Source organism: Peromyscus maniculatus, chromosome X, assembly GCF_049852395.1.
Source record: "Peromyscus maniculatus bairdii isolate BWxNUB_F1_BW_parent chromosome X, HU_Pman_BW_mat_3.1, whole genome shotgun sequence".
NCBI classification, from domain to species: domain Eukaryota; kingdom Metazoa; phylum Chordata; class Mammalia; order Rodentia; family Cricetidae; genus Peromyscus; species Peromyscus maniculatus.
This window is the reverse complement of record NC_134875.1, coordinates 119,276,048-120,429,480: the sequence shown is the minus strand read 5'-3', so window position 1 is coordinate 120,429,480 and position 1,153,433 is coordinate 119,276,048. Positions and strand designations below refer to the sequence as shown.

Genomic DNA, 1,153,433 nt, shown 5'->3' with positions numbered 1-1,153,433 from the left:
AAAATATACTATGGTACACTTTGGTAAAACACAACAAATTTCCCTCTTATAAATGAACAAATTTCTTTTGTGGCTTGAGCAATGAGTAGCTAAATGCTCTTAAATTTTGTACAGCCCTTGTCGAAAGTGAATTAGCATGAAAGAAGCCTGCCCTCATAATAAATGTTCTTTTCAACAAATGCATGTAGCCTCTGCCCTTTAGGTTGAGCCCAGAAGGACCGACCGAGGCAGGATGTCAGCATCACCCTTTGCTTTCAATTTGTAACCATATCTGAGAGCTGCCCTTGGCTTTTTCACTTATGTCAGCTTACATTACAGATCCGCTTAGTTCTCTCTCTCTCTCTCTCTCTCTCTCTCTCTCTCTCTCTCTCTCTCTCTCTCTCTCTCTCTCTCTCTCTCTCTCTCTTGGAGAGAGAGGGTTTCTCTGTGTAACAGCACTAGCTGTCCTGGAACTCACTTTGTAGACCAGGCTGGCCTCGAACTCATAGAATTCCACCTGCCTCGGCCTCCTGAGTGCTGGGATTAAAGGCGTGGGCCACCACCACCTGGCTAGTTTTAAATTCTGATAACTGTCTTTGCTGGTTTGCAGAATACTCCAGCCTATATTTTGTACAGAAAAGAGAGAGAAATTAAGCTATTGAAAAACTACACATTGTCCTTAAAACTCCCTAGCTAAACCTGAGACAAAAATCATAGTGAGCCTAAGAGCACAAACTGAACTCCATGGGGAAATAATTTCTTTTTTAAAAGAAGTAATCTCAAAGTTGGATAGGGAGAGATGGGAAGGTGGAGAGGGTGGTAAGAGAACGAGGTGGGGAGGGAAATTGAGTATCTTCACAAATTTGAAAAAGAAATATAATTGTTTAAAAACAAAACAAACAAACAAAAAAACCAAACAATGTCTGGCATGATGGGGTATACCTTTAATCCCAGCACTAGGGAGGCAGGGGCAAGTAGATAGGCCATCCTAGCCTACATAAGGAATTCCAGGCCAGAATGAGTTACATGGTAAGACCTTAGCTCAAAAAACCCTAGCAGCAACATCAACAAAATAAGAATAATAAAAAAATAAATAAAGTGGTATTAATAAAGCAGATCTTCTCTGCTTCCAGAAGTCACTTAGGAAGGAAAATCTAATGGTAATTTCTTAGCTCTTGATTTGGGGGAATCAAGGCTCTAAATCTTAAACAGATGATATATTTTGTGCACTTGAGTATTTTTTAATTAAAAAATGACCATTTATTTATTGTGTGTATGCACACACCACTGCAGGTGTGAGGAGGTCAAATGACAACTTCCGGCCTTGCTTCTCTCCTTTCCCTGGCTTGACAGAAGGTACCTTATTCCCGGAGGCAGAGCTATCTCACAGGCCCTCTTGAAGGGAATTTTATAGAGGTTTCAGGTGTTGCCATTCTTTCAGCGATGATCAAAGAGCTCACAATCTACAGCTTTCTGCAGTATTCCGGCTTTCTTGGGAACAGCACTCTTGTCTTTTTGGTTGTTAGCCTAGCCTTTAATGGCTGAGCCACCTCTCTAGCCCAGAACAGCTAGCTATCTTCAAAGTCCCTTTTCTCTTTGCGGATTGCCTGACTCTGCTTTCGGCTAAGGCCCGCCAGTAGATGGCGGTAAAGAGGGACAGGAGGCCGGGTCGCGTCCTGATTGGCTTGCTTTCCAGCTGGCGGTCTCTAGGTGTTGCAGATGACAACTTTGAACACTTTCGGAAGTGTCTCCTTAGAGCTTGGAGCTTGGGCACTAAACAGAAGCAACACCTAAGTGCTCTCCCTCAATGTGAGCCTTGGACTTGAGTCTCTCTCGCCTGCATGCTCTCTTCAACACGAAGACCAGTCTTTAAAGCCAAATTGCTTTCGGCACACGTTTTCATTCAGCCCTCCTTCATAAATTCAGGTTTATTAACTACCCATTGTCTTTACTGATTCTGACAGTTGACTCGGGAAACGCCTCTTCTTAAATACTAACTCCATACAGGTTGTGCCAGAATCATCAGGCAGACAGCACCTCTAGAAATTCTATTTCTGTTTAAGCTTTCTAAAATGAACTGCAAAAACTTTTCATGTTTTTATTTCCAAACTTCTGAACGGTTGGCATGGGATCATTTAGAACCTAAAAGTTTGAACCAGATCAATTTTGAAATCCAGACCCTCCGCCCTTTTTGAAGATTTATGATTTTTCCAGTTCCCTCAAAGATTATGGGATTTCTCAAATCCTTTACTTCCCAACTTCTGGGAGTACAGGTTTTGGGCATGTGCCATCACCCCCAGCCTCTTGTTATGTCTTTTTTTCCCCAAGAAGTTTATTCTTGGGTTTACAAATAATGCTACACTTTTCTGTTTTCTAACATTTATTTTTATGCTTTAATTATTCCCTTCATCCTACTGAGACTTAGACATTTTTCTAAAAATGCAAAGATAATTATTATACTTTTAGCAAACCATTCTCCCTTTCTTTTAAAATCATAGGCAACTAGCATTTCGATTCAAAAAAATAAAGACAAGTTAAAAGGCAGACATATTAAAACGCAAATGAAACAGTAAAGTCATGCATTATCTCGTGGCTATAGCTGGTCCCCACAATCTGGTACTTTTCCTTAGAGTTTCCTATTTAAAAAGCAATTTAAAATTATTTTTATCGGTTACTGTAAAAAATATGTTACATTCACCAGCTCAATTTTTTTCTGTTTTTTTTTAAATTTTTAGGTATATTTCTTTATTTTACTTTATGTGTACAAATGTTTTGCCTGCATGCTGGTTGGGTTCTCTGGAACTAGAATAAATGCATGTTGTAAGCTCCCATGCAGGTGCTGAGAATCAAACTCAGGTCCTCTGCAAGAACAATAAGTACTCTTAACTACTGAGACACCTCTCCACCCCCCTACCTCTTTGCTTGGTTTTATGAGATAGAGTCTCATGTATCCCACACTGACCTCGAACGCACTATATACTGGAAAATAATTTTGAACTTCTGATCACCTTGACTCTCCCTCCCAGGTGAATTATGGGCCTGTATCATCATGCCTGGCTTCACATTAAGTGTCTAATTAAAAAAATATTACTGTGTGTACGTGGGGACTGGGAGGGGTGCATACCATAACGCATGTCTGAAGATCAGAGATCAGACAACTTTGTGATGGCAGTGGATCTCTCTTTCCACCCTGTGTGAGTTCCAGGAATCAAATTGAGGTTGTCAGGCTGGCATCCCTGCAAGTGTCTTTACCTACTGAACCATGTAACTAGCCTCCCCACTTGGCATTTTTAAGTGTTTAGTTAAGTGTATACAGCAAATTGCTAGAACTTTTTCCTTTAGCACATCTGAAAGTTTGTTCACAGAAACAAAAACATTTCATTTTCTATTTTTTCCCAGCATTGGGCAACCACTATTGCCTTTTATCTTTATCAATCTGGCTATTCTATAGACCTTACATAAGTGGACTTATACAGTGTTTGTCTTTTTGTGTTTTGATTATTTTTCTTTGCACAATGTCCTTAAGAGTCGCATATGCTGTAGCATGTGTCAGAATTTCCTTCCTTTTTAAAGGTTGAATAATATTCTACGTGTGGCCATTTTGTTTTCCATTCACTTGCCAGTTGATATTTAGGTTGGTTTGCTTCTTGGTTATCATTATTATGAGGCACACTGCAATAAACATTTGTGTGCAAAAATCTTTTGAGATCCTTTTAGCTAGGTACTCAGTAGTAAGCCAGTCATTTTTGATTTCCACAGAGTCATTTCCTGGTTTGTTTGCTGTATAATAAGACAAATTGATTAGAGGGTGCTGTGGATATCACTCTATATAAATAAAACACTGATGGCCAGTGACCAGGCAGGAAGTATAGGCGGGACAAAGAGAGAGAAGAATTGGGGAAACAGGAAGAAGGAGGAGGGACACTGCAGCCACCGCCAGGACAAGCAACATGTAAAGACGCTGGTGAGCCACCAGCCATGTGGCAAGGTATAGATTTATAGAAATGGGTTAATTTAAGATATAAGAACAGTTAGCAAGAAGCCTGCCATAGCCATACAGTTTATAAGTAATATAAATGTCTGAGTGATTATTTTATACGTGGATTGTGGGACTTCGGGGCTTGGTGGAACCTGGAGAGAAGCTCTCCAGCAACAAGAGGGAAAATGCTTTCTTCAAAGAAGTAATGTTAAAACCCATGACCACTAAGACAGTGAATTAAAGAGACTTTCCCCCAACATTTAGTTTATATTGTGCATCTTATTGTTGTTGCCAATTGATTTGGCCCTTTCTGAGATGATTCTCCACAGTTTATATCTCGTTTAAGAGAGGCACCTTTCATCCAGTGGCTCACACTGCCATCCAAATATGGTGATGTTTCTTGCTTTTATGTTATAAAGATGATGGAGCTGTCTTGTCCTAGGACTACCTTTAAATAGCTTTTTTAAAGTTGAGCAATATTAAATGGGACATAAAAACCTTAAGGTGAGTTCCTTTATGGCTATGCAATAACAAACTTGGTGATTTAAGACAGCAGTGATTAATTCTCCTCACTCTGTCGGTTGCACAGGGAGTTCTACCACATATGGTGTTAGCTCTGGATGCTTCTGTGGCTGTATCCTAGCTGGGAGCTCATGTGGAGCTGTGACTTCCAAGATGACTTCATCAAAGACTGGCATCAGGCATGGACTGTCCAGGCCTGGTGAGGCTTCTCTCTAGCAGGAGGTAACAACCTTTCCACAGGATGATTTGAGGTTCCAAGAGAAGGAATAGAAGTTTCCAGGCCTCTTCTAGTACCGTCTCATGCCAAAGCAAGCTATAGGGCCACCCTAGATTAAGGGATGGTGAAGTAAATTGATAGTGATAGTGGATTTCTTGGAATCTACTCCCAAACGAATCTCGTTCACAGAAACAAAGCAACAGATACTGAAATTTTACACATGTCCATTGTGTGCCACAGTAGTGGGATAAATAATAAAATGTGGACTATATCAGCAATTGTCTCCTGTGAAGAGCTGGATAGTATTTTAGGCCCTGTGAGCCACACAGTCCCTGCTCCAACTAGCCAACCTCTGCCATAGTGTGAAAGCAGATGTAAACAGTAGGGAAGCAACTGGATACAATAATGAAGCTTCACTGGAGCTGGAGCTCAGGTGGCACAGTCCTTACACAGCATGCTCCAAGCTCTGGGTTCCAAACACCTGGGAAGTGGAGGCAGGAAAATCAAAAGTTCAAGACCATCTTCATATGCATATGCAAAGACATCCTGAGCTGTGTGAGATGTTGTCTCTAAATAAATAAATAAGTAGATAGATAAATAAATAAAGCTTTATTTGCAACAGCAGGTGTCAGGCAAGGTTTGTCCTGTGTGTTTTGCTGACATCTGGTCTAGAAAAATAGTGCTTTTGCTGCATTCTAAGTGGATTGAAAATTCATTATGTAGGATAGAGATTTCAGATTATAATAATTCTACCATAAGCTATGCAAAACCAAGGTTAAGATGATAATGAACATATAATGGGCTTGTGTTTGTTATTTTTTGTGTCATCACCATGCCATACTAACAGTGTGAGGCAGCCAGCATTCTATCTGCCTTTTTGTTTGTCTACCATTGCCATTTAGAGCTTGTGAAATCACTTAATGTCCTGGGAGAAAGGATAGTTAATAATGTGAAATCCTATTTGGGAAGCAAAGGCAGACAGTGGGATGGTTGCTATTTGCAAAATGCATTTACCAGCTTTATGTTCCCCTGACTCCAAATATTTGCTTTCTTGAGTTCTGAATAATGAATCAAAGGGAAAGACACAATTTCAAGCCCTTTCTTGACCACTTTTTGGTAGTTATTGATTTTTTTGACCTCTGTACTTTTTTGAACTCTTAATATCTCGTATTTCATCCCTGAAACCTTAGCAGTGTATGAGATCATTTTTCCCTTGCAAATGAGACACCAGAATAGAAATTCTCTTTCAACTTGCTGCTTCATTCTTCTTAGGTGTTAAATGACAGATACTCACAGTGTGTCAGAACTAATGTGAAAATTCTGCCTTTGGTAGTAATGTCTTTGTATTTTCAGCCTGCCCCCTGGGCCAGGCTATCACCTCCAGCCTACAGAGGGAGGGACTTCAGGTCTCTAGCCTCTGTCTCCTAGGAGCACAGTTTTACAAAGTGTTTGTTTCGTATGTGTGAAGGGATTCGGTTCCCTTCCCATGTGGATCCTGATCCACAAAGCTCATACTAGAATTAAGTAGCACTGGGCATTCATGGCCTCGAGCAAACAACTGTGAAGGGAAAATTTCTGCTTCATTCAATAGCAATGGTTGTCTAGGCTTCTCGTCCTGCTGCCTCACAAAGTTCTCTCAACTCCTGGGCCTGATGTGAAAGTCTCTCCAGGAGCTGGCTTGAAATGAAAAGAAAAAGAAATAGAATCTAATTCTAACAACTGTTGAAAGTAGGTTTTGCCCTCTCCTTAGATCCTTTGAAGTAGACAAATCTTCAGTATTTTCATTTTGTGAAAATGGAACATGCTCACTTGAAGGTTGGCTCCGCCTCTTCAACTGTCTGGGACCAGCCTTCCAGAGCCCATCACAGAGGTTGGTTGCCCAGAAGTCACCGTTTTCTTTTTTATTCTTCCTTGCAGAAACATTTCACAAGTACTTGCGGACTTTTTTGTTTCAACAAAAATTATATAGTATGAAGTTATCATGTGTTAGGCTATTCTAAACGTTTTTCTTCTTTTCATGTGTGTGTATACTATGTGTATATATGTATGTGTTAGCATGTATGTTGGCATACATGTGTGGGAGGGTGTTCATATATGTGTGTGGGAGTGAGTGTCCAGAATCTTCCTTGATCATTTGTCTGCCTTATTGTTTTGAGGCAGGGTTTCTTAAGCAAGCCCAGAGTCTGCCAATATTGCTACTCTTCTGTGGTAGTTTGAATAAGAATGACCCCCATAGGCTCATATATTTGAATGCCTGGACTCTAGTTGGTAGAACTTTTGGGAAAGGATTAGAACATATGGCCTTGTTGGAAGAGGTGTGTCACTGGGGATGGGCTTTGAGGTTTCAAGAACCCATGACTAGGCCTAGCCTCTCCCCACCCCTTCTGCCTCCAACTTATGGATCAGGATGTAAGTACTCATCTACTGCTCTAGTACCATGCCTGCCTGCCTGTTGCCATGCTACCTGTCATGATGGTCAAGGACTCATCCTCTGAAACTGTAAAAAAAAAATATCCAAATGAAATGCTTTCTTTTATAAGTTGCCTTGGTCGTGGTGTCTCTTCACAGCAATAGAAAAGTAACTAAGACATCTTCCTAAGCCACCTTGCTCTGGTTCTCTGCCTTTTCAGACAAGGAAATACCATAGCTATCCATCATTTACTGCCATTTACCTGAGTTCTGAAAAATCAAAGTGCAGTCATTTTGCTTGTACAGCCATTACTTCAATTGCTGAAACATCTCCCCAGGCCCTTGGTTTCATTTTTAAGCATCCTTCCAGAACTATCTCCTTGGATTCTCATCCTGGTCTAGTTTTCATCATCTCATTGTATTTTTTAAAAAGTTATTTTGGTTTTGGTTGTCCATCGAGACAGAGTCTCATGTATCCTAGGCTGGATCAAACTTTGCTATATAGCCAAAGATGGACTTTGGTTTCTGATCCTCCTGTCGCTACCTGTTGAGTGCTAGCATTACAGGTGGGCACTACCACATATGACTTGGGTTTTTGTTGGAGCCAAGTAGGTTTCCTAGTGGCTGTACCCAGCAGGACTGCATGAGAGGTTAGTTGGATCATGGGCCTGAGTACCAGGTGTTTGACTATAACTAGCAAGGGGGAGATCTTTTGCTCCACCCCTTGGCATTGTTATAAATAGACTTTTGGAATAAAGTTCTGGGCTAGTGGATAAGGATCCAGGCTCACTGGAGGCTATCCTGTGTTTCTCTCTGTTTCTTTCCCCTCTTTATTTCTAACTAGGTCTCTTATCCCTCATTCCTCAAGAGTCCCTGGGGTAAATAAATGTAGGTGGCTGGTCCACCACAGGTTTTTTCTTTCTCTTTCTTTTTTTGGGGGAGTGGGGACAGGATTTCTTGTAGTTCATGATAGAATTAAATTCACTGTGTAGTAGAGCATGACCTTGAACTTCAGATCCACATGCCTCCACTTCCTAATGCTGGGATTCCAGGCATGCACCACCAATCCCAGTTTATGTGGCACTGAAGACTGAACTGAAGGCTTTGTGTGTGTTAGGCAAGCACTCTACCAACTGAGTTACAGTTCTAGCCCCTCCACCATCTCTTAAAAGTTTGTGTTTTGCTGAAAGCTGAATCATGACATTAATTATGCTGGCTGATATTGGCAAGCCAAGCTAGAGAAGGCAGCCATGGATGAGCTGTGAGACTGAAAACCCCTTTTCCTATGATTTCTAAAGCACACAGAGTGATTTCAAAGTGCCAATAATGAGTTTGTTGAAGACTTAAAATGACAGTTATTTCATTTCGATTTGCTAGATTACTGTGTAAATTGCCTGCTCTGAAAGATCCAGGTCTTGGCAGTGAGAAAGTGAACAGCTTAAAACATGCCATTCACTTTTCAACCTACTTGCCTTCATCAAATCATGTATATCCTAACCTTGATCACTTCACAGTAAACATTTTTGAAAATGCATCCTTCTAGTAGACCTTCTAGATTGCTTTTTTATCATAAATATCTCATTGGAAATGATAGTCTTAAGAAGGACACTTTTTCCCCTGAGGATAGTTTTCTGTTTCTCAGGTTTTCTGTATTAGACAAAGGGCTAACTTTAACATCTTTCATGTGATGTACTGCAAAATTGACTTTGCTCACAGGCCATGCACCAAGAATGATGTATTCAAGCTGCATTTTCAGTTTTGAAGACTGTGTTGTGTATTTCACTTAGATTAATCAAAGGGCCTCTGAACATATATTTTTTTTGTCACCTTGGGCTATGACATGATTTAAGACAGTGGTTCACAGATGATTTGTAGTAATTAGTGGTATTTGCAATACTTTGCTGGGGGCTTGCTAGCATCATGGTTTGGCTCCCAGTCAACTTGGGGACATGCTTCCAAAGCCCTTTTGTTGCTCCTGATGGACTTTATGATGGCCAGGTTGACAAATAATCCATGCCAAGTCCCTGTGACTGCAGCACCATTTTTCATAGGTGCCTGCTCAGTAGTCAATTTGTCAAGATGTAGTCTGTTCCAAGTTGCATTATTAAGTGATTTAACTCCAGCAGTGTTATATGACTCTGTAATAAGCACAAGAGAACCCAGGCCCTCTGGGTAATCAGACTTTACACAAAGAGGTTTGCAAGTACAATAAGAACACACCTAGCTATGCTGCAGCCCAGGAGCGGAAGGCAACCTGACTGCTGTTCCATCTTTTTGTCACACAGTAACCAAGCCTCAATCCCCTACCCAGAGACAGGCTGACTTCTGTCACAATGTATAAGTTACTTATGTCCTGCTCTCCTACCTTTACCAGGTCCCATTAACTTGGCCACTTCCTCAAAAAGTCTTAAAAAGTACAACTCTGATGACTTTCCCCAGGAGAGCCTGAAACTTTACTTCTGCCACCCCAATCCCAGGGCTCCACCTCCAGGCTGTTTGTGTCCCTAACTTTTGCCTGGCAGACATATGTCTCAGTACCCCTTCCCCTCTCCACTTCTCTACCTTTCTCTCTTTTCATGAAACCTAATAACACATATTGAGGGGAAATGGTAATCCTCGCTAAATGGACTCTAGACCCACAATGTGAAACAACCAAAGAAGGATGTATTCAAATATCTCTGGAAGAAAGAAAGAAGAGAGAACACATCAACCCAATAAAAGGGATTTCATGTTTTGTAACAGAAAAAAATGGCATGATGATCTTTTTCCTCAAATGAAAAATAAAAAGATCAGTGGTTTTTCTCTTATAAAATTTGACTTAAATCTATACAAGTAATATAAAAGCATTTATTTTGAAACTTTTAAAGCTTTGGATATAGAAGCCCTGGGTTTTTTCCTTAGCACTTCATATGCTAGGTGTGGTGGCTCATGCTTATAAACCCAGGATGTGGGAGATAGAGCCAGGAACATCAGTGGTTCAAGGACATCCTTGCCTACATCTTGTGTTCAAGGTCAGCGATTGTGGGTTACATGAGACTCCGTCTAAAAATTAAAGAAATAAATATATAAATAAAAATTTAAAATGCAAAACTTTTTTCATGAGAAATGCTAAATGTATGTACAAGTTAGCCCAGTAGGATATTGAGAGCTTATATTTAATGATTAATTTGTGTTATTGACTCTCAGCCAATTTTATTTCATCTTTATCTATACTTTTATTCACTGCTCATCCCACTCACATTTTGAAGTAAATTCCAAATGGCATCTTATGTAAAACTCCCTTTATAAACAGAAGCCTTCTCAAAAACTTGGGCAAAAAAGATGCATAACTAAAGTATTAGGTAATGGTACCTATGATGTCAACCTGACATAAGCAAATGGCATGAGGTCAAATGGTGACCTTGTGGCATAAAGTTAAACATTGGCAAAATTAGAAATTAAATATAAATGAAGAGTTACTTAAAGCAAAATATTGTCAGTGGTTGGTAAATACAAAGTGTCTTGGTGCTACAATGGTTTAACTTTGGATTTTTGACTTCACCATGGTGCCAAAGTGATACCCATTCACTGGAAGCTTTCCTTAGGGTTTGAATTTGGATTTCTTCCTGGGTCTGTGTAACAAGAATTGCTACATGGTCTTATTAATAAGTAACCTGGAGCCAGATATTGGGGTGAAAGCCGAGAGATCAGAGGAATAGAACAAGCCAAGCCACAAGTTCTCACCACTAGGAAATCCTCAGCCCAAGCAAGAGCTACTTCCTGTATACCCACACCTATATACCTTTCTGTGCCCTGCCATCTTACTTACTTTCTCTACCCAGTCACATTACTTCCTCTTTCTGCCCAGCTCAATCACTTCCTGTCTGTCTGTATAGACTTCCAGACCTCTATGGTTAACTAGTGGTGGGATTAAAGGCATGTGCCACCATGCCTGGCTCTGTTCCTAGTATGGCCTTGAACTCACAGAGATCTGAATGAATCTCTGCCTCCCGAATGCAAGGTGTGTGCTACCAATGCCTGACCTCTATATGTAATATAGTGGCTGGCTTTTTCCTCTGATCCCCAGGCAAGCTTTATTCATTAGAGTACAAATAAAATATTACCACCGCCCTGTGCTATTCAGTTCTCCCTCATGATGCCAGACAACACAGTGCCCATTTAGACCACGTGACCCTGGGGCAAATTGCTGACTCTATGGTAGGTTGGGCTGCTAAACTTAAGATATGTACTAAAAGCATTTCTTTTTTCTTTTTTATAGTTTAATGTATTTTAATAGCAAATTACAGGAGCAGTACAGAAGACAGACAACATTGAAAACATGTACTTGCATATAAGACAACAGGAAAATTCAGTGGATGGATAGAATCCAGTATAGTATGGTAAATGCTACAAACATCATTCAGTTGTGGTCAATAAGAAATTTACTTATTTTTTTTAAAGTCCAAATGCTGGCATTGTCCAGAAAAATTTGACATGTTTATTTGCAATTGCAGTAAAATTGAACTTTTGAAACCTGTCTACTAAAAACATTTTGACTTACATTAACACTTTATATCCTGAATTTATATTAAAGTTTCATACAAAAGTGAAAAATGGAAGACCTATAGGGCAGTGGTTTTCAACCTGTGGGTCATGATTCACAGGGGTCACATAAGACCATCAGAAAACACAGATATTTACATTATGATTCCTAACACTAGTAAAATTATAGTTATGAAGTAGCAATGAAAATAATTTTTATGGTTGGTGGTCACCACAATATGAGGAACTATATTAAAGAGTTGCAGCTTTAGAAAGGTTGAGAACCACTGCTGTAGGGCATGATGACACATGCCTTTAAGCCAAGCCCTTGGGAGACAGAGGCAAGTGGATCTCTGTAAGTTTGAGAGCAGTCTGGTCTGCACAGCAAGTTCCAAGACAACTAGAGCTACATAATGAAACTCTGTCTCAAAAAAAAAAAAAAAAAGAAATAAAAAAAACCTGCCGATATATGGTTTCCGTCTCATTTTTTCCAATAGCAATCATATACTTATGTACCTTTTGACCCTGTGGGAGGGGAGGTCAAAACATTCAGAACTATTGATAACAGGAGAAAAAGGGGAACTTTTTGGAAAATGAAATGCTTCCCCTCATAGTGGATTCTTAAGCCTGTTTCTCTATGTAAGCAGCCCACTGGCTGGATATCATTGAGCATCATCATTACCCATTTGCCATGGACAAGATTGGTATCTTCAAATAGACCCATCTGATAGACCTCTCTTGCCTCCTGCAAAGCACCAGTAGTGGCACTCTGGAAACACAGATCTGTTTTGAAATCCTGAGCAATTTCTCGCACCAATCACCAGATGCTGGAAGGAGAGTTTGCTGATCAGAAGTTCAGCCAATTGTTTCCTGAGTGCTTTACCACCAGTAAATTTTCAGATAATCAGCTTTGCATAACCATGGTATAGACACCCTTTTTACTCTCTCCACCCACTTCTCTCTCTTGGTTAGAGAGAGAGGCAGCATTAGTATAAAAGAACAGATGGCTGTGAACACAATTCTTAAGTTCATTTTCTACTTACATTAACTCTTTCAGCACATAACCCTGCACTACGGAGGAACATCTGTATTCATTTTGTAAATAGATGAATGTAATGACCTAAGCATGGTTCTTGAAAACTTTCTGCCTAGAGTCATCATATAACAGAAATTTCGTTCCAGGATGGGTATATATCCAAGAGAGCTAAAAGCATATCCATCCCCAAATCTGTTCACAAGTGCATACAGAAACATTTGTGACAATGTCAAATAATGGAAACAATGTGAATGACTGTCACTCAAGCAATGTATTAACTAATGGTCTATCCGAGCAACAGGCTAGCATTTGGCCATAAAGGGGAACATTGATTCCATGTGTATACCCATCTGCTTAGTAACCCTTTTCACAACTGACTTTTGCAGGTTGGGATTGAGATAATATCAATTTGTCATTTAGTCTCTTTTGAATAATAGGTTTTACCCTCCTGTCTCTCTTTAAAATCCCCCTGCTGTGGAGTTCTTAAAGAAATTAAATCTTTCTCCTGTAAAATTGCTTGCCATCTTGATTAGCATTTATGTGGTATGATATTTGCACAATAATTGCATTTACATGAAATTGCATCTCATATTCCTTTGCCCTCTCTAATCCTTATACATTAAAATAGAAAGTGAGAGAGACTTAACCAGACTCAAGGCTTCCCCTTCCCCCAAGATTGTCTCATGGCTGTTATTACTATTTAGGACAGTGGCATTTCATACACAATTGTTTCTCTTGTGGTGTCAACAACTACTGATGATTATGGCACAAATGCATTCATTGACTGATGGATGAAAATTGGCATTTGTCTCTTGTATAATATTAGGGGAACCAGCCTCAATATTATATATCCCAGGGGCTCAGGAGAGAGAACTACTAACGGCGAGGACTATTTTCAGGAAATAGAATCTCAGCACATCAAATTCTATAGTCCACTTGCTTTAATTCCTCTGGCATAACATCATTTATACACAGCTTTAGTTCTGTTCTCATGTCTAGCTCCTTTCTTGCCTGATTTCTCTATATTTATCTACTGTCACCTCTAAGTTCTATCTTATTTCCTTCATCTAGTTCTGTCCCTTCTAGGTTCTCATCTATCTAGTTCTTTCCCCTATCAGCACCTCTCCCGTCTCCTTCTCACTCATCTGGTTCTTCCTCATCTTGTTCTTCCCCATCTGGCTCTTCCTCATCTTCCATCTCGTTCCTCTCTTTTAGCCCTTCAATCTAGTTCTTCCCCATCTCAGTTTGTTCCTCTCAAATTCTTATCCATCTAGTTCTTCCATTCTCTTTTCTCTTCTCTCCCTTGTGCCCTGGAAGTCCCGGTATATAAAAGGGAGGGTCCAAGCTAAATTGTGTAAAGCTATTACTTAACTCTCCTAGGCAGCGTCTCCTTGTGGAATTTATCGTAAGTCAGAAGATTTGCATGTGGACTGTTATCATTGTTAGTCCACCTGGGACTAATTCATATCATGAGGTGTATGTCAAGTTTTCATATGGCTGCAGCTCCAGCTGCTGTATTCAATGTGTTCCTAGAAAGATCTTGAGCTCAACCTCTGCTAAATTCCTTACTCACACAAACTGTGTCATTGGACCTTTCTGTGTTCTAGGGTGATTTATTACCTACTGAAGATACTGATCCACTATTATTCTAACGTGTGCCTCTGATCATCCTTTGTCTGGAATATCTCTATAAAGACAAATTTACATTTCCAAACTAGCCTCCAACTCACTATGCAGCAGAGGATGACTTTGAACTTCTGATCCTAAGGCCTCTGTCCCCCCAAGTATTGAGAGTATAGGGCTGGACCTCCAAGTTGGTTTAGTGGTGTTGACCAAACTTGAAGCTTTCTGCATGCTGAACACTAGTACTCTACCAACTAAGCCATGTCCCCAGTCCCAGCAACTATGTGATTATAATATAGTATATATGTATATTATCATCTACATACTAAATATATAACATACAACACAGAATCATTTCATATGAGAAATAGTACTTATTTTAGGTTGATTTATGTTCATACTGTGTACATGTTTTGTGTACATATAAACACACAATGAATATTCCTGGTTGTATAGTATACCACTAAGCCTAATAAGCCATTCTGCTTTGTTAGAAATTTGATGTGTTTTCAGTTTTACTGTTAACAGTCAATTAATTAAAAATATATTTAGCAAATTTTAATGTCTTAAAATTACAAATTATTTTTTTAAAGCAAATTCTTAGAAACATCTAAGTTCAAACCTTAAACCTCTGTAGGTCAGGCTGGCCTTGAATTTGTAGCAATCCTCTTGTCTCATCCTCTGGAAGGCTGAGATTACAAGCATGATTCACAATGTGCAGCAAGTTATGGGCTTTAATTTTTTTTGCACTTTAGTGTGTGTGTGTGTGTGTGTGTGTGTGTGTGTGTGTGTGTGTGTGTGTGCTTCAATGCCACTGAACATGTTTGGAAGTCAGAGGAAAACTTGCAGGAGTCAGTTCTCTCCTTCTACCATGTAGGTCCCTGGATCCAATTCAGATCCTCAAGCTTTGTGGCATGTGCCTTTACCCACTGAGCCACCTCACTGGCCCATTTTTAAGGCCTGAAACACTCCGCTAAATAGCATTATAAAAATGAATAATACTTTTCTGCTGCCACCAGTGATGTCTTTGTGGCCATTTGACATTACTCTCTGCCAGGACTCTGTGTTCTCGGTCCATTCAACAACTATTCAACAGACACTTGTAAGGTGCTAACTGTCCACCTGGTACTGTTTATAAAACAGACAAAACTCTACGGTCTTTGTCTGGTCTAATAAGAATTCACAGTCCTTTGACCATTTTTAAATATCTACTTAGGATGCTCTTAGGAATCCATTTTTTCCCCTCCCAGGCAGGCAAGCATTCATTTTTGTCCACTCACTGATACCAGCTTTGCAGTCTATTCTGAACCTTCTTTCCCCATCCCTCCCCAATTTCATGTCTTTTATTCCCCACAGATTGAGAAGCCAGATAACCATGCTTGTTAGGCACATGAATTAAATAACATGACTTTGATTCATCTACTGCTGCTATCCATTCTCGTAAATGGAAGTGTAAATCCCTTTTCAGGCCATATTTTATTTAACTTGATTTATCATTTCTCCCAGGAAGAGCTTTCCCTGGAAGTCCTGAAGGGAACGGAACATTGTAAGGATATAACAAGACAGTTTCTAAGAAATAATCTTTCGTATGGAGTCTGTTGTCTTCTAAATGGAGATGATAACAACTGTTAGGATGATAAATTGGTGCTAGAGATTAGATTTCTTTTAAAATCAGTGTCTCATAAATTCTATTGCTAAAGGAAACAGTGATTGATTCTGTCCCAAATTGGCAAGATGTATTTTTTTTTGAGGAGCTACAATTTGGGTAGTCTCAAGTTCATTTTACATAATACCTGTGATGGTTAATCTCAGTTGTCAACTTGATGAGCTCTAAAATCACCTAGGAGATGAGTCTCTGTGCATGTCTAGAGGGATTATCTTGGTTACATTAAATGATGTGTGAAGACCCCACTTAATTGTGGGCAGAGAATTTTGGACTGCAGACATGCTAGCCAAGCAGCAGCATGCATTCATGTCCATTTCCTAACTGTAGAAGAGACATGACCAGCTACTTCAAGCTCCTGCTGCCTTGACCTCTCCACCATGATGGACTGTGTGGTAGTTTGAATGAAAATGGCCCATGTACGATCATGTATTCAAATGGTTGATGTAGTAGAAAATACAGAAGAGCCATTGTACCCGGAATTTACTTCAGAGTGTTGATGACATAGCAGCACACAAGCAGACATGGTGCTGGAGAGATAACTGAGAGTTCTACATCTAGATCAGCAGGCAATGGGAAGACAGAGAGAGGCTGGGCCTGGATTGAGCATTTGAAACCCCAAAGCACATCACCAGTGACATACTTCCTCACCAAAGCCACAGCTATTCCAACAAGGCCACATCTCCTAATCCTTCTCAAGTTGTGCCACTCCTTATGGAGCAAACATTCAAATTTATGAGCCTATGGGGTCATTCTTATTCAAACTGCCACACATAGTTTGGAATTGGGTTGTGGATGTTTGCAGAGCTGCCCAGAAATGCAACTGTCTTAGATAGGATTTTATTGAAGTGAAGAGACACCACAATCATGGCAGCACTTATAAAGGAAAACATTTAATTGGGGCTGGCTTACAGTTCAGAGGTTTAGTCCATTATCATCATGACAAGAAGCATAGCAGAGTGTAGGCAGACATGCTGGAGAAGGAGCTAAGAGTTCTCTAGTCAGATTGGCAGGCAGCAGGAAATGAACTGGCTTGAGCTTCTGAGACCCACCTCCATTGACACACTTCCTCCAACAAAGCCCCACCTACTCCTACAAAGCCACATGTCCTAACAGCTCCACTCCCTGTGGATCAAATATCAAACATGAGTCTATGGGGGCCATTCCTATTCAAACCACAACAGCAACCAATCCAAGGATGTCAGACTCTACTCTGTCTCGGGAAAGGAGCCAATGTACCTATGGGCAGCTTCCGATAAGGCTCCCTGACTGAAAAGGAGAGAACCAACACCCACAAATTGTCCTCTGACCTCCACATACATGCTATGACACACACACACACACACACACACACACACACACACACACGCACGCACGCACGCGCGCGCACGCACACATGCGCACACACACACAATGTTAAAAACACACACATTTGTAGCTAGGGTTTTCCTGCTTTGCCCACAGTCAGGACAAATCTTTGTCTCCTGCCAGTCCCACAGCCGCTCAGACCCAACCAAGTAAACACAGAGACTTATATTGCTTACAAACTGTATGGCTGTGGCAGGCTTCTTGCTCACTGTTCTTATAGTTTAAATTAATCCATTTCCACAAATCAATACCCTGCCACGTGGCTCATGACTTACCAGCATCTTTTCATGCTGCTTGTCATAGCGGCTGGCAGTGACTCCTTCTGCCTTCCTGTTCTTTCTTTTCTACTCTCTGTTAGTCCCACCTATACTTCCTGCCTAGCCACGGGCCAATCAGTGTTTTATGTATTGACCAATCAGAGCAACTTGACATACAGACCATCCCCCAGCACAGCCAAGTGCAGACCATCTCAGACACCTGCACTCAGGCTTGTGGTCCTAATCATCCTCTATGGGGACCTGCTGGGTAAAGCCACGAGGAACCCAAGAACGGGCTCCCACAGGACATACAGAACATCCCACAGCACACATTCATCACTTTACATATTTACTTCTTCATGGAAGAAATTTAAAAATTTTAAAAATCTCTTTTTCCAAAGTTTTTTTTATATTTGTTTACTTATATCATGAAGATAATGGGGGTGTACGTCCGTGCCACTGCTCATGTGTAGAGGAGGTGGTTCTTTCCTTCTACCTTTATATAGGTTCTATGGATTAAGCTCAGGTTGTCAGGCTTGGGGGAATATGCCTTTATTCATTGAGCAATCTTGTCAATCCTAAAATCTCTTTTAGAAATTAAGAAGTGTTTATAATTCCGTTGGAACTTGAAAGCCATCCCAGCCATTGAAGCAGGTAGACTGATTACAGATGTGGACCTCTCCCTCTCCTCCTCTAAATCCAATGCCCTAGTCTCATCTCCAGCTGTGCAGCTTGCCAGCAAGCCGTGTGCTGTAGGCTACCCCACTCTCTGTGCCTATCGCTAGTGGATCACACAGATTTTTCCCTCCTAACTCCCCTACTCATTGCTTTATCCCAGGGTCCAACTCCAGCAGGCACTCCCTGGGAACACACAGGGCACTCTGGCCAGGCAGGCTAACTGCAGCTCTTCACCTCTCTCTCCACTCCTCCAAATTCAATCCCTCAGTATCATCCCCAGCTCTGTAGCAGACTACCTGCTGTGGCCTCCCCTTCTTTCCTGCCACCATCTCCAGTGAATCACACAGATTTTCACCTCCTAATTTCCCCTCCTCCCATTCATTGCTTTATCCCAGCCCCCAACTTCTGAAGGCTACTCCAGCCAGCAAAGCAGATAGGCTAACTGCAGATCTTCACCTCTGCCTCCATACATCCAAATGCAATCCCCTATTTCCATCCCCAGCTCTGTAGAAGAACACCTGCTGTGGCTCCTCCTCACTCTCAGCCCCCATTCCCAGGGGACTTAGCTGACTGATCCTGGTGAAACACCTTGCTTTCCTCTCTCCTGTGGACTCCCTCAGAGAAACCACTCCTAGCCTGTCTCCATTCATAAGTGTCAGCTCCCAATTCCCAGAAACACATTTTACCTGAAACCCACAGTGCCCACACCTATCAGGATCCTGTAAGAATTTTCTATCAGGCATCACAGCCACCACACTCTTCTAAGAATCAGAGGGGAAACAGAAATCAAAAAAGGGAACACAAACCAAACAGAGATACGACCAGATATCAGCACTTAGAATTACAATCTTCTCAAACCCAGATGTGTAGACACCAACAAAAAAGTGCAAACAAAACAGCCAGGACAATGTGTTTCCACTAGAGCCCCAGCAGCCCTACGACAGCAGGCCCTGCGTATACCAATATAGCTAAAGCACAAGAAAAAGACCTTAAAACAGCCTTTGTGGATGGACATGATATAGGTCCTTAAAGAGGAAACAAATAAGTCCCTTAAAGAAATCTGTGAACACAAACATACAGTTGAAACAAATGTAGAAAACAGCTTAAGACCTTAAAGTGGAAACAGAATCAATAAAGAAAACCCAAACTGAAGGAAATCTGGAAATGAAAAAATGTAGGAACTCGAACAGGAACCTCAGAGGCAAGTTTCACCAACAGAATATAAGAAATGGAAGAGAGAATCTCAGGTATTGAAGACAAGACAGAAGAAATGGGTACATCAGTCAAGGAAAACATTAAATCTAAAAGAAGGAAATAAATAAATAAATAAATAAATAAATAAATAAATAAATAAATAAATAAATAAATAAATCCTGGCACAAAACATCCAGGAAATCTGGGACACTATGAAAAGACCAAATATAAGAACAGTATGAATACAGGAAAGAGAAGAAACTCAGATCAAAGGCACAGAAAATATTTTCAACAAAATCATAGAAGAAATTTCCCTAACTTGAAGGCAATGTCTATTAAGGTACAAGAAGAATGCAGAACACCCCTTAGCACATAATGATAAAAACATTAAACATCTAAAACAAAGGAAAAATGTTAAAAGTACAAGGGGAAAAGATCAAGTAACATATAAAGGCAGGCCTATTAGGATAGCATCTGATGTCTCAATGGAGACTTTAAAAGCCAGAAGGGCATGGACTGATGTTCTACAGAATCCAGAAGTCCACAGATTCTATTTCCTTTGATGAGGAAACTCAAATGGCTGAGAAACATTTAAAGTATGTTCAGCATCCTTAGTAATCCAGTGAAATGCAAATCAAAACTACTTTTAAATTTCACCTTACTCCCCCCAAAATGGCTAAGTTCAAAAAGCAAATGACAGTTCATGCTGAGGAGTTCATGCAAGTGGAACAATGAAACATTCATCCATTACTGGTTGGAGTGCAAATTCGTACAGCCACCATGGAAATCAGTGTAGTGCTTCTTCTAGAAGATGATAATTGATCTGCCTCAAGATCCAGCTATACCCACCAGGCCGAGCTCCGGAAGTTCAATCAAAGAGAGAGAAGAGGGATTCTATGAGCAAGGGGCATCAAGACCATGATGGGGAAACAACCAAACTAAGCTAGTGGGAACTCATGAACTTTGGACTGACAGCTATGGAGCCTGCATGGGACTGGACTGGGTCCTCTTCATGGGCAAGACAGTTGTGTAGCTTGGTCTGTTTGAGGGGCCCCTGACAGTGGGAATAGGATCTATCCTTGGTGTATGAACTGGCTTTTTGGAGCCCATTACCTATGGTGGGACATCTTGCACAGCCTTGATGCAGGGGGAGGGGCTTGGATCTGCCTCCTCTGAATGTGCAGGGCTTTGCTGACTCCCCATGGCAGGCCATGCCTTTTTGGAGGAGGGGAAGGGGGGGTAGACTGGGAGGTGTAAGGCTGGGAGGTGAGTGTAAGGAAGGATGAGGGGAGGTATGTTGTTGGTATGTGGAATGAATAAAAAATCTCTAATAAAAAATAAAATATAAAAAAGTAAAAAAAAAAGATTCAGCTATACCTAAAGGATGCTTCATTCTTCCACAAAGACACTTGTACAACCATGTTCATTGCTGCTCTACTCATAATAGGGAGAAATTGGAAACAACTTGAATGTGTCTCAATAGAAGAATGGATAAAGAAAATGTGTCTATTTACACAATGGATTATTACTCAGCTGTTAAAAAGAAAATCATGAAATTCACAGATAAATGGATGGCACTAGAAAAAAAAATCATCCTGAGTGAGGTAACCCAGACTCAGAAGGACACATATGGCATGTTTTCACTTATATGTTAAGCCAATGATAACCAAGCTACAATCAATAGAACCACAGAGGTTAGGTACAGAGTAAGGGACTAGGAGGGACAGATAGATCTCCCTAGGAAAGGGGAAAAGAGTAAATAGTGATGGATGGATGGATGGATGGATGGATGGATGGATGGATGGATGGATGGAGGAATGGATGCGGCTGGTGAACCAGAGGAGAGAGAAAATACAGGGAGAGATAGCTAAAATTAAGGGCTATTTGAGGGGTATTATGGAAACCTAAAACAGTAGAAACTTCCTAAAATATACACATATGTGAAGGTGTTCTAAATTAGATTATCAAATAATGGAGGAGACAGAACCTCCACTCGCCATCTCTTGTCACCAATACCTGATTTGACCTACAGCTCACTCCATGAGATGGATCTCAACACTACTTGGGTGACCAAGAATCTGAGACTAGATATCCCATGGACATAGGGTAAAATCAAACACTACTGTTCTTTAAAAAAAGCAATAAAATGACTCCTAATGATATTCTGCTTTATTCATAGATCAGTGCCTTGTTCAACCATGGTCAGAGAAGCTTCCTCCTGCAGCAAATGGGAACAAATACAGAGACCAACAACCAGATATCAGGCAGAAAGACAGAGCTTGTAACACTCAGCCCTAAAAGAACTGTCTCCATCAAATATCTCCCCTCAGAGCTCAGGAAACCTGTTGAAGAGGAGGCAGAAAGAGTGTAAGAGCCAGAGGGGATGGAGGACACCAAGAAAACAAGACCCTGTAAATCAACATGAGCAAATTTTACATAAACTCAAAGAGACCGAGGCAGCACTCAAAGTGCCTGCAAGGGTCTGCACCAGGTCCTCTGCATATATATATATATATATATATATATATATATATATATATATATATATATGTCTTATAGTTTAGTGTTTTAATCAAAGCTCATATGAACTCACAGAGACTGAAGGATGCGAATGAGTGAGTCTGTTTCTTGTGCCTTCTCTTGGGCTCTTTTTTTGTTAGTTTGTTAGTTTTGTCCAATTCTGATGTGTTACTTTTTGTTTTATCTTATCTAATAACTATCTGTTAGAAGCCTGTTTGTTTTCTAATGAGAGACAGAAAGGGAGTGGATCCACATGGGAGAGGTGGGAGGAACTGGGAGCAGTAGAGGGAGGGAAGGAAAGCTGTAATGAGAATATAGAAGGTGAAAAAATTATTTTCAATAAAAATTGACACAAAATGTATCTACTTAGATAATGTTCACCAAACATGTTCATGTCTTCTCCATTATCAATCAAAAGATTTTCTATGTTGAGAAAAAGTTTAAAAAATAAAACAAAAGTTTATCAGTGCAAAACAACACAACAAAGAAGTATTAATACTAGTAGGGGCTGGGGAGTTGGCTCATTGGGAAAAGAGCTTGCTGTACAAGTTTAACAACCTGAGTCCAAATCCCCAGAAGCCACACAAAAGTCTGAAACAGTAGCACAAACATCTGTCTTCCCATGCTTCCCTACAGGGAAATGGGAAGCTGAGACAGGAGAATCTCCAGAAGCTAGAGGGCCAGCTTGCCTGGCACAAGCAGGAGCAAAGAGATCCTGTCTCATACCAGGTGAAATGGTAAGAACTGACCCAAATATTGTCCTCTGAACTCCAAATGTGCACACTGGCAAGCATGTGCTTGTACCCACAATTGAACAAGTGTATATACAAGCAAATACACACACAGAGGATGTAATAACCGGCTATGGTGGCACATACCTGTAATGCCAGCACTAGCTTTAACATGGAAAAAGCACATGGGCATATATGTGGGAGTATGGATGAATATATATATATATATATATATATATATATATATATATATATATATATATATATGTGTGTGTGTGTGTGTGTGTATGTGTGTGTGTGTATGTGTATGCAAGTTTATAATTTTTTTTAGCATTTATTCATTCATAAGAAGATAGCATCCTAAACAAGCTTGCTTCTTCCCCAGTTGATTCTGGGTAGAGTGAAATATTACACTTTTCTTATCATCCTTTAAGCAGATAATACATAATTTGACAAAGTAAGGGAGAATACTAATTCTCCATAAGAAATTTGAAAACTTCATATCATATACTAGGTGTTCAAGTACTGACTAGATACTGTCTCCCGTGATTTTTGTGTGCTCTGTGGCCTAGATTTTAATGTGTATCTTGTATTCTGTCACTTGTAATTTATATCCTTTTGGAAAGGTAGATCTTGGCTCTAAATATATTATTAGCATCACTTGAAAACATCTGTTTTGTAAACATCCCATCAATTTTGCTTCCAAGGTATGTTTATTGTCAAGTTGGAAGACAACAGAAGAAGCCAGGAAAGAGGGAATAAGGATGTTACAGCTTTCTAATACTCCGCCTGGTGTTAATTGAAAATGAAGGAACTATTATTTCCCTTGTCATTTTGATGTATCTCTGAATTTTTGTAAACGGATTTTCTTTTAAGCTTCAGAGACTACAAGCTGCACGCTATTCCACCTCAGCTGCAATAATTGATTAGCCACATTGTCCATTCGAACAGCTCAGGGATAGAGTGAAATATAATAGATTAGAGTTGCTGTCTTCTAAACTGAACTTTAGTCTGTTGAGTTTCAGTTTGGGACAAAAGAATTGAATGCCTCAGTTTCTCTTTGACACAGAATTTGCAAGTGTGATGCGTTCTGAGAGACAGACGGACAGATAGATATACAAAGAGAGAGAGGGAGGGAGGGAGGGAGGGAGGAGAGAGAGAGAGAGAGAGAGAGAGAGAGAGAGAGAGAGAGAGAGAGAGAGAGAGAGAGAGAGAGAGAGAGTTTCAGTTTACAAAAGCTGTGTTACTTGTGTTTGGCTACAAACTTAAATTGGTTCTTATGCAGAGGGTCTAGTCTGGTCCCATGCAGGTTCCACAGCTGTCAATCTACAGTTCTTAAGTTCCTTTGAGCTTGGTTCAGTTGTCTCTGTAGATTTCCCCATCATGATCTTGAACCCCCTTAGGTCTGTTTGAGGGGCCCCTGGCAGTGTGATCAGGATCTATCCCTGGTGCATGAGCAGGCTTTCTGGATAGCATTACCTATGGTCAGACAACTTGCTCACCTCTGATGAATTGGGAAAGAGTTTGGTCCTGCCACAACTTAATGTACAAGGCTTAGCTGTTCCCCCATGGGAGGACTTACCCTGTTGAAGAAGGAGATGAGGAGTAGGTCGGGGTGGGGGAAGGTGAGGGTGGAGGGAGTGGGAAGAGGAATGAGAGGGGGATCTGTGGTTAGTATGTAAAATGAATAAAAAGAAAAAGAAAAGAAAAAGAAAATAATGGTTCTTATACTCAGATAAGTAGGAGACTGGACTACGACCTCTTTATTTTATTTTATTTTATTTTATTTCCATTTTTGAAGCAGTGTGTCATGTAGTGAAAGCTGGCCTTGAATTTCCCACATAGATGAAGGTGACTTTGAACTCCTAATCTTCCTACCCCACTTCTGAGTTCTAAGATTACAGATGTGCACTGCTATAGCCAGATTTTATGCATTGCTGGGATGGAACCAAGCACTTCGTACATACTAGGCAAGAACTCTAAGCTACATTCCTAGCCCTCAAGGCTTCTTTATTTTTAGAAAATATGTTAGTTCAGAGTCAAAAAAATATATGTATCTGAAAGAAAACATTTTTCCTCAGGTAATTGAAAAGCTTGCCATTTTCCTGATTTATGCTTTCATTTACGAAAATCTGTTAGTATCCCATAAGTCTCAGCATGTATGTTTATGTGCAATTACAGCATTTCACGGAAATTTCCATTCATGCTTATACTTTAAAATACCAAGATGAACAAATACAATTTTAATGCATCAAAATTCCATTATGACCTGTCTGCCCAAAGTTGTAAGGTAATGTTAATAAAATCAAAAGAATCTCTTTATAAATTTGAGGTAATGTGGACATGTTAACCTCTTTCGTATCACTGTGGTACTACTGAGTATCATTTCTCAGTCTCTATGGGAAGCACTCATACCGTTCATCAGTGAATGGTGGTGTTAGAAGCCTAGGTCAGCGGGGATGTACTTCAGCGAAGGAATGCTTGCCTGGCACGTATGAGGCCCTGAATTTTATTCTCGGTACTACAGAGAGCATGAGAGTGAGAGGAGAAAGATGGGCTGGCCTTGTTGGGTGACAGCTCAGTAACCTGCACTGAGGCATGGAAGCAGTAATGCGGAAAGGGGATGCTGGGAATTGTGTGGTCCATTAATGTCCAAGCCAAAGCTGAGTTCAAACACTTAGGGCTTCTCTTTTAAAACAGCAGGCTCAACGTCTTAGAGGGAGGTAAGACAAGGTTCAAGAAAGTGTAAGACTGGAAATTTGAGACAAGGCAAACTGGAGGAACCATTTTAACAATGGCTTCTGGAAGCCGAATGTGGCGGCATACACCTGTAGGCTCAGCACTTGGGAGAGGCTGAGGCAGGCTGATGACTGTGAGTTTAAGGCCAGCTTGATCTATGAAGTGAGTTCTAGGCCACCCAAGGTGACATAGTGAGATCCTACCAAACAAACACTTTGAATGCTCTCCCATTGTCCTCCTTTTCCAGTTCATGATCTTATGCCCTCATTCTAGAGAAGGGACTGAAGATTTGAGACTCGAGAACCTCTGCATATCCCCCAGGAAGGCTTGTTAGGGTTGGCTGCAAAGGAGCCACAGAGCTAGCAATACTTTTAGAGGAGAACCATGTACAAAGTCCCATGGTAACCTACTGTAAGTAAGCCAGCTTTCAGGAAACAAAACAGGAGGAGAAGCCTGAAGTGTAGAGCCTGTGAAATTCCCATGAGTGTGAATTCCTGAAATACATAGGTGGACTGTCAAGGATGCTCTTTATTTCCCCCATGGCACTTTACCCCTGGGTATGCTCCATGCTATGACAGCCCACAACAACATAGTTTGAAATCTCAGTTTTCTATTGTTATATTTTACCTCTTCAGTAGAAAGTAAGTAGTCATAGTCATGGCTGTGGAAATAGCTCAGTTGTTAAGTTCTTGCCTTGCAGGAATGAAGGAATGAATTAGGTCTCCAGAGCCTGGTGCCGAGTGAAGGGTGGGAGAGTGGTATCCATTTGTCTGTCTGTGATGCCTGGCCTGGGAAGGCAGAGACAGGCAAATTCCTGGGGCTTGTCGACAGGCCAGCCTACTGTTCTGCAGTATTTCAGGCCACAGAGTGACCCTGTCTCAAAATCAAAAACAAAACAGAACAAAAAAAGGTGGACAGTGCCCGAGGAAGCATACTCAAAGTTGCCACTATTTTGTGGTCCATGTTGTTTGCTCCCTGTCTCTGCTTGCAGCAAGGTCAAGATACTGTTCTCTGATTTCCTCAGTGAATTTTACAGTTTTGGGCTTTGTAGTTAGGTCTATGAGCCTATGACAGAAGTTCTTCTTTGCTCGTTACATAAAAATTTGTCAAGGACAGGAAAACCAATTTGTAAAATACAACAGCTCTTTGTGAAAGCAATGGCATGCAAAACACATGTCCTAAAAATGAGTTATTCATAGTGGCCCATTAGATCGCAGCCATGTATTAGTCAGCCAGTGATTTAGAAAACGGGCTGCCTTTCATTCTGTTCGGAGAGCTCGCTGGTAAATGTACAACTCGCTTTTGTAATAATATGGCAAAGATTATCTGGCAGAATGCGGTTTTGCTAACAAAAGAATGTGCAGGTTTCCACATATATCTCTTTCTCCCAGATGCATCTCCTCATTTGAAATTATTTCTTGTCAATGGAGTATTGTCTCTAGAAATAGTTTCCAGTTTTGGAAATCTCTTTCCTCAGCTACTATGCAGAACAGCTAATCAATCCTTTTCTTTTCTGAGTGGCACATGGCAAACTCTGTAAGAGGTGCTGAGCAGGGGTCTTCAGTGGCAGCAAGGGCAGCTGTTACAGATCACCTCCCTCTTTAGGGCTAAGCAGGAGCTCTAGGCCAGCTGTTTGCTTATGGAAATGCCTGTCAGCATCAAAGGTTTATGAAGCACTTCTGATGTACCCAGGGTAGTACACATAGTGTACTATGGATACATCCTTTTTAACATTTTTATTGTTTATTGTTTCAGTCATAGTCTTGTTGACTGATGCATGAGTCAAGTGCTCAGCATAGATTAACACATAGCAAACCTGTATTTCTTTTTCCTTTTGTCCAGTCTTGAACTCAGTCTATGCCTGAAGATGATCTTGAACTTCTGTTCAGTCTGCCTCTACCTCCCAAGTGCTGGGGTTACAGGAATGCACTACCCATCTAATTTATGTGGTACTGGGGATCACACCTAGGTCTCCTTGCATGCTAAACAAACACCTAACCAACTAGCTATCTTGATCATTACATATAATTTTCATACAGACTTTTTAATCGATATTTAAATATATAAATGCCTGTCAGCTGGGATTCTCCCAGAGAAATTGAACAGATGAACTATCTCTGGGTATATTGGTGTGCAGGCAGATTGATTTCACAGATTTGGCTCACATGATTGTGGGGGTTAGGTTCCAGACCCTCTGGACTCCACTTCTCTCTCCTAAATGTGGCCAGGCTTCCCTGTGGCCTCTCTGCGGCCAGAGAGCTGATAAGCAGCACTTGCTGTGGTCCTGTGCTCAGGCTTCCTCTCTATGTGTTTGAAATGGATAGTATAGGCTGGCAAGCTGGAAGCTCAGGCAGGGGTTTTCTGTTGAAGACTTGAGGCAAAATTTGCTTATCAAGCCTGGCATGGTGCCTCGCATCTGTAATCCCAGTACTCAGGGAGCAGAAGCAGAAGGATCAGAAGTTCAAGGTCATCCCTAACTACATAAGGAGATGGAGACTAGTCTTTGCTACAGAAAACCTTCTTCTTCTTTTTAAAAAGACTTTATTTCTGGAAAACTTCACTTCTTGTTCTTATGATGGACCTCTTCAATTAAGGAAAGTCTTGTGGGTTTTTCTCATGTATTAATTGACTGTATTGAAATACAACTTACATAAACACACATATATTTCAAGGATTTATCAGTTTAGACAAATGCATACAGCAACTTAGTGCTACAATTGGACACAGAATGTTTCTTTTACCCTCACACTTTGCTCCTGCCTCTTTGGGAAAAAAAATCTGTCAGTTCCAGGAAAGCTAGGCCTGTTCAAAGGGCAGATGATAGTCACAGGTATAAAATACCAGTCCCTATATGGTTGTTGATCCATACTCTAGAAAAATTTCCACATGAATTTAACCTAGCATATAGGTTGTTTTACATTATTAGGTCATTTGGAGCCAGTATCTTTTATAATAAAGGTGAAGAGGGAAGGTCAGCTAGCTGCTCCTCAACCTCTCTGAGCTAGCACTGCCCTCTGATTCTGAGTCTTTATTGATAAACAGAACAATAGAGATTTACTTAAAAACTACATTTAGTGGCAGCAGCATTTACATTATTAGGTCATTTGGAGCCAGTATCTTTTATAATAAAGGACTCAGATCCTCATGTTAGCACAGAAAATATTTTACTAATTGAACTCTTAAAGTTCTGGTTTTTTCAAAGCAATCCAAATGCTTTGTATACTGCAGATGTTAGTGCTACTGGAAGGCAAACAATGTCTACCAAAGGCACAAAGTTGTTGATTTATTTCAGTAAACGTAACAATGAGGTAGTTGAGTACTTTTTCTTAGTCCCAACAAAAAAAGAATACTGTTGATATGAGAATATTGATAGTTTCGGGGTGTGACAGAGCCTTTCTTTGTGTGCTCAGCTTGGTGGTAGTGGTGGCATCATTTGTGGTCGTGGTTGTTTCAGGATATATGATCACACTGTGAACACTGAATTTGTGTTTTTGTTAATTAAATAAAATTAACCTTGGATCAGGAGGCACAGGTAGCAGCTAGTTGACAGAAAGTAATCATAGGAAGTCAGAGGGTATCCAGAAGGTGGATAGAGAGACGGACGCACAGGAAGTAGGAGGGAGGGACATTGACTGTGGAGGTCATTTTTGGTTTGGAGCAATGGGAGAGATGCTCTTTTTCTGAGACATAGGTGAAGAGGGAAGGTCAGCTAGTTGCTCTTCAACCTCTCTGAGCTAGCACCGCCCTCTGATTCTGAGTCTTTATTGATAAACAGAACAATAGAGATTTACTTAAAAACTACATTTAGCCACAGCAGCAGGAGGCAGATCTGCTTCCTGAGAAGCGGGGCAGTAATTGCAAAACTGCAGTTACTGGCTGAAACAGCAGTAGATTCAGGTGTATCAGTTGCTGGCAGAAAAACAGCTGCTGCTGCTGCTGCTGCTGCTGCTGCTGCTGCTGCTGCTGGTGGTGGTGGTGGTGTTGTTGTGTGTATGTGTGAATGTATGTGTTCATGTGTTTGTGTGTGTATACATGTGTGTAGCAGCCAAAGGTCAACCTTGAGTGCCTTCTTCCATCACTATCCACCTTATATGGGGGGATAGGGTCTCTCATTGAATATAGTATTCACTGATTCGCTGAACTCCAGCCCCAGGGATCCTCCTTTTTTTTTTTCTGCCTACCAGTTTGATTATAGGCACACACTTCAGTGGCTACTTTTTTAAAGTGGGGGTTGAGGATTAGAACTCAGATCCTCATGTTAGCACAGAAAATATTTTACTAATTGAACTCTTAAAGTTCTGTTTTTTTCAAAGCAATCCAAATGCTTTGTATACTGCAGATGTTAGTGCTACTGGAAGGCAAACAATGTCTACCAAAGGCACAAAGTTGTTGATTTATTTTAGTAAACGTAACAATGAGGTAGTTGAGTACTTTTTCTTAGTCCCGACAAAAAAAGAATACTGTTGATATGAGAATATTGATAGTTTTGGGGTGTGACAGAGCCTTTCTTTGTGTGCTCAGCTTTGTGGCTAGCATCCTAAAAGCTCAATGACTGCCAAAGCTGCCCCAAGTCACTGGCTTTCCGGTTCTTGTCTCTCAAATTTGAAGAATACAATTCACAGATCATAGAGAGTGAGTTTTAGAGAGAAGTCTACTATAGAGTCATAGGTAGGTGTTTAAGAGGGAGAGAGAGGGAGAGCCTGCAAACTCCTGTGTAGTAGGAGTCCCTGGAAATAGGGTACCATTAAGCTACTAGTCTACTGGGGTGAGCTATGAGGAGAGATATCAGCTAGTTTAGAAGGGATAACAAGGAAACAGGAACCAGAACTTTCTTCTGGCATTCCTGATTCAGCAAAGACATTCTTGGAACTGGTGCTTTGGAGTCCCTACTCTACTGGAGTCCCTCATCATTTTCTAGCCTTTGTTCCCATCACTGTCAACTTAAATGAGAAGGGCATTGTAATCTAAGATGTGTGAACTATGATAGAACATAGGCCTATCTTGGGAAGTTGAAGCAAGGAAAAACTTGGATTTGCTTAATTTGGACTTTAAAGACAGGATCACACTAATGGGAGTTAGGAACAAGGCAGCCCCCCCTTTTGTAGGTAGTTAGAGTTATAGGTCCAAAGAAAATGAAATGCCTAATGTCCTGGTGGAACTGATAAGCATCTCTGAGAACGAACATCACTGTGTCACAATAAATTCCATCTAATCAGTGGGCCAAAATCCAAAATGTCCTGACTTATCCAGATGTGGGCTAACCACCAGCCTTTGTTCTTCTTACTTCCTGGTTCTTCCTTTCACTTGGAACTTTTGGGTAGGCTTTTCTCCTACTAGAAAACTTCTTAGAACTTGCATTTTTGCCTCACCCATCAGCCAGTCAGAATTCCCCACATATGTTCAAATAAACCAAGCTGGTTCATCCCAAATAGATGTCTAATTGACATTTGGGCAGGATATAAAATAACTTCCAATCCATACTGTTACTTAGGAACTTATTTTCTTATTTCTTGAATTTTTATTGAATTTATGCATGTGTTTGTATGTATTTGTTGGCACACATGCATCATGGCAGTCAAAAGACAATTTGTGGGAATCAGTTCTTTGCTTCTATCTTGTGGATCCCAAGGACTGAACTCAGGTCATCAGGCTATCTCCTGAGCCATCTTAATGGCCCCATAGACAACTCATTTTCAAGACCACTATAGGGAGCTGTTTCTTTACTTCTCAATAAACCGTTTGCCCTTCCTGTTATATCAGCTTTCATCATTCTTTTCAATCATGAGACAAGCTCAGCTCTGACCCAGGAAACTGGTGTCAACATATGTAGCCTAGGTTAACTTTGAACTCTCGGTGATCTTCCCAAAGGAGAAGTCTTATTTAATTATTTTATTTTTGAGATTATAATTACAATATTTCTTCCTTCCCTTTCCTGCTTCCAAACCCTCCCATATATCCCTTCTTGTTTTCTTTCAAATTCATGTTCTCTTTTTTCACTAACTGTTGTTATATATACATATATATTCCTAAATACAACAGACTCAGTCTGTAAAATGCTACCTGTATGTGTGTGTTCTGGGATGATGATCTGGTATTGGATAACCAATTAATGTGCTCTTCCTTGGGGAAGACTATTTCTCCCCTTCTCAGCATTCCTTAGTTACCTATAGTTCTTTGTGTAAGGTTGAGGCTTCATGGTCTTTCCCTGGTCCATTTCTGTATATTTCTTTTTGTTGCCTTTGTCCAACTCATGTTTAGGCAGTGGTATTTTGTGAATGTAGCTTCTGCCATTACTAGAACATAATCTGAAAGCAAACTCCTTGATTCTTTGGCTCTTACAGTCTTTCTGCTCCCCTTTTCACAATGTTCCCTGACACTTAGATTCAAGAGTTGTTTTGGGTATGTATCCATTGGCATTGGCCTCCACAATTCTGCATTTTGATTGGCTATGGTTTTCTGTAGTGGTCTTGAAGGAGAAACTTTTAAAGGAAGTATTGAGAAGAGCATTCAGGTTGGTCTAAAACAGTAGTCTGTTGATTCTAGGTGCTTATTTCAGGCAGAGACTGTGGGGGCGGGTTGTTGCTAAGAAAGGGTCTTCATAGAATATATCCAAACTACAGGTTAGCAAGGCATCCTTAAAATTGATTCTTTAACAATTTCATACACTTATATTCTATACTTTGATCATAAATCTCCTTCCATTATCCTCTTATTCCTCTCTTGCTAAACCCCAAGTTCTTCCCCAAATCTTCCTCTTGCTTTCATGGTTTTGCTTTTGTGCCCCAATTGCATTTAGTTAGGATTACTTGCATGATTGTGAGTGGGAATTATTTACTTGAGCCTGGGCATCTTGTGAGTGGCTACACCATTGTGGTAAAGTATCCTTACTTGCCACATTGGGGTGTGGCAGAAACTCTTGTGATAATTTGTCTTATTAAGCAAATGTGAAGGAGGACCCTTCCAACAAGGATTCTCACCTCCATCTTATTAGCATTTAGCATATGTGAATCCATTTTCGGTGATCATTTTCACGGTACCTGGTGCTGGATAATTTCCAATACTTGTTTATTCTTCAGGAACTAGAATTGAAGATTGGACTGCTAACTGAATGAAAAGCCAGACTTTTGCATTCTGTCTCTGTTCAAGCTCCTTCTTCCCTTGGATTGTTCCCCCAGCCCCAGAGCTCCTCAAGCTTCTTTTCTTGTGAGACCACAAAATCATCCTTAAAAAAAAATAAATTTCTCTAACAATGACTACCACCCTGTGCGATGGCTAGAGACATGAGGGCTCTGTCCTGAATGCCTTTGTCTGCACTTACTCTCTAGGGACATTGCTCACACCCAAAGATTCATCTCCTGTCTATATGCTGATGACTTGCAAATTTATGATTCCCATACAGACTTTTCACCAGCCTGGCAGGCTCAAATTTGTAATATTATATTGCTATTTGAGTGTGTGAAGGGATTCTCAAGCTTAATATCCCTTAAAGAAAATGATCAGAATTTTGCTTGAAACTTTTACTGAAGTTTTCTTTAGTCGGGAAAACAGTATCGTCAGCCACCTGGTTGCTGAAGCAAATGTCCAGACATTATGGCTAATTACATTTCCTCCTTCTGTGATGTGGTTAATAATGATTGTCAACTTGACCGGATCTAGAATCACCTATGAGACAAACTTTGGGCATGCCTCTGAGTATGCTGGTTAGTTTTGTTGTTGTTGTTTTGGTTTTTCGAGACAGAGTTTCTCTGTGTAGCTTTGTGCCTTTCCTGGATCTCACTCTGTAGCCCAGGCTGGCCTTGAACTCACAAAGATCTGCCTACCTCTGCCTCCTGAGTGCTGGGATTAAAGGCATGCGCCATCACTGCCCGGCTGCTGGGTATAAAAGTCTTAATGAGTAACTATGTAAATCAAGTTGGCCTGTAGGCTTACCTTTGGGAGGTTGTTTTGACTGTTACCTGATGTAGGAAGACCCAGCACTTTGTGAGCAGTACCACTCCCTAGGCAGGGGTCCTGAACAGTATAGCTACATAAGAGCAAATAATCAAGGATCAATGCACTTATTCTTTTTCTGCTCTTGACTACAGATATGATGCTTTAAGTTTCTGCCTTGATTTCCTTACAATAATGGATTGTACTCTGGAATTGTGAGCTGAATTAACCCTAAGTTGTGTTTTGTCAGTATATTTTATCACAACAACAGAAATGAAATTAGAATAGCAGGGAAGCACCTACCTTGGGATAATTGAGGGAGGAAGATCCCCTTTGAGTGTGGGCAGCATCTCATGTCCTGATGTACTGGGCTGAATAAAAGGGAAAAAACAAACAGCACTAGCATTCATTTCATTCTGCTTCCTAAGTGCAGATGTAATGTGACCAGCTGCCCCAAGCTCCAGCCATGAGGAAATCTCTGCGATGATGGACTGTACCTTCACAATTTGGACCCAAATAGGCTTTCCATACTTAAGTTGCTTTTTATCAATTATTTAGTCACAGGAATGAGAAAAATAGCTAATATCCCTCCTCTGTTACTTTTCTGTTACTGTGATAAAACATCATGACCAAGGGAACTTATAAAAGGAAGGATGTATTTGGGCTTACAGTTCCAGAGGGATATGGGTCCATGAGGGCAGAGTGGAGAGATGGAGGCTGGATCAGAAAGCTAAGGGTTCCACATTTTCAAACTGTAAGCCCAGGTAGAGAAAGCAAATGAGAAAGTGAGTCCTTAAGCTCTCAAAGCCTGCCGCAGTGTTATACTCCCTTCAATGAAACCACACCCCTTAAGCCTTCCCAAATGGCACTACCAACTAGGGACCAACTATTCCAATGCCTGAGACTATGGGGGACATTTCATTTAAACTACTACACCTCCCAATATAGGCAATCTTTCATCAAGTCCCACCTGTATTTCTTTTGCAACATACCCTAATCTGTTCCTATTTCACTTCCAATTAACATTACTCTGGCCCTACCTACTAGCATGTGTCAGCTGGACTATTGAAATATGATGCTGGATTGTTTCCCTGCTTCTGTTTTTGCCTCCTTAGTCTCTTTTACATTGCTGTAACAGTGTGGTGGTTTGAATGAAAATGGCCCACATAGGCTCACAAGAAGTGCCATTATTTAAAAGGATTCTGATGAGTGGCATTGTTAGCTTGGTGTGGTTTTGTTGGAAGAGGTGTGTCATTGGGAGTAGGCTTTCAGGTGTCAAAACCGCCAGCCAGGCCCAGTGGCTCACTCTTCCTGCCGCTTGCAGATCTGGATATGGAACTCTCAGCTACCTCTCCAGCACTGTTTGCCTGTGTGCTGCCATGCTTCCCTCTATGATGATAATGGACTAAACCTCTGAACCTGTAAGTAACCCAAATTAAGTGTTTTCCATAAAGGAATTGCTGTGGTCATGTTATCTCTTCACAGCAATAGAAACCGTAACTAAGATAAGTAGGATGTCTGCATCCAGATTCCTCAGTTTTTGGATGGGGTTTCTGGCCCAACTATTAGGGTGTTTGGCCATCCCATCACCAGAGTAGGTCAGTCCTGGCTGTCTCTCGGCCACTGCCAGCAGTCTATTGTGGGGGTTATACAGGGACGCTTGGCTCAGTCTGGGGGGAGGGGACTGGACCTGCCTGGACTGAGTCTATCAGGTCGATCTCAGTCCTCAGGGGTGGCCTTGATCTGGAGGTGGTGGGAATGGGGGGTGGGCTGGGGGAAAGGGGAGTGGGGCAGGAAAGGGGAGAACAAGGGAATCTGTGGCTGTTATGTAGAACTGAATAGTATTGTAAAATAAAAGAAAAAAAAAAGAAAAAAATATATATGAGTTTCTTAGGGCTCCTATAACAAAAGTACCACAAATCAAGCAGCTTAAACAATAAAAAAGTTTTGTCTTGGAAAAAAAATCATAAGCAGGATGTCTAAAACAGAGTAATTTATAATCAATATAAAATAATCAGCTCATGGTTCTGGAAGCTAAGAAGTCCAAGATCAAGGAGCCAGCACCTGACAAGGGCCTTTCTTAATGCATTGACCTGTGATGGAATGGCAAAAAGAGAGTGAGAAAGACTGAACAACTGAAGTCTCAAGCTACTTTATGATTCATATTAGTGAATTCATGCAAGTGAAGCCCTCATGATCTAAAACACTGCATTAGACTCCACCAGATACTGTTTCCAACATAAGCTTATGGGGCACACTTTCAACCCATAAGACTTCCATAATCTATTTTCCAGTTGCTTGTTATTTTAATATGACAAGACACTTAATTTCCTAGTTAGTAAGGCTCTAAAAAAGACTACAGAGCCTACTTGAGTTTCTAGGATTAGAGCAGAAGGAGGTCATCCTTTTTACAGGACAAACAACTTAAAAAGTTTATCTTTGACATTTGGAGAAGGGTCCAGGCTTTCCCTTAGCAGACTCAAGAATTATATTTCATGGAGCTGAGGTGTGAGACTAGTATGTTCAGTAAGCATTAGTGTGTCAGCTAAAAAGATAGCTTATGTGTACCTTCAGGATTGTGTACACGAATCTTGTAGGGGCTAAAGGACCACATGTAAGAGAATTTGGCCCATTAAAATAACTGATTAGTTCAGAACGTGTGAGTGTGTGTGTATTTGAGACACAATCATGTAGCTTAGGCTGGCCTTGAACTTGCTGTGTAGATTAGGATGGCCTTGACCTAATAATCATGCCTTCTCCTCCCAAAGTGCTGAGATTACAAATGTGCACCCACTATGCTCAGTTTTCTGCAGTATTGGGAAATGAGAACTTGGGCCACATTGGGTAGATGCTACATTGTGAGAGCTCAAGCTGTATATTTGACTTGCTGATAAAAACCTTTCATTTTTACTTGAAGTGTTATGAACTCAATTAGCAATATAAGGAAATTTAGTGAATCTTAAATTTAACAACAATTTACTAATTCAATGCCTTAAATTTGTAAATACTACTTAAATACTTAAGGAAGATTTATTACATAATTGAAACCTATAAAAAAGAAATAGAATCTATTAAACTTTTAAATGATGTTTAGTATACCAGAGAGTCTAATCAACTACACTGGTGATGGGAACAAATATTAATTAAAGACCCCTCAAAAGTGATATAAAAATTTGGTGGAATTATAAATACAATATGATTAGTGATTTGAATTTAGAAGCTTCCAAGGAACTAATTTCAGGGTAATAACTTTTTATGAAATTTTTGCTTTTTAAATAGCAAAAGTAACCAGATTTTTTAAAGTGTAGAAACTGGTAACAAAAGAGACAGAAAGCACCCGGTGACATTTAATATCAAACCTTACTGTTTTGGAGCAATCAGGAACTGCTCCGATGATGATTAGGCTCTGCATACAACAGAGCTGATTGGCGGGACAATAACTATATCATTCAGGAAAGCCAATCTCTCAAGTTCACTTCCAATCAGCAAATATTCCAACTTCAGGGGCTGCATGCTCAAGTGTCCTATTACCCTCCCTGCCCTTCCTTAGCACCTCTTTCTCCCCTCTAGTGGTCTGCTTTCTAGCATCACAGTCTGTAGAGGGAATTAATGGGAGTGAGTGGAAGGGTACAAGGGGGTCAGGAAGATGAGGAAGAAGACTGGAGGAAGAGAATCAACAAAAACCAATTTTTATTTGAAAATGCCACAATTAAACCTAATATTGTATATGTTAATTTTCAAATATTAAAATTTAGAACAAAAAAATCACCAGAAGAAAACACACACACACACACACACACACACACACACACACACACACACACACACACAGTCACAAAATAAAACAACCAAGTAGCACCATACCCAGTTTTATACAGTAGCATAGGTGTCCTGCTATAGTACCAGGAAATATAGCCATGTTTGCTGTAATGATGTACACTTTTAATCCCAACACTTGAGAGGCAAGAGTATGCAGATCACTGTGAGTCCAAGGTCAGACTGGTCTACAAAGCAATTCCAGGCTAGCTAGGCCTACATAGTGAGACTCTTTTGCAAAGAATTAAAAAGAAATTTAAAAATAAGAACTACTATTTCCCCTCCAATCCTTGTACTCAGGAAGCAAAGCCGGGAGAATTGAAGATTCTATGTTAACATAGTTAACATAACATTGTGAGCATAAGACCAGCCAGGACTACATACCAAGATCATATTTCAAACAAACAAAAAAGGAAGGGAGACATTAAATTTTTGTGTGTTTGAGGGGGGCATTAAAACACTCAGTCCTAAATAGGAGGTCCCCATCAAATCTCACCCCTCGGAGACCAGGGAACCCTGTGGAAGAAGAGGTGGAAATAGTATAAGAGCTAGAGGAGATGAAGACTATTGGGAGACCAAGGCCCTCTAAACACAGCAGGACTGATACACACATGTACTCACAGAGACTGTGGCAACATGCACAGGGCCTTCACAGGGCTGGGCTAGATGGGAGTCCCAGCACTGAGAGGAGAAGTAGACACATTCTCCCATCCCTAACCCAGAAGAAGCTATCTCCAATTGACAACTGCTTGCAAAGAAAACTTAGCTTTTGTCAATAGAGTCTCATTGGAGAAACAAAACACAGTTAGGGGCAGGTCTCATGCCCAGCAGCAGATGGCCAACATAAAACAAACTCAATGCTTTTGGGGGAAGGTTTTTGTCTCATAATACTTTGTCTGGATATTTTTTTTAACCTAACAGGTCTTTTCTTTATGTATTTTGGTTTCTGAATTTGTGGTTTTATGGGATTTGTGTGCACAAAGGTGTTACTCTGCTTCTGTATGTGTTTCTTGTGCTTTTTTTTTTTTGCTGTTTTTTCCTATTTGTTAGTTTGTTTTGTCCTATTTTGGTTTTATGGTGTTTCTTTGTCTTTAAAAAAGAAGTAATTCTATAGTGGAGACCTGGTTATACATGCCTGTTTCTTATCTCTGATGAATGCCTTTCTCTTCACAACTCATTATTATTAGTGTGTGTGGGATGAGTGTGTAGGCCAAGTGTGGAGGTCAGAGAATGACTTTCAGGAAGTCCTTCTCCCTTTCCACCATTTCTTGGGTCCCATGGCTCAAACTCCTGTTGCCAGCCTTGTGCAAGCAAATGATGAGAAACAGGAGCTAGAAACTGCTCAGGTAGACTTGGGGTGGAGACCCAGAGAGTAGTAATTTTAGACATGGCCACAGTTTGGGGAGCCAGAAACACCAAAAGGGAGCTCTGCTTTCTTACCTCCTCTTAAATGAGTTGTGCTTTTGCCATTAGTGTTAAAATAATGACAGTCTTCAAGAAACAGACAGATAGGTGGGGACACATGTTCATAAACTCAATTTTTATTATTTGACTTTTTTTCTGAAACTATTGCAGCCAGCTCTAAAGGTATTAGATTCCCTGGCAGTTGTCAGATTTGGGGAGGTTTGCTACCAGTTTCTCTAAAGGGGCCTCTTCTCTGGCCTTACATGGTGGCTTAAAAATCTGTACACAAGTTCTGACACTGCTCAAAAAGCACCAGTCATGTTTCTCTCCTTGAGTGTAGGCAATACTGAATGTGGCAGTTTGAATGGAATTGGCCTTCATAAACTCACAGGGAATGGCACTATTTGGAGGTGGGGCTTTTTTTTTGAGTAGATATGACATTGTTGGAGGGAGATGGTCACTGTAGAGACAGGCTTTGAGGTCTCATATATGTGAAAGCCACACCCAGTATCTAAGACCACTTCCTGTTGCCTACATATCAAGATGTAAAACTCTCAGCTACTTCTCCAGCACCGTGTCTGCCTGCATGCTGCCAGTTTGCATGACAATGATAATGGACTAAACCTTTGAAACTGTAAGCCACCCCAATTAAATGTTTTTCTTTATAAGAGTTGTCATGGTCATGGTGTCTCTTCACAGCAATAGAAACCCTAACTGAATGACTTGCTTCCAATAAGTAAAGTATGTAGAGGTAGTGATACACTGCTTCTGAGACTATGTCACAAAGGGCTCTTGGCTGCCTCCTTGCTTACTCTCAGATGGCTCATTTGGAAGAAGGCAGCTGCCATATTTTATGAACACCCAGTGAAAAGGTCCATGCAGCAATAAATCCAAACCTGCTATCAATAGCCAACATTGTGTTGTCTGCCATAGGATCCTTCTTGGAAGGACATCTGGCCACAGTCAGGCAGTTAATGACTGTTGCCCAGAAAACTCTCCTGAGATCCTGGACTAGACTCACTCAGCCGAGAGAGAAGCTTCCAATTTCTGCCCACTAGACCTATAAAATAAAGTTTTCAGCTGCTAACTTTCAAAGATACTTGGGTTTTTGTTTGGTTTGTTTTTGACATAGGGTCTTTCTACACAGCCCTGGCTGTCCTGGAACTCACTACATAGACCAGGCCGGCTTCATTCTCAGAGATCTGATTGTCTCTGCCTCCCAAATGTTGGGATTAAAGGTATATACAACCATGCCTGGCCTTCAAGGATATTTGTATTAATAGGTAGGTCTTTCTTGGTTGAATCCCACTCTGTGTGTCTCCATATAACAACTAATGATAACATCCTAAGAATGTGTCTGGATTTTCTTATCACCTTTGTGTTTAAAAAAAAATTTCCAGGCCACCAGGACCTACAAAGATAGGGCTGCGAACCCTGTAGGGTGGAAAATGAGCCTAGCCCCTCTGCCAACAGGATGCAAGACACCTTGACTGAAGCCCCATTTGCCTATCCTTTGTCTCTGTGAGCCCATTCACCCAACCAATGTGTCTGTGAGCCCTAGCAGGTAATCTAAGTCACAAATTCTCCATTGTACAGGTCTCATATCAATTATCCTTATGAAGCAGAATTGGCTCCCTCCCTTCTTGAAGAAATAGTTAAGAGTAGATATCTTCCTTTGTCTGGCAGGATTTAAGCCACTGTCTTCAGATCTATCATGCTGGGCTGCCTGTCAGTGGGATTAACAGAGCACTTGCCTGAAGGACAATTTGACTCAGTACCTTTCCTTTGAACCTACCTCTTCCTCTCTTCCTCTCCAAATCTAACCCTTTGAACATTTCAAATTCTCTTATGTCTTAGATTATTTTCAGTACCAACCCTGTATTTTCTTTTGATATCAAAACTTCACAAAATGAAGCATATTGTTGAATGCATATTCTCACCCTCTAGAAAGGAATTTTTTTCCTTTTAGGGCTAGTTTTTTAAAATGATTTTATCATCATCATTATTATTATTTACATCCTGACAGCAGTTTCCCCTCTCTCCTCTCCTCCCAGTCTCCCCCACCTCCCCTTTGTCCAACCTCCATCCACCCTCCTTTTCTATTCAGTTATCAACCAAACATGGCATATCAAGTTGCAGTAAGAATAGGCACCTCCCCTCGTATTAATAATGGACAAGGAAACCCAATATGAGGAATAATGTACCAAAACCCAGCAAAAGAGTCAGAGATAGCGCCTGCTCCCACTGTTTGAAGTCCTACAAGAAGACCAAGCTACATAACTGTAACGTATATGCAGAGGGCATAGGTCAGTCCCATGCAGACTCCCTGGTTGGCTGTTTAGTCTCTGTGAGCCCCTATTAGTCTGGGTTACTTTATTCTGTGGGTTTTCTTGTGGTGTTCTTGATCCCTCTGGCTCCTACAATCCTTCCCCCCACTTCTTCCCTTATAGGGCTAGTTTTAACATACTACACCAGTTCTACATTGTACTTCTGAAAGTGCTTACAGACACGAATTCCTTCTGATAAATCCACTTGGGCATGAAGAGGACACACCATTCTACTCTGTGACATTTTAACAGCCTAGACAGAAAGTCAATCAAGAGAACTCTTAAAAATTGTGATAAGGATGCTAAAGTGTAGCTCTCCACAATTGATGGTTTCTGGTAGTAGTGCAGGTGGTGAAGGATTCAGTTTTCCTTAAGGAGCTGGCCACTGGGAGTTTGACCATGCTCCAGTGAGTATATGGCCAGCACAAATTGGACTTCTTCTTCTTCTTCTTCTTCTTCTTCTTCTTCTTCTTCTTCTTCTTCTTCTTCTTCTTCTTCTTCTTCTTCTTCTTCTTCTTCTTCTCTTTCTCCTCCTCCTCCTCCTCCTCCTTCTTGGGGGTCACAAGGGCTGGGGGTGGACCTGGGAGGACTAGGAAGTAAGGATGATTGGGGTGCATGATGTGAAATTTCCAAATAATCAATAAAACATTATGTTGGAAAAAAGAGAAATATGATCTGATACATTATATGCTAACTCTAAAATTTAAATCAGTAGGGAGCTAAAAGAATGATTCAGTGCTTAAAGCATTTGCCTCACAATATTGAGGACTGGAGTTTGGATCCCCAGCAACCCATGTAAATGATGGGTGGGTGTGGTGGCACACCTGTAATTCCAACCCCAGAAGGTAGAAATAGGGGTCCCCAAAGGAAGCTGGCTAGCAAGATTAGGCATATTTGCAAACTCTGCTTTCGATTGAGAAAATCCTCTCCAATGACTAAGTTACTCAATGAATAATCAAGGCTGATTCCCAACATCAACCCTAAACCTCACATGTGCATGCACATTGATGTACACACACAGACTCACACACATGCAAAAAATGTGCATACATACACATGCACACCATGTACAAACACACATACATGAAAATATAGAAAAAGGAAAAACTATAGTTATTTTTAGAATTTTATAAGTTTTTAAATAGTTCTTAAATGAATTAACTTTTATGTGTATGGAAATTTTTCCTGCAATATATATATATATATATATAGTAGGGTGTTGGATTGACTGAAATTGAAGTTACAAATGGTCATGAGTACTGGGAATTGAACTGAGATCCTCTAGAAGAACAGTCAGTGCTATTAAACCATTGGACTATCTCTCCTGCCTCACATCAATTGTCTGTAACCCTTGCTACTCTTTTAGAATTGCCTGGATAGCTTTACAAAACAAAACACAGAATAGAAGTCGGTTGTAGTGGAAGCAGGAATCTATACAGTTAAGAAGGTATGCATGTATCTGCACTTATCTCACTGTCTGGAAACAGGTTAAGGACCACTGCTTTGGATACCACCAATAAAGAAACCACTTCAGTATCTGCTACAAGAAAAGCATGGTGCTGGTAATTCTTCAGTTTAGCTCTGTCATATGTTATGGTCACTTCATCTTTCTGGACACATTTTCTAAACTACAGCAGTGATTTGACATCTTGGCTAAGGTACTAGGGAACCTGAAAAATCCTGGATCCTCCTTCTATCTCACCCCTGAGTCTAGTGAAATTGTCTTGGAGTGCTTTCAGGACATCAGAAAAGCACCCTCTTGCTGATTTTCAACATGCAGTCAAGATTGAACACTAGTAAACAGATCATTGCTAAGCTCTGTGCCAGCTCTGTTCTTGTTTTGAATACTTGTGATTTGAATTGACACAAACCATGCTATCAACACATTTTACAGTCACAGGGAGAAGTAATTCTTAAGCAGCACAATTGACACTTGACACACATGGATCGTTATTCTTGAGTTCTTTGAAGTCATTTACTGAAAGGAAGCATTGGAGTGGGAGGGTTAAAGTTGGAACATGTTACTTTTTCATAAAGTTAGGAGGTCAAGAAGGACAATAGAGCAATGAGAAGGGTAAGTCTTCTGACAGCTACTTTTATGGGTTGTACATGAATATAGACATTTCAGTACATTTTTCTGAAACTTGACATTGACCATGATTTTTTTCATAGCTGCCTTTCTAATGACCTTATTGTCTTGATACTGCACCATATAACATCATTTTAAAATTTTATTCCCTGAATGATATGATGGAGGAGTAACTAGCTGTGTAACTAGCCTTTCTAGAAGCAGTAATAAAATGATGCTGTGGTTTGGTTTCTTTCTTCACAAATACCTAGTTCAAGGTGCTTTGACATTACATTCCAACAAAAGGTGCTTGTGGTAAGGTGATCTTTTTTTCATTTTACCAGTAGAATGTCGCACAAGTGCTCACTAGGGTTAGATTATAAAAAAGTATTATTTGTGGGGCTGGAGAAGTAGCTCAGCTGTTAAGAACACTTGCTAATCTTGCAGATGACCTGACTTCTGTTCCTAGCATTTACATAGTAGTTCACAGCTCTCTATATCTCCAGATACAAAGTATCCAACACCCTCTTCTGACCTCCACAGCATCCATGTTGTGCACAGACATCCACACAGGCAAAATACCTATACACAGAAAATAAAAATAAATAATAAGTTTTAAAAAGTTATTATAAAGTATCTACTTTCTTTCTGAGTTATCTTACAGCTATCTCAGGGAAGCAAACTAGAGAAGCCAGAATAGCAAGGAATTGAGTATTGCCTGATGACAGCTGTGAGCCAGGACCTCAGTCACCCAAGCTTTGAAGAAGTAGATCTTGCTAATGATCACTGCCGGAACTTGGAAGTGGATCATTCCTCATAGGCCTCCAGATGACACTTACTTGATTTCAGTTTCATATGTAACTAATCCAAGCAGCAAGAGATAATGACTACAAAGGGCAGATTAAAAAAAAAAAAAAAAAAAACAAGGCTGGAGGAAGTGTTGGTGATGCTCCCTTTGAGACTCAGAGCTGAGGGTATCAGTTGATTTCCAGCATGGCTCGTCCACACAGAGATTTATTACACGCATCTTTGTGCTTTGATCTCCTATGGGATAGAGAAGACCCTAGGAGGGAATTCTAGTTGCCTAATGATTCTGGAGAAGTGATTTGTCTCCAACAATCTGGCTTTACTCCTCCGAGTGTGAATAAATTCACATTCAGATAAATCTATAACTTGTGAATGAATTTCTAAACTGTCTTATTAAATAAAAAAAACCCATCAAGCCAGATATAGGGGTTAAAGCCTGAGAGAGATCAGAGGAATAGGAATAGCCACTAGCCAACTTTACCTCATCAACTTGGCAACTTCCAAATGCAAGTTACTTCCTGTCTACCCATGCCTATATGCCTTGCTGTTCTGCCATCTGATTTGCTCTCTCTGTCCAGCTACATCACTTCCTATTCCTGCCCAGCTCTGTCACTTCCTGTCTGTTTGTACAGAACTCCAGACCTCCATGGTTAACTAGTGTTGGAATTTAAGGCGTGTGCCACCACACCTGGCTCTGTTCCCAGTGTGGCCTTGAACTCACATAGATCCAGACAGATCCCTGCCTCCCAAGGGATAGGATTAAAGGCCTCTGCTAACATTGCATGACTTCTTGGTTTACTTATAATGGCTGGCTTTTTCCTTTGATCTCCAGGCAAGCTTTGTTTATTAGAGCACAAATAAAATATCACCACAATAACTAGGGAAGTGAGACTTCTGGGAAAGCAAGACTGGACAGAAGGAAGACAATACAAGTTTGTTATGTGTTAATCTATGCTGAGCACTTGACTCATGCATCAGTCCTAAGTGGAAGACCAGCATAAATTTCCCATTTCATGAAGGAGGAAGCAGGCTCATTCAATGAAGTCACTTGTTGGTCTCCTAAGTTACATTTTCTGAGACACAATTCTTCTGCTCCATGATTCATCATTGTGCTATGTATGGGTTATTTATTCCCACTTACAACTGTTATTGCCAAGTATAAAAATTTATTCCCCAACACACACCAAGTTTGGCTAAATTATTTGTCATTGTCATAATCATGATTAGTATTTCCACAGAGAGACCAGTAAGTGATGCAGAATTTTTTTTTGGCTCCTATCTTGGTTGGAAATAGGTTTCATTTCTTTTGCCAATGGTAATTGATTGGTAGTGGTTTCTGGAACTGAATGTTAAGAAGGAGGATAAGGCCAAATCCAAGCTTAGTTTAAAAAAAAGATGTGATTAAAAAGAGCTTATTTTGGAATAGAGTACAGTTGTCTATAATCTCTGTTGTTTTCACTAATAAATGTTCATCCTGATAGAGCCAGGTACCTACATAGGACAATCAGCTCATTCTACTTTAATCTGGACCATTCTTAGAAAACTGACACATACCCCTCCAACTTCAGGCAAACTGGAAATGTTGGTTATTCTATATCAGGGCATCTGAGAGCAGGTAGACTAGAAATTGGGTATATATGATCATTTTGATACTCAGATGTCATCCATGAAGTAGCAGCAGCAGCAGCAGCACTGGAAGCCTCTTTGAAATGCAGAGTCCCTGGCCCTGCCTCTGATCTACTGAATTGAAAGTTTTCCTTTGTACAAGATCCCCAGGTGATTTGCCTATATCAAAGCCAGAGAGGCTGCTGGAGAACCAATTTGGACCAGTGGCTCCCAACTCCCATGATTGATTAACAATAGTGCACATGTGACGTGATCCCATGGATGCACCCCAAACTCTGCAGAAGTGTGTAGGTGAAGGTATGTCTTGCCTCACTTCCTTTCCTGCTGTAAAAGTCATATTAAGGGATAAGGGAGTTAGTTCAACATGTAAAGTGTGTGCCATAGAAACACGCAGACCTGAGTTCAATCCCTGGAATCCATCCATATAGAAAGCCAGGAGTGATAACATACACTTGTAATCCCAATGCTGATGTGACAGAGGAGGATTCCTGGGACCTGATGGCCAGCCATTCTAGGCAATTTGGTAAGCACCAGGCCGCCAAGCCAGTGACAGACTCTGTCTCATAAAACAAGGTGGCTGGCACCTGAGAAATGGCACCCAAGGCTCACCTCTGGCACACACGCACACACACACACACACACACACACACACACACACACAAGTCCACACTCCCACAGACATACACATAAGAATCTCATGAAAACTAGCAGAGGAAGAGTGAAGCTAATCAATAACCTTGAACCTGCTCTCATATTTGTCAACATGAAGCATCCTAAGCTTTGGCATCTTAATTGCTTTCATCAGAGCAGTGAAGAAGGACGCTATGGAAGAAAGCTTCTGGGGAAAAAAAACTGTAGCTCCAGCCATAGGCAGCTCTGAGGAAGAGAATGGAGGCTTGTGTGTCTTTCCTGTTCCATGTTTATACTCTGCTTATGGGCCCAGTGAGAGTCTATCGCAGGTTGGGGTTGCCTTAAGTCTAAGTTCTCCTTCTAAATACTGTGTAGGGGCTAGGTGGTGGGGAGTAGGGTCTATAGACAACCCTCAAAGACCTCTCCAGCTGCTCTGAAACTTTGAACAACCATCAGACTCACCCAGAGAGTTTGTAAGAAAGCAGATTGAAGATCCTGCTCACATGGTTCCCTATTCTGTAGGTGGGAGGTAGAACACAAATACAAGTTCTCGGTTGATCTGTGCTGCTCAGAGAATGGTGAACAACAGTCCAGCAACAGCAGCAGCAACCCCTGGGAGCTTCCTAAGGAACGTTGACTCTCAAAGACTTTCAGTGCTGTCACAGCCTGTGTTCAAACATGATGCTATGTAATAGGAAATGTATTGTGGATCTGTCGCCCAACATTATCCAGCTGCTCTGAAACTTTGAGCACCAAGAATAATGTTGAATCTTTATCCTCCTGCTCCTATTTCTTAAGTGCTGTGATTCCAAGTGATTGTGCCACCATGCCCAGTTTACAGAGTTCTGAATCCAGAGCTTGGTGCATGGTAGGCAAGCATTCTGTCAACTGAGTCAAAAACCCCAGCTCTGAGAAGTTTTTTCTAACTTGTTGGAATTGACGGCTGCTTTTAAAGCTAGCGTCTCTCCTTGGCCTTCCACTTTGTTCTGCATTGTGCCTGCCAGTCTCTAACCTTCTCTATGCTGTTCCAGCCTTGATATAACCCACTTGCTCTTGACCACACTTCTGTACACCCCAAAGGAAAATACTACTAAGCTGTACTTTCGAATATTGTTTTCTTTTGTGTGTGTGACAGGGCTTCTTGTAGATCCTGGCCCCTCTTTTAAGGTAAAGTCTTACTATGTAGCCTTCATTGGCCTGAAACTATGTAGACCAGGCTTGCCTCAAAACTCACAGAAATCCACCACCTTCTTCTCCTTCACTGGTGCTGGGATTAAGGTGTGTGCCACCACACCTGGCCCTGAACTTGGTTTTAAAGACTATTTATATATTTGTTTGTGTGTCTCTCTGTGTGTGTACATGCATATATGCATGCATGCGTGTGCTTGCACACACTGTCAGAGAACAACTTTGTGGCAATCTTCTTTTCTTCTACCATGTGCATTCTGGAGATCCAAATCAAGTTACCAGTCTTGGTGGTCAGTTCCTTCTTCCTGCTGCGCCATCCTGCTAGCCTGTTTCTGACCCTCTTATCTCTATTTTCCCAATGCTGCTATTACAGGCATGCACACCTACACCTGGCTTTGCATGGTCCTGAGGATCAACCCAGGACTTAGTGAATGCCTGGCAAGCACTCTATCATCTAAGCTACATTCCCAGAACCCAAAATAGTGTTTCCAAAAATGTAAAGACTATGAATGCCTTTGTGCCTTTTTAAACTCTCTCTCTCTCTCTCTCTCTCTCTCTCTCTCTCTCTCTCTCTCTCTCTCTCTCTCTCTCTCTCTGTGCCTTAGTGCCTGTGTGAGTGTGTGCAGAGGCCATAGGAGGAAATCTGGAGTACTCTATCATTTTCTACTTCATTTTTGAGACAGGATATCTCACTGAACCTTTAGTTCACCACTTTATGTGGGTGGGCTGGTCCCTGAGCATCTGGGATCTGCCCATCTCCACCCGCAACGCTGGGTGACAGGCACATTTTTGAAATGGATACTAGGAATTTGAACTTATATTGTCTTGATTTTTCAGCAAGTATTCTTACCCACTGAGCCATCCCCCAAGCCTATTTTTAAAATGTAGATGGGTCTGCTTACACAACACAGTGCATTCAGCCAGTTCCTCACTGTGTCATTTCTGACTCCTTGTTCTCAGTATCCTGTAGGACAATGCCCTTGCTTTTGCTCAGCACCATTGCAGGGAGGCTCCAGGTATGTATCTAAGTGGCCAGGACAAGGAGTGGTTGTGATGGCGCCTGTGCCAGATAGGGTTGAGGATTGCTTGACAATAACTGGGTCACTACCGCATCTAGGAGGTCTCAGGCTAAGGAGGATCTAAAAATGTTCAGGAAACAAACAAACAAGAATGCTAGAAAAGCAGTAGAACTTCACCTGCCAACCCAGCCCTGGGAGGCTGAAATTTAGAAATGCTTTCTCATGTTTGCCCATCTGCCACCAGTCTTTCATCTGCAAAAGATGATGAAAATAATATGGCATCATGAAAGAGTGGGAAAATAGAATACAATACTTGTTCACCAGTAGACTACCATATATATATATATATATATATATATATATATATATATATATATAAAACTGTTTTATTGTTTACTTTGCTGGTGTTGGTAGTGATGTGATCTGTGTGTATGTATAGCCATCCTGGCCTTGGACATGTGATTTTCCTGTCCTGTGTCCTGAGTACTGGAATTTCATGTATGTGCCTCTACATCTATATCTATGGTTTGGCTTTTTTCCCCCATCTGTGTCCCTCAAAGATGGTAATGGCCTAGGCCTTGAAAGCTGGGGAAGTTTCATGAAAATGTGAAAATTAAGGTTGTAGTTGGAACGAAACTTTCTTCCCCACTGGCCTCATCTGAAGGAGAGCATGCTTGATTATCAGGGTGTGTTAATGCTCTGACACAATACAAAGCAAAAGAAACTTAAGAGTTTGTTTTAAGTCACAATTTGAGGGTAAGCTCCATCATTGTTAGGGAAGGCATGTTAGCAGGAGATTGAGGTAGCAGGTCACATTGCATCCAGTCAGGAAGCAGAGAGAGAGATGAATGCCATTGCTCAGCTCACTTTCTTCTTTTTATTCAGTCTGTGACCCCAGCCCATGGGATGGTGACACCCATGATCATGGTATGTCTTTCCACCTCAATTAACCCAATTTAGAAAATCTCTCATAAACATGTCTACTTTGGTGATTCGGGATTCTGTCAAATTAGCCGTCACACTAGGTGAAGCCAATGTACCCAGAAAGGTCCTTAAAAGTGAAGTCGGGGCAGGGGAGAGACACAAAAGTAAAAGGTGACTATGGAGGGAGGTCCCTTTAGGAGTCACCAGAAGTTGCTGGAGGAAAGGGCCAATAACCAAGGAGTGTGGGCTCCCCCTAGAGGTTGAAAAGGGCAAGGAAACTCATTTTAGTGCCTCCAAACATGTGCCTTGATTTGAGCCCACTGAGACCTGTACTGAGCTTAAAACCTCCAGAATTATAAGATCATACTTTTATGTTATTTAAGAAGTTAATTTTGTGGCAATTGTTACATCAGTAATAGAAATAGAAAACTAACATATTATTTTTTCACAGTTATAGCATACCTTATACCATTTTTTTTTGTTCCTGTAGTTTTCATATTTGGCCACATAGAATCATATTAATCTATGGAGTTGAAGTGCTGGATTTGCCTTAATTACACCTTCTAAGTGTGTGAATATCTTCCGCCTTTTATTTTGATATAAATTTGATTGTTTCCAGAGACAAACTAACAGAAATAAAACTTAGGCTTTGAGTTTCTTCCATTTCTTTTTCTATATTCATCTGAAGGAAGAATGTCCAACCCTCCCACAATTTGACTTGATATATGACATAAGGTGGGAATGTCCTTTTCTTAAACCTACTTTGTTTCTCAACAACATATGTTAAATGACCTTTCCCCCTCTTTTCTATTTCTTTCCTTATTAAATATTCAGTTTTGTACAGAAACAAACTCATTTTCCCTGCTACCAGTTCTCTTCCATTAATTGATTTTTGTCTGTTCTTGAGCCAGTAAGTATTTTTGAATTTCTGCAACTGTATGTGTGTGTATATATATATATATATGTGTGTGTGTGTGTGTGTGTGTGTGTGTGTGATCTAGTCTTTAATTATATTTTTGATAAATTTTAATATTGATACTTCTCATCTGTATGTTAAAAATGCTCCTTCCAGCTCCCAGAAAAATTCCATTGAGAGTGTCCTGACAAATACTTGGAAAACCCTTAGCTTGGCACAGGAAAGCCCTCAATCATGTGATTCTATTTTTCCTACTCCTTTTTTTTTTTATAACCCTTACTATAGCTTTAGGGTACATTTTTGCTGCCTTCCTTATGAACTATATTCTGGGTTTTGTTTTTGTTTTTGTTTTGCTTTTTTGTTTTTTATTTTTTTTTCAAGACAGGGTTTCTCTGTGTAGTTTTGTACCTTTCCTGGAACTTACTTGGTAGCCCAGGCTGACCTTGAACTCACAGAGATCCGCCTGGCTCTGCCTCCTGAGTGCTGGGATTAAAGGTGTGTGCCACCACCGCCCGGCCTATATTTTGTTTCTTAATAAATATTTTTCTTAATTCTTTGATTCATAATTCTTAATTCATACAATATATTTTGATGTATTCATCCCCAACTCTTCCTTTTAACTCTGCCCAGAACCACCTCCACCTCCCTAGCCCCCAACTTTGTTGTAACTAGCAACTCTACTTTGGGTATGGGCAGCCACTGGTGAGTGGTCCACCTATCACTCACTGCCACTGTTTTATGAGTTTGCTCATTCTTTTCTCAGCCCAGACCACACCAGTACAATGATTTGTCTTTCAGGCTTTTTTGAATGAATTCCAGCTGTTTTTCTAGCCATGTGGCCTTGAATTCATCATTTCCCCTTCCTGAGGGCCACTTTCATCCTTAAGTTGAAGTCAGCTGTAACTCCCTTGCAGAGTTGTCATCTGGATGACAGTTAATTTAAAGGAAGAATCTAGCAAGATCACTTACACTTAGTAGAAAAAACAATGAATGGTGTTCATTACTGTGCTATCCTACCCCCATTAAGCCATAAACTCTTTAAAAGTAAGGACATGTTATTCTTAATATATGTCCTATTAAGCATAGGGCATAACAGTGCTTAAGGCTGGATGCAGTGACATTATACTCATTTTAATATGGTGTCTTTCATTTATTCTTTGAGAGTTTCATACATGTATATGATGTATTTTCACCATATTCAGTCCACACTCACCAACTCCAGCTTCTCCCCGGTTCTCCCCCAACACATCTCCCTGCTAACTTCATGTCTTCTTTTTCTTTTCCTTTTCTCTCTTTTTAAAAATAACCAACTGAGTCCAACTAGTACTGCCCACATGTGGTTGAGTGTAGGGCATCTACTGGAGCATGGTCAACCTATTAAGTGACTACATCCTTAGACAAAACTGACTCAAGCTCGAATCATCAGCACATATACTAAAAATTATAGTGATCCAGAGAAGATTAGCATAGCATGGACCCTGTGCAAGGATGACATGCAAATGTGTGGAACGTTCCATATTTATTTTAAAAAGAAAATTGACTCTCTCTTCCTTAGCAACCATCAACTGTGAACAGATCCTTAGCTTTTTTTGGGGGGGCGGGGTTCATATCATACTCATTTTTGAAGTAAAGAAATGAGGAAATAAAAACATCATATTTTCAAGCTGTAGAAACACAGAAATTAAATGGTGGAGCCAGGACTTTTATACCAATTTCTTTGCCTGCACCTTATAGCCCTGGAGAGAAATCTCCAATGCTTTATACACTGTCTCTGCTCTCATTTTCCTATTCATGCCTGGCCCCTCCTTCCATAAGAGCATACAGCCTCCTCCCAAGAACACCCTCACCTCTCTTTCAAACTGCAGATGATTATTTGACCCAAGTTTCAGACAGGCCAGAGAACCAGGAGTCAATATCCCTAGAAATACCCTTGACAATGATGGGTAAGTGTCAGTGACTAAGTGCCCTAGCCTTCTCACCTGGTAAGGGGAACCTAGAGCTTTGAACAGTGATGATGGATGAATGGGGTTAAGATCTCTATCCATCTGGAATGTGATAAGTGGAGAATTCCAGAGATGGTATTTAAAAACTTCTGACAATTGAATGGAATGATTTAGTGTCTTTTGATCTAATAATTTTAAGATTTCTATTTTATATGTCCTTTGGTCAACTGGCATATAAAATGTATACATTTATAGGGTACCAGGTAATGTGTTGATATACGCACTATGTAATGTTCATCTCACGGTAGGCATATCCACCTCTTAGAGCATCCATGCTTTCTTTATAATAAAAATACTCAAAATCTTTTCTTCTAGCTTTTTGAAGTATATAGCAAAAAATAAAAATAAAATACAAAAAGGGAAAAATCAAATCTTATCATTATACATTCATGTTGCTGTGGACTAGAATATACTATAATTGGGTTGGAAGCGTAGCTTTGCTCAACTATTTGCCTAGTATATATGAGGCCATGTACTTGTTTCCTAACACAGCAAACAAACCAATAATGGACAAACCGAAACACCAGAGTGTCTTTCTCCCAACTTAGTACCTATTAACCAACCACTCCCATCCATTCCTTCCTCATCCCAGCCTCTGGTAAGCACCACTCTACTCTCAATTTCTCTGAGATTTGAGATTGACTGTATTATATTCTCTATATGAGTGAGATCATGTAGCATTTATAGTTCTGTTATTTCCCTTAACGGAATGAGCTCCAGTTCCAGCCATGCTGTTGTAGATGGCTGCAATTTATCTTTCTTTCTTTTTTTCCCCTCGGTGGTTGAATGGTGTTCTCTTGATCCATTCATCAGTTGGTGGACACTTAGGTTGTTTCCACTTCTTGCCAAGTGAGAATAGTGCTGCAGTAAACATGGGGGTACAGATATGTCTTCCCCGTACAGATTTCATTTTATGTGGCTTCATGGCCAGTAATGGCTGTCTTACTTCCTCTTTCTCTCCCTTACCACCTCCCTCCTCTCTTGGGGCAGGATCTTAATTTGTAGCCCAGACTGGCCACCTGCAACTCATTATGTAGCCCATGCTGACCTCAACTTGGCAATGTTACTGCTTCAGCCTTTCAAGTGCTAAGAGTACATGTGTGAGCCTCCATATGGAGCTTGGTAGTTTCACTCTTAGGTTTTGTTTTGTTCTCAAAAAATTCCATACTGTTTTCCATAATGGCCATAGTTACATTGCCACTGCAGTGTGCAAATATTCCCTTCTTTCTACTTCTATGGGCATTTTAATTTATTTTATTTTATTGGTGTTTTGCCTGCTTGTATGCCTGTAGACCATGTGTGTGGCAGTTTCCATAGAGACCAAAATAGGGTATCAGTTGATCTTCCTTGGAATTGGAGTTAATGATGGTTGTGAGCAGCCATATGGATGCTGGGTATTGAATCTGGGTCCTCTGGAAGAGTAGCCAGTGTTCTTAAACCCCAACTTAACTCTCCAGCATGTATGATCACTTTTTAATCATCAATTTTCTTCTAGTTGACATTTTTATTGTATTGACAAAAGTCTTATTTTAATTGATTTGGATATGCTTTAAAGATTTATTGGTGCTTACTTATATGTGAGCGAATGCTACATGTATACAGGTGCCATTCCTTGTAGTTATAGGTTTTGGAGTTGGAGTTATAGGTGGTTGTGAGCTGCGTAAAGCAGGTGCTGGGGACTTCACTTGGGCCTACTTGGGCCCCCTGAAAGTTCAGCTAGTGCTCTTACACACTGAACAATCTCTCCAGCCCCAAGGACATTTTTTAAAACTTTTTTCAACTATTATTAAAATAATTCAAATACTTTTACAATGCCTTATTAGAGGTTAGCTCACAACTGAGCCATCGTTTCTGGTGAGGAAGGAACTATGGTTATAGGTACATAGCTTAAGTTTGGCCATATGCCACCATAAATGCTCCAATGTCTCCAGAGACCAACAGTTCATCATGGGGACTCCTGCCCAAAACTCCTTAGGAAATTGGGCACAAATGGCAGGCCCTTCTTAAAGAAAGAGCATTCCAGAGTTCAGTATTGCTGCCACTGGGGCACAGTAGTATCACCTCAAAGCTGCCCCTCCACAGCACCTGCACCCACAGCTCTGGGGCCTCCAGCTGAAGCACGTGGCCCAGGGCAGCATTACGGCATCCATAGATGTGTCAGGAGCTGAAGTACTAAGTACCGTGGTCATGACCTCTGATTCTTCCGGGTTCCACAGTTTCTTTCTCTTGTCCCTATCACAACTGGCCCAGCTTCAGCCCTCTAGTAGAAATTAGAAAATTGTGGGAGACAAAAGAACATTGTTATAAGAGGCAAGTGTGGGAAGGCCCAAAACAGCTTTATCACACAACTGCCAGGACAGGCTCAGAGGCCCAGACACAGCTTCTGTGACAGGCTTACTGGCAGGCAACACTCAGATCCAGAAGCCATGAGCTGACCTCACCCAGGGAGGGCCTGCATCTAAGGGGAAATACCTGACATTCCAAACATTCCCTATACCCCTAGACCAATGTCAGCCAACCAGGGTTCTGAAGCCTGGAAATCCCCTTACCCCAACCTCTGCTATGATAAAAAAAAAAAAAAAAAACAACCCACCCTGCCTGGGCTCTGGGTTCTCTGCTCTCACTGCTGCATCAAGTAGAGTCCAAGCTCTGTCCATGAAATAAAGGCTCTTTGCTTTTACATATGGCATTCGGTCTCTGTGATGGTCTTTTGAGGGTCCCTGTGATCTGGGTCTATCATTTAGGGGCTCGTCTAGGATACCCCAAGTCCAGCAGGACCACCATCTATAGAGCCTGAAGCTGGTCAGTACGTTTTCTCTGATGCTTTCTATGTTTACTTTCATTTGGATATCCTTTTGTAAATGGACTTTTGGGATATCCTTTTGGCCTGTTGGATATGCATTTGTAAGTGACCCCAAAATTTGTAAGTACCTGCAGAAATTCCTTGGGACAGGTTTGGATCCCTTTGGTTGATTTGTATTTGAATTTGATTTGTATAGATGATGCAGGTTGCTTCCATGGGATTGGCATAAGGCTGGCATCTTCCTTTTGATTTTGTCTCCAGGCAGCAGGAAAGCTGTATTGTTGTCTTATGTGTTCGAATTTTGTTCTTTTCCTGACTTACAAAAACTGTAGACTCTTATTTTGGATTTTTGAGTTGGTCAGCTGACACTGTTTCCCTGGGAAAATTGTTTGCCTTTCTGTTGGAATGTCCTGCCTTTATGAGTGTACGAATGTGTGAAAAATGTGGCCACAAGTATGGGTGTTTTATGCCTGAGCTTGTGTATGTGTTGTGACTCTTGATAGAAACTGTACATGGACAGCCTTTGGGCCAAATGGCCAGCAGAAGGAACAGAGGGTATCTTTGATTGAACTAGGACAGAGTAAGAGTACTCCTACCCCCCCATTGCTTCCTTGCTTTCTGACCCAGAGCACACACAGTGTGGTAGGTGGGGCTGCACACTGTTGTGGTGCTGCACATTAGGTCAGTGGTGGCAGGGGCAGGGACTCAGGTCACCACTGAGCAGCAGGGTGCTGGGGTGGGCTATGAGCACTTCCATGCTGCACACAACAGGTTCCAGTCCAGGCCCCTGCACAGGGAGCCAAGGGGTGGAAACTTTGCAGTGCAGAGCAAGCGGGAGCCGGTGGGGGCCTTGTGGAGCTCAGAGCATGCCTGACCCAGGCTCACAGTGGACTCTGGACTGCTGGAGTGGCCCGGCTGGGACATGGAGTCCCTTCTAGTCTGCTGCTCTCATGCGCTTGAGAATCTGGGCTTAACAATAATCTTTTCTCCCCATGCTGCAGGCGTCCTCCCCTCCCAAGCTGATGGGTAGGGCTCCCAAGATCTGCCCTGGGGGCTGCCTGCCAAACTTGACCAAGGTTTGGTTCCAAAGGCAGAATGGAGTATTACTGCCTATGGTGGCTAAGCTATGGCAGCTATGTTATAATGTTGTAGCTGGGGCTGCTTTGATCATTCAGATCCAAAAGAAATATAAGTATTTGTCATCGTTTAGAGGGACTGATTACAAATTATTATTAGTTAAAAAAAAGAAGAAGAAAAAACCTACTGCTAGTTTCAGATGCTTCATCTTGATCCAGTGTTGATGCAAAGTCAGAGTTATTCTTGTTGTGGTATATGTGTATTTCTGTTCATGTTTAAAATATTGTAGCCATAAAATATATTCTAGACTACTGAGGAGAACCATAAGAAAGGCTTTGGTATAAGTTTCTGTGTTTAAAAAATATTCTTATTTTTATATAAAGCAGGTGACTGGAATAATAAAGAAAAGGAAAGGGAAAGAGGAATTTGTCTGAAGTAAATGTCTGAGGAATCAAAGGAATGGACTGAAGGTACATAGAAGGTTGTAGAAGGCCAGAGGGGATGTGAACTGTGTTGTGGTTTCTCATACCTTCAAATACTGAATTTGAAATTTGACTATATTAGGTTAATTCTGGTTGGTTTTCATTTTAAAAATAGCTGATGATTCTTCACTGCAAAATGTTTATGTTAAAATGGAGGTATACACATGTGTATGTATATGGACACAAGTGACTTGGATTTAACTATATGTGTGAATATAGGCTAGCTTTAACTCTATTTATGTGTATATAACTTGGATTCAATTGTGTGTATGTGTGCATGTAATTATTATTTATAAAAACATGTTTTAAACAGCAACCACATGGCTTTTGGCAGCCATCTTTTACCAACGTTATAAAGATCTATTCAGATTAACAAAAGCTAACTTAGAGCTAAGTACTTATGTCTTTGCCAAGTGTTCAATTGCAAGCTTCTAGAGAATTTAAATATATGGCTACATGTATTTAATAAATAAGGCATTTGATAAATATTAAAGCTACACCTCAATACTTTTATACACAAGACTATACCTCCCTCTGGCAGCTACACTTTGTAATTTAGGAGTCACCCAGGTGATGATCACCAGAAGCACCAGCCACAATGAAATGGAGCAGGCTGAGAGATAGAAGGCAGGCTATGTATATGCTGCCAAGGGTAGAGTCCAAGAAATGATCCAAGCCTCGAAGAAAAAGAACCAAAAGGATTGTGAATGAATCCCAGATATTGAACTTTGAGATTGTTTGCACTCTGGAGCTTGGTTTTACTTTATACAGGTTGTGGTGATGCCATGTTTTCTCCCTCTTAAAGCAAAAGAGTACACTTTATTTTTGATATTGCAAGAAGACATTTAAGAGATCTTAACCTTTTTAAGAACAGTTTTTTAAAACATTCAAGTTTATAAGGCTATGAAACATTTATGTTTATAAAATATTCTATATATATTTGGAACTAAAATAAAAGGCTAAAAATTAGGGTAACAGCCATAAGCACCAAATACTAACCAGAAACTGAGATGTTTATTTCTTGTGATGCAGCAAGACAATGACCTAAGCATTCTGGGAAAGGGCTTGGAACAGCTTCTGCCTCCAAGAGACTTGACCCTTTGGGGGTTAAAAAAAACTTTTTACAGAGATAGCCTAGGAACATGTGCATGTCAAATGTTTGCATTGAGATTCATAACAAGGCAAAACTGCAGTTATGAAATAACAATTAAAAACATTTTGTAATGGGTGGGTACTACAACATGGGGAACTATATTGAAAGGTCAAAGCATTGGGAAAGTTGAGAACCAGTGACTTGAAGAATGTTTCTCCTTACTCAAGGTCTGTTCAGGTTTAAGAATGTATGTCTAGCCTCTTTGTCTTTGCTAAATATGTTAAGCTTAAGCTATTTGGATAAACTGAGTCATATAAATCTTTTATATTGATACTAAAAAGAACTTCAATTGAGAAATTGTATTTTTAAGGCTCATACTTAACAGAGATAAAACTTAAAAGGATAAGTCCTTTTCCTAAGGCTTCCATTCACTCAGGGGCTTGGAGAAAGTCCCTGCTTGCTAAAAATGGACTTACCCTCCTTATCTCTGGCAAAAGTAACTTACAGCCCTTCCATTAACATATGGCTATTTTGTTTTGGTTTCTTTACTGAACCCATATTTGATCTAGAAGAGCTTCAATTCAAAATCATTGTTTTTAAGGCTATTCATTGTAGATTGTTAGAGAACACAAGTAAATATTCATCTTATAAATGATCAAGCTCTTTAACTGCAGTCATGCTAAGTGCTGATGTAGTAACATAGATAAGCTTTACTTAGTCCCTTGTATATATTTTAGGGTTGAGCTTAAAAAAAGTAACTAGAAACAAAGTTTGTCTATTCAAATATACCTGGACAGCCCTCCTACTTCAGAGATCTGCAGAATATGGCATTTAAAATATTGATCTAAAAGCTGATTATATCAGACATTCTCCCAGATCCTAGCAGTGACCCAAGGTCACCAAAGAAGATTATGGGGCACCACAATGTCTTCAGTTGAATTAAGGCAATGCTGACCACAGGGTGAGATGCCCTGATGCAATACCTGCCACCAGGACCCAGCCGAGACTGTGGACAAGCAGCAGGACACTGGAGAATTGATTGCAACTCCTTTATCTAGACAAAGTAATATCAGTCTTCACCATGTTCCTCTTCCACAGGAAAAACACTCCTCTTATGATCTGGTGGCTGAAATTAATAGTGTTCTGATACTTCTGCCTCCAACACTATGGAGTCCTTCCTGTGTATGGGCTGGTCCCTATAGAATCAGAAGCTGCTTGATCTGCACTCAAATTTATCCTTCTTAGATCTCTGATAGTATTGACAGTTAGGCTAGCTATAGCTTTGTCAGCTTGGCAGTATCAGACAACCAGATCCTTCCACAAGGTTGTAGCCTGCTTGTTAGCTCATTTGTAAAAAAAAATGTTCTAAGATAGGAAAGTTTAAATAAGTCATAAAGGTTTAAATATGGGTCTAAAAAAAGGTCTGAGAATATAAAAGTCTATGCAAGTTTTAAGGCTCTAAGAATGTTTTAAGATATATAAAGTTTGAGGATATGAAAGCATATAAGCTTTGGGGATCTCAAAAAATGATTTAAGATATAAATGCAAGTTGTAAAGATATAAATAAATTGTTTAAATTATGAAAAATGTTTCAGACTGCTTTCCTCTTCTATGATATAAAAGTTCAGAGCTTAACATTTAATAGAGTTCTGATAAGCTGGTAGAGAAGTGACTATTTACTAATCAGTCACAAGTTCAACATTTTAGATTTAAGTTGTCATCTAAATATAAACTTAAAAGTACTTCTCATCAGGCCTAAGAAATCTCTGTCCAATCTATACTTGGTTCTCTGGACAGAAGAAAAACACACATACTTTTAACTCGAATTTGTAATTCTTGCTAGGACTCAACAATATGAGTCCATTTCTGCTGTTTTACAGATAACCATAACCTGCTTTTTTTATGATATGGATTTCAATACAGCTTGGTAACACTAATGTATTTAAAACTTTTATGTTATTTTGTAAGATAAAAATTTATATAGGTCTCAAAGGATTAAAAAAGCCATAAAACTTAGATATACTTCACAGAGGTCAAAAGGACTCCACATAAGTACAGTTTAAATTTTCCCCACTTGTCTATTCCTAAGGATAGTATTTTTCTCTCCCCTGGTCTTGGGCCTCTTACCCTTCCCAATTACTAAGACTATGGGCCTAAAAGTTCCAAATAAGTTCATAAACTTTAACTTCTGTTCCTAGTTTAAAATTGTCTCAACAGGTCTCCACTTGACTGACATATACCTTCAAGCTTCAGTTTCTGACTACAATGCTCCAGATGACTACAAGCTCTGGACTTGCTAAAAACTGATGTGGACCAGCCCAGCCAATGTGATCGTTCCCTGTCTTTACAGCCAGGTCAGATAACCACATGCTTCTGACAGATGCCCCATTGCCCAGCCTTTAACTAGGTTTTCAACCTTTGACTAGCCTTTCAGCCTTTTTGAGGGGGTCCTGACAACAATGCCCCAATGTCAGCTCAAAGCATTTCTAAAAAATACATCATCCCATGTCCCCTTTCCAAAATAGGTTGAAATGGTGGGTCAAACACACACACACACACACACACACACACACACACACACACACACACACACACACACACACACCACTACCAACAACAAAAAACAAAAAAACAAAAAACACAAACAAAAAAAACCTTCCTGGCATAGGGGACAAAATGGCTAACAAAATGCCCATTGACATACCAGGAAAGTAGTTTCAGAGTTGTCAGTTGATAAATTTATTAGCTAAAATGGTTCTGCAATAGTATAAGACACTTGACCTTCTTTGTGCAGAATCAAAGCAGTATTATATGGCCTTAAGAAATTATTATTTCTGTATAAAACATTCAAGATTATAATCTATTGTACTCAAACATAAGAACTACAGGGCCTTTGGAATGGCAATAGATACAGCTATTGTTGACCTAGAAAAATCTTTTAGCTAATGGTTCTTAGGTCCCAATACCCTGGGCAGATAGGACTCATGATTGAGTCCTGTCATTGGTACTTGTGAAGAGGGGAATGTGGGGGACCCAAAACAGCTTGACCACACAACTGCCATGACAGGCTTAATGGCCCAGACACAGCTTCTGTGACAGGCTTACTGGCAGGCAACATCCAGATCCAGGAGAAGCTATGACCCTACCCAGGAAGGGCCTATATATCCATGTGTATATGAATATCACTAATTGAACTAATAGGATTATTAATAACAGAAACAAAATAAAAATAAATAAAAAGAAGATACAGAGTTGGGAAGGAGTTTTCTTGGTGGAAGGTACTATGGGAAGTTGGTGGGAGGTAGTGGTGAATGGATATGATCAATATACTTTGTATAAATGGATGTAATTTTCAAATAATAGAAAAACACCATTTAAAAGAAAAGTCCACACTTCAGAGCCCATCATTAAGAAACTCTAGAAAATTAAAAGATACCAGTAGTGATGGCCAGTGAGTCTATGTTTTCCTGAAGCTGCAGAGCAGAGAGGATGAGAAGAAACTGGCAAGATGCATGCTATTATGGTCTAAAGGCCCCCCAGAGGGAACTATTACTATGTCTTACAGTCTCCCAGCAGGGAATTACTTTCCATAAGAACACACTGGCTCTGAAAGAGTCATCTTAAATACTCCTTGCTAAACAGCTGTGCAGGCTAGTTTTAGGTCAACTTGACACGAGCTAGGGTCATTTGGGAAGAGGGATTCTCAACTGAGAATGTGCCAATATATGATTTGTCTGTAGGAAACACTGTAACAAGATTGTAGCATATTTTCATAATGAGTGATTAATGTGATAGGGCCCATCCCACTGCAGAAGTTTCCACCACTGGGTGGTGGTTCTGGGTGCTATAAAAAGCAGTCTGAGCAGGCCAGGAAGGAGCAAGCCAGTAAGCAAAACTCCTCCATGTTCTCTGTTTCAGTTCCTGTCTCCAGGTTCCTACTCTGTATGAGTTCCTGCCCTGATTTACCTCAGCAATGTACTGTGCTATGGAGCTTTAGGCTGAAATATAACTTCCTCCCCAATTTGTGAATAGTCATGTTTTTTTTTTTTTTTATCATAGCAGTAGAAACCTTAACTAGGATAGAAATTGATACCAGGAGTTGGGTATTTCTTGACAGACCTCACCATATGCTTTTGGGGGGGGATTATTGAAGGACTTTGGAACTTTGGTCTAGAAAAGCCATTGAAGGTTTGGAGCTTCACGAGTTATTGGGAGAACTTATGAGATAATGCTTAGAGCATTGAAGACTGAAGATGCTGGAGGCCTGCCTGACTTTTGAAATTTCAGTGGGAAGTTTAGAGTCCCTCAAAGACTCTAGCAGGGCTGTTGAAATGATAGCTTCAATAAAGAATCTGTGTTCCTGGTCAGCTGGAGTTGAAGAATTGGCTGTGATTAACAAGAGACCTGAACCACTGGAGTGAAACTTTTGCTTTGCTGAGACAATTGATGCTAACTAGCTGGAGCTAAAAAGTTACCAATGATTAAAAAGCGACTAGCTGTAAGGCAAATTGCTAAACTGTCTTATTAATAAAAAAAAAAACAAACCGGAGCCAGATATTGGGGTGAAAGCTGAAAGATCAGAGGAATAGAATAAGCCACAGCCACAAGTTCTTACCCTAGGAAATCCTTAGCCCAAGACAGGTACTTCCTGTATACTCATGCCTACATTCTTTCTGTTCCTGCCGTCTTACTTCCTCTCCCCGTCCAGCTACATCACTTTCTTTTTCTGCCCAGCTCTATCACCTCCTATCTGTCTATACCAATCTCCAGACCTCTATGCTTAACAAGCACTGAGACTAAAGGCATGTGCTACTACACCTGGCTGTGTTCCTAGTGTGGCCTTTAACTCAAAGAGATCCAGATGAATCTCTACCTCCAAGAATGCTAGGATTAAGGGCATGTGCTACCGCTGTCTGACTTCTATGTTTAATATAGTGGCTGGTATTGGTGAAATTATTAAGGCCACTCCACGTAGTTAAAAGCAAGATTTATTTAGTGGGTAACTTATAAATGAAGGGATAAGTCGGTCACAGGGGTCTGGGGAAGGTGTATCACAGTCCAGCGGTGTTCTCTGGAGCTCTGTTCGGTCAACCTCCATCATCTAGGGTCCAGGAACAGAGAGAACACTGGCCCATCTCGATCTTGGGTCTCCAGGGTCCTCCCTTGGCCCGGCCTTGTAGGTGTGACAGTTGCCGAAGCCTTAATGGGGGTTGGAACTTCCAGATCAAAGCTGGAATGGCTACCCACTACTGGCTGGCTTTTTCCTGTGATCCTCAGATAAGCTTTACTAGGGTGCACAAATAAAATATCATCACAACTAGCCTCACTGTGGACCATAAATCTTGGAGTATTTGCTCAGGGTCAGTATATAGAAGTTGTAGTTCAGTGGGAGCTGAGGCTGCATCTCATGCTGCAGCTATACTTGGGAATGTAAGAATCACGCTAGTGGTACTGGTTTTGAAGGCACAAATGGGTCATGGAGAGCAGCTGAGGCTTGGCATTGTGTGGCAGGGCTGAAGTCCCTTGAAGAGAAGCCAGGAAAGGCTATTAAAGTGCAGACAAATTACAGCAGAAGACCCCAGCATTTGGAGATGCCAGTACTATCAGGTGGCCACCAAGGACAACAGTAGCTATGGAATGGGGTGACTCAGCCTTAGAGATAAGCTGTGTGTATTGCAGAGATCAGAGCTAGTAAAGTGGCCTAAGCCTTTGGATGAACTTGAAAGACTTCATTTCATTTGCTTGTGCCCTTATTATTTCCACACAGAATAAGAAAGTTGTTGGTTTTGTTGTTGTTGTTTTATAGGAGCCCACAGTTGAAAGACTTTAAATCTTTGAGAGACATTTTGGTATTTTGAGGAAACTTTGGACTTTAAAAGAGACTTTAGATATTTTAAAGGAATTGAACTTTTAAAGTATTGAAATTTGGAAGACTTTCAAACTTATAGAGCTATACTATATTTCATATTGTAATATTAATATTAGCATACCATCATGGGGAAAATGATAAAGGAAGGGTTGTAGATGAATAGTTTTGTGAGTGTGGATTTGGATTAACTTGACTAGAGGTCAATTGGGCTGGCCAGTTTATGTCAAGTTGATATAAGCTAGAGTCATTTGGGAAGAGGGATTTTTTTTAGGGTTTCAAAATTTATATTCCTTTTTGCTATTTTAAAAAATTTAAATTTAACTATGTTTTGAAAATGTTTTTCCCTTCCACAAAGTCCTTCCAGATGCCCTCCTCCCCCTCCCTACTCATCCAATTTTAGGTTATTCCTCAAAAAAAAAACAACAAAACAAAACAAAACCCCAATATGACATCATCCTCCAAAAACAAGAAAGCAAATACCCCTCCAAGAGATCCCATCAAACTATAACCAAATAAAAGCACACATGAAAAGACTGTGGAGTCCAGTTAGATCTTTTTCAACTACTCCTGAACATGAGGCCTGTCCTGGAGCAGTTGACATACGCAGTGTCACTCTGTTGGAGAAAAATGATTTTTGCATCTCCCAGCAGGTATAAGTGACAGTTCCATTGTTGAGTTTTACCCTAGTGGCATAATTTTCTTTCTTTTTCTTTCTTTCTTTCTTTCTTTCTTTCTTTCTTTCTTTCTTTCTTTCTTTCTTTCTTTCTTTCTTTCTTCTTTCTTTCTTTCTTTCTTTCTTTCTTTCTTTCTTTCTTTCTTTCTTTCTTTTTTCTTTCTTTCTTTCTTTCTTTCTTTCTTTCTTTCTCTTTCTTTTCTTTCTTTCTTTCTTTCTTTCTTTCTTTCTTTCTTTCTTTCTTTCTTTCTTTCCTTCATTCCTTCCTTCCTTCCTTCCTTCCTTCCTTCCTTCCTTCTTTCTTTCTTCTTTCTTTCTTTCTCTCCCTTCCTTCCTTCCTTTCTCTCTCTCTCTCTTTCATTTTAAAAAAATATATAACAAAATAAAACATAAAAACTACAGACAAGACAAATCAGCAGAAGGAAAAGAGCCCAAGGGAAGAGGGACCATCCATCCATTGAGAAAGCCCCTCATATGATTGATATGTAGGTGAGATTGTAGTATATTTTCTTAATTAGGGATTGGTATAGGAGGGCCCAGTCCATTGTAGGTATTGCCTTCCTCTGGGCTGGTGGTCTAGGGTGCTATAAGAAAGCAGACTGAGCAGGCAAGAGCAAGCCTGCCAGCAGCACTCCTCTATGGACTCTGCTGATGCTCCTGGCTCCAGGTTCCTGCCCTGTTTGAGTTCCTGCCTTGACTTTCCTGAGCAATGTACTATGCTGTGGAACTGTAAGCTGAAATAATCTCATTCCTCCCCAGGATGTTTATAGTCATAGTATTTTATTCCAGTAGTTATAACACACTGGATTTGTCTTCCACTGGTAACTCTATCCTTCCTTTCTCATTTCCTCTCCATCACTCCTCTTGTGTTTGTGTTTTGACATCACCAGGAATCCTAACAAGCAGCAAAGAGGCCCTTATCAGAGGACTTTTCATCTGTCTTTAGAGATAAGAAACATTGGTAAATATACAAAGTAAGGATATTTGGTAGGGCAGGTGTATAGCTTAAAACACCCTGTAGACAATGTCCCCAGCTTTATGACCTGTACTACAAGCAGACCATGCACACCAGACCTTGCACACTGCCCTGCCAACCACCAGATCTGATAATGATTAGGCTAATCAATGCTATACTTCTTACAGCTTGAAATCACCATTTTCCTCGGGTGTTACTGGTTTCTTTTAGTAAGCTGTTATTTTGGGCTCTTTTGAGGCATTTCACTAGACTATGTTACAAAGTGAAATGCAACAAACACTGGGAGGAGGTAGGGGGTCCACTATATTGTGCTGAGGCTGATACTGCTATCCACACACCTCACATCATGTAGTATCTCCTACCTGAACCCAGAAACCATTCCCCCAACCCCAGTCCCTGCCAAACACACATGGAAACATCAGCCCTTTCTGCTCCCACATCCTGCCCCATGAAATAAAGCATCAGGAGCATGTTCATCCCTGTGGGTGCCAACATTGCAGATCCTTCAGCATCAGCTTACAGGTAGACCTGTTGTAAGGCTCCCAGACCTGTAGAAACCAATGTCCCTCTCTTACCAGACCATCTCCCGACCCTTCTTCCCAAGAGCCCACCACAGACCACAGGGAAACTCATCTGCTGACTTCTGATTGCTTTTATTTTCAGTACCATAAGAGGGCTCTGTGGTAATGGTCAAGGTAACTGTCAATGTCCATGACTGGACATGACTCAGCACTAAGATCTCTTGACCATGCTGAGACCCTCAGCTGGTCTAGTCACTAGTGGAGACGCTAGTGCTTGGTGTGACCCCTTCTTGGTCGGGATCACTGGTAGACGGCTCCACGTTGAGCGGATGGCCGTCCTCAAGTGAGGGCTTTCTCCCATCTCTCGCAAAGGTTCTCAGAATCTTCCTGGAGGGTTTTCTCCTTCGCCTCCTAGGGCGCCGGCGGCGTCTGGTTCGCCGCAGAACAGTCTTTTGCACCTGCAAGGACGGCAGAGTGAGGAAACAGGGTCTTTGGTATGGGAGAGGATGGTAAGGTATTATGAGGCAAAGGTGTGGGTTGAGGAGGAAATGCGTGCCAGGCCAGGGAAAGACAAGATTCCCAGGGGAAGGGAAACTGATCAAGGAAGGAGAAAGGGTACTTAGCTCTGGTTCTCTCACCCTTGGAAATCTTCTTGGAACTGGCTGACCTGCAGCTTTGTCACCTGCAGGGAGACTGGCTTGGCAGGGAGTCGGGGCATTCGTTTGCTGGTTCTCTGAGGTTGAGGAGTTGAAATCTTTGTTAGGCTCCCCGGCGTCCTCACTCACCTCCATAATTGAGCCTTCCAGAGGTCTGACCCAGAACTCTCAGCACCCTACTGATCTAGCCCCCAGAACAATGCAGGGCCACACCCTTCAACCCTGATTGGTCAGCACAGCCTTGCCAGCTGTCTGACTTCATAAAGCACTGCCTCTGACCGCTCTGGACAGGGTTGAGGGGTGTCTTCTAGAGAAGGCAGGATGTACCTGAGAAACCAGAAAGTACCACCTTGATACCTCGGGGGAGGGGGACTATGGTGGTAAAGGAAAGAGAGTCTGTGAGGAGACAGGAGGCTCTTGGTGAGCTTCTCCAAGAGCTATTTCCCAAACCACCTTTCTTTCATGTAGTCAATCCTAATTACAGTGTAAAATGTGGCAGAAAGCCTCCTCCAAACTCGTCCCTATGTCACCCTTACTCGATGGTTCATTCTGTTTTGTCTTTCCTTTATCCCTTAACTAGTGTTTGGATGTTATTCCGAAAATATTTCCAAAAGTTATTTGACAGTATTTTAGACTCATTGGTAGGTGAATCACCTACAAAACACCAAAAAAAAAAAAAATTCCCATGAAAAACATCTCCCACAGTACAATCAGAAAGAAGTAAAAGAAGCTTTTTTTTTGGGGGGGGGGGTTGTTTGTCATTCTGCAACACAGAATCTGAAGAGACATTCTATTAAATGTAAGGAAGTTGAGAATTATGCTCACTACATGTTCAACTGTTTGGTGAGAAAGGAAAAGCAGCCAAAGTCTATGTTTGTAAGATTTTGTTTATTCAAGTTCTGTAGATTCCAGGAAGGAGAAGGCTTCAAATCAGATGATTGATCAGCCTACAGTTGAACATGCTAAATACTTTCCTATTCTTTAGTACCTAGCATTGGAAAATCATGTTGGAAGGAAAGCTTGGAAAATATAGGCCAGAGTCTCAACTCTAGCACTGCAACAGAACACCAACTGTAGCCTCCATTCCCCCATGCCTACATCTCCTATGGCTCCCACAGACGATGCCCTTCTAACATCCCTCCCCCAACTTTGTGCTTGTCCCAGATGCTACATCCAGAAGGCACCCCCTGCTAACCCAAAGACAGTTACTCCCAAGCCAACAAGTAGGCTGAAAACAGACTCACACCTCTACTCCTGCTCCTGAGATCTAAACTCTCCAGTCTCATCTCTAGCTCTGCTATGGTCTACCATTGCTCTCTGACCCCATCCCCAATGGATCACAAAGACCCCAGGTTGTGGAGTATTACTTTAACTAGGCAAAGATGTGTTACATTTGTTCATGTTGCAGAATATTACTTAAACTATGTAAAGTTATGTTACATTTGTTTATTATGTAAAACTGTATTGCTGTTTTACCTTACCTGCCTAAGTCACCTGATTGGTCTAATAAAAAGCTGAACAACCAATAGCTAGGCAGTAGAGAAATAGGTGGCACTGGGGGCAGAGAACAAGAATAAATAGGAGGCAGAATCTAGGCTTCAGAGAAAAGAGGAGAGAATGAGGAAGAAAGAAAGAGAGATGCCCATGACCAGAAAGACAGACATGGAGTAAGACATACAGAATGCAAGAAATATAAAAAGACCCATGGCAAAATGTATATGAAGAAGAACAGGTTAAATTAAGTTATAAGAGCTAGTGGGACAAGCATAAGATAAGGCTGAACATTCATAACTAACAATAAGTCTCCATGTCATGATTTGGGAGCTGGTTGGTGGCCCAAAAGAAAGCCTGCTATATTCTCCTCCAACCATCTTTCCCCCAGTGCATCCAACTTATGCCACCTCCAACACCAGCAGGGAACACACCAGCTGAGAAGGTCAGGAAAACAGGCAATATACAGAATCACTCTCTGAAAATCCAGAGAAGAGACAGAAACCAAGAAAAAAACCTACCCAATAAAGACAAGACCAGATACCAGCACCTAGAACTTCAATCTTCTCAAACCCAGATGCTGAGGCACCAGCATAAATACACAATCAATAATAGCCAAGGCAGTATGTCTCCACTAGAGCCCAGCTATCCTATCACTATAGGCCCTGAATATCCCAGCATAGGTGACACACAAGAAAAAGACTTGGGGGCTGGAGAGATGATTCAGCAGTTAAGAGCACTGGCTGCTCTTTCAGAGAATCAGGGTTCAGTTCCAGCACACACATGGCACCTCGAAACTGTCTGTAACTCCAGTTGCAGGGGATCTGACACCCTCACACAGATATACATGCAAGCAAAATACCAATGCACATAAAATAAAAATAAGTAAATTATTAAAAAAGAAAAGACTTTAAAACAGTCTTTATGAATATGATGGAGGTTCTTAAAGAGGAAATGAATTCCCTTAAGGAAATCCAGGAAAACACAAAAAGTGCAAAGAAATAAATAAACTGTTCAAAACCTGAAATTGGAAATAGAATCAATAAATGAAACCTTTGGGAATTTTGGAAATGAAAAGTTAGAATTAGGAATTAGAACAGAACTACAGACGCAAGCTTCACCAACACAATATAAGAAATGGAAGAGAGAATCTCAATCATTGAAGATACAATAGAAGAAATGGATACACCAGTCAAACAAAAAATGTTAAATCTAAAAAGTTCCTTACAAAAACTTCCAGGAAATCTGGGACACTATGAAAAGACCAAACCTAGTACTAATAGAAATAGAATAACAGGAGAAGAGTCCCAGTCAAAAACCCAGAAAGTCTATTTAACAAAATCATAGAAGAAAATTTTCCTAATCTAAAGGAGATGTCTATTAAAGCACAAGAAGCTTACAGAATACCAAATAGATTGGACCAGAAAAGAAAATCCCCTCACCACATAATAATCAAAACACTAAACATACAGAACAACAAAAGAATATTGAAAGCTGTAAGAGGAAAAGACCAAATAACATAGAAAGGGACACCTATTAGAATTATACCCTAATTCTCAATGGAGACTCTAAAAGCCAGAAGGGCTTGGACAGATGTGCTACAGACTCTAAGAGACCACAGATGCCAGCCCAGATTATTATACACAGTAAAGAAGATGTTGGAAATGATCTTTGGTAGGAAGCCATCATTCTCCTCAAGCCTGTAAGACAAAAATATTATAATAGTGTTGCCAGGGCCCAGATATGGGGCAGCCAGTAAATGGCTGAATCCATTTAAACTGTATAGAGAAAGGAGCATATCTGTGAAGGACATTGTTTTCTCCTGAAAGATTGTGCCCAGGAGGAGATCCAACCCTGTGGAAGCTTTTAGAAGATGATTTCTGGGAATTAGGATAATTCATAGCTTTGTATTTGCCAGCTCTCTTTAAAAAGAACATTATGGAGAAAATTGTGACAAAAAACTTTATCTCAAAAATAACGTGTTTTTGTATGATATCCCTAGTTCTTGAGAAACCATAGAGCTCAGCTGACTCTTTAATCTAGATGACATTTTTTTTTTTTGTTTTTTTTTTTTGTTTTTTTTCGAGACAGGGTTTCTCTGCGTAGCTTTGCGCCTTTCCTGGAGCTCACTTGGTAGTCCAGGCTGGCCTCGAACTCACAGAGATCCGCCTGCCTCTGCCTCCCAAGTGCTGGGATTAAAGGCATGCGCCACCACGCCCGGCTCTAGATGACATTTTTATGATAATTAAAACACCAACCAAAGGAGGGTCTTTTTGCTTCACTGTCATTTTATTAGGCTGGTATTCATTAACAAAGCAGAATGAAATTATACAACTCATATTATATTTAAAAGATTAATTTACATTTATGTCTTTGCTCAGAATATACATTGGGTTTTGTTGTCAATGAGACATAATTAATCATTCAGGTCTTTAATATCTGATTATCATTTTTCTCTCAGTGTTTCTTTCTTTAAACCACATTTAACAAGATTCATTTTCTTCAAGATAATGAGAGTTTTAATGGCAACTGAACTCATTTTATGTGCTTAGGTCTGACCCTTGTCATAGTTGTACACAAATAAACATAACTCCATCTAAAACAAACTTGCATGTATTTTGCATTAGGGCTCCAGCTTTTGTGTCTTTTATTCCTTAGGGAGCTTTGAGCTATGGACTTACATAGCCATGAGGCCAGTGACTATAACACTTATAACTGTATGACTTTAAACAAGTTGCCTAAAATTTAAATGCATCTATTTCCTCATTTTATAAAACCAAATAAACACACAAGTATCAAGGATTAATCTCACTAAAGCATGCAGTCCAGTAGCTGACCCCTAGTAAATACTAAAGAATCAGTAATGGAGGAGAATACCAAGTGGTAGATGCTGAAAGCATCACGGGATCAGTCATGCCGAAGCTTGACTTCTCTGCACATGACCTGTGAAGATGTCTGAATTTTCAACAAGCTGGGAGGAGTGTAGTCCAACACTGACCTGCCAAATAAGAATGTTTGCATCCAATATGGACACAGTGCTGATGCTGGCAATCTGAACAAAATCATAAAGGCCACTTTCTATCACTTCCCAAAGTAGCAAGTATCTGGGTACCTGGGCTTCCAGATTAGCTGAAGAAGGATAGTTATCTGTACCCCCATAGATCTTGAACATTGTCCTGCTCATCATGTTCAACCACAGAGTTCCAACAGAGATAGACCATCCCATGCCAGCACCCTCATAGCTTCCATGTAATAAAGCCAAGCTGCATTTGTTGCAAAAGCAATTTAAAAATAAAAAGAATAACTAGTTGTTTTATTTTCCCTGGAATTACTATTTTTTTTCTAAAATCTCCCTGCCCATTGATCTAATTTGTCTATCCACATTCATTATTTCTCAATATCAACCTTTCCATAGACATTCTTTCCTGATAAATGACATACTTAGGTGGTAATTTTTCAAGCAATTATTTTTCTTCCCACAAAGTTCTTTTCTACCTCGTAGGCACAATGTCAGGTTTTTTTTTTTTTTTTTGGTGTACTACCATGAGATCAGACATCTTCAGGTGGTTCACTAGCTCTGCTATTTAGCTTTGTTTATGAATACAACCCCCACCCCAAATTTCAAAATATAATCTCAAACCCATACCTAGTCCCATTGAGGTGTAATACTCAAGGTCAAAACCCTAGGACCTGTATTTTTCACAAATTCCCCTGGCAGTTATTATACACATGGCCCATGGTCATGAAGTTGACTCCAGTAGTAAGCAAGGTTTATAATCAGTGTGGCGATCTACTTCCCCATACGTAATCCAGAAATGTTTCTCACACTTCTCTAGTTCATCTCAACTTCACATTTTCAGAGGGAAATGTAAAATAAATATACAAAACCCAACAAAACACAAGAAAGACACTGTTCACATATTTTTAATGAGTACATTCAATTTTATTAATTTTCAGTCTAATATCCAGTTTTCTTGCCATTACAATTTTCAGGTGTAGGGTGGATTTAAAGTCAATATAAGCTAAAAGAAAATAGATCAAACAGCAGAGCCTCCTTAGATGTCACTGTCACTGAGATTGGAAGCCCCTGACGTGACAGGGTTTTCGCATGTGTATGTTGGGTGGCTATTCACATTCATTATTTCTCTTCAATACCAACCTTGCCATAGACATTCTTTGCAAATAAATGAAGTTCCTAGGTGGCAGTTTTCAAGCAATGTGACTTTTCATTTTTCTTCTTATAAAGTTCTTTTCTACCTAGAGGCACAGCAGCAATAGAAATTGTGCTCCAAAAAGTGATCGAACAAGGCGTATCACTAAACGCCTGTGTACACAGCCCAGAAGAAGACAAGCAGCCATGTGCGTGGGACCAGCTGGAACTCACAAAAAGCAGCCTGCATTCACTACAAAGGACTTGGCAGCTCTAATACCCCTTCTTGCTTAGCCATCTTGGTATTCCTAGGAGGTCAGACTTGACAAAATCAAGGCACACTCCTTTTACTTCTCTGACTCCCACATTTTTACTTTATTCTGTCCCTTCAATGTTGAAGGGAAAGGCTCAATCAGTTTTCCCAAGACAAGCAATAATAACACAACCATTCAGTGAGGATTTTCCACTTTCTCTGTGTTACATTTAACAGTGATCCTAAAATATAATATTACTGTTCCCCTTTAACCAATAAGAAAAATTGAAATTAGTAAAAGGCCCAGAACTACAGGTGGAGGGGCCTCCTACAGGATACAGGACTCTTAGCAGAGCCCATCTCCTACAGGACACAGGACTCTTAGCAGAGCCCATCTCCTACAGGACACAGGACTCTTAGCAGAGCCCATCTCCTACAGGATACAGGACTCTTAGCAGAGCCCATCTCCTACAGGGTACAGGACTCTTAGCAGAGCCCATCTAATACTACAGGGTATAGGACTCTTAGCAGAGCCCATCTCCTACAGGGCTGTTGTAAAACCAGGGAATTTGGAAACATTGACTTTGCCTGCCTTCTCGTTGCTCAGATTCAAGAGACAACCATTCTAAAATATTACTTAAAATTCTAAAAATTACTTACACTAATTTGTGGGGGAAGGACTCTTGGAATTTTTAAGGATACCAATTGAGTGTTTACAAAAAGAAGGGAAGAAAGAAAGAAGGACTAATAGAGGAGAGAATGAGAGAAAGACAAAACAAAGAATGAGGAAAAGAAGAAGGGATTGGGATAAAGGAAGAGAAGAGGTAAAGAAGGGTCAAAAAGAGAAAAGAAAAAAGAAAGAAGAAGAAAGGGGAAGAAAAATGGCAAGATGTTAGTTATGGGAACAGAGAAACCAGAAGGAACCTTGAACAGTAGAGCCATCCAAACATTCATCTCTGTGCTCCTTGCTTTAAAAGGCTGTCTTCTGTAAGAAAATATTTGATATGCTTTTTTGAACCATAGCCAAGTTTGTGATGCTGTTCTTCTCCTAAGGATGGAGCATGTTCCAATATATTCATGGTAAATTGAGAATCTTATCAGAAATGCATTGAATATTCCTAACCTGTCAAACATTCCAGATAATAATCTACACATTGAACAGTATGAGTTGTTTCCTCTTGATGACCATGGGGCTGATTGGAATCTGTGGTTTGTAGCCATTTCTCGGCATCACAAGATAGGAAGGATATATGATCCACACACCAGTAGGGTCCAATTTCAAAGTGCAAAGTGTAGTTTCTACTGAATATCAATCACTTTCAAATCATTATAAAGTCAAAAACACTGTAAATCAAACCATCCTCTGTTGGGGACCATGTGTATGGCTGTATATGTAGATTATAGAGATAGACAGGTAGATAGCTATGGATCATAAATACTTAGGTAATGTATAGATATCCTGAATACACATAAATAATTTGGAACCTGAAGCAAATAACATGTTCTTTGTGTTAATAAGAAACTGATACAGGGACTAAGGTGTGGCTCAGTGGTAGACTCTTGCCTGGCATGCATGGTGCCTTGATATTGATCCTCAGAACCATAAAACAAAAAAGAAAACAAATTCATGTAAATGATTCACACAACCATCTTTTTCCTTTTTTCAGATAACTAAGTACTTTTAAAAGCTTATTTATGGAGAATTTCAAACACGTATACAGTATATTGTGAGCATATCCATCAACCACTCCCCCTTCCAATTCTTCCTGGATATCCACCTCCTGTCCCCTTTCCAACTTCATTTAGTCATCACTTTTTAAAAAAAGAATGTATATGTATGGGTGTTTGCCAGCACATATGTCTGTGCACCATGTGCATGCCTGGTGCCTGTAGAAGCCAGAAGAGGTCATTAGATCCCTCAGAACTGGAGTTATGGATAATTGTGAACAGCTGGTAATCAAACCCAGTTCCTCTGGGAAAACTACCAGTATTCTTAACTTCCAAGCAATGTTTCCAGTCCCTGGTCATATGTTTTAATAATCTGCTGAAACTAACTTGTGATGCGTGTGTGTGTGTGTGTGTGTGTGTGTGTGTGTGTGTGTGTGAAGGCCATTCACTGGACCATGGGCAACCCTAAGAGGGACTACACCCTTGAAGAAAGCTGATTCTTTCTCCCCTAACAGCCATCAACTGCCAATAGATCTTCAATTAGGAGTAAGGCCCTGGAGTCCCTCTCCCATCCACACTAGAATGTTGACTGGCTTAATACTGTGCCCGTATAGTGCAGTCAATCCCAGGTCCTGAGTTCATGAACACAACGGCCCTGTCATGTCCAGAGACATTATTTCACAGACACCCTCCCCAATCTCTAACTCCTACAGTCTCTTTGCCCTCTCTTCTCCAATGTTCCCTGAGCTTTGTAGGGAGTGGGTGTGTATTAGTAGCTTTACTTTGGCTGTGATGAAAAAAGGAAATTACCAAAAGAAACAGAGTTTATTTGACTTCTGGTTCCAGATGTATGAAAATCTATCATGGTGTGGTGGAGGCATGTCAGCAAGAAGCAGGAACGGTGGCAAGATCAGTCATCTGAAAACCCACACTGATCACAGCAAACACCAAGCCAGGAGTGAGCTGAAAGTGAAAGGTACGTTAAATTCTCAATGCCCACACCTAGGGACGTACTCTCTCCAACAAGGCTCCACTTCATCATAACCTCTCCAGATAATGCCACCAACTGTGGACCAAGTCTTCAGAGGCCTACAAGGGACAGTTCTCATTCAAATAATCGCATTCCACTCCTGGGCCCATAGAATCTTAACCCCCCCCCCCCCCCGCCCCCGCCCTCCCGCCCTCCCCCCCCCCCGCCCCCCCCCCCGCCATAGTCTTTCACAGTCTAGACAGTTATTGAAAGTCTAAAATATGTTCTGAGATGGTTTTCTTTTTTCATCTATCTTTCTTTTTCTTTTGTTTTTCTTTTCTTTTCTTTTTTTTTGTCAACTTGACAAAATCTGAGAAGAGGAACCTCAATTGAGAAAATACCTCCAACAAAAATTACAGAAAGTCTACAATCACATGGAAACTGAATAATGCTCAACTGAATCACCACTGGGTCAAGGAAGAAATAAATAAATAAATTAAAGATTTCCTAGAATTAAATGAAAATGAATATACCACATACCCAAACTTATGGGACACTATGAAAGCAGTGTTAAGAGGGAAATTCATAGCACTAAATGCCCACATAAAGAAGTTGGAGAAATCTCACACTAGTGACTTAACAGCACACCTGAAAGCTCTAGAACAAAAAGAAGCAAAGTCACCCAGGAGGAATAGATGCCAGGAAATAATCAAATTGAGAACTAAAATCAATAAAATAGAAACAGAACAATACAAAGAATCAATGAAACAAAGAGTTGATTCTTTGAGAAAAGCAACAAGATAGACAAACTCTTATCCAAACTAACCAAAAGGCATAGAGAGCATATCCAAATTAACAAAATCAAAATTGAAAAGGGAGACATAACAACACATAATAAGGTAATCCAAAGAATCATCAGGTCATACTTTAAAAACCTGTACTCCACAAAATTGGAAAATCTAAAAGAAATGGACAATTTTCTGGATAGGTACCACATACCAAAGTTAAATCAAGACCAAATAAACTATTGAAATAGACCAATAACCCCCAGGGAAATAAAAACAGTCATTAAAAGTCTCCCAATGAAAAAAAAAGCCCAGGATCAGATGGCTTTAGCACAGAATTCTACCAGATTTTCAAAGAAGAGATAATACTAATACTCTTTAAATTGTTCCACCCAATAGAAACAGAAGGAATGTTACCATACTCCTTTTATGAGGCTAGAGTTACTCAGATACCCAAACCACACAAAGAGGCAACAAAGAAAGAGAATTACAGACCAATATCCCTCATGAACATTGATGCAAGAATACTCAATAAAATATTGACAAATAGAACACATAAAAAAATTATCCACCATGACCAAGTAGGCTTCATCACAGAGATTCAAGGATGGTTCAACATATGAAAATCTATGAATGTAATACACCATATAAACAAACTGAAAGAAAAAAAAAACATGATCATCTCACTAGATGCTTAAAATGCCTTTGACAAAATCCAACACCCCTTCATGATAAAGGTCTTGGAGAGATCAGGAATATAAGGAACTTACCTAAACCACCATAAAGGCAATTTACAGCAAGCTAACATCCAACATCAAATCAAATGGAAAGAAACTCAAAGCAATACCACTAAAAATCAGAAACAAGACAAGGCTTATCACTCTTCCCAAATTCATTCAATACAGTACTTGAAGTTCTAGCTAGAGCAATAAGACAACAAAAGGAGATCAAGGGGATACAAATTGGAAAGGAAGAAGTCAAACTTTCACTATTTGCAGATGTTATGATATTATACATTAGTGACCCCAAAAAATTATACCAGGGAACTCCTACAGCTGACCAACACCTTCAGTAATGTGACAGGATACAAGATTAACTAAAAAAATCAGTAGCCCTCCTTTATACAAATGATAAATGGGCTGAGAAAAAAATCAGAGAAACATCAGCCTTTACAATAGTCACAAATAATATAAAATACCTTGGGGTAATTCTAACTAAGCAACTGAAAGACCTGCATGACAAGAACTTCAAGTCTCTGAAAAATGACATTGAAGAAGATATCCAAAAATTGAAAGATCTCCCATGCTCATGAGTAGATAGGATTAACATAGTAAAAATGGCGGTCTTACCAAAAGCAATCTACAGATCCAATGCAATCCCTATCAAAATCCCAACATAATTCTTCACAGACCTGGAAAAAAAGACACTCAACTTCATATGAAAAAACAAAAAACCCAGGATAGCTAAAACAATCCTGTACAATAAAGCTACCTCTGGAGGCATCACCATCCCTTGACCTCAAGCTGTACTGTAGAGCTATAGTAATAAAAACAGTTTGGTATTGGCATAAAAAACAGACATGTGGACCAATGGAATGGAATTGAAGATCCTGACATTAACACACACACTTATGAACACCTGATTTTTAACAAAGAAGTCAAATATGTACAGTGGAAAAAAGAAAGTATCTTCAAGAAATGGTGCTGGCATAGCTGGATGTCAACATGTAGAATATTGCAAACAGATTCCTATCGATCACCATGCACAAAACTCAAGTCTGAGTAGATCAAAGACCTAAATATAAAACCAGTTACATTGAACCTGATAGAAGAGAAAGTAGGAAGTAGTCTTGATTGCAATGGCACAGGAGTCTACTTCCTAAATATAACATTAGTAGCACAGACACTGAGAACAACAATTAATAAATGGGACCTACTGAAACTGAGAAGCTTCTGTAAGGCAAAGGACACAGTAAATAAGACAAAACAATAGCCTACAGAACGGTAAAAGATCTTCATCAATCCCACATCTGACAGAAGACTGATCTTCAAAATAAAGAACTCAATGAACTAGACATCAAAATACCAAACAATCCAATTAAAAAATAGGCTACAGATCTAAACAGAGAATTCACAACAGAAGAATATCAAATGGCAGAGATACACTTAAAGAATTAATTGCTCAACATCCTTAGCCATCAGAGAAATGCAGTTCAAAACAACTCAGATACCATTGATGACAGCCTATCCTGGAGAGGAGGTGGAATAAGGGGAACACTCCTCCATTGCTGGTGGGAGTGCAAACTTGTATAGCTACTTTGGAAATCAGTACGGCGATTTCTCAAAAAACTGGGAATCAATATACCTCATGATCTAGTAATACCACTTTTGGGCATATACTCAAAGGATGCATATTCACACCACAAGGACATTTGCTCATTCATTACAGCAAGAACCTGGAAACAACCTAGATGCTCTTCAACAGAAGAATGGATAAAGAAAATGTGGTACATTTACACAATGGAGTATTACTCAGCTGTAGAAAACAATGGCATCATGAAATGTGCAGGGAGATGGATGGAACTAGAAACAACTATTATACTGAGTGAGGTAACCCAGACCCAGAAAGACAAACATGATATGTACTCACTCATAAATGGATATTAGACATAAAGCAAAGGATAATCAGACTACAATACACAACCCCAGAGAAGCTAGGTAATAAGGAGGATCCTAAGAGAGACATGCATGGATTCCTCTAGGAAGGGGAAATAGATAAGATCTCTTGAATAAATTGGGTGCATGACAGGGGTGAGGGGTAAGGGGAGATGGCAAAAGAACATGAGGGAACAGGATGGTTCAGGGGGAGGGACAGAGAGGGAGAACATGGAAAGAGATATCTTGATAGAGGGAACCATTATGGGGTTAGGGTGGAACCTCGTGCTAGGGAAATTCCATGGAATCCACAAGGATAACCCAGCTTAGACGACTAGCAATAGTGGAGAGGGTGCCTGAACTGGTCTTCTCCTGTAATCAGATTGGTGACTGCTTAATTGTCATTATAGAGCCTTCATCCAGTGACTGATGGAAGCAGATGCAGAGATCCACAGCTAAGTGCTGGGTGGAGCTCCTGGAGTCCAGTGGAAAAGAGAGAGGAGGGATTATATGAGCAAAGGGGGTCAAGATCATGATAGGGAAACCCACAGAGACAGCTGACCAGAGCTAATTGGAGCTCACTGAGTTTGGACTGACAGCTGAGGAACCTGTATGGGACCAAATTAGGCCTCTGAATGTGGGTGACAGTTATGTGGCTTGGGTAGTTTGTGGGGCCCCTGACCATGAGACCAGGATTTATCCCTGGTGTTTGAACTGGCTTTTTGGAGCCCATTCCCTATGGAGGGATACCTTGCTCAGCCTTGATACAGGGGGGAGGGGCTTGGTCCTCCTAAGCTTGGTATGCCAGACTTCGTTGATTCTCCATGGGAGGCTTTACCCTCTCTGAGGAGTGTATGGGGAAAGATGGGGGGGCAAGCGGCAGGAAGGGAAGGAGAGGGGAACTGCAGTTGGTATGTAAAATGAAAAAAAAAACCGTTTAAATATAAAAAAGGAATGCTTGTGTAGAATGCACAAAGCCCCGGGTTCCATCCCTTGCACCATGTAAGACCAAGTATAATGGTGCACTATGGTGGTATTTTATTTGTACTGAAATGTGATTTTAATTGTATATTAATAAATAAAGTTGCCGGGGGGTCAGAGCTATTAGAGCCATAGCAAGAGCGTGGAGGTGGTGGCACACGCCTTTAATCCCAGCACTTGGTAGAAGAGCTAGGTAGATCTCTGCATGTTCAGGGATACAGCCAGCATTCGAGACACACGTCTTTAAGACCAGGAGGGCTGTACATACAGGCAGTGATGAGGCAGTCATGTGTTTGGGTTTACAACCAATGAGAAGGCAGAACAGAAAGACTATGTAAAGACATACACACAGGAGTAGGTCTCTTTCAGAGAAGTAGGAGCACCGCAGGAGGAATGGTAAGGTTTTAGCTCTGAGCTCTGACCACTTGGCTTTCTCTTTTACATTGGTTCTGTGTTTCTTATTTAATAAGACAGTTGGTTACATCTACAGTGCACACCTTTAATTCCAACACTCATGAGGTAGAGACAGTGTGGTGGTTTGAATGAATGTGTCCCCATAAGCTGACACTTTGAACATTTGGCCTCTAGTTGGGGCAGGAAGATCAGAAGTTCAAGAATCTTCTCAGCTACATAGTAAGTTTGAGGCTGGCCTCAAGCGATAAATAAATAATAACTAACTAACTAACTAACTAACTAACTAACCAACTTACTAAAAATATAAATAAATAGGCTCTTCCTTACAGGCAATTGAAAAACTATTCTTTAGGAAAGGATTGACAACCCATGTACAAGCCTTGTACAGTATGCCTGGTTTTGTAAATGTTTGATTGGAGCACAGCTATGTTCATTCCTCTGTCACTACTGGCTGATCTTTATAGTGACAGAATGAGTTGGGTGACAGAGACTGGCTGGCCTACAAAGATGAAGGTATTTACAGAGCAGCTAACTGAGGACGAAGGTTGTCAAGAAATGGTCCACTCTCCCTCCCTAGGTCCCCAGCTGGATTAGGCTGCAATAACCATTAGTGTTAACTTGCTCTGGGACAAACCTTCCCCTTCCTTCTGTCCCTTCCCTCTCACTTTTTGTCAGTGTTCCCTGGGCTTTTCACAGATCAAAGATGTGCTCACATTCTTGACCCAAGATCAGCATCCACCTCCCGTCCTTGTCTGCCCCAGTCCTGGTCCTACCACTCACTACATGGGCTGGTATGTCAATTCTGCTCTCAGACCTGGCCCTTCCCTTTCTTCTAAGGCTCTGTGTGAAAATTCAACTTTATGAGTGTGAATTTTTCTGAGTCATTTCTTCTGTTACTAAACACCACCTCACACAAAAAACCCATCTTGCTCTACATTTGATGATTCAAAAAATAAATAAAAGCAAAACAAACAAACAAAACAAAACAATTAGCTTGTGGGTACCCCTATCCAACCCCAATGTATCTCAGCACCTGAGTCTCAGCCAGTTGGTTTTCACCTGCCTGTGGTCCTTTACAGTTTCATCTGCCATGGCGAGGCCACTGCCCATCTCAACCTTACTGCTGCTGCTTCCATTTCTTTCTGTCTATCCTTTCCTAATTACTTAGGTCACTTCAGACTTTAATTCTGTCTTCTAAAATGTAACACAGCAGTAATTAGGCCATATGTTAATTAGCAGAATGACGCCTTGTGCTTTGTCATTTGTGATTGATGTGGATCATCCCAGAAAGTGCCTCAGAAAGGGGAGTTCAGTGGGAAGAGGAAACCTGAAGTGGCTGGGAGTGACTCTTTGCACAGCACAAATTGCTTTAAAGATCAAGAGAAAATGGTTGTATGCAAGCGGAGGAAAGGGTGGGGTCATACCAAGAAAAAGAGCTAAAGTTGACCTCTTTTCCACTCCAGGAATGAGCTGTAAGTCAGAAAGCAAGCCCGAGTCTGAGGATCCACTAGGGATGGAAGAATCCCCTGAAAGATTGGAGTTGGTGGCCAGGGCTGAGGTCAAGGTCATGAAGAAGGGCACAGACAAGGTAAGTGTGAGGGCCCCTGTGCCCCTATTTCTTAACCTCAGAAATTTGGGAGAGGCCAATCAAACATCAAAAGATTGGTCTCTGCCTCTTTGAAGACTATGAGTACCCTCTAGGGACTCTGAAAGACAGGGGTCTGATAGCTTGGGCTGTCATTTTATGCCAATGTCATGTTCACTCTCCTCCCACTTCCTGTTAACAAAACTTATTTTCCGTCATTCTTGACATCGGGCAGTTGAGCAGAAGATCAGGTTGATCACGACTGTTTCCCACTTCAGATATTGTCACCTGTATCATGAAGGAGAGAGTATTGCAGGAAACTACTTACTAGGGGAATGTGACTAGGTGGGATGACATGTGAATTATAAAGATACTAACCTCTCTCCTATTTGCTATCAGCCCATAATGTGAGGGAAAAGTGTTCAATCATCATCAAACCAATGGCCAAAATGGACTAGACAGTCATTTTAAATTTGGAGTTATAGAAGGGGGCACAGCACACAGGCATTCTTAAAGCATACCTAAGTTTGCTCTAGTACTAGGTATTGTTGCACTATTGCTGCTAAGGTGTACTGAGTTTCTGCTATAGCACAGAACTTTATTGGCTTTCTTCTGGTCTGTCTAACAATCTTTCCAGGAAAATACCATCACTTTCATTTAACTAAAAGGTTACAGAAGTTGGATCACACTAAAAAACATACAGCTAATTGAAAAAACTCTTAAATCTGTCTTTATATATTCCTTTTCTTTTGATGAGACTGTTGATGATTTTGGTACTGGGGGTTGAATCTGGGTCCTTGCACATGATAAGTATGTTCTCTGCCTCTGAGACCTATCTTTCCTTTTTCTTTTACTTTTTCATTTCATTTCTTTCTAATTCAGGGTCTCATATATCCAAGACTATCTTTGACCTAACTATGTACTCAAGGCTGTCCTGAATCTTCCTCTCCTCCTGCCTCTGCAATTACAAGAGTGTGCTACCACACTTAGTTTATGTGAGAATAGGGACCGAACCTAGGGATTCCTGCATGCTAGGAAAGCATTCCACCGACTGAGCAACATCACTAGCCCATTTTACCTTTTTTTGAAGCAGGTTCTTATTATGTAGCCCTGGATGATCTGGAACTTAAAATCCTCCTGGCCCTGTCTTCCAAATGCTAAATTACAAACATATCACACTTATCCTGGGTCCTTTTCTTTCTTTTAATGTTTACTATTATTATTATGAGTGTTTTGTCTGCATGTATGTATGTGAATCTCATGCATGCTGGGTATCCTCAAAAGCCAAAAGAAGCATTGGATCCCCTGGAACTGGAGTTACAGACAATTGTGAGCTACCACATGGTTACTAGGAACAGGACCTGGATTCTCTGTAAGAGTGGCCAAGTTCTCTTAATCACTAAGCCATTTTTCCAGACTCTAGGTCCTTTTCTTTCTTTGTGTCTTGGTCAGCCTTATAGTGTATGTAACAACTACTAAAGGGAGCTGCTATAGTCTAGGACAGGTCACGAAAATACCTCAACAAATGAACGTGCCTTATGCTGATGAGACGTAATTTACAGACACTGAAGTCCAGATTGATTATAATTTCCATGCATCATGAATTATTTGATTCCTACCAATTATTTAGAAATTGTAAAATCATTCTGTTAATAGGGCATATAAAAACAAATGGCAGCTCATGTGTTTGACCCACAGGCTATAGTTTGCTCATTCTAGCACTACCCAAAACTGCCTTTCGAACAGCAACTTAGAAAAACAATAAGTTGAAGGTAATTGTGATATGGGTTTCACCTGAGCTGTGACATCTGTGGGAAAGTTGCTGTCTGGGAATCAGCATAAGTCCAGAATTCTCATACTGGGGCTACTATCACAGGTCACAGTAAATGGGTAGATTTAGTCTCATCCTAGGAACTTTTTGGTCTTGATGTTATCCTGGCTTCCCAGATGAAGTTGATAACAGTTCCACTATTGCTTAATTCTGATCATTACAATATTTGCATGATATAGCTTCCATAAACTTGAAATATGAATCTGAGATGCTCACTGGGAGCTAGGGAGATGGTTCTCTCTATGTGTGCTTGCCACAGAAGCATGAAAACCAGAGTTCTGATCCCCACCATCCTGAAATTCCAGTGCTGGGGAAGTGGAAACAGGTTGCCTTAGTTAGGGTTACTATTGCTGTGATGAAACACCATGACAAAAAGCATCTTAGGGAGGAAAAGGTTTATTTCACTTACAGTTCCTCCTAACAGTACATCATCAAAAGCAGTCAGGGCAGTAACTGAAGCAGGGCATTAACCTACAGGCAGGAGCTGACATAGAGGCTATGGAAGACTACTGCTTTACTGGCTTGCTCTTCATGTCTTGCTCATCCTGCTTTCTTATAGAACTGAAGACCACCAGCCCAGGGATGGCACCACAAAGGGCTTGGTCCTTCCCCATCAATCACTAATTGAGAAAATGTCTTATAGCTGAATCTTTTTTTTTTCAAGACATGGTTTCTCTGTGTAGTTTTGGTGCCTGTCCTGGATCTCGCTCTGTAGACTAGGCTGGCCTTGAACTCACAGAGATCCACCTGCCTCTGCCTCCCAAGTGCTGGGATTAAAGGCGTGTGCCACCACTGCCCAGCCTTACAGCTGAATCTTATAGAAGATTTTTTTCAATGGATAATGCTAGCGGTGTCAAGTTGGCATTAACTAGCCAGCACACAGGTAGATATTTGAGGCTCCATGAACAGCCAACCTAATCAAATAAGTGAGCTCCAGGTTCAGTGAGAGAACTTGTCTCAAAAAAAAAAAAGACAACAAGATGGAGAATGATTGAAGAAGACATCCAATATCAACATGCAGCTTCAAAATCCATGTGAAACCTGTGCACATGCACATGCACACATACACATGAACATGGACACAGAAAGAGAGAGAGAACTAATTGGATGGTATCATTAGCCATAGGATGGGGACAGATTTATAGCATTGGAAATTGGTTTATGGATAATGTGAAGAGTTGAATTGTGACAGGCAAAATTTGAAGCATCTAATAGAAATAAGTAGAGTGACATATGAAGTAGAGGAATGTGAAGTTTGGAGAGAAGACTAGACTACAGAAATCAATTTAGGAGTCATGAGAACATACTCCAAATCTTAGTATATCATGAGTTGAATAAAACGTTTCAGGTCAAGATTTACTAATTTTAGCACCATTGCCATTTGGAGAGGGATAATTCTTTATTGTGGGGACTGCAATCTAGGATATTTATCTCTACCCACTAAAAACCAGTAGTGTCTTCCTCTAACTGTAATGACCAAAAAGGTCTCCCAATATTGTCAGGTGTCCCCTGCAGTGAAATCACCCTTTGTTGAAAAATCACTGTTTTAGGGGAAAGACTGAGGTTAGTCATCAATGATTCCAACTCTGGAAGTCAGAAAAAGAAGAAAGTGGGGAGAGACTGGGGCCAAAGTAAAAGAATGCCTTATAGATAAATGCTGAATGTTTAGGCCAGACTTGGTTTGATATTTGCTAAAAGGTAAACAAGGAGACAAGACAAGAAGTAACACCTCAACATTCAGGGCTGTGCCCCCGCTGAGTGTTCCCATATTTCCTTTGTGGGGTCTCCAGTGGTGACCGAGGAGAGGGGCACATGAAGTGATGCTCAAATATCAAATCCTTTCAAACTACATGGGACCTGCAGGTGGTACAGTGGACAGAGTGTTTCCTAGTAGGGAGCGATGTTTAAAATAAAAAGGTTAAAAATACCATTTAGAAATCAAAGATAGAGACCTTGATGTCTTTCTGATTTTATTTTTAGAAATAATCCTCAGAGGATAAAACTGTTACAGTCTGGGTGTAGGAGGAAAAAAAAGAGAGAGAGAGAGAACGGAAATAGTGTGGCTGTTTTGAGGACCAGCAAACAGAACTGAGGCTTTGCATCAGACGCTGCAGCCTAGACCCTCACTGTTTTGTTGGTTGGGTTTTGTTAATCTTGTCATTCATTTTTGATTAAAAAAAACTGGCTTTACTTCATGATTACTTATACTTCAAAAACATAGTGAGGGGCTGGAGAGATGGTGGTGTAGTGGGTATGACCACTTGCTGATCTCAAGGAAAACCCAGGTTCAGTTCCCAGCATTCAGCTCATAACTGTCTGTAACTCCAGTACCCACCAGTACCCAGAGATCCAACACCCTCTTCTGGCCTCATTGGGCAGGGAAAAAAAACCTCATATACACAACATAAAAATAAGTAAAATTAAAAATAGATGTTGTGGATTATCTCTATAATACTTTCAAATTGAAGAGTTAACATTTGATAAAAAAAACCAACATAAAGATTTAAAAACATGTAATCCTTCATATTGAAATTACTATGACTAGACCAGAATACCACTTAGTCTCATGCATAGTAATAAATGACCAGACAAAGAGGAAGTGTGTGCTATGTCCTCTTTATTTAAGCCTTCTAGCCTCCAAGTGAAGATAATAAACTTACTTCAAGAGGTAATCAAATGGACATGCCTAGTTGTAGCAGTTACTTCTCTCATTGCTCTAGCTGGAACGTTTCTCTGGTCCTGCCAGGCCACCACAGTCCTGTGGCCTACTTATAAAATAATCACTCAGGAGCTCAGGCTTAGTATTGAGTAGCTCTTACACTTAAATTAACCCATAATTCTTATCTATGTTTAGCCACGTGGCTTGGTACCTTTTCTCAGTTCTGCCTTGACATCTTGCTTTCTCTATGTCTGGCTGGCGTCTTCCCAGAATTCTCTTCATCTGCTCATCCCACCTATACTTCCTGCCTGGCTACTGGCCAATCAGCATTTTATTTATCAACCAATCAGAGCAATACAGAATGACATCCCGTAGCACATTGCTGTAGCCAGTATCTGACAAAAGCAACTTAAAGAAGGAAGCATCTAATTTTGGCTTACAGTTTGAGAACATACAGTTCATCTTGGCATGGAAGGCATGACAACAACGGGAGCCTGAAGCAAATGATCACATTGCCTCTGCAGTGAGCTCAGCTGGATTTCTCTCTTCCTCTCTCTCCAATTTTTTTTTCCAATTTAGGACACTAGCTCATAGGATGGGGCAGTCTGTACTCAGAGTGGATCTTACCCTTCAGTTAATCCTCACTGGAATTGCCCTCACAGACACATCCAAAACTGTGGCTCATAAATACCATGGGGATTTGTGTGTGGTTGTGGTCTTTATATATGTACTTGTTGGCATGCCTATATATGTGGGTATATTGGCTAGAGTTTGATCAAGGCATTTTTTTTTAATCCAATCAAGTTGATAATTGAAATGAATATCATACTAGCAGTGTCTAATATATATCTGGAGTTCCATTAATTTTTAAACAGATTAATTTTTGCTTTTCTGTGGTGGTAATTACATAATTCTAAGCAAGTAGGAGAAATTTCACAGGACTATATCCTGTCATCGCGGGCCCCGCCCCCAAAGTATGTGGAAAAAGTGAAATCCAAGTCAGATTATTATTTGAGTTAGCATTACTATATCAGTACAGTAGTTACTATAAAAAATATGTTCTCATGGGGCAGCTGGGTAAGGGCTACACAAAACTGTTATTTTTCCAATTCTTCTGAGGAACTATTTTTGTTTTGTTTTAATGTAGGTTCTCATGTATCCTAGGCTTTCCTGGTACATACTAACTATGAAGCTGATGAACTTGAAGTTCTTATCCTCCTTTGTCCACCTCCTGAGTGCATGTGCTATCCTGCCAATGGGGATCAAACCCAGAACTCCCTTCATGCTTGGGCATACTCTACCAATCGAACTAGATCCCCAGCATTGTAAAGAATTATTTTAGATAAAATATATAATCATTATATTTGGTATTATGGTAAGCTTCTCCTTCATTTTTGTCTTAGTGGACAGTTGTATCATAAATAAACCACAATATCAGGTTTGATTTGTGTGTAACATAGAGTGTCTTATCCATTCATGTTTAAGCTGATGCAATACTTTATAATCCAAATAATGAACCAGAGTCACTCTTAATAAAAATATAGTCAAGACGGCCTTGAGAGATGGCTCAGTGGTTAAGAGTATTTGTTGGAATTCGGTTTCCAGGGATTAGTTTCCAGGAACCATATGCTGGTTCATAACCAATGGTTTATAATCATTTTTAACTCCAGTTCCAGGAGATATGGCACCTTCTTCTGACCTTTATGGGCATTATATATATATATATATATATATATATATATATATTCAGGTAAATACATAACAAAATTTAAAACTTGAAAAATATAATCATGAAGTCTAATGATAGTTGAAAGTCTGAAACTAAATAAGACTACCATTTACTCTTGGGCTTTAAAAAAATTGGGGTAGTCCAGAACTCAACTAAGTTTGCCAAAGATTGTGATTTTCACACAACACATCCTTAAATTCCTGGAGAAGTAGAAATCGGAAGTGGTTTGACTGTCTACGTTTTTAAGGTGAGAATTTCTACTTCAGCAGACTTTGGGTAGGGCAAGCTGCCTCAATCTTGCTGATATGCCTAAGATGTGGTCTATTTATATTACAAAACATATGCAGAGCCTGGCAAACCCCTCTGTGAATGAGCTCATCGGCTCTGCCCTAAAGTGGGAGGTTGGAGGGGGTGCGGAGACACTGGGGCCTTTCACAGCCATTATGCCTCTTGGTGCTGATTAAACAGGAAGGATAAACAAAAATCTATGGTTTCTGAGAGCAAGGATAAATAATGAATACCTGTCAAGGAGAACTCAATGTTCTCCTTCGTTTGCTTCACAGCTTGTCAAAGTCAAGTTCTTAAGGACTTGAGTACTTTTAATGGATTTTCCCCTTTTTGTGTACTGTGCAGTTTGTAAGTACAGGGTATTTCAGATATGTCTTGCTGATGAGTCTCCTTCAAAGTGTGATGAGCTTTATTCTAGAGCTTTATTCTCATCAACTAGTATTTGTAGTGTATTTATCCAGTGTTAAGTAATTAGATTTCTCTGTAAGGAAATAGAGAAGAGCAGTTGCTGACCTATGAAGCCTCCCAGACAAAGCAGAAAAGGACAGAAAATAGAATTGTACTACAAAATGCCAAGTGCATGGAGAGAGGCAAATGCACGGCTCAGAGAAATGTGTAAAGTTGGAGGAGGAGTGCCATTAACTATTTTGGGCAGTGTGGCTTTTGTAAAAGGATATATTCTTGGTAGGTATTGAACTTGTCACAAAAATTTTAAATTCATATGCTTTCCTTAGATGTGACAACTCACACTTGTCACCCCAACACTCTGGATGCTGAAGCACGAGTAGAGTCTTGCAAGTTTGAGGGACAGTTGGGCTACAAAGTGGATTTCAAGCCAGCCTGTCCTATACAAAACTTGCATTTTTATTTATATAGAAATTAGATGTACACATGTGTGCATGTGCGTGTGTGTGTATATGTGTGTATGTGTGTGTGTGTGTGTACATGGATACATATATCCTTCTCCTCAATCATCTGAAGGAACCTATATCTTGTTGCCACATGGTTTTAGTACATCTGTACCAAGTCCAATGAGTGTTTGACTTTAATCTTAAAAGATTATTACTATTATTATTATTATTACTGTTGTTCTTAGGCTCCGACATAGCCCAGATTAGCCTCTATCTTGCTCAGTAACTGAGGATGACCTTGGATTTTTCCTCCTGCCTTTCCCTCCCAAGTGCTAGAATTGCAGGCTTTCTCCACTGTTCCCACGTCATTTGGTGCTGGGTATTGAGCCCAAGGTTTTGTTCATGCTAGACAAACACTCACCTATTGAACTACATAGTACATCTTTAATGAAGAATCAATTTTAACTTCTGTTCACAACTGGGTGGGATAAACATCATGTTTTCTGTACCTTTTAGGGAACCAGAAACCTATGACTTGTGATGAATGCTTTCTTCTATTCAAGGCCATGAGTAATGCAGTAGCAAATTTTAAACTTTATTGAGTAGGCCAGAACAGCTACAGCTATATTGGCCTTCAATCAGTTAGAGCTTGTAGTCAACTGCAGGTAGTAAAAGCCCAGCATTGCAGTATAGCTTTCTTTAGTCCACAGTGGGGAGTTCAGAATTGTCAGTGTGGTTACATGAATGGGGACTTCTTTTGTTGTTGTTTTTTGAGACAGAGTTTCTCTGTGTAGTTTTGTGCCTTTCCTGGAACTTGCTTTGTAGACTAGGCTGGCCTCAAACTCACAGAGATCCATCTGCCTCTGCCTCCCGAGTGCTGGGATTAAAGGTGTGTGCCACCACCGCCCTGCTATGAATGGGGAATTCTGCTCTCTGGTTCTGTTCCTCTTTGTCACCATTGAGTATGACCTAATTTTGTCTGTTCTCAAGGTGCTGATTAGAGTACTGCACATCATATTTCTTCTTCTTCTACTTCTTCTTCTTTCCTCCCTCCCTCTCTCCCTCCCTCCTTCCCTCCCTCCCTCCCTCCCTCCCTCTCTCCCTCTCCCCCTTCCTTTTCCTGCCTTCCTTTCGTTTTGAGAGATGGTCTCATGTAGTCCAGCTTGTCTGTAAGTTACTATATAGATGGAGATTAGCTTGAACTTCTGATGCTCCTGACTCTACATCCTGAATTCTGGGATTACAGGGTCTCACCACTATGATGGTTGATATTGGCTATCAGTCTGACAGGATCTAGAGTCACCTAGAGACAAAAGTCTGGGCATGTCTGTAAAGGGATTTCTAGATTAGGTTAATTGAGTTGGGAAGACTCATCATAAATGTGGGTGGCTCCATCCCATGGGCAGGGGTCCTGTACTGAATAAAAAAAGAAAGTGATCCAAAGACTATCATTCATATCTCTCTGCTTCCTGACTGTGACCAGCTGCCTCAAGCTCCATCATGCCTCCCCCTCTGCCCACCATGATGAACTGTATCTTCAAACTGTGATCCAAACTAACTTCTTCTTTCCTTAAGCTGCTTTTTGTTGGGTATTTTGTCATAACAATGAAACAAGTAACTGATGGACCTGATTTATGTGATGCTGACAGTGGATCTCCAGGCTTCATACATGCTAGGCAAGCACTGATCCAACAGAACTTGATCTCCAGCCCTGAGTGTCATATTTTCATTCCAGATGTGAAGAAGGGGAAAACAAAAGGGAAAGAAGCATATATTCACTGTGTTACCTGCCCTCCAATTGCCTTCCTGAATATCCCCTTCTGTGGTGTGCACACTTGCGGTGTGTGTGTGTGTGTGTGTGTGATTTGAAATAGGGTCTTACTGGGTAGCCCTCCTGGCTGGCCTGAAACTTACTATGTAGACCAGGCTGGCCTCAAACATATTGTGATTCTCTTTCCCCTTTCTCTAATACCTAGATTACGTGTTTGCACCACCATTCCTGGCCTCTTTCTGAGACTTTGGCTAACATCTCAGTGGCCAGTAGTGTCTCAAGTACTCCCACTTGTAAGAGAGACATGGCATTTTATTTGGAACTTAGAATCTCATGTTTAAACTTCACATAAAAGAGAAGACAGTTATTTGATAGACACCTAGTAGCCTCTGAGACATTGGGATATCACTGAGCATTTGATGAAACTTTAACACCTGCCTACTTCCATATTTTTTATGTGTGAGAAAAAGGACCTTCTGTTTGTCAAAGATAATACTGAAGTCTTGACTATTTACTGTTAAACAGAATCCTGTATGAGACAAAGTAGAAGCACAATATGTTGGTGGATGTGAATTGATTCATTGACAAGGCACCAGAAATTCAAATATGTACAGAACTAGATAGGTCATATGAGGGGTGCTGGCTGGGGATGAGAGTGCCAGAACAATGACAAGTATGTGCCCTTTGAAAATGGACAGGTGGATGCTGGAAAGATGGCTCAGTGGTTAAGACACATATTGTTCTTCCAGAGGGCCCCAGTTTTGCTTCCAGCATCCACAGCAGGCATCTCAAGCTACAACTGTTTGTAATATCAGCTCCAGAGGGATCCAGTGTCTCTGTTCTTTATCCTTATAGGCAACTGCACTCATGTGCACATGCCCACATGAACACACACACATACACACAGACACAGACACACACACACACACACACACACACACACACACACACACACATGCATGCATGCACGCATGCAATTCAAAATAAGGAAAAAATGAACCTTTAAAAAGTGGGTTGGTGGGCTTTTTGCCCCATTTTTTAACTTTAAAGGAATGTGGAAAGCTAGCATCACAGTGCATATAAACGCTCAGCTACATTCCTTTTCATCTTAAGTTTCTCATAAAGTTCAAACAGTTTTGTAGTTGAAACAGTTTGTATGCAAAGCCTGCATCTAAATACTTGAGTTAATCAATCATTAACTGCTCAGTACCAGATGTGGCAAATCTCAAGTGATAGTGGACTCCTGGCTCATCAACTCATGCCCTCTTCCATACCGTCATGGCTTCACAGTCAAGGTCAGCAGGAAGCTCATTGGGCACCTTCATGGTGACCTCACCATTTTTCTGTCTCACTTGGAACCATTTTCAGTTTATTTACTATGCAATAGACAGTCCTTGTTTTGTACTCAGCTAGCTTTGGTTTAATGTACCACTGCTTTGTCTTTCTGTTATACACGTGGTGATTTTGATTTATTTACGATATATGCTGTGCCATTTTGATTTTTATTTTGTTTGGTTGGTTGAATAAATTTGCGACACTCAGAACACTTGAGGTGACAGTAAACAACAGTACCAGTATTTGATCCAGTCTCATCTCAGCTGTGTTATACCTGGACATTTTAGATGTTTATCAAAGGTCTTTTATGGGGAAGAAAGTAAATGTAAAACAATAGACGTGTGACGTTTATGAGGAATGCTGGCTCTGAACAGACTTTGAAAACTTAGTTGACAAGTGTTTTGAGTCAACTAAAAAAGCATGACTTTTGGAATCTCTGAATGCCTTGGTTCTCAGTATTATCACTCTATTGAATTTTTTTCTTATTAAAGTATGTAGTTTTTAAGACTTTTTTCCTGACAGCATTATGTAATTTTTTAGCGTGGGTAGATGGGAGTGTCGCTAGTATGTTACCATACAGCTGACATGTATTTTTTTGTCTATTCTTTATTATCTTAGTAGTTTCATGCTATGTATGTACCATAACCAACCTATTGCCTATGAGAAACATGTAAGATAATGTATTTACAGCCATTGTTACAAGTTTATAATGTATTTTTCTATCTTGTTTTATATGTATGTTATATAACATTCAAAAGAATTTTTTTCTTGATTGAGAAAAGGATACAAAATGCAAAATCCACAATTTTGATAACTGAAAATTGCCAATTGTTTTGCAGTACTTTATTATATTGGGTGTCTTGTCTTTCTTGGGCTTTTAGTTAGCTGATGAATGAAAACATTAGACACTTCTGGGTTTTAGTTGGGATTTTACATAGCTTGCATTTTAATTCTTTGGTTCTTTGCTGTTTCTATTAACCCATAGCATTATTTTAATAAATGTTATAATACCAACCTAAAAAAAAAAAAGTGGGTTGGTGGGTAGCTACTGAAAGGAGACAAGATTTTCCTGTGCAGTTACTAGCCCACTGTTACAAGCTACAAAAATTCCAGACAGTGGGGAGATTGGGAATTCATTGCATATTGAATAGTCACAACATTCTTATCACATCATAATGCAGATATAAAGAAAAAGCATTTCATTGTTTTTAAAAATCTAATTGATAACATGAATCACATAATATGTGACTATTTGTGTTTGCCTTATTTGATTTTCATTCAAGAACTGTTGGGGTGGATGTGATGATGGATACCCTTCAGATCAGCACTTGGAAGGGAAAAGTAGGATGATCGCTGTGAGTCTGAGGCCACCCTGATCTACATTGTGAGTTCTATGACAGCTAGGACTAGATAAAGAGAGCGTCTCTCAAAAGAGCAAATGACAACAAAAGAACTGTTGGGTTGGTGATGTAGCTTGCCTACTATGCTTGAAATTGCATCAGTGGCACATGGTGGCACATACATGCATACATACATACATACATACATACATACACATATGCATACATACATATATACACTTAACACTCAAGTGGTGGAGATAAGAAGATCGAAATTCAAGGTCATCCTGGGCTACAGGATGAACAACAACCTGGATTACTTGGGACCCTGTCTCAAAAAGAAAGAAATGTTTTAAGATTATGTAAAATATATCAGCATTTCATCCTTTTGGGGGCTGAATAATACTTATTTATGTGAATAGATCACATTTTGTTTATTCTCTCATCCTCTGAGGGACTTAGGTTGTTTTTGAGCTTTTGCCAGCAATACTGCTCACAAGGCTTTGTGTAAACATGTTCAGTTCCATGAAGCATATACCTAGGAGTAGAATTTCTGGATTCTATGAGAACTCTCTTTAGATTTCTGAGGAGCAGACACAATGTTTCCCCAAGTCAGCACACACACCACTTTCCATTTCTGCCAGCAGGGCCTGAAGGCTCCAACTCCTCCAGCACCTTACCAGTCTTGTTATTATAGATAGACTATTTGCAATGCTGGGAATCAGGCCTAGGTCTGTGCACATGCTAGGCTGGTATTCTACCACTGAGCTATGTCTCCAGCCCCTTTTTATCCTTTTGATTTTAGTTAGTCTAGTGGATGTAAAGTGACATCTCATTGGGGTTTGACTGTTTGTTGGCCATTTGCATATAAACTTTTCTTTGTTTTGTTTTTAGAGACAGGCTTTCTCCATGTGGTTTTGGTGCCTGTCCTGGATCTCGCTCTGTAGACCAGGCTGGCATCGAACTCACAGAGATCAGCCTGCCTCTGCCTCCCAAGTGCTGGGATTAAAGGTGTGTGCTACCACCACATGGTGCATATAAACTTTTGAGAGATTGAGATGCCTTTTTATTGTTGAGTTGTATGTGTGTTTAAAATTTTCTCTTATTATAGATTTACTTATTTGTTTATTTGTATGTGTGTGGGGTGCATGTTTAAAGATCAGAGGACGAATTTCAGTGGTCAGTTCTCTCCTTCCAACATGTAGTTCCTCAGCAATCAAACTCAGGTCCCTGGATATTGGGGATTTAGTGCATTGGTAGAGCACTCCCCAAAAAATGACAAAATTACAAACTCTGGTCATTAGGGTTAGCAACAATGCCGTTACCCACTGAGCCATCTCATCAGTCCAAGTTGTATGTTTAGTTTTTCTATGTAACTTGAAACATATGATTGCCATTTCTTCAGTTAACAAATATTTAAAATTGGCAAGGAATATTGTTCACACTAACATACAAACACCAAGTATCATTTTTTTCCTTAGGAGAGGACTGAGTTTGTAGCATGAGGTAGCTTCATCTTGGAGTCCCTTATCCTTGGTATTCTCTCTAATTTGTCCATCGTCCACTCTTTCATCAGACACAGACTGAAGAGGAAATGTGAAAACCCACATGGCCACCTTGTCTCTTGCTTTTTTCTCTCCTCTATAAACCCTTAGATCAAAAGTATAGGGTTGGTTTAGTGGTACAAACCTATAATCCCAGCACTCAGGAAGCAAAGGGAGGTGGATCTCTATGATTTTAAGGCCAACTTGGTCTAAAAAGTTAGTTCCAGGCTAACCAGAGCTACAAAGAAAGACTCGGCCTCAAAAACAAAACAACAACAACAAAGATCATAGGGAGGCTGGAGAGAGACTTAGTAGTTAAGAGCACTGGCTGCCCTCTATGTCCAATCTCCCAGTACCCACATAGTGGCTAACAACTGCCAGTAACTCAGGTTCCAGGGTGTCTTAGTGTTCTATTGATGGGAAGAGACACCATGACCATGGCAATTCTTATAAAGGAAAGTATTTAATTGGTGCTGGCTTACAGTTTCAGAGGTTTAGTCTGTTTTCATCATGGCAGGAAGCATGGAAGCACACAGGCAGACATGGTGCTAGAGAAGTACCTGAGAGTTCCACATCCAGATCCTCAGGCAGCAGGAAGAGAGAGCCACTGGGCCTGACTTGGGCTTGAAAACCTCAAAGCCCACCTTCACTGACATACTTCTTTCAACAAGTTCATACCTCCTAATCCTTTCAAATAGTGCCATTCCCTGATGACCAATCTATGAGCCTATGGGGGTCATTCTCATTTAAATCACAACCCAAAGGATCCAACATCCTCTTCTGACCTCCATAGATGGGTACTAGGCACACATGCAATGCACATACATGCATGCAGGAAAACCACTCATACACATAAAATTAAATTTAAAAAAAGAGAATATGGCAGATTTTGGAAATGTAGCTTAGTTGGTATAGTGCTACATAGTGTTCAGTGTCCAGGGTTTGATCCTCAGCAACACATAAACTGGGCATGGTCTTGGTGGTACATATATGTAATCTCAGAACTAAGGAAGTGGAGGCAGGAGGATCAGGAGTTCAAAATTCTCAAGTACATAGTGAGCTTGAGGCCAGCCTTAGATATGAGACAGTGGTGTCTATTAGTCATGATTCTCTAAAAAAAGAGAATCAAATAGATGAGTTGGTATGTAGACATTATAGAACATATAGACATCTATTACAAGGAATTGACTCAGACTATCATGCAGGTTAAACCTAAAAATCTATAGAGCTGTTGGCAAAGCAAGAGGCACAGAAAAGCTATGGCTATAGATCCTGCCTGAAAATCGGCAGGCCTAAGACCCAAGAAGGGTTCATTTTGCAGTTCAGCTCCAAAAGTGGGAATAAATAAATGCCTCATTTAAAGTCATTCACCCAAGAGAGGTAGTTCTCTTGTGTAGGTGTGAGTCAGCCTTTATGCTTTATTTAGGCCTACAACTGGTTGTATGAGGTTCCCTCACCTTGGAGGCTTATCAGATCCATAGACTTAAATGTTAGTTTCATCTGAAAATGCTCACAGAAACAGGCAAATGATCACATCACTTCTGAACAAACATTTAACCACATGGTAGCTTAGTCAACTTGTCACAAAATTGCTACTATAAGACTTTCTTTAGCTTTTCTTTTAACTATAAAAGTATATATCATTAAATATGGAACACATTTAATAGTGAAGGGAGACCCTGGATGGACCAGATATGTGGGGCACTTTAGAGATAATCTAATGCATAATCCTTAAAGGCCATAGTACCAAACTGGTAAAGGTGTACAATTTGACTGCCTGTTGCTTGGCAACAAATTCCTAAACCTTGGCTCCAGAGGAACATAGAAGTCATGTAGAGAACTTTTCTCATCAAAATAGCTAGTTTTTGACTGAAGAAAGGGTTCAGCAGTTAAGAGTACTATCTGTTCTTCCAGAGGGTTGGGGTTCAATTCCTAGAACCCACATCATGGCTCAAAATCATGTGTAACTCCAATTCCAGGGGATCTGATACCCTCTCTGGCCTCTACAAGAACCATGCATAAACATGGTATACAGACATACATGAAGATAACACATCTATACACAGAAAACTTTTAAAATATAGCTAGTTTTGAAATATTTGTGTCCTACTTTATCAGTCTATTAAAAAAAGCAACAAATATTACCCTGGATTTTTTATTTATTTTATTTTTTTACAAAGTCTCCCTATGTAGCCCTGGCTGGCATGGAACTCCTAGAGATCCCCCTGCCTCTGCCTCCTAAGTGCTGGGATTAAATGTGCACACCATCATGTCCTGATCTTATTTTATGTTTTCCCTGTAATGACTTCTAGTCTCTCCAGACAGCTGAGTGACTGAACATTCTGGGGCAAAGGTCAGATCATAGAGAAATCAAAGAGTAAAACACAAAATATGGAGAAAACAAAATCTTGGGGCTGGAGATCTGGCTCAGCAGTTAAGAGCATATTCCACTCTTGAAAAGGACCTGAGTTTTGTTCCTAGTACCCACATCAGACAGCCCACAACTGCTTACAACTCCAGCCTCAAAAGGATATGATGCCTCTGGCCTCCTGAGGCATCTATGCTCACATGTACTTGCCTACACACAGACACAGGTGCATACACATAATTAAAAATATGTCTTTAAAAACATAACAAACCTTATTGTAGGTGAAAATTATTAAACATAAAAAGAAACTAACTGAATTTATAAATTTGTGTTTAAATTGTACCAAACATGTTTGTCCTGTTTTATGACCCTTAGAGAACAAATCACAGGCAAATTTTATACTCCCTTCTGTTGCTGCGACAAAAAGCTGAGAGAAACCACTTGAAAAGGAGGAAGAATGAGTCAGGTGTGGTGGTTCGTGCCTATAATCCCAGTACTCAGCATAGAGCAGGAGGATAAAGGATGGTGGATCACAGTCTGACCTACATAGTGCATTTCAGGACTGTATTAGGTTTTCTTTGAGGCTACCAACCAGCTCCCAAATCATGACAAGGACACTTCTTATCAGTTATGAATTCTCTGCCTTATGCTTGTCCCACTAGCTCTTATAATTTATATTAACCTGTTTCTTTTTATCTATGTTTTGCCTCTGGGCTTTTTACTTTTCTTTCCTTCCATATATCTTTTTTTTTTCAAAGATTTATTTATTTATTATGTATACAGTGTTCTGTCTGCATGTATCCCTGCACGCCAGAAGAGAGCACCAGATCTCATTACAGATGGTTGTGAGCCACAATGTAGGTGCTGGGAATTGAACTCAGGACCTCTGGAAGAACAGCCAGTGCTCTTAACCTCTGAGCCATCTCTCCAGCCCCATATATCTTACTTTTACTGCTTCTGTATCTGTGTCTGGAGGCTGCTTGGCTTCTGGCCCTGGGATTGTCCCTCTCTTTCTCCCTTGTCCTTTTCTTTTTCTACTCCCTTCCTTTCCTCCCTCTCCCTCCCTCCCTCCCCCCCTCTCTCACTCACTAGATTTTTCCTCCTACTTATTCTTTCTGTCCTCAAGGCCTGCCTATCCCTCTCCTGCCTAGCTATTGGCCATTTTGCTTTTTATTAAACCAATCAGGTGCCTTAGACAGGCAAGGTGAAACAAATGCTACACATTAAACAAATACAGCCAAACAAATATAACACACTTTTATATCATTAACAAAGGCAGCATAAACAAATGTAACACACCTTCACATAGTTAAATTAAATATTCCACAGCATAAACAAACGTAACACGTCTTTAGCTAGTTAAAGTAATATTCTACATCACAGGACAGCCAGGGCTCCACAACAAGACCCTTTCTAAAGTACAAAAAAGGATGGTGATGGAGAGGTTGCTCATTGGTCAAGAGTGATTGCTATTCTATTGTGAAGACCAGAGGTCATGTCTCAATAGTTATGTTGGGTGATTAACACAAGCTTGTAACTTCAACTCCAAGGGATATAATATCCTCTTTTGGCCTCCAAGGGCACGCACATCTATGGATGTGTGTACATGTACGTGTGTGAGTGCACACACACAAATAAAAAATAAAATCTTTTTTTTATTAAAGAGGAAGGGTTTATTTTGTATCACAGTTTTAAAGGGTTCAGTCTGTTGTCAGTTTGTTCTATTTCTATGGGTCTGTAGTGAAGCAAAGCACCATGATGGAAACAGTGAGCGGCCAAGAAGCAGAAAAGCAAGACAGTGAAGAGCTGGGACAAAGTATCCTCCAAGGGCACATCCACATGACCTATGTTCTCCAACTGGACCCCATACCTTAAAGAATCTGCAGATACCCAAAATGGTACTACCAGCTGGCCAACAAGCCTTCCACTTATTAAAGCCTGTAGAAGACATTTCATACTGATATCATCAGTTATAGAATCAGGCTAATGGGGACTGGGACAGATGGGTGGAGAGAAAATAATTAATTACTCCTTCCCTTAAAAAATAGAGGGCAAGAAACATCATCTATACCATGCAAAACACAAAGTAGATCAGCAGAAATATCCTTAGAATGCTGAGGAATATCGTTAGAGGAAGGATAGATTGACTAAAATCTTGGTCTGGAGATATAAGTAGAATATACACCTGAGTATAAGTGGCCCTGGAATAAAAGTCAAATGATAATTTTGCTAAATTTGAAGGTTGAAATTATCTTTTCTTTTTTTCAATTTGAGATGATGCCATTTAGGACAAGAGTTGCAATGGCTAAATGTCTACCTATAATGTTTTAACTTAAACTTTAGTTAGAGCATGTGGTATGTAAACTGTACCATTACACAAATTGCTTGGTTTTGCTCTTATATTTCATGGTGCAACTTATTTCAAACGCCACATGTTGTGCCTCATCACAAGATCCCTGAACAAGACCACCACAAAGCTGATATCTGATGCAAAACACACAGGCGTTTATTGATAACAAGCAAGCCCTGGCTTGGTCCATGTCCAACACTGAACACAGTGGGTGGAGGAGGATGACCCTGAGTTCTCAGGGTGAGGGGTTTTTAAAGGGAAAAACTATAAGCAGGGTGGTACAAGTCTTTGCATCATATGATTGGGTGAAGGTGTGTAACCTTTGAATTTACTGGTGGGGGTTACAGTTATCATTTTTTGGGTAGACCTGGACAAGTCCTAATCTCTATCCTTCAACTGCCCTGGAGGCTGGCTGGCCTGACACGTTCACATTGACCCATGCATGTAGCTCTAAGTTGGTGAGTAAACAACTGGCTGAACCTTGAGCAGTCAGAGTACATGCAGAAAGGGAGCTACTGCAAGGACAATGTCTTTTCTTCACAGCCCTCCCTGAAAATGCTTGCTCAAGTCTCAGGAAACTGAAATTGAGGCCTGACCTCTGAGAGAAGACTGAGCAGCCTGTTACAGCATCTATTTGGTCCTTTCACCGCACATGAATTTTGTCACTCACTTCTCCTAGAGCTACTGTAAAACATGATGCCTTATTCCCTTCCTTGTTTGCAGTTCCCTTTGACTCTAAGTACAATGGCAACATTAAAAGTTGCATGCCAATTCTCATTCTCCTATTCCCAGTGAGGAGCACCACAATATAAGTGCCTATCCTCTTATTACACTTATTTGTGAGGTGTGTTGTGCTATGGTGTACATGTGGTGGTCAGGTAACAACTTATGGAGTTGGTTCTCTACTTCCATCATGCAGGTCCTCATGCTTAGAGGCAGGTGCCTTTCTTTACTCACTGAGTCCAGCTCAACATAAGTGTTTAATGCATGTTATTGAAGTTTTTTAAAGGCTTGCATTCAGCTGCAGCCAGAACTGCAGTTTGAAGTCATTTCTCCACAAATAATGACTTAATCTATGTTCAAGTTAATTTTTTTGTTTTACTTTCCTCCATCATGCCAAGTGACCTCTATAAGCATCCAAATCTAGCTTTGATTGAGGTCATCTCAGGTTAATGTGTCTTTTCCAAATAGTAATTTGTTGTTCAAAATTAAGTAATTGAGAAGCTGTCTTTAATATGGCAATCTTAATAAGGAATTTATTTTTGATGGGATAATTTTTTGGCAAAACTTTCTCTTATATTTGAGTACATGGAGGATTTTGGGAAAAGAAGTTATTAGAAATTTGGGAGTAAAGGAAGTGGGATAAATCTATATTAATAGTGACATAAAATTAAGAAAAACCATTTGATTTTGATAAACCAAGAAATCGTAGCATAATGCATACTGTGCAAAAATATTCAGGAAGCTACATACAGAGTTTGAGGGCAGCCTGGGCTACATGTGACCCTGTCTCTAAGATAAAGTTAATACCTAATATGAAAATCATCCAAATGAGAGGTGAAGAACCATTTCATGTGTAGTCAGTATGGAAGGAAGAAACAGATTTATAATTGTTTGGGGTTTGAGATAATAGAATTTCTTTTCTCAATTATGAGGATTCCAGGAAATGGACATATGCAGTATGCCTTCTGATTGCCTAGTTTTGGAGAGTGAGTAAATACAGTGCTGTATTTTGTATAATAAGTGACTGAACCACAGTGAAACCTATTGTGAGAACATATACTCTTGGTCTCTGTGGCCTGTTCAAGTAGGAAGAATCTGGAGTAGAAAGAGGCCCATGGAACACAGTTGGAATTCATAAACATCTCCCACTGCTAATGCTTACAGCTGTGGGAGTGAACAGATTTCAAAACAAAGCTGTTTCATGTAAGTTAACAAGGCTGGAATTGGGCTCTAAATATTTATTTATTTTATTTTTATGAGCATGTGTGTGTGTGCCAGCATGTACGTGCGTGCCAGCATGTACGTGCTTATGTGCCCAGTGCCAAGAGAGGTCAGAAGATGAAGTTACAGATGATTGTGAGCTACCATGGAGGTGCCGGGATTGAAGCTGGGTCTTCTGCAAGAGCAGTAAGTGCTCTTAATTAGTGAGCCATTGCTCTAGCCCTCAAAAGTGGTCTCCTCTTAAAAAATATTTTTTATTTTATGTGTGTAAGTGTTTTGCCTGCATATATACATGTGCAGCATAGAGGCCAGAAGAGGGTGGATGGTCTGGAACTGGAGTTAAAGGATAGTTGTATGCCTTCATGGGGGTGCTGGGAGTTGAACCCAGGTCCCTGCAAAAGTAGCAAATTCTCTTAAGTGTTGATTCATCTCTCTGCCTCTGGTTTTGGGCTTTTTTGTTAGAAGCAAGTCGAGAGAGAATCTATTGATGGAAACTGGATGAAGATAGAGGAGGCTAAGTTAAGAAATGAGTAAGTATCACAGCAAGGAAGTAGCCATGCTAACTAGTGAAGGTCTTCCAAGTGCCACAAGCTTCTTCTCAAGGTTCTGAACTCCCCAGAAGATAGGACATTTTGACATAGTCAACACCCGTGAACATGACGATGACTCTGATACAAACAAATGAATATGCTCTTTACCCATATTTGTCCATGGCCCTAGTGTACAGCCTTTAACTGAGGCCCTGCTTTCGTCCTCCCTCCAGGACTTCAAGGTCACTCCCATCACTTGCAGACTTCTTTGGATCTGTCAAGTTGTTACTAATACCTGCCTCATTTCTTCCAGTCTCCCCAACTCTAACTAGGCCTTCACATTTAATGGTGGGTTTCTCTGTTGAACAGATAACAGACTTACCTGAAGATCCTTTTGTCTTTCCGATTACTATGGATCTAGTCAAGGGAAGGAGCTATGGAGACACAGATAGTTCAATGAGGGTACACATTTCAGATAAGGTTATTTAAGCAGCTTTGAAATAGTTATTGACAGTGACTGGGTATCTTTTCTTTGAACTACACATAACCTTTCAATGGTTGTCCAGCAGAGAAAATAATCCATCCATTAGTTGACCCTTAAAATCCCTTCCTGCCCTAAGAGCCAGTGGTTTTTGGATACCCAATGGAGCATAGAAACCAGAAATATCAGGGTAATAAGGGACATGAAGAGATCATTTGCTTAGCTTCCTGCCAAAGAAATATGTCTTTTCTACTACTTTATTGAAAAGAAACATTTCAGGGCTGAAGAGATGGCTCAGTGGTTAAGAGCACTGGTCTGCTCTTCCAGAGGACCCGAGTTCAATTCCCAGCAACCACATGACAGCTCATGTTTGTAACTTCAGTTCCTGGGGATCTGACACCCCCACACAGACATACATGCAGGCAAAACACCAGTGCACATAACGTAAAAAATAAATCATTAAAAAAAAGAAAAGAAACGTTTCCGGATTCTTTTTATTATAACAAACAATAGTTGTTGTTAAGAAAGTTTACCTTTGGAGACATTTTAGGTTCCTAGCAACACTGAGTGGAAAGTGAAGAATTCCCATACACCCCTGACCCCTGTAAACAGGCACAGCTTCCTCCACAGTCAGCACTCCACACTTGAGAGGTCCATTCATCACAATAAGTGAACCTACTTTGACACATCATTATCACCCAGAGTCCATAATTTACAGTAGGATTTCACTCTTTCTGCTGTACACTCCATGGATTTTGACAAATGTATAATGGCATGTATCCACCATTGTAGAATAGTTTTGTTACAGAATAGTCTCAGCACCTTAAAAATCCTATGTGTTCTGCCTGTTCATCCCTTCTTCTCCATCATTGCCTAGCAACCACTAGTACTTTTATGGTCTCTATGTGTTTGCCAGTTTTCAGAATGTCTAATAGTCAGAATCATACAGTATGCAGCCTTTGCAAGTAGGCTTCTTTGATAGGATAACATTCATGTCAAGATAACACTTCTTTTCAGAGATAGATAATATTTCCTTGTCTGGATAAACCACAGTGTCTTTTCCCATTCACCTACTGAAGGATATATTGATTGATTCCAACTTTTGGCAACTATGAATAAAACATTCTATAAACATATGTGTGCAGGTTTCTTTGTGGACATAAGTTGTTTTGTTTTGGTTCTTTATTTTTATTTTTGTGATTGGATCTTGTGTGCTCCAGGCTGGCCCTGAACTCATTGTGTAGCTAAGGATGACTCTTGCCTCCACCCCCTTACCTCCTCCAGTGCTGGGATTATAAGAATGTACTATCACTCCTGCTGTGGTGGTTTGAATGAGAAATGGCCCCCAGGCTCCAGTTTTTAACACTTATTCCCCATTTGGTAGCACTGTTTCAGGAAGCAGTGCACCCCTGCTGGAGGAAGTCTCTTGAGAGCATATAGTCTGGCCCCACTTCCAATTTGCCCTTTCTGCTTTGTGCTTATGGTTGAGAATGGGAGCTCTCAGCCTCCTGCCCTAGCCATCACACTTTCCACGTGCTGCGCCTCCCCGCTATAATGGGCTCTTATCCTTCTGGAGCCATAAAAAATCTTCTGCCATAATTTGCTTTTGGTCATGGTGTTTTATTACAGCAATGGGAAAGTAATTTACTGCAGATACTGCAGATGCTCTTTAGGGGTGTGAACCCAGAACCGTGTGCATGTTAGGCAAGTGTTCTACCAACTGAGCTACATCCTCAGTCCAGGCAAAAGTTGTCAGTTCTTTTGAGTAAATGCCAAAGAGCATGATTGTTCAACCATATCATGGGAAGATGTCTAATTTTGTAAGAAGCTGCCAAACTGTCTTTCAAAATGGCTGTACCATCTTGCATCTCCTTCAGCAATGAATGAAAGTGTTTTGTGCTTTACAACTTTTTCATCACTTATTTTGTTTCCATTCCTTGGATATTGGCCATTCCTAGATTCTTTTTGAATGGTCAAACTATGATAATTCATTATGTCAGCAATTCAGTGCGTATTTAATGGCTAAGGAAAAGAGGACCTTGTAGGGAATAAAGCTGGGATAAGGAGTAATAAACGCTCTTCTACTTGGACACAGAGTTCTCTCTGGCTCTGGACAGCGCACTTTCCTGCCAGCACATGGAATTCTCATTTCTTCTAGTATAGTACCAGCCTCCCTTATAGGTAGGCTGGGGCTTGTTTTAACTGGAAATCAGGGTCACCTTTTCTGGATTCTTAGTCTTGGGGATAAAATTATTTAAAAATGGACTCAAAGGAACCTTGGAGATCATTTTACTAGATTTTGAAAGAAAAACAATAAGGCAGGCAAACTATCTATCTATCTATATCTATATCTATATCTATATCTATATCTATATCATCTATATCTATATCTATATATCTCTATCTCTATATCTATATCTATATCTGTAGCTGCTTGGAGGAGGGGGGCTAGAGAAGAGGAAGAAAGTTTTGTCTTTTGAGTTAGGATCCCAGAAAATAGGCAGGCTCGTTGATGAAGGTCTGTAAGTAGCTATATGGGGTTGGAGATTCTTCAGAGAGAGGAAGAATGCCCAGTGTGTTAGAGCAAGCAAGCTTAGGGTTTTGGCTAATATCTGAAACAAAGAAAGAGGAAAAAGGAAAGTTCCAGTTTTTGAGCTAGAACTCAGAAAAGAAGGCAAGGCTCAGTCGTAAAGATCTGAAAGCAGCTCAACCCACAGAGGGGCTTCTGGGGTCTACACATACCTCTCTCATTAAGGGGCAAGTTATCCCTCCTATCTCGTGTCTTCTGGCCTATCAGCTTTCCTGGGGGTTGGTCTCCTGGCTAGGTGCATTAGTCTGAATCACAGTCTGTGTTAGTTGGAATGGGGGTGGGGCTGCGGCACTAGAGCAGTGGTTCACAACACGCCTGTTGCACGCCTGTTGCTACCCCTTTGAGGGCAAACAGGCAAAGGGTAAATCTTCCTTTTTCCATGTCCTCTACTTTGGCAGCCAGCAGAAGATCTTTCTCTTCCTCAAAAGATCCAAATTAAAGGTAAAATTTCCTGAAGCTAGAGAGATGTCTCAGTGGCTAAGAGCACAGTCTTTTCTTCCAGAACAGCCAGGTTCAATTCCCAGCTCACAACTGTCTATAACTCCAGTTCCAGAGTACCCGACACCCTCATACAGATATACACACAGGCAAAACACCAATGCACACAAATAAACTAAAAAAAAAATTAAAAAGAGATTTTAAAAAAGTGAACCTTCCCACTTCAAATACTTTAATTAAGAAAAATCCCTCACAGGTGGACCCAGCTGCTTGATTTCTAGGTAATTCCATATGTAGTCAAGTCGACAACCAAGAATAATATAGTTCCAGTTGGATCAGCTCTTAAGAGAGCAAACAGTAGAGGGCTGGCGAGGTGGCTCAGCACTTAAAATCACTTGCTGCTCCTGTAGAGGAGTTGGGTTTGGTTCTCTACACGCACAGGGTGACTCATAATTGCCTGTAGCATCAGTACTAGGAGATCTGACACCCTTTTCTCACTTCTGTGGGTACTAGGCATGCTTGAGTCGAACATGCATATATAAAGGCAAAACACTCATACACATAAAATAAAATCAAACAAATCCTAAAAAACAATAAAAGTGGAGGAACACAAAATAATGTCTATAAAACTGTCCTTTGCTAAGAAGCAATGGTTTTTCCTTTGGGGCCTCAACAAAGCTCCCCTTTTATATCCCTTTACATTTTTTAAAAGTTATTTTGTATGGATGGATGTTTTGCCTCCATGTAGGTCTGTGTACCACACTCATGCCTGGTTCCTGAGGAGGACAGAAGAAAGTGGAGGAACCTCTGGAACTGAAGTAATAGATAGATGTAAACCAACAGGAGTGCTGGAAATTGAATCTGGGTCCTCTGGAAGAGCAGCTAGACCTTCATATGGTACTTAAGGTCTGAGGAGAGGCACTTGTGATATTTCTTTTTATTGAAATTGGTGTTACCACATGTGGTACTTTGAATGTAATTGGCCCCCATAAGCTCATAGGGAGTGGCACTATTAGGGGGTATGGCTCTGTTGGAGTGGGTATGGCCTGGCTGGAGGAAGTATGTCACTGTGGAGGTGGGCTTTCAAGTCTCATATATGTTCAAGACACACCCAGTATGTCAGACCACTTCCTGTTTGTTGCCTGTGGGTCAAGATGCAACACTTTCAGCCCCTTTTCCAGCACCAAGTCTGCCTGCACACCACCATGTCACACCATGATAATGGACCTAACCTCTGAAAATGTAAGTGAGCTACCACATTTAAATGTTTTTCTTTGTAAGAGTCTCCATGATCATGGTGTCTCTTCACAGCAATAGAAACTCTAAGACACATGGAAGCTCAAGGTAGAGTCTGAAGATGATCATGAAGGCAATGTTCTACCCTCAATGGCCTCCAAGCCCTATCTAGCTACTTAACCTTGTGACTGAATTCTGGCCAATAGAAGTACAAACAGGGAAAGTTCAGTGTAGGTCTGAGACACTCAAGGTTCTATGTGCTTTCCTTCCTTTTTCTGTTTCACTGGGAGCACCCTGTAGTCTAGATGAAGCCCTACAACCTCCACCTTCCTCTTTTTTAACATGCTTTTAAAATTTTTGTACTAATTTATATGTGTGGGTGTTAGAAAAAGGAGATGGGCAGGCTAACAAAATTGCCTTTTAGAAATGAACTTTATTAGGAGAGACAAACTTGTGAGCATAGGGGAGATGAATGGGTCTTAAGGAAGGAAAGCATTATGAAAGACAATAAATAATTTTAGTGGCAACATGACAGAGCCTTAGAAGAAAAGAGAGATGTTCCTTTAAAACACAGAGAGGAGCCTCATTAAGGGGGATAGCTTAAAATAAGAGTAAACCAGGGAACTGTCATGGATGATGCCATGACATGGAGAGGCCCAGACAGGAGAGTCTTCAGGGAAATCACTCCCAAAAGAAAATAATCTGACGTTTTTATTAAAATTATGTGACTAGTAGGAAATTTTGCACCACATGATTTAATTAAACACAGCATACATGACAGAGAGCCAGGTACTGACTAGGACTGTAAATTTAGTAGCTGTTTGGCCCCAGCACAGCATGGTTTCTTAACTCGCTGAGATAGATAGAGAGAGAGAGAGAGAGAGAGAGAGAGAGAGAGAGAGAGAGAGAGAGGGAGGGAGAAAGGGAGGGAGAGAGAGAGAGAGAACAAGTGCTTGAGCAAGGGGGAGTGATCTGATTTTGTCAGGCTGTGAGAAGATCTGGCCTCTTAAAGCTAGGAGCATCTTTTTTTGTTGTTTGTTTTTGTTTTTTGAGACAGGGTTTCTCTGTGTAGCTTTGCGCCTTTCCTGGATCTCGCTATGTAGACCAGGCTGGCCTCGAACTCACAAAGATCCACCTGTCTCTGTCTCCTGAGTGCTGGGATTAAAGGCATGCACCACCACCGCCTGGCAAGCTAGGAGCATCTTAAAGGGGCAGGCTCATGATCTAACAAGTTGAATTCTAGGGTGACAGCATGTAAAGGAAAGATGTCAGAGCAGGCAGGCAGTCAAGTAGTCCATGCCCACAGCAGGGTATTGAGATGAGCTTGAGTCAGTACCAGGGACAGTCAGATAGTCCTCTGCTTGTGGGTCCTTGATGCACATAACAGATAACAGATATGTTGGTGTGGGGCAATGAAATAACAGTGTTAAGTGTCACTTTTTCGTGTCTAGATGAGTCAAATTCTTACTTTGATATGGCATTTCCAATAAAGTCTTGAGCCTGATTTACCCTGATATGCTTTTAATATACCCATTGTACCCCCACAGTTTCAACTCACCCAAGTTGACATTTCCATAATAAATCATGTGTCAGTCTGTGCTGGATGGTGGTACTTGACAGATGGTATGGTTTGTGTGTCCATCCAGAGGCTGCAATCATCCTCCCTCAAAATGAAGTCAAAATCTGCTTGTAAAATGAAGTCTCCTAGGGCTATGCACAGCCTGAAAAACCACTGTTTTATACAATATGGGTTAATGTAGAGTAGGTAATAACCTCATCATAACGTTCATTCTCATTCTCATTATCATTATCATGTAGTTCAGGTTGGCCTGGAACTCCAAATATAGCTGAGGCTAGTCTTGAGCTCCTGATCTTCCTGACTCCACCTCAGAGTGTGTCAGGACTTCTGGTTTCTGTTTCATGGGTTCATATGTAATTGGCTTTAGTTCCTTATTTATGAACAGCCTAAAAAACACTGCTTTATATAATATGGGCTAACCTAGAATATGGCATAGTCTGATCTCAACAGTTGTAGTTGGCCTTTTCCCCCTGTGTATGATGTGATTATCCCATTGCTATCTTGGAGTAGAGGTTACCTTGGTCTCATAGCCAGGGTACTGAAATACACAAAATAAACATGGAGATAGCTGGGTCAATGACAATGCCAATGGAGCTATTAACTCTCTCCTGTAACACAAATCTTAAAAGGTCTTATTAAATAAAAAACCTGGAGCCAGAAATTAAGGTGAAAAGCTGAGAGAGCAGAAAGAAGCCAGCCACATTCTTACCTGCTTGGAGATCCTCTGCCAAAGAGACCTACTTCCTGTATACCCACACCTATATGCCTTTCTGTTCTGCCGTCTCATTTCCTCTATGCCCAGCAACATCACTTCCTTTTCCTGCCCAGCTCTGTCACTTCCTGTCTGTCTGTACAGACCTCCAGACCTTTATGGTTAACTAGAGTTGGAATTTAAGGTGTGTGCCACCATGCCTAGCTCTATTCTCAATGTGGCCTTGAACTCACAGAGATCCAGACAGATCTGTGCTTCCTGAGTGATAGAATTAAAGGCATGTGGTACCACTGCCTGACCTCTATGTTTACTATAGTGGCTGACTTTTTCCTCTGATCCTCAGATAAAATTTATTGGGGACACAGATAAAATATCACCGTATTTCCTGTTTTTTTGTCTAAATAAAAAAAGTTATAACTAATATAAGAAAAACTATATACAATAAGTACAATTACTATATACAATATATACAAACAATAAATACATCAACAATGTCTAGTCCATTTGCATTTGACAAATTCAGTGAAAATATTCCATTATCTATTCGATTTTGTTGAGTCCAAAATGTACCTAATTCACTTTCTATCCTCTCTTGTATCACCAACAGAAAACTATCTTTTGATGTCTTTCCAATTTATACATTTAACACCTCTTAGTGAGTTTCTTTTCTGAATTTCTTAACAAGGAAAACTGAAATTACAACTATCTAATCTTCAACTTCCTCAGAGCCCTGAGAAGGAAATAATATTACCTAGTAAAACAGGAAGTGCAAACAAGCAAATTCAAAAAAAATGTGACTTGACAGAAACAGCCAGCTGCCTCAAAGTCACCTGAGGATTCTCTCTAACATTGGGGCATCATCTTTGGCCTACAGGCTTAGCATATCTGACAGACTCATATGTGAAACAGAATTTTCTAAAGAGCCTTCCTATCTTTTCTTGGCAAGGATTGGCATTCTTTTGTTTTGTGTCCTGTTTGTCCATTTTGGACAGCATACTGTCAGCAGTCCATGCAAGGACACTTTCTTGCCCAGGGGCTTTTACCACAGTGAAAGTAAACTCCATGTGGAGTTTCTTCAATGCTCATCATCTTCTCTGAAGTAGATTGGTGTCGCCAGGAGCAGACATGTCTCATAGTCATAAAAAAGGGAAAAAAATCTATGTTATTAATACATCTTAAATACCATATTCTGCAGATCTCTGAAGGATTTGAAGATGACCTGTCTATCTATAATATATCTGCTTGATCTTGATAACATACCTAATATGACTACGAGTTCACTTGTAATGACTAACTACTAACTTTCATTTCTTTATATCCTAAATAGTTGGTAATAACAACTTTCATGGATTAGCAACTTGCTTTACATTGTTAAATGTACTGTATAGGTACAATATCTTGAACAAGTTTAGAAATATATATATATATATATATATACAATATATTCTAACAAAATCAATCTCAAATTGGTATCAATATACATAATTTGTGTGCAATATACAAAAATCCAGTCCAATGTAAAATATATAAAACTAGTAGTTGATTCTAAAGGTAGATTCAATAATCTACATTTTTATCTTATCATATCTATATCCTCTCCTTTTTCTTTCCAGAGTAGATTCAATAATCTACCCTTTATTCTATCATCTCTGTCTTTTTTGTCAGAGTAGATTCAATAATCTACCTCTTATCTAGATCCTCTTTTTTCTTTTCCTTTTTTTAAAAAAACAAGAACCTTAAATCTAATCTCCTTTGTTTAGCCTTTTTCCTGACCATTAACAATAACAACTTGTAACCAACCATCCTAAATGATGACAATTATCCTCAACCCATAAAAATACCAAAAACTACCCACCCCACCTCTTGGGAATGTGGGTATCATATTCTTAAAATTACTTTCTGCTGTTTGGGGGCAAAGGCATCTTTAGGGGATCCTGAAAAGAAAAATTTTAGTTAATTGTCAAGTCCTGGGAGAGGTAGCTGTATCACTTGTTGTCCATTCTCTGCATAATGTAAAAGTGCAGGGTTTATCTCAAGTCCTTGATTGAGTAGTCTGTGAGGCTGGGTCATCTCAGTTAGTCATCTTAAATTGTGCTGAGCAGTTTGTAGTCCAAAGCTGATCTTTGGATGATGTTTGTCAGCTTAGTGGTATTTTTATTGTCTACATGGGATCATCATTGTAGGGCCCCATCATCATTCTGGAGACTTCAAATCTGCTGTTAGCCCTGGTCATGATTCCCTGCAGAAAACAGATAGAGACTAAAACACAAAAACATGTACAGGCAGCTAAATGAAGCCTTTTTTATAGAATTAATTAGTATTCTATATGACAATTAATATCATAACAAAAGTTAAAATATATGTATATATAAAAAATCTTATAAATTTTGATATAAAATTCATATCTTAACAAAAGTTTTAAAGAATCAAAATAGAACCTAAGAATTATGAGATTAGGGGCAATGGAATAGTCCTTTAAGTTTAGTTTTCTTCTGTCCCATATAAGATGGCTCTTCGGACATGATACAGAAATTTTGCATTTTCCTTTAACAAGCATGCTTGGGTTTAGAGAAGGAATGAGCCATGCTCCAACTCCAAAGCCAACTTTAACTTTTTATTGAACCGGGACTATATAAGTACTATCACGTTAAGTGTCTGTAGAGAAGAGCAGAAACAAACATCTAGGAAGACTTAGGAAAATTTATATGGGATATACCTGTAGAACAATTTGATCTTTTTCTTGGAACATTTTTTTTGGAATGATTTGTCCTTTTTCTTCAGATGTCTCATTTGTCCAGTGTTCTTCAGATCCCTTAGCCTTCATTCTCCTGAAAGACAAAACAAAAATCCTTCCCCAAGCCTAACTTTGGGGAGGTGCCCTTTTGGCAAGTTATATCTGATTAAGTGAAAAGCATTTGTTAGTGGTATAAGTTAATTTAAATTAGATGGTTATGCTGGTTGATAAACTATCACCTCTTCTAATAAAGAGATTTCTCTTATTCCAATCAAACATTTATCAATTTTGATGGTATCCATAGCTTTTCTTCTGTAGAAACAAAAGCAAAACCTCATCCCCAATGTAATAAATATCCTGGTTTCAATTCTGAGGTCAGCACATCTTTAAAGTATATAGGCTTATTTAATTCTGTAGTTTTTTCTATTATCCAATGTCTCTCCACAGCTGTTGTTCCTCTCTCATTAGCATTGAGAAAATTCAAAATTAATAGAGCATTATGTAATCTATTTCTGGGGGTTTGTGTTATCCCTTTCCATTTATTTAGCATATACTTTAGAGTTCAACTCGATCTTTCTATGACTGCTTGGCCCGTAGGATTATGTGGAATACCTGTAATATGCTTCATACTGTAATAAGCAAAAAACTGTTTCATTTTACCAGAGACATGCTGGAGCATTGTCAGTTTTGATTTGGGCAGGTATACCCATGATGGCCATATCTTCTACCAAGTGCATGATTACCAAATCAGCTTTTTCAGAACTTAGAGCAATTTTCCTTTGAAATCCTGAATAAGTATCAATGGTATAGTGTACATATTTCAGATTTCCAAATTCTGCAAAGTGAAGCTTCCATCTGCCAGATTTTATTCCTCTAAGTACTCTTTGGGTTACATCCTGCTAGTAGTGGAATCTGATTGTGAAAAGAACAAGTAGGACATTTCCTTGGCTTGTTGCCAGGTTATGGAAAAATCCTTTTTTAAACCCTTACTACTGACATGATTTTTTTATGAAATTCTGAGGCCTCCAGATCAATAGTTTATTGATCTCATCATTACGTTGTGCTAGAGGGCCTGTCACACCCTTATGGGATCAGATGTGAGTTATGTATAAGGGATGATTCCTATTCCTGATTACATCTTATAACTGAATAAATAACAAAGTTAATTCTGACTCATCAGAGACAAATGCTGCAGTCTCAATATGTAAGACCACTCTTTCAGCATACAGAGACATTAACTATGTTGAGAGGTTCTGAAAAGTCCATTAATACCATCAGAATAGCATATGATTCCACTTTTTGAACAGAATTATAAGGACTTTGAACCACTTTACTTGAATTTTCTGATTTGTAACCTGCCTTGTTTATTTGCATCTGTATGAAATGTTCGGGTTCCAGATATTGGAGTTTCCTATACAATATGAGGCAGGATCCAATCAGCTCTCTTTGTAAGTTGAAGTCTATGGCTTTTAGGATGTTTGCTGTTAATATCTACCAAAAAATTACTGCAAGCTTTTTGCTAAGGTTCACTTTCTACCCATAATTTTTCAATTTCATCCTTAGTTGAAGGTACTACAATTTCTGCTGGGTCTATTGCTGCTAATTGATGGAGTTTCAGTTTTCCTTTTATAATCAACTCAGAGATCTCGTCTACATAAGTTTTTAATTTTTTACCCTGTTGATTTGGTAGAAATATCCATTCCAGTGTAATATCTTCCTTCTGCATTAAAATTCCTGTAGGAGAATGCTTAGTGGATAAAATAACTAAAATGCAATCAAGCTTTGGATCCAGATGATTTACATGTGCATCCTGTACTTTCTTTTCTACCAAGGCCAATTCTCTATCAGCTCCAGATGATTATTCTCTTGGACTATTTAAGTCCTTGTTACTGTCTAAGGTTTTGAACAAATTATTCAGTTCATCATTTTTTACCCAACAAGAGTTCATAGATGGGAAATGTCTCCAAATAATCATTGAAAGTCATTAAGAGTCCATAATCAATCTCTCCTAATTTGCACCTTTTTGGGTCTAATTTTTTGTAGACCTATTTTATATCCTAAATAATTAATAGAATCCCCTCTTTGTATCTTTTCAGGAGCAATTTGTAATCTGCAACAAGGCAAAATTTTCTTTACTTCTTCAAACATTCTTTCTAAAGTATCTGCATTTGAATCAGCTAGTAAAATATCATCCATGTAATGATCAATTATAGATTTAGGAAATTTTTTACATATTACTTCCAATGGCTGTCATACAAAATATTGGCACAGGGTTGGGCTATTTAACATTCGTATGGGAGAACCTTCTATTGATACTATAACAGGGTATCCTTTATATAGCAGAGTAGGCAAAGGAATTCCAGACTGTAGAGAGGTCATTTGCTGACTTACCTTGTTAATTGCTCTTAGGTTTGTTACCATTCCCTGTTTACCAGACTTCTTTGTAATGACAAATCCAGGAGAATTCCAAGGACTGGTTGATTCTTTAATATGCTGAGCATTTAACTGCTCTTATATCAGCTTTTCCAAGGCCTTCACTTTCTCTGTTTTTAAGGGCCATTGCTGAACCCATATAGGCTTGTCTGTTAACCATTTTAAAAGTAGAGCTGTTGGTGTCTTTGAAAGATCAGCAGCTGTTGTGCCCTGGATGAACGATTACTATTCTTTATAATACCTCCTAATATTTATCTAAGAAACATGTTAGTTTATGGTTTGTTTCTGAGGTTGGAGGAATGTTAATCTGGGTATTCCATTGTTGTAATAGGTCACAACCCCATAAATTCATAGCTATATTAGCCACATGTGGCTTTAATTTTCCTCTCTTTCCTTCTGTCCCTATACATTCAACCCATCTTGCTCTCTTTCACTTGAGATAATGTTCCAATCCCTAAAAGCTGAACATTTACCTCCCGAGTAGGCCAATTTGGATGCCAAGATTCTGTTGCAATTATTGTGACGTCCATACCTGTATCTACAAGACTCTCCAAGAGAAGGTTGCTTATTTGTATTTTTAATTTTGGTCTTTGTTCATTCATAGGAGTTTGCCAAAAAATTTGCTTTATGGTTTCTCCTGAAGTTCCTGTTCTCTCTGCTATAGCTGTTCTATCACCCTGAGCAGTATGGTTTATTACAATAGGCATTGATAATTTAATTGCTCTGAGAAGGGGTTTCTTCTATGATGGCAAGAAAAGACTGAACTGATTTGCTGTGGGGGCCTGCAAGAGGCTGCTCAGGGGGTTTCCTAATGCAAGGCAAAGGATTATCTTTTCTGTCCCTTGTTGATCTGCATTCATTAGTCTAATGTTTACCCTTATCAAACCTTCTGCATAATCCAGAAGGGAGGGGTGTTCTGTTGCCATTGTTCCTTGAAGAAACATTGTTTCTAGGAATGCCCTATTTACAGTCCCTTTTTAGGTGACCTTGTTTACTGCAATTAAAGCATCTGACATTATTATTTTTCTTCAAACCTCTTGAAATCACCTCTCCTATCCACCTATCATCATGGTCATGAGATTCAACATAATAATTGTGTTCCTGACCCAATCCTCCAAAGGTGCTGATGTCACCTTTAATGGCATGATTACCATTTTGCATGATGCATTATCATTCTCAAAAGCCAAATATTCTATTATCTGTCTAGCTTCTGAATTTGGTATCATTTTATTTACTGTTGAAGATAGCCTTTGTAAAAAACCCATGAAGGTTTTTTTGGGGCCCTGTATAACTTTCATAAATGATTCAGTTTTCTTCCCTGCTTCCTCAATTCTCTCCCATGCATTCATGGCTGCCATGTGGCATAGAATTAGGATTTGGTTATCATATAAACATTGTCTTTGTATATCAGCATAATTGCCTTCTCAAAGAAGTTGATCATAGGAAACTTCCACATCTCTAGCCCTACATCTTTGTTGTATAGGTTTAGCCTCCTCTTCCCACCAGATTCTCCACTGTAACTGTGGACTGACCTCTAGGACAGCTGCAACAAATTCTTTCCAGACCTGAGGGATAATTCGATCACAAATTGACCATGATTTTAACATCTTCATTACAAATAGGGAATGCACACTGTATGATACTATAGCTTCTTTACATCTCCTCAAATCTAACATTTCCACTGGAGTCTAGTTAGCTTGTCCACACTCTTGAGCATTTGGCCATTCCTGTAAGGTTACCAGGTAGATTAATGTTTACTGTCTGGTAACCTGAGGCTGTTTCTCCGTAAATAACTGTATGATTCAATGCTGAGAGAGAATCACCTTTAAATTCTTCTGTCTGGGTCTGAATTTCTCTATAATTCATTTTAACAGCTTTTTCTAAAGCTTTTATCTTGGCACTCAAATTGACCAACCTTTATAGTGCTAAAATAAAATGATGAAACAAATAATATTCATAATTGATGTAAATACCATCAGCATTAATTATCCCCTCATTTAATTGTTCCATTTTCAGACTGCCCAACATGTTATCAAACAGAGACCAAATTCCTTCTATTGTAAAAATGTTTCCTATTTTTTTTAATGTGGGAAAAATATTCTCTTTTAACTAATTTCTCCCTTTAAGATACCTTAATTGACTTATCAAGTCTGTTGACTGTGTAGAACAGTAGAATTCCAAGGGAATTTCAAAGCAGCTACCTAGTGTAATAGCAGTCCAAGATGGGAATCCAGAGAGAGCCTACCACCCACCAGGAGAAAAAAAGCCAAAGGGACTCTAGTGCACATGAGGTGGAAATGGAGCTAGAGTTTTCCTGCCTTGACCACAGTCAGGACAAATCTTTGTCACCCACAGTCCCATAGCCACTCAGACCCAACCAAGTAAACACAGAGACTTATATTGCTTACAAACTCTATGGCCATGGCAGGCTTCTTGCTAACTGTTCTTATAGCTTAAATTAATCCATTTCCATAAATAAATACCTTGCCATGTGGCTCATGGCTTACTGGCATCTTCACATGTGGCTTGTCATGGTGGCGGCTGGCAGTGTCTCTTTCTGCCTTCCTGTTCTTTCTTTTCTTCTCTCTGTTAGTCCCGCCTATACTTCCTGTCTAGCCACTGGCCAATCAATACTTTATTTATTGACCAATCAGAGCAACACATTTGCCATACAGACCATCCCACAGCAGTGGAGATCTGGCCATGTACAGCTTTGGCCTAAGCTGGGGACCTGCGAGGCCACAAGCAGCTTTTTAGTTCATTCTTGCCACAATCATTAGGTGACAAATGTAACACAAATCCTAAAAGGTCCTATTAAATAAAAAAATCTGGAGCCAGAAATTGGGGTGAAAAGCTTAGAGGTCAGAAAAGCAGAAAGAAGCCAGCTATGTTCTTACCTGCTTGGAAATCCTCTGCCAAAGAGACCTACTTCCTGTATACCCACACCTATATGCCTTTCTGTTCTGCCATCTCATTTCTGCTTTGCCAAGCTATGTCACTTCCTTTTCCTGTCTAGCTTTGTCACTTCTTGTCTGTCTGTACAGACCTCCATACCTTTATGGTTAACTAGTGTTGGAATTTAAGGTGTGTGCCACCATCCCTGGCTCTGTTCCCAGTGTGGCCTTGAACTCACAGAGATCCAGACAGATCTGTGCCTCCTGAGTGATAGAATTAAAGGCATGTGGTACCACTGCCTGACCTCTATGTTTACTATAGTGGCTGGCTTTTTCCTCTGATACTCAGATAAGCTTTGTTGGGGACACAGATAAAATATCACCACAGTCTCTGGTAGAAGGAAACAGGGATGGGTCATAGGACATGCCTCTGGGATTATAGCCACTATTCCCTCCAGTCTCCTTCCCTCATCAGTAAGTGATCTTGGAAAATGCTAGAGTATATAGGAATTGATAACGGAAAGTGGGACTCTATTGTGCAGCTTTCATGAGGATATCTTTCATGGCATGTGCCATGACACCCCATGACATGAAATGGCTTGGACCTTGTATTCACTCAGCTGTTGTAGGACCTCTCCCGTTCCTGTAAGTAAGCCCTCACTCAAACTTTTGTACGTAAACCCAGTCAACTTATTGGTTTGCCACACTGGACTTGATAGACTCTTTGCTTTGGTCTATGATCAGTGCCTATCTGTGATGAGGAGATGTTTGGTTTTCCTACTCAAGGAAAGTTAACACAACTTCATATAAGAAAGCCCATTTCTGTTTTAGAAGGGTCTGAGTAATAAATTTTTCTCTTAAGTGAACTTAATGAGCATAATTAAAATTATCTAATATTTATTTGGTCCATTTCTGTTTTCTAGAGTTGTGAAAATATATTTCCCTTCTTCTATGGGATAGAATTTCAGGCAATTTAAAATAGAAAACTGTCATTTTTTCCAAATTGCTTTGGACCTAGGCCATATATAGGTTGATGGTAAGAAAACAGAGTAATGAAAGGATGCAAATTTCATTATGCAATAATTATGGAAAATATTTTACATTTAACCTAAGAGGAATGAACTTATTCAGTAAACCACAAGCCATGCATAGGCTATATGATTAGATCTATAATCCATCTGCTTTTTATACAACTTCTAGTTTTCTTGGTATGATTTCACTTGGGGTTGAATCTTGGCAAAGCCCTAGTCTGACAGCAGTTTTTAAAATACAGAATGTGTGAAAAGGAGAAAAGGAGCTGCCGTGTTTCTCAACTACAAAAGAACAGGGCAAGGAAGAACTCCATTATCTTCCTTTTCTTTCCATGAGCCTGGGAAGTCAACAGGGGTGGGTTAGAAGAACACATACCTTTCAGTTAAAAAAGTAAACCTTGGTCTAGATAGCTAAATGAGAGAACTAATCAGTGACTTCCCAGAAGTCAAGGAGGCTGTTGTAGTTTAAAAATATGCCTAGAAGGGCTCCTTCTGCCATGTTATTCCCCCAGTGTCTGTTGTCTTCGAAAGCCAGAAGAACTATGTATTTCTTTGAAATTTCACAGGGGCTGTGTGAACTTGATGTGCCATCTGCTTTGGATACCACTTAATCTTTATCCCTATAGGATTTCCCTCCATCTTGTTTCACATTTTTATTTATCAAAGCAGCCAGACAGCACCAAGGCATCAGGGCCAAAGGGCCAACAGGGTGGGGAGAACAGATTTGAGAACTAGGAGGGAACCTAAGGACTAGGAAAAGAGACGTGTCCATGTAGAAGTAACAAATCAATCCTGGCATTCGTGGTTGTAGTGGTGGTGGTGTATGGGACTGGTGCAGAAATACAGTTTCTGAGAGCTTGAAAACGAATCATCCAGCAAAGCTGCATGTGGAGTGGAGGGTGAGGTGTCAGGGGACCTATTAGTTACTTTTATTATTACTGTACCAAAACACATGAGGAAAGCAACTTAAGGAAGGAAGGGCTTATTTCACCTTAACAGTTTGGGGATATACTCCATCATAACTGGTTCCATTGTATCTGCATTCAGAAAGCAGAGAGAGATGAAGCCTCTCTCTCTCAGTCCCTCTGTCTCTCAGTTTCTCTTCCTTCTTGTCTCCTCCCTCCCTTTCTTCCCCCCTCCTTATTCATTCATATGGTGACCCCATTCCATGGGATGCTGGCTCCCACATTCAGAGTGGTTTTCCCCTTCTCAGTTAAACTTCCCTGCATCTCCCAGCCCCATTGTGGCCTCTGCACATAGACACTCCCAGAGGCATGTCTCCTGGGTGTTTAAATACAGCCAAATTGTCCAAGATCATCACAGGGGAGTGGCATTAAAGGTGCTATAGGATCATGTGGCCTTGTGAGAAGCTGGGTTTGGTGGCTGGTTCAACCACGAAATTGCTTTTTCTTTTGTTTGTATACTTCACCTGTATAATTTTGGTTTTTGCTTCTCTTCTTTCCCCTCAGCCATTTTCCCCTACCCTGATTATTATTATTAATCCTTTTCTCTGTAACTTCTGCTGCCTTCCAATTGTTGGATTGGGGGAAAAATGTTACACAGAGTGGGTCTAATGCTGCTAGCTTTAAAAAGCCCTTTTTCTTTCTTTCTGCTTCTTTTTATAGATTTATTTATGTGTATAAGTTTGTTTTTTCTCATATTTTTATTCATTTATTTTTATTTATTTTATATACCAACCACAGTTTCCCCTCCCTCTCCTCCCATTCCCTCATCCTTCCTCCTTTCTATCCACCCCCTATCTACTCCTCAGAAACAAAAAGCCCATTATCAATTTCGGGATTTGCTGGTGTATGGGGCTGTTTTTGAAATAGCCTCTAAATGATAGGTAGTTTGTCTACCTGGGGCACTATACCTCTACTTCCTTGCATGAGTCAAAACTTGGTCACTGTGCCTGCTTGGCAAAAGCCCACAGAAGCTCTGGACTCTAAAACTCAAACAGGAGTCAGTGGAAGAAATACTCCACAGGCATAGCTGAAGAGGGAGGATGTAGGAAACTGAACATGACTCCCCTTGGTGTGTTTTCTTTACGTGATTTTTGTCATTAGCCATGACTCTGGGTACAATTGCTAGGCACTGAATGTGTGGGTGGTGCTAGACATGAGAGAAAATGATAAATGAAACATAGGGGTTATGCAACACAGATGTACAAGAAGGAAACAAACTAACCTAATTGCTACATGCTGAAGAAATTATATGACAAGTGTATGTCTTCAGAGCTGTGTGTTTGGGACTTTAAGCATTGTGCTGCAAAGTTTGGGCTTTTTCTTCTTAACACTCATTATTGCTGTACTTCCCTCTCAAAGGAATTACACATGAGAAAATCCAAAATTTCTATTTTTGTTCTCAAATCTTATTAGATTTTAAAATGTAAATGAAGTATATGTTCACAGTTAAAAAATACAAAGTTAAAAGTAAAAATCAACATGGCTTTTTTTTTCAACAATTTCCTCCATTCTGTTCTCCAGTGTGAATTGCTTGTCCATTTCTCTATTGTCTTCCTCACTCCCTAATACTAGGAATTAACCAATAAAAAGATATGAGCTCAACATTATCTAAAGTTAATCCTTAATCATTTTCCTTATGACCTTTCTATGCAGAGACTAAACTTATTAACTATAGTCATGGAGGATTCAATTTGCATTTCTAGCTATAATCTATACTTTAGTTTTCATTTAAACTTAAGAAGAGTTCTATTGTAGTATGTATCCTCTATTATTATTATTATCATTATTATTTGTGTGTGTGTGTGTGTGTGTGTGTGTGTGTGTGTGTGTGTGTGTGTGATATGTGTGACATGTAAGTAGGAGGTGCCTGTGTGCCAAAGGTTGTGCCTTTTAGGTAACAAAATGCTTTTGAGATTCATTCATGACATAATATGTATGTTCTGGTTTCATTTATCTGGCTTTGATAAGTATCCAAAAGAAAAGCAATTTAGGGAAGAAGAGGTTTGTTTGGCTTACACTTCAAGGGTACTGTGTATCATTGTGCAGAATTCAAGGCAGTCAAGAGCAGAAAGAAATGCATTCAGGTATGCTTACTATGTAACTCACATTCTCCCTTGTTATTTGATACAAGTCCCAAATCTGGGGAATGCTGCTGCCCACAGTGGGCTGGGTCTTCCCACATCAATAACTTATTAAGACAATTCTCCTAAGACATGCCCTCAGACCAACCCAATATAGACAATCCCTCATTGAGACTTTCTTACCAGATGATTCTAGGTTGTGTCAAGTTAGCAATGAAAAGTAATCATCAAACTCTACTAATAGATTGTTGCTTTTTAATTCTGTCCATTGGGTTTCGTTTGAAATACATTGAGCTTATTTTCATTTTCTGATTACTGATAATACCGCGGTGGATACTGACATTAAAGTAGGTGATGGAGGAGATGACTCAGAGGGTAAAATGCTTCCCATGCAACCCTGAGGACCTGAGTTCAGATTACCAGTACCCTCATAAAATGTCAGGTAGAGCTGTGTGTTTCTGTAGTCTTGGTACTGGGGAGGTGGAAATAGGCAGCTTGTTGGAGTTCACTGGCCAGCCAGCCCATCCAAATGTATGAGCTTCAGCTTCAGTGAGAGATCCTGCCTCAAAAACTAAGAAAGTGTGCTGGTTGGTGTTTTTGTCATCTTGATACAAGCTAATGTGTTCTAGGAACCATCTGATGGGCCTGTAGATAAGCCTTTGAGACATTTTCTTTTTTGTTGATTGTTGTGTGAGGGCTCAGCTCACTGTGGGTGGGGCCACTCATGGGTAGGTAGTCCTGGATTGTATAAAGATTCAAGCTGTGTGAGCCATGATAAGCAAGGCAGCAAGCAATATTCCTCCATGGTTCTGCTTCAGTTCCTGCCTTAAGTTCCTGCTTTGGCTTTCCTCAGTGACACCTTGTAAGCTATAAATCAATAAACCCTTTCTTCCCAAATTTACTTTGAAAAATTATTTTATATGTATCAGCGTTTTGCTTGCATATATTTATGTGTGTGTATATATATGCATATATATGCATATATATATATATATATATATATATATATATATATATATATCCATGCACCACTTTGCTTGCTTGGTGCCCCACAGATCCCCTGAAACTGGAGGTACATGTGGTTGTGAGCTCCTATGTGGATGCTGGGAATTGAACCTGTGTCCTCTGGAAAAGCAACCAATATTGTTAAACTTAACTGCTGAACCATATATCCAGCCCCCAAGAGGCCAGAAGAGGGTATTAGGTCCCCAGGAACTGAAGTTATAGACAATTGTGAGTTACCAGGTGAGTTCTAGGAATTGAAACCAGGTCCTCTGAAAGAATAGCCAGTGCTCCTAACAACTGAATCAACTCTCCAGCATCCCAAGTTGTTTTGGTCATGGTATTTATCAAAGTAATAGAAAGCAAACTAGGATAAATGGAAAGTGATTGAAGAAGATACTGGAAGTAGACCTCTGACCCCCCACACATATAGCTGTACTCTGCATACATATGTAGTCACACTCTGCACACACATAGACCCACCTACCCCACATACCAAAAGAAAAAGTTCATAGTGATACTAGGTGTCTTGTCAGTGTACTACTACTGTGAAGAAACACTGTGACCATGGCAACTCTTTTTTTTTTTGTTTTTGTTTTTGTTTTTTTGAGACAGGGTTTCTCTGTGTAGCTTTGTGCCTTTCCTGGAACTCACTTGGTAGCCCAGGCTGGCCTCGAACTCACAGAGATCCACCTGGCTCTGCCTCCCGAGTGCTGGGATTAAAGGCGTGCGCCACCACCGCCCGGCGACCATGGCAACTCTTATAAAGGAAAACATTTAATTAGGGTTTGCCTACAGTTTCAGAGGTTAAAGTATATAATGGTGGCTTGCTTACAGTTTCAGATGTTTACTGTTGAGAAGCATAGGGAGAAGCATGGTGGGATGCAGGAAGATATCATGGTGCTGGAGAAGTTGAGAGTTCTACATCCCCATCTGCAGGCAGTGGGAAGAGAGTGACACTGGGCTTGAACTGAGCATTTGAAAATCCAAAGCCTACCCACAGTGACACACTTCCTCCAGCAAAGCTATACCCACTCCAACAAAGCCACACCATCTAATGGTATGGCCTACAGGAGTCAAGTAGCACCTACCACTCTCTAATGACCAAGCACTCATATGAGCCTATGGGGGCCATTCCTATTCAAAACATCACATTACATTCCCTGACCCCCCATAGGCTTATATCCATATCATAAAGCAAAAATTCACTCAGTCCACACAGTCTATCGCAGTTTAAAAGTCCAAAGTTCAAAGTCTCTTCTGAGACTCATGGCAATTTCTTAACTGAAATTCCTTGTAAAATCAAAATAAAAAAGCAGATTACATACTTCCAACAAACAATGACACAGAATATACATTACTATTCCAAAAGGAAGGAAAAGGATCATAGTGAAAAAATACTGGTCCAAAACAAAACCCAAAACTAGTGGGGCCAACTCCAAACTCTGCATCTCCATGTCTAATGTCAAAGAACTCTTCAGATCTCCAATTCCTTTCAGCTTTGTTGAGTGCAACACACTTCTCTCTGGTAAGCTGCTTCCACATACTGTTAGCAGCTTTCCTTGACAGGTATACCACAGCTCTGGCATTTCCAACACATTGGGCTCTCCAAGGCAATCCAGGCTTCACCTTCCCAGCTTCACATAATGGCCTCTCTGAGCTTCCATACAGGGACACATCCCTGGTTTCAGTGGCTTTTCTTAGTCATGGAGGGAGATTTTACATCCCCTTTCTTGTATCCTTGAAGCTAAAGCCAAAATCACATGGCTGAAGCTGCCAAGTTCTGCTGCTTGTTGGGGGCTGGAACATGGCCGCCTCCTTCAATTATATCTGCATCAATTTTCTGTTTTAGATGATATCTCTCACTGCTTATGCTTTTCTTTAATTCCTTTTCACGAGTTGGAAGCTTAGCTGGGTAAGGTCTTTCCCTGAAGTTTCCACCCCTTTATTCCATTTAGCATCAGGCTTTTTTTCTTTATTTGTTTATTTCCTTGAGCACAAGACTTAGCTCCATTACACTTCCTGTTGCTCATTTTCTCCTTAAATTGTACATTTTATATTTTTCCTTGCCTAGCTTGCTCCTTTTATTATAGATTTACATAAGCACAGCCACTAATAAGCAAGCAATACAGCCAGCACTATGCTGTCTTGAAATCTTCTCTGTCAATGCTATTAAACCAATCCTCTTAAGTTTAGCCTCAGGCAGATTTTTTGGACAAGGGCTGCTGTGGGATAATGTTCTTGTACAGTGGTTTAATAAAATGCTGATTGGCCAGTAGCCAGGCAGGAAGTATAGGTGGGGCGAGGAAACTTGGAGAATTCTCGGAAGAGGAAGGGCACAGTCAAGAGTCTTCAAACAGACACAAAGGAAGCAAAATGACAAGGCAGAACTGAGAACAGGTACCAAGCTACATGGCTAAACATAGATAAGAATTATAGGTTAATTTAAGTGTAAGAGCTAGTCAGTAATAAGCCTGAGCTAATGGTCAAGCAGTTATAATTAATATAAGCTTCTGAGTGATTATTTTATAAGCAGCTGCGGACTGTGAAGCTGGTCAGGACTGGAGAAAACATGTGCTACAAAGGCAGAAAAGAGCCAAATTCTTCACCCAAATATAACAAGAATGGTCCCTAAGGCACTTACTAATATTCTTCTCCTCTGAAACCTCCTTATAAAGGAGAGTATTTAAGACGGACATCATGGTGCTGAAGAAGTTGAGAGTTCTACATCTGGATCAGTAGGCAGCAGGAAGAGAGTGACACTAGGCCTGGTTTGAGCATTTAAAACTCCAAAGCCCATCCCCAGTAACACATTTCCTTCAACAAGGCCTTACCCACTACAAAAAGGCCACACATCCTAATCCCTGTCAAGTAGCACCACTCCCTAATGACTAAACATTCAAATATATGATTCTGTGGGGGCCATTCCTTTTCAAACCACCACAGTATGTGTTCTGGATTAAAAAACAATGGCCCCCATAGGGAGTGGCACTGTTAGGAGGTGTGGCCTTGTTGTAGTAAGTGTGGACTTGTTAGAGGAAGTGTGTCACTGTGGGGTGGGCTTTGAGGTCTCTTATGCTGTAGCCATGCCCAGTGGCATGGTTGCTTCTGTTGCCTGTGGATCAAGATGTAGAACTCTCAGTTCCTTCTCCAGCACCCACTCTCATCAAGCTTTGCTATTGTTTCTTTCTCACTGTACACTGTCCTCAGTAGTGATAACTCATTGTGGTTTATTAGTAAGTCCTATAATACTTTCTTGTGGTGATATGCTTATTACATTTCTCACCCATTTGATTTAGTCAAGGTTCTCTTGAGTAACAGAAATTATAAAATGAATCTCTCCATATATGTATATACATATATATATACACATATATGTATACACACACACACACACACACACACACACACACATATATATATATATATATATATATATATATATATATATATATAGAGAGAGAGAGAGAGAGAGAGAGAGAGAGAGAAGGAATTTATTACAATGATTTACAGGCTGAGATCCAGACAGTCCAGCAATGGCTGGCTATGAACAGAAAGTCCAAGAATCCAGTAGTTGTTCAGTCCATAAGGCTGGATGTCTTAGCTTGTCTTCAGTGGACACTGGAATCCTGAAGAAGTAGGCTCTAACACCAGTGAAGGAATGGACTTGCTATTAAGGTGAGGGCAAGCAGGCAAAGAGGAAAGTCTTCTTTCCTCCATGTCCTTATATAGACTTTTAGCAGAAGGCATGGCTCAGATTAGAGGCATGTGTCTTCCTACCTCAACATCCAGATTAAAGGTGTATCTTCCTACTTCAAAGATCTGAATTAGAAGTGAATCTACCTACTTCAAATTAAGCAAAAATCCCTCACAGGTGTGCCCTCCATTTTTAGATTTTAGTTAATTCCAGATGTAGTAAAGTTGAGAACCAAGACTATTCATCACATCATTTAAAAAATTTAAAAGCCTTTTTCTTACTGAATTTTAACAGTTATTTCTATCTTCAAATATATGATTTGTAATATTTTATCCTAGTCTGTGGTTTATCTTTTAATTTTCTTAATCACTTCTGTTGAAGTAAAAATTAATTTTAATAAATTCTGATTTCTAAAACTGAGATCATTAAGATTTTTTCTCTATTTTGTTCTAGAAGTTGTATAGTTTTAACTCTTCCATTACAGCCTGGGATACATTATACATTAATTTTGTATGCAGCATGAAGTAAGCATTTAAATAGTTTAATTCCTTTGCAAATGAATTTCTAGTTATCCCAGAACCATGCAGTGAAAAGGCTGTTCATTTTCTCATTGAATCATCTTAGTACTTTTGTTGAAAGTAAATTGACCATAAATGAAAGGATTTATTCCTGGCCTCTCATTGATCTCACAGTGTCTAATTCCTGTGGCTTTACAGTAAATATTGTAAACCTTCCAGTATTTGCTGGAAAGTACTTTTAAAAAGCTTTTCCATGTCTTTTGAATTTCTGTACAAATTTTAAAATCAGTTTATCAATTTGTACAAAATATCCTGCTTGGATTTTTATAGAGGTTATACTAAATTACATAGATCAGTTTGGGAAAGAAATGCCATTTTCATAATACTGAGTCTTTTACAGTTTATGGTTATGGAATTTTCTTTACCTGGTATATTTCTGCCCCACTCCCCATTTTTCTCAGCAATATTTTACAGTTTTCAATATATAGCATATTGGACTTTTTTGTTAAATTTATTCCTGAACATTTTATTCTTTTATGTGATATAGGAGATATTTTTTAATTGTAATTTTCAATTTGTTTATTGTTGATAAACAATATATTGTTTATCAGTATATACAATGTATTATTTTTAATACATAGTAAAACTAGAGCATGCTGCCTGTCACTATGAACTCAATATGCAGGGGTGGGAATTGATTTTCAAATTTCAATTTATTCAGAGAGCCAGCAATCTCAGAAGATAACATCCTAATATTCTGTCTTACATCTCCTTTTCAGCCAACAGATAAAATAAGAATTGGAAAAAAAGACAGTCAGTTATTTCAAAGTTTAGCCTTACCTCTCTGGTTAGGTGGTCATTCTCTCACCATCTTACCATGTGTATGGGGCATGGGCACACATGCCAAGAATGCTGAGTTTCACATTTCTCCCAAATCACCATGTGGATTGTATCTAGGGTAAAGATGAACTCTGAACAAACAAACCATTAGCATTGTGTGTGTGTGCTGGGTTATTTACAACATGCATGCAGATTCATTTCAATAATAGGAGGGACAAATGTGTATCAGTTAACTTGTGTCCTTGTTGTGACAAAATATTTGACGAAATACACTTAAGGAGGGAAGGGTTGATTTTGGCTCACGGTTGGAACACGCAGTCTATCATGGAAGACAGGGCCTAAAGGTAGGAGCAGGAAGCAGCTGCTCATATTGCAGCCATAGTCAGGAAGCAGAGAGTAATGAATACTGCTACTCAGCTCCCTTTCTCCTTTTTATTCTCTCTCAGCCCATGGGATGGTGCTGCCCACATTCAGGGTGTATCTTCCCACCCCAATTAATCTAATCTAGAAATTCCCTTAAAGACATGCCCAGAGATTTGTTTCCATAGTTGATTCTAAATCCCATTAAGCTGACAATCAAGATCAACCCCCACAGGCCCCAAACTCATCTCTTTCATGGCACATCACTAGTGACGACAATGACACAGCATAGAAAGACAGGGATTCCAGCACAATTAACATTTGCTGTGAAGACTGAAGACATTGAATTAATAATGCTCCCTTCATTTGTACATATTTGATATTAAAATAGTAACAAGCAAGCCTTAAGGCCTGAATCCATATGGCTCATCTTCTCCAGGACATTCTCTAAGAGTTCCAATAAAGACTACTAAGTTTGTTACAGTTAAGATACCCTAGCTTCTTGCATCCTGGTGACCTTATGCTTACTGTATCAACTGTAACCCTGTCAGGAAGCCCACACCCATGTTCTCAGGTAGGTCTTATTTCCAGAGAGCCTCCCTCTCAAGTCTCAAAATCCACACTAAAACAGCTTTAAGAAACTGCAACGCTGCTTTGCTTGGCACTTTTTAGTCCTGAAGTTGTTGTTGTTTTTCCTGCTTTGAAGTCAAGGATCTAGTGTTACCTGTGTCCTGATTCCTAAAAGATTTAGGATGATAGGTGTGATAGCATACAGTTATGTCACCATCTTTGCCACTGACAGTACTACAGTTGGTTTTTCTAAATTGACCATGTGTTTCGAAAAATTGCTAAACTTATTTACTAGTTCTAACAGTTTGTGGTGTGTGTGTGTGTGTGTGTGTGTGTGTGTGTGTGTGTGTGTGTGTGTGTGTGTATTCCTGAATGTGCGCCCATCTGTGTGCATGCAGAGGGTAGAGGAATACTCAGATATCTTCCACTATTACTCCTCACCTTATTTTGTAAGACAGTCTCTTACTTAAATTAAAACTTGACATTTCAGCTAGGCTGGCTCACCAGTGAGCTACTGGAATCCACCTTTCTCCACCTCCCAATTCACAGTACCCAGATACATAGATGTGATTCATAAGACTTGAACTCAGATACTCATGCTTACACACAAAACAGTCATAGCCACTAAGCTGTTTCCACAGCCTCTCAGCTTTATTTATTTAAAGAAATTGTTACAGTCATTATGTTTATATGTTGTTACAGTCATTATGTTTATATGTGTATGTGAGAGAGAGAGAAAGAGAGAGGGGGAGAGAGAGAGAAATGGATAGGGAGAGATATCTTAGGTGTTCAGGGTGGCCTTGAAATTCAGTGTGTAGAAGATGACTTTGAATCCCTGGTTCTCTTGCCTCTACCTCTTGAGGGCTAGGATTACAAGTGTGTATTATATGCCTTGTTTATCTGATGCTGACCATTGAACTCAGGGCTTCCTGAATGGCAGGCAAACACTCTGAGCTATAGTCCCAGCCCCCATCTTTGTAGTTTTCAGTTTCAAATTGATCATTTTGGGATAGACAATTAAGATACAAGGAACATTTTCTAGGATAATTAAAAAATAAACATAAGAACTATGCTAGAGCTGTAGAATTTCTCCATTAGTACAAAAAATAAAGAAAGCCTTTTCCCCAAAATGTATTGGTCTTACCTTTCATGTTAGAAAGCAGATAATTATGATTGCTTTGTTTGGCATTTTTTTTGCTTTCCTATTTAAAAGAAAATTCTTTTTTTTTGGGGGGGGGAGTGGAGGCACGGCATGTGCCTCACAGCACAAATGAAGACAACTTCTGGGAGTTGGTTTTCATAGAGCTCAAATTCAAGTCATCAGGGTTAGTGGCAAGTGTCTTTACCCACTGAGACATCTATCTGGCCCAGCAATTACTACTGAGTTAAAAAAAAGAAATCAGGCCTGGAGAGATGGCTCAGCGGTTGAGAGCATTGGCTGCTCTTCCAGAGGTCCTGAGTTCAATTCCCAGCAACCACATGGTGGCTCACAACCATCTGTAATGAGATCTGGTGCCCTCTTCTGTCCTGCAGGGATTCGTGCAGGCAGAACACTGTATATATAATAAATAAAAGTCTTTAAAAAAAAAAAAAAGAAAGAAAGAAATCAGCCCCAGTGTGGTGGTGCATGACTTGAATCCCAGCACTCAAGAGTCAGAGGCAAGGGTATCTTTGTCAGTTCAAGACAAGCCTAGTCTACATAGTGAGTTCTAGGAGAGCCAGAGGTACATATAAAGACCCTATCTAAAAACAAAAACAAAAACAAGCAACAATGAAGTTCAAGGAAGTGTTTCCCCCACACACATTGTAGGCATTTGCTGTTTGGATTATCTGTACAATCTTGCTTCTGTTTCTCCAGTTACACAAACTGATTACACATAAGGTTGACCTGGAAGACCTCTCATAGCTCTCCCTTACTTGCCCTTTCCCCATATTGGCTGTTATTGCCACTTCACAGGCACTTTCTTTCTCTTCCCCACTTGGTCATTCTCTCTCTTTGAAGTTATCTTTGTACAAACTGATGATGTGACAGCTCCATGGTATGGTTAAGGGGAAGGTTTTTACTGTAGATGTGAGAGAGAGAACAACCCAGAGGCATCTGGAAGAGTTCAGAGCACAGAGAGAAAAAAGTAGACTGAACATGGTGAATAGACTAGACATGACCAGGGCTATCTCAAGGAGGGGAGAATAGCAGGTGATAGAGAATAGAAAAAAAAAAACATAGTGAGAGAAGCAGGAGCAGAGCTGGGCGGGGCGGGCATATAGAGAATGGCAGGGTTATAAGGAGAATCAGTAGATAGCAGCAGGGAAGGAAGCCTGTGAACTGGAAGGAGTTTAGGGTAGGGGAGGAGGTGAGAAGAATTCCAGTGCATGGATGGATTTTGAAATGTGTATCAGGCACTTATGATACTAAAGGAACCTGGTGCACAGGTAGCCATGTGTCCCTTCTTCCAGAGGCAAGAGAAATGACACCTTCTTGGTAGATGAGAACTGGCTTCACAAGTTTCTGAGGAATTCTGACTTTTATCAACTGCCAGAAATCCTCCTATAGTCCAAATCAAGCTCATTTCTAGATATTTGGACTGCCTTTTGGGGTTTGGGGAGTTGAAGTTTCCTTTGGACCTAACAATATTCCTATTACTTGATACACCTGTCTTGTGGTTTCAACTGTCACTTTTACTAACTTTACTTAACTTTTCTTGTGTGTTGCCAATTCTCAAGAATGGTTGTTGACACAAGTGAGTTGAAGTATTGTGCTAGTTGGTTTTGTTTTGATTGTTTATTTGTTGTCAACTTGATACAAGCTAGCATTGTTTGTGAAGAAGAACATCAAAACATGAAAATGCCTTCACCAGATTGCCTGTAAGTACGTCTGTAGGGAATATTATTAATTACTGATTGATGTGCGAGGCCCCAGACTACTGACAGTGCTGCCACCCCTGGTGAAGTGCAAAGCGGTAGTCAGCACCCCACCATGGCCTCTGTATCAACTTCTGCCTCCATGTTCCTGCCCTGTTTTAGTTCTTGCCCCAACTTCCTTCAGTGATGGACTACAATGCAGAAGTGTAAGCCGGATAAACCCTTTCCACCCCAAGTTGCTTTTGGTCATGGCATTTATCATAGCAATAAGACAAGTACCCATGAGGGTACTCTTTGGGACAGTATCCCCAGTTCATGATACATTTGCTAGAATGGTTGTACTAGATAATCTGAAGTGTAGAATAATTGTTTTCTTCAAATGGGTTATTGTGTTTCCTGGTTATCTTGGCCCAAACACATTAATTACATATAGTCACAATCCTTAGGAGGGAGTCATTACCTTTGTGAGTGATGCACAAGCTTAGTAGCAGTTTGCTTGAGGAATTTCTGGGAGATGCTGGCCTTAAGTTTAGCTGCTTCCAGGGCGCATCTGTGCTATGTGATGACTAAGGTGACATTTGCAGTCCTGATTTATCCCTTGCCAAGAAGAATGGTGCTGCTGAGAAATTTCTATTGGTTCTCATCAACATTCCCTTTGCCTAGATAGACTGTTTTTCAAGGCAATGGAGTTGCCAACTTAGAGCCAGTTGGCACCTGTTTCCCTATTAGTGTTGTGTGCTTCTCCCTCTGGGTGTCAGCTCCTCTGGCATAGGGCCCTGTGCCAATCACACTTTAATGATATTTGAAGAGAATGAATTGTCTTGAGGAAAAATGTTTCTGCCTTGGAAGCAATTTATGAAGTTCTTGAAACCTGATTATAAATGAACTCAGGAATGAGACAAAAGTTTTAGAAGCCACTTTGGATTTTTCTTACACAAAGGTAGGACTAGATGGTTGCTTCATTGCTGAAATTGATGTGACGTATGTTTTAAGGGTTTTCTGTAAGATCCAAATTCTGTCTTATGGTGGGATATAAGGCTTGCTTACTTTTCATTTACCACTGGCTGTTCTTTCATTGAAAAGTTGACGAGATTTTTCTGTTTACCTAAGAATGGAATTGATTTTGCAACTTGCTTTTTAGTGTAGCCTCTTAAATTCAGTTTGTGAAATTTGTTTGTGAAGTCTTTATGTAAATAAATGGACTTAGCTGGGCAGCAGTGGTACATGCCTTTAATCACAACACTTGAGAGGCAGAGGCTGCTGGATAGAGCCCAAACCATAAACAAACAAACAAACAAATGTGCTGGAGAGGTGGCTCAGTGGTTAAGAGCCACTTTGCCACTCAGTGGTTAAGAGTGCATGCACACTCTTGCAGGATCCAAGTTCAATTCCCAGCACTCATGTTAGGCACTTTACAACTGCCTGTAACTCCAGCTCCCCAATGCACAGAATATAAAAATAGATCCTAAATAAAAATACAAAGTTACTTTCTGTAATGGGACTCAAATAACTTTAAGGCGTTTTGTATGTGTCTTTCTTTATATCTAATACAGTGGTCAAGGGTGACCAGGAGTCAAATGCTCTCATAAGAAATTCCCTCTGAGATCTGACATAAGTGATATCTGAGAAAAAGCAAATAGAGAGCCAAAGAGTTATTATTAGGACTTAATGTTTAAATCCCTCTAAAAATAGTCATTTATTGGGTCAGTTTGCTGTGTCAGCTAATTATACTGTGTGACATTCTCTATGACTGCAGCAGTGGCCATGTCTCTTCCCTAGTCTATTTTTCTTTCTTTCTTTTTTTTTCTGGAATGTGAAGTTCTATACTACTTTGGATTTGATAGTTCTTGTTTATCTCATAAAAATCAGTATGAAGACAAAAATAAACAAATAAGAAGTAAGGTTTTACTTTTGGTTTCTAGTATATAGTGTGCTCCAGGCCTGGGTCTGGGTTTGTTATGGAGATAAACTTAAACTTGTTACTGTAATGGGGATCCCTTGATTCTCATATTCACACAGAGATCATTTCAGCAAGACACACTGACTCAAAAGAGCAGAAGTTATTAGAGTAAAGCAGAGTCTATACCTAGGACTGGAGAGATGGCTCAGTCATTAAGAGCACTTGCTACTCTTTCAGAAGATGTGGGTTTTGCTCCCAGCATCCACATGGCAGCTAACAACCATCTTTTAAATCCAGTTATAGGGGATCTGACACCTTCTTCTGGCTTCCTAGAGAGCTACATGCACATTGTACACATGCATATACACAGGCAAACACTAATATACGTAAACTTAATATATAAATCCTATCTGCATTTTAAGATTGAACTGACCTGCCAAGCCCACAATCACATTGTACTAATAACTCCGTCTTCACGAACCACCAATGGTACTTTAGCTCCAGAAATGCTCCAAATAGACTTTGTAGGGCAAACTGCAGCTGTCCCAGAGCACTCGCTGCTACCTTTTGGAGCCATTTTAGATCATGTTCCCATACCTCTAAACCTCAGGCATCCCTTAGCATAGTGGTGATGCCAAGGAGTAGTATTCCGGGAAACGAACTCTCCTACTGGTTTACCTTGATTCAAGAGCTTTTCAGTACATCCCTTAAACAGAGAGCTAAGATGCTGTCACCCAAAGTAAAGTGGGGCTTTCAACTCACTTAGCCTTGCCTACTCCATCCTTATTTCCTTTTTCACAGATAATTCTTTTTTTAAAAAAAATCCATATACATTTACTCTCATTATGACGTTTGTGTCTTAGTGGACCAGGACTCAGCAAGCAATTTTAATGAGTGTGTTTCTTCTTCTCATGGTGAGCAAATTTCTGACAAGCAGCACCTTAAGAGAGGAAGGCTAATGATGGCTCACAGTTTGAAGGCACAGTTGATTGTGGCAGCATGAGTCCTGGTTCCTGAGGCAGTTTAGGTAGAAGCCCTGCGGGTACCATATACCCAAGGAATCTGAGATGATTAGGTGGAAACTTCACCTCTCTCTCTCCCCGGACCCCACCCCTAAGAAAGCCCACCAAGAGTCAGCCACTCCCTGGGCTGCTCAAGACCATGCCTACAGGCTACTTAAGACCTGGCCACCATACCTGCCTTGTACTCTCCTGCTCTCTCCCCTGCCTTCCTGAGAGCCACCTAGGAGTTGTTTTGCTCTGCTCAGATTAAACCTGAATTTATCCATTCAGCTTGATTGCCTTATTACCTCAGTGGTGGCATTACCCACTACTGGGGGACTGAAACTTTTCAGTCACATTGCATTTGCTGTCTTGAAGCAGATTGAAATGAATGCGAGTGCTCAGCTTGCTTTCTCTTTTTAAAAATCCAGTCTAGGACTGCAGCCCATGGAATGGTATCACCTACATTTGGGGCAGATCTTGTACCCTATTTAACCCAGTCTAGAAACTCCCTCATAGACATGCCCAGGGGTTTGTCTCTTAGGGGACCCAAATTGGTAGTCATCACTAATTATTACAGATAGCAATTTGGCTGGAGGTACAGAGTAAGGAAATGCTGTGCAATTACCCTGGCTATCAAGGGTAACCAAATGCAAGGCCCTACATATAGGGTGGGGGCATGGGGCTATAGGAAAGCTAGACATATGGCTTTCCTTTGGATCACATGGATGCTGGAGAAGAGCTGCAGTGGTGAGCAGTACTGGTAGAGGTTTAGAGGGTCACAGCACTTCTTAGGCTACTCTGGGTGCTGGTTGTGGGTAGTGTAAGGCAGAGAAAACAAACAGATTCTATCTCAACATCTCAACAAGCTGAGACTGCTTATCTGAACAGTGAGCCACAACCTTTCCTCTGGATGAAGGTTGAGCACATTTAGAAGCTGGGAAACATACATAGTTAGCTACCAGAAAGTTACAATTATTTTTGTGATTAGACTGGAGCATGGCAAGTTGTTTTCAACACCAAGGCATATTGTTTCTGCAAGTGGAGCAGGTCAGTCTGGTTGAGGCTAAGCCATTCTTTATGGCTAAGGGCTATTGCCCTGTACAGCTTGACCCAGTTCCTCATGACCCAGGGCTATTACCCAACTGGAAGTCATTTAAGTTTTTGACTTATTACAAGAATCAATATGTTAAAGATATATAAGACTGCAGAAAACAGGTAATTTCAACACTAGTTAATTCAGAAGTTAACTTAAAATAATAATTTCTGCTTTTAGTTTAGTGCTTCTGATTTTGGAAGAACTGGTGTCTTAGTCAGTATTCTATTACTGTGAAGAGACACCAAGACCACAGCAACTCTTATAAAGGAAAAGATCTAATTGGGGATGGAAAGCATTTAATTGGGGCTTGCATACAGTTTCAGAGGTTTAGTCCCTTATTGTCATGGTGAGAAGCATGGTGGCATATAGGCAGACATGGTGCTGGAGAAGGAGCTGAGAGCTCTATGTCTTGACCCACAGGCAACAGAAAGAGACTGCCACACTAGGCCAAGCTTGAGCATATGTGATCTCAAAGCCCACCTGTACAGTGACACACTTCCTCCCACAAAGCCACACCTACTTCAACAAGGCTACATGTCCTAATATTTTCAAGAAAGGCCATTCCCTATGAGCTTATGGGGGTCATTTTCATTCAAACTGCCACAACTGTTGCCTCTTTTTTTCACATAGGGTCGTCTGTAGACTATGATGGCTTTCAGTTCTCTATGTAGCCAAGGATGATCTTGAAATTACGAGCCTCCTGATTCCATTACCTACATATTAGGATTACCCAGTTCATGTGGTACTGAGGACTCAAACCCCAGGCTTTGTAATTGCTAAATATGCACTCTACCAACCCAGCAGTGCATCCTTAGCCCACAACTGCTTAGATTAGAACTGTTAGCTTAGATTCTAGACGTCAGCTGAGAAAATCATTTCTAGCAGCACTCACGAGGTTAAGACAAGGGGATTGCTGTTGTGTTCAAGATCAACTTGGGCTACATACTAAGTACCAGGCCAGCCAGGAGTATGTATGTAAAAATAAATCCTGTCCAACACAAAAGCAGCAGCTTCCTTTTCTGAGTTTAGTTCTAATTCAATAGCATAATTTTCCCATTTCCACTTTCTATCTTTTCTTTGGATACCAATAAAAATCCTAAGCATAAGCATGTTTTCTCGACACTTAGCATTCTCATTTTTTTTTTCTGAAGGCCTCTCTACCCTTGCCAAACCTCTCCCACTCCCATCTTTCTTGTCTGTTCTGCTTCAAATATTTACACCAGTGGTTCTCAACCTAGGTGTTGAATAACCCTTTTACAGGGGTCACTTAAGATCATCAGAAAACTCAGATATTTACATTACAGTTCATAACAATAGCAAAATTACAGTTAGAAGGTAGCAATGAAAGAAAATAATTTTATGGTTGGGGGGTCACCACAACATGAGGAACTGTATTAAAGTGTCACAGCATTAGGAAGGTTGTGAACCACTGCTTTGCACCTTGCCCAGTGATGTTTTTTTTCCTAAGAGGATTCTTGTCTCCATTTTTATCCTATCTCAGTATTCTTTGACTGTATTTTATCAGGAATTATGGCAAGGACTTACAATTTAACTTACAATACTCTTTCTTTTTGTGTGAACTAATTATATAAGAACTCAACCTAATTTGTACGACAACTCTTGACAGCCAGCCCTGTCTTTGACTCAGTTCACTATGAATAAAGATGTTTGCTGAAACACATACCTTAATTAGCCTTTTGCTAAGCTTTTGTGGCTCCTGTTGAAGTTAATCAGCATATAGGACCTTGCAATTGGTTGCTTTGGATATCGAGGTAATGTCAAAGCCTTAAGCTATGACTTTGCTGCAGCTTTGAACAGGAGACAATAGGCTGCCAGGCAAAGGAAGATGAATTTCCATAAAGGCTGTAGTCTTGGCATATGACATACGTTGCATAGGTCTATGAAAACATCGTCTATGGAAATAGCTGCAAAAAAGAAAGATACTATTTGGAATGTTAGCAGAAGTGAAGAATTGAGATGCAAGCATACTTGAGCCTTGTTGTAGACAGAGGGCATGGACAACATTAAAGAAGTGTGGTTAGACATGTGGAAGGGCAAAGTCAGAAGACAGCAGAGGAGCACCAGAGCCCAGAAGAGAAAATCCAGAAAGAATGCAGTGAATGGAAGGGAAGGGGGAATTGTTTGCTCCCTCCTGAGAGACTGAGCACTTTGCAAATGAAAGGGTAGTCAGATCCCCACATGTGAAACTAGCCTGCCAGGTGCTATGCAAGTGTTTTAGAGAACTGACATTCTGCTTCTTCAGTATGACTTCCACTCAGCTGCTTTTCCACCAAGAACAAAGATGCGTTCCAAAATCGAAGTGTAATGGACACACTCCACTGACCTTTTAACTCTTCGATTTGTTGGCAATTCTTGAGTCTGATTATGGTAAAATGTGTTTTCCTCTGCAGCAAAAATAGGCTTTTCTCTAGTAAATGTAGAAAAGCCCATACAACTCTTCTTTGTCAAAAGCGAGTCATTATATAAATGGAGGCAGTAGACAGAGATATCAGAAGACCATCCATGTTATTCTTGTGGAATAAATCTTGCAGTTAGTAGATAAATGATAGTATTACTTCAAAATGTGTAACATTTTATTCAGAGATCATGAAAACTGAGTTTTATTTGTTTTATAGGCATATGGGAAAGAAATGAAGAGGAAAAAAAGCAATAATTTATTGACCTGGCTATAAGTTACAGAGTGAAATCAAGTTCAAAATTCAAAACCCTGACCTATTTCATCAGCGATTTTGGAAACACAGGCAAGTGCTTTTATTCATCCTGCGAGTTGACCTACTGACTAGGAAGCAGCCAATGGCCAAGGCAGCAATGCCACTTTGGCTTAGAAATTGATGGGAGCCGTCTCACAAACGTAAGTAAATTCACATTATTTTCTTATTCCCCAACACATGTGTGAACTGATATGTTAAAGTATAAGGGGCTGGATGTCTAGATAAGTTGGTAGTGCTTGCCTACTGTGCACAAAGCCCTGGGATTGTTTCCAGGCATTATACAAACCAGATGTGGTGGTGCATGCCTGTAATGGAGGTGGAGATGGGAGGATCAAAAGTTCATGGACATCCTCAGCTATATAATGAGTTTAAGGTCAAGCTGGGCTACCTGAAACCCTATCCCAAAAATTAAAGAGGGGCCATAGTTCAGTTACTGGTACCCACTTCTAGTTGTTCCCAGCCACCTGTAACCCCTGACCCTAGTGATCCGACTCATTCAACCTTCACAAGCATGTGCAGCACACACATACACATACACAACACACCCATACATAATTAAAAATAATAAAAATAAATCTTTTAAAAATATGTACTTATGTATTCATGTGTGTGTGCCTGAGTGTATGTATGTGGACCATTTCCATGCAGGAACCATCAAAGGTCAGAAGAAGGCATCAGATCCCATGGAACTGGAGTTACAGGCAGTGGGGAGTCATAAGATGGCTGCTAGGACCCCAACCTGGGTCTTCTGATAGAAAAGTAATTCCTCTTAACTGCTGAGCCAACTCTCTATCACATAAAAATTAATCTTTTTGAAAAAATAAGTAAAATGCCAAGATGTTGAGTTTTAAAGATTTATTTTTTAATTAACAGTTTATGAACTGAACACCATCATTCTGTAGAATAACCAGGAACTCTGTGAGCTGAGCAGAGTGTAGGTTTTGATGGCAGGAACGGCTGAGGGATGCAGAAACAAGAAGAACAACCACACTGGTTGCTTTGTTTCTGTTATATTATTTAAGGGCAGTTATAGAGAGACTGAAGGCAGAAAGAAAGGGAGGCGTGGTCTTGTCTTAGGTGGAACATGTTTGTTCACTATGAGGGGACATCGTTCTTACCCATGTGTGTGGATGGAAATAATGCCTACAGAAGAAGACAGGCTATGGCCTCTGATAGGGGCAGAAATGAGTCCACAAAGGAAGTTGGAAAGTATAGTCTTCCAGCAGGAACATTTATTCCTAACTCTGAGAGGTTGTAAAAAATGTAGTGCGGGGGGGTGGGGGGTGTTAGAGCTGTTTTCTGCTGAGTAAGGTCTTTGTCAGAGAGGCTAGTTCTGGGCCAGTTGAAGAGAGGTGGATACTCGTCATGTAGCAGGTGGAGAGTCATAACATGATTGGCTGTGATGGATCAAGCCATTCTGTGTTCCTGAAGAGATTTGGAAAGTAATTATTAGTGGGCTATAAGCGGAAGATTTGGTTACAGAGTAAAACAGTGATTTTCTGGGAATGTTGAGGACTAGGGAGGAAGAGAGACAGGAGAAATGGAGTGGGCCAGTGAGAGGAAGAGAGGATAGAGTTGATTCAGGGTGACAGTGACTAGTCCCATTACCAGAACTGTTGCACCAAAATGAGCAAGCAAAAGTAACAGGGTGCTACAGAGCATCAAAGGAAGGGAAGAGGAGAAAATAGGGGACTAATGTAAAGAATTGTATCTGGCCCAGGGTGAAGGGATGAAGGTCCCTTTTAGCCATTTTCTCCACTGCGTCTAAAGGCCTTTTTCTAATGTATGGGGAACAAATGGAGCTGTTGTGGGGCGAGAGCTACTGGGAGAGCTTGCATGGCACAATTTGTTTGGGTGTAGGGTGAAGTTCTGTAAGTAAAACATTTAAAACACAGAGTAAAAACCTAAGTATGAGGATAATAATTAGGAAAGAACGAACAAGGGGAAGAGGCAAAGTGGGAGGGAACCAGACGGCATTTTTTTGCTCAGTGTTTGTGCTTTTAGGTGCCATTTCAAACCCGCTAGGATTTGTTGGCATGGAAGCAGCATTGTTTGAGTAGGGTACAAGTACCATCCTTAGCAGCAGTCAGAACTAGTCCTTTTAAACTTTGGAGTACTGCAGTGGTCAAGGAGTTGAGCTGGTCCTGAAGGATGTTAGCCTGATGTGAGCTCATGAGACAGAGATGCTAACTGACCCAAAGGAAGTTTCAGTCCAGCTGTTTTAGTTCTGAGTCCCAAAAGAGTATCTAGAGTGGCAAGAATAGCGATGAGTTGGATGGCCCATGACCTACCCACTAGTCCTCTGAACTGCTTTTAGGGACTTTAGGCACCAGTCTTTAATGTAACGTCTTCATGGCTGACAAAAAGGCAACAAAGAGAGCAGCAAGTCGAGTGCCCAGAAAAGGTTCTAGCCAAGGCGCCATGACAAAACTTAACAGTTGGCAAAGATCCACAACATAAGTCAGGAGGTAATAATTACACCGTTGTGGGGAACATGAAGAGACAAAGTTCTATGAGGAAAACTTTTCCATCAAAAGTGACATCAGTCAATATAACATATGGTTAAATGTAATTGTAGAGCTGGCTGGAGCATGGACCAGAGCTCTAAAGAAGGATAAGGTAACTGTAATTAGCTGTTTGTTTACATCCTATTTTTCATAAGGAACAAGCAGCTAGAAGCTCTGTAAAAGAAGCCAGTCAGTTAAAGAAAATATTAAAGAATGAATCTGAACAGAAAGCATCTAAGTGATATTCCTTGCTTTCACATATGATGAACTTCATATATTTTAGTATATGTGCTGCCGAAGCAAGCACGAACTTCATATATTTGTTTCAAATACTAACAATGTCATCTGTTATTTAATGAACAAAAACAGAGTATCTCAAGTAAAACAAATTTTTCATTAGAAACAATTTGATAAGGTAAAATTTTAAAAATTGACATCTTACATGATCATTTCTAGTATTTGAAAACATGACAATACATATTGTTCTTTCTCTTTTTTTTTTTATTTTTTGAGACAGGGTTTCTCTGTGTAGCTTTGTGCCTTTCCTGGATCTCGTTCTGTAGACCAGGCTGGCCTCGAACTCACAAAGATCCGCCTGCCTCTGCCTCCCAAGTGCTGGGATTAAAGGCGTGCACCACCACTGCCCGGCTACATATTTTTCTTAACATCAAATTGTTATACCTACATTCCAAGAGATAATTTAATTCTAAGTTGTATTTCTGAAAAATAAATGATTATCAATTTACAATTAAAAAGAAATACATTCCCAGAGACATTGGCTCCTTTGCAAATGATTCATTTTACAAAGTTGACACTGAACAACCAGAAGATTTTTTTAATTAACCCTATTAACAGAAGCTTTTAAAAATCTCTACATTTGCATTCCATGCGCTCGACTAACAACTGAAGGATGAAAGCAGTCAGTCATGTCAAATCTGTAATTAAAAAAAAAACTTACATGAAACATAGACTAAATTGACAAAGAGAGCTAAAGCCAGCTCTTTACTCCTGCCAATGGACAAGTTTCTAGGTCACTATATACCAACAGCAATAATATCATTTTATTTTAAAATAGATTGGTTATTTAGAGGCATAATTTATAAAGTGGGATAACCAAATAAGTGAGTTTTAATGAATAATGGCTTTTGGATTTCCTTAGAAAACATCTACAAGCATCACTGTCAAAGCTTGTATACTCCTTGTAGGCTTCAAGGCGAGAGTGCAGGCATAGCCCTGGACCACTGTATCTGGGTAGAGACCAGATTATATTCTCAAAGCATCATACGTGAGCCTGGGTTGGAGGAAATACCCTTCATCTAAGTCACCTCCTCATGAAGAATCTAGGTCTTGGGGTATCACTTAATAGAATCATTTGTTAACTCTACAGATACAAAACCAACTGTCAAAGATACTGCTTGGATATTCTGAATAACTTTTCAAAGCTGTAAATTTGATGATAGAGTATCTAGCATCCTTCTTTGATGAGGGAACATGGGTAGTTAAGGTATACACCCTGAAATTAGCTTCTGCTAAGAGGAAGAACTGAATGTCAAGGTAAAGAGCATGACCAATTGAACTATTGTGCAGGCCCCATACCTGTTGGGTTGCAAGCTTATGTACAAGATTCTTCTGTTCCCAGTATCCTCATAAATCAGTTTGGAAGGCATTGACAGCAGAGTAATCGCTATTTGTCTCTCTGTTGTTTGAGACAAGTAGGATGTGGTTACAGACTCTAAGATCCTTCATTGGGAAAGAGAATCCATCTCCCTGTTATGTGAGACTTGAGGAGTGATTCATCTTTTCTGTAGGTAAGGAGTTTTTTTTTTCTTTTCTGGTTTGGCCTACATGGCTGGAGCTGGTCTGGCTAACACAGTCAGAGGCAGTAGCAGCAGACTTCTGGTTGGTCTTATTTCCCATGCATACTTATCCTGTAATGAGACTAACATGCAAGCAACTTACACTGGTGGGATGGTGCTCCACCCAGTGGAACTTGTGCTGCATCCAAGGGAGCCATTTGAGCCTGGGGGTTTCCTGTCATGCAAATGTATTGTAAATTTAACCTATTTACTCAAGCAATCTTTATATACCTGATTTTGAATATTATTTTACATTAAACAAACTCTTTTCTTTGGTTTTCTGAGATAGGGTTTCTCTGTATAACAGTCCTGGCTATCCTGGAAGTCGCTTTGTAGACCAGGCTGGTCTTGAACACACTGAGATCCACCTGCTTCTGCCTCCCAAGTATTAGGATTAAAGGCGTGCACCACCACTGCCCTGCACATTAAGCAAACTTTAAGTTTACTTTAAATTTGTTTAGACTTACTTGTTTCAGGCTTGACTTTGGCAACATTTACAGAATATTATATGATGGGAAATAAGAATTAGTATAATTAGCATGACTGACCATTAACTTGTATATCTTAATTATCTTGAACAGCTTACAATTAGTAAACAATTTTATGAGATTAAGATTTTATAATTTTATTCCTGTTAAGTATGGGCCTTAAAATTTATGATTCTTGAATTTAAAAATACTTCAGTATTAAACTTTAAACCATCAATATAGTCCACAGAGAGACTGTCCATTTTCAGTGTACCTTTACAAAATGCCACTTTTTATATGACTCAGTTTATCCAAATAGCTAAAGCTGAACAGATAGCAAAAATATCATAGAATTTTGTATGATACAGTTTTAAAACAAACCATCTTAGAAGCCTGGTCTTCACCTTAGTCTCAAAAAGTGAATACAATGAAAAGTAGAGGGATACTATGTGATCACCTTGACTAAGATCATAGTAAAGTCATGTGACATGCTTCCATCCTGATGAGGTCATGAGTCAAGATAGTGGCAAGCCACATGGTTGTTATTTACTCCAAGGTGTGCCTAGGTCATCAGCCAAAATGGTGGCAAACCACAAGTTACTCCAAGGTCAACCCATTAGGCATATACTCTTTTCCTAAACAAGAGTTGAATTCAAGTTACATACAAGCATGCAATAGCAAATTAAGATTACCTATGTATAGATTATTTTTAACTATCAACCCTTTCTGTTAGAAGTTTTAAGCTAACTTGTTACAGATTTTATACTTCTATTAAATCATACTCAATGAACTTATAAATTCTACAACACAGGAAGTTAACATTGGACAAAAGCTTTAAAGATAGTAAACAAAATCAAGAAAAAAAGGAGGTAGGATTTACAGAGTTAAACACCATGCTAGAAATAAGCTATATGGGAAATAGTTTAATTTTTAGTTGTTCTCAAGCTCAAAGTATCTTTTCCTGTTTTATTCGCCTTCTCACTATCACCAAGTCAGGTGGCCAGTCTGACCTAGGACATAGACTTAAGTGGAAACTTTTAAACAAAAATATTTGGGTCTGGAGCAGATGGGCCAAATTCTAACTCCAGAGCCAACCTTCATAGTAGAATAGAACAGCACGAAACAAGTTTTTCAATATGATCTGTACTCAAAAGACACTTGAATCTCTTTAAGATCTAGATGTCCATAACCAGTTTGCGTGTGTGTGCAGGTGGGAGCAGACCACCAGAAATGCTCTTACTATTTAGCTACAGAAGATACAAGCAGAATTTTTCAGGCCCAGGAGGCAAGAAGCACAGATAGGACAAAAGCACTATGTGAAAGAGTTCTATGTTATCTCAGGTAGGAACAGATACAAGTGTGGAGGCCCAGCAGAAACAGGCAGGGATTCTGTCTGGGGGTGTTTGCAGGCCAGAACCTTGAGAAAGATTGAAGTTAGCTGAGAGTTTTATGGGGAACGAGGCTTTGGACTATGTTTCTATTATGCCCAGATCACGAGGAACCCCAAAAGACCACCACGGAGACTGAATCCCACATGTAAAAGCAAAGAGCCTTTATTTTTAAGCTCCAGGGCTTGGTCTGTCTGTTCCATACAGCAGTGAGAGCAGAGATCCCTGAGCTCAGGTGCGATGGGTTTGTATCATAGCAGAGGTTGGGGTGAGGGGATTTCCAGGGTTCAGGACCCTGATTGGCTGATATCTGTCTAGAGGTATCTGTAAAATAAAAATAGGTGTGTGCTAGACTCAGAGACATCTGACCACCTTATCTAATGGTTGGAATGTTTGGGATGTTAGTTACTTCCCCATCCCTGGGTGGATCCCTGGGTGGTGTCAGCTTATGGCTTTTCTTGGATCTGGGTGTTGCCTGCCAGTAAGCCTGTCACAGAAGCTGTGTCTGAGCCCCTAAGCCTGTCATGGTGATTGTGTGGTCAAGCTTTTTGGGAGCACCTCCATATTTCCATTCTGTCTTAGGGAATTATTTAAATTAGTCTACATATTAAAAGGTCAAAAGTTCTGAATTTGGGCCAGCAGTAGCCATTTCAATTATGGAGATCCAGTGAATCGCAGACCTAAGATCACAGGGCAAGTAGAAGGTTCGCAGAGTTTTGGGCTATGGGCCGGTGGAGAACTCCAGGAATTCCTGGCCAATCTTAGCCAGTGGAAAGCTCTTGGAATCTTTGATGGAGAAAGTGTCTCAGAGAAATTGGAATGGATGAGGGACAAAGGCGAAAAACAGAGGTCAATATCCAGTTGCTTAGAGCATCCTCTTGAAATGACCATATGCACCCAGGAAGTGATGGGGGCACCCCCAACTGTTACAATTCCAGAGTTAAGCTATCACAGGGGCAGTGGAAGGTTCTCAGAGCCTTTGGTTGATCAAGTGGGTTTTGCAGCCAGTTGAAGGTCTCCAGTGCCTTTGACCAAGTGGGTCTTAAAGAAGAAAGTTCCAGCGAGCTCCCAGACCTAACTAGGGGGCCTCTCAGTTAGGTTCAGTGGATTGCCTTGTCCCTTTGTTTTACTGTATTGCATGTGTGTTCTGGTCAAATGCAGTGTGGCCTCCCACCTAAGTCAGACTGTTTCAGGAGGAGACAGTAAGGTAAGGGAGAAAGGGTAAAGACAGAGTCAAAACAAAAGGCTGCTTACAAAAATGGGTGGCCCTGCCAGGACCTCAGGTCTTAGAGTAAAGGCTTAGAGCTGCCTACTAGTGGTGGGTTCTAGATACCTTCCCATGTTTTGGCACTATTATGTTAGATTATTTAAAGCAGTTGTAAAGAGACAGAAGGCAGAAAGAGAGACTTGGTCTTGCCTTAGGTGGGAGCATGTCTATTCACTGTGAAGGGGCATCTTTCTCACCCGTGTGTGAGTATGGCCAAAATACCTACAGAATAAGATAGGCTATGGTACCTTACAGGGGTAGACATGACTTCTGTAGTCTTCAAGGGAAGCTGAGAAGTATAATCTTTCATCAGGAAACTATTAGTATCTTCTTGAGAAAAAAAATCTCAGATATTCTAGGCTGGCCTCAAACTTTCTATGTAGCTGAGGATGACTTTGGACTTATTCTTTTCAAAGATTAGTTAATTAGGTATTGAGACTGTAACTAAGGGGGTAGAGTGTTTGCCTAGCATGCAGAAAGCCCTGGTTCCATTCCTAACACTGCATAAAGTGTGGTGGTGCACGCCTGTTTTCTGATCACAATAGTAGTTAGTTTTTAAAAGTTAAAAAGCAATGCTAGAGGGGAAGCAGGGTATGATGATGTGAGCCTGTGACCCACCTAGGAGATGTAGGCAGGAGGATCAGGAGTTCAAAGTCATCCCCAGCTACATAGTTCAAGGCAAGCCTGGATACAGGAAAACCTATCTCAAAAAATTAAGTTATGTATTAATTGTGCGTGCTGGTATTGATAGGGACATAAGCGTTCCCTTTTGTTGGTTCTCAGCTTCATTAATAAAAGAATTTATAAGTGGACTTCAAAGGAATTCCTATAACAATTTTATTAGAGTTTGAAAGAAAATCAACAAAGAATGCAAGCTGTCAATCTCAGTAACTCAGAATAGGGAGATGGATCTTCCTTCTCCTTAGCATGTTTCAGGGTGAATCAGATTTCCTGGGGGTGCTGGGTGGGTAGGCAAAGTGGTTTACAGATCTAGCTGGATTAACTCAAAAGAAAAAGAAAAAGAAAAAGACAATGATATGCAATGTTTTGGGTAGTTTAGAATGTCAAGTCTCCACCTAAGGCTAGAAGTAGAGCCAGGATTCCATTCATTTTACCTGGAGAAAGTAGATTTGCCTTAATAGACTCTTAACAAAGTACCTCAATTTTTTCAGATGATGGTTTAAATTCTATGGCTGAACATAGCTGTTGTTTACCTTTCTAGTGTTACCAGTGAAATGTGAGGGGGGATGCAAAGCTTCAGTGACCTCTAAAGCTACAGTAATATTGGCTCCCATGCCACAGTCTGAGGACAACTTTCCCAAGTTGTTTTTTTTGCCTTCCACTTGATTGGGGGGGGGTCTCTCTTGTTCCTTCTACAGCTCAACATATTCCAGGTGTATAAACTGATGACATGAGCACTCCATGGTGTGGTTAAGGGGGAAGTTTTTCTTGTAGACATGAAAGAAAGAACTACTAGAGGCATCTGGAAGAGTCCAGAGCCAAGAGAGAAAGCAGTCGACTGAGCATGACTGGATCTAGCCTGGAGAGAAGCAGGAGGAGACTAAAGAGATAAAGAGAGGGACATAGAGAGAGGGAGCACAGAGGATAACAGAAGGAGGAGGAGGAAAAGAGAGGGAAAGGGAGAGAGAGAGATAAAAAGAGAGATAAAGAGGGAGAGAGAGAGAGAGAGAGAGAGAGAGAGAAGCACTGAAAATAGCAGTGAAAATGAGTAGCTGGGGTGTAGGGAAGCCTGTGAACTGGGGAAGTTTAGGGTAGAGGATGATGTAAGAAAAACTAGGATGCTAGCATGGATTTTGGAACATGTAACAGGTACTTGTGATACTGAGGGATGGAGACCAACATATGCTTTGTTATGCTAGTAGGCACAACAGATATCCATTTGTCCCCTCTGCTTTTTGGAATTTGGAAAAATGGAGGTTCCTTTGGACCTGACACTAGGCTAATGTTTATCCCAAAGAAGGGAGGAGAAAGACCATTGACCCAAATCATCATGGCCAAATTAAATAAAGCAAGCTTTTTTTTTTTTAAATTCACATACATGGGCTGCCTCCCCCTAAGGCAGAGTTCCAGAGATCAGCATTGGATGTAAGGAAGACAAGGCTTTTATAGCTCAGGGGCAGGGGTTTTCCAAATGGGGAATTTGGAGGACAAAATAGGTGGGGTTACAGAAGTAGAATATAAGCATAACTAGTTAGTCATAATGACCTCCTGAAACAAAGACACAGTTGCAAGGTAGGCATAACAAAGTAGTCATAATCATGAAATGGTTGTCAGTCATAGATAGTCATATAAACTTTTGGAACAAACGTAGGGTTTCAAGATGGTTATACACAACTTTTTGAAACAAAGACGTGACTGCCATTCGTGGAACAGGTAGTAAAGAACAATTTATGGTTAATGTTACAGGTGGGGTACATCCCAATCCTTGAGAAACAGGTTTAATCACAAACAAGAATGAGCCCCGTTTGTCTCTACTATGAGATGGCCCTTAAGCCTGAGGCTGAGGCAGGCTGGTTCTTCATTATCTCATCCACAAGCTTCTGGCTGGTCTTTCTATCTCTGCCTTCCATCTTACCATACAAGAACTAGGATTACAGATGTGATCCATCACATCTGGCTTTTTATGTGAGTTCCAGGGATTGAATTCAGATCATCAGGCTTGTATGGTAAGTACTTTTACCCATTGAGGCATTACCCTTTCACCCAACCTTGAACTTCCTCCTGCCTCCATCTCACAAGTACTGGAATTTCAGGTAAGTATCCCCACAACCTCTTTTCTGACTTTATTATAGAACCCAGGACTTCCTTCATGCCAAATAAGCACCAGCTGAACCACATCTCATCTCCAGCACAATCAGTTGTTTAAAAGCTAATTAACCTCTTGCTAGCATAATGTGGTTTGGCTATTTTCTTTCTCCTCACTTCTTGGAATGTCAGCTTTTCCCAGGTTTTAGCTTAGGGATGTAAAACTTTCCTGTCAGTGACTGCATTTGAAGTTGGTTTTTTGAGACCTCTTATGGCAGCTCAGTCCAAATCAATGGATTCCCATGTATTTTATTTAATAAACTTCAGGTGAGAAAACACTGAGAACAGTACATTTAAATGGTAGCATGAGGAACTAGGAGAAGATGCCCAAGTTCTTTATGTAGAGTTCTAGAAATTTACAACCTCTAGAGATCCAGGGTAGATGTTTTATGAGCAGTAGTAGTGACCTTTCAGATACTTGTTTACATACTAGCTCAGTAAGAAAAGAGGCATAGTGAGTTATGGGTATAGGCCAGCTGTCAAGTGTTTGCTGAGCATGCACAAAGCCCTGGCTTCTTCTATTGCTAGCTTTGTAAATAAACAAAGAAAGAAAACAACAACAGCAACAAAATGATACAAACAGGATGTCCTTGTTTACCTGCAATTATATGTCTTTATAAATTGTATGCTTCTATTACTTAGTTAATATATTACAAGATCTGATAAAAGGTTGCTTTTAGGGGGACAGGTTGGGAAAAAGGTTTGAAACAAGCCAATAAATTTCAAGCTTTGTAAAACTGTGTAAAGTGAAGAAATGAAATTACCTTATTTTTTTTAATATCACTAAGAAGTATTTTAGTGGTTTATTTCCATAGTCTTGATGTTTAGTTTTTAAAATATATTTCAAATTGTGGTGACTTCATACTACCATTAGCCAAGTTCTAAGGGAGAAATACATTTTTGTGGTTAAATTAGTGGTTGGCAGTAATGGATATTAAACCATTTTACCATCTTAATTTTTTTGTGTATGCGTCTGGTTTCTCCTTCATGTGTTTCCAACTGTAAACCACAGTGATCTTTTAGTGGATTATAGTATTAATAATTAATGTTTTAAAAATAAAGTGAAAGATCAAATGTTATAGTATATTCCTAGTGAGTATTGCTTGAAGAGCTCTTATTTCAGTTACAGGCCTTTATCTCAGTATATATTTACATATTTACATATTAAATTATATCATGAGATGTGAGGAACACTGGAAAGAGCTAGGTGTGATGGCACATACCTGTAAGGCTAACAAGCAGGAGACAGAGGCAAGAAGATCTTTGTAAATTTGAGGTCATCCTGGTCTACAAAGTGAGTTCCAGGCCAAGGTCCTGTCTCAAAATAAAAAATCACAATTACCACTACTACAAAATCCTTTTAAAATTGGAAAGTAGGTACTTTTTTTTTTATTGCCCTTTTCATCAGAACCTCTAGTTGTTGATGCTAGGAGGAGAAATGTGCTATTTTCTTTGTGCTTGGCATTGATTAGCATTACTTTCAGTCCTTGGTTTCTTTTTTCTTTCTTTCTTCTTTTTTTTGGGTTTTTCTAGACAGGGTTTCTCTGTGTAGCTTTGCACCTTTCCTGGATCTCTCTCTCTGTAGACCAGGCCAGCCTCGAATTCACAAAGATCCTCATGGCTCTGCCTCCTGAGTGCTGGGATTAAAGGCGTGCACCACCACAGCCCTGCGAGTCCTTGGTTTCTTTATACAGAGCTGCTGTGCATATATATGTGTGTGCACATGCTTACATGGTTTGTGTTATATGAAGGATGGAGACCAGAGGGGCCTATTACTTTCTTGTGTATCTTTTGGGGTATGCTTGACTTTACTGTGAGGTCTGGAGACCCCAACTCAGGTTGTCATGCTTTTACTGACTGAGCTCTCTCCACAGCCTTCACAGAGCTTTTTAAGCCATATGACTTTTGTATGGGGTTCACTTAATTACACCTAGAAAATGCAATCTGGAAACTCATTCACCGAGACACATACCTATGACAGAACGAAAATTTTATAATGCTTCCTCCTCATAGTTGCCATAACACATCTGTTCATGATCTTTAGATATCCTAACTAACAAAGCATTCAGTTGCACTCTTCCTATGACCTCACTATGAAAGCTGAATTTCGTTCTTTGTTTTCATCTTTCCTTTCAGTGGGTTATCTTGGGCAGGGTCTGTAGAATGTATCTCTTACTTTGAAGACACTCTACCCAACATAACCGTCCATGGCAGCTCCATTTGCCAACCTCTATTGCAAAAGGTCTGGCTTTCCTTCTTCCTTGTACCCATCTCCCTCTTCTGAGCTGTTGAGATTGGTAATTTTCTTGATTTGCTATTTTTCTCTCAATCTCTAATAACATTGTCCTGTAGAGTTAAGGCTATTATGAAACCAAAACAGGCACTGCATTGTTGTTAAGGAGCCACATTGTCGTACATTGTTATTAAGTCTCCATACCTTACAAGGATACATTTCTGTTTCTTAAGCCTAATGTGTCATGCAAACCTTCAACCTAAGCTGAACTTTCGACCTCTTGATATATGCCTACCCCTTTGCCTTCCTAAACTCCTGCACCTGTGATATATGATTGCCCTTTTGCCTTTCAAAAATGTGTCTTCCCAGATACCTTGATGAATGTCCTTCCACATGATGGATTCTTGCACTTATTTACTCCACAGGCAGCCTTGAGCCCTGAGTCCCCCACTCTTCTGTCCAGGTGCTTCTATTACACTTATCTGCCCACAGGCAGCCTTAAACCCTGAGTCTCTAGCTCTTCTGTCCAGGTGCTAACAGCCAATCATGACTTTCCCCCAAAACACACCCCCTTAGAGTCCTTCTCTGATTATGTTTTTCTATGGAATCCCTTCTGTCTGTCTACAGCTCCCAAATATTTACTCCAACACTCTCTTTGGTGTTTTTTGGTAAATAAATTGGGAAAAGATAAGAGGTTGTCCAAAGAGAGGTACTAATATGAATTGTCTTTCAGATGAGAGCTTTTACTAGGGGAATTCTTTTTCTGTGCACTTTCTTTTTTACATTTATTTAGTGTACATGCCTGTTTGTATGTGTTTATTCTCCTGGGAGTTGGTTCTCTCCTTCAACTATATTGGGTCTGGTGGTCAAACTCAAGTTTAATGACATGTGCCTTTACCCTCTGAACCATCTCACTGGATCTATCAGGGTTGCTATGAACGCTTCATACATAATGGTGGGGTTCTGAAACAATAGAGCTCAGTCCCCCCACCAGAAAAAACAATGTTCCTTCCCTCAAAGGGGAGTCTTGAGGAAAGGGGAGGTCTTATGATACTACGTTGCAGGTGTGTTTCATAAATCACTCCTACTACAGTTAGGTTGCCTCTGACTGTTGGGTGGCAGGGGAAACAGTGTGTCCCTTTGTGACTGCAGGGTCATAGCAGTCAGTTTCGTGCAGCAGGTTGGAGAATAGAAAGGCTGCATGGGATGTTGCCAGATCTGTAAGGCCAGTGGTTCTCAACCTTCCTATTGTTGCAATCCTTTAACACGGTCCCTCATGTTGTGGTCTGACCCCAACCATAAAATTACTTTGTTGCTACTTCTTAACTATAATTTTGCTACTGTTATGGCTCATAATATAAATATCTGTATTTTCCCATGGTCTTGGATGACCCTCGTGAAAGGGTCATTCGATCCCCAAAGGGTTGTGAAACCCACAGGTTGAGAATTGCTGAGAACTATGTTAAGTAGTCCATGTTGCCTGTGATGCAGGAAACACCATGAATTGAATGCTTAAGCTGTTTTGTATAGTGCCAGCAATCAGAGAAGAGAGTGGATTAGAGTCTAATGACCTGTCTATTATCTTCAGCCTACTGATATATGGGAAAGAGAAACAAAGGCAGTCAACCATTTGGAGTTTAGTCTCTCCTCTCTGGTCAGCTGGTCAGTCTTGACCAGAGATTTGTTGTGCTGGTGATTTTCTCCTTATCATTGACCCTCTCTCTGTATAGCAGGAGGAAGGTCCACTGAGGCCATCATTTGGATGACAGCTAGAGAGAAGCAGTGTATGTGGAGACTTCTTCCTACAGAATGAACGATGAGCAAATGTATTCTCATAATATACAATAGGCAATGCCCCTGTCAATAGTATCTGGGTTTGAGGTATGCTCGTATGTAGCTTAGGCTGACACTTGGGTTTGAGACATTCTCTTCTGTATCTCAGGTTGACCTCAAACTTTCTACGTAGCTGGCACAACCTTGAACTCTTTATTCTCCTGCTTCCCCGCTGCAAGTGCTGAGATTTGGGGCATTATGAGCCATTCCTAGCTTCCATTACGTTCTTTTGTTTATTTATCCTTTTCACTGAATTGATTGCCATTTATCCCCTTCACCACATATTCTAATCTTATCTTTTTTGAGACACAGTATCAATATGAGCACAGGCTGGCCTCAAATTTACAGACATCTGCCTGCCTTCGCCTCTTAATTAAAGGTGTGCACCATCACGACTGGCTTAATCTCCTTAAATCCTTTTTGATCCCCAACTTAGCTCCCTAGTTCTTGTGATTCTCAAAGAATAAATTCACAGGAAATACACAGAGCATGGTGAAGACAATAGAGGTTATTACAGAGAAAATTGAGATACCCTCAAGAGAAGAGAGTGAGAATGCCTAAAGGGGCCACTGGCAAGGAAAGCACTCATGGGATGAGAGTGGACAATGGCTACATAGACCATCGTGGCAGAAAACACTCTTAAGGAGTGACAGTGGATAAAGGGCAGAAAGACCATTGCGTCAACCCCAAGGTTTAAGTAGATTTTATATTTCTTTTTATGCGTTTCTAGGACAGAGAGCTTCCTCGGCAGTGTTTTCCATCCAGATTACTGAAGCTTTTTGGAACACACTCATGCTCATTTGTCTAAATATTATCTTTCCCAGCATAGCAGCAGGGCTGAATAGGTGAACTAGAGAATAAATAGCCCACAGAACCCAAGATGTTTCCTCTATGGCCCTTACAGGAAAAGTACCTTAGCCACAGTGCTAAGAGAAACTTACGCAAATTCTTTGGGCATTGATTTTACCATTAGTAAAATGAGTTAAATGGAGTTAATAGTACCTTAGATCCTCCACGGAGATCTCATTTGGACTCTCTAGAGCAGTGATTCTCAACCTGTTGGTTTTGACCCCTTTAGGGGGGGCACATATCAGATATTTACATTATGATTCATAACAGTAGCAAAATTACCATTATAAAGTAGCAATGAAAAGAATTTTATGGTTGGGGGTCACCATGTGAGGAACTGTATTAAAGGTCGTAGCATTAGGAAGGTTGAGAATCACTGCCCTAGAGTCTGAGACACTGTGTCTATAATCAAATTCAAGATGATACCAGCATAAGGTTATATTCACTTTTCAAAAAAATGATTTGGAGAAATTATGTTCTTATTAAATGGACCTAAAAATTTTACCACATAGATCTCAAAGTCACAAGGCATTCCAGATTGAGTATGTTTCTGTGGTTTAATATTTAAGCACTTGGAGTGATCAGCTTAGTATCTTCTGCCTGTGGTCCTCAGAGCCCTGGCTAGTTGTAAAGAAGCTAGCTCTGAGGACTCTAATAAATGACTTCTTTTACAACTTATAATGCTTTATGTGTGGGCAGGCATATTGAGCGAAAAGTAATGTTAATATGTCTTTAAAGTTCTAAATGAATTTTGTTGACTTACTGGGACAGATAAGAAAAATATTAGTTAATATCCAGAGAAAAATTAGCTTGTGGTAGAAAAATCTCTATTAAGTGACAATCAATGATACTGTGTTGATTGGTTTTCTTATTTTGATTTTCTGTTAGAAATGTTAATGTGAATAAAATCCTCACGATTAGATCTGCAAAAATTTTGTTCAGTTTATAAAATTTGTATTGGCTATTTTTTCTGTACTTGTCATTTTCTTCCATATTACTATTGACCGACCTTGTATCACAGGTCACAGATTATGATTATTCCCATTAAGTCATGTAGTCAAGGGTTGTTCAGGAACTGCATGTAAAGAAGTAAAATACATTAAAATTTTATGTGGGGTTAAAATACTAAGTTATAAGTCAGGTACCCTGTTGTCTTAGTTACTTTTCTATTGCTGTGGCAAAATACAATGACCAAGGCAACTCAAAAAAGAATGTATTTAATCGGGTTTATGGTTTCAGAGGGTTAGAGCCCGTGATGGTGGAACAAAGGCTTGGTGGCAGGAGGAGCTGAGAGCTTGAGTCTTGATCCATGGCGGGAGGGATGGGGGGAATGAGGCTGATGTTGTATTGTGACAAAATACCCTCTGCATGCTAGAGGCTGGATTTCTAGTACATGCACTGCTCTGACCATCTCTGATGCAACCAGGATCCTAGGTTTTCTGCCCACAGTCAAAGATGTCTTTGTGGATAAACTCAGTGCCAGTTTAACCCATTGCTAGTTCAATACCCCACTCACAATCAAACTCACAGGTACTTTCCCTTACATGTGAAATGGTAGAAAGATGGGCCTATGAAATGTGAACATTCTTTGCAAACCGTGTGTGTTCCAGTCAGGGTTCTTCAGAGAAATGGAATTCATAGAATGAAAATGTATCACAGAGGGAATTTACTAGAGTGACTTACGTGATTCTGGCTGTGGAGTCCAATGGTGACCATCTGAATCCTGGAGGGATTGTGAATATGGTAGCTGCTCAGTACACAAGGTTGGGTACCTCAACAGTCCCATTCTGGTGATGAAGGCCTGAGCATTCCTGGATAGCTCTAAGTCTTCAGTCCATATTGGAAGCCCAAAGAAGCTGGGTTCTATTGTTAGCAAAGGATGACAGCAGTACCAGCAATGAGGTAGATGTACTCACCAGCAGAGAGAGAAGGAAGGCAGGCAAAAAGCAACATCCTTTCCTTTGGACTTCCTTATATCTGGCCTACTGCCAGAAGGTGCCACCCACTCTTTACCCCTCAGTTAATTCTTCTAGGACATACTCCTATAGATCTGCCCAGTAGTTGATGCCATATTCAACCAAATTGTCAACTAATATTAACCATCACTGTTCCCTGGTGACCTGACAGTAGCAAAAATAGAATCTTAGATTTACAATGGGTGACTCTTTGTCTGGAGGAGAAACTTTCTTGACATGTAAGATAGGTTGGTCTGATATATGAAATAAGGGAACTGGATCACATTATCTTTGAAGTATTTTTTGTTTCTATTTATTTAATTTTATTATTATGTAGGTGTTTTGTCTGCATATATGTCTGTGCACCATTTGCCTGCCTGGTGCCTACGGAGCTTGAAGAAAGCATTGGATTCCCTGGACCTAGAGTTTCAGACAGTTTGTGAGCATGATGTTGGTGGGGGGCATCAAACCGGGGTCCTCAGGAAGAGAAGCCAGTGCTCTTAACTGCTGAGGCAACTCTTCAGCCCCATATCTTTGAAGTTTCATTCCGTTCTCACTTTCCATGGTTTTAGACTTCTATGTGACTGTCAGATGATAATCAACTTATGCAAGGCTCATGCTCTAGAGATTTCATGGTTGCAGATGCTGTCATGGCAGTGTCTACTTCTGTCCCCCTGGCACTCACCATCTCTTTTGGCTTCACTGCAAGCATGCATGACTGGGCCAGAGCCCTTCATCTGTTTCCAAGACATGCTTGGCTGGAAATGCAGGGGAGTCCAAATCCCTGAGTGCAACGTTTAAACAATACCACAACGTGAGTCGAAGAATGATACGCAGTATGCTGTCCTTTGGGAGACACTTCTCTAGCTGCTTCTCACCCACCCACAGCAATAACTTGTTTGTTTCTGCAGTCTGTTGGCTCCCTTTTCTTCCTCCCCTCATGTCAGCTTGTAAATCACCCATTTGTACTCACATCTCTATCTCAGGCTTATACCCACGAAGTGCAATTGAAGACCAGGCCCTAGCAAATTCTCTCCAGATTCATCTAGTAGGTTTTACATTAATTCCCAGGGGCCAGTTTCTAAGGAACATGTTTTATATGTCCTTAGGAGGGTTACCAGATTTAGCAATAACAATAAAGGACTCTAGCTAAGTCCTTCATTGTTTAGTGCATGTTCTGGAACTGGGATCTTGCTCTGGTTTCCCCTAAGTTTCTTTGCCAAGCACCCACAGCTGTGCTCTGTCTGTGTGATCTCAGGTGAGACACACAGGTACATAGGTGTAGTGTAGAGTTTATTCTAGAGCAAAGTGGGTAAGAGTGGACACTGGAACCACTGCAGAAGAAAACACTTTCATGGGGGCAAGAATGAAAAGTGACCAGAAAGACCACTGTATAGGGCACACTCTTGAGGCATGAGGGTGGGCAGTAGCCAAAGAGATTGTTGTGGAAAAAACATTCTCAAGGGGTGAGAAAGGACAATGTCCAAAAAGACCATTGTCCCAACCTACATTTTTAAATAGGCTTCATGTTTTTTCTTAAAATCTTTCAAAAAAATTGCTTTTCTGATGGTTGTTTTCTTCCTGTTTAGGTGACTGAAGGCCCATTTGGATTAACTTCTTTGTGTGTGTGTGTGTGTGTGTGTGTGTGTGTGTGTGTGTATTGTCTACATATCAGTCTGTGTACCATACGCATGCAACATTCATGAAGGCCAGAAGACAGCATCATATCCCTGAAACTGGAATTACAGACAGTTGTGAGGCACTAGGTTGGTACTGGGAATTAAATCCTGGTCCTCTGGAAGAACAATCACTGAGCCATCTCTTCAGACCCCATTTGGAATATCTCTTAAGGGAGGAGACAAAAGTCATATAATAGAATAAATGAAAAAAAAATGAATGGGCTCTGTCTCATGGCAACTGGGGCAGGGGAATAATACCTTCCTATGCCCCCCTCTGCCCATCAATGCTGGAGGCAGGTGAGAGAGATGGCCCTGTGTTCATAAGAGTGGGAGAGCCATTCCTGACCCCCACCAGCTGCAACACTCAGGAGAGCAGGCCCTGCACCTCTCCAGGGCAGCACAATAGAGCCAACACTATTAGTGCAGGTGTGGGTGAGCCAGCCAGAAATCATGAGCATGGGAGAGTTGTCCCCATTTCCCATCTGGCAGACCAACCCTACAACTGTCTAGGCCCAGACCCAGGGTTGTGACTTGGCCTGCCCCATCTATGATCTGCTGGACCATGTGAAGGGACCTGACCCACAGACCCAAAGCTGCAGGATCTCCACAACACAGGGCAGCAGTGGGATGTTCAGGAAGAGTCCTAGTGGGGACCCAGCATTGACAGTGTAGTGAAGACCAGAGACTCAGACCAGACTCTTTGCAATGAACACTTCCAAGTAGAGCTATATGGACAAAGGGGTATATGGTGTGACTTGTTGGGTCACAGTGCAGCTTCCATGACAAGATTTTTTTATTCTTTCCTTTTTTATTTTCTTCCTTTTTTGAGTTTTGTTTTATTGGGGAGGCTGCAGGGGCAGAGGGAGGGTGCAAAGAGTCGGGGAATGAATGTGATCAAGATACATGATGTGAAAAACACAGAGAATAATTTAAAAAATGAGAAAAAAGGAATTAATGGGCTAGAAAGGTGGCTCAGTTTGTAAAATGTTGTCTGTCCAAGAAGACCTCAGTTCAAATCCTTAGAACCCACATAGTATCCAGGGATGGGTTAAAAGGCTGGACAGATGGCTTAGTGGGTAAATCTCTTGCTGTGCAAGCATGAGGTTTGGAGTTCATCCTTCTTTTCTGTATCTCATGTAAAAGCTGAGGATCATAGCACATGATTGTAATTCATGCTTCCTACCATGAGGTTGGAAGCAGTGACAAGAAACTCCTTGGAAGTTTTGTAGGTCAGGTAGCCTGATTTAAGCAGCTGCAAAACAAGAGATTCTGTGTCAAACAAGGTGCCAGGTGAGGACCAACACCCGTGCTTGTTGTGGTGGTTTGAATGAGAGTGGCCCCACCATAGGCTCACATGTTTGAATACTTAGTCCCTTGTTAGTGGAACTGTTTGGGAAGGATTAGTAAGTGTGGCCTTGTTTGAGGAAGTATGTCACTGGATATGAGGCTTTACAAGACCAGGCCAGGTCCAGTCTCTCTGCCTGCTGTGTGTGGATCAGAATGTAAACCTCTTAGATACTGCTCCAGCAGCATATCTGTCTGCTTCTTGCCATGATAATCAAGTATTAACTCTATAAAACTGTAAGCAAGTCCCCGATTAAATGCTTTTTCTTATGAGAGTTACCTTTGTCGTGGTTTCTTTTCACAATAGAACAGTAACAGAGATAGTTGTCTTCTGACCTTTACATATATTCTATGGTACTCAGTTATCTGCACTCACACACAAGAACACATATATTTACACTTATACGCACATCGAATGCACACACAGACAAGATAAAAAGTAGAAAAATGAAAATAATTCTATAAAAATAACTATGTATTAGGAGGTGGAAATAGCCTTCCCTTAATAGGCCTCAACAAAGCCCTGATACATGCACCTTTCTTTGGTGAGATCTGTAGCTATCTTTTGCAGGTAGACACACACACATATCCACCCCACCCCACCCTAACTCACTGCAGCATAAATGTCATGTGTGCCAGGTTGACAAGGGGATTGCCAAAAATAACCATTAATTGCTGGTCTTCCAGCCTCTACCTCTCAAGTGCTAGGATAATAAGCATGCATAGATACACCTGGGGTAATTCCATGTTCCCAGGGTATCTTAGTTAGGGCTTGTATTGCTGTGAAGAGATACCATGACCACAGCAACACTTATAAAGGAAAACACTTAACTGAGGTGGCAGCTTACAGTTCAGAGGTTCAGTCCATTATCATCATAGCAGGAAGCATGGCAGCATGCAGGCATATGTGGTGCTGGAAGAATAGTTGAGAGTCCTACATCTTGCACTCAATAGGAAGTCGACTGAGACACTGAGCGGTATCCTGAGCATAAGAAACCTCCAAGCCTGACCCCACAGTGACACACTTCCTCTAACAAGGCCATGCCCACTCCAACAACACCACAGCTCCTAATAGTGCCAGTCCCTATGAGATTATGGGGGCCAATTACATCCAAACTACCACACAGGCTTCCATCATGCTAGGCAGGTACTCCACCAATTGAGCTATGTCCCCAGCCCTAGTGTTTTAAATTTTAAGGACAGGCAATTGTGATCTTTTTGGCCTTTTTCTTGGTGTTTTAAATTGTAAGCAGTGGTAGTTAGGACATTTCCTGCTTCCTTACTTCGTTACTAAGAGTGTGTGTGTTAACAGGGACACAGGAGGTGGAAGCTTGAAGCTAATTATGAAGGAGGTGTACATCAGTGATCCTCAAGCTACTAGTTTCTAAATAACTTCTCAACATGCCCTATCCCAATATTGTGTGAGGTATACTAAAAATTCATTACTTGAAGTTTAAAGTGTAATGGAGAGGACATGTAGGTACCCTCATGTTTTCCTAAGACTACAGAGGCTGAGGCAGGAGGATTGAGAGGTTGAGTCCAGCCTGGGCTGTATAGTGGATCCCTACTTCATGATAAAATAAGAAATATCAAAACAAAACCAAATATAATGAGATTCTGGCATTTCATTTCTTATTTTTTAATTCCAACTTCTTTTGAGAATAGTGGGCATTGCAGTGTGGCTGAATTCCACAGTGGGAGAAATGGAGGATGAGCTGGGATTGGCTTAGAAGGTGCAGTGGGCAAAGCAAATCATTTCTAAACAAGAGCCTCAAGAAGTAAACAGTATTTACTAGAGAAATGGCCCAGTGGTTAAGAGCCTCTTCCAGAGGACCAGGTTTCCAGAACCTACATGGTAGCTCACCACCAAGCTCCAGTCCCAGCAGATCCCACACACTCCTCTGACTTCTGACCAAGCATGCACATGGTGCACATACATACATGAAGGCAAAACATCCATAAACTTGAAACAAAGAAACCCCAAAGAAACAAATAGTAGAGGCAGCAATGTAGCTTAGTCCATAGAATGCTTACCTACTATGTGTAACACCCTACACTTCATATAACCAGGTACGGTAGTGAATACCTGGAATCACAATATTTGCAAGGAATAGAAGCAGTATTAGAAGAAGTTTGAGGTCCTAGTATGCTTCTTAGCAAGTTCAAGACATGCCTGGGCTACATGTAACCCTGTACAAAACCAAAAAAAGAATAAATGATAGATGGGTTGGAAGATAAGGAAGTGTCATATTGGGTTTCAGTGGGTACTCACTGATATTTCCAGGTTATTATATCTCTGAACAAGGTTTGGACAGAGGTATGTAAATAGTAAGAAGAGGAAATAGTTTATTAAGAGACAAAGGCATTTATGGGGTGAATGGGAGAGCTGGAGAAAGGCCAAAGACTCAATGGAGCCAGTGTCCAGTAGATTTGGAAATTTGTACAGTGGGTACTTCTGTTACATGTTCACTATGGTAGGTAAGAGTTTGTGTTCTGATTTCTTCTTTGTGTTCATTTTGACCTCACTGTTCAGCCACATCAGTTCCAAGAGATCAATCAGGGGGGCAAATGTCAGGTGTGCCCAAGCTATACAAAGCTCTAAGAAGCATGTGGGGAGGGAGATGCTGCAGTTATGAATTTTGAACAGTCATCATTCACTTCTCTAGCCTTACTGTCTAGTACTGTGCCTGATTTGTTTTTGGTTTCCAGTAAACATCAAGTGAACCACAGGAAGGGAAGAATGACGGAGACACAAAATTATGTCATGCAGGTTTTATGGAAAATGGTGTCCCCTGAAAACTCATAGGGCCTTTCTGAGCAACAACTTGCTTCTGATTACAGATGCATAGAAAGTATGACTTGGTATATGAATTTTAAACAATGAGTTTTCCTAATACTGTCTTCATTTTTCATTGCAGGTACAATAGAACTTAAATCTTTTTTAGCTAAATGGGCTTTTGAACGCCACTTGTATGTTCAAAGCTAATTTATTTAATAGCCAACTTATCTGAACCTTGAACAAAAAAAATTCTGAAGCATGTAGATAGAAAGTTTAGTCGAAAAATTTCCTGTTCAATTTCAGAAGACTGTAATCAATTTTATATTTTTAATGGCATGTCCTTTTCTCTCTCCCAGAAGCGGAAAGGGATAACATCTCATTCTATGTTCATTAATTCTAACTGTAACTTCAGAGTTGAAAAGATTGGTTTTATTCTCAGCATGTTAGGTGGTATTTTCCTTACTCTTTTAAAGTGAAAATAAAGGGACATTGAAAGCAAATGACCATATGTAGATACAACCACAGTGTTTACAATCCCAAACTTTTGCTAATGCCAGATTTTATTGTTAACAGAGAAAAATGTCTTTACAAAACTGCAGTAATACTGCTCCCTAAACTGGTAGTTTCAATTTAAGATTATTTATTGTACAGATGTCATTAAAGTCCACACATTTATTTAGGTTAATACCATCTGTTAACCATGTGAAAGGGTGACAATAGGTATCAGGGCAGGCTCTTATTATTCAGTCCAAATCTTATGATATATTACACAAATACATACATATTTCATTCAGTTCTTCAGTAAGTATATGATTGCAAAACTTAATAAAACACAAAAGTGCACAAAAAGTAAAACAATATGGCTTGGTGAAGCTATAGAGAAAATTTCAGCCACAATGGTGAACAGTTTGATGATTCCTCAAAATGCCAATCATTAAAATTCCTAGAAACAGTATTTCTGCATGTAGGTATATGCTTAAAAGCAGCCTCACTATTGCATGCTTTAAACCTTTTCCTTTAAATCAGTTTTCAATTCTTTGGATTATTTAAGAATGCTTCTCCCCTAATATGAGAGATTTAGGCTTTTGCCACTTGTATGCAGCCATGGTTGGAGGGTTCTTGATATGAGCAAATATTGGGGTTCAGTGGACACCCACCAAGATTTATAGGTTCTTGTGTTGCCAAACAAAGAATTGGACAGATATATGAATGGCAGCAGAAGCAGGGGCAACTTATTAGAAAAAACTACATTTCAAAAGGAGGAAGCCGATTGTTCAGAAGAAAAGCATTTTTGAATGTGGTCTCTCTATGTGTTACATGGAGAGGGCAGGACTTTCTTATTTTTCTCTTTGCCAGTGGTTTCTTTTTCATATGCTAATTTTGTAGCCTTTTTGTAAGGCTTCTGGCTCTCATTCTCCGCTCTCTTGCCTCAGTTCTAATCCTTGTGTCAAGGCAAGAAAGAAAATGGGCTGGAATAAGAAAAAGCAATGTAGATTTCATTTGGACTTGATTGGATGACTCGTGTCAAAGACAAGTGAGTTTCTCAAAAGTACAGACACGGGGTTACTATAGTGATGAACAGTCATAAATCAAATTAAAAGAATTACATCTGACAGTATCCTCATGAAATATGAAGTACTGCCAGTGGTGGTGGTGCACGTCTTTAATCACAGCACTTGGGAGGCAGAGGCAGGAGGATCTCTGTGAGTTCGAGGCCAGCCTGGTCTAAAGAGCAAATTCCAGGACAGTCAAGGCTACACAGAGAGACCCTGTCTTGAAGAACAAAACAAGACAAAAGAAATCTGAAATACTTAGGGATAAATTTAACAAATAATGTACCACATCTCTACTTTGAACCCTATGAAATATTATTGAGGGAAACTAAAGACCTGCACATGCAAACAGATATACTACACATACTCTACCCATGAATCAGAAGGTTCTCTATTGTTTAGATGTCAATTACTATTAACTGGTTACAGACTCAGCACAATCCCAGTTATTATCCATCAGGCTCTTTTACAGAAATAAATAAGCTAATTGTAAACTTCACAAGGAAATATAAAGCATGTGTAATAGTCAAAAACCAACTTTAAGAGAACAACTGATTTTTAGGATATAGTTACCAGGTATTTCATGACTCTGGCAGTCTCCATCTGGATGCTATTAAAGCCCATTAAGGGAAAGTTGTTGCTACCCACAGTATAAGAGCTCATCAGTTAGACCACTCACTCACCTGGCTGTATGACTGCTCCCCAGAAAAGCAAACTGACCTAATGCCATGCTGAAAAGATAGGAATAATATATCCTTAATGAAATAATGGACTTTTCCTTCCCAGCATTCCTGCTCTGTGTACAGTTGCCATGGAGCTACCATGAGGTGGCTCTGTTAGGTCAGCCTGGCCTTCTGAGTTTCAGAAAGGTATAACATTTTCATTTTCTCCTTTTCATTCTGTTTCTTTTGGTTGCTGGCAAGAGTCTAAGTATGCTTTCTCTGGAACTTTGGCACTTTTTACTCTTTCTCTGAAGCCACCCCTTTTTTGCTATGAGGCTGCTTTACACCCAACTTAAAAATGCCATGCTGGGCATGGTGGCACACACCTTTCATCCCAGCACTCAGGAGGCAGAGGCAGACAGATCTCCATGAGTTCAAGTCCAGCCTCGTCTATATAGTGAGTTCCAAGACAGCCAGCACTACGTTGAAAAGCCCTGTCTCAAAACAACAACAAAATAAAAACAAACAAAAAGCCCGACATCCCCCCATCCATCTCTTTCTTCCTCTTTTTCATTTCTCTCCTCCTGGCAGGTTGCCTGCCCAGTGTTTTAGTGTTTTTTTCTTTGAAATTTTAACAAAATGAGTCCAGTCTTAAATTATTTTATTAACAACATCAAGAACCCAAAGAAAAGACCCACGAGTCCCTGGTAACACTGCGGCTGGTGGCTAGGTAGGCATATTGGGTTAATAGAATAAAACAAAGTTCCAATATAAACATACATATACATGATTAATTAACTTTTGGACACAAAGATGGCCAGGGAAATTCAATATGGAAAGGACAATATCTTCAAAAATGAGACTGAACCAACTGAATAGCCATATTTAAGAAAATGGATCTCTATCAGTGCATGTACCAACCATGCACCAAATACAAATACAAAAAAAAGAAAACTTCAGAAAGAAACACAGGCTGACACATTGATCTTATAGCTACAAAATTTCCGAAAGAAAATGTAGAAGAGACTAGGTATAGTGACATATGCTTCTAAATCCAACACTAGGGAGGCAGAGGAAGATGACTGCAGGTTTGAGGACTGTTTGATCTATACAACAAATTCATGCCAGCTAGGTCTGCATAGGGAGTTCCTATGTATTTCTCTACCATCCCCACCCCCACACATCAAAAAGAAGAAGGAGGTGGGGAAGGAGGGGGAGGAGGAGAAGTAAGGAAAGAAGGAAACATAAGAGAAAATCTTGCAGGATTGGCTTTGGCAAGCTTTTTTTTTATTTCTTTTGCTATGAAATTATTTCTTTTGCTAAGAAATTATTGAAGAGGAAAACCAGGTAAAATCACATTTGATCAACATTTTCATAGTGGCGCTTCAAAAGATACTTGTGCAAATGAAAAGCAATTGGAAGGTAATATTTGCAAAACATGTACTCAACAAAAGAATTGTATCTTGATTATATAAAGGATTTTTATAATTCAGTTGACATGAGTACAACTCAATGAGAAAAAAAAAGATGCTTTGTGAAGGAAAATCTATTGAGAGCAAAAACACCCACGAAAAATAACAGAAGTAGTATGATAAACAGAGCAGAGCATTCAGGTGTGCTGGGGACAAGAACAAATTGCAAGGATGCTCCAAAACAGCACTTCTCAACCTGTGGGTTGCAACCCCTTTGGTAAACCTCTATCTCCAAAAATATTTACATTACAATTCATAACAGGAGCAAAATTACAGTTTTGAAGTAGCAATGAAATCTTTTTATGGTTGGGAGTCACCACAGCATGAGGAAGTGTATTAAAAGGTTACAGCATTGGGAAGGCTGAGAATCAGTGCTCCAAAGTCTGGTGTTTTTGAGTTAGACACTGCCTATAATAATGAGATTAAAACCCAAGTGGCACGGTATACTAACGTGTGGGACATAAGTCACCATAATTGGCCTTGGAGCTGGAGGTGGATGTTTTCCAGTTTTATGACCATTAGCCATATAACAGATGAGCCTGTAAACTATCACTCCTGTTTTAGCTCTGAAAATGCACTTTCATCGCTTTCTCTGTTAGGGAAGGGTAACAGTAATCTTTGGTGTGTGTGTGTGTGTGTGTGTGTGTGTTCAAGTTCAGGGACAAATCACCATCAGTGGGGCTGGGGATGCAGCTCAGTTAGTAGAGTCTGAAACCCTAGGTTAGGTTACTAGCATGGCATAAACCAGAAGTGCTGGATCTCCCCAGCACCAGGATTACAAGCTCGCCACTGCACCCAGCTTTTCTAAGGGTTCAAGGGCTCAAGCTCAGGTCTTCATGGACTGCGATCTCTCCCCTGCCTGATGTGATAGGTTTTGTTGTTTCTTTTCTTTTGTCTTTAAAGACTCTGTGCTCGAAGAAGAGAGAAAGCAATTTACTTATTTCTGGATTTCTTAATTGAAAGCTTGCTATGGGGAAGTCCAGTGTTCTGGGTTATAATCATGAACAAAGTAGGCAAAGTGGTACCCTACCTGGGCACATACCTCAAAGATTGTATATTCTACCATGGAAATAGTTGCATGTCCATGCTTATTGCTGCAATATTCACAATAACAACAAGGAGGGGGCTTGAGAGATGGCTCACTTGGTAAAATACTTGCCATGTAGGCATGAGGTTCTGAGTTTGGACCCCTAAAAGTGTGAAAAACACTGGATATGTTAGTACATGCCTATAATCCTAGCACTATGGAGGCAGATACAGGAGGATCCTGGAGATTTCTGGTCAGCCAGTCTAGGCAACTCAATGAGTCTCAGGTTCAGTGAGAGACCCTGTCTGAAAATATAAGGTGGAGAGTGGTCGGGAAAGACACCAAGATTGAACTCTAGTCTCCATGTGCACACACATGCATATACGAAATCACTCACACACACCCAAACTAAAAAATCAAATAACAACACCAAAAACTGTAAGAAAAATGAAAAATAGTAAGGAAATGCAACCAGCATTTGTAAATGCAATCATGAACAGATGACTGTATAAAGCAGTGGTTCTCAACTTTCCTAATGCTGAAACACTTTAATACAGTTCCTCATATTGTGATGACCTCCAACCATAAAATTATTTTCATTGCTACTTCATAACTGTAATTTTCTTGCTGTTATGAATCATAATGTTAATAGCTGTGTTTTCTGATTGTCTTAGGTGACCCCTCTGAAAGGGCCATTTGACCCCCAAAGGAGTCGTGACTCACAGGTTGAGAACCACTGGCATAAACAAATATGGTACAGATACCAGATTTCAGCAGCAAAGAAAAATGAAATTATATCATTTGCAGGACATACTTAGAAAGTGTTGTAGAAAGCAAAGTGACCCAGATGCAGAACAACAAAAATTGTTCATCCTCTCTCGTATGTGGATCTTCATTTTTAATGTTTATATGTATGTGTAAGTTGGTGGGAAGCTGGCAAGAGGCTGTGAAGGGAGAAGCAAAAGAACTTGGCAATAGGCTGTGAAGGGAGAAGCAAATGAACACATGGAAGTAGAAAGGAGGCGACCGGTGTACAAGGAGTCACAGGGTTGGGGGAGAAGAGACAGGAGAATCAACAAGGGTAACATTCTGAAAATTGCAGCAATGAAACCTAATACTTTGTATACTTATAAAGAAAACAACAATTCTTGCAGGATGTGGTAGCACATGGCTTTTATCCCAGTCCTCTGGAGGCAAAGGCAGGCACATTTCTGTGAGTTCGAGACCAGTGTGGACTACAAAGAGAGTTCCGGGACAGCCAGGGCTATTACACAGAGAAACCCTGTCTTGGAAAACAAGACAAAACACACACCAGAAAAACCATAAAAACAAAACACATACCAGAAAAAACATAAAAACAAAGAAACAAACAAACAAAAACTCAACAACCCGTCCCCTTCAAACAAACAAACCAAAAACAAACCCACACAAAACAAAATCCAACAACTAAAACTTGTTATTCTCATTGGGCTTGTCCTCTCTCGAAAATGGTGAATAGAGAGAACTGTGATGGGAGGCAGAGTGTGACGGTGGCTTTTACTGAGGTGGGAAGTCCCTCAGGGGCACTGAGAAAGGAGGATGTGTTCCTTTGGAGGAAGTGGAAGGCATCATAGGAAGTGGACTCTCAATCAAGCAGAAGGAAAAGGGCAGTCCAGGTGGGCGAGGGGATGAAAATCTACAAACATTGAGAGGTGGAAAGTCATGGCTGAGCTCCACGGTGGCCTCTGACGTGAGCAGAAGGCAGTGCTGACACAGCTGACCACCTGAGGAACTTGCCTTTAATTTGATCACCCCCATTCTTAAGAAAACTTTCACCCTGCCTTGGTTCTCCCTCAGGCATACCATTCTTTATAATGAGGTGCCAGCACTGTGCGTGTTCACTGAAATGTGCTTTTGCTTGTGACACCATCCACTTAATTTTCACAGTGTAGATAGACTGCTGATAGTGTATTTAATTGAAAAGATTTTTTTTCTCCCAAACCCTTTGTGCAGGAATCTAAGGTTCTCAAGGAAACATCCCAACTGGGGTTGGTTAAGGGTTACGTAACTAAGCAGAGGATTTCTTTCCTCATTATCTGTGCTGTCATTTGCTTTGCTGTCAAAGATCAGCTAGGAAGAGTTCCCTGGAACAAGCCAGCTTTGCAGTGAGATGACTGCCACCAGGTAAAATAATGACTAGAGAACTAAGGAGAAGTGAACACATTCCAGATCTGGTTTTCCACGCGATGATAGCAAGAGGTTTGGCAAATGTCATTGGAGAATGGAATTTTTTTTCCATCATGTTAAATGTGTCTCTATTTTGACAAGTCTAATTAGCCACCTGCACTTGGACAGATGAGTCGTGTGTTTCACCCCAAGCTTTGACTGCTTGCCTACCATCTGCCTTTGACGCAAACCTATCTCAGATATAAGGCTCTCACAGTGACATTCTTCTTCCTTGGAACAAACTGAACCAGAGAAAGCAGGCTGGGCAGTGGCTTCATTAGAAGTTGATACTTCTTCTCAGGGGCCGGGGGAGTGATTTGAAAATGCCTATATCATTTTTGGTGTCACAAGCAGGGAGATGCTATTGTCATGTATTGAAGAGTGGGCAGGGATACTGCTGAACAGGCACTGCATAGGACAGCCTCACCACCCCCACCGAGAGAGAGAGAGAGAGAGAGAGAGAGAGAGAGAGAGAGAGAGAGAGAGAGAGAGAGAGAGAGAGAGAGAGAGAGAGAGAGAGACCAGCCTACTCTGAATACTGCCAAGGGTAAGAGGAGAGGTCTGGGTTCAGATAAAAGGAACCATTGCCTATCACCCAACAGAGTATAACTGAAATGTTTCCTCTTGTGGGAAGCTGGTACTTTCTAAATACTTTGTGGATCAGCATTTTCCCATGGAATTAAAATTACTGAGTAGGGTCTAGCATTCAAATTGGCAGCTTTCAAATTGCTCCAAGGTAGATGTGTTAAATCTCAAATTTGGATGAAGCTCAAGAATGCCAGAGGAGATGTGCAGCATCACTTGGAAATCGAGGAAGGATGTGAGAAATGTGTGCAGGTGGCTTCATTCCATCTTGGAGTGCCAAATACCCCATAGTGAATTCTCCCATGGGAAAGAGCAAGTATTCATTTTCATCTGAGGCAAATGTTGAAATTGCAGATTGGCCTCTTCAGACCTCCAGAAGCTGCCATTTCACTCTGAGTGTTACATCACTTGGATTTCAACTGCACAAGGCTGTCCTGATACAGAGAGGTCAGTGGCAGAACAGCCATCAGAGAGCTCCCCTCTTGAGCTTGTCCATGCCAACCCTGATGGCTTCTTTCTGAAAGGAGTGGCCTCTGTATCTTTGATCACGATCAGAGGAAAAAAAAATCCTGTTAATAATTTACAAAAGGCAGAGCTGTTCCTCTTTTGTATCCTCACCCCTCCTAGAACATGTGATTGTTTATGCATATCTGGTTTCCAAGTAGCCAAGTGATGAAATATGATTGGCTAGCTAGTATTGATTGCCACCCCCCACCCCCCGATAGCAGTTGTTTCTTATGAGACTGTCATTCTTCTTATGAAACACTAAAGAAGAGGACTCTTTCTTTCCATCCTCAGGAAAGGTGGGCTCTTTTGGCTTTCTACTATGGAGGAGGACCTTGAAGGAGAAAATTGGTCGAACTTCTCCATTCCCTGGGGCTTCGGCCAGGCAGCAGAGGATAATGGAGAACATGGTTGCCGGTGAGTAATGGTCTTCAGGTGGGACTGTCTGGAGTCTATCTATGTTTTCTGAAATGTTTTTCAGTAGGATGAGTCTATATGAACAAGGATTGAAAGCCATGCCTCTAAATCATACGAGAATGATACCTTGAATAGAACGGGGCAGGGGTACTTCAGAGCTTGGCTCAGCTTGAGAAAAAATTGGAACTGTTAGCTAAAAATAGCAAGCAAAACAAAAACTCTTTTGACTGTTTTATTTCTTAAGAATAAATATCTGGAGGCACTTTTGGGAGAAGAGAAATTTAGCTGCTTGTTCTTATATATGGTATAATAATCAGCTATAATTCACAGTAAACTTTTGACAGCACTTTTTACTGGGGAAATTGGCTTGCTCTCTTTATTTTGCTTTAAAAAACGGTGTCTTCTCAAGGACAAATGTACCTGTCAGGATGAAAAGTTTTGACATTTGAACAAGCAGTAAGATGCTGGCTATGCGAACTGGTTTGTATTTAATTGCTTCTTTCTGTTTTGTGGGCTTGTTAAATAAGTTTTTCTCTTTTGAAAGAAAAAAATACACAGTTGTATAGAAAGTTCAGATGATTACTGAGCAGCTTCTGATTTTTATAAACATGCATTTTTTTCTTATAGTTGTCTAACTTTCAAGTGTAAGAGACTCATCAGTAATACATCCACTTGGGAATGCTGACTGGAAGGGTTCCAGTCACTCTGCTACTTAATGTTTTCTCATTAATCACTGGCACTGTATTGTAAGCCATTTATGAATTTGTTTAAATGAGATTCCTTCAGTGTGTTCTGTGACTATTGAGTGTTTAAACATTGTAATAAGAACATTATGTGCAGGTCCAAGTGTGCAGGGACGTCCCCAACCTAAGAAAAGCTCTCCAGGTTCATAAAAATCATTTCCCTTGACTTTTGATACTTGCAAGCTTGAGCCAAATGTCCTTCAGAGTTGCCATAATTTTCCACGACAAAAATTACATGGTGGCACTATTTGTTTAGAATCATTTTGAGATGGGAGGAAGTGAAACCTTTTTTTTTTTTTGCTATGCAGTTCAGTGTGTACAGAAAATTTAGAAACAGATGTTGTCTTTCTATGAGACTAAAATATGTGAATCTGACATTTTGGAACTTATTTGGGTAATCCCCCAAAACGACTGTTTTCCTGTGACATAATTTCATTGGCTAATTTTCCTTTCTAGTACCCTTTCTCTTCCTAATTTCACAGTTGAAGGGTGAAATAATTGGATATCTGGGCTATGGAAAGTGATCACTTAAAACACGGGAGCCCGGCACATATACTTCTTATCTTGCCCAGCCAAAAATATTCAAAAAAAATAGATTGAGCTCTAAGCTCACTGAAGCATAGTTTTAATAGGTTTGGAGAAAAGTAGGTAACAAAAGCCCTAAGAACTATTTGAAATCAAATGATGAAGGCCAAAGCACTGAATTCCATTGCAGCGCTTTGTGGGCCACCGTTTTAACTGCCTGTGTCTACTGAAATATCTTGTTTCATCATGTTTTACTAGAGCTCTATTTGTCTCTTAAGTCTGAGTCCTTCGTTATACCTGCATGTGTTTAATTGTCCGTAGTTATTAGATGATGTGGGCTAGTATATTATTTATTTTAATTTAATTTTTGTTATTGTTGTTTGATTGGTTGAGGGTTTTTTTGTTGTTGTTGTTTTTGACTTGGGGGAGGGTCTCATGTAGCCCAGGCTATCTTTGTACTTTATACTGTGGGGAAGGATGACCTTGATCAGCTGATCTTCCTAGCTTTATCTCTCGCATGCCAAGATTACAGGTATGCACCATAGTGCTTTGCTTTGTCTTTTACATGTAATATGCAACTCTATTGTTATGAAGCAGCATGGAAAGTTACTGGTAGCATAACTTCAGGTCAGGCTCCAGGGGAGGATGTTCTCAAGGATGCCAGCTTGCTCACTTGAGTCTCACTTGTGCTGATGGCTTCTTGAGAATAAGACCTGAAATCCTTAGCTGGTTTTCCTGTCAGGCAGTGTAGGGTTCCTAGACCAAATGTCCCAATGCTCCTCCATCCATGTGCCTCTTGGTTCATCTGAAGAAGTCACGCCAACACCCATGAGAGACAAGGCTTGCTTTCCTGAAACTTTGTACCTCCCCAGAATTAAAACATTTTGAGACTTAGTGGTGTTGGCATTGATTAAAGCAAGCAGCTAGTCACTTTGCCCAGTCAATCAGCTGCATGAAATGATTATGATCAAGGTTCCGGGTATCACCCTGACTTGGGTGTGTAACCTGCTGCCTTCCCATATTGGCTGTGTGACTTTGGGCAAGTGTGCCAGCATCATTAAATGTCAGGCTTGCCTTTGCACAGTGAGTTTGGAGGAATGAGTGACCTATAGGGACAGCTGCTGACACAATGCCTAGCTCACTCAATGTTGTGACTACTGACAGTGATTCTTGCTAATTCCAGTAAAAGCAAGAGTAGAGTATTTCATAAACAAGTTTGTCGACAGCCTTCAAGTTCATTCAATTGGTTCATATCAAATTTAGAGGTTATGTTGCTATAACCCTATTCTGATACGGTGGGTGATTCATTGAGAATGAGAGTGTAAGATGGAGTCGAACACTTCTGTGCTTTGTGGTTTCTTTGCTTTTTTTTTTAATGCAAATCTTACTGAAAGAATAATAAAAACTGAGCCCATTACTAGTGGATTTTGAAACAGAAGTAAGTGCCAGGATGCATACAGTGGTAGAATATCTGGCTAGCAGGTGCAAAGACCTAATTTCAATCCTCAGTACTGCCACCATGGATAAAAAATAAAAACGGAACAAGACAGAAGTAAAAATGGGATGAGTTTATTTCAGTTCAGTACATATTTAGTGAGACTCTAACACTGAACGAAAGTACTGGAGTACAAATGAAAAGACACAATACCACACCTACTAGAACAGCTAAAATAAAAATATAGGCACTGTCAAGTGCTTACAGGGATATAAAAAGATAAAAACTCTCATAGAGTGTCAGTATAATTTGCTGGCTAAATAGAAAAGCTACTTTTGAGGCTGTCTGGCAGTTTCTCATAATGTTAAACATATATTTTCTATAATATCCTAGTTGGGGTATGCTGCCTCACTCACACCTTTAATCCCTGCACCAGGGATACAGAATCTGGTGGATCTTTGTGAGGTCAGAGGCCCGCCTGGTATACATACTAAGTTCTAGGTTAGCCTGATTTGTACAGTTAAGTTCTAGATCAGCCAGGGCTACACAGTGAGGTGCTGTCTCAAAACCAAACCAAAACAAAACAAAACAAAAGAACAGACAAACAAAAACATCCACATGTTTTCACTCCTGGAAATCTACTGGAGTAAATATAAAACATAATAGTAGTTAATTTTCCCATTGCTGTGACAAAAATGCATGTCTAAGGCAAATTAAAGAAAGGAAGGTTCATTTCAGCTCACAGTCTCCATCCTGGTGGAGACGACATTGCAGGTGGAGCTCAAGGTGACTGCTCACATTGTTTCCACAGTCAGGAAGCACAGAGAGATGCATACTGGTACTCAGCTCCCCTCCCTTTTATTTGGTTCATAATCTCACCCCATGAAATAGTGCTACACAGTTAGGGTGAGTCTTCCTATCCCAGTGAATCCAATCTAGATAATTCCTCACAGACAAACCCAGACACTTGTCTCTTGGGTGATTCTAGAGCCTGTCAAGTTGACAATATTAACCACCACAAAACTCTGTCTAGAATGTTGTGGCAACTCTTACCAAAATTGACTTTATTTTTTTTTTCTGTTTTCTAAGACCTAAACTGTTTGGGAAAAGCTGGGTTAAATGAGTTCACTTAAGTACTTTCTTCATTCATTCATCAGTTTTTCATTTGAGAGGAGATGTACTACATGTTGTCTAGGGTACCAAAGAAAGACTTCATTGTGGAGGCAACACACAGCTTGAAAGATAAAGGATGAGGAGAAGGAGGAAGCTACAGTAAAGAAAGTTTCTCAAGTGGCTGGAGAAACGGCTCAGCTGTTAAGAGCACTTGCTGATCTTGTAGCAGAACCACGATTGCTTTCCAGCATCCACATGGTAGCTCACAACCATCTACAATTCTAGTTTCAGGGGATCTGATGCCCTCTTTTGGCATCCATGGGTAATAGGCATGCATGCCCATGGTATACATACATGCAAGCAAAACACTCATACACATAAAATAAAATAAATCTATTTTTAAAGCCCTATTTATTTATTTTTATTTTTATTAATTATTTTTTTTTTTGGTTTTTCGAGACAGAGTTTCTCTGTGTAGCTTTGCGCCTTTCCTGGAACTCGCTTTGGAGACCAGATATTTATTTTTATTTTTATGTGAATGAATGTTTGCCTTCATGTGTGTATGTGCATGAAGTACATGCAGTGGCCAGAAGAGGAGGGCATTGGAAACCCTGGAATTGGAGTTGTAGATAAGTGTGAGTCAGGATGAAGGTATTGGTAACAGATCTGTGTCCTTTTTTGAGACAGTTTATCACAATGTAGCTCTAGATGGCCTAGTATAAGCTATGTAGACCAGGCTGGCCTTGAATTCATAGGAACTCTCCTGCCTCTGCCTTCCAAGTGCTGGGATTAAAAGGTGCACTACTATGCCTAACAAACCGTAAGTGCTCTTAATTGCTGAGCCATTTCTTCAGCTTACCCCCAAATAAATACGTAAGTATGTAAATAAGTAAATCAATAAACCTTTAAGAAAGTCTTCTCCAGGGAACAGGGAACATATTTCAGTAACTTATCTCCTTAAAAAGGCAGAGAAAAATAAAAAGAGTGGTATACAAGTTGGAAACTCTAGATTATTCAAGATCACAGAAACTGGGAAGTGGAGGCAGGAGAATTAGGAATACAGTGCCAGCCTCAGCTATATAACAAATTTCAAGAGCAGTATGGGGTATGTTAGATCCTACCACAAAAAAGCAATAAAACAAAATCAAAATAACTAAAAGACATTCCAGTTAGATGGTCCAGTAGGTAAACATTTCAGTAGGAAGACATTTATACACTGGGACCTTAGTATAAGGCTTAGAGCTCACATAAAAGGCAGGGTAGGGTGTTGTGGCTCTATATATGTAATCACAGCAAAATGGAAACTGGAGGCAGGAGAATCTGCTGGAAGTTCATCCTCAGCACAGTGACACAAACCACAAGAGAGACCCTGTCTCTGAAACAAGGTGGATGGAGACAACTGACTCCTCAGAAGTTGTTCTTGGACCTCCACAGTTCACCATGGCAAGTACCTGTCTACTTCCTTTCCCCTCTGTCTCTGACTCTGTCTCAATTTCTTTCTCTGTCCTTTTCTCTCATACACTCTAAAAAAATTAATCTGAAAACAAACAAAAATAACCTACAAAAATAAATGTGGTATTGTGGACAGGTTTCCAGATGACAGTGACTTAGAAACATTTCATTGTGTAATAATAGATTCCAAGCAAATTGAGAGATGGGTAGAGATGAGGCACCCAGAGACAAGCCATTTGATCAAAGAGAGAGGATGTTGGAGGGAAGAGATAATGAGATGTGGTTTTATCTGATGCCTTAGTTATGGTTTCTATTGTTGAGAAGAGACACCATGACCAAAGCAACTCTTATGAAAGAAAACATTTAATTGGGTCTCACTTACAGTTTCAGAGGTTTAGTCCATTGTCATCATGGTGGGGAGCATGGCAGCATGCAGGCAGACATGGTGCTAGAGAAGTAGCTGAGAGTTCTACATCCAGTTCTCCAGGCAGCAGGAAAAGAGAGTGACACTGGGCCTGGCTTGGTCTTTTGACACCCTAACCCCAAGTGACACACCTTATCCAATAAGGCAACACCTCCTATTTATTCTGGAGCAATGCCACTCCTGATGGCTAAGCATTCAAATATATGAGCCCAAGTGGGGGCATCCTTATTCAAACCACCCCACCTGGCAAATGCTACAGAACTCTTTAGCAATTTGTGTGACATGAATGGAAGATCCTGCTTGTCTTTTTTCATTTTTCCATTATTTTTAATTGAAAAGATCACTATTCTCTTAACCTGGCAATCCAATAGAAAACAAAACAAAGATCCAGTGCCAACATTTTCAGGGATAAGTGAGAAATTTGGCTTGGGGAAATTTAGAGTGTAAATGACCTCTGAAACATCCATGTTAACAGCACCTGGTGGATGGCAGCTGTGAAGAGTGGCAGTCTATGCTGAAAATACAGATTAAGAGACTCTGGCTCAGGGATAGAAAACTATGCCTTAGAAGTTAGTTAACTAAGTTAATCTCTATCCCATCTCCAAAGAATGATTTGTCAACAGAGCTGGTCTTTCTGTGAGAAGAGATATGGATCAAGTCCACGGTATAACGTCAAGGGTGCTCATGTATCCACTTTTTTTTTTTTAAAAAAAAAATTTATTTGTTTATTTACTTGTGTATATATGTATGTGTGTATTTATGCATGCCTGCATGAGTTTATGTGCACCATGCATACAGATGCCATGGAGGCCAGAAGAGGGCCCTATATCCCCTGGAACTGGAGTTACAGGTGGTTGTGAGCTGATGATGCTGGTAACCAAACCCAGGTTCTCTTCAAGAATAGTAATCATTCTTAATCTTTGAGACATTTCTCCAGACCTTCCTCCTTAAAAAAAAAAATGACATCCTGGTAATTAGCATTTTAATTTTTTAAGAGACTGTCTCAAAATTAACAAATGTTTCTGACATGCAAACCATTTCCTAAGTTTTAGTACAAGTGGGAAATACATGGTAGACCTGGTCCCTATCTAAAAATCATTTACAGAATCTATAAGAAATTATCAATTCTGAATACTTCATGAATGCCCATGGTACTTGAGAATAACCAAAAGGAAACAATCAGAAAATCTAGGCTTTTTAGAAAATACCATCTTCCTGCATACATGCACAGGCAGTGTTCTAAAGCACTGGATAAGAACACTTTCCAAAGGAGCATGTCCTGAACCAGTTTGGGAAGATGTGAATCCACAACAACTTCCAATCACAAATGCCAAAGTCTTGAGTTTGACTTTGAACAATGTAGATGGATCTATGATGTTTTGAAGAGTTTTTTTCAATGAAAAAATTTTGAACAGCTATGTTGTTAGAGATATTATGACTTAGTAAGTATTATGTTATTAATTAAATTTGTTCTTTGACCAATTCATACAGGTATATAATGCATCCTAATTACTCTTATTCTCCCACTCTCTCTTATTTTCCTACCACACCTATCAATCTTCTCTTGTCCCTATAAACCCCTTTTCCACATTCATGTGCCTTTGTTCTATTTTACGACCTACTGAATTCAACCAGGGCCATTTGTGTGACCATGGGTTTGGAAGTATCCAATGGAGTCTGGTAAGCTCATCAGTGGATACACAACTGAAGGCAATGACTCTACCTTATCCTAGAAATCAACCAGTACCTAGTGGTTCAGCTACTCCTCTATCCATGAATGATGGTTATTAGGGTCAATTTTATGCATGCCCATTGCAGGTAACCCTAGCTTCTGTGAGTTCATAACTACAATGGCCTTGTGTTGTTAACTGTTTTTTATTATTTACAGTGGCTGCCCCTTAAGCAATGGCTGTTCTAATCAGAGATTGTAATTCTGCTGCTACCAGCTGTGGTTTGGCTTCAAGGGGTGCAGCCTGAAAGGATTCCTTCCGCCACCAACTCTTTCAAAGCTACTAAGGGAAACTTTATCTAGATCTCTATCTCTCTAAAGAACTCATGATTTAAAGATTGATGTGGAATTCTGCTTGCTCAGAGAGGCTGAATAGCAAGTAGCTAATATTCTCCTGTTGCTGGAATCTTCCAAAAAAAACCAGCATCCTTCTTTTAGTCCCCACTTAAAAAACCGTAGCTACATGTGGTTCCTCCTTAACACTTCCTGTCAGCTACTTGCTGACTTAGCCTCCTGTCTCAGCTTAATTTTATATAATCAAACACATCTTTGAATTGTTAACAAAAGCAGTAGGGAAAAATGCAACACATTTTAAAATAATATTCCACAACAGCCCTGTCATGACCAGAAGATAGCATTTTGTTCTGGCTCTCACATTCATTCCAATTCCCTCTTCTGTGAGGGGTAGAACATATATGTCTTGTTTAGGGATAAGCACTCAACCATCATTAAATAACTATTGTTGCCACCATTTTGAGGTAACCCAAAACACAAATCATTCAATTTCTTTTGGATTGGAAGTGTAGCTCACTTGCCTAGCAGGCTCAAGGCCCTGTGTTTAATCCTCAGCACTATGAGCAAGCAAGCTAGTAAATGAGCAAGCAAGCAAGCAAGCAAGCAAGCAAGCAAGCAAGCAAGCGAGGTCACCAAAATGGCCCACTGGGTAAAAGCACTTGTTTTGACAACTCAAGTTGTCAGGTTTACATTCAATTCATGTTAAAAATAAATAAAAAGCTAGCTGTAATGTTATTCCAGCATTCTATTTTCATTCTTGTGGTTTATTTGTTTGATAGGGTCTCACTATGTAGCCACAGCTGCCCTGGAACTTGGTATGTAGATCAGGTTGGCCTCAACATCACCTGCCTTTATTTCTGGAGTGCTGGGATTGAAAGCATATACTACCATGCTTGTATATTCATAACACTCTTACAGGGAGAGGGGAAACATATGTAGGAGGTTCACCTGGAAGTCATAGAGCCATATAGCCTGGAGTACATGGTTAGCAGAAACAATAAAAGAAACCCTACAAGAGAGCTGACTCCCAAAGGTTGACCTTTGGCTCCGCATAAGTGTACTCACACATACACAACATGTATCCACACACAATAAAAAATAAAAATACATTCCAATTCTTCTGATAATAAGAAATTTTAACTTTAGTGTGTTTTCTGCATCTTAAGGCCTCATATTCTCTGTAATGGAATTGGAACAAAGTGAGATTGAGAAGTGCTGGTACAGGGTAGGGTTGAGGAAACATCTGGTAGGCCAAGTACCCATGACAGGGAATAAAATGCTAACTTTTACCTTCCACTCATAAAGGATTGTTCTATGCCAAATAATTGTTTATTCTTTCCAATGCCATAGAGATCTCAAATTAATACTCTACACATCATGTTGATTAATTTCACCTTTAAAATGACCACGAATCTACTTGTTTATATTTAGTGAAGAATCACACTTATTATTTAAGTATTGAATGCTCAAAGCCTCAGATAGTATCAAAAGTACTGTGTATGTATTCACTTATATACCTGTTATATCTGAAGTTCCCAAAAGGAGGGAGAGAGGTAGGTGCAGCCATGATAAAGATTCTACAAGGCCATGTGACTGAACTTCAACATTATGAAGGGTTAGAATGTTGCAGACCAGAACCAAATTGTCTTATCTAATTTTATCCTCTTTGAAGTCATACACTGGCCATACCTGTGTCGGATCTAACATTTCGCTAACTATCAAAATCTTCTTAGTAGAAGATTTGGCCTTTTTAATACACCACTACCTTTCATCCACCCAAAAGCTAAGAGTGCCATCTAAAACCTATAGCAGAGCTGTCTCTGCTTTGGTGTGAATTAACTACCTGTGGCCCTCACCAATGTATTTGGCAAACACTTTAATTTATACCTTTCTTTGTTCTGTAACTAATCAAATCTCATGTAACTACTTCCATTATGGAGCACAGTATTTGGGGAAACCTGAATCTATAGGTTCTCAGCCAAGCTCACTCATATTTGGCTCCAGAATTAACTATTTCTTATTTTCTTTGAAGTAAGATCTGTATTTTTCATTGACAATGTGTGTGTTATAGTAAAGTTTTAAGTTATTCATTAGACACAGTTAGAGATTAATAGCATTAATCCCTTTTATGAGACAATGGAGGGTATAGCCATCTCTACTGTCATGAAGGCTTCTTCATTACACTCAGTTTCATTGGTTAGCATTCCACTAGTGTCTAGTGTGAAAGGGGAAAAGGAACTTTTGTGTCCTTATTCTCAGCTGCATACTGCATAGCGATTCTATTCTTCAGATACATCTCTATCAGTTCTTCACCAGAAAATATCCATTCATCAATATTCATATTATAAATTGTCTTTGAGTTGGTAGTTTTAAGAGATAGTTGAGATACTCTCTGAGGTTTCATTTTAATAGACATTAAAAGAACCTTTATTGCCTTTTATTGTAAAATTAATTCATACTTGTAAAAATTCAAAAACGTTGTAATGACTAAAGGAGAAAGTGAAATCTGCATAATTGAGAAGTTAAGTATAGAATAAGGATCAAGGGTGTCTTCCATATGGGTGGCTTGGCAGTGAGATACCAATTTCACATATTTGTGAGGCCCTTTTGACAAGGGACATAACTCAGAACTGCTAAGTAGCTGAAACTGGAAAGAGATCATGGATAAGGGAGTCTGAAAAGATACTTATACATGAATATTCTTAGCAGCATTATTCAAAGTAGCCAAAAGCTGAAAGTAATCCAAGTGTCCATCAACAGGTGGATGGGGAAGCATGATGAGTTATATACACACAATGGATCAATCTTGTGGGCATTATGCTAAGTGAAAGAAGCCAATCATAAGAAACCAACTGCTGTATGATTCTACTTACATGAGGTATTTAATGCAGTCAGTTTAAAAGAAACAGAAAGAATGGTGATTTCCAGGGACTGTGGGAGGGAAGGTGGAAATTACTAATTGTAATTTTCATTTCGATGGAACATTTCAGTTTTGTATGATGAAAATGTTATTGAGATCAGTTGCACAGCAATGTGAATAAACCTAACAGCACTGAACTTCTCACTAGAAAAATGGCTAAGACCTATTTAGTGTTAAGTTTTTTTTTTTTTAATTTTTGTTTGGTTGTTTTTTTTAACCCCAATATACTTTTAAAATATCTTCATTTTATCTGTGTGGTTTGCTTGCATGTATGTACGAATATGTACCGCATATATGCCTGGTGTCCTGGGAGGCCAGAAGGGGCCACCAGATCTCCTGGATCTAGAGTTACAGGCAATTGTGAGCTGATGCTGTATGGGTGTTGGGAACCTAACTCTGGCCCTCTGTAAGAACAGTAAGTTCTTTTAACCATTGAGCCTTATCTCCCACCTCTATCACAATATATATTCTAAATATTTTTTTAAAAAGCCATTGTATTAACATGCACTGCTTGTGCATAAAGATCAGAGTTGATGCTATTGTCATATTGTTTGCATTCTTTAAGGCAGGGAGCTCAATGGTAGATTGAAGAGATCTATCAATTCCTTGACACCTGTGGTGGTTTGAATAAGAACACTCCCCATAGGCTCATAAGTTTGAATACTTCATCATCAGGGAGCATCATTATTTGAGAGGATTAGGAGGTATAACCTTGGGGAGAATTATGTCACTGGGGTTGGGCTGTGAGGTTTCAAAAGCCCATTCCAAGCCCAGAATCTCTCTCTTTTCCCACTGCCCATGGATCCAGATGTAGAACTCTCAGCTCCTTCTCCAGTACCATGTCTGCCTGAATGCTACCATGCTCCTCTGCCATGATGATAATGGACTAAACCTCTGAAACTTCAAAGAAGCCCCAATTAAATGCTTTCCTTTATAAGAGCTGCCTTGGTCATGGTATCTCTTCACAGCAGTAAAACCCCAAATAAGACAAAACTCAATACAAATTCTTTTCAAAAAATTTCCCCTTTATTTTTTGTGGGTGTGGTTGTTCTGCCTGCATGTATTTCTGAGCACCATGTGTATGCCATGCCCATAGAGGCCAGAAGAGGGCATTAGAACCCTTGGGACTAGACTTACAGATGGTTATGAGCTGCCATGTGGATGCTGGTTATAAAACCCTGGATCCTCTGTAAGAGCAATGTTCTTAACCTCTGAGCCATCTTTCCATCCCCCTTAATACAAATTCTTATCTATTAAAGCATTTTTTTTCTTTTTCTGGAAGAAAGGGCTCATCACTTCAGTTTCTCAAAGAACCATGTGATCCCTCTTCCCTGACCCCATAAAAATAGGCTTAGAAGTGTTGCCTAATAGATTGCTTCTATTCAACAGACCATATTAAATTAACAGTGCATATAGACCTTATTAAATTAAATGCACATAAAAGCTATTATTTCCAGGGTTTGAGCTGAATGTATACCCAAATAAAGGAAAATCTTATTAAGGCTCATTAATGCTATCTATTATCCCATCTATATTTTCAGAAGCTGTTATTATTTCATAGGAAAATCCTTTCAAAAGCAAGACAGCTTTTGGAGATGCCAATGTTAGATTGTGCCTTAATTCTGTAGGGGCTGTGCAAACCCCAGAGTAATGCTATTTGTTAGTTTCTCAGCTTTCCCCACACAAACCAAAAAGCTGTACCAATGGTGATTGATACTTCAAACTCCACCTACCACTGCTACTCATCAGTTTTCTATGATATGAACTCAAGTTTTCAGAAGAATTTTCAGATAGTTGCCTCAGTCACTGTTCTATTTCTGTGAAGAGACACCATGACGATAGCAACTTTTATAAAAGAAAACATTTAATTTGGGGCTTTTTTGTGGTTTCAGAGGCTTAGTCCATTATAATCATGGCAGGGAGCATGACAGTAGGCATGACAGGCATGGTGCTGGAGAAGTAGTTGAGAACTACATCCTGATCCTCAGAGAGAGAGAGAGAGAGAGAGAGAGAGAGAGAGTGTCTGGGCCTGACATGGGCTTTTAAAACCTTAAAGCCAACCTCTAGTGATACACTTCCTCCAAAAAGATCACATCTACTCAAACAGCGCCACACCTACTAATCCTTCTAATCCTTTCAAATAGTGCCACTCCTTGGTGACTAAGTATTCAAATAGATGAGCCTTTGGGAGCTATTTTTATTCAAACTACACCATAGTAGTGATTGAGGAGGTTTCTGATGTTTTTTTTTTTGTTTGTTTGTTTTTTTTTTTTTTTTTTTTTTAAGATTTTATTTATTTATTATGTATACAGCATGTATGACAGCAGGCCAGAAGAGGGCACCAGATCTCATTACAGATGGTTGTGAGCCACCATGTGGTTGCTGGGAATTGAACTCAGGACCTCTGGAAGAGCAGTCAGTGCTCTTAACCTCTGAGCCATCTCTCCAGCCGGTTTCTGATGTTTTAATACATGTATTTTAGGGGCTGGAGAGATGGATCTGTGGTTAAGAGCATTTGCAATACTTGTAGAGTATTTACCACTCTTAAGGTGGTTGGAACCTGGGAGAATGGAAGCCCCAAAAGTGGTGGACTAAAGTCTCATTGCCAACTTTATTCAGAGCATGAGACAATTTATACCATGAGGATTAAGAAAAGTCATCTGAGTAAAGTTCTCATGACTTCAAACTGTGGCAAAAACATGTTTTTTCCATAGAGGCATATAAACAAATAACAATAGCCAGTTGTATTGAATAATCTAACATAACTCATTCCTATTCACTGCACCTGGGAGGGGCATATTCAAAGAACAATTCTGTGTTTTTGAGGAAACTAAGGTCACAAGACTCTTCTCTTGTTTTCTTAGAGTTTTCTCACAAGCACTCAGAATTCCTTTTGCATGCTCCATTCTTGGACTGGGTTCTGACAGTAGAAAACTAATATTTGATTCCCAGCAGCCATTTTTGCTTTCCTTACAACAGCCTGTAACTCCAATCACAAGGAATCTGATGTTCTCTTCTGGTCTTGGAGGGCACCTGCTCATATGTACACACACACACACACACACACACACACACACACACACACACACACACACACACACAATTGAGATCCATATAGACAGACCCTTTTCTCTTGTATCAAAGCCCAGACAAATGTGGTACTTTAGCTACGCAAACCTATATGTCAAGAAGTCTTTCCCCAGGCAATTTGATAACACCTTAAGTAACTCCTTTGTCAGTGACTGGGCTTTGTCCTGTCCTAGCCCATTCCCAACCGAAGAGTGGCATCTTGTGTTGGAGATAAGTGCTGATGGGACTGAACACAATCTTCCCACGGGACAGAAATTAATGGATTAGAAATTCTGTGTTTTTAATATATTTGCTGTGGAAGACCATCTTTTATGCCCACTTTGGAATTCAAAGCCCCAGTGCAAGAAATATACATACACATTCACATACACAAAAACTGTCTCCAGGTATCACAATTTTAAATGTAATTTAATGGCCTCAAACTCACTATGTAGCAATCTACAGATAACTTTGAACTTCTGGTCTTCTTGTCTTCACACTCCAGGTGCTGTGATTACAGTCATGGGCCACCATTCCTGGTTTAAGTGGTTTTTGGGATTGAACTCAGGGCTTCCTGTATGCTAGGCAAGCATTCTGCCAACTGAGCTATAACCTGCACTCCGATTTTTCATTTAGCTATATTTTATGCTATATCCTTTTTCCCCTTTATTGGGTTACTTAGCTTTTATCTTGTATTTACATCTTAGTACCAAACCTGCTTCCCAAGCGAGGACTTTATGTGAACTGTTACTTTTTCCTGGGATGTTCCCTCACTCTATCTGCTGCAATGTCTGTTTCTGGGAGGGACTTTTCTTGATCACATTTGCTAATACCTAGTGTATTTACTATCCTTTTGAGGCAGCTGTATCTCTCCAGCCTCCTAATCACCTTCAGACAGGAGTTCACTCCTGGAAGAAGTAAAGGCAAGGGTCCTTGGTAAATTATAAGATAATCATGTAACCAGAGCATAAAAAATAGTAATTACTAGATCAATAGCTTTCAAAATGAGTAGAATAAACTAAAAGAAAGGTCATACAAGAGTGAATACAATGTGTGACCACTCCCACAATGGAACAATCAAATCATGATCATGTTCCATGCTTGGCTGAGGTGGGTACACAGACTGTGTTTAGGCCCTTTTTTCCAAGTTTCTTGGAAATATGCCTCCATTTTTTCACATTCCCATTAGCCTTAAGTAAATGTTTATCAAATTGAACTGAATATTAAAGAGAATTTCTCAATAAAAATTTATACAGATGGAAAAGTCATCTCTCTAGCTGATAGATACATTTTTTTGAGACAGGGTTTCTCTGTGTATCCCTGACTGTCCTGGAACTCTCTCTGTAGACAAGGTTATCTTTGAACTCATAGAGACCCACTTTTCTCTGCTTTCTGAGTGCTGGGATTAAAGTGTGGGCCACCACCAGCCAATGATACATTTTTTTATTATTTATTTTATTTTATGGGTATGAGTGTTTTGACTACATATATTGTGTGTTTGTATACCACACAGGTTCAATGCCTGCAGAGGCTGAAAGAGGGAATTTGGGATCCTGGAACTGGAGTTACAGATGGTTTTGAGGTGCCATGTGAGTTCTGGGAATTATACAGGGACCTCTGGAAAAGGAGTTAGTGCTATTAACTGCTAAACAATCTTTCTGGCCCCCAGAGACACATTTCTTAATGAATCCTCTAAGTATTCTGGCTTTAATATTTTCTATTATATTTTATACTTTTTCTTAGCATGTGTGGTGGTTTGAATGAAAATGGTCCCATAGGCTCATAGGGAGTGATGCTGTTAGGAGTTGTGGCCTTGTTGGAGTATGTGTGGCCTTACTGGAGGAAATGTGTTGCTGAGGGTGGACTTTGAGGTCTCAGAAGCTCAACCCATGTTTAGTGGCTCACAGTCTCTCCCTGCTACATGTGGATACAGATGTAGGACTCTCAACTCTCCTCCAGCACCATGATTGCCTGCATGCCACCATAGTTCCATGATGATAATAGACTACACTAGAAATGATAAAATAAAAAGGTAGATTATTGAATCCACTTTAAACTAAAAAGAAACTATTAATCTCAAATATTTTACATTGGTATGGATTTCTGTATATTGATGCAAATTTAAGATTATTTTTGTATATCACACTGTATATATGTTTCTACTCTTGTTTAAAATATTGTACCTATGCAGTTAATTTAAAAATGTAAGGTAAAGTTCTAGTCCTTGAAAACTATTATTATAAACCATTTAGGATAATTAAGAAATGCAGGTTAGTAGTTAGTCATCTATAACAATCAAACTTATGTTAGGTATATTTTCAAGATCATACAGAGATGTATTTTAGATAGATGGTCTTCAATCACTTCAAAGACCTACAGAATATGGCATTTAAGATGTTTGATAACCTAAGGCTTTTCATGATAGTGAGGCATGTCTGCTCCTGGCAGCATCAATCTACTTCATAAAAGGATGATCAAGGAACCTTATATGGAGTTTGCTTTCACTGGGGGAAAAGCTAGCTATTTGAGCAAGAAATTGCCCTTGCCTTGACTGCTGACAGTATGCTATACAAACTAGACATGTGAGACACAAAAGAAAAAAACTGCTGAACTTTGCTAAAATAAGATGGGGTAGTCCTTCAAAATTCCTACTTTATAGAACAGTCTGCTAGATCTTCTTGGCCTACAGGCCAATGTTGGATGCCCCAACACTGCAGAGGAAACTTGGGTGACTATCCAGTCAGCCTGCTGTCTCTGTTATTTCTATAATTTTAGAAGTTGCTTGTTCTGCACTTCCTGTTTACTCATGTAATATTATATCCTTCTAGGGTCTTTGACGGAGTTGAAGATGAGATAGTTATTGTTATAGTTTCCCTTAGTTATGATAGAAGGTAAATTAGGTACAACACTTTGGATCACTAAGATAGGATAGATAATAGAGTGATTTCTCCAAATTTTCCAAATGCAAAGGGATATTATCAATGTAATTCTTACTTGATAACTTTTCTTATTGTATATAGTCTTACTATATTAAAGTTAAAAACCTTCCTTTTTGTTTAGACAAAAGGGGGAAATGTTATGGAATATTACTTTAACTATGTAAAGGTATGCTGCATTTGTTTATGTTTCACTTGTTTAAATAGGCAAAGATGTGTTACATTTGTTTATGCTGTGTTTGTTTACTTATGTAAAGATGTGTTGCTTTTTTACCTTGCCTGCCTAAGGCACCCATTTGTTCTAATAAAAAGCTGAACAGCCAATGGCTGGGCAGTAGAGGGATAAGCAGGGCTGTCAGGCAGAGATAATAAATAGGAGGAGGAGAGAATGAGAGGAGAGAGAATGAGGGAGAAAAACAGGGAGACACCTGGGGCTAGGCAGCCGGGCAGCCACCAGCCAGCCAGACACGGGGGAAGCAGTAGGACATACAGAATGAAAGAAAGGTAAAAGACCCTGAGGCAAAACATAGATGAAGAAAAACAGGTTAAAATGAATTATAAGAGCTAGTGGGACAAGCATAAGACAAGGCCGAGCATTGGTACTTAATAATAAGTCTACAGGTCATGATTTGGGAGCTGGTTTGTGCCCCAAAAGAAAGCCTGCTACACAAAACCTCTGAACTGTAAGCCACCACCTCAATTAAATGTTTTTCTTTGTAAGAGTTGCTGTGGTCATGGTGTCTCTTCACAACAGTAAAACCCTAACTCAGACAGCATGTATTATATAATAATGGGTTTCATTATGACATTTTCATACACTTATATACTTTGATCATATCCACTCCCCCATTATCCTATCCCCCACAACTATTATCTTTTATAAGTAGAATGTGCATACCAGCTATCAATTACAATGCTAAAAAGCTACCCCAAACACCATAACTTAAAGTGGTGATTTTTGACTTCTTAAAATTCTGTGAATTGGACCCAGGAGGATGATTCATCTACTCCAGGGGATCTTAGCTGAATTCTTGTGTATAGCAACATAAAGCTAGGTGGTACCTGGGTTGCAGTGTCTGAGATGGCTATGCTTACATGTCTGGCTCCTTAGCATCAGTGTCTGGCAGAGTTGTGGCCTGACTGAGTCAGGCTTTTTATTCCTTTAAGTAGGCTAGGATAGGTGAATCAAAAAAGGAAAAAAAATAAATAAAAGAAAGTGTCCAGGCTTCCTAAGTACAAGGCCTGGAAGCCATACAGCTGGATGTCTGCCACAGCTTCCTGATCCACACAAGCTCTAGGATAACTCAAATGGCTGTCCCTTCTCTGCTGGAGGAGCTACAGCTTCTCATTGCACAAGGACATTGGAGTGGAAGGATCGGCAGCCGTTTTCTCTGTCAGATAATCTATCACAACATGGTAGCATGAAGAGAATGTGAAATGATTTAGACAAATTGAAAAACTTGCTTCAGAGAAAGCACAAGCTTAGAGAAGTAAAATGGCTTGCTCAGTATTCCACAGCTAGTTTCCTAAACCACCCATCTACACAGTTCCCAGACCAGAGAGATCTGCACCACTGGGAACTCATTTATAAGAACCCCTGAATCAGAATCTGCCCTCCTCAACATCCCCAGGGACTCAGCATGCACATTAATGTGTCATGGAAACGCCTGCACTGTTTTTACTCCTGAAACAATAGGAGGAAACTTACTGCCAACCAAAGAAAATCATGCTGCAGTCAGAGACTTGAGTTAGCAAGTAAAAGGCCTTACTTTCCTTATTCTTTATTACATTTGAAAGCACTGTTTTAAATCTACAAATGCTATTGAATTTACTCTTCATAACAAGTGTGAAGAGTCGTGATAATAATTCTCTTTTCTTTTCTTTTTTCTTTCTTTATATATTTTTGTTCTTTGAGATAGGGTTTGATGTAGCCTAGGTCACCTGGTACTTGTTATATAGCCATGGATGACACTGATCTACTGATCCTCCTGCCTCCATCTCTCAAGTGCTGGGATTATAGGTGGGTACCACCATGCCCAGTGTATGCAGTGCTGGGGATCAAAACCAGAGCCTTTGCATACTGGGTAAGCACTCTCTAACAGAGCCACATCCTCTGCCTTTTGTCTCTTCTTTTATCCTTCCTTTTTTCTCTTTCCTTTTTTTTTGAGAGTAGGTGTCTCTCTCTCTCTCTCTCTCTCTCTCTCTCTCTCTCTCTCCTTAGTTTTTTGAGACAAGGTTCCTTTGTGTACCCTGGCTAGGCTGTCCTGAAAATCACTCTGTCAACCAGGCTGATTTTGAATTCACTGAGATCCACCTGCCTCAGCCTCCCCAGTGCTGGGTTTAAAGGCGTGGGCCACCACTGTCCAGCAGATAGTAGATCTCATAGTGCACATCAGATTTGTTGAGAACTCACTTGGTAGCCAAATCTGGCCTTGAATGTATGACCGTCTCCCTCCTACTTTGGCCTCATGCATGAGTCATCACGTTTTCCATTTTCCAAAATAGGAAATGGCTGCTCAGACACAGGTCAAATAACTTATCTGGGTTACCTACACTTGCATAGAAAGACTGCGGACCTCAGTCTCATAGTTACTATATGGTAGCCATTAGCAACTGCCACTGGTCAAAGAATCTAAATGCTTGGAGGAAGAGACTGTCAGTGGGAAGCTGTGGCATGTGGCTGCCTTGGTGAGCTGTCACTTCCCTCCTGAAGCCTCCCACTCCTAACTTGCCTGAAGTGAAGAGGTTGGCACGGGTGTGCGACAGATGGCACAACCCCACTCTGCCGTATGTGTGCTGCTCCCTGTTCCTGGGTGCACAGCTGCTTGACACAGGCTGTGCCAGTTGGGCAGCTGCCTCTTGGGGTGTCTCCAAAGGCCATTGCTCAGAGAATTCAGTCCAACATTTTCCCTGCTTCCCCTTTGACAAAAATCTTCCCTCTACTTCTCAGGTCTCCACCTGGGCTACAGAGGCCTGGTTGTGCTGTGACAGGGAGCCAATGCCAACCCCTGAACTGCTCATAACAGGTGCCATGTGCATACAGCTTATTGAAAAACGCAGGAGCCAAAGGAAGGAGCAGGGGAGGCTCCTCCCAGACCCCCTCTTTTGGGAGAGCTTAGCACCCACCAGGATTTCCTCCTGACAGCTGTGTGTGGGCTGGAAAGGCAATTTCCTCCTTGCTGTTTCCTGTCCAGGGATGACAGAGGAAGAAATGAGGAACAAGGACCAAGTATAAGGCAAGGACATTCCTCTTCCCAGACCCAGAAGCTGTAGAGAGGTGGGGAGGGGGGGCAGCAAGAAAGAATTCTTCTGCATCAGAAAGCAAGCAAGCAGTGTTTATGTTTGTTTTGGTCCAATCAGCATATTCAGCCAGCACAGTAGACATGAACAGTTGGCATCTTACACCGAGTGTGCGGTAATGCCAGCCCAGGTACTGCCGTTCCTCTCTCTGGATTAAAACTGTGGTTATCACTTTCTTTGGGTAAGTGACTTGAGCTTGCTAAGCTCTAGGGTTCTCATCTGGAAAATAGAAGCAATTTTATCTCCTTATAGGATTTCTGGGAGGAATAAATGGAATAATATATGTAAAGGGATTTCAGAACCCAATGCTGGCATTCAGTATATATTTGATCAATGTTAGTTACGGATGTTAGAGCTTTTGTGAAGGTAGGAACCTTGTCTTGTCCTCTCCAAAACTTAGTTCCTGGGACATAGTGGGACCCAATTATTTTGTGAATGAATAAATGAGTGAGGCTGTCAGTAAATGAGGTCTATACTGTGGTTTTTCTTGTGATTCCTCAGAGAATTGCTGGGTAGAGAGTTGAGCACTTAGGTAATTTGTACTAATGTGTAAGTTTAAGTAAAAAGTATGTATATAAGGGGGTTAGAAAGACTGGTCAAAGGGCTGGAGAGCTGGCCCAGCAGTTAGGAGTGCTTGCTGTTCTTATAGAGGACATGAGTTCCGTAGCCAGCACCCACACCAGGCAATTCCCAAGTGCCTGTAACTCCAGTTTCAGGGTCTCAGGTTTGCAGGCACTTACACACACTTGTACATATATACATATGCATGTGCATTCATGTAGGCACACAGATTAATAAAAACAAATCTTTGATAAAGAAAAAAGTTGAAATTTAGTCAGAGTTGCTTAGCTAGTGATAAATGATAAATCTTTTTTCCTCTACACCCTCCCTCTCCTTTTCTAGGTTCTTGCCTTTCTTTTCAAAATCCTGCTTTAAGTTTATCTAACTAGATCCTTTCCAGATTTAGAGTAAAGAGGAGGAATGTGGGTAGTTATATAAGGTCTTTTTGAAGTGAAATGGTACAGTCTTTTTCTTTGTAATTAAAAGATGTATTTATCTTATTTTATATTTATTCATGCTTTGCCTGCATGCTTGTTATAGACCACATGTATGTGTGGAACCCAAGGAGTTCAGAAGAAGGACTTGGATCCCACTGGACTTGTGGATGGTTGTCATGGGTGCTGGGAACTGAACTTCGGTCCTTTGCAAAAGCTACAATTACTCTTAACCTCTGAGCCATCTCTTTAGCCCCGGGTGCAGTCCTGCTCTAGAGTCTAGAGATGGTTTTTCATCAATGAAGTTTGTTGTGTTTTAAAAAAGGTGCGGCGGCAGCCTTGAGGGGTGGAGCCAAGGGGCCCCAAGACAGGCAAGGGCACCATGCAGAGAAGGCGAGCTGCCGCCAAGGGGGCACAGCAGAAAGTCACTCATAACCATGCAGACGGGGCACCCACATGGAAAGTTTTATTAAGGGGGAAAGAAGGGGGGAAGAAAGAGAAAACGGGCAAGGTCTGAGGAGAGGAGAAGAAAAGGAAAAAGAGAAATGGGAAGAAGAGGAAGGGAGGAGACGCGCACTACCTCATGGCAAGGGAGGAAGGAAGAGAGAGAGACAAGAGGAGGAGTTTTCTCTTAAAGATGAATTTACTAAGATGACGTTGTCAGGGCACTGGGTGGCCCAGGGATGAGTTTGAATGCTAACACAGTTACTGTTGTGTTCAAATTGAGCATTGGGGCGATCATACCACAGTCTTTCTTGGGTGAAGGGAGCAGTATTCCTTTTCAAATAAAAAAAATCTCAATTTTATCTATCTATTTATCTATCTATCTATCTGTCTATCTATCTATCTATCTATCTATCTATCTATCTATCTATCTATCTATCTATCTATCTATCTATCTATCTATCCATCCATCCATCTATTTAGGAGAAAAGGTCTCTCTTTGTAGTCATTGCTGTCCTGGAATTCAGTTTGTAGACCAGGCCGACCACAAACTCAGAGATCTTCCTGCCTCTGCCTCTCAAATGCTGGGATTAAAGGTTTGCACAACCACGAACGGAGAGAATAGTATTCTTGAGCAGTGTCTTATTCTCATCATCTTAGTTCATTCAAGGTCTTGAGGTATGACAGCCAAGGAAGTAGCCCCTTTGCTTTCACATATGGTAGAGGGAAGACCATGAACAGAAAGAAATAGGGATCGAACATAGAAGTCTAGTGAATGAAAGTGGAAGTATTTTCTCTTAATGACTGAGTTCTGCGATGGTGCCATGGGATTTTTCACAGTTGAAGAAAGCACAAAGAAACAAGGTACAGTGCCAATTGTTTACAATACCAGCACTTGGGAGGTAGGATTGAAGGCTGGTCTGAACCTGAGATACATGGGGATTTCTTCTTTTTACTTTAAGAGAGGAGAGGAGAGGAGAGGAGAGGAGAGGAGAGGAGAGGAGAGGAGAGGAGAGGAGAGGAGAGGAGAGGAGAGGAGAGGAGAGAGAGAGAGAGAGAGAGAGAGAGAGAGAGAGAGAGAGAGAGAGAGAGAGAGAGATTTTGATTTGATTTGTTATAGCTTCATTACCATTGCTGTAGGGCTGCATAGCACTATATTCTGTTGTTTCTCCTGGGTGTAGCTCATTGATAGATTACATAGCACATGCAGTGCCTGGGTGAGGCAAAATTGCCTCCACTTGAGAACCTCTGAAGTAAGCTTCCTGTTAACATAGGGCTGTTTTGCTGAGTTCTAGACAGAGAATTCATGCAGACTGTTAGAGGGGTGAATAGCAGAGGCAGTCTCTGTTCTGTAGAACAGGAACACATGGTTAATGGGCAGAAAGCCATGAAAGCAATAGGAGCTGCAGACTTGGCCCAGTGGTTAAAAGTACTGGATGCTCTTGCAGAGGACCTTGGTTTGATCCTTAGCACCAACAAGGTAGGGACCCTGTTCTGACCTCCTCAGGCACAAGGCATACATGTGGTTCACATACACACATCCAAAACACACATACACTTAAAAATTAAAATGGAAAGAAAGAAAATGAGAATAAGCATTGGGGTCATCCAAGTGTAACAAGCTTATTAAAATCAGCCAAAAGCTCTCTGCATTTTCTGCTGAAGGAGATGAAGCAGGGCTGCTATGCTGCTGACAAGAGCCTCACAGAGATGGGTAAGAAGCTTGATTTTGCAGTGCATGCATTCCCTTTACACTGTGTGAAGACCCAGGGAGTCCCCTGCCTTTTAAGTCTTCCATTAGCTGCCTACCCAGGGCCTATGTGCCTTGTTCTAGAAACCTGCCAACCGTGTAATAGGCAGAGCCCCACCTCACAGAAGTTGTTTTCTTCCAGCAGCTGGGGCAGTGTTTACACCTCTGACAGAGATATGTGAGCCTCCTAAAACTTTAAGAGGAGGCGTCCTTTTAGCAGTTGTTATTTTTTTTCTCTGAATCTTTTGTCCTACACTTTTAATCCCCCTTAATCAAGTTCCCCTTTTGGATTTTGATGAATACAGGAGGGCACAAGGATTCTTTTCTTTAAAAGGAACTACCCAATACCGATGCTATTGCAATGGGGCATCTCCATTTCAGGCTTCCAGCTATGAGTTCTGAATGATTTCCCCTGTGTAATTGCACAGACACCCTTAAGCTCTTCAGGCTGCTGTAGTTTCAGGAAATCCAATTAGCTTTCCTCAATCTGAGAGTCATAGTGAAGTGTTTTAAAGAAGGAAATTTAAACATGACCCCATTAGTTGCTTCCTCCTTGGGGTTCCTTGTCATTTTGCCTGTAGATCGAACTCCAGTATTTGCAAAGGTATCAAGCTTCCATGCTCTGAATGTTTGTGTCCCTCCAAAATTCAGATATTGAAAACCTATTCACCAATAGTATTAGAAGTTGAGGTTTGTGGAAGGTGATGAGATCATGATGTTGGATGCTTATACATGAGATTAGAGCCTTTAGATAAGGGATCTCAGAGACCTGCCTTGCTCTATCTATCTATCTATCTATCTATCTATCTATCTATCTATCTATCTATCTATCTATCTATCTATCTCTCTATCTCTCTATCTCTCTATCTCTCTATCTCTCTATCTCTCTATCTCTCTATCTCTCTATCTCTATCTATCTATCTATCTATCTATCTATCTATCTATCTATCTATCTATCTATCTATCTATCTGATGAGAACACAGCCCAATCCAAAAATTGCGATCCTCACCATTTTCTTAGAATTCCTAAGACTCCAAAACTGTGAAACATGAATTCCTGTTATTTATTGTTACAGAGTCCATGATCATCATGGTAGAGAACATGGCACCAAACAGGCAGTCATGGCACTAATGCAGTATGCTGAGAGCTTACATGTTGATTGATCTTCAAATAGGAGGCAGAAGGAGCTAAGTGGGAACAGTGTCAGATTTTGAAACCTCAAAGCTTTCCTCCAGTGACACACCTCCTCCAAAAAAACCACACTTCCTAGTCCTTCCCAAACAGTTCCACTGACTGGGAACCAAGTATTCAAATGAAGTATATGTGAGCCATTCTCATTGAAACAAGCATACCTGTTTTCCTGGAAAACCTAGATAATTACTGTTCAAGTTTTCTTCTTTGCAATTCTGGTCTGAAACATAGGTTAATGCCAAAAACATTATAGATGGAATGATTCTATTTATGTGAAAAATGTTTTGCTTCTCTCTCTCTCTCTCTCTCTCTCTCTCTCTCTCTCTCTCTCTCTCTCTGTGTGTGTGTGTGTGTGTGTGTGTGTGTGTGTGTGTGTATTCTAGAGTGCATGCTTGTGTTTGTTCATGTCTAGGTCAAGCTGAAGCATCAATCCTTAGGGGACATCCACCTTGTTTTCTGAGACAAAGTCTCTCACCTGGAGCTTACCAAGTAGGCTAGACTTGCTGACTAGCAAGCTCTGGCAATCTGCATGTCTCTGCTCCTATAGCACTAGGTTTAAAAAGATGTACAACATGCCTTTTTGTTGTTAGTTTGTTTTTTAATTCCAAGACAAGTATATTATATCCCCAGTCCTATTTTGTGAAAAGCTAAGATTGACCAGAACTAGGTTAACAGAGTCCGATCAGTGGTTGGTTTGTGTTGATTATGGAGTTATCTAAATTAATTAAGAGTGATAATGGTCCTTATTGATTAGAATCAATATGGGTATACTTACAAGTAAATGATGTGAGTTCTGTGACTCACTTCAAAGTTATATCCCAGGAGGGAAAATGAATGTAACTACACCTAAAACAAAACTGTGTATTAGTGATATTGAGTGTATTGGCTGGATATTGAGTGTGTGGCTTAAGCATACCATTCTCCACTTCTGCATATGCAAGAATACTTCTAGACCCAAACTGCAAGCAAATCAACTGGAGACAATGTTGACATTAATTTTTCTTGTAAAAGATTTAAGTGAGTGTCAGAGGAGATAGCGTGATCCAAGACTCTTTTGTTCATTAATATAATATAGATTATTTTTCACAATGGATATGCATCAAGGAATAAAAGTTCCAAACAGCCCTACAGTCATGATGAATGCATTGTAGAGTTAGAAGACAGATTGCCATAATGAGTAAATACAACACAATATTCAATAGAAATGCCAAGGAGGAGTAGAAGTAGCGGAGGTGAGACTTAGGGAGGCTTCTTGAGGCATTGAGGACTCCAGGTGGGTCTTTGTGATAATTACTACTGATTGCTAACTTAACAGGACCTGGAATCACATAGGAGGCATACCACTGGGAATGTCTTTGAGAGACTTTCTGTATTGTTTTAATTGAGGTGGAAAGTCTGAATGTGATCAGCATCATCTTGTCAGCTGGTGTGGTGGTTTGAATAGAAATGGCCCCCATAGTCTCATGTGTTTGAATGTCTGGATCATAGAGAGTGGCACTATTAGGAGGTGTGGCCTTATTGGAGTAGGTGTAGCCTTGTTGGAGGAAGTGTGTCACTGTGGAGGAGGGCTTTGAGGTCTCATATATGCTCAAGCCATGCCCAGTGAGAGAAACCACTTCCTGTTGCTTGAGCAAGATGTATAATTCTAAGCTACCTCTTCAGCACCATATCTACCTGCATGACGCCATGTTCCCCATCATGATGATAATGGACTGAACCTATGAACTATAAATGAGCTAACCCAGTTAAATGTTTTCTTTATAAGAGTTGCTGTGGTTATGGTGTCTCTTCACAGCAATAGAAACTCTAACAAAGATGTGTTCCCAGACTGAAAAAAAGTAGAAAGATTGCTGAGCACTGGCATTCATATGAGTGTGATTTCTCATTCCAGATACAATGTGACCAGCTGTTTTTCATGCTCTCAAGCAAAGTGACTAATGTGGTCTTCATGAAGGACCACACTAGTCCCTGTAGCAAACTGCGACTGAACATTTGTATTAGTCTTGTCTCAGTGACCACATACCTGGTAAAAAAGCAATTTAAGGTAGGAACTGTTCATTTTGGCATGCTATTCTAAGGACTGCAACCCGATGTGAGAGGAAAGATACATCGATCTTGTAAGGATAAGATGGCTGGTCACATTGTGTCTGCAGTTGAGTACTAGTGAGAGATGAATAATGGTGCTCAGCTCACTTTCTCCTTTTTATTCAGTCCAGGATCTCAGCTTATGGGGTGGTGCCACCCACATTCAGAGTGGGTCTTTCCTCTTCAGTTAAGCCTACCTGGAAATGCCTTCACAGACATGCTCAAAGATGTGTCTCCTACATGATTCCAAATCTTGCCAAGCTGACAGCATTTTAGCATTTTAGACACAGAATTGTTATCAGGAAGAAAGCTCCAAGCAGAAGCAGTCCAAAGTTCCAACCAAAGGGAAGTAGGTGTTGCTACCTTTGGGCCAGTACAGTATATATGGGCTATGAGAATTAGCAAAGACGTAGGATGCAGAGGGGTCTTGGTTATTGCATTGACCTTGGCTTTTGCATTGATCAGTGTGATGTAACCTTTCTATTGGCTTGAGAACAGACTCTAGAGGGTGCAGCTGGAGGGAAGGGGACCACGTGGGCTGGTTACTGTGCTCATTTCATTTGTCTCTTGTGTTTCCCTCTCATGTACTGCATATGCATTTCTCCATACCCTTGTAGTTAAGGATACCCTCCTCATTTCTAGCTCACCCCTCCACTCAAAACATCTTCACTTTGAAATACTGTTCAAAGCCCTGTCACCCATGTGGTAGTTTGAATAATAATTGTCCACATAGGCTCATATATTTGAATATTTGGTTCCTATTTGATATGCTGTTTTGAAAGGATTAGGAGGCATGGCCTTCTTGGAGGAGGTGTCACTGGGGGTGGGTTTTGAGGTTACAAAAGCCCACATCAGGTGCAATCTTGCTAGCTCTCTGCCTGAAATTTTGGATGAGATATGAACTCTCAGCTACTGCTCCAGTGCCATGCTTGCTTGCTTTCTGTCCTGTTCCCTGCCATGATGTTCATGGACTAACCTTCTGAAACTAAGCAAGCTGGTAAGCAGCAATCTTTATGGCCTCTGCATTAGCTCCTGCCTCCAGGCTCCTGCTTTGTTTGAGTTCCTGCCCTGACTTTCCTCAATGGACTGTAACTCAGGATATGTAAGCTAAATGAACTCTTTCCTCCTGATGTTGCTTTTGGTTATGGTGTTTCATTGCAGCAATAGTAACTCTAAATAGGACATCAGCAGCAGCAGCAACAACAACTGGGAGGAACCTTATGTCTTCTCCATTGATAATCCAACCTAGACTTTAAGAAATGGCAGGTAAGTAGGTGATAGATGTACTCAGTAGCTTTATTTATTTATTTGCTTGTTTGTTTATTGAGACAATGTCTCACTTTGTATTCCTGGCTGGCCTAGAATGCACTATGTGGAGCAGGCTGGCCTCTTACTTTTCCAGACCCCCACCTGCCTCTGCCTCCTGAGTGCTGCTGGAAGTAAAGGTGTGCATCACCATACCCACCATACCACCTTCATTTTATCATTTCAAATTGTGTCATTGTAAGTGTGTTTAATACATATATAAAGAATTAATGTGAGACCATGAGAAAATATGGAAGCTGTGGAGGTGGGGAGATGATTCTAACTATTTGGAAAGTGTAATTAGAAGATTTCTAGCAAATTGAAGGTAAGCTATGGAAGTGACAGAAAGTGAATGATGTCTCGAAGGCTTGGGGCCTTAGAAAATAGAAAGGTGGAGTTGCCTTTGATATGGGAAGACTGCTAAGGGTATCCAGGTGAGGATTTAAAGATGGGTTCATAAGCCCTCCTTTCTGCAGTGAATATACCATCAACTTCCTTAAAGCCAGGCATTATGTCTATACAATAGCTTTCTAAAAACCGTAAAATGGCTTTTCCATCAGATCAAATCTGAAAAGGTATTGAAGAAATATAGGAAGGTGGAACGGTAAATTTGCAGGTCATTTTGTGTGATGTTGGCAGGTAATGACAATATGCTCTCCATTTTTCTCTATGGTATCCTAATTTTTCATGCCTAAGATGCACCTGGATGATTGAGAATATGTTTGCTTCTTTTCCAGCCTTGGCTGGTGGCTGTAGCAAGGGAGACGTTGCAGAGTAATTTGTTATTACAGCATAAAATGGTGGGAGAGTTTATTGTAACCTAAAACCTTGCATCCATCCTAATCTAATTTTCTCTTGCCATGACTTGGGAGTGATGTTGACTTTCTTCATAGCTTACACTTTGCACCTCCAGCTTCGAATCTTATTTATTTGCTTTTGCAGTTCACTGTCATTTTGTTAGCTTTTCTTCTCATCTTCTCATGAGAGATAAGGGCTATGATTTATAATTTAAATGATAGATAATAGAGTATGATAGTGTTGTTGGCACCAAATTATCTAAGAATACTTTCATATTTATAAAAGTTATGAATAGAAGTACATGTTCAGTTACTTTGGTTATTAATCTGTAATAGTTTTTGTGATCATCTACTGGGTTATTTTGTGCCAGCAGCAGAGAGAACAATTCCAAGTGGGCCGTATTTCTCCTTTTTAATAATTTTATTATTCACTATCAGTATCCCATTATACTTTCTTCCAGTCATTTTCTGCTATTATCATGGCCCCACAGCAATACAAAAGTATTGGATATTAACAAATTATCCAAATGTGTGGTTTTTGAAAAGAAAAAAAAAAAACAACTATTAGTGATTCAGAGGTCCAGCCTTCTAAACAATTTTCTGTAGTTTCTTTTGTGTCTATCAGGAGGTGAGTTATTTGTTCCTCTTTTGTGTTTTCATACAATTATAAGTAATTCTATATGAAAGATATGATAATCTGACAGACATTAAGTTACAATTTTATTCAGTTTGGACTGGTGTAATAGAGATCATAGGCTGTGTGGTTTAAATGATATGTATTTCTCATATTTCTAGAGTCTTCATGTACATGGGTCAGTATTACAGCATATTTGATTCAGGGTGAGAACCGCTGTCCTGGATCTTAGACAACCATCTCCTCATTCCCAACCCCATCATAGGAACCCAGCCTCATGACTTATTAATAGTTTAACATATGAACTTGGTGGGGAGGCGTGTTATTCAGCCCTTAACAATTGCCTTTCAGTGATATTTGTTATGTAACTTTTATTTAAAAATTTCCTCTGTGGCTGTTGACATGAGAAATACAAGAAGCAGAAGTGAGGCCTGGAAGACTGGTATTGGGGGCTGGGACCTCCGAGCTGCCTGTGAGTTTGTAGGTTCTGGATCTGTTTTAAGTGGAGGCCTAATAAGATTTGTGGATTCTATGAGTTACCTTTCTTGTTTCTGCAACAAAATTCTTGACCCACCTCCAAAACAAAAACAAAAAACAAGACAAAAACCCACATACAAAAAAAAAACAACAAAAAACAATAACAATGAAACAAATCCTAAAGGTGGAAAGTTTGTCACTGCAGCCTGTCATGGAGGGGAAGGCATGAGTAGCTGGTCACACAGTATCTGCAATCAGGAAGCAGAGAGCTGACTGGAAGCGGGGTGGGGACAGTGTCCCCAAGTGACTCATTTCCTCCAGCAGATCTCATTGATTCCATAGACTTCTAAAATGCCACCATCAGTCCACTGTGGAGCAAGTGTTCAAACCCCAGATCCTATGGGGAGATTTTCCCATTCAAACCCCATCATTGCTAGATAACTATGGCATGGTAATCTTCACTGTCAACTTGGCTGGACTAGAAACCATGTAGGACACACACTTCTAGTTGTATTTTTCCAGAGAAATTCTATCCAGGAAGGAAGAACCACCCTGAACTTAGCCCCAGCACACTGACTGGATTCCAGAGTGAATAAGAGGAGGAAAAAACCAGGTGAGAATTCCTCTATGTTTACTAATAGTGTCACAATGTGATCTTCCACCTCATGCTCCTCCAGTCATGACTTCCTTACCATCAGGGTCTGTTTCCCTTCAAACCCTGAGCCAGAATAAACCCTTTCTTCCCCAAGTGGCTTTTGTCAGGTATGTTGTCATGTCAACCAGAAAGGTAGCTAGTTTAATAACTATAGATCACATGTAACTGAAAGGATTTTAGCCTGAAATACAGGAAAAATGCAGGGTGCCTTCAGAAGGCTGTAGTAGGGATCATAAGAAAGCAGGATTGAGCAGAATGAAATGTCAGCAGGAGACAGACACCTTTTTCTATCTTGTTCACAGTCTGTCAGTCAGATTGCTAATCCAATCCACCACCGGATACTTTCCACATCTTTCTAGTAAATGAGTAATGCTGGAAAGGTGAAGTAGTATGTGCTTAGATGTCAGTATGGAATATAGATTTCAACTCCCAGACAGACTATGTTGTTAAACTTTTCTAAGTGGTAGTATTTCCAATTTTAATATTTATACTAATATACCTTAAGTGAAGATCAAATTATGTAAAACTTTGGTTTAGGTGTGAACTAAAGCAGCTGGAATTTGCATACAATGCAAAGTTCTTGAGCCAGATGATCAAAACATTCAGTGCAGCTGTGCAACACTAATATAAAGTACAAAGAAATCCATTCTCAGCTCTTTCTAGTTCCTATCATCTTTTCCAATTTAAACCAAAATAACAAATCTATTTCTCTCAAATTCTGTCTTTTAAATACCATGCTTTCTTGTTTGCAGTCAAAATATTTTTAAATTAAAAAAATGTTAGAGTCACTGAGTTTATTAGAAACCTAACACTTGAATCATAGGTGTAAATTTAGATTATGTATTCTCCAGTCAACACCCCCTAAAACTTTTCTTTGTAACTCTTTAGCTAAAAATAATTCCATCTCCTTCTCTCCCTTCTCCACCCTTCTTTAGTGACTATTATTTTAAAGCCTGTACTACTACATTTTAACATAGTTTTGTGTCTGATTTTGAGAATATTATGTTAAACATCAGGATATTGTCAATTTACTGTGAAGGACCCACCCTCACAACTTTTCGAATCTTTTCCTTTCAAACAGGCAGTGCAAATGTTTACCATATAATTGAAGGCAGTTCTATCTTTACTTTTTTTTGAGGGGGGGCGAGTTTGAGACAGGGTTTCTCTGTTTAACAGCCTGGCTGTTCTGGAACTCATTCTGTAGACCAGGCTGGCTTTGAACTCACAGAGAACAGCCTGCTTCTGCCTCCCCAGTGCTGTGATTAAAGGCATGTGTCTCTCTCTCTGGATATAAGTGTGTATGGACAGACATCTGTACAAAAGAACTCATGCATCTCCCTCTATTAATCTTTGCTTGTTATTTTTTTTTTTTTGAGACAGGATCTCTCACTGAACCCAGAGCTATACAATTTACATATATTGGCTGGCTAGTGAGCTTCAGGGATCTACTTTTGTCCAGCTCCCCAGATGATGGGCTTACAGGTGTGCATCACTGCACTCAGATGTTACATGGATGCTAAAGAATCTGAACTGAGGTTCCCATGCCTACATGGAAACACTACTGTTGTGGAATATTAGTTTAAGATGTGTTACATTCATTTATGCTGTGGAGTATTTATTTAATGATGCAAAAATGCACTGCTTTCTTTTATGTTGCATTTGTTTAACTCTGGAAGCTGTGTTACTTTGCCTGCCTAAAACACCTGATTGGTCTAATAAGGAACTGAACAGCCAGTAGCTAGGCAGGAGAAATAGGTGGGGCTGGCAGGCAGAGAGAATAAATAAAATAAAATGTAGGCTTGAGAGAAGGGTGAAGAGAGAAGGGTGAGGTGGACTCTAAGGCCAGCCACCCAGCCAGCCACTGAGAAAGAAGGAAAGAAAGATATATAGAATAAAGAAAGGTAAAAGGCCCAGAGGCAAAATGTGGAAGAAGAGAAATGGGTTAATTTAAGTTAGAAAAGCTGGATAGAAACAAGCCAAGCTAAGGCTGGGCATTCAAAAGTAAGAATAAATCTCTGCATGTATTTGGGAGGTGGGTGGTGGGCCCACAAAGAGAAAAAAAAAACTACTTCCTGAATATAACACCAGTAGTACAGACACTGAGATTGGCAATTAATAAATGGGACCTCCTGAAACTGAAAAGCTTCTGTAAGGCAAAGGATATGGTAAATAAGATAAAACAGCAGCCTACAGAATAGGAAAAGAACTTCACCAATTTCACATCTGACAGAGGGCTGATCTACAAAATATATAAAGAAGTCAAGAAACTAGATGTTAAAATATCCCATAATCTGATTTAAAATGGGGGACAGACCCAAAAAGATAATTCTCAACAGAAGAATCTCAAATGGTCAAAAGACATTTAAAGAATTAATTACTCAACATCCTTAGCCAGGGAAATACAAATCAAAACAACTCTGAGATACCATCTTACACCTGTCAGAATAGCTAAGATCAAAAACACCAATGACAGCTTATGTTGGAGAGGATGTGGAGTAAGAAGAACACTCCTCCGCTGCTGGTGAGAGTGAAAACTTGTACAGCCACTTTGGAAACCAGTATGGTGGTTTCTCAGAAAGTTGTGAATCAATCTACCTCAAGATCCATCTATACCAATCTTGGGCATATACCCAAAGGATGCTAAATCATACCACAAGAACACTTGCTCAACTACTTTCATAGCAGCATTTTTAGTAACAACCAGAATCTTGAAACAACGAAACAACTTAGATGCTCCTCAACTGAAGAATAGATAAAGAAAGTGTGGTACATTTACACAATGGAGTATTACTCAGCTGTAAAAAACAGTGACCTCATGAAATTTGCAGGCAAATGGATGAAACTAGAAAAAATCATTCTGAGTGAGGTAACCCAGACTCACAAAGACAAACATGACATGGTATGTACTCACTCATAAGTATAGGATAACCAACATACAATCCACAGGCCCAGAAAGACTAGATAACAAGGAGGGTCCAAAGAGGGATGCATGGATTTCCCTGGGAAAGGGAAATAGAAGAGATCTCCTGGGTTAACTGAGTAGGGGATGGAGGGATGGGGACTTGAGGGAGTGAATTGGGTGGGCTAGGTGCAGGAGGTGGATTGGGGGTGGGACAGAGGGGGAGAGTAAGGAAAGAGATATCTTGATGGGGAGGGCATTTCGGGGTTAGGGAGAAACCTGGCACCAGGGAAATCTTCAGGAATCCACAAGGATGACCCCAGCTAAGACTCCTAGCCATAGTGGAGAGGATACCTGAACTGTAATCAGATTGGTGTCTACCCTAATTGTCATCATAGAACTATATCCAGTAACTGATGGAAGCATTTGCAGAGATCCACAATCAAGCACTGGGCTGAGCTCCGGGAGTCTTGCTGAAGAAAGGGAGGAGGGATCCTACGGGTTGGGGGAGCGGTCTTGACAGAAACCCTCAGAGACAGTTGACCTGAGCTTGCGAGAGCTCATGGTCTCTGGATCAACAGCTATAGAGCCTCAATGGGACCAATCTAGGCCCTCTGCATGTGTGCAGTTGTTGTGTGGCTTGGTCTCTTTGTAAAGCTCCTAGCAGTGAGATCAGGACCTGTCTCTAGCCCTTAGCTGGCTTTGGGAACCTGTTCCTCATGCTGAATTACCTTGCCCAGCCTTGATGCAGGGGGAGGAGCTCCATCTTTCCTCATCTTGATGTGCCATGCTCAAGCCCATGGAGGTCTGCCCCTTTCTCAATGGAGATGGAGGAGGAGTAGAAGGGGCGGGGGGGAGGGGGGTAGATGGGAAGCTGGGGGTTGGGGGAGATGGGACCAGGAGGAGAGGAGGGAGTGGAAACTGTGGTCAGTATGTAAAACAAAAGAAAAAAATATTATTTAAATAAAATTAAATTAAAAAACAAAAACAAACAAAACAACTATACACTACATACTTACCCATCTTTCCAGCCCCAGTGTCTATGTCAAGAGCAACTAGACAGAGTACTCCCTGGTGAAGGTAGACTTCATAAAGTGTACCTTATTGGGTGAGCAACTGTCAGTGAGCTTAAGGATAAGGAGGGACAGGCAGTATCTCCTTATTACACCTGCCTATGTGATCTTGATTCATGTTGGTTGAAGGGCAAGCAATATTATTAGAATCTTGGCTGTAAGAAGGTAAGAGCTTGATGTGGGTTTTCTCATTTCATCTTGTTCTGCCCCCACAGAGTCAAGTGGGTTTACACAATTAACTCTAACAAATACTGAGTTTCATGTTTTCAAGAAGCAAGCCAGAATTGACTGTGCATTAGCCTGAACCTCAGAGTCCCATGGGAGGCCAATACTCATCAACTACCTTTTAGGATCAACAGTGGCCACACAAGGGCAAAATCATTATTGATCATTGGATAGCTTTTCTCACTTTAATGTTGAGACTAGGAAGTGTTGATACCATCTTGAACTTATATTTTAATTTATTATTTAAATGGATATGTAATATATATATATATTTAATTTTGAAACACAGTCTTACTATGTAACCATGGCTGACCTAGAACTTGTCACACAGACCAGGCTGGCCTGGAATTCACAAAGATCCACCTGTCTCTGCTTCCTGAGTGCTGACATCAAAGGTGCGTGTCACCATGCCTGGCTGAGTTTCCTTTTTAATGAGACAACAGTATTATTGTCTTGTAGAAAATAAATTTAGTTTGGGTGATAATGGAAATCACCCCCCAAATAGCAAGGCTATGTTTTTGTATTGCTTTTTGTAGTGGATTTGGTTGAATCCAGGATAACATTTCTACTTCTCTCTTGTCACCAGAGAAAGCTCAATTTTATGTAGGCAGTAATGTGTGCATCCCCAGGAGATGAGTGTAAATCAATGTTCTAAACTGATACTTTAAGTCAATGTGTGACAATTCCATTTTCCTTTGAGAAATACTTCTTTTTTAGCCCTTCTTAAAAAGTAGGTAGCCACGTTACTCTTGGCCAATGCGATATAAGGGTAAGACTTTTGAGGAAAAGCCTGTAAGTAGACATTTTTTCTTTTGTTCTTCCTGCCACTTTTTCATTTGTTCAGATTTTGTAATTCAGTTATCTAGCTCAAGTTTGCAAATTTGTGTGTTATATCAATTCTTCTGCCCTTCCTAATGCTGTGACCCTATAATACAGTCCCCCATGTTGTGATGACCCCCCCAACCATAAAATTTTTGTTGCTACTTTATAACTGTAATTTTGCTACCATTATGAACCATAACATGAATATTTTTTTGTAGATAGAGGTTTGTCAAAGGGGTCCCAATCCATAGGTTGAGAACCAGTGAGTTTATGATTTCAGTTATTACACTTTCTAACATCAAAATTTTTATTTGTTCATTTTTAGTATAGTTTCTGTTATTATATTCATAGTCTCCATTCAGTCACAGTCATCATAGCTTTCTTTTAAGTCTCAGAGAAACAGTTCCCCTTAATTTTTATTTATTGACTGGTTATTTTATTTTCTGTACATGGGTGTTTTGCTTGCATGTATGTCTGTGCACCACCCTCATGTCTGGTGCCTGGGGAGGCAAGAAGAGGGTGTTGGATCCCTTGCAACTAAAGTTACAGAAACTATATGGGTCCTGTGGAAGATCGGGCACAGCTCTTGACCACTGAACCCATCTCTCCAGCCTTTTTCTTATGTTTTTATACACATTTCTAATAACTGCCTTGAAGGCTGCTGAATTCAGATACTAGATATGTTCAGAGCCAGTAATTTAGTTATTTCAAAACTCCTTTTCTTGATTGTTGAATTATACTTTTCTGCTATTTTGTATCATCTTGTTGTTGAAATCTAGTTTGAAAGTTGAATGTTTTCATTCTTGATCTTTGTTCAGTTTGCTGTAACAAAGCACAATAGACTCCATAAGTTACATATAATAAGATTTATTTCGACAGTTCTGGAAGGTGTAAGTCCATGCTAGATGGGAGTGCTAGCACAGTTGGGTTCTAGTGATGCCTATAGACTGACATCTTTCCAGTCTTACATGAGAGAGAAAAAGTGATTCCATGGAAGTGCTTTTTGGAGCTTGTTTTATAAGGGCTTTGTTCTATTCATGAGGGCTTTACCACCATGTTATAATTATTTGCTGAAGGCCCAATCTACCTCTAAAAATGATCATATTGGCAGGTTGGATTTGGTTGTTGTTTTTGATGATTTTTCCCCCTGGTTTTGCTTGATAACTTGTTCTCCATCAGTCTGGGATCATTTCGACGCTTTCCTCAGTGTCCAGTTTGGGAACTGGGATGGCTCTGCTGTTTCATTTTTTGTTTATCTTCTTGTTTTGTTGTTAACGTGGGTTCCTATGACTTAACCTTTGATGTCCACCCATTCAGTGAGGATTTTATGATGGATTTGGGTGTGAGCATAGAATCACCCTCCACAACTGAGAAGTTGTCATTTTCGAACTGTTTCCTGTACACTCGGGGTTGCCTTGAGTTTGCAACCCATCTCCCAGTTACACAAATCTTTATTGATAGTTTGGACTCTCTCCTGTTTGCTCTGTGCCCGTTCACATCCTCCTTATTAGCCAGGGGACTGTGTAGAGCCCCTCTCTGGATTTCCAATTCCCAGATCTACCTGTTACCTTTACAGCTTTCCAGCTGGTATACAAATCAAATCCCAGTGCAAATACGGAGCTGTGGACAGTCCCTTTCTGTTTCCTGTAGAATCTGCTATTTTTACTGGCAGCCCAAGTCACACAGAGGCCTTTTGCCTCTGCTCCCAGTCAATATAGCTCCATCTAGTGGCAAATCTGATTTTCCACCGTTAGCCCACTAGAATAAAACGCAGTACCACTTTCCTGATAATCTGGGTGGGCGGATGGGGCAGTGTGTGTGTGTGTGTGTGTGTGTGTGTGTGTGTGTGTGTGTGTGTGTGTGTGTGTGTGTGTGTGTGTGTGTGTGTGTGTGTGTGTGTGTGAGAATAAGGCCCCGTGTCACTATTTTACACCAGATTTACTGGTTCTTCATGAATAAATATATCTACCTCTGCTTTGTCTACCTCTGCTTTGTTTTGAGAGCCTTGCAATTGCAATTATTGGCAATTTTGTTCAGTTTTATAATTGTTGGGGGAAGAGACTTCCTGACTGCTTTACTCTAGTATTATTGAAAGTTTCTCTTTTACAGTCCTTTTTTCTTTGCTATTAAATACTTCATCACTAGAATAATTGTACTTGGTTATGACACACAGTCCTGTTACAGGGTGTCATGTTTAATTAAATTAATTATTTTTATTTTATTTGTATTTTGGGGGAAAGGTCTCAAGTAGTACAGGCTAGGATGGAACTCACTATGTAGTCCATGCTGCCCTGGAACACCTGATCTTCCCACTTCTACCTCCTAAGTAGTATAATTTACAGACCTATACAACCATACCCGGCATTATTGATTTATTTCTTTATTGACAATATATTCCTATGTAGTCCTGACTGTCCTGGACATCACTGGGTAGACTAGACAGCCTAAACTTGTAGCAGTCTTTCTACCTATGCCCTTCCAGTACTGGAATGACAGTCACGTGCCACCACAGCCAACATATTTCCCTATTTTCTTTGGTGACATTTTATCAAGTATTTACCTATATGTGTCCACAAGTGATGCTGGATTCTAGTTTTATTTTCTTATCGTATCTTTGTTTTAGTGTCTGAATAATGCTAATTTCATAAAATCAAGTGGACATTATCCTCTTCAATTTTCTGGAAAACTCTGTATATAATTAGTCTTATTATTTTGTTGCCAGAATCCCCCATTTTCAATTCTACTTTAGAGTCCTGACAGCTTATTTTTGGCTTATTGCTGTTAGTCTAGTCCAGAGGTCAGCAAGCATTTTTTTGTACAGGGCTAAATAATAAGGTAGGATGTGCAGTCTGGTTTCCAACTATTTGACTTTGCTATTGTATTGCAAAAGCAACCACAGACAGTATGTGACCCAGTCTAAACACTACTCTGTTTTAATAAAACTTTATTTATAAAAAACATATGGTAGTTTTAATTTGGCCTGTGGGTTGTAACTTTAAGAAAAATGTTTCTGGAGCTGGGGAGATGGCTCAGTGTTTAAGGATGATCTGATACCCTCTTTAGGCCTCTGTGGGCACAAGGCACACATGTGATACACAGACATGCATGCAGGCAAAACACTCATAAACATAAAAATAATCAACATTTTAAAATATTTTAATATTTCTTTTGCTTCTTACTTTGAAGTTTTAGTGATGTTGGGTTGGTCTGCCAGCTTTATATGTAGCTCAGCTTTGGGATGTGACCCTTGGAAACAGCAACTCACTCTTTTATCTTCCTTAGTGACCAAAGGAGAGATCATTTACTGAAGTATATTTTCCTCCCTGGCTTCCATCTAAATGATCGACACAATGAACAGACAATTTTAGCAAACTAGTGCTTTCATAAGTTAGCTAGCAAATGGTTTGTTGGGATAATAAACACATAAAAGAAACATAAAGGCTCAAATCTCTCTCAGGGCAAAAATGCCACTGACAGATGAGTCTGCTGGCCTCAAAAGCTTCTGAACTTTTCTCAGGCCGTGGAGAAAAAAAATATCCTATATGCGCACGGTGACAAAATAAGATTTGGAGCTTTGCCTGTGGGTGACCTTTTTGTCAAAACAGACAACGTTTAAAAGCCCCATCAATATGTCCAATTTTTTAAAATATGCAGAAGCACTTTGCTGTCTGACCACAATTGTAGGACATGAGAACTAATGGCTGCTTTCTTGATATTTATAGAAGAGTAAATGAGATTATTGGGGGGAGGGAGTAGGGTGGTAGTTTTTTCCAGACAATAGAAAAATGGGGACCTGAATGTATAGACTGACAATTCTTCACTAGGGCACAGGGTTGAGGGTTGCAGTTTTATAACCTTGTTTTATTTCTTTTAATTCTGAGAGCAATGATGACTCTTCCTGGTATAGACACTAAGAAAGTATAGCAAAACTGGACATGGTCATGAACTCCCATAGCCCTGGTAGTGGCAGCCAGTGTGTGCGGTGCGAGTAACAAAGATCCAGGGTTTAGGGTCATCCTAGGACATAGTAAGTTTGATGCCAGCCTAGGATACATGAGACTGTATGTCACAAAACAGCAGCAATAGCAAAAATCCTGTGGTGTATGTGCATGCATGCATGTGGTGTGTGTGTGTGTGTGTGTGTGTGTGTGTGTGTGTGTGTGTGTGTGTGTGTGTTGTAGAAGGATGGAGGAGGCTGCAGAGATGGCTTAAGAGTTAAGAGTTTATACTGCTCTTGCAGATGACCTGACTTTAGTTCTCATCACCCACATCAGTTGGCTCAAAACCCCTTGTAATTCTAGCTGCATGGAGTCTGATATTCTCTTCTTTACTCAGCTGTTCCTGTGTACATGTGTGTGTGTGTGGAGGGGGCTTGTGTGTGTTTGTATACACATATATAATGAAATAAATATTTAAGCAAAAGGGGCAAGATGGCTTAGTGAGTAAAGAAGCTTGTTGCACAAGCTTGAGGACCTGAGTTCAGTCATCTGAACTCAAATAAAGGTGGAAGGAGAGAGCCAGGCCATAAAGTTGTCCACTGGCCTTCATATATGCACTGTGGCATGTATGTGTTGATGCTTACACCATGTATGCATACATGTACATACACCTACTCACACACTCATACAATAATACTAAAGTTAAAAATGATCAGTTTTTAATTGACAAAATTTTTTCATATGATAAATTCTGATCACAGTTTTCCCTCCCCCAACTGTTGCAGATCCTCCCCGCCCACCCACCACCAAACTACACAATGCTCTTTCTTTTGGCTTTAGAATAAATAAAAAACAGGCAAAAAAGAAGACACACATACAGAACAACAAAACCCATAGAAACACAAAATCATAAACCATAATACACAAGCAAAAGACTAGTAAGATGAAAAAATGCCCAAGCAAAGCAAGATGAGACAAAAAGTCTACAAAAATACCATTGAATTCATTTTGTGTTGGACATCTACTGCTGGACATGGGGCCGACTCTTAAGTGCTGAACCTTTCTTTATGTATTTATTAGTCATTTGTGTCCCATCTTTTGAGAACTCTCTGTCTAGTTAAGTACCCCACTTTTAATTGGGTTGTTTCTTGATGTTCAAGATTTTAAAAGTTATTTATATATTTTGGATATTAGTCCTCTATCAGATAGGTAGGTGGTAAAAATGTTTTCCCATCCTGTAGGTTGCCACTTTGCCTGACTGATGGTGTCCTTTGCCTTACAGAAGCTTTTCAGTTCCATGGGGTCCCATTTATTAAATGTTGTTCTTAGTGCCTGCAGTGTTCTGTTCAGAAGGTCTTTTCCTATGCCCATGGTTTCAAGGCCATTCTCTACTTCCTTTTCTGTCAGGTTCAGTGTATCTGGTTTTATGTTCAAGTGTTTGATCCACTTGGACTTGAGTTTTGTGCAGGATGGTAAGTATGGATCTATTTGCATTCTTCTACATGCAATCACACAGTTTGACAAGCACCATTTGTTGAAGATGGTGCCTTCCTCCACCCCCAGTGTATATTTTTTGCTTCTTTGTAAAAAAAACAAAAACAAAAACAAAACACAGTTATCTAAAGGTGTGTAGAGTTATGTCTGGGACTTCATTTTGATTCCCTTCATAAATGTGTCTGTTTTTATGCTAATAACATGCTGTTTTTATTACTATAGCTCTGCAGTATAATTTGAGATCAGGGATAGTGATACCTCTAGCAGTCTTTTATTGTTCAGTATTGTTCTCTCTGTCTGTCTCTCTGTCTCTCTGTCTCTCTGTGTCTCTCTGTCTCTGTCTCTCCCCCCCCCCCCGTGTGTGTGTGTGTGTGTGTGTGTGTGTGTGTGTGTGTGTGTGTGTTTCCATATAAACTTGAGAATTGTCCCATCAATTTCTGTGGAGAATTTTGTTTGAATTTTGATGGGAATTGACTTGAATCTGTAGATTTCTTTTGGTAGGATGGACATTTTCACTATATTAATCCTACCCATCCATAAACATGGGAGATCTTTCCATCTTCTGATGTTTTCTTCATTTGGATATTTCAATGTCTTACATTTTTTATTATACAAGTCTTTTACTTGCTTGATTAGAATTATCCCAAGATATATCTTCTTTTCTTTTTGAGGCTATTGTGAAAGGTATTATTTCCCTGATTTCTTTCTCAGTCCATTTTTCATTTGTATATCTAAAAGCTACTGACTTTTGTGTGTTAATTTTGTATCCAGCTACATTGCTGAAAATGTTTATCAGTTATAGGAGTTCCCTGGTGGAATATCTAGGGTCATTTATGTATACTATTATATCACCTGCACATAAAGATACTTTGACTTCTTCTTTTCCAATTTGTTTCCCCTTGCTCTCTTTCAGTTTTCTTATTGCTTTAGCTAAGACTTCAAGTGCTATATTGAATAAGTATGAAGGGAGTAGAAACCTTGTCTTACTCCCGATTTTAGTTGGAATGCTTTGAGGTTTTTCTCCATTTAGGTTGATGTTGGCTGTGGGATTTCTATAAGTTGCATTTATTATGTTGAGGTATGTCTCTCCAGGACTATTTTAAAAACTTAACCAGTGTGTGGTGGCAGACTCCTTTAACTCCGGTACTGGGGCAGCATAGGCAGGCTCCATGAGTTGGAGGCCTACATAGTGAGTTCCAGGCCCCCCAAGGCTGTATAGCCAGACCCTGCCTGAAAAAAAAATTAAAAACTCTTACAAAAGCACAAAGAAGAGGAGCTGGAGAGATGGCTCCATGGTTAAGAATACTAGCTGCTCTTAAAGAAGATCTGATTTGTAGCTGGAGTTTTCTCTCCGGGTCCCACCAAGCCCCGGCAGTCCGACAACCCACTTATAAAATAAACACACAGATGCTTATATTATTTACAAACTGTATGGCTGTGGCAGGCTTCTTGCTAACTGTTCTTATATCTTAAATTAACCCATGTCTATAAATCTATACCTTGCCACATGGCTCGTGGCTTACTGGCATCTCCACATGCTGCTTGTCATGGCTGCGGCTGGCAGTGTCTCCCTCACTCAGCCTTCCACTTCCCAGAATTCTCCTCTCTCCTTGTCCCTCCTACTTCCTGCCTGGCCACTGTCCAATCAGTGTTTTATTTATACAGAATGATATCCACAACACTGATTCAATTCTTAGCACCCACATGACGGCTGTCTGTAACTCCAGGTTCAAGGTATCTGATACCCTCTCTTTGCTTCTGTGGATGCTGCACACACATGCTACACAGGTGTGCATGCAAGCAAAACACAAACACACATAAAATAAGTATAAATAAATATTCAAAATAAAACAAATAAGAAATAAGGAAAGGAAGGGAGAGGAAAGAAGAGTGGAGGAAAGGAAAGGGAAGGTAAAAGAAGGAAAGAGTGAAGGAAAGGAAGGTAGATTAAAGGAAATTAATAAATTGACTAAAAACAAGATTTCCTGATTTGTATATGTGTCTGTGTGAATATAGGCATGCACATGTGTAGTTGAGTGTGTTGGCTGTTCCCCTTTTACTCTCTACCTATTCCTTTGAGGCAAGATCTCTCCCTAAACTTAGAGGTCACAATTGCTTCTGTTGTGTTTTGCTCTTTTCTTTTAAGCTATGCTGCAATCCTGCAACCCCAGGGATCCTTCTGTCTTTGCCCCAATCTGAGCTCTGGTTACAGTCATTCATAGGACACCCAGCTTGTTCTTTGAGTACTGGGAATGTAAACTCCAGTCCTCAATATTTCACAGCAAGTGATTTTAACCTTGGAGCCCTCTCTCCAGATCCACCCAGAAAAGTGACTTGTAAAGGATTCTACAGCTTCCAAGTGGCCTGATTTATATTCCTATGCCTATCTCTCTCCAAAGTCAGTCTTCCTTTCATATTCTATACTCTGTCTAGTGCATTGCTGTGTTTAGAGCACTCACAGATCTCTGAGAGAACTGAGTAATATCTGGGTCTCAATCCTTAAAATTGCAGTGCAGCTGTTTTTCAGTGAACTAGGCGATCAGTTCCCAGTATTCCAGGCATACCTTCTGGGTTTGATACCTAGCCCTACACAAGGTGCTAATCTGGACCTAGATGTCTCCATGCTGGTATTCAGTGTATCACCTACAAGGTTGCCCATTACCAATATTCGACCTATTGCCTCAAATTTTGTGCAGCAGAGCCCTATCACTAGTATTTGAATCCAAAATCCTATCTCTTCTAACACAGTTGATCTGATGGACAGAGGGTGTTGTGAGTTTCTGGCTCCACTGGTTCTGGTCTCAGTGTCATCACTGAGTGGTAGAATGGTCACTTGTTCCCTTGAAGAAGTATGAACCTTCACATCTCTTCTAGATAGATGATCTTATAAGAAAATTAGTTGATACCAGGAACTGTAGAATTGAAATTTGGAAAGTAACAATGAAATTCCATTTTCATAGAATCTGATTTTGGTTTAGCACTTACATTAGAGTGATCCAGAGTTTCTCTGAAGCTGGGCTGAGTGTGTAGCTTGACAGTGGAGTCCTTGCTTATCAGGTGTAAGGCTGTGGGGTCCATGTCTTCGATCACAAGGGCAAAACAAGACAAAAAATGACTTTTTCTTGAAACTATGAGGCCAAGTTGGGGAAGGGCATGAGGTGAAGATGGCAGTATGTGTTGAGGAATGGATTCTGCCCCTTGTCAAGCTTCCTGTTTCAGTGACAGACCCAGAAAGCCGAAGAAAACAGAAAAGAAAGAGAATATTCTGTGGTTTTAGATTTAATTGTAGTAGTCTTTTCATGAATCTAGACAGTGGAGGTAATAATTGAATTATTATTATTCAATGGTCTAAAGCTTACAAGCCTGTAAACATCTCTTGGATGAATTAATTCCAGATGAATGGAAGCATGATAGATGCAGGAAATAAATTTGTCCTTCTTGTACAAAGACTCAATGGAAAACACATGGCATGTTGCATCCATCTGGTTAGTATTTGCACAGTGTCCTTTAATAATGATGTCATTTGAACAGTTACTTACTAGAATGGAGAATCATTGGAGTGCTCTGAGTTCTAATAGAATACTTCCTAAACAAGAGTTGAAAATTCAAATGCCAGCTAAGCTCTATGCTGGCGAACTAACTAGAAATGAATAGAAACAGATATAAGATATGAAGGAAGGGCTGGAAAGCTTTTTTTTTTTTTACCAACTGTATGAAGACCTGATTTTTATCCCCACAACACATAAAAATGCTAGGCATGGTGATTCACATTTGTAATCACAGACAGAAGATCCTTGGGGCTGGCTTTCTAGCCAGCATAGGCTACTCGGCAAGACTCTGCATCAGAGAAACGACACCCAAGATTGACCTCTGGCCTCCACATGCATAAACACATGCATCTCTTTATCACTACAAAATAAAGAGAGATGGGCCCTATGAAAATTCCTGACATTAGAGAGTCTTGTTGGAAACTATTGAAACGTACATTTTATTTTATTGGCTTTATTTTTTTCCAGTGCTGGAGATAGAACCCAGGGCCTTTTGAATGCTACCACTGAATTACACCCCAGCCTCACACCTATATCTTTAAAAAATGTTGTTTAAGAAGAAGAAACACATCCAAGGACCACTAAAATCTTCGAGCATCCTGTTGTAGGATTGTATTATTTAGTTTTAAGGTTACAAACCCTTGAATTATTTGATAATTTGTCATTGCTTTTTTAAAAATGCTTCTTTGTTTCCAGGCTCATTTTTCCCCCTGAGAAAGAAAACAAACAAACAGCCTTTTAAACTGTGGCAGCCGTGGCTAAACATATGGGAAAATTATTTCTATGGCTATTACTATTCTCTGTGTACTGTCCCAGGTGGGAGGAAAAGAAACATTTTTTTTCATGTATATGTTAAATAACATGATGTAGACACAAAATATGTTGTCTTTGTCACTTAGATGATTTTACATTGAGTTTTGAATACCGTTCAGAAATTTAAATTAGTTTAACTTTTTTTTTTTTTGATTTTTAGAGACAGGGTTTCTCTGTGTAGCTTTTCGCCTGTCCTGGATCTCACTTGGTAGCCCAGGCTGGCCTTGAACTCACAGAGATCCGCCTGGCTCTGCCTCCCGAGTGCTGGGATTAAAGGCGTGTGCCACCACCGCCCGGCTTAGTTTAACTTTTTGATACATATATCTGCCAAAGTTTCTAGGGATAAATCTCCACAGGAAGTATACTTTTTAGAGTTAAAAGAAAAAACTTTCTAGTAACATAACATGAAGCAAAGAACTTTGTGGATGTACTTCCCTTGACTACAGTTGACATTTATTTCCTATTCCATGGCTTAATATGCTGACCTTAGAAAGTTTATTGGATGTGACCTTGTGAATATAAATAAGAATCATCAATAAGTGAAATTTTATTTCAGAATGTGGCGGTGAATTGTTTTAATAACAGAAAGAAAAATGTTAAATGTTAAAGAAATGATTGTGTTTATTCATATAGCATATTTTAATCATATTCTTTCCTTTCCCAACTCCTCTCAGATCTTCTCCTACCTCTCAAATATTTTTTTGAGAAGCATTTTCAAGTAGAGTAGTTAAATCAAATTTCTAATAATAAGGATGGTTCAGCATGTGCTTCGAAGTGGTGATTCAGCAAAATAATGTTGCCCCTCAGTTAAAGTGGTAAGAAAGTAAATAAAACTGGCTATTTTAATTGAACCAACATGTAGGCTGGGTCCTGGAGATAACTGGTTTACAAGAAGTCCCTGTCCACCCACAGGGAAGCATATTGCATGGAAATACATTATTAAATGTGATGGTCACTAGCCACATATGGTTGATTAGATTACAAATCAATTAATTGGTTACATTAACAGTCAATTGATTAGGATTTAGAATCCAGTTTTTATCTGGGTATGGTGGCTCAGGCTTATAATCTCAGCACTGGCAAGGAGTGAGGTAGGAGGACTGTATGGAGTTGGAGGGCAGCCTGAGCTAATAGTGTAAGACCTTGTCTCGAAAACCAAACTAATAAATACTACCTCCAGTACAAACAAAAACAACAATGGTAGATGTGTTAGTCTGAATGCAAAGGGATCCCATAGGCCCCTAGAGAGTGGCACTATTAGAAGGTCTTGCTTGATTAGATGTGCCCTTGTGGAAGTATTTTACAGGGGCTGGGCTTTGAGGTTTCAGAAGCTCAAGCTAGGCGTAGTGACTCACACTTCCTCCTGACTGCTGATCTGGATGTAGAACTATAGGCAATCTCTCCAGCACCTTATCTGCCTGCATGCCACCAGGCTTCCTACTGTGACAATAATAGAGTAAACCTCTGAACTGTAAGCCACCCCCAATGAAATGGTTTCTTGTGTAAGAATCCCCATGGCCATGGAATCTCTCCACAGCAATAGAAACTAAGATAATATAAAAGACAATTCAGTTCCTTAGTCACACTGGCCTCATGTCAGTTCTATATTCCAGGAAGCTCCAGTGGACAGGTCTGGGGTTCAACTCCCCTCTGGAGTTGGACTGATGGGGCTTAGATAGGTAATGTAGAACTTTCCACTTATGTGAGCTCAGAAGAGTTCCTTAAGATTACTTTGCCCAGTTTCCCTCTTCTGTCAAATGGGGATATCTCTTAGAGAGATGGCATGAAGCTTAAAGGGTTCACATAAAGAACTTTAAAGCTTACATAAAGAATGTAAAATATTTTTATTATTTGTGTGTGTGTGTGTGTGTGTGTGTGTGTGTATGTGTGTACACATGCACATGTGCATATGAGTGCAGGTGCCTACAGAGTTGTAAAAATGTGTTGGCTTCCCTGGAGCTGGAGTTACAGGCAGTTGTGAGCTGCCTGACATGGGTGCCGGGAATAGAACTTCAGCCATCTGCAAGAGCAGCGAGTACACTTTAACCACTGTGATGCTTCTCCAGCCCCCACATGAAGCACCTTTAAAAATGCCTGGCCCACAACGGGGTCAAGGTCATCACAAGGGAACCCGCAGAAACGACTAACCTGGGCTCATAGGAGCTCACAGACTCTGGACTGACAGCCAGGGAGTTGGCATGGGATCAACCTAGGCCCTCTACATACAAGGAGTGCCAGCTGTGTAGCTTGATTTACTTGTGGGACTCCTGGTGGTGGGAGCAGGGCCTGACCCTAACACTTTGGCAGGCTTTCAGGAACTTATTCCTCATACTGGGTCAACTCATGCAGCCTTAATACAATGGGAGGAGCTTAGTCCTGCCTCAACTTGATATGCCAGCCTAAGGAGACAACTTTGGCTTTTATAAAAACACAAAGACCTAGTGAAAGTTTCAGACACTGCAGTATGGAAGTTTGGGAAAGAGCACTGTGGTGGTATTGTGGAAGATGGATTAAGTGAATGTCCAGCAACCAAAAGGAAAGAGAGAGAAGAATGAATTACATACATGTGGGGAAAGAGGAGTTTTGAAAATAACTCCTTGGGCTTCTAAGTTAGGTGAAGACTTCAGGAGAATGTTCCTTGTCCTCACTATATAGTGGCGACAACTCCTTGCTTTGTGTCTTGCCCTCTAGCTCTATACAGCAATGGCTACTAACCCTAATGCTAATGTGAGTCTCTCTGTGGTAGGTTGTAGGTTCCATGAGGAGAGGACCTGGCAGTCTCTGGCAGTATTCTATGAAGAGCAGACTACTAGGCCATGGCAACACTGATATGTGACTTCTTTTTTTTTTTTAATTTATTTATTTCTTATGTATACAGTGTTCTGTTTGCATGTATCCCTGCAGGCCAGAAGAGGGAGCCAGATCTTATTACAGATGGTTGTGAGCCACAATGTGGGTGCTGGGAATTGAACTCAGGACCTCTGGAAGAACAGCCAGTGTTCTTAACCTCTGAGCCATCTCTCCAGGCCCGACATGTGACTTCTTATAGACAACTTCACAGTCTTTTCTTTAAAGAAGGAGTTATTTATTAATTTTAAATTTATGTTGTATGCATGTGTGCCCATGTAATTTATGTGTACCACATGTAGCCATGTAGGTGCTGATGACTAAACCTAGGTTCTCTGAAAGAGCAGCAAGTCATCTTAACCACTGAGTGATCAATCTCTCCAGCTTATCTTCCTCTCTTCCTCCCTCTCCTCCCCCTCTTTCTCTCTTTCTTGTTTCTTTCTGTTAATTAAATCCATCAGTAGCCAATAGTTTAGCAGAGAGGAGCAGAGATCCATGAGCGAGTTCTTCCTCCACTCATGGCTGACTGTTGGTAAGTCCAGTCCATGTAGATGTTGTGAATCCATGCTGTTGTCTACGTCATGTCTAGTAGATAGCATCTCATAGCCCTAGTCCCTAACTTCTAGCTCTTACACTCTTTCTGTGCCCTCTTTCTCAATGTTTTCTGAGCCTTGGCAATTGAGGGGAGGAGTAAATGTCCTTACTAGGGTTGAACGTTCAACCATCCTTTAGTCTCAGCACTTTGAAGAGCCATGGGTCTCTGCATTTACTGCCATTCATTGCATAGAAAAGCTTCTCTGATTAAGGGTAAACATCGCATTTGTCTGTGAGTATGAACACAAATGTCAAGAAGCAGTTTGATGCCATCATGTCCTCTTTCTTGTTAACAGTCCTCCACTAGCACTAAAGTGCAAAGTATCACTATTTCAAGCTTTCCTTGCATATAAGGAATGGATTCGGGGTTCTACTTGACTGATGTGAACTGAGGAACTGGTGGGGCTAGAGCTGGGCAGAGGATTGATCCCCTACCAGAAGAAGAGCAGTAAGAAGAAGCTTCCTACCCTTCCTGCTTTAATACATGGTTCTGTGCAACTGGATCCATTTGAGATGTGGCTGCCATCTTGTCACAAATTAGGCAAAAGTGATGAGGTCCTAGAAGGGATTCAGCCCTGGTGCTGTTGAGGCTCAGGACAGGATGAGGATCCATTCTTTGTGTCCTATATTTCTCCCTTCACTCTGCAGCCCCCTTGGCTCTGGGTTCTCTTACCTCAGCTAAGGTCACCTTAACAAATGAAAGGATCATGTATCTAGTGCATGCACTTCTGCAAGCATATTCCTTTGGTTTCTAAGATGCTTATCAGACTTCAGTTGTAAAAAATAGACTTACTAATTAGAAGTTGTGGATGCTCAGAGTGAAAGGTTTGGCTTTGATTGGTTCATTATGTCTCTGAGATAAAGGCACATAGATGGAATGAAAGTGACTTTGGAGAGTAATCAACTGAATTGACAGCTTTGTGTGTTCTAGCCACTCCCACAATATATGCAAATCAATAATGCAGCAGTAGGGGCAGGTAAGGTCATCTAAGTAGTGCATGGGCAGGCCAATTTTTTTAAATTTTATTTTACAATGCCATTCAGTTCTACATATCAGCCACAGATTCCCTTGTTCTCCCCACTCCTGCCCCCTTCCCCTTCCCCCCAGCCCATCCCCCATTCCCACCTCCTCCAAGGCAAAGCCTCCCCCTGAGGACTGAGATCAACCTGGTAGACTCAGTCCAGGCAGGTCCAGTCCCCTCCTCCCAGACTGAGCCAAGTGTCCCGGGCAGGTCAGTTTTAAAGAGGTTGGCCACAGAGGTTTTTGTTTTGTTTTGTTTTGTTTTGTTTTGTTTTTTTCAGAAAAGTGAAGATGGATAGTATTAAAATCAATATGACTTTAGTCATGAGGGAGTCACACTGAAAAAGATGGAAGCTGGAAAGATGACATTTGCAGAATGGGAAGGCAATGCAGGAAACCTAGGAAGGTTCTTCCTCTGTCCACATAGTGACCATGGATGTTTTCCTGGTGAATTCTTTCCCAGTGGCCTTTCTTCTTGAACGCCTGTTCTTTTTTTTTTTTTTTTTTTAACAAAGTTGATTAAATAGGAAACAGCATTTCTGCTACCTGCTATGGGATCCCACTACCCATCCTCATTAGAGTTTCCCAGGGCAGGCATTGGTGGCATTTTAGACTGCTTTGTACATGGTGGAGTGCTTAGCAGCATCCATGTCTGCCTCCAGATATTTTACAACCCCAAATATGTACAGACACTGCTTAATATTATCCAGGAGGTTGCCTTCAGTCAGGAACAATGTTTTGGGTCTGGAGATGTAGCTTGATTAGTAGAGTCCTTGTATGCAAGAAGACCAGGGTTTGATTCCCAGCACTATATGTACTGGTTATCTTGATACATACCTGTAATCCTAGCTCTTAAGAGGTGGAGACAGGAGGATTAGAAGTTCAAGGTCACTCTTGCCCTCATAATGAGTTTGAGGCTAGCCTTTGGTTATGAAAGACCCTATTTCTAAACAAACAAATAACATTTCTAGAGAAAGGCTTTGGTTATTTGTTAAAATATAAAAAGAGTAAATTATATAACCACACCACTATCTGCTATGACCTGCTAGTGAGTCCTTTGGAACCTCATCTGTAGCCTGGGTGGCACAGAGGACAGGGTGTGTGGGAGAAGTTGTCACATACAGTGATTATGAGGGCTGTGGGACAAGGACAAATCTTGTTAAACTACTTCCAGAAACTTCCACTGGTTATATAGGGGACAGAAGTCGCACTTGGTGATTAGCTTTGGGGGGTCCAATGACAATCCCTGCCCATTTATTTGATGGATGTTTGGGGGAAAGGCTCCCCAAGTCAAACAGGAGTCATATGGAGAAAAAGAGTTTCCCTTTCATACTCAAGCCTCTAAAACCTCCTCTCCTCTTCTCCTCTCCTCTCCTCTCCTCTCCTCCCCTCCCCTCCCCTCCCCTCCTTGCTCCTCTTTCGAGTGTCAGTTTACATATGGCAAAGAGCTCAGGATCTGGGGCAGCACCGCTTGCTGTCTGATAGCTATGTATTAAACCATTCTGGAATTAGTAATGAATTGCTGAAGGACAATATGGCAGTGAAGAAGAAGGGAATGGATATTTATTAGTGAGTAAATCTCTTTTTAGCCCTATAATTCCTGAATGAAAAACAACACAGCTGGTGTTCTTTTATGAAACACTAGACAAGCACACTAAATTCTCTTCCCTACCATCCTCTAAATTCTTGAAATAAGTTCCAAGATTGCTGCTCCCCCACTTTTTGCTTCTAGTAAACAGAGAGAGAGAGAATTTTTATTCGGAACCATCCAAAGTCTAGGGCCAATGAAATGAATGGTTCAGTGGGTAACGGCGATTGCTGTGCACGCCTGACAATCAGAGGCCATTCTCTGAGTCCCAATGTAGAAGGAGAAAACTGATTCCCAAAAGTTGTGTTCTAATGTCCACATGCTTGCTGTGGCATACATGTCCCACCCCCATAACACACCACACACACACACACACACACACACACACACACACACACACACACACACGAGAGAGAGAGAGAGAGAGAGAGAGAGAGAGAGAGAGAGAGAGAGAGAGAGAGAGAGAGAGAGAGAGAGAGAGAGAGAATAGTAGAAAGTAAAAAAATTAAAAGTTAAAGTGCTAAGACCAGGGGGAAAAATGAGAGAGAGAAAAAAATAAAATGAAATGTTCAGTGATTCTATAGCTTTTGCAGGAAATGTGGGGCTTTTAATAATGGGTGATTAACACTACCATCTTCATTTTAATGCCAACTTTTTTTTGAGACAGGGTCTCACTGTCTATCTCTCAATGGCCTGAAACTTTCTATGTAGACTAGGCTAGTGCTGGGATTAAAGGCAAGTACTTCCACACCTGGTTTAATATCAGTGTTCCTATGTAAGTGAACTCCCGCTAGCCGTACTGCGAACCTGAACATGAGTGCAGCCAACTTTTCTGCCTGCACACAGCTTGGTCCTGATAATCAGGGGTTAGTTGGCATGGCTTGCAAGGTTCTAGAACAGAGAATGAAGCAAAGCCACGACTTCACTTCAGAATCAAATAGTTTATTAGGAAAAGGTAGACTTCTAAGGGCTCATGCAAAGAAAAACCTTGGTAGCTCAAATGGCCTACTGATTGAAAGATGGGTGCTTTTATGGCATATAGTGGGATTCCCCTCCATATAGTATGGCTTTCTTATGCATGCTATTACATGTAATCCTACATATAATTTCATTCATTGCATGTCTCATTAGCACCTGAAAATTTCCACATAAGGGTTATGTTTTCTTTTATAAATGAATCATAGGTCATCTTTAGGCATTCTAGAGTGACTTTGCATCTGCACCATGGTGGGACTTGGTGATAGGGGTGTTTCTGGCTTACTCGTTACTAACTTCTAATAATAATTTTTTAATTCTATATAATTAATTTTGGGCTCCAGACCCCACTCTTTTCTCTAGCAGCCTTTCTCTTCTCCCCATTCTGTGCAGCTTACAGAATGATAATCACTCTCTTTGGCATGGTAAGGACTCCTGAAGGATGGGTCCAGTTTGAGGTCTGACACTTGGAACCAAGGAGAAAAGCTCTCTCAGCATGACCAAAACATGAAACATGAAGCTGTACTTCCCTTCAGCAAGAATTTCTTCAGTTTCTAAAGAAGCCTAGGAAGAAAGTGTAATCTGTCCATGCCACCTGACATATAGGCAAGTACTAGGAATTGGATCTTTAAACTGTGGTCCCCCACCCCACCCTGAGAAATGGCAATCTGAAAAGATGGTAGATTAACATCCTAAAAACTGGTCTCCCATCTCATCTTTAGCTAGCAGATTCCACAGGAAGGGAAAAACAAGGCAGCCAATCCATTCAGTTTCGTCTTGCCCTTCAGGCCAGGTAGTTGACCTCCTCTCTGAGCCTCTCTTTCCTCTTTTATTGTTATTTCATTTTATCAGGGAGGTGGACTCTTCTTTCTCTAAGTACCACTCCTTTGTGTAGCAGGGAAGCAGGATTCTACTTACACCAAGGTCAGAGTCTTGCCTTCCTCCTCAGTAGCTCAGAGAAATCCATTAGCAGAGTGAAATATGAATATAGTCTTAGAGAATATGAAAAGCAAAACATCCTTAATGAAAACCTCCCACATGCCAGGACTTTCTTTCATTTACTTTTTTTTAAAAAAAAAAAAACAAAAAACAAAAAACACTGAGAAGCTAGTGAGTTAAAACACAGAGTGAATGAAATTTGGCCAAGACTACAATTCTGGTAAATGCTGAAACCTAGGCCCAAGGACAAAGTAATGGAGCTATGAAACATGTTTCTTCCTACTGGGGACAGCCATTGTTCATTCCATGAGCTCTCAAACTGGAAGTAGTCATGAACAGATGGACAAGAGGCCTCTTTTATCTTTGGTGTCCTCACCCTTGTGCCTTTTCTGCATGAGTCTTACTAAGAACCTCTGAAAAGGCAAAATAAAGCTAGCTAGGAGCTTTAGCAAGAAGCCTCAGCTCACTGATGTCAAACTGACCGCAGTCGTTTACTCTACTAAGGAAGAGGACTCTCATCCTTATCCGCTGCCATGTAGCCTGTCATGGTTCTTGTCTTATTTGGGGTTTCTATTGCTGTGAAGAGACATCATGACCATAGCAACTCTTATAAGGAAAACATTTGACTGGGGTGCCTTACAGTTTCAGAGGTTCAGTCCATTATCATCATGGTGGGACATGATGATGTGCAGGCAGGTATAGTGCTGGAGAAGTAACTGAGAGTCCTACACCTTGCAGGCAACAGTAAATGATCTCAGTGCTACACTGAGTGAAGTTTGAGCAAAAGAGACCCCAAAGCCCACCTCCTACAGGGAAACTCTTCCTCCAACAAGTCCACCCTTACTATTCTTTCAAACCACAACACCTCTCCATGGTTGGGGGAGGAATTTACTAGGACTATGACAACAACACGGCCAGAGAGTGTATTGCGAGAGAAAACAATCTTATGAAGGTGAGAGTGGGCAATGGTCAGAGACCATGGTAGAGGACAACACTCTTAATTGAGACAGGGTTTTACTGTGTATCCCCTGGCTTGCCTGGGACTCCCTATGTAGGTCAGACATACCTACCTCTGCTTCTAAAAGGCAGGTGTTAAAGGTGTGTGACACCACGCTCAGGTGAAGACAGCACTCTTACAGAGTGAGAGTCTGCAATGTTCAGAAAAGCCATGGTGGAGAAAAATGTTCTTACAGAGTGAGAGTGGACAATGGCTAGAGATACCATTGAGCCAACTGTTTAAAAACTGACACCTTCCAGGTTAACTAGGCACTAAGCAGTTTGGGCTGTGGGCATGTCGGGAAACTTGACTGCTGTCAAGCATTAACCATATCCTACTCCAAAATCTATCAGAAGTCTCTGCACCCCTGTCATGTAGCCTAAAGTCCTGCTCCTCTTATTATAGTAAAGAAAGGAATGTACCTCTTGAGGGAGACATTCCATTGTTTCCTCCCATGTGAGTTAATCCAGTTTGGAGGTCAATCATCTGGCCAAGGGGCCATCCCTAGGAAAGCAGGTTCACCTTAAGGCATGCTAAAAAGGTAGGAGGAATATTTACCCCTATCACTTCAATAATAGAAGGTAATTTTCCTTCCCAGAATTCCCACCCTCCCAGTGAGGGTCCCTGTGAGCTGTCATGAGGTTCTTGCCTTTCTGAGTCAGGTGTAACTTTTTCTTTTCCATTTCATCTGTCTTTCTTTCTGGATGCTGGTCAGTGGCTATGTGTACTTTCTTTGATACTTTGGAATTTCCCCTCTTTATCTATAGCTCCTCTCCCTAATTTGTGGCTGCTTATCCACCATAGGGTTGATCTACATGCCTAACTCAAACAGTCTCTCTCTCTCTCTCTCTCTCTCTCTCTCTCTCTCTCTCTCTCTCTCTCTCTCTCTCTCTCTCTCTCTCATGTGCATGCTGTCTTAAGCTCCCACCTACCAATCTGTTAGGTTTCAAACTCAGGACATATGGCTGAGGTGTCTATCTAACATACTAAAGCCCACCTGGCCTCCAGGTTCTCCCTGCATGCCTCAGTCCCTACCTATTATAAGGCCCTCCTGGCTGGCATATCCTGCCCCCTACCCTGAACTCTCCAGCCCAGGGAGCTGGGCTGCCCTTCCCTATATAATCCAGCCCTTTTGATTACCTGCTCTCTTTGTACCTTTGAGACTTCTAGCTGCTGAATCTGATTCTCCTCTCTCCTGTCTCCATTGGCTTCTCTCCCTCTCCTTATATGGCCCAGCTCAGTCTGGTCACATTCACTCCGGACTCTCCCAGATGTCCCTGGCTCTGGCTATGCTCTCCCACATATCGACAATAAACTTTCTCCCCCACCGTACCAGAAGCAGCCATGTTCCTTTCCTCTCCTTTTGTCATTCACAATCAATAATATACTTCTCTCTAAAACTCACCTTCTGAAGTCTGTGAATCGAATTTGAGAGACAAAAACTTGAAAGGCTTTGGTGGCTATCAAGTTTCCAGGACCCTAGCTCTTCAAGAAAGGTGTTCCTTCTCAGAGATACCCCAGTATTCCCACAGTGCTTTGTCCCTTAGTACAGGTCACATGTGAACCGAGCTTGCTTCTTTGTAGTACAGGACCGTCTCTTCCAGTGAAAGCCTTGAAATTAGGACACTTGGTTTTGTTTCTTAGGCCTAAAACTCTCGGCTGCAGAGCTTCTGGTGCAGCTGACATTATTAAGGACCTTTGTGCCTGGTAAAGGATGTCTGTCTTCAAGTCTTCATTGACCCTCCACTTCTCTCCCTCCCCGAAAAGCCTAACATGGAACTAGACAGTTCAGTGAGCTTTTTTTTTTTTTAAGTCTCTAGAAGAGGGCCAGCATGATGGCACTTGCTGCCGAGATGGATGGCCTGAATTCTCTCCAGGATCCCTCACAGTAGGAGAGAAACCACTCCCACAAGCTGTCTCTGACTTACAAATGCACAACAACACTAAATAAAAAATTAATTAAATACAAAAGAAAAAGTTGTTGGAGCAGAGACAGATTTTCTGAGGGGAGGTTTCCCGCCCAGATAGTTGACAAGTCCGTTTAAACAAACTCTTAGGGGAGGGGGCAATAGTATGTCTTTTTTTCTTTACCACACACTGTCCTTCCAGACAGTAATTGTATAATCTTCCTGGCGGGTCAGAAGGGCATGTCTTCACCCAGGGTAAGAGATACAGACTCAGATTCCATTCTTTTGACCAAAAATCATGGAACAGAGCAGATTATAATGAATGAAAGAAAGAAAAATAAGTGAAATCTGTAAAAATAGCCATGCTTGGGGATAAGTGAGGGTGTCAGTTGGAGGAGTGTGGCTGAGCTGACAAAAGGCTTTGGAAGCTTCTACTTTGCTTGAGTGTGGCATCCATTGCATTTGCATGCATTCCCTGGCCTCACATTTGCACTATCATGCACACACATCATACACACACCACACACAGAGAGATGGGATTGATACGGTCTGTTTTGTACATCAGCAAGGCCACTTGGCTCAGTTGGGCAGTATGTAGGCCTTCTTTGGAGTTTCTAATAGTAGTAGTCTGATAGTAGATGGCTCTGGGGGGTATTCTGGAAACTCTCTGGGACACTAGGGTGACTGTGGCTCTCTCCTTCTCCATGAAGTCCCAGTCATTCCACTCTCCATGTGAATTTCTCATGCTGTCCCTTCAGAAGGTAGTAGGACTCTTTACTTAGGTCTTACTTGTGAGCAACCAAAGAGAAAGTAGGTACAATCCTCTAGTACTCTGAAAAGCTAGCCCAGTGGCAGGACAGCCTTTACGTCTGCTGCATTCTATTGGGTAGAGCAGTCACACCAAACAAACTTTAGTTTCTGGATGGGAAAGGACAAAGACTTGGCAGCCATCATTTGTCCATCTTGAGGCTAGTTTTGAACAGCTGCATTTCTGACATTGTTCTTCAAGCAGTGCAAATATTATAGGCGTTCAATAAGCATTTGATGAATGGATTGAATGGATGCAGGCAGGCCAACCTGGCCAAGAGTTAACCGTGTTTTAGAAGTGCTAAGACCCTTCACAAAGAGAATGTGTTCGAGGAAGCACAAGGTACCACACTTGCCCAGTGACATTGTTGTGAAGTTAGAAAAGAGAAGGGAAGCTCTGAGGCTCATTAAGAGCTTAATGTCAGCCTGGTGTGGTGTTATTAAGTCTTGCTATTAATCACGGAGTGTGTACATACTTCACAATGCTGAGCCCAGGAAGCCTCTGTGCTAATCCTCTCCTCTGTCACTTAGTGTGAAATCTTATTACAAAGAAATATTAACTATAATTTCTGTTGTAAAATTGATTGGGTATATCTGTGTGCATGGTATGTGTGTGTGCACACACGTGCTCATGCGTGTATGCTTGTGCACCTGCACATATCCCATGGCATACATGTGGAGGTCAGAGGACAGTTAGTGAGAGACCATTCTCTTCTACCATGTGAGTCCCAAGGATTAGATCAAACATAGGCCATCAGGCTTGGTGACAAGTACCTTTACCTGCCGCCTCTGCCAGATCTTTTGTTTTTATGAGTTGTAATAAAGCAAGCAAAGTCCTGTAGGTCTGAATGAAGATGAGATAATCATATAGAAATCACCTTAAATTAAAAGCTTTTAAGTCAATATTTTCAGTTCAGCTTTCATGAAGAACTCTTCACTCATAAGTTGCCTTGTTTACATTGTTTAACTTTTCCTAACATTTGTTCTTCTAGCTTTCTTATGATAGGAATTCTGAAATTTACATACTTTCTAACTTAAGACACTATTTAGGATTTGAGGACTTAGCTCAGTGGTAGAGGCCTTGCTTAGCAAGCACAAGGCCCTGGGTTCAGTGCTCAGCACTAGAACAAAAGAAGATATTGCTTAATATTCCAGCACTCTGGAGGCTGGGCAGGATTCCCTCAAGTTTGAATTCAAGCTTAGCCTGGGCTAACATTGTAATTACTAGACCAACAAGGGATATGTAGAAAGAGCCTACTCCACCCCCAAAGAAAATGAAAGGTCATGTGTATGTGAGCCCAATACTCAGGAGTCTGAGGCAGAAAGATTTCCAGGTCAGAGAGGGATATGAAACAAGATTCTGTCTCAATAATAACATAATATTGTAATTTGAATATTAAGCCAAACACAACCAGTTATACAAAAATCATATCAAAATTCTGAGGGTAAAGGCTAATCACTTTGGGGAAACCCTTTTCAAATTAAGAGCTTGGTCACCTGTCCAAATAACCATGTAACAAAAAGTATTGCTGGCAATACTGTAGTATGAATTATTCAACATTTATTTTGAGTTGAATGTGTCTAATAGTCTAGTAACAGGTATGAAATGTTCAAAGTAAGTATTGTTCTCCTGTTTGAACTAAGGGACATTTTCCAAAGGACCTAAGAATGAAACAAGAAGCCTTCAAAATGCCTTGACAGGTGTTTTTAGGTGGGGTTTATTTTTATTTTTGATTTTTTTATGTCTTAGGATTCAGGCTTCATGGAGTCAAGGCTGGCTTCAAACTTACTACCTTGAACTACTGTTTGCCCTTGCCTCCCCTTCTCAAGTACTAAGAGTACAATCCTCTGCCATTATGTCCAGTTTTATGTGTTGCTGGGGATGGAACTCGGGAGTTCACAAGCAGTTGATAAATCTGGTACAAGTATGCAATAACCTTGCCCCTTCATTTATGTTTGCCTCTGTGCTAATTTTCTTTCCAAATTAAACCCTTCAGATGAGAGCAGAAGGTGTAAAATTTTTATTTCAGTTAAACAGTCTTGGCTTTTTCCTGGAAATGAACCAGCTCTCATTGCTCATGCTTTTCTTGCCCATCATACTTAAAGGTTTTATGCATTCATCATGATGGTTTGATAGTGAACACTAGGCCATCAGGGAACTACCTCATAATCTCAGGTTCAAAGAATTCCATGTGAGACGTGTGGGTCTACCATGCTGGGTAGGTAAATGGGAAGACCACTCTGTGCCTTTCGGTGCCAAGACTCAAAGCTGTTAAGAATTTGTCTGCATTCCTGTCATACTTGGATCCCCTCTGCCCTAAAGAGGGAAGTATGCTTGAGTTACTTGTGTAAGCAGACTTTCAGAAACAGTCTCTCTACACAGAAATCAAAATAGAATGTGAGGTATGGAAAGGACACCTGGCTTCCATTCTCCCCAAGTGCAGCACCAATATGGAGGCCATTGGAAAATAGAGGGCATTCCCTTGGCAACTTTGGGCAGTGATTCCTAGCCTATGCCACTGCCAGGTAAGTCTCTTTGGTGAGGCACTCTATTGAACTCATCCATGAACACTGAGTTTCATGCTCAATGTAAAGACAGCACATGGGGCAGTATACCCTGTCTCTACTTAGAGAGCTGTGTGTTTTTATCAAAGGCAATTGGGAGCTACTTTAAATTTTGAGATGGTTACTTGAACAGGAGGACCTGTCTTTTCTAAAACAATCACTTGCTTGTAATTAGTTGTCTATATTCCTTTGAGATTATAAACTCTGTAATGATCAGTGTCTATCTCTTCCACTTCTGTATCTCTGAAACTCTCAATGATAAACAGATTAAATCCTAACAAATAAAAGATATCCAAAAGTATAGAGGTTGAATGACAGATAAATGAATGCTATTCAATACTATATACAGAGGTAATGTTGAGCATATGAACAGCAACAAGAACTATATGTAGATCAAATGATAAATGAACAACATCCAATTGTGTATGTTTAAGTCTAACACTGAACAAATAAATGCTATCCTTGAAGGTAGTGGAAGTTACTACCCCAGATCATTTTTTTTGTTTGTTGTTTGATTTAACTTGCTTATAGAGAAAGAAATATTTGTCCCATATCACATGTACTATAAAAACACAAGTAATATAACAGAGGCAATTGGTGAATTCTTTGCCAGTTTGTCAGTTAACTATGGCCATTCCAGACACTGAATTTCTACCAGGGCCATAAAATATTGGTGATTTTTTTTCTTAATTTTGTTGAGAGGTTTTAAGTGGTGACTATTACAAGAAATGCCATAATTTTACCTTTAGGTCATTGTGGTATTTGCTTGTAACTGCATTCTCCACAGTGGCCAGTGCTTGGTGAAATCTGGATCCATTCTGCCCCTTATTCCCCATAGTTAGACATATACCACCTAATCCCTGCAGGCTTACAGATGGCTGCCCCTTGGAGAAGAAAAACAGCTCTCATATATAATGGCTTATTCCGAAAGGAGGCACACAGACAGAGTTTCATTTGTTTAAGAAAAAAATAGTTCCTTCTCAAGTATTTAAAAGCTTAAAGAAAGCAGTGTTTTTGCTGTGATAAATCAGCTGTTCAAAGTTTGAAGAAATCCATTCAGCTTCAAGCAAGCATGTAGATTTATCTTGTAGTTTAAAAGATTTCGACAAGAAAGACCGAAGCGTGGAAATAATTTTTTGTGTTTGTGAAATCATAGAGGGACATGTTTTCCAGATCTGTAAGTGGGAAAGCTTTTTTTCTGCTGTGCTTAAAACATCAGGTTGTCTTCTTCCTTCCTAAAGCGACATGGATATCTAAGCCATGTATTTGGTAGCCTAGTAGAATGTCAGTTGTCCTTCATCAGATGTGAGCACCGGTGCCATGGAGACAGGAAGATATACTAGCCAGATACATTTGAATATTACCACTTTGAAGACGAACACAAGTCTGAACATGACTGCAAATGTGGTTTGGTTTTATTTGTTCTGTGTTTTATTTTTGAGATGGGGTTTTGCCATGCAGCCCAGGTTGTCCTTGAAGCTTCTTTAAAATAATAATTGAAAAAAAAGTGTTTATTTTACATGTATGAGTATTTTGCCTGCATATATATGTATGCACCATGTCCGTGCCTATGTCTGCAAAGGTCAGAATCCTTGGATCCCCTGGTACTGGAGTCACTGATGGATGTGAGTGGGTAATGGATGGATGTGGGTAATGGGAACTCAACTCAGGTCCTCTGCAAGAGCAGCAAGTGTTCTTAAGCACGGAGTCATCTCTCCAGCCCTTTCATCAGTCTTCTGCTTCACAGAAGTTTTAAACAGTCAGGGACTGCCAAGATGTCTCAGTAGATAAAGGTACCAGCCATCAAGCCCAATGACCTGAGTTTGATTCCCCAGGACCCCCAGGGTGGAAGGAAAGAACCAACTTTTATAACTTATCCTTAGACCTCCATATATGTATAATGGTACTCATGTGCCCACACCATAAACACTAAATAAACAATTGAATATAAAATTAATCAGTCAACCTTGTAAAACCTTGTGTGATTTTGTGTGTATGTGTGGTGTGTGTGTGTGTGTGTGTGTGTGTGTGAGAGAGAGAGAGAGAGAGAGAGAGAGAGAGAGAGAGAGAGAGAGAGAGAGAGAGAGATTGGATTTTTGAAACAACATCTCACTGTGTAGCCCTGTCTAACCCAGAATTTACTATGTAGACCAGGCTGGCTTCAGACACACAGAGACCCACCTGTTTATGTCTCTCATTCAGTACACATGTAGAATATCTAAGATGAGTAAGGGTTTTCTTTCTTTTTTTTTTTCACAGTAGTGATTGGTGGAATGGTAACATTTGTGATATCATGTAAAATTAATGAAGCATAGATTTTAGTCATTGTGTTAGGTGTTTGATGCCGACTTGGAAAAATCTGGGGAGAAAAGCAGTCTGGCTATCAGGAGGTGACATTTTTGATTATCTGGAAATGATGTTTTGCTGACATCCACCTGGAACTGAGGTCCCCAAGAGCCATTGAGAATCCTCAAATCCTGGACTATTTAGCACATTTGTAATAGGACACAAAAGGATTCTCAGTCAGTAAGTCCCACATATACATTAAAAAGGGTAGCATTACTATCCCAAAGCACAACTTGCTCCCAAACTTCCTCCCTTCCAAGCCTGGTGTGCCTTGGCTAGGGAAGCAGAACTGGGAAAGTATAGTGATTTGAATGACAGTGTTCCTCCACAGGCTCTGGCATTTGAATGCTTGGTCCTCAGTTGGTGGCACTGTTTGGGGCAGCTTGGGCCTTGGGCCTTGCTGGAGGAAGCATGCCATTGGGGGCTGGATTTGAAGTTTCAAAGTTGTAGTCATTTGCAGTGTGCTCCCTCAGATGTGAATTCCTGGCTGTTCCTGAAATCATGACCGCTGCTCCTGCCATGATTGTCATACCACAGTGAAAACGAACTCTTTGCAACTATGAGCCCAAATAAACCTTTCTCCTGTAAGTTGCCTTGGTCGTGGCACGGCAACAGATAAACAACTAGCACTGCAGCTTTGTTTCCTTTGTTTTCCACTAGCAAAAGTGGGTCTGCTTTACGGAAATGCCATATCTTTCTGAGAGGACCTGAAAACTTTGGAAACTCTGAAAACTCTAGATGTCCAGGTCACATTTTAGTCAGTGGACATGGGATTCTACAAACACATTGCCCAGGCTGCATTATTCTCTCTTTCTTTCTTTCTTTCTTTCTTTCTTTCTTTCTTTCTTTCTTTCTTTCTTTCTTTCTTTCTTTCTTTCTTTCTCTCTCTCTCTCTCTCTCTCTCTCTCTCTCTCTCTCTCTCTCTTTTTTTAAGAAATTTTTTTTATTCATTTTACATACCAAAGATCCCCCTCTTCCCTCCTCTTGCCCCTCCAGGCTCCCTGTCCCAACCCACCCTCTCATTTCCTGCTACAAGAAGGTAAGGCCTCCCATGGGGAGGTTCATTTAGTAGAGGCAGGTCCAAGCCCCACCCCCTTCCTCAAGGCTGTTCGAGGTGTCCCATCATAGATAGTGGGCTCCAAAAACCCTGCTCATGCACCAGGGATAGATTCTGATCCTACTGCCAGGGGGTCCCTTAAGCAGATCAAGCTACACAACTGTCTCGCTTATACAGAGGGCCTAGTCCAGTCCCATGGTGGCTCCACAGCTGTTGATCTAAATTTCATGAGTTCCCACTAGTTTGGTTTGGTTGTCTCTGTAGGTTTCCCCATCATGATCTTCATGCCCTTGCTCATAGAACCCCTCTTCTCTCTCTTCGACTGGACTCCTGGAGCTTGGCCTTGTGTTTGGCTATGGATCTCTGCATCTGCTTCTATCAGTTACTGGAGAAAGGCTCTATGATGACAGTTAGGGTATGCACCAATCTGATTACCAAGGTAAGCCAGTTCAGGCACGCTCTCCACTATTGCTAATAGTCTAAGGTGGGGTCATCCTTGTGGATTCCTGGGAACTTCTCTAGCACCTAGTTTCTCCCTATCCCCATGATGTCTCCATCTATCACGGTATCTCTTTTGTTGCTCTCCCCCTCACTCCATCCGTGTTCCAGCTCCACCATCCCATTCCCTTATGTTCTCATCCTCCATACTCTACCCTCCATTGCCCACCTCTCATCCCCAGTTTACTCATGGAGATCTCATCTATTTCCCCTTCCCAGGGTGATCCTTGCGTTCCTCTTTTGGTCCTCCTTGTTAGCTAGCTTCTCTGGAGCTGTGGGTTGTAGTCTGGTCATCCTTTGCTTTACATCTAGTATCCTCTTATGAGTGAGTACATACCATGTTTGGCTTTCTGAGTCTGAATTACCTCACTCAGGATTATATTTTCTAGTTCCATCCATTTGCCCAGGTAGCATTATTAAGCTTCCAAGCGACTTATCTGCATACACGAGCAGGATGACACTTCCTATTTGAAAACAAACCTTACTTAGGCAGACTTTCTGTTGTCAGAAATAGTAATTGGTACCAGGCTGTAAAAGCTGGCAAGAACATCGTCACTTAAGAAAATGAGGAAAGTGGCCGGGCAGTGGTGGCGCACGCCTTTAATCCCAGCACTCGGGAGGCAGAGGCAGGCGGATCTCTGTGAGTTCGAGGCCAGTCTGGGCTACCAAGTGAGTTCCAGGAAAGGCGCAAAGCTACATAGAGAAACCCTGTCTCGAAAAACCAAAAAAAAAAAAAAAAAAAGAAAAAAAAGAAAATGAGGAAAGTGTAGAGTATAACTATGGTTCCAGAACATTAGATTAGAGATATAAAATATAAATATAAGCATATGAGAACGATACAATTTAATAAATAATAGCTCCAATTCAGAAATTATTTTATATATTTTTCATATATTATCTCACTGAATCATCATAACCAATCCTTATAAGGGAAGTATTGTTTGTTATTTTAATATTTTTACTAAAAAATGAAAGTTAGGTATGAAAGAGTTCATTTCTTTCTTTATTTTTACTTTGTGTGAATGGGTGTTTTGCCTGAATGTACATCTGTGTGAGGGTGCTGGATTCCCTGGAACTGGAGTTACAGACAATTGTGAGATGCCATGTGGATGTTAGAATTGAACTCTGGAAGAGCAGCAAGTGCTCTTAGTCACTGAGCCATCTCTCCAGCCCTCAAGAAGTTAATTTCTAAAATGAGAGAAAGGAACTAAATTGAAGAGCCAGTAGACTATCCATCCCCAGGTTTTCAGGTCATGGCTATAGTGCTTCTTCATTTAATTTTGCAGATGGCTGATGACTTAGTAGAAAAGAATTAAATTTCAATAAGGTAGAGTAAAAACCTAAGTCTCTGAACATAATTCAAGCTCATATCCCCTTCCTGCAATGTGAGAATCCCAAACCTAGCCAGGAATGATGGTATATAGCTACAATCCAAGTATTCAGGAAGCTGAGCTAAGAGACTTTTGAGTATAAACTAACCTTGGCTATATACCAAGTTCTAGGCCAGCCTAGGCTACTAAGTGAGACACTGTTTCAATAAACATACATATAAACTTGAAAGGCTTGGAAAACAGAATTTTATTAATTTGATCTCCAAATTCATTGGCCCACAAACCTTAAAGGGAACCAATATGTGGCCATCGTAATCATCTTTTAACTCCCTGAGTATAAACATTAACTTACTGTATTGACTACTCCTTGTTGGGGTTGTGAAAATTTGAAGGGTTGTACAAAAATATTTCCAGCTTGTCAGGTTGCATTTCCCTTCCTCCTTTGAAGTTACCAACGATCATTTGATGACTGATTTGGCTAATGTTAGCAGACATGATATATGTCATCTTTTAATTTTTATTGTATTGGTGTTTTGTTTGTATGTATGTATGTGTGAGCTTGTCAGATCTTCTGGAACTGGAGTTACAGACAGTTGTGAGCTGCCATGTGGGTGCTGGGAATTGAACCTGGGTCCTCTGGAAGATCAGCCTGTGCTCTTAACTGCTGAACCATCTCTTCAGCCCAGATACAGGTCATTTTAAAAGCATTATTTAAAAGATAGTTTGTAGTTAACTTGAGCTCACTTTCCCACTGGAACACTGGCTTGCAATGCTCCTGATGGTGTTTGTTTTGTGTGATGGCTAATTTTATGTGTCAATTTAACTGGGCAAAGGGATGCTCTAAAAGCTGGCAAAGTATTTCTGATTGTGTCTGAGTGTGTTCCCAGACGAGACTGGTACTGGGATTAAGTGGCTGAATGAAAAGGATCACCTCCCGTCTTATGAGGAATAACTTGCTGTGGCTTTTGCACTCAGGTTATCTGGCCACTGCATATTGTTACGGTACCTGGTAGCTGGGGTTCTCTTTTGTGGTTCTTAGTCTTGTTGATAAAATAATTTAGAAATGGAATCAGAAGGAAGAATCTCAAGGAATGTTTTACTACAATTTGAAAGAAAACCTGCAGGACAGGCAAGCTGTAAATCCTAGCAGCTGTGGGGAGGAGGGAGATAGACAGAAGAAGAGAAAGTCATCCTTTTATTGTTTGTTTTTTTTCAAGACAAAGTTTCTATGTGTATCCCTGGCTGTCCTAGAACTCTGTAGACCAGGCTGGCCTGAAATTCACAGAGATCCACCTGCCTCTGCCTCCCAAATGCTGGGATTAAAGGCATGTACCACCACCACCACCACCACCACCACCACCACCACCACCACCACCACCACCACCCAGCCTAGAAAGTTTATTTTAAAAAATGTGTATTTTTTATTTAATTTTACATATCAGCCACAGATTCCCTTGTCCTCCCTCCCCCCTCCCTGCCCTCCCCTTAATCCACCTCCCATTCCCACATCCTCCAAGGCAAGGACTCCCCTGGGGATTTAGCTCAGCCTGGTAGATTTAGTTGAGGCAGGTCCAGTCCCCTCCTCCCTTCACCTAGGCTGAGCAAAGTGTCCCAGCATAGGCCCTAGGTTCCAAATCTCATCCATTTCTCTGTCGTTGGGCAATCCCTGTGTCTTTCTTAGGGTCCTCTTTACTAGGTAGCCTCCCTGGAATTGTGAGTAGCAGTCTAGTTATCCTTTGCTTTATATCTAGTATCCACCTATGAGTGAGTACATACCATGTTTGTCTTTCTGAGTCTGGGTTACCTCACTCAGGATGATTTTTTCTAGATCCATCCATTTGTCTGCAAACCTCATGATGTCATTGTTTTTCTCTGCTGAGTAGTACTCCATTGTGTATATGTACCACATTGTATTTATCCATTCTTCAGTAGAAGGGCATCTAGGTTGTTTCCAGGTTCTGGCTATTAAAAACAATGCTGCTATGAACATGGATGAACTCTACATGAGCAAACTAGACGTGAGGGTGGTGGTGGTAATGAAAGTCAAGGGTCGGGGGAAAGAGAGCTTAGGGGAGCGGGAGATCGCAGCTGGATCAAGAACAGAGACGGAGAACAAGGAAAGAGATACCATGATAAATGAAGACCCCATGGGAATAGGAAGAAGCAAAGTGCTAGAGAGGTCCCCAGAAAAACACAAAAATGTATATTTTTATTACTTTAAAGTGGTGTGTATGTGTGTGTGTGTGTGTGTGTGTGTGTGTGTGTGTGTGTTTAGGTATGCTTATGTGAATGCTGGTGCCTGTAGATGCTTGAGGTTTTGGATCCTCTGGAACTGTTCTTACAGGCAGTTGTGGGCCGAGATGGGTGCTGGAAGACAAACTCTGGTCCTCTTCAAGAGAAGTATACCCTTTTAGCCACTGAGCCATCTCTGTTGTCTTCAGATCACTGCTTTTAGTTGGCATATAGCTATATAGAAAGGGTGACTGGGGTGTCTTCAGAAAAACAATGACAAAGAACAGGGGGTCAGGGCAAGCATACTTAGGATTTTGGCTGATATCCAAAGAAGAGATAAAAAGGGAGAAAAGAAAAGCTATGCTTTTTGAGTTAAAACCCAGGGCAGGAGTATGAGTTAGAAAACCAGGCAGGCTTAGCATGGAAGCTTCTGGAGAGTGCATGTACATTATCTCATTAAGGGGATAATTCCTCCCATCTCCTTCACAAGTATTCAAGTAAATTCCTTCCTGAGGGTTTTTCTTTTGGCAGGTGATTGACAGTCCCAGTTGGATTACCTCTGAAGGGAGGGGATAACAGCAAGTAATGTTCTAATCTTTGGGGCAAATCAGAATGCCATGTCTTCATCCAGGACCAGAGGTAGAACTTGGATTTCATTCTTTTGACCAAGAACAAGTAATTTCCATTAATGGGGCTCAAGAAGGCCCTGAAATCTCTGCCTTCTCATTTGGTATTTTATAGCTTAAGGAGAAGCAACTGTGACACTTTCCTTTGTACCAGGGAAATGGGAAGTGGGACCCAAAGTGGATTGTGAAGAAGGGGTCTACCTTCAAGGACCGCCTAGCTGGCTAATGTCTGTCTTGTTATCTAGCAGCAATAGTGACCCTAAGGTCCTAAGTGTCTTTCATATACAGATTCCGAAGCACCCCCCTTTTACACCTTGAGTGAGGAATGTCAGACCTCTTGGTGAAATGTCAGTGTCAAGTCCTAAATCATCACCTAACTTGAACTCCTCCACTTAGGATTTGATTGAGGAAAGATTTCTTTCAATAAAAACAAACTTGAAAAGCACTGGATTAATATATTTTAGAGCGATCTTCAGCACCAAGAGTTAAAAATCAAGATATGTTAGGGAAGCAAGGTGACTGACTCAGTGGGTCATCAAGTCTGAAGACCTAATGTTGACCTCCAGAACCCATATGATGGAAGGAGAGGACTGACTCCTGAAAGCTGCCCCCTGACTGCCACATGACTGCCTTGGCAGGAGAGCTGACACATAGACAAAATGATGATGATGGTGATGATGATGATGAGGAGGAGGAGGAGGAAGAGGAGGAGGAAGGGGAGAGGAGGAGGAAAAGGAGGAGGAAGGGGGGAGGAGGAGGAGACAATAAACTCAAAATGTCAGAGGCCAAGTTATCAGATGTCTTTTCCCTAAACCATGATAAAAAGAATTTGTTTACTAGAACACAAAAATGAAAACATTCACCTACCCAATACTACCCACTCTACTGATGACATGGCCAGTGATTCTCCACAGTCACCAAGCACAACTGGTGCAAAGACACACAGGCAAAATACATGTTTAAAAAATTCGCCCTGAAACATACTTAGACACACACACACACACACACACACACACACACACACACACACACACGACTATAATAAAGCAAATCATTGCATACATTAGTTCATTTGCATATTATGTTGTGTACTGTACTGTATTGTATGAGAGCACCTGAAATGTACTCTTAGCTAATTACCAGAATAAGATAGAGTGTTCTCTTTAGTCCTCGTGTTCTGCTGTACATTTCTGCACTTACCTGACATGACTGGCACTGTGTAATTCTGATCAATATGCTTGTATTTCGCTCTTAAAACTTGTTAAGAGTATTTATTTATTTATTTATTTATTTATTTATTTATTTATTTATTTTTGTGTGTATGGATTTTGTCTTAATTAGGGTTTTCATTGCTGTGATGAAACACCATAACCAAAAGCAAGTTGGAGAGGAGTTTACTTGGTTTACACTTCCAAATCATACTCCATCATTGAAGGAAGTCAGGAAAATAACTGAAACACAGCATGAGCCTGGAGACAGGAGCTGATACAGAGGTCATGGAGGGGTGCTGCTTACTGGCTTACTCCCCATGGTTTGCTCAGCTTGCTTTTTTATTTTAGGATTACCAGCCCAGGTATGTTCCCATCCACAATGGACTGGGCCCTCCCCCATTGATCACTGATTAAGAAAATGCCCTACAGGCTTGCCTACAGCCAATCTTCTTTTGTCTTTTTTTTAATTAAAAAAAATTTAAATTCATTTTACATACCAACCACAGATCCCCTTCTCATCCCTCCTCTCCTCTCGCTCCCCCTCTCACTCTCCCCCCCCCCATCGTCCCCTCCTCCAAAAGGGTAAGGGCTCCTATGGGGAGTCAGCAAAGCCTGGTACATTCAGTTGAGGCAGGACCAAGTCCCTCCCCACTGCATCAAGGCTGAGCAAGGTGTCCCAACACAGGTAATGGGCTCCAAAAAGCCAGCTCATGCACCAGGGATAGATCCTGATCCCACTGCCAGGGGCCCCTCAAACAGACCAAGCTACACAACTTTCTCGCTTAGGCAGAGGGCCTAGTCCAGTCCCATGCAGGTTCCACAGCTGTCAGTCCAAAGTTCATGAGTTCCCATGAGCTTGGTTCAGTTGTCTCTGTAGATTTCCCCATCATGATCTTGACCACCCCCCTTGCTCATATAATTCCTCTTCCCTCCCTTTGACTGGATTCCCAGAGCTCTGTCTGATGCTTGGCTGCCTACTTATGGAGCTATTTTCTCAATGGAGGCTCCCTCCTAACTGAGGAGTCTAGCTCGTGTCAAGTTAACATAAAACTATCGAGCATGAGTGTTTTACCTGCATGTATGTCTGTGTATCATGTGTGTGCCTGGTGCTGGTGGAAGCCAGAAGAAGGCATTGGATACCTTGGAATTGGAGTTACAGATGGTTGTGAGCAGCCATGTGGGTGCTGGGAACAGAACCTGGGTCTTCTGCAAGAGCAACAAGTACTTTTAACAACCAAGACATCTCTCCAGCCTTGATTTTATTTCCCTCTTTTAGCTACTGCAGACAGTTTTCATGCTTTAAAAATGTTCAGGCACATGCCTTAAATCCTGGTTTTCAGGAGACAGAGACAGGAGGACCCTGTTGCCGGGAAATAGAAAGAAGAGAAACAAAACCTGAAGTGTAAGTTGAAGAGCATAAAATCCATCCACTTTAACAGTGTGCAGTTCCTTGGTGTTTAGCACAGGGTTACAAAGTCAGTCTCAGGCAAAACCAGCACTTTCATTTCTTTCTTGACATGGCAAAATGAGGAGAGTGGAATCTCCAGAGTTGTCTCGGGACATCAGGGGTATCAGAGTAACCTCTTCCTTCAGTTTATCTCCAATGCTGCAGTTGGCATCTCAGGGGAGCAAAATCAATTGTGTCTTCCCCAGAGCTCAATCACAATCTTGAAAGATGGTGCAACCCGGCAGCTGCCAGGCAATGCCTGTCATCCCCTCCCTTCTCAGCAAGTAGATGCTTGAGACTGGAAATAGTAAGCTCTATTATTTACCTTTCTCCAAGATGCTAGGAAGGACAAAGGTCTCCCCGGGGATCCATTTTCAGCCATCACTCATCCCCTTATATATGTCTTATATATGTCTCCTCAAATATCTCCTTGTGGGATTGGCTTGCCCTGGCCAGATATGGCTAGATAATGAGCAGATCTTTTCAGCTCAATCTTCGGCAACACCTGGCTTACCTAGTAACTTGTTAGAAATGCGCCCATGAGCTACCACCAAAATCAGAAGGGCTTAGGGGTTTGAAAAGTCCTCCAGGGGATTTGGCTGTGGTTACAATTTGTAGTTCATAGAGAAGACTCCTGATCAAGTAGGGCTGTTTCTAGAGTGGTTAGAGTCAGAGCCTGAGTCCTGTGAGTCCTGACAAGATAGGCTTCTCTACCCATTCTAAACAAGTCTATAAAAGAGACAAGGAATAGTGAAAAGCTAAGAGAGAAGAGACTTATTCAGTACGGCCACATTGTGAAGAGGAACACAAGAAGTCCAGTGAGTACACCCCCAAGTCCATCTTTGGGGTCCTGACAAGAGGCTTGGGTTTAAATAGAGGACAGGAAGTTTGTATAACTAAGTCTTCCTAGTCTAGGTGTGGTTCCATCCATCTCTGATCTATCATTGTGTGGCCTGTACTCTCTTTGACAAGGTGGTCTCGCAAACTGGTATCAGTGTGCCTAATGTCTTTCTAGGAGAGGCATTCCTCTTGAGACCCCGGTTGGTATCAGGCTCCCTGCTTTCTCCTCTTCCCAGCATGAAATTCTTTGGGAAATGTCAATTTCTCGGGGTCCATCATTTGAGAGCCAAAGGGTGGAGCACAGGTGTCTCTGTAGAATATCTTCATCCCAACTAGAGTAGTTAGATTGCATAATGAAAGAGCACTGAAAGTTGGCTCTGAGTTCTAGTGATTCACCATCAGAGAGAGAGAGAAGCAGTCCAAACAAAACCCCTGAAGCTCATCTGGGTATTGCCTGAGATGCCCACAATTTGTAGCATCTTCATCCAGGCTGAAATAACTGCCTCCTGTCCTCAACCACCTACAGCTGCTTTATCCTTGGATAGTATCCTGCTCCCTTCAAGAAATTCTATGCAAATTTCACTGCAAATATATTTGATTCAGAAAAGATGAAAAAATAGTGGGGAGAGGGTAAAGCGAATCTCTTTTAACCCTGCAAGTTGACCTAGAGTTAGAATTCTAATTTGATGACAAATCTCATTAACTATGTCCCATATCAGGCGTGGGATTTTCTGACAAGGGGGCAGAGAAGTTTAAGGTTCATGAACGTACACTGGCCCAGATCACCGCTGTGGAATAAAAAAGCAAGCCAAGTTGAGCTAAGGAGGTAAGGAACCCTGTCTTCAGAGGCTTAATATGGTAAGGGCTGAGGGCAGCTGCAGTGGAGGAGGGAAGTTAGTGGCTGAAACTAGGCAGACCATAAGATTTGCAAGCATCGCAGAGGTTGGGCAGATGGAAAGGCCCTTCTTGAAGAAGTTAGTGAGCACCTAAAAAACACAGCTCTTACCTCAAAGGAAGTAAGAATTCATTCTTGAGCCAAACATGCATGAGTATGGTCTGGGAACAGAGATTTAGATTACCCCAAATTTCATGTTTGACATGGTAGCAGTTTTATGGAGTTTTTATAGTAAGAGAACAAAGAAAGTCAGAAATCAACATACATTTCCAATATGTTGGTGGAAGCACCAGGTGGTTAAGTTCCAGGGAAGCAGGGAAATCTCTGCGATGGGCCTCAGATGCTATCTGATGACATTCTTAGATTTGGGGTTGGTGGAGGCTAAGAGTCTCTTAAGTTGATGGATCCCAAAAGATTTCATGTGATAGTCATAAGGATGTTAGGTCAGACACAGAGGTGGGCGATGAATGGCTTTTGTGGGACTAAAGATAGCTTGAAATAACTCAGGCCTAGAGCTGCCGCACTTCAACCTCGCCACAATCCCTGACATTCTAATCAGTCAATTGGCCTTGGGAGACTATTCAGTGCAGGCTTGGCTCCTTTCTAGGAACCTTTGTTCACATTACCAAGGCTAGAAAGAACCAATTATGCAGAGCAGGGTGAGAAGGAAATGGCTTTGCTCATCACTAGCCAGTTCTCCAGATGGACACCCAAGGAGTTGCTTGCTGGGCACTTTGGTGGTGTTAATAGGTATTTGTCTAGAATGGTCAGTCAGTGGTGATAGCCAGCCATTTCAGCTCAGCACTTATGATCACAAATGGAACTTTGAAAAGTCTGTAGCTGGCCTTGACCTACATGAACAAGGGCATGTGGTGTGTGGGGGGGGGTGGGGGGGATGGGTGTATGCCCGCATGTGCACATGCATACTCGAGTATTCACATGCTATCTGATGACATAATCTTTTGGGTCAATGATCTGCTAAGGTAATACATTGAAAAGGTTTCACCTGATAGTTGGAAGGGGTTTGTTAGATAAGACATAGAGGTGCAGACTAAATGATTCTTAGGAGAAATAGCTCAAGATAAACTTGTCTGTCAATCAAAAACATTCTAACACTCTACAATCAGGAAGTCCTACTTTATTAGTCTGTAGAACCTTTCAACATAGGTGTGACTTACTCCAATCCACAGTCAGTGTTAAAACACAAACTTTTCAGCATTTCTCTAATAAAGCAATTCTCTCTAATTACAAAACAAAGTTGTTGACTTTAATTTGATTAACCTATCTATTTTGTAATTAAAGAGAATTGACTTCATTAGTTAATTGCTAAACCTCTTTTTTAGGAAAATCATGACAAAACAGCATTTATCACATACAAATGTGTAACAGATTTGAAAAGAAGAATTTCTTATTTGTGTTTATGTATATGTGCATATGTGTATGCAGGTACATGTATCTGTACATGTACAGAGACCAGAAGAGGGTATTGGATCCTTCAGAGCTGGAGTTAATAGATGTTTGCAGGGAAAGTGGCTTGATATGAGGGTGCTGGGATTTGAACTTATGATTATGCAGCAAGCTCTTAACCACTGAGCCATTTCTTGAGCACCCAGAAATTTAAAAATGACATTATTATTATTATTATTATTATTATTATTATTATTACAAACATACTTCAAGGATTGAATTGTGCAAACTACTTAAAGCTGAATATAGGAGCTGCAACTGAAAAAGGTAAGTATTTTTTTCTCTGTGACTGTAAATCTAGTATGTACAATATGTTGAACTGGTAAGAGAATCATGAGCTATGAAGGTGCACACCAGTTGTTATTGTTAGTTCTCAGGCTGTCCAAATATCCAGAAATGATCTAAAACTGGACTGTAGGAGGATTTCTGGTGGTTAGATAAAAGCCGGCATTCCTCCGAGCTTGTGAAACTGGTTCCCATCTGCCAAAAGGAGTCATTTCCCTTACCTCTGGCAGAAGGGACATATGGTTCTATTGACAAATACCTGTGGCTGCAGATCAAAGCCCATGCTGGCCTCCAGGCTCCCTCAGTCCCTATTCACAAGTGCTTGTATACACCCCATGGCTCCCAGGCCAGTCTCCTGGCCTTTCCTTTGCCCCAGCTACTCACACTCGCCATAACCCACTATTCTCTACTATTCCTACACTTACTCTCTCTTCCTCGCTCTCTTATCCTCTTACTTTTTCTCATTATCTTTTCTCTATTTCCTAGCTCTTGCTTTTTCTCCTTTCTGTTTCAGATAGCCTTGGCCATATCCAGTTTGCTTCTTTCTCTCTCTGCTTTCTCTTATCTAAAATAAAAGCCTCAACCTTATCATGGAGGGGTCATGTTGGCAGTTTTTTTTTTTTTTACTACGTCCCTTCAAGTACAGTTAAGTTAGCACCCGCTAAAGAATCACCATGACTGAAGTGTTTTCCTTTTTTCCCATGCTGAAAGCATAATAGAAACAAAGCTACTAAGGACAGGGAAATTTTAAGTAGAGGTTAGAGAGAAAAAAGTTTAATTAAAAAAAAAAGATTTACTGATTTTATTTTATTGCATGAGTGTTTTGCATACATCACATATGTATGTATACCATGTGCATGTCTGTTGTCTGTGGAAGAAGAATGTCTCATAGCCCCTGGAAGAGGAGTTATAGATGGTTGTGAGCCATAATGTGTAATCTGAGAACTGAACCTGTGGCCTCTGCAAGTGCTCTTAATTGTTAAGCCAATTGTTGCACCCCACTTTTTAAAAAAATATGAAAAGGTTTAGTGTTGTGGTCCTCTGTGAAGGCCAGCAGACTTCATCTCTGTAAAGTAATAAAATTACTTTCTAGAGGCTGGAGTGATGGCTCAGAGGTTAAGAGCACCGAATGCTCTTGTAGAGGACCCAGGTTTGATTCACAGTACCCACATGGCAGCTCATGACCACCTCTAGTGGCAGTTTCAGTAGATCCAATGCCCTCTTCTGGCCTCTTTGAACACTAGTTATACATATGGTACACAGACATACATGCAGGAAAATACCCATACACATTGTCTTAGTTAGGATTTCTATTGTTGCAATGAAATGCCATGACCAAAATGCAAGTTGGGGAGGAAAGGATTTATTTGGCTTACACTTCCATATAGTTCATCACAGGAAGTCAGGACAGAACTTCCAATGGCAGGATCCTGGAGGCAGGAGCTGATGCAGAGGCCATAGAGGGGAGCTGCTTACTGGCTTGCTTCCCATGACTTGCTCAGTCTGTTTTATCATAGAACCCAGGGCCACTAACCTAGGGATGACACCACCCACCATGGCCTGGGTCCTTGCTCATTGATCACTAATTGAGAAAGTGCTTTACAGATGGATCTCATGGGGGCATTTCAACTGAGGCTCCTTTCTCTGTGATGACTCTAGCTTGCATCAAATTGTCAGACAAAGCCAGCCAGTACACACATAAAAATAAATAAATGCTTTCTAATATTATCCTGGGATCTTGCTGCAATGTCAGATAGTTTTGTGCTATTATTCTTTATCATTTTGTCCTACACTATAGGACCACAAGTTGGTTATACAAACCACAAATGCTTATTTAGGAATGGTGTGCATATTTGTGTACCTGTGTGTGCATGAGGAAGACATTGGGTATCATTCTCTACTGCTGTCTGCCTTGTTGCTTTGAGACAGGATCTCTCACTGAATCTGAAGTTCATCAAATTGACAAGGCTAGCTAGCTGGCATGTTACCAGGATCTATCTGTCTTTACCTACCCAATGCTGGGATTACAGACATGTGTGGCCGTGCCCCGATTTTATATAGGTGATAAGGCTTTGAACTCAGGTCCTCATACTTGCATAGTAAGCACTCCTACCAACTGAGCCATCTCTGCAGCCCCAATGTACCTTATTAGGTTGATTTTATTTAAGGTTATATCTAATCATTTTAGGAAATATCTAAAATGCACAGTGAACAATGGAGTCCCGTTTTACACAGACAGAATTCTGATTCCAGCATCTCTGAAGTATGGACTACATGATTTTGCCTTTTATGCTCATCTCTGCTAAGTTATGGAGTCAGTTTTTACATAGGTTGGCAAGCTGGTGGACAGGCAGGTAGGCAGGCAGGCAGGCAGGCGGGCAAGCAGGTAAGCAAGCAGGTGGACAGGCAGGCAAGCAAGCAGGCAGGCAAGCAGAACAGTCCCTGGAAAACAGCTCTAAATTTCTTACCACTGTGTGCTTGATCTCTGATGTGCCCACCACAATGGAGCTGTCTCTAAGTCTCACATCCCCACAGGGCTCTGACTTGGTACTTGCATCTTCTGTTTCTCTATTGCATGCCTGGCCCTGGCTGGACATTACCATGACTCTCTTCACTGTGTTCTTGCTTTCCAAAAGAGAGCATTATGATCAAATCAGTTAATGATGTATCTGAAGATTGGCAAAGAGACCACTTATTTATAGAACATGAATTAGTCACATACATAAAACCAGTCATAAAGAAACCAATACAATAATGAAGGTGCTCACACCACAGTCAGCATACAACTAGGTTACCCTTGCTGGGATTTTGGGTGCTATGATCCCATGATAAATACATGCTCTTTAAAAATTAGCCTCTAGGGATGGAACTGGACCTCAGTTGGAAGAGTGCTTGCCTATCATGCATGGGGCCCCGAGTTCCTTTACTGGCACAGCATACCAGGCATGGTAGCATACGCCTATAATCCCTGTACTGGAGAGGTGGAGGCAGAAGGACTTGGAATTTATGGATAGCTTTGAGAAAACTTGAATAAATGAATAACTAAAATGAGCCTTTAGAACTGCCTAATATTTTAGTGTTTGTTGGCAATTTCTGTGGCCTTCACATGCCTCTTGGCTTAGAGAATTCTTTGCAACATGCCTCTGCACTGGTTTTAAATAGCATCTTTATTCTTTCTCCTTTTCATCCTTGGCCTTTCACTAAATAAACTTAGAACATTTTCAGAGCATTAAGATTTTTTTTTCCACCTTAAAGTTAGAACTGAGATAGAATTTCACAGAAAGAAGGAAGCTCGCTACTAACATATGTTGCAGGATCTCATCCACAGGTTTGTAGTGTGGATTCTCTCTCTCTCTCTCTCTCTCTCTCTCTCTCTCTCTCTCTCTCTCTCTCTCTCTCTCTCTCTCTCTCTCTCCCACCCCCGTGTGTGTGTGTGTGTGTGTGTGTGTGTGTGTGTGTGTGTATCCTGACTGTGTGTTGCTCTGAGACAGTCAGCCCACATGTGAAGCCTTACCCCACTCCCAAGAGACTGCTCTATGAACACAGCAGCAGTTTATTTGTTTACACTGACACCTCTGATTTTCAAGAACATTTGAATACTTGCTTTAACTGCATAGCCTACTCTTCCTTTCTAGAAATGCTGCGGGATTTGGCAATTTGGTGAGCTACCAGAAAGATCTAGGTGAATTCCACTTTAGGTATCATCTGTCTGTGTATCTCTTGAATATCCACAGCTTCTAGAGTAAAAGTTAAAGTTTCTGTTCTTCGCTTCCCTGTTCCCCTGCCCTAGGCCAGTTTTGAACTCACTCTAGAGCTTAGGATGACCTTGAACCCCTGATCCTCCTGCCTCCACCTCTAATATGCTGGGATTACAAGGGTTCTACATCACATTCATTGCATGGTGTTTGGGATTGAACCTACAGCTTTCTGCATCCTAGGCAAGCACTCTGCTGCCTGAACTGTATTCCCAGGCCCAAAAGATAGCTTTAAAACAAAGGGTAAATCCATGCATCTCATGCAAATCTAAAATGAGCTCATAAAATATTTGATGAAACTCATTAATCAAACCATACTACAGGCAGTTCAAGTAGAGTTAATGAAGCATTGACTTCTGTAGAGTAAAGATTATTGAGGTGAATTTACAAGTGGTCATAAACTGGTGACGGCCCTGTCCCCCAGAGGTATGGTTGAAGGATCAATTGAAATGCTACCCGGCAGATTTTGTAACCAGTGTTTTAATGTAAAAGCCCCAGTTTCCTGCATTTCTGACAAGGGAGGCTCAGGCAATCATCTCAATATGCCAATTAAAGGGATGAGAAATGGTGAAAAGCAGAGTGGAGTTTTATTCAATGTGGCTGCAGTGGGGACAAACAAATAAAGGGGTTCAGTGACTCTCAAGTCGGCTTCAGGGGACTGACAAGAGCTTTAGGTTTAAAGAGAGGAAGGTCTGAGGCAAGGAACAAGAGGTCTGTATAATTAAGCAGCCCTGGTCAAAGTGTGGCCTGGTTAATCATTATATTAGCTCTGGTTCAGCCGAGTGATCTAAGACATTATCCTAGCCATAGCTGGAGGGGATTGATCCGATTCTTCTGAGATAATCAAGTCCTGCTCCGGGGTGCAGCCTCCTGTCATAGACAATTGCCCTCGTGTGGGAGTGTGGTCCTTCCTGCCAGGTCCTCCTTGTTCTTGGCATCTAGGGTGCTACAGGTTTATGACCAGGACTTATTTTTGATGAGATGGGTTAGACAGAAGACCATCTTTGAGTCTTATCATGTCTGCAGCACACAAAGTAAAGTAAAGTAAAGGAGACAGACCCCAAATGAAAGCAGAGGGCTGGCTTCCCATCTGGCTTTTATTACCTTATGGGCCCGTGAGGTGCGCCATTGCCTTTTTAGCAAAAGCAGCTTCTTCTAGGTGCCCGCCCGCTTTAGTTGTAGTCATGTATCTATGAGCAAAACTTGTTTTGTACCACTCTCAGCCATCACAATTAACGCAGACAAAATGAGGAGTGGCACCAGACAACCCAGAATGCCATATCCTACCCAGGGTACACTGTTCCCATGCTAGAAGCTCAACAGTCATTCTGGCTTCTTCCAGATTTTCATGCAAACTTGTTTGACCATCCTCTTGTGCTTATGGATATGATTTAATGAGTACATATAACATACTAGGTGTGGGACTGCACAGGTCTATTCCCATACAGATTTTATGATGGATATAAATCATGTCTTACGTTCACTGAATATACTGATAATATTTATTTAAACATTTACATTATTAAAGGAAAGAGGCTTTTGTAGTTAACAAGAAATGGTAACAATGTTAAGACTTTATTAGGGCTTACAGTTTCAGAAAGCTAAGAATCCATTATGAGCCCTGCCAGTGGTGGCGCAAGACTTTATGTTTTATGGAATAATTTATATAAAAAAGATAATTTTTATTAGAACAAGAAAGGCCACATTTTAATAGAACATCCCCAGCTAGACTAATTAGAAATAAACACATATTGCCTCACTATCCCTGCCCCATTAGTATAGGTACAGGTTATATAGGACATCTCTCTTTCTCAGTCTTTGTTTTTAGACAGGGTCTTACCATGTCACCCTGGCTAGCCTGGGACTTGCTAAGTTAGACCAGGCTGGCTTCCTATTCATAGAGATCTGCCTGCCTCTGTCTCCTGAGTGCTGAGATTAAAGGGTGTGCCACCATGGCTGGCAAGATATCTTTTCTTCACTGACAATCATTCTCCTGAAAGACATTTGTAGAACTGATTTCTCTTATCTTTGGCATACTGTTAACACACACACACACACACACACACACACACACACACACACACCTGTCATCTTCAGGTCCCACATCAGGAGAAAGCAGGCTTACATAATATGTGACTTGCTCTGTGTTACCAAAATCAGGCTGCTTCTCATTCTGGCAGTAGCTGGGATTGGGGACTTGGGTCTTTGTGACAGCTGAGAAGGGGGAAAGGCTTCAGGAACTAGATGTGGAAGGTCAGCTTTTCAAAGCAGCTGGGAAGGGAGAGAGGCTACAGGGGTTGGGTGGGGTCAGGTCTGAGTTCTAACAAAACACACTCCCAAGTTTGGACTGAGGATATATAACTCAGTCAATAGAGTGTTTCCCTAGCATACATGAAGCCCTAGGTTTAATTCCCAGCATCACCTGAAATCGGACACATGGGGCATGCCTGTGATCTCAGCACCTAGGAAGTGGAAGCAGGAGAAGAAACACTTCAGGTCAAAGACAAAGGAGCCCCAAGGGAGGAAATAGCAGATTTGATAGAGGGGAAGGTTGGGCTACAGGAGACATGACTTGGTGACAAACTCAATATTTTTAGGGATGGTGGAGGCAAATGAATTTTCACACATTGAAGATGACTTCCAGACAAGAGAATGTCAAAAGGCAGTTGTAGAAAAACAGAAGATTAATTTGGATTTTACTTGTAATTTTTCAAATGTGGTCATCCAGCTTCCTGCTCCTGCTGGAATGCCTCGTGACATGCCATGCTTTCCCCACCATCAAGAAAGAGCTCTAGCCCTTTGGAACTGTAAGGCCAAATGAGCTATTTGTTTTTTCCTTTTTGGTCACAGTATTTTATCATAGCAGCAAAAAAGTAACTAGTACATGGAGGATCACATTTCGCTCTGTAGTAAAATCCAACCTGTCAATGTAGGATTATGTGAGATAGTTATGTTTGGACTCCATTAAGTTAATGAAAATTGTAAAAAATGCACTGCAAGGTGTGGTGGTGCACACCTGTAATCCCAGCAGAAGCAGAGACAGGAGGATCACGAGTTCAAGACTATCCTTGACTACATAGTGAGTTGGTCATATTGACATAGGTCAGCTTGGGCCTCAGGAGACTCTCTCTCAGAACAATAGCAACCAAAATCCATCAAGAAAAACAAATAAACAAAAAATCAAACAACAATAATGAAATCCTGTAAAACTCCTAAATCACAATCCAGTTTGTGTTTAACCGGAAATACTAAAAGAAAAGCACAAGCTGCATATTATTGTAGTTTATATTTCTTAAAACTATTTTATAAATGAAGCTGACATGTCTTGTTCCCAACCCCACTGCCTTCTACAAAGGATATAAAAGCTCTTAATTGACATGAGATTCCTTGGAGGAGAAAAAAATACAGCGGCAGCAAACAGTAATCAATGATGCCAAAGTCAGCCCTACTGGGGGCTCCAGTGTCTTAGATGATAGGGCACCGGTGGATGAATTCAAGAACTCCTCATCCATAAGGATCGAAAGGGAACAGCATGCCCAGTGAGTAGCAGGTGTGTTAGCCTTTCCAGCAGCTGGGGTGTGTATCCCAGAATAGGCCTAGCACATTACGGTGCTGATGATTACACAGTTAGGGACTCATATGTCAATACAGAGCTGTGCTCATGCAGGGCATGCAGGGTTCCCTGGGTTTCCCTCCTCTGCTCCCCCCACCCCGACCCCACAGCTTTCCTTGCCAGTATGTGTGTGTGTGTGTGTTGCCTGGGAATGTTTGGCTTTAAAAGCTAAAAAATAAGTCTCTCTCACCTGCTGTTGATCAGTTGCCAGCTGCTTCCTTCTTCTGGATGTCCTTGCCGTCTGTCTGTCCTTGGGAACTACAGGTATTGCTGCCAAAGAGGGACCGAGAGGCAGCCTGGAGCCCAGAGGCACTGGATTCATATCAGAGTCTGACATTTTAAGATGATTGTCAGTTGCCTCCTTTCCTGGCATAACTTTCTAGAGATACTCTTGGCTCAAAATAAAATTAAGAAGTTCAGTATCCACACATATAGCTGAAGATCTAAATTATAGTATAATTATAAAATAAGGATGGATGTGGTATCTCTCCTGAATTTGTATGCCTTCATTCTCTATTATAATCCTGCAGTTCATTCTAATTTATTTTATGATCATTTGAGACAAAAATCTCCTGTAGCCCCTTCTGGCTTCAGACTTGGTAGATAACTGAGGATGACCTTGAACTTGTGATCCTTCTGCCTCTGCCTCCTAAGTGCTAGGATCACAGACATGTACCACCTCACCTCATTTACTCGATACTGGGGACTTAGCCCAGGGCTTTCCATGCTAGGTGAGACCTCAACCAATTGAAGTCTAGCCCCAGTCCAGGTTTTTTCCTTTATGAAACCCTATTTCTGTGCGTACTGTCCACTCAGTACTCAGTGTACATCTTCATTATCACATTCATCACAGTGCGTTTACTCCAACTCTCTATCTGCTGCCGCATCATTCTTTTCATTTTGACATTCTCACTCTCTCACACAATACTTGGTACATATTTGACTTGGATTGAATTCATTTCTTTCTCTCTAATGGGATAAGTCCAGACTCCTCAGCCAGTTACCAAAGCCTTGTTTCCTTCCTTTTACCTTATTTTCTTCTGATTACCTCCTTATTGGTAGTATGTGGAACCCAAAATGACTTACGCTATAGAATCATAGAGCAATTTTCTTTTATATCCTTTAAAGCTGTCCTGGAGTTATTTTCTGCTCTGTTAAGAGTTTTCTAGCTGCTCTTTGGTACACATTTTCTGTAGCCACTTCGGGTTGCACCTTATAGTCTCAGTTCAGTAATTGTAAGTGTCATATTGCAAAAGCCTATGCTGATAGGGGTGCTGAAGCCAAAGTAGGGGTGCCTGTGGTGGTTTAAGTGAGAAATGTCCCCCATAGGTTTACATATTGGAACACTTGGTCCCCAGTCAGCCATGCTGTTTTGGGGAAGTGGTGTGGCCTTGCTAGAGGAGGTACATCACTGGAGATGGGCTTTGAGAGTTTATAGCCTCACTTCATTTCCAGTTCCCTCTCTCAGTTTGTGCTTATGGTTGAAGAGGTGATTCAACTTTCTGCTCCTGCTGGGATGTCTGCTGCTTGTTGCCACGCCTTCCAGCCATGATGGATTCTCCTTTGCCACACACACACACACACACACACACACACACACACACACACATACACACACATACATACACACACACACACACACACACACATACACACACATACATACACACACACACACACACACACACACACACACACACACACACACACACACACACCCCTGCCCCGCCCCCAAGACAGGGTCTTACTGTGTAGCTCTGGTTGTCCTAGAACTCACTTTGTAGACCAGGCTGGCCTCGAACTCACAGAGATCCACCTGCCTCTGCCTCCCAAATGCTGGGATTAAAGTCCTGCGCCACCACTGACAGGGTTCAAAATGGATTCTTAGTTTTCTGAAACTGTAAGCCCTAATAAAGTCTTCCTTCTGTAAGTTGCCTTGGTCATGGTATTTTGTCACAGCACCAGAGAAGTACCTAATACCGTGCCGGAATGGCTTTTCTTTCCATTCCTCTTATGGAACTCCTCCTTCTATGTGAGTTTTCTCATTGATGTGACAAAATACCCAACAAGGAGGGTTAGAAGGAAGGAAGGAAGGTTTTACTCTGGCTTACAGTTAGAGGTGATTACTCCATCACAGAGGGGAAGGTGTGGTAAAAGCTGTGTGGCAGCTGGGACCTCTTGCCTTTTCATACCTTGGCAAAACAGAAACAGAGAATAGATAGACAGTGGAGTCATTTCATAAAACCGGAGGTCCTACCCCCAATAATCTACTTCCTGTGGTGATGCCCTACCTCCTAACAGTTCCACGACTTTTAAAAACAGTGATACCAGCCAGGGACTAAGTGTTTAGAGGCTTGAGTATATGAGGGAGAAAACTTCCTTGAGTAGTATGGGTGCTGTGGGCTAGGCCTGGTGTCCTCACTTGGCAAGGATGCAAATTGATCCTGTAGCACACTGGCATTTTCACCTATTTGTGTTGGCCATTCCGTCCGTCCTCGGCCCCAAGGAATCTGGAAATGCTCCCAGTTTCTCTCTGATGACATCTGCTTGCCTCCTTGTTTCTCCTCTTGGAAGGAATTAGTGCATATGTCTGCAATTTTGGGACTCAGTATTAAGATGTCTCCCAAGAACGTTCAGAAAATATTTGTGGCTTTGTAGCCCTTACCTGTAGCCTTACTGTAGGTCAAATACAGTGGGGTTCCCCACACCACCCCCAAGACCCTAAAGAGAATGAGGCTCTCCCTCAATTCTAATGGGCTGTGAAACAGATGGCCTGGTCTACCTGGCTCTAGGCAGTTAACATTCTAAGGACTGGTGTATCTCTGGCTGCATCTCATGTTTCTTTTTTACTGATGTTACAGCAAGCTACTATAAGTTTCGTGGGAAAAGTGTGTGCTGGGCTCTCAGGTGTTCTCAGCCTTCATTCTTCCTGCAGGCTGGGAAGAGAAGCACCCTTTCCTGCACCTCCCAGCCTTTCACGGGCAGCTCACATTCCTCAGTTTGAGCTTCCTTTTTCAGTCATGATGTCATCAATGGCAAGCTCAGCCCTACTCTTACTAGCATTTCCGGGGCCCTTTTCTGTCCCTCACTTTTGTTTCTCGGGACTGTTACAGTATGCTGGGCCTGCTCACAAAACTGAAGCTAATATTCCTGTTGTAAGGTGAGCTGATTAGCCAGTCTAAGCTGGTAACAACTTTCGCTCTCCCTTGCTTTGTGTAACACATTCATCATAGATTTGGGAGCCTAGGCCATCACTGGCTATACCTTTTGACCTGTTTTCCAAATCAGATTTTTAAGACCACAGGGCAGCCTTCTTTTCCCCCTTTTAACTACGAAAGTACTTGGTTGCAGCAATTGTTCAATAACTAATTGCTGAATTGAATTGTTGAATGAGTGACTTTGGGCTAAAAGCTATGTGAAAGCATCTTTATTCCTTAGCTTTCTAAAAAGACTCCTTCATTTTCCTTGTTTCATACTTCAAAGCCATTTGAATTAGAAAGCTGACACACAAATTGACTTTGACTCATCTTCATGTACAAAAGCTATTCTTTCTGTTTATTTAAATCAATATACACACTGTGGTAGCCATTGCCCTCTGTTCCTCATTGTAAATGAACCATTACTTCCACAGTCCCTGCAATTTCTGGCAGAATACACATCCAAGAAAATCATCTTGCCATTTCATTTCCCAACTCTTCCTGGGAATAGACAGCAACATTCTTTTGTCAGTAGGATGTGCTTCCTGTTTGTTGCATTCCATTATCTCAGCTTCTTAAATAGAAAACAAAATCAAAACAACCAATGACAGCAAAAGAAAACAGGATTTGCTATTTCCATCCAAGTATGGAACTTGAATAGATTCTTGATTTGATTGTTCTCAAGACTATATTCCATAATCTTGTGAGGCAAAAACTTCTTTTCCCTTCACAATGGGGAAAATAATGGTTTTCCTGTATTTCTCAGAGTGTTCCAATTCTTGCTGAACACTATTAGTGACTCAATCAAAGAGGTATTTATTAAATATCATGTTTGATAAAAGCCATTTACAAAATAAACCTTGCCTAGATAAGGCTGAAAATCTTGGGAAAATACATGCAAATATATTTGCAACTTGGGATTCAGTCATGTTAAGCTGCTCTCCAAAGACACTGGAATGTAAGAACATGTATACAAAGTGTAGGATTGATGAGCTATAGAAAGCACTTGCAACTAATAATATGCTGTACTTGGAATATTTCTGTCCCCTTATTCATATGTTAATATCTAGTATCCATTGTGGTGGTGTTAAGTATAACCTTTGGTCAGGGATTAGGTCTATGTGGGCTTTGACCTCATAAACTGGATTAGTGCCCCCATTAAAGAACCCAGAGGAAATGTTAGGACAAAGCCAAAAATATCATTTTTGAAGCAAAGAGTGAGCTGTTACTAGACACAATCTGCTAGTGCCTTAATCCTGTATTCTGCAGCATTCACAACTGTGAACAATAATTTTCTGACATTTCTAGATTCGCTGCTCTCTCTGATATTCTGTTATAAGTTCCAAATGATTAAGATATCATCTAGGTCCATTTTGTATCACTATACTAGAATTCCTGAGCCAGGTGATTTATAAAGAACAGAGATTTATTTCTCATACTTACGAATACTAGGAAGTCTAAAGTCTAGATGCCCATTGTACCACGTGAAAGGCAAAAATAAAGTAGGCATATATGAAGGATTAAGAGACAGAACTCAATCTCCAGACCATCAATCCATTCCTGAAGATAGAGCCCTCATGACCTGAGTACTTCCCATTAGGCTCTGCCTCTCAACACATCCGCTGGGGATTAAGTTTCCAGCCATATGTTCTAGCTGGATGTAATAATATTATAACCTTAGTTATGATCTTCAATTTGCCACATCAATGTTTTAAAAGATAGCATAGTCATTTATAAAAGTCATCAGAGACTTCAAAGTGGTGTTTTAACCAAAATTTAAAAATTTCTCTCTAGTCTAATAAGTTTTAAAGCAAATCTGTAAGTAAATCCAATTTAATTGAATATCATTTTTTCTATATTTAACCTTTCTAGTATTGCCAATTGACAGGATTTTTTCTTTTTCTTCTTTCTTTGCCTGCCTTCTCTCTCTCTCTCTCTCTCTCTCTCTCTCTCTCTCTCTCTCTCTCTCTCTCTCTTTTTCTTTCAAGAAAAGGTTTCTTTGTGCAGCCCTGGCTACCTGGGACTCACTCTGTAGACCAGTCTGGACTTGAACTCTTGAACTCACAGAGATCCACCTGCCTTTACTTTCATTACATGCCCAGTTTCAGGTTTTGGGGTTTTTTTTTTGTTGTTGTTGTTGTTTACACAGATTTTTACTTTGATCCCAAATTCTCCTGAATGCTTCCTCTCTTCAATCTACAGTTTATTTTATTTTTAAGAAACTAGGCTGTATGAATGCAACTGACTTTTAAAAACTGTGCTGGCTACATGTATGTAGATAAAATTGGAGAATACTCTTTAAAATGTGCTGATTTTGGACTTCACCCTACCCCACCCTCAGTCATCAATGGTTGGGAAATGACTTAATTTTTCTGGATTTTGTTCACACATTTCATGGCAACAAGCAAAAGGGAAAATCCAACTGCCTTCCCTGAGATTGAACTGTGCATATGCTTTAGATGTAAATATATACTAGGCATGCTGGAGCTTGTGTCCCTAACTAGCTCTTCCACCTGCTATTACTGAGAACACAGACTGCAATGAACTCCTATGCATGGATAACATGGTTCTTGGGTTATGTTTTGGGAGGTCCTGACCCATGCATTTTCAAATTATTAAGTATCAGAGTTTCTATGATTGCCTCAGCTGGAACTATGCCTCCGCATCCCTGAGTAGCTTTGATTTGCACAGCGCATTTAGCATACTGTAGAAGTAACCGTCTTATTCAATAAGAAACACAGAAGCAATGCAAAGATGAAAGCCCAAGAGGTCAGAGCTAAGAGCCTTACCCTTCACTCTGCAGCTATCCTCTTCAGCCAAGAGAGCTACTTCCTGTGTGTTTGTCTTTATATAGACTTTCTGTTCTGCCTTCTCATTGGTTGTAAACCCAACCACATGACTGCCTTGTCACTGCCTGTCTGTACAGACCTCCAGGTCTTCTATGGTTGGTATTGAGATTAAAGGTGTGTGTCTCCATGCTGGCTGTATCCTTGAACACACAGAGATTTGCCTAGCTCTGCCTCCCAAGAGCTGGGATTAAAGGCGTGTACCACCACTGCCCAGCTTCTGCGATGGCTTGCTATTAGCTCTGACCCCCAGGCAACTTTATTTATTAACATACAAATAAAATCACATTTCAGTACAAATAAAATATCACCATAGCATACCTTGCTTTTGAATTTGTAAATGTTTGATGTTGTGAGCCCTTACTTACATCAGGGACTGATCATTTGCATTTTTACAATGACTGTCTGAGCTCACGTTCTTCCTCGAGGATCCCAGCCTGACTCTGAAATGGAGGGGAAGCTCACCAGCTTCCTTCAGCTTGCAGAATTGGGATTAAACAGGAGCCTGGAAACACAAAGAAATGAACAACACAGAGATCCCCTTTGACTCTTTGGTCCTTACGCTCTCTGTGGAAATAATTTAAATGGCATGCTCAGCACAGTAAAGAAGATAGGTAGACTTTATTACAGAATAGTGTGGAGGTTTTTTTTAAAAGTGACAGTGAACAAAAGCAGAGACCACTGTGTCCATCTACATTTTAGGACCAGGTGACTGACAGGTCCATTTGGATTTACTTTCATGCTGTGTCCTTGTTCTTCATCACAATGCCTCCCTCTATTTACTACTCCAGTAAGGCTTAGACAGTCATCTATGAATGGCCTTCCAGGTGTTGTAGTGTGTCATCTCCATCCATGGTCAGAGACAGTGCTTAGATTCCATTCTTTTGACCTGTAATTAGAGTCTGGAAGTTTCCATTCTCTGTTTTACAAGCTGTTGCTTATGAGGGAAGAATGTATCTCCAGTGCCTGCTGCTATCTAACTAGCAACCTAATGATTCGACCCTGGAGGCCTGCCACTTCTTTCCATTCTAACATCTCTTGGGCTTGCATTCTCTTTTTCTATGAACAGCTAGGGGAATCTTTGACTTCTGACAGCATGAACAAATAGCATCTGGGACTCAGAGAAGGGTGGAGGCTATGGAGCTAAAGGCTGTTTGCAGGAGTTGCATAAAGCAAAAGATACAGGAATGTCAAGGGATGAAGTTTACACTTTCCCTGACACCAGCCCCTTGGTTGAATATTGGATCTCCAGCATAACAAAGCTGTTTCGGGGGCCTGTGCTACAATTTGCAACTGCCCACTGTGAGGATGCTAGTGTTTCCCCCTCCTCTCTTTTCTCTAAGATAAGGCAATCCAGGCACTGACAAGTTAAATACTCTGTTTCCTATCACATATGGGTAATAGCTGGCAGAGAGAATTCTAGGACAGTTATCCTGGCTCTAGCACCAGTGTTCTCACCCAATAAGCTACAGTGTGACTCAACTATTCTGCACACCTATGCCATCCATCCTTCATAGTGTGAGGAAATAATAAAGCTGTCTCTTCTATTTGCACCCAGAGGAAGCCTGGCAAATAGACCATGCTCCATCCTAGGCAGGCCATTGAGTGTGAAGGGTCTGGACTTAACAATCTAGGTGATCTGTTCTTATCTCCTGCTGCCCTGTGTTCCTGGCAACTTGATGGAGTACAAAGGCTGTTCATACTTGCTTTTCTCTCTGAAACTGCCCCACTATGAAATGCCCTTTCCTTCCCAGCTCTCTTGTTGAGCCTGTGTGTCTTGCAAAATCTTCTTGGGTAACCCCTAGCAAAGTCTCTAATTGCTGCCCTGAAACCAGGCCATGTTGCTGAACATCCTACTCAATTTTCGTGAATTCCACCCTGGATATGCATACTGCAAGCACATGGCGGGCAGGACAAAGCTGTCCTAAGTATGAAGGCATTGGTGACTTTCCATGGGGTGTGGCCCTATGTCTAAAAACAGACATCCATTTTTTGACATGCTTAGCAGAATGAAGGAACCAGGTGTTAAAATTTCTAAGGGCCCTTAAGGCAGGGGTTGCCCTATCTCTTGGAAACTGAGTTCAGTTCTAAAGTTGCCTTGAAAAAAATTGCAGCAATCACCAGGACCATTTAGGAGCAGGCCATTTAAGAAGTTGCCCCTTGAATGCTGAGGTCTGTGACAGGATAGGTGAGTTTGGGGACAAAGGAAGGCTGAGATCTGTATAACCTCACATTTTGTTGTGGCTGGGGAGATGGCTCAGTCATTAAGAGCACAGGTTTCTCTTCCACAGGACCCAGGTTCAGTTCTCAGCATCCATATGGTGACTTACAACCATTCAAAACTCCAGTTCCAGGGTATCTGAGACCCTCTTCTGACCTCCACTGGCACTGCGCACACATGTCATGCACATACATACATGCAGGCAGGCACACATACACACATAAAATAAAATAAAAAAAATCTTTAAAAAATGTTACAAAGGTGTCTTTTATTTGTGATGCCTTGGATTGAACTCCGAGCCTTTCACATGGTAGACAGGTCTTTTATCTCTGAGGTACATCCTCAGCCAGTCAATTCACCTTACATCATACAGAAGAATTTGTATTATAGACCACGTTGAGCACCTTTAGCTTGCCTCTCCCCAGTCCCCAATAATGCCTCCCTTACCAACCTTTGTTGGCTCCTCAGCTTAAATAGATGTGGTATTTGCTGGGGGTGGGGGTGGAGTTACTAGGATACTGTAGCCAAATCAGAGACAGATACAGTGAGAGACAGTGTGCTGTCTATTTGGAAGCAGCTCATTTTGTGGCAGTTTGGGTCCCCTGCCCAGGTCAAAGATATTATTAAGGCTCTTGGGCATTTCCTCTTGAACTTTGGAACTTACATCATTTCTGTCACCATAACAACCTTCATCCCACAACAAGCAGTACTAGTTCAATAGTTCAGAGAGACTGATGGGGAAGTTTTTTTTTTTTTTTTTTTGTAGTGTCATGTGTTTCTCTTCCTGAGTCCCATTCTGTGATTGTCTCTTAGCTTTTTGCATTCTGTGATAGACGATTGCAGCCATTATCTCTGCATTCCCAAATGGAGTCAGTGGCTTGCCGTGCTGTTGGAAAACCTTTGGATTACCTTTTTCCTTTTCCATTGTCCAGTATCTATGCATCATGGTGAGGCTAAAGAGTCTCACAGACTCCATACAGAAAAACAGGGGAAAGGGCTTGTTATGATTACTAGCAAACCATGTCTGAACCACACAAATCAACTCACAATGCTTCAAGACTAAATGAACTCAAGGATGTCACTGCCTTTCATCGATATATGCTATGTAAGAAGATCCAGAGGGGCTGGCAAGGTGGTATAATGGATAAATTACTTGCTGTACAAGCATGAGGATCAGAGTTCAGATCCCCCAGAACTCCTGTAAAGCTGGGCAAAGTAGAGCATGCCTGACTCCATAGTGAGATGAAAGGCAGGGACAGGATTGTCTCTGGAAGCTTGTGGGCCTCCTAGCCTGGTGTACAGGATAGTTGGCAAATAACAAAGAGATCCTGCCTCAAATAAGAAGGTCAGCACTGACACTCGAGGTGATCCCCTGCCCTTTCCCAGGTGCAATGGCACGAATGTGGGTACACTTCACACATGTGCACATACACAAGATCGAAGAAGAAGGAAGAGGAGGAGGAAGAGAAAGAAGAGTCACATCTAGCTGAACAGAAAGTAGGTATTGAAGCCAGGGCGGGAATTACATTCTTGCTGACTGCAAATCCCTTCCACTATGCACAATGAATTTTCCTGGAAGCTTTTGGTACTTGCCTGAAGCACTTGCTGGTTTTGCTAATGGAGTCAGTTTGACCTCAGGTTCTGATACAAATGCCTGTTGCTTAGCTCCTCCAACACACAGCTGAGGCAGAGAAATGTTTCCCACCCAAGAATCTCGCAGAAGTTAATTGCCCTTTGATTAGGTTGCTCCCCGCCTTAAGCCACCCCCAAATAAATAGTATTAGGATGGTGGGTGGCCTCTGAGTTGTTCGTCTTCTCCTCAGATCATTTTTGTGTGTCACCTGCTGGAAGGTGTCCCAGTTCAGTGGGAGTTTTTCTATTGGATGTTCCAGATTTCTGTGGGTCATGATCTTATCTCTAGGGTTCCTTTATTTCCTTTCTTCCTGGAATCTGTTTGTCATTGAGTGTGTCCAAGCTGTAAGCTGGCCTGCCAGCCTTTCTCTGTAACTGAGGGCTTGACCTCTGCCCTATATGCACCAGATTTTGTCAGGGCCAGAAATCAGGCTTTTTGAAAGTAACCACTAGACATTTTCTATGGCCTTGCCATGTCCTGTGTTTGAGTATCATTTGATTATTATTTGTAGAGCCTTACTCAGAAACAATATCAACATTATAATTTTATAGCCTATATCAAAGCATGTGTTTCTAGAAATTTACCAATTGAAATAAGGAACAAATGAGACATAGAAGGGCAGGAGCTATGTCTCATTAATCATTTATGTTATAGCACCTTGAAAAGTACCAACTCCATAGCTGCCATCCCACAACTGCTTTCATTTAGTAAATAAAAAAGGAATGGCTTTTTACTATCAGACCCCTGCAATTGGTATGTAGTCACTAATGTAAAGAACACTTTTACTCTTTACTCTTTGCCTACCTTCTCCGTGGGAAATAGCAGTATGCTATCTGGGACCATAGCTGGGGCCACTATAGCTCTTGGGAGAGTTCCTGACTGGTTTAAGTCAGTAATCTTATAGGGAGACACCACAAAGGGCATACTGTCTTAGAGCACAGTAAGAATGAATGAGGAAAATTCAACCTGAGCATAGTGTCTTATGTTTGTGAGCCAGCCTGGTTACAGACACAGTTCCAGGACAGTCAGGGCTGTTACACAGAGAAACCTTGTCTTGAAAAACAAACAAACAACAACAAAAAAACAACAAAGAAGTCATTTTTAAGTATATGCCATACTTTGAAGAGATAGTCATCAGGTGGCCTTAGCCAGGTCAGCACAGAGGAAAAGATCAGTTTATGCGAAAGCACAGGTATAGAGGTTGGTAAGAAGGAAGCCTTCCTTATCAATAAAAGGAGCTAGAGAAGAGGATAGCAGAGCAACTAGATTCTAGTGTCCAGATGATGTAAAGTTCCATCTAGAGTTGGTCCAGGGCATCATTCTGAAACAGAAGCCTTGGTTTTGCCTCCCTCCTCCACTCGCTTTTCTGATCTTTCAGCAGTGGAATTGAGTAACTGCTTTTCTTTGCCTGGTTGCCCAGTAACCTCCACTTCAGCACTTCTTTCCAATCCACACCGTGTCCTTTCTCCTCCTTTAGCTAACAGAAGTAACTGTAGTAGAATATTTTAAGGTGTGTTACTTTTGTTCATATTGCATTTCTTTAACTCTGAAGCTATGTTACTGTGCCTGTGTAAAACACCTGATGGTCTAATAAGGAACTGGTCAGTAGCAAGGCAGGAGAAAGAATAGGCGAGGCTGGCAGGCAGAGAGACTATATAGAAGGAGAAATCTGGGAGAAAAGGAGTTATTGGATCTAGCAGCCACAGAAGGGGAGGACATCAGGGGCCAGCCATCCAGCTACACAACCAGCAAGCCATTGAGTAAGAGTTAGATTATGGAAGTAAGAGAACGGGAAAAGCCCGGAGGCAAAAGGTAAATGGGATAAGTTAAGATAAGGACAGCTGGCTAGAATGTAAGCCAAGCTAAGGCTGGGAATTCATAATTAAGAATAAGCTGCCATGGGTGATTTATTTGGGAGCTGGGTGGCAGGCCCCCCAAAAAGCAAAAACAACAAGTAACTTGCTTCTATTAATTTGGGCTCTCTTCCATAACTATCAATACATAACTCATTGTTACATTTAAAGCATTTGGTTTTGCTTAAAAGTACTATAAAATGCTTTGATCTCAAGAAAAGGACTCTGCACTGAGTTAGATCCCAAGGCTAACCTAATCTTGGTTGGATTGCTTGAGAAGGGAGCCAAGAGGGCTGGGGAGATGGCTCAGTTTAGTAAAGTGCTTGCCATAGAAACATGAGGATGTGAGTTCAGATCCCCAGTATCTATGTAAAAAGCCTGGTGTGGTGATGTATTTCTATAATCTCAGTACTGGGAAGGCAGTACCAGGTTTGCTGGCCAGCCAGTCTAACCTACTTAGTGAGCTCCACACCGAGAGACTTGTTTCAAAATACAAGGTGAAATTATTCAATGTATTTGTCTTACCTCTGTATATGTTCTGTCTCTGTCACATGTATGCACACACATAAGTGTCTCAGTCACTTTTCTATTGCTGTGATATGATACCATGATTATTTATAAAAGAAAGTGTTTAATTTGGGCTTATGGTTTTAGAAGTTAAGAGTCCATGATGTTCATCTATAATCACGAGGCAAAGATTGAGACATACTGGGAATGGCTTAAGTCTTTTGAAGCCTCAAAGCCCACTACACTGACAAACCTCTTCCAACATGGTCATACTTCCTAATCCTTCCCAAACTGTTCTACCAATGGGTGATCAAGAATTAAATATATGACCCTGTGGGGGCCATTCTCATTCAAACCACCATACCAAGTGTATATTTATATGTAGGTAGCCATAGATATGGGACTTTGTTACTCATTTTGTAGATATGGTGTTTGTTTGCTTTTGTTTTTTATTTTTTGGTATTTTGAGATGGAGTCTCACTGTGTAGTTTTGGCTGTCCTGGAACTCACTATGTAGACAAGGCTGGATTCATCTACCTGCCTCTGCTTCCCAAGTGCTGGGATTAAAGGCTTATATTTTTGTTTGTTTTTGCTCTCTTGGGGGGGCACCACCCAGCTCCCAAATAAATAAATAAATCACACAGGGAGGCTTCTTCTTAATTATAAATGCCTGGCCTTAGATTGGCTTGTTTCTTGCCAGCTTTGCTTAACTTTAAATTAACATGTCTATCTTTGGCCTCTGGGCTTTGGCCCGATGTCCTCCTCCTTCTCTCACTCCTAGATCTCTCCTCTCCCAGATTTCTCCTTGTATTAATTTTTTCTGCCTTCCAGCCCCTCCCATCCTTTCTCTTGCCTTGCTATTGGCCATTCAGCTCTTTATTAGACCATCAGGTACTCTAGACAGGCACAATAACACACCTTCACAGAGTTAAACAACTGCAACATAAACAAAAGTAAAACACCTTAAACTAATATTCCCCAACAGGCTTGTGCCACTACAACCTACATTGATATGGTGGTTTTAATGGGCTCAAATGTTTGAATACTTGGTTATCAGTTTGTGGTGCTGTTGGGGTTGATTTAAGACATGTGGCCTTGTTCCAGGAAGTATGTCACTAGGCGTGGGGTTGGAGGTTTCAAAGTTTCACACCATTCCTAGTATGTTCTCTATAACTCACGCTTGCGGACTGAGATGTGAGCTATCAGCTTGTTCCTCCAACCACAATGCCTCCATGCTACCATGCCTCTCTACCACGACAGTGATGAATGGACTCATTCCTCTGAGACTGCAAGCCTAAATATACACTTCTTTCTGTAAGTTGCCTTGACCATGCTGTTTCATTATAGCAAAAGAAAGATAACTAATAGAGTAGACCTCACTGATGTTGCTGAACATCACCTGGGACCTTGCTGGGAATGCAAAATCTCAGCAGCCTTCTCTTTCTTCTATGGAAGCAGGATATGGTTTTTACAGGCCCTTTGAATAAGTTGTACAAATTTAAGGAGCCTGTCTCTCATTTGGACAAAGGTAGAGAGTTGACTGTAAAGCTCATCTTTTGATTGGAAGCAGAGCTTTGATTTTATGCTGATAAGTGTTCATTATTTGTTTTTTTTTCCTTTCTTTTGTCACTGGAAGCAAAGCAACCATTTATTAAGAGCAGAAGGAAAAAAGAGAGCCGCTAGCAATGAGGGATGCTTGTAACTCTAGGAACAGGTAGGAAAAGATAGCTTCTGCTACAGAAGCTCAACGGCTGTATAGATGGCAGCTGATTAATTCTCCTCGATCTTGAGGAGAACCCGGATTAGATTCTGCAGCCATTGCCAGTGATCAAAGACTCCCTTGGGCCCTGGGATGAAAGGGAGCCAGGGATGACAGATGCAGGGCAAAGCTCAGGACTTGGCAGAGCGGCTCCTAGGAAGAGCTAAACCTTTAAGTCAAGCTTGAGCTACAGAGCTGGAGAGCAGCACACTGCTTAACACTGGGTTGAGGAATAGGCCAAGAAAAGCTTTCAAAAGGGTTGTGAAAGTCAAAAGCAGTGATCAGGAATCCGAAGGTTCCTGAGAGTTTCAGAAATAAAAACCAAAGGGCATCAACCCCAGAACCACTCTGCTGAGGAGAATGGCTCATTTCTTATTCAGTGAGGTGCTTTTGGTGGGTGTCTTCCACGTGGCTCACTGGGAATCTGAAGCAATTATGAAATGATTCCCAGGCTGGCATCTAGAGAGTGGGTCATTGGGAGAGGTGCCTATCTATGCAGAAGCTCTTGACTCAGACAACAGCTTAAAGAAGCTGGTATGAGAAGGGTTAATGGAAAAGTGTCCTGGCTTCCCTGATATAGTTTGGGCAGGGGACCAGATGCACAGCTTCAGGACTTGGAGTTGACTGGGGGCGGTGAGGAAATGAAGAAATAATAAACAGACACATGAACACGGAAATGCTGGGGTCAGGCAGATGGGTCTCTCTGATGGAGAAACCGCAGCATCCTGGAAGCTCAGCATGTTTATTAAATAGAGTTGAATGGGGAAGTGGGGTTATTGCATACAGCTGAACAGGGAAGCAGGGCTATTACACAGGGATAAACAAGCAGGCAGGGTTTATGGTATACAGCTGGATCAGGAGGCAGGTTTAGCTAATTTTGATAGACGCGGTCTCTGTTGGGGAGCAGTCTTTAGGCTGTAAACATGGAGATGGGGAGAAAACTATGGTGGACATTTTCTGCATGCACTATTAATGTCCACACATGGACTAGGGAGAAGCTTTGCTATTTCCCCATGGGTTTGAGGCTTTCGAGTCCTTGACATGGCCATGGACATGTTAATAGCACACATTTTTTCAGAACTTCACTCATTCAGGGTTCCTGTACTCCCCACACAATTTCCAGACAATTGCGAAGGTCTAACATCTTGCCAGGATTGTTGGCAAGGTTTAAAACACATAGAATATTTAGCATAATAACTCCAAACACACATCAGGGACTTCAGGAGATGCAACTAAATAATAAAGGAGAAGAAAAATGAATCATGCTTGCTATCTGATCTCTCACTTTCTGTATGATGGCCTCATTGTGGAAATTGCATTATTCCTTTTGCATTTATTGAATGAAGATCCACATTCCATTTCTAGTGGGTAACAAATGAGGACAGATGTCTTTCTCTGTGAAGCACATTGTTAATGGAGAGAACCCTCTGTAGAAGCTCGACACACAGCGTACACTCTAGAATAGCTCTTTTCCTGTCCACTTCCAAGTTAGTGGGCAGATTCCATGCTACCAAATAAGCACAGCTTCTTTCACTGTGGCCCTGAAAATCTATGTCTGCAAAGTGAGAGCAAACATTTCAGCTGAAATCAAAGAGCTGTTATTTATTTGGTGAATTATACATAAGGACAACTGCTATTGAAGTTAGTGGGTGGGGGCAAATTAGTAGCCAGCCCGGTCCAGACAAGATGTCAGCATTTTAACCAGGCTCTCCAGAAAGACCACTGTTCAAAGCTGTGACTCTTATTGTAGGATTATTTGATGCAATGGTAGGTCTATGGGAGAGCAGTTTGGGGACAGGGAGGTTTTATAATATCTCCATCCTTCCCTGCACTTGACATTCCTGGAAGAGCCCATTTTCTGTCTAGCTATTCCTGTACTTTTCTGCTATGGAGTGGGCAAAGGGGATTTGTCTCACCTGGACTTTTTATGGTATAAGAGGCATTTTGGAGCCCACTACTTATGATGGGACACCTTGTGCATCCTTAAGGCAGGGGAAGGGCTTGGACTTGCCTCTACTGGATGTGTCTCACCATGAGAGGACTTGCCTTCTTGTGGAGGGGAGTGGGGGGTGGGTTGGGATGGGGAGGCTAGAGGTGGGAGGAGGGAAGAGGGGGATCTTTGATTGGTGTATAAAATGAATGAAAATAAAAAAAAACAAAGCAAAAAAGAGAGGCATTGGAATAATCTGTAGCTTAACTGGTCTGTTTGTCTGTCTGTCTCTGTCTCTCTGTCTCTGTCTCTCTCTCTCTCACACACACACAAGTTAAAGACAAATTTCTCATGAAAGAATGAGAAGGCTCCACTGTCCTTTTGAGAGCGAATGGTACAATAGATAAAAGTGTTTTCACTAAAAGCTTTTCTTCTAAAAAAAAAAAAGTCATGCAGCTTTGATGTTCTGGCACTATTTCTTTTGTTCAAAAAACCCCTTTTAAAATACAGCATTCTTGACTGCACATCTATTTTCAGGTAACCTGTGAGCTTTGGGCAATAGATTGATTTTTATTTAAATGGGATGGAAAGACTCCATTTTCCTGCAGGGACAATTCATCTGGTTGGACCGTTGAACATGATGGTGCCCATTGCCAAATGAATGGGAAGCTATAGTTTTAATAGCACATTAGTTGATCGGTCATAATGTCATTTTAGAGATCACACAGTTTTGTAATCAACAAACCCACTCTGGTTTAGATTATTGCTTTACAGAGAATTAATGCCTTTACAAATTCCTGATGACTGGTCAATTGAAGAGATGAACCTTGCTCAGAGTGGCTGTGATTCAGAGGTCTTCATTAGATTTGATCCTTCATCCTTTCCTGTCATGACTCATCAGCTTTGATACAACGTTATGTGATCAGTTTCACTTTTTGCCCTTTGTTTGAAAAAAATTGCATTATATGTTTTACTTTAATCTTCCTTTGTACGAGATAATATTTATTGAACAAAAACTTTCTTTTTGTGAGAAACAAAACAAAAAGTATGAAATTTCCTTCATGGAAATGGTGCTAATGGGGTATCTTTTCTCATGTACAATGAAAAACTGTTGCAAAGGCATTTGGGTCCATGCACATTGCTTGCTACTTCTTATTAAGAAAGATAGTTGAAGCTGTTGCAAATAGACTGAGAGAAAATGTCTGTATTTCTGTTATTTTGCTGTTTAGAATGAATCCAACGTGGTTCTGGGTCTTAAAAACAGAATGTACTCAACATTGTTATGAATGACATCCATCAGGGCATGCATTTTGATTCTCTAATGCTCCCATGCATACTTGAAAGGATCTGATGTCACTGATGCTTCACACTGGTTGTGTGTCCTGAAAAGCCCCAAGGTGGATGTCTTCCCCTGTGAGCCTAAAGGCACTGTCTACTCCTTTTCAGAAGAGAACCATAGCCAAGAATATCACAGCATGTCTGCTTTGGCAAGATTGAAACTGCTAGTGTGTTGGTCTGTTTAAAAAAAAAAAAAAACAAAGCAAAATACATTTGGAAACCAATTCAAAGAATATATACTCCTCGTTGACTTAGGGGGAAGAAAAAGAAATCCTTCTGGTAATTACTGTAGAAGTCTAAACTGAATCACTAAAGTAATGAAATGCTTATTATGAGTGCTATAAGTCAGGGCTGCTAAGAAAATGGAATTTTAATGAGTAGACGCTTGGTAGAGAATAAATCACACCCCACAAATACAAAATTTTATTTTGAAGCAATTAGGAAATTAGAGGGTGGAAGAAAAGAACATCTTTAAGAACTTAATTCACATTAGGGTCACTGTTTTTTTTTTTTTAAAGTGTGTTCACAACTCATTATATGTAGAACTGGAACATTCTATTTTTCACTCTCCAACCACTGTCCCCAGTAACAGTATCATCTAGCACAGTCCCAATTTATTCTGATAGTGCCCAACACTGATTCTCTGTAGTACTAAGTTTTTTGTCATTGTCTTTTTAAAGTAATTATGGTGAAATAAGTCAAATGTTCAAAAGAATCCATGTAACAGTGAAAATATAGGTATCATTTGTCCATTCTAAAGTTGACACAATTATAAAAAGTTGATGTGTATTCATTCATGTGTATCTCTGTGTGTGTGTGTGTGTGTGTGTGTGTGTGTGTGTGTTTGTGCATGTGACTGTGTGTGTGGTATGTGTGTGAGACACAGAGGGTATTTGATCCTGAATGGAAGTTCAAGCACCTGTCAGCAACTTAATGTGGCTACTGGGAACAGACACTGAGCCTTCTCTTCAGCCTCAGTCAACAAGCATTTGTTCCTCATTTGTATCCCTTTTAATGAGTTACTTTCTCTGAGCCCTTCTGCTCATCTTCTAGAGTACAGTTGCAAACTGTTCTAGTTTATGAAAAACGGGTTGGGCACATACACAACCTAAGGCCAGATTGTATTACAAAGTAGCAACTGTTTTCGGAAATCTTCCTCTTTTGTAATGGCCTTAGTTAAATTCCATACATATTTCATTGATACTTGTCATTATCTCAACTTTTCCTTCTCTTTCTCTCTCTCTCTTTTGCCAGCCTGGGAACACAAATGCTATTTCATGATGGTTTGCATCCTCCACCCCCATTGATTGCTTTTGGGGTAATCATATCCTAGTGTTTATATTTCAGTAGGAATTGCTTCTCTTAGAAATGCCTTTTCATATGTTTTCTCTATTTTTCTAAGTAGTTGTCAATCGTGTTACTGATTTTGAGGATTTTCTTATAGATAATAAACTTGCATCTTCTAAATGTTGCACATGTCCACTTCTGGTTTATGGTTTGCATTTTCACTATCCTTCCAGTGATTATTGCCAAATTAAAATTCTTAATGATTTCAATACAAGTATTCCTTTACAGTTTTAGATTTCATGTGTGAAATCTTTCAGAGCATGGTGGCACACTCCCAGCAGTTTGCAGGTTGAACGAGGAGGGCTGCCAGCTCAAGGTCAACCTAAAGTAAGCAGGGAGACCTTACCTCTTTGAAAGATCTTATGTAGCATGAGTGAAGCGTAAATCTAATAAATCTTATCAATAAAAAACAGAAGTCAGATATTGGGGTAAAACCCGAAAGATCAGAGAAGCAGGAGAGCACTCACAGATGCTTCTTTCCTATTCCATTCCTCCAGTACAAAAGGGCTGAGATCCTGTCTCTGCCCCACCCTATCACTTCCTGTTCCTCTCTGTACAGACCTCCAGACCTCTGTGGTTCACTAGTGGCTAACTCTGCCCTCTGATTCCAAGTAAACTTTGTTTGTCAGAACACAAACAAAATATCAAACAACACATGAGGATTCTTTATTAAGTTTTTAAATTTTACAATCTATCCAAAAAACTAACTAAAAGTTTTATTGATCTTATTTTTGTTTTATTTTCTATTTCATAGAGTTATTATAATTGCTTCCTTAAAAAATCATGTGTGTGTGTCTGTATGTTTGCTAAATATGTTGTTATTCTTTTTTTGTTTTGTTTTTGTTTTTGTTGTTTTTTTGTTATTCTTTTTATTGAAGCATATACAAAAGATGGTGAAGACCTCATACCTTTATAACTGGGTGAAATATTTCACAGATGAATACACTCATTTCAGTATTAACTGAAACTCATCGCAAACATTTTATTTTGGAGGATTTCTAATTTTATACCATTTGAAATAGTTTGATTTTTATTGTAGCTTTTTTATTTTAAGAATCTTAAGTGAATTTACCTAAATATTTCCTTTCAAATAGCCTTGCTAATAATGGTATTCAAATGACTTATAATGCTGATTCTTTTGCCTGCTTGATCTATAATTAAGAAATGAATAGCTCTCACTATAATGTAATCTCCTTAACATTTTGCCAATTTTGCTTTCTATCTTTTGAGCTCAGGCTAACCTCATACTCCTGACACAAGATATCCTCTTGCCACTGCCTCCCTAGTAGCTGGGACTACCAGTATGCATCCTCATTCCTCTGCTATTATAAGATGCATCATGCAACTTTTGTCCTTTCTTCCTTTCTCTTCCCTTCTCTCCTTCCCTCCCTCCTTCCTTCCCTTCTTCCTCTCTCCTTTCTCCTTCCTTCCCCCTTTACTTCTTTGTTTTACTCATTGGAGCTAACCCTTTGAAGTTGCACATACTCTGGGAGTACAACATTCCTCAATCAGGGTTAAGCACTCTGAACTGACTCTGATTCATTCTCTCTCTCTCTCTCTCTCTCTCTCTCTCTCTCTCTCTCTCTCTCTCTCTCTCTCTCTCTCTCTCTTCCCCTCCCTCCTCCTCCATCCCCTCCCTCTCTCTTTCACTCTGGAACTGACTCTCTCATTCTGGAAATGACTCTCTCTCTGCATTCCAAGTTTCCTTTCTTTGTTACTGAAACTATTTTTCCATGGTCAATCCCGAATGGCTGTTCTTCAACTACGCCTATTTATTTATTCTCTGGATATTTTACTGGTGTGTGGTCAGGTGTCATCTGCCGTGTTCGACCCCATTTGATGTGCTTTTAAACAATGTATGAGGTTGATTTTTGATTTGGATCCTTCCTGACATATTTTGGTTCTTAACACACAAGTCTATATTTCCTTCATTTGTTGGATTTGAATGTCTGATCTTTTTGGGTACTTTTTAAATGCATGTATTCGTTCTGGAGTGTTTCTCCCCCTGCTACGCATTCTTTTCTCTTACAGTGATATTTTTATTCTATACATTTTAAATATTTTTACCCTCTATGAAACTTTAAGTTACGAGTTCTATGTTTATAGAAACTTATAGAAGTATATAGAAACTTATAGAACTTTTATAGAAAAAAACCAGGGTCTTTACTATGTTAACATTGCAAATAACCAATGTCTTGGCAAAGTGCTAAAAACAAAATGGAATTTAGAAATCTTTTTTTAATCATTCCTCCCAACTTCTATGTCACAGTGTTTGGTATTTCAATCTATCTTCTAAACTCTCCAAATTAGAGGTCACTTTTAGATATATTCAATGTTTCATTACATTTCTTCATAAATATAGTATTCCTTATTTCTGTAGTTTAGATTTTCCATCCTTTCCTTTTCCCATAATATCTATGCTTTAGAGTATTTTTATTGAGTATTTGATGAGAACATATCCTCTTTATTTGTTTGCCTGCGTGTACATGTATCTCACTGTATTGCTGAAAAGTAGTTTTGCTAGGTATACAATTCTAAGTGAAAACACTTTTCTTTCTTAGTGTCATTTGGATCCTGTTGTAGTTAATGAGGCATCCATCAGTCAAACTGCAGTTGTTAGCAAATGAGCTGTGTTTTCTGTTTTCTTTTAGATGTTCTCTACTTGCTATTACACATTTCCACAATGATTTTATTGTAATGAATTCCTTTTTGTTTATTCTCCTTGGAATTCATTCAAATTACTGCACTGCAGGGTTGAGATCTCTTTTTACATTTTTACTTTGTTTATACATGTACATATTTTTTTGTGGGAAGGGGCTTCGTGTCCCATGGTACATGGGTAGACCTCAGAGAACAATTTGCCAAAGTCTGTTTTCTCCTTCTACCAGAGGCCTGAACTCAGGTAATCAGGCTTGATGACCAGCACTGTTACTTGCTGAGACATCTCACTGGTCCCCAGACTGAGATGTCTTTCACCAGTTCTATGAAATTCCAACCCTATAGTCATCTGCACTCATTCCTTCCAGATGATTCCCATTTAACCCAATTAGATGAATGAAATGTCTTAATGTTATCTATCATGCTTACTGACACTTTGACCTTTTCAACTCCTTATTTTCTGTACAGTTTCTCAAATGTCCTCCAGATAGTTCTTGAGCTATGCCAAACTGGCTGTTTTATGTAGTAAGTATTTTTCATCCATTCAGAAGGCCCTAGATTCCTTCCCCAGCACTATATAAACATAGGTATGGGTGGTTTATAGTTGTAATCCTAGGACTTGAGAGGTGAAGGCAGGAGAATAAGGAGTTCAAGGCCATCCTTAGTAAATTAGAAGTTTGCTTGGGCTACATGAAATCCTGGTGTGTGTGTGTGTGTGTGTGTGTGTGTGTGTGTGTGTGTGTGTGTGTGTGTGTGAAATAAAACTGTTATTTTTTATTTGGAGTTTGCTAATTCTAACATCTGATGTATTTGTGGTCCTGGGCCTGCTGCTGATTCTGGGTCATGTTTTGTCAATTTTATTGTTTTCACTAGAGCTCATGCACTTTGGAAGTTTATTTGTGCTCATTCTTTGATGTCTGGGTGAGATGAAGGTCCTGCAGAAAATATCCATGTTTGTTCTTGTTAGTCACCTAGGAGCACCTCCAACCCAGGGTCATCCTTAATTCAATTTCCAACCTAAAGCTTTTCACCTCACACTAGCAACATGAAATACAACAGCAAGCCCATGTTTGCCAACTGTATTGAACATACTTAGGGGAATTTATTTTTCCTAACACTAAAGTTAACAAGTATTTGATGACTTCTTATTTGTGGTGGGTCTCTCTCTCTCTCTCTCTCTCTCTCTCTCTCTCTCTCTCTCTCTCTCTCTCTCTCTCTCTCTCTCTCTCTCTCTTTGTGTGTGTGTGTGTGTGTGTGTGTGTGTGTGTGTGTGTGTGTGTGTATTCGTGCAGGTGTGTTTTTGCACATACAGAGGTTGGAGGAAAACCCCAGGTATCAGTTCCTTGCACTGTCCACCCATTTGAGACAGTCTCTTTCACTGACCTCAGGTTCATCACATAGATTGACTGGCTGGTCAGCTAGCCAGAGGGACCTGCCTGTCTCTACTTCCCTGGCTCTGGGAATACAAACCTGCTCCACCATGCTCTGCTTTTTCTGTGAATGCTGGGGATCAAACTCAGTTTCTCATGATTGTGCAGCAAACACTATGCAAACCGAGCTATCTTAATTCATATACAAGAGTGATTCTCAACCTTCCTGATGCTGCGGCCCTTTAACACAGTTCCCCATGTTGTGCTGACCCCCAACCATAAAATTACTTTTGTTGCTACTTCATAACTGTAATTTTGCTACTGTTATGAATCATAATGTAAATATCTGTGTTTTCCGATGGTCTTAGGCAACCCCTGTGAAAGAATCATTCAATCCCCAAAGGGGTCGTCATCTATAGGTTGAGGTAGGTAGGCTGATATGCACCAGGAGTGGTATGGGCACTTAGGGAAAGAATGGCCTGTATACTCTGTTTCATTGTTTATCTTGGAAGGGCTCTTGCCCTTCTTTCTACTGTACTTTGGTGGGATTTCTGAATCCTTTGTTTTCAGCAAAGACTCCTGAGCATAAAGCTGAATCCTTTGGTTTCTTCCCTTCCTACTCTGCCTTGTTAGCTAGGTGAGGACAGGGTCACCTCTAAATTTTCCACTGCTACTCCCAGAAAAATGCTTGGGACAAATCATAAACGTGTGAATACTTTTCTGGGCAGGACAGAATCTTTATTACCTGTGTTCTAGACTCGATTAAAGAGAAATTTACTTTGAACTCAGGTAGTTGGGAGATTGTAAGCCATTGCTTTTGGTTGTTTTGTTGTTTTCTTCTAAACATCTAACCAGTTCCTGTCATGTTTGCTGAATAATGTTTTGTAAGTAGTATCATGGGCAAAACATGGATGAAGCCCCGTCCCTTCCTGTCTGCAACACTGGCTTCCTGCAGCCACAAGATTGATCTTCTGTTTCTTGGAACTGTGATAAGAACAGTTCTGCTGGTCAGTCCCTTGGCTTTTCATTGATTTGGATTTACTTTCAAGTTTGTAAAGTAAGAGACTACTAAACATTGGAATGTCAGTGATGAAACCATAAGAGAGGAATTCAGTAAAATATAGTTTATGGGAAAAATCATTAAGGATTATGTTTGTGCATAACCAGTGCTAGGGAGATTGCTCACTGGGTAAAAGTGCCTCATGTGCAAGGATAAGACCAGAAGATTGGGTCCCTAGAGTCAACAAAAAAGCTGGCCATGGTCATGAATGCTTGTTATTCCAGCACTGTGGATACGTGTGTAGAGATAAGAGAATCACTGAGGCTTGCTGGCCACCTGTCCAGGAGAACAAAACTGCTTGCTCCCAGGTGCAGTGATAGGCCTTGTCTCAAGGTGCTAAGGTGGAGAGCAATGGAAGTGGATTCCCAACACCCTCCCTGGCTTCCCATTTTTGTGTGGGCATGGCATCTGAATAGATGCATAAACTACCCACACTCATGCTATACACAGACATAAATACACCAGCCTGTAAATTTTTAAGATTAAGTTTATTTCACATATCTGTTGTTCCCCAAGTCTTTGTGGAAATGGTCAATCCAGGGGAGAATTAGTGGTTACAAACCTTAAAATAAGCTAGTGATATCTCAGTTACTACTACAAGTTTCTTAAAGTCTTACTAACCACCACTAACAAACCTTAACTTATATTTAATTAATCACATAGGCATCAGAACAAAAGCCATAAAAGCGCTAAATCAGCAAACATTAATCCTCATGAGCTTGGACTTACCAAGGGATTCTTAGATAAGAAACCAAAATCACATGCATAGAGCTGGGTGGTGGTGGTGGTGGTGGGCAGATCTCTGTGAGTTCGAGGCCAGCCTGGTCTCCAAAGTGAGTTCCAGGAAAGGCGCAAAGCTACACAGAGAAACCCTGTCTCGAAAAACCAAAAAAAAAAAAAAATCACATGCATAAAGAGAAACAATATGTAAATTAGGCTTAATCACAATTAAAATATTATTAATTAATCTGTATTATAGATTGTTATCAAGAAAGTAAAAACAGTCTACATAATAAGAGAAGACATTTATATATCACATATCTGATCATGGTCCAGTAATCTTATAATACAAAATATAATTTAAAAAGAACTCTTACAACTCAACAATAAAAATGTACAGCTTCCCAAAGACATACAAATAGCCAACATACCCATGAAAACACACTAATTATTTTTTTATTATTATTTTATTTTACAATACCATTCAGTTCTACATATCAGCCACGGGTTCCCCTATTCTCCCCCCTCCCACCCCCTCCCCTTACCCCCAGCCTACCCCCCATTCCCACATCCTCCAGGGCAAATCCTCCCCCAAGGACTGTGATCAACCTGATAGACTCAGTCCAGGCAGGTCCAGTCCCTTCCTCCCAGACTGAGCCAAGTGTCCCTGCATAAGCTCCAGGTTTCAAACAGCCAACTCATGCAATGAGCACAGGACTTGGTCCCACTGCCTAGTTGCCTCCCAAACTGATCAAGCCAATCAACTGTCTCACCTATTCAGAGGGCCTGATCCAGCTGGGGGCCTCTCAGCCTTTGGTTCATAGTTCATGTGTTTCCATTCATTTGGCTATTTTTTTTCAATAATTGAGTAAAACCGAAATTTATTATAAGCCACAGTCGTCCTAGGGACCTCCATGCTATATATGTAGCCTCTATGGTTCTATGGGTTGTGGTCTGATTATTCTTTATTTTAAATCTAGAATCCACTTATGAGTGAGTACATACCATGACTGTCTTTCTGGGTTTGGGTTACCTCACTCAGGATGATTTTTTCTAGTTCCATCCATTTGCCTGCAAATTTCATGCTTTCATTGTTTTTCTCTGCTGAGTAGTACTCCATTGTGTATATGTACCACATTTTTTCCATCCATTCTTCCGTTGATGGGCATCTAGGTTGTTTCCAGGTTCTGGCTATTACAAATAGTGCTGCTATGAACATAGCTGAGCATGTATCTTTATGGTATGAATCAGCATTCCTTGGATATATGCCCAAGAGTGGGATGGCTGGGTCTTGAGGTAGTTCGATTCCTAATTTTCTGAGAAACCGCCATACTGATTTCCACAGTGGTTGTACAAGTTTACATTCCCACCAACAGTGGAGGAGTGTTCCCTTTGCTCCACATCCTCTCCAACATTGGCTGTCATTGGTGTTTTTGACCGTAGCCATTCTGACAGGTGTAAGGTGGTATCTCAGAGTCGTTTTATTATGTGTGCCTATAATTTCAGAGCTGTGGAGGGAAGGAGTAGAGACTGGAGGATTTCTGGGGCTTGCCAGCTGCCAGCAAAGCTTCAGGTTCAGTGAGAGACCTTGCCTCAAGTGAATAAGCAAAACTGTGAAGCAAACTATAAAGCAAAACACCCAACCAACATCCTCCTCTGGCTTCTACAAGGGTATTCTCTCCCATACACATGCCACACTACACATTCACCACCTGCATACACACAAACACATACATACTTTACAAAGAAAATAATTGAGACACTTATACTGGTATGACTACTGTCAAAAATATGAAAATAAATGATAAATTTGGTGAAAGTAAAATATTGTCCATTGATGGTGGGAATATGATTGGTATAGCCTCTGTAGAAAATAATGCAAAGGGTCTTTAAAAATACAGAATACCAAAATATGCAATAATGTTATTCCTAAGTGTGTATTCCCCTAGGCTAGAAACATATTCAAATAATTATATGTGCAAACATATTCAAAGTAACAGTATATACAAGCACCAAAAAGTAGAAGTATCCCAAATGTCCATCAGGATGGACAGTGGATGAATTGATCAGTGGATAACTAGATAAGTAAATTTTGGTATTTACTAAATACTGGTGATTTCCAAAAAAGTAGAATATTACTCAGCCACTGAAGACAATAGCATCTCAACACTACAATGAATAAACCATTAAAGCATTAGTAAGTAAAAGAAGTCAGACACAGATCACATTGCATGATTTAATTTCTGTGAAATAGCAAAAATAGGTAGATCCATAGGGACAGAGTAGATTAATAATTTCCATGACTTCTTGGAGCAGGGAATGGGAATTGACTGTTCTGTGGGTACAGATTCCTTTTGGGAATGATGAAAATATTTTGGAACTAGATAAAGGTTCTGGCTATGCAATCATGTAAATGTACTAATCATACTGAATTGCTTACTTTAAAATGGTTAGTTTATATAAATCTCACCTCAAATTAATGAAAAGTTTAAAAAATATAAGGGAATATGGTTAAAATATAGAGCTTCCCCAAACTGACTAAACATTTGTACCACACCAGAAACCCTGAAACTAGTGAGATAACTCAGTGGGTAAGGGCACTTGCTACCTACCACCAAGCTTGATGACCTGAGTTCAATCCCTAGAATATACAAGGTGGATAAAGAGAACCAACTATTCCAAGTTATCTGGCCTCCACACATACACGGTGACATATGCACCCACCCACCCACCAAAAATAAATAAATAAATGTTTAAAAAAAGAGAAATAATACTAGGCTCATTTTCTGCAGGCACATATTTAGGAAACTTAAATTCTGATCTTTAAAACTTGGCCCACAGAACTTGGCTATCCTATTTAATGGTGTTCTAGGTGTCTATACTAATTTCCTCTCACCAAATAACAACTTGCAACTGAGTATCTTAAAGCAAGATACATTTGTATGGTAGTTTGAATGTATTGGGCCCCCAATAAGCTCATAGGGAGTGGCACCATTAGGGCGTGTGGCTTTGTTGGAGTGGGTGTGGCCTTGTTGGAGGATGTGTGTCACTGTGGTGTTGGGTTTTGAGGTCTTTTTCTCAAACTTCACTCGGTGTGACAGTTAATTAACGTCCTGTTGCCTGCCTATCAAGATGTAAGGACTCTCAGCTCCAGCCCCAAATCTGCCTGCCTGCCACCATGCTACCTGCCATGATGATAATGGACTGAACCTATGCAACTGTAAGTGATCCACCCAAATGAAATGTTTTCTTTATAAGAGTTGCCATGGTCATGGTGTCTCTGCACAACAATAAAAACTGTTACTAAGACAATTTGTCATTTCGGTTTCTATGGGCCAATAGTCTGAGCATGAAGGTGTTATATCCTCCATGCCATCTTAGCAAGTTGCAGTGAAAGTACTGGCTGGATGTATTCTCATCTGAAGGCATGGCTAGTGAAGACTTGCCTTTATTGACTGAATTGATCTCCACACCCATACAAGCACATGCTGCTATGGAGATTAAAGAACAATCTCAGGCGTTAGTCCTACCTTCCACTTTGTTAGAGACAGGATCTTTTGTTTACTGGTGGATGAACCAAGCTAGCTAGCCTATTAGCTTTCTGGTGTTCTGTCTCCTTGAAAGAGCTGGGATTACAGATGTGTGCTACCTTGCCTGACTCATGTGCATTCTGAACTCAGGTTTTTAAATTTGCAAGCAAATGCTTTAGCACTGGGCCCTCTCCCAGCCCAGATACTTCTGGTTTTCATTGGCAACTCCTAGATTCTTCTGTTCATGCTGATTTGTATGAATGCCAAGAGGTAGGAATCATGGGGGAGGATCACTGTAGGGAATGTCTGCCTCAGGGTCCAATTCTTCACTGTTTCTGATATAAAAGTTTTCAACTTATGATTCCATAGATTATCGCATGAAACAAAGAACCTGTCCCATATTGTTGCCCACAGAGATCATGTATCTCTAAATATATTTCATCTTTGATTTTTTGAAAATCTCACAGAATTTGGTGAGAAGATGCCTCAAATAAGGACGGTATACAGGTGTATACTACAACAGAATTCTAGTCCTTTGCCTCTGTTATAACAACAGAGATTTTAATTTTAGACAGTGATGGTAATTGACAGACCTTTAAAAAACTAAATAAAAGACGAAGAGTCTCATGTAGCCCAGACTGCCTTCAAACCTACTATGTAGCCAAAGGCGACCATGACCATGATCCACCTGCCTCAACCTCTCAAGTGCTGGGACTACAGGTGTGAACCACAGCCCAGAATTATATAATCCTAGGGATAGAAGACAAGTCCTAGGGATAGATAGGTAAGTTTCTCTGTTGAGTGAACTACAGCCCCAGACCCATCAAATAGACATTTAATGTCATGCTCAAGGACATTGATTCTATCTAAAAGCCCCACCCTTCCTACATCTTTATAAAACTGGAATTTTTCTTTTGTTCTTGAGCAATAAAGAAAAGTAATTACCTTTAAATTTCAGTCATTGGCTTTATAGTCACCTAAGAACATATAAAAATGTCCTTTCTCAAGTGAACCAGGAGATCGAAATGTCTCTGATGGCAATGAAACCTGTATTTTCATTGAGAAGCATTACAAGTATGTAGAACAGTTGAAATGACTTTCGGCTTGTATTGAAATTTTATTGCAAGTGTGCTTATATCCAGATCAAAGGGGACCATTGTATTTTTATATCTAGACTATTATCCAAAGATTTCAAAGATGGATCTGCTCTAATTTTATTCAGTGTGTTCTTTCGGGGTCCTATAATAGGTTTTTGTTTGCACGCAGGCACGTAATTAAGAGAGGGAAAAAATCCCTTGTTAAAATCAGCTGGGAATAATCAGAGCGATCATTCCGTGACTCATAAATATTCCATGAGCAATATGGGTGCATTGGTAATATCTAACCATTTTCCAGTTCCATTTAAAACTTTTTGTTCTTGAAGTCTTCATGCCCAAGAGAAGATTGCTTTAAATTCTTAATCACAAGAAGAGCTCATAGGATTTCTATTTACAGCGATTTGGTTTATTTATACATGTTCAAAGACAATTAAGAAAACTAACATGTTATTTGTGATTGTTTTAGTGACTCAGGAAAGGAATGCATTGTAGCTTCAAGATGTAGATATCTGCATTCTCTTGGCTAGTTCACCAGGATCCCCACATCTTGGACCTTTAATATTTTGTTTGTCTCACCATTTTTCATTATTGTTGTTTGAACTTGGAGCAAAGTTTATGTATATACTTAAAATAAGAAATTAATTCCAAGCAGCATTCTCATTAAGAAATTCTGGTTGGCTAGTCCAGAAAAGAGCTATAAAAGAGAAAAAAGATAGAAAATTGACTTAAAGAGGAAAATTCAAGCCCTACCCCCGACCCCCCTGCCTGACCCCCAGTTCTGCTTATGGCCCAGTACTTACTTTACCTGGTAGCATGGTCACCTCCTGGTGACTTGTCCAGACACTTAGGTTATTCCTCCTCTGTTTGCCACTTCCTCTTGGTGGAAGATGAAGGTAGGAGAGGGAAGGATTTTGAGGAAGAGAGCCTTGAGCTCCCCCTGCAGGCTCAAATGCTTACTGAACAAATACTGTTGTCCAGCATAATCAATGGTATCTGGCTTTCCTGACCCTTGTTTTTTGTTGTTGTTTTGGGCTTTTTTTTTTTCAAATTATATAATTCATCTCCTTTAAAACAGGACTTTTAATTTTTTTGTTTCTGCAAAAATTTAACCAAAGAGAAAAAGGTTAATGCTTTTTCCTTCCTCCAGTGTGTGTGTGTGTGTGCGTGTGTGTGTGTGTGTGTGTGTGTGTGTGTGTGTGTGTGTGTGTGTGTGTGTTGAGTATGCATGCATGTTTATGTCCTTCAATGGATATAGCATCATATAAACCATGAAAAGGCATTAAAACATTGGGAAATTTGGGTATTATCATTCGGCTATAACCTAATTAAAGTCTGTGATTGGGCATTCTAACACGTGTGTAGACCTAGATTCTCAGCCTAAGCAACATAACTATCTGGGGCGACTGAATAGTTTTCTTTTGTGTAGAGCTATTGTGTACTTTCTGGAGTGGTTAGCAGCATGCTTGGCCCCTATCCACTAGACGCCATTTACATACACACAAACCAGTGTGGCCACCAAAGATATCTCCACATTAACAAAAGTTCCCTGGGAGACAAAATTGACCCTACTTGAGAAACACTAGCCTCAGGAAAACATAAGAAATGAGATTGAGGACTAAAAAAAAAAAAAAAAAAAGAAAGAAAGAAAAAACAGGAGGAGAGATTTCAGATCAATATCTGAATTACTACATTTGTCTTGAGCCTAAGACCTGTATTCCACAAACCAGAGATCTAATATTAGAATCTTGTGAAAGAAAGCTTTGCTTCCTTTTATATTCTTAAAAGATCTTCATCGGGTGTCATGAAGCATCAATTCCAAGGGCTACAGTGAATTTGAGGGAATGCATTCAGTGGTTTCTTTAGTACATCTGCAAGTGTTATAAATAAGGCAGAGGGCAGAGAATATGCAGGTGCTTAAGCCTTTCCTTCAGAATATTATTCATGTGTAACATTTTCTTTCTTGAAGCAACAACAAAAGCTCTTGACTAGAGTCCAATTCTGCTAATTATTTTTGTGATGAACAGGTTTTCTGTCCCCCCACCAAGAAAGGTTTTTGTACTAATAACAACTGCCAAATAGTAAAAACAAAATACAAGGCAAAGCATTTAAGGGGAGTTGGTGCTGGCAATAAGTTTGTCTTCCCATAGTTCCATGGACCTTGGCTAGCTGATTTTTCCCTCCAGGAGACATTTGGCAGTGTCTGTACATATTTGATCTTCAAAACAGGGTGAGGGGCTGCCCTTTTCACCTGTGGGGCAGCTGATTATCCCGCAGCACATGGGACAGCCCCAAATAGAAAACAAAAAACAAAAAACAATCATTGTCTGGCCCCAGATATCAAAGCTGAAAACCCCTGACAGAGATGTGTGGGAAAGGAGGCGCTCTTTACATAAAAAGTGACCTGGAGTCAGAGGAAAAATATTTTTTGCCAAGAAAAAAAAATCACTCCTCTTCTAGCTTGTGGGAGTTTCTTTGGGTCAATCACAGATTATTCACTCTATTCTTTTCAAAAGCAGAGCATCTTGGAGTAGGTAAAATATGGAGTTTGGTAATAGTCAGGGCATTCCAGAGCGTTAGCTCTTATGATGAGAAGATGCTGAACAGAGCATCTTTGGGATGTATATTGGAGGGTAGAAGAAGAGTGGGCTGGTGCTATAGCTCAGTTCTTAGAGTGCTTGCCTAGAATGCTCTAAGGCCGGGGGCTCATCTTCAGCACCATGTAAACCCTGCTATGGTTGGGACACACATATAATCCTAGTACTGGGGAGATGAATGCAGTGGGATTAGAAGTTCAGGGTCATCTTCAAGCACATAGTCAATTAGAGGCCAGCCTTAGAAACATAGCATCTTGATTTTTAAAAATAACTATTTGATTAAGGGAGAAGCTGCTAAAATGGGGGAGGGCAATGAAATCTTCTATCCTTTGCCTCCTTTCCTCATGTTTGGTACTTTCAGCATTTCTCTTAGGCTTACATGAAGACAAAATGGCAAACTATGGTAGGCATGTGTGTGTGTGTGTGTGTGTGTGAGAGAGAGAGAGAGAGAGAGAGAGAGAGAGAGAGAGAGAGACAGAGAGACAGAGACAGAGAGAGACAGAGAGAGAGAGACAGAGAGAGACAGAGACAGAGACAGAGAGGTTAAGAGAGAGATTAAATCTAAAATAGTTTCTAAAAGATGAACCATCACTTCATAGTTATTCAGGTGGTGAGCTCTACTCATCCAATAACTGAAGCTGCCCATGGTTTGCATTAATCCATAGACTTCTAGAAGATATCAGTTTTGTAGGGAACTCTCTGCTTGGCCTTTTATTCTGATTATGCTGCTGTGCTTTTCCTTTCTTTTTTTCTTTTTTTTTTATATATGTGTATGACTGTTTGCTTACATGTATGCCTGGGGCCTATGGAAGCCAGAGAGGGTGCTCGGTTCCCTGGAATTGGAGTTACAGATAGTCATAGACTGCCACATGGGTGCTGGGGATCAAATATAGGTCCTCTGGAAGAACACATGGCTTTTAAGGGCTAAGCCATCTCTCCAGCCCCATCTGTCTTTTTGGTTTAATCTTTGCTTACTGGATATCAGATCTGTGCTGGAGTAGGTTCAGCATCATGTGAAATACTATTATAATTTTAAACCACTTTTTCCCCTTCATGTTTTCACTGAAGGCTCCGAAACATTTTACAGCATCTTGTTACTCTTTTCTCCCAGAACAGCTCAAATACGTGGGTTTTCAGGCTTTCCATTTTCCCGAGTATGTACTTTGCCTGCGTACTCCCATGTTTCTCCATGCTTAATTGGAGTTCACCACAGTGAAAGCAGAAACTTTCAAAAGTGAACTGAAGAACACAGTCGATTACTGAGAATGTCACCCAGAATGTTCTTCCAGGCACAGCATCCCCTAAAATTGGGGTTTCCTGACATCTGTTCCTTCACAGTGCCATACTGTAGCTTTTCTTTTCTCCTTCCAGTCACAGATCAGCCTGGAAGAGGTCCCAGAGAAATTTAATTTTGTCATCCCAATCTTTCCCAACTCTTGCTTGGGCCCTGCTATCTTTACTTTCTCAGCATTTCCCATTTTGGTTGCCACTGAGCTGTGAATATCCTTGAATCCTCCACATTTCAGGTTTCTTTTCCTTAATAATAAACACAGCAAAGGTCTACTCTGTTTGAAAGACATTACTTCAAATTGAAGATTAAAAATGAAGATAGTAAGGTTTCTTTGCCCCTCCCCTTTCCATTTTCCTATCTGTGTAGTGTGTGCATAGATGCATGTTTTCAGGCATACATATGCGAGGATGGTGATGTGTGCTGGTGGTGATGATGCACATATATGTGTGTGCATATAAAGACCTAGGTTGATGTCTGGAATCATCCCCCATTGCTCTTCTACCTATTTACCTTGGCAGGGTCTCTTGGTCAAACCCAGAGGTCACTAATATGGCTAGTCTTGGTAGACAACCTTCTTTGAGAATTTGTAGTCTGCCACCTTCCAAGGCTGCAATTAAAGATGAGCCACCAAGCCCACCCAGAATTTTATATGGGTTCTGGAGTGCTGAGCTTAGGTCCTCAAGTTTGTGAGGTGAGTGTTTTAACCACAGAGTCATCTCCAAAGCCCAAGAGTTTTTTTGATAGACTTTCATTGGTTAGATAATTATTTGCACAGTACTGGGGATTTAATTATATGAGCCACAAAAATGCCAGGCAAACACTCTACCAAGCAAGCTACATATTCAGCTCACACTGGTAAGATCTTAAAACCTATGGTTAGTGAGTGTTAAAAACAAACTCATTCAAATTGTCAAAATGTCAGTGTAGCTATCAACATCAATCATTACCATAGTTCATCCTGGTCAGTGAAAAAATAGATCGAGTTGTGATATGGACTTCCCATCTAACATCTCTCTTTATTTTGTACCATCTTTGCCTTATATTTCAGTGTGGGGAAAAAGATTCATTTGTGTGAATGAATGTCCAGTTCAACAATTAGTATGAAGTTGCATTAGAAATTTCCAGAACTCCAACCTTATGTGTACTGAATGTAGTCATTCTTGGGGGTGAGGGGGAGAACATCATCTTCAAGTGCATTTCACATTTCTTTAAGTGTACCAGGCTTGTTTTGGAGATTCTTCTGGCAATGTTACCGTGAAATTCTTTTAGTAACTTCTGTTTCATAATTAAGAACAGGACTAGAGGGCTGGGCGGTGGGCTGTGGCTCAGTCAGTAAAAGTGATTGCCTCACAAATAGGACTTCAATCCCAAGAACCCAAGTCAAAATTCTGGAAGTGATGGAACATGCTGGCAATCCCAGTGCTGGAGGATACAGAGACAGAAGGATCCCTGGCATTAGCTGAACTGGTGAGCTTCAGGCTCACTGACACTGTCTCAAAGCAAGTGGATGGAATTCATAAGAATGATGCCTAAAGTTGTCCACTGCCTCTATATGAATGAGCACACCCACCCACGTACATATGTGCACACACACGTATTATTTATCAATTATATATATAAATGTATAAAAAAGTTTTTTAAAAATGAGACTAGGGATGTAGTTTAGTGACAAAGTGCTTGCCCAGGATGCACAAGGCCCTGGGTTCAACTCCTAATACCCTTTCTTCAAAAAAGAAAAAAGAAAAAAAATTTTCAGAAAAAGGTGGAAGAATTAAGCACTGCACTTGGAAATAAGCATCCTGATTCTAAGATTTTATAACATACTGATAACTGATAGGTTTTGCTACATGTCTATCCGACGACAAGGGTGAAATTAAGAAAGCACATTTCAAATCTGCTTCTGGTAAACTATGGAAAATGGAATTGGTGTGCTTCAGCAGAAGATTCCTTCCCCAGAAGCCCTTTGGCCCTTCCTTCCTGCCTCTGCAAAGAAAATAAATGAGGAATGGCAGTCATGTTCTCAGAGCAGTGGCAATTAGGTTAAGGAAATTCTCGGTGGAAGATGTGATTGTGATTGTGGGAACTGCATCTCTCATGCTTGCCTTGTGGCTCTTAAGTCTGACAGTTAGATAAACATTGAAATCATATGCAACAAATGAAATGAAATTCCTTCCTCTGAAAATTCTAATACTTCCTTTGGTATATTTATTTGTTGTTGCTATTAATTGTAAAGCCCCTTGAGGACAGAGTCCATGGTTCATTTCTTTTTGTTTTTCTTTCTTCTTTCTTTGATTTTTTACAAAAGCCAATACATATCACAAGATGTAATGAAACAGAACACACTAACAGAATTTTATTAGCATTGCCAAATGAGTCTGAAACCTGGCCATGGGTCCACTTCAAAAAAAAAATGTGAAACTGGGTCTTGGGGAGATGGCTTAGTGAATAAAATTTTTGCTGTTTGAGCATGAGAACTTGAGTTTGGATACCCAGTACTTCCTTAAAATCTGGGTGTGGAAGTGTATGTCTGTAACCTTGGTGCTGAATATTTCTGATAGATACTGCTGTGAACCAACCAGGATTTAAAAATACCTAGGAGACAAGCTTGCACACTCCAGCAAGAGATGGTCTAGGCTAAGTTAACTTCAGGGCATGGTCCTGGGTAATTATTTACATTAAGTTCATTGAGGTGAAAAGACTCACCCACTGTAGATGACACTCTTCCCTGACTGGGATCCTCAACTGTATAACATGGAGAAAGCTAGTTGAGCACCAGCTTAGCATTTATCCATCCTTTTCTGCTTCCTGGTGTGAATGTGATGTAACCAGCTTCCTCGGGGTTCTATAGCCCCGACTTCCTCACCATGATGTACCCTTCAACTGTAAACCACAACAAACTTCTTATCCCTTAAGTGGCTTTTGTCAAGGTATTTTATGTGTCATAGCAACAGGAAAAGAAATTAAGACAGGCATGTTGGAGGAGGGTGTTCTGCCTGAACAGAGTATATGGCATGAAGAATTTGGGATACAAACAGTGAAGTGATAACACTCTCTAGTGTTTAGAAACAAGGCCAAATTCAAATCAGAAATGGCACAAGGAAGTATGGGATAAGATAGGGTCTGAAGGTAGTATTTGAGAGGAACCTACATATACTTCAGGATGGAAGGGAGCTGAGCCAAAAGAGACTTGGGAGTATTGGTTAGAAGGCTGTTCTACTAATTCAACTCCAATAAAGGATTGAAAAACTCCTTTGGATAGTTTGAATTTGGAATCAGCAGAGGCAGAAACTGTCATATATCCTAGAATGTATGCATGAGTCTGTTATTCCTGTAGTAGTGCTTTGGAACAAATTGCCCTTATGCTCCATGGGTTACAAAACAAAACATTTCATTTTATTATTCATAAGCCGTGAGTTATATGGAATGGCTCCAATCCTCTCTAGAACATGGTGAGATTGGTTCTAAGATTTGAACTCCAAGCTTCCATTAACCTCTAGGCCTAAGCTGAAGGGATGAGGGTTAACTAAGGTTGCTATTCTCTGTGGTATGATAGGTGGGTCAAAGGTCAAGTCAATTTGCCCAAGTAAACTTAGAGTTTCAGATTGAGTTCTGTTCCTTTGATCAGCATAAGTTATTACAACAAAGCCTAGTTTAATTGGGCAGGGAAGTTAACTTATTTCAAGAACAGAAATTAGGTGAGCATTTTAGGAGCAAATATGCATATACTCATAACTCATATGACCTTTTTTTTTGAAGTGCAACTGCACAGATCATCTACCTTAACACCCCTAGGTGGTCCCTACTTACATGAATGTTAAAACCATCTATGTTAAGCCTGTACTGAAATCTTGACAATGGCTATACAGTCATTCCTGTCTCATTGCTGTCTGAAATATTGATTTTGAAAGTCTTGCCATACAAGGAGAGTTGTGGCGTTGATGTGTTATGTCCCATATAGGCTCACATGTTGGAACACTTGGTGCCCAGTTGGTGGTACTGTTTGGGAAGGCCGTGGAACCTTTACGAGGTGGAGCCTTGCTGGAGGAAGTGAGTTATTGGATGGTGGACCTTGAAATGTTATAGCCCAGCCCCACTTGCTGTTCTCTCTCTCTGCTTCCTGTGTGCAGTTGAAATGTGACTGACTCGCATCCTACTCCTGTCTCCATGCCTTCCTGCCAGGATGAAGAGTATCCTTCTAGATTTGTAAGCCAGAGTAAACTCTTTCTCTCTTAAATTGCATTGTCAGACTTTTTGTTGCCAAGGAGACAAGTACCTGATACAAAGGGATTGTGGCACGTTAATTCCAGCACTCAAAAGCAGAAGTTGCCAGATCTTTGTTAATTCAAGGCCAGACTGCACTGCAGAGTTGAGACCCTATCTCAAAAACAAAATAACAAACAAACAGTGACAGGGGTGTTTGAAATACTCATTTGCACTCAACCCACAAGTCACATCTAAAAGATAGGAATGTTTGATTGTTCAGATTCAAAGAGAAATAATTGTTCCATCACATTATGTAACCCAGCACCAAAAGTCTGATTATTTTAATGCTGAGAAAGTTATGAAAACTTTGAATGCGGCCTTAGAAAACAACTCGTCTTTCCTAATAGCTTACATCAGGAACAGCTGCACAGTCACGTAAACAAGTTGACTAAGTACTTTTCAGTTTGAATGGGAAGATGCTTTTCCTTCACTTAATAAGAAAAAATGAAGTCTGCAGGAATAGTTCAGGAACCATTTCTGAATGAGCTATTTGGCTCTTGGAGGATTTCACATGTCTGTGAGGTATACAGTAAATCATAGCTGCTCATCTGACTGCTGTCATATCCAGATATCATTAGAAAACCCTTTCATGTGCTGCCTTGTAGGGAAAGCTTGAGGACTGCTTCACCTACCATCTGATTTTATCCCAGGAGCCCATCCTCTGCCTCTGCTCATATCCATTGGACTCCCTTGGCAGTTGTCATATTTGTATAGTATAGACCACTCAATAGAGAAGCAGCAAAAATACTTTAAGCAGTATGGCACCCAAATGGAATACTTCAGTTTCTAACTTCTCCAGAATTATTCTAAAGGCAACCAGAGATAAGAGACCCAGTATCTAATTCTCCAAATGTATTTATTATATATTTATATAATCTTTGAGAATTTCATATATACAAACAATATAGTTTGATCATACTACCCCTCTTCTTTCCAACTTTCCCAGTCTTGCCCCCTCACATCCCCTTCCCAACTTATTCCTCTTCCTCATCTTCCTTTTCCTCTTTCTTCCTCCTCCTCTTCCTCTAATTAGTGCTGTCCCTATGTGATGGGTATAGGACCATCCACTGGAGGATGGGCAGTGTATAAGCAGCCATACTCCTAATTAAACTGTCTCTCTCTCCCTTAGCAGTCATTGACCACTAATAGTTCTCAGCTAGGGCTGGGGTCTCATGAGCCCGTCCTACTTCTGTATTGGGAAGCTGATTGGCTTGATCTTGTGCGGGCAGCTAAGGCTTCTGTGAGTTCATGAGTGGATTGACCTTTTCATGTCCAGAAGGCACTATTTCACAGCAATCTTCACTACCTCTGGATCATACAAGCTTCCCACCCCCTCTTCCTCCATGTTCCCTGAGCTTTGGGAAAAAGAGGCTGAAAAAGATGTCCCATTTGGAGATTAGCTCACTACTTTCACTCATTCCCTGCATTTTGACTAGGTGGGAGTCTGTATGTTAACTGATGTCCACGGCACTAAGAGCCTTCTTTGCAGAGGGCTGAATGCTACACAAATCAATGGGTATAACCTATAGGTATAATTATTTATTTTTTTAAATTATTTCTCTGAGTGTTTTCACACAAAGGGTTTTGATCATATTTACCACTCTCCCCCAACTCTTCCCAGATCCACCCCCTATTCCCTACCCACTGAACTTGATGTCCTTAAAATCCTTAAAGATCAATGTTCTGCCTTCACCTACTGAGTACCGTGTTTACTAACCCAAGCCACTGATTCCTGATGTATGTGGTGCTGTGGATGAAATGTAGGGACCAGTCTATGCCTACTGAGCATTCTACCACCTGGGCTACATACATCTCCAACTCCCATATATTCTAAATAAATGTAGTTTTAATAATGAAATAGGAATGCTAAGCATTGGATCAGAAAAGTTGCAAGATGAATAAATGGATTTTTAGCAACTCTGCCAAAACTGCAAATGTGAAGATGAGTAGCATTGGGTGGGCTACAGTTCCTCCCTGACAATGACATTAAAGCATGTTTGGAAGTTAATCAAGGAAGTTACAGCACTTCTTGACAATTTCACCAGGGACAGATGAGTTAGTATGGAAAAGCAATGCATGCACCTGTAACAACCTCATGAAGAGTGGATTTGCTTCTTCCAATGCTGATCACATCAGAGCTTCTTATAAGGCAGAAGGCAATTCTGAATGGGAGATTATAGAGAAATAGGCACAGGAAGCAATTTGCAAATGGAACACACCAGCTTCCCAACTGAACACCTCTTCATGCAATGATGAGACCATCTGTGCAGACTGAGTCTGGCTGAGCCTATCAGCCTTATTCAGAGAGTGACAAAGATGAACTTTCCCTTGTCAACACACACACACACACACACACACACACACACACACACACACACACACAGAGAGAGAGAGAGAGAGAGAGAGAGAGAGAGAGAGAGAGAGAGAGAGAGAGAGAGAGAGAGAGAGAGAACGTTTTGTGCTTTTCATTGTTCTTTGAGGAAAAGAACTCAATTTGACATTTCATAGGCCCAGGCTCTAGAAATGAATTCTCAGGGATATGCTAATATACTGCCTCTGATTAATTTTTAAAAGTTACATTCAGATTTTTAAACTTTTAATTAATTTATTATTTGTGGCGTGTGTGTCTGTGTATGTGTGTGTGAGACAGAGACAGAGACAGAGACAGAGAGAGACAGAGAGACAGAGACAGAGAGGGTTGGGTGGGGTTTAGGGTACACATATGACCTGAGGAGGTCAGAACAATATTCAGAAGCTGTTTTCCTCTTCCACTGTGAGATCCAGAGCTCAAAGTCAGCTCGTCAGGCCTGCACAGCAAGCGCTTTGGCCGGATTTGTTATTTTGTGGCCTAGTTTGGGTTTTATTTTGCTTTGCTATTAAGACAGGCCTAGTCGGGCCTCTAGCTCAATATGCAGTTGAGGATGTTCCTGAACTTCTCATCCTTCTACTTCTCCCTCGAGAGTGCATGCCAGGCTTATACTACCACTCACGTGGTTCTGGAGATGGAACCCAGGGTTCCGTGAGTGCTAAGTAAGCACTCTACAACTGAACTACAAGTACTGCCCATCAGGTGTTGTAGTGATCATGTAAACAACAGACACTATTGGGTTTGTGTTTACTGAGCTCTTTCTGCTGTTTCCATTGCACCTCTCTCAGCTCCTACACACCATGTCTTTTCTGCAGATTTTGGTACAAATTTGGATTGCTTTTCCCCAATTAATTTCGGCACAGACTATAGGGCTGCAAAAAAAAATCTGTGAAGATTATGAGAGGAGATGGTACAAATGGCAAAGAAATGTACCTAGATGTCAGCTGTTACTTTTAGATATCTCTAGACTAGTGACTAGAATTATGCAAGAGAAATGAAGGGAAAAGTCCAGCATGACTCTAATAAAGACAGCTTGGATATGAGCAGGCAGCTTAACAGAGGAAAATCATGCCAACATGATAATAGAATGGAGAATAGTGCTTTGCATTCTGAGCCATTCCTGCCCATTCCTCCTGCTCACAGTAGCTGCCTAGACTATGTTCTCCTTGGCCATTCTTCCTTCTCCTCTGAAACTGGTTCCTACTATTCAGGATGAAGAGCTTCCAAATCCCTCATACAAGATTCTGCATCCTTTCTCGGTGTGACTATGACATCCTCTGGCTGTTTTCCCTACCCTGTTACTGTGTGTGACTCATCTCTGAGCTTCTTCCTGCATCAGCTTCCTGAGGCCTAGGATAACAGGCATGAGCCCATAGGAAGCCTATAGACTAGCAGTGGATCTTCCCTTGGACTTAATATAATTTGTCTGTTTATTGGGTACACTTTAACAGCTGATGGGAATCTATAGTCTTTATTTTGTCCAGTGTGTATGAATATTCATACAGTTACCTTTAGAAATATCAATGTGCCTGATTAGAAAGAAGGAGCTGTTTATGACTCTGCCAATGGATTATGTAATAGGGAGTGAATGTTATCTCACCTGTCTGAAAGCAGAAGAAAAAAGGATGGATTCCATTCCCAAGAAAAGACAGGTGGATGGATATGTATGTAACCACCACACTCCTGGGTACAGTGCTTGGCACCGAGTGAGCAGGTATTTATATTATCTAAGGTTGGCAGTGCCAGCAGCTATGACAAAGACCAAGAGACAGTCACATCAATCATTTGCTCCCTAGCATCCCTTTAAAGGTGGAGTGAGTTGGAAGCACGGGAGTTTCAATTGCCTTTTCTGGTGATTTACTTGACAATTACACAGAAGCTTAATTGGAAATACAGGAAAGTGATAGATGATAGATAGTTTAAATTAAGGAGGAAGTCTAGTAGCAAAAGAAGAGACTGTATAAATGACCATATACTGCTTAGATACTTTATGAGAATTGATTAATATTGATTTAAGAAACAAAGATACTTCTATCACACCCTCCAACCCGAGTGCTTGGAACAAAGAAACAGGCAATGTTATGAGGGACGGGGAATCAAAGCCTCAGACCCTTAAGCTAGTAAAGTCTTTGCATTGAGTACGTTTTTCTATTTGGAATTCTTGACTCATAAGAGGTTTGCTAGAAACAATTGACCTGCGAAACTGACAGGTTTTTAATCGTTGTAATTGAATAAAACTATTGGAATGTGTCCCTGTAAGTGAATTCTTTGAATGACCATTGAATTAATAATCTCATCATTTTTTTTTCTCAGAGTTTATTGGTTTTGAATAAAGATTGACTTACCATCTTTCACAGACTACAACCCAGGCCCAGGCTTTCAGAAAAGATGAGACAGGGTAAGGCATGGACACGATGATGTCTGTGTGTAACCAGGCTAGGCAGTAAATAATAATGACTGTGGCTCATTTTCTTCCCGAGAGCCTACAGTGTATCCACCAGTGTGCAATGTTTTGTCTTAAATACAGGAATGGGCGTTTGCTTGGAGACCAATTCTCATAAGGCCAAAAAGGAAGATGCAAAATGTGACCACAGAGCATTGGACTTCTTTTCACTGCGCTCCACTGAGCATTTATTATCCAAATTTGAGACAATGAAAGATGCATTTTAATTAACTTCCTGTCTCTCCAGTGAGTTCTTGGACCCCTCACTTCTGTTCACATGGCTCAGATGATCTACAGGAACAATAGCCTGCCTGCTTCTGCTCACACAGCTATGAGGAATCAGTTATTTTCCAAGGTTTGTTCAGAGGCAGGCAATTTTTGATTGTATGTCAGGTCAGTGATTCCAAGAAATGCTCCTCGAGATGTGTTTTTAACTACAGAGTAATGCCAGGAAGTGTTTTAAAACAAGCATGTGATGAAGAAACCAAGTCAAGTGCAACTATACTTTTTTTCTTGTTTGTTGTATCTTTTTCCTAATAGTTTTTAATTAAAAGTCTTTAATATTACTACAGCGGAGTTGATAACTTTCTGGCCTTTACTTGCACCCATTGTCTCATTTCCCAGAAAGGGCACATGACACCCTTTAGGTTCTCAATGTGAAACAAATTGTGACAGTCCTTTGGAAACTGGGGGGGGGGAATCCTTGCATTCCTTGCCTGTTACAGTTCATTCATACATCAGACCATTATTAAGCAGTGATTAAATGTCTCATAATATTGGGCATGGAAGGTAAGTGTTGTATTCCTAAATTTGTCAAGCCAAGGGAGACAGGGTTTGGTGATCCTGTAGACAGACACATTGACATGTGTTAAGTAGACCTGCTACAGTAGACATGCATTGCAATCACATAGGAATCTCTCCTTCATACCCCTGAACCCTGGGGAAGTAACAGGTGGAGCTTCCGTAAAGCGAGAAGACACAGAGGAAGTATTCACCAACTATTTTAGAAGTTTCTTTGGCATTACGTCCTGCTCAATCCAGAAACTCATCTCAAAGCCCAAACTGTAATGATCCAGAGCAACAGCATGGGACCGAATCAGCCATACCCCGCCCACTGTTCTAACCTGAGGTACTGGAGCAGTAAGAGAGTCCAGAGGATGGAATTGGGGTGCTTTCTCTGAGTTTCCTTATCTGTTTTAAGTCTTGATCTCTTTATCTATAAAGTAGAGATGTAATAGGATTAATAGAGACAATCAGGGAACTAGGCAGAGTGACATATTACACCTTACTATGCTCCTTGCATGGAAGCATCCATTAATTTAATGTGCTTTGTAAGTATATATTAGGGTTCTGCTGGAAAGTCGCTATATTCCATTCCCATTTGTCACCCAGTTTCTTTCACCAGTTCCTTTCATTGTACCTTAAAAAACTCTACCCATCATTCATCCAAATGGACATCATTAATATGAAATGCACCTTTTTTTTCATTACATTTTATCTCAGGCTGCAGACACCTGATTGCATGGGGGTATTGCAGCCACATAGGTTCCTAACATAATTAGCTCAGTGGAGCTTCCCGTCATGAATCTTTCTCATCCTCCCTTCTCTCTAACTTCTCAAGGGCCAGCTGAGCCAGGGTAGCCCTTTTCTCTCCTTCCTTTACCTGTTCTTCCTTTGTAATACAGACTATATAATGGAATCACTTGCTGAGTGTCCTGAGACCATTCCTTGGGCCCGTGTTCAGTCATATGACCAATCTCAATCTGTTTTACCATGTTTTAAAAGTTCGAGTGATTTCTGGGTGCACTGGTGCAACCCTAGCACTCAGGAGGCTGATACAGGAGGATCATGAGTTTCCGGCTCAGCCTTGGGTACATCATGAGACCCTATCTCAAAAAAGTGAGGAGTTGAACATACAGCAGCACTCCTAGCTATGGATATTGGCCATTGTTAGCTCCTGGGAGAGGGAACCAGTTTTCTCTAAGAACATACATAGCCCCTGGTTAGGCTAACCATGTTCCAGTAGAAGACTTCACACTTAAGAAAATTTGTGAAGCACAAGTCAGTCTGGAAAGACTGAAAAAGAAAACAAAAGGATGTAAATTAGGGTAGGGAAGGGGAGTGGATCTGGAAAGAGTCAAAGTACAGCAAAGAATATTTATAAAACTCAAAGAACTAATAAAAGTTTTCAAAGATGTTCCAGAGATTGAAGTAGTCTTGTTGTAAAGCAGAGTTCTATTTAGGTATCAACCAGACAGAGGATATTTACCTTGGGTCAGTGTTCACTCTTCTATTTCAAGCACACATTACTGCTAACCTACAGCTCTCTTCTGATTGAGCGGGTGCTTGGGGTTTGCTTAGTCATCATTGTAGAATATACAAGTAGTGGTTCCTTTGTTGTGGACATACAAATAGAGTATACTTAACAATTTGCAGAATGGTCTCTGATTAGCAATTCTACATTCATCTCCATGAAACCTTCATGGTATTGTATTGACCTTCAGACTTAATCTAGCTCACATTCAAGTGTTTACCAATACCTAATCAAGTCAGGGCCCTCTAATCCTTATATCGCTTATCTGCTTGATGTCAGCCCACAGCAAATGGAACAAGCAGAAATAGAGATGTTTAGTTTCTGATTTTGTTGTTAAGCCTCTGCTTCATGTTTTCTTTTCCTCCTCTGTCCACATGGATGTCTGAGTCCCCCACATATTCAGACTTAGTAGTTTGGAGATGGTACCCAAGAACCTGCATTTTACATGTACTTCCCAGACAGGCTGATGCTCCTGGTTCACGGGCCATAGTTTTTAGTAGTGGTTACCTAAATTACAAATATTTCATTTTAGCTTCATGGGTTACCTTTGAACTTCAGCTTGACAACTAGTTAAGAACCCCATCATAAAGACTCTGTGACCGGGGTTGAGGGGGAATCATCATTTGCTTGTATTTCTTTGATGTTTTTCTTTCCAATCTCGACCAAGTCCATTTTATTCCAATGTTGCTTTTAATCCCCAAGCACCTGGAGATGTGAAGCACTCTGTAGAATTCTATTGTCCTAGTTTTTACCCTGATGAATCATCTTTCCACAGACATGTGAGCCCTTACCAAATGCATTATGTCATCCTTCTGAGCTCTGCAGAGACAACTGATATGCCTTTGGGTCCCGAAAGAGCTGATGGCTCCATGTGTCCCTTGTGCAGTGACTCTGACTTGGGAGGGTTTCCAGGAATATGACAGAAAACCCTGTCCCTGGTGCCGACTAGGGAAAAGGTGGGCTTGTGATCCTGTCTCTTTTCAGGCTGCCACATAAAAAAGTAGGATTTATTTTTAGAGAAGAAATCGTTAGTCATTAGTCTCTCCAAAGGTTCTTCCCCCACCCCTTGGGTAAAATTTAAGAACTCGATTCTTTATAAGAAAATTTTCAGGCTGTTCGAAGAAGTGGTAAAATGATTATAGCCTTTGTACAATGAGGCATCTTTTTCACACAAAGGCAGATTTTCCATAGAAGTGCTTGGTCCTCACATCTAAATCAACTTTATTTTTCACAACTTATTAGAGAATTCCCTGATTCTTTTGACTTTTTTTTCTGGATCCTTCAAATCTAGGATTTGAAAACTAATTTTATCATACATTGAACTTTTGCCCTTTAAGCCTATTAAAAATCTCATAGTAGAAGTTGATTCTTAGCAAAATAATCTCTAGCTTAGGTATGTACAAATTTCTATAAAAATAAAAGAATGTGATATATATATGTATATATGTAATATATATATATATATATATATGTATAATTGATACCAAAGCAGAAAATAAGATTTCTTTAAATTCCAGTTTATTTTGTTTTGTTTTCAAAGATACTTGCATCACCTTGAGCTAAATACATGGGGTGGTAAATGATTTTACTGCCAGACAAGCCACCAAAAGTTGCCAAATTTTGTTTTTATTTAAATTGTATTTGTAAATGTGTGGAGGGAAATGTCATCAATTAGAAGCTCATCAAAAATTCATCATCACCTGGTGGCAGAGAAGGCACAGCCATCCCCGGGGAGAGACATAGCACATTTCACTGCATCCACCCATCCTACTCCAGCTGTAGAATTCTCATTTTATAATTGAATTTTATCCAACAAGACTGAGATCATCAACCTTAGGGAGAAGCAGAAGGTAGATTTTAGAAAAGTATACAAGAAGGCCAAAGGGAAGAAATTCTAAAGTACAGTCCACAGGGTTTCTGTGGGGTTAAGACTGAGACTTATCATTTCAAGGTACCCAGCACACCATCTCTACTATACTGAGCTGACCAAGGAGACAGAGACAAGTCAGTGTATTATTAGTTTAAGTGTTCCCATTTCTACTTAAAATGTACAAATGAAGACAATCACAAATCCTTTGACATATCTCTCATTAGAAGGTGATGTCCTGTGTCCTTCACTTGAATCTTAGTGTTGATAAGGATGGCTCACACATTAGAAATGATGGATGATGAATCAGGTGGGGTGATGTGCACCTGTACACCTCAGTTATTTGAGAGTCTGGAGCAAGACATTTGCAAGTTTGAGGCTAGCTAGGCCTGGCCTATATACTTGGATCTCTCTCTCCCCCCTCCCTCCCTTCCTCCTTCTTCTCTCTCTCTCTCTCTCTCTCTCTCTCTCTCTCTCTCTCTCTCTCTCTCTCAGTGTGTGTTTCTGTCTCTCTGTCTCTCTTTCTCTCTGTCTCTGGCTGGCTGGCTGGCTGGCTCTCTCTCTCTGGCTCTCTCTTTGATATGCACACACATGCACACAATCTAAGACTACATATTGTTTTTGGTCTAGACCTTAAAAGGTCAGAGACCCTTGTCCTTAGAAATTCATGTCCCTAGGAGCTCTCATTCTTAGCACCTAAACTCAGGGTTATGAGGAAGCCTCAGCAACTTCAGTGAATGCCCACATCAGGAGAAACTGAAGACAGACAACAAGTAGCACCAACTTGGCAGCCATATGAATAAGCTGTGTTACAACTGAGTGCCCTGCTGACACTGGCCCTGTTCACATTGCAGATATAGAAGGAACCTAAATGATAGCTGTTCCTTAAGCTAAGGTTGAAAGTCATTTTTCATGTGGCAACAATCCTGAGAGTAATTAACACCCTCCATTTCTAGTCCACACAACAGCTAGATAGGAACTCCACTGTCACAGCCTTGCTGACAATGTCCTCCTAGAATTTGCCAAGCCAGAGTGACCTTGGATGAGACTGTCAGTGCTTTTCCTTGGCAGAAGTCTCCATCCAAACTGCTTTCTGTCCTTTCCTTCCACTCTTGCTCATATTTCACTCATCATTTTCACTGAGACAGGGTCTCATTCTGTAGCCCTAAGCTGGCTTGGAACTCACTATGCAGCCCAGCTTGTTCTAGTCTCCAACTTATGAGGACCCACCTACTTCATCTTCTGGATTACAGTGAAATGCCACCACAACTGCCTCAGAGCTCATTGATTAACGAGATAGCCATTTTAAGTCAAGAACAAGATATACACCATGACTTCGACCTCACTGCTAGTCATCATACAAACAGCAAGTGTTTTCATTAGTATCAAAAGCTCAGTCCTCTAGCTCTCCCTTTAAGAGATATAAGTATATATCTCAGATACAGCTAAAAGATCTGTGATAGTATTCATTTCCACCAGCGTCCTACTGAATATCCCTGGTTTGCCTAGAACTTATTATGTAGCTCAGGCCAACCTTGGAGCTGATCCTTTTGCTTCTGCCTTCTTAGCACTGGAATGGCTGGTGCTACCATGCCTGGCCTGTACTGCTGTTAAACTCTGAGTAGGGACTGATGGCAGTCAGCTAAGAGTAAGGATTGACCTGTCTGTGACCACAGGGTAGAACTCTACCGTCAGGAATTCTTGGAGGGAAAAAGAAAATTGCTATGCAGAAGGAAACAGGAAATGAGGAAGGGGATCAGAAATACCTTTAGATTATCTTTGCTTGGCTGAGGCTGTTTTGAGTCACTGCTGGGCCAATGCTGATTCATGGCTGCAACTAGTACTGACATTCCTTCTACTTTCTGGCATACTGGGGCTTTGTGACAGGTATTGATGTGGCACTGTCTATGAATTAAGGTGAATGTTTGTTATTTGTATATTGACCCATGCCTTGGAAAACTGATGTGTAGTGAAGAAAAGACCATTGGCTAAGTTCACTAACAATGTATGGTGTTGCCAGAATTCAGAAGCTTGTTTCCAGCTTTGGCTGATATTATGACTCTAGGCACAGAGCTTCATAGAGTCTAGTTTGAGTTTCACAACAGAATTTTGTTTGTGAGACAGACTCTTATCTAGCCTAGGCTGGCAGAGAGCTTATTGTGCAGACAAGAATGGTCTTGAACTTCTAATCCTTCTGCCTCCATCTCCTGAGTGCCAGCATTACAGGTGTGAGGTATTGTGCCCAGATTATGTGGTACTGGGTATTGAACTCAGAGCTTAGCTCATTATGGGCAAGCACTCTGCCAACTAGGCTACATCTTCAGCCCCTGCAGAATACTTCTAATCATTGTCACTTGTCAAGCACCAGAGGAATTGCACTGAGAAGTGCTGTGTTTGTCTTATTTTAAGTACAGTTTCATCTCCAGTGGATCATATGTGCCTTTGCAGGCTGCTCAGCGTCATCAGAAGAAGATAGAGTATTACTAAGCAAACGCGAAAGTCAAATTGCAAAAGACAAGTGTAAGGAAAATGCATTGCTCTCTATAATCTGTATTAAGATAGAATAGAAGGAGAGTGGCCCCAGCAGTAATGAACACATACACAAACACACACACACACACACACACACACACACCACACACACACACGAGATTGATTTAGGGGGTCACCCACTTTCCAGCTAGTCCAGTGGTCTTTCCTCAACAGAGATGCAGAGCCCTGAATGGCAGAGTAGATGATTGTAGTCAATACCCAATTTGCTGTGATGAGCCAGGAAACTAGGTCACATCTATATTAGATATGTGTTACCATACCACTGAAACTCTAATAGCCCTTATCCTAGTAGCTTGGAAAAATATTAATTTTTTCCTTAAAAAAAAAAACCTTAGATACAGATATGTTTTGTCTCTAAACATTTCCTGGGTTCCTGCAGAGAGCTGGATGCATACTTCATGGTATTTGTTTGGCCAATAGGCTAGTCTCCAGCTCAGAGAACCACCTGCTTCTGTTGAAACCTTTCATTTGCTTTAAATTGCATGCATAATTTAAACTGACTGTAACACCTTAAAGAGCCTTGAAAATGAATCTATTCCTTCTCACTGGGCAGAAATAAGTAGCCTCCCTGTAATTGTAAAGAATGTGACCCATTTCAGTAGGTCTTAAGTGTTCTCACATACACAGAAATGAAAATAGTAACTAGGTGAGGGGATGGCCATATTAATTAGTTTGATTATGGTGATTATTTCACAGTGCATGTTATATCCAAACATCAAGTTTTGTGCCTTAAATATACACCGCATTTTTACTTGTCAGCTACTGTTCAGTAAAACTAAACAAAATAAGTCAAATAAAACAAACCCGACCCATTTCAGAGAAACAGGTATTTTTGAAAAACCTCATTTGCGTATCAAGAACATGTAGTTACTTAATATAAATGCAAACATATTTCAAATATTGTAGTGTAGTATTTAATATATTCAGATGAAAGTCAGATAACTTTTATATAAGACATAAAACTGATGCCTATATTCTCCCCACTCTGCTTTTCCCCAATATTTCATATCAGCTGTGTAAACAATCAATAAAGACTAATAAGGAGGTGCCCCTGAGCAGATTGGTAATGGAAGACTTCAGTTAGATAAAATTGTTCTGAGTGGATTGAATTCACCATTGTGTCATGTTATTTTTCTTATGTTTTAATCTGATGGCTCCTAACATTAAGGCAACACTTTTTTGTTTTGTTTTGGGTTGTTTTTTGAGACAGGGTTTCTCTGTGCAGCTCTGGCTGTTCTGGAACTAGCTCTGTCGACTAGGCTGACCTTGAAATCACAGAGCTCTGCCTGCCTCTGCTGCCTGAGTGCCAGGATTAAAGGCATATACCACAAGATGTTAAACAAGAGAGAGATCAGCTCCCTTTGTATGAAGAACAAACAGAAGCCAATTGGTGTGACCAATATGAAAAAAATGTATTGCAGGTATTACTTGACGTTGGAGTTTGTGAATAAAACACTCCTACTTTAGGAGGGGGGTGTTCCTTGTAAGTATTTGTAACTTTTAATTAAAATTTTAAAATTATTTTTGCATCATGTTTAAATTTAGAGAGATAAAACTATTTGTTTACTTTTTAAAAAATATGTATTTACTTTAAATTATATGTGGTGTGTGTGTGTGTGTGTGTGTGTGTGTGTGTGTGTGTGTGTGTGTGTGTGTGGATAAGTGCACATGAGTGTAATGCCCTCTAAGGTAAGAAAGGGGTAGAGAATCCCCCAGAAACTGTAGTTACGGACAATTGTGAGCCACCATGAGGGTGCTGGGAACCCAACCAAGGCACTCCGCAAGAGCAGCAAGTGTTTTTTAACTGCTGAGTCATTTTTTTAGTCCCAAGGTAAAAGTATTTTTAATGCCTGGTTCTTATAAAAATAGTTGGATTGCTATTAAACATCCTTTGCCTGGGCAATGAATACTAATTTACTGGTTACATCTATGTATATTTTATTTTGTGTTTCATTGGCATCTTTGTTTAAATGAAAGAACATAGCATAGCATAGCTTGGGGAGGCAGAATGAGGTAGTACTGGGTTGAATCCAGGAGACTGATGAAACGGTTTTGTGGTTTTGTATCTCCTTATTTGTAGTATGACCATAGGCAAGTCTCTTACACTTCAATTTCTAAGGGTATAGAATGTGAATAGTGACATCTGTTTATTCTGTTTTTGGAAGTAACTTGATAAATAAATGAGAAATTGGTTGTAATTCTTTTTACAGATAGAGAACTGACATGCATGGGCAGATATTAGCATTAAATCTCTATAAGTGTAAGATCTAATTAAAATATTTATGATGCTGCTGTCATATGTAGGGCAATATTCTAGGCTTTTTGAAGACTTAAAAGAATAAATCAGGGATATGCATGTTGCTCAGTGGTGGAGTGCTTGCTTAGCATGTGCAAGCCCCTGGCTTCCATCCCCAGCACAATAAAGAAAATGAATAAATAAATCAGACACAGTTTTTGTAACATATTCCAGAAGCTCATGGTAATACAGGCTCAACAAATATTTTCTGTGCAGACATAGCTAAAGAATACATTAACTTTGATGACCAGTTTGTCTCTGTTGCTTCTATTCAGCTCTGCCACTGTAAAATAAAAGCAGCCATTATGACAATATGTAAAATTATGGACATGACTATTTTCCAATCGAACAAGAAAAGGTACATGGGTAGAAATATGGAGAAGGTATTTAAGGAAGAACAGTTAGTTGGGCAAATGTGAAGACTGAGTTGGAAGCAGAAAATTTTTGCAGTGGACTAAAGCAAGGAAAACAATATATGGTCCCTTAAACATTTCCTCTGTACTGCCCACCCTCATAGTGAATGCTGAGTTGCAATTATGAGGAAAGCATTTCTTCTAGGTTTGGTTAGAATACTTATACATCTTTCTATGTTGTGGACTGCCTTCAGATATTTCTAAGGATATGCTGGACTTGTATTCACTCCCAGGGCTGCTTTGTTTTCCTTCACAAAGCTACACATATCACTCACTGATGGATGAAGAACATGGAGTTTGGACACCCAGGAGATAGAACCATGAGGAGGCATGTATGATTCATTGGGGGAACAGATGCTCTAGAACAACACTATTAACCCCATAGTCACTATCCTCATGTGACTATGTACATTTCCATCACATTTCAAACTTCATGATTCAGCCACACTTGCCACTTTTCACATTTTCGGTGGGCACTTAGTGGCCTCTCTATTGAGCAGTACATACAGAGAATCCATTTTCACAAAAAGTTCTGTTGGACTGTGGCGCTCTTAAGAGATAGAAAGGCACAGAATCTGAAAGACTGGCTCCAAATCTGCGGCTGGACATTTTGGTAACAGTTCCGACGTTTAATAACTGTGCATCCAGTAATGTATTTTACCTTTGAGATGCTGCTTTTGTCATCTGTAACGTGTGAAAAGCAGGACACACCCTGCAGGTTGTTATAAGTATAAAAGGGTGAATTGTTCTGGGGTAGCTGAGTGACACATGAATGTAAAACTCTGCTTTCATTTCATTGGTAGCATTCTGTGCCTTAAGGCAATTTCCATGCTTGCTTCTATGTACAAAATCCTGTCATTTGCAAATAGCTATCATTTCGTTTCTTCTTTTCCAATCAGAATTCTCTTTATTTTGTTTTCTTGCCAAATTGTCCAGGTGAGTTCCCCTGGGATAGTGGTGAATACATATATTAAAGGCAAAAATCTGTCTCACTTCTGGTCTTGGGTGGGAAGCTGTCAGTCTTTCCCTATGAAGTCTAGTAGTAGCTGTGGGTCCTCAGCTGTTTTTTATTAGGTTGAGGACAACTGTCCTTCTGTCTTGAGTATGTTGCTATCACTATGCTTTATCATGAAAGTGTGTTGTCTTTGCTTTTCTTTGTTAAGTTTTTTTTTTCTTGAAAATCACCTTTTCTCATCTCTTCACTTATTTATTTGCCTCTAACCTCCTTGTTGTGTTGAAAACAAACTATGTGGCTGGTTGTGCCTACCATAAGTATCTCCCTTACCTGGCAACCAGAAAGGGCAGGCACAGTACTTTATATACGTGATGCAACCATTACTATACCCACATTACAGCTACTACTAAAGAAGCAATGCATAGCTCATATCTTACTGCACATAAACATTATCTTTTGGGAGAAAGACCTAATAACCATTAGTGTTCATAACTTATTAATTTGACATGTTTTTATTATTGCTTATAATGTGTACATGACTGGGTAGGAGGTCAGAGGAGTGTTGGATCCCCTGAAATTAGAGCTCTAGGTGGATGTGAGCTGCCTGATGTGGGTGTTGGGAACTGAACTTGGGTCTTCTTTAAGAACAATATAGGTTCATAATGGCTGAGCCATATCTCCAGCATCTGGAGACTACATAGTGCTAGCCTGCTCTAGGGAAGAAGACAGAAAGGCCAGACAGAAGAAGAGAAGGTAGAAAATCAGCAAAGGAAGACTCTCTACCTTAGGAAACAGCACGAGCAAAGACACAATAGTAGAGATAGTCATGAAATCATCAAGAACCAGTGAGTGATGACCTTGAGTTGGTGTATACAAATGACTACAGCATCTTTTCTAGCTTGAACAATTAGTGTATGGTTCCTAGAAGTCTCCCCATAGCACTTTCAGTTGTTACAAGATTTTCTGTACCAAGACCTGTAATCTCATTGTTCAGAGTTGTCTTGCAGTTGAGAAGGAGGCATTAAATAATTGTTCCATTCTAATGAAATTATCTATGGATACAACCCAATATTTGCTCTCTGTTTCTTCAAAAGCAACAGCTTAGCAGTGTATTCAAATGCAGTCCTATGTTGTATTTCTATCTTCTATTATGTTCTGAGGTATCATCAAAGGCCAAGGATGAACTTAGGTGTCTGCTGGAGATTCTACTTTGTCTTACAGAGAACATAGTAAATATCACCCCAGGGCTTGTGTATTAAATATTGCTCTCTGTATCCAGGCAGTTTCATGTTTACTTTGATTTAGCTGCCATGCCAATTTACTGACTCAGAATATTTTCTTTACCTCTAGTGATGATGGTTCCAACACCTTATACCGTGTGTCTGTGGCTGGAGTGGAGCTTTGCTTCATTGACCAATTTTTCTTTCAGAGGTATTTAGCATTTTACAGCTTTCTCTACTAACCTTCATCTCTTCCTTCTGTTTTGACTCCTCCTCCTGTTTATTGGGACAGAGTCTGTCTATATAGCTCTGGCTGTCCTGGAACATACTATGTAGACCAAGCTGGCCTTGAACTCACAGGTGAGCCACCATGTAGCTGAGAAGTGAACCCAGGTGCTCTGTCATAACCAAATGGGCTTTTTAACTCCTAAGCTTCATTTCAGAGCAAGCCATACTCAGATCACCAATTCATAGAACTATGAGATAATGACAGTGTGGCGTGAATCTTAAAAGTTCTTATTAATATAAACAAACCCAGGGCCTGGTATTGGGGTGAATGCTGGAAGATCAGAGAAGCAGAACAAGCCACAGGTACCTCACCTTGCCAATTTCTCAGCTGATCCTGTTTCTTCAGACTGGAAGCCTCTGAGTCCTCATCTGAATGAATCTCAGCTGACTGCTGCTAAAAGCCTAAAAGCTTAACCAGCTATAGTTCCTCGTCCTCACGCCTTAAATACCTTTCTGCTTCCTGCCATTACTGCCTGGGATTAAAGGCTCACTTCATGGGATTGAAGTTGTGAGTCACTATGCCTGACTGTTTCCAGTATGGCTTTAAACTACCAGAGATCCAGGTGGATCTCTGCCTCTGGAATGCTAGGATTAAAGGCATGTGCTAACACTGCCTAACATCTATGTTTAATAATGTGGCTGTTCTGTTCTCTGACCCCAGATAAGTTTATTAGGGTGCACAATATTTGGGGGAACACAATACCACCACATGACAGTAAGATTGTTTTTACGTCATTTGAGAGTATTTTGTTATGTGGTATATGTATAGCTGGTTAGTAAAAAGTGCTTGCCACACAAACATGAGAAAATCAGTTCAATCCTAGGGCCCACATTAAAAACTACTAGGGTGGTGGTTCTTTTGTAATCCCAGCACTGGAGAGGCAGAGACAGGAGGATCCCCAGCATTGCCTTGCTAGCTAGTTTGGCTTAATCCGTAAGCTCCAGGGCAGTGCAAAACCCTGTCTCAAAGGAGGAGGAGAGTTTCAAAATTAACCTCAGGCCTTCTCACACAGCTATACATATATGTGTACACACAAAACCCCACACATCCACACACAGAGAGATAAAGAAAAGGAGGAAAGACATTTCATTGAAGCTGGAGCTGCCCCTGGCTCTATCCCAAGGAGACAACTTCCTGTTTTTCCTAAACACTAGATCATCTTAATTGGTGTCAACTAAGAACTTCACAACCCTCATTAGTCAGCTCTACAGGATCTGCCTTGTTGGATTTATAGTCACCACTCAGATGTGTCCCTGGTGTAGTCAACTGCTGAGGTTACTCCTTTTGTTTTTCTTCCTTTTTTTGTTTTTGTTTTGTTTTTAAGACAGTTTCACTGTGTATCCCTGGCTGTCCTGGAACTCACTCTGTAGACTAGGTTGGCCTCAAACTCACCGAGATCTACCTACCCCTGCCTCCTAAATGCTGGGATTAAAGGAGTGGGCCATGGCCACCTTTCTTTTCTTTTATTATTTAATTCAGGTATGTTGTCTGAATGGCTCCAGATTTGTATTTATACAATTCTCCAATTTGTCAGAACTATTGCCTCTCTGAGTTTCAACCATATATCCTATGTAGTCTCTAAATTCATTGCCTGTATCACAAAGCCAGCATCATGGTGTACTGAAGACAAGCTTTCATGGACTCAACACAGCACAGTGCATGTGTTAGAAGGCCTCATTTAACAAGCCTCAAATTGGGCAAATTTTTAACACATATCTGCATGGTGTTCTTGGAAAATATTGTTCTATTTATCAAAAGCCTTACTAGGGCCAAATCTCATTTTCTTCTAGAAGAACCCACACCAGGAATGAAAAGGTATCTGCTCCTATTTTATATCCATTTTCACCTAAAGGATGGTGGCTCCAGAACTGGCAGTGGAGAAACAGCTAGGCCTTACTATGTCACTGACAGCAACAAGAAACAGAGGTTGTGGGGAGGGGGCTGCTGGGTAGATAACTCAGATATTAAGAGTACTTAATGTACTTCCAGAGGCCCCAATTTCAGTTAGCACCCACATCAGGTGCCTCACAACTGTCTGTAATTCCAGCTCTGGGGGATCCCACACCTCTAGCCTCTTCGGGTACCTACATTCATTCACACATACCTACTTACATTCACATAATTATAAGCCATGAAAATAAACCTTGGAAAAAAGGAGGAAAGAAACGGAGTAGGATACTCTCCAGGCTCTCCTTGCTCAAACATGAAGAACCAATTTTTCTCTCTAACTCATGGTATGCACCTTAATGTTCTAAACTAACTTTTCACAGAATGTGGACTTTATAAAGCCAGGTGACTCTACCTCTCTTAGTAGTTACATTTTTTAATATATAGGCTATGCACCTGTAGCCCAGGTTGGCATGCAGTTTACTGTGCAGCCCAGGATGATCTCAAACTCATGGCAGTTCTCCTGCTTCAGATTTCCAAGGCAGGGATCACACCTTGCTTGTACATGACTATTTTTAGTAATATATTCTGGTTGTTGTATGACTGTGAAAGCTCCCTTCCACAAGCTAGAATATTTGATTGAGTCTGCCCTACGTGCAAGTATAGAATAATTAAACAAGTTATTGGAGAAAGTGAGAAATATAGCAAAACTCAGTATTATTTCCTCAGAGTTTTCATTTATTTATTTTGTGAGTATGGGTGTTTTTGTACCATGTATACAATACCTATAGAGCAGTGGTTCTCAACCTTCCTAATGCTGTGGCCCTTTAATACAGTTCTCATTCTGTGGTGACCCCCAGCCATAAACCAGCCATAAAATTATTTTCATTGCTACTTCATAACTGTGATTTTGTAACTGTTATGAATTGTAATATAAATATCCTATATTCAGGATATCTGATATGTGACCCCTGTGAAAGGGTCATTTGGACCCCCAGGTCACAACTCACAGATCAAGAACTGCTGATGTAGACCAAATGGCTTAGAACTCACAGTGATTCATCTTTTAGACAGAAATTTTTCCGGTTCTGCCTTGCCCAGCAGTCCGGATGAATCTCTCCTACCTGCAGACCCACAGCCATGGATAAAATAATCACTCAGAGGCTTATATTAATTACAAAGGGTATGGCCTATGGCTTCAGCTTCTTGCTAGCTAGCTCTTTCATCTTAAATTAACCCATTCCTATTAATCTATATGTTGCCATGTAGCCATGGCATTACCAGTCTGCTGGCATCTCGTTGCTCTTCTGGCAGCAAGCTGGTGTCTCTCTGACTCCACCCTTCTTCTCTCTGTATCTCTGCTTGGATTTTCTGCCTGGCTGTAAGCTTTCTTGCTATAGGCCAAAACAGCTTTATTTATTATCCAATAGGAGCCACACATATTCACAGCACATCTGCCTCTGCCTTCCAAGTGCTGGGATTAAAAATGTGTGCTACCATGCCCAGCCCTTTGGGACTGTTTTATATGTAAACTATAAACCTAGCCTGTATAAGATTCTGGGCTTTATTCATAGTACCAAAATGAAGCAAGTTAATAAATTTTGCATTATGTCAGGCTAGAGAGATGGCTCAGAATGTAAAAGTTGCTACTGCCCTTTTCAAGGACCCAAGTTCAGTTCTTAAGATCTGCATCAGAGGCACAAAACCAGCTGTAACTCAGATCTCAAATGGATCTGACACCCTGTTTTGGACTCCACATGGTGCACATACATATACTTGGACCCACACACCTACACATAAAATAATAAATCTTTTGAAAAACTTTAACATATTGGAGTGTGTGTGTGTGTGTGTGTGTGTGTGTGTGTGTGTGTAAATGCAACTAAGATAACTCTGCCTGAATAGCTGCTGCAAATATATAACATCTAGTGCTGTTTTATTTATTTATTTTCAGGTTTTTCAAGACAGGGTTTCTCTGTGTAGCCTTGACTGTCCTAGAACTCATTTTGTAGACCAAGCTGGCCTCAAACTCACAGAGATACACCTGCCTCCACCTCCTGAGTGCACACACACACACAGTTTTCTACAGGTTCAAGAATTTAACAATGCATCTCTCCCTAGCCTATATTATAGTTGATTTTCCAGTAGATTTGAAAAGCTTGGTTTCTGCACCTGTCTCAGTGGCTGTCTTCCCAGTTTAGAACAAGCCATGCTTTCAATTAGTTAACTCCTATGTATTTATCCAGTTCCATTACCAGGAATCATTTTCGAAATCACTTCCTCTTCCCTTCCTTATAGCTCATTGCCTACCTGGATGCTTCTGTATTGTATTAGTCTGTACTGTTTTCCTTTTACAATTGACCAAGGCTTGCCATTGTATACTTCTGTAATTATTTTAAATCCATTGTCAGATGGCTGATGTTTATTGCCCTTTTCATTCCACCTAAAGTAACCCTATTTTGTTTGTGATAGAGATATCCTTATCTAAAATCTACATTTCCTGGACTCCTATGCATGTCTAGCAGGCCCCATGACACAACTCTGACAATTAAGATATAGATAAAAATTGCAGGGGTTATAGCTCAGTTGGTCAATTGCTTGTCAAGTATACACAAAGCCTTGGGATCCATCTCCAGCATCCCATAGACCAAGAAGTCCTGCATTCAATCCAAAGCACTACACAAAGTGGGCACAGTGGCATATTCCTGTAATTCCAATACTTGAGAGGTGGAGGCAGGAGGATCACAAATTAAAGGTCATCTTTGTCTACACAAAGAGTTTAGGGCTTGTTAGGAGAGAGAGAGGGAGGGGGAGCAAGAGGGAGAGGGAGAATAAAAAATGATATGATAGGGCTTCAGAACAGTGGTTCTCAACCTGTGTGTTATGACTCCTTTGCCACACCTCCAAAAATATTTACATCATGATTCATACATAATAGTAGTAAAATGACAGTTGTGAAGTAGCAATGAAGATAGCTTTATGGTTGTGGGGTCACCACACCATGAGGAACTAATGGGTCACAGCATTAGGAAGGTTGAGAACCACTGCTTTAGATGTTCTTTAACATGGCACTAAATGTAATTGATTTGCATATTTGTACCTGTTGGCCTTATTCTTTCCAGCATGGCCACAGTCATAATATTAGAAAAGAAGCATCCACTTTGTTACCATGAGGTAACAAGTGGAAGGTGAGCTCCTCATACTTCATTTAGGTTGAGTGGAAAGACAGTTGATGAACGAGTTCTCCAGTGCCACATAGAACCATGTGCTTTTTGGGACTTAAAGTTAACACAAGAAAACAAAAACAGCAGGTTGTGGTGGCAAAAGCCTTTAATTCCAGTTCTTGGGTGGAAGAGTCGGGCAGATTTCTATGAATTTGAACTCAGCCTGTTCTATATAGTGAATTCCAGGCCAGCCAGGGATAAATAGAGAGACCCGGTCTCAAAGGAACAAACAAAAACCAACCTCAAAGTAGTAAACACTGGCTGATTTTCATTACTGTTTTTTTTTCAAGTTTTTCTTCTTTTTAAGAAGCAGCAAGAATAATAAACAAAGAAGGAATGAGGTTATAACCGTTTTACCTGGAGAAGCAAACTGTTTCATTGGACTGTATAGCAGGGAGTTTTGTCCCTCTTTCTGGGGCTGTAGGATTGGAGAAGTCAGTTGGAGAGAAGAAAGTTGAGCAGGAGGTCAGGATATCACTGGAGAGTAATGGCAGTGTTGCTCATTGAATGAGGGAAGCTGAAGGAAATGGGCGGGAAATGACGAGTGTTGGTGGGCTGTCTAATGCAATGTATTGTATTAAATGTGGTTGAGTTGGAGGAAAGAGGCTCAATGTGGTTAGTACACTCATTACGTGCATTAAGCAGACCAGAGTGCATTAAATATAGAGTGAATTGATTTTATGCGACTGCCTGCTGCCATCTTTTTGGAAAATAATGACTAATGCATCTCTGCAAATGTGCTTCTCCGGAAGAGCTGTTGTGCTGGGGGAGAGGTATTCTACCCAATCCCTTCTCATCTGTGGTATAGATTATTTAGCATGCTCACTTGACCTTGAGAACTATATGTCTGCTTGTGAGGTAATAAAAGGCTAGCTAAAGAAAAAATATCAAGATTGCAAGGTGTTCTTCTGAAATCCACTATTTCGGTTCAGTTGTTTCTCCATGCTGGTAAAGGGGAGTTCTGCCTTTGGAGGGTGTGGTTTGTAGGCCAAAGTCCTGTTCAAGTTAGGGAACACCTTGGTTTATACTCTCCACCCTATTCCTTTTTCCAGGGAGATTTTCTCTTAAGGATTCCAGGTCTGGCCTCAGATCCTCTACACTAGGGCAAGACACAGCCTTCCCACAGAGCAGGCCAGAGCAAACATTGATCTCACTTCTCTAGGGCTGGCGTCTGACCTCCTGAGCTTTTACACTATTCCTCTATTTTCTCCATTCACTAGGCTATTGTTGGGTTTAGAATAGTGCTTGCCCCATATACCATGTCTATTTATATCCTCCTGCTTCTTGCTGATTGACCTAGCTTAGGAATCCTCACTTGCCCTGATCTTTGGTAGTTGTATTTGCTTCTTTACAAGTCTGTCTTGATGATTCCCATCATCTTCTGCTCTCTTCTAGTGCTTCCTTGGTCAACAACTAATTTCCTGCTGCTGCTTCCTGGGTTTCTGGGCTCAGCCCCTGCCACACATTGAAATTTTCTATAGTGTTAAAAGTGGAGATGCAGGCCGGGCAGTGGTGGCGCACGCCTTTAATCCCAGCACTTGGGAGGCAGAGGCAGGCGGATCTTTGTGAGTTCAAGGCCAGCCTGGGCTACCAAGTGAGTTCCAGGAAAGGCGCAAAGCTACACAGAGAAACCCTGTCTCGAAAAACCAAAACCAAAAAAAAAAAAAAAAAAAAAAAAAAAAAAAAAAAAAAAAACCAAAAGTGGAGATGCAGAAAGAGTCAGGGTTGTTCAGCAAGAAGTTTATAGGAACCTGTCTCTAACTCCTATGTTTCTCAACTACACAACAGAACTTCCCGCCTGTCCTGTGTTATAATATCATCCATCTCTCAGCAAGACGGGAATGGGAATGTCCCTGGAATTTGATTTTATGATCAGGCACAAACTCAGATGTTCCCCTTTCAGTGATGTTCTCTCTGTGTGCATGTCTATTTCTGTGTAAGAATTTCCCCTTTCGATAAGAACACCAGTCATACTAGATGAGAGCCCACCCTAGTGGCTCATCTTAATGATCACATCTGAAAAAGGCCCTATTTCCAAATAAGGTCTCTATCACAGATATGGCGGGGGGGGGGGGGACTTCAACATATCTTTTCAGAAAATAATTGAACCCCAGAACACACATCAATCTCTTATCTAAAATCCTTTGACCAGGGACTTTTAGAATCCAGTGTTAAACTCAAGAATGCCCCTTAATGAAGATCAGATTAGCAGTCCTTTGTTTGGTAGTGAAGGAGAGCAGGCTCAACCCAGAAAGGACTCTTGACCCCAAAGTGGCGAAGCAGGGCAGGATTTCTAAATTAAAACCCATATAATTACATCATACCAGAGGCAGGCGAAATAACCCAAGCTCCAAAAGTTTCAGTTGAGTTGATTAAAGCCATTTGTTTTATGTGGTAAAACAATGGACCTCCCGTAGTTGCAGGTGTGGCTGTGTGAGAATGTTCTGCTCAGCAGGGTGAAGTTAGTGGGGGCTGGGGAGCAGTTGGGTGAAGCAGGAGATGAAGTTAGCCAAAATGAGGACAAAAATGGAGTCTCTTTGGGCAGTTCACCCAGAGCCGTTCAGATTATAGAAAAGTAGCACAAGACATGCACCATCTGTTACATTACACTCACAGCAGAACCAGGAATGCAAATACTACATTATAGTTACAGAAATATCAACCAAATTCACACTAAGTGAGGCAAAGACCACTGACACAACCTCATCACGTCAAGTCACACTTTACTGGCACATGAATTATGATTTAACTTTCAGTTTAGGAACTTTTTTTTTTATGTTGGTATATCACGTGATGGATTCTGGACCAATGCATGAATTCCATAGCTCTGGAACTCTTTCTAGTAATTCTATCCCATTCCATCTAATTCCATGGTGCCAAGCTGTCTCCTATTTTAACAAGTATGACTTCCTAGCTTGTCCAATGGCTACCCCAGCCATCTTCAACTGCCCTTACTCTGTGCTCCCTCTGTCCTCTTGGCCTATCCTTCTCTTCTGCAGTTTGGACTAAGCTATTCCCTAGGTCATTCCTCATTGCCTACTGAATCACCCCAAGTCCACTAGAGACCTCTTAGTGCTTCTGTCACACAGGCCACCATCTCTGAAGAATCCAACGGTACTGCTCATTATTTAATTCCATGATGATCTTGGCTGTGTGTATGCTTCTCACAGTGCTGAAGCCATGATTTGTAAATCCTGATTCTACTTACTGACCAAGACCAAGTTCAAATCACGTCTTCAGGGAGTCTTCTTTGATCCATGGTGTTGGATATGACATCATTTCATCTTTTCACCTTCATCGTGTGTCAGACATTGTATATAGCATGTTGCAATTACTATTTTTATCATCTATGTGGTCTATGAAGGAAGTCATGTATGTAGCTCCATTTTCCAGATGAAGAGACTGAGGGTCAAAGAAAATAAGTAACTTTCTTAAAATCATATAGCCTGGTTAGAGGCAGATCTGCAATTTGAACATGTGACTTCTAGCTCCAAGGCCCTGCTCATATTTCTATGTTACTATATTTTCACTATTTTATTGTATTACTATATTATTATATCATTGTCTCTTGAGTTATAAAACCTATCTTCATATCTAGATCTTTAAAGTTTCTTGTGTTTTTATTTGACTCTCCCATAATACTTAGCATCCCACTTAGTACATGGCAAGAGTTTTCTTCTGTGAAAGGTGATGTAACCTGTGGTAACAAATCAACTCTGAAATTGTAGTTGTTTACCATGGTAAGATTTATTTCTTGTTAACACAAGCAGTCATTGTACGTAGTTCTGCTTGGATGACTCCTCTCCCAGGGTTACTGTGTGTGTGTGTGTGTGTGTGTGTGTGTGTGTGTGTGTGTGTGTGTGTCTTTTTGTTTCTTTGTTTGTTTCTCTCTCTCTTTTTTCTTTCTTCCTTCTTTTCTTTCCTCCCTCCATTTCTCCCTTCCTCCCTCCCTCCCTTCCTCCCTTTCCTCCTCCTTTCTTTTCTTTTTTTTTTTCCAGAGACTGGGTCCATATAACTTAGGCTGGCTACAAATACTCTTGTCTTCTACAGCCTCATCTTCCCATGTGCCAACATTACAAGCGTGTGACACTGGGCCTGTTTTTACCCAGTGCTAGGAATCAAACCCAGGCCTTTGTGCATGCTGGACAAGCACTATACCAACTAAGAGCTACATTCAAATCCATGATTCAGGAATTTTGTTTTATGTCTAGACTGTGTTTTTTCCATCACCTCAGTTTCAAGTTTAACCTATGGGAGTCTTCCTTCTATCCATTTGGAAAGACATTCATGGAGTGGACATGAGAGGTTTTGTGGGCTGGGCTTGGAAAGAGAGATTTTTTTTGCATACCAGAACTCAGTCACTCAGCCACATTGTGCTATAAAGGACATTGAGAAATGTCAAACAGCTGAGTGTATATGTGTCCAGGAAGACAAGTGAACAGAGAATGCATATATTGGAGCTCATCATGTCACAGTCCTGCAGCCATCATAACAGCATTGTAGTTACTTCATCAACTCCCTCGAGGCTACTCTCTTGTTGTGCAACCCATACTCTCTACTTTAGCCTCAGGACATAGGGAAATTTTATGTTAAAAAGCCTGGTAAAATCAGATTACACACTGTACTTCTCTTGTTTGCCTACGAGTATGTAGTGCATTTAATCAGCTCTAGAATCTGTATTGACATAAGGGGGTTTGCAGAGGCATCTCCTAGGGACACATGCCATTCAGGGATGCTTTGATCTCATTAGTCTTTTCATGGTTGATGCTAAGAGATTATTCGTCCATTTAAAAATAATCACACACTCCTGAGTCAATGCATCTGTTTACTTAAATTGCCCTTCATCTTGACTGGCTTATGCAGTGGGAAGCTATTTGGCTCATTCTTTTTATTTTGCCAGCCTCAAACCTGTCCAATAACTAGTGAACTAAAAATAATAATAGATTTACCACTTTAACCCATTTCTTTTCATTTCACAAATGAGAAATGTTAGCATAATGTTCAAATGACTTCTTGAAAATGCTTGCATTTTTCTTCTATTTGTATGTGATAAGGCTGAGATTTTAGGATTCTAAATAGTTCTCTTACTTAAAAATATATTCTTGGCTTATATAGCTTATATGCAAGACTCAATTGATAATTACTTTCATAAGATATTAAGCATACATTCAAGTTAGTCCTAAACTAGCTTAATATCATTTAAAGAATCAAAGCTAAACATTAAACAAGTGCATATATGTGATTGTTAAAACGATTGTCAATTTGATAGGATCTAAGTAGAATCACCAGAGAGACAAGCCTGTGGGCATGTCTATGAGAAAGTCTCTAAATTAGGTTAGTTACAGTGGGGAGCTAACTCTAAATGCAGGTGATACCATTCCATGGGCTGGGGTCCTAGAATGTATGAAAAGGAGAAAGGGGACTGAAAACCAGCTTTCATAGATTTCTACTTCCTTGAGAGGCAGTGCAACCAGTTAGTTCACATGCCAACTGTCATGACTTTGCCACCATGATGGACTGTATCACCTTAAAGTGTAAGCCCAAACAAACCCTCCTTTAAGTTGCATTTGTCAGCTATTTTGTCATAGCCATGAGAAGAGTCACTAACACAATGTATGCTTTCAAATTACTGCTCCAGTTTCATTCCATTCCTCAAAACTTATGCAAGCCAAGATTTTATTAGACAAATCATTCCATGCCCACTTTCATTTATTCCAAAATATGCAAAGCTCAATCCATTAGTTCCTGGAAAGCCTCTTCCTTCCTTCCTTCCTTCCTTCCTTCCTTCCTTCCTTCCTTCCTTCCTTCCTTCCTTTCTTTCTTTCTTTCTTCCTTCTTTTCTCCCTCCCTCCCTCTCCCTCCCTCCCTCCCTTTTTCCCTCCTTCCTTCCTTTTTTCCTTCCTTCCTTCATTCGTTCTTTCCTTCCTTCGTTCCTTCCTTCCTTATTCTGTGCCTTACTTACCTAGCTGTAGTTTCTGTTTTCTTTTTTTTAATTTATTTTTCTCTCATATTATACCCCAACTGTGATGTCCCCTCCCTCCTCTCTTCCAAGTCCCTCCCCGCTCTTCCCCAGATCTACTGCTCCTCCATTTCCCTTCAGAAAAGGGCAGTCCTTCCATGAATACCAACAGAACATGGCATATCAAGATACAAGACTATGCATATCCCTTCACATTAAGCCTGGAAGAGGCAACCCAGTAGGAAGAAAAGGGTCCCAAAACCAGGCAAAAGAATCATAAACAGCTCCCACTCCCACTGTTAGGAGTCCCATAAGAACACCAAGCTACATAACCACAACATATATGCAGAGGACATAGTTCAGACCCATACAGTCTCCTTGATCGTTGGTTCAGTCTCTATGAGCCCCCATGAGCCCTGGTTAGTTGATTATGTGGGTCATTTTTGGAAAGATCATTTTGTAAACATTCAAAACCCCAAGAATTTTTTCCTGAGTATTACTAGATTGCAGAGAAGAACAAGGAATGCTGATCTCACAGAAGCTAGGAGATACTGAACTAGGCACACATCTGTAATCTTAGCACTTGGGAGGCAATGGCAAAAGTATGAGTTCAAGTTTAACATCAGCTACATAATGAGTTGGAGGCCAGCAGGTGCTGCATTAGACCATTTCTCAAAAATATGGAAGCTAGGGGGTGATGTTCATTGTTTTAACCTGTTAAGTTTGGGGGTCATTTGTTACAGGACATTGGATAATTCATAGGAATGTTGTTCAAATCCCAGGGTCCTCACATCAGTAAATATCCATTTGGCTATTCAGTTTTTTAGTCTTTGGTACCCTGTTCTTTATTCTTTACAACAAATCATTTGATAGTGTAGTGCCTTCTATTTCAAAAGTATGACACATATATGTTTACTTCTTTCTATCACCATGGACATATACTAGGCCAAGCCACTATTATCTCTCACCTTGGGAGAAAAATGAGTGGTTTTTATATAGGTCCTTTAAGGATATCAAGGGTATTTTATCTAGCTATCCTTCTCTATTTATTTATTTATTCGCCTATCTACATTTTTATATATCACCAGGGTCCTTTTTGAAGTACCAGAGATACTGATGAAGAATGTTAATATGTTCCCAAAGTAAACCATGAAGTTTGCAATAAAATACAGGAGAGAGATGTTAGCCGAGAAGTGAGAAAATTCTCTCAAGAGACAACGGGTTGTTGTGAATCAGACTACATTGTTCTCTATTGCTACCCAATACAATCATGTAGAAAGCTATCACTGCGGAAGTTATTTGTAATACTTCAAATGACATGCCATTATCTGACTGATGACTTTCTTTCCTTCTTTACTTACCTTTTCATGTGTGAATGCTGTCTCTAATACTAAAAATGTTGTCTGGGTATTTGAATCTGCTTCTCCACCAGAAAGACTACATTATACCTAAGGGGAAAGTATTTCCCCCATAAAGCAGGTGAATTATATGTAATGAGAAGAGTTACTATTATAATATATATATATATATATATATATATATATATATTGTATGATATAAGATACATATGTATGTCCTAAATGCTGATCCATTGCAAGCATAGAATCATGGAAGAGGTTCTGTAATATATCACATTTTAGTTTTGGAATCTTAGAACTAAAATAGTGACTTCTACTTTTGTTGGGTTCATTTTCCCTGAAGTGTGGGGTTTGCTCTTCAGCCTTAAAAGCTGGTGATCCTACAACCTCTGTCCAGTCACTCTGAGTAACTATCGATCAACAGCCTCAAAAGGCAGCTCATGTAACTGTTAGAAGGATAAAGTTGCTGTGACATCTTGGAATTCTATGTTTTTAAAGCATCATCATCATCATCATCATCATCATCATCATCATCGTGTGTGTGTGTGTGTGTGTGTGTGTGTGTGTGTGTGTGTGTGTGTGTGTCTGAATATGGGTGTAGGTATGCCATGTCATGCATGTGAAGATGGAGTTGGTTCTCTCATCCTATCTTTCATGAGTTATGGGGGCTCGAATGTGGGTCTCCAGGCTTGTGTGGAAACTGGTTTTTCCTACTGAGCCTTTTTGTCATCTTTCTGCTTCTTTTTGACTTTTTTCTGTTGAGCCTGTTTATTCTGACAAAACTGGGTAATGGTAACCAAGATTTTGCTTCTTTTGCAAATTTATATGAATAGAAAGCCTTAAATGTCTTAGGATTCAGGCTTTTTAGATTTTTTTTTAATTGTATTTAGATGTTCAAAGTTAACCCAATTTGTTCACACTTAAGTTCAATAGATTTTTTTTTTTTATTTTTTCGAGACAGGGTTTCTCTGTGTAGCTTTGCGCCTTTCCTGGAACTTACTTGGTAGCCCAGGCTGGCCTCAAACTCACAGAGATCTGCCTGGCTCTGCCTCCCAAGTGCTGGGACTAAAGGCATGCGCCACCACCGCCTGGCTAGTTCAATAGATTTTCTGTGGCAAGAGAAAGTCTTCAAATCTTGAATTGTGAAAAAACTGGAATTTTCCTAGCCACATAGGTGCCTGATGCCACTGTGTGACATGGATGAGCAGCCTATGTGAGGGAATCTAGAGTTAATCTGAAACAATTCCTTCCTGCTACATGGAAGGTGACCAAATAATGAACCAAAGTGATCACAGAATCACTTGTCAGCCTTGCTCTTTGTTTTCTGAGTGCAAAGCTGCTGAGTATAAATAAAAAGATTGGCAACCAGGGGCTACAGAGGTGGCTCTGCAGTTATGGGCACTTCTTGTTCTTACAGAGGACCCTGGTTCGGTTCCCAGTATGTATATGGTTGCTACAACCATTCATAATTCCAATTCCAGGAAATGTGTCACCCTCTTCTGGCCTCCCAGGCACTGCAGGAATGTGTTGCACAGGCACACATGCAGGCAAAATGCTACTGCACATAAAATCAAATAAAATTTAAAAAAACATAAAAGAAAATAAGTGACAAATTAATAAAGGTAGTCTTTGACTTTTTTTTTAAAGCATGACAGGGTGTCATTTTGCCTGTGTCCCAGACCAACCTGGAACTGAGTAAGTAGCCCAAGTTGCCCTTCAATTTTTAGTGATCCTCATATCTCATCCTTTTGAGTACTGGGAGTACAGGAGTGTGCCCTCATGCAAAGATTTAAATTGGACTTCAAAAAGTATGTATTCCTATCAAATGAAATATTTTGAACTAATCTATGTCTTCTTTTCCTAGTTGAAATAAATAATAAAACTAATATCTGTGCCAATAAAATGATTCCTGACAAATAGCCAATGAAGTATTAAATAGAAAGGGATCATTTGCTCATGAGCCATGGAAAATTCTCTTGTCTAGTGTTTGAATTGTCCCCACATGTTTGAGGTTCCTTTAAGATGAAAGAAACACATTCATTAAGTAGGTCATTAGTCTCCCTCTCTTGTCAACCACTCAATTTTATGTACCAACATTCAGGATGTGTTAGTTTTCATTTGCTGCATAATAAGTCGCCATAAACTTATGGGTTGAAAGTTCACATGGGCCAGGAGTCTTATGCACAGCTTAGTTGGCTTCTGTGCTTAGGGTGGCAGAAGCTGCGGAGCAAGATGTCAGCCAGGCTGAGTGCAGTTCAAGCAGATGGATGTGATGTGGTTGTTAGCAGATTTCAGAATTCCTTTGAAGTTGAGGGACTGAAGGGACAGCTTTCCTATTGGCTGTCTGCTAGAGCTGCTTTCAGCTCCTGCCGGCTCTGCAGTTCTGTAACTCTTGACCTTCGTAGGACACGGCAGTTGGCTGCTTCAGAGCCAGCAGGAGAATCACACTGAAGGCTGGACCCTTTTGAAAAAAATAATATGAAAGGATTCTGTGGTGGTTCCCCAACCCTCTATACCTTTTTCTCCGTTTACTTATTTTTTATTATTTTATTTGTTTTTTAATCTGACTACCAAGTATCAAGCTTCCTTATTGGATTTTCATACAATTTTCTTTGGTTGGTCTTCTCCGCCTGCTTCATACCCTCATCCCACCACATACACACTCTCCCCTGTTTTTACCCTTCCACTTCCAATATTCCTCTTTATTACCCTTTCCACTTTCCTTTTTTAAGACTTTATTCCCTCTTCTTTTCTCACTTTCATGTTCCCTATCTAGTTTCCTTACTTCTAGACATACTCACTCCTACATACATTGCACATATATTAAGAACTTGAATCTGTATATGAGAAAGAATGTATAATGTTTGTCTCTCTTAGCCTGGGTTATCTCATCAGTGTTCCAGTAACTTTCATAACTTAATTTTGTTTATGGCTGAATAAAATTTCATTATATATATATATATATATATATATATAATGTGTATATATATATATATATGCCAAATTTTAATTATACTTTCCCCATTTGATGGACCAGTAGGCTGATTCTATTTCCTTGCTATTGTGAAGAGAGCACAATGAACATTACTGTGCAACTAAGGTTCATAACAAAATCAAGAACATTTTCCCACATATTTTTTATCCTCACCCCCACACAACTACTCCCCAAATCAACATCTCCCATTATCGAGGTTCATTTGCTACAGTTGATAGACCTACTCTGACACCTTGTAATCTCCTGTATGTTACAACTTTTTCAAAAGAGATTTTATTTTATGTGGTTTGTGTTTGTATATGTTCTTGTCTGTGTGAATGTGTTCCATATGTGTATAGGTGGCCATGGAGACAAGAAGAGGGCATGGATCCCATGGAGCTGGAGTTACTGGTGGTTATGAGCTGCCTGATGTGGGTGCTGGGAATTAAAAACTGAGCCACCTCTCCAGTTCAAGACTCTAAGCCTTTTTTTTCTTGTATTTTTTATTAATTAATCAACTGAGTTTTCCTGGCCCGATCACAGATTCCCGTCCCTCCCTCCCTAACTCCTCTCCTTCTAGTCCCTCCCCTCAGCCTCACTCCCATCCATTCCCTCTCCCTTCCCTTCAGAAAAGTACAGGCCTCCCATGTGTATCCACCAGCCATGGCATATCAAGTCACAGCAAGACCAGGCACCTCCTCACCTATTAAGGCTGGGTGAGGCAACCCACCATGGGGAAAGGTTCCCAAGAGCAGGCAACGGAGTCAGAGACAGACCCCACTCCCTCTACCAATAAGAGATTCAAGTCATACAACTACAACACATGTGCAAGCCTACAAGTCTTAATGTTGTCCATTTGTGTAAATGTACAGTGACATAGATCCAGCCACCTCTCCATCCCCAGACTACAAATCATTTCCTCCCTTTTATTGAAAATGGACTTTTTTTTCTCCCACATTATATCCTGACTGTGGTTTTCTCTCCCCCCATCCCTCCCAGTTCCTCCTTACCTCCCTTCCTGTCTGGATACACTCTCTTTCTGACTTTCATTAGAAAGCAAACAGGCTTCTAAAAGATAATAATAAACTATAACAAAATAAAATAAAATAAGATAAGAACTATCACACCTGAGTTGGACAAGACAAATTAACAGAAGGATAAGAGCCTAAGAGAAGGCACAAGAATCAGAGACCCATTAGGCCACTGGATCAGGCCCTCTGAATAGATCTCTGAAGTATTCGAAGGCCACCTGGCCAAACATCCTAATTGACGTGCTAGAAACCCCATCTAATGACTGAGGGAACTGGATGCAGAGATCCACGGCCAGGCCCCAGGTGGAGCTCCAGGAGTCCAATTGGTGAGAAAGAGAAGGGTGTGTATAAGTGAGAATTGTTGAGACCAAGGTTGGGAAAAGCACAGGGACAAATATCCAAACGAAAGGAAACACATGAACTATGAACCAATAGCTGAGGAGCCCCTAACTGGATCAGGCCCTCTGGATAAATAATACAGTTGATTAGCTTGATCTGTTTGTGAGGCATCCAGTGGGACTGGGTCCTGTCCTCAGTGCATGAACTGGCAGTTTGGAACCTGGGGCTTATGCAGGGACACTTGGCTCTGCCTGGGAGGAGGGGACTGGACCTGCCTGGACTGAATCTACCAGGTTGAACTCAATCCTTGGGGGAGTCTTTGCCCTGGAGGAGATGGGAATGGGGGGTGGGCTGGGGGGAAGGCGGGGTGTGGGGGGGAGGTGGGAGGGGGAGAACAAGGGAATCTGTGGCTGATATGTAAAAGTAAATTTAATAAATAAATTTAAAAAATGAAAGAAAAAAAAAGAATCAGAGACCCAATTACTCACACACTCAGGAATCCCACAAAAAAACTGAAAGCCTTAATATATATACAGAAGACCTGTGCATGCCCTGTGCGTGCTGCCTTAGTTTCTGTGAGTTCATAAAAGCTTTAATCCTGTTGATTTAGAAGGATTTGTTTTCTTGGTGTCTTCCATCCTCTCTGGCTCTTACACACTTTCTGCCTCCTCTTCTGTGAAGTTCCCTGAGGCCCAAGGGGAGATTTGATAGAGATATCCCATTTAGGGCTGAGTGTTTGAAGGTCTTGCACTCTTTACATGTGGGTCTTATCTGGCTATGGGTCTCTGTATTTGTTCCCATCTGCTGCAGGAAGAAAGCTGAAGGCCCCATTGCTGAAGATAACACTTATACAACTCATTAGACATGAAGTCGAGATGGTGCCTACATAGAATCTTAACCCTTATGTTCCAGTGTCTCTGATACAGGAAGGTACTCTGTATGCTATCAAAAGAGAAGCAAAAACACCAACCCAACCACAAATCCTTTATCTACAATGGTATCCTGCCTGTAAGATATGCTAGGCAATGGTTCTCAGCCCACGTGGGTCATAGCCCCTTTGGGGATTGAATGACCCTTTTAGAGGTTTCAGATATCCTGCATATCAGATATTTACATTACAACTCATAACAGTAGTAAATTTACAGTTATGAAGTAGCAACGAAATAACTTTATGGTGGTGGTGGGGTCACCACAACATGAGGAGTTATATTAAAGGGCCAAAGCATTAGGCAGGTTGAGAACCACTGTGCTAGGGTAATGGTGACACAAGGCCTATAGAAATAACCAACCAATATCTGATTTGACTTAAGGCTCACTCCACAAGATGGAACCCATACATGACACGGCTTGGGTGACAAGGAACTAGAGACTAGATAGCCCAGGGACCTAGACTAAAACTAAAATCAAGTACACCTATTCTAAAATAACAATAAACACAGCAGTAAAATGACCCCTAATTTCATACATCATTGCTTTGTTCACCCCAGACTACAACTCTTAATGTTGTATATTTTTTATAAAAGTATAGTTACACAGATCCAGTACTGGAAAACCAGAAAGCAATTTCACTGCCTATCTTCCTCTACCCAGTTGACATGCTCTGTTATCTACTATTTCTTCTCCCCTAACTCTCTCAACCCCTGTTCTTTTTATCATCACCATAGTTTTGACTTTTCTAAAATCTTGTACATTTGAATTCACACAATATGTAGCCTTCACAGACTGGCTTCTTTCACTTAGTAATAAACATTTACATTGCCTAGATATTTCTTTACTTGATAGCTCATGCGCTTTTAGTGCTGAACAGTGTCTCATTGTTTGGGTGAACCACAGTTTCTTTATTCACTCATCTCGATTATGTGAAAGTTTTTTGGGGGCCATAAGCTCCTAGCTCCTTTGGGTAAGTGAGTACCAAGGGGTGCAGTTACTGAGTCATCTGGTGTGTAGTGATACATTTTTTAAGTATCTTTTGACTCCAAAATATCAGCTGGACCTTGCAGTCAAGTTAATAATATGTTTTGAGATCATTTAAGATTATGTACTTAGCTTGCTATCTAGTATAGGTAGCACTGTTAAGTTTAACCAACCTTTTATAGAACAATGTAACCAACTTTGCCTTTCCCATGTAACTGGTTTTTAGGACCAAGCTAAACATAGCTTTACTCTTTTGTGCTCTCCTGACCCAGAATGGCATAAGTGTGCATGTGTGTTGTGATAAACAGCTGCTGAAAGCAGCCAACAGGTTGGAAACAACCTTAAAATAAATAACCTCATAAATATCAGATACAACATGTACATATAAATCAAAAACATCTATTTGCACTGGTGAGTGCTATTCTGGATCAGTTGGCATCAACAAAGTAAAATCATTGTGAATCTTTAGTAAAGATTTCTACGAAGCATCCCTCATTTCTTTCCCATACCATGTTTTCTGGGCTATTGAATAATGCAGACCAAAGCTCTTTGTTAGGGACAGACAGAAGACACAGGGACAGAAGTGGAGAATTCAAATTTTGGCTCACTCTTGGTCAAACTAACTCAAGAGGAAGTCTGTGCTTTTGTTCCTTTATGTGTTATTAGGGCATTTTGGTAAAGGTATGCTTCGTTTTTAAGAAACTGCCAAGCTGTCTTCTGAAGTGGATAGACTGCTTTGCTTTCCCTCCAGCACAGAATGGGAGTTCCTGTAGCTCCACAGTCTCGTCAAACCTTGATGCTATTGTCAGTGTTCTGGACTTGAGCCATTCTAATATGTATTTAGTGCTATTTCATTGATGATGCAGTTTTTACTTCCCAGATTATATACGATGTGGAACACATTTTGTGTATTTATCTTTTACATAAATATCTTCTTTGATTAGATATCTCTTAAGAGGTTTGGTCCATTTTTAAAAGTTGTTTTGATTTGTTTTCCTTTTTTTTGGTTCTGGGAGTTTCTTGTGTATTCTCTATAACTTTAAAAAAACAAATATGTCATTTGTAAAAATTTTCTGCCAATTAGTGGCTTGCCTTCCTAATTTTGACAGTGTTCTTTATCAGAAGAGTTATTTTTAATTTTAATGAAGTCCAACCCATCAATTCTTTCACAGATTGGGTCAAACCTCAAATCTTCTCGATTTTTTGTGCTGTCATTGAAGAGTTTAATAGTTTTATGTTTTAACATGAAGGTCTGTGATGTATTTTAGGTTAATTTCTATGAAACATATAATGCCTGTGTTTTGCTTTTTGTTGTTTCTTTTTTGTGTGTAGGAACCCTTTAAAACATTCTTCTCTTTGCATCAGTTCTACCCAGGATATTGCTGTTTGATGAATTTTATTTGCAAAATCACTTAATGCTTGCCGTATAATATAACCTAGTCATAAGGGTGCCTCTCCCATCATATTTACAGATCATGTCTGTGCAGATGAGGGCATGTAATCTGGGCCTAGAAATTGTGCAGACCTTAGAATTCAGCTTACCACATTCTCTATGATAATTCTGGTCATAACCTCTCTGACCCTCACATTTATCATCTGACAAATGAGAACTGTAGCAGGTATCTCCCTCCCAGCAAGTGAATCTGTCTTTCTGTTTAATCTACCATGTTAAAAACACAAACCAGTCTTGCTTATAGAATTGTAAGAAACCTTTCAGTCTTCATATGGAACATTGGAATCCTGGGAGAAAATTTCTCTGCCTTCTAGATCATTTCAGAAACTAGCTTTCAGAGAAAAGGAGTATGTTCATGGCCACTTCTCTTCCATTTCCCTTCCAGTTCATCAGTACAACACCCTCAAAATAAAGGTAAGCAAGCACATCCACAGTTGAGATGGTAGAGTGAACTTCCACATGACACCTTACCTAGGTAGACTTGTGGGTACTCAGGGGGCTCTCATCTAATTGTTTCAAGAGCCCTTGATATTGGCCATCAGTGTGAAATGTTTCATCATGAGCTAGTCAAAGAGGGTCTTGAGCTGGGATTATAAGTCAGTGGTAGAGTGTTTGATAGCATGCATGAGGCCATGGGTTCAAATCCCCACACTGGGAAAAATGTCAAAACAGACTTTATTTCATTTTAAACTGAAATGTCTGGAAGTTCAGTAGAGTTGCTACAGTAGATAGACAAAACAGAATGAATATCCTGTATAACAAATCTGGGGATGGCAATGGATCACAAGCAACAAACAATTCCTTCGTTACAAGAATCTGTGCCATTCTAAGACAAATGTGTGTAAACATTATTAGAGAAGGAATTGCCCATTGATGCCCCTAATAGGGAGGGGAAAAATAAAACCAAAAAGCAAGTTAGAGATAGCCATTAGCTTATTACAGATAAAGAAGAAAGGATGTTAGTTGTAATAAAGTACAAGCTCAAGGAATAAGAGCTATGTTTTGATAAAAGACAATCCCTCTTCTCCAGTGTGTCCCCTATTAACTGCAGTCTAACTAAGGATAGCTTTTAAATATGTCAATAACACTTGTATGAATGGGTTTGGGGAGGGCTATTGATGTTTGAGAAACACCTACCACAGTGCCTGACATATAAGGAATGCACTTAAGCAATGCTATCATGTGGTATTCTTTGATGAGCTGGATTAGTATTCAGTGCTATTTCTCTAGGAGGAAATAGGATGAGGTAAAAGTGTCATTGCTTATTGTAACTAATGAGAGGACATAGACAAAGGAGTGACAATACAAACAAGGTCTCACTATGTAGCTCTGACTGGCTGCCACCTCACTATGTAGACTAAGCTTGCCGAGAACTCACAGGGATCTGCTAGGATTAAAGGCATGTGCCACCATGCCTGGTATTGGTAGATATTGTAGAAAATAGATATGTATCACTGGTGGTGTGTGATGAATGCTGCAAGGAACAAATGATTGCTTTATAGAAGGCTGGGCTTGGTGGTGCGTGTCCATAATCCCAGCTGCTTGGGAGGCTGAAGCAGGAGGACATCAGGCACAAGTCTAGCTTGGGCAACTTAGTGAGATCCTGTTTCAAATGACAATGTGGAAACTGTGCTGGAGATGTAGCTTGGTGCTGTAATCCCTGCCTAGCATGTACACAGGCTTAGGTTCAATTTTCAGTACTAATAAAAATTGTTCATAAAGTGAAATCTGCCAGGGGTCTGGGAAAGGTGAAAAGAAATTTGGAGAGTTAGAGGAGAGTTAGCAAAGAGGGTTGAAGGAGATGGTATCTGTAGCTGGGCTTCTTTTCCTTTCCTTTTCTTCTTCCAGTGGAAGCTGAAAATAATCAGAGTGATGGAATGCTGGGAGCATAAGAGCTGAGAAGCTTGGCTTGTTTTTATTATCACTTGAGAGGTCAATGGTTTACAACCAGGAGTGAAATTGCCCCTTAGGGGACATTTAGAAGTTTTTACAGGCATTTTCTGTTACTGCAACTTGGGCAAGGAGAGGCAGTGCTATGGGTATCTGGTAAACAGGGACCAGTGAACTGTAATGTGTCCTATAATGAACACAACAGCCTCCCTGACACAGAATCATCTGGCCCCAAATATCATAATCCCAAGGTTGTGAAACCCTGTTATAGACATTTCAGTTCTGTGACTGGATGAGACTGAACCCGTATATGGTGTATGATTCACCCATGGTGCCTGTTAATTGCTTCTAGAGTGAGCTACAAAGTCACAGCACAGTGTTTTCCTTTTCCTTTTGTCAAAAGGTAGCACTAAGTGTCATAATTAAAATATGCATGGCCTTGTGAGATAGTCCTATTCTGGACTAGAATTATGGTATGAGGGCATTTGGGAGGGATAACAAACATATATTCAATTAAAATTAGGGAATGGAATCCAGGGAAATTTGAGATTATGTTGGAAGTGTTTGATAAATGCATAGTAGAGTTCTGAAGTTAATTCTGAGTTTTGTTTTGATGTCATTCACTAAGACAAGAGAAGTGTGATGGGAATAAAATATACAAACTAAATATTCTTAGTTTGATATGCATACTCAGGGATTCCAACAGCATAACCCAGTATTCAGGGAAGAATCTGAAACATGACTAAGTACCTTAAACGACACATATACTTAGGAGTTAATATCATACTGCAACTAAAGCCATAGATACTGTGATCATAATGAGAATTAACTGAGAGAAAAAGCTCTAGCTTTTCAAACATGAATAGACAAGAGGAACTTCCAAAGAGAAGAAGGTGTCCCTGTGCATGTACTAGAATATTGCATAATGCACTCCCATGACTATGTTTTAAAGGTGGGAGTCCTTGACAATAATTAATAATTAATGTGTAACTGGATATACTCAATAACTTAGTAATAAAGTTTTCATTCATGCTAACAGAGACAATATTTTCAGTGACCCATTTGATCTTAAAGAGAAAAACAACAAAAACAAAAACAAAAACAAAAACCAGAGAGGACTACATATCTTGTAGGGTTTGCACGTGACTTTTTCTCCAGAAGATCAGATACTGAAGGGTTGATTCTCAGAGTGGCAATAGTGGGTGATGGAACTGTGAGATGTGGGGACCTACTGGAGTTAATTAGTTCAACTGGGTGCCTGTACAAAGGACTGGGACTCCAGCCACTTTTCTGTCTTCCAGATTTGCTATATGGTCCTTCTCCCATGCTTCTTCCATTCAGCATGAGGTACTCACTGGACCTGAGCTGTTGTTGGTACCACACCCTTCAGTCTGCCCAACCACAAGTGAAAGAAACAGCTTAGAAAGCTAGCCAACCCAACACACTTTTATTAAAATCTTTCTTTTGAGACAGCATCTCACTATTTAGCTCCAGTTGTTCTGGAACTCACCCAGACCAGGCTGGACTTGAACTCACAGAGCTATCCCAAGTGCTGGGATTGAAGGCATGTACCACAATGCCTGGCTGCATTTAGTTTTATTTTATTTATTTATTTATTTGTTTGTTTGTTTTTCTATTATCAGTTTGATACAGTATAAATTTTTATCCTAATTAGGAAATGTTTCATTGAGGTTTGCCCAGTGATTGAGTAAAACTAAAACTTATTATAAGCCACAGTCATCCTAGGGTCCCGCCTGCTATATAGCTTGGTTCTGTGGGTTTCAGTCTGATTGTTCTTTGCTTTATATCGAGAATCCACTTATGAGTGAGTACATACCATGTTTGTCCTTCTGGGTTTGGGTTACCTCACTCAGGAAAATATTTTCTAGTTCCATCCATTTGCCTGCAAATTTCATGCTTTCATTGTTTTCTCTGCTGAGTAGTACTCCATTGTGTATATGTACCACACTTTCTTAATCCATTCTTCACTTGACGGGCATCTAGATTGTTTCCAGGTTCTGGCTATTACAAATAGTGTTGCTATGAACATAGTTGAGCATGTATCTTTGTCGTATGATTGAGTATTCCTTGGGTATATGCCCAAGAGTGGTATGGCTAGATCTTGAGGTAGATCGATTCCCAATTTTCTGAGAAACTGCCATACTGATTTCCAAAATGGTTGTACAAGTTTGCATTCCCACCAACAGTGGAGGAGTGTTCCCTTTACTCCACATCCTCTCCAACATAAGCTGTCTTCAGTGTTTTTTATCTCAGCCATTCTGACAGGAATAAGGTGGTATCTCAGAGTCGTTTTGATTTGCATTTCTCTGATGATTAAGGATGTTGAGCATTTCTTTAAAAGTCTTTCAGCCATTTGTGATTCCTCTTTTGAGAATTCTCTGTTTAGCTCTTTAGCCCATTTTCTAATTGGATTGTTCAGTATTTTGATGCCTAGTTTTGATGCATTTAGTTTTAATAACAGAAAATACATTGGTTCAGGGGTCCTAGTACAACAGACACTTTTTGTTAGATTGCCTTTTTGGAGCTAGAATTTCAGTTTGTGGTTCAGTATAGTCAGAAGTTTTCCTGTCTCTCATCCAGAATCCCGCAGCCTTTTATAAAATAATCATGCAGAGGCTTAATATTAATTATAACTACTTGGACATTAGCTCAGACATATTACCGACTAGTTCTTGCACTTAAACTAACCCATAATTCTTATATATATTTTTAGCCACATGGCTTGGTACCTTTTCTCCATTCTGCCCTGTCATCTTGCTTCTTCTGTGTTTGGCTGGCAACTCCTGACTCGCCTTCCTCTTCCCAGAGTTCTCCTCTCTGCTAGTCCTGCCTATACTTCCCTCCTGGCTACTGGCCAATCAGTGTTTTATTTATCAACCAATCAGAGCAACACATATTAACAGCGTACAGAACAGCATCCCACAGCAGTTCAGGCTGGCTTCAAACTCACGTTCATTGTTATGGTAGCCTCCTAAGCACTAGCATAATAGGTCTATACCATCATAACCCCCTGAAATATTTCAACAAGTATTGAGAAATAAAGCATGTTCGAATGCTGAAAGCTGGCACCAACTGAGAATGGAAAGTTTGCAAATACAGGATAAAGAAGAGGAGCCCCAAAGCCCAAATGAAAGAAACTAGCTTTAGAAGCAAGACCATGTGGTGTCATTGAAAGCATGAATGTTGTGAGTTTATGACTTTCTTAGTGGTGAGTAGACAAGTGAATGAGAACTTCTCCTGTAAGAAGCTAAAGACAAAGTTACCTAGAAATGGTGGGATTAATGTAAGAATTTTGAGGCATTTAAGACAAGTTTGAAATACTGTTGTGGAAATTGGAAAGAGGTATTACTGGAGTCAAAAAGAGGGCAACATGGGGTTGGAGAGATGACTCAGTGGTTAAGAGCACTGGCTGTTCTTACAGAGAACACAGGTTTGACTTCCAGTATCAATGTGGCAGCTTATAACAGTTCATGACTCCAGTTCAATGGGATCTAGCGACATCTTCCAGCCTCCATAGGCACCAAGTCATAGTGCACATATATTCATAAAAACAAATACTTTTTAAAGGAGGGAAATTATTTTTTTAAAAGAATCCTAAGATCCCATTAAGGTTGTCTATGTCAAGCAACTAATCCATTTGGAAATCAATGTAAATGTAGTGGAGCTGAGGATATCACTCACTGATGAAGTGCTTTCCTAGCATGTCCAATAACCTGGGTTCAACCCCCCCCCCAGTGCTGCTGAGAGTGAATAAGCTGAAAGAGTGATGAGCAGGAAAAAGCAGCTCTTGGGGCACCAGGTACACAGATGGTATTTTAACTCAAGGGTCAGGATGAAGACTTGCAGAAATAGCTTTGTGGGAAGAGAAGATGAGAGCTCTGATCATCCCTCCATATTCTTTATAAAATGAGGAGACTGCAGACTTCACCTGAGAGGACTTAGGAAAGTGAGTGGGAGAGAAGGAAAGAAATGAGCTGTGATTTCACCATCCTGAGCAACCACTGCCAAAACATTACGAAGATTGTGCTGCAGATGGGCAAAGAATTGGTCCAAGGGGGATGACAGCTCTGATGCAAAGGAATGCAATCTTTGATGGAGGACAACAGTTGTCAGGATGGAGAGGAAGCTGGATAGAAGCCAAGAGAACGTACAGATGGTCACTGAACTACCTCTTCTCAGACTCCAGTTGCTGATCCTTTGCCATAATCACCTGACCTGCCAGTTTGGGCAGCCTTCTTCCTGCTGATTCATCCTTCTAAGTTCCAATCCATCTTGCTTTTGCTTCCTGTGGCTTTCTTCTGCTGGGAGTCAACATAGCTGAAAGGATTTTCATCTGGTGCACAACTCTTGTTTTACAGGAAGCTTCCAGGGGAAGTCTCTGGGTTTCCCATAACTTATTTCAGCTCTTGAGAGTCTCATAGCCCTAAAAATACAGACAGACAATTTGTCTCTAGTGCAGTTGGTTCTTTCACTAGGAAAGCACACTCTGTCACCCTCTCTGTCATCTCATCGTTAATGAATTTGATTTGGAGGACTCATTAAGAACTGCACCAAGGCCTTATTTTGTGGGTGTCACACTTAGTTAAGTGGATTGGTTTCTTTGCGTGAATGATGGTGTATACACATATATGGAACTAATCAGAGCAACAAATGTTTGTGTGCAAGCAACTCTAACCCCACTGGGGAAGGATGTAGTGGCCTGACACGCAAGTTGGCAGCTACTCTTTTCAAGTGATACTTTGCTCTGTGAAGTCTGCATAGCAAGGAGTACTCTATCTGACTCTTGGCATAATTAAAAGTCTGTTCTCTTCATTCAGACAACTCACATGCTCCATTATCAGATACCCAAAGTGTTGATACTTCTTTAATAAATGGATTTTTATTTGCAATCAGATCCAAGCTGAGTAGTCCTCCATATAGGCAATACCAGCACAATTGTGTGAGGGAAGGCTCTTCCCCACTTTTGGTTGACATTTGTAAGTGCTTTATGGTTTCCAGAGCCCTTTCATGTATAATATGATTTGTTACTCCTACAACTCCACGGAGTTTGTTCTCTGAGCCTTGACTTAAAGATGAATAAAGGGATTTTCAGAAAGGCCAGTTTAAGTGATAAAGTTAAGCTAAAATCACTGGTTGTCTGAAACTCGAGGGATCCCTCTGTCATAAAGTGCTAACCCTGAGCAAATGAGGTTTCCTGTGCACTTCCACTTTGTACCATAATAAAGTGTGTTCAACTTGATCTCAGGCTGTATTTCAAGGTTAACGCTTTATAAATGGAACTAAATCATTGGAGATCGGGCCAGAAGCTAGACGTTTATTTATTGATCTAGTCTGGCCTCTTGGGTTTCTTGATATTTGGTGAGATGGGGCATTTGTTGGCAAAGTAGTCTGTTTCCTCTAGAATGAAGAGCACTGCTCTTGAATTTTAAACACAAGAAATGGCTCAACACCACTCCTGAGCACAAAGCCTGATGTTGGCAGAGAAAAAAAGGGAGCATTTTCTGAAGAGCCCTTCTATTGACTTCCACTCAAAGCTATGTCTTAAGCATGGTTGGTATTAGGGGTGGGCATGGTGGCACGCAGCTTTGATCCCAGCACTCATGAGGCAGAGGCACATATATCTCTGGGAGTTTAAAGCCAGTGTGGCCTAAATAGTGAGTTCTAGGCCAGCTAGGGATATGCAGCATGACCCTGTATTAAAAAAAAACTATCATAATACTCTATGAAAGCCTACATAATAAATACATATATCCTTCTGTTTCTAAACTACTTGTAATAAAGTATTAATGATTAAATGAGTTCATTTTCAAGGATACCCTATTTTACAGTGTGATAATGTTCTAATATTAGATGTTTATAGCATAACAAAATTAAAATGTATCAAAATATTTTTCCATGGGTTATTTATTAATTATAAAGAGTGATAATTCTCCTTTAGGGGCTGAGGATGTAGCTCAGTTGTTAAATGTTTCAGGAAGCCCTGGTTGGGATCTCCTGCACCACATAAATTGGGCATGGTGGTGCATGCAAGTAATCCCAACTCTCAAGAAGTAGAAATTGGAGTGGACATCACCCTTAGCAGTATGATAAGTTTGAGGCCAGTCTAGGATATATGAGAGTCTGTATCTAAAGAAATAAGTCAAAATCCTTTTTACCATAAAGAAATCTGACAAGGGGCTGAAGAGATAGCTCATAACTTAGAGCACTTGTTGTTCATCCAGGTTCAAGTCAAAGACCCAGGTTCAACTACCAACACCTACAAAGGCAGGCCACAACTGTCTGTAACTTCAAATGCAGGGGAATTCTACACATTCTTCTGGCCTTCACCAGTACCAGCCATTCACACATGGCTTACAGACATACATGCAGGCAAAATACTTATACAGATAAAAATATTTAAACTTCAAAAATTAAAATGATTACTGATTATACATTCCAGTAACAGAACACATGGCATTCTGGTGTAATGTACCTTGAAGAATACAGTGTCATGTCTGTGGGATACCTACCTCAACACTGAAACATGCTCTTAAGAAATATCAGATATTAACCCAGGACCTGGAAGGTGGTAGCAGAAAGATCAGGAGTTCAAATTCATCCTCAATACATAGCACATTAGAGAATAGCCTAGGTTTATGGGATTCTGTCTCAAAACAAAACAAAACAAAACAAAACAAAATCAGATTAAACCCAGGCCAAGGGACCTTCTAAGACAAAGTTAATGGCATCATTAATAAACAAGATGTGAAATACATAGAAAGCCAGGGGATCTGAACCAAAATAAACAGAATCTGAAGAGCCCAGAGGAGTAAATACTGTGTCTTCCATCTGAATCAGAGACAGGAAATGGTTGTAATGGAAATTTTTTTCTCATGTTATACAATACAATACAACCCAACTGCAGTTTCACCTCTCTCCACACCTCCCAGTCCCCCCACCTCTCCTAAAGGATATTACTAGAAAAATTTGCAAAATTAAAAGTTGAAAAAGGGAAAAAAAAGAGCAACAACTTTGCAAACAATTGAGAACATTTCGGCCTTTAAAAAAAAATAATGCTTCCATGATGAGATTTTTTTCCTTCTTTGCTCTTAAATTTAATTCTTTTGGGGGGGAGGTAACAAGGGCAGAGGGCAGATATGAAGGGACAGGGAAATAAATGGGATCTAGATGGATGATATGAAAGACAAAAAGAATAAATAAAAAGAAATTTTACTTTTAAAAAGTAATAAGAAATTATTCAAATGTTATCTCGAGCTGAGTAGAGACAAATGTGCAGAAATCCTTTGCGTTTGCTTCATTGTTTTAAAATGCCACCAAAATAAGACATTCTGACTGTGGCAAATGAAATGAGTTCATTACAAACCTTGGTTCAGTACAGGTACTGTCTAACCTCAGAGATCAACTCTTTACTTAGGAAGAATTTTAATATTTGTGTTAAAGTTTCTTGGTTTAGATCTGTTTTAATCTTCGAAAGACATCTTCTCCTTTATATCTTATCCTTTCAAAGGATGTTTATTTGGTTATTGATTTGGCAGTACTGTTGTGTATAAGAGTCTCTGGCAGTCACCCAGTAACCATTGACAGAGTAATATGGAGCATCACATTAACTAATAGGATTCTCTGTTTTCATACATCATCAGTTATTACTCCACTGGAGAAGATCTGAGCTTGACTAAGTACCTTTGTTAGAATCCATTTTTCTTTCCATAGGGTTGTATAAATATTTAGTGAGCAGCTATGAGATTATGGCTCTCTACTGACCACTGAAACTCTACTTAAAATATGCATACCTTCATCTCACACAGACGAGGCACTCACTCATGGAATTTTCAGGTAACTTTCCAATGATCTCAGCTCAGCCATATATATTTAATTTTTATATTACCTACTTTTTTTATCATGAGTTCTCTACCTGTGTTTTTTCATGAGCATTATAATTGTAAATTTCTTTCCCTATTTGCACTTACTTGTTCGTTTGTTTAGGTAGTTCTGGGGCTATTTAATGACTGTATACAGCTGTATACATCCATCACTACAACTAAGACACACAACAAGGTCTGTGGAGATGGCTCAGTGGGTAGAATGCCTGCCATCCAAGTGTGAAGACCCAAGTCAAAATTTCTGCACCTGTACAAAAGCATCGGATAACTCCAGTCCTGGAAGGGAGAGATGCAAGTTTCCTTAAGGCTTTTTGGCCAACTAGTTCAACTAATTAGTGAGCTCCAGATTCAGGAGATCTCATTTCCAGTTCTATCCCTTTCTTAAATTTCTGCATGGCTTCCTACTGGCCCTGGAAGCTCAAGAGAACAGGGCTGTGGATCCACACACAGTATGCTTCCTACTGAATCTGCCACTTCTCCTCACAGTACTACTGGGCGTGATTTCTCCTGCTGCACCTCATATCAAGTCCACCCTCTTAGGCAGGGTGTTAACTATGTATTCCTGTTGCTGTGACAAAGTACCCAAGGAAATCATTTTAAGGAAGGAAGGGTTTATTCTGGCCCAATGTTTAAGAAGGAATACTGTCCATCATGGCAGGGAAGGCAGCAGGAGTTGGAAGCAGCAGGTTCCATTGCACTGTCAGTCAGGGAGCAGAGAGCACTGGACCCTGGTGCTCAGCTGTCTCCCTGCTTTCCTCTTTCTAATTCAGCCACCCAGGACCCCAGTCCACAACACAGTGCTCCCCACCTTCCCACATGGGGTTTCCCTCCTCAGTCAAGAAATGCCATCACTCATTGAAGTTAGCACTGTGATGTGCAGCTCCACATAAGTAGGTAGGACATGGGCAATTGAGATTTTGCCAGAAGTTCTTGTAGCTTTTCAAGCTCTGGTCTGTTTGCTCGCATTTATTCTCTCTCTAGAGCTTTGACATGATTGTTTGTGAGCAGTTTATCTACATTTACATGTGCTTGTTGTACATTTCAGAGGAGTTTGCCAAAAGTTTCATTTTCATTCTCTCTCTCTCTCTCTCTCTCTCTCTCTCTCTCTCTCTCTCTCTCTCTCTCTCTCTCTCTCTCTCGTGACAGGCATCACACATGAAATACTTTATGGTAGTGCATAATCAGAATCTGCTTATATTAAAAAAATTCAGACCCTGAGGACATCACAGATATATAGGTATTCCCATACACTGGGCTGTAAGTGGCTTGCACTTTTTACACTGGCTAAGTTGTGTTCTTTGATCTGCGCTCCAATTAAGAAAAAGCAAAAACTTAGCATTCATCTTCACAAACCCATATCTATTTCATTTATAAGGTTATATTTTACCCAACACCATCATTTTTTCTCGACATTTAGTATTAAAATGTCCTATCTCACCTGGGAGATGCCACTAATGACTAGTAACAGAGAAATACACCTACCACATTCATATTTAGCAAAAAACATGCCCCTCTATGTTATTCTGTAGCTTTTCTGAAAAAATTACTGTAGTTCCCAAGAAATAAAATAAATGTTTTCTTCCTTTCATTCTCTTAGACAGTTTTTTAAAAGAGAAGATATCATTTTATGATAATTGAATATAGTTTGTTCTTCGTGAGAAAAGCTTTTTCTGACAAGAAAAAAGTGAATTGCTGCTTCCCTTCTGTGTAATTTAGCTATTTAAGTTAGGGTGTTTTTTTTTCCAATTTTCTGAATGATCAAACCTTGTTTGGGCTTATTGAAAAAGGCCCACTTGGGATATTTTATTTTCTTGTTGTGTGAGTACTGGAGGTCAAACCCAAGGCCTCATGCATGCTAAGTTAAATACTCTACCACTGAAGCACCTATCAGGCTACCTCTTAAATCTTCCTTTTAAAATTAATTTAGTGGCAGCTGGAGAGATGGCCCAGTGGTTAAGAACACTAGTTGCTCTTCTAGAGAACACATGTTTGAGTCCCAGCACCCATATGGAGCTCACCAATGTCTGTGGCTCTATCTAGTTCAGGGGATCTGACACTCTCTTCTGGCCTCTGTGGGCACTAACCATGCACATACCACACAGGCAAAACACCTAAACATACACAATTTTTTTTAAAGGTTAAAAAATTGAATTACTTTAGGAGTGATCAGAGTGGTGGTTCACATCTGTAATTCTAGCCCTTGGAATGTGTAGCCAAGAGGATCAGGACATAAAACTGTCTCCAAAATTAGAAATGAAATGAATTTAGCCAGTCTCCATTACATAAAACTGTCTCAAAAATTAAAAATAAAATGAATTTAACAATGATTAGATGCTTTTATAATGAGTAATCCAGATTCACAATCATATAACTTTTATGCTTTTATTAGAGTACTTGAATTCTAAAGGTCTTGGCCTTCAGATACATATACAAAAGATTTATATATCATGTTCTTTGTCTTGTATTAGTTAGATGATAAGAAGCTGGCTCATTTTTAAATAGTTGGTTGTGTTTGTATCCTGAAAATATGTGAATTTTAGTAATCACCAAATGAATGTTCTGGATTGTTCCAGATATGAGAATTAGGAAGGCACATGTACAAATTTCAAATGAGGGAGAAAACCAGTTTGCAGCATACTATGGCATATGTGTCAATGATAAAATGAGTCCAGGTGACAGATACATTTAAGTTGGACAGTTCAGAGGAGGCTTGTGTGACAAAGTGGCCAAGTTGATCTAGATTTTTTAAAAAATCATGTGGGAATGTGTATGTTGTATGTAAGTGTAGTGTATATATGTATTCTCATGTATATGAATGTAGGCATGCATGTACCATGGCACCAGTGGGAAGGTCTGAGGATAACTATGGGTATCAGTCCAAAACTATCCACGTTTTTTGAGACAGGGTCTCTTCATCATATGCCAGATTAGCTGGCCTGGGAACTTTGGGGGATTCTCTTGTCTCCACCTCACATGACATAGACTGCTGGGATTGCAAATATATGATACTTACACCTGACTTTTTTTTTCATTATCCATTATTTTATTGAGGAACAAATAGATCATTGACAATTCCTGGGTATTATCAATAGAGCAGCAATTATCATGGTAAGTATGTATTTTTGTGGTTGCATCAAGTGTCTTTTAGGTATATACTCAAAAGTGATATAGCTGGATCTTGAAGTAGATCAGTTCCAAACTTTCTGAGGAACTGCCAAACTGATTTCTATAGTAGCTGTAAATTTTTTTTAATTTATTTTATTTTACAATACCATTCAGTTCTACATATCAGCCATGGGTTCCCCTATTCTCCCCTCTCCCACCCCCTCCCACCTTACACCTGTCAGAAAGGCTACAATCAAAAACACCAATGACAGTCAATGTTGGAGAGGATGTGGAATCAAAGGGAACACTCCTCCACTGTTGGTGGGAATGTAAACTTGTACAACCACTGTGGAAATCAGTATGGCAGTTTCTCAGAAAATTAGGAATCAAACTACCTCAAGACCCAGCCATCCCACTCTTGGGCATATACCCAAGGAATGCTGATTCATACCATAAAGATACATGCTCAGCTATGTTCATAGCAGCACTATTTGCAATAGCCAGAACCTGGAAACAACCTAGATGCCCGTCAATGGAAGAATGGATGAAAAAAATGTGGTACATATACACAATGGAGTACTACTCAGCAGAGAAAAACAATGAAAGCATGAAATTAGCAGGCAAATGGATGGAACTAGAAAAAAATCATCCTGAGTGAGGTAACCCAAACCCAGAAAGACAGTCATGGTATGTACTCACTCATAAGTGGATTCTAGATATAAAATAAAAAACAGACCACAACTCATAGAACCATGGAGGCTATATATATAGCATGGAGGTCTCTAGGACGACTGCGGCTTATAATAAATTTCGGTTTTACCCAATATTGAAAAAAATAGCCAAATGAATGGAAACACATGAACTATGAACCAAAGGCTGAGGGGCCCTCAGCTGGATCAGGCCCTCTGAATAGGTGAGACAGTTGATTGGCTTGATCAGTTTGGGAGGCAACTAGGCAGTGGGACCAAGTCCTGTGCTCATTGCATGAGTTGGCTGTTTGAAACCTGGAGCTTATGCAGGGACACTTGGCTCAGTCTGGGAGGAAGGGACTGGACCTGCCTGGACTGAGTCTACCAGGTTGACACCTGACTTTTTGTTGGCTCTCGAGATCTGAACTCAGATTCTATACTTGTGTGGCAAGTGCTTTATCCACAGAGCTACCTCTCCAGCTCACAGTTGGATTTTGATGAATGACTAGGGCTTTGCATGCCACTCTCTGAAGATTAGACTGTGATCAAGTCACTTGATCATTTCTAATCCCAACTATACAAATCCTGTTATTAATTTCTGTCCTCCCAGATCAGTGCTGACTTAATTATTTTATTAGAGTAATACATAGAAAATTGTGATTCCATGTATTATTTGCTCTCTGATTTACCTTCTCTTAGTGAGTTTGCTGAGAAAATTGCTAGGGAAGCAGAAATATTCATTTAAAATTAAAAATATTAATTCTGCTCCATTTTATTTTTATTTATTTTTTTTTTCGAGAAAGGGTTTCTCTGTGTAGCTTTGGTGCCTTTCGTGGAACTCATTCTGTAGCCCAGGCTGGCCTCAAACTCACAGAGATCCATCCACCTGCCTCTGCCTCCCAAGTGCTGGGATTAAAGGTGTGTGCCACCACCACCCAGCATCTATTTTATTAATAATAGAAAATATAAACATTATATCCTATATGTTAGAAAAAGTTTCAAACTGAAGACTGGCAAACATTTGACTGTAGACCAAGTCTACTTCCTGCCTAATTTTGAATGGCTTATAAGCCTAGAATTTTATTTTATTGAGACGGGGTTTCTCTATGTAGCTATGGCTGTCCTGGAATTCACTATGTAGACCAGGCTGGGCTCAAAATCCAACATCTACTTGCCTCTGCCTCCTGAGTACTGGGATTAAAGGCATGTGCCACCACTGCTCATCAAGTCTAGGATATTTTTAAATGCATATTTTAAGTGTGAAAAGAGATAAAAATTAGGCTAGAGAATGTATTTCAATGGAACATCACTTGCCTTGCAAGCATGACATTCTAAGCTATTATTACCACCACAAAAGTAAAGTAAGAATATGTATTGACATTTTGGAATCACAAAAGACAAATGTCTCCTGAAAAACAGGCTCATTAAAATGTATGTATGTGTGGATGTATGAGTATGTAAAATATAGCCTTATCAAATAATGAAATTTCATTGTGTTAACTTTTCCCCTCACATATTTTTGAATTCTACTTTTTCCCTCTATTAGTTCTTTCTCACTTCTTTAGGTTGATTTTCAGATCATAACTAGAGTGCCTCAATCTTTAAGTTTTAAGTTTCTTCTTTTTATAATCCTAAAACTATACAATCATAAATTTGCTTCTCCCAAAACCTTAGTTATGTCCCATGAATTTTGAAATATGGTGTTGATATATAAATATATAATCCATTATAATTTCTTTTTTGATCTATGGGTTAAATATAAATATATATTTTAACTTCTACATATGCAAAGAATTTAGGTGTTTGTTGCTGATTTCTAATTTTCCTGCATCATGTTTAAAAATATATAATCCAAAAATATTTATTTATTCATGTATGCATATTTATGAGTGTATACATGCCCATTCATAAATGTATATATACAGATATATCACACATTGGAGAAACATAAGCAAGAAGACACACTAGATATTACTTAATAGTAAATCAGTTTTATAATGAGACAAACAATATTTAAAAAATTAAATATCTACATTTTAAAGACTATACAGCAAAAAGCATGGCATGGGAGCACATACCTATAATCCCAGCAATCAGGAGGCAGAAGAATGAAGATTGAGCTTGGGGTCTTCCTAGACTTACATAACAAATCCCTATCTCAAAAACAAACAAAATCTGGGAAACATTTTTACAATGGAGGGTGTTTGGTCTCTGTTTGAAAACACATTAGGTGGTCTAAAAATTGAACAACTAATGAGAGGATAATTAATGTCAATGGGATAGATGTAATGTCAATTATAAATATTGTTTGTTTGATAATTTCTGTTTTATCATTAAAAAACTTGGTTAAAATGAGTACCAAGATAAAAAAAAATAGAAAAACTTGTTAAACAAATCATAGAGAAATTCAGACCCAGACAGAAAAATTTAAAGGTGAACCAATCTCAGCATTGCATTATATGGTTAGAGACAAACAGCCTAAAGCTTTCAAACAGCCAACCTTAATCTATCCAGTAAACAAACTGCCAAATACTCAAGGCTATGTATGAGGTGATTGGACTCCTGTGCAAATGTTGGATTTGAGGAGATTCAAAGAAGCTATAATCTCATATGGTATGTATTCTCCATTTGTGAAGCAAATGTTAAACTCATGGTCAACTTTTAATTGAATTATCCTTCAAGACTGGAAATATTTGGTTATAGCTGTCGTAAAAGTTGGTCCACAGTAACAATGAAGGACCTGGTGGAAAGATGAGGCTAAGACAACTGAACAATGATGTAGGGCTAGAGGTATGGAAATTTCTCAAGATCAACTTCTTGGAGAAGGTGATTATGCTGATATATAAAGACAATCTTTATATGATGACCACACCCTAATTTTATGCCAAATGGCAAGCCTGAATGCTTGGGACAGAATTGAAGAAGTAGGAAATAGAATTGAATCATTTGCAAAAGTTATACAAGGCCCAAAAGAAACGTTCACTGATTTCTTACAAAGGCTGTCTTCAGCATTAAATAGAATGACACCAAATTCAGAAGCTAGACATATAATAATTGAAGCTCTGGCTCTTGAAAATGCTAATGCATAATGCAGAAGGGTAATTAGACCATTAAAGGCAAGATCAACACCCTTAGAGGAATGGATCCCACATACAATTAATATTGAATTTTATGACCATGATGATAATTGGATAGGAGAGGTGATTTCCAGAGGTTTGAAGAAAACTAGTAATGTCAGATGTTTCAAACAAGGTAAACAAGGTCACCTAAAATGAGACTGTAAACGGGGCATTCCTAGAAACAATGTCTTTTCAAGGAATGACCCCAAGAGAATGCACTCCCTTATAGATTATGCAGAAGATATGGTAAAGGTAAACATTGGACTAACAAATGCAGATAAACAAGGGACAGACAAGGTAATCCTTTGCCTTTGCCATCAGGAAACTCCCTGGGGGGCCTCTTGCAGGCCTGCATGACAAATTCTGTTCAGTCCTTTCCTGCCATCATGGAAGAAACCCCTTTCCAGAGCAATTAAAGAATCTAATGCTTATTGTAAAAAAAATACTGCTCAGGATGATAGAACAGTTTAAAAAAATAAAACAAAAATTCAGGAAAAACCATAAATCAAAATTGATAAAGATTAGATTAGGAAACTCCCCAAAGTTAAGGTTGGGGAAGAGTTTAGTCTTTGTCTTTCAGGAAAATAAAAACAACCATCTTGAAGAATTTAAAGACCTTTGAACAAATAAGCATCCAAAGAAGAAGAGAGAACTATGTGGGAAAAATTACCAAGAAGAGGGATAGTCTGACCCAATGCAATCTTTGAAGTCTCCAAAAAATGATGGAACCCCACAATGATAATTCTATCAGTACAATTATAATACCACCAAGCTGACAAATACCACCCAAAGATTGACTTTGGACTATGAACTGATCAGGATGATTTCAAGATAGCTAGCTGAGATGATCCAGCCTCACAGACTACTCAAGCAAGGACTTGAGACAAGCCCTGCACTTTCCCATTATAGAGAAACTGGAAAAATGATACAGCCACCTCTCCCAGGACATAACAATTAACCCAAAATTTTTCTTTTCAGGATTCCCTAAAGATGACTTTGCCCCCCAGACAGTAATTTTAAGAAAACAGTGCCTACATTCCCAAGAGGTAGGGTGGATGGTTTTTGGTCATTCAGTGGGTTATGGATAATTGTCAGTGTTTAGGATGGTTGGTTACAAGTTGTTAAATGATAATGGTCAGGAAAAAAAGCTAAACAAGGAGATTAAATTGGTTCTTATTTGAAAAACGGAAATGAAATAGAAAAAAGAGGATATAATTATAAGATAAAAGGTAGATTATTGAATCTACTCTGAAAAAAAAAGATATAGAAATGATGGATAAATGGTAGACTATTGAATTTACTCTGAAAAGACAAAAGAGAAGACATAGATATGTTAAGATAAAAAGTAGATTATTGAACCTACATTTAAAAGGCAAATAATACTTTTAATTATTTTACATTGGATTGGATTTTTGTATATTTTATACAAATTATGTATATTGATACAAATTTGAGATTGATTTGTTAGAAAATACTGTACATGTATTTTTAATCTTGTTCAAGGTATTTTACCTATATACTTCATTTAACAATGTAATGAAAATTGCTAATCCTTGGAAGTTATTATTACCCATTAATTAGGATATAAAGAAATGCAAGTTAATAGTCATTACAATCAAACTTGTAGTCATATTAGGTATGTCTTCAAGATTAAACAGAAATATATTTTGGATAGACAGGTCATCTTTAAACCCTTCAGAGGTCTACAGAATATGGCATTTAAGATGTTTTAATAACATATATTCTTTTTTATGACAATGAGACATGTCTGCTCCTGGTAGCACCAATCTACTTCAGAGAAGATGATGGGTATCAAAGAAACTCCATATGGAGTTTACTTTCTTTGTGGCAAGTTATTCACTGGGCAAGAAAATGTCCTTGCCTCGACTGCTGACAGTATGCTGTCCAAAATGGACAAGCAGGACACAAAAGAAAGGACTGCTGAAGGTAGGAAGGCCCTTTAGAAAATCCTGCTTCACAGATGAGTCTGTCAGAGACGCTAGGCCTACAGACCAAAGATGGATGTCCCAACATTGCAGAAAATTCTTGCGTGACTGTCCAGGCAGCCAGCTGTTTCTGTCATTTCCCCCCCTGTTTTAGAAATTGCTTGTTTGCATTCCTGCTTTCTTAGTTAATATTATTTTCCTCTTAGGTCTTTGAGGGAGTTGAAAATTAGATAGCTATATTTATATTTTTCTTTGTTACTCACTGAAGAGGTATAAGGTGTGTAAGATTGAAAAACATCAAAAGATATTTTTGGTTGGTAATACAATTTAGGATAAAACATGAATTAGGTACAACATTTTGGACTCACCAAAATGGGATAAATAATGGAATATTTTCTCTGAATCAGTCAAATGTTAATGGATGGGACATTGTTAATGTAATTCTTTGGTATATATTGTATATACTTATTGTGCTTATTGTATATAGTTTTTCATATATTAGTTATAATCTTTCATTATTTTAGACAAAAAGGGGAAATGTAATGATATATTGTGTACCCTAATAAACTTGCCTGGGAATTGGAAGACAGAGCCAGCCACAATATTAGACATAGAAGTCAGGCAGTGGTGGCACACACCTTTAATCCTATGACTCGGGAGGCAGAGATCCTTGGGATCTCTGTGAGTTCAAGGCCACACAGGGCTACATGAGAGAATCAGAAGTAGGAAGTAGTGGCACACACCTTTAATCCCAGCACTTGAGATCTCATGCTTTTGCTTGGGAAGCACATATGCTATTAATCTAAGGAAGTGATGTCTGCACATAGACAGGTGTATAAGGCATGAGGAAACAGGAACTCACTCTCTTGAGGCTGAGGATTTCAGAGAGGTAAGAATGTGGCTGGCTTGTTCTGTTTCTATGATCTTTCAGCTTTCACTCCAATATCTGGCTCCAGGGTTTTTTTAATTAATAAGACCATTTAGCAATTTGTGTCATATCTCAGAGTCATCCTTGGTTGCATAACATGTTCAAAGCCAGGCCAGTATGGGATGCATAAGACTATGCTTCAAACAAACAAACAAACAAAAAAAAAAACAAAATATTTTCACATACTTGTTGACCTAGAAATTGGGGTTATCATTTTGCAGAGCCACTTTGCAGTATCTATTAAGTTAAAGGCATGTCTTCTGGCTTCCAATCTTACTTAACATTGGTTCACAATTGTGTCAAACTACCAGAAGTGTTTGACAAGATGCTGTGATTAGAAGTGTATGTCACTATTCTCAACTAACACATGTTCATAAATTGAAACAGTTTTGTTTCCTAATCCTTTATGTATACTTTATTATGTACCTCAAAGATATTTTTGAATCATTGAAATCATAGAAGAATTGCTGAAAAATATGATAATAAGGTCAAATGGCATTCACTGCCATTTAGATGTGTTGCATTAAATTAAGACACCAGCATTTTACTAGGCTTCATATTCTTGAATAAATTTCTGCCAGTCAAAGGTTGAAGCAAATGAATCCTTTGTAAATCACTGTGTCAGATTTATAGAGAAGAGAAGCTTGTAAAATTATTCCTTGTGGCCATTAAATACTCTTTGTCTTCTGTATTGAGCTAACTGTGTTGATAGCCTAACCGACACATCACAGAAATTTATGGGGTTGTTGCTTTGATCTCACTCAGTGAGAAAGTTGGAAGGGAATGATAGAAAAATGACATCTTAGTTTTCCAATAATGTCTTTTCAGTATTGTGTTTGAGTAGGCCAAGGAATATCCATGGCAAATTGGGAGTAGTAGAAAATCCCGAGTTGAAAACCAAAGTCAGGGCTTGGGATGTGTTTCAGTTGGTAGAGAAGTTGCCTAGAATGTTCTAATCCTTATGTTTAGCACAATATATAACAGGAATGATGGCAGGAACCCATCATCCTAGGACTCAAGAGATGGAAAAGGAAATTCTAAACTTTAAGGTCATTCTTAGTTGCATAACAAGTTTGAGGCCTGTTTAATTCTGTTCTATTTCAGCAAAGAAACAAAAGGTATCTAGGTCACTTGGCCTGCTGTCTTCAATATCTATTCAATTATCATGTGGGTAGAATGATTCCTGATATTTTGTAACTGAGAAATTTTGGTTATTTTCCAAGTTGGCATTAACTATCAACCTGACACAGCCTAGAATTACCTGAAAAGAAGCATATCTGTAAGGGGTTGCCTTGATTTTTAATTGATGCCGTAGTATCCAATCCAGTGTGGATATCAGCATACTTAGGCAGATGCTCCTGGGATGTGTAAAAAAGGTAGCTAAATAATCCCTAAATACATTTTAAGTATTTGTCTTTATACCCACAGGCAAATGTAGTCCTTGCCCCTCATTGTGTCCTTCACTTTGTAACAGAGACCATTATAGAAAACTACAACCAATCAAAATTCAGAGCTGTATGTTTCAGTCCCAATGGTTACATCTTCAAAACAACTTGCAAACATAAGGCCCAGGGAATGTTGTAGAATTGGAGTTAAAAAGATTGTAAGAGCCAAAAGATCAGGTACTGGACTGTGTTTCCTAGTAATGTCAGAACCACACCCACAAAATCTCACCAACATGATATCCTAAGCATGAACCATACAAGAACAATAATAGACATGCTAATGTGGACCTGTGGAAAGCCCACAAGGCTTCAACTGTACACAAAGAATTATAGGCAACTGAGGAATGCTGAGAGTAGTGAAAATAGTCTTCTTCTGTGTCTTAGTCACTTTTCTATTGCTGTGAAAAAGATACCATGACCAAGACAATTTATAGAAGAAAGAGTTTATTGGGGCTTATAGTTCCAGAGGGTGAGTCTATGACCATCATGGTAATGAGCATGTCAGTAGGCAGGAAGGCATGGCACTGGAGCAGTAGCTAAGAGCTTACACCTTGAGAATATTGTGTGCCTTCGACATACTTCCTCCAATAAGGTCAGATCCCCTCTCCATTCCAGATAGTTTCATACACTGAGGACAAAGCCTTTAAATACATGAGCCTATGAGATCCATTCTCATTTAAATCACTACACCCAGGGAAGTTGCATGACAACTAGTTGTCCAGGGCCAGATTGTGTGCCCTAAAAACATACAAATGATTAATATCATACAGACTGACCAGGGTATGTTTAGGAATAGATATATGTATATATGTATACATATATACATATAATAACAATTAATGAAAAGATAGGCCATGGATTTATAGGAGAGCATGAAGGGATATATGGGAGGATTTGGAAGAAGGAAAGGGATGGGGTAAATCATGATGAATACTCAGTTTTCTGAGTAAACCATTTTCTTTATTTGCAGTGGAATCATATCAAAAGTTCCAGTGAAAGGTATTTTCACAGCCAGTCTCTGCTCTTTCTTATTCAGTTATCTTCTGATTGCCTTAATCTTTGTTTTCTAGTAAATTGAATGCTTCTTACATGAAGTATGAGTACCATGAGAATAAATTTAAGTAGATATTTAAAAAGAAAGCTAGCTGAGCATGAGCCTGTAAGAGAACCAGAAAGGAGCCCTCTTCTACGGCTTCGGCTTCAAGTTCTTGCTTGAATTACCACTCTGATGCCCCTCAGTGATGAATCAGTTTGTGTTATTGAGTCTACCACTATTAAATTGTAGGGGTTCTCTCTATGGCTTTATTTACTCAAAAAAGCCACCTAAAATAAATTAATCACAGTTCCTGAATTTAAAAATATTAAGGCACAATTTAAGGGCAATTACAAAGATATCAAGATGTTAAGAGAAATATTGGTGCCAACTCCATGAAGGCTTGCCTACCTATCACTATGAAAAGTGGGAGAATACAGCATACAGGTGGGCAAATTGTCATGATATTTGGGAAACATGGCTGAATATCTGCTAAAGATAGCAAATTGAGCTTGGTTACCCATTCTAGGCTCATGGTTGGGACCTCTACAAGAAAAGGAGGATTACTAAGAGGAAAACACAGGCATTGTTTACTATGAGCTTGACAGAGCACATGAGCTGTCATTAAGGAAGGTAGACCCAGACTTGGCATGCAACTTAGTTGGTAGAGTGCTTGGCCTGGCATGCAAGAGGCCCTGGTTGGTACAAGCATGTAATCTAAGCATGTAGGAGGTGCAGGTAGGAAGATCAGAAGTTCAAAGTCATCCTCAGTAGTGAGTTTGAGTGCTGCCTAGTGTACATGAGACCTTATCTCAAAATAGACAGACAGATAGATAGATAGATAGATAGATAGATAGATAGATAGATAGATAAAATAAGAGTTAGGTTAGTGACTGGAGAGACTTGTTCTTAGAACCCATGTCTGTCAGCTCACAACTGCCTGTAACTCCAGCTACAGGGATCCAACATCCATTTCTGGACTTTATGGGCACCTACATTCACATGTGTGAACCTCCACTGCCCACACATGCACATATATACATAATTAAAAACAAAATAAGTCTTAGGAAAGAAGACAGACATGAAAATAGAGTTGAACTTGCATAGTTTTCTGCTATGGTAAATGAATGGCCAACTGTTATGGAGAAATACAGTTGGTCACAGCATGTGATGTCCTAGGAGTGAACTGGGGAAACTTAGCATGGCCAATTTTTTCTGTGCCCTTTTGTCTTCAGAAAGGATGCTCCTTTCCTCTGGGTACAGGAATGGCAGCTCTTACTGAGAATTTCATGACTTCTTCCCTCCTTCATAGGTTTTATGACCACTTTGAGGAGAAATGATGGCAGGCCTCTGGGTCAGGGACTTTCCTGATTCTTCAGTCTTTCCATATTCTTGTCAATTACACTCCTGTCTTCTTTCTCTTTTCCCGCTTGACAGAATCTCATTATGTAGTGCAGACTGGCTTAGAACTCATGATCTTCTTGCCTCCACCTCCTAAGTGCTAGGATCACAGGAGTGTGTCACCATGAATAGCGTGGTTGCTTAGTTTCTTGCAAACTAAATTGCTGTGCTCTCCTGACCCCACCCCCTTTACAACTCCCTTTCCTCCTGCTTTTGCACTGTCTCTAATTTAGTAACATGTTCTGTTCTCTATCAAAGCATTTGCCTTTTTCTTGTTAAAATATCACCTCCTCAAGAGCATAAATCTTTATCTGGTCACTGTTCTTATTTTGGTCAACAGCTAATCAAGGTATACTTGTTGAATTAAACTTAATTAACTCTGACAAGATGAAAATGGAAATATGTCATTGGGCATATACATTTGATTCATGCTAAGCATGAATAATACTTGTCAGTTTTTAAATAAATAATATTTAATGTAGAAAATTATGATGGTCATATGATGTGAGTCACTGTTGATTAATGTGTAGCTGTTTCCATTGAGAACTATGTGAGGTATGGAATATGGTAAGGAGCTTGGTTTAATTGTTTTTCAATACATCCATACAATGTACATCAAAACACGTACATTGTAAATACGTGCCATTTTTTATTTGTCAATTATACCTTTAAGACTCCAGTAGCTCAGTTGGTAGAGTACTGGGTTTGATATCCATTACATCATTATCTAGGCATACTGAACATTCTTCCTGTCCCAGCACTCTGGAGGTGGAGGCAAGAGATCAGAACTTCAAGGTCATTCTTGGCTATAGAGCCAGTTCAAGGCCTGCCTGGAATAAATGAAACTCTGTCTCAGAAAAGAAAAACAAATACAGTTGAGGAAAAAAATGTTTTTTGAAATATGTGTGTGTTTCTAGTCTCTCAAAATTGACTCAAAGAAAGTAAGGGATTAAAGATTCAATCCATGGGGTATTGTTAGAAGGTTTTTGTAGTGAAGTGTGGATTAGATAGAGGAAAATGAAGCATACAGGCTTGAAGGAGGGATAGGTAGATTATTAAACAACCCACTCTAGTTTTTAGTGTGTACAAGGACCCAGAGAAGGAGGCAGCTTAGCACTTTAGGACAAGATGGGAGCATTGTTCTTGTTTGAGGGCTGGGAAGATTTAGGACTGAATATTTATAAGAGGTAAAATTATACATTTTAGAAATGACATGTTTTCTTTCACTGGAAATGGAACCTAAGGTCTCAAGCATGCCAGGCAAGCTCCCTATCAATGAGCAACATTCTCTTCTGAGAAGTGATACATTGAAACAGTCATTCTCTTCATTGAACTTTGGGCTACATAATCCATGAGAATCTTAGTGAATGATGTATATGTAAAAATTTCTAAGTCCTGCCTTCTCTGCATTGCCATTTTCTAAATGTTATCTTTTCTTATAAATTCGTTTGGGTGTCTGGTTGATTGTTTTTTTGACTGGCCTGAAACTCATTATGTAGCTCAGGCTAGCCTTGAACGGTAATCCTATTTTAACCTTCAAAGTGCTGATATTATAGGTGCATGCCACCATCAATAGGGGTACTATCAAATAAATATACCAAAATATATTTTGACAGTACCCATATTGATGGATATGTAAGGAGGTATTTCTCTTTTGTTATAAATAAGTGATGCTATAATTATCATTTTTATGTATTTTTAGAAATTATATATTTGTATCTACCCAAATGACTCACAAAATATGTTCTAGTTTAAAATAGTTAAAAGCCCACTTAAGAGTAAATTATATTTAAATTATATATTTTCTTTTTATCCTACAATGTAAATTCAATTTAATACGCTCGTTTAAAAAGGGGGTATAAGGAAGATGTCTCTGTGTAAAAGTGACAGCCATGCATGCCACGTTTGATTCCCAGAACTCATATGAAAAACTTATGTTGTGGGATACATATGTAATTCCAAGATTCCCATAGCAAGTTGGGAGGTGGAAACAAAGAAATCTTCCAGAAGCTCAAGGGCCAGCAGCAGAAACAAGAAAGACCCTGTCTCAGCAAGGATAGAGGCCAGACCTGATTCCCAAAAGTTTTCCTCTGACTTCCATGTGATCTGTATGCACGCACACACACACACACACACACACACACACACACACACACACACCATTTAAAAACAAACAACTTTGAGTGCTGTAAAATGCTTTGGAGCAAAAACTAAAAACAACATACAATAATTGTATGATAAATTGAATGTGAACATAATGAAGATGGGCATCTATTTTAATTACCCAAATTTTGGCAGATGTCCCTTCTGTTTGTACTTGTCAATTAGTTACATTACTGATGATGGTGTTTTTGAACAGAGCATAATTTAGTCTCATCAGCGTGACTGAAAAGAATCAAAATCAGAATTACTATTTTTAGTTATTTCTCTTGTGTCATTTCTTACTTTTGGCTGAAATAGAATCAATTTAAATATTTACAACATAAATTTAGATTTGGGTCTACTTGCCGGTTGTTGTAAATTTGTTATGAGGTTATTATTAATGGTATATGTTAAGAAATTGTGAAATACAGAAAAATTGCGACCTTCACCAAGTTCTATCTGGGTATGAACTATTTAAGAGAAATTGCCAGATATAATAAATTGAAGTTAATATTTTAGTTACTATAATGTTTTTATTGTGATTTTTTTAGACAGAGTCTCTTGAATTCAGGCTGCCTTACCTCCCTGGGTAGCCAAGAATGACCTTGAACTTCCAATCCTCCTGCCCCTGTCTCCCAAGTGCTGGGATTACAGGCATGTGTCACCATGTTTTTATGGAATGCTGGCAGATCAAACCCAGAACTTTTCATGATAGGCAAGTGCATGACCTATAGACCTAAGTGTTCAACCCAGATCTGCAATGCTTTGACCATTAAACAGGAGTGAACTTAAGTTTATATTAGTCATCTGCTACACTGATGGTCTTCTATTCTGGTATCCTCAAACAATGGCTAAAAACTGTATCTTTTGTTCTCCCTAGTCCTCTTCTTAGCTGTTACCAAGTAACTGGCTATGGTAGATATCTGCTACCATGCCTGTCTTCATAAACAAGCTGTCAGCAATGTTGGCGTATAGATCATGCTTTGTTCTACTGCCTGAAGCCTAAGGAATTCTCTTAATCATTTAGGGACAGGTAAAATCATATTCTTGACTTCACTGGATGAAATTTCACTGGAGGAAATAATTTCAGGACAAGCTTTTATGAAGCAGAGTTGAAATTTATTAAAAGATATTTGTAACATACATGATAAGCACAGGGGTTAATGGAAAAAGAGAGGAAAGTAAGATATGCCCAAAAGACTGTAGGGGTAGTTTTCTGAGAGAAGAGCTGCCCTCATGTGTCCTAGCAGTGATTGGGTATAGGATTTTGGAGGTTTCAGGAATTTCCTTGTTTACCCAGTTTTTCTGGGACTGTCTCTTCCTCTATCCCTACCCCTCCTTTCAATAACTGAGACTCTAGGATGGGATTGCAATTGCACAAGGTAAGAGTAGGAGATACTGAAGTAACGCATGGGGGTTGGGACATTTCCTCTTACTGTAAATGGGAGTTTTGGTAAGATGTCTAGAAGGTTGCATGTTTACATCTGAGAAGAGAGAAAGGCCTTTCAGCCACTGTTCGTGGTAGTGGAATTCTTTCTTCCTAGCTGGCAACAAGCTTCACACAGACTCCAGGGTAAAGGGCTCCTTTTGCCTCGATTGTCCCCATAATCACTCTGTATTTCTGTCCTGCCTCCAAACCACATTGGACTTCACTTCATTTTTTTTTACAAGTGCACAAATAAATTCATGGGTAGCTGTTCCTAGATTTTTGCTGTTCTACACTTCATAATTTGGGAATGAGCTCCTGCAGCATGGTGACTATACTTCTCTATTTGCTCTAGAGTTGTTTTTCTGAGTCTAAATTTTCTAGATAGCCTCAGACTCTAGGGCTGGAGGGAGGGACATTTCCAAACCATGTATGTCTGTTTCCTATCACAGTATTTCTGTAGACTCTCTAAATTGTTTTTTCTCTTTCCAGTTTCAATCTTTCCCAGGAATAAGTTCAAGGCCAGTAAAATAAAATTACACAGGGAACATAGAGGGTGTCACCTGTCACTCACAACAGAAATTGCTTCATGAAATATTGTCATAAAACAGAATTATATTTCATGTGAGACTCAATCAGGAAATAAAATGATTCTAAGCTCATTGAAGGGCAAGCAGGAAAAATAAATGCCATTAAATAAACAGTACACCATGACAGGGTATGACACTTTTCTTTCAATATTATTTTTTAGATTTTATTTTCTATATGCCCAGTGCCTGAAGAGGTTAGAAGAAGCCATTAGAATCCCTGAAACTGGATTTCCATGTGGCTATTAGCCATCATGTGGGTGCTGGGAACCAAACCTAGGTCTTCTACAGGGCCAAGTGTTCTTAACTGCTGATCCATGAGTCCAGGCCCTACTTTCCTTTTTTTCTTTCTTAATTTTCATTTATCTCCTCTCTCTCTCTCTCTCTCTCTCTCTCTCTCTCTCTCTCTCTCTCTCTCTCTCTCTCTCTTTCTCTCTCTCTCTTTCTCCTCTGTCTCTGTCTGTCTGTCTGTCTGTCTCTGTGTGTGCATGCGTGTGCCCACATATCATTTAGATAACAGTCTTGCAGGAGTTGACACCTTCTCCTTCCTCTGTTGTGGGTAGGACCAGGGAATGGAACCCAGGTCATCAATTTTGTGGAATCTATTCCCTCATTCTACCTTTATGTGGCTTCAGAGGATCAAAATGAGGTTGACCAAGCATATGCTGCAAGCACCTTTAACCACAGAGCAATTGTGCTGACCTTAAACAAATTATATAAGTCATTAAAAGATGTATTTAGAGTCTGGTAAGGTGATGCATACCTTTAATCCCAGTCCATGGCGGGCAGAGGCAGGTGGATCTCTCAGTTCAAGGAGAGAGTGGTCTACACAGTGAGGTCCAGGCCAGCTAGGGCTACATAGTGAAACCATGTCTCAAAACCAGATGTATTTAGAGACTTTTTAAGGGATAAATGATAAAGTTCTTTCTTTCACTAAGCCAGTGAGTTTTCACAGATGAACACTTTTGCATACTCTCTCCCAGGAAGGCTTTAGGGCATGTCTGGAGAAATTTTAAAATCTCATATCCAAAGGGCAAGGTGTTACTGGCACTCAGCAAGTAGGGGCCAAGGGTTCTGTTAGTCATTATCTAATACTCAAAAGTCGCCCCTAAAAGACTGGGGAGCTGGGGGTGTGGTTTAGTTTGTCAAGTGTTTGACAAACAATGAATAAAGCCTTAGGTTCCACATAAATCACACCCAGTGGAGCTTTCCTATAAGTTTTAGCATCTGAGAGGTAGAGGCAGGAGGATCAGCCATGTAGAGTTATCCTCAGCTACATAACAAATTTGAGACCAGCATGGAATACATGAAAGCCTGTCTCAAAACAACAGCAAAATCAAAAACACCAAATCAACCAACCTCACTCCAATGTTACTAAACTAAACAAAACAAAGACTATAAACCTATTAGAAATGTGATTCCAATGCAGTGGGAAAAGACACAACTGTATAGTTTCCTGCCTATTCTTGTCTCTTTAAAGGATCAGACTTATCCTTATCTATGAGACTAAGCAAAGAAAATTACATCATGCTGAGGGGGAATGCATAGATCTAGGTAGGCTCCTGGCTTATGCTTCCAACCCCTCTCTGTACCTGCTATGAAAAGCCACCCTCCTCTTTCCCACCTCATCTAAAAATCCACATGAAGCTTGCATATCTGTAGCCATGACTCTCCTCTATAGTTAAAAGTGTTTTGTCTTGTGTAAATAGTTGAGATTATGTGATTGGAGATTTTAGGACACAAGCTAGGTCTCCATTGGCCCCAATAGTCTAGGCTCAGCCACTTATCAGCAGCACACTAATTTAAAAGACAGGTATATTAGTTAGGATTTCTATTACTGTGAAGAGACACAATGACCACAGCAACTCTTAGAAAAGAAAACATTTAATTGGGGATGCCTTACAGGTTGAAAGGTCAGTCCATTATTGTCATCCAGGAAGCATGGTAGCAACACAGATAGACATGGTGCTGAGGAAGCCAAGAGTTCTACGTCTGGATTGGAAGGCAGCAAGAAGAGAGACACTGGGCCTGGCTTGGACTTCTAAAACCTCAAAGCCCACCCCTAGTGACACACTTCCTCCAACAAGACCACACCTACTCCAACATGGACACATCTCCTATAGTGCCATTCTCTAGTGACCAGGCATTCAAATCTGTGAGCCTAAAGGGGGACATTCCTATTCAAATCACCACAACAGGTGATAGCAGAAAGCAGAGAGAGAATTCCTCAATGCAGCCATACTGAGAAGAGGAACTGATAAAGTTGTCTAGTGACCCCAAGTCCATTTTACGGTTACTGAGATAAACTTTAGTCTGAACTTGAAAAGGAATTGGGGGAAGGCAAGAAATATTCATCATGAAGCAACCCCAGTGATGTTTTGATGGTTTTGAACACTATCTCAGTTCCTGCTCATCAGGGTAGTCCAAAGAATTCCATATAGCTGTCATAATATGAAGAGATCAATCTAGTTCTTCCAAGGTTGTCACTTCCATTCCAGAGTACAGCCTTCCCCTTATCTGGTGTGGGGGGGGCATCTATCTAGTGAGACTTTATTATTCTTGGAATCCAAGGGTGGCTGCTGGTTTAGAACAATGATTTATCTCTGAGTCTTCAGTCAAAGTAAAGGAGACAAATGGATATGAAGGCAGAGGACATCAGGCATTCATCCTGCTTTTAGTCACCTGTGGGCTCAAGTGAAGAGTTGATGCTCTTTAGCAAAAGCTGATCTTAAGTGTCTACTGCTATTTTACACATAATTTAATGTGCCTTGTCTCTGAATTGCTACTGCAATCTCTCTGATTGCTTGCTGCCTAGGAATGATAGCTATTCTGTATTTTAGTGCATAAAGCTTGTGGCATTAGTCACAAGACTAGGAAACTGAAGGAGAGGAAAAAAATGTTCCTTCTACCCGCCTGAATTCTTTTCAGCGTTTTCTGTATCAAAAGACTGATTACTGGGGCAAAAGCAAGTTTATTAACATGTGTTTTTTATATACACATGGGAAATACTCAGGAGAATGTGTCAACCTCTACTAGGCATGCTAGAACTACCAAAGGAAGAGATGGTGATGAGCTGGCAGAGGTGCAGAAGACAGAACGAAGAGAAAAGACCAGCCTGGAAGAAGGAGGCAGCCTTAAAAATGGAGGATTTCCTCTATGAATATAAATTTCCCTAACTATGACTTCTACTCTCTTTTTAGAGTTTTTCTGGTGTCTCAAAATAATCTTCATGCAAAAGAGGCCTATGGTGGAGTGTCATTCTTTGGCCTCCAGTAATACTCAAGATTTGAGGGAAGTGAAAAAATAGATGGGGTTCACCATCTATTTGGAATAGTCAAATAGGGGCCTACAATTAGGATGAAATACAAAACATATACAAGTCAAATCCAAGAGAAAAAATGGCATCTAAATTTATGATTGCTGCAAAGTAAAAGAAGATGATTTTTGGTGGAAGAGGGAGCTTGGAAATGAAGATTTTACATTGTATAGTGTTGACACAAACACACAGGTCTCATCTCAAACAGCAGAAGGGGTAATCTATTCTGGAGGTAAGTATGGATGACCACGATCTGTAAACAAAGATTCAGATTGGCCAAATATCATGTTTCTATGTGTTAACAGGTCCATGACATTTTTTACAGTTACTGAGAAAAATAGTCATCAATGGAGGTATTTACTAAACACACTGCTGGCAATGTGAGGGAGACAGACCACAGTGAAGTGGGAGAATTCTCTGCTATATGTTTTAGACAGTATTTGATAACCTTCTTAGGCTTTGGTTGATGGAAGCTAGTGGTTCCTTAGTATAGTCTAAAAGGATTTACCTGGATAGTCATTGGATATTAGGTCAAGCACAGAAGTAGGCATGAATGGCTACTAAGGGCACTAAAAATAGTCCAGTTATGGACTCAGTTATGGATCTGCAACATTCTATCTCACCACTGTCATGGATAATCCTTAACATAGTAGGGGTGTTTTTTCTTTCTTTCTGAAAAGGTTAGTTCAGAAGAACAAATGTGATGATAGGGATGTTTTCATAAAAAATCAGCTTAAAAATAATTTGCTTAATTTCACATCCTTCTTGTTCTGTTGAATTGATGAATATTTTTTGTTTCTCCAAAGCTCAAGATTTAACATTTATTGTAAATTAATGTGTGTTAAGTTGACAGATTCGAATTTCACTAACATCTATTTTAACCTAATTTGAGACCGATGTTCTTGTACTCTTAAAACACACAGTTTGTATCTGAAAGCATTTTGAAGAAGCCAATAAATAAGCCCCTATTACCTTTAATATCCTTAGAATTTTTACTTAGTAAAATGAAATGATGTAAATTCAAGCCTGGGCATATAGATCAGTGGCGTAGAATTGGGCTATTATCTGTGAGGCCCTGAAATAAATCTGAGGATCTATACGCAATGCCATGGGGCGCTAGGGAGATGGCTCAATTGGTAACATGCCTGCCATGGTAACAGTGGGACCTGCGTTCAGATCTCTAGCACTCATGTAAAACTCTGGGGGTTGGCAGCATGTACCTGCAATCTCTAGCTGTGAGTGGGAGCATAAGCATATGCCTATAACCTGGAACATGGGATAGGAGAAAGACAGAAAGATTTCTGAAGCTCATTGGTCAGCCAGCCTAGACAAATCAGTGAATTTCAAGTTCACTGAGAGACCCACACACACACACACAAAAAGTATTGAGAGCAATAAGAGAAAGACACCGGACATTGACCTCTGGCCTATACATACATACATACACACACACACACACACACACACACACACACACACACACACCCATGAACACCTAACATACCACATACGTATACAACATGCTGCACATACAAATTTTTTAAAATCAAGAATTTAATCATTGATGATAATATATATGTATACTATATAACATATATAAAATTTTGTTCTTCTGGCCTCCTCCTACCTACTGTACTACTGAACTCTGATGTTGTTTGTCATCTAAGAAATAAAGCTTGCCTAAAGTTCAGAGGACAGAGCCAGCCACGGAGTTAGCCATAGAGGTCAGGCAGTGGTGGCACACACCTTTAATTCCAGCACTTGGGATCACACACCTTTATTCCTAGCACTAGGAAGGTTGAGACAGGAAGTGATATGAGCAGAGAAAGGAATATAAGGCAGGAGGAGACAGGAACTCATGCTCTTTCAGGTTGAGGAGTTGGTGAGGTAAGAGGTGGTAGCTGTGGCTTGCTTTGCTCCTCTGATCTTTCAGCTTTCACCCTAATATCTGGCTCTGAGTTTTTATTATAAGACCATTAGGATTTGTATAGCAGAGCTCAGGATGCTGTTGTCCCATGAAACCTCTGCACACAAACAGATACACACAGAGTTTTTCTTTTTTGGAGGGATCTAATGGAATCATTCTGGGAGATTTCCTTTGTTTCACAAGACAGTTATAATGGATATTTGTCTTTTTTAGTGCTTAAAAGCCATTTAGAGTTTTGAAGCTTTCTAGAATTCCAGATGTGCACACAGCAGACTTAAACATTAATGTATATTTTGGAGGTTGAGAAATACTACTTTTTATGCCAAAACCTTCCTTCCAAGAACATGGCCAGTTTCTTTCTTAATCACTATGCTTTTGAGGCAGGGAGGTAAGGACAGTGACTGTAAGTAACAGAAAGCTAACTATGCGTCCTTGAAACCTAAAAAGACCATTCCTGGTACTGCCCTAGACCATGCCTCATCCCTGTTATCCCTCCTCACCCACCCCCAGCCTTCCTCCATCAACCCACTCCCCATGCCCTCCTCCAAAAGGGTAAGGTCTTCAATGGGGAGTCAACAAAGGCTGGGACATTCACTTGAGGCAGGACCAAACCCCTCTCCACTGCATCAAGGCTGTGCAAGGTGTTCTACCATAGGGAATGGACTCCAAAAAGCCAGCTTATATATCAGGGATAGATCCTGACCCCACTGCCAGGGGCCCCTTAAACAGACCAAGATACACAACTGTCTCACTTATGCAGAGGACTTAGTCCAGTCCCATCCAGACTCTACAGTTCATGTGTTCCCACTAGCTTGGTTCAGTTGCCTCTGTGTGCTACTAATTTTCAAGACACACAAAACCTGGACACCTATCACCCTGCTTCTGGTTTAGCAATGCTTTGTCATTATATTTCTATAGGTTTTCTGTATTTTTGTTGTTGCTGTTAAATTGTTGATGAGATATTTTTGACATTTTGACATTGATGGGCAGGTGAGGGGGTAGGTAGATGAATCTAGGCATTTGTTTTTGCTGTTGTTTAAAACTGTCTTATAATTGTCTGTAATTTGTTAATGGGGATGTACAGGAGAACTTTGATTTGATAGGGTTTTTCTTTTTACTGCACAGGCTTCTGATATTAGCTGTTAATAGTTTTGCTTTCTCCTGAGCTGCTGTAATCTTTCTCTCTCTCTTTTTTCTTTTCTTTCTTTTTTTGAGAATAGAATCTTTCTATGTTACTTAGGCTGGTTTCAAAGCCCTGGGTTCAAATAAGTTCTCCTACTTCAGCCTCCTGAATACTGGAGGCTTTTCATTGAACTTTTTGTCAGAAAGTTGTGATACAAATTAGTCAAAAGAAATTTTCCTGTCATTTCCTAATATTCACACTTATATGTGGGTTTTATCTATTACACATGATAGGACTTAAATTTCTTTTTTTTTAATTAAGAAAAATTTTCCATTCATTTTACACACCAGTCAAAGATTCCCCTCTTCCCTCCTCCCACACCCCCAGCCTCCCTCTCCCAACCCACTCACTCACTCCCCTCTATAAGAAGACAAGGCCTCCCATGAGGAGGCACATCCAGTAGAGGCAAGTCTAAGCCCTTCCCCCTGCCTCAAGGCTGGAAAAAGTGTCCCATCATAGGTAGTGGGCTCCAAAAGCCTGCTCATGCACCAAGGATGGATTCTAATCCTACTGCCAGGGGCCCCCCAAGCAGGCCAAGCTACACAACTGTCTCCCCAGGAAGTGGACCCAGCCCAGTCCCATGTAGGCTCAACAACCATTGATCTAACTTTCATGAGTTCCCACTAGTTTGGTTTGGTCGTCTCTGCAGGTTTCCCCATTATGATCCTGATGCACTTGCTCATAGAATCCCTCTTCTCTCTCTTTGACTGGACTCCTGGAGCTCTGCCTGGTGCCTGTCTGTGGATCTCTGCATCTGCTTCCATCAGTCACTGGAGAAAAGCTCTGTGATGACAGTTAGGGTATTCACTGATCTGATCTCTGGGGCAAGCCAATTCAGTTCAGGTGCCCTCTCCACTATTTCTAGTAGTCCAAGTTTGGATCATCCCTGGGGATTCCTGGGAACTTCCCTAGCACCTGGTTTTGGTTTTCCTCTATTCCCATGAAGTCTCCCTCTATCATGGCATCTATTTCACTGCTTTCCTACTTCATCCCTGTTTCAGCTCGACCATCCCATTCCCTTATGTTTTCATCCTCCATCCCCTATCCTCAATTGCCCACCACTCATTGCCAGTTTACTTATGGGAGATCCCTATGTCCCCTTCCCAGGGGGATCCATGTATCTCACTTTGGGTCTTCCTTGTTAGCTAGCTTCTCTGAGTTGTGAGTTGCAGTCTGGTTATCTTTTGCTTTACATCTAGTATCCACTTATGAGTGAGTACATACCATGTTTGTCTTTCTGAGTCTGGATTACCTCACTCAGGATGATATTTTATAGTTCCATCCATTTGCCTGCAAATTTCATGATGTCATTGTTTTTCTCTGATGAGTAGTACTCCATTATGTATATGTACCACATTTTCTCAATCCATTTTTCAGTTGACGGGCATCTAGGTTGTTTCTAGGTTCTGTCTACTACGAATAAGCTTCTGTGAACATAGTTGAGCATGTGTCCTTGTGGTATGATTGAGTATTCCTTGGGCATATGCCTAAGAGTGCTATAGCTGGGTCTTGAGGAAGGACTTAAATTTCATTGTTGATGAGTTAAGGTGAAGAAGGTTATCTTTATCTTCCTCATAGCGTTATGATTAGCAATCTACCAACAAGAATGACATTTAGTGAAGATTTCCAATGAATAATTAATTATGGCTCAAAAGGTAAAAGCCCACACCTGTTACCATGCCTGGCCACCTACATTTGATCCTTGAAGTCCAAATGGTGGAAGGAGCCTATGTAGTGGCAACAGCTTCCTACTAGTTGTTCTGCCCAATCCAGCTTGTTCTGGCATGCTCATGACTCCACGCATACACACATAAAACAAAGAAATGTACAAAATCAAACAAAACACAAGAATGGCATTAGAGAGATGTGCTGGTACATACTCAATACCAGAACTCAGGAAGTTCAGACCGAAGAATGACCATAAGTTCAAGGCCAGCCTGTGTTACATAGTGAGACCCTGACCTAACAAAACAAAACACCAAAACCAAAACATATTTTGGCCATCCCTGTATTACTTAGGTTTTTGTTAAAGAAAAAAAAATCCTGAAATGTATCAAATGCTGGTTCCTTTTAGATTTTTGAGATAGGATCTCATGTAGTTCTGACTGGCTTAAAATGCACTGTGTAGCTGAGGCTATCTCTTAACTTCTGATCTTACCTACAACCCCTAATTGCTGAGTTTATAGGCATGGGCTTCCATCCTTGGTTTTATGAGGTGCTGGGGATGGAACCCAGGGAATCATGCATTCTTCCAACTGAGATACATCCTTTATTTGTTATCTGTTACAAAAACAATCTGTTTTGTTGCTTTAACAGAATAATGCAGTGAATTTCACTTATGTATTTCCTACTGTCAATTGTATAACTATCAGATAACCAAACCTACAGAATGAATTTTGCTAATGTTCTTCTTGTATTCTTGTATAAGCTGTAATACATGAGAAGAATTGATAAAATACCTTATTTTGTGTTTTGGGAGTTGATTTTTAACTGCCTTTTGATTACTAGATAATTTACATCATCTCTATCTACTTGATTTCATTTTTATATTTTATGTATTATAGACATCTATTCAGTTCATCTAGATTTGCAAATCTGTCATTGCCAGTTATAATAAAAATCACCTTATCACTGGCATGGAAATGGTTGTAATGGGTGTTTTCAGAGGTCTACATAAATCAGTATATTCCAAGAATATGGTTCCCTAGGCTTGTTTTGAGCCAAGCCAATATTATCTTTTCCCAGAAGTGAACAGAAGTATGTTTTATGTCTATTGCTAAAAATGCTTGAATGTGGAGCTTTAGATTGTTGATCATCAAAGTGACAGTTGAGTGAAAACTGGGGCAATGAAATTCATCTCTAAAAGTATAAGAAATCAATCATCCACCTTGATAAGCCAACTTTCTCCCCATGCTCACTTTAAGGAAAGGAACCAGGTTTGGGTATATGGGGCAGGCAAGTCCTGGGATTGATCTGCAGCCACACTGTGGTCGCTTGAATGACAATGGCCCCCATAGACTTACTAAGTTTTAATGCTTGGTTTCCAGCTGTTAGACTGTTTGGGAAGGATCAGGAGGTGTGGTCTTTTTGGAGGAGGTATGCCACTGGGCTAGGCTTTGAGGTTCCAAAAGCCCACACCAATCATTGTTAGTTCCCTCACCCCACTCTCCCCCGTTTTCTGCCTCATGGCTGTTGTTGTGATCTGTAAGTTACTGTTCTAGCACTATACCTGTTTGTCTGCTGCTGTGGGATGTTCTGTATGTCCTATGGGAGCCCATTCTCAGGTTCCTCATGGCTTTACCCAGCAGGTCCGCATAGAGGATGATTAGGACCATGGGCCTGAGTGCAGGTGTCTGAGATGGTCTGCACTTGGCTGTGCTGGAAGTGGAATTAAAGATGACTGTGATCCAGCATATCATGTTGGTCCTGGGAACTGAACCCAGGTTCTCTGCAAGAGTGACAGGTACTCTTAACCTCCAAACCATCTCTTCCTTGTAGAGATAAACACAGTAATTCATTGACTCCTAAGACAGTTGGGAAGCATTAATTTCTGTGGATTAATACAATGATTTTTAATAAAGACTATGAAAAGTTTTATTCTTTTTAATGATAATGGGCTAATTTATAAAGGAAGGAAAAAGGATTTGATCATTTCAAGCTGTTAATATGTACACAGTGTCTGTATGATTTTGAATGTCAGTGTGCATAATTAATGATATGTATTTACAAAAGAAAGTGAAGGTAATTAACATGAAAATAGAGTAATTAGGCTTCTGGGGTTTATTAAAGAGCATCAAGATTCCTTTGGTAAATACTACTAAATTTTAAATCTCAGTTTTCAAACTGAGTGCTTTTTTTTTTTTTTCAAAAAGGCAGGGGCTACTAGAACAAAATAAATGATTAAGCCTTTTAAGAGATTTACCTAGCAGTTCCTGATACTCAACATTAGTCCCTTTCAGAGATTATCCTAGCCAGGCTTAGAATCAAAACCGCTCTGATAAGCAGGGAGCTAAAATGCATGGTGACTTGTGGTAGAAGAGAACAGCTTCTGTGATACTGTGACAACATACGTTTCCTGAATGTCATTCTGGGGGACTGTGGGCCTATATAGACGGTTGTTTTAGAACATAGGACAATTTCCTATAAAGGTGCCAGTTAGCTGGAGCAGAACTTCTGGCCTTATGTCCCTATTTCTCCTTCCTAACATTCCCTATCAACTACCGAGCAGCACATTGAACCAGTGTTTCTTGTTTTGTGTTGCTGTGGCAACCTACTTAGTGTAGCTATGTGTGTTTCACTTCTGACTTGGTTCTAGACTACCTCTGATGGTTATTTTGGGGAGATTTCTTCAATACTAATGTTACAGTGGTTCAGACTGGAATATAGACACTCCTTATGTTCTCTCAATTTTGGAAGGAAGGTACTCTTTTCATCAAGGTAATTTTAATATTTATACATTTATCTATTCAAATTTATACCTTAGCATTGTGTGTGATAGTCACTGGACATGGGTCTCATGCTGTATTTTCAGTCTCACCCAGTGTTAAGGTTCAGAATTCATCCACACGTGTGTGTGTGTGTGTGTGTGTGTGTGTGTGTGTGTGTGTGTGTGTGCCAGTGTGCACATATGGAGGTCAAAGCACAACATTAGGCACCATTCCTGACCTTCTACCCTGTTGGAAACAGGTTCTACTTGTTTTTTCATTCTGCTGTGGATGTTAGGTTAGCTGACCCAAGAGCCTCTGGGGATTCCCCTGTCTTCATCTCCTGTCTCCCAAAAGCAGTGCTGAGATTGCATCTGGATTTTACCTAGGTGCTGGGGATTTGAACTCAGGTCCTCATACTTGTGTAGCAAGCAATTTACCTCACTAAAGAGTCTCCTGAGCCCCATCCAATGTTTTTCAAATATTGTAAAGCTAACTCTATATATCTCCTGTGAACTGTATCATTTATAGGTGAAGCACTGAGCTATTTTGTGTGTTTCAAAAACTTCAATCATTTGCTTGGGGCTCAAGATTAACCTGCTAGATAACAATATCCTGCAGTGAATTAAATTCCAGTAAGTTTCCAATTTTGTTTCTTCTCCTGCTATTTTTATTAACTTAAGTAAATTAAATTTTCTTCCAGAATCACACCCACCCTAGATCCTTCTTTTAGATTGTCTGCTCAAGTCAGTTTCTCTTCCTGAACTTTACACTATGGAGTTTCAAGATCCTCATCCATGTGTAGGAGCAAAATGATGAGGCACTGATACCAGATTTGAAGGGGTGTTACCAAGGAAACAAATCAAATTCCAAGTCTGTGTTTTCTGTAATCTTCCACGAAGGTTGGAGATGAACCCTTGAAATTTAACTTCCTAGGAACACATCATTTTGTGAGCATGATGTGCCCAGACACAATTGAAAGGGTCAATTAAGCAAATACATTTGATTGGATAGTCAGCATTTCTTTCCTGCTTTTTGCCCTTTAAACAACTTGAGCTCTGTTTGCCCTTTAGCAACTATAAGTACTTGGGCCATGTTTATGAAGAGTGAGGAATTTAATTATAGAACATTTAGATTTTTGAGTATTTAGAATATTTGAAGAGCAATAAAATGTTTGAACTTTTTATATCCTAAAACATCCAGCTGTCTCATGCTGCTTTAATATTTGTTAAAAATTTTCTACATTACAATTGCCTTCAGAAGCAGTATACTTTGGGTATTTGGGGGGGGGGAGTTTTATTGTAAGAGTCAAACTCTGTTTCCTGTCAATTATACTGCAGATACCTAAAACCCATATTAAAACAAAACATAGGTATAACAGTACCCCAAGATTTTAGAGAAGTACTAAGTTCTACTATAAGTTTGTCACACAGAGAACACCTTTCATTCTAGAAGAGCACAAGGTAACCATCATGTCCTTGATCCTCCCCTCCCCTGGCTTACCTGAAGGACCTGAGTCCTTAAAATATATATGACCCATGCATGGCTTGCCATACCCTGCTTGACCTCATTCACTTTAAGCTACCAAGTTGAGTTGTTTTGATTGTAAATAATATATCTAGTCTCAGATTTTGCTATAGTTGTTGTTATTGTCATTTTTACTTGAGACAGAGTCTCCCTGTGTTGCTCAGACCATCCTCAACTCATGTGCCTGCCACCTCAGCCTCCCAAGTGCTGGGATAATGGGCATGTGTTGTCACCCTCACCTCTCTGCTACCATTTTGACACACAAGATATTGTTCTGGTGACTCCAAATACTGTATCTTTTCTCAATTCCTAAAATAGGTGAATGTTGCAGACAGGATAGTGACCTTCCAACAATGGCGCTTTTCTAAACCCAGAACCTGTAAATATGCCTACACGACAAAAAGGCCATTGCTATGATTAAGTTCAGGAGTTGAGGTCAGGAGTATATCCTGGATTTTCTGGGTGGATCTCATGTCATCATCAAGGTCCTTAGGAGTGGGAGGCAGGAAGAGTAATGATAGAGAAAGAAATATGAGGTCATTAACAGAAGTTGAGGTTGAAGATGCTATATTGCTGGCTTTAAAGAGAGGAAGCAGGCAATGCTTGAAGATGCAGATGGCCTCTGGAAAGCAGAAACAGATGCTCCAAGAGCCTCTTGGAGAAACACAGTGCCACTGGCGCTTTGTCTTTGTGTTCATACCAATGACATCAATTATAAATTTATTTTTTTTTTAGAATTGAGGAAAAATAAATTGTTGTTGCATTAAACAACCAAGTTTACAGTGATTCTTACATAGCAGCAATAAGAAACTAATACCGGGACAATAGGGATGTCTTGGCTCCTAAGAACGCATGTTGCTCTTTCAGAAGATGTGCATTTGATTCCCAGCACCAATGTTGGACAGGTTGTAACTCCAGATCCAGGTATCCAATGCCACTGAGTGTTGTGAGCACCTGCACTCACATACCTTAGGAGTCTCAACCTGTCCCTACAAACCTAGAGGATTCCTAAAGAGCTTCTTGACCTCAGTGAATAATAGAAGCCTGGAAATGCTGGTTCTAATACTAGTGAAAGAATCAGCAGTGACAGGGTAAATCAACTTGGTGGCAAGAGGGAAGGCAAAGAGAGCAAAAGAAGAATGATCTTATGCCGTGCCCTTTTTTATCTGGTCTGCTACCAGAAGTTGCTACACACATTTTGGGCATGTTTTCCCTCATCATTGACAGCAATAGGACAAGTCCACAGCTGAGACTCCCTATTCAAGTCATTCTGATTTTTGGCAAGTTGACAATCAAGCCAACTACCACAAGTATAGAGGGAACAACTGCACTATGGACAACTGAAAAACGTCTCTGTATTAGAGCCTTCTGACCCTCAACCTGCACACTTTCACTTTGCTTACTTTTAGTGGTTTTATTTTTCTGCTTTGTTGTTGTTGTTTAAATAGCTGCAAATCCCTATGTGCCCTATAACTCATCATGTAACCCATACAAGTTTTGAACTCATAATTCTTCTGTCTCAGCCTCCCAAGTACTGAGATTACTATTATGTTATCATTATGTCTGACTTCTCTTTGCTTTCTTATTGTCCAAGTCTAATGAATGCATTATGTTATAATATGTTAGAATTGAACTCTGGAACTAGATTACTTTTTCTAATTTTCTCCTTTAAGTATAAGCTGATCTATCTATCTATCTATCTATCTATCTATCTATCTATCTATCTATCTATCTATGGTCTAGGAAATGAAGTCAGGACATTATGTATACTGAACAAGTACTCTACCACTGACAAATCTTCTAAGCCTCCTGAAGGATTCTTAAAGTACAGTAGTTTCCCAATCAGTAGAGGCTGGACTCATTGGTTAATGGATTAATGATTGGAATGCTATTAAACCAGCAGTCTATGAATGTTTACTGGGTATCAAAGGTAATGTTTCAAGAATATTTGTTGAGTGTGTTGACTTGATTCTAAGCACAGTGTAGGTACAAAAGAAGAGAATGTCCCTGCCTCAGAGTGTCATCTGAAGTTTTCCTGTGTCCTTCCCAGCCTGTGGTCAGGACAAATCTCTACTACTCACATCCCAAAGCTGCTTAGTCCCAAGTAAACACACAGAGGCATATTTTATTTACAAACTGGACGGCCTATGGCTCAAGTTTCTCAGTAGCTAGCTCTTATAACTTAACCCATTTCTATTTATCTATAAGTTGCCATATGGCTTCATGGCTTACCAGTGCTTGCACATCTTGCTTCTCCTGGTGGCGGCTCGCAGCATCTCTTCCACCTCTCCTTTCCTCTTCCTCTCTCTCCAGTTGGAATGTACCACCTAACCTTATTCTGCCTCACCATTGGCCAAAGAGCTTTATTTATCAACCAATCAGAGCAACACATATTCACAGCATACAGAAAGACATCCCACAGTACTTCCCCTTTTCTGACTAATCAAAAAGGAAAGTTTTAACTTTAACCTAATAAAATTACATATAACAAAATAGTTATCAAGCAAGAATTACAGTTATAATATTTAGTCTATTTATATTTGGCAAATTTAAAGAAAATATTCTATCTATCCTATATTTGTGAGTCTAAGGTTTCATATCTAATTTATCTTTTTTTCAAGAATATTTGTTGAGTGTGTACTGTGTATTTGATTTGATTCTAAGCATGGTGTAGGTAGAAGAGAATGTCCTTGCTTAGAGGTGCTGTCATCTTGAGATAACACACAGCCAATTTACAGACAAATCAGGCATGTAAATACAGTACATTCTTCCCAGTAAGGATCTGTGCTTTGAGGAAATATGAAGGGCAGAGTGGTTGAAGAGAGCTGGGTTCATGTTTAGGCAGGGAAGGAGGAAAGGCTGCTCTAGTATGCTGATATTTGATTAGACCCTAAAGCAAATGAAGAAGTGAGCACCATTGCTCTGTCAGCTAAAAGCATGAGTCTTAAGCCAGGAAAATACTTGGCATGTTCAATGCAATGCAAAGGGCACCTGAAGAAGGAGGCTGGTGGCAGTCATGGGTGCCATGGCTAGGATTTGGATTTTTATTGTGACTATTATGACAAGACTTTAGGAGGCACAGTGATGTGACATTTTAAAAGTGATTCCCTGTCTGCGATATGGAGATTAGACTGCATGTGGCAAGGGTGAAAGTCAAGGGAATTGGAATCCAGGCAAGATGTGATGATGCCAGCACCAATCCTACTTGCAGTGACAGAGGTGATGAGAAGTCACTGTCCTGTAAGAATGTGTCTCAGTCGATGCCAGTAGGATATTCTATTGGATTGGATTGAGATGTGGGATATGAGTCTTAAATTCCTAAATGTGATCCAGATGGTGTGTGCATGGAAAGTTTTAGTGTACTGGAGGCCTGATAAGTCCACTCAAGGAGTGACTGCAACATCCAGAAGTCTGTACTCACAGTGTGCCCTAGTGCTTTGAGGTAGAAGAAATGAAGCTCAGAGGGAAATATAAAGAAATGGGGAGATAATCAAGTGTAGTGTCCTGAACATGTGTGAAGAAATCATTCTAAAGAGCAGTGAGAGGTCAGCATGATAAAGAGCTGGTAAAGCAGGTAGTTGATTTACCTTATTCCCTCACCCCTTCTATGCTTTTTTTTGGTTCTGGCTAGTACAGGTCTTGTATACAGTGTCACAATCACTGAGAGTTCAAATGTGCATCTGCCCTGTTGTGTCTCGAAGACACTAATTTTTTGAATTATTCACCCTTCTTCTAAAAAGATTCCAGTGCATTGGGGATAATTCAGGGTTCAACATACCATCATCCTTTGTTGTTTGATAGCTGTTGGGAAGGGAATTGCATTTTGTTTGTTTGTTTGTTTTTTATGATGTGACACCTGGTATGCAGACCACATCCAAGAGCATGTCCTAATCTCAAGAAAAACTGGAATTGATGGAGAAAGAAGAAAAAATATAACCTCCAGAGTCAGCAGAGTGATGATCTGAGGAAGATAAGAAGTCAGTTGGGTTCAACTTAATAATTAGCCCATGCTATTTTAAATTTTAGGAGTTTGACTCCAAGTGATTTTTTAGGCATATTTAAACAAATCACAATTTGGTGAAAACTTATTTTGGTGATAATTAACCTAATCCCATCTGCACAGCAAAGCATACACAAATCTCCCCAAGGAACAAAATAAGCTAAATAAAGATCAGATGTGACTACATCAAAACTCTTTGTAAAGTACATGTGACATCTACCATAAAGATGGATTCCTTAAATTGGCTGAGAAAATAAAGCTTATGATAAGGGTCTAGGAGAGGAGGGGTCCAATGTGGTCTCCAGCCATATAAATAGTGCAAAGGGACCAGGCTAGAAAACACATCCTCTCCTAGGCTTCTGGGTAGAAATCAGGTTATTATGCATTAATTCCCTTGAAGGAAAAATTCTGTATGCTAGCATTCCAGGTCCTCCTAATGGTTATCTGTGAGCACAAGGAACCCCATGCCTCCTACAAATCTCAAGGATGGATTCGAAGGGATGGGAGGGTTGAGAGGGTAGCAATAGAAGGAGTTGGGGAAGGTGGTGAATATGTTCAACATACATTGCATGGAATTCTCAAGGAATTAATAAAAATATATTTAAAATGATTAAGCTAGAGGTATTGTTGATGGCACTTGACCTCATAGAAATCACCTCTGATGACCTTGAATGAACAATCTGATAGGCTAATGGAGACAAAGACCTGATTGCATTGGGCCAGGAGAGAGTGAGAAAACAGGAAGTGGAGACACTGAGGGTGGTCAGACCTTTCTAGGAATTGAGTTGTGATTGCAAACAAAGAAATTGATTGTGAGGAGCCAGACTCTGGAATATGGGACTGAAAAAGGCTTTTAATTTTTAATATGGAAGATATTGTAGAACTTTGAATGTAGCTGACAGTGCCCAAATGCAGGTACTTGAAGCTGAAGGAGACAGGAGACATTGATCAAGTGACAAGCATCAGAAGGCAGGTGAAACGCTTGGCCTTATGAGCAACAAGGGGACAACTTCTGTTTTAGAAACAATGAATGGTGGCATATTCTATGTGTGTTTGCATATGTTTGCATTTGTTTGTGTGAGTGCATGTGTGTGTGTTCATTCATGCATGTGATGGTGAGAAGATGACTTTGGGTGTTGATCTTCACCATCCATCTTGTCTTGGGACAAGGTCTCTTTGTTGTTTTCCCACCACATATACCAATCATATTAGCTGGCCTGCAAGCTTCTAGCAATTCTGTTTTTGGCCCCCCATAGAAATGCTGGGCTTACAGGTGCTTGAAATATGCATCTGTCTTTTATTTGGGTTCTGGGGATTTGAACTTAGGCAAACATTTTTACCTACACAGATATATCCCTGGCCTGACACATGGTTTTGCTTAAAATTTATTTATTCACTTATTCATGTATTTATTTATTTACTTGTATGAGTAAGTAATCAGAAATGCAGATTTGATATCAAATATCAAAATGGTCTTGAAATACAGAGATTGTAGGAAATTTTACCATTTAAAAGCCATAGAACAGGAAAAATATAAAAACCTGGACTGTCTTGGAAAATTTACATATACAAACAATGATTTACTTGTGTGATTATGATTACATACATGTGATTAGTTGTCATCATATATTAGCACACACCTAGAGGTGAGCATGGTGGTTAATGCCTGTTTAAGATTTGAGCAACATCCGGTACCCCACATTGGGCGACAGATATAACATGAATTGCTAAATGGTCTTTTAATAAAAAACCTGTAGCCTGATGTTGGGGTAAATACTGAAAGATCGGAGAGACAAAGGAACAAGCCACTGCCATGTCTCCCCCCACCCCATGAATTCCTCTGAAATCCTCTGAGTCCTCCCCTGAAAGGCTCCAGCCGGAAAAGCCTGTAGCTGAAAGGGATGCTTCTGCTGAAAAGCCTTTAGGTCCTGTCTCCTCACGCCTTATATACCTTTTTCCACCCAGCCATCACTTCCTGGGATTAAAGCTGTGTATGCTTCCCAGCACTGGGATTAAAAGTGTGTGCCACCACTGCGCGGCTCTGTTTTCTCTCCTAGACTGAGTCAATCTCAAGTAGTCCAGGGTGGCTTTGAACTCACAGAGATCCAGATGGATTTCTGTCTCCCGAGTGCTAGGATTAAAGGTGTGTGCCACCACTGCCTGCCCTCTATGTTTAATCTAGTGACTTGTTCTGTTCTCTGATCTTCAGGTAAATTTTATTAGGGTACACAATATTTCTCCACACATGCCTTTAATCCCAGCCCTTGGGAGGCAGAGGCAGGTGAATCTCTGTTAATTCAAGGCCAGCCTAGTGAACATAGTGAGTTCTAGGATATTCAAAGCTATATAGAGAGACCCTATCTCAAACAAACAAACAAAGAATAACAAAAATTAAAAAAAAAACAAAAAAGAAGGAGGAGGAGGAGGAGGAGGAGGAGGAGGAGGAGGAGGAGGAGGAGGAGGTGACACTTGGAATCCCACTACTCAGAAGTTCTTCAGGTCTCTAACACAGTAGACATGTGTTTCCTTTAAACAGTTCATGGTTCAGTTCTGCTGAACCACACCTGAAGCCACCCACATAAACACAGGTCAGACGAGGATGAGTTTATGGGGTTAATTCATTGCAGGGTTCTCTCTAAACTGGGGGCAAATATCATTATGTCTGCACCATTTTATACAAAAGATAGTCTATTCATTGGGATGAATCTCTCTATCTCTTTCTCTCTCTCTATCTCTTTCTCTCTCCATATATACTTTTTTTCAAAGTAATGAAGCAGCCATTTCAAAGATGAGCTCCAATTTACTAAATCATTTAAAGTGCCAGGCTTCTTCAAGCTTTTTGGACATTTGCATGGCAAAGCACGGTTTCATCACAGTAATTGTGCAGCTGTGTTGCTTAGTAAGATCTTTCAGGGAAGTGTGCCCTTGGGGCTTATTTTTGATTGCCAAGTGTTAGTCTTGGAAAGGTATCTCACAGCAATTAGGAAAGACTGGTTACTTTTATCTACACGTTACAGGAGACAATCAGATGATGGTTGAGTTACTTGCCCAGAACCCAGAAATAGGGATGATTGAATGAGTCTGGGAGTATTGATCAGACCTGGTCCAGAGTTTCCTGTTAGGGCTTTAGATAGACTTTCCTTCCCTCTTGTCCCACTTCCTGCTTTCTCTCCATCATCATTCCTACCTTGTCTTTCTACCTCTCTTTCACCCATTCTTTTCGATCTCCTACCTCCCTCCATTTCAGCCTCCTTTCTCTCTTCTACCTCCTCCTTGTCAATTACATGAACCAGAACATTTACCATCCAAATCCATGGGAATGACCTTCCTAAGCTTCATAGTACATGAATGAAAGCATGTGGTGGAACATCTAATGCCTTTACAGAATGTAACCCTTTCTAAAGTATTTATTTGTTCCAGAAGTCCTGCTATAAAATCTTCAAAGACCCAGTGAAGTAAATGTTTCCTCTTATCATACTTAATTTCATTCTGAACCTGGGACCTCAACAAGAGCTACAGCTGTTAACTGCTGAGCCATCTCTCCAGCCTTAGCATACACTTTGATTCATTTGGCTATGAAGATACTCAGGTTTCATAGAGCTTCCTTGGGCTTGCATATACAGCAGTGATGATGAAGAAAGCCTGGTATTGTTTTCATCATGCCTTGTGATCTGGCTTTTTAACTTATTAGTGAAGATAAAAAGATATTAAAGGCTTTCTACAGCCTGACAAGTCACTCTTATTTTCCCATCAACTTTGTCTTACAAAGTACTCCAAACTTTTCCAGTCCTCTACTTCTCCCTGTATCAGCCAAGGATGGTCCAGAAATGTTTAGGCCCATGTATGAGCCAGCGTTGATTTTACAAGAAAACAGTCTTCCATGAGTACACTCCATCCTTGGTGAACCTCTAACACTTCTAGACGTTCAAGCAGATGGAAGATTCCTATCACAGATGTCATCATTCTCACTAAGATTTAATCATGTTTTATAGCAATGTCCCTCTCGACTAATAGCCAAGAATGGCCAATTTCTATCATCTACAGGCTGCTGTTGGAATGGAAGCTGTTTTGTGTTTAGCACGCTTAGGAAAGACTCCCTCTGTGTTAACATAGGGCTGATTGGGAGATGCTTTGCTTCTCACACAATCTACTGCTACTTAATTCTTTCCCATTTCCATCTTTGTTCCAAAATTCATAAAGCATTTATCTTGGGTTAGAGCAATTATTTTGTCACCCATACCCTATAGTGTTCACTGTAATTAGGTGTATAGTCAGATAACACAGCTTTATGGACTATGTAATTAATCATGCCTGCTTGCACGCATTGCCTAGCATCCAACAATACAGGGCTGACACCAGCCCAACCTCCTGCCTGATGTCTTTCCCCAAGTGTTGTGTAATTCAAAGGGCATTTTCTGAAAAGGCCCTGGTCAGCTAAAATACAGACAATAGAAATAATAGCTATCATGGTGGTTTTGGAACTCTGAAGTATAGTTTTTATTATGAAAATATTTCATACATTTTAGATATAGAGCCTGTGGTAATAAACATACATATACTCAAATTAAACACATTGAGTTTCTTTTTATCTCACTACAAGCATTTCTTTTTTAAGGAAAACAAAACATTATAGATACAGATAGATGGCTCCAACCTCCTTTCCTCTCTGCAGAAATTACTGGCATCCTGAGCATGAGCTTTTCCTGCCTAGTTTTTAGACTTTATTTCTTTCCTTTGTATGTCTAGACACTGTGAATGATCTCATTTAGGGTGTTTTTCACAATGTATCTAAGCAGTTTCATATTGCACCCTTTTGCATTGAGCTTTTATTTTCTTTTCAGATCGAGTCTTTGAGGTTTATCTAAGTTGGTACATCTAGGTCTATTTTTTTCTGTTTTAATTGTATAAATGCACTGTGGTTTATTTATGCAACCACTTCTTGATGGATATATATTCTCGTTGTTTCCTCAACCATTTAAAAGTATATGAAAAAATCCCCAATGATAAACCCTTGAGGTAGGCTCAGCCCATAGACTATAATTTGCCGACCCTGGCTCTAGGATGTATACCTAGAGGTAACATTGCTGTGCCAAGTGCAACTCCAACTTCATGAGGTAGGATCAGATTATTCTACACAATAAATTTAACTACCCACATTTCCCAGTAACCCTCCCTAACTTACCCTTGATGGGGTCAGTTTTGGAATGAAGATGCATGGAAAATGATGTCTCAGCTTTATTTTAATAGGGATTTTTTGATAAATCAAAAAGTTCATCTTTCTATTAATTCAGGATTAGCAAAGGACATTCAGTATGTTTATTAGCTTCTTTATTTCAATTTATATCAATTTGTTAGTTATATATTCAAGTTTTCATTTGGGTTGTTTGTTCTGTTTTCCTTGCTAATTTGTCTTTTTATATAATCTGCACACTAATCTCTTGATAGATAGAAGCATCATGTTGGTTGTGTCTTAGATTTGGGGCACGTCTTTGATGTACTGCCATCATTTATATAAAATTTCATCAATATTTTATTAATGTTAGTGCTTTATATATCAAAGAAATTTCCAGGTTAAATTACTTACTCTGAAGCTATTCATGTCTACTGAAAAGGCCATCACGACTGTTGAAGCTCAAAAATTTAGAAAGGGTCTATCCTTGTCTTAGGTGAGCCAATTTCCCACTTTTTAAGGTCTCTTCCTTCCAACTGGTCTACCTCCTTCTTGAGCTCTGCCATTCTTGCTCTTGTCTGTGTTCTGTTAAATCTTGATGCCTGGATCCTACTGGATGCAAATGTCTAATGTCTGCTTAGAGTGTTTTTCCCAAACAAAGAGATCAATTTCTTAATCTAAGGGATTAATTGACTGATACAAAATTGTAGGTAGCAGTCAGTAAAATAAGAGGATTTTCTTGACTCCCTGAAATCAAGCTAGTTGAATGTTGTAGACCTGCCTTTCCAGTGCAAGACAAATGAGATTATTACTTCAACACCACGTATTATTGATTTGGCATATGGTTCATATGTTGTATTAATGAAATTTGAGATAATAAGAATGTGGGAGCATTCCAGAAATGTATTATATGTTGTGCTAGCATTTCTCCAGTGACATGCGATTGCAAATGCATTTGCTCGGCATGGGTCTTGCACCACGTAGAGTGACATAATTAAGATAATCTCTTTTATCCTATAATTCTTATAACAACATTCAGGGATATTTTCCCCAAATGCTTTAAATTATGGTCTTTGGAAAGACAAGTGCAGCATTGTAGAGGGGAGAAGGATCCTGCAGCCTGTGTGGGAGGAGGGTTGTAATCAGTGGGAAAGAAGCTGGAGAGCAATAAGCTTGCAGGCAGCAAAAGGCAATTTCCTTGGCCAGATCATGTCAGAAGCTGGAGGCTGAGTAGGTTTGATGCCTATGCTGGCTGTGATTGGAATCCACCCTCGAGCCCAGGGAGTGAGAATGGATGCATCCTGGAGGCAGTCCATGCCTCTGCCTGCATGCAAAATGAGCCAGCTCATTCCCTGCTGCATTTATTGCTTTTCACAATGCTGTGACTGAATGCCTGACAAGAAACAACTTAAGGGAGGAACATCTCATTCTGGATCACAGTTTGAAGGGATGCATTCCCTCACGGTGGAGAAGGCATATCAGTAGGAATGTAAGGTCACATTGTAGTTTATAGTCAGGGAATAGAGAATGGACAGGAAGTGGGACTTGAATATAAAACCTCAAGATCTGTTTTCTTAGTGACCACTTCTTCCAGTGAGATTCTACCTTCTAAAGATTCCACAACTTTCTAAAAAAGTAGTGCTAATAGCTGGAGACCAAGTGTTCAAACATATGAGCCAAAGAGGAACATTCCACATTCAAACAACAATACTCACTTTTATCTTTTATATCTTTTATGTGTCAGTGTTTACAGAGCACATTGGTCCACCTCCCCCTCTTCATGATACTATGGACTGGAATGACACAGGCTGAAATTGAGTCATCCAAAGACAGATACCTGTAGGTTTTTAAAAGAGGTCAGTAAAAGACAGACACGGTGGTACATGTCTGTCAGACTGCATCAGGAATGTTGATTCAGAAAGAGTTCAAGGGATGCCTGGGGAAAAAAATAAATGAGAATAAATATAATAGTGATAAGGAGATGTAGGAAGAAGCCAAAACCTCTTGATAAAACACAGTGGAAGTAATTTTCTTCCTTCACATAAGAAAAGAACAATTGTACAACTTAAGACAATAGAGGAAAAGGCAAAATTGTATAATTTAAGTGTGTTTGTATGGGGCAAATCAGAACAGATTTTTTTTTCTCCTCCTGGGCCAAGGATATTTTGATTGTTTCAAGGTGGCAGCCTGTAGCAGGAGATTTTTTTCCGGATGAATCTCCCCACCCATGGTCCCATACCCACTTATAAAGTAAACATACAGAGGCTTATATCAATTATAAATTGTATGGCCTATGACTCAGGCTTCTTGCTAGCTAACTCTTACAACTTAACTCAACCCATTTCTATTACTCTATGCATTGCCACGTGACTTTGTTGTGTTACCTGTTCTCTCACATCTTGCTTCTCCTGGCAGTGGTTTGCAGTGTCTCCATGACTCCCCATTCTTCATCTCCGTCTTCAGTTTGAATGTACCACCTAAGCTTATTCTGCCTTGTCATTGGCCAAACATCTTTATCAACCAGTGAGAGCAACACATAGTCACAGCATACAGAAAGACATCCCTCAGCAGCAGTCTAAGGGGATAAGTATATGGAATAATCCAGCCCGAGTCCTAGAAGGAAAGGAGAGAAGAAGAGTTCCCAGGATACATGGAAAGTAGAGTCTGAACAAGGCACTAGATGCTCATGCTAAAAACTCTGTATGAGGACCAGAATAGAAAGAGACAACTCCTCCGTGAATCTTATAGCTTAAGGTGGGTCATGGAAGCTTGACAGCTCATAAATGTGTGTAATTCCATTTCTAGGGGATCCAGCACCCACTTCTAACCTCTGTGGGCATTGCACATATGGTTCACAAAAATACATGCAAGCAAAAACATTCATAAAATAAAATAAAAGATGAAAAGTATAACAATATAAAGTATTGATACTGTGTTAAGCACTATAGCAAAGAAGATGATATTTAAACCTGGGGATGCAGCTCTTTGGTAGAGTTCTTGCCTATTATATGCAAGGCTGTAGGATGTAATTCCCTGTATCTCCTCCAAACATATGCTATTTAATGCTCACAGCACTTTAAAGTGGGTACAATGGCTCTTCTTCATTTCATCCTTGCTTTATGTTAGCCTGTTTGTTTTTAAAAAGCCAAGGAAGAAAAGGCTTGGTTTAAGACATGTGCCTAGGATCTGGAGAAATGGCTCAGAGATTAAAAGCATTTGCTGCTTTTGCTAAGGACCTTGGCTCAATTCCCAACACTTTCATGGGGAGGGGGTTGTCTCACAATTGGCTGTAACTTTAGCTCCAGGGTATCTTTCACTTTCTTCTGGCCTCTGTAGTCACCCACATGTACCCATAGACACACACACACACACACACACACACACACACACACACACACACAAATTTGATCAAATCAATCTTAAAAAGAAACTTGCCTGAGGAAACACAGCTAGCAACCATCAGAACCCTTGATCTGCTCCAGTTGGAGTCAACCATTGAGCTCTTATCAAACTGAATTCAAAGCCATCATACTTATCCTGTGCTTCTGGAGAATTCTAACTAGTTCTAAGGAGAAGGAAGAGATGACTAGGTAGAGATAGCACTTGAAGAGCAATGAAAATACTCTATATGATAAGTACTGTAACTGTGGCTGCTGATGTGACATTTGTCCAAACTCACAGAAGGCAAATCACTAGGAGAGTGAACCCTGGCATATGTTCTGGGTTTTACTTGATCCTGGTGTGCTAATGTAGGATTTTCAGCACTTTTGATGTATCACTTTGGTGGCAAATGCAAATGATGGGGTGGCTGTGGGTCTGGAAGAAGCAGGTATGTCAGGAATCTTAATGTCTTTCTATGTTACTGCAAACCTAAGAGTATTCTTTTTGTTGTTAGTAGTGATGGAGTGTTTGGGACTTTTATCATTATTTTTGTTTGGTTTGGTTTGGTTTTGGGCGATAGGATTTTACTCTGCAGTCTATGTTGGCTTGGAACTCACTATGTAGACCAGCACACCCTCAAACTCATGATCCTCCTACCTCAACCACCCACGTGCTGAAATTACAGGTATGAGCCATAATATTTAACAAATTTAAATGGTTTATTTTATGTGTATGAGTGTTTTTCCTGCATGTATATATGTGTACCACATTCTTACCTGCTTCATGTGGAAGTCAGAAGAGGTTGTTGGTTTTCCTGGAACCGAAGTTGGAGATGGCTTTGAACCACCCTGTGAATCCTGGAAACTCAACCTGAGTCCTTTGCTAGAGCAACAAGTGCTCCTAGCCACTAAGCCTTCTTTCTCTCAAGCTCCTTCTAAAGGTATTCTTAAATAAGATTGAAGAAGGGAGAGGGGATGGGAGTGGGTAAAATGAATAGGCTGCACCAGGTGGCTGGTGACTCTGCTGCTGCCTACCCACCTAACATCAGCATCAACAGAAAGCTTCTCTCTCTCTCTCTCTCTCTCTCTCTCTCTCTCTCTCTCTCTCTCTCTCTCTCTCTCTCCTCCCTCCCTCCTTCTCTGTTTTTCTGTACCTTTTCTTATGTAGACCAGGCTGACCTTAAGCTCGCCATAGCCAGAAATGATTTTCAACTTCTGATCCTCTTGTTTTTGCCACTGGAATATAGGTGCTTGCTACTTTGGGGTGTTGGGCAAATTCTCTACTAACCTAGCTCTTAATACATCTACAACCTGGAAAGTTAGCTTTGCTGGCCAGAATTCATTGATAATTATTGAGCAGCCAATCATACCACAAGGACATATGCTCAACTATGTTCATAGCAGCATTATTCATAATAGCCAGAACTTTGAAGCAACCTAGATGCCCCTCAACTGAAGAATGGATAAAGAAAATGGGGCACATGTACACAATGGAGTATAACTCAGCAGAGAAAAACAATGATATCATGAAATTTGCAGCCAAATGGATGGAACTAGAAAATATGATTCTGAGTGAGATAACCCAGACTCACTCATAAGGACAAACATGGTATGTACTCACTCATAAGTAGATACTAGATGTAAAGCAAAGGATAACTAGACTACAACCCACAGCTCCAGAGAAACTAGCTAACAAGGAGGACCCTAAGAGGGAGGAGTGGATCGCCCTGAGAAGGAAAAATAGATTAGATCTCCAAGAGCAAACTGGAGGTGGGGAGGCAATGGAGGGTAGGGGATGGAGGATGAGAACATAAGGGAATGGGAAGGTTGAGCTGGAACAGGGATGGACTAGGAGAGCAATGAAAGAGATTCCATAAATGAAGACATCATGGGGAAAGGGAGAAACAGGGTGCTAGAGAACTTCTTAGGAAGCCACAAGGATGACCCCACCTTACACTACTAGCAATAGTGGAGAGGGTGCCTTAACTGACCTACACTGGTAATCAGATTGGTGAATACCCTAACTGTCATCATAGAGCCTCCATCCAGTAACTGATGGAAGCAGATACAGAGATCCACAACCAAGCTCCAGGAGTCTAGTCTAAGAGAGAGAAAAGGGACTCTATGAATAAGGGGCATTAAGATCATGATGAAGAAACCTACAGAGACAACCAAACCAAACTAGTAGAAACTCATGAACTGTTGACCAATAGCTGTGGAGCCTGCATGAGACTGGACTAGGCCCTTTGCATAGGCAAGACAGTTGTTTAGTTTGACCTGTTTAAGCGACCCCTGGCAGTAGGGTCAGGATCTGTCCCTATAACATGAGTGGGCTTTGTGGAGCTCAGTTCCTATGGTGGGACATCTTACAGAGCCTTGGTGCAGGGGAAGGGGCTTGGATGTGCCTCAACTGAATGTACCAGGCTCTGCTGACTCCCCATGGCAGGTCTTGCCTTGGAGGAGGTGGGAATGGGAGGTGGGTTGTGAGGAAAGGTTGGGGGGTGGGAGGAGGGAGGAGAGGGGGATCTGTGATTGGTATGTAAAATGAATAGAAAGTTTCTTAATAATAAAAAAGAAAAATATGTATAAAGAAGAAAGCAAAAAAATTATTGAGCAGCACGTTGCTTTCTAGATTTTATTCATAATTGAAAATTAGTATCAAAGCAGTCACAGACCATAGAGGTTGTTGAACTGGTTTAAGCCTGAGCTCAGCTGGGCTCCCTGTAGGTCTTATTGTAAACAGCACTGGGAGACTGGAGATGGAATTGCAAATAAGACATTCCTCACTTTTCAAGCTCTCCCCTTTCTCTCTCATTTTCACCCCTGTTTGGGCCTTGGTTTCCTATTGAATATTTCAGAAAATTATTCTTGGTATCTTTCTTGAAACTGTTGCTTGTTTTTGCTCTTGGAGATGTAACCATAAGGAATGTTTTCTTATTATTTCCTTGTCTTTGCCGAATGTGGAATAGGCACTCAGGGCAGAGAATTAAGACCATTTCTCAATTTTATGAACGTTGGCTGAAGTGTATCAGATGCATGCCATGGATAAAGGACTTGGTCCCTACAACAGAGTACTGTCTTCACTGTGCTTGGTCTCTCTAGAGAAGCAGCACTAGTGTCTTTTTGTGACTCGTTTGTTCTGCTTTGTTTTCATTTTCAGTATAGGGAATTGAACCCAGGCCCCAGTGCACACTAACTAGTAAGCATGCTACTGAATTGTAACTCCTGGTCTCTTTTTACTTATTATTTTGAGATAGGGTGTCGCTAAATTGACCAGGCTGGCTTTGAACTCACTCTGTATGTAGCCCAGGAAGGACTTGAACTTGGATCCTCCTGCCTCCGCCTCTAGAGCAGTGGTTCTCATCCTTCCTAATACTGTGACCCTCACGTAGTGGTGATCCCCAATCATAAAATTATCTTCACTGCTACTTTATAACTGCAATCGTGCTACTGTTATTAATCACAATGGAAATTTCAGCTATGTAAGATATCTGATATTTGACACCTGTGAAAGGGTCTTTTGACCCCCAAGGGGTCATGGCTCACAGGCTAAGAACCACTGTTCTAGATCAATTGTGAGAGCAGGCCTGTAGACACCATCAGTCTTGACCTGCTGATGTTTACCCTTGGAAAATCACTCTTCTTGGATGAGGGTCATACTGGAGAAAGCATGAATGTGCCTTAACCAGACAGGGGAGGGGCATCCTGGCCTGTGGGAAAGGTTTATAAGATAGCCTGACATCTTCAGACAAACTTTATTGGAAAAGCTATGCAGATTAGTTTCAAAAAATGTTCCATCTTTAAGAAGCAAGGGTGTTTGTGAAGTTTTTAGCAGTTTAACAGTCTTAGTTGAGAGGCTGGCAGGATGGTTCAGTGGGTAAAGGAGCTGAATTTGACTGATTCCCAGGAACCATATGATGGAAGGAAAACCTGACTCTTTCAAGATGCCCTTTGACATGTGCATGCACACTGTGGTACATACATGCCCACGCAAATACTCACACAATAAATAAATGCCACTTATCAGAAACACTCTTAGTTGAAATCACTTAGAATTCCTACTTCTACCTGGAAAGTTCTGCTCTCCATTTTCCAGCCCCTAGCAAGAGAGGATCCTTGATGTGCCGCAATGCAGGCCTTTGGATTTCCTGCCACCACAGAGACAGCAGTATTTTCTCCACTTTGTCACCTGACCTTAGCACTTGACCCCAACTGCCTTCCTTCTGGAAACTTGTAGCTTCCATCCCATTTTTCCCCTACCTCTCTGAAGGGGATTTTTCTTTCTTTCTTTTTTTAATTAAGAAATTCTTTATTCATTTTGCATACCAACCACAGATCCCCCTCATCCCTCCTCCTGCTCCCCAGCTCCTCCAACCCACTCCCATCCCTGAAGGGGCTTTTTCTACACTCATTCTACCCTTTTCTGAAACCGGGATTTATCCTTTTCCATCTCCCCCCACACACACCAGCCTCGGTAAATTCAAGTTCCTTCAAGGTTCTGTTCTCTGAGAAAAGTTTCTCCAACAGTAGCCTCAACTCTGCTTCTATTCGTTCACAAGACAGCACATTTCTTAATACCACAACTCATTTCTTCCCACTGTGTTTCTCATGTTGTTGTCATTTTGGATTGGGCCCTTAAAATATGTTGGCATGTATTTATTTATTGTGTCTGTATATATGTGCATATGGAATGGTATACATGTGGCAGTCACAGGATAATCAAGTCAGTTCTCTCCTTCTACCACGTGGGTTCCAGAGACTGAACTCACGTCATCTTCTTGTCAGCCTGCTTTTTATTTTTTTTTCCCTTTCCCCCACGTTATATCCTATCTGGCTGTCTCATAACTCTAGGCAACCCTTTTGCCTCAAGCTCTCAAGTGCTGAGATTGAAGGTCTGACCCATGTGCCTGGCTTCACTTTTTGTTTCTTATTAATTCATTTTCTTCTGATTTTTTTTCTGGCAGTGTGGGAGAAAAACCCAGGGTTTTGCGCATGTTAAACAAGCTTTGTTATGATTCCATTCATTTATTTAGGTGCTACAGATGGAACATGGGTGTTTATGCATACTGAGCATACTGAACCACTGTGTTCAGCCCCTTCTTTGGATTTTATAGAATTTATGAATTTTTTACTTCCATCAGAGTTGGAGTTATTTTGCTTCCTTGAGTAAATACTCTCCTTATTATTGTCTTCCTATGCCTTTTCCATCCCTGTGTATTATGTATCCCTACAAACACTTCTCTTTAAGCCCTCGGCTTGTGTTTTGTTGCTCGTGTGCTTTGGATGGGGTCTCTTGTTTGCACCTCTCCCCAGTATCCCCTGACTTTCCTTAACAGTAGGTAGCACTGACAGATGTCTTCTTCATTTGATTTAGTTTGTCTTTGCATTTTCCCCTTGGAAACCTAAATGCAGTGCTAAGTGTTACACTTTTTTGTTTTGTATTCAGGCCCTGGGTACCCCAAGGGCCCCAGGAAAGAACATGGGGGCTTTGCAGGTAGACAATGAAAAACTGCTTTTCTTTAAATTCCCTTCCTTCCCTGTGAAAACACTACACCAGCAGTTCTTAACCTGTGGGTCATGACCCCTTTGCGATTGAACAACCCATTCACAGGGGTTGCATATCAGATATCCTGCATATCACATATTGACATTATGAATTATAACAGTAGCAAAATTAAAGTTATAAAGTAACAATGAAAATAATTTTATGGTTGTGAGTCACCACAACATGAACTGTATTAAAGGATCATAGCATTGGGAAGGTTGAGAACCACTACCCTACAACAATTCCAGTGTCTGTGGAAAGCTGGATTATTGTTTATGGAAAAAAATCACTTGCACTTGAGAAGCTGAAGCAAGAAGATCATGAGTTCAGGGACAGTCTGAGTTACAGAATCATATCTGCCTTAAAGAAGAAAAAGAAAGGAAAGGTATCTTTCAGGGCTTGGAGAGGTGGTTCAGCAATTAAGAGCGTATATTGCTCTTGAAGAAGCCCTGCATTTGCTTCCCAGAACCACATTGGGCTGCTCACAACTGCCAGTAACTTGGGCTACAGGGATTCTAACACCAACTTCTGGCCTGTATGGGAACCTGTACTCATGTGCACATACTCACACACACAGACACACACCTATTCATATACATAATTTATTTTTTGTCGTTTATTTTTTGAGACAGGGGTTCTCTGAATATAGCCCTGGCTATCCTGGAACTCAGTCTGTTGATCAAGTTGGCCTCAAACTCACAGAGATCCACCTGCCTCTGTCTCCCAGGAGCTGGGATTAAAGGTGTGCACCACCACTACCCAACTCGTAATTAAAGTTTTTATAAAAGAAAAGGAACCTCATATGTCTAACACTAAGGGGTCATCTGAGATCTTTATGGCATAAGATCTTTATGTGGGCATAAGATCTGGAGGTCCTGTAGACCTCCATTTGATATTTTGTGTTTGGAATTCCCTTTGATTCATTACACCCAAGCAGCTTCTGGATGCCATTGTATAGTGCTTCTAATTCTGAACATCACTCATAGACTTCTGTATCTCTCTGTCTTTCTCTGTGTTGTCATTTAGGAAGTCAGGCCAACAAAGAAGAGTGTTACAGCTCTACATTTTTCCTTTAGCTTTGTAAACACGCTTCCCTGGGAGGTATTCATCTCTGTCACTGAATAACAAATTGTCACAATGTTAGTGCCTTATTACAAACACACCAATCGTTGAGCTCAGTTTAGCTAGGTACTCTGCTTAGGGCCTCATAAGCCTGTGATATGGGTGTGTATCTAGGCTTTGGTCTCATCTAAACTATGGCTGAGAAAGGATGTCCTGCCAATCTCTTTTCAGTGCTATCACTGAAGTCTTGGTGCCTTACTGACTGTTGAGAAGAAGCTCCCCTCAAGCCATGAAAGCTTCCCCAAGTTGCCAGACATGTGGCTTGATAGACATACAGGACACCATAAGGCAGGTTGCTTCTTCATTACCAGCAGCAGTATTCTCACCAGTCTTGTAAAGACAGAGTCTTAATGTGATGTTGCAATGAAAGTAATCCCATCAACGTTTCCATTATCTGTTGTTAGAAACAAGTCATATTTTCCATCCACACTAAAGAAGAATGGATTTTATAGGAATGTGATTTGTTGGGCCATGAAAAATCAGAAGTTACTCATGTATTCTTAACGAGGTTCATCAGAATTCCTTCCCTTCTTTCCTATACCAAACCATCTTCCAAAGATCCAACAGCTCTTTCCATAGAGACCACAAGCTACAGATGCACTCCCTTCCCATGGAGAAGAGGTTGTAAAAGCATCTAGTCCACTGGCATCAATATAAATTAAATTGGTTTAATTATCAAGTGATTGACTGCATCCTGTGCAATCACTTGGAAATGTCACATGAAGGTCTCTCTCAGCATCTCTCAGTTCAGCATTGCCCTTAGAGGCTGGTTCATTCTTTGTCATAGATGTGTCATATGCCTTTGAGGATGATTAGCAACATCCTTGGCTTAGTGCCCATCAGATGCCACTTGAGTTTCCAATTTTGTGCTTGTAGCAGGTTCATATCTCCAGACATTTTTGCCAACTATCTCTTGTGCATAATTGGTCTCAGTTGGGATATGTTTAGCGAGGGTCTTTCCATGGCTCTCCATGGCAGAGACAGTGGACATTTCCTGATTGTAATGAAATCTGTGCAGTATCATTTGATGGAAACACATTTAGGGTGAAATTGGTAAGAGCACAGCTCTGAGACTTTTCAGCTTCATTCAAACTGGTGGCCTAAGGCATGGAAAAACTGAAAACTAGCTTTAGGCAGCCTACTAAAGGATTCCACATTTGATTGTAACTTCTGGATATCTGGGTGGCTTCATCTGTTAAGACAGGTTTAGTTCACACACATGGGTAAGGTAAGGGTATTCTTATCACAGTGGTTTGATTTCAAAAATGCTTCCCAATCCACAGAATTTCCCCTTCCCTCTCCCTTAATAATGTATCTGGTTGTTGAAATACCTGCACGTACTATTGCCAGTCTCAGGATATTTCTTTTTACAGATGTATAAAATTCTGCAACATATATAATGGTCTGGAAAAATCTCTTTTTAGGGGTGTGGGGGATACTGAGATTTGAACCTAGGACATCAAATACTCTAAGCACACATTCTACTACTGAATTACATTTCTAGCTCCTCCCTGATAACTATTTTGAAAGACAAAATTCACTTAAAAAGAGTTGTTTATGTCCATTTTTGTACTTGAACATAAAACTCCAGTTTCTCAGCCCTTCAAAATTATAGTAAAACGTATACAGCAGGAAAGGAACATGTTTTTCAATCCATTAGACACTGAGGTTTATATAGATGACCTCATACATCTCAATCATTGGCACCCATGAAAAATGATTTCCCTTTATTTTGCTTTATTGTGTAATGTTTTTCTTTCAAGCTGAGGTAGGATTAAGCCATGCCAGTTCTTCAGTCACAACCTGATGATTTCATTTATTTTGTAAACATCTGCAGTCTTGAACTTCCCTGTTGAGGTCATTCTGATGTTGGGCATATGAATTGAAATATATTCTGCAACTAGGGTCTTAAAATAGAGATCTGTTAACAATGATTTTTGCTACAATAGAAATCAGCTAGGAACTGTGAATTCCTTTACTTCCAGCACTTAAATGCAAAGTAAAATCAAAGATGTGTGATACCTTAATGTGCTATTGGGACCAAGAACACGTTTGTGAAGAAGTTCCGTTCTTTTGATTTGAAAATTGTTCCTGAACCAATTATTTTTGGAAACAGAGATAATGCACCATATTCTTCCAATCAGTGATGTGTTTCTCTCTCTGAGAGCAACAAAAATTAGGGCATTGAGCTCAGTGAGGAGCAGGCAACAACATTATTTAGCATTTCTATGGCTCATCTTTCTCCCCTCTGCTAGTTAGCAATTTCTATTTCCTCCTTCATTCCAGTTACTTGGGCACAGACTCGTCTTAAACTTTGAATGACTTTTACTACCTAGAATGGCCATAAATACTGACAGTCCTGGTATACATCTGTGTTGGTAGCCCATGCTTCCCTTGAACTTGTTGTGTAGCCAAGGATGACCTTTCATTTGTGATCCTCGTGCTTTTACTTTCCAAAAGGTGGTATGATGGGCATACCACACCATGCCCAGTTAATCATGTGCTAAAGATCAAACCCAGGGCCTGGTGCATGGTAGTCAAATACTTTACCAACTGAGCCATGTTTCCATCTCTCCTGCATCCTTACTTCAAAGCATTCTTGTTTTGGTGATGTTTTATATGGTTCACCTTCTTTTAACAATGTATATTTTTTTCCTTTTTTTTTGAGAATTAATTTATGTATGTGATATTTTAAGAAGATGCCCATGGTTTTGTTTAGATGGCATGGCAGGGAGTGCTATTGTTTATGACTGACAACAGCACTGACAATGGTAGTTTTCATGGTATGGTGAAAAAAAAAAAGCAAATAAAAGAGGAGAATATAACCCATGGGCACTTGTGAGAGGAGATCAGTTACACACAGATCTGTTGTGGAATATTAGTTGAAGATGTGTTACATTTGTTTATACTGTTGAACATTTGTTTAATGTTGCAAAGATGTGTTGCATTCTTTTATGTTGCATTTGTTTAACTCTGTGAAGCTGTGTTTCTGTGCCTGCATAAAACACCTGATTGGTCTGATAAAGAGCTGAATGGCCAATAGGAAGGCAGGAGAAAGTATAGGTGAGGCTAGTAGGCAGAGAGAATAAGTAGGAGAAAAAATTTGGGAAGAGAGGGTGGAGGATCAAGAAGACGAGAAGGAAAGGAGAACATCAGGAGCTAGCCACCCAGCTACACAACCAGCAATGGAGTAAGAAAGAAAGATATATAGAATAGAAAAAGATAAAATCCCAGAAGCAAAAAGTAGATGGGATAATTTAAGTTAAGAAAAGCTGGCTAGAAATAAGCCAAGCTAAGGCTGGGTATTCATAAGTAAGAATATGTCTCAGTGTATTTATTTGAGAGATGGGAGGTGGGGCCCCCCTCCCAAAGAACAAAGAGTAAAAAACAACCAACTACACAGGTCTCTCTGGGGAAGTTTTCTAACACATGTCAATGAAGGTGAAAGCCTGGTGTATTCTGAGACCACAAGAAAAGACCAGAGCAGGTGAGAGGGACAGTCTGTGTTTAAAAAAGATAAAGAGGCAAATTTTAGGACTTTTGGAAGTTATTTACATAGTGAGAATAGTAATTTGAATAGAATGTATGAACATGTTCTTTTCAGGATTACTTTGACTGCTTTCCTCCTCCTCCTCCTCCTCCTCCTCCTCCTCCTCCTCCTCCTCCTCCTCCTCCTCCTCTCCCTACTCCTCCTTCTTTTTGAGACAGAGTCTTACTATGTAGCCTTTGCTGGCTTGGAACTCATTATGTAGACCAGGCTGATCTTGAAATCATAGGAATCCACTTGCCTCTGTCTACTTAGTGCTGAGATTCAAGGAGTGTGCTACACTGCCTGGACCCAACTGCTTTTCTAAGGAAGTCTAGGCCAATATACTATTGTCTGGAAGTTCTGGAATAGCCTAGATAAGCAATAGCAAAGCATATAGCATTTGATTGTATTCCTAAAAGCATGACAGTCTCAATTTCTGTGAATTATTTATTTAGTTGTTTGCCTTTCTTCTCATTTAAATGTCTGCTTATTTAAAACTTTCCTTCTCCACCCTCCATGCTATCCAGTCCCTCACATTGCTTCATTTCAAGAGTGAAGCCTTCTTAGGCAGAGCAGTTACACATGATTGAACTGTTCTTCTTTCCAGCAGGAACCATGTTCCTCATATGCCAAAGCCCCCAAGAACAAGAGTAAGCATTTCATTGTTGCACTCACTTTTTCCTTGCTTGCAGACACCACCAGTGAGTTGTGTTTGAGTTGAGGTTAATGCTAATATTTTCTTCCCTTCTGGACTAATATATCTTCCCTTTCTCAATTCACATTTCCCCGGAAGCTACATACACTGGGAGCTCTTTGGATGTATTTCTTTCCAGTAACATATGAACAAAACGTTTGGTCAAAACGTTGTCAGGTCATAGTTTTATCCATGGGTAACTTGGCATGACTATATTGCTTCTCTTTTCCATGGCTTCCTTCTCATCCACATAGACAGCTGCTTTTAGAACATTAATTTCTGGGGCTAGAAAGATGACTGGATAGTAAAAAGTGCACACTGTCCTTCCAAAAGACCTGAGTATTGTTCCTAGCACCCATATCTGGTGGTTCACAACTTCCTGTAACCACATATGTGAGGGATCCAATGCCCTCTTCTTGCATCTGTGTTCACCTGCACTCATGTGGTATATGCTAACATAAATACATAGTATGCACATACATTTAAAAAATAATATTTCTTTTGTTTAATTCTTTTGGTATAAATTGAGATTCTAATGGGAAAGGATAAATATATGACACAGAATATTTAAGGAGTTATGCTTTTCAATTTTTATTATACTCAAAATCTTGTAATGTCACCAGAATTGACAATTTCTACCACTAAAAATTTCATCAACATCCTCTGCTATATATGAAAGGAATTCCCTCATTCCTGTGAAATTTATGATGTGAGAAAAGAGTCACCATAAATATTATTTCCTCTCACTGTGACATTATTCAGACAGTTAGTAACTTATACTTTTGAAATTACCTGGCATAGCCTGAATGATGATCTTTTTAGTTTTCTTTACCCTTTCATGAATAAAGCATAAAAATTATTTATAGGAGATTGATTAGTGAAGCAAAATAAAATTGTAGTCAAATGGTATAATAATTTGAGATGCAATTGACTCTTGATTTATTCAGAAAATATCTGTTTTTAGAAATGTGGCTTTGGCTTTTTGCAAAAAGCTTATATTTCTGAATGAGTAAATAGGTGAAATACACTAATTTTGGTACTTTAACTGAGGAATGGAGAATTTCCTGACATTAATAGTATAGGTATTGTTGTTATTATTATCATCTCTTCCCTTTGGCTAACTATACAGTCCAGGATTCCAGCAAGGGAATAGTGCCACTCAAAGTGAGCAGGTCTCCTCAACTTAATTAATGAAATCAAGATAATACCCTAAAGGCATACCCAGATCCCCATCTCACAAATGAGTCCAGATTCTGTCAAGTTGGCATCTAACACTAATAATCACAGATAGAGAATCAAGTGTAAAACGTCTGGTATGTAGATTTGATGACACATGGATTTATTTGTTTAAGAGAATATATACATGAACAATGAATGAAAAAAAAACTTATGAAAAAATTCAGGTGTGTCATTGAAATTTTGGCAGAGAAAGAAAAGTATTTGGGAAAAGCATTTAGATATCAGATCACAATTAGTAGGAGAATATAAAGTAAAATCTAACATGGAGAAAATTATTATAATCTCAAATTAGTATTTTTATAACTTAGTGCTAGGGATAAAAGAAATCATAAAGCTGGATGTGGGAATACATGCAAGCAATATTTCCTGTACACAGGAAGTAGGGGGAAATGAAAGGATCATGAATTCAAGGATGGCCAGGAGTATAGAGTGAGACCCTGTTTGTGAGGAGAGTGAGAAGGGAAGTCTAGGAGAAGTTGGAGGTGGGAATGATGTGATGAAATACAATGCATAAATTATGAAATTCTCAAATAATTGATAAATAAAATTAAATTTAAAAGTAGAGCTTGGCAGTTTGACATTGATCTAAGTTCAGTAATTAACCTTAATTATGATACTATTGCTTAAAAATAGCAAACATTACTCATAAATGTGACTTTAGAGTTCAGCTGAACAAAGGTTTTTTTGTGGATCTATCACACAGCAATTACAAAACTAAGGAGGTAAAGATGTATATTTTAACTTTAAAACTATATAGTGGAGGTTATTGTCTTACGGAAACCTGTGGGTATCAGTATCATTTTAATACTGAAAGATTAATTGTTCTGATTATAAATATGAATTATTTAAATGAATTAAACTATCAATTGAGTTTATTTAGATAAATGCTGGCTAGACTTCATTTGTATAACATTTTAAACATCACTTATAAATATAAAAACTAGGGAAAAAATTCACTCTTATGCCCATTGTTATGTAACAACTATGGCTATAACTGCTATGATTAATAGACAACCTTGTGTTTGGGTATCTTCTATTCACACACACACACACACATACACACACACACACACACATATATATATATATATATATATATATATATATATATATATATATAATGTTCATTGTGTGCTCTAAAATGCATAACCCATGAGATTACATACACACACACACACAACACACACAACACACTCACTCACAAAGCACATATATAAAATAAAATGGAGAAGAAATAGTTCTTTACAGTATTAAAGTCTCTAAAACTCTTGAAGTACTGAAATTTACTTAATTTTACTTTTTTTCCCCACATTTCCCAAACATGTTATCACTGAATGATTTTGTGACTGTTTCTTGTTTTCCCTTATGATAAGCAATTCAGAAATACAGATTGAAAAATACTGATGTTTTCTAGTGGAACATTAATGTTTCTAAAATGGGAGTGTATTAAGGTCATTACTGTTTTGTTATTAAATTATCAGACAGTAATAAGCAATTCTCTTTAAGGCTCTAGAGAAATCAGCATATAGCCGTCTGCAGAAAAAGGGTGATGTGAATATCTCACTTTCAAAGATGGAACAAGTGTTAATCAGCTTTCTATCACTGTAATAAAGTACAAGAGACAATCAATGTAAAAAGAAGAAAGATTTAGGCTCATAGTTTGGAGCAATCCTTTGCATGGATGGGCAAACCTTTGTAGTGCATGCTTTTGTCAGGGGCACATGGTGAAGCAAAGCCATTCAATTCATGACAGGAGAAAGAGAGAGAGAGAGAGAGAGAGAGAGAGAGAGAGAGAGAGAGAGAGAGAGAGAGAGAGATTTCACAATGTTTTTAAGGGTCCCCAAAGGCCTTCATTAAACCTCATCCTTTAAACAATCCTACCACTTTCCTATAGTACCAAAGGCTGAGGACCAGATTTCAACACATGGGTCTTCATAGGCTATTTCAGGTCCAAATTATAGCAGCAAGATAAGGAGGTGCCTTGAATATATTATTTGCATTGCATTCATATCTTGCAATCCCCTGGTGTAGGCAGCTGTGTTTCTGGGTGCCATTCTATGGGCCAAGACCCATAGCTTTTCTTTCTTAATTGGGACCATTGTAACTCCAAGAGGCCTCATGTATTCCTTTCCATGCCACCCTTTTCCAGGCTCCCCCAAGGTCTTCCCACAACATGTCCATTCATTTAAAAAATGAAAAATTATTTATTTGACTTTATATGTATGAGTGTTTTGCCCTAATGTGCTTATGTGCATGATGCATATGTCTAGCACCCCACAGGTTAGAAGAGGGAATTGGATCTTCTGGAACTGGAGATCCACAGAGTTGTGGACTGACATGTAAGGGCTGGGGACTGAACCTGGGTCCCCTGCAAGAGTGGTAAAAGCTCCTAACCTCTGAGCCACCTACTGAAACCCCCATCCCTGTTTTTTTTAAACAAGATTCATTTATTTTTGTATCAGTTTGCTTTTCAAAGGCCCAATGAAAGAGCCTTTATGACACCTGCCAATATGGAGTCCTCCAAAATATCCCACTACCTTGGTATACACTAACAAGTGTCCAGCCTTTTGACACAGTGGTGCGATGTTGTCATTTACAAGATTCACACTAAAAAAAAAAAAAAAAAAAAAAAAAAAAAAAAAAAAAAAACAGCAATAGAGTTAATTGCAAAAAAAAATTGCAAAAAAAACTCTGTAATTTTTATCAATTTTACTGTTTGGTGTTGAGCCTTATTTACAGCCATGTTGGGGCCACTGGCCACAGGTTGTATGCAGCTAGATTATTAGAAGCAAAGCTCAGGTCTTATACTTGATGGGAAAGGATTATACAAAGCTCATTAGAGATCACCTCAATATGTGCCTACCAAAGGAGATGTGGATAAGAAAATCAAAGGGAGGCGAGAGGTCAGAAAATGGAGAGCGCTTTCCATGCTATTTTATAATTATGCTCAGCTCTGCTCTGCTCTCTGGGCTATATTTGAGGTACAAGCTTATGCCCTCAGAACCCTCCTTTCTGAATCCCTTCTCCAGCATTGCTATCACCCAGGCTCAGCATTGGGATTCAGGAGGGCTGCCAGCTAGACAGGCTGTTTTCTCTAGGCTCTGTTATATAAGCCATGGGCCTCTTTGATAGCTTTGCCTGTCTCTGTCTAAACAGAGAATTGATACAAAAGCCCTGTTCCAGGAGAAACAAACAAATAAGAAAATGCCCACATCATTAAGCATGTTTCCTTGAATATAAAATATAGACTTTTTTCTGCCTTCAAAATGACATGGCAAAGAATTAGGACTTGTAACATTTTCTTCTTTCTTCCACCCAAAGCTTGTAACAAGAGAACAACACAATACACTGTATAATTACGAAGCAAGTGCTAAGTTATGGTTCTTATGTACCACTGCAGCAATCAGTACATGCTTGTATTCTGAAGGACACAACTGGCCCCAAAGAAAATTAATAAACATCTCCCCTCACTGCTGGATTCATGTCAAGCTTTCACAGAAGTGGTTTATTGATGGGAGAATCCTTGCTTCCTTTGCTGAGGATGCTCGGATTGTCAGCTTATAGGCGTTTCCAACCTTTTCACATTGTAGACGGCAATAAGGCATTACTGTTTACAGAGTTTAGTATTGAGGAACATTTAATTGAATTACAAAAGAAATAATTTTTTAAAGTCTGATAATATTTTAATAAGGTTATGATTTTTGTTAGGCTGTATTCATAGCTAACCCATCTGCATGCAGGCCATGGGCTCTGAGTTGTAGATGTCTTGAGAACTGTGTGTCTATCCATTCTGTTTTCTTCATTCCTTACAGGTAGAGGAAGCAGAAGTGTGCTTAGAGTGACATCAGGGCCACATTCCCACTTATCTTAGTGTGTTTGATTCATTGTCACAAAGTAACCACAGGAGTAACTTATAAACAACAGTTTCTCACTGTTTGCAAGGACAGGAAGTCAAAGATAAAAGCCAGTCAATTTGACTGTTGGCTAATATCTGCTTTTTGGTCCCTAGGTTTGTATGTATGACTTTGTGTCTTCCACAAAGTAAACCAGGAAAGGGGGTTGTCTGGGACTTCATTAGGACACTATATTAGTTACTTCTCTTTTGCTGTGATAAAACACCATGACCAAAAGCAACTTAAGGAAGAAAGACTGTAGCTGAAGTTTTCCTGGTCCCACCCGGCTCCTGCAGCCCTGTGGTCCCACCGCTCAGACCAAAATGATGACACAGAGGCTTATATTAATTACCAACTGTATGCCCATTAGCTCAGGCTTATTATTGACTAGCTCTTACACTTAAATTAACCCATAATTCTTATCTATGTTTAGCCATGTGGCTTGGTATCTTTTCTTACTTCTGCCTTGTCATCTTGCTTCCTCTGTGTCTGGCTGGTGACTCCTGACTCAGCCTTCCTCTTCCCAGAATTCTCCTTATCTACTCACCCCACCTATAATTCCTGCCTGGCTACTGGCCAATCAGTGTTTTATTAAACCAGTGTACAAAAGCATTATCCCACAGCAAAAGACCTTTTTTTGACTTATGGTTCAAGAGGAATGAGTCCATCATGTCAGGAAGGTATAGCAGCAGGCAGCAGGTATGGCAGTGGAAGCTAGAAACTGAGAGAGAGCTAACTGGAAATATGGAAAGGCTGTATAATCTCAAAGCCTGCCCCCAGTGATGAACCTCATCTATGTAATTCTAACCAAACAGTACCACCAACTGTGATTCAAATATTCAAATGCCAGAGCCTATGGGGAACATTTCTCATTCAAACCACCATAGACACTGATCCATTCATTGGCACTCTCCCAGCTCTCAAAGACCCCAATCCTCCCCCAGCAGCAGCTTCTTAGGAACTCGGATTTCAGCCTGGGATTAGAGAGGGCGGCACATCAGCACTGGGGTCTTTACAACCTTCCACTGTGAATGGAGTATGTGGTCTCAAATCAACAGCTCTACTTTTAGTCTGCTTTCCTGTTTATAAAAGTGTTTCTTTGCAGTCTTCAAGTGCTCTGCACTCTGTGTAAGGAATGACATGTTCCAGTGTGTTTAGCAGAAGACTGGAGGTGGTGAACTGATACTGGCGAATTGAAGTTTGTGTGACAGTTTGAGCAGACCAGCTGTTCTTTCATTAGAGATTTCTCCCTCTGGGGAATGATGACTTTTGTTATCTACATAGTGTGCAAACCAGAACTCACTATCTGGAAACAAAGCACAATATTACCAATTGAAATCTATTTAGTTGCATTTAAGTCAACCAAAAATTTAACTTTATGTTGTTAAATGGTCTACATAAGGCAGAGGACACATATTTTTATTGCATAGCTCATTACTCACAAACTGAACAAGCCTGTATAACCAACACTCAGATTAAAAGGTAAAACATTAGCATCCTTCTGAAGACCTCCTCATACTCTTCTCTACAATAACTACTGTCTTAACTTCTAACAGCCTGGGTCAATCTCATCTCATCTTTTCTTGTCTCTTCTATCTTGTCTTCTTCTATCTCCTCCTCCCTCCCTTTCCCTATGTCCTATTCCCTCCCTTCCTCCTCCCCCTCGCTTTCATTTTTATGGATTTTTAAAATAGTGTCTTGCTACATAGCCCTGGCTAGTATTGCCATGTAGCTAGCTTGAGACAGCTTTCAATATTTTGCAGGCCTTTGGCCTCAACCTCCTAAGTTCTGGGATTACAGATATGAACCATCATTACCAGTATCCTGTGTGCCTTTTCTGCCTGGCATTTCCCCCAACCTTTTATTTGTAAAGTCTGCATCTCTTATTGATGAGAATATTCTAATTATTCATTGTTGAGTCCCATTCCATTCAGAGGATGTGGATGCCTTGTAATTCATTCTACTGACAGTCAGTGTTTAGGTGGTTGCTAGATTTTAACTACTGTGATTATTCTAAAATCTGCTTTATAATGAATATGTATATGCATTTCTTTGGAGGATAAACCAAGGAGTCAAATTGGTGAGTCACAGGATGCATTCATGTTAGGAATTTGTGAGTTTTGCTGAATGCTTTTCCAAAATTGATTTAGCCTGTAGTTCCATGAACTCCATCAAAGTTTACTCCTACCATATTTGGTGTAGCCATTCTAAAGGCTGTATAATTGATATCAACAGTATACTATTTTCTTTTGTTTTGAGACAACGTCTCTCTATGCAGTCCTGGCTATCCTGGAACTTGCTATGTAGACCGAGCTGTCATACAGAGATCTTCCTGCCTCTGCCTCCTGAGTACTGGGATTAAAGATATGCGGCATCATGCCCAACCAACAGTAGATTTTTTTAAAAGACTTATTTGTATTATTTTTACTTATGTGTAGGAGTTTGTGTATGCATGTGGATATGTGCATATAAGTGCAAGTGTCAGCAGAGGCCAGAGGCATCAGTGCACTGGAGCTGGAGTTATAGATGGTTGTGAGTCAGTTGATATATATGCTGGGAAGTGAACTCAGGTCCTCTGAAAGAAATGCTCTTAGTCACAGAGCCATCTCTTTGGCCCTCAATAGTAGAGTTTAATTTGCATTTCTTTAAGATCTAATTCAGTTGAAGATCTAGTCCTAAGAGCTGGCCATTTTCAGTACCTTTTGTGGTGTGTCCACTTTTCTACTATTTACATTGGCTTTTGTTTTGTGACCATCTTGCTGTGTACTTGCCATGTAGTCCAGGCTGGACTCAAGCTCATTGTAATCCCCCTCATCAGCCTTCTTAGTGTTATGATTATATAGAGATGTGCTACTATGCTGGGCTCAACAATTCCTTTTGAGGTTTTTGTTGTTGTTGTTGTTGTTTTTATTGCTTTATGGGAATATTTTCATCTATATATGTTTATATTTATGTGTATATATGTGAGTGCTTCCATGTATGTATGTCTGTATGGTGTCAGTCAGAAAAAAACTTTTATTTTATTTTATATGTGTGGGTATTTTGCCTGCGTGTGTGTCTGTGCACCACATGCATACCTTGTGCCCTTAGAGGCCAGAAGAGAGTGAGTGGAGTTAAAAATGGTTGTGAGCCTCCATGTGGGTGCTGGGAATAGAACCCATATCCCCTGGAAGAGTAGCCCATGTTCTTAACCTCTGAGCCATCTCTCCAGTCCCCATAATAATTTTCATTAATGAATATGGTTGGTGTCTACAAAAGTTCCTTCTCTAAGTATAGTGCAACAGAAGATGACTATAAGACGTTCATGGCATTTTATAGTGGTGCACACCTTTAATACCAGCACTTGGAAGGAAGAGGCAGGTAGATCTTTGTGTGTTTGAGACTAGCCTGGTCTATATAGCAACTATATAGCAAGTTGCTTGTCAGCCAAAGCTACACAGTGAGACCCTGTTTCCAACAAATAAACAAACAAACAAACAAACAAACAAACAAGTAAATAGATAGATAGATAGATAGATAGATAGATAGATAGATAGATAGATAGATAGATAGATAGATAAAAAACAAATAAATGAAAGTACATGGGGCTGGAGAGATGGCTCAGGGATAAAGAACCCTTACTGCTTGTGATCTTGCTCAGGACCAGGTTCCCAGCACCCATGTGACAGCTCACAACTGCCTATAACTCTTGCCAGTTCCAGGGGATTCAATGCCCTTTTCTGACCTCTGTAGGCTCCTGCAAGAACATGGTGCTCCTTGCATATACTCAGGCACACACGTGTATGCACATTTCTTTAAAGTGCAAATCAAGGTCATTGCCACAAGTCATTGTCAGTTTTGTAGGGAAATAAGGCAAGCACATGAGAAGCTCTTGAGTAACAGCAAGAGTTTGGTTCATGCTATGCCTTGGTGAGGAATTAAAATCCTCCGAGTCCTGCTCCACTTGAAGAAGTAGTTTAGAGAGAATGTCAAGGCCATAGGAAAAGGTGCCATACCCAAGCTAGCACCAAGGGGAAAGCAAGATGTGTGACTCCAAAACAGCCTGAGCAAATGTGAGGAGGGCAGACATGGATTGCAAATGCTCCTGATCAGTGGAGCCGTAAAACTGATTAGGCCACAATTTGTGATTTGCACGTGTATGCCTGCACACCCATAGCAATGCATGTATCACCTGAAATTCCTTCAGAGGAGTTTAAAAGCTAGATAACCAAACCAAAGAAAACCAGAAGCATGGCTTTTCTTGATCTGAAATGGCACCTTGCCACCACTATATCCAGCTCTATTGTCTCATTGGAGATTAGAATTTTTCTTTTCTTTCTTTCTTTTTTTTTTTTGCTTGTTTTTGATTTTCCTTCAGACACTTGAAGCTCATATTTTTCAAAGCCTCTTCCTTTCTTTGAAATTACCACATCAAATAGTAATAAAAGATGATTGAAGAAGAACAATGTTTTTGTTTATTGAGCATGGAGATTTTATTCTTTTGTGGGCAGAGTCTTTATTTTTGTTTTGTTCTTATTTTCTTCTGAGAATGGAACCCCAGGCTTTTCACACATTACACACACACTCTCTCTATCACTGTACTGCATCTGCAGACCTAGGAAGAGCTTTGGCATGCATGCACACATGTATGTAATATATATAATATATGTACTATATGTAAGATTGTTGGGGTTTCCTTTTTTCTGTATCCTACTACAATGGAAAACATTTACTGAGAACCAGTGGCCTTTCTCTTATTATTCCAAGCACATCCAGTGTCTATTCATTTAATCCTCATAACTACCCTATGGATTTGCTACCATTATTATTAGCCCCATTGGCAGAAGAGGAAGTTGAAGTACCAAGGAGTTCACATTAAAAACAAGTATTCTACTTCACATTGTATCTGTGTTGTTCACTAAGTATCCACAAACTTTAAGAACAGCCAGAGAGCAGACCTTTTAGGCTTGGTGTACCATTCACTCTTTACTGAACACCCCAGCTTTGCCATTTCAACGGGCAATATGTGAATGAATGAACGTGATTTTGTTTCAACAAAACTTTACTTAAACAAGTGACACAGCAGATTTATCCCAATGTATCATGGTATGGCTACTCCTGATACTAACCAGAATGATAGATCATCCATAGGCACAAAATTTAAGAAAAATTTGATTTTCTTTTCATTTTATCTGGTAGATATCATTAGGGCTCAACTTGAGGTGATGGTGACTTTCAGGGGGTGTTTGGCAATGTCTGGAAACAACCTTTATCATGATGAAGAAGGTTTCTACACATCTACATTGTTAAATATGCTACATCCTGTATGTTAGGTCTACATAGTAGAACATTATGAAGTTCCAAATGTTAATGATGCCAGGTTAGAGAAACTTTAAATGAATTGAATCCAACTTGGTTTTCCATCGTGTGGAATACTCCCTTGTCTGTTTCTTTGTGTGTAGCAGTACTGTACTTCCATTGCCTCCTAGGTAGATCATCACTTCTAAATAATTATGATGATACTTAATGTGATGGTGGTAGGGGCAACAGCTGGCATCAACTGATTATCTATTATAACTACATATAATATACTACTTCTAAAATCCTCCATCTCATCTCAAAATACATTCATACATGGGTATTCTGATTTTGCTTTACATTTTATCCCACATTTTATAATGAATCACGTCATTGGTCATAACCCCTATACAGAAGGATGTCCAAAGCCAGACAGCCTCTGTGAATAGCTGTGCCTAGGAAAGAGTGCTGGCCATGTACATTTCAGTTTTAGTTGATTTTCTAGCCACAGTTAGTGCAAAAATCTCTCTTGCAAGTGTCTGGCATTGATAATTTTGTTTGGTCCTTTTTCAATATCAGGAAATAAGGTCAGCAGTCAACCCCATACCTCCCCTGTTAGTAGTAATTTTACTTTCCATTAGTGCATGCAGATATGTCCTTTATCCATTGATTTAATTTGCCTGGGGGTGGAACTCCCCCTGTCTTAAAGGGAGTAACCTGAGGACAGAGGTTGAATGGAGAGAGCTAGAAAAATAGAACTACTGTAGACTTCAGAGGACATCGTGAATGAATATGAGATGAGAATATGAGATGAGAGCCTGTACTCAAAGGCTAACCAGGCAACATCTTGGGGCTGAGGTGTGTGATCCAAGCTTCTCTTATTAGCATTGTCATGCCTTCATTCTGTGCATTCATCCAACATTCACTGAGTCTATGCTACATTGCTTGCTGGCAGAACCAGCAGAAGTCCTGGGCTATTTAGGTTTTTTTTTGATTTTTATTTTTTGTTTGTTTGTTGTTTTTTCTTTATTTGCTTTTTGTTTAGTTTAGTTTTGTTTTGTTAACATGACACAAGTTAGGGTCATCGGAGAAAAGGCAGCCTCAACTGAGAAAATTTATTCATTAGATTGCCTATAGGCAAGTCTCTGGAACATTTTGTTTGATTAAGATTGATGGGAGAGAACCGGCCTACTGGAGGCAGTGCCACCCCTGGGCAGATGGTCCTAGGTTGTATTACAAAAGCAAACTAACTGAGCCATGAGAAACAAGCCAGTAAGCAGTGTTCCTCTGTGACCTCTGCTTCAGTTACTGACTCCAGGTTCTTCCTTGAGTCCCTGCCCCAACTTCCATTCATGGTGGACTGTGAACTATACAATTGAATAAATTCTTTCCTCCAAAATTTGCTTCTCGTCATGGTATATTGTCACATCAATATAAACTAAACCAGGAAAAGCCTCATCTCCCAAAGCCCCTAAAGAAGAAGTAACTTCTGTGGCATTGGTAAAAGGTAATAATCCCCAGAGAAAAGAAAGTTCATTGGCAAAGGGATAGGGAAATCTGGGGGATTTGAATTGTCAGGTGGTTTGACTTGTGCTGTGAGAGTCTTCTGTCAGAATCATAGATGGGCATGTTTTGTCTTTCTACATTGTAAGAATGTTTTCAACAACAAATCCTTACAATCTCTTTGGCTGTAATTACTCTGCTAGGTAATCCTGGTTTCACTTGATAGTTGGCCATTGGTACACAGAGGTTCATTGATCCCAGTATTAATTATTGATATTAATATTGATAATTATTGACACTAACTGTCAGGTCATACTATTCATACACACACAAACATGCACACACATGCACATACTTTACAAAATGGTTAAGAAAAGGCTAAACACAATGCAGAGTTCAGAGGGGCTGTCTTGAAGTCAGAGGGGCAGAGCTCTGATACAGGCATAAGGAAATGTCTATAGGGGACCAGATAAGAATTGTGGATGCACACATGTTCAGGTGTAGAGCTATCAAATGTAGGTCTTGGTAGCAGGAGGATAAAAAAAAAACCTCAATTTGATATGGGCTGAGTGACATGCATAGAAGAAAATGTACTGAGGGGGAGCCCAGGTCCAAAGGCAGATGCCCTTTGCCATGGCTGTTCTCCTGGCTCAGGCTCATGGCAAGTGACCAAGTGATGGGTCAGCATGTCTACCCTATTTTGATCTTGGGTTCTTCCTTCTTAAAAAGACCCAGGTGAGAGTTACAACTGGTATGATGGATAAAGCTCATGTGACTGGTGTTTCTAATATTGTTTGAATTATTCCCGAGTGTCATTATTTACTGTTGTAAAATAATTAGCAATTTGTTCTTCACAGTATACCAGAAGGTAGTGCTTGTTTTCTTGTATAAACAAGATGTAGAGTCATTCTGTCTTGGCACATACTCAAGATGGAGTAACTCAGGTCAAGGCTGTTACTTTATGAAATTATAGATTATAAATTTATAATACAAGTCTGCACAGCCTGAAAGCTAATACACTCTATATGACATAAAATGAATTTGATCAGGCCCTGCCAGTTTGATTCAAATAGGTCTATGGCAGTTTTTGTAGATCTGAAAGAGGCAAGAGGACAAGCCATCAGGAGATCCAGGAAAGGAAATTGCACCTAGAGGCAACCACAAGTATATTGTTGTGGCTTATAGAGATGTGCTCTGGAGTCAAGATGACAAAGACTTGCAGTACTTGAGCTCATCAACTTGATTGTATTGAGACGCCCCTAGGAAGTAGTACAACACAACTCTGGGTGTGACTCTGAAAGCCTTTCCAGAGAAGATTCGCTAAGGCAGAAGAAGCATGCTGAATGTGGGTATCAACCCAGGCTTGGAGCCCAGATCGAGTAAACGGGGAACATGGAGAAAGCCTAGGCAGGCATTTTTTTTTCTCTGTGTTTCATGGCTTCTGTGATTTGAGCTGCTCTGCTCTGTCACATCCTTCCCACCTCTGTGGACTGAAACCTCTGAACTCATGAGCAAAATAAACCTTTCTTCTCTTCCATATTTTGATATAGTGATGAAAGTCTGACTATCTCAGGAATAAACCATGAAGGTGAAGGTAAATGGTAAATTGCTGGAGCAGTAAAGGAACATGATGTCTAGGCTGCATTCAGATAGGAAAAGAGGTGAGACAGGTGTAGCTGGAATTTTTCTCTCCAGCTCCCGCCAAGTCCCCACAGTCCCACAGCCCACTTATAAAATAATCACTTAGATGCTTATATTACTTATAAACTGTATGGCCATGGCAGGCTTCTAGCTAGCTGTTCTTATATCTTAAATTAACCCATTTCTGTTCATCTATAAGTTGCCACATGGCTCGTGCCTTACCAGTATCTTAACATCTTCTCATGGCAGCAGCTAACAGGTCTCTCTGCCCCAGCCTTCCACTTCCCAGAATTCTCCTCTCTGCTTGTCCCACCTATACTTCCTGCCTGGATACTGGCCAATCAGTGTTTTATTTATTAACCAATCAGAGCAACACATTTAACATACAGAACATCCCACAGCAGACAGGAATGTGAGAAAAGTTCCAGATGTCTCAGTGTCTGCAGGTTATGGGCAGGATTGTCACTATCAGTTTTGACAAGTCAAGGACTCACTTGGAGGGTTCTCAGCAGACTGATGAGAGCTGTGTTGTTGGAAACGGATAAGTCACAGCTAGAAGAGGCTATCCACTTACTTCCTCATTGGAGACACTTTCCTCTGCCCTTCCTTTAAGGCAAAGAGTAGCTGGCTGTTTGACAATCTACTGCTTAGGAGCTGGAGAGTTGCTTTTTATCGCTATCTCAAGGCAAGAGGAGACATTAATGATTCTCTCCAGGAGCACACCAAAAAAAGTTCATTCTCTCTCTCTCTCTCTCTCTCTCTCTCTCTCTCTCTCTCTCTCTCTCTCTCTCTCTCTTTCTCTCTGGCAGGACCTTGTGGGGTATCCTAAATTGACCTGAAAATTGAAATACAGCCAGATCCTCCTGACTCTACCTCCTCAGTGCTAAAATTATGTGCATCACCACAAAACAGTTTGTACAATGCTATGGATCAAACTCTGGGCCTCATGTGTGCTAGGCAAGCACTCTGCTAACTGGGTAGATCCCAAGTCCTTCATTGTTTATTATCATTCAATGTCAAGAACCCATGTCCTGACTGGCTTTGCAATGGTTGCAGAGTATATCAAGACAAAGAAGAGTGTCCAGTTTACTAGATGAGAAAATTGGCAGCAGTGGGGGTTGGGCAGATTTGAGACAGTCTTATATATACTAGGTTGGCTTCTAATTCACTGTCTAGATGAGGATGAGCTTGAACTCCTGAGTGCTAGGATTACAGGCATGTGCTACCTTACTTAACAAGTGAATAAACTTAAAATGGAGTATTGTACTGATTGGATTTTGTCAACTTGACAAACCATGCCACCTAGGAAGTAAGAATCTTACCTGCTTCCTCACACTGATTTGTGGGCATGTCAATGGTAAATTGTTTTGATTAATGATTGATGTGGAAAGTCCAGCCCACTGTGGGTGTCATCATTCCTAGGATGATTAGCCTGGGATGTATAACAAATCTATCAGAGGGCCTGGAGAGATGGGTCAGCAGTTAAAAGTATTTGTTACTCATTTAGAGGACTGGGGTTTGATTCCCAGAACCCACATGGCTCATGGCTGTTCGTAATGGTTTGTTAACTCCAGTCCCAAGGGTTCTACCATGCTCTGCTGGTTTCTGATGGCATTGCATGCATATTGTGCATAGACAAACATGCAGGCTGAATACATACATACATACATACATACATATATATAATAAATTATAATATAATATAATAAATAATATATAATAAAATGATTGGAAAAATTAAGCAACAAAGAAGGCAGGCACAGAACAGAGAGGGGCAGCATTCTTTTGTGGTCTCAGCTTCAGTTCATGACTCCATGTTCCTGTTGGCTTTTCTCCACAGTGGGCTGTAAAACCTGTAAACCATTTAAATGAATCTTTTCCTCCCTAAGTTGCTTTTTGTCATGGTATTTTATCACAACAACTGAAAACTAGCTAGAACACATATGTAAGAGGGCATAAGTCTAGGTTGTACTGCTCATGTGCTATGCAAGGGGTCCAGAATTTTGGGTTCTACTTATCCTAGGCTGGAGCCTTTGCTTCCACTCTCCTACCTCATTATCCTATTGTCTACTTTTTAAGGCATGATGTTTTGTAGGGTGTAGGGGACTACCTTTATGCCAAGAGAATTCTTAAGTGCTGGGACTCTGTGTTCCATTTACTTAGAAAAAAATAAAGAGATTGAGTTGGTCCTGTCATTCCTCTAACAGAATTGTAAGTGGACAAAAGCTGAGAAAATTCTTTAAAAAAAAAAAAAACTGCTATTCTTCAGTGTTGAAAATCTTCCCAGTTGTAATGAACTTTGTCCCTTGTGATTGTGCTTTGGTTTCTCAGAGTGATATCAATATTCTTGACTGGAATGGCTGCACTATTGTTTATTCACAAAGCCTACCAGAGATCAGGAGGGTGACAATGTAAAAAATATACAAACATAAATACACACTGGTGCCCTGTGGTTCTTGTTCTTGACTTTATTTTTGTTCCTGTCTAAAAGCCTCATGCAGTTCATTCGCATGAGTGAATTTACTCAGCCCCTTTGGTGACACTGTTGGATGTTAATACTACACTTCATTTAATAGAAAGAAATTGAAGCAGAGCTTTAGCCCTGACCAGACTGTGGAAGAGAATTAATTTTTCTTGTTTGTATAGATACTTCTTTTATTGCCTCTTGCGTTTCCTCATTTACCCAGTACCTGTTGTTCTAAATTGTCAACAACTATTTCCATATTTCCATTCTTTATACCAGTTTCCTGGCAGTCAGTGGGATAGCATGTATCACCCTGGGTCAGGCTGTTAGAGTTTGAACTTTGCTCGCAAGTACTCACATGCTGTGTATCGATTTTCTTATAGCTCAGGGATGCCCGTCTTGGAGGTTTGGTGCCTAGAGTAACTGAAAGGATATACACAAAAGTGATCCCAGAACCTGGATGACTGGGCCCAACAATCAGTTTGCATCTTTAGTGACTACAAAACATTCTCTGTGCTGTGGCTTCAATTCAGTGTACCTACAGTTGCAATTATTGGCAAAGTTATAAAAGTTCAACAGGAAAAGTTCTGATGTCTGAGGAGATGGCTAAAGTGAATGTAACAAAAGCCTGGCGACCTGAATTTGTTCCATGGAACCTATGTAAAGATAGAAGAAAAGAACCAATTTCACGAAGTTGTCCCTTGATCTCCAAATATTTATTGAGGCATGTGTTAATGCACAGCCACCTACACCATATACACTTTTATAATAAATAATAATAATGAAACAAAAACCCAGGACACGTCTCTTCTTTCCTGATTTCCTCAAACTCAGACTCTTCTCAGGTCCAAGGGTGCCTGGGCTAAATCTGGCCCACTGCTGTATTTTTACAGTTTGAGACCCGAGAATTATGGGAAAAAGAAAATTAGAAGGATGATATGTTTTTATAGTATATAAAATTACATGAAATTCAAAAGTTGGAGCCTATAATTGCAGTTTTATCAGGATACAGCCATATGCATCCATTCATATGTTATCTGATGCTATTATGTTGCTGTAATGGCAGAGTTAGGTATTGTGACAGAGATAATACTGCCCATGAAGCTTGAAATGTTTCTCTATGGTCCTTGAGAACAAGAATTTACTGATCCATGATCTAGTCCACCAAAGTGACCATCAATCTGAATATGACATTTGAGCTCACTTTTGTATGAAGTCACCTATTTTAGTGACATTTCAAGTTGCTCTGATAAACTATCCTGGACCCTTCCCCAAAACTAACTAAGGGGAGAATGAGTTTATGGCTTATATTCTAGGCTATAGTGCATGATAGGAGGGAAGTCAACATGGCAGCAACTTCATGCATTATATCTAATTACATGAGTGGTGTTCATGAGTAATCTTAAATTACAATCAAGAGCAAAGAGCAATTAAAATGTATATGCATGTTTACTTGTTTGTTTGTGTTCAATTTCTCCAGTCACATACATTTCAGTGGGCTTGGTCTTACCACATAAGTTAACTTAATTAAGACAATCTTTCACAGACCCACCCAATGTAGGCAATCCCTCTTTTCCTAAGTGATTCTAGGTTGTGTCAAGTTGACAATGAAAGCTAGCCATCACACAATGCCTCCTGTTATCAGAGGAGATTATTCCCAATATTTGCATATAAAGTCTGTTTCTTTTGATATCTTTTATTGGTCCAGGTTTTATTCTACATCAGGAACAGCAAATATTACTCTGAGTCTCCACTCACATGAAAATACCACATGCATACAAGCACACATCACTGATGCTACACAGCATATCTTCCATGCCAAGCCCTCTTCCTGTGCTTCACTGTTTCTAGAGCATCTCCACTCAGGTTGCTTTCTAGCAAAAGTATGTCTAGGCCAAATCTCCCATTATCTGCTCTCTTTAATCCATGCCTTCAGTGATGTTGATAACAGTATAGTCCTGAGCTTTCCACTGGCATATTCTCTCTATCTTGATCAAAATCGATTAATCAAAACACTTTGTATAGCATGCATTTGACAGGAACTATTAGAATCAGTGTCTAAGTCAAAAGAACTAAGAATAATTGGGATAGACGAGAGAAGAGAAAGGTTTAGAATGTGAGGACTTGAAATGCCTCTGTACCCTCCAGAAATAAGCTCCTACCCTATTCTGAAAGGAGGAGTTGTCTTCTAACTGATATATAAATATGTGAATGAGCAAATTGATTTGTGATTCTGTTGTACATCACTGCAGCAATGGAACGAGAGCCTGGGAGACTTGTTGCTTTGTCTCAGTCTCCTTAACTTAGAGGATGAAGACAAAGCTAGAACTGTAAGGAGTGAGGGGATGTGGGCTGGTCTCTAATTGTTCACATCTTCATTTGGGCCTGGGGGATGGAAAACTGCAAGGCAGTGGAAGTTTACAGACTGATTCTTTTCATTTAGAAAAAGGTTCATCTAAGCTTCAGCAAAATTTCTGTTAGTGCTTTAATGAAATATAATCATCTATCATAACAGTCTTTTTTTCAAAAGCATACAATTCGATGATTTTAGTTTCTTTATAGAATTGTGCAGCCATCACAAAGATCTAATTTTAGAATATTTTCATACTCTTAAGGATAACCTCCGTATATATATTAACAGTCATTTTTCATTCCTATCCCTACATATACGCTCAAGTTTGGCTAACCTACTTTCAGTGTCTGTGGATTTGCCTGCATGAAACATTTCAGAGAGATGGAATCACACATTATGGGATGTTTTGTGTCCATCTCCATTTAGGTAGCATAATACTTTCGAGATTTATCCAGGCTGTATTCTACTTTCCTTTTTGTCCTTTCTTTTTTTCTTGTTGAGTAGTATTACATTGTATGAGATACTGCATTTTGTGTATCAGCTCACAGTGAACTACCATTGACTATTTTTATGAGTAATATTATGAACATTTGGACACAAATTATTGTGTGGACATATGTTTTTATTTCTCTTTGGTAGATATATTTTGAGTCTCATGATGAATTGTGATTTACTTTATAGAAACTGCAAACTTGTCTTTTAAAGGGGTTATACCATTTTACATTCCCACTAGCAATTCCTACATTTCCAGTTTATTCCTATCTCCAATACTCATTCTTGTCTAAGCTTGGGTCATACTTTATGTGCACATGTATGTATTTTTATGAGACAAGGTCCCATGTATCCCAGACTGGCCTGAAACTTGCTATGTAGCTGAGGGCATCCTTGAATTTCTGATCTTCCTGCCTCCACCACTTGAGTTCTAAGATAAAAGGCATATTGCATCTGGTTTATGTTGTACTAGGGAAGCCATCGAGGGCTTTGTGCATGCTAGGCAAGCACCATGCCAACTGATCTATACATCCAGAGCCCTCGGGTCATTCCTTAATTGATACTATAATTCCATTTATTTGGATATGGGTTACTTTTATTGTTTTAGTATTACAAGTAATTAAATTCCAGCTAGAGAAAGCTAGTAGTGATAGATAGTTTGAAAGATTAACTACAAATTTTATTTCAAATGTGTGAAAAACATTGTGAAACAAAATCAGTGTACACTGTTGATCCTAAGAGCATTGAAGTTGACATAATGGCAAATGACATTTAACATTATGAGAATTATGTCAGGAAAGCTTGTTATTATGTGTTTAAGACTGAGAATCACATCAAGAAAGCTGGTTATTGTATGTTTAAGACATGCATTGACTTCAAAAGTTCACAGGAATGGATACCCTTTTATGAAATGTTGGGGCTCTGGGTCAGCTCTTAGCATCTTGAGTGAAGCAGAAAAAGAATGATCTAAATAGGTCTCTGTGTCTGTGTCTGTCTGTCTGTCTGTCTGTCTGTCTGTCTGTCTGTCTCTCTCTCTCTCTCTCTCTCTCTCTGTGTGTGTGTGTGTGTGTGTGTGTGTGTAAGACTGAATGTGAAAAAATCCAGGTATGATAACTCACATCTGTAATCTCAGCATGTAGGAGGCAGAGACAGGAAGATTGCCATGAATTCAAGGTCATCCTGTACTGTAGAATGGTTCCCTGTGTCAAGAGGGAAACAAAACAACAACAAATAAGCTTGAATAAAATCAAGCTAGTATCAGACAGGAACTAACCTAACACTGTGCTTCTCCCTCAAGGTGATTTGAATTTCCATATGATCTGTCATGGTTCCATATGGTTTTTTTATTGTCATGGTTGAGAGAAAATGTCACATGAGTGACATCTAAGAGGTAGAGGAGAAGCCAAGGATGATCCGTCCTGCAGTATCCCAGGCAGCCCCACCATAAAGCTTTCTCCAGCACTCAGTGTCGGGAGTACAGAAGTGGAGAGCCCCTGTGTGAATGGATGCTTGTGAAGACGCAGTAGAGTCATCTTCAGTGCTAGCATCGCCTGAAGTACTGCATCCCCTTATAAAAGTCCAGAAGACAAGTTCTTTGCCCCATTTAGGCATCTTGAATTTGGGAGTGATAGGGCAAAGCTAGTCCAGATGCTTCAGATGGACTTCTAGTTGTCTATGTTACTCCCTGTCTCCTTTCTAATCTAATTCAAAACCATTATTTTTTAAGATTTTATTTTATTTGATACAGGGTTTCTCTCTGTAGCACTGGCTGTTCTGGAACTCACTCTGTAGACCAGGCTGGCCTCAAATTCAGAGATCCCCCAGCCTCTGCCTCCCAAGTGCTTAGATTAAAGGTGTTCACCACTACCTCCTGATGAAATTTATTTTGTTTTATGTGTATAAATGTTTTGCCTGTGTGAATGTATGTGTGCCATGCTCCCATGGAAGTCAGAAGAACTGGAATTACAGGTAGTTGTGAGCTACATGTGGGCTAGGAATTGAACTCAGGTCCTTTGCAGGAGCAAACAGTGATCGTAAGCACTGAGCCATGTCCTCATCCCCCTCCCTCCAAAAAAAAACACGTTACTCTAGATCTAGGATGGACTAACATGTTTAAAGCCCCAGGCTTGATCCTCAGCACTGGAAATGAAAAAAAATGAGGCCAATCCAAGAATTGTAGCATATATCTGTAATCCCAGCACTTGGGAGGCAGAGATACAAGTATCAGGAGTAAAAGGCCAGACTCAACTATATATGAAATTCAGAGTCAGCCTGGGCTACCTGACCCCCTGTCTCAAATAAAACAAAACACACAAAAGTGTTGTAAATATTGGGTATCTCCTGTGATCTCTTCAAACCAAATTAAGGTTCAGCATTAATATATTGGCAGAGTGGATGTTCTCATTTCTGTTTCTTGTTATGGAAAGAATCAATCACTCAGTTCCTTTCTCTATGGCAACACACTGATTGTTTAGGGCAAACCTCGGAGTTATTGAAGCTTAAATAAGAAAATATCTACTAGTGTCTTCCAGGAAATTCAGGGTAAAATTATTTTTTGACATTCGTGTTGTGATTCTCCGCTTGATTTTGGCAAGACCAACTTCTCACTGGAAATAACACCAGCAAATCCTTCTAAGACTATCAGTTTCACAATGAGCGTGAGCCCTGGAATCTTGGTGTGTTCTGCTTGAGGTATTTGGAGACCATCTGTGTTATAGAACAGAGTCATTCTTCTGAACCATCGACCTGGCGTCTAAAGAGCTGGAGAAGGTATTATGTGAATAACACATAACAGCATGTGGGGGAAAGAACATGCACTCTAAAATAGAGACTCCTAAGCTCAAATCCCAAGCCTGCTGCTTTTGAGCTGTGTGGCCCAAAGCAAGCACTCTCAAGATTCAAAGTGATAGTTTCTGCAGTTATTTGGAGATGTTACATGGCACAGAGATCAGTAAAGTACCACCCAGAATCCAGATGGCTGCCTGCTTTTATTAATAGTTTTATTAAGACATAGCCATGTTCATTCATTTCCATATCACATAACTTTGCAGAACTGAGTTGTGACAGAAACTGCCTGAAAAGCCTAAAATGTTTACAAACTGGTGTTTTACAGGAAGATGGTCACTCACAGGTCTGACTCAGATACTTGGTAGGACTTCACATTTAGAATAACATAAACACCAATAATTGTACAAGGCTAGCTTTCACTCAACATCCATTGTGAACTCCTGTATATTAAAGGATATTTCAGTGTCACAAGAACCTAGATATTATTGTTTTCACTATACATGAAAAAGAGCTTCAGAGAGATTAACTTTCTCAATGACATACAGCTAACTAGGAGAGCTGGTGATGAAATAGAAATAATGAGTTGGGAAGATGGCTCAGTTGGTAAAGAGTTTATTGAACAAGCATGAAGACCTGAGTTTGATTCCCAGAACTGACATGTAAAGTCAGGCGTGGAAGTGTCTGTAATCCATCTCTGTGGAAGTAGACACAAGAAAATCCCTGGAGCTTGCTCACCAACTAGCCTAGCTAAATTGATGAGTTACAGGTTCAGTGAGAGGCCTTGTCTCAAAAGATAAATTGGACACACACACACACACACACACACACACACACACACACACACACACAAGCACACACACATTCACTACAAAAAATAAAATGAGATAGCAATCAAGTTAAGAAATTTGATTTCTTCTTCTGGCTTCCCTGTACATACACACATACACATGAAAGTGTGCACATGTGTGTGTACGTGTGTGTGTGTGACATATATACTCAAATGCAAATATAATAATGGTTTTAGTTTTTCTTCTCATTTAAAGATTTACTTATTTTCATTTTTTAAAATTCTGTGTATATGTGTGAGGGGTGGGTGTGGGTATGTCTCTGTGGAAGCCTGCTACCAACAAGTCCAAAGTGGTTGCTACCTCCTGCTCACTTGGTCCAACCAGCATAGTGCCAGTAATATAATACACCAACGTGATATTTTGTAGAAGAGACAATCAAGATCCCTTTGAAATAAGTTGTAGCACAGGGCAGGAGAGTTAATATATCCTTGACATAAAACTGTGAAGGTATGCTGCTGCCCTTGCCAACAAAGCAAATTGCTTCTGGTGATCCTTAGAGACAGGTACCAAGAAAAAGGCATTTGTTAGCTCAGTATCTGCATTCCATGCACCAGGAGATGTGTTACTATTCAAGTAAAGACACTACATCTGGTACAGCAACTGTAATTGGAGTCACTACCTGATTGAGTTTTCTGTAGTCAACTGTCATTCTTCACCATCCATCATGATGGTGATAGGGGGCTAAAGAGGAGATGTGGAGGGAACTCCTACATCTTTCAAGCCCTTGATAGTGGAACTAATTTCTTTGATTCCTACAGGGATGTGATATTGTGTTTGATTTGTTATTTTCCTTGGCAGAGGCAACTCTAAAGGCTTCTATTTAGTCTTTCCGGCCATTAGAGCCCTCCTCAACAGGTCAGGGAATCAAGGTGAGAATTCTGCCAACTTCTAAGTACATCTGTCCCAATTATGCATACTGAGACTGGGAAAATAACTACAGAATCAGTTCAGGGACCCACTGGACCCACTCTGAATTGGACTTCAGCCAAAGCTTCATTCATTACCTTAACTCCCTAAGCCCCTACTTTAACTGGGGGGTCACAGTGTTTCTTGGGTTCTCCTGGAATCAGTGTCAGTTCAGAACTAGTATCCAGTAGACCCTGGGAAGTCTGATTGTTTCCTTTCCCCCAGTGTAAACTTACCCTTGTAAAGAGCTATAGGTCTGCCAGGGGGAAGGACTGGAAAAAGGCTAACAGTAAAACTTTTAGTATTTTGTCAAGGTCCTTCCTCAGCGTAACCTGGACATCCCTTCATTTGAGGGGTTCTGTGTCTACAAACTGACTCAAGTTTGGAAATTGTGTCACCTGCTGAGATTCTTTCTTTTCTTTGAGAAAGTTTATGCTTATACAGATCAAACAAAAATTCATTAGGTTTCTTATCTATTTCATGCCTGGAAACACCATAATTGACTAGTCAGTACCAAAGGTCCTTATGAGTCTTGCCACCATAAAATTCACTTTGCCTGTGCTGACCATTATGGGTCGAAACCATTAAGGACATTGCTTTGTCTATGCTGTCCATTCTGATAACTAGGATCACCTTGCCTTTGGTGATTCAGTGCTGTCATTTGGCCCTTACTACGTTTGGGCCCAATTAAACCCATTGCATTTATTTCATCCAACTGAGCAGCACTGTCTCCAACCCTAAGATCAGTCAACCCTAAGAAAAAGAGTGACAACAAAGCTCTTCATATGTGCCAGTGCCCCTCTCACTGTTATATGTCTTACAAGATTAGGGAAGGGCATGTTTTCTGGGCCTTCCCATTGTGGGGGATTAGGTTTTACACAGGTACCCGCTCTACCACTGCAATTCCCCTGGGCCTTAAAAATCGTTTCATTAACAATCACTAAGCCCTTATCAGGCATCTCCTTTTCAGTAGGCCATCTTTAGACAAATGCTTCAGCCAACCATTCAAACAAACTTTTGACACTTGTTTTTAACTGTGTGAGCTTCCATATTAAATCTACAATTTCTACTCAGTGGCCCCATATCAATAAGTCCAGCCTGATACAGTTTTACGTTCCTTCCATCATTATCTCTCACCCTTAAAATCCATTCCCACACATATTCTCCAGACTTCTTATTGAATGAATTAGCAAAACCATTAAGCTCTTTGATAGCGTAGTATACCTCTTCATGGACTACCTTTTAGAATTCAATTATTTAAAAATCCAAAGTCTCTTTTAAAGCCTAAAATCTCTTTAAAAAAATCAGTCCCTCAACTGTGGGCTTCTGTCAAATCAAAAATAAATTAAATACTTCCTTACTTCAAGAAGGAGGAACCAAGGATCAGTCAAAATCAGATAAAAATAAAACCAAAATCCAACAGTGGATATCACTCAATGTCCAATAGCTGAGATTCACTCACAATTTTCTGGGATTGTCCAAAGGGCTTGGGTCACTTCTGGCTCCACCCTTGGCAAGTACCTCAGCAGCTCTTGGCTCTTTTTCTGGAGGAGTGATCCATAACTTCATTCCTGAAGGATCTGTGTCCTTTGTTGTCTTGCCTGGATTAGGTTGTTGTAGTTTCCCACTGATGTTAATGACAGGACATGGTAGCACCAACAGACGCCCTAAAGGATCTTCTGCACTCCAGACATAATCCTTTTTACCTCCATTGTGAAGAAGCAATTCAATTTCCCCATGGTAATCCAGACCAATCACCCCTTCTAACACTGTTATTCCTTCCTTAGCAGGTTGGCTTAAGGGTGTCAGAAGCCCAAAGTGGCCAGGGGGAAGTCTGAGCTTCCAGTTCGATGAAATGTTCATTGTGGCTCCTGGCAGGAGTGCTTCATACTCTGCAAACAAAACTTCTAAGCCAACAGAAGTTAAGGTCACAAGGTACAGGAAGCAAAATTTTTCCTAGTAGATTGTTAGGGATGGAATTATTCCCTTTTTTTACCATTTGATTCCTGGACCCATGGATGCTGGCTATGGGAAAAACCATAATATTTTGGAAAACGATTTTTTTTATAGAACCTAAGACTTCCAGCCCAGGTATAGCACCACCACAATGGGCTGGGCCCTCCCCATCAACCACTAATTAAGAAAATGCCCTACAGCCAGATCTTTTCTTATTAAGAATTTTTTTATTCATTTTACAAACCAATCACAGATCCCTATTGGTTGAAATATTAAGGCAAATCATGTAGTTAAAAGGGAGGTTTATTTTGTGGGGTAACTTACAAGTGAAGAGATAGGTTACAGGGTCTGGGAAAAGTGAAGTGCAGTCCAGCGGTGTTCTCTGGAGAACTCTGCTCAGTCCAGAATCCAGGAACCAAGAGAGCTGGCACATCTGGATCTCGGGTCTTCAAGGTTCCTCTCTTGGCTCTGCCTTCTAGGTGTGACAGTTACCGAAGCCTCAATGGGGGTAGTACTTCCAGGTCAAAGCTGGAACAGCTACTCACTACAGATTCTTCTCTTCCCTCCTCTCACCCCTCCAGCCTTTCCCTCCCAATCCACTCCCCATTTCCTCCTATAAGAAGGTAAGGCCTCCCATGGGTATTCAGCAGAGCCTGGGACATTCAGTAGAGGCAGGTCCAAGCCCCTCCCTCTGCCTTAAGGCTGTGCAAGGTGTTCCACCATAGGCAGTTGGCTCCGAAATGCCAGCTTATGCACCAGGGATGGATCCTGATCCTACTGCCAGGGGACCCCTTAAGCAGATCAAGTTACATGATTGTCTTGCTTATTCAGAGGGCCTAGTCCAGTCTCGTGGAGGCTCTACAGGTGTTGATCTAAATTTCATGATTTCCCACTAGTTTAGTTTGGTTGTCTCTGTATGTTTCTCCATCATGATCTTGATGCCCCTTGCTCATAGACTCTCTCTTCGATTGGACTCCTGGAGCTTGGGCTGATGTTTGGCTGTGGATCTCTGCATCTGCTTCCATCAGTTACTGGAGAAAGGCACTATGATGACAGTTAGGGTATTCACCAATCTGATTACTGGGGAAGGCCAGTTCAGGCACCCTCTCTATTATTGCTAGTAGTCTATGCTGGGGTCATCCTTGTGGATTCCTGGGAACCTCCCTAGCACCTGGTTTCTCCCTATCCCCATGATGTCACCATCTAGCATGGTATCTCTTTCATTATAGCCAGATCTTATGAAGACATTTTTTTTTCAATTGAGGTATCTTCCTTTCAGATGACTCTAGTTTGTGTCAAACTGACATAACACTAACATGGGCAAAGCCAAAGGCATCAGAATCCCCCCTGGAGCCAGAGGAGTCACAGGCAATTATAAGCCACATGATATGGGCACTGGGAATTGAACTCAGATCCTCTGCAAGAACAGTAGCTACCTCAAATGCTCTCTAGCCATTTCTCCTACCCCATTATTCAGATTTGAAAACCCTCACATTTTACAGAATAGTGTTTGAAATCTAAAAATGAAATTGCTAGATTTTAAGCAGGTAGATGAGATTTCTCATTTCTCTCAGATACTCGCTATCAATTGTTTTCTCAGAACTATTTATTTGCATTCATTGGTTGCTTTCCTGCATAGTCTATATGCTTTATCATCCTTGTTGCCCCTTTCTTCCTTGGTCTTGTATTTCTTCTTTCCTTCCCATCACTCCCCTATCTTTCTTAGCTGAGCTGGTGGGAGAAAGAAGCTGGATATACTAATGGTCCCCAGTGTGGCTGCTTTCAAAGGTTATGCCACAATGTGGTCCCTCAAGAAGAGCTACTGGCATAAAGTAGGACATGTCTCAAAGCTCTGTTGAATATATTTTTGTGGGTTATTTTTGTTTGTTTATTTCATTTTGGTCTGATTTTATTTTGATGTAAGATCTTACTATGTAACCCTGGCTGCCCTGAAACTTCCTATGTAGACTAGATTGACCTCAAACTCACAGAGATCTGTCTGCCTCTGACTACCCAGTTCTGGGATGAAAGATGTGGTCTTTATGCTTGGCTGGCCACAGCACTTGTGTGAGGATCAGAGTGCACTGATCGACCAGTTCTCTCTCTACACTGTGTGGATGTCTGTTTGCAGGCATGCCTTTATATATTAAATTAGATGTTTGAGTCTGTGCAGCTTTGTAACTTGATTTTGCATTCATAGTTCATGCTTTATCCTATAGAAAATTGTATTGTACATTTAACTCTATCTTGTGGATACATGAGAATTGATCTATACCCTTTTCAAAGTGCAACTGACAGAAGCCATCACAGAGCTTCATATAGAACTGAGCATACGGTGGTTCATTCTATCTTTCTTCTCCCCTTGATCTTCATGGAACAGGGTTTTTGAAACTCACCTAATCTAGTTGATTCTCAAATCAAGGCTTTCCTTGACACTTCTAACTGATCTTACTTACAACAGGCCTTGTCCACCCCATTTGCAGTATTATCCTGCTCTATTCTTCCTCCATATGTATTGCTTTCAAGGTCATACAGGATATGTTTTGATCTTGACTTTTTCTGTTTTTTTTTTTTTGCATATAAGTCAGAGTGTTTTGAGGAGTTTAACAGCATGGTTTATCAGATGTAAGGGTATGTGTTTCACATTCCTAGTCATCCTGTGTAAGACTGCTACTGTTTAGAGTACTTGTCATGGACCTTAAGAAAATTTAGTGTGGTCCCTGTTATAATTTGTGTCTAAAATGCTTCCCCAGAGGTTCCTATATTGAAGGCTTGGTAGCCAACGCAAAAATATGCCAAGGACTTTGAAAGGCAATAAGAACTTCTGAAGTAGATACACAGTTGGAAGAGGTAGGAGAGTTTAGTAAGAATTATACTAAGGGAAAACACCATTCATCATCAAAAACAGTTCTCAATCTGAGGTCACAGATGCCTCAAAGTTAGTGGACATTTTAAGAGAGAAATGATCTATGGGTTCCTGAAAATTTAGTTCCAGCTCTTGTTGAAAATATTTTTCTTAAAAATAAGATCTTTATTAGTCAACTTTTTGTCACTGTGACAAAATATCTAACATGAACAACTTAAAAGTAGGAAAGATTTCATTTTTGACTCACAGATTTTCAAGTTTCTTCCTATGGGCACTTGGCTCTGTGGCATTGGGGCCTGTGATAAACTAAGACATCATGACAGAAAGCTCATTGGGGACAAAATACTGAAGGGCTTGTCTTGTGGCTGTAGGGGTAGAACAGGGAGAGAAGATCTCTTCAAGGTATACCTGTATTGCCTACTTCCTTCATCTAAATGTCTTAAATGTTTTGACCCCTTCCAAAGACCCCCAACTCTGTACATTGTTACATCAGCTATAAGCCTTCAATATATGAACCTCTGGGGAGACATTTTAGATATAAACCATAACAGGACCACACTACATTTTCTTATGGTCTATGATGAGTACTCTATTTACTAAATAAAACTTTCCTGAAAGGGCTTCTGCAGAGCTATGTACCATCATGATGAAACAGTGCTTAATAGGAGACTGCCATTTGGGAAGACAGAGGGGGAGTTTGCCTATATGAGTCACCTCATGGTGTATCCATAATTTATTTATATAAGGAAGGTGTTTTTTCTTTTACAATGATCTTTTACCCAGTTTATCCATCCTCCTTCCTCCCTCTCTCCCACCCTCCCTCCTTTACTTCCTCCCTTCTTGATCTAGTCAATCTATCACTGATTTTTACCTTCTCCTGTTTTTTTATTTACCTAAGGTATTTCTTGAAAGGATTGAGATTCCTGCCCATCTCCCATTGCCACCACGAAGTATTCATTGCCTTTCTTTTCTTTATTTGCTCCTCCCCTCCCTCCCTCTCCTCCCCTCTCCATCCCATCCTTTTCTCTTCCTTTCTGTCTTTTTCTAGTGTAGACAACCTTAGGCCTAAGGCATCCTGGTGATCATGCAATGAGACCTTCTCTTTTTCTCAAGAGTTTAGCTTCACAGTTAAGAATATAGATCTTGGCTTTCCTGGCTTCTCTTCTTGCTTCAGATCTTGAGTTAACCCAGGGTGAATCTAATTCAACAAAACAAAACAGAGCAAAACCAAAAGCACTGGAAAGAGAAGTAGAGCCTGTGTCCCACCTCAAAAGCAAATACTTTGGTAGAAACTTTGAAGCCTTCCCATGTGTACATGGACACGTGGACACATGGAAACGTGTACCTAGAACGCAGCACTCAACTCTTAAGCTGTCTTCCCTGTGAAATTTAAGAACAGCAATGATAATCTTCACAATGAAAATAAAAGAATAGTAACTTACAGAAGATATTCTAGTCTCTGCTTACATATGTTAAAGTACAGAGTTGCATATTCATATAGTTACTCATGTACCTAATTACATAGTATGTAGTTAATATGTTAGTTACACATGAATTACCATATTAATTAGTACTTGCCTCATAAGAGCCCTGAAACATTTTATTTTCAACATGTTATAAGTGAGAGACTGAAGCTGAGTGATTGAGTGTTCTATAGAACTGAACGGTTGTTTTATCATTTTTATATATAAAATTCCAGCACAATGTGAGTAAATAATAATTCAATGCTTATCTTATGGTATTCATTTTGAGAAAATACTACCAGCTGAGTTCAAAACATTTTATTTTACATTTCAAACTCTAGAATTATTATCTTAATGTGAACATGATGCAGAATTACAGCAAGGAAAAAAAGCTTGATTGATTTCCTTTACTTGTCATTAAAGCAATACAATCTTTGACTACTTTGGGTCTCATTTAATAATACATATTTATCTCCTCAGCTGGAACCATATTGCTAATGCCATATCATACACACTCAGATGCAAAACAAAGAGTTGTTTCTTAAATTGAGAAAAGGTATCTGTATGTAGCCCTAGCTATCCTGGAACTCACTCTATAGACCAGGCTGGCCTCAGACTCACAGACATCTGCCTGCCTCTGCATCCTAAAGGCTGGACTTAAAGGTGTGTGCCACCACATCTGGCCACAAATACTGTTTAAAATCAGCAAGTGAGCATTGTTGAGTTCTAACACTGAAACTTAGATATTTAGTATTCTTTGTAAATATCTTGGAAAATAACTTATTGGTGATTGGCTTTTTCCCCCCTCAAGACAAGGTTTCTCTGTGTAGCTTTAAAGCCTGTCCTGGAACTCACTCTGTAGCCTAGGCTGGCTTCAAACTCACAGAGATCTGCCTGCCTCTGACACCTCAGTGCTAGGATTAAAGGCGTGCACCACTAACACCGAGCCTGGTGATTGGCTTTTTAACATTAAAATTTGCTTATAAGAAGTCAGGCATGGGAGCCTAAAGGCAGGAGGATCAGGAGTTCAGGATCATCTTCAGCTATATAGTAAGTTCAAGGCCAGCCTCGGGTAAATGTGACCCCCACTCTCAAAGCAACAAAAGATCTAATTATAAGCTGGTTAGATATGGCTCAGGGATTTGAAGTCCTTGATGTTCTTGCAGAGGACCTGAGCTTGACTAGCAGAAGCCAAGTTGAGCAGCTCACAACTGCCTGTAATTCCAGCTCCAGAAGATCTGACACCTCTGGCCTCCTCTGGCACCTGCACTCACATGCACACACCTCTCTTCCAACCCCCACATATGCATAATTAAAAATAGTAAAAATAAATCTTTTTTAAAAGGTCATGGGATTAGTGGGTAGGATTAGTGTCTGGGACCAGATTTTCTGACACAGAAGGCTAGGAGTAGGCCGTGACATAATACCTTACAGATTTATTCTTTAGTGAGTAATCTTTCTTCATTTTATAACTGACCCCCTTAGAAGACTCTTGTTCTTATTGTCCCAAGAGTATTTAATATGCAAAACCTTTTTTTACCCATATCCTATAAGTTTTGTCCATGCACATGTAAAAACAGTTAAATTACTTAATTTTTTTCTAATGAATCTACCAAAACATATACACCATCTTGTTTGTTCTTGGTTATAATCATCTCTGAGAAACATTTAACTATATTTGAGGCCCTACTGTTTACTCAACTCCATAGTCACCAAATCCTTCTGAAAACCTTATGAAAGAGATGTAACTATTATTTTACAGACAAGAAGCCAAAGGCAGAGGTTCACATTCTTAGCCAAGACAAGACAGAGTAAGTATAGGACCTGACCAAGGATCTAAAGTCCAGACTGTCTGTGTACTGACCTTCATCTACATGCTTGATGTAGCTTTGTCAAGTGCTAATTAGCCACCTCCATTGTTTTTTACAGACAGTAGCCTCCCTCCTTCCCAGAAGCGAGAATCCCAGCCCTGCAGGACCTTTCTAGTCTTGACAAGCAGAGTACACTTCAGACCTAGCTCCTTGGTTATTTGCATAACTATCTGTATGCTAGAGAAGTTCCCTTCATGCACTTGGGACTCCTTCCATCCCATTTGCCATTCGATTTTGCACATGAGCAAAGCTGTAGCTGTCTTCTGGAGGAGGCTGAGTATTTGTCTCTGCTTTCCTTGATTGAGACATCCTAGCCCTGTTTTCCTTGGCACTTGCTCCTCTGGTTATGGCGCTGGCACAAACTCTACCTGCAGCATCGTGTTACTCACTTGTGCTAAAAATAACCAAGATCCTGGGTGAGACTTCATATATAATTCATGGTTTTGATTTATTAATCTTTCCATTAAGGATGAGAATGACATTTTTTCTGTCTGCATTCCAATCTACTTTATCATTAACATTTAGAATTTTTGTTACCTTGAGTATCCTGTGTGTGGGAGAGGCATGTATGTGTACAATCATGTGCAATATGTCTGTTTATTATTATTTCAGTTGCAGTAATGTCAAAAGCTGCCTCTTATAATCCCCTTGATCGTCCACTTACCCCTTACTTCAGACCTTTAGCAGGGACATCTGAAAGCAGTAGGCAGCAAAGGCATGTTGCTGATGATACAAATATCGAACCAGAATGAAGAAGAATAGCTGTGTCTTTTTTGTGTATAGCCTTAAAGTTAAATTTATGTCCACCAAGTGAGAAGAGACAGCAGTGGGAAGCCAGCTCATTCATCCAGTATTGATTTATTGTGCTCCCCATAAGTACTGTGACCCATAGAACTATAATCAAGTTGCTCCCCACCCCACAAGAGATAACAGATCTGTTTTCAAGCATTCCATCCTACTCAGTAAATCTTTCGTGTGAATTAAAATCTTTTCTCACTCTTCTGTTCACACCAGAGTTCACCTTGAAAAGAATGAGAACAGTCTCATTGTGCTGTAAGACAGTGACACCCTATTTCAGCTTCAGAGCCTCCACTGCACTCTGGGAATCTTTCACCACTGCCTCCACTGTTCTTTGGGTGTGACCAAGCTCTTCTAAGCAGGAAAAGAGGGCTCTGTGACAATGAATTAAGAAATGGAGGAAGGTAGAAGAATTCTAATGCTCTTACATTTGAGTTGACCCACCACTAGCTTTCCAGAATTCTGCTACCCCAGTACCCCAAGGACATTTGAAACATGATCATGTTATGAAAGCAAATTTCTCTTGGCTTGAATATGATGCCATGGGCACATTGGAAATTTGTAATTGCTTTGGCTATTAGTAATTGTCTTCCTAACAGCTGAGCTTCCAGTCATTTGTTAATATAAAATAGGCCACTTTATTTTAGTACAATATTCATAATTAAGGGTAGGAATTAAGGATATTCATGAAAAAAACATAATAAAAACTTAGCATTGTTTTTATTTTATATTATTTTTAAAATTGTATTTTTAAATTACTATTTAAAGGAAGGTCCAGTATTGAATTTTATCAAATATTGAGCATATAATTTTGAACTAGTATGTTATAATTTAATCTACAAATACCTACACTTCTTTTTGCATGTATTTGTGTTATGTACATGCATACATGTATGTGCGTGTGCGTGTGCGTGTGCGTGTGTGTGTGTGTGTGTGTGTGTGTGTATGCTTATGGAGGCAAGATTTCAATGCCAAAGGCCTTTCCTCAATCATTCCTCATTTTATTTTTTGAATCAGGGTCTCCCTCTGAGCCTAAATCTTGCTGACTCAGCTGGACTGGCTAGACAGGATCTTCCTGTCTTTATCCAGTATTGGGGTTACATATGCATATCTCCATGCTTGTCTGTTTATGTGCGTACTAGGGCTCCAAACCTGAGCTCTCATTCTTTTATGGTAAGCTCCCATTTTCCCATCCCTATAATTTAGGCACAAAAGTGGCATGACCCAAACCTGACCAATTAAAGTACCATATCCTCCTGGCTAAATGAGAGTTTCAGGGAAAAGGTGTGACTTGTGACAAGACAATTGGATTTCTCCTTAAGCTTTTCAGGTGTCTGGGATGGAAAACGCTCTTGCTTTTGTTCTAAGATTGCCATCTTTTATCTTGTCTATCATCTGGCCTCAATCAAGAGGCTCCTATTTATTAAGGAAAAGGAAAACCTTGAACTGCATGGAAGGACCTGTCTGGGAGTGAAACTATTGCTTAGAGAATTTTGTAGTAGACAGGTTTACACCATCTTCTGGGTCCCTAGTAGACTCTTGAGCTTCTTAGTAACATGGATAGAGAGTACTACAAACTTAGTGTTATTAAAAAATTTGAATTCATTGCCTTGTAGTTTTTAGTCCAAATGACTGTGTTCCTTCTGGAGGTGATAGGGGAAAACCCATTTCATTGCTCTTACTGGCCACTAGGGGCATTTCCTTCATTCCTTTACTTGTGCCTCTGACCTCTTTTCATGTAACCATGTGTCTTTTTTTCTACTGAGGCTGTTTTCTCAGTTATAAGGGACTTTGTATGAATATCTTTGTCAGGGAGCATTAGTCATCACACCCCCACTGAGCACATGCACTCCTTTATGGTTTAGGCTTATCTGATTTGTAATACTGTCATTTACAACCAAATATCTGAAGAAAAATACTCTTTATTCACGACCATAAGACAACCGAACAATTTAGAAATTACAGAAAGATAAACTTTCAATTTTTTATTTATTTTATTTTTCTGTTTATGAATGTTTTGCTTGAATGTATATATATATATATATACCACATGCATGCCTGTTGCCTGCAGAAGTCAAAAGAAGGTGCTGGACCCTTTGGAACATGAGTTATGGATGATTGTAAGCCACCATGTGGGTGCTGAAAGTTGAACTCAAGTTTCAGCAAGAGCAGTAAGTGTGCTTAAATATTGAGCACTTTCTCAGGCCCTGTAATGAGTCTTTCTCTGTCCTATCAGCCAGCTCCCAAATAATGACACAGAGACATCTTATTAATTAGGAAAGCTTGGCCTATAGGTTAGGCTTGTTCCTAACTAGCTCTTATAACTTAAATTAACCCATTTATATTAATCTACATTCTGCCACATGACTTGTGGCTGTTAATTCTCCTCCTGTACATCCTGCTTGTTCTGTGTCTCCTGGTGTCTCTTTCTTCTTCCCAGAGTCCTCTCTGTCCCTCGCAAGTTCCTGCCAAGCTATTGGACATTCAGCTCTTTATTAAACCAGTTAGAAGGCACCTTGGCAAAGACATGTTGTCACAGTGTAAACAAACTTTTACATAAATATTTGGAGTTATGAAGGGTTTTATTTTAAAAACATTTAAGAATTTTTCATAAGAATATAAAATTATTATACACATAAATTTAAATGGCTCCAATAGTTTCCTTTCCATTAATCTCTGCTTGTTTGCTTGTTTTGCAACAAGGTCTTATGTAGCTCACACTAGTGTGAGCAGGTGAATATGAGTTCAATGCCAGCCTGATCTACAAAGCAAATTCCAGGCCAGCTAGTGCTACACAGTAAGACCCTGTCTCAAATATACATATGATTACTTGTTAGGCAGTCAACTGGGAACTTTCATCATCATAATCACCATCATCATCATTATCATCATCACCATCATCATCATCATTATTATTATTAGAGACAGGGTCTCACTGTGTAGCTGTGGGTAGCCTGAACTCCCTGTGTGGATACATCTGCCTCTGCTTCCTCATGCTGGTATTAAAGGTATATGCCACCACTCTTGGCTTGGAATTTTCTTTTACATAGCCTTGTTCTCACTCAAGTTCACCTTTAAATATCTTGCTTCTTATAGCCAGACATATACTTAAGAGCTTTCCCACATATTTTCCTCCTATTTTTCTTTTCTTTCAACCAGCATTCTTCTCATTTTCCAAAATGTTTATGTATTACATTTCTTCAAAAAATATGTATATGTATGTATATGTGCCATATATATGTGGTTGTGTATGGAGGCTAGAAGAGGGTGCTGGGTCCCCTGGACCTAGAGTTACAGAACATTGGGAGCCCCAGCAAACTTGGTTGCTGGGTTCCTAATTCATGTCCTCTGGAAGAACAGCAAGTATTCTTAACTGCTGAGCCATCTCTCTAGCAAAATGTGTTCTTTTCTTAAACTTGAATGGTTTTACTTTCTTCTGTTTCTGTGAATTTTTGGATTTTCTCTCCATCCTTAGGGACAGGCAATAGTTCAAAAATATTTTTAAATCACATGCTTCCATTTTTACAGAATGCTTTGTGATAATTCTCATGACTTGCATCAAATAAACATGAATTCCCATTCTACCATAAATGAGTGAATCAATCTCTCTTGCAGAGCTGTTCTTATTCTCTGCTGTTTTATGTAAATAATATAGCCCTGTATTACTTTCCTGAAAAGCTTATACAACAATATTTTAGTCTTTAAATACTCATGCATATTTTGACCTCATCTTTTTAAAATTGAAATATTACTTCACCAGTCCATTTTGACTTTTTGCTCATAAAACCACATTGTGTAAGCTTCTTATTTACTGAATGGCACTTAACTATAACATTTTATCTATGACAATTTACTCTAACAAGCAAAAACCCTTTTCTTATTGAACTAGAATGCTAGAAATAACCATCTTTTATATTTTTATCATGTCTTATCCATTTAAAAATAATGATTTAACTGTGTAACAGATAGTAATGCCACAAAATCATTTTTCAAATATAATCTTAATTATCTGTATGATTCTATGACCACTTCCATTTTTTCTGGTCTTTTCCAAATTTACTTTTTCTCATCCCCTAATTTGTATGAGTTTTTCTATGTATCTACAGTGTAGGCTACTGCTATGACCTTGTGCTTTGAACTATGCCCCAGCTTTGCTTACCCCTAAGGTGTCTTTTCTGCCTTCTTTGCTTTGGTTTGGGGGCTGGAAATTAAACATGGAGCCTTGCACATGCTGAGAGATTTTGGTGAAATTATTAAGGCCAGTCCACGTAGTTAAAAAGGGAGATTTATTTAGTGGCATAACTTAACAAATGAAGGGATAGGAAGGTCTCAGGGTCTGGGAAAGACCGGCAGTGTTCTCTGGAGGACTCTGCTGGGTCTACCTCCAGCGTTCAGGGTCCAGGAAACAAGAGAAGGCAGCACATCTGGTCTTCAGGGCCCTCTCTTGTCACTGCCTTGTAGGTGTGATAGTTACCAAAGTCTCAGTGGGGGTTGGAACTTCCAGACCAAAGTTGGAATGGCTACCCACTACAGAGAACACACTGTATGTCTCATTCTTAATTTTTTTTAATTAAATTTTTTTTGTCTTCTACTTTGTTCACACAACAGTAATAGAGACATGCCAGTTACAACCATTTAAAGGAATTCTTTGGGATAAATTCTTTGGGATAGATTCAGTTGATCCAGCCCAGCAATATGAAGAGAATTTTTTATTAACATAATTTTTTATTGATTTTTTGGGGAATTTCACATCATGCATCCAAATTCCACTTATTTCCCAGTCCCTCCATATCTGCCCTTCACCTTTGTAATGTCCTCCCAAAGGAAAACTAAAAACAAAATAATAAAAATAAGATTAAAAAATAAAATAAATAAAAATGCAAATAAGAATATTAATTAAACAAAAAACCAAACAAAAAGCAAACTAACAAAAAACCCCACTTCATTCCTCCATCTCTCCTGCGTCTCCATCATTTCTTCATTCATCTTGGTGGGATTGGGAGCTGCTGTGTATCATGCAGTATACCACTTTGTCCAAACAATTACTTGCAAATATTCAATCTGTAGTGTGTTGTAGGTCAGGTTCAAGGCTTCTGGTTTCTGGTACATCATCAATATTAGACCCCAGCCATTCCTGAATCATGGAGATCCTGTGGTTATGGTTCCATAGGACCAGTCTTTTACCTGCTCCAGCGGGTCATAGATGGGGTAGATGTTGGGGAGTATCCACTGAGACCACCTTCCTCAAGTGAGGGGTAGAACCAGCTCTCCCATGCCTGTGATGAGGATTAAGGGTGAGGCCAGTTTCCCCAAGGGTGGGGAGGCTCTCTCCCATCAGGAGTGGGGCCAGCTTTTTCATGCCTAGATTATGGGGTCACAAGGGACAGAGGCAGCTCATGGAGATAAATTTTTATCTCTACTTTTCTGCAATCAGGAATAAGCCAATAATACTTTGATGAAAGAAACAAGAACATGGAATTATTCTGTGCCATATGAACAGGATTTCAGGGAGAACATTTGGGTGTTGTTTGCTTTTTTATGAGACTATGATCTGAAGAAAGTTTGAGAAATGAAATTAGATGTTTTTCCTTGGGCTCAGAATTTCTAGTTGTTGTGCTTACTTATTTTTTTCTTAGTTGTCCCTTTTCTTCCTCTTTTTAAAAGATTTTTTATTCTTCATTTATATCTATGTATGTTCCCGCATGTGTGTGCATATGAATATAATTCTCATGGAGAGTGGAAAAGGGTGGTGTTAGGGGCTGAAGAGATGGCTCAGGGATTAACAATTCTTGCTGTTCTTTCAGAGGACCCAGGTTTGATTTCAGCAGCCATACCTAGTTCCTATGATGACAGTTCTAGGGCATCTGATGCCCTCTGCCCTCCTGGGGCACCTGCATGCATGTGATACACATGAACTTATACAGGTACAGTTATACACTAAATAAATAAATAAATAAATAAATAAATAAATAAATAAATAAATCTTCTTTAAAAGATAGGGTTTAGAGAAATGACTCAGTGATTAAGAGTAGTTGTTATTCTTGCAGAGGACTCAAGTTCAATACCCAGTATATTCTAGTTCAGGAGAGCTGATGCCCTCTTCTGTAGGCTCCAGGCACTCATGTGGTACACCTACATACATTCAAGCAAAGCACACACATAAAAAATAAAGTGAATGAATCTGAACTAAAAAAAGAAAAAGAACATCTAGAACAATAGAAGAAGGCATTGGGTTCCCTGGAGTTATAGTTATGAGCAGTTGTGAAATGCATGGTGAATCTGGGGACTGAACTCAGGCAGTCTGGAAGATGCATTAAACATCCTGAATAGCTGAGTCATTCCTAAAGGAGTGACCCCTTTTATTCAATGTTGTACCCGATCACCTAAAGCATGGTGTTCTTGACATTGTCATCTTGTTCCCCTGGTCCATGTGTTGACTCTCTCCTAATTCTGAGGGTCCTAACCTCTTTCTTGTTATTTTTGGTGTTACACAAATCTGAGGAAGGTAACAGGTAGGAGACTAACTTGTGTCCCTTCCCTTGGATCTTGTCATCATTCGTACAGTATCGTCTTTTCCCTGCTGTGACTCCCATTCCCCCTCCCAGCCCCTGCAGGCCTTATCAGGTATCGCTTGATATGATGTAAATTCAATCCTGTGTGGATCCCTGCTTCCCAATGGCATTCATTCATCCCTTCTCTTCCCTTGCCCACTGTGCCTCTCTAGCCTAGTTATAGAAACTAACCTAGTTAATGAAACATCTTTGAGTTTTCATTTCTATCCATCAGCTTGTGAGTGAATGGCTCATTGCTAATGAGACATGCCTAGATGGCAGTTTCTCTCCTCTTCTAATCCTTCTTTCTTAGTGCTCCCTTCTGACTACTGTCAATCTCCTGAATGAAAATGAGGATGTGACTGCTCCTAGGTATGGTTGAGGAGAAGGCTTTTATTGAAGATATGAGGGAGAGAACAGCCAGAGGCATCTAAGAGAGTCCAGACTGAACATGACCAGCAGAACAGACTAGACCATGAGAGGAGAGAAGAAGGGGGAAGAGTGAGAGAAGAGGAGAGAGGAGTCAAGGACCAAGAGAAGAACCATTAGAATGAGTATCCAACATGACTGAGTTATAAGAAAGAGAAGCTGGGAGAGGGGAAGTGAAGCTCAGGGGCTGGAGAGGTTTAGGGTAGGAGACGTGGGGCTGTGTGAGAAGTATTGAGAAGAGCGAGGACACTATAACAGGTACTAGTGGGCAGCATCAGCTTTGGTATGTTAAATAGGCACTCTAGATAGCCATTTGTCAAGGGCTTTTGTGAGACCTAACCCTTCCTATTATGGCAAACAAGTCCTGTCATATCACTTTCAGACACTATGAATTTCAGTGACGGTTGTTCCCTCTGTATTGTCTGACCCCTGTTAGACTATTCCATGGCCTGTTCACATTTTCTACCTATCTGCTTCCAGTCTCAGCCTCTTGGCTTCTCACTATTTCTTCAACATGTCAAATCCATCAGCCTTTTCTCTTTGCACATTATATTTGGGGGTGGGGGGTTGTTCTTATAAGGTCTCCAGTGTCTGCCTTTAAGACTTCTCACATACTTGAACTGAACTCTTGCAGAGTTCCTGACACACACTCCTGAGCAGGTGAGGCAATCCTATAAGGTGGTTGGTGTGTGGAGGACACCACTTTGCCATGGGAATTCCTGCTTAGCCACTAGGCAGTCCTTCCACTCGGTTGCTTCATTGGAACCAAAGAAAAAGGGATTCCAGTGACAGTTTCTTCTACTTCGTCTGCCATTGCTCTTCAGTGCACCACTTTGGCTGTGTAGGAGGGGAGGAAGGCCTGTGTAATACAGGCCGCCCAGCAGCTGAACTTCCTTTGCTCATGAAGTTCAGATCAGAAAGGCTGCTTGCTGCTTGCTGCTTGACAATTTTTCAAACCATTTATTTATTTTTTCTGTATTAGTGTTTGCCTGCATATACGTCTGTGTGCCAGGTGCATAACTGGTGCCCATGGAGGTCAGAAGGAATATTAAGTCCCCTGAAACTGGAGTTACAGATGGTTGTGTTCTGCTATGTGGATGCCAGGAACCGAAATCAGGTCTTCTAAAAGAGCCTCAAGTGCTCTTAATTGCTAAGTCATCTCAGTAGCCCCTGTGCTGGGCATTTTGGGTTCTGGCTATTTTCTTAGCTTGATCCTCCAAGTCTCATGGGTGCCATGAGTGCCTAGTATTCTGGCTATAAATTAATTCTGTATATAGCATAGACAAACATCATGTGGGTAGGTGGCAAATATTTCTGATAAAATGGCATCTGAGAATATTTATTGCCATAAATTCATTCACTGATTATTGATTAACCTTTCGATTTCTTTCATTTTTTTTCTTCACCCCACACACTAATCTTCATTTTTATCCTCAGAAAGGAATGATTCTCCCTATTCCAGCAAGTGTTCCCTGCCAATAGCTCCTTCGTTGGGGCAGGGCCTTGAGATCATCTCATCTATGCTAGGATTTGGGCTGACTTAGTCCTGAACAATTCTTGTGTGGATAACCACCGCCACTGTGAGTTCATGAGTACAAAAACCGTATCATGGGGGTTGGGGATTTAGCTCAATGGTAGAGCACTTGTATTGGTGAAATTATTCAGGCCACTCCACATAGTTAAAAGGGAGGTTTATTTTGGGGGGTAACTTAGAAGTGAATGGATAGGTTTCAGGGTCTGAAAAAGGTGTAGCACAGTCCATCTGTGTTCTCTGGAGAACTCTGCTTGGTTTACCTTCAGCGTCCAGGGTCCAGGAACTAAGAGAGCTGACTGACACATTCGGATCTCAGGTCTTCAGGGTTCTCTCTCAGCCCCGCCTTGTAGGCGTGACAGTTACCGAAGCCTCAATGGGGGTTGGAACTTGCAGATCAAAGTTGGAATGGGTACCCACTACACACTTGCCTAGCAAGCACAAGGCCCTGGCTTCAGTCCTCAGCTCTGGAAAAAAGGAAATCATAATCATTACCAGAGAACACATTACAGTGCTTCTCCCAATCCTTCAAGTCTTACACATTCTTTTCTCCTCTTCTTCCAAGATGTTTCCTCTGACTTGCTGGTGGTAGTGGGGTTAATACAGATGTCCTGTTTAAGGCTGAGAACTCAGACTCTTATTCTTTTTAAAAAGATTCATTTATACTTGTGTGTGTGTGTGTGTGTGTGTGTGTGTGTGTGTGTGTGTAGGTTTGTCTTTGTGTCTGTACGAGTGTATGCCAAGTGTGTGCCTGTGACCTCAGAAGTCAGAAGAGTGTGTCAGATCTCGTGGAGCTGGGGTCACAGGTGTGTGTGAGTCATCTGACATGGCTGCTGGGAACTGATAGCACTGAGTCCTCTCCCCAGTCTCTTCTCGGCACATTGACCTCTTATGCATCTGTCCACTGCAGATAGAAGCTTCTCTGACGAAGGCTGAGCGCAGCCCAGGTCTACAGATATAAACATCAATATTTAGAAGGCAATTTGATTGCTGTCACCTTTCAACGTCACCATTTATCCTTTTCACTCTGTCCCCTTCAAGTCATACTGAACCAAGATAAGTGGCCCCCTCCCAAGCAAAGGACACACTGTCATTTAACTTCCACATAACATGCCAACTGGCTTCCAGGTTAGCACAAAACTCAGGATCCTGGCACTCAAGGTGTCAGTGATTTGGCCCTGCTCTCTCTACCCAGCATGCCTCCTTTCCTTGCTTTCAGCTCAGATGGGATTGTAGGTTTATTTGCATATACTGCAGACATCACCTCTCCCCTTCCTTCAGCCTGCATCACTGATTTCTTTTTTTTAAGATTTATTCATCATATTCCATTCAATATTCTTACCAATGTCTATGTTCAAACTGTTTTGTTTCTCAATCATACTTGACTGTATCTGTCACTGTTTTTTTACCCTGATACTCTGTTTTCCTATTTGTTTTTCACCCTGTTTCATATGGGTTATTCTATTGTTACTGTTCATTAGTGCTTAAATTATTTTTACTAGAACACAATAAGATCCTTTGAAAAATAGCAAAGGGAAAATTATATAGTGTTCAAAAATATGTTTTTAATTATTAATAACTCCTAGAAACCCTTAGTACTATACCAAAACCTACCTCTTCCCAAAAGCATACTCAAATATCTTTAACCCAAATACTCACTCTTTCCTAATTTCAATTCTTATAGTTTATTAATGTCTCATCAACATACTAGTAAGTAGAATTATCCACTGGAACTTTCTTAATTGAGAGCTATTGAGAAAACTGTTAAGCATGTACTTAAGTGGACTGTAGAGAATCCAGACATTTCTCAACAGTGCTCAGAAGTATTTTCACCCCTACTTTCCTTGCTTCTATATACCAAATGGCTAAATACTTTGTCCAAAAAAATGAAAGTCCACAGTAGGTCACTGTTGCCTATTAACAAACTTAGTAATGAGCAAAGCCATATCCAAGTCACTGTCGGGGCACTGTCATTGTCAATGGAAGCAGAAAGGCCCCCCAGTGAGTGTCTGCAGGAACTCAATGACAACACCTGCTACGGAGGATGGGGTTGGGGGCAGGGTGGCTGAGTTTGTGAAATGCCCATGCCTTCTGGTAGTGAAAGGATATTGCCTGGAAGTCATCTGGTTGCAAGAATTTGAAATATACTCAAAAGAGCTCACGAGAAGGGGTTGGTGGTACACTAAGCCACATAATCACTCAGATTTGTGATTCCTAATGTGTACAACCTTAATGAGAGTAACACAAACCTGGTCACCTCATCTGACAGCTCTTTCCTTTTCTCCTTTCTCCTTTTCTGTTGACACGCCCTCTCCCATTTCTACTGTGCCTGGTTTCTTCTCTGGGACAACAATCTTTAATTTAAAAATTATTATATTATTATTATTATTATTATTATTATTATTATTATTATTATTAGTGAGTGTGTATGTGTGTACATGCAGGAGCATGTGCCATGATATGCATGTGGATGTCGAGAGGACAACTTTCCAAAGTTCTCACCTTCCACTGTGGGTTCTGGGGATGGAATTCAGGTCGTGAGGCTCTCACAGTTAATATTTTTCCCTGATGCTGAGCCACCTTGGAGGCTCTCCTCTCTAACAATTTTGGCTGCATATACAGGGCTCAGAAGGATCCCAAACCCATGCTCTTCTAGGTCAGAAGCCAGCACTGATAACAACAGTCCTGTGTGTGGGTCTCAGGTGAGAGGTTTTTCCTTGTCTTTAGTTGGATGATGGTGGATGACTTTAGACCAAGTGTTCAATCATTGTCCATAATAGCGTATCTAGAATTGGGCCATATATCATAAAAATAAACATTTTGTCCAGTCATTTTAAGAAGTTTGTGAGTAGAAGCTCCCATTAGTCTCTGCCTTTGTCACTTTTCTCATTGTCATGACAACTTTTGAGGGAGAGGGCAGTGGGGCTCACAGTTTGAGTGGACATTGTCCATCATGGCAGAGAAAGCGTGGTGGGAGGAGTTGCTGACAGCTAGTCACAGTGCATCTTGGGAGTGTGAACACAAGAGGAGCTAGGCTATAGAACTTTCAGGAGCCCTTCTGGTGACCCACTTCCCCTAGCAAACTTGTACTTCCTAAAGGTTCCCAAACCTTTGCAAACAAGGACAGTGGCTGAGGGCCAAGTGTTCAAATACAGGAGCCTGTGAGGTCTTTTCACCTTCAAACCACAGCACTTTCCAAGCTTCATAAAAAGTTCAGCATGCTATGTGCACTGGAGATTTGCCAGTGAGTCATATAAAAGAATTTAACACCTTACGACTGGTTCATGGCTTCCTTGTATTTCTCTTGGCCAGTTTACCATGTTATACAAAGAGACATACAAATCTAATTCTGAAATTAACATGTTACCACGATGTCACCAGTACAAGATGGGAAAAAATTAAGAATTAATCTTTATTTTCTGTTACATGGTTAAAAATCAACCTCATAAGAGGCTGGGTTCAATCTGGGATTGTGAGCTTCAAAGAGCATATGGAAGAATTTGAGGGGGGCCAACAGAAAGCTAAGCAAATGATAAAAGGGAAAGAAAATGAAATGTGAGTTTCAATTTAAGGAAGTTGATAAGCTTGTTTAGCCTGGAGAAGAAAAGACAGCATGATGATGTGGGAATTTCCTCAAACATGAAGCAGAAGCAGAGGCACACAGAACTCATCTCTGTTGTCAAGAAACTGTGCACAATGGAATCCAGGCTTTAATGACACCAGAAACCCATTACAAAATGCAGTTGGAGCCATTCCTGGACTGCCCTGTGTATACAGGGGCTAAAGGAACTTGGAGGAGCAGAATGTAGCATCACAGGTGTAGGAGAAGAATTAGAGGACCCTGTGGAGATGGCCTCCAGCTCCTTGACACTGAAGTCTGTCCTATGTCACTCAACAGAAACAGGAAACAGAAACAAAGCTATATTGTGAGCATTCTTATTTCTTAATGAGTCATTCCAGATATGACCAAATTAATTAAGGGAAGTCTTTATAGCACATTCAAGTAAGAAGCAATACTCTTCAGTCACTGAGTTTTCTTTTGTAGAATGGGAAGTAGGTACCGAGGGTGAAAGCTAAATTTTCCTGTACAACTGAGGACAATTCTGAGTGACCATGATGAAGACAGGAAGAAGAGATGAGGTACCAGAAATGGAAATGGGAACATTGGCAGAACTTCAAATCAGTGAACATAGCTGGTTTTTTTTAAATAAGGGTTATATGATGTGTTATCTTTCTCAATCAGTCTACCCCATAATTTCTCCATAAAGTTGTCGTGAAGCACCTATCTCCTGTTATTGGATCATAGAACTGTGTCTCTATGCATCAAAAATATCAAATATAAAGGCCAGAGAGATGACTTAGCAGCTTAGAGCACTTGCTGTTCTTGCAGAGGACCCATGTTCTGTTCTCAGCACCTACATAAAGGCTCACAACCATTAGTAGGTGTACACGTTGTGCACACATATACATACACACAAGCAGAACGCTTTTACCCATACAATAATAAAGTAAAAGGAAAATTGGAAAAATACCAAATATAGCCTGGAGGTGAGAGCAGATGAGACAGGGATTTTGCCTTTGCAAGGTATGCTGTGTGTTTTGTGTGATCATCTGTACTCATTTACCCAGCCATCTCCATATAGTAAGAAATTTGACTAGGTTGAAAATGCCGAGACTTCAATTCCCAATATATGAGCCCAGATAAAGCATCTGAGTTCTTGCTTAATGCTTTTTTGCTTCTGGCCATGAGAATAATGTTATATTAATACTGAACATACCTTAGGATACGGTATGACTAGCTTGCCTAAAAGACAACATAAGTAAAGCTCCTCCTGCCCACTAGTGAGACCTGCTGAGAGCTGAAGTGTATTGTTTCCCACATCCAGTAACTCCTCACATCGGTCTGGGAATCCTGGGGTCATCAAGATTCACTTAGGAGGGATGCAAGGTCAAAAAGGATTTTCCTAGTAAGACTAAGACTTGGCTTTTTTCAGTCTCATTATCTTGTGAGTGTCTGTGGAGTTTTCCGGAGGCTGTGTGATGTGTGATATCTCAACAGATTGAATGGCGAAGCAGATAGGGGACTCCAGCTGCCTTCTTTAAGCCAGAGCTTAAAGACATTTACAGAAATATAAAGCAGTGCCACCCTATTCTTCCTTTGGAAATAGAGAGCTTTTATTTTTCACTTACAATGCTATTTATATTAGCAAGTAATCGTTTTTGTCATTATTATTTTTTATGTTAGGATTATTTTTATGTCATTTTTGTTAGTGTGTGTGTGTGTGTGTGTGTGTGTGTGTGTGTGTGTGTGTGTGTGTTAGTGTTAGTGTATGTCAGGGAACAACTTTTTTTTTTTCTGATGCAGGTTCTTAGGTTTAACTCGATGATCTAGAACTCACTCTGTAGACCAGGCTGGCCTCAAACTCATGGAGATCTGTCTGCCTCTCCCTCCCAAGTGCTTGGATTAAAGATTTATGCTATACTTGTCCTCAGAGGACAACTTTTAGGAGTCACTTCTCTCCTTCTACTGTGGGTTCTGGCCATAAACTCAGATCCGCAGGCTATTTGGCAAGTATCCATGCATGTTAGGCCACCTCTCTGGTCCTTATTCTTATTTGTAAAAAATCATAAGTATCTAAATAGTTTTTTTTAAAAAAACATAGTAAATTTGATAGATTTATACAAACAGGAGATTTGGGGGTATCTTACATTGTTTTAAAAGTAAGTGAAGGTTCTGAAAAGGAAACTCTTTGAGATTCAGTAGGCCACAACTTCATCTAGGCATGGTTTCACATAGGGTGATGCATGCATATTGTAACATTTTCCTCTTCCTTTGGTCTTATAGTAGGCAGTTGGACAGGCATGAGAATCTGTCAGAGTAAACAGCTTTGGGATCTGTTCCAAACTGACACAAGATGAAGCTGAACTGTGTGCTTAGTTCCCTAGGAAACAAAGTCACATTCAAGCCTTGCAACATGTCCCATTCTTATTCTGTGGGGATTCTCTGAGGTAACTCATTTCTGGGTCACCAAAATAAGTGGGGTTTAGGCTGAAGGCAGGGTCCTTGGGAAGGTATAGACTTGGTGCCAAAATGTGGCTCTGTGTCCGTAGAAGCCTTCTTCTGTTTCTAGCTACAATGGAGTCCGGAGCCACATGACATTAAGACATTGCTGGAGGCCCTTCATTATATGGGATCTCAATATATACTTGCAAGTTAGGTATAATTGTTACCCTAATCTTATATGTGAGGAAAATGAGCACATGGCCAAGTAAATTAGACACAGGCATCTGTTATTTAAACTTTTCTGAAGACATGTGAAACAACTTTTTTTCACCCTAAGTAGAGTACTAGTGACAGAAAAAGAAATGATCCCACCCAAGTATACTTAGGTGAACTGGAGAGCTTCACTGGACTTACCTATGGGAAAAGCTCATTTCCTGTGACAGGCAAACTGTCAAGATAGGACAACTACCCAGTGAGAACAACCATGGTGGGTACTGTCCTTTTGGTTTCTGGGAACATTATAGCATGATGGCCACGAATCTTGGAAAACTAGAGTATAAACAGGAGGGAGGCCCTTTGCCAGCTCAAAGGTAGACCCTTATTATAGTTAGGCAGATTTGTATACTGCTCAGGTCTAGAAGATACCATCTACATAATATTTATTATAGATTTATATATTTGCCCAGAAAAAATATGAAAAATAATACTGAAGCATTTTAGAAAAATACATCCTCCAGCTAATGTTCTGGAACATTCTCCTGTAGCTTAGACATTCTGAGATATTAGGTACCTAGAGTTGAAATTAAAGGTACCTCCTAAGGTTTTACAAAAGCATAAGGGGACCACATATGGAAGGCTTTCTGAGAGTGTTGCTAGAAAGGAAGTGCTCTTCCTTTTGACTAATCTCAAACACACTAGGAACCCCAGGATGGTGCCCAGCATTGTTTCTCTGCAACTCTTAATATCTTGATAGTCAGTCTTCCAAGGGAAATGGGAAGGTTTCCATTTCTTGGCCTTCCTTTCATTAATGGTTTTTCTTCTTGGTCCTTCTCTAGGGCCTTTATGGCAGGCACCTTGGGGTTAAATGTATGAAAACTGTCTTTCCACTCGCTGTTCTGCTTCAGTACAGGGAAAGATTATATCCTTGAGTTACTTTAGGAAGGAACAATCAAAAGACAGACTCCTCACTTGCCAACATTCAGTCTTTTGTAGCAATAGTCCCAGTGTTACTGGGTTATACAAATAAATACAAAGTTTCCTTTTCCCATGAACTGGATGGGATGAGGAAGACTGAAAATTCTGCTTTGTCTCACTGAAAAGCCCATTTCTCTTCCCATTTTCTTGATCTCTTACCTTCGAATCCTATCCAGTGTTTCCTTCTAGCTCTTTCAGCTCTGCTCAGCTTAGCCATTCCTACCATCCAAGGGCATCCTTATGACCAGGAGTAAATGAGAAAATTTACATCACTGATTTCATCAACCCCTTAATATTGTAGCTAACATTTTGCTAGATTACTTCTCAGTGATGGTAGACAGAGCCTGGGTAATAATGCCCTGCAAGTGTAACATGTCTGTAATTAGACTGTCCTGTAATTAGAGAGCTGACAACTTAGCCACAGCTTGCCACTAGCCAGTGACACAGCAGGACCCAGGAAACACCATAGAGAAGGACATCTGCCTGCCAATTGAGAGGGAACACCCTAAGGAAAGCCAGAATGAGTAACATGATAACAGTAATATTAGCAAAAAGCCATAGTGGACAGAAGACCATGGCTTCCCATCAGAACTAAAACTGGTGCCCTGAGAATAAAGGGATCACAGAGATCCCTCCATCCTCCTCCAGGGAGCCATGAGTGACAGCTCTTACTGTCTCACAAAGAAAGCTAAGGGTTTTGATGATGGATGTGGAAAGAGTAACAGATAGGTACCATCTTCCAAACAAGCTAGAAGGTGGCTCAAAAGAGAAATCTTTATGTGCTGAAGAATTTGTGGGTGCTAACGGAATGTATCCTTTTCGGGCCAGAAGAGAAAAAGGCAATTTTATTAAAGACTCACCCAGAAAGAAACAGGCAGGGGCAGTGAGAAAATGAAAGCCACTATTCTTTTATGGTATTATTAGGAATGCTTCCTGGACCAGGTTTGTCTATTGTGAAAATTTTCTGATAAAGATCCATTCCCTTTTTAAATTATGGGTCTCTTGGCATACTCTGTATTCAACCTGTGGATTGTGAGCCCTTTGGGGGTCAAACAACCCTTTCACGGTGGTCGCCTAAGACCATCAGAAAACACAGATATTTATATTATGATTCATAACAGTATCAAAACTATAGATATCAAGTAGTCATGAAAACAATTTTATGATTAGGGGTCACCAGAACATAAGGAACTGCATTAAAAGGTCACAGCATTAGGAAGGTTGAGAACCTTGCTCTAGATGGTTCTGGAGGTAGAGGAAAGTTAGAATGAAATGAAAGGTTTTTTTAAAAATATTTATTTATTTATGTATTATAGATACAGTGTTCTGCCTGCATATTTGCCTGCATACCAGAAGAGGGCACCAGAACTCATTACAGATGGTTGTGAGCCACGATGCGGTTGCTGGGAATTGAACTCAGGACCTCTGGAAGAGCAGCCAGTGCTCTTAAGCTCTGAGCCATCTTTCCAACCCCAAAATGAGTTTTTTCGTGGGAGGCCAAGGAGCCAGGAGCTCTGTCTCTGTTTTGAGTGAATTCCTCTAAGAGGCACTTGTTTCCTCCTTTCCAAAGTCTTGCCAATCCTCTAACTATATCTGGCATTTTGGATGTTCCACCTTCATTTGTTCCATGGCATGAACTCTAGAGAAGCGCACTACTGTTGATTTCTGCATCCTGGCATTCCTGTCCCTCTTTCATCCTAACAGAGCTCAGTGGGTTAAGTTAAATTTCCTATTGTGACTCTCTCCACTATCACAAGTCACCGATGGGGCCCCATCGCCTGCTAAAATGGTATCTTTGGACTTGAACAATTTGTCTCTTACACCTTTTGTGTCTCTAACTCAGGGCCTCCAATAGAAACACTTGTTCCACATGAGCTATGAAAGGGGATATGAGTGAGTGGAAATATACAGTCGGGAAAGGAAGTAAAGAGATGGACAGATGAGCATGGAAGAGACTATATTTGAACTGACCATGTATACTTTTCTTTATTATTTCTTCAATACTCTATTTACATAGCATTTGCATTATGTTGGATATAATATGTATTTTTAATCAGAACCTGCTTGAAACTTTGAAAAAAAGAAAGACTTCTCCCATACATCCTACAATTTGCATCTTCAGAACATTATCTCTGGGGCATCTTTTCTCCAGAACATTTTTCTAAATACCCCCGCCATTCTCCAAGGCCCAGTTCAGAGTCCCACCCCATTTTTAGGAGTTTGGTTTGCAAGCTCCATCTGTTTCCTTCAACTGCAGTTAGGCCCTCCCTGTCTCTTATTTTCACCCTTCCTGGCTTCCTCAGGTCCCCTGGCCATTATGCCCAGTGAGTAGCCTTTATTCTGAGGCAAAAGCAGGGAATGAGAGGTTATGAAGACTGTTGCCTCCAGTTTGCTGGCTGTGTGATCACTGGCAAATCATGCAACATCCCAGGGCTTCATAGTGTTATTGTAAATTGCAGATAATGACCCTCACCCCACAGGGCTGTACAGGGGTCTTTCTAAACAGAAAAGCCTGCTCTCAAGCTGGGGTCTCATAGCCATTATCCAGCTTGCACTCTAATTACTTGTACTGTTGTCTTTGTAAGTTTCTTATAGTTATTTGGAAAACAGCTTTGTCCTCTATCCTCAACTAGTAGCTGATCTCCTGTACCAACTAGTCAGGTATTCATTCATTGACTAGAGCAAAAAGAAAAAGAAACAAAATAAAGAGAAAGAGACTCCATTATCTTATAAAATGCAAGTTTTCTCTCGCTCTTTTTTTTATAAAATGCAAATATGAAGGTCAACATTGCAGGCTCTTTCAGGAAAACAATATCCTCAGAGCCAAACTTCTTCTAGCCTCCAGCCCAGTGCTACAATCTTCACGTTATTTACTCCATTTCTTCCTATTGACAAGTCTCAAGAAAATAGCTTGCAGGGATATGGAAACAATTCAGTGGATAAAGTATAAGCTGCATAAGCATGCAGACCAGGGTTTGAATCCCCAGTACCCACGTAAAAGTTGGGCACAGAGGCACAAGCATCTTTAGTACCATATTACTAAAGAGAGATGGCAAGCAAGGCAAGACATTCATAGACACGTGCAGGCAGCTAGCCTGGTGCATGCAATGGAACAACAACAAAGAGATCCTCTAGAGACGGTATAAGACTGAAACTTGACATTTATAGGCCTGCCATGGCGGGTGCATGCATGTGTTCACATATACCACACACACCCAGCCACCCCATGCAAGTAAACTCCCACCCCCACGTACACACTAAATAAATGAATAAAAAAAATAAAATAACTTTTCAATGATTTTTAAAAGGTCTTCTTTATTTTTAATTCTGTATGTGTGTAGGTGTGTGTGTGTGTGTGTGTGTGTGTGTGTGTGTGTGTGTGTGTGTGTGAATTAGTGCCCCTTGTGTATACGGGCCCTCAGAGGCCAAAGATATTTTCCTGGAGATGGAGTTACAGGTATTTGTTAGTCACCTGATATGGGTGATGGGGATGAAGCTCCTGTCCTCTGGAACAGTAATACACACTTTCTACTGCTGAGACATATCTCCAGCTCCTTTGAAGATTTTTAATAAAAAAGATAATAGCTATAGTTCAAGATTTGAGGGCTACATTTAGAGACTGGAATCAGTGAGGGATGATATTAGTCCTGGGTTCCCAGTGTAGGACTAGACCTATTAGAAGGTCTGAGGAAGGGGATGGGAAAACAGGGAGAAAGCAGTTTTATTGAAGGGGGCGACACAAGTCTGCTCCAGCCCTCAAAACGAAGATAAATCAGACAGGATTCCTTCCCTGCCATGCTGTGTGTGTGTGTGTGTGTGTGTGTGTGTGTGTGTGTGTGTGTGTGTGTGTGTGGTAAATGGCTCAATAAATATTAATTGAGTGAATTAATCAGTAAAGTATTAAATCAATACATGAAGGAGAACTCAAAAACCTGGAACGACTCGTTCCAAGTCGGCTAGTTTTGTCCATGCATCTTCCTTAAAGTTCACCATCCTAATAGTCGTCAGGCCTGGAGCAATTTATCCATCAAGGAGAAGTGCTGTTATTCAAAGTGGTTTGATTAGTTTTTGTCTAGGCCTGGGCCAAAGTGCAGGAACATTTTTTGGTATGTCAGAAAGACAGCATAAAAGTGAAAGTGAATCTGAGAGGTTTAAAATGAGTCCAAAATGCTAAAATGGCCCTCAGGCAAATGGGGCGGGCACTATGGTTTTTCTTTTCTTCCCTTTTTTTTTAAGCATTGCATAAGAATTCAAAATATTATTACATGGTATATCACAGTAAAGATTCATATTATGACAACCTGCATTTGTAGGATCTTTAAAATGACCCCTTCTCCTTTTTTTCCCCTATAGCTCATCACACTAGAGGAGATTCAGAAGGAAGGTTGTAATTATAATCCTCCATTAGCTGACTTTTGGTATATTCTAGAACACTATGGGCAAGAGGGCAGGGGTAAAGATATAAAAGGAATTAGGTGATTTAATGAGCCTAGTGAAAGGTGTATATAGCAAATGTAGTTCTTAACCTCGAATAAAGATCATCTGCCAGTGAGCTGAGCTATTCATTTTCTCTCATCTTATAGATGCACAGCAGATTGGTAAGAGTTTCAGATCTTGACTCTGTTCCTTCTGGATTTCAAAGCTCCCGAAGCAGATGGGCTCTCAGAACATCTTGCCTCTCTTGGCCTTTCGGAAGAGCCACTTGTGTGTCTCTATTGCATGGGGAGGGGAAGGGAAGTGGGACATGGCAGTTCATTGTCCCTATGAAGCACACAGATGAAGGTGTGAACACTTAGAAATAGTCAAGCATATAGCATGTGACTAACTTTTGTGTATTGGCTTGCCTCTTTGTTTATTTATGAGACAGCAGTATTGCTATGTGCCACAGGCTAGCTCCAGATCCTCTTGCCCCAGACTCCTGAGTGCTAGACTTGCAGCTAGGCTCCACCACAGCCAGCTATAGAAGCACATCGAGAATGGAATCAAAATCCTCATGCCTCGTTTGTTGTTCTTTCTAACGGCAGTATGTGTGTGTTCTTGTATTCATCCCTACTAGTTTTCATACATCACCACATAACGCTGGCATGTGGAGCTCAGAGCACAACTTACAGGAGTAGATTCTCTCATTGCATGCGATTCTGTGGTTTGCTCTTGCATCACCAGGCTTGTGCACCAAGCCCTTTACCAAATGTGGAGCCATTTAAATAATGGCTTCACATTTAAATAATTTCAAGTCTCCTTTAAGGTAATTAGACATAAGAGGGAAAAAATGGAATTGTATTTGTAGAACTTGAGACATTTTTCTGGCCTAAATCCATATTCGTAAGTTCCCTACAGGGTGCTGGATATATCACACAGAAACAGTACTACTTTCTCATAGTATAATAATCCTCATATTTAATAAGAATTATTGTCACCACTTAGCTTTTCTGGTCTCACCCCTTTGTCATCCCTAAAATGGGATAATAATACCTTTCTTGTCTAACTTACAGGGTGATTTCCAGGACTAATGAACAAAAGCATTTAGAAAAATCAAACCTTACAAATGTACAGTATGAGTCATATCCTTATTTAATACCAATAAAAATAATAATCTTTAAAAAGGAGCTTGTCTTGCCTTCCAATTTCTAGTCTTTCCTCCCACCTCTGTGGAATATGATGAGCATAAAGATAAAAAACAAAGAGGGAGGAAGGAAAGAAAGAAGGAAGGGAAGGCAAGAGAATGGGAAGAAAAAATACCTTCCTTCCTCCCTCCCTCCCTCCTCTTCCTCCTCCTCCTCCTCCTCCTCCTCCTCCTTCTCTCTCTCTCTCTCTCTCTCTCTCTCTCTCTCTCTCTCTCTCTCTCTCTCTCTCTCTCTCTCTCTCTCTCTCTCTCTCTCCTACCTAGCCTCGTATGACCCCTTTCTTTAGCTGTTTAGCCCACAACTGGCAACATTGCTTCCTTATAGACCACCAAAGCCCTCTGCAGAAGTTAAAGTGAACACATTGTCTTTTTCTTCAAAACTTTGTCTCAGGGGCATCTACTTTGGCCTGGACTTCAAGTTTAACATTTAGTAGATTCTCTTATCCAACCATAACTGTTTTCATACATCACCAAACACTCAGTTCTGATAATTTTTACCTCACACTCAATTCTGCATCCTTTCTTCCCACCCTCTCATGTGTATATGTGTGCACATGCATGTTTGAATATATGTAGGCTCATATTGCTGTGTGGTTGTATGTGTATCGCTGCTGATTGTTCGTGACCCTATTTGTTTTGATCATATCTTTCCATTGAACCCAGAGCTCAAAGATGTGGCTAAACTAGCCAGCCAGTCTGCTCCATTCTGTCTTTAGGTGCTGGAATCACAAGTACATTGCCACGCCTACTTTAATATTTGAGTCAGCACCCCAGCCCCAGTTCTTTATTTCTCCTGTTTCTGCCATAGAGCCTCTCTTCTTCTGACTGGGTTTCTTATTTCCTGTCCTCTTCCAACAGTCACCAGAAGGAGCTAATTAAACTGCTCACTATACCCTATACATTTTTGACTTCAAACTATTCCATGACTCCCCAAGACTAGAATCATGGTTCAGCTCTCACACTAGGTTCAGAGAAAGCTCACAGGAATGTCTTAGTTGTAAGGTCAAAGAGATGGCCTTTGGGTTAGGTCTCTATTCCTTCTTCTCATGGAGGACTATCATTCTGTATTTTCTTCCTGCTTCAGAATTCATGGAAGCTGTGGCTTTGGGAACCATTTTTTCTGTTAGAATTGGAAGTTCAATGAACCATAGAGTGCCCATGACCTATGCCTGCCTGCCAAGCATCATCAGTCTACCTTCTCTTCTCCCTGTAGAAAAAAAGCCTCAAACCACTTCCTTGTACACCCAGGTTAGCTTTCTTCCTTTGATTATCTTACTATATTATGCCTAACTCACAAAATCCCACTGAAACCTTTTCTTAATCTAAGTTACCACCTCCAGGAAGTCTTCCCTTATTCCCTGGGTTGGCTCCTCTCTGACAACCTGCTCTGCATTGTGTACCAGTTCAGCTTTGAGACACATTATCCGGCTGAGTGCAAAGGACTCTGAATTCTGATCCTTTCCCTGCTGCTAACCACCTATGACTCTAAGCAGTTCACTTCATGTTTATCAAACATAGTTCATTCATTGGATCCTTGATCCCCCAACCCTCACTTTATGGAACATATATTCTGGTAGAGAAAACAGTAAATCAAAACAAACTAAAAAGATCATATGGTATGAAGTGCAATGTAGAAAACCAGAAGAAAGATTGAGTTCAGGGGCAAAGTATGTGACTGGCATGCCTGTGCTCCTAGGTTTAATCCCCAGAAGTGACATGACAAAAAATGTGAGGGTGGAATTTTTGTATTTGGATACTAAGTAGAACTTTCCTGGAAGACACAGAACATCCTACTGAGTATAGGGACTAGTGGAGGCAGAAGGGGTACCAGATAGTTGGTCATTGTAGTTATCTAGGCCAGAGGCAGTGGTAGTTTGGGTATGTGACCATAATTACATGAGTGAGATGTGTAAGATATGTAAATGTTTTTTCTTTTGTTGTGGTTTGTTTTATTTGATACAAAGTCTCCAGAGCTTGGCCTAGCTGGCCTGGAGCTTGCAATGTAACCAGGTTGGCCTTAAAGTTGAGGCAACCTCCCTGCCTCTGGCTCCCATATGCTCCTGAATGCTGAGATCACAAACACATGCTACCAATAGATCAAGTGTGGGTCAATTTCAAAAGTAGATTTGAAAGACTGGGTGACTGGTTTGAGGTGAGGTTTAAGGAAAAACATCAAAGGTGACTTCTAGATTTTGGAATGAAGCAGAAAGAAGGATGGAGTGGGTATTAGTTAGCAGTTTAACACAGTAGGGTCTTCTCTATAGTAATTACTCTAAAGACACCTAAAGTTCGAGATACATATTAGACATCAAACACAAAGATGTTTAAGGAGGTCATGAGAGTTCTAGGCCAGAACTGTTCCCTGTAGATGGTGTTAAGCATCACCAAAGATAATGAGATCACCTAAGAAGTTAGCACAGGCACTCAAGTAGAAGTAAATGCTGAAAGTCTGAAGTCAACAGGTCAACATGATGTAGATGAGTGGGATAAGAGTAACAAGGAAGATACTGAAAAAGGATAAGTAGCTAGAAATAAAGACAACCAGAATAATGTGGTGGCCCCAAAACTGTATGACAGAAGCGTTTCCAGGGAGAAGATATGGTCAGCTGAGTCAAGCAGCATTAGATTTGAGCCTTGGCAGGTGGATTTGCCACACAGATGTCCCTGGTTACGTGTCCAGGAATGGTTTCAACACGGTGTTGAATATATGAAAACAGATGGGCTAGATTCAGAGCATGGTGGGAGGAAGCAAACCCAACCTCTCAGAGAAGTCTGGCAATGAAGATGAGCAGAACAAAGGGGGTTTGCTGGTGGAGATGGGAGTGCTAAGAGATTTTCTTAAAACACTGTGTGGGGTTGGGACTGTAGTCTAGTTGGTAGAGTGCTTCCCTAGTGTCCTAGATTGTTTCTCTACTGCTGTGAAATGAGCAAAGATAATTTAGGGGAGAAAAGTGTTCGTTTCAGCTAATGTGACAAGGTCACAGTCCACCACTGAGGAAAGTCAGGGCAGGAACTCAAGACAGGAACCTGACAAGAGGAACTGAAGCAGAAGCCATAGAGGGATGTTGCTTACTAGCTCCCTCACTATGGCTTATGTTCAGCTAACTTTATTATACACATCTACCTGTCCAGGGTGGCAATGCCCGAAGTGGGCTGGGCATTGCCACCTACATATCTCTAGGCAATCCCTCAGTTGAGACTACTTCTTCCCAGGCTACTCATGATTGTGTCAAGTGGGCAGTAAAAACTAACCAGGATGCCCAGCATACATAGAACCTCTGGGTTCAATTTCAAGCATTGTATAAACTGGTTGGGCTGACTCATGTCTGTAATGGAAGCTGAGGGGAGGAGAGATAGGTACATCAGCAATCCAAGGTCTTCCTTGCTTAGATACCAAATTTAAGGCCAGCCTGAGATACATGAATCTTTTTCCAAAGCAAACAACCAAGACTACATAAAGAACTGAATATCTGAAGAAACATGGAAATGATCCAGCATTTTAGGAAAAAATGCAGACATAGAAGAAAGAGAAAGTGCTGAGGGCCTTGAGCAGGCCACAGAGTTAAGGATCACACCCTGGAGGGATGGTGTGTCATGAGGGTTGGCAAGGAGCAGAGGGATGTCAGAGCACTTGGGCAAAGAAGTATAGAAGAACCTTCACAGTTTATATGCTACCCACGATGAAACCCACTTTGTTGTAAGATACCATGCAGTAGTGCGTCTGCTCATTGCCCCTTTCCCTGCTTCCTATATCCTATCTATTCACAGATCATGTTTGGCATGTTCCTTGAGCGTGGCTCTCACACACTACTTCCTTGTTCCATCCCTCTCTGTGCTCAATGCCACTTCTGTGTCATACCTGGATGATCAAATCTGGCATCAAAGTTACTTTGTCCCCCCCTTCACCCCCCCAACCACACTTGGTTCACTCAAGAGTGCAATACAGGACAACTTAGAAATGCACCCTTGCTGCTTTGTGCTAAAATGTCCTCCTTCACTCCACAGCTGGACCAGGCAGCTCTTCTGGCATGGACACCCTGTTGGACGTTACCTATGTCCCCTGCAAAGTCACAAATTCTCACATCATTCAACAGAGTCCCCATCTCCTCTTTCATTATTGTTGTTGCTATTGTTATTACTTTGAACATTTAAATTTTCTTTTAAAAATTTTTAGATTTTTTTTATGTGTGTGAGTATTATACGTGTATGTATGTATAAGCACTATTCAGAAGAGGGCTTCAGATCACCTCAAACTGGAGTTACAGATGGTTGAGAGCCACAATGTGGGTTCTGGGAATTAAACCAGATCCTCTTTGCAATCATCCAGTGCTCTTAATCCCTGAGACATATCTCCAGACTCAATAATTGGTTTTGTTATGAGATATGTGTGTGTGTGTGTAATCTTTATTCTAATTAATTGTTCCATTGCTCACCCCATCTCTTCTTGCTGAACCTTTCTTTCCCCCAAATAGTTATTCCTTCTGCTTTTATGTCACATATATTACATTATCTTCTCTTTATCCCCCTCCCCTTACCCCACCCTTATGTTTCTCCCTCATAGTCCTCTTTCTGTTCCCCCCATGTACTTACCTGTACATATAATTTTAAATCTGTGTTATGAACACAATAGAAAATATGATGGTATTTTTTCTAAATCTGGTTTTTAATTCTTAATGAATTTATTTCCATCTCTGTCCATTTTCCTGAAGATGTCATAATTTTGTTGTTTTAAAAGCTAAATAAAATTCAGTTGTGTATATTTATGTACCCTATTTTCTGTATCCATTCTTCTATTGGATTAACACAATACTCTTCTTAAGATTTTATTTATTTTGATATTATGTATGAGTGTTTGCCTGCCTGTATCTTTGTGTACTGCATATATGAAGGGCCCTAAAGCACCAGAAGAGGGCAGCAGATACCCCGGGAACTGGAATTACAGATAATGGTGAGCTGCCATGTGAGTGCTGGGAACTGAACCCAGATCTACAGCAAAGAGCAGCCAATGCTTTTAACCACAGAATCATCTTTCCATCCCTTTTATCCACACACCTTTTTAAAAAAGATTTAAAGATTTATTTTATTTTTATTGTTCTTAGATTTATTCAATCTGTTTTGTCTGAATATATATATATAATGTTTAGTGCCTGGTGCCAGAGGAGGTCAGAAGAGGCGTTGGATCCCTTCTTAGTTGGAGTTTCTATTGCTGTAATAAAACACAACAACCAAAAGCAACCTGGTAAGGATAGGTCTTATTTCATGTTATACTTCCAGGTAACAGTCCATCACTGAGGAAAGTCAGGGTAGGATCTCAAGCAGGGCAGAAACCTGGAAGCAGAAGCCCTGGAGGAATACTGCTTACTGGCTTGTTCTTCATGGGTTGCTTAACCTGCTTTCTTTCTTCTTATTTAGATTTTACTAATTTTATTTTATGTGTATGGGTATTTTGTCTGCATGTATGCCTGTGCACCATGTGCATGTAGTGCCCTTGGAGGCCAGAGAGGTTTTGAGATCCTCTGGAACTGGAGTTACAGACAGCTGTGAGCCATTGTGTGGTTACTGGAAACTTAATCTGAATTCTTTGGAAGAGCATCCTGTGCTATTAGCCACTGAGCCATCTTTTCAGCATCCTCAGCCTGCTTTCTTATTCAACTCAAGATCACATGTCTATGGCCGACAGAATATATAGTAGACTAGACCTTTCCACATCAATCAAGAAAATGCTTTACCTACTTGCCTATAGGCCAGCCTCATGGAGTCATTTTACAGTTGAGAGTCTCTCATTCCAAATGACTCTAACTTGTATCAAGTTGATAGAGAACAAACACAGATCCCTTGGTACTGCAGTTGATAGTTGTGAGCCACTATGTGGGTACTGGTTATTGAACCCCAGTCTTCTGCAAGAACAAAAAGTGCTCTTAAGCACTGATCTATCTCTCCAGCATCTTTTTAAAAAGGTTATTTGTAATTGTTTCAAATTACATGTATAGGTGTGGTATGCATGTGAGTGCTGGTGCCACTGGAGGTCAGAGATGTCAGATCCCCTTGGAACTATAGTTACAAGTAGTGTGAGCTGTCTGATGTGGGGGCTGGGAGTCAGTCCTCTGGAAGAGCAATACATATTTATAACTGCCGAAACCTCTATACAGTCATCTATCTATCTATCTATCTATCAATCTATCTATCTATCTATCTATCTATCTATCTATCTATCTATCTATCTATCTATCTAAAGGGAGAAAGGATTGATTCTGGCCACAGTTCAAGAGTACAATCTATCATGGTAGAGATGTCAAAGCTGCTGCAGTCTTAAAGCAGATGTTCACATCTCATCTACAGTCAAGGAGTAGAGAACAATGAATGCCTATGCTCCATTCATTTCCTCCATTTTTCTATTAATATCTTTCCTTTTATTTGCAATATATTCTTATCTCACATAATATATCCAAATTACAGTTCCCCTTCCTTCTATACCCCCTTGTCCTTCCCCATCTCTCCTCCCATTCAGATCCACTCCCTTTCTGTCTCTCATTAGAAAAGAACAGATTTCTAAGAGATAGTATTAAAATATATGCTTGTTTATTTGTAACTATGTCTCTCTCCATATTGCTCCAAATGTCCTGGAACTTGCTGTGTAGACCAGGCTGCCATTGAACTCATAGAGATCCACCAGTCTCTGTCTCCTGAATGCCATATTAAAGGTGGTTTTGGCTACTACTTGCTCTTTTTAAAAATTTTAAATCATGGTACTCCTTTTAGATAAAAAAATGTTTATGGGTATTTTTAATGCATCTTTGTCTATGCACCATGCGTTTGCCGTGCATGGGAAGGCCAGGAAAGGGTATTGGATCCCCTGGGTCTGCAGTTACAGACTTTGACATGTAGGTTCTGGCAATTGAACCTGGGTCCCCTGGAAGAGCAGCCAGTGCTCTTAATTGCTGAGCGATCTTTTCCTTCCCCAAACACAGTAGTCTGGAAGTCAAACATACCGACAGCCTTCTGAGTTTTCAAGCATACTCCAGCTGTTCTTGCCTCAGGGCCTCCGTGCTTATTTTGTCCTTGTCTCTTCCATGTGTTGTGTTCTTCATCATGAACCTTGAGTTAGAGCAGCTTCTGTTCATCCTTTCTCTGGTTCAATGTCACCTTAAAGAAGTCCTCTCTAACTACTATATCTTAAGTACTTGCCTGCTCACTCTCTTGTTACAAAAGCAACTTTAAATCTTTATACATCATCATTGTCTATTTTCGCACTTATGATGGAGCCCACAGAGGTTTCCTAGTGAGATCTGACCTTGCTTTATCATCAGGGCTGCATAAGAGGATAATTGGACCACAGGCCTGGGTACCAGGTGTTTGGAAGGAGCTACACGTTGTGGTATCAAGCAAGTGGGAGGTCTTTTGCCTCGCCCCTTGGCATTGTTATAAAAAGCCCTTTTAAATAAAGTTCTGGGCTGTTGGATATTGACCTAGGTCCTCCCAAGGCTATCCTGTGTTTCTATATTTCCTCTCATTGTCTAGGTAGCTCTTTCTTTCTAAATATTTTCTACTTCTTCCTCCTCTAGAGTACCCTGGGGCAAAAGTGGGAGTGGGTATTCCACACACTTAAAGTCATTTATTTCTTTTTTTCTCCTCTTCCTCTTTTTTCTTTTTCTTTTTGCCTATTTTCTATCCCTGTCTTAGTTATTTTTCTATTGCTGTGATGAGACATCATAAGAAAAGCAACTTATAAAGGAAAATGTTCAGTTGGGGATTGTTTACAGTTTCAGAGAGTGAGCCATCATGGAGGGGAAAATGGCAGCAGGCAGGCATACATGGCACTGGAGCAGTAGCTAAGATCTTATATCCCAATCAGCAAGTTGGAGGTGGAGAGAGGGAAACTGGGCCTTGTTATGGATCTTGCAACCTCAAAGCCAGTGACATACCTTCTACCACAAGGCCACATCTAATTCTTCTCCAAACAGTTCTCCTTACTAGAGACCAAGCATTCAAATATATGAAGCTAAGGGAGTCATTTTCATTCTCATTCAAACCACCACAAGCCACTGCCCGTATGAGCTGGCTATGTGAGCAGAATCTTACATGGTTGCCTAGAACAATCTGTGGTGCACGGGAGAATCTCCACAAATTGGTGGATACAGGAAAAAAAAAAACACCTCAGCCTCTAACCTATGAAGAATGTCTAGCCCCATAGTGAACTCCCAACAATTAGATAGGGCCTCAACAATGGTGAAGAAATTCCTCCCTCTAGCCTCTGAGAGGCTCCCAGAGCACAAAATATAAAATATAAATGATTCAGGGCCTTGGTAACTGGCCTTACCACTCTGTTTGTGTTTGTAGGCAGTGATGTTCACCTTTGGTCAATTCCTGCACAACTCCCTGTTCAACTTTATAGTTGTACACTTAAAGGAAGAAACTTTTCTTAACAGTACTGCCCAGGGTCAAGACACTTGTGGAAATCCTTCTGGAGTTAACAGCCATGTGCCTCAATTCCCATGGAGCCTAATTTCAAGTCATTTTAGTAAGGTAGGATTGTATTATTATTTGCATTTTAGACACAGGGAAACTGAGTCTCGGAAGACTTATAGAATTTACACTGAATCTGGTGGCTGAATCGCTTATGTATTCAACAGAGTTTGACAGTACAGCTGGTTGTCAGAATTCCTGCTGATTCTAAGTAAAGCAAATTAAGCAGTTATTTTCACAGGGCTAGGAAATAGTTTTTGATGTGTAACTCTACAATGTCTAGAAGGACCTTTGAGATTATTCAGACTGGAGCTCAATCTTCAGAAAATCACAGAGGTCCTCAAGATTCAACTCTGGGGCTTTTGTTTACTTTAGACAGATCTGTTTCGTGCTAGACAAAGAAATCTCTCCCAGATTCTCTGCTGTAAACATCTGGCACAGAGAGAGGGATGGGGCTGACAGACCAGCCACTCAGATCTCATCCTGGCTGCCAGGCTGGCTCAGAGGTATAAACTGGCTGTGTTAGCATGTTTCAGGGGAGTTAAGAAACAAAGGTGTGGGGAGGGGAAGCCTCCTTTGCTTTAGAAAATGCTATCAATCCATTAGAAAACATACCAGACAATTACTCTATTGGAGGAGAATAAAGGCCTGGAAAAGCCAGTCATTTCCCCTGGTACTGTTTTGCTGTGGAGAGGAGGCATCTGTACCATTCATAATTGTAGTGCAGAAATTGGCACAGCAAGAAACCCCAATGCCAGCTGTTCCAGGTAGACCAGATGTCTTGAGGGGAGGCTTTCTCTACAAGTACATGAAATGCCTATTTCCTGTCACATTCACTGATGAATAAATAGCTATGTGATATCTGGAATAGATTTTTAGTTCAAAACTTCGGGTAGAACCCAGAGACTTGTACATGCTAGGCAGGTGCTCTACCCCTAAGCTATACCCCTAAACCCTACACTAGTTCTTCCTTAATTGGACACTCTTTTTTTCTTTAAGTTTTATAATAGTTCTGTTATCACAAGCAACAACAGTTCTTTTTTGAGACAGGACCTCATATATCCCAGGCTGAACCCAACCTCTTCATGTAGTTGAGGGTGAATTTGAATCCCAAATTTTCTTGCCTCCATCATCTAAGTGAGTTCTGGAGTTCCAGTCATGTACCACTACGCCTGGTTTATTCTGTGCTGACAATAGAAAACAGGGCCTTTTGCATTCTAGGCAAGCACTCTACCAACTGAGCTATATCCTCAGCCCAGGACACACCTTTTCAGAGCACATTCTCCAAAAGCATTGTTTGATTTTTCCCTTATCCCATCATAGAATTGGTCTACTGCCAATAGATGTTAAGCTGATCATCTGCTACCAGATGTTAGAACACAGATGAAGGGAAGATGTCGGTCTCCACTTTGTTAGGGGCAGTGTTAGAAGTGCCAAAGAGGGGAAAAACTGGAGAATGTGAGAGGGTCTTTACCACCATCATTAGTAATCCAAGAAGACAGAGGGTGTAAGGGGAAGGACAGTGGCTTGGAGATGTATAAACATCAGCCATGTGGTCACAGAGGCAACAGTACTTGCCTGGGATGTGTGACTTTGACTGTAAATTTAAGGAGCATGTCGTTCATTCAACATTATTTACTAAGGTCTTTCTATATCTAGGTAACTGTTGTAGGCATTGGGATCTAGCAGTGAAAACCAAACCCAAACAAAACCAAAGAGAGATTTTTGTCCTTGTGCAGCATTCATGCCAGTGGAAGATTCAGAAAGCACAAATGATAAAAAATAAATTATATAATATGCCAGCAGGTGATAAGTGCTATAGCAACAGGAAAAACAAATAAAACATAAAACAATGACAAGCTGATGGGTACCTGGAGTCCAGGTTTCTGTGGAAGTAGTATTCATGTAAAGAGTTGTCAGCATGAAAAGCCAACCATACAAATATTTGATGGAAGAATATTCTAGGCTCAGAGAGTAACCAATGCAAAGGGGAGTAACTTAGGATAAAAGCCTAAGGTTGGAAGGTAAGTTGGGGGAATAGCAAGGAGGCCAGTGTTGCTAGAACCAGGTGAGTTGGTGGGAGGAGGGGAGAGGGGAGAGAGAAGTTCTGGAACATAGAGGGTCCCCCAGTATTTAGAGATTTGTTTGTCCTTGTTGGACAGATTTTGGCTTAAAGAATAGAGAACTCCTGTGCAGTTCAGATATGTAACCTTTTCTGACCCATGGTGTTTTAGGTGATTTCTTTTTGTTTTGTTTTTGTGGGGTTTTGTGTGTGTGTGTGTGTGTGTGTGTGTGTGTGTGTGTGTGTGTGTGTGTGTGTTTCTAATCTGTGTCTGAGAATAGACTGGCATAAAAAGAAAGTATTTCTCTGTTTTCAGCATGTTGCCTCTTAGGACAGAGTTAGTATGAGACTCAAATGCACAAATGCCTTAAAAATTATAAAGCACCCCCAAACTATAATTATTTCATGCAAACAATAGGGTGTTCAAAAGCCAATGTCTTCCTTGCCTCCTGGGCTCCAGAAGTAACAGAATTTACATTAAACTAGACTGCCTATAAGAAGCTAAAGGAAAATTGCCCTGCCTATTCAAAAGAAAATCTGTAATTTATGCCCAAGTTTTATTTCATCAAGATTGTGCAGATTGCTACTGATTTTATGTTTAATTTGGAAAGAAATGCCTTAAAAATAACATGGAAGTACTGGGTCTGAATACTGAAGACTTTAAATATAACAGCAGAAGCAGAAGTCTGGGAAGTTTAAACCTATTTCCTCTTCCTTAATCCCTGGGAGAGAGAGAGACACACTGGCTAGCTGGAGCCTCCAAGCCAGAGCCTCCAATCTTTCGCAGGAGGCATTGGCTCTTTGCGGTGGCCCTGTCGCCAGGTGAAAGCTGTCTGCCGGTGGGAGTACGCACCCTAGTGAGGCCAGCTGACCTTCACAGACTCTGGGGAGAAACTGTGAAGGGTCTGGGAGAAGACTTCTTCAGACTCCAAGAGAAAAGACGAAAAAAGGGGAGCCCTGAAAGAAGCCCGAGCCTCCAAGAAAGATAGCAGTGAGTTAAGGAACAGGCGTGATTATCCAAGGTAATTATGTAAAAGAGAAGCAAGCCTAGGAGTTCTAAATGGCTGCAACTTGGAGTTTACTCTGTCTAAGGTGAGTGTTCAGTGTCCGTGTTCGTGTTCGTGTTTCTTGGCCAAGGTTTCTCTCCCCCTCCCCTTTCCGGCTTTTGCCCACCCTCAATTTGAAAAGGCAGCTTGCTCCGCCCGCCAGACCCCACTTGCAACCCTTCTCTTCCCAGTCATCCTCAGCCCCTCCTAATTAGCCCTGTACCCCGCCCCCACCCCAGCTCCTGGGACCCTGAGTTCTCTTCTCCTCTAGTAAGGAGCAGCTGTGTTTATCCCCGCACCCCGCAAATGCACCCTGTGCTTATTTCACCGACGCTGCCGCGGTGCTGCTGTCCAAAGAACACACCTTTCCAGCCAGCCCAGCAGCCACGTCTCGCTCCAGTGGTTCAGGGAACGCAGAGGGAACTCTTGAGCTCTTCAAATCGAACCCACTCCACTGGGCATCTCCCTTCCCTTCCCCTTGACAAACGATCCCGTCTTGATCATCCTCGCTCCTTTCCGATCCCTAGTTCTGTTTACGGAAGCCTAGGGCCGCCTGCGGTTGTACTGTTCTCCCTACGTTTTTTGGAGACTGGAGGTGGTGTTTTACGGTCCTGCAGCACGCTAAGGACTGTTGGAACAGATCTGAAGGATCTGGAGGCTCCGGGAGCGGGTGACAGGAGAGTGCCCCCTCCCCCTGGGCGGGTGGGGGTAGGGAAAAGAGAAAGGGACTAGGCTTGGGGAAGGAGGCAGGGAGGCAGCTGCAGTGCTGTGAGGGGTGCGTGCGCGTGTGCCAAGCTTGCCCGCCGCCTCCTGGTTCAGTCTGCGATCTTCAGTGCGTGGGACACAGGGCTCCCGGGGCTGGGAAGCAGGAGCGGCGCCCCTCGCCCTGGCCTCTGGTCCTCTGGGCGCCTAGCGGTCTTCAGGGCCAGAGCTCTTGGGGCGGGGCGCAGGACCAGGGCCGCGCTCTCCGCCCCGCTGCTTGCGCCCAGCCTGGCTCCCTCTCCATTGAGTTTTCCCGAAGCGGGCGCCCATCAATGGTCCTGCTTGGGGATGCACACGCAGCTCACGGCCGGAGGGGGGTAGCAGCCACCGCCTCCAGGTACCGGCCCTCCTGGGTCTCTGCCAACACCCGCTGCTGCCGCTCAAGCCCCAGGCGCACTGAGGTCCTGGCTATGGGGCTGCTGAGACTGCTTTTGCTGGCGTGAAAAGGGGCAACGAGCCGCCAGGCTCTGGGATCCCCAGCTACCTGCATGGATGTCTTCAGCTTTGTGAAGATTGCAAAGCTTTCCAGGTAGGGACCGCGCGTGTTTTCTTTGCACCTAGGGCCACCGCGTAAACTTGGTGCTTTATTTTTCTGGGGGCTGGAAAGAGCAAAAGCTTAAAAGAGCAGCCTGGCTTAAGGTAGGACCCAAACCAGAGGACCAGAGGTTGCTACCTTCAACTTATTTCTCCCTTTCTCATGGGGCTTTATAGGCAAAAGCATAAAGCAAACACACACACACACACACACACACACACACACACACACACACACACACACACGATATTCAGGGCAGCTTGTTGTTTTCCCTTAGGAAAAGCCCCAGTGGAGCTTAGGGGTCACACTGTATGTTAAGGGCCAAAAGAAGATGGTTGTAATCGATTTTCCTAGGGAAAGCCCAAAGTACTTGGAGCTTGGGTACTTGCTTTCCCAGCAGCAAGCACCCAAAGTGTCCCCCCTTTTCCCACCTCTAAAATAGACCTCCATGCTCTGGAAAAGTCAGTTTGAAGGTTGACCCGGATGTCTCCAGCAGCGACCCAGATGGCAAAGTCATGGAGGTAGAAGAGAAAAGCTTTCAGCCATTCTTTGAGTAACTGTGGGAATCTAAAGCCTTAAAGATGTAGAAATGTGCTTCTAAGTAGCTGTTATGATTGAAACTGAAGACAAATCATAGAATCGGGCGATTTTGCCAGCCGAGCTGATGGGAGAGTAGTAAGGAAGGTTGCCTCGTTGGGGCCACCGAAGTAGTATCTGGTCTGAATATTCTTCTACCTCCTGCCCTGATGTCCTCCAAAGGCTTCACTGAACCCAACAAGTCATGTCTTGTGCTTGGGGCAGTAACTGAGAGAGCTGGGTAGGAGAGGTGTTGGAAAACCATGCCTTCCCACTTCCTTGCGAGTCTGGGGCAGAGGTAGCCCTCTGCCCTGGAGGACTGGGGAAGTAACCCCTAGGAGATAGGCATTTAAAAAAATTCATTATGGAGAGGCTACATTTTCCTCCCTTTTTTTTTCTGATAAGAGCAAAATGTGTTGATTGTATAAAGCAAGAATGAAGAACCTCAAAACCCTGAGGTAGAAAAATACGTTGACTTCGATTTGCCCATCCCTGTTTGAGGCACTCACAGCCCTTTGGTTTGGATATTGCCAAAACCCACAGCTCTTTGTTTTCCCTGCCCATCCCCATATGCCCTCAACCATATGGGTCAATCTTCATGTCAGGTATAGACTTCACAAGGGAAAGGATTCCCAATCAACTTACTCTGGATAGATAGGAGATTCTGGGATGCTAGTGAAATATATATCTCAGAGCTGCCCATGAGAGGTCCCTGCACAGGAGAGGACAGATGTGTGAAGTAGTCAATGGCTGTAATATAGCAAATTATTTGTTTTCATGTTGATATTTAAAGGATCATGGCTTCACACCACTGTCCTATTAACTTCCTGTATGATTCTGTCTATGGCTGGATAATAGACAACTATCAAATAAGAGCTAAGGGCCAGTTCTGGAATGATGTGGTGCCCTCTGTATGATAGACGGAAATGAGACTCGGGGAGAGAAAAGTTCAGTTGAGAGTGTAGGTTAAAGTAACAGAATTTTGGATGGCCTCATGCTAAAACCAGCAGGATTCACAAAACATCTAGAGACTCCATGTAGTCCTTAAACTTTGGATCCCTGGGGAAGTCCGTATTATATATCAATGAAAAGATGTATTATATCTATTTTTGCTAGGTTCTAATGTATCTTTGTGGTTTCCACAAGTCAGAGGTTTTATAAAAATCCAGGCCAGTCTGTGTGTGTGTGTGTGTGTGTGTGTGTGTGTGTGTGTGTGTGTGTGTGTGTGTGTGTACAGGCGCAGGGATTAGAATCTTTTTTAAAAGAAGAGTTTAAAATGCAGGAAGTGAGTATGAATTTTACTTTCTGTCCTTATGTCATCCACTGGAATGTTTGTTCTAAAGGGAGAGAGTGCTTATGCTCTGAACCAATGTGCCCACTGAGAAACCTTACAGCCTACTGGAGTGCCTCTTTTGCTCAGTTTGAGCTCCAGGATGGCCCTCAAACTGGAACAGGGATGGCTTTAAGGGGTCTGCAGCTGTTTGCTTCTGCCCTTGAAAGAAGATGTGTGTGTGTGTGTGTGTGTGTGTGTGTGTGTGTGTTTTAAACACTGTTAGAAAAATGAAGTATAAAAGTGCTTACACGGCAGGATTTCCCTGATTTCAGAGTGAATAATCTTCCTAAAGGATTTAACTTTGATCAGTGTGGTGCCTTGAATGCTTCACATTCTCCTGACTTACAGGCAAATACACACAGTCACCCTAGGTTTGGTTCTTAGCCTTGTCTTGGTTCTTAGGAACTTCAGTTTTGAAATGTTGATTCAGAAAGCAGCTGCTGTAACTGATATTTGCCAAGTGTCCGATCTGTGAGTAAAAACAGTGGTCATTAAAGAGCATTCTGAGAGAATATTAATCTATGCTGGAATCAATAAGCCAAGTGCTTTGGCTTTCTGAGATCCTACATTTAACTATTCATCTACTGACTTGGTGCCTTTTTATTCACATGAAAAGTCAGAGTTCTAATTACCCCTCAAGAAACCAGTACCACCTTATCATTGTCATTTAAAACCAATACTGCCAAGCTAGATTAGTTAGCAAGTAGTGGTGACCCTTTAAGCCATCTGTGTGAGTTATGGCCCTTGATTGTATTCATTGTGTGTGGCACACTGTGTCATGGTTCTGTCCGAAGATGTTTTCGTATTCTAATTTTCTGGTTATTAAACAGCCTGATAGTTTACATGCAGTTTTTACTTTACTGTTTCCTTGGTAACAGTTATATATCATTTTTCCATCCTTGTAGATGAGAGCATTACAGATGATTGCTTTATAACCCAGTAATAGTATAAAAATAGGCCTATATTTTTATTGTTACTGCTCTTAGTGTTGACTGTTTCATTTGTAAAGCAGATGCACTCTCTCAAATGTTTATAGAAGAACACAGTTCAGTAGAAAAACATACGATTACTATGCTTTTGCCTGAGGGAGGTGAGTTGATACCTCGAATTCATAGGGGTTTTATTAATCTGAGCAATGAATTCATGAATTGAGTGGTAAACTTCATTTCTATTTGATGGTGAGGTCACAAGTATTGATGTGAAGATTCTTGCCATATTCTTCATTATGGCAGTAAGAAAATTCATAGCAAGCTATATTGTATATTTTTAAATTGTTTCATGAATTATTTTACTTTGCCATTGTTATTATTTTGGTATATAGCAGTGACTAAAATGTGTGATACCAAAGTGCTAATTCTGTTGCAAATATCTTAACTTTTGAAGAAGAGTGAAATGCTTTCATTTATAGTTTGATTTTGATAGAAAACTTACTTAGATACAATGAAGTTTGTTTTGTTCTTCCTTTACATTATCCAGAATTAATCACTTCCTGGGGAAGAGGGAAGTTAAAGGAGGCAGAAGAGTAGAGGCTTCTAGGCTCCTTTATTTTTCCCCAAGTAATTTTGGCAATGGCACTGCTAATGGTGAGCTCTGGAGACTAGCAGTGAAAGACCCTGAAGACTCTGGATTTGAATTTTATTAAAGATGCTGCTTGCTTGTCTTCTGAGTCCTTTCTGGTTCTGCTGACTTCTATGGCTGTCAGGAGGCAAAATGATGAAGAGTTTCATAACAGAACTAGATTCCTGTTTTAGGAATATTTAACTTTGGTTTCCCAGGGGCTGCTAGTGTGCACTGAATGAGTCTAGTCACTCAGCTTTAGGGAGAAGGCACCTAGCTCATGCTCCCTGCCATTTCAATGCCCTCTTCTCTCTCTCTCTCTCTCTCTCTCTCTCTCTCTCTCTCTCTCTCTCTCTCTCTCTCTCTCTCTCTCTCTCTCCCTCTCTGTCTCTCTCTCCCCCTCTCCCATATAGACTGTAGTGATGATGAAACTTGTACTTTAAAAACTAGTCCTAGAAATTTTTACTTTCTGCTTATAGCTCTTGCAGCCAGCTGGTCATTCTCTCCCTTTTATACAGACACACAGAGGCATACAGATAACAACACACACACACACACACACACACACACACACACACACACGCTCGGTTTGACATAGTAGTTTAGCATTATTAGTGGATAAGCCAAGGATCCACATGCTTTTTCTTTTATTTATTTATTTATTTATTTATTTATTTATTTATTTATTTATTTATTTATTTATTTATTTATTTTTACTGTGCTGGGGATGGAATGTAAGACTCTGTACATGCTCCTACTGAACAATATTTCTAGCCTCTAGAAATACATTATCTTTACAGAACCATGTTGAAAACATTGATTTCTTCTCTTAACATAGTAGAAAAATTGAGGTTTTAAAAAAGATTGTTGAAATATACATGTAGTCCTGGAATTCACCATCCTCATATATCATTAAGTACTTTTTTGTTGTTTGTTTCTTTTTGTAACAGGGTCTCACTGTGTAGCTCTGGCTGCCCTGGAACTTGCTATGTAGATCAGGCTGGTCTGGAACTCAGAGACCTACCTCCCTTTGCCTCCTGAATGCTGGGATGAAAGGCATTCAACACATTCTCTGCTTCTATCTTTTTGTTTTTATTAGGGGAGGGCATGTAGTTAAAGCTGTTCTCAAACTCATTATGTAGCTGAGGATGACACTGGAACTTCTGATACTCTTGCCTCCTCTTCCCAATGCTGAGATTACAGGGATAAAATACCACACCTGATTTATGTGGTACTGGGAATCGAACTAAGGACTTCATGGAAGTTTTTCAAGTATTGTCCCAACTGAGCTCAATCCCTAACCCTGTGAGATGATCTGGAACCTTATCATATCAAAGAGAGAATTATGAGAAGGTTAAACCAGCAGGATAGAAAAATATGATTTAAATGCCAAATCTGGCTTGCTATTATGGGACAGTCTGGGAACTAAGAATAAACTTATTATTTTTAAATGGTTTAACAGAACAAAAGAAACAATATGAAATTAAAATTCTGGTGTCCATAAATAAAGTTTTATTGGAACACAGCCATGCTCATTTATTTTATAGTGTCTATGCCTGAATTTTCTGTACAACAGCAAAGTTGAAAACATGCCATAGAAATGCTGTTTCCCAAAGTCTAAAATGTTTACTGTCTCTTACAGAAAACTTTACTTTTTTCTTCCTTCCTTGCTTTCCTTCTTTTTCTTTTCTTTTTTAAATGTCTTATTTGTTCTTTGAAAATTTCATTCAGTGAATTTTGACTATATGCATCCTTTCACCCAGCCCCTCCTGGATACACCTCTCCTTTCCTACCCACCCAACTCTGTGTGCTTTCCACCCCCACCAATCAAGTCCAATATGTGCTGCCCATATGTCCATGGATGTATGACCTCCTACTGGAGCATCTTTGACCTACTGATGACAACACTCTTAAAGAAAACTGACTCTTCCATTGTCAGCAGCTAAGGACAGCACATAGATCTTGGGCTGAGATTTAATCTGGCTTGAGGTTGTATGGGGCTTGTATATGCTATCACAATAGATATGTGTTATATGTATAGCTGCCCTGTTGTATCTGGAAAAAACTGTTTCCTTGTAGTCTTCTACCACCTCTGGCTCTCACAGTGGTCTGTCCCCTCTTCCACAATGATCCCTGAACTGTGGGAGAGCTGAGAAATCTGTAGGCTCTTATTCTCTGTACTTGGGTCACTTGTGGGCTTTGTATTGATCACCATCTAGGGCAAATAGAAGTCTCTCTGATGAGGGTTGAGTGATGCATCTATCTGTGGGTATAGTGATATATCATTAAGAGTCAGTTTAATACTTATGTCCATTGAGGAAAACAAAACAAAACAAAACAAAACAAAACAAAACAAAACAAAACAAAACACGACCAGTTGGTTCTATCCTAGGGCCTGTGACAACCTACCTGGCCACAGAGAGAGTCTTATATAACTCAAGCTGGACTTATACTCTCAATTCTCTTGCCTCTACCTCCAAAGTGCTGGAAACACAGGGATACACAATTACACCCAGCTCTAGTAGTTTTTCTTTCTTTGTCACTGTCTGGACATATGTAAACACATGTGCTCACACACCAGATAGAAAGTTAAGTATTCAAATTCACTGACATATATTCACAATTAATCTAAACTTTATTTTTATTAAAACTTAAGATGTTCAATATTTTAGCTGTTCGAACTTGGCTCTCATAAGTGATCATAGTTCTCCCACAGGTTGTACCTGGGAACATTAATCATGTAGATTCTTTGGTCACTCGACTTTCCTGTTTTCTTTGGACTGGTGAATTACTCTGCAGAGTATTGCTGGCCTTTCAGAGGCTTTAAACTTATAGTTCAACTTGGATGAAAAATGAGTGGCAATAATTCTGGGAAAACCTCCCCCAGCATGTGCCAGGTGATGGAGTGAACGGGAGAATGCTAGGATTTCCTTACAGTACTCTTGAGCCATCTGATCCTAATGGCAAGTGACCTTCATTAATCTGTTTCCAAAGGAAACACGAGATAAGTAGATTTTGTTGTATGCAGAAGAATCCAGGTAAGCTGGATCAACGTGGAATTGAGCCGAACTTCACTTTTGTAGAATCTCACACACAGAGAGCCTTAGAGTGAAAAACCTTTTTTATACCACTTTGTTTAGCTCACTTCTTTAGTAATTAGGGTCATTATGCACTTAGGCTCGGGGAGTTATCTTGAAGAAATCTAAGCCTTGGTTTTAGATAACAAAGTTAACATTCCCAATTTTTTCCTAGCAAAGAGAAAAGAATTTCCTGACTGAACTGTGGCATTTTCAAGTACAGCTTACATATTTGGCATGTGGCAAATACTCTATACTAAATAAGAAGTGAATGAGGTTGTATATAATTCAGTCTAGTTCAATTTGCAAATCAGTGGTCATATATGCTTAACTAAAAAATGACTACAATTGGTATTTCTTGAATGTTAACAAGTGCAAATATTGAAGTGTTAAAAATAAATGGCCTGAGGTCTGGAGAGATAGCTCAATAGTTAAGAATAGTGGCTGGGTTCAATTCTCAGCACCCACATGGTGGCTCACAACTAGCGTTAGGGGATCTAACACCCTCTTCTGGCCTCTGCAGGTACCAGACATGCACATGATATGTATAACTAATCCTAGAAGCCACCCCCTACTAAACACTCTTGTACTAGGGTCAAGAGTGGTAGAGTGGACGATGCACTGCATAACAGAAAAGCATTCAACTCAAGGAACCCTTGTGAAACCAGCATAGTGAGACATGTGACCGAAGGTAGAATAGCTAGAGATGCTCAAAATCAACTTGGTCGTGATACATACAAGTTGAATGTAGACAGACATACATTCAGGCAAAACACTTGCACATATAAAAATACGTAAGTAAATAAATCTTTAAAATAAAATAAAATAAATGACTTTGATCTCAGAGAACAAACTTTTACTTTTTTCCCTCGGTATGGTCAACAAGTAAAATATCATCAACTTGGGCCTAGTAGAAACTTGAGCTTTGCTGCTATCATCTCCATGACCAAAGTTATAATTGAATTAAAATTAATTTTTCTAGGTGTCTATTGTAGGAAAAATGGTTTGAAGAAGGAAATTAATCTCCCTATAATGACCATTTAGTGCAGGGTTGTGGTTTTTATTTGGGTTATTTTTTATATGTCCTTAAATTTTATGACATCTGCTTAGTTGAAAATAAAACATGATTATCTGACAGATATACTCAAAATTAGTGTTGAAATTTGCCCAGTGAATATAAGATTGCACACAGCAGTATATTTAGTTGGCACAGTTGTTCACTTCATGAGAACTCACAGCCAAGTTGATTTTGAGCGTCTCTATCAGTTCTACCTTGGGTCACATGTCTCACTATGCTGGTTTCACAAGGGTTCCTTGAGTTGAATGCTTTTCTGTTATGCAGTGCATGGTCGACTCTACCACTCTTGACCCTGGTACAGGAGTGATTAGTAGGGGGCAGCTTCTAGTAGTTTGTTCCAAACCAGTCACATGTACAAATAATTGTGGCTCAGGGCAATGCCCTCATCTCTGGAACAGGGCCCAAGTTGACAAACAAGAGACCACTTAATTTGTTTACCATGACTTTTTGTTACTTATTATACATTGACTATCCATTTTCATAAGCAGAGTGTCACTGAATCTCAGCCTGACCCACTACCCACTGACTGTGTTATTTATAGCCACTTTTAGGGGTGTCCCAAAGTTGAGGCAGAGACCATGAGGCTTTTAAGGCCCACAATATTTATGAGATTTACCTGCCCTTTCCACAAGTGTGATATTTGACTGTCCTTCCTTGATCTTTCCCTACTCAGTGTGTCAGTTCCCTTTAGGGCTAGAGCCATGTGCTTGGTGTAATCTCTTTGACTAAGGAGAAGGAGCATCAGCACCTTCCCTGAATCAGTCTTGCCAGGCCTCTCTACAGGTCTTCGGCTCTTAACACTATGCAAGTGGTCCTGACAGGGTATGGAAGTTCTACTCATACAGCCATTGGGGGAACCTGGAAGACACAAGCTTTCTAATCCTCAATGTAGGATTCCATATAGTTGATAGACTGGGGGATGTATAAAAGACAGGGTAGAAGGATTTGAAGGGTTTTGGTCTGTATTAAAGTCTTTCACCCTTCTATGCATTTTCAAATATCCAGAGCTCTAGACACATCTAATTATGTGGAAGGCTGTGGAATTTCATTTAGTTGTATATCCTGTCATTCCTAGACATGCTGGTCCCTTCCTTTTTCATAATACTATTTTTTTTGAAAGGGGGTCTCATGTATCCAAGACTGGCCGCAAACTCACTTCATAGCAGAAGATGACCTTGAATTTCTTTTCTTCCTGCCTAGACTGCCTGGGTGCTAGAATTGCAGGCATGAGTCACTATACCTAGCTTATGCCAACCTAGAGATATAACTCAGGATTTCATGTATTATAGACGAACATTCTACCAACTGAATGAGCTACATCCCAGCCTCTTCATAACACTTACTATGTGGTAGGTTGCATTTTTTTCCTAATTTTTTTATCATTGTGATAGGATCATAGGATGTAACCCTGCCTGGCCCAGAACTTACTATGTAGATTATGCTGGCTTAAAAGTCACAGAGATCTACCTACCTCTGTCTCCTGAGTTCTGGGATTAAAGGTATGGGCCATCATGCTTGGCTCTTAAACGTCTTGAACCTCTCCTGAATTTAAGCCTTTTTATGTGGCATTGCAGTTCCTTCCACTAGAGTTGGGGTATAGTTCCTGCTGCATTGCATTGGGTTTGGTCCAGTGACTTTCTTTGGTCAATGGAACATGGGTAGGGGCCATAAAAAGTCCATTTTAATAGAAGAAAGCTTTTATTATATGTTTCTTTTAAAACTGTTTATCTATTATTATTGTATGTGTATGGTATATGTGTGTCACTGCATGTGTATGGAGGTCATAGGACAGCTTTGTGGCTTTTATTCTCTCCTTTCACATTTATATCGGTTCTGGGCATCAAACTCAGGTCACCACATGTTGTGGTTTGAATGAGAATGACCCCCATATGGTCATATATTCAAATATTTGATCCCCAGTTGGTAAACTATTTGTGAAAGAATAGGTGTGACCTTGTTGGAGGAGGTATGTCACTAAAGTTAGGCTTTGAGGTTTCAAAAGTGCATACCATTATCATTTAGCTCTCTCTGCCTCCTACTTGCTGATAAGGATGCAAGCTCTCAGCTACTCCTCCAGTACTATGCCTGTCTGCCTGATACCATGTTCCCCATCATGATGGTTACAGACTTACCCCCTGAACCATAAACATCCAATTAAATGTTTTCTTTCATAAGTTGGCTTATTCTTGGTGTTTCTTCACATAAATAGAAAAGTAACTAAAACACCGTGGTTGCGTTGCAAGCAGTTTTACCCTTGAGCCCTTGCCAATCTTGTTGCCCATTTGTTTATTGCTTCTAATATGAAGACCTTCTTGGCTTGGTTTGACCTGTTGGTCCCAGAAGCTATATTCATCTTGAGGAGTACCATCTGGAAAAGCTGGAAACATGAGAACAGATGGTTCCTTTCCTATGATGCCATGGATGTGGCTTCGTGATGGCAGTGGTTGTTCAAGGTTAACGGTATTATGAATGAGTATGATTTTAGGTTGTGTTCCATTTATGAGCTCTTTGAGAGTAAATCCCTTTTGTTTGGAAATTCCTTTGTTCATAATATTTGGTAGGTTATGAATGAATTAGGGTAAACACTTACTGTGTTCCTATACTGTCAAATATTACTTATCACAGATATTTCTGCTTTGGGAATTCATTCAACAGAGTAGAGTATAACACCACTGCATGTTTATTATACTCATTGAACACTTGGCAATAAACCACTGTCTATATCTATAGCTCAAGACCCAGCCCTACATCTGGGCCTTCTCTCTCATTCTCATTATTGTTTTCTTTTCCTTCCTTCTAGTCTTGACAGTTCTATTGTAAACCATGCAATCTTTACTGCCAAGTGAAAGTTTAGATCATGCTTATACAATACTTGAAGATTTGATAATAAGAGGTTTGTGTACTTAAATATAATGTTACAAAGAATATTGTTTGATATTTTGTATATACTATAGCAAGAGAATAAAGTAAAGGACCAAAAAATGAAGTGCTGCACTTGCTATTCCAGATAACAGGCATTATTTTGCTTATGTTTGACTCAGAGTTAGTTTCCTTATTTCTCTTTTAAAATGTTGCACCAAATGAACAAATTGCAACAAATGGGATTATGAAAACTTGCTTAAACACTAATAAGAAATATGGCATAGCTATGAAAATAAGAAGGCATTGCTGCTTGCTGTGATGTAGAAAGATCTACGGGTACATTTATTGCTTCATGAAAGCAATAAGGTATGAATTGGCTTTAAAAGACTGCATTCAAATGTCTGGAAGAATATATAAAATATTACTAACAATATTTAGCTTTGTGAAGCTGTAGTACTCAGAATATTCTGTAAGGGAGTAGAAGACATGAGGCCACTGGCTTCATATTCCGAGTTACTTTTTATGTTTTTTTATATTTGATTTTGAATCCAAGGAGTATGTTACATGTTGACCAATAAACTTGGATTTTAAAGATGTTAATGGAATACCTACATAAACCCAAGACATTGAACACAATAACAATATATTCTTAATGCTTTTTTCTGATTGTAAAAATAAGTCTTTTACAATAAAGATCTTACTTCAATTTTTATAATACCAGATGAGGGGCTGAAGAGATGAATCAGAAGTTAAGAACAATTGCTGTTTTTCCAGGGGACCTGTGTTTGATTTGCAATATCCCCTTGGTAGCTCACAACTGTCTGTGACTCCAGTTCCTGGGGATCCAAGACCCTCTTCTGCCTCTTCAGGCACCAGACAGGCATGTGGTATTGACATACATGCAGGCAAAACACCCATATACATACAAAAAAGAATATCCAAAGGAAAAGATAGCTTTGACATAATCATTTAGCCTTCTGTTTTCTATTTATCTCACATAGATTATATAAACACAAAAACATACTTAAGTTTTCAAAAAATATTATGTTCCCATGTCATTAACCACTCTTTTAACAACCACATGAAGCAGCATTTACTTAATGATTTTCTATTTCATTAACATTTAGATTGTTTTCAGTGTATTACTTTGGATAACAATGTGATGAATTTTTTTACAGAAATTTCTTTGGATGCCATAGACAGATTTTTTTTTATGACACCAAAAACAGCTTACTGAATACTTCAAAACCCATAAAAATCAGAAGGTAGTTTGAGATACTATTAAAATGATATTTAAAGTTGTTGTTAAAATTGTGGACATTCTAGTTGCTTAGAGTATTACAGTTGACAAGTAATATTTGTCATGCAAGTCATTCTAATGATAAGACTTGGAGTAGTTAGTAGTGACAGATACCCAGATAGTGGTCCTTGGTACATTTGGTAGATTTTTTTTTTCAAGCAAATCAGACAACCTTTTGTTTCCTTATATGTATCATGGAAAATTATGTGTTATTCCTTTGGGATTTCATTTCATCAAAAATTCTATCCTTTTATCACAAGAAAAACAATTTCAAGAAATTTCTTATAGGACTAGAGAGACGGCTCAACAGTGAAGAGCAGACACTATTCTTGCGGCCAACCTGGGTTTGGTCTCTAACACCCACTTATAGGCTCACCATTGTCTGTAACTACACATCCAGATGATTCACTACTCTCTTCTGGCCTCAATAGGCATTGCATACAATATGGTACACATACACTAAGGCAGTCACACACACACATACACATAAAATAAAAAAATGTTTAAATCAATAAATATCATATATGAGAAATAAAAAAGCATGAGACATTGTGTGGCTGTAAAACAATAAAGGAACATTCTATGTAGTTATAGAAAATGATCCCTCAGATACATTCCTTCAGGAAAGATATTAATGTATACAATAGTAAATACACTTTGGCTTACATTAAAATACTGAGAAGAGACATAAGAAAATACTAGAAGTTTTATTGGAATGATGAAGGAATAGGAAAAGAAGAAAAAATCTACTAAGATAAAACAACAATAAAAACAAGCAAACAAATGAAAACCACTAAGAAGATTGAGTAAAAGCTAATCCCATCAGCAAACTGTATAGCCTTGGTTACATGGGAAACCTAGGCTTTAGTCCTGGAATGTCCAGCATAGAAAACATAAGCCTTGGATAACATATAAATTACTAACCCAGGCAAGTATAATATATAATTTCTTAGTTTTCTTTGTTTGTTTTTGACATAGTCATGTGCCCATGGCTGGACTTGAACTCATTATTTAGTCCAGGATAAGCCAGAATTCCTGAATTTTCTCCCAAGTGCTCCAATTATAGACTTCCAGGTCAGGCAGATTTCTCTATATCATAAAATATAATATAATTTCAAATCTATGACATTTTAATGATAATTTTATTAGAAAATTAAGTAAAGCTAAATGATCAGGATCATATAATTATTGTAAACATGATCTCCTTACAGATAGAAATGAGTAATTGGGCCAGGCGGTGGTGGCGCACGCCTTTAATCCCAGCACTCGGGAGACAGAGCCAGGCAGATCTCTGTGAGTTTGAGGCCAGCCTGGGCTACCAAGTGAGCTCCAGGAAAGGTGCAAAGCTACGCAGAGAAACCCTGTCTCAAACAAACAAACAAAGAAATGAGTACTTGGAAGATGGGAATATAAACAAAAATATAGGGAGTGCAATTGATATTGTTGTTATTCTGTACAATAAAAACAAAAAAGTTATATATATATATAATTTGTTAATTATGTATGACTTATTAAGGTTTTAAAACAAAATTTTATTAATTTTGTACGGAAATATTAAAAGTCTTATGTGATACTTTTCTCATTCACCAAAGGGAACAATTTTGTGACTTTTTGAAGAAATATATTCTGAGGATATGTCGATGGATGTTTCTTTTTTATTCTCTAACATAATTATGGTGCCATTAATTCATAATTTGGTTTTCTAATTGATATCACATTGACAGGCTGGAAAATACAAAACAATTTAACAAAATTTATGAAAAACATTGGAGACAATAGACCTTCTGATCCTTCTTTCCTCCCTAAGTCTTTCCATTGTCTCCCTTCAGTGTTAATGGAGTTGTGAAAACTCTGTAAGCTTACATTTCTCTATAGTAGGATGATGTGTTAAACAGCGTAGCTATTATAGGTATACATGGTAATGTTTGAGGGTCAGTGCTGGAGAATTGTATATAATAGGCAGGTGCTTTAACATTGAGCTTAGATTGTTTAGACAAGGTTGCTATGTAGCCTAGGCTGGCCGCAAACACTACATCCTACAGTCTCTGCCTTCTGAGAGCTGGGGCTACAGGTGTGCACTATAGAGCCTGACACGTTAACATTTTTAAATGATCACCGAGCAGTAGTTTTGACACATTTCCTAGTTTTCATGCTCATCTAGAAGTCATTTCACTTTTGCTGTGTCATAAATCAAGGGTTTGGGATTTGCAAGTCTTGTCTGTGGAACTAATTCAACCTCTTGTGTATGTATGTATTAAGCTAAGAATAGTTTTAATATTTTAAAATGTTTCCAGAAAATTAAATAGTGAAAATTTTATAAAATTCAAATTTCAGTATCTATGAGTGTTTTTTTAGAGTGGAGGACACAGTAATGTTTATTCATTTCTATATTAACTGTGGCAAAACAGCAGAAATGAATAGTACTGGCAGAGACCATGAAGGGTCCAGAGCCTATAATTTAGAAAACTTGCTGGACCCTAACTACCCCGCCTCTCTCTCTCTCTCGTGTGTGTGTGTGTGTGTGTGTGTGTGTGTGTGTGTGTGTGTGTGTGTCTATGTGTATGTGATAAAATGCATAAATGGGATTTAGATAATATTGCTCTGTATTTACAGATGCTTCTCTCTGCGTGTGTATTTTTTCCTTTGGTACTGAGGATAGAATCTAGGGCCTTGCAGGTGCTAGGCAAGCTCTTTTACAGTGAGCTACATCCCTGCACCAGGTGTTTCTTCTATATAAATATTCCTACCATAAAAATTATTTCTCTGCACAAATAGATCTTGGAGAACTCAAACAGAAATTGTATTTTCAATGTTTATATTCTCTTTACATGCTTGCTCTCCTTCCCCACAGATAATGTAAATATACCAACACACTACATCCCCACCCCAGCATGTTTAAATAAATAAATAAATAAATAAATAAATAAATAAATAAATAAATAAATAAATAAATAAAAGCAAAGTGCAGATAAACTGTTCCTCCTGACAACTGGTCATTTTTTTTTCAGTGGATGCCTTCAAGGCTAATGTGGGAAACCAAGCTGGAAAAATAGGCTGGCTTAAGAGGGCATATAGAAAAGAGCTTCACATGGATTCCCAGCTGCACCCTGCTAGGTTATCCAGCTGATGTGTATGTACTTCATGGAGTTTTAACATCAGCAGCCCTCCAATAAAATGATGGTATTTTGTTGTGAGACATCACTAGTTATCGGTGCATGTTTAACTTGAATAGCTTCTGTGTTTTACAGTGAAACATGACATCATTATTCTTTCATTTTGGGGGCTTTAAGCTGCATAGAAGGAAATACCACATGAATAGTGGCTTAAACAGTATATTCCTAGACATAGGTGATTCCTAAATTGCAGCTCATTGACCCAGAAAGGTCAACATGGGTACTGGCTACTTCTCTTTCTGCTCCTTCAGCCTTAGGCTTGATGGTCTCATGGGAGAATAGTGGTTACAACAGCTCTAGGCATCATGTCATTATCTGGTTGAGTTCATAGACAGGGAGCAGGGAATAGCTGGGGCTTTGTAAGTATTTCCCCTTGCATGGCTTTCTTTGTTAGCTTAGAAGCACATTTCTTTCTAGAAGCTGAAAATTTAACCTTAAAATGTCATGTAAGGGCAAAGAGATGGTCATTTCTGGATTACCCCTCCAGAGATGCTAGCAATCAAAATCTGAGTTCTAGTACAACAGAAGAAAAAAGGGAAGAGGATTTGAGGAAGTATTCAACATACTGCTTTCCAGTAACTGCCATTTTATTCAGGGATCTACATGATCTTCTCCCATAACTCTTTCCTAGTTCTGGAGATAGAGCATATGGATCTACTATTGAGCTGCATCTGAGGCACTAGAGATGAATTTGGAAAGCAAGAAAATGAAACACTTGAATTTGGGTGGTAGCTAAAAATGTCCATCTGAACTCTACACTCATATTCTGGTAGAATACGTTATCATATGTTATCCTTCTTTTTCTGTGGTCAGGTTGAAAGTATATGCATTGGAATATTGTCAGCAGAACAGAAAAACAAACCCATGCCTGCTGGGTTGTATCTCAGCAGTAGAGTGCTTAATGCTCCAAAGTTTATTCTCAAAACTGTAAAGCAAGAAGAAAACATATCGCAAAATAGCTGAGGAAGATGGACAATGGATGGTGACCCATAAGAAATACAGAGAAAGGGCCATTTCCTAATAACTTAACTGGCTTCCTGGTTTCTGCTTTTGCTGGCCTACTGAGGTGCCGTGTCTTCATGGTGGTTTCCCCTTGTGGGTGTACAATAGTTTCAGTACTCAACAGATCTCATACCTTCACACATAAAGACCAATGGTGATCAGGGTTTGTTCCTTACTCATCTCACAGTAGAGTCCTCCAACTTTTTCATTGTTCAAAACTGACATCCTATCCCACATGTTTCCTAAATCTACCTGGCAAGTAGAACCTTCAGGGTTGGTCAAGATTTGTAGACTTTGACAAACTGAGCCTATTAGACCATGGTCTTGTCCATTCATTCACATTCACATTCACATTCACATTCATATTCACATTCACATTCACATTCACATTCAAATTCACATTCACTGCTGAGCTTTACATGAAAAGGGGTGATTTGCACAGTTGTAACATGGATAATAGGGTCTACAGAAGTTTAATAATGACTTTCTGGTGATTTATAGAAAAAGTGTACCAATGCTTGTTTCAGAGTCCTATTGATTCTCACCCTTAGGTGAGCACTAATAAGTGCCAATGGGTATTTTTTTTTTTTTTTGGTTTTTCGAGACAGGGTTTCTCTGCGTAGCTTTGCGCCTTTCCTGGAGCTCACTTGGTAGCCCAGGCTGGCCTTGAACTCACAGAGATCCGCCTGCCTCTGCCTCCCGAGTGCTGGGATTAAAGGCGTGCGCCACCAACGCCCGGCTAACCAATGGGTATTTTTATCAGTTCTTTATATGTTGGATGGGGGTGAGGCTATGAGCAAGTGGTAGAAGGAGACTGGGGATTCTTGGCATCTTGCCATAAGCAAAACATCCTACAGTGAGAGTTGTTCCATTCAAAATAGCAATGAAGTTTCACATTGACAAGCATTGGCTTCTGTAAGACTAGACTTTTATTGTAAGACCATGTTTCAGGTTCCCTTACCCTCATCATGCCACTGGCCCCACATATGGCCACCTGAGGCTGTCTCTGCCAAATTGAGACTCTGGGAGGAAAGAGGAAATGACTGTTGGTTAAGCAATCAAGAGCACTGGTTCTGGAGAGCAGAGAGGATTTGCTAAATTGATATCTGGAATGGATGGTTCCATGGGTACCTGATAATTATAGCCTGAGTCATTGCCTGATGACAGTGGTTGCCTTTGATAGGGAACAGCTCGTAATGTTGGAGTTTCATAGAGTGACAAATGTGATTGCCTGTGTCCTGTGTACTGCTGCCTATGAGTTTACAAGAACTGAAGAGGTCTTTTCTTTCCCGCTTTTTCTGTAATGAACAAATTATCTCTAACAAGCATGCATTAATCATACAACTGAAAGGAAGTTTTTAAGGATCATCATAAACAATTAAGTAATTAAAATAATTTTCTTGGTGTTTATAATAAAACCAATTAAATTCTCAGGCAGCTTTGTTGTTTGGATGTCATGTTGAAAAGGGATTCACACCCATGTGTTTTTTATTCCTAAGCATTTCTAATCAATTGGATATGGTGCAATAGTTCACCAAAAAAACCCTCCAGTTATGCCATTTTTGCTATTTGGAGCCACAACTGCATTTGGAGCCACAACTACATTAAATGAGAGCATGGTGATGATTTTGAACTATGTACTTGTTATTCCCCTGAATGAGGAGGTGTAACACTTGGAACTGATGTTTAATGATTGTACTATTCTAATTTCTTTTTTTCTCAACAAAATTCATGGTAACAAGTATTTTTTGAAGCTGGGGAATTGGCTTAGTCTGTAAAATGATTGTTGTACAAGTCTGAGACCCTGTCAATCCCTAGCACCATAACATTAGTTTGCAATCCCAGGGCAGGGAGGCACAGATGGAGGAGCCCTGGAGCATGCTGGCTAGCCAGTCTGGTGGAATTGGTGAGGTCAAGAACACTGAGAGACACAGTCTCAAAAATGAGTGGGTCTAAGGCTCAAGAGATTGCTCAGTGGCTAAGAGGACTTGTTGCTCTTGTAGAGGACCTGGGTTCAGTTCTCAGCACCCACATGGCTACTCACAACTGTTTGTAACTCCATTTCCTGAAGATCCAGTACTCTCTTCTGGCTTCTTTGGCACTGCACACACACACATAGTACACATGCATGCAGTCAAACAAAATACTCTTACACATAAAAATAAATAATCCTTAACAACAACAACAAACACAAAAAGGACAGTGTTTCTGAGGAAGACACCTGAGATAATCCTCTGGCCTCCGAATGCATATAGACCAGTGGTTCTCGACCTGTATGTTACATTGCCTTTGGCAAACTTTTGTCTTCAAAAATATTTACGTTATAATTCGCAGCAGTAGCAAAATTATAGTTATAAAGTAGCAATGAAAAGAATTTTAAAGGTGGGGGTCCCCACAACATGAGGAACTGTATTAAAGCATCTCAGCATTAGAATGGTTGAGAACCACTGATATAGACACATGTGCATATCCCCCATATATGTCTATTCCTCTCCCCAAAACACACACACACACACACACACACACACACACACACACACACACACACACACACACACACTTTTGTTTTCCACTGTTACACAGCAGACACATACAGGCCATGTGGGTACATGCATATATACATGTAGACATAACAACGTTGAAATAGAAATTTCAGCAAGTGTAATGACATAAGCCTTTAATCCTAGTCAGTACTCAGGAGGCAGAATCCCATGGATCTCTGTGGTTTGAGGTCAGCCTGATTGATACAGTGAGTTCTAGGCCAGCCCGGGATTCAAAATATGGCTCTGTCAAAAAAAAATTAGAAGTTTCAAAAAATATTAGTAGAGTCCAACACAATCTGATTTTCTCTGCTTTCACACTTTTTCATATTATTAATCCTGCTAATTTCTTCCCAATTACCTCCATAAATCTCAGTCCATGGTTTGTCTCTGGGAGTTTTTTCCTCATCTTTTAACATGATCTTTCTTCCTTAGGGAATTCTCTTCTATGCCATTTATTTATAGAGATGTGGCTGCTGTCATGAAAGCTTGGGACCTCGCCTGACCTAATGAGAATACTGGATCAGAAAGCTTGAACTTTAGCTAACAAAGAACAGCTTTGTTCTTCTATTGTGACAAGCCTTATAGGAATCCCAGTCTAAGGTTTCCTGCAGCTTTTGGTGCCAGTTCCAGGAGACCTTTTGCCAGTATCTAGTGATGGGTAGGCAAAAGAAGGCACCATAGCATTAGATTTCTGCTTCCAACAATGCCAGAGGCCAGCATGCCTTTTGGTAGGTTTGTTTACACAAACTATTGTTTTGATATTTCTTTTTAAGATGTATTTATTTTTATTTTATGTGTGTGGATGTTTTGCCCGCATATTTGTCTGTGTGCTACATGTGTGCTTTTTGCTCCTGAAAGCCAGAGAGAGTTGTATTCCCTGGAACTAGAACTACAGGCGGTTGTGAGCCACTGTGTGGGTGCTGAGAATTAAACCTGGGTCCTCTGGAAGAACAGCCAGTATCTTTACCATTGCTCCATCTCTCTAGCCTCTTTTATTTTTCAATATAGGCTAAGATGCTTTCCCCCCTAAATGGACTCTAAGTAACACCTATTAGTAAAATACATAAAGACTGAGCCCCAGTGAGAATCAGGCCTGGAGTACTGATTCTATGACAGCACTTCAGGGGGAAAGTACCTTCTATGCATTTGGAGTAGCCTAAGTTTATGCTCTCAATCCCCTGTCCTCTGAGAGCTATTCAAGGTCTTCACCTTGAACACTATTAATTTCCTTGCAACTGTTACTGTAGGCTATCACAGTATGACTCTGAGCTCTATGTTCTTTTAGTGGAGTTTGGCAGCAGACTATCATTTTTAGGCTGGAGATGATTTGGAGAAAGATATAGTTGCTTTGGCTTAGAATACCACATAAGCAATGCTGGGTGATTAAGAAAACACTGGGTTTACAAGGACAATAGGGGAGGGACATAATATTTAATGTACCCCAAAATTTTGTTATGACATTTGAAGGAAGGACAAGAGACCAATAAATGTTAACACAGGTCTACATGTGGTGATATTGTGTCCCCCAATATATTGTGCACCCTAATAAACTTATCTGGGGTCAGAGAACAGAACAGCCACTATATAAACATAGAGACCAGAAAATGGTGGTCCACACACCTTTGATCTAGCATTCTGGGGGCAGACATCCATCAGGATCTCTGTGAGTTCAAAGCCACACTGGAAACAGCCAGGCATGGGGACACATGTCTTTAATCCCAGGAAGTGATGGAAGGAAGCAAAAAGGTATATAAGACGTGAGGACCAGGACTAAGTTTGTTAAGCTTTTGGCTTTTAGCAGTAGTACAGCTGAGATCCATTCTGATGAGGATACAGAGACTTCAGTTTGAGGAAACAAGATCAGCTGAGGAATTATTGAGGCGAGGTTGGCTGTGGCTTGTTATGTTTCTCTGATCATTCACCCCAATACCTGGCTCCAGGTTTGTTTTTATTAATAAGGCCATTTAAGATTTGTGATGCATCTACATACATAGAATGATTGAGAAAAATGTAAATACCTATCATGCATATGTCCTGTTCCCTTCAAACCTGGAGTTTGCTTGGGGAAATGGGGGTGGGAAGAGCTGCAACTTCTAAATTGCTGTGGAGGGGTGGAAAGAGGAAGCAGAGAGATTTGAAGTGGGAGGGGAAGCTGTGATACCAGATGGGAAGAGATATGGCTCCTCCCATGCCTTCAACTAAGGTAGCAGTAATGTGAGAAGGAGCATTTGGGTATGATTATGTGTGCTTTTAGTGTGTGCCTATGAAGCTGTGTACAGCAACGTGCAGTTTTCTGAGTCCACACTACATCTCTCAGGAAAACCCATGCATAAGCAAACATGAAATATGCACTGTGCTCAAATCCATTTCTCACGGATTAGTCCCACTGAAAGAAATTCAATTTATAAAACAAGTGTCACACTTGAACTCACTGCACCAGAACAGTGTGGTTCATTATGACTAGGCACACTGTCGTATCCATCTGATGCAATGAACTTCTGATTCATGTACTGGGAAGATGGCTCAATGGTTAGAGGTGCTGGCATGTAGGTCTGATGATATATATTCCATCTCTGGATCTCATAAGGTGGCAGGAGGGAACTGAATCCTGGGACTGGTTTCCTTCATATGTGAACTGTAGCATATCTGCATCTATATGTAGAGGCGCGCACACACATACACACTTTAAGCTCTAATTTGTACATTTTCTGGCACCATGTTTATGTTCAAGAAGTAGGTAATCTACCTCTTGGTAAAAATGAATGGGCAGTTTGAAAGCTGCTATTGCTGGAGTAATATGCTGATTTCTTTCTCTTCAGGGCAAGTTCCTCTACATTCTTTGCAGAATAGCATTTTTTTCCTCATTGGTAATCAACACAGACCATAAATAACCCTTACTTCAATGGGTCCTCTGTGGCTTTCATCCCCTTTAATCTTCAGATTTCTCTTTATTCCTTAAACTGAGCCAAGATGCAGTTACCTTCATTGAGAGGAAGATAGAAGGACATCACATTCTTCACAGTACCTATGCATCCATAATTTCTCATACAAAACAGGTCAGTTTTACATTGTATTTTAATTGACTGTGCAAGGATGTTGAGAGCTTAACATATTTGTGTTATTGTGAATACTGGTAATTGCAGCGAATTTGTATTGCTAATCATATGGCATTAGATGTGTTGATGTTTACAAGAATCAGATCAGAATTGCTGCTAATTTTCATTTGAGTATTACTATTGTAAACTTTGTTGCTAAGATGACTTCCTTCTACTTCTAGAATCTATGGATGATATTATTTATAACTACTACCAACTCATCCTGGTATCATGGCTACTGCTGCTACTATTCCTACCTTCATGATAAGTGTTCTTATGTCTACTTGTGTCCCCAGAGTTCTGATAAGGATTTTATATACAGTAGCTCTGCTCTGTGACCTTCTGAAAAATCCAGTCAGGTAGCTTCTATCATTAGTTCTGTTAGGACACTGAGGGTCAGAGGGAATCAATCACTACCCATGGAAAAAGTGGAGTCTCTACTTGTGGCCTCTGTGTATGTACAGGAATTAATGCAGCTCAGGGATGCTGTCAGTTATTGCTTCTCGGGATCATATGACCTGCCTTTTACATTAATAATTGTATGTCTCCTAGAGTAAACTACAGAGGATATTATCCAGGACCTTGTGCATTCTAGGCAAGTGCTGTACCACTGAGCCACACCCCCAGCCACCTGTCTCTTTTTGTACTACTGAGCATGGATCCCAGGCTTGGGACTTGCTAAGCCTGTACTCTAAACCTGAGCTCCATCTCAAACTCTTCCCTTTTTTTCATATTTTTTATCACCACTACCAAAGGAAATAAAGCAACTCGAAGGCCAAAAGCCTCCTAAATAACTATCCCATTAATCATTCCCATCTCTCTTTTGAACCCATACTGCCTTTGTACATTTTTTCCAGAATTAAATGTGATTTGCTTGTAACAATGGTTATCATCAGATGTCAGAGATGAAGAAGAAAAAGAAGAAGAAGAAGAAGAAGAAGAAGAAGAAGAAGAAGAAGAAGAAGAAGAAGAAGAAGAAGAAGAAGAAGAAAAGGAGGAGAAGGAGGAGGAGGAGTACATTGTCAATCTTAATACCTGTAATTATTTTTCTCCTGGAGAAATTATCACGGGGTCTGGTTACTAAATTTCAGTAGCATGAATAATTAAGTCAAGGGTGGGAACGGGTTCCTTGCATGTAACCCTATTCATTTAATCCTTGACAATGTGCAGCTGAAAGCTCATTGAGGTAACATTGGGTTTTCCAAAATGGCTGACCAAGAATGATCCCAAGGAAGCTGCTGGGATTTCCCAGGAACAGGTACTGAGGCTTGAAGAGGACTGCAGTGCTTCATCCTTAAACAGATGTACTGCCTGAAGTGTGCTCAGGAGACCACATCCCCACATCCCCCACTCTGAACACAGCAGAAAATTAGATCCCAACTATTCTATAAGCAGATGCACTTTTAAAAAAAAGTTGGTTGCTTCCTGTTCATCGTTTTTCAATGACATTTAGAATTAGTGCTCTTAATACTGAGGATCACAGTGCCAGGGAGCATTAGTCTGTGTAACAATGAGTCACAGTAGTGATAACATATGCTTTCAGCCTCACTGCCCACTACAAGCACCCTGAAAGAAGCATCTGGAACCACTCTCTTGCTTCTATCCCAAGCAGGTGGGTGGCATGGCCCCTTCTTGTGGCAAACATGGCGTTTGGGGGTAAGAAGATTCCTTCTTAACCTAATGTTCAATCTGCTAATGTCACAAAATGGTGTCATTTGATGCAGTCTTTTCTTTCTAATTTCAAATGTTAGGATGGGATGTCGAGCTTACCCACTTATGTCTTCAGTTTGAGGAATTTCTTCATTATTGAAATATCAAGATAGACTGTTCTATAGGAATTTTCCTTCATCTTATGACTATTTTGTTAATAAAATCTTCCAACATTTTCTTTCTTTCTTTCTTTCTTTCTTTCTTTCTTTCTTTCTTTCTTTCTTTCTTTCTTTCTTTCTTTCTTTCTTTCTTTCTCTCTCTCTCTTCCTTCCTTCCTTCCTTCCTTTCCTTCCTTCCTTCCTTCCTTCCTTCCTTCCTTCCTTCCTTCCTTCCTTCCTTCCTTCCTTCCTTCCTTTCTTTCTTTCTTTCTTTCTTTCTTTCTTTCTTTCTTTCTTTCTTTTTCATTTCTATCTCTCTCTCTATCTCTATCTATCCGTTTGTGTTGTGCACAGCTGCACATGTGTGGGAATGGGTATAAATGTCAGAGGTCAAATTTGAGTAGTTCCTTAGGAACTACCTTGCTTTTTGAAACAATGTCTCTCACTGACCTGGAACTTGCCAAGTAGATGATGCTGGTTGGCCATTGAGTCCCAAGGAGCCTTCTGTCTCCATTTTCCCAGTACTGGTATTAGGAACATATACTACCACACTTGACATTTTTATGCAGGTTCTGGGCTCTAACAGTTCCTCATGCCTGCATGGCAAGCACTTTATGGAACTTCCATATTTTCTTCTTAAATGCATTCTGAAAAATGGAGAGAGAAGAGAGGAGGGCACAGTATTTGTGTGGAGGTGAAAATGAAATACTGGGATGTCTGAAGATGGATGTTGATTATAAATGGAACCATTAAGTTCCAATTATAGACTCTAGCTTCCCCAGATTGTGGTAGCCCAAACAGGCATGTTCAAGACCTAATGGAAATTGTGGTGATATTCTCCTAGCATGCTGAATATGAGAAACTATTCCAATCTTTTCTTTTCCTTCTCTGGAGTTGAGGTTTTACCTACTCTGAGCCTCTTTTTTCCTCTGTTTAAAAGCCCATGGTCATTTGATTATTCTCCATAGACATACATTTTCACAATTTCTTTTCTTGGTCCAATTGATTCTTTCAAAAAATTTAACAAAAACCCTGTGCTTTAGACTTGGATTTACTAAAGTTTGAGTTGATACCATCCTTTACCTTAGAACCTTTTACCTAGACAAATTGTTCCTGTTAGTATTTACCATTTCCATCACATGTGTTTTGCCTCTGAGTCCAGCTCTGACCAGATAAAAGCTTGGAGGCCACCATCATGGGCAAACTGTAGGGAAAACACCACCAGTATTAATTAAATTATTCTGTCTTGAGCAACCATGAAATTGCTCAAAAACATACAGATGACACAGGCCTTTCTTTGAGTACTACTTTTCAGCTTACATCATCAAAAAATGAATAGTATGCTTTCAAGGGAGCCAGGATCTTTGAAATAATTATCTGGGGTCCCAAGGTTTGCAAAGAAAACAGCCACCTTTACACTCTCATAGGATTTAATTTCTCTTGCAGCAGTAGTTTCATGCACACATCATCGCCTTCCATTTGATGGAAGCTGGTAGCATGGAGAGATTTTTAAAGAGAAGTTGAGAATTTCAATTGATAGCTATTGAAGACTGGAGAAACTCCCAAGGGTACCCATCCTACTTGAACTCTTAAAGACTTCAACAATTCAAGCATGGAAATTGTTCCTATGTTACATGGAACAAGTCTGAAATGCTTGCATAAATAATATGAGGTTGGGCTGGGGAGAAGGCAGGGTTTGTGAAATTTTGTGCCAAGATACAACAGACTTTGCAGGTAAAGTACTCAATAGCTAATGGCAATTTGGACTCTGTGTCAAGTGTACTACATGGACAAAGATAATGTTATAAAAACATACAGTTTTACATGTAAGATTGTTTACATTTATCTATTTATATTATGTGTATGCCTGGTGCCTGTAGAAGCCAGAGAATTACTTGAATCTCCTAGAACTAGAGTTACAGATGGTTGTAAACAATATTTGGGTGCTGGGAACCCAGCCTGGGTCTTCTGTAAGAGCAAAAACTGCCCTTAACCACTGAGCTATCTCTCTAGCAACAACACAAGCAATTCTTTAAAAGTAAATAAACTAGGCTTCTCAGAGCATGTAGAAATGCATCATCTTTTATGGATGGCCATAATGATTTTGAGTGAGTTATTACTTTTAAATACAGGGAAAGGTGGAAAAATTGTACCTCAGAGGTCAATCTTGACATTATATGAAGACATTATTTTGGGTTGTTCCAAGTGAGGGCTTATTAGTGAGTGAAGACCAAGTTGGCTGTTGTATATATCTGACAGTGTTGAGGGCACCCACACACACACACATAAGCATGATCTGGCCCCTAAAATTAGCAATGCCAACAGTGTGAAACCAGCATAACTCACAAATGGAAGATGTATGAGACCTTGAATGAATTTAGAAAGCAATATACCCCGCTCTTCTGAATCTTTTGTTTTGTTTTGTTAACACAGTCTTTCTATGTAGTCTTGGCTGGCTTGGAACTTGCTTGTAAACCAGGCTGACCTCCAACTCATGGATATCCTCCTGTTTCTGCCTCTCCACCTACTATCTTTTAACTGGACTGGGATAATGAATAAAAGTCAACTTCAACTGGGATCTCCTAAAATTTCCAAGTTGTTTTGTTGTGTATCTGGGTTTTAAAAAAAATAAACCAGATAAAAAAGAATAAAATAAAAACAAAAAAGCAGCATAGGGCTGTAATATAGCTTAGTTGGCAAAAAGCTTGCCTAGAATGCACACAGCCATGGATTCAATCCCCAGCACCCTAGAAATTGTGAATGATGATGCATGTTTGTAATCCCAGTGCTTGAGTGGTAGAGTCAAGAGGATTAGAAGTTCAGCATCATCCTTAGTCATGTATCAAGCTTGAAGCCAGCTTGGGCTACATGAGAACCCCTCTTTAAAACAAAACCAAACCCATTAAGCACAGTATTACAGAATGCAATATGCAGACAACTTAGTTGTATGGCCAGTAAACAGGAAGAAAGGGGCTTGAAACAGGGGAAATAGACTGATTAGAAAATAAGAGTACGTTTCTGAAAGTTATTTAACATCCTTGTGAGATTTTTTTAGAGGATAAAGGCACTGACTTTATTAGGTTTTATTTCACTTCAAAGTGTTTCTTTCATCTTCTTTGACATAGCATAGCTCTAATATAGTGATTACACTTATCATTTTTGATGAGACTCACATTTTAACTCATACCTGAATATAGCTTTCTAGTCATTTTGTGTATGTGATTTCCCCAAAGTAGGAAAGAAAAAAAAAATGTTGGGAAATTGTGGGCGGACTTTTTTGTCCTACCTGCCAGCTCTCAAATAACCACATGGAGACTTCTTATTAATTATGAAAGCTCAGCCAATTGCTTATGCTTGTTTCTAAAACTTAAATTAACTCATTTCTATTGATCTATATGCTGCCCCAGGCTTGTTTACCTCATCTATGTACTTCCCATCTTGATTGCTCTGTATCTTGTAGCATCTCCACATGGACTCCACCCTTTTTTTTACTAGCATCCTCTATGCCTGAAAATTCTGCCTAGCTATTGGCTGTTCAGCTTTTTATTAAATCAATCTAAATGACAAATCCTCAATGTGTACAAAAAGATTATTCTACCACAGGAACTTGAAATGTCTCTTTATTTCCCAGGATTGACCAATGCCAGTGTTACTGGCATGCATTCTGATTTTTTCGGATTGAAGAGGCCATTGAATGCTAGGTCTCTTCATGTGTATCTTACATATATTAGACCATTTTGTCACTTAGATTATAACTTTGCAAATTGTCTTGTAATTCAAATCGACTTCACTTCCTGTTTTTATTTTAGAAAAAAGGGTTGTGCTGAGTGGAAGTCCATGAAGTTAGGAAATTGACATGCTGATGGAGAGGACTATGGGAAAGGTGCAATAGGAAAATGGGGGATATATTTCATCAAAATACACTGTAGACATGTATGAAATACTCAACAAACCTAGGGAGTTAAAAAATAAATTGGACTTGCATGATGTCTCAGTAGGTAAAAGCTCTTGCTGCCCAATAATGCAAGCCTGGCAAACCAAGCTTGATCCCTGGAACCCACATAAAGGTGGACGGAGATAAGGAGTGACTTTATATACTGACTGGCACACCTGGACTGTGGCATAAGTGCTTGCACACATACATAGTAATAATAAAATCTAATGTAATTGGAGATGAACAAAGCCATGCATGTTTACATTTATAAACCCACTTTCTTATTCATCAGCAGAATTATTACAAAAGAAATTATATGGTCTATAATTTACCAGGAAAAGTTTGACAAAAAAGTTAATCTTTTTACATATGGAGTTAATTTTTAAAGGTGGCATACATTTTAATTGGATAACATTTTGTGCATACAAAAAGAATGGATTATATATAAGCAAACAACCTAGTTGTATATTTTTCTTCAGCTATATTTTTTGTGCCTACTTGTGTACATGGCTTCACACACTCATTTGTATGTGTTTAATATGTTTATTTGCATGCATAGTTTCATGTGTGTATGTGGAAGACAGAGGACAATCTTGAGTGTTATTCCTTAGAGCCCATCTTTATTTTATTTTATTTTATTTTATTTTATTTTATTTTATTTTATTTTATTTTATTTTATTTTATTTTATTTTATTTTATTTTCTGAGGCATGGTCTCTCAATGGACTAGAACTTGCCAAGTAGTCTGGTTGGCCAATGAGCCACAGAAAGTCCAAACATGTTTCCTCCTCCCCACCAGTAGAATTACCAGTGTGCATCACCATGCACATAGACTATAGGACTCAAGCTCATGTCCTCATGAAAGCACTCTACTGAGTGCTCTCTCTAGCCTGCAAAACCATAAACTTTTATACAAATATGAAACTCGACCTGAATGGATAACATTCAAGTGCAGATTCAAGACTGGAATCAAAACCATGATTTTCCAGAAAATTCTGTCAATAGGTTTATGAAAAGCATCAGTGATGCCCCATTATTTGATTGTATATTCCATTTGGGTCCACAACATTTTCTTAAAAGCTGCTGAAACCCATTTGAGGCAGGCACTTGATCTCTCTAGAAATTTTTCACCAAAGTGTTTTCTCCAGGCCTCTTATTCTTTCTGCAGATAATCTTTAAATATAGTCGTGTAGTGCTTAATGGTATTTGAGTAAATAACAGACTGTGTATATGACAGTGGTCTCTAGAGATTATCACCTATGATATTCTAGCCATCTTTGTTTGTGTAAGTACATCTGTGATGTTTTTATAATGATAGACTCACTCAACAACATAGTTATCAAAATGTATCCCCACTATTAGGAGTTACACAACTGTGGCTGCCTGAAAAGGGGGGGCGTGGAGTTCTGGTTGTCAGTCAGCAACTGAGGAATGGCAAACCATCCATGTCTGCTCTTAGAAAGCAAAGATTTACAAACCCATTAGAAGTTGAACCAGGAGATTGTGTTCCTTAATTGTAGTGCTGACAGTTGAACCCATAGCCTCATTGTATGCTTGCCAGGGGCCCTCCTCTTGAGCTATATATCTATCCAGGAACCTAGAGATATTCAAATTCTGAAGGGCATGTACAGTTTGGACTCCATGAACTATGAAAGGTATCCCATGTGTTTCCCAGTGAATGGAGCAGATTACTTTCTTTTTAACTAAGGGGAGAGAAGATAGAAAGGATCTAGTAGCAGGTCTACGTTAGGCCCACCACTACCTGTGTGCTTGAAAATCTCCTGTTTCCTCTTTATGAATAGAGTTCATAATAAAATACTATGAGAATGCTCATCATCAATCTCTGGCTCCCACGCTGCACTGCATCTCTCAAAGCCCCAGTGAGTCAGCCTGTTTGAGTGATGATTGGAGGAGATGGATGAACTTAATTTCTGAAGACCCAGCAATTTGACCTTGAAGTCAAAGCTAGGATCCTGCTTCTATGGCCACTGGGTCCCATGTGGATTCTAGGATTTCACTCATCTCTCTCTCCTCTTGCGTCCATGCAACTCCTGTGTCTCTTGAGAGTTGGATTCACAAGGTAAGCTCTTTCATTGAGTGGTTTTCTGTCACTGGTCTGCTTGACAGACCCAGACCTAGTGACCAGGGCTTTCCCCTTCTTCTATGACTTTTAGGCTATAGCACTGTGCTTTTGAGAGGCTTCCACAGTTTATTACAAAACATCTGAGGATCTGTTAAGACACCTGGTTCTTCCTCATCTTAGGGTACCTTAGCCTTCTTAGAATCTAGAAACTTGTTTTTATTTCTCTGAGATTTGGGACAAGACCTCATAACTCTCTTCCTCTCCTTTGGTATGGGCTTTCTACAAAGTAAAACAGGCAAAGGAAAGATCCACACAAGCTGGGAAATTTTAGCAGGTAAGGATTGCATGTCTTTGTAAGGTCTTTCTAATCATTATACATCCCAGTTTGGAGCATACGTTCTATTTATTTTTACTTTTATTTATTTATTTTTTGCTTCATGACAGACATAGTTATATAAGCAGCTTTCAAAATAAAACATGAAGATTTCAATTCTCTCATCTTTTGCTTTTGTGAGATCCTAGAGACCTTTTAAAGAGATCAGGATATTGCATGCAGAAAAAATACACACACACACACACACACACACACACACACACACACACACACACACAATCAGCTGCACTTTAGAGTACAACTTGATATGTGTCCTTCTTGCTTGCTTATTCAGGTTGAAGAGCTACCTTATAACTTGACAAAAAAAAGAAAAAAGAAAAGAAAAAAGAAAACTCAGGATAAAAGCCAAGGTTGCAGGGTGGCAGTAGTTACAGATTCAATTTTTTTCAAAGTCAAAACCAAACCAAGCAAAAGGCACTGTAGACAGAATCAAAAACCTGGTGGAGTTGTTTTTCATGGAAACTGTTATATACTGAGGCATTGCATTCCCCAGAGTCTCCACAACTTTAGGGTAGCCAGGAGGTTACTTAGGGTTATCAACTTGTAGAAACAAGAAAGGTCATATCAATAGTTACCAGAGACTTGAGGATGAAAGGAGAGACAGAATAGTGAAACCAGAGCTGCCTATCCTTAGCTAGGGCCACTCTCTGAGTACCAGCTTGGTCCCAGAGAATCCCTCCTTGTCACTTGGTAATATAACAAGATGGGATGGAATTTCTGATGGTCCTGCTATCAGCCACATACACACACACACACACACACACACACACACACACACACACACGTATGTGTATATATGTGTGTGTGTGTACATATATATGTATATACATACACACATGTATGTGCATACATATACATATTATATATGTGTCTATGCATACACACACACATATACACATATATATGAGAGAGAGAGGAAGAGAGAGAGCCTGTGCTCGTCACACAGCTCTCTCCTCTCCTCTGCATTTTCAGCTAACATAGAGCTATGTCCTTCCATTATTGCCCTGCCACACATAGAGCATTCATAGACTAGATTAGATCGATGCTGAGCCAGCAGGACCTAGTTCCTTTGTTAAGGTCTTTTCTGGGTGAAATAAAGTTCAGATAGCATGGCATAATGTAAATGCCTCTTCTAGTCTACTGTCCTTGGAAACTACATTATGCCATACTATCTGAATTTCTTTTGTCTGTGTGGGTAGAAAAATCCCTCTGGTGGAGCTGTGTGCAAATACACAGATCTCTGGTTTGAGAACCAAGAAGAAAAGGAGAATTGTGAGGAGTTGTAGATTTAGAGATGAAAGAGACTCAGAGTGGCTAGTCAGGCAAAGTCTGTTAGTCAAGGCATCTAGGCTGTGAAGGAGGATAGTCAAATCTGTTATGGAAAGAACCCTTTATACCTGGTACAGCTTAAGGCCTCCAGTCCCAGCTACCGGGGGTGGGGCTGAAATGATAAGATCTCTTGAGCTCATGAGTTCAACACTATCCCAGATAACATAGTAAATCTTTGAATGAATGAATGACAATTTCAAAAGCTAAAAGAAAACTTTCTTTAAGTTAAACATATGCTTGAATGTGACTGTCTACAATTGCAATCTTTTTTTTTTTTTTTTTTTTTTGGTTTTGGTTTCTTGGTTTGTTTTTGGTTTTTGAGACAGGGTTTCTCTGTGGAGTCTTGGCAGTCCTAGAACTCACTATGTAGACCAGGCTGGCCTTAAATTCATAGAGCTCTGCCAGCCTCTTCCTCTCAAGTGTTGGGATTAAGGACATGCACCACCACTGCCTGGCTATAATTACATTCTTCTTCTCATCCATCAGCTAATCATAGTCTCTGCTTCCCATTTACATGACTTAAAGGCCCATTCAAGCAACTTTTGCCAAAAAAGTAATACTCTGTCCAAAACCTGTATTAATCTTCTACCCAGAAGGACCTCAAATTGCTACAGTCTTTGGTGCTCAGGATATAAAATCCCAAACCTTAGACCAAGCTGGGCTCAAGTGCTCTAATCAGAAATCCCTGGAAGTGGATGGCTCTCTATGATGAGAAAGCCTCAAGTGTCTTCTTGTGCTGGATAAGGCAGGTGATTAAAATAGATTACCAGATCTTGTTTGCACATTGGAATAGTAAATTAAATCCAGCTTGTTTCTCCAGGAACTGTATTTGGGGCATGACATGGCTTCTTCCTTTCAACCAACCATAGTAAGATGCAATGCCAGGACTTAGCCTATAGGTGTGGTTATGCATTCTGCTCCAGGCATCACTAGCTTTGCCCTATCCTTCCAAGTCCCTAAAGCCAGAAAGAAAAAAATGGATTTCACATTCTAATTCAGGGAGATCCAAATGAGGAAAGTAAGAGGTGATCTGAAGTAAGAACGTGAGTGTTGAGAAATCTCCTAGTTCTCTTATTAAGTCAAATTCAATCTGACCTAGTCACTACATGCCTGGCAGGTGGAATGTACAGGGAAGAGGGTTCCTGTTTATTCCATAGGAAAAGTTGAGAATTCCCGGGAGTAAGTACACCAGCAATATGAACTGAGAGTCCCTTTGGTCTCCCATTCATCATGGCTGCTGTTGCTAAGGCACTTATGGTATAAGAAAATGTCAGAAGATTGGTACCCCTCACAATCTTCAGTTATCCCCAATAAGCTTGGCATCTTGATGTTCCCCGAAGCACCCAAAACTCTTTTCTATGCTACCACTTAGATAGACTCAGAAGACATTTGCTACCTCCTCTGTGGCTGAGAGCATGCCCACAGGGCACTTCTGTACTTGCATTCCATTCAACCCAGTCTAGTGACCTTCAGTTCCCCTGGGATGTTATTCCTCTTTGCTCTATCAACCTTCAAAGAGACATTTTTTTTGAGTCAGTATGCATATAGTACAGCATATCTTCCGATTGAGTTTGTGATTGAGGATGGCCTTAAACTACAGGTCCTGCTGCCTCTACTTCTCAAGTTCTGGGACTACAGGTGTGTGGCACTATGCCTGATACAACATTTGGTTGATTATTATGTCTTCCTAATCAAAATGGAAGCTTCTAGATTGAGTTTTGGTGTCTTTTGAACTTTTGTTTCCAACATATATTTTGTAATGCCAGACATAAATTAAAGATGGTGGATAGGTGAAAAATATGCCCAAAGACTGACAGACACATGTTGGGATGGGCAGGAAATGACAGGCACTGATGGAGTTTCCAGTGTGTTTATCTTATTTTTCCAGCTTTATTCCCATTAGTGATATATTGTAGGTTTGCTTCTCCTCCTCTCAATTCCTACTTCGAAGTGGTTGATGTTGACACCTATTAAGTGTTGTGGACTAGTGGTTCTCAAACTGTGGACCCCCAACTAGTTTCATGAGCATCGTTTTCATGTGCAACTTCTCCAGACCCACTGAATCAGAAAACTGATTGTTGTTGTGTCTGGACTCTCTAGGTAATTCCAATGACTGCTGAAGTTTAAAGACTTATTCATTTTTATTTATGTGTATGAGTGGTTTGTTCTGCATCTGTATGTGTGCAACACATGAATGCCTGGTGCCTGCAAAGTCGAGAAGGTACCAGATTCCCTGGAAGTAGAGTTATAGACAGTTGTGAACTGCCGGGCCTGGGAATTGAACCTTGTCCTTCAAAAGTGCTCTTAATTGACAAGCCATTTATGTGGTCCTATCCCTAGTACTTTCTAACACAAAAACTTAAGCTTAAAAGCTATTGTAAGACTGACAAGCTCCTCAAACTTAGCTTCGCACTGAAGCTACATAGGGAATTTCAAAAAATGAAAGTGCCTATGTCCCACCAGGCAATGTTCTGGGAATCATTACTAACTGGTTTCCTGGGAAATAAAGAGTCCTAACTGTTGGTATTTGCCCATTTTGGTCTTGTAAACACTCCCACTATTGCCAGTTTGAAGCTACAAACATTAATGGTCCTGAACAGAGCTGGGAAGACATTCAGACTGCTAGCTCTTGGGAGATTTAGGTGACAATCTGGCTTCAGACTCATTGATCTAGTTTGTGACTTGAGTCTCAGGATTTGTTACCATTCCCTCCCCATACCAGGTAACTCCAATGTAGAATAGAAATGAAGTGAATTTGTTATGAGCATAATCCATCTCACCCAACAGTGAGCAAAGGTAACTCTTGCTCCTTTGTTTTAATTACCTCTGCACTTTGTCAGTGATAAAGCCTGTTCTGTAGGGAAGTCAGTGTTTTTTCAAACCAGAAGGAATAGCTGAGTAGGAATTTTCCCCAATTTCCCCTCAAATATGCTTGTGGAAACACAAGACTAAATGTGATAGCTAAATATATATAAATAAAATGAGATGTAACATTCATACAGTCATTTAACTTTTTGATCATAAGTTTGAGATAATTTTTCAATACTATACAAGTTTATCAAAGTTATTAATGTTTTATGTATGTTGTAAAAATTGGTCGAGGATATTCCAAAATGTTTCATTAATTTGGTATCTGTCTTAGTTAGGGTTTTTATTGCTGTGAAGACACACCATGACCATGGCAACTCATATATGGAAAACAGTTCATTGAGGTGGCTCACAGTTTCAGCAGTTCAGTCCATTATCATCATGGCGGGGAACATGGTGGCATACAGGCAGACAGGGTGCTGGCGAAGTAGCTGAGAATCCTACATCTTGCAGGTAACGGGAAATGGTTTGTTACACTGAGTGACTCTTAAGCAAAAGAGACCTCAAAGCTCACCTCCACAGTGACACACTTCCTCCAACAAGGCCGTACCTACTCCAACAAAGGCATATCTCCCAATAGTCCCGCTCCTTTGGGCATTTTCTTTCAAACTACCACATTCCATTCCCTGGCCCCCCAAGGCTTGTAGCCATATCATAATGCAAAAATGCATTTAATCCAACTTCAAAAGTCTGCATAGTCTATAACAGTCTCAAACTTGTTTCAAAGTTTAAAGTCTCTTCTGAGACTCATGGCAATCTATTAAATGTAATCCCTGTAAAATTAAGATCAAAGAGCAGATTACATACTTCCAACATATAATGGCATAGGATATATATTACTGTTCCAAAATAATAGGGAAGGGAGCAAAGTGAGGAAATACTGAACCAAAGCAAGACCAAAAACCAGCTGGGCAAACTCCAAGCTCTACCTCTCCACTTCAGATGTCAAAATGCTCTTCAGATCTCCAACTCTGATCAGCTTTGTTAACTGCAACACACTTCTTTCTCTTGGGCTGGTTCCACTCCCTGTTATCAGCTCTCCTTGACAGGAAGCCAAAGACTCTGGCATCTCTAAAATCTTGGGTTCTTCAAGGCAACCCAGGCTTCAACTTCACAGCTTCACACAATGGCCTCTCTAGTTTTCCATTCAGAGCCCCACTGACACAGGCCTGGCCTCAGCAGCTTTCCTTAATCTCAGTGGCAAATTCCATAACACCTTTCTTCTATCCTTCACTCTAAAGCCAGAAGCACGTTGGTCATCAAAGCTGCCAAGTTCTGCTGCTTGCTGGGGATGGAATTACATCTTCACCAGTTTTCTGGTTTGGATGGTTCTTTTCACTGACTAAGCTTGGCTCTTCTGGAACTTGCTCTGTAGAGCAGGCTGGCCTCAAACTCAGAGATCCACCAGCCTGTGCCTTCCTGGTGCTGGGATTAAAGATGTGTACCACCACAACAGATTCTAAATTTTTCTTAGAATTAGAAACTTAACTGGGTGGGATGTTGCCCTGAGGTCACCACTCACTTTATTCAATTTCCTAATCTGTTTATCTCTTTGAACACAGGATTTAGCTCCATTCCACTTCCTGGTGCATTTTTTTTCTCCTCAGAATTTACATTTGGTAATTTATCCTGCTCAGCTTGCTCTTTTTCATTATAAATCTTCATTAGAGTTTCCACTAATAACCACGTGACAGAGTCTATACTTGGCTGTGTTGAGATTTTCTCTGCTGATGGAATTAATCCAAAACTCTTCAGTTTAGCCTCAGGCAGACTCTTTGAACAAGGGCAAAAGGCAGCCACATTCTTCCCCCCAATATTAAAAGAATGATATCTAGACCACATATTGATATTCTCCTTTAAAACCCCTTGAGCCATCCCCAACAGTTCAAATCATTCTCAGCACCATTGTCTTCCATGCTCCTACTTGTATGGCTCATTAAGTAGCACTTAAAGCATTCATCTGCTTTTCTAATCCACAGTCCCAAGGTCCATATTCCTTCAAACAAAGGCATGGTCAGGCCTATAACAGTAATACCCCACCAACTTCTGTCTTATTAGAGTTTTTATTGCTATGAAAAGACACCAGGACCACAGCAACTGCTATAAAGGAAACATTTAATTGAGGTGGCTCACTTAGCGTTTCAGAGGTTCAGTCCATTATGATGGCAGGGAGCATGGCAGTATGCAAGCCGACTTCATCCTGGAGATAAAGCTGAGAGTTCTACATCTGGCAGGCAAGAGGAAATGGTCTGTTACACTGAGTGAAGCTTAATCCAAAGAGACCTCAAAGCCCGCCCCCACAGTGACACACTTCCTCTAAAAAGGCCACACCCACTCCAACAAAGCCACACCTCCCAGTAGTGCCACTCCCTTTGGGGGCCATTTTCTTTCAGACCACCTCAGTACCTAAACTTACAATAATAGTGTTTTGTATTCTGAATAGCAGAAATAACAACAATTGGGAAGTCTGATTTTGATAAAAGAAGAAGAAAATACCATGACATGTGGCATTTAAAAAAAATTTCTTCTTAGTGTAAAAGGTAGACTATTAGGTGATTTTTTTTCTGTTCTGTGTTTTGCCATTGTCATGCCTGGAAAATGCAATTTCTCACACCCTTGGAAAGAATAATGGCTTAATAAGTGCAACAAATATGTAATTGATTAAAGCTAAAATGAATCATTTATTCTAATGTGACATTTGGGGTTTTTTGTGGTTGAGTAAAAATAAAAGGCTATTAGGGATAGGTTATTTTTCATATACTTAGACAAAATCATCACTTAATACATAGATGCTCTTAATTAGTGTCCATTAAACACAAATAAATCTGGGAACCTCACCTATTAGATTGTAGGTGATAGTGATTCAGTTGCTCTTAAGCCAGTGATTGTGAAATATTAATGTTAATATGAAAAGAAGGATAATATATGTGGATGCATGGAAGTGAATTAACTTCTTCTCTCTACTGTTGGGTATCCTTTAAGTTTTCCATAAATCCCTTTAAATATTCATTATAGGTATATTGTTTATACCTGTTATGCCCCACAAAAGTGGAAACATAGGAGACCATTCTAGCTTGCAAGGTACAAGGAAAAAAATAGATTCTTTTTAACCCACTTATCTGTCAGTCCATATTCACAGTTTTGCTAGATGAATGAAGCTAGCTTCATTCGTGCTCACATTCAGAAAAGCAACTAAAAAATTATTTGTTATTTTTATGCATGTTTTTCCTTCATGTATGTCTGTGTATCATGTGCGTGCATGGTACTCACAGAGGTCAGAAGAGGGCATCAGAGCACCTGGAACTGGAGATGTGGAAAGTTGTAAACTATTATGTGGGTGCTGGGAACTGAACTTCCATCTTCTATTATAAGAGCAGCAAGTGCCTACTGCTATAGTCTGATTCTTTGTGCCCCGACAATTTCATGTTAAATCTATCAACCTAACTTTAAAAAATGTGTGAGAGAGATTATCTAAAAAAGGTTGTTACTGGGGCTAGAGAGGTAGCTCAGTGGTTAAAAGCACTTGCTGCTCTTGCAGATGACCCAGTTTCAATTCTACTACCTATATGGCAGCTCACAACCATGTGTAATTTCAGTTCCTGGGGACCCAATTCCTTCTCCTTGTCTCTGTGAACACATCATGTATGTAGCATATACATACATGCAGGAAAACATACATGTAAATTAAAAATAAATAATACATAATTTCTTTAAAAAAAGAATGTTGATACTTTGGAGATAATGGCAGAGTATTGTAATGGGAGTGTGCAAACTATGGGCTTGTTTAAAGGTGTGAAGACAGAAAATTTTTAAAAGCAAAAATGAAAGCAATTATATTAGAGATTTTGAAACTGTTGTCCTTGGCAAGAGTAATCCATTACAGAAGAGGTATGTGTCTGAGGTTGAATAGATAGTTGTAGCTCTTGTAGAACTACTTTTTGTATAAATTGTGGTATCCTCTGTTTTTATGGTTCTTGTATGTGCTATCCACTATCAGGGAATTAGGAGTGAGGACCCTTTCTTCATAATCTCCCAACAATTAGTTTAGGGTTAACACAGTGACTGTATTTTGTTTCTGGCCACTTCCCTATTCTTTCACAAAACATAACCCCCAAGATAGATTAAGAGGTGGACTCTTGGGAAGGTGATTTGATCAAGAGGATAGGACCTGCAATGAAGGGATTAGTGCCCTTATAAAGGAGTCTCAAGAGAGATGTTTGCTTCTCTTCCACCTGAGGATGCAGCAGGAAAGCAGCATCTTTGAAACAGAGCAATACCTTAAGAGATACAGATGCTGCTTATGCCTTGCTTGACCTTGGCCTTCCAGAACTGGGAGCAATAAAATTCTGTTGTTTGCTGGGAGGTGGTTTTACACACTTTTAATCTTAGCACTTGGGAGGCAGAGGCAGGAGGAGCTCTGAGTTTGAGGCCAGCTTAGTCTACAAATTGAGTTCCAGGACAGCAAGGAATAAACAGAGAAACCCTGTCTTGAAAAACCAAAAAAAAAAAAAATTAATAATAATCTTGTTGTTTTTAAATTACCTCTTACAAGGCTTTTTGATATAAAAGGACCATGACAGCTATCCTGAATATTGTAATATTTTATTAATTCTTTGAGAATTTTATGCGATATATTTTGATTTTACTTACCCTCTACTCTCTGACTTAACTCCTCCCAGATCTACCCTCACCTCCCTACATCCCCCCAACTTTGTATCCTTTTTACATATAAAGAGAAATGAACTTCTAGGGGTTATTACGTGGCATTTAGGTCATTGCCAGTCTGATCTACATGATAGACCAACAAGTTTGTTATAAATTTGTATAAAATAGGACATATTACAATTTGTGGAAGTTTTTGAGATGCTAGTTGAGTGACACTTGTGTTTTGTTGTTTGTAGTTAGCTAAGATATCTCGATTAATGATAGTTTATAAAAAGTTCCTACTGTGTGCTCAGAACTATTTTATAAGTAATGAAAGCAGGATGTAAAACAAAAATATTGTATGTGGTCTAAAAGTTAGGAGAAGGTATATGTAGTAGTTCTATTGATTGTCAGTTTGACAGGATCTAGAATCATCTAAGCGGCATATCTCTGGACATGTGTGTGAAATAGTTTCTAGATTGAGTTAACTGAGCTAAGAAGACCCATTCCATGGGCTAGGACAAAAATGAAAACAAATAAACAAACAGCAAGCTGAGTGCCAGCATTCCTCCTTCTTGGATTCCTTAGTGTGGACACAACGTGACCAACCACTTCATGTTCCTGCCGTACTTTCCCCACTACGATCAATTGTATCCTTCAACTCCCTTTGTTCAGTTGCTTTTGTCAGGCATTTTGTGGCAGCAATGAGAAAAGCAACTGATGCAGTAGGAGTGTGTAATAGTGTAATATTGTATGTTGTAGGTGGAGAATCCTTGAGCAAAGGAACCTCATACAGGTTGAGGGCAAGGAATGGAAATCTACAGGGGGAAAAGGTACATTTAATTGTGGAATAAATTTTGATGTGCTTCTGAGCTATACAAGTGCAGACATATGGGAGACAGTTGGATTTTCTGTTATCTATTGGTGCATGACAAACTACCCTGAAGCTTAATGGCTTAGAAAAACAACAATTTATTATTTCTTGCATTTCAGTGGCTTTTCTGGATAGTTCCAATGTTGGTTTTGCCTTTTTCTCATCTGATTGCATTCATCTGGGACACAGTTCATCAGAAAGGTCTGGGAAATCTCAGGGGCATATTTGCTAGTGGTTTCTAGATATGAACACTTCTTCAAATGGTCTCTGATCTTCCAACACAGTAGATGGGCCTCATTTCTTATAGGATTTTCCCCAGATAGTTAGGAAGGTGATATGTGTAAAACTGTGTCTTCTTAGGCCCCAGTTTTTAAAGATACAGTACATCATTTTTACCACAATGCCAGCCCAGATCTAAGCTACTGGGAAGTAGACTCATCCATTTAATGACAGGAACAAGAAATCACCTTGCATGGGATCTTCTTATACAAACTAGAAAGAATCCATGGCCACATATTGAATGTGTCACAGATTTATAGCTTCCTCTAAACTCAATAGAGTAACTTGGCCACTGGAAAATTGGAAGTTATCAAGGAAAAAGTTAGAGGCTAAATCCTGACTATACACCACAATATGAAAACCCGAGAGTAGTTTTCCTTTTATTCCAGTTGAAATAAAATGACATTTAATTACCTAAGATACAGTTATCCTACAATCTTGGGTGGGAAAATTCAACCTCATAGTGAAACAAAGCTGATTGTATACCATGGGCTGCTGAATTCAACCTCACATCCTAAAGTGAGTCCATAGAAACTCAACACCAAATTGGCATTCAATCACTTGTCTTACCCACTATATTCAGTGCCCCACACAGGGATTTAATATGCTCAGTGAAGAATTTGTAATACAATTAAAACTCAATATATTTCTAGATGGCATCTATTGTGTTGTACTGTACATGCTATCCTCTCATCTAAGTTTGACATGAATTTAAGTAGTATTTACTCTCCCGTAGTAGACATGCTTCGGCCAAAGTCCATTGAGTTCATAGTCAGTGTGTGAATTCAATATGGATGACCATGATGATGACTGATGATGAAGATAAAGATGATGATGATTTTGCAGATAAGAATTATGACCTAGTATAGGGTAGGCAAGTGTTCTACCACTGAGCTATATTTTTATCTCTCAGTCTGGACATTATTGAGTTGAGTAGTGCCTGAGGTAGTAAAATCCTGGAAACTGAATACAGTGAGGTTAGAAGGAAACAGGGTCTAACAACAGTGCTGAATTTTGAACAGATGTGAATATCAATGTCTTTAAGTGTTTGAAGTTGTATCATGTGGCAGGCAGTAGAATTTAAATGAGTAATTCTAGAAATTAGAACTAGAATTAATAGGCATGAAAGGAGAACTTAGAAAAGTTATTACATTTGCTTCAAAATGGACCACCTCAAAAAGTAGTGACTTTTCTATAAGCCAAGGGTTTTGTAAAAAAGATAGCTAGTTCCTCATGAGCTGGTTGAAGAGTTTGTTCTAGGATTGGATACAGGTTGAGATGATAATCATCTAAATTTTTGTTACTCTAGTTGAGATTATGGTAAGTTCACTTTTCTATTCCAGCTTGTTTGGGCTGGATTGGGTTCTACCCCAACAAGCTGGAATAGAAAAGTTAATGTTAGTTTCTATAATGGGAAGTCCCAGGATAGGTCTAAACTGGATCAAGAAGTCATTCACAGTCAGTATGGAGGACTAGCTATACACATTTTCCCCTCCTAGTATGCAATGAAAGTGTGGAATCCCTTTAAAAAAGCAATAGGATTCCACACTGTTTTTCTCAGGCTACTTTCATTTCTGACTACCTATTTTTTTTTTCCTTGGCAGCTTAATGTTTTTCTTATCATAGCTACAAAAGAGTGATCTTCCATTTGGTGATGATGACCAATGATACATCACCCATCACCTCTGAAAGATTTTTCTCAATTGTGTCCATTTTTTTCAACCAAGTTCATGGTGACAGCCTCTTTGCCCAGCCTTAAGTGACTTATTCACCGCTGGAATTCGGGATAGAGTCAGCTTGAGTGTAATGATAAGGAAAAAGAGGTGTATCAGTTCAGGAATGAAAAAATGGGGTGAGGTTATGTTAAAGAAGAATGAGGGTGGCAGCTAGAGAGGTGGCAGAGCAGTTAAGAGTACTGTTTGTTCTTCCAGAGGACCCGGGTTCAATTCAAGCACCCACATGGAGGTTCACAGCTGGCTGCAACTCCAGTCCCAGGAGATATGATGCCCTCTTCTGGCCTCTGTTGGCATCATATATACAAGGAGTACATACATATACATAGGCAAAACACCTTTACACATAAAAGAAAATGGGAAAAGAAGGATGAATTGGTTCAGTGCTTGATGTCTACTGTTTAACAAATCTAACTCAAATTAAGAAAATTTCTTATTTTTTGAAATTATAATATATTTATAACATTTATCCCATCCCTTTTCCTCCCTCCAACCTCATCATACACCCATAAATCCATTGCCTTTTTTACATTAATTATTTTGCATGCATATATACATATATATTCCTACATATCACTTACTCATTCTATATAATGTTACTTGTATGTATGTAAGGCTAACCATTTGGTATTGGATAACCAATTCCCTGGGGAAGATTATGTTTCATGCTCCCAACATTTTTAGTTGTCTGTAGTTACTTGCGCAGGGTTGAGGCCTTGTGGGCTTTTTCCCATACACTTTGGCATGTCCATTCAATCTGTCTTTGTTAAGCTCATGTTTAGGCAGTCATGTTGGTGAGACTTTATGTGTGTAGCTTTTGACATTACTAAGAGACACAATCTCACAGCAAACTCTCTGGTGCTCCAGCTCATTAAATATTTCTACCCTCTTTTCCACAATGACCCCTAAGCCTTAGGTATGGGAGTATTCTGCTGGTGTATCCATTGGAACTAAACTCTACAACTCTGAATTTTGATTGGCTGTGGTTTTCTGTAATGCTCTCTGTTGTAAAGAGATATTTCTTAATGATGTGTGAGGATTACACTTATCTATGGGTATAAGGATAAATATTTAGATTCTTCTCCCGTATCCTTGACTTCATTCTCACTGAATAGTTAGTTTTATTTCCTGTGCTAGGAATGGATTCTCTCTTGTTGAGTGGGTCTTAATACCAATTAAGGGGCTGTTGGTTACTGCCAAGGTATGAGTGTCACTACTGTACCCTTAAAGTTACGGTACAATGCTGGTCATTGATGTGGTTTACAGATGTCTTAGCTGGATATGACTTTTGGTTGCCTCTCTCTTTTGCAAGATTGCACAGTGCCTTCTGGTATCATAAAAGCTACTCCTCAGGGAGGAGACTTTTAGCTCAGGGATTTCGAAGTCCTGTTTCTGAAGAGCATGGTGTCTTCATCAATAGGGACTTAACTTCCACCTCTGGTGAGCAACCAAGGGCAACAGAAATAGGCTATATATTTTGGAAGTCTCTTGGACAGTCCTGGCCAACAATTCAAAAGAAGTACCTCCTGTCTTTGAAGTAGTCTTTGGCTCTCAGAGGGAATGTTGTTAACCCAGATGAATAAAGTTTATTAAAACTATGTATGTATATTTATATACAATTACATGTATTATAGTTTTGGGGATTTTTTTGTCAAATTAATAGTGTGGTTCCTTATGGCTTTTTCAGAACCCTTATTGTGATTTTGCCCTGCTCTCTCCTTCAATATTTACCTCCCTTGCCTCCCCCAAGGAGGCCCCCCCTTTCTATATTTCCATGATCAGATCACTTATACCTTGAGATTCCTCTCTTTATTGTTGGCCAACCTCCTCACCCTGGCAAAGGTTCTATTTTACTTTCCTGGTTTCTAAGTTACTCCATGCTATGTACTCACATCTGAAGATTAGGAACCAATATCCTCAAATGAGAAAGAACATGGGACATTTGTCTTTCTGGGTCTGCATTACCTCTCTCAATATGATCTTTCCCTAGTTTCATTATTTTACCTGCAAAGTTTATGATTTAATTTGTAAGAAAATAACTTCATATTAGCATCTTGGTAATATAAAATGCATTTTAATATTACATATGTATTACAACTTTCTCATGGCATGTGTATTTGACACATTTTTGTGTGTTCTGCATATTCTTCTTAAAAACTGTGTATCATGATTCTTTGATCTAGCATTTCTTCTTTCTTTTGATATTAAGTCAATGAGCAATATTCCCTAGAGCCTACTTAGATTTTTCATGTCTACCTTCCATTTTCTTTGGGAAAATATTTATATATCCATGTGTGTATATGTGTATGCACATGTGTGTGTGTGCACATGTATGTGTATTTGTGTGTGTGTGTTAAGATTTCTGTCCTTTCTGGTGAACTAGTCCATTATTTAATTATCTGTGTTAAAAATTTGACTTTTTTTTGGTGAAACTGTGCATCAAATTCTTGGAAATATTTACTATGCCAGCTAGTTCCAGGACCACATAGAGGCAGAAATGTAATGGATTTACCAGCATGGGAATTAGTTCAGCCAATATGTTCACTGCTATTTTCTTTCAAGTCTAAAACTTAGTGGGAACTTAAATAAACAGACAATAATATATCAGCCAGCTTATCAAGGAGGGACAATGACAGTCCAATCCAGTCAGCTCCTTTAGTGGCTATATGCAGTTCCTGGAGAACTGGGACACACAAAAACCTTATTAGAGACAGGGTTTCTCCCTGGCTTGTAACTTGCTGGGTAGGGTAAGCTTTCTGACCCTGAGCACCAAAGACCAACCTGTCCCTGCCTTCCTAGTTCTTGGATTACAAGGGTACCTGCCCCCAAACTATATATGAAAAAATTTCATTTTGTGTCTGTGTGCATTTTGCCAGCACACTCTGTCCATTTGGTGGTCAGGGAGGGCACCAGATCCCCTGAAATCCTGGCTACAGATTTACAGAGTTATAGTTTATGAGCCCCAACATGGATGCTGGGAACTGAATCCAGGTCTTGTGTGTGTGTGTGTGTGTGTGTGTGTGTGTGTGTGTGTGTGTGTGTGAGAGAGAGAGAGAGAGAGAGAGAGAGAGAGAGAGAGAGAGAGAGAGAGAGAGAGAGAGAGAGAGAGAGAGAGAGAGAGAGAGAGAGAGAGAGAGAGAGAGAGAGAGAGAGTTAGTTATGGGGCTCTAAATTCAGGTCCTCATACTTTCACAGCAAACACTTTACCAATTGAACTGTTTTCCCAGCTGTGAGCTTTCATAATTTCATCTGCTAAATGTCATTACAGCATACAATCCTATAGAAGAGCTGTACCTGAATATAATAGCAAATGCCCCCCCACCAATCCACACCTGCCAAGATCCACAGGGTACACTTTTTTTGCACCATTCAAATAAGAAAGCAGAGGAGAAAGTGAGGTGAAGCTGTCTTGCCACCCTCTTCACATAAATGAGCCATCAATTAGTTAAATGCTTGGCTAAGCAGCAGACACTGGCATACATTAATATCGGCTAAGTTCCACCAGCAATGCATTCTTAACTAGCATGGATCATCATTCACAAATCTACTGTGCACACATTTACATTAATTAAAACCCAAGCTGATAGTCCTTTGCTACTTTCCCCTTAACCCTGCATCTTTCTCAAATAAATGTCCTCCATGAAATCAAGAAGTGGCAATGCTTAGGGGAAAAGAAATGCAATGCAAAGGAAAATTCTTATTTTCTTCCAGAGATTGAAATATGTCCTGATGATTCCACCAAGGTCTTCATTCCTCTAGTATGTGTTTTGTGATTTTGTGCTCAGCTTTGGTTCATCTTGAAGGTTTCTATTTGTGTTGCTGGGGATGGATCCCAAGTCCTTAAATATTAGCCAAGTGTCCTATCATCAAGCCACACCTCCGACCCCAGTTTGGAAGGATTTTCATATAAATTTTAGAGTGCAAGGGTTTACTCTCCTTGATGTCTTTCTTCCTCAGAGATAGCTTTACCCTATCTTCCAACTGATAGGCAGTGTGGCTTTTAAAGACATACACACCAGTCTAGTCTTCTTCAGAATATAAATAGAAGCATTGAGAAGACTCTTGTAGCTTTCTAAATTGACTTCTCTGAACCAAGGGAGAAATTAAGTCGGGCTGAGGAGCCTATCTTTGGCTCATTAAATCTTGCAGGGTTTTCTCTGAAATGGTGAGTCTCCTAGGATAAGTCAAGGAAAGATTCTCTTTAAATTCCCTGAAAATCAGGAAGGTACAATTTTCTGATAATTTTAAATTATTCTTTAGTGGGACTGTATATTGAAAGTGGATTGTATCATCTAGGTAGATAACAGAAATAGAGGGAAGGGAAAGGAACGTGTTAATGATTGTATCCACTAGCAACACAGTTTCAAAAATAGTTGAAATTTTTAAGGAGCTCAAGCTACTTCATCATTTTTGCCTACAGAAATACTCCAATTTAAATTATACTGCCAAGCAAAATGCACACACCTGTATTCCCAGCATTCAGAAACAGAGGCAAAAGGCTGGCTGCAAGTTTGAGGCCTGTCTGGTCTATATAGTGAGTTAGAGGTCAGCCAGGGTTATATAAAAAAGAAATGAATAAACATTAAAACTATATACTATAGTTTTATGGAATAGAAATATATACAAATCATGAGCAGCAAACAAATGCATTGTGGAGGAAGGTTTTTGAGAAACATTTGCTTTCTTTGGTATAGAGATGACTTTGAGCTGCTGGTGGATTTTCAGACAGTCATATGATAGATAATAATTGAGTCTAATTTCATAGTTCAAATTATTTGAGTTTCGTGTGCATTTTCCCCTACCTCCTCCTTTCCTCTCTCTCTGTTATGCATGAACACACACACACACACACACACACACACACACACACATACACACACACACATTCTGAAAGGGATAACAATTCATATAACACACTCAACCTTAAAATACATTGCGATATTAAGCATCCGAGCTGTATAAAATCACAGTAAAAATTCTGCCAATATGTTTTTCTTCTATGAGCCACAGAGTATGTCATTATCACACATGTACTACGGTAAATGTTCACTCAAATTTGGAAGTGTATGCCAGCATGATGGCTCAGTGGGTGAAGGTACTTGCTCCCAAGCCTGAGTTCAATGCCTTAGACCAAGATGTTAAAACAACAATAACAACAACAAAAACAACTCCTGCAAGTTGTCCTCTGACCTCCACACATAAGCTATGTGTGGTATAAGTGCACCCTTCCTCCATAGACATATAAATAGATAAATAAATTTAATTTAATAAAAATCTTTTCTTTAATGAAGGTCTGATGATATAGGGACATTTCATGGTCAAACAAGTAAGGCAACATTTAACTTCTCAGATCCTGCTTGAAAAGCTCCATTCAGATCTTAAGTGCATATCTAAAATCATAGCACTTCAGAGGCTAAGGCCGGGAGATCTGAAGTCTGAGTACTGCCTGCGATGCATAGTGAATGGGCTATATTGCAAGGCCTCAAAACAAAAGGCAAGAGCCCAGCGTAGTGTGGTACATGCACACTTTTAATCCCAAAACTTGTAGGGGAGAGGAAGGTGGATCTCTATGAGCTTGAGGCCAACCGGTTCTATATAGTAAGCTCTAGGCCAGCTGGGGCTATATAATGAGACTGTCTTAAATACACAAAACCAACAAACAAAAACCCCAAAATTACCAAACAAAACAAAACAAAAATCCCAACACTACAGCAAAAACCCAACAAACAAAATTTTAAGATGTGTTGTGTTCATAAAAGTCACTTTGAACACAGGTAGACAATGACTCACTGTGGAGGCTGTACCCCATGCCCACTAAATTAGTGATTTGATGATTTCACACCATTCATAAATCTATTGAAGAATCATTGCAGCAACAGGAGTCCACTAACCTTCTACAGCATCAGACCTCACACCACGGCACGTCCCTCTACACCCACAAATGGCCATCCTGCCATTGGTTTATTCACTCCCACAATCCCCAGAATAGAAAATACCTCAGAGGGACAAATTGTTCACTGAGTCATTTTAAAAATGTCATTGCAAATGTAAGCAGCTTTGGCCTTCCATAAGAAACAAAGGAATAAAATGGAGTGTTAATATTGGTGATAATTTAAGGAGCTCAATTTATTCCTAGGGGCTCCAATCATCAAATACCACTACAATTTTATTGCATATTCACAAGAAATCATTATATTTTTGCAGTTTTTTGAATTCTATTACCCAGGGTCATAAAACCCCTTCTAATAAGAAATCATGATTGTCAAGTCCAGTTTGATTAAAGGGAATGACAGATGATTGGAGGTCTTAGAGATGATGATTTTCTGCCTCCCATTGCTTCACATATTAATGATGATTATATGATTATAAAAGGAAACCCATAGATCTACTTTCAGGAGTCTGTATCATAAATAATTTTAATGGTAGATGACGTGAATTTTTCTTGTCTTTTATTGTTTGCATGCAATTTCATGAATGGCCTCTATCCCAAAGGTGCTACAACTGTCTACTTCACATCCTTTACAAAAACAAAAAACAAAAACAAAAACAAAAACTTACCAGTCATTCCCAAATTCATAATCACCAAATTTGTGAGTCAGAACACTCCCTGTTAATAAGTTGGAACCTATTATTTTCATCACACAAAGAAGCAGTAATGTTACTACTTCCTCCATGTGAGAATGCCTGTGAGGATTTGTTTTAAAATGTCCCTATATATTTACTTAAGTGTTTATTTATTTCACTTCATTATTATTATTGTGTTGTGTGTACACATGTATTTGTGTGTGTGTGTGTGTGTGTGTGTGTGTGTGTGTGTGTGTGTGTGTGTGTGTGTGTGTGCAGGTGTATGTGTGCATGGAGGCTTCAGGGTATCTTCCTCAGTCTGTTCTCTACCTTATTTTTTTAAAGACAGGGTCTCTCACTAAACATGGGGCTTCTGGATTAAGCTGGACTGGCCTTCATGTGAGTTCCAAGCATCCTTTTGTGTCTGCTTTGTCAAGTTTTAGATTAGAAGCACTGTCCACAGCACCTGGATTTTTAGTGTGGATTCAGGAAGATCAAACTTAGATCCTCTTGCTTTCAAGGCAAGCACTTTAGCAACATAACTATACTTCCAGCCATTATGAATAGTTATTTGATTTTTTTTTTCTTGTTTGGTTTTGTTTTAATTCAAGGTCTCACTATGTAACCCTGGCTGTTCTGGAATTCCCTATATAGAACAGGCGGGCTTCAAACTCATGGAGCTCCTCCTGCTTCTGCCTCCTGAGTGCTAGGATTAAAGGCTACACCACCACATCCAGCACCTTAAAAAAATAGGATATCCCAAATTCTTGTTAGTGTTGTTTCTATTTTATTTATTATAGGTCATGTATTAAAACAATAATAATATTCCAGAGAGAGAGAAGTTAGATATTTTTATGATAACAACACACACACACACACACACACACACACACACACACACACACACACACACCTGGCCTTTTGGTGAAATTTATTTTCCAGAGAAGTTGATCCCATAATACTTCTGGAATTAGAACATGTCCTCCTCTTTGCTGACTCTGTGTATGGCCCCAATGCAGCCCATCATTCACTTCTTGCCTGTGATACTGAAACCTGGCCTACCCAGTACCACAAAGAAGTGCAGGAAGGCTATAGAACCCAATACTTGGTGTGTTCTTAAATCTCAAAACCCAAGTTTCCAGTATCTGAGAAGTGGTTTTCCTATAACTCACACTCCCATACTTTCAGACCTCTCTCCAGGTTTCTTCTGCCTTGGCTCCATGGACTATGCAGGGAATGGCCTAAATTTCATTTCTGCTGATGCCAATAGACCTGGTGGTGTATCTCGCTTTGGAAAATGCCTTGGTCTGGCCTGTGAGCTACTCTAAAACTTTACCTGCCTGGATCTGTCTTTGCTCTCCCGCACACAGATACTGAGAGGCAGAGCTGGCAGATATGAAGTTCCCACATGGGGTTCTTTTTCACCTTAACTTTATACCATGATGGAGGACAGGAAGAGAGACAGCACGAATATATTATTGATGCCTTGTTTACTCCAGATTGGCCAGAGTGACTTTCTGACAAGAGCATTAAATAAAATAAAATTAAAATGTGTATTTGCCGTATGACATGATGAATAAAATTAGAATCCTAGTCATGCTATGAAAACAGTGTAATGTGTGCAGAGACACTCTGTATTATGAGTTAGTATATACTTCACTATTTCTATTCACACTGTTCCCTCTCCTTGGACTTTAGAAAGAGTAGGATATTTGGCATGTCTTGGTGTTTTTCCCCTGTAGTCTTTTCTCTTTATCTCAGCAACAGCAGGGGTAATAGTTATGCCAACAAGCATTCTGAAACATCTGAAAAAGTTGCATCCGTCTTGCATGAAACAAAGCATTTTTCCCTTCAGATTTTTAAAACTACTAAGAGTTAAAAGGTAGCAATTTTGTGATTAGGTTTGAGTTCTGGAAGGAATATTTTAGAAGTTCTGATCATCCACTCTATTGATTTCAAGTTTAGATTTTATTTACTTTTTATGGGTTGGATTCAAAGAATGATGCCCTTATAGATCTCAGGGATTTAACCATATCTCACGTGCACATGGTAAAATACAAGCAGAAATTATACATAATGTATTCAGTGAGGTCACAGACTGGTATCAAAATCACACAATGACATTCCAGCATTTCATCAACATATACACAGAAATCCTCAACAAAGTTTCAACAGGTTGAAATAATATATAAATCTAATCATCCACCATGAATAAATGGGATTTATCCAAGCTATACAGGACAGGTTCAACACTTGAAAATCAATTAATGTTATCTATCACAATAAACAGGCTAATGAAGAATATTGTATGATCATATCAATAGATAAAACATGTATTTGACAAAATACAAAACCCATCCCTGATAAGAATTTCAGTGAAAATGAAATAGAGTACTCTTTCAACTCAGTGAGTAATGTTTATTTTTAAAAACCTACTGTTTTGTTACTATGATCAGGAGCAGTACAGTGTCCCTTTCCACTACTACTTTTAAACCCTGTGCTGGAAAGTCCTAGATAAACCAATAAGACAAGAAAAATGGGAAGAAAGAAGTCTGTGTTTACAGGTGACACACCTATCTATTTAGAAAATCCAAAGAATCAACAAAAAGATTGTGGTAATCAGGTTAGTACGAGAAAGTTAATTATTGCCCCTGTGAATCAGCAATGAATAAGTAGTATTTGAAAGTTGTGCTATTAATATGTAGTATAATATTTAATGTTATAATATCATATAGGTGAGAAAAAACTATAAACTGTGGATGAAACAAAGAGCAGTTAAATGGAGAGATGTTTGATGTGTATGCCCAGAAAGACTCAATGTTATTATGATATCAGTTTTCAACTTGATATGTAGATTCAGTTCAGACCATTCTGATTCCCAGCACATTATTTCTTGCATGTCAATATCTTCAAGTTTATATAGTAAGGTAAAAGCCTCAACATAAAAGACAAAGTCAGAGGACTGACAATGTTCAACCTTAAGACTTAGCACAAAGATACAACAATCAAGACAGTGTTGTACTAACAAATGAATACACAAATTAGAAATTAACCAATCCAGAAAAGTGAGTTCAGAAATAGACCCACATAAATATGGTCAACTTAATTTTGACAAACAAGCTAAGCAATGACATACAGCAAAACTGGTCATTCCATTTATTTATATAAATGATGTATGCATATTCACATATAAAAATAACTTCTAAACATGAATTTTATATCCTTCACCAAGGCAGCTAGAAATATATGCTGATTTTAAACATTAAATGAAAAACTGGCTGGGCATGGCACATGCCTTTGTTTTCAACACTTGAAAGGCCGGGGGCAGGTGGATCTTTGTGAGTTAGAGGCCAGCATGATCTATATGGTGATTTCCAGGCCATCCAGGACAACAATGACTCTGTTTCGATAGAAACAAAAAGAAAAAAAAAACCAACAACAGCAACAAGTGTAAAACTTTAAGTCTGCTAAAAGACCTAGGTAATTTAAGGTATGGTGAAGAGAAAACAACACCAAAGGCAATGCATGAAAGAAAAATTGATGTTATAGTTCATTTAAATTATTGATTTCTTTTCTGTAAAAGACACTATCACGATAATTAGCAGTCAGGCCACAGGCAGGGAAAAATATTTACAAAAGACATATGTGATAAAGGGCAGTTATTTAAAATGTACAAAGAACTCTTAGAATTCAGCAATAAGAAAATTACTTAATTTTAAAAATAGGCCAAGGACTTCAACAAAAATAACTTAATGAAGAAGACAGAATACCAGCAAGATGGCTTAGGGGGAAGAGATGCTTGCTGCCAAGCTTGATGATCTGAGATTGAGCCAAGGAACCCACACAGAAGGAGAGAACAAACTCCTGCAAGTTATCCCCTGGCCTCCACACACACACCTCCAATAAAAAAAAAAGAACTTTAATTAAAAAAAAGACAGATAGCAAATGAGCAGATGAGACTTCAGTTAATGTTACCAGAGGAATGAAAATGAAAATAACAATGTTATACCACTGCAAACTATGAGAATAGACAAAATTCAGAGCACTGACAGCACCAATGTTGATAAGGACATGCAGCAATAGGAACTGTCATTATTGCTGGGAACAACAAATTGTTTATAACCCCCTCAGAGAATAGTTTGACAGTTCCTTACAAGGCTGAAGATACACTTACCATAGAACCTAATAACATTGTTTAGTACTAACTCAAGGGAGTCAACAACCGGTGTGCCTCCCAAAACCTGAACATAGATGTCTATAGCATCTTCATTTATAGTGATTCAAATCTCTGTGCAGCAAAATTAGAATGTGAATGTGTAAAGTAGTATATAGAGACCATGAAATATTATTTACACCTAAAGAGAAATGAGCTAACAATGAATTGGCATGGGCAAATCAGAAATACATATTGGTGGATAAAAAAAAAAGCTCATCTGGAAAGGTTATAATACTGTATCATTATGATATGGCATTCTTGAAAATGCAAAAGTGTTGAGATGGTAAAAAAAAAAAAACCTGGTTGTTACAGAGAAGGAAGTGAGAGAAAATTCCATAGAACTCAGAATTTTTTAGAGCAAAGTAACTATTCTGTATGATACTGCAGTGATGGACAGATACCATGCATTTGTCCACATTTATAGGTTATATACCAAGAGTAAGCCTTAATGTAAACTCTGGGCATTGGATGATAATATGCCAGCGCATTGATTGTAGTAAATATACTAGGGTAGTATTATGGTGTTTTATGAATGGAAAAGACTCAATGTGTGTGGAGATAGTAAGTATGTAAATCTCTCTCTACCTTCCATTCAGTTTTCCAACATACCTATAATTGCTTGAATAGATAAAGCCCATGCAATAATGGTTGGATGATAAACCTTAGCTTGCTTTGGATTCAGTTTTTTGTTTAAATAATCTGTTCTTTCTCTGTTGGCTGAAGCAACTGTATCACACTGAAAACAGAAACAAATTCTTGGCATATTGACCAAAATGTTGTTCTGAGTCCCATACTGGTACTGCTGTGACAAGCCTCTGTACCATTAGACATCATATGAACAACATATGGATGTCTGCAATGATTTGATGACTAAAACTTTTTCTTTCCTGTTGTAGTATTTAAGAAATGTGGTATTGTTCAGTTACTAATAAGTGCTTTGTAGGTATGCTGAGAACTATCAACAAAATAACATTTGGTAATCAGAGCATGTGCAAAGATGGCAACTGTTTTGTTTTTGGAGTAAGGTCTGATGTGCAGTTGAAAGTTGTGTGGCACTTTGAAGATCATTTCTTGGGCTTGTGAATTGAGTATAACAAAATAATTGACTTCCTTCCCATCCGTTTGCCATCCTAAAGAATACAGTATGTCTGGAATCAGTGTTCTGTTTTAGTGTATGTCCAGTATTGATTTCCAAACTTTAGCGTCCCTCAAAAGTACTTGCAGGGTGATTATAAGCAGACTTATGGGCACTACCACAAGAACCTCTGACTTAGCATGTGTGGGAGGGGCCCTCAGGATTTGTACTGTTTTTTAATTGTGTGTGTGTGTGTGTGTGTGTGTGTGTACACGTGGGCACACACGTTCTTGCTGTGCTCTGTGTGTAGAGGTCAGAGGGCAACTTCATGTATCAAACTTGGACTTCTACTTGATTTGAGACAAAGTTTCATATTCACTCTGCAGCCTAACTATCTTGTGACCTTCCGGGGATTTGCCTCTGACTCCCACCTTGCTATAAGAATCCTGGAATTACAGATGCACACTCTGAGTCTGACTTTACATGGAGTCTGAGAATCTGGACTAAGGTCCTCATCTTGGCTCATCAAGTGCTTTACCTGCTGAGCCATCTTCCCAGCCCTTGATTTCTCTTTAAGGCACTGGCAACTGTGTTTTAAATTAAAAGCAAAGAGCAGGCCTGAGGTAGAAAGCAGAGCTAATAAGAAAAATAGGAACTTTTGCTTCTTCGTTGCAAATCAGGTTATACATTTTTACTCCTCTTTGTGCATCTCAGTTTACTTCCTGTTGCTGTGATAAATACCATGACCAAAAGCAACTTGGGGAGGGAATGGTTTATTTCATCTTAAACTTCCATGTCACAGTCCATCAATGAGGGGAGTCAGGGCAGAAAGAAAGAGACCATGGAGGAATGCTACTTACTGTCTTCCTCCTTGTGGCTTTCTTAGACAACCCAGGACCACCTGCCCAGACATGGCACCACCCACAGTGGTCTGGGCCCTCCCCTATCAAGCATCAATCAAGAAAATTTCCCAACAGACTTGCCTACAGCCTAATCTGATGGAGACAATTCATCAGTTGAGTTCCCTCTTCCCACATGACTCTAGCTTGTGCCAAGTTGATAAAAATACTAACCAAAGCATTGTTCATCTTGTGATCAGATGGGCTTCTTTTCCATACTGTGCTGTCAGCTCTTTATGGAGTACATGTAAAGCTGCAGAAATCAATCTTGTGACTTTGAAACTTTGTCATTTTCTATACACAATTGGATGCTCATCTTGCATGGTTGGCAATGAAGTCTTCTTCTTTCCTACAAAATATTATCCGATATGCACAGAATTTCAAAGCCATTTAGGTACTAACTATTCTGTTTTTAAGCAGACACAGTGCTCCAGAGAGTGTACGATGACAAGCAAATGGACTTATGCTCAATGGATAATGTGGAAACCAAAAACATGTAGATGAGATTCATCTTTTTTTCTCCATAACCCAGCTAGAGGGTGTCATTTTCCAATGTGATAATGAAAACGTGTGTCACAGTAAGGTGTGAACACATAATTAATGAGTGTGATGGCTAATCTTGATTGTCAACTTGTCTACATCTGAAATTAACTAAAACCCAAGCAGCTGAGCACACTAGTAAGGACATTTTCTTGATTGGATCATTTGAGTGGGAAGCCCCACTTTAAATCTGGGCCACACCTTCTGGTGGCAGCCTATATAAAAGGACATGGAGGAAGCAAGCTTTTGCTTTTTGTCTATTTGCCCTCAATCATAGCCAAGTTCATCTATCATTCTTAAGGCATTCTCTCACTGATAATAGAGCCTCCTTTGGAATTCCTATATATACCGAAGACCAGCTGAGATACCCAGCCTTGTGGACTGAGTAACTATTGGATTCTTGGACTTTCTGTTGAGAGATTGCCATCATTAGACTAGCCAGACCATAGCAAATAAGCTGCTCTAATAAATCCCCTTTGGATATATTCATTATATCAGTTTTGTTCCTTCAGAAAACCCTGACTAATACAATGAATTACCTAGCCTAAAAGGGAGAAAACAAGAAAAAAAAAGAAAGAGGAAAAGGACAAATGTAGTATCTTTAGGAGATCAGAAATTGGCCAAAGAGTTCTCTTTGGAGTAGATATGGGCTATTGGATCTGTCATGAATCCCCAGCTGAGTGAGAGTGAAGACTGTGTACAAATGATGGGGAATGCTGTAATTCAGATACCCTTAGGTTTTTAGCTGTTGGTTTCTCCCAATTCTGGTACTTTTTCAGGCTAAAGATTTTGTAGTCTTGTGAGCGAAGGAATCTACATTTCTGAAACACCACTCACAACCTCAATGAAAATAATCTCTTAGGCTCTTATGCTAATCAGTAAGCCTCTGATATGTATCTTTTGACATTTAAAGTTTTTATTTCTGTGCTGTGTGCATGCAAACACTTGTGCATGTGTGTGCCATGATATATGTGTGTATGGGGGGGTGTCAAAGGACAATGTGCAGCAGTCAGTACCTTTCTTCCACCATGTGGGTCCACAGGGATAAACTTAGGTCATTAGACTCGACAGCAAACCCCTTTAGCCACAGAGCCATCTTGCCAGCACATCGGGACATCTTTAGTAATAATGAATTTGATGTGCTTGCCTTGTTTACCTCTGAAGTGTGGCTATCTCATTGGGGCCTTTCAGTATGACCACATTTCTCTAGGGTATGTGTTAAGATGGGCTCATAAGTGATCACATCCAATTGTATATCACAGTTTTGTTCTATTTATAAAGGTGAGAAGTCCTTCATGTTAGTCACAGAGGGACTTCAATGATTTTGGTGTGATGCTTCATTATCAAGTTTTGTTATAGATATTGAACATAAAGGAAGAGATTGATGATTGTAATTCCTTATTCACATGTCTTTGGTCATTATCCTTTACTGGCTTGCTTTACTATAAATTTGGATGTTTGTGTTTTGATGTGGGTTTTTAGGAAAATGTTACACAGACAGACAAATGTTACTGTAGCATTTTCTGATTCCATTTAGAATACCAAAGGTTTTATAATCTCTAATGTAAAATACAACAAAACAAAAACTAACAAGAAGACAGGTTTGCTGAAAGAGTCAGATGGGTCCTTTATAGAAGGAATACCATTTCTTTTCACATTTTTCTATTCCAAGCACAACACTTGGGTAATGCTAATAGCAAGCCCTGAGTTTAATTATTGAAAACAATGTCAACATAAAATGGAAGTTCTCAATACCGGCTTTCTCCTTTCATCAAAGATCATTCAATTTGCCAGAGAATGTGAGCGAAGGATTGTAGCTGAAAGGTTAATAGAAGTCATGTTGCCCTTGGCTTAATTCTGTCTTTTCTTTTTATGTCATTTGATGTTCAGCTCCAACTTCAAAACTCTAATACATAGCACATGTATTGAGTGTGTTACCTGTTAAATACCGTCTAGATTTCTGTTCTTTTTATTTGCTTGTTTGTTCCTTTGTATTGTTTTGTCTTTATTGAGAAGTCAAAGGTAACATGGAGTAGACCATTTATGCCAGTGAATTTGAAATTTTATTTTACCCCTCTAAATTCTTAAAATTCTGGACTGGAAAGGCTACTAATGTGTAAATACTAGTTTAAATAGTAAATTATTGAGATAGTGAAAGTGTTTTAGTGTTCATAGAAATGACCCACATTTTTAGTAACTTTTTTTCCCTAGAGGGAACCATGGAACTCAGTATGTAGTACTTATACTCTGATTTATTATCACTACACAGCAAAGGTATGTGATGGGCTTCCTAAGGAAAAGAACATAGGTAATTCTAGAGGAATCCATGACCAAGACTGCCCCGTTGTCTCTGAATGAGGCTACACCAAGTCCTCCTGCAAGAAAGAGGAAAAACCAATCTGAGGTTCGGAATCGAGGAGTTTTCCTGGAGTCTGATCACAGGATTACCCCAACTAGCTGCAGTTACTGAAATTCCAGGCTCTGAAGAAGGACAGTAGGTGTGTAGTACTCCATGTGGGCACAACAACTGGACATCAATGAAGAACATTTCAGGAGCTGAGTTCCCAGAAGCCAGCCAAGAGCCAGTGCTGCAACTCACCTTTGTACAGATACCAGCTTGGCCCTGCAGAGTTGGCAGTGCCCTGCTAAGATGCTTACACTCCTAGTACTGTTGCAGTATAGAATTGTGTAATTTTTGGTAAAAGAATTTTGGTAGGAGTAAGTTTGGTGGAGAGCATCTTTGAAAGCTGAAGCCCCGGATTGCTCATTCATGTTTCCTTAAAAGAAGAAATGACTCGTAGACCAAAATGAGCAAATGGGAAGTGGATCTTAGTCCAGTCTGTAAGTTGAAAGTTGGATATTTATTAGATTTTTTTTTTTTTTTGGTTTTTCGAGACAGGGTTTCTCTGTGTAGCTTTGCGCCTTTCCTGGGACTCACTTGGTAGCCCAGGCTGGCCTCAAACTCACAGAGATCCGCCTGGCTCTGCCTCCCGAGTGCTGGGATTAAAGGCGTGTGCCACCACCGCCCGGCTTTATTAGATTTTTTTAATGACAAATTTTTCACCTCCTGAAAAAAAATTATAGCCTGACCTCAATGATGTCTACATTACCCCATTTCTAGTTTCTCTGGACTAATGGCCAAATACTTTCTGTCCTGTGTATTTTCCAGCTTCCAAGTCAGTGTTGCAGAGCAGTGATCATGAGAATTTACCAGGATGAGATGGGCAGGGTGGGTAGCTATGCTAGAGAGACTATTTACATTCTCACTGGCCATTGGCAGAGCTGCCCATTTCCCTGAATCCACTATGCACTCTGCTTTGAGTTTAGTTAAGATGGAATAAGTGTGTATCAGGGAAGAGCTTTTGTTGAGCACAGAATATTACAGAAACCGTGATAGGGCTGAAAAAGGAAATAAGAGAGTAAGGTGGTGGCCTACTAGCATTTGGGTTAGTTGAAGCTCTTGATTGCAGAAGCCTGAATCAATCGTGGTATAGACATCCTATCTCTTTCATTTTGTGTGCTTCTTAAAAATGTTATCAAACTCAAGGGTCACAGCCTGATCTCCAAGCCAAGTTAGGTCACCAGTCCTCACTATGCCAATTAAAAGAGCCAAATGAATAGTGGAAAGCAGAAAATGAGATTTACTCAATGTGACAACTTTTGAAAGAGGGGTAAAAGACCCAGTAGCTCCCACCCAAATCTGTTTTCTGGGTCTTGAAATGATATTAAAGTTTAACTAGATAGAGGGCCAAGGATGTACATGTCTAAGCGGTCCCTGTAAAAATGTAGTCCCACCCTACACTGACCCATCATTTTCTAGGCTTCATTTTTACCCTATGAGGTGATCTGACAAGTTGTTAAATGGTGTGAAATCTCTTTCTAAGTAAGAGACTAGTTCCCCTCCAGCAGGTACCTTTTTCTTCTCCCAGCATGAGAGTCCTGGGGACATTCCTTTCTTTGGTTCTTTTGTTTCAGTAGTCTGGTAGTCACATTGAGAGACACAAATGTTTCTTTAGAATATCTTCCTTGCTGCCAGACCCCTTACAAAAGAGCCAATTACAGAGTGATTGATGCTGAAGCAGGAAACACTTATTGTTGCAGTAATAAGCTGGCTTTAAAGTCATAGCATGCCTTTAAATGTTTGTTTATAGTATACATATATGCATATCAGTAACTGTAGGAGCATAGGAGATGTACACAAACCAATTGTTTATGAAATAAAACTTCTAAACAGAGCATTTGAGGACATTTGAATATATGTGTGTCCTTTTCTTTTTCAATGTAATTACCTACAATTTGACCATGGGAGAAACACGCTAACAATTGAATTGAATCATTAATCATTAAGAATGTGAGGATTGGGGCTGGAGAAGTGGCTCACTGGGTAAGAGCACTGGGTGCTCCTCTAAAGGGCCTTGGTTCAATTCCCAGGATCCACATGATAGCTCACAACTGTCTGTAACTCCAGTTCTAGGGGATCCATGGCACCAGGCACGCACATGATGCACACACACGCACACACACACGCGCACGCGCACGCGCACACACCTCTCTCTCTCTCTCTGCATATATGCAGGTCAACAAAATACCCCCCCCCACAAAATGAAATAAATGAATATTTAAAAAAGAATGAGGATCTTATTTAACCTGTGAACTATTTTTACTAATGTGTAAGAAATTCGGCATAGACACTTTCCAAAAGTATTTTAATAAATGATCTGGTTTCACAGAACTTAGCGTATATATCTCATATGTATCATGTCTCTTTTAATGCATGTATTCAGTTATGTATGTATTATTTTTCCTTTATTATTCTGTTGTTTTGTTAAAACAGAGTCTCACTATAACGCTGTATCTGGCCTGGAACTTGCTATGTAGACCCTGGTGACCTTAAATTAATGGCAATCCTGCAGCCTCTGCCTTCCTAGTGCTGAAGTTATAGGCATGAACCACCATGATCAGCCTCAATTATGTACAGTTAATTTTTTACCTGATTTTTATTATTTCATGAGTATGGGTGTCTCACCTGTTTGTTTGTTTGTATATCACATGCCTGCCTGGTATTGATTGAGGTCAGATGAGGGGTGCTAGATCGAGAACTGGAGTTGCAGAGGATTGTGAGCCACAGTTTAGGTGATGGGAACTGAACCTGGGTTCTCAGCAGGAGCAGGGAGTGCTCTTAAACCTCTCCAGCTCAATTATGTATATTAGTGAAAAAATACCACTATGTTTTCCCAGTTGGTGCCCAAAGAAACTCCATAGACTCAATAAGACAGTGGTTGGTTTGCTACCTGTAAAATGGTAACTCGATGCCAGAGGTTACAGCCCTCCTCATCTCAATGACCCCCACTTCTCTGCAAGCTCCCATCTCCCAGAAGATTTCTGCTCCTGGTAATTTGATCTCTTCAGCACTGAGTGATTTCTGAATGGAAATGGGAAGGTTTGTAGAAGGTAGAAAAGAAAAGTGAGCACTGAAATAGAGGGGGAAGGGTGACCTTATACAATAGCACTGTTGTGTTCTCTCAGCCACCTTGCTGTATGTAACACCTGGCTGGAAAGCTGATTCTCTGGGCACATGACTTTAATACACAGTGAAGGTTATTTAAAGGCAGGTTTTGGACAGACTTTATAGAAAGCATGTTCAAGTTATATACTCAAGATCCTCTTCCTTTTAAAAAAATTATAAACCAGACAAAACTTACCTTCACTTTTGTGTGGACTTTCTCTAATGTGATTAAATGCCTTTAAACATTTTAATGACATTTATATATTTCTGTTCAAGCCCGTTGTCTGCCAAAACCTTCCAAGTATTTCAGTTACTTTTAGAAAGCTAATGTTCCTGACTTAGGGATGTATTTTGTTCTCTTAAATGTTTCAGTCCTATTTACAAATCTTTGCAGTTAGGAAGCCAGTCCCCAAATCTAAAGCAGTTATTCAAATATCCATTTTAAATTAGAATTCCAAGGGCATGCTATTATTATGCCAAATTCCCTTAAGTAATATAAAATATTTATAGTATCGAATGTGTACAGATTAATTATAAGCTTAATGCAAACATCATAATGTTGGCTGGGTCTTTCTTTATTCACCTACTGACACTGAAGAGAAACAAAATTGCTATTAATAGCCTGATGGTTTCTGAGCCAGGGCTTCTTAGTCTTTCACACACACACAGAAGCCACCTAGGGGGTTCTTTTGAAAACAGGTTTGGTTTCTGTAGGGCCTAGGGGGTGCGTGCTGGCATGTGTGCATGTGCGCATGTGTGACCTAACTTTCAACTCCAGGGGGTTCTCATGCTGCTAATATAGTGACCACACTTGACTACTGAGGTCTCAAATTCAAGTGCCATTTAACATCCTGCTTCAGTCTGCTCACAGATGACTTCTTCCCCACTGAGATGTTTAACTTCCTTCACAGTTTGATTAGTTTTGCATTTCTTTGACTCTCTTAGCACATTCAAATGTCATTTCCATTAGACGACGATGCACACTTCTCCAGGCTTTGTGTCATGGTAGCCATAAAATTAAAAAGAACTCTTGAAGATTTAAATTACTCTGACTCATTTAAAGGGAAATAAATTGTTTTGAAATAAATGCATAGAGCATTTCATCTGGAGAAAACAAAATGAGAAAGGCTGGACTATGTAGTTGCCAGAGTGGCAATTTTAACTGTATTGGGTAAATGTGAATTTTCATGAATATAAAATACAGTGTTTAAAAAGTTGGTCCTTGCATTCAAATAATTTTTTAATTATTTATTTTATTTTTCCATGTGTTTTGTCTCTGTGTGTGTCTAGTGTGTGCCTGGTGCCCTCAGAGGACAGAGGAGGGTGTCAGAGCCCCTTCAACAGGAGTTACAGATGTTTATGATCCACCATGTGGGTGCTAGGTATAAAACCCTGGTCCTTTGGAAGAGCAGCCAGTGCTTTTAATCTCAGAGCCATCTCTCTAGCCCTTCAAACGATTTTTTTAGTATTGATTGATAGGAGGATTGTTTCTGCTTTCTTTTTAAATTTTCTTTCTGAAGCATAATGCCTATCCCTGTAAGTCATTACTGTCCAGATATACAACTTGCTGGATTTTCCCCATCAAACTCCTGAAAAGCAGGAGATCTCATATAATATGTAGGCTTTAGGTTAATCTAGCAAATTCCCAGCCATCCTTTTCACTAACACTGCATTCCTCAATTAAATAGGATTTCAATTTTAAGGTGAAGTGTGTCTGTGTTTATTTGTGCACCTGTGCACAGGTGTGTTCCTGTGTTTTGTTTTCTGAATATTTGTGATGCTGAGAGACTAATTGGAGTCTGTAAGCAGTGAGTCTTATCAGTTCTGTGGCCATCCATCACTCCATGATCTTACCAAAGACGTGTATACCAGCCTGGACCTGTGAGTGGTTACATTTAACATTGTAGGCAGAGTTTTAGAGCAAAGGTTCCAGATCCTGGGATCTCCAAGAACTATGATCTGACACCTGTCCCAATATGCCAATCACAGAGACAAGTAATAATGAAAAGCAGACAACATGTTTAGCAGACGAGCAGATGAAGGGTTCTGATGACCCTTAGTTCACCTTTGGGACACTGCCAGGAGCTTTCTCTTTAAGTAGAGAAAGAAAGACTAGGGATGAGAGACAGCAGGAAGGAGTATGCATACTTAATTTGTCCTGGTCAGTGTGATCTGGTTGAGCATCATTGCAGTTCTGGTTCTGCAAGAGTAGAAGTCCTTATTGCTGTCTTTGCTTGAGGGGATTTTTCAACCTGGTTTCTACTGCATACTCACTTTCACTCCAGGATGTGGCCTCAGCATCTTAGGCAATTACCCTCATCACAGGGGTAGTAATGGGTTGATCCTATTTCATTCTTGAGTCTGCAGGGTGGTCCAAAGAAGTTGTTATAACACTTAGGACTCAAAGAGAGTAACCTGCTTCTCAGGAGATGATTACTTCTGCTCCCCAGTTAGGGTACCATTTAGCTGATTGTCCTCATGTGAAGGTGATCTGTCCCATAGACTCTTCTATTATTCCAGTCCAAGATCACTCAGATTAAAGACAACGACAAGGAGATCTTTATCTGTCTTTTGGAGGTCTACAATAGGACATTAAATAAAAACCTTTGTTATTCTTTTCTGGATGCCTTCATCCTTGAAGGGGAATGAGGTAGGTTAGGTCTCACGGGTTTCTAGAGAGGCATGCCACAAGTGATTAACAGGCCTTTATTCAGAGTTAAGTAGGAGACTCAAAGGAATGGATACAGATGCAAAACGAAAATACTGAGCCAGGTGGTGGTGGTAGCACATGCCTTTAATCCCAGCATTTGGGAGTCAGAGGCAGGTGGATCTATGTGAGTTCGAGGCCAGTCTGGTCTACAGAGCGAGTCCCAGGACAGATTCTAAAACTATGCAGAGAAAGCCTGTCTCAAAGAAAAAGAAAAGAAAATACTGATTCAAGGCTATCATCCTACTTTTAGTCACCTTGAGGGCTGAAGTGAGAAGTCATAAATCTTCAGCAAAAGCAGTTTATAACTACCTACCTGTTATACCACCCTATTAGAATTGAGTCTTCCCATCCTGTCCATGGAAGTGCACTGTGTACATCCGGCAGTAGTAGGTTGCTGTATTTAAAATTGCAAGTACTTAGGACAAGCAATTTTCCTTTTAGAAGTCTGTTGAAATAATTAATTCCACTGGTGTGCAGGTTTGTTCAAGGACATTCATTGTGGCATCATTCAAAATAGCATCAGTCAATCAGGCATTTGGAAGACTATGTGGTCATTCCAAATTTCGATTAATCATCATGAAAAAATGCTACATGGTATACTGTTTAAAAAAATGCAGCAGGGTACAAAAAGTTGTTATAGTAGAACCTATTACTGCAAATGAATAAATAATTCGTGTTTATGGTTTTCAAAGCAAAGTAAAATCATTGCTCTTGTACAGACATACAAGGAAGACATTAAAGATTTTTACTTAGTCGGGAAACTGGTAAGCTAGGACAACAGAATGAAAAGCAAAGAAATATTTACATATCAGCAATGGTGAAGTGAATTTGCAAATAATTGCAAATGTAGCTCTTTGAACAACAGGAAACGGAATTCATTGTAATTCCCATCTTATAGAATTTGTTTGATGGTCTCTAGATGTTCTTTTACATCTTCTTGTTTAGTTGTTACTTAAAAGTTAGAATCATGCATCAGTGAGACGACTGAGAAGGTACAGGTACTGACCAAGCAAACCTCAAGACCTGAGTTCCCTTCCAGGATCCCATGATGAAAGGCAAGAACTGACTCCCAAAAGCTGTTCCTTGACTTCCAGCCAAGTACCACAGTAGATGTACACACACACACACACACACACACACACACACACACACACACACACACACACCACATCACAATAATAATACATTAAAAAACATGGAGTTGGAGAGGCTGGTGAGAGAGCTCAGTGCTTAAGATCATGAACTGCTCCTCCAGAGGACCCAAGTTTGATTCCCAGTGCCTTCATTGGGTAGTTCTCAACCACCTGTAACTACAGCTCTAGTGGTGATCCTACTCCTCTAGCTTTTATGGGTACCTATGTGTGTGTGTGTGTGTGTGTGTGTGTGTGTGTGTGTGTGTGTGTGTGTGTGTGTGTGTGTATGTATGTGTATGTGTGTGCATGCACATAATTAAAATAATAAAAATAAATAAATAAACATGGAGTTACAAAACATCTTAGAGGGAACTAAAAGCACAAATCCCTCATACAGTCAAAAGCAGGCAATTTGGAAAGGTGTGTTCTCTAGTTTAGATCTTAAACAAGGCAGTTTTCCCCTGAAGCACAAAATTTTCCAATATGCAAATATATATATGAATGAGGACAAAAATGTGATGCTATGTATGGCAGGTAGATTTTGTGTTAGTTTTGTCTTTGTTTCTATTTGTATTTAATAACACTTTCAAAAAGAGAATGTAAGTATCTTTTTATTTTGTAGTTGGATCAAAACATCCCACCACTTCTCTACTGAAAAAGAATTGCAACTCACCTCATGATTTTAGCAATTTACAAGACCAGAGAGTATTATATACTTGCTGCCTATAGGTAGTGTGAATAATTGCTTGTTAATGGGGACTGGAGTCCGGGTGGTCAATGTTTTTCTTGCTGGCCTACTTCTGGTGACTCTGCCATAGATTGCATTGTGCTCAGGATTTAAATATTTCCACTTACCAGAGAAGTTGATCAAATGTGAGTTTCCATGCTAAGTTCTTTAAGCTTTAACACTCAGTAAATGCTGTGCTAGTAACTTCCTAGTGTTTTTCTGTGCCTTTTTCGGGCAAGTCAGGAAACAAACCCTGTTTACTAATGAACACTTTCCTGGAGGGAAAGGGGAGAACAGTAGTGGTTGGCATGGGGTGTGGAAGGGAGAGTGGGCCCATAGTGGTGTCAATAGAGATGAGCAAACTGAAGCTTTTGGGGTTCATGTACCACCCCCCCATGCCCTCATATGCTTATTAGAGGACAAATTTGAAAAATTAAATAAGTCTTTTCCTCATTATATGGCTTATATGATTCTTGGGAGTGTTTGCCAAGGTATGAGTGATTACCTGGAGAGTTTTTTGCCTTGCTCTGCTCCTGATGATTTTCCTCTTTGTCCATCTTGAGTCATGGTACTTTTGACATAGTCCTCAATTCCTCAAACCTTGTCAAACTGTAGCTCCTTCTGGGTCCCATGTTGCCCTTCTTATTCTCATCCAGGCTGATGAGAGATTTTTAGAGAGCCTGCCCCTACCACAGTGCAGCCACACATCTTTAAAAATATGTATTTGCTTTTATTTATATGTGGAGTGTTTTGCCTGCATGGAAAGCTGTGTACCATATGCACCTGGTACCCATGGAGGTCAGAAGAGGCTGACAGAGTTCCTGGAACTAGAGTTACAGGTGGTTGTGAGATGCCATGTGTACTGGGAATTGAACCCAGCCTCTTTTCTTTTTTTTTTTCTTTTTTTCTTTTTTTTGGTTTTTCGAGACAGGGTTTCTCTGTGTAGCTTTGCGCCTTTCCTGGGATTCACTTGGTAGCCCAGGCTGTCCTCGAACTCACAGAGATCTGCCTGGCTCTGTCTCCCGAGTGCTGGGATTAAAGGCGTGCGCCACCACCGCCTGGCTTGAACCCAGCCTCTTTTCAAGAGCAACCAGTGCACATAACTGCTGAGCCATCTCTCCAGGCCCCAAGTTATGTATCTTATTGACAGGACACATGCTGTAGTTGGGAAAATCCTCAAAACTCATCTTTATACCTTGTTGTATCAAAGTGATTGCAATAACATCATTAGCTAGATATCTGTTCTGTGTCCTTTGGTTTAGCTCAAGTAGTGGCTTGTATTCATACCCACAAGACTTTGTCAAGTGAATAAATAGTGTTGCTTGATACAAACTGTTTTCTGTCTTGAGTATTGCTGTGAGTGGCTGTTTTTATATTTTTCTTTCAAAAAGAATCAATTCCCCTAAAACCTGTTGGGGGCAAGGGCAGTATCCACATGTGATTTGAAAGTTCACTTCTAACTGCGTTCCTCTCCTCCAGTATCTGGTTTTCCTCTGTCCTGGTTAGCTTTTATCTTCATTTTGATACAACCTAGAGTCACCTAGGAAGAGGGAGTGTCAGTGAGGGAATGCCAGATCAGATTGGGCTGTGGCCATGCTCATGGAGAATTGTCTTTATTGTTGATTTTGTGGGGGAGAGCCCACCATGCATGGACAAGTGTTCTTGGGTTGTACAGGAAATCTGGATGATCATAAGCCAGTTAGCAGTATTCCTTCGTGGTCTTTGTCTCTAGCTCACTGCCTTTAGTTTCTGCACACTTCCATCAGTGATGGGCTGTTACTTGAAAGTTTAACCCAAAATAAACCCCTATTCCCCTAAATTGGTTTTAGTCATAGTGTTTATCACAACAATAGAAAAGTAACTAAAACACCCTCCCATCAATGCCAGGGCTTAATGGACTTAGAAAAACAGAAGCAGCGGAGATGTTGTCTTTGTTGACTGCCAGGTTATTGTCATCCAAAAGTATTTGTTCACTTAGTGCCTGTGTTGACCTTATCTGGAAATAGGGTCATTATAGATGTAATCAAGGTAAGATGAAGCCATACTGGATCAGGCAGATTATGACCTAATGACTGCTGTCTTTATAAGAAGGACTTGTGAATACATGGCATAGAAACATTTGGTGTAAAGCACATTGTAACATTGGAGACCAAGACTGAAGTAAGGAACTCCAAGGCAAGAAATACCAAGGATCATTGGCAACCACTAGAAGCTAGGCAGAGCAAGGAAAACTGATTGTTCTTAAAATTGTTTCCTTGAGTTGGAAGGAGCATCATCCAAAATTACCTTGACTGTGAGAGAATAAAATTCTACTGTTTTAAGTTACTTGTCTGTGATCATTTATAACAGTTACAGGAAACCATTACAATGCCCTCCAATTTTGTGACAATGGTCTCCTTTTTGCTTTGCTTCTTTATTTCAGTGTTAAGGATTAAACCCAGAACCATTCGCCTGTTAGGCCAATGTTTTACCACTGTGCCTCTCCCCAGTCCCTTTCTCTTTATTGTCTACAATTTTTTGAATATTTTGTCCTTATAACTTTATTCATAAATCAAGGCTTAGGAAGGCAAGCAGAAACCACTCTAGGTATGTTGAGCTTGAAGGGGTTGAGTACAGAGAAGTACCTGCAGTAGTTTCTTGGAGGAATTGAGGATGGTGAGAGAAACTAGCTAGTATTAAGAACTCAAGACATATAGAAAAGGCAAGAAATTGACACCTGAGTCTTAGCAGCTTCCAGCACCTAATGAGATCACTCTCAGAAAGATTCTTTTAAGATATGAGCAAAACTTTGTACATGTTACCCTAAGTTGATGCCCACACAGCTGATTCTACCTGTCATCAGTATTAGCTTCTTCTTATTTTCCCCAATCAGGTCTCTGATGATGATTTTCACTTTATGGGCTTAGCCTCCATTGGAGTGGAGGTGTAAATATGCTGGCAGCTGTAAAGATGCTCAGAGACACTAGTGTTTTTCTGTTGGCTGTGAGAGTTTTGAAATACCCGATGACATGAGAATTTCTCTAGGGATCTCATGCTGGGGGAAGGAACCTGATATGAGCCAAAATAGTAACTTCCCTCCCAGAAAGAGATTCCACACAGGTTGTGAGACTGCCTTGCCAGAGAGATTGGAACCATGGAACTTTGTTCTTCCCAGTGTTCTTTTCCACAGTAAATAAGTACCTTCTTCCACTTTCCCCTATTAGTTGCTGTTGAAACAATGAACCCACAAGAAATGAGTATTTCCTGAGGACTCTCATGCTGGAAGAAAGGTAAAGGTAGACAGAAAAGGAACTTGTCTTCTAGAAAGTGATTTCCCACAGTTCTAACAACTTGTCTGACCACCTTACAGGATGAGACTGAAGCCCAGACAAGGCTGGGTCAGTGGTAGGTGGGCCCACACCTTGACCAGTACTGTTTAGAAATGCATGACTTTGTCCATCTTCCCAGCTGAGCCATCTCCCTGGCCAGCTCTTCAGAATTTTAATCTCTTTCAGTCTTCTCTTTGCTCAAGTAAAGATGTTTGACTTTGTTCATCTTCCACCTGACAGTGGAGGGTAGACATCATTTGTTCCCAGATGGAAGCACTCAACTTTAAAAAATTTAGTCAAGTGTACATTTAGACAAAAACATTAAATAAAACACAATAAATGTTTCAAAATAAATAAATGGAATAGTGATGTGCCAGGAATTTTTCATTAAATAAATATTTGGATAAGGGCAACAACTTCAAATAGAACAAAAGGTAACAATGTTACTGAACTTGGGTGAAACATCCCCCAAGACATCTCTGGCCACCAGTCTACAATAAGTCAATTAAAAGAGCCAAATTAAAAATGGAAAACAGAAAATTGAGATTTATTCAATGTGGCCAGAGATCCCTTCAAGTCTATCTTCCTGATTCTGAAGTGAGGTCAAAGGTCAAACAGAGAGCCAAGAATATGCACATCCAGGTCAGTGAGGTTCCAATCACCATTGACCTATCCTTGTCTGGGCTTTAATCTCATGTGGCAAGGTGGTTAGAACTGTGTGAAATCTGTCCTGGAGACAAATTGTCCCTTGGCTTCAGTCCCTTCCTTCTCCCATAATGAGATTCTCAGGAAAATGCCATTTCTTTGGAATCCATTGTTTTGATAGTCAGATAGTCAGAATGAGAGACGCAAGTGTCTGTCTAGAATATCTTGGTTGTTCCAGTTAAAGCAATGCAAAGATTTCAATAATACAATATGAGTTAAGAAAAGAGAACAGCTGGGTAGTGGTGACACATGCCCTTAATCCCAGCACTCACTCAGGAGGCAGGAGGCAGGAGGCAGGAGGATCTCTTTGAGTTCCAGGCCAACTTGGTCTACAGAGCTAATTCTAGGACAGCCAAGGATACACACAAAGAAACCCTTTTTCAACAAATCAAAAAGGAAAAACAAAAGAGAACACAAGAAGTTGGGAGGGAAGACTGACAAGATCTCAAGAGGAGATGAATTTGATCAAAACACATGGACTTAGGAAAGAATAAAAGCAAATTATATATATGATAAGCTTAAATTTGTTTTGATCTCTTTTTTGATATAATTTATTTTAAAATGCTTTATGATTCTAAGTTTCTGTTTACATTTTCATCCTTTTTATTTGCTGACTTCAGCTTTGTGGACTCTCATCAGAGAATGTCACTTGTCAGTTCTCTAAGTGAATTTCTGTAGGCTTTCCTTGTGATGAACTATTTGAATATGTATTCTTATGCATTAATGTAATTTTATGGATTTGTTGAAATATTAGGTTAAGCTTCATAATTACATTATTTACTTTTCCTTTTTCTGAAAAGGAACAGATTCATTTCGGTTAAGGCATATTCTTGTTAATTCCATGTTACTGTAGTTTCGGTGAAGCAGTTTTAACTTTCCTCTGGTTTCCTCAGGAGGCATTGTTCTTGTTTGTTTTTTATGCTTTTGGGAAGCCCACCACCAAGCTCCCAAATAAATCACAGAGCCTTTTTCTTTCTCATGAATGCTCAGCCTTAGCTCGGCTTGTTTCTAGTCAGCTTCCCTCAACTTTAAATTATCCTGTCTACTTTTTGCCTTTGGGCTTACACCATTCTCGAATTCTGTATATCTTTCTTTCCTTCTCACTCCATATCTGGCTGTGTAACTGGGTGGCTAGCCTCTTATGTCCTCCTCCTTCTCTCTCTTCTTTTTTCCTCCTCATTCTCTCACTCCTATTTATTCTCCCTGCCTGCCAACCCTGCCTATTTCTCTCTCCTGCCTTACCATTGGGTATCTTAGACAGGCAAAGTAACACAGCTTTACAGAGTTAAATAGATGTAACATAGACAAAAGCAAAACACCTTAAAATAATATTCTACAACAGGGCATTTTGTAATGCCTGCAGATAATCTTGAGAGGATACTACAAGGGTCAAGGTCAGCACTGCTGCTTAACTGCTAAGCCCCACCCACTACTACCCAATACTACTGCCTCTGAGGTATGGCATGCTATTTCTGTAGGTGCTTAGGGTTAAAAAAGTGAAAAGATATTTTTATATTTGTGTTCCTTTCTGAGCTGGTCTTTTCCTTCTTGGTTCTAGCCTGCTGCCTGAACTACCTGCTTTCAGGGTTTTAGTGATGCCACTGATATTATCTTCCATGACCTCCACACTTCACTGAAAACTGAGGTCAAAGCTCCCCCTGGCTTCCCAATGTGGAATGGAGGGGCTGGTGATGCTTCCCTGTCCCTTCCCTCTCCCCAGCAATTTGGTTTCTCCATTTGGAGATTCCCTGTCCTTCAAAGTCACCTTCTTCCCCCTCGGTCTGAGAACAGCGCATCTGTCAGCTTGGCCCTGGCCTCTGAAGTTCCTTCTCCAGAGTCGCATCACATTCCAGGATACCTGCTCTCTCTTACCTTCACCAGTCACAGACCTCTGCCAAGATCTTCCTGATCCTGGAGCTGCTTCCACTGAAATCTCCTCTCCCCAAGCCCCACCCTGCTCATTTGCATACACCCCCTATCTCTGTCCATTTTATTTATTTCAAATGTGAACAGGTTGTTAAATGCTCCATTCATAAATTGAGCTAGCTGTCGTGTTTCTTTGTTTTATTGCCGAACGCTGTATGAATGTCATCTCTGGCTGCCCTACACTGTCCCCACAGTATTCCCTGACCAAGCTGGTCACAATATCACAGCTAATTAGATGCTAAAGAAAGGCTTTTGACTGATGGAGGTGATAATAACTCAAGCTGGAGAGGACTTTGGAAGGCCACAAAGTCTGTTCCCAGTATACCAAGACAGACTAAATTATCCAATATAGATGGGGATCTATCCAATTTTCAAAGATTTCCAGAGAGAACAATCTGACTACCTGTTCCAGCTATTAACTGTACTGTTAGAAAATGCTTTCTTCCATATCGTTTCCCTCCACCACTGCTAAAGAAATCAACATTGTGTGAAAATATGGAGTAATGCATTTTGAAATACAAGTTAAATTTTTCTTTATACACATGAAATTTATATAGCACAGTTTCCCCTTCACATTAAGAGGAGTTTTATTTTTATCTGAAGGAACTGCTAAGCCATAACTTTCAGCAAGGGGATTGGCGTTCAGGCTAAATGAGTGTCTTGAAAAGACGATAGATTGTGTGAGGTAAGAAAAATAGTTTAATTCATTCTGTGTACTCTTGGGGTGTTACTGCACCACTGACTTAGAATGCCAAAAGCCATTTTAAGATGACTTATATATTGGGATATTTATTTATTGAAAGGAATCAACTCTCTGCATTAAAATGGTGAATTGTATTGTTTCCTTCTTCATATCCTAGCGGGCAGCTGTTTAATTATGCAACTTTACCAGGCAGTTCTGTTTACCTCAGCATCATCCCTTTCAACTGCAGAAATGAATTTTCAAGATTCTTAAAATTTATTCAGCAAACAAGGATTGGGCCTCTCTTTTGTGCTTGGGTACCATGGAGGCTAATTATAGATTCAGAGAAGATTCTGTCTTGCCTTGCCAGGGACTTGAGCTGAGAATTTAGTCATGTAAATAAGGAAGTTCTAGAGAGGGCTCTGGCCTCTGTGATAGGCATTTGTGTAAGATACAGGAGTGGTGGGGGGGGGGAAGTATTTGGTACACAGCTTTCCAGTAAATATGCTTTAGGGCAGGCTTCTTCAATAACATGTGACCCTGATGCTAGGTAAGCTTGGTGACAAATATGGTCTTTATCACTGTGTGATCTTTAGGTACCTCAGAATCAACTCTTGCAAATGGAAAGAAATTGGCCTTAGAGATTGTAGTGATTGAATTACACGAAATAATCCCATCTAACAAGTGTTAAGCAAATGGCCCATATCAGAAGGTACTTAAAAATATTTTTGTCTTGTCTCTTTGATGGCTCAAGGATATCATAAGAGACTACTATTATTTGCATGTTATGAGGAAGAGGCACTCATACTATGGCATCTGAATATAGCACAGACCCACCTGTAAATCCTTCTGTCTATCTGTCCAAGGAGCATTTGTCCAATAAGACACAACAACACTAGACCTTGAATTACAGGGCTTGGCATTAAAGAATTACAGCATAACCTTATCTCTTTACCTGCTCCTGGGATGACTTATGAGTGGTAGCAGCCATTGTATCTAGTATTAGGTCACAGTTGCTACGGTTCTACCTTAGACAGTTCAATCCAGCATCTTGGTTTGTAGGGTGCAGGTTTCAGTGTTTGACCTCAGTGGTGGCAAATCTAGCATGCTTACTTTCATTATCTATGATTTGACTTCAGATGCTGGCCCTGTGTACTTCAGATTTACATATAAGTGCTGATGTTGCTGAATAGCTACTATGAATAATCAAACACTATCTTTGAGATTTTATTCATTTTTATGTTTATGACTACCTGAATATGTGTCTCCATACTATGTGCATTCAGTGTTGTGGGGGCAAGAAGAGGGTGTCAGATCCTTGAGACTGGAGTTACAAACAGTACTTAGGTGCCAAGTAGTTGCTGAGAATTGAACCCCAGTCCTGTGGAAGAGCAGCTAGTGCTCTTAACTGTTGAGCTGTCTCTCAATTCCTTCAAACACATTTAATTAATATTTTTTGGATTCTCTTTGTGTTTTTCACAACTAGAACTTTTAACTCATAAAAAAGATTGTGATAAATATCATAATGATCTTGTTTCATTATACAGTGATGCAGTGATGCTTTTATGCTGTCAAATAAGGAAACAGTTTCATTCTATGTCGAATAGATCTTTCTAATTATCTCCTTTCAATTGGTTTGCATTTTTCATCTTTGGACCTTCTTCATCTTCCTTCACTATCAAGTTTCATTTCTTATCCAAGTAATAATAATAACAGTATACCAGATTTTCCATTTTCTTAATGCTAGATCTACATGACAGGGAGATGGATGTACCTTGTAGCATTTCCAAGACCTATAATGTCATATGCATATAGAGAACAATTCAGAAATTTTCTGGTTTTGGCATGAAAAACTGCCTCCCTGGTCTTCATTAATATTCTGTTTAAAACATGACTATCAAACCCCAAAGCTCTTTGCAATAGACAGCAAATTTTTCAATGTTTTAACCAGGACTGTGAAATAGATAAAAGGTGGGGGGGGCAGTTTTTGTTTCTTTTTGTTAACCAAGAAGAAATCACTCAAGTTCTCATTCTGGTGTTGGCATTGCAGTAAAATCATTATCGTTGCATTAAGTATTTTGCTGCTAATAATTATAAACTCAAAGTTATCAACTGTGAAAACAATGGTTTAAAAGTTGTTTATATGCTTTAGTTATTTTTCTATTGGTATGACAAAACACCATGATTAGGGCGACTTATAAAAGATAGTGTCAAATTGGGCTTACCGTTTCAGAGGGTTAGGAGACCACTGTGGTGGAGTAGCATGGCAGTAAGCAGCAGGTCTGTTGGCAGGAGCAGGAATTGAGATTTCTATCTCAAACCACAAACAGAAAGCAAAAGGGGACACTGGGAATGACTTTTGAAACTTCAAAGCTCGCCCATAATGACACATCTCCTCCAACAAGGTTACACCTCTTAGTCCTTCCCTAACAATTCCAGTACTTAGGGACCAAATATTCAAATGTATGAACCTTACATATGGGGGCATTCTCATTCAAACCACCACCCTGGGAATTGATAAAATAAGTCGAATCTTCAGAGGTTATGACCCTTGAAAGAAGATCACATTATATAGGAATAACATATTTGGCTTTTCCATTTGTGTTGTTTTTCATACTTGGATATTACATTTCCATTCCATCATGGATGCCTTTGTTTACATATTTATTGTTTGTATGCTCATGAATGTGCACATATGTGTGTGAATCATTAGAAAAATAACATAACTTGCAGGAATCAGTTCTCTCCTTCCCGTAGATGGATCTCAGGAATCAAACTCAGGTCCTCGGGTTGGCAACAGGACCCTTTTACCAACCTTTTACCAGGTTGTGTGGAATACAAAGATGACATTCAAGCTTAGAATGATATTCTTGTTCCCTAGAAGGGACACAAATAAAAATCTAAGACTGTTAAAAACTTGGAAATCTAGAGGATAATTGTGTAAATGGGACACTTCCAAATTTACTCATGATTCTGTGATTACCTCTAAAATTCCACTTGTAGGTGTGAGTCTAGGTAACACAGAGAAAGCATAGTTGGAAAGTTAAGACTAAAGCAGAAATCTGGGGCTAGGAAGATAGCACAGTTGGTAAAAGGGTCCTGTTGCCAACCTGAGGACCTGACTTTGATCCCTGAGATCCATCTACGGGAAAGAAAGAACTGATTCTTGCAAGTTATGTTATTTTTCTAATGATTCACACACATATGTACACATTCATGAGCACACAAACAATAAATATGTAAATAAAGGCATCCATGATGGAATGGAAATGTAATATCCAAATATGAGAGGATCAAGATCTTCCTTGGCTACACAGGGACATGAGACCCCTGGCTCTATGGAGTGGAGTTGGGTAGGGGATGAAGGCAGATATTTCATGATGTGCTACGAAGATACATATGGACATTCATATCCTGGAAAGTAAAAAAAGTTTGTTGAACAGTTTAGGAATTTGAGTCTCCAAGTAGCCTTACCAGTAAGAACCATGTCCCAGGAATAAGTAATTTTCTCTGAAATAAGGGTAAAATTTAAATAGATCCATCTTAAGAATTGAAGTCACCCTTCAGTGATATTAATGTATACCAAGACAGAACTCAATGTTCTCCTGGGGAATACAACACCATCCAGAATGTGTACATCATTAGCAATGGCCAGTCTATAATTACAAACTGATAGACAGGTAAAAGCCATGTAAGAACAACTCCAGAATCAAGAAATGGAAAACAATGTTGATATCTGAATGATTACATGTTATTTACATATTGGTACTAGCTGACAAGGAATTTAAAAGAACAACTATAATGTGATTCCAAATTTGTTTAAAAGTGTAAATATAATGAATAAAAAGATGAGAAATAACATGAGACAGAAAAAAATAAAATAAAATAAACAAAGAGATATGCCTGAGAATGTGCCTCAATTGTAGATTGCTTGCCTATATGCATGGCACTGTGGTTTTCATCCACAGCATTGCAAAAACATACAAAGAAAATTAGAAAACCTATGAGAGAAACGTATTTAAGGAATGAAATCTTTGGTGTTTTACTCTTGTAATTTTTCCAATGCTTTAATGCCAAACAGAATTATTTCTTGGTAGCTACTGATTAGTTATTGATAAAGATCTCTTTATCCATAAATTCATATTTTCTCTTGCTAATCATATAAAATAGGCAGATAACATGTTACTGCTGATAGTTTCCAACTTACAATTGTTCTAATTATTATTTTCTGTATTTTCATTAGCATGAAAATAATGGTGCATTCGGTAGAAACTGTCCAGTGGATTTTGGTCTTTACAGAGCTAATGAGATGTGGTATGATATGCTTGTATAGCCGAGCTACTTGTTTGAAGTAGCTGAGCACATTTGGGATAGCCTGGGTTGAGCTATGATGAGTTAGGTCAAATGTATCTGTGTAAATGAGCATAATGTATAGTAATAATAAACCCTTAGCAATATTTCCAGTTAAGACTGATGGGTTTAGAGAGATGGTTCAGTGGGTAAGAGCACTTTTTGTTCTTTCAGAGGACCCAGGTTTGATTCCTAGTGCCTATGTTGCAGCTTACAACCATTTATAACTCCAGGTTCAGGAGATCGAAATCCCTCTCTTGACTTCCAGTATCCCCATTTAAACAACACTTAAAAACCACAATTAAAGTTGATATCTTTGCATTTGTTTTTATTTTTGTGTAGTGCTGGAGGTGAAACACAGAACCTCACAATGCTGGCTAACTATTCTACACTATGCCATATTTTTGGCCCTGATTCATTGTAATTTTTTAGCACATTTGAAAATATTTTAATTAAGTTTTTCTATCCCTCCACTAAATACAAATATTTATCTACTATCTGTCTATGAAGAGTAAAGAGTAGAAACAGAGAAAAATTATACTTGGTCATTTTACTTTGCAAAGTTATGAATCTGGTAGAGAAATAATCACAATTAGAATTGGATAACTGAAGTAAGCTGGTTTTTTGTTTTTATTTTTTGCTTGTTTATCTTGGTTTTTCAAGACAGAGTTTCTCTGAGTAATGGCTCTGATTGTCCTGGAACTCACCCTGTAGACCAGGCTGGCCTTGAACTCACAGAGATCCACCTGCCTCTGTCTCCTGAGTGCTGGGATTAAAGGTGTGCTCCACCACTGCCTTGCAGTAAGCTGACTTTTAATAAAGTGTTTGATTTGCTGATTTTAAACTATTGGTGGCAAGAAGTATTCATGAAATGATTGGTTACAACTAACCTTTAATGGATTTTTTACTTTTAAAATTAGTATAGTTGCCAAAGTATTACTGTTTCAACCTTTTGTGAGTTAGTACATTTGATTTTGAATGAACATATAAATTAAGTATAGCCAACCATAACAAACATTCTTTAAATATGTATAATACAGCACAAAGATATTTTAACCTGGGTTCCATGGATCTAAAAGTAAATATCCCATATTTTTGTAAATTTTTTTGCTGTATAGTGATAAATTAAGAAGTATACATTTGAGATTAACACTAATTCGATTAACAATTTTTATGCTATCTATTGGAAAGTTCAGTCCTTCATTAATATTGTATACTATACCAGCAAGCCATGATATTCAGAAAACCTGAAATCCTGTATAAGAAAAACCTATAGATATTTTATAACTATTCATTTTTCATGTCACTCCAAAGTATTGCATACACCCTCATTTAAACCTAAATCTACAAACTGTCATCTGAAAACTTTTGCTATTGTGTGAATGGATTTTAGTGTAGACAATGGGCTTGCTAAATTGGGTTTGGTGGATCTGTGGATCCATGTAAAGTAGTAGTAAAAATTTACTCACCAGTCCACATTGGGTTGGTACTTTCTGAGGAGTGGAATTCTAATTTTCTGGTAAAGAACCCTTGCTAATTGTCTTTTACTGAGGATGGTGAATCACTTCCATTTCCTTGTTTTAACTTGGGTTAAAGAGATACGTGGAGAGGGTGATATTCAGTGGCAAGGAAGGACACATGACTCATGAAAGAAGATAGAAAGCTATTTTATTTTCTAGTTTCAACTTAGTCGTATTTTCCCCCTGTGGTGAATACTTGAATTCAACTCTTGGAATTGACGTAACACAAAGCTTTTTTTTTTTTTTTTTTTTTTTTTCAATCCAGAAGAATCCAACATGCACTCTTCCTTGAAGCAGTATTTATGAAAGTTTTTTTCTTTCTCTTTTTTTATTTTACTGGCCATTACTGCAATAGGGATTAGATATGACTGTTACTGAAGACATTTTCTAATTGACACACTTAGAAAAAATGAGTTTAAAAAATTTGTTCTTGGGCAGGGGGGATTTTATTAACTGATTTTTTTTTGTTTAAAACTAATTCAAATCACATTAGATGTGGTTGCACACACCTTTATCCCAGCATTTGGGAGGCATGAGCAGCTGGATCTATGAGTTTGAGGCTAGCCTGGTCTAAAAAGCAAGTAAGAGGGCTGCCAGAGCTACACAGTGAAGCTCTTCCATTTAAACAAACAAATAAAATTGTAAAAATGGTCTGGAGAGATGGTTCAATGGTCCAGAGGACCAAGGTTTGATTCCCAGCACCCATATGGTGGCATGCAGCTGTAACTGCAGTTCTGAGGGAATCTGATGCCCACTATTGGCCTCCATAGGCTTGGCATACATATCGTGCATAGATATACATACAGGAAAAAACTTATACACACAAAAAATACACAAATCTTTAAAAACAAAACTCAAAAACCTCATGAAATTGTTCTATTTTAGTGTTATTTAACATAATAATTGTATTGATATACATAAGATAAAGTATAGTTTTCACTCTCAAAATAGTAAATAAATGAAGAAAACAGTGTAAAATCTACTCTTAACTAGAAGGCTATATAAAAATTGAATTGTAGAAGAAAAAAAGATCATTCATTTGGATTTCTTAAAATCATTTTACTTCTCCTGTCCGTAGGTGTACTTTTGCAGTATGCTGCTAGTGCAGAATGTGGAAGCTCTGTTTGTGTTTCCCCAGGGTGGCTCTGCAGTAACAGCTGGTCTTCCTTGTGTGTTTCCGGAAGTTGCGAGGGAGTCGTTCTCTTGTGACTTTGAGCCTATCAATATGTTTCTTTCCTACCTGATTCAAGAAAAAGATTTCAAATTTCTCTAACTACATCTATAAAACAAGATAATATATAAAGTGAAAAATACTGATAGTGTGAAGTTAAGTCTTAGTATATAATGTATTATTCAAACTACTTCACTTTTGATTGACATGCATTTTTAAACTGGATTGCTGTCTTCCTGGTAGGCAAAACAAAGGGGTGTGTTTGTTAAGAGTGGGAAAGAAAGCAGGGCAGACAACTAGCATGAACTAGCAGAAAGCAGCTTGAATGACAAAGGGATTCTTGGACTAAGATGACCTAAGTTCCACAACCTTTCTCAGCAGGTGTGTGTGTGTGTGTGTGTGTGTGTGTGTGTGTGTGTGTGTGTGTGTGTGTGTGTGTGTGTGTGTAGGGGTGTGTGGTAGTTTGAATGTAATTGACCCCCATAAGCTCATAGTAATAGCACTATTAGGAGGTGTGGCTTTGTTGGAGTGGGTATGGCCTTGTTGGAAGAAGTGTGTCACCATGAAAGCAGTCTTTGAGGTCTCATATATGCTAAAGCCACACCTAGTGAGACAGAATATTTCCTGTTACCTTCTGATCAAGATTTAGCTAGTACCATGTCTACCAGCATGCCACCACAGCATGCCACCATGTTCTCTGCCATGATGATAATGGACTGAACCTCTGAAAATATAAGTGAGCCACCCCAATTAAATGTTTTCTTTGTAAGACACATGTGGTTATGCTGCATCTTCACAGCAATAGAAATCATAACTAAGACAGGGTGGGGTTGGGCTTCCTTTCAGAAATCATAGAGAGCTGCTGGAATGGAGAAGCATAGTGAGCCTCTACCACTTACTTGTCAAGAAGCTATGGCAGAATAGAGAGACAGGGAAAATTAAAGGGACAGGAGAAAGGAAGAACTCATTTCCTGAGAACTGATACACAGTGCTCCCTGATGGAGAGTCAGAAACTTGGACACAAGTGACAGAATCACAGCACCTGTGCAGACTGCCTTATATAGAGACAAGGAGACCCTTTCTGAGACTCACTTCAAACATGGGTCTGAACAGCTATCGAACTATGCTTTAGGTCAAAGCATATGGAACTTTTGTGTTTCACCCATCAGTGCTTTTTTCCTCACCCAGAAACCTGTGCAGTACACCTCATAAATGAATGTGCAATTTCACTTGCAAAACAAAATTATTTGAGAAAAATAAAACTAATTCATATTTTATTTACTTATTTCTAAAGTTTATTCTTTTATGGTTATGTGTGTGTGTGTGTGTGTGTGTGTGTTATATTATCTTCATTGATTGTATCTCCTGCATATATCCCCTCACCTCTCTCCAAATCCCTTCTTATTCCCAGCAAGTGCCTCTCCTACTTTCATGTCTCTCTCTTTTTTGGGTAATCCACTGCAGTTAATTAGGGTTGCTTGCATGAGCATGTTTCACTGGTTATTAACCAAAGCATAGACAAATTTCCAGTGGCCAAACCACGAAGAAATGACTTCCAAGCAAACTCTAGGATAGATGAGGCCACATGAGCCCCTCCATCATCCATGATGGCATGTTGGTGGGTCCAGTCTTGTATAGATCTTGTGCAGGCAACCACTGCTATGAGTTCATGGGTGTGTCAGCCACATATCCATAGGACAGTATTTCAAAGCACTTCTCCCCAGTCTCGATCTCTTACATTCTGTACCCTCTTTTTTGGTGTTCCTTTACCTTTGGAGGGGGTAATATAGATGCAGTGCTAAGGGATGAGCACTCAATAATGACATATTCTCAGCCCTTTGACCCACTATGAGTCTCTGCATTGGCAGTCACTGCAAACAGGAACTTCTGTGATGAAGACAGATCAGCATTAATTGGGTTATCAATGTCTCTCTTCTGGGCGCTTTCCTGCCACTGGGAGGTCCTCTATTTACTTAACTTTTAAACTTTGCCCAATCCATTACATAATGTAACTTCAAAAGTCATGAACACATTTGTAGTGTACACACACACACACACACACACACACACACACACACACACACACACACACAAAGAGCTATTGTCAAGGCTTTTATGTATTAAAAAGAAGAAGCTTAAGAAGCTGTCATGTACTCATTGGGTATACACTGTCCTTTTTCTTTTTCTTACATATTTATTTTGTGTAAAAGCATGTGTGTGTGTGTGTCTGTGTGTGTGCTCACATACATACCTTGGTACTTGTGTTCATGTTTGGAGGACAACATGTAGGAGTTGGTTCTTTCCTCTACCATGTGTATCCTCAGGATTGAACCCAGATTGTTAGTCTTGACAGCAGGTCCCGTAAAGCCACTTTCGTACCTTGATAGCCTTGTGCTTTCTTAATAAATCCCTTTGTTTCCTAGTGACTCATCCCCAAGTTCTTATCTGAAGTATAAGCCAAGAGCCAGCCTACACCTGAGCGGACATCCTAGAAGAAATCCCTATGCTTCAGAGCTAAGCTTATTGTTCTTGGAACCCCTCAATTATCATCTCTCTACCACTTAATTTTTTTTAGTTTTTTTTTTTTATTTTATAATTTAATTTAATTTTACATATCATCCAAGGATTCCCTTGTTCTCCCCCCTCCCGCGCACACCTTCCCCCAAGCCCTAGGTAGACAGTCTTAATGAGGGATGTTTAAGCCAGGCAGTGGTGGCACACACCTTTAATCCCAGGACTTGGGAGGCAGAGCCAGGCAGATCTTTGTGAGTTTGAAAACAGCCTGGTCTACATAGTGAGATCTAGGAAAGGCACAAAGTTACACAGAGAAACCCAGTCTCAAAAAACCAAAAAAAAAAAAAAAGATGTAGCTGGAGAGTTTTCTCTCCAGCTCCTGCCAAACCCTGGCAGTCCGACAGCCCACTTATAAAATAAACACACAGATGCTTATATTATTTACAAACTGTATGGCCATGGCAGGCTTCTTACTAAAGGTCCTTATATCTTAAATTAATCCATTTCTATAAATCTATACCTTGCCATGTGGCTCGTGGCTTACCGGCATCTTCACATGCTGCTTGTCATGGTGGCAGCTGGCAGTGTCTCCTCCCACCTTCCTGTTCTCTCAATTCTCCTCTCTGTAAGTCCCACCTATACTTCCTGCTTCGCCACTGGCCAATCAGTGTTTTATTTATTGACCAATCAGAACATTTGACATACAGACCATCCCACACCAAAATGAGGACTGTTCTATATCAGGTTGGTCAGTACACATGTCTGTGTGGGAGGGAGTAGTCCTTATTTTGTTAATGTGTGAATTATGTGGAAATAATGATGTAGGAGACTCATCCTAAAAGTGAGCAACCTTGTTTTCTGGGTTTAGGTACTAGACGTGTGTGTGAACTGAGTATTAGCAAGCATGCATGCATTCTCTCTCTGCCGCTGAACGTAGATATTACTACCTTCTGTGATTTTTCCCACAATGGTGGATTGTAAACTTCAATTGTAAAGTGAATAACCCTTTTGTTTTTCTACCAAGTTGCTTTTGTCAGGATATTTTATCACAGCCACAGAAAAGGAGACTAGGGCTCCACTTACCTGCCCCAACTCCAATCTCTCTAAACATTTCCTGACCCTACTTTTCACCAGATTCTTTGCTGAGCATACAGTGGGGTATGCAGCTTTATGACAAATTTTGCCCCTAATCAAGTTGACCGTTTTCCAGAGAGGTCAGAAATAGAAGGGTAGATTCAAAGGCAGATTCTTCTGAGATCCTGCCATTAGAAACACTCCTCTGAGATACGGATTGGTAAAGAAGGCTGACAAGGCAGAAAGGATGAGCAAGGGATGTCTCATCTTGCCAAAAGGCAAGGAGGAGTGTCTTGCCAGGCATTTGAAAGCAGCCTGACAGTGTTCCTTCCCAGTGGGCAGGCAGATCTGTTGTTCTGCAGTTCTCGTAAGTTAGTGCAGGAAATCCACAGAACACCCCAGTACCCTAAGAAAGGCAGAAAAGAAAACCAGATAACCTGGGCTTTGAATTTAGATGTATGATACAAAAAGTGACAGCCTTAACATTCACTAGATTTAAAGAGGTAACATTAAATGGTAAGTTATATTTTAAAATATCAAACAGCAAAATGTTGAACTTTCCCAAAATATGAAGGCTTTAAAATGTCAAAACTAGGCATTTTCAAAAAAATCTGCAGATATAATTTCAAAGTGACAAAATTAAATAGAATGTCTTTCTGAAAGATGCTTTTGTTAAGATGAAACGGTGTACGAATTCAGTGGCTGATTGTTCATGGATCTGGCATTTCCTTTCCATTCTCTGTAAGGACTTGGGAGCGGCAGCTTCATGGCATCTGCCAGTTGGACTGAGTGGTGTTTCTGTAGCTCCTCTTAACAGTGTGGGACCCACTATAGCTTGAGTTCTCTGAAATTTCTTTGCTAAGCACACCACAAGGACCTAGGAAGAAAATGATCATATAAAAGTTTGGGCAAAACATCTCAACTCTTCTTTAGAGTTGGATGTGCCTCCTGCTTGCTCTGTCTAGGTTCCTGTGACTTTTTATTGCTTTGCCACATTTTGGCTTACATATGGGTCTGTTTCCTAGCCAGTGCTCAGTTTGGTATCTGGAGAGAAACCTCTGCATGTGGCAAAGGCTGTTTACATCAGCGTGGTTTTTCACTTTATATTTACTTGGTTAAAGTTGCAAAAATCCTGGTGTATCATGTTTTCGAAATTCTGGATATAACTTTTACACACACACACACACACACACATAGGAGAGAGAGAGAGAGAGAGAGAGAGAGAGAGAGAGAGAGAGAGAGAGAGAGAGAGAGAGAGAGAGAGAGAGAGAGAGCACTTTTGAGACAGGGTATTATGTAGCAAAGATTGAGCTTGAGTTCATTATGTAGCTTAGGATGACCTTGAACCCCTGATACTCCTCCCTGTACTTCCCAAATACTGGGGTTACCACACCTTGTCACCACACCTAGTCTGTATTCTACCTTTAAATGTAGTAAAATGAAGTACAGTGCCCTTTGTGTTTGTTTGTTTTTTAACTAGTATTTAATTCATTTAAATAAAACAAATTCTACTTTCTTTTAAACAAGCAGATATACCTTCAAAGGTAATAATTTTATCCCTCAGATACACATTTAATATGTTTTCCTTTCTCATAGTTTCAGTGATCTGGTAGGACACCTCAATATTCAAACAATCAGGGAATGTATTCTAACATCACTCTTAGTGTTAGAGTATATTGGCAAAGACAAGAGGCTTACCATACATTCAAGGGTAGTATGGGTTATGTGGGAAAATGATATGATACATTAAACTTACAGAGTAGACAAACTGTGAAACATCCTAAATTCTGTTTAAGGTCATCAATTTTCTTATTCTTTTCAGCTTAGTACCAAGACTAATATGTCAGAGTATGTTAAATCCATTATATAAAGATTATTCACAAACCTAACTCAAAATGACTAGTTCTGCAACTTTGTGTTCTTTTAATTGCTTATGTGATACTAAATATTTCCAATGTTAAGCCATTTATCACTGTGGTAGAGACTTCTGTTTCCTTTCCTATGCTCTACTATATCCTTTCTTTCATTATACCAAAATAGGCCTTTACAATCTTTAGCAAGAGAGTAAATACTTTGTAGCCCACATAATGTCTCTATGAGCTGATTTTTTTTTAGACCTGTAACACTGGCTATGTAAAACAGTCTGGCTTTGAAGTCATAGAGATCCACTTGTCTCTCCTCCTGGGTGCTGGGATTAAAAGTATGTGCCACTATAGCAGGATATGAACTTTAATGTTCTTATTATTATTCTGTGGGTTTTTAAAGGTTTTTATGTGTATGTGTGTCCTGCCTGCACATATACAAGTGCCTGATGTAGGTGCAATGCCCTCAGAAGCCAGTAGAGGGTGTCAGATCCCCTGGAAACTGTATTGCAGATGGTTGAGAGGCGGCATATTGGTACTAGGTACTAAGTCCAGGTCCTCTGTAAAAGCAGCTATTTTTTATTTAACTCCAGCCTCTGTCATTTTTTAAAATACTCAGATAAAGATATAAAGAAACTCTGCTAACCTCCTGTATGGCTTTATAAAACCAGTCAGTAAGGCTAAATCTGACCTATAAATATGGGATCTTGATCCCTGTTTGGGAATCCTAAAACCTTTCCATTTTTTGTGTGTTGTGTATGTTCCAGATTATCTTATAGCTAGGCTGCTATGTAACTCATTTCTGTGTTCTTTGTTTGCTTCTGATGGAATGCAGAGCTAGAACAACCCTGTCTTAGGCTCGAGTCAAGTCCAAAGCACCCCGGGGAAGGCAGAATGACAGTGTAGAGGGAGCCTGGGCTACACAGGTTTGGAAGACACCATAGTACTCTGACAACTTCCTGGAAGAGTGTAGAGATATCAACCTCTTTTCTTCAAGACAGGGAGAAGTGCCTGTCTCATCTAAGTTGCTGTAATCTCTGTCAAATATTTTTCTTCACGAACCAATTTTTTAAATGGACAGGATTCATACCTCAAGTCCCTAGGTTCTGTTCCCAACACTATGAAGTAAAGAAAGAAGGAAAAGAAAGAAAGAGACAGAGAGAGAGAGAGAGAGAGAGAGAGAGAGAGAGAGAGAGAGAGAGAGAGAGAGAGAGAAGAATGGAAGGAAGAAAGAAAGTGAAGAAAAAGGAGAAAGGCAGGAAAGAAGGAACTTTCTTGTACTTTGATAATTCTCCATATAGGTTTCTAAGGAAGCTGAGGACTGTTTTCAAACATTAGTTTGTGCTGGTTGTTTGGCTGGTCTCTCCTAACGAGGCAGGCCTATTAGTCTGTGAAGACCTTCCAGTCTCAATGTATACACTGTGACTTCAGACTTTGTTCATGGCCTCCAGAACACATCTCCCTCTTGTCTTACTTCTTTCCCAGACCCAGAGCCCGAATGATGAAAGGGTCATTGCCATAGTTGTTTTTCTTCATCGACCCTCTGTTTCTGAGCCTCATTTTTGATACTTTACTCTGACAAGTCAGATTCTAAAGCTCTGGCCAGTTTGCCAGTCTTTTTCTAGAACAGAATCTTCCCCAAACCTATTTTTCTAGGATAAGAGGCCTTTATATTAAGACTTTGATACTTTACTCTGACAAGTCAGATTCTAGAGCTCCAGCCAATTTGCCAGTCTCTTTCTAGAACAGAATCTTCCCCAAACCTTTTTTCTGGGAGAAGAGGCCTTTATTAAGACAAATAACCTGATGTATAGTAGAAACTTGAAACAAATTCTTTTGTTCCTGATGCTTTTATACAATAGAATAAAGCTATAACATTTGGGAGCATTTCCCATTTCTAGCCTTAAAAATACAATTATTTTATATAATTGTGTTTCACCAGATTAAATTCATTTATTTTATACATAAAAGTTGAGGGATGAGTGAAAAATATCTAAAAGTTATGGAAATTATTTGACTATGGAGAAGTAGTTGCATGTGTTACCCCAAAGAAGTACTCTGAACCAGCTTTGCTTGAATTATCTCAGTTTGTGTTGTCAATCTCAAATGGTATCACTTAGTCATATTTATCAACAACATAGCATTGTCAATGCAAATGATATTACTTAGTCATTTTATCTTTGGGATGATTGGTTTGTTGAAATACTTTTGCATTGACCTATTGAATTCCTTAAAAACTGTCTTGCATTTCAATGTTAAGAGTGTAGATTTTACATATTTAAAGTCATTTCATTGTGTTGCTTACTCTATGTGATTTTTGGAAGACTAACTTTAATCTGTATATAATGAGAAGTCCTAAAAATAAATGTTTTCCCACATTCTGCTAAAGTGGCTTTGTATGTATGTGTTCATTATTATTATAATATGCATGAATGTGTGTGAGTGTGAGCATGCATGTGCCACGGTGCACACATGCCATGGTGTGTGTAGAGATCAAAGGATAACTTTAGGGTTCTTTCACCTTGTTGAAGACATCATAGTGTCTCTTGTTTTGCCTGCCCTGTGTGCTCTGGCCTAGGTGGACCACAAGCTTCCAGGTGATTCCCCTGTCTCTGCCTCCAATCTAGCTACAGAAATGCAAAGATTGCAGATGTGAGCCAGCAAAATCTATCTAAAATCTATCTGTTACACCCTGAACATACCTAAGATGACTACAAATTTGATTATTATATATGACTATTAATCTGCATTTCTTAATTATATTTTATATTTTTAAATGAGCTGCATAAGCACAATACACCAAACAAGAGTAAAACATACACACAGTATAACAAAAATAACTTTAAATTTTTATCAATATACCAAAATATATACCAATGTAAAATATTTGAGGTTAATAGTTGTCCTTTTATTCTATGTTCCTATATTCCCCCTAAATGATGGCAGATGTCCATAACCCACTTAATAACCCTAAACCATCCATGCTACCTCTTGGGAATGTGGGCATCTAGACTGCCTCCTGTTGTCTGTGGGTAATAGCATCTTTAGGGAACCTGAGAAAATTGAGATAATGGTCAAGTCCTAGAAAAGCTAGCCATAACATTTGTTGCCCAGTCTCAGTGCAATGGGAAAGTGCAAGGCTTATCTGCAGTCCTGGCTAAAATAGTCTGTGAGCCTGGACCATCTCAGCCAGCAGCCTTAAGGCTGTTCTGGATGCAGAACTCGGATGAAACTGTAACAGAGGCACTCTGCCAGGCTGGATCATTTGGGTAACCAGTTCATTAGTGTCTGGTCCCCTTGCTCTGAAAACACACAAACTTTCAAAGGTAACATACATATCTGCATTAACACAAGTATGGACTGTGTGTTATACACAAGCCAGCCAAAGATGATTTTTTTGTTTCATGTTTGAGCAGGTAAAATATATGTAACCAGTATTGTAGTTTTTCTAGGTTTATGTCTTTATGTCTGTAGTCAGGATTTTTGGGAGGTCCCCCTGATCAACCTTGAATAAAACCAAAGACTTTTATTTCCTGTGGGCAAAACAAGCAAAAAGCATAACCTCTTCCCCAAAGCAATACATCTTCTGACTTCCATTTTAAAGTTAAGGCATTCCTAAAGATTCTAGCCTGGTTTAATTCAGCAGCCCCTGTTACAATCCCATGTCTGTCAGCATTAGTCATTTGCTCATCAGCATTCAAAAAATTCAAAATTAACAAAACACCACACAGGATCCAAATTACCTGTGTATTTTGCATCTTTACATAGCTTTTTATCCTTTATATTACCTTAGTATTTCCCTATTCTGCCTAGCTATTGGCCATTCAGCATTTTATTAGACAATGAGATGCCTTAGGCAGGCAAGTTGAAACAGATGCAACAATTCTTTACATTATTAACAAAGGCAGCATAAACAAATGTAACACACTTTCATATAGTAAAGTAATATTCTGCAGAATAAACAAATGTAACACATTTTTGCCTCGTTAAAATATTCCACAATGGATGGTTGATGTTTTTGATTTTGTGGTTCCTGGTGGTTGGCATTTTTAAAATATAATAATTTTTATTTTTAAAATTAGCACACAAGGTGTCAGATTTCAGTATGTCTTTTTTAGAGCAAAATGTGTTCTAGTAAATTCTCCTGCTCCCTCACCTTCCTAACTCTGCTATCCCTAACTATTTCTTCTAACTACCTCATTTTCTTTTCCTCTTTCATGTTTCATATGTATTTCTGCCCACACTATCCTCTCCTTACACCTTTTATCCTCTCTTGGTTTTCTTTCTAGTTTTTTTTTAAAGTTTTGCCCACATTTACACCCATATCTACACCACACATATATACCTATATACATATATACATACATATATACATAATAGGCTAGTAACTGCTTATGAGAGAACATGTAGCTTTTGTGTTTCTGAGTTTTGGGTAAGAGACCCCTTCCCACTGTGCAATCATTACATTCTATTTTTATAGTATTTTTAAAAAAGAATTTTATTATTGGATTTTATGTTTACAGATGTGCTTGCCTGCAAGTGTGTCTATGCACTATGTGCTGTGTATATTTCCCCATAGACACCAAGATAGGGCATTGGATCTCCTGGAACTGGAATGACAGAAGGTTGTGGACTGCCATTTGGGTGCTAGGAATCAAACCTGGGTACTCTGGAAAAGTAACCAGTGTTCTCAACTGCTGATCCATCTTTCCAACCCCCTTTTAATGCCGTATATCACTTAGTTTTGTAAGATATCAAGTTCTCAGGCTAGGAAACTAAATTCAAACTTAATGCATGGATATTTTTGTGAGGAGTCCCAGGTTTGAATTGAACTTGCTACATAGCGTAGGTTGACCTTGAGCATCTTCTTGACCTTTCTTCTTTCCTCAGTGATGAGATTATGCTTTGTACTCATATGTCTGAATGATATTGTGCTGGGTATAGAGCCTAGGGCTTTGTGCATGTTGGGTAATCACTCTACCAACTGATCTATATTCCCAGCTACATTCTTTCACATCTGCTATGATGTATATTCTATTCTCTAGTTCCATTTCTGTTGTTGTGATAAAATGCTTAGACAAACGCAACTTAGGGGATAAAGGGTTTTAACTCACAGTTCCAGGTTACAGTCCCTCTTCGTTGGAAAGTCAAAGCAACCAGTCATTATGCACAGTCAATGGCAGAGAGAATGAATGCATGCTTATGCTCAGCTCACTTTCCTCTTTTATACAGTTTTGGACCCAACCCTGGGAAATGGTGCTGCCCATGTTTAAGCTGGGTCTTACCACATCAATTATCATAATCAGGCTCGTCCTCCACACACATACCCACAGGTTAATACAATCTCACTGAGACTGTTCCCAGGAGAGCTAGATTGTTTCAAGCTGACAATTAAAATCAATCATCACACATGTTGTATATCATCTAATCTGCAATGAACCATGGCTAAAATCAGAATATAAAATGTATTGTTCATAATAAAGCCGAGAAATCATCAAAAGAAACCTCAGAGAAAAAAGTGATTTTGAAACCAAAACCAAACCAAACAAACAAAAAACAAAACTAGGACTTTAAAACATTTTTGATGCCTTTTAATAGAGATTGTGTCATGGTAAATGTCCTTTCTAAACTCTTGATATTTCCAAGGGTCATTGAAAGCTATTGGGGTTCATATAATAATAATATATTCCACCTTCTACAACAATGAATTGATGAGGCAGTAAGTATCCTTTAAAAGTCATTCTTATAAAACCAATCTTAATTATATGAGAATTTGCTCCATAAAGCACATTGAAGTAAACAAATTTGTAATCCATTATTTTGGTACATATTTATATTTTCCTCATTTTATACAATAATTATTCTAAAATATAATAAAATACTTAACTCATTAACACACATAAACAAGCAGTATCTACATGAATTATTTTTCCTATTGATATATACATTTGCATGTATGTATTTATAGGTATGTGTATGTTGTATCAGAAGACACTGATAACACAGAAGCACTATAACACTCTATGTTGAACAATAGGATATTATTAATATTCAACTTTTTATGGACCTTCAAAGTGGCCATTTTCTATACTGTGGGAATACATGAGATTTTTCTCAGTGAATTTTATGAAACAGGGTTTTTATGAAGTGCACTCATTACCATTAAGCTTGAGTAAGAGGGAGTTTAGAGATGTCCAAGAGGTTAAGAGCACTTGCTAGTCTTACAGAGAATGCTGGTTTGGTTCCCAGCACCCACATAGCAGCTCAAAACTGTCCACAATGACAGTTCCAGAAAGTTCAACACCCTGTCTGGTCTCCTCAGGTATCTGGCATGCACATGGTGCACAGACACACATGCAGACAAAATGCCATACACAATAAAAATCAACTTTTAGGAAAAAATTTCAAGAAGAAACTTGTTATATAAAATTTAAATACCAGCCTCCACTTTCATCCATCATTTTCTTACTACTAGCTGCTCATTCTAGTTGCCTACAGTAAAAGTTACAAAGGATAAGTCCAAGTGTAAGCATTCTCTAAGCCTAGTACTAGTATTGTTCCCAAGAACACCTCAAATCCAGTTTCTTCTCTCATGCTTTGCATGTAGCATGGTACAGTGCTTTTTTTTTTAACCACCATACTTTTAAGAATGGGGAAGAGGTATAGAGACTGACAGAATCTTAATACTTGCTAGGCAAGTGCTTTATCATTGGCATACCTCCTTAGCCCATCCTGCCTTAATCCTCATATTTGTCTCCTCTTCTTTCTTTCTGGCCTTACTTTCCCAGTTACCCTGAACAAAAAGAGTTTCAGGCATTAGAAGAGTGCTAGGTTTCTGAGCCTTGTACATGTATTTAGTATTTTCAGTGACTTGAAATATAGGCAATACTGTTGTCTTATATTTTTATATGGATGAAAATATTGAGGAACAAAGAGTTTAATCGTGTTGCCCAAGTAGTGATCCCTGGGCTATATGCGTACCTATCAAGCCATGCCATATGTACATGCTTTATTTTGCATCCAGAGTGGTTGCTAATATTTCTAGAATACACATAAATTTTAGTCCCTGGATGAAACATTAGGGCAGTCATTCGTTTGTCTAGAAGAAAGCTGAAGAAATTTCATCTTATAGGTCAGACCTGTCCCCTGTCCCTGCTTGTGCAAATAGTCTGATTGGTACTTGGAACAGGATTCTCTTATACATTGTATTGTGACTACTTTCTTGGCACTACAACAGGGTGTAATAATTGTGATCAGGACCATATGGTCTGAAAATTCTCAAATATTTACTGCCTCTTTCCTACCCCTTTCCCCCTCTTCTTTTTCTTCCTCTTTTCTTAAAACATACCCTGAACATTCTGTGTGTAAAGCATACACTATGACCACTCCACTGAAGAGCCACATGTGTGTCTTACTATTTGGAGACTAAATTTCCTAAGCCCTTGTGTACTTTCTGACTCTAGTAACTATAACTACATGCCCAACATGGTATCTCAGGCTTCCAAATGTGTAGAAGCTTCAAGTCTCAATTCATACCCTTAGAGAGATCCAAGCAAATGGGAGTGCATTTTTTCCAAGAAGCTCTAGTAGATATACAGTGTTACTTCCATACAAGGTTCATCCTAGGTATAACCTACACACCACTATCAGTGGGTCACATAGGAAGAGTAGGTGGGGGTAGAATATAGAACAATGTGACTCTCTTTGACATGAAAATCCTACCACCCAACCATTCTCCTGTCTATAATACTAAACCTGTTTCCATCTGCCAAGCTCCTAACCAGGAACCTCACAGGTTCAAAAATAATCTGTCCTGAAAACAGGACCCCAAGAAAGACACGGAGATTGCCCAATGATGGAGAAATGGCTGAGATCTACATGAACAGCCTGGACATGAGTGGGAGTAATGAAGGGCGAGGGTCAAGGGAAAGAGAGCCTGTGGGAGCGGGAGATCCCAACTGGATCAAGAACAGAGAGGGAGAACAAGGAATAGGAGACCATGGTAAATGAAGACCACACAAGAAAAGGAAGAAACAAAGTGCTAGAGAGGCCCACAGAAATCCACAAAGATAACCCCACAATAGACTGCTGGCAATGGTCGAGAGATAGCCGGAACTGACCTACTCTGGTGATGGGATGGCCAAACACCCTAATAGTCGTGCTAGAAACCCCATCCAATGACTGAGGGATCTGGATGCAGAGATCCACGGCTAGGCCCCGGGTAGAGCTCTGGGAGTCTAACTAGAGAGAAAGAGAAGGGTTTATATGAGCGAGAATTTTTGAAACCAAGGTTGATAAAGCACAGGGACAAAGAGCCAAACAAATGGAAATACATGAACTATGAACCAATGGCTGAGGGGCCCCCAACTGGATCAGGCCCTCTAAATTGGTGAGACAGTTGATTGGCTTGATCTGTTTGGGAGACATCCAGGCAGTGGGACCAGGTCCTGTGCTCATTGCATGAGTTGGCTGTTTGAAACCTGGGGCTTATGCAGGGTTGCTTGCCTCGGCCTGGGAGGAGGGGACTGGACCTGCCTGGACTGAGTCTACCAGGTTGATCTCAGACCTTGGGGGAGGCTTTGCCCTGGAGGAGGTGGGAATGGGGGATGAACTGGGGGGAAGGGGAAGGGGGCCAGAGGGGGGAGAACAAGGGAATCCGTGGCTGATATGTAGAACTGAATGGTATTGTAAAATAAAATAAAAGGAAAAAAATTCTGTCCTGTCTACCTCATTTCTGAAACCTTTGCTGATCTGCATATCTAGTAGTCATCTTCATGCCACTTCCTTCATTCTTTGTTAGTGGAAAACATCATATTTTAATGTTGAGTAAACCTTGAGGAATACTCCCAGCCTCAAACTTGGTTCCATCTGCATGGGTTATTAGAAATGTATTTGTTGGCTGGCTTATTTGTTTTCTTTTTTTTTTTTTTTTTTTTTTTGGTTTTTCGAGACAGGGTTTCTCTGTGTAGCTTTGCGCCTTTCCTGGAGCTCACTTGGTAGCCCAGGCTGGCCTCGAACTCACAGAGATCCGCCTGGCTCTGCCTCCCGAGTGCTGGGATTAAAGGCGTGCGCCACCAACGCCCGGCTATTTGTTTTCTTGAGTCTAAACCAAAGTTTGTGATTTGAAAGTAGCTTCCTTTTCACCATGCATCTAAGTAGGACCTCCACTCTATCCTAGGATTAAATATCTTCATTGCTATTTCTTAGAGTGCACCGAAATTCCATTTCAAAGCATGCAGTGCCACTCTAGGGCAATGTGACAAGTGTACATAATAGTGTGATAGCTGGGACCAGGATCTCAGGACTTGTCTTGAAGCTCAATTTGTAACAGTATTTCACATAGGGAGCCATTGGTGTGGAACTCATCTGCAATGGGTTTATGCATTTATGTCTTCAGTTGGTTCTAACCCTACCCAAAAGTAGAAAATGTTGGGAGCTGGAGAGATAGTTTAGAGGTTAGGAACATGGGCTGCTCTTCTAGAGGATCCAGATTCAATGCTCAGTGCCCACATGGCAGCTTACAACCATCTATAGCTGTACCTTCAGATTTTCTGACAACTTCTGGCTATCATGGACACCAGCACAGACGTGATACACAGGCATACATGAAGGCAAAAGCTACACCTAAAAATTAGTAAAAATTAATTTTTAAATGTTGTTGGTATATTAGACAGTTATTTTGGCTGTGCTGTAAGAGAGCAACACAATTTTTGGCATTTTGCAGTGAGCCACTCCTTTCACAGAATTTAGTACTTAGAAACATGGCCATGAAAGGGGAAGAAGGTAATAAAAGCAGACTTGACTTGCTAGTAAATGAAATGATAAACATACAGACACATGGTCAACGGTGAGTGTGCAATTCATGAAGTTTTACAACACAGGACATTGTTGTAAATAGCATCTAGGTTTAAAAACAAAAAGAGATTATATAAAGACACCTATTATTCACCTTCTCAATATTTTCCAGTGTTCAGCAAGTATGACCAGAGGGATTTCTCTCCCTTTAGTTTAAATTTAAATGTGATTTTTAAAAAAATCTCTTTCTACTATATTCCTTTGGGGAGAACACAGATGTGTAGACCTCAACCATATGCAGAAATACAATTTTTAATTTTATATTTTAAGATTATAGTAGAATTATATCATTTATTTCCTCCTTCCGAACCTAATTAGGACCTCCTCAGTTTTCCCCATTTTTAGATCATTTGTATCCTTCTGTCTCCTTCTCTACTGCTTCCTCACCCCCATCCCTGGCAAAGGTCCCTTTTCACTTTCCTTTTTTTCTGCTGTTAGTCCAGGATATGTACTTACATGTGCAGATTTGGAGCTAGGAGTCTCAGGTGAAAGAGAATATTTGATGTTACCTTTTCTAGTTCCATTAATTTACCTGAAAAATGTATGATGTCATTTTTTCTTATAGCTGCATAGTATTCATTTCATTATCTATTCATCAACTGAATAATAGTTCATTTGCTTCTATGTCCTAGATACTGTGACTAGAGCAGCAATGAACATGGTTGAGCAATCTATAGAGTAGGATGTCAAGTCCTTTGAGTATATGCCAAGAACTGGTATAGCTGGATCATATGGCAGATTTAAGTTTAGCTTTTGGAGAATCCTTCACACTGATTTCCACAATGGCTGGACCATTTTGCAAGCCCAACAACAGTGAGTGAGGGTTTCCTATCCCCCACAGCTGTTCTAGCATATGTTGTAGGTTGTTCTATTAATCTTTGCCATTATGACTAGGGTAAGATGAAATCTAAAAATTCTGATTTTCATTTCCCTAATTGTTAGGGATGATGAACATTTTTTGAGATAATGGTTTTAGCCAAATTTTCTGTTCTTTTGAGAACCCTCTATTCAGGCCCCAGGATGTCTTTTTTTTTGATATGTGTATGAATTCTTTATGTTTTTGGCTATTAATCCTCTGTCAGATATGTGGCGGGAAATTTTTTTCTCCATTCTGTGGGTTTTCTCTTTACCTGACTGAATGTCCACTTAGCTGTTCAGGAGCTTTTTAGTAATCAGAAGTCCCACTTCATTAAAAATTTTCTGACATTACAGTTTATTAACACTGTGTGTGTGTGTGTGTGTGTGTGTGTGTGTGTGTGTGTGTGTGTGAGAGAGAGAGAGAGACAGAGAGAGACAGAGAGACAGAGAGACAGAGACAGAGAGACAGAGAGAGACAGAGAGATACAGAGAGACAGAGAGAGACAGAGAGATACAGAGAGAGAGAAAGACAGAGACAGACAGACAGACAGACAGAGACAGACTGAGACAGAGAGCTAGAGAGAGACACAAATACAGATCAAGTGTCATGGCATAAACCTAGAAGTGAGAACACAACTTGCAGGGGTCAGTTCACTCTTACAAGTGGGCCCAGGGGATTGAACTCGGGACTTCAGGCATAGCAGTATGCACTTTTACCTGATGAGTAATCTCACAGGCATTTTCATGTCTCCATCCCATCCAGGATGGAAGGAAAAAATTGTGGTGTACAGATATATGGGATTCTTTGTTCTTGTGATAAGGCACAGCCTGATCTCATGGCCCAAATAATGATACTTTTCTCTGCTTTTTTATTGCTCTGGCAAATGAAATAAAATTTTACATTCTTTCTTGTGGATCTTAAGTGGTAGTTCACTGTGGTTTAATTTGCATAATTATTTTTATGTAGAAGTGAAATTTACTCCCAAATAGCTATATATTTATATTAATGATTCTTTGCAGACTTTCCCCCCTCTTTGCTACATATTTGAATATTGTTCTACAGAGTTCTGGATGGTAGCTAATTTAGAGAAACATGGAAATATGACTTTCCAGGGTTATTTCATTTTTCAGATACATGCTGAATACAGTAACTATTTGGGTAATATGCGTTTACTCTTTGTAGGTTCCAGGTATAAATATGACTAACATGAGTCTTCCTTCACATCATGAGATCAAGTTTTTTTGACATGTGAGACTGGTAGTTATCTTTTTAGTTTTTGTCCAACATTTAAAGATACTCATCACCACATTTCTGTTGATAATATTTTGGAAATAAGATCATAAACTTATAGATTCTTCTGAATCTAATGATTTGTATCTCCTTAAAAAGGTTTTTAATGTATTGTTTTTAGTTTTTAGTTTTTACGCCTACCTCCAGACCCAACCATCCATTGATCTGCTTTCTGTCTCCATAATTATATTCTGTCTAGAAATTTCTTATAGGTATAACACGATCTTTTGGTTTCTCTCCATTTATATGCTGTTGGTTTTTTTTCTTTTGTTTTGTTTGACACAGGGTCTCACTTGGGCTGAAATTCACTATGCAGTGGCCCAGAGGTTATAGTAATCCTTCTGCTTCTGTGCTCAAGTGCTAGAATTGAAAGCATGAACCACTACACCCAACATACATTTGTTTTTAATGTTCGCTTATATCATTTAACCTGTCAGTAACGTGTTTTTGTTATTAGTTACCTCCCTCTTGTTGCAATAAAATATCATAACCAAAAGCAACTTAAGGGAGAAATTTTATTTTAGTGTACAGTTCCATAATGACAAGGACAGCACCAGTGGGAAGCTGGGTGATGATTTTTATTCCTCACACGTGAAACAGAGAAAGAAAGCAGGAAGCAGGGCAAAGCTATAATCCCTCAAAGCCTGCTGCCAGTGATGTACTGCCTCCAACAAGGCTCCAAAGCCCTAAAAGTTTAGCCTCCTCAAATAGAGACACCAAGTGAGAACCATGTGTTTAAACACTTGGTCCTGTGGGAATGTGTTTTTCATTCAAAGTACAACATTCTTTTAATTAGTCAGTTATACAGAAGTACCACATTTTAGGTTTTCTCTCACTTATTTTATTTGTCTATATATTGGATATATGGGTTATTTCTAGAAACTAGTGATTATTAATAATTAGTATTATATGTGTAGATGTATACAGCATTATATCTCTTAGGCGAATAACTTAAGTGGAAGCATTTAGTCATTTTTTATGGTTTAATGTTTTAAAATCCTGCAAAACTCTTTCACAGTGGCTCCATCAGTTTTCTTTCTATCACCTGTGTACAGAGTTCTAGTTTCTCTGTATGCTAAACAACAGCTGCATTTATCTGCCCTTTTGATGCTTGATGTTCTGGTGCACCTTAAGCAGTACTTTCCTGTGATTTCATTTACATTTCCCTGATAACTACTGGCCAGAGGAATCTTTGCAGATAAGTTGCCTGTTTTTATTTCTGGTTCAAAATATTTTTAAGTATTACATAATTATATAAGCTATTATAGGGTTTATCCACCTCTTCACTATTGACATTTTTGATTGTTTTAGTTTGTGGGGGGATATCCTGTGTATTGTAGGATAATTAGCTTTATTTTTGGCCTTTGCCTAGTAGAAGCCAGCAGCATATATCCTGTCATACCAACCACAAATTTTACCAAGAATTGCCAGGCAGATGGAATCACCCTAAGTTGAGACTTGTGTGCTGTAGCAAATTGATATAGACTCCAAAGAAGTATGGATTATAAAATAAGTAGTTAAAGTGGAAGCTAGGTGTTTTGAGTGAATTGAATTTAGACAGGAAGGAAGAAGTGGGAGAATCATCTGGAAATGCATTTCCTTTCTCATGATTAGTTTTGCTGCTGAGAGAGTTTTGCTGTGCTTGAGATTGCGGCTGAGGACTGTAACCTGTTTTCTTTATAGCCTTCTTTTGTGTGTCCTCTCGTCTTTATCTCTAAGTGTCTCTTGCTAAGCAGAAAATCTACACATGCCTCTTGTGAATTACATAGTTCATCTCTGACTTTTGTGCCCTGTGTAAGTCTTACAGTCTTGCTGCACTGTTTATAAAATTTCTGTATTTTTGATTGGCTTGATCTGTTTGGGAGACATCTAGGCAGTGGTACCAGGTCCTGGGCTCATTGAATGAGTAAGCTGTTTGAAACCTGGGACTTATGCAGGGACGCTTGGCTCAATCTGGGAGGAGGGGACTGGACCTGCCTGGACTGAGTCTATCAGGTCGATCCCAGTCCTTGGGAGAGACCTTGATCTGGAGGAGGTGGGAATGAGGGGTGGGCTGGGGGGAAGGGGAGGGGGCAGGAAGGGAGAGAACAAGGGAATCTGTGGCTATTATGTAGAACTGAATAGTATTGTAAAATAAAATTAAAAAAAAGAAAAAAATAAAATTTCTGTATTTTTCTTACTTTGAAATGTTTCCCTACAATAAATACTTATGTAGCATATTACTGAGATGAAAGGTTAATTTATTTTTTTATGGACTTCATTTGTGTGTTATCTTTGTTTTCCAAACTTGCACAAGTTGGGGAAAGACCAATTCCAATTTCTATAGGCCTTATTATACCCAAAACAGTGTTTGAATTAACCATTTTCCCCTCTACTCCTTGGGAAGCTGCCCTGCCAGTTTCTAAGCCTCTAACAGTAATAATCGAATACTTTTCTTTTCTGAAGCATCCTGTCTATAAAGAAGGCAATATGCTAAGTCAGAACTGCTCTGCAAAATAAAATCCCCATGACAGACTAAGACTTGAAATATGAAATGATAAAAAAAATGGGTTTAAAAAAGATAAATCTACTGTGCGCCAAGTAAGGATGTTATTTTATGCAATAAAGCCTCCTTAAGTAAACATTTGATGGAAGGAATAAAATCTTCCATGCACATAAATCTTTTTTATTAGCTGCAAGTTTGTGTGTATAAGTGAGCCCTAATGTACCCAAGGGAAGAGGAAGTAGAAGGAGAGATTATAGCAAATGAGATGAGGGCAGATCAGCTTCACCATTGATAATAAATTGGCCAGATGTTGTTTAACCAAAACCAGAGAAAGATGGATGGCTATTCTCATAGTGTTTTACATAACAGAGTGCAGCTAGTACTTAATCAATAGCACTTTCTCTAAGGGTTCTGAGTGCTCTAAGAAAACAGTGTCATTCAAGCATAATGCACAGCACTTCCTGTTCTCCTCCTTTGTGAGTTCCCTTGTGGTTACCTCAAAATGGAACAACAAGAAAAATACAGACATCAAATGGAACTGGTTAGAAGTTTTTGTTTTGTTTTGTTTTGTTTTGTTTTGTAGATGCAGCTCCATTCTTTTACATACAAATAGAACATGACCAAGGGTAGAATGTTCTGGAGTAGCTCGACCTGAAGGACTTTGGGCAAAGAAAAGTCTCATTCTCTTTTGGAATGTTTTTATTTTGATTTTTTTATTAGCAGTTCATAGCATTTCATAAATATGTTCCATTGAGCAGATGTCAATAAGGAATGATATAACTGACAGAGAGAATAAAAATGAAGCATGTTTGCACCCCACTTAAGTGGTAAAAACATATGGGATTGGGGGATTCAGTGTACTGTAGCACTCAGCCTTCCTAAGCTGCAATGATAATCGGTAAATATCTTCTGGGCTTTTGTGAGTATTAAATGAAAATTTCTGTGTCTTGTAAAGAACTAAGAACCCAAGATCTAGCACATGTACACACATATATTCATATATATATATATATGTATGTATATTAATACTTTTTTCACAAGAAGCTTGGTAGGCAACTTTTTTTTGGGGGGGGAGAAGATGTTGCCTTGGCTAGCCTGGAGTTTACTATAGAGCCAAGACTGGGCCTTGAACTCATAGAGGTCTTCTTGCTTCTGCCTCCTGAGTGATGGGATTAAAGGTGCGGTTAAAGAGGGAGAGGGATGGTACAGGACTTTGCAAGCTGGCTGGCGAGGGTGTTTACCATAGTCTCAAGAGTCTGGTAGAAGACAGACCACGTGAGTCAGAGACAAAATAAAGCCCATTATTCACAGAAAAGCACTTGGATTAGCATCTGTGTAAAGTTTTTGGACCTTGGTTTCTCAAATGGATGCTGATGTATAGTGGTTGTCATTACAGGAAAGGAGCCCTGAGATTATAATGGACAGTAATCACATCTATCCTTGGCTCCCTAGAGATGCATTATCTCTGTCTTCTTGGGCTGTAAGCAGATCTGCCCTCTTCTCCTGGAGGAAGCACTCCATTTTAGCTGTCTATTTATAATCAAACGTCATTGACAAAATTAGTCCAGAACACACAGGGCTTCTGCTCAAAGGATATATAGAAATACAAGCTGGTCCTGGCGAATTGCCTCCTTGATCATAATACCTAAAAACTGTATTTACATTTAGAAGCTAGAGGCATACATGAAGAAACATTGCTTTTGATATATTATGTGACAAAATGTAACATCAGAAGGGAAGACAGGGTCTAGAGAGATGTCTCAGTAAAGTGCTTGCAAGACAAGCTTGTCACCCACATTAAAAGCCGGGCTTAGCAGAATGTACCTGCCATCTCAGTGCTGGGAATTAGAGATAAGATCACTAGGACTTGCTGACCTGCCAGTCTAGTCTAATTAGTATGCTCCTCATTCAATGAGAGACTCTGTTACAAAACCAAATCAAAACCAAAACCTAAGGTAGAGAGTAACTCAAGAACACACCAGACAACAACCTCTGGAATCTACAAATATACCTACACATACATGTCATGCACATATATACACCAACATATAAAGACAGTAGCTGTGACACATTTATGATTCCTGAGAATGTATGGCATTTAAAAAGGCAGGTTCAATGGTAGTTCCGAAGGTTATGGTACCTGGCAGGGTGGTATCAACCAAACCAGCAGCAGACTCTCCAATATTGTGCAACTAGGCATCTCCAGACAGATGTTCAGGCATGGGAGGGATAGGTGTGGATCCTCCAGAACACTGGCAAGAGGTGTTCTGGAACATCTAGAGACATAGGCTGATGCTCTTAGAAGTAACTCGATGTAACTGTAATGAACTGTGAACTGTCTGATGGTTGAAGGAATATCAAGATTCGAGAGAGCATGACTTACATTGAGAATGGTTTCTACTTCTTATCTTTTATGAATATCTCTCTCTCTATTTTGTGTGTATGTGTGTGTGTAAATTTAGTGGCATAAAGGAAACAATAATGATGAATTGATGACAAACAAAATTATCTGCCCCTTTCCACTAGTTTTCTGATCCAGGTTTTTAACAACTGATCACTGCAGTACTCCCCAAATGTGTTTTGCAGAAGCCCACTGTACAGTTCCAGATATGTGCTACAAAGGACCTTTGGCCAGATGCATTATAAAAATGGTGAATGTTAGCTTAGTCCTTTAGGTGTTTACATCTCCAATAATTCTAAAGACTTGTTTGTCCTGCCTAAAGTTTCCAGTGCTTTTCTTGTGCTTTATTTAAACTCATCTCCCTTTAATTTACCTGTTTAGAGAATTTTAGTTATGCACATAGGATGTTCTTTCATAAGGGGCTTCCAGCCATGATGGTTTGGTGAACATACTAGAGAAAATATTTTACAATAACATAATAATCTCACACTCACAATCGAAGTGCATAGAAAGATTGGTGCATTTATCTAGGCTCTCAGGGATACTCATGGAGTATTCCTTTGTGCTTTTTTCCAAGATCAATAGGAAGCAACATATTTCAGTCTTAGTACTACACTTTGTCCCCATCAACAGTTAGGTCGACTCCAACAGTTAGGTTCAGACATGTTGTAGAATTTACATATTGATATTAGTAGTTAACCTTCGCTTGTAATAGAGGCCATAACCATAAAAGATGGATGTGAATCTACTCAAAGGCAAACAATGTTTGGCATTCCATGAAGCTTGAGCAGTCCTTCCTGAAGGTAAATTCTCAGTGTTTAACAGCTTATAGAGTGTTAAAACTTGCTTACAATCAGCCATTTCTGAAATTCTTGAGTAAGCAAAAGATAAAGTCAGAGACTCATGGGAAAGGATGTCTTTTTTTAGGTCTTTCTGGTTGGTTTTTGTTTTACTCTGCTGCCACATTTATAAAGCTGTTCAGAATTTGATAGAGTCTTGGTTTTCAGCCTTAGGAGGCTATCTAAATTGCAAGATTTATTGGGGACTTTTCATTATGTTAAATAGAGAAGTTGGTTTTTTTATCTCTTGCTGGCAAAAATCCTATCACACTTTATACAGGAAAGCTGTTCCTTTTATAGTTATATCACAAAAAAAAGGAAAGAAAACAAGAAGTGAGATACAACTAAATTGGCAGAATTGATAGGAGGTGTTCTGAAAGGAATGCTCTCAATTATTCACACTGGATTTTGTGATATATTTCACAGTACCTAAATTGTGATACAGGCAAAGGTTGCTTTTCTGTGACTTGTCCCCTTCAACTTGCATACATGTTCAAGTAAGAGGGATGAGGAACATTTGCCTTTCAACTCAGGATCTGCCTCAGGACCCCATAATTTGCCTGAACCACAATGTTCTCTTTTCAAAGAGAAATATACTTACATCATTGGTTGTTACATACATGAAATGGAATACTGGCTTTGAAAGGCCAAGCAGACTCCTTGGCTTTCAATACATGCTTCTGGCATGTTCTTTTCTTAGTCTTCCCAAAATTCCTTAACACCCTTTAAAAATCCCTTGTCTTGCTACCTCTTAACTAAGCTCCAAGCAGATTCCTCCCAGTTTCATCTTTCTGCATAGTTCTTTATCCCTTCATCCGTCACTTAGTGCTCTTGCCTTCTTTGCCAGCAAGTGCTTCCTCAGCCTCATCTCCACTCTTTCTCTCTCCATTGACTTTCTTCCCAAGCTTCTGTCCTAAATGGGTTTCACTCATCTTGAAAGTGTCTTAGTTCTACTTTCTTTCCCTTGACTTTTCCTCTTTTCTCCAATGTCAAAGTCTTTGAATGTGTTGCCCAGGCTAGCCACTCCATTAGTACTCACTCCATCCTTCATTCCCTGTGCTTCTATCTTCCTGATGCAGCTGTCTTGTCAAGCATCAAGAAACATTTTTGTTTTTTGCAGAATTCATTGATCTCCCTTTATCCCTGAGCTGAAACACAAATGTCCTTCACCCCCCTGACTTGAGTGAAAAACAACTTCTGCACATCACAATTTTGCCACTGTGAGATTGATCACAAATATATTTTTTTCTAGGCTTTTCTGCTGCATTTGATTCCTGGAACCTCTCCTTGAATAAATCATTTGTCTTTCATTGACCATGTGTCTTCTGAGTCCTTCTCTCCCCCCTTCTGTGTCTTTAGCCTAGACTAGCCTTGAACTCACTATGTTCCTGAAGATGACTTTGGATTTCTGAACTGATCCCCCTACTTCCATCTCTTGAGTGCCAACATAAATGTGTACCACTCTACCTGGCTTATGTGATGCTGGGAATGGAACCAAGAATTTCAAGCATACTAGGCCTTGTGAGCTATTTCTGATTCCTGAAATTCTGTAGGCTTTTTCAAAATGATTTTTCTTCGTTCCTAGTGCTTGTTTTACACAAAGATTCTCCATAATCCATTGACTCTGTCCCACACTGTGCAATTCAGTAGGATTAAATTCTGTCCGCAGATGAATCTGACCAGCTGTTTTTTTCTCTCTTCCCATGGTATTATCTCTTGAGGAGTGACTGTGGTGGTGGAGGGCTATCTTTTCCAGCCAAATTGGCTGTGGTAAAGTTTAGGCACTGTCATCCTTCTGACATTAATTGTTTCAAACTGACAGTGCTAGCTCTTAAGCATGTAAGATATATCCTTATAAGGCCCTTGCCAGAAAACAGGCAAAATGATACCCAATTTATTCAGACTATGTTTGTAGGTACATGGAGTAGGCAATACTGTTACAGGGTATCTATCTTTTTTTGACCCAAATCACTAAAGCATATTTTGGGGGGAGATCAGGTCTAGAAATCCTACATACATTAAAGTGAAATTTTCTGAATTAAGGTGAGGAGGGCTCCATATGGTGGGATCTGATAATATGAGGTATGATGATATGAGGATCTGATAATTCCAAGGGGCTCGTCAGCCTTGAGAGAGACTTGCCTGATGAATGTGTGAACTCAGGGTATGAAGAAGAATTTTCTGTCCTGTTTCTCTTCTGTTACCAAAATGAAGTTTCTAGTCCCTTCTGATCTATATAAAGTTTTATAAGGCCCAAACCCAGAGCCAGGCCCATCTGCAAGGCATTACTATAGTATTTCAAATAAGTACTTTGTATATATAAGGCCTAGGGGGAATATTCAGCCTCTGACTGCAGAAATGCTCTGGATCTGAGCACCTTTGCTAGAGATGCACCTTAGAACAGGTTGATCAATTTAGTGTCAGCCTCCTCCCTGGGAAATGATTAAATGATACAGTGCTTGAAAAGTAGTTAGCACATGGCTTCCATGTTTCCCCTGGTAGTACATTTCCTAGTGGTGTATCTATTCCCTTATCTCTGTGTTCTGACAAAGTATTTGTGAAATGCCTGCCAGACCTGGATTTACACACAATGCTCCCATGTGGCTCATCTTCTAAATATCTAAGCCTTACAAATAGCCCATATATGAGTAGATGGGATTAGCAGATGCTTCATAGTCCTTTGCATGGAAGTCTGCTTTACTTCAAAATGTCAGGTATCTTGGCCAAGGCCATGTTCTCGAGGTTAGACACTTCTACAAGGAGTGAGCATGGAAAGAGTACTACTGTAGTGTGGAAAGTACAACTCTCCTCCTGGGGAATATTCTCTGCACTTTTGAAATTTTCTAACACTGGTCGGTTGTTTTTTTGGATGCATCTACTCTACACTTTCCACCATATTGTTCTGTTGTCCCAGTTTCTAGTTCTCAAATAGCACAGAGAAACAATATGTGCATGGAGTAAGTGCACGCATGAGCACAGTCGTGGTGGTGGTGGTGGTTGTTAGCAAGGGCATTCAAAGTAAGACATTTGTGTGCTCTATTAAGTATGTTCATGCTACTTGCCTAATTAAAATGAGTTTTTGAGTATTCTATGAGTTACATGACCATTCAATCCAGGCCCATTCTTAGAATGACAAGAGTGCCATTCATAATGACCCAGAGATCATAGACATAAATCAAGACTATCTCACATAACTTTTGATGGCCCATTTTTCTATCTGAATGAAGTTAATACTCCTATATTCTATATAACTTTACCTAAAATGAAAGACATAAATGTTTTAAGGCATAAAATTTAAATTGGTCCACTATATTACTTTCTAGCAATTAAATACTGTTTAAATAATCAAAATAGAAGTTGGAGAGATTGCTCAGTGGTTAAGAGCACCAGCTACTCTTCTAGCACCAAATGGTGGCTCACAACCATATATAACTCCAGTTCCAAAGGATTTTTCACAGCCTTCTGGCCTCCACAGGCATTAGGCATGCAAGTAGTGCACAAACATATATGCCCACAAAACACCCATGCATATAAAATAATACAATTTTAAAAATCAAGATGAAGATGTGGTCCTCCAATGGAGTATTTTGGTTTATATTGTTTTTATTTTAATTTTTTATATTTTGAGATTATAATGCAGTTGTATCATTTACCTATTTCCTTCCCCCTCTAAAGCCTCCCATATACCTATCCCTGCTCTCTTTCAAATTTGTGGTCTCTTTTTTCATTAATTGTTGCTACATACATGTGTGTGCATGCATGCATGCACATATTTCTCAATACACATATACAACTTGCATTGTCTTACACTGTTGCTTGTATGTACATGCTTTCAGGAAAGACTATAATAGTCCTTGGAGAAGACTATTTCTCTAACACTTAGCATTCCTTACTTGCCTGGGGTAGAGTTGTTGCTTCATGAGCTTTCCTCTATTCTCATTGGCATGTTCTGTTGGTATTGTCCTTGTGCAGCACATGTTTAGGCAGTCATGTTGGTGAGACTTTATCAGAATAGCTTCTGACATTATTAGGAAACATGCTCTCACAGTAAACTTTTTTATCTTCTGCCTCTTACTATCTTTCCACACCCTCTTTCACAATGTTCCCTGAGACTTAGGTGCACAAGTTGTATTGTTGATATATCAATTGGGACTAGGCTCTACAAATCTGCATTTTGATTGGTTGTGGTTTTCTTTAATGGCCTCCACCTCTTGCAAAGAGAAGTTTCCTTGAGTGGTGAGGACTATACTTAACTGTGGATGTAAAGACAAATGATTATAGATTATAATTAGGGATTATGCTTTTTTAGTAAACAAATGGTTGTAGGCTCTCCTCTGAAATCCATGACTTCATTAGCCCTGGCTAGTTGGCTAGCTTTCCAGAACCAGGCATGATTTCCCTCTTGTTAAGTGGGTCTTAAGTCTAATTAGAGAGCTGTTGGTTACTGCCAAGGTATGTCTTAGGGAGTATTTTTAATTCAAATATTAGGTGTCTTTAACCCAATGGACTCTTAAAATGATATATTTAGAGAATTTCTATATTTAACAAATAAAAATCCAAGGTGCCAAGTTAATTTGAGATTTCAGTTCAACAATGCTTTTTTATTTTTGGTATGTCTTATGCAATATTTGAGGCATGCTAAACATTGTTCATTGTTTATCTGAAATTCAAATGGAGATATTATGGTAATCCCACATATTTGGGGAGTTATTTTTGAATGGAGTACCTTCTAGAACTCAAAAGAGTTTATATAGTCTTACTTTAAAAAAATTCTGGCCATTACCATGCCCCTAGGGACACTATTGTGTTCCATCAGCTTGCATTCTACCTGGTATAGTTCATGACCTGAAGGCACAGAGGTTGGAGAAGTGAATGAAAGAGCACAGTGACTTTGCTAAATGGGAAGTCTGAGGCACCAACGTGTGCTCCTGGATAGCTTCTCAGGAAGCAGTTGGGGCTCAGCTGAGTCTTCTTTAGAAAGCCGACAGTAGCTGCAGAGTCTGATGGGGAGGGCAGAAATCAGAGGGAGATGTGGAAATGGAGGCACACAACCATGAGCCCTGGAATCAAGACTGGTAAACATCTCAAAGGTAGGATTTGTACTGTACTCATTTTGGCTCCCTGGAAATCTTAAAACAGGTAGAAGTTAAGTAGTTGGTGAATTAGATCACCTGTGCCAATGGGCTGGCTGTCTTCATTCTCCCTTCTATATAATTCACTAGGGGTTAAAATAGTCACCTGGTCTAGTTCTTAGCTTGTGTGCATAGAGCATCAAGGACCAAAAAAGAACATCTTCCTCACAGAAGGCACCAACATCCGTGAATGTTGTACTAAGGAATAAAAAATGGGACCTTTTTTGGAGAAGTTTTGACCCAGTGTGAGTCCAAATTTGAGTTTTTTCTGTGTCTTCATCTGTCTCTGTGGTTACTGGCCTTTTGAGTGCATCTCATGTCCCTGATCTATCTGTTGTGCCTGTCCCCAACAAGGCACTTTGCTCTATTTTTATTGAATAGCATAGAAAACATGGTATGAGAAAAAGATGAGTAATACTTTACACTGTAAAGAAATCTTTAGCAGTTTTACAACGGATGAGGCTACTTTACTTATTCCAACTGACCCAGAATAACACCCAAAAATTGCAAATAGTTGTTATCAATCTATGTCTTCATGTTGCTTTCAACATTTTGAGGACATTTATTATTTATGGTTGTTTTCAACTTGTTGGCTGTTTTCACCACATGCTAACCACGGTGCACGAATGTGTGCATGCAAACATGTACATATTATTTTGGTGAGGTGTATAGAAAAGTACATAACTTAAGATTAAGTCTATGCACTATGGGAAATCCAAGGCATAGTAAGGTTGGGTACACTGTTCTTTTAAAGGTAAGTTACACTTAAACAGCCTGAGCACACCATAGGATAGCAGATTGACTACATGTTTTTAAATCGTCTCAAGACACATTATTAACTTGGTTGCAAGTCTGGCAAAAGTTCAGTCTTTCTGAAGACAAGACACATTTTCAAAGGAGTTAGTCCCCCATTAGCTGGGTACTGTAAACCACACCGTTCCCTTCACCAGGTTTGCAAACTGCCCACATGGGTTTAGGCGGAGGTACAGGAAGAGATTGTGGACCAGCCCAGCAATCTGAGGACATTCTGTGTAGATTAGTGCAAGTGTGCATCTATGTATGTGTGAGTTTGTATGACCCATTAAGCTATGCAGAGAGCTTCCCTTCTTAATTTTATGTTTTTATTGTGAAATTTTCACATTTATATCATCTTTGCCTCACCCCTGACGCTTCCACTGTCCCTCTTTTCAAGTGTCACTGACCCTTTCTTCCCTCCAAACTTCATGCCTTCATGTCATAAAGCCATATAATTAAATCTTTTTTGGAGGGCTTCTTTTTGGTTGATTTTTTTGTGCTTTTTGGAGACAAGGTGTTATTCTACAGCTCAATCTGTCATTAAATTCTTATGTAGCTCAGGCTTGTCTTGAACTTGTGGTGATCCTCCTGCCTCAGTCTCCAGGTGGCTGGGATTATAGGTGTGAGTCACCACATTCATTTTTTAATTCTGTGTCAGAAAATGATGTAGATACTTTAGTAATATATAAGCAAAATATAAGAATGTGAGTGAGTTTGTGTTGTGGGAGTAACAGAAAAAGTCTGAGAACTGTGCTAAGGATACATTGTTACATAGCATCTTCTAATAGAACTCATTGGAATTTCCAAAGCATAGGTAAATTACAAAATCCATGTTTGGTATACATTGGGCATGTCAGACTTTTTATGTTTTCTTTTCTTTTCTTTTTTTTTTTGTGGCAGAAGCAGAGGGGTATCCAGACACCACAGCAAGACAATTGTGTGCAGCAACACTTTTTCACATCTCCTGTTCACTTTGTAACAACTGTGCTTTATAGCCTCCTGGAACACCACCAGCCACCTCCAAGGGTGTTAAGAAATATCCAAAACCAAAATTAAATTTACTTTCATTTAAAATGCAATTATAGTCTATATAACACTTTTCGGTGCAGCGTGACTGAGTGTTGGGAAACCTGGCGAAGCTAAGGGGCAGCTATGTTCCAAGTTGCAAGGTTGGGAAAAATGAAAACACACTAAAGACTTGTGAGGAGATCTGTCACTGCTGGGAGGAGATAGGAATCGGTAGCAAAGGCAGCCTCTACATTTAGCTTTAATTAGATGAATGGGAAGCCATCTCTGTTCTCCAACTGTCATCTGAAAAGTGACCTGTCCTTGTGGCATCTAATCCTGGTCAGCTGTTTTTTTCTTCCTCCCACCCACTCTCCCTTCCTCCTTTCCTTTTCCTACTTCCTTCCTTTCCCCCCATTTCCTCCCCCCATTTCCCCTGTTCCCTACTCTTTTCTTCCCTTCTATCTTTTCTATTCTTTCTCTTTCTTCCTTTTTCTTCTTCATCTTTCTGTCTTTATTTTAGTCCCCCCTCTCCCTTCCTCCATCTCATGTTCTTTGTGCACACTAACTCCATCCTAAGTACCATAGTTATTAGCACACAGGTTAAGTTTGTCATAGGTTATCGCAACACATCCAGTCCTCAGATGCCATTCTGGTTGGCACTGGTTTCTGGAATGCTGTTGATGCCAATCCAATAGCAACCATTTAGAGCACAGGTGTGCAGGGTACTGTGCAGCCCTTCTAAGTGAATAATTTTGAGCAGGAAATAAACTATGGTAACTTCAAGGCAAACAAAGAGAAGTAAGAAGAGAAAGAGAGAAACTTCGTTCTGTTTAACAGTCTAAATTTCATTTTAATCAATAGGAATTTATGCTTATGGGAAGACAGGCCTTCCATTCTGTGTCTACAGTCTTACCAATTAATGGGCCAGAGTTAGTGAAGAATTGTGGCAGTTTTGTTCTTTCCCAAGTAAAAATTTTATTTTGATTTGAACTTCAGATGATAAGACCCCTTTTTGAAACATGTGAATGAATCATTATGTATGCTATCATCAGTGCTGTTAAGCTTTTTTTTTTTACAAGATTAACTCTGAATGATTAGAAAGTAACTGTAGGAACTGGAGAAATGGCTCAGCAGTTAAGAACACTGGCTGCTTTTCCAGAGGACACAAGTTCAACTGCCAGCACCCTCCCAGCAACTTCAGTCTGTAACTTCAGTCCTAGGAGTTTCAAGGCCCTCTTCTGGCCTCTGTGGGCACAAGGTATATTTATGGTGTATAGACATGTATCCTGGAAAGCCCTTATACACATAAGATGAAATAAATATATTGTAAGCAAGTGTAAATTGTAGGCCAGTGCTTAGATTTCAGCATTCTGTTTAATCTATGATTTTTATTATTCTGCTTTTCTTCCCAATCTCACAAATTTAGAGCCATTTCTCAATATCTATAATTAGATATTCAAGGAGACTCACAGAGATAACATGGCTCTTTTACCTGAAAGAGACCAAAGGGCCAAGGCTGCTATTGTTGCTAATTTGTCTGTACAGGTGACTCAATGTCTCTGAGTATCAGCACTTTCCCCTGTTGTGACAAGAGTTGTGATGATGACAGAGGGTTGCTATGGAGTTCTATGACATCTTTGTAGCTCTTTGCATGGGGCAGAAGTTGAATAAATCAGTCATGTTCAACCACACATCCCCTTGGCCTCTTTTCCTCCACTAGTTGCAGCTACTTGCATCCCAGTCCTTTCCCAGAAGTCTCAAACTGGAATCCAGAGCCAGAAGTTCTCTGTGGTTTTGAAGTTACTAGTGCTGGTTGTAGTATACACATGCTTAACCACAGCAGAGACTTTCTGTGTTTTTAATAATTTCTACATTCACGGATGGGTTAAGGCACTCTGAACATCTACTTCCTTATCTGTAAAGTGAACATTGCCAAACTCTAATCTAATGTCACTGTATGATCAAAGACTTTGAAAATTGTCAAGTGGAGTGAAATGTAAGGCTTGAGGTTAGTCATAGTGCTTGCTTTATATGCCCAAAACCTATATTCAATCACTAACACTACTTAGAACAGATATGTGATATATTCTTTTTATCCTAGTTCTTGTGAGGTGGAGGCAGGAGGACCAGAAGTTTAAAGCATCCTTGGCTACATAGTGAGTTCAGGTGTAATCTGTCCTTCCAGCCAGCTCCCAAATCCTGACACAGAGACTTATTATTGGTTATGAAAGCTTGGCTAATAGCTTAGGCTTGTTTCTAGCTAGCTCTTATAACTTAAAAATTAACCCATTTCTATTAATACATATGCTGTCCCAAGGCTCATTTACCTCATCTACATACTTATTGTCCATCCTACTTTCCTGCTTCCATCTTTTTTTCTTCCATCTCTGGCCCCAAAATCCTGCCTAGCTATTGGCCATTTAGCTTTTTATTAAACCAATCACAGTGACATATCTTCACACAGTGTAAATGAAAATTCCACATTTCCCTATTTTGTCTAAATAAAAAGAGAAGGTTTTAACTCTGACACAGAAAAAATATACACAATAAGAAAAGTTATCAGGTAAGAATTACATTCACAATGTCCAGTCTATTTGCATTTGGCAAATTAAGAGAAAATACTTCATTATCTATCCTATCTTGGTGAATCAAAAGTTTTGTACCTAATTCACTTTCTAGCCTAACTTGTATTACCAATACAAAACTATTTTTAGATCTCAAAACATTTTCTTAGATAAACAATTTAAGCTTTTATGTCTCTCAGGCTTAAACACTTTACACCTCTTATGTAAGTCCCTTTTCTGAATTTGGTAACAAGGAAAACTGTAACTATAACTATCTAGTCTTCAACTCCATCAGATACCTGAAAAGGATATAATATTACCTGAGTAAACAGGAAGTGCAGAGCAAGGAACTTCTAAAACTATAGAAATGACAGAAATAATTGGCTGCCTGGACAGTCACCCAAGGTTTCTCTGTAACATTGGGGCATTGATCTTTTGCCTTCAGGCCTAGAGTATCTGAAAGACTTTTCTGTGAAGCAGGAATTTTGAAGGACTGCCCCACCTTGTTTTGGAAAACCTTGGTAGTCACTTTCTTTTGTCTTACATGCCCAGTTTGGACAGCATACCATCAGCAGTCCAGGCAATGGCAATTTCTTGCCCAGTGGCTAACTTTGCCACAAAGAAAGAAAACTCCATATGGAGGTTCTTTTGATGCACAGCATCTTTTCTGAAATATTGATGCTGCCAGGCACAGTCATGTCTCATTGTCATGAAGGACCTTATGTTATTAACCCATCTTAAATACCATATTATGTAGATCTTTGAAGTGTTTGATGACTACCTGTCTATCTAAAATATATTTCTATTTGACCTTGAAAACATACCTAACATGACTGCAAGTTTGATTGTTGTAGATGACTAATAACCTGTATTTTTTTATTATCCCAAATAGTTTGTAATAATAACTTTAAAGGATAGAAATTTACATTACATTGTTAAATGAGCTGCATAGGTATAATACCTTAAACAAGAGTAGAAATGTATGCTTAGTATGTTCTAACAAAAATAACCTTAAATTTGTATCAATATACAAAAATCCATACCAATGTAAAATATTTAAGACTAGTAGTTGTTTTTTTTAGTTTAAAAGTAGATTCAATGACTTACCCTTTTATCCTATCATTTATATATCCCCCCCTGAATCTAATCTCCTTTATTTAGCCTTTTTTCCTAACCATTACCAATAACAACTTGTCACCAAACCCCCTAAACAATGACAAATATCCATAACCCATTGAATGATCAAAAACTACCCACCCCATTATATTCTCTAGACTGCTTTCTGTTGTCTAGGTATACTGGCATCTTTGGGGGACCCTGAGAAAATTAGGATAATGGTCAAGTCCTGGGAGAGCTAGCTGTTGTTGTCTTGGTGTGATGGGAAAATGTAGGGCTTATCTGAAGTCCTAGCTGGAGTAGTCTGTGATGCTGGACTACCTGGTGTCTGGTCCCCTTGCTCTGAAAACACACCAACTTTCAAAGGTAACACAGATATCTATATTAACACAAGTATGGACTGTGCATTGTACACAAGCCAACCAAAGATGATTTTTTTGTTTTATGTTTGAGCAGATAAAATATGCATCACCTGTCTTGTAGTTATTTTAGGTTTATTTCTTTATGTCTGTAACAAAGATTTTCAGGTGGGGGATCTTCCCCAATAAAATCTGGTCCAGTCCTAAATGTCAGTGGTGCCAAAGTGAGAAAACCCTTTAGAAGTGCAAGGGTAAGCATTCATTCCTTATAATTAATATTATACTGTATATAGCCTTATCATCGTGTGTGTATATGTGTATGTTCATTATGTGTGTATTAGTGGGTCCATGTGTAATTTTGTGCCTATGAAGGCGAGAGATTGGTGTTGGGTGGCTTCTTCAGTTGCTTTCACTTTAATTTTTGAGACAGGGTCTCTTACTGATTTGGCTAGGCAACCTGACCAGTGAACCCCGAGATACTCTTGTCTCCCCAGTGCTGAAATCACAAATGCATGTTTTCATGCTTTCTGGGGATTCCAACTATGTTCCTCATGCTTATGAAGGAAGCACCTTACCAACAGTGCCAAGCCTGAGGCCATTTCTTACATACAGCTTGTTCTTACAGTAATGAGTGAACACATGGTAAAAACAATTTGAAAATATTCCTTTATATTTAAGAAGTATATTTTGTGTCCTTCCTGTGATGTACATGTACACATCGTGAACTATCTTCTGTTTCTTTATGCTTTCTTCTGCAGCTGTTTGAGAAAAGAGCTGATTTTGCGTGTTTGGTTGTGTCCCATTTATTCCTATCATGAGTGAGATGTCTGCCAGAGAAGTATCATCTCATATCACACTTCAGGCTGGCAATCAGGCTTGGTCTGTTTCAGCAGGGCTCTCAGCATTTTGAACAAATATCTTCCATATTCATGGGGAGGAAGGTTCATTTGAATATTTCCAATTAAATTTCCATTTCAAGTCTTGGTGCCAACATATTCTGCTTCACTTTTGTATTATATAACTTTCCTACCTGATCATACATCCAGAAACTGAAGGAATCTTTAGATGATATGTACATTTCTAGAAGATTCTCTCTTAAGCTACATTCTGAAAAATTCTCCATTAAACTATTTTCTACTATTCAGCTCTTTGAAATTCTCTTCAAATATTTCTGTCCAGAACAAGTTAAGGTCCAACAATTAAATATTTTCCTATCATTATTTGAATCTTATATGTTATCCAAAAGTTCATGTGTTAAAAGCTTAGCTCCCTGTGTGACATTATTGAAAAAGTAGTACCTTTAGGGGTGGGGGCTTGTGAAAGAGGAAGTAAGGTTGTGTAGTGTGTGTCCTCAAAAGGTGTATGTGCCACCCAGCTCCTTATTCATTATGGGCCTTCTGGTTGTCAGGTGATCAGCTTTCACGTCACATGTCTCTACCAGTGTATAAAGTCTCATCATAGGCCTAGAAACAGCTAGGAAATTAACTGGAGGAAATGGCTATGGACTAAACTTTCTGTTGTGAACCAAAATAAATACTTCATCTTTATGTTTGTTTTTCTCAGGTGTTTTGTTACAGTGACTCAAAGCTAGCACATTGCTTGAAACAAGACTTCTAGAAACAGATAAGAAAACTAAAAGAAATCAGTATGCATTTCCCAAAAGGTACAGGTCCTAAGATTTCTACCTCTCAATATGTATACCAATAGTTGAAGAGAGCAGGGAAGCATTTAGGCACCTCTTGGGAAGTAATGCAATAGGAACTGACAGACTACGTTGAAGGTGGGGTTCTGTTGGACAGAAAGTTCTGTTGGTGCATAGATGTAGGTACTTATATGCACCACCCCATAGTGTTTGTTCCTCAGCAAAGGTGAGTGGTTGTATGTACAGGCACATTCTGTACGGCTCATAAAACCAAAACTCCACTGAAGGTCTTCCATTTTAACAGAATAAGAGTAAGCTTTTTAAAATATTACCTATATTGACAGATTACCAATCAAGAGAACTAGCTGCTCTTCCAGAGAACATGGGCTCAATTCCTAGCACCTACATTGTGGCTCACAAAACATCTGTAACTCTAGTTTCAAGGGATCAAATGCCCGTTTCTGGCTTCTGTGGGCACTAGGTATACACAGCATTGACATACATGCAGGCAAAATACCTATACTCATAAAATAAAAATAAAAAATCATTATCTCCAACATGCTTAAGATGGATGGAAATTTAAGAAACACATTTAAATATCAATATTATAATTAATTTATTATTTATCATTTGATCACAATGTAGCACCATATTTCTTTATATTTCAAATAAGTTGCACATTTTATACATTCTCTGAATTCAATCATTGAATTTAAAAATAATTATTGAGAAACATTTTCTTGAGCTACTGTAGTGGAATAAACATGAAGATAACAACAAAACTTTGTCATAATTAATCCTTTCTACACAGCTTTACTACCCTTAAATACTCCCTTACGAATCAGCAAAGCAGTTATAAAATCTGGGAAATCAGGAACAGTGAAGGGCTTGAAAACAGTGTCTGGTGCATTCTGTAGATAGCAGGATAATAAGGCTTGAAGAAAAGAATTTCCCCACTTACATGAAATGCTCTTTTTTGTGGTTATATATGCAGGTGAGAAAAATGACATGTCTGTATAACTCACTGCATGGGAATTATTTCTATGCTAAGAATTCATCACACTAAGTTGAAATCAATGCCTTTCCTAGAATTGAATTGTGCCTTCTTTTGTGAGTGTATGTGCATGGGACAGTTTTGGACATCTCCCTAGTTGGTATACACCTTTTTTTTGAAACATTATCTCTCACTGGCTTGGAATTCACCAAGTAGGCTAGGCTGACCAATAAGCACTTAAAGATTCTCCTCTCTGCCTTGTCAATGTTGGCATTACAGGTGTATACCGCCATACACTTCAGGCTTTTGATGTGGGCCCTGGGGACCAAACTTGTGTCCTCAAGCTTGCATGGCAAGCACTTTACCTGCTGAGCCCTCTCCCCAGCCCATGCTTTCTCTCCCACCCTAACACAAAGAAAGCTGTGCACTTTCTGTTTAGTTATGGGGTCCATGCAAAGTGTCATATTCCTTCCAAAATTTTCAGCATGAGAGTGATTGATCTTCAAAACTGAACAGCATTAAATAACACGAGGATTTCTAAAATTAAAAATTTGGTAAAGGGAAAGAAAGGTGGTTTTTTAAATATGATACTCAGGAAAACTTTTTTCAGGAACATATTTTTAATTTTGCCTACTTTTTTATATGTAATACTTTTTACTTGCTTTTAATTTTTTAAGACTCTGCACCAGTTCTGATCTCAGGTACCTATCACTGCTTATCAGATTTTTGTCAAGTTGATGTATGCTGGAGTTGTCTAGAATGTGTATGAATTTTTTGCCTTGATATGTATTTGGGTACCACATGTGTATCTGATGCCTTCAGGCAGAGGTCAGAAGAAGGCATCAGACCTAATGGAATTGAAGTTACAGAAGGTTGTGAGCTGCCATATGGGTTCTGGGAATTAAACTCAGGTCCTCTAGAAGAACCACCATTGCTCTTAACCTCCAGCCCTTATTTTCTTGATCAATGATTGATATGGGATGGCCAATCCCACTGGGAGCCGTGTCACCCTTGGGCAGATATCCCTTAGTCCCCAGGCAGTGGGACAGGGACCTGTCCTTAGTACATGAGCTGGCTTTCTGGAACCTAGGGCCTATGCTGAGACATTTTGCTCAGCCTTAGTGTAGGGAGGAGGGGACTGGACCACCTGCCTCAACTGAGTCTACCAGGCCGAGCTGAATCCCCAGGGGAGATCTTGCCTTGGAGGAGGTGGGAATGGGGGGAGAATTGGGGAGAAAGACTGGGGGGTGGGAGGAGGGAGGGCAGGGGAATCTGTGGCTGATACATAAAATTAAATTAATTATAAAATAAAAAAAGATTTAAAAAAAACAAACAAACAAGCTGAGAAGGCCATAGAAAGCAAGCCAGTAAATAGCATTCCTTCCTGGTATCTGATTCAGTCCCTGCATCCAGGTTCCTAGCTTGAGTTTCTGCCCTGATTTCCTTCAATGATGAGCTGTAATCTGGAAGTAGCAAGCTGAATTAACCGTTTTCTCCTGCAGGTTGCTTTTAGTCACAGTGTTTATTACAGCAATAGAATGCAAACCAGAACACTAGGACTTAAAGCATGTCATTGTGTGGATTTGTTCCCAGTAACTTACAGAGTTGTCCCATGAGATGATTCTTGGGAAATGTTTAAAAGTGATGGAAAGGGGGACAAAGCAGGACAAACTAAAAATTTGAAAATGAGCCTTCAACTTCTGGGAAATCAGGAGAATGACAAGGCTTGTCAGGAAGACCCAGATGGAAAGAGCAACAATTCTCCAAGGAACATTTTATTTTCTAAAAAGCTGTGGGGTATATGTATGCTTCATGATGCTCAAGATATGCACTGTCATTCAGATGAGCTTTCTCTATGAAGTCTTGAGAAGTACCACATGGTAAAACTAGTTTTTCCTTATGTTACTGTTTGCTGGGGGTGGAGGGGAGAATTCCTTTCCTCTGGTTATACAGCATTCAGACTTACACTGTGGCTTATCGGCTATACGTGGCAATTTAGACTATTTAAGCTTCTCTACCAGAAAATTCTAGACTAGCTTACAAACTACAATTTGGAAATCTTGGGTGTGGCTGACCTGCTTTTTACTGAGAGCTGTTCGCTGATAATATCATCTCACTCTGTCTTCCTGTGGTCGAAAGGGATAGGACTTAAGGGAAGTTTCTGGGGCCAGTTTTTTTATTCATCTATTTATGTTTGTATAGGGTCTCATTGCATAGTTAACACTATCCTATGTAGCCAAGGCTACCCTAGAACCCAGCCTCTCAGTGTTCGTATTATAGGAGTAAACTACCACACCTAGCCTAGGAGGAAATAGAGACTTTGTTTTGTGATACTAGGGGAGGAAGTAAAGGTCTTGATCATGCAAGACAAGTGCCCTATAATCATTTGGGCTTCTTTTTATAAGGACACTAATCCTAGTAATTGAAGTTTTCACCTTTATTATATAGTTAACAATAAACTGGGAATTAAGATTTCAATATATGAACAGGGTGGGGTGGGGTGGTGGCTACTGTCATGTAGTCAGTGACACATGCATTTTTACAAAGCTTACCATGGTTTGAAAAAAAATACTAATCTGCAACACATGAAAATTGCCTAACACTCAAATTTTCTTTCCATGTTCCCAAGTTTTACTGGCACACAGATATATGTAATTATTTACTTTTCTTGCTACCTACAGCTATAGTGGCCAAGTTGAGTAATTGTGGCAGAGACCATATACTTGGTCTCCACATTTTCTATTTATAGAAAGTTTGATAACTCCTGTTCTAAAGACTTGAACTAGAAGCCCCTGTCAAGTGAGTTTAATGGCAAAGCTAATGTGTGGCTCCAACTGCACAGTTATCCCAAACTCAAACATATATTCCTACGAAGCTGTCAGGAAGGCTGACTGATTCAGTCTAACAGGTCTTAGTGGACAGTTGTTGATTTCAGTCATCATGTATGTGGTTTATTTGTGTGGTTTCAGTGCTGAGCCTTGCCTTCAACTAGGATATAATGTGATCTTAACTTTGTAAAGGCATCTAAGTTCTTTTCTTCCCTCTCTCTACACCCTCATTATTTCAGCTCATCACACTTTATTTCCTTGGCCCTGTTTTTTTTGTTTGTTTTATTTTTATTTATTTATTTTTTTAGTTTTTTAGGTCCCCCCCCCCTTTTTAAGATCAAGGTAAGCAATGTGATAGAAGCAGCAGGGGTGTCTAATAATTGAGTTGAGTTTGACAGGCTCATTTGTGTATTTACGGAGTTAGTCATGCAAGAGCTTTTTGAAATATCCATCAAAGCAATGTTTTCTTTTTCTGACTCCTGTTGTCCTTTTTGGGTCTGATTGCACCTGGTGATGTTTGTGAGTTATTGGAAAATGGGCCCCTTTCCCGTAATGAGTAATGCTTCATTGGAGTATGCATTTCATGTGGGAGTAGATGTTCCTATAAATGCAAAGATTGTGATCCAACCAGATTTTTCCTTTAAGACAGAAGCAAGAGCCAAAGAATATTTTTAAATTACTCAAGGGAAATCCTTCATAAGCAAACCTGATAGGGTCCTTGAATTTGAAGAAAAAGTTGTGGAAAGTTTCTGACAACAGGAATAACTGTTAAAAAGATGATCACAAGAGAAGAGACAGACATTTTTTTTTCCAACTCATGAAACAACAACAAACTAATGTACAGCACTGATGTTCAACTCACTGCATTCCAGAAATTTACCTGTTTGGGCCTCAAGTTGTGATAAGAGGGACTTGCCTTGTTTAAGTGGGTCACTCATACTGATAATACTAGGTTGATGAGAGCTCTTAGAAGGCCTTGGAGAAGTCAGAAGAGGATGCAAAATGGGAGGTGGAGCATTGACAAATACACCTCCTCCGTACTTTCAGCTTTGTCTATGATAAAACTGAAAAGGATACTGCCTACCCCAATAGTTGAGATTTATACACTGAGAGCATACCTCTAGCTTTCACATTGAGTTCTTTCTCTAGTGCTACCAGAGGAAATTTGATCCCTGACCTCTGTGCCCTGTTCTGGGGAGTGTCAGACATCTGCCATAGAGCAAGAAAAAAGAATAGGTTGCTAGGGCGTATTGGCATTTGATGATGTTCTATTTCCTTGAATATTTTTAGAAGTTCTCCATATATTTCAAGCTTATTATCTGACTTTGAGATTCTGGCTGAGCCTGAATATGAATATATCTATATTTTAAAGGCATTTTCTACCTTGTGATTAAGGAGATCCATCGCACTCTTCCACAGGACTGATAAATCAAAAAGCAGTGTGTTTGTAGCTGAATAACCAACCATTCGTCCTGTTTCTCATAAAATCTGCTGTCATCTGAGCTTACCAATTCTGTATTATTATTCTTAGCACCCTTTCCAAATGGACCTCTTCTAAAGATTATAGTCGACAGTGAGTATACATACAACAAATTTACGTTACAATATTAAAGAGGAAAAATAATGAATCTCTGATCTACCCAAAACTTGAATTGATTTCCCCTAAATATCAAGGATATGCTTTGTTATAGTCCACAATATGATTCTGTCTAACACAAAACATAAGGAATCAAAATTGCCAAATAATTTAACCTTTGCCAGATATGCCAGTGGTTTTATGTCCAGTATGTAGAATGCTACACAGTACTGAGTACAGATGAGATCTTCTTTTCTTTAGCTGGTATTCCTACTAACGGCATGGCATTGGCATATAGGCAGACTGTATTAAGGCACAGGGATGGCTGTTAGCTCTACTTTCTGTTTGTCTGCCTATTTTCTATGCATTTCCACTTCTACAGCATGCATCAATACATGAGATTTTAAGTCTCCTGGCTCCCCTATTTTGATGATGAAATTTTCCACTTTCCTAAAAAGCACTTTCAAGTCATAATGTAGAGGCAACTATGAGGATTATACACAAGATATTTAAACAGCACAGCATGGATTGTATTCTTCCCCAATGACCACAATACAATCTCTATCACTCTTCTAGACTGATGAGCACTCAGTATTCTCACTGCCTCATGTGTACAGGTTCATTATGGCAAGTCTTTAGTTCTGTTAGCAAGTGGCGAGTGTACGGACCTTGTAATTTATCACAGCACGCACGTGGAAGGTAAGGGAGAGGTATTAGGGATTCTGCTAGTCTAATTTACAGCATGGGGGCTATTCTTATCTTTGGGTAGCATTCTAGAATATCATCAGGTAGGGACATACCTAGGTTGTTTTAGTGGTGGAATTTTTTCTCTATGCAGCTTCCTGGCACACCCATTCCTTATGCTACAGTGCACAGCAGGTATGAGCAGGTGACATGGAGAGATAGCATCCCTGGGATCCAAAGATGAGGTATGACTAAAAGTTGCATATCATTAGTGGAGCTGGCTGTCATTTGAGTCCTGCCCAAATCAGAAGATGCTGCCTTAAGCTCAGTTAAATTTCTCAGTTTCCTGGCAGGTCACCTCCTTTCAGGGCCAGAAGAGATAGGCATGTGCTCCTTCAGACTACATAGGTGTACTATGCTATTTACAAAGTATAAAGAGGGTTTTCTTTTTCCACTCAAGTTATCCTTTCTCCTGAGGCAGTGGAAGTGAGTTGTTTTTGTTTGGTTGGTTTTGGGTTTTTTTATTGTTGGTTTTTTTTGTTTGTTTGTTTTTTGGGAGTGTTTTTGTTTGTTTTATGGATAGGGAAGGAAGGTTGAGACCAAGGGCTGTCCTAGAGGTCCTGAATTCAATTCCCAGCATCCACGTGGTGGCTCACAACTGTCTAAGAGATCAGCTGCTCTCATCTGACATGCATTGTACATGCAAACAAAAACATCAATATACATAAAAAAGAAAACAAAAGGAAATCTGGCAAATATGTGAATACAAGGAAACCTGCCGGTGGGATTATAAACAAGGCTGGCCACTATGGAGTCAGTATGGAGGTTTTTGAAACAAGCAAACAAACAAAATATGAAACAAAACAATGACAAAAACCCAAAAACAAAACATCTCTTAAAAATAGAACTTTTATATGACCTCACTATATTACTCCTTGACATTTAATTAAAGAACTCCGGGCCAACATATTATGGAGACACTTTTGCATTAATGGTGACTGCAGCACTATTCACAGTATCCTATTTATGGACTCTACCCATTTGTCCATAGAGAATGTGGTAATGCCTTCAATGAAATTTTATAGTTCTAATGAAGAATAAAGCTTTGTCATTTGCAAGAACATGGATGCAACTGGAAGTTCATATGAAGTAAATTAATCCAGTCTCTGAAAGACAAATGTCATGTGTTTTCTCTCCTGTATGCTTCCTAGATTTTATGTAGATGCATGAAACCATGTATATACACATGAAATGAAAGCAGAAGTGAAACTGGGCAGGTGAGGTGGCTCAGTGAGGAAAGGCTTACAAGTATGCTGACCTGGATTTGAATGCCAGGACCCACATGTTGGAAAGAGAGGACTGACTCCCACAACTCTCTCTGACATCTACAGATACACATTGGTATTTGCATGTCCCCGCCATTCAAAATAAAGAGATATATGTAGTATAAAATTTAAAAAGTAAAAGCAAAGCCGTCTAAGGGAACAATGGAGTATAAAGGAAGAGAGGAGGAAGCAAAGAGGAAAGTCTAGAAGAATGGAGGGAATATGTTCAACAAGTTATATACACTTGTGTGAAAGCTTTTAAAGTACATTCATTTATAACATGGCTTCTGCATAAGAGTTTACCAACCCCTGGTACAGACCATTTGCTGGGTACCTGGATACCTGGGATCCAGATATTGCTTGTTCCAACAGCCCTAAGAATACTTTCAGGACTCCTAAGGGTAGGCCATAGTGAGGAATGGTCACATGGAGCTCATTGGATGGGTGGAGTACAGAGTATTCATAGATAGAGCATTCATAGTGTCTCTATAGATCTCCAGTGAAGGCAGGAGGAACAGGTTATAGATTGGACTCTGGGATGATATGATGTCACTGTGGGTGTTACTATGGGATGTAAAACTTTTCAATTTGAAGCTTCCCATGTATATTGTTATGAAAGTGCATTTGTCCATGAGTAGGGTAGAGTGTAAACTGGATTTTCTGGATTATCAGCTGGATTCAAAACTCTTACATGTCTACACACAGAAAAGGTGGTCCTTCATTTGTGTTCATTCCTGGATGTGGAGCTATGGAGTACAGGCCTACCCAGAAGAGGGTGGTCGTAACTACATGGAGGTAATCTATGTACAGAGACTGGCTTGACAGAAACAGCGTCGTTAACTTCTCCTGTCTTCCTCTTAATATATCTTTGCCTCAAGACAGTAAGGAAAAGGAAAAAGAGAGGTTTTGGATGCCTTCCTCACTTCCTCACAAAGAGGTTGTATCTGTGGCCAGCCATGAGGCTTCCTCAGTTAGCAAACTTCAGTTTACTCATAGAGCATTAACCATCATAGGCTTAATCTTCTTGGTCTCCTTTCTCTGGTATTCATCTTTCCTTTCCTGGGGTTTCTGACTCACACTCATAGAGGGTGTCCAAATAAAATCACCATGGATGAATTGCTCCAGAGTTGTCTGCATTGGAATTACTGTTGTAGAACCTTCTGATCCAGCAGGGGGATGGCAGTAGTGTTCTCCTCCCACTCCCCCAGCCCCCTGGGTTTTGCCAACAGATGTTTTGACAGCTAAGCATGGCTTCATGGGATTCATTTCCTTGAAATTACTGAATCCTGGACCTCATGGGGTTTCAGCAGAGACTGCTTCACAGTTGGATCGTTGCTCTGTTAAAAGTCAAGGAGTTTGGGTTTGTGCTGCAATCAGAGGAGATCCATCCACTGTTTCTAGTAACTGATGCTTCCTACACTTAACTGAAATGGAAAGCTGCAGTCTTCCTCCAGATTCCGATACATAAATGTGGACACTGAATTCTTAGCAGACAAAGATGCTGAAGTGGCTGAGAGGGACTTGCAGGATTTTTCAGCCTGTAGCATCCTTGACTCATTACTGCCCTAGGACACAGTGAGTGACCTGCTATGGAGCCATGGTGGCTCCCAAGATGAGCTCATTAATTTCCATGGAGTCTATTTGTTTAAGGTAGAGAAAGACTAACCACAAGGATTTTTAAGGATATAGTTTTCATATTCCCTGATAATCCTAAAAAAACCACTTAAGAGCCATAGGCAGAAAACACATATATTTTTCTGCATAATTCTTATGGTAATTTCCCTTCCTTTCTTCTTTCTTTCCTTTTTTTAATACTGATGAGAAATGATGCACAGAAAAGAAGATACATATTACATGAGATTCCTGAAGCAATTTAGCATTTTTAAGTGCTCATTTTAGGGCAATCATTCCTGACTACCTTAAAATGAAGTCCTAGATTTCCATGGGTGTGATGACCATTGAGGAGCATGACAACCGCCAACAGATAGGGTTCATATAATTTTAAAAAGGCAATAGAAGATGAAAAAAAGTGGTAATCTAGTAACCTTAAGCCTATAATTTAAAATTAGAAATGTTGGTAAAGCTGGTTTCTGAAAGGAAAAACAAAATAATAAAAACCCCATACAAAAAACCTCAACTACTACAATCCATAATTTCATAACTCCCTGTCTGATTTCTCAATTTTGTGTATATGTCTGTATATAGGAGCAATGTGCCAGCTGGATTCCTAAGAGGATTCACGGAGTAGGTGAAGTTTGCTGTGGACTTCTCACTCTGTTCTGTCTGCCTCCTGATTTCTGGAGCAGGCATTCTCAACCTCAGCTCCATTGACATTGTAAGCAGGTTTATTCTTTGCTGTAGGTACTGTCTGGTGCATTGTAAGGTGTCTAGTAGCATCCTTGTCTCAATAGTTGAAATTCCAAGAAACTAACATGTATTTTTGAGATTTCCTGTAGTTTGGGGAAATTCTATTAGGTGTCAGAATTCTGTTATTGCTGTTTATTGAACCCCTTTCTAGTCTCAGGTCTCTCTCATTGCAAATAAAGTGAGCATAAGCCAGGACATGATGGCAGAGTGGTCTTTGGGCAACTTCCCAGAGCAACCATTTGCACAAGGAACATTCCTGCTATTCTTCATTGTTATTTTATTCTTTAAAGGGTGTGATACAATAGTACCCCACTCCTTGGTATTAACTTCTGTCTTAGAGTTTCTATTGCTGTGAAGAGACACCATAATCACAGCAACTCTTATAAAGGAAAACATTTAATTGGGGTGGCTCACTTATAGTTCAGAATTTCACTCCATTATCATTATTGTGGGACATGGTAGCATGCAGGCAGACATGGCACTGGAGAAGAAGCTGAGAGTCCTATATCTTGCAGACAACAGGAAGTGGTCTGTGACACTGGGTGGTATCTTGAGCATATGAGATCTGAAGGCCTGCCTCTACAGTGGCACTCTTCTTCCAACAAGGCCACACCCACTCCAACAAGGCCACACCTCTTAATAGTGCTATTCCCTTTGAGGGCCATTTTCTTTTGTACCACTACATTCCATTCCATGGCTCCAAAAAGCTTGTAGCCATATCATAATGCAATAAGTCCAACTTCAAAGTCCCCATAGTGTCATTTAAGTGTCTCAAACTTATTTAAAAGTCTAAAGTTCAAAGTCTCTAATGAGAGTCATATCATCTCTTAACTGTAATCCCCTATAAAATCAAGATCAAAAAGCAGATCACATTCTTCCAACATATAATGGCACAGGATATGCATTATCATTCCAAAACATAGAGAAGGGAACATAGAGATGAAATACCAGACCAATGCAAACCAAAAGCCAGCTGGGAAAACTCCAAACTCTGCATCTCCATGTCTGATGTCGAAGCACTCTTCAGATCTCCCAACTCTTTCAGCTTTGTTAACTGCAACACACTTCTTTCTCTTGGTCTGCTTCCACTCCCTGTTAGCAGCTCTACTCAGCAAGTGTCCATTGACTCTGGCATCCAACATCTTGGAGTCTCCAAGGCAATCCAGGCTTCACCTTCACAGCTTCACACAATGGACTCTCTGGCCCTCCACTCAGGGACACCCCTGACACATGCCTGGCCTCAGCAGCTTTCTTTAGCCATTCCTTTACTCTAAAGCCAGAACCACATGGCTGAAGCTACCAAGTTCTATTGCTTGCTGGGGCTGGAACATGCCTCCTTGTTCAATTATATCTTTATCTGCTTTCTGTTTTCAATGGCTACCTTCACTGCCTAAGTTTGGCTGTGCTGAAACTGGATCTGTAGGTTAGGCTGGCCTCAAACTCAGAGATCCATCAGTCTCTGCCTCCAGACTGCTGGGATTAAAGGCCTGTACCACCACACCTGGTTCTAAGCTTTTCTTTAATTCCTTTTCATAAGGTGGAAAGTTAGCTGGGTGTGATCTTGCCCTGAGGTCACCACTCCCTTTATTCCATTTCTTAATCCATTTGTCTCCTTGAACACAGGACTTTGCTCCATTACATTTCCTGCTGTTCTTCTTCTCCTCAAAATTTCCATCTTGTAATTTACCCTGCTCAGCTTGCTCCTTTTCATTATAAATCTTTGTTAAAATTACCACTAATAACCATACAACAGTCTATATCAAGCTGTTTTGAAGTTTCTTCTGCCAAAAGAATTAATCCAAAACTCTTCACTTTAGCCTCAGGCAGACTCTTCAGACAAGGACAAAAAGCAGCTACTTTCTTTACCAAAACACCGCAAGAATGATTTCTAGGAAACATACTAAAATTCTTCTCCTCTGAAACCTCTTGATCCAGCCCCTGACATTTCAAATCATTATCAGCACAATGGTCTTCCAGGCTTGTACTAGTATGGCCCTTTAAGCAGTGCTTAAAGTATTATACTGCTTTCCTAACCCAAACTCCCCAAATCCATACTATTCTTTAAAAAAGAGAGAGAGAGAGAGATGGCAGTCTATCATAGCAATTCCCCAGTCCCTGGTATCAACTTCTGTCTTAGGGTTTCTATTGCTGTGAAGAGACACCATGACCATGGCAACTCTTATAATGGAAAATATTTAATGGGGGTGGCTCACTTACAGTTCAAAGGTTCAGTTTATTAGCATCATGGTTGGACATGGTGTGCAAGCAGACATGGAATTAGAGAAGTAGCTGAGAGTCCTACATCTTACAGGAAGCAGGAAGTGGTCTGTGACATTGGGTGATATTTTGAGCAAAAGAGACCTCAGAGCAAGCCCACCTCCACAGTGACATACTTCTTCCTCCAACAAGGTCACACCTCTTTTTTTTTTTTTTTTTTTTTTTTTTGGTTTTTCAAGACAGGGTTTCTCTGTGTAGCTTTGCGCCTTTCCTGGAACTCACTTGGTAGTCCAGGCTGGCCTTGAACTCACAGAGATCCACCTGGCTCTGCCTCCCGAGCGCTAGGATTAAAGGCGTGTGCCACAACCGCCCGGCTAAGGCCACACCTCTTAATAGTGTCACTCCTTTTGGGGGCCATTTTCTTTCAAACCACCAATGAAGGTCTCAATATGTAGCTTGGGTTAGCCTTTAACTAGTGATCCTCTTACCTCTGCTTCCTGAATGTGAGAATGATAACTGCACGTGTTATCCGTAACACATTGGACTACACAGTAGACACTCTGCTAATTTTTGTGGAGTGTAAGCAATTACCATGGTAGATTGTTGATTCCTTAATTTCTTACAGAGATACTAAGTAGTTTTGTGTCATGCTAGCAAACTTGCCAAAATTAGAAGGTGGTAAGAATTATTTATGGTTTACATTTAGAAGCAATGAAATTATTCTTTTATTTGCTCTTTTTATATTGATATTATAACACTTGGGGAAGCAATGTAAAACCCCACAAAGTAAAGTGGATCACTGGAAATTCTACTGCACAGGCAGGACTATTAGTGACATGGTATCATCCTTTTGATTTTTTCTGTTAATATACATATATTAAAGAAAAATGACATTGGATTCTTAGCAGTTAGGACGTTTCAGCATACAGAATCATGAGAGCTTTCTAGCATCATTATATATTTGGCTTTGTTAAGCTTCTTGATTACTTTCATCTTTTATGCTGTAAAAATGAGTGTTTGATGAGAATGCTGAGAAGCCACCACTCTCCAGTTACATGGTCAGTTGCCTGGCTAGCTTGAGCTGCTGTGCAATCAAGTTGTCTCCAGTTGGTTCTGGCCCATCTTTCTGTAAACAATATCATGTAAAACCAGCATATCACTTGTAACCTGTATCAAATAACTCGCTAGCACTTTTCTGTGCCATGACTTAAGGATGTAGATTTTGTTTTGCCTTTTGAGACAAAGTCTCACTGCATAGCTCAAATATACTCTGTTTATGTCACATATTATGAAGCTTTGTATATTTGAATTGCATTCTTTTGGAGATCATTGTGGGATTCAATTTGTTGTTGTTTGTTTAATCATGTTTTGTTTGAGACTAGTTCTGTTTAACCCAGGCTGGCCTCAAACTCCTTGTATAGATAAGATGAACTCAAACTCCACATTCTCCTACTTCTACCTCTCAAATGCTGGGGTTACAAGTAGTGCCACCCATATGCTGCTCCATGCTATGGCATCTAATTTTGAAAATTAAAGGGAAGATGGAAGCCTAGACTTTGGATTTTGAGGGCTCACAGTTCTGAACAAGTTCCACAAGGCAAAGGTTTGGCTAACCTAGTATTAAGAGACCAGTTAGTCTGGGATTGAGAGGACTGGACAGAACTGGCTAGCAGCAAAGGAAGATGACAAACCATAATCTCCTATTCCCTATGGCTACTTTTGCTTCTGGCCAACCAGGGGAAAGAGAAGCCATTTTTGCTTCCTATGTAATCAAACTTTCATAACAAGAAACACATGAGCATCATCCCCAGCATGCATTGATTGACTGGCATCTATGCAATGAGGTTTATAGGCATCTATGCAATGTGATTTAGAGGCATCTATGCAGTGGTGTTTAGGGGTGAGTGGGGTGCATTTAACAATATCTGTATAATAGCTGGAAGTATAGTGAGAGGAAAAAGAAGATCATTTGAGAAGTTATTTTGTGGAGACTCAAGCTATAAAAATCATCCTTCCCCAAACTTTTCTGACTTGAGAAGCTAAGGCAGGAGGATTACTGAGTGTGAGGCTATACTGGGTGACAAAATGAGTTTGAGGCCAGCCAGGGCAAAACAAAATACTTTAGGTTTGTCAGAAGGCAAAAGAAGATGTTAACAAGTTGTTTGGCATAGGTTGCAAGTGATTGTTTTACACAAGGTTGTTTTTAGAAAGATAGGACAGGGCCAACTGGAGACATCTTGTTTGTGCAGCAAATCAGGGCTGGCCATATAATTGTATCCATTACCATATTCAAATGCAGCTGGAGAGTGGCGGCTTCTCAACATAATCAGGAAACAACAATTCTTTTCATAGCATAAAACACTAAAGCAATCACAAAGCTTATCTAAACTTAAATGACTTAGAACATCTTATGAAACCTTTCCTGGTTTTTTCTTTTTCTTTTTTCTTTCTTTTTTTTACAGTGCAGAGAGCTGAATCCTAATTCTCCCACATTTTAGGCAAGCAGTCTATCATCGAACTACACCCACTACCTACATCTTATGGATTCTTGAATTAATTTCATTTAAAGTATCATGTGCAAGTATTCTCTAACAAACACAGTATTCCAAAGTTTGACCAGATTTTTCTATAGTAAAATTTACTTCTGAGCAACATAATGAAGGGACTAGACCTTTAGGGGAAATGATGCATGTTAAGTAATTAATCTTACAGAATATGGAATAGTATAGATATCTCAAGTGAACAGCTTGTTTAGCCCAGTTAAATTGACTGCCTTAAGGAAAGAGAATAAGTATGTTACTTAAGTATAGAAACAACTAAAGTCTATTTAATTTAATTTAATTATTATATTGTCAAAGTTTAAATTTCCCTTGAACTGTTATTAAAAAGATTAGGCCAAGGTATATAGCTGGAATTTTTCCCGCGTCCCACCTGGTCCGCAGCAGCTCAGACCCAAGTAAACACACAGAGGCTTATATTAATTAAAACTGCTCAGCCATTAGTTCAGGCTAACTACTAACTAGCTCTTACATTTAAATCAGCCCAGTTCTGTTAATCTATATGTCACCACATGTTTCGTGGCTTTACCTGTGTACCATTATATGCTGATTCCTGGATGGAGAGCTGGAGTCTCCTGACTCAGCCTTCATCTTCCCAGAATTCCCCTTGTCTGCTTATCCCATTTATACTTCCTGCCTGGCTACTGTCCAATCAGTGTTTTATTAAACTAGTGTACAAGAGCATTATCCCACAGCAATGGTATGATGTTTCACACCTTTATCCCAGTACTCAGAAGGTAGAAGCAGGCAGATACCTGTGAGTTCAAGGGCAATCTTGTCTATGTAGTAAATTCCAGGTCAGAAAAGGCTACATAGTTTCATGATTTTAAAAAAAAGAAAAAAAACTGAAAAGGAGAATGTACTAATTAAAACACAAACTTCTCTCATCTTCAAACAGACAGCCACAATCCTCAGTTTTTCCCCAAGGCAATGTGCCTTGCTGCCGTTAACACAGAAGGTAAAACCTAGGTAGAAGGATGAGGTTGGATGGAAGCAGCCCCTCACAGGCAGAGATTTGGAATTGTAGATTGTAGGATATCTTTTTTGTTGTTGTTGTTGTTTTTATTTATTTTTTTCACTGTTGTGACCAAATAACATAAAGAGCAACTTAAAGAAGGCTTTATTTCAGCTCGTGGTTTGAGCATATACAGCTCATCATGGTCAGGAAGGCACAATGATAAGAGGAGCTCATGACCTGGCAGCAGGGGGACAAGGCTCTTTGTTTCCATCTGCCTGGATTTTGAAGCAGAAAGTAAGCTGGAAGAGGGCTCTGGTCTACCCACCAAGGCCTGCTCCTTAGAGCCTTGCTTCCTCCAGCAAGACTCTACCTCTCCAAGGTTCCCTAGCCTTGGTAAACAGCACCATAAACTAAGGGTCAAGTCTTCCAGTGTATGAATCTATATAGAAGACATTTCACATTTAATACAACACAGATCAAGAATCTGGAAAGCAAATGTGTCTCAAGCATCCTTGCTGGGGTTTCCTTGACTCAGAGCCCCTTGTCTGCAGTCCTCAGAGTCTTGTGTTCCATTTTGCCTTGCTTGAGGAGTGGCCATGTGTGAACATCTGTCCAGCCATGCTCAGGGCTTGCCTTCCTAGGTCTTCTCTCCAGGGCTGTAAAGCACAGAAGCAAGTTTTGTTGCTTTTCTTTGAATGCTAACCATTCTACAAGAGCTGATCCATTAGGAAGGTCTTGACAAATCCCAAATACAGCATATGAAATTGAAGATTTGGTGAATTTGACTGAAATTTCAGAATGTCTCAGTGTCCTGGAGCCATAGGCAGGAAAATCTCTGTGAGTTCAACACCAGCCTTATCTACATAGTGAGTTCCAAGCCAGTCAGGGAAACAGTGAGATCCTGTCTCAAACCCAACCAACCACCCACCCACAACAAAAAACAAACACTGGGGAGATTCAACTAACCCAAGAGCAATTATTTGTGTTTGTGTGGCATGGAGGTGGGGAGTTAGGTGAATGGTCTTTCATCTCCAGTACAGTGGACAGTGCAGGGATCTATTTAGGATACCTTGGTATATTTTTTACTGTTTTTCTGTCTTCTAGACCCTATTAGATTTGCTTTTACTCTTTTTCTCCCTGTGATTCCCTTTGACCATCTGAACCAATTGAAATGGAGTGCCTAGAGTCTCTTTCTCCACTCCTACTCACAGATACATGAGAACTGATCAACTAATATCTGGCTGGTTCTAGGGCACCAAAGTCAGAATCTTTTGCCCATGATCAAGGCAACTCTTGAGGCATAGCATACTCCTGGGTCCAGGAGTATGTAAGATCAGACCAAAGCTTCCCATAAAGAATATCATGGGACTAGGGAGATGGCTCCATGGTTAAGAACATTTACTTCTCTTGTAGAGGACCCAAGTTCTGATCCCAGCACCCACATGGTGACTTACAACCATCTGAATCTCCAGTTCCAAAGTATCCAATTCCCCCTTCTGACCTCTTCAAGCACCAGGCAAGAATGTGGTGCTTATAATATGTGTAGGAAAGACAATCAGACATATAAAATAAATTTCTTACAAGACAAACAAACAAGAGGTATCTGTGGCATACACAAAAGCCATAATGAATGCTAGCTTTGTAGATAATCTCAGTTATAGTTTTAAAGGCATCCTTATGTGTAGATAGTGCTCTATAGCATCCCAAAAAGGTTGACGAGAGAGTGCTGGAGGGACCCCATTTTTTGGGGGGAGAAAATAAAAAGAGATATTAAAGTGACCATATAGTGCACTATATATTTCATAGGGAATGTCTAGAACCTGATGCTTCAGACTAGCAGGGCACATCTGCATGGAATCTAGTTGTCTGGAATCTGGGATATATATATTTAGAACCAGCTCACACATTGATCTCTGGTAATAAAATGTACCTAAGAGGCTAGGTGGCCTAGTTGGTAAAATGTTTGCTGTGCAAGCATTAGTACCTGATACTGAATCTCCTGTAGTCACACTAAAAGGCAGACATGACTATGTGTCTGTAATTCAGTAATAGGGAATGTTTTCCAGCCAGTTGATGATTTCTGGATTTAGTGAGAAACCTTGTCTCATCTCAGAAAATAAGATGGAGAATGATGGAGGAAAACACTCAACATTGACATCTGGTTTCTACACACACACACACACACACACACACACACACACACACACACACACACTTTGGTGTTTTAAATGAAAAATGTCCCCCCATAGGCTCATGTACTTGAACACATAGTCCCTGGCTATTGACACTGTTTGGGGGAAGTTGTGGAACCTTTTAGAAGGGGAACCTTTGCTAGAGGAAGTACGTCACTGGTGTGGGTTAGAGAGTTCATAGTCTCACCCTACTTACAGTTCTACCAGTTCTATCATTCTGCTATGTATTTAGAATTGAAGATGTGATATCTTGGTTTTGTGCTCAAGCTGCCTGCTGCCATGCCTCCCCCACTATTAGGGACCCTTCCTCTGGGACAATAAGCCGCAATTAAATCTTCCATAATTTGTTTTTGGTCATAGTATTTTATCACAACAACAGGAAGGTCACACACACACACACACACACACACACACACACACACACACACACACAAAGGCATGCACATGCACATGCACAGAACTTGATGTTTGAATCATCAGAAACAATATCTTATAAAGATAGGTAGGCAATAAGGAAAGGAAGAATGAAGACTACCATAGGAATCTGTCTGTAATACTTCTGTGAATACCTCAGACGATATATATTCCTCTTTCACTAAGTGCAATTCTTCCTTCCTTTTAAATGAGTGTTATCTCTGGTACTGATTCCTCATCTGGAGGAAATGAGAAATCTGAGATGATGCTTTATTCAAAACCCTTTGAGACTGGGAATTTGAAAATATCACATGAGAAATGTGAAGGTCATGTGCATAAATCTACATATGATTATATCCATGTATGTGTTAATTAGTCCCAAAGAAGTTAAGATCAAACATATGGAAAACCATATGTACTAGGAGTAAAAGAAAAAAAAAAACTCAGGTGTGTTAGATCTCTCAATGTGTAGAAGAAACTCTGCCTTCTCAGGCTGACATTAGAGGGTACATGTGAGTCAAGTCTTCAATTTATAATAGCATTAATGTGACTGTATTTTACTAGTTGAGATGACAAGATCAAGGGTGGAAAATGAATTTGAATTATATATAAAGGAATTCAAATTATGTTTGATTTTCCTGGAGGATTCTGGGCCATCAGGTTGAGGATACCCTATGTATTTTTGAGAAATCAGGAGGTGGGGAAGAGACAGTGGGGAGACATGAGAGCATGTTTGCTTTTTTTCAGCTCTACTGGGAATACTGTGTGAGATGCCCTCACTAGTTGAACCTCCCACTTATCAAAGATGTTACTCAAAGGTTTAGAGAAACCTGCCTCTCTCCCACTTCCATGAATATTTTATCTTACTTTCCATAATCATTCGTGGTTCTTATAATTTAAAGATAATCAGTGCTCTTAATAAGATTGTTTAAAATGTCATGAGGTTTCTGTTCTTCTGAATATATATGAATCTACTGAAGGAGTCGTCTCGGTCTTGAAGTCAAATGCACTACAGGTAATGCCATTGCCTTCTGCTACAAGTAACAAGAATTAGTGATTGATATTACTTCTCATACCACAATGAAACAGAACTACTCCAAACATTTTGAGTTAAAATAACTGGATAATATGCAATAGTATTATCCAAGTGCTAGAAGAGAGAAAAAAGGAGACATAGATGGCAGGAGATATTGGATGATTGGATGAGGTGAAGGCTCTACAGCAGTATTTTTATCTGCAGAAAAACATTGCAAAGGGTGGAAGAGTGTCTTGCAATGAAAGTCTTTTTCCAGTGATTTTAAAACAAGAGTGATGATGCAGTCCTTCAGTTATACCACTAGGGAGGCAAAGGCAGGTGGATCTCTATGAGTTCAAGGCCAGCCTAGTCTACATGGTGAGTTCCAGAACAGCCAGGGCTACACAGAGAGACCTGTTTGAAAAAATAAAAAAAAAAAGCCAGAGATTTTATTCCAAGGTTTGACCATGAAAGAATTGAAGAATGTCCTCTAAGAAACAGTACACTGTTGGGAGAACAACATGTAAAATGATGTTTATTTTTTTTAAGTTACATTTATTTATTTATCGTGTGTGTGTGTGTGTGTGTGTGTGTGTGTGTGTGTGTGTGTGTGTGTGAGTGTTAGAGTGTGTGCCATGGCACATATGTGGAAGTCAGAGGAAAACTTCTGGGAATAATTTTTCTCCTTCTACCATATTCTTCCTTTACCCACTGAGTCATCTTGCTGGCCCTAAAATAGTGTTTCTTTTCCTTTCCTTTCCCAGAAAGAGGGACTCATCAAGTGATAAGTTGTGGTTTTGTCCTAGTGGTATGGGCCCAAAAGTCTGAATGTAAATTTATTGGAAGAAACAGGATTTTCTAGTTTTAGAGATGGAGGGAGATAGGGAGAGGGAGAGTGATTGGAGGAGGGCTGGGATGGCTGTAGATAATGTTTTGTAGGCCACTGCAATGATTTTGCCATGACAGGAGGAAAATTGGAACAAGTAGAGAAGCAGGTGGTAACTTGACTGGACTTGATATCTGAAGAGATGTGAGAAAGGAGGGGAAGCCTGCAGGCCAGCAAGACCTCACAAGTAGATGTCCATGAATCTTGGCAATGTGACATATAGACAGCACTGGACATGTAACACATCTGGTAGAGTGCTTTCCCAGCATGTCCTACACCTTGGGTTTGAACCTCAGTACCACTGCAATCAGACGTGATGAGGCCATGCCAGGAATCACAGCACTTGGGAGGTGGAGGAAGGAAGATTAAAAGTTCAAGGTTATTTTTTGATACACAAAGTTGAAGGCCAGCCTGGGCTACATGAGACCTTGTGTTGAAAAAGAAAAGAAAGAAAGAGAAAGAGACAAGAGGCAGATTTGGGGACAAAGCCATTAATTAGTTTCTAAGACTGGTGATTATAAAATGCATGAATCTTGCAGGTGAAGAAAGATGTCCTGTGATGTATTCTAGTATATTAGTGTCAAGTGCCTGGCAGCTTGGTCCACTTGCTGTGATAGTCAAAGGAAATGATGCCAAATCTTAATTGTCACACAGGGGAAGAGCCACTGCCACCCCTGTCTCTATGGACTTATGATGACAGGGGTGGGAGACAGAGGCAGGTAAATTCAAATTTAAAAACTGTTGATATGTGTGTTGCATATGTGCGTTTGAGTGTGTATGTGTATGCATGTTCGTATGTGTGCACACATGCATATCTTTGCAAACCAGAGGTCAACACAGAATATTTTCCTCTATCATTCTCTGTGTATTTTTCAAATAGGGCCTCCTCTTACTGAATTCTTAGTTCACCGGCTGGCTGGAAATGGCTGACCAGTGAGGTACAGGGATCTGTCTTTTTCTCCTGCCCTTACATTGGAGTTCACAGTGCATGGTATGTTAGTGTCAGGGATCTGAATTCAGGTCTGCAGGCTTTTGCAGCAGACATGTTACTCAGTGTACTGTCTCCTTAGCTACAGTTTTTAAACTCCTTGCTGCTCATCTCCTTAATTTCTGCTTCCATGGAATTTGCTCAGAACTTGCTTTATTGCCATGTGACTTCTTCTTTATTGCCTCAGATCTGGGAATGAGTCTTGTTTTATTGACAACATCATTTTCAACCAAAATTATTCACACCGACATTTATCTAGCTGACTTAAAGTTCTGTGGACTGAGAACAGTCAACATTATAGCAATTGTGTGCTAACATTCTTACTTCCAAGCCGTGCCAGTATATTACTGAGCTATCTAACTCCTCCTTCCAGATCTTTTTCTTTACTGGCTTTTGGGTCCTTCCTGTAGCCTCTTTGGGGGAAGTCTGCTCTTCTCCACTCCATATAGTGTCAGCTCTGTACTTCCTCTGCCCTTCCCATCTGTGACTTTTCATGTTACTGTGACAAAATAGCCAACACAGAAAACTTGAAGGAGAAAGGTTTATCATGGTCCATAATTTCAGGGAAGGCATGGCAGAACAGCTTGGTTCACATCAGGCAGACAGGAGGAGATGGAGAGAAGGGATTGCCAGTGTCAGCCAGACAGAAATGGAGCCACAACTCCATGCTGTCACTCTCAGCAGCCCAAGGAGTTCTCTTCATCTCTTAGATACCCTACTACACACAAATCCAGGATTTGTTGCTTTGATGCAGTAAAACATTTCAGGACTAGTCGAAATGAGGCAGAAAAGGTTTTTATTTTTTTATGACAGAAGGGCAGTTAAGAAAAGAATAAAAGCATACCCACCAACATGGGTGTGGGTGTCTCAAAGAAGACTTGCTGTTTATCAACAGGAAAAATTTAATCATAAGGTTAAGAGACAGTTATTTGGGCTGCAGGCTTCTGAAGGGGAAAATCACAATTGTCTTAGCATTAGACAAATGCATATAAGGTATATACCATTTTGGTAGTTCAAACATATCATTTTGGTTACAATTCAAAGAGTTGCTAAGAAACACCCCCATCTCTTTGTGATGAAATTGTGGATCCAGAAGTGCCTTGAGTAAGATTATAGTCTGGTAAGGCAAAACCCGGAGCCACTAGGATTGCACAAGGGGTTTCTCCTAGGAGCCCTGAAAAACCACAGGCTTTCATCTATGGAGGGAGACAGCCCTTAAACAGTTGTTAATTATGCTGGAATTCTTGTGTCTCAGCTGGTAAGAAGCTTCAACCAAATTCTCCCATGACAGGCTTCTTCTCTGAGAACTCCCCTTCTCATGTCCCCATAATTTCCCTTTCTTTCTAGACTGTTTCATTTATGCTCAGCTTGCTTTTTTTTCCTTTCTATTTGAGCTCCAGCACCCTAGAATGGTGCTGCCCATAGTCAGAACAGGTCTGCCCTGCTCAGCTAATTTTATCTTGAAATGCCCTTGCAAACACACCTGCAGATATAGTCACACCAATCTCCTAGGTGATTCCAGGTCCAGTCAAGTTGACAATGCTGATTAACCATCATGCCATTTCTTAAAGAGCTTCCCGTTCACATTTACTGAGATCCAGGCTCTGCTTCTCTGATTCCCATGCCTTGCACAGGCACTGATAAGTCAGCCTTCCCTTGCCTTCACTGAAGCAGAAAATGATTTAATTCTGCTTTGTCAAAAATTACCAAAGAGATAGCAACAGTTTTGACTTTAAGAAACCTTTGTGCCTGGTGGTGGTGCTGCATGCCTTTAATCTCAACACTCTGGAGGAGAGCAGAGGCAAGTTGATCTCCTGGTTTGAGGCCAACCTGGTACAGCCAGGGCTACAGAAAGAAACCTGACTCCATAAAACCAAATAGATAGATAAATAGATAGATAGATAGATAGATAGATAGATAGATAGATAGATAGATAGATAGATAGATAGATAGATAATATAAAGAAAGAAAAAAATTTTGTTTCAGTCAACATTGGATCTAGTGTCTACAATGGTATAGGGTTGGGAGGACAAGAGTTAGAAAACAACTCATGATCAGTGTTGTGGTTTGGATGAGAAATGTCCCTTAAGGCCCATGTCCCCGGTTGGTAGCACTACTAGGAGATGTTAAGGAGCCTTTAGGAAGCTCAGTCTTGTTGGAGGAAGTATGTCACTGGGAATTGGCTTTGAGGATTTATAGTACCCCACCTTCTTTCTTTGTCTGCATTCTGTGTGTGGACGAAACAGGATCTCTATACTTGACTTGCTTTCAGGCTGGCCACAAACTTCTGCCGTCATGCTTTCCTTACCACAATGAACTCTGGACCTCTGGAATCATAAGCCAAAATAAACTCTTTTTACCTCTAAGTTGATGTTGGTCATAGTGTTTTGTCACAGCCACTGAAAATTAACTAATAGAGTCAGGATTAGGGGGAGGATATTAAGTATAGATGGCAGTTTCTCATTTGCTGTTATTTCTGTATCATTAGCAGAGGAAAATATTTATGAAATGTCTTTTCTCATATGACTTCAGTTTAATTCTGTTCCTGTTCTCCTCAGGCTTTAAAAAACATTCAAATGTATAATTATTGAATATTTATCACGTCCAAATATTTATTGGGACTTAAGTAGCTGGTAGATCTCAAATAAAAAATGTGGGGCTTGGAGTTGAGCTCAGAGGTAGAGCATTTGCTAGCATATTCAAGAATCAGGGGACTCTGAGGACTGTACTCCATGAGGGAATATTAATAGCATTGATATTTCAGTGTCTTAACAGAGTGGTCATAGCTGTTCTGATTCAGGATCTCAGTGGTCATATCCAGTGGGAGTAAACAGAACACTTTGACTTCTAGATTTATAACCCAAATCCTTGGTGTAACCCTAACAAACTGCATGGTGGCAAAGGAAACAAAAATAAATCTCAGATGTCTTTGTATTTCATTCTAAGATACTTGTGTCCTAGCCAGTCCACTTACGCTGAGCAGTAGAGCCTGGTGGCACCAAAGATGTCATATTTATACCATGTATCACCCGGCAGATCCTGCTGGAGGCGCTTTCCTAGCTAGGGGTTATTGTGAATCAGGTAGGCATATTTGCTAGTAACTGAGAACCATGATCACTAAACCCTTGGGAGGCTAAGCACAGGTTTGCACCTGGTCAAATATGAGTGATGCTAGGTCATGGGCCCTCATGGAAAGGCATTCTTCATTGGTCTTAAAGTTTGGATGATCTCAAACTGTTATTAGGAAGCAGAAATAGGTAAGCACAGAAAAAAATGGCCTATTTATAAAACTCGTGTTTGTTGACAGTTACAGCATCTCTGTCTCTCTGACTCTGTCTGTCTCTGTCTGTCTCTGTCTGTCTCTCTGTCTGTGTCTGTCTGTCTGTCTCTGTCTCTGTCTCTGTCTCTGTCTCTGTCTCTGTCTCTGTCTCTGTCTCTGTCTCTCTCTCTCTCTCTCTCTCTCTCTCTCTCTGTGTGTGTGTGTGTGTGTGACTCTTACCTGACCTTTATAGGTCATGAGACATTCAGTGCCCAGGAAGTGTATGAGGTTATTTGTGCCAGAAGGGAAAGACCTAGAGCATCCATTTTTCCTAGGTGATTCCCACTGGTTAAATGCCTGCTTGGGAGTTGGGTATGTTATAGGCTGAGGCAGGTTTACCACAAGTTTGAAGTCAGCCTGGACTGCGATGTGGGTTCTAGGCTAAACTCGGCTACAGAGTGTGATGCTGTGCTCTCAAATAAAAAAGCAAAACATCTAGTTTGACATCTCTGGTTAAATACTACAAACCATTTATTACTCATGCATAGCTCATCAGTGTACTTTGTCATTGTAAATTATTCCTTGATATTTCCTATTTCTCTAAATATTCCACTACCAATGTCAATAAATATTCATAGGATTTTAATATTCTCATTTATTTAACAACCAAGGAGGTGTGGCAACTCCCTAAAATATTTTTTAAAGATGATGTTCATTGTCAAACATTAGAAATAACTTCTGACTTCTTATTTATGTATCTATTATCAGATTAGGTGAACTGATACTTCAGAGCTAATGTCTCTTATTTGGTTTCACTGGCCTAGTGTCTCTTGACAACACTTACATTTTTTAAGCTATAATTATTTAGTACTTGTAAGTCATTTTGTTTCACTAATATTTGGCTTTGTGACTTTTCTTTGCAAACTCAACAGGACTATGAGCCTCGATAAGGTCTTTTGATTAGAATTCTCATCTTAGGCTCATTGTACTTGTGGTTCCTATGTGCACACCCCTGGTTTTTCACATTACAAATTACAGGTAGGTGATATATTTGTTTCTTTGCCTTGCCAAATACACATAGACACATAGACACACATGTATGTGCACACGAGCACACACATATTTTTTAATTCTCAGTATTTTTCCATGTGTCGATCTTGAGTTCAAATATATTTCATGTTATTTTATTATCTGGTTGTAACATGAACTTCTAGAAGGTCTTATTAATAAAAACAAACCCGGAGCCAGGTATTAAGGTGAACGCTGAATGATCAGAGAAACATAACAAGCCACATTCAACCTCACCTTGCCAATTCCTCAGCTGATCTTGTTTCCTCAGACTGAAAGCCTCTGGATCCTCATCTGAATGGCTCTCAGTTGAACTGCTGCTAAAAGCTAAAAGCTTAAAAAGGCTCTAGTTCCTGGTCCTCACATCTTCTATACCTTTCTGCTTCCTGCCATCACTTCCTGGGATTAAAGGTGTGTGTCACCATGTCTAGCTGTTTCCAGTGTGACTTTGAACTCACAGAGATCCAGACGGATCTCTGCCTCTGGAATGCTCGGATTAAAGGAGTGTGCTACCACTATGATTAATATAGTGACTGTTCTGTTCTCTGACCCCCAGATAAGTTTATTGGGGTGCACAATATATCAATCACATCTGGTCATTTCCATCTTAATGACAGATGATGGCATTATACTTGCAGTCAAGACACAGAGAACAATAAATGCCAGTGCTCAGCTTATTTTCTCTTTTTATATTCAGTTCAGGACTCTAGCCCATGGGATGGTAGCACCCACATTTAGGACAAATCTTTCACCTCAAGTAACTTTATCTAGAGCAGTGGTTCTCAATGTGTGGGTCTTGACCCCTTTGGGGGTTGGATGACCCTTTCACAGGGTTCACCTAAGAACATCGGAAAACACAGATAATTACATTGCAATTCATAACAGTAGTAAAATTAAAGTTATGAAGTAGCAAAGAAAATAAATATATGGTTGGGAGTCACCACAACATGAGAGACTGTATTAAAGGGTCATAGCATTAGAAAAGTCAAAACCCACTGATCTAGACAATCCCCGATAGGTGTGTCCATAGGCTTGTCTCCTCATTGAATCAGATCCTATTAAGTTGACAGTCTTAAAAATCTTATCATATTTACTTACTTTTTATTTCTTTTGTATACTTGTGTGGAGGTCAAAGGACAAATTTCAGAAGCTGGTTCTTTCTTTCATCATGTGGTCCTCAAGGATAGAACCCAGATAGTCAAGCTTGTCAGCAAATGTCTCTTTTTTTTTCTTCTTTCATTTACTTCTATTATTTATTTATTTATTTTCAGACAGGGTCTCACCATGTAACTCTGGCTGACCTGGAAATCTCTGTGTAGACCAGGATGGCCTTAAACTCACAAAGATATGGCTGCCTCTGAAGTGCTGGAATGAAAGGTGTGCACCACTACACATGACTATCAATAATTGAACAATGAGTCGTGTATTCATGCTTTGAACTCTTCATGACAAAAATTTCAAACATAGGTAAATGGGATAATAATACAGCCCTTCACATCACTCAGCCATTTCTGAGTCCTCTGTGCACCTAGGCATTCTTTATTTCTCTTCCCCCACACCAGGTAAAATTGAATCATTAACCTTACATGTTCAAATGTACAAAGGATTTCCATCATAAAATTAGTAATATTATAACTATGAAACATCAGATTTTATTTGCTTTATGTTATAACAATACAGTTTCTCTGTATGCCTTGTGTGTGCTTAGTTTCCTTAGTAAATAAAACCCATGAGAAAAATAGCTGAACAGTCCATTTAGTCCATAAAACCTAAAACAGTTTTATCTGGCCTGTTACAGATAAAGTTCGCCATCCCTGATTCTGAACATGAGCTTCCTCTTATTATCTGAGTGGCCTTGATGAGTCACTTAGTTACCCTCAGATTGCATTTATCTTGGGAAATAAGAATGAAAGTCAGGTCCAACTTGGAAAATAACTTTGAGTCATGAATGTTCCTCTATGGGAAGCACTGAGAATGGGGTTTGGTTCTCGCTATGCTCACCTAGTGAAATCCTTCTTAGCATCATTTTTACTGTCACCAGCCTCAAGGGTGATGGCAGAGGTAGTATTGGAGTCAGAACAACCATTTGTCTTTGGGCTACAGCTATTTCACCTTGGATCTTACAGCAGTAATTCATTCCTCTGGCCCATTTCAGTGTCAAAGGAAGATAATGGTCCCCTCTGCGTGAGACCTTTGTAAGGAATGAAGATGAAAAAGCCTTAAGACATGAGAAAGTTTGGTGAAATGTAGGCTGCTGCTATTAGTGTGTTCTTTCAGGGACTCTCATTTGGTGATCTGACTCAGGGATCTTTGTAGAGTTGTGGCTGGCTGGTATTCAGGAGGCCTTAAAGCGGGCTCATTTGCTGCAGCCTGGAGTCTAGTTCTCAGTTTTGAAGATCAAGGCCTCCTTATAAAAATGCATTTTTGTCCCAGAGCAATCTTTCCCCCCTCTAACAAATTTCAGATCATGAGACTGGTATATCAACCTTTTACTATTACAACTAAAAGCATTGGTCCTGAGATATAGCTTAGCTGATAGTTAGGTAAGCACATGGTCCTTGTTCTGATTACCAAACACTGCCTAAAGTGGGTGTGATATTATATTACAAACCTCTGTGTTATGGAGTTAGAAGCAGGAGGATCAGGAGTTCAGGGTCATCCTTTGCTATGTGAGTTGTAAGTCAGCCTGGGATATATGCAGCTGTCTCAAAATGAAACATAACCAACCCCTCAAACTAATACTGTTTAAAAAAAAGAGTCCAAGTGGATCAAAGACCTAAACATAAATCCAGTTACACTAAACTTAATAGAAAAGAAAATAGGAAGCACTCTTGAACGCATTGGCACCGGAGACCATTTCCTAAATAAGACACCAACAGCACAGACCCTGAGCACAACAATTAATAAATGGGACCTCTCGAAACTGAGAAGCTTTTGCAGGGCAAAAGACACAGTCAATAAGACAAAAAGACAGCCAACAGATTGGGAAAAGATCTTCACCAACCCCACATCTGACAGAGGATTGATCTCCATAATATATAAAGAACTCAAGAAACTAGACATCAAAGTACTGAACAGTCCAATTAAAAAATGGGCTAAAGAGCTAAACAGAGAATTCACAAAATAAGAACTACAAATGGCTGAAAGATATTTAAAGAAATGCTCAACATCCTTAATCATCAGAGAAATGCAAATCAAAACGACTCTGAGACACCACCTTACACCTTAGAATGGCTACGATCAAAAACACCAATGACAACCAATTTTGGAGAGGATGTGGAGCAAAGGGAACACTCCTCCACTGTTGGTGGGAATGTAAACTTGTACAACCACTGTGGAAATCAGTATGGCAGTTTCTCAGAAAATTAGGAATCGAACTACCTCAAGACCCAGCCATCCCACTCTTGGGCATATACCCAAGGAATGCTGATTCATACCATAAAGATACATGTTCAGCTATGTTCATAGCAGCACTATTTGTAATCGCCAGAACCTGGAAACAACCTAGATGCCCATCAACGGAAGAATGGATGAAAAAAATGTGGTACATATACACAATGGAGTACTACTCAGCAGAGAAAAACAATGAAAGCATGAAATTTGCAGGCAAATGGATGGAACTAGAAAAAATCATCCTGAGTGAGGTAACCCAAACCCAGAAAGACAGTTATGGTATGTACTCACTCATTGGTGGATTCTAGATATAAAATAAAGAACAATCAGACCACAAACCATAGAACCATAGAGGCTATACATATAGCATGGAGGTCACTAGGACGACTGTGGCATATAATAAATTTCAGTTTTACTCAATTATTAAAAAAATAGCCAAATGAATGGAAACACATGAACTATGAACCAAAGGCTGAGGGGCCCCCAGCTGGATCAGGCCCTCTGAATAGGTGAGACAGTTGATTGGCTTGATCAGTTTGGGAGGCAACTAGGCAGTGGGACCAAGTCCTGTGCTCATTGCATGAGTTGGCTGTTTGAAACCTGGAACTTATGCAGGGACGCTTGGCTCAGTCTGGGAGGAAGGGACTGGACCTCCCTGGACTGAGTCTAGCAAGTTGATCACAGTCCTCGGGGGAGGATTTGTCCTGGAGGAGGTGGGAATGGAGGGTGGGCTGGGGGTAAGGGGAGGGGGTGGGAGGAGGAGAATAGGGGAACCTATGGCTGATATGTAGAACTGAATGGTATTGTAAAATAAAAAATATATATAACAACAAAAAAAAAAAGACCAAGTGATTGTATCCTTGGAGCACGTATCACCATCTAGTACATAGTCTTCTGTGAAAATGTGCATATGAATTCTGAACAAGGGCTGTCTCTTAATTCATTTCCATGTCTACTGGATATACTGTACCTCCAATTAGTATCTATATCTTTTTATTAACTTAGTGATGGGATGTGCATGTGCTTGATTGATTCTTCTCTTTAAAAAGGATGGGTGGTTTGTTTGGCCTTCTTTGTTTTGCTATGTAGAGGTAGGGGAACAGATTACCATTAGATCATGGTTAGAATCACAGAAGTATGGAGAAGTCCAAGGCACTCTAGCATAAGGGATCTGATGAGCTTGAGAAAGCAACTACTTTTCAGGCAGAAGGAGTGTGGTACACCGGGGTATGGTATACTGCTGATGGGTCCTGAACCTTATAAGCAAGCTCTGAATGGCAAAATATATCCAGACATGGAACTCGAAGCTGATATCAATAAGAGGGAAGAAGAAAAAGTGATTAGGAATTCTAACATTTATCTTCATGATGCAAATATTTGCCAAACAAGAAACAGTTACTTAGGAATCCCTAGCATGTTCTGGCAATAATATAAATTTGTTTATAAAACCAGTTGTGAAGGAAATGAGGTGCTTTGTGTTTTCTGATCTCTGCTATATCTGATATACTGTCAATCTTTAATAATCATAAAATTTATTGAACCTCTCCTCTTGCCCTCGGGTGAGTTATTTGTATCACTGGAATGTGGATGGTGGGCATATTACAATAACTGATTGGTATAATGTTTAGGATAAACTCCAGTGTGCCTTTCAGAAGTATGAATTGATTATAATGCATATTAATACATGCACAAGTAGCAAAATGAATGTTATGTCAGTCACAATAGCTGCCCATTTCCAGCTTATTCTTCTTCTTTTTTTTTTTTTCCAATTTTTTTTTTTGGTTTTTTTATTATTATTATTATTATTATTTTACAACACCATTCAGTTCAACATAATAGCCACAGAATCCCCTGTTCTCCCCCTCTCGCCCACCCCTCCCCCCAGCCCACCCCCCATTCCCACCTCCTCCAGATCAAGGTCTCCCCCGAGGACCGGGGTTGACCTGGTAGACTCAGTCCAGGCAGGTCCATTCCCCCCTCCCAGACCGAGCCAAGTGTCCCTGCATAAGTCCCAGGATTCAAACAGCCAACTCATGCAACGAGCCCAGGACCTGGCACCAATGCACAGCTGCCTCCCAAACAGATCAAGCCAACTGACTGTCTCACCCGTTCAGGTGGCCTGATCCAGTTGGGGGCCCCTCAGCCTTTGGTTCATAGATCCTGTGCTTCCATTCATTTGGTTATTTATCCCGGTGCTTTATCCAACCTTGGCTTCAACAATTCTCGCTCATATAAATCCTCTTCATACTCACTAATTAGACTCCCAGTGCTCCACCAGGGGCCCAGCCGTGGATGTCTGCCTTCAGATTCCTCAGTCCTTGGATGGGGTTTATGGCATCACTATTTGGGTGTCTGGCCATTCCATCACCAGAGTAGGTCAGTTCCTGCCGTCTCGCGACCATTGCCAGCAGTCTTTTGAGGGGGTATCTTTGTGGATCTCCGTGGGCCTCCCTAGCTCTCTGCTTCCTCCCCTTCTCACCTTCCCATGTGGTCTTCATTTACCATGGTCTCCTATTCCTTGTTCTCCCTCTCTTTTCTTGATCCAGCTAGGATCTCCCACTCTTTCCCTCGACTGTCGCCCTTCATTGTTCCCACTCATGACCAGGCTATTCATGTAGATCTTGTCCATTTCTCCGTGTCTTTTTTGGGGTCCCGTTTTCCAGGTAGCCTCACTGGTGATGTGAGTAGCAGTCTAGTCATCCTTGTTCCACATCTAGCATCTTCCTATGAGTGAGTACATACCATATTTGTCTTTCTGAGTCTGGGTTACCTCACTCAGGATGATTTTTTCTAGATCCATCCATTTGCCTGCAAACCGTGCAATGTCGTTGTTTTTCTCTGCTGAGTAGTATTCCATTGTGTATATGTGCCACAATTTATTTATCCATTCTTCAGTTGAAGGGCATCTAGGTTGTTTCCAGGTTTTGGCTATTACAAACAATGCTGATATGAACATAGCTGAGCAAGTGCTCTTGTGGTATGATTGAGCATTTCTTGGGTATATGCCCAGGAGTGGTATAGCTGGATCTTGGGGGAGATTGATTCCCAATTTTCTAAGAAAGCGCCATATTGATTTCCAAAGTGGTTGTACAAGCTTGCATTCCCACCAGCAGTGGAGGAGAGTTCCCCTAGTTCCACATCCTCTCCAGCATAAAGTGTCTTCAGTGTTTTTGATCTTAGCCACTCTGACAGGCGTAAGGTGGTATCTCAGAGTTGTCTTGATTTGCATTTCCCTGATGATTAGGGAAGTTGAGCAATTCCTTAAATGTCTTTCAGCCATTTGGGATTCCTCTGTTGAGAATTCTCTGTTTAGTTCTAAAGCCCATTTCTCAATTGGACTGTTGGTCCTTTTGATGTCTAATTTCTTGAGTTCCTTATATATTCTGGATATCAGTCCTCTGTCAGATGTGGGGTTGGTGAAGATCTTTTCCCATTCTGTAGGCTGTCGCTTTGCCTTGTTGACCGTATCCTTTGCTCTACAAAAGCTTCTCAGTTTCAAGAGGTCCCATTGATTGATTGTTTGTCTCAGTGTCTGCGCTACTGGTGTTATATTTAGGAAGTGATCTCCTATGCCAAGGCGTTCAAGACTATTTCCTACTTTTTCTTCTAGCAGGTTCAGAGTAGCTGGATTTATGTTGAGGTCTTTGATCCACTTGGACTTAAGTTTTGTGCACGGTGACAGATATGGATCTATTTGCAGCCTTCTACACGCTGATATCCAGTTATGCCAGCACCATTTGTTGAAGATGCTTTCTTTTTTCCATTGTACACTTTTGGCTTCTTTGTCAAAAATTATATGTCCATAGGTGTGTGGGTTAATGTCAGGGTCTTCAATTCGATTCCATTGGTCCACATGTCGGTTTTTATGCCAATACCAGGCTGTTTTTATTACTGTAGCTCTATAGTAGAGCTTGAAGTCGGGGATTGTGATGCCTCCAGAAGTTGTTTTATTGTACAGGTTTCTTTTAGCTATCCTGGGTTTTTTGTTTTTCCATATGAAGTTGAGTATTGTTCTTTCCAGATCTGTGAAGAATTGTGTTGGTATTTTGATGGGGATTGCATTGAATCTGTAAATTGCTTTTGGTAAGATTGCCATTTTTACTATGTTAACCCTGCCTATCCATGAGCATGGATGATCTTTCCATTTTCTGAGATCTTCTTCAATTTCTTTTTTAAGGGACTTAAAGTTCTTGTCATATAGGTCCTTCACTTGCTTGGTTAGTGTTACCCCAAGGTATTTTATGTCATTTTTGGCTATTGTGAAGGGTGATGTATCTCTAATTGCCTTCTCAGCTTCTTTGTCCATTGTATATAGGAGGGCTACTGATTTTTTTGAGTTGATTTTGTATCCTGCTATGTTGCTGAAGGTGTTTATAAGCTTTATCAATTCCTGGGTGGAATCTTTGGGGTCACTCAAGTATACTATCATGTCGTCTGCAAATAGGGAAAGCTTGACTTCTTCCTTTCCAATTTGAATCCCTTTAATCTCCTTATGTTGTCTTATTGCTCTGGCTAGAACTTCAAGTACTATATTGAATAAGTATGGGGAGAGTGGACAGCCTTGTCTCGTTCCTGATTTTAGTGGAATTGCTTTGAGTTTCTCTCCATTTAATTTGATGTTGGCTGTTGGTTTGCTATATATTGCCTTTATTATGTTTAGGTATGTTCCCTGTATTCCTGATCGCTCCAAGACTTTTATCATGAAGGGGTGTTGGATTTTGTCAAATGCCTTTTCTGCATCTAGTGAGATGATCATGTGGTTTTTTTCTTTGAGTTTGTTTATATGGTGTATTACATTAATGGACTTTCGTATGTTGAACCACCCTTGCATCCCTGGGATGAAGCCTACTTGATCATGGTGGATAATCGTTCTGATGTGTTCTTGGAGTCTGTTTGCCAGTATTTTATTGAGTATTTTTGCATCAATGTTCATGAGGGAGATCGGTCTGTAGTTCTCTTTCTTTGTTGCATCCTTGTTTGGTTTAGGAATCAGGGTAATTGTAGCCTCATAGAAGGAGTTTGGTAATGTTCCTTCTGTTTCTATTATGTGGAACAATTTAGAGAGTATTGGTATTAACTCTTCTTTGAAGATCTGGTAGAATTCTGCACTGAAACCATCTGGTCCTGGGCTTTTTTTGGTTGGGAGACCTTTAATGACTGTTTCTATTTCCTTAGGGGTTATTGGACTATTTAAATAGTTTATCTGGTCTTGATTAAACTTAGGTATGTGGTATCTATCCAGAAAAATGTCCATTTCTTTTAGGTTTTCCAGTTTTGTGGAGTAGAGGTTTTTGAAATATGACCTTATAATTCTCTGGATTTCCTCAATGTCTGTTGTTATGTCCCCCTTTTCATTTCTGATTTTGTTGATTTGGATTCTCTCTCTCTGTCTTTTGGTTAGTTTGGATAAGGGCTTGTCTATCTTGTTGATTTTCTCAAAGAACCAACTCTTTGTTTCATTAATTTTTTGTATTATTCTCTTAGTTTCTAATTTATTAATTTCACCTCTCACTTTGATAATTTCCTGGCGTCTATTCTTCCTGGGAGACTTTGCTTCTTCTTGTTCTAGAGCTTTCAGATGTGCTGTTAATTCACTAGTGTGCGATTTCTCCAACTTCTTTATGTGGGCATTTAGTGCTATGAATTTCCCTCTTAGCACTGCTTTCATAGTGTCCCATAAGTTTGGGTATGTGGTGTCTTCATTTTCATTGATCTCTAGGAAGTCTTTAATTTCTTTCTTTATTTCTTCCTTAACCCATTGGTGATTCAGTTGAGCATTATTCAGTTTCCATGAGGTTGTAGGTTTTCTGTAGTTTTTGTTGTTGTTGAAATCTAGCTTTAAACCATGGTGATCTGATAGAACACAGGAGGTTATTCTGATTGTTTTGTATCTGTTGAGATTTGCTTTGTGGCCAAGTATGTGGTCGATTTTAGAGAAAGTTCCATGGGGTGCTGAGAAGAAAGTATATTCTTTCTTGTTAGGATGGAATGTTCTGTAGATATCTATTAGGTCCAATTGGGTCATGACATCAGTTAAGTCCTTTATTTCTCTGTTAAGTTTCGATTTGGGAGATCTGTCCAGTGGTGAAAGTGGGGTGTTGAGATCTCCCACTATTAATGTGTGGGGTTTTATATGTGGTTTAAGCTTTAGTAATGTTTCTTTTACATATGTGGGTGCTCTTATGTTTGGGGCATATATGTTCAGAATTGAAACTTCATCTTGGTCGATCTTTCCTGTGACGAGGATGTAATGTCCTTCTTGATCTCTTTTGATTGATTTTAGTTTGAAGTCTATTTTGTTGGATATCAGGATGGCTACCCCTGCTTGTTTCTTAAGACCATTTGATTGAAAAGTCTTTTCCCAGCCTTTTATTCTTAGGTAGTGTCTATCTTTGAATTTGAGATGTGTTTCTTGTATGCAGCAGAAGGATGGGTCCTGCTTTCGTATCCATTCTGTAAGTCTATGTCTTTTTATAGGTGAATTAAGTCCGTTGATATTAAGGGATATTAATGACCAGTGATTCTTCATCTCTGTTATTTTTGGTGGTAGTGTGTGTGTACTTCTCTTCTTTGGGGTTTACTGTTGTGGCTTTATCTATTGCCTGTGTTTTCAAGTGTGTATCTGACTTCCCTCGGTTGGAATTTTCCTTCTAGTGCTTTCTGTAGGGCTGGGTTTGTGGATAGGTATTGTTTAAATCTGGTTTTGTCTTCGAATGTCTTGTTCCTTCCGTCTATGATGATTGAAAGTTTTGCTGGGTATATTAGTCTGGGCTGACATCCATGGTCTCTTAGTGTCTGGATTACATCTGTCCAGGTCCTTCTGGCTTTCAAAGTCTCCATTGAGAAATCGGGTGTTATTCTGATGGGTTTACCTTTATAGGTCACTTGGCCTTTTTCCTTGGCTGCTCTTAATATTCTTTCTTTATTCTGTACATTTAGTTGTTTAATTATTATGTGTCGAGGGGACTTTTTTTGGGGGTCTAGTCTGTTTGGTGTTCTATAGGCTTCTTGTATCTTCATAGGCATTTCCTTCTTTAAGTTGGGAAAGTTTTCTTCTATAATTTTGTTGAATATATTTTCTGTGCCTTTGAGTTGGTATTCTTCACCTTCTTCTATCCCTATAATTCGTAAGTTTGGTCTTTTTATGGTGTCCCAGATTTCTTGGACATTTTGGTTCATGACTTTGTTGGCTTTAGTGTTTCCTTCGACTGATGGAACTATTTCTTCTACTGTATCTTCAATGCCAGAAATCCTCTCTTCCATCTCTTGCATTCTGTTGGTTATACTTGCATCCGAAGTTCCTGATCTTTTACTCAGGTTTTCTATTTCCAGCATTCCCTCTGTTTGTGTCTTTTTCATTTTTTCAATTTCCCTTTTCAGATCTTGGACTGTTTCCTTTGTTTGTTTCATTGCTTTTTCATGATTTTCTTTCAGTGCTTTATTGTTTTCTTCCAGGATTTTAATGTTTTCTTCCAGGACTTTATTGTTTTCTTGGAGGGCTTTATTGTTTTCTTCTAATTTGTTTGCCCTTTCCTCTAGTTGTTTACAGCGTTCTTCCAATTTTCTTGTCTTTTCCTCTACACACGCCTCTACCTTCTTCATGAAGTTACTCATAAGGCTACTTTCTTCTGCTTCTTCCAATTTTTGGTGTTCAGGTCTAGATGTTGGAGGCGAGCTAGGTTCTGGTGATGCTGTATTGCTCTTCATTTTGCTGTATGTACTTCTGCTTTGACGTCTGCCCATCTCCTTGTGATTCCTTCTTGGTCTTTTCAGTGGACTTGTTTCACAAAGATCTGACAGACTCAGGAGGACTCTCTCTCTTGTCCAAAAGGGAGTTCTCTTGTCCAACTCTTTGGTCCAGAAGGGAAGTCTGGGGCAAGCTCTGGTCCAGAATGGCAGTCGGGGACAGGCTGGGAGCTGGGGGCCGGTCTCTAAGTCTCAGGAAGTGGGTGGGGTCTTGGGCAGATGGGCGTGGGGGCAGGGCGCGGAGACTGCAGGGGCTGCCGGGGGCTTGGAAATGGGTATCCCTCCCGGTGGGGCTAGAAGGGGAGCTGCCCGGTGGCCAGAACCCGGCGCCAAGCTGGGCAGGTCCTCCCGGGATGGCTGGTGGCCAGGGATGGGGTCCGGGCTGGACCCAGGCACTCACCTCTGGTCCAGAAGGGAAGTTGTCGGGGGCAGGCTGGGAGCTGGGAGCCGGTCTCTAAGTCTCAGGAAGTGGGTGGGGTCTTGGGCAGATGGGCGTGGGGGCAGGGCGCGGAGACTGCAGGGGCTGCCCGGGGCTTGGAAATGGGTATCCCTCCCGGTGGGGCTAGAAGGGGAGCTGCCCGGTGGCCAGAACCCGGCGCCAAGCTGGGCAGGTCCTCCCGGGGTGGCTGGTGGCCAGGGATGCGGTCCGGGTTGGACCCGGGTACTCACCTCTGGTCCAGAAGGGACCAGCTTATTCTTCTTACTAGGCTTTAGCTTTTCAAGTTCCCTCTCTTCTAAAATCACGAACTTTTATATATGCTATGGATTTCCCCTACCATCTTATTGATTTTAAGATCAAAAGGAATGGCATTTGATTAATTAGAACTACCTGGAACCAATCTAGTCATCTTGAGTTATAAATACTTCCAGGAGCATTATTGAGTAGTATACAGAATTATTTCAGCCAGCCCATATTTAGTTACCTGTGTGACAGGCATTGTTCTATTTTGGGGGATGACAGAAGCAATCAAACTAGCTCTGATAGGCTTACCTTCTCATAGAGGGGGTCAGAAACGAAACCACACAATAAAATGTAGAGCTGAGTGGTAACACAGATGATGTGGGAAAGTGAGAAAGAAGTAGGAACTGGGATAAGAATATGTGGGAGGGAGGAAGGGCAAAGCCATAACCCAGACAGAGGAAGCATATCAATGATGGTATCCAGGCAGAGGGAAAAGTAGGATGATGAATTTGGCTTAGGTTGCCCAATACTCCCTGGTTTTAGCACTCAATGTCTTCTATCTCCCAAGCCAAAAACACCTCTGTTCCTGTGCTGGCTTAGTTCTATGTCAACATGACACAGGCCATGCTAAAATAAGGAATGGAGAAAATTCCTCCATATGATTTGCCTATAGGCAAGTCTGTAGGAGATTTTCTTGAGTGCTTTTTAATGTGATATTAAATAAAAAATTCCATTGTAGAAGTGCCACCCCTGGGCTGATGATCCCAGGATATACAAGAAAACAAACAGCAAACTCTGAAGAGCAAACCAGAAAGCAGCACTCCTCCATGGCCTCTGAATCAGTACTTGCCTCCAGGTATCTGCTCTGTTTGAGTTCTTGCTCTGATTTCCCTCAGTGATGAACTGTTACTTGGAAGAGTAAGATGAAATAAACCCTTTCCTCCACAAGTTGCTTTTGTTCATGGTGTTTTATCACAGTATTAGAAACCTAACTAAGACAGTGCCCTGTTCAACCATGATGTTTGGTAACCTTATAAGAAATGTGAGTACACATAGCATGCAAGAGAAGGAGCAGGCAGAGAGGTGTGGCTGGCTAGACAGGAGCATATTGGAGCAGTTACCAGAGATAAGGTCAACACAAACATAGCATATGCAGAAACCACATCAAACTAGCCTTGTGTTGTAATGAAATAGAAAGCTATTGGAAGATCATTATCAGAGTGACAAGAGCTCTCACACATTACGACTGTGTATTCTTCAGTTTGGGAAAGCTACTGGCTATCTACTTGTGAAGTGGACACAGTGACCCAGATGCAAGATGACAGAGACTTGAACAATTGCCATGTGGTTCTTGTGCAAGTGAGAAGCAGTGAGCTTCAGGTTGTGTTCGAGTTTGTATATGGAGAGAAAGAATGAGAAGCATTGGGGATCTTCAGTGCTCTCTCTCTCTCTCTCTCTCTCTCTCTCTCTCTCTCTCTCTCTCTCACTCTGTGTGTGTGTGTGTGTGTGTGTGTGTGTGTGTGTGTGTGTGTGTGTGTGTGTGGTGTGCATGTGGTTGCATTCTTACATGTGTGAGTGTGAGGCAATGACCAACATTAGGTATCTTCCTCAAATCCTTTACTTCTTTTTTTTTAAATTTTTTTCTTTCTTTCTTTCTTTCTTTTTTAAATTGCACTCATGATATTAATCACATTTGTGGTATTCATAGATTACATTCGCAGTATTCATTCAATCATATATTTAATTTTAAATGTCGAATGTCATTTTTTGAAGGGGGTAGGAGGTCTTAATTACAGGCTTACAGCACAATGGGAGGACCCTGGAGGGCAGAATTTCGCTACTGATGTTTTACAATCTTGCATCTAAGCTATTAACGCCCATTATTCAGGATACACAGACAAGGAACTTCCCTTAAGCATTCAGGAGGGTGGAACCTGGCAGGGAATTAGCATTGGGAGGATATCAAGGTCAAGGGCCGCAAGCAAGGCAACAGTTACCCAAAACGGGGGCCAGGGCCCTGCAGGTCCCCCTTTTATTAAAAAATGAGCTTCTGACTTGGGTTGCGTGGGACATCAGCAGGTCACCTTACCTGTCATAGAGACACCTGCCCAGGCCATACAGGTGCTCTGTCTTAGGTTGGTGACTTTACGTCTTTTTAAAGACACATTTATTCGGCTTTATGATCAACCTATTACATTTAGCAATCCACAACATGGGTGAACAAAAGTCTGCATTAAATACCTTTGTTGGAATGCTTTACAGAACAGAAACTAAAATAACCTGTTGTACAATTAACCACAAATACAGTCCTGGAGGATTTTTGCTTTGTTTTGTTTTGTTTTTGTTTTTGCCCATACACATGAGCATTGCCTGAAACACGTCTTCTTTGTAGTGGCGAGATCAGCTTCCCTGGCCTTCTTGGCACTCCTCTCCTGCTGAGTTTTGTTTTCTGTTTGTAATTAGAATGTTCTACCACTGCCATAGCTACTGCTGCTGCTGGCACCATCACAGCCACCTTGGTTTTGTGGTTTAGAAAATAGTGGTCTCCACCTCTGGAAGGGCAAGAGCTTCTGCCTCCAAAGGTTTCTCCCTTCATTGGCCCATATTTTAAAGACTGATTGCTGTAATTGCCAAAATCATTGTAGCTTTGAGCATGTCTGAAATTGCTTCCATCATTACTAAATTCATTAAAACTGTCTCCTCGCTTCCACCATTTCCACTACAGCCATGGCTGCCACCAAAGCCACTGCAGTCACTGAAGTTTTTCACTCTACCAAAATTGTCATTGCCAGCACAACCAACTCCAGGACCATCACTGAAATTTCCAGAATGACTTTGACCTCTTTGGCTGGATGAAGCAGTAGCCATCTCTTGATACAACAGGACTTTTCTTACTTCACAGTAAGAATGGTCTTTCTGAGTGACAGTCTTATCCACAGAGTCATGATCTTCCATGGTAATAAAAGCAAAGCTCGGCCGGGCAGTGGTGGCGCATGCCTTTAATCCCAGCACTCGGGAGGCAGAGCCAGGCAGATCTCTGTGAGTTCAAGGCCAGCTTGAGCTACCAAGTGAGCTCCAGGAAAGGCGCAAAGCTACACAGAGAAACCCTGTCTCAAAAAACCAATAAATAAATAAATAAATAAATAAATAAATAAATAAATAAATAAATAAATAAATAAATAAAATAAAAGCAAAGCTCCTCACTTTGTCCACTGCCTCTGTCAGTCATGATTTTCAGTCACTTCACTTTCCCCATACCGTTCAAAATAATCTTGCAAGTGATGTTCTCCAGTGTCTTCTTCAATGCCACAAACAAAGGTCATTTTCACAGTGAAATGGGTACCTGATCTTTGAGAATTTTCTCTTGATACAGTTCTTTGGATCCATAACCCTTCCATCCACCCTGTATAGCCTTCCATTCATAGCTTCACTTACTTAGTTCACAGTGGTGAAAGTGCCCATAACTGCTGGAGCATTTGGTGGAGTGTTTCTCATTGCTCAAAATGGTCCTCAGACTCTCAGCAGTCTTTATGAATCTGGGACCATTGAAGAAATATTACCACAGTAATGGGGTTCCTTGAGAGTTTCTAGCTGAGATATTTGAAGGTAGGGAGATGAAAGTCTTCAGTGGTGCTTCCTCAGCTACATGAACAGGCAGAAAGGACGGCTCTATCTTATTTTAAAAAAATATTTTTTATATTTATGTGCATTGGTGTTTTGCCTGCATGTATGTATGTGTGAGGGTGTTGGATCCTGGAATTATAGACAGTTGTGAGCTGCCATGTGGTTGCTAGAAATTGAACCCAGGTCTTCTGGAAGAGCAGTCATTGCTCCTAACTGCTGAGCCATGTCTCCAGCCCCATCTTACTTTTGTAAAGATACAGTCTCCAACAGAACCTGAAGCTCACTGATTTGGCCAAGCTGACTGGAAAATAAGCTCCAGGGATCTACCTGTCTCTAATTCCTCAGCACTGACATGATAGTTATGTGCCTTCAGACCTGAGATTTTATGTGGGTTCTGGGGCCCTGAACTTATGTCCCCAAGCTTGTGTGGCAAGCATTTTACAGACTAAACCATATCATCAGATTGTTCTTTGTAGAGTTATTGAAGGAGAAATATTATCACTTCCTGAGACTGAAAGAAAACAAAAACACTTTCTTAGAGAAAGATGGAGAGTTGAATTGGAATGCTGATTAGATCTCCAGTTAGTAATGTTCCATTTAGATCCAGAAATCTTCAAGTCAGAGGAGAGAAGGATAGGTGTTGGCATGGAGGCCTCAAGAACCTCCCCCTTCTCAGCCCACACCAGAGTGGCTCTTTGTCTCTTTCACACTATGACTGCTTTCTGTAAATGGTTTATTACAATTCTTTCCTATATTATTATGTCTAAAAATACTATCTGGTAATAAGTCCATCTCTCTAGAACAGGTGTTGATTGGAATTAAATGCAATATAAGCATAGGCTACCGTATGTTTGTTTTCCCACAAGACTTTAATGAATGTGTCTATTAGTTTAACATAACAAATTTTTGAATACCAAGAGATGTTTGATTATACCATATTATGTTTTTGAAGTATGCCTGGAGGTACTGTTTGGTTGATTTAAAAGAGTTCCTTGACTAATTTTCCTAACACAAAATTATTTGAAGTTATTCTGAATTGCTTTTTGAATAAATTCTCTTTTGAAGATGGGAAAACATGGAGCTGGGTTGAATTGAGCCTAGTGAAATCTGCTATGAAACACAATTCTAAAATATAATTGTGAAATTGGCTGTTTTCTTGCCTCAAGTCTCCTAAGTAGTCTCAGGATAAAGAGTTGAGATATAATGTTAAGCCAGTATTCAGTAGAGGAAAATTAAGACTTAATGTGGTGTATAACCATGCTAATATACAGTGGAAAAAGAGAAAGTATTAAGTTCACTTTAATAGAAAAGCAAGAGTTCCTCTTATTTTGGCAACAAAAGACAGTGTACTCATAAGCTTGTAAAATACCTGGATTCTAGCCCAAAGCTTGTGACGTAATTAGCTTGGGCTTTCTCTTGGGTATCAGGATTAAAAAAAAAAAATAAGTCTCTTGAAGCGATTTAAACATACAGCTGAATTGAGAACCTGTGGTATAACACCCTTGTCTTCCATGAAGACATAATAGAAATGTGTATTTGTCCTTAACAGAGAGGGGGCAGGCAGGACATTCAGTCAGAGGCAGCTTTTGAAAAGAAATGAGTTTGGTGGAGTTACTTCCAGTGTCACCAGTTACTATGGGCAAGGAAGCTGCAGCAGCATTGAAAACTTCCACACTGTCCTGCCCTCCGACACTCAACTTCTAACCTCTTACATTCTTCAGTATTTCCAAGTTTACATGTAGTTGAAGCAGGGGGAGTGGTGGAAAGATCTCAGGGGAGGGTTTGGGGAGAGCCTTGTGAAGATCTTGCAAATCTCTCACCTTTCAGAGGGGAATGCCACAATTAATGGTAAAAAAAAAAAAGTAAGTGGCTTATTGCAGCTGTTACCTCTGGTTGTATAACAAATAAATTGCAGATGACAGCCACTATTTCCCTTGAATTTACACAGTTTAGCTGAGGTGAACTGTAATCAGTTGGACTTTGGTTATGATGCCCAATGCACTAGAGAGCAAATGGAAATGCATGAGAAGTGAATTAGTTAACCCTTCTGCTTTATTCTATTAGCCAACATGATTGGAGTCTCTGTAACCAAACCTCAAAACAAACAGTGGGTGAGGTCAGATCCTTCACAGAGTTTACAGCAGTTTCTCTTCCGGGGACCATACTTGGAATCTATTATGCCAGTTGATCATTATTTTTACTTATATTCAACTCATGTATTTATTTATTTACTTGTTTAGTTTTGGCATGTAGACCAAACTATCTGTGAGCTTGCTCTGTAGCCAGGGATGAACAAGAATTCATCTTTCTATTTCTACCTCTTGAGGGCTGAGATTACAGCATGTACTACCACACCTTGCAGGTGATTTGTGCAAGCTAGGCAAACAAACTACTAAGCTCCATCCATGCCCAGGCAGAAGATTTTCAAACTTTTGAAATGAAGTGAGGTGGTATATGAATGCTTTCATGTTTTAATCTTTCTCTATTCAAATAACAGGGGTGATGAGATGTTTCTGCTACAGGCTTTTATATTCACAGTACCTGATAGCTCATTTGAGAGATTGAATCAGGTGCCCAGACAATCCTTTCCTTATCCTTTTCCCTCACATTGTAGAAATATCTAATTAGATGCAGCAATATATTTTAAGCATGATTTCAAATACACCTTGTAATTTCCCCCGATTTCTTCTAGAATATTAAGCACTGGTAATTTTACTAAGCTGTGTTATTATGACAGCCTCCCCCTCCCCCTTATAACATGAAAAATGTCTACTGCTACAAATAGCTCCTTTTTTGAAAGACAGATGCGATGCTTGAAAAATGAAATCTTGAAGCATGGTTATTAATGGAGATCTTGAAAAATCCAGTAAGAAATTATTGGTTTACTTTTGAGTTACTATTTGCAGAGTGATGTTCAAACTGTTATTTGTCTTATTGGTTTCCATGAACTTTTCTGCATGGAAACCATTTCCGGGAGGTGGGAATCTCACTTGAAAATCATAGGGTCTCCCATAGTTTTGTTATGAAACCTGCTGTTCCTGTCTTTAAAAACAAGCTGTCACTGGGAGTTTTTGCCAAAGAGGCAGGGAAGAACCAAGGTCCCTGTAAAGCAAAACCCTTGAGTAAAGGCAGAAAAAACTTCCTCCTAATGTGTATAGCCCTACTAGGTTTCCTCAAGGTGTCTGCAGGCTTCCCTTGGAGATCCCAGCAAGGCATGTCTGCAACTGTCTTCCCTGAAGTACCTTAACAATCTGCTAGACTCCAGTTCCACTGGTTTATTACTAGCCTAGTTGTCTCTTCATAAAAATAGTAAAATATGAGTAAACCATTAACCCCTTAGGGTGCCCAGCCTTTTTGGAAAATGTATATGTATATTTTTATCCAAGTCTCAGTGATTTAATGCAATGAAAAGTTTATTGTCTCTAGTTAGCTGGTAGATTGGGAGAAAAGCAAGGAGGCTTTAAACTACTTAGATGTGTAAGCAGCCACTCACTTCTTTCACTGCATTAGATTACATTCATTACCCAGCTATAGCCAGCTGGAAAAGAGGTTGAAACACAGCCTCCTATTTGTACAGGAGAAGGATAAGCACATGAGTACCCATGACTTATAGCAGGTTCCAATACAATCATGGTCAGGAGCACAAATGTTACCAATACCCAAAAGGGCAGAATATTCTATTTTACATTTTGTAGTGTTGAATGAGAACAGTGGATGTCCCATCAGGAGATTTGGATTCAAATCTCAAGCTTGCACTTGGACACAGATGAGGGGACGTCTCTCATTTTTCTTTCCATTAAAACGAAGATGACAACCTCTCAAGATGGCTTTGAGGATCAAATGGGGGTAGTAGTTTGAACATTACTCAACAAATATTATAATTCTGTTCTTTTTCTTGTTGTTTTCTATTTTGTTTGCTCAATAGGGTCTCATGTAGTCCAGGCTAGGCATAAATTTGCTTCATAGCCAAGGATGCCCTTGAACCTTTGACCCACACCTAATTCATGCTAAGAAACAGACCTAGGGCTTCGTGCATGGCAGAGTGATTACTTTGCCAACTGAGCTCCACCCACAGCCCATGTCATTCTGTTCTATTCTCCCATCTTTTTCACAATGCCAGGTTGGCCCTGTAATTTCCTGTGATTCTTCTTTCCAAATAAAAGTACTCCATTTCATTGACAAGAGGAGTGCATCATTAGCTTCCTAGGGTGCACAGTCTTCTATAATAATTTATATTTCTAATTTGGAGCACCCAAAGTGCAATGGTGAAGGAATTTTTATACAAATGTCACTCGGAGCTTTATTTTCTTAATGAGAATAAAGATTGCTAGTTTTATTTAAGAAAAAATAATCATCTTCAATTGTTTCCTCCTCACCATTTTTTTCCTTTTATTTTATTTTACAATACCATTCAGTTCTACATATCAGCCACGGATTCCCTTGTTCTCCCCCCTCCTGCCCCCTCCCCTTCCTCCCAGCCCATCCCCCCATTCCCACCTCCTCCAGGGCAAAGCCTCCCCTGAGGACTGAGATCAACCTGGTAGACTCAGTCCAGGCAGGTCCAGTCCCCTCCTCCCAGACTGAGCCAAGCATCCCTGCATAAGCCCCAGGTTTCAAACAGCCAACTCATGCAATGAGGAGAGAGGAGGGTTTATATGAGCGAGAATTGTTGAAACCAAGGTTGGATAAAGCACAGGGACAAATAACCAAGCGAATGGAAACACATGAACTATGAACCAAAGGCTGAGGAGCCCCCAACTGGATCAGGCCCTCTGAATAGGTGAGACAGTTGAATGGCTTGATCTGTTTGGGAGGCATCCAGGCAGTGGTACCATTTGTTTATAACATGTTTTCAAATACTATACTTCCCTTCTATCATAAAATAGAAAACCAGAAGTGAATTAAGGTAAAGAACTTATCCTCTGTCATGGATAGTTGCTATTTCTAGCCATGGTTCCTTGTGGAAAGGGATTAGATTTGATATGAAAGTACCCCTTAGAGGAGAGGTGATTTTTGCACCCCCGCCTCCAAAGGACATTTTGTATAATTTGAAGATAGTTTTGCTTTTCCTAGTTGAGCTAGGTATCAGGAATGTTAGTGACATCTAGTGGGTGGAGGCCAGGACTACTCCTAACTCTTCCTTCAGTGCACAGGGCAGGCTACTTCACCACCAGGAGACAGGTAATAGGCTTCAAATATCAATACATATTCCATAATGAAAAGCCCTAGAAACATGGCATCGCGATGCAATGTGAAGGCTCTGAGTCTCCCCCCTCATGTCATTGCCATGAGGGGATGCTTCTTGAAAAAATGGGCATTTGAATTATTAGAGTTACACATGGATACAGAGAGTGAGGAATATGGAGAAGGTGGCTATAAATATCAAGTTCAAACTAGCTATGTAGAACAGGCTGGCTTGGAACTCACAGAGACCCACCTGCCTCTGATTCTCAAATGCTGAGATTAAAAGTGAATAGCACCATACCAGATGTAGAGTTCCCTACATTATTTTTTGCTTTAGTTTTATTAGTTGATATTCTCCTGCCCTTGAGATACCCTTTATACTGTCTTTCTGATGTGGAATATTAGTTAGCATGCCAAATGTCACTGATTTTTTTAAAAAAATGCTTAACAATGAATTTTCTTTAGTGCATCTTGGATGAACTACTTAATCAAGCCATATATCAAACAATTTACCAGCCTCTTCAAACTCTATAGCCATCTGGTTGATTCATAGCTGCTAAAAATCATAGTTTGTTAATTTCCCTTAAGGTGTTGCAGGAAGGGAAACTATAGATCCCTCATAGAGTAGTAATTACTTGGACTATGATCAAATTATGTGATTATGTCTGAAGAGAAGTTAATTTCCACATCTACTCAATGATTATTTTACTTTTCAATTTCAATACATAGAGTAATTGATTTGTATACCTTCATATAAATTTATATGCACACATTTACACATTTTTATGAGGTATATAGAGAAAAAAATGTCTAGCAGTTTAACCTTAACGCCTTTTGGTTACACTTATTTCTTCATTGTTTCTTTTGTCATTTTGTGAAAAGGGATGCAAGGTATGAAATTTGCAGCTAAGATTAAATATTCTTTCTAGAAACACACAGTAGAGTATCTTGTTAATAATGTCTTGCCAATGTTAATTTCTCTATTATGGTAGTATAGAGTGCTTTTTGAAGATTGCACTATTGCTCAGAAAAGTTGAGTGAAGGGTCCAGGGGAACTCTTACCTTATTTTCATTTTTTGTGTTTAAGGTAAAATTTTAAAAAATCAAAATAATTTGGATGCTTACAACAGTAGGCATATAAACAGTTCTATAAAAGGAGCACATGTATGTTTTTGTTGAAAAATATACTATTTATACTATTTTCTGTCAGTTAGCTTTCTGCTGTTGTGAGAACATAGTTGAAGTAATAAATTTATAATGGAGAAATGTATACTTTCAATCACAGTCTAAGAGGCTTTCACCCAAAGATACATGAATCCATTGTTTTGGGTCTGTGTTGAAGCAGGAGTATCTGGTAGAGCAGAGATACTTACCTCCTGGCAGTCAGGAAGGATGAGGGAAGGGAAAAGTAAAGAGAGAGAGGAAAAAGAGAGGAGAGGAGAGGAGAGGAAAGGAGAAAGAGAAAAGGCAAAGAGAAAGAAAGAAGAAAAAGGTGAGGAAGAAAAAGAGACAGCAGGAGAGGAGAATTTAAAAAGAAGGGTCCCAGTGTACCCTTCCCAGTCACATCCTCAGTGATCGCCTTTCTCCCACTAGGCTCTCATATCGTAAAGTTTCAACTGATTGTCTGTAGTACCATCAGCTTGAGACCAAGTTCCGAGATATGAGCTTTGGGGTCAGGCATTTAATTAATCCAGATTATAACAGTTCCTACAACTCAACTATACAATACTCTTAATATTATGCTATAGATCCTTTAAATAATGATTATGTTTATAGTAATATATTTTATGTATGTATACCTTTATGGGCATGAAATGTGCACACAGAATAGTCAAAGTTACTAATTCTATGGATGGTGACACATTGAACACATTTATGGGATCAGTTCCAAGATTAGTAGTTAGAAGAAAACTGAAACCCAAAGTCTGACCCATCCCTGTGTTGACCCTTACAGTCCCTAACTGGGTCCTGCCACTACTGAAAGAAACATAGCTTGAATGTTTTAAACTCAGATTTGTCTTGCCTGTTTCTAACTTTGGTATGAAAATGCCTTTCCTCCCCTGCTAAGAGACGTTCAGTCACACAGGCTTTGTACTCTACCTTTTAAGATATTTCCATTTTCACAGTGTGCCGAAGAGCCTCCTCTGTTCCCTTTGTTGCTCACCTGTGCCACCTGAAGTAAACAAGGACAGAGCTGAACACCATCAAGTATTTTACGTGGGGGACCTTTAATGTTTGCTTTAGTGGTCCTTACAGTATGAAAGTCAAGTCTTTAATCTGGTGTGGCGATATGTGACTATGATGCCACCACAAGGAACGTGGAGGAAAGCATCAGGAGTTCAAGGCTCTTTTGGGCTATATGGCTAGTTTGAGGCCAGGTTTAGCTATGTAAAATTCTGTCTGAAAGATGAGAAGGGGGAGGGGAAGGGAGAGGGAGGGAGAGAAGGAGAGAGGGAGTGGGAACGATTTGATGGCTATTAAATCAGTATTGAGCTTTTTTTTTTATCATGAATGAGCTGTGTAGCCAAATATTAATGGTGAACATTAGACTCCCCTGACAACCTGTTAAAAATGCAGAATTCCATACACTAAGTAGATCTGTATTTAAGAACTGCATTGGGATCCACAGATTCTGTATTGCTTCCTATCTTCCACTGATACTGAGGTTGTAGGTGCAAAGAATACATTTGGAAGACAGTGATGGAAGCATTTTCTTATTTAGGTTCAGCAATGTGTGGTGGCTGAAATTAAGACCAAAGAGCTAGATTGTAGAGATTGAGTCATGTTTCTGCCAGATACTTGTGGACTTTGAATCCCCTTGTCTTTTCTGACCTCAGTGTACACTTCTATCAAATGGGGAAAATGGTAATTGGGTTTTGTGATGATTAAATAACATCACAATCCTAAAGCCATCCAAACAATGCCTATCTAACATGTAGTAAGCACTCAGAAAATGCCATCATTGTCATTATTCAATAATTGGGCTCTTCTGAAATATATGTGTGTGTATGTGTGTGAAAGAGAGTGTGTAATTAGTTATATATATTTGTTATATATGTGTATATGTATATAATTTGTTACACACATATGTATATATAATTCATTGATATTTAATTTACACTTGCATGACCTTTGAAGTAGGTATGTCCATGTATCTGAAAATGTTGAGGCTAAAATATTGGTGATTGCATTTGGGTGACAATGGAGGTCATCTGCTTCAGAACATAAATCAACAAAGTGGGGTGGCTGGGATCACAGTCTATGAAACCTGTGTAACACCAGTTGCCCCATTCAAGGCACTTGTCTTGAAGATACAGTGCAGTGTGGTCTTTTTGCACTGTCATTAACTTGCCTCTTTTTATAAAATTATCTCATTAGTTTAGCACTTCACCTTTGCCTATTTGTGAGGCATATAATAATTGTGACCTAATAATGATTAGCCTTTTGTGGGGGGATAATGAAAGAAAACAAGTAGTTTGGCCAAATATATTCTTGAAAGAACTAGGTCTTGTGTGAGACCATAGCTGAATGAAGGAGAAATGACTGTTGTTATAGTTGCAAGTGTGACTGAGTCATTCAAGGAATGTTAATTTTAATCATGTTATTATAAATAAAGATGATTTGACAGGATAGTATGCTTGTTGTTGTTTGTATTCGTTTTCATAAATCAGCTTCTTAAAAACATTAAGAATGTACTGAGTAATCTTGGAATTTGAAAATTCACATCAATATCTGAAATTGTTAAATAAGATTGCTGTTTATCATATTGAATTTGCTTGCATTTTCTATCTTCTGCCAAAGTACAGTATGAGTTTTTAAAAAGCATTTTTGCTCTGTTCACTGTGGGAGACCAGCTCCTACTTTTTTATAATAGGGAACTCTTGAGAGAGGGATAAGAAGTTTAGATAGAAATACAGAGGAAGAAGGATAGAGGGAGAGAAACAGATAGAAACACAGATAGCCTCAGGAGGGCCTGGACCCTTATCCACTGGCCCTTTCTGTCTCATCTAAAGGGCTATTTATAAGAATGCCAAGGGGTGGAGCAAAGACATCCCCCTAGCTCAAGCAAGTGCAGACCCTTTCCAATTAGCTGATAACCATACATGTGGTCAACCAATCCTCTAATGCAGCTCTGCTGGGTAAAGCAAGCTCAGATCTCACTAGGAAACCTTTGTGGGCCTCCACAGTTCACTTTCAAATCCTACACAATCAAAGACACTAGAAAAAGGCTTTTTTAAAAATGAAGGTTAACCTGGATTATTTCCCAGATCCACATTGTTCCAGGAACGAAAGGAATGAAAATGATATTTTGGGAAAATACAGCAAATGATCGATCATATGACACACTGAGCTGATGGTGCTGTTTGAGCATGGAAATTTTCAAGGCTCTGTACCATCATTCTCGTTATTTGAGATGATGCCTTAGCAGATTCACATGAGATCATGATCATGGACCACAGTAATCAATGGTAGTTTACATGCTTTGCTCTTATGTATGTATGCCTAGTGGAACATGAAAGTCCAAGTCCCTATACTATTCTTTTATATGCATGCAGGAAGTCCTTTGGGAACACATTTCTCTTTGCAATGTGTTTGTATCTTTGGGGCTCAAAAACATATCTGATTTAATTTGTTTCCTTACCTGAAATGTCTCTGCCTTATGTGATCACCCACACTTTGTTTTCTTTTTCTGAGGTGACAGTATTTCTGGATTGCTATGCCACTTTTGTAAAGTTTCAATGTCCTCACTCATTATGTAATGCTATGATGTCATTGAATTTCATTCATGTGCTAATTCATTCATTTAGGCATTCACTAACCCATTCTATAAGCCTGGTAGGTCTTTCCCATAAAAAGAAGCCCTTCTAAGAATACAGAATGTGGAGTTAAATTCTTATGTGTGTTAGCGCTCTTAAATATCTTCTAGGATACCTTTCCTTCCTTCCTTCCTTCCTTCCTTCCTTCCTTCCTTCCTTCCTTCCTTCCTTCCTTCCTTCCTTCCTTCCTTCCTTCCTTTTTTCCTCCTTCCCTTCTTCCCATCCTTCTTCCTTCTTTCCTTTCTTCCTTTTCTCCTTCTCCTTCTTCTTCCTCTTCCTCCTCCTCCTCCTCTTCTTCTTCTTCATCATCATCATCATCATCATCATCATCATCATCATCATCATTGTTTTTGAGATAGGCTCTCACTATGTAGCTCTGGCTGTCCTGGAACTCACTATGTAGCCCAGGCTGGTCTCAAACTCATAGAAACCCACCTGTCTCTACTTCTTTAGTGTTGGGATTAAAGGCATGTGACACTACACCTGGCTTCTTTGTTTATTATTTTTTTAGTATTGAGAGAATTCACCAGGATAAAAATTAAAAGAGAATTTAAATTAGGTAGAGATACGAGTTTTAAGGGGCTCAGACATTTACAACCTAAGAAGCCATTGTTGGTAAGAATACAAAAATCATGAACATGTATTACCAGAACTCCACCCAGTGCCTTGGAAGATTCATGCAATTAAGGCCCTGAAATGGAAACATCATTAGCCTCACAGTCAGTCCACTTGAGAATGAAAGCAGGCCACTTCACTCTCAAGAAATGCACATCCATTCTTCACTTCTATAGAAAAGTGATACTGCTGATAGAACAATAAAGAAAACAACAGACATGATTGAGTTTTTCAGTTTTTATGTGCAGCTAAGTAATCCATTGAAGACAGCTGTCTTTTGTGTCTTCCCAGGATTGCCTCTGGGAAGTTGTTAGAAGAAAACTCAAGGAGGAGGAAGGACTCAGGTCCTTCTGCTGTCAGCATAGGGCCTGGTCTGTTTGTGATATATGGTGGGCTCTGCTGTTCACAAGCAATTCATAAAGATGAGACATGCACATAAATAACCACAGGCCCAAATAGGATGTACTTTCCTTTTAGGAGGTCGGGAGACATGGAGTTGAGATCATTGCCAGCTGAGGAAATAGTAGCTTTCATGGGCAAGGCAGCATTTCACTGGGACTTTGATGGATGGATGATATTTGCAAGTGTGGAAATGCAGTGGAACTGCCATCCCAGCAAAGGACTCAATGCAAACTCTGAAGTGGGCTGCAGGACAACAAAAGAGATCTGTGTGGCAGAGATGCAGCGACGTGAAGTGGAAGTGGGAAAGGCTCTCTGCCAACGACAGTGGGCAGGGCTTAGTAAAGCTTCCTTTAGATCGCCTAGCAGGGAGGTCACTCAGGACTTTTGAGGGACAGTAGTATTACAGTGTTCTGGAGATGACTATAGCTCAGCCTCTCGAACTGCAGATGGATAAATCAGGACCCAGAAGAGGCAGCAGCTTACTGTGATTGCAATGCTAGATGGGACCTCCTCTTGGGTCTCTATGCAGTTCCCCTTTGTTGTCACCAAGATATTATGGATCGGGGTCTTAGTCCACAAAACTGGGTCCATTCTTACATAAAGGGGGTAAAAAGGGATAAGAGGAAACATGCAGGGACTAGCTAAAATACTAGGTATTTATTTGAATACAAGTATCAATTTTTAAGCACTTTAAAATATATATTGTGTATTAGTAAATGCACACACATATATATGTGAAGTATATAAGCAATAAACAATTTTCCAGTAGCAACATAAAATTTTCAAATGTTAAATTAATTTTAATGACATATTTTATTTAACCCAGTAGATCCTAAACATTATCATTTCCACATGTAATTGTAAGAAAGAAAAAAAATCATCATTTTTTCTTCTCTATTCTCAGCTGGGGCCCCCATAACAAAAGACAGATTGATGAGAGCAGAGCAGGCAAATTTATTTAATGTGAGCTTTATGTGACACAGGAACCTTCCCAAGGAAATGAAAAACCAAAGAAGCAGTTAGAGTTGAATACTCATATAATAAATTGGACAAAGAAGAGCAAATTATGAAAACCTGACAAGACAAGGGGCTTGGGCCGGGAGAGTTCATGGTGGAAAAGCAATTAAGAAGATAGGGTTGCTTAACAAGGTTTGTTTTCCAAGGTTTTTTTCAACCCTGCCTTCCTGTCTCTGGTGTTGTGAATGTAATTTTCTTTCTGGTACAGCACTAGTTTTATCTCCTGCTTTTAGAAAGAATAGGAGGTGCCCTTCCTGAACCTGCTGCTATTATTAAAGCCCTTTTTTTCCCTTCAAAATAATTCTTATGCCAAAGTAGCACATTTTAGGATTTCCTATCATGCATAATCAATGTAAAGTATTATTAAAATGAAATGTAGCACATATATATTATGACTGTCTTATATAATTGTTGCACATCTCTACTTAAACTGGCCCCAATATAAGAGTTTGTTAGCTATGTGAAGCTCCTGGGTACCATATTGGAGAGCATAAGCACAAAACTCGAGACTGAGCATGAAAGAGTAAGATTTCTGGGGCAAGAGAGATGGTTCAGTGGGTAGAGCCCCTGCTGTGCAAGTGTGAGGACTGAGTCCTGATCCACAGAACACATTTAAAGATGGTTGCAGTAGTGTGGGTCCTACAGTAAAATAGACAGAGACAAGACAGTCCCAAAACTCACAGAGGTATGCACAAGAGACTCTGTCTCAAACAAGTCAAGGACTGAAAACTGTGGTTATAGCATACATGCAACTGTACACACACACATACACACACACACACACACACACACACACACACACACACACACACACACACTCCCAATAACAGAAATAGAGAGATGTCTGAATTTCCACTATGGCATTTCATTTTCTACTTAGGTTAACCCATATCCCATATAGTTAGTGCTAAGAATCACAAGAAATAATTGAATGCTTTTCAGCAAAGTCAGACTTTTGTGGGAAGCACAGCCTCTTTGAATTTGCTCACTGAGGGTTGGAGAGAGGACCCTTCGTAGATCTCCAGTGCCCTCCTCATGCTTTCCTTTGCTCATCGGCATCCACACTTTACTGGCAGTTACTCCAGTGGATCACCTTAAAATGCTTTAATTTGATTTGTTTACACGGAACATTAGCTCTATAATTGGTGAAAATCTTCATCTTAAATAAACGGCTCTAGCTTCTAGTCAGTACTGATGAAAGTGTCAATAGTGAGGTGGTCCTAAACCTTGTGTCACCCACCATGCTGCCACTGGTTTCTGAGATAAATGCCGCTTTCTCTCAGTAGATTTTTACCTCTCTCCAGAATTCCATTCTTGGCCAGCCCATTGTCTTCAGTTTTGCATTCGTGCCTGTATGCCTCCCACTCACACATGTACCCTTAGTAAAAATGTACTGCTCCTTCTTAGGTTCATTTCTCTGACTCTCAAAAAAGTTTCACAAATTCAAACAGACAGTGTCCATTTGTCCAGAAAGGCAGTGAGATCTTTTCCTCAATACTTTTTTTTTCCATCTAAGATTCAGGGTTCAATACCAAAAGAGCTTCTAGAGAAGTACAAAGCCTGTTCTTTGACAGGAAATAGCAAGGAATGTTGTTTCCCCAGTCTCTATTTGATTTTCACCTATTTCCGCTGCCACTTTCTGTTACAGATGCTCCCAGCCACCGGCTCTCTGAATGCATTCTTTTTTTTTTTTTCTTTCCGAATGCCTTCTCCATTTGTTTTGATATTGAGTGAAGCAGATTCTGGCCATCACTTATTCCATTCGCTCATTTATTAGAGCCATTCAGTTTTAAATGGTTTGCTTTCATCCAGCCAAGAAAACAAAGTCACCGTCAAGTTTTCCAAAGGAAATTCCCATCCAGCCTGCACATCAACCCTGGAAAATACAATTGAGGGAAAGGGAGATATTTGATTCTTACTGGAGCTATTCGAATGGGAAGGCAAAGGTAGCAGAGGGCTGTAATGTGTTCTGGACTTTATATAACTGAGACGGTCAGCTATAGCAAGGAGATGTAGCCCAACAGTGCCACCAGCAGCCCGAGGGGCTCCTGTCTCCCTAAGGGACCTCTAAGCTGGGTTCTTTATTCTGCTGTAGAAATAATTTTCTGGATGATTCACATTGAAGCAAAATTTGTGAGTGGATTAAGTATCTAGACAGAAGGAACTTTGGAAGAGCACAGTACTCACTGTTAATACATGAGTGCTGGCTGCTCAAGAGGGAACATTACACTTAGGGTCTTCACAATGGCCACATAGATGGCCCTGTAGCTTTGTTGTTATACTGAACAAAGGTTGTAATTTACAAGGTTGAAAGATTAAGCCAAACTTAATTTTTAAATAGGATTTGAAAATTAAGTCAAAACATATGAGCTTGCTTACTTCTTATCTGAAATCATTTTCCTTTTATGAAGGAGTGGTGTTTGGAGGCACATTGCTTAGATTTAGGCATGAGATAGGAGTGTTTGTTTCTTTAGTACATTTATTTGTGTATATATGCTTGTGGGCACACATATTAGATGGCAGGCATGTGGAGGCTCAGGGATCAAATTCAGGTTATCAGCAAGCTCCCTTACCTTCTGAGTGATCTCACAGGCCCTGTTAGTTGATTTAGCAGTCTTGAGATGTCTTTAGGGAAACAAACATTATCTCTGTAGGTGATTTTGGCTTTAACAGTTCTGTGGACATTTCTTGACTCTCAGTGAGGTGAATGCAAACCAGGTCCCAGGTAAGGGGCATTTTTCCTGCATTTCTTTAGGATAGCACCCTCCCCCATCCTGTTCTTCTCTGTACAAAGACATGCTGTGGACTCCTATTGCAAACACCTGGGATGCTGAACCAGCTGAGCTTTCTCTGGCTGACTTCCACATGTGGCAGGCCCAAGTGTGAATTCTCATTCCTGGTAGTAGCAAGGCTCTCTTAGCCAATGAAAAGAAGTTGGTGGGGAGAACACTAATATGTTACAACTCTGAGTTGAGGTCTACAGACTCCTGGAAGCCTTGTTGGATGGAGCTCTAGTTGGCCACTGCCGTTACTTGCTAATTAACATTGCTTTTAATGAACTGTTTCCTGTCTCCCCTTTCCACCTCCTCAGAGCTCCCCATAACATCTTCCAGACAGGATATGCCAACTCTGCTTCTAGGGAACCCAACCTATGTAGGCCGCCTCTGCTAGTCTTGCTTAGAAGCACATTTTGGCCAGACATGGCAGTGTCCACCTGTAGTCCCAGCACCTGGTAGACCAAGGCAGGGGGATTACTGAGCGTTTGAATCAACCTAACTACATAGTGAGTTGGGCTACACAGTGAGTTCTAGGCCAGCTTTGGTTGCAGTGTGAGAGTCTGTCTCAGAAAAAGAAGAAAGGAAGAGGAGGCAGGAGAGAGGGAAGGAAGAAGGAAGGAAAGAGGATAGGAAAGAAGGGAAAAGATGCTTTGTCTTTATAAGCATCCTAATGGTCAGTAATGGTCATGAGCTAGCCCAGGGTGATTGATATATGGAAGGAAGAATCTTTTCTCTAAATTCTTTTCCTCAGCAGGATCCCATGGTAACCTTACTTTTCTTCTTGCTAGATCCAATTTTCTCCTCTTACCTCCTGTGCTTATGTGGCATCCTCTCTGCTATGAGTTCTACTTCCTCCACCTAATGATAGCACAATATTTGCTATTCTCCCCCTGACTTAGGCACTCTTGAAATAGTTTAACTCATACCAACCTCTTTTGAGGGGAGTATAGTAGTCTGCTTTCAGGAAGAACAGTTATTTGTAGCTTTTCACAGAGCTTTGTCTCTTTTGTAGAGCTTGCCCAGTATTGAGCTCAGATGAGCCTTCTCTAACACATTTTTTTTCAATCCAACTGAGGTATATTCCCTTGGGTCTGAGTCAGAGAACACCTTGCCTGACACCTTCTCATCCATGAGAGGTTCATGTCTTCCCAGGTCTGGTACAACATGATGGTGGGCTTCTCTGCTTCTCATCTGGATAGCGTGGGAAATCACATATTCTGTTAACCCCCTGCTCTGTAAGACACAAGATAGAATAGCCACACTCCCCTGAGTGTTCTCTTAGAGTCTGAAGGAGAGCACAACAACCTCAAGTACAGACCATGAACATAGGAACATTGCCTTGGATCACATCATAATACCAACACTCCAGGCTTCCTAACAGACCTCTCTGTACTTCAGTTCCTCTACTTAGGAAATGAAGCTAACAACATGACTTATGTTATGTTTGCTCAGAAGATTAAATGAGTTTACCAGTAAAACATGTAGTACATAGGGGATACTTTATACTCTAGTATATCTGTGTATTTGTATATATAGGCACATATTCATGCATATTCTTAAATCTCTTGATAGTAACAACTAGCCTTAACTGGTCAGATATTTTACTCTAGACCTTTGTTTCCCATGCTACACCCTGCATGTGGCAGCCCCCCCCCAACAAAAGGGAACAAACAGCCAAGTTTATAAGAGAAAAATGAAAAGCAAAGCTATCTGAGGAGCCATATCTCTAATGTAAATGCTGAACCAGAGGTGGCTGCAGTGTGGGAACTTGGGCTATTGACTGGCATGAGTCTTCAGAGAAGCAAAACTTGAGCCTTAGTATCCTTGGGCTTGAACTTGAACAGCCACCAAGAACCTGGAATAATCCTGATACCATTCCTGATAAATCAGCCCTCCCTTCCCAGTAAATATTAATGATCTCTCTCTCCCTCTCCTCCTCCTCCTCCTCCTCCTCCTCCTCCTCCTCCTCCTCCTCCTTTTCTCTGTCTCTGCCCCACTCTGTCAGTCTCTCTGTTTCTCTCTCCTCTCTTGTCTCTGTCCCACTCTGTCTGTCTGTCTGTCTGTCTGTCTGTCTGTCTGTCTGTCTGTCTCTCTCTCTCTCTCTCTCTCTCTCTCTCTCTCTCTCTCTCTGTGTGTGTGTGTGTGTGTGTGTGTGTGTGTGTGTGTGTGTGTGTGTATTGGGGTTCTGTGTAGTGTATAGGGGTTAGGGTACTTGAGAAATAACCCATGGTCTCATAAATGGTCACTTACTTCATTGACATCACAATGGCCTCAAAAGCCCCCTCCATAATCATAGGGCAAAGAGCAGCCCTGAGAGATTCTCCCATGTTGGGGTCTATGGGTTCTAGCACATGAGGCATCCTTGTGCTTCTATTTCATTATCTGTAAGAGGGAGAACAAAATGATGCTTCAACTATGACTGGGGTTTTGAGGAAGAAAGGGGAAAGAAGAAATATACTTATAATCTCAAACAAAAGTAAACAAGAAACAAACCTATCACCTGTCCTGGCTTTTAATCCTAAGTACTTATCATCTGTTCTAGGGGACATAGATGTCTGAGGGACAGAATGTTCCATTGCAGGCTGAATTATTATCTTCTTTTGAAATTCTATTTCCTAATCCCAGAAACTGCACAAAAGAATCAACTATAGCCATCTTGAGTTACATTTGAAGCTAATCACTCCAAATCATTTGAATCTTTTATAAATGCATGTCTCTTACAGTCCAATAACCTTTTGTTATTTTTGTTGGCTTTAAAATTAGTATCTGTATTTCTGATGTGAAAGACATCTCTGACTTTGCATGCATCATATTATTAATCATCACAACTGATGAGGCAGCTTCATTTATTTTATATATTCATTACTTTCAGATAGTTCTGTGGAAATTAGGGTTCAGATATGTTCAGTAGTATTCCTAAGTTTGTTAATTATAGAACCAAGGGTTGGATTTGAATTAATGAGATTGAGTAGTCTCTTTACCATGCTTCATGTTTAGCTATGTTGTCTGTAATTTGATTAACATACATTGTATTACCTACAAAGCAGATAATGATGAACTGTTACTATAGATATGATCATGAGTTAAGAGGCCCAAGAAGTGGATGTTACAGTATTATTTGTGAATGTGCTATATACTCATTGTGCACAATGTACTTGGTTTTGACATTTCCATACATGTATATAATATACTTTTTCAACATTCTTCCCTCCCTCTATACATATTCTCTGTTTTCTCCTGTGCTCTGCCATTCATCCCCTTCATTCATTCAAGTGGACTTCTACATTTTTGTTATATGTACATACATGATTTTATGTATATTTATATAAATGAAAGAAAACTTGGGATATTGTTTTTCTCTACCTAACTTAATTCCCTTAATATGATAATTTCTAGTTGTATCCACTTTGAAGTAAATAATGTAATTGTATTCTTCTTTATGGCTGAATTTTACATATATATATATATGTATATACACACACACACATAGCTTTTACTCACACCTCTGTTGATAAACACCCAGATTCACTCTATAACTCAGCTATTATGAATGATACTGCAATAGACATCAATGTGGAAATATTGCTATGATATATTCAGTCCTTTGGGTAACTGCTTTTTAAACATATTAATTCAGATTAGCAATTGGACTTTATTGCTCTTATCAAATATATCTCTAGCTGCCCTTTCTTCCATTGTAAATTCTATCACCTTTTTCATGACTAAAGGGTGTTCCATGATACTCATCTCTAAGGGCTACTAGAAATCACAGATATCAGAAAACTAGAGGCCCGGGCCCAAGCGAAGGGGACAGAGCAAGTGGCCAGCTTCATTTTCTTTGATAGTCTCAAGGACAGATGATCACAATACATTTAATTCTTTCAAGCACTCAAAACAATGTTGAATTAATTTGCTATAACAAAGGTATTAATATATAATGAAAATATTTGTTATAATTTTAATGCACTTATAAAATATAATTTTTGAGCCAGGCGGTGGTGGCGCACGCCTTTAATCCCAGCACTCGGGAGGCAGAGCCAGGCGGATCTCTGTGAGTTCGAGGCCAGCCTGGGCTACCAAGTGAGTCCCAGGAAAGGCGCAAAGCTACACAGAGAAACCCTGTCTCGAAAAACCAAAAAAAATATAATTTTTGAAAATTTGCATTTATGAAGGAGTATACAAAGCAAAATTGCCTTGAGTCTATGGATAGTATGTGGCATGTGACAGATAAGACCAATGGCTGAATCAAAAACTAACTTCATGGGTTAAGGAAATGGCTCAGCAAAGAGCATTTGTTGTGCAAGCATGAGGACCTGAGTTGAAATCCCTAGAAATTATGTAAAAATATCAGGTGTGGCACTACATGAAACTGTGACCCCATCACTGTTAAGGTGCTGGAGACAACAGAATCCCTGAAGCTAGTTGACTACTAGCCTAGTTCTGGGTTCAGTGAGAGAAGAGACTCTGTCTCAAGGAAGTAAGGTGAACAATATAGAGTAGGACTTGGTATCTTTCTCTGGCTTCCATATAAATGCACAAGTACACACAAGTATATATGCCTCCCAAGAAACACTAACCTTGAACAAGTTCTGTTCTGTTATTTTTAAATGTTTCTTGACATTTGAACTCTACTAGAGTAGCGCTTGGGGAAATTTAAGTTGTGTAAAGGATGACATCAAGGGGCCAACATCAAACTCAAGGAATCAGAAAATACCTGCATGGCAGGGACCACTTGTGTTACAGCTGCCTCCATGGTCTACAGCATCTTACCATTGTCTCAGCGACTGACCACACATACACTGAGCTTACATACTTCCCAATATCAGGACATGTCTGTAATGAGGAGGTCCAGACTTTTCTAACAAACCCAGGTCTGTACCTACACTGTTTGCAGCCATAAACCACAGTTGACTATTGAATTTAAATATAACTTCATTAACATTGAGCAACATTTCAAGTACTCAATGTCTGTCACTGTAGAAAGTTCTATTGGACTACACTGGCCCATACCATATTAAAAGCTTGTTTAGGATTATTGGCTTTTGGTTACACTGAGCACAATATTAAGTTACAGACCCCCAGGGGAAGCATCAGTGGGCTTCTGAAGCAACAATGCTGCACTTGCAATGTCTCTTCTGGTGCTGTGAGGATGAAAATGTCTACAGAGAGTAAGGGAGAGCCAAGTGGGTAGACTGATTTTAATGAAAAGATAATAGAGTCTTGCAATTAGCACATCCTTATTTCTATGAGTGTTTCTCAAGTCTCTGCGATCAGTTGCCACTTGTGGGAAAATAACATGTCTTCTTGAATCTTAGTTGTGCCATTAGAACACTTACTTCATTGTGCAGAGATATATTTTAGCTTTCAGGAGGACAGCCTATGACAAGTGCCGGGCTCTTAACAAATGCAGCTTAACATAACTATCATCTTTTTTTTTTTTTTAATTTTCATTTTGTTGTAGTTGAAAGTTCAGAGTCAGAATAGCCTTAGTGAATATTTAAAATGTAAAACACATTGGATGTGTCTGTAAGTGTATAAAACACTTGTTGCTTCTTTGCTAATATTTTTTCTCTCATTGGCTTGTCAGTCTGGTAAGTAACTCTTTGACCAAACCCCAAATTCATATAGAAAATTGTGTGCTTGTAGGACCTTTGTTGTAAATCTTTACTTAGCATCAATTTAAGAAATTCTGCAAAATCTCTGTCCAAATGGACATGAGAGAAACTGTCCCAGGCAGTTAATGTGATATGGTGTGTGTGTGTGTGTGTGTGTTTGTGTAAAAAGCTTGTTTAGGATTATTGGCTTTTGGTTACACTGAGCACAATATTTGGTCCTAAAAGCACACAATTTTCTATATGAATTTTGGCTTTGGTCAAAGAGTTACTTACCAGACTGACAAGTCAATGAGAGAAAAAATATTAGCAAAGAAGCAACAAGTGTTTTATACACTTTACAAAGTTTGTGTAAATTGCTTAGGCATTTTGTATGTACATGGAAAGGAAAGAATGGTTGAGTATAGAGTGAGCCCTTTTGGCTATAAAGAATTGGCCAAAAAATATGGAGTTCAGTAGGCTCTTGTATACCTAAATCTTCTCTTAAAATTTTTTATTTGGGAGCTGGAGAGATGGCTCAGAGGTTAAGAGCACTGACTGCTCTTCCAGAGGTCCTGAGTTCAATTCCCAGCAACCATATGGTGGCTCACAACCATCTGTAATGAGATCTGATGCCCTCTTCTGGCCTGTAGACATTCATGGAAGCAGAACACATAATAAATAAATTTAAAAAAAAAAGGCTTATGAAGACAAAAAAAAAAGCAACAAAAAAAATTTTTTTATTTGCATGAATGTTTAGGCTCCATATATGTCTATGCATCACATGCATGTAGTACCAAAGGAGGCCAGAAGATAGTATCAGATCTCTTAGAACTGGAGTTACAGACAGTTGTGAGCTACCATATTGTGTTCTGGGAATTGAACCCAGGTCTCCTGGAAGTACAGCCAGTGCTTTTACCTGCTGAGCCATCTCTCCAGCCATGATTACCTAAATATTTTAAACAAGGGACCCTGTAATACAATTCTAGAGAAAGATAATAGAAAAACATATACATGTTCAGTAGCTTTTTATTCTCTATTCTGATTCATTTTCCTTCTATTTGATTCTTATAAAAGTTAAGCATTCAGCAGCCAAAATGCCAGCCAGGTATGAATAGCACATGATCAGATACTAATTCTCACACACCATCCTATGTATTCATATCTGGGATAATGCTGACAATGACTCTGACATGAGAAATTTCTTGTTTTGGTCTTTGTATTCAATAGTACTATAAATAAATAAACCTATAAATGTCTTCCTGTGAGTGAGACAGATTGTAAACAATCCTTTTCCTATTAAGATGATCTTTTGCAGGAAACAGTAAAACACACACACACACACACACACACACACACACACACACACGCACACACACTTCTCCTTCTCCTCATTGTGATCTAATGTCTGACAGAATCAACACAAGGTAGGAAAGGTTATTTTGGCTCAACATTTCACGGGGTATAGTTCATCATGTCAAATCTCAGATCTATTGATAGTGGCATGAGGTAGCCGTTCCTCACATCTTGACAGTATCAGCAGGGCCAAGCTACAATGTAAAAAAGCACACCCATAGTGGTCTTTATCTACCAACTAGGTCCCATGTCTCTGTGGGTCTATAACCTCCAAAAAAGTGCTACCACCTGTAGAAACAGTATTCAAACACATGAACCTGTGGTGGGATAGACATTTGGACATATCACATAACACACACAAACACACAAGCACACACACACACACACACACACACACACACACATACATACTGAGAGAGAGAGATGCACAAGTGTTGCTGACAGGTTTATTAGGGTAATTGTTTGCATTCTGGGGGGATTATTGTTTATGTACTACATTCTCACCATTATTTTCCTCTGAATCATGTGTATGTACATAACATATCTACACACATTTTGTGATGAATACATGTATGCATATATTAGCCATAATTGCAAGCCAGTTTCCTCATCTAAAACATGAGTAGCACCCTCATTGTGCCAGTGCACAATCTGTTCCCGAGCTGAGGCACTGAATCAGAAAGGTCCCTTTGAACTCTGTGACTTCTGTGATGTTTTCATAACATTCAATAAGCACACTTTTCACTTTTAAAATAGGTTTGCCATTTTGTGTTGAGCAGTATGTTGGGATATGTGTACAAACTTCTCTGCACTTTTTAGTCCAATATGAAGGATTTCATTTTCTTACTCCTTTGATAAAATTTCTCTTAGATTGTTAGCTTGGGGTAATTGTTAGGGAATTTGTTATTATATAGACACTGTCAAGAGTGAGTTGGTTGGAAAACTAATGAATGTAGTGTTTTCAGAAAGCCCAGTGTTCCATTTGGATGGTCTCTAAACAATGAAATAAAAGGCTCCATTGATATGATTTTCATTGTATGAACACAGAAAATTATAGTGGTTCCTTTTCGAACGTTACATGGCTGTGATGAACTTGACTTCTGGGAACTTGAATCCTACATATCAAACCATGGATCCTAGATGCATCAGTTCTGACTTGGCCTAAGTCAAGAACACATGGGAGAATCGGCCATTTTCCCATGATCTGTTGCTTCTCATTTGAGGCAGGATTTGTAAATATGCCCATCTACTTTTCTTATCCATTTAATATTGTTCACTTATTCAATACTCACCAAGTTTACCACACTCATCCTTAAGAAGATGGTTGTGGTAAGGGTGGAGGATTGGGAGAAGACAAAAAATACATAATTTTACACTTAAAGAGAGAACACTATGTTATGGACTCCATGAGGAGAGACAAGCTGGTCTGGGACTAGTGGATAAAGACTAGTGACAAAGGAGAAGCACAAAGCCCAAAGGATTGAGTGAAGGATAATATTAACTGCTACCTTGACAATATATAGAATCATCTAGGAGACAAACTTCTGGATATATCTGTCAATGATTCTCTAGATTAGATTACTTAAGGCGGGAAGAACCACCTTAACTGTCAGTGCTACCATTCCATGGATAATCATAGAGTGAATAAAATAGAAAGTGAGCCAAGAACCTGCATTCATCTGCCTCTCCTTTCTGACTATGGCTGCAATGTAACTAGCCATCTGAAGCTATGAATTCCACAGCACAAAGACTATACTTAGAAGTATGAGTCAAAATAAATGCAGCCTTCCTTAAGTTGATTTTGTCAGGTATTTGATCACAACAGTAAGACACATAACAAATACAGATTCTTGTTGGACATGGGTTTGGGCAGTAAAAGAAATGGCCTGACAAAATAAAAAATGTAAGTTAGAGACAAAGATATTCATGGTACATTTCAGAGCCTTATCAGGAGGCAGAGGTGGACAGTAACTAGATACATAGTTAGAGATCATCAAATGCCCCTCTATGAGGATTCTGTATACATGTTGAGTTTGAACAGCAGAGAAATACCATACTCTAAGAGACTTGAAAAGACAAAATTGCACTACTTTTGATTCTAAGGAATCAAGATGTAGGAACAACCTGTTAAGAATGTGGGTCCATAAGTTTTAGTCTTTTGGAACGTTTGTGTAGGTGATCTAAATTTTGTTGGATTATCAGAAGATCAGAAAAGATGGGTTTGAGAACTTTTGAAGGTATGGTTTAGATGAGGACTTAGAAATAATATTTTACTGTTAATAGAGCAAAATATGGTATCATTTAGGGGACTTTCTTCTTCATACAAAGATAATGCAGTTAGCTGTGGAAAATATTAAAAACTTTCATTGTCTCAATTACTGAGGAACTTAGATGTTACTGTTACTTTGCTCAGTGACATCAGGGCTTCAGAAGAGCATTTAAATTCTAATTCAGCACAGGTGGCTACCATCCATTGAAGACCATGCCTACCTGTGACAAAGTGCAAGTTCAGATGCCAGGAGTAGGATTCTCCTCATTTGTCTTTCTTCTCACAGTATCTTCTTTAGTATCTTCTCTAGTATCTTCTTTGTTCAGATGCCAGGAGTAGGATTCTCCTCATTTGTCTTTCTTCTCACAGTATCTTCTTTAGTATCTTCTCTAGTATCTCTTTGAACAGTGACTGCTTTAGACCAAGTTGTGGCACACATAATATGAATACCATGCTATTCAAATACTGAACAAACTCAAAATCCTATTAACAGAGAAGAAAGGGAATCTAGCCATGGGATAAGCCACCCAAGAGTGTGTTCCAAAATGATCACCTCTCACCTAGAAAAGTGAGACTGCCTTAAAATGGAGTTGGTACTGAAAATAAAGGGTGATAGGATCTCTTTCTGAAACAGCAGACATTTCAATCCAAATTATTCCCCTTTTAAAAAATAATGCTAACATTTGGGCATCTTGGCTGGAGTTTTGGTCATAACTATCAACTACATCATAGAAATGTACAGTTTCTGTCCCCTGGTACCAAAAGGAAGCAATATGAAAGCCCCACTACCCTAGGAAAACTATCAGTTTGGCTTCCAAATTCATCCCAGTATTTTAATTGTACACAGGAGTTCCCCCTTCTTTCTTTAGAATTCCTTTCTGCTAAGATGGCACATTTGCATTATATTCCAGAGCACTCTTCCTTGGTGATGAATAAAGAATACTGGGCAGAATATGCTGCCCTTTATCAGTTGACTTGGAAAAGCACTTATTTCTATTAGGGTTGAGTGAGTAACACTCTTTTTCCTTCATTTAAAAAAGAATATTTCACTAATTTCTCATCCATGGAGTAATTTATTCACACACACTGATGTTTGTCCCCTTTAAAATCCTGAGGAAAGCCTGGGCAACAGAGATGTTGGCCAGTATGGCACAGAAATTCTGATCCTAATTTTAACAGACAAGTGTCTTGGAATGTGTCTCCAGTGGTGATGCCTGAAGGATGTGTTTGGAGAGGAACTGCTTGAACGAAGTGCTAGGAAGACCTCCATAAGCCAGGTAGATGGTTATAAGTTGTTTATTTTTACAATTTCCCAAGTACATCAATTGAATGTTGTACAAAAGAGAAAAAATCCCTCATTCGGCCCATGAGAAGACTCAAATTAACACTAAACAAACCCCATGTCTCACTGAAGATGTGGTGATCTTCGGCCAAGACTCAACTATGATATCTAGAATATTTCATAAGAGAAGTTTAAAAGCAACATGTACACCCATGTCTTGATAAGGAGAGCCTGACATTAATTGGTATAATGCAGAGTTGGGAGGTAGTAGAAAATGCTCATGTATGTGTATTATATGCATGTAATATAAACATGTGTGGGAGGAGAGCATACATGCTGATGCCAGAGGAGGAAATTGGGTGTCATATTCGATCATTCTCAGACTTACTTACTTGAAATAGAATCTTTCATTGAAACTTGAGCTGGGTTGGCAACCAGAAGCCTCAAAGACCCTACTGTCTTAGCTTGACTACTCGCAGTCCTGGTATAACAGGCACTCATAGCCTTAGCCAGCTTTTTACATAGGTATTGAGTATTCAAGCTCAGTCCTCAAGCTTATGTAGCAAGTGTTGTTAACCACAGAGCCAACTCCTCAGCACTCATGTTTTGATATGAAAGAGGAGCCAACATTCTTGAATGGCCATTTTCTTTCAAGTTCAGCATTCCATTTCTACATAGTATCCAAGAAGTACCCAGACATGGAGATGCCTGTGACAGTCAACAAGCTTCTCCCTCAGGAAAACCGAGTGGTTGCCAGTGTTAGCATTAGCAAGACAGAGCTATCACTCACTGGCTTCCTGTGATACAGCAACTGAGGTGATAACGAATTTACCAACTGCCTGATTTAATCTGATCCTCACTCTGAACAGGATTCAGGTAATGACTCAAGACTTAATTTTATTCAAGTGGAAAGATGCATGTGTAGCTTATATGACACTGCTTGATGTGATCTCATATTAACTCTCCCCATTCTACTGCCCTTCACACTCACATGTGCATACAGATAGCCTTATATTTCACAGAGAAATTGAAGGAAAAATTTCCCTTAAACACATCAAGATAGGCTCTTTACTTTGTTACATGTTGTTTTGGAAAAAAGTAACCTCTATTTTATGATGCTAACCCTTCTGTTGATTTTCATGACTTTATTTATCATGTGTCTTCCCAAATGCATAATCTTTCTAGATCCCTGTATCCCCATGGCCGGTCAACATGATTAAATTACCTCTTGCATCAGAAAAGAAAAACCTTTCATATTTTCCTATCCCCTTTGTTACACATCATCTGAAAGGTTTTTCTACTAAGTTTCTTTATCAAGTCCAAAGACCAGGTTCTTATCCTTATGTTCCTTGAACCACATCTTAATGTCTGTCATTTGCTAAGTCTTGAAACTTTCTGTCCGTTTGATTTCTGTCTCTTCACTTTACCTTGCACTCTTTAGTATTGTGCTTTGCTGGATTATTCTTTGAATCCTTCTTTCTGTCTTTTGCTTTCTCCAGTCTTCACTTTATCTTATGTTTCCTTGGACTCTCATATTGTTCTTTGCTGGTATGATTCCCCCATGGATTGTGCAAGGTTCCCTTTAGGGTCTCATAGTATATTTTGTCCTTGGTAGATCTTATTCATCATGGCTTCAGATGTCATTTATATGCTAATTGCTCTAGAAATTTTGGCATTTGATTTCCTTCTACTTTCCATATCTATGTTTTCAAATTCAGGGCATTATTTTATATAGATAATCCACAGCAATATCAACTTTGTAATGGTAAGTTTTACTAATGATCTTTTTTAAAGATTTTTTTCTATTTTTCATTGTGTGTATGCACGGTGTGTCTATTTGAGTTTTTCATGTAAGTGCAGGTGCTTTCAGAGCCCAGAGGCTTCTTATCTCTTGGAATTGGAGTTATAAGTGGTTGTGAGCCACCTGAATTTAACTTGGGTCCTCTGCAAAAGCAGTGGATTCTCTTAATTGTTAAGCCATCTCTCTAGCCCTAATTTTTCTTTTTCCTCGGGCTATCCTTTTTCTTCTCCTCCTCTTCTGTCTTTTCAAAACAGGGTCTCATGGAGGCTGACTACATCTTATGTAGAAGAGTATGGCCTTGAATTCTTGATCCTCCAATTTCCAGTTCTGGAGTGTTAAAATCACAGGCATGTACCATCATATCCAATTTTATCTCGTATAGGGCTTTGTACATGCTGTATGCCAGCTGAGTCACATCCCCGGCCTTGCTTCTTATAGCTTGCACCCCGGAACTCAGTCAGTATGACAGAGCTCACCCAATTCTCTCAATAGGCATCAGTTATTCTCATAGCTAAGGCTGTAGTGATCACTTCTTACTTCTACCTTGGACATGTATCACAAGTCTCCTTCCTTCCTGATGGCACTTGCAGCCTGACTTCTTCACTTTTCCTTTCTGCTGCAGCTCATTGTGTCCTCCTCAGTCTGAATACCAGCAGCTTTCTAACTCAACACATCACTGAATTGTTCTAAGAGCTAGTTTCCTAAACCACACTTATTATTTTACTTCTCTGTCCAAAAAACTCTTTGTGCTCTCTGTTGCCTAGGGAATAAAAAATTCATAAGCCTTTGTTTGGCTGAAAAGTATGCTTTCAGAGAGTGAGTAAGAACACGACTGGAGATGAGCAGGTTGGGTGTATCGCCTATTTGCAATGAGGGAGAACACAGGGCACAGAGAACCATGGGGTGTCTGAGGAAAAAGGCATTGCAAAAGTTAGATTCCGAGCTGTGGATCGATGAACTGTGGAGAGTTAAAAAAAATAGCACTTGGATCTAGATTGGATGTTTTAGCAAGTAGAGGCTGTCCTATGGTTATAGATAGGATTAACAAATAGACCTATAAATCTTATCCATGAGGAGGAATAATGAATCAAGCCCAATGTTATTCAGTGAAGAAGCAGCAGTCACTCATTTTAGCCAGTTAGGATTATCTTTGCACATTTATATGGTTTGGACAATGTTCTTGCTGATTTTGGTCAGGATGACAGAGTGCTATTGTTTGTCTTGATCTACTAAGGAAATGAGTCAGGTTGTCTGATGCTGGTGTCTGAATATGCTCACGAGAATATCAGTCCCAACTGGAAGTGCCCAGAGCTCTGGATGTCAGGGACTGCTTTCTTCTTCCCACTCTTTTCCATTGGATGAGTTCCCTTGGACTCTTTCTGGTATCTCTTTCATCCTGGACACATTCTCCACTGCATATCCCATTATTCTACTGTGGGATGTAGAATTTAATTTTTGATGACATTTTCTAGTAACTGTGAATACATATTTTTCTCCTTATGAGTGTCTATGTATGCTAGGATTACTGAGCATTATCTGTTGTTAATGGGAATTGTAATTGTATTTTTGGTTAATCTGAGTGTATAATTCCACAATGTTGAAACATTTAGGCTAAGCATTGTGCTTGCAATAATAAGAATATAGGGTAAAAGAAACATGGCTGGAGATAAATAATAGGATTTATGTAGAGAGGCTGATCTGGAAAATAGACTTCAGTAGAGTCCATTTGTAGTGTTACAGTTGGTATCTGATGTAAATTACTGCCTGGAGAAGAGGAACAGTTGGAAATCCTACTCATCTTGGAAACCAGAACATAAATATGCAAATTGTTCATTCTTTGAAATGGTAAGGGAGAATTATACCTTAATTTGCTAGTGGTGTCACTGTCCATTTTAATACACATTGAAACCTGGATTCTTTCTACAGTGAATTAATTCTTCTACTTTCTTTAAATTGTTCTTATTGCCATGGCTGCCTTGTGTTACATAAGGCCAGGATACTGACTTCATAATTAATATTAAATAATATTGTTTGAATTTAGGGCATGCCATCTGTTGTACTTTTTAAGTATCTGCCTTGAGAACCCCTGTGGAAATGCTTATAAATTTATGTAATACTTTAGTAGTAATTGTGCTATAAATTAAGTGTTTCTATAATTGTATCCTATATTAAACAACATAGAAATTATTTTACAAACCTAGTTGTGTTCCATACATAAAGTTAATTTAACATTGTACGCATTTGTCAATAAATTTCAATTTCATTAAAAATCTCTTGGAGAAGAATACTATAGATGCCCTTAAAGTGATGCAGTGGGTCCCTCTTAGGGTCCTCCTTGTTAGCTAGCTTCTGTGGAGCTGTGGATTGTAGTCTGGTTATCCTTTGCTTTACTGGGAAGAGGAAATAGATGAGATTTTCACAAGCAAACAGGGAGTAAGGTGGGGCAACGGAGGGTAGGGGATGGGAGACAAGAACATAAGGGAACAGGATGGTCGAGCTGGTATAGGGACAGAGTGGGAGAGCAAGAAACGAGATACCTTGATAGAGGGAGACATCAAGGGAACAGGGAGAAACAGGGTGCTAGGGAAGTTCCCAGGAATCCACAAAGAAGACCCCATATTAAACTACTAGCAATAGTGGAGAAGGTGCCTGAACTAGCTTATCCTGGTAATCAGATTGGTGAATACCCAACTGTCATCATAGAGCCTTCATCACAGAGTAACTGATGGAAGCAGATGCAGAGACCCACAGCCAAGCACCAGACCGAGCTCCAGGCATCTAGTCGAAGAGAGAGAAGAGGGATTCTATGAGCAAGGGGCATCAAGATCATGATGGAGAAACCCACAGAGACAACCAAACCAAACTAGTAGGAACTCATGAACTTTAGACCAACAGCTATGGAGCTGTTATCCCCTAGTTATCCCCACTCCCTGATACAGTCTGTGGTAAACATCATTTCATGAATAAGCAGATACAAATGGCTGGGTGATAGCCCTAATGAAGCAATGGGTCTTCAAATTCATAATGTGAGAATCAGAATTGGTCCTCTGCCTGAGTATAAATTGGCCTCCCAAGGGTGGAATCCTGTTAATCAACTTCATGGAATTAAAGTACAAATTTGCATATCTCATTTATTTATGTAAACATGGAGGTTATTTATATAGATTTCTACTGAAATGCCATTGTATGACTTGACCATAAAAAATATACCATCCTCATACAGTCTGAGATGTTCACTTTCTTATGTCAATACCTATTTTCCCTATAGGTAAAGTATGTGAGAAGCCAAATTATAATCAGACTTCCAGCTTGTAGAAGTCTAATGAGAACTCTGCAATCAGTTGGAGGTTCAGGTCAGCTTGACCTGCTCCCTGCTCCCTGCAGAGAAGCTACAGGAGAACCCAAATAATTGAAAGGCCAACCCTGCGAGCCTGGAATCTGAATAAGGCATATTTGCAGTCTCACGTGAACATTTAATTGCACCAGGCTCTTTTGTTATGGATATACAAGAGACCTGGTCATCTTTGTGGGACAACAGTTGCTGTATAGCAGAGTGTGTGGGACTGGGATGCTTCCTGGCTCATCTGGTTTGCTGTGTACCACTCTAGACTGTTCCCTAGATTCTATAGCCACTCTAGACTTGTCTTTGGCTGTAGTGAACCTCTGAGAAAGAGCTGTTAACAGATTCTGAGAATTTTTATGAAGGTAAAATGACATAGACATTGTGAGCAAATGGCAAACCTACACCTATTTATTGTTTAAATATATGTGTGGCTGTTAGCTCTTGTTCACTTTGCTCATGTCTTACTTTAATGTCAATCACAGAGGACAAGCTCCTGCCTTAGATTGTCTCTCTGTGCATGTGTTGGCATCTTCTGGCTCTTTCTCATCAAACTAGCAAAGTTTGGCCTCTTTGTGGGAAGTTTGTATTTATCTGATCTTATTCTTTGTTTATATATTTCAAAGTTTCATTTTAATTTTTTAGCTCTTTGTGGTTTCTGTGTGTTTGCACATGTTTATATGTGAATGTACACGTATGTGAATGACTGTGTGAAGTGTGCATACACACGTGCATTTGGAACTCAGAAGTTAGCCTTAGATGTCATTCAAGAGCTATTTACCTGAATTTTTGAAGCACCGTGTCTCACTGAGACCATGACTTACCGTTTCAGCTAGGCTGAGCCCCAGCATCCCTTCTATCCCCAGCTTTCTAGTGCTGAGATCACAGAATGTGCCACTTGTTGATTCACACTGTGCCTGGCTTGTTACATGGATTTTAGAGATTGAACTCAGGCCCTGGCTTGTCCAAAAGTCACTTTATGAACTCAGCCACCTTCCCAAAGCTCTGGAACTTCAACTTTCAAATAACAGTGTCCCTTTTTTTCCATGTCTTAAGGATTGTAGGGACATTACTTTAGCATCTGAATGTACAGTGAGTTTTGTTCCCTACTGGATTGTGAGAGCCCATTTTCAGGTTCATAATGGAACCAGTAGGTCTGCATCAGAGGATGATTGGACCACGAGCCTGAGTGGCTGTGCTGGGGGTAGGTCTTTTGCTCCATTCCTTCGAGTTTCTATAAATACCCTAGGGCAGAGACAGTCAGGGCCTACTAGAAAAAGTTCTAGGCCCTCTCGAGGCTATCCTGTATTTTCTATCTGTTTATCTCCACACTCTGAATCCTTCTATCTGATATTTCCTGCTGTTCTCACGCAAGAAAACTCTGGGGAAATGTTGGGTTGGTGGGTAGTTGCCCCACACTGGATCAAGAGCTGTGTCAACACAAAACACAGTTTTCACCTCAAAAAGAATAAGAATAGTTTATTCAGAGTCAGATATGAGAGATCATGGCTCAGGGACACAGGTTTAGATTGCCACTAATGACTACTATGGAAGTGGTCACATTAACTTTTTATAGTCACTGGAAAAAACCCTCATCAATTAATGCATTTTCCAAATATATTGGTGCTACACCAAAGCCAAGATGTCTTTGCTATAGGTCCCAGATTCTGTGTGATAACAATCACAGCTTTGGGTTGCTGTAAACTACTGGTATGCTAGGTTAATACATTTCAATGGCTTTGATTGGTAGTTGAAAGGATGTTCCATCAGAAACAGAAGTGGATAATAAATAGCCATTGAGGGAACTAAAGATAGCACAAGATAATTTTGGCTTTTCATCTTAGTATTCCAACTCTCTACAATCATGAATTTCTAGTCAGTCAGTTTGTAGAATCTTCATGTTTTGGCTTTTGCAAGGATATTTCATTCATAGATAACAATGTGCAGTGACTGAAAGATTATATGGCACATGGAAGAAAATACATATAAGTTAATTGTAGTAGATAAAAACCCTTTCCTTAAACTGAGAAGATGGCTCAGCAGATACAATATCCAGCCATGTGATCCTGACAACCTGAGTTTGGATACTCAGAAAACATGATGGCATGTGTCTCTAACTTAGCTCTCTGACAAAAGAAAAGAAAAAAAGAAAGGAAGGAAGGAAGGAAGGAAGGAAGGAAGGAAGGAAGAAAGAAAGGAAGGAAGAAAGAAAGAAAGAATTCTCTTGAAGCTCCCAAGACAGCAAGCCTAGATTATAAAGTACAGCATCAAACAAGAGAAAACTTCTGGTATAGAAGAATTGAGTTAGATTTACCATGTTACATTTCTCAAGGACACTTGCCCACTGGGAAAATGATACTTATAGTTCTGCTCTAAGTGGATACTAAGGGAACTATTCAAGATAAAATTCTGCTGACTTGTTAAATATCCATAAGAAGTGCTATACCTCATACAGATATGTAATAATTGAGGCTGAATGTGATCCTTTCAGCTTTAAGATGAGAGTTAAAGGTATAGCTACCTTCATCTGGGATGAACATGGTATATTTTATCATGACTTTTATACACAGAGAAGTTTACTGTGTGTGGTTTGTGCCCACTGGCTTCTCCCACATGTAGCAGAACATTACTTACATTAGGAATAAGATTCATGCCCATACAGAAGCTACCAAAATTGACTCAGCTAAAAAGAAAGCAGACATAACACAAGAATTCTATACATTTTGTTCCTACCACTAACAGTTTAGAAGGGAAGTTGAGCATCCCATTAGTTTCTGACAGGAGCATATTACTTGGAGGATGTTCACTCTTTGGGATAGTGTGTGGAGCCACTTTGTCCTGAGCTGGTTTCTTTACCCATAGTTACACATTTACCACAGCTTGTTTGACTCTCAAGGTTTATATGATCATTGGAAATTTTCTCTAGACTATTTTGCCTATTAACTCCATTACTCGCTGATATTTGTTTCCTTTTTTTTTAGACAATTTGTTGTGGTGGTTAGCATTTATTGACTATCTAATGTGTTAGGTTGTAGGGCAACATATAACATCTATTTCATTTAACACGTCTCACTTGATAATCACAAAACTTTAGATGAAATACCACTCTCTTATTAGAGTTAAGGAAATAATAACTGCAGTGTACACATGGGGCTTCTCCTGTGTACAGAAAGATGATGTCAATATGAGCTATCTCCACATCCAGATGTTACTCACTTTTTATTGAGGTCATACCTACAGTTTTTGTATGATAAGTCTATTCCTTATCTCTGTGTCATATGTCACATAGTTTCAAACAAGTTAATAAATATTACTGATATTTGAAAAACTTATAAAATGTATATTTATAAAACTGTTTTAGAAGATGTCAATGCTCACTTATTATAGTTTTATAAACATATGTAATCATTTTTAAGTTCCTTTCTGTCTTATTTAAGGTTTCTATTGCTGTAAAAAGACACCATGACCACCGAAACTCTTATAAAGGAAAACATTTAATTGGGGTGGCTTACAGTTTCAGAGGTTTAGTCCATTATTATCATGGTGGGACATGGCAGCATGTAGACAGACATGGTGCTGGAGAAAGAGCTGAGAGTTCTTCATCTTGATCCATAGGCAACAAGAAGTAAAAGGTATCACTGGGCATAGTGTGAACCTAGGAGACCTCAAAGCCTGTCCCCACAATGACACACTTCCTCCAAAAAGGCCATCCCTATGACAACAAAACCACACCTCCTAATAGTGCCACTCCTGATCTGGACCATTTTCTTTCAAACCACCACATTCCACTCCCTGGCCCCTATAGATTTGTAGTCATATCAATAGTCTACAAAAGTCTCAAACTTATTTAAACGTCTAAAGTTCAAAGTCTCTTGCAAGGTTCATAAAATCTCTTAACCGTAATCCCCTATAAAATCAAAATAAAAAAGCAGATCACATACTTCCAACATTTAATGGTACAGGATATACATTACTTTTCCAAAATAGTGGAAAGGGAGGATAATAAGGAAATACTGAACCAAAGCAAGACTGAAAACCAGCTGGGCAAACTTCAAACACTGCATCTCTGTCTGATGCCAAAGCACTCTTTAGATCTCCAGCTCCTTTCAGCTTTATTGACTGCAACACACCTCTTTCTCTTGGGCTGGTTCCATTCCCTGTTAGCATTCCTAGAGAGGTATCCCATGACTCTGGTATCTGTAACATCTTGGGGTCTCTAAGGCAGTCCAGGCTTCAACTTCACAGCTTCACACAATGACCTCTCTAGGCCTCCATTCAGGGATACTCCTGACACATGCCTGGCCTCAGTGGTTTCTCTTAGTCATAGATAACAATTACATAGCCCCTTTCTTCAATATTTGACTCTAAATCCAGAACCACATGGTTGAAGCTGCCAAGTTCTGCTGCTTGCTGGGGCTGGAACATGGCCCCCTTATTCATTTACATCTTCACCAGCTTTCTGTTTTCTGTGGTTTCCTTCACTGTCTAAGCTTGGTTGTCCTGAAACTGGATCTGTAGCCCAGGCTCGCCTCAAACTCAGAGATCTGCTAGCCTCTGCCTCTGGAGTGCTGGGATTAAAGTTATGAACCACTATACCCAGCTCCAAGCTTTCCTTTAATTCTTTTTTTTTTAACTTGGAAGTTTAGCTGGGTGGGATCTTGCCCTAAGATCACCACACCCTTTATTCCCTTTCTTAATGTGTTTATCTCCTTGAACACCAGACTTAGCTCCATTCTACTTCCTAGTATTCCTTTTCTTCTCAAGCTGTACATTTGGTATTTTTTCCTTGCTCATCTTATTCCTTTTCATTATATGTCTTCATTGGAGTTAACACTAATAAGCCAGTGGAATTAATCCAAATCTCTTCTCTTTAGATTCAGGCAGACTCTTCAGACAAAGGCGAAAAGGAGCCCCATTCTTCACAAGAATGATCGCTAGGAAATATACTCAAATTCTTCTCCATACTCCTACTGGTATGGCCCATTCAGCAGTGCGTAGAGCATTCCACTGTTTTCCTAACCCAAAATACCAAAGTCCAAATTCCTCCAAACAAAAGCTCAGTCAGGCCTGTCATAAGAATACCCCAGTTAGCCTGGTAGTGGTACATGCCTTTAATCCCAGAATGCAGAAGGCAGAGGGAAGCAGATCTCTGTGAGTTTGAGGCCATCCTGAGCTACACAGTGCGTTCCAGAAAAGGCACCAAAGCTACACAGAAAAACCCTGTCTCAAAAAACCAAAAAAGAAAAAAAAAAAAGCCCCAGTCCCTGGTACCAATTTCTGTCTTAGGATTTCTATTGCTGTGAAAAAAGACCATGACCATGGCAACTCTTATAAAGGAAAACACCTCCACAGTGACATACTTCCCCCAACAAGGCCATGCCTACTCCAACAAAACCACGGGGGGCATTTTTTTTTAAACCACCACACTTTCCATACAGGCTTTTGGGGAGTATGCAATATATCCAAAGCTTCACAAACTCAATTTTTCATAACTTATAATTTATTTTTATTGTTGTTAATATTATTGCATGTAGCCATTAGATACATATGTGTAAGCAACAAACCATATTTTTGCAGGGCACATAAAATATTCAGTGATATTTACTTACTTAGTATATACTAGGGATGTATATGTATTAGATAAAGGTCTTCAAAGTCCTGTGTAATATACTGTAAGATGTTAGGAAAGGAGAAAGACTACAGGGACACCTTCTTCTGAACAGCATTTATGAGAATCAGCTTGTCCCATGGGTAAGATTCTATAAACAGATGGGCTCATTTTATAAAGAATTTCAATCTTGTTCCTCAATGCTAGCAATAAAATGCTGATTCAAGATTCGAGACTCTTACAGGGGAACACAAATAAAAATATATTATGTATATTAAAATTGAAGTCAAACCTTTTCCCAAAAGACGTTAACTAGAGAAACAAAATGAAATTTGATTTCAAGCAGGGTAGGCAGCATACATGGAGGCAGGCTGAATTAAAAAATTATAGTAGTGATGACATTAATTGAGATTCAATACATAATAAGACCATAGGTTTAGTGTATTCTTTCTCATTAGTTAGTTACCTGAAGAAGGTGGTAGATGTGCTTATTAAAATAATACCCTCAAATTTAGGGGAACTGTTAAATTGTGTTTATGTTTGATGGGAATGAAATACAAACACACACACATTTGTATATGTAGATTAGATTGTTCTCTGTTTTTTAACTAGTACACCATAAGCATGTGAAATAATAGTCTTAAAGAAATATTATTTAGGCCATCAGTTGTTATTTTGTTCCTCTTTGTTGCTTGGCTTAATGTTAATAATTCCAAATAAGAGCAGGTGTTTAAGAAGAGATGGTTTTCTTCTTAAAAAGAGAAGAATTTTGGTAATTTAAGCTGATGATGGCAATGCTCTCCTCACTGAAGAGGAAAGGATAATTTTGAAAGTATACTCAGCCAGAGTAAAACTCTAAACAGGCAGCATTAAAGGATAAAAGAAAAGTGCAGGATTTTCCAGATAAGCTGTGTGTGCTCAAGTTCAAATCTCTGCAAGTCTAACTGCAATCCTAAGAACAGAAAGGTCTACACAGCAGTTAAGACTGAACTGGATTATTGGTAAGTAGAAAGCAAAGTCTCTACATCTACACCCTGAGAATATGATAAGGGAGTTATTTATCATACATACAGGCAGCAACAGAATTTATGCCAATTTACCAAGCTATCAGCCCTAAATAACATACCATGTCCTAAGTTGCTACTTTTAATAATGGGACACTAAGAATGACTTTGTGCTTCATTATGCCAAAACCTTAAACAACGAAAACACCAATTTTTGATACTAATAAGGCTCTTGGCTTCAGTGCTGACAGCTCCAGATTGTTGAAGGCTGCCAGAAGTTTAGCAACATATCTGCTTCATACATACCAGATACCAGTGCCCTCCTTACAGTTGTCTCTAGATATTGCCTAATATTACTTGAGAGCAGAATTCCCCATGGTAGAGAACTACTGCTTCATAGTAAGCCTGTAGTAATACAAGCTTCATGCCCTTCTTGGCTCCAAAGACATCACAGGGAAGAAAATAAGTCAGAATGGGGAAGGGAGGTATAGACTTCCTATTATAGTTTGTTGTTGGTAGTAATAGAGCAGTCCATTGCTTCCTGCTGTCCTGTGAAGCTGTTATAATGCGGCCTTTCTGTCTTTCCTGTCATTCATTCACTGGAGAAAGAAGCCACCCTGGGAAAATTTTATTTTATAGTTACATATAAAATATAGATGGCTGGTGTGCAATTTTGAATCTTGAGTTGATGCATGTCATATCAAATGAATTATTCATGGTGAAGTCATGTTATAATTTTTGGTAGAACAATATGCCATAGAGAACCTTATTAATTGGGTAGCTCTTAATAAAATATTAACATTGTACATCAGATCCTACTCTGCCACTTTACTAATTAGTTGCAGCCCATTGCTAAGTTTTGGGGAGTTAGGAAACATGATTTATAGAAAGATTTGTTGTGAACCCAAATTTAAAAATATAATTCCTCTGCAGGAAAATAGTTCATGTAACGAATTTTGCTTGATTTTTTTACACAGATTTGGAAGCAAATGCTTAAAGGGAATCCTCATAAGACAGAATGGAGGCTCTAGAGATATATTGCAGAGATGAATATTAGAAATTATCCCAAATTTGTCCCCCAGAGAAGGACAGTCAAAATTCCCCTACAGAAATCCTTAGAGATGTGTGGAAGTGTCCTCATCAGCTCTGAAGTGATTCAGTGATTAAAATATTTTCCTAATTCTATCTAGAAGCATGTATACCTGCATAAGGCTGCTTAATATATGACAAAGATGGCTTGAAAAGTGTAGGAATTAGAAGATATGGGAACCTAAGGTCCTCAGCTGGAGCTCTGCTTCATGTGCTCACAGGAAGTTTAGATCATTTATTGGTACATTGTGTTTCTAGAACTCAAAAAAAAAGAAAGAAAGAAAGAAAAAGAAAAACACCTAACCCATCAGAAGTTAGCTAATAATATGCTACTGTGAGCTATAGATTGACAAAGGCAATGTATTTACAGAAAGTTCCACAATTAGAATATTATGTTTCTCATTTCTCTCTCTCTGTCTCTGTCTGTCTCTCTGTCTCTCTTTCATACACATGTACAAACACACTTTTTACATGGATTATTCTATTCTTATCCTTTTTTCTTTTTCTTTTATTTATTTCTTCATCTCCCCCTCCTTCTTGGCTTTTTTTTTTTTTTTTTTTTTTTCTGTTTTTGAGGAAGTCTTACAATGTAGCCTGGGCTGTTCTTGACTTTGATCTTCCAGCCTCAGACCCATAAGTGCTGGCATCACAGGCATGTGCCACTATTCTGGATTGTGGGCTTCTGCCCGCCCCCCATGTGTGTGTGCGCACGCCTGTATTTACAATGTTTACATATGTGAATGCTTGTGTATTTTGATTCATATGTACGGGTGGAGGAGAATACATGAACATGTGTGTACATGTGTGTGTGGAAGTCAGTTGTCAGGAGCCATCAAACTTGTTTGCTGAGATGGGGTCTCTAATTAGCCTAGGGATGCCTGAGTTGGCTAGGCTGACCAGTTAGCACCAAGGATCCTCTTGGTTCTGCATCTCCAGTGCTGGAATTCCAAGCCTGTGCTACCACACTAGGCTATTATGTGGGTTCTACGGATCCATTTGAAGCCCTGTGTGCTTGTATGACAACCATTTTACAGACTAAGATACCGTCTCAGCTCCAGACTGTAAGATCCTTGAGAGCAAGGTGCACAGAGTACTGACAATGATTTCCTCCTCACCACACAGATCCTATGATAAGATTTTGCTGTGACCAACATGTATTAGAAAAGAATAAAGTGACTTATTATGAGAATGTGTGCTGATCCTTTCTTATTAATTTTTTTCTTTCATTCATTAAGCTCACAAAAGTCAATGTCCTTTAAATCCCCATTTTATTAAAATTAACCCCAAACTGAAAAGCATCCAAGTAATTTTCTTCCTTCTGTCTTTCACAAATCCTTGACTCATTAAGGCATTAAATAATTAACAAAAGTAAATATTTACTTTCCGAATGGCATTCCAGGAACAAAAAAAGAAAGAGAAGAAAATGTATGCCTTTTATTTCATTAAGTTCCACAGATATTGATGGTGAAGAAAGCAGAGGAATCAGTACTGTGGTGCAAACTGCTAACTCCCCCCCCTGTGTGTGTGTGTGTGTGTGTGTGTGTGTGTGTGTGTGTGTGTGTGTTTGTAAGATATTGGTGCATGTAGATGAGTGCATGTGTATATGGAGACAGTCTACCATTTTTTGGAGACACAGTTTCTTACTGGCCTGGGGCTTGCCAAGTGAACCCCAATGATCTCCTTGTCTCCACTTCCTTACTCAGTGCTAGAATACAAGTGTACACCACCATGACTGCTTTTTTATGTATATTCTGGGGATCAAATTCACATTCTCATGCTTGTGCCACCAACACTTTAGTGACTGAGCTATCTGCCCAGCTCTGGAAATACTTGACTATGGAAATCAGAATGCTAGTTTTATTTTAAAAGCCAGTAAAAAGTTATTGTGCACATGAGTCCTATAGTGACAGCTTTTCCATAGACATAGTAATTTGGTGGCTTCTGCAAGAAGTAGGGATGAAAAAGAGAAGGGAAGTCAGAAATCATTTAGTTAGAGGCATAAAAGACCCCTAACTGTTTTGTCATAGCCCTAAACTTCAAACAACTTAAATAACCATCAATGATAAAATAGACAAACAATTGCATAGTTCCATTGCATGGATATAGCTGAAAGAAAAAGTAATATACTATTTCCCTGTAATAATACTTGGGTGACAGTCACAGACATGCAAATAGCAAATGTCTGATGGAAAATATATCATGTGTATACAGTTCAAAAATGGGCAAAGCTAGATAGTGGTGTTAATTAATTGCTGGGACCACCTGTGGAGGTTATATTGGCAGGGAAGTGGCTTGGGGTCATTGGGAGCTAGTCTGAATACATGTAAAAAGTCATTGACCTACAAACTTAAGACTGATACACTACATAGCATGGATGCACCACAAAGAAAAATTGGAACAAAAACCAAGAAAGTTAAAAAACAATCTTTGTAATCATTTTGTGGAAGGTTGAGGATCTAGCCCTGAGACCACTGAGGATAGCTGAGAGACAAATATGGAGCACATGAGAGGTAGAACCTTGAGCTTTATGAACAATGGATGAGGAATGAGGGGAGAGAGGTATTAGGAAGCCTTCTGAGATTTCAAGTGTAAGTAAACATGAGAGCATGTGTATATGTATGTTACTATACTATTTCAAAGAAGGACACAATCATACTGCATTGCATACCATATGCTTTTCACAAGAGTCTAAAGCTTTGACAGTTATCTCAGATGTTTTACACATTTGCTTCCTTTGCTCCCACCCACAGCAATATAAGGAATCAACTGGGTATGCTTTGTATTCTGTGTTCCTCTGCATCTCATTAGCATCCACCTTGCATTCTATACAGAGCTACCCCTCCACCCTGAGAAAGTGAAACAAATCCATTATCACCAAGGTCACTGTAGGGCTTACATAGAAATTATCTTTTTCCCAGAAGATTCCTAAGTCTGTAGTTGTGGAAAGATTGCTTTTCTCTTTTTAGGCTCATTATGGCCAGAGAATTTTCATCTCTGCTAACTAATTTTGCAAGGTCATTTGGATTCTGTTACTAAAACTACTCTATCTATTGTTGCCACTTAGTGTGCTCAGAGAATTTGCTCCAGAACCCATGCAGATATGGAAGCCCAAATACACACAAATTCCTTATATAAGTGTGTAATATTTGTGCGTAGCTCATGCAAATCCTGCTATATACTTCAAACCATGTCTTTGTTATTCCTAGTACCTAATCCTACATGAAAAGCAATACTGTACTGTTTAAGAAATAAGTCATATGCCACTCCAGGAAAAAAAAAACTATGCATGCACAGTATAGACATTTGTGTCTTCTTTATTCCATACTATGTCTGGTTGACTACCAAGTGGGATGTGTAGATACAGAGGGCCAACTGCACTTGTCTGTTTCTATGGCTTTTTCAGCATCTTTGTGCTGCTGGGTCCTGTAGAATGTGCTTTTCTATCCGGTTGTGCGGGCTGACTTGCTTTTGCATTTGGATGGAAACATGCATCCTTGAAGGAGTGGCTCTATTGGCAGTCTTTCTCGGTGTCTTGATAGAACAGTCGAGTGCAATGACAGACAGTACAGGATTGGGCGAAAGAGACCAGACTCCCACAGGAAGGCAACCAGCTATTAGGAAACAATTGGAGACAACATGCACTGTTCAGGGCAATGCTCTACTCCTGGCTCTCCAAGGCAGTGCAGGTGGCAGAGAAGCCATATTGGCATCCACTGAGTTAAAATAAAAAAAGGATGGCTTAATAGAAAAGATAAATAATTAGTCTTATTAAAAATTGTACTGGGTGACTACCTAGCAAGCTGTAGGAGGCAGTCTTGTACCCCAGGCATCAAAGCACTGTCTCCCCTCTAGTGCTTCAATATTTGGCTGTGTGTCAAAAGCAGAGGGGCTAAGGAGAGAATCCCGTGTCTAAGAGTTCATACTGATATTTCAGATAATCGGTGTTTGCTTCCCAGCATACATCAGGTGGCTCACAGCTCTAGGTAAATCTAGTTCCAGGGCATCCAATGCCTCTGGCCTCTGAAGTCACCTGCATTCATAAGCTCATGCCTGTCCACCCCCACATACACATATTTAAAACTAAAATGAAATCTTTTAGAAAAGAAACTGTAAGCATTTTACTTACATCTGAAATAATCCTTTCCTAATATCCTATAGAGCAAAGTTTCTGGAAAGGACCAAAAAGGCAAACATGCCAATGTAGACTATATGACCCTTATTAGAGCTATTTAGTTTTTGCTGTTGTAGCATAATAGGTAGGCATATAAGCAAAAGTGTTCTAATAAAATTTTATTTATATAAACAAGTGGCCATAAATAAGACCTGTTAAGGCTTGAGATTTAATAGGATTTTCCCCTCTTATATCTAAGTTACCAGTTTATTCTATTTTAAGTCTTTCAACCTTTGTTTGAATTTTATTGTTGTTTAACAATAAAGATGTTTTTGAAGTGAGAAAAAAAGTTTAGAAAAGTAATTGATTTGGGGCTGGGAATATGGCTCACTAGGTAAAAGTGATTGCACCTCAGAACCTACGTAAAAGCTGAAACATGGGACAAGCATCTGAAATCCCAGCATTCCTATGAGGAGGTAGCTAGCTGGCAGAGACAGAAGAATCTCACAAAGAGACCTGGTCTCAAAACAAGACCAAGTATAAGAACTAACAACTAAAGTTGTCCTCTGATTTCCATATGGTAAGTGCACACCCATGTATATATATATATACATATATATATATATGTATATATATATATATACATGTACACACAGAGACACACACAGCTGACTTCATTATTGATTCCTTGTTTGACTATATATCAGGAGGGTGGAGGGCAACTTCTTGGTGAACCATTGGGCAGTCAGGGCATATTTCTTTAATAAATTAAGGAATAAAGTCTTCAGATATTCTGGCCAGATATTTGAGAGTATATGCTTTGGACACACACCACTGTGTTCCAATTCCAGTAGACAAACCATGTTGTTGCTTTACTTGCTGCCTGAGAGCAGCCTTCAGCCAAGCTGTCCACATGCTGCATCTCCACATGACAGACTCTCTCTGGTCTGTTCACTCAGTCTCACTGTGACCCTCATGGAGGATTCGTTGATCAGATCAGGGATGTAAGCTGGTCCTCACAGAGGGAGTGTTACACTTTAGCTTTCACTGTCCTTGGGCATAATGACCTGAACAATGTCAACATAATTCCTTCCTGGTTCTGATCCTAGTCAGTCTGCTCAGTGAGAATGAAAGAAACCGGGGAAAGACAATTCAGAATCTGGTACCATACCATCTGCCCATGTTCCACCCAACGAACAAACATCAGTATCGTAAGCTGAAATCAGTAGTCTCTCTGGAGATATGGTCAGTGTAAAATTGCATTCATATGGAGCTAAGAATGAGCAATCTTTACTGATGAGTCAATGCTGTTCTCCTTTCCTCTCCCTCCCTTCCTTATTTCTCCTTTTCTTTTCCCCTCCCTCCTTCCTTCTCTCCCTCCTTCCCTCCCTCTCTCCCTTCCTTTGTTATTAGTGAGCACGTTTTACTTTAATTTGCTTTATAAGTCTTTATATTGGCCCTGTTGTCTTTCTTAAAAGTTTTAAAAATATTTTGCATTTATTCTCTGACAATTTCATACTAGTAAACAAGTATATTGATTGTCTCCCTCCCTGCCCTCCTACTTATTTTTAAAACTTTTTGTTTGCTTTCTTTTTTGGTGGTATTAGAGGTTCATCCTAGTGTCTGGCACAATCTAGCCCTGAGCCACATTGAGCTTTCCCCATTGAAAGATATTTCATGGATTATTTTCTAAGTTGGCTCATAAGAGTGTTATTCTATTAGCTTGTGATTTCTATTGTGGAGAAGTCAACTTCAAGTGTAACTATATATTTCCTTTGAAGATCCTATCTCTTTTACTCAGACTAATTTTAGGAATACATATATTTTTAGATATTCATTTCATTTATGCTCTTTGGTATATTCTTTCATTTATATAGGTTCAGAAACTTAATCTAAAAATCACAAACTTGAAATGCTCCAAAGTCCAAAACATACTGAACAGTGTGCCACAAGTAGAAAATTTCACACCACAATCTTTTTTATATAACCAAACTTTTAAAATAGTGTATTTAAAGCCGGGCAGTGGTGGCACATGCCTTTAATCCCAGCACTCATGAGGCAGAGCCAGGTGGATCTCTGTGAGTTTGAGGCCAGCCTGGTCTACAGAGCGAGATCCAGGACAGGCACCAAAACTACACAGAGAAACTCTGTCTCCAAAAAACAAAATAAAAATAAAATAGTGTGTTCAAATCTGTATATGCAGGTATGTCTGAAACATCTATGAGTTTCATGATTAGAGTTCTTCCCATCCTTAGGATATCTCATTATATAGATTTAGATTACCCCCAATCACCCCCAAATCATAATCAAAACACATCTGGTCTAAAATGTTTTAGATGGAGAGTGCTTAGTAAGCACTTTCTGCTTTTCATTAATTTCTATGTACTTCTTGAGACTATGGTCTTTTGTCATATCAGGATAGAACATTATTTCTTCATATTTTCCCTTTGCTGAGTGTTCTAGTAAATGTAGGTTAAATCCCCGAGCTAGTCTCTTTGTAGCTGTCTCAGTGTTCTGTTTCTGTGAAGCAACAACATGACCATGGCAACTCTTAGAAAGGAAAACATTTAATTGTGGTGGCTTACAGTTCAGTGGTCCAGCCCATTATCATCATGGTGGGACACAGCAGCATGCAAGTAGATGTGGTACTGGAGAAGGAGTTGAGAGTTCTACATCTTGATCTGCAGGCAACAGGAAGTGGTTTGTTTCACTGGGCATGGCTTGAATGTAATGAAAGCTCAAAGCCCACCTCCACAGTGACACACTTCCTCCAACATGACCATATCTACTCCAACAAGGCCACAACTACTAATAGTGCCACTCCCTTTGGGGGACTTTTTTTTTCAAACCACCACAGTATCTTTGATCTGTTCTTCTGTATTTAACCAACATATTGTTTATTTATGCTATAGTCTCCATTATTTCTTCTAATTTATTTTTCAGTTTACTAATTCTTTATTGTACACTGTCTAATTTGTATTAGAACCCATGGTTTAAATCTAGCATGGATATTTTCTTCTAAATAATTCTTGTTTGTTTATTTTTTTCCCAGAATATGTTCCAGGAATTTCTATGGTTTCCTCTTTCTGGTCAATTCAAGATTCTATTTTTTTTTCTACTTGCTTAGTTATTTTTATCCAGAAAACTGATGAATAATTCATTACTGGAAATAGGTTGCTTTTGCTTTATGCATTTCTTTCATCTTTGGTAGGGGCAGCATCATTAGGCCTTTGATTTCTTCATCCTAATCACAGACTATTTGCAATTATTTATGCTTTTAAGAGACCAAATGTTTTCCTATGTTGGCCTTACTCTATAAAGTATCTCTGCCTCCCCAGAGTGTAGTACTTCAGGCCAAAGAGCCATCAGTGATAAGTGAGGATGTGGTTAGGATGCAGCAGAAAAGAAAAGGAGGAAGCCCAGGGCCAGGGTTCTGGCAGAAGATGTTAGGGAAGGTTTTATTTGTTTTTTGTTTGTTTGTTTGGTTGGTTGGTTGGTTGATTGGTTGGTTGTTTTGTGTGTGTGTGTGTGTGTGTGTGTGTGTGTGTGTGTGTGTAAGAAGGTATAGAACATGGATGAGTTCCCTGAGTAGGACACATCACAAAGGAAGGGGAAGGCTGAGATCTGAAAATAATTAGGTTTTCTTAGGAGAGGTAGAGGAAGAAAGGAAAATAAAATACTGAGAAGTTGAAAAACTTTAAAATCCCATTAAAATTTGGAATCCATGGATACAGATATAGCTTAGTGGTTAAGAGCACACATTCCTCTTGCAGAGGATCTGAGTTCAATTCCTAGAACTCATATCAGGCTCACAACTGCCTATAACTCCAGCTCCAGATGATCTGATACTCCTCTGATCTCCTCCTCCTAAGCATACACAGGTACACACACACACACACACACACACACAGACAGACAGACAGACAGACATAGAGACAGAGAGAAGAGAAGAGAAGGGAAGGGAAGGGGAAGAGAAGAAAAGAGAAGAGAAGAGGAAAGTAATAATTAAAAAATAAAAAGTTTTGGTTTTACTCAATTACTGGGCAAGCCTTAATGAAACACTTCACTATCACTATTAGGATAAGAATTTATACTGTATCAAACTGATAATAGAAAAATAAATAAATAAATAAAAATGAAAAAAAACTGGGACAGATAGTTCCCATATACTTTTCACCAATAAATAAATAAATAAATAAATAAATAAATAAATAAATAAATAAATAAATAAATAAAAGATCTAGAGTAGGCAAGACAACTGTGAAACAGTACCAAGTTGGAACAGGAACAGTATCTGTTTTCAAGAGTTAAAAACCATGATAATCAAGACAGCATGACATAAAGACAAACAATGGAATGCAACAGATTTCAGAAACAACAGTTTCCAAAAACAACTGTTCAATAAACAGTCATGGTAACTGAAAATGCTAACTTTGATCTTTACCTCACTTTATACAAAACAAAACCCAACAACCTCAAGATCAAACATATACCTAATATAAGAAAGAAAACTACAAAATAGAAGAAAATACAGGGGGGGAACACTGTTTGGTAAAGATTTCTTTTAAAAAACTTTTAAATGGTTTAAAAAACTGGAATCCAGGAGCTTGTTAAGAGCAATACAGTGATTAAGAGCACTGACTTTTCTTCCAGATGACCCATGTTCAATCCCCAGAACCCACAAGGTAGCTAACAACTACCTGTAATTCCAGTTCCAGAGAATCTAATATCCTCTTTTGGCCTCTGTAGACATGAATGCATTTAGTACACACATACAGAAAAAAAACCCACTCATACACAGAAAATAAAAAATAAACACATCTTAAAACATAAAAAAATCAGAAGCTACTGAGCTCTCTGCACTCTGGGAACACGGAAAGGTTAAGAGCATGGAACATGTGCAATCGGGCAGATTGGTGGACTTGAATAGGCTTTGAGAAAACAATTTCCAAAGTTATGTAAGGCAGGACTCCTGAGACAGAGGAATGACAAATGGAGGGTTTGCAGTTTTAAGGATGAAGCATGGAGTTAGCAGCATCCTGATGAGTTTGTGTTAGTGGTTGGCAAATGATGGCCTGCAGGCCAGATCTAAGCCATTGCATATGTTTGTAAACATTTTAGTAGAATATGATTGTGCCTTATTTTCAAGCTTGCTATCTACAGAAATTCGGGAATCTGAGCATGGTGGTATGTGTCTGAAATTGCAGCAGGTATAAGGCAAAAGCAGGAGGATTAGGAGTTCAAATGTACTTCTTATTACCTAGACTCTCTGGATCTATGGATTGTAGCATGGTTATCCTTCACAATTAATATGCACTTATGAGTGAATACATAATAGGTTTGTTTTCCTGGGTCTGGGTTTTCACACTTAGGATGAGTTTTTCTAGTTCCATCCATTTGCCTGCAAATTTCCTGATGTCATTGTTTTTAACAACTGAGTAATACTCCATTGTGCAAATGTACCACATTTTCTTTATCCATTCCTCTGGAGAGGGATATTTAGGTTGTTTCCAGGTTCTGGCTATTACAAATAAAGCTGCCATGAACATAGTTGAGCATGTGTCCTTGTGGTATGATTGAATATCCTGTAACAAGGAGGGCCCGAGGGGGATGCATGGATGTCTCTGGTAAGCAGAAATAAATGAGATCTCTTGGGTGGACTGGGGGTGGGTGGAGATGGGAACTTGAGGGACCAGATTGTAGGGTGGGTAAAGGGGAAGAGTACTGAAAGAGATGACTAGAAAGGGAAGATTTTCAGAATCAGGTAGAAACCTGATGCAAGGGAAACTCCCTAGAATCTAAAAGGATGACCCCAGCTAAGACACCTACCAATAGTAGTATGTAGCCTGAACTGGCCCTCTTCTGCAATTAGATTAGTGAATACTCACTCCAAATGTCATCAGAGAGGCTTCATCCAGTAACTGATGGAAACATAAAGAGATCCACAGCCAAACAGTAGGCTGAGTTCAGGGAACCTGCTGAAGAGAGGGTGGAAGCCAGAGGGGTCGACATAACAAGAAAACCCACAGAAACAACTAACTTGCCTCATAGGAGCTCACAGAATCTGAACCAACAACCAGGGAGCCTGCATGGGACTGACATAGGCCCTCTACATATGAGTGACAGTTGAGTTCTACTTATGGGACTCCTAACAATGGGATCAGGGGCTGTTCCTAATGCTTTGGCTGGCTCTTGGGATCCTATTCCTCATACTGGATTGCCTAGTCCAGCCTGAATACAAGGGGAGGTGCTTAGTCTTACCTAAACTTGATATGCCATGTTTTGTTGGCAGCCATGGGAGACCTGACCCTTTCTGAACAGAAACAGAGGAAGAGTGGATTAGAGGGGAGGAGAAAGAGGAGAAGAGGAGAGGGAGAAACTGTAGTCTGGAGTCTAGATATAAAAAAAAAAGAAAGAAAAAGAAAAAAAGAAAAAAGGAATTCAAGTATAGCCAAATTTCTAAGCAGTCTTATTAAATAAAAAACAAGGAGCCAAATATAGGGATAAAAGCCTTAGAGATCAGGGAAATAGAGCCACCAACCACCTTACCTCTCCAGCTCTGTAGCTTCTAAAATAAATGCCACAACTTCCTGTCTACCCAGGCTTTTATTGCCTTGCTGTTCTGCCCTCTCATTGGCTCTTAGCCCAGCTACCTCACTTCCTTGTTACTGACTGCCTGTACAGACCTCCAGGTCTCTATGGCTGGTACTGGGATTAAAGGCGTGTGTCACCATGCTTGGCTCTTCTCTGGTGTGTCTTTGAACACACAGAAACCCTGCCTGCTAAATGATCAGATTAAGGGCGTGTGCTACCACTGCCTGACTTTTGTGTTAATGGCTTGCTATTTCCTCTGATCTCCAGGCAAACTTTACTTATTAACATACAAATAAAATATCACCAAATTTCAGCACAAATAAAATAGTACCACATTCACGGGCAACCCAGGTCACATAAAACCTGATCTACCAAAAAGCAAAACACAAACAAAACCAAAAGGGGCAGGAGCAAGGAGATGGGGGGAGGGAAGGAGGAGGAAGAGGAGGAGGAGAAAGGGTAGTTATGGTAGAGGTTATGTGGAATACAAAACAAATATTTGAAGCTATGTAGTAGCCCCTAGAAGGGGCTAGAGAAATGACTCCAGGGTTCAGAACACTATGTTGCTCTTGCAGAAGACTTAGGTTCAATTCCTAGCACCTGCATGGCAACTCACAATCATCCTTCATTCCAATCCAACACCCTCTTCTGAACCCAAAAAGAACTTGAGGACTCAAGACCAAGGCTTGGATTTTTTTCACTGTGTAAATTACATAGTGCAGTGAAAAAACTGGAGCCCTTTCAAGGAGAGCCTTTTCCTCTCCTTTCTGTTTTATAACTGCTTTCTTTTAGCTTACGTGGGTGGTGGTGGTGTTTACGGTGGTCGTGGATTGTAGTTCTTTTTGTATTATATAAATCTTATTCCTGACTTTGACTTCCCATCATATTTTATTTCTGTGTTCTTCTCAAGATCGCTAAAGTTTTCAAAATTCCCTGGTCTCCAAAAGTTAAAATAGAGCCTTTCTAGAAGTTAATGAAATGTGAAAACATATTAAAGCAGAAAATGAAAATCAGGACCAGTGAGCAAAAGGTGTCTATAAATATTGTGGCTGTTGCTGATGTATGAGCTCTCGTGACTATGTCTGAAATGCAGGGCCAATTAGAAGACAGAAACATATACCTTTTACTTTGAGAAAGCAGGCAGTATTCCCTTAAGTACTAATCACCATCTCTTCATCAGGAGTGGAAAAACTCATAGATCTAGGACACATTGATTTAATAGTTCAGAATGAAAGGGAAACAAACATCCCAAGTACTACTGGATACAAGAGAACCCATTGTACCTTGGCAACACAAAAGCCAAGCATTTCCATCAGCTTCGAGTTAGCTTAGAGTTCCTCCTAGAGCAGTGGTTCTCAGCTTCCTCATGCTGTGACCTTTTCATACAATTACTCATGCTGTGGTGACCTCCAACTATTTTCATTACTACTTCATTACTGTAATTTTGCAACTATTATGAATCCTAATGTAAATATCTGATATGTAGGATGTCAGATAGGTAACCCCTGTAGGGATTGTAAGCCACAAAACAGGTTGAAAACTGCTGTCTTAGAGGAAGAAGCTCTGAATTGGCAAAAAGAAAATCTTTGGTATACATAATGCCTGGAGGTCATATCAGTAATATGTATATTGTGGACCTGGAAGATGGCTCAGTGGTTAAAAATAGTTGCTGCTCTTGTACAGAACCTGTGTTCAGTTCCCAGCACCTATATGACTGTTTAGCACCATCTGTAACTCCTGTTCCATGGGATCTGATCCTCTCTTTTCATTGTGGGCACCATCCACACATGGTGTACATACATACATTCAGGCTAAACACTCACATATATAAACTAAATCTAAAAAAAATATGCATTTTTAAGCTTGTCTGTTCAGTTTCTAAATCAGTTTTAGGGCTGAGGCTGAGGTCTCTTTGGCCCTGGTCTGGTGGTTGTGGACCCTACACTGAGTAACTGGGAAGGAAAAGGATGAACAAGAATTACCCAGTGGGAAATGAGACAACATCCCTTGGAGATGCTTGCAATATTTAAAAAAACAAAAAACAAAACAAACAAAAAAAAAACCTCAAACTCAATTTCAGATGCACCAATCATTGCTTGGTTGTGAACACTGAGCACTCGTGGCTTATACATACTTCTTTCATGACTTTTCTCTTATAGTTGGCCATAGGTCTGTTAGATCTGTGTGTATCTCTCTCTCCTGAGTGTGTAGGTGGTCCACTTGAGAGACAAGTGACTGGAGGACAGCATGATTAAAGAGGGACTCTAATTAGCGACACAGCTAACACTGGGAAAGCAGAGGCATCTGCTATAGTTGCTAAATATAATTGCTAGAGGAAAGTTTATAAATATTCATTTAGATGTATTTCTCAAAGGCTTGTGTTTGGAACTACAGCTGCTGGGTTGCCTAAAGAAACATAAATGTACCACAATTAATGAATTCTTAAAGGAAGGAAAATGCTTTATCTTTACGGCGCAGGCATCTGAGTGAATACCATGGATCAGTGCTTTCTATAGCTCACATTTTGCATGTCATATTTATTAGATGCTATTACTAATTCTGCTTTAAAATTCCGTCGTTTCTCTGATTCTGGCTTTCTAGATTTAACAGTTACAAATTTAACTTGTGCCGAGTGACTAATACACTATTTAGTGTCTTGTGTGATTAAGTTTAGAGTTTGCATACCAGAAAATTTGGCTAAAGACTGTTCAATTGAATTTCATTTTTCTTTTCAAATAGAAACCTGGAAACCTCATTTTATTTTAAAACTCCAAAAAAAGTGTGTGTGTACATATGTGCATTTTAATTTTTGGTACAAAAGGCTATTTGGTTAATTCTCTATGGATTAGTGTAGTCATAATTATTCATTGACCATTTGTTCCTACAAATGTGTCCAAACATGAATTAAAGACACACTGCCAAGGCATTGTCATTTTATCTAGTATAGTGAGTTTATAGGGTAAGATGTAGCAAAGACCAAAAGCAGTGACTGGTATGGGAAAGCAAGCTGAAAATGGTCAGTAGTGTATGGGTGCCAGACAATGAGATGAGTAAGTTGGAAATAGAAAAATATGCAGATGCCCAAGGGTATAGAAGGCAAGACATGTGAATAAGCTTATTGCCAGAGGTCAGTGCAAAGCATAAGGCAGGACACAGAGGACAAATGACAGTGAAAGCTGGGTATCTACTGATAGAATCCAGCTGGGTAAAGCTGATATGCAGAAAGATGCTGATTATAAAAGACTAGGGCTTCTGGAAGTGATTATCAACTTGGGATATTGTTCCTTTGAGGACAAATAGCCATGTCTGTCTGAGTCTGGGGACATTTTTTACTTCCTTGAGTTTTTGTTTGTTGGTTTTTGTTTGTGTAATAGCCTTGGCTGTCCTGGAACTTGCTCTGTAGACCAGGCTGGCCTCAAAGTCACAGAGATCCATCTATCTCTGCCTCCTGAGCACTGGGATCAAAGGCGTGCACCACCATGCCTGGCCCTTGTTTTTGTGTTTTACTTTTATGAGATGGGGCCTCCTATAGCTCAGGATGGCTTCGAACTCACTGTGTAAGGGAGAATGACCTTGAATTCCCTCTCCCCCTACCTCTACCTCTCCAGTGCATGGATTATAGATGCATGTCAATTCTCTGTTGTTACAATGAGGGTTTAACAGAGAGAACTGGCATTTAGTAGGTGGAAGCCTGGCACACTGCTCAATACTTTAACATTTGGAGAAGCAGAAAAGTGGGAAGAGTGAATCCTTTCCTACCCCTCATAAAGTGGCAGGGCTCATGTACCTATGACAAATGACAGATAAATGGGAGATATGGCTAACATTTTTTGAGAGGATTCATAGTTTTCTGTTACGGGGAACCATCATACTAAAGACTTAAGCTGAATTCTCCATTTTCACATGTAGGTTTACTAAAGCATGGGCAGCATTGTAGAAACATCATTGGCCAAGTAGGCTGATAGTAATAGACTGAGGGGGATCCCAGCAGAGAACCACTGTTCAGGGTCTTCTTGGCCCCTGAGCAGCATTCCATCTCCCTGTCCTAGCATAGTACCTTTCCATTTTCAGCTTGTCTTTGGAGGAAAGTGTTCCTGGTTTCTAGGATCAGAATTTGAGTAGGCAACTTCTGGTTTATTTGGTGTGCCTTGGGACAGAATGAAGATCAGCCAAGTGAATAAGAGAGGGTGATGCACACTAGGTCTGAAGCTTCATTCTGTGTGTTGTGGTGTGGGTCCCCTTCCACACAGTGCCCAGAGAAGCTCCACAACAATTAATTATCTGGTCTGATTTTCCACAGAACCATGACTGACTAACCACCCTCCTTAGCCATGAAACTGATGGGAAGCAAGGGCATTGTGGGATTCAAGCATACACCACAAATGCCATCTGTTAGCTTTAGTAAGCTGTGTGAATTACTGCAATTTATGTGTATTTCCAGAATTCTTAACAGGCACCAACCTCAATGATAATTGTATAATCTCCCTTCTCAAGTGAAATGCAAAATTAAAACTATCCTCCACCATTAGGCCTTTGAAGGTGATCAAACATAATCTTCTTTATTAAACTCATCTGAAAAAGTTACTGATTTTTGTTCCTTTTTAGTCTAATGATAAATTTTGTTGGAACTATTTACATTTCCTTTTTCCTCCTATTATTTCACACCCCCTTCCAAATGGGTCCTATCCCAAGGGCATCCAACTAAGTCCTCTGTGTGGTATGATTCTTTTTAGCATTATGAAGAGCACCAGAGAATGCCTTCAGGGTTCTTTGGCACCATTCTCCTTCATGTTACAGAAATTGGTTGTAAGCCAGACTCAGCCGCTGGGATGTACTGATCACAGTATCTGGTTTAGAAGGGGAAAATCTATACTTATGATGATCATTGAAAATGGCATGCACAGCTTTAACATTTTTTAATGTTACTAAAATCGTTAAAATTTATATTCAGTGAAGAATGTTTAGTTCTGAATTAATGAAGTTCCTATTGCCATTTTCAGATCTGAATTATGAAGCCATTTGAATTTTAAGATCTTTTGTGACTGAATAATTTAGATTTCAAGTCAATGGCAAAGACATATGTATGTCTTGTCACTATTGAGAGACAGATTTCCTTTATTCTGTTTTGTACTAATAATATAGAAGGAGATGTCAAGAATGTTTAGGTGAAATGACAGATAACTTGAAAGTTGTGATGGGTATGGCTGTGCCGTTTTATTATCATTTCTCAAAGAGTCTGTGTGGTTTGGGAAGAGCATGTGATGATTCTGTTTGTTTAGTTTGCCTTCCAAATATTGAGGTCTCTTCTCCCCCACCTCACTCCCTAGGCATAAAATCGTACCTAGCTGAAGAAGAGATAAAATGAGAAATGTATTTCATCTCATGCCCATGGCTGGCTGACTGGTGGTAGCTGGCTTAGAGGCCTGAAGGCTGAGGAGGACTCTGGTAAGCAGAGTCAGCTCCAGTATAGGAAGAAGGATGTGAAGATTCCCTCAACATACTACTCTCATTTCTCTGTCTTTTGTTTCTGCCTGCAGTGAGCACCAGAGCAGAAGAAGTGATGTGGTGCTCTAGTGTAGTGTTCATCTTTGCTTTCCACATTCACAAAAGGAAATTAATAAACCTTAATAATGCGGTGAATTGTTGAAGTTATTGCTTTGGGTCTCTGATATCTGGTCATATTTCATGTTTAGTCACCGATGGGGAGTATATGACTGTTTTATAGCAGGGAGGGTTGTCAATGTTACTATCACTCATTCTCATTTTTAAAAATGTATTTATTTTATGTGTGTGGATGTTATACCTGAATGTGTTTGTGCACCATGTTCATGGGGTATCTGTAGAAGCCAGAAGAGGGCATCAGCTATCCAAGGACTTTGAGTTACAGACTATTGTGAGCCATTATGTGGGTGTTAGGACTAGAACTCAGGAGCAAGGTTCTTAACTGCTGAGCCATCTATCCAGAACCTCATGTCCTGTTCTCCTTTCAGTGTTTCATAGTATATTATCATTTTCTTCCTAAGAGTGATAGTTTTGTACCTAGCTTAATTTTAGCACTATTTACTAAAAATATAAACATGATGAACTGGTAGAGTGCATGAGGCCCTGCATTATATACCCTCAGCACCGTAGCAACTGGGTATAGTGGCACACACATATAATCTCATCACTCAGAAGGTAAAGTTAAGAGGAGAAGAAGTCTAAGTTCAAGGCTATCCTAGGCTACACAGTGTGTAAAAGGCCAGCCTGGGATACATGAGTGCTGTCTCATGAGCTCAAAAACATGGCCAGAGAGGTCCCTCAGTAGATAAAGGCATTTGCTATGCAAGCCTGATGACCCGAGTTCAATCCTGTACAATCCCTGGAACCCAAGAAAAGGTAAAAGATGAGGACTGACTCCATAAAGTTGGCCTCTGACATCTACACATATACATGCACACACAGTAATAATATTTTTAAAAACAAATCAACTGTTTAAATAGTATAATTTCCATTGTATTTTAACATGATATACAGATACATTTTTTTTTTTTGCTTTATGCAGAGGCCTGTTCCTTTTCTCATGCCAACTTTTCCAATGTGTTTCTGAAATTTAAAAGCTACTTGTTAGTTTCTACAAATTCTTTTCTGATAAGAACAGGTAGTGCTAATTACTGTATATGTTCCAGCAGATGATTTCGATGCATCAATAGATTGTGTTTGTTAGTACAAGTTAAAATATTAAACAACAAACAACGAGCAAATGATTAACTGCTTTTCAAGAGCCTCCTGTTACGTAATCCTGGGCCATTTTGAAAATGGGAATTTGTCAGTGTGTCCTTTGTAACATATTCTGAAATAAATATATTGTTGATGAAAATGATAGGTGTTCCTTGTCAAAACTCTCAGAGCTGTGTGGTTGGAATCCTGGAAACAGAATGTTGTCACCTGTTGAAAGAGCTCCCAGATTGAAGGTTTCAGTGGGTTCTAAACCTACGTATTAATAATATGTAAATTAACAAATCTCAATTAGTTTCCAAGACAACTGATTAGTGCCTGGGAAGGTGGGAATTTACTTGGTTTGGTGGTTCAGAACCAAAAGTGACAGCTGATTAGTAGGCATGAGATGGAAACAGAGAGTCACAGGTTAGAAACTTCCATCAGTTCACATGTGGGTTGACACTGCTCCATCCTTTTTCTTTCCACCTAACAGCCACAGCTTGTTGTTTTGCAGGAGACTTGGTGCCAGATGTGCAGATGGCTGCATCCCACAACACAAAACTAACATTTACAAACTTCATCAGGCATATTCAAAGAAACTTCGCTCTGTAAAACTTGTAATGGGACTCATTCCAAAGGACCACATTCTATATGATTAACACTGATTATTATTAAAACACGTTTAAGCTGGGTGGTGGTGGTGGTGGTGGTGGTGGTGGTGGTGGTGGTGGTGGTGGTGGTGGTGCACACCTTTAATCCCAACACTTGGGAGGCAGAGGCAGGCAGATCTCTGTGAGTTCGAGGCCAGCCTGGGCTACAGAGTGAGTTCCAGGAAAAGGTGCAAAGCTACACAGAGAAACACTGTCTCAAAAAAAAAAAAAAAAAAAAAAAAAAAAAAAAAAAAAAAACACCTTTTAAAGGATCCATTGATTCTATCCACTGCAAATTTTCAACTCTTTTCTTTTATAGTGCACACATATCAGTGTAATAAGATAGGTAAATAACTTAGTAGAGTTTGCGTTGGGATGGCAAAGCTTGTTTCGGGGACCTAATCTGGCCACTTTCCCCCTTCATTTACTTATTACTTGTTTATATGTGTCCGGGTCTTTCACTGCTGTGTATATATGTGTGTGAGACAGGGTCTCTCATTGGTCTGGTCCTCACCAAGTAGGCTAGGGTGGCTGGCAAGAGTCCCACAGAACTAGATCATCCAGTCTCCACCACCCAGGGCTGGAATTATACCTGTGTGCCATCATTCTTGGCTTTTTCAAAATGTGGTTTCAGTGGAGATTGAATTCTGGTCCTCATGCTTGCAAGGAATATCATACATTCATTATCTCAGGCTGCAAAAGAAGTGTGTTGACTAGCTGATCCAGAGACCCTATGGCCCTACAAAACTCAGAAGTGTTTTTTTTATACATCAAGTTTGCTGACCCCTGGTATTATTTCCTAGTGCAGCAGTAAAAGTGCTGTCTCCCATGCAGGCCATGTTTCTCTCAATGCCCTTCTACTGCTTCTCACAGACAACCAACATTGTAAGAGTCTAGAGAGGTTTTTAAAAGGCTGATACATGGCCCAACCACAGGCATTCCGAAGGGGTAAGTATGGGGTACACTGTAGGTCCTTCAGTGCCCATCTGCCTACAAGGAACTTTGGAGCATCCTTCTTACCTACATTCTATGGCTAAAAGACATTTCAGAAGGACTGACCCTAGATGTTGTGGGAAGAGGACAGGCTTGAGGTTAACACTCATTGTCAAACCATACATACCCTTCAACCTCCTCAGCACAGGGCCCAGAAGAAATGAGATTGCCACTTCACAATGCACTGCTTCCCAGACTTGAAAGTAATCTAAAACCCATGGCCTTCTATTGTCTGTGTTTTCAGAGCTTTTCTTGGCTCTGCAGTGCCTATTTTTATCATGGCACAATGAAAACCCATTGGCAAAAGTCCTGGTAGTGATCTAACATTCAAATGTCAATGAAAGATGTTCTGCAAGTTCTAGAAGTTTCGCCATGGTTGATTTCTTTTCCTGCATGCCAGTTTAGGAGCTAAAGATTATTTCAGTAATAATCCTATTTTGGAAAACCTGGTGTGGAGTGTTATTTTGTATCTCTTTGCATGGCTGTCATTGTAAACACTGTTTATAGAACCTTTATCAGCATTTGCTTCTGGAATTTATAAGCACTTAGTATAATTTGCTGTGAAACCATTGGTGTTTTTTTTTAGCTTAATAGAGTCGGCACATATGGGGCATTCAGAAGATAGCAGTTTACATCCTATAAAACATCTTATGAATCTAAAGCACTTTTATCTTGGCCATTTAAAATGATTGATTCATTAATTCTCACAGCCAGGTACTGTTCTCATTTTGTAAATGAGAAAATGAAGGAAATGGCAAAAAGAGGACAGGGGACTTCATCAAAACTGTACAGCAAGGCAAAAGCCATTGAGAACTGGAAGTCAAGGTTCCCAGTTCTACTGACTAGTTTGTCCCAGGTCAATACTTCTTCCCCATGCAACAAGCTAAATGTGGACCACCCTCTGTGGATGTTTGTAGGGAAACACTAGAGCAAATTGCTGCTCCCTCCTTGAGGATAACTTTTTTCGAACTTTATGAATATATTTTCCTTGAAATGGAAAAATGCAAATAGATCCATTGGGAAGCAGACATTTTGCTTTTTAAAATTAAGCGGGGACTCCAGGTAGGCGCCTTCAACCAGCTGAGAATTAATTTCAGCTAAGTTCTCCAGCGGCCTGGGCTCAGGAGCTGTTTGCATTCTTAGTGATATACTGGAGCACATGGTGACATTGCTTAGTTCATTTATTAGCCCTGGAAAAGTTAAAAAAAAAAAAAGCAAAACAAATCTTGACTAGCCAATTCAAGGAAAACAGAAATGTACCCAACTTAATCCATTGTACCTGTAATTCCTGTTAGGAGTTTATTAAAATTTTAATTTCCAGACCAAGTACCCACAGGGAACTGTTCCTTTATTAATCACATTGAACACTTTTGACAGTGTCCCTGAGGCAAAGCTAGAAAATCAATTATCAAACAAGGCTCACATTTCTCTGAATAAGTTCTAAGGTAGCAGGACAGATTTCCTTCCACAACTATGACTGAGCCCTATCTGATCATTAAAAGTTCCAGCCCATTGAATGTATTGTTTTGATGCTTTAAGGATATGGACACCAGGCTTCAAACATTCAATGTGTCTGGTGACATATATATTCTGGAAATACAACTGCAACATGTGGTTTACCCACTTACTACATGACTAAATGTGTTCATAGTGGGATCTTACTGGATAAAGGTGTGAAATATGATTTATTAATTATAGAACTAGTGGGTGGCAATATATTGTGCTTTTACATTTATTTTTATGTTGTTAATCATTCATTTTTAAGTTTTGATCATTTTTCCATGCACACTGCATATTATGATCCTATTTACCCCCATTATTCTCCTCTGCCCTCTCCACTCTGATGATTCCCTTCTTCCCATCATACATACCTCCCTCTTCCTTTTAGGCCACTGTGTGTGCGTGTCTTATGCAGGTAGCCCCAGATGCTGTGAGTTCAGGATTGTAACAGCCAGAGACAGAGTTTCATAATGCTCCTCTTCATCCTCAGCTCTCATTCTCTTTCTGGCCCTCTTCAGTAATGTCCCCTGGGCCTTGGAGTGGCTGATTTAGGTGTTTGCTTGGGAGGTAGCACTCAACAGCTGCTTATTCTCAGTACTTAGAGCAGTTATGAGTCTGTGCACTCCCACAGCAAAAGAAACTTATTCCAACCCAGGATAAGAGGTATAAAAGTCCGTAAGTATAAACATCAGTGTTTAGAAGGCAGTTTGACTCCAGGCCCATTTACCAAAACATCAGTAGTAAGTTCTCTTTAGGGGCTGTGACCACTGGAACCAGGGGTTTTTGACCAGGTTTGCAATTCCAAGCTGCTGTTCCCTCTTTTGGAGCAGGTTTCAAGCCCTTCTGAAAATGGTTGTCATCCCCTAGCCAGCTTGCCACTACTGCATCAGTGGGTGCATATTGCCTGAGAGAGAAGTCTATAGCACACGGTGTACACTGGTGGGTAAAGCCATTGATTATTTTGTCCCCCAGGCATTTTTTGTTATCATACAGGGTTACATAAAGCCCTTTTCATGCACATAAGAAATGTACTTGGTGCATATTGCCCACCTTCACTCATTGCCCCCCCCATCCTCCCTGTTTCTGTTAATCCCAATAGTTTCACTCTACTTCTATGTCATCAGCACACATATACCATTATTTATCTATATAATGTTTAGGACCAAGAAATGAGAGTGAATATGAGATATTTCTCATTTAGAGATGGACTGAATTCATTGAATGGATGCAATGGGAGATAAAAAACAATTTAATTACATTGTGAATTTTATTATTACTTCATCTCTGTCTGCATGGGGCTTACAGTTTAGTTGAAGGAATCTGGCAATAAATAGTGCCAGTTAAATAATTTCAGATGTGGTTAATGTTCTGAGGAAACATTAGGAAATCTCTGAGAAGTAGCATGTCTCCCTGAATAACTCTCTACACTCATACATTTGGTGGGTATAGAAAATTGATGACCAAGTGGATGGCAAGTGTGTATTATTATGGCACACCTTAGTCACTTGTTAACCTAACTTCTCTTTGGTCCCTCATCTCTAGATGGTGCTTTTGGGAGGTCTGGGAAGATGATGTGATGTGGTGTGTGTGTGTGTGTGTGTGTGTGTGTGTGTGTGTGTGTGTGTGTGTGTGTGTACATAGTGCACTGGAAACAAAGATCTTGGGAATGTAGGGGGCTGCTAACAGGATTACCCAGAATCCCCTCTACATATTTCCCCTTATTAGCCTGGAATGTAAGCAGCTCTGCCCTGTGAAGTGGGGAGTCATTTTCTTTTCTTTTTTTCTTAGTTAAAAAGTATTTTTGATTAATTTATTTTTATGTGTATTTGAATGTACATATGTGCACCACATGTGTCCTGGTGGTAGTCAGGAGAGGGTGTCAGAGCCCCTGGAATGGAAGTTATAGATATTTTTGAGCCACCATCTGGGTGTTGGGAATCAAGCCCAGGTCCTCTGCATGGGCAAAGAGTGTTCTTAACTGCTGAGCCATCTCTCCAGCCCCAGAAGGATTTTTTCCTAATCTTTATTATGTCAGGGTAGGGGCCAGGGGATGAGAAGGAAGGGCCCTCTGCCTTCTTTGTCTCAGTCAGGAAACATATCTGTGACCCAAGTCTGCACTGTCTCTAGATTCTGATGCTGTTTGCGAGTTAGCCACCCTTGTTCAAAGCTTGTCACGTCTCTTTACTCAGAATATCTGAAGAAACACCTGAGTTCTCTGCCTCGGTGAAATAAGTTGTGGTGAAGGATGTTGGGGACGAGGAACTGAACTCAGAGCTGATACAGGAAGAGAAGGAGAACCAACCCTAGGGATAATGGGGAGAGGTTTCCAAAAAGGGGCAACACGAGGCAGACCAGGCACCTGGCGTGCTGAAAAATGCTGCACTGTGAAAGTTCCCAGGGCAAGCAGGAAAGTAGACAGGCACATTTACAGAATGCTTGATCCAAGTCACTTAAAGCCCTATAGGTTGTGAGGTAGGACTCCTTCTGAACACTGACAGGAAACCTATGCAAATCTCTAAGGATGAGTGACCTATATTTTCAGATTATAGTGGATTATATATTATATGTGATATAGTGGAATACACACACACACAACACACATACATGTCACACAAGTAATACACACATATATCAGATTATATATTGAGCCACATAATGGATAAGTAAATCAATTTGATTAGTCACAAGAAGCATTTCAATTTGCAATCATGGCAAGAATAGAACAGAACATATAAGAGTACTTTACTTGGAATGGGGTGTTTCTAATGAGTATCATTTAATTAACTTTTGACTTTTTACTTATGTTTTATTAGTATTAATATTTTTTTCATTTTTATCTATGTCCATTACTTGAATGTATTAGTTATATTTCTGTTGCTCTGATGCAGTACTGAGACCAAAGCAACTTACAAAAAGAAGAGTTTATTTGGGCTATGTTTCCAGAGAAGTAAGAGTCCATCATGGCATAGAAGCATAAACACCAGACATGGTAACAGAAACAGAGAGCTCAATACACACATCTTGAGCCTCAAGCACAAATCAGAGAGAGCAAACTGGAAGTGGTGTGAGGCTTTTAATCTTAATACCCACTTCCAGTGATGTATTTCACCTGGCAAGGCTGTACCACTTAAACCTTCCCAAAGAGTTCTACTAAGTGGAGATGGAGTATTCAAATATCTGAACTATGGGGCATATTGTTGCCCATCTCTCTACATTCATATCTAACAATAGATGAGATACAACATGACTATTCCATGTTTGCATGCACGAAATGGGCTGCAATGTGATAATCATTTCTGACTGGCTCACAGTTCATGTTTCCATACCTCTGGGATCTTAGATAATGGTAGCAAGGCTGGAACAGCCTAGCAAAAATAGAATACTACCATCAATTGGATGACCTCATTCTGGGTGGTTGATTGGAAGGAAAGATTAGTGGCATTGGACTCTGGGAACCAATTCAGTTGTTATTCTAGCCATAACAACTAGATCAGACAAGTGTGATCAAGCTTACAGCCTTAGGCAACTACAGTCAAGTGTAACTGGGGCATGGAGGACTGCTCAGTGGACAGAAGAATTCTGAGACCTGGCAAGGCCAGAAGCTCTTCAAGGCATATGCTCTGGTCGACAATCCACCATTAGTAAAGTGTTGGTCTTCTGTGGCCCATGGATAGAGGAGTGTTTACCAAGGTCTATTGTAAAAAGAACCAGGTCCAAGTATGCTGAGTAACATGAATCCACTAGTCTGGCTCTGAGGATCCCACTTTAGGAGTAGTCTGTGTTCTGAGATCACCCCCATAGTCTCTTTTTAACAGGCCCCATCATTTTATAACTCTTTTCATTGTGATCTTTAATTACCTTTTTGGAGGATTTGTATTGGGGAAATGTGCTCAGTGAAAAAGCTCATCAGGCTGTTTTGAGGGTCCTATGTCAGGAAGAACTAGGTCTCTGGGCCTACATGGGAGTCAGGCCAAGATTCTACTAGCAACTAGGGCAACTGGAGTCCCAGTATCTGTTAGTGTTTGTAGAATCTAAATCTGAATAATATTCATTGTGCAACAAGGCTGAACCTCTGGGTAGGAAGAGGAGGGTGGGCATGCTGGGATCACAGACTGCTTACAATATCTCACTCCTAGGAGGATGAAAAGCTAACATGTACAAATGACCACAGGGGCGTGAACCACCTAAATACAAGAAAAACTCAGGAATCTGTGTCACAGCTTTGAAGCAAAGCTCAGTATTTGTTCCCTTCTCCAAGCTTTGTCGGCCAGTGTCTGGCCTTTATTTCTCCAGTGCCCACAGAAAAGATGAAAGTCAGACTCATCTTTTCCTGATTGAGGTGGCATGAAGCTCCATCATTGCTAACATCCTGTTTTCAGCCTGACAATGTTGCACAGTTCAAGTTGCATAACATTTTCCCTAGGAGCTGAACTTAGTCAAAACATATCATTTTGCTAACATGTGCTCCAGAATATGCCTTGTATTAATTGTCAGTAGATTATGACTAAAATTAATCACATCACTGAAGGCTTTCTAAGACCACTAAATTAGCTTGTGATAATTTGTGCTTTACCTAATTCTGTGTGTAAAACACAGTTTCTGCCCTTGAGTGTGCACTTTATTCTTCAAAAGGTATTTCTTGGGCTTAGCAAGGTAACACATTTGGTTTGTTTCTTTGTTGTTTTCAAGGATAACTCTGGATTTTAAGCACCATATTAATATATTGTGAGGACTATTCCTGCTAGTGAACCAAAAAGCTGTTTGAAAATAAAGAGAAATTTGTTAATTTTTTTCTTGTTATTTTGGCTTATGTGTTAACAAATAGAGTGTTTTCTGTTCTCATATAATAAGTTACAAGATTGTATGTCACTCATATTTTTACTGACCTGAGACTATGTTCATAAGCACAGCTGTTGAGGCATACAAAGTAATTGACATTTCTGTAGTCAGTATATTTTTAGATGGTAATTGCTATCACTAATTTATTTGCTTAGTAAGTAAGAAAACAGGTATGACTATATATGAAATCAACATTGACCAGACACAACCTGGTATTTTACAGTCTTTTAATGTTTTTAGGACAGGAAAAATTGTACAAATCCAATGAAATTGTGTAAAGGCAGAAAACAATTTTTCCTGATGCTTCCTCAGGCAGTAAACTCTTCAACTGACTCTCCATTGGGTTTGCGTTCATTCTGTGTTGTTTCTCTCACCCAAAATAGAAATTAGGATATGTTGGAAGAGGAAAGTACTCTACACGAATCTGGTCTGTTTCCCCTTTTCCATTAGAGAAAGATATCATTTGTTGTCAAATAATGTATCAAACAGTTTTATAATCTATTTTTCTATCAGAGTCAATATTTTGAGACATATTGTTGAATGACAGGCGGGGATACTCACCACTATACTAACGGGGAGGACTATATTGTTGAATGAATATGGGAGTATCTACATAGTCAGTTTTTGAGGTTGAAATCTGTGCTGGCTAGTCATATGTCAACTTGACACACAAACTAGAGTTATCCGAAAGGAAGGAAACTCAGTTGAGAACATGCCTCCATAAAATCAGACTATAAGGCATTTTCTTAATTAGTAATTGATGGAGGAGGGCCCAGTCCATTGTGGGTGGTGCTATCCCTGGGTTGGTGGTCCTAGGCTCTATAAGAAAGCAAGCTGAGCAAGCCATGAGTAGCAACCCAGTAAGCAGTGCCCCTCCATGGCCTCTGCATCAGCTCCTACCTCCAGGTTCATACCCTGTTTGAGTTCTTGCCCCGACTTCCTTCAATGCTCAACAGTGACATGGGAGTATAAGCCAAATAAACCCTTTTCTTCTCAACTTGCTTTTGGTCATGGTTTTTCATTGTAGCAATAGTAATCCTAACTAAGACAAAATCTACCTGAACTGAGTAACTCAGTGTCACTTAGAGACTGTCTTAACATTGAAGGAAAACACAGACGGATATCATCTAGCATACAGAGGCCACCTTGACCACCCCCATACACACATACACTAAATTACTATCTTGTCTTCTGTAGAGAATGTAACCCAGCAGCACTTTTTGAATTATTTGACTACTAGTTCAATTTATGAGAAGTAGTCTTTAAAATTGAGTTTGACAACAATGTCCTCACATTGTAGCAGTTAGAAGTTTTATATCTAGAGGACACAGAGAAGATTTCTGTCATGACTATTGAACTCTGCCTTGTATCATGAGAGCAGCAGCAGACAGCATATAAAGAAATAGATGTAGTTGTGTGCCAATAAAACTTTATTTACAAAAAGAAACTCCAGCTGAATTTGACCTGCTGCCTTGGTTCTCGAAGTAGAAAGTTTGGTATTCCCAAGGATCCTTAGCATCTACTTTATATTTTTACAAGATCATCTGACAGATTCACAGGCTCCTTCAAGCTAGATGTGCACTGTTCTAAACTACTCTTCAAAGTGAAGTAAGTGGTCACTTCTCAGGTAGCTCTTTGAACTAAGTATTTCATGACTCTGAGGCTTCATATTAGCTAGTTTCAAACCCGCTGCTTCTCTGCGGCCTTCAAATCATGGGGCTCTTTATCTGAGTCAACAGTAACCTCCATTTCCTGCTCTGCTCCTTTTAGATGATTTGTTCCTTTTTAAAAATTCTTTTAAAGATTTTCTTAATTTCCTGCTCTAGAAAATGTTGGCTATGGGTACTTCTGAGTCTGGAGGAATGGGTGGGGTAGGTTATTTCATATATGCATGTTTATATAAGTACTATATCCCTTCTATTGTTGGCCCATGATATATGCTACCCAAATTTGTACCTGGCATGTTTGAACTGCATTTTCATTCCTCAAGTAAGAGCAATAGACCCTTCCATTGGCGGTCTCTGTAGCTGTAATGGAAACTCCCTTGCTTTTGAAACTCAGTGTTTGGCCACTGGCTAACTTAACAGAATTTCTTGGCTTTGTCATTGTCAGCATTGGGCTCAGGTATTCCTTTGCTGTGGGGGCAAACTTATTCACTATAGGATGCTTGATAGTATCCCTGGCCTCTTCTCATTTGATGCCAATAGTGGTCCCCATTGCCAGTTTCAATGTCCAAAACTGTTTTCAGACATTGTCAAATGTACTCCAATGGACAAAATTGCCTCTAGCTGATAGCTACTGAATTATTAGGATGCTAACCAATCTGTGCCTTCCTGGGTGGCCTCAGTGTAACTAGAGGCCCAGGACATCTGTCTTTAGACTTCTGCATTCTCTTTTTTCCCTCTACTGTGGCATACCAATTTCATGTTCCGTGTGAGTAATGAAACAAGATTCTGGGGACACACATCGAAACCTACAATACCCCTAGCTTACTTCTCCCTCATTAACCCTGAATCCTCTCAACGTTTGTTGCCTTCTCCTAGGTGTCTACCTGCCCTCCAGCCTTCTCTTCCTGTAGCTTCCCCTTCCATGTCTTTGTTCTTTATGTTTTAAGTGATTTCAAGTGGAAAAACAGAGCTGAATATGTGTTATCTATGTGGCACTTTGAACCAGAACTGATTACCATAAGGTTTCATAAAGCAACATAGAGAGAATTGGGGAAAAATACACCTACTTTGTAGTTTGGGAATCTTCTTTGTAATCAAAGCTTTCCTATTGGTTCATTTTCATTATTTGGTACATGGTATACACACACACACACACACACACACACACACACACACACACACATATATATGTATAAATACATCACTTGATCTCTGCAGTTAATGCCCAGGGCTGGTACATCACATGTCAGGATTGATAATGTGATTGTCCTGTGAAGAGGAGAGCTGGCAATCTGCTCAGTTTGGTGTGAGTAGTGATGAACCTCCACTATCTCCACAGTCAGATCAAACCTAATTCATTTATTCTGCTAAGAAATACGACTGTATATTATTTAATCATCAAAATAGTCAGTTTCAACTATTGAACTTTGTTTTCTATTTGGTTATTTCCTGAATTTGTAGCATGCAGATTTGCCGTTTATTCAATAGAATGCAATAACTGTTGCTAGAGGGAGAAAGTCCGGGTCAGTTGGAGAATTGACTGGAATGTACGCCCTGAGATAGTGCATGGAATGTACAATTTAAAATTTCATCTGGATATTTCATCATTTTCCAGAGACATACAGCAAACAAAAAAGATTGTAACCAGCCTAGTGCCTCTGTTAGGACATAGTGTGCCATAGTGCACATCAGACCCCTTTCTGTCTCTGCCTTTTCTGTATTCTGAGCATTGTGACTTTTTTCACAGACAGGAATGGTGCATTCTGAAGGGAGTCTGCACACTTCTTATTTGTTTGGCCTTTTTTTTAAAACACTGTTTAGTACTTGTGAAATTAAACTAGGGCAAGACCAGTAGAAGACAACAGGCCATCTGTCCTAAGCAACCAGAATTTGACTATAGATGTATGAGCATGCATTGTTTAGACTAGAACTGCCCAGCTGGGCCCCTTCCAACTGCCAGCCTGCAGAGTTTTGAGCTCATTTGAGAAAGTTGTATATGTCTGTGGTTTTAAGCCACTATATTTCAGGATAGTTTGTCATGGGATAAAGACAAACTTTAATAGAGAATCAAAACCAGGGGCACCTCTGGGTGGCTGAGTTGACTAATGCGAACTTATACCCCGGCAATCCCTTTCCTGGATGTTCGGTTTTTCTCTTAATCTTCCTTTGCAGAAGGTAACAACATTCCTGATTGTAAACAGTAACCATGAAGTCTAGAGTCAGCCTGCTGTTGTCAGCTGAAGGGCAACAGTTTTTAAGCTATGCCACCTTCAGCACGGGAATTGCGTGAGCCTAAGTATTAATTTCCCAAGGGCATGTATTAGGAGGGATTCTGCTATCCATCAGAGTATACACATGAGGCCTTTGTTTAAAGATCAAGGCTGTGGTGCAATAAGCCTTTAGGGTCTGGGAGACAGTCCAATAACCCGGGGCCCTTTCCTGTGCACACTGGGCCAGACGGAGCCAGAATCTGCAGGGGCATTCTTTACCCCAGGGAGAGGTCAGAGCATTTCTCTGTGGAAACCATTCCTAAATCCCTTTGGTCATGGTCAAGCCAGTGTTGCAGAACTAATTAAGGCACTTAAGAACTATCAGTGAAGAAACTGACCTAGGGGGCTGCCAGGAAGTCTCTCACCCCAAAACATATCCCTTTAATCCCACTACCCTTATGTTGGCCAAGGGTGAAAAGCCAGGCATCTAGCAGCATCCGTAGAGATAAAGATAGAGCGTTTTCCAGCCCAACTGTCAATCAATTACATCTTTACAGATTCAATTTCTTTCTTTTTAAAATGGGGTACATTAATAGAACTGTGTGATGACTGTACAAGGTGATTCATGCAGAATTCTTACTACAAGCGCCTAGAAATTAGGAAATAATAAAAAACTGCAAATGTTATTAATTAAACAGTGAACACCCCCCTGGAAGTCAGGCACCTCACTTGATCTTGCATAGGACTGTCCTCCAAGCCAAAGTGCCACCATCTTCGAGTGTTTGGCTGGGCCTTCTTGCTCAAGGTCACCACATTTTTGGGCTCAGTGATTGTTAACATTCCATCTTTGTAGGAGGGTTTGGAGACTCTCATCTGAGTACCCAGCCTCCCCTGCTAACTAGTTGTATGTGCTTCTGCCCTAATTAGTGTCTTTGGGAAAAGCTAGAGAATATAGGGGAAGAGACCCGAGACCCGATCTACAAAGCCATTGGAGAATCTAATCCCTTCTGAGTGTAGACCTTCCAGTGTGGCTGTATTAAGGCCACCCATGCTCCTGCTAGCAACCCTTCAGTCATCATCTATAATTAAATGTAATACACTGTCTGGTTCCCTAGAGAGAACTTGGTGGAATCACCCCTTGGTCTGTTGTTGGGACTCTAGAAGAAATAGTAGATCTTGTTTATGCGTTCCCAAGGGAAAAAAAATTCACAACCAAGCTCTGTGGCTACTTAAGCCTCTGTTTTCTCAAATTACACTAGGGAAACAAAGACTAGCCACATCCTATCATTATGTCATGGATACTTTTTATTGAACTTATGTCCCCAAACCCAACTGAGCGTACCCATGTATTGTCACAGGGTTTTACAAGTTAGGATCCAGTAGTCTAAAGGGGAGGAAAATCTATTTTTATTTATTTCCTTGTCCCAAGAGAATAGTCCAAGAAGTTTTAGATAATTTAGTAAGCAAACTTCAGAAAACACACGAGCTAAAGGCACCCATAAGTTTAGACAAAACTCCTGAGAACAGAGTATGAGAAATTTTGACATTAGAAGTCATAATCACAGAGAATATTTTGTTTTTGAGATGGGGTCTTATGTAGCCCAGGCTGTCCTTGAATTTACTATGTAGCTCTGGCTGGCCTTGAACTCCTGATCTTCACTAATTCCCCTCCAAAGTGCTTGGATTATAGTCATGTATTACCATGCATAGCTTTGAGAGAATAATATTTGTAGAGTCACTTTGGTGGCCAAGCTCTTTTGTGGTTCAGGAACCACTTGTGGTAAGTGGCTTTTTCCTTGGGTTCAGTAGATCAATGGATGGACAACGCTGATATATCATAGGCTAACATAAAAAGTTCTTTGTACCTCAGAAACAATGTTGGTGTCACTCATATGACCACAGTGCCTTAATCCCCATCCTTCTTCAGGAAGTATGGGCTCCTACTACTGATGTTTTCACTTCTTTCAGAATTGTACCCATAGGTGTTGGATCCTGAGTAGAAGGAGGCAACCCAATGACTAAGAGAAAAACTGTTATTCAAAGCAGGGTTTGCCACTTGTGTTTTTGTAAAGGATGGATACTAAGTAATTATTCATGGCTTCCAGAGCCTTAGAATCTGTATTAAAACTACTCTAGTCTGTCATTGGTTCTGGTACCAAAGCAGTTATAGGAAGGATAGGCAATATATAGGTCTATGAGCATATATGTAGTGCAATAAAACTTTATTTGTAACATGAGGCAATTGGTTGAAACCCTCAAGCTTTAGTTTACTGATCCCTGAGTTGACAGAAATTAAATTCATGTGTTTATAAAGGCTAAAGAGAAAATCTTTTAGGATTCTTTGATTTCTTTTGCTGCTGTTGTTTTGATTTTTGATACCTGGCATTATTCCATAGTACAGGCTAGACTAGAATTCCTATAGGCATACTTTACCATGCCTGCTTCAGGAGTTTTCCCAACAAACACAAGACACTCTTGTTCACTTTGTTCTTGAAATGATACAGCACTGTAAGTTATTAAACTAGCCTCAGTGGAATACTATCAGAGACATATTTAAGAACATAATAACTGTAGTCCAATGAAGAGCTTGTCCAGATACTAAAGAGGGAATCATTCTCAGTGCAAAGCTTGTAAGGCTGTCAAAAATAGGAATACATTCTGTCTGAATCATTCTTACATGCAAGGTGTGATGTTTTGAATATAAAATGACTCTCACGAGATTATGTGTTTCAACACTGAATTCTCATCTGACGAAGCTCTATTGGATACAACCTTTAGCCTTTAGGTGAGGCCTAGGTAGAGTAAAGAGGCCACTGGGTGTCTGTCCTTTACAGTTTTAATGTAGCCTTACTTCTGGTCCAAGCTTTCTTTGCTTTCTGGGCCTCTGAGATATGAGGACTCCTACCTACGTGTTCCTGCCACCCCGAACTTTCCTATGCTTTCCCCACCATGATGGATGAATTTTATCCTCTCAAATGGAAGCCAAAAGAAATTGACCCTCAAGTTGTGTCTTGTTAAGTATTTATTTGGTCACAGTGATAATAAAAGTCATGAATACATAAAGTTACTTTCATTCAAATAACAACGACATCCATCTTATTTATTCTTTTTAAGAAGCATTAATATGTATTTAATATATCTCTAGTGGTTTGCCAGGCATGATGTCACACACCTGACTCTCAGCCTTCAGGAAGCCGAGACAGGTTTATCAAAAGGCAAAGAAAGAACTTTTTGTCAGCAAACTCAATATTGAATACCATTTAAAAAATGTAATGTTTCAACATTAAAAATAAAAAGGGACAGGATGACAAGTCAGTTGATCAGCCATTAAGAAAGAGCACAGGTTGCTTTTGTGGGGGACCCAGGGTGGATTCCCAGCACACACACAGAGGCTCACAACCACCCATAACTCCAGTTCCTGAGGATTCAACACCTTCTTCTGACCCCCTGAGCACTAGACAGGCACATGGGCACATACATACATGTAGGCAAAACATCTGTACATGTAAAATAAAATTTTAAAAAATTAAAGAAAGATCTAAAAAGACTTACAAGAATTGAAAATTTTGATAATGTGTTTTATCCTACAGTTTAGTGTTCCTGGATTTCAAACTGCCAAGCCTAAGTAACTATAGCTCAATAAATCTAAGGAAATAAGTGTATTCAAGTCTTCTCACTGGGTATACAGTAGATGGAATGTGAATACTTCCTAAAAACATGGCTAAGTCACTCTTATATTTCTATCCAAATTAATTAGATTGTAGTTCTTTTATTTTCGCAAAACTTGAATTGGCATTAGTGCTTAAAATTTAAAATATTGGGCTCATTTTAATTGAGAATGCTGAAAGTATATTTTTTCTGGCAGTTCTTAAAAATATAATTTTTAAATGGCTTAGCAATGTAATTTACCATTTATAGATAAAAATAAAAGCTATGAATTGGACCTTTTTATGTGTAGTTTGTCTTGAAGAGTTTACTCTTAAAACATTGCCTCACAAAGCAAGGTGCCCTTGCAGCCTAAAAGCAACATATGGACAGAGTAAATACCATCCCGATTAAGTTCCCTATTTTATATGGAATGGCAATATTGCCAGACATTTTAAGTACCTGCAACTTGTCAACTCTTAATTTGTGGTTTCCCATAGGACTAAGGAACCATAGTATATTTTTCCTAACCACAGATGTGTGCCATTTTTAACCATAATGAATGTACCAAAAGTTTTAAAAGCATTATATTTTCTACTTCATTTAAAGATAAACATCTGTTTGCTTTAACATTGAAATAAAGCCTATGAATCACAGAAAATAAGTGACATTTTATGAACCATATGTACATACTCCAGAAATTGGCTAATTTTCAACAATTATTATGGACAGGCAATTATGTACTTGAAATTTTGCAAGCATGTATGATTCATTACCTCAGGTGCATTGAGCATTCTACATTTCAAATGTTTTATAAGGAGAGAGCTACTAGCATATGTTTCAGATTGGAACTTTCAGTTCCAGAAGTGTGGTCAAGATGAAAAGTAACTGAATTCAACCTAAGTATAAAAAGCAGTAGTTTTTATTATGAGAAAAGATAGTGCATTTGTTGTTGTTTGTTTGCTTGTTTCTTTCTTTAATGTGTATGGGTGTTTTGTCTGCATGTGCCTCCTGTGTATGATGTCTAGTGCATGGAAGGCTAATAAAGGGCATCAAATCCTCTGGAACTGGAGATACGGATGGTTGTGAGCTGGGGCATGGGTACTGAGAGGTGAACTCAGGTCCTCTGGGAAAATGGCTAGTGGTCTTAACTGGTGAACCATCTCCCAAGCTCCATAACTTTTATTTTTTCTTTCTTAAATATAGGATCTTGCTATGTAGTTTGGGTTAAACTTGAACTTACTATGTAGACCAAACTTTCATAGATCCTGCTTTCCTCTGCCTCCTGAGTACTGGGATTAAAGGCATGCACCACTATGCCAAATGGGAAAAGGTCATTGTGCACATAACCATGCTAACAAAATGAATTTTCATCTGTTCAAATTATCAGAAAAATAAATGCTTCAAGGATAAGTATAACTAGTTTTGAGAATTAAATCCAGGATATATCTTAACCTTCTTGCACTGTATTTCTTCTGTTTACTCTGCTGTATTTGGGTACAGTAAACTTGTCAATATAACCTCCCAGAAGAAAGATGTCAATCATCATCCTTCTTTGTATAACTTAAGAAGCTAATCAGACAAAGCTCATTGGGGTGAAATTTAATTATGATTGAGAAATCTTTGTGATGTGTACTTGGCTAGAGGAAACAAATTTAGGGCATGGTGATTATCTATAAATGTAAATGATTTTGGCAGGGAACCATAGTGATACTCACTTTCATGAACACAGGTATTGGAGAGATAGCTCAGTGGTTAACAGCACTTGCTGTTCTTGCAGAGAATGCTGATTCAGTTTCTAGCACCCGTATGGTGTCTCACAATCATCCTTTACTCCAGTTCCAGGGAATCTGACACCCTTTTCTGGCCTCTGTGGTCATCAGGAACACTCATGGTGGACATACCTACATGCAAACACTGACATACACATAAAATAAAAATAAATAAATCTTTAAGAATATAGAGTTGGTAGATATGTTTTCTCAGATCATTAGATAATGGAGAGACTTTCCTGATACATAAGATACAACCAGTCCCAGGTTTTATGTTATCTGCTCCCATAAAAACATCCCTTGTGTGTATACACATATAATAGAATATATAATATAATCATATACTTTTAGGGGACATAGTGGAAAGTACCATGCTCTCTTAGAACCTTCAAATTGTATAGTATTATTGTGGCATCATTACCATCTTTCAGTGTAAAGTACGTTTGACAGTACGCTGTATCCTCATTTTTGGTCCCATGTTTTTATTCAGGGAGAGACTAATTCTGCATTAAAATAGTTTAAATATATGATCTATCTAATGTCAACCTAGTTATTGAATCTGCATGCAAATAGAATTGCCTCCAGCTCTTCTTTCCCCTACCCCCTGTTTTCCTCAAATTAATGTGAAGACTAGGCCATATATTTGGGGCCAGAAATCATTGTCCATTACTGGCCTGTTTTGGTGATGGTGCAGTGTTCCTTAATGTTGGTAGTGTTCTAAGTACAAGGAAAGTACCTGATGCTATACAAACATATTCCAAGTATGTACTTTAAATCAAGCATGTATTCTTGGGATGTGTTTCTCCATCTTCTAACTTTAGTTTTTCTCTGCTGTACACATAAAAATGGTATCTGCAATACTCTCACTAATGGGTTAATAAACAAACTTATATGTAGATAGGTAGCTGCAAAAATTGTTTTGGTTCTTGTGCTTATTAACTAAGAGTTCTAATTCTTGATATGCAATGTTAGAGACATTTATTGTACATTTATTATGTGCCAGCTATATTGTGAGATTATATAGAATGCACCTGCCCTCAAGGAGCTTACAGCCTGCAAAGAGAAAGAGACACAAAACATCTCCAGTATAATTCAAGATGTGTAGGCATGGAACTTTTTGCAAATCACCAAGTTCCACACCTGCTTCATTTACAACCAATCCAAGGAGTTGGTTCTGCTTTTGTGCAGCAGGCACTAGTTGTAGATTTGGAGATCAATTAGGGTGTGCTGCCTTTTTAAAGTCCTCATATTTTTATAAAGCTATTTTTAAACAAATATTATATTTGTTTATGAGTGTGTGTGTGTGTGTGTGTGTGTGTGTGTGTGTGTGTGTGTGTGTGTGTGTAGGTCTTAGAAATTGGTTCTCTCTTTCCACCATGAAATTTAACTCAGGTCATTAGACTAGTCATCAAGTGCCTTTACCTGCTGAGCCATCTTGCTGGACACAAAGGTGGTTTTGTGGTGTGCAATGTTCTACTATAACTTCATTTCAGCACCAACATAAGTGATGATGAACATTAGCCTCTGATCTATTACATCTCTAATCTGCCCTCTAATTCAAGTACTAGCCATACCCAACCTTGCCCAGTTTCTGAGATCAGAGGAGATCAGGGTTGTGTGGGCATAGTTTCCAGTCTATCCTATTCCCCCACCAAGATGCTTTGGCTAGCATTCAAAATCCTGTTCTACCAGGGGGTTAGTATGCAGATTCTAGCTGCTTCAGAACAATCACCCCCTCTTGCTCTCGCTTTTTCTATTGTGTTGTGCTGAGTGCTAGTTCTGCACTATCACAGGTTCCATTCAAGTCTTTAACAGTCAGCTTTACCATCATGATTTTCTTGTCTTAGTTACCATCCTTGCAGGTCTAACTGACACAAAGCCATTGGATATGTCTATTCAGAGGAACCAATGGACTTGCTTAAACGTGCATGTTGACACAGTTGTCTTTCCTTGGTTGGGGTTCCAAATAAAAACACTTTATTCTCCCATGATCTAGTTTTCAGAAACACTCTTCATTTTCTCTAACTTTTTTTCTTTATAAAATGGAAAAATATGGCAGAGATCAGGATCACAGCCCATCTCAATTTCAGTCAGAGTCATGGGCATCTTCAAATTCAAAGACTAATAATACATTGTATCTTCTTTCATCTCCTTCTACAGTGGCTAGTGGAGTGCACAAGACATTTCAGAGGCCAAATGTCAGTAGGAAAGTTATTTTTTTAAGATTTATTTATTATGTGTACAGTGTTCTGCCTGCATGTATCCCTGCAGGCCATTAGAGGGCACCAGTTCTCATTACAGATGGTTGTGAGCCACCATGTGGTTGCTGGGAGTTGAACTCAGGACCTCTGGAAGAGCAGTCAGTGTTCTTAACCCCTGAGCCATCTCTCCAACCCCGAAAGTTATTACAGTCCTAAAAATTCTTTGTATCTAACAGTTGGTGTCTCTGCTAGTGGTTGGTCAAATATCAGCAACAGCAGTGGCCTTGCCAATGCTCACCCATTCTGTGCTTGGAGATTTATGCCACTTTGGGGCCTCCTCAAGGAATAATGAGGTTTGGGATTCAGAGAGCTGAGTTCTGTCTTTGCTGTCCCAGGCCCTTCTTCCAGGAGGAGGAAGTATTTACCAACTAGGGCTAAGAGAATACATCTTTCCTGGAATTGGTGCCCAGAGAGGTACCTGACATGTGGCTGATTCTCAAAAGGAGCCCCATCAGTCAGCATACAGACACTGTGCAGAGAACTGTAATATTTTGCACTAGCAGACTGATCTCAGAAGAAAAGGCCAAAGGCGCTTTCCCTATACCAACTCTGATGGACTTTTGAGAACTGACAACATTTTGGATTTAGATGAACAAACTAATCCCATGCTGAGCCTGAAAGGTCACACAGCTGGTAGAGAAAAAATGTGCAACTTCAAAGCCAAGCTTTTTTTTTCTCCAGGGACAGAAAGGGGAGTTCAAAGGGGTAAGCACTGGAGCTATGACTGTTCTGAGATTTTGGAGCTGTGACTGTTCTTAGTTTTTGGTAGGGATAGCAGTGGATTGAACCTAGAAGATGAATAAAATGGAAGAAGAGCAGGCTGGGACTTTAGAGTGATGGGAAGCATGCATGCTAGCAGTGTTAGAATGTTAACTGAATGCTAGTTGGGATGTGTGTGTGTGTGTGTGTGTGTGTGTGTGTGTGTGTGTGTGTGTGTGTGTGTGTGTGTGTGTGTTCATTAATTTTCTCATTGCTGTGACCCTCCCAAGATGGAAGGAAGTTAAAAGATGAAGGATTTACTATGGCTTATAGTGTTAGGGAATACAATCTATGATAGTGGGGAAGTTCTGGCTATGTGGGAATAAGGCAACTGGTCTGAGTCAGGAAGCAGAGAGAAATGAATGCTAATTCCTCTTTTCCTTTTGATGCAGTCCAGTTCCCCAGCCCATGGAATGGTGTCACTCCGATTTAGGAGACGTCTTCTTACTTCAACTAACCGAAAGTACAAAATCCCTCATGGGCATATCCAGAGGTTTATCTCCTAGGTGATTCTAGAGCTTACCAATATTAACCATCACAGAGGGGATGACAAGTGGGTACCAGAGAGATGACAGGATTGTAAAAGGTCAGCATGTGCAGAATTCACCGAAATACTGAAAATCTGCAGACACTTTGACCAACAAGGAAGCAATCAGAGCAATTAAAACACAAATAAATGAATAATATCATTAAATCCATGTAGTATACAATTCTTGTTTCATAATTAATTCAAAAATTAAGATGATCTTTTTGTAGGCAACTATTCATTAAAAGACTTTTCTGTTAATGTTCATCTATTAGCTAAATATCTTTCCAAGTGGAAAAAAAAACACCAAATGAAAATTATCATCACTGGCATTCTCCAGAAATATTGAGCAATATGGAGTTGTCAATCAAGAACCCAGAGGGAAATCACATGTATCTTCTTAGGAAAAATACAGCTAGGTTTAAGAGGAATGCATAAGTTCTAGGAGTGTGTTATGCCAATATTTTAAGCATACATTTTGTGGGAATTTGTTTAGGAAATGGGTTTAAGGAAAATCAAATACACTCTCTTGGACTACATAGATCATATAATATAAAGAAACTGTCATGACCAAATCTACTTTTGAGCTTAATGACTACACAAGTGCTTTGCAAGAGTCACTTACAACCTCAACTCAGATTATGTCAGCAGCACATCTGTGGGCTTGAAGAAAGAAAGTCAATCATGATAGCTGGTTAAAGTAGTTTTTCATGGTTTTATTTCTTTTCTGCATTTATGTCATGGGTGTCAGCTTATAACTTCACAACAAAGATTTCCTGACTCTGTGTTTCAGTGCCTGTATGTGTGCCTGTGTCTGTGTGTGTGTGTGTGTGTGTGTGTGTGTATGTGTGTGTGTGTGTGTGGTGTTCTGAGTCATCATATGTATGTGACTACCTGAGTACATGTATATGCATTTGGAGGCCAGAGAACAATATTGAATATCATCCTCAGGAACAGCATTCACTTCATTCAAGATAGGTTCTGCCATCGGGCTGGAGGATCTTACCCCTCAGTCCTCCAGTCTCTGCCTCCCTCTATTTGTTCCAAGAGTTTATTCCAGCTTTTGTTGGTATTACTCTTCTTGACCAACTGCAGCTTTATAGTGTTTCATGTGCTTCCCTGATCAAGCTTTCTGTTTGTGGCACACAGGGACTCAGTTCCCAGATTGCTAAGTATGTCGCAGTGTATAGCACAGGGTTATTGGTTACACAGTGCTGAATGTGCTGTGCAAGTTATTAGTTTCAAACAAACATCCCACAAAGTTTGGTTTTTTTGCAGTGATAGAGGTTATGACATTTCAATACTCAACAGTTTTTAAACATGCTGTGTTATTTGTATGCACATTTAGTTACAACAAAAGGTCTGTAAACATTGATGAAGAATAAAGATAAAAAGTGGACTTCTAGGAGAAAGGAGGGGGAAAGCATCTGTGAGAAGTGAATGTTGGTTTCCATTTGAGGGGGAAATTGTTTGGCAAAGAGGAAAAAGTGAATATTTTGGCTATAGTAGACTAACTGGGGCTGAGAAAGAAAGCCAGTTCTGTTCTGAAGGGTCTCTGGAAACCCTGCAGGCCTTAGCTGAGATACATATGTGACAGATTGTATCTGATTAAGTCAACCACTGTCCAGTGTCTCCTATCTTCATAATACCACCTCCCCAAAGCACTGGGAACTGAAGTAGATATGGTCTCACATATACTCAACAAGTACTATCTCATTGAACTATCTTCCCAGCCACCCTATACCTTAGTAAGACAAGGTCTACACAGACTCTCTTCTCTGAATTGCTTGCACTTTATAGTTTCAAGAACATTTCTTTGCTAATATTGTCTTGGCTTGTTGTTGTCTTTCTTTGCAAATGTAAGTGTTTCTAATGTTCACGTTCACATTGAAATCCAGTGGACTCTAAACCTTCTTGGCCAGTATGTGTTTCTTTACCTTTTCAAGTCATGTAACACTGCCATCACGGTCAAGCTGAGCAGCAATTCTGACTGTCAACGTGCTGCCTCAAGCACTGGAGCTCATTTTCAGGTGCAGCCAAGCCACGGTCTGCAGGCTACATGTGCCTCAGGGTAGCTATGAATGAAGCCCAATACAAAATCATAAACTTGTGGAACACTATTACATATTTTAAATCTTTATATGTGTGTGTGTATGTGTGTGTGTGTGTGTGTGTGTGTGTGTGTGTGTGTGTGTGTGTGTGAATGTGTGTGTGTGTGTACTCATTCATTTGTATGAGAGTAGGTATTGGCATACAACAACACATGTGCGGAGGCCAATGGTCAGATTAGGTTAATTTATTAGTCTTTACTTTCTAGTTTATTTGAGAGAGGGCCCCTTGTATTTTCCCACTGTATATACCAGCCTAACCTGGCTTTCAACATTCAAGGACCTGGCTTTCAACATTCCAGGGATTCCTTTGTCTGTGCCTCTCCTTTCCCCACAGGGGCTCAGGGATTACAGATGTATGCTACCATGTCCAGCTTTAAGCACATTCTGGGATTTGAACTCGGATACTCACCCTTCAGCAGAGAAACACTTTACCTACTGAGCCATTGCCCCAAACACAAAACATCTTCAGATTGTTTTCTTTGTGACCTGATCACTCAGTTCTCAATATGCACTTTGTAGATGACAATGCACTATAACCCTGAAAGGTCAGACACAGCTGCTAGTGCATGGTGTTTACTCCACTACAGTGTAAAGTTCTTCTGGAGCCTCTGCTCTAGCTCTCAGCTTAGATGGGTAATGGGAGATTGGTTTTCAGGTTACTTTTTGTTTGCATCTGTGAAACAGCTAGATATATTGCTCTGATATTTCAAGTTCTATCATCGTCCTGTAGCCAGGTCTGTTCTTCCTGAAGACTTCCTTTTCCAAGCATCTTGCTTCACTGTCTAGTCGTGAAACAGTATCAAAGAAATGTATCAGTTTAGGAAATGAACTAAAACACTGATCAGAAGGAAGGGATGCAGGGGAGGGAAGCATAAAGAAGAGTGGTCCTAAAATGCTTTTATTTTTTTCCACTATGGCCAAGTTTCAGATTCTATTCAAATCCAAGTAGAACGTAATTTGATGAGTGATGCTGAAGAAAAGGTCAAAGTCGTTTTCCCAAGCTATTATTATTGTTGCTGTCTTTGTTACCAACATACGCCATTTACTAAGTATTTGTTATTTTACAGGCACTCTGCTGTTTTATGAGACAGGCATTAGTGTCCCTACTTACAGTTCAGGAAACTGAGGCACAGAGCAGTTCAGTGGCATGAGGTCACACAGCTGGTAAGTGACAGCTCCAAGATTTGAACTCTCTCTGACTCTTACCCTTAAGCTTTTGATTCTTTATTCCTTTTGCTTTCTCTGGGTGGCTTTTAGGACTGTTCCACACACTATTCGGTGTCCTTTCTTTTCTTCCAACAATGGACTGAGCAGGCCTTGATTCAAGGAGCTTTTAAATAATGCCCCCTTTCTGGTGTTTTGATTGGTTTTGAAATTAAAAATAAAGATGTCACAGAACTAAGTCTGGAAGTCCACACAGAATTGCTTTCTGTCCTTACCATATAAAGAAAAAAAAAGACTAAATAAACAGAAAGCAATTAGTTACCAAAGAAATGATATTGCCTCTGGATTTTGGCAAATCTTTATCTTTTATAATGAACTTCCAATATAGTAAAGCATGAAGTTTTTCTACCTAAAGCAAGCATTCATGAACTGTGTTCCAGACCACTTACTTTTAAATAGTATCTACTACAGATTAGGCACAACACAACATACACACACACTCATTCTCTCTCATCTCATCTCTCTCTCTCTCTCTCTCTCTCTCTCTCTCTCTCTCTCTCTCTCTCTCTTCCACACACAGGAGTATTTATTTTATTTTTTCTTGTATTGAAAATAGTTTTTTTTTCCACACAGCAAACTGATCACAGTTTCCCCTCCCTCTACTCCTCCCAGTTCCTCCCACCTTCCCTGCCATCCAGATCCACACCTTCTCTGTCTCTCTTTAGAAAACAAACAGGCATCTAAAAACCAATAATAAAATAAAATAATGTAAAACAAAAACAAACAAATTGGAATAGGACAAAGCAACCAGACAAAAAGAGCCAAAGAAAAAGTATCAGAAACTCATATAGATGCATGGACATATATTCACACGCATAGGAGTCCTATAAAAATATAAAACTAGAAACCACAATATATACACAAAGGACCTGAAACGTTAAAAAAAAAGTGCCCTGACAACATTATGAGACAAAGAACTCCCAAAGATGTCATTGAGTTCAATTTCTATTGGCCATCTACTACTGGATGTATAGTCTACCCTGAAGAGTGGTTTGTTTCCCCAGTGAGACTCCCTGGAAGAAAACTATTTCATTTGCAAGTGCTTATCATTGGGAGGTAGCTTCTGGGTTAGGGATGCAGGCATGTGTCCACTTCTCCTTTCAGCTCTAAAATCCCGTCTGGTGCAGACCTATGTAGGCCCTGTGCAGGCTACCACAGTCCCTATAAGTTTATATGCATACCAGGAATTTAGGTATAGGCAGGTTAAATGGGCTCCAACTTGACTGGAAAGAGCAGAAAATTCAAGTTCAGGCATCATAACCTATAACAGTGCCCTTGATAGGGTCATCAATGGATGCTAGTTGACTAGGAAGTCAAAGGGCTGGGCATGTATTTCAATTGGTATAGTGCTTGTCCAACATGCATGAAGCCCTGGGGTTTGATACCCAGCACCACAAAAACCAGGCACTCTAGTATATATCTATAATCCTAGCCCTGGAATGGTGGAGGTAGAAAGATCTGAAGTTTAAAGCCATCCTGAGCTGCATAACTAGTTTGAGGCCAGTCTAAGATATGAGGTTTTTAAATGGGATCTGGTTGTGGATGGCAACTTTATCTGCTACACACCAGAAATAGAGACTGGCAAAGTTCTACGAAGCTGAGGAAATATTTGGGAAAATATCTGAGGCACGAGGACAGAAAGAAATTACTCATAGAGCTGTACCAGGTCAATCTGGTAGGGGTCTCTGTATTTGAAGAATTATGGTTAATAGGAAGGTAAGGGTCAGGTTGTAGAGGGACACAAAGCCAAAACAGAGCAAACTAGTTTTCACATAATAGGAATGGTATACCCCTTTACACATATTAACTCATTTCCTTATAGTGAAGCTATGTATCATTATAACCAATTGCATTATATTATAGACTGGAAAACCAAATACAAACTTTCCTAGACCACACAGCTAATAGAAATCAGAGTTGAGATTTGGATCAAGGAAGTCTGGGTCCAGAACCTATTGTTTTACTTGCTATTTATTGGTAGTGCAGTGGTATTTCCATTCTAAGTGAGCTAGGGAACCATGAATAGCAACATTAGGAAGAAAAGATGAGTGTCTTAGGAATAACAGGCAGTTTAGATCACCTTCCCTGTCTGTGTTAGAAATAGCCAACAGCTATGGAAAGATGGCATCAGAGACAATGAGTAAGCTTGAGGAGAGACAGATCGATGAAACAGGTATGAGGTTTGGAAGTGGGAACTCAGGGTTCGAATTCTGACTTTGTGTATTAATGGTTGTGCAGTGACCTTAGACTAGAGAATTAACCCATGTGTTTTCATTTCCTCATTCACAAGAGCTTGAGGGAATGCTGCAGACTCTGCCAAAAAGATTCATTTGGGGCCCTGCTGACGAGGAGGTGTCAACAGGCTTCCATCTGTCTGGACCCAGCAAGCCTGTGGGAAATCTGGGTCTGGTGCTCAGGAAAGAGGTCAAGGTTATAAATGCCCAGGAGTATGAGTGGGATCTGTTGCTAAGTTGGAGAGGAGGTTGGTTGGATGTCCAGAGGGAAAGAGAAGCAAAGAGAGAAGGCTGATCAAAGAAACAACAATAAAACCATCTGCCTGCTCCCAGAAAGTGTTCAGCATTGATAATGAGACTGCCAGGAGCTTATTGCAGTTTTTAGGTCCATTGTTTCATACTTAATACATTTTGTGATCTGTGAAGTTGTCACTGACCTTCTATAGGAGTTAAAAACACATCAGCATCTTTTACCTGCACATGGTTACCTCATCACAGGTCACAGTGGTGAGCCCTAATGATGCCTATTTATTGGTTTTCTACATTTATTTTTCCTTTGGATCAAATGACTTTAGTGTCAAATTCTCAATGGTAGGCTCATTCTTAGTTATGTTCATATGCAAAGCCTAAAAGCAGGTTTCCCTGCATTCCCCATGTCCCTAAGTCATTTTCACTTTAAAGGAACATTGTATGTTTCCAGAAAAATTACAGTGCTATTATTTCCCATTTTATTCATGCATTTAGTCACTTAATTTTACTTGGAATTCTAAAGCAAAGTACAGCACTGATGTTAAGAGCAACTGCCCAAAATAGGAGCCCCCATGGAACTGGATCAGACCTTCAGGATAAGTGAGACAGTTGATTAGCTTGAACTATTTAGGAGGGCCCCTGTCATTGGGACCAGGACCTGTCCTTAGTGCATGAGCTGGCTTTCTGGAACCTTGGGCCTATGCTGAGACATTTTGCTTAGCCTTGGTGTAGGGAGGAGGGGACTGGACCTGCTTCAACTGAATCTACTAGGCCGAGTTGAATCCCCAGGGGAGACCTTGCCTTGAAGGAGGTGGGAATGGGGGTGAATTGGGGGAGAAGGCTGGGGGTGGTAGGAGGGAGGACAGGGTAATCCGTGGCTGATATGTAAAATTAAATTAATTATAAAATAAAGAAAAGAATTCCCACACATGTGCATCTACACACACAAAGACACACACACACACACACACACACACACACACACACACACACACACACACACACAGAGTAGAGGGAGAAAGAGTGACAGAGAGACAAAGGAAAAAAAGAAATGGTTTGCATTTGTACCTTATTTATTTATTTACTTATTTATTTATTTATATTTTTATTGCTGTGAAATCTCTTTGCACACATCATCTTGTCTGCTAGGCTGTTTACTTTTACCTGAAGGCTCACCTCAGCAGGGGATGTCATTAAAGAAATCACAAATGCAATCCCAAGAAGCCTTGCAAAACAATGTAGGTCCTTGTTGAAGGCCTTGAAGACCTATGGATATGTGTGGTGTGTGTGTGTTTGGCAGGAGGGGTGTATGTATGTCATGTCCTATTGTCAAAATTTTCACAGATTCTCATTAAATACACTATCACCAATTCCCATTCATTCCAATAAATGTTGAAAATTCTCCTTGCTTCTCCTCTCCTCTCCTCTCCTCTCTTCTCCTTCTCCTCTTTTCACTGTCCCCTTTTCTCTCTCCCTTTCTTCTACCCTGTCCTTCTTCTTGCTCAGCCATATACCCTGGAGTGCATTAGTTTATCATTTGATACTTCATTTTCATCTTCTCTGCCTTCTCTCTCACATCCCAACATGTGAGCCTTGTCAAAACCAAACACTGTTCCTTATTATCCATCCTCATTAGGAAGTGGAGGAGGAGGACACTTTATACTTTGTCCTTGTCACCAAGTTATTGATTTCCTAATGCTAATTATTAAAATAGAACTGAACTTCTTTCAATAAATCACATACAGCGGTTTCTTGGCAAAAGAGCATGCATTTATCTTTTTCTGATTTTGTGTGAATTTACTGACCTTTGTAGAATGGGGGAGCTGACTTCCTATGGAGTCTCCTTCTGGCTTTTAAACAAATATATTTATTTACAGTAAACACAACCATATATTTATACATATATGTATATATACATACATACATATATGTATACACACACACACACACACACACACACACACACACACACACACACATTTCTGTCTTTAGTAGATTCCAAAATGCTGAATGTGTCTGACTAGTCATCTACCTATTCAGGTGGAGTGTAGTGGAGAGGTTAAGTAATTCTACATCAGAAGTTCTTCTCTGACCGACTACTTCCCCAGCTCACACAAGATAGGGGAATAGTAATTGAAATTCCTTTAAAAAGATGTTCTTGATACTTCATGTGAAGAGTTAAGCCTGGCAAAAATAAATAGCAAAGATGTCGGATGTCTTCCTAGTGGATAGCTAGTGAGCCAATGGAAGATGGAAGGTGGACTCATTTGTGAGTGGGTGGATAGAGTTTATGCAAGGAGGTGGTCCCCAATAGTATGTGAGTAGGAGAGGTGGACACATTCCAGTGGTCTGCTTATGAATGCCTTCATGCTTGCCTTTCTATTCTACCTTATAGTGGTTTGAGAAAGCTTTCCCTTTTCCCCCCTACTTCTTTGTCATCAGTTGTAGGAAGGACCAGTACGTTTCCCAATAAATTAGACTCAGGTGATGGTAGCAGTAGGCTTCTCTGTGCTCATTATCAAAGCTAATGTTGGTAAATCTTGAACAATTAGGAAAGCTACAGGATTCTCCATGTAACTGAGTTTTGTTAGCCTTTGCCAGCTCCCTAGGGACTAAGTCTACATTTTGTGACACAGATATATGGTTTGTGGTGTAGTCAGATACTTGGAAAATTGACAGCAAATCCCTCACTTATTCAGCCAATTTAGTTCTACCATGCTAATTGTATACTTTATTGAACACTAAATCTATTCCCATTTATAAAACACTGTCACTCTCTCTAGCCTTTCAGACTATAGCAATCTATGCTATGTTTAAGGCTTAGAAATTTGACAAAGAGTTGTCATGTAACTTTCTCTCTGAATTTATAAAAACTATTAGCTAAAGGCTGAATATACACTTCACTGGTAGAAAGCTTGCCTAGTAAGCACAGAACCCTCCATTCAGTTCCTTATACTAGAAAACAAAAATGAACTCTCCCAAATACTTTAATAAGCTGCTTTATGAACACAAAATTATTAAGGAAAAAGAAATAACTTTACTACTTTTCTTAAGCTTTGAGTATAATTTGCCTTTGGAATATATTTCCCTTTAAAAAATTTAAAAATCTGAACTCTTGAAAATGTATGAGTAACTCCCACCATTATAAATTTTGAAGCCAACTGTAGAAAAACAAACCAGTAAACAGATATTTGCTATGCTCTTAGAATGAGGACAGTGATGGTGAATGAAAGTTATCATGAGTGAAATATCATTATGATTGACCAGAGAATAAGTAGTAACTCTTTTTTTTTAGGTAATAAAGTTTTACAAGCAACAAAATAAACTGGATTACTTTGTGAGAATGTAAGTGAAGGAAGTTAGGAAAAAGTAGAGACACAATCCTTGGCCTAAATTCAGGCTCATCTTGCACTGAGCATACATTCCTGCTGGAAGCTTGCAAGGGTATATCCCTAATTTCTTTGATTAGATTGCCATGTCAATAAAATTTGCAGATTTACCTCCACTATAGATAACTGCTGTGTGACTGATTAATAATATTACATATATTCCTTTGTTACTGTTCTATTGCTGTGCTGAGACACCATGAACAAGGCAACTTACAAAAGGAAGCATTTAACTGGAGATTTACTTACAGTTCCCTAGCACTGGTCCATGATCATCATGGTGGGGAGATGACAGCAAGAAGGTGGGCATGCTGCTGCTGCAACAGCAGCTAAGAGTTTATATTCTAATCCACAAGCAGAGAGACTGGGAATGCTGTGGGCTTTTGAAACCTCAAAGCCCACCTGCAGTGACACATTTCCTCCAACAAGACCATGCCTCCTAATCCCTTCCAAACAGTTCCACTAACTGGGAACCAAGTGTTCAAACAAATGAACCTATGGGGGCCATTCTCATTCAAACCAATATACCATGTATTCCTTTATTCATACTTCATCTCTTCTACAAGCTTAGAATGCCTTACAAATGTTCCATAGCCTGCCACCTAATTCTGACAAAATTGGCATGTGTATTTTTTTATTCTTCAATTGTCTTGATTTGCTTCTTTGTTTGTCAAGAAAGTGAACCAGTTTCATGGTATTCCACCCCCCCTTGTTTAGAGAATTTTTGTTCAAATAATTAAAATATTAGGGATTAAAATAGTTGCATTCATTATTTCTGTGAAAAACATAATATCCCCTTCTTCTAGAAAAGAATCTTAGAGACTTTGTCATTAATTCATAATAGTAGAATTGACATTTACCAAGAGGATATGACAGTATGTGGGATGTTTTATCCAATATTATGAGATAAGTCATTAACATAAGTAATATTTTTTATTGCCATGAAAGTGTGTCATTTACTTTTCAGGTAATTAATCGAGGATAGCTATGATAATATGGTGATTCAGGCTGGTTGTGCATATTTGGTTTAATTCTATAATTCTATTGAGGAAAACCTGCTCCCTCTGGTTTTGGAAATAAGAATGCAGAAAAAAATGTGATATCCATTTAAAATTATATTCCTTCTCTCTTGAAAATATGTCTTTACTAGACAGGCACTTTGACCAAGAAAGCTACAGAGCCTGCATTCCTGAAAACAGATCTTTAATATTTTAAGTGTATGATCCATGGTCATTTGGTAAAAGAATCTCTATACTATTTATCAACCTTTAAAATGAAGAATTTTTTTTTTTTTTTTGTTTTTTGTTTTTTGTTTTTTCGAGACAGGGTTCCTCTGTGTAGCTTTGCGCCTTTCCTGGAACTCACTTGGTAGCCCAGGCTGGCCTTGAACTCACAGAGATCCGCCTGGCTCTGCCTCCCGAGTGCTGGGATTAAAGGCGTGCGCCACCACCGCCCGGCTTAAAATGAAGAATTTTAAAATGCACCATATGAAATAGATACAACATTTTGTTCCACGTTTATTTTGTTACCATGTGAAATTATAAATAAATATTTTTAGAAGTAATATTTAATAACTTCCAGGTAATAGTGAAAATAATTTCTGACTCTTCCTAAATATTTCACAGTTGCTCTTAACTTCAGTGGTAAACTGTGCTTTATAACGCCAAACAAAATTAAGAGACTAAATGCATGAATACAGCATCAAATAAACATTAGTTTCAGAATAGTGAATTTTATTTTACAGCTTAATTGTATTGCCAATGTACTAAGTTGTTAGAAATTAAATATCTTATCAAAATGGAAGTATTTCTTTTGTAGTATTACTGTGAAACATGCCTTGTCTTAATTTTTGATTTCTAATTTATTTAAATGCCTTTTCATATTATAATATACAGACAGATACTTGATTGTTTCTGCAAATTTTCTCAAACCTAATCATGAACTAATTTAAATAAACACTATTAATTTTCATTTTAGCAATATTTCAATTTATAAGAAGAATATGTATGTAATAAACACTGGGCTACTTTTTTTCTTACTGAAGGACATCAATATTGCAAACAATTACTTAGAGGAAGCACTCAAAATATTTAGGGTAAGTTTCATGTAATGAAATTCATTTGCCTTCACAACATAAGTGGATTCATTTGTGTGTCTGTAAATATGATTTATATCTGTGTGGTCTAGGCACGCACCTGCATATACATGCAGAGAGGCCAGTGGAGAATATTGGACATTCTGCTCTATTACAACATCTTTGAGGTCTCTAACAGAGCCTGGATCTCAGCTGGTGTTCAGCAAGCCCCAGAGATTTTCCTGTCTCTGACTGTCCTCTCCAGCACTGGAATTATTGCTTGCTGTACATGTGGCCAGCCCAGGTTTTTTTGTGTGAGTGTGGAACTGTTGAGATCTGAAATCAGGTTCCCATGCTTGTGCAGCAAGTGTTTTTCTCCACTGAGCATCTCTCCAGCTCTAGAAGTAATTTATCACCATCTAAAAACATTCATAACTCTCTGCATTGTATAGGGAGTACCTTCTTTCCACAGGGAAGCACAGTTGGAAAGGAAGTTTTTAGATTTCACTTGGAACTTTTCATTGCCATCAGCTGATGCCCTCTTTAGAGGCTGCAGACTCTCCATCCTTTCAAGTCAACCTATGAGTGTACTTTGACCAGATGGTAAGGAAAATAGGCAAGACACAGCCATTATGTATCTTCTTTTTAGGATGAGAAGGAAATAGAGAAGGAAGATGGTTTGTGTGATCGATTTTCTTTCTTGTGCTAGGAGATAATTAAGAAATTGGAGATCTCTGGGAATTCAATTATGTGCCAAGGTAGAGTAAGGGGAAGAGGGATGATTTCTTGTCACTTCCCGGAGTAAGAAGACAAAATACTACCACAGATCCCCTTTCTGCAAATCAAATGCTAAAGGAAAGTCTTCTGGAAAAAAAAAACAATAAAAAAGTATATCTTCAATGAGGATTCATTGGTCTTCACTGAAGCAGCAGCAGCAGCAGCAGCAATGAAAACAATAATGACAGGGAAGCAGAAAGGAGCTATTGGGTAGAGTTACAATGTTGCGACCACCCCTCCCATTGCCTCTCATAGGATAATGGAAGATAGCAGACAGTATAAAACAAAGGGGGAAATAATCCCAGAAACTTAGTGCAGCCAAGGGAGCAAGCTATGAAAGTAAATTCAACTCCAAATTGCTCATTATGACAGGGATGGCTACACTCAATGAAAGGTGGTCCAAACTGAGGGGACTCTCGGCAAGAGCCCTCTATAAGTGTAAGCCGTTATAAAAGGCCCAGTAAGTATCCTTGAAGAGCAGCCATATTTATTTATGTATGTTTGTGATGGTTCCATCCTTCTGCCTCTACCTCCTAAGTACTGGGATTTACCAGGAAATAGGTGTTTCTGTCCTCCTAGAAAGAGAAAACACCAAGAACCAATCTCTGCTTGCAGGTGTCCTTTCCGTGAGTGGCTCAAGTAGAGTATGTGCCAAACACACACACACACACACACACACACACACACACACACGGACACGGACACACGGACACACGGACACACACACACACACCCGGACACACACACACACACACACACACACACACGGACACACACACACGGACACACACACACGGACACACACACACACACAGACACACACATACACACCAAAAATAAAACAAAACAAAACCAAAGACCAAAACCAAACAAAGAGACAAATAAAATACCACACCAAACCACTGCCAGCAAAAACAATGCACACCCATGTTATTGTATGATTCCATTATGAAAGAGGAGGTAGGACAAAATATAATTCCTTCTGTCTTCTATTCCCCAATGCTTTTGTTCTGTAGGGCTTGAGTGTATTGTTTATCTTCAAATTTCTCTTTTCATTTCTTTGTGTTCTTTTAGCATGAAATGCCTGACCCGTTCGTTGTCTTTGCCAGGTCTCAGCAAATGAACCAGTAGATTTATCTTTGAAAATTGTTCATAGAGGTCTTCACATCAGCCTTGGTCATTGTGCCCTCATCTTTATTGGAAAGGAGAGTTGTTTGGGACTATAGATAAACACTCTGATATTTAATTACATTTTCAAAATGTTTCTGATTAAAACTACCCTTATACGGACTCCATGTTGCATCACGTTAGACATTTCAAATTAACTTTGTAATAAGTTAAAAACAGGTCAAGAGACAGGAAATGAAAACTGAAGGTGAGCAAGGAAAATTTCTGTAGAAAAGGGTTCATGGAAAATTCTTCTTGAATAAGTGTTCTTAAGTGTATTGATTAAGCCCTTGCAAGAGGGGACATCGTGACACAGCAGGATGTGGCAAAGTAGAAAACGGCAGGAAATGAAAAAGATCATTGGAGAAAATGTGTTTATCTTAAATTTGATAATACTACATTTCTTTCTAGAGAGATTTGTGTAGTAGAGATTTGTCTGAAATATTTTGATCTTGAAGCTATTTCTGAACCTAGCATTCCTTGTGAATTATTCTGTCGCTTCATGGTTATATGCTTCATCCCCCTTGCCCCCCAAATAGGGAAGATGTCATTTGGTTCTTTATGTGTGACTTTCTCAGCAGCCTGGTTTCCAGATTTGGGAATTGCATAGTCTTATACCACTGTTTCTGAAGTTGTGATACTACCATATTGACAGTTTCCATCATTTCAACAAAGACAGAACATTTGAAAATCAGCTTTTTTATGAAAGTGCTATACATGCATGTGAAGAAGTCAAATAATCTTTACAGTGTAAGCATCTACATGGTGCAGCTATAGTCGGAACAAGGAAAGTAGCATGAGTAGGCCATGTGAGTCTCCATGGAACCACCAGTCACCCAGACTGAATCTTGAATTCCATGGATTAGTGATGACTTTTGAAAACTTTTGTCTTGTTTCATTTGTTTAGTGGCTTATAGTTGCAGTTCATTTCCACTGCTGTAGAAATTCATTGAATGACTATATCACAAACCTTTTAGCCATTCATTGATTGGTGGTGCTAAGAGTGGCTTTCATTAATGAGCTATGAGAAATAGTGTTGATCTGACCACTTTACTACATGCCCTTTGGTGAATATCTGTGTATTTATGTTGAACATACCTCTAGGAGTTTATTTTTATGGCCCAAAGGTGTTTCAAACATGCTCAGTTTTAGTTCTGACTTCCAGTGTTCTAAAGCATTTTTTATGAGGTGCCTACTTCTCTGCAGCGTATGAGACTCCCAGTTGCTTTTCCATCTTTCCTCAATGCTTGTGGCCCCCTCTCTCTTTCTCTCCCTCTCTTTCCCATATGGCCATTCTGAAGTCTTTCACAGTAGACTCCCATTGTGGTTTCTTGTTGCATTTATAAAAAAGGAACAGTTGGGTAAGCAAATTATGGAATATTAATGCAGAAAAATTCTAATGATTTCCCAAATAGGACACTTGGCAAAGTTAGTTAATGTTTAATCTTTTATGCTTATATGTAGTTAATATGAATGTTGAAGAAATGACAACAGAAAAGTTTCCCTTGCCACATGACACAAACCTTAGTTGTTTTAAGAACTTCTATTTTTTGAGATTATGATTATATCATTCCTCCCTTCCTCCTTCCCAACTCTCCCACATACCCCTCCTTGCTGTTTCAAATTATTTGTCTCTTTATTAATATTTATTTCATGCATATCTGTATCTGTATCTCTATCTCTATCTCTATACCTATATCTGTATCTATATCTATATATATCTACCTAAATATAACCTGTTTATGTGATTTTCTGGGATGACCATTTGGTATTGGATAACTAATTGGTGTGGTCTTCCCTGATGAATACTATTTCTCCTGATCTCAGCATTCCTTAGTTCTTTGTGTAGAGTTGAGGCCTTATGAGCTCCCTGTCCATATTAGCATCTTTACTGTTTTCTGGATACACACATATTCTTTTGTGGTTTTCTTATCTAGCTTAATGTAAACCAAAGTAATGGAGCTTAGATACTCAGCTTGTTCTGTTGTTTCTATTTTTATTATACACAGTTATAAATAGAAGGAGGAGTTATAGAGTGATATTCTAAATATCACTAAAGAATCAATTGGCCAGCACAAGAATCACAGCTCATATGCTTGAGGCTTCTTGCAAGGCCACCAAGAGTGTGAGTAGAATGGCTAGTTAGGACCAGAAAATGGACCAACCCAGTAATGATTAAGAGAAAAGATTCTAGGTCAATGGCACAGTGAGAAATGTGTCTCAGAAGGATGTCAGCCCTTAACCACTGCTAAATTGTCAGTAATTGTCCATCTTGAGTCCCCAGACCACTTAACTGTTAAAATTGCATTCCATCGCTCCATCCCATTACTAGCCATTTAGTAGCCATTCTTTCCAGAAGAGTGAGACACTTCAGCCTTGTGGAAAGCTAGAATCAATCCCACTGGACTTTTCAAGGGAAGCTCACCATTTAAGTAGCTTATCAGGAAGCCGTGCAGAGGTAAATTCATCTGCTAGTTACTGTCCCTTAAGCTCTAGAGAATTTCACTTTAACAAGACCCCTATAAGGCCTTGTATCTCATTTAATTTTACATACTTCATTTTATAACAGTTCTCTTTATAAAGTCCCACTCAAAATTTCTATAAATATCAGGTCCCAAATGACCTGACTTAGCACTTGCCTATAGATGTTTCTCATATTACTTCACTGAGTTTGTTTATGTGTCTCCTGATGAGAATACAGAAATTGACTGGACTAAAGATTCTTTGTGACAGATGGCTACAATTAGTGTGAAATGTTTTGAGTTACTGAGACTGGTGGCCACTATTAACTGAGTACTCATTTTGCTGTAGCTGTGAATCTCACCAGGATTTCTCTTAATGTTCTTGACATTCCTGGAGCAAAGACACTGTTATTACCCTTGCTTTTTTGTTGTTGGTTTTTGTTTTTGTTTTTGTTTTTTGAGACAGGGTCTCACTATGCAGCTTTGTTTGTCTTGGAACTTACTATGTAAGCCAAGCAGGCTCAGAATTCACAAAGATCTGCCTGCTCTGGCTCCCAAGTGCTGGTATTGAAGGCATGTCCTACCACAACTGGCTTGTCTAGGTCATATTTCATAAAGTAGGGGAGCTGAGGTGCTTTGCATTTACAAATACTTTACTAAAATGTTTAAGTGGTCAGCTATCTCAAATCTTCTTAAAACATATCCACCCAAATCCCCAAATATTCCCAATAGGTGCATTCAAGGTTAGAAAAGAAATTATATCTGACCCAAGTTTATTACATATATGCCATGCATTCATTGGCCTTTTCTATGTGGTGGACAAAATCCAGAGCAAGTAAGCTCTGCTTGCTGTCATTTTAGAGAGGGCAGATACACATGGCTAGCTACTCTTTGCCATCCAGAACAGGGCAGCTGGATGCATTGTCAATGCAGTGCTGTGTGTTCATCTTAACTGAGGTCACCTGCAGATCTTGAGAACCTTGGGAGAACTGGCTCCACAAAAGCCTAAACCAAGTGGAGGCCATTTCTGTGGTTCTGATGTTCAGTCTCACATCATTCAGTTCTGCAACAAAGATGTCAGAGCAATGGCGTCTATAAAGTGAATCTTTAGCTTAGGGCTGGCCAAGATGTTGTGCCTTTGTTAGTTAATGAAAGTCTTTCCACACTTTTTACTTCCTACTTACACTGTAAGAGACTACTCCTAACACTCTAGGTCTTTTGAAATTTTGGTGCACTGTCATTTTTTTTTTCAAGTAGCTATTTAATCAGTAATATAAATTGTTCTCTTGAAGATCACATTAAGTAATGCAAGAGAATTCTGCCCGGATCTAGAAAATCTATCCACTAATGTCAAGTGGCTGAATAAGATGTCATTGCCTCCCCATGATGCCACTAAAAGAACAGTGAACAAAATACCCTGTGATAAAAGATGGCTTGGGTGAATATTAGTGAATCTTACTTAATGCATTCAATTTCTACATGTGATGGACTTTCACATTGGGTTTTTTTCTTGATAAATGGAAAAGTCATTTGTATGGGTTATAGAATGGGTAGCTTGGTACTTTTTCTCCAAGGGCAAGGAAACAGAATTTTTCCCCTAGGAAGTGAATATGTGCTAGTATCTTGCAGATACATTTTTTTTTTACATTTGAGGCATGTATTCATAGTATTATATACTAGAGAGGTGTTACTCTAAATAAATGTACAAGCACTTTTATATATGTCTAAGTAGTATCTAGTTCTTGTGCTAACTAATGTTTTAATAAAAGTGTGGTAAATGGCAGGTTTTTCATTATTTTAGCTGCATCAGGCAAAGTGAAAAGATCTTTAGATTATCCTCTTCCAGAAGACAGAGTTTCAAGAAGGATGTGAATAGGTGAACTGTTCAGTTCTTCCCATGTAGTTTTCATTTGGAATAAGGTTTCAGTTTCCCTATAGGAAGGAATTTCAACCTGTCCATTAGTCTGGGATCCCTATGTGCTAAGTTGCAAAATGAAAGCCACTATTAAAACGAAGTGGCCAGGGAATGCTCTAGTCATCACCATTTGAGCATGAGGTATAGATAATCACCACTTGGTCTATGCATACCATAGAACATTATTCAAGCTTAAAAAGGAAGGAGGTTCTGATATGCCACAACACAGATGACATTGAGATATCTGCCTAAGTGAAATGTTCCATTTACAGAATGTCAAGTGCTCCTTAACTGAGGTGCCTGGGGTAGTCAAATTTGTAGAGATAGACAGTAGAATGGTGGTCTCCAGGACCCTCGAGAGGAAATCATAAGGAGTGGTTATTTAACAGATACAGATTTGGTTTGGGAAGTGTATAATAGACTCAGTTTAGGAAGATAAAAAAAATCCCAGGACTGGATGGTGGCTGTGGTTATACAACACTGTGCATGTTAGTTAAAGCCAGTGAACTGAATTAGAGCTTCAAATGGCAAGTTTTATGGTTTTTTTTATGTTGTATGTATTTTCTCACAATAAATCAAAAGAGAGAGAGAGAGATTGATCTTTTTGGCCCACTCTCCATTTCTAGCTACTTTTTCTCGGGAGGCTGCAAAGAGATAACAGGGATCTTTTAGCTTTGATGATTTTGTCTTGAAGAGCTGACAGCCATGGCAGTTCAGTAGCAGTTCCATCTTTAATACCTGGCTCAGGTCACTGGGAGCCTCTGAAGGAAGTCTTTACTTACCATGGTTTAAACGTCAGGAGGAAAAGATTATGAAACATAGAGAAAGAGAATTGCATTATAGTTCTTAAGGCAGAAAAGGGATAGCTTGAAAACTTCAGAGCTGGCTGTCTCTAAGAACAAGCAGAGGACTGTCACCTGAAAGTATCCAGAATGCACCTACTCCCTTGCTTGCTTCCTTACACTTTCAATTCTTTTTGTTTGCCCCAATGTGGCAAGCCTAATGATTTTTTTAACTCAATTTTCAAATATTCAACAATATTGTAAAAGATGCTTCAAAGCTTGCCCTGAAGGAACCATTGCCTTTTTTTATATTTAAACAAGAGTACAGAATGCTGGAAGCTATCATCGATGCTTGATGGAGACAATGTGATGTCTGTTTCCATGATGCTGCAAAAGTGATTGCTGTGAGATCTATTCATAGCCCAGAGTTGATTTTTGACCTTCAATTTATTAAATTAAAAAAGCTGTAAAAATAGACACGGATCCAAATGAAGTGATGAGAAGCCAGGGCACATTTCCCATTTACTTTTCCTTATGAATATTTACCATGCTAGGAGAAGGGCACAGGTACATACATATACATGGAATGTAAATATTATAAAATATTATAATTACAAACAGAATGTAAATGTCACCTTTTTTGCCTGTGTATGTGGGATGTGTGTGTGTGTGTGTGTGTGTGTGTGTGTGTGTGTGTGTGTATGCATGTACAGGCCAGAAGTTGATATGAGGTGTATTCTCTGTTCTTCAACTTATATATTGAGCTCACCTATTTAGCTTGTCTAGCTAGCTACCTTACTCTGAGGATTCTCGGCCTTGTTTCCTATATACTGAGCATGTCCTGACACTGTCAGGTATTAAAATAGTCACAGGGATCTCCAATCCTCGAGCTTGCAGAACATGCCCTTTACCCCACTGAGCCATCTCCTCCTCCTCAGTCAATGTTGCTTTCCTGTTGGAAGTGTTTCTTGGAAACCACAGCTTCTATTCCTTTTTTTTTCTATTCAAAAATCATTGCTGTATTCTCAGCAAAGTGCCATGGGTCTATTGAAGGGCCATCGGAGGGGGAAGAGCCACTGTTCCTTTTTCCTCCCTTCCACATGCATTTAGGTATAGCTTCATTCAGGGTAAGACTGGGTGCACTCAGAGTCTCATACGTGACACTGAAGTCTCTACTTCATCTGTTAATGACCACCTTAGACATTTAGGGCCAAGTCAGGGACTTGACCAAGATTCCTGGTCACACTTGGGCAAGAAGCTCCCTCTGAGATTCAGTTTTAGACTTCAAAACTACTTTTTTCTACTTTAAGAATTTATTTTGATTATTCAATATTTGCTTTATTTTTTCTATTTCTGGAAAAATATCAGGCCAGATGAAAGAAACAGAGTTCCATTTATGGACTGTGCCAATAGCTATTGACACTTCAGGGGATTCAATACTAAAGGACATCAGGCATGGATGCCTTAGTATGAATTATATCATGTTATTCTATTCACAATGGTAGGGATCAGGATGCATTGAGAGCAAATTCTAATAATTGTAAATTTTTTGCAATATTAAACCAGTTGAGCTGAAACATACACATTTCCTCTGGAACCTACGGGGATGGTTTAGTGGAGGGTGACCATCCATGTATATACCTTGGTAAGCTTGATGTTTTCAGTTTGATTATTTTTCATATCAAAACCAAATTTAGGGAGAAATAAGGGGAAGATGATTCATGTGACATTGTTCTTTTACTCAAATGCCCATTTTGAACATGTCTGAGTCACTCTCTTGTCAGTCTCTAATTTCCTGAGATGTTAGGAGTCAGGCAAGCCAACTGATAAAAATTCTGTTTCATCCTCCAACAAATTAACCAGGTAATGAAATTTCCCCATGCTCTAGTTAATTGCTGCATTTCTTCACCACGTTCAAAACTGGAAGGTTGGCAAGTGCTCAGCCCATGTTGTGTGGTCCTCTATGAAGAGGGCAATCCCATCTTTGAAAATGGACTTCAAGACTGAATCTATTAAGAATGATTTAGTGTTTGAACAAATCAGTTTTCTGACTGTCAATACTTTTTCTTTATATAATCATGTATTTTCCTAATCACTTGGGAGAAATTCAGAGGTAACTCTTGGGTTCATCTGCTAACAATTTCAACTCATGAAAATAAACCAGTATTTTGAACTCTGTAGACCCAAATGGAAAAATTGTTGGCAAATGATCATAGACATCATTTGATATTAGCTTTGTTTTGTCAGCTTATAATCATTAAAGGAAGATGAAGTTACTCTAGGAGAAAAATAAGAGGAAATTTAGCATATTAGCTGAGTATAATAGTCTTGTTTTCAAAAGTAGCACAAACCATGTTTTCTTTGAAATATGGCAGACCATACAATCTGATGGTGCAGTTTTTTAAATCTTTAATATAGCATAGGTGTGTGTGTGTGTGTGTGTGTGTGTGTGTGTGTGTGTGTGTGTGTGTGCGCGCATGCACGTGCATATGTGTGCATATGTGTATATATGCAAATGCACATTGATGGAGTATGTGCATATGACCAGAAGTCACCATCAGGTGTCATTCTTCAGCATATCTGTCTGTCTTCCATTTTGTAAGGCAGGCTCTCTCATGGGGACCTGGTGCTCACTGACTATGCTAGACTGTCAGGTCCTTAAACTCTAAGGACCCTTCTGTGTCAGCCTCCCCAGGCCTTGGAAAGAATATTTATAAGGGTGCTTATGAATTGGTAAAGAGATGGCTTTCATAAGTAGTCAGAGCAATGCAATTTCCATTGGACTATCAAAGGACGCCTTCTCTGGACAAAGGCACAATCAATAAATTTGTCAGAGAGACTAAAGTGTCTGCCAACTTGGGAAAGGTTCCAGGCTGAACTTGTTATCTCTACTCTGTGACAATGTGGAAACCATGGAAGCAAGCTCATCATGATGCCAAGGAGAAGACAGATGTAGCACCAGGCTCTGTGGATATCATTCCATTTGGTGTCCCATAAGATTTGGTTGCTGCTGCTTAGCTTTGTATGCTTACAGAGAAAAGTGCTAAATAAAACTTGCCAGATGCAAGTTCAACACAGTGATTTGTAAACATTTTGAGACAAAGACATTTGATTGACATTATTATTTGGACATTGAATGTACATAGGAGAGTATATTTGTTTCCAGGTCTGATGTCAAATACTGGGTGGCTTAAGCCCACCAAAAGATACTCTCACAGTTCTATAAAAGGTCTAAAATCATGGCACTTGACAGAATTGTGGTCCTGCAGGAGGTTCTAAGGGAGAATCTTTCTTCATCTCCTTAAATTCTGCTGTATCCTGGCATTTCTTTACTTACGGCTTCAATAGTCCCCTCTATGTGGTCCTTTCTGTCCTGGTCTTTTGTTGTTGTTTTGTTAACACATAATGAGCTCAAACCAAGATCCTTAACACACCTTCTTCCTTTTCTTCTTTATTTGTCTTTGCTAGGGATAGAGACAGCACCTTATGTGTATTAGGCAAGTACTCTGCTACTAGGCTGTTGGCACACCCTTATCCAGCGATTCTCATTCTGTGGGTTGTGACCCTTTGAGGGTCACATATCAGATATCTTACATATCAGATATTTACATTATGATTCATAACAGTAGCAGAATTGCAGTTATGAAGTAGCAACGAAATAATTTCATGGTTAGGGCTCACCACAACACAAGGAACTGTATTAAAGTATTGCAGCACTAGGAAAGTTGAGGGCCTTAAGCCTTCTAAGTTACATCCTTAGATACCTTGGTCTCATTCACAGCTACTGAAATTAAGGGCTTAGAATATCTTATGGGTGGAAGCAAGCACAATTCAACTGCAGATACTGAAATCAATTAAACCATAATAAAAAACATGTTTCCTTCTCTCATGTGTTATGCCATAATGACAATCTTTAAAAAAAACTTTTTTGGAATTTTTATGTGTATGATTGCTTTTTCTTCATGTATGTATGTACACCACATGCATGACTGTGAGCCACCATGTTGGTGCTGAAAGAGAACTCAGGTCCTCTGCCAGAACAGATAGTGTTCTTGCCTGATAAACCATGTTCGGTGCCCATAGAGACAACCTTAATCTTATTTGGGTCTCTGAAATCTTATTTGGGTCTCTGAAAATATCGAGGAATGCCTGTCATGCAGAAACTTTCTTTATCCTACTGAGCAGTAACCTATAAATTAAAATTATTCCTATAAGTAGATTCATTTTGTATCTCAAAATAATTGCCTCATCAACAGTCTAGTTCTTAAGGCAAGATGTCAAATGTCACCTTAATATCTGTATTTCTCTTTGAGTCCTAGGACAGGTAGGCCTATGAGGTCTTTTAAATCAACTGACATGATGGAGATACAAAATGCCAAAAAAATTTTTGAGTGTTCTTCAGCATCAGTGGATGAGAGGAAAAGAAGAGAAGGATCCAGATGAGGAGTGAATGAGAGGGCCTTCTAACCCAGAAACCTGGGCATCTCCCCAGGATTTAGAACATTCCAAGTCAAGGTGCCAACCAAATGGTTTTGAGGGCATGTGTCCCTGAAGTTATTTGGTAGTGAAACAACTCAGAGGCTCTGAATTTGTTACTGTAAGTCTATTGCTGTGTTGTGTGTATAATTTAAAGCAGAATTTGACAGCCTCTTTAGGGAGTGTGGTGACAAGTTGCCAGCATGACAGGCCAGAAAGTGATAGCTTGCAAGTAGAGAGGAAGGTGATGTTATTGCCACGTGGTTAGAAGCAAGCAAGCACATTAGGTGACTCAGAACACTTGGGAATGCAATGAATGCATTTGCTTATATATGGCAAGTTGACAGTCCCCCCAAAAAAAAGAACCCCATTTGTTTATGTTTAGAATCCATTTTCTCTGGATAAAACTAGACAAACAGAATCTCTACCCCTACTCCCCACTCCCCAGACCCCATACATGAATATCCATCTGATATACAAGGCACTCAGAAACACTGAAGTCTAGCGAAGCAGGTGGACCTGGTAGTGACTTCTCTGAAGAGTTCATTATTGAAGGCCCTCCTGAAGACTGACAAACTCTCCCTTTGGATCCACCAGGGGGAGCACCAAGGTCAGCGAGGAGGCAGGCAAGGAGGGGCCAGTGAAAGCAAGAGTGTTTTTCATGTGTCTCCTGGGAAGCAGCAAGCAAAGCAGAGTGGCCAGACTCTGGACTCTGGGGCACAGATACGGTCCTTAATTGTCTGCTTCCTGGCCACGTAGTGCTGAGTGTAGGTGACTCATGACCTGGTGTGGGGAGCTCAGAAAAAGTGGTTGTTGGATGTGTGGTGTCTGGGTTGGGTAGATTTTGTTTGAAAAACTCACCCAGTGGAGGAAGAGAGCTGTTCAAGAGTGACTGGGCTCACAAAAGAGGCAGTGGAAAGACCAGGTGACTTAGGCATGTAACCCTTTTATATGATATGAAGGAACTAAGTTTACTAAAGCTGGAAACATGGTAACCACATCACCACCACCACCACCACCACCACCACACACACACACACACACACACACACACACACACACACACACACACACACTTGCTCACTACTATAAGAACAAGAAAACCACATTCACCCACATAGGAAACCAGGAAAAATAACAAGCCGTATTGGAACCCCACTGTCCTAGTCACACAGGTCACAGAGATTGATGTGGCAAATTTCAAACACTTTGCTTGGCTGGCAACAATCTGAAGTTCGGAGACAACTTCTACCCCTACCATCCTCTCTTTTCTTTTCCAGCCTTTCTTTCCCTTCCATCTATCTTCTTGAGGTGTGGAAAAGGGATAGAACACGTACTTTCCTCATTGACAGGTATCCTACTATTAAGCACACCTCTCTCTTTCAGTCCTGATTTCTTCCTTTAAAAAATGTATTTGTTTATTTTATATCCTGGCCACAGTTTCCCCTCCCTCCTCTTCTTCCAGTCCCTCCCCACCAGCTCCCCTTTCCCCCATCTACTCCTCCACTTCTATTCAGAAAAGGTCAGGCCTCCCATGAATATCAACAAAACATGTCATATCAAGTTATAGTAAGACTAAGCATCTCCCCTTCTATTAAGGCTGGGGCAAGGTGACCCAGTATGAGGAATAGATTCCCAAGAGCCAGCAAAAGAGTTAAAGACAGCCCCTGTTCCCACTGTTGGGAGTCCCACGAGAGGAGCAAGCTACATAACTGTCATATATATGCAGAGTGCCTATGTCAGTCCCATGCAGGCTCCCTGGTTGTTGGTACAGGCTCCGTGAGCTTCTATGAGCCCAGGTTAGTTGATTCTGTGAGTTTTTTTGTGGAGTTCTCAACCCCTCTGGCTCCTACAATCCTTTCCCCACCTCTTCTGCAGGATTCTCCAAACTCGGTTTAATGTTTGGCTGTGGGTGTACATTTGTTTCCACCAGTAGCATGAATCATAATTGGTCTTATTAATAAAAGCCCAGAGTCAGATGTTGGGGTAAAAGCTGAAAGATCAGAGAAAGGCAGAGCAGCCAGCCACTAGCTGGAGCTCCTGTCTCCTCCTGCCTTATATTCCTCTCTCCAGCCACCCTTATAACTTTCTATTTCCATCTCCCTAGCGCTGAGATTAAAGGCATGAGATCCCAAGGGCTGGGATCAAAGGTGTGTACCACCACTGCCTGGCCTCTATGGCTAACTAGTGGCTTAGCTCCACACTCTGATCTTCAGGCAAGCTTTATTTGTTAGATCACAAACAAAATATCACCACAGTGAACCATGGGTTTATTGGGCTGACTTCCAGAGCATAGGAGAAGCACTATTTACAGGAGCATGGATGACTCAAACACAGCAGCATATCCAAAGCATCTACCCTAGCATGAGTGATGATTCACAAAAGCTGCATCCTTGGAGCTTGCTGCAAGCCACACAGGAAGCTCAGCTGGTCAGAGTCTCCTCTCCTCAGCAGTTGTTTTGTATGTATAACTTTGGGAGAGGCTTTGTGAATCTTGTAAGTTTCAGGGACTTCCTGAGACTTACAAGATTTCTTTTTTAAGCCCCATGAGTCTACAGAAGGGAAAGAAACCATTCAGTAGTGGAAATTCCTACACAGCACACCATGATGTGTTTCATCTGATGGTAAAGGTTTGGATATAGACTTCTAAAAATACAGAGCAGGAAATTGTTTCCTTGAGGTTACACTTGACCTTGGGGTTCAGGAAACTTCAATGAAAATAAGGGCACATCTTGATCTACAGGATTCTAGGGTATTTATGTCTCTGAGATGGGGCAAAGATACTTCAGTAGGTCAAGAGTTTGATCAGCCTTCCAGAGCAATTGAGTATAGGTGGCTCAAAGGGTGAGGCCTAGAGGCCACTGCAGAAGAGTGTAACTAGGTAATTAAGACCTTTCCATATCATTATCATGGCTATCTGTTCAGGTGTACCCTGAGGACAAGCTGTGAGCATCTATTGGGGCCAAGCAAGGGGTTGAATCAAGGAGATCAATGAACAGATGAGGCAGGATTTATATAGGCCAAACTCAGCCTTGATGGCTATGCGGGGGTGGGAGTGAGTACACAGAGTCCAGTTGGCCCAAATAGACATGAAAATCATGTAACCATAGCAAGGCATTAGCAAGTTGTATGCATTTATGCACTTTCCAGAAATGATATAGGTACTCAGTATAAGTACCTTCACCTAGTGTTCCCATGAGTTGGATTCTATACTAGATAATGGAATAAAATGACTTGTAAACATAACCCAGGAATAGTTCACAATGGTCATGCAGTCTGGTAGGAGAGAGACATTAGGTCCAATGGGTATACAAGTTAAGTGGCTAAATCAGTAGCTTGGGCAGCATTGAAAGAAACCTATGGGTACTGTAGAGCATATCCTAAGGCACTGACTGAAGATTAACACTGAGAAAGAATTATGAGCTAGTACCATATGAACTGAGAGACAGAGGGGACCTAATATGCATTGGCAAACTCCCAGAGTGTACACACAGAGAACCTGTAGGAGTAAATGGCTGCAAAAGACAAGAACTAGTTACTGCTGGCTTTGTCAGAGCTGACCTCTGTTCTGGGCTTTCTTGCTCAGAACCTGGGTAGGGGAACCTGACTGGCATGATGGCAAGGGTAGGAAGTAAATAAGACCAGACAGGAGGACAAGTCCTTCTGTTTCCCAGAGAGTTCCTCAGGCTACCAGGAGACTGAGCTTTTGTTGGTTTTGATCTACAATTGTCCGCAGGGGAACAAGCAATATACCACATTCCTTTTTTATTCCCTTACTAGCCCAGAAGAAGGGAATAGAATGTGTAGCTATTCTCCAAGACTAACACACAGCATTCTATACACTCTTGTATCCTCTCATTACTCTTTTTTTGCTTTAAAAATTTCATATTTTAATTTATTCTTAAAGAATTTCATATGTATAAAATCCTACAATGTACTTTGATCCTTTGATCCTATTTACCCCAACTGCCCCCAGCTCCTTCTGGATCCACACACCTCCTCATCCCCTCACAACATCTTCTTCACTTTTTTTTTTTTTTTGGTTTTTCAAGACAGGGTTTCTCTGTGTAGCTTTGCGCCTTTCCTGGAACTCACTCGGTAGTCCAGGCTGGCCTCGAACTCACAGAGATCCGCCTGCCTCTGCCTCCCGAGTGCTGGGATTAAAGGCGTGCGCCACCACCGCCCGGCCATCTTCTTCACTTTTAATAACTCACTGTGTCCAATTTGTGCTGCTACTATACCATTGGGTGTGGGTCCATCCATTGGATTGAGATTGACCCACCAAAGGCTACAATCTTAAAGAAATCTGACTTTCTCACCTTAGAAGCCACAAAACTGACAATAGCTCCTCAAGTAGGGGTGGAGACTCTATGCTAGAATGTTGAGTGGCTTAGTCTTCTGCAGGTAAACACAGCTGCTGTGAGTTCATGAGTACATGGTCCTGTTATGTCTAGAAGACACTGTTTTGTCCAAGCCCTCACCAAATTCTGGCCCTTACAATTTTTCTGCCCCCTTTTCCACAGTAGTCCCCCAGCCTTTCCAGGAAGTAGGGTGATATAGATGCTCCCATTTGTGGCTGAACAGCCCCCTTACACTTCTTCTCCGCATTGAGACCAGTTGTGAGTTTCTGTGTTAACCAACATCAACTGCACAAAGAAATTATCTGATGAGGTCAGAAAGCTGCACTAATTGACAGGAAGATAGAAAATTAGAGTCCAATTTGTTACTCTGTTCACAGTGCCAATGTTTCAGCAAATGGATGTCTCTGTGTCTTAGTTTCCTCCCCACAGTACTCAGAAACTAGCATTACCCCAAATGAAATGTATAAAGTGAAGATGTCACATTCCAGTGATTTGGCCTTTACAACTGACATTAATTACCAGGGAGAAACAGACCAAGTATAGGCTCCACTGAAGTTAGAACAATCAGCCTCTGTAAATTATTCATACCATATTTTTCTTTACAGTAAATTGAGAGAGAAATAAAAAAGTGAAAAAAATGGTTTGTAGATTACAATTTCGCAATAGAATGTGTTTTTTGTGCTACTTTTTTTTTTACAAATCAATAGAGTAAAGCATTTAAATATGGCCTATTATCTACAAACAACCCAATATGTAATAAAAGCTGTAAATTAGCATCACATTTACCAAAAAGTGCAATAAATTTGGACCTAATTTAAACACTTTCTCTCTCTTATCCCTCCCCTCCTTCTTCTTTCTCACCCGCCCCAACCCACCAGAGCCACCAGAAAATAGAACCAAGAAAGCATGGCCCCAAATCTTCATTCTGATTTGGAGACTGTCGAATTAAAATAAACTTATTTTGAGAATTGATTCATAGTGTGTGTTAACAAACAGGTAATTGAAATTCTGCTAGCTTGTTTCCAAATGAGGTCTGGGAAATACTGTTTTAAATGGTAAGTTGTATCACTTAAATATATCAGACTTCCTTTGTTATCTGAGTTGATTTAAATTTCAACTCATTTTGGACTTCAGCGTGATCCCATCTCAAACCAAATAGGAAAAGTCAGAATGAAAGTTATGTAGTATAAAACAGAAAACAGAGTCATACACTGTGGAAAGAGCTATAGGTATGTATAAAAGTCCATATTGACTAAGATCCATGCCTGGGTTATTCTGGGGAGACTTCACTGGGTGTTTAATCTGAATTTGGAAAGATAGCAGGAATTTGATAGTTGTGGAGAAATTAGTGTGGTCACTGGAAATTTTATTAGAATTTCATCACTGTATTGAAATAGCTGAGACAGATAGCATTACAAAGAGAAAAGATTTATTTAGCTCCCCATTTTGGAGGATTTAGGGCACAGGGCTCGCATTAGCACAGTTCTATTGAGGATCTCCCAATAAATGGTAGATGGCATTGGCAGGAGCTTATGTTAGAGTAATGGGTCACATTTTGGGCCAGGAAGGAGAGAGAGCAGGAGGTGTCAGCCTTGCTCATGTAACAACTGGCTTCCCAGAAGTTGTGGGATCTCATGAGAACCACCAAAGAGCCCCACAGTGTCTTCTGAGGGTGACACTTAAGGACTACCTAATGCTCCTTACCTCTCAATTCTCTTAACACTACCACCCTGGAGCTCAAACCTGCAAGCAGTGTGGACCTTGGGATGATACTTGAGTCACACCTGGACATTCTTCTTGTAGAAAAGTTCCCCAATATGTATGATATCTGATAGGTTCAACAAACATTTTGATGTGAGCTGTGACTAGAGATTGGAATTGGAGGATGAAGGCAAGTTCAAACAGAACAAATTATTCAGTATGGACTTACTTATAGGTAATGTTCTGAATCAATGCAGACATCTTGTCTTCATTCCCTATTCTATGCAAATATACACAATATTTTATAAATGATATATACATATGTACATGTAAGCACATATAATTATCTGTATGTATGTATATATGTATGTATGTATGTATGTATCTATCTCTCTATCTATCTATCTTTCTAATTATCTTTCTACTCTTCCTCTGTCTTTAAGACTAAATGAGTATGTTTAAAGTTTTTAAGTTAGCATGCCAAACAATGGGTTTCATAACATATTTCCATACATATATGTGTATGTTATTATACTTTGTTCTCATTTTCTTCTCCCTTACTGACCTACTTAGTGCCCTCTGCTCCCCTCTGGCTGGTTTCTTTCCTCATCCCAATTCATTGCCCTTTCAACTTTCATGCCAAATCAATTCCATTACTATTTCTTTTTCCCCCTCCCTTAAGGTCTCTTCCTCCCCTCCAAGATCTTCTTTCTGGTTTCCCAACCTACACACACACATGCACATGTATACACATGTACACACACACACACACACACACACACACACACACACACACACAAAATTTTAAGTCTGTCTAATTCCATTCAACACAGTTATCTCCACTTCTATCCAACATCCTGAAAATGGCATGATTTTACATTTGTCTATGGCTACATAAAGTTCTCTCATGTCTGTGTACCACATTGTCTTTATCCTCTCATCTGTTGGTGACCGTCTAGGATGGTTCCATTCTCTTACAATTGTGAATAATACATGTGTAAACATGGATGTGCAGGTCTCTCTGTGGGAAGACTTAGAGTCCTTCAATATCCTCATGCATGCTATAACTGGCTCACATGCTTATTTTATTTCTTTCAGAAACTTTCATACTGATTTTTAATACTGGGTGCTCACGTTTATATTCTCACCTATAGTAAATAAGGGTTCCCCTTCCTCTGCATCTTCATCAGCATTTGTTTCCTTATGATTGTTTCTTTTATCTGTTTGTTTTTTGGCAAGCTTTTGTATATGTATGTATTGTTTATTGAACATAGTTTCTCTCCTTTCCCTATTATCTCATTGTTTTTCTTGACAATATCCTTAAAGGAGGTATTCTCAACTGGCCTAAACTTTTGCATGTAAAAGAATTTTCCGCCGGGCGGTGGTGGCGCACGCCTTTAATCCCAGCACTCGGGAGGCAGAGCCAGGCGGATCTCTGTGAGTTCGAGGCCAGCCTGGGCTACCAAGTGAGCTCCAGGAAAGGCGCAAAGCTACACAGAGAAACCCTGTCTCGAAAAACCAAAAAAAAAAAAAAAAAAAAAAAAAGAATTTTCCAGTATTGAGCAACTTTTTTGCATGCCTCAAAACTTTTCAAAGAAAAAGAAGAAGGAAAAAACAAACAAACAAAAACAAACCTCTCTATTCTCTTCAATAATAAAAACAATCCACGCAGCAACAAGTCCAGAGGGTATTTGCTTCCAATCGTTTCCTTCATTTAAAAATTTCAAACTGAGAAAGCAAATGAAAAGGGTAACAAAAAGCACAAGCCAAAGCAGTTGGAAGTTATTCTGGCTCTTTCATCTAGATTGTTCATAGGATAAGGCTGCTCCCCTCTGTCCTTGGCCTTGGCCAGATGGAGCAAGTGCAAAGGCAGGGCTGCCTGGAGCTGCATGAAGGCGTCCAGAGCAGTGCCTCTTCAGGCTCCAGGTCCTGTGCTCGGGGAAATCACCTCCCCGAAAAACAGAGACTGGAAGTTGCTAGAGAAATGTTCTAAGTGGTCTGAAGCATGGAAAATACATTGCCTAGGAACAAAAAAAGATCGTGGAAAACAATAGGCTATAATTATATCCATTAAAGTTTCTAAAACTATTAGAGGCCAGCCTTTCTTCCTCACACATATTCTTAGCATGTGCTTCTTGACTGCTTTACAGTATAATCCCGAACACATTTGTAACTCTGAATGCTTCTGTTGTTTTCAGTGACATGGTCTCCTATGTTGTCCCTAGGAGTCGTATTGATTAATTAGCACACTGGCATAGAAAGTTTGGGGATTTATTGCTCCATGGCAGGGTGTTTGTTTACCATCTGCAAAGTCCTTCTATCTCTAGTGCCACAACAAACAATAAGCCATGAATCTCATTCCCATGGTCAGGTGGGATATTTCCTCTCTAAGAAATCATGCAGCTGTTATTAGATAAAGAACGAAGAAAAAGATTGTTTACCTTTTCATCTTAGCTATTAGGCCATTTCTGGTCATGCTTTCTACTAAATTGTCATGTACTGGCCATCTTCAACTTCAGTTTTGTTTTAAAACTCCCCCACTCCCTTCTCCATTGGAATAGATGTCCCCAATTAACCATTGTCCATGAAACAAAATTTCTTAACTCCTGTATTGTTTGTTTTTCTTTTATTTAATCAAAGATGTTTTTATTTGTGTGTGCGTGTGTCTTTCTGTGTGTGTAGGTGTGATCATGCTGTGACCATACATGTGGAGGTCGGAGGACAACTTTTGGCCTTGGTTCTCCTCTTCTACCTTGTTTTGAGGCAGGGTCTCTTAGTTCTCTCACTCTGCAGCATACTCCAGGCTTGCCGATCAGTGATTCTCTCCTGTCTCCATCTTCTGTCTTACTGTAGGAGCGCTGGAATTTGCAGATGTTTGTGGGCACAGGCAGCTGTGGTGGTGAAGCCTGCACAGCAAGTGCTTTTCCCCACTGAGCCATCTCCACAGCTGCTGTTTTCTTGTTGTTGTTGTTGTTGTTTTAGTCTGAGTATGGTCATCCTTCAGCATCAGTGGGGCATTTCTTCTAGGCCTCCCTCAAACATACCAAAGCCCATGGATTCTGAAGTGGCCGCTGTTCATGGTGTATTCTAAAGCCGTGTGGTATTTGCGATAGTCCTCTAATATCCTTTAAATAATCTCTAGCTTACTTATAATACCCAATAAAATTTAAATGCTATGTAGATTCTTGCTATCCTCTCATGTTTAGGGAATAATGACAATAAACTTGATATGTGTTCAATGCAGAGGCAGCTATGGAGGGCCTGGCTACACTGCACACAAAGTAGACTCCAGGCAAACAGTGCTTGGGTGAGTTTTAGAGAGATTGGATGGGGGGCTGTGAGAGGGAAGAACTAGGTTTGTCTACATGTTCTCACCTTACAGTCAGTTCAAATTGTGCTTTTGTGATGCTTAAATGTTCGGGGTTTTTTGTAGACATTTTTGATCCCGAGTTGATTAAATCCATAGTTGCAGAACTCTTGGATATAAATGAGATTTCAAAGACTTCCTGTGTGCAAGTTGCTAGAATGTCAGGATAGTAAAGATTGCACCCATTTAATATCTCTTTATTATTTGCCAGAGGCTACCTCTAGAGCTGTACAGCAGTAGTTTCTGAAAAAATTAAATGTGCCACATTTTGCTAAATGTTTGCCTAGTGGCTAACACATGAGTTCCTGGGGACATGTAGGATTCAGGATTTGTTACGAACAGAGTAGACACATATTGCAAATAAAAATACAGCATACAGGCCAAGCGGTGGCGGTGCTTGCCTTTAATCTCAGCACTCAGGAAGCTGAGGCAGGAGGATTTCTGTGAGTTCAAGGCCAGCCTGATCTACAGAAGGAGATACAGGACAGGTACCAAAACTACACAGAGAAACCCTGTTTCGAACAAACAAACAAACAAACAAAAACAGCATACAGGATTAACTTTATTTCTAGGTAAATAATTTTAGTATAGATATGAATCATGCAGAATTTGGGATATAACATACATTTTTAAGGTATGCATGGACCCATAATGTTTATTATTTATCAGACATTCATATTTAGCTGAACATTCTTTTATCAAGCAAACCAAAATATTAAGAAGTGTGGTGTCATATAATAAACATTGAGATCCTTTCCAAGGACTAGATTTACACTTCTTTTTAAAATGTGTTTTTTTTGTGTGTGTGTGTGTGTAGTCATGTCTCCTACGTGTGTGTACACATGCTTGCCTAAGCACACATACATGTGGAAGCTAGAGGTTGGTATCAGACCCGCAATCATTTCTACACATTATTTTTTATTTGGTTCATTTTTTGTTTTTGTTTTTGTTTGAGACAGGGTCTCACTTTGTGCCTCTGGCTGTCCTGGAACTCACTCTGTAGGGCCAGGCTGTCCTGGAACTCAAAGAGATCTTTCTGCCTCTGCTTCCCCAGTTCTGGAATTAAAGTTGTGCACCATTACACCTGGAGTGCACCTGATTTCTCAAGACAGGATCTCTCACTGAACTAGGAGCTCACTGTTTGGGGGAATCTGCCTCTCTGCTACTAGTGTTGAGGTTACAGGCACTCATCCCCGCAGCTTTTATGTGAATGCTGGGGATCCAAACTAAGACCTTATTTTTAAGTAGCAAGCATTTTACCTTCTGGGCCATCTCCCCAACCTTCAGTCCTGCTATTCATGAAATAATTATTTATCCTACTCACCATGTTGTGCTTATCTCAAGCAATCTTTAGTTCCATTGATATTTCCTGAGTTACTGTTTTAAAAATAATTAGCTAATTGGGAGAGGGGAACAAGGTCTTGCTATGTAGGCCAGGATAGCCTTGAACTCACAGTCATCTGACACAGCTGACTTCCCAGTGCTAAGATTATAGGCAAGGAACACCCTGCCTGTGTCAGTGTATTGTTATTTATTAAATATAAATTTCCTGTATTGTGGTTATATTAACAATAGCTACAAAATAATTTCCTAATGTTTGATGTTTGTTAACTTCTGGAACTTGCCAGAAAACTGTCAGTATTACTCTAGTTGTTCTCAATCTCCTCTGAATATTAGCATCACTTGGGATAAAATAAAAATAATATTACCAGGCATGGTGATTCACACCTATAATTCTAGCATGTGCAAGCCTGAATGAGGCAAGGGGATTGTCATGTTACTGGGGCCAATCTGGGCTACATATTGAGTTCCAGGCTAGCCTGGCCTATAGAATCTGACTCTACAAAACAAGCAAAAAAATAAAGAAAAACAAAAAAAGGCAAATCAATATGTAAAAAGATTTTTTTGATTGATTTTTTTTTGTTTTGTTTTTTTAAGACAGTTTTTTTTGTCTTCCCTGGCTGTCCTGGAACTCAATGTATGGGCCAGGCTGGCCTTGGATTTACAGAGATTAGCCTGCCTCTGCCTCCTGAGGGCTGGGATTAAAGACATGCATCACTACCACCTGGCTTGTTTTGTTTTTTAAATTCTGGTGCTCAGGTCACAGGTGAACCTTGCTTCCAATTGCATCAGGACCAGACCTTAGGGGTTTAAATGCATCCAGCATGATTCCATTACAGCAGCTGTGGGGAGACTTTCCAGCCAGGATAATAGGCTGAAACCCTGGTTGAGATGCAGTCCTGTTATTTCCAGGGATCCAACTACAGTGTGTGCCTCTGTGTTCTGCCACAAGCATCTGTTACTGTCCAGTAATGGTGGTAACAGTGTTTGGATATCAGTGCAGCTATAAAAATCAAGTAGGCATGCTGGCTTTTCAACTCAGACAGGGTGCTCCTTTCCTTTTGTTTTATGCTGCCAGAGAGCCAGACTCATTGTCAACCAAGTTTGACATCAATCTTCAAAACAGACTGAGCTCCAGGTTACAAAAATGACATCATTCTATGAAATAAAGGCATCTGTGCTGAAGTAAAGTATGGTGGGACCTTACTGTCTCCCTGGGACTATTTCTCAGAGAGGCAGAGAGTTGATAGGCTGATCCCTGATCATTGGGTGCCACCATATTGGTATGGTTTGGGTATGAAATATCACCCATAGTTTACACGTATAGAGTTTAACCCTTGGTCCCCAGCTAGTGACAGTGTTTCTGGAGGTTGTGGATCCTTTGACATATGGGACCTAGTTGGGAGAAGTAGTAGATTGCTGGAAGTGGACCTTGCTTCTAGTCCTGTGCTCTCTGCTTCCTGATCTACCAAGATGTGAGCAACCAGCGTTACACCCCTGCTACCACAGCTGAAAACTCTTCTTGCTGCCAAGCTTTTTCATGATGAATTTGCCCTCAAACTGTGAGTCACAAACAATCTTTCCTCCCCTAGGTTGCTTAATGTCAGATGTTTGGTCACAGCGATGAGTAACAGAGTTAGATTGCAAGAATTTTAGAGCTGAGAGAACATTTCCACAGCTTCTCTTCAGCAGTTGCCTCACCCGATGATCCTGCAAGTACAGGACAATTTCTTTACATTTTAGTCTTCTCCAGGTGCAGAGTATAAAAACCTTGAATGATTTTGACTTGAACTTGTAAAATCAAGTGCATTATTACAATATGCATGACTTCATGTTTTCACGGGGTGGGCTGCCTCACACACTTTCCTCCGTTGAGTTAGTGGAGTTTTAACTGACTGCTTAGTGAAAAGGAAAAAATTCATTTTGCAGACAGAATATTACATTTCACATGCTTTAACTCGGGTTGTTTAAAAATTCAGATTCTCCTATGACATTTCCTCCCCTCCCCCCTTTTTGCATTTTAATTATTATGGAGCCTTCAAGAGAGAGTTCAGTCATTAAGCAATAATCAGAGGCTGATTGCTTAAACTCTAACAAGTGTTTGCTCTTTAAATACCCCAGTCCCAGATAATAAATGCTGCAAGTTTATCAAAGTAAATGGCATATACTTTCCCTCTGTTTTGATCAAGGTTTGTAACAGCTTCTCCCTGTTGGCTTCATTTTTTTTCTTTTCTTTTCATTTTATTCCTTCCTCCCTGCCTCTCTCCCTCCCCCTTTCTTTCTTTCCTCTTACCTGCTGGTTTCAGTTGTCCCTGGGAGTACCTTTTGTGTCAAGTCTCTCACAGAGAGAAGGAATTAGCCCCCATCTAACAATAGAATAATATTATTTTCCAGCTAACAAAGCAAAAGAAGCCTGTGGGACAAATCATTGTGTAAATAATCCAAACCCAAACTATGTGCACTCCTCCAGGGGAAACAAATCCCCTGTAGGGTAAAAATGAGCCAATTAAATCTGAAGTCATCCACTCACGAGCTGTTTTGTTGTGAGCACCATTTTGCAGACCAGTATCGCTTTATCAGGGAAGAAAATGAAGTCCACAAAGGTGGTAGCCTTTCAAAGGAGGAACAAAGGCTTCTGTGACCATTCTGTCACTCATGTCACATCTGCCAGTTGGCAATCCCTGAAAGGTGCATGACTGTTGCTGGAAGTTGCAGAAGTCATTTGACCTCACGGGGCTAACAAGCTCCTGATGTTCACTTACTTTCCCCTGAATTTTACCAAAACCTTAAGCTCAATTCAGCTTTCTTTATAGCTGTATGGATGCCCAAAGTAAGGGCTCTAGAGATAAATGTACAAGGAAATGATTTGAATTGAATGATGAAGTTATTAATTATTTAATTAGTCTATTTATTTTGGTTTGCTGGCACAGGATCTCATCCTGTAGCCCAGACTGTCTTGGAACGAGGTGTAGCCCAGGCTTGCCCTGAATCCTTGCCAACCCTCCCCTCTTAGCTTCCCAAGTGGTATGAATCAGAATGGATTAGTATTTCAGACCAGCTGAGAGAACATAAAGCTGATTTTTCATCATCTTTATGGAACTTTATTAATTTTTTCTGTTGATAAGCTTAAGAGTTGAGCTACCAATTCATACAGTCACACCATTATCTATACAGTTTTATATTGAAGTCTGTGATTGGAGAGAAATGAGAGCTCTTCTATTGAGCCCCTGAATTAAAATGACGCCATTTTCTTGAAGCCAATGCTATCCATATTTGAACACTCATTGGTTAGCTGGGATTGAGTAACTCCCAGATGTGTCCTGAGCCACATCACTCCTCTGAGCCCTCACTGTCCACCCAGTTTTGCAAGTTCTCCAGTTGGGCGACACCCTAACCTAAGGAGCAAAAGTGTAGGGAGTGGCAAATACATGATAATCTGAATAACTAGTAAAGCATAATGTAAAATGAGGGGAGAATACAATCCAAGAAGAGAAAAGCATCACTACTTTAGAGAAAGATTAAACACAAGAGTACTGAAATAGAGTCAGGAATATAAACAGTGTCACAGGAAGGATGGGCAGATCTCATCTTCATATAGTCATTGACATCTTGAGAGTTGATGGGGCAGAGTTTCCCTTAGGGATGGTATACACATTACTCTGGCAGCTTGAATATCCTGTCACCCCACTGTGTCCCTACATTTCTCCTCTGCTCCTGGTACCTCACTTCATTCTGCTTTGCCATCTACTTAGTACCCCATCTCTGAATGTCCCCATACTGAATCAGTTTCTTTCTAGGCTCACCTTGCTCATTCCCTATGACATCTGTGGCTTGAGTCAGGATCTCCTTCCCTGTCAGTCAGCCAGATGAATGGAAAACATCTGTAAAACAACAGGGTCACTTGTTTATGTTTTGTTGTGAGACAAATTTAGTCATTAATACCTTAGGCAAAACTACTTACCATGTCACAGTGTTTCTAAGTAAAAACTATGGTATGTCATGGTTAGAGTTGCTGCTTAGGGTTTAACCATGCTGGAATCAATGCATTGGCTGGGCCTAGGCTTCCAGGTTCCAGTGCCCAGATGTTCTTCCTTGCTTACCAGTAGGTGACTGATCCAGTTCCTTACACATGTAGGATTAAGGTCTGGATTCAGGTGATGGGTACCCTGTCATCTCCAAGCCAACTACAGTAGACTAAATTCTTCTCATTCTTGACATCACCCTGACTCACTCTTCTGCCTTTTCTTCCTGCATTCCAGAGCTCTGGTGAGGCTGGGTGGTGGTGGCAGTGGCACATGCCTTTAATCCCAGCACTCAGGAGGCAGAGGCAGGCAGATCTCTATGAGTTGAGGCCATCCTGGTCTACAGAGCGAGATCCAGGAAAGGTGCAAAGCTACACAGAGAAACCCTGTCTCAAAAAAAAAAACTGTAGCAGGAATCTTAAAAGTTCTTATTAATAAAATCAAACCTGAGGCCAGTTATTGGGGTGAAAGCTGGAAGATCAGAGAAGCAGAACAAGCCACAGCTACCTCACCTTGTCAGTTCCTCAGCTGATCCTGTTTCCTCAGACTGGAAGCCTTTGAGTCCTCATCCAGAATGGGTCTCAGCTGAACTGTAGCTCAAAAGCCTAAAAGCTTAACCAGCCAAATGTTTCTAGTTTCTGGTCTCCATGCCTTATATATCTTTCTGTTTTTGCCATCACTCCCTGGAATTAAAGGCATGTGTCACCATGCCTGGCTGTTTCTAATATTGCCTTGAACTCACAGAAATTCAGAGGGAATTGTGCCTCTGGAATGCTAGGATTAAAGGCGTGTGCTACCACTACCTATCCTCTATGTTTAATATTGTGGCTGTCCCGTTCTCTGACCCCACATAAGTTTATTAGGGTGCACAATATTTTGGGGAACATAATACCACCACAAAAATCCTAAAAAAAAAAAGAGCTCTGGTGATCACATTAGGGCCACTCAGGTTATCCAGGATAACCTCCTTATGGCAAGGTCAAATGACTGATAATCTAGATTATACCTGAACAGTTGTTTTTTGCCATCTAAGGGAACCAAAGGCAATACACCAGAGTGAGGGTCCTGAGGACCAGTATGGGCACAGCTACAGATGGCCACTCTCAGGGAGAGAGCTGAGTATGCCTTAGGACTCGACCAATCTTAGCTATTCCATAGATCCTTTCTCCAACGCATTTGATTAGATAGGTACCAGCTGTTTTGAAGCATTGGGATGTTTCTGCTGGATGCAACCAGGAATTCTTGTGGAGTCCTCCATTGTCATTTCTTTGGAAAATGAGGGAAAGCATCCTGAGTTATATTGCCTGGAGTACCATCTGGTCTGGGAGGTGTGACCTATTTATTATACATTCCCATATCCCCCAACATGCAGCACTGAGCATGGTCTACCAGAGGCACTTCAGAAATGCTTATATGAGTATAGAGAAATCTATCCGTCCAGAACATCATCCATTTGTGGTTTTTGAGTTGATATTTTTAGTTATTATTTCCTACCAGCTGCCTCTACATTCCTCCAAAATGCTGGAACACATCATCCGATTGTCCCAGCTATCTGTGAGCAATCATAATCACAAAAACCTTGCTTCTCTTCTGAGCGAGCTCAAGGGAACATTTGCCTGAATGTTTTCTACCCTAATCATGGGTGCTAACATATGCATCTGTTTTTCCTTCCCTATAACCACTCATACTTCCCCGGCATATACTAATGGCCTCAAATGTCTGAGCTATGATTAGAAACCCTCTGTGTATACTTAGGTCTTGTGTTGAGTCTAAGACGCTACTAGAATTTATTTTTAATCTGTTGATTTAAAAACTATTTAAAAATCTCTTAATCAGACATTTTTATCTTTCATTGACACTGGTATGAGATTTATGTAACTCAATACTTATTCCTATACTATTAGTTCTCTCTCTCTCTCTCTCTCTCTCTCTCTCTCTCTCTCTCTCTCTCTCTCTCTCCATTTTCCTCCAACTTCCCTCTGTTCTGTACACAGTTTCTTAGTTCATAGAAGGGAAATTGGCTATAGTTTCAAAGAGAAGTTGACAGAAAGTAATTTTAAAAACTGGAGGGAGATGTTGACATTGGAGAGACAGCTCAGTGATTAGGAGCAATGGCTCAACTTCCAGAGGACCCAAGTTGATTCCCAGAACCCACATGATGCTTCATAGCTATCTGTAACTCCAGTTCCAAGGTTTCTGATTTCCTCTTCTGGGCAATGTAGGCACCAGGCATATACATGGTACACAGACATATATGCAGGCAAAACACCCATATATATAAAAATGAAATAAAATTTTAAATTTAAGAATAATTTTATACATATACATATATATTTCATCATATTCATAATCCTGTAATCTTCTCTTTGATGTTGATTGTGGACTAGATTTTTTTCATTAATATCTCTCTGTCTACCAGGAATAATCATAATAGTAAGTTATCTCTTACTGGATATCTCGTAGTTGGATCCAGGAAAACATTAGAGAGTTTCAGGAAGCCTAAGAATTACATGTGGAAGTCTTGGTCATGTGAAATACATTTCCTTTGTCACACATTGTTTATTGGGTTAATTAGCTTTTTCAAATTATAGTTTATTTCTATGATGGTTAGTTTTTTTTATTTTTTAAAACAATTTTTAAAATATATTTTGATGATATTCTTCCCCATCATGAAGTCTTTCCAGATCCCCTCTCTGTTCTGACTCACCCAACTTTAAATGCTATCTCAAGAAAAACAAAAACCCAGTACAACAGCAACAAAAAACGCAAAACCAAGAAAACAAAATAAAACACCATCTCCCAGCCAAGAAAAACCCACCAAGCTGTAACCAAATAAAAAAGCACACACACACACACACACACACACACACACACACACACACACACACACACACACACAGAGAGAGAGGAAAAAAACCTTTGAAATTCATTATATGTTGGTAAAAAATACTCCATTTTCTTACTGGAGAAAACTAATTTTCCTTTCCCAGCAGGTATAAATGACAGTTCATTTGGTATCCTTTACCCTGGTGGCTAGGTTTCCATTCATTCATTCATTCATCCATCCATTCATTCATTCACTTTTTAAAAAATAACAAAATAAAATGTAATAAGACAAAACAAAATAATCAACATTAAAATTGGACAAGACAAACCAGTAGAAGGAAAAGAACCCAAGAGAAGGCACAAGAATCATATAGTCACTAGTTCACACACTCAAAAGTCACCTACAAACACTAAACTGGAAGCTCTTATGCATATGTGCAGGTCTCGGGCATGCTGCTTCAGTGTCTGTGAGTTCACATGAGCTTTGCTCAGTTGATTTAGAGGACCTTGTTTTCTTGGTGCCCTCCATCCCCTCTGGCTCTTACATTCTGCTTCATCTTCCACAGAGTTTCTTGAGCCCTGAGAGAAGGGACTTGATGGAGAAATTCCATTTAGGACTGAGTGTTCCAAAGTCTCTCACTCTCTGCATAATTTCTGGCTGTGAGTTTCTACATTTGTACCATCTGATGCAGGAGGAAGCTTTTCTGATGATGCCTGAACAAGGAACTGATCTATGAGTATAGCAGAATATTGTTAGGAGTCATTTTATCACTCCATTTTTTCTTTATTTAGGCCAGTATTATTTGGTTTTACACTAGGTGCCTGGGCTATCTAGTCTCAGGTTCTTGGTCACCCAAGCAGTATCAGGTATGGGTTCCATCTCATGGAGTGGTTCTTAAGTCAAATCAGGTATTGATTAGGTACTCTCACAAGTTTTGTACCACTATTGTGCTAGCATATCTTGCAGGTAGTACACCATTGTAGATAAAGAGTTTGTGGCAGGCTTGGTTTTTATGTTTCTCTTTTGACATCATGCAAAGTACCTTCCTGTACCAAGGATGCTGGAATGTAAGGGTGGAAGCTCTATGAAAGCACCAGCTTGACTTCTCCATGTTCAGTGAGTTGTGTGGGTGTTGTCTTCAGAAATGGAGCCTTGCCATTAGTTTGTGGAGAGCAACCTATAGTCTTGGCAACATCCTGGGTTGTTTGAGAATTTGCATAGGAACCCTTTGACCAACAAGTCAGTTAGATGTAACACAATCCTGGTACTGCAAGTTCCTACTGTATTAGGTTTCCATACGACCTCTCAAATGGCCCTTAATTTTAGCTTTCTCTCCCTGTATTCTCTCCCACCACCACCACCCCCTTCCTCTCCCTACTTGATCCTCCCATTCCAGCTCCCTTCCATCCATATCTATCTATTCTATTTCATTTTCCTAACAAGATCTATATGATGGTTAGTTTTAATTGTCAGCTTTGCACAATCTAGAATCACATGGCAAGAGAGTCTCACTGAGAGATTGAGTGAGTTGGCCTGAGAGATGTCCTTAGTTATGTTAATTGAGGTGGGAAGCCCCACTCTGAATGTGAACAGCACCATTTCCTATGCTGGGCCTTGAACTGAGCAAAAAGGAGAGAGCCAGCTAAGCACTGGCAAACAAGCACGAGCCTATTCTTGACTCTGCATATGACTAGCTGTTTCAAGTTACTGCCACCTTGAGTTCTCTGCCATGATGAACTGTCACCTGGAATTGTGAGCTACAAACCCCCTTTTCTCCCTTTAAGTAGCTTTTGCTGGAGTGTTTTATCACTCCAACTGGAAGAAGCAGGATGGTTTCATGCATCATTCTCTCATGAGTGTCCAGAGTAAGTTTTCATTCCCTTGAGTATGGTGAGCCAATTGCTTCTTTTAAATGTATGTATGTGTATGTGTGTGTGTGTGTGTGTGTGTGTGTGTGTGTGTGTGTGTGTGTGTGTGTGTATGTGTGTGACACATGTGGATGTCAGAGGACAGTTTTCAGGAGTTGGTTCTCTCTTTCTGTTTGGACCTTAGGGACTCAAGTCTTGAGGTCTGTCATCAAGAATCTTCACTCTGAGTCATCTTGTCAGTCTGACAATGATTTTTTTTTGACCCACAGAAGAAAGCAGAATCTTTGAACCAATTGTGGGGGAATGTTAAGATGGAAGAAACCACCATAACAATGAACTCTTTGCAATTCAATCTACTTCAGAGGAGGAAAAAATGTAAAAGTAACTGTAACAGGAGAGCTGCTTCCCCTTGCTGCTGCAAATAGGTTATTCTAAGCCACTACTATGTTAACCATGTGTATCTGAGTGGCCACATGCTATATTGTTATATAAGATCACGTCCTTTTTGGATAATATGTTTTTATTAAGATTCTACTTAATGTTATATGTCAAAGATGGATGAAAGCCAAGGTCCTGTTTTTCTCAATTTTTTTTCTAATAAAGGATTTTTTTCTAATAAAGAAAGCAGTTCCTCCTCAGCATAAAAATGCCATTCCACAGGACCTTGGCAATCCTTCTCTCAGCCTAAAAAGTCACTGATGGAAAGATGGAAGAGAAACAATGGTAGTCAGCTCACTCCAAGTAGGGTTCCCAATCTTATCCCTGAGAGCAGATGGCAACTTTTTGAAAGTGCTTCCCTCAATATGTAACAATCACAACATTTGAGGTGTGTGTGAGTGTGTTCAGGAAACATTGGCTTGAAGTTGCAGTGCAATGTAAGCTAGCCCTGTAATAATAGCTCCTGGGAATGCAGAGGATGGCTTGGCATTAGGCATTCTCCTCGTGTTTCACATAAATGCATCCTGTTCTCAGGAGCTGACGAGCGCAGTGCACTTGCCCTGGCTCATTCAAATTGAATGTTGGTAAAAGGAGAGTCCTGAGCAAACAGAACACTTTGGCATCATTGAAGGCAGGAGCAAGGTTAAGCTGTCGGCCTCATTCTCTGCTGGTTATTGGATGTTTATTTTCTGGTCTCACTGCACTCCTCAGGTATGTTGCTGAGGCACTGACGGGCTGACCAATGCCTGCCTGGTCCAGGTACCTATACAATTTAGCTCTAGGGCTTTGGGTCAGTAAGGTTCCAGGCTTTGGATGTTGCCCTGAAATCTGCCTTGAATAATGTTTTCCGGGAACAGAAAACTCCTCCACAGAGGCAGCTTGCCTTGTATTTTCCTTTTGTTCATTTTTTTCAATGCTGCAGCTTTAACTTTGACACAGCAAGCAGAAGGAGAGGGAGTGAGTAGAGAGCTTTCTGCAGCCCACTTTTTCCATTAGTTTGAAAAAGACGAGAGTGGCGGCAGCAGCAGCCAGAGCTCACTGGCTTTCTAGTTCTGTGCTATGAGGAATAAAGACACTGTAGGGCGGTGAACCTGAACTTAGCCCATTCATCCATACTGCATTGAGTGATTGCATGGAGTCAAATGCCACTTGGGGGTGAAGAGCACGCATCATCTTGCATTCCTGCTGGATATGCCAGGAAGGACCCTTAACAGACTCCAGTAAGTGAAAGGTAAGCCATGAATGTATGCTGTCTGTGGGGACGTGCATACTAAAGGGAAATTGCATGGGGGTGGGAGAGTTACCTCTCAAATTGGAGAATGATATGTTGCTTAGATTTTCTTAGCCAGTGCTTTGGTAACAGAAAGGAAGAGGTTTTGCTTTGCCCCTCACTTTTGGGATAGTCTACAGGTTGTTTCTCTACAGGGTGATATGTTTTCTCAGCTCCAAGTACCCAAATATTTCTTTTATTTTTTCTCCCTGAAATGTGTTCTCAGTGGGAGTCATGATAAAAAGTTTGGATCACATGAATGAGTAAATCTACTCTTTGTCACCTGTGTATTTTTCAAAGTGTAATCTCACTGTGAGAATTCAATCAGTGGCTTGAAATAGAATTTCTGTTTGTTTTTTTTTAATCTAATAATCTATGGCTTTCAAGGGCACAAGACTAATGGAAATGCCGAATTTGTCTTCGATCTTTTCTAAACACACATACGTACCACATCTCTTGGGGAAGGATCTGGAGGAGATGGGGAAGATCTGAGTTAAACCATGTCTTATACTTAGCAAAATGTAGGACTGTCTCTTGTAAAACATTTTACATGTGCTGTGTTTAAATTAAAGCTCTGGTGTAGGCAGTGTCTTTTGGTGATGTGTGTTCCATACAAGGAATGGATGGATTTTTGTGACTATAAATTTAACTAGTTCCTAGTAAATCTCTTGTCCAGGGCTCTGAGATCTTTTACACACTGCATTAAAAATAGAAGGACATGTTTTTAATTAATTCAGCTATTGGATTTGCCCTCAGGGAGCTGAAATGAAGTGGACAATAAGAGTCTGTTGTTTCTAATAAAGCATTCATATGAGTTGTGGTTTAAAAGTTAGTCTGCTATATTTGGGGGATATTTGCTTTTATTACCTTACCCAACTGAGTTTACTGAATATCTCCTTCAGTTAGCAATCATATTGAGTAGACTAGTAATGGTAATTGATGATGTTATCAAGACATACCTATTATGTATCCATTAGATATATGCCTTTCATTTATTGACCCATACCTATGTGTGCATGTATATGTGTATCTTTCAGAAGAATTTATTAAAGAGGTTAGACTGGGAGCAGGATAACTTGTCACCAGTAGAGGTGACAAGACTTGCCATAGCATCAAGTGTTCTTGGTTGTCAAAGAGCAGAGGACTGCTCAAGCGTGTATCCTTCAACAGTGTTTCACTTTGGAAACAATGCTGGAGGGTACCTGGACATTCATCAAGGCATGACCTGTAGATTCTTATATCTGCACCAGAAACCGTGTATCTGATCTGAGGTTGTGAGGCCAGGGGACAGGACAAAAATTTTTGAAAAGGGAATACAAAGTCCCCGGAGAAAGTTGATATTGGAAGTGACAGTTACTAATCAAATCCATATTGTCACTAGGGGCCAACTGGATGATGACATGGTGGGAAATACAGTGTGGACTTATGACAAAATTTTTGCTTTGAGTCTAGAGTTTAGAAAGGTGTGTGTGAGTGTGTGTGTGTGTGTGTGTGTGTGTGTGTGTGTGTATGTGTGGTGTGTGTGTGTTCCTTTTAATTTCTTGTTTAGGGTATGTTATCTTTACTTTTCAGTGGATTTTTAAAGCTATAAATATGCAGTTTATTGGCATTTTAATAGCAGGATGTCAAAGTAAAAGGCAAATATATAACATGTACCTTTTCAGGAGCACAGGAGTACATATTGGACTAAACTCTGAAGTTGAAAAGGGCAAGCTGTAAGGGCCTAGCATCAGAGGATGCATTCCAATTTTCTCTTTATGTTAAATTGGAATCTAAATCTATCATCTTATCTTTCATCAGATAATGTCCATCTTTGTAACAGTAGAAAGGAAAGAAAAGAAGCAATTTTGTTTGTGTCCTATGAACCATTTAGCTTAAACTAAAGCAAGTGTCTGGCTCATTCAAGAAAGTTTCCCACAGTCTTAATGGAACTAGAAGTTGTAGTACTCATTTCCTTGAGGGCCCAGCTTATTCTAGCAGCTAAGAAGAATTCTGCCACAGAGCAAGTCAGGAGCCAGTTTTGCCTGAATTCATTGCTAGTGTAATTTATTAAGCAATTGCGATAGCTCACATTTGTAGAGTGCCCCTTTTGAGGAGCTCAGAGTGTTTCTTGGACATTATCTAATTGTCAGCATGTCAGAAAGAAAGAGAGTGTGCAGCATCTCCAATGAGCAGTAGAAATGATGGGGAGACATGAGGTAAAATGATTTCGTTGAGATGACTCGGAAAAATGCTGGCACATATCTGACACATGACTCCAATGAGGCCAGGGCCTTTGTCTCTTGGACCACCTTATCTCAACTTACCATACATATCATGATGTATATTGAGTTTCTCAACCATGTTTTCTCCTAACTTCAAGGACCCTATCCCAACACTTGTGGCTACAGGATTCCATAACCTGCATGGCATCTCCAAAAGTCCTCTGCAGTGAAAATAATGTCACGGAATTAGTCAATGCCATTCAACATCATTACAACCAGTACAGAAAGCAATAAGACATATATATCTCCCAAATTTATACTTTGGATCCTCTCTATCTGAAAGTCTGTCAGCTGTGCAAGAGGGTGTCAGGATGTTGTTTTGAACCCTTGACAATGAAAATATGTCAGAGCACCCTTTCATTAGCCCAACAGCTCTTAGGCCTGGAAGCAGGACAAGCTTGATCAAAGTTGAATTAAATTTATTAAGAAATTAGAGAGCAGAGGTTCCACACATTCACAGAGACTTGTTCATTCTCTTTTCTCTAGATTGTTAGGTGCTTATTTTAAGTTCAATTATATCTCAGTTCTGAAAAGAAAAGGATTTCACATACATGGAAGTTAGCTAATAGACATAAAAACAATTACAATCCAGCTTCTTGTTTTTCTTTTTCTTTTAATACATTTAATTTGTATTATAAAGGGGTAAATAAGTCCATTTAATGTAAAAATATAGTGTCCTTTAACCCTATGTTCCCCTATACCCCATTACTGTCTTGCTTTCCAATTTCCTGGCCACCTCCTTTATTACCCACTTTCCCTTTGCATTCTAGGAAGCGAATGAGATAAAATATGTCATTTGTTTTTCTGAGATAAACTTAGTTTGCATAATACCATTATTTCCAGTTTCATCTACTTTACTACAAATGACATATTTCATTCCTCTGTTGAAGGACACCCAGGTTAGTTCAATTGCTTGGGTATTGTGAATAATGCTCCAATAAACAGTGATGTACAAGGATCTCTGTAATTTGTTGACTTGGAGTCTTTAGGGTAGTCACTTGTTTAGATGCATGAGAATGCTGTAAGAGTTGAGACTTTCCTGCACTTGATCATCCTAACCATGCCTCTAATGCAGAGGTCCAGAGGGAGGACTTGGACAGATACATCCTATAGGTAAACTCATCCGTAATAACATCTCAGCCCATCACACTATTTGGCAACCTTTTCCACATGGCTGGCATTGTCTAAAAACTCTTTTCTTTATACCTTCCTCAAAGAAGATGACAACTTTGGAGGGAAGTAAATGAATTCATATTATTAAGAATAAAAAAAAAAACTCTCACTGAGTAAGATGTTACAGTAAACTCGTGGGAAGCTACTCACTTGATGTAACACAGACAGGATTATTCCCAAAGATGTATGGTATGATTGTCTTCCTTACAAATTTATAGTGAGATTCATTTAGCTGGAACATTCTTCATAAATGAAAGAATGTACTGAAACTAGTGGCTCTCAATCAAAGGTGATTTTGTTGTCATATCTAGTGGGGATGCTACTGGCATCTAGTGGTTAAAAGCTGAGGATGACACAAAATGCCTAACTATATAGGGTGATCCCCCGATAGATGACACCAGATCTCCACAGTGCGTAGATGGAAAATCTGATTTCAAATAAAATCCATAGCTTGTTATTTTACAATGATTTTCTTGTTATTTTCTCTCCACTGAATTGTGTGCTCTTGGTAGCAGGTTAATCTTGCTCATATTTGTGTAACTGAGTTCAGCAGCACACTTGACATATATTATTAGACCAGTGTTTCTCAACCTGTGGGTTGTGACCTTCTTGGGGGTTTGAACAACCCTTTCACAGGGGTCACCTAAGACCATCAGATAACATGGATATTTATGTAAATTCATAACAGTAGCAAAATTACAGTTATGAAGTAGCAATGAAAATAATTTTACAGTTGGGGGTCAGTGCAACATGAGGAACTGTATCAAAGGATCACAGCATTAGGAAGGTTGAGAATCACTGTATTAGGATTTTAATAAATGATGGCTGAATTGATGAATGGATGAATGTTAATGATGCCAGGAAAGGTGCTCTAGTATCCTCTTTGGAACAACATTATAATTAGAAATTGCATTTCTAATCAAGGCCTTGACATTAAATAATCAATAAGGTCAATGACAAGTTTCAGAAGCACAGCAGCCGTGTCTTTATTCAAAAGTCATCTGGGCCTTGTGTCATAAAATGTTAACAAAGAAAGGGACTTGAAAGGTCATTCATCTCATCCTTATAAATTTGAAGAGAAACTACTGAAATCCAGGGAAGTTGAATGACTGGCATAAGTTCTCACAGTTCAGTTACAAAACTTGGGAGTAGAATTGCTTCAATTCATAGTCTTAACATGTCATATGGAGATACTAAGCTATATACAAATCAGTCCTAAAGAGGCACAGAGTGGATTGACATCATATAGGGCATCACCCCCAATACAGAACTGAATAGAACACATAAAAATCATGTTTATGCTGTCATACAATTTGACCTTAAATCAAGGCCAAGAAGAAACTTTGCATTTAATAAATCCTTGTATTCTGCGAAACAGAGGAGAGAAGACATCTGGGATTTGGAGCTGTGTCTATAGTCATAGAACTGGGATGCAGGATGTGGTTCCAGGGATATAGGATGTGGGTGCAAGATGCTGGATGAGTGTCCAAGATGCAGATTGTGGGTGTTAGATGCAGGATGGGGTCCAGGATGTAGGATCAGTCCATGGGGAACTCTCTACTCTGTATTCTTTTTCACTCTGAGAGTTGCTTTAGTCACCTTTCTTATTGCTGTAACCAAATACCTGAAAAGGAGCAACGTTGGGGGTGGGGGAAAGGGCCAATTATGGCTCATTGTTCCAGGGAATAGTACAGCCCTTCATGGCAGGGAAGGCATGGTGGCAGGAGGGCAGCTAGTCACTTGTATTAAAGGTCAGAAAGCAGAGGCTGAATAGGAAGTGTGGTTAAGCTATAAAACCTCAAGATCTTCCCTCAAGGACCCACTTCCTCTAATGGGGATCAAATGCCTAAGGTTCCAGGACTTCTCAAACACCAACAACAACTCAGAACCAAGTCCTTAAACACATGAGCCTATGGGGAACCTTTCACTTTCCAACCACAAGAGTGTTTCCTAAGTAGAATATTAGTGGAAAACATGTTTATGCAGTCAGATAACATTCAGAGTTGCAAGAGTAAACCAAGATAAACAGGCCTGCTTGCCAAAGGACATCTGGGCTTTCCATACATGGAATGTGCTCGCTCTCTGTCTCTCTGTCTCTGTCTCCTTCTCTCTCTGTCTCTGTCTCTCTCTGTCTCTGTCTCTGTCTCTCTCTGTCTCTGTCTCTCTGTCTGTCTCTCTGTCTCTCTCTGTCTCTGTCTCTCTGTCTGTCTGTCTGTCTGTCTCCCTCTCTTTCTCTGAGAAGGAATTGCTCAAGTTTTACAAAGCTTAGTAACTGAGAGCTCATTTATGTTATACAGCACCATTCCTCAGAATGTATTTAGAAGACTACTAGGCCTCTTTTTTCAGTCTTTTAAGTCAAATAAAAGCAACATCCCTGCTTAGGTTTCAGAGGGACTTTTAGGAAGACTGTAGGATGGCCTTGTCCCCCCACACCCCAATACGTCATTTTGAAAATGCTTTCTTAAGTAGGTTGAATCAGTATATTCTATTATGCATGCAGTCTCCCCATTGAAATTTACAGCTTCACTGTATTTGGGGGTTTGTTTGTTTGTTTGTTTGTTTGTTTGTTTTTTGTTTTGTGCTGTTACTAGTGTTTTAGAAATTGGTACAAATGCATCATTAAGTAGGAAAACTGAACTCAAAGTTACTAACACACTTTGTTATCAACAATATTGCATAGGATCTTCAAGAACCTTAAGCACAACATTTTAACAGAACCAAGTAAAATGGTGGGACTAGATACTTTAAAAAAATATCCTAACCTAGGTAAAAAAAGCCTATATAGAAACCACATTACTTTTAGACTTGCTGCCTGATAATTCTAAGCACCTAAAAATTCAGACAGTATTTCATCACACCAAGGACCTTAGTCTGTCTTTGAACTGTCTTTGTTATGTAAAATTGTTGCAAGGCCAATATTTTGATTGACTTGAATTTATAAGAAAAATATTCTGTAAGTAGGAAGCCAACAAAACATTATCCTTCACCTATAAAGTCTTCACATACAAAAATGTGTATATATCACAAATATATGTATAGAAAAGAAACTTAGGTGAGTTTTTAAAAGACTTTAGCATGTAATTAACAACAATGAAAAAGAAGTTAAACCAAGAAGGGTGGCAGAGTCCCACCACCAGATAAATACCTTCAACATAACCTATAGTAAAGATTACCAGAGTAGGGTTAGAGATGAGTTAGTACTTCAGTCTTAATGTGACAATTCAAAACATCATTTTTGTCCTAATTGCAACCCAAGGCCTTTTAACATAATTTTGGGGTGCCGTGTTTGTCAATGTAGAATGTGCACAGATAATTAGGACTCTGGTTTCAGGTGGACTTTAACATGACTTACCTCTTCTACTTTTTTCCCCTGAATGTGATAATTTTCAAATTCTCTGGAGTCAAACCCTTACTTCGAAACTCAGATGAGGAATACTTGTTTTTGCTTCCTAATTAAAAACAAAGCCCAAATGCTGCAAAGTATAACTGAGCATCAAGCAGGAGCTCAGTGCAGCTGAAACGGCCACCAAGTGAAGTGAGTCTTCCAAGTTAGGAGGGAAAATAACGGAAGGAGAGGAGCTTGTGAGAGTTGGCCCGCAAGTAAGCATGACACAGTTTATGGACTGGGTGAATGGGAGCACCCTGATGAACCACCAAGAAGAGAGCACATACATGAACAGAAGGAAGGCTTAGGAAGGAAGGCCCTTTGCTAATGCTTGTAGCTGAGTCATATGTCTGATACACAAGCCCCTCCCAGCATTCTGGAGTCTACAGATCCTTCGAATTGGTGCATTATGGACAACTACTTATTCATTTGGTGCATTCTTTACATGCTCCATTTGATATCAGGAAATGGAATGAGTTACTTGAGCCTTTATTGTTTCACTGTAGCCAAAAACATTGTCATCTTCACTAAAAAAAATACTGATAGTTATTTATGCCATAGAATATAAAGAGGTTGCTTTGATGTGGAAGAAAAGAAGGGCAAGGCAGAACTCATAGGACAAAAGGCTCTCATCAAGTGCATTAATGGAGACAGAGCTAAGTAAAGGGAAAGACAGGAAATAAGTCACTCAGGAAGGATGTTACAAAAAAGTGCCTGAACTATTCTGATAGGATGGAATTGGGGGAAGGAAGGTAACCCCAAATAATTATTACAGTTTGTTTTGTTCTAATTATCTAAGACAGAAGAAAAAATATTTGCTGAGCATTCAGAATTATATTAGAAAGAGAACAGATTATGCAATTATCAACAAAGAATGCATAAAGGAAAGCTTAAAAATTATTGATGGCTGTTTTTCCTCCTCCTCTGGAGACAGGGTTTCACTGTGTAGCCCTGCCTGTCCTGGAACTTGCTCTGTAGACCAGGCTGGCCTCAAACTCACAGAGATCTGCATGCCTCTGCCTCCAGAGTGTTGGGATTAAAGGCTTGCACCACCACCGCCCAACTGAAGGCTGTTTTTCTGTACTGCTCATTATGTGTTCATAAAGTTGTTCTATGCTTGTAACTACCAGGTTTGGAAGATCATAAAACAATACAGAAGCCATCCTTTCTTTGTTCCTATGTGATATGTATAATGATGCCAGCAAGTGTCTTAGGAGCAAAATTTTCAAACGAAACCTTGATAAATATTTTCACTGTTTTTAAAATCTTTCTAATCACACAAATATCCCTAGGGACTTGAGTACATTAAACTTAGGTTGACGTCATTTTGGTCAGACCTAATGATTAAAGGCTGTTCATTTCTATTTTACCACATTAAATCTAAGTCTTTAGAAAATTCTGAGGCAGATTAAATAATGTGAAAGCAGCTGCTTGAAAGAGGCACAATGAATGGAACACAAGGCTTATTGATTATAAAATGAAATGAATCTCACTCCAAGGCAGGAAGGAAAGTTATGTCTATGAAGAAAGCTTTTTAATAAGGTCTAATGATTTAAGAGAGAAGTTTAAATCAGGTAAATAAGAAAAACATAATTAAAATAAATTTATCATGTAAAAGCATCTTGCTGCAAATCATTCTTATTTATGAGATTTCATGCAAATTATATTAATAAAGTTACTGTTCCTCAGTTGCTGTACTTGCATGTGTTTCAAAAACTTCCATCTATGTTTTTTAAGTCTCTGAGGACTAGGTGCATAGAATAGCATGATGAAAAAAATGAATTCTGAGAATTGGGTCTATACCTCAGTGGTTGATTGCTTGCCTTACATATATGAAGCCCAGGGTTCCAGTGCCAAAAAACCCTCAACATTAGAAAGACAAATTTTGAGATCATAAATTATTTCCCACCCTTTCTCTTCCTCTACTATTCCCCATGGCCACAATAGTTTTATCTTGATTGTGGCTTTAGTACATATGATAACCAGTGTTCAGGTTTGTTTGTGGTGTCAGTTTGCATTGACCTGCTGGGGTGCCATTATGAGGCTGACCATTGCTGGCATTACTTTACCTCTGGAATATAAAAGTCTTCAAGGTGGGGGGTGGATAAGTAATTCACTGAAATAATATATAATGTACAGCAGTACAAAGAATGTACTATTGCTTTGAAGACATGGTATTTTGAATGATAAAATGTGCAGGCCTCATAATTCCATCTTTCTGAAGATTGAGGACAGGTTCTATTAATCCAGCCTGTTGTCGAAATCAGAGGAATGGTTACTACTGAGGTCCAACTGGGAAAGCATCTGACAGAAACTTATGAAGGTCTCTCATGTTCTATATAATGGCATGCATACTTGTCACATGGCCATATACGTATCTATGCACATGAAGAACTTTATTATATTTGTTACACTTTAACAAATATGCTTATAAACTGATTTACATATTTAAATACAAGATGTATTCTAGAAAATCCAGTAATTACAATATGAGCACAGTCACATTCTCAGAATTCCCATACTTGGGAGACAGAGGCAGGAGGATTACCACAAGTTCAGGGGCAATCTGTTCTATTTAGTAAATTTCAGACAAGCAGAAGTTACACACCAAAATCTTTGCCCTACCATTCATAATAAAAAAAGAAAAAGAATCAAAACCTCTAACCAGATGATCCAGCAATTCTGTTTCTGAATAGTTACCCCAAATAGTAGAAATAAATATGGTAAAGAGACATCTGTCCTCCCATGTTCAATTCAGCTTGAGTAAAAATGGCCAACTTAGAGAATTAACTGAGTGATCATCAACAGATATGTAAGGGAATAAAGAAAATGTGGTGTTTATTCATAATGGAATGCTAACCAGCCTTTTAAAAGAAAGACATCTTGTCATTTGTTAACAGCTTCAATGGAGGTGATAGCCACATTAGTTTGATTTAATTATTCTACATTATATTAAAATCATAGCATCACTTTATACTCTATTAATATACATAATTGTCAACTTATAATAATGTGAAAAATTTAGAATATATCCTCTACTAAATTAACAGAAGAGTTGGCTATTTGAGCAAGAAAGGAGCTCTGATGTGCGAATACGCAATTAAATCTAATGAATGACAGCAGAGATGCTTGCAAACACTTAACATGCTGGGCCTCATCGTATGTATTTCCTAAGTTATTCATCGTGAGACTCATAGCATATGCAGTCTCATTCATATTTTCTGGATTAACATTGAAAATCAGTTCCCCTCTGAGACTATACTGTACACATCCATGCTGAGACTTGACTTGATCCCATCAGAGTCAAGAGAACTGTAGTTGGGGAAGAAGTCAAATTGCAAAGGGACTTAGATAAATGATTGGCTTGGTGTCCACTAAGGACTTAACTCTTTGTTCATGGTGGCTACATTGATCAAGAACAAGGTCTGACAAAGCCACTTTAATCACTGGATTCTGGATCTAGGATTAGTCACTCTAATAGAATGATAAACTTTTAGGGATCAATTATTATTTTTTTACATACCTCTTAGAAATCATCTCCTGTTTTCTTTCTACTCATACTTTTTTGATTGCAGCATTTAGGTTCAAGTGATATTTTGTGTATGTAGCTATGTATTTTTGTTTAAATCATCACATTCATTGTACAAAATGATGGGTTTCATTTTGGTATTAGTATGTTTTTCTTTTTATTTTTCTATCTGATGCCAATGCTACAAATCTAGTATTGAGTAGAGGCAGGCCTTTGGGAGCTGAAGGCCTAGATGAGTCCTCCAGTTCAAACCATACTTGGCATCTTAGTCTCTTCTGAACTTCAAAGAGAAACTTCTCACTAACATTTAGAAGAAGAGTTTCAAAATCTTGTAATAAGGAAAACAACCAAGAGAATAATAGCCCTACTAAGAGTCAATGCTCCTGTGTCCCCACCTCATTCAGATGGTTCAACATAGAGAGGTGGCAGAGGATTATAACAAAAATGCTCACTCCTTGATGAGGAGAACAAGCTATACTTACCTGTAGATATAAATAAGGAGAAGTATTTAGAATGCAGTAAGAAATTAGAGTGGGTTAGGAAAGACTCAGCAGGAGGTTTGCCTCTATGTTCTATGACCTAATCAAACATGAGCAGTTGGCTAGGCTTATAATACCAGGCATTAATTCCCTCCTATTGAGTGGGTGGGCCTTATATTCAATTAGATACCTGTTGGTTACCCTCAAGAAATAAGTGCCATGGTTTCACCTTTGGGGATACCTTGTTGTGCTCAACATTGTTGTGTTTTGTAAGTATCATAGCTTTGTAGGATTATTGATTGCTTTTCTCATATGGAAGTTTGCTATTACAGAAACCCACAAATGGTGAAAATGTAGAGAACAACTGACTGTGGGGTGCCTAGTCCCATTTGATATATCTGCAACACAACCCTGACACAAAAGACTTGGGGAACATTGAAGAATCTGGGAAAGATTTTTGATAACCAGGGAACCAGATATCTTCTGTGAGATTGTATCTTATATGTAGAACAGGGAAGCTGCACCCTTGAAATCTCAGCAATATAGTTGCCTAAACAGGACCTGAACAATGATAGCAATATTTGACATGCCAGTGTGAACTAGGGAAATCTGATAAGCCCCCCCCACACCTACATGAATAGCTATAGGCAATTAATGACTGCCAAAAAAGGGAGAATCACTTTTCCCCAAGGATGAGCTCCCTAATTAACTATCCAGTACCAAGGTGTCATCCCCCCAAACAGGTACATATGAGCAACACTAAACAGACTTGGCAGATTTTGTATGTCTATAGCTACACCTACAACTATCTATCTATATATCTATCTATACCGGTAACAATAATAATTAAAGAAAAAAGAAAAAAATCACATTCCTGGCACTGAAATCTCTGCTTCTCGAGAGAGAAGAAATTGTTTCCCAAGGGCAATTTCCTGGGCAAGAATTGTTTCTACCTGCCAACCAATGTGAGAAATGAATCCATGGGGTGCCACGGGCCCCTTCACAACTCCTCAGGGGTTGATGGTTCAGTATGGCTGCAAGAAAATGGGAAAGGAGCCATATGAGTCAACTGCTCAATGTACGCCAGTTCACCAGGACTCTAGTCTCTCGTCTCTCCTTGTTGCTCATTCAAAGAATCACAGCATTTGGGAGACAGAAGAGCCTTTCAGCAACGTTCAGCATCTGCTTCTTGTTTTCGAAATGAGGAAACTGCAATACTGATAGAGGTGAGTGTCTGAAGATCTGGCAAAGGGCTGTGAAGTCAGTTTCTTTGACTTGGGAGGAGAGTCTATCCTATGTTAGAGCAGGTGCCCAGTGGCCTCATTGCCTGTAACACTGCTCAAACACAGTTCTAGCTAAACGAAGTAGAAATATAGAAAAGGGTTTAAAATGATTAAGTTTTATGCCATCTCATGTTTCTTTTTCCTGTTTTTTATTGTTCATTTTATTTGGAGGGAACAGGAAGGTCTCATGTTGCCTGGGTTGGCCTGAAACTTTCAATGTAGTCAAGAATGCCCTTGATCTTCTGATCTTTCTGCTTCTACTTCCTGAGAACTAGGACTACAGGCATAAACCACCATTCCAGTTTGTGCAGTACTAAGGAGCAATGCTTGACAAACACTGTATCAGTTGAGCTGTATCCTAGCCCATGTTGGGTTATTTTGTTTTGTTTTCCATCTAGGGTCTCAGTGGAACCTGTGACAGTTCTCCAGCTTCAGTCTCTTGAGTTCTGAGGTTGGTTATACACATAAACACAAATGACTGTTTTTGGAAGGAACAGACAGAAAACTTTGTGGCAAAGATGTGCATGAGTTGTATCAGCAGTCTGCAGAGCATGTACTGCAAAGCCTATTTGAAAACTTTGCTGCTAACTTCAATAGCCTTACTGGGTGCCTTAATCTCTCCAGTTCCGAAAGAGAAAGGATGAGTAATAGCATTGGCAGATTTAGTTAGAAGGAAAAATAATAAATACAGGATGACTTGGTGTTTATCTGGAATTAAAATATAACTGAGTGCTCTGTATTTTACCTGGCAGCCTCTTCCATGTGTTGAAAACAGCTGTTCTGCTTGCTTTTCTGTTGTTTCAACAGGAAAGCAAAAAAGAAAATTTTAGAGGTATTTCCCTCATATTTCCTTTTCATTCACATTTTCTTAACAGGATTTTCTTCATCCCCAGTGGTAATATCTTAAAGGAAGGCACATTATTAGTCCAAATTTATCTAAATTAAGACACACTTGGCCTGTCTTGTCCTACGGACCAGAAAAGGATTAAGGAGCAATTGAACTGAAGTGCAAAGAACAGTGGATTTTGTAAAGTCTTGATGCTCCTCTGATAACTGGTCTGTGGGTGGGAGACTGTATGTACAGGGCTCCCATTTGACCTGCTTTGTCTTTTTAGTGCAAACCACACCTGGTTTTTCAGGAAAATGACAGAAGACACTGCCTTTTGACAAATGTCTGTCTCCAGAAAGATTGGAGATCTGCATATAATCTTTCTCTCAGGTAATCCATTTGTCAAGACAGCATTTTCACCCCTGAGGGAGTACAAGGTAATGAAATATTTCCCGACAGGTCTAATGGATGCATTTTTAAAAAGTCAGTGCCTTTTAAGGAAATCATAGATACTCAACCACTTATGAAAAACAGCAGCTTATAGCCATCCTGTAAAACTTGAGATCAAATCATCATGTATGTGTGGTAATAGGAGTATAGAGTAGTTTGGACATCAATATGGAAATGTCATGACCTACTCATGTTGGCATCGTTGACTAATGGCTGTCAAAAATCAAAGTAACAACCCTTTAAGTAGAGAGACTCACAGTGCAAACATAGAATGTCAGGATATGAAGGGGCCATGCATCTCCGTGTTGAGGCTGAGAGGTGGTGAAAAGAGAAAGTTTAAAAAATGAAGCCAAATGGTGGATCCTCTAAAAGAAATTTCTCTTGGCCTTCATCATGTAATCTCCTGTCCTCCTCCTAGGAACTTTTGTTTCTAGTTTAGGTATTCATTTCATGGCATTTCAAACATATAAGTCCTCTTAGGATGGGAATGTAGCTGAGTGGTAGAGTGTTTGCACAGTATGCTTAAAGCCATGGGTTCCATGTCTGTAGAGCAATATGGAAAAGAGGAGAGAGAAGTGAAGTAAAGAGAAGAGAGGAGAGGAGAAGAGGCAGTTCCTAATACTTTTTAGTAGTGAGCCTGAGCCTTTGATAGCTGAGCCATTTCTCTAGCCCTTTCTGCATATATATTCAAACTTTAGTTTTGAGAATCTTATACATGAGCACTGTATTACACTCCTCCCATTCCTCCCTCCTTCATCTCTTCCCTCTCCCAAATTTATGACAATTGCTGCAATTATAATTGTTACATGTGTATGCTTGGGTGTGCACGTTTCCAGGACTGACCGCTTGCGATTGGACAACCTATGTGAGAGTTTGTCCCCGGAGACAACTAATTAGAGATGCTCTGGGCAGCCACTGACCTCCTGTAGCTCTTCATCTAGGGATGGGACTATGTGCAGTTTCTACTGTCTGTCATTAGAATGCCAACTGCTATTTCATTGTGCTTCTTTTTGTTCAGGCAACCGTTCATGGATACACTTTCACTGCTGTATCTAGGGGATACAATCTATCAACAGGTATCTGGGGCCTCTGCCTATTGCAATCTTTCAGGTTCCTCATCTGTTATTTTTCCTGATCTTTAGGTTTAAGGCATGAAGGAGTATCCAATGGGCTTGGGCTCTCCATAGTCACTTATTCTCTGCATTTTGACCAGATAAAGGCTCATAGACCTAAGAGAACAACCTACTACTGCAAGTTTCCTAAAGCCATGTAACTTCTTTTCTAAATACATAGCCTCTTATTCATAGACAAGTGTAGCTTTCACTGCTGATATTATTCTTTGTAAGTTTTGCTACTCGTCCCTAACTTCTTTGACAACTGAAATCTTTTACTGAGGACAAACAATGCCAATTAGAGTGAATCCTTCTCATTCTCTTTTGCACACTTGTTCATTCTCTCATCTCTCCCTTCCTCACCTTTCTCCCTTCCTCCTTCCCTGTCCATGCTCCCCCTTCCTGTGGCAAAAATCATTTCTTCTAGCTACCTGATATAACATGCAACAGACTGGAAGAGCTGTGACAAACTCATGGCTTTTAGCCCCCTGTTTGAATTCACTTGTGCTCTAACAATACTGCTCCATGGTAAATACACAGTCTAAGGCTCCTCATTTCAAAGACTGGGGTAGGAAGAGTAATGTCCTATACATCTAGGATCATTTGTGTTTGGGACACAAGATGAACAGTTTTTCGAGCAAGCCTTTGTGCTTCCAGAGTATTGTTGTTTGATGCTTCCAGGACTCTAGGCAATGTGAATCCAGCCTGCCACATCTGAAGCATGAAATTCCCTCTTATCTGGCAGTGTTGACAAATTTAACTAACAGACATCTGTTGGCGTAGGTGTTGGGCACTGACCAATAACAATTATAGCCTCCAACTGCTTGTGTGACGCATAGTGTAGAATTAGTTAAGCTTTATTGACAAGCATACCAGCAGATTTATCATTCCCAAGAGACCAGAACCTAGAAACTGAGAGACTGTGTATGATGAGGGAACTAGCTGCCAACAAAACCATTTCACAGGACTGGCTTGATTTGGCGAATTAAGAACTGCCTTTTAGGAAATAAATGACCTTAAGTCATCCCTACATGTATTTGTTGCTCTTGTTTTATTTCTTCCACTATAAGGATTATGGCATGAACTATCACAACTTACAAAGTTTTCACACAATTAATGGGAAAAAATTTCCAGCTATTGGTCCAATAAAAGATGAATTTCATAAAATTTGTCACAATTATATATGTATTATTAATAGAGTTTTATTCTTCTTACTTGGGACCTATCAAGTTTTTTGATTATGCTTCTTTGATATTATGCCCTTGGAGATTTATTTCAGGTCTACCTTGATTCCCATTTTACTTTAGATCAGTAATTCTCAACCTTCCTAATGCTGTGACCCTTTAATATAGTTCCTTATGTTGTGGTAACCCCAAACATAAAATTATTTTGTACTCCATACCTGTAATTTTGCTACTGTTATGAATCATAATGTAAATTTCTTTTTTATTTATCTATTTAATTTATTATTTTTTTATTTTATAATTTAATTTAATTTTACATATCAGCCATGGATTCTCTTGTTCTCCCCCTCCCGCCCCCCCCCCCCCGCCTCCCTCCAGACCACCCCCCATTCCCATCTCCTCCATGGCAAAGACTCCTCTGAGGATTGAGTTCAACTTGGTAGATTTAGTCCAGGCAGGTCCAGTCCCCTCCTCCCAGGCTGAGCCAAGTATCCCTGTATAAGCCCCAGGTTCCAAACAGCCAGCACATGCACTGAGGACAGGTCCTGGTCCCACTGCCTGGATGCCTCCCAAACAGATCAAGCTAATCAACTGTCTCACTTATCCAGAGGGCCTGATCCAGCTGGGGGCTCCTCAGCTATTGGTTCATAGTTCATGTGTTTCCATTTGTTTGGCTACTTGTCCCTGTGCTTTTTCTAACCTTGGTCTCAACAATCCTCGCTCATGCAAAACCCCCTCTTTCTAGCCAATTGGACTCCTGGAGCTCCACCTGGGGCCTGGCCATGAATCTCTGCATCTGGTTCCCTCAGTCATTGGATGAGGTTTTTAGGATGACAATTAGGGTGTTTGGCCATCCTATCACCAGAGTAGGTCAGTTCGGGCTGTCTCTTGACGATTGCCAGTAGTCTATTGTGGAGATATCTTTGTGGATTTCTGTGGGCCTCTCTAGCACTTTGTTTCTTACTATTCTCATGTGGTCTTCACGAGAATCATGGTCTCTTATTCCTTGTTCTCCCTCTCTGTTCTTGATCCAGCTGGGATCTCCTGCTCCTCTAAGCTCTCTTTCCCTCAACCCTTGCCCTTCATTACCCCCACTCACATCCAGGTTGTTAATGTAGATCTCATTCATTTCTCTGTCATTGGGCAATCCCTGTGTATTTCTTGGGGTCCTGTTTTCTAGGCAGCCTCCCTGGAGTTGTGAGTAGCAGTCTAGTCATCTTTGTTTTACATCTAGTATCCTCCTATGAGTGAGTTCATACCATGTTTGTCTTTCTGAGTCTGGGTTACCTCACTCAGGATGATTTTTTCTAGATCCATCCATTTGCCTACAAATTTCATGATGCCATTATTATTATTATTATTATTATTATTATTATTATTATTATTACCGCTGAGTAGTACTCCATTTCTCTGTCCTTGGTTGATCCCTCTGTCTTTCACAGGGTCCTCTTTACTAGGTAACCTCCCTGGAGTTGTGAGTTGCAGTCTGGTTATTCTTTGCTTTACATCTAGTATCCACTTATGAGTGAGTACATACCATGTTTGTCTTTCTGAGTCTGGGTTACCTCACTCAGGATGATTTTTTTCTAGTTCCATCCATTTGCCTGCAAACCTCATGATGTCCTTGTTTTTCTCTGCTAACTAGTACTCCATTGTATATATGTACCACATTTTATTTATCCATTCTTCAGTTGAAGGGCATCTAGGTTGTTTCCAGCTTCTGGCTATTACAAACAATGCTGATATGAACATATCTGAGCAAGTGCCCTTGTGGTATGATTGAGCATAAATTTCTGATACACATGATATCTGATATATGACGCCCAAATGGGTTGAAGTCCAGGGGATAAGAACTATTGCTTTAGAAGCAGTATGGCCACATGTTCTGCTAATTGCCAACACAGAACTTGAACCTGGAACAGTGTTGACAATGCTTTTGTAAGAATACAAAATGTGCCGGGCAGTGGTGGTGCACTTCTTTAATCCCAGCACTTAGGAGGCAGAGCCAGGCGGATCTCTGTGAGTTCGAGGCCAGCCTGGGCTACCAAGTGAGTTCCAGGAAAGGCGCAAAGCTACACAGAGAAACCCTGTCTCGAAAAACCAAGAAAAAAAAAGAATACAAAATGTGAGACTGAATAGACTGTGGTAAACAATTTTAGAACTTGAAATAAAGCAATGATTTTAGTCTTCTCTGTACCACACCTGTTGGAGTAGCACATATTCATTTAACATTCAATATTTCATTGTACAACTTCCTCTATGTACAATAGAACTAATAATATTAATTTATAAACATGGATGGGATTTTACTTAAAGCATCTTTAATGGGTATACTCCCAAATATGTGCATCTTCAAACACTAAATGTTTATGTCTCATATAATTGAATGAGTGACTGAGTGTGAGCAGGGAGCAAGGCATTCAATCACGAAACCATTAAAGCTGATAAATCCTCTTCCTTGTTCAAAATACCTGTTTGTTCAGTTGTCCTAGGTTTTGATAGTTGACATATGGGGAAGGGAAAGCATGGGAGGTGTTATGGGTATGTCCTAAAAGTGGTACACATGAGTTTGTTCATCGGTCATTGCCAGAATTCAGCCATATACCATCCCCAGATACAAGGACACCTGGGAAATGTAGTTCCTGGCTGACAAGCTATGTCCAAAAAATAACTTTACACTGTGAAAGAGAGGGCATAAATTTTTGGTAGGCAGGTAGTTATTTTTTTAAACACTGTTTTTTATTTTCAAAATTGCTCATACAATATATTTTCATCATATTCTTTCTCTTCCCCCAAGTCTTCTCAAATATACCCCACCTCACTACCAATCCAACTTCATGTTTAAACAATATAAACAACAGCAAAGCAATTTGAAAAATGTAATCCATTTTGTGTTGGTTAACTACTCCTGATCATGGAGCTTGCCTGGAGTGTGGTTGATATACCTAGTGTAACTCATTGGAGAAAAAGTGATTTTTTTTACCTTCTCTTAGCAGATATCAATTGAAAATAGCTTTTAGGTTAGAGGTAGGACTTTGTGTTCACTTCCTCTTCAAGCTGGGATTTTATCTGATTAGAATTGGTGCAGGTCTTGTGCATGCTGGCACAGTCTTTTTGAATTGATACGTGCATCTGCCCTGTTATGTCTGGAAAGCACTGTTTCTTTTGGAGTCACCTACCACCTCTGGCTCTTGTGGTCTTTTCGCCTCCTCTCTCTCATAGATCCCTGAACCTTGAGGAGAAGAGTTTGTAAAGATATCCCATTTAGGGCTGAGTGCTCTAAAGTCTCTCAAACTCTGCACATTGTCCAGTTGTGAGTCTCTGAGTTAGTTCCCATCTAATGGAAGGAGAAGCTTTTCTGATGGTGGCTGAGCAAGGCACTGAATTACAAGTATAGTAGTATTTAGGAATCATTTTGTTTATGTGTTTCTTTATTGTACCAGTGTGTCTGATAGGCAGGTCACTATTGTAGGTAACAGGGCTGACAGCTAAGTGAGATTGATGATTACCTTTACCCTCTGGTAGCATTCATAGCAGCTTCTAGCATTACAGGTGCTAGTCAGTAGGGATGAAGCTTCTAGGTGAGTAAAAGCTCAATTTCTCTACTTTCTATGATGTAAGTAATTGGTGTCTTCAGCAATAAGGCCTTACTATCAAGTAACTAATAACCTTTAATAATAGCCTGTGATGTTTGGGTGCAGGGAGGAGTCTATGAAACCAACCTTCTTGTATGTAAACCATTCCTGGTACTGTGGGATTTATTTGTTAGCATATGCTATCCAGTTGGGGCATTGGCTCCCCCCTTACAATGTTAGCAAAACTGATTTGTGCTAGTGAAAGCTTATTGTTATTTTCATCTAACTATTGCTTCTGAGGGTTGTATGTTTTCTTGTTTGGTGAGAGGGCTTATACTATTTTTGTTGTTGTTGTTCATTTGTTTTGTTTTTCGAGACAGGGTTTCTCTGTGTAGTTTTGGTGCCTGTCCTGGATCTTGCTCTGTAGACCAGTCTGGCCTCGAACTCAGATCCACCTGTCTCTGCCCCCTGAGTGCTGGGATTAAAGGCATGCACTACCACCGCCTGGCACCCATACTATTTTATATCTTCTCTGTGGTCTACTATAATATTCCTATCAACAGTATATATATATATATATATATATATATATATATATATATATATATATATATTATTAACCATGAAAGTAATTTGTGTTCATTAGAGAAGTAACAAAAACTTAGAAATGCAAAGTGTGGTGGTTTGAATGAGAATACTCCCAATAGACTCACATATTTCATTACTTGGTCCTCAGTTGGTCAAACTGTGTGGGTGTAATTACAATGTATGGCCTTGTTAAAGAAGGTATGTCATTGCAGATGGGCTGTGAGGTTTTAAAAGACTTCCCCATTCCTAGTTAACTTCCACTCCAATCACAGTTATCTCTCTCTGCCTCTTGCTTGTGAATCTCAGCTACTGCTCTAGCACTATGCCTGCCTGCTGCCTTGCTCCCCTCCCTGATAGTTATAGACTAACTCTCTAGAGCTCTAAGCAGGCTCCAGATGAAATGTTTTCTTTTATAAGTTGCCATGGTCATGGTGTCTCTTCACAACTCTAGAAAAGTAGCTAAGACACAAAGGAATGAAGAAAGCAAATATCTATGCATTCCATTGTCCCAGAACAATCAGCGGCAGTGTTTGCCTACAAATTCTTTTTAAAAATCAATTTTTATTACTCTTTTGAATTAGCATAAGTAATGGGTTTATTATGGCATTTTTATACATCAGTCATCGCACTTTATTTTAATCCATTCCCCTCCCTCACTACCCATCTATGTGCCCTCACACCTCTGTGGCTTGTTCCTTTCTTCTTTCAGACAACCCTGCTTCTACTTTCATGTCATACACATTGTATAACCTATCTTTTTCATGTTTGGAGAGATTTTCAAAGTTAATTACCCTTAAACAATCAATACAAGTTTTTTGCTCTTTTAATGCTTGATTATATATATTTTCATGTCACTATTTTCTTTGCTTAATGCACATTTTATAACAATTATTGCTTATTCCATTTATGAATGTTCGACATTTTCCTTCATTGTTAACCTGTACAGAACATTTAAATTTCTTGCACAGTATTACTATCATATGAAGTCTTGGATGAAATATGTCTGTGTGCACTGCTGTATGTTTTGGAGAGTAATAAATAAATTACTTCAGACAGTACTACATCAAAAAGCTGTAATCATGTTTAGAATGCTACTGTCTGCTTGTGCATATAGATTCATACAGTTAGATATGTGTGTTTTCAAGTAACTCTACTGTTAAGTGTTTCCTACCTCTACTCAGAAAATAATTTGTAGGAAAATTTTTAGTTATATTTATTTTAAGTGTATGCATATTTTGCCTGCATGTATGCATGTGCATTATGTTCATGTCTAGTGCCCAGGGAGTTCAGAAGAGAGTATTAGATCTCCTGGAACTGGAGTTACAGATGATTGTAAGCCACCATGTGGGTACTAGAAAACAAACTTGGGTCCTTTGCATGAGCATCAAGTGCTCTTAACTGCTGAGACATGTCTTCAGCTGATGTAAGAAAAATATTTTGTACACACACACACACACACACACACACACACACACACACACACACACACACCTAATTTGGAGAGATAGATTATCTCTTGATAATTTTCTCTGGCACAACTAAACTCATCATTCCTAAAGAATGACATGTTTAGAGGACATTTCTATTACCACCAGCATGGTACAACAGCACCCCAGACTTGTAACCTCACAAAGTAAAGAATATTGTGAGAACCATTGTAGATAAAAAACAAAACAAAACAAAACAAAAAACAGAAATTGGCTGGGAGATGGTGGTGAATGCCTTTAATCCCAACACTTGGGAGGCAGAGGCAGGCGGATCTCTGTGAGTTCAGGGCCAGCCTGGTCTACAGCATGTGTTCTAGGACAGCTATGATTGTTACACAGAGAAACTCTGTCTCAAAAAAAAATTCAGAATTGATAAACAAATTCATATCCCTCATTACCAACCTTCTGTGGGCCTAGTTCTAGAAGATGCACAGCAGGTAACAGCAGGCTAGTATGCCTGAGTGGGATCAAAACCATTTGAGTAAAGGAAGAAAATAAGCTGTGGATATCAAGAGATGAAAATGCTCAATTGTTTTCATATTATGATGAAACAGTAGATTTGAGTCTTTTGTAAAATGCATAAAACAGGTGCAGAGGGCATGTTTCTATTATAGCAATGTTATAGAAAAATAATAGCTGCTCTCAGTATGATGGAAGATCTTATTTGTGTGTGTGTGTGTTTAAAGGTGTTAACTACTTACTTATATAGTCAACCTCTTTTCAGGCCACAGATTTCTTGTTTTGTGGCCATGGGCAAGTAGGAGAGATAGGGAGGGGGTGCTTCTCATTCTTCTCTGTTTCTTATGCTGCTCTTTAACCCTGAGGTAATTCTTCGGTGAGGACTGCACAGTGAAAGCTTCTGGAAAAAGTGCCAAGCCCTGCCCAAATGGCTGGCTGCTGGGTTGCTATTCGCAATAACAATATAATGTAATCAGATGTAAGTGCCAGGAGGACAAGGAGCTATGTCTGTTTCATTTTCTGCTGTATCCTCAGCAACTAGAGCAATACCAAGGACAATACATATTTGCTAAATGAATTAACAGACATATATGGAGTTATTGGTCTAACAGAAATATTTGCTGTAGGGGCTGTAGGAGGCAAGAGAGCAGATATCATTTCTTGATGTTTCTCTAATTATTGAGGATGCTTTCTTCTGATAAATTAGGTAATTATCAGAATCATATTTTTTTTTTTTTTTTGGTTTTTTCGAGACAGGGTTTCTCTGTGTAGCTTTGCGCCTTTCCTGGAGCTCACTTGGTAGCCCAGGCTGGCCTCGAACTCACAAAGATCCGCCTGGCTCTGCCTCCCGAGTGCTGGGATTAAAGGCGTGCGCCACCACGCCCGGCTCAGAATCATATTTTTGATTTGACTACTTTTGAAAACGAAACTTTTTAAATTTAAATTTAATTTTATGTGTTTTGCCTGCATGTATGTTTGTGCATCACTTTTTTGCATAGAGCTTGCAGAGGCCTGAAGAGGGCATCAAAATCCCAGGCACTGGAGTTACAGATAGTTGTGAGCTGCCATGTGGATGCTAGAAATTGAACCCAGGTTTTTTGGAAGAGTAGCTAGTGCTCTTAACCACTCACACATCTCTCTAGCTTTGAAAACTTATTAATTTTTAATGAATGGATTAAATGAATGTTGATTACTGAATGCATTTTCTGAGGATGATGGGGGAATAATTGTATTCTCAAAATACTGGTAATTAATGTCAAGAGACTTAGATCTATCCAATGATGAATAAGGTCAAAGACCATCACAGAAGAATTCCATGTGAACTGAGAAAACTGTTGCTTATTTCTTCTTCTTAATTCCATGGAATCAAGAAAAAGGATGTGCACACATTTTTAATAGTACAGCAAAGATAATAATTTGCTTCCATACACCGTGTCATTCTCGACTATGGGCTATGCTATGAGTATTGTTTTTGTGATTCCTGGGATTTGAGAAATGTCTCTGTACTTACTGTTCATTTTGAGGATATGTCAAACATCAAAATTATTATTTCTTCATAATCTGCATGTGTGTTAGGGTATAGTTATTTTATATGTGATAACTATATTCCTTTCTACTTTCCTTGTCCCAAATGTTCTGTAGTCTCAGTCCTCTCTCTTCAAATGTATCCATGAGCCTCCCTCAAAGCTGTGTTAGTACACAGTTCTTACTTCCCATTCCATGTGCAGGGCAATGAGAGGAACATAGAACTTGTATTCCATAGAGCTTCCAGCTTGTTCATTAAGTGATTTGTCCTGTGAACAGTTCCAGACAGAGTAGGTTCCTTGTAGACACATATATAAACATACATGCAGACTTATATATGGTAGTGTTATGGACAGAAAGAGATATAGTTATACTTTATTTTAAATATTTTATACACATTTTAATGACAAGAAGTAACTAGATCTTCAACACCACAAAATGTGAAGACAGTAAAAATGTCATCCTCAATATTTGTGGTATAACAGTCCACTTTAATGATAACAGGTGGTGATAAGACAAAGGAAATTTGCTTCATCATTTGTACATGAGCACACAACTCTCCTGGTCTTTTCTTAGATATAATATTATACCATATCAGATCTCAGGTCTTTACCCAAAAGACAGTCTATGATAGAATAGCCATCAATGGAACACAATGTATTGGATGAAGAGATGCCTCACTCAAGAAAGTGCTTGCAGTACAAGTATGAAGAACAAAGTTTGATTCTTGTTACCCCTATATAAAAATCAAGTACTGTATGTAACCCCAGTCCTGCCCAGGGGTGGGCGGCAAAGACAGGTGAATCACTAGGACACCAGATTCAATGAGGGACGCTGGTTCAAAAATTAAAGATGGAAAACAACTGAGGAAGCCACTTGATGTTGAGCTTTGGCCTCAACATGTATAATTGCACACTTAAATGTGCACCTGCATGTACATGTGCACATATATAAATACACAAGTACATATATATATATATATATACCATCCTCCCCATCACATGCTCACAACAATGATTCTATTTAAAGACCTTTTCTCTTTCCTCAGACAAAAGGAAGTGATACATGGATAGTAAATGCCTTGTCTTGCACACCCTGCCCCATAGAGAAGTGAGGTAGTCATGTGAAATAATTAGGAAAATTAACCTTCTGTGAACTTTTTAAAAAGTAAGTTGAGCCATCTGATCCTTCATATTTGTCATATTTAATTTACCAGGATAGTTTTTTGATTAGAAAATGGACAGCCACTGTATTCTTTTGGGAAATCTGCCTAAAGCTGAGAGAAAATGCCAACTGGCAGTGCTTAGCCTAAAATTATTGGACGAGTATTAATTTTAATGAGTTCCCCCTGAATGTCAGTACATGTTGGGATGTGATAAGTACCATATCATATATGAATCCAGTTTCCTTGGTTTGTGGAAAAAAACACATGAACAGTTGTCATTTCAAAACCACAAAGTGTGATTTTTTCAGAGCATTGCTCTCTTACATTTTAATTCCTGCTCTGGAAGTTTTTTGGTGTCTTTTGTGACTTAGGATGGATGCCAAACTGCCACTTTAATTTATATGACCTTTATGCCTATTTAATTTAATATGCAGTTTGGCTTTCAAACAAACTCAGGCCAAATACTGACTTCATGAAGAGTTTTATTTCATTATAGTCCATCTTGCTACTGCTTCTCTTCTGCTAATGTAAGGGTCTGAAACATTTTAGAGACAACACTTACAACTGATACAGTAGCCAAGAATTATACTGTATATAATCTTAACACTAAACATTTCGTAGTTCCACTTTTATTGAGACTCACAGAAAGGGTTAATTCTCACATTTTCTTTGAGGAATAGAATGAGAATCAAAGAGCTAAATTGAGCATCCCTTATTTTAAGTGAAATCTTAGCTAAAGAAAATCTGTCATTAGAAACAAGCCTAACATTCAAAACATATTCTCATGTGATTTTCTTTTTTTGAAGAAAATGGGCAATTTAAATAAGATTGAAATCAATTCATCAGCTGATGGTATGTTCTTAGATCGTGATAAGACTTGAACAGAGAGTTAAGTGAACGCACTCTTCTCCTCCTACCCTCCACCCTCTCTCCTCCTCCCCTCCACTTTTCTCCTTCTCTCCTCTCTGCCTACTCTTATCCCTCTTCCTCCATCCTCCCCTCTCTCATACCGAGAAGTTAAATCTCCATGCAGATGCTGGTTTCTTTTGGCAGCTCCTAGAAGGTTGGCTGAGGACAGTCTGAGCACAGTTGCTTCTAATAGTTTTTGGCTTGTGTTGCTCCCCATTTCTGGTCTTCATCATGTTCCAGATTCTCTTGTTATTCTTATCTTCCAACACTCCCTGTCTTTGGAGAACCAAATGTGCCAGAGATAAATGTAGAAACAAGAAAAGATGACTAAATATGTTAGTTAAATTGGGACAGATGAGGATTAAAGTATATTGGTTTTCTGAAGACAGTCGGTCGGTTTTGAGTTGTCTTATCATATGGACAGTTCTTAGATACAATAATAATTTGTGTGATACTATAATAAATCTGAGATTAATTGGCTCCAATAATTAGATTCATCCATCCCCCAAATTGTCTACTTGCAAAGTCAAACGTATCTATTTATTTTGACAAAGTAGAGTATTAGGATGTCATGGGAAATAAAATGAGAGGGTCAGAGTTTTGGCCCCTGGTTAGTTGCTTAAGGGCAAACTAACTACAGAGTCTTACTTTGTATAGGAACATCAAGTTCTCTGTATTTAGGCATAACCTTGAGAATGACGTTATTCTGGGCCCATAGAGTGGAGGACAGCACCACTCTACAGGCAACTGGCTGTACGGTCAGCGGTAAAGCCCATGGCTCCTTATTACCTGATGAGGATATAAAGGTAGGTCTCTAGGGTGATCATAAAGGAGATGAAAGCCTTAAGAGGAAGATGAGAAGTAGAAAGGAAGTAATCGCTCCCATGACTACTCTTAAGTCTACCATAACCTTTGCCTTCTCTAACAAAGTCAGTCACTGTCCTCTACTGCACTGTGTATAAAGATAGTCAGAAAGTAAGTATCTATACAAGTAACATTTCAGATGAGATCCAAATGAGATATGAGGATGAAACACTTGAGAAAGGAAACAGAAGAACTCCGTGCCTTTCAACTCAGAAAGGACTTCCATGGGTTCTAAGACATAACACATCCTTGTTGGACTAAGAGAACTTCCCATCTCAGTAAATGGCACCAGCATGCTCAGTCATGCTGTGAGGTGTCCCTTTTCTTCCCTTCTCTCCTGCACAGTTTTAATGACTTGACAACTATTAACAACGTCATTGAGCCCACAATTAACCAAGGTCCTCTTCTGCTGTAGGGGGTGTCCCTTAAAATTCAACTCTTGAAATATAATTGTCATCATGATGATATCAAGACGTGGAGCTTTTCAGGAAGTGACTAAGTCATGGGGCTTGTCCTTTGTCAGTAGATTGGCACCTTATAAATGGACTCAAGAAAATGTGTTAGCTTATTCCTGTGATCCTAGCACTTGGGAGGCAGAAGCAGGAGGATATCTGAGGATGTCTGTGATTTTGAGGCCAGCTTGTGCTCTATAGCAAATTCTAGGATACCTGGATTACAGTCTCAAATAAAAATAAGTGAAAAGGAACTAGTTTAGGCCTTTCCAATCATTGTCCTCTCCAGAGGCTGAAGCAACGAAACATCATTTTGAAAACAAAGAACAACCCCCACTTGCGACTGAACATGGAAGCTCCTTCATTTTAGACTTTCTAGCCTCCAGAACTGTGAAAAATGAATTGTTTTGTCATCAAAATTATCCATTTGGGGGCTGGGGAGATGCCTTCTTGGGTAGTGATTGCCATGCAAGCATAAGAACCTGAGTTGGAACTTACAGTCCTCACTGGGGACACTGGCAGAGACAGATGGATTCCTGAGGCTGGCTAGCCAACCTGTCTACCTGAATCATGTGATCTAGGTTTGATGTGGGGAGTGATTGAGAAGAACTCATGATATTTGGCCTCTATACACATGTACTTGCACACACAAACATCTACACACATGTGCACACATGCACACACACACATACGCACGCACGCATGCACGCACGCACGCACGCACGCATGCACGCACGCACGCACGCACGCATGCACGCACGCACGCACGCATGCATGCATGCCCTGGAAAATTATCCAGGTTCAAGCATTTTATCCTATTGCACTAGGCACTGCATTCCACCTGAGGTATAGAAGCAACTATTTCATTTAATTTTCTTCATGTTTCAACTAACTTCCCTGCAGTTCATGCTTTTGTGAACAAACCAGAAAATCTTTTACTCCGTAACTTCCTTCATCAGATCTTGGTTGCTCAGTTGATTTGTGTTAGATGTATGATGATTCACCACTGGCTAGTAGAACAGCAGGCATCCCAGTCCTGCTAGATGTATACACGTTCAGCTTCCCCTGGCCATTTTGCTTTGCTCTTCTAGTCTTGTCAAGCTTTTTTTCTATTCCTATCTTGACACATGTTCACCTTACTTAGATTATTGCTGTGACTATCCTTGACTGCATTTCTCTCCTGGATTCTATACTTATGACCTCAGTCTAGCACAATTTATTCTGCATGTGTGTAAACATTTGTCAGAACTATCATTGTTGCTATTTGTAAGCATGCATGGAGGTACATAAAACAGTACAATGAAGATTAGATGTGTAGCTAAGCAGTTAGTCTGCTTGGCTAGCATGTTTAAGGTCCTTAGTCCAAACAAAAGTACAGGGACAGAGAGATATACATACATATAGACAAAGAGACAAAGACAGAGAAACAGAGACACCTATCAAAATTAGTGAGGTATGATACTATATCTATAATAGGAAGCAGGAGATTCAGCAGTTTAAGGTAATGCTTATCTACATAAGTAGTTCAAGGCCAGCATACAATATGTGAGATCTTGCCGTATCTATACCTATATGCTCATGTACCCTAAATACGTTAGCTGAAACTACAAAAGAAACATTTTCTTCTGTATTTACAATGTCATAACAACATAAATTAACAATGTCTTCAAATCCTGCAATATCCAGTTCATATTTAAACCTTCTCAATTTCATCCCAAAATATCTTTCCCAGTCATAATCTTCCAGTGGCCCACTTTCTGTTGGATATGGTGGGGTTTTTTGGGGGGTGTTCTATTGATTTAGGACCACTACCTGGCCTTTATTCAATACTAATGATTGGTTAAAGAAGCCATGTCTTGGGCTTGTGAAATAGCTCAATATGTTAAATAACTTGGCACTCAAGAATGAGGGCATAAAATGGAATCCTCAAAGTCATGCAAAAGCCTTTGTCACAGCATGAGTATCTGTAATCCCAGAGTTCCTGTGAGGGAATAGGAAGTGAAGACAACAAAGTGTCCTTGGAGCTCAATCTTACAGAGCAGCTAGCTTGGCATACATACTGAAAAAATGAAAGAGAGAACCTATCTCAAAAAAACATGAAAGGTAAGGAACTCAAGATTATCTGTCTTTTGCTATCTATACAAGCCCTCTGTATAATGTGGCACAAGGCCATCTCCCTGCCCCCCCAACACACACAGAGTCATGTTGTGTGTATTCATATTTTAAGAGCTTTCTGGGTGATTTTGATTTTAAAAAATGTAGAGAGCAACATTGAATCCAATTCTGAACAGATTTTGATTGGTTCAAAGTTTATATGGCACCAGCAGGTGCCATCCATTTATAGTCTCTCCTTCATTAATATAAAGTTTAAAGTGTAGTGGACAATGTCAGCCTGCACATAACAGTCTTTGTTCCTTCATATTTTCCATCTTTTTACTCTACTCAAATTAACAGTTTAGTGGCTAAAGGCAAATGAATAATCAAATTTTATTTGCTTCAATTTTCTCTCCATAATAAACTAGGAATGGAAATCTGTAATCTAAAGAGCACTATGGGGTTGGGAGCATAGGTCAGTGGTAGAATGCTTACCTGCCATGTCTAAGGCCCTGGGTTCCAGACCTAGAGCCACTTGAACAAAAACGTACCAACCAAACAAATCAACAATAAAAATCTAATGTAACAATGGGATAGATTCTGTACACTTGCTACGGTTTTTCTCTTGCAGTGTTATCTACAAAATGCCATTTGTTCACTATTTACTTCAGGTTTGTGGAAGGGAATCTGGGGATCTAGGAGACACTATAAATGCATAATAGCACAGTAGGAATTAACTAAAAAGCAAAACGTGTTTAATTATTCTAATGGTTCTCAACTAGGGATCACTTTGTCTTTTGCCCCACAAAGATTACCTCTCAATGTCCACAGACATATTTGAGTATTATACTAGAGGAAAAATGTCTCCTGAGTTCTAATAGGGAGATATTTTGGACATAGTTCAACAACTTATAATACACAGCCCAGCTCATCATGAAAAGAATGATACAGCCCCCAGTGTGGCTGGTGCTAGGACTGAGAATCCTGCAGTTACCCTAATCCATTCAGACACATATACATTTTGTCTCTTTTATATTTAAAGGGATTATTATTTGAGATCTATGAAGTCACAAAAATTTTGAAGATCTTTTTAGATTTAATTTTTATGTATATGAGTGTTTGCCTGCATGTATGTATGTGTCCATAATGAGAAAATTCCACGTAGTCTGTCTAATAATCAAAGGGATTCTTTCTGGGTTAACTCACGATAAGCATAAGGGAGTTGGTTTCAGGATCCAGGAGGGGTGGGGTGTGGTCCATCATGGTTCTCTGGAGAACTCTGCCTTGATCCACAGCACCAGTATCCAGCATCCAAGACCATGAGGTAGCCAGGAGAGCAAGCACATACACATCCCAGTTCTTAAGGGGTCCCCTCTCGGCCTCACACCCCCCAGGAGAGGGCAGCTACATAGTAGTTATCTGCTGCCTACTAGGGGCAGTTCTTCAGGAGTAAAGCACAGACAACCACCCTACCAGTACCACATGTGTATCTGGTGGCTAAGGAGTTGAGAAGGGTGTGTCAGATCCCTGGAAGTCGAATTACAAACAGTGGGGAACTGCCGTGTGAGTTCTGGGAACCAAACTCGTGTCCTCTGCAAGAGCAAAAATGCTCTTAACAGTTAAGGTATTTTTCCAGCCCCACAAAACTATTTTTCAAAAAACTAGAGCATGGTGACATTGATGTATCTGCAAATAAAAGCCTGATGTTTAGATGAGGTAAAGAAAAAAATTTAAAGAAAAAAATCCTTACCACTATCTCTTGTGCTCAGAATAAGACCCTATTGCAATAGATGTAGGCAGTTTGTATCTGAATTTCCCCTTTCTCTTCCGAGGTTGCCATAATGTGCTCAGAGGTAATTCTCCACTCAAATACCACCCAACTGGGCTTGTAGTGCTCTGAGAACTTCCAGTTATTAACTCAGGTTAAAACACATTTCCTGCTATTGCAGCTTTGTGTGAAATAAACTTTTGCCTATGAAAATAGGATGTGGTATGGTATTAGTTTTTGATGGCTGCTGTAACAAATTACCACAGTCTAGTTTGTTTTAAGCACACATAAGTGAATTGTCTTAAAAGGTTGGCAGTTTTACTGAGCAAACATCAAAATGTCGGCCGGTTTGCTTCTGAAAGTTCGAGGGTAGACTGCATTTGCTTACTTTTTTCCAGTTGCAAGAATCCACTGCTATTCCCTTGCTTCATAGTTCAGATCTTGGTCTCTGGTCCCATCATCACATTTCTACTCTGCTTTGTTTTGTCCCTTCCTTCCTCATTTACTTGCTATGATTTTTAAAGGTGTCAAGGATGGAACCCAGGCCCTCTCACACATGCTAGGCAGGCATTGTACCACTGAGATATATCCCCAGGCCCACTTGTCATGGTATTTTGATGATGCTGAGTCTATCTACACAATCTTGGAAAATCTCCCCATACTGTTATTGTATATTTGATTATAGCTCCAAAGGCCCTTTTGCCATGTGAGTTAGCATTTTTAGGACTGTGGAGATCAAGATATAAACATTTTGGGGAGATATTTTTCTCCATATCCCATCTCTCAAGGGACCAAATATGTCATTAGTTATGCTATTCTCTGGGATTTTTTTTTTGCCTATTTTATTACACAGAGAGATCAAGCTCCATGCTCCAGGAACAGAAGACAAGGATTCACATACAGACTCCATCAACCACAAGCTGCATAGCCATGCAAACATTACCCTACCTTGCCCAAATGGATATCCCAAAGATACCCTGAAGGCTTATCATTGAGGGCTACAGATGAAGTAAAGTTCCTGAAACAGTAAACATAACAACAGGAACACAACAATTCCTCAATTGTCACCCAGGAGGCTATTATGAGGATTAACGAGGATAAATCTGGAGCTAGGAAACTTTTTGTAAAGGACCACATAGTAAACATTTTTGACTTTGTAGATTGTATAATTTCTATCACAACCATTCAGTTTTACTGTTGTGAGAAATCAACAGTATCTATGCACAAAAGGTAAATGACTGGATGTGATGGCTCCCATCAGCTCAAATGAAGTGTTTGCTTCATAACCCTGACTCTGTTTTCCAGAGCAAGAAGAGTTCCCTCTTCTTGAGAGTTAGCCATTGGGGGCATGACTCAGTGGAAGAGGCTTGTCTAGCATGTTCACAGTCCTGTATTATATTCAGAGTACCACCAAAAGACTGTATGAAGGCAAGGTATGGTGGTACAAAGCTGTAATACCAGTACTTGCAATGCCAAGATAGGAAAATTACCAGGAATCTGGAGGATCACTGTGAATTGGAGGCTAACCTGGGTTATGGATGCTGTCTGAAGGAAAAAATGAAACCAAGCAAACAAAAGACTGGAGCACATCATATACTAGGAAATCAATCAATATCACCTGAGCATGAGTAAGGGGGCCTGAGATATATCATTAGCTCACTCCATGCTTGACCTCAGGAAATGGTATTTGCAAAGAGAAGAGCCTTAAAGGGCTAATTTAGCCTCAAGAGGAAATTGCTGAAGAGATGTGGAGATACCAAAAGGGAGATAAATGCCAGGAGGGACAAGAACACGGGCAGCTGGCAAAGCTAATTAGGCACAACTCTGAAGGGCTTGACAGTGATTCTTCCAGAAGGCTGCTTTAGCTGTGTCAGAGACAGTATCCACCCTTGGTTAGTAGAGGTTGGAAGTCTTCATCTTGCAAGCTTCATCCTCATTTTTTCCAGTGGTGATTCAGAATGTCTTCCAGTTTCAAATATTAGGAGGCTCTCACTTGAAGAACAGGTCAGACATAATGCAGTAAGAAGCTATAGAAAGCTAGTTTCTAGATAAAAAGCTTACTTGGAAGGAGGTAACATCAAAAAAGTTATGCAAATGTGCTTTCTACCAAAGAAGGCATGTGAATAATCTGGTATGTATTAAGAATGAGAATGTTTTAATTATAAATAAAATCAGTTAAGTCACAAGCCTTTCTAACTATTGGATTTCACTGTGACCCTTTCTGCATACACAGCAGTTGTCCTCAACCAAGTGACTTTTCTGTGTTTGTAAAGGTATCTTTGCATCAGGTGGCTATTGGCATCTCATGATCATGTGTGAAACATACCATATGACAATGTATAACATAAACCCCCTACCAGGAAGGATTATCCAGCACAAAATGTCAGTACTGTAATATTAAGCAAACCTAGTATAAAGTATTATAGATAGGTTTGTTCTGTTGATGTAGTCTTCATTTTTATACAGCTAAAATAAATATGCCCTTTCTAGTTGTGAATCCATTCCTTGTTCCATGCTCTACATTCCAAGTCATACCTATAGATCACATTTGATGGAAATTTAAGTCTGTTTCTTTGATTGAAGGCTACTGAACTTTGAGGAGGTTCTGAAATTCAGAATGAAGTGATGCAGGGAAGCAGAACACAGAGGACTCACTTCTAAAATTCCTTCCTATGAGGTTAACCCAGCATCTGACTTTCTAAAAATAAATTAGCAGAAGAAATGGAAATTTGAATACATCCAGGTTAATGCAATGCAGAATATGTGAATGGTCAAGTAGAAAATATTTAAAAATAAGGTTAGTGAGATGGCACAGCCATCCTGTAAAGGCATTTGCTGTTTAGGCATGATAACCTGAATTCAATCTTGGGAACCCACATGAAGGTAGAAGGAGCAAAACAACTTCACAGTTGACCTCCTCACACACACCATGAAATGTGTGTCCACATGCACCTCTTCTCTTCTCTTCTCTTCTCTTCTCTTCTCTTCTCTTCTCTTCTCTTCTCTTCTCTTCTCTTCTCTTCTCTTCTCTTCTCTTCTCTTCTCTTCTCTTCTCTTCTCTTCTCTTCTCTCTCTCTCTCTCTCTCTCTCTCTCTCTCTCTCTCATACACACACACTTATAACAAATGACAGTATGTTACATGTAAGTTCAGTTAAAATGAATCAGCTTTGTCAGGTCTCCAACCCCAATTTTACTATAGGAATCAGTCCATGAAATAAGAAAACATACCTAGCAAAACTCATTTAGTTTAATGGCATTTCAGGTATTTTTTTTTCATTCTAAACTGTACTATTTTTTTCTTTTTTTTCTTTCTAATATTTTAACATTACATTACATTAACATAACACCATATAACTGTTACTTCTTTTTTCTTCTCTTGAATTTTAAAAAATTTTTTGAAGATTTTTAAATTTTATATATCTAAATGTGAGTGAGTGAGTGAGTGTGTGTGTGTGTGTGTGTGTGTGTGTGTGTGTGTGTGTGTGTGTGCAGCAAAAGCATGCAGTGTCTAAGTAGGCCAGAAGAGGTTGCAGTATCCCTTAAAACTCAAGTCACAGACAGTTGTGGGTTGTGGGTGGCCATGTGGTCCTGGAAATTAAACCTGAGTCCTCTGGAAGAGCAGACTGTGCTCTTAACCTCTGAGCCATCTCTCCAGACCTCCCCTGCCTTCTAAATTTTTAAAAAGATAAAGTTTTAAAATATCTTAGTGAAGGCTTATGACAGTGCCAAGTCACATATTGAACATACAGGGACACTTTTATGGAAAGGGAGTCATATTGAATTAATCACTTAATCAGTTTCTCGCACATGATCATGAGTGATGTTTAACGACTCCCTTATGTGATTAAATAACCAAATCATTTATTCCACTTTAACCCCAATGCCACTCTCATTTATATACCCAGTTAATTGTTTTGAGTTCCACATAGATGTTATTATTACATGTATTTGTTGCAAGTCAAATTTAGTGTTTTGTAGATATTTGCATGTATTTTATTGCATAGTATGTTTCATAGCAGAATTGCAAGCTCCATCTATCTTGCCCTCTCTAGTTTTGATTTTCTCTGCCCCTCCTACTCCATGGTGTGTAGTTAGCTTGGCTTCTGAGGGAAAACCACTTTATACACAATGTGCCACTCTGCCTTTGCCCTTTTTACAATGGAGTCCTAAAAGCCTAAGGACAGAAAAAAGCTAAGATCTGTAAAGAGCAGCTAAAATACCTGTTTCAGGTCTCTCCAGATTGATCCTACCCACAATCCTTTAAAAATGGTCTTACTTTCCACCCCACTAAAAGAAAAAATTACTTTCCTTAATCCCCAAATCTAATGAAAGACTAGTTAGCTTATAATTTCATGGAGCCACTTCCTCTCCCCATCTGCCACTAAAACATTACAGTTCAAGTCATCTCTCTTTCCTTTGTTGTCACTTTTAGACTCTCTTGGAGGCCTTTCAGACTTGCTTAGGATTAGAAAAAAAAAAACTGCGCATCACTCCTGACAATATATCAAAATGAATTTCAGAGCAAAATGGATGGGTTAAGGTAGTTCCAAACCTGGGTAACATTCAACATCCCTTCTGAATGCCTTTTTAAGTCAGAGAAGCTGAGGCCCACGCTTGGCCATAGAACAGTTGTTCAGACAAGTGTTCCTGTCATCAACAGTCCCTAAGGATGGAATGTTTTTCAGGACACTCAGGACTGTTGTCATGGAGATTTTCTGCTAGCCCCCTGACACCTAACCTGCAAGTCCTGACACTTGCGTTTTTCTCATTTGGTCTCTTATAGGCAATACTTTTTTAAAAGCACCTTGATAGTACACGATATAAAGCAGCTTCACCTGCTTGTTTGGTTATTTTCCAGTCACAGAACCTGAAATCATTTGTCCCTTTGCTAGCAAATGTGAAATGTGCTCAGTCTCTTAGCCAAATATTGGCTTTCTTAGTATGAATCTTATACCCCAGTGCTGCATCTCCATGTATTTCTATGTACCACTGACTTTCAAATTCAATACTAAATCACGCTGAAACCTTTGGAAAGACATTTTAAATGGGGTTTCAACTTTGCATATGTACTGTCAGCACATAGACCACATACATAACAGCACTCCATTGCTTATATCCCTGTAAGGTAAATCCTGCTTAGTGGAGAGCAATATATAACACCACTGATTCTAAGACTCATCCTACTTGAAACAAAATATGTGTCCTATAGAAGACAAATGCAGATGGGGTCACTGAAGTTTAAGTATGTGGTTCCATATCCACCTAAGGCTTGAACCCCTTCCCCCTTCTGCTTTTGCATGCTTAGCACACAGCATTCATTTTCAAGGTCACTTACGATTCAATGTGTCCCAGAAAACTGTATATGGTAGTTAATATTGGCTGTCATTTGGACGGGATCTAGAGTCACCTCAAGACAAGCCCTTGGTATATCTATGACTGAGTTTCTTGATTGGGTCAACTGGGATAGGAATACTAACTTTAAAGGTGAGCAGCACTTCTACAGGCTAGGGTCCTGAGCTGGATTAAACAGAGAGCACTGGGCACCAGCATTCGTCTCTCTCTGCTTCCTGGTTGTGGATGCAATATGACCAGCCACCCTATACTTCTACTACCAGGTCTTCCCTGCACTGTGAGCTAAAATAAACAGTTCCTTCTTTAAGTTGCTTTCTGTGAGGTATGCTATCACAACGATGAGAAAAGGAACAAATACTCTCTGTACAAGAAGAAAGCAAGCCATCAAAGACCAAGGAACTTTCAAGTTATGGCATTTTTGAAGGCAGGCTACCTGTGCTGGCTAACTTTTATTTCAAGAAGCTAGGATTATATGCGAAGAAGGAATCTTGAGAAAATACCTCTGTATAATTAGCCTGTAGTCAAATCTTGATTGATGATTGATGTGGGAGGGGCCTGTCCCCTGTGGGCAATGCCACCCCTGGGTAGGTGGTCATGAATGATAAAAGAAAACAGGCCTTGTAAGCTGTAGAGAGAAAGACTGTAAGCAGCACTCATCTATGACCTCTACTTTGGTTCCTCTGAGTTCCTGCCTGGGCCCCCTTCAGTGATAGAGTATGAGCTGAGAGTTGTAAGATGAAAGAAACCTTTTCTCCCCCGAGTTGCTTTTGCTCATGATGTCTTAACACAATAATGAAAATTCTAAGATACTGAAGGAATGGTAGAGACTCTTCCCTGGGTAAGTTTACTCCTATGAAAAAAAATTCTGACATTGATGCTAAAGTCAAGGTATACACTGGAAAGTCAAGAAGGAATTGCCTCACTGTGTCCCTTTGAAACATTCAATTCATGTGTGCCCTGATTCACAAGCCATCTACCCTAATTTCAATCATAGGATGATTCATTGTAGAAGATTTTATGACAAATCTGCATGTTTTACTCTTCTCATCATATGTGATTCAAGAGTAATCCAGACTATGCAACAATTGCTGTTTAATGTGGCAAAGTGGCTTTTCCCTGATGAGCCTACAGGTTCCTTGAGGCAGCTCTGCTTTCAACATCTTAGTCACTTCTCCTACACCACTGCCTACACCATTGATTGTTATCTAAATTATCTTACTCACAGTGTATGTGGCATATATGGATTTGATGCCACCCCGCTTCTCTGGCCTTTATGATTCATTGATGGTTGCCTCCAGCTGATCTTGTGTCTGAGGTTCCTTCTTGAACTCAAAGAAGCTCAAAACTGTCATATCTTGAGAGAGGACATTTTTCTGAGCAACTTTCTTTCCTTTGAGAAACTCTTAAACCATGCCTGACAGGTGTTTGGATACTTCTAGGGCATTGGTTCTCAACCTGTAGGTTGCAACCTCTTTGACAAACCTTTATCTTCAAAACTATTACATTAAAAATTCACAACAGTAGCATAATTACAGTCATGAAATAGCAACAAAAGTAATTTTATGGTTGGGGGTCACCATAAAATGAGGAACTATATTAAAGGGTCACAGCATTAGGAAGGCTATTCTAGGGGATGTGCCTAGTACTTCTTGGATGGTTCTCTAATATTATCACCCTGAAGCATTCAGATTAAATAAGTCCATCTTGCCATGATGTTCTCAGAGCCAGACCTGATAAGGGCAAGTGAAATGGAGGGAGCCCTTCTGTGTGAACTTGAGTCATCAGAATTAGGATCATCAAATTATATATAATAGGAGCTTCTGCTGTGAACATCTGCAATGGTCCTGGTAGTGGAATATGATGCTTGTAGTAACAGGGAATAAAATTTATCAGGCTCCTTTTTGTGTGCCTTATACTGCTTTATGCATGGTATACATGTTCATTCCTTCATCCCTGCCCAGGTTGCCCTACCACAGCACTGTGCATGAGTTGTTTTCCAGCAGCTGGTGTCTGCTTCTCTGAGTTCTTTTTGGGTTGTTTAAGGCTGCTGTGCTTTTTGTCTGTGAGTGCTTCAAAAATGACTGATAAGATTTTGTGGCTAAGCACTCAGCTTTTGTGCTCCTTGTTATTTCAGAGATTTAAACTTTTCATCTCTACCAGACTCATGTAGTAAGATTAACTTCTAATCACCCAGGCTCCATCCATGGTAGCTAGCTAGGTAATTCGTTGTTCATTGTCTGTTTTCTGTTTTTGTTTCTGTTTATTTCTTTGTTTTTGTCTATATGTCTGTGGTATATGTACATTTTTAATGGTTTTGTACACATGTGTGGCCATGCCTATGGAAGCCAGAGACATCAGTTAAATGTCTTCCTTGATCACATTCACTTTGATTTGAGACAGGGTTTTTTTTATTAAACCTGGAGTCCATCCATTCTGGTAGGTAGTTAGTGAGCTCCCCAAAGCCTTCTGTTTCCATTTCCCCTTCCACCCCATGCTGGGGTTACCATGCACATGCTGCCACTAGACATTTATGTGGGAGCTCTGGATTTAGAGGCAGGTCTTCATGCTTGCTTGGAAGGTCCTTTACTCAGTGAGTCATCCCAGGATCCCCTCCCCAGATTTCTCTTTATAGCAGAGTTCACTGTCCTTGTTCTAGCATCTTTGACTTCAAGTTTGCTTCTATGAGAAACAAAAGTAACTCCAACCCTATCAACAAAGTGAGTGCTAGTACTACATTTATCTTACAGGAAACAGAGACGTACTGGAAGCAGCAGGGATGGGGCTTGAACATGCCCCAAATCTATCTGCTTGCAGAGTCTGTAAGTAAATGTTCTGGGAGTTAAGCAAAGGAATGCCAGGAGGTTTCTTCTTGGATGAAGATCTAGTAGAGGTCTCTCTTGAAGTCTGTTGATTGTTACTTTCCCCACACAGAAATGTCAGGTATTGGACACAAAGAGAATGTGATATGCACACTGGTGCATGCATACTCTACTCCATGCAATATTATGTGGCAGCATTTAAATGTGCAAAGTCTCATTTTTGAGAATCTGATTGATATGCCCACCAATTAAGCCATTTGGAAGGTTGTTTGGGATATATGAGATTGTCCTAGCCAACAGCTCTCCAGAACTGTCAATAGTTTAAGAGGTGGAATTTTGGTCCTCTATTTCCTTCCAATTCAGTTAGTGTCTGGATGATAAATGTCTTTTAATTAAAGCCCAAATGCAACGGATTTACTGATTGTGACATGATGGCCTTTTCTGTTAAACCAACATTGGTCCCTGTGACTATAAATAGGGCTTTCAATAGTTTTATATGCATATGTCTTGGCTAAGTGAAAGGCATTAAAACTTTTTCTACTAAGAATCCATTCAAAAATGCATCGGGATCATTTTCTATGCATCATTTCTTCCTTCTAGGTTAGTGTGCCAATACAGATAAGTAGGGCAGGCCTTTGATAATCCTCCCCACACCCCACACCACTCTTTTGAAACCAGTTCCTCTTGATGAAACTTTTATCTGCTTGTTTTCAATTTTCTGAAGATTGTGTTTTAAAATGTCTATCATTGATTCAGCATGAAATTTGATTGTGAGTCAGAGATTTATTTGAATTACGTAAAAAGCTGTTAGGAAGTGGAAAAGATTGTTTCTTGGTCTCAGTTGATTCATTTTGTCATGTTATTTGATCCCAGGGTCAAGACAAAAATAATTAAGCCTTCAAATTAATAATGATGTCACCCTGAAAATGCTTTGTCTTACTATGAAGCATCTTGGATATAGATTCCTCTTTTCCCTTTTATAGAAAGCTGTGGAAGCCAAGACATGTTTATATAAGGCTTTTGAGGGCTGAGAGTTCATCCAGGCCCTAAAAACCTTCCCTATACCTTGGGATTTTAGAGAAGATGGCCTGAAATTAATGGAGGAGAAAACCCAATGCAAAGAAAACTTGTTAAGTTCTGATCCTTTACCTCATGCATCACTAATTTTTCCCCCAAACCATAGAATAAGTCGATTCAAGATTCATTTTCTCAAATTGGTTACAAGAACAGCTTTAAAATTCTTCAAATAGGTATCTGATTCCATCATTTTGTCTCTATAGCCAAATACCAGCTTACACTGAAAGTCTGGGTACCATGTGGCAGGTGGGATTTTTCTGATGGTCTGTTCTGTGTCATCAGGACAGAAATGATATATATTTCATGCTGCTGTTGTTCAATGTGTTATTTAGGTGGTGGACACTACAAAGGTGACCTGAGGGAGAACCTGCTGAATACAGCAGGCTGAGGGTCCCAGGTAAGCTGTTTGACAAGATACAATGGACCCCTGGTTTATTCAAGGTTTAACACTACTGATGTGCAGATGGGGTGTCTCCCATTTAAATTAGTATAAATCCACATCCCTGAGGCTAAGGGGTCTTTGTTAGAAATACAACTTTCTTGAGCATCTCTAAGGGTATCCAAAGTTGCACCAGAGAATTTCATGTTGCTATGCTGTGTATGCTGCTTTCACAGAGATCGCTTTGAGTTCCACAACCCCCAGCTTCTCTATCTATTTTCTCCTCTCCAACTGGTACACATCTCATTTCTTTAGCACTTAGTGGGAGGACAGCAATTAACTAAATTAATATATTTGGAAAGAATCTGATTAATGGATTTTATTTCAGAATGCATCTTCCAAACCCTGCTTAAGCATTTCTATCTTTCTTACCATTTCATTTGGACAGCCATAATAAAGAATAAGGTTGATTACCAAGGCTCTCTCCAATAGTGAAGTGTAATGCATATTCCACACCTGCCATTTTACATATTGTGACTATAAATATGGAGATAACTCTTTCTTATGTTTGCTTATAACTCACAGCCTTGAGTGCAGAGGTGATCAAAGACTCCCTGGTTTCTTGCTCATCTAGCAGAACTGTTCATCAGCATTTGCAGGAATATGTATTCCTCACTCTAGTGATTGTTGATGATATCTTTCATTTCAAGGCCATGGAATATTTACATTATTTCAAGCTATTGGCAGACACTGGGCTTTCAGGGAATGTAATGATTTAGAGTTCCTCAGGAAAACTGAAGACCATTGGACAACATATACAGTGTTAAAGAGGTAGAATTAATCTGCCCTCCTGCAGAATGATGAGCTGTTCAGAGCAGAGTGCTAAGAAAGTTTTATGAAGCCCTTTATGAAGCATCTATTCTGTTCTTAATGCCTCCCCCTACCCTTGGCCCCTCTCTACTCTCTGCCCTTAGGTTTCCTTCTCTCTTTGGTTCTTCCCCTCTCTTTTTCCACTTCCCTGCTTATCTTTTCTCATTTTTTTCTTCTTTTCTGGATATACAAAACATTGTGACTGAGTAAGGAAAGTAAAACAGCATTCTCTTCTCCTTCAATTCCTTACAGAGAGCACTTCTCTCCTTATCTCAGTGACAGTGATAGTGGATTTCCTATCTTGCAAAGCCTGTGTAGCCTGGTTGACCTCACCTGGTCCTCCTAGAGGTCAGTTTCTCCCTTCACTCCAGTACTTGCTTACACAGTAATTAACAGCCTGTCTACTGAAGGCTTTGAAGCTCTGAGTCCCACAGCCCCCACATTCTCCTTCTTCTGAAATTTGCAGCAGGGATAATCAACACCTTTTAGATTGACATAAGATCTTTTCACCTTAATGCTTTTGGCATGCTCTTCATGATGAATTTTCATGAGACTCAATTCTCTATGCTGATTTTCAGAAAAAGGATTTTGGTCTGAGGCTATTTTAATTGGTGTCTTATGAATCTATCATTTTTAATATATTATTGCTTTGGGGGCGGGACTTGGGGATGTGTTACTTTGTCTTTCCTCTGTGAACAAAATGTTATTTGGATTCTTAAAATAAAAAGTATTTGTGCCCTGTTTTTCTTGAATTGGATTGTCCTTAATCATTTTACAGGTCAGGTCTACATTTTTTTTTTATCTTTTTGTGTCTGTATGTGGAGGCTTAGGAGCCAATGAGATGTCCTGCTCCATCACTTTCCACTGGATTCCCTTGAGACAGGGTTTCTCTTTGAATCTGCAGCTAAGCTGGTAAGCAGCAAGCTCCAGCTAACCTCTTGTCTCTGCTATCACTACACCCTAAAGTTGGGGTTATAGGCTCATCTGTGTGACCCTATCTAGCTTCTTCCATGGGTGTTGAGAATTTGAACTCACGCTTGTATAACAATTGCTTTTACTTACTGAGCCATGTCCTCAGCCCTCGTTTATCTTTTAAGAAAATGCTTCTTCATGAAGGACTTCCTGCCCTGGACTGAATTCCTGCCTTTGTTATAAGTTGTAGGCAAAATTTAAAAAAAAAATTTACTCCTTGTTTAAATAAAATACCAACAACAAAAACTGTCTTGGGAACATTAGAAATAATGTTTTTCTCTCATATTTTCCTTATCTCATTGTCATTCAGGCAGCATCCCTCTTTAGTTGAAATGGTTTAGTTTAATTCACTGATAGGATTTAGTCTCAGCAGGGACAGCATCTCCTCTGTGACACCATTTCTAGCCATTGGATACTCCTTTCTGTTCTCCAGCAGGCCTGCTCTCCACTTTCATATCTCTTCAGTGTGCCCCTCTTATCTGTAGACCTGCCTTCCAATTAGATTATAATGTCACCAGGAGACACTACCATACTGGATACATGTGGCACTAGTAAAACTTCAGCTATTGTGACATTTTCTACTTACTGTGTTATCCAAGAAGCACATGTTTCTATACTGTAAAGTATAGATATAGTTTGTAAAGATATGTTGATAGCGATAATGTAGTATAATTAGCTTCCTTTATAATCCCCCAAAGTTGGATTTTGCTTGTTTAGAGGCATTGCTCAGAGAAGTTTGGGATAGTCAGCTTTGCACCACCATGACACAACACCTGAGCAAAACAACTTAAAGGAGCAAGGATTTATTTGGGCTCACTGTTTCAGAGATATCAGTCCAAAGCCATGTGGCCTGCTCATTGTGCCCTAGTGCTGAGGCAAAACATCGTAGTAGAGAGGGTACAGCTATATAGCACTGCTTATCTCATTCCTCCAGGAAGAAGAAAGAGAGAGGAGGGGCCAAGGACAGATAAGGACGTGTGACTCACATTTTCTTAATAACCCTCCCTTCTAGAGACTTATTCCATTACACACTCATCCATGGATTGATGAGTTGATAAAAGTAGAACTTTATGAGCCAAATCTTCTCTCAATAGCGCCACCAGCTGGTGACTAAGTGAACACATATAAGCACTTGGAGATAACTTTTTATTCTGGCACAGAAAAGGTTAACAATTCTACCACACCAACTCAGACTATGCTTCAGATATGCTTCAGAGAGGATTCAGAAGGGATTTTGTGCCCCTGCCCTATGGCTGTCTGCTTAGCTATTTACTATGACCCCATTGGTTATCAGCACAGGGAAAGCTTATAGCCTCCAGCTGAGGAAGAAAAAAATAAAAACAGAAATGGAGTCACTGAGTTTTGTGATAGGCAGCACTGATGAGTTGTGGGTTGGGGCATCCATCAGTGTTTATATTTGTAAACAGTATTTATTTCTATGTGACAAGGTGGAGATATGCAGAAAGGAAAGCTGCTGTTGAGACAGAACCATGTACTGCTTTCGTTGCATTCTGTGAAGATGCTATTATTGCTAGCTTACACGGAACTGGAAATAGACACCAGCTCTGCTGCTTTTTCTTAGAAAGGCAAAGAGGATGAATTTATGTTGTCGTTTGTTTCAAAATAGCCCTGCATGGATTTCTGCTTCTCAGAGGCCTTACAATTTTGCCAACACCACAAACACTGTTCTTGATATTGTTTTTAATCATGAGGTATATTTATCCAAGGAGATGTTATTCCATGGTTATTCCTGATTGCATATGTTAAAATAATGCCCATGCTTTAAAAATTCATGACCCGTTTGGTTGTACATGGTCTCAAATACCTTTAATCCCAGCACTTGGGAGGCAAAGACAAGAAGATCACTGTGAGTTCAAGGCCAGCCTGGTCTCCATGGTGAGTTCCAGAACAGCCAGAGCTACATAGTCTCAAAAAGTAAGAACAAAATAAAATATTTTGAAAGTGAAAATTCCTGACCCCTCCTTTCTCCTACCTCAGGATTCTGTTTTGTAGAGAAGGTAGAACCCACTGGATCCCAAGTACCTCAGCCACTTGTCTTCAAACCTGTTCATTAACCTGTGCTCACACCCAGTCCATCTCCATCATGGATCTTTTTTCTTCTATCCAGTCTTCAAGGTTAGTGACCCTAAATTCCTCAGGAGCCTCATCTTCTCCAATACACCACACTCACTAGACTCCCCCAACCCCCTTTGGTCTCTCCCACCTTCTCTGCTTCTTTGTTTTTTGTTACCATCTCTAGGTTAGGAATGGCAGTGTTCAGCCATGGTCTTTCCCTCCTCTTGTGAGCCTAAATAATGAGGAGCCTGCTCCAACATACGTACTTGCTCCTTCTAGTAGAACCTCATTTCATATATGGTGGACTGAGCACATCTCTTTGGACCTTACCTAGTCCTTCATCTATCTGTTTTCCTTGGACTCTTCCTCTGTTTAGTGTACCAAGTGAGAAGCTTGGAGGCCTTTTTCCAGTTATTCCTTTGGCATATTTTGCCATATACTCTCCAAACCCAGTGTCATCCATCTTTGAAATCGTCCAAGCAATCTTCACTTCTCTGACTGGCACTGTTGCACTCACGTGGACCCATTCTCTCTGCCCTGGAGGATTACAGCGCTTTCTAATTGACCCTTTGCTAATCTGATTTCCACAATGGCACCCGAGTCAGCTTTTCAAGGTACAAATCTCATTTCACTGTTTTTATCAAAGCTCTGAGATGACATGAAGTCTCTCTACCATAAGATTATCACCTCTTACTTGCTTCAACTCTTATCACATCCTGTCCCTCTTCACTCTGTACCATCCATTGAATTTCAATTATGCTTCTTTCTCTACACTCCTCCCAAATCCTGACCTTTCATCCTGTGCAACCCACCTGACCCTTCACTACCCTCCTCTTCCCACTTCAAATACATGCTGTGCTGGCTGAATCACACTAGCTGTCCCTATTTCATCTTCATCTCTTACCTTCTGCCCCACATCTGGTTTTTCTGCATTATCCCGTGTATACTCTCTGATACCATTTGGGAGGCCATACATGCAATCACTTGCTGGGTGTGACCTTCAGGAAGACAGCCCTCTCCTCTCTGATTTGCTATGAACTCCTCACAGTAGTGTCTAATTTTGCAACACAACCCCAAACTCTCCATGCCTAGTCACTGAATGAGGAAGCTACATTTTTAAATTGATCTCTTATGTTGAAGTTAAACTGATTTTACTGACTTCCTTTTGTCAGGCAATCAAAGAGCAGACTGAGCAAAGAAAAGCAGTAATTTTGGTGCTTACAAAAATAAAGCTGCTATTGTTTGGGTCTGGAATATTCTTCAAAGATGCACATGATAAAAATCCAGTGCCCCAAGCCTTAGCTTTGTGTCATTTGGAAGTGGCCGAGCCTTTGGGAAATGTGGATAGTTTTAAGTCTTGGGTCATGGTGGGGCCCCTCCAAGGAGAGTGTGGGACTCTTCCTCACTTTCTCTATTTCTTTCTGGCCACCTTGAGGTGGACAGCTTTGCTCTAGCCTGTGTTTTTGCCATGAGCAGTTGCTTCCTCACTGGACTGCATCCTCTGGAAACTGTGCACCAAAGTAAACATTTGTTCTTATTCTATTAATTATCTCAAGTATTTATTATAGTAACATAATAGTGCTTAGAGTCTACTACCTGGGTATAATTTTAATTGCCTGTAGGGAAGTTATAAGAAGCAAGACCTGTATCTTGGGTGTCAGTGGGCGTCTGAAATAGGTTAATCAGATTACAACTTCTATCTCAACACAAAGAAGGTATGTAGAAAATGGAAATCTGATTTTTTAAAAATCTATTCTGCCGGGCAGTGGTGGCGCATGCCTTGAATCCCAGCACTTGGAGGCAGAGGCAGGCAGATCTTTGTGAGTTTGAGGCCAGCCTGGTCTACAGAGCGAGATCCAGGGAAGGTACAAAGCTACACAGAGAAAACCTGTCTCGAAAAACAAAACAAAATCTATTCTAAGATGAATAGAGGATTAAAAGGGATTTATCTTAACTCCTTCCTCCAAGTGATCTTCACTTACTTAAAAAACTTATTATAAAATTATAATATATTATATAATATAATTAAAATCATAAAAAGTTCTTCTAACTGTTTTTTATCACATCAATGAGCAAACGAAACAATAGAATTTATCCAGTGGTATATGCTCTACTAAAATATTTGGTTGGTTACACAGTATGACGGAAAAGACTTCTATGTAAATCTCTTGAAAAGTTAAAGTAAAGGCATTTTCCTATCTTTTCCAAAAGAAATATGAATAGTCTATCACATAGGAAGATCGATGTCACAAAGGCATTCCACATTGCTTCCTGCTCATCTTGCAGTATCCTCTCTACTTTTTCCACTCTCATACCATACTTGTGGGCACTGCCTCTCATCTTCATTTCCATGAACTCTTGAGTGTCAAGCTGTGAAACCCCTGAAACCAACGTGTATATGGAAAGTGTTTCCTGTACAACCTTATTATTTAAATTGCTTAATCTTGGGATTCATAAGTGACAATGGTTCTGGCTTTGTTCCATTTGAAAGGAAAAGAGCGAATGACCACTCACTCCTATATCTCCTATGACCTGTTTCCCCTGAAGAGCTGAAAGCCTGTAATCTGCTCTCTGAGTCAGTGTTGTTCAACCAATTTATTTATTTTTTGCCATCTTCTGGAAACAAGTGCTGTACAGACAGCAAGTGAAAAACTGTTTATGTGGATATGTGAGGTATAAAGTTTAAAGAGACGTTATTTTATTTTTTTTAATTATATGTGTGGGGTTTTGTGTATGTGCAAGTGATTGTAATTGTCCATGGAGGCCAGAAGATGGTGTCTAATCATCCTGCAGTTGGAGTCACCTGGTGACGGTGCTGTGAACTGAACTATGCAAAATAGTATGAAGTCTTAAAGTTTCATTCTGTATTCCAGACTGATCTGGCACTTGCTGTATTGCCCAGGTTGGCCTCAACCTCAGGGGAATACTCTGATATCAGCCTCTTGATTATTAAACCTACAGGCCTACACCACCATGTCTGGCTAAATATGGACTTCAGAGCTGTGTTGTAGAATTTTCAGGTGTGAAGGAAGGGACTTCAGCTCAAGAGCTAGAGTGCTTATTGACATGCAGCCCTGGGTTCTATCCTCAGCACCACATAAACTGGGCTTGGTGGTGCATGCCTGTCATCCCTGAACTCAGGAGGCAGAAGCCAGAAGCTCAATGTTTCAATGACATCTTTAACTACATAAGCAGTTCAAGGCCAGTTGACAGCTTTGGGGGCATAGGACTCAGTCTCAAAAAGGAAGGAAGGGAGGAAGGAAAGGAAGAAAGAAAGAAAGAAAGAAAGGAATGAAAATATCCATTAAATTGAAGGATATGGCCAGTGCCTCAGGATTGCAACATGAGCTTGAAAATCCTTTTGCATCTTTGTTAAGAGGGAAACAAATTACCATGAAAGAAATGTTGGAAGGCATCTCAATGAAAGTGGGGAATGGCTATATCACTTCAGTATCAAGGTAGCAAGCACAATGGCATTCCTGTTCCTATCACACTTGTTTTGGTTTGTTTCTTGGTTCCTGCTTGTGCTTTAAAGGCAGATAGAATAAATTCAAACACAAGGAAAGATATGACACTCTCTCTTCTCTCTCTCTCTCTCTCTCTCTCTCTCTCTCTCTCTCTCTCTCTCTCTCTCTCTCTCTCTCTGTGTGTGTGTGTGTGTGTGTGTGTGTTTATGTGTGTGTACTTCTGTGTTCCATTTTTTCAATGTTCTTGTTTACTGGAGGGAGGGAAGGGCGATATATATGTCATGTTTGTTCATACTGATCCAGGTTTTTGAGGGCAAGAGTTTACTTGACAGCTGGGTATTTAAGATCCTGCCTCTGGAAACTCAGTAGGATCCAAAAAACACAGCAATAACCTAATGTTCCTGATGTCCTTGTAGGAAAGGATTATTTACCAGCTCTGAGAGAGCAAAATGCCTTTTAACAATTCTGACTTCTGAAATCTCTGAGCACGTGATTTCATTCTGAATAAGGTCATGGGGTCTGCTTAGCAAAAATCTACCATTGTTCAAAGTTTGACCTCAAATCGTAGCTTCTCCTTAGAGTTTCAGGGGAAACTTTGAGATTAGGTTTCAGATGGAAAAGAACCTTAAATGAGTATTTTTCCTTAATTATGTTTTTGGCTGCCATGTCACAGATTATGAGTTTTAAGCTTCTAAACTTCCACCTCTCTGAGATATTTCTTGTTACTGTGTTATTGCTACCAAGTCAGGTGTAAAAGAAAACAAGGACAAATTAACCAGTTATAACTGGAATGTCTTTCTCTGTAATACTGAGACTGGCTTTATTTCTGTTATATTTTCAAAAGGTTTATCTAATTGTCTTTTAATTGCATAAGGCACAATGTTGTTTTTCACGTACAGAACAGATTGCTTGCTACTTATGCTGACTCTTTACTCTATGTGTTGAACTTTGACTCCCCACTTTAATAAAAGAGAAATGTCAACTAAGGATATTGACAGCTGAGGACTGGTGACAAAGCCCAGCAAGGCTTGGTGTACCTAGTAGTCTCAAATCACAAACTACTGGTCCAATTAAAGGCAATAAATAGGAGGGTGGGGGGAAGAGGAGGAGGCAGAGAGATACTTTTCAAATAAATTTTGGTTTAAATGGCCATCTTCAGGTTTCAGTTACTTGTTAATTATTTGTGAATATCAGTTTCCTAGCACAGCATTATATTCATGGAAAAAGTAGAAACACATCCCTGGGAAGAAAAGGTAGACTGTTTACCATGGGTGTGGGAAGTGGTTTCCACTCTCAATCTGCAGTGTGCTCCCTGCCATTTCTTTTCAGGTAGATGTCCACTATATCATGTTAACTATGAACCAGACCAAGCCTTTCTTAGACCAAGCATCGACAGTGAGAGCTTCACTTCATTATTGTTCTCATTCCTTTTGGTTGTCATTTTGTGTACCAACATTCCTGGAATATCAGAGTTTTACTTTAAAAGATTTTTCTCCAGTATTGAAAAAGAACATTTTCACATCCATTTTGCTTGGTTACCACAAAAGCTTTCATAAAATATGGCCTTGGATGGTAAACTTGGATGCCCTAGCTTCCCAATGCCCCGTGAGCATAGCTATTGTATGAGAACATTATTGAACACAGCTTCTGATTCCAGTTTGGGTGGGGACTGGCCTTCTGCATTCACCCAAGCTGCCAGCCCATACAGATGCTGCCAGCCTACAGATCGAACTCCAACCAATCAGGTAAATGCAAGTCCAGACTCCAAATCAGACTCATTGCCTACGTGTGTTGAATGGTGTCTTCTCCTAAGGCCCTGTTTTCCCAATGGGAAGCCATTATGCTCTTTGTCAATTCAAGAAAATACAAAGGCCCCCGACATGTTTTAGTTGTCTAAAAGTGTTTCTGAGCACCTCTTGTCATAAGAGCTACATAAACTACAAATAATCCCCCTTACACTGAGTTAGAAGTGGTATTACCTTAATAACATGTAAACTTCTTCGAAGACAGGAAACGTAGATTCTGTCCCCCAAGCCAAGCCATTCTTTCTGTAGTTGAGCATGTAAAGTCCCTCTTTGTTTTCATTTAAAATTTAAACCCAACTAAATGTGTGTTGAACAGATTCCTCCTTTTCCTGCCTTTTGATGCCCATTCCCACTCTTGCTAGTCCCGTTTTTTCTCATAGATAATTTCACTGGTACTTGCATTGAATATCTACACACACTATTTTATATGACTATATAAAATTTAGGAACTGTAAATGTGATAAAACATTTGACAGTTATTTTTAAATACTATTCCTAGAAAAGTTCAAATGTTCCCAGAACAAGGAAATGATGAATATGTAATGACACAGAAATGCATATTAGCCAGATTTAATCATTATTCATTATATACACACATGGGACTATATAGTCTATTCCATAAAGAGGTATAACTATCTGTCATGATCATATCTGCATAGCTGTAACAAAATATCTGAGGGAAACAATTTCAAAGGCAGAAAGATTGGGATTGCCTTTTGACTCACAGCTTCAGAGTTTCAGTCATTAGACACTCGCCTACATCGTTTGTGGGCCTATATTGAGGCAGCACTGTGTAGTGCAGCCTCCCTTCACAGCAGCCAGCAAGCAGAGAGTGAATGATGAGGGAGCCTGGTACCATAGATAGGCTTCTAGGGCATACCCTCTGGGACTTACTTCCTCCAACTAGACCCTGTCTCCTAAGTATCCACTACCTCCCCCAAAATTGAGATCATGTTGTGTAAGAATCCATTGGCATTATAACTGACTACCAATGGAGTCAGAACCCTCATTGATACAATTCCCTCCAAGCAGCCCCTACTTCTACTGCATCTAGAAGCAAATCTTCAACACTTGAGTCATTGGGGGACCTTTTTCATGCCATCCATAATACTGCTCTATGTCAATAAAAGTATTCTGTGGAAAACAATATTCCCAAATGAATGGAATGACTAAACTATTCCTTATCTCTCTGTGATTCACACCCTTGCTGACTGAGACTCTGAGGAAAAGATATGCCTCTTCCAAGTTTCCTATCCTGATTGGAGTTAACTATTGGTATTTACTTCTGCTTTCTCTGTAATAAAATGTTTATCTGTTTACACAGTCGTCTTCCAAGAGGAAATGGAAAAGGCTTGAGGAAAAGATACCACCTCATTTGTCTGTCTGCGCTTGACTATAGTAGAGTTTCTTGCTCATAGGTACTCAGTTAATACATGCTCAACAAATAGATGAATGACATTTCTTTTAGATGATAGCTATCTAAATGGCAATCTTCATGTTTGTGCCATGCCTACTTTTATCTCTTGCTCTAGTGCCAAGGCCAATTTCAGGAGCTGGAAATGGATGATTCTAAATGACAGGGCATAGGTGAGCAAGTTGCTGAGTCCTCGGTGGGATTAACAAATTACCTCTTTGTGTTTTGTATATTTATTTTATGGCCAATGAACATACACTCAGCCTCTCTGTTTCATCTCTAAGTTTGATCAACATTTTCTAACATCTCCCACACAAATATAACTTTGTTTTTAGGAGAAAATGACATTACTGAAGTCTCATTTTTTTTAAGATGACAAACATTCTCTGAAGCACTCCTGCTATTAGTTTTCCAGACTAAAATATCAGTAACAACCAGAGTTCAGAGGAGTATTTATATTCAAATTACACAGAAAGATTCAGTCTTTGTGTTTAGCTTCAAATCAAGGTGCTTTTAAACATGATATTTAAGGGACATAGCTTTCATGCTGCATTTTAGAGATGTATCGTCAATCCATGTACCTGTTCACTTATGCAGACTTTACTGAAAACCTTCTAAATTCCAAGCAGTTTATAGGATGCTATGGAATGTGTATGTGAATTCATATATACATACATATATATATATGTATATATGAACATATATAAATAAATAATCTCAATTCTCTAATTTCGAAAAATTAAGAAGGCAAAAACATAAAGTAAACATATCCATATATATGAGGTGAGTGTCTCAGGGGAGGACTATGACATCTAAAGTCAGTTTCAAAAAAAAAAAGAAAGAAAGAGATGGTCATGTTCTCAACTTTTTGAATAACAGTTTGGATGTAAGTCTGTTCAAGATAGATTTAGCTTCATTGTTTATTGGCTTCTTTGCCTGTAGAAGGAGTTGAACCAATACAGCGAGAAAAGATCTTGGTCCAATAACCACAGAGGAATTGTATTCTGCTGGTAGTCATTCAAGTGATCCTGGAAGCAGATCCAGATCCAGGGACATGTTGAGATGACTGTGACCTTAGTTCCATTGTCACTGTTTCTTGAGACTTTGATTCAAGTTTTAGGGTAATTTTTACTCAGTAATGAGTAAGAAAGCTATATGTATTTTGTATATCAAGTACTTTAGGGAAACAAATTAAGATGACAAGGAACTTTCCAGGTGGCAGAGAATGGGCATGGGGACTTCCAACTTTTTACAAAAGTTGTCAATGAAGGCCTTTCTGGGAAGTTGCCACTTTAATTTCTTATTTATCATTATGTGTATACAGTGTACATGCGTGCACACACAAGGGTGTGTGTGTGTGTGTGTGTGTGTGTGTGTGCATGCTTGTTTGTGTATATGAGTGTGGACACATGCCACAGAACATGCATAGAAGTCAGAGAACAACCCTGGGTACCAGTCCACACCTATTACCTTGTTTGAAACAGGGTCTCTTGGTTCTTTTTGTTGTTTTTCCACTGTACATGCTAGGCTAGCTGTCTATGATATGAACTTCTGGGGATTCTTCTGTGTTCTTATACTCTCTCTCTGTCTCCCTCTCCTCCTCCCTCTCTCCTTCTCTCCCCCTCCCCCTTTCTCCCCCTAGCTCTCTCTCCCTTCCCCTCCCCCTTTCCTCTTTTAAATAATGTCTTCTTTCATACTCCATGGCTTAAGATTATAAGGAAAGTGAGTTCCTACACCACCACATCATGTTTTTTTTTCCCTTGAACTTTTGTGAATGTAATAGAGTTAGAGACACATTCTATATTCTCTATTAGCTATTTAAATTTTTAAATAAATGTTTAATCATTTCTTTATTATTTTATATACTACTAGAGTATTTCTTGATACTTTCCTTGATAAGACGTTAGTTCGCCTATCTTTACAAGGTACCATCATATGAATGTTCTCTTTTGTTTTCATTCCATCTGAACCAGTTGCAGGCCTGAGGAACAGCTGTCCTAGACTCTCCTCCATTCACTGGTGTTGCTTCTTAATCACTGTGTTTTCTCTTTGTTTTTGTTATTTATACTCTTGTTTAATTGAGTACATTCTTAAGTAATTTAAAGGAAAAGGTGAATGGGAAGTTAACTCTCTCATCCTTATAGAAATCTATTTTGTCCTCCTGTTTGGTAGAGTATGGAACTGTAGATTAAAAGTTTTTTGTTTGTTTGTAGAATTATAACATCATATCCTCATTATTGATGAGAAGTCTTAGGCTTGTTAGATAGCATTGTTTTATAAGTGATTTTTTTCTTTCTCCTTAGTATTTTCTATTGAGCATGTATATCCCAAAATGTGATTGATATTTCTAGACACTTTTCCAGAAACATCAGTCACATTTCAGAATATATATGAATAACTTTATTCTAAAATTGCCTGAACATGACCCCTAGAACTGTTGATAATTCCATCCTCTGTATTTATTTTGCTCTTTCATTCTGATACTTTTCTTCCATAACTGTTGAAACTTGCAGATTATTTATCTGCTTTACTTTCTTTATCTCTGCCTTTGGATGTTGCTTCACTAAAAAGAAACTATAGGAACTTTCCTTGACTTTGCTTTTTTTTTAAAAAAAGAACATGTTTTTCTATTTTTGTTGTTGTTGTTGTTTTTCTGGTGGTCCCACTTTATAACATTCTGTTCTTCTTTTATAGGTTTTCCCTGAATCTTCTTAGCAATAACAGTTAACTTTACTTCATTTTCCTGAAATTTCTACTGGCTACCTGTCGTTTCTCCTTTTAATTTGTCTTTGGTTTTGCCTTTTCCCATTGGTCTATGATTGTCAGTTTACGGCTGAACATGAAGCACTCCAAAACTGCTTTAGAGAGAGTGGTCACTGGGTATTTGCTACATTATAGCATGTTTGAGGGTAGTCTGGGATACATGAGACTCTATCTCAAAATTTTTTAAAGTGAAACAGCAGTTGCTCTGTGTTTTAATTTTTGTTCCTTTGTATATGCATGTGCATATTTTTATGTGTGCCTCAGAGAAAGAATGAAAACAAAATCGAGAATATATTTCACTATATATTTTTGCATGTTTTCTTATTTTTAACATGTATTTTTTAACTATTACATATTGTTTAAAATTAATAGTAATATAGTGTCCTTAGTTAACATTTCTGAACTTACTGACTCTTCAATGGTTTACTATTAAAAATAGTAATAGTGGAAGTGTTTCCCATGATTTTGATTACTCTTCCATTATACCTTTTTTGAAATGCCTCAGAGCAAAAGGCTTATATGTTCTTGAGACATACTGGTAAATTGTTCTGCAGAAAATTCTCTTTACTTCTTGATTCTCCACTATGTTCCTCATAGTTCCTTACCAACATTAAATATAATAGCTCCCCTGTAACTGCATTTTTATGTCCTGAGTATTCGTTTACCACAGTCCAGAAAATATTACATGGAAAATTACAGAAATAAACAGTTCATAAGTTTTTAATTGCATAGGATTCCCAAAGAGTGTGCTAAAATTTCCTAACAATCTCTTTCCTTCTCAGGATATGAATCACTCCTTTTACAGCATATCCATGCTGTATATACTACATATTTGTTAATCATTTAAAAGCTTTCTCAGTTATCAGATTGAGTGTCCCAGTGGCACCAGGCTTATGTTCAAATAACCTTTATTGTACTTAATAATGACCACAAAGTACAAAAGTGCTGATGCTAGCAATTCACACATGCCAAAGAGAAGCCATGTTTAATCTCTTCTCTGGTATATATACATATATATTTAGCTTTGTTTAAAACTTCCTGAGATTTAATGAAATCAATAAATTCTTATTGCTATCTCCTTGTGTTTCTCTGTGGGGCCCCAGACTCTGCATTTCTTTCTTTGAAAACATTTTTAAAATACTTACTTTATTATTAAAAATATATTTTAATTGAAATAAAATTACATCACTTATCTCCCTTTCCTTATTCTAGCCTCTCTGTTTCCCCCTCTCCAACACCTACCATGTATCCCCTGACTCTCAAGTTGACCACCTCTTTTTCATTGGTTATCATTATCATATACACATGTGTATATATATATATATACATATGTGTGTATATATATACATATACATATATATGTATACATATATGAACTAATATATAAGTACAACCAGCTGAGTCCATTTTTGTTACTTGTGTGAATATGCGTTCAGGGCTGACCACTCTGCATTGGACAACCAATAAGGGTCTCATCTTGGAGAAGCTAATTTTTCTCCCAGAGATCATTAGTTATGTATAATTCTTTGTCAAAAGGTGGGAACCCAAGAAATTTTCCTCCTCCCCCATGAACATGTCAGTTGATATTGCCATTGTTTAGGTCTTATATATGCCGTCATTTCTAAAAGATACTGTTTCACAGCAGACTTCTTGGTATTCTGGCCTTTCCAGTCTTTCCATACCCTTTTCTGCAATGTTTCCTGAGTCATAGATGGAGGAACTTTTAAAATTTTTTAATTATTTAATTTATTTTACATTCTGACCACAGCTTCCACTCCCTCCTCTCTTCCCACTCCCTCCTCCCTCTCCCACAACCCCCTCAATCTACCCCTCTTCTGTATTCACTCAGAAAGGGGCAGGCCTCCCATGGATATCCCCAATATCCCCATTTATGTGGACATTTCAAGCCACTGTAATACCAAGTACCTCTCCATTTATTCAGGTTGGACAAGGCAATCCAGCATGAAGAATATGTTTCCAGGAGCCAGCCAAAGCAGCAGGGACAGCCCCTGCTCCCATTGCCAGGAGTCTCACAAATAGACCAAACTATACAACTGTCACATGTATACAGACAACCTAGGTCATCTCATGTAGGCTCCCTAGTTATTGCTTCAGACTCTGTGAGTTTCTATGAGCCATACTTGCTGTTTCTGTGGGTTTTTCTGTGATGTCCCTCACCACCCCCTGGTTCCTATAATCCCTCCTCCCTCTCTTCAGCATTACTCCCGAGCACAGTGTGGGCCCAATATTTGGTTGTGGCTCTTTGAATCTGCCCCCATAATTTACTGGATGAAGGCTCTCTGATGACAACCAGGGTAGTCACCAATCAGATCACAGGGAATGGCCAGTTAAGGCTAGATGCAGAAAATTTTATGTGGATGTATACATTTGGTCTTGGATAATCACCATCTATTGATCTTTACATTGTTTCCACTTCTGTTTTTCTGTGATGGTCTTCATTTGATGTAAAGTTAGGGGTGTATTTTAAGTATATTTAAGTGATGAGATGGTATTTTCTATATTAGATGCCAAGTATGGTTCTGCAACCTTGGTACAATTGAGGTGTAGACACAAAAAGTATCTTGATACTTGACAGGATACACATGAATGGATGTCCTGTACACTGTAGACTATTTAGCAACAGCCTCAGTTTCTACTCAATACATGTTAGTTACCAACCAGTTCTCCAAGATATGGCAGTCCAGAAGACATGTATCCAAGAAACATTGTGCTGGGGCAATAAGTTGAAAAAACAGTGGACAGGGAGCAGGGAGGGGAAGTGAGGTGGAAATAAAAAGGAATACTGCTTATTATAAATGAAGGGAGACTCAAATATTTGAATCTGTCCTAACAAATGTCTTCTCTTGAATTATGAAGGCTTTGCTTTCTGCTTTATGAAATAGCTCCAAGCTCATTCCACAGTAAAACATTTATTAATTTTGGCAAAAAATTAAGCAAATACCTACTTACCTCATAAAGTAAATTTTAATAAAGAATATGGAGATTTTTGGAACTGAAACCTGAAAATAATCCTTTAAATCAGTTAATCCCACCTCACATTGGCTTGCTGATGAGCACTTTGTGAGTAAGTAGGGATTTAAAAATCTCATTTTTGGTCTTTTTCAAAATTCTAGCTTTAGTAAATTCCTGACTACATTTTTTTAAGCAAAGGAACTGCATTGTTGTGGTATAGAGGATGGCAAATAGCCACAGCAATGATTGTAACAATGTTTCTGGAAGGAGTGTGTTAAGAGTTATGAAAATATTATTGTATCCTACATTGCCCTTTGATGTTTTAAGGCTTACCTTTTGAACTGCGGTAGACATCAGTACTGAAACATGTATTGAAGCTCTATCTAAACACAGAAAGAGTTTGTTCTCTTGGAGCTTGTTTTCTTGTAAACAAAGTCACAGACAGAACTAAACAGTGCAGAACAATAAACAGTATGTTTCTACTGACATAGAAAGAAGATGGATAAGATTAAGCTATAAATACTACCTAGAGATTTTCATCTCCTCTTCCATGAACACAGCAGTGTCCCAGGTTGCAAATGATTTCCAAAGATTTGAAAATGTGAAGATTGAATAGACCTCTTGTTGCTAGAAGATATTACTCTTCAGAGATGTTGGCCAAAATCCACAGTTCTGTCTTCTGAGTTAATGGACCAAAGCATGTGGACAGGCTATGCAATACAGAAACAAGTGAAAAATTGTCAGGGGAAAATCAGAGCTGAAGATATTAATGAGCTAGAGCAATCAGATGGCTCAAGAAGGATGATCCAAGGCTGGCCAGGCAGCACTGTTAGTACACTGCTATGAGAGCATGCCTCCTATCCATAGAAGCCACATGAAGAAACTTGTTATGTGAGAGCTAGGGAGATGTGACAGTGAACCCTGGTGTTCCCTTGGTAGCCAGGTCAGCCTCTTTGGTGAGCTCTAGTATAATGAGAGACTGTGTCTCACAAAGCCAAGTTGGATAAAACCTAACAATTGGCACTGAATGACTATGGCACACACACATACACCACACTCACACCCACACCCACAGCAACACACACATATTCATACAGACACAAAAGAAGCATGCTAAAGAAATCAAATTTAGTTAACTATCTTCACAAGGCTTACCATGTTCAAAGCATGAAGACCTATAAAAGTATGACGTTAAGTCCTGTATTCAAATCCATTATAAACTGTTTAAGTAGATGACAAATATTTGAAGAGTCAAGTAACAATCAAAGATCTCAGTTATGACAGAAGAAGGACCACTTGGCAAACCATTTTCAGTTGCCAGCTAAGGGATATAACTCTTAATTACATAGGCATTTTTAAAAAGAAAATTGATAAGCCAAGTGGTGGTGGCGTATGCCTTTAATCCTAGCACTCGGGAGGCAGAGGCAGGCAGATCTTTGTGAGTTCAAGGCCAGCCTGGTCTACAGAGCGAGATCAGGAAAGGCGCAAAGCCACACAAATAAATCCTGTCTCAAAAAACCAAATAAAAAAAGAAAAGAAAAGAAAATTGATAGCTTGGAAAAGAGCAGGGAAGTCTCACGTGGGTTTTTTGAGATGACTTTCTAATTTGGACAGAAGGAGGGGACTTCCACAGTGGGCACCCAGGCTCAAGAGTATGAAAAAGTTGGCACTGTGGAAATACAAGTGTGTAGGGGCAGTTTTCACATTTGGAAAGAGGCTGAAGGTTGACATGAGTAGATCAACTCTCAAGTTCATGGTGGACCACGTCACTTCAACACTTCTCTCTTATAATCATTTTTCTTTTCCTTATGGGTGTGTTCCACCAGTTCTTGAGTCTCTATTTGTATAACCTAAATGATATTCCAAAGGTTCTTGAGATATTGCTATTTGGGGAAAATGTGTAAATATTTAGAACTCTTTGTAACATGAAGATAATTTTGTTTAATTACAAATTTCAGAAATACACATGAAGGGTTTTTGGTTGGCTTTCCTCAGTGGGTGAATGAACTCGTGGGTTAATGGATTCTGTGTTACCCTTGGCTTTGCCCTTAGCATAGAAAGGTTTCTGTGCATTCTGACATCAATATGGAGTCACAGAACTGGGAACAGTGGTGCATGTCCTTAATCGATTATTGGGAAAGCTGAGGCAGGAGGACTGTTGCAAGTTTGAGGCCAGCTCTTTCCACATAGTGAGTTCAAGGATAAACAGAACTAAATAGCAGGATACTGAATGGAAATTTAGTGAAAATCAGCCTTAACAAGAATTGACTCGTTCACACCATTGATCTTACTTATACACAAAGGGTGTCTTTCTGAGTTATTCAGTTTATTTCCTTTTTCATAAATAACATTTTTACACACACACACATGCACACACACACACACACACACACACACAGAGAGAGAGAGAGAGAGAGAGAGAGAGAGAGAGAGAGAGAGAGAGAGAGAGAGAGAGAGAGAGAGAGAGAGAGAAACACATGGAGCCTGGAACTCAATGTATAACTGAGGTTAACTTTGAACTTATTGCAATTCAACTGCAACCATGTGCACACTGTTTTCCCCCCAAAAAATATAAAATTCATCACTCCCTGCTCTCCTAAGCATGATTCTTAACTTCTTAGCTCAGCCTAACCCAAGATCTCAACAAGTATTCCTCTCTCTCTCTCTTTCTGTCTCTACCTCTTTCTCAGACTTCTTCCAAGTAGTACTTACATGGATTTAACATTCTTTCTCTGTTCTGACCCTCTTCTTTACCCATTTCTTTGTTTCTTTTTTGTTGATCCAGTTAGGCTGGGATGGGTCCTAAAGGCACCCTTCCTCCTGAGTTATGTTTTTTCACCCTGGAACTTTCTGCAGCCAGTGCATATGAAAATGTACATATTTAATTCTTAGTCTCGAATGTTGATTTTGGTGTTCTGTGTGGTTTCCCCTCAGAATTTTCTTGGCTTTTAAAAACCATTCAAAGGTCTTTTCTTTTCTGGTGATTTACTCCTTTGATGAGGATTCTGATGCCAATACCTCTTCAGCTATGCCTCCTAGCTTGCCTGTCTTTGCCTCCTTTTCTTTCCATTGTTCTTGGTTTTCTGACATTTTAAAAAGAAGTATCTGAAACACAAGTACATCTTTCTTATGAGGTTAGAAGTATGAATCATGTCCAAGGATTTCTGAAGAAGCAAGTCCTATTAGGCATTCAAAGTCCCACAGCTAATTGGTAGTTCTATGAGTTCTTTTTAAGATCATACATCAAGATTTATTGACACTTCTCTGTCTTCTTAACCTAAACCTAGAAAATAAAGGATAGAAATAGATAACTCAACCATTCCTTTGGCCTTTAGAGATTTATTATTTTGTGATTTTCCAGCCCAAAAGAGAATTAACAGCTATTTGGATTGTATCCAGATGCATTTATTTAACAGCTAAGTGCATCAGCAAGCCAATCCACAAAAGCTTTTGAGATGACCTTACGTTAGAAACCATTCCAGCTGTTTTATTCAAGGTATAAAAAGTCTGTTTAAGCAGACACAGCACACCACGGTTTTGTGTAATGAGACCTCCAAGAACAGAATATTAATGAAGTGACCTTAATTTTTCTGTCATCCATTTTGCAATTTTGGATCAGAGAGAAAATTGTTTTACCCTTCCTCTTCCCCCACTTCTGGCTGTTCATTAAACATGCTGGTCCAGTAATGAATTTGGGCAGCAGTAGATTTGTGTAGGGTTCTATGCCAGGCTCATATTGAAAAGATAGTGTTGGGAGAAAACTGAATGAGTGTATCACTTGATAATTTCAAAAATGGCTCAATCATTCTTAATAATGGTATGGAGAAAGCTTTCTTCTTAGTTTAGAGAAAAGGAAGCCTCAGAAGGATTGGGGATGCCTCTCAAAGAAGAAAAAGGGGATTTATCCTGACAGCCTGGTTCTAATCCAGCACATTACATGGAGCCTTGTAGGTGGCAGGTGTTTAGTGCATATTTACTTAATGAAGGGGTTACAAAACTCAGGGTTCTGATGCCACACCCAAGGAAGGCACTTTCTCCTTTCATATCTGCCATTGGTCTCATGAACTATACAGCCATCATGGAGGAGGCATGAAAGTAAAAGGATTAGCATAAAGAATTTTTCTAAGAGGACATATAGGAGGTAAAAGCTATTGTATATTTAGGCAGTTTTGGAGACCATTCTCTAGATATCTCTCAGCTTTCTGTATGTCTTGCAAACAGAAGCTGCAACAGTCATTCTTATAAACTATCTTTACAAGGCTATTGTGTAGTAGGTAAACATGGAGAGTCAAGGAATGGAGCAAAAGTGAGGAATGTTTATTATAAAATGAAGGTCCCTCCCTGGACTAAGTTCAAGGGCGGTTGGGGGTACATTAAGAAAGATTCAGGGGTTGGGGATTTAGCTCAGTGGTAGAGCGCTTGCCTAGCAAGTGCAAGGCCCTGGGTTCGGTCCTTAGCTCTGAAAAAAAAAAAAAGAAAGATTCAGCTTCTCAATATTTAGGATTTCTATAACTCATGAGGTACAAGTGTCAACTGATACTTCGTGCCCTTCAATGAGAATCAGGACTCTGAAAGAGCCACAGGTGTTGACATTATGATTACAATTTTTCCCTAAGGAGCAAATTCCTTTTTCTATGGCCTGGGTGTCTCATGTTTTCTGTAAGTCAGCATGAAAAGGTGGCAGACTAACAAATTAGCTCATAAGTGGATCAAAGTTCAGACTGACCACAAGTGCTCAAAACCATGTACCTAGGGCATACTGGCATTTGAACCATGTGTGATGAAGCCTAAAGCCAGCACTGTTGACTGTCACTTGGTAGCATTTCCCATGGGAACAGGCAGGCTCAACTAGAATGGACATCCTATTATATCTGGCTAATTACATTTTCTTTTCTGACCCTTGAAATGATAGCCAGGTTTATCCAAAGACAAAGGAAATAAGGGACAGGAATATTACATGTCAGCATACAAGATACTTCTGCTGGGAGCAGCTTGCTTTTTCAAATTAGGGTATCTTGATAAATTCTATGTTTTGGGTTATTTTGAAATGCAAAGTGGTCATTGAGCATTAGACCCTCAACATGCCAACTAGGCTTTTCCCAAGAAACATTCAGAACTTCAGCATTCTAAGACTAGACAAACCAACCAAAACCAGTTCCAAAAGATCCAAAATGTGACTCATAGAACTACCACCCTCTGTGTAACCTTTGAATGGTCACCACATTTCTCAATGCTTTCAATTTTTAACTCAACCAAGCAGAAATAAGTGTCTCAAATGTTACTGAAGGGATCTTAGAGACAAGGTTGCAAGATTGGAAAAAAATACAAATACAGTATGTCTACTTAATATTTAAATTACAGATTATGACAAGCATGTATCTCAACCAGGGCAGGTGAAGCTAGGCTTCGATGTTCGTTTCACTTTATTATTTGAATATGAAACACCCCTCCCTCACAGGCTCATATGGTGAACCATTGTCCTTCAGTGGGTTGGCATTTTAGAAGGTGATGAAAACTTTGGGCATCTAAAGTTTTCATCTAAGTATTTGAAAACTACTTAGAAATAGTAGTTCAATGAGGACATATCATTGAATGTTGTGCCAAGTTTCTAGTCCTCTCTGTGCTTCCTAACCACCATGAGAGTCTCCTCCCTGCATATGCCTTCTCTTCCCCACCCTGGATCCATAAATTGACCTCTGGTTTTGAACTTCTGTAACCATGAGGGAAAAAATCTTCCTTGCTAGGACTGTTTCTGTCAGGTACTTTTTATTTTTTTGATTTGGATTTTCCAAAACAGGATCTCTCTATGTAGCCCTGGCTGTCCTGGAACTTGCTCTGTAGACCAAGCTGGCCGTGAACTCAGAGATCCATATGCTTCTGCCTCCTTCCTCTGCCTTCTGAATGCTGGGATTAAAGGCATGCACTACCACCACCCAGCACTCTGTCAGTTGTTGTTGTTGTTGTTGTAGTTACAATAACACTGGCTAATTCTTCCTCTTACTATTTCTTAAGAAATCATTCTTGCTCTCTCTAGTAACCCACAAAGGCAGAAACAAGGGCCCTGAGACAGTGATCCCAAAGGGGTTCTATACATTCTCTTTAATAATTGCAAGTGAGAGGGTGGGTGAGTAGCAGAGGCAAGGGATCTGAGGAAACCAGGGCAGAGTGCTAAAAACTGTTTTTGCTACACTGTTCTAAAACCTATAGAGTACCATGTACTCTACATGGAGGAGTGCTCTGGGAGACAGGATCCTCAGTGACAAAGTCAAAGAGATAGTGGCCTCCACTACTCCAAATGATAAACGTCATAATTTTGCCAATAGTTCTTTACCAGATGCTAGCATTGAGGAGATTAGATGTTGTTGCTTCTGTAGGCTATTGCATGCCTCTATAAAATCTGTGAGCTTTGCTTGAGTCCAGAGAGAATGAAGGGCAACTTCTCTTTACCACGCTGCTGAAAGCACAGCTGGAAACAGCTATAAACATCCAGTTTCTAGCCCTGAAGGGCATGTTGTGGGGAAACTGCAGGGCATAATTTGAAACACCATGAAATGCTACATGGCTTTGTCTAAAAATAATGGTGAGGCATTGAATGGCCTTCGACTGATGCCCAAATTGCACATTAAAAAAAATCTGTAGTATAGAGGAAGTCTCCCTAGGAGGTTGTGTATGCTGCTTGGCCTATAAAACTCTAAATATTAAAATAAAAATCATTAAATACACAACTAGAAAATAACACTTTTATTGAAATCATTTATTTTTTCTTTCTCTCTCCTTCAAATAATGCCTCCATAGAAAAGGATTTTCTCCTATCATAGTCACTCTCTTTCCTTTGTGCATGAGACTCTCAGTATGCAAAATGATAGGTGGATAAGGCAAGGCATTCTGCCACTGCCTTGTGCATTATTTAGATGGGAAAAGGAGCAAACTGAGAAGCTGGGCAAAGAGGAAGAGTGTTTGGCAAGATGCATGGGAGGATTTATTTTTAGGGACTGAGCATTGGGGAGAAAGGAGTTCTGGAGGGACAAATTATTGAAGGTTACTCAACTCAGTGGAGAACTATTTCTCACAGCTGCCAGGTACTAAAGCTGTCACAATTAAAGGTAGAAAGTTGTCTACTTTTAATTGTTGTCCTCCTATTTCCAAGAAGTTCTACTTTGTGGGGGATGAGGAGATAGCTCAGTCAGTAAAGTACTTGCCTGGCAAACATGAGAATCTGAATTTGATTCTCAGAACTCACTTAAAAAGCTTGTTAAGGTGGTGTGTGCTTGTAATCACAGGGATGCAGAGGTGGAAACAAGTGGATTCTGGGGGCTTGCCAGAGAGCCAGTCTAGGTTACTCAGTGAGCTTCAGGTTAATGGAGAGAACCCACTTCAAAAACACCAATATGGATAACACGTGAGGGAGGACACCCAAAGTTGTCCTTTGGCCTCCATAGTGTAGACGTATGTGTGCACCCCCACCTACTCAAACACAAACACACACATACACACACACATACACACACACACACACACACACACACACACACACACACACACACCCGTACACATACACACACATTCCAATTATGGCAACTATTATGACACAAATTTTCTGTCTGACTGGGAAACATTTCTCATTGAAATAGTTTGGGGTCATAGAGCCCCATTGTGCTCTTAGCCACAAGAGTTGGGCAGTTGGGACTTTTCAAGAATGGCATAATGAGCTTGGGCCAGAGACTTACAGCTTTCTGGAGAAGAACATCCAACCAGAGTGTCACAAAAGGATATAGACAAGGTAACCATATGTCACAGTTTGCTGAGACTGAATTGGTTTAAGTCTGTAGTCTCAGTGAGATTATTAATAGCATCTCCTTTCAGTAGAATCATTTGTCCCAGTTTAGATGATAAATGGTAATGGTAAAATATATAGTTATGTGTATGCTTAGATTTTCATCTCTCCAGACTTCAGGGTGGCTCGAGCCATAGGGCCATTTGTTTCACACTGCGAACAGTCTCGTCCATTTTTTTCAGTCTACCACACAGATATTATCACTTGCTGTGTGTGTGACATGTGATATGCCCTGTCCTGTTAAGGAACCTCTGCTCACTGGGCACAGCATGATTATGGACACTGCTGTGGAGACAAGTGGGTCTTTGGTGGGAGAGGAAATGAACTGAGAGAACTCAATATCATGAAGAGAAATCCTGCAGCCAGATTTTCCCTGTGTATTTGACAAATCTAAATTCCTGTAAGCTCCTTTGTAAAGATCCTCTAGTTCAGAGCTGTCTAGAAAAAAAATACAATGCAACACAAGCTATGGTAAGGTACTGCTTCTTCACAGCATGAAAGAATTCAGAATTAAGTGTCTATAAGAATGCAGAGACCTTGACTCTACAATGAAGGAAATGTAAAATGGTAGATCCACGGTAGAGAATAGTTTGGTGGGTCATTTGTCTGTGTCACACACAGAGACGCATATTAAATACTGATGACAGCATGACAATATGTATGTCCACCAACTGATAAGGGGATAAATACAATATAATATATCTATATAGCTGAATACTGTTCAGTCACATAGAGAATGAAATTCTGGCACGTTATAGGATTTTCTTTGTCAGAAATTCCCAGAATTGGCAAATCCAAAGAGACACAAAATAAGTTAGTGGTTTCAGGGAAGCTACTAGAAGAATATAGGGGAATGGCTGCTGATGGGTGAAGGGTTGTTTTTATGGTTTGATAAAATATTCTGAAAATGCAACATGGTGATAGTGACAGAACTCCCTGTGTGTACTAAAATCCCATCAAGAATGTGCACTTTAAAATTATAAATTGTATGGAATATGAATTACATTTTAATAAATTTGTAATTTATACTTATCATGCCAGCAGCACATGTAATTGTAAATTTCCTATTTAGATACATTAAGTAAAAAGAAGCAGACTCATAAATTTAATGATTCATTTTATTTAACTAAATATATTCAAAATGCTGCATTAACATACCATTGATTTTTTTTAATTAGTGAAATATTTCATGTTCTTTTTATTCTACTATCTCCTGAAAAGTCAGTATATATTTTATGCTCTTAGCCCATCTCATTTCAGATTGGTCGTATTTCAGATGCTTAAATGCCACATGGGATCAGCAGTTACTATAGTGGGCAGTGTGGGTCTAACTAATGGTTATGAATAACTGCAAGCTTCTGGGTCCTGTGTATATAATAAGATTACATTTGAAGGCTGAATTGGACTAAACTTCAGCATGAGCTTAGTTGAAACAGAGACAAATGAAAGTGTAGTTTAATTATGTTTCATTTATTCTTAGGGCTAGCTTATTTATGCTGTCTTACACTACTGATTGTGCTGTCAAAGTAACTGTGGGATACAGATGTTTGGGGATTTTTTAGGACAAAAACGAGCACACACATAAACTCAACCTATCCATGTTTGTTTTGATCTCCCAGAAATGGATGTTCTGTTCATGTGGTCTACTTTGTAAAACTTCAGAGTACCCATTATTTCTCCATTTTGTAAGAGTCATCCTACTGTGCTTATCTTGCTACTTTGTGTGTGTGTGTGTGTGTGTGTGTGTGTGTGTGTGTGTGTGTGTGTACATGTGCACACCTGCACACGGGGCAGATGTTGACATCAAGACTTTTCTTCAGTCACTCTTCATCTTATTTTTTGAGACAGGGTCTCTTACTGATTTGGTTAGACTGACTATCCTGCAAGCCCCAAAGGTTTTCTTGTCTCCATCTGCCTAGCAGTAGGATGGTGGGTGTGTGCCATGACACCTGGTTTTTTATAAGTGCTGCATAAATGAACTTATTTACATGGATTCTCTGGGGATCTGAACTCAGGTCTTCATGCTTGCAGAACAAGCTTTTGACTGACTGAGCCATTACCCTGGTGCCATCATTTTGGCAGCTCTAATCTAATTTAAAAGGTCCTGATTTTTTTCATGTTCTAATTTCCTGCCCATGTGTTAGACTTTATTTTGACCTCCAAAGCACAGCACAGAATACATCTTAACCCCTTCTGTGGTATTCTGGCCATCTCTTGGCCATCCTCTTATTTCAGGGAGAAATCTTGGGGGTTTTGGTAATATTTAGGTGAACTTATAGAGAAAAGAAAAAAACATAAACAGCCCATGGAGAAATAAGATGTTTCTTTCATAAAGACAAAATTTTCCAAGAAGCAAAGAAAAGAAGAAATTTCAGAGAGAAAATTTCTTTCCTGACCAAAAGCACAATTATGTCTCACATTAATTTCAGTGAATCAGTTTGTTTTGACAACTGAGAATAAAAGGGTTGGTAAGGTCTACAGAAAGAGGAGAATAAACAACAGCTTCATGAAGACATTTTCTTAGGAGAATAAGAAGATAACTCACATTGCTGCTTACTCCAAAAAGAAAAAAGGAAACGGGGTTTTGATGCTTTCTTTCTGTACTATTCATGGGTGTTCTTGGTACACAAATGTGCAGCTTTATTTTATGCCTCTTTCCCTCCTGAATGTATTATACTCATTCTGGGAGCAGTCACTGAAACCTGAGTTGGACTTGGCATGTTATGATGGGCTCCTCATGCCCTATTCTTTGTGAACTTTCTGATTACCTCTCCTAGAATCAAGGTCCTGGGCTTTTGTGGTGAGTGAGAGACAGATGACTTAGCTCCTCTTCCAATGGGCATTGCATTAGTCATCATAGAAGTTCATGCAGAGCAATGTTTCTCAATGAGTGGCCCCTTGCTGGGTATCAGCAGCATCTCCTGGGAACTTGGTAGAAGAGAAAAATTATAAGCCCTTCCCCAAGATATACTGAATCAGAAAATATGTTTTAAGAAATCTTCTAGGTGATCATAATGTGAGCCAAACTTGGAGAATGCTGGTGTAGAGTATTTCATATCACATAGATATTACCTCCTGCTATGCTTGAGGGGCTTGAAAAATAAATATGAATTAAAATAATGGACAAACACCAGCTGAAAAAAATTTCCAGGCATCGAAGGAGAGAAAAGATGTGTAAAACTCAATCAGGAATAATAAGTCAACTATTGAATGTCTAGGATGTGTAAGGTATTCTTCGAGTATATTATATGTATACTCTTTCTAGTCCTTACCAACTTGAAGGTCAGTGCTATATGGTCATTTACAGAGACTGACCGTGTGCCTCAGGAAGTTCTGTAGTGAACCCAAGGTCAATGAAACTGAATCTAATTCCATTTAGCTAGAGTGCCCAGAGAGGTAGAGTGGAATGAATATGGAAGCATTGGTAAGTGGCATGATTAGCACTGTTGTTATCTAAACTATGAACACTCCCTGTTTATGGAAAGTGTTGGATGATTGGTATGTCTTTCCTGCTCTCTTAGATGATATTCAGACCCCATCCACTAAAAAGTCTTTAACAGTACATGTCAGATTTACTTAAAAGATTTTCAAACTATAATAAAATAAACAAAATAATAGAAACATCATGAGACTTTGTGTTTAATGACCTTGATTGTCTGCAAAATGAAAATGAGAGACACTTTATCCTAAACATTGTTCAATGGATTAGATTTCTTACTGTGTAGCTAGAGTTTTCCTGCCTTGCCCACAGTCAGGACAAATCTATGTCACCCGCCAGTCCCACAGCCGCTCAGACCCAACCAAGTAAACACAGAGACTTATATTGTATACAAACTGTATGGCCGTGGCAGGCTTCTTGCTAACTGTTCTTTTATCTTAAATTAACCCATTTTTATAAATCTATACCTTGCCACGTGGCTGGTGGCTTACCAGAGTCTTCACATGCTGCTTCTCATGGCGGTGGCTGTAGTGTCTCTCTGCCTCAGCCTTCTGCTTCCCAGAATTCTGCTCTCTCCTTGTCCCACTGGCCACTGGCCAATCAGTGTTTTATTTATTGACCAATCAGAGCAATTTGACATACAGACCGTCCCACAGCATTACTGTTCACCTAACTTGGGTCTGTGAGCTCAAGGATAAGATAAAATGAGAGATAGAGACAGGAAATTTTATTTTAAGCTCTGTTACTTTCATGGGCTCTGGAGAAGAGACCTAGTACCCTAGAACAGTAACTTCTAATTTCATTGTATTCAAATGCACCACTAAAACTTGTGTCATAGTCCATTGAGGGGCACACATATCCATATCTTTATAGCACAAGTAGTAGTGACCTAGAAAGTATGTGAAATGAATGCTGATGTTAGCTGCTTTAGTCTAATTTTCAGTGTGTGTCTCCAGCTTAGAGTTACCCTGAACTGCTAAGTTGGTTTGCCAAATGGGCCTGTAGGACCCCAGAGGAGAAACACAATGAGTAACCAGTCCGCTATTGAGTTTTGTATCCTACTAATCAGTATACTAACTTGCAATATTGAACATAACCTGTAGCACACATGGAAAATTCTGAGTCCCTGGAGTTAATGTTCCTCAAATGGGAAAATAATGAAAGAAGCTGAATCTGATAGAAAAGTGGTTTTCAGCTCCCAAAGCCCTTGCCCAGGTTAAGAGTCTACAAACTCAGAATAGGAAGGAGCAGGCCAGGAGATTCTTCTCTGGGGTTGGTTGATCTCAGGGCATTTGAACATGATCGTGAGCCTAGTATAGCTATGACAATGACAAAGAACATGACTGGCACTTGGCAGTTGAGGGTTCAGAAGCCAGTTGTGGCAAGGATCTTGCAGTCACACTACAGTGCTAGGCTAGTTTCTCCCAGTGTGCCTATAGCACCCCAGTGGAGAAACACCACGAGTAACCTGTCAGCTCTCTCTGGCTCCCAGGTCTCCTGCATGGGGCTTCTGTACTTTAGCAATGATAAATCAATATCTCAGTCCCAATTCAACAATGGAAAAAAAACAGCAAGGAAGGAACATACTTAACCAAGGAATGATTACTCAACCTAGGATTTCCCAATGGATATATCAAGTAAGATCAGTTTTGGCTTCTGTTGTTTTGAGCACTCCTGGGCATTGTTGGGTGCTCAGCAGCATCACTGCGCTTGTAGTACAATGGTGTCTATAAGTGCTGTTCCTGGTGTCCCAGTCATGACCAGCATGTATTTCCAAATTCCCCAAGTGTCCTCTAGGGAACAAAGTCATCCCAATTGAGAACCAAGAGTCCAAAGTCATACAAGAACTCCAAGCATCATCCTCATCAGTATGTGTGCACAGGAATGTTCTTGCCATTTCAAGCATGTAGGTGTCAGAGGACAACTTTCAAGAATAAGTTCATTTCTTCCACTGTGGGTTTCAGAGAGTAAACTCAGAATGTATGACAAACACTTTTACCCACTGAACAATCTCAGGGACCTGAATTTTTAAATAAAATTTCAAGTGATAGCAATCAGTCTGCCTGGAGTAAGCATATCTTGTACCTTTGGGTAGTCAAATGGAATCAATGAAGTTCTGTAGTGGTCTCTTGTCTTTAAAAGTGCTAGGTTCATGCTCCCCCTGCCCCCACCAAAGTCCCAAAAGTCTTAAGTAAGCCAGCCAGGATGATCTTGAATTTACCATGTAGCCAAGGATGACCTTGAACTTCTCATTTTCTAGCCTCTAATTCCTGAATGCTAGGATTACAGTTGTGTATCACCAGTCCAGTTATGTTGTCCTGGAGATGGAACCCACATCTTTGAGCACTCTGTCAATTGACTTATATCCTCACCCCTAGGTTCATGCTTCTTGTACTTCTGTTGCTCAGGGTTATGACATAAAGACTAGATAGTTGTGTTATAGTCTAGTTTCATCATGAATTAAGGGCTTTGTTCTGTTTATTTATATGTGAAAAAGAAGTATAAACTATAGCCTTCATGGGTTCCTGTTAAAAATACATTTAAGGAATAAAGGCAGTGCATGAGATGTGCATCAGTAGCATACTTGCTGTTATTGTCAAATAGCATACAAAAAAATCAATGTCTCCCCTCAGCCAGGTACCCTTAAATACTCCATCTGCCTCCTTTCTGTTCTGTCTCATTATACTGTGTGTAGTGCTGCTACCTTCTGGTACTTGCTTTCACAACATAGAACTGTCTTCTCCACATAATTCCTGCTTTCAACTTTCTGAAAAATTACTTGGACTGTGGTGCCATGGGTAGTTAACTGACCTTATAAAGAAAGGTGCAGCTAGGTAGTGGTGGTGCACACCTTTTATCCCAGCACTTGGGAGGCAGAGGCAGGTGAATCTCTAAGTTCGAGGCCAGCCTAATCTACAGAGTGAGTTTCAGGACAGCCACAGCTGTTACACCGAGAAACCCTGTCTTGAGAAAAACAAACAAAAAAAGAAGGGAAGGAAGGAAGAGAGGGAAGGAGGAATAAAGAGAGGGAGGGACAGGGGAAGTGAGGTAGGGAGGGAGAGAGGGAGGGAGGAAGATGTTATTTGTAGAATGGTAATTAACTTCATGCAGCAAGTACTGCTGAAGTGAGATCCTAATTTGTCTTAACAATAAAAACTCAGAGTCAGATATAGAGGGAGAAAACTGAAAGATCAGAGAACCAGAGCAGTAGCCACTAGAAACTTCTTACCTCTACGAATCCTCAGACCGAATTGGGGCCTTCTATCTCTATGAATTCTCAAACTGAATTGCGGGGCGGGGGGGGGGGCAAGATCCTGTCCTCCACTTGCCTTGTATTCCTGTCTTCACTCCCCTAGTGCTGGGATTAAAGACATGCACCACCACTGCCCAGCTCTGTTTCTCTTTTAGACTGGTTCAATCTTCTTGAACGCCTGGTCTTCCTGCTTCCTCCTCCAAGTGCTGGGATTAAAGGTGTGTACAACCACTGCCTATTCTATATGGTTAAATAGTGGCTACCTCTGCCCTCTGATCTCCAGGCAAGCTTTGTCAGATCACAAACAAAATATTACACAACATACTGATTTGATCTCCTTAGATTCCTCTGATTGTGCACATTTAGAGAATGACAGAACATTCATGTACTCAGTTAATCAAAGAGCAAGCATTTTGTTATTGCTAAGCAATATCAGCCTCCCCCTAAAGTTCACTAAGGTATCATTCCCAGTAGACAAAATGACCTATGAATCTGTTAGAACCCTTTCCTCTATATTAATGGTAACTGCCCTTAGAGCTGAGAATAATAGAAATGTATTCTTTAGAATTCATATTGTTGGCTAACAATAAGATCATGTACTTTGAATTGAAAATGAACAATCAATAAGACCAACTATATAATTCTTGAATCAGAAACACTTCAACCAAAATAAGTTCCTTTTCTTTAAATAAAAATCACAAAGAAGTATAGCGTAAACTAGGCAATTTCAAGACCAATAAATGCAGTTTGGGCTCTCGTGAATTTTATTATTTCTGTCATTGATTTAGTTAAGAAATCTTGGGCTGGAAAGGAAATCACATTCCTAGCATATGCCTAGGAAATATTAAATTACCCAGGCAAATGGGTTTGCTTCTTTTTTTGTATATGAAAGACTAATAGGAATTGCTGCTGTCTTTGTTTTAGCAGAGAGGCCAAAGGTCATGTGTCTTGCAATGAATGTGCTTCTCTTTTATACACTCTACATTTGTATGTTTAATTTGTAGTTAAGTGATATGGTCGGGGTTAATCAATCCTTGCTTAAAAAGAGTGTAGGAAGACATATCAGATTTTATGCTGGTCTTTTCCCTTGCAGAGAGTAGCTGGCCCAGTACACACTCCACCAACCTTTCTATGTGGAGTTGGGGTGAGGTGTACATCTCTGAATGTTTACTTAAGACACCACTTGAATATACCCCTCTCCTCTGAACATTGGCTCATAGCCAGACACCTTGATAACAGGACTTAATGGAAGTCATTATCAATCTCTTCCCTGACTGATGAGTTCTCACATGCATAAATCTGTGAGTGAGCCACACTACTGGCAATTCAGAGTTATTGGATTTTGTCAGTCTGTCTCTCAGTCAAACTGTGGCTAATCATCTGATTTCTGATATAATATTTGGATAGAAACTTAAAATCATTGGATGAACCAATTCAAGGTGGAGCGCCTGAGCTTCTGAGACCTCCCTGCTGACAGCCCAGCTGGGTAAGAGTGGCTATGTGGCTGAGACTCTTTGATCTTCACTGGCTTCCAGTGTTAAGAGGAACCATTATAGCTACGTTGTAATCATGTGTTGGATTTGAGTCAGCAGTACCTCTCAAATTGCTTTGGAAGTTGTACAAGTATAATAGGAGGAAATATTGTTTGTTTTTAGTTATTAAAATTGGATTATCTGCATGGCTAGACTTGTATGATAAAACAGAATTTTTTCTTAAAATGATTAAATAATGCAGCAAAATACAATGCTGACACATCATGCCATTGCTAATAACAATGTTTATAATTTACTTATAGGGTTTCCATAGCTGTTATTTTATACAGTTCTCCATAGCCTTGTGAAAAGATCACAATTTACTTCATTTATTTTGACCACTGAAAGAGTCAAACAAACCCATCTGATTTTTGTTTTTTTCCCCTAGTACCTAGAACATTACTTCAAATTTACTCCTCCTCAATAAGCAAACAAATATATAATGACACTTTGTCAGACAACACCCAATCATGTTTGCAGGATGGCTGAAGAATCTCTGAGTTTTTCATAGATATGTTGTTGTTGTTGTTTTTTTATTTCTATCAGAGGCATTTTCCAACTGTTTAATTGTATAGAAAGTGGCAAAGAATTGTCAGATAATGAAGGAAAGGGTCAAAGGTGGAAAATCTCTCTAAAATTTGGACACACACACACACACACACACACACACATATATCCCCCCCCCAGGACCTTAACATGAAAGTCATCCATTTGAATGCCTAATATCTTTATTTGTGTTTGTCTCTAAAGTTTTCCAGCTCTTTTTTTTTTTTTTTAATGAATGATGCTTTATTTGCCTTTCTGGGCTTTGATCTTCCTCAGATAAAACTCCAGCTCCTCGCCTTCTAGCACATAGCCATCCGCTCTGCCACACTGGCCTGGTCTTGAGGCAATACAGGCAAGAAGCTTGCCCTGCTGGAACTGCTCCTCCAGAAGACTGCTGATTTTAGCATTCTTTTTCCTTTCATCATATTTCTTTTGGATTTTCTTTGATCATTTTTTGCTTAATATTTCTTCCTCTTCAGGAGTCAGCTTGGCCCCCTTCTTGCGGCCCAGGGGCAGCGCATAGTGAGACTCATACCACTGTCGGTATGGTGTGCTGTCGATAAGCAGGATGCAGTTCTTCACCAGGGTCTTGGTGCGGACCAGCTCGTTATTGGATGCATTGTAAACAACATCAATGATCCTTGTTTTCCGAGTACAACACTCAGAGCCCCAGGAAAAGTTCCCCACATCCAATCTTAGGGCACGGTACTTCTTATTGCCTCCTCGGACTCGGACTGTGTGCATACAACGAGGGCCAATCTTCGTGTTGGCAGCAGGCCGTCCCAGCTCTTGTGTCAGGGCTTTCTCTTACCCCCAGTCTTGCGGTGCTTGTGCCGGTTGTCTTGAGAGATATCCATTGTGCGGCGCTGGCTGCAAAGAGCAGTTTTCTAGCTCTTTATACAGTCATTTCTTGGTTTGGGTTGTAACAGTTTTTTGTTTCAAATTCTAAATTACTTGTACCTTTCACTATTGATTTATAGTAGTGTGTGTGTGTGTGTGTGTGTGTGTGTGTGTGTGTGTGTGTGTGTGTGTGTGTTTGTACTCAGTTACATTCTTCTTTTCTATGTCCTATATAGGTTCCCAGCATTATCATACCAAGCAAAGCACAGGCTCACAAGTTATTTTCTTATGTCATTCTGGGAACATGTTTTCCTCTCCTGCTTTTATGATTGGCAACTTTATGCCTCCTCTTTTTACTTTTTTGCCCACTAGACTTCTATCACCCTCCAGAAACTGTTCCAGAAGGCAATTACACAGACTGTAAGAACATTTATTAATTATGTGATTCTCAGTAGACTATTCTCTCCTCTGCTGCATCTCTTTGACTCTCACTAAAGGGATTTTATGTCAATCAACCAGCACCCAAACTGCAAAAGCAATACTAACAAAAACTGCTGTATTTAAAAAAGAATGATCAACAAGGAAAGGATGGGTTTGGACATAGATCAACTGTCATGTATTACACTGTTATTTAGTGTAATTTTTTCTTTTAAAAATTCATTTTATTAATTCTTTGAAAATTTCATACTTTTATAAAATCCACTCTATATCCCCAACTTGTCCTAGATCCAGCACCATCCCCTACCCACCCAAATTTGTGTCTTTTTTTTTTTTTAAGAAAACTCATCAAGCATAGTTTGAGCTGTTCATATACTCTTAGATATGTTGCCTTCTGGTGGTTTGAAGTCCTATGAGGGCCCACAGCTTGAAGAAGAATGGTTCTTACTCTCCTAGCAGCTATTAGTTCCCAAACATCACCTAAGGATTTTGTTTAGCTTGGGCTTGTGCAGGCCTTATGCATACTGTCACAAATGCTGTAACTTTGTATGTATAGCTGCTTTACTGTGCCCCCAAAACATAATTACTTTGTAGTTGTCCACTACCCCCAGCCTTTTCAATCTTTCTATCCCTTCTTTCACAGTGAACTGTGACTATTGAGAAGAGAGTGTGTGATATAAATGTCCCATTTGGGGCTGAGAATTGCACACACATTCTCTCAGTCCCTGCAACTTGACTAGTTGTGGGTGTCTGTATTAGTAGCCATCTATTGCAAGGTGGAGCTTCTCTGATAAGGGTTGAGGACTGCACTAATCTATGGGTATAAGAGCAAGCCTTTATGATTGGTTTTACTACTATGCTGATCTAGCAATGTAATGGTAGTAGCTTCTCCTCTAAAGCATCTGACCCATTTAGTCACAAGTTCTTGGCCCTGACAGCAGTGATTGTGTTGTGTGCTTGTGTACACATGCATTCCTACCATCACGTGCATTGTGAAGGTCAGAGGACTACTAAAGGAAGTTAGTTTTTTATTTGCACCATATGAGTCCATGGATGGACCTCTGGTCATCAGGTTTGGTGCCTTTACCCACTGAGCCATCTCAGCTGGCCATAGAACGACTTTTGATTAATAGTCGGAACATTTTCCAGATGACATATCCTGTCTGGACATCTTTTTTAAAACAGCTAGATAGGGAGAACAAGGAAAAGTTACTAAGAGACTTTATGACAATCCACAGGAAACAGCTCCTATTACCAGACAAAGCCAATTTCCCAACATGGCAGAGGTCAGCACTGTCAGGACCCTGAACTCTTATCTCCCTCTGTTCCTTCAGCTCTTAACATCTTCTTCAGGTTTTGTATTTTAAAAAATTATGTCCCTGCTCCCCAAATTCAAATGTGAACATCTCACAAATTGAATATCAGTTAAAAGCAAGCTTATTTTAATATTAATATTCATCTTACACTGAAAACCTGTCATAACTTTTATGTCCACTCATAAATGTTGAAGCAGTCCTATGATTCAGCACCATTAAATCACTTGTAAATTACCACTGATGAGGCTAAAATTGCTAGTTCTAAAAACACACTGCTGTGCAGGCTTCCTGTAGTTCCTTGAATTACCACCTCCAATCTGCCTTCCAAGTTGCCCTGGCTTTCTTGTCAGACATGATGAAGACTTGATGGCCACTGTCGGGGACCTCCACATGGCAAGGCTGGCCTTCCAGCTCAGCAGGGATGTAATTATCTCTACTTTTGGTTTTCACCACAGAAGGTACAGTAGAACATCCCAACTATGTAATTATGTAATGTGAATGTCATTACTCCAACAGAAAAAAATAGTCCCCCTATTTATCATTGTTGACTTAGAGGTAAATAGTAAGGAAACATACTAATGGTTGGTGAGTTTTGATGCCCCTTTTCAGATCGTGGGCTTATCTCATTTTCTTCTTTGAAAACGTCCTACAGTGAATAGAACAAATTAAGCAAGTAAAGGAGAAAATTAGCCTTGACAACTGTCCAAACAATAAGACATTGTACTCCTTGAAAAAGAGATCCACTTCCAAAGCAATGTAGCTATTAGAGACCCGTGGTAACGATAAAAGAAAAAAGTTGCTTTAGTATCTGAAAATTGTCTTTGTTCTGTGTGTTTACCTTTAAAATTAATAACTTAACTAAGATGTTTGTTTAATAAAAGAAAAGCAGCAAATTATTTCCTAGTCACTCCAAGTATTTGCTTGCTGTTGTTGGTGGGAGCGAAAGGGTGACAGTGGGAGCATTTGTTAAGATGCCATCCCTCAGAATGAGTTGAGTAATGTTGATGTTAAGGATCATATAGTGCACTCTAGGAATTTGGGGTGTCTGGTAGGCAGCATTCAGCCCAGTATCCTGTTTCTCACGTGGTTATTCAGAGCTAAACATCAAGCCCTTTATGTGGCAGAAGAAAATGAATTCAGAATGTAACTTTTAGAGCTCAGCTAATGGCATCTGAAAATCTAGTTCCATGAAATTTTGATTTCTGGTCTGAAACAATTAATGATCCACATGGATTCCAATTTTATTTATTTGTTTTTAATCATGCAGTGAACCTCTGAACTTAAATGTTCCATAGCTCCCAGGCTGATATAAGAATATACTAAACCAATGAATTGGCATTCAAATTGTGTTCAGTTTGCAACTTGGAAAAAAGACATGGGCCTGAAGAAATGGCTCAGCAGGTTAGGAGCTCTTTCAGAGGACCAGAGTTGTATTCTTTCTTTCTTTTTATTTTATGTGTATGAGTGTCAAGAGATAGTTCACAGTTCCTGATGCAAGGGATCCAATGCCCTCTTCTGACTTTTGTGTAGACACTAAAAGCCTGTGGTGTACATACATACACGCAAAGCGAAACACTCATACACATAAAATAAAAAGAAAGAAAGAATAATAATTACAAACATAAAAAGGGCGTGAGCATGGGCTGTAGAGACTCTTGAGTGCCAACGGACTGCCATAAGCTGTTTCATAAGTTTTGATGATCAAGACTATTTCCAACAATGTACTGTTATAATAAGAAGGGGTGGGCAAACCTACAAATCAAGACATATTGGTAAAATAAATTCTAAAAGAAGAACTTAGGTCTGAGATTTGCTGGAGATTCTTATTTATATCTCCAGTATAGTAGACCTCCCCTCACCCTTCTAAGACAACAAGGCTTATCAAAATAAAAGAATGCTTGAGATTTGCACTTAGGAAGCCAGGTTTTTACATCTTTAGGTACTACACCAAACTTGATCTTCATCTTTTTCTGTGAACTATCCCTACCCTTCCAATCTCACAGAGTTGATGAAGGGCCCTAAAGGGACATTTATGAAGTAAAACAACTTACAGAGCCTGTGACATTACACACATTGTCTTGTTATTTGATTAACCGTTCTGACACAGTCAGGAAAATTAGAATGCAACCTGAAATTAAGTTAATGGAAATATATCACAGATATTGCTCTGCTGGACAGGTCTAGTATGAGAAACTGGGTAAAGTATATACAGGAACTATTTGTATTATTCCTACAACTTTGCAACCTAAAATTCTTCCAAAGTAAAGATGTTTATTAAAACATTGCATATGTATACACATACCAATCCTCTTCTATGAGATGACTGTTTTAGCCTTCTAATGTCTAGCAATGACTTGGCATCCTCCCGTCCATGGTATGCATATTTGGAAGAACCTCAGCTAGGGATCTGGTAAACAGTTAAACTTGGATATACAAAGTTACACAAAATCCATTAACTAGTTGTAGTTTCATTAATGATGGTCTTGTTTATATACAGTATAAAATGAGAATAAATATATACAGTATATAATTGCAAAGAACCCTATTGCCCAGCATGTAAAATTCTGTCATTAGTTTCATTTAGTCTATATGTTGCTTTGTCTAGGATAAAACATTTTCTTGATGCCGCTCAGGGCCTTTGACTTCTCTGATATGCTTTTTAGTGGCTTCTACGAGGAATAGGGGAGTGATTGTTGAGACTCCAGATATATAGTGATTGCTATTATAGGATACAATGTAAAGTAAGTGTTGGTCTAGGCCATCACTAGACCAGCTCACATTATGGGTGTGAGCATGTGAGCTTGCATCTAGGTGCCTAGGGTCAGTGTTAATATGCTGATGGTAAAAGTTTCATTTGGAGAGAAAGGACAGGAATTCAGCTGCCTCATTTATCCTTCCATAAAATGGAAGCATGTTAGTAACATAAATGTGTCTGTGTTTTTTTTTTATTTTCAAATGGACATAAAACAATACTATTGAGATATAGGAATATAAATAGAAACAATCATGGTAGTTGCCAAGCACATAGTAAGAACTTCAAAACTTTCTGCTCATATAATTGCTCAAGTCATATGATTTCATGCCTTCATTTAGTGGTGCTGAAGCTAACTCCCTCTGATGATAGCAAACTGATAAATCACTAGGAACATTAAATTTTCTGTGATGTGAATATTTACACTATGGAAATCACCATAGGTTACAAATAGGACTCTTGGTTTTGATTCCATTTATCTGCATACCACTGACTGCTGTTTCTTCTGCTCCTTACTTCCTCCCTTTTACTCAAAGAAAACTCAACTCAAAAAAGAAGCATTACAGGTTTTTCTTTCTTGATCTTGAATTCAAAAAGCCAAATTATCTTAAATAAGAGTTACTCTTTCTGTATAAAATTGCTGTTAGAAAATCAAGAGGTAGATGAAAGATGAAAATAATTAGTGATAATCATAAGCAATGTAGGATTTTTTCTGCATATATATGCATATGTTTTATTTGTGCTTTGGAGTTTTAAGAAAGGTTCCAAGTGTGTAGACTCGCCTCACGATTAAATGAATTTGGCCCCTTCCAAGATTACATCTCTGCCCTATGTGTCAGGATTAGAAACTGCCATTCATCAGGTTCCCATCAGGTCATTTCTGATGCTGAGAGATTTTAACCCCATTTGGGGCTTTCCAGACATTTGACTTCACTGAAGAAGTCTCTGAACTATAGTAATTTTTGAGAGCTCCAGAAATAAAGTTCACAGCCACTCTGAGACAGTAATCCATCTAAACTCCATAGTTTGTCAGTCAATAAACTCTTTTATTGTTGGCAACCTATAGCTGGGCTAGTTTCTCAGCTGGTTTGTTGTTCTTGTGTGTATGTGTGTGTGTGTGTGTGATTGACAAAATAGACATGCACTTTTTATCCCCAGAGTCTTAAAGGAGATGCTTTCATAATCTCAAAGAGCATTTTATTTTCTTCTAGGGGTCTATTGAAAAATCAAAGTGAGGCTGGGCAGTTGCAACTTTTAGAGAAGAATGACTCAATTAATTAGACTACCATCCCACTCACCATAGATTCTGGTCCTCAAATTTCTTATTTCTTTTAGATCATGGAGAATAACATCCTGATAGAGCATCTGGCAATGGGAGTGAGGCACTTCGTTAAGCATGTCATTGAATTCTATCTCATGTAATCCTCATAGGTACTTGATGTGCTATAGGTATCCTTCTCATGTCCATACTCACTTCATTATCACTAGATGAATAATGAAGACACAAAGGACTCAAATAACTTGACAACATGGTACTTAACTAGTGAAACTAGAATCCAGCCTCCTGGAGAATATATTTAACAACTGTCCTGCAGTTTTGTTTTGTTTTGTTTTGTTTTGTTTTGCAGATGATGAGACATCAGAAAATTATGATGCTTATGAACGTCAAAGAATTGTCTAAATTCCAGTGATTTCTGAGTGCTGTCATTCTGTATATTTCACAGCTGGCTCTCCAAAGTGCTTTACCATCACTGTCTCTTAATCCTCAGAGCAAACCTAGAAGACAGGGGAGACTGTTCTTCAAAGAAATTGAGATGTTCAGGGGAGTTATCAGAGCAAGCTGGCAAGTGCTTCTTTTAAAAGGATTTACTATCGGGCTTGGATGGTAGCTGATACTTGGAGACGTGACTCTCAATGTTTCCAGAGATGATGTGATATTAGTTACTACCTGCTTTCTCTCTAAGAGTCTGGAATGTGTGAAGAGATTAGGTTAAGGGTACATGATTACCAACTAATTAAAACTGTGACTATTAGATCTCCAATGGAATTGCAAGGGCAAAAACATCACACAGCTTTCAGTTAAGAATGTTTTCTGTGTAACAATTACATAAGATGGAGATAGTATGGGAAGACAAATTCCTCAGGAATATTTGCCATGCTATTATCATGATAAATCTTCACTGTAAGAACTAATATATATTGAGAACGAGTCCTCCTAGTTAATCACCAAACACAGAGATGAACTTGAATACCCCTGAATCATTCCAAAATGAAATGTCCTCAAACATCACAACACACTTCTCTCTTAATTCAGTGGTTGACTTGGTAGCTCTCGTAACTATCTTTTTTTTTTAATGTGCCTATATTTGGTCTGTAGTAATAATCGGGTCTGTCATCATGCTACACATCATTGCTGTTCTTTTTTTCTCCACAATCAGATATGTGACATATGCATGTAACAAGAATTTTTGTATTTCTTTTGTTTTTGTTTTTTGTTTTTTCCAGACAGGGTTTCTCTGTGTAGTTTTGGTGCCTGTCCTGGATATTGCTCTGTAGATCAGGCTGGCCTCAAACTCACAGAGACTAGCCTGGCTCTGCCTCCAGAGTGCTGGGATTAAAGGTGTGCACCACCACTGCCCAGCCACAGTCTTTGTATTACTTTTAAGGAAAGGGAAGCTTTGAGAAATCCATAAATTTCAAGAGAAGGAAAATAGGTTCTGCATATCTTTTTACAAAATAAGTCCCTTCTGCTGCTTGGGGATGCTACAATTTAATATAGTAAGCACTGTTTTGCATCTGAGAGTTTCTCAGTTCTCAGTCTTTGGGATATATTAGTTCGAAGATTTAGACAAAGGGATTCAGGTCAGCTGACAGAAGTATGAGAGACCAGCAGTGTAATAGTCTGTTTCTGAAATAGCTTTAGATTGCTCTCATTTTTTTAATTAAGGAATTTTTAAAATTTATTTTACATATCAATCACAGATGCCCCTCTCCTCCCTCCTCCTGCCCCTCTCACTTTCCCCACCACGCCCCTTCCCTCCTCCAACAAGGCAAGGTCTCCCATGGAGAGTCCAGTCCACAGAACCTGGTACATTCAGTAGAGGCAGGTCCAACCCCATCCTGCTGCATCAAGGCTGTGCAAGGTGTCCCACCATAGGTAGTGGGTTCCAAAAAGCCAGCTCATGCACCAGGGATAGATCTTGATCCTACTGCCAGAGGGCCCTTTAAGCAAATCAAGCTACACAACTGTCTCGCTTATGCAGAGGGCCTAGTCCAGTCCCAAGGAGACTCCACAGCTGCTGGTCTAAAGTTCATGAGTTCCCTCTAGTTGGATTTGGTTGTCTCTGTACATTTCCCCATCATGGTCTTGATGCCCCTGGGGAGGTTCCCAGGGATCCCCAAGGATGAACCCAGCTTAGACTACTAGCAATAATGGAGAGGGTACCTGAATTGGCCTACCCCAGTAATCAGATTGGTGAATACCCTAAGTGTCATCATAGAACCTTCATCCAGTAACTGATGGAAACAGATGCAGAAATCCACAGCCAAGCACCAGCCCAAGCTCCAGGAGTCCAGTTGAAGAGAGATTCTATGGACAAGGGGCATCAAGATCATGATGGGAACTCTAGTTTGTATTACACCTGGAAATGTCATCACAGTGATTCCTTCTGACAACCTAGCAAGCCAAGATTGATATGTGTAAGGCTCAGAGAGGTGGAATAACCTGTATGAGTTAGTCCAATAAAATGGCAGTGGAGGACACTAGGTGACTCAGGGGTTGAAAGCACTTGCCACACGAACTTGATGATTTGAGTTTGAATTTCAGGATCCCACAGTAGAAGAAGATACTTAATTTAATTTAAAAAATAAACAAAATGTGCAGGGTGAATTTCAAACTTGGCCTGGGTGTATCCTACAATTGTGCCCTTAAACCAGTATTCATATTACCAACTCACACCCTGTAGCACTAGTTATTTGCCGTGTGTGTGTGTGTGTGTGTGTGTGTGTGTGTGTGTGTGTGTGTGTGTGTGTATTGACTTTTTTGGAAAGGATCCAATTGTGTAGAGTAGGCTAGTTTTGAAGCTGAGATCCTCGTGCTTTGCCACTACGCCAAGCTTGTGGCTGTTTCTCTAAAAAAAGAGTATTATTGGCTGGGCCCAAGCTAGTGATGTTTCCAGTCATAACACTAATGGGATGAGGCAGAAATGTGCTAATGGCGAGGTGATACATACATACAGTGAATAAGAAATGAAGTTCAAGGCTGGAAATGCAGCTCAGTTGGTAGAGTGCTTGCCTAGTTTGCCCAGAAGCCTAAGTTAAATCCTCAGCACTGCAAAGATACAGGAGTGGTATGCCCACCTGTAATCCCTACAGTCTGGATATAGAGGCAGGAAGATCAGAAACTTAAGAACCTCTTGAGTCCATAGCAAGTTGGAGACCATCCTGAAAAATAAATGCAGTGTTTCAAACCGCTACTCATGTTTTATAGATATTAAGTCATTTTTGAGTTTTGTAAATGAAAAAAGGAATGGAATACAAAGAAGAAACACAAGAAGTAATAAAAAGAAATCCAAAACTGTATTACTCCACTGGTCATTAAATATAAATCAGGTGTTTTGTTCCCTAGAGAAAATACGAATAGAACAGATAACATTCATTTTTAACATTATTTTTAATGAAAAATGAGCAACAAGCCTTTTGGGAATTTCAGGACTGGGCTGTAATAGAGCTGCTTATATTTGACCATAGGATAAGCAAACTCATTATACCTTCTTATATAGTTATAAATCTCTCAATGTCATTAAAGATAATCATCAAACATCTGCCTGTTTATCATGTCTCCACTATTCAGTAAACCTAAGCAGACAAAGGCATATTTTTTTAAAAGTGGTCTTTACCCAATACAATGTCCCATCTGGGTTTCAATGAGTAAAATATTTTATTTAAATCTTCTTTTATTAGAAACTCAGATTGCTGTTAAGACCAAATAATTTTAAATTTTATTGTTGCTAGTGTGGGGACACATGCATGGCAGCATATATGTATGGAGTTCAGAGGACAACTTCCAGCAGTTGGTTCTGGCCTTTCACTGTACATTCCAGAGATGAGTCCAGGTCATCAGACTAGAGCAGCAAGCTGTTTTATCATCTCAGCCACCTCCCTGGCCCTGTTAAGGCAATCTGTTATGGAAAAGCAGTACTTTTTCCCCTCTACCATGTTACTATTGTAAGGAGAAAGTAGGGGCAAAGTCCAAAGCAAGTCACCTCATGACAATATACAGAAAAGGAATTCTCTCTGGGAATGTGATAAGCTGAGGAAGAAAAAAAAGCCATTCTCATTGTCCCTGATCACTCAATTTTGAAAATGTGTGTAGACCATCTCTTGCCACAGTGCCCTGAAGATACTAAAAAGCCTGCCAGAATGGTGTGGAGCTTCAGTCAGCTCAAGGACTACTTTAGCCAAACTAAGGAGCCTTCCAGGGCTCTCTTCCCTTGCCTGTCGCCCCTCCTGGTAGATATGCTACTTCATGGCACATTTGTCTTCAGCAAATGTGACTATGGGATGCAGAGCCCAAAGGTTAGGCAATTTATTCTTATCCTAAAAGGAACCCATGTCCTGACGTTGCTGCTTTATCCTCATTTTAATCTTCTTGTAAGCATCCATTTCCACAAGGATGCCAGAGCCTGCATTCCATTGTGCAACATTTCAATATGACAACGTCCTTCGGTACTTCTGATAACAAACACTGAGTGTATGTCTGTACCTGAATATGTGCTATTTTCACTGGCAAAAAGTGGTTAGTGGTAGTTGTAGTTTATTTGAGTAGTAGAGTAAGGAATCTGGAGTAAGGAAATGGAAGAACTAAGGAAAGACAGGAAAACAAAACAGCAAAAGGAGATCCTATAGGGTATCAGAGTTGAGGTCTGGGTCCCAAGACCAGGAGAGAATACTATGAAGTCACATAGAAAGGAAAGCCACAATGAGCCAAACCTGGCCAGTTCTTCATATAGTTTGATTACACACAACACACATTTGTTTTAGCTGCAGTGGTTCTCCTCCTTCCCAATGCTGTGACCTTTTAATACAGTTCCTCACGTTGTGGTGACTCCCAACCATAAAATTATTTCCATTGCTACTTCATAACTAATTTCGCTACTGTTATGAATCATATATAGGATATATAGGATATAGGATGGTAAATATAGGATATGTAGGATATCTGATATATGACTCCCAAAGGGGTCATGACACACAGGCTGAGAACCAGTGGTTCAGGGTATGGCTAGGTCTGCTTTGTGCTATTGTGAGTAGTTGTGGCTGAGACCACATGACCTGAAATATCTATAAGCATAGCAAAAGATGCATGGCCCAGGAGCTATGGAGATGGATCAGTGAATAAAGTGCTTCACCAAAGATCAGCACCTGATTTTGGATATCAGCTCCCAAGGAACAGCCAGACACAATGGAGCATATCTATAACCCCAGTGTTGACACAAGTGGTGAAGACAGATTCCATGAACTTGCTTGTCATCTAGCCTAGACAAAAGAGGGAAATCCAGGTTCAGTGACAGAGCCTATCTCAAAAAATAAGGTGAAAGGTGCTAGAGGCAGTTATCAGATGCGACCTCTGGCCTGCATGTGTAAGCACGAGTGCGCACACACATCCCAAAATGCCTACAACACACACACACACACACACACACACACACACACACACACACACCTATCCCTGGCCTATTCCTCAACGTGTTTGCCAACCCCTGAAATTGAACTTTCATCAAACTTCCCTTTTTAAAAATGAGAGCTGTAGGATTTATTCAGTGGCCCCATGCCATAGGTCAAGTATATTTTAATTATCACCAAGATGGCATTTATTCAACTTGAAAGGAACCTCTCAGACAGAAAAGTTCCTAGATTTTCAGGCCAGGCCTCTTGAGGTGAAACTGCCAATGAATAAGAACTATCCACCACTGATACATCCATAGAGTATTCAGTATGTGCTCCTTTACACTGGGGCATTGAAGGAGCTTGAAGTGCCAGTAGCCTGTGAAAACTAACCACTTCTCACCCAACAGGGTATGTTTTTTTCTTTGGTCCAACAAGAAAACATTATTTTCCCTTTACTATTAACTGAAATGTTCCGGGTCTCCCAGGCATCTATTAGTAAGCATTTTGAGATTGTATGTGGGCACATATATATACATGTGAGTACACATGCACCCACTAGGGGATTTTCTTTGAGCTTAATTTTGGACACTAAATTTCACAGACAATTTGATGAAGTAGGAGAAGTGACTCATTAGCTACCAAGGGACAGTGCTATTGGGGCCCCATTACAACTAAGGTCTCCGAGATAATGTTATGTATATGAAAGCAAGGGCAAACAAGCTATATAGAACTTAATATTTCCTTGAAGGGCAATTTGCCATTTAATGTTGCTTTAGGTGCTCATTATCAGTAATTATGTATACAACTGTAGCTATTTCCATAATCTAATTCAGAGGGATAGTCAATTGGGAGTGTGTAAGCATGGCAGGTAGGTTAGGTGAGATATATCATACCACATGGGAGCTAGAGATAGAGGGAAATGTATAGAGTAGGCAACTCAATGGAGCCAAAATAAAGAGAGAAACCGATTTTAAGAAATGGAGTTCCATTCTGTAAAATTCCTCCAAATGAGAGTTTAAGACCAATGATCTATCTACTATATTCTCTTCCATGCATAATAACCACTTAGTAAGTGTACTAATTTTTCCTAGCAGTGAGAGAGTATTTTGAATCTATATGGATAACCTGTCTTTTAGTCAATTCTCTCTGTAAAACAGAGGTAAAATATCTGAACAAATTCAGAGTTACAAGGACACTGTCATGTGATTGAATCTTATGCTATGCACATCCTCTCTGGTGTGGCCTAGGAATGATACACTGATTATCTCATTGTCAGCATCCTCATGGGTGTATTCCAGGACAGTCATTGCTTTGGGGGAAATGACAGAATCTGGGAAGACTCCCTTCTTGGAATTGCTGGTTGAGAGGGATGTAATAGGAGTGCCTGATGATTTCACTCTGTGGATTGTGATCCTCAAGAATGCTTAGTTCTATGAACATAGTTGAGCATGTGTCTTTGTGGTATGATTGAGCATTCCTTGGGTATATGCCCAAAAGTGGTATAGCTGAGTCTTGAGGGAGGTTGATTCCCAATTTTCTAAGAAAACATCATATTGATTTCCAAAGTGCCTGTACAAGTTTGCATTCCCACCAACAGTGGAGGGGTAAAATGAAATTAATTATAAAATTATATATATATATATATATATATATATATATATATATAAAGAATGCTTTATATATAAATATATATAAAGAATTTATATATATATATATATATATATATATATATATATATATATATATATATATAAAGAATGCTTAGTTAACAGCTTGGAAACACTAAGGCAAAATGTCATTGTGACAAAAAAGTAGAAGTTAAGCTAGATTTTGTCATAAAACAATTGAGAACAGAAACCTGCCCAAACCATAAACTGAATCCTCTAAAGTTGTGGCTTAAAAACATTGATGTTCCATTGCCCTCTGCATCTCGAAACAAATGCTTTGTTGGATTTGAAATGAGGTTTTATAAGTTCAATTGAATCATCTTTGATGATCAACTTTTAATATTTGAAAACTCAGGTTTTAATAAGCATTGACTGAGAAAAGTAGTACTCTTTAAAATTAAATGAAAGGATGGAATGAACAGTCAAGGCAGTGTGCCTAGAATGCACAACCACCACAGGCTGTTATTATAGATAACAGGCCAAGCAAAGGAAAGAATAGCTTCTAGCATTGAAATTCTTCTTCTCCATGCAAGCTGTCTCATCTATTTGGAACTACAGAAAGGATACAGAGAGGCTGTTGGATTAGAACTCAGGTTTTCTGGCCTTGGTAGAGCCATCAGCTTCCCTGCCTCTCTTGTCCTTATTTTTTTCTAGAGATAGGCCAGTGAGCATACTGAATCTTCTTCCTAAAAGGTTTTGGGCATCTCTAAAACACTTCGACATTAGCTTTTCTATGGGTCTGTTGTTTATTTCTTTTCAAGATTCATTTATGTTATTTGCTGTGTATGAATATTCTGCCTATTTATATGTATGTGCTCTCTCTCTCCTATTGAGAGAAAAAGTTTCAGTGGAAGAGGGAGATGACTGATGACAGAGAGTATCAGGGGATAAAAATGACTAAAATTCATTATATACACGTATGAAACTATTAAAGAATACATTTAAACAATTATAAAGAGAAAAGAATAAAAGCCAAGATATATATATATACATGGGCAAAGCCATAATTTTACTACTTTAAGCACAGTTCCAAGACCAAAGTAGGACTAATAATTAACTTAGTTACTTTAAAATAATATTTTACATAAAAACCATTGGTGTGTTTTCAGTGTAAAGAGGTGGAAATGCACTGTTTATCTGAGAACAAGCCTTTCTGGTTCACAGTCTCAGAAACATTTAGGAGAATGAATCCACTGTTGCCTTTGGTCACTGTATAAATACCTGTAATGCAAAACACAAAGGCTAAGGGTCATACTTTGATGCCACATGATTAAGAGCTTCCTTTGCCACCCCAGATGTGTTCGTGGGCTTAGTTCCTTCCTAGTTTTTGGTTTTGGTTTCTATCTCTTCCTAAAGCATTCTTATCACCTGCCACCTGATTTTACTCTTTTGTGATCTGTGATACCACACTGCTTTCCTTGGGACTCCTTAAGACTCAAAAAGAGCATCTACTCTGAATGCCTGCTGTCTTAAATCACCAAGGAATGCAACAACCTTTCAGTGGGGGGTCTAGAAAATATACTCCTCTGCACTGCCCAAAGACCATGCTTAAGGGAGTGTGCAGTGAATGCCCAGTAATTTGAAAAGCTGATTTCTCCTTCCCAAGGGAAAAGTAATGGAAAAAGCAAGCAAATAACTCATGCAATGTATTGGGGAAGGTAGAATCAATTTGAGGAGCACAAGACTCAGGCCTTAGTGGACCATGCATATAATCTTACTGAGACAGGAGGCTTTCTATGAATGTACTGTTAATTGCTATCCAGAGCTACAGAGGGAGACTATGCTTCAAATAGTAAAACAAATAAACAAATAAACAGGCATTGTTTTTATTTTTTTTTAGCAATGTTGATGTATTTAAGACTACTCATTTTAGCTCTGCCTTCTTTCTGTTTCTGAACACAAACATGTATCAGTCTCCAAATAGTGGGTGGATGATCTGTATGCATATGTATCTTGTTGAAGAAATTTCCATTTGTGCTACTTGGGTGCACAACCTCCTCCTTAGGAATATTCTTCTGTAGCCCTAAGGCAGCTGTTAGCAAACGAGTGAACAAACCATTTCACCCTGACTTCCGAAGTTTACCAATAGTACCTTATATAACAAAAGCAGTTGGCCACTACACTAGAAACCAGCCAGTATTGTCAATGTTCTTTTGATTAACTTATAACACTTTATATTTAGTTCAAAATAAAAGTGTACAGACTATTTTTTCAAAAAGCCATTTGCTCTTACACTTTTGTGTAAATGTAGAAGAAGCAACAAGGCAGTTTTGCCTCAGACTTGCTCCTATGTCATTGTGCTAGACCTACTTGTGCTATGCCGTATCCCTTTGTAATAAAGTCCCAGCACTTTCCCTCTGTAACTTGAAGAGCATATTTCCCCACAAGCTAAAAAGCTCAATAATTAAACTCACAGTACCTTGATGAAGTCCAGAATTGGGTGCTGTCTTATTAGAAAGTGGTGTTCCCTGAGGACTGTCCTTTGTCAAGTATCAGAAGACCACTCCAAATGATGTTTTAACTTAGTATCCCTGTTGGAACAGCTTCAGTGCTGTGAAATTGTAAAAACATGGTGGCTTTATTCTCAACATGATGAATAGCTAGTCCTCAGTGCAAACATTCCCAGTCCAGCATATCAAAATAGATTAAGATAAAAGTCTAGTTGATGAGCCATAGGGGAAAATTACCCACTTTACTTTTAAGCAATGGGAAGTGCCTTCTAAGGCTCAGCCAAGGGATATAGTACTTCTATCTTTTAATTAAAATGACACTTCACTTATTTTCATGCAACATTAAGTTAATTTGTTCCAGATTCATGCAAACAAGGAGGAAGGAAAACACATATGCTTTCTATGGAAGATCTTTTCTGTGGGTTATGTCTCCTCGAGGAATTGAATGTAGAGTGAGTAAAGGGTTTAAATTGATTCTAAGTCAGAGATACCTCAGCCCACTCCCCAAAATAAAACAAATGAAAAACCACAGGATCCAATGGAACCAACAGGCTCGTGGTTTCCTTCTCCTAGCAAACCACCAATTTCGAATTTCCCACCACAGCTTATCTATCTGTCAATGAAATGGTTTGTTTGAGGCAGAACACATAGCAATAAATGAGAGGCAGGTGTCTGAAGATGGAGTGCCCAAAATATAATACATGAAGATGTGAATTAGTGAATTCACAAGAATTAGTTAATTTTCATGGCTTATTGAGAAATCTCAGTTACTAGTGTTATCCCACTGGTCATGTTTGCCTTTGGGAATGTACATTTATTCCATCTCAGTTTGCTGAGTAAATAAAAGGAGGGTTTACCTTTTTTATTGTCAGCAGACATGTGTAATTTATTGGGGAGGGGGAATCAGGAATAAACAAATGATTTTAGACCCAGCTGTATCTACATGAGACGGTATCAAAGAGCTAGAACAAATTGTACTTCTATGAAGAAGCTATTTTTTAACAGAATGCACACACAAAATGATCATACATGAGCAGCAAAGCTTTTGAGCATGATGGTATAAATGGAGAGTAACATAGGACTATGTAGGGCAGTGTCACCAAGTCCAAGTCACTATTGTTAAGGGCTGCTATGAAGGGAGGATTAAGCCTGGCAATCAGAGGCATGCTGTGTCTCTCTTGTCAAGTCCTGTGCAGAACCAGGGTGGTAGATATGCTATGTAAGTATGTGTGTATATGTACATGTATGTGTATAAGTGCTCATGTGTGCATGTGAAGGCCAACATTAGCATTTTCTTCAATCACTCATGTTATTTTCTTTTTCTCCTACACCTCTATATTTTATTTACTTTTATAACCTTTATGAAATTTCTTCATTGGTAACTCCATATACTGAATCTGGAGAGTATCAATTTGGGTAGAATGGCTGGCCACAGAAATCTTCCTGTCTCTGCCTTCTCAGAGCTAGAATTATGGGATGCACTTCCACATTTTTAAATGTGAGTTCTGGACAATTGGACTGTAGTCCTCATACTTGCCCAGTAAGCACTTTACTAACTGAGCCATCTCCCCAGCCCTAGAGTGGCAAACATTCTTGCAGAAAGGAATCTGCATTTAAATGAAGTTGTTTAATTTTCTAAACTACCTTCTATGTTCTGTTGTATGTATAACTTTAGACTTTCAAGCAATGGGCATACCCAAAATAGTATGCAAATGAAGAGAATATCCAAGCCACATCATCATCCTCTTGCCATAGGATTTCAGCATGAGTTACTACGACACCCTAGATAAGGCAGTTTTGTTACTGTCTCTGAAGATCACATTCTATCATCTTTTTTATATACTCTTTTTAGAGCAGGGTTTTCAATCTTTAGAGTTTCACTGTCACTCAAAACTGCACTATATACAATTGGCTCCCCCAAAGAGCAATAAGAAATCACACAAGGAAATTCAAGACCTATATTTTATTCCTTGCTATAGAAACAAAATGGCCTCTGGCCATTGGTAACCTGCCAAGGTAAGTTGACTTCACTCCCCAAGTTCTTCATGATGAACCCTGTTGTCCAGTGATGTCTTTTTCAATCTATCTGCCTTCCCTTATGATGAGAAGCTAGGTAATAAGGCTAGTGGGACCTGCACTCCAAACTACCCAAGAGAATCTAGAGCACAGCATGAAAACTAAGCTTGGATGAGTCAAATTTCCTACAGTTCCCCTTTCCTCACAAACAATCGTTTTGACAGAAGTCTTACTGAAGAAGGCAGCTTGCAAGTGAAATATTGTATCGAGGGGTCAACACAGAGCCTGAGAACACTGGTCTTAGTATGTATGCATAGGCTTTTATCCAGGTCTCTGTGATTTGAAAAGGTGTTCATGCTGTGAGTGTGACAAGAACCACTAGGTAGTCTTCCCAACTGGATTGTATCCACCATCCACAAAGACAAATTAACTCCACTGAGATTAGGGATCATGTGAGATTATTAAAAATAATTCATAATAATAAATATTTATCCACAAACATGAGTTGCCATTGCAGACACTTGTTGACAAATGTTTACTGCATGTTTGTTACATACAAATATAATTTTTCAATGAATATATATTAATTATTAAATTTTATGCTTGTACTATGAACAATCTACAAATGTTATATATGTAAATATCATATATACATCATATATAAATATCATATATATGTCTATAAACATGTTTGTTCATAGATTAAAAAACAGCCAAAATAATGTTGGGGGGCTTGCAGTGCTTTATTTTATTTTTCTACTTATAAACAGTAATTTAAAGAGTTACACATTTGCATAGAATCTTCTGCAGGATTCTAACATGGTTAGGGCCTTTTGTCCTAAGGAAATAGACCCTCCAAAGTTGAAGTACTCAGAACTCCGTTGTGATATGGGGAGAGATCCCTAGGTTCTCAGCTCTCACTGGGCCTTGGCAACACTTGGGTTCAGAATTCCATTGTGCCTCGAGACGACATATATTTGAAGTTTAAAACAAAAGTTTGAGCATGACTTGTCATTTGGTGGGTGCTTCTTTTTCATAGTAAGGAGGCGATCTCTGCAGTGGGCCCTAGTGTTGGTTCCCATGGAGCAGCGGTTCTCAACCTTCTTTTTTTTTTTTTTCTTTTTTTAGACAGGGATTCTCTGTGTAGCTTTGGTGCCTGTCCTGGATCTCGCTCTGTAGACCAGGCTGGCCTCAAACTCACAGAGATCCGATTGCCTCTGCCTTCCAAGTGCTGGGATTAAAGGCGTGTGCCACCACCGCCCAGCCTGATGTGACCTTTTAATACAATTCCTCATGTTGTGGTGACCCTCAACCATTATTTTCATTGCTACTTCATAACTCTAATTTTGCTACTGTTATGAATCATAATGTTTTTCGAAGGTCTTAGGCCACCCATGTTTTTGAAAGGGTCATTTGACCCCAAAGGAGTTGTGACCTACTGGTTTAGAACTGCTGTCATGGAGGGAACATTTATTCTAAGGTGTTCACAGGAAAAACAAGCCTGAAGAAACTCCACCTTGGAGAAAGTAGTATGGAAATGGAGTTACCAGTGACTTTAGCATGGAAAAGAATTTGAAAGCAAGTGAAAGGTCAGGTATGGTAGCACCTGAATATAAGAACATAACTGGAAATAGAACCTGAAACAGACCGCAACTGTTTGTGGTTTTGTTTGTTACTTTGTTTGTCTTGTGCCCCTTCAACAACTGGGAAGTAGCAAATTTAAAGCTATATTTAGAGGGAGGAATTGTGTTAAAGTTAAAGATGATGTCCAGAAGGTAGGGTTAGGAGCAGACAAGTTCCAGATGCTGGGAGGACTGTGATGAGCAAGTATCTGCTCATAGTTCTTTTAAGGTGCAGAATGCAGCTGTACTTACCCTTGCATGTCGCTCCTGGGAAACAAGTCCTTCCTTTCTAGAACTGAGGGGAAACTGATGAGCTAATGTCTGCAGAGCAATTTCATCTCCTTAGGTGAGGCCCCCCTGCAACCTCACATTTTCATCATTATGACTATTTGTGCCTCCATGAACCACTGCCAAAGAGAACAAGGGAGCCTGCCAGAAAAAGAAATTCTCCAAGGGGGAGAGATGAAAAAGAAATGGGACGAAAGGGTGAGGCTTAAAAGAAATAGGTAAAGAGTAATTACAAGAAAGAAATTAGAACAATTATATAAACAGATTGGCTTCAAGGACACATGGCCAAATCTTAAAGCAAGGCTGGCAGTGGGTGAGAAGAAAAACACAACAAAAAACCTTTGAGATTTAGCGTGTTGAATTCTCTAGGGGTGATCAGAGAGGTTCCAAAATAGAACTTTTGAGCAGGCTACATAAAGAGAAAGATAAGATAAGAAAAGAAAAGAACAAAAAAGAAAGGAAAAGGGGAAAAGGAGGAGGAAGGATAGAGTGAGACAAGAGAAAGGGCAAGGGAGGGAGATCGCTTGAGAATGTAGCTTAGTTGGTAGAGTGCTAGCCTAGCATGTACAGTGCCCTGGTTCCATCTCCAGTAATCCATAAGCCATGCATAATGGCACATACTATAATCCCAGGACTGGGAAGACAGAGGCAAGAGAATCAGAAGTTCAAGGTCATCTTCAGTCACATACCAAGATCAAGGCCTGCTTGGGATATATCAGACCCAGTGTCAGGAAAGAGCAAAGAGTGGGAAAGAAAAAGACATGAAATGAGGAAAGTCAAGTTTTCAGAAAGTTTTGGATTTTTGACTCCTTCTTTTCCCAGAAGAGATGTTTTTTCAGCTATATTCGCCATTAGTTATCACTGGCAGAAATCACATGGGATATAAATAGTACTTGCGTCTTTTGTAGCTTTTTACCTAAGCAGCATATTATGCTTCCAGGAGTCACTGCTCCTTTCTTCTCAACTCATTCTCTGGTGCTCTGGATGAAGCAGCTCTCAATTCACTCCTTTTTACTAAACCGAGGCAGGCCTGGAGCAGGTCGTCTTGTGCATCATGATGGATGACTGGCATTTTTTCTATAAATAAGGCAAATGGGCTTAATGATTTCCAGAGTCTACATCAGAAACACTTATCATAGCGGTAACACTAATATGAACTGGCAGCACGTAAATGTTAACTCCTGTAGTGTATAAGATTATTTTTAAATAATAATAAGGCCTAAGAGCAAACATGAGCATCTAAGGATTCACAGAATGGGTGATTTGGGAGCTCTAGACCCTGTTAAAGAGCTAAGGTAACAATACCCAGGACTTTGGACCCTCTCTTTTTGGCTTGTTCCTTAATACCTGAGAGAGGACGTTGCCAGGGAGGATGTGTCCCTGGCATATTGGCTGGGATGGTCTGTGAGGAATTCACCCACAGGGTTGAGGCAGCTCTTTTACCCTTTTATCATCAGGATTCAGAGAGGTGTCTTCCCCACAGCACCTTTTCTACATATGCCTACACTGTACCCCTCTTGTAATAAGAATGGTACTAAGTCCATGGATTCTCTTGTATTAGCCTCGCCCCATAAAATCTACTGCTATAGATATCTGAGACGACATCCCAAAGCCCATATGTTAAAATCTTGGTCCCAGCTAGGTGCTAAGTAGAATGTGGCAGACTTTTGAAGAAATGGATACTGAAGCTGGGTGGGGCACATGCTCACAATTCTAGCAATTAGTGAGGCAAAGAAAGATAAATTGTCACAAAATTGGGACCAGCCTGGTCTATACAAGAAACACCAGGCCGGCCAAAACTACATAGTGAAACCTTGTGGTTTTTTTTGTTTGTTTGTTTTTTAAAAAACAAAACAAAACAAAAGAGAAGTGAGGGTTTTGGATGTAGCTTAACTGGTGGAGCACGTGCCTCACATACATGAAGCCCTGGGTTGAATACTCACCACCATATGAAACAAGTTTGATGGCTAACTCAAGGTATCCCAGCATTTAGTGGGTAAAGTGAGGATTATCAGATGTTCAAGGTCCTCTTAAGGCATTTAGAGAGTTTGAAGACAGTCTTGGATACATGAGAAACTGTTTCCAAAAGCAAATAAAAAATAAATAAAAGAAGTACAGACTAGTGAAAGGAAGATAGATTAGTGGAGATGCTTCCTCAAGGAGGCAATTGGAACTCATGTAGATTCCTTATCCTTTCATTTTTCCTCTGGTTATGAAGTGAGTGGTTTTATTTTACCACACACTCCCCCTCTTAAGTGCCATTACATATCCAACAAAATGGAGGCCCCTGACAATGGACTAGAAGTACCAAAGTTGCAAGCCAAATAACCTTTTTATAAATAAGATGATTATTTCAGGAATCTGTTATAGTATTGTAAAGCTGACTAATACTTGCAAGCAACAATTTTTTACCTGACTGTTGTGGAGATTCATTAATGAGAACTTTATAAAATCCAGAGGAAGGTGCAAAAAGAAGCATATATATGACTTGTTTGAAAAATATGAAAACCTGATGATGGAAAAGAACCTCTTTTAAATACTTGTGTTAGATATTTGGAGTCGGTGAAACTAGAAGGGTTGCCAGGCATAATCTCCATGTTAATTGTGACCTAGCATACTGTGATTCTGGTCTCTGGATTCTCAGTGTAGTTCTTACTTCCATTGAGCTGACATATGCGAATGTCCAGTATGCATTGGTTGTAGGTGTAATCCTGAACAAAATATTAAGTTGTCTACTTCAGGCAATCAAGAGAGCCCAGAAAAATACACAAGTCCTCCAGGCAAGTTAACAAAGGGGGAAAGAATGATATTGTAAAGAAATCTATGAAAGGGATACCTAATCTTGTCCCAATATTACAGAGTAGCTCAGTCTAATGATATCCCAAGAGAGCTATAGGTTAAGTTGTCTGTTATTCTAGTATCTCTCTTCATCTTTTGACACAGAATCTCATGGTGCAGCTCAGACTGTAGTCACTCTCTTGTCTTCCCACTTCCACCTTCCAAGTGCTGGGAGTACAGACTTGGCCCTCCACATCCAACTCACTAATGTCACATTTGAAAACCCAAATAAAGTGATGGCATTCACCTTTACTATATATTGCTTAGTGAAAATAGTATCAGTTCAGCATGTAAATGTATTAATATGTATTAATCATATTAATAAGATTTTTGTATCTCTTCCCTATTATGTCTTTAAATTCTGTGTATTCACACTTATGGCTCATCCTGATTCAGACTGTCTACACTTCCAGTGTTTAGTATAACCGTATGTGAAGAGTGGCTACTTTATTTGAACAAGGGGAATTACAAAGAAAGCTTCATGAGGAATGAATTTAAGTCAGAATGATAAGCACTTAGTCTGGAGGATAAATGGAAATGGCTTCAAAGGGCTAACCAGTTCAACCCCTGAAAAGCTACAGAAGGCAGTCTCAGAAAATAAATGCATGCAATTCTTTGTAGATGCCCTTGCACTAAATGGTAGCCATTGATAAGGCTACAGAAGTAAGGATGAGGAAGTTGGGGATGGTAACTATGAATTCTGTGCTAAGTCTTTAGCTTCTGGGATTGAGAAGATGGCTCAGTCAGTAAATTGTTTGCAAACAAACCTGAAGAACAGAGTTTGGATCCCCATATAAAATCTAAGAGGTGGCCACATATAAAATTATAGGTGATTACATTTAAAATTATAGGCACCCTCATATAATATTATAGGTGGCCACACACCTATAATTTCAACACTAGGGAGGCAGAACCCAGAGGACCCTTAGGACTTGCTAGCCAGCCAGTCTATCCAACTGGTGAACTCCAAGTTTAATATGAAACCCTGTCTCAAAATTTAAAGTAGAGAAACAAATGAGGGAGATACCCATTTCTGACCTGGCTTCCACTGAGCATTTGTACACACACACACACACACACACACACACACACACACACACACACACACACACACTTATGCAGACTTCCACTGGCACACAAACATACTCACACATAGAAGATATAAGACCCTGTTGCTTCAGAGGTACCTATGATAAATGGAAGCCTGAGATGGCATCAAAAATATTACAGGCATTCAGAGACCCCCAGCTTGGGCTTTACTTGAGCACAGAACTTTCAGGAAAGAAAATGACAGTTTAATCAGCCTTTGAGAGGATGAATAGCCAGTGTCATTTACTCTGCAGGGGGTGTAGGTTACACAGAGGAACAGACATAGCGGAGTTAATTATCGGAACCATCAAAAGTTTATGAGTACCAATTTTGCCTGCATGTATCATTCACACCTCATTATCTTCTATAAACAATTAGACTTTTGCTATGCCAGAATGGCATGTTGATATAGGATGTAGACCTTTCATTAGAATATTTGTATTCTCATCCTTCATAGAATCAAGATCTATTTTATGTGACTTAGGAGAATTTTATGAATTTTAAGCTACTGAAAATGATTATTCATGAAATGCATAATTTTCACTGTAAGCCGTGCCCAAGTCATGTAAACTCAATTTAAGCACCACACTTAAGAGTCTTCTTTACCCAAATTATTAAAACATCATCTAAATTTAGATGTAAAACCCTAATATAAAATCTGAGTGTGGATGAAATCTACATTTTTATATTTTTAGTGGAGGAAAACAAATGTAAGAAAACATTATAATTGTAAACATTCATTTTGAGTAAGATCATTTTAAAGGGCCTCAAACACACCAGCCTCTTAGGAACACAGTTCTTATGTCATCTTTCCTACCAATTTCTAGAAGCTGCATGAGTTTATGAGACTCAAAATTACAGTGTTGAAAGCCAGATATGATGATGGCTTATGCAATAATTCCAGCAGCTGGAAAACTGAGGTAGGAGGACTGCTGTGAGTTCGAAGCCAGCTTGGGCTACAAAATGAGTTCCTATATTAGCTATAGAATGGGACCCTGTTTCAGACAAACCAACAAAGAACAAAACGTTACAAAAGTATTGAACCTGGAGATCTGGTAGAAGGAAAGACTGTGAATAAAATGCTGAGAATTAGACCACATGGTAGATGGACATAATAGGAAAATACCTGAATTAGTCTGCTTTCCAAAGGCAGTGGGATAGACACACTTCTAGTCCACAGGAAGGTAAATACACAGGAAGACATTTTAATTTTAAAGTAAAGAACCAAGTAATTGCTTACACAATGCAATTCTACCTCTTTTTCCTGCTGCATCCTTGGAGTCTGGCTAAGATTGTGAAATACCAGATGCATGAGGCTGCTGGTGAAGGAGGAGCATGCAGCCTGTAAAGCAGCAATGCAGGTGCCTGTGCCTCTGGGCCATCTATGTTGTGAAGGGGTCCTAGTGTGCACTTTATCTCTCCCAGACTTGGAAGTAAAGATTCACTAAGAATCAATATAACTAATATCAACTATTTTATGGCTGTCGTTCACCATGGAGCCTCTTGTAAAATCCCTATCAAACAAAATGGCTGTAAGAAACACTTATTTTGCTGCCCAAGTTTTCCAGTAACTTAGTTTCAGGGATGATCATGTCTTTGCTTATGGCTCTCAGAAATATCCCTGTCCTAAACATCAAGGCTTCAGTTTTGCCCTAGAAAAACCCCAGGGTTAGTTTAATTAGATTCCGAGCATTGGGCTCTAAGTTTAAGCAAACACCACTGTTGGAGATAACGTAGCTTTTGTTTGTTTGGTTGCTTTGGTTTTGGTTTTGGTATATATCTCTCCACACTCTCTCATCTACTCATTGATCTATATTTAGTTGGCTACAATATATGATGCATTTGAGTTGCTAGAAAGAAGGTCCAAGCAGTAAATAGTTTAGGCTTTGGAAGTCATATGTCTTCTGTTACTAGAAATAACCCCCATTATTTTTTTAAAGCATGAAAGCAGCTTTAAACAATGCTTAGATGAACAGTCGTGGCAAATCATTTTCTAATAAAACTTTGTTTACAAAAAAACAAACAAACACTGGGGCCAAGGCCATGCACTATAGTTGGCTGAGTACTGGGGTGAAGAATAGGTGGAGGAAATGGTATTACTGTGTGACAAATAGTACCCAAATTGGTACTGTGTATATTTCTGAAGGCTTTATATTTTTCAATTGAGTTTATTTTGATTGTTTTCAACTAATTTTATGTACTGTGTCTCTTTACTTAGCTTTTGTACCTGTTCTGTACTGGGACCAAGTGATCACTTTGTGATCTTGCAGATTTGAGGTGAATTCTGAGATACCCTGTGTACACAACTCATTGTTTTGGATAAAAATAAAGCAGAGGTGTCAAGAAAAGTTCCACAGAGCTTTTAATATGCTGTGGGAAAGAGCTAAAGCCAAAGACAAGGATTAAGGACAAAGCGGGTCTTGGGTGTGGGTTTGGAGTTCTGGATGCTGACAGAACTTCTGAGGGAAACACTTAGAAGAAGGATTCCACTGGGAGAAAGGAATTCTTGAATCAACTGTTGTGAATGTTCTTGGTTACTGTTGAGGGGGGTGAATTAAAACTCCACTGAATGGTGATCAAGATTCTTCTACATCAGAAGCTGCGACAACCATGGATATCTTTTGTCCTACTTTTCCTGTTCAAACAAGTTCTCAAGGATACTTTTCCCTTAACCAGGGAATCCTAATGTCAATAAAAGATAAGCAGTGGGTGCTGACTTCTTCCCTGTCACACCCCTGTCAGGCCACCTTCACTGGCCTTACCTGTCAGCCACTGTCCATCTGGAAACCTCAAATTATAATCTCTAGCAACTAGGTTTATGCTCTATTTCAGTACCATATTAGGCTAGTGGTTACTCAGGTGTGGACCTTGGACCATCATCATCAGCTTTAACTGACAGCTCATTAGAAATGGAGTCCTGAACATTCCCATAAGTCTGCTGGTTCAGAAGCTGCTGTGTATGGCCCTTTATGTTATGAAAGGCTTTCAGGCACTTTTCTAATAAATGTGTCAGCTAGTTGCTAAAATCTCTTTCCTGGAAGCATTCACAGCCACAGATATATTATTATTGTCAGATGGAGGAGGAGATTTTTAGAATGTGTCTAATAAAAACTTCTGTATGTCACATATTGTTACAACAGAGTTCTTTCCTTGCAGTTTGTAAATAAATGTCTTCTTTGCTGTGGAAATAATTACTCCTTGATGTACAACTATAGGAAGCTTATTGCCTTCCCCTGTGTATTCACCTCATTTTGTCTCTATGACACATTTTAGAAAAAGTACATGATGGTTTTTCTTGGCCATGATTTACAAAATAATTATGTTCGGACATATAAAGTTGATGGAGCTTGTAGTATTTTCTTGATGTAAGGCAAGGGGAGTCTAGATCTTTCCTTGTGTGCAATGATCATATGCCCACAGGTGGAACAGATGGAATGAAAAAAATATGAGTAAATTCTGAATAGAAGTCACAGAAGATGGATGGAAACTAAGGAAGTCTAACATGGTTACTAATAGCACCATTTATCTTGCGTGGTTTCTATTGTAATTGTCATGCACGAAATAATTGTTATCAGAATTGTAGTGGAAATATGAGGTCAAAATGGAGAACTATGAAGGTTACTGTTTTTAAGCATGGGCCTTTCTTGTTGCCTCCAGAATTTGCCAAAGCCATAGAGCATAATTCTGGTTTTTCCTTGCCGACAGCCAAGGTATAACACTTCTACTTTCAGCCCATACGCAGCCCCATTTCTTCTCTCTGCTTAGCAGCAGATGGTTCAGTCTTTGAGGGAAAGAGCTTAACTACCTGGGACAATTTTACTCATCAAATGCTGCTCAAGGAAAAGGTTCAAATGAATGGAGCAAAAAGAAATATGAAGATGACTGTGCATGGGAAGTATGTGCAAATTGGCTTCCAGCATCACTGAAACCTTCTCAAATATTCCTATGATAGCTTTTCTTTGAAGTGGTAGGGGAGACTATAGAATGCCCTTAGTGGACTTGATGATATTTTTAAAGGTTTATTTATTTGGGTTTTACAGGTATGAGTGTTTGCTTCCATGTGTGCCAGCATACGTATCATTGTGCCTGGCTCCTGAGAAAGTAAAAGAGTATGTCACCACATGTAACTGGAGTTACAGATGGTTGTGTGCTACCATGTGGGTTCTGAGAATGGAATCCAGGCCCTCTGCCAGAGTAGGAAGTACTTTCAACTTCAGAGCCACCTCTCCAGCCCTCCACAGGTTTAAAAAAGAAAAACCTGAGAATACAGCATTGGGTGGGTATGGAATGGGTGGTGGATCTGGAAGAAGATGGGAGAAAAAAATGATGAGGATGATCATAATATAATGTATGAAATTCAAAAAGAACTAATACAAGTATTTTAGAAAGAAAAGCCCCAAGTGATAGATACCTATTTTCAAGTATATATATTTGTATCCCATATGAGGCCTTTTTACTCTCTATTTCTACACATTTTCATGGCCTTGGAAATGTGCAGATATTGAGGGATTTAGTGAAATGCTGTGTTTTCCCCTTGACATTTAGACTGACAGCATTGAAAATCATTTTTATCTCCACATTTTGTAGTGAGTCTACATTTGTACTTTTATATTAACTGTTTCAGAAAATTTGGAGCACCATGGGCTGCATGTTGATTCAGAATTGTGGCAGAGAAAGACGGGTCAGTACAGGACTGAAGGCATGAGTCTCTTTACTAATAATTCCAAACGAAATCCAATAGAATTAGATCTAGAATTAGATCAAAACAAAGCATGCTAGGTTTCTATGTTTATTTTGCATTAACTACAACCTATTAAAATAGCTCAAACATGGACAAACTCTTGAAGGGAAGGAAGTGGTCCAGTTAGCAGCAGCACCTTCAGGCATGCTCTCACTATCTGCCTTGCCTTGCTAAGGAAACCGACAGGTGCAGACACTGAGATAGCAGGCCAGATACAACTTGTGCTTGAGATGAAAAGAAAGAGGCATGTTTTAGCTAGGTGATTGCAATTTAACAAAATGCAAACAAGGTCAAAATAATGATGGGCATATTATTGTGCATCATACTCCCTGATTGTGAAAGACTCTTATAATATCTCATTTGAAAACTTTTCCACACCAGCTTGCACTTCTGTTACTCTGGGTCCAGGGAATCTTGATATGAATTTTGGAAAGCAGCCACTACTGTGCATATTTGGAACACCAAACATCCAAATCATAGGCCTATCTATTTATAAGAGATCATTTGTCTCAGGGATTTAAAATGTTCCATAAATATTCAGGTATGTGATACACTCAATGAAAACAGTCCATCTCTGGTTCAAATGCTATGGCAAACAGAAACTTTATTCATTTTCCCTGAGTGGTGAACTGTTACCCTGATGATAAAAAGGGTTTTCCTCGCCCTAGAATCTATGCATCTGGACCTTTTCCAATCCTGTTAAAGAGTATAGGTCTTGAGTAAGAGGTCCGTTGTAATGATGAAGGTGGACATTTTAGAGCTGAAAGGCCCATCAAAAATCATGGACTCTAGCACTTTCACTCCATGAAGGAGGAAACCAAAGAAGAAAAATATAAATGGCTTTACCTAGGTTCTAGTATAAATCAGAGGTTGGCAGCTACAGGTTGATGGCCAAATATGAATTTTTGTGCAAATAAAGTTTTATTGAAAAGAGCCTTGGACACTAGTTAGCCCTGGACTTAGCCTCTAGTTTCCAGGCCAGGGTTCTTTCATGTCTATCCATTTTTACTTTTAGATCACAAAAAGTATATACATAGTTCAGTGCCTTCTCTCTATATCCTTTCTTCTTTTTAATAAACCTCCCTTTTATTCTTCTTTATAGCTGGTACAGGATAATTTTTAGAAAGTATTTTGATTCTATGTGTGTGTGTGAGCACACTTGCACACATTGTATATGTATATGCATTTGTGAGTGGTGGGAGTTTGCTTGTTTACATGTGCATATGTAGAGGTCAGAGGTCAACACCAGGGGTCTTCTATTTCTTCTTCATCTAATTTTTATATTATTATTGTATTTTTTGAGATATGGTCTCTGAGAATCTGGAACTCACTGTTTTAGCTAGATAGGACCAGGATCTGCCTGTTCTCCACCATCCTCTCCATGTCTTAGGCTCACAGGAACAGCCCAGTAAATATGCTTAGCTTTTACATAAGTGCTGCAAATCCAAACTCTCCAACGTCTAATGTTTTCTCTTGCCCAGAAAACAATGAGATGATCTTGTAGCTATCTCTTCAATAAAAATGCTTCGAGGTCGGCAAGATTGCGCAATGGGTAAAGTACTTGCCACCAAGCTTGAGGCCACCAGATCAATGCCAGGAACACATATGGTGCAAGGAGAAAACTGTCTCCCACAAGTTGTCATCTGACCCTTATGTGCATGCCTCGTCCTCTTCAAAAGTAAATATATCTTTTCTAAAAAGTTTTTTTTAAAATATGCTTTAAATTTAGGACTCTGAAAACCAAGAAGCAGGCCAAGAAGATAAAGTAAACTATATAATCTGAACACTTCCTATGTTAAATCACAAAAACTAAAACATGACAATAGATTAATATGTGCATGTCTCTGACAAAGTGAAAATAGGATGTTAGCTAAGTCAGAAAATATCTGCATTTTCTACATACCCATTCAATAAGAAATGCCTTGCACTTGATTAATCTCTGTGAGTAGCAGTATTAGGTTTTAAGTCCTCCATAAGCAAGTGAAACATAATGAATGCTCTCAAGATGATGAGTAGTTGTAAAAGTGTTTTAACAACACATTTAAGAATTAGACTAGGCCATTTGGCATCTCCAACCAATGCTGTGTGCCATGAATCCTGCAATCACTGTCAAGGCTGTGACATGATGAACTTGGTGGGTTCTGGGAGCATATTCAAGTTCCATATTGCAGCTAAATACAATGCCAGACCCTCTAGGACAGAGGAAAATCCACTTCATAATTAGGATGAATTAGAAGTTGTCTGTGTGAGGTCATTTAAGAAATGAAAGATATCTCTGTCTTCTCATTCTTACTATGTCAAACTCCTGATAAGTTTTTAATTTAAATCTAATACTTTTATTAACTCATTGATAAATTCATACATGTATGCAATTTACCTTAATCATATTCCCCCTCCACTCCTTAACCTAACTACTCCCAGATCTATATCCCAAACCCTCTCCCAACTTCATGTCTGTCTGTCTGTCTATCTATCTATCTACCCATCTATCTACTATCCATTCATTCATTTATTTATTTAAACAACCCATCAAGTCCTGTTACTACCATCCATATGCTAATGGGTGTTGGAACATAATTAGAGCATAGACTGTCTATCTACTACAGGCCATTCCCCTAAAGAAAGTTAACTATCTACACTTTAGCAACCATCAACTGTCAATATCTCCTCTGGTGTGGGTGGGGATTGTGACCCACTCCCCACTTAATACTGGACTATTTTTTTAAGCTGGATTGATCTTATACAGGCAACCACAGCTGCCATGAGTTAATGAGTGCAGAGCCCCTGTCATATCCAGAAGACACTGTTTCCCCCAAGTTCTCCCTTACCTCTGGCTCTTAAATTCTCCTCTCCATCTCATTCCATCTCCTCTTTTGTGGTGGTCCTTGAGCTTTTGGGGGAAGGGATGTGATATGTATGTCCAATTTATGGCTGAACACTCAACAGACATTTATTCTCTACACTTTGTCTAGTTGTGGGTATTTGCATTAACCTCTTCCTAGTACACAAAGGCACTTCCGAGAAGATTTGATTAAGTCCAGGGTTCAAGAAAGAATCCAGAGCTGGGACAATGTCCAGGTCAAGTGAGCCATGATTCCTGCCTTCCTCAACAATAGTCTAAGATCCATGAAGACAAGTATTCTTTCTGTCACAGCTCTACCTTGCATAATGACTAGCACCATTGTCAAATGATTTACTGAATGAGTGTAGTATCTTAAAGGTAAGAGGTACTTAGGAGCAAAAGACATCTTAGAAATCATTCTAGCTCATATCCAGCCCACATCCAAGGGACAGAACATCATAGTGTTGCAATGTCATACATAAGCATCATTTTAGAACCTTGAGAAAGTTCACTCTTCAATTGATGCTTGGAGACGGCAAGAAAAGTAGCTCTGTATAGGCTTGGCCTCCACAACACTTTTGTTTCTACTTGGAATCTTCTCTTAACTCAAATGGCCCAATCTTTTTTTTTTATTCTTTTTTTTTTAATTTTATTTATTTTATTTTACAATACCATTCAGTTCTACATATCAGCCATGGGCTCCCTATTCTCCCCCCTCTCATGTCCTCCCCTTACCCCCAGCACACCCCCCATTCCCACCTCCTCCAGGGCAAATCCTCCCCCCGAGGACTGCGATCAACCTGGTAGACTCAGTCCAGGCAGGTCCAGTCCCTTCCTCCCAGACTGAGCCAAGTGTCCCTGCATAAGCTCCAGGTTTCAAACAGCCAACTCATGCAATAAGCACAGGACTTCGTCCCACTGCCTAGTTGCCTTCTAAACTGATCAAGCCAATCAACTGTCACACCTATTCAGAGGGCCTGATCCAGCTGGGGGCCCCCTCAGCCTTTGGTTCATAGTTCATGTGTTTCCATTCGTTTGGCTAATTTTTTTTCAATAATTGAGTAAAACCAAAATTTATTATAAGCCACAGTCATCCTAGGGACCTCTATGCTATATATATAGCCTCCATGGTTCTATGGGTTGTGGGCTGATTGTTCTTTATTTTATATCTAGTATCCACTTATGAGTGAGTACATACCATGACTGTCTTTCTGGGTTTGGGTTACCTCACTCAGGATGATTTTTTCTAGTTCCATCCATTTGCCTGCTAATTTCATGCTTTCATTGTTTTTCTCTGCTGAGTAGTCAAATGGCCCAATCTTCTCTTGTGTCATCAGCCAGACCAAATTCACCTAGCAAGAGATTCATTTTCCACATTGGATCTTTTCTGGAAGAAAGAAAGATAGGAGGGATAGATTGGTACCTGGCATTTACTAGCCTTGCCTGGCTGTGCTTTGGGATCCAAGTTCATCAAGACAGCTCTGAGGGGCTTTGCAGTCAGAGTAGACTGTTCTTCAAGACCAAACACCTTCTTCTAGTGTCTATATTGTGTTGCTACTGTTCTTGCTTATCTGTCCAGCTGGTTTTCCACAAGCACCAAGTTGCTGTGGGTGTTCTTTGATTTCTACTCAATCCACTTCATCATTCTAAAAACTAGGATCCTTCTTTTCACTATTAGTTACTTTTCCACTGCTATGATTCTTTACATTAGCTCACAGTTCCACGGTTTACATTAGCTCACAGTTCCAGGGTTCAGTACATTATGGTGTTGAAGGCATGGTGGCAGAAGCTTGAGCTAGCAGGTCACATGGCATTGCAAGCAGGAAGCCAAGGGCGATGAATGTGCTTGTCCCATTAGTTTTCTCCTTTTAATTCCCTATGGAACCCAAACCCAGAGAATGGTGCCACCAACTTTTAAGATGTCTCTTTCTACCTAAATTAACTTAGTAAATGTAATTCCTCCGGGGCTTGTTCAGAGGTTCATTTCATGGATCCTGTCAAGTTCACAGTCTATGTTAACCATCACATGTTCCATATCTGAATGATGATGTACTGTCAGTTGATGTCCCCATTGAATTATGCCCTTTGAACAGTTCTGGATGTTATCTGTAGGGCCCCCCCTTTTTTTTACCATTTGTATTATCCACAATTATCATGTGCTTTGCATAAAAACATTCTAATGACTTGCACATTAGTTCCATTAACAAACAGTAGATATTTGACAATTAGCTTTGGCAGACACAGTGTGCTTCAGTATGTATTTTTGAATAACCATGGTTTACAAATGTTCATCATCACTTCATGGTTTACAAACCAACATCATTATTACTGGTATTTGAAGTACAAAACCACATTTCTACTTCATGAAGTATTAACACCTTTGCACTTTTAAAACATCATTAAAGAAAGACAAGAAACGTAAATGCAAAGCATCAAACTTGATTTGATGCTGATTCAAACAACCACTTCAAAAGAATGTTATTAGAGTAATTGGAAGATTTGGACATGGCCTATACATTCAATGATATTATAGCATTATACAACCTAATGGATGTATTATTGCAGTTTTAAAAGAGACTGATCCTGTGGATTCAGAGTGACATATTATGGTTGCAATCTGATGTTTCAGGTAGAGATATGGTATTAAAGGAGTAAGGGTGAGATACAAACAAAAGCTAAATGAATAAGGAAAGGGGATATGGTACATGTGGCACTGTCATTACCATTAATTTGGTAGGTCAGAACTGCTCAGGCTCTTCACTGCTGTTATTTGGAGCAGGAGGGGTCTCCTGTGAGGAGTCACTTCGTGCTCTATAAGATAATTATCAGTATCATTGTCTTTCTTTAATTGGCACCAGGAGAGACATCTAACACCCACTAGCCATTGACAGGTGGTCCTGGGGTCAGAGGTGTAAAATCATCCCCCATAAGAACCAAAGATCGCCGGGCGGTGGTGGCGCACACCTTTAATCCTAGCACTCGGGAGGCAGAGGCAGGCAGATCTCTGTGAGTTTGAGGCCAGCCTGGGCTACCAAGTGAGTTCCAGGAAAGGCGCAAAGCTACACGGAGAAACCCTGTCTCGAAAAACCAAAAAAAAAAAAAAAAGAGCCAAAGATCTTTTTTTAAAAAATGAAGATTTATCACACACACACACACACACACACACACACACACACACACACACACACACACACACACAGATGTTTGTCTACATGTATATGTGTGTACATATGTCCAGGTACCTATGGAGGCCACATGAGAGTGTGAGAGCCCCTGAAGCTACATAAACTGCTAAAATTACAGGTAGTTGTAGGACAAAATGGTAAATGGTCTTATTAATAAAAACCCAGAAACAGACATTGGGGTGGAAAACTGAGAGATAAAAAAAGCAGAAAGAAGCCCGCCACGGTCTTACCACTTGGAGATCCTCCACCAAAGAGACCTACTTCCTGTATACCAATGCCTATATGCCTTTCTGTTCTGCATCTCACTTCCTCTCTCAGCCCAACTATACCACTTCCTGTCTGTCTGTACAGACCTCTATGGTTAGTGCTAGGATTAAAGGTATATACCACCATGCTTGGCTCTGTTCCCAGTGTGGCCTTGAACTCATAGAGATCCAAACGGATCTCTGCCTTCCAAATGATAGAATTAAAGGCATGTTCTATCATTGCTTGACCTCTATGTTTACTATACTGACTGGCTTTTTCCTCTGATCCTCAGATAAACTTTATTAGGGTACACAGATAAAATATCAACACAGGTGATTGTAAGCCACCTGATATATTCTTCTGGAATTTTAGTCTTCTGGAAGAGCAGCAAGACCCACTTCCTTCCTAAGACATCACTCTAGTTCAGAAACAGAGATCAGGACTGAAGAACACAGAGTTTGTTGGTCAGTCATAGTGTCACATGTCTTTAATTCCAGTAGTCCGGAAGACAAGAAAGGTAGATTTCTGAGTTTGAGGTCAGCCTGGTCTACATACAGAATCCCAGGCCATGCCAGGCAACAGTGGCACATGTCTTTTATCCCAGCACTCAGGAGGCAGAGGCAGGTGGATCTCTGTGAGTTCAAGGCCAGCCTGGTCTATAGAACGAGATCCAAGACAGGCACCAAAACTACACAGAGAAACCCTGTATCAACAAACAAACAAACAAACAAGCAAACAAGCAAACAAACAAAAGAAGCCCAGACTAGCCATGGTTACATAGAGACATTCTGTATCTGGGGAAAACAAACAAACAAAAAATCAAGGATGTTTATTGGACTCTGCTTTTAATGTTTCTATGTGATTGAAATTTCTCAAAATAAGGAGAAACAGGCAGGTCTAGTTAAGACTATGAACTCATTTTCTATGAAGAGCCATATCCTGCCTCAAGTACTTTGAGCTATCAAAACGAAAATAACCTTACATCAAAGAAATTGGTCAGCACAAAAAGTTGACCATTACTAAGGTTTAGACTTGAACCCTTTTATTTCCCTTGAGATTTCTGACTTGTTATCTTTACAATAGCAAGGGGCTTCTAGGAATGTGTTCTACTGAGCACAGTGTTGGCCTTGTAGGCTTAAAAATCCTAGATCTGCCTGCCTGCTCACTGTCATATTGCTCTACTTAAAGAATTCCATCAACTTGACAACTACTCATTCATTCAAACAAGTGCTATTATTGTACTGTGTTCAGTTGCCAAATCCTACACATGCTATTAATGTAAAAAGGAGTAGCTATTTCAGAGTTGGTTGTCCATTGCTGAACTTAAGGGGAGGAATCATGGGAGGTCTCATGTCCATCTGTGATCTCTCTTCTAGCAAAGATATAGATGTCATTTGTTAACAACAAGGAAAATTAAAGGGTTATTGTTGCTGGATCTTAAGGGCTCTTTCATTGCCAGTCTATCACCAAGGGGAATCAGAATAGATACTCAAATAGGAGCAGAGGCAGGAACCAGGCAAGAATGCTGCTTACTAGTTTGCTCCCCATGCCTTGTTCAACTTGCTTTCTTACTCCATCCAGGCAGGACCACTTGTCCAGTGGTGGTATTGCCCACAGAAGGACAGGCCCTCACACGTCAATCAACAATCAAGAAAATGTCACACAGAAATGTTCATAGGTTGATCTGATAGGGATATTTCTTTAAAGTTCTCTCCTCCCACGTGCCTCTAATTTGTTTCCACTTGGCAAAACCTAACAAGCATAGATATAGTAGACAAAAAAGAAATCTTTCTAACTGAAGTTGTTACAATGAACATATTAACAAGCAGATACTTAGCATTGCTAAGTGTAGGGTGCAGGAAACATTTTTCTTTTTTTTTTTTTTTGGTTTTTCGAGACAGGGTTTCTCTGTGTAGCTTTGCGCCTTTCCTGGAACTCACTTTGGAGACCAGGCTGGCCTCGAACTCACAGAGATCCGCCTGGCTCTGCCTCCCGAGTGCTGGGATTAAAGGCGTGCGCCACCACCGCCCGGCTAGGAAACATTTTTCTTGATGTTACTCTCCAGGGCTTGAACACACAGTATTCAGTAACTATATAAGGTAGAAGCTCCCTCCTTATTGCCATCATGAACACCAAGACTACTCATGAGCACACAGGTCATCATGGGAGGACAAGAATATTCAGAAGTTGCTTTCTGTTCATTTGAGACTTTCATAAGGGTTTGGCAAGGTGCATCAATTTTGAACAGCTATGGAATGAAATAGGGAGATTGGTGTAGATTAACAGAGCATTCAAGTGAAAGAAAATGGCATGAACAAAAACTAGAAAACATGGACATAGAAAGTGTATGTTCAGAGAATGATAGGGAGGTCAGTAAATGGCTTTATAAAAACTCAGGAGGATGCTAGGCTGGGAAAATCTGGGTGAGGTGATTGTGGCTGCTTATTTTTTGAGTCAGCAGTTCTGGTTTTCCTTTTCTATTTTGTTTTCTGATTCCTGTGGGTTTGTGTGTTTGTGCATATGTACATGTGTGGTGTGTGGTATATACTTGTGAGTGTGTGGGTGTGTGCACTTATGCAAATACACCCAGAGACCAGAGCCAGAACAAGATATCAGGAGTCTTCCTCTATTGTGCTCCACCTTCTTTTCCTTACTCAAGGTCTCTAACAGAACAGAAGCTTGCCATTTGGGCTATGCTAGCTCCTTTCTCCAGTCCTAGGGTAATAGACAATCCCATGCCTGGCTTTTTATGTGGATGCTGGAGAGTCAAACTCAGGTCCTGATGCTTACAGAGCAAGTGTTCTTACACACAGAGACATCTCCCCAGCCCACTTCTTTACACATAATTTTCCAGCACTCAGAACTACATGTGTTATAAACTAGTCACTCAATATTTGTTACAGGTGTTAAGATATCCATGAAAAAGTAGTGATAGCAACTGTGTTTGATGACCTAAATTACAGTGGTCCTTACCACACCCCAACATGATGCTTAATATAGTCCATAGTTTTCATAGGTGAAAATTTCTATCAGCAATGTTTTCTTTAATTCAGGCTATTCTCAAACTTACTATATAGCTAAGAATGACCTTGAACCCCCAAGCTTCCTAACTCCACCTCCTGGGTCCTATGATTTACATTCAAACACCACCACACACTATTTATGCAGTGCTGGGAATTGAACCTAGGCCTTCCTGCATGCTAGGTCACGTTCTACTAACTGAGCTACATACCCAGCCTTAATAATTAACTTTTGGGGGAGGGTAGTGCTGGGATTGAACCTGGATCTTTTATATGTAGGTGGGTGGGCTGTATCTCCTATTTAATAATTAAGCTTTTAACATGTCCTTTTGAACTGTTGTGACAAGGAAGAAGCAATAACCTATGAATGTGCCTGGCACAATGCCTACCAAGCAACAATTTGTAAACCTGATGTTCTTACCCTATCTGCTTTTATTGTCCATAAGACAAAACCTATAGTCTTAATGCATAAGATTCTATGACCATATAACAGGAGAACTTGTGTTTCCTTGTTGATTCTATTCACATTTAAACACTACACAGAATCATAGCATCAAAGATGACCATGATCGCTGCCCTCACAGAGTGACTATGCAGCTTAGTGTATCCACTTGGCATCAAATTTTTACTTGGGGGGGGGGTTACAACTATAAACTCAGGAAAAGGTGCAGACCATATTCTATCAAATGGAACTCAAGACTTGGTATGTCTGCTGTTCCCATATTTTACTCCTAGAGCAATGAAACCTCACTGTCCTGGTCTCTCATACAATTTAAGACAACTTATAACTTATAACCATCTTTCTAGATTCTGAAGAATTCAGCCATCTAAAACATTTGAGTGTACTTTGCCAAAGTCTAATCCAAGGTAGAACTGCATGTGACTTGAATAATGACTCTTGTGTGTGACATCCAATTACTCCAGACACCTGCCCTCAGTCCCATCAGATTTCCTGGGCCTGACATAATAATGTTAATAAACCAAGGTTTAGTATCAAGCATGGTGGCTCACACTTGTAGTGCAAGCATTCAGGGGGCTGAGGCAGCAGGATCACCAATAATTCAAGGCCATTCTGAGCTACAAAATAAGTTCCAGACATTCCAGATCAGTTCTGGGCTAAAGGGAGAGACCCTATCAAAACCAAATGAGTCTTAGGTTTGCTTGCATCTATTTTTGGAAGGAGAACCAGTTAGCCTGGATTTCATTCCCCTAGTTGATTAGAAGACATAGCTCACCCAACAGGGTGGGAGAGGTCTGATCTGAAAGTCATCTCACAAGTGGTTTGATTGTGTAGGCTGGTAAATCATATAATGGAGCAGATGAAACTAATCAGGAAAAATGTTTAATGCCATTGTCAGAATATACATTCAAATGTCATTGTACTGTAGTTAAGCTCCTGAGTCATAATAAATTTCTCCTTAACTAAAGTGACTTTGTGATGAATATACTTGGGGTGATGTGCTATTGTAAGGCTTGACATTAGTATTTAAAGCTGTGTTTTACTTCTTAATTGTACTTCTATGTCCTCCTTGTCACAACAGAAGCAACATCTTTTAAATGGTTGGTGGGATGCCTCTGTCTGGATGGCTTTGATGTTCTAGTCACCTCAATGACACAGGTTTCCTCAAGTGCACCTACCAAAGCCTACCCATAAAGGTCATAGGAAAGCAAGCTGCTACCTGATGTGTAAAATCAAAATATGTTAGTGCTACATTGAAGGCTTCATAAGAAGACAGTGATGTTTGGAAGTAGAGGACAACACAATCAAATGCAGGCCATGTCTGTGTGGATAGTGTGATAAATAGCATCTAGCAGACCTGTGAGTCAGGTTCTTACACACAATGGGGATAACATACTACAGGACAAGCCTCCCTTGGGGTCATACTAAAGATTCTTTTCCAACTACAATAGAGTACACCATGCTAGGCACAAAAAGATCATGGCTGTCTTCAAAACTTGGAGATTTAAAAACTATCTAGGTCCATCTTCCATTGTTAATTTTTCTCTCTCTTTGTCTTTTACCTTTACATTATCCCCTTTGTTTGTGAACTTAGAACCAAGCATGAATACCAGCTGCTTCAAATGCAAGCTGATGTTGGAGGATATTTGGAGGCATCTGGTGCATTTGGGTATCTTAACCCAATGTCATATAAGCATCTATTCACCCTACACAGGACACAAACAACACACCCAAGAAATGATCACAACAAAATATAACTTTGTGAACAAGTTAATGTATTGGCTTGCTTACTGGAGTTTGAGTGAGGTGTTCTTTACAATAGCATGGACAACTCAAAGGCAGCTCCATCACCAAAAAGCCTACCCCAGCATAGGGGATGATTCAGAAATACTGCATCCCTAGAGCCTCATACATAATTTGTATCCATCTGACCAATCAAAGTGTCTCTCCTCTCTGGTGATTGTTACTGCTTACATAACCTCAGGGAGGCTCTTGGAAACCTTAGAAGTTTTAGGAACTCCCTGACACTTGTCAGTTTTCTTTACTTCTTGAGCCTTATAAGTTTCATCTACTGTCCGAGTCTTAATGAGCTGCTTTCCTCCCTCCAGGAGGGAAGGTTTTAATTTGGAGGACATAGCTACACAGCACCTAAACACTAACCTTGACGGTTAAAATAAGTAAGAAAATGCTTCCCATTTTATGAGCCTGTATGTAACACTGCATACCATTGGGTTCATATGAAAATAATTTCTGTGAGTTCAGAAAAGTAAGAATGATCAAATTCTCGGTCAACATTTATTTTGTTGTGTTTTCATAGTGCCACTAAATGGCAAGAATGAATAATCAAATAGATTAGTCTTTGGTTTTCTCATATTTGAAACAGACATAATAATTCACTTCTCTGCGCAGTCTCAAAGATGAGATTAATGTTAGTTGCCAATCTTATATGATTATTACTGAATATATAAGGAAGCTCATGAGCTCTTGTCACTCCTTTGGACCTTGGAGTAGAAAGCTGCAGGGCATTCTTCTAACTCACTGTTTAATGCCAGCAGCCATTTTGTTCAGGATGGTTCCAGTTGGGCTCTAACCTACTGCCCCTGTTTCTGTGCCCAGACAGTCTATATAAAACGTGGTGTCTGCCCAGAGGTCTAGTTTCCCAGCAAAGTATGTTGGCTCACACCTGTATTCATTGCACCCAGGAGAGTGAGAAAGAAGCACTGAGGGATTATGCTACAAATCGTAGTTGTGACCCACTGTCTGGCTGCTAAGAAGCTAACGTAGGTCCTTTGCAAATGCCCTTAGTGCTAAAGTCATCTCTCCAGCCCTAGGGAAACCTACTTTAGCAGCATCCTTGGCCTGTAGCCACTAGACTAAAACAGACATAACAACCTTTCCCTACCTATGACCACCAAAACTGTCTCCAGAAACTACTAAATTACTTTGGAGATAAAAATCATCCCAGTGTGACAAATAGAGTGCAGGATAAATTGTTTTCCCAGATGAGGAAATCAAGGTAGATTTAGATTTACCAGAGGGTAAATTCATGTAAGAGGCAGGATTTACATCTTCCTGACTCAAGTCTTTGGAACCTGATTTCAGAGCCCTTTAGGCCCTCTTTCTGATGATGAGCTGCTGGGCTGTTCCAAGGAAACTCAGATAGCCTAGGCTGCCCACTGGTGGTTTCTAAGAGCTCACTACTCTTAGAATGGACTGGCCATGGAGATTCAGTCCAGAGTTTAGAGACAGACACACAGCAGGAGAGCATCAGTTACTTCTACCAGTCATCATAACATAAATAGTTCTGCAACTTTGCCTGACCCATTCATACATAGATGTTCTCATTTCAAAAAAAAAAAAAGTACGAAGATCATTTTTTGTTCATGGATAGTTTCTGTCTGTTGCAAACAATGGATGAGTGAAGCTCAAAGTTGCAAACCAGTTCAGTCAGTCTAGAGGAGTTTCTGGAATGATTTAAATAGCCCTGACAATGTAGGTCGCTATTTTTAAGGCTGAGGTAAGTGTTTGAAAGTGGTTCACACAGCCATGATCTCAGATAGGAGTTACAGAACATTAGAATTGCAAGGAGTCTCAAGGCTTTGCCTGGAAAAAGAAGAAACTGGCCCTCTGTACCCTAGATCACAGAGTTTCTGGTTAAAAAAATTTCTGTCATTCCTTCTGCCTTGGAGTAGTTGAGCTCATCACCTTCTAAGTTTATGGGAAAAGATCACTGCTTATTTCAGGCTCTTCTTGCAAGACTGGGAAGGAACATTGATTGAGTCTTTTATTCTTTTTCCACTCTGAGTCCTATATTGTTTTCACTAGACTCTGTACTAGGCACCATACTACATAGTTTACTACACAGAATTAATATTTTTACACTAACATGAGTCCTTTTACATAGGAGAGAAACAGGTCTTGAGGAGGATAGGCAGGTCAAGTGATTTGTTCAAGTTTATGGACAATAAATGGAAGAGTCTGTTTGTAATCTGGCAAGTCTTAACCTCTAGTGGACATCAATATTGCCTGAGTGTTATATGAGATATAGGTCTACTTAAAAATCATTTATGGAAATTTCTAATTTAATAGAGTGCCCTGCAAATGGTGATGCCAGGCCACAAATAATGTCAGTGAGACCAACCAGCATACCATCATCAGCAACACTGGTAGAAGTTCTACAGAACTGCTAGGGTCCTGCTTAGTGCTGGACAGGAGCAATCTTGAGTTTGATATGCCCTTGGATAAGAAAAGTACAACCTCCTTCAAAGAGAAGAGATTGTACAATGGCTCATGCCCCTGGTATTGTGCCTAAGAACAAAGAAAAAGGAGGAGGAGGAGGAGGAGGAGGAGGAGGAGGAGGAGGAGGAGGAGGAGGAGGAGGAGGAGGAGGAGAAGAAGAAGAAGAAGAAGAAGAAGAAGAAGAAGAAGAAGAAGAAGAAGAAGAAGAAGAAGAAGAAGAAGAAGAAGAAGAAGAAGAAAGACTGGTATGAGTCTTTCATAGGCACCCACATGGACCATTATTGCCCCAAATGAAGATTTCTGCCCAAAACAGTGTCAGTTTTGCAGTGTTATCACAGCTGCCTGGCCCCTTCTAAGGAACTAAACAGGATTTCTGAATTGGTTAAAGCAAAACAGCCACTCTGCTGTCCCACAGGGGCTACCTCTTACCATTCTTTGTATAGCCAGGCATGATGGCTCATGCCTACAGTTCCAGCACTTAGGAAGATGAGACAGGAGGATTGCTGTGAGTTCAAGATCAGCCTAGGCCACATAGTGAATGTCAGGACAGCCTGAGATACAGAATGAGATCCTGTTTTAAAATACACAAAACAGAATATACTGGTTAGAAAAGGTTGTGCCAGCAGTGAAAGAACAGGCCACCTGGGAATAGTGAACCCCTTGTGATAAGAGCAGAAGAAGGAGGTCTCTAGAGCCTTTCTCCAGCTAATAGAGAGGATTTGCTATCTCCCAAGGTGAAACAAACTATTGAAGCAGGTCTCTCAGTCACCATACTGCACAGGAGCCCCTCCCTAGTTCTGACCTCTGTTCTTGATTTTTTTCTCAAGACTGTCATGGATAGATACTTTTACAAGAGTCTTGGTTTGTTCCCCTTCCACTTTTAATTTGCTGGGTTTTACTGAAGCCTTTGTGACCCACATATTTTAAGTCAACTCATTAATAGGCAGATGTAGGGATGTCTGATCTTAATTAGTCCATCATTTGTTTTGATGCTCCTTGACCTAGAGAAGCACAGTTAGTATGTGTGGTGGTTCTGTTCTGGTGGTAGTTTCTGATCTAGCAGTGGTTTCTGGTCTAGCAGTGGTTTCTGGTGCTGGCATTTCATTTTAGGCAGAGACTTTATTTGAAAACATCTTGCTGAATGGTTGTTTGCTACACTCTGGACACACTGCCCAGGACAGAATGTGATGTATAATAAAATTCAGCAAATAAAATAGAATTCAAGCTTCCTGCAGCTCCTCATTAGAATGCTGTGTTTGACATTTCAATTGTATTAGGGAGCCTGTGCCTTTCCTTAGGTGATTAGTATTTCATGTTGTGTGTGTGGAAAAGGGCCAGGACAGAAAATCAAGGGGGAAAAAGGCATCCTTTGTGTGTACCTTGGAGGAAAAGGGTTAACAGGAACACAATATATAATTTAGGATTCCAAAATAAATCATAACCTTCTGTAAATAAGCTCCCTTCCAAAGTCAAGAATAGTCTTTGTGTCACTTCTAAGTCTACTCCAGCTTTAGGGAAAAGTTTTAAACAACCAAATTGACTGTATTCCCATCTCTAAGAGCTTATTTTCTTGGTCCCATCTTAGAGAGCTTTCTAAAGGTGATCCCTGCTGGCATAAAGGGAACTGCTGTGGGGTTTGTTTGTGTGTTTGTTTGTTTGTTATAGTACCTCAGGGTAGCAGATTGATGTGTGCTCTCACCTGGGGGAAACAGCAGTTTTTTTTTGTTTCCTTCAAAACCACCAGAGGAAATTGCCACTGCTGACATTTGCATAAGCCAGGGAAACAAAAGAGGTGGCCATGTATTTTCTTTTAATAGTCAACAAGCAAGAAATGGCGCTATAGTGGCATTCTAAATTTACCACTCCTATTAATTTTGTGAATACTTTTAATCCTCACTCTTTATTGGAGGAGGTAGCAATACTGAAAGGAAATTAAGGAAAAGCAATGGAAAGGGGTTTAAATTATGCAGATCTTCCTCTCCTGCGGAGGAGTCACAGGAAATGGGCTTGCATCTCTGGACACAGGTTGAGTCACTGGTTGGACAGATGTGGTGACAGAGCAAGGGCATTGAAGAGAGAAGTATTGCTTTGGATATTCACCATAAAGGGCAAAAGGCTGCATGAAAGCCACCATGTAAGGCTGCGCAAGTTGCACCCTAGCAAGACGACTAAGCCAGGGAGGCAGGTGACAAGTGGAATCCTACCCAGCCTGCATTCACTCTCTAGGCTGCTCTTCATTCATCACACCAGAGAAAGAGCTTCTCTCTCGGTGTAAAGGACTCTGGTGGCTGCTGCTGCACTGATGATGAGCCCCTGCAAACATCATCACCACTCTTTACCTGCTCACTTTGGTTGGTGACAGTCAGGCATTTGGAACCACTGTAGGATCTTAAGGCTGGCTATCAAATGAGCTACTTCTCTTTGATCTAAGGAACCACCTGATGAGGGATGTGGACTAAGGCTAAAATGACATTCCTTGCTTCCTTCCAGTATCATGGGTAAGGACTGAACAAGTGTTGGGCATTTGTGGGAAGGCAGGGATGAAGAATACAAACCAGCATTTGGTGATCATTTCAGAAACTAGCTACAGGTCTCCAGTTATGGACTGTGACTATGCAATGCTGCCTGTCACAATGTCACAGGAGTGATAGGCTGTTTCTTTTGCCTTTAGAAAACATATAATATATAATATTCTCCAATATTTCACTGTACTGACAGACAAATTGACTTTGGGGCCTTAGAAAGTGGAAAAGATAATGTGTGAATATTTGTTGCATCTTAACAGTGAGGGTTTAACTACTGCTCTATGACTGACTTTGTTTGGCATGTGGTTACTGTGAATATATATTTTTTATTTTGGTTGTAGGAATCCAGGAAACTCCACCTTGCTTTTTTTCATAAAAGTATAAATCTTTGACTTATCTTCATGTGTGTTTCTTTATATGACAACGTGAACTCTATGTATGTGCCTGAACTGCCTAAATATCTAGCATATATAATATGCTTCTTGTGGTCAGAACTACAAAGAACTTTTGATCAAAGTTTCCCACAACAAAGTTACTTAATTTTACTAACCCATTGGTTTCTTATGCATATAGTATATGAGTGTACTTCCATTATGTGGATTCTATAGAAAATAAGTGCTCTTTGCATGCAAAATGCCTAGCATGCTATCTGATGCAAAGACATTCTTTACAGTTGGTATATGATCAGTTATGCACACAGCTCACAATTTAGAGGAATAAGACATTAACTCTTGTGCAGTGATCTCAAACTTATGTTAAAGAGTCAGAGGTGATGATGCTCTCTTTGTTTCCAGCCACAGGACCAAGTCTTCGGGCTGGCCGCCTCCCTCAGGAACCTGGGCCTTGAACCAGGTGCCACCCTATGGATGGGAGATGATGACAAACCGAGATGGCCGTGACTACTTCATCAAGTAGGTTAAAAAGACACCAAAGAATTTGGCCAATGCTCTTCTAGTTTTGTTTTGTTCAAAAGGGTTTTATTTATTCTTAGATGACTGCATATGTGTATAGAATGTTTTGTGATCATATTGTCCCTCTATTTCCCTCTTGTATGCCCTTTCCCTCTGGAAACTTCTTCTCAACATGTACCCTTCTTACTTTTCTATCTTTTTCTTTTCCTAGTAACTCTCTGAGTTTAATTAGGGTGGCTTACATGTGCATATATGTGGAGTTATTGACTGGATAACTGGATTACTGATAATTACCTCCATAGTATGGCAATTCTTGCTCACAGCAGATGTGTGCACTATTAAATATTAGGTCAGTTGCATCCATTGTCTGAAACTGAAAAATTATGTAGAATCTGGTTATTTCAAACATTTTCAAGGAAGGGTCAAGAATGTTACTGAGTCATCTACTAAAAAGATTATGTATTTTTCTGACCTCTTGCTATAAATTTTTTGTTCATATATTGATTTAGATTACAGATTTTTATGATAGTCTTATTTTGGTTGTGTTAAATGAATATACATCACAGAATTTCCTACTTAAGCCATTTTAGATGTATTATTTAGTAGCATCCATGGTGTTATGCACTTACCACTGTCCGTTTGAATGACTTTTGTATCACCCTTATCTTCGGTTGTTTCCTGTTGCTGCACTAAACTAAACCACTCTGAAGGTTTGCAACTTGGAAGAGAAAAGAGATTATTTACCTTACACTTCCAGGTCACAGTATATCACTGAGGGAAGTCAGGGCAAGAACTCAAGCAGGGACCTGGAAATAGGGACTGAAGCTGACACCATGGAGGAAAGCTGCTTGCTGGAGTGTTCTCCATGGCTGGTTTAGCATATTCTCTTACACAACCCAGGACCACCTTCCAGGCATGGCACTACCTATAGTAATCTGGGTACTCCCACATTAACCACCAGTCAAGAAAATGCTGCTGTAGACTTTCCTACAGGTCTATCTGTGGACAGTGTCTTCTCAATTGACATTCTATTCCCTCAAATGACTCCAATTTGTGTCAAGTTCACAAAAGCAAACAACACAGCCCTTCCAAGAAATCTCCTAAGCAGGGCATTGCCTCTCTAAGATGGTGTCTGCCTAAGAACAATATAAGCCAATGTCACAAGCTATAGAAGGTACATGAGGAGATTGAACTGCTTGAGTAATGGTTTCCAAGTACCTTTGAGTTCCCACTTTAATTGTATTCATTCTCCTGAGAAAATCAAAGCTAGAAGTTGGATGTGGCCACTGGTAAGTTGCGTATGATCCAGTAATAAGTATTTATTTCTCCTGATTTTATCTCCCAAGAGTATCCAGTCTCTTTTCAATCTCTATAAATTTGCTTATTCTAGGAACCTCATCTAAGTGGAATCATATAATATGTGTTCTCTTCTATCTGGCTGGTTTAATTTTACATAACGTTTTCAAGAACTTATTCATATTATGTGTTAGAATTCATTCTTTTTTAATGCTGGATAATTGTCCACTGAATGTATATACCACAGTTATTAATTCGTCTGTCACAGGATACTTACATTTTTTTTTACCACTTGACTACTGAACAGAGGTGCTATGAGCATGGTTGAATAGATTCACTGATGTGGGTATAGTTTGAGGGTAGTGTTTGTTCTGCACATACAAGTCCCTAGGTTGAATACACACACACACACACACACACACACACACACACACACACACACACACACACACGTTTTCTTCCTGTTTTTACTTCTTTGGAGTCTACACCTAGAGTTGGAATGTCAGAGCCATATGAAATTGAAATTGATGGGTCAAAGTTCGATTCTATGCTTCACTCTTTAAAATCCTACCAAGAGTGGTTTCCAGAGCAGCTGTCATCGTCTAGATTTTTACAGTTTTGCGGTTTGGTGAGAATGGCATTTACAGTGTGTGTGTGTGTGTGTGTGTGTGTGTGTGTGTGTGTGTGTGTGTGTGTGTTTCAAACAGCGAGTCTGACTCTTTGTTCTCCAACACTACTGAAATATTCTTAATTACAAGAAATTAGTGAAATAGATTTGGAATCAGGAAGCACAGTTGGCCAGAGTCCAGTTATAATTGAGTAGAGATTTGAGAGGAAGAGAAAAATTATTTTTCCTACCACAGGCTGTTTTCTTTGTTTCAGCCAAGCTGCTTATGCATTTATTAGCAAGTATAAGATGATATGGGAGTGGGGGTCATTTTTATAAAGGTGTTTTCTAGATTTTGGGGGTCTTCTCTATTTCTTACTCAAGCCCACACCAAGTGAAAACTCACAGGACTGATTGCTGTGGCTGCTTTTCTAGTCTTTATAATCCAAATCCCTCCTCGTCTCCATAATTGCTACAGAGGGAAGAAGACCTCCTCTCTTGAGTCCACAGCTAACCCAGGAACTGCCTCTTGAGGGCACCTTGAGAAGACCTGCGTTTCCCTTAAACATTACCCATGCCAGGGAACATAGAAGTGCCTTATGCCTTTTGGAGGCTGTGCTCCCAGAGAAAGAAGCACGAGTATGGTCTTTGGAACCTAGTCTCAGAGCACCCAAGAGACAAGAACAAAAGACCAGTAGTTTGTCTCACACCCTGGATTCTAACTGCTAGTTTTGCATAGTTTGTCCAAATCCTTTCTTCTGTTAAGACAATGTATGATATTATAATATGCCATCTGTTTTCCAACATGGCTACAGATGCACTCAGTTGGTTCAGATAAAGTAATCCAGATATTTGCGGTCAGAACTGGAAAAAGATGAGGCAATGAAATGTATTTTTTAAAGGCATGAATTGGGACTTTATAAAGGTATATTTCAGACTTTTATGATTAATGTCTAGTTTTCTTTCCTCCTATTTGGCTTTTAGGGGGGTTACATACATTCCAGATACTCTTTCAAAAGGTAGTAACTCAAACTGTGACTTGCTAGTGAGGGCTTCTGGGAATAATGGCTAGCTAGCTCTACCTTAAGAATTGCCATTAGCTCCATTTAACATTTATATGGGATGATCATGTGTCAATTTAAGCTTTCTACTGCTCTAGGTCAGCTGTCAAACTATAAGAGACAAGTGGTTACTCAAAGAACTCCCTCTGACTGCTGCTGCTATTGCTGCTGGGTTTCAAAACCAAAACCATCAGCATCATTTTCCCAAAGCACTGTTCTTTTTTTTTCTTAAAAAGTAAGCTTCTATAGTCCTTTCAGAGAATTCATAAGATGTCTAGCATAATACTCCTTTGGAAAGTGCTTGTTCTTTCCCTATCACTAATGAGTCTGATAAATAATGAGAATCCCTCTACCTACTGAGTTATGGCCATTACAGGGAGAAGCTGTAATTATCAGTTTTTGGAGAGCCCAGGTTTACACTACAGAGTATTTCTGTTTTCGTTAGCATTCTTAGTTAAAAGGACAACTGGGAAACTGATGTATGGTTAGTAATTAGCCCCTTTGCATTTATTTTTTTCACTTGTTTACATATCTTTTGAAGGACATTGAGGTTTTTTCTTAATCTTTTCTTAGGATGCATATAATATCTGCATCAGACAAAATGGTAGGAGGAATCAGGCTTTGTGTATTTCAAAGTTGCAGTCTGATAGCTAAATAATGAGAGAATTCTTTCATTATGGGTCTTGCAGTACATGGCCTAAGATACTCCAAATTTTAAGTTTCATCTACATGTATCATTTCCCATTATTTAGAATAGAGATGATAGACTATTTTCCATAAGGTCTTATTGATCCATGGGGATGAAAAATGAAGAAGGGGCTAAAGAGATGGCTCAGTAGGTAAAAACATCTGCTATTCTTCTAGAGAACATGGATTTTATTCTTAGCACCCAATTGGTGGCCCACAATCTTCTATAACTCCATTTCCAGAGGATCCAGTGCTCCCTTCTGGCCTCTGTGGGCACAAGGCATGTACATGATACACAGACACACATGCAAGCACACACCAGTACACACAAGGTAAAACAAATGAAATGAAAGGTACTGATCCTCATATACACTTGTATGGCATCTCATACTTTGGAAACTAGTAATTTTTAACCTTTCCTACATATTAGCATAGTTTAAGAAGCAATAAGATCCTGATGCCTGAGCCTGGGGTAAAGTCTGGAAACAAAGTTTCAGATGCACCCAGATAATTCCACAGAATAGCTATGGCAGCTACACTGAAGCAGTTTTCTGCACCTGATTCTTTTATTTGGCCTCAGCACTGGAACTATATTACCATCTTCCTGATGATAAAACATAGACTAATCATGTGGCATTCCCAAAGGCACATACATTTGCTGAATTAGAATTCATTGTGTTTAGAAAGGACCACTTACATTGCTACATTCATAGAGACATCTGAATTACAGATTTATTTTAGTGGTACCAATGATGGAATCAATGTTTTCACACATGTGAACATGTTATCATGGAGCTGCACCACCAACCTGAAGTGCAGTGTTTGGGGAACAGTGAGCATTTTTAAAGAAATATGACAAGCTGGGCTCTGTGGCGAGTGCCTATAATTTCAACACTTGGAGGGTGATGGCCAAAGGAATAGAGCTGAAGGCCTACGTTGTCCCAAAAACACAAACTTGAAGGAAACTTAACACAATACAAAATAAAAGTTTTTCAATACTTATTATTACGAATTAGGAGAGAGAGCAGGCCTGAGGACGGGATAGAAGCATAAAAGAATTTAGAAACTACATGGAAAGGAAAGAAGCTTAGGACAGTATATCATAGTGAGAACTGTCTAAGAGAGGGAAAGGTGAATAGAATAAGAAACACACAGGAACAAAGCAAGATAGCTGAAATTATTATCATTATAACAGCATCAATGATCCATAAGTCTAGGTGTCTATAGAGATGGGTATTGATACATATATAGTTGTGAAAATAGATATGGACACAGAAATCAATGCAGATGGATGGATACAATATAGATGCTAGTATAAATAATGGTTTATGTATAAAATATAGATATAGATGTTTTATAATCAGTGAACATAAACCACCAGCCATGTTGTGAGGTTGCATGCTTTGATGCAAAGAAAGCAAGAGGCCCATGGAAGGCTGGGAGATGGACAAGATTGTGAAGAGCCTTGGGCAGATAAAATACATTTTATTCCTTCCAGGCAAATCACTTAGGCAGGCAGGTGCAGGTAGGCACAGGCACATATGAAGGCCATCATATAAGCTGAGTGGAGGTAGACACACAAGCCTACAGACAAACAGATACAAACAAGCTCTCCAAGGCAAAGGCAAAGACAGTCTAATAGAAATAAGTATATAACTTATTATATCACTGTTTACTTTTTCAGTTCCTTGGACATCCACTGTCAGCCATTCTGTGCTGACTCATTCCTCATTTATGTTTTTTTTTTTTTTTTGAAATAATTACTTACTTGTAGCCCCTCTTTTTCTTCTCAAAGTATTCTGGTTGGGATAAAACAAGATAATTTATTCTAAATAACACACTACTAACATTAAGAATATTCTTCTATGGCATAAGATTTCATGTAATTGACAACCAGTCCTCTGAGAAGGTCAATGCCAACAGAGACTCTTTTTCTCACTTGCAAAAAAAGTTAAGTGTCTCAGGAACTGGAATGTCATATCTTATTCCTATTCCAATTCATGCTTGCACCCATACCATTAGAGTCTAAGGATTCAGTTCTTTGAGTCCCTGTATCCTATGACTTTGACTCCCTCTCTGGTGGTTACCTAATTTTATCTCCATCTGTATAAAACATACCCCTCCCCATTCAGCAGCCGGGACCCATAAACTTAAATCTGGTCACATGCCTCCTTCTAAAGCTTTCCTTGGTTTATACTCAGTATTTATTATGCACCAATAACTGCTAAAGTTGCCTAGACATGTAAGACAAATTGTTGTTTCAGAGAATCTCAGAGTTCAGTGGAAATATAAAGGGTAATAATAGATCTGGCTTTAGAAGCAATGGAGGCCCCCAAGGAGGGATGAATGTAAGATTTTTGATGGAGATGTCAGAAATGAAAGTTATTGACAAGGCCTTCACTCTCCTGAGAGTTTGACCATAATTTTCAATGGAACCATGAATACTTTAGTTTCTGTACAGATACTTAAGTTTCATGGTGAGTAGGGAGTACTTTATATTATTTTCTCTTTAGTTTTTAATGGAGTAAGAACAAGCTTGTGTGACTACTGTAAAGTCGGAAAGCTTAGTGCATGGGTGATTCATAAAGCTGGTACTTCAGTTTGAATATCTAGCAGAAAATATTAAAGCGTAAACAAAATAAATATGAGTCAGCTGGCAAGAGAAAGGACCATGAGTGAAGTTGAAGCAGTCAGTTGAGATAGGAGGTTGGAGAAGAGACTAAAGAATCATTTCTAAGCTATATGATATATGGGCTGGTTTTATAAGTTCAAATTTGGGAGACTTTTCCCCATGGACCTTGGCTTTAACCACCTTTACCCTGTATGTGCAAAAAAAAAAAAAATAGTGTCTCTGTGTGTGTTTATTGGATAAGACACACCATTCTATTATTCTACCAGCAATTCCCATGGTGGGTAATTAAACAGAACTACTGTCTCCTTAATGCAATAGAATTCAATTCTGAATCCTGAATAGTGGAGTTAGTAATGAGCTGAGGAAACTTCCACTTTGTTCTCCAGTTTGGGCTTGGCCCAACTTGGAAATTGTTGAGCCATCCCTATCTGCCAATCTCTTATCTTTCCACTGGTCAACGGAAATGTATTTTCAGCTCATCTGTCTCCAGGAGAGAATTATATGAATAAATGCAAGTAGCTTGTATTTCCTCCCTGCTTTCTTATCGATTCCAGCAGAACATGACCAACTCAAGGAGATAGGATTTGGTCATCACAGAAATCATAAACAGAGACCTCACCTTATGCACCTATGAAAGCCCCCAGCCTTCCCTCTAGAATTTATCTGTTCTAATTCAAATATTCCAAGGAGAGAAGAAGTAATTGATTGTCTGCAAACACTATTTGGTAGCTGCAGGGCTATTCTTGCAACATTTTTCTTCCAAGGTTTTATAAGACTCTGGCTTCTTTTGTGGTTGGAGCTCTTTCCCTGTTACTCTGTGATAAATGCCCTTAAACTTTTCTCTCTATAAAAATTCCTGTCAAATGTTAAGAGTTCAGTCATACAGTTGTATGTAGATGTTGTGGTCTTGTTGCCATTCTTTGTACTGTAATGTATTTCAATGTAATTCAGGTATTAATTTCCTACTCTATCAAACCTACATGTTTAACATCCAGCAAAGGCCAAATATATCTGGTTAGATTATACATGTTGTTACCCTCAGTTTCTGGCAACATAGTTCTAGAGGTCTCAGCAGAAATGAAAAGTCGTACCCATGGAGGGAATTAAGAAAGTTGTGGGTCTGAGGAGATAGCTCAGTCAACAGGCTAAGTGCTTGCCTTGCAAGCATGGTGACCCACATCTGATCCCCAGGATCCATGTAAAAACTAAGCAGAGTGTCGGTTTGTTGGTATACACTTGTAATCCTATGGCTGCGGAGACAGAGACAACCTCTCCAGCCTAACTGGGAGCTCATGTTCAGTGAGAGTGCCTGTTTCCAAATCAAGATGGCAAGCGACTGAGAAGAGATCAATCGCTAAGCTCTGGCCTACACAGGCATACACACACACAGAGAGAGAGAGAGAGAGAGAGAGAGAGAGAGAGAGAGAGAGAGAGAGAGAGAGAGAGAGAGAGAGAGAGATTTGTTTATGGTATCTGAGTGTTATTGTATACAGTTTTAAAATACCAAAATAAAAAGAGGAACTAACAATATGTTGTTGGTGAGGCACTACACTTCTATACTTTATTTGTTGATTTGTTGGCTTGCTTTCTTTTCCTCTTCCTTTCTTTCTTCTTTCCTTCCTTCCTTCCTTCGTTTCCTTCCCTCTTTCGTTTCCTTCCTTCCTTTCTTTTTCTTTCTTTCTTTCTTTCTTTCTTTCTTTCTTTCTTTCTTTCTTTCTTTCTTTCTTTCTTTCTTTTTTTCTTGCCTTTTTCCTTTCTCTCTTGCTTGATGAGGAATTATGAAATAGAATACAAAATATACACAGTGAGTTCTGCCGAGAAAGTCAGTAATTGCCTCATGGCAAGTACAAATGGCATTCTGTTCAACAAATTCTTTAGGATTTCAAGCATCTAGTCACGGGGAGGGAGGCATACTGTAATTTGGGAACGGTAGGAACAAAGTCAACGTGATGGTGTCATTACATGAAATGAAAGGTGATTATGTTCCCTCAATGCACATGCTTCCGGGGCTGCCATTAAGGCTGCTGATTCCCTTCCTAGGAGCAGATTTGTTTTCTTCTGAATCTGACAAAGCACCTATCTGCTGAGTTAATAATTGCTGCTCCCAGCTGGAAAGGAGGTTTTCTGAGCCAATGGAAGGGCTTTAACAGGAAGGCTCAGAATTGACACTATCATTCAGATCTAACTTGGCATAGAGGCCAGGAGCTCTGCCTAAGTAGACTTTTCCTGTACCCAGCTTGTTTCAGTTTTGTCTTGAAACTTTGCTAGTGCACTTGATGTGGCCTTCACTGGGGACAAACGCCTGAAACTCTTGGCTTTTTTACCTAGCAGATCAAAGGATCACATGGTATTTTAATTACCCAAAGCTCCTGGGGCCACCTGACCACAGCAGAGTTGGGGCCCACATGTGTGGGTCAAGCTGTGAGAAAACAGGTTAGTTCCAAGCCCGGGGTCACCTCTTCTTCTCCTATGCTGACTGTAGCCCTAGGGGTCTACATAAGGAGGCTCACCAAGTCCATTTGGCTGGCTGGCCTGTGAAAAGAAGCAGCACCTGGGCAAGCAGATTTCTATCACAGCCTGTAATTGAAATCCTAGCTTGGGGCTGCCTGGCACCCTTGATTCTTTGACTCACCTTTGAACCTTTTGTCTGGATTGAGCCAGCCCTTGAAGAGAGAGAAATTTTCATGTCACTGCCTATGTCTGGCTCACATGCAGCAACGCTGGCCTGTGCCAAATTCTAAGTCGGTGTTGCTGGCAAAATGGACTGGCTGAACTTGAGAATCACCTTTGGGGCAGGTGGCTTTCCATTGTTGTTTGCCCTCTTTCATTAAAGGAGGTGGAGAGCAAGTGACAGAGGAGGGTCCTGCCAGAGCACCTCACTGTTTCCTCCAAAATGATGGGAGGCTCTAGTCCCTGCCAAGCCTTTATACGATAACTTCTCTCAAAACCTGAATAAAGCCCTGTTTTCAATGGTCAATTCCCAGCAAAGAGCCTCTTCAAGTAGAAAGGTGAAAGACCCTGGTGTGTTTTGTGCCATTGGACACTCTTACCAATCTAAGTGAAGAGTTCCATGCCCTCCAATCTCATGGAGCAGGCCATTCACTCTGTGTTCCCAGAGCACAGTCTTGGCAAAGAAAGCGCACATTGAAAAGGCTGGGAGGACTCCCTAACATGAGGGCAGTTCCATATTAAAGGATGGCACTGAACATAAGGCAGAGGCTGCATAATTTGGGAGACCCATTACAAGGCAGAAAAACCAGGATCCAGGTGCTAGCTGGTAAAGGGACCTCGGTGTCAAGCTCTTCCTTTTGAGCCTGTAATGTTTGTTTTGTAAATTTTAATTTGCTGGTTAGCATCATTCTGAGTAAAAGAATGAACATTTTGATTTTTTTAGCAGGAATTTCCCTTGGCATCCTTATGTTATACAGTACAGGTTACATAGGTACATGTGTGAGGTACAGTTACCTCATTTGGAGTCAGTGGAATTCTGTGCTCATTTCCCAGCACTCACACGTGGATGCCTTTCATTTTAACCGGAATGCTGGAGATGGTGCAAAGCAGGCTGGTTTTTTTTTTTCTGTCCTTGCTTTGTTTCTCATTTGTTTTAGTCTCTCTCTCTCTCTCTCTCTCTCTCTCTCTCTCTCTCTCTCTCTCTCTGGGTGTATATGAGGGTGCAAATGCATGTGTGTTCATTTTGTGTACTAATAAAACTTTATTGACAGAAACAGTCTGGAGTCCATATTTGACCCATGAACTGTAGTAGTTTGGGGACTCCTGCTATAGAACATGCTGCACTTGAGTTCATTCTCAGATTTTTAATTCACCAACTGATAAATCTTCAAAAATCTCATCTGAATTGAGGAAGGCGCTGCCACATGCTTTGTATTTGAAAGGAACTAGATCAGTGGTTAGGAAAGTTATTTTTCTGCATGTTCAGAAAGCTAAAAATGAACCATTTGTCTTCTGTCAGTTCTTGCATGGGGCATCTCTGACCTATCTCCAACGAGTATTCTAGGAATATTATCACAGTTCACCAGAGAACTGAAATGTTTAATTTGCAACTGCTTTACTTCTCCCCTCTTGCTTTTGGTGGGTGCTCAGATGGAGGAGATCTGTTGATCACAGGGTTCACAGCTGCTCCATACCTCCAAGCAGCACCTTCGTAGGAGGGTGCTGGAGGGACAGGAAATGATAGCAGTAGGGCAGCCCAGTCACAATGGCATACCGAAGTCAAGTGCAAATAATTATTAGGGAGATGAAAATTACATAGCAACTTCCTCTTTCTAATGGTCTACAGAGAAACAGCCCCATTGTACTTTCTAAAAGTTAATTGTCCATGGTGTTTGGAAGAAATTCTGCTTATTACCCTCCTGGAATTCTGTAAAGCTGTGGCACAAAGGTTCGCAGATCACTTTGGGTGATGTTCTGTTCCAGGCTGTTCTCTCAGTTTCTAGGACGCCTTCCCCGTTTTGTTCCAAGCTCATGGGAAGTTCCTTTTCAAGTTTCTTCAGCTGGTTCTTTTTAGTTCAACATTTCATTTCCAACATTAGCAAGCTAAAATTTCTCTTTAAATCCTACAAAAAAGTAAAGAATTCCTGAGTGTAAGTATTTGGATAAGTATTTGACTTCTGTCCAAAACTTACCAGAGAATTGTAACTATTCACCTATAGGAAATAAAGGAGACCCATGATGATTAGCTTGCACTTCCTAGAATATTCATTGGGCAGTAAAAGTAACGAAAGGCATTTGTTGTATAGACATTTATATGGATGCATGTATAAGCATGTGACTAGATGGCTGGAGCAATAGGACTATTTCTGGAACATTAGTGAAAAATCAGCAAGTGATTTAGGTTTAGGGAAAATTAGCAATCTCCTTACCTTACACATACAGATGCTTCACTACCACAATTTAGGCATTTACGTAAAGCTTACATTCTATAATAAGACACCAAGAGTTCATTAAAGCCTCATTACTGGTTCACAAATTAGGATGACTATTTACCACCTTTTCAAAACTCAGGATGTAATGAAAGCATCTTTCTCAGACGAGTGTGATTGCAGTGGATTCAAACAAATGGCATCAAATAACAAGGTACTAAAATTAAAGTGAAACCACTTATGCTAGGATCCCAGCTTATCTCCAGTAAAAAAGTAAATGGGTAAACAGTAATCTATATTAATGTATTTTGGGTATGCTAATGTACTTTTGTGACATACATAGAATTTAAATGCTAAAAATTTAATAACTATATTAATGGATATATATATATAGTATAGAAGGAATAATTTACAACTTGTATAATGTAAAGTCATAGAAGCAGAGATTTATAGTACAGTTGTCACTTGAAAACAGAATCTAATAACTTAAGGATATTTTATATAATCATTATGCTAGCCACAAAGACTGAACCAATCACTATGGCCACAAGTGTATGGAAGGTGAGGATTAGCCTAAGCCAAAACTGCCCACCCTTAAAGTGTGCATAGTATCAATCCTGCCCAACCCACTTGAAAGTGAAGTAGTAAGACTAAGAGTCAGCAAATTCCAAGGTAAAGAGCCAGATAGTAAATATTTGAGGCTTTGTGAGCCATTTGATCTCTTTCTCAACTATTTAACTTTGCCACCATCTAATGAAAGCAGCCATAGATGTTAATTAAATGAATGAGCTCAGATGTGTTCCAATAAGGCTTTATGGACACTGAAATTTGAATTTTGTATAATTTTCATTCATTGTAAAGGGCTGTTTTCTTTTAATCATTGAATTTAAAAAAAAATACAAAACCAAAGAAAAGAGGCTACAGTTATAACCCAGAAGACCCTGGATTCAGTCTCTGGCATGGGTACTGCCTGGTGAGAACAAATATCTGTTTACCCCAGATAGGGTGTCAACACAGACCAAAGAAGTAGTTCTGTCAAAGTCAAGTTTGGTGGGCCAGTAAGTATAATCAATGTCACTTACAAGAGCATGAATGATGTGTTACCTAGGGGACCATGGTCAACTTATGGTCAGTCCAACCATGGAAGACAAATCTCTCTCTTCCTTGCAGTTGTTAAGCACTTTGTGTACCCTTGGATAGGGGGAACTTCTCACACCTTCTGTGCTGATTGATAAGCTCCCCTTAAGCCTTTTGTGTATCACCTAAGTCTGTTTTCCTTCCACGAGGGAATGTTAATGGACCCAATCTTGTGAAAGTCTCCTGTGCCTGCACAAAATCACAACTATTCTAGTGTCAAGATGGTAACAGCTGTGACATGCCTGGAGGACAGTGTGTTCCACTGTGTTGGCCCCAAATAAAACCATTATTAGCTCACAGGTGGCTGGTAAGATTTTGGCCCATGGGTTGTAATTTGCATAAGCTCTCCAAATGCCTTTTAGCTTAGTAATTATTTTGTTTCATAATTTTACCTGGGTCACCTTCATTCCTGGCTTCCTCATCACCCTGAGATGACCTGTTTGCTCAGAATCCTTAACCTTCCTTGCAACAAGGCATTGGGAAGGTCATAAAAATCTCTTTTCTTTCCATTTGTACACCAAATTGATATAATATCTTGTTTGCCATAAGACTCTTAGGAAATACTGGATAGAACACTTAAATATTAAAGATAATGATTTCCCCCCCCATACACACCATTATTGGAAATTAAAAATATGCCTTCAACTCTGCTGGCAAGGTTTATAGAGTTAAGTTCAAGCTCTGTCATGTTGCTAAGCAATTCTTCTATTTTCGTTCACCTTTAGCAGTATCTTTTTTTTCTAGCTCAAATATTTAGTAGACTAGAACTGTCTTCAGAATGATATATTTCTTAAAGGCCTTATCTTTCAGCCATTGGACAGAGTGCCATTATGTAAATGATTGGGGTATTTGAAATGTGGACTTAAAGATCTTCAGGGTCAGAGGCTGACCCTGAGGAGAGAAAAGGAAGGTAGAGCTGAACAGTAAGGAGCAACCTGAAGTTAAGCAAGGAAGCTTATAAATCCCTGTAAAGAACCAGTTTGGCTGGATGTCTGGAGGCAGATAAAAAGAAAATGGCTTGGAAAAAGTAAAACGCATAGGGCTATTGGAGAGCAGTGATCTGTCCCACAATGAAAAGAAGAAATTGTGAAGGGATCTGCTCAAATGGGTTTTGGCAGCTTTTGAGTTTCTGTCCAGATACCGTTAGCACATTCTGTACTTATAATACCACCATTTCAGTTGCTTATGGTCAACTGGAAAATCCCCAAAATAGGAATTTCACAAGTTTAGATAACTTTTGTTACACATGATTATTATAATTATTTTAGTGTGGTAATTTGAATGTGGATGACCTCTATAAGCTCATAAGGAGTGGCACTATTGGGAGGTGTGGCCTTGTTGAAATAGGTATGACCTTGTTGGAGGAAGTGTGTCACTGTAGGGGTGGTCTTTTGAAGTCTCATTTGCTCAAGCTATGCTCAATGTCAGTTCAGTTCCTGTTGCCTTTAGATCAAAGTGTAGAATTCTCAGCTCCTTCTAAACTGTAAACCATCCCAATTAAATGTTTTCCTTTATAAGAGTTGCTATGCTCATGGTGTCTCTTCACAGCAATAGAAACCCTAACTAAACCATAAGTTGGGGTATTATTGTGATAGGCCTGACAATGCTTCGTTTGAAGGAATATGGACCTAGCGACTGTAGATTAGAAAAATAGTTGAATGCTTTAAGTGCTGCTTAATGGACCATGCAAGTAGGAGCATGAAAGACAGTGGTGCTGAGTGTGATATGATGAACTGTAGGGAGCTTGTTTAAGTGGTTTTAGAGGAGAAGATATTAATATATGTCCTAAAGATTATTCTTTTGATATATTGGGGAAGAATGTGGCTGCTTTTTACCCTTGTCTTTAGAGTCTGCTTAAGGCTAAAGTGAAGAGTTTTGGATTAATTCCATTGGCACCGAAAATCTCAAAACAGCCTACCATAGACATTGTTGTATGGTTATTAATGTTAACTCTAGTAAAGATTTATAATGAAAAGGAGCCAGCTGAGCAAGGAAAATACAAAATGTAAAAGTTGAGGAGAAAAAGAGCACAAGAAATTGGAATGGAGCTAAGTCCTATTTTCAATGAGATAAACAGATTAAGAAATTGTGTAAAGAAAGTGGTGACCTCAAGATAAGATCCCACTCAGCTAAGTTTCCCACTAGTGAAAAGGAATTAAAAAAAAAGCTTAGAGCCAGATGTGGTGGTACAGGCCATTAATCCCAGCACTGGGAAGGCAGAGGCTGGTAGATCTCTGAGTTTGAGGTGAGTCTGGTCTATAAAGTGAGTTCCAGAACAGCCAAGCTTAGGCACTGAAGAAAAAAACATTGAAAACAAAAAATTGCTAAAGATGTAATTGAATGAGGGGGCCATATTTCAGCACCGGTAAGCAGCAGCACTTCTATTGAGAAACAGCCAATCAAATCCCCCTATTCTTTTTAAATCAGGCCCTTTATTTTCTTATTTACAAGTTGCAAGAATGCCCTGTATATTTTAGATAAATTTTCTGTTTCTCATTTCCTAAAAGATTTTATAGTCTCCAACCCCCTCAATCTTAGAGTGTTACAGGAGAGGCAATTTTAAATTGAAGGGCCTTTCAAATGTGTCCTTGCAGAAGCACCACTGATTAACAGTCCTCACAAGCATATAGAGACCTATCCAGCCCCACCCCATGACTTAGTTCCTTTGGTGTGACCAATTCATCAAAGTATAGTCTCATGTGTTACTGTCCCAGAAGCAAAAACTGAGTAGAGTCTGACATTAGCTGTTATCTGCTCTGAATTTTAATTTTAAGCTCCTTCAATACTAACATTTGCTCCTGAAATCTGGAGCAGCCTGAGTGAGTGACAGAGCTTGCAATGACATCCTTCCCTGAGGGATTATTCTTAATCCATGCCTAGATTTGCCTCTTCAGCCACCAAGTGCCCCTTGGGCCAAGCACCATCATTAGCAGTTGGTAGAGCACAGAATCTATGAACCCCAGAGAGACCATTTCTGAAGGACCAGGAAGTAATCTCAGTATTGCTTTCACTCATCTCCTGTCTCCCTTGAGATACCTTTCCCTGTCCTTTGATGCCTACATAACACACCCTCTCAATCTTCTTGGGCAAATAGCAGCCATCTGGTGGTCAAACATTGAAAGTGCCTTTAACAGCATCATGGAAATCATAATTAATGGAAGACCTAATGTTTCCAGGAGACAATGATACCAGGAAGATTTTTAATTGCCACTAGAAGTTCTGTGAGAAAACAATTTGATTTTATCTCTAAGTCAAAACCATGCCTTGTGGTTTCAGATAGTGTCATTTTGCACCTATGTGTACATTTTGTCAAGTGGAACCACTCACAGGTGGCACTTGGGAAATTCTACATCTATCATAACATACCTTCTGGGAGTCCCAGGAGTCCTAGACCTACAATCAGAAGGCAGAAAAGAAAGAGAATATGCTATAGTTTCACAGTATCTACTTCATCCGGCCAGGTTCATGAGTTTGAAATGCTGAGATCAAAATTTGAAATGTGGGGGGGCAAAAATACAGCAATCCCCTAAGAAAATCAAGATGCAGTTGTTTGTTTTGTCTTTGGTATTGTAAACTTGTAGTTGGCATGGCCCTTGAGGGACAGATACTGCTTGAGTAGTTTTGGCAGCCCTACCTTCTTTCCACTCTGTCATCAAAGCTGTGCCTGCCTGTTCAGTTACTGAAGAATGCTATGCATACTGATTTCTGTCTGCTGGAGTCCTCACGTACAGAACTCCACGGAGGTGTTTCTATGCCCATTGCCTTCATCCTCATTTCATCCAAATTGCTTTCCATTTCTGTTGATTTTACAGGCACTGATTCTGTTGCTGTAAATTTCTGTTAATGTAAATGATCCTTGTTAATCGTGTGTGTATATGTATGTGTGTGTGTGTGTGTGTGTGTGTGTGAGAGAGAGAGAGAGAGAGAGAGAGAGAGAGAGAGAGAGAGAGAGAGAGAGAGAGAACCATTCTTCACATGCCCTTAGAATCTTAGGTTTGGTGTGGGGGTTTGTTAGGGGGTAGAATGGGAATGGGAAGACATGTTTATGTGCAGATGAACATCTACATATATGCACACATGTAGAGAACAATTGTCAACCTTGGGTATTATTCTTCTAAACACGTCCACCTGTTTTTTGAAACAGGATCTGTCACAGGCTTGGAAGTGGTGGATTCAGGTAGACATGGTGGCCAGCAAACTCCAGACATCTCTCTCTACCTCCTGAGCACTGGAATAATAAATGTGTGCCATCATGCCTGGCTTTTTTAAACATTGGTTCTAAGGATAGAACTCAGGTCCTCAAGCTTGCAAGGCAAACACTTTATCCACAAAGCTATCGCTCCAGTCCTTTACTTTGCATTTATGAGAATTCTTCCATTCAGGATAAATGTCTTTTGCCTATTTTTGACAGCTTCATAAGCAAGAATGTGTTCTTGGTAGATACACTGGATTAAATTACAGAATAGGTAACTTCTGACTGTGTGGCCCCCAACCACAGTAATGTACATGCTGTTTTCATGTGTTGTATTCTACTAGTAAAAGCCCCTTACAGAGATGACATGCCATCACTGTATTTTTCCTCAAATATTACACAGGGTTTATTAAATTATCTTTCTAAAGGCATTCTAAAGCTGAAGAAATGGTTTTGGCTTGATGGGAGAAATTAAATATTCTCATATGCAATAATCCCTGGCATTTGAAAAACTTTCTGTTATGACCAATCAACCAATGAATGACCAGAAATTTATTAGCTAATGATTATATGCCATGTTCTGTGTCAGATACCATGAGAAGTGGGATAAAGTCCCCAGTGTGGCCCTGATCTCAAGGGTTTGCATTTCATTATGATGAGTTCAAATTTGCTTATTTAATTCATTCACTCTTTCACTTGCCAAAATAGTGTTCACTAATTATATAGTACATACCATGCACAGAGTCTAGTTAGTGTAAAATAGCATGACAAAGATATTTAACAGCTGTGTAGCAGGAGATTAAAGCTAGGACAGAGACCTCAGGAGGAAGTAGCTGGCAAAATTAAGATACCTCTTCTTCCTTATTGTTGTCCACCTTCTGGTAACTTCTTCCACTCGTGATGTGATTATAAAGCCTATGTGGCCTGACCTGGCAAGCACTGGGCTCCCCATAGGAGAAACACTTGTCAGGCTGAGAAGAAAGATAGCCTTGCTCTGCACAAGATGACTGAAGCTTTTCACCCTTGCTCTAACAACGTAGTATGTGCAGTCTACACACACTGGCTGTAAAAATCAGGACTCTTTAAGTCTACTTCACTTTTAAAGGACTCTTCTTTCTCTCGTTTAGCCTGGCATTTAAGATCATGCAGGACTACCCCAACTCACTCATTTATTGGGCTGTCTGTGTTTGTTCTTCCATTGTATTATTTATCTATTGTGGAATAACTGGTTACAGCAACATTTTGTACTTGATATGGTTTACATATGACAAATCTCCTCCAATTCTTATGTGGTAAATTGTTCTTCCCAATACAGAATTCAGAGATGATAGGCTTTTAGAAAATGTTTGAACCGTGTCTTAGTTTCTTTTCCTGTTGCTTGTTGCTATAATCAAATAGTCTAACAAAAACAACTTAAGGGAGAAAGGATTTTGTTGTTTCTTTGTTTTTTTGTGGGGTTTGTGTGTGTGTGTGTGTGTGTGTGTGTGTCTGTCTGTCTGTCTGTCTGTCTGTCTGTCTGTCTGTGTCTGTGTGTCTCTGTGTGTTGTTTCTTTAGCTCACAGTCCAAGGTATAGTTCATCAAGGAAAGGAATCAAGGCAACAGTAGCTCAAAGCAGCTACTGACAGTTCAGGATCCCAGTTATGAAATGATGCTACCCACAGTGGGAACGTCTTCCTACTTCAATTAATGCAATCAATATAAACCCCCACAGACATAACTAAATACCTGTCTCCCAAGTGAATCTAGATTTTTGTTGTTGTTGTTGTTGTTTTGAGACAGGGTTTCTCTGTGTAGCTTTGTGCCTTTCCTGGAACTCACTTGGTAGTCCAGGCTGGCCTCGAACTCACAGAGCTCTGCCTGCCTCTGCCTCCCGAGTGCTGGAATTAAAGGTGTGCGCCACCACTGCCCAGCTTGTGAATCTAGATTCTGTCCGTTTGACAACACTAACCATTGCAGACCCTGAGGGCTTCATCATCAAAATGTATTAATCCACTGATAGATTCTTAATATGATAGCAATATTGGGAAGCAGTAGAAAATTTCAGAGGTTGGGAATAGTTGGAAGAAGCAGGTCATTTAGGGAAAATCCTTGAAGGCTTGCTTCCTTCTTTATTCTGTTTTCTGCATCTTATCTTCCATGAAGTAAACAAATCCCTGTCCACATTCTCCCAGTGCCATGGTATTCTCACTCACCTTAATCCCAAAGCAGTTCATCCAAGAGACCTTGAACTGAAACCTGTGGAACCATGAGCCAGAATAAATCTTTCCCCCCTTCCCAGTGTTTTCCTTAGACATCCTTGTTACAATCTTTGTGTTAGGTGACTGTCTCATTGCTGCAGCAAAATTTGACTTAGAACTTATAGCTCCAAGAATTCATCCATCATGGCAAAAAATCATGGAGGCAGGAGTTGAAGTACCTGGTCAGATTGCAGCAATGGCCAGGAAGTAGAGTGTGATGAATGCTGGTGCTCAGCTTACCTTTTCCTTTCTGTTCAGTCCAAACCCCTAGCCCACAGAATGGCAACATTCACATTTACAGTAGGTCTTCCAACTTGAGTTAATTCACTCTAAACTATACCTCTCAAACATGACCAGATATATGTTTTCACTCTGGTTCTAAATATCATCAAGTTTACAATCAACATTGACCATTGCAAGATGAAAACATAACTTATGTTGTGTTTTAAAACAATAGATGTGTATTATTCCATAATTCCTATGGATCAGGGATTTGAGTATGGCTGATTGCTCTACTCCAGGCTCTCTCAAAAACCTACAATCAAAGGATTGAGAGGGATGGGGTATTTGAAAATTAACCCCTAGGGAATAGATACATCCATCATCATTTGGTAGTTACTGGTGTAATCTAAAGTTATTGTACTTAGAGAGGTCCCTCTTCCTTGTTAGCAGTTGTTCTGAGGCACCCCTCAAATTCTTTCTCAAGCCAGCCTTTCTAGCATTACTGCTTATTTCATGAGAATATTCTACCTAAAAGACTAGACAGAGTAGCAGATAGAAATCATCATTTTTGCAACCTAATCATGGAAGTGTTATCTCTTCAATACTACCATATTCCATTAGGTAAAAGCAGACTAAAGGACATGATATTATACAAGGCAGTGGATAATAGGAGACAGGGACCACTACAGGCCATGTTAGAAACTGCCTTTCCAATACATGTTTTGTTTAACAAACACTTATCAATCATCCAGCACATTAGTCACCAGTGTATAGCTATGATTAATAAACTGGCCCTTGTTCTCAAAGTGCTTGCTTGAAGTATACTTGTGATTATGGACATATCAAACTGTAGGCTCTGGTGTTAAAATTTGGAGAGGGGGTTGAGATTCGGTATTTTACAGAAACTTTCAGGATGAATTTATGTTGCTGATTGGGTTATAAGGATCCTAACATATCATCCAATACTGCTGATACCAATATCAGCATTAGCTGATAGCACTGGTATTGATGGCATTCTGTCAGCTGTCTTCCAAACTCAAATTCCATTTATCTCCTGTCCTTGCTCATGGTCTCCCTGAGTGATCTTACATTGTTTGTTCCTTCTCTGATACTTCTAACTCCTCCATCTTAATGATAGTATTAAACAGTGGCTGTAATATGCTGCTGTCTTTGCCCTCATCCAAATCCCTGAGAGAGGCATTAGACCTGACCTTCTCATTACTCCCTTTGGCTTGCCCTCCCCATTTATTGGCTTAATACTTTGTTTATAGCCCTTAGGTTTAGTTCTTAGTCTCTCAGTCCTTTAAGTCTTCAAACATTCACAATCAATTAAGGTTCAGGGGTCAAGGATCACAACTATTGTTTGAGAAAGAGTTTGTGATCTGAGAATTTGCAGAGTTTGGGAGGTCAGCCAAATGTCAGGAAAAACAAATGAGAAAATCTGTCAGTATGGGTCCCCGAGGAATGTTGTCTTAGCTGGACACAAGGCAGCTTAAGTCCCATTCCTCCCAGTAAACAATTGCATGACCTTGAAGAAATGGCTTTCTCTTCCTGAGCCAATGTTTTTCAGTTGTAAAACAGCGCATTGCATTTAGGTGACCTCTGTGGTTTGTTAAAATTAGTGACATAAAGGCCAACTTAGCCTCACACCTTTATGATATGTTTAAGCTCATCAAGAAGGCCCTAACATGACTTATTTAGATCTCTAAGACTTTTGTGAATACAATTCAAAGACTATGAGTTTCAATTGGGGTGGTTTCATTTATATCCCTCTGTCCTGTGACTGTTAGTGAGTAATTTCTTCAATCAGGACTGTGAGCAACATCGTAGGATAATATTAGCAGTCCCTGTGACATAGCACCAGTAGAAATGACATGACATGCATATAATGTCACATTCTGGTTTGGGGAGATGTATCATTTTTTGGTTGTGAGCCTACCCTTTAATGGCTGAACCATGTCTCAAGCCTTGGAGATATATCATTATGTTCTCTACTACTTCAAAGTTTTGGAACTCGTAAGACTCTATACACTGTCTCATTATACTTGCCAACAAAGGAGTATACTTGTTAACTATAGCACAGTATCTGTTCTTTAAAGGAGTTTTGCCTTATGGGTCATATTTGACAATGTGTCAGGACAAATTTCACTGTCACAATTAGAGAAAGGAGTTGTTCTTTTGATGTCTAGTCAGTAGAGGGGTATGACTCAGGACAGCCCTCCCACCCAAATAGAATTTTCTAGTCCAAAATGTCGTTAGTGCTAAGACTGAGAGATCTACCATAACCTTTATAAAATATTTTGATATGTATAGTATAGTTTGATCAATTTCCTTTGTAATACTGTATGTTTCATTTTATGTATTTATAAACATTTTTCTCTGAGGTGGTCTGTGATCTAGTCAAACTACCAAAGGCACAAACATGTTAAAAAAAAAAACTCCCAAATGAGGAGTGAACAAAGGAGATCTAGTCCCAGACCACACATATGTGTTTTGGGAAATAGCTGTAATAGGAATACATTTACTTAAGGAGGAATCACTCAAGGATGACCAAGCTTATAAGATTCTTGTCATCTTTCATATTTTGATTAAAAAGTCTTTGTACATCAAATAAAGGTGTTGATTCAGTAATAGTTATCAACAAATACATTAAAATCACAACTTCCAAAATAATGTCTCTTCATTCACTCATTCATTCATTTGAGTCGTAGGCTGGCCTGAAATAGACTATGTAGACAAGAATAGCCTTGAAAGTTTGATCCTTCCGAATTCCCAACAGAAGAGCTGGGATTGCAGGCATGTACCACCACACCCAATTGTATGTAGTACTGGAGAGGGAGCACAGGGCTTTACGTTCCCTAGACAAACATTCTACTCAATGATTTGCATCCACAGTTCTCTCTGGACTTGGAGTTCAGTTTCTAAGTAGAGTTCAGCCTATTTTAGAAATTTGTGGTAAGGGGCTTTAAAAATAAAATTAACAAAATTTATACCTTCAGTAATCAAAATAACCTCAAAATTTTAATACATTTTAATCAAGTATATTTTTACTCTTTTTATTTAATACTTAAGTAATGTAAGGCTCTTATCTAAATTAATTAACAAAACTTTCCCAGGTCATAAATAATCTTAGAAGATAATAAGCTAAGTTTAAAATATAAAACAATGGCAAGTTTCAAAATATTCTCCTGTGCCTACAGATTAAATTTTAAACTTAAAACTAAAAGGGTGAAGCAGTCAATCAATTATGTACTTTATCTGGGTGTCACAAGCTATCATTTAAATAAGCCATAGTTCTCTTAACTATCCAAGCATAGATAGCTCCAAGTTTGTGTAGCCACCTTAATGAAAAAAATGTTAATTGGATAGAGTTAATGTCTATGTTCCCATGGTTAAAATGCCCCTGAAGAAGTGAAGTGATGACTAACATGACTTCCCAACAGGCGTTTCCACTAGGGGTTGACACTTGCAAAAGTAGACATCCATCCAAGGGGATTCATCTCACACAAACTGTCATTTTGTTCCATGACATCTCCCTGTGCTGGAGATAGTGAATGATTGAAATTTATGTTTCAGGAAACTTAATGAGTTATGGGTAAGTCCATAGCCTTCCAGGGGTATATACCCAGCTTCATGGATGTGGATTGAATGTAACACTTAATCCTTTCTTATTTTCAAAACACATGTAGACCTAGTAACTGGGTATTGCATATTTTTAGATCTGCCTAAATGTCCTTTCTGTGTAATTTTAATACCTTGTGTGTGCATATGTGTTTAAGTGCACATGTGTTGAGTGTTGGGTGTCGTTCTCAGTTCCTCTCCATTGTATCTTTTGAGACAGGGTCTCTCAATGGGCCCAAAGTTCAACAGTTGGCTAGACAGGCTGGCTACTGCACTGAATGATCCACCTGTCTCTGTGTCCCTTCTCCGGCTCCCTGTGCTAAAGAAACAGATGTGCTCCACCACTATACTCAACTTTTGTGTGGGTCTGGGGATATGAACTCAAGTCCTCATGCCAATATGACAGATACTTTACTGACAGAACCATTTCCCCAAACCCACTTTGAAGATCTAACTTTGTAAAATGCGGTTTCATATCTATTCTCAGTACTGAGTGTGTTTGAGAATATTTTTATATGATCCAATCGAACTCTTTGATGTCTTGTCTGTCACCCCAATTTGTCAGCATATTGGATTGTTGACTTTTGTTGATTCTAAAGATATGCTCCATAGCTGTGTCAAACCCAGCCATTCCCTGTGGATCCATAGCCGAATAAGTGCTTTTCTCATTTCTATCTCCCTGTCATCAGGACCAAAAGATACATCAAAGTCTCCCTGGATGGGATGTGGCCTGTGGCAATTGCTGTGAACCAAGTACAAAAAGGGAAAACTCCACAGGTTTCCCAAATTAATTCAAATGGACAGGACTCCTTGGAAATTGGGTAGCACATGCTGCTAAACAAAGGGCAATAGGATCTGCTTGCTGTGTTAATGAGCCAAGGACTAACTTAAAGCTACAGCCTCCCAAATTTCAGCTGACTGACAAAGATGTGTGTGATTAACTCTTGATTGTCAATTTGATGAGATTTAAAATCACCATGGAAACAATTCTCTGGGCATGTTAATGAGAGAGTTTAGGTGGAGGAGAAATGACCCTCAAACGGAAGAGGGCCCCATACCATGGGTTGATGTCTTCGACTGAATAAAAAGGACAAAGCTAGCTGAGCATCTGTGTGCACTGTTCTCTGCCTCCTGACTGTGGATAGATACAGTGTTAGCAGCTGCCTTATGCTTGTACTGCCGCCATGCCTTCCCTGCCGTGACAGAGTGTCTCCCTTTAGATTGAGAGCCCAAATATACCCTTCCTTCCTTAATTTACTTTTGTCCACTATTTTGTCACAGCAATGAAAAAAATCACTAATACAGGGGGAGATAATGATGCCTTTTGGTGAACCGCAAGAAGGCAGGTAGGGAGGAAAGTAATGTGGCATACAGTACTGTTTCTGCACTTTAAGGTAGGGGGCAGTCCTTCATTAAAGCATTCTTTTCAGTTCGAGGCTTCACAACTGAAGAGGCATTTGAGAAACTGAGCACCAGTTCCAATCAGTCATGTATCTAGAAACAGAAGTGAAAACTCCCTCATTATCAGGCAGCCACTTGACACGGCTTTGTTGTGTAACAGTTAACAGCTTTGCTAAAAACCACTGCTAGGAACAGCTAGAAAAATCGCAGCTGGGAAACAGTGCCCTTTCAAAGCATCATTTTGAGCTACGGCTTCAATGTGTCAGTGAACGAGCTGTCCAAGTTTTGACACATCATTTTCTAATGAATTTTAGTTTTTCAATAGCCATCATTTGGTGAAAGATACTGAGGCCCCAATTGTGAGAACATTATTTCTTGACAACTGCCTTTATTCTTGTTCTTTTAGTCATTCATAGGCAGCTCAATAGCAGTCTTTCTTATGACCACAGCATTTTCCAATTATTAGTTTATAAGCTAGAAATTGGAACACAGAACTCAGTTCTCTATAGAAATAATGTGAAAAGTGGTGGCCAAATTCCAGGACATTCCACAAAAGGTGTTTGGTCAGCATGCAATTTAACCATAGCTGGGAATACAAAGGGCTTTTTTCCATATGAATTTATTACGATCCATTTCATGCAGTATTGCTATACCCCAGGAAGAGAAGTGGTGGAAGAGTCCACCCAGAAAAACTCAAGGAGTTTGGTACAGTGGCCCTTCCCCTCTATGCCATGATGGGACATACATGGACATATAACTGCCAAGAAAATAGTGTTTATTAAGTATTTACATGGCCCTTGCTGATCAAGTCACCCCCTCAAAAATCCTACAAATGGGTGCTTTCTTGCTCTAAGTTACATTTCTAGGAAACAGCATAATCAAATCAAGTGGCTTGGCTCCAGTGCCATGTTCTTTGTTATTATAGTGCTGGATCACCAGTTCACAGTCTACTGCTTGGCACTGTATGGCTGAGAGCTAAGAATAATTTTACCGTTTCTGAAGGGTTGGATGTCAAGAAGAAGAATATTTTAAAACAAATAAACAATGATAAAATGTAATGTGTCTATAAATAAATCAAATTAAAACATAGTTAGGTGTATTAATACACATACTACATACATAATACATATAGCTACTTTTTTAGCCCAGAAGAATTATGACAGAATAATTTGTGAAATAATGGTAGATGATTACAGAAAGTATATAGGAATATGATTTACTAATCTATACAAAATATTTAAACAGAAAAAATACTAGGAACATATCCAAAATAATTAATAATAAGCTGTAGGCAAAGGAATGGTTTTGGGGGAAAATCTCTATTTTTGACCTTTTCTATAATGATCAGGCATAACTTTTACAATAGCAAAGGTAGCTTTAAAATTAATTAATTAAATCTCTAGGTGTGATGACACACACACATGATCCCAGCACTTATAGGCTGAGGTAGGAGAATTAGAAGTCCAAGGCCAGATTGAGCCACATAGCAAGTCTCAATCAAACATAAAATGCCACAGGATAGATTAATTTCTCAAAGAACAGGAGATGTAGTACATATGTCCTGTGCTAATTAGACCTAAGGGGTTATTTCTAACAAGAAAAAGTAAGATATGAAGCTGAGAGGAAAGTGGGTTTGGGGGAACTGGGGAGAGTTGTAGGGAGTATTGGCGAATGGGCACAAATGATTGAAATATATGTACATTTCCAAAGAATAAAAAAGAACAAAAAGTGTTCTAATGGCAAAAGTAAATAGAGGTTCAATGAAAAAAGAAATCTCTAGGATCAAGTCTAGCCGACTGTTTTGTTACATTCTTTTTAGCATTAGGAACTGAACCTAGCACCTGTTGTATGCTAGGGGCAGGTGCTCCACCACTTAGCTACCTCCTCAGCCCTCTTGTTTTGAGACAGAATCTCTTGCTACCTTACTTAAGCTGACCTTGAACTCACAGTTCTCCTGCTTCCAACCTCCCATGTGTTAGTATTACAAACCTGAATGTTTTGTCACATCCTATTAGATTATTTTCTTTTAAAAGATTTATCTTATTTCATGTTTCTAAGTGTTATACCTGTTTGTCTAAATGTGTACTATATGCATGCACTGCCCATGGAGGCCAGAAAAGTGCATTGGATCTTTGACTGTAGTTATAAGCAGTTGTGAGCTACCATATGTGTACTAAGAATGTAACCTGGGTCTTTTCCAAGAGAATCAAGGGCTCTTAAACACCGAGCCATTTCTCCAGCCCTAATTACATTCTTAATGTGGTTATAGTTACATAATTTGTTTCCCTTGGGTTATACCATTCTATGTTACTATTGGAATGTAAGATGTTTGAAAGGTATTGCTTCATTAAACCTTAACTAAAGAAAATGGATTCTCATCATTATCTAAGCATTGTAGGAAATGGGGAAATGAATTTAAATGTGTATTGTGATCCTTGAAAGAGTTCTTGTGTTAATAGGTTCTTATGTTCTTTTACAAGTATAGAAATCTGCTCCACCCATTTGTTCTTTGATTGATTTTTGAGACTATATATTTCACTATGCATCCCAGGTGTCCTAGAACTCACTATATAGGGCAGACTGGTCTCACATTCATAGATATGCCCCCTATATCCACTTTATTATGCTAAAAAAACAAACAACAATAACAAAAAACAAAAACACCCTTATGCCTTTTATTCACTGCAACATTACAGCTTCATGATTTCTAAGTTCTGAGGTTTAGAAAAGTTAACACTCCCAAAGTTACATGGCTGCTGTACACTATAACCTAACATAATCCCTAATTCTTCTAAAGTGTTGCTTCCTAACTGCCTGGCATTGTGTTAACATGAAGCCATTTGTATTAACATAAAGCCATTGAGTAGTCTCTAGGGTTTCTCATTAAAGGATGTCACTAAGTAACAGAATCCCACTTTTATATTTGCTTCAGTTCTATGTGAATGTCCTAAGTGAAGATTAATCAACTTAGAAATGGTACTGGATATCTCATGGCAAGCATGGCAGTCAACCACTGAAGGTGCAATAGACAAGATCTTGAGTGATTGGGTCTGGCAGTGAGTACAGGTATTAATCATGCCAGATAGACATGATTCAAGAAAGTCACTGGCTCTAGATAAGCCTGTATTGGGAGGCAAAATCTAGGCTAAAGAAGGAGACATATGTTCCTGACAGCTAATGGAATTTGTTCCTTTATCATGAGTTTTTCAGAGGTGGTTCAGTAATTTGGACAGAAGCACAGCTTTCTGAATGTTCTTGGCTCCCTAGGATGCCCAGGTTATTGAGTTCTCCCTCACCTCAACCAAAGAACAGTTGCCTTTGGGCTACAAACTCCAGTGCTCCAGTTGTGGATTCTGGTTCCAGTTTTCTTGGTTAATAAGAATCAATTTCTGATCTTTCTCTCTCACTCACTCCTTCCCTCCCTTCCTCTCTTCCTCTCCATGTCTCTCATATTTATTTATTTATTTTATTTATTATATTTGAAAAACTTCCTTCTCTCTGACTTCTCTGTGCTGCACCGAAACAAAGGATCCAAGACTAGCAAAATAAGCTTTCTTATGTGGAGAGCCACATGCACAAGATTTCCTAGGTTACCACATAAGGCTGCTATCACTTGTAGCATGAAATGTATTGATATAACTAAGGATCACAGCAGATTTCTTTGTGTCAGTGGAGAAATACAAAACTATCATCTCTCTTGAGCCATCTTGGAGATGCTAACAACCTAGACTCCTCTTCACAAGTTCTTGAGAGGTAATAAATGTTATTTGTTTTCCAAGTCAGATACCCAACATGTGCACAAATACTATCTCTTAACTGATACTGACTATTTTAATTTCCCATAAAATTAGATTATTCAAATGGAAGGTTATCTTCATTTATATTATCCTATAGCTGAAATTAATGTACCTCTCCTCGATTAGTTCCCAACAGAAGTTGCTATTCTGTATAATGGTCCTTTAATCCAAAACCTCAGAGTGTGTCTTCATAGATGGTCATAATTTTCTTCTGTAAATTTGCCAACTGCTACATCTGTTTCAGAACATGAAAGCTCTAAATCACAGCTACAACAAGGTTTAATGGGCTCCATGCTGCTGTTGTTGGCAGTATCCAGGTGCCAACAACATTTCCCAAACTGTGTCTACCAAACACTAATCTAAAACAAAGCTCTGGGAAAGGAAATTGTGTCAAGGAAAACACTGCCTTATTTTCTATCTTTTTTTTCTGGAGACTCACCATCCTCATTATCAGTATAGTAGAATAGAATGGAAAAATAAACTAAAATATAAAAAGAATTTTAAAAAAGGCTTTGTGGTGTATGTTAGTATAGAAGGTTTGGCTACCATGTACAAAGTTCTGGGTTTGAACTCTGGTAGCACAATAAATATAAATAAAAAATAAAGTAAGAAATCAAAAATTAAAAAAATGTTCATATGCTCAAAGTAACATTCTTCAAATTTGTTTTAAAGGAGGGAGGCACAACAAAGCCTTTCTTCATTTACGAGTATCTACTCTTCATAGTTCCCTAATATACCATTTGTACATAAAATAATTTTAGACATGGTCAGTGTATTACAATATTATTGGGGAGACTAATGTATCTGTAGCGAGATTTATATCTCCTAACCTGAAATTCAATGACTTCTTAACATAAGAGTTTAAATATTTGACAGAATACATTTTAGTTAGACTCAAGAGAAATAATGTATTTCTTAAATGGACACTTTGGGACTGGGAGAAACTACTTTTCTAACTGGGGAGTAATTATGTATAATTACACATTGGAAAATGGCAGAGATAGAGGTTTGGACACGTGGAATTTTTAACCATATTTAAATTATTTAAAATTGACAATAGGTTCTATTAATATTCTCGAGTTCTGTTTGGGCATGGAAATTAACCAAGTCAAAGGGAAGAAAGAACAAAATGCAGTGGGCTGACAGAATTTTAATGACTTTAAAGATGTTAGCATCTTTTTGAAAAATAAGACTCTTATGAACAACAACATAAAGCATTATAGCTGCTATTTTTCATGAGAAAAAGTGGAATGATCTATTTTTGATTCACTGAGGTGGACTGCTATTGAATATTTCAGAATAGCATGACAGTCACAAGAAATATTGTACTGTGTTTGTAGCTTTAATTCTGAAAGCACTTTTCAAACTCATTTATTTAAAAGAATTCATTTTGTGAGCCAAATCATGTAGCAAGAATATGTTCTCTGTATGTACACTAGTTTTTTGGTTTTTTTTTTTTATCTTGGATACAAAATGATACTCCCCAATTCATACATTATAATCTTTAATTCTCATAAGGCTTCCTCTTAGCAAACAGGTTCATGTTTGGATTTATATTCAGATACCTGTATTTATTCACTTGTAGAATATAAATTACATCTATATGAATGTGTGTTTATTATAGTTCCTTTTATATTTTGTATAAATATACAAATATATAGTATATAGTATAAATGTTTAAATGAATATATACACATTATGTATATTCTATTTTTCTCTCTCTTGGAAAAAACATTTCTTGAATATTTCATATATACCTATATACAAAGAGAAATATAGATGCACATGCATGCACACATACACATCCTTGCAAAATATGTGTTGCTTTGTGACCATGTTTCTTTTCTGTTTAAGAGGTATTTTAAAATGTTTTCAATGGATATATTCATTGTACATGGTACTATGGTAAATAAGGGCATTTTCATACATGTACATATTATGTGCTGAGCGTATTTCCCATCTATTGTCGATTTAAAATATTTATTTTATGTGTATGAGTATTTTCTCTGCATGTATGCATTTGCACCACTGCATTCTTAGTGCCTACAGAGGTCAGAAGAAAACATAAGATACCCTGGAACTGGGAGTTACAAATGGTTGTGAGGTACCATGTGGGTGCTGGTAGTTGGATCCCAATCCTCTGTAAGAGCAGCAAGTACTGTTACCCACTGAGCCATCTCTTCAGCCCCTGAGTATGTTTTCTCAATTTATCATACAAATAATAGATTACCATTTCGTAGTTTCTCACTTAGTATTAAAACTTTGTAATTTGAAAAATGAAAAATGAGAGGCAGAAGTCAAGTATGAAATAAAGGAGGAGTACAATGAAACTGTGTATGCCAATTCTGCAACTTTAGCAGTTAGGAACTCTTGGCCAACCTTTATTTCTTCTGTGCCTTCCACACTCCTGTCCCACCTAGATTACTTGAAGGTAAGCTGAAGACAGTCTCTGACTTTATTAAATATTTAAATATATGTGTCTAAAATAGTTCATTACATTACAGCCAACATATCCATGAAAAATAGTGATCCCTTAATATCTCATGGAGTCTTCTCATATACCTGAGTAAATTACTATACAAACAGGAGTCATACACAGTCCCTGGTTCATCTATGCCCCAAATCCCTTCTGATCTCTGTACTTTGACTTACTTCCCATATATGCATTGACAACAATGTTTACTGTATATGTTTACCTATATTGTGAATTTTGTTTGCTGTGTGCCCATGGTATTATTTAATTTATTCTTACTTTTATTAAGTTTCATTAGCATACAAAGATGGGTTTCATTATGACATTTTTATACATCTATCTCCTTATCCTTAGAGTTATGAGAGGGAAATCAGGGATGAATAAGAATGAATAAGAACATACTCCTGCCGGGTGGTGGTGGTGGTGCATGTCTTTAATCCCAGCAGTCAGAAGGCAGAGCCAGGAGGATCTCTGTGAGTTCTAGGCCAGCTTGGTCTACAGAAAAAGATCCAGGACGGGCACCAAAATTACACAGAGAAACGCTGTCTGGAAAAACCAAAAACCAAAAAACAAACAAAACAAAACCCTCTTTATTCTGTGTTTTCAGGGATTTGGTATTAGTTTGATTTTGGTTTTGTTTGTGAGGGGAGAATATTTCCTTGGTGATACTGTTTCCTATTTAGAGGAATATGACATCCTTGTGTGAATGTTAGCAGGCATTGATGATCCTTCTTTGAACTTCAATTCACCAGGTGGTAGAAAGGGATGCTGTTTTATTCTATTCACCTATCTCCATTTACTCCCTGCAGCAGTTCCATATGGAAAAGCTTTCTCTGCTCAAGTGTTTGCTACACTGATTATAGTTTGAATGAAGTAGAACATAAGAATATGATCCCCTGGAGAGTGGGGAGGAGAAGAGAAAGGAAAGGAAGTAGGAGAAGGGGGAGGAGGGGATGAGGGGAGGAGAGGGAAGAGACAAAATAAATGCCTGTAGCTTCTAGTCTATGCACCAATTGTCAAAAGAACAAGATGATGCCCTAATATTCCCCAAGGTGATCAGCAATGTTTTTGTATGTCCTTGTGAAGATTCTTTCTCCTAAAACAATGCATTTTGTGATTGTTCATTCATTTCCTATTTTAAGGATCAACCATATCTCCAATAAGTCCTGATGGTCTTTAATAGCAATTACTAATTACTAAGTACTGCCAGGATAGATGTTATTTGAGATCTTTTCCATAAATAGTTAGAAAGCCAGTATTTTTAAAATAAGAAAATATATTATTATTTCAAGCTTCTAATTTGGCCCAGGGGCTCAGATTTTAGAGAGCCTCATTGCTCTGACATCTGTGTCTTTCTCGGAATATGACGAACAGGAACAGTCTAAATGTTCCCTGGTGGCATCCCACAGTGGTTAAAAACCCTTTTCCAGAGGACCTGAGTTCAGCTATCATCACCCATATATACAAAGATGTACAAAAAGTGTTTAACAATTGTCAGTATGGTTCATGATGTTTGTTTTATTTTCAATTTACTTCTACTTGTGTGTACATGAGTGTTTTCCCTGAATGTATTTCTGTGTACCATGGGCATGTCTGGTGCCTTCAGAGGTCAGAGAAACTCATGGGATCACCTGTAACTGGAGTTACAGATGGTTGTGAGCTGCCATATGGGCGATGATAGCTGAACTCAGGTCCTCTGGAAAAGGGTTTTTAACCACTGTGGGATGCCACCAGGGAACATTTAGAATGTTCCTGTTTGTCATAAACACTTTTTGTACATCTTTGTCATCCAAATCTCTTCCAATGATGTTTAATTGCATTACTATGCTTTAAATTTAGTTGGAACATTCCCTCTTTTTTACATTTCTATTATTCTCTCAACTCCAATTTCATTTATTTTTCTAACTTTGGTCTTTATGAATACATCTTTTTAAATCTTTCAGCTTTTCCCTTCATCTGTAACTATTCAGAATTATTTCCTTTCTCCAAAAATACAAAATGTGACTTATTTTGACTTTTGGTCTTATTACTTCTGTTATATCATTATTTTTAGATAGATGGGTGGATGGATGGATAGATAGATAGATAGATAGATAGATAGATAGATAGATAGATAGATAGACAGACATATACATACACACACACACACACACATATATATATACATACATATCTAGGTATGTATCATTCTCTGTAAATAAACAACAGTATACCTAATACACCTTACATTTCCCACTTCTCATCATTTCCCAATGAATTCTCATTCCTTTATGCATATATAGATACAAGTGGACTTTTAAGTTGTTTTTAGTTTTATGTTCCTATACACTGTCCCACACAGCACTGATTCTATGAGATCCATCTGTATTCCAATATGAAATCTGGTCCATCACTTTAAACTGCAAGAACATAAGTCATATAACATTTAGTTTCTCTTCTAAAGCCCTCTCTGTGGGGCCCTGGCTCTATTACATTTACCCAGTCCCCCATGTCCTTACACCAGCTCCCCTCATCCTATCTAAACTATGCACACAGACCTCAGTCCTGCTACACGACATGAGCATCAGCTCTATGAAGTCTGAAGTCTCATTTAAGCCCATTACCATGTCTCTAGGATTCGCATACCTCTACTAGAACTCATGTTGCCATCTAACCTTGGGTCTAAAGAGGTAGCTCAGCTCAGTGATTAAAAAGACTTGCTGCTGTTGCAGAGGACCAGCTTTCAGTTACTAACACCAACATAGCAGTTCACAAACCATTCCTAACTCTAGTTACAAGAAATCCAACACCCTCTTCTGGCTCCATGGGCACCAGACACACATATGGTGCATATACATGCATGCAGACAAAACACACACACACACACACACACACACACACACACACAGTAATTAAATCTTCTAAACAAAGGAAATGTAATCTCTACAGTGAGGTATTGATAGTAGAATGCTTGCCTAGCATTTAGAGACCCTAGGTTTGACCTCTTGAGGGGGGGGAGGGAGGAAGGGAAGAGAGAAAGGAGGGGGAGGGACAGACAGAGAGAGATGGAAAGACACAGAGAAAGAAAGAGATGAGACCATTATAAGGTGTTTGTGTCATGAAGGGTCAGTCCTCACGAACAGTTAATCCATCCACAAATTAATGTATGAGTGGATCAAATGAGTGGTCAAGAGGATGTGTTTACTATAAAACTGAACTGTCTCAACTGTTTGGGGGACACCCAGGCAGGGGGATCTGGATCCATCCCTGGTACATGGGCAGGCTTTTGGGAGCCCGGTGCCTGCGGTGTAGCGCCTTGTGCAGCCTTGGTGCGCAGAGGAGGGGCATGGATCTGTCTTGGCTCAGTGTGCCTGGCTCTGCTGACTTCCCATGGGAGACCCTGATTTGGAGGATGTGGGGATGGGGGGTGGCTTGGGAGGGAGGGATGGAGGGTGGGAGGAGGGGGGAGGAGGGATCTGTGGGTGGTATGTAGAGAGTAGAAATTTTCTTAATAAAAAAAAAGAAAAAAAACTGAGCTGTCTCTAGCTAGCTCTGTTTCCCCATGAGATGTCCTCCACCATGCATAGAACAGAACAAGGCCCTCACTACATGCTATACAGGCAGTTGAGCCATCTTCATGGATTTCTGGAACTCTGAGATGAAAAAGAAAATAAAAAAAGAACAAACCCTATTTTCTTCAAAAATACCTAATTTGTGGGATTCAATGATACCAACAGAAAATGGACAAAGACCTTACCCTTATTCATAAAAGGAATACTTCAAGAGGAATTTCCATCTAATCTCAAAGCAGCTATGCATGCTACAGTGTTTGCCAAGCATATCCAAAACCCCAGGATAGCCTCTGGCACCGCAAAGGTAAATGAGTAAATGACTGCATATATAAATGGTTTGCTTCTCAGAAGTGTTCAGAATTCATCTCATAGAGAGCGTGATGTGTGATAGCTATAATTTCCTCTCTGCTAACCTCAGAATTTACTACCTAATTTATCACTCTCTCCTATCAGATACAGAAAATTGTATCTTGTTTTTTTTCTTAATTTTATCATTTTTTATTTTATAATTTAATTTAATTTTACATATCAGCCACAGATTCCATGTTCTCCCCCATCCCGCCCCCCCCCACCTTCCCCCCAGCCCACCCCCCATTCCCATCTCCTCCAGGGCAAAGACTCCCCTGAGGATTGAGTTCAACTTGGTAGATTCAGTCCAGGCAGGTCCAGTCCCCTCCTTCCAGGATTTTATCATTTTTTAAATCAAGATTTTAAATGATTATGAAAAGCAAGCAAGCCCTTCTAGGTACAAAAAGTTCAAGTCTAGGTGTAGCGTGCCTATCTCACACCCCAGTTTTATAGTCTTAGTATAGAAGAGCATTCACAAATGTTCCCATGGTATTCCTCTGATGTTATTCCATTTTCAAGGATGTTTAGAAACGTCATGCCCTTTCATAAATGCTCTGACTCACAGTTTCTGGCTTTCTGTAAAGTATATTTCTTTGTAATGATAACTTTTTAAGGTGACTCTCAGAAAGAGTGACTTGGCCTATGAAGTTAATGGTGGCAAGAATTTTATGTTAAAAAAAAAATGAGCCCTGAATGGGAGAGGCATGCTTCAGAATTTCTGACTCTTAAAGAGCAAAAGCAAAGAGGTTTCTCTTTTCTTTATTGTTAATGTATGTCAAGAGACATAAAAGGATATTTCAAGCTAGGCTGGGTGGTTCATGCCTGTAATTACAGCACTTAAGTAACTTAAGGAGGAAGACTGCTATGAGTTTGAGGCCAGTCTGGGATATATAATGAGTTCTACGGCCACACTGGAGTGCAGTATAAGACCCTGTCTAAAAACAAATACAGAATAGCAGATTTGAGAGTTTAGAACGTAGTTATCTCTGCTTTATGAATGCATTGTCTGTGATGTTGTAGCTATGGCTCAGTGGTTAAGCACATATATTACTTTCTCAGAAGTTCTAAGTTTGGTTCCCAGTACCCATATTAGGCAGCTCACAACTAACTGCCTATAACTCCAGCCCCAGAGGATCCCATGCTTCTGCCCCTGCAGGTACTACACTTACATGCACACACCTCCAGACAGACACACACAGAGACACACACACAGACACACAGACACACAGACACACAGACACACACACACACACACACACACACACACACACATTAAAATAAAATCTTAAAAAAGAAAGGTTTGTAAGAAAGAAAAACTGCCTATATGTGTGATACAGGTTTTTATTTCTATTCAATGTTTTCATGAATGGGTTGAATTATAATTTATGTTTCTGATCAAAAATACAATCTAGGAAATTCTGTGTGTTTGATGTAAACCTTTTTCCACATACAAACATAAATTTGTCATGCAGCTTCATTGGCACACTAGATATGATTAGGTATGGTGTGAATGTAATTTGTCACTGTTTCCAGAGCTAATACTCAAGGCATGGCTTACTGAATCATTCAGGAGGTTTTACCATACAGTCCGTGAGAGTCATAGGCCAAGAAGGGATTTCCAAAGGTTGTGCTTTCCAAAGATGTGGAGGTCACTGTTTTTAAAAATTGAAGGCATGACCTATGGTGATTCTTGAAGTCACTTCAGTAAGTCACAATCAACATTTTCCAATGTGATCAATATCAAAGTAGAAAGTAAAAGCTCTTGACATTTGGCATAGCTTTTGTTTTTGAAAACTTTTCTTTCTCTTTCAATATAAACAGATGTGTTTATATATGCACACTAGATCAAAAATGTGAATGCATTTCTTTTTCTTAGAGGAACTCCAAAATGTCAATAAGGGCTCTTCTCCAGGCCCCATCCCAGACCACTTGCTGATTGGTAATTCTCCATTCCGTGGATCCCTTTCTCTTTTTTTTGGTGCCAAAACTATACCCATAACAGCCTCTTTCTTCTTATGACTTTTCCTCATCCCCCCCAATTATGATTCTTATTTCTCCTTAATTTTGAAAATGAAAACTCCCAAACCCAGAATCCTGTATTATTCTCTCCCTTCCCATGAGCCTACACTCCCACTCCTCACTTTAAGTCATAAATCTAGTGAGTCTTACTTAGGGTTTTGCATGGTTGTCTTGTCTCTTTACTACTTTGTTAGTCTGTGTAACTCAAAAGTTATTTTTACCCTGATTTTTCATTTAAATTTGTATTTGTCATGTTATGGATATTAGGAGACTTCATCATCATTCTATGTGTTTTTGAGCCTGGATTTATAAAATACGTACCATTTATGTCTTTCTATGTTTTCCAAACTTGTCTAAAATTTATCCTGTAGCTAAGGCTAGCCTAGAAATCATAGTAATTCTCCCGCCTCAGCCTCAAAAAAAGATAAAGAAAACTAAAAGAAAAGGAAAAAAATCCACCCCAAATCTCAGTAGAATAGCTATTTCTAGAGAGTTCTCTAGTTCTATCCCATGAGTCCTCCTATCTCTCTGGACACCTGGCTCATTTTATTTGTCAAGTAAAGACTTGCTCCTCTGCATTCAGGAGAGACCTGATAACATCATGAACTAGGGTTTGCACCTGCTTGTCTTGGAAGGAGAAGCTAATAAATAATTAATAATTGGAAGATCTCTATGGACATGATGTTGTGACACTGAGAGAACTCATTTCATTTTGACAGCATTCTTCTACATTACAGAAGAAGACAACAGATTCAGAGAGATGAAGCCAGCCTGAGGTACAAAGCTAGGATATGGCAAAAACATGATTTGGTGGGACCACTGGAGATTTCAAAATCAAAATCCCCTTGGCAAAATACCCCATTCACAGGGATGAAGAGGAGGCTCAACTTTTAGCATTCTTCACCAAAGTCACCAGCTAAACCATTCATGTGTGATAATAACAGCTATTGCTTGTACATCATTTTAGGGGTTGCAATGAACCTGTACTTACTTCCTTTGATTTTCAAACTTTGATTGCTCATGCAAAACTGCCATACAATTTCCCTCCCAAAAGCTGAGGTTCTGGTATCTGCAAGGAGGAAAGAAAAGGATTATGTCTAACGAGTCATTGGTAAAAGAAAATGAAAAAAAAAAAAAGAAAGTGGCCTATAGACCTTTAGATGGTCAAAGCAATATAATAGCAATGCATATTATCTGTCTCTGAAACTATAAGGTTACAGCGAAAAACAGACATTTGGTGCTTTTTGATTCAATTCAAGCCACATCCCCAGGAAGTGATCTGGTTTGAAAATATAAGCTATATTTGTTAATAATGTCTGCTACAGCAAGATGGATGTCAACCTTTTTCAAAAGCTATTTTACTTTCAAAAAGAAATAGGAGAGGGAGAGCACATAGAATTGTTTTGTGTTGTTTTCCATGTATATAAGAAGCAGAAACAAGAGCAGATTCTTCAGAGAGCATCAGAGGTCATTGCTAAATGAGCTCTCCCAGAGGGGAAAAAAAGTTTTAAAAAAAAGAAACTGCAAGAGGGGACAGCTTATGTCCAGGTCATGGTATAATTTTCTAAGAGTTCTTGAATTTTATACCCACATTTTATGCCCACATTTAGCTTAGGAGGAATCAGCTAGGGCAGTGACTTTCAAATTTAACTCATTGAAACGTGTCTTTCCATTGACCAAGGTAATTCTTGGGCCCAAAATGAGATTTGAGCTGAGTTTTCTTCACTGTGCCAAATTGAAGCTAAGAAATGTTACATTTGCCAGGCACTGGTGGCCCACACCTTTCATCCCAGCACTCGGGAGGCAGAGGTCAGCTGATCTCTGTGAGTTCCAGGCCAGCCTGGGCTCCAGAGTGAGATCCAGGAGAGGCACAAAGCTACACAGAACAAAAAAAAAAAAAGGAAGAAATGTTACATTAGCTTACTCAGAAACAAATACACTCGGGACTGGGACTGGGATGGTGGCTCATCAGGTAGAAGTACTTAAAGTACTTCCTACTTGAGCATGAGGACCTGAGTTAAAATTCCTAGGACCCCTGTTAAAAGGCAAGCATGATCACATATGCTTGTAATCCTAGCACTGTAGGGAAGCTGAGCAGAGCTAGAAGAATCACAAGTGCTTGCTGTCTGCCAGCCCAGCTCCAGGTTCAGAGAAAGGCACTGCCTTGAGGGAATAGGGCAGAGAATGATAGAGAGGGTACATAGAATTGCCATCTGGCCTTTGCATGCAAGCATGTAGGGACACACACATACATGTACGTGCATATAGGTGTACCTACATACACATTCACCACACTCACAGTAACATGAACACACAGATACACACAGAGAAATGATGTTTTTAAAGAAATAAATATAACTCTAGTGCATCAGTAATACACCTGAGACAACAAAATCCTAAGAGAAAGATTGCACCAGCAGAAAGAATTATTTTTTAAAAAGATTTGGTAAAATGGAAAGAGTTAAAAAATGTAGAAGTTTTCAAAAAGCAGCTCAATATGTTGTACTAAGGACATGACTATTACTTATGTTCAAATCATCATATAAACTTCTATTTAAGAAAAAAAGAATCTACTTTCCTTAAGTGAACATTTAGTTACAGAAAATTATGCAGCATGGAGGACTTTTGCTTGGTTGAACAATTATTATACATTGACAATTTAAGAAAACGTTGATGTCTTCAAATTAGATTTTATTCTGTAAAGAATAAAAATGTCTACTCTTTTCAATAGACCCTCCCTGTTTTTAGTTTTCAGTCCTGGAAACCCAGGATTTTGTTCAGATAGGAAAAAAGAGAGTGTTCTTGTAAATGCTGTGCAATTACAGAGTGCATTCAAACATCATTTGTTGCGTTTGGAAAATGACAGAATCCATTTAGCGGCAATTCAAGACACGTTTTTCTAAAGTCACACACACATACACACCAAAAAAAAAACCTCACTGATTTCACTCTCACTGTAAATATCACACAGTGTACATGTAGATTTGAAGTTTTTAATATCCCATAATTAATATTTTCCTTTATTCAAAATGTGCACTCCAATAAAAACTTCTCTTTTGTTTATCCTATGGTTTCCAAAAATGAGTACAAAAAGTAATATCAAAATCTTTTAAATGACCCAGAATATAACCTTTCATAGAATAGTTGTTCACAATCCTACAAATGTGATTTTCTTTAAAAAACAAAATTCACATGAATTGATTGCTCATTTAGTACTTTGCAGGAAAATTATGGGTACATGTGTCTAAAATAAATATCATTATCAGAGGCCTCAAGTTCTTTGAGACAAAGTATAATATTTATGAAGTTTATGTTTTATTTTTCTCTTGAAGTTAAGGGGGTTTTCTAGAAAATGAACATACAAGATAAACATAGAATTCCATGTATTTACATTTACATTTTTATTATAAATATACTAAAATTTATCAGTTCTTCACTTACTAAAAGCAAGGATATCCCGGGGTATTTTTAGGTATTTGAACCTCACATTTCAGCATCCTCAAAAAGTAAAGATGATTCTCAATTTCCAGTTGACTGAGAAATTAGTGGTAGAGCTAGCACAAAGATGAGGAAAATATCAGAAAACCTTTTCTCTGATGCTGCATATTCAGGCACAACTATAAAGCCAGAGAAAGATTTTATTGACAACCCTTGGAATTATTTTTAATTTCAATAGAATGAAACTATCAATAAAAGTTGTATTGGTAACTTTTGGAAAATTCTACTGTCCCATTGGAAACTAATTATCACACAAAACCCCTAGCCATTGGCTGTATTTTTTCCATTCAAGGAAAGATTTTCCCCAATACCCAATCCTTTCTAGAGACACCTTCAAAGTTATGCCTCCTCTTTAATACCCAGTACATTTCTTAATCCTACAAGTTTATATTCAAAATAGTCATCAAAACTACTTACATTCTCATACTCATGCCTTGTAAGCTTTAGAACTGATAGTAAGAATGCTTCTATTTCTCAATAGTCTTACCGAAAGTAGATGTCCAATAGTCCTCTGGATTGCTCTGGGTGTCCTTCTTGAACCATTTGCTGTGACTGGAAGGATGGTCACCTTTTGGGTGTGTACCCTGTGCAGTTACACAGGATCCTATACTTTAAAAGGTCTTGTGATTATTTAATCCACTGCTATCAATATGTTGAAATTCTTAAGAGCATTTGAACAAATCTTCCTGTATTTTTGTTTTCAGTGAATTCAAAAATAATTTATCCACGATTGGTGAGGTATAGTTACTAACAGCCACAAATTCATCCCAAGAACAAATTTGTTGATTTGCCCCAGTGTGTACATGGAATGTGGGTAGGAAGACGTGTATAGTTCCTTAAAAGATAACTGAGAAAGAGTGATAAAAATCACTGTATGTTTGTTCCATAAGCGTCTTTGCTCAGCTGGGATGTGGCTTAGTGGCTGTCTATGTTCCTAGCATATATAAAGAAAGCCTGGGTTCAATCCCTAGCACAGCATTAAAAAATCACCTTATTGCTAATATCCCTTATTCAGTGGGGAGATCTGATCATAGTGCTGCTCAGGCAAACCAACAATCTACACTGCTGTATGACCAGATTAGCAACATGTCTTACTAGTATATACTGGCTGCAGCTGTGTCCTTGGAGAAGTATGCTCCAGCCAATTCAGATTCCATGCTATTCTGAAAACATTGCTGAGAGAGAAATGTCTTAAGATATCCTAAGGCATAGTAAGATAGTAGTCCATTACTGGGGTAGTGGACTATCTGATTGTTTGGGTGAATTTGAAGCCAGAGTACTGGGGGATATTCCTACTTAACCACTGCTGTGAGCAGAATTAACACTGCAATGGGCAGAAGAAGTTGAGCATTCGGATTTGTCTTTACCTTGGAGACTCTGTTCTCAGGGGTAGGTAATAATGCCCTCATATGAACAAAATTTGCCTCCTATGGACAAAATAATTCTCTTTTTATATGCAAAGAACAAGTTAAAACATCATATTTCATCAGATTAATAGTATATTACTGGCATTAAAATTGAAAGGGTAGAGTGAAGCCTATTAAGAAAATAATATTTTAGTGGGGCTAGGGATGAAGCTCAGTTTGTACATGGTGCACTATAGCCTAGCATGCATGAAGTCCTGGGTCCAATCCCCAGCACTGCCTAAACTTGGAATGGTGATGCATATCTGTAATCCCAGTACTTAGGATGTGGAGGCAAGAAGACCAGAAGCTCAATGTTATTGGCTTCATCATCAGTTCAAGGCCAGCAGCTTAAGATATAGGAGATCATGTCTCAAACAAATATTACTTCCACCCTCCTCCAATAGGGACAGTTATGACCTCATCATCAAAATTTTCAGGGTCATGTACTACCCCCTAAAACCAGTTTGGATCTAGGTTAAGAAAGGTAAAGAGCTTGGTTCTAGGTTCAGAAGAGTTGAGGATGTAGCTCTAGGGTGGAACACTTACCTAGCATGTGTAAAGGCCTGGTTCTATCCCTGACACTGTATATTTTATTTGATTAGGATAAACAAACAGAAAAATTCTCTAATAGCCCCCAGATTCTATGGCAATGAAATGTTAAGGAGCCATCAAGACAATGGGTAGGATAAGCACAAGTTAACACAGAACTAGGATTGTTGCTTCTCTGACAGACTTCCACCAACCTAGAGCTATGAATCCCTTTCTCACATTCATATATTAAATCTTTACCTACGACCACTTCAGTGTCTCATGTAAGTAAATACTAATAATATTAATAGTAACCAAACGGCTTGCATCTCTATTTTACAATTAGAATGTGATATGCATGATTTTAGGATTCAAAACTGGCATTCTAGTTAGTGAACCTATGTGTGAAAGAGGAGGTAGTTGGGTTTTTTTCAGAGAGGTTTGAAATGAAGGCATGTTCTTTCTATAATTAAAGCATTATATATTGTCTCTTCCCTCTTAATGTCTTACAAAGAGGAGTAGGACCTCCTGGACATTTTGCACTGTGCTACCCTATAAATGTGCCCATATTGCCACTATGCTGACCTTAGCAAGCATCTCATTGGTGGCTTCATTTTCTTCATCCAAACAATTATAAGGACATTAGCACTCTACCTGGCCTACCTACCTCAAGAGACTTATTTCTGATGATCTCTGAAGAACTCTGTGTGAAATAATTCTAGCTCCCTGGGAGGAGAAAATGTGCAAAAAACTACAAAGTGTTATGATTAGTTCTTTCATTCTCCTGAAATGGTGTAAGTAGAAAAAAGAAACAGAATGTCACACAGGAAATTGACTTGAAAATCCACATAAACACATGCTCCATGAAGTGCCCTCATATACTAAGAATCTGAGTGCAGGACCACTCATAGCTAAAGTTTGCTCACAATCTATCCTGAGGCTTGTCTGGACAGAAATAAGTCTTAGTCTCTTGCCTGTGTTCATGCATGAAAGTCAAAAGCAGTTTTTCTGAGTAAAAACTTGGAGTGTTTCTAAACAGAGGGGATTTTCATAAGATTTTAACAACAGTTCAAGTATGCATGCAGATCAATCAACAAATACCTGACCAAAACAGGACACATGACTGAAACAGTGGGGATTCAAGGAGGCACTTCTGGGCTTCCTTGGAGGCTGGCTCTCATTCTGCTATTGAATCAATCTGTAAAGTTTCTGTGATATTACCACACACAATTACATGTGAACACACACACACACACACACACACACACACACACACACACACACACACACACACACACACACACCCCTACCTCGGAGGCAGCAACAGAGTGTTTATCACAGAACTTTCCCCTGTGCCTCAGTTCCTTATGGGCTAGCAGACAACAAGCCCATATAGAAAGGCTTAGAACCACAGAAGAGGAATCCTGGAGTCATGAAACCTTAAGTTTCATAGGGACAACTGTCACATCTGTCCTCCTAGGATCCCATTCTCTCCTTTGGACATGACTAGCATGACTATTGCACTGAATCATTAAGAAATCCTCTCTGGGAAAAGAGGGATAAGTCTTGATGTTGTACTACAGAGATTGTAGCCTCAAACTCATAGAGATCCGCCTGACTCTGCCTCCCAAGTGCTGTGATTAAAGGCGTGCACCACCACCCCCGGCTGAGAAGTAGTTATTACATACAGAAAAATAAATAAGGAGGCAGGGTTTATGGTATGCAGCTGAATAAGGAGTTGGAGTTGTTGTATGTATGAACAAGGAGGCAGGTTTAGCTAATCTCACCAGGAGCAATCTCTATTGTAGAATGGTCTTCAGGCCTTTTATCTGGTGGGAGAAAGCTATAGTGGACATTTTCCATATACACAATCACCTAGGAAAGAGGTTTTGACACTCCCATGGGGGCTGAGGCATTGATCCTCAACATGGCCATGCCCTTATAAAACAATACATATTCATTTAGGGTTTTGGGAAATAATTTCTCAGTATTTTTAAGCCCAGGGTATCCTGACAACTGGGCTGAGAACCATGGTTATGAAGTACATTATTTAAATTTATGTTCAGCATGGCCAAGAACTGCATTGGTAATAACAGCATGTCTGCCAGATGGTACTTGATATGTGTTCTGGCTTCTATAACAAATGTAAGAGACTGAAGTTTAAGCAACAAACATCAAGGGCTGGGGTGTCATTCAGTCATGCAGCATTTTATGATCAAGACCCTGGGTTCAACCCCTGGCACTGCAGCAAAGGAAAGAAAAGAAGATGAACATTTCCTTTTCCCAGTTGTGGAGACTGAAAAGTCCTAGATTAGGTGTTCGCAGGTATGGAGGATATTGAGGACCTGCCTCTGTTTGTAGAAGGCCATTTTCTCATTGGTCTTCTCTGGAATGGAACCCACAACTCAAGGAACTCTCCCACACTTCTTTTTGTTTGGTTGATTTGTCAGTTCATGGTTATTGTTGAGGCAAGGTCTCACTGTGTAGCCCAGGCTTATCTCAAACTCTCCTTCCTCCTGAGTGGGATTATAGAAAATGAGCTATTAAACCCAGCTCTAGTGCCTATTCCTAAGCAAGACTAATCCCATTGTTATAACATAATTAGCCACACGAGGGTTCTACCTCTAAATGTCATCCCAATGGGAATTCAGCTTCAGCCTTTGAATTTTGGTGGATACTGACATTTAGCTCATAATCTCTCCATGAGATGTACTTTCCAGATCTGAGGTTGGTGTTCTGCTTTAAACTTTTATAGATTACTTGGGTGGTAGTTTTCAAACTCTGGCTCAAATTCCTATTTTATGCTAAAATAATTACAAATGATAAAACATAAGCTCATAGAGTTTATTCCATCTGGAAAAGAAATTCTTCAACCATGTGCTATTCTTTGAAGACTGCTTCATTGGGAAGATTGATGCTCCAAAAGTATAACATATTTAGTTCTAATAATAGGCACTTATTAAGTACACTAAAGGAGTCTTATACCAATAAATCATTGTAATTGGAATCACTAAGTGTGATCAACTTTTAGTTAAAGACACATGGTTCCTATTAAGGTTCCTATTACATTGAAGGTTTCCAGAAGTTCTCAACCTTCCTAATGCTGCAAACTTTTAATACAGTTCCTCATGTTGTAGTGACCATCAACCATAAAATTATTTCATTGCTACTGCATAACTATAATTTTTCTACTGTGTGAATCATAATGTAAATATCTGATATGCAGGATATTTGATATGTGACCTGTGTAGGGGTCATGACCCACAGGTTGACAACCACTGGTTTATGCCATTTTGTAATAAAAGTAAACAGTAACCTTTGGAGAAGTGGATGATTGTGTAGTTGTGAGAGGGAAAATAACAAAATAACTACAAGCACCTTGTAGTAGTAGAAACCAAGGAAACAGCCAGACATGATCTCACATGCCTGTAATCCCAACACACATAAGATGGATGCAGGAAGACTGCATGTTCAAGTCTATCCTCAGCCACAGAGTTATTTCAAGGCTAGCCTGGATTATATAGGGACTCTGTTTCAAAGCTAGGGAGGGAAGAAAGGAATAAAAGAAGGAAAACAGGGTAGACAATGTGTCAGTGGGACATATAAGTCAACCTCAAAGAGTTCCCAATAGCAAACCAGGCATAGTCATGGTTTCTCACCCAATTGTAAAAATGAAAAATCACAAGTCTATGCTGATATAAATAAACAACCTAACAAATTCATGGGATGAGTTGCAAAGATGGCTGAGTGGTTAAGAATGCTTACTGCTTTTGCAGAAGACCTGGATTAAACACCTATGTAGCAGCTCACAGCCATCTGCAACTCTAGTTCCAAGAAGACCTGTGCTTTCTTCCGACTACTGTTGGCTTTTGCATGTGCATGGTGTACATACATACATGTAGGCACGCACACATTCCCAATACATAGATAGATAGATAGATAGATAGATAGATAGATAGATAGATAGATAGATAGATAGATAGATAGATAGATAAATAATGTTCTTAAAAAGAAATTAATGGAAGATCATCTTTCTCCAATTTGTGTAGATGCTTTTGTCCTCTAGGATGTAGAGCTTAGTCTCTTCCTTTCTGTGTTGACAACAACCTGCACTTTCTGATCTCCATAACAAAATAACTTACAATGGAGAAGGTTGGTCAGGGTTCTTTTGGCCAGATGATGGATGTTAGCACCACCAGTGATAAGTCATGGCAATGGCACATATTTCTGATGTATGGGAGAAGATCACTTCTGTGATACTCTTCACAAAATTTGTAACTATTCCAATCAGGTAAAAAAATGTCAGACCATACCAATTTGGAGAACAACCTATCAGATACTTTATGAGTCCATCACAAAACTATCAAGGTCGTAAAAAATAAGGAAAAATTAAGGCACTACCATAGACCAAAGGAAACTAAAAAGACCTAACAACTAAATGCAAGGTGACATCTGCATTGTAGCCCAGAATAGCAAAAGGATATTAATAGAAAACTTAGTGAAATGGAGTTTAGGTACTATTAATGTACCAGTGTTCCCTTCTTTGTTGAATCAAAGGTACCATGGCAATGTAAGATGTCAAAAGTTGAAGGAACTGCTGTGGTGTGGTAGTGCACTATGGAGATAGAGGCTGGAGGATCTACAGTTTAAGGCCAACCTAGGTACACAGAAAGACCATGTCTCAAAAAACAAAAACAAAAACAAAAAAGACCCTGGATTTTATATGGAGGAAGTGCAGGAGAGGAGAAAATAGAAAGTATCCATGCTATCCTTGCAACTTTTCTGTCGCTCTAAAATTTATGCAAAATAAGTTTATTAAATTGGTGAAATGAAGCTTTAACCTCTTAATTCTGAAATAAGACTTTCTTTGTCATATTAGAACCATATGTCGAGTAATTGGAGGCAATGGTATATTGTATAAAGTGGGGGCTGGGGGAGTAGTCCCTAAGAAATGGTTTGGAATATAGAGGCTATCAAAGAGCTACAATTCCTTAACATTTACAAGAGAGGCACAGAAGGCTGTGGCACCTAGACCATGGCCCAGTGTCTTCCATAAAATGTCCACATCTGCCACACAATCAAACTACTGTTGACTAGTGGGAACTATGAAGAAAATGGATCCTCATGAACTGGAGGAAATTTAATGAAACTGAAGCAGAAAAATGACGATGGTGACAGGCTTTATCATCTCCATGATATTGCTCAAGTTCAAGTCTTCTTTGTCTTAGACCACTCAAGTCCCTCAGCAAACATATGGAAAACTCAGACCTTCCAAACAATTTTTAAATTATTGGCAACATGCACTTTGGGTTATTGGTGGTGGTGGTGTGTGTTTGTGAATGTGCCCATGCACATGTATAGTTTCTAATCTAACCTCTTGAATTTTCAACATTAGCATGCTTACATTTTTATTATAAAAGGCTAGTGTGAATGTACCCTATCATAAAATTGTAAATTTATTTAAAAATTATTTAATTGTTTTGAAATTGTTTTGGTTACTAGATTGCTTAGTTCTTGAACATGAACTCTGTAGATGACACAATGTCAAAAGCTGGGACATGCCAGGAACTTTAATTCATCATATCTCTAGCAGCACAATTACCATAGTATAAAAGTTTCTTGGGTTTTGTTTTTGAGATAGAGTTTTATGTAGCCCGGAGTGGACTCAGATTTGCTCTGTGACCCAGGTTTGTTTTGAATTTTTGATCTTCCTACCTTTCACCTCCCAAGTTTTGAGATAACTAGTGTATTCTACCATAACTAGCTAAAATATATAGATTCCTCTACTGTTTGTTTTATAGAAATGAAATAGGGGCAGAAGAACCACCTTTCCCATCTAAAGGAAATTTTAGAAGAGTGTGAAAATAAATTGTCTCAAATGTTTAAAAATTGAAGGCAATAAAAATACCTAGGAAAGTATTTATTGCAAGCCATTATTTCACCTTCCCGGTGTTGTCTGGACTGAGGAACTATGACTCTCTGGAGAACACCTTTGTTTGAGGAAGATTTGGACACCAGTTAGAAAGCTGCATAAAATAGTGTGTTCCACACAATCAAAGGATTTTTATATGAATCTTGCCTGTAACCCGATGGTTTGGGGGTAGAAAATAGAAATAAGTGCTGCTGTCTGTCATTTCAGTAGGATCTTCCCACAGAGGTATGCGACCTATGACACACATTCCTCTTTTCCTAGTTGGAAGAGCAAACAGTTTCGTTTTTCCACCATATCCTCCTACCTTGGCTAGTTTCTGTCATGCACAGCTACACTCTGAACTGTTGGCGATTTCCACCATCTGAGTTGTTAAAAGAAGTGACAGCTGTAAACCTCCTGTCTGTGCTTTCCAAAGAAAGGGGGAATGTCTGCTGCCTTGGACTCTGAGGACAAATGATTGGCATGACACTTTGGCTCCAAGAGTCTCTAGCTGCCGGTTGTCCTGGCAATTCAAATTCAAGATAAGAGTGAAATGCAATGAGAAATAGGGTGCTAGGGAGATGGATCAGTCTAAAACGCTTGACATGCAGGCATGTGGACATATATTCAAACTCCAGAAACTATGTGGAAATGCTAGGCGTGGTAGTCTACACATGAAATCCCAGTACTGGGGAGATGGAAATCAGTGATTCCTGGGGCTTGCTGGTCAAGCAACCTACCCTCTACAGTGAGCTCCAGACTACTGAGAGACAGTGTCTCAAAAACACGAAGGTAGATGGCACCTGAGAAATGATGCTCAAGGTTATTCTCTGCCACACATGCATGCATATCTACATGTGCATATACACACATATACAGACAAGATTCAAGAAAAATATCCCTGTCGCTTTGTGATGTTTCTGAGGCACAAAATTGTTCATGCAGCAAAAGTAAAAAGTGAAAAATCCTAGCTCCCTGTCCATTCATATATTTCTTTGGCATATTTCAAGATGGATATTTAGAGGAACTGCAGACCTCTGCAGACAAAGATCCATTCTGAAAGGCTGCCTTATTCTAATGAAATTTGTTTCTATATAGGAAATCTCCATTCTGAAGTACAAATTCAGCTTTGTCAGGAAGCTCTTCTACCTGGTATCCTCCCTTTTGCCCTAGGGACCTTTCCACAAGGGGAGGTTGGCGTCTGACACCTGACACAGAAAGATATGACTAAGGATGGCTGATACTTGAGAGACTCTATCTACATCACAATATGAACCTTGCTGACTATCTCTTCCTTCATATTCTATATCTTATGGTACCTCTTTTCCCCCCAGAATTCATACCCCCATATCTCTTTGTTTAGTTCTATTAGAGTTCAGCCATCTTGACCTTCTTTGAGTGTCATACTGCAAGTGCGAAGATCTGTGGGTTTAAGCTCATAGTCAGTTCACATATTCTTTTCCCTTTTAATCTGTCCAATGTCAATTTCTTTCATAACCTTCAGAGAGAAGGAGCTATATGTCCATATAAAGCTATACTACATGGTTATGAATTTCCTCAATCACTTTAAGAGGTACAGTTAAAATAAGAAACTTGTAGATCCTTCAGGGAAGAGGTTACTGTCTCATGGAGGGTAACCATACACAGGAAAATAATTGCATCACAATGTGGTCATTCCTGAGCCAGCACAACAATCTACAACAGAAAGGGTAGAGTGGATAGTGGACGCTCTTTGTAAATAAGCCAAGAATTTGAGGAAAGAAGAAACAGCATAAATAGCCAGTGACAGTTTTCAGGCATTCCCTGTGCTTGGATCAGTAACCTAGAATCCTATTACATAGCTTTATAGGCTGATAGTGAATTAAAAGTTTTGAGGAGCCTTTGTAGACTATGCAGAAGACCTTGGGTTTTTTCCTATGTTCATTTTTAACCAGCCAAAGCTTTAAACATGAAGAGTCTCAGTTTTCAAGAACAACTACATACCTAAACTATTTTTCAAACAACTAAATTGTGTTTATTTAAATGATTACCAGCATTTCTGGAAAACTAGATTTTGTACACAGTGTCTGTAGTAAAATATCCTTCAGTGTGTACACACTTATTTTATTTAGCAAAAAAAAATATTAGTGGTGGGCAAAGCTTCAGACAACCACGTTAGTGTATAACAAACACAATGACAAAAACAGAAAGGTATTTCGTGCTGTCAATAATGCCTTGTCTTTTGAAGTCTTTTGACTCCTTGTTACATACTTCAATTCATTTTCATTGCACATGTCTAAGAGATTTGTCTGGCTTGATAGCCCGTAAGCCGAAAATACCTATTTCAAGGAATGGTGTAGTGGGTAGTCATTCCAGCTTGGATCTGGAAGTTCCAACCCCCATTGAGACTCTGGCAACTGTCACGCCTACGAGGCGGGGCGAGGGGAGGCGCTGGAAACCCGAGAGCTGGATGGGCGAGCGCTCTCTCTGGGCGTGCTCTCTGTGCCTGGATCCTGGACGGTGGAGATTGACTGTGCAGAGCTCCAGAGAACACCGCTGGATTGCAATACACCTTCCCCAGACCCCCGCAACCTATCCATTCCTTCATTTGTAAGTCATCCACTAAATAAATCTTCCTTTTAACTACGTGGAGTGGCCTTTATACTTTTCCCCAATAAATGGTAATTGTTTCACATCTTAAATAGATTAAGATGCAAATACTGTAATGAATTTAAAAGACCAACAGAGAAAATATCTGTAACATATATGGCTGAAAAAAAGTAAAATGTCTCCCTTTATTTAATTAAATATTGAGATTGTTTCTGGATTTTAGCTTCTGGGTGCTGAGGATAAAACCAGGGTCTAACCCCTGCTAGAAAATACCTTAATATGGGGCTACGATGCTAGCTCTCATTCTTTTTTAATGTTTTATAGAATTGCATTGTGATATCAAGTGATCTTTATCTGATAGCTAAATGTGAATATGACCTCTAATATATATTTCATATAAATTTTAATATAAAGATACAGTGGGAATGGTATTCTTATGTGTAGAATGATGGACCTGGGGTTGCAGGACTGATGTAGTCATTATTTTTTCAATTATACTCCTCAATAACTATAGGTTATCAGTGAAAAGAGAAGAATGATTTTATTCCTAGTCTGTGAGTCAGGCTCTTCCATATGGACTGTCCGCAAAGGACAATATTTAGTCATGAAAACTAGCCACATTAATACAAGGTAGTAATTAGTATTAAAATGCCTTTACACTGCAAGCCAATAAACATAGAATTAAAACTTTTTATTTTGATAATTAGACAATAAAATGGTATCCTCTCTTCCCCATTATTCTGGTTATTAATTATGAAATGAGAATAGATCTGTTTATCAATGGCCAAGCAATTTTTTAACTTTCTTCTAAAACTTTGCAAGCAGTGTAGTTAGAAACCTGAAAAGGTAGTTTTCAAAACATTTCTAATTTTATGTTTGTTTCTTCTAAGTTTTTGAGTCCCTGTTTATAGAATAAAATGTAGTTTATGTAGATTTTTTTGTTTCTCTTAGTCTAGTCACATTCCTATATTGTTTAAACACATGTTGTATGTAAATGAACAGAATTGAATATTAATAAACACTCTTAAGCCACAGAAATTTTATAATTAACTTTAAAGATAAAATGCATGCATCTCATGAACTAATACAACATGGATGAATAAATAGCACTGTCTGGTATTGCATTAGACACATAGTAGGTGTTTTCTTAGTTTCTTTTCCTGTGTCTGTGATAAAATATCCCAAACCAAACAACTTAAGAGAGAAATAGTTCCTCTTGGCTCATGGTTCAAGGGTGCAGCCCATCATGGCAGCAAAGTCAAGGGAGCAGAATCTTGAACCATCTGTTCACTATATCCAGTCAGGAATAGAAAGAGGTGACCACATGCTAGGGCTCAGGTTAATTTCTTATTTTATGAATCCAGCATTTTCTACCCATGGAATGGTCCTGCCCACAATAAAGATGTGTCTTACCATGTCAATTATCATAATCAAAAGTATCTTCCACAGGCATGTCCAAGGCCCAGCTTGCAGATCATTAAGGCAGTCTATACTTTTCACTGATAACCCAGAGTCATCACATTGGAAGCAATCAAGACATTCTGTACGTTTCACTGATAACCTAGATCTCATCATGCTGAAAATTAGCATCAGCCATCACAGTATTTAATAAACACTTGTCTAAAACACATTCCAGAACCAAGGAAAACCACGACTTTCTTATAGCTATGAAAATGAATTTATATTGAAGAGTTTGCTTAGCCCATTAATGAATTAACTGCTATGACGGTGTGACCAGTGTGAAGGAGACTCTAAAAAAACAGATGGCAATATTGATAAGAATATGCAAATGGAGACGAAATTAGCTTCCTCCGGCATGGAAAGGGGGAGTCTGTTGAATCTCACAGGACAAGGTAGAATTTACACAGCTATGGACAAGAATGTTTTTGCTTGGCTCTTAATTTTCCACAACTTGCAAAATAGGTCCCATAGCCTCAGAATCAGAAATGCAGTGTGCTCTGAACAATGCAGTTTTCCACTGAAAATGTTTTTCTCTTGACCTATTTTTGATTGACAGAAGTGTTTGTCAGGGTTTTGCCAGAGAATACCATTATACCCTGATTTGGAGGGCAGTGTGACCAGGCAAGGCAATAACTGCCCTGCAGTCTGCTCTGTGGTCAAACAATAGAGGACCAACTTGCCACCCCTGATCTCCAGCCTGGTATTCCCTGACAAGCCTGGTGAATTGTCTTTTGTGGGAAGATGAGCAGATGACAGTTAAGGTGAGAATATCCTATGATAATCTCCCTATGAATAGGAGATACAAATGTCACTTCCTGAATGTTGACTGTGTACCAAGTAGTTTCTTGGAATTTTATGCCCCAAGGACACATTTAAATCTCATAAGCATATCAGTTGTGCAAGCATAAAGTCAAAAACTTTGCCCAAGTCCACAACAGGGCACACACTGGAACTCAGTGGGAATCTGTTTGACTAAAAAATCCTTGTTCTTTTCCCTTAAGGGTGTACATTTCCAATGATTGCATGTCTGAATGGATTTGATAAAAAGGGAAATGAAAATACTCTTTAATAGCTTGACAGGGGAGAATATTTCAGAAGACGAAACATGTAGAATTAGTCAAATTTGGTATATCATCAATCTTACCTAAAACCAGGTAATTATTGAGTACCCAATTTGTGTTGGGGCTTGTCTTATTATATGCTCATTAATTTACAGCCTTGCCAACAGAGGTGTGAAGGAACTTCCCACTGTCAGACTATGTAATTGCAACCCATGTTTGGTTTATTCAAAACCCTTTTCCTTTTCCCTGAATGATTGTCCTTCTAGCCAATCTTGATATCATACCTCCAAATGGCTAAGTGTTCACAAACAGTCTAAGAATCCCTACTTCAGAGGACAATAGATAGTTTGACCAGCAAAATGCTTGAGGACCTGAGTTCAACCCAGAACCCATGTGAAAATAATGTCAAGTGTGGAGATATATGTTTATAATCCCAGAGCCAGGGAGGCAAAGACAGGCAAATCCTGGGGATCGCTGGCCAACAACTCACCTACTTGGCAAGTTCCAGGCCCCACTAAGATACATGAGGTTGCCCTCTGGCTTGCTTACACACACACATACACACACACACACACACACACACACACACACACACACACACACACGAGAGAAAGACAGAGACAGAGCAATGACACAGAGGCAGAGAAAACTGGAGGCAGAATTTCTCTTTCTATGTATCATAAAATAATCTTCTCCTTTCCATTTCTTGATCTAAATCTACTAACTTTCCTGGAGTTCTGTGGTTCTGTTTTCTCTTCTAGCTTCCTTATGTCCAAATCAGAAGATACCTCTTACAAAAGACTTCACATGTGGGGCTAGGGATGGAGCTTATTTTGTAGCATGTATGACACTTTGGGTTCTATCTCCAGCAACACATAAATGGAGTGTGGTAATATAAGCCTGTAGTCCTGGCAGTTGGGAAGGAGAGGCAGGAAAATTAGGAGTTCAAGGCCAATGTCAGTCACATAGTGAATTAGCAGCCAGATGGGGCTGCATGAGACCCTGTTTCAAACAACAATAAAAAATTGAAATGTGAAATACACCATACAATGCACAAATTTAGATGTCTTTCAGCAATTGTCTATATACTCTTTGTTTATACTCTCTCAGAGAACAGATTAAGATTGACTAAAGAGTTTGTGGGGAGCCTAAGACTATTACATTCTTATCTCAACATCACCTTTGGGTGAAAGCACTTGACCAAGAAATTGTAGTCTAGAGCATCTCTAAGTAATTTCTCTCTCCTTTCCTTTGCCCACTGGTACATTCATTCAGCATTCAGTTGGTTTCTAATGGCCTGGACCAGACAACAGCAACTCCCTGAGAATGTAGCTATCTTTCAGCATATTTTCCCCTAACACCTCAGTATAAAACATAACAATGCTGTAATCGTTATAAATACAAATAAATGTTATTTTTAGGTATCTGTAAACTAACTTTATATATACCCAAACTTCAGGGTCAAGATTCTCTATCTAAACATTAATCCTGACATTATCTTATTGAACTGCTGACCTCTTTTCTCCCTCAAGGGACAATTCTTTCTCCAGCCAACCATGCCTAGGATATAATTCAATGAAAGCTAATGATCACAAGAAAACAATAACTCACGTGTGAAATGTGCTGTGGTCTTTTCAGATAGATATTGCTATGGAAGCAGTTTTTGTAAAGAGGGGTTTTAAATATTGGCACACTAAATGGAGTTGGGTTGCGAGTAATTTTTTTCCACAACTGTGTATTTACATAGCCCGTGACATGTGTGGTTTCATGAGAGCTAAACAAAGAGTGAAATTTCCCTCTTCTTGTCTTGCCCAGTTCCCCTTGCTCCTGCCAGCCATTTCAGGCTTTCTATCTTAACTAACCCTGCCACAGTAATTGGAGATTACAGCTCAGAACAGTAATTCTGCCCCATAATTGTAGATGATAAATTTTAATTCCGTTCTGTAATTGGCAATGAACAGGACATATTCTGACTCGTCTGGAAGACTCAAACAGAGGACTGGCCTCTTCTCTTTTCCCCTTCTAGTAAAATATTCTTGATTTGATTCATCCCACTCTGAGCAATTATGTCTGTACTTTTACGATATGACTTTTTTTTTTATTTGGAAGATTTGAAAGGAGCTTTTCCTAATTACTGGTATTCACTTGATTGAAAATCCCCTACCTCCAAGTTATGACCTCTTCATCCAAGAATCATCACAATCTAGATCTGCCCAAGTAAATCATTCTGTTTGGTCAGCATGGAATATTGCCATAAAATAATAATGTTTTCTATTTCTTTCCAATGAAAGGAGTATATTTCCAAACTAAAGAAACTAACAAGACAAAAATAGCAAGAGTTGTGGGTTTTCTGCTAACATATAAGATTCTGAAGTGATTTGTCTTGAAAAAAATGATGTACCAAGACAATTGCTCCAAATTGATGACTGGGAATAGCCCTGAAATGACTTCCCAGTGAGAGTCCCTGGGCTGGAGGTGGAGCGCTAAAGCACTCACCTGCCATGCAGGAGGCTCTAAGTTCTACCCCCAGCACTGGAAGCTAAAAAGGACACTGTGTTCTTCAAATGCCACTTTTATATGGTGATGATGATAGATCCCACCCTCTGAGAATTTCAGAAGCAAAAGAAATCCTCTTTGACTTAAATTTTCTTTTAAAAACCATTAAAACTCAGTTCCTGTTTTCAAGAAAAAAGTACAGTTTCTTGGGCTTGTAATTCACTGGGTCATTCTTTTATTATTTATTTATTTATCTATTTATTTATTTTAATTCAGAACTTTTAGTGAATAACTTTCTTAAGGGAATCACATTGCCATGTAAAATTTCCTTAAAATGCATGAGTGAAGAAGTGATTAAGTTCATATTTAAGAAAGCACAATAAATACTACTAGAGTTCCAAGATAAATTTATTTTAAAATCAAGATAAAGTCATTTTAAAAGTATTCTCTGTCTCAATCTCTCTCTCTGCGTGTTTGTGGGGGGGTATCGGTATGGGGAGGGGAGGGATGTGCATATGGGAGTCAGAAGACAACATCAAATGTCATTCCTCAAGTGCTGTCCACTTTTTTTTAGAGATAGTGTCACTCACTGCCTGATTCGTCTAGTCTAGGTGGCCAGCAAGTCCCAGGATCTCTTCACTTCCTTAATACTGGGATCATATGTGGCCACACATGCTTTTTTTTTTTTTAATTTAGGCCCTTATGCTTATGCAGCCAGAAATTGACTGAGAGAGCCATCTCCCTTGCCCAAGATAAACTAATTTGTTGTAACACAGTTTCTCTTGTCCTTCTTGACATGTGATGCCAGATGTATTATTATTATTGTTGTTGTTGTTATTATTTATGGTGGGGAGCCGCCATTCTAAGATGGCGCTGACTTCCTGGTAGCCTAGCTGTAAACAACTCCATATTTGCCTATGCTCCTAGGACTACGTGTCCAGAGGCCCGCGCATGCGGTTATATGGTAATTGGCTCCATGTCCTCAGCCTATCCCGTGGCTCCCCGTGCTCGCATTCTGGCGGGATCCAATCACGGACTGACCCATTTGCTTGAATCCTCATATAAGCAGCTGCAATTTAGTTCTCGGGGCCCCTCACCTCCAGCTCTCCCTTAATCAAGAGGCGCTCCAATAAAGTGTGATCTGAGAAGAATCCTCGAGTGGTGGTCGTTCTTCCTCGCTGGCCGAGGAGCTCGCCGCAATTTATCATTATATGAGGCTGTCCTGTGCATTATAGGATGCTTCTATTCCCTATATGCCAGTAGCACCTCCATGCTTAGTTATGGCAATGAGAATTGCCACCAGATAGTGCCGCATGTGCCCTGGAAGACATGATTGTCACATTGAAAGTACTGCTTTGGAACTTCCAGTGAGTTGCTTATAAACCGTATTCTACATGCAATACAAATTTTTCTCCCTCCCATTGGTATCTGATATTTGAGGTTGAACAAAATAAGACATTTGAAGTTGGTCTTAATGTGATGGAGAAGCCAGCCTAAGGGGTGTTCACATGGGACGCTGATCAAGGGCTGTGGCTTTGTATCTGACAGAATAATAGTTCTGCCTGTACAACTTGTTTAAAAAGACCTAAAAGGAGAATTTGACTTTTATTCTTAGTTCACTGGTTCATAACTTTAAAAAAAAGCAAATCTCTTCTAGTTTGAAAACTCTCTCAAAAATGGTGGGGGGGTGGATAAAAATGTAGTTTACTCATAGGTAGACAGAAGGCTAGGATAAAAGGGATTGACCAGCCTCCAGCAGCCTGCCTGTCCTTGCTTTTTACCATTCCAAAGACTAACTTCCTTTAGAGCAAGTAAAACACATCCTGAGGCAAGTCAAATTACTCTTTGTAAGGCAGCTGTTTCTTAATTCAGCCCATGTGTGTAGTTTCTATAATCTGCAAGGTTTTGCTTAACTGGGGTCTAGAGTACTTAGATACATACTAGACCTGTGCTTCTCAGAGTGTAATCAAAGAATTTCTGGGGTTCCTCAGGACCCACACAGGGGCCCGCTATCAAAGCTACTGTCCCCATAATCCTCAGATGTTACTTGTTCTCTGTATTCTGGCTCTGTCATAAGTATACAATGACATTTTCTGGATGTGTGGTATCAAGAGAGACCAACTGCCAAAGACCCCAGGTGATGGGGGAAATAATGCTCAGGAGTCTGAGTCCTTTCTATCAGAAGAACAACCACCCCCCTTACCTTAGAAAACTTTTGTTTATGCAAATGCAAAGAATGGCTGACTATTTCCCCCCATTTCCTTTATGCCATTTTTTTTTGTTAATTAGCCAACTGTGAAAGACTGTAAGATTGTATTCAAGTCAGTGGATAAAGACACACAATCCTTATGTTAGGTTAAAAACCATTTACCAATTGATAATATCTATATCACAACCCCAACACCTAAGGCTCAGAGAACATTATGGAAGGGGAATAGAAAGAAGAGCTGGAAGACTAGGGTGTTCTTTACAAGACAGTGTCATTTATATATATCAGTGTGCTGTACCCATTAAATTGCAACAACATGGTCACCTAAAAAAGACCTGAAAAATGATACTACCAATTGACATGCCATGCCAGGGTTAATGGGAGAAATCTCATAAGGTTTCACCCTTAGCTGAAGAGCTACATGTAATTAATGGCTGCTGGGAGTGGGAGAATCAGTATTCTTCAGGCAGGAGCACCCCAATACCTTAATAGGTTATCTAATCCCAAGTGGTAAGCCTTAAATACTCTCTCTCTCTCTCTCTCTCTCTCTCTCTCTCTCTCTCTCTCTCTCTCTCTCTCTCTCTCTCTCTCACACACACACACACACACACACACACACACACACACGCAAGCAACGCTGAAAGAACACGGCTAGCATGTTGTATTGTGTGTGTGTGTGTGTGTGTGTGTGTGTGGTGTGTAACAATAATAATTAAAGATGAAGTTATGAAGTTGGAGGGAGTAGGAAAAAGTTTGACGGGGCATAGTATATGATGCAAATGATGTAAATACAGTACTCATGTATGAAATTGCCAGGTAATAATAATAATTAAATATTTACAAAATGTTTTCTTATTTGCTGCTTCTTGCCACCCACCTTCAAGCCTAGCCCCTATCCTAGCATATTTCTCTAGGTTCCTCAACACCCTGGTCTTGTACACTCAGGTGCCTTCTAGCCATCCTTTATCCCTCATGGGCACTTGCCCATGGCCTTCATTCTCTTTTGAGCAGCTCTTCTGGCTTGCCCTGGGTATAAATTGCTCACTCATCCTCCTCTAACCCAGCACCTTACCTTTAGCCTAGCTTTTGAGATTTGGGCCCCTATAGCCTCCCATCCCTTTGTGGACTACCTCCTTCATCATCTTCTTCTGGAAAAGGATTACAGACCACCCTCTAGAAGCAGCAGCTCCCTATTGTAAAAGCCCTTCGCCATTTGTTTGTGCATCTGCCTTGTGCTTACTATGAGTTGGTCAAATAACAAATCTATGCATAAGGTCTACTCTCTTATACTAGAGTGTAGTCTTTTCTAGAAAAGACAGTTGCTTCTGGTGATTTCTTTAAGGATGCCACATTCTTTAGTTTGAATGTCATCTCCCCTAATTCGTTTGTGGAATCATCAGTAAATTCTTATGTCAATTTTTGAAGATAGGAGCCCTGCAAGCTAATAAGGGTTAGAAGTCATAAAGGTAAGTAAGGCCTTTCCATAATATTAGTACTTTTATAAGAAGAGAGACCTGGACTAAAATTCTCCTTTCCTCTCACAATGTGAGAGTTTTCTGCTATGCTATAACATGGGAAGAGGGGCCTTATCATATGCTAGCCCCTTGATCTTAGATTTCCCAAGCTGCAGGACTAGGAACTAAATAAACATCTGTTCTTCATAAATTACCTAGTTGTAGATATTATGTTCCATTTTTTGGAAAACAAATAATAAGAGCCCCTAACATAAGGCTGGAATGAATAAATATCTGTTAATGAAAACTCAAGTGCCCTCTGTTCCCAATAACTAATAAACATTATTATCATCTGTATGCAAGGCTTTTTAATTCTCTGAGGTACAAGGATAATGAGTAAGACATGATTTGTTTTCCTCAAGAGGCTCAGATTCCGTAGGTGTCTTAAGACAGGTCCATGGACTTATAACAGGAATCAGAGGTTTAATGTGACAGCCATCACTGAATTCAGGCATTCCTTATGCCTCAAAGACCTCTGGCCATCCCAAGTGACAGGCATAGCTCATTAAACTTGCCTCAGAGTCAATACCCATGCCTACACAGTTTCCTACTGCAGACAGAGTAGTGACTAAAAACTAGTTGAATTCTCCAGATTCAATGATTTCTGTTTCTTTTTTGGTTTCTAAACAATGTGATAAAGATGATTTATGTGGTTTTAATGACATCTGTAGCAGTGAGTTGCCATGGGGGTATAGAAAGAGCCCCGTTGCAGCACCCAGGGTACCATCCAGCAGGCCTTTGGGAGCAATAGCATTCACTTTATCTTGCCACCACTATCAGTCAGCCTCCTGCAACCCTGACAAAGGATTTGGTTTTCTTGTTTGAATGCCCACAAAAGAGTGCCTGTGGGTCCTGTGGTGATGGAATAGACTGACAGATTGCTTGTTTCACAGATGTAGCCTGCAGGCCTTTAGCAGCTGAGGACATGCTGTGGTATATTCAAAAATTCTTCTGGACAGAGAGGCACAGGAATTTCTCAGGTATCCACATTAATGGGAGTTCTGTTCAGAGCAAGGCAAAAAACAAACAAGCAAATAAAAAAACCACTTCACTATGATGAATTAGAAGTTGGCTTTGAACCTCGTTTTCTTATTTTAGTTTCACTTTAAAAAAGGAAAAAAAAATCCCTCACCCAACTTTAAGCTAAAGCTTTGATTTTGATTAAAAAAATAACATTTAACTGTAGCCCACTTAAGTCTGAATATGGTTCTTAATGGAAAGTAAGTTCTTTAGCTATGAATACAAAGAGATTTAGTGACCAGAAATCATAGGGTTGGGCTTATGCCATGCAGCAAACGCTTCTTAGGAACATGCCATGGAGGTCCTTACCAGGAAGCCAGCTATACTTGGACATGCATACGAAGTTGGGTGTATATATAGGGATGTGTTTTGTATTCATTCTTTAATGCTGCTGCAAACAAATTAACTGAAGCCCGATGAGTTAAAACAATCTCAATTTATTATTTCATGGTTCTGGAGGCCATAAATCTGAAATGCATCTTACAGGGCTAAAATTAAATTGTTGCCCTGGCTGGCTCCTTTCTGAAGGCTTTACAGCAATAGTTCTCAACCTGTAGGTCATGCCCCTTTGGCAAACCTCTACTCCAAAAATATTTACATTACAATTCATAACAGCAACAAGTTATAGTTACAAAGTAGCAATGAAAATAATTTTATGTTTGGGCATCACCCCAACATGAGGAACTGTATTAAAGGGTTACAGCATTAGGAAGGTTGAAAACCACTGGTTTATAGGAAACCATTCTTCCTGGTCTCCAGCTTCTAGAAGCTGCTCACATTCTTTGGCTTGTGGTGCTCTTCCATTTTCTAGGCTAGCAATGACCACATATACTGTGTATAAATATGGACTTTGTTTATAAAAGAGCAGATGTGCTTTATTTATAAAAGGGTAAGATCCATTCACAACTAGTATTTTCCATCTCAGGTATGACACTATCCCCATTAAGAATAACGCACATGCACACACACACACACACACACACACACACACACACACACACACACACAAACACTCTCTCACACACACATACACACTCATGCATGCAAACATATGCATATGTATGCAGGAGGGATATATAGATATATGATGAAAGATCAGTAAGTGATATAACATGTACTTAGCATGTGCTACGTCTGGGGTTCGGATCTCAATATTCCTACTCGACACCCCAATTTAATGTTATTGACAGTGGAGAGTAACTTTTTAAGGGAATACATATTCTGGGCTTCCATCCAAAAACCAGAAAAGTCAAAGTAGTAGAAGGGGGCAGGGGAGAAAAACTAAGAGAGCAGAAACTGTTTAAAGAGCATTAAGCCAAAAGAAAGTAAATGAAATAGTCATTGAGAATATTTCATCCAAAGTATAGGAATCCTGTGAACCAACCCTCACTCTAATATATAAAACCTGACATAAGTGAAAAAATAGAGCTAAATTGATAATAGGTAAGATATTGCTGTCTCTTTAACAAGGCTAACTGAAGTGCTCAAATCTATTCTTCCCTTTCTGCCTTTCTTCAACAACCTTCAGACCACCCTTCCAATTTTATGATAATACAACAGTTATGTCACACTTCTCAGACTTGTTACAAGGCGACTGAGTAGTGTGTAGCCCTCGAGAGCATCGTAGTTTTCTTAATTGGATGAGACAGTAACTGGTCTCATCAGGATGCATTTCAAAGCCATCTACTGAGCAAATCCATAGTGGATTGTTTGGAGGAGTTCAGCTTCAGGGGCAGCCCATTCTGACCTTGATTCTGAATCCTTGTGGGTACCCAGTAGAAGCCACATGCAGTGACCCTGAATCAGGAACTAGACTGGGAATGCTCTGTTCAGCCTGGCAATGGCTGTTTAACTGGGTGTCTTCATTGTTATATAACAATGCTTTTGATATTTTATTTTTAAAAATTCATGGATCTTTGTAGAGAAAACCCAGTTTTGGATGGAGCAAAGGCAGATTATTGAGTTACTGCCTTCTCTAAGTACTTGCTGGAGAGAAGAATTGGATCTGATTTCCTTCATGAATGCTTCATTCCAGCCCAAAGATAGTCCCAATAAACAAAAGAAAACTCAAAATGTTTTCTTGTTACAGCTTCCAGGAAAGAAAGATGAGGTTAAAAGCAGAGATGTTGACACAAGGGACTAAATGTCTTTGGAAAAGAAAATAATACTCCGTTCCCTTAGGAGAACAGCTGTTAGAATGGGTGAAACATTCAAATTACAGATTTGTCTAAAAGTAAAAATGAGTATCTACTTCTAGTGTGGCTGTGAAAACCTACCAGCCTGTTCTTTGTACATAAAATAACTATAACTTCTGGGCATGTTAAAGATATTTTAAAACACCCGTCATAAGGCACTCACAAATGAACTGGGTCACACTCAGGAGGGGAAGATGGTCATGGCTCTGCCATTGGCTTTGAGTCTTGAAGTATAAAAGTCACAGCTGGCTCCATATCAAATGGCTGAAACTCCAAATAAGGAACCCATATTATTTTTGCCTGAGGACCAAGGGGGCAGAGTTTGGCTTGATGAGTTCTAGTAGCAGATGAAAAGGGGAGTATCCAGAAAGGAGAAAGCAAAGAAGTATACCTCATTCACTCAAACTCTACTCCAGTTTGAGTCCTGAGTCACATACATGGAAGGCCCTAGAAGCAATCAAGTAAGGGTGTGATAACTGAAATGAAATTGCTGTTTATGTCTAGAAGCCACTGTTTACAATGTGAGTTCCATAGGCAGGAACTTCTGCTCAGCCCGGTAGAGGCACTCAGTAGAGACTGGAGGTCACACTGCCTGATTGGCTCCATCTGGAGAGAAAAGATACTTAAATTAAATGGCACCATTTACCCCTCCATGTGCCATTCCCTTTGTCCTAAATGGCTGCAGCTGCCTCTGCATACAGACAAAGCAGTTTCTTGCTGTCAGGAGTGAGGTTTCCAGAATGCATGACACAGGGGCATGGTAAAAGGACCCTGGGAATGGGGACACATTCTACTAAGAACATGGGCTGCTTTTTAGCCTGATTCTCACTCTTTTCTTCTAGTTCCCACTGCCATACCTTGCTTTTCTGCTGGACTTTGCTGGCCTTTTGCTGGCCTTGTCTTTCTTCCTTCCACTATCCCTCAAGAAGATTCTCAGATGCTATGAGGCTTCAGTACCCTATGGTCCTTTCATTCTTCTGATTCCTAATTATGTCCTTGCTCTTGGCTTCTGCTCCCTCCTCTTGTCCTTGGAAAAGGCACTTCATTCCAAAGGTTTGAATTTTGATCACTCTGGTCCCTCCTTGGGCACTGATTCTTTGATTTTGTAACTTAACACATTCTAAGATGTCTTAAATTATAAATACATCCAATCAGCCTTCACTGAACTGTAAATTCTGTTCTCTGAACTCCATCTATGTCTTCCAAAAATTGGAAATGATAATATAATAAGGAGAATATCTCTAAATCTAGGTCATGATGATTATGAATAATATGTGTGTAGTGTCTGGAACATCAAAGGCTCTCAAAATAGTTGATCAATGTATTAATGCTTCTTTGTATTTCAAGAAAAGTCTTGCCTGTTAGAGATACTCAAGAAATATTCACTGTATTATGGAAGGAGAAACTAAAGCCAGATGCTAGTTGCTGACAAATCCAGGACTTGTCACACTGTATACTGTGACTTTCTTATTTCTCCATATTTCCAGAGACAATAATAGATTAAATAGTGGCAAACTGGCCTTGATTAGATGCTAAAAGAGCCATGCCCAAGCACTTAGGACCTCTATTTCCAAGCTGGTTCCAACGCAGTCACCTTTCAGCTTCAACTAGTCATAAAACTTATTCTTTGCTCTCACTTACCAAAGTATGGACCCAATTCCATGGCAAACACAGTGGTGCCTCAAAGTAATGACAGTGTTAGTATCTTACATTCTTTTAACCCATGGTTATTTGCTTATTTGTTTGAGATGGGGTCTCATGTGGCCTAGGATGGACCTGCTATTTGGTCAAGGATTACATTGAATTTCTGATCCTCCTGCCTCCACTTTCAGAATTCTGAGATTACAGGCAAGCACCCCCGCCCCCCATAACTTGTTTTATGCAGTGCTGGGACTTGATCCCAGGACTTTGTGTATTTAGGAAAACACTAACTGAGCAACATCCCAGGCAGTGTGCTGTTTTTATTTATTGCTGAACTTAATATCCATCAGTGCTAGTGACCTACTGCAAGGTTGGATCTGGGTCCATGACCTATATTTTTTAACTTAGCTTTTGAAAGCAGAACTTGCAATATCATCTTTCCCTGCCATTTGCTTGTTTCTTGATTCACAGGACTATGAGAACTGAAAGCTGACCCAGCAGCAAGGGATAGCTCACTTGGAATCACACACAGCTCATTCCATCAAAAACCTGCCCAAAACGTATCTGAAGAATTTTTACCTGGGATTAATGGTTTCTTATTTTGGTTGAGACAGGGTCTCTCTATGTAGCCCTGGCTGTTCTGGGACTCACTATGTAGAGCAAGCTGGCCTCAAACTCATAGAGATCCCCGTCTCTGCCCCTCAAGTACTGGCATTAGAAGCATATATTGCTACACTGAGCCCAATGGCATCTTTCTTACTTTCAGGTTCCTCTACATTCTTCCCCCATCTTCCTCTTTCCAACCCCTGTCCTGGAAAAGGTCATGGGAAGAAAGGCTCAGGAAACTGAGTGTTTGTACCTCATGAGGGAGCTTCCATTTATTTTAAATCGTAGTCCTTCTCCTTGGAAATTTCCCATGGAACTTAAGAGAGAGAGAGGTAGGAAATTGGAGGGAAATAGGTTCCTTAAAAGGAGATATTTTAATTCATTTTTAATTATGGTATAATATATGAATCTTAAAATTTAGCATTAATGGCATTTAGTATATTCTAATGTCTTACATGTGTCACCACTAAATACTTCCCGAACACTTTTAATGCCCCCAAATGAAACTGCTACAGATTTACTACTTCTGGTTATTACATGTACATGGAATCACATAGTAGGTGGCCCTTTAGGACTGACTCCCTTCACTTAGTACCATGTTCTCAAAATCTATCCATGTTGTAGAAACACTTCATTAGAAATACTTCATATGCCTGAAATTGTTCATGTACATGGGTGCATGTGTATGTATGCCGAATTTTGCATATCTATCTTTCCATCCACTAATGGATAGCTGGTTGTTTCCACCTGTTGGATCTTGTGAGTAGTGTTGCTGCCAATGTTCTTATACATTAAAAAAATACTTGTTTTTACTTCTGTTTAGGGGACACCGAGGAGTAAACATGAATCACCAAGATTATATATAAAAAAAAATTTCTTAGCTGGTATATGAAATGATTATGTGTTTAAGTTCAGTGGAGGATAAAAGACTTAGGTAACTCAAATGATAGAGGGATCTTCATGAAGTGCAAAGTACCAGGTCCCAGGATTCCCTTCATTCAAGGGGTGTAAGTTGAGTCTACTGACCGTAACAGCAGGACCCACAGTGCTAACAATGACTAGGGTAAGGTATGGTCTCTTCCTGTCAATATCTGAAGTGAAAAACAGCAGTCCATCCTGGTTGCACAGGAATGACATCCCAACTACAGGAGAGACTGAGGCAAGAGGCTTGCCTGGGCTACAGAGTGTTGCAAAAGGAAAAGAAGTCTAAAAGAGTTCTGCATCTGAAGCACATTGGTAGAGTACGTATGCAGCATACATGAGATCCTGGTTTTAATCCCCTGATCACACAAAACAGGAAAAAAGAATTTAAAAAAAGATAGGAAGGGAGGGAAGAAAGCAAAGCATTTTTCTGTTCACTACATAAATGAGTAGTGGTGATATCATTGACAAAAAATCTAAGGAATATTTGCAAAATACTAGGTAAGTGAGCCTAGCTACAGAGAACACAAGCTTTTGCAGCAATACTTCACATTTCACTTTGTTTTCTTTCCCACTAAGAGCAATCTAGATGATCTTATGCAACGCATACAAGCCCATAAATTTCCAATTCACTGTATTCATTTTGCAATGAAATAGCCCACTCCACAGCCAGTGCCAATTTACTCAAAATAACAGTGGTTTAGCAATATGTCTCAAATGCTTTTTAATTTAACTTTTTTTCTGCCTGCTTCAAATGTGCATACGTATAGCTGTGTTTATGCATATACATGCGTTTGGGGTTTGGGGGAGCACACATGTTTGGAGGTCAGAGGATAAGTTTGGGAGTTGGTTCTTGCCTTCCACATCTTTTTAGGCAGGCCCTCTCTTGTTTCTTCTTTTGTGCCAAATATTATAAGCTACCTGGCCCACAAGATTCCAGGGGATTCTCCTGCCTCCATCTCCCATTGTACCCTAGGAGTGTTGGGATTAGAGATGTAGACTACCATATCCAGCTTTTGACAAGGGTCCCAGGATCTGAACTCAAGTTGTCATGCTTGCATGGTGAGCACTTCTACTGACCAAACCACCTTTTTGGCCTCCATACACATGCATTTTAAAGGGGAAGCATATAGTATTAACACATCCTGCCAATAGCATTTATTCTCTTATGAATTATTTAAGGATATTTGAGATTCATTATTCATTCTCAACTTTTATAGGATAAAGGGGTTCTAAGTGAACATCTTCTAAATATTTGGTTGAAACCCATTGAAATAACTTGGATTACTTTCTGAGTGATATCAGATCTATTTCATAATGTACTATTTTAGGGGCACAAATATTTGAGTAGATTTGATTCTTATAACCTTAAAAAATTTCCAATCAGTTTTAAATTAACCTATTACCTAACTTGTTTTTTCAGACTAAAACTGTGAATATTCAGGAAATGGAGACGCTATCATGTTTTTCCCCAAAGATCAAGCCATTGTTTACTGAGTCACATCTCAACAAATTCTCAGGAATTCAAATAAAATTCTGTAGGGAGAGAAACCACTTGTAGGTGTGAACTATCTTAGGTTTTATAATATATCTTAAATTCAATAGTGAAGGTGTTATATTCTGTTTAACAATAATAGTCACACAGAGAAAGGGTTTATCTTTTCATGTAACATAGGTACAATGAAAATGATTAGCACTTGTTTAATTGCTTCCAACACCCTACATTCCATGCAGGTAGGAGAGAAGTGCTTAAACCAGTTTTTCTCAACCTTCCTAATGCTGTGACCCTTTAATAAAGTTCTTCATGTTTTGGTGAACCCCAACCATAAAATTATCTTCATTGCTAGTTCATAACTGTAATTTTGCCTCTGTTATAAATCATAATGCAAATTTCTGATATGCAATATATCTGATCTGCAACCCCTGAGAAAGGGTTATTTGACCCCCAAAGGGGTCACTATCCACAGGTTGAGGACCAGTGGCTTGAATGTTGTCTAATCCCTATTTTCAGATACTTTTCATATATTCTCTGTATGCTGATGCATGCCTGTGAAATGTGAATTGTGACCTTTCCACGCCTAATTTGCTTCTTAATTGTGTGTGGTTTTATAATGCCCATAAAATAACACTTATAGGCATAATGTTGCAAGATAGCCCTTTTCAGGAAAGAAGAGTAAGATTTATTTCCAGATGTTTCTACTGAACATTTTCTTCTTAATTCCTTTTGCCCTCCACTCACATTTCAGTGTGATGATTAATGGTGTTCAATGCTCCCTAGCAAGAATTCATCAACTAATTCCTTCCACCTACTGAATCCATGGTTCTCAGGTCTTAACTTGAAATAGAACAAAAGTCTGATTTGCATAATTATCCTATGAAACTATCTATAATCAAATAACACAGTGTGCCCATGCCTAAGTATGATGCTGCTGCATATGAAATTTCAGCTGGTATTTGGCATTGGAGTACAAACAAGCTATCCACTTTTAAGAGTTTAAGCCATCTTGAGGGTTTTTTTTTTCAATTTCAGGGAAAAAGGCAATTTCTTGAAATGAAAAATAAATGGAGCCTTTAGTATGCTCGCCTCTTCACAAGCTTGAAAAGGTGCTAATTATCAACATTACATTTAGACTTTTGCCTTAAAATATTTTCAGAAGCTTTTAGAGTGGCCTTTCTCATACCTATTGAAAAGACCCATTATTTTTCGTGTAATTCTAAAGCCCCAAATGAGCCTTGCAGGTGTTTTTAGCCCTGATTCATAATCTTGATTTGTAGTCTTTCCTTTTCTTTTAGTTAGAGAAGGCAAAGTTGACTAGCCCAATTTGAATTGGATCTAAAATTTATCCATGTGGGACAGAACATCTCTGGGACACTTTGTAACAACCTATGAAACATTGTTAAATTGTATTTTACAGAAGGCCTAGGTAAATTTGACTGAATTGCACTTGTCTAGCTTCAGATTCATGTGAAGCATTTTAATCCTAGTGCCAAGCTGTCTACTCCTGTACCCAGGTCAGTATATTTCAAAGTTTCACTTGTTTACGGTAGGGGTATGTGTAAGCAGCACTATCTTAAAATGCACCTTGCCTCATCATACAACGTTCATTCATTCAGAAAGCCCAGACCACTGTTTCCAGACTTCCTGAGAGTAAGAATGAGTGTCCTGCTGCCCTGGAAATTCTGGCTTCAAAAATACCGAAAAGGAAAAAAAAATAAGTCATGAAATTAGAAGTGACTAGTAGAGAATAGGGAGCATATCAGCAGGAGTGAGGAAGGTACATGACACTATACTAGGGAGTGATTATGATCCAGACATATTGTGTGTGTGTGTGTGTGTGTGTGTGTGTGTGTGTGTGTGTGTGTGTGTGTGTTGTTGTTGTTGTTGTTGTTGTTGTTGCATCCTATTATTGTGGATACTTATTATATCCTATACAATCTTTAAAAATGCATACATACACAAATATTTTAAAGAAATTTGCTGCTTTCCCATCTGAATGCCAGCCTCACTGAATCTGAATTACCAGGGGATGGGCTTAAAAACTGTATGCTTAGTGGACAGTTTTCTAGTGTTTTCAGCTTTAAGTTGATCTAGGCACACTCTCTATTGTTTAACTAATTGGGAGTAAAGGTCAAATTTGAAGCCATAAAGGTAGAGCTAAGCCTCCTGAGAGCTGAGATTATTGACATGCACTAGTCCATTCAGCTTACTATCTTCCTTATAAAGATTAATCCCACAGAGACAAATAAGGAAAAAGAGCTGGCTTAAGTTTTCCTGGTTTTATCCTCCCTGCCATATTCAAGAATTCTAATCTATCATATTGCATCAATGGTCATATTCTTAAAACTTAAAAGCAACTGTGGCTTTCTCCATGGAACCTTTGCAAAGCACAGCCTCCTTTGAACATTATCCAGCTGGATGGTAGTCAACTGAAAACAGCCACAGTTTCCTAAACTCAAGCAATCTTCATGATCACTAACTCTCCTGCTTGTGCAACAAACACACAACCATCTTTACACATCATGTCATCTGCCAGTGTACCATGTGGGGCTAAAGTATACTTAGCAAAAAAAAATTATAGTACTCTTCACTTTATTTTACTGTCAATCAGCTTATGAAGTAGCAGATTTCCTTATGGCATTTTCATACATTTTTAGTTGGAATTGACCTTCCCCCAATACCTCTCCCAACCATCAGCATATCCATTCATCCACACTTATACCCGTCTACCCCAGGATACCAAACTCTACTTTCATATTACTTGTATCCCATGACCCAGCAGTTTTACTCCTAGGCATAGACACAAAGGACTATTTCCTACCACAGAGATACTTGCATGCTCATGTTTATTGCTGCTGTATTCACAAAGCAAGGAAATGGATTCAGCCTAGAAGCACATCAATAGATGAATGGATAATGAAAATGTGGTACATTATAACACAGTGGAATTTTTATTCATCTGTATAGAAAGAATGAAATTATGAAACGTGAAAATGGATGGAACTGGAAAATACTACATTATGTGAAGTGTCCCTGGCTCAAAAGACAAAGTGCCACATGGTGTGCGTGTGTGTGTGTGTGTGTGTGTGTGTGTGTGTGTGTGTGTGTGTGTATCTTCCTCCCTCCCTTCCTCTTATGTGGATATGAACTTCTAATGCATATGTGTGTGTAGTTATGAGGGAAGGGATGTGGGCAGATTCTAGGAAACTAGAAAAAGCAGCAAAAAGAGACTTAAAGAGACAGGCGTGGGAAGGATCATGGAAAATACATGAGCCTAGCATGGTGGTGCACACCTTTAATTCTAGCACTTTGGAAGGAGATGCAGGGTATGTCTCTATGAATTTGAGGTTAGCCTGGTCTACATAGTAAGTCCTAGGTTAGTCAGAGGTACAAGGTACAGAGTGAGACCCTGTTTTAAATATATATATTTAAATATATATACATATATATACACAATGGCTTTCATTTTAATTTTCATTTACATCTTCTTTGTATTTTCAATATAAAATAATATAGTAATATGCTAAAGGATGAATTAAAAGTCAAATAGCTATGTAGTTCATGATATCCAAATAACATGGAAAAATTTACACTGCAATCAGTCAAGCAATCAGCCTTAGTACTCCAAAACAACTCAGTGAATTAACCATGAGTAGTGCCAAGTTGTCAAGTCTTTTAGTTGTGTGTGAAATTCCATGCAGAAAGTAACTTTTCAAATTTCTATGAAAACCCCCATTCCAGAGAAGCGTTGTCCCATGACACAGAGAGAGGAATCCTATGTACAATTCAAAAGGAATCTGAGTAATCTATGCTAGGTTTCCCCAGGTGCTCCATCACCATTTGGTCCAAAGCTTTTATGTACTTACATGTCTGCATGCCAGTCTATTATTTCAATCAATGTGAGCATGGAAACAGAAATTTCTCCCTGAGTTTTTGGAGCCTTCTTTTCTGAAGATTCCCATGTCACATACAACTTTCATTAATTTAAGGCATTATGATTTTCTCTCATCACTTTGTCTTTGTTTGTCCAAGTATTGGCAGTATTCACGTGATGAGGTCAGGAAAAGATGACCTTACTCCTCCCCAGGGTGTTTCTGTACTCAGCAATTACTGTGTAAATTAGAATAGCAGACTGCAGTTTTCTTCCTTCCCCACTTCTTTGGGAACAACATAGTCTGATTCTAGTAATACCACTTTGTAAAATGACAATATACCCTTCCCCTTTCCTTTCACAATTTTTATTGTCCATATCTTGTCTTTAGTAATATGGAGATTGAAAGTATTTGCCATCACGCTGTAACTCTCACCAAATCTTTTGTGCCTTACCTGTAAGCTGACTCTATACACCAAATGCTTACTGGATAGTGTTTTTGTACTTACTAAGCATCATTCATTATGTGGTATGGTGTGGTTTATAATTGCTAGTTTTATTTTCACCAATGGAAGGGGGGGTTTTCATTTGTTTTCTTGTTTTTCTAGTAGCCTCTGCTTTTTATTCCCTCCCCACAATCTGTTTTCAATGTCCTGTCCTTAGGTGTAGAGTCTAACCTTAGGAAGCACTGTCTATCCATGCACTTCAGTCCTCCATTCTTCCTGCTCTGAGTTGATGACTTCTTAGGTCAAAACTGCCATCCTGTGACACTGCCTTTTTCTCCTCTACTGCATCCTTTGTTTCCTTGATGTCATGCTCTCTTCATTTTTCTGAAGCATATCCTGCAATAATCTACTTCAAAAAGATGTGTCAGTAGTAAGCCTTCCAAATCACTGCATATCTAGAAATGTCTATTCTACCCTTTTACTTCACATAGAAATATAGGTTAAAAATGAATGTCCTGTAGAAGTTACTTTGCTTATATGTTTCTTTTTTATACTGTTGAGACAAGTTCTATACCATGTAGCCCAAGCTGGCCTCAAACTCTCAATCCTCCCCAACTCAGCCTTCAGGGTGCTGTGATTATAGGTACTAACCTCTTCCTCTGTCTTGCTACAGCTTCTAGGCAAGCTGCATTATATTTGGACATCTGGGGCCTGTGGTCACATAATGCCAGGATTCTCTCTTCTCTGTGCTTGATGATGTATCTTTTCTATATATACCTTTAAGTGTAATTTCTTTATCCTTTTCTCTCTAGACCTTTGGAGATAATTTCTTTATCCATGAAGAATTAAAAGGCATCCATGTGTGAAGATACTTTTGTTGTCAGTCTTGGGGCTCTCAAGCAGGATTCTCAGGTCATTCAGCTCAGACATTTTAGAGTCATTAAAAAATCTCTTTCCCCCTACTGCTAATTTTTTTCTTTCTATGTTAGGACATCTTGTGAACTGTATATTGGATCTTTTGAAATGATTGCCTCATTTTCCTTCCTTTTCTCATATCCCCACGTTTTCTTTTTGGTTTTACTTCATCTTCTTCCTGGGAGAGTTTAAGAATCTTTTCTTTCAAGCTTTCTAATGAATTTAGTATGGAATTAAATGCTTAATTTCTAGAATGTTTCCTCTTGTTTGTGTGTGTGTGTGTGTGTGTGTGTGTGTGTGTGTGTGTGTGTCTGTATCTGTGTGTGTGTGTGTGTGTGTGTGTGTGTGTGTGTGTGTGTGTGTGTGTGTGTCCATCCTAGATTACATGTTTCTATCCAGTAGTTATTTAAGCACTACTTTTTGGGAAGACATCTTACATAGGCATTTCAATTGTGGAAGCTTCCAATGGCTCTTCAAACGCAAGTAACATCAATTTGTACTTCTACTTCTGGGGGCTGAGAAGTGACATGTCAGGATTTTTACTTTAGATTTATAGACAATGAGTGTCTTTCAGATCTCTATTGACCACTTGTATTATTTTCTGCTATGTTCCTTTTCACATACTTAGCCATATTTTTTATTGAATTACCTTCTTTTATGAATTTCAAAAGATCTTTATTGTTGATTAATCACTGGTTGTTGTCTTGTAACTATGTGTACATTTTTTTTTTGCAATTTAAAATCACTATTTGATCATTCCTACTTGGCCCTTTGTGACTTCTGAGTTTTACATTATTTTTGATATACCCTTTCCACCCCAAGTCTATAGACCTGCTCATCGATATTTTCTTCTAGTTGTTTCATACCTTAATTGTTTTACATTACACATATAACTTTGTATATGGTATATATGATGTGTGGCTTTCAAAACAGTTATTCAGCTAAGCATACTTTATTTATCATTTTATTTTAATTTATTTGATTTTTTTTCAGTGCTAGAAATGAAGCCCAGGGCCTCAAGTATGCTACACAAAAACTCTGTCATACCTCCAGCATTGTTATTCCCATTAAAAATAACATTTAAAAAAACAAGGAGAATTTCTTTCTCTTCATCTGAATTATTCTTATGCTCTGTTTCTGGATACTTTCTTTCTTCCTCTCTTTTAAAAATTATTTATTTATTTTGATTACGTGGGGGGGGGGAGTATATGTGTGTGCATGTACCTGTGTTTGAGTTTGTGCACATGACTGTAGAAATTGCAAAGACCAGAAGAGGATGTTGTATCCCTGGGAGCTGGAGTTCCAGATAATTATGAGCTGTCCAGTACAGGTACAAGGAATCAACTTGGGTCCTCTGGAAGAGCAGTTCATGCTCTTAGCTGATGAACTATCTTCCTATGCCTTGTTTTGAGACCAGATTTCATGTAGCATAGACTACCCTGAAACTCACTATGGTAATGACAATGATCTTGAACTCCTGATCCTCCTGTCCCCACTTCCCAAGTGCGAGGATTACAGTTATGTATCACCATGCTCAGTTTATGTGGTGCTGGCAATTAAACTCAGAGTTTCATTCACACTAGGCTATCTCTATATCAACTAAACTATGTCTCCAGCCTGCTTCTGAACCACTTTCCTTCCATTGTAGTACTTATCAATTTCTTTGAAAGAATGTCTTGTTCTATCATGTAATCACTTGTGGGGACTCCTTTCACTGTCATGGAAAGCTGTTCGATATCTAGTTATGTTACTATGTTCCTCAGTGTTTTTTATTGTGAATGACAACAAGGATGATATGTAGATTTAACTAACCGTCTTATTAAATAAGAAACACAGAAACAATGTAAAAGAGAAAGCTGAGAGGTCAGAGCTCAGAGCTAAAATCTCACCCTTCCACCTGCGGTGTCCCAGCTTCCCGAAAGAGACCTATTTCCTGTGTGTAAATCGATTTTTCAGTCATTCTGCCTTCTCATTGGTTGTAAACCCAAACACGTGACTGCCTCGTCACTGTCTGAATGTACAGCCCCCTAGGTCTTAAAGGCATATGTCTCCAATGCTGGCTGTATCCCTGAACACACAGCGATGTATGGGATTAAAGGCGTGTGCCAACACCGCCACACTCTTGCTATGGCTCTAATAGCTCTGACCCCCGGGCAACTTTATTTATTAACATACATTCAAAATCACATTTCAGTACAATTAGATTACCAACACAATGATACCCAGTCTATAGGTTCATTTTGAAGATAAAACAGGTTACCCATATAAGTATAAATGACAGCAGCTCTTTTTGAACTCAGTGACTGTTTGCAGAAGCTGCTATATTAAACCAATGATTCCTTTCTTCAGGGCTAAGCTCAGTGCATGGTTAATACAAATAATTCATAAAATTAATAATAATAACAATTAATAATAATGTTGTATTGGAGACTGAACCCAGAGTCTTACATAAGCTCAGCTGTGCCCCAACCTAAATAAGTAAATGGTTTATGAAAGTGGAAATCACTTATATGGAGGGGTGATCAGAATAAAATTATATATTTTTTTAAATGAAGAGGTAGGGACTGTAGATATATCTCAGTGGTAGATCACTTGTCTAAAACATACAAGACCCTGGGTCCCATGAGTCCCATCGGCAGAACAAGAGAGATAAGAGTGAAGATGGATGCAGCAAAATCTTTGGCCATTTTTATTTGGGGCCTTTAATTTGTTTCTCCCATCGATTATATAGCCCAGGAAATAAGTGTCATACTAATAAAAGTTGAAAGTAGTTTTCAGCCCTTAAATTGAATTAAATGAGTACTATTGTGACAAGCTAATTAGACATCCATAAAATTACTAAATATATGTCACTGAAAACGCTTATGTTCCATATTTTGTTAAACATCAATTATGCACATAAGAAATCTGCATTGAGTAAAATGGATACTGGTGACACATGTTAATTATTCTGCAAAATAATTGAGTGCTTTAAAATTTTCAATATGCTATTAAGCATTCATGGCCTCTGAAAGTTTGAACTATTTTGAGCTTATCCAAATGAATCTAACAAAATAAAATGAAATAAAAGTTTCCTTAAAGGTCTCTTAGTAAATCAAAACACAAATTGTTATACTCAAAAATCCATTAAAAAGAAAAAAAAAACACTGGTACCTTGGTCTAGATTCCAGGATAGTCAGAAATAAATTGTCTCAAGTCTCAGCCCTAGTCTGTGAAAGAGTAGGCACAGCAAAGTAAATTTAGACAATGGAGAGCTTTGTCTGTGCATCAACTCTGAGCAGAACAGCATAGGAACTGTGAAACATTTGCCTTTAATCTCTAATCTATATGCTTTCTAACAGGCTTGATGGATGTTAATGTAATAGCAAACGTGAATCCATCAAGTTGTTTATCATAAGAAATTGCTGTTGCCTCCCTGTAAAGACTTCTTGATGATAACTCAGATTCTCTGGAAAGTTCCCTGGAAATTAAGATGATACAACAAAGGCAAGCACTGCAGCCAGCTATACAAGGAGAATAACTGAAAATTACAATATATATGGACACTGAGCATCTGTTTCACCTGCTGTGGTCCTTGCTTAGATGTTTTCTACTGGACTAGTATTTTTCAAAAGTGTCAATGACACGGAAACTTCCAGAATGCCTATTTAAAACATTGATTCTGGTGGCTGGAAAAATGGCTCAGTGGTTAAGAGCAGTTACTGCTTTTGCAAAGGACTTGGATTCCCACACAACTTATAACAGCCATCTGCAACTTCAGTTCCAGGGGATATGACCCTCTCTCTGGCCTTCAAGAGTACTGCATGTACATGATGCATAAGCATACATTCAAACAAAACACCCATACACATAAAATAAAAAACAAGTGAATCTGTTTAATTTTTTAAAATATGATTGGTGGATAATGCTGGATTGAGTCATAAAGAATTTAAGTGTGACTTAGACTATTGAATAAACTGTAACTAGAAAATGGAATATTTTAAAACAAATAGCATAAGTGTAAAAATATTAAGGAAAATAAGCACATGGTTGAACTTGAACTATTGCAAATATTTTCATTTTGAAATGAAGTTTAATGGTGTGAAATTTATTGTAATGAAAAATCCTGACCTGTCTACTTTCCATGATTATTCAGGAGAATATATTGATCTACACTGAAACAAAGAGCATTCCCTGATTGAATGAGGCTGGAATCATCAAATCTTCCATTTTCTTTCCACACATTTTCCCCTTGATTATCAGCACCTCAAGCTGGTTCATTCAGTTTTGCTTTGTTTATTTTACCTTGGTTTAGTGTCTTAGTTAGGGTTTCTATTGCTATGAAGAGACACCATGACCATGGCAACTCTTATAAAGGAAAACATTTCCTTGGGTTGGCTTACATTTTTGTATGTTTAATCCATTATCATCATGGTGTTACATGGTGGCATGCAGGCAGACATGGTGCTGGAGAAGTAGACAAGTGTCCTACATCTTGACTTGCAAGCAACAGGAAGTGGTCTGAGATGCTGAGTGTGGCTTGAGCATATGAGACCTCAAAGCCTGTTTCCACAGTGACACGCTTCCTCCAACAAGGCCATACCTACTCCAACAAGCCCATACCTCCTAATAGTGCTACTCCCTTTGGGGCCATTTTCTTTCAAACTACATTTGTTTTCTTGTTATTTTTGTTTGTTTGGTTTTGGTGTGTGAGTGTACTCACACATGCACATGCACACACCCTGGGCATGGAACCCATGCCCTGGCCCATGCATGCTAAATAAGTATCTTCATCACTGACCAGCACTTCCAGCCCATGGCATATGCTCTTGAAAACACTGCCTGTCAAGTGTCATGAAATGACAATTGGCCAATGGTTCTGTAGTTAAGCTTAAAACACAAACTTGGGCTTACTGCTGAATAGTTTTCTAACATGATTGTGCTCTTTTATCTTCCAGGATTAGCTCTAATAGTGAAGAGTGAAATGCTCTACAGCTTCCCCTAGAATACTGTTCATACTAACACTTGAATAAATAGCACACATTATTCTGAGTATCACCAAATAGAACCCAGAAGCCTTTACTGATGGCTCTGTTACTTTTTTATGTGACATCAGAACCTTCAGAAGTGAAAACCCAAAGACTTAAGGAGAATGACCTATTGCTTTGCTAAGGTTTAATGAAGCATAGACAGCCCTGTAGAAGTGTAACTGAGTAAAGCAGTGTGATCAAATTCAATGGATGACATGAAGAAACCAGGCAAGACACATGTGTTCCAATTCTTCATAGTCTATCTGTATAGCATTCCTTACACCAGGATTAGGGTAGGCTCCTTTTGGAATGAAGCTCTTATGACCTACTGTCAGACTAGACACCTGAGAGAATTTCTCTAGTTTTTTCCTATATTTATTTAATTTTACTTTATGTGTATGAGTGTTTGCCTAGATGCATGCTATATGTACCACATGAGTACAGGAATTCATGGAGATCAGAAGAGGCATTGGCTAGGTCTATATCTCACAGTTGTAAAGCACCATGTGGATTCTGGGAACTGAACCCTGATCCTCTGCAAGAACAAGTACTCTCAAACACTGAGCCATTGCTCCAGCCCCTCAGAATTTCATTATAGCCACTTCATACACAGAAAGGTTATAAAAGTTTAGTCAAGTTATGTTTCGGCTTTATGGCTAGCTTTAGAGAAGATGAATTCCAGTTTTGTTGACATAAGTGGAGGTGGGGGGAGAAGGAAGGAAAAGAAGGGCAGAAGGATACTATGATTTTGAGAACCTTCCAATGTCCTACATTTCAAACTATGTTGCACGCTAAAGCACCATACACTTGGGTATCCCAATACTTCAGCATCATACATATCTGAAGCTGATGGATGGTATGAGATGAGGTTAAGAGCTAGCATTTCTGCTCAGCATCTCAACGAACACAAAGATGTGACTTGATTATTATTACCTCCTACACATTAGCGTGTCATTAGCATAAAAGTCATCTCTTAAACACATTGAACTGAACTCAATTAGTGTAATTGATTGCCAGCCTAGCTGTAGGGATTTTGTAGCTTTACGAAAACTGACAAACATCTTGCCCTTTTAGATCCTACAATTAGATTCACAAGTGACAGTCAATAAGCATTTCCCAGGCTCCAAATTCATCGTCTGTAATGATGGCAAAAATCTCTCTGAGTGGACGAACTAGCTGTTGATAAAAGACTAATTGTAGAAATGGTTTTCAGTAGTGATATTGGCAATTGGAATTGAGCCGGTTAAGGATAAATTTGATCTTGCATTAATGGAACCTATTCTGGACATTAATTTATATAAACCCTAATAGATCTCTGACTTACTACATCTCGATTTCTAAAGCTGGAAGCATGAGTGAAAAAAATGTCTAGGTTCTGCATAAACCCTATGATCCTTTGAACTCTAGTCGTAAAAATGGTTAATCCCAAAAATTATCAAATTATAAACAATTCATAACATGTGCATTTGAGTTAATAGTAAAGAACTCTATTAGCCTTGCTTTCTGTAATACTTCACCTTTTGTCTCTTACAATGTGGAGAAACATTCAGGTTTTTTTTATTCTCATTTCATTATGCACTGGATCCTAGTCAAGTGTTAGTTTTTCAGTCTCTGGGGTTTCTGGTGATGCTGTGTTGTTGCTTAGACAGACACACTGAAGATACTGGACAGTGTTCTGACATGATCATAGTTTTCCACTTTAAGCTTATTGCTATTGCTAGTGCTCTCCCTCCTAGCCTCTACCCTGGCCAGCACCCAGCAAGGCATAATTTCTAAATACCAATTCTATTATCCTTCTATGACTGTTTTTGTTATTTCCTCGTGTTGAGATACCAGTCTTTCCTTATCCACCTGGTAGTTCCCATTGTGCTTATACAGGCTTTTCCTGGTCCCCATATGTTGCCCTTGTCCCCCATGGATCATACCACTTTCTCTAAAACCTGCTTCTATATCAACCTTTTGGGCATGGATACTGATATCTCTAGCTTCCTCTAATGAGCTGGAATTTCTTTAAGGGCAGTGAATGAATACTGAGCATCACTATATTCACAGAAGCAGAAAATAGCAAAGGCTCATTCAAACTTTCTTGAAGACAGAAGATGTAGCTCAGTAGTAAGGAACTTGGATAACATGTTCAAGGCTAGGTTCTATTCCCAACATTGTAAAAGATTGAAGGAGAGGAAAAGGAGAAGGAGGAGGAGCTGGAGTTCTCTGGGTAAAGAAATGAATGCATGAATAAATGATAAATAGCCTAAAGAGAATTCTCTCAAGACCCTTTTCTACTTATCCATTCCTTTTGGGATGTTTTTCTGCCTATAGATATTCTCTCCTTGTAGTCTTTCACAATGTTTCAATCTTGTCTCCAGTGTCCTATGGAAGTCTCCAGTCTCACATGTTAAAACAGTCCTTTCTCTCTTCCTCACTCTGTGTTGATGTAGCTTTCTCTCTAAACTAAAATCTGCATGTGATTGTGCCTACCTGTAATCCCAACACTCAAAAGGCTGAGGCAGGAGGATCAAAAGTTTGATGCCAGCATGAGCTAATTGCAAAAACTTTTCAGACAACATTATTATGCCCTAAAATTCATGGTGTAGTTTTATGTTTAATCTATTTTTATTGTCTCCATCTTTTTAGCAGAGTGGGTGTTGTCATGTTTGTGAAGCCCCGTAAATTCTAAGTTAGTAAATATTTTAGGTTTCAAGGACTACAAGGTCTTTGTCACAACCACTGCACTCTATCAGTGTAGTGTGAAAGCAGCTTCAAGGAGCTGTATTCCAATAAATCTTTATTTCAAGGTCAGACTTGGTCTGTGGGCTTTCACTCGTTGACCCCTGCATGATAATATAAACTTATTAGTCTGTCTAAATCACAGCTGTATGTTAGGTACCAGGCACAAAGAAAATTTTTATTAAATAGTTATTGAATAAATAGTAGATAAATTTAATCCACTATAACAAAAGAGACTGATTTGAACATATTTTGGAAAGCCAATTTCTACCAAGTTAAGTGAAAATAGTAGACAAAAACCTTCAAATAAGAATATCAGTTCTTCTAAAGTGTGAGACCTATTCATATCTGAAATGTAGTAATGATTCTTGTAAACTGTACTGTAAGTCTATTCAGTTTGCTGTGTGAGTAATAATGATTTTAAAGGTAAAAATTTATTGAGAAAAGCTTGATAGAGAGACAAAGAAATGTCTACATTGAGATAAAAAGAAATCTCTTTCATTTAAATGAGACAAGTGGACATGAATTCCACAGTGGCCAATGTAAAAACACAACGTTTTCAGTGTTTGTAAAGGTTCCCATGTCTGGGCTGGAGAAGTAGCTGAGAAGGTAAAATACTGGCCATGCAAGCATGAAGACCTAAGTTCAGATACTCAGCACACAGGTGAAAAGTGGTGTTGCACAACTCCAATCCTAGGAGTGTGGGGGTTGGGGAGTGGTGGAAGTGGGGGAACCTAGGAGCTCATGAATCAGCCAGCCTTGCTGAATCAATGAATTCTAGGCCTAACTCTGTCTCAAAAAATAGGAAGGAAAGTGTTAGAAGACACAATAGCATTAACTTCTGTGTTCCACATGGACAGACATCACATGGACACACAAATGTACACATTAACACACAAAAGATAAACAATAATAAAAACAATTAAGATCCATATGTGGAAATGTTCCATGCATAAAGGGATGTGTATTTTATAGGAATTTTTGTTTGCTTTTTTTGTTTATTTTCATTACTGGTATTGTGTATACAAATGTGGTTGATTTAAGTTAGTTGAATAATTGAAGTCAGTGCTACTTTCTGTGAAAAGTATTTATTGCTGTTGGATGAGACTCAGGAAAGAAGCCAGAGTTAGAAGCCAGGGCAAGGAAGCTGCCCCTTGGGTGGTATCAAGGTGGCAAAGTTGGCTTTGTGGGATCTGAGTTGTTTCATGGAAAAGAGAGGCACAGTGAGTGGTTCAGAGTCTTGACAAGAGTAAAACAGACGTCGACATCAATAAGGAAGCCAATAAGTCACCCTGGGGTATCAAAGACTAATGCAGCTGAGACCTGTTAGTACTATGAAACCTCAAGGAGCAATGAAAGGAAATAGTTGAAGCAAGATTCTGTCCTTCCACTCAGTTTCCTCTGCTAGTGCTTCCCAAGTTTTGAAGACAATAGGAAGCCAGATAAATCCAGATTTACTTTAGAGTAAACTCCAAGGGCAGAGAGACACAGAAGGATCTAGGCATTGGATCTTGAGTAGTGAGTGAAGTTATCTTCATAGGCACAGGAATTGCAACAAAGGAAACACAAACAAAAGATGACAAATTCAGGTAGTAATAGAACTTCAGGTCTAGGAAGAATGAATTCTCTAATATAGAAAAGGCTAAGAGGGCATACAGTTTTGTTAGCTTTACTTATCTAACTGTTTATTTATTTTTGAGAAGGTCTCACTCTATACACCAGGCTGGCCCCAAATTCAGAGCAATTCTTCTGCTTCAGCCTCCCAAGTCCTGAGATTACAAGTACATGCCTAGCTAAGAAATTAAAATAAGTTCAAACAGATATTGTAGCCAGATGTTTCTCAGTCCTGCCTGGTGCCACAGTCTGGACAAATCTCTCCCACCCATGGTCCCACAGCCGCTTATAAAAGAATTACACAGAGGCTTGTATTAATTACAAACTGTATGGCCTATGGCTCCAGCTTATATTAGCTAATTCTTTCAACTTAATTCAACCCATTCCTATTAATCTATGTCTTGCCTCGTGGCTTCGTGGCTTACCTGTACTTTCACATCTTCCCTCTTGGGTGACTGGGTCAAGTCTCCTCTGACTCCACCTTTCTTCTTTCTCTCTCTCTCTTTTAGGTTTCCCATCTGGCTGTAAGCTTTTTTGCCATAGGCCAAAACACCTTTATTTATTAGTCAATGGGAGCAACACCTATTCACAGCATACCGAAAGTTCCTCTTTTCTGTCTAATCAAAAATGAATGTTTTAACTTTAACATAGTAAAATTACATATAACAAAACAGTTATCAAGCAAGAATTACAATATCTAGTCTATTTGTATTTGGCAAAATTAGAAAATATTCTATCATCTTTCTTATTTTTGTGAGTATAAAGTTTTATATCTAATTTATCTTTTATCATGACTAAGGAAAACTATAATTATAACTATCTAGTATTCAACTCCATCAAAGACCCTAGAAGGATAAAATATTACCTAAGTAAACATGAAGTACATTGTAAGCAACTTCCAAAATTCTAGAAATAACAGAGACATCTGGCTTCCTGGACAGCCACCCAAAGTTCCTCTGCAACATTAGGGCATCCGTCTAGAGTCTCTGGCAGATTTTTAGTGAAGTAGGAAATATCAAGGATTGTCTCACCTATTGGCAAAGTTTGTCAGTAACTTCTCCCTGTCCTGCAGAATGTCTGGAAGTCTCCTCTGTGAAGCAGGAACCTGAAGGACCATCTCACCTCATTTTAGCAAAGTTCAGTGGTCACCTTTCTATGGGCCCTGCATGCCCAGTTTATACAGCATACTGTCAAGAAGTCCAGGCAAGAGCAGTTTCTTGCCCAAATGTCCAGTTTTGCCAAGAAGAAATTAAACTCCAAATGGAGTTTCTTCGATGTCTATCTTCTCCTTTAAAATAATTGGTACTGCCAGAAACAGATGTGTCTCACTGTCCAGAAAAGTCTAAGTTCTTAAAACATTTTAAGTGCCATATTCTGTAGGTCTTTGAAGTGTTTGAAAATTGATTTTGGAATTTCTTATCAGCTGCTTTTCACTTCCTCTAGAAGCATTTCGTTATCAAAATGGGCCCTTAATCAGATAATCACTTAAAAAAACTTTCTTGTGCAGATTATAAAATGGGGAAATTTACAAAAATGTGTCCAGACAACTCCTTAAAATATCTCTGATCAAAATTGATGAATGTCGCTGCATCACATATTCCTCTACTTTGTATTTGCTTGAACCACAGTATCATGAGTATAAAATGATTATATATTTTTTAAAGAACACAAGTACACCATAAGAGACATATATAACAATCTGACATGGGGAGAAAACCTACTGTTCTTTAAACCCTTCCCCGACTCCTGCCCTAAAATATGGCTAGTACTCAGTTTGCAGGACCTAAAGTAATTATTTTAATTGGTTTGAGAAAGGTTTTGTTCCTTATTATCAAGTTTCAAGGGTTTGCTTGATAAAGTTTCTTTTTATTATTAAATCTTTTGTTCAAATCCATATTTTCCTACAGGTTAAAAAAAGATAATCAAGAAGAAAAGTCTTCCCAGCCATGCAGCATTTCATGCTCTGTGAGCAACAGATAATGACACTTTAGAAATGTTTGGGGTGATTGGAATTTTTTTACCCCCAAAGGACTTAATCTTTTGGAGCCCAGAGCAAAGAGCATGTATAAGAACCATCAATCTATCTATTCCTTAGTCACCCAAACCCAGGGCCATTCTACCTCATTTTACTTGCTGAAGTGGAATTAGATAAGGCATGGAAATGCATCTTTTCCCATCAGATTCTACCCTCATTTTTTAAGTCCCTAAAAATGCCACTGAATTGGAATGTGAAAGCTGGGCTTTTCAAGAGCTGCAGTGATCTCTGTAAGATAGATGAGTCTGCCCACTATTGAATATGTAAGCCACCCTGAGGGCTTGCACCGTAAGTCAGGAACCCTCTGGAGCATGCAAAATAAAATCTCCTTCTAATTCACTTTCATACCTTTATTAGCAAAATATATTTTGAATATATACTACTACAGATAAATATTACTTTAAAGTTTTAGTTACTGCCATATATATATATATATATATATATATATATATATATATATATAAAATTTTATAAGTGCTTCCTGCACATATGTTTGTGGACCATGTTCATGCATTGTGTCCATGGGGGCGTGAGGAAGGCAGTAGACCTCCTAGAACTAGAGTTAGAAATGTTTATGAGATACCCTGTATATGCTGAGAGTTGAACCGAGGTCCTCTAGAAGAGCAACCAATACTCTTAACCACTGAGCCATCTCTCCATCCCACTTATATTCATATATGAGTAATTCCATGCATATATTGAGGATTCTAAAGCATCTTTAAAATGTATTAAAATTGGATGTTTTTAAAAAGGTGAAATAAGCTTAAGGTGGTGGCATAGGCCTATAATGCCAATACTAGAGAGGCTGAGGTGGAGAGATCTTAAGTTTGAGGCCAGCCAGGGCTTCATAGCAAGACTCGGCCTCCAAATTATCCAAAGAAACAGGAAAGACAAAACAAACGCAGCAAGGTAAAATGAAAGTGAGGTAGATATTTTTTATCACTTAAAATCATTTTGGTATCACTGCTGCATTCAATCAGTTAATGTCTTAAATGACAGCAAAGTGCCTGGAGGTGATTTTTTTTAAATCTCTTGCTTCATCACTTCACTATATAAATTTGGAGGGTCTGGTGAGTGCAGTTTCATTCTTTACTTGAGTTGAATCAAATCATTGGGGAAAGAAAAGGAGCCTCAGAAAACTATGAAGAGGTAAGCAGACAAAAGGTGGTGCCAAGCTGCTCACTCGGTGGCTGGTTTTCCTTCTCATCTCTGCAAATGATTTTATTGGAATTCAGCTGGAAACTTCTTTGATACCCGTCAACTGTTCTCACAAACCAAATGGAAAATGCTGCCTTTTCCTATATTTAACAAACGATTTCACAATCCACTGAAATGCTTCACTTGGAAGATTTTTAAGCAGGTTAGAAAAATCCATTTCCAAGTTTTCAAAGACTGCAGCTTCTATCTGTACATATTTGCATAATTTTCAATAAAACAATTAGACAACTGTTACATCCAAACATCTGTTTCCCTGCATGCTTATCACAATCTAAGTTTATTTGGAGAAAAAAATACATTCTCACTCATTATTAAAAAATCTCTTTTATTCTGAGAAGACCTCTCTGCAAGTTTATTGTTGGCTGGTAGCCAACAAACTCTATTGGAGGACAATAAATTTCCCTAGCCACTCTACTGGTTTGTTCCAAAAGCAACTACATTGTTGGCATGTGAAATCACTTAGGTTTCTCTGCTACTATAAGTTTCACTGAATTCTTTCAACAGTGGCCACCTCTAAATTTACCCTGGAAGCTTCATTTTGTTGTGATCAGTGCTGGTTCACCATGGCTGCATTAATTTTGTGGTGGTGGGCATGTTGTAACATGCATGTGTGTGCAGGAGATAGAGCTCAACCTTGGGTGTTGATTCTCAGATGCTGTTCACCTTCTTAAATAAAACAGGGTCATACACTGACCTGGACCTCAACACATAGGCTAAACAGGATTGTCTGTGAAACCCAGCAATCCTCCTGAATCTGCTTCCCCAGCACCAGAAATACAAGTGTGTGCCATCATCTACAGCTGGTATTTTTTGGTAAGATTTTGGTTTTTTTTAATTTTAAGTGTGTGTGTAGTGGGGTGGGGGCAGGCTCACAGTTCCCACAAAGGCCAGAAGAGGGTGTTGGAGCCTCTGGAGCTGGAAATACAGGTAGTTGTGAGCCACCTAATATAGGTGCTGAGAACCAAACTTAGGTCCTATGTAAGAGCAATAGGCACTCTGAACTGTTGGGGAGTCTTTCTAGTCCCATTGGACGACTTTTGATGGACAGTCTTGGGATCTAAGGTTACCATGCTTGCATGGCAAGCACTGTGTCTATGGAGCTCTCTTCCCAACTCCTTTGGCTGCATTCTGTCCTCTGTATTTTTGCTAGTATCATATCATTCTAAGAGTTGTCATTTTGTAAGAGACTACACGGAACATTTTTTCTCACTCGGAGTTCTTTTATAATACCATATAAGATTTAGAATTAATTTTGTTGAATTCTTTAAAAAAGGTTGTCCACATCTCCTTATTGGGCAGCATTAAATCTGTAATTTATTTTGGAATGAACTGAACTTTTCATATTTAGTCTACCCCATTGCACAGAAGCCCTGCTTATTCCAAAGCCTTCTGAAATTCTCCAACAAAAGTCTTTTATTTGTGATTTTAAGGTTAATCATGCTGGATTCTCTTGGCTTTCAAGAACTATGTAAGTATCTAAGCTTGACGAAACAGCTTTGAATCTTTAAGTGCTCCTGACACATTGTGGGAATTGACTGACAGTGGCCTGTGGAATTGATTAGTGAAGGTTAAGTTCTTATAAACCTACGAGATACATGCTCATGAAGGCAAAAAGCATGAGACACACTGTTATGTGCAGTGAAACCCATTATGTGCAGTTATTTGTGCTAAAAAAATTTTAACTCCTCTCCAGTAGACGGATTTGCTTTGGCTCCTTTGATCCCCAAGGACTGAGACTTGCTCAGAACATGGGTGTTGAATATGAAAACATATACATGGTAAGGGAGATGGAGCTGAGGATATGGAAACAGAAGTGTCCAAGTAGCTGTGTACCTTGGCTTCTAGAGAACCAGCAGCAACACTTAGCTCTGGATACAGGCAGATATGGGATGCTTGTTAGCAGGAATTCCTGAATTTCCTAACGTTATGTCCCTTCAGAGTATAATCATTTAACCATTTTTATTTTAATTTGTGATTTCTCCTTTCCTTCATATGATCTGTCTCTCATTTATAGTCTGCTATATATACCTGTCACCATTGCATTGAGTTCTTATGGGCCGGCCATTCAGATATATCATGTCGAATCTTAAAAATGTATGAGTGTCTTCTGCAGAGCAGAAATCCCACTAGACCTTGATGTCTTCATTTCCAATTGCCCACTCCTGTGACAACTTGTGTGGTCCCTTGAATTTTACTGATTCTGTCATTTCGTTACTTTCAGCCTTGTGGGTCTTGCTGCCTTCCTAGGCAAAGCACCAAACCACTTCTTCTAATGTTTCTGCTGCTTCACTAGAGTCTTCAGCCATATCTTCTTCCACCAAGTCATTCATACTTTCAGAGGGGAAAGGTCGGGGAAGGGTGGCCTGCAACCAACTTTTGATTTGAGCCCTAGTGAAAGCGTCTCCCCCAAATCAGAAACTGAAATGTACATGTCTTCTATTTCATACCTGGTTGAGAAAAATCTCAATGAAGAAAGAGAGCAAACAAAATGTTTTTGATATATTATTTTGCCACAGTATTACTGTAATGTTGACATGATAGAGACTTTATCATAGAGTCTTCTCTATATCGTGATTTTTCTGTTGTAGTCAATCAATCAACTTTAACAATGCATACTTCGCTGGCTTTGTCCCTTCCAATTTGAATTTTTCCAGTGCTGGAGAAGTTTTCTTTGTTTATCTTAGCATTTTTAGTGAAAACTTCCATTCTAAGCCCCTCACAGACTACCTAAAGCCTGTCAGGGGTGTTGGAAGTTCCCAATGAATAGACTACAGGGACAGTCAGGGGATAGGTCCTTTACAGGTGTTTACTGTTCACACTATTTTTGCTGACTACAATATATTTACTAGTGAAAGATATGAGGAATGGGTCCATAGAGATACTCCCTTTGAAAGGCAGAACATCAGACTTTTTTAATGCTATTGAAAGCACTGGCTATAAGATTGTATGAATGAGTTTTGATGCATAACAAACACCTTCCAAATATAGTGTCATAACATAATTATTATTTATCATCCCTCATTCACATGACTGATCTAGCCTATGAGCTAGGCAGCTCTGCTACTCTTGGCTTCCTATGGAGGCTTAGACTCTGATTTAGTTTTCATGTGTCCATTCTGGAGAGCAGGCTCAAGAGTCAGAAGTTCACATTATCTCTTTTCATTATGGTGACAGAACAGCCAGGGCACCTGCCCAAATACACAAAGGACTTCTGCTTGTCAGATCTAGGTTCATCCACATAACATTCTTTGGGCAAAGGGATATTAAAATCAAGCGATTGAAAAATTACACTGATTGCAATGGAAAGTAGTAGAAAGAAGGATGGCAGCTGGTGGGCAAGTTATATCCTGCTAAGTGAAGTATAATGAAATTGGTCTCACACACAGATCAGGGCTCCCAGGACAGAGATGGGAACAGAATACAAATGCTGGTGACTGGTACTCGCCTAAAGTCTCCACTGAATTTTCTTGGTACCAAAGTGATCTCATTGCGCTAAACTCAGGCATAGATGCTTATTTATATCCATTTTGGTTCATATCTTGACCAACCTACCATCACATGCCTGGTCAGATACCTTAATGTTCACACCAAAGGTGATGTTTCTAAATTTGGTTCTCCCTTCTAGAATTTCCCATCTCAGCACATTTTCAACAAAAGGATCTTGCTGATTCTAATGGGTTTATCAAATCCAAGAAAAGACTATAGGTTTTCTTCCAGTGTGCTTTCTTCCATTCAGTGCAATTTTTCCTGATTCTTTCATTGTTGCTGAGGAGCAAAAGCTCCAAGAATTCAAAAAAAACTCCTTTCCTTTTGTCATGGGAAATCAAGTAGCAAGAGTCCCACTGTCCTTTTAGAAATGAAATCCCCAAGAAATAGCAAGATTGTTCAGTTAATCCTGATGAGCCCATTTTCCACCTCAATTATTAGCCTCTATTTTCAGGTCATAGATTCCTGACATATATATATATATATGGGGGTTGTTAGAGGACATTGGGGCAGGAATGAAGGTTTATGTAGCACATCACTTGTATTCTTCTAGTCTCAGCATTAGAATTTACTGAAGCATCTTCAAGAGGTGAAAAGATGTGGCTTTTTATCGCCTTATAAAAACTCTCAACCATCCTCACCAAAAAAAAAAAAATCTTGCAAGTTCAGGTTCCCTCAATTTTGACTTACTATAAAGATCAGATTGACATTTCATGGTATGGGGATATGTTAGTGCAGATATGTCTACTAAAAAAGAAAAACTGATAACTTTTAGATTAAAATCTAAAAATTTTAACCTAATAAGTAAGAAAATGGTAATTCTATCAGAAGCTTTTCCTCAACATACAAGCTAAACAAAAAGGGTCAAAAATCTTTAATAAATACCAAATGCTAAAACTAGCAGCAAACAGAAAATATGAATTTGATTGAGTCTGTAAACTGTTTGGGTGGGAGCAGTAGTGGAGCAATATAGCCCCACATGAGACACTGCTGACACAGAGGAAAGCAGTGTCTAAGAAACAGAGGCTCCCTCAGCTCTCATTCAGAACAGAAATGAGCACTTCTCATGACTCCTATCACTCTAGCTCAGTCCCCATCCTTGTAGTCCATGGTTCTTGGTGGCCAAGATACACAGGCAAGGAATGCTTACTGTTCACACTCTCTTGTTTTATTCTTCAATGTCTTTAGTATGGTATTGCCTTGGGTATCTCAAATCCTATTTGTGTCCATTTTTTTCATTGAATTTGATCTAAATCATCTAATTGAAAGCCTTGGAGTTGGCCTGGGATTGATGAGGCATTTCACTCAAAGAGTTGGGCTGCAAATGTTTGGAATGGTAAGTCAGTCTCTTAGCTAGAGTTTTTATTACTATGATAAAATACTGTGACAAAAATCAACTTGGGGAGGAAGGGTTTGTTTCATCTTACCCTCAGGTCACACTCCATCACTGAGAGAAGTGTGAGAAGTTAAAGCAGGACATAAATCCAGAGGTAGAAACTGATGGAGAGGCCAAGCAGGAGTGCTGATTCCTGGCTTGCTCCTCTTGGCTTGCATAGACTGCTTTCCATAGCACCCAGGACCACTGGCCACAGAATGACATGGCCCACAGTAAGACGGACCCTCCCACATCAATCAAGAACATACACCACAGGCTTGCCCACAGACCAATCTGGTGGGGGCATTTTCTCAGTTGAGGTTCTCTCTTCCAAAATGACCCTAACTTGTGTCAAGTTAATATAAAACTGTCCATCACAGTTGGTTTTCAGATTTTACAATGAAATGCTTTCATCATGTCAGAAATTCATTCCCTTCTATTCATTGGTCTTCAGAGATAAAAATAAAAGCTATTGTTTTCTGAGCACTTACTATGTGCCCAACATTTTGTAAGTGCTTTTTGTGTCTAGTTTTCTTTCCACAGCTCTTTAATGAGATTGTTATAATTACTGTCATCAGTTTCAAAACGATGCATGAAGTAAGGAAGCAGGTCATACTGCTAGGCCTCTGTGGGATTAGAACCCAAAGCTATGTCATCTGGCTTCAAAGTATTACTACAAGCAACCATGCTGGTTTTCATGTTCACCTTAGACCTAAGCACCTGTTTCCTAATTAAACAGGACGGAGACATGTTTCCAATAGCATAGCTGTATCAGGACACGTACACATGGTCCATTCTTGTGGAGAGAAAGTCTGTGCAGGAGAAAGGTTCCAGAGTGAGAGGCTGACCCTTTCTCCATCAGAATGGCTTCCAACAGTATTAAAACCCCTACAATTTCTGCCACATCTGTCACTCTCACCCCAGGGTGAGCCATCATGATATGTCAAAAGGGATGCCATGGCCCCTGGGTTCTCTTTTCCCAGGTACTTTCCTTTCTGTTGTCAACACAGTAGCTGAATACATTGCTGACATTCAAACTTGCCATTGGCTCCCTGGTTTAGTCAGAACAAAAGACCAAGTAGAAGCATGAGCCTGTGCAATCTCTATAGAATTGCTACCATCATTCTTCTACTCCAGCATCACTGCTCCAAATCCCCAGTCTACCTCTCACTGGTCTCTACATGTTTCCAGGCATGTTCTCTTCCCATGAAGCAGGTTGTACCTTGAGATAGTTGCACTTCATGGTCCCTGTGTCCTGAGTACACCTCATCTAGATGTTGGCCTGGTCCCTGATAGAACATTTTGTAGCATCCTCATTCAACAGCTGTCTGCCTCCTCTCCCTGTGCTGATTCTCTCTTTGGCATTAACCATAACCTAGTATGAATATTTTATTTTTATCTGCTTTCTTTCCTTTTGTATTCCCAGACTGGAGAACCCAATGGGTATTTAATAAATTGACTAAATGAATAAATGAGAGTATTGTGGAATTGTCTTGAAGGATTAAGCAAACTAACATATGGAAAGCATTTAGAACAAGCAATGCTTAGTATGAAATTTATGTTCAATAACTGTCATGTTATTAAATTATAATGTAAGAGTTGTTGAATGAATGATATATTGAAACTTTAAATACTGTTACTTTATTGTTTTCTTAGAAGATGCTAATCAAGTCACAGATGTTTAAAATATTCCAATTTAATTGCCAATGGATACTACAAGAAATGCCAGCCAAATCATTTGTGTCTTGTTTTCCTGGTGTCTAGATCACACACTATCATGGCCCCTTTCCTGTATTCAGCTATTTTCCTGTCATTGCTTTTGCAAAAAGCCCGTGAAGAGGGTCAAACAGCTTCCATCACAGAATGGTCTTCAAGTGTTAAATCAGGAAACAGATGGGCCTTAGTACAAAGCATATAACACATTCATCCATTCTGCTTCTTCTAGTGTTCCATGCCTTAAGCAGTTACATTCTGTTTAAAGGGGATTTTTAAAATTGTGTTTTCCTAGCACAGATATATGTTTAAGGGACAGATCTCAGAGGGTTTCTGCTGATCTTCCCTAACTCTTATTAATTGTACTGAAGACCAACATGCTTCCTCCTTCCCTGTCTTTCTTTATTCCATTTGGACAGTATGTTATACAGATGTCATATAGAACAGTGGCATCCAAGGTATTTTAAAATTATATTCTCCTACTTATTAAAGAAAAATATTTTAAGGTGAATTTAGAACTGGAGAGATGACTCAGCAGATAAAAGTACGGCTGCCAAGCATGATGAACTGAGTTTGTTCCTCAGGACACACATGGCAGTTGGAGAGAATCAACTCTTGCAAGTTGTCTTCTGACCTACACATGTACATCATGGTGTACACACATACACACACGCACTCACGCACGCACGCACGCACGCACGTGCACACATGCATGTGTGTGCACATACATACAGAGAGAGAATAATTAAATAAATGTAAAATAAAATTGAGTTGAATTAAGCACATGTCATTCACTTAAGTCCTCTGAGCTAGCATTTCTTGAAGGAGATTACTGGTGTTCAGCAAACAACTCTTCCTTAAAAGAAAGCTACCTTGGACAATTGCCATGCATGAAGCCTTCACTAGGAGTTGTAGGAGTTGGTCCTTGACCAGATTATCTGGCCTATTGGCCATGGAGCCTTGAGTAATGATACTTCATGATTTTGATCTTAAGTTCCTTGTTGACAAATGTGATGTCAATGACTGCTCTGTTCCCCAATTCTGTGGCAAGACTCTGAGCCAAAAGCATTTTGAGGGTTTTTGTTTGTTTGTTTTGTTTTTTGGTTTCTTGTTGTTTTGAGACAGGGTTTCTATGTGTAGCTTTTGCTGACCTGGACCTATCTCTACATCAAGCTGTCCTTGAACTCAAGAGATCTGTCTGCATCTACCTACTGAGTGCTGGGATTAAAGGCATGAGCCACCGCTGCCTGGCTGCATTTTGAATTTTTAAGTGTTACTGATTATTGACAGTTTTATACATTTATATAATGAATTTTAGTCCTTTTTCATCTCCTATTCCCTCTCTCATCCCCCTCCTGCTCTTGCTGGAACCATTTTTTCTTAAGTTCCCCTTCTACTTTCATGTCTTCTTTCTGCATAGTCTCTGAGTTGAGTTAGAGTTTCTTGCCCATGTGTGAGTAGAAGGTTGTTTATTGAAACAATGGTAATTTATCAGGGGCTGCACCACTGAAATGTTATAGAATAATCAATTTTGAATTGTTGCTTAAACTTCATAAATGGAGGTGTTAATGAGAAAGTTTATTTAAATCATTCAAATCTTTTTCCTTAAAGTAAATGCCAAGATCTAAATTCACAGTTTCTTTGGAATGGAGATTTGGTATGGTATTTGGTACCAGGATAGCCCATCACCACTAAAATCATCCATATTATTTTAATTTTGCTAGGTTCAAGTGTCCTATATACTACCTGTCAACTAAATGTTACTTTAGGAGACTCTAGATCAGCATTGCACCTATAACTTGATGGTGTTGTACAAAGAAGTAACTTTGCCCCTGCTTATTAATTCAATTTATTGTTGAGCCTTCTGTGGGTCAGACACAGTTCTAGGTCCTTAAATAAATAAATCAGTAAATATAATTAAGTTCATAAGACTAGGGCTTTAGTTCAATGATAACCTTTATCTAACATGCATGAGGCCCTGAGTTTCACCCCCAGCTATACACACACAATGACTAAGTATTTTGTCCTTAAAGACTGTACATTTCGCCGGGCGGTGGTGGCGCACGCCTTTAGTCCCAGCACTCGGGAGGCAGAGGCAGGCGGATCTCTGTGACTTCGAGGCCAGCCTGGTCTACCAAGTGAGTTCCAGGAAAGGCGCAAAGCTACACAGAGAAACCCTGTCTCGAAAAACCAAAAAAAAAAAAAAAAGACTGTACATTTCGTTGTAGGGAGCAAAGCAGTAAAAATCATCATAAAACTAAATGCTTTTGTAGTATGTTTGTATGTAAGTAGCGCCATGGTAGAGGGAGAAAATTAAAAACTGTAAAGTGATTTGGTGACATGGGGAACTAGAAAAACCATATTGAAATAGTATTTCAAGGTAGTCTTTTCTAAGATGATGATATATGAACAGAAGTTTGACAGAGGCAGAGGTGAGGCCTGCAGATATTTGCAGGACAAGCATTCCACATTGGATGAATGATCCATACAAAGCCCTAACATGGGCATTACAGAGTTCCCAAGGAACAATACATAGACCATGAAAGATGACCTTGAGTCTCTAGATCTTTCCCACTCTCTACCAGAGACAATAGGTTTCAAACTAGAAAGTATGTGGTTTCAAGGCCAGTGCCCAACCCCCACCTTGATATCTCTCTTCTCTTATTTTTTTTCTACAGTCACATGACACAGGCAATCCCATTTGATGACCCTCGGTTTGACAGCTGCCAAATCATCCCTCCAGCTCCACGGAAGGTGGAGATGAGGAGAGACCCTGTGCTGGGCTTTGGGTTCGTGGCAGGGAGTGAAAAGCCTGTGGTTGTTCGCTCAGTGACACCAGGTAAGGATCCAAACCCTCTCTGGTCTGCCAACAGGCTCTCTGCCACACCTGGTTAGAATAGCTTCTGTACAGTTCTGTGAGTGCTCGGGCTGTGAAGCGTAAGTGATGCTTGCCCATACCCAGAGAGACTTCCAACTGGAACACGAATTGTTAGAAGGTCTTATTAATGAAAACAAACCCAGAGCCAGGTATTGGGGTGAATGCTGAAAGATCAGAGAAACAGAACAAGCCACAGCCAACCTCACCTTGCCAATTCCTCAGCTGATCTTATTTCCTCAGACTGAAAGGCTCTGAGTCCTCATCTGAATGGATCTCAGCTGTACTGCTGCTAAAAAGTCTACAAGTTTAAAAGCTTCTAGTTCCTGGGATTAAAGGCATGTGTCTTTCCCAAGCAAAGACATGAGATCTCAAGTGCTGGGATTAAAGGTGTGTGTCACCATGCCTGGTTGTTTTCAATGTAGCTTTGAACTCACAGAGATTCGGATGGATCTCTGCCCCCAGAATGCTAGATTAAAGGTATGTGTACCACCATTTTCTGACCTCTATGTCTATCAAATGGCTGTTCTGTTCTTTGACCCCAGATAAGTTTATTGGGGGGCATAATATATTGAGGGACACAATATCACCACAGCCAACAAAAGACATTAATGTGTCATCAAAATGGGCTTTATTTTTCATATTTATGTATGTGTGTTTTTATGTGTGTGTTGGAAGAATTTTGGAGACAGCTTTGCTGTGTTTCCCTGTATGTTTGGTACTCTAACTGTAACCCAGCCTAGCCTAAAGCTCATGGCAGTCTTCCTGCCTCAGCCACACAAATGCTGGTATTAGAGACCTACATCCCATGCCTGATTTCAAAGGATATTTGAAACTGCCAAATCCACCATATCCCTTGAGTCAGGGAAAACATTGATATGTCATTGTTAGCCATGATACCACTTCTGAGTATAGAACTGCAAATAATGTTAGGCAGGTGCTGTATTGTATGTAAGTGCCTGATGGAAAACACAGTGTGGTATTCAAGTTATAGTATTATTTAGTCATGGGACAGTTGAATTGTTTTATAAGTATGCACATCCTTTCCTTCTCACTAGAGGTAGGCAATTTTCCTGGCCCATTGTTGTTGGCATGGACCAAGTAAATGACTTTGGCCAATGACACATTGGTCAATATGACCAAAGCAGAAGGTTGAGGTGCATGTGTATTGTTGAACTCTGCTATGGCCATAAGAAGGGATGATTTTCCAGAGAGGCTGCTACTCCTTCAGTCTCAACTCTGGGATAAACTCCTGGGGCAGCACCCAACTAGCCTGAAGCCTGAAGCTCAGTCTAACCCAGTCTGTAATTGGAAGCAGATATGCTCAGCTAATCCAGGCTTGAATCATCCTAACGAGTCACAAATGTGTGAAGAAATCTCTATTGGAATGGTCTGTTACACAACAGATGCTAACTGGTACATGTCACATCTCTTCAATTCTATAATATGACAATAAACTATATATATATATATATATATACATACATATATGTATATATATATTAGACAATAGACAACTGAACTATCTCAATTACTCATACGAGGATATACAGCCCCACTATCAACACAGTAGACTGACTTTGCTTTTCCAGAAACAATCACTTTTGATTATTTATTTCTTATGTACATTTATGTCTTTACTGTAATGAACATGGACCTGTTTTTAGACAAAAGAAACCTTTTTCCTCTCTCATTGTTCTGAACATTTTACAAATCAGTAACAGAACACAATAGTGAAGTCTTCACATAATAAGATGATTCTGGAGGCTAGGGAAATGGCTTTGTGAGTAAAGTACATGCTGCACAAGCAAGAGAGACTGAGTTCAGATCCCCAATAGCCATTTAAAAGTTTGACTGTAAAGCAAAGCATGGTGGCACACACTGTAACTCTAGCTCTAGGGTAGGAGTGGAGTGGACCCCAAGGACTTATTGGCCAATTAGAAGATATCCATGTTCACTGAATGGCCCTGTCTCAAAGACTCAGGTGGGCAATGATGGAAGAAGACACTATGTATCAACTCCTGGCTTCCATATGTATGCAAACACATACATATGCACATATACCTACAATACACATACATGCACCATATACATTCGCACAAAACTTAGAAGTGTCATTTAGGAAAGAGCATAGATTCTGCCATTATACTATCCAAATTTGAGTTCTGTCTCTGGCCCTTATTAGGATATTTGTAATATCCACATGCAGCCCTTGCATTTAAGTTGAATGTAGCTTTTCTATGTTATCCATGTTATGGACATTTTCATAGCATCTAACTTAGAAAGCTGTGGGAGGTACATAGAGATGTGTCCACAATTTCTGGATTATTATTATTGTTGAATTCTCAAGTGTTTGGCCTTTTTAGTCAGGCAATGATGGGAAACAGAAGTTGACTAGTGAGGTGATATAGATTTTTTAAGTTAATTAAATTTTTAATTTTTCATTATTTTGACATAACCTGCCTGAGGCAAGCACTACAAATACAACTGAGTACCTTGTACTGGGTCTGAGAAGAGTATTTTCATTCCATGCTATCTAGCCACATAGTTCCTTACTCTGTCTTCAAAGCTTTGTAATTTATTGGATGTGAATTGTATTTTAGGACTCTGTGAATGCTGTGAAATCATTGAGAATTGTTCTTTCCAAATTTGGGTGCTTCTTCTTATGTTTTACAATATAGACCCATATACTCATGAACATACACACAGATACACACATAGATACACAGACACAAACAGACAGACAGACAGACAAACAGACACACACACACACACACACACACACACACACACACACACACACAGTGTGGTACTATAGAAAAGAATGCTAAAAGAACTCCTGAACTCATTCTCCTGGAAACCAGCATTCCCATAGATGAGGAGTACCTACAGCATAGACAGAATTCTGTACTTGCACAAGCAGACATTGTAAGCATCTGAATCTTCCCACCTTCTTCCCTTCTGTGTCCTGAACTCTTCTTAGCTTCAGAGACACTATAACACTTAATGTCAAACATTTTTGAGGAGAGTAAAAAAGAAGTGAAAACAGGTCAAAGAGTCCTTCCCCTGGTTATTTTTGTAAGTGAAAATGTTGGTCAAATAAACTATCATAAAAGTGACTCTACCCAGGTGATCTCAGCGATGTGACCAGATTTTCTATAGGACATAAGCCAGACATCACTGCAAAGGACATGATACAGTTCTCTGAAGAAGGCAATTATTTCATATTTTGGAAGGATTTTTTTTGCCTCTTCCAGAATTCTTGATTCAAGTTGCTTGATTAACCAAGAATATTTCCATTTCATCTAAAGCATAAACCATGCCAGTACTATCAGAACTCAAGAGACTGATTTAGGAGGATAACTGTAAATGCAGGGCCATTCTGGGCTGCATAATGTGTTCCAGGCCAGTTTGGGCTATGGAGCAAGACCTGATCTCATCAAATAAATATAAAACCAATAGGTGAAACTCAAGACTATGTCCACTTGGTTGAGAGTGGTGTTCTCACCCGAACAATTCATATCCACCCTTCAAACAGCTTCTCTGAAATTGTTTCTGTGTTTAACCAGCATCTGATTTGTAACCATTTGCTTGACTGAATAGTCTGACAGTTGGAATAGGTTTCTCAAGTGCTCTTTCTGAACTCCTTATGTGCAAACACTGATTCTCAGTTCTCAGATCTACAAAATGAATGCTTCTTATCACTTATATGGGTGCTTGTTACCGTTCCCTATTCTCTCACTCCCCAGAAAGATAAATTGATGGCACACATCGAGTGGCACATAGACCAAGTGTCCTAGTGACTGGAGAATAGCCCAATAACTTTCAGTTTCTTGTTCTTATCATGAAACATTAATTTTGATTGTTAACAAAGGAGTAGTGAGCTTATTAGAAAGATAGTATTCTGACTACACCTATAACCCAGTGCTATGTCTCTGGAACTATGGTGAAAATTATATAGTACCAGATAGCCAAATGTCAGTATTTTGGAGGTAACTATACCCAGGTGTATATGTGAGAATAATTCAAATAGTTGAATAATCTGAGTAATTGCTTAGGAATTTATATTTTTTAAAAAAGCTGTGTATGTCACACAGATGTGACTTTAAGTCTTGCTTTGTGAGAAAAAGTTCAAAAGGGAAGTTAGCCACTCTGAACTTGGATGTATCCTGATATAATTGTACCTTCAGGCCCCTTCTTTTACTGCTGAACTTAGTTCTCTCATTTTGTGCTGGGAATCATAGTAATATTCAATGAGGCTACCAAGTAAAGCATTACGCTCATAGCCCAGTTCATCATAACTGTCCAAGAAACATTAGTTTCCTACTCCCTCCTTAGGAATCCAACTGAAAAAGTGAAACACCCTCTGCCATCCAGGACTATCAGGCCATCACATTTGGGTCTGGCTGTTGTGTTGATCATAAATAATTTGGCCAAATGTCAACAACAGACAATGACACTAACCATGATGGATCAGGGCCTGTAAGCATAGACACATCCAAGCACACTTAAAGTCACAAATTTGACCAACCGCACCCCTCTACTAGCTGGCATAGGGATAAATTCATTTTTAAAAACTTAATCACACCTAAGTCTGCTTCCTTCCTTTATTTTATTTCATTTATTATTTTATATATGTGTTTGCCTACATGTCTGTCTGTATGCTACCTATGTGTCTGGTGCCCTCGGAGGAGTCCAGAAGAGAGCATTGGATCCCTTGGGACTAAAATTACAGACAGCTGTAAGCCTCCTCATAGCAGCTAGGAATTGAGCCAATGCGCTGAACCACTGAGCCATATCTCCAGCCCCATGGGCCCTTCATTTAACCTCATAAGCAAACATCATTTAGATGTTTATGATGAAACTACTCCCACTTCCAGTCAGCATCAAATCTACAGATGACCCCCGCTTCATTTAACCTGTCCCAACAGTATTTAACGCACAGCCAAGTTTTATTAAAAGTCTTTTCTAACATCCTGTGGTTGAGTGTGCTGTCTCCATACTTGAGCAAATGCATGCAATTTTGTTTAAACCAAACCATACCTGGTTTGTTACTATATGTGAGGACATATCTTGAATCTCATCCCTTCCTTCCACAAGAGTCACACAAATGGCAGCTGGAGAGATGGCTCAGAAGTTAAGAGCACTTGCTGATGTTGTAGGAGTCCTGGGTTTGATTCCCCAGAACCCACACAGCAGTTTACAGCTCTCTATAACTCTAGAGAGATCTGATTTCCTTTTCTGGCCTCTGAAAGTACTGCACACCTGTGGTGTACAAACATAAATGTAAACAAAACACCCACACATATAAGATAAAATAAAGGGGGAAATACACGGGAAGCACTGATAGTCTAGTATCGTCTTGCTGCTGAAGTTTTAGAGAACCATGGAGGCTAAAGTCCCACTCCCAGAGATCAAATCAGATCTCTGGGACAAATCAAAGTGTAAACTGGTCCTCGTATAGTCCCAAAGAAGACCCTGGTGTTTTTGGATTTTGCTTTTGCTGAAAGCATCATTTGCTTAAAATGAGCTGTGAAGGAGAGAGGGAAATTCAGATGAGTGGCCAAAAGAATTCTAACTTGTCTGTTTTTCTCTTGTCTGTTTCCAGGTGGCCCCTCAGAAGGCAAGCTGATCCCAGGAGATCAGATTGTAATGATTAATGATGAACCAGTCAGTGCTGCACCAAGAGAGAGGGTCATCGACCTGGTCAGGTAGGTGACATGCTCATTCACCTGTACCTCATTATGCCCTTTCACAAAGGCTGATGCACAGTTCTTATGCCTTATCTGGTAGAGAAAGAACTTTCTGTGGGCCAAAGCAGGGCAGAATCATGAGCCTACACATTCATGATATAGAAACATCAGTGATGTTAACCTCTAATAAAAGAAAGAAAAAAAGAAAGAAAGAAAGAAAGAAAGAAAGAAAGAAAGAAAGAAAGAAAGAAAGAAAGAAAGAAAGAAAGAAAGAAAGAAAGAGAAAAACAGGTTCAAACTTTTAATGATTCCTATTTCCATTACTATAGCCAAAGGTTGCATTTACTTTCCTTCCAGAATTGCTAACACATCGATTTTTCTGTAATCAGGAACATTAAAATGCAGGAGCTAAATATAGCATAAAGTGATGAGTAATTTTATATACATAATTCCATGGATACACAAACATAAAGTTCACTGATTTTTTCATACTTGCCTGAGTGATTCATTTTGACATCATCAACTGAAACAAAAGTATAATTAGGTCAAAGCCAAGATGTTAAATATGATTTTATTAGTGTAATTGTATTGCAGATGCAGATTATTATGTGATATTTTAATTGGGCATTTAAAAAGCACATTTTATATGACTTTCCAAATCCTGGTAAAGAATCTGTTTTAAAGCCCATTGAGCTGTTCTTTCCCAGGGACTGAATGGCAAAAGAAACCCTTAGAATTGATTCAGGTGAAGCAAACCCTGTTACATGAACAGATCCATTCATACCCTGGTGTGGACGAATAAAGAGGTGTGATGGTGTAACATTTGTCTATTATAACTTGGTGATAGCAAGTAGGATTCAAGTGGAAGATGCAGCTATCACAACACTTCAAACTGAGGAAGAGCTCTCCTAGCATGCAAACTCATTCAGAACAAAAAGTGCCTCTGTATTGGGAAAAGTATTAATTATTTTGGAAGGAACCCCCCCCTTTTTTTTTCTCAAACTTCGTTTCTACTACGCAATGAAGTAATGAATAGTTAAGTGACTTTGAAGAATTTGGAAATGGGTAAGAAGACAGAGAAATAGAAAAAGAGGGGGTGGTCATTTTTAGAGTGACCAACCACTCCAGTCTTATCATGAGCCAAAAAAAAGGTCTATATGCTACAAAAACTCTGTCAGTCCCCACATAGTTGGTCATTGCCATGGTCTAGATACTTGTATCCTTCTCACATCCAAATTCATATTTTGCAGCCTAATATCTATTGTAATAGCTTTGAGAGATGAGTCCTTTGGGAAAGTGATTAAATCATAATGGAGAAGCCTCCAGGAATGGTATTAGTACCATTATATGTATAAATGCAAAAAAAACAACCCTCACCTCAAAGGCGATAATAGTTTAGTCTGAAGCCAGATAGATACATATCACTAGAGCATGGCCCAGGAACACAGATTTATATCACGTTAAATTCCATGCTCCAATGTGGAAGTGATTTCATGAAGATTTTGTAGTAACAGAACAAAGAAAGTTATAAATCAACACAAGTACCTTGATGGAAACATCAGAGAAGCAGTTATAACAGAATGGGGAAACCTCTGTTAGAGCCCTCAGATACTATCTGATGACTCTCTTAGCTTTTGGTTGATGGAAGCTAATGTTCTGCTAAGTTAATACATTCCAAAGATTTTTATCTGTTAGTCACAAAATGTTAGGTCTGACACAGAGGTAGACAAGAAATGGCTATTTAGGAGGTTAAAGATAGACCAAGATAAATTGTTATTTGACTCTAGATCTGTAATTTCCCAACCTCTCCACAGTCATTAAAGTTCTAATCAGCTAATCGGCCTTGCAGAAAGTCCACTGGGGAGGTTTTTGTTTTTTTTTCTGGGAACGTTCCTTCATATATGCCATTATAAAAAGTTGTCAGGCTGTTGTTCAAATCTTAGATGGTCTTTTAATAAAAAACCCAGAGCCAGATATCAGAGTGAAAGCTGAAAGATCAGAGAAGCAAAGCAGCCAGCCACTAGTTCTTATCTCTGTGAAATCCTCAGCCTAAAGAGAGTGAGTTCCTGTTTCCTCATGCCTTATATACCTTTCTCTGCCCTGCCATATTACTTTCTGGGATTAAAGGCATGTGTGCTTCTCAAGCAAAGGCATGAGATCTCAAGTGCTGGGATTAAAGGTGTGTGCCACCGTTGCCGGACCTCTATGTTTAATCTAGTGGCTGGCTTTGTCCTCTGATCCTCAGGCAAGTTTATTAGGGGCCACAATATATCACGACATCAGGCTACTTCTGCCATATGAGAATGCCAAAAGGTGCTGCCTTTGAGGATAAGCCTTTACCAGATTATGAATTTACTGCTGCCTTCCTGTTAGATTTCTGAAGCTACAGACCCATGAGCAACAAACTTCAATTATTTATAAATTACTCTGTCTAAAATATGTTCTATAGTAGTCTCAAAGGACTATATCATTCTTCATTAGTCTGGACCAAATATAATGACACCTTTCAACCAGATGGATAATTCATACTTGCACTCATAGGGTATCCAGATCTCCAAAATCATTCTTCAATGGGAACAGACACTGAAACTTGTGTCACATTCACCCTGCATCAGGAATAAGGCCTGACCTTGGAATAAATGATTCAAATCTTTCTGTGGATCAGAAAGGCAGAACTATGGAAAGAACTATTTTTAGAGCCTCTGGGTTGAGGCCATTTCAGATAGCTTATATCTTGGGATGCATGTGGGTGCCCTCACGGACATGCCTCATCCAGCTGAGCTTTCTATCAGCTTGTCTCCTGGAGGGCTATCTTTATGTCTAATGACAGAAGTCCCATTTTGTTTTCCTCTGGGTACATACCTGTGTGATTAGTCCTATTGATTCCTGTGCTTGCACAAGGGGAGAAGACATAATACATCTGTGTTTGGGTTGGCTGTGACTGGATTGCTAGCTGTAGGACAAAGATGGAGAAAAAGCTATCTAAAAGTGTGATCGCTTCCTAGCAATCTTACCTGGGGCTTTTAGAAAGCTTTTTTTTCACTCCTAAGAATTTTTTTCTCATTATTTAATGCACTATCAAGGAAAAATGGCATAACTGTAAACCCTATCTGACTTATATGTAAAACAATAAATGAACCAATTAAGAAGACAAGATGGCAGGCAACAGCTCCAAGTCCAAATTCAAACTGCCACATAATTTCACAAAACCTGTGAGATAGCAGTATGTCTTCTTTCTTTAAAATAAAACATTTTAGGAGGCTGGAATAAAGAAAAGTGAAGAGTATTTCATGGCACATAAAAATCATATGAAATTCAAATTTCAGATTCTGTAAATATAGTTTTACAGTAAAAATGGCCATACTCATTCATTTACATATTATCTAAGGATGCTTTTTCCCTAGCTGAGATGAACAGACATCGTGTGGCACACAAAGCCTAAACTACTTTCTATCAGGCTCTTCACAGAAAAATAGTACCTGCTCTTATAGGATAGCCTGATTGTATTTCATTTTTTTGTTAAGCAAAATTTAGACTGAAGCCCTAAATAATATGAGGAGACTTTCTTCCATATGCAATTGTAATTTCCCTGAGACTCTCACATGCATGATAAGGAGATGGTGTTTTCAGTTGCACTGAACTGTGAACCATGCATGTCTTCCATGTCTCTGTTATGCTGTGAAAGTTGTTTGGGAAGATTTGTTATTCACAACATAAACTTGGGACCATAGAGGCTTATAATCTCTTGTATCAGGAGAAATCAAAGCAAAAGGATGGCCCATAAGCAGGAAGAGGATTCTGGGGAGATAGCTCAGAAATTTTAAAGCTCTTCCTGTGTGAACAGCAAGCCTGAGGATTGGAGTTTTTGTAGGACAAAGATGGAGAAAAAGCTATCTAAAAGTGTGATCGCTTCCTAGCAATCTTACCTGGGGCATTTAGAAAGCCCCAGGTTTCTAAATTTACTAAGGTTCTTAGTAAATTTTGGGTAGGCATGGTGGCCCACATGCAATTCAAGACTTAAAAGATTACAGGGATACCCATAGCAAGCTAGCTAACTAAACGAGCCATGTGGGCGAGCCCTGGGTTCAATCAAGAGACCTTACTCGCCGGGCAGTGGTGGCACACGCCTTTAATCCCAGCACTCAGGATCTCTGTGAGTTCGAGGCCAGCCTGGACTACCAAGTGAGTCCCAGGAAAGGCACAAAGCTACACAGAGAAACCCTGTCTCTAAAAACCAAAAAAAAAAAAAAAAAAAAAAAAAAAAAAAAAAAAAAGAGAGAGACCTTACTCGGATAATAAGGTAGAGAGTGATCAAGGAAGACCTGGGAATATTATCCTTGGGCCTTCACAAGCATGTGCACACATACACATGCACACACTACATACACATACATTCCCACATGCAAAATGACAGGGGAAGGTACTGTAAGTGTTTCTTACCCACTCAGTGTTTCTAACTGATAGAAGTGTGAGAGATATGTTTGAACAAATCATTCTTGGTTCTCTTCCCTTTTTCTCACTGTGGAGTATTTTATTCCAGTACTTGATCTAGATAACCAATGTGCAATACATCAGAACACATACATTTTACCAACCAAGAAACCATCAAATCCCCATCCATGTTTCCAGCTTCCTCACTTCGAGTGAAAACGAAGTATTGACAAGGAATGAAGTCTCTGTGATGACTAAGATAGTCTTCTTCTTTAAGGGCCTGAAAACCCTCATTTGTTAACTTGTTACCATACCATTCTACACATTCTAACTGTACCATGGCTTTTCCAGTAGAGCAGAATTCTAAGACAGGAATCTGAAAAACATTCCCAATTTTCCTGTCCCTCATTTTCCCCAGCCAGCCACCCTGCCTGCCATTCTTCTGAGTATTTATTGAGCAATTTCAATTCACTGAGACTAGCTTATTTTTCTCCAATCATTGACTTCAATTGTGTGCTATTAAATCGTCCTTTCCTGACCATTAACATTATCTGGGGCAGAACCCATAAACACTCACACTTGGGAATGACCAATTTGAAGCTCCAACATTGTCATTTAAACTGCATCTCCTCTTCTTTCTAGAAACAAGCTAAACTCAGTCTGAGGAATTGAAGAGTAAGGTGTTGGACTTGGATTTACTGAGCCATATCTTCCATTCTTTTTTAAACCATCAGATGCATTCTGGTATAGATGGAAATGCATCCCCCAAGATATTTATATATTTATATATGTTTGTTCACTAGCCCATAGCACTGTTAGTAGATGGTGGAACCATTAGGATGTGGGGCATCTTTTAGTTACTCTTCTTAACACTGTGACCAAAACCTGAACATGAAGTGACTTAAAGAGAGGTTTATTTTGACTTATGGATTGAGATGATGTAGTCCATCATGATGAGGGACCTGTGGTGGTGAGAATGGCTTGTGGATGAGAAAGCAGAGCAGAGGTGTGACTGTGGGAGTTTAGTTGGATATTTCCCTTTCTCCATTTTATTCATTCCAGGACTCTAGCCCATTGGATCAATCCACTCATATTCCAGCTAGCCTCTCCTCTCTCAGTTAATTCTCTATGGAAATGCCCTCCCAGACACACCTCAAAACTATGTCTCAGTAATACCCTAGGCATTCCTTCAACTTTACAACCTAGTAGAAACAATTACATCACTGTATGCATTCCCTTGAATGGACTATTGGTACTTTGTCCTCTTTTATTTGCTTCTCAAATGGACTCCACTACACTACGCACTACTGTCACATGTACTATGTTGCCACAAACTCCAATCACGGCTTAAAACTTCTAGAACTATGATCTAAATTATGTATTTCCCACTCAAGTTGTCTTTCTTAGATATTTTGATACAGCAATATGAATCTGACAATCAAAATATAATAAATAAATTCCCCCTTTTCACCTCTGAAATCAAGGTCAGGTGGGAAAATAAGAAAATTAACGTCTCTATTTCACTACTCCTGGTAAGATCATCTCAGTAAGCTGTGGTGACTGATACTTCTTTCTGCCTTCCCCCTGCATTGCCCACACTCACATACTGCCTATGCTATGAAGCTCAAATATGAAGATTTTAGTAGAAAGAAATAGGGGTGTTGGCTGGGCATTAGTGGCACACACCTTTAATCCAAGTACTCAGGAAGCAGAGACAGGTAGATCTCTGTGAGTTTGAGGCCAGCCTGGTCTACAGAGCGAGATCCAGGACAGGCTCCAAAGCCACACAGAGAAACTCTGTCTCAAAAAAACAAAAAAAGGGGGGGGGGCAGTTATTGATGGAGCCATCCTGTTTTATGGTGTCATTCTTTAGAGGTCTGAATTCAGTGTTCTCTCTGTCTCTGCCTCTGTCTTTCTCTCTCTCTCTCTCTCTCTCTCTCTCTCTCTCTCTCTCTCTCCCTCTCCCTCTCCCTCTCCCTCTCCCTCTCCCTCTCCCTCTCCCTCTCCCTCTCCCTCTCCCTCTCCCTCTCCCTCTCCCTCTCCCTCTCCCTCTCCCCCTCTCTCTCTTGGCCAGATCATCTGAATTAGACTACAAAACTCCCTATTCAACAAGATAGCTACTTGAAGAGAAAACACAAGGTCACAGAAGACAACCAAATTCCTGATAGCACCACAGTTGTCTCTTTCATTCTTTACCAATTTGTCATAAAAACTGAGGAAGTAGAAGCAGAGATGTTGAGCAGGTGGATGGAAATTATCAGAGTCCATTTTCCTTCTTCTTTGGAACTTGTAGAGGTTCCCATTCACTTAATTCTTGTTTTATAATGTAGTGCATATATCTATTTGCATATATGCCATGGATATGTGAGAGAGAAGCAGTTATAATGTGGAAGGGAGTTTGACCTGAATTACAAGTTCCATGAGAAAAATTACCTTACTCCCTGTACAATGCTTGGCTGATTCGATCTGTTTGATAGTGTATTCTATGGGTTTTAAAAAATACTCTTTGAAAATTACAGACTTATGTGGGTCCCTCCAAGTTCTACAGTTCAAAATTCTGCAAATATTTGAATAGCAGCTATTGACTACATGCCTCAGAAAACAATTTTTCACTCATTTGTGAAGCATTTGTATGCCATGTTTGTGCTCTATATAATACACAGAGCCAGGTAGTGGTAATGCAGGGATCAATGAAATAAATCTGAGCCTATTAGTACACTTGCAATCTACAATACAATGAGCAATGATTTCAATTGTTGTTAATTAAGAAATACAAGACCCCACATTGTGAGAAGAAAGGCCTTTTGAAAAGAATTCATCTAGTGGCTAAAAGCCAGGGAGTCTGGATAAAATGGAAATAGTAAACATGTGGTCCTAAAACATGCTGCCTTTTAATCGCCAGACAACAAATTTTTCTTTATAAAAGTAATGGGATACTTTATTTTAGCAAAATAAATTCAAGCATGATGACACAGTAGTATCCTGTACCTTCAAACTCATTAAACCAAAAATTTGAACCAGTGGATTTCCCAATAATGAAAGTCTTCATGCATTACAAAACTTTCCTGTGCCTTCCCATATGTTTAGTCATCTATCTGCCATAATGTGTACTGACCTAAAAGTTTAGCTCTTATAAAATAATCCCCTTTTTACTGGATTTCCTCAGCTAGCATGTGGTTTAATGTCTGTATCATACACAAGATAAATTCCCCTTCTATTTAATAAAATATTCCATTTTCTTAGCCACTAAGGAAATTCAGAAAAACACTCATCATTTTAATAACACTATAAAATTCTCTCCTTAAATATTGGCATCCCTTAACTTGTCTTACTTTGTTCTCCCCACCCCCCATTGCAGCACTTACTTTTGGATTATTTTTTGGTTTTCAGATAGATTCTTTTTTGTGGATTATTTTCATTATCATTTGGCTACTCTATTATAGACATTTATTATTTTTTCCTAAGAAAATGAAAGAATTTCTTGGAGACCAATTTACTGCTATAGTAACCACATTTCTTTTTTTTTCCATGTCATCTCAAGAAGTGCTATAATTGCTGCACTGAAATTAGATGAGTGCCATCCATTTTATAGTTTTCTAAGTTGTTAACGCTAACTTATAGTTTACAGTCATTGAGGAGACAAATCTTTGAACAATCCATGCCCTTTACAAATTACCATATCCTTCCTTAAAAAAATAGAACCCAGAGGTCATTGTCTTTGACTTTTCACAATTAAAATCATCACCTACATTTTGTTTTTAAACAGTGCATGCTATAATTGCTCATAGAAGTGTTGTGACTCATTCCACATTCTTCCAAAAAAAAGCCAAGCCAATTACATTTATGGGACTTCAATAGTTATTAAACGCTGACTATGTACACCATGTAAGGCACTGAGTATGTGTAGATACAGAAGGCATGATCCCTGCCCTCCTGGTGGAGACTTCAAATTGCTTGGATTGTATTTTTGACTGCAAAAAGGTAGAAACATTTTGTGGAGAAGATAAAAGGTCAGGTTGAGGAATGGAGTTCTGGAGGTGAAGAGTAGCCATTGCACTGAGTGGAAGGGAAGGTTCATGCATGAATAAATGCTTGTAAAATCACTTCCCTTTGTTCCTGCACATCTCAACCTCTTCCAATGAATACTTCTTTTTCCACCCTATAGATACACACAAATTTTTACCCAGCAGGCTGTCATGAAGCACAACCTCAGAATTTGCACTTCAAGGCAGTGTTGTAAAACTACTATCTTATCTCAGACCTGATGCACTAATCTTTTTGGATTAGAGATCCATTTCAGAGCCCAAAGAATGTCATAGACTTTTCCCTGCACCCAGGAAAATCTACACAGTTTCTTCATATAATAGAATTTGTCATGATCCTGGACTCCAATCCCAGTTTTAAAGCTTAGGCATCAGACTTGGAAAATGCTTTCCTGCTTCCTGCCCCATCTTGAATACCAAAAGATAACACTGAGAAGCACAAAGCAAGTCAGTTCTCTAACATAGCTGTAGAAGAAGAGAAATGCCAATCTCAAAATAAGAAGACAAAAGAATGAAATAGGGTTCATATCCCTGATTCTACAAGCCTCTGTAAGAGGGCAGCTGACTATTCATTCATCTGCTTTATTTCATTTGTTATGTTGACTATTCCTGCTAGTCTATAGCTATGACCATTTAGCTACAGAAGGCAACTTAGGTATCTAAGCCATTCACTGTTTCTCAACTAATACCCTGGGATTGGAAATAAATCCCAAGAGCAGTAAGGTTAATTTAATAAGAACAGTAATGGAAAGAATAGTAGTTACCTAGCCAGGAGTTAGTAAGATGGCTGAATAAGAGACCTTCTGATGATTTTCCATGAGCAGTGGTCCTCCACAACCAGAAGTACTTTTATGGGAGCTTTGGAATTCAGATAGGGTTGGTAAAACTATAGTGGAGTCCAGGTTGAAGAGGAAGAATTTCTTTTAGATAGATTTACTTATGCCTATTTAGCTAGATAGCTTACTGACCATGGCTAGCTACTGATCTGGAAATGCCTATGTTCTCCTATGGACTTAGAGTTTTATCTGTTTGGCCTTGGTCCTTCCACTAGCACCATATTTCAAGGGACCTAGGAGTTATGTCTATACATGCCTTGGCTAACAGACTTGCTCACCTTAGTCCCAGATGAGAACTCTGAAGTAATACATGACTTATCTTCATCCTCTTTTAACCAATCTGGGAACAACTCTGCCTGCACAGGGACCATCAGGAGTACACAGAACAATGCATACCTTGAGAGGTAAGCCTAATGAATTGTGCCCCATAGATTCTCTTACCACTTACTATGGTCCAGGAGCAGCCTTGCTCACCCAGGGGCCTATCTATGTCTCTAGAAGCTGACCTGAGGATCTTAGTCTCAGCTGCAAATTAAAAAAAAAAAATAGTTCTGTGACTTAATTCCAGCCCTTCTGAGAATGGTTTAGGGTACTTTCTTCTCATCTGAGGACCTGTCCCATGACCTTGTAAGAACCATTCCATGAACCTGGTAGGCTACCTCATGCAGGGCCCATCATCTGGAAAATCAACTATGGATGGCCCCTTTCTAAATGCGAGCCCAACTTACCAAGATCATGGGGAGAATAAGTTCACCGTGGGTCTAGATATGACCCAAACTGTACAAAGACACTTATAGCAGGAATTTTGTGTATCACACTGCAGATCCCAAAGCAGTCAAATGATGTAGTTTCAGGGCCACTTGGCTGTTATCCCAGAGGTAATCCAGATAGCCTGCAGAACCAACAAGAAGAGGTTTTACTTACTGAAGCCAGTCTAAAAATGGGAAGAAATATTTGCTCATTCAAATGCACAGACACCAACTCAAGGCTACAAAAATCATAAAAAATCAGGAAAACATTCACCATCAAAGAAAACTAATGAAGCTCTTCATAGCAACCTTCAGGAAATGGAATTCTATGGACTGCATGGAAATAAATTCAAAATAGTCATCTTGCAGGATCTTAATGAGATGCAAGCAATCACAAACAAACAACTAAATGACACCAGGAAAACGATGCAAGAACAAAATTGGGAGATGAATATACAAATATTTCGTCAAATAACATGAAACAAGTGAGCATGGTGGCATATACCTATAAACTCAGAATTTGAGAAGTGGATGCAGGAGTACCAGGAGTTTCAGGATAACCTCAGATTCATATTACGTTTGAGGCCAACCAGGGATACGTTAGACCCTGCCTCAAAAATGAAAAGAAAAAAAGAAAGGAATGAAACCATGGAACAGAAATCTTGGGGGCTGATATAATAACAAAGCTATGCAGAAGAACAAGCAACCTTGAAAAAAAGTTGTTTCAAATTAGCCAGTTAAAAGAACAAGAAGAAAAGGAAAGAGGCTAGAGGAAGCACATCATACATTCAACAAAATATACCTTATGGAAATGTTAGAGGAGAGCAAGATGAGAGAAATAATTAGTTGATAAAGAAATTAGTTTAATGAATGCAAAACTTCCCAAATCTTGGCAAGGATATAGAAATCCAGATTCTTGCCGCTCAAAGGACTCCAAGCAAGGACAACCAAAGCCTGCTCTGAGAAGCATTAGAATTAGAATACCAAAAGACAAACTTGAAAAAGTCTGAAAGCAAAAGGATAAGAGCATTTTGTCATATCCAAGGTAATTTCAATGATCCTACTAGTAAGTTGGTCGTTAGCCACCTTGCAGGCCCATAGGGAATGGACACTGTATTGTGTATGCTGAAAGAAAAACTGTCAACCAAAAATAGTATACACATCAAAGCTCTCCTTGAGAAATGAAGGTGTGATAAAGCTATTCCCAGATAAACAAAAGCTAAGGGAGTTCATTCCCTCCAGGCCTGTCTTATGACTTTACATAAAAGGATTCTCAGTTAAACTTCATGAAAAAATATATGAAAGTAGAAACTATACCTGAAAAGATTAAAAAATTAAATTCTAATTTAGAATACACTGTAATGGCTGTATATAAATAACTTTTAACAATAACATTTAAAATACAAAAAAATAGTTAATCAAAAAATAAAAGCATTAAGCTGAGTGTGGTAGCATAGGCCTTTAATCCTAGCACTCAGGAGGCAGAGGCAGACAGATCTGTATCAGGGCCAGCCTGGTCTACAGAGTGAGTTTCAGGACACCAAGGACTAAACAGAGAAATCCTGTCTCAAAAAATAACAAAATAAGATAAAAGTATATCAAAAACAAGTATATCCATAATAATTTGCTAACGGATTACATTAAAAAAGATGTAAAGTTTGATATAAGTAGCAGAACATTGTGGGAACTGAGAGAAGTAAATGTGTGGAGTTTTTGTATAAGGTAGAAGTCAAGTATTTCTTTGAAATAAACTATAATTGTGAAATATGTTTTACAAACTTTATGACAACAGCAGAGGAAAGGCTTCTGGCAAATATAGAAAGGACAAAGGGATAGAAATCAAACCATACTATCACAAAGCATCAACAAATCGAAAGCAATATCAGAAACAGAGGAAGAAAGGAGCAAAGGAACCATAACGGAGTCTGAAAACAATGAAGAGTTTAGCAATAACTCCTTACCAATCAGTAATGAGTATACATGCAAGGAGTTTAAGTTCTCCAATCAAAAGACAAGATATGGAGTGGATTAAGTACTGAGTGGATTAAAAAAACCAAGATTCTATCTATAAAGAGACTCCTCACATCAGCTTCTCATCCACAGGCTAAGATGAAAATTGAAGGGATGGAAAAATATTACTCTATTCTAATGGAAACCAGAAGAGAGCAGCAATGACTATTCCTCCAAAAGAAAAAGTAATGTTTCACTCAAAATGTCTCATAAGAGAAAATATACTTCATCAAAACGATTATAAATATTATACAGACCCCAGCTTGAACTACTAAAATAGTGGAGAGGGTTCCTGAACTGAGCTGGCTTGCCCCAGAGATCATATCAGTGAATACCCTAACTGTCATCACAGAGCTTTTCTCCAATAACTGATGGAGGCAGATGCAGTGATCCACAGCAAAACACCAGGCAGAGCTCCAGGTGTCCAGTAGGAGATAGAGAGAAGAGGGATTCTATGAGCAAGTGAATCAAGATCATGATGAGGAAACTTGCAGAGATGATCAAATCAAACTAGTGGGAACTCATGAAAGTTGGATCAATGGCTGTGGAGCCTGCAAGGGACTGGACTAGGCCCTCTGCATGGCGAGACAGTTGGGTAACTTAATCTGCTTGAGGGGACCCCTGGTGGTAGAATCAGAATCCATCCCTGGTGCATGAGGGGGCTTTTTGTAGCCCACTACCTATGATGGGACGCCTCATGCAGCCTTGAGGCAGGGGGAGGGTCTTGGACTTGCCTCTACTGGATGTACCTCCCCATGGGAGGCCTTGCCTTCTTGGGGGGGGGGATTGTGGGGTGGGTTGGGATGGGGAGGCTGGGGGTGGGAGGAGGGAAGAGAGGAATCTTTGGTCTGTAAAATGAATAAAAAAATCTTAATAGAAAAGAAAAGAAAAGAAATATATATGCACTCAATATTAAAGCACCTAGATATAAATCAATACATAACTAAAAGGGGAAAATGGGGGACCAGGAGCAGAATGATATGTTCAAGTGATTTTTGTCCCTTCCATGATTAATAGATAAAGCCTATTCCCTAACATAATAAATAATAAGTAAGACCTTTAATAAACAGCACTTACTTCATAGTAACAAGCCTTTCTGCAAGGGCTTAAGGGCCCCTGTAAAATGGCCAAAAGTTTAAGAGAGACCTTTTCTATCACGAGTTCTCTTGCCTTTTCTTCTCTTATTGTGGGGTGGTGCAACAAGAAGGACTTTACTAGATTCTGTTTCCTTCATCTTGGACTTCCCATCCTCTAGAAATTTTAGCCAGTAAATTTGTGTCCATTCTAAATTAAGCAGTCTGTAATCTTCTGTTACAAAATATCACAAAGTGAACTAAGACCCATGATGATGGATATTGGTTAAAATATTAAGGCAACTCCATGTAGTTAAAAGGGAGGTTTATTTTGTGGAGTAACTTACAAGTGAAGGGATGGGTTACAGGGTCTGGGAAAAGTGTAGCGCACTCTGGCAGTGTTCTGTGGAGAACTCTGCTTGGTCCACCTCCAGCATCCAGGTTCCAGGAACCAAGAGAGCTCCCCCATCCGGATCCCGGGCCTTCAGGGGTCCTCTCTCAGCTCTGCCTTGTAGGTGTGACAGTTACCAAAGCCTCAAAGGGGGTGGTATTTCCAGGTCAAAGCTGGAACGGCTACCCACTACAGATGATAGTCATCATTAACACTCTACTGTACAGCTAAAATCTGCTAATGAAATAGAAGTTTATTATTCTCACTCCTGCATTCATCATTATGTGAGGTGATGGATGTACAAACTAAGTTGATTGTGAGTATTTTTTCTGTGTGTGTGTCGTATGTGTGCTTGTGTGTGCATGCATCAAATAGACCTTAGTGAAGTGAGAAAAAAAGAGTCAATAGTGAATTACTGACTATTACTTTAGTTCACGAGAAACCAAAACATTCTTTGGTTGAGCGATAATATGCATGCACCATCAGTCTTAGTTTGGGTTAGTGTTGTTGTGATGAAACACCATGACCAAAAGCAACTTGGGGGTGTGTAAAAGATTCCCAGTTCATCATCCAAGTAAGTTAAGACAAGAACTCAAACAGGGCAGTAACCTGGAGGCAGGAGCTGATGCAGAGGTCATGGAGAAATGCTGCTTACTGGTTTGTTCACCATGGCTTTGCTCAGCCTGATTTCTTACAGAACCCAGGATCAAAAGCCCAAGGATGGAACCACTCACAATTGACTGATCCCTAACAAATCAATAGCTAATTAAGAAAATGCCTTACAGGCCCAGCACACTTCCACTGTACCACTCTTGACTCCTAACAGTAGGATAGAGTTTTTGCCTGCTCTTGGGGCCCTTTTATTGCCACTGAGTTGCCTCTTCCAGCCTTAATATGAGGGTTTGTGCCTAGTCTTATTGTATCTTGTGTTTGATTGATATCCCTGTGAGACCTACTCTTTTCTGGGGGAGATGGGGGATGGATCTAAAGGAGAGGGAAGGTGAGGGGATGACTGGGAAGAGTGGAGAGAGGAGAAGTTATGGTCAGGATGTATTGTATGAGAGAAGAAAAAAATTAAAAGAGAAGAAGAAAAGAAAAGGCCCTACAGCTGAATCTTATGGAGGCATTTTCTCAATTTGAGGCTCCCTCCTCTCGGATGACTCTAGCTGTGTCAAGTTTTGTCCAAATAGCATACTATCTCCTGTGTCCCAATTATTTAAGAATAGCAAAGTTAAGCTAATAATTCTAATAAGAGTGTTTTAAAGGAGAAATCACATCTGGCTAAAACACATACACCCCAATCAAAAAAAAATGGACCAAGTCACCTCCACTTTTCAAGTCAAAGCTCTGTGTAACTTTTAAAGATGGCTTTTGACATATCAGAAAGAAAAGAAAAATATTGACACCATTGCAAATAATAATGGTTGAGAATCAACATATCCTTATTTTGCGATAAACCTGCTAAATGTCTACCTCCTTTGTATTGAGACTAGCTAATTTTAATAGGGTACATACATTTATATATTAACACATTTGGTGTTCATAATGGTACATGGGTCTACAGGTTAACCATAACCTGAAGATGGGATAACTGAAGCACAGAGTGATGTAAAGCCTGCACAAGACCCGATACACATTCTTAACAGCTGCTGTGTGTGCAAGTGTTGTTTACTGTGATTACATAAAAATGGGGAACTTGAGGCTGATTGAGGTTACAGCACTTGCCTAGTGATCAGAGCAAGGAGGAAAAGGTACAGTGGAAATAGATGAAATCTAGTACAAACCACTAGGCTCTGATGTTCTAAAGAAGGCCAAGCATGCTAAACCTTCCTTACATGGTAGCTCAACTAAACAACAGAGCTCTAATTGGCCTCTATAACCTGGTCTTATCTCATGGGGCACATAAATACACTCTATTTGGGACTGACACAAGGAGCCTGCCTCCTATTTTAGGTTTGCCAAGCACAGAGTGCATTCAGAAATACTTTCTGGTTGCAGTCAATGGGAGATTGGCAAGATTATTAAGGGTGGGTGCATTTAGAAGGGATCCATCTAAAAATCAGCTCTCAGCATGTCTTCCTTTTTATCAGTTCCTCTTCCTGAAGATTATAATGGAAAGCCAAATCACATCGTGTTCAAAGGAGTACTGTGTCTGCAGAATACATTAAGAAGGTCACCTTCCTGCCTAATTTCAGTTGGTTTGAGGTGCATCATGGTTTCACTTAGTGAAATAACAAAGCAAAGAACTCTAATGAACAACCTGCCCATAAAATATGTATGGTGATGTATGATATAATAAGGCCTTATTAGAGCAAGAGCAGCAAGCACTTTCACTAAAAACACAAAAGAAACAGTCCCATGCTATGCTGACATTACAAATTGTGGTTTCTCCTAATTCACTCTTGCAGTATACATGTTTTCTGACAATTGCAAATTATAGAGCCTAAGGAGAAAGAGGTCAGTGATTCCAGAAAATGTAAAGGGTGAGAAAATATTCTGATGAGGACAAATGAGAAAAAGGAACCTGAGTTCATAGTTCATAAATGCTATAACAACCCATAATGGTGAAAATAAGGATGAAAAATGGCTTCAGCTAGATTATTTTAATACCCTTAGATTTTGTTAATGACCATCTCCCACTCCCTCATCAAATCTCTCTATTATTATGATAGCTTTTGAACAACTCATGTGTATAAAATGAATGTTTAGGTTTGAAGAACCAGAACTAATTTAAATCAGGGCATGTTTTCAATGATCTCGTATACTTGCCAAGACTGACTGTCATAACATTTTACTTATATTAAGCAAAAAATGATAGAAGATAATTGTTATTTTGTCATCCCTTGGAACTATGTAAGTTTATAACTCATTGTCTGCCCTTTTACTAAGTAGCTGAAAAGGCAAGATATAAATAAATACATAAATAACTTCACTCATTGCTGTGGCAAAGTATACAACAAAAGCAACTCAATGAAGAAAGAGTTTATTTTGTCCTGCATACTTAGGATATAGTTCATCCTGGTCATGAAAGTATGGTGGTGAAATATACTCTAGCCTTGATGGTAGAAACTGGATTTGGCTGATCATATTGCATCATCAGAGAGATTAATTCTGGTGCCTTTTTCCTTCATAATCAGTCAAGGACCCCAACCCATAGGATTGTGCAACCCACATACAGGGTATGTCTTCCATCCTCAGTTAAGCTTTTCTAGAAAAGTCCTCATAAACACTGCAAGAGATGAATCTCCTGGGTGACTCTAAATCCTATTAAGATTACCCATCACAATTAATAAACCTCTGGTGAGAGTGAACATTTTTGCTGTGGTTAGAACATGCTAAAGATCAGCATATAGGGCGTCTTTCCAAGAGCTGGTTAATAGAACTTCTCAGGAACTCAAAACCAGAGGCTCATTTTACAGGTTGCACAGTGGGTGGAACTGGTGAGCAAGACTCACAGCCATACAGTCTGATGCATTAAAATGTGTTATCTATACGTAATCCATAATAATCCACCATTTTCTTCATATCCATATCCCTGTGCCTTGTCAGTTCATTTTTCTCAGTGCTGACCTGAGATTTATAAGGATCTCTTCCTCTCGGCATCATTCATCCTCCAGAATTTCCCAAGTTACCTTTGTATCCATCCACTCTGTATTTGGTCACTCACAGAAGAAAGGGACCACGATGCCAATCTCTTCACTATTGCTTTCAATTCTTCCTCAGTCACTTCTCTGTCATGCCAGACACAGCCACCATTCTTGAGCCTAACTGAGACATATAATCATCTCTGGAGCTCATTTCCTCCAGGACCTGTACATCTCAGGGTTCTGACTAAGATTCTTTAATTCCTCGAGGAGGTCTGGGGATTCCTAATTAGTTCTTTCTCTAGAATTGGCTTCTGAGAAGATGGGGAGCATGACCTGTCCTTTCATAGGCCCCGAGAACTCTGTGCCTTTGTGCTTGTCCTAGAGATGCCCAATTTTTCCCATTGTCCGGATAGTCCCTTTGTAGGGAACAATGTTATTCTGCTTCATTGGATCTTCTTCCCAGATTTACCCTGAGTTCCTCAAACCCAGGTAGTCCTTTACTTCCTTCTGTAAGTACTTGGTCATCAAACAGTAAGTACTGTATGATCCAGCTGACCAAATCAGGATAAATATATGTAATTATAAATATAAATAAATACAAAAGGAATATAAGTGACCAAGCAGAGGGGTTTGTTTTTTTTTTTTTTTTTTTTTTTTGTAAGAATGAGGTTAGGAGAGGAACTATAGGGAGTATTTCAAAATACCATCCTACTAACTTAATGGAAACACATCTGGTACTGTGCCAGCCAGGATTCCCTAGCAATAGAACTGGGAACTCATTAGTTGTTCAGTTACTGAGGCCAGGTGCGACAGCAGCAACTATCTGCTGCTGAAGGACTGAAGGAGTTTTGGAAAGCTGCTAGTTTTCAATGCATATTGGAAGTCCAAAGAAGCTATGTTCTCATATCAGCAAATGAATGTGGCAGTAACCGATTATATGAACTTGCCAGAGAGAGTGATTGCAAGTAGGCAAAGTCAAAGCTTGTTCTCTTCCATCCTCTTTTGTTTTCTGGTGGTAGCCTATGTTTAGACAATGTCTTCCCACTTCAGTAACCTGATCAAGAAAATCCTTCACAGGTTTTCCCTGTGCTTTTTGTTGTTGTTGTTGTTGATTCTAGATCTAGTCAGGCTGACAACTGAGAGTAACTAGCACAGCTATAGAAATCAGAATACTGTGAACTTGTGTCCTCTTCCTACATGTTGACTGACTGTGACCTTGGGCAAAGAACTTGATTTTTATAATTTTTTTTATTTCCTTGACTATAAAATAAAGACATATCTTACAGAGTTATTGTATGAATTAGCTAAACCACTGGGGAAAAAGCTTTAAGCAGACTATGAGCATATCATCAGCTCTTAATGAAACAGGATTGTTGTTATCCTCATCAAAGTTCTCATCAGCTTCATCACTATAGCTAGTAATTTTAAGAAAATTGCTTAAATTTCGGATCTTAGTCTCTTCATCTGCAAATGTGCCCGTAATTTCTAAGCCTTTGTCTAAGGATCAAATGGGAGGGCACTTTGTGACTTGTAATCAGTTAAGTCATTGCAGGAGAGGCTGACATTACTGCTCTTGAAATTGAAGGATAGGAAACTTGAGCACAAGCCTGAACATCCAATCAAACCAAATAAAAGAACCTGGCCAGAAATCTAGCCTTTTGGGATAAAGATAGCTTGAGTAATGATTAAAAGTCTCTGAGACATAGGCGGCCAGAAATCAGCACTGTGGTATTGGAGCCCTGTGCTTGGCAGTACGCTGGGCTGTAGGAACAAAATGGGGTAGTAATATAGGTAAAGCAGTGTGACAACATGGTGACAAGGATAAGAGTGTTCTGTCACACAGATTCAAGAGTCTGTTGTGCAGCGGTGCAGAATAGGTTTAAAAGAAATGAAATCAAAGACCAGCAAATCTTTGTCTGTACAGGACAAGATAGGAGAGGTTTCAGCCTCTGCAAGCTCCATAATCTTGTTTTCAACTTCATTCTGCTACTGAAGCACAAAAACATAGCCATAAATGATATATAACAACTACTTGTTTCCAGGTTCAAATAAAATTTTAGTTAGCAAATCTAAGGTCACGTGCTGGAGAAATAGTTTTGTTGGTAAAGTGTCAGCCTAGCAAGTGGGAGGACCTGAGTGCTATCCCTAGAACCCATGAGAAAACCAGCTGTGGTGGTATCATCCCAACCCTGGAAAGGCAGAGATAGACAGATCTCTGGAGCATGCTGGCCAGCCATTCTAGCCTAATTGATAAATACCAGGCCAGTGAAAGACCCAATTAAAAAAAAATGGTCAGCACCTGAAGAATGACACCTGAAATAGGTAGTTCTCTTATCTACACATAAACACATGCACACACACACAGAGAGACAGAGAGAGACAGAGAGACAGAGACAGAGATAGACAGAGACAGACAGAGAATATATACATCTGTGAACAAATACCACACACATGAAGACATGAAAGATTTTTAATACATACAGCATATAGATCTGCATACATACAAACACCATACATATGAAGACATGGAAGATTTTTATTAACATACACACCTATACATCTGTGCACACACAAGCACAATACATATAAAGACATAAAAGTTTTTTGTTATTTCTTGCCACAAGCTGAGTTTGGGTTTGGTTTGTACTAGTTTTTCAAACTTCTTGGTTTGCATCATTTAGTCATTTATTTGTGCTCTTTCAGATATTTTTTTTTAAAAAAAATCTTATTCTTTGTTTTTTAATTTTCTGGAGCTGAGGACCAAACCCAGGACCTTGTGCTTGCAAGGCAAGTGCTCTACCACTGAACTAAATCCCCAAACCCCAGATATTTTAATATAGTCACTTAGAGCTATAAACTTCCCTCTGAGAACTATTTTCAATATATCCCAGAGATTTTCTTGTATTGTGTTTTCATTTGCATTTAGTTCCAAGAATATTTTGATTTTTTTATTTCTTCTTTGACCCTTTTATCATTGAGTAATAAGTTGATTTCTATGAGTTTATACACTTGAGTTTTATTTGCTGTCATTTTTTAAGTTTTACTACATAATGGTTAGATAGGACATATGCAATTATTTCAGTTTTTTGTGTTTGTTACAGTTTGTTCTATATCTCAATATGTGGTCTATTTTAGAGAAGCTTCTATGTGTTTGTGGTAGTTTGATCATAGGAAATGGCACTATTACTATTAAGAAGTGTGGCTTTGTTAGAGAAGTTATGGCCTTGTTAGAGGAAGTTTGTCACTGTGAGGGTGGGCCTTGAGGTCTCAATATGCCCAAGCCACACCCAGTATTTTAGTCCACTTCCTGTTGCCTGCATGCCAAGATGTAGGATACTCAGCTACTTCTCCAGCACCATGTCTGCCTGCAATCAGCCATGTTCCACCATGATGATAATGGACTGAACCTCTGAACTGTAAACAAGCCACCTCAATTAAATGTTTTCACTTATAAAAGTTGCCATGGTCATGGTGTCTCTTCACAGGAATAAAAACCCCAACTAAGACAGTGTTGTTAAGTAGAATGCATATTCTTTGGTATTTAGGTAAAATACTTTGTAGATATCTGTTAGATGTAATATGTCATTTCATTTTGAAGTCTCTCTGTTTACTTGTTTTGTCCAGATGACCTATCTATTGGAGAAAGTATAGTGTTAAAGTCACCTGCTATACCATTCATAGGATTTTTATAAAATTAGATGCACCATAGTTTTTGTATCTATGTTTTATATTGTGATGTTTTCTTGATTAGAATGAAATTATTTTCTTTGTCTTCCCTGATGAGTTTTAAAGTACAATTGTTTATCAGTTGTTATGATGGCAATGCCTGCTTGCTTCTTCTTTTTTTTTTTTTTTTTTTTTTGGTTTTTCAAGACAGGGTTTCTCTGTGTAGCTTTGTGCCTTTCCTGTATCTCGCTCTGTAGACCAGGCTGGCCTCAAACTCACAGAGATCTGCCTGCCTCTGCCTCCCGAGTGCTGGGATTAAAGGCGTTTGCCACCACCGCCCAGCACCTGCTTGCTTCTTGATCCCATGTGCTTGGAATAATTTTTCCCATATTTTTTCTTTGAGGTGAATCCTATCTTTAAAGCTAAAATTAGTTTGATGTAAACAACAGATAGACATTGTTTTGCCCCTTAAAACACTCTGCTAGCCTGTGTCTTTTGATTGTGGCATTGAGGCTACTGACATTTAGAGTTAGTTATTATTGAAAGGTGTGTAGATTGAAGTTATTCTGATGTTCTTTGTTGGTTTGTGTTCTTAGTTGCTTTGCATTTCCTTAAATTACAGCTTCATTTGTTTTCTTTCTAGAGTCTCTTGGCTGTGCTTATTCTTGTCTTCACTTCAAAGTATTGCTTCCAGTATTCTGTTTAGAATTCTTAGGTTGAATATGCAATTTTGTAGGCTGTCTACAAAGAATTCAAAAAACAAATAGTCAAGAAAACAAATGACCCCATTAAGAAAGGAGGCCGGGCGGTGGTGGTGCAGGCCTTTAATCCCAGCACTCGGGAGGCAGAGACAGGTGGATCCCTGTGAGTTCGAGGCCAGCCTGGGCTACAGAGCAAGATCCAGGACAGGTGCCAAGCCACACAGAGAAACCCTGTCTCGAAAGACCAAAAAAGAGGAAAGAAAGAAAGAAAGAAAGAAAGAAAGAAAGAAAGAAAGAAAGAAAGAAAGAAAGAAAGAAAGAAAGAAGAAAGAAAGAAAGAAAGAAAGAAAGAAAGAAAGAAAGAAAGAAAGAAAGAAAGAAAGAAAGAAAGAAAGAAAGAAAGAAAGAAAGAAAAATAAATGGCCTAGGGATCTAAACAATAATTCTCAATAGAAGAAGCAACAAATGCCTAAGAAACACCTCAAAAAGTACCCAACATCCTTAGCAATTGGAAAAATGCAAATTAAGACAATTTTGAGATTTCATCTCTCTCCAATAAGAATACCTAAGATCAACAAAACAACTAACAACAAATGTTAGAGGGAGTATGGGAAAATAGGAAACCTCATTCACTGCTGGTGATAATGCATGTTGGTTCAGACACTCTGGAAATCAGTATGGAGAATCCTCAAAACACGAAAAATAAATCTACCATATGACCCACCTGCCACTCCTTGACACATGCCCAAAGGACTTGACATCCTGCCCCACAGATACTTGCTCAGTAGTGTTTATTGCCACTTTATTCACAATAAACAGGGAATGGGAAAAACCTAAATGTCATTCAGACAGTGAATGGGTAATGGATATGCAGTACATATACATAATGGAACACTGGTTATAGATAAAAATGAAATTTACAGGTAAATAGATGGTCCTAGAAAAGATTATATTGAAAGAGGTAGCCAAGGCCAAGAAAGAAACACAAAATGTTCACTCTCATTTGTGATTTCTCACTCTAAATCTTCAGATGTGTTTATACATCATGGAGTAACCTCAGAAACCAGGAAATTATAAAGGGACCATAGGTGAGTAGGGAGGCTTGGGAAAGAAATAGCAAGATACAGGTGATATGAAATAAGAAATGGGATAAGGGAAAGGGGCTCTCACTGCAGAGGTGGGAGGGGAGTCAGTACAGTAGGAGAAGGAGGGAAACATTATTTTGAATGGTTGGTCAGGTTAGTCCAAGTGACTCACAAAACAATATTAACTGTTGATATAGTAGCTATTTAAGGTAAGCCCCTAACTGCTAAAGACACCATGTGCTTCAGATACATGATCAGATGATTCAAGCTAGATCCAACCTGAAAGACTTCCTGCATTATATATTGCATGGTACCAGAAAATACTATGCAAGATTTCAAGAGAAAGAAGCAATTAGTAGTTCTACACAGCTGTAACATCTATCCACCACAATAGTGGCCAATATTGCAAGATATCCATAAGGGTGCTGGACATAGTGCAGATCAATAAATCATGGAGAGTCCAGGCCAAATGGATGCATCTCCTGACTCCATGGCTCAGGGAACATTATGGAAGTGGGGGTGGAAAGAATATAGGAGCCAGAATATGAGGAAATTTGCTGTGAAACAGTCTCTCCTAGAAAGAGCTGCATAAACAAGACCAGAACAAGGCCATTGTCAATGGGTATGCTAGCTGGGCCTAGTTGAGCACATCATTAATCCAAGCACTCAGGATGCAGAGGGAGGGTGATCTCTGTAAATTGAAGACCAACAACAAAAATCAGTTAATCAGATTGCATTAATACAGCTGTGCATACATAGATGTGTGTGTATAATAATAATGAAGAAGAAGAGTCTATCAACTTGAAAATAGGGGCTGAGCATGGAAAAGGCTAGTGATGGGTACTCAAGGGGCCTGATGGAGAAAGGAAAGGAGAAAGTGATAACATTCTATTTTAATTAAAAATATACAAAAGTTCAAAATTAAATGAACACAGCAATACAAAATCTAAAGAGAGATGAAAGTTTTTTATGGTGCACAATATTTTGGGGAACACAATACCACATTTCTCATTTTTTGTCTAAAATTAAAAAAGGCTTATAACTAGTACAAGAAAAATTATATCCAATAAGTATATACAATATATACAGTCAAGATTACATTAGTGATGTCTAGTCCATTAACATTTGACAGATTCAGACAAAAAACTCCATTAATATATAACAATGTCCAGTCCAGTAACATTTGACAAATTCAGACAAAAAATTTTCATTACTTTTCTTATTTAAAACAAGTAGTTCCTTTTAAAAGTATTTTTTCTTTTCATAATAGATTCAGTAATCTACCTTTTGTCCTTTTTATATTTTTTATATTTAGTCCTCAGGCCTTGTTCACTGTCTTCAATGAAACTTCCAGAAACCTGAGCTGAAGATTAGAGGGTACAGATGCAGAAAAATGAAGTGGAGACTTTGTGTTGAAATAAGGATAAAGACAAAGCAACTGTTACCTAAAATCTTTTTGTAGAAAGTAGACAAATTGGAAAAACAGTAAGCAAGCAGGCAGATAAACAACACAGACTTTTATGGTGGTTTCCCTGATTGTTCCAGGGAAATATCTTTACAAATTGAGAGGGAAATACACTGTCATTATAATCTGTACAACACCTGTTATTATTTGCAATCTTGTCTTCCTTTGTCACTGCTTTATGTGATTCATACAGACAAGAACCACTATGGGGGCATTACTATAGCTGCAAACCCCAAACTAGGCAAGTGCTCAGTTATAGCTGAAAAACATAGAGAATGGAAAGTCTGTCACAGGTTCTCCTGGTAGACAGATATCTTTCCTACAAAGGGAAACATACAGGACCACAATCTAGACCCTGTCCATCTTGTAGCTCTGCTACTGTCAACACAGAGCTCCCAGTTAGTCCTTGCAAATTGACAGAGGAGAAAGAGAATACAAAGACTTGGAAGGGGTTTGTGGAAGGAGTAGAAAGGCCTTTTACTGCCTTTTCATTAGCAAAAAACCAGCCAGACTCTACTTGCTCAGGAAGCTACATGTAGCCCACCTAAATGTCCACTGAGTTCAGGGATCAAGTTTGCCAAGCACATAGCTATGTTCTAGTCTGGTCCTATTTTAGTCTTTTATATTTGCCTTTGTGCCTATTCTGATGCTCAGCTCTAAATTGGAAAGAGTGAAATGTTTGCAGAAAGAACACCCCCAAATCAATTTAAAACCACTCACCTTTAAAAAGATGACTGCAATTTATCTTGAGAATCAAATCAGGTTTAATTGATCCACTGTTCAGCCATTGTACCCAAAAGCAGGCCCACTGCTAGTTTCGTGTTCTTGGCTGCATTGATTTTATCCTTGACATAACATATGTTCCAAAGATCTCCATCACTTCATCAGTGTCATTCACTCTATGATCTCCATCTGCCTCAATTTTACTATCTTTATTGTTCTCAATCTCTTTCATGTCACCACTGGCTCCCTTCATTAAATGAATTTTTTGGTAAGTTTTTAAAATCATCATTCTTAAATGCAGCTGCTCCTATGCTGGCTGTCCCAATTCTGTGTCAAATCACATACAAAGGATAAGCAGAATCACATGTATGCCTTCTGAACTCTAATTTTTTATTAAATTCAATTCTTAGAAGCAGCAATGTTCCTTGCCCTTTTTGTGAAGACTTTTAGGGGTTTACATTTATGTCTTAATGTGTATCATTTACATCAATATGCAGATAAACATTTTTCTCCTCTCCTAACTGAATCATTATCTAAGCTATATAATTTCCCTGCATCCACTTCTTGTCATTATGCAGAGATACCATTATGCTCAGGAGATACTTGCCTCTAGGCTAGAGAAGATTCTGGTTCTGTGCTAAGAATTTCCTGAGCAGCTTTTTGACTACATGTAATAGCTTCAGAATCTCATGCTCCAAACATTTGGAAGGAGAGATTATGGTCTTTCTATATGAGACTATTTTCTTTTGTTTTTAAAGACATGAATATTTAGTATATATTTCTGAATGTTTCACTATGTATATTCACTGTACACAAGACACTTTATTCCTTCAATGCCTCTCTCCCTTTCCTTCCCCACACCACCTGTCCACTTTCTTTCCCTAGACACTTTTACTTCTACATTCATGTCAAATATTCATAGGTGATTTTATGTACCTATATAACATTTAGGCATCTCAAATGAGAGAAAACACACATTTGACTTTCTGAGACTGATAAATTCCCTTAATATGATGATCTCCAGTTGCATCCAGTTTCCTCAAAAGACATGACTTTATTCTTTATGGCTAAAAAATTAAAAACTGTTGTGTATACAAACCAGTTTCTTTCTCCATTCTTCTGTTGTTGCATACCTTCCATAATGTAGCTGTTGTGAGTGGTGCTGCAGTAACCATTGATGTGCAAATATCTTTGTGATATGTCAGCTTAGAGTCCTTTGGATAAATACCCAGGAGTTTAAAGCTGGGTCATGTGGAACACCTAGTTCCATTTTTCCATACCATCTTTCACACTGGCTAGACAATTCTATACTCCTACCGGCAATGTATAAGGATGCCTCTTTCCCCACATCCTTACCATCATTTGTTGTTATACTTTTATTATATGACTACCATTCTGACTGGGATGAGATGAAATATTAGTGCAGCTTTAATTTTTCATTTCCCTGATTGGTAGTTAGGCTGAACATTTTTTATTATTTGTTGGTCAATTGTATTTCATCTTTGAGAACCATCTGTTCACTACAGCCTGATAATTGATTGGGTTGTTTGATTTCCTGATGTTCAGCTGAATTTTTTGTATATTCTAGATATTAATTCTCTGAGAACATTCTTCTTTGTGCACATCTGTCCTTCCCTGGAAAACAATTGAAAGTCTGTGACCCCTTTTACTAAGTCTTGGTGGTGCTCTCCACTAATAGAATATGCCCTCATCTCATTGAAAACTACCACAGGGCATTGTTATTAAAACTTTTCATTTTAAGCATACTGTGATTGATAACAGAAGCATCTCACCTAAAGGTAGGTAGTTCCTTAGTGGGCAGGAATGTTCCAAGATGGAGCGTATTCAAGAGATGCTTGATGAGAAAGGAAAGAGATAATGATGCAAGTTCTGTCCCTGTACCCAAGCAATGAAGCAGAGAGCAGAAGGTGCCAATGATCAAGATCTGCTCTTTTCCTACTGGGAGCTGAGATGGTGTGACATCAGAGGCTACCATGGATTAGCTTCTATATCTGCAGGATCAGGCAGAAAAAGGTTCTTTGAGCAAGTAATATGCACAAAGGGATTGCATAGTCCCAAGCCAGTCCTTTGCTAGCTTGTCTTTTTATGTAAGCAAATGCTGAAAGAAGCACTTGAACTGAATTTGGGATGAGAAGGAGAAAGAGAAGGAAGAGGATCAGGGGAAGAAGTAACCATCATTTATTAAGCTCTCCTCTGGGCAACATAGACCAGGTCTTTGCACATCTCTGTGAGTGGGAGTAATTGGCCTTCTTTATAGTTGAGGGAACAGAAGTAGGCAAGTGATGTATAGACCCCCATACTATGCTAAGACGTTCTGAAACTTTTTCATGGACACTTAAGAAATATTTGATAAGGTCTATATACATATGACACTTTGGGTGAGAGGTTCTGTGAAGAGGGATAACAAAGGGTGGGGTATGGAAAAGAACTGAGCTTCATCTCCAGAAATTGCTTTAAAAAAAAAAAGGCCCTTGTTGTATTGGAAACAGCCTGAGTTAACTTTCAGTGAGTGCACCAGTGTGAAGTGACTGGTAGGAATTAGTCACTAGACAACCCATTCTGAATGTGAGAGCAGGTAACATCTCTCTAGTCATGGGGAGATGGGCTTCCCAAATAGGACTCAGTCCAGTGAAAAATAAAGACATGAGAACCAGGAGATAGTTCAGAGGTTAAAGTACTTACCATATAAGCATGAAGATCAGAACCCACTTAAAGTGCTAAGTGCATGTGGTAGCTCACCTGCAACCCTACCTTTAGAAGGCAGAAACAGAATCCTTAAACCAAGACTAGCAGTATCAGTGAGAGCTGAGTTTGATTCAGAGAACTTGCTTCAATCAATAAGAAATGGAAAGTGATTCCTGACATCAACCTCAGGCTTTCACATGCATGCAAACCTATGGGCATGTATGCCCACACACATGAGCCCATATGCATGCAAAACATGCACACATACACACAAAAAAATCAGGAAAACCGCAAGAAATGGAATATGATGGTTGGACCAAATGGAATATGAAGTAAATATTCTATATATGTTACGTGACTTTGCTTTAGTGTTAGATAAAATGCAGAACATGGAGAAAATAACTTCTTCCATTAGTGCTTCTATTGTACTCTAAATCCATTCTAATTTCATGTACAACCATAGGAGATCATGTCTATCAAATGGCTCCTATTCCAGATATGACTCATTTGTATTTTAACGTTTTTACTTATCAGCCATCTGCATATTTTAAATCTGTCCTTTTCAAGTGCACAAAATAATACACTACCATATTGCACATACTTAAAAGCAGTTAATAAGCCATTTGATAGCAACATAAAAGATAATTCATATACTCATTTCCTTCATGCAGTGATATATGAGACAGAAACATACCAAAAACTGTGCATCTTGACATTTGATAGAAGCAATTGTGATATATAATTATCCCCAATGAGATTTCACTTTAACAACATCATCTTTGCCTTTTATGTCTTTCTTTTTACTTTATTTTGCTATAGGCTGATCTTATTTCAAACTTAAAACAACTAAGGGGACAGATTTGTTGCCACATCTGTGTCAAATACTGAAGCATCCATAAGATAAAAAAAATTATTCTTCATCCACAGAGGAACTTACCAATGTTAAAACCTGTCTTTCTCTTTAGCACCTTGCTGCTGTTCTATTTATATTTTTATGAACAGAACAGTCACCATCTCTGTGTCTAATAGATGGGATTGCTTTGTGGGCTGAGCACGCTTGGATTTTTACAAGAAGCATGTCAAAGCTAAATTTTCATCACACGCTCTGAAACTCTACCCTGGGGTGTTTTCGTTTATATTTAATGTTAAATCAAGAATATTAGAAGTGGAACAGATTGTTCTTCATTGAGTACAATCAACAGTATCAGCTCACTTTGAATTCCAGAAATAACATTTGGAATGTTCTTTCTGGGGGAGCACTTCAGGATAGCTGGGTAGCTTGGTGCTTGGTAATTTCAAAACTGAATCACCTAACACAGTAACAAAGGAAACCTCTTGGGTCTTATAATAAAATGCACAATTTAGGGAAAGCTTCTAAAAGTGCAGATTTTTTTTTTTTTTTTTTTAGAAAACATGTTTCTTATCCCCTTTAATTTCCGGCCTGTATTATGTTCCTTTAGCACAGTAAGCTACAAGTTTCCATTATATGACAAAACAACACAATATGTGAGAGACCCTTCAAAGTAGCCTTTCCCTATAATTTCCTCCACAAGGCCTCTCTCTTTGGGTTCTCAAATGTGCAGTATTTCCTAAAGTAGTACAGCTGTGATTAGTAAAAGCCTGTTGGTCTGAAGTAATGGAAACACTGTTAAAGATGCCTTAAGCCAGGAAGAGCAAAAAGATGAAAGGCAGAGGTGGCTAGGCACATGGAAAGCTGGGTGTAGAGACTTGACTTTGTGAGGAATCTTGCATTTTCCATCTCTTCATATGTTGGTCTCGCTCCCCATCACCATGTAACCTCTCTCTAAGTAGTATACACAAACATATGGATTCTATTCTACCAATGTCACATTTCTTAATCAATACACTAGATCAATTCTTCAGAGCATTTATTGGTCCAATATGGTGTGACTTTCACATTTAAATAAATGATGACCACTCTGGTGTGGAATATGCTAGAAGGGTGTAATAGAGTTATCCAAACAAATGGAAACAACAGTACTGTTTTATGTGATCGCAGAAGTAGAAAATTCCATGGAAGGCCATCTGCCAGGTACCAAGCCAGGGAAGTCTATAGCCTGACACAGTTCAATAAGCTAGAAGCCTCAGAGGTAGGTAGGCCCATGCTGAAGCCTCAAGTTAAGAACAAAAGCCTAAGAGACACAAAGGGCTTCTGGGGCCAGTCTAGAGCGCAAAGGTCGAGATCCTGGAGCTTCATGTGCTGGAGCAACAGCAGGAGAAAACATCTTACTCTGGATGGAAGAGCGACATGAGAGTCTTTTTTGTTGTCTAGACTTCCATCCTGTTGAATAGTGCCTATGCTATTCTGTTCAGTGATCACATGTCATTCTTCTCTGCAAACACCCACAGATAAATTCAGACGTAACACTTAGAAAGTTCTAAGTCCAGTCAAATTGGCACTCAAAATTAACCATAAGAATCAGCCAGAAGTAGATTTTGTGCTTGTCCCTGGGAAAACAGATCCAGGAGAGCCCTGCCATGGTTTCCATCACCTACATGTGCAGAAAGTTGCTCTCCAAAGGAGCTCTGATAGCATTGTTAAAAGAATGGAGAGGGTCCTGGTTAAATCAAAGAAACATTTGCCACTGCTGTTGATCATACATGGCTGCACGTTTTTCTAGAAACTTTTTATTGTGGATAACTATGAAAAGAATCATGATTATAGGGAACAGTATGGTCAACCTGTATTCTCATCACCAAACTCAACAGTCCTTGAATTGGAGCTTCCTTAACCTTAGGTAACACTGTAAAAACTCTAGATGTCATATCATTCCTTCTATAATAATTTGTTTTACATCTCCAAAAGGACCTAAGCCCTTTCCATAAGAAACTCCCACAACATTACCATCACACCTTACAAATCAAAATCTTCTTAACAAGATTGAATATCTAGTCAGTCAAATCTCTTCCTTGGTCTCAGAAAAAAAAAATTCTTTTTTTTTTTTTTTTTTTTTTTTTGGTTTTTAGAGACAGGGTTTCTCTGTGTAGCTTTGTGCCTTTCCTGGAACTTGCTTTGTAGACCAGGCTGGCCTCGAACTCACAGAGATCTGCCTGCCTCTGTCTCCCAAGTACTGGGATTAAAGGTGTGGACCACCACTGCCCCGGCCAGAAAATAATTTCTTATTTTATGTGAGTCCAGATCCACATAAAGTCTATGTATCATGATTGTTGCTAAATCAATGGTTTCAGTTTCCATTTCTTTTATTATTTAAAGCATTTATTTGTATTTATTTAGAGATTATTATCCTAGTTACTGTTCTGTTGCTGTGAAGAGACACCATGACCACTGCAATTCTTAGAAATGAAAACATTTAATTGGGGCTGGCTTACAGTTTCAGAGATTTAGTCCATTATCGCCATGGTAGGAAGCATGGTGGCGTGCAGGCAGATATGCTGTTGAGCCTCTAATGGGCTTTTGAAACTTCAAAGACCACTCCAGTGACATCCTTCTTCCAATAAAACTATACCTCTTAATCCTTCTTGCCTTCTGAAATAGTGCTGTTCCCTAGTAACTGCATTCAAATACATGGGTGAGGGGCCATTCTTATTCAAACCACCACAGTTATTTGGAAGGTATTTATCTCATAGACAGTCTCAGAGCCTGAATTGTCTTGCAAGAGTCTGATATACTTCTGTATGGAGAAGGTTGTGGTACTAGGTATCACTTTTGAAGACCTAAATATCTTTTGATGCTCCTTGATATGGTCCATCCATTTGTTAATGATTGCATGCAAAAGAAGAATGTTCTGATTCAATCATTTCTTTTGCAATTACTAGCTGAAAAACTCTATGAAGAGGAACTATTTGTATACTTGGAGGAACAATTCCTGTGAAAGACAGAAAAAAAAAAACCACTTGACTTAGTCGATTTTCAAAACAGTGTACCAACAAAGGACCATAAAAAGGTGTTTTAAAGGAAAATATCATTATAACAAAATACAGTGTATTTAAGTATATTGGATGCATTTAAGACCATTGGTATTTTCTGCATTGCAGCTCAATTTGCCCACTTCCAGTAAGTAGGAGCCTATTTAAGCTGGCTATTTTCCTTTCAAAACAACCCCAGTAGTTTTTGTAAGTATAACAAGGATCAACTTGTATGTTTGTTGCTTCGTGTCTGAAATCAGTAAATTCTCCAAGGACCCATTATTCACATTAGTGGAAAGTGCTATTTAGTGATCTGAAAGCCGTTGTGCTCATTGATAAGGGTAGAACTAAAAAAAAAAAAAAAAAAAAAGTACGTGAATGCTGTTTAATACATCATGAGCTCACACAGATGTTTGAAGAGATGGTTCAACCATTAAAGAGTGAGGATCTGGGAGGAGTTGGAGGATGGGAAATCATGATTAGAATAGATTGTATGATACTTATTTTCAAAAGAGAGAGACAATGAGCACCTTCATTTGTTTCCCAGTACACACAGGGTTGTTCACAATCACCCATAACTCTGCCTCCAGAGGTCCCAACAGCTTCTTCTAGATTCTACAGGCACCTGCACTCAATTTCGCACAGACACACACAGAGGCATGAACATATGCACACACACACACACACACACACACACACACACACACACACACCGACACACAATTAAAAATAAAAATAAAATCTTAAGAAAAGTGTTAAATCTTGCCTCTGCCCATAGCCTAGGGTGACCTTGAACTTCAAATCCCCCTGCCTCCACCTCCATGTGCACTTTTATGTGACTGTTGAGTATGGAACCCAGGCTCCTGGAAGCTAGGCAAGTACTCTGACAACTCATATACATCCCAGCCCCCATCTTATTTATTTCCTTGTCCTCAAATTTTAAATCCCAATTCTCATTGACAACATCATTTTTGTTTGATTATATCCTATGTCGCAAATACACAGCAGCCTCTGAGCAGCAACAATACCACAAATAGTGTGACTACAGAACACATTAAAAATATTTTTATTAGCCAAGGCTGGTAACTTAGGTCTGTAATCCCAGCACTCAAGAGGCTGAGGTAGGAGGATCACAGTGACTCAGTCTGAGCCCAGCCTAGGCTACATAGAGTTCCAGGCTAACCAGAGCCACTTAGCAAGACTCTGTCTCAAATCAAACCAACCAAAACAACAAAAACAATGATAGGACTGGGAGGTGTTTCTTTGGTTGAAGCACTTGCTTCACAGACTTGAGGACCACAGATCTCTAGACCCCACGGAAAGGCCAGATGCTGCATGTGGATGCTCACCTGTAATTGCACACCCCAAAGGCAGAGATGTGGAATCCCTGGAGCAAGCTGGTTAGTGAGATTAGCTGTGTCAGCAAGCCCTGGGTTTGATTAAGAGACCCAACCTCAGTGAATAAGGTGAAAAAAATCAATCAGAAAAGAGTCCCAATATCAACCTTGGGCCTACACACACATGCAAAGACATACACACACGTGTATTCACTATATGCATGCACCCCCACATATGTGAATACACATGTATGGATGTGCCCCATACACATATATACATGAAAGGAAAATAAAAAGACCAAGTAGTTAATTTTTTAAAGTGTGGTTCAGTTTGTCTTCATGCCATATGCTTCAAAGGTATCATGTGACTGTTGCATACTCACTTGGGAGAGCTCCATTTTATGTCACTCTGCCAATAACTGGATTAAGGGATCTAATTATTTTGTCTTACATGTAATTCCCAGGGACAGCTTTTTAATTTAATTTTGTTTCTAAAATTATGTGTAACTATAACTATCCCACCAACTGGATATGGACGTTCTTCATTTCATTTGACATGCAATCTTTGAGAATTACTTTTTAAATTTTAATTGAACCTTAAGATAATGTATAACATTTGCACAACTCCTAAGTCAACTCTATAACATATGTATTCAAAGAAACACAAATCATGTCCTTGTTCCCCTATTATGTCTCACTTATTTTAAAATTTCATTTTATGATGAAGTCTTCTTTTTTTGTTTTGTTTTGTTTTTTTGAGACAGGGTTTCTCTGTGTAGTTTTGTGCCTTTCCTGGATCTCACTCTGTAGACCAGGCTGGCCTTGAACTCACAAAGATCCACCTGCCTCTGCCCCCACCCCCACCCCAGTGCTGGGATTAAAGGCGTGCGCCACCACCGCCTGGCTGATGAAGTCTTCTTTTGTGGCTTTTCATTTGCTTTGCTTTAAATTGCTCGTGACTGAAATCATGACTTTATGCATGCTAGCCATGGCTCTACCACTGAGTTGCACCTCAGCTCCATCTCCCATTGTTTAATGTGAGTATATGATCTAACCCTTCTCCATTCTTAGAAACAGTAGTATACTATACAAGTGTTTATTCATGTCGTTTTCTGTGGAACTATATACTTAGCATCCACTGCATTATGCTTTTACACATACACACGCACACACACACACACATAAAGAAAAGGTGAATAGGTATGTTTATGTGTATGCATGTGTAACTTCTAAAAATTTCAAAGATGTATGTTTTCATTCTTGCAGTTTTCATCAGACAAATATATTTGTATAATAGTTTAGTCCCCTTGTTCCATCTGATCTTTTCTCCCGAGTGTTTGCTTATTAGTTTCCTACAATGCACATTTTTTTAAATTAGCAGAGTATCCTTTTCTTAGCTCTTTTTCCTCTCTTCCGGAACAGTTGCATAGAACCAGTTTTTTTCAATTCCCAGTTGACATTAATATATATGTACAAACCAAGCAGCTTTCCACTCTATGCTTCACAGACTTTTTTCTTCCTACCTATTTATGGATAGATGGATTATATCCACATCTGTCGGAATCAAGCTGATGCAGGTGTCTCCTGACTCCCATACATCGTTAGTCATGGTCGTCTAGGTAAATGTGTACCTGATTCTCCCCACTCTGGTTCAGCAGCTGTTGTGCTAGCTATGGTGTGTATCTGCAGCTTGTGCTCTGGTTGATTTCCATCATGAGAATCGCCTACTTCTTACGAGGACCTGTGAGCAGTCCCAGCAGCTTTCTGATTCATGAGACACCACAAGCCCCCACCCCACCTTCCCTCCACACGGTGCCCGTAGTTTTCCTCCATCAGTTCACGGGAGTATCTTGGGAGCTCGTCTGTCTGGTGTTGTTATTCCTGGGTTTGGGGCTTTGCTATCTTAGTTACCCCTTCTCTTTTAAAGGAAGAGTGCAAAGATCCAACCTATTTTGCCAACTTCCCATAATCCTAGGGTGGCCGCAGATTTTATAAAAAAAAAAAAGTGTAACTTGAAGAATTGTTTGTAAGTGCTAAATATCTCTTGTGATCATTTAAAACTTTAATTAGCATGATTAGCAATAAACAGACAAATCTAAGCAAATGGTAATTCACACAAGCTTAGAACAAGTTAATCATCCATTATGGACAGATACAACTTAGCTGTTCTGAAAGAGACAACCCCCGCCCCTTGAAGGTAAACAGCAGACTGATTCTTATGATGCACATGTAATGGCTACATACATTTTAATTGTTGGAAATTTTACACTTGTGAACATCAGCAAAGCCTATCCTATATTTTTTAATTGACTTCCCACGAAGCAAAGCATCTACAAAGTAGTGTGGGAAATATTTCCTCGGTTTGTAGTCTCTGTCATTATTAATTTTCAGTGAATAAGGGCTTCCATAATTAATAGATCTGAGTAGTGAATGTGGTTTATCTGCTCAAAATACTAAATTCACCCACAGGGTCTTTGTTAATTTCTGCCTGGAAATGAGGAACTCCAAGAAGTGGGGCATTTTCATAGAGTTATGCCTCCAGTAAATAGCAAGACCCAGAGCCCAAAATCCCACAAGGGAAAATTAACTGGAAACCATTATGAACCAAAAAAGATTCTACCCATTACTATTCAAGAAAAAAATTTAGACTGACTCCTCATTTATTAAAACTTGCAAACTGTCCGGTCTTGTGACAATTTGACACAATGTTGTCATTTACAGAGTTCACACTCCAGAACTGTGCAAATGAGTTACCAAAAAATCACAAAAAGAATCATAATGTCTTAAGTTAGTTTATGATTTGGGTTTGGGCTGTGTTCATAGCTACGCTAGGCTGCATGCAGCCTGTGGGCTGAAAGTTCAGCACCCTTGGGAGAAGGGGTAAGGAGGTACTTGCAAGGCTTATATACTCTAAACATTAGAACTCATTACATTTTTTTCTTCTAACTTTTATAAGCTATTAATTCAGAGAGGCACTAGGGTGTTATCTGCCCACCTCTAGATTGAAAAAGAAACATAGAATCAAGGCTATTCTAGGCATCTGTCAAGCTGTAATTACCTCTTTGCTCAGAGAAATCTTTATGTAAGCCTAATGCAGATTGGCGTTTCTTTGGTTTAAAAGAACATTCCAGTAATCCTTTGTATAGAATGATCCTTATTAGTGATGCTTATTTCAATATGTTTTGATACAGAGAAGATGTTCCCAGTATGGCCCTGACATGGGAGATTCACTTTTAATTCAGTCATTTCTTATTTACTTCTTCCTCTCCTCTTTCTGGTTCAGAATTGTTGAATTGCATTAAGTTAAGTATTTCCAAGCTTGGGTTTAAATTAGTTTATGAAGATATATATAAGGTTATGTATATTTTCCAGAAAATTTTACCCAATGTGTAGAAACAGGAGGGAAATGATAGCTTATAAGAGTGTCAACTTTCAATCATTAAACGTGTTCAATGTCTTAAATTAAGCTTCTAGAAGCTCACTCCAAGATCAGAAGCCATTTGTAAGTAGTCCAATGGGAAGCTTTCATAAGAAAACTGGATTAGGATTGTAGGAAGAAGGACTTGGTAGGGAACAAACAAAGATGTAGTATCAGGCAAGGTCCCAGGTGGGCAACTTTGACTGAGTCTACAGGAGAATTCTTGATACTTTTGGGTGACATCTAAGAGTGGTCCCATTAGGGATAGTGTTTCCTAGGATGCTCACCGGTTAGAAACCTGACTGAAGGTTCACCATAGCCATACTATGTATGTAGGTAACACAAACTCAGTGATCTGAGCAAATTTCTTGGAAAGAGCTGACGCTAGATGCTGGGTGTTGGGAGTGAGAGGACTCTAGGTCAGATGTGTTGTCATCTTTCTACTACCCCATGGTACTTTCTCTCTACTTGCATGAATTCTATTCCCCCTATTTTTATCATGACCTTCTGTAGTCTCTAAAGACTGCTTATCCAAAGATGCATTAAGAATGTCTGGTTCTAGTCCATTTTCTAGAAATGTACCAAATCTAAAAATGGATACCACCCATATTTAAGACTAGAGTTTGTTTCTAGGCAAAGATTCCACCTTCACTGACTATTATGTCTAGAAAAACAATTTTGGAGTAAATTAATTAAAATAGAAAAAAGGTAATTGTTATCAAATGTCTGATCTTCTGATCTTTAGCTCCAATTATAAATATGCAAACAGAATAACCTGAATGTTCTGACAGGGGTGATGGATCATCAGCCACTCAAACACCAATTAAAAGAATGGATGGTGTTGGTAAGAAATTACCCTATCCATTAATACTATATCTATGCAGAAGAGAACGAAGCACAAGGAAAGAGTCTGGGTCCCAGGTACTTCTTTGGGTATTTGGTGTATTTAATCATCATAGCAGTCCTTTAAGGCAAATATGTTTATCCATCACTTAATGATGAGGACATGTGCTGGAGAGTGTATCACTGGGTAATTTTGTCGTTGGGTAAACATAATGGCCTATAATTACACAAATTATGTTATGACATTACTAGTCAAGGTAATCACAACCATTGTATATGTAGCCCATCTGGTTTTGGGGGCATTGTGTTTTTTGTTGTTGCTGCTGTTTTGTTTTGTTTGTTTTTTGAGACAGGGTTTCTCTGTGTCACAGACCTAGCTGTCCTGGAACTTGCTTTATAGACCAGGCTGGACTTGAACTCACAAAGATCCTTCTGCCTCTGCCTCCCAAGTGCTGGGATTAAAGGTCTGCACCACCATACCCAGCCCTTTTTGTTGTTTTTGTTTTTAATGCAATCTTTGACTGAAACATTGTTACTTGCCATAAATTTGCAGTTATTTTTATTTTACAAGTGAGGAGAATAATGCTCAAAGAGATGAAATGTATTCATCTGGTAACTGTTTATTACACAACCACTGTGTTGCAGGCATAGGGTGGGTGCTGTTTATGTGAAATAACAAAAAAAAAATGTGTTTGGTCCATTCTTCTCCTGGTCGTATGACCTAGTATGGAAGATAGACTCCTTTTTTAAAAAGTGAAACAAAATACATAGGTAATTACAAATTATGGTATTTGTCATGGAAAGAAAGACTAGGGTACCAGAGAAGAAGGTAATATTGGTACAGGTGTAAGAGTCAGGGAAGTCTTCAATGAGGATATGACGTTTAAGTTGTGCTCTAGAGTTTAAATGGGAAAAGTCAAGCAGGCTGCCAATGAAGGGAGGAAATAACGTTTACTGACTTTGGGGAGAGTAAAGTAAGAGCTGTATGAAGGTTCTTGATCTACAAATGAAAACATGGTGTGAAAAGATGAGAAATGATGGCCAATGAACTGAGAGAGGGTATTGAGAGTAGAAGTTGGCAAATGAGCAACAGCTAGATATCCATGTTTATAAATCAACTTTCCTTGAAACACAACCACAACCCAACATTCATGTGTTGTTAGTGGCTACCTCTACTCTATGATTACATATCATATGAAATACAACAGACTGTCTGGCCCACAAAGCCTAAAATATTTACTGTCTCCTTACAGAAAAGGAGTGTTGACCCCTTGTCTAGACCATAAAAAGAAGCCCGGGATTTATTCCAGGCAAGAGAGGAGCCAAAACAGAGTTTTAGGCAATAGAATCGAGTAAGGCAACTCAAGCCAGCGAGATGGCTCAGCAGGTAACGGCTGTTGCTGCCAAGCCTGACCACATGGTGGAAAGAGAGAACTGGCTTCTGCATCCACACAAGAGCTATGACCATCCCATGCCCTCCCCAAATACATCAGATGCAATTTTAAAATAACATAACTCAACATTTAATAATTTCATTCTGGATATACTATGTGGAAAATGGAAACCCAGAGTGAAGCAGAAAGCCATTAAAACTTCTTAAAAGAGTCTGGATGAGACTGGCTCAGACCAGTAAAGAAAATCTGTGCATAGCTGTTAGCACTTTGCTGTGTACATTGAAGTGGAGACTGAGAGATATCAAAAAATAGAATGGAGCCCCTGAACTTCTAGCTTGGCCACTGGGTATGTGATAGTGCAGGACTATGAGATAAGCCCCTGAGGGTATAAGAAAATCCCCAGAATTCTATACTGGTAAGTCCTGGTGCCTACATTGCAAACCAAGTCTCTGTTTTTCCAGTAAGCAGTTAAAAAACACCTACTAACACTCATTTTCTCATTGACAGTGTTTGGAGCAGATTTATAATGGAGCCATAAAGTGATAGTCAAAGTGATGTCTTTTAGGCAGAAAGGCTTAGAGTTTGTGTACTTTTTACATTTTACAGAGTTTATATGTAATTTGTATTATGCATATACATAAACTAATTTTCAGCTTTATTTTCAAAGTTAAAAGTGTTTGAGATCACTGATGCAAACCTTTCAAATGCAAATTAAATGTGCATTGGTATGAATTGTTCAGGGGACATCTTTGGGACATACTCTATGGGATTCCACATAGTTATGAGGCTCTTGCTGTCACCATAGCATTTAGTTTGTTCATGATAGCAGTTGGGGATCCACACACTAATATTTCCCAGGTCCCATTTTACATCATAAAATTCCAGTACTGTGTTTAGCGTGGGTAAGAGTTGCTCTAGGGTGCTAAGCCCTAAGAAGGTGTCCCACATCAAGTCACCTCATCTAAGCTAAGAGGACAGGAAGAAGCTTCATTGGGTGTCTGTTCTACTCGACCCATGGAGATTAGAATCTCAAGCCCTAAGCTGCCCCCTGAAACATTTTATTATCATTTTCCCTTTTATGGGCTTCCTTATGGCATTTTCATATAGAATTTTGGTTGAGTTGTTCCTCTCCCCTATTTCCTTACCCACGTCCTCATTTGTACCTTGACTGCCAATATTCCCCCTTTCACTTATCCCCACATGGGTTCTATTATCCTCCCCACTCCCTCCTTAAGTCTTTTCCTCACACTCCCATGCACCCTGTTCTAGTTTCTTGAGCGCAATCCACAAAAATACACGTATACAAAATTTAGAAGCTGGGATTTGCATACGAAAGTTCCCACACCTCTTCAATAACAGGACCAGCCCAGATTAGAATCTGATACAGAGTAGAAGCTTGAAGAGCTACTCATGTGGAATCATTTCTTGGCGACCTGTATGGAGAGTCCTGTTTTTCTTTTTTAAAAACCCAACAGTTTATCTACATGGAGAAATTGCATGTAAACAGTTAGTTATGAATTATGCACAGTAACTACCTGTTCTGCTCAGGTTTCTACTAGCAGCCTGAGAAGCATGGAGTTTTGTTTGGGTGGAGTTGTTTCAGGTCTGTTTCCTTCCTATATTCTGAGGATTAAATCTGGGACCCCCAAGCTCTCAGGACACATTAAATGATGCATCATATGGGTCCTATCAGACTGCTAGGATCTCATCTAGGCAAATAAAAATAAATTTTTAAAAGAATCTCTAATGTGTGTCTTATTATCACACCTGACAGCATTTGGAAATGTTGATAGTGCAAACAGCAGATATGAAAAAACAGAGCTTCCATCAAAATAAAATTCACGAATTCACGTAGTAATACTCTCTCACCTAATATATATCACTTCAGAATCCTCCAGCATATTGTGATTCATTCAGACCTTGTTATTTTTTAATTTCATATTGCCTTTTTTAAAATTTGTTTTTAGATTTACTTATTTATTTCCTTGGGTTTTGGTGTTTATTGGTTTTTGAGACAGGCTTTCCCTGGCACCCTAACTGGCCTGGTACACTCCGCTTAGCCTAGTCTGATATTGATTTTGATTCAACCTTCCAGTCTCAGCCTCCCTAATGCTGAGAGTACAGGTGTGTCCCTCTAGGTCAAGCACTCACACTATTTTTATGTAAAATATATTGTATCACATATCAGATAATGTTTAGATGCTTTACCCTTTGTCTCAGTTTTTTTAAATAATTTTCTTCTTGCCTCCCATGGAGTATTTTCCCTATTTTACTTATTTAAGCATTGATTCTTGCTCAGTTGTTCATGAAACTCAAGAAAAAAAATGCTTTGTTTAAGGTGCAAAAATTAGCACCTAATTTTCAAAAGATTATTGCTTATGCTTGGATCAGCATCCTTTGTAATTCACTCTGGTCTGGACCTAAGCTTCCACTGAAGCAAGAATGCCAACTACAGCAGCACTAAAATTGGAAGACACAGCCTGGACTGTCTGTGTCATGTAGCCTTGAAAGTGAAAAGACCAAGAGACAAGACTGCTCAAATGCTATGTGTTACTATCTTCGGGCATGTGTAAGGGAACAGTGCCAGCCATGCTCTTGGGTTCTGTAGAGAGGAAGCTGTTTCCCCGCTTGTGTTTGCTTTCCTTGTTTTAGAGTTGGTTTGAGACCCAGTGAGTGTCTATTGTTGAGAAGTAATCTTTTGTGATTCTTTCATGTAGTACATGCGTAGCTTCGGGGAGGGAAAACCCTTTCATTTTTCACATAGCCAGACCCAATGCAAACTACATGCTCTCGAAATATAAAATGGGAAGTTCTCAGTTAGTGTAGCTCAAGTTCACATTCAAAGCAGATTTCCCAACAGAGCAGAAAACAGGATTTCTCTCTGCCTTTCCATGGATAAAGTACAGCCATTGACCAATTTATAAGGAATTTTCCTAGGGTAAGACTAAACTCAAATAGAGAGGCACACTTTTGAAATATAGTAGTAATTCCACCACCTCCCCCGCCAGTGAAAATATTATAGAGATTTACTGGAAATTTGTTAACTTTTAAGAAGGACCAGGGCATTTCTAGGTTTTCTGGAATTTTGAGGATTTTTTCAGAATACCTATGTTTGAACTATGCACCCATTCTTCCTTAACCTGATTTTCACCTTCTGATAAGATAGTCCAGTCTGTCCTGTGGCAGTTTATAAATCTCTGCATGTTACCATCTTTGAATTGAAGCTTCTTTGAGGCCGTTTTTACCTGTGCCAACTTTTAAAATAGTACTTCCCTGTTGATTCTCCTCTTCCCCCATGCATGTGAATGTTTCCAACAAGGATGAGAGTTTCCCAACTCCACCTTTATGGCTAATATTCAAGCATAAGTTCAATCCTAGCAGAGCTTTACATCATTCCAATTTCTGTACTTGTATATTGTGATGTAGACCATTAACTCCAAGGAATACCTGGAAACCCCCAGTACTTCCAAGTCCAGAATATAGGACCACCAAGTCCAGAAAATAGAACCATTTTACTTAATTCCACTTGTGCCTCTTACCTGCCTATACTTTTATTTGTTTGTTTGTTTTAAAAGTTGTGTGGGTTTTTTTTTTCATTTTATGTACCAATCCCAGTTCCCTCTCCCTCCCCTTCTGCTGCTGCCCCCACCTCTGTGGGGGTCCATCCCACCTCCACTTTTCCCCAGAGTACTCTTGAGTAGGAGCAGGAGGAAATATTAGAAGTAAAGAGGGGAGAGAAACAGATAGAAAATACTGAATAACCTTAGATGAGCCTGGATCCTAATCCATCCGGCCCTGACTGTCTCTGCCATAGGGTTTTTAAAGGAATGCCAAGGGGTGGAGCAAAAGACCTCCCCCCAGCACAGCCAAGTGCAGACCATCTCTGACACCTGGTACTCAGGCCATGGTCCAATCATCTTTATGCAGACCTGCTGGGTAAAGCCACCAGGAAACCCAAATGAGCTCCAACACACCTCCCCCAATCTCACCCCTCCAGCCACTCCTCAGAGAAGGTAAGGCCTCCCTTGGGGAATCAACAAAGTCTGGCATACCAAGTAGAAGCAGGATCGAGTCCCTGCCCTCTGTGTCAAGGCTGAGCAAGGTATCCCACCCCAAGGAATATGTTCCAAAAGCCATTTCATGCACCTGGCATAAGTCCTTATCTGACTGGCAGGGGTTCCCCAAATGGATCTAGCCACACAACTGTCACCCACATCCAGAGGGCCTAGTTCAGTCCCATGCAGGCTCCCCAGATGTCAGTCCAGAATCCGTGAGCTCCCACCAGCTTGGGTCAGCTGTCTGTGGTTTTCCCCGTCATGATCTTGACCTCACTTACTCCTGTGATACCTATTCTTAAGCAACACTCCTAATGGGAGACTTCCAGACACAGATTTCCCCGATACCAACATCTCTATGTCACCAGGTTCTTCATTTACTATGACTTGGTAGTCTCCCTGTAGCTACCTCTGTGTTAATTTTGATCCCCTCTACAAGCCAACTCTGAGACAAGCATTTCTATGTATAACAGCTGATTCCAATTGTAGTCACAGGAAATGTAACTCAGGGGATGAGGAATAGAGATAAAGAGAAGAAAATGCTAGCAAAGTAATGGTATAGTAATAGTAATAGAAATAACATAGTAATAGAAACAGCATGTTAATGACACAAAACAGACATATATACCAATGAAACAGCATAGAAAATCCAAACTTGAGTACATTACTACAACCATCTGCTATTTGACAATGATGAAAAACAAACAAACAAACAAACAAACAAACCATATACTGGATGAAGGAAAGCATCTTCAATAAATGCTTCTGGAAACACTTGGTGTCCACATGTAGAAGAATGAAATTAATATGATATCTATAACACTGCATGAAAATCAACTCCAAATGGATCAAAGACTTCAACGTAAAACCTGAGACACTGAAACTGCTAGAAGAAAATATGTGAGGTACCCAACAAGATTCAGGTGTGGGTATAGACTTTCTAAACAGGACTCTATTTGCTCAGAAATTAAGACCAACAATTGACAAGTGGGACCTCATAAAACTAACAAACTTCTTCGAACAGAGGCAACAATCAATTGAGTGAATGAGCCCAAAGAGGAGAAAGAATCTTTGTCAGCTACACACCCAGTAGAAGATTGATATCCAGGATATATAAAGAACTAAATAAACAAATAATCATGAAAACAAATAACCCAATTAAAAAGCGAACTATGAATCTGAACACAGAAGTCTCAAAGGAAGAAAGAAAAGTAACTGAGAAATATCTCAAAAAGTGTTCTCATCCATAACAGTTACAAATATATATTAAAACTATTTTGAGATTTCATCTCAGTCAGAATGGCAGGAAGATCAAGAAGACAGCTGACAACAAGTGCTGGTGAGAATTCGGAGAAAGAGGAATCCTCATTCACTGATGGTTTTTCAGAGTGCTGCAGCCACCATAAAAAACCACTGTGCAGAATTCTCAAAATGCTAAAAATAGATCTATGTATGGTCCAGTTATGCCGTTCCTTGGCATACATCCAAGTGCCCAGCCTTAAATGCAAACAACACTAAATTGATTCATTAGGGTATTTCTCTTTCTTTCTCTCCCTCTCCTTCCCTCCCTCCCTCCCTCCCTCCCTCCCCCTTCTCTCTATACAGAAAACAATAATAATTTTAGAATAAGAGGTCATAAATATGAGAGGGAGTTGGAGAGTTGTGATAAATGGATGGAAATGGTGGAAATGCAATACTCATGTATGAACTTCTCTAAGAAATAAGGAAAAGAGGAAAAAGCGATAGGTAGTGAAATAGAACTCACTCTGTAGAACAGGTGGGCCTCAAACTAATAGAGATCAGCCTACCTTTGTCTCCTGGGTGATGGGATTAAAAACATGCACCCCCATACTCAACCTAGATGGTAAAATATAAAACCATTTACCATTGTGAGAAAATGTAACTTCATCTTCTTGGATGGAACATTTTATTATTTAAGTTGAATACCTTAAAGTTACTCAACTGAGGATTGACTCGATTGGGGTATTTATACTTTTATTCCTGTCTAGTTTTTCTCTGGGAGGTAATTCCCTGGCCCTTCCACTGAACCATGCATGGCTAGAAAGGACTTTGGCAGAGTGATCTCACAAGCCAGTAGAAGTGGGAAAGGAACCCCAGTTGTCTGAACAGTTTCCATGGCGCCCTCTGGAATCTTTATTCTGTTGAAAATGCACAGACCTTAATATTTCATCTCTGCTCTTTTCTGAGACCTGCCCTTCTCTTACCTTATGCTGCCATTCTCTTGACTTCTCATTATTAATTCAGAGGCCATTATTCTTTCACTCCTCTTCAAAATATGCTCCTGTTCATTACTTACGTTCTCTAACAATACCACCACAAATTCTCCAAATGTAAAGACATTCCCTATATGCATTTAAAAACTGGCACCTTCTCAGTTCTCCACCATATACTGGATTAATTTCAACATTTGAACGTTCACATGGTTGAACACCATCTCAGTTTATTCATCTCCTAACGCTCCCCTCTTTCATCATTCTATTTTAAGCAAGAACTCCACACCTTTAACTTTCTTTCTTTCTTTCTTTTTTTTTTTGACACTTAGAAGGGATCTCTTCTAATGTCACAAACTTCCTAATTCCTGAATGGCCTCTCTCGGATCCCTTTCTCCATGTTCACTGAACCTTCCTTTGGACTCTCGGTCTTCCTTCCTACCCCTCAAGTCAGAGTCTTACCATATCTGGTTTATAGAGACTACCTCGGCACCATCTTCAGAAACAACATTCGTATTCCTCCCATGGATTCAAAGCTCACTGTGACCTGGGTCATGCTGACCTGTCGGCCATCTTTACTCCATGCCATCTTGTAGGATGGTGTTAACTACATTGCCACAACCACTGTTATCTCCAGTATTATTATTCCCATGTAGCTGTTTTTTTTTCTCTTTGGGGGTCCACTACCCAGCTCCCAAATAAATACACAGAGACTTATTCTTACTTATGAATGCCTTCCTAGCCAGCTTTTCTTAAATTATCCCATGTACCTTTTGCCTCTGGGCTTTACCTTTCTCTATTCTATATACCTTTCTTTACTTCTTATTCTGTGGCTGGTTATTTGGCTGGCCCCTAGCATCCTCCTCTCCTTTTTCTCTCTCTGTCCCTTCTCTTCTTTCAAGCCTAAATTTCTCCTTCTATTTATTCTCTCTGCCTAGCAGTTCTGCCTATCACTCTACTGCCTAGCTATTGGATGTTCAGCTCTTTATTAGACCTATCAGGTGTTTTAGTCAGGCAGAGTAACACAGCTTCACAGAGTTAAACAAATGCAACATAAAATTCAATATATCTTTGCATCAACAAATATCCCACAGCATAAATGAATGTAACATATCTTAAATATCCCACAACATTCCCACTCCATGCAATTCCTTTCATTCCTTTGCCTATTATTTAAGTTCCTCCTTTAAGATCAACTAGAGCATCTCCTACTTCTAAAACTCTTCCCCAAGTATAAATTTTCTCATATATCCTGGGAATGTTGATGCCTTCTTTCGTCATGCTCCATGTGCCTATGCATACCTCTACATTTCACCTTCATTGTATTCATCTGTTTACCTATCAAGCTAAACTATGGGATGCTTGAGGACAGGGAACCTGTCATGCTCTTCACATCCCAGCATAAGTCCAGTGTCCAAGATGTTTATTGAATAAAAAATAAGGAGTCAATGAGTGCATAAATAATTGTGCTTCAAATTCAGGTAGTTTGAATAATTATTTGAATACTGATTTGAAAACCATTACTTTTGTGTCTAGCCTCCTTCTGAACAGATGGATGGGTTTCTGAATTCTACTAGTGATGACAGGCACTGTAGAGCCTTTCTTGCTGTGTGATGCCCACCAAAGACCAAATCATACTCATCCAGTTGACAATTAACCATTATCCCATATATAGGCATAGTTTCTGAACTGTTATGGCCCATGGGTAAGATTCTCACACTTTGTAGGAACTCTATTCCCAAAGAGCACTGCTCACCAGAATTATATACAAGATCTTCCTCAATTTTTCCCAGGTTCCCCTGCAAACATCTCTCACAGGTGCCAGTCTCACCCATCTTGAATCCAAATTACTCTTAAAAACGGGCTTTTCCTTAACTAGACCCTATATATGCCTATGTGGTGTCCCATCTTTAATACTCCAAGAAACTGCTTTCCTTAGCAAACTCTTAACTCATCAATCAAAAGCCAGCTCAGAGGCTGCCTCTGTAAGATGATCTGTCCATTCTATATCCCACAAGTTGTACTTGGTTCTATTGACTTTTAGGATACCTGTAGTAACTCTCTTATAACTCTCAAATCCAAACTGTTAGGTGAAATGGGCAAATTACTTAACCTGTCTACACCTTAGTTGAATGAACTCTGAATTGAAGAAGTGGTTGGTACCCTTCAGTGTCACTACAGAGATTAAAAGAAACCTGCTTTGGAACTTATAAAAACTAATGCTGCATGTATCTCTAATACAAAATGTTCATAAAGCAATTAATAAAGGCAAAATTCTGGGAAGTGGCTACTTTCAATATTGAAGATGTCTTTGTCATGGACAGATGAAAGTAAAGTTGGTGCTCATGGCCTGGTTTAAACTCCTTCCTTTACCTCAGATGATTTGTGGGACCTTGAACAAGGTGCATAATCTCTTGGAAGAGTATGTCTTTCCTCACAAGTGAAGTAGAAATAACAAAGCCTGCCTTACAGAATTGTTGTAAGAACTAGATTTTAATGATGAGGATCAAGCAGCTTGACTCAGGCTGGCTTAGCCATGAGAAATAAAAAAAGTGGAAGCTGGCATAGCTCTGATGACAGGACCCCAAATAGTTCCCAACATTTCTCATAGGAGCCTGAAAGATTAGGACTAACACCCTGGGTGGGAGACAATATTATGTGACGTGACAAGGCTTGAGAGAAAGTGACTGTCAGACCCGTGAGACAGAATTCTATCCTTGGAGGTGATACTGCTGACCTGGACAAGTGTCAAGATCTTACTTTAGAATCCTGTTTTGCAACGCAGTGCACTCCAGGGTTCTCTGAGTCATGGCTGAGAACAGTCTAGAGCGTCATCTCAGCTTCTTCAGAAGTTATTCTGGGAACCTCAAGGATGGTGGGTTCAGAAAGAAGCTCTGAGAATGTGCATCACACATGTGAGGAGGGAGAAGAGCTGCTTCTTATGTGGCAATAAGATGAGCCAACTCCATCACTGGGCTAGACTTTCCTTTGTGTCTTCTGACAGCATGTTCTACTGTGGTGCTCCAGGGACAGGAATTAGTAATCGTTACTAATAATGGGCAACAACAGTGGGCACCAGCATTTATGAAGCTCCCCTTGAGGGCTGTGTATGATGCACTGCCCATATTCTGCCCTCTTTAATGCTTCCATACTGGACCCAGATCTTTCCATAGATTGATCTTGTGGTTATGTCATGGTAATGAGGCCCCTCCTATTGGAGAGGGAATGAAGAAATTTGATAAATGAGGTTTCATTTTTATTCATGGCATCTAAGGTTCAAAACATTTTAAACTCTAGAGCCTCTGATTTTCAACCCTTAATTGAAGTATTTTTTCTTCATTTTTTTTATTATGAAATTTTCTACTCACCCTATATACTACCCACAGATCCCACCTCCTCCCACCCTCCAGCCCTCCCTCCCAAGCCACACCCCATCCCCACATCCTCCAAATCAAGGTCTCCCGTGGGGAGTCAGCAGAGCCTGGCACATCGAGCTGAGGCAGGTCCAAGCCTCTCCCACTGCACCAAGGCTGCACAAGGCACCACACTGCAGGCATCTGGCTCCCAAAAGCCTGCCCATGCACCAGGGACGGATCCTGATCCCCCAACCCGGGTGTCCCGCAAACAGTTCAAGCTAAACAACTGTCTCTCATATCCAGAGGGCCTAGTCCAGTCCCATGGGGTCTCCACAGCCACCAGTCCACAGTTCATGGGTCTCCACCAGTGTGGCAGGTCATCTCTTCACATCTTCCCATCATGATCTCGTTATCCCCCAGCACAAAATCCCTCCTCTCTACCATGGACTGTATTCCTGGAGTTCAGCCTGGTGCCTGGCCACGGATCCCTTCATCCACCTCCATCAAGTCACTGGGTAAAGGCTCTATGATGACAGTTAGCGTATTCACTAGACTAATTACCAGAATAGACAAGTCCAGGTACCCCCTCGATCACTGCCAGCAGTCCAAGGTGGGGTCATCCCTGTAGATTCCTGAGAGCTTCCCGGCACCTTGCCTCTTCCCACTCCCATGATGTCTTCATCAGTATCTCCTTCCCTGCTCTCCCACTCCGTCCCGACTCCAGCTCGACTCTCCCATTTCCCTATGTTCTCACCCCCATTCCTTGCCCTCCACCACCGCCCTACCCCCAGCCCGCTCATGCAGATCCCATCCACTGGTACTTCACTGGGCTATCCATGTGTCCCTCCCAGGGTCCCTCCCTGTGAGCTAGCCTCTCAGAAGCCATGGGCTGCAGTCTGACCATCCCTTGCCCTACATCTAGCCTTTTGGCTAAGATCCAGTGTAGAATTGAAGTATTAATAGCAACTTCCCAATATATAGATGAAGACATGAGAGATACTGAGGGTGAAGTATTTTCCACAGGACATAACTTACAGTAGAGATGAAGTAAATGGCTGCTTATACTGGAATTTCCTCTGACAATAACTTTGCCTGGCCTCACATAGATTCTGAACACCTTTCAATGTTTTTATAGCGAAGCCTTGTACATAGTAGTTGTAATGGTTAATACACGTTGTGCACTTGATAGTATCTAAAATCACCTAGGTGCCATGTCTTCAAGCACACCCATGAAGGATTCTCTAGATTAGGGAAGCCTCTTGGCATGCCTCAGAAGGATTGAATACATTAGCTTAATTGAGGTGGAAACGCCTACCTTAACTGGTGGCCACACCATTCCATGAACTGGGATCCTGGACTGAGTAAAAAGGAGAAAATGAGCTGAGCACTAGCATTCTTCTCTCTCCCTTTCTTGAATATGGATGTAATATTAACAGCTTGAGCTCTTGCTGCCATTACTTCCCTGCTATGATAAACTGTGTCCTCAAACTATGAGCCAAATAAACCCTTCAGTTGCTGTCAAACTATGAGCCAAATAAACCCTTCGGTTGCTGTTTGCAGGTTTTGTTACAATGTTGTATTGTGATAAAAAAAAAAATGGTACAAGCAGCTTGTCTCTCTTTTCCCAATTTGTTTTCTCTACTCTAAAAAAAGGAAGATAGGGTAATCTTGGAAGACTCAAAATGAGTGATTTCTGGACAGTGTTCCAAAGACTATTTGCTGGAAAAAAAATACTTAGTCAAATACTTTAGAAGAATGACCATCTTACTCCATTTACTGTTATTGTAACAAAGTAACTGAGACTGTGTGCTTGAAAAAAAAGAAGAGTAAGTTGGCCTCTGGTTCTGGTGGTGGAAGTACCAAACACCACTGCCTTAATATCTTGGCAAGGCTCTCCCTGACTGCATCACAGAAGCAGAAAGGGAACTCAGGTGCAGATAAGACCAAGACACGGAGTAGCTAAGTTTCTATCAACCCTCTCTCACAAGATAGTATGAATCTGTTCATGAAACTCCCAGGACCTAACTACTTTCTGTGAGATACAGCTACCTCATCATCATAACAAACATTTGAGAGACAAACTATGTCAAATCATAGGAACCAGTTTACACAATTTTCTTTTAAAAATACTTACCTATAGTGTGTCTATGTGTGTGGGGGGGGGCTTACCACATGAGTGTGAGAGGCAGAGAACATCAGAAGAAGGCTTTAGATCCCCCAGAACTGGAGTTACACATGATTGGGAGCTAGTTTTGTTGGTGCTGGGACCAAACCTGGGTCCTCTGCTAGAGAAGTAAGTGCTTTTAATCACTGAGCTGTCTCTCCAGACTCTTCACCAAATTTTTTGAATATTGGAGGATACTCACCAATTAGAAGGGTTTCTAGAAGAAACAAATGTATGTGGTTTGAAATATTTTCCAGTTTCTCCATCTTCAGGATGAGAACCAAAACAGCTAGGGGATGTAACGAAATATCTAGAGGTTTTTCCAGCCATCTTGGGGATTCTTTTCTCCATCAACTGAGTTCTAATTGCTTTCCTAGGAATGGCAACCCAAAATGGGCAAGAATTCACTTATGTTACACAGTATATCCACACAGTCTCAAACAGTCTGGTGGATAGTGGGGATTTGTTAAATTTTTGAGGCATGAACTTCTAAAGGAAGTAAGTGGAGAACTACAAAGAATGTCTCCTAATGGAAGGAAAGATCAAGAATTCTCATTTGAAGTCAAGATAAACTCAGAAATCATCCAAGTATTTTATAAAATCATATTTACTGTTTGAGAATTTCATACATATATATGAGTACTTTGATCAAACCCACCCCTTTCCCCTTTCTTTCTTGTCATTTCTCCTCCATCCTTCCCACTATTCCCTCCTAGTTTATATGCTCGTTTTTTGTTGTTTTGTTGTTTTTTGTTTTGTTTTTGTTGTTGTTGTTGGGTTGTTTTTTGTTGTTGTTGTTTGGGTTTTGTTTTTTGTTTGTTTGTTTGTTTTTGAGACATGGTTTCTCTGTGTAGTTTTGGTGCCTGTCCTGGATTTCGCTCTGTAGACCAGGCTGGCCTTGAACTCACAGAGATCCGCCTGCCTCTGCCTCCCAAGGGCTGGGATTAAAGGCGTGTGCCACCATCGCCCGGCTCTCTGCTCCTTTTTTAAACTCACTGAATCCACCACGTGCTGCCTGTATGTGTGTATGTGTAGGACCATCTACTGGAACATGGGCAGCCTCTTAGGAGTTACATCCCTGGAGAAAACTGACTCTTCCTCTCTCAGCATAGCATTTCAACATTGCAATGCCTTAATAAAAATCATTCCGGATTTTTCTAAACAGACTGGAGGCAACAAGACAGAGACACCCCACTTCATCCTAAAAGCTATTTTTTCCAAGTTTTGGATGAATTAATTTCAAAAAAATAATGCATGTGTTGGTTATCACAGAAGCCATAAGCTTCTTGTCTCATCTCACTTAGATTCTTATTTATAGAATCAAAGTAGGAATTAAAGTCTGTCATTAAAAACTGCAACAGAATGATGCAGATTATAAAAGACCTATCTTTTACAATATTCAGTTCAAAACAACTGTTACACATACAGTCCTTTGCACACTTTCTTTTTCTGAACCTGAAGCATCCACACCTGCCCTGGAGACCAACTTATACTTGGCTCAGTAGAAAAATCTCTGTGTATGTTGAAATTACAGAACACAATAATGATCATGATGGCTATAGTCATACCACCAGGGAGGGGATCCTCTTAGCAGTATAGACATAGACTCTAGATACTTGCTGGACCAGAGTGAGTGTCTAGATAGGGGAGGTCTACCGAAGCAGATGAAATTTATTACAGCAAATGTACTCACTAAGAAGTACTTCAAATACACTATTCCTACTTCCTTGAAATATTTTCTCTCCTCCCTCAATTCTCGCTCTTATCCACATCCACCCACAAAGACTTTTTCTTTCTGGCACTCTTCAAGGAAAAATAATGAGAAGAAAAAAGAGCTGGAATTTATGTAATACTTTCCTTCTGAGACACTAAAAGCAGTTCACCCATCTATAATTTGTTCTCATAACAGTCCCCTGAACAGGCCTGTTATTATTATTATCCTCCTCATTATTATTATTTCCATTTTGCAGTCACGTGTCTTGCTGCTGAGTCTTTTAGCTAACACTTAATTTCTTGAATAATTTTAGCCCCTTATCCTAAGTCCAAAAAACAGACTTCAACCTCCACCTCCCATTTGTGGACCTCTGCTTAATTTTATCATTTAAAAATACATTAAACCCTGTATTGTCAGAGCCCACAGAACTGCTGCATGGGAGCTGAAGGGAATGCTGAGAGGGAACAGAATCAAACAGAAACACCTCCCAAGCTAAAAAGGAAATGGAAAGCAACTGTCAAGGCACATTGATTTGAATTGCATAAAAGTGTATTTTTTAAGGACTTTGCAGGTGACATTATCTGTCTCTTTCCAGTCTCTACTAGTTCAGCCTCCAAATTTGTGTTGGCTTCACACATTTTCATGTCTCAAAAATGATTCCAGCATTCTGAACTCCTGTAGTCATTTTACATGCCCTATGACAACAAGGCCTCCCCATGGGACTGCCTCTGACATGACATGAGCCACTTGCCAATGATCTCTTCTAATTGCCTTAACAGTCACTTCTTCCTTTGAACCACTACCGAATTTGTTTTTGACATAAACAGATTTCATTCAACAGGACAGATGTTGAATCTGAGAACTCCCATGTCTGCCTTCCTTCTTTGTATTTAGTGACATTCTCTTTATGTACTAGCTGCCCCATTAGATAATGGCTGTATCAGTCAGTTATCGTCTTCTAACAGATAATGACAAGATTGTAATGGCTTCCTGAACATTTTTTTTTTCTGTGAGTGTGTGTGTATGTGTGTGTTGAATTTTCTACTCTAGCTATTTTAAAGCATATAACTGGTGACAGTGGATAAATTCACAATATTTATACAACTGTTACCACTGTTTCTAAAACTTTTTATCACCTCTAACAACAACTGTATACTCATTAAGTGAGGACACTCCATTCCCTCCTTTCTAGGCACCCAGTAATCTACAGTCTTATGTTTTGTGTCCATGAATCTGCCTGTTTCAAATGCTTCAAGAGATACCTTACTCACAATCCCAGTAAATGGAGGGGGGAATCTGTCTAAAAGACCAAAGGGATATCCATGGCTTGGTCCACTTGCTTGTGGCTCTATCTCAGAACGGTTACATGGGACACAATTTGAAAACCATTAGTGTATCCTAAGCTCTCTCCTCTTCAAGATTCAAAATCAAATAAAATGTAATTGGTTTATTGTATTTATCCTCAAACCACGTAGCAAATTAATGCTGGAGCTGAGAGGAGAGTGGAACTTCTTCCTAACTCCTTGTTCCTACTGTGCTGAGCTCTATAAACTTTCAGTGGCTTTGCTGGCCTGTGGCAATCTCTTCTGCTTATTTTAACCTGCTGTCTGCATTCTCAATCTGACCTTGCTTCACATATATATCATAGTAGGATACACTCATAGTTCTCAAGTATGATTATCCCCAAGTGAGGAAAACAGATATACTAGTGAAAGGAGGCTTATCAGTATAACATAAAAGGAGAAGGGACTGATGAAAAGGAAATACAGTACATATAAGCATGTGAATATTCATTCTCATATACAACTATCCATATATATGCATGTGCACACAAATATACACCACTTCTGTGACTCAGAAGTATATACTCTTATTCTAGATTGGTTTCTGTTACTGTGATAAATACCATTACCAAAAGCAACTTGGGGAAAGAAAGGGATTGTTTCACTTGCTGCTTATAATGCATCTTCAAGGTAAGCCAGGACAGGAGCTCAAGGCAGGGACCTGGAGACAGGAACTAAAGCAGAGACCATGGAGGAACACTTCTCTTTGGTTTGCTTTCCATGGCTTACTCTGCTTCATTTCTTAACCCACCCAGGACCTCCTGCCCAGAGATGGCACCTTCCACAGTAAGTTAGGCCCTCTTTTATTAATTAGCAGTTAAGTTATAGATATGCCCACAGGTGCTAACCTTATGGAGGCAATTCCTCAATTGTGACCCCCTCTTCCCAGGTATGCTTAGATTTGTGTCCATTTGACAGCTAGAGCTAACTATAACAATTATAATATATTAGATATATTAGAGGGTCATGAAATACAAGTCAACACTCCCACTCACTTAGTAGCTGTAGGGATTTGGAGAAAGTCCTTAGCATCTCTGAGATCACCCAAAGGTGAAATGGGGCTAATAATAGCTATAGGATATTCCAAGCATGAATGCATAGGAAGCACAGAAATTCCTATTAAGTATCATTAACACTTGTCATGTTTGGATTATTAGTACTATTGCCAAAATGCCACCATGGTGTTTTCTAAGTATTGTTCCTCTAGAAGACCCATTCCTGAATTCTGTATAATTCAATCATTAATGATACTGTTATGGAGTCTGAAAAGCATGGGTCCATGTAATCCCTCTGCATTACTCAACTGTAAAACTCAAAGTCACCGAATTAATTTGTCTGCATCTAAGGATTCTAATCTCCAACTGAGGGTTACAGTACCTTGCAACTGGCTCACTGGGAGTCCTGAGCCATGTAGAAAAATGCATGTTCTCCAATGGAGTGCTTGTTACAAGTGTTTCAAGTTTCTCCCAGTTTTGTACCTACAAAGACATAGGGGAATACATTTGGTGGAAAAGTGAGACATCAGTATTTAAAATCTTTTTATAAAACACAGTCTGTCTTAACTTTAGAGAGAAATTATTAAAACTGTTTTACACCAAGAGAATGGGCTCTTGTGAGGATTATTCAGTGAGGATGGGTCAGGGCAGTTTCTTGTCTTTGAACAAGTGAACACTTGTCTGTCCTTTCTCCCTCCACCTCTCCCTTCCTCCCTCTTCCCTTCCCTTCCTTTCCTACTTAAGACAGGGCATCATTCTGCAATTTAAGCTAGACTTGAACTCACTGCACTCTTCTTTCCTCATCTCCTTGAGTGTTGTAATTACAGGCATGACTCCCCTTTAAATTTGTGGCAATCCTCCTGCCTCAGACTTCTGAGTGTTAGGATAATAGGCATGAGTCCTCCAGGCCCAGCATTTGGGTACCATTTGTGCATTACAGTAATGTTTTGCTAGCTGTACACACACACACACACACACACACACACACACACACACACACACACACACACACACACCTCTTCTCAAATAAGGCAGAGATCATGCTAATCTGTGGGGATAGGAACATCTTGTTATTTCCAGGACACTTTCTCTAGAAGATCATCTGTGGTAGCATTCTGCAATGACAGAATATGGTAGCCCCCAGTTACATGTGGAGATTGGACACTCCAAATGTAGCATATGCAATAGAGGCGCTGGAGTTTATTGTTTTATTTTATAGATTTTAATTGATATAGTTGTGAAGCATCTTAGGCTGTTCTAGAAAGAGTTATTTGAAATTTTGATATTCAACTCATGAAATAACTTCTCTACGATCATGGGCACAAAGATGATGATGGATAGAAAGCCTTTATACTAGAAATGTGTCACAGAATTTCTTAAGTTGTTTTCTTGTTTTTGTGATCAAATACTCTGACCAAAGCCACCTTAGGGAAAAGGGAATTTTTATTTTTTTATTTATTTTTATGCCGAATGCCATTTCAGAATTCCAGGTTACATCCATCATAGTGGGGATGGCACAACAGTAGGAGTTTGGAGGACTGGTCCTGTTGTTTCCACAGTCAAGCAGGAAGAGACAAAGATGAATGCTGTTGATCAGCTCCATTTCTCCTTTTTATTCAGTCCAGGATCCCAGCCCACGAATACTGCTACCTACTTCAAGGATGGGTCTTCCTACCTCAATTAACCTAATCTACAGCCTTCCAGGCATGCCCAGGGGCTCTTTTCTTAGGTTATTCTAGATCCCATCAAATTTACAATCAATATAAAGTTTCACAGCATCACCCAAATAAATGGTATTGTGTAAATCACTCTTCTTCTCAAGTCTGCATGGAGATTACTGTTAATCCACCTGTATACTGGGTCTTGTGGATCACAGTAATTTTCATATAGTTGTTGCTACTTAGCTGGAGTGTGTTGAATAGAGTATGCACACTCATTTTCAGCACCCCTAGGTCACATGACAAAGCTTTAAATAATTTTTACATAATTTACAGACATTCATCTCCAACCTCTTTTTTATGGAACATAAATTGACCATTTATTCAACATGATGCCTTTCAATAATAGTAGCATTTATCTCTATGTGTACTCAGAGATAAGTGTTTAGATGACGCATTCTAATAGCCAGTGGAATCAATGGGGCTCCATAAGATGTTAAGTGGCACAGAAGAGTAATATAAAGTAAGGTTATTAGTGTCCACACAATTAGATATACACAAGCTACAGGATTGGGAAGAAATGATATAGCCAAATGAAATAAGGTCACACAAATATCCTTCTTCATATTTATGTCAATCTTAGGTATGTGCAATGTGGAAATCTATAGACACATTTACCCAAACACACATATGAGATTATTAATAGCATGCAGCACTGTTTAATGACCCCAGATTGAGAGATAATCAAATGCCTGTCAGTGACAGAGTACCTCAGTTGTGATTCCTTCGTGAAATGGTTACTACATCACTGAGAATAAATGATCAATAACTGTACATGACATGTAAGTGGATCTCAGAATAAGTTCTGTGTGAAAGCCAAAGGAAAAATGGTTTATATGTCATTGTGACATTTATATGATGTTTCAAATAAAATTATATTATTCCCTGGTTTTAGAAATCAGATTACCATACGGCGTTACACTTGGAAAAGGCATAGGGAATTCTGGATTACTGATAATATTCTGCTTCTTTATCTGAATTCTCTTGTAATTAACTATTGTCACATAACAAATCACCTAAAAACACCTAGAATTTTAAAACAATAATCCTTTATTACATCATGTTCTCTGTAGATCAGGAAATTGGGTACTGCTTACCTGGATACCTATAGCTCAAGTTCACTTGCATAACTATAATCCAGGAATTGTCTGAGGCTGTGGTTTCACCTGAGGCTCAACTGATGAGTCTTGTTCCATTTTGCTCCAGTGTTCAGAGAGTTCACTTCAGATAGACTTTTATTTCTCTTTGACTATAAGATCCCAGTTCCTTAATGACTGTCATCCACAGCCTTCCTTATTCCACACAATAAGTCTGAACACCACAAGAACAGACAACTGGGAACTATCTTGGTGTCTGCCTACCAAGTGGACATTACATTTATAGACATATTTAACCTTAAAAGTTTAATTGATTAAATAATTAGTTAACATACCCACTGGATCTTAGAGGCTGCCTTCATATAGCCTTTATCTCACTAGAAGTTCTGAAATGAACTTTGGTCTCAGGAAACAAAGTCCCTTCTTCTAGGGAAGCTGCAGTGTTGACCCTTCTTCGCCTCTTTGCTTTCTGCTCTATTACAGTGGATAGCTGTAGTCAGCACCACTTAGAAAATCCGTGATTATTAGAGGGCTAAAGGTGTCTTTACAGTTAGACAGGCAAGGGACCAAGTATTCCTAACATTGAAGAACAGAAAAAGCAGCCCTACATGACAGAATCAAAACCTGGTTTTAACTGGGCATGGTGGATCATGCCTGCAACCCCAACAGTCAGGAGGCTTGTCATGAGTTCCAGGCCAGCTTGGGCTACATAGTGAATTCCAAGCCATCCTGGGTCACAGAATAAAACAAACATATCCTGAATTAACACATACACTGCAATTCCTGGATAAAACCTATGGTTATATTGCCAGGACAGAGAAATTTCTAAAATGTTAAAGAATGTCAGTCATATTGAAATTACCCCTAATAATGAAGTACACTAAAAGGACCAGAAATGAAGATTCCTTGAATAAATATTAGAATGATTGCTATATGAAACCATTCATAAATAGATTAAACAGCCTCTTTTCAGTCACTAGTTATATTTGGGGACATTAGAAAAGAGCCAGGCAGGAAGGAAGTTAACCAGGGAAATCTTGCCTTAGGTGATGTAAAGTTTGAGAGATGTTAACAAATGAGATACAAGTTCAAATGCACTGAATTTCTCTTTATAAAAGAAACCTGTTGGCTTTTTCTTGATAACCACGTCATTTTTCCCCATTGCTTGTTCTGAACTCTGGTCACACAGTGCAGTGACAGGTTTTCCCCTGATGTACTCTTTCCTTTGTCCGTGACAAGGCATTTAAAGAAGTCATCCATGTACTCTCTGTATTTTTAGTTCGCTCCATCAGTTCCTTCCAATGGTGTTTACAAAAACAGATGATAATTAGATTTCAGTTTAAAAGGTTTTTTAAAATCATGAAATAAAATTTAAAAAAGAAATGTTGGCAATTTTGTCAATGATAATAAAAAGGAAGAGATGATAAGAAAAAAGGTTCATGTGGAGGGCATTCTATGATATCTCGCACTTACTGATTTAACAATTGCTAGTGTGCTATTTAATCTCTTTTGTCAGATTGATTGAATTAAAAAAACACTCTAGGCTATACCTTTGGGTATTTCTGTAAGGGCTTTTTTTCTGAAAGTATTAACAGAGTTGTAAGATGCCCTTTATGCAAGCAGCTGCATTCCTGTGGACTGAGTAGAATACAAAAAGGAAGAAAGCTTGCTGAGCACAGCTTGCTTCTCCTTCTGCTTCCTGATCTCCCCTGAGGTGAGCATATTCTCACTGCTGCTTTGGCTGCCATGCCTTCCCCACTGTGATGGACCATATTCCCCTGAACTGTGAGCCAAGATGAACTTCTCCTGCTTTAAGTTGTTTCTTGTTAAGTATTTTGTCCTAACAATCAGAAAAACAACAAGTTCATGATAATGATCACCCCAGATTCCTTTGTCATTGCTCTCCTTTAGCTCTATCTGTCGCCTTTGGATGAGCAATGCCATATTCCTGAAAGGTTCTTTCTTGAGACACCTGCATAGCCAAATGCCATAACTCCTGAATTGCTAGTCAGCTGTACCTCTTAATAAGAAATGAGATCTAACTTGTCCATGTTATTGAACATGCACAAATGGCCTATTTTTATTCCCACATCATCATTGTTTTATATACTGGGTAACATCGCAGAATCTTTATATTTTATTGACTATAGAGGATTTGTTCAGTTAACATTAAACTTCTCTAAAATGTCAAAGGAAACTTTCCTTATAGTTAGTTTCTAATAGAAATATTAAAAACTGAACAAAAGAAACAAATGCATAGTATATAGAATGTGCTCTGTTTCAAAAATGGCACTGATCTACAAATGAATCTTTCAGGCTGGTTAAGTCCCTCATTTTCAAGTAAGGCATTCAATTTGTGAAGATTTTCTTGTAGTGAATATCCTCCTAGAAGTCTGCAGTTATTAGCATATTGCTCCGTTAACGTGAGCATGTTCAGCTTTGTTAAATTTATCCTCAGCTTCTGGAATAAGTTGCAGCCGATCCTTAACTTTGCCACATCATCTTAAGTGCTACCTGTTATATACAGTTCACTGTGTCCCCACTTACTCCCAGTTTTGTTTCCCATAGTTTCTGTCACCTGTGGTCAACCTAGTCAAAGGATATTAAATTGAACATTACAAAAATTAAAATATAAAATAGTTCAGTTGTGCACTCTTCTGAGTAATTTGATGAAATCTTATACTACCCTGCTCACATCTCCTTGACCCACTGTTGCCGGAGAGTTTCTCTCCAAGTTCCCCAAGCCCTGCAGTCCTACAATCCACTTATAAAATAATCACTCAGACGCTTATATTACTTATAAACTGTATGGCCGTGGCAGGCTTCTTGCTAACTGTTCTTATATCTTAAATTAACCCATTTTTATAAATCTATACCTTGCCACATGGCTGGTGGCTTACCAGCGTCTTTACATGTCGCTTGTCCTGGCGGTGGCTGCAGTGTCTCTCCCCCCTTCTTCCTGTTTCCCCAATTCTCCTCTCTCTTTGTCCTGCCTATATTTCCTGCCTGGTCACTGGCCATCAGTGTTTTATTTATATAGAGTGATATCCACAGCAACCCACGGAGTTACACTGTGTAAGACACCTGTCTGTTAGGCACTTAGTAGTTGTATTAGTTACTTTCCTACTGCTGTTATAAAACACCATGACAAAGCAACTTATACAAAAAAAAGAGCTTATTTGTGCCTACAGTTACAGAGGGACAAGAGTCTATCATGGAGGAAGCATTACAACAAGTAGCCAACATGGAGGCAGAGACATGAAGCTGGGAGCTTACATCTTACATAGCAGCAAGCACAAAGTAATGCAAACTTGAAGTGCTGGGAGGTTTTTACTCTCAAAGACTGACAAAGTGATGCACTTCCTCCAATTAGCAGAACTGCACCACCTAAACCTGCTCAGATAATGCTACCAAATGGGCAGAGATTTTACATTCAAATCAACACAGTATCTGTCTTGGTTATCAGAACTGTTATCAAGGCTATATGGAGTTTATGTTCAGGTAGTATAAGGTTCTGTACTACCCATAGTTTAAACATCCACTGGGGAATTGAAACATCTATCAAAAATAAGGGAAGACAGTGGTGCGTGGTGACACATGCCTTTAATCCCAGCACTCGGGAGGCAGAAGCAGGAGGATCTCTGTGTGTTCGAGGCCAGCCTGGGCTACAGAGCAAGTTCCAGGACAGGCTCCAAAGCTACACAGAGAAATTCTGTCTCAAAAAAAAACAAAAATAAATAAATGTTTAATGATATGTATATCATCTGTGTGTGTATGTGTGTGTACATGCATATATGTTTGTATACTTTTGTCCATGTGTGGAGGCCAGAGGACAAACTCTGCTGTCTTTCCTCAGGTATCCTATTCACTGTCCACCCCAATTTTTGTAGGACAGGGTCTCTCATTGGCCTGAAACTCTCCAAGCAAGCTAAGTTGATTGACCAGCAAGCCCCAGTAATCTTTCTGTTCCCCTGTCTCAGTACCACGATTCTAACTGCCCACTACCATGCTGAATTTTTTTGTACATGGTTTCTGAGGATTGAACACAGGCCCTCATGCTTGCAAAGCATGATCTTCCCAGTTCCATCCTCAACATTTGAGGATGTTTGTCAGCATTTTTGGCCTATGCATTAGCACCTCTCCTAGTTGAAACAGCCATACATGTTTCCAGACGTTTCTAAATGCCCATGGCCTGTGGTAGAAATCACTCCCTATTGAGAATCAGTGATGCTTCTCCAAAGTTTGGCCTGAGGTAGATATTCAGGAAATATTTGTTAAAGGCATGATTCAAGTGAGGGCTATTCAGTATCATACATGTATAAGATAGTGTTACCTCAGCAGATCCTACTCTATTAAATCTTCATTGTAAGTGACATTTCCCTCCATAAATTAAATGAGTGGTTCGAAAGCCAAAGACAGCATTCACTCACAAATTTAATGAACAAAACAATCACATCAAGCCAAAACAGACCACATGTAAACAAAGCCTTCTTAGCAGCAGTCTCTAAATTCCAAGTACCAGATCCTAAAATTTATTGCAAGAGTTTAAAAAAATCAATAAAATAAAGTGTTTGAAATTATTTTATTAAAATGTTAATTTTGATAATCACTATACCAGTTATATGAATTTTAACCTTAATACCTTAATATGTTTCACAAAGAAAATCACAGCCTAAGCAGAAAATGCCTTCAAGCAAAATGTGATTTTGAGGATAAAGAGTTGGCTCAGAGGTTAAAAGTACCTAGTGCTCTTGCAGAAGACCCAGGTTCAATTCCCAGAAATCACATGATGGCTCACAACCATCTGTAATTCCAGTTCGAGCAGATCTGACACCCTCTTCTGATCTCCGCAGATACCAAGCATGCACGAGGTATGCATACATACATGCAGACAAAACACTCAGTTAAAAAGGAATCTTGAAAAATGTGAACTCAGTGCAAATACATCTTGTTTCCCTTGTGCTTCTATTCAAGTCAGTGATTGTACATAAGCTGTTTAGACTGAACCTGAAAAATTACAATGGACTTTGATCCTTTCTGTTTATAATTCAGATCTGTTCTCCACAGTGCAATTCCACTTGTGCTCTTCAAATTATTCTATGGGGACAGCTTTTGGCAAAGATGTTAATGGAGTCCTGTCCTCTCCCTAATTTTATTAGTTATTTTTTTAACCCCAGTCTAAAAAGTCCGTAATTAACATTACAATTATGTTAACCCTGTCCCAACAGTAAGAACATTATGATCCTCACAGCAACAGTTTTCCTAAGGTGGTCTTGGTTTTTCTGTTCAGTTGTTTGGTTTGTGTCTTGTTTATTGTAGTATAGGTAGCTCATAATTACAACATACTGGGGAGTCATTAGCTTGGATATTTTTCATTGCTTGATAATAGAAACGTGTTCCATTTCAAATCCATTTCACCTCTTTGATGGTTAATTGTTTTAAATATATACTCTTCACATTCTTTTAGGGGAAATGATGTTCTGGTTATCTGCTGCTGTCTAGCAAATACACATAATGGCTTAATAAAATCATTTATTACTCTCCCGGCTGCATAAAGTGTCTCTTCTCATCCAGATGGTTCTCAGTGGGGTCTCTCAAATGTGGCTGCCGTTAAATGACAGCTGTGGTAGAACCTATCTAAAGGCTTGATTGGGCCAAGCATACACAAGGGGTTCTGATCTTGAAGATCTGACACAGCTAGGGCTAGCTAGGCCTCTCTCTCTCTCTCTCTCTCTCTCTCTCTCTCTCTCTCTCTCTCTCTCTCTCTCTCTCTCTGTGTGTGTGTGTTTCTGTGTCTCTGTCTCTCTCTGTCTGTCTGTGTCTCTGTCTCTCTTCCTTTCTCTGTCTCTCTGTCTTTCTGTCTCTGTCTCTCTCTCACAATCTTTCTCTCTCTCCACATTGCTTTACCTGGCTAATTACTTCATAGCATGGGCGTCACAGGGTTGTTGGACTATGCACACAGTAGCTGGCTTCTTCCAAACTGAGCAGTCTAAAATATTCTCGTGGATGCTACAAGATTTTTCGAATTCTTCCAAACAAGAGGTGGAAGTTGTGTATTACCATCTCTATAATCCACTGTATGGTCAAAGACAGTCACAGGGCTAGTTAAGAGTCAAGAGGTAGAGACTACAAAAGGGTGTGAATACTAGATGTGACTAACCAAGACTCAAGAGTGAAAGAGGTAGTAGCAGATACATTGCCAGACAGCTTTGAGCCATCATGTAGGTTCTGGGAATCAAACCTGGGTCCTCCAAAAGAATAACAGATGCTCTTAACCACTGAGCCCGCAACTGGACTCTTTAGTCCAGTTTCTGTCTGCCTTTATTATCTATATGACTACAGTGGCTTCATTTTGCATGATTTCTTCCATCACAATCCTAGAATGTAACTGAGAATGATGAAAATCCCCCTTCTCCTTGGCTGGTATCACTGTAATGGCAGACTTCTGCAGCAATAGGCAAAGAATGAACACTTTATCTAGTCAAAGATAGAGGACAGCCTCAACTGACTGACCTTTGCTGAATGCATGCTCATTTTCTGGACATCTCCATCTCTCTGAATAATGGCTTCAGCACCTGTTAGGAATTGATTCAGTGGATAATTACAACCTCTATTCAGACTGTTGTAGAGGTCAGCTAGATGGAACACTAGAAACCATTCTAAGTTTTAGTTCACTGGTGACTGTTCTGAAAGTGAAGGGTAACAGTACTTCCTCCAGCTTTGTCAGTGACTGATTAGGCTGACACTGTGTTATGACTGGTTATTTGGTCAGAAGAATCTTCTTGTTTATTTCCCATGTCTGGGTTCAAATAGAAAAAAAAATAGATTCAAAGCAAGAAGTCCTATTGCAAAATACCCCAGGACCGAGGAAGGCCCTCCTGAGCCAGGTCATTGGAGAAATGCTGTTAGTCAGTTATTGTTGCCATCAGCAGTGGCTGCCCACAAGCTGGGAGGTCAAGGACTGGTATGCACTAGCTTGCAGCAAAGAATATGTTTTTCTAATCTGTTTTAAGAACTCTGAAGTATGAGGAGAAGAATGCCAGATGTGTGCATGCTTAGCTTAGAAGGGCAAGATCAAATCTCTCTTGCTGGGTCTCACCACATTGCCTTCTAAATAACAACACTAGAGAACAGTCTCTTGAGTTATGTTAAAATGTCATTTTATAATTTACAAAATCCCTTTCTTCCACAGTCCTAAATTACCTCTTTATTTGCCTTTTAAAACTTAACCTTCCAGCCTCCACAGATTGATTACTTCTACTTTTGAGGTTGAAAGTCCAATCGTTTACTTGTCTGGATTTAATTTTTTTTTAAAGAAAGACATTTAAATTTTCATAAACAATGTCCTTCTGCTGATTTCTGTTGTTAGAGTTTTATTTCCATTCATTTTCACAATCTCCAAGGAAATTTAGGTGCAGTTAAATTCGTATCAGTCTCTGAGTTGGATCGAGGGATCTAATTAGTTGGTGTAGAAGGGAAATGTATAATTGCACATGCTCATATGATTACACAGTGAAGAACTAAAATAGTATAACTATAAAATGGGAAAGGCAGTTAAAGAAAGGTACCAAACTATGTTGCTCTAAGGAATTGAGAGCACCAGCTTAGCTTCATTGTTCAGAGGGAATTTAGAAGTAGTGCTGTAGTTCAGCAGTGGAATACTTGCCTAGCATGCCCTAGGTTCTGATTTCAATCCCTGGTGCAAGTGGTGGTAGGTCAGATAGATGGATTACAGAACATTGTACTGCATTAAAATGCAAGGCTCTTCTTTACCGTGTTTGCTTACATCTATAGAATCATGTCCAATGAAACTGTGCAAGGCACATGATTGTTCTGGGTGTCCCAAACGGGCCTCAAGGGACTCTTCATCAAGAAAGACTGACACAAGGCTTCCGTCAAAGAAAGGAACACAGAGGAATTGAGAGTAAATTTGGCAAAGGTAATCTAGGAGTGTTAGGAATTAATTTTTCCCTGTCAGTCAACACTATGATTCTATGATTCTGGGTTTCAAATGTTTTTTTTTTCTTTTTTAATTTTGAGAACTTTGTGCATAAGCACTGTATTTACATCACTTCTACCATCTCCAGCCCATTAATCCCCTTCTATGTCTCCTAAACTCATGGTCTTTTGTTTAATTATTATTTTTTTGCACACACACACACACACACACACACACACACACACACACACACACACACAATTTGTATTCAATCTACTCAGATTGAGAGTTGTCTGTATTGTATGTACATATGTCCAGGGATAGCTACTTGGTACTTCCTATGCAGGAGTTTGTTCCTGAATGCAACCAGTTCTCCCTCTCTCAGCAGTTACTGACCCCTGTAGTTGAAATATGTGGAATCTCCCCTGTCCATACTGGCAAGTCAACATTTTAACAAATGCAGACATGTAAAAAATTGGCACTAAACCTGAAATTACTTCTCAACAGTAGAAATTTTACTTGGAATTTATTATGAAATACTTCTCTAAATGTGCTTCTGCCTAGATGTTTAAAAGCCTCAAGCTATTTTAGGCCTTCCTAAAAAGAGGTTATCTGCTTGCTTAAATGTTCGCTCTTCCATTCCTGATTCTATCTTTCTGCTGAAGCAATTTTAAAGTGCCTTACATTTTGCCCTAGGATTATATGATTGGGAATACTAAGGAACACAAAATAGTATGGAGTTATTTTTTTCCTTCCTGGCAGATTGTAATTAAATAATGACTAGATGAGAGAAAACACAAGAGAAGCATATCTCCCGTCTTAATGACAAATATTATTTTAGAGTACTTTGTTTCAATTTAGGTAACTTCTTGCCTGAAATTGTAAAATTGAAAATCAATCTAGGTTATGTTTTAAGCAAATTATAGAACATTACAACAGGCAAGAAAATCTTAAACATAATGAACATATTTTTTAATGTTTCCTATTGTCAAGTTAACAAGGTGTGAAGATCAATACTTCTTGTAGTTGTTAGCAGGAAAATAAATCTGTGTAAGGGGAAGTTATGGGTAGGAACCACTTTTGAGATACTTAAGTTTGATGGTTAGGATTGTCAACTTGCCAGAATCTAGAATCATCTGAGAGAAGGGCCTCTGGGCCTGCCTATGAGCAATATCTTGATTGCATTAATTGGAGGGAGAAGACTTGACTAGTGTGGGTAGCACCATTCCCTGGCTAGAATCCTGGATCAGATAACTGAAAAAAGGAAGCAGAGGATCATTAGCATGCTTCAGTGCTCTCTGCTTTCTGACTGTGATGCCATGTGACCAGCTACTTCAAGCTTCTGTCGGCTATTTTGCCTTCCCTGTCACAATGGACTGGGTCTGTGCACTTGAACCGTGAGCCAGAATACATTCTTGTTTCCCTTAGCATGATGATTTGAATGGTATATCCCCCATAATCATGGGTTTTTGACGACTTGGGTGCCCAGTTGATTGCACTGTTAGGGTGGCTTAGGAGGTGTGGACTTGCTGGAGGAAGCACATCATTGAGGACAGGCTTTGAGAGTTTAAAGACCGATGCCATTTGAAGTTCACTCTCTTTGTTTCCTCCTTGGGTTCTAGATGTGAGCCCTCAGCTGGCTACTTCTGTAGCCACACCTGCCCCGTGCTGCCATATCCCCCGTTATGCCATTATGAACTCTTTTACAAATTTGTTTTTTTTTGGTTCTTCGAGACAAGGTTTCTCTGTGTAGCCTTGGCTGTCCTGCAACTCACTCTGTAGACCAGCCTGGCCTCAAACTCACAGAGATCTGCTTGCCTCTCTGTGCCTCCCAAGTGCTGGTATTAAAGTCATGTGCCACCACCACTTGGCTGCCATTATGAACCCTTATCCCTCTGAACCATAAGCCCAAATAAACATTTTCTTCTACAAGTTGTCTTTGTCATGATACTTTATCACAGAAATCAGAAAAATCACTAAGACACTTGGTGACAGGTAGCAAACAGAATGTAAGACTGGCTAAGATTCTTGCCCCTTTATATTCATAGTATTGCGTATTCCCTACTTTTATATAGCATGACTGGGGTCCATGATCTGTTTCTAAGTCACTTCAATAATTACTGTACATAAGATTGCAACCATCATGCCAACTGGCTCTTTTGCTGGCTTTGATGAAGCAAATGGCCCTGTTGAATTGCCTTCTCTATGTCATAAAATGTGTGGTATCTTCAACAATAGGGCCTTACCATCTAGTTTACATGGGCAACCCAAAGAAATAACAATGGCATACTAGCCTGTCTTGTTATCGGTGCCTCTGGGACCTCCTTTACCAGTACTCAGAGAGGTAACCTATACCTGTTCCTGGCACTAAGAGTTTCATTTAATAATCTATGTCTTCTGGGAGCAGTATTGTTTGTCCAGATGTGATATTTCAGTTTAAATTCCCCTTAAAGGGTACTTTAACTAACAAATTAGTGGGGTGTCATAAAGCTTCCTCATAAAACTTTCCTTTGGGCTAACTCACCACTCTCCTCATTTCTCCCATCTCCACTTAGGTCTTCAGCTCCCAGTATTCCCCCAGTCTGTTTCATGTCCCATGTGTTCCTACTATCATCTTTTATTATATTTATTTGGTTTGTAAGATCACAGGTCACCATGCAGTTTCTTCATGCTTCCTCCATTTTGATTAACATTTCTGTCCCCTCATTTCCGCATCCCCATCGCTACTGCCTGACTGAACCCTTCTTCCCCCAGTACTCCCCCTCTCTAGTTGTGTCCACCTATATTCTACTATCTCCCCTCCCTAAATGCATTCCCCATACACATGGCCCCTTTCACTGGGCAACAATGGTGCACGCCTTTAATCCCAGCACTCAGGAGGCAGAGCCAGGCAGATCTCTGTGAGTTTGACTTCAGCCTGGGCTATAGAGTGAGTTCCAAGAGAGGCATCAAAGCTACACAGAGAAACCCTGTCTCGAAAAACCAAAAAACAAACAAACAAATAAATGGCTCCTTTCTAGATCCCTAGCTTCCACATGTATGCCACTTTAAACCCACAAAATGTAAGATTTGAATGAAGAAAACTGTTATGAGAGATAACATGCGTTAAGTGCTCACCTTATATTTAAGGCAATTTTTATAGTACGGTTCGTACATTGGTTCACATGGAGAGATAACATGTGGTGTTTGTCTTTAGGGGCCTAGATGATCTCAGTCAATATAACTTTTTGACAGTTCCATCCATTTACCTACAAATCTAATTGTTTTTCCTTATAGCTGAGTAATATCCCATTATGTGTATGAACCACATTTTCATTGACCGTTCATCAGTCTATGGCCATCCAGGGTGATTTCATTTCCTAGTTATTGTGAATAGAGCAGCAATGAACATGGATGTGCAAGTATCTCTGTAGTAAGATAAGAAGACATTTAGGCTATGCCCAGGAGTACTGTAGCTGGGTCATATTGTAGTTCTATTTATAATTGTTTGGGGGAAACCTCAATACATATTTCCAGAGGGGCTAGGCTAGTTTACACTCCCACCAGCAGTGTATAAGAGGCCCACTTTCACCATACCCATGGCAGCATTTGTTGTCACTTATATTACATGTTAATTGGGGTGAGATGGAATCTTGGAACAGTTTTAATCTGTGCTTCCCTGATAACTAAGAAAATAGAATATTTTTAAATCTGTTTACTGTCCATTTGCATTTCTCCTTTTGAGAACTTTCTATTCAGATGTAGAACCTGGTGCTAATTGGGTTGCTTGTTTTCTTGATGTTTAGTATTTTTAGTATCTAGAATATATATAGGAACCCTCTGTCGGATGTACAGCTGGAAGATATTCCCACCCATTCTGTTGGCTGCACACTACCCCATTGACGATTCCTTTTGCTGTGCAGGACTTTGTAGTAGCAGATTTGCTTGTCAGTTGTTGGTCTTACTTCCTGTGTTGTTGAGTCCTGTTTAGAAAGTCCTTCCCTGTGCCTGGAAGGCAAAGTCTACCCCTCCTTTTTTCTCAAGCAGTTTTAAAGTATCCAGTCTTAGGTTAAGGCTCTTGATCCTCTTGCAGTTAAGTTTTGTACAGGGTGAGAGGTAAGGTTCTAGCTTCATGTTTTTCTGCATGTTGTAATTCATGTTTCCCATCACCACCGTGAGTGCCAGGAGGTCTGGCACCTTGATTTAGCACAGGAGAATCGTTTTTATGATAAAAATAAATATATAAGATAAAACAAAAACTAACACATCAGAATTGGTCAAAACAAACAAAAAGAAGGGAAAGATCCCAAGACAAGACTCAAGAAACCGAAACCCACTCTCTTGCACACTCAGGAATCTCATTAAAAAAAAAAACTAAACTGGAAGCTATAATATATACACAAAAGACCTGTAGGGAAAAGGGGAGAAAATGTATAAATAAAGTAAAATAAAAATAATAAGATAATTTTTTAAAAAGACTAAAACAAAATGGGAAATCTGTGATACAACATTCTGAGACAAGGAACCTCTAAATTGCCATTGAGCTCATTTTTCTGTTGGCCACCTCCTGCTGGCATGAAGCCTACCCTTAAGAGTCATTTGTTTCCCCAGTGAGACTCCCTTGGAGAAAAAACTAAATTTTCATTTGCAAGTGTTTATCAATTGGAGATAGCTTCTGGATCAGGACTTGGGCATGTGTCCATCTCTACATTCAGCTCTAGAACCCCATCTGATGCAGACCTCTGAAGGCCCTGTGCAGGCTGCCTCAGGCTCTGTGTCTTCATATGCAGCACAGGAAAATCTTAATCTGACTTCTGACCTTCAGAGATTGACCGTAAATTTGTATCTTAAGCTACTAACTTTGTTACAGTAACAGTAGAAAGTTAATACAGTATTTTTTGCTTAGTGACTCCCATTTGCTCCCAACAACTACTGCACTAGATCTGTCAATGGCTGATCCCCTGACCTGTTTCCACGGCTGCATTGTGTGTATTCCATGCTAGCAGTCCTGAAAAGTTCTGGACAACTGTTTCTAACTCCTATCTCTCCATAGGAGTTCTGGGATTACAGATTTGCTCCACTGCATGTGACTTTGTTATATGAGTTCCAGTGCTGAACTCAGGTCTCCAGATTAGTGCAACACATGTCTTTATCCATTTAGCCATCTCCCCAGCACCCTGTGCTCTGATCTTTAGCCTCTCATCTTATATTCATGTTTTTATTACTCCTTGTTGGAGGTATACCCCTACAGTCAAGAATTGCTGGAGTTAAAAAAATTGTCTATTTAAGACAATATAATTAAAGAGAATTTTGAGGGGGCTGCCAAACAGGTCTTACAGGGTACAATCCCAAGGCAAGAGTGTTTACCTATCCTTGTCCATTCATAAGACCTCCCTGCGTCTGATTATAACCTTCAACAAAGCCTTAAGAAGGTCTCCAAAATGCATTAAACACATTGAGAAATATTCTCCAGTCATTAGTACATTTGTAATCACAACAGTTTGTACTGTACAATTAAAGTGTTCAATTGTGATATCATAGTTAAACTCCCAACTCCACAAAAGTTCTCTTGTGCCCTTTGGGGGCCTTGGAAAGCTGCAGAGCATCAAGGAACATCATCAATGTTTTCTTTGTCTTCTAACATTCTTTTCTAGCTTTAGACACATTGGAATTGTAATAAGGCTGGCTGGAGTGATGAGAGAAAAGAAAGTTCTCCCTTGATGGTTCATGGTGTAACTCAGTGCTGGTTTCCCCTCTCCATTGCTGGGAACCATCATTGATTATCTTGTTTGGATGCTTTTGTGGATTCCTGGATGATTTCTCGGAGAGACTGCATTTGCATCCTGCTTGGGTCAGACTGAACCTTAGGGCTGCTGTGCTAGAGTGTCTCAGCTTCCACATATTTTTGCTAAGTCCTCTCATCCCCAGAAGCAGTTCAGTTATCAGAAAGCCCTCATGAAATGGTCTGATCCCACATTTCCACTGTACCTCCTATAAACTGCCCCAGGAATCCCACCTTTTGGATCCACCCCGGTTGGAAGGGGAGACATTTCACAAATGTAGCTTCTTCTCTCTGGGTGTGTGCTGCTTTGAATGTCTCTCCTTGTTGCCTGTTTGTGGGTTGTAGGAAAATATGAGATAGAGCTCAAAGTGAGTTAAGAGTTAATATTACAAATTCTACTTTTCAATATCTCCTGTTAATGTCTCACAGCACCCTCCCTTCACCTGTGGAGAAGACTGGTGCCTATTGGCATGGGGCCCCACTAAAGCTGTCTAAATCCATTTTGGTATCCTATAACACATGAACACATATGGCTTTGATTGTCTTTTTCTTCCTAAGATTGGGTTAAGAATCCTAAGGGATCTGAAACAGAGTGAAGTTAATTCTTCTTGTCTGGCAGGTGATGATTAAGTACTTACAGATGAGAGAAAACAGAGGTAAAAGCTCTTCCCTAGAATGATGATAGATATCACACTGTGAAATTTTACATCAATTATTTTATTTCTTATGGAGCAGTGAACAAGCAGCCTTCAGAAAATAGAGTCAAGATTGTTCAGGGACTCAGGCCACTGGCATCCTGTACTCTGGTACCCTGCCTCCTAGCTCTTCTTAGTCTCCATGTCCTCATCTTAATGTTGGAGAGAGGAAATCTGAATGGGTCATTCCAACATTCTCTTACAATCAGCTGCTCTCAGAGGATGAGTCCTCGGGATCCATTGCCTGTTACTGAGGTCTCTGGAAGCAAGTTTGGGCAAAATAGGCCATGTTAAGTATATAAGTTTGACTTGGCTGCCACACTTAGGAGTCCCAATGTATTATATTTTATATGAATGTATTTGCTTTTTAATAGACTATAAATTTAAAACTAAATAGAATACTACTTTGTAGCTATTCTTTTCTCTTTGGCTCTTTAGCAGGCCCACCACTCAGTTCCCAAATAAATATACACACACGGAGACTTATTATTATTTATGAATGCCCAGCCTTAGCTTGGCCTGTTTCTAGCCAGCATTTCTTAACTTAAATTCGTTCATCTACCTTTTGCCTCTGGTCTTTTTCCTTTTTTCTATTTCTGTATATCTTTATTTCTTACTCCATGGCTGGCTGTGTGGCTAGGTGACTGGTCCCCTGTGTCCTCCTCCTTCTTCTCTTGCTCCTCTATCTCGTCTTCCCAGGTTTCTCCTTCTATTCATTCTCTCTATCTGCCAGCCCTGCCTATGATTTATCCTGCCTAGATATTGGCCATTTCAGCTCTTTATTAGACCAATCAAGTGTTCTAGACAGGCAGAGTAACACAGATTCACAAAGTTAAACAAATGCAACAAAAAAAATGCAACACATCTTTGCATCATTAAACAAATATTCCACAGCATAAACAAATGTAAGACATCTTGAAATAATATTCTACAACAGCATTCCATAGTTTTGTTTTGTTTATAGATTAGAATTGAATAACTATTTTAGAAGCTATTTGTATATATACAGTTTTACCTTGCTATAAGTTTGGTGATTTCATGTATGTATATAACATGTTTTGATCAAACATGTTTCCTTGCCAACTTCAGGTTTTTTTCTTTTTCAACCATAAGAATCTACTTAGTACTGCCAGTATGGGCATGGTGTAGTGCCATCTACTGGAACATGAGAAGCTTCTCAGGGGTGACATCCTTGAAGAAAACTGACTCTCCATCCACCTGCCAGCCATTAACTGCAAATATCTCCTCTGCTAGGGGTGGGACTTCATGAGCTACCTCGATCATCCATGCTGGGATTTTGTTCAGTTTGATCTTGTACAGGTCTTGCTCATGCAGTCACAGCTTCTACCAGTTCATGTATGCAAAAACCCTCTTGTGTCCAGAAGACACCATTTCACTGCAGTCACCCACCACCTCTGGCTCTTACAATGTTTCTTTCCTCTCTTCTGCAATGATTCCTGGGAGATGGTGGGAGGGTTGGGTGTGATATTTAGAGCTAAACACTCCATGGTCTCTTTTTCTCTGCACATTGATCAGTTGTGGGTCTCTGTATTAATCACCATCTACTGTAAAAAGAAGCTTCTCTAATAAGAGTTGAGAGATGCACTGATCTATGGATATTATTTCATTATATGTGTGCATGCATAGATGTGTGTTGTTCATATGTGTGTGGGTGCTCTTATGGGGAAAGGTATATATGAATGTGTTGTGTGCATGTGTGTGTAGGTCAGCTATCCTCAAGTGCCTTTTTATTTTAGATATGGTCTCTCATTGGCCTGGGACTCTCCAAGTGGGCTAGCCTGGATGGCCAGTGACCCTCAGGAATCTACATGTCTCTACTTACTGAGGATTGAACTCAGGTCCTCATGCTTGGAGAACAAACACTTTATTGACTAAGCTACCTTCTGGGCCCTATTTTGCATTTCTTACCTGTAGAATATAAATTGTTTCCATTGGCCAAGTAATGAAAACTAAGTTACAAGACTTTCCTTCTCTTTGGGGTTGCTTTCTGCCTATTTGTTTCTCATCTGCTACCCACTGAAATGGACACCCCATATGCTTCCAGCATGTTACCCCCACACATTCTGGTACAGGCAACATTGTCATCTACATTTCCTTACAAGAGAGAAGCAGAATTCCTTGTGAAATAAAGCCAGGATGTACTGGCTAGGTTATAGGGGTTTTTTTGTTTTGTTTTGTTTTCTAACACTGAACTTAACCTAATGGTGCCTAATGGCTCCTCCCCACAGCTACCACCACACAATCTTTTCCCACACCCACTGAAACCTTGATTATATACCATTGCTCTGCCTACTGTAGTGATTGGGCACTCTGCCAGCCTGAAGAACTGAGGAATTGTGGGAGTGGTCAAGCCAACAGCACTGTGCTAGCCACCTATCAGTATCACTGTCATCCTTAGTGTCCTGCTTCTTCCTGGAGTTGTAGATCTAGACTCCCTTCTCATCCCAGTGACCCCTCTCTTCCCCACCATCTTCTCCAGCTCAAGGGACACACACTCTTCTCCTAGGAGTCAGTAGATCACAGTCTTATCTTACAGAGTGAGTGTGCTGTCCCACAGTTGCATGAGTGAGAGAAATGGGATTTGCAGTGGTTTCTCCAAGGGAACAGAATTCACTTACTCATTTGGCCAATAAATCACAAAAACAAGTAACTCATTGAAACCTAAAGTAAAAAATAGGCAGCTCTTCTTCAGCAAAATAGCAAGTGGTTTTTACTTAGGATTTAAAAGGAACAAAGGAAGAGGGAAGAGAATATTATAACCCATAATATGATTTTTCCTCAAGGGTTTGGGTTACTTGGAGGAAATTAAATAAGCCATTCTAGTCCATTGTTCTGCTCTAGCTGTGAAGTGCTTCCTACTGTGAACACTATTTCCCAATTGTTGCCTGTCAGAAATACTTAGCAGCTCTGGTCCTGGGTATTGCAACATATTGAGTTGTGTAGTGTGGGGAACAATGTTGGCAGTGTTAGTATTTCTCTTCCATGATGCTTTTCCTGAGAACACATTTCATGCACTGATAGAATGTTTTAAAATCTCTCCCTTCAAAGAAATCAACAGAAAATTCCCAGCAGCAGAGAAAAGTAGGCTATATGAAAATCAGAAAGGGAGAATCAGTTTTCAGAGCCAAGGATAGTCTATGGGCTGATTGAGTTTGGTGCTTCTAAAATCATTCTTTCCTCACCAAGTTTGATTCTAAGGCCCGGGCTAATTGGTCACACAAACCAGATGGCTGGTAGAAACTGCTTATGAACCTGTCAATTGAATGGTTTGCTGCAGTCAGAAAACCCTTGATTGGGGTTTTCTCTGTGGTCTGAAGCCTTCTTCTGAACTGGGAGCCCAAGAACATTTGCCAACCCACCACACACATTTCCTCTCAAAAGAAACCCATCTCTGTTTGAGTGTGTGCTTTGCACATTGTGTAAATCTGTTTGTTTTTCTCTCTTACAGAAGCTGCAAAGAATCGATCCTGCTCACTGTCATTCAGCCTTACCCTGTAAGTGTTCTGTGAGCAAAAGTGCCACTCAGTGTTCTTGAGCTTCTGGTCTCCTCAACCCACTCCAGGAAAGCCACCAGGATGAATAACAGTGGAGACAAATAACATGTGTTCACAATGCAAGCTTAAACTTCTTGATCATTTCTATTGTGTTCTGTGTTACTAAAACCATTCATTGGAGTGAAAAGTACTGCACTTCCCTAAATATCCTGAAAGACAATCAGCTATGCAGGCCTGTGAGCATTCCACATCTGCAACTAATATAAAACCTAAGACTTTCTTGTTTGCCAGCTTCCGAATCACAAGGCTCATGGGAATATCTAATTACAGGAAGTTGTGTGAAAGTTTTATTCTTGTCCCCACCTAATTATTTTGGTAGAGAACTAGATAATTAAGCCTGATTCAAAGGAGACATGAGAGGGATACCATTGTCAGAATTCGAGTTCAGATACCTTGATTGGGAGGGAGAAACTGATTATGATCATACTGCTTTCATTTCTTAGGTTTTTTGGTTTGCTTGTCGGTCGGTCGGTCTGTCTGTCAGATACAGTTTCATGTATCTCAGGCTGGTCTAAACTTGCTAAGTAGCCAAAGGTTGACCTTGAGCTTCTGATCCTCCTGTCTCCACCTCTAGTGTTATGACTACAGGCCTTCATCACTACATTTAGTTAATAAAGTACTGAAACTTGAACCCATGGCCTTGCCCGTGCTAGCCAAGCACTCTACCAACTGAGCTATACCGTCAAACCCAATTCTTAGGATTTTTTAAAACAATTTTATGATGACATAATCTTCATGGTGTTCAATTCACTCATTTTACATGTATAAGACAAAGGTGTTGGCAAAACCTAGTAAGGTATGCAGTTAACACCACGGTCCAATTTCAGAATGCTCTATCACCCTACAACCCCTAATTCCCACGTTCAGTTAATCCCTAGTACCACCACCCACCCCAGGCAACTGCTAATTTTTCTCTTTCTACAGGTTTGTTGTTACTTGTGAATGTCATACATTCAGAAGATACCAAGGAAAATGGCTTTATGGGCAGCCACCTTTAGGGCCTTTATATAGACAGGCAGAGAATCTACCCAGTGTGGCTTCCATGTTTTCTCCTCACAGAATAATATGTATATTCCAAGTGCAGTGTGATGTCAGTTGCTGTTTTCACTCTTATCTCTCAAATTTGCATTCTTTTACCTGAATTTTCTTTTTACTTTGCAACTTCTTAAAAACATATGATCAGGCCATGTGGTGGTAGCGCACACCTTTAATCCCAGCACTTGGGAGGCAGAGCCAGGCAGATCTCTGTGAGATCGAGGCCAGCCTGGGCTACAGATTGAGATCTAGGATAGGCACCAAAACTACACAGAGAAACCCTGTCTTGAAAAACCAAAAAAAAAAAAACCCAAAAAACAAAAAAAAAACCATATAATCAAAACCTTTATCACTCGACGCTGATTTTTTTTTTTTGCATTGTGTATTGTTGTTTTAGCCCATGCAGAAAAGGAAGAAGAAAAGTAAAAAGAGGCATTTGGCATTCAAGCTCAAAGGGAACCTAATAGGTGAGGGTTAGGATTTAAGGGTTAGCTCTTCTGTCCAGTTGAGTCTTCATGCCCTGTTGGTATAGAAAATTTCCTTGCTGTCAGTGAAACGAGGTACTTTGATTTGATAATCTGGATTGTTTTACAGAGTCCAGTGGCTGCATTTCTACATTGAAACACAATGTGAGCCATGTCATTCAGGAGGAAATGCTGCACACACTTATTGCCAATAGCCACTCTGCTACTCCATTCTTCCCCTAGCCAATCATTACAGGTGAATTCTCATCTTGAACTATCTGTCCTTCCTGAGATGCCGACCAGGCTTTTCAGTCCTCCTATCCCCTCTTGCCAGCCAAATCCTCCCATCGTTCAAAGTTCAGTCCTGATTCTAAATTCTAAATGCTGCCAGAGGCTTTCAACATCCTGACCCTGATGACATTTGGGCTGGAGAGTTTCCTGTTTGAGGGTGGCCCTGCATATTAGAGGATGCTTGCAAACACCCCTGACATCTGTCCAGCAGATTCGAATTGCACCCTTTTCCCCAAGTTGTGCCAATCAAAAATATCTGCAGACATTGCTAAGTGTCCCTTCAAAATAAAATTGTTCCCAGTAGAGAGCCACTGTAGTGCCTTAATGCCCCTCCTTACTGCTCCAACATGACTTCCTTCCTCTGAACCAGGCATGGGCATACCCTGAAGTTACTAAAAGAGGTACACTAAATAGACAGAGAAGAGCAGATGGCAGAAGAAACTGTGATGCTTTTGACTTGTATCTTTAGATTGGGATTTTCCTTCTAGATTGCTTCTTTTAAAAAAATTCAATCTGGGTATAGCTTGTAATCTCAGTACTTCGGGAGGCTGGGGTAACAGGGTTGGTGCAAATTTGAGGCCAGCCTGGGCTACATCAGTGAGCTGCAGGCCAGTGTGGCCTACAATGTGAGACCCTGCCTCAAAACAAAATAAACAAGCAAGCAAAAAGAAAGGTTTAATTTGTTACAAACAAGATAGAGTTTTTTAAAAAAATACAAATAACCCAGCCAAACAAGAGAAGATCTATAGATTCTGCTTCTGTCTGAGAAAAATCTATAAATTTCATGTTTCTTAGAGCACTTACATTTCTTCTGGAACTGGCTAGCACGAAATTCTTAAGCAGCTTGCCTTGCTGCTTTATGAAGAGCTCCAATAAAGTGTGTCCCATACACCTGAGGGACGCTAGGCCTTCTTCCTGCAAACCCAGCCACCACCGTTTCCTGGGCTAGCACATGGTTTCACAGCATATATACCTGTCTATACCTGGGGGCCCTTTCTGGCTGATCTCCTGAAGCAGACTGAATGTGCTGACTTATCACTCCTGGAGGGAAGACGTTTGTGTTCTTCATGATGATCGTCAGTCAAATACATCCACAAGAGAGGACACAAGAAAGAAACAGGAAAATACCTTTGTTACAGTTACAGGTCCTAAAGAGACCAAATCACTATGTATCAAGAGGAGGATCACATGAAAGGAGAGCACTGAGGAAATGGGTTCAACCTAGTAGGTGAAGAACAGAGAGAAAGAGAGGGACCTGTGGACAAGTACATTTATTGAGGGTGAACACAAAGAAAAGTTAAAAAGAGATGGGGGTGCTGGATTGTGCCTGTGATCCTAGCACCCAGGATGCCAACACAGAAAAATCACAAGTTCAAGGCTAGTCTAGACAATACTTAGCAATATCCTGTCAAAGAGTTAGGAGTAGGGAGGAGAGGAGGAAGAAGAGAAAAACAGAAAATGTGTAAGATAATTATATTAGTATTTTTAAACATCAATAGGTCAAGGTCAGGGATGGATATGAAGGTGAATTTGTGGTAGGACCACCTCATTGCACTGGTGTACCTGGTTGCCTAGACTGGGTGCTTGGAGCCTGTTTGTTGGGATGCTGACATGTCAGGAAAACAAAGGCTTTAAAATTTATGAGTAGCCATTCAGTTAGTGATCACAAGAGCTGGCAGATAAATACACCACCTGCCTCTGTCCTTTGAACCATGTAACTCTGGGGCATGTGGTCAGCCTTGCTTCCCAGCGATTCTCAGTAGGAATAAGTTCCAGTTGCCTAGCGTGGTGCCTTGCTTAACAATGAAAACTTTATTGGCTTCTCCTTTTCCCACTCACCTGCCTGTATCTCTTGGAAGCACCTCCCAGACTAGCTACCAGCTTATGAAGCCTTGTCTTGGTATCGGCTTTATGAGGAGTGTAAACAAGTTACTTAGTAGCTATAGGCTACTCCAAGGCTACATGGGCTGCAAGTTCAAAGCCATATTATGCAGTTTCAGATATCAGTCTTAGGTTTTTTAAACTTTTTCACTCTTTTTTATGTATATGTGTATGCGCCTGTTTGTGTATATGCAGGTGCTCAAGGATGCCAAAAGAGGGCATCAGATCCCCTAAAACTTAGCAAACAGGTGGCTGTAAGTTGCCAGGTGAGGGTACTGGGAACTGAACTAGGATCCTCTGCAAAAGAAGCAACTAACCACTAACCCATCTTAACCACTAAGCTATCTCTCCAGCCATTTATTTGTGTATATTTTTTTTCAAGTTCTGTTCTGGTCATTTCTAAAAGAATCAGAAGAATATTCACTATACTATGGTCATCTTAGCAATAGCAAATTTGGAAAATAATGCAGGAATTGATTAGGGCCACGATAGTTAAAATCAGCTAAGAGCAGGAGAATCTCATTATTCTAAATGTTAATTGTCATTTCTGCCACCTGATATAAAATGCTTATGATCAGCACCTATAGCTGCTGAAAGCTAATTCACCAGGATTCTGAGCTGTGTGAAGTGTATATGCTTTGACTAACAAAGAGAATTATCAGCTAGAACTGTGTTCATATTTGGTTTGCACTATTCCATCTACCTGAAAATCTAGCCACCAGAGTGAGCAAGCCACCATGTTGCCAGTTATAATGATTAGATAGCCTTCTTGGAGACTTTTTGTGTTTTTATCACCAAAAAATTGTTTAAGGGTTTTGAGGTGTTTTGATTTTTTTGTTTTGTTTTATGCTCATGGAAGTTTTGCCTGTGAGTATGTCTGTCTACCACATGCATGCATGCAGTGCTCATGGAGGCCAGAAGAGGGCATCAGATCCCCTGGAACTGGAGTTAGAGGTGGTTGTTAGCTGCCATGTGAGTGCTGGAATTTGAACCCATTTTCTCTGGAAGAACAGTTACTGATCTCAACTGATGAGCCATCTCCACAGCTCTGAAAAAGTCATTTTAAGTTCATACTAATGTATAAAACATTTGCCAATCCAGAACAAAAGAAATGTATTTATGATGGATTTTTAGGCTTTTATTCCAAGTCTGTTGACTTCAAATTTCTATTTTGATCACCTTAGATTCCCATGTTAGTCAGTAGTACATGGTTTAATATAGTAAAGAGATTACCCAGGGTATACATGCTAAAGTTACAAAGAAAAGTGAAGCATCCCTAGCATGACACATCCTGCTCTCTACAGTCACTAACTTTATGAATTATGTTAGTCAGCTTCTGTAGATCTGTACCTTAGTTATGTTACTATTGCTGCCATAAAAACATAATGAAAAGAAGCTTGGGGAGGGAAGTATTTGTTTCATCTTACACTTCCACATCACAGTCCATCACTGAGGGAAGTCAGGGCATAAACTCAAACAAGACAGGAACCTGGAGGCAGAAACTAAAGCAGAAGCCATAGAAAAATGCTGCTTACTGCCTTCCTCTTCATGGCTTATTCAGCCTACTTTTTCCATGTAACCCAGAACCACCAGGGATGGCACCACCTACAGTGAACTGGGCCCTCCCATGTCAATCATCAATAAGGAAAATGGACCACAGGCTGATGTGGTGGAGATATTTTCTCCATTTAGGGTCCTCATCCCAGACAATTTTAGCTTGCGTCAAGTTGACAGAAAACTGACCAACCAGGTCAAAGTATCTGTGAGACAACTTAAAGGGTGAAAGGTTTAGTTTGTCTCACAATTTTGGAGGTTTCTGTCTGCAGGTCCCAGTCCTTTGATTCTGGGCCCATCATATGACAAAGTATCACAACAGTGGTAGTATGTGGCAGAGGAAGAAACTTCACCTCATGGCAAACAGGAAGCAGACAGAGGAGGGCCCAGAAACCAGGTCAAACCTTGGAAGGCACACCCCCAGTATATTAGATACTTTTCCTGTTGCTGAGCCAAAGCAACTTAAGGAAAGGAGGGTTTTTACCATCTCACAGTTTATAGATACAGACCATCATGTTGTCGTGAGCTTGAGACAACTGGTCTCATTGTATCCACAGACTGGAAGCAGAGAGATAAATGCCAGTGCTCAGCTCACTTTCATTTCTGACTCTTTTTATTCAGTCTAAGACAACAACTCATGGCATTATATTGCCCACAGTGCAGGTGGGTCTCCGTACCTCAGTGAATCTAATCTAGGTAATTGTTTGCACACAGGCTCAGGTTTGTCTCCTAGCTGACTTCAGAGTCTGTCAAATTAACAAGAAATATTAAGCATAATACTTAAAAAGAGGTATGCATTATGATCATAAGTTTGGGGGCCATGAAACTAATATACATCAGGTTAAGCCTTTATGTAGATTCAAGGGTCAGTTACTAGAGTGTATCTACCTATCTCCTAAGTTTCAATCACCTCCTAAAATAGCACCACTAGTTAGGGCCAAATGTTCAAGGCATGAGCCTATGGGGAAATTTTTATATTCAAACCATAACATAGACAAATCATGCTATGTTTTCAATGAAGCTGAGTAACATCACTCTATTTCTAAAATCATATCAAATGATACACATCTCAAAAGTCAGTTCTAATACATACACCTTTTTATTGAGGCAAGGAATTATGTAGAATATTCTAGAAAAATACAGTAAATTATTAAATTGGAAAACCAGGATGCACAGAGAAGTCAAAGTTAAGTATAAAGTACCGTGAATGAGTTTAACATTTTATTGTCAAACAATGCTAGAAAAGTCGTGCATTATTTGTAACATCTCAACCTATGAGTCATGTCTGTTCTGGTATTTTTATTGCAGCCACTTCACTTGTACTAAACTCATTGTGCCAATGTAAATACTGCCATTCAGAATCACTAAGGGGGAATAATGTTTTTCCTTTAGCTAAAAAATGGCATATCAAAAGCAAATGAACTCACCCCTGTATGATTTGCTCATTAATCATTACTAAACTTGGCCTATAATTACACAGACACTGATGAGAACACACCATTGTCACATCGCTCCAGCACTGCAGTATGACTTCCAAAACTCACACAGAGCTTGCTCAACACTGGCATCTTTTGATGGCCACTCATCCAGAGTGCTTTTCCAGTTTTTTTTTTTTTTTTAAGGACAGCCATTCTCTTTAAAATGGCTTCTGTAAGTGAGTGAATTGAAACTTCAGAACAAAAATCATCCATCTGTCAAGGCTTCTAAGATGATACTCACAGTTCACTTAGGTTAAGAAAGGTGTGCAGGGGAACGGAAACATCACTCCAATGGAGTTGGAACGATCACCTGCAAACCTGTATTTCTGGTGCCAGGAAAGGTTATCTAAAAGGATTATAAGCCCTGAGAATTAAACCTGCGGCAGTGGTGCACGTCTTTAATCCCAGCACTAGGAAGGCAGAGCCAGGCAGATCTCTGTGAGTTTGCAGCCAGTCTGATCTACAGAGTGAGATCCAGGACAGGTATCAAAACCTACACAGAGAAACCCTGTCTCAAAAAACCAAAAACCCTGTCTCAAAAATAAAAAACAAAAATAGTATTCTCCCAATATTAAGACAAAAAATATCTGCCCCCAAACATATATGTCATTGCATATTCTCAACAACAATTTTATATTATAATAAAATACACATATGTAACATAAAGTATGCCTTTTAAACTATACAATTCAGCAGTATTACATACATCCATGATTTATTAAGCATCACTGTTATCTCATTGTAAAATCTGCTCATCACTCACAAAGGAAATTCCATACCTATTAAACATTTATTCCTCCTTTTTCTTCTGCCCTGTTCCAAATTTGTCTTTTTTCTCTTCTGGCTGTTTCACATAAATATAATTATGCAATATTTTGTCTTTTCTGTCTGATTTCATTCATACCATGTTTCCAAGATTTTATCATCAATCAATATTCTATTGTATGAACATACCATATTTTATATATCCATTCCATCATGTTTTTATTTATTTAATTGGTTTCCAGAATATGTATATTTTGCAAAGTCGGGAGTCCTTTAAATTTTTTGTTATTTACCTTTAAAAAGAGGTATGCATTATGATCATAAGTTTGGGGGCCATGAAACTAATATTATCAGGTTAAGCCTTTATGTAGATTTAAGGGTCAGTTACTAGAGTGTATTATACAAACGCCTCAATACCTGCAGAATAAGGAGCATGCAAATCAGTCTGTACACTAAGCAATTGCCAATATTTGACCATTTTAGTTTATGATCCAGCAATCATCTGATTCTCTGTTAAATCCAATGGAGAATAAAGGTTGTTTTTGTTTTATAACTAGTGATGGGAGTTCAATTGCCTTTAGGCTTTGATAAAATTACATAAGGATGATTTTCAGATGAATTGACTTGACCAAGGCCATGCAGCAAGGAATCCCCTTTGTCTTAGCACCCTTCTAAGCAGATGCTCCCACTGTTCTTATGATTTCTGAGCAAGAGCTGTGATGTTCAGCACTTAATTCAAGAAAAACAGGGAAGAATCACAGAATACCATGCACCTGTAAGATAAGGCAAACCATGAAGTCTGGAGTTCAACTCTTAATTGGAAGTCAGAGTTTCCTCCTACTCTGCCCATTAAGATCCAAGATCATAGAATACCAGCATGAGACTGAAAGCCAGGTTGTAGAGACATAAAGCATAGAGGCTTAAGGCAAAATCATTTCCCACTTCTGAATTGTTTTCAGAGCTCTGCATTCAAAGCAAGGTTTAAAAGATCCTTGGGATTGTGAATAGTAAGAACATGGGACATACTGTGCTTCTTGTCTGGTCACTAAATCAAGGTTATTAATTTACAGTCATGACAGAGTTTCAATCACATCCATAATTTGCATTTTGTCCTTGAATTGGGCATGCACCGAATATTTTACATTTTAGCGACAATGATGCATACCTTTGAGGATAAAGATGAAAAAAAAACTGTCACAAGGTTTGTGTTAGAATGCCAGTAATTGGATAAAAAATCTTTCCATTTCCTCTAGTCTCCCAAATCAGCATTTATTAGTGCTGCAAAAAAGGCAAGATTGAAGTCCAACCCGGTCAAAGTGCGCTTTTCTGAAGAGGTCATCATCAACGGCCAAGTGTCGGTAAGTTTACCATTATCTGTGTTGCTATGCAGAGAATCACTGAGGCAGAGGCTTTGTGCTTGAGTCAAGCCAATAATGTCACTAGACATTATTAAGATAAGACATGGGTCTTATCTTGTCATGGGGGTGGCAAATCTTGACTACAAAGGACTTGACTCACCACCACCTCATTGTCCTCAATTCTAACACAACCAGAATAGGTGCTAGCCCAGTGATTCCTATGATACTTGGTGTATTAGAACCCTCACTGCTTTGATCTGGTAGCATTAATGTTGCCTCATTTATATTAGTAAAGTAAGCTTCCTTTGAAATTTCTACTTTATTGTGCCAATTAAGCATGCTTTCACAGAATAGCCTTTTATATATTTTGTGAAAAGAATTATTTTTCTCTTGAATTTGTGTGTGTGTGTGTGTGTGTGTGTGTGTGTGTGTGTGTGTGTGTGTGTATGAATGTTAAAGTCACTGAAACAACAGATTTTATATATAAGGCTAGAACTGAAGAATGATCCACCAGGTCTATACAAATAGGTCTTCATGGAAAGCATGGCTTCATGATCTTCCACATGGATAATGCAGACATCAAGAGGATAGTTCATTTTCTACACTTTCCAAAGATAGGAGAATGCATTCTGTTTCATTTTCATTTTTATTTTATGTTTTGGGAAGCTTTTACAAGGGTACTAATAGTTTGGGGGTCTTGGAAATTTCAGATTTTTATTGTTGATGGTTGTTGGCTGTTATTGGTGATGTTTAAAGGAATTCTTAGGAATAGACCTTCATTTGTGATCTGTTTGCTGTGGATCACCCTCTTCCCTGAAGTTATCCCTGGGTCTGTATTGGAAGCATATCCTGAGCAAGGCATTTATGAATCTTCTTATCACCAGCCTAACCTAGAACTTTCCAACTTGGAGATCAGGGAATTGAAATATGTGATAATTCTCTTTCAGCTGTGATAAAATACCAAGCCTAAACCACTTCATGAAGGAAGGATTCTCATGATTGCAAAGGGTCCAGTCTGTATTCCTTGGCTCTTGATTCTTGCATTATGGTGAGGCAGAACATCATAGCAACAGGAGCTTGTAGCAGAGGCTACTTATCTCACAACATCCAGAAATTAAAGAGAAATTGAGATAGTTATGGATAATGAGAGGAAAGAAAGAAATATAGAGAAAATATGAAGGCGAGAAGGAGAATCTGTGTCCATAAAAGGTCTGAGACTTTCTCCCCTATTATCCCATCTGGACTCTTAACCTATTTGATGACAACCCCTATATTCAGGTCTTCTCCCCTCTGTCAATCATCTTTAAAAATGTCCTCATAGATACACCCAGAGATGTGTTTTACTAATCTCCTAGGTGGCTCTCAATCAAAAATTGTTGATGATAAAGATTAAGTATCATGGTTGGTCAACCTGACAAACTGTTGGGGCATTTTGAGAAAAGGTCTGAGGCTGTCACTGTTATCCTGTGAACATTTTGTACTGCCCTGTAAATTTGATGCACTCTGCTCCCTGCAATGGATCTCCATCAATGTAGGCACACGGTTACCACATGTCACCAACTCAGTGGAGGAGCAAAAGATTCTAGGCATAGAAAAATAAGTATATCACATTAAAATTTCATAAGAAAATTACCTTTCCATCCCAGGGCTTCTCAGCATGTGACTGAGCATCTAAAGAGACAATAGTGTTCTAGAAGCTTCTGCAACAGTGTCATTTCAACCCTGTTTATACCTGGGCTCATGTGAGGCAGCTGGAATGTGAGGACATTGAGAAAGCGCCAGTGTTCTCTGCAGTCTCTGTTACCTTGCCATGATCCTAGAAAGGCAGGATCTTCAGTTGCACATCTAACCCTCAGCCCATGGAATCTCATCCTTTCTAATATGCTCTTCTCAGTCACAAGGTACCTTGTCTTCTGAATTTAAAGTCAGACTTACTCAGTGAATCAAGCAGCAAGAAGGTCACAGAGGAAGGCCATGGCAGTAGGAATGAGGAGAAGAAATTCAGAGAAAGAAATGGGCAGTGAAAGCCAAGGGACCAGTTAATGAGTTATACAAGGGTTGAGTTTGCTCAGACTGTAAACCACTTAAAAACATCTGTGCATCTGGTCTTCAGTTCCCTCATCTACAAGCCAAAGGACATATGGCTTTGCTATTTCTATTTCTTCCCAAACCCCTGTGACTCTGTGACAACAAATATACGTGTATAACAGTTCCCTCCAAGGACTCATGGATCTTACAGGAATGCATCTACTTTTCTCCTTCATCTCTCTCATCAACTCTCATGACTTCCAATTAAAGGAAGCATCCTAAGGAATGCATTTCTCAGGTTCACTCTTGGTCATATTTCAAATTGGCATCATGTTTGAGTTATTTCTAGATTATATTATGAGCTGTTCATTATCGCTTTGACTTAGCACTTCACTTCTTTTTTTGTGACACTGGGAATGGAATGCAGAGCCCTCCCACATACCAGGTTTGCTCGTTAGTTTTTGGGAAGTTGGTACAAACTAGAGACACCTGGGAAGAGGAAAACTTAGATAAGAAACTGTATTCATCAGGTTGGCCTGTGGGCATGTTTCTAGAGTTTTCTGGCATTGCTAATTGATGTAGGAGGGCCCAGAGCACTGTGACCAGTGCCATCTCTGGGCAGGTAGTCCTGAATTGTATAAGAAAGGCAATTTAATGTGAGCCTGGAAGAAAACTAGTAAGCAGTATTCCTCCATGGTCTCTGCTTCAGTCCCTGTCTCTAGGTCCTGCCTTGAATTCCTGCTCTAGCTTCCTCCAATTATGGGCTGTAACCTGTAAACTAAAAAAACCCCTTTTCTCTCCAAATTGCTTTTAGTCACGGCATTTGATCACAGTGACAAAAAAGCTAACTAGGACATTACACAAGTGCTATACCACTGAGCTGAAAGTCTTGACCCTGTCTTTTTCTCTTTTAGCACACTAGCTTGCCTCTAATGTTTTCCTTTTGAGATGAGAAACATTCCTAAATAGGTTACAAAGAGTTTCAAAAAATAGCTTTACCCTTGAGTTCCTTCATGCTTGTGACTCATTTGCATGACCACCACCAGGGACCAGCAGTCTCCTGTCACACAGCATCATTGATGGTCTTCATTTCGTTCATTTAATCCTTATCCACAAAAGTCAGGGCTTGTGTTTCCAGACACAGATTCTTGACTACAAAGGAATTATGTCTGTAATAATGTTTTCCATTGGGGAATCTTGCTTTGTAAAAAATGCATCTGATTTTTCTGATAGGCAAAAATGTCTTTTGTTGGAGTTTCATGGGTTATTTGTAGCTGGAAAGCAATATTGCTATGAATGCCTTAGTTCAGATCCCACCAAAGGGATACCTATTTGGTCTGTGAGCATTTGGTTATTTATTCATTATTCTATTGTGATAAGAATAAACAATAGACATGTGTCACTATTGCCAAGAGTAAAACTCTAATTTGACTGACCGCCACAGCCACCATTTCTCTTTTCTGTTGTTAAACAGGAAACTGTTAAAGACAACTCACTTCTTTTTATGCCAAATGTTTTGAAAGTCTATTTGGAAAATGGACAGACCAAATCCTTTCGCTTTGACTGCAGCACCTCCATCAAGGTAAGCTGACATTTGAACCTCTGGGCCTGTACTCAGTATGCAAAACCAAACCAAGACAAAATGCATAAACAGAAAAGGCTCTGGAGTTTTTTTGTCTGTATTGGTGATACAAACACTATAACATGCTTTCTATAAAGAAACACTAGGACTAGTGATTTTCATGCAACCATGGATTAATTAAAATAGCATGACTGTCACCAAGAAGGTTTGGCACCCTGCCCAAAGCCAACAGGATTTCCTAGCAATGTCAACCACCAAGAAGATTAGGGTATTAACTATTAATTAAATATCTGTCATTTTTGGTGTCCAGCAAAAACCAGGGGTAGAATAATGTAAAGTTAACATTTACTTTTGATTGCTTTAACCAATTGCTGGAGAATGCCACATAACAAGTTGAAACTGAGGCTTACTTCTCAGGAGGGGGTTAAAGGATGAGCCATCATACAGTCCCATGATTTCTGAGCCATAGGTGAGTTTTACATAATAGGTTTCATAGCAAAGGGTATAGGTTTCCCCCCCCCCATGCTTCTTTCCTGGAAAAGAAAAGAGCATATTCTCCTCTTCTTTTATTGTACAAAAGTATGTTCAGAAATTGATTGCTCCCTAATGTCTCATCAGCCTAAAATAGGCTTTCTTCAAATGGCACAGTCAGAAAGATTTTATGGAGGTAAAAATGTACCTAGTGATGATCTGTACCATAATCTAGCAAGAGACTGTGTTTAAAATGTCTATCAATAGTCAACCATTAATTCCCTGTGTTTGAAAGGACTCAGAGTAGATCTCACCTGTGCAAACGGTTCTACACAGCTCACTTGCTGTGCATTCTTATTGTCATAATATCAGCAAGCAGCTGGGTTTAAATTGCCTTAAATACATGGTGATTCAGTAGGCAGTAGAAGGAACAATATTAGTAGATGGATATAGGAGCACCAAGTCATCCTTAATTGCCCCAGATGAAATACTAGTTCCCTTCATATAAGACCACTACTTTGAAATGGTGGTGGCTGATAAAATCTTTTTCCTTTTTTCCTATTCAATACCAATGTATGACGAGAGGATAGTTGATCTAATAATCAATCTAGTAAAAGGAGAGTCAGCAAATTCTTTCTGGAAAGAAGAGAGTAACCATTTTGGGCTTTGGGGCCATCTGTTGTCTGTAGGAACTACTGGATTATTTTGTTGCACCAGGAAAACAACCACAGAGAGGTGGCATTGGGAGGTCCTCAAGACCACCTTTTAGGTGTATAGTCTTCTTGAGATCAAAATTTTTTCCTCTCACATTCTAATTCATTATAGCAGAGGGTGAGAAGAAAAGCTGGATTCAACAAGGGAAGTCAGCCCATAGGACAGGTTCCAGAGTCCCCTCCCTATGGACACCTACAGGCAGCGTTATAGTCTCCCAGAAATGATGTAACAATATACACAGAGTATTACTAAGAAAACTCCCCTTTGTCTTGATGTCCATAGATTTTATTGGAGACTGGTCACATAGACACAACTAACCAACTGTATGGCTGGACTTAGTGCCTTGCCCCTCTACAGGTCAAATTGTTGTTGCACGGCCCAAGATTATTTGTGGACTCCTAATAGCAAAGACTGTCTGCTATGGACCAGAGCTTTAGCAACAGCATAATGACTCCTGCCAGGCAGACCAGTGAAGAGCTAAGATGTCCATTCCCAAAAGTGACACATCAGAGCCACATCTCTCTTTAGGCAATGCTAATTCTTTCCTGCATACTTTGTGTGAGCAAATGAGGATGACCAGTTGGACCTATGGGCTATGGTTTGCAGACCCTAGAACCCATGCACAAAAGTACACTACTATGAATCTCTCTGCTCTTACGGACTTATTCTGTGTTCTCAACTACTCAGCTCCTTTGTTACACCTTGTTACACCTTCTATCTCACTTGAAGACATATGCTAAGACTTGAGTCCATTTCTTACCAGAAACCAGTCTAACTGAAAAAAAGTTCTATTGTTCATTCCTTCTGGCTTCTTTATTGTAGCAAGTCACACTAGACTGAGTTTGGTTTCCTGGTGGATTACAGGTGACAACGAGGAAACTAGGAGCTGTGCAAAGAGTTCCCATCAAATTCAAGATACCTTATCTTGTACCTAACAGCCTTATTAGCACAACAGACCTTGGCTGGTGAGCATAAAATAGAAATCGTGCAGTGATGAAAGGAAGGTGACAGCTGCTGGATGCAATTTGCCAAAACTCTTGTTACAGAGTTAGAATAGGGAGCAACTATTGAGGTCATTTTCCACCACCACCCCCCACTGGTTTACAAAAATGTCACATAGAGTTCATGTAGCCACACAAAGCCTGGGTTATGTTTCTCTTTCCTCAATTTCATGCAATATATATATATAAAGCAGGAAATATTTTAGATCACATTCAACACAATGAAGGAATTTTGGTTGAAGAGTTATTCTTTGGAGAGGCGTGGAGTTGGCTTTTGTGGTTTTTGTCTTAATAAAGCCTGAAGGAATGGCAAAAGGGCAGAAAGCAGACTCAAATAGCAAAAGAGTCCATCAAAAACCAACTTCATATATGGGAAGGTCTCTCTACCTTAACAACCTAACTACTGTGGCTTTGGAATAGACGATTCTTTGCCGTGGCTATCCTGTGCATTGTTAGGACACTGACCAGCATCCTCACTCTCCACCCACCCAGTGACATCCCCAACCCTGCTATGACAACCAAAGAATGTCTCCCAAAATGTCCAAATGTGGCCATAGGAAATCATGTCCTCCCATTGAGAAGCCCTGTTGTACAGGACTTGGGGTACTTGACTAATAATTACCTTGAAGATGCATACTTTACTAGTTTAAAATCTATGAACAAATGAAAGGCTGAGGAGACTAGCTGTGCCTTGTAGAATATCCTTTATTTGTGTACTCAACACTTTCTGACTATAAATGTTTAATCCTATCAAAGATTACAGACATAGCTTGCTCATTTTATCTTCCCCAGGGAGGTAAAATAAACATATACTGTTGTGGTGGTGCTCTCTGTGTAAATGACATTATAATAAATGCTTTGTAAGTACAAACTCATTTGATTCCTATATCAATTCCAAGACAGGCATTATTATCACTTCCAATACACAGGTAGGGAAACTGAGATACTTAGAGGTTGAATAACTACCCAGCACTGTGAAGTTTAGAAGCATGAGGACTGGAATTAGAAACCAGACTGTCTCAGGAGATTCACCACTACCATGGTGCTCTTTCAGAACAGGCTAGGGCCTGTATACTATTGGGGGGCGGGACTAAAATGATGAATATTTCAGGCCTCACGAGCTCAACTCTGTTCATGCAGTGTATGGGCAATAAGGCAACCATGGACAACAAATGGTTTCACTCTATCCCAATAAAACTTTATTTACAAATATGGGTGGTGGTCTAGATTTAGCATGCAGGCCATGCTTTACCAGTCCCCGGGGTGGAACACTTTCAGAGCTGTTTCAACTGTTTTCTCATTTAGAAAAGAGGAGATTGAAACTAGCCCTCCCTCCGTTAAAAACCTTTCTAATTTAGAACCTCGCACAGGGGCTACAGAGATGGCTCGGTAGTTGAGAGCACTGGCTGCTCTTCTGGAGGACTTGGCTTTGATTGCTCGTACCCACGTGGTGGCTCACAACTGCCTAGAACTTCATTTCCAGGCATGTGATGCCCTCTTCTAGCCTCTCTGGGCACCAAGCATGCAAGGGCTACACAGCACATATGCACACTGTTTTTGTTTTTTTGTTTTTTTTAAAAAAAAAAACCTTCTATGATCGCCAAGCTCCTCTTCCAGCTGTTTACCTTATCTCTCAGATTTGAACTCCATAGAAAATTTCAGTGGTGGTGGAAGCCAGAAAGGGCCAAGAAGAAAGCCTCAATTCTGTGCTTTTTCACTCTTAACACCATTAGATTTCAGTACCAATTGACAGTATTCCGTTACAGAATGTAAAGCCTAAATAGATATAACAGTTTCTGGTCATGGTAGTCTGTTCCAAAAAAATAAAAGGGACAGTGTTGATTTTGATCTCTTCATGTCACTGTTTGCTCTGTAAGGATGTCATCTTAACCCTGCAAGAGAAGCTGTCTATCAAAGGCATTGAGCACTTCTCTCTCATGCTGGAGCAGAGGACCGAAGGGGCCGGGACCAAGCTACTGTTGCTTCATGAACAGGAGACACTCACTCAGGTCTGTGAAATAAGCCCAAAATGATGCTGCTGGTGGGAGCAGAGCCTGTGCTGTCTCCAAATGCCCTCCCTCCAGTTCTCTCCCTATAGCTTCTCTACCCCCAGGTCCTCCCTGAAGGAAGCACCACCTTCATAATGCACTTGACACCTCAATGCGATAGCCTCCTTTTTGCCAGTCTGCTGCAGACCTTCCAGATCTGTCATTCAAAGGCTAGGCAGATACTGGAATGTAGCTCTGCAGAGTGACACTTTCTGTTACTGCAATGGCTTCTTTGCTTCTTTTGATCTCTAGTCTCTTCAAAATCATTAAACACAAAATTGTTCCTGAGGGTATGTAAATGAACCAAAGTCATCCAGAACTGAAGACAATATAGATGACTTTGACTATTTTTGGAAGCCTACAGCCACTGCCCCAGTCCTACCCACTAGGAATATGTGATCTAACGATGTGTCCCAATTCCTGGTTCCAAAGATGCTACCCCCATCTGTTCTCTGGGTTGACAAGGTGACTGCTTACTGCTGCATTCAACATACCACCATCACTTGTCTCAACTTTAAACAAGCTGAGCATCTTGTTTGAGTGTCTAAGTATCCACAAAGTCTTCTTGCATAGGAAAGTTCAGTGAAGAGATAACTCTAAAAAGAGGGTATGGCGGGGGGACATCATCAGCTGAAGCAGCAAGAAAGCACCAAGGGCATGGAAGGACAGGAAGCATTGTCATGCTAAAGTGCTTCTAACTTGATGTGTAATTAAAAGCTAGTATCTGGGGGCGGGGCGGAAGCTCAGCAGTCAAGAACATGTACTGCTCTTCTAGAGGACCTGAGTCCAATTCCTAGAACCCACATCAGGTCGCTCACAACTGCCTAGAACTTCAACTCCAGGAGATCTGACACCTCTGGCCTCTTCAGGGACCTTCACTCACATGTACACATGTAATTAAAACTGAAAATAATTCTTTAAACAAAAATCACAACCTAACACTGCACACATCAATTACCTCAAATAGCCCTATTCTTTTAACAGAATCCAACAGGATGTAATGGGTTAGGAAAGTTACAATGCATATTGATTGCCATTTCTGTATCTAAACTTGACCTATAATTTCCATCAGATTTAAATCTACATAGCCATATTTAAAGTGACTTGCAAAATAACCCATGACAAAGCACTCTTAGAAATAGATGGCTTCTTTTATGTAATGTCATAAGGGAAGTATCACTTATGTTCACAACTCCTCAAGTGAAAACCCATTGTGAATCCATGTTCCCCTGGAAACAGAACCTTAGCCAAACACTTGAATGTGTGGAAGTTCCCTGAGAGATCATGATCAAAACTGGGAGGAGGTGGAAAATGGGAATGTGGCAAATTGGGAACCAATAGAAATGTCTCATTAAGCCCTTTCTACTATGGGACCTAGAGCCCCATCCTACTAGAAAGCTCCGAGTGGCAGCATAGAACACTTGTCAATGGTTCCTCATCTGGAGTGTCCTGAGCAATCAGTTGGCCTGTCACTGATATTGGCCTATGCCTGATGACTCCTCAAATTCCCTGATCCATCCAACGGTCACAGGTACATGTCATAAATAACCTTTAGCCTATGGCAGTAAGTGATAGAGGAATGTGGGCAGCCCACCAGTTCCTGAATCTAATGGGAGTCCCACAACTTTCCCTTTCCCTTTCCCTTTCCAGTTCTGCTCAGACTTCTGCCTACTGCATGGACCTTGTGGGGAATCATTAATGGTGATTTAGGTGAACAAAGATTCAAAACTTTTTGTGATGCTCCATATCCAAAACCTAATAAAATGGGTTAAATATCCTGAAAAAAGGCAGCTCTATACTTTTGAACCATCCAGGCTAGTGAAACCATTAGTCTGAGAGCGGGATAAGAATTGGTTTGATATTGCTGTGTGTCTAAACTCCTGTCCTCTTCTCTCCTTTCCTGCACTGCCTTCTCTTTCTTTCCCAGCCTCTCCTTGGAACATTCCCATAGCAAGTCTGTTATGTACAAACCCTGGCCCCCAAGTCTGCACCTGGGGACCCTAGCCTCACACAAAGGCCAATTTGAAGACTGTGTTAATGTAGAAAGGAAGGGGATTTTGATTCTGTAGCTCTCAGCCCTTTCTCAGTTAGCACCAAGAAGTTCTTATATGATGTGTTTGGTTATCCAGGTGACACAGAGGCCCAGCTCCCATAAGATGAGGTGTCTTTTCCGGATCAGCTTTGTCCCAAAGGATCCCATTGACCTGTTAAGGAGAGATCCAGTCGCTTTTGAGTATCTCTATGTTCAGGTAGGTAAAAATTTAGATTGTTCGATATAAATGTTGAGGTGAACATAAAGTGACCTCTTCATTGTTGTTCTTCCTATCACCCACCCAAAAGCTCAGTGAAACATAAAATAAGTGTGTGATGCTCTTTACATTTCTATATTTGGTTTTGATATAACTTTATACTCCCATAAAGGTGTCAAGAATAGTAATCTACACCCTCCATCTAGATTCATTGTTAGTATTATCTCAAGTGTAATTTATATTTAATGCATGTACATATTCCTTTTCTCTTTCATCACAGAAATTCACACACAGAAATGTATTTTTTCTACAGCACATGAAAGCTAATTACCAGAATTATGTATTATTTTTTATATTAAATATGCCATGTATTTTCCAATATAAATTACATATTACATATTTTCTTACATAAATTCTGTTCAATAAACAAAATCAAGAAATAGGATATCGATGCATGTCCCTTGTCTCATCTTTGTTCTACATCCAAATGATGCCTGTTGTCCCCCAAATGTCCTTTATGCCATCTTTTTTTTCTAGAATAGAATTTACTGTGGAATCTAATTTTGCATGTAGTTTGGTTGTCATGTTTCTTTAGTGTCCTTAAATCAGGTCCATCCCTTATTCTCCCTTGACTTTTGTAACAGTCAGTTTGGAGAAGTACTAATCAGACATTTTATAGAAACCTTGCCACTTGTGTTTCTCTAGTATTTTCTCATGATTACATTGAAGTTAGGAATTTGCAAAGAATGACATAAGTGGCTGTGTCCTTCTCGGTGTAGCACTCGAGGAGCCACCTGGCACCAGTTTATCCCCTTCATTGGGAGGCTAATTTTGACTCTTACGTGGATAGTATCCTTGTAAAAATTAATAACTTTTCTTTTATAATGAATAAGAAATTTGCAGCAAGTCACTTTGTGACTTTTATCATCTCATATTTCATCAAATTATCACCCACTAATTTTTATTAATAGTATTAATTGGTGATTCTTACTTTAATCTATCGTTATCATGATGAGTTAAAATGGTATGCCTAATCTCCTTATGTCTTCTTTGTTCATCAGTTGGTATACTATAAAAGTTTTTCCTTCTCTGTATGTTTATTCATTCATTTTCATGCTTAAATTTTCCCTGAGACATCGTGATAATGATTAATATTGGAATTAATAATTTTCAAAATTTTAAGATTCTAAGAGAGATATATCTTCTCTAGATGGTCCAGCTTATTATTCTTCACACACACACACACACACACACACACACACACACACACACACACACACAAAATAAAACTTCCAGGAGTATCTGAAACAATTAATCTAAGAGGAAATGTATTGGTATAGATATATATGAATAAGTTTATGTGATTCAATATTTATATGTACCTATACTTTTATGAATCCTTCCTATTGTTCTCACTTAAATTTTCCAATGCAATTGAATTAAACATTAATAATCTATTTATTGGGTCTGAACAAATGGCTCAGCAGTTAATAATATTGAATACTCTTCCAAAGGATCTGAATTTGATTCCCAGCATCCATATGGCAGCTAACAACCACCTATAACTCCAGTTCCAAGGGATCTAATGACCTCTACTGGCCTCTATGTACACTGAGTGCATGTGGTACATAGACATATATTTAGACAAAATGCCCATGCACATAAAAAGAAAAAGAAAATCTCAAAAAGGATCTATTTGTTTAATGTGTAGTATACAGTAATAGAATCACTCCAAGTGTCTGTAAGCATGTCTTTTACCTTTATATACACAAAAGAAGGAGAAAAACTGAGCTTAAAAAATTAGGTATCAGGTGAAAGAAAGATACAAACATGATAGACGTGGCAAATTAGGTATGTTGTTATCAAGTAACAATAAACTCGAGATATCAGAAATGAAATCAGAGAGAAAAAGAAGCAGAATATGCAAGTACATTCTAGTATGTAGGGATCCTCAGAAAAGATCCCAGTAATTTCCTCCACCTCTGTGCCCTTTGAACAAGATTTTTTTAGCTCAAGAAGTTGATTAATGTTCATGAAGATAGCTCTGCATCTCCAAGATAAAGTCTAATCCTTTCAGTATATACATCCTATTTATAAAAAATAATTTAAAATGTATATTGCATTTCCAACCTAAACAGTGAGACTATTGTCTTCTGGGTTTTCTCAATGTTAAATATAGGTCATATGCACCCCTGATTTGGCAACAGTGTCTTCTGTTCCTCCAGTAGTCCAGGAAACCCAGCCAACTATGACTGCATGAAACAAAGAGTTTGATTCTAAGCTTATTGGTTACTGCATCTTCCCCATACTCCTGCTGAGCATCACTCAGAGGCTAAGTCACCTCCAATAAGACCATGTACTACAATTATTAGCTAGTTAGTTGCAAATGAATAGCTCCAGGTACCTGTTAGTATAAAACTGTAGACAGTGAAATACAGGTACAGGTTGTTCTCTATAATTACATTCTCATTTTGGTAACAGGATGGTGCTTTCAAACCATTCGGCTTCTGTTTAAACACTGCAAGAAGTCCATTGCCTTTGTAAAGAGGAAAACACAAGGCTGTGCTTGTCTTGGGGAAGGGAGACAAGAAGTACCTCTAAAGCTCATTATGTTTTGTTTAAGGCATACCTGCTGAAATCAAATGCATGGAGAGTTTTCTCATTTGAAAGACATCTTTTATACTAGAGGACTGGCCTCAAAATAAGACAGCCTGTCTGGAGAGCTTGCCTGGAGACAGGAAGAAAAAAGACTGATGATGTTTCCATTTTCCTGCCTTGGCTTTCATGTGGGTGGTAGATTATCTACCTCTTAAAGGAATAGGCAGCAGGGGAGATGGATAGCCATATACTATGGGCAGTGGAGACTAAAATCAAGTGACTATCATCTTATATTTCCCCCTCAGAGAATAGGAAATGAACTGGTTTTTCGCCTCAGACTCTACTTGGAAATGACTATATAACAGAATGTGTAGTGCGTTTAAAATAACACATCTGTCTACTAGAAGTCATCGGGTCTCCTGTGTGTCTGTGTTGATTTTTAAGCTACTACAAAAATGCAGTGAAATTGCCTGGAGAACAGAAGAGGAAACAGAAGCCACACATAGCACTTTACAAACCAAAATCAATTTAACTGAGCAGGCTCCTAATGAGAGCAGTCACCATTGGCCAGATGAAGCATGAAGATGCAAACAGATTTCAGTAGTGATAATATATATTCATCTCTGCGTCATTAATAGTCCATGAGGTCTTTTACAGATTTTAGCATATATATTAACAGTAAACTCTAATAATCTAGACTGTTTTAATTTGTAATAATATGCTTGCTGATATTTGCCCTGTCCACTCTATTCAGAAAAAAGTTATTTATACTAATTAATAAACAGGATGTAATCCATGAGCCACCAAAATCTTTGTAAACAAGTTAATAGTATTGCTTTCCTTTTAAGCATATATTAATTACAAATGAACTTTTTATAGGCCTACAATGGGGACTGTTATGACCTCTACTTAGCAAAATGGTTGCTACTATTCACTTGTGAGACTGTATTTTAAGTAATAGATTTAAGAGTAATAAAGGGATGATTAATTTCTCTCTTTATCACTCTCTAATACACACACACACACACACACACACACACACATTGCACACTAACTCTCCAGGGTCATTCTTAACTAATTATATAATAATTAAGTGACTAATTGCCTTGTCAAAAGATTTACCCAGAAGTCTGGTTAAATGCAAGTGTCTCAGTTACTCTTCTATTGCTGTGATGAAACACCATAACCAAGGCAACTTTTTTCAAAGCATTTAATGGGACTTGCTTATATTTTCAGAGAATTCATGCTATCATGGTGGGGAGCATGGTGGCAGACAGGTAGACATTTTGTTGGAGCAGTGGCTGAAAGTTTATATCCTGATCCACAATCACAAAGCAGAGAGAGATAACTGAGAATGTTATCAAAGCCCACCCCCAATGATACACACCTACCCTAACATGGCTGCATCTCCTAATCCTCCCTAAATAGTTCCACTGACTGGAGATCAAACATTCGAGTATATGAGCCGATAGGGGCCATTCTTATTCAAACCTCCACAGCAAGGTACAACAGGAATGCAAAAAAAAAAAAAAAAAAATGGTTCGGGCCAGAGTTCTTAGAAAAGGTAACAATAATGGCTTGTGATTATATAACACGTTCCATTTATGAATTAACCACCTTAGAGCTATCACAGGAACATTGCAATTTACTTAGCTCTCAAGTTAGCTGTTTTTCAGGGTTCACCCATTTTTAGATAAGAAAACTAACATGTCATGGCTAAAGCAAATGTAGTAATAGTTGACAGAGCCTACCATCAAACCTGGGCTTTTATATCTAAGTTCTGCACACACACACACACACACACACACACACACACACACACACACACACCAATTCTGTTTTGAATCTAGGGCTAGGGGCAAAAGCTCAGTCCAAAAAGAACATGAGTTTGGTTGCCAGAGCCCACATTAAACAAAAAGTAAGACATGGCTGCACACACTTGCAATCTCAGCATCAGGGAAGTAAAGACAGGCAGATCCTGGATGATTGCCAACCAGCTAGCCTAGCCTAGGAATTTACCTAGCCTTGGTAAATTCCAGGCCAGTGAGAAATCCTGTCTAAATATAAAATACAGTAATAAGAAGGTGGCTGGCTCTTGAGGTAGAGCATCCAAAATTGTCCTTTGACCTAATACATATGGGCACACACACCCATACATACATGTGCATCTAAGCATGTGAGCATACACAAATACACACCACATTCTGGGCTTCCAGTTCTCTTACAGGACTGTATAAAACAACCTTATCTAGGCTGTTAACACGTTGGAGCCAAGATTGACTGCTTCAAGCACTTAGGCACGATTGTGAAAACCAAAATAAACAAAACAAAGTGGCAGCTTTAAATTGTTTTTGAGGGTATGTCCCAACCATGCTAGGTCTTGTTTCTTGACAGACACACTTCAAATATGAGCTGTTGTGTGTTCCAGGAAGCTTTAAGATTTTTCAGGGAAACAAAAGTAAAAGACCTTATTAGGGATAAATTGGGAGGACAATTGGACTCACTTAGCAATGAAACAGTGGACTGAGAAATATGCATCCATTGCATGTAGAGACAAAGCATAAGATATGCTAAGTATGCAGTGTTTAAATATTACATGCATGGTCTTAACTTCATAAATTCAGTATATGGTGTGATTACTACCATGCTTCTCTTAGAAAGGAAGTAAAAATAATTGCAGCATGTGTTTCCTTTTGATGTCTACTTGAGACAAGGCAAAAAATGCAATAAGGATGCAGGAAAGGGGGTATGTTTTTCTCTAACTAGAACCCAGTTTTCAAAATAAAACTCAGCACACATATAAAATCTGCTTACATAGTCTGCATGTTCTGTCCACTTCCCCGCTTTGCTCCTAACAAGAGAAAGGAATACACTACTCAAGTCTAGTCTCTCTTGTCACATGGGACCTTAGCATTGTATAAACATATGCTCAGCCAGTTTGGTTGACTGAGATGCAGTCTGGTGATTTTGCTCAGGCTAGCCTTGAATTTGTAGTTCACTGTGATGATCTGAATGAAAATGGCTCACATAGGCTCATGTATTTAAATGCTTGGTTCCCTGTGGTGGTATTGTGTTCCCCAAAATATTGTACACCCTAATAAACTTGTCTGGGGTCAGAGACAGAACAGCCACTAGATACAAAGGCTAGAAAATGGTGGCACTCATGCCTTTAATCCTAGCACTCCAGAGGCAGAAATCCCTCTGGATCTCTGTGAGTTGAAAGCCACATTGGAAACAGCCAGGCATGGTGACTCACGCCTTTAGTCCCAGAAAGCGAGCCTTTAATCCCAGGGAGTGATGGCAGAAAAGCAGAAAGATGTATAAGGAGTGAAAACCAGGTACTAGGCTGGTTAACCATTCAGGCTTTCAAGAAGCAGTTCAGCTGAGATCCATTTGGATGAGGACTCAGAGGCTTCCAATCTGGGGAAACAGGATCAGCTGAGGAATTGGCAAGGTGAGGTGGCTGTGGCTTGTTCTGTTGCTCTGATATTCCAGCATTCACCCCAACAGCTGGTTCCAGGTTTGTTTTTATTAATAATCCCTTTTAAGATTCCTGCAACAGTCCCCAGTTGGTGGACCTGTTTGGGAGGACTAGGAGGTGTGGCCGTGTTGGAGGAGGCATGACATTGGAGGTGGGCTTTCAGGTTTCAAAAGCCCTCCTTTTGAATAAGTGTGCTCAGCTACTGCTCCAGCACCATGCCTGCCTGCCTGCTGACATGTTCCAGGCGATGATGGTCATGCACTCACCCTCTGAACTGTAAGCCCCCAATAAACTCTCCCTTCTATAAGTTGCCTTGTTCATGATACTTAGAACAGCAATAGAAAAGCTACTAAGACATCCACCCATCCCAGCTTCACCAGTAGCTGAAACTATAGGGTGTAGCACCATACATGGCCTACATTTTCACCCTAGCCACAAACTCTGTGAACTAAACAACTGATTCCAAGAGATGTGGAATAACTCCCACATAATCACACATTTGAAATGGGAGGGCTGTAGACATTGAAATGAATGGAAGGTTTTAATAACTACCCTTACAGCATACACCAATGCCCTGTGATAAAGCACACCTCTTATAATCCTCAAGCAGCTCTAGTGAGGTAGTTCCTATGAGCCCCACTCACAGATGAATAAACCAAGGGCAAGAGTTCAAATAAATGGTAAGGTTTCAAATGTGATAGCTTTTGTTGGCAAAGCCAGGACTTTGATACTGGCAAACCCCCAGTAGCACACAAAGTAAGAATAAGAATAACATCAATAAATGTTTTAAAGTGTGCTTACAGCTTCCAAGCACAGCTCAACTATTTTAGTCCTCACAACACCCTGCTGTTAGAGAACACTATCACTCCATTTTAGAGAAAGGAAAAGTGAGGCACCATCAAGTTAGGAACTTGCCCAAGGCCACACCTTATGTGAAATGAATGAAGTTTGGAAGCCAGGATTCCAAGTCCAGCAGCAAAAACTGCATTCCTCCACCATGCTTCTGTCTTCAGCTGCAGCACCTGTGTTTGGCAATTCCATCCCTAAATTCCTAATTATTTTTTACAAAAAGCTAAATATTTAAATAACAGCTTGTCGATGGCTGTTAAATGTTTTGTGTGGTCTGTGTTTGTGCAATTAAATACTGACTCGGCTCCAAGCAGCACGGTGGAGATGTTTCCACATTTAGCCTCAGTGCCTTAGAAGTGAAGGTTGAAACACTGGGGGAATGCATGTCACCTGCTCCTCTAAAGGGGAGCACGAGGCAGCCCATGCTCTGATGAACTGCACCCTCTGCTGGTCTCTTCACAGAGTTGTAACGACGTTGTTCAGGAGCGATTTGGACCCGAGCTGAAATACGACATTGCCTTGCGGCTGGCCGCGTTACAAATGTACATCGCCACTGTCACCACCAAACAGACGCAGAAAATCTCCCTCAAATACATTGAGTAAGTGTTCACACTTAATGCAGTGAGATGCTGTGGGTTTTTCTTTACTTTTTTGTATCTGTTTGCGGAGTTCATCTTGCTTGTCGTCGACTATTTGTAAACTAGTGGCAAAAATACAAATATTTTGTCTTTTATACTAGAAAAGATCCATTTCTCACTTTATCCACCTTTAGAAAATTGCAGGCTAGGTGAAAGTATTTTTTTTAATGAGAGTAAGCCCCAGAATGATGGCTCACTTCTGTCATCCCATCAACTTTATCGATAGAGCATACTGAGGCAGAAGTATGGGTACAAGACCAATTGGAACGACATAACAAGATTTTGTCCCCCAAAACACCAAGATGAACAAACAGCAGAGCCTGGTGGTGCAGGCATGAAATTTTAACTACTCATGAAGCGGAGGCAGGAGAATCCCAAGTTCTAGTGCTACAGACTAAGTGCAAGGCAAAGCTATGCAACTTCCTGAGATCCCATCTCAGAATGAGGAAAAAAATAGTATCAGCACATTTGGCACATAGGACTTGCTTCAAAGATAAATGAGTAAACTAGGTATAAAATGATTAAGTGGCTTGTTACTTTCTCAATCACAGGACAGGGGTGGGGCTGGGACAGGGTTAAATCCCAAGCAATGGGACTACTCTTGTGCCTTAGTTTGTGTGATAGACTGAATTGTTGTTGGAGCCTAGTTAGGCTTGGCCACGCCTCTAAAATACACCAATTAAAGAGACAAGTAATAGGAAAAAAAGAAGATTAGTTTCAAATGGTAGAACTGAAAAGAGGAACAAAGAAAGACCCGAGTCTGTCTGTATTCAGGGTCCTGACATGAGGTTAGATTTAAGTAAGTTTTAAGAGAAGGCAAGTCTTCTATGTAACTCGGCAGTCTTAGTCAAGGTGTGGTCTGGCTCACCATTTCTTCGTCATTGTCGGCTGTCTGTGGCATGGTGTTCAGATAAATTGTGGGGACTGGGTGAACTTTCTTCCTAGGAGGCAAGTTCCTCCGCTGCATGGATGAGGCTTCAGCCATTGCCTTCTCCCAGTGTGATATTCCTAGAAGAATTCCATTTCCTAGGGGTTCTTTTGTCTTAATAGTCTGGTAGAACAAAGGATGGGCACAAATGTCTCTTTAGAATCCTTCCTCTCTTGCCAGGGTGGTTATAGAGCAGTGATTTTCAACCTGTTGGTCACGACCCCTTTGGAGGTTGAAAGACCCTTTCACAGGGGTTTCCTTAGAACATCAGGAAGCACAGATATTTACATTACAATTCATAATAGAGCAAAATTACTGTTATGAAGTAACAACAAAATAATGTTATGGTTGGGGGTCAGCACAAAATGACGAACTGTATGAAAGGGTCGTAACATTAGGAAGGGTGAGAACCACTGTTACAGAGAGACCTTTTCTGAAGAGTGTTCACAACAGGAGATGAGCTGGGCCTGGTGGCTCACACCTATAATCCTAGCATTGAGGGAGTCTGAGTTAGGGGAATCACCAGTTTGAAGCCAGCCTACGTTACATAAGACCTTGTCAAAAAGAAAAAAGAAAAAGAAAAAAAAAAGAATGAGCTGGAGAAATGACTAGGTAGTTAAGAGCACTTGCTACTCTCGCACAGGATCTGAGTTTGGTTCCTAGCACCCATATGGTGATTTACAACCATCTGTAACTCCAGTCCCAGTGCAAACTCGCACCCTCTTCTGGCATTTTGTGGGCACCAAGCATGTATTTAGTGCACATACAAGCATGGAGGCAAAACACTCATACACATCAAATAAAAAGAAATCTTGAAGAAAAGAATGCCACAATCAGGAACCATGAAGTGGCTGGCAAAGATGTCACACAGCAAAGTTGACTCTGTGAAGCTTATCTTGTTTGTAAACTTTGGATGCCTTCTCTTGCTGAGGATGCCCTTTTACTACCAGCATCCCTCTTTGGCCAAGAAAGACCCTATTTTCTTCGAAAATAGATGGTTTGTATTGCCTCCAGCTGATGCATCTATTTAAGGGTCATCCTTTAAGAGAGAAGGCTCAGTCTCTCAGCAAGAGATTCTCTAGCCTAAAGCAAATACCACTTATTCATCCCAGCAGCTCTTTATGCTAACAAAAAGGTGAATCGTGTGTCAGTTCTTATGGCCAGACTGAATCCATATCTCAACACCATACTAAAAGCCTTGAATTTCTCCCCATCCACGCTCAAAACACAGACAAATGAATACAATCCCATTTTTCCAAATGCACTTTTCCAGGGGCTACCTGTAAAGTACCATGATGCCACACTACCTAACCTGCGGGTTTTTCTCAACAGGCTTTTGAGCCTGGCTTGGGGAAAACTAGAGCTCCAATTTGCTGCCACTGTCTGGTCAATTACAAATGTACCTATTGCCACCTAAACGATGAAAAACCCTCCCATATGGTTCACTCTCCCGAGTTGTCCATCCCTTTTCATCCATGGCATACACATAATGACTGTAGTCTGAGAAACTGTCTGTTCAAAAACAGGTCTCAATATCAGCTGGACACATTCACATATTCCTTCTACTATCTAAAGTTCTTGGGTACAGATAAAACTGGCTGCCATTTGAAAAGGTGCCTACACAACTCAAGAACTTATTCAGACAACTAAAATGCATTTGGGGGGCTGGGGGACACAGCTCAGTCACTAAAGTGCTTGCTATATAAGCACAAGGACCAGAATTTGACCCCTAGAACTCATGCTTAAAAAGCTGGTGATCCATGTAGCATGGGCATGGATTCCTAGTGCTGGTGAGGCAGAGACAGGTGGGTTCCTGGGACTCACTGACCAGCAAGCCTAGCTTAATCAGTGAGTCTTAAGCCAGTGAGAGACCCTACCTTCAGAAAACTAGCACATCTTTCTGCTCCTGTCTAGCCACTTCTTCCCAAGTAGAACATGATGTAGACCAGAACCTCGCAAAGATAACTAGCTTCACTAGGAAGTGTGGATAGCCATCAGATCTTCTATCAAATATTGATTGAGCATTGTATGTAGTTTTTGCATCAGATAGTAGAAAGCACTAATTTGTGTTAAATATAATCCCAACCATCAAGGAATTTGTGATCTGAGTGTAAAGATGAGACATAAGGATATGGTAATGGAAAAACACACGTCCAAGAAAGTCTGGACAGTGCAAGTCAGTATTCATGGGTTAAGTGGAAGTTAGGTGGACAGAGAAGGGGGTAAACCTGGAAAGATGGAAGAGTGGGGATCACTGTGAGCAAAATATGTTGTAGAAAACTCTCTAAGAAAGTATTTTTAAAGGCAAAATGATATGAAAAACATTCATGTAAGATAATAATATAGAACAGGGGCACTTTATTAGCATGAATAAAGCCTTCGGTTCCTGCCTTAGTGCTGCACACCCCACCCCCATGTGTGTGTGTGTGTGTGTGTGTGTGTGTGTGTGTGTGTGTGTGTGTTTTATATGTGTGTGTGTTTTATCTTTTTATTTTGAATTTTCTCTTTATTCTTATCTCATACAATATATACTAACTACAGCCTCCCCTTCCTCCAGTCCTCCAAGTACCTCCCCACCTCCCTTCTCCCCAGATCCACTGCTTCTCTGTTGCCCTTCTAAAATGAGCAGCACTCCCAGAGATATCAACTGAACATGGCATAAGAAGGTGAAATAAGACTAGGCACAAACCCTCATATCAAGGCTGGACAAAGCAACCTAGTAGGAGGAAGAGGGTCCCAAAAGCAGGCAAAAGGGTTGGAGACAGCCTCCACTCCCACTGTTAGAAATTCCTAAGAACACCAAGCTATAACATATACGGAGCGGACCTAGGTCAGACTCATGCAGGCTCCGTGATTGTCTCTTCAGTCTCTGTGAGCGCCTATGAGCCCTGCTTAGTACATTCTGTGGATTGTGTTCTCCTGGTGTCCTCCATCCCCTCGAGCTCCTACAATCCTCCCTTGACCTCTTCCATGGGGTTCCCCGAGTTCTGACCAATGTTTGAACATGGGTCTCCTCATCTACTCCCATGAGCTTTCAGAGAAAGTTTCTCTGATGATGACTGGACTATGCACCAATCTATGAGTATAGTAGAATATTGTTAGGAAACATTTCATTGACGTTTGGATTTTGTTGTTGTTGTTGTTGTTTTTTTTAATTTTTTTGGTCGGCCATGTTTTATTCTACTCTAGGTCTCTGAGCCATAGCACTGGCCCCCATATGTGTATGTGTTATATATATATATATATATATATATATATATATATATATATGTGTGTGTGTGTGTGTGTGTGTGTGTGTGTGTGTGTGTGTGTGTGTGTGTTTTAAAATAAAGATACAAATATCCCTAAGGTAAGCACAACCAGTGAAGACAGTAAGGTCAACCTGAGGGCGGCAAAGAAAGCATATTGGAAATATCTGAATATAGGATATATTTAAGAGACTCAGAAATTGGTTGAACAAAATGATTCTTTAATGTCCATTGTTAGTGGTCTTTTTTCCGACAGGGTTTCTCTGTGTAGTTTTGGTGCCTGTCCTGCATTTCACTCTGTAGACCAGGTTAGCCTCAAACTCACAGAGATCAGCCCGGCTCTGCCTTCTGAGTGCTGGGAATAAAGGCATGCGCCACCACTGCCTGGCTGTAAGTGGTCTTTCTACAGAGTGAGGAATATGTACATTTCTTTTTAAATGTGAATATGTGTATCAATGATCCAATAATGTGTTTTTTACATGTAAACTAAAGGTTGCTTCCCTGTCTTATCAAGAGTCCACTTGTTCTAACAAACATCAGAGTGTCACTTGGTCTTATATAAGTCATCATCACAAGAATGAGGAATGAATGATGCGCTTTCTGATGCAGGAAAGAATGGGGACTGGAGACATTTCTTCCATCTGCTGTGCTGCAGAGCATGAAAGAGAAGAACATCAAGAAAGCACTTTCTCACCTTGTCAAAGCAAATCAAAACTTGGTACCACCGGGTAAAAAGGTATCCCAGTTACATCCTAATAGAATCTAGATTTTAAACAGAGAGGCTTGCATGCATTCAAGATATCTTTAAAACTAGCCTGTGAAGAACACATTTGGCACATCATATTTCAAGAAGAACTTCATACACTATTCAGATATGTCTAAAAGGAACAAAAACATCTGATCCTTCCAGAAATCTATTTCTTTCTCACAAATTGGAAACTACTTATTGACCAGTGTCACCCCTCCCTTAATTACTACAAACAAAAATGTGTCCAGATATTACCAAATATGCCCTAATGCCCTAAATCACTACCACCAACATTCCTAGTGACAACCATTGGATTAAATTCTACAATGGAAAGACAAAGCAAAGTTATTTCTGTTACTAATCATTGGTGTTAAAATCCTTGTATTCACTTCTGTTTTCATTAAGGAGGAGACACACAAAGACCATTTAAAAGTATACTGCTGGTCAGAAAAAGAAAGGTATGGTTTAGAAGTAATGAGAGAGCAAAGATTCCAGTAAGTAGAAGGACAAGGAGCCTTAAATCTCTGAGCCTATAAAATAGCAAATAGCCTGCATACATATTGCAGCTGATATGGGCTATTGAAACTTGCCTGACCCCAATACAACTCACCATCCATGTGGGTAGTTCTTTGGTCTTAGTATCTTATTGTCTGTCATTTTTATAAAGCTTCACCCCATAAGCTTTTTTTAAACATATAATCATGTTCAATACACTCTCAGCCACATTCTCCTTCCCAGTTTCAAAGGAAAATGTCTCCTATCACCTCACTGTGAGTACTTAGCTTCAGAAAAATAGCAAGATACCTCGGGTCAAGAGTTTTATGATTCTCAGGGCTGGGAGATTGCTCAGTTGGTAAAGCCCTTGCTACACAAGCAGGAAGACCAGAATTCAATGCCAGAACCCATGTGGTGACTAACATTTATAATCCCAGTGCTGGGAAGATAGACAGAGGCTCACTTGGGCTCACTGGAACTCACTGGCCAGCCAGCCTAGCCTACTTCAGGCCTATGAGATACCATCTCCAATAAAACAAGGTGACTGGCTTCTGAGAAATCACACCTGAGGTTGTCCTCTGTCTTTCATGCACACACACACACACACACACACACACACACACACACACTTCAGTTTTACAGTTTTTGTTCTTATTTGCCCAAAATTGATTTCTGTTTTGAAAACTAATTTGATTTGGTTTATTTTTCAAGCCTGGTCTACTGGTCTTGTAATAATTTGGCAACCACCAATTTTAGTTTATTCTATCATTTATCATGTACCAATTATGTGTGTGTGTGTTTGTGTGTGTGTGTTGGTGTGTGTTTTCTATAAAAAGTAGCATTTCTAGCCATGAGTGAGTGGTTTGCAGAAATTGTTTCAGGTTTTTGGTGAGATTTAGAGTGAGTGAACAGTGCAAAATCCCAACTACACAAAGGGCAATACCTGTCATTATAGTTATCAAGAGTTGGAAAGTCATGCATGGCTGAAACAGAATTTTACAATCTTTGCTACTTAATGGTGATCATCTGTACCTTGTTGAAAATTTCACCCTGACAAACATTCCTTTTGCATTCAATATGAAACAAGGACACATTTCTAGTCAAATTCCTCTTTTTTAAAATGATGTAAAAGCCTACAATTTTGAAGTCTCTATAAAAATTGGTTCTACCTGGATATTTGTAATTCAACTCAGAGAATTCTCAACAGATTTTCAGAGTTGAATTAACAAAACAAGGGTTTACATAGCAACCTCAGACAGTTTTCCAGTGGTTGGAGTTCAGAAAGTTCATTCTCCCTGAAAACTTGAAAAGAGTGGAAGAAACTTGAGAGGGGAGGCCGAGCAAGCCTGTTAAAGACTGTGCATAGATTTCAGAAACCCCCACAAATTCTATGTGCAGGTGAGTTTCCTGTGTTATTGGTGAATTTACAGGCCACATACCACATTCCTTTGCCCCTAATCACTGTTGAAAAGTCCCTTGCCTATTGTAACCTCCCAGTGGGTAGTCATGTCTTACTTTGTTCTCACTTGTTAAATGACCTAACCCATGCACCTACCCCAACACACACACACACACACACACACACACACACACACACACACACACACACACACTTCTCCAGACACAGTCAAGCTTGAATCTTGATGTCAAATTGCAGTTTGATACCAGAAAATCCAGGCTATAGCAATTTGCTACCCTTCATACTGAAGAGTATTTCTCACATCCCATCTCCCCAGTAAAAGCATCCTTTGGGACTGGAGGTGAAACTCAATTGATAGACAATCCAGAGCCCTGGACTCTGCCCAAGCACTGTATAAAATGAGCATGGTGGCACACACCAGTAATTCCAACACTCTAGAGTTGAAGGCAAGAGGATAAGAAGTTCAAGGTTATCCTCGGCTAAATAGTGAGCTTGAGGGTAGCCTAGGATACATGAAACCATGTCTCAAAAAAAGCATCCTTCTCTTGTGCTTTTATTTCCACATTTGAGTTTTCTTTTCTCTCCTTAGCTGTCTGCATTGCAAGCCAAGGTCCACTATCTCAAGTTCCTCAGTGACCTGCGACTATATGGAGGCCGTGTGTTCAAGGCAACATTAGTGGTAATTGCATTTCCTTCCTTTCTTTTTGGAGCCGCAGAGGCCCGCAAATATCATGGCATGGGCAGTCTTCAAGGAGTTGTCCCTGGTAACAAAAACACAGAGGCTGGCAATCTTTCCTGATTAGGATTGAAGTCTGAAGATAGTCTGAAGACAGCTTGAGAAACGTTCAAACCACATAGTGTTGCTGTAGCAGTCCCTGTCAAAAGAAATGCAAAGAAACAAGGAAATCAAAGGACTCTTAACAATGATGACTTTTCAATCCCTGAGCCAGAAGGGGAAAGAATTTGCAAGTTTCACTTCTAAATGCTTCTGATGTTTATAAATATATTGTATCATGATAATGTTTATTTTCTATGTTATTCATAATTTATCAGCATCTCCATACTGATACATCTCATACTCATATATGAGTCCTTCTAATTGGATGATTTAGTACAGTGTGACCCAGAAAAACTTTCTAAAGAAAACAATGTGATCTTATGAAAACAGACTCTCAGATTGAGATTTACATAGTGCTTCAGAAGTCCAGGCTTTGAAATATTCTGTCATTCTCTTTTCCTCAGCAGGCAGAAAAGCGCTCAGAAGTGACTCTTCTGGTTGGTCCCCGGTATGGCATAAGCCACGTCATAAACACCAAAACCAATCTGGTGGCTCTTTTAGCTGACTTCAGCCATGTCAACAGGATTGAAATGTTTACTGAAGAGGAGAATTTGGTGAGGGTGGAGTTGCACGTGCTAGATGTGAAGGTGAGCCTTTCAAATGTTGACCCATGGTCCTGGCTTGAACAGCTCAATTCTGATAACATTGATGGCAGTCAGCATACAGGAAAAAAAAAAACTGATATATGCAGGGCCTCAAAGATAACATATTGTGAAAAAATAAAAAAAAATAAATCCATACAATTCCATTCCAGGTATTCTAGTACTCATTAAGTTGCTGTGTGATTTGGGGATAGGTTGCTATATTTCTTAGGGCACAGTTTCTCCATCTATGCACAAAAAAGCAAGTCATCATTTCTCAGACCCTTCTTCTCAGACTCACATAGGGAGTCAGTGAGAGTTCCCCTAGCTTAATTAGAATTCTCATTCTCTTTGGTTAAGTTGGGATACCCAACCCTAAAGTCACCCCCACTATGGCAGAGCTGGAGAAATGGATCAAAGGACTGGCATGATTGTAATGAGTTTCTGCAGAGCAAATCAGAATGTACTAGCATGCTCTATAGCAGGAAGAGATTACCATGACAGAGAGAATGGAGGTTCACGTGTCACCTATGCACATGGGATGTCATGTCCTTAATTCTAGATGGCTCCAATTGACTTCCTAGCCAAACACAAGCATGGCAAGTTTCTTGGAGTGCCTATCCTAGTTCATGGCCCAAGATACTGAGATTGGACTGACAGATAATGGGTAGCTTAGAGACTAAGCAGAAACTTCAGTTATGTGGAAAGGACAGTTCATGGATTTTGGATGGGAAATGTTGTTACAATAACCAAAGCCATGGAACCTGGCCAGTGTCCTACTCCTAAGAGTGAGAAGGCTGTCTTGGCCTTTTTATTGCCTGCTTTTTTTTCTAGTCCCCTATTTCTGCCTCCTTTGCTCTTTCTTTCAACTAGAACACATCCTTGCAAGTCAATGAGAATGGTTGTCCTATGAGCATTTCCTTCCACACCTATGATATGTGGCCTCATATGAGCTCATTGTTTCCAGTTTTAGCAGGTTCTTCCCAGCTCTCAGCTCTAGTTTATGTTTGTGTAAATTTACAACTTCTTTTAGAAACATCCTTTTCTTAGCCCTCTTTGACACTTTCTACACAGTTATAGTGAAAATTGTGACTTGAATTTTATTTCTCTTTAACACTTTTTCACCGCAAATCCACATTTTAAATAAGATTTTTAAAGTGTGCGCACGTAGGCACGCGCTTTTGTAGGCCAGAAGAAGGTATTGGCTCTCCTGGATCTAGAGTTACAGGCAGTTGTGAGCCACCAGGTGGAAGTGTGGGAAACCAAACTCAGATGCCCCCGGAAGAGCAGTACAAGCTCTCAAGCAGAGCCATCTCTTCAATCTCATAAATCTCAAATTTAATATTTCTGAGGTTTTCATGTAATGGGTTTGATTCTTGGTAACTGAGATAACTTTGCCTTAACTATTACTCTTTAGACATTTAGCTATTGTAAAAGAAAATCAATGTTTCATGAGGCTTGGTACTCATTTCTTTCCAGAATGAGTTGGAAAAGAATTTTAAATTCAGTCCATGAATTCCCATAAGCACAGAGAGCACATGTGAACTCAATGTGAACTCAAAGTTGTTTCTGTTATGGTTACCTCCTTTCCTGCTGCAAAGAACGGGTGCATTCTCATTTGCTCCGCAGAAACCCTTTCCCACTGTTTCTAATACCCTTAATCCACTCCTCTCACTCCTCCCTATGTGGCAGTGCAGCTCAGGCTAGGTCTTCTGCTTCTCTCAGAGCTCTTCTGCCAGTTATGTCAACTCCGCTATGAAGGAAGCAGGCGTTGACAATTGTGTCTCCTGAATGTTTTCTCAGTAAGGCACCTTGTATTGCCTTTGAGTTTCTCCCCTCATTACATTGCTTCAACGGAATGTTCGCTCAGTAACTTCCTTTGCTTACAGTTCATAAGCATGTATAAATACTTTAGGCAGGAAGACTAATTAAAAATTCTTCCTTGTGTGTTTCTTTGTTGTTCAGCCCATCACACTCCTTATGGAGTCATCAGACGCCATGAACCTGGCCTGTCTGACAGCTGGATACTACCGGCTGCTTGTGGACTCCAGGAGGTCAATATTTAACATGGCCAACAAGAAAAATGCAGGCACACAGGACACAGGTATTTTCTTTCTGAATTCATGAAGTGCTGACGGACTCTCGTACCCACCTTTTGAGAACTTACCCAACAATAGTAATCAGTAACAGAATTCAATAGTAAAGTCTTATAGTTAAGAATGCTGATTCCACGGGCTGGGGAGATGAGAAGCACATTCCAAACAAGCATGAAGACCTGAGTTCCAATGCTCAGAACTCACATAAAGCTAGACACATAATATGTATCTGTATTCCCAGTGCTCCTACAACAAAATAAGAGGCAGCAACAAAACAATCCCTGAGAGCTTGAGGGCCAGCCAGCCTGGAGTATACAGCTCAGCAGCAAACAAGAAAGAGAGCCTGCCGTAAACACAGTAGAAGATAGGAACCACACCTACAGTTGTTCTCTGACCTCCACATGCATACCATGGTATATTCGTGCCTCCATACACACACACACACACACACACACACACACACACACACACACACGGAAATTGTGTAGAGTGCTTACCTAGCACATGTGAGACACTTGTTTCAATCCCCATTACTATGAAGAAAAGAGAAAAGCTAGAGCTGTACCTATAAAAAAATATAATATCCAAATATAAAACAAAGCCATTAAGTACTGATAGCATTGATTAACTATTAAAGATAAACATGCCAATTTACCTACCGCACATAGAATGTAACTTGGAAATGACAGGTACCCACTTCAAAGGCAGTGGTTTTATTGCTGTGAACTCTTGACAGTCCTTTTCCTATTCTTTTTTTTTCTTTATTTTTCTTGGTGCTTATGAGATGGAACCCAAATCCTCACCTAGTTCTATATACTAGACAGACACTCTGACACTAAGCTACTGTCACGGTCCTGTGACTAAATATTTATTGCCTCACTGTTACTTGTCCAGGACCCTGAGAACTAAGTCCCCTGCTGTAGAGTTTCTCTTTTCTTTAAACTCCTAGACTAGAGCTTTGACATCTTATGAATTCACTAATTTACACTAATTTACTTATGTATGTATGCATTTATTTAGTGACAAAGTGTATAGCCCAAGCTAGGCTGGAACTCACTATGTCCCAGGCTAATCTGAAGTCATGGCATTCCTGGCTCTGCCTCCAGAGTGCTAGGATTCTCAGTGTGAGCCACCAAACATGGTTTGGACTTGGAAGTTCTAGAAGGAATTTCTTCTACCCTTCACCATGTGGGAGCCATAATATAGACATTGAAAAGGCAAAAGTATCACAGAGTTCATTCCAGCTACTTGATAGGACAAATTCTCCCAGAGAGCAAGGAGGGCCATAGGTCTTAAATTGACTATTCCAGTGAGTGCACGTAGTTATAATTATTTTCTTCTCTCTGCAGTAGATGCCCAATAAATATGGCTAATAGATGCTACCATACAAGTCAGAACTACTGAACGATGACAAAATTAGAATCAAGGGTCCTACAAATAGGACTTCTGCTTTTAGAAAAATGACAACTGCCAGCTACACATAGTAACACACCTGCAATCCAAGTACACAGGATTTACTCAGTGATAAATCATTAAGGAGTACCATGAGTCTGAGGCCAGCCTGAGTGAGCTACATAGAAAACTCCAGGCCAGCTTGAGCTACATAACAAGACTCTGTCTGAAAATAACAACAATAGCAATAATAATAATAATAATAATGAAAGAATTCTAAGGCTGGTGAGATAGCTGAGGGGGTAATGGCAGTTGTTGCCAAACCTAAAATTCTGCGTTTGAGCTCCAGGACCCACATGGTGGAGGGAAAGAACTGATTTTGCAAATTGTCCTCAGACCTCTACATGCTTGCAATGGCATGCACGCACACACACACACACACACACACACACACACACACATGCACGCACGTGTGCATGTATGTAATTAAGAATTATTGAGAAAAAATTCATTGTAACTATTTCTAAAGGAAAAAAGGAAACATCCTTTCATTTTCAAACTGAGTCCAAAACATAAATCTTCACTGTAATATATATATATACACATATAGACTCATGTAATTTTTATTATGATATTTGGGAAACACAGGAGTTTTAGCCATGGATAAGGGGTACTCATACCAAAAGAAAGAAAGAGAAGGAAAAAAGATGCTGAGAAGGCAGCTTTGATTTTCCAGGCCACTTTAAGTGTTAATGGATTTTCAAATTTCTCAAAGTTTGAGTGTCCTCATCCATATACTTCTACTAAAAATGTAGCTTGGGAAGTAAGAATTAGAAAAAAATCTGTGTATAATGCTTAAAATGATCTTCGGTGATTCCAATAATAGTTGGTGGTGGGGAAAAATGATGCAAAAATAATAATGAAAGTCAAAGAAATACAGAGGGGAGAGGAATATACAAAGAGGCAGCAGGAGGTCCTGAGAGATGTAAATGACTAAAAATGATGAGAAAGGCCCAAGGGTGTAGCTTAGTGGTAAAGCAATTACCTGGCATGCACAAGGCTCTGGGTTCCATCCCCAGGGCCACATAACAAACAAACAAAAAAACTTATTTAAAAAAGGACAGAATGAAAAGGAAGTGGTAAGTACATACAGAGAATCTTGTGGTGAACATTTTTACAACCATGTTTTTCATTGAGGGAGATTTATAGCCATTCAACAATGACCTTTGAGATTCCAAAGAACAATTGGGCAATTTAATGCAATCCTTTCACATTGGAAAACTAGTGTCTGGGCTTTTATTTTCAAATCATAAAGTTTACCCAGAAAATAAATCCTCTTTTTCCCATGAGCTGTTGAAATCGTACAGGTGCAGGGACAAAAGGAAACCAAGCACTCCAAAAATTGTTACAGTAGTCTTAGTGCCATGCAATTTCTAGTGACACATGATGTGATGTTCATTTAAAAGTGGGAAGCAAGATGGCTTAGTCATTGTAGGCATTATTGCTGGGAGAAGGAATAGAACTTTAGCCTCTCAGTGGTGTTGCTCAGCTTTACAAGAGTGAAGGTACAAATACGTTCTCTATATGTGTTCCTCACTCTAACAGATAGTGGCATGGACAAGCCACCAAAAGAACAAAATTGTGGAATAAGAGATAGTCTGGGATTTAGTGTGATAGTCAGTTTTCGCTGTCAATTTGTGCCTGCATCAAGATTGCCTAGTGGTTAAGGCCTTGAACATAAAATAAGTTGTCAACTTGACATAATCTAGAATAGCCTGATAGAAGAGTGTCTTAGTCAATGTTCTACTGCTGTGAAAATACACCATAATCACAGAAAATCTTTTTTAAATTTAAAATTGTGTCTTATTCATTCAATTATTCATTTTATATACCAACCACAGATCTCCCTCTCATCCCTCCTCATGCTTCTCCCCCAGCTTCTCCCGGCTACTCATCCCCCATACCCTTCTCCAAAAGGGTAAAGACTCCCATGGGGTGTCAGAAAAGCCTGGAATATTCAGATGAGGAAGGACCAAGCCCCTCCCCACTGCATCAAGGCTGAGCAAGGCGGCCCACCATAGGTAATGGGCTCCAGAAAGCCAGCTCATGCAACAGGGACAGATCCTGATCCCACTACCAGGGGCTCCTCAAACAGACCAAGCTGCACAACTGCCTCCCATATGCAGAGGGCCTAGTATAGTACCATGAGGGCTCCACAGCTGTTGGTCTAAAGTTCATGATTTCCCACAAGCTTGGTTCAGTTGTCTCTGTAGGTTTCCCCATCATAATCTTGACCACCCTTGCTCATGTAATCACTCTTCTCTCTCTTCTACTGGACTCTTGGAGCTCAACCTGGTGCTTGGCTGTGGATCTCTGCATCTGCTTCCATCAGTTATTGCATGAAGGCACCATTGTGACACTTAGGGTATTCACTAATCTGATTATCAGGGTAGGCCAGTATAGGCACCCTCTCGACTATTGCTAGTAGTCTAATCTGGGGACATCCTTGTGGATTCCTGGGAACTTCCCTAGCACCAGTTTTCTCTCTAACCACATGATGACTCCCTCTATCATGGTATCTCTTTCATTGGTCTCCCACTCCATCCCTGTCCCAGCTCAACCATACCACTCCATTACGTTCTCATTCCCCATCCCCTACTGTCCATTGCCCCCCTCACCTCCAGTTTACTTATGGAGATCTCATCTATTTCCCCTTCCCAGGGTGATCCATGCATCCATCATTGGGTCCTCAGTAACTCTCATAAAAGAAAGCATTTAACTGTGGCTGGCTTATAGGTCAGAGGTTTAGTCCATTGTCATCATGGTAGGAAGCATGGTGGCATGCAGGCAGACATCGTGCTAGAGAAATGGCTTGAGTGTTCTACATCTGGATCCATAGGCAGCAGGAAGAGAGTGCCACTAGACCTGGTTTGGGTATTTGAAACCGCAAAGCCCACCCCAGTGACACACTTCCTTCAATAAGCCATATCTACTCCATGGCCACATCTACTAATGGCTGTCAAGTAGTGAAACTCCCCAATGACCAATCATTCAAATATATGAGCCTATAGGGGCCATTACTATTCAAACCACCCAAATATGAGGAACTCTCTAGATTAAGCTGGCCTGTGGGCATATCTGAGAAGGATTTTCTTGATTTTGTTAATTGACATGGGAAGACCTAGTCCACTGTGGGTGGCACCATTCCCAGGATTTATGCACTATATTGTGTAAGAGTGGAATAAATATGCTGAGAACTAGCAATGCATTCATTGCTCTCTGCTCTTGACTGTGAATGTGATGTTACTAGGTGTTTTAAATTCTTGTCACCTTGATTACTTCCTGTCTGTGATGGACTGTAACCTAGAACTGTGAGCTAAAACAAATCTTTGCTCCCCTAAGTTGCTTCTTGTCAGCATCTTGTAATGGCTAGTACCACCTTCCCCCTTTGGAAACTCCTAGAAGGTCTCCTGAGACATAAGAAAAGTAAAGTTCTGATATCAGTTACTATGCTCATTGCTGTGAGCAAATACCTGACAAATGCAACTTAAGAAAAAGCTTACTTTGGCTAGCAGTATGAGGATACTGTCCTGAGGTAGCTGAGAATATGGCATCTGCTGTCAGGAGGCAGAGAGTAATGAATGCTGTGGTGCTACTGTTCAGCACTTTCTCACTATTATTCAGCTTGGTACTCAAGCCCATGGGATGGTGTCATCCATGTTCAAGTTGTGTCTTTCCTGCTCTGTTAACACCTTTCTGGAAACAACTTCAGTAGGTGTGTCTCCTGATGGCTCAAAAACCAATAAAGTTGACAATGAAGAATAATCATTACACTTCATGCTTAGTCTAGTGAAGACTAAGCCACAATTCCCACCCTAGAGTCTTCTACGTCTCCTGAATCATTCCAGGAAGGGAAGCAGTATTCACTGTAGGAAGAAAGCTGAAATTGAGCACATACTTTTTTTCTTATCTCAAGGTGAGGTAGACTTTAGTCAATACCTTCTAATAAGAACCTATAAGCTAACATTTTTTATTCTATCTTGGAATTTTGCCCTTAAACATTTTCAAAATGCATATGTGTGTGTGTGTGTGTGTGTGTGTGTGTGTGTGTGTGTGTGTGTGTGTGTGTGTGTGTGTGCATTTATTAGCTCTATATTTAGGAGACTCTAAATAAGTATAATTTGTACTTAGCTTTCCACCCTACTTAGTTTTCTTGTTGTCCAAACTCAAGAGTTAGAAAAACATGACCAATGGGCCAATGCCTGTTCTTGTGAATGAAGTTTTATTGGAATTAAACCATACACATTATATTACTTTTCTGAGGTTCTGACAACGAATAATTGTAAATGTAGTGGCTTGGAGAAAGAAACAGAAAATCGACTCTCTCATTTGAAGGCCAGAAGTCTAAAATCAAGCTGTAGTCTAAAGTCAAGGTACAGACATATCTTGGCTTCCTCCAACAAATCTAAAGGAAGATGCATTGTATATATTGCTGTCACTGATGACTGTCAGTATTCCTTGTGGTCACACCATTCTTGCCTTTGCCTGTGTCTTCACATGGCCTTCAGTTCTTCCCTGTGTGGCTCAGATTCTTTTCTTTCTCTTCTGCCCTAAAGCCACTTGCCACTGGATTAAGGAACTGCACAGATTTTTCAGGATAGTCTCTTATCAAGATTCTTAATTAAACATACAAAACATTTTTTTCCAAATATGGCCACACATTGAAAAAAGAAAAATTCTTAAATTGGACATGTCTTTCAGAGACTGCCATTCAACCCATACTCCCATGTGTTTATGTAGCTATAAACTCTGGCTGCTTTTGTGTTAAACTTGGTCTAAGAGTCATCAAATATTTCCTATTTGACACTCTTTCTAGAAAGTCTTTGCCAAATTCTAGTCTAAATCTAGGGCCATGTTATAATTAAGAAGCTCTGTTCATTACTCTGTCTCTGAGCAGCAATCCATCCTGCACATGCTATCTCTCTCTCTCTCTCTCTCTCTCTCTCTCTCTCTCTCTCTCTCTCTCTCTCTTTCTCTCTCTCCCTCCCTCCCTCCCTCCCTTCCTCTCCCTCACTCACTCCTTCTCCCTACCCCCCCACATGCACACATAAAAACACACTGAGTGACGGTATCATCAAATTTTTATTGTTGATGAAACAGTGTCAAAGTCACACAAGGTATACTGACTGCAAAGTAAGATGCAAATACAGTCAGTGTACATAACTCAATGTCCTAAAAAGGATATCTTTTACTTGTAGCTTATAAAAATATAAATATTTAGCAAAATTACACTAAATATTGCTCAGCTTTATATAATTTTGGAAGAACAAAAGCTACTCTAGTAAAACTGACTTTCTTTTCCAAATGTCACATATACCTGATGTCAGTATGTCCCAAATATGGGACACGGAACAGTCTGAAAAAGCAGATGAAAAACTAGTAGTGCCCTGAATTTTCCTCAGAATGTTGCTTTTGGAATTGACAAAGCAATAGCCACAGAATGACCTATTTCTCGCTCTTGTTAAATATCAGAGTAAATCTCCGCATGTAAATTCCACATTAAAACACCCTTGAAGAGCAAATGAAACAATAATATTTAAATTCGTGTTTTGCAATTTTAATTGGTGAGAAACATCAAACAAATCTTCACAAGCTCTCATAATGCAAACAAGTGTTGAAATGAGCCCAAATATTAACTATCCCCAGAAAGAGCTGAAAAGAGGTCCTGTGAGTGATCTACCTTGTACATTATATACACATATATACATACATATAGATATGAATACTGACATTTATACATGAATATATTATGCCCACTAAGGTACAAGTAGGCTTAAAATAGAGGTACTACATTTAGTTTCCTAATAAATGCGAGAGACGTATGAAGATCCTTGACTTTCTCATAACTCAAGGAAGAGGAAATTCATTATCCTCTTCCACCAAGTAGACAATGTTAGATCTCACTTCACAAAATAAATGGCATATTTTCTGGGAAAACTGTCCATTAAGAACATCACCTTTAAAGATTGTAAAAGTCATTTTACATATTTCTGTTCATGGATATCATTGAGGCCTAATAATAAAAACAAGGGTCAAAGGGAATTAAGATATCATCCTCTCCTCCAAGATGCTATAACATGTTATCAAACAGCATCTCTATTTTATGCAGTATTAATTTGGTTAAGGGCAAGTCACCTAACCAAGGAATCTAACATCTGGAACCTACCTCAACTAGTGCCCTATTTGGAATGTTGGGTGCCTGAGCTCAAAGAGTGATAGTATAGCCCATTAAATTAAGAAATACAGACAGGACTGAGGAGACGACTGAGTGAATGAGATGCTTATTGTGAAAACATGAAAGCCTGGGTTTTGATCCTTAGTAACCACATGAAAATCCATGTCTTGGTGATGTGCAACTATAACCCAACAATGGAAAGGCAGAGACAAGTAGATCCCAGGGGCTCACTGGTGAACCAGTCTAACTGAATCAGCAATCTCTGGGTTCGGTGAGAGACCCTGACTAGAAAATATAAGGTGAAAGATGATAGAGACAGATATCAGGCATTCATTTGGCTTTCATGTGCATGCTCATGATTGAGCATACCCACATACACACATATGTATACATTGTATGAAATAGAGAGAGAGAGAGAGAGAGAGAAAGAAAGAAAGAAAGAAAGAAAGAAAGAAAGAAAGAAAGAAAGAAAGAAAGAAAGAAAGAAAGGGAAGAAAGAAAGGGAAGAAAGAAAGAAGGAACGAGAGAGAAAGGAAGAAAAGAAAAAAAGAAAAGAAAAGAGAGAAAGGAAAAGAACCTCTACCATCCCTGAAAACAGACAGCTTAGTAACCTATCTACCTGATTCTTTCTCTTTAGGAACAGAAAATAAAGGCAAGCATAATATCCTTGGTCCTGATTGGAACTGTATGCCTCAGATGACCACCTTCATTGGCGAAGGGGAACAAGAAGCCCAAATCACATATATAGATTCAAAGCAGAAGACAGTTGAGATGACAGACAGCACCTTATGTCCCAAAGAGCACCGGCATTTATATATCGACAACACATACAGTTCAGATGAACTTAGCCAACCACTGACTCAGCCAGGTGATACCCCCTGTGAGGCTGACTACAGAAGCCTAGCTCAGCGGTCCCTGTTGACCCTCTCAGGACCAGACACTCTGAAGAAAGCACAGGAATCCCCAAGAGGAGCTAAAGTGTCCTTTATTTTTGGAGATCTTGCCTTGGATGATGGCATGAATCCCCCAACTCTAGGCTATGAAAGACTGTTAGAAGAGAATCCAGAAATGCTGGAGAAGCAGAGGAATCTCTACATCAGCAGTGCCAATGACATGAAAAACCTGGACCTCACTCCAGACACAGACAGCATCCAGTTTGTGGCAAATTCTGTATATGCAAACATAGGTGATGTGAAGAACTTTGAGGCCCCTGCAGGGATAGAGGAGCCCCTCTTACATGACATCTGTTATGCAGAAAACACTGATGATGCAGAAGATGAAGATGAGGTGAGCTGCGAGGAGGACCTTGTGGTGGGAGAGATGAATCAACCAGCCATCCTTGATCTGTCAGGGTCAAGCGATGACATCATTGACCTCACGAGCCTGCCTCCTCCAGAAGGCGATGACAATGAGGATGACTTCCTCTTGCGTTCTCTGAACATGGCCATCGCTGCTCCCCCACCTGGCTTTAGAGATAGTTCTGATGAGGAGGACACTCAGAGCCAGGCAACATCCTTCCAAGAGGACAAGGAACAAGGCAGCAGCCTACAGAATGAGGAGATCCCTGTGTCCCTCATTGATGCTGTGCCCACCAGCGCAGAGGGCAAGTGTGAGAAGGGACTGGACCCTGCTGTCGTTTCTACACTGGAAGCCCTAGAAGCTCTTTCAGAAGAACAACAGAAGAGTGACAATTCAGGTTCTTTCACCATTGTTACATTTATTCACTGATAACTATTGTCATCTCATCCTTTTGAGCCATTTGTCCCTGGAGTCCTGTTATGCGATGTTCTCCATTTCATACATGTCCCATTTCATAAATATGCTGATCTACCGTCATGGGGGTTTCATGTTAGGTGATTTCCTTTGTTGCTAGTTTAAAAATAAATTATGGCACCCCCCCCCTTTCTGGAACAACTGTGCAATAAAATCAGAGTCCTTATTAAAAAGGGAAAAATCTTGTTTTTTTTTTAAATTTTGTTACTTTTGTCATTGTTGTTGTTTGTTTTCATTTTTGTAATAATAATGAGTCACATTTTCTTGCATGTCTCTAAGTGCCTCTGCTCCAGCCATTAACTGCTTCTTGTTTTTTATGGTATACAGGTGTAGCCATCTTGCGGGCTTATAGTCCTGAGTCTTCATCAGACTCGGGCAATGAGACTAACTCTTCTGAAATGACAGAGGGTTCTGAGCTAGCCGCAGCCCAGAAGCAGTCGGAAAGCCTCTCGCGCATGTTCTTGGCCACTCATGAAGGCTATCACCCTCTTGCAGAAGAGCAGACCGAGTTCCCCACCTCCAAAGCCCCCTCAGGGGGCTTGCCTCCAAAGTCCTCCCATGGCCTGGCTGCTCGCCCAGCGACTGACCTCCTACCCAAAGTTGTGCCTTCCAAGCAGATCCTTCACTCAGACCACATGGAAATGGAGCCAGAAACCATGGAGACCAAGTCGGTCACTGACTATTTTAGCAAACTGCATATGGGGTCAGTGGCATATTCCTGTACCAGCAAAAGGAAAAGCAAACTTGCTGAGGGAGAGGGGAAAGTGCCCCTGAGTGGGAATGCACCAGGAAAAAAACAGCAAGGAACCAAAATGGCAGAGATGGAGGAGGACGCCAAAGGCAAAGTTGGCACTGTGTCTTCAAGAGACAGTCCACACCTCAGCACTTTTAACCTGGAGAGAACTGCCTTTCGCAAGGACAGCCAAAGATGGTATGTGGCCTCTGATGGTGGGGTGGTAGAGAAAAGTGGTGTGGAAGCACCAGCCATGAAAACCTTTCCCAGAGGTCCAGGTCTGGGGAACCGGGAGGCTGAAGGGAAGGAGGATGGCACTGTGGAAGGAGACGCTGATGAAGGTTCAGGAGTTAACCAAGGGGACCGCTTCCTAACAGACATGGCCTGTGTGGCCTCAGCCAAAGACTTAGAAAACCCTGAAGATGCTGACTCACCCACTTGTGACCATGCCACTAAGCTTCCTGAGACTGAAGACAGCGTGGCCCGCCTTTGTGACTACCATTTGGCCAAGCGGATGTCATCCCTGCAGAGCGAGGGCCATTTTTCCCTCCAGAGCTCTCAAGGCTCTTCAGTGGACACAGGCTGTGGCCCAGGCAGCGGTAGCAGTACCTGTGCCACTCCTGTGGAATCGCCCCTCTGCCCCTCCCTGGGGAAGCACCTGATTCCCGATGCTTCGGGGAAAGGCGGGAGTTACATTTCCCCAGAGGAGAGAGTCACTGGCCATCCCAACCATGGAGCCACCTTCAAGGAACTGCACCCACAGACGGAAGGGATGTGTCCGCGCATGACAGTGCCTGCACTGCACACAGCCATTAATGCTGACCCCCTGTTTGGCACATTAAGAGATGGATGCCATCGACTGCCCAAGATTAAGGAAACCACAGGTACAGCAATGATGGATTTAGTGTTTTATTTTATGTGCCAGGATCATGGGGGTCTTATTTACAGCAAACCTAAAAATATAGAGTAAAAGGTAGATAAAAGGCCACAGAGCTGTTAAGAAGCAATCATTGACCCATTGGCAATAAATAGTGGTTTCTGGGTCTGGAACAATGTGGGAAATAGGGTTTTGTCATAATCTTGCTTTGCTCTTACTTTAGGATTTGATGGAGTCATAAATTTTGTTCTAAATTCTGAGTACAGAGTTCTCCATATGACTTCCAGCTATAAGATGGTATTGTTTAAGGTCACATAGCACTTTTATTTCCTTCTTGCTGAGATCGCCCCTTTTTAGTTTTGCTGTGTGTTGTTTAGGGAAGGATATAGAGCAGACAGTGAGGATCTCACAGGTTTGTTAAGATTCTATGTTTCTCAGTGGAGTCACAGATTCTTCCCTCACTTTTAGGGGACACCATTCCTAAAGTCTCATGTTGCCTATGGACATCAGTATTGGGAAGAGTACGAAGAGTTATGATGAGCCCCTCAAATCAAATCTATATCAAGTAGAAATAATAACATAGCCACCTTCTCTGCCCATCCTAACCCAAAACCCAGCAGGCTCACCCTCTTCCTGACCTACTTGGCTGGTTATCAGGAAACCCAAGTAGATGCTCTCAATGTTTCATGTTATGACAATAGTATTTTTTCCATAGTGGCCAATAAAGGTTCCTGAGATCTAATACAGGTTAATTTCTAGTCATACCTTTTAAAAATATCTTTAAGAGTCTTCAAAAAATTTTCTAGTTGTCTCCCAAACTAACCATTAACTTTGCCTGCATTGGGAAAGTCATCTGTGAATGTTACCCAACTCCTTGTCTGGCTGCATGTTCACCCGTAAAGAAATTACAAACAATACCATTTAATCCTCCATGGATCACAAAGAGCTTTTGCCTTTGTTAACTCTTGCTCTCTTTCACATGACAGTTTTTTTTTCTATGAAAGTTGAGCAACTTGTCTAATGTCTTGATCTCAAGCCTCATACCAAACAAACTTCAGAACTCATGTTGTCCTTTTAAAACAAGTAGCTGAATTAATTAGCAAGAATTCAATTGAGACACTTAAAAATGGTAACTTAAATATCTCAATCCTGTTAGAATAATATATGCAGTGGAATGCTTATTTACTAACTATATATCTAACCTTTCATAGGTAAATATCAGGAACAGGGAAATTCATGAAATGTAATTGTCTCCATACAAATGTTTCACATTTCTAGACAAATTTAACTAGGTCATTAGTTCCAGAAGTAATAAACTCCAGGAATTCTTGCCATCCATTGACATTAGAAGCTGTTATGAGTTATCAGGGAAGAATCTTTGGGAAGCAGGGTAACCCTGACACATGGCAGCTCTTTTAAAATAGACCCTTGGGAAATGGCAGATAAAACATAGAGCAGTAGGGAAAATGTTCACCCAGGAGATGCTTAATGAATCTCTCTGTTTTTCTACTACCCCTAGTGTAGCTTTGACAGAGCCTGGGAAGGAGAGACAAGGAGGCATGCCTTCAGCTTGGTCTCAACATCCTGAAGCTGATCCCATCCTGCTACCATCAAATATTCACTTGGAATCAAAGGTGCCAAGCCCAAATCAAGACCCTAATGATTTCTCCCAAGCAAACCAGGCATTCGGAGAGGCTGTGAGCTGGTGGCCAGCGGATCTGAGAGGGGGGAGCCTCAGGACACCCCCTAGCCAGAGGGCTCTCAGACAAAGCAGCAGTGTCCTCTCAGGACCCGTAGGTTTGGAGACCTTCCAAGAGAGAACCAAGGGTGCAGTCAGCTTGAAATATCCAGGTATCACAGAAGCACAGGAAGCCAGTTCGGAAAGACGAACAGAACTCCCACTGGGGAAGAAGCTCACCAAAAGTTTTTCCCAAAGCTCGATGCACTTTATCTCTGAGGGAAAGTTTCACAAAAGGTCCCCAGTGTCTCATAAAGACTCAAAGCTGTATAGGACCCTACCCTTGCGGAAGCTGGAGGGCAGCAACTGGAGATGCCGAGGACCCTTCAGCTACTGTTTTCTGAACCAAGGGCAGGATGAAGATGGGGATGAGGAGGAAGAGGAGGGAGAGGCCACCCTTCAGGTCTCTTGCCTCTATCGACCACAGATAAGTCAAGCCATGCAGGAACCAAGCAAGTCATCCCTGGCTGTTGGACTGCAGAAACAAGGAGAACTGTGCAGAGGGCCAGTGATGAAGGTCTGGACAGAAGACCCCAGTGGCCCAGATGACTTAGATTTCAGCAGTCTGGCTTTTGATGCCCGGATTGCAAGAATAAATGCCCTAAAGGCGAGCACATATGGAATGCCTGATGGGTTCCTCGAAGCCCAGAATGATGCCAATGAGCTGCTCTGCCTTGTCAGGGCAACCAAGGCAAAGAGGGAGGAGTCATGCCCTGAAGCATATGACCTTACACTTTCTCAGTACAAGCAACTGTTATCCATTGAGTCCAGACAGTTGGGAAGTGCCTGTAGGAAAATGGCAATGGCCGAGAAAAGCCCAGAAGAGATGCTCCTAGCTATGAGTTCCAGTTTTCAAGTGCTCTGTTGCCTAACAGAAGCTTGCATGCGGTTAGTGAAAGTCGTGAACTCTGAAACACAGCGGCAGGAAATTGTAGCGAAGATTGATGAAGTGGTCATAAACTATATTTGTCTCCTGAAAGCTGCTGAGGCAGCCACTGGCAAGACCACGGGGGATCCTAGTATTGGACTATCGATGCGACATTCAACCACCATGGCCGCTCTTGTAAGCACACTAACACGTTCTCTCAAGATGCTTTTAAATAAATAAATATGAAAGTCACATCATAATCTACCTTTGCAAAGCCATACATGAACTTTTCTTTACTTTCTGTGTACAATGAACAAATGTCTCCTTTCTTCTCTCTGTATATTTTGTTATTTTATATAAAATAGGAGATAGAAGTTACATTGATGAAATGTTTGAAATGTCCTAATCAGATGTATTCTGTTTATATTATACATATATTACATGTAAAAGGAATATATGAGAAAATGATGGCATTTGGCTATTTTTCATATAGTCAAAACTCCAGGCATATGATGTGAGATTTTAAATTCTACCATGTTAGAGGAAAACAATGAATCCTATCCCCTCTCCTTCCAAGTGGATACTTAGAGACCCTATCATTCATATTTAGAAGTAAAAGTCAAAAAAAAGTAGAAAAGAAACCAAAATGTATATAAAACAGTTCTTGTGCTTTAAAATTATGATTTTAAACAAAACATGGAAGGACAGCCTACTACTGGGACAAACTGATTTTTAAGCATTGGAACTACCAAAGGGATATTTAAAATTCAAGAAGCTATTACAAATTATTAGAGAATATATATATAATAACTTTTCACTCATAGTATTTTGTTATTGGATGCTTTCTTCCAAGAATTCTCACATATTTAATTTTGGTTTATGCTATTTGGGCTACAGATGGGCAGGGGGTGGACAGATTCCATTGTGTCAACGTAAATACACTTTACAGTATTTCTAGACTCTAAAACTTCCCCAAATAGAAGAACAGAGGAAATGATGGGCAGGATCCTAGGCAATAGCTAAAGGTATAAGTTATCTAATTATATAAAATAAATGGAATTAGTAATGCCAAAATTAAATTGTTCAGTGAAAAAAAAGAGATCTGCTTCTACTCAATGTCAAAATACATAAACCAAAGGCATTATTTTCTTCCAATTCAATCATGAAGTTTATGACTTCCTTTAGAGAACACCTAGTAAAGTGTTTGTAGAATTACACAAAACAAAAGACTTAATCATCACAAAAAGTGCAGACCCAGCATTGTAAATCAGACCGCATACCATCACCAAGCACAGCTCAGCCTTCAGCTCCTTGCCCTCAGCTCTAAGAAGAGCTTCCTATGGTATCATGGCTAGCAACAAAACATGGAAGGACAGCCTACTACTGGAACAGATTTTCAAATCTAGAATGTTCCAGAAAATCAAGGAGAGACGACTACTCTGATAATTGAAACCATGATTCAAAACGCAGTATTTATTTAATCAGTACTTCATTTGGCTGATAGAAATATGAAATCTGAACAGAAACATGGCAAATTTGACCATTTCAAGTGAAACTAAGGGAATACAAAAGGGATGCTCTGAACTGTCATCTCTCTAAAAATACATTTGGGTCAAAACAAAAGGCGGCAAACTCTTTGATCATAAGTTAAATTGATATGTACATATGTAGTTCCTGGATCACTCCGTAGTCAAGCTCTCCACATTCTATTTATGTAAATGGCTTCTTAGAATAAGAGTAGTATAGCAAGAACCAATATTTCCCATTGTGTAGCCTGCCATGCAGGAGACCTAGCAAGGTCCACAGTTGCTATTTCTCTCTGGTCAGTCATTCATTCCACAGAGACTCAGCAAAAGCCACACCACAGATTTATAGATTGTAACCAACGAAAGGAGTTCAGACTATGTTATTATAAATAATGTTTGATTAAATAATAAACATTATTTCATTACAATTCTAAATATTTGGTGTTTTGCTATTGAGAGACATTAGTGGTGTTTACTGTGGAAAATCGTAGTAAATATTCTGTGTACTATAATACAAACAATAATAGGATGTGTGCTCTGTGTCAGACAATGTGCTAAGCATTATCACATGTATTATCTCATTTAATCATCTCTGCAATCTCTTGGTTCGGACACTATCATTAATTCCTTCTGGAGGCATTATGGTTTCGTAGTTATGAAATATGGGGCTTGGGGTCTGAAACATCTTTATTTAAATGTTGGTCCTGCCATTTACTAGCCCTTTCATCTTCAGAAAGCTATCTTTTTCGCAGTCTTGATTTCCTTATTGTGAAATGGACTTCAGTAATGAAATCTATTTCCATAAGGTTTTCACAAGTTTTAAGTGGAATTGTGTATTGTAAAGTTCTTACCACAATATCTGATGGAGAATAAGTATTCAATGTTAGATATTATAATTATCATAATTGTTGTGTTAAATATATTGCCCAAAATACTATGTGGAGGATGTTTGTTTTCTATGCATATTGTATCCTGACTGTGTGCAGAACACATTATGTGTAGTGCATATACTGAAAAGAAGCTTACAAGGAAATGATGGTCCTTTTTCAAATTGCAAATCTAGTTAGAACAACTTCCTAGTCCGTTGTGGTTCTTTGAGAAGCCTCAGGGAAATAGCTCTGGGTCTTTCTAGCCAATCTCATATTTCCTGTGGCTACTCCAGTAAGTTTCTGTTCTCCTAAACAGTCTTTACTATTCAAAAATCTCAAAAGGCCCCCTTCCCTTCTCTAAGCATGGGGCTCCTAACTGGAGTCCAGGTCCATTAGAGTATAGGAAGAACATATTAGAATGATACTTGTGTTTATTTTTATCTAGTTTTTTTATGTTTGTGTATGTTTTATAATGGCTAATAGTACAGTGGTACATGTACATAATTTTAAATAAATAAATAAATAAACAAACAAACAAACAAGCCTGGTGCATGTATGCAAAATACTGTCACAGGTAGAGTTACAGTCACTAAATTTTGAAGTGTGGAACTGGAGAGTAAAGCTATCTGGCACTGGAGTTTGTTTACATTCAGTGTCCAGCCCATTTTCCCAAGTGTATCTCCCACCACTTTTATTTAGCAGTCATTGTAAAAGGTACAAATGTGTACAAGACTGCACACAATTATACAAGGAACCAATTGAGGACTCACTGCACATCAACTTCTGACTGGTTTTACTTTCTTCATTTCTACTCACCTCCTCCCAGCCTGTATGATTTAGAAGCAAATCCAAGACATCACATTGGTTAATCCATGAATATCTCAGTAAGAATCTTCTGGGAATAAGAACTTATAAACATAACCATGACACTCCACATATCAAAAATGGGCAATTCCTCCATATCATTAAACAAAAATTACAGAAATGAATGATAATGAAAACAAAAGTCCTCTACAAACCCAGCCTCCAAAGACATTGCCTACAATTGCTGTCTCTTTCCCCCATCCATATGTGTGTGTGTGTGTGTGTGTGTGTGTGTGTGTGTGTGTGTGTTTTCATTCTTCTGAGTTTAACTTTGAACTCACAGTTGGTCTGAGCACATGGACCTCAATTCCTTCATACTTCATGTAAGTGGATTTGTCAGAAGGAGCAGTTGACAGAAGAGTGAGAGTTGTCACGTGACCAACAATCTCAGCATTAGTACGATCCACTATTTGATACAGTTTCATTAAATGTCAAAATTAACATGGATACCACCAACTTTATGTTCAACAGGAATGAATCCAATCATATAGGCAACATTTTCCAGAAAAGAGGGGCTGAAAATAAGTTTTGAAACCACCAACTACAATACCAATACACAAGTTTGATTCCTTTTGCTAAGAAGTTGATCTTTCATGGTGAAGATACTCTCCATTCACTTATATTCCATTTACATATACTTCCAATGCCAGTTATATACTTTTTATAGTATTTTTATTTTATAATTAACTTAATTTCACATATCAACCACGGATTCCCCCATCCTCCCTCCTCCCACCCCCAGCCCTCCTCCCCAATCCACTCCCCACTCCCACCTCCTCCAAGGCAAAAACCCTGGGGATTCAGCTCAGCCTGGTAGATTCAGTTGAGGCAGGTCCAGTCCCCTCCTCCCTTCACCAAGGCTGAGCAAAGTGTCTCAGCATAGGCCCCAGGCTCCAAAAAGCCAGCTCATGCACCAAGGACAGGTCCCAGCTCCACTGCCTGGGGGCCTCCTAAACAGTTCAAGCTAATCAACTGTCTCAGTTATCCAGAAGGCCTGATCCAGTTCCATGGGGGCTCCTCTGCCATTGTTTCACAGTTCATGCACTTCCACTAGTTTGGCTATTTATCCCTGTGCTCCCTCCAACTGTGGTCTCAACATCTCTCACTCATACAATCCCTCCTCTCTCTCGCCGATTGGACTCCCGGAGCTTCACCTGGAGCTAGGCCATGGATCTCTGCATCTGCTTCCATTAGACACTGGATGAGAGTTCTATCATGACAGCCATGGAGTTCAGCCATCTGATCACCAAATCAGGTCAGCTCAGGCACTCTCTCGACCATTGCCAGCAGTCTACAGTGGATGTATCTTTGTGGATTTCTGGAGACCTCTCTAGCAATCTGCTTCTTCCTATTCCCCTGGGGTCTTCATTCATCATTTTATCTCCCTCTCCATTCTCCCACGCTGCTCCTGATCCAGCTGGGACCTCCCTGTCCCTTAAGCTCTCTTTCCCCTGACCCTTGCCCTCCATTACACCACCCCCACACCCAGTTTGCACAAAATGTGGTACATATACACAATGGAGTACTATTCAGCAGAGAAAAACAATGACATCATGAGGTTTGCAGGCAAATGGATGGAACTAGAAAAAAATCATCCTGAGTAAGGTAACCCAGACTCAGAAAGAAAACCATGGTATGTACTCACTCGTAAGTGGATACTAGATGCAAAGGATAACCAGACTGCAACTCACAACTCCAGGGAGGCTACCTAGTAAAGAGGACCCTAAGAAAGACACAAGGATCACCCAATGACAGAGAAATAGATGATGAGATCTACAGTTATATACCTCAATGTTATTTCTGAGACACTCAGAACATTGCTTTAATCTCTTCTGCCTGCATTTTTCTTGAATTGCAAATGGGGCAATTTGTTCTTTATCACTCATTGGACTCCTGATAACTTTTTGAAATTGGAAATCAAAGGAGAGCAAATCAGCTATGTTCAAGCCAATTTCCTATCTAAACATTTAGAAACCTGCATGTGTGCCATATGCAAGACCCTGGGTTCCATCCCCAGAAGTGAAAGCAAAGGAAAAGGGAGGGAAAGGAAAGAAGGGGGAATGAAGGGGTATGAGAGATAGACACAAAGAGGGGATAATTGTTGTGGGGGATCAAAGTACATGAGTATTACATTGTCTCTAGCCTGATTTTTGTCTTTGCTTTGAACATGATCAATATTGGTGTGTGTGTGTGTGTGTGTGTGTGTGTGTCTGTCTGTCTGTCTGTCTGTCTGTCTGTCTGTGAGACCAGCTTTCAATTTGGCTTTATGGATTTCAATATTCGTGTTCTGTCTGATAGTACATAAAATATGAAAAAAAGTGTAAATGTGCCTAATTCTCCCTTAAAGGCAGATTGCAGTAAGAGCTACTCAGCTTTAAAATAAAAAGGAACAAGAATTCTACCTTTGAACTGAGTTTATATTCATAACAACTTGACAATCATCACTAAACCGGATATTCTGTTATTTCAGTTATCCCTTGGCTACCTAGCTCAAGTTCAAAATATTTTTAAACTGAGTTTTTGAGAATTTTATACATATATAACTAAAATACCCACTCCAACGTCTCTTTGGTTCCCCTCAGATCCCTCCAACACATCCACCTCCCATCTTCATAATAGCTCCTCAGTTAGAGACAGAGCCTCATACCCGCCTCTGCCACCCATGCTGGAAGAAAGATTTTAGTTGGCTTAATCTTGTGGAGGTGACCACACTTGCTGTGAGTTCATGAGTGGAGGAGCCATATCATGACCAAAGAACAGCATTTCATCACACTCCTCCCCATCCTCAGACTCTAAACATTCTTCCCACCTGCTCTCACAGGATGTTCTCCAAGCCTTGGGAGGAGGGTTGATAAAGGTCACTTTTTAATTTCAAAGCCTCTACTTAGGAAATCTATGGAAAACATTCTATCTACAAAATATTGTTGCTACACAAAATAGTGGAAGTAAATAAATCGTACTCTGGTAGAAAAAAATAGATAATTATCCCATGTAGCTTATAAAATTAACTTGCTGCCTTCAGCTGAGATTCTTCTGGTCTTTTCAGCCATATTTATAATTACATCTGAATTTTCTCTTATATAATCATTTTAGAGCTTTAGATTTATTTTTTTTTCATTCTTGTTTATTCTCATTTTCCACTTCACAGCCTGAACCCAAGCCATATGTGACATATTATTCACAATATATGGGTAAAATTCACTATAGTCATAGACCCATGTGGTGTTTGTGCTTTCTTATTTTCTTATGGTTTGAGAGTTTCATATACGCATATAATGTGCTTTGATCAAATTCACCCCATTCCCTTCCCTCAACTGCTCTCTTAACTCCCTATCACTTTCCTCTCCTCTACTTCATGTCCTCTGTTTTTAATTTCACAGAGTCTACTTAGTGCTGCCTTTGTGTAAATGAGTGTAGGACTATCTACTGGTGCCTCTCGGGGAGTTTATCCCTGAAGAAAATGGACTCCTTCCTCACCAGCTATCAACTTCCAATAGCTCTCCAAATAGGAGACGGAGTTTGTGAGCCCCCTCCATATTCATAGGGAGATTTTGGCTGTGCTGTTCTTGTATAGGTCTTGTGTGCATAGTCCCAGCTACTGTAAGTGTGTCTATACAACAGCCTTCTCGTATCCAATAAAACAGTTTCACAGCAAACACCTTCTGCTTCCAACTCTTACACTCTTTCTGTCCCCTCTTTCATTATGACTCGTGAGTCTTGCAGGGAGAATGGTGATAGAGCTGTCTCATTGAGAACTGAGCACTCCATAATATCTTATTTTTCTGAATGCTGGCCAATTTTGATCCCTGTCTTAATAGCCATTTACTAAAAAAAGCAGATGCTCTGATGAACTAATCTACAACAGATAACAACTATAACAGAAGAACTAATCTATAAATAGAGGCTGGGCGGTAGTGACACACGCCTTTAATCCCAGCACTGGCAGGGGCGGGGGGGGGGGGGGGGGAGGAGCCAGGCGGATCTCTGTGCATTTGAGGCCAGCCTGGTCTACAGAGCGAGATCCAGGACAGGCACCAAAACCACACGGAGAAACCCTGTCTGGAAAAAAAAAGTATCTATAAATATAGAGATAAGAAATAGGGGCAGTTTAATACTATATCCATTTAGAAGAATAAAAGCATCTTCCTATGGTTTATGACTATATCCATCCATGGGTTTTTGGTCCAGTTAATGGTACCAGGCATAATTCTGTGGAGTGGGACTTAAATTAAATCAGAAAATGGTTGGTTACTTCCATAACATTTGTGAAAGTGGGAATAACCTGCCAGGCCAGTAGTTATTGCAGGTCACAAGAGTCATAACAGCATAAGACTGGTGATTACTCCCCTGTAGTGTGAGGGAGTATAAGGAGAGACCACTAATACCACAGACCGTTGAAAAAGCCAAATGGAAAACTACTACTATAGAAGCTTCCTACCTAAGGATCTTAACTTCCTTGGAAACCTCCAACTAAAAGCTATTTCTGCTGTTCTGTTTTCACTGTTGTCTGTTGTCAATCTGTCCTGTCCTTCCATCAATGATCCATGACTGTTTTCTGTCTCCTACTTTAAAAAAAAGGCAGGCTGATTCTATTCGCTCATTCAACAGCTATTCAACTTCCTAATGATGAAAAAATATTGTGTGGGTACAGTGACCAATATGAATGATAAATCTTCCATCAAAGTTGGGGTGCCTATTGTAGAATGAGCAAAAGACTTTATCATTCTCTGCCAAAAGAGAAGTTCAGGAGAAGTGGCATTTCAAACAGCCTTTATTTTACATGATACATGTAGATGAGAAGATGATAAGCTGACTTGTGTGTAGGCCCATCTTAGAGACCAGAATAAACTACAACTATGCAAAAAATTCTCAAAACTTGAATACACTTCCTATTAATTAATTCCAAATGTTTAGGGGCATTAGAAAATTTTGTGAAACTAGTTAGGGTTTGGTTTGTCTGCTTTTTAAGATAGAGTCTCACTGAGTAGCCCAGACTGGCCTGGAACTTGTGACCTTCTTGACTCATCCACCTGAGTTCTGAGATTATATCTAAGCACCATGGTGCCTGGCTTTCCAGTATTTTAAATCACTCTACTGCCAGGTATAGGCACAATCTTGGCTCATTAGTGAAACCATGCCTCAGAAAATAAAGAACCAAGGGTAGTAAATATGGTCAAAGTACTCAGAGATAGTTTAGAGAAATTGTTTTTGTGAAGTCCAACCACTACGGACAATGAATATATACCAATTTAATAACTCTCAAGAACTTAAGAAATAAGCAAGGAACATCAGAAACTAAAGAACTAAAACAAGTCTTTTCCGTAAAACCTTATCAAGAGTAATTTGAAAAGTTCTGTGCTTTGACAAATTGTCATGCACTTTTCTACATTTGGATGAGCTTCCAACATTTTTTTTGCATTTGTGCTTTGAGTCTTATGAAATATCTCCAAGAATTCCTTTACTGTGACTTTTTGTCACTTCCTCCGAGACAGCTTCATCCTTTTCTCTCAAGTGCTCCCCTTCACTGCTTGTCTCCGGCTGCCCATCTAGAGTCCCAAATGAAGACACTGTCATCCCCACTGTCAGCTGCTGCTTCAATTACTCCCCCGCCAGCATAGCCACTTTGGGTTTCTTTGTGGCACTTTCAGCTTTGTTAGCTAGTTTTTTTTTTTCTCCCAGTATCCCATTTTTCTAAAGTGTTCTGGGGTCTCCTCACTCAGGGAACCAAAGGAAGCAGCACAGCTCCAGGTTCTGCTCTCTGTGCAGGAACTGACCAGCAGGTATTCAATGAGCAGCTACTGTCAGCCTTTGAAAGAAGTGATGTGATTGGTTGCTAACCATCACACACATCTTTTTTTTTTTTTTTTACATAGCAAATTTTGGATTGAAGAGCTTGAAGCAACGTTGCTCCTTTAAACAATGACAGTTAGCATGTCACAGTAAAAAGGAATTCAAACCACGTTGCTAGACATTAGTGATCAGACAAAACATATCAAGTGAAAACCACCTTGTTTATCAAACTATGAATATTGAGGACTGTCTTACTCAGACATTTAAAGTATCTAAGCCAGCCTTCAAAAATAGTATCCTTCACTATCCAAAAGAATTTTTCTATAGTAGCAGACATTTTTCAAACTGTGATGCTCAAATTGGTAGCAAATAACCCCATGTGACTGCTGGGTACTTTGAACATGTCTGACCAAGGAACTGATTTTATAACTTTATATAATTTAAATTAATTTACACATAAACTTGTGGTCATACCGGACATTTTTTTTTTTTTTTTTTTTTTGGTTTTTCGAGACAGGGTTTCTCTGTGTAGCTTTGCGCCTTTCCTGGAGCTCACTTGGTAGACCAGGCTGGCCTCGAACTCACAGAGATCCGCCTGGCTCTGCCTCCCGAGTGCTGGGATTAAAGGCGTGCGCCACCAACGCCCGGCCATACCGGACATTTTTAACTACCCATTTCACACAGGAAATGCTGAATACATTCAATAATATACTTAATAAAGACTGCATCAGATAAAACCTTTTCTTTCTCTCATTGGGTCCAATGTGAGTTCGTTTTACTCAAATTCTATTACTTAGCTCTGTGTATGTCCTAGGTAAATAAACATCTGGCAAAACTCTCAAAAAAGCAAACATGTGCATGCACACACAAACTCATACATGCGCACACACATTCAAAACACTCAAATGTTCTTCACAGTGCCTTATGCAGTAATGTGTGATTGGCACAAATAACTATTCTTCCCCAAGATCTGAACATTTGCAATAGAAGTTTGTGTATACTTGAGTTGCAAAATCATGGACAAAATCAGTGGGGAATGGAAAATACAGACCTAACAGCCAGCATAGCAACTCATTTGCCTGAAACACATCCTTCCTAACACAGTCTAAACCTATACCAGTTAGGAGCTCAGAGCCTGGACTTCATCTTTCTACCTATTCTTGGATCCACCTTGCATCTTAGGTTCAAAACTACTCCACAGTTCAGGGGATATAGCCCAACATGTTTTTCAGGGTGTGCGTGCTCACGTGTGTGTGTGTGTGAAGGAGAAAAAGAAGACATGTACTCAGAGTTTTGTGGATGCCAACTGAAATATGGTCTTCAGTGGTGAACTCTTTCCTCTCTCTGTCTTCTTTCTCCCCTTTGTTTCTCCTGTCACTTACACAAAATGTTACACAGAGGCTAGAGGTGTAGTCACTTGCCAGGATAGCATGTGTGAGTCTCTCAGTTTGATTCCCAGTTCCATTCCACAAAACAAAAGCAAAGTAGTGATTTCTAATTAAACACATTGATTGTATGGAATTCTATATGAATCATTGATTTGGACATAGCTAGTCTCACAAGGTTTCAGTCAAAGTTATATCTGGGCTGAAATTTCATCTAAATGTGTGGTGGAATATGAGTCAGTTTCTGAGCTCATGCAGGTTGTTGGAAGAAAATATTCCCTGCAACTATTTCCATGAGACCCTGGCATTTTGCTGGCTGGAAAAACTGAGTCTTCTGGGAAATCATAGAGGATGCTTACCATTCTATAGGGTACATATGAACAACACACTAAAGGAGAATTCTAACTTAAATAGGGCCCTGGTCCGCATTTAAGGGTTTTCATTCCTTTTTTTAACTTAAAAGTTTTTTCCATCCCTCCCCTCCTCCTGCTCACCCCCAACCTTCCCCTACCCTATGCCCCATCCACTCCTCAAAGAAGGTAAGACCTCCCATAGGGAGTCAATAAAGTCTAGCATATCAATTTGGAGGCAGAATCAAGACACTCCCCCCTGTATCAAGGCCTACGAAGGTATCTCTCCATAGGGAATGGGCTCTAAAAAGCCAGTTCATGCACCACAGATAAATCCTGGTCCCACTGCCAGTGGCCTCTCAAGCCCAAGCCACACAACTGTCACCCACATTCAGAGGGCCTAGTTCAGTCCCATGCAGGTTCCCCAGCTGTCAGTCCAGAGTCAGTGAGCTCCAACTAGCTCAGAACACCAGTAGCACAGACACTGAGAACAACAATTAATAAAGGGGACCTCCTGAAACTGAGAAGCTTCTGTAAGGTAAAGGACACCATCAATAAGATAAAATGGCAGCCAACAGAATGGAAAAAGATCTTTACCAGCCCTACATCTGACAGAGGGCTGATCTCCAAAATATATAAAGAACTCAAGAAACTAGACATCAAAATGCCAAATTATGCAATTAAAAAATGGGGTACAGATCTAAATAGAGAATTCTCAACAGAAGAATCTCAAATGGCCAGAAGATACTTAAAGAATTGCTCAACATCCTTAGTCATCAGGGAAATGCAAATAAAAACAATTCTGAGATACCACCTTACACCTGTCAGAATGCCTAAGATCAAAAACACTGATGATAGCTTATGTTGGAGAGGATGTGGAGCAAGGGGAACATTCCTCCACTGCTGGTGGGAGTGAAAACTTGTACAGCCACTTTGGGAATCAATATTGTAATTTCTAAGAAAACTGGGAATCCATCTACCTCAAGACCCAGCTCTACCACTCTTGGACATATACCCAAGGAATGTTCAATCATACCACAAGGACATTTGCTTAACTATGTTCATAGCAGCATTATTCATAATAGCCAGAATCTGGAAACAACCTAGATGTCTCTCAACCAAAGAATAGATAAAGAAAATGTGGTACATATACACAATGGAGTATTACTCAGGAGTAAAAAACAATGACACCTTTAAGGAGTTTTCATCTGATCATGTCAGGCTAATGTTAATCTTCCTTTTGGTTTTCTAAAACTGGGGCTGGAAAGATGGCTCAGGAGTTAAGAGCATGCATTAGTCAGGGTTCTCTAGAGTAACAGAACTTATAGGATATATATATATATATATATATATATATATATATATGATTTATTAGAATGACTTATGTAGACTGCTGTTCAGCTAATCTAACAATGGCTGGCTGTGAACAAAAAGTTCAAGAATTCAGTAGTTGCCTAGTCCACAAGGCTGGATATCTCAGCTGTCTTCAATATACACTAGAATTCGGAAGAAGTAAGCTCTAATGCCCATGAAAAAATGTACTTGCTAGCAAGGTGAAGGCAAGCAGGCAAACAGCAAAAGCTTCCTTCTTCCATGTTTTTAAATAGGCTTCCAGCAGAACATGAAGCCCAGATTAGAGATGTGTCTTCCTATCTCAAGATCTGGATTAAAGGTGTATGCCTTCCTAACTCAAAGATCTAGATTGGAGGTGGATCTTCCTACTTCAAATTAAGCAAAAAAAAAAAAAAAAAAAAAAAAAAAAAAAAAAAAAAAAAAAAAAAAGTCCCTTGAAGGTCTGCCCTCCATTTTTTGGGTTTTATTTCCAAATATATTCAAGTGGTTGATAACCAAGAATAGCCATCACAGAGCACTTGTTGCTTTCACGGAGGATGTAAGTTCAGTTCCCGGCACCCACATCAAACAGTTCAAAAATGCTTATATGTACAGCTCCACAGGATCGAATACCATCTTCTGGCCTCTTTAGGCACCCACACTCACTTGCACATACTAACACACACACACACACACACACACACACACACACACACAAATAAATAAATAAATAAATAAATAAATAAATAAATAAATAAATAAATAAATAAATAGATCATCTAAAAAGCTAACAGATTTGGGATTTTAAATCCATCTCTAAACTTTCTCCTGTATTCTATGCTAAGTTAGAAGCACATCACACATAGGCCCTACTCAGATTTCAGGGGAGAGGATTTGACAGAGCAGGATCACTGGGGACAAAAATCTTAAAGACCACCTTGGCATTTGTTTGGCATGCTATCCAAGGCTTTTGCCTCAACTACTGACTCAACTACATATTCCCCTGGTCAGAAGGAGTAATGGAGACATTTCTTCTACTGCAGAAATACAGTCCCTGTGTGAGTCATTAAAGGCCACAGGGGATGTCTTTTGGCCTTCTTTGTCCTGGCTCAGGCCCATTCTCTAGATATATTTCTGTGTTGACATGCCAAGTTGCCCGGGGGATGGAAAGTCCAATAATTATGATGTACTGACCTGTGTGAGTCAGGATTTTATTAGTGCTAAATTCATAGGTAAGCTTCTTGTGGCAACGTGACTTCTCTCACTGCACTCATTTTAGAGTCAAGTTATAATGTCAGGATCAGCTTAGATGGAATAATTCAACCTGACAGATGAATTACTGAAGATGCAGAACTTCAGTGTAACTATGCCTTTCTCAAGTATTTATGGGGCAGGAGGATAAAGTCAGCTCAGGTCACTTGCTCCTACGTTATTCATCTGGAAACAAAGCCTGTACATTCAAGTTCAGTTCTCTAACAGATTCCACTTGGAACTTCCGGAAAGAGTACCTTGAGAGGGTGCTTCATGGACCATCTAACAAAGATGAATATGAAGTAAGAATCATTTCTTTGTATATCCCATGCCCATTTATTCTCTTTCTTTATTTTCCAAAATCATATCAAGCAACATTGAGTGGGAAGATGAGACAAAGTCTCACTCACCCTGTAGCCCATCATGGCCTAGAATTCAATAGATAGCCCAAGCTGACACAAAACTCATAGCAATCATCCTGCCTCTGTGTTGCAAAGGCTGGGATTATAGCTGTGAGCCACCACACCTGATGAAGCTATATTAACTATATTATTGAATCATATTTACAGAAAAGGAGTATTCCATCTCTAGTACTCGTTTGATTTATTTACAAAAGTAATCCAGACACTCACATATGCCACTGCACAGGAAGTAAATAAGTATAGTATAGCATGTCATTCAGAAAGCCATACAAGACCAGATCTGGCTTTTCTGCCTCCATTTTGTCTATAGTTCCTACTCCTGACAATACAGCTGCCAGTCTGTTGCCAGTATGATTATAATGATGTTCATAGTAACAGTAGCCAAAATTATTTCTTTATTACAATAAATACTGTGTTAAAGGAACTTCGTGCATAATTATTACCTCAAATTCTCAGGACAATCTGTGATCAATTATCTTCCCAACTTTTAAGAAAGAAAATTGAGGCTACAGACTCCAAACAACTTACCCCCAAATCATACATGTCAGTGAGACTTGAAATTTGAACTCACCAGGCTCAGGAGCTTGAGGCAGGAGAAGTGCTGCAAGTTTAAGGCCAAGTGATCTACCTAGTGAGACACTGTCTAAAAAAATTAATCGCCCTTTTCCTTTGTATTTTTAAATCAAGTAGCCTGCTTACTTGTTTTTAATAAAGGAAATACCAATATGTAGGTTGTGGTTGTTTTCAGTTAAATTCCACAAAAGGAGGCCAGCCAATGAGATGATTCAGTGGACAGCAGTTCCTACCTCCAAGCTTAATGACCTGAGTTCAACCCCTGGGATCCACATGGTGGAAGGAGAGAACAAATTCCTACAAGCTGTCCTTTAACCCCACATACACATGCCATGGCACATTCTCCGCCCCCCCCCATACACACAAAATAAACTCCACCAAAGAACTCATAACAAACAATCAACCATCTTCCATGCCACCATCAGTCCTAAGTCATCTGGATTCTTGTTGGTGTTAGTGTTCCTTATTTGGTGATTCTTCCCTTAGAACCAAGGACCTCAGCATGCTAAGCACATATTCTAGCCCAACCTGGCCCCAGTTTGTATCTTCAGTTTCTTTGTGTAATTTTTCATAGATATACTTAATCCAACTTCATGGCTTGCTGACTTTGGAATGATTTTTGACAATTGCCCTTGAAAGATAATTAAGTAATTTATTTATATCACCCCTCACTTTATCTTCTCCTCCCCTAACAAGTGTTCCATGGGGACATCATTATGTTATTGTCCCCATTATTTCTTTAGCTCATATTATATCATTACGTTTTGGGTTTTTTTGTTTAGTCATCACTAGGGAATCTCTTTGATTTCTCACCTATGAGAAATGAAGCATTTTGTGTCCCCATCATCTCCTTCCCTCCACCCACCATTTCTTTACTCCTTTCTATTCTAGGCCACCATTTCTCTCAATTTACATAATTCATATTGTCATTATTAGTAATATTTTCTGTGGTGATTAGGATAACATCTACTTAAACCAATGCAGACAGAGAAACAGCATGGTCAATTGTCTTCACAAAAAAATATGAAGTTGGACTAGGAAGAAATTTCAGTTAGTAAAGCGCCAGGTAACCTGAGTTCAAACCCCAGAAGCCACAGTATAACAGTTGGGCATTGTAATCTCAGAAATGGGGAGGTGGAGACAGGAAGGATCTCTGGGGCTCACTGGCTGCCCAGTGAGCTTATCTGGCAAACTTCAAACAAGTGAAAGACACTCTTCCAAATGATGAAGTGGATAACACTTGAGAACAGACACTAAAGTTGACTTCTGATCTCCATGTGCGTACACACATACACATGCACACAAACAAATAACCAAAACATCATGAGGTTATCCAGAGCTCTTCCATGGGGTGAATCAAAAAGCCCTTGGCATTATTGGTGAAATTATTAAGGGCACTCCACATAGTTAAAAGGGAGGTTTATTTTGTGGGGTAACTTACAAGTGACGGGATAGGTAACAGGGTCTGGGAAAGGTGTAGCACAGTCCAGCGGTGTTCTCTGGAGAACTCTGCTTGGTCTACCTCCAGCATCCAGGGTCCAGGAACCAAGAGAGATGGCACATCCAGATCTCGGGTCTTCAGGGTCCTCTCTCACCTGCCTTGTAGGCGTGGCAGCTACCGAAACCTCAATGGGGGTTGGAACTTCCAGATCAAAGCTGGAATGGCTACCCGCTACCCACTATAGGGCATGGAAGGAAAATACGATTAACTAAATTCACTACTGTGAAGTAGTGGATCTCAAAATGTGACCCCCTCAACTAATAGTATCAGTATTATCTAGGAACATGGTGGCTATGACAACCACTGGGCTTCACCCAAAGCCAAAGGAACTGGGTAGTATCTGGACATCTGTGACTCAGCATATCTTCCATATGATTTTAAAGCATGCTCAAAATTGAGACTTGCATGCTGACTGATTAACAGGTACAAGTTAAGAACCAGGACCCTTCATGCCATTATACATTGTCTTGTAAGTTAAATCATTTAAACTACATTGTAAAAGTTAAATCTACACAGAGAGACTTCGATAAATATTTCCAAAAGAATTTCAGTATCGTTCCACAAGAGATATCAAAGTAGATGGAATTGACTGGTAAATGGGGGGATATTCACTTATATTTGTTCATAACAAAACAACCAAAGAAAACTCAATGTCTGACAGTTACAAAAGTGTATAATATCTGCAGAAGAGGTATCTTCCAGACTACTTTGACTATTGAATAAGGCAATCAATTAAAGTGGATATTTTCCCATCATAAATTTACTGTGAGTGAAATTCTTCAACATGGCAACTCTCCCTAAATATGAAAATGTGTTGGTATTGCAATATGACCATGTCATATTGTCATCATCACTGAACTTTGAGAAATGCAGAATGAAGGAAAAAGGAAGGAATTTGGTTCCTGTAGATAAGATACAATCAGAAGTTCGTTTAATCTATGTATGCTATAGCAAGGCAGTTTTCCATACCATATTACCTAACAAAGTTTCAGTGTGTTTGCTTCTTGGAGTCCTTTTTAACTGAAACTCCTTCCAAATGGAGAGTTTGACTATGTGGTGGCTTCCATGTGTAGGTAGATAATATTTCCCTTTTCCCGAGGAAAGAGGAGCCATCTGTACTTTGATTTAGGTTTCCTTAGTCCAATAATCAATATTTCTGTTATGATTATCATTAGGCTACAAGAATTCTACACCCTCAATATCATGGTTTCTGGGTCATTTAAAATAATGTTCATTGAACTGAACTATAATTGATGCTCTTTTAATTTGTTAGATGAAAGTATATCAGTTTCTCAAATCACAGCATGTTTTAATTCCTTGTACTTGAATGCATACTTGCTAGGTTGCTTTTAAAGTGTTCCTTGAGTTTCCTTTTTGTACTGAGAAAATGAAAACACACTGTGCATATCTACTGATACATTAGAAACCATCCCAAAACACCAAAGATGTTGCTCATCTATTGTTGTATGATCATTTGTTTGTGTTCTGACAAATAAAGCTTGCCTGAAGATCAGAGGGTAGAGCTAGCCACTAGTTAACCATAGAGGCCAGGCAGTGGTAGCATACACCTTTAATCCCAGCACTTGAGAGGAGGAAGCAGGAAGATCAGGGGTTCAAGGCCACCCTGAGCTACACAAAATTGAACAAGTCTAAAAGAGAAACAGAGCCAGGTGGTGGAGGTGCATGACTTTAATTTCAACACTAGGGAGGTGGAGACAGGAATATAAGGTGGGTAGAGACAGGATCTCGGCCCAACATTCAGTCTGAGATTTCATAGAAGTCTCTAGTGGCTGCTGCTCTGCTTCTCTGATCTTTCAACTTTCACCCTAACATCTGACTCCAGGTTTTTATTGTTGAGACTAATTAGGATCAAGCTTCACACTGTAGAGCATTTATTTAGTATGTGAAAGGCCCTGAGTTCAAGGCCCCAGCATTGCCAAAACAAAAGCAACAACCAATGAAAAGCAGCCCAAGATGTGGAAGCTTAAAGAATCAGTTACTAAGCCAGGCGTTGGTGGCACACACCTTTAATCCCAGCACTCGGGAAGCAGAGCCAGGCGAATCTTTGTGAGTTTGAGGCCAGCCTGGGCTAGAATGAGTTCCAGGAAAGGCCCAAAGCTACACAGAGAAACCCTGTCTCAAAAAAAAAAACATCAGTTACTGTCAAGCCTCCTGGCCATAGCAATGGGCTCAGCTGGGTAGTCCTCACATGGAGTCTCCCAAGGACTTGCAATCAAGTGATGATGGAGTCAGAATCTACTGCAGCTTGACATGGGTCTGTTAATTCTTCTCACATGGCTACCATTGGACTGAAAGACCAGCTGGATCTATCAAACCTGTCAAACCTAGGGTCATTTCCCTGAGGCTTGACTTTCTCCCAGCACAGCATTAAGAAAAACCAGCATTTCTTATATGGTGAATGGCTCCCCAAAACAGAACATCTCAGTCTGAGCATCCCAAGATAGCCAGGCCGAAACTCTGAGGCATCATCCCTCCTAGTCTAGATGGTTATTGAGTGACTTTTGAAGTCATCAAAGCAAGCCAGTTATAAGCAAAAGGAAATGATTCTCCTCTCAACTGTAGAGTTAGCAAAAAAGAAAAGAAAAAAGAAATCTGCAATCACCATCAATTGAGCATATGTACTTTCCATAGCCCAGGCTGACTTTGAGTTTGTTATGTAGCTAAGGATGACCTTAAGCTTCTGATTCTCTTGCCTCCACTACCATGCATCACCGTACTGGTGTTTGCAGTACAAGGGATCAAATCCATATCATTTTGAATACTAGACAAGCATTCTACCCAACTAAGCTACATGCCAAGCCTGGCATAAAACTGCACATGGTGGTTCTTTCCTGTAATATAGTCACTGTGGAGGTCAAGGCAGGCCAATTGGAAGTTCAAGGCCATCCTTGTCACCTGTAGATTTCGAGGCAAATAGGAGCTACGTGAGACACCATTGAGGAGCTATGTGAGACAGCAACATGATCCAGCGTTCTATTTGTGTTATCTGTTCCATGAAATAAGCTCTTCCTGGAGCCTTCAACTTTCATTTCTAGTACAAACCTGATTTTAATCGGCACAAATACTATGCTGGAACTGCCCCCCTCCTCCATTCTCAGAATAGAGCCTGAAGTTTCTATACCCAGTATTACCTAGAGGAATTTTCTCATAAAAATTATGCAGAATGGAATCTTTTTTGAATTCTTGCAGTTTGAAAATAACTTTGCTTTGCCCATGTTTAACTGATAATTTCACTGTGTATAGAATTCCAGAATTAAACATCATATGAATGCCATTGTCCCAGCATCCATTTGCATCAATTTGATGAGTTATTATTATTCTACTGGTATTCTCCATCCTCACCAAAAAGATATTCAAAAGTCTCAGTTTTGCAAAATTGTTTTGAAGTCTAGAATTTTCCTTCTTCTTCTTTTTGCCTGGTATCTGCCTGCTTTTTTCCCTTGGAAGCTTGTGTCTTTCTTTAATTCAAGGTTGTTTTCCTTCTGTTGCTTTTTATTTTTTTTCTCTCTTACTATTGTCTGTTGTATCCACCAAACAGAAAATCATTAGTTATTCATAGGTATTGATTCAGAGCAGTGAGCTAGGTTATTTTCATAAAATCCTCTATCGCATGTAGAGCTGTGCTCTGACACTTTTCTGATCCTTAGCTATGGTGTGGCCATGGCCTGTGTTGACATCAAGCCAGGACCATCATACAGGTTTACATATACAAATTCGTGGGTGACTCTGCTTATGTATCTCCTTCATGGAGTATCTGTTGACATTGCGATATCAGTGTGACATAGTTGAAGCATGCATTCTTTTCCATCAGTTCCTGTGTTTACACTTACCACTTTTATCAGATCCTGCCAGCTAGTGCTTTGGCTTTTGCTTTTATAAAAATCATCATCAGAGAGAGAGAGCTGGAATATTCTTCCCTACTTCATGCTTCTCCCTCCTCAGAAATCAACACACTTGGTTTTGTTTTTATGATAGCTCCAAACAGTTCTTAATATAATCCCCATTAAGTTATGTGCTCGTCTAATAACATACAGTGTTGTTAAACATATTTGTAAAACTGTATGTAAACAGACATATCCTACCAACCCTTGATTTTACTATTTAACATTAGTTTATTATTTAACATTAGTCTATACTTTTTGTTGGACATAGTTCACAATCACTTATTTTCATTGCTTCATAGTAGTGTATTGCAAAATAAATTTATACTCTTATTAGTGGATGCTCAAACTGTTTACAATTTTTTGCTACTAAACAACATTACTATGAAAAGCATTCTTATAGCTGTGTTTTTTGTCCAGACATGTGACCATCACTAGGATGCCTGTCTAAGTGTGAAAGTTGAAAAAGGAATAGCTCTTCTTCAGCTTTCTAAGTATCAATTCCCCTCCATTGGACAGGGCTAAGCAGCCACAGTGATTGCAAAAGCAAAACAATGCACACAGCAGGCTACATCCATCATGCTGGCTTTCCTTCTTCTGGTAGTCATTTCCTTACTGTGTCCTTCTAAGTAGGCTACCAAAGCAGACAGGCTTTCTAAAAGGGATATTATAAGGAGAGGTAGGCATGGAGACATGTTGATTGCTCTCTCCAGAAAAATATATATATATATATATATAATTTATATATCTAAGTAAATATTTAAACAATTTATTCTATAGAGCATTCTTCTATACTGACCCAAACCAAAGTGCTTTCAAATATGCATGCTTATATTTAAATATTTTAAATATATTTTATTAGTGTTTGAGAATTTCATGAATGTATATAATGTGTTTTTATCAAATTCACTCCTACTCCCTCTTCTCCAATTCCTATCTTTATTTTTAATTAATTTAACTTAAAATGTATGAATGCTTTGCCACCATATATAACTGGGTACTGCATTCATGCCTGGTGCCCACAGAGGCCAGAAAACTGCATCAGATCCCTTGGAGCTGCAGTTACAAAGGGATATGAGCTACCATGTGGGAGCTGAGAATTGAACCTGGTTCCTCTGGAAGAGCAGCCAATGCTCCTAACCACTGAGACATCTCTCCATCCCCCTAACTCCTATTTTTATGAGAAATTTTTGTGTTTTGTTACTTTTCACAACAACATAAAAAAGCATTTGCAGTGGAATTTTACTAAGACTCACAGACACACCAGAGAAGAAAAGGAACTTTTTTATTCAGGAGGCACAACATCTAATGTATCTTAGAAAGAACACAGTGCTGTTCTCTCTCTCTCTCTCTCTCTCTCTCTCTCTCTCTCTCTCTCTCTCTCTCTGTGTGTGTGTGTGTGTGTGTGTGTGTATAACGTAACAAAATAGATCTCATTTCGAATATTGTAATTTTATGTCCACTGCATTATTACTGGAAAAAATAGGTTCCAAGTTGTTCTATGAATTCCATGGCTGAATAATGATTTCCAGTTAATGTATAATATTTCCTCATGTACCTCTGCCCTCATTACTATTTTCCCAATGATGGACAAGTACATGACCTTCAATTTCCTCCTCCTACAAAACTAAAGTTAACATCTCAATATAGTCCTGTTATAACAACATAGACACACACACACACACACACACACACACACACACACACACACACACACACACACACAAACACCACTTGACCAAAATGGCTTCACTTTATCTACATTCCCACAGAGCATTACTTCATATTATCCAAACAACAGTTCAATATTACCAATCATCCAGATTTATCCATCACTTTGCCTATTTGATGTATTTCTATTTCTTTATTGTTTGTAATTTATATCTTCCGTTTACAGATAACTACAAGTATCTCATTGTTTGGTTGAGTGTTTCAGTTTCCTTGTCTTTTTATTTGCTTATTTCCTTTCATCTTTGGCCTCATATTTTCTTTGTTTATTGTTTGACAGTGAATTTTAAGAATTCCCATTCCCATTACCTTCTCATATTCCCCTCCCACTTCTACTAAAACACTTCTTTCCAAGAAATCTCCTTCCAACTTTCATATCTGTGTGTCCACAAGTTTAATTAGGGTTGGTTGCATGATCATGAGTGAGACTGTACTACTTTTCAGTGGCTATACCACTAAAGAAAAATGATACACTTTGCTGGACTGACTGTTAACTGCCAACTGTCCTTTAGGGAGGCTGTGGCCTCATAAGCCCCTCCCCTATTCCTAGTGGAATGATATTGTCAATGGAGTTTTCTACTTTTGTTATTATTGATGATGATTTCAAGTTATTTCTTGTGCATTTTGACACAAGGTCTTCACTGGAACATTGCAAATATCTTCTCCCAAAATATCAGTTGTAAATTTTGTCCATTGTTTCATTTGTAACACAGAAAGGTTCATAATATACCATATAGGTAAATATTTGCATAATTATTGTTCTAAGATTTTTTTTAAAAAAATCATTTCACAATTCTTCATGAGGAATATTGGGATAAGAGGGGTGTTGCAGCAACGGACTTGAACATTTTGTTTTACAGGAGGATTGTAGATGTGTTTGGAACTTTGAGCTGGGGAAGTCATGGAGTGCTTTGCTCTTAATGGTGCATTCTAGTGGGTGCTTGAAAGACAGTAGTAATACCAAGATAAATGAGGACTGTGGAGGCCTGACTTGTGGAATTTCAGAGTGAAACAAGGACTTAAAGAAAAACATAACTAAATGTTGTTTGGGTAATATTTTGGATTTAGAATCTGTGTTTGCTAATCAGCTGGGGCTGAAAAATTATCTGCAATTAAGAGATCAGTGCCTTCAGTGAAAAATTTTGTGCTTTATTAGAACATGTTTTTGGTTTTTGGTTGATTTTTGAGATTAGTTTAATTACAAATTTCTCCTTTCCCTTCTCTTCTTCCAAACCCTCTCAGGTACCCCTTCCTGCTCTCCTTCAAATTAATGGTCTCCTTTTTTTTCATCAATTATTATTGCGTTCCATGTATGTATTTGCACACACATATATATTCCCAAATGTAACCTGTGGAGTCAATATATTACTTGTATGCATGTACAAGGGCTGACCGACCATTTGACAATGGGCAACCAATTGGTGTGCTCTTCCGTGGGGGAGGGTCACCTCTCTTGCTCTCATTTTTACTCAGTTGCCTATAGTCCTTTGTATAGGGTCATTAGCTTTTCCTTATCCAGTTTGACACGTTCCTTGGTGTTCTTGTTTGTTGCACATTTGGGGGTCATGTTGGTGAGACTTTATGAGTATAACCTCTAATTTTACTAGGAGACACAACCTCTAATTTTACTAGGAGACACACCTCAAAGCAAATTCCCTGATCCTCTGACTTTTACAGTCTTTCTGCCCCCTCCTCCACAATCATCCCTTATATTTAGAAGTGGGAGTGTTTCGTAGATGTATTCATTAGGACTGGGCTTTGCAACTCTGCATATTGATTGTTTTTGGGTTTCTGTAGTGATTTCCATCTCTTGCAAAGAGAAGTTTCCTTGGTAAGGGGTGAAGACTACACCTATCTGTGGGTATAAGCACAAATGTTTATAGACTGTTGTTAGGAATTATGCTGGTTTAGTATATTAGTGGTTATAGATTCTCCTCCAATACCCGTGAGATCACTAGCACTGAGTAGTTGGCTAGGTTTCCAGCACCACACATGGTATCCTAGTTGAGTGGGCCTTAAGTTCAGTTAGAGAGCCATTGGTTCCTGCCAAGGTATATGTGCTACTGTTGCACCCATAAAGTTATTGTGCCATGCTTGTCATTGATGTCATTTGTACTAGCTAGTTTTATGTCAACTTGACACAAGTTAGAGTCATCACAGAGGAGGGAGTCTAAATTGAGAAAATACCTCCATAAGATCAGGCTGTCCGTAATCCTGTAGGGCATTTTCATAATAGGCGATTTACGGGGGAGGGCCCAGCACGTTACAGGTGGTGTCATCCCCAAGTTGGTGTTACCAGGTTCTATAAGAAAGCAAGCTGATCAAGCCACAGGTTGCAAGCCAGTAAACAGCATTTCTGCATGGCTTCTGCATCAGCTCCTGCCTCCAGGGTCCTGCGGTGTTTGACTTTCTGTCCTGACTTCCTTGGATGATGAACTGTGATGTGGAAGAGTAAACAGAATAAACCCTTTCCTTCCCAAGTTGCTTTGGTCATGATGTTTCATCACAGCGACAGTAACCTTAAGACATAAGTTGGTACCAGGAGTAACAGACATGACTATGTTGTTTTGAGGAAGATTGTGGAAGGAGTTTGGAATTTGGGGCTACAAAAGCCACTGAGTGTTCAAAGCTTGGTAAGGTGTTCTGTAGGAGCTTGGAAGATAAGAATGTTGAGGACAATAGAAGCCAGGCATGAGAAGTTTCAACAGGAAATTTAAAGACTCTGTCAGACCATTTGTTATTTTGAATTAAAAGTCTGTGGTTCTCATTAGCTGGGCTAAAATTTCAGCTATGATTAACAAAATACCAGAACTACTAAAGTGAAACTTTTGCTTTGCTGGTGATCTGAAGCTGAGAAATTAGCAGTGAGTAAGAAGGGACCAGCAAGACCTCTCCACCACCTCCACCACCCATTGGACCCTGTAACCTACAAGTCCCACTCTGCCCCCTCCCCAAACACACAGAACCCATCATCCACAACTAACCATGCCCCATGGCATCAGCAACCCACAGAGGTACAGACACCACCTGCACTGGATTAGGGGAAGAGCAGCCCCAGAAGGCACAGGCACCCCCTGCACTAATTGGAAGAAGAATCAACACCTGTACCTATAATTACCACAAACCCAGACGGCAGTCTAAGAATACATTCAACAACATAAACAGCAATATGACACCACCAAAACCTAGTGGTTCTACAATATCAAGACCTGAACAGCCCAATGCAGATGAAGCAGAGGAAAACAACCTTAAAAATAACTTTATGAAGATGATAGAGGCCCTTAAAGAGAAAATGAAAAATTCCCTTAAAGAAATCAAGGAAAAGATAAACCAAAAATTGGAAGAAATCAATAAATCCCTTAAAGAAGGTCAAGAAAAAAATAATCAAATAGGCGAATGAAACAGTTTAAGACTTGAAAATTGAAATAGAGGCAATAAAGAAAACACAAACGAGGGGAATTCTAGAAATAGAAAATCTGGGTAAATGAATAGAAACTGCAAGCATAACCAACAAATGCAAAAGATGGAAGAGATAATCTCAGGTATTGAAGATATGATAGAGGAAATAGATTCATCAGTCAAAGAAAATGTTAAATCCAACTAAGTCTTAACACAAAACATCCAGGAAACCTAGGACACTATGAAAAGACCAAACCAAAAAGTAATAGGGATAGAAGAGGGAAACAAATACCAGCTCAAAGGCACAGAAAATATATTCAACAAAATCATAGAAGAAAACTTTCCCAACCTAAAGAGGGGAATGCCTATGAAGATACACGAAGTAGACTAGACAAAAAAAAAAGTCCCCTCACTACATAATAATCAAACCACTAAACATACAGAATAAAGAAAGAATATTAAAAGCTGCAAATGAAAAATTTCAAGTAACATATAAAGGCAGACCCATCAGAATTACACCCAAATTTTCAATGGAGACACTGAAAGTGAGAAGGTCCTGGGCAGACATTATGCAGACACTAAGCAACCACGGATGCCAGCCCAGACTACTATACCCAGCAAAATTCTCAATCAACATAGACAAAGAAAACAAGATATTCAATGACAAAACCAGATTTAAACAATACCTATCCACAAATCCAGCCCTACAGAAAGTGCTAGAAGGAAAACTCCAACCTAGGGAACTTAGATGCACCCATGAAAGCCTCAATAGATAACCTCACACCAGCAAATTCCAAAGAAAGGAAACACACACATACATTACCAACAACAACAACAACAAAAACAAAAAATAACAGGAATTAACAATCACTGGTCATTAATATCTCTTAATATCAATGGACACAATTCACCTATAAAACGACACAGGTTAACAGAATGGATATGAAAACAGGATCTGTCCTTCTGCTGCATACAAGAAACACACCTCAACTTCAACGACAGACATTACCTCACATTAAAGAGTTGGGAAAAGATTTTCCAATCAAGTGGACCTAAGAAAAAGCTGGTGTAGCTATCCTAATATCTTACAAGATAGATTTCAAACTAAAATTATTCAAAAGGGATAGAGAAGAATATTTCATATTAATCACAAGAAAAATCCATCAAGATGAAGTCTCAATTCTGAACATTTATGCTCCAAATACAAGGGCACCCACATCTGTAAAAGAAACATTACTAAAGATTAAATCACACATCAAACACCACACACTAATTGTGGGAGACTTCACCACTCCACTCTCACCAATGGACAGGTGTGCCAGACAGAAACTTAATACAGAAATAGGGGAACTAACAGATGTTATGACTCAAATGGGCTTAACAGACATCTATAGAACATTCCACCCAAACACAAAAGAATATACCTTTTTCTTAGCACCTCATAGGACCTTCTTTAAAACTGACCACATACTCTGTCACAAAGCAAATCTCAATAGATACAAAAAATTGGAATAACCCCCTGTATCTTATCTGCTCACCATGGCTTAAAGTTAAAACACAACAACACAAATTGCAGAATGCGTACAAACTCATGGAAACTGAGTAATGCTCAACTAAATCACCACTGTGTCAAGGAAGAAATAAAGAAATTAAAGACTTCCTAGATTTCAATGAAAATGAATGCACATACCCAAACTTATGGGACACCATGAAAGCAGTGCTAAGAGGAAAGTTCATAGCACTAACTGCCTACATAAGGAAGTTGGAGAAATCTCACACTAGCAACTTAACAGCACACCTGAAAGCTCTAGAACAAAAAGAAGCAAACTCACCCAGGAGGAATAGATGCCAGGAGATAATCAAATTGAGGGCTGAAATCAATAAAATAGAAACAAAGAGAACAGTACAAAGAATCAATAAAACAAGGAATTGGTTCTTTAAAATAACCCAACAAGATAGACAAACCCTTATCCAAACTAACCAAAAGGCAGAGAGAGAATATCCAAATTAATAGAATCATAAATGAAAAGGGAGATATAATAACAGACAATGAGGAAATCCAGAGAACTGTTAGGTCATACTTCAAAAACCTGTACTCCACAAAATTGGAAAAATCAAAAAGAAATGGACAATTTTCTGGACAGATATCACATTACAAAATTAAATCAAGACCAGATAAACAATTTAAATAGACCTATAACCCCTAAGGAAATAGAAGCAGTCATTAAGTGTTTCCCAACCCAAAAAAAAAAAAAAAAAAAAAGCCAGAGCCAGATAGTTTCAGTGCAGAATTCTACCAGAATTTCAAAGAAGAGCTAATACCAGTACTCCTCAAATTGTTTCACACAATAGAAACAGAAGGAACATTGCCAAGCTCTTTTTATGAGGCTACAGTTACCCTGATACCCAGACCACACAAAGATGCAAAAAAGAAAGAGAATTACAAACCAATCTTTCTCGTGAACATTGATGCAAAAAATAATAAAATACTGGCAAACCAAATCCAAGAATATATCAAAAAAAAAAAAAAAACATCCACCATGATCAAGTAGGCTTCATCCCAGAGATTTAGGGATCGTTCAACATACAAAAATCTGCTAATATAATCCACCATATAAACAAACTGAATGGAAAAAAAATATGATCATGTCATCAGATGCTGAAAAAGCCTTTGACAAAATCCAACACCCCTTCATGATAAAGGCCTTGGAGAGATCAGGAAAATAAGGAAGATACCTAAATATAATAAAGACAATATGCAGCAAACCGGCAGTCAACATCAAACTAAATGGAGAGAAACTGAAAGTGATTCCACTAAAATTAGGAACAAGACAAGGCTGCTCACTCTCTCCATATCTATTGACTACAGTACTCCAAGTTCTAGCTAGAGCAATAAGACAACAAAAGGAGATCAAGGGGATACAAATTGGAAAGGAAGAAGTCAAACTTTCACTATTTGCAGGTGACAGGATAGTATACATAAGTGACCCAAAAAATTCTACCAGTGAACTCCTAAACACCTTCAGTAATGTGGCGGGATATAAGATTAACCAAAAAAGAAACAAAAAAAATCAGTGGCCCTCTTCTATACACATGGTAAACATGATGAGAAGAAATCAGAGAAACTTCACCCTTTATAATAGCTACAAATAATATAAAATACCTTGGGGTAACTAACCAAACAACTGAAAGACATGTATGACAAGAACTTTAAGTGTTTGAAGAAAGAAATTGAAGAAGATATCCGAAAATCGAAAGATCTCCCATGCTCTTGGAGAGGTAGGATCAACATAGTACAAAAGGCAATCTTATCAAAAGCAATCTACAGATTCAATGCAATCCCATCAAAATCCCAACACAATTCTTCATGGACCTTGAAACAAAAAAATATTTAAATTCATATGGAAAAACAAAAGTGTAGCATGAATGTTAAACGTTCTTATTAATAAAATCAAACCTGAGCCAGGTATTGGGGTGAACACTGGAAGGTCAGAGAGACAGAACAAACCACAGCTAACCTCACCTGGCCAACTTCTCGGCTGGTCTTGTTTCCTCAGACTGGAAGCCTCTGTGTCCTCATATCTGAATGGCTCTCAGCTGAACTGTGCTCTAAAGCCTGAAAGCTTAACTAGCCAAATGCTTAACCAACCAAATGCTTCTAGTTTCTGGTCCTCACGCCTTATATACCTTTCTGCTTTCTACCAGCACTCCCTGGGATTAAAGGCTTGCTTTCTGGGATTAAAGGCATGATGAGTCACCATGCCTGCCTATATCCTTGAACACATGGATTTCTGCCTCTGGAATGCTAGGATTAAAGGCATGTGCTACCACTGCCTATCCTTTATGTTTAATATTGTGGCTGTTCTGTCTCTGACCCCAGATAAGTTTATTAGCATGCACAATATTTGGGGGAATACAATACCACACAAAAGACTCGGGATAGCCAGAAAAAATGCCATACAATGGGCGGTGGTGGCACTCGCCTTTAATCCCAGCACTCGGGAGGCAGAACCAGGTGGATCTCTGTGAGTTCGAGGCCAGCCTGGTGTACAGAGCAAGATCTAGGACAGGCACCAAAACTACACAGAGAAACCCTGTCTCAAAAAAAAGAATCCTGTACAATAAAGGAACTTCCAGAGGCATCAACATCCCTGACTTCATGCTCTGCAATAGAGCTAATGTAATAATAATAATAATAATAATAATAATAATAATAATAAAACAACAACTTGGTATTGGCATAAAAACAGACACATGGATCAATGGAATTGAATTGAAGACCCTCACATTAATCCACACACCTATCTATGAACATCTAATTTTTGACAAAGAAGCCAAAATTGTACAATGTAAAAAATAAAGTATCTTCAACAAATGATGCAGGCATAACTGGATGTCAACACATAGAAGAATGCAAATAGATCCATATCTACCACCATGCACAAAACTTAAGTCCAACTGGATCAAAAACCTCAACATAAATCCAGCTACACTAAACCTGATAGAAGACAAAGTGGGAAGTAGCCTTGAATGCATTGGCACAGAAGACCATTCCTAAATATACCACCAGTAGCACAGACACTGAGAGCAACAATTAATAAATGGGACCTCCTGAAACTGAGAAGCTTCTGTAAGGCAAAGGACAAGGTCAATAAGGCAAAATGACAGCCTAGAGAATGGGAAAAGATCTTCACCAACCCTACATCTGACAGAGGGCTGATCTCCAAAATATATAAAGAACTCAAGAAACTAGACATCAAAATACCAAAAAATCCAATTAAAAAATGGGGTACAAGTCTAAACAGAGAATTCTCAACAGAAGAATCTCAAATGGCCAGAAGACACTTAAAGAATTGCTCAGCATCCTTAGTCATCAGGGAAATGCAAATCAAAACAACTCTGAGATACCATCTTACACCTGTCAGAATGGGTAAGATAAAAAACATTGATGACAGCTTATGTTGAAGAGGAACACTCCTCCACTGCTAGTGGGAACACAAACTTGTATAACCACTTTGGAAATCAGCATGGTGGTTTCTCAGAAAATTGGGAATCAACCTACCTCAAGACCCAGCAATACCACTTTTGGACATATACCCACAGGATGCTCAATCATACCATAAGGACACTTGCTCAGCTATGTTCATAGCATCATTATTCAAAATAGCCAGAACCTGGAAACAACCTAGATGCCCCGCAACCGAAGAACGTATAAAGAAAACACTCAGCGGTTAAAAAATAACATCATGAAATTTGCAGGCAAATGGATGGAACTAGAAAAAAATCATCCTGAGTGAGGTAACCCAGACCCAGAAAGACAAACACGGTATGTACTCACTCATAAGTGGATACTAGAAGTAAAGCAAAGGATAGCCAAGGTACAATCCACAGCCCCAGAGAAGCTAGATAACAAGGAGGACCCTAAGAGGGACACACATGGATTGCCCTAGGAAGGGGAAATAGATAAGATCTCCTGGCTAAACTGGGGGCATGGAGGGAAGTGAGGAGGGGATGGGGGATGAGAACATGAGGGAACAGGATGGTCAATTTGGGGATGGGACAGAGAGGGAGAGCAATGAAAGAGATATCTTGAAAGAGGGAGGCATTATGGGGTAAGGGAGAAACCTGGTGCTAGGGAAATTCCCAGGAACCCACAAGGATGACCAAAGCTAAGACTACTTACAATAGTGGAAAGGGTGCCTGAACTGACCTTCTCCTGTGATCAGATTGGTGACTATCCTAATTGTCATCATAGAACCTTCATCCAGTGACTGATGGAAGCAGATGCAGAGATCCACAGCCAAACACTGGGCTGAGCTCCTGGAGTCCAGCTGAAGAGAGAGAGGAGGGATTATATGAGCAAGGGGGTGTCAAGATCATGATGGGGAAACCCACAGACAGATGACCCGAGCTAGTGGGAGCTCATGGACCTGTACTGACCACTGGGGAGCCTGCATGGGACTGAACTAGGCCCTTGGAATGTGGGTGACAGTTGTGTGGCTTGGTCTGTTTGTGGGCCCCTGGCAGTGGAACTAGAATTTATCCCCGGTGCATGAACTGGGATGCCTTGCTCAGCCTTGATGCAGTAGGGAGGGGCTTGCCTCAACTGGATATGACAAATGCTATTGACTCTCCATGGGAGGCCTTAACCCTCTTGGAGGAGTGAACAGAGGATGGGGTGGGGGAAAGGTGGGAGGGGAGCCAGAGGAGGGGAGGGAGGGGGAACTATGGTTGATATGTAAAATGAAAAAAAATAAATAAAAAACTAAGAGAGAGAGAGAGAGAGAGAGAGAGAGAGAGAGAGAGAGAGAGAGAGAGAGAGAGAGAGAGAGAGAGAAGCATCATTGAGGTGAAATCTTCTTGAAACTATTTCCAGAGAGTCAGTACATAGAAGCTGTGTTCCAGCCATGGCCAAGGTTGTACCTTCTGCTGGCAGGTGAACATGATAGTATAAGCATTACCCAGGTGGTACTGTTTTGAAGGCATGAAGGAGTCATTGAGAGCAGCTGAGGCTTGGCATTGTTGGGGCCAGGAGAGGCCATTGGTGAAGGTGCAGCCTCAATAGCAGTTGAAGACCCAGGATTGAAGGGGTCATGCAGAGAAGTTGAGGTTTGGCACCGTGAAAAGAGCCTAAGAGAGGCTATTGATGAAAGTGCAGTCCAGTTGCAGCAGAAGACTCCAGCATTTAGAGATGCCAGTCCATGGGATGAGCACCGAGAACAACAGCAGCCTTGGTGTAGAGCCTGACAGAACTTAGAAGACAAGCTGTGTGTGCTGCAGAGGGCAGAGCCAAAGAAGTGAACCAGGCCCTTTGTAGGAGCTCACAAAATCATGTGTGAATCCCAGACATTGGACCTTAAGTTATTTATACTGTTGGAGTTTGGTTTTGCTTGTTCATATTGTAAATGTGCCCTGGTTCTTACCTCTTGAAGTGTGAAGTTATTTGATTTAATTTTTTTTTTTTTTTTTTTTGGTTTTCCGAGACAGGGTTTCTCTTGTGTAGCTTTGCGCCTTTCCTGGATCTCACTTGGTAGCCCAGGCTGGCCTCGAACTCACAGAGATCCGCCTGCCTCTGCCTCCCGAGTGCTGGGATTAATTGATTTAATTTTTATTTTTTACAGGAGCCTATAGCTAAAAAACTTTGAACTTTTAGAGGGAGGAAAGATTGTAGGAACCAGAGGAGTCAAGAACACGACAAGCAAACCCACAGAATCAACTAACCCCGGGCTCAGAGGTGCTCACAGGGACAGAATGGCCAACCAAGGAACCTGCATGGGACTGACTGGGCTCTCTGTCACATATATTACAATTGTGTACCTTGGTTCTTGTGGGACACCTAACAGTGGGAACAGGGACTGTCTCTAACTCTTTTGACAGCTTTTGGGACCCTATTCCTCATACCTTGTCCAGCCTAATACAAGGGGAGGTACCTAGTCTTACTGCAACTTGATATGCCATGTTTGGTTGATATCCAGGGGAGGCCTGCCCTGTGATTTCCTGAATAGAAATGGAGGAGGAGTAGATGGGGGAGGGAGACTGCAGTTGGAATGTAATAATAATAATAATAATTTTAAAGGATTTTGAATTTTTTAAGAGATTGGATATTTTAAAAAGACTGGAGTTTTGATGTGTTTGAATTTGTAAAGACTGTGGGACTTTTAAAGTTATTTATATTTTATATTGTGATATGAATATTAACATGGGGATAAATGAGAAAGAAAAGGTTCTAACTGAAAAGTGATGTGTTTGTGTGTCAGGATGACAATGTCAGTTGTACTGGCTAGTTTTATGTCAACTTGACACAGGCTAGAATCATCAGAGATGAGGGAGTCTCAACTGAGACAATGCCTCCATAAGGTCAGGATGTAGGCAAGCCTGTACGTCATTTTCTTAATTGATGAGTGGTATGAGAGGGTCCAGCCTATTGTGGATGGTGCCACCCCTGATGTGGTTCATGGGTGTTATAGCTAGGTAGGAATATTGGTTGTCTCTCTTCATTGGAAGCTTATATGGTACCTTCTGGTACCATGAAAGCTAGTCGCCTATCCTAGCAATGGTCCCATTTTACTTTCCTGGTGTCTACAGTCACTACAGGCTATGGATTCACATTTAAAGATTTGGAGCTAGAGAACATTCAACATTTGTAGGACAATTTCTAAACTCACAATTTTAACAGAACCCAGTTACAATAGAGTGAAACTACCATTTGGTTTTTTTTTCCTATTCATTGTGTAAGAATTATATTTTTAGGACTAAATTAAAGTTGGAAATGAGAAACTTTAAACTCTTTTTCAAATAAAACAGTTGTGGTTTATTGGAAATTGAATACCAGGAACTAAAATGGGGACCCTCCTGACTTCCACCAAAAAGTCCAGTCTCTGAAGCTGCTACCAATTTCGTCCTTGCCAGGCTGTAAAGATTAATGTTTGTTAATAGTTTTACACATGTTGGTATTGGGGTTTGTTGTTGTCATCATCTGTTTGATTATGGAAGGCTGATTTCAAACTAGTCCTTAACCCACACAAAGATTTTGCGTTTTGATTCCTTCATCTTCTGGTACCCAGAAAACCCATGCATCTCTTTTTTAAAATGTTCCTTTTCTGCCCCCAGCTCTTCGTTATCTTTGGGGCTTGAGTGTGTTCACACTCGATTGCCTGGTGTATGTGGTTTGTTGAAGTGTTCTTTACAGCATGACCATGTCCGTGGTAGTTGAACTTTTAAATGTCCATTCCACCGAAATGTTCTTCCTGGCTCAGGTTCGGTGGCCCTGATTCCGAAGAGAAAGGGTGGGGTATTGTCACAGCTTGACAGAGGAGCAAAATGTCAGGCATGATATTACAGACTGATTTCCGTGGACAGATCTGTGTGAGCTCCAGGTACATACCATAGAGTGTGGTGTGAAGTACAGGGGTCACATGGAAACCCTTTACTGGGAGTGTTGCAGGGCAAAGGTGCACTTTTTGTATGTCGCATATAGAAGGAGGATCGAGCGTAGCATCTGTTTACACATAGCCACGGTCATCTCAATCTGAGGCTCCTTTAGACCAATGGGCCACTGTTGTTCCTTGCTGATAATTTTGCTGAAGGCTGATGTGTCAGAAACTCTGAAGGTTCCAGTCCACTTGGGTGGCTGGACTGTAATAATCCTGCCAAAGACAGAATCCACTCCAATGAGGCGGACGGGCTGGGGCTTCCTAACCAATCCATTCTTCTTGTTGGTGGTCTCCTGCTTTGGGAATTGGCCAGGTAACTCCGGGCTCTCTCCAGTTTCCATCAGTGGGCTGTCTAAGACTACAGAGACTTCCTGAAAGCACTGTTGTACTTCAAAGTCAGAAGGGCTCTTTGGGAAACAAGGAGAAACCCTAAACGGGTGTTTGGAGGAAAGGGTAGGTGTTGTGTGCCGCAGCCATCGCAAGTTCTCATCCAGTGGGGTCCATGGTGACCAGAGTTGGTATCTTTCCATTGACAGCCTGACTACACTCCCGCACAACACAGACGAAATGGTCGCAGGGCGTCTCTTCTCCACCTGGCACCTAGCAACCACCTTATTGGTCAGAACCTGACCAATAGCAGGGCTGGAGGCTGGAGGCACCCCTCTGTGAGGTGTCAGAACCCACCTACTAACCAGTCCTCAGAAAGCCAGGTATGGGACTCTGAAAACCAGGCCATTTTATTTTTTGGTCACATCATCACGTTATGAGTGAAAGATGATAATTTAGAATTATTTTCTGTTGTGCAATAAAAGTGGGTAGAAAATAAGATGTTACAATTATATCAGTAGACATATAAAAATATCACTGTCATCTTTAAATGCATCTTAAATAAGATAGCATAAAGGAAGTAATGTGCAAACCCAGAAAGACATTTTCCCCTATTGTTCTTCATCTAGCTTCTTTGTGGTCCTCTTCTCATTAGATGCTTCTGTTCAGAAAAACTCAGCTGTGGTATTAGAATATGTTTCATTTTGTCCTGTGTTGTTTTTGTTTGTTTTGTTTCTTCAAGATGGAGCCTGTGTGTTCTGGTTGTAACTCACTAGCATGTATGAGGCTCTGAGTCCAATCTCAAATGCTTGAAAAAAAAATCAAAAAATAATGCCTTGCTGGATAGCCCAGTTTAGTTTTGAACTTTCTATATATCCCAAGCTGGCCTTGAACTTGCTTTATATCCCCAGGTACCCTAGTACATTATGTAATTCAGGTTAGCCCCCAAAACACAGTCATCCTGCCTCAGTTCCTCAAATGCTGGGACTACAGTTGCACACCACCATGTCTGTGCTTGTTCTTTTGTTCTCTTTTGTTTCTTTTAAATGTATATTTGAAGACAGAGAAGTATGAAGCAATGTCACTGGCATTAGAGAATACAGTTCCCTGCAGGTGGAAAAGCAGGGGGAGATTGTCTCAGAGCCTCAGGGACCTCTACTCAGATTCGAAAGTCAAAGTGAAACAAAATCAGTGAGCTTTTTGGTAAGGGGAAAGGACAGATGCCCTTGAGAATAGTCAAGTATAGGCTTCAGGAGAGAAATAGATACCTAAGTTCTTGTGTAGCGGCTACAGAAGTGACCTGAAGGCTTTGGGCACGCACTGTTTGAAGTAGTTAGTCTATAACTAAAGTTGAGGGAGAAGAGCAAAAATACCTTGGTGTACTCATTTCTTTATCAAAACAATTTTTTATAAATGACACTATAGTGTTATTTATGAAAGCACTTGGCAACCCTAAATATAAGGAAGAAACATGGTTAAGATAGAAATGTAGATGAAAATAAAAATAGCAGTTTAATTGTGCTATACAGAGGACACACAATGCAGTTAAGATAGATGTTTTAGTAATAAGTATGGTTCACTGACCATCTTAATAGCTTTTTTTATGGTATTTCAAGAAGAAGGTATAATTTCTGTGTACAGTTTCCACGTAGGGCAGTCTCCAGTCAACTATATTGAGACTTGACACGGTAAGAAAAATACTAGAGACATAAAAATTAAGTTAGGTCTAGGAAGGGTTAAATCTTTTCCTGTATTTACACACTACTTCAGCAACACACAAATCATCACAAGTTAAGATTAACATAACAATTGCATTTTTGATCAACACATCTGGATTTTCAGTTACAATTTAAAGTAACCACTTGCCAGAAAAGTGTTTTGTGTTACTCATGGTATACAGCTGTATCTGTTACTTTTCTATTGCTGGGATAGAACATCATGATCAAGGCAACTTATAAAAGGAAGCATTAAAATGGACTTATAGTTCCAGAGGATGATAGTCTACGTTGGTAGAACAAAGGCACGGCAGCAGGAACAGCTGAGAACCACATGTCAAGTCATAAGCAGAAGGTAAATAGAACTAGCTTGAAATGGGGAAATGGCATGAGTCTTTGGAAACCGCGAAGACCATCCTGTGATACATCTCCTCCAACAAGCCCACGCCCTCTAATCCTTCCTAATCAGCTCTGTCAACTGAAGTCCAAGTATTGAAACAAACGAGCTGACAGCTGACTTTCTCATTCAAACCACCACAACAAAATGCATTCAGGTCAGAATATATTAGTGTTCAGTATCATAAGACTTAATGTTCAGGCTTAATTTGATATAACTATATGTTGTTATAGCCTTAAGAACTTAATCCTTTGAGTTGTTTTAATTTTATTTTACTTTCTTTTTTATTATTATTAAGAGATTTCCTATTCATTTTATATAACAACCACATATTCCCCTCTCCTCCCTCCTCCTGCCCCCTCAGCCTTCCCCCTCCACACACACCCCATTCCCACTTTCTCCAAGGCAAGGTCTCCCATGGGACACTTTGCGCAGCCTTGGTGCAGGGAGGAGGGGCTTGGACCTGCCTCAACTGAATGTACTTTATTTTTTTCAAGACAGGGTTTCTCTGAGTAGCCCTAGCCATCCTCGAACTCACTCTATAGACCAGGCTGGCCTTGAACTCAGGGACCTCCAAGGCTCTGCCTTCCAAGTACTGGGATTAAAGGTATGCACCACCTCAGCATGAGTCATTTTATTTATTAACCATATTGGCCAAATATAAAAATTATCAGAGAAGAATCAAATTAATCAAATAATCTCCCATAACATTCAACCAAAATTAATTTTAATATATCTTATAAAACTAAATACAGAAATAACAAATAATCATGAAAATTCAAAACATTATTATATATAATTTAAAGTATAATTCTACCACTCCAAATAATAATGAAAAATTTGACATGATCAAAATATTTTCACTATTTTATCTCACATGTGTGTATGAATATTTTTATTCAAAATCATGGAGTGCCTGCCAATTAGTTCCTAGCAAGGGAAATTTTAAGTTTTTGCATTTCCCTCTGATGTTGCAGTAATTTTCATCTCTAAAATAATTGGACAACTGACAGAAAACAGTAAGAGTACACAAACTGTACTACATCTCTAAGGCATGTGGGTATTAAATTCACATGGGTCCAAATGATTGTCCCACCTTTTTTTGTGGTACTGAGGGTCACACCCAGGGCTTTGACTTCCAGGGGAAGTGCTCCGTACTGAGCTATAGCCCCAGCTCAAGTTGACTATCATGTAAACCTTGGGCTTCTGGGATGAAAAAAAAGTAACAGAGGCTATGGAAAGCTTGGAGAGAAAATACACACTCAGCAAGAATTGACTGATACAGATGAAGTCTTCCCAGGCAGCATCTACCTGTGGCCATCTCCATCTGAGAAGATGTCACACACTCGATCTCTTCTTTCTGTGGGAAGAGCTCCCTAGGCAGAAATTGCGGAAAGTAGAGAAGAAAAGCTCATCTCTACACTCCCCGTTTCTTTTACTAATGCAGAGACAAGTGTGTATTTCTTTTTACAAAGGCACAACTTCACCGAACCATCCTGTCTGCAGTTGTCTATAGTTTTTCTGAATCGTCAAAATTAAATATGCCAAAGAAACATATTTGGGGTTAAATATTTTACCTTCCCACAGATGATACAGTCCAAAGTCTTCTATATTTTCCACTCTTTGGCCCCCAGTATCTTTTCCAAATGTCCTTTTTATTCCTCCATGGAGCATTCTAGTCACAGTGGTAAGCCATTAACACAGACACTGTGAACCTTTGTCTGATATGACTTGGTTGGGGTCTAGAGGGTGATGTAGCCCGGGAAGGAGAAGAGTTGGGTAAATAAGGAGTACTAAAAGAGGTCTAGCACACATAATGATACTTTGAAAAAGCCTTTGTGTCAGTGGCCCTCACTAGGCTAGAGTTAAGAAGGCAACCACCAGATAGTCTTCCATGTTGATTGGGTCTGTCAGTGTCCTTTCCAGACTTGTGGGGCTTGATGGTATAATGGTTAACTGTTATCATCTCCCTGAGTGGTTTTATAATAACTAGTGAAACATGCCTCTGGGCACTTCTGTGAATGAGTCTCTACATTAGGTTAACTGAGGTGAGAAGATCCACCCCGAATTTGGTTGGTACCATCCTATGGGCTGGGATCCTGACCTGAATAAAAAGGAGTGAGCTGAGCAGCAGTGATCATCATCCCCTGCTTCCTGACTGAGGGTGTAATTAATGTTCCAGGCTGCTTCCTGCTCCTGCCACTGTGCCTTCCCTGCCATAAACGATTGTCCCCTCAAATTGTGAACCAAAATACTCTTCCCTCATTTTGTCATTTTGTCATAGCAATGAACAAGTAACTAGTAGAATGGATTCTTCCTGCTAAATGCATTATGGACTAGAAAAGGAAACAAAAGCAAATACAACCTCTTTTATTTATGATGAGAAAAATTCCAGCAAAATTCCCTCAGGACATTGGTAAATGCTGTAAACACAAGTCATAAAATGACAATTACTAATCAAATGCTAAAGTGCCTCTTTTTTGGTCCACAGTCTTTTTGCTTTATACTCTTGATTTTCCTCTCCTTGGCTTAGAAAACCTTCTTCTCATGTGTGCAACACATCAGTAATAAAATCACACCAAGTATGAGAATTGTCAAATTGGTGAAAATTTAGCAAGTTTATTTCCTATATAAGTTATTACTCTTCAAGGCATTTGAAGGTACTTGTGCAGTAGCTGTGTGTGTGTGTGTGTGTGTGTGTGTGTGTGTGTGTGTGTGTCTGTGTTGACAACACTCATTGACAAGCTAGTTTGTCTGTGTCTTGCCATAGTATAAATTCTATGACTTAATTGTTATAATTTCATATAAAAACCCTGAGAAATAAATTCTAAAATAAATAGTTTATTTCTGACAGGAGAGTATTTATATTTTAAGTAGCTGAAAATAACCGAATCCTCTGCTTACAATCTTACACATTTGAATAATTAGGAGGGTTTTTCCACAAACTTCTGACTTCAGCTATTTCAAGTTGTATTTCTCTTTGCTATTTTAAATCCTAGGTGCTGTGCACATATCGGCATAATTTCACAAAGTGATGGCCCGATTAATACATTTCTGTCCAGACAAGTGAAGGAGGATCCCAGATGGACAGTCTATAGCAGAGAATTTGTACTCTGGACCCTGTGTCCATGGCTTTAAGCATGGTTTAACCTCTCTGCAGCTGTAGCCAGTCAAGTGAAAGTGCCTCTGGCACAAGAAGCTTCTGTGTAAACTTTTCTCAACACCTTCCCCACACACACCCAACACACATACACTTGGACTTTCTCGTGTACAACAGTGCACATGGCCAGCACTCAGCTCTAAAGAAGATTCTGTGGCTGGAGAGACAGCTTGTTGTACAAGCACAAGGACCCAAGTTTGCTTCCTAGAACACTGGTATAAAACTCAGGCATGATGGTATGTGCTTATATAGTCTCAGTGCTGAGGGGCGACAAAGATAATAGTCCCCTGGGTTCTCATTCTCTCTCTCTCTCTCTCTCTCTCTCTCTCTCTCTCTCTCTCTCTCTCTCTCTCTCTCTCTCTCTCTCTCACACACACACACACACACACACACACACACACACACACAAAGGGATTCAGCCACAAAAAGCTAGAACTTGGGAATCTATGATTGTTCTGCCAAGAGACAGGAAAACTCAAGTACATGCCATGCAGTATTTATGGTATGGCTTATTTTTAATATTGTGCTCTATATAAACAAACAGGAATTGACTCTACCTCTTATTTGACTTGGCTCTATCAAATTTACCCATTCTATTATTCTTTTCAAATCTTCTGTATCTTCTTGTAATTTTTTCCAATTACACTCAAGTCACCCAAGAGTCAATTTTCTCCTCAGATTTAGGTTGACAGAAGTAACTGAGTGCTGGTTCAGACTAGGAAATCCTTAGCCCAGTAGTTCTATCAGCTGGAGAAAATTGCTTATCGCGAGCCACTTTGGAGCAAGCTTGGAACTGTCTACAGACATTTCTTATTTTAATCTATTGAAATATATGAAATAATACCAAAGGGTAGAGGCCAGGGACGCTGCTTCAAATCTCAAAATGCAGACTGGGGAGATGGCTCAGCAGGGTAATGTGCTTGCCGTATAAGCATGAAGATCTCAGTTGAAATCGACAGCACCCATGTAAAAGCTGGGGATAGCAGCACACATCTGTATTCTGAACACTGGAAAATGAAGACAGTTGAAATCCCAGGGCTGCTTGCTTGGCCAGCTAACCTAGCCAAATTGGTAAGTTCCAGGTTCAGTGAGAGACACTTCTCCAAAAATAAAGTGAAGAGTGATAGAGAAAGACACCAACATTGACCCCTGGCTTCCTCGTGTACATACATGGACAAATGCAATACATACACACAACTAAAAATATCCCAAAGTGCTTAAGATACCCCTCACACACCAACAAAAAATAAGAACCAAACATGACTGAAGAAAAAAAGTCAACATAATGATGCCTAACAATATTCTGCTATACTCAGATTGGTGACTACCCCAGTGGTCATCAGAGAGCTTTCATCCACTAACTGATGGAAACAGATGCAAACGCCCATAGACAAGCATTAGCCTGAGCTTGAGGAATCCTAATGAAGAGAGGAAGGAAGGACTGTATGAGCCAGAAAGGTCAAGGACATCACAAGAAAACCCACAGAAACAACTAACCTGACTCATAGGAACTCACAGAATCTTAACCAACAACCAGAGAACCTGCATGGGACTGGCCTAGGCCCTCTACATATATTTGACAGTTGTATGGCTTGGTCTACTTGTGGGACTCCTAACAGTGGGAGTAGGAGCTGTCCCTAATGCTCTGATTGGCTTTTCAGAATACTTTCCTCATACTGGGTCACTTTGCCCAGTCTTAATACAAGGAAAGGTTCTTAGTCTTACTACAACTTGATGTGCCATGTTTTGTTGATACCCATAGGAGGCCTGCCCCTTTCTGAACAGAAACAGAGGAGTGGATGAGGGGGCCAGAGAGAAGGTGGGGGAGGGAATGAGAGGAGATGAGGGAGGGGAAACTGTAGTCTGGATGTAAAATAAATAAACAAATTCAATTAAAAAATATCTGGCCCCAAATATCAGAAGTGCTGAGGCTGAGAAGCCCCTTACCCAAATTTCTCTATAGACCTGACACACGTTTAGCACTAAACTCAAAGTATTGGTTTCTCTTTGTTATGTATACAACTAAGAATAACAAACCAAGACTCTCTAATGAGTTCCACCAGTGCCAAGATTTTCACAGAAAACAATTTATGCCTATTATACATATTTTTCAATTTACATATATGTACATATTCTGTAGGCATCAAATATTGGGTGAGAAATCCCTCTCAAAACTGCACCTGCTTGCTGTTTTAATGATGCAATTAAGAAGCCCACAGAGACTTGCCCATAAACACGCTACAAATGAGTTAACAGTTATGGCTGGGTAACCACTGCTGATCATTTTTGCCCTGGAGCATACTAAAACCAGTTGACTTGTTTTACAAGGAGCATGTCTGAAGCTTTTTGCAGAGCCTTCTTGTCATTCTTTCAGAAAAACAGGGATTCCAGTATTCAGAAGGCAGACACAGCTGTATCTCTGTGAGTTCAAAGCCAACCTAGTTTACATATCTAGTTCCAGAGCACCCAGAGCTACACAGCAAGACACTGTCTCAGAAAACAAACAAGCAAAAATATAGCAGAAAATAATTACATAGAATTCATTAATGGATGTATGCAAATTCCCTTTAAGGCCTTTGGACACATTCACTGTAGCTGTTTCTTTGTCTTGTGCTTCAGCTATATTGCATTTCCCAGGCTCTACCATAGTAGGATCGTTAGGCTCTAGTGGAGACATATTGCCCTAGCTTTTGTCAGTTGTGTTTTTGTTCTGGCATCCAGGCATCTGGATTTGAAATGATTGTAATTCTAGGTGTTGGTATCTGGTCATATCTTTGTTAGGTGAGTGTTCTGTTCTTTTGATTTTATTGTCCTCTGTGGATCTTAGTAGACTGTTGTGGCTGTGGGTTGCTTTGTAGATTGAATAATTCTGAGTCCCTGCCAGGTATGGCCATGGGGGGGGGGGTCCTGGGTAGAATATATTTCTAGGTATTGGGAGCTGACACCAAAGGAGTGGAGCTGAACTGGGCGGGTGAGGTGCTCAGAGGCTCTACAGGAGGCAAGAAAGCTGGCTCTGCCGTGAAAATCTGTGCAGTTCCAAGGGAATGAAGGAAGAGAAAGAAGACAGACCCCTGCAGGTGGCCTGCTGCAGGGCTAAGGATGAGACTGGGGGAATTGGAAATGAAGAACAGAAAGGAGAATGAAGATCTCCTGCCTAATTCCCAGGCTGGCATGGCCAGTGGATGTCCGGGTTGAGAGTGCCTTCAGATGTTGGCTGAGACAGAGTAATGGGGTGAGGAAGGAAGACCGTAGGACATCTGTTTCATCCACTGAGAATGGCAGCAGAAGGAAAGCAGAAAATAATTACAGATTCAAGCAACACAACAAGCCTCCCAAAAGATAGACAGGAAGTCAAGTCACTCTTAGATTGCCGTGGCAGAACTTTCAGGAGCAATCGCTAATCATTTCTTATCCAGGCCCGTCCAGGTCAGATCAGCTATCTTTCAAATGTGAAGTGAAATACAAAAAGAAAAATCCATTATTTGATGAACAAGACCAGAGAATTTGTTGCTGGAATGATTTCATCAAAAGAAATATTAGTAGAGTAGTTTAGCCTGAAGGAAAATGGCACTGGGTAGAAAACAAAAGTTATACAAGAAAAAAAAGGAAAATGTAAGTGTGAAAATAAATACCTTTAAGTTAAGAAAAAAAGGGTAAGAAGGAAGGAAGGAAAAAACATAAATTGGAATGGATGGGCTATAAAAAAAAGAGGACACAAAGTTGGGGGTGGGGTGGATCTGAAAAGAGTTTGAGGGGAGTGAGAGAATATGATCAAAATACATTATATGAAATTCTAAAAAAAATAAAACTACTATCTTCACGAAAAGAAAGAAAACAGGAATCCATACATAATCCACAATACTTAGGTCCTTCATGGCTTGAAACCAGGATTGAATATGGCATGATGTATACACAGTTAATAACCTGGTAGAACACACATCTCAGCTGGCTGTCTCCAAAAGAGAAGTCTTTCGGCCACCACAATAGAACTTTCTTTCTTCCTTCCTTCCTTCCTTCCTTCTTTCCTTCCTTCCTTCCTTCCTTCCTTCCTTCCTTCCTTCCTTCCTTCCTTCCTTCCTTCCTTCCTTCCTTTCTTTCTTTCTTTCTTTCTTTCTTTCTTTCTTTCTTGTTGAGATAGGGTTTCTCCGTGTAGCTTTGGTGCCTGTCCTGGATCTCGTTCTGTAGCCCAGGCTGGCCTTGAACTCACAGAGATCCTCCTGACTCTGTTTCCTGAGTGCTGAGATTAAAGGCCTGCGCCACTACCGCCGGGCCGCAATAGGATTTTCTATAACTACACTTTTCTATAACTGGCCATTAATAGGCACTGAGCATGTGCGGGTGTGAAATACTTACAACATAGTTGGTGCAACTGGGAAAGTAGACTTTTTGTTCCTTTCGCAGAAATTGAAGTCATCACGGGTGCTTACTATATTGGACAGCATAGGCATATACTGTCCTGGAGAAGAAAATTTCTATAACTCTGCTTATTAAGAAGGAAGCCTCACCGCAGGTGGTAGTGGTACACGCCTTTAATCCCAGCACTCAAGGCGGGAACAGGTGGATCTCTGTGAGTTTGAGGCCAGCCTGGTCTACAGAGCAAGTTCCGGGACAGCCAGAGCTGTTATATAGAGAAACCCCATCTTGAAAAACAAAACAAAACAAAACAAAAAAAAGGAACCTAGCTAAGTTACCCATGATCTGAGGGAAAACTTTTTTTTTTTTGGTTTTTCGAGACAGGGTTTCTCTGTGTAGCTTTGCGCCTTTTCCTGGAACTCACTTGGTAGTCCAGGCTGGCCTCGAACTCACAGAGATCCACCTGGCTCTGCCTCCCGAGTGCTGGGATTAAAGGCGTGCGCCACCACCGCCCGGCTGGGAAAAGTATTTTTACATGAGTGCTGTGAACCAGTATTAGTACTCTTAAACTCATTCCAACTTGACTGTGTGCATTAGAAAGGTAGATGTGAATATGTGGTTATATTAGGAAGTCCTACTCCTATGTGTCATATCTGCTGTGCCTGGGACTGCAAACATTAGAAACAAGCTTGCCACTGTCTACTCAGTGCTTTCACATGACTTCAAATACAGAGAAAATACCCTGGTGATTCCTCAAATGATTAACTATAGTTACTATATAACTCAGCAACTCCACTCACAGGTAGACTGGAGAGAAATAAACCCATATAATGACACAAAATATGAGCAGGAATGTTCATAGAAACATTAGTTATAGTAGTAAAAAATAGTGGGAAGAATTGATAAAGGGAATTTTTTAATGTGGCTGTATTAATCAAATTTTCCATAATTCTCTAGATCGTCAACTTTAGAAGAAGCTTTAGCTCATAGTGATGATGGTTTCAGTCCATGGTGGGATGACCCCATTGTATTTCAGCTTGCGTCAGGAGAGTGTGGTAGAGGAAACATATTAACCTCTAGCTTGAAAGTAAAAGACAGCAGGAAAAGGCCAGGATTCCTAATCTCCTTTGAGGGAATGACCCCTAGTGACCTTCAACTTCCTACTAGACCTACCTCCTAAAGGTTAGACCACTTTCCACCAGTGCCACAAAACCCTCATCACATGGACACACACACACACACACACACACACACACACACACACACACACACACACACCAAAAATTAAATTTCTTCCTGTCTTCCTTCCCACTTTCAGCTTCCATTTCCTACTTGTTAGAGAGAAGGCACACATCCCTTCTGAAAGCAATAGGCATATATTTTACAAGGCATGTTGGTTCATTTTTGTTAACTTGACACAAACTAGAGTCACCTAGGAAGAGGCAGCCTCAATTGAGAAAGTGCTTCCATCAGACTGAACTATAGGCAAGTCTATAGTAACATTTCCTTAGTTGATGATTGATATGTGAGAGCCCAGACCACCGAAGGGAGTGTCATGCCCGGTCAGGTGGTCCTAGGTTCTATAAGAAAGCAGGCTGAACAAACCATGGAAAGCAAGAAAATAAACAGCATTCCTCCCTGGCTTCTCCATCAGTCCCTGCCTCTGGGTTCCTGCATTAAATCCAAGCCCTGACTTCCTTCAGCAATGAAATATACCTTTTATACTTAAAAAAAAAAAAAAAAAAAACTTACTTCCTCTTCAAGTTGGTCTTGGTTGGTGTTTTATTACAGTTATGGAGAAACAAACTGGGACACAAAGAGCCCCAGATTTGGCTGGTGATATCACTGCTTCAAAGTGATCATTCTGAAATGCAAATTTGACTACACTGTTTCCCTCCTTAAAAATCTGAATGCCCTAAGCTATTCCCTGTGTCTCTGCCTTCCATTGTGAGTCTGGAATGCCCTTCTTCTGCTTTGTTCTGTTAATGAAGGCCTACTCTTCTAATTTAATTTTATTATAGTTTAGATGTATGGCTGTTTTGCCTGCATGTATGTCTCTGTACCACATGTGTGCCTCGTGCCCAAGGAGGACAGAAAAGGGCGTTAGATAACCTGGAACTGGACTAAAGTATGGATGTGACCATTATGTGTGTGCTGGGTACTGAATCTGGGTCCTCTGGAAGAGCAGCACATTCTCTTAACTATTAAGCCATTGCTCCAGTCCCCATCTTTTCTGAAATCATATCTGAGATTACTGGACTGCCATTTGTGACTGACCCTTCAACCATGCCTGAAAGTAAACTGCCTATGTCTGAGCTATGGGTCCTTAATGCTTCTATTACAATACTAACTTTTTAAAAATACGTTTTGCTTGGTAGAGTATCTACCTCTTACTTCCATGTATTCCTGGCATTGAGGACAATACCTAGCACATGACAAACAATGAGACAAATGTCATTAAAAAACAGAAAAACAGAAAAGGAGGGCTTGAAATGCTAAGACTTTCTTTATGTATTGAAATAGTGATGAAACGACTATGGAGTATATTTTTGTTATTTTTTTAATTCTTCTCTTATATATTACATCCCAGCCACAGTTTCCTCTCCCTCCCCACTTCTAGTTTCCCAACCCCCTATCCACTCTCCATCCACTCCACTTTCCCTTGAGAAAAGGGCAGACCTCCCAGGGATGTCAATTAAACATGACATATCAAGTTACAGTAAAATCAGTCACCTCCTCTCACATTATGTCTGGATGAGGCAACCCAGTAGGATGATAAGGGTCCCAAAAGCAGTCAAAAGAGTCAGAGACAGCCCCTGCTTCCACTGTTAGGAGTCCCATAAAAAGACCAACCCTGCACAGCTGTAACATATATGCAAAATTTCTATGTCAGCCCCATGTGGGCTCTCTGAGTCTCAGTTCAATCTCTGTGAGCCCCTATGAGCCTAGGTTAATTGATTCTGTGGTTTTGCTTGTGGTATCCTTGACCCCTCTGGTTCCTATAATCCTTCCTCCTCCTCCTCCTCTGCAGTATTCCCTGAGCTCCACCTAATGTTTGCCTGTGGATCTCTGCATCTGTTTCCACCAGTTGCTCTGATGATTATAATGCTAGGCTCCTGTCTACAAGTATAGCAGGATATCATTGGGGATCATTTCACTGACTTGTTTTTGCCAGTTCCCCACTACTAGGAATCTTAGCTAGGGTCACCCTCATAGATTCCTGAGAGTTTCCATTGCACTAGGTTTCCAGTTCATCACAAGATAGCCCCCCACCCCACCCCGCTCCATTTCCAGTTGTCTTTCCCAGTACTCTCTCCGGCCACGCTCCACCAACCTGATCCCTCCTGTTCCCATCCCCATACATCCCTAGCCCCCCTCCCCCATGATATCTAATCTATTTCCCCTTCCCTGGAAGACTCATGCATCTCCCGTTGAGTCCTCCCTGTTACCTAGCTTCTCTGGGGCTGTGGACTGTAGCCTGGTTATTCTTTACTTTACAGCTAATATCCACTTATGAGTGAGTACATACCATGTTTATCTTTCTGGGTCTGGGTTACCTCACTCAGGATATTTTTCTAGTTCCATCCATTTGCCTGCAAATTTTATGATGTTATTTTTATTAAGAGCTGAGTAATAATTGGCACAGGAGACAACTTCCTGAGCAGAACACCAACAACAATGCAGGCACTAAGATTAGCAATTAATAAATGAGATTTCATGAAACTGAAAAGCTTCTGTAAGGCAAAGGACACTGTCAATAGGACAAAATGGCAGACTACAGAATGGGGAAAGATTTTCACAAACTCCAGGTCTGACAGAGGGCTGATCTCCAAAATATATAAAGAACTCAAGAAACTAGACATCAACAAACCAAATAATCCAATTAAAAAACGGGGTACAGAGAATTCTCAACAGAAGATTCTCAAGTGGCCAAGAAACAATTAAAGAAATGTTCAGCAACCTTAGCCATCAGAGAAATGCAAATCAAAAGGACTCTGAGATTCCTCTTACACCTGTCTGAATGGCTAAGATGGAAAACACAAGTGACAGCTTATGCTAACGAGGATGTGGAGCAGGGAGAACGCTCATCCATTGCTGGTGGGAGTGCAAACTTATGCAAGCCACTTTGGAAATCAATATGAAGGTTTCTCAGGAAATTGGGAAATTATTTTTCTCAAGACTCGGCTATGCTACTCCTGGGCATATATCCAAAGGATGCTCTACCATATCACAAGGACACTTGCTTAACTATGTTCATAGCAGCTTTATTCATAATAGCTAGAAACTGGAAACCATTTAGATGTCCCTCAACTGAAGAATGGATAAAGAAAATGTGGTACATTTATTTTTGAGGGTTTTTTTTTTATTGTTTTGTTTTGTTTTGAAACAGGATCTCATGTAACTCAGGCTGACCTCAAACTTACAATGTAGCCAAGGCTGACCTCTAGCCTCCACCTAATAAGCACTTAGGCTAAAGATAAGCACCACCTCTAACTAAGCCACATCCCCAGCCTAGTGGATATATAAAATTTAAAATTATTAATATAATTCTATCCATCTGTCATCCCATTAAAACTCATAGGAATATACAACTTGCACCTTGACATCTGTCAACTTCCCTAAAACAGCACTCCTCCATTTGAGTCACCAAGGACGTTTGGGAAGGCACAACGGTTGGGTTTTTGCCCACAGTTACTGTCCCAGGGTTTCCAGTTCAGGGCAGCGGAATCTGCATCTCTGGAAAGCTCCCAATTGAGGCTGCTACTATTGCATATTCTCTTCAAATCACTACTTTAAGATTTGTTCCCAAGCCCCTAGAATTCACAATCTATGGATACCCCCTAGATGTCACATTCTAACTGTTTGTATATGGTACACTGGATGAACACATCAAACAGTCATGGAACCATCTGTCATGTGAGAGCCACCCACTATACTAAAAGTCATTTTCCACAATGTAAGGAGGAAGGATTCCTGGATCCCATACATGAAGCCATGATTTCTAATCTTCAGTCTTGAAATGGACACTCGTGGTTAAATTAGTAAAGCTTCTCTGCTCTTGATTTTCCTATTTATAAAACATCTGTCCTTCTGAGCCTCCTTTCATGTAGGCAGGCCTTGTTCTGTACCCCAACCACTTCCCCAGGCTGTTCTGAGCCCCCAACTCACTGGACCCTAATTCTTGAGTAATGCATTCCTCAGATCCAGACATGTACTTTAATTACAGATATATGTATATATGTATATATATATGAATACATGTACACATATATGTATTCAAACAACTAGAGATACCCTTAGTAAACAGCAAATAACAGATACTCATTAAATGTTTACTGTTGAATGAATAACAGTAATAAACCCTGATTTCCAATAGCCCTTTAGGACCTGACTTTATGCAAATGTGTTCATTTTAGCTGCTTTGAAGTATCATTAGGCTAGAATGCCCCACCAAGTAGTGCTGGGAATGAAGGATACATAATTCAGTGCTTAATATGACTCTCCAGAGAGAAATACACTTTTAGGCTGCTGAGCTCCAAATGATTTTTTTTAATTTTCAGATTTAATGATACATAGAATTATTTTTGCAGGTAAGTGTTTTTACTGATGCTCTTTAGTGTGAGCTTTATTGAAGAGAGTGGTCCTAATGGGCCTTGCTTTTATAAATAAACTGAACCTTTTGTTGTTGCAAGAATTTCCACTAATGAAAACAACATTCTGTAGTTAGATGTTTGGGTTTTATATTTAAGTTATTTTGTACTTAGAATCACCTTGCTGTTGGTGAAATCATAGGCCCAAAGTTGTCTCTTTGGTTTTGTTGTTGTTGATTTGGCTTTTGTTGTTGTTGTTTGTTCACTGTTTGTTAACTTGTAGCTTTGGGTGAGGCATCCCATGTGAATGTGTTTCACTTTCCTCATTTGTACCACAGAGAGGAAACAGTTTCTATTTTATAGTTTTTGTATGGTGCCCACTATTTAAGAGATATTTTCCAAAACTATCTGTTATGTAATAAGCCCTAACAAACAAAAAAATAATAATGCTTTGTGGTGGAGTGAAGGGAACAATTTACTGGAGACTGTGATATGTGATGTCTGTCCATCAGTGGAAGGACAGGTTGTTTTCCAAGCCAGGTGAAAGATTATGATAAGTACATGTGTGGTGGTTTGAATTAGAATGACCCCCATAGGCTCATACGATTGAATGTCTAGCCCCCAGATGGTGGAACTGTTTGAGGAGGATTAGGAGGTGTGGCCTTGTAAGAGGATTTGTGCCACTGTTGTACTGTTGGTGGGCTTAGAGATTTCAAAAGCTCATGCCAGGCCCAGTTTCTTTCTCTCTCTCTCTCTCTCTCTCTCTCTCTCCCTGCCACTTGATGACCCCAGATGTGAGCTCTCAGCTACTTCTCCAGCAACATGCCTGACTATCTGTTGCCGCACTCCCAACCATAATGATAATGGACTACCCTTTAAAACTCTAGGCAAGCCCCCAATTAAAAACTAATTTTTTATAATTTGCCTCGGTCATGTTGTCACCTCATAGCAATAGCAATCCTAATTAAGACAGTGTGGAAAGAGGAGCTCCCTCCACTCCAGGTAATTCAGATGGGATTCAGGCCTGGTGTAATGGCATATGCTTTTAATCCCAAAACTCAACAGTGGAGACAAAGAGGCAAGTGGAGTTCTGTGAATTTGATGCCAGCTTGGTCTACAAAGCAAGCTCCAGGCCAGCCAAGGATACATAACCCAAAATGAAAGTTAAAAAACTTAAAAACAAAACAGAAGGAAGTTGAGATCTCCAAGCTTTATTCTGTTCCTTACATCAGCTTGTCTTAACAATGATTTCCAAGGCTTACACAGTGTTATATTTCAACTATGCTCCTTAAATCCTCCAAAGAACTCTGTGGTCCTGTCTACTTTTCATGTCTGAGAGATGAGCTGGACTTTGAAAAGTGGAAGTAGCAGGGAAGAAACATGACTCTGGTCTTTGATGTCATGCAACAGGGAAACAGTACATATGGATAAATGCAGACTGGAAATTCATCTTTTTTTTTTCTAATAGAAAATTCAAGTATTGATTAATGCTCCTCATTTGAATGTACTAAATTTCTCTCTGCTACCTTTCTTTCTCACTTGTGGAGACTACAAACTGTGTCCAGAGCTTTATATGGAAAAGAGGAAGAAGGAAAGAATGGTCAGAATCCTGTGCTAAGCAGAAATAGGGGGGTTAAGGAGGCCTGTTCAGTATCTCTCATTGTCACCATGAGCTCTAGTCTGACTACTGGCTGGTTGAGGTTTGACTACCCCATATGAATACATGGGGTTGGCTTTTGCCATTATAAATTTTGTGGTGTTGGTTGACTTAAGGCTAGGCACAACTGCCCAAAGGTGCAAAGATAGACAAAAGATAGAAGATAAACTAGAAGCAGAGATTACTTGAATATTACATAATTAATAAGCACTCTTGCTTCTCTGGTTCAAGTGGCTGCCATACAGGTAACTGAAATAATAAAGGAAAGATGAAGCTAATTGTAAAACAGGGCTGGGGAGCCAGGCGGTGGTGGCGCACGCCTTTAATCCCAGCACTCGGGAGGCAGAGGCAGGCGGATCTCTGTGAGTTCGAGGCCAGCCTGGGCTACCAAGTGAGTTCCAGGAAAGGCACAAAACTACACAGAGAAACCCTGTCTTGAAAAAGAAAACAAAAAAATGTAATTAGGCTTGGGTAATCTCAGACAAGCCTGCTAGATGAAGAGAGACATAAAAATTAAGTTGCTCTTAATACCTTGCCTGATAGAAAGGCAACTTCCAGAAACAGAATGACCTGGTTGACCTACAGAAGACATGAGAGCTCAAAGGCAGCCAGAATAACCCACTAAAACTCAGCCTATACTTATGAGTGAGGTAAGGCATCTCCAGCTATGGGTGTTGTATGAAGTTTGGGGGTGTTGTTACATGACAATAGATAACTGATACAGGAAACAATAATGTTGTTTCATATGTACACTCTATTGCATGCTCTCAAGCCAATATTACTTTTCTTAGGTACAATAATTATGTAAAACTGTGTACTTTAATTTTGCTCCAAGAAGACATAGATTATTAAAGGAAAACTTCATTGCCCAACACAGGCTAGCTCACTACAAGTTATTGGCCATGGAGGCCTCAGAGGTACCCAAAGCAACATGGGCTATTATTTGCCTCTGTCCATGGTTCCCAATCATAACTAGATGATATACTCTATTACTGAAGACACCACACAATTTGGTTACAGTACATAGAGAAATCAAACTGATTGGGAAACTTACTCCATGATGACTAGCTTTCATAGTGCCATAAGATGCTAAACAGGCTACTGGGGGAGAAAATGCATCAATGCCCTTACCTAACACTGGACCCTAAATGCTACAATTCTGATCTGTTACACAAGATGGTGCAATATTGGCATAATATAATAGAGGTAATCAACTGCTACAATTCTGATCTGTTACACAAGATGGTGCAATATTGGCATAATATAATAGAGGTAATCAACTGCTACAATTCTGATCTGTTACACAAGATGGTGCAATATTGGCATAATATAATAGAGATAATCAACTGCCTTCTGACTGGATATGAGGCCTTCTCCACAAGAGGGATTTCATGCCTAACATTGCAAAGCTAGTCAAAAGCCTATGGCTTGAGAAGTCATAAGCCTTATAGGGGGAAGTGACTATTCTGCTAAATAGTCTTGTTACGTTGCCTTCTAAATATTTGTGTTCCTGCCCCTAGATCCTTGATCTTATCTTTGGTTAATGAAGTTTCTTTCTGCAGTAGGCAGTGGTTAATGCAGAGACTAAAAACTGGTCAAAGTGCTGAGAATGAGTGACTGTGAGTGCTCTTCTGGACAGGGCATAGATGTTACATGCTTGAATTTACAGCAGCTGTGATTACCTGCTGTCTTATTTAGGATTTCTATTGCTGTGAAGAGACACCATGACCATGGCAATTCTTATAAAGGAAAAACATTTAATTGGGGTGGCTTACATTTTCAGAGGATTAGTCCCTCCCTTATCATCATGGCAGAACATGGCAGCATGCAGGCAGACATGGTGCTGGAGAAGGAACTGAGAGTTCTACATCTTGATCCACAGGTAATAGGAAGTGAACTGTCTACCACACTGAGAATAGCTTAAGCAAGGAAGACCTCAAAGCCCACCCCCACAGTGACCCACTTCCTCCTACATGGCCTCACCTATTCCAACAAAGACATACCTCCTAATAGTGCTACTCCCTTTGGGGGTATCTTCTTTCAAACACCCACACCTGCATAACACCCTTACAAGATCAAGCCAGTAAAAATTCCAACATTTATCAGAGAGGAGCTTCTGAGGTCCTACCCTTAGTAAAGGAGCTACTGGAAGTTGATGGCTACAAAGAGGGGAAGTCTCTTTTTTCCGGGAGAGTGGCCTTGGTAAGGTTGTCCATTGTCCAGTGTATGGTCCCATACCTGTGTGCATATGGACAATACTAACTGGAATCAGTAGGTTAATAAAATACAAAGGGACAAGAAGTTGGGAAAGAGATATGCTGGGGGCTGATTAGAGAGAGTTGGGTGCATGGACAGGGAGATTGGTATGATCAAAATACATTGTATCATGTGTGAAATTTTCAAAAAATAAACTAAAATATCATTTTAAATTTCCTTATTTTAGGAGATGTATAATATAAAATCATCACTGCAACTTTAAGTCTTGACAAAAATTATGCATAAATGCTTAATGGGTAAAACAAATTATGACAAATGTTGCCAATTGTTCAATTTAGGTGATGAGTATATGTGAGATTGTGTCATTGTTATTCCAACATTTCTATGTAGAAAAGTTGGAAAGCAAAATTTTAGAAGCCACTTGTTTCCCACACTAAGCAAACATAGTCATTCTAAAAGAAATGCATTTATAATTTGCTTTTGGAACTATTTTATTGTGAGTAATCATCCAATTAACTTTTGACCATAATTTCTTGGCTTGTCTCATAAACACTCAGGTACTTCATGAAGAACAAACTCATATTTGTAAATTGTGTTAAAAATGCACGGAAGTTTCTATAGAATTTATGAATTTCTGGGAATACTTATTTTTACCAAATCTGATAATACATGAGAGTTAACATATTAAATCCCATGACCATTTTAATTGAATGCATTAGTTAAATTTGATGTGCCAGTTTTGTTTTTACTTTTAGGAACCAATAATTCCTTCCCCGAGTCCTACATATTCTCATAGGCTGTGTATAAATGGTAGTTAATAAATTATTAATTGGTAAAAGACCAGGTTTACTCTAGAGGTAGAGGGGCCAGCCAGGTCTGCTCCTTAATAAGAAGCCAAGCAACAATTCAGTTGACAGATAGAGTAGACTGAATTTTCCCTGGAATTAGAATCTTGGAAGCTATAGAGGGTGGAAATCAAATCTCAGTTATGTTATTTTATTCTTTTATTATTAACATTTCATTTTATGTGTATGGGTATTTTGCCTGCATATATGTCTGTGAACCACGTGTATTCCTGGTAGCTAAGGAGGCCAGAATAAGGAGTCAGATCTCCTGAAACTGGAGTTATAGACAGTTAGTTATGAGTCACCATGTGGTTGCTGGGATCAAACCTAGGTCTTCTGGAGAGTAGCCAGTGCTCTTAATGACTGAGTGAGCTCTCCAGCCCATATTTTATTCTTTTATTTCATATTTTTTTAATTGTGTGTGTTCATGTTGGGGGATACATGTGTGTTTACCTGTACCACCCACCTTTTAAAAAAAAAAATTTTGAGACAAGGTCTGTCACTGGCTAGTATTCAACCAAGTAATCTAGGCTGACTGGCCAGTTAGGCCTAGGGATCCACCTCCTTCTGGTTCCGCAGGGCTGGAATTACAAGTGGGCACCATGACACCCGGCATTTTTGTTTGTTTGTTTTACATAGTTTCTGGGGATGGAACACTAGTTCATTGCAACGCAAGTACTTTACCAACTGTGCTATCAGCCCAAGCTCCCAGTTATGATATTTTTCAGAATCTACTTACCACTCTGATCCTCAACTCCCTGTAGTTTAAGGTGGAGAGCAAGATGACCACATGACTAGATTGTCATAATGATAAGATTACTATGTGACTGGATAGACATAATGACAAAAAAAGTACAAATCATGTGACAACCGTTCTCTATATGTAATGTCTTACTTATGACATCAATGTCTTGAGGTAGAATCTCTGCAGAGGAGGAGGAGCAGGACAACATCCTGCAGCCACAGTTCAGCCCTGGACAGGTCTCAGCAGGTTTGCAGCTCTACCACATGGGCTGCAAACACCCCGGAAGTCATGCAAGACAACTAACTGTTGTTCAAAAAGGAAAGCTGTGCTTGTGTATACTTTTCTCTCTGTATTGCATGTTTGTTCCATTAATAGAGTGGTTCACTCATTTAATTATAAGTATGTATTTGTTGATTTACCAATGAAGGGTTGTACGAATGTAATTTGTAAGCAAATTCATTCCTTCCTTCAACTGAGAGGGACATTCAACCCATTTCTCAAAGGGAAGTTACAGTCTACTGTTCCACAAGAAATAATGGCTTCCTTTTTAAAAAAGGAATTCTCTTTTTTAAAAAAAAAAATAGTTATTTTTATCTCATGTATATGAGTGCTTGAAGTATGTATATGTACCATATGTGTGCCTGGTGCCCTTGGAGGCCAGAAGAGGACCTCAGATCCCCTGTAAATGGCATTACACACAACTGTGAGCTGTCGTTGGGATTCTGGAAACAAAACTTGGGTCCTCTGCAAGAGCAGCTGGTGCTTTTAACTGCTGGGCCATCTCTCCAGCCTAGGCACAGGACTCTTTTTCTTCTAGTGAACCAAGAAACAGAAGATAAAGCCGCCAAGCTGAAGGTCAAGTTCCCAGATACCTGTGGAGAGTGTATATATTACACAGGCTTCCCTAGAGCAAGAGAAGCAATCAGATGTGTGAATACCTATACCAAAGTGTTGTGTGGAGCTGGCTCATGAGAATCTGCCAAGCTGACACACCACTTTTAACCCAACAGCCATCAGGATGCAATAGAATAAAGAAGAGCATATATTCCTACTCAAAGGCTGTCAGGCAATATAGTTGTCTACATAGGGTCTTTTTTTTTAATCCAATTCTTAGGATAATTGGGAGGCCCGTCAACATTATGAAAAGAGTTTAAATGTTAACTTCATTCACAAAGGCCCTTACCGACAGTCCTGAAACAGTATTTGGAAATTATCCAGATACTCGTGACCCAAAAATAGTTGATATATAAAATTAACCATTTTAGGATGCTGCAAATGAACAAAGTAGCATCAGAACATCAAGTATAATGTTTTGTTTCCTTTCACATGGAGATCCTTGTGGACACACCATTTTTAGGTATATCACCTCCATCCCCAAGTACCAAATTAAAACTTCTGCACTGGACACTTTCAATCACTCTTATTATCATTGTTATTTCCACTGCTTCTTTTTACTTCACCAGTGGCCAGAGTTAAAATCCCATTCCCACCCATCACCAAACAATAGAAGTAGAGACAGCTCATTGAGGAATATTAGGTTAAAATTTCAGATTACCAAAGCCTTTAGGTTTAGAAGAAGCTTTGCAAGTATATCACATAAACATGCTTTAACAAAAACAGGATGCACTCAGTAGTTTCTAATAAAGAGAGTAGAGTTTACTCTTCTGGAGTTGCTGATCTATGAATTCCCCTGAGAAGTGTGTTATTTTCTGCATCCTAGGAGAGCCCAATGGCTCTTCATTTCCAAAAAGATCTGTGAGGGATACCTGCTCAGGTGGACCCAGTTGTGCCTGTCTATGATATATAAAACAAACAAACAATAAGCAAAATATCTTTAAAGCTACAACTAGGGAGATCTTGGCAGAGATATGCTGTCTCCCCAACCAACCTACATATGGGCTAACTTTACCACCTGAGTGGAGACTGCATTTTGCCATACCTGTATCAACACCCTCAGTTCACTTGCTTGTACAAGGCTAGCTCTCAGTGAATGGATCCCAACACTCAGGGAAAAAGAATTAAATCAGAACCCCTAAAATAGGGAGCAAGAGTGGATAATGTATGTATTACTCATCATTATTTACCATAATTTCACATTTCACCTCATACCAAGAATATACTTCAACAAATTCAATTTTAACACTAGAAGAAGACTACCTTGTAGATGAGTGTGTGCATGTGTTCACATACATAGAAGTGCATGTACATGTGGGTATGTTTGTGTAGAGATAAGAGTAACAACCTTGAGTATTATACTGGCTGATTTTGTGTGTCAATTTAACACAAAATGGAGTCATCAGAGGAAGGAGCCTCAGTTGAGGAAATTCCTCAATGAGATCCAACTGTAAGGCATTTTCTTAATGGTTGATGGAGAGGGCCCAGCCCATGGTGGGTAGTGCCATCCCTGGGCTGCTTGTCTGGGTGCTATATGAAAGCAGGTTGAGCAAGCCATGGGAAGCAAGCCAGTAAGCAGCACCTTTCATGGCCTCTGCATCAGCTCCTGCCTCCAGGATCCTGCCCTGTTTGAGTTCCTGTCCTGACTTCCTTCAGTGATGAACAGCAATGCTGAAGTGTAAGCCTAATAAACCCTTTCCTCAACAACTTACTTTTTAGATCATGGTGTTTTGTCACAGCAATAGAAACCCTAAGACAGTATCATTCCTCAGGTGCCCTGTGTTAGTTTCTCATTGGCCTGAAACTTCACATCATAGGTTAGGATAGCTGACCAGTGAGCTCCAGGGATCCACCTGCCTCTGCTTCCCATCTCCAAATAATCCCTCCTATCTTAGGAAAAGACTTCTGGAACTAAAAAAAATTATTTCCAAGTCGTCAAAGAGAAATTATTGATTTTCTTCACTCCTTGGTCATTACACATAGTAAGTATGCAAATACTCAACGATTAAATGAATAAAGACCAATGGGTGAAATGGAAGTGACAGTGAGACCAGAAATGCTTTACCTAAATGGCTGGGGTGTATCTCAATTGATAGAGTGCTTGGCTAACATACAAAAACCTGGATTCCATCCTTAGTATCACTTATGCCAGATGTGGTGGCACAAACCTATAATCCCAGCACTTAGGAGGTAGAGGAAGGAGAATCAGATTTCAAGGTCATCCTTGGTTACATCCTTCAACCCAGTGTGTCATACATGCAAACTTGTCTCAGAAAAACATGTGTTTACCTCAGAGAAGGCAGACAGAAGATGCCATACAGTTAAGACAATTCCATTCAAAACATCAAAGCAATCCCACATCTATTAGTATGGCTGTTATCTACAACTACAAACCAAATAAAAATAAACCCCCACGATAGCAAGTACCCATAAGAATGTGTAGAAACTGGAATATTTGGCATTTCTGGTGAGAATAAAAAATCTTGAAGCCATTGTGAAAAAAAAAATAGTGTGGCAGCTCTGAAATATTGAATGTGGAATTATGTTATTATGCAACCATGCCACTTCTGGCACATTCTCAGAACTTTGAAGTCTGGGACATGAACAGATATGCAGAGATCAGTAGTAACTCAGCAGCACTGATTGCAATAAATAAAAGGGGAGTGGAACCCAAATGTCCACAGACAGATCAAAGGCTAGTGCTGATATGATATACACAGACAATGGAAAGTTTTTTAACCTTAAAGACTGAAGTTGCGGAGTGTGCTGCTGCCCAGATGAATTTTGAAGACGTTGTTCTACGTGAAATATGGTAGACAATAAAGGGACAGATACTACACAGTTCCACTTACATACGCTGCTGATATTCACAATGACAGCAAATAGTAAGGTACTTTTCAGAAGCTGAGGAAGAAAGATGGACGATTTAACAAGCACAACAACTCAGTTTGAAAAGACGAAAAAGTTCTGGAGGAGAGAACCCAAACAGAGTATGAAGGAGCAAGATGAAACCCCAAAAGACAAACTGGAAAAATGCAACATGCAGGTAATTAGGCTTCTGAAAAGAAAAGGGAGCCTGGATGGATGTGAACAAGTAAAGAAATAATGGAAGGATGATTTTTTTCCTGGAATGAAGAAAAATAAGTCTGAGAACTGAAGAGGCTCAATGAAGTCCAGATAATCAGAGAGATTTGTGTAGTAGCACTTGGATAATATTCTAGAGCTCTGGAAGCACAGAGGGAAGCTTATAAGCATTATTCAGACTGCAACAAAACATAGTGGATATCCAATGAGAGGGACAGAAGAGGGAAATGCAGCATACACACCCAAAAGAATACATTTTTGCCACATGGAAGAAGCAAGTCAAGAATTTTGCAGGAAGATGGATGCAACTGGAGATAAGCATACTTCGTAAAGTAAATGAATCTTAGGAAGAAAAATGTCATGCATTGTTTCTCACTTCTGGTTCCAAGGTTTTATATAGCTCCTTAAAGTCACATAAATATATACCACTGCCTGGGAGGAGAAAGGGGACTAATAGGAGAGTAAGAGGAAGCAAGAAAGGAGGGAGAGTGCCATGAGAGGAATATCCTTACCACACAATATACTCACATATGAAAGTCTAAAGTATGACAAAATGTTACTTATAAAGGCAAGAATTAGCATCAGAGTTTTCATAAACAACACTAAATATTACAACATAGAAAGTGACCAATTTCCATAATGGTTATTATATTTGTGTCATGCACTAAGAAAGTGAAATAACATTTATAAACTGTTAAAAAAAAAGAATTACAGCTGAAAACCCCAATATCAAGTCAAGATAGCATTGAGGGATCAAGGCAAAATTGTAATGTTCCCAGTAATATATTGAGCATTTGCTATGTTGCAGGCTCTCTGCCATGAACAGTATAAATTGTATTCATTTCTGCCTCCCAACAATCTCATTAGGTCACTACCTTTATTATGACCCCAATGTTATAGCTAAGGAAGATGTGACACAGAGAAATTAAATTCCTCAAGATTGGAAGTAATTACACCATTCAGATGTAGCAAAGCCAAAATTTTAATTCTGGCATTTACATTCTTATACCATCCTCCTGTTTGCAAAATCAGCTGCCTTAAGAAGGGGTGGAGATGGTCTGAAGAAGGATGGCTTTCAAAGTGTAGAGGATTGGGAATACAAGACTGTGGGTTGAAGAAAGTGTATTGTGTAATGTACAAACATAAAATGCCATATGGTAATACAAATATATAAAATTGAATGTACATAGTGACAAGAACTCAAGGATAATGGGACATCTGAAAGTTTAAATGTGATCTTGATAAATCTCCAAACAATTTTATAAAGTTTAGATTTTTATTTCTGTACATTGTACATGATCAAGAGTGCCAAATCAAAGCATTTCAACCCTAGAGACAACCAACCTGGGTTCCATTCTCTTCATTGTTTAGTAGCTGAGGGCATATGGTGAGGGCATATGGTGGGCTCTGGTATGTATATTCCTTCTTCAGGTCAGTTCTACTTCATGAGAAAGGAGCCAGACATCCCTCCTCCTGCCCCATCACTCTGCTACCACTGCTGTTCAAGAAGAATAGTTGCTGTCATGGATCGTATGGTCTCACTGCTCTGGTTCCAAAACCATATGGGACCAATGGTAGACCTTCAATGAAGGTGATAGGTATTCGAAATCAGAAGAAAAATGCACCTAAATTGGGTAAGAGGCCTTCAGAATCCATAAAGTATAGCCCCCAAATTTGGAGAGAACATTGAGGTATCTTTATAATTTTCCCTTGTACTCTTTAAATACTTTTCTCATTACTGTGACCAAATAACTACCAAGCACAAAAGTGAGGAAGGCTTTTATTTTATTGTCTCACAGGTTGAGGGTACAACCTAGCATGGTCTAGAAAATGTGTTGGCAGGAGAACAAGGCCCTGATGCACATTGCAGCACCCTGAGAAAGCAGAAAGAGGTGAATGCCAGTATTCATTTTGTTTCATGTTGTTGTTGTTGTTGCAACAGGACCCCAGACCATGGGATGCCCACATTATGATTACTTTACATTTACCTTCTTGTCTGTGAGGTGTTTTAAGGTAGTAATTTTAGCAGTACTCTTTATTACAATTTCGTCTGTCAAAATTAGCTGCAGTAGAAGCAAGGATGTAAGAACAGACAAGAGGACAGCTGAGATGGCTCAGCAGGTAAAGGAACTTGTGCCCAAGCCTAAGAACCTCTCAGTTCTGTCTCCAGGACTCATGCTGGATGGAGAGAACTGTCTCCTGCACTTTGGCCTCAGACCTCCACATGTGTTTCATGGCATGCCCCCATGTCCTCTGTGTGTGTGTGTGTGTGCGTGTGTGTGCGTGCGTGCGTGCGTGCGTGCGTGCGTGCGTGCGTGCGTGTGTGTGTGCGCGCGCACGCGCGCGCACCTGTATATGCAATGCCATTAATTATTTTTTAAAAAATAAAGGACAATAGTGCCTAATATATGGCCCTCAAGGGGGATGGGGATAACTGTCACTGACTCAGAGCCCTGTTCTCCCTCTTATCTATTTTGGTTATCTCACACCCACCTACAAACCCTCGTCTCATATTCCTTTTATTCTAGACTTTGCCATTTTAGCCCCTAACCCATTTTAACCTCTTCTTTTGAACAATAGTCTCTGTTCTCACTGAACCATCTATAAGCAACTTACCATCTTCATCATGGGCCCTTTTCTCTTAGTGCAAGCAGAGAGCAAGCTCCTGCATCACTTGGCCATGTTGTCTTAGGCATTGAAACATCCAGTCAAAACAACTGTGTTTCAAGCAGGAGCGAATGGAAAAGGTGAAAGTCAAAAGGTCTTCACTGCCAATACTTTGAAACATCTTGTTCTGAGAGAGAAACTTCTGAGAAAACTTCCCTTTTCATCTCCTTAGGCAGACCCAGAGAAAATGCCCTCAAACCAAGTGGATGGTTTACATTGATTCTGGTTTGGCCTCTGGGGCTGGGAAAGAAGCCCACTCTTCTGGAGGCACAGGGATGCAACTGGTGACATGAACAATTCACTGTCTGTTTGAAGACTGGGCTGATAGGTGACTATCTGAACTATGCTTATTCTGAATGGAACTATGATATCTCAGGAAAGAACAAAGAAAGGAAAGAGAATAGGATAGGAGTATAGGAAACTCAGATATCTAATCTAAGGGACTGGCAGGGGCAAGAAAGGAGCTACAGAAAACAAACAAGAATGTGACATTCTGAGACCTAAGGGACATATATGGTCAGCTTCTGTGGCAGCTGTCTATCACCATAGCAAAACATGCTAACTTTGTGGCTTAAAATGATGCTTATTTATTGTAGAATGTTTGCCTAGTGGCGTAGTTTAAATGAAAATGGCCCCCATAGGCTCATGGAGAGTGGTGCTATTAGGGGGTGTGGCCTTGTTGGAGTGTTTGGAGCAAGCGTGTCACTAGGGGTGGGCTTTGAGGTCTCAGATGCTCAAGCCAGACCCAGTGTCACTCTCTCTTCTGGCTGCCTGATGATTCATGTGTAGAATTCAACTCTTTCTCCAGCATCTTGTCTGCCTGTATACCACCATGCTTTCTGCCATGATGATAATGGACTAAACCTCTGAACTGTAAGCTACCCCCAATTAAATGTTTTCCTTTATAAGAGTTGTGGTCATGGTGTCTCTTCATATCAATAGAAACCCTAAGACACCTGGCATACATAAGGCTCAGGGTTCAATCCTCAGTACTACATAAACTAGGTAAGATGGCACAAGCCTGTGATTCCAGGACTCAAGAGGCTGATCAAGAAGACCACGAGTTCAAGACTCCAGATTAGCATATATAGGATCTTTTCAGAAGCTAGTGGTGGCTATTTCTCCAGATTTGTTGTTGGTTGGTTAGTTCTCTATTCTCTATCATGTGCTCTCGTTTCAGCAAGTGTTCTGAAGCTCTGTCCCAGTTGACCTGCTCTGAAGTGGAAGCCACTGATCATAACCCCATGTGTTGCATTTTCCTTAGTGTTTCCTGCAAAACTCAGTGATCAAAGGTCACTTTTCCCGCCTCAGCTTTTGTCTACCTCTGCCTTTCCAGCTGCCTTCAACCTTTCATGCAACTTTTTACCTAAAATCTGTAACCTACTTATTCCCAACTTCTTCGAGGCTGATCACATTGTCAAGAAAAAAGCATAAGAAGGTAGCTGAAGAATAAAAAGACCCACGTGAAGAGACAAAGGAAGTGGAAAGTTATTATACAGCTCTAAATTTCTTGGCAATCATGGGTTACAAATTTTGGGTTTATTCCTCTTCAGAGACAAACATTTCTCCAAAGTAAGCTCATTTATCACAACATGGCACTAAATAAGCAAAATAGATATAGTATCTTTAAGTATGTTTAAGCAATATTCATTGACTGGCTGCATGAAGGAGTCTTTTACTGATTCTTCGTGATGATTAAAGACAAGCTGTGCCCAATAGGCTGTCCCTTCCAACAGCATGTGTCTCCCTCCATACTTTACTGGGAAGAAAAGAAGGAAGGAAGGAAGGAAGGAAGGAAGGAAGGAAGGAAGGAAGGAAGGAAGGAAGGAAGGAAGGAAGGAAGGAAGGAAGACAAGAAGGGGGATGAGAAGGAAGGAAAGGGAGAAGGAAGAAACAAAGGCAGAGTACATATTAAACTAGCTAATTTGGCTCATTTTCAAGGGATGCCACATGAGTTTTTAAAATCAGATTTTAAATTTCTTTTGGCTCCTGTCTAGACACACAAATACCAATTTAATAACCAGAACTTTCAGTGAAAAATAGGCCATTGAAATGAAGTAATTATTTCTGTTCCATTCAAAAGTCTCCTCAAGCAAAATATTGGGATGCATTATTAGGCATACACCCACACTCAGGAAATGGGGGAAGAGAATATAATCAAATAACACTGGAGGAGGGAAAATGGAAAAATAAATACTAACTGATTTGGTAGCTGGAGGCAGCCAAATCCTAACTCCACGGAACAGATGTCAAGAAGCCGGTCCCCCAGAATGTTCAGGAACTGGTAATCCCAGTTTCCTATGGAAGCAGAAATAAAAGGGTAATAATGAACTATGCTTCTTAAGTCACCTGTTAAAAACTTGTCCCCTAGTCCCCGAGATGACGACCCTATTTAGTATTAGGGTCCTAAAAGAGATGATCAGGTTAGCATGGCTGCACAACTGTTGTGTTTATATGAAGAGATGAGTTGAGTATAGACATAGATAGGGTAGACAATAAGAAAAGACAAGAAGACTGTATGACACAGAGAAAGGCTTAGAATGGAATCATCCATTACGAAGCGCAGAAGTAACACCTGGGTGAAGGTGCTAGCACCGTGACCTCAGAGTTTGAGCCTCCAGAAGCGTTACAAAATACATTCTGGTTATATGAGTCACCAGCTCTATGGCACTTTATGACAGTAGCCCTAGAGGACTAGTGCAAGATGGAAATTGAAAAAGAGGAAAATTCTTGGAAGCAAGCGATTGCCCTCACCCTGCCCTCCATCATGGAGTCAGGAAACATCCTCTTATTTGCCCTGGGAGAAGAACCAGCTCTATGCTCTTAACCAGGAAAATTAAAAGGTCACTTGCCCTTACAGAAACAATCTATTGTTAAGGATAAAGGCACCAGATCAACAACAGAATAAGGTAAAGTCTTACGTATATTCATTCAGGAAATTCAAAATTCTTCCTGGAAAAATTGCACTAACCCAAGTGAAATGACACTGATGCCTGTGATCCTGACACTTAGGAAGCTGAAGTAGAGGAATCATTAATTCTGGGTCAGCCTGGGCTATACAACCAGATCCTGTCTCAAAAGAAGGAGGAGGAGGAGGAGGAGGAGGAGGAGGAGGAGGAGGAGGAGGAGGAAGGGAGGAGGAGGAAGGGAGGAGGAGGAGGAAGGGAGGAGGAGGAGGAAGGGAGGAGGAGGAGGAGGAGGAGGAGGAGGAGGAGGAGGAAGAAGAAGAAGAAGAAGAAGAAGAAGAAGAAGAAGAAGAAGAAGAAGAAGAAGAAGAAGAAGAAGAAGAAGAAGAAGAAGAAGAAGAAGAAGAGGAAGAAGAAATAGCCAACAGAGTATTAGGGCTTTTGTGAAATGTACCACATAGGAGTTTTCAGCTGCTGCTGTAACTATAGATTAAATGTTTCAAAATGACACAAATCTATTGTCTTATAGTTTTTGGAGGGCATAAGTGCACAATGAGTGACCTGGAACTAAAATCAAGATGTCAATGGAGCTGGATGCCATTATTTGGACATGGTTTGCAGCTCCTGTGATGATGCTTGGTCCCCAGTGAGAAACAGCTGGAACTTTTAAGGGGCGGGGCCTAGTTAGATAGATATTCAGGTCTCTATTTTGCGAAGTCTGGAACCCAAGCCCTGGGACATGCTAAGCCAAGACTCTAACCATGAACCACACCCACAGACCAGGGAGGAGACTGGGTCTTAAAAGAGACGGATGCTGTTCTTGTAAGAGTGTGTTCACTCTTAAATGAAGCTCCATGAGAGCAGACTACTACAGAGAGAGCCTGGACTATTTCCAATCTCTTGCTTCCTGTTTTGCCATGTGCTCTCTTTGACACACACACTCCTGCCTTTGTGAAGAACCCAAACCCTGACTCTAACCCTGATTTAAACCCTCTAAAAATACTGTTTTTCTTTATAAAGTGCCTAGCTTCAAACATTTTATTGTATCTACAAAGCTTAGAATGGGAAGAATTCATGCTCCCCACTTCTTTCTTCCTTCCAGTGTGTAGAGGCTTTCTGCATTCCTTGACTCATGGATCCAAATCACCTCAGCCTCTACTTCTATGGTCATGTTTTCTTTGACTCTTATTTGCCACACCACCTCTTTTACTTCCAAGGACTCTTTTGATTACATGCGGCTCATCTGAGTAATACAGGAAATGCTCCCCATCTCAAAGTCCTTCATTTAATCACCTGTGCAAAGTCCTCTTTTCCCATGTGAGATAATGTATCCATGGGTTCCAGAGACTGAGGTATAGACATCCTCAGGCTCATTATTCTACCAAGTATAGAGATCTTCCTGACTCTCAGCAAGCCTCCAAGTTCACAACTCCCAATCACTGGCATCCTTTCTTTGGAGACACATGGTGACTATTGGCAACCAGCTTCTACATATGTGCCTTTGCTTCCCTCATCTATTAAAAAACCCTACCAAACAGGACTAGTGTTGAGATGAATTGAGTTAATATACCGGAAACACTTAAGAGTATCTGCTTTTATCATTATTTGAGGAAACTTTCTAATGTGAAAGAGAACAAGATGATTAGGCAGGAACATGCTGCTGAAAGACAACACGGGAAGATGAAAACGCACAAAAATACCTGCCATTAATATCTTCTCTGGGAGATAAGAGAAGAGACTTCTTCCTGCAATAAGAATTGGGATGCTGTCAAAACAGAAGAACATTGGAAAAAGGAGCATGCTTTTGGAAATTAAAAATATCAGTCTGGAGTATATGAAATTGCCATTCTTAAGATCGCAATCTTCAAATATTGGCAATTTCATGCTTCAGCATCATAGGAACCCAAAATGAAAAACTCAATAGAATAAAAAATTGAGGAGGGTGTGGGGATGGCTCAGTGGGTAAAGTGCTTGTTGCGGATGCATGGGGACCAGAGTCCAAAACCAGTACACCCACCTAAAGCTGAACCAAGTTACCGGCTTCTAAAACAGGTAATGGGGGCTGGGGTAGGGCAGAGGCAGGCAGATCCTTGGAGATCCCAGTTCTGTTAGAAACTCTGTGTCAAAAAATAAGGTAGGAAGATGTCTGATGTCAACTTCTGGCCTCTACATGTGCCCCTATTTGCTCATGCGCGCGCACACACACACACACACACACACACACACACACACACACACACACACACACACAAAGTTGAAGAATTTTCTCAGAAAACAGAGGAAAGAGATGAGTAAGTGAAAAACTAGAAACAATATAAGAACTCTCTCTCTCTAGAGCAGTGGTTTCCAACCTTCCTAATGCTGCGACCCTTTAATACAGTTCCTCATGTTGTGCTGACCCTCCCAACCATAAAATGATTTTCAAAGACACTTCATGACTGTAATTTTACTACTGTTATGAATTGCAATGTAAATATAGGATATGCAGGATATCTGATATGTGACCCACAAAGGGGTCAAAACTCACAGGTTGAAACCCGCTGCTCTAGGAGGTCTGACTACTAAATAAAAGAAATTCCAGAAACAACAGAAAAAAATGTGAGAGCAGGATACATCATTCAAGAAATTATCCCAGAATTGAAAGGTCACATGACAGTCATCTAGTCTGGAGGAGGAAAATATTACCACACTAAGACACCTGCTAAGAAGAAAGAGAAGCTCACAGATGGTCCTAGATGGGGGAAAAAAAACTAATTTTGAACCTCTCAACAGACACAATGGAAGCTATAAGTGTAAATTTTTGAAGAAAAATTATTTCCAATCAACAATTCTACAGTCAACCAAATTTTAAATGTGCTCAGTACATTTTCAGACTTTCAGAACCTCAAAAATCTGTTTCTCGTCCACCATTTGCCACTGGATAACAAGGCTTCCCACCAAACAAGGGACTCCAAAAGAAAGAAAAATATAGTTGCAGAGGCAGAGACAGGCAGATCTCTGAGTTCGAGGCCAGCCTGGTCTACAGAGTGAGTTCCAGGAAAGGCACAAAGCTTCACAGAGAAACCCAAATATATAAATTTGCAGAAAACTTTTTGAGCTGCTGCCGGTAAGAAAAATAAGACTTTTAACGAAAGTGTTGGCCTGAAGAACACAAGCAAGGGGAGACATAAAAAGGCATAGTGTCCCCAAGAGTGCAGGCTTATTGAGAAAACCCACCTGACCTGAGGCTAGAAAACATTTTTTTAAAAGGTCACATCTCCCTGCAGGCACAGACAGGTAGTTATCTAGGATCACCCAAACTATCTTTACTTTCCATCTCTGTAACACCTAAGCCTGGAGGCAATTCCAGTCTCACTTTTGCGGTCTACGAGCCCAGACCAGTGCACCTGCTAGACTTCCATCCCACAGGCCTTTGGCTTCCTCCACTGACAAGTGGACACAGCATACATCCTGTAGCAGTAAGTCCACCTGCCCTTCCTGACGTCACTGGTTGCGTTGTTGCCTGGGAGAAGCATGGATTGAAGGAAGATGGGGGGGGGGGGGCAAAAACAAACAAACATTTACCCATGCCTTCCATGAAATGGCGTGGGGTTGTCGTAATTCGTTTAGTCGGCCATTTGATTTGCTCTCCTGGGTCTTCTCGGTCCCCAGGAGCACTGAGACTGCCAGAGGAAATCATGGAAAAGGGAACACAACACGCCTGTGCCATTGCTAATATTAAAAAAAAAACGAAATCCAAAGGAGAAAGGAGAAAGAAAATTCTAAAATTCTACATGTGTCAATGATGAATTACCTTTAAAATATTACCCGAGATCATCTCATCCTCCCCTAGCAGGCATTTATTTGGTTTTGAAATATGAATTCTGGATTTATTATGGACTTTGGGATCGTTTTAATTTATAAAGTCCTGCCATCTAGTGGCCAAATTAATAATATCTCCTTTGACCTCGCGAGTCCATGCAGAGGACTCAAATATCTTTTCCTTGAAACTTGAGCTTTTAATGCAGAACTAATGCAGAACTTGAACTAAGGCAGAGCATTTGTTCAAAAATGCTTGATGCATGGTTCAACCAAGTTTTAAGATCTGACATATGGCACACACGACGAGGTTTTAAAAAAAGACGTCTGACCACTTGCTCATCTATGTTCATTCCAGCATTATTCGAAATAGCCAGAACAACAACCTGAAAACAACCTAGATGCCCCTAAATTGAAGAATGAATAGAGAAAATGTGGTACATATACACAATGGAGTACTACTCAGCAGAGAAAAACAATGACATCATGAAATTTGCAGGCAAATGAATGGATCTAGAAAATATCATCCTGAGTGAGGTAACCCAGACTCAGAAGGACAAACATGATATGTACTAACTCATAAGTGGGTACTAGACATAAAGCAGAGGATAGTCAGACTACACAACCCACACCTCCGGAGAAGCTAGGTAACAAGAAGGACCCTAAGAGGGACACATGGATTACCTTGGGAAGGGGAAACAGATAAGATCTCCATGAGTAAACTGGGGATGAGGGAGGCAATAGAGGGTAGGGGGTGGGGGATTAGAACATGAGGGAATGGGATGGTCGAGCTGGGGGAGGGACAGAATAGAAGAGCAATGAAAGAGATATCTTGTTAGAGGGAGACATTATGGGGTAAGGGATGCTAAGGAAATTCCCAGGAATCGACAAAGATGACCCCAGCTTACACTACTAGCAATAGTGGAGAGGGTGCCTGAACAGGCCTTCCCCTGTAATTAGATTGGTGAATACCCTAATTGTCATCATAGAGCCTTCATCCAGTAACTGATGGAAACAGGTGCAGAGATCCACAGCCAAGCACCAGGCAGAGCTCCAGGAGTCCAGTTGAAGAGAGAGAAGAGACATTATATGATCAAGGGGGGATCATGATGGGGAAATGATCTACAAAGACAACTGAACCAAGCTCATAGGAACTCACAAACTTTAGACCAACAGCTGTGGAACCTGCATGGGACCAGACTAGGCCCTCTGCATATGGAAGACAGTTGTGTAGCTTGCTCTGTTTGAGGGGCCCCTGGCAGTGGGATCAGGATCTATCCCTGGTGTATGAGGGGCTTTTTGGAGCCCATTACCTATGGTGGGACACCTTTCTCAGTCTTGATGTAGGGGGAGGGGCTTGGTCCTTCCTCAACTGAATGTACCAGGCTTTGCTGACTCCCTATGGGAGGCCTCACCTTTTTGGAAGGGGGGATGAGGGGGGTGAGTGGGGGGGTGATGGCTGGGGGAGAACAGGAGGAGGGATGAAAGGGTGTTCTGTGGTTGGTATATAGAATGAATTTAAAATTTTTAAATAAAAGAAAAAGGAAAAAAAGACGTCTGACAACATTTATGCCTAAATTATTTTATCAGGGCACAAGAATCCAGTATGGATCTATCCTAAGAGAAACTTTCCTCCCTCCTCCTCCCTCCTCCTCCCTCCTCTTCCCTCCTCCTCCCTCCTCCTCCCTTCTCCCTTCTCTTCCTCTTCCCTCCTCCTTCCCTTTCTCCTCCCCCGCACTCCCTCCTCCTCTTCTTTTTGAGACTTTGTAGCCCTGGCTGGCCTGGATCTACCTAAACCAGACTGGCCTGGAACTCTCAGAATCCCACCTGCTTCTGACTTGAGTGCTGGGATTAAAGGCATGGACCACTATGCCTGATACTGTGAAGTCTCACAAGGACAAGTATCATGAATTTTTCTATGTATGCTAATGATCTTCATCATCATTGCCATCATCCAAAGAAAAAAGGCTCAAAGCCACTTTGCCCTAGTAAAGGGCAGGGGGTGAACTATAGCAGTCCTTCTGAAATATACCTATATAGTATAATCACCCAGGGGCGGGGGGTGCCTGTTAAAACTCCCAAAGTCTAGGCCACATTTCTAACCAACTAAATCCCAATCTCCAGGAGTGGCCAGGACATCCATATTTTTGAAGTTCCAGATGGTTCCATCACTGGGAATCACTGGATTCTCAGTGTTTAGCATTTATTTCCATGTGATTGGATCAAGCATAGGCTTGGAACTGCCCAATTCACAAAAGCCTTTTGGCATAGATGATCTCATCTAACCTCTGTTGTAAAGTACGGAAGTACAGTCCCTGTACTGTGACTACACTCAAGGACCCTGGGTGGCTCTTAAATTTCTGTATATGCATGCTAAGTGGATGGTCTAAAGATGACTGGGATGGGAAACTGATGAAGAATGTGCAGGCCTAACATTTCCTTCTCTTAAATAAATTTGCTTTCTAAAGGAGGTGGAGGCTGTAGTTCCCTTAAAGTGACCCATGGCAGCACCTAGAGGCCAGAGCTAGGAACTGGGTACTTTCCTATGCACTTTCTTCCCTAGAATTGGGATCCATGCATTCCAACAGTGTTCCCCTGGACCAAGTTCAATACAGAAAAATCTGAATTAATCACTTGAGGATGATTACTTTCTGAAATGCTTTTTTAGGACTAACTCACCACAGAATTCTTTTGATGACTGACTCTGTATCTATTTCAAACCCCAATTGCAATTCTGGAACATCTATATCACACCCCCTCTACCAAGGCTCAGGAATCCTCAAGAAAGAAGGAGCAGAAAGATTGGGAGAGTCAGATGTGATAGAGAACTCCAAAGAAGCAGTGCTTTCTGGACACAGTGGAACTGATGCCCATATGAACTCAAAGCAGCTGTGACAGCATGAACAATACCTACTCAAGCTCTAGCCAGACAAAATATCAGCATAAAGCTAGGGATTGGGGTACAACGCAGCACCCCAGCTAGAAGACATTGCCATTTGGATGTTGAGGGAAAGAGAGAGCTGGGGCTTTTAAAAGGTATGACCCCTGATAGGTTAACGGGTAGGACCTAGACCCAGGAGTATTTAAGCAATAATAATTAGACTTCATGTGTTTAGAAACAGAGTGACAACAGGAAGCTGAATGTGTGGAGGGGTGGGAGTGGATCTTGGAAGATATGGGGAGTATGATTGAAATACATTTTGTGAAATTCTCAAAAAATAATAAACAAGATTACATTTCTAAAAGTCTATTTCTGGAGTCACCTTTCTCAGTAATCACTTTTGGGTTGAGGCTAAGGAAGCACTTGTATTTGTCTAGTCTAAGTCATTGGTTCTACATTACCATACTTCTCTGTACATCAGATAATAAAGCAGAAAGGGGAACATCCCCTCAACCAAAGAAACCTGCTTCTGTTAGGCTCATAGGGAGCAGTTTGTACACTGCATGCCTAATCACCCATTCTTGTGTGTACAGTAAAGTAGGGTTCCTGTGAGACTGATAACGTGGAAGAAACAGTGTATTGTTTGACTCACCCTTTATCACATGTGGAAGAAACAGAGTGTCTGCTTTGACTAACCAGTTATCACCTTAAAGCCTGTTTGGCGTAGGGTGGCTTCAAGATAATCAAATCTCTATTATTTAAAGACATCTCTTTCTTTTGATTTTTAAATGAAATCCTTGTACAGCTTTTTAAAATTTATGTTGTTGATTGTTTTGAGAATTTCATATACCAGTACTATATTTACATCATTTCTTTACCCCCCCCCCAACTCTTCCCATGTCCCCTCACTCCCTCTCAAATTCATAATTTTTTCTTGTTATGTATATATACATACACGTACATATATATGTATGCTTGTATAATACTGAATCCATTTAATGTTGTTACCTATTCCAAGTCCTCCTATGCTCTCTACTCACTCTCAAACTTATGATCTCTTCTTCAATTATTATTGTTACATATACATCTGTGCATATATACATATAAACATACATCTGTATGCATATGGATGCTTATACAATCTACTGAGTTCATTTAATGTTGCTCATATGTGTATATATTTAGAGCTCAGCACTTGAGGTTGGAGAAACCATCAAGAGTCTCATACCTGGAGAAAAACAAGCTCTTTCATCAGCCATTGATTCTTTGTCTGTAGTTCTTTGTCTTGGGGTGAAGCCTTGTGAGATTTCTTCTGTCCACATTGTATGTTTCTCAAATGAGATTTCTTCCAGTTCATCCATATTAGAATTTCATGTTTTGCTTGCACCCTAAACTGAAGTGTCCCACTAACAGAATGTACACCATGAAATTTAAGTGACCTTCACTGTCATACTCACTGGTTTTGTTCCTTGCAAAAACTTGTTTCCATTGTATTCAGCTTGGTCCTCTTCACATGTGTTGGATCAATCTGTTTCTGAAGGTCTTTAGAGCGTTGGTTTGTAAGTACAAATATCTCTCTGGCTCCTGTAAACAGAGCTCACTTTCTTCCAGGAATGAAGCCATTGATGGGTTCTCCAACCCCAAGTGGTCAGCCCTAAATCCATACACATATGAGAAACATTAAATGGACTCAATCTTGCCCCCTGGCTTGGGGGTTTGTTTTCCAACAGAGTAAAGAACTAGTAGAATGGATATATTAAGAATATAGGTGCTTAGCCGGGCGGTGGTGGCGCATGCCATTAATCCCTGCACTTGGGAGGCAGAGCCAAGCGGATCTCTGTAAGTTCGAGGCCAGCCTGGTCTACAAAGCAAGTTCCAGAACAGGCTCCAAAGCTACAGAGAAATCCTGTCTCAAAAAAAAAAAAAGAATATAGGTGCTAAATTCATCACAGTTTGTGAGTCTTTCATTTCTTCTGGCAAGTAGACTTCACCCAAGGCATCACTGGAAGGCCCGAGGCTATGGGCTCCTCTCTCTGTCACCAGCAGGAATCATGAAGCCATTTGTTACCTTCTGGGCCTCCCATGGCTTCCTGGAAACTTGGAGCTGCTTGGCATTTCAAATGTTTTCTTCTGACTTGGCTTTCTAACATAATTCTTCCAAATCAACTTGGTCATTTTTAATCTGTGTTAGTAGGGTTTAGTCTGGTTATTTTTGTACTGTTTGTCTTGAAACTGGTCCAAATCCCTTTAGGAATGGAAATAAAATTAAAACACAGGCGCGTGCACAAACACACACACACACACACACACACACACACACACACACACACACTTGATATTTCTAGCTCCAGAACTTTTAGATCTGGTCAGGAAGCAGGTGTCCAGAAGACTGGAGGCCAAGAGACCCCTGATCCCTGTTTCTTCCTCACAGCAATGGCGGTGGGGTCTGGGGCTGAAGAAGAACAGTGCTACTTTTCAGGAATCAAAAGCCATAAGGCCCTTACAATAAGCAAGGATAGTATTGCAGGGGTTCAGCAGACAGATTGGGAGATTAGAAAATCCTGAGTTGAAATCTCAGCTCTGCCACCCCACAGAAGCCTATCAGGCTAGTGTTTTCTTTCTAGCCTTTAGTTGGTTTATCTATAAAATGGATCTAGTAGTTTATCCCTCTTCGAGTTTCATAAGAATTAATTGAAAAATGAATGAAAATAGTGGGATGTTTGTCTCTATGTATTACAGCTGAATAGAGTTCAGTGATTTACTTCAAGAAGAAAATTGGGATATGAGGGCGATCTGGCTAGACAGTGTCTCCTTTCTCCTTTACTCTTCCATGTGTGTCCCTCCTGAAGCTGCCCACTCACTGCTTTGAAGACTGGCTGGACAAGTACCTGTGCTCTACTGTTAGAGCCTCCAGACAAGCTCTCAAGAAGAAAACTAGAGAGAACATATGGCCAGATAGTTTATTGTTCATAATTCTGAATAATAGGCACAAATCAAATTATTCTCTTTTATGAAAGGTTTTAGGGATTATTAAAAAGGTATTTTCCTTTTCAAAAGCTGACTCACTTAAAAGAAAAGCTCTCTCTCTGTGTGTGTGTGTGTGTGTGTGTGTGTGTGTGTGTGTGTGTGTGTGTCTTCATAAGTATATACCATGTTGAAGGGTAGCTGCCCTCAACTGCTAATTTATTAGGGCAGTTGAATATCTCATTTGTGTAATATAATACATGATCCACAACAAGTCATTTCATTTATTTGTCTCCAAAATCACAAGTTTACAATACATGAGCGTATTAAGAGGTGATATTATCTTAAATTTCCTCTACTTTTCAAGAAACAGATTCTCCAGCAGTTTCTTCTGGACAGGTAAAATGGTGAGTTTTCATTCTTACTAAAAGTTTTTTACCATAAGTAGCATTTGCTTTCCACACTGTAGTTCTTCCCAGTCATAAAGACAATATTCAAACCATGATGGTTCAATTAATCCTTTCACTGGAAGGCAATAAAAATAGACATATGTTCTAAAATGAGTACCATCCGGAGCCCTAAGGTAAACCTGCAAATCTCTAGCTTCCTATCTAGAGCTACAACTCATACGGAACAGAAAGTTACCAAGAAGCAGCATCTGAAAGACAAATCAGAAGGCCCAAAGTTCTGTTCTTACCTGTTTTCTCTGGGCTACGTTATTCGTTCTAAGATGGGAATTTTACTTACCTAAGATACAAGTCAGGCAGCAGATCCTTTGCAGTGAAGAGGATGGGGTTCCAAGTCACTGTGGGAGTCTATCCCTGACCCTGGCCTTCCCTGCAGTGTTCTAATAAGGATAGTACATGCTCTAGAGCTTCAGTACCACCACTTCAATAAGACAACGGCTACCCCAACCTGCTTGGTGCCTTCCTTGGGTTGTTGTTTTGTTTGCTTTTGGTTTTTGTTTGCTTGTTTTTCATTGCATAGCGAAAACACCCTCTCTTCCAGGAAGATAATTACATTCCTCCAGCCACATGCACGTTCTGAGCTGTAGTGCAGGCCCAGCATAATTGGAGACAGGCAGCTATTTGCCCTTTAATTTAAACAAGTCCCGAGGCTTAGAGGCACACAGGCAAAGGCAGATGCCTACAAGAGCTAACGAATCAAGCAGAGGGGTAGTCCCTGGCTCAAGGGCAAGCTCAAGCACAGTTGAAGCCGACAAGTACAATGTGCATTTGGCCTTGGTGGAACTAACATACAGATTGCTGGTGCAGATACTAAAGGGAAGGATGTTACTTATACTGGGCGGAGGTGTCAATCTCAGCCGCAGGACAGGCAGACTACCGTGGCTGCAGGGGAAGGTAGCATCAGGGTTGCCAGATGGTTCTACTTTCTAAGAAGAGTCACAGATCTGGTGTTTATCTGAATCTTCCACATTTTCAAAGCTCATTGGCATCTAGCTCAGATTCAAGGCAACAACAAAACATGTCTATGAAGACCTGGAAGACAGTTGTGTAGGAAGTTGGTTTCCTAACTATGGCTTAGAGGGAAGATGTCTTCATAAAATATACACTGACACAAATGCAGTGCTCTTTTTAATTGTCTCTAGATGACATACTAAAGGAAAAATGCTGGCTAGGTATGATGTACACCCCTTTATTTAATCCCAGCACTGGGTAAATAGAAGTAGTAGGTTTAGGAGTTCAAGACTATCTTCATATACATAGGTGTGTCAGAAATTCAGGGTTTTCTTAACCTACATATCCAGTTCCAGAACAAACTAGAATGTGTAAGATCCTGCCTCAATTTTTTTTTCCTTTTACAAATATCTGAATGTAATAGTGAAGGCCTATAATTCTAGCACTTGGGGCATGGAGGCAAGAGGATAAAGAGTTCAAGATCATCCACATCTGTATAGCAGGTTCGGGGCCAGCCTGAGCCACAAGAGAACTTTATCTGAAAGAAAGAAAGAAAGAAAGAAAGAAAGAAAGAAAGAAAGAAAGAAAGAAAGAAAGAAAGAAAGAAAGAAAGAAAGGAAGGAAGGAAGGAAGGAAGGAAGGAAGGAAGGAAGGAAGGAAGGAAGGAAGAGAGAGAAAGAGAGAGAAAGAGAGAAAGAAAGATGACAGTTGAACATAAAGCAATAAAAAACAAACAAGCAATATCCAAAAATCCTAATGTGGGTATGTCAGGAAGATGCGTTTAAGGCTAGCCTGGGCTACAGAAACAAAGCAGGGATGGTGAGATGGCTTGGTGGATAAAGGCACTTACCATAAAGCCTGATGACCTGAGTTCTATCTCTGGGATCCACATGGTAGAAGGAGAAAACCAACTCCGAAGAGTTGTCCTCTGACCTTCACAGCTATGTTAAGGCCCACACATCACACACACACATACAGATGAAGAAATGTAAAATTAAAATAAAATTAAGAAATGTAAGCAACAAAAAGTATCTACTACTTACAATATGCTAACCTGCATTTGATCCTGGAACAGAAAAGGACTTGCAGCTGGTAACGTAGTGATACCCAAGTAATGTCTGGAGATACCTAGAGTTCCTCTAGCTCCCTAGGGTCAACCTGCCTTCTCTAATTCTAGGCACTGAGCAATTGTAAAACAAGAAAGAGTTCCATTACTTGCCAGGTAATCTTGGATGTGTTGTTGTGTGTGAGCCTGTTTCTTCATTTGAACTGGTGAAGCAATGCCTAGCAAGGCTGCTGTGAGACTCCCATATTCATAAGAAAAGGAGCTTAGCACACCATAAGACCCACAATTCCTTCTTGGGGTCGCATCCATGAACAAATGAATGAATGATCAACCTTTTACTGTATTTGATTGATATGATTTCTAGCCTTTGTATTTTACACAATATGCTTTAATGGCTTTATCTGAAGCATCTGGTATTGAGGGTCTACACAGCAGCAGAGAGGAGACTGCCAGATAGAAAATCCCTGGTAGTGGCTGGCCAATTTTTCTCTTACCCGTGACAGGGTGACCTTGAAGGTATGCCAGGGAAGTTAATCATTTACTAAGCAGGGCTTTTTCCCTAAAGACACTTGAGCTGAGGCTTTTCAAGCCTGAATAAGGTCACATTAATCCTTCTTTGAAAAGCTCTAAAATGAAACTACATCTTGTTTTTCAGCATCGGTACAGAGGCAGTTTTTAGTTGGCATTCATGGGAAAGCACATTTTTTGTTGTTCACAAACTGTGGGTGCAATCCAGTTCTGGTGTGATGAGAAAGCTTCAGAGAGAGTGCACACTGGACTCCCCTGCCTCCTTCTGAGTTCATGTTTAGAAAATATTTACCTTTTCAAAAGTAATATCATTTTTATACAAACAGTTTAAAGTGTTAAGAAAGCCTTGGTTTTAGTGTTTCCTCGATGCCTCGGTGAAAAATATTAATATAAAAACTTGTCTTTTTTTTCTTGAAACAGAGTCTCACTGTATACCTCAAACATGAACTCATGATCCTCCTGTTTTAGCCTCCTGAATGTTGAGATTATAGGCATGTGTCACCACTTCTGGTTATAGTTTATGTCTTCTTCTTTCTTTCCTTTTTCTTTTTTCTTTTTGGTTTTTCAAAACAGGGTTTCTCTGTGTAATAGCCCTGACTGTCCTGAAACTCAGTACGTAGACCAAGCTGGCCTTGAACTCAGAGACCCGCCTGCCTTTGCCTCCAGAGTGCTGGGATTTAAAGGCGTGTGCCGCCACTCTCAGTCAGTTTTTTTTTTTTTTTTTTTTTTTTTTTTGTTGAGACAGGGTTTCTCTGTGTAGCCCTGGTTTTCCTGGACCTTGCTTTGTACACCAGGCTGGCCTCAAACTCACAGAGATCCACCTGCCTCTGCCTCCTAAATGCTGGGATTACAGTGCTGGGATTAAAGGCATGTGCCACCACTGCCTGGCTAAGTGAAGTTTTTGTTTTGTTTTGTTTTGTTTTTTGTAGGCATCTCCGGTCTTTCGGTTACAAAGGATCCTGTCCATGGGCTAATAAGGAGAAACAAAGTTATGATCTCAGTCCTTACCACCTGATGATGGTAGGAAGAGACAATGACAGTCTAAGTATCTGAGTCATGAATAAAGCCTCAACAATGCAGAACGCAAACCCAGCTAGATGGGGTGCTTTTCAACACCCACCCATGCCATCCTTCTGTTTAAGATATGAGAAGAGACAATTCAGGATCTGGGGGACAAACACTTGTGATAGAACTTGGCAGGCTCCTGCTGTTTTGGTTGTATGTGCCTTTTTGCACAATGATCAGAAAGGTATGTTTTGTGCTGTTAGCACTTACTGCTCTACTGGGTTTCTAGGGATCACTCAGTCCCAATGATGCTTTATAGCTAAACTATTTATTAGTGTGGGTGCACCTGCATGGGATGAGAAGTAGGTCTCAAAGATTCCAAACACCTAGCAAACTCCTGCGTGCTGCCTACATTCTATCAATTGCAGAAGAATCATGCTTTCATGTAAACATGTACTATGCCTTCTCAGAAAAGCAAGGTTAAGGAGTATCTGATGGAGAGCATTTCTTATTTTTAAGCTCTTGACTACACACATTTTTATTTTACATGATTAGTTATTTACTTATTTAGAGAAAGGGTTTTGCTATACAGCTGAGGCTTCCCTAAAATTCACAATCCTCCTGCTTCAGCCTCCAGAAAGCTAAGATTACAGACATGTACCAGCCTGCCCAGATTTGTATGCCTTCTTTATTTAAAACAGAAACTACTTTGTGTGAATCTGTCTGCCAGGGTACTAAGTGAGGGGCCAGTAAGCTACTTATGGCTTACTGGCCAAATTCTGCATGTTCCACTTCCATACAGTCTTTCAGCTAAGAATAGAATTTAGATTTTTTTAATGATTAGAGGAAATTCCACAGAGGAATAACACATTTAAAAAACAGATTTCATGGCACATTAAAAATGAAATGAAGTTGTAATTTAGGTATTCATAGATAATGTTAGTAACACAACCACACCTATTGCTTTATGTGTGCTAAGACCAAAGACTTGGATAGTGGCAAGAGACCCTGTAGCCTACAAAGCCAAGCAAATTTACTGTCTCAACTGCCACTGTGTGTGGGACTCTGAAGATCAAACTGTGTTCAGATGTACTTAATCTCCAGACTAATGCTCCCCACATTGCAGTCACAATGGTGAAGACAGTCACTATGTGACAAAAGACAAGAGAGTGCTAACTTCAGATAAGTTTTACAAAGGCAGTCCACACAGAGAACAATAAGATAAAGAAAAGGCGGGGCAGGAACGGGACGGAAAGAGAATTGTGTGCAGGGAGAGTAAGAACGTGACATTACCAAGCCAAGATAAGAAGATCAGATGTTCTAGAGGGGGCCAGTGAGAGGAAGCACAGATTGGCAGCTTCCAGGCCAGAAAGATTTATATCCCCAACCTATCATCTCTACCCTGGTGGCATGAGTGCAGTCACAGAAAATATGTGGATGAGCAGGTATACACCTGTGTAAAATTCGGTTTACAAAAAAAAAAAAAAAAAAAAAAAAAACCC

At 39.7% G+C, this 1,153,433-nt stretch overlaps 3 protein-coding genes, 1 non-coding gene and 2 pseudogenes across 7 annotated transcripts; 2 read left to right on the top strand and 4 right to left on the bottom strand.

Annotated features, from left to right (window-relative positions):
* The first annotated feature begins 51,502 nt into the window (after positions 1 to 51,502).
* On the top strand, positions 51,503 to 51,613 carry LOC121825906 (U6 spliceosomal RNA). Its single transcript, XR_006068276.1, has one exon. It is a non-coding gene; the product is annotated as a U6 spliceosomal RNA (small nuclear RNA).
* A 14,090-nt stretch (positions 51,614 to 65,703) lies between these two features.
* Positions 65,704 to 66,421, bottom strand: LOC121825746 (uncharacterized). Its single transcript, XM_042269317.2, has 2 exons — positions 66,226 to 66,421; positions 65,704 to 66,045 (listed from the first exon to the last, which is right to left on the bottom strand). The coding sequence occupies exons 1-2, from the start codon at positions 66,376 to 66,378 to the stop codon at positions 65,836 to 65,838; spliced, it is 363 nt and encodes a 120-aa protein (XP_042125251.2). The 5' UTR covers positions 66,379 to 66,421; the 3' UTR covers positions 65,704 to 65,835.
* A 387,304-nt stretch (positions 66,422 to 453,725) lies between these two features.
* On the top strand, positions 453,726 to 1,076,791 carry Frmpd4 (FERM and PDZ domain containing 4). Of its 4 annotated transcripts, XM_006973177.4 has the most exons (18): positions 453,766 to 453,874; positions 688,579 to 688,675; positions 848,635 to 848,751; positions 942,555 to 942,715; positions 948,360 to 948,462; positions 1,023,328 to 1,023,373; positions 1,032,155 to 1,032,259; positions 1,035,762 to 1,035,869; positions 1,039,933 to 1,040,064; positions 1,042,233 to 1,042,352; positions 1,049,743 to 1,049,879; positions 1,054,704 to 1,054,830; positions 1,057,347 to 1,057,436; positions 1,058,000 to 1,058,182; positions 1,060,142 to 1,060,280; positions 1,068,537 to 1,069,595; positions 1,070,000 to 1,071,289; positions 1,072,802 to 1,076,791. In XM_006973177.4, exons 2-18 carry the CDS (start codon positions 688,659 to 688,661, stop codon positions 1,072,804 to 1,072,806), a joined length of 3,939 nt encoding a protein of 1,312 aa, XP_006973239.1. In that variant the 5' UTR covers positions 453,766 to 453,874; positions 688,579 to 688,658; the 3' UTR covers positions 1,072,807 to 1,076,791. The 4 variants fall into 4 exon arrangements, with proteins under 4 accessions (XP_076419028.1, XP_006973238.2, XP_006973239.1 ...); XM_076562913.1 differs by lacking the exon at positions 688,579 to 688,675 and having other exon boundaries at positions 453,726 to 453,874; XM_006973176.4 differs by lacking the exon at positions 688,579 to 688,675 and having other exon boundaries at positions 453,726 to 453,874; positions 1,072,807 to 1,076,785.
* LOC121825629 (large ribosomal subunit protein uL5 pseudogene) lies at positions 502,917 to 503,401 on the bottom strand (annotated as a pseudogene).
* LOC102908296 (small ribosomal subunit protein eS8 pseudogene) lies at positions 802,841 to 803,454 on the bottom strand (annotated as a pseudogene).
* A 30,276-nt stretch (positions 1,076,792 to 1,107,067) lies between the features above and the next one.
* Positions 1,107,068 to 1,108,294, bottom strand: LOC102908619 (FANCD2 opposite strand protein-like). Its single transcript, XM_006973178.3, has one exon. It carries the CDS (start codon positions 1,108,241 to 1,108,243, stop codon positions 1,107,707 to 1,107,709), a length of 537 nt encoding a protein of 178 aa, XP_006973240.1. The 5' UTR covers positions 1,108,244 to 1,108,294; the 3' UTR covers positions 1,107,068 to 1,107,706.
* Positions 1,108,295 to 1,153,433: the final 45,139 nt, after the last annotated feature.

Excerpts from the sequence above, each read along its gene's own strand:
- Frmpd4 (XM_006973176.4), top strand. The coding sequence starts at position 453,834 with ATGGATGTCTTCAGCTTTGTGAAGATTGCAAAGCTTTCCAG. Across the intron at positions 453,875-848,634 it reads AAGATTGCAAAGCTTTCCAG|CCACAGGACCAAGTCTTCGG; the intron begins GTAGGGACCGCG and ends CTTTGTTTCCAG. Across the intron at positions 1,058,183-1,060,141 it reads TGCACGTGCTAGATGTGAAG|CCCATCACACTCCTTATGGA; the intron begins GTGAGCCTTTCA and ends TTTGTTGTTCAG.
- LOC121825746 (XM_042269317.2), bottom strand. The coding sequence starts at position 66,378 with ATGGAGGTGAGTGAGGACGCCGGGGAGCCTAACAAAGATTTCAACTCC. Across the intron at positions 66,046-66,225 it reads TTCCAAGAAGATTTCCAAGG|GTGCAAAAGACTGTTCTGCG; the intron begins GTGAGAGAACCA and ends CCGTCCTTGCAG.
- LOC102908619 (XM_006973178.3), bottom strand. The coding sequence starts at position 1,108,243 with ATGGAAAGATACCAACTCTGGTCACCATGGACCCCACTGGATGAGAAC.